We start from the raw sequence: 1,153,433 nt of genomic DNA, 5'->3' as shown, positions 1-1,153,433 counted from the left end.
GCTCCCTGGCCAGCCCTGCTCTGCTGCGGGAAGCAGCCGCTGAAAGGGGATCTGCCTGACCTGATGTGAAAGGGATTTCAGTGGTGTTAGGACACTCGATGACAGGGGGGAGGGAGGGATGAAATGAACTCCTTCCATCTTTCTGATGCAAAATGAGTGCAGACACATTGCTTTAATATCTTCTTTGTAATTCATTTCCTCCACTAAAGACCGAAGACTCGATGCTTTATGTGCCTCTGGGTTTATGCCAGCAAACTACTTGCGAACTCACCCATCTGGAATAGACAGGGGTCATTAGCAGTTCTGATCCAGCTCTTTGTATCCTCTCCAAGATGGGCATTAGCCCTGTATGAGTATTGAGACCTAACATACTCCTTTAAGAGGTGATTTAACTGAGTAGCCTTTCTCATCGTTAAGACCTTGTTTTTCTTGTGCTGTGTCCTGATGTCTTGTCTGGCACCAGTAAAGAGCCATGGTTAGGTCTGTCAATAAGAAGGGTTCCTGCATAACCCCACAGTAACAAATCTCAGCTGCTGCTCTCAGTGGGCAGCATCAACACCCGCCCGTAATTAAAGAAATCTCTGCAAAGAGGGAGAAAACTGCTCGGGCTGGCCGGAGGGTCAATTCTGCTTGAATTGTGCCATCCAGCTCTCACTTCCAGAGGGAAATCCAAAGACCAAGACTCAGGGATTGCCATGTCACATTCCCACATGTGGTGTCCCTGCGCATGGCAGGGGGTTTGGAACTTGATGATCTTAAGGTCCTTTCCAACCCTAACTGTTCTATGATTCTACGTCTCCTTTGCAGATTCCTTCCAGACGTTTAATGGGGCTGGAATCACAGCAGATCCTTGGGGCCAGTCTTTGAGGGACTGAGTAACAGCCCAAGACCTTCTCTAAGGGGTTGCCCACATAGCAAAGAGCAACACTGCCCGAGTCCCCCCAAAAGGGACAGTTCCTTCCTGATACACAGAGGGAACAGGACTCAAGGCATCTTTCCCATCCTTCATGTTACCGCTAAGCATTGCAGATGGGTGACCGCAGCATGCCAGGTTTTCTCCCAGACTTTGTTCCTTCTGTGTGATTCAGTCAGGCATATTGCCTGTTTAATGTAAATTATGCTTGGAGTTTATTTGTGTTCAGGAGCTTGGAGGCCTTTGGGCAAGAGACTCCCGTAGATGAAAGTCTATTATTAACGTTTGTAATATTGAATAACACCTGTAAGCATTATGTAGTGTCAGCACATTTGTCCCTGCAGGGAAAGGAGACTTGGTGGTTGCATCCCAGAGCCAGTGCCATCTGGTTTGGTACTTACTCAGTGCAGAAAACACAAAGACAGCAAGTTTTCCATTAGAGGGCTTACTGACACTAGACTCCATTTAGGAGTCAGTCTTAGTAAATTGAATTTATTCGGAAACATACCCGGCCTCTGAATCAGCTCAAACTGTGTTTCAACTGCATGTGCCTGCGCCGTGATCGTTGATGGAAACATTTAACCCATTTAGCTTGGAGTGTTTTCTCCAAAGCTTGCTGAAATTGCAGATCCAAACGTCTGTTCATCAGGGAGGATACACCATGCCCGGGGCTGGGAGCCAGCCTTTCCCTAAGGAAGCTGCTTCTGAAATCAAACTTGGGCTGAGAAAAACAATGTTTGCTGAGACCAAGAAACTTATTGGACTAAATAAGTTCTCCAATTGTCAAAGAACATTGAAACCTTTGCAACATAGCATTGCAAAATAGCAGAAGCTTTGCATATCCTGAATAGAAGTAATTGCCAGGGGATCCCAACCAGTTCTTACAGCATTAAAGTTTCTACCTTTTTATTTTATTGAGGGTGTTTTATCATGACTTGAAAACATGCTTTTTAAGCCCAACTTATGAAGAATTTACACACAGATCCTTAATGCCACTGTTCTGAAGTTCAGTATTCAGCATTCCTGCCCATGGCAGGGGGTAGGAACTGGAGGATCCTAAGGTCCTTTCCAACCCTAACTATTCTGTGATTCTATGAGCATCATCACCTCTATCTTACCACTACTTTATCAGATCATCCAAGGCCTGATTGTTAATATATGGCAAAGCCCAGAATTTATCAATAATGTCCTCATTTTCAGACCTGTTTATGACTTAGAAATGGCTTTATAGTTAGTGCACCCTCTGCACTCTTTGTACAACCAAGAGATTGCTCCAAAGTCATGTGGTTGGGTGGATTTCTATTTGGTTCTTGGCAATACAAACAGTTATTTAAGACTGTGCTGCAGTGGGAAATGTTTCTGGTTTCAGTTACCTGTCAAGCTCTAACTCAAGCTTTGGAGTGTCTAATTTTTCTCCTGGATCCACTGGTGGAATCATAAGCTGCTCCAGTAGACTTAAATAATGCCTTCTAATGCCATCCTTATGCAAGGCGTTTGCAGGAGAAATGGAGGCTGTCAGTCTTGGCAGGTCTAAAACCAAACCAGGATTTGATTCACATGGAAAATGTTCTTGTCAATAACTTTCCTTCATCCCTACTGCAACCCTTCCCTTTAAGGCATCGGCCAAGCTCAGCCACAGTGTATAACTGCTGAAATCAATTCATGTCAAGGAATTCACACCTATTTGCAAAATCATTGACATGGTTTTGTCTACTTCGTGGTTCCCACTGTGAAAAAGGCAAATCATCTGACAGCCTATCAATGCTAGGGGATTGGGCAACATGTTCCATCTTGTAGCTATTTGCTGAGACAGAGCAAGGACTCTCCTTGCTTCACGATACAGTCTCCTTCAATGAGTTGCTGAGACACAGTACTGATCAAGTTATGGAAGTTAATGTGTCTTCTTGTGGGCATGTAGTTGGCTAGAAAGTGCAGAGTTAGTAGTCCTAAATGAACTAATGAACCTGGTTAGCTATGATCTAACACATCACATTGTATGTCCAGCTAAATCTGCTTCAAAACATGATATTTCTCAATCGAGCTGTTCTTGTGATACGTTATTGAAGCATCTCACTGTTCAAACACCCACGTTGCTATGCAATTGTCTCTGTTGCAATTTTTATATTCTTTCTGGTGAAGATTTGACTTGTACTGGAAGTAGAAATGAATGACATGAATGGGTTTTTGTGCCATGACTTGGATGGGATACTGTGATCTCTTGGCTGTAGCTCCAACCCTGCAAAAATCATAGAATCATAGAATGGTTTGGGTTGGAAGGGACCTTAAAGCTCATCCAGTTCCAACCCCTGCCATGGGCAAGGACACCTTACACTAGAGCAGGTTACTCCAAGAACCATCCAACCTGGCCTTAAATGCATCCTTGTTGATCTGTACAAGGACATGCTTGCTAGTAGTGGTAGCCTCTCTTCCAGCCATGTTACAGAGACCAGAGTTTTTGACTAAAACACTTATATGTCTTCTTGTATTCTGATTTACCCACCCGGTTGGCTTGAAGGTTGGAATAAATCGCATTTTTAAAGCTAGTCTTAAGGCAAACAGCTGGCTGTTTTTGCTGCTCTGAAAATGAGCATTCCCATCTATTTTGGTGAGGCACTGGAATGGGTTGCCCAGGGAAGTTGTGAATGCTCCATCCCTGGCAGTGTTCAAGGCCAGGTTGGACAGAGCCTTGGGTGCCATGGTTTAGTGTGAGGTGTCCCTGCTCATGGCAGGGGGGTTGGAACCGGATGATCTTAAGGTCCTTTCCAGCCCTAACTGTTCTATGATTCTATGATCTGAGTGAACTAACACATGGCCTTCATTTTCATTAATGGTGTTTCTTATTCATGTCCATTTTCTGTCTTTTGCCTGACAGAGATAAACTCCCAAGGAAAGAAAGAGCTGTTCTTTCATGGGCCTTTCTTAGCAGACAGTTGCAGGAGAGAAGGAATGAATGCAGTGCCAGATCAGACCACTGGTGCTCATGAGAGCCACTACCTTTTGCTTCCTAAGGAACCACAGAAAGGTTTGGGTTGGAAGGGACCTTAAAACTCACTCAGTTCCAGCCCCCTGCCACAAGGCAGGGACATCTTCCACTAGACCAGGTTGCTCCAAGCCTAAACATCGCATAAGGCACCTGTGTAATTGTGCAGTAAGTACTGAAATGGTGGCAATTTCTTCCTGACCCTCAATTGGCTGGCTTTATGCCACAGAGCATCAGATTTGCTTATCCTAAGTATAACCAAATGCTAGTTTTGTATTTATTTCTTACTTCTTTTTTGTAAGAAGCATTTACCACATTTGACTTGTAACTTTCTGTGGTTGGGATTTCCACAGTCTGACTGTAAATGGTGGGTTTTGGAAACCTCAGTTTGGATATAGAATTTATCAACTGAAGATGCTTTGGGATGAGGAATCATGTTTGGCAGTGGAAAGCAAAGAAAAACGCTGAGTGTAAGAGAAACTTGCATCAAGATACTCCATTTCAATACTTGTCTGAACGTTCGTGAGTTGTTTCGAAGAACCAAGTCACATTTTGGCCAAAAAATACCAGTTTTCTCAAAAAAAAACCCACCCAAACTACAAAATGTGTTGTAATATCATCAGGGTATCATTAGTCTGGGGGATGTTTGCTGAAGAAGTGTGTGCACCACTGCACATGATGGGCCAAAGAAGCTTGTGATCTGTTCAGATGCAAGCCATACACAGCACCATGTGGTATCAGGAGCCATGTGCCTGTAGCTGACCACCTCTTTCTAGCAGATGTCTTTTTGACCTTCACAGAAACCATGATGCTGCTGTGATAGGAATGCTGAATATAGCACTCTGGAAGGGGGAATGGGAGGTGGATCAGGGTAGATGTGAGCTTCTGGTGGATCAGGGTAGATGTGAGCTTCTGGTGGCCTTCCCCATCTTCCTTCTCCTACCCAGAATTTGCCCCTACCCAAGGAAAAAGCAGTTGAAAAACACCAAACTTTTTGTCTTGGACAACTTGTTCAGCTGTACCTTAGATGTGCCATAGCTCAACCCCATTCTCTTCACAGCACTGTGGATGGCCATATCTTCTAGGAGAGGAATCAGGACATGCCTGTAATTGGCACAGGGTGAGTGCCAGATGCGTGAGATGAACATCAAGGTCAGCCCGTGTCCATGGAAGGCAAGCTGGTTTTCCTTCTGGCTCCAGTTCATCAGAGAGGAAGGAGCTGTTGTGGAAAAAAGACAAGATGTGTAATGCATTTACAAAGTATGATAGGAATGGCAGGGTTTCAGACCCTGGTCTACAATTTCAAGTTGACTTCAAACAACCTCGACATTTATGTATGCCTAAGTTGTCAGACAGAATTAATATTAGACATTTAGAAGCCAAATAGGTTGTAGAGCCTGTGCACATGTGTGTGCGGATTTACTTCTAATGGATAGAGGGGAATGTTGCATATTTCAAATCTGGAGAAAGCATGGGGCTAACCTTGAGCTTCTCTCTATGCCACTGTGCTCCAAATAGCGGTGATCATCATGGGAGAGACATCCAAAAGCACCATCCCCATGGATTCCTCTCCACAGGAAGGAGCCATAGGCCAAGAACAGGGGTATACCCAAAGATGTCCTGCTGGGAACAATGCAGTCTTACACTTACTTGCAACAAGCTAAATTCAGCAAAATAAAGCTATTATATATATATGATATAATGGAGGTGGTATGAGATGACAGTCTTGTTTGGAAACATCATGAATGACCAAGCAGCCTTTTTTCCAACCGGATTTGCCTATCCCACATTGCCCTTTTAGTCATCATCATGCTTGTAGTAAGCATGGGTAAAGCCCTTCCCAAATCTTCATTCACGAAGGCAAGCCATCAATGGAGGTGGTATTATATATATAATATAATGGAGGTGGATATGGTGGGAGGTATTGTGTATATAATATACTATATTACTATTATATATACTATTTAATATATAGATATATAATACATTCAGTTGGTGGGAGAAGCTATCCCATTCCCTAAAGGGTACCCAAAACTATAGTTAGATGTGAACCAATGGCAGAATCTATGGTTTTGCGTGTAACTGCAGGGTAATACCAACACCACTCAGATGTTCCTCAGCGGTTGGTTTCCTTCTCTCCTTATCTCCCTTACAGCAGGGCTATAGACAGCATCAACACTGTATTTGTGAAGCAGGCTCTCTCCCTGCACTCAGCAAATTCTTTAAATAGGCCTGAAAAACAGCTCTGTGGGAAGAGGGAAAGGGAACACTGTATATCCTATTCCATTCCAGTACAGCCAGGAGAAAGCAGAGAGAAAGTCCTTAAGAAGTCATCTAGTCTGTCCTGCCCGAAGGCAGTGGGTACCATCTCTTAATTCAACACATGATGAACAGAAGCAAAATGGGATGAAGGATTTTCTGTTTCCCACCAGCACTTACCCCCCCAAAAATGTCAGTTTTCACTTCATGTGGTTTAAAACTGACTTAGGCTTCTTCATTGCAAATGGTTACTGTGTTTTGTTGATCCAAATCACCAGGCATTTTCATTTTAATAGAATGGCATAACAAAAAAGCAATTTTTCATCCTCAAAAGACAAATTCAAAAGATCTTCATTCACTTTCATTGTTTTTAACTAACAAAAAACTGTTTTAACTAATGAAAGCTTCTAACTAATAAAGTGAAGAATAGTTACTCTGCCTTTTCCTGTGTATTAGATCTAAGCTCAATCCTTTCCTGTTTCTGTTTACAATTGCCCTTAGCTGGGTTTTGGGAAAGATTTTCCTTTTTCTTGTATAAACTCATGTCTTGTTATTTTACCCTTGTACATTGGTACTTTTCTATATAGCTCATTTGTACCATTTATGTATCTCAGTTTCATTGCGTTTTCATGCCTCTCTTTTCTGCCTGTATTTAAACCAGTTTAAAGTTTCTGCCCTCTTTAATTCCTTAACTTGTGCCATTTTATTGCCATGATTAAGTAGCTGTCCCTAGGCAGCAGCAATGAAAACGCAAGCTTTCCCATCACATTCACTTATCTGCTCCTTGCTGGAATTAAGATTAATTATAGTTGTCAGCGCATAACTAAAATCACAAATGTCAATTTCCCCTTTTCACGTGTTTCGCTGTCAGAATAAATTGCATAATCATCACTTAATACCAAGCTCTTGTTTCCCTAATAATACACTCAAGCCAAAGGTTTACCAAAGGGAGCCCAAGGAAAACACAGGAAACCTGAGAGGGTAAACACGACGTGGGAAAGCTCAGCCGCGATAAGGCTGGTCCCGCAGCTGGACTGAAACCTTCTCTGGGACCCCAAAGCTCAGCCTGCGCCAGCAGTGCCTCAATAGGCCACAGCAATGGGCTTTGGAGGATGAACGTGCTGGGACCTGGCCTGTGAGACTCCTTTCCCTGTAAGAATGTGAAGCAATCAGGGCCAGAACGTTCTCCAGGGGTTACTCAAGTCTTTGATTGGGAAGGATCCTGCAGATTTAAGAAGAGAGCCACACTGGACATGACTGACAGCAGCCCACCATGAATGCGATGAGTAGTTTGTGGGACACACCCTTTGGATGCTTGCTGTCCACCTCCTTCCCAATATCTTGGTGTCCCTCCCACCAGATTTGGTCTCCTGCAGGGTTGTGTCGCTGTGGATTTGACCAAGCCAAAACGTATCTGTAACAGACTCCTCTATCGACCTATCCTGTTCATATGGCTTATTTCCTTGCTATATAAATTCACCTCCTAAAGGGTGTAGCAAGCTTATGCCCCAAGGATGTAAGGGGAGAAGCTTATTTCCAAGTTAGGATCTGAGAAGTGACATCAACATATAATCCACTTTGTTGCCTTAAACCCCTTCACGATCTCCTCTTACATATGGATGTCAGCCCTGGAAATCACATACTAGCTGTCCCCACAATCTGTATTTGTGCTGGTTTTTACAAGATGCTGCTTCTCTGTGTTTTCTGTCTTAGCAACATTGAACAAAATCTCTGTGTACTTATGGCCCTTAATAGAGGGCAGCCAGTGAAGCAACTACACCTTCTGCCTTTGCTGCACATCCTTCTCAGATACCAGCTCCCTGTCTGAGGAGTTTCCATCTGATTTTCCAGTAGGGACACTCAGTAGTCTCTTTTTATGTCCCTTCTTCCTTAAAACTTAAAAGAATTACCATTAAAATAATTTGTTAAGTATTTCAAAGAGAAAACACATAATTTCTTTCAGGCACAGTCAGTATTTCAGCTTCCAGCTCTGAAGCTGCAGTGTATGCTCAAAACTCGACTCGTATTTGTCAGTCCTTTCATTCTCCTAAAGCTATCTAAGCAAATCTACCATTTACCCACAGATAAATTAAAACCAATCTCAATTCTAATATCAAATTCAGAGAGTTTAGCTCTACAAAATGATAGAAATACGTGACTTCTGACCTAGTGTATCAATAGTAGGCTTGTGTGCAAACCAGAACGAAAATGCCACCATAGTCAAGGCACTTTGTTAAAGTTACAGTTTCCTTTCCTTTTCGCTCATATGAAGGGTTGGTTTTTTTTAATCAATTGTTATTTCCCTGTGTTTTTTCTTTTTGTTTTTAGTTTTCTTTAGTTTTTATTTCTGTTGTTGCACACTGGCTCGAGAAGCTGTTTGCTCCAGGTGCCTGATTTCAGGAGCTATATGCAGGGATATATACATGTGCTTATGGGTGCCTGTTGTTTGAGAAACTGGCCCTATAAAGAGACATTGCTCAGCTTCTGAAATTTGGGAAGCTCTTTTTGATCCAAAGAATGGAAACTCTCCAAAACTCACTGTTGGCAGAAGAACCCCCAAAGCAGATATGCGGAGTGGAGGAACCGGAGTGGGACAGGCGATAGGGAACTAGGAGCTCTGGAGGTGGTGCAGCAATGGGAACATGATACTTAAGACTCTTGAATGCAGTCCAGTATCATGTTGGCTCCTACACGTATGACAGCTCTTCTTCAGAAACAAAAGACAACAGAGACCTTAGCAGAGGAAGCGGGTGCCAGATGCCCTGTTTTCTTTCTGAACCGGCTCCTCTGGCTTGTTCCCAGCCCCTTGTGAAGTGCTTGGGAAGCTGGTATGTGGAAGGAGGGAGGGAGAAGAGCTAGGATGACATTTTGCAGTGCACGTGCTAGCTCTGACTGCCAGCTCTCTGCTTTCCCACAGGCAGCGCTCTCCCAAAGCCTTTCTCCCCATTCCTAATCCTCCAGCCCGGTCTGAGGGCTGTGGTGTAGCAGCGGCACCAGCAGCAGTAAGGCTGGGCAGCCAAGTGTTTCCATCCCTCTCTCCAGCAAGCTAAACTGCTTCCCTCCCAGCCCCCCATCTGCCCCACAGCCCCATTAATGGGAATGGTCAGAGATAAACGACTGACTCCAGCGTCGGAGGAGCAGATCATGGAATCATTTGAATAGAGGCAGCAAATCAAACAGCGTAACTCTGTTTGTCTTGACGTCTTTCCTATGGCTTCACTTCATAGAAGGCTCTACGCGTGCTTTTGGGCACGTGCCTACTGGCTGCAGTGCCAAAACAGAGAAGGAACCCAGAAAGGACACGCTTTCTCTTCTGCATTGTGTCACAAGTACCAAGCCACTGAGATGAGAAAGGGCCACGTGAGAGTTACCTCATGCTGCTCCTCTCTGAGGTTTGGCTGGGGCTCAGGGGCAACAAAAGCCCAATGCTACTTCTCCCCTTTAAAAAGGCAAAGTGGTTTGGGGATGGGAGAGGGGCGGTGAAGGGAGCAAGCAGCAAAACTTGGGTTATTTATACTCTCCTAGTGAACCACTTCCACAGGCAGGCTTGTCTATGGGAATGATGGGTTACTAAAGACAAACCTCCCTCCCATCATTCCCTTACTCGGGTCACATACTTGAATAATGTAATTCTTGGTTGGATTTATTTTCTTTTAGTCTTTTAAAAAGCTTTTCTTTCTTAATGCTGTCAATTTACATCCCTGCCAAAGCCTTCCATAACAATGAATCCATCAATAGCCTCCGGATCTTCTCACACTTCCCACTTTAAACATTTGTGATATGTGGAAAAGTGATAATTAACGTTTTGCCCCTTCTTGGACGATGTCATGTTCACTGACTGATGCAATAAGAGCTGCTCTGCATGGTATCTCTCCAAATAGTGAGGAATAGTTTTCTATCTATAGGAAGCATAATGTGTATTATCATCCTCCACACTGACAGACAGATCAAGGCCAGGCTCTTGCTCTTCTCTGGCTGGAGACCTTCCCTTTGTAGCAAGAGGGTAACCACTAGCCAAGAAATGAAGCGACTTCTGGTACTAATTTATCAGTGTTCCATGTATGCTGTTACAATCCGTGAAGTGCTGGAGACTTGCGTGTTTCCTTGTGTATCCCAACCCAATCTGAACTTTCTCAACAAGTGAGCAAATACAGCATGAATCATAACAGAGAAAATCAGCACTTTAATTCCCAAAATTACTTGCAAACCAGTTCTAGTGTTTGTGACCAGCTCAGGTAATTAAAGAGACAACCCAATATGAATGCTAATCCTCTTCCTATGCAATAAAGAAGTTAAGTGGTTTGATTTCTTTCACGCAGCCCATCGATGGCCCTATGGGGGAGCTCTGATTCCCGGGTCTCAGCTTTAACCATTGGATAGATGGCCTTTGTACGGCTGAGGATAAGCAGTGAACAGCAAGGGTTACAGACGTACAGCATGGTAGCAGCAAGAGCCAAGCTAGCAGGATGTGAGGCCTCCAGTGCTGCCAGCTTGTGTGGACAGTTTTATATGCTGTTCCTCTGCCTCCTGCTTCATAGACAGGATAAACGACGTGTGAGAGGAGCCAAGAACACATTTTATATGAACAGCATGTACTGTAGGAAATGTGTCTCTGCCATCTTCCAGCCCTGGTTTCTTTTATAAGAAATTAGCCACTCGAGAAAATTCCAGCTCCTCTCTTGTCTGCATTTCCTAATTGTGTCAAGATCCGCATGAAGAGCTCATTAATGGACTGAAGGAGGGCAGCGTCTGCAGCACATGTTCAGGAGGGAGGCCCATGGCTTCAGAGAGACATGAAGGGTTGTCAAGCACTGGAACAGGCATCCCAAGGAAATGGTTGTATCACCATCCCTGGAGGTATTTAAAGGATGTGTAGAGGTGGCGCTGAGGGACATGGTTTAGTGGTGGTGGCAGTGTTAAAGGTTGGACTCGATGATCTTAAGGGTCTCTTTTCCAACCTAAATGATTCTATGAGGAGCTGATGCCACACCAGAAGAGCTTCAAGCCAATGGGGCAATGGGCTGGCATTTCTCCTTTCTAGGCATGCTCTTTCTTCCTCTGAAGCTGAGAGTTACTGTGTCTGGCTGTGTCCTTCCTAGGGCATTGAGACCACCCCAACCAGTCTGGGCTATACATTTTGGTGGCCGAAGATGTGCGCTCATGCACTCCTCATCCTTTGCTTCCCCAGAACCAAACTTCCCCTTGCTCCTGGGCCTTCTCCTTATAGTCATAAACCCCTTCCACATGGAAAAGGACCTCCTAAGCTGACCACATGTTTTCCTGAAATCAACAGACTTTTCTTGCATGCATGGGCTAAAAAAAAAAAAGGAAAAAACATATTCTTGTCATTTCAGAGTCACAGTTTCTGTTTAGGAGCAAGGGCTTTTACCTGTATGGTTTGATGTATACGTCTTCATTCAATACAGGCACTAAAAAGAAACCTGTCCTGTTTTGTCTGAGGAGATACCAGCGAGATATTAAAGCTTGAATTAGCTTTTCTTTTGCCTGGAGTTAAATCAGTTCCAGACTCTATTAATTTGAGCAAGTGCCCTTGGTCCCATTGCCTGGCCATGCAGAGCTATTGTATAACAACTAATTGGTCTATACGTCCCCTTCAATAAGGGAAGGCAGCCGCAGATACAGAGCTTGTGGAGGCCAGGAGAGACGCCTGGCTCGGGGGAGCTGCGACACGAGGGGGGATCAAGTGCTGTGTTGTGTTAACCTCTGTGGGCAGGGGCCCAAGGGGAGACCTTCCAGGGATGCGCATGGCTCCTCGGGAATGGGACCGGGGATGGGGGGAATCGGGAGGGTGAACAGTTCAGAGATATTATAAGCCAAGAGATAAATAAACACCACCCCTCCTCCCACCCCGAGCTTGGAGGACAGTGAAGGTTTAGCTGTGAGCATTGGGATGACTGGTCCTGAGCAAGGGTGGGCAGGATGGAAGTGGCCTCATAGCCACAGCCCTGCTGCAGAGCATTTGTTGTCATTCCCACAAAGGGAAGGAACCACTGTGGCTCTGGTGGTGAGCAATCAGGACCTCTGCTCCACAGTGATAGCACAGAAAACATCTGTGCTGCCCCAGTGAGGGGAAGCATCCCCTCGAGAGGTGGTGGTGGGGAGGCAGCAGAAAGGAGTCTGTCCGGAATCATAGCATCACAGAATGGTTTAGGCCAGAAGGGACCTTAAAGATCATCCAGTTCCAATCCCCTGCCATGGACAGGGACAGCTTCCACTAGAGCAGGTTGCTCCAAGCCCCATCCAATCTGGCCTTGAACACTGCCAGGGATGAAGCATTCACAGCTTCCTTGGACAGTCTGTTCCAGGGTCTTACCACTCACACAGTAAAGCACTGCTTCCTTATATCTAACCTAAATCTCCCCTGTTTAAGTTTAAACCCATCACCCCTTATCCTATTACTACAGCCCCTGATGAAGAGTCCCTCCCCAGCATCCTTGTAGGCCCCCTTCAGACGCTGGAAGCTGCTCTGAGGTCTCCATACAGCTTCTCTTCTCCAGGCTGAACAGCCCCAGGGTTGTGCTGATCCCTGGGCCTGGGCTGGGGCAAATGCATAGCAATGTTAGGCCTGGGTGGCAGCACAGCTTTATTATTACAGGAATCTGTTTATTATGAAGAGTATTATTTCTTATTTTGAGGAAAAGATATATATGTAGTCTAACTATTGTATTCATCTTGCTATTCATTGTGTCCTGGTGACAGCTGTAGGTGCAGTGAAGAAATGTAAAGACTTAATTATTGAAATGTACCAAGTAATGAGTTTATTACCTAATGACAAATACATAATAATGTGGCTGCCCCATCCCTGGCAGTGTTCAAGGCCAGGTTGGAAAGGGCTTGGAGCATCCTGCTCTAGTGGAAGGTGTCCCTGCCCATGGTTGGAACTGGATGAGCTTTAAGGTCCCTTCCACCCCAAACCATTCTGTGATTCTATGAATAAACCAGCCTACTCATCTCATAACTCAAAGAGGACTCGGTGTCTGAAAAGAGACTCCTGTGGGAGACCCTGTGTCCATTCCGGTTCCAGATGGGAAGAGTCCTTCCTCTCTATCAGGACTGTGCCCCATGAGATGTTCAGCCTTCCCCTCAAGGCATGCCAATGAGAGAGACATGCCATGTGCTTCAGCTGCAGGAGGGTTCCTGGTGAGGAAGTGGTCCAGGAGCTGCCAGGCTTCAGCTCCAGGAGCATCTCAGCACAAGGAGTGAGCATTAAATCAGCACAGAGGGATAATTTTGGCTTCCTTGAGGCTTCATTTCCCTGTAAACCTCCCTCCTCACCCTCCAGCACCCTGTGGACTTGGAGCAAAGCTGTGAGCCCAGTGCTGGAAGTGTCCTCAGAGGCACAAAACCCTTGATGGGGCTTGCCAGCGAGCTTCTTGATGTATATCCCTATGTCCTCGTGCCACAGCATGATAAGAAGATGATGGTGGGCTCACACTTTGCCCATCACGATGGAAGGAGGCAAAACATTTGAGCCTACCCTGCCATGGATGCCCTCTATCATAAATCTGCAATTAATAAACATCATGCTGAGGACTGAAGATCTTATTTATTGGCAAACAATAAGCTCCCCTCTCCAATTAACAGCAAGGGAGAGAAGGAAGACAGAAGGGTGAGAGGAGAGGAAGAGAGAGGGCAGGAAGAAGAAAGAAGGAGGAGGGAGAGAGGGGACAGGCAGTGGGAATGGGAGAAGGAAGAGGCGCGAAGGGACGGATATCAAGGATGACAAAGAGCGGGGTGGGGTAGACAGAGGGAGCAGCATGAATGTGTTTGTCTGCAGAAGACTACACGCTAAATGTTGGAATAGGCCAGTCCCTTAAATCACTGCAGCGGAGCCCCGCGTTCTCCGGGTGACAGGCCCATAGTGTTTCCTCAGCAAGAGACTGAGCAGAGACGAGGGCTAGCGTTTCTCTCTCCCTTCTTTCTTCCCTTTCTTGTCTTAAACTTGAGAAAAATCAAAAAGGAAAGCAAGTAAAACAAAAGCCCCTTTGCCTTAATTAAATTACTCAGCCGCCCTCTGGGGTTGACACTGGGGATACATGAGGCTTTTGTGTAATATCTGGAGGAATTCTCCCGCCTCCCCCTGCCCCGTCCCGGGGACAGGCGGGAGGATTTCAAAGGGGAAGGGAAAGGAAAGGGGAGGGGGGGGCGGTAAGCTAATAGGGATGGGAATTATTCTGCGATGGCTGGAGGGATAAGAGAAAAAAGGGAAGGAAAGTGGCTGCTGAAATTGAAAGCCGATTCCCCGCGCTGGCTCGAGGCAGTGCTCTGACCTGGGGTAGCTGCCCTTTTGCCAGAGACACAGGCAAAGTTCAGGGCACGGGGAAAGCTGCATAAATATGAAGCCTTTACAAGGGGGGGTCTGATGCTGCTGCTGCAGGACGTGCCTGCCTGCTCTGGGCACGGTGTCAACGGGATAAAGCAAAGTGAGCTCCCCATGGCCACTAGCACCAGTCCGGGCTCAGGGCAGCCTGTCCCTGTTGTGCTGCTGTGGAGGGGAAGCTAAGCCAGGGCATCCTACAGGCTCCTAACAGCCCGCCTGGGCAGCACCATTCCAGGTCATAGAATCATAGAATCATAGAAACATAGAATCACAGAATCATAGAATCATAGAATCACAGAATCATAGAATCATAGAATCACAGAATCATAGAATCATAGAATCACAGAATCATAGAATCATAGAATCACAGAATCATAGAATCATAGAATCACAGAATAGTTAGGGTTGAAAAGGACCTTAAGATCATCCAGTTCCAACCCCCTGCCCTATGCCCTACAGAACTCTTCCCAGATCCAGCCAGAGGGTCACCAGTAGGATAAGCAGCTTCCACAAGCAGGAGCTTCACTCAGAGAAGCCTTCCCCCCAACCCTGTGCAGAGCTCATGCAGGAGATGCTGTGGCAAACACATGGATGGTTATTGCTGTCCTGACAACAAGCTTGCTGCTGTCAGTGGGCTCATTTGAGAGCTGAGGTTTTCCTCCCCAAACCTCCCACCGGGAAGATCCTACATCTTCCTCTCTGAAAACTGGGTGAAGTGAGGTTTGTTTTATACCCTCTGTTTGGCCTTGGGTCAAGAGAAACCCATATCTGCTGCTTGAAAGGGGAAGGTAATCCACATTAGGCATAGTCTGCAAAGGGAGCCAAGCCCATGTGGGACTTGCTGGATCTTTTCCACTATCTCCCCCAAACAGCCCAGCATTGCACTGCCCATGGCCCAGAATCCCAGCATCAGGCTTGATCGATGGCTTTTGGAGGGGTGCCTGTGCTCTCTGGGGCTGGGGTGTGTAACCCATAAACAAGCAATGCAAACAGGAGTGGAGACTGCATACCAGCACCAGCTCCCTTTTACTTACTGTTGGGAAGGAATATTTCTGGGAACAAAGAACATCTGGGCTGTAGGCTGAACTGGGCTTTATATGATGAAGCTTGTAATACTGTCCCATCTGGAGAGCAGCTCCAGTGAGCTCTGTGGGGAGATAAGAGACAGAGTCAACCATAAATCCACTCCTTTAAGCATGACAAGTGTGCGCCTCATATTCCAAAGAGAGGAGGGGGAAAAAGTAAGTGGAAACATTTTTCTCTGTGCTGAACACACGCAGAGCTCAAAAAGAGCCCTGCTCACCATAGTGTGATGGGAGGCTGGTAAGCATGGAGCACCTCCAGGGTGCCAACAAGAACAGTCAAAGGCTTTTCCTGCAGTGACAGCTTCATTCCCCAGTGACAACCAGGCCTGATGGGGAAGCTTGGGAGCTGGGGAATGCTGCCACACACATAAAGCCCCTACACACTGGAGCTGGAGGGAGCAGGCACTGAGGCAGGAGAAAGACCCCAAACTTTGAGGCTTCCACCTCAGCAAAGAAATTGGCCTCCTGCTTCTCTGCTGTTTATTACTAACCATGATTTATGGCCTTAATAACAACAGATGTGGAATGCCAGGTGAGGAGCTGGGGCTGTGGGCATGGGGGAATAGCATCACTCTTGGGGGGGGGGGGGGAAGAAAGAAGTGAGTTATTTCCCCAAGTGAGCTATCGAGGTTCAAATGAGCTCTTGCAGCTCGCACCCGATGGGCTGGCAGCGTGTTCCAAGCATGCACCTTGCAGATGGTTCTGGCGATGCTCCCTAGGCTCAGGCCACCCAGGTAACCCGTGTCTGGTGAGCACCTGTGTATAAATACACCCTCGTGTTGATGTAGGATTTCCCACTTACAGCCCTTGGCTTTCAGATAGGACACGCTCCAGCAAGCCAAACAGGCAGTGTCCTTGCTAACGTCCTCCTAACTTCTCCTCCAATCCCTTTTTCCCTCTTGTTTCCCATGAGTTTCCAGCCCGTGTTGTCTGATTACAGTATTTGGAGGGCCTCTCTACAAGCTCTTTTTTACTGCATTTGAAGAACTAGATGGTTTTAATTCACATCCAGATCTCTTGCAGACAGACTGCCACTGTTCATAAAGAATGATTCTATGATCCTATGATTCTATAATAATTTGCAGGGCTTCAAAACAACACACGGCCCAGCACAGTGCCTAGCACAGAGCTGAAATGCCCTGCTCTAAGGAGCTTCCCATCAGAAAACACTGACTGGGGTGATAGAGGCCAAAACAAGGGGGAGAAGTGAAGCAGGAAGAGGAATGGCTGGGGCTGGGGTAGGCACCCGTGTGCTGCTCCTTCTACAGCCTCTGTCAGGAAGGGACCGTCCCCTCTTATCTAGGGGCTGATTGGGGCACACAGGGAATAAAATGGGTTGGCAGCATTTGAGAAGAAAATGTTGCAAGAAAGGGGTTTCAAGGAAGGATTATCCTTGAGTTGGAAGCGGGAGCTGAGGCAGAGATAAGAAAGATGTTGTAGGGGATTGTATATTGGTGATGCCTTTTGTGCCGCTATCCACATTGTCTTTGTGCCATTTATTAAAGGAAAGTCATCTTGGAATGCCTGAGCCTGACAGGGAATGGAAACCTCTGAGCTTGCACGTCTTCCTGAAGTGAAATCCCTTATTTATTTATGTCCCAGGGTGCGCTGTCTGAATCTTGCACCCCAAGTTGACAGTAACTCACACACCACTTATCTTGGCTTTTAGTTTCTAAACTGTAAGCAGGGATTAGTATAAAAGGAGATCTGTGCTGGCCCCTGGCAAGGCTGTGATTTTCAGTCAATATTCCCTCAACCGTGTTTTCATATAGGAAAAAAAGTAAAGACAGGGAAGGGCAAAATGAGCAAACATACTTCTTCCCTCTAGAACACTGTCCTCATCTGATCCATACCCCACCTCAACCCTTCTTTCTGCCATCTCTCCCCCAGCCTGTGGCAAAAACATCAAAGGTATTTGTTGGAGCTGGTGTGTGCGTGTGTGCGTAAAAGGCAGAGAGGGAGACTGGTTTAGACACAGGTTATTTATTAGAGGTTTAATATTGCTCCATATAGAAATTAAATGGAACAGCATTCAGACGTGCCATTAAAATTTACTGCTTCTTGCTATTTTAAAACCCACATAATCATTTCAAGTAACACTGATTAAGGTCTTGCGAGAAATGAGAAAACCCAACAACCACGTCAACTCAAGCATCACCACAGTGTCTCCACCTAATAGCTGCTTTATTAACACGAGTCTGGAAGCAGGAATGCCTCATGTTAAATTTGCTCCTTTTCCATTTACACATCGCTTTTCTGTTGGGTTTCTTTGTGAAACACTTGCTTGATGGCCAGTCCCTTCTCGATGGACTGGTTTGCTGTATGGAATTTAATGTTTCACTCATATAAACACATTCATTTCCCCAAAGCTGTGATTTTTTTTTTTCTTCCTTAATAAACTTGACTTCTGTATTTTCTTTTTAACTTGCTCTCTCTGGAGTGAATAGGCATGAATGCATATATGTTCAAATGCATGCACATGAAACACACACTCAGCCTCCCTCTTCCCTTCCGCTTGTATTTACATGTATGTACCTCATTCCAACACACCTTTATTTTACATGCACACTTATATATATGTCCATAGGTACAAGTGCATGTGAAGAACTTGTAGTCTCTAAACTGAGCTGGACTCTTCCCGTTGTCCATGCCTTTAAACCCAGAGAACCAGGATAATGTTTATAAACTTCTACAGGTTAGGATTTTGGGCTGTTTTGTCTTGCAGATGAATGGATAAGAAGGCAGGAAATCCATACTGGGCTACACGATAAATGTATATTTGTGTATACATGATAAATATATATTGCTACAATTATTGATCCTGGTGTTCAAAATATAACAGATTTCTTGGGATCAGTGTTCAGCCTCCTGAGAACGTATTCAGAATGTGCTGGGCTGGAGTCCTTGGTAGGGCCAAGTGAGAAGACCTCGTTTATCTTGTAGGAAGCTACTGGAAGAATATAGACTTACTGCAATCATTATACTGTTCTAGCTGAGAAAGAAAACCATAGAAAGTGGTTTAGACTGCTGATTTTCAACACTGGAGAAGCCAGGTGAGCCCAGTGCCTACGAAATGAAAGAAGGAGTGTATTATCCTACCTTTCTTGATTACAAATTGCTATAAACCCTGTTGGAGATCTGTGAAATTGCAAGGAGGTTGGAACTAGATGATCTTTAAGGTCTCTTCCAATCCAAACCATTCTATGTGTTGGGATTAGCCCTGAAACTCAATAAGAGGCAGAGATTGTGGTGGCTTTGAAAAACACTCTGAAGGCCAACTTTGTTATTCACATGACTAATAACCCATGTGTGGGTCTTTATGAAGAGCTAATGGTGACCTGGCAATTGGAGGTTGAAAAGGTGGGTGCATAGTAGCTGCATCTTACAATACATGGTTTATTGCCATTGCACCAGTCAGGAAAATGCTGTAATGTGCTCCTGCTAGATAAACAGTGGTGTTTCTCCCGTGCATTCTGCAAGTCTTAGGGCAAAACATTCCTGGATTCACTTCCATCACATGAGATGGGAAGAGAAAAAAAGAGACTGCCCAGAATTGTAAGCCATACAAAAGCAGCCTGGAAGAGGCTTTGGAGGATTATACAATCCAACCACCTGTGCTAGAGGAAGGCAGGCTTCTCTGTGGCATTCCTGACAGACAGTTCATCCTTATCCATGAAAATTGCAGCAGTAGAAGTTCTGCAGCCTTCCCAGGCAGTCCATAGCTGCACTTTGCTCCCCTGGCTACTGGAAAGGTTTAATCTCAGCATCTGACTAAAAATCATCACTGCAGTCTATCTCTGTGGTAGTTTTGATCCTGTTGGACGGAAGAATGCTTGGAGACAGAAGGGGATTGAGAAGTGAGAGAGCTTCATCTTGGCTGAAGGAGGAGCATGAGATGTCCCTGCCCATGGCAGGGGGTTGGAACTGGATGATCTTAAGGTCCTTTCCAACCCAAACCATTCTATGATTCTATGAGGGAGAAGATAGCCCTGAGGAGCTCTTCCCAGGGCAGGCTTTTCCTGCAGTCGGGATAGATGGGACACAGTCAACAGCTCCCCCGAAATTAGCTGTGTCTTAACAACATGATGCTTCAGTAGCACAACTGAAACACCAGGTAATCTGGTGACTATCCTAATACATGGCACTGCCCTGCAATGATGTTGCATTACAACCCTGCCCAGTATTCAGCCTCCTCTACACACTCAGCTTCTTGGATATATGTCAGATGAAGCTCCATGGATGATGGGATGATGACAGCGTTGATGTAGAATTATCTGTTGGGCCAACAGTTTGCCAACATCATGAATCTTTCCTTATGGAGAAGATCACCGCATCATTATAGTAGCAGATCTCCAGATACTTTGGCAACTGCCTTTCCTCTCACACACTTTTCCTAGATACCATTTTGTTTGATGAAGTAGCATTTTCAAACATGTGTATTTTAAAATGCATATTCGGTACATTTCACTCACACCTCTTCTTTTCCTCTGAAGTTTGACACGTGGGAATAGTGCATTGATCCATGGATTACACTTAGTTACCTTGGCAAGCAATAGTGCCTTGAGCGCCAAGATAACCAGGTTAAAGAGGGAAAAGCACGAATATTAAGAAAAACAATGTTTGACTGACAAAAGCAATTTTGAAGAGATGTGCAGTGTAAGGGGAAGTGAAGAGGAGAGCCCTGGTTTATACTTTAAGGTCTGTTATACAACTTAAACATTGTAAATGTTGGTTTTGCTTCACCACCCGCTGTTTTGCCCAGATGGAATAGCCTGGAGAGTGTATTTAATACATAGAGTCATTGGAGAGCTCTGGGACTAATGCTGGTGGGAGCAGATATCTGGTCTGCTGCTGAGAGTCCCCATTGCCATCCTGTATGCAAGCCACAGGAGCTGGTGCCATGAGAGGACTGTTTTGCTCCCTAGGAAAAAGGAAGGGCAGGAACAGCTTTTTCTTCCTCCTCTATCATCCTCAGCCTTCCTGCCTCCTCCTGACCTGCTTGCCTCCAGGGCCATGACAGCAACAATGGAGCCAAAGGCAAATAGTGTTTGAGATGTGTTGGGCTCTGAGTGACATGAGGTTCAGCTCAGGGAAGACAAGATGCCCTTGAGAAGGCAAATAAGGACCATTCTGGGGCACAGACCCCTTTGGGCAGCTTTAGCTAACAACTGCCTCCCTGGGGCAGAGATCAGGGAGCCTTTTCTGAACAAACTCATCCCCCTTGGAAAGCTCCAGTTTTGTCAGAACAATTTCAGTCACAAGAAAGGGCTGATTTCAAAGGTTCTTCTGGTCTGAAGACCAGAACTTTGAGGAGAAATAATGTTCATCCTATCCTCTTCCAGCTGCTTCTCCGACAGTTAAGTGATATAAAACCAAAGAGAAGATCCAAGCGAAACGTTTTGATTGACTAAATCTGTGCTTGATTTTCCTGTGGATCATACAGAGATGTTAGAGAGCTTTCTCACCTGAGGACAGAAGGCCAGAGCCTGTCCATGGCCAGTGGCCATCCCTCCCTCCTCAGGAAGCAAGGGATCCATGGCAGAAGCAATTCTTATCTCTGGAGCATTCTCAGTGCCACCTTTTCAAGAGCTTTTACAGAGCCATTGTTTCCCTGACATCATGTGAAGCCAAAGCTGTTGCCAGACTGGAGTGGCTTATATTATTTGACCTCCAAGAATGCTTTAGTTTTTGTTGTGAGCCCTTCATTGATTTCCCTTTGAATTCTAGCACATATATACAAGGACCCACTGCAGAATCGCAAGTCAAGGAAAGAAGGGTGATACTACCTTCAAGCAGTAAAAGGCCAGCCCATTGCTCTGTTCTGGGTGGAAATAGGACTTAAATGATGCTTTGATTTTCCCTAAATTTAACCTTACAGACAGGGTGTACATGACTGGAATACGGCATGGCTACCTGCCTGTGTGAGTATATGTGTCTGTATCTATATATATTTTGGGATTCCTAATTCTCTCTTGCAGAGGAGGAAAGAATTCTCCTCCTAGCTACTCGATCGGTGTAGTACAAAGGTGTAACAACATTGAGGCAAAATATTTGAGTGAAGGCTAGAGAAGAAGATGCATGAGGACGAGTAATTATGGTGATACATTTTAAGGAGCTAAGGTTTGCTTAATAGAGGTGTTGCTAGACTCGATGCAGTGAGTTCAAGAAAAACACTGATTTGACTTACTGCTTTTCCACATTCTACACATTTCTCAACACACCTTTGCTTTTACTAAAATTATGGGGTTTTTTTTCCTCTCTTTATACAGCAGTGGGACTTCTCAAGTAATGATGGAATGGCATTAAGCTGTTTGCAGCCCCACCAATATCAGATCTTGACATCTGTCTTTTGCAAGACCATCAGCCAGCAACAAGGAACTTTAAAAAGTTGTCATACCACAACACAAGCAAGTCTTCAAATTAGTCACTCTATGGGCTCTGATCTCTCCTTGATGGTGCAGAAAGACCTCCAGACATTTCAGGACTGCAATCTTTTGTACACTAAATGAGGATTACCATAGAGCTTGACAATAAACTTGGCTGAATAACCCAGACCTCATTTCAACCCACAGATCTTGGATCTCCAAATGACAGCTTGCCAGATTTACATCTGTTTCCTCTATGGGGAATGTGGAGTCCTTTTCTAACCCTTTGAGCTGAGTTTTCCTTCTCCTCTTGGCTTTGCTGCCAGATGATAAAGGCTTAATTTGTTTATTACCATTACAATCCATCTGGTTCTGAGCACAGAAGCAAGCTGAGTTTTCAGAGTAGCTTCTGTTCCTAAGAGAAAATTAGTATCTTCACCTACCCTACTCCTCTCTTGGACACAAAATCACACTGTGGGGGATATCCTTGCCTTCCCCATGCCCTCCGTTCAGCCTGTACAGTAACACAGATTTGGAAATGCAAAAGAATGGCTCTTCTTCCTTTCATTCTTCAGTCCAGGGGACTCTGACATGGAAAGTTGTGTTTTACCTTCAGTCCTGAGTTTATGCTTGATGCGTTTTAAAGCAGCACAGGGATAGAGTCAGCCTTGAGTATCACAGTTCAATTGATGCAAAGCAAGCACAGTGCTGCCATTCGCTTTGACAGCCCCAATTTCTTGCTAACCTCCTCTACAGACAATCTAGTAAGAGCATATTTACTCAAAGGCAAAGCCTGTGCTCATGACAGATGTGACGGGCTTTATTCATGGGAATGAGTGCATGAGAACTCTTAAATGCATCCACCAGACTGCATCCAGGATGGTGCATATTCTTCAGTGCAAGCAAATCATAGGCTATTATTTACTCCTGTTGTGTGCTGTTAGAAAAAAAATATGCCTCAGAACAGGCTTCTTTCCACTGATGTCTGAAATACCCAAAGCATTCCCCTTGCCCTCCGTTTCTAAGAGCTCTGTAATCTCTGGATGAAAGCTCCTAGATAAATGGCAGTTAATTATTCTTATCAAACCACATTCTTCAGCCATCCAAAAGCTCTCAGTCAACAGTTGTGGCACCTCTCTGTGGAACATCAAACTTTCTCCACTTTCCAGTGCAGTTCCATGGGCAGTGTTTCTCTAGAACAAGAGCATGCAGCATTTTAAGGATTAAATGTGGGTTTTCTCTGGTATTAGCAATGTCTAATATTAGAGGTCTCTGTAACCAAAGCCAGACCTATCAGAGACTTCAGTGAGATTATTCCATATTAATAGGCATAACTGAGATTTTGTTCCAGAAATTCTGATATTAATATTGAGCCAAAAGTATGGAAAAAGCTAAAGTCAGAGGTTCGTGATGAGATACCAACACTTCACAAACACAGCCAAGCAGTGGGTGTTTTTACCTTTCAGTCTATGTGCCCATTTCAGCCATAGCTGTTGAACAGAGTTGATACTGGGGGTTAAAGTTCACAACCAACAACCCAGGCACTTCTCTGACAAGGCTGGAAAAGCAATAAATAGAGTCAAAACATGAGAAAAACCTTTTCAGCTCATAGCTTACCTGCTCCAGGGGTTTGCTAGAGTTGGATTGAGGGGATAAAAGAGAGTGGGAGAGACCCAGGACTGGGGCTTGGAGCTGGAAAAAGAAACAACAGTGAAAAGGTCAACGTTCAGACGATGGTATCACATCCTCCTTTCATCCCTGCAGTTCACACGAAGGCCGGGATCCTTGCTTTTCTTTACTTTGGGGAAAACTCTTGCTTTATTTGTTCATGTTGAACTGCTATCGGAGCTCAATGTCTCAGTGTTGTGTTTTAATAACATCAGTTTCCCTGGACCAGATACATATGAAGTCAGTTAGAAGATTCTATAAACAATGGATCCAAGTCACGCAACGCAACATTGCTGATTGCAAGATAACCTTTCCGAGGGCGAAGTTAGCGAGGTGAGGGGTTGGATTCCTCAACCAGGCACGGAGGGAAACCTTCAGCATTCAGAGCTGCTCCACTGGGACAAGGTTTGTCTCCTCTTGTTTTGGGGGAATGGCTCCCTGGTTTGTTTTTCTACTCCCCAGTCAGCACACTGGGTGACTTGACTGAATTCTGGCTGCCCGGAGCACACTTTGTTGACAGTTCATTTAAGAAGATCTGTGTGGAGTATTTTCCTTTGAAATCAGTTGAGAAGAGGAGTTTTAGTGAGTCCTCCAGCTCTTCTTTTTTATTTTGGAGTTTAAAAAAAGCCACACATGTGGGAAGATGGTTCCAAACCAAGAAACGGGAAGGTTCACTTAGCATAGTATGAGAAAGGTCAGGAAGGAAGGGAGAAGGATGGAATCAGCCAGAAGGAGATTTTGGGAAGCACTTCTATCAATTTCTTGTATTTATAGTTGTTTGTTAATGAAGATATTAGTCTCTAATATCTATCTTAAGGCAAATATTCCAGGTCTAATATGAATTTTTTGTGAAGTTTGATTTTTCTCCGTTACCTAATACAAGGGGAAACCTCAAGTCATCAGTGTGTAACTTTACCTTCACACAGCTGATGAATATGGTTACTGCCACATGTGAAGAGGTCTTGCCTTCACATTTATAACCACCTACAAGTACTCTAATTGTATGTTCCAACATGAAGACCAGTCCTACACATTGCTTAGGAAGATTGTGCTCTGGAGATTTTGAGTACTTGTTAGCGTATGGCCACACACGAGCTGAGTACAGAGGCATGCAGGCTTTTCATAGCTGTAGCGAAGTTTACGTGCAAAGCTACAGAGATCATAAGAAGCTGATGTGGTTTTGCTCATAGTTCAAGTTGTAGAGTGATGGTGTTAACTTCAGTTGCATTTATTGAGTGTAAATCACAGTGAAAACAAGCCTTCACTGAACAGCTAGCATTTCCCAAAGTGAACGTGGAGGTTCTTCTTTAGGTGCCAGGAGAAGTCTTGCCGTCATGGCATAAGGCTTCATGATTCCAGGGGGCTGATTAACTCACTCTGAATCATTTTGAGGAAACCAGATAGGGCAATTTGCTCCAGCCCATAAAATCTATGAGGATTTAGGTCTTCAGCTCAGTCCTAAAGCACAGTGTAGATCCTCAGACCAGAGATTATAGTTCTCAGCCATGTTTTTTAATTAGATATAACCCATAAATAATTTTAGTAGACCTTTAACACAACCAGCATCTCCATAACTCTAATCACTGGTATCCAAGTTTCATTCAGGGAGAGCAGCTAAAAGAGTGGGACATCAAGTGGAGGCCAGACAGCAAATTCAAGTTCCTAGTCTTTCCCACCATCCTCTACAATAGTTATTCACTTCCACAAGAAGACCTTGAAGTAGACCCTTGCAATGGCTTGCCCATTCAAGGGATGGTCTGGAGCAGGTTTACAACTGTGGAGGTTTCCAGACCCTGTCTGACCACCATGCTTGTCTGCAGATCTGGCCCCAGAGCAACCAACTGATCCTGCCAGGCATGGTGACAACTGCAGGATTCCTCTGCAGACAGCACATAAAGCCTTCACTGACTGCAAGAGGCACATGGCTGCAAGCGGTTGCCTGCTGCATTTTATCAGCTTCTACTTTATGTGGCAGAGAAACAAGTTCATATCGCTCATGATAATCAGGATCTCATAGAGCTACCCTGGCTGCATTAGATTATCCAGCTGTTCCATGCATAGAGGGTCAAAACTGAGCACAGTTCTAGCTGTGCAGCCTGCCCTTGCAAACTGGGCTGCTGTATTTTGGATTAATGAATGTGCTACTCAAGGTAATTACCAGCCCATCCGTCTATGCTTATAGCTGTCTTCTACACAGAAAGGGAGCTAACATCTCACATATGTTTGCGAAAGATTTGTTTAATTAAGCAAAAATTAATTGACATAATGAGAGTTCACTTAGAGTTTCCAGTGGCTTACACATACACATATAAAGCTGGGGTTTGGAAAAGGCTCTGGCTGAGTATCCCAAGGATCTGGATTCAATTCTCAGCTTTGCCATAGGTTTCCTGTTTAACCCTAGGCAAATCATGCAAGGCCAGATCTGTAAGGTATTGAGGTATTTGATTCTTAAATGCTTATTGATTTCTTCTGTAATCAGGCCCACGGTGCCTTTCTGCCTCACTTTATCCACCTGTAAAAGGGAGATAACTGAGCATTACTCATACCCTGTGTCTGGAGCATTTGTTTCAAGCAAAGGCTACTCTGGCTGTGTACAGCAGTGAGAGAAACTGGGTTTTGGTCTCGTATGATCTTCTGGGCACTACTGTGCTATGGATAAAAACACCCCTTAGTGCAGAGACAGGGACATGCACAGTAACTCTTAACACACACTCTATTTATTTGTTTGTAACTTAACCCTGCGAGTGGATTATTTTTCTCTTGGCATACTTGCTGTATATTCCCTCTAGCCACGATGCTGTGCTCCAACTGCAGTGTTTAACAACGGGAAGATCCCTGACCTTTTGTCCTGACCTGATATTAACTGGAACAAGAAGAAAAGTGATTTTTCCCACTTCCCCCTCAGTCTCAGCCTTGTGCGAGAGTCACTGTCTCTCTACTGAACTCTTCTTTTTGCCTCTCCTTTTTTGCTCCTCCCTGCTTTTGGCTGAGCCAAATAGTCTTTTCCATGTGACATTATGCTCCATTGGTTTACGGCTTTGTGTTTAAAACCAGTATCCAGCATTCCCAGTAAGCATTAATTATTGCCTCAATTATGACACACAATGTTTTTGGGGGCGAAATGAAAGCCACCATCGTCAAGATTCATGGCCAGCCCTCTCAGCGAGGAACAGTAATCTATGGGGTAAACATTTTGGAAAGATGCTTCACTCCATAAGTCCTTGTATTGATTAAAAGCAAGAGGGGGTTGGATGTGTTAAAGACAAAACATTCTGTAGCCTTTCCAAGTTAATTATTCAACCACAGAGACATTTTACACCCAGGAATTGAAGTCACTTTCTTCTTGAATTCTAAAGGAAATGGCTTTTCAGTCCCTTTGCATTGGCTGTCTCCTGGGCCGGGGTGGCTAAAGTGAACTACAAAAGCCCAACACAAAAGGCATTGCCCAGATGCAGCCTAGAAGGACCTTCATTGCCACTTGTTCCCCCCCTTCTTTGCAAGGGCATTTGGGGTGATCCACTGTTCCTGGTACTCAGCACATCCGTCCTGATGTGGGGTTTCCCGGGTTGCTTCCCCGTGTTGGGAAATGCCTCTGTATCCTCTTTTGTATTGATGTGCTGCATACAGCAGTGACCAGGCTGACACGATCGCCTCTGTTTCATCCCTGACCACCTCAAGCCTCTAGGCAGAACTAAAAGGCAGGTGCCACAGCAGGTTCCAGTTTTCCTTCCTGCATCTTTTATCCCCAAAGGGTTTCAAAGAAGTGGCTGAGCTGTTCCCCAGCAGGGACCTGGCCTGCTGTTCAGTCCCACTGAAGCTCTTCTTGCCAGGCTGCCCTGGTGCTGATTCAAAGGCATGTCATCACATGCAATATGGACACAATACCCTCATTCCGACGGGCTCCGGGACCCAGCAGAAGAAAGCGCAGGCAGGAGATCAAACATGGAAGGAACAGAAGACAGTGGAGCTGCTGTTGCTGTCTGTGTCTGGAACAGAAAAATGAACACAAGGGAAGAGACAGGGCAGAGGGATAATTACTTTCATCCCAATTTTATTCCCACAATTCCCAACCACTTTTGAAGCCAATTTTCCTTTAATAAAACACACTATTAATGACTCAAGTAGAAGCCTTTTGTGCAAGACAATGCCCAACTCTCCAGCTGGAATTATTTTGTGTTCTGCACAATATACATGTATGTATATTTATATACATAAACTGAGCTGTGAGCATGGCCTCTATTACCCTATTTTGCAAATCGAGGAAGTTATTTCAAAATATGTTTAACATACTTTATTTCTTTGAAACTAATTCTTTCATAGCTCTCCCCCCTTCCAGCCCTCCCGACCCCCTAAAGAGAAACACAAGCCAAACACCAACAAGAGCTATTTCCCATCATTTCTGGAAGCCATTCATTTGCTATTTCTGTTCATCAGAGCTTTAGAGTGAAGGAATTTAAAGAGCTACTGATGCCTTTTTGCTACTTGGCATATATATCCAATATTGTCTTTCAAGCCGTTTAGACACATCCTTCTTCTCTTTCTTCTTTAACGGCCTGTCAGAGAAATAGGCCTAATGAGTTTATTGTGGGTTTGTGTGTGAAGAAGTTATTGAGGGAGCGCCAAGTCAAAAAGTCAAACACAAACTGATTAATTTTCACAATGCACCCCTCTGAGGTGGGGAAGTTCTGACAAATCCACTGGGTGTTCACAGTTATCCTGTGCTCTGCTCACAGAGGCTGGGAGCCATATGGAGACCAGAGCGCTGGTGCTGTGCTCCATTCCCAAAGCTCATCTTCCCGGCGCTGGGGCTGATGCTGAGCCTTGGGAGCTCAATCCATCAGACCTGTGTCAGCCCAATGGGTTTCTCTTCTCCACCTACCAATGGAGAAACTTGGTGAGAGCCCCTCCTTGGTGTCAGCTTTTGGGCACAACAGAAAAGATACAGTTTAGGAGCATGACACAAGAGCTTATTGGGCCACAGAGAAGATGATAGATGGGATTTAATAAGCCATTAGGCTAAGCATCGGTGTGCCCACCGCCTTATCATAGAATCATAGAACAGTTTGGGTTGGAAGGGCCCTTTAAAGGTCATCGAATCCAACCCCTTGTAATGAGCAGGGACATCTCCAACTAGATGCAGTTGCACAAAACCACATCCAGCCTGACCTTGAATGTCTCCAGGGATGACACATCCACCACCCCTCCGGGCAACCTGTGCCAGTGTTTTACCACTACAAAAGGGACCCTACAATTCCTCACAAGCATCTGTGGCATTTTGCTTGCTGTTGGTTTTGTTTTCGTTGTGTTGCTTTGGAGTTTAAGTCTCATGGTGGCTCTTTTCCTATTGAATCCCTGAGATATGCATGAGCCCATCCCAACATTGCTACCTTTGCCAGTAATTTGACTTTCCTCGTCTCTATACAGACTTTCTCACTGCTCTTCCTCAGCAGTCTGAGTCAAGGTTATGCAGCTGTGTCATACCAGAGCAGGGCTTTGCTGCTTGGTGCACAGGCAGCTCAACTCAGAGGCGCTCTACAGAGGGCAGCTACAGCAGTTACTTGGGAAGGTCAATGGAAATGACTGGCTGAGCTGGGGTTACAGTCTGGCAGAGATCCGGGCTAGATTGATACCTTTTAGCTCCATGAAACTTCCAGAAAAGAGCTCATGAGCCACAGTGGTTCCCATTTCCAACCAAATAGAAATTAGGCTGACCTTTAAGAGTTTGCTTAGCATTTTGTAATGCTGCCCACTGCATTTGCTTGCTTTCTCAGATGCCAAAGAATATCAGGAGGGAGGAAGGTTTATTTCCCCCAGTGGTTTTGTGAAACACTTTGTAATGCCTTTCAGATCAGTTGTTTCCCTGACCCTAAGCTGAGAAACGCTGTCCCAAATGCTCTCCAAAGGCCCTTTCCAGCACTATTTTCTTCAGTTCTAGAAGCTCAGAATGTATTGAGTTTCTATTGCTATTCCACCAGCTACACGTCTTCAGGCTCCCAGGACTATCTTTTGGCCCTTATAGCGCTAGCTGTATAGTTGCAGTAAAGCTGAGTATTCATCCAGAAGGGAATTATTGTCCCTGCCACAAGAGGTTATTTGAAGCCACAGTGGCACAGGGATGAGTGCGATGGCACTGCAACCTTCAAAGGCACTTGGGTTTTTCTCACTCGAAGCTGTTTCCAGGTTACAAGTTCTGGGAACCTGTGCAGGATGCAAGACCAGATCTGCTGACACCAGTGACGAGTGGTGCTCCTCTGGGGTCAGTATTGGGACTGGCGCTGTTTAACATCTCTGTTGCTGACATGGACAGTGGGATTGAGTGCGCCCTCAAGGAAGTTTGACAATGACACCAAGCTGTGTGGTTCGGTTGATACCCTGGAGGGAAGGAATGCCATCCAGAGGGACCTTGACATGCTTGTGAGGTGGGCTGATGTTAACCTCATGGAGTTTAACCATGCCAAGTGCAAGGTCCTACACCTGGGTCGGAGCAATCCCAGGCACAGCTACAGGTTGGGCAGAGAAGAGATTCAGAGCAGCCCTGTGGAGAAGGACTTGGGGGTGTTGGCTGATGAGAAAATGAACATGAGCTGGCTTCAGTGTGCGCTTGCAGCCCAGAAAGCAACCGTATCCTGGGCTGCATCAAAAGGAGCGTGACCAGCAGGTCATGGGAGGGATTCTTCCCCTCCACTGTTGTAAGACCCCCCCTGTATTCCTGCACCCAGACCTGGGGCAACAACACAAGAGGGACATGGAGCTGTTGGAGCGAGGCCAAAGGCAGCCATGGAGATGCTGCAAGCACTGAATCAGCTCTGCTCTGGAGACAGGCTCTTGTTGAGGCACTGGCACAGGGTGCCCAGAGAAGCTGTGGCTGCCCCATTCCTGGAAGTGTTCAAGGCCAGGTTGGACAGGGCTTGGAGCAACCTGCTCTGGTGGAAGGTGTCCCTGACAGGGGGTTGGAACTGTATGAGCTTTATACCTTTCAACCCAAACCATTCTATGATTCTATGATCTCCCCCCAAGCAAAAAAAGCCCCAACACAATAAACAAAAAACACCACAAACCCTGTTCATATGAACTTCAGATCATGTTTCAATAGTTATCCACCTCTCTGACTTTATCTTTAACATTTTTCTCCAATTCAGCATTTTTTACAATTGTGTGCTTCAAATAGCATCAAAACAGACACTGAAGCAGTATTAAAACCATCACAACACCCCTGCTTCTACTAACAGCTTCTCTGAGCTGAAGTCTCACCTTTCTTCAGTGTATCATATATACATATATATATCAGAACAAGTGAGCAGGAGGTGAGAGGAGGAGTTATTTCTATGTTCAAGGAACTGACAACTGTAGCCTTGAGGTCACCCACCTGAAGCTATGGACCCCAGCCCATGTTTCCATAGGGGGCCCATCAACACGCTGGTCTGTCAGTGACCACAGGATCATTCAAGCCTTTGCACCAGTTTAGCTTGAAACCTCTATGAACTGGGTCGGATTTGCAAGAGTTGGTTTTTGTGGTAGGGCACTGTGCCGCGGCCATCAGCCTCATTCGGATTCAAACAACATTATGAGACTCGAGGGGTTGATCTGAAATATGAAAACACCATAAATATTCATTCTGAGAAAATCCTGCTCAGACAGGGAGCATGGAGCAGACTGATTTGTATCCTGCTAATACCATCCGGCTGCGAGTGGGCAGGGGGACCCCAATACTGCCTGTTTGTCAGACCCATATCAGATCCATGTGGCTGACTTGACGTCCTCCTGCTGTCAGCAATCTCAGCATCCCCCGGGGAGCTGTGGGCTTGCACACACCAAGCAGCTCAATGGTGACTTGCCATTCAGCTTACAGCAAGAAAACCCCGTTCCCATGCGTTTCACGTATGCGGACTGAAATGTGTTGCACATGGGCGCAAGGCAGGCAGGATAGAGATATATAACATTGGATTGATTTAGTGGAAATGAAAATAACTAGACATGTGTTAAGCACATTAAAAGCACTGATGCAAACTGTGCCCCTGCTTACTGTAATTATCTTCTTTTTCTTGTTTAGGAAGATGTCTGTGTCACTAGAAAGATCAATCTGTAGCAGACCTTCCCTCCATGCCCACATGGAATTTCATGGAGGAGAAGGGCAGATTTAAGAAGAATAATCCAAGTCTACTCCATGGTCAAGACAATGACCCTAACGTTTAGAAGCCATGTCCTGAGTTAGAGGGGAACATTTGCTGGAGCTTCCATTGAGTGCAGTGCTGAACCCAATCCCCCTTGTCTGTACCCCAGCATCAGCGACCCACAGCCCCTCACCAGTTCCAGCCATCTTCAGAGGAAAAGGACAGGCAGCAGCCACCTTAATCCAATTTCATCTAAGTATGTAATTAGGGCTGTACATCTGGGATCACTTTTTCTCCCCTTCAAAAGTTAAAAGCTTTATGAACTAGAGGCAGGAAGGAGGGTTTGATCCAGCTTTGGGTGTTAAAAAATTCCTCTCCTCTCAGCTCAGCCGTACAAGGCTCCAGAGGTTTGCACTCGCCATTTGATGGCCCTGGGGGAAGCCAAAAACTTGTGCAGCCATCCCAGGTCTGCCTCATTCAAACCATAACACTGCTGTCTGTGCACTGCATCTATGTTTCTCCCCAGTATGCTCTCCTGGCCTTCTTTTGCCACAATGGCACATGGCACTGGTAAGGAGCTGCTCACCTGAGCATCCTACCAGGCTCTGGGGTTTGCCTTTACCAGGCACTGATGTTTGGAGACACGTGCTGTATGTGAGTCGTTCCCTTGCAATGTTTTCCACACAAAGGGACATCTTTTCAATCTACACATGTCCCTGCTGGCTGTCACAAATGGAAAGTTTTGAAACAGGGTGGATAATTTCAGAGATAGCAGAATTATACAAAACTCCTTCTGTTGGAGCAAGTCCAGAGGAGGCCACGAGGATGATCAGGGACTGGAGCACCTCCTGTATGAAGATAGGCTGAGAAAGTTGGGGCTGTTCAGCCTGGAGAAGAGAAGGCTGCGTGGAGACCTCAAAGCAGCTTCCATTGTCTAAAGGGGGCTACAGGGATGCTGGAGGGGGACTCTTCATTACGGACTGTAGTGGTAGGACAAGGGGTGATGGGTTCAAACTGAAACAGGGGAAGTTCAGGTTAGATACAAGGAAGAAGTTCTTTACTGTGAGGGTGGTGAGGCACTAGAACAGGTTGCCCAAAGAAGTGGTAAATGCCCCATCCCTGGCAGTGCTCGAGGCCAGGTTGGACAGTCTTGAGCAACATGGTCTAGTGTGAGGTTTCCCTGTCCATGGCAGGGGGCTGGAACTGGATGATCTTAAGGTCCTTTCCAACCCAAACCATTCTATGATTCCATGATTTTCTACCAGTAAGTAGGTGAGCACCAACGGAAGTCAGACGTTATCCTGTGCCTGCTCAAAGGTGTCTCCTCCTCAACAGCACAGAGGCTGGTCAGGCCATACCAAGGCTGTGTGTGAGAGCTGGGATGCTGTGCTGTGGTTGCTCTTGTGCTGAGACCTTGGCGTTCTCCAGACTCTCACATGGATGTTGATGTGACCACTGGCCCACCACCTCCACCACCATTGGCTCGTCATCAATTCACCATTAGCTCCAAACAGGACAAGAGGAAACAGGCTCAACCTGCACCAGGGGAGGTTTAGATGGAGCTGAGGAACAATTCCTTCCCCAAAGGGTGCTCAGGCATTGGAACAGGCTGCCCAGGGCAGGGCTGCAGTCACCGTCCCTGCAAGTGTTCACACACCGTGGAGACGAGGCCTCAGAGCCTTGGGTTAGTGGTGGCCTTGGTAGTGATGGGGCATAGGTTAGACTGGATGGTCTTAAAGGGCTTTTCCAACCTGGTTGACTCAATGACTCTAAATAAGCTGGAAAGATGAGAACACAATTGATTTTAAAAGAGTACCCCTCTTAGGCCTTGCTTCACCAAACTCTCAAGGCCAATCTCAGCCCTTATGGAGGCAAGAATACATTCCTTTAACTGCAGCTACCAAGCCAAACCCACAGCTGGTCTGACACTGTGTTTTCAACGGAGGTGTGCTAATTTACAGTAGTCTTGGTTCTGACCTTCTTCTGGGGAGCAATTCAGTGTGAAGAGAATAAGGATCATAGGGGAGTAACCTCAGCCTTTCTTGTAATATAAATCACAGAAGAGAAAAGCTGGCAGCTGGCACTGGTCAGAGAAAGCTGATGAAATTGCACTCTGCAATAATATGTCCTTCCGTCAAGATAAAGCCAATGCTGCTGTTATTATATGAAGAAGAAAACAGGGGAAGGGAAGGAATTTCAACAATGCCAATAAAAAAACACAAGATATTTGAACATTTTGGAACAGAAATATCCCACTTTTCCTTTTTTGAAACAATGTTTTGCTGAGCTTTTTGCAATTCGTGCTGTAGTTTGTATTAGAAATCAGGTAAAAAAAGAGAAATCAAAAATCAATGAATCTCAAATATATTTTTCTGCAGAATTTCTTCCATAGAGAGCTTAACTCGGGAACGGTTGCACTGATTTGGAGCAGAACCAAATTCCCAAATTTCGAACTCTTTCTTGAATCATTCCATCCCCTCCACTGAACTGTTAGTTAGAAAGCTCGGATTTCTTGTAGGAAAAGGGTGAATGCTGCTTGCTGCTTATTCATTGCTTCATGTACTAAAGATGTCTGCTCTAGTTTTTGCTTGAGACTCAACAAACTCAGTCCGAGAGACAAACTTGCCTGAGCAACTTATAGTTACTCACTCAAAAAATAACTAAATTCAAATGCACTATGCAGAGGATTACAAAATCTGATTTAGAGATAGACCCTGGAGAAACTTATTTGCAGATGGGCTTAAACTGTGGGTAATAATCCTGACTCACCATTATGAACTGCTTTGAGGTCTAGGGATAAAAGGCTTTATGTTCATACGAGGTATTATTACATTTTAATGTTAATTTCAAAAACTAGAAAATTAAAAACAAGCAGCAAAAAAAAAAAATTATCTTTCAGTAAAATTAAGGACTTACTTAACCTGATAAAAGAGCCCCAATGTCAACGCTGTGGCATTCCAACTGCCTTTCCAGCCCTTCTTACCTTGCTGGCCCTTTTTAAACCTCTTCAGTGTGGAATGGGTCCAAACTCTGCAGGCACTTGGACTTGAAAATTCATAGGGATTTTCATAACCTATTTCCTCTGCTGTAGGTGTTGTCATGTATGACTTTGTTGCTTGTCACGCTGTCAGAGGGAACCCCTACACACACTCTCACACACACGCTTTTTCTCCCGTACACGCTCTTTCCTTAACAGGTAGCACATACAGCACAAAAGGGAGAGAAAAGAAGTACTGGGAAATCAACATCTGGATCAAATAATTCCTCCTATTTAAATTTTTACTTAAAGAACTCCCCTTGGTACCAAATAATTGAACTCAGTTATTCACAGCTAAAAATCCTGGTAGCACCACTCCTCTCTGGTTTCATGTGGTGGATCATCACACCTAGGCTCCTAAAGCCTCGCAGAGGATTTACGTTGTGGGTACTCCACAGTGAACGGCAGCTCCCTGCATCTCTCTGCCCCCTCCTCCTATGGGAGAGCACATGGAGGACAATGCTCCTATGGGCAGGCACATAAAGATGCTTCTTTGCCTTCTCCCCCTCCTCTCCTTCATTAGGAGACACTGGATTTGTAACAAATACACTTCACTGTGCAAAAAAGCAGTGTAATTAGCCTTGCTTTTTTTGGCCTGCATGTGTGTGGTAAAATGTCTAGTAATAGCTGGCAAGACTTCTGCAGGGAATGAGATTCCCATGGTTAGATCTAAAGCCCAAATACTTGGAACAAATTAACACCAGCCAAGAAAGTGAGGTTAATTACTTGGAAGAGGAGGTCTCCCTAGCCTGGAAAAATGCAATACACTATCTGCATGTATGGTATGCGGCCAAGCAGGATCTCTCCATCTCTTTCTCACTCGATCTCTTTCCTTCTTTTGTGTCCCAACTATAGACAAACGTCAGAGCTGCTGAGAGCAAAGACTTTTCCTCCTCTGACCTGTTCTTCCATCAGGCCAGTGCCACCTGGAAGCTACTCGAAGCTGAGAAACGCGGCCATCGGCGGCTGGTTCCCCTTCTGTCTATGTTTTCTCATTAGTGGTTTTACGTTGTTGAAAGGCATCTTCATTGGAGGCCCAGTATTCCAGCAACATGCTGCTTTAATCTGGGGTGGGCACTGAGGCTTTCAAAAACACAGCACACAACCCAACAGGAGAACAGTCATCTTCCCTAATACACTCTTTGGAGAGCAAATCTGTAAATCCTGTAGGCCCCTAAACATCTGCCTTTGGTAACGTTTTAATGGGGAAAATTTGCCTAGTAACCACATTGCCGTTGACCTTTGATGCGTGAGGAATGTATACATGCACATGTCTGGGGAGGCAGGGCTGCTCGTGTGTGAAAACCTGTGAAATGAAGGTTGCCAAAGCACGTAGGTGGAAGCTCCGTCCTCCACTTCTACCTGTGCACCTTTAGGAGGGCTCCCTCATGTGTTTGCATTACTCATGACACAGCCCTCCGTGGCATGAGGACAGAGCTTTGTTTTTAGCATGGGATGGCTGCCTCGCTCTGTGCTCAGGATGGATACTGCTCTCTACGGGATTTTGTTTTCTCCTCATTGTTCAGTTTGTGACCTCAAGCCTTACAGACTGCGCGCTATTCAAACCCTGCTCTGAAAACAACATCGTTTTGTTTTCTCATGGGTTTTTCTATAGCACTCATGACAATAGTATCAAAGTGCCTCATAAAGATTAATTCATCTATTTTTGCTACAGCCCCAGGAGGCAAGTTGGCATTTTCTTCGTTCCCCAAATGTTAAACTGAGAGCTTAAGCCCTGTCTATGGAATCATGGATGCAGTTTATGGAGCAGCTAAAGCCGTCGTGTCATCTGTGGCCCCATGGCTGCTTCAAGCAATGCCTGCATGGCCTCTTGGGCTACATCTGGCTTCAGCATGTGCACTGCCTGACCCCTTGGCCACGCTTGCAAACGTACAAAATTGAATCTAGTCTTGAAGGCAGCCTTTGCCAGTATAGACATAACCATATGGTCAACAGTGTGCCTGCAAGATCTGTGGTAGGCACTGATTTTAAATCCTGTCATTGAGACGCAAAGGTCTTGATTTTTCCTCTTGCTTGTCATTAGCCAGCATTGCAGATGTTCAGAGCAGAGCTCCTGCCAATCTCAGTCCCAGCTGAGACCCCATGGTTCCACGTGGGTTCACCAGAAAGTGAGAACCCACTATCAGGAGGCCTCTGTGAGAAGGTCACTGTAGGCAGCATGGCTTAGCATCTGCAAGGACAAAATCCCTGCTCCTCACTCACAGTACTGCCCAGCTCTGACAGGTACAACCCATCCTTCCCATTGCTCATCCTCCTTCACCCACCTACCTGTTGCCATCACTTGAAATATATACAGCAGGACTCCAGGGCCTGATAGCCTCCTTCTTTGGGGGAGCACAGCAGAAAATCTATGGGAAAGAGCATTTGAGGACATAACACGTTCTGCACAAAAGGATGGAATTAATACTGAACATGAAGGCTTAATCCAGGTATTTCCTGACTTTGGAGTGATCAACTTGGAAAATCTTGGTAATGTTCATTGCACACAAGGGATGCCTGATTTTCCTGTGTTTCAAAGTAAGCTAGGAAGTAGCATAGGCATGCCAATGGACATCTACAGGGTTTGCCATCAAGACAGCAACTTTCTACTGCATGCTGCTGTGCCAGGAGTTAAGCTTACAAAAGTAATAGATCCCCTCCACTTGTTTTTTCTAAGTCTTAGAACTTGGCCAAATGTGGGTAGTTTTTCACAGGGACAGACAAGACCCATCCCTAACACAAAAGCCACCTCTTCTGCCAAGTGTCCAATTGCACTTCCAAAGCACAGGGGTTCTAGGGCTTTCCAAAGAAAAGGTTGCAAAAAAGAAAAAGGAAGTTAAAAACCAAGGCAAACAATGTATTTTTCCAGGCTTATTCTCAAAAACACTGTGTCATTTTGGCTGAAATTTCCATAAATAATTTGGTTTGAGGCAAACACCCTGTGCATAAAATTGAAGCCCAAACAGTTGAAGCTGTTGAAGTTATAGACAAGTGAAAGAAGGACCCATATAATAGAAAATGTAGGTTAATGCTTACTAAGAAGCAGTTTCTTAGCTCTGTGTGTTGCTATACGTGTGCGTTTGCACATATTCAGTATGGGCTGATACATCAGGCTGACTTTGAAAGCCGCTCTGGGAGTCCTGCGCTGGGAAATAGACCCACACTGACTGCTTACTGTGCCACTTAGAAAAGAATATTGGAAAAGGAACAGGGAGAGGAGGCAAAATACACTGTAGTGACAATAAATCAATCAGTACGGTCTCTATAGCCTGGAGGGGCTCCCTTCTTCTGCCAACCCAGCCTTCAGGGCTCTCCAGCTAAGGCGTCAAGCAGAACATAGCAATGCAGGGCTGAAAGCAAGGAATTCATCTAACCCAACTCTTACATCTAAGCCAGGATTAAACTGACCTATTCCTGACCAGTCACCATCTAACTATTTCTCATAACACTTCAAGAAGGGGATCCCCTGCAGCCTCTCCCAGGGCTTAACTGGAAGTGCTTAGATAGCTTCACTCAGTTTTGAACAGCCTACTTGCTGCAAACTGAACACACTGGGGGATGGAATTAGATGAACTTAAGGTCCTTTCCAACCCCAACTGTTCTATGATTCTATGCTATTTCTACCTCTGCCCAGAGCATCAGGGAGTACAAAAGATCATTGCCCTTTTCAGAAGTTTTACATATCAGAGGTCTTCTACATTGCCCTCATTTTCCCTCTTTTCCAGAGGACACACATGGAATTCCTTTACTCTTTCCCAGCAGTTGTGTTTTCTAACTCATTATTCTGGGCTCTCCTCACTACATTTTACCTGAAGTGCAATACCTGCAACTGGAGAATCTTCCAAAGGGGTGTAAATCAAAAACCACATCTAAGCAACTCGTCTGCCTACAGCACATCAATGTCTCTCAGCTAATGCTGCACAAAGAAACTGCTTGACTTCTGTCAAAGAAAGAACCCCAATTCAAACGAGTAAGGAGCCTAATTTGTAGCTAAGTTTATATAGCCCAGCATTTAGGAAGATGGCAGAATAAGGTGAGCTGTTATGTCTATAAGCCTTACATGACTTCCCCAGTAGTCTGGCCACAAAAGCAGAGTATAACAGGGCAATTACCTTGCATGAAACATTCTTTTTGCTACATTGCAAAATCTGTTTGGTGGGGGATTTTTTGTTGTGCAACTGCATCATGTTGTTGACTCATGATCCTGGGGGTTTTTAACCAGTTTCGTGCTCTGCTCAACCTGGTCATACATTTTTGTTCACATAAAAGGGTGTCTGGAAGCTTTCTTGGAGCCAAGGTATACCATAGAATCATAGAATCATAGAATAGTTTGGGTTGGAAAGGACCTTAAGATCATCCAGTTCCAACCCCTCTGCATGGGCAGGGACACCTCACACCAAACCATGTCACCCAAGGCTCTGTCCAACCTGGTCTTGAGCACTGCCAGGGATGGAGCATTCACAACCTCCATGGGCAACCTATTCCAGTGCCTCACCATAGACAGAGGTTTTATCTGTACCCACCAGACCAGTGGAAAATTAGGATTTAGTGTATGTCTCAAGCCAATGTATCATGGAGTATGAGCCTTAGTTATCAGAAACATGTCCATAGAGGGGTCTGGATACCTGACATTCCTGTTCTGTGAAGGAGATATAAAGCAAACTACTACAGCTCACAAAGTACCTGTGCAGGAAACAGCTGACTAGTAATGACATGTACTACTTCACACTGCAGTTTAGCCAGCCTCCTTGGAGGAGAAGCAGCTACCTCTGCTCAGCAAAACACATAATCATCATTTAATCCAAGCTTGCTGTGCGAGAACCTTAAATCATTTTCCTGCCAAGATCTGTCTATGTGTCCTCTTTGCACTTCTGACTACTTGAAAACCACATTTATCTTGTTAACATTTGCAAACCACATGAGCACAGTCATATATCCAGGGGATGCTCTGTGCCCTCTGTGATATCCAGCATCTCCTATCCCTACTGACATGCACGTAGACATATGTCCCTGCAGTTTTCTGTTAAAGACTAAACCCTGTTGGGTTTAGTGAATCCATGTTGAGGATGTACAGGAGTACCTCAGTACAGTACAAAAGGCTTGCAAGATCCCAGATCAGCAAAGCTCAGTCTGTGTCATCTGTGGAAATGAAGGTGTTAGTATAAATGTGGTCGTTTACCAGCTTATTTTCCATCTTTTTCATACCTTTGTAATGAGGTGGTAGGGAAGGTGTTGGTCTCACAGCAGAAATCAGCATCCTCATGTGCTCTTTGCATTATCTTCTTCCTTGTGTTAAGGTTGTACACCTCTGGAAAGAGTACAGTAATACAAATGTGCCCAGACCTGCAGTTGGTACCCATGGAGGCAGCAATCCCAGGGTCTGAGCACACTCAGGGATGTAGGTTTGGGCACATCCCTGCAAGAGGGGGGAAAAATACTTCTTTCCTAGCCTTTTAACGGTGAATCAGCAGTCATCACACGTGACCTGCATAGTTTTTGTGTGCTCCTGGATTGTCCTGCATTAGGGAAGGATGAGAAGCCCTCTGGCCAAGCCATAAATGCCCTCTCCCATTGGCAAAGTGGGGCAGAAACAGGGCTGCAGGGCTAGAGAGGTAAGTTTACCAAGGCACGCAGAGGTCCTCCAGTGGAAAGCAATGTAAGAGTGCAAAGCACTCTGACACTAGTATTACTCCACACCACTTAGTAGAAGGTAGTGTGTACAATAAATACATATTGCAAAATAGGTTTTATTTCCTTAAAAAATCATTTCAATCCATTCTCCAAGGTGTTGCTCAAAGCAAATATAATTTTACTGCTGACAGTTTAGAGGAGCTGAGGCTGTTATTGCAGAGCTGGTGTGAGGCAGCTGTACTTGGCTCCTTTCATCACTTGCATATGGAGAAAATTTTGTTATTAGACTCTAATCTTCAAGTCCAGCTCTATTTCCCTGAACCTCAGCTTCCAGCTTTGAGAAACAGAGACTTCCAGCTCTTGTAGCATATGAGGAGTAGAACATCTATCCTTAGTTCAAGCACATGAAGGTCCTGACAGCCATTCTTAGGCTGAATTTGTGTCTTCCTGCATAAAAAGACATAAACTGTCTCTTCGTTGAGCTCCCTTTTGTGTAAGATAGGAAATGCCCACCGCATTCCCAGAGACACTACACTGAGTTATTTGGTTTGGGCCCTGGCTCTATTTGGAATCCATTGTCCAGGTGTTCCTCCCATCATAAAATCTGGCAAACTGAAGAAAACAAAGCTTAACTTTGCCTTTGGTATGCCTGTGAGTGACCTTTGATTTTCCTTGGGACAACCCTTCTGAGAGCCTGCAAACATCTTTTCTTAATAATTGCATTACATAGGCATTAGTACCAATTTGCTCCTCATCTGAGACGTCAGACATAGCTTTTCAAAGACGCTTTAGTTAAGCCCCATAATCTCTCTGGCAGGCCAGCTGGTGCTGTTATCCTGGGAAGATGAGGGACCCGAGGTGCAGAAAGGTGAAGTAACTTGCCCACAGCCACACAATATATCAGTCACACTGCTGCAGAGTCCACCAGCTCCCAATCTTAAGTGTTAACCACTAGACTATGATCTGTACAATACCAGAAGGAGCAGGAAGGACCAAGAGGTAGCTATATAACATGAGGAACCAATTCCAATGAACGCATATGGGAAAGGAAGAGGAGCAAAGTCCTAGATAGCATGGACTCTGCAATGATTGCTGCCTTACTATCCGTGGGCAGCTCAGTGTGTCTCCCATTCCTACATGTGCCCTGGATCTCACTGATCTTCCCTCTCTGTTACAGCTTTCCTGTCTCCCCTTGTCTTCTCACAGATGTTTGTCTTTTCACAGCTTTGAAAAGGGAAACTTGCCTTTTTCCCAGGTTTTTCTTGTATCTCTGAGTTTTGGGGAAGAGCCCTAAACTGCCTGTGGCTCCCTAGCTGCTTAGGGCAACACAGCTCATCTGAGACATCACAAGAGGTTGGGAAGCCAAGCTCTTAACTACTGTGGATTTAAATGCCAGCATAAGCACCCATTGAATGTATAATGTAGTACAGCGTAACTGAACTGTACAGTATCTTGTACCTTTGTCAGCTACTTTGTACAAAGAATTTGCATCAGAAATTAATTTCTCTTTAGATTCCTAGTCCCAAGAAATCAGTTTTTCCACTCTGCAGGAATCTCGGGAGGCTTTGCAGAAGCCACATATCATTGTGTATTTACATGTTCCTGGAAATCCATGGGGAGCCATACGGCAAAGGGGAGAAACCTGTATGATTTGGCACCAGGAGAAGGGCACAAGCTTTTCATGAGAAGTCTCCTCAATCCATTTTTAGGACTCAAAGCCAGACTGTCACTAAGCAAGTGAAATCTGAATGCTAGAAGTGGTCAATAAAAGTGGAAAAAGGTTATAAACTGTCAGTGAATGACCAGACCTCCACAGCCTTGCATGAACTGACCTTCAGAATCAAAATCCTTTCTGAGCGAGGCACTACTGCTTCTTCAGTAAGCAGAAGGTTCAGAATGGTTTTTATTCCGTATTTTAAGTGAAAAATACTATGTTGGATCCACCAGCCTTATTGTCAAACGAAATCCTAACATAAAGCCTTAAGAAAACTTAACGCAAGTAGGACTTTTCAAAGAGATAGGAAGAGTCTCTGCACAAAACAACAACATATTGTCAGGAAAAAAAACCCTCAACAAACAATCTTATTACAAGTAACACTAATTATAGTGAACTGTGCTGTAATAGATAAAATCATAGAATCATAGAACTGTTTGGGTTGGAAAGGACCTGAAGATCATCCAGTTCCAACCCCCTGCCATGGGCATGGACACCTTGCACTAGACCATGGCACCCAAGGCTCTGTCCAACCTGGCCTTGAACACTGCCAGGGATGGAGCATTCACAGCTTCCCTGGGCAGCCCATTCCAGTGCCTCACCACCCTTACAGTAAAGAACTTCTTCCTTATATCCCATCTAAACTTCCCCTGTTTCAGTTTGCAGTGCATAGAACTCACAGACAATGTTTCTCCCATTAAACAGGACTACCAACAGCATACAGAATGATGACAGTTTGACAAAAAGATGTACTAACACATTTATTTCCCTTATTGGTCCTACAGTGGTGAGTTTTGCAGCCACCCCTCCAAGCACTGGTGATCCCATGGAGCCTCAGTTCCTGGCTCATTGCTTTCAGAGGGAATTCTCACAGCAAAGCAAAATGGGCCAGCAATTAGAGAGTTAACAGACAGTGGTGTCTCCAGTCACTCCAGGATGCTTAATGGAATGAGTTCCAGGACTGAGTAGTTTTGATGGTGCAGTTTCTAATGGAGATATTGCAATGACGCCATTTATCAATGGATTTTATTTCCCAGGAGCTGGGAGGGGGGGTATAAACTGTATATGGCTACAAACGTTCCCTACACTGCCATACAGCTTCAGGTGGTCAGAGATCCTGCTGCCTGCTGAGTTAAATGGAGTCTTCAATAATAGGAAAGTGAAGTTTGGCCACCTGGTATTCATCAGTCCTCTTGCCATTTCACGAGTGTCCATTAGGAACCTATATGCATGATCCCTGTGTTTCAATTGTTAGAAAAATTAGCTGTTAACCATCAGGAAATGACCTGTTTCCCCAGCACAGTCACTCAGACCCATTACAGGCCCTTTTCGAAGTCCTCTTCTTATTGAACACAGTTTACAAGAGGTTCACCATAATCCCTTTAAAATTAGATTTTTGTTCTTATTTTTAAGCCATTCAGATTGTTGCTCAAATCACATCTTTTTGTCTGGTTGCAGAGAGAATGAGAAGCCAACACCAGGGTTAGTGATGGATACATGGGCACAGAAGGGTTGGCTGGAAATTCGGGGTGCAAAACAGGTTTTCATCAGAAATGACTGATTTACAAAGAGCATTTCTCACACACAGGTTGGTATTTCTGGTGTCAGTAAGGAAGAGATAGAAGTTCAAGGAGAACAGCCCCATAACCCTAACCATAGCAATCCTTTAGACCCTTTTTGACCTCCTTTGGACAGAGAGCTATGTGGCCCCTCTCTGTATTCCTGGGGCACTTGGCTGTTGCCCCTATTTCCAGCATTCCAGCAGTTTCTCCTGCCAAAGGTGTTAGATGTCAAAGAAATATTCATTGAAAGAGATGGAAACACTGCCCCATAGTTAAGTAGGGATTTAAATCCACAGTACATGGGCGCTTTGCCACCAGGCTTACTGAAAGTCTTTGGCTGTTTTTCTCTGTTTCTGAAGGGGAGAGCAAAAAGGGAAAGGTAGAAAAGGGTATTGGAAATAATATTTTTGTGGCCTATTTTGTTGGCTGTGTAACAGCAAAGCCCATTTTTAAAGCCCTGAAATATTCTGATTTCAGGAAATGCTTGAGATTAAAATGTTTGGTTCTTGCCTGGTTCTCAAGAAGAGCACCTAGGGGAGATTTGGTCCTTGAGTACCGCTGTACAAAACTGCGTGCACCATTCACCCTGGGGAAACTGGAGACTACATCTGTCCCGTTATGGGATATAGTGATAGGACAAGGGGTGATGGGTTTAAACTGAAACAGGGGAAGTTCAGATTGGATATAAGGAAGAAGTTCTTCCCTGTGAGGATGGTGAGGCACTGGAGTGGGTCGCCCAAAGAAGAGGTAAATGCTCCATCCCTGGCAGCGTTCAAGGCCAGGTTGGACAGAGCCTTGGGTGCCATGGTTTAGTGTGAGGTGTCCCTGCCCATGACAAGGGGCCAGAACTGGATGATCTTAAGGTCCTTCCAACCCAAACCATTCTATGATTCTATGATATATCCCAAACACAGCTGCTTGCCTTCAGTCTTAACAAACCACTCATTGAATGGTCTTGAGGCCCTTCTCAAACACTGTGGCAAAAGCAGATTTAGGGATGTCAAGAGGTTGAGTCTGACCTCTACATAGAGGCTGGGATTACATCTAGGCAGTGTGTATACAGGGGGAGGAATAAGGCAACCAGAAAATAGGCACTTTAGGGACATCAGAGAGATATGGTTGTCATCCAAGACACATGTAGACACAGTGCTCCAGTCCTCATACTTGTTCATAACCCAGGACAAAAGCCTGATGCCAGTGAGACTCCGCAGCAGAGGCACTGCTTGCATTTTGAAGGGAACACAGGAAAATCCCAAGCTGGAAAGTGTTTGTTCAGAGCAGAAGCTGGGTCTGCCACCCTCCTCTATCTACTCATTGCCCTTCTGAAACTCATTTGCTTGTGAATGACTCCAGAAAACATCATCCCAGCGGCCGAGCAGCAGAAGCCAGGGTGGAAAAAAATAGCTTAATTTCAAGCTATAATTAGAGGATGCTGAAGGCAACACTTCAACAGTCAGACGTATCAAGCACTGGAAAGTCTCTCAGGAGAAGCAGTGGAAAGAATATTGCTTCAATCATAGCGACAAAGCACTAAGAAATGCACACTAGGCAGAAACTCTGCCTTAGCTAGTGCTGGTTATCAAAAGGCAGGAAGCTGGTTCTCACGCCAGCCAAAGCAGGCAGCTTGTGGCAGGGGAAACCCTTTTCCCACAGCAATCCAAGCCTTCATTTACTTCAAGAAGAGATAAGGGCTCACCATGGTATTCAGAGTGATGGTGGCATGATGCTGGGCTGCCCTGATGCTCAGCACCCACCTCTGCTCAGTCCAGGCTCTCACACAAGGCTGGCCTCTCATCTTCAGCTGTGCTTTCTCTTTTTTTCCTCAAGTAAATTCAATCAGGAGTTTGCTCTCATCCCTAACTCACTTCATGTGAACTTAATTTCCAGCTCTGATAGTTATTTTTAAAAAGGGATTTTTTCCCCTTTTTTTTTTTCCCTTAAATGCAATAGGGGTTTGAGGATGAAGGAAGGAGGAGGGAAAATTCAATTAACTTCCCTTCCAGTGTTTCCATATTTCTCGGGTGTATGAGCAAAGCCATTTCAGGCATTAGAGAAGTTGTTTAGATTTGGACCGTACCTTGCCTGTCAGATCATGTAACCAGGGGTTTGGATTTTTGGATGGGATCCAGTAGGAAGGATGGTTTCTGCACTCCACCATTCCTCAGCAATGCCCATGGGACCCCCTGACTGCATTGCCATGGCTAACAAGGTGTTACAGCCTGAGATTGTTAGTAGGTATTTAAGAAAACACAGGAACAAGGAGGGATGGACTCAAGTTTTGCAGCTTAAGAATAGGAAATAGCTACAGAAAATGAGTGGATCTTATGGAATATGAGCTTTTCTCCCTTAGTCTCCAGGGCAAAGTTGCCCTTCAAGGGTTTGGGGGTGGTTTTTTTCTGTTTATTAATATCAGAAAGCGTAGCTACTCTGAATCTCCCTGTTCAAGGGGAAGGAAGAGGAAGAGTCAGTAAGAACAAAAGAATTCTTTAAAAAAAAAATATAGTTTAAATTTTTTGGTCTCCTTTGGAAGGTTTTTTAGTTTTAAAAGATCAGAGTTGAATTAAATGAAGTAGTTTAGAAACAAAGCCGCTATTTTCTGATTTGAATCAAAAGTTCCAGTTGAAATTTGCAGCAACATAAAAATGATTCATTTTGTAGCCTTCCTCTTTTTATAAAGAAGAAACAAAAAAAGAGAAATAAATGTTTTTATAATGTTCCTGAAGAAAAATACTAATTTGCATCTAATTACTTAGTTAACCAAGGGCATGGATGTCTAATGAATATTTTATGTGATCTCTTCCCTGGCAGAGATAAACTTCTCTGGGTATGGTCCAGGAGGGAGAAATCGGAGAATGACCTATTCCACTGCATTTGCTTAACTAATCCTGAGTGGTTTTCTGATGTTTTCCATTTGTCAACATGTCTGAATCTTTCCCCTACCATAAAATCAAAACTGAAAACACGATGAAAGCCAAACTGATAAATCAAACTAATGTGATCTGCCACAGTATTTCTGGTGGCCATCCCCAGAAAATCCATGCAATTCCCCATTACTGTGTACTTTATACATTATAGAATCATAGAATCATAGAATAGTTAGGGTTGGAAAGGACCTTAACATCATCAAGTTCCAACCCCCTGCCATGGGCAAGGACACCTCACACTAACCGTATCACCCAAGGCCTCGTCCAACCTGGCCTTGAGCACTGCCAGGGATGGAGCATTCACAACCTCCCTGGGCAACCCATTCCAGTGCCTCAGCACCCCTACAGGAAAGAACTTCTTTCTTATATCCAATCTAAACTTCCCCTGTTTCAGTTTGAACCCATTACCCCTTGTCCTATCACTACAGTCCCTAATGAAGAGTCCCTGCCCAGCATCCCTATAGCCCCCCTTCAGATACTGGAAGGCTGCTGTGAGGTCTCCACGCAGCCTTCTCTTCTCCAGGCTGAGAAGTCCAATGTGTGCTTTTTATACATTTATACATTTTTTCGTGTCTTTCTCTCAGAAAGATGCTCAGTACTCCCTGATGATCTAAACTTCACCCCTTGAGAAAGAGCATAGTTGTTTCAGTGCTAATTTCAAACCCATGGCTCTTTCCAGCACTAATTACTAAGGGCAAGGAGACCACATGCACCTTCCCAGAACCATTCAGAAGAGACTCATTTTGTGTCTTTCTGCTTCTGGACTTTAAATCCATTAATTCTTTTTCCCATTCTTTGCTCTTTATTCTAGGCTGTGAATGCTCTAGGGAAACAGGAGATTGCTTTTCTCTCCATGTCTGGAGATCTGTTAGAGATCTGGCTGGAGCTCCCTGAGCTGAGCTGGGTTTAGATGTAGTTTGCAAGCTGATCCCAAACATTTCTAGCCTCCAGTAGCAGAGGGCTCTAAGGAAGCACAGGTTTTGGGGGGATGGCTATAGACAGTGTGTTCCCCCGTAGTGTTACTTGTCATAGTATGAAACATCCTGATGGCATGATGTGACAGCAAGGTGATCTTCCCAACCCTCTCTACATTAGCAGAGGTCTTCCCAACCGTGTCTATAGCTTCCTTTCCTTTTCACCCTCCCCCTAGTAGTCTCTCTGCTGATTCTTTCCCTGGTGCCTTGTTCACGCTCTCCTCAAGGTGTATCATGTCATAATGATTGTGGTTATTGCTATTGAATCTTCTCCCATTAAGTCATCATCATCACCACCATCACATCATCACCACCATCACATCATCACTACCATCACATCATCACCATTAATCACTAGCTTTTGCCCTCTATCCCTCACTAACTTGCCTCTCTACTTGCCTACTCCAGCAGTGCTGTCCTTAGTTTTCACTCCCTAGCACAGACCACCAGCACCTTCCTGCTCTGATCTGCAGTTGGGACAGTAACCTGATTCATGAAAGAAGCCCCCTGTACTTTGACATAAGACTTTTCTCTGCAAATCCTGAGCAAGAGACCTTTGCTCCTGCTGATGAATTAATAAACAACTTATCCAGATGAAGTACTTGCCTTGCAAGAATTACCATAGCCCTCAGTAATTTCCAGTGTCTTCTGCTTAGAAATCTATTTACTGTGGAGCGATGACCAACAAGTTCCCCCAGCTAGAGCTGGGTGAACAGTGTTACCTCTTTGCTTATCTTCCTATGGTAGAAAGATTTGCCACTCTTTTAAGCTACTCTTGGCTGAACACTGTTATCCCTTTGCTTATCTTCCTATGGCGGAAAGATTTGCCACTACTTTAAGATACTCTGGGCAATGTGCAAAGATGAAGGGAAGAGCAGTGCAAATGCAGAAGCTGGCTCTGCAGGGTGGAAGATGGTTTAGCAGCATCTCACAGCACTGTTATCAGTATCAGGTCTTGCCTTAGTCACTTCCACAGGGCATGGTGATGCAAAGCACTTTACAAATAATGGTAATTAACCTTCATAGCTTTGGTCCCATAGCACATGTGGAAAAACTGAGACATCCAGCAGCAAAATAACTTTGTCGAGCAAGCCTGTGGTAAATTGCAAAGGAAAAAGAAAGACTATGAAAAACTTCGCTCTCAACCTCATGATCCAGCCATGAGCTATTATCTTCCATTGCTCAAGGAAAATAGAGGCGTTGTCCTGGATGACATCTCTACTGGCCTCCAAACTTTGTTTTACTGTCTTCTTTGCCTCCTAAGCTTCACCAAAGCCAAAGAGTCCCAATGGACATTTTGAGAAAGCATGGGGCGGGAGGGGGACAGAGCAGGGTGGCATTAAGTTTTATCACCCCCTAAACCGTAATACTTTCCTTTGCGTGCTCTGTTTCTTATTCACACGGCTATAAAATTTGCCACATCCGGGCGAGAACATCCCTCCAGTCAACCAGACGGTGTTTATGGACTGGAAAAGGCATTCTCTTGCTCCTCACCATAGGGGTGAGACAGGAACGTTAACAAGTCACTTGTGGTTTTCTCTTTCCAGTTTGGGCATCAGACCTCTCTTAACACCGCAGGGGGTGAGGTAGCAATTTCGGGCCGTTTTATACCTCTGAAGATTTGCAATCAGCAAATTGCCTGGAACGTGTTTGATTTTCCCACCCACCTCCCCTCCACAGCGTCCCACCATGGAGCCTCTTGCGAGGGACATCTTGATGTTTGTGGTCTCACAGATTCCTTGCTTAAGCCAAGCGCGTTTCTCGCAGTGCTGGTTCTCAGCCCAGTTTTGCTTTACATCGTCAATGTAAAAATGTTTCTTTTATGAAAATAAAAAGAAAGAAATTAAAACAAAAACAAAAAAGAAGAAACACACCACCAACCTATAAACAGAACATAAAAGCTGTTTAATGGAGTGCATAATGAAGCAGAGAGGAAACAGACTTGCATTGATTTTTCCCTGACATTTCACCTATTAAATTATAAGCTTCTTAAGGAAGAGTCTGAAATTTTCCTTCTTTTTTCCTTTCAGTTAATTTAAGTCCTTTAATGAATAACAAAACCAGTGGTGTCCCCAGCAAGCTGAGGTTGCGTGATAGGCAAGTATCAAGATGAAACAAAGCTTAAATACGAAGACCCCCCCAGGAAAATGTCCCTCCCTGTTTCAGACAGGCCACTCTGGAGGCACTTCAGAAGAGATGCTGAAAGAAAACCAGGTCCAAGCAAACCGTATCTTCATGACCCAATGAGAAAGCGAGACCTCAGGCCTGCTAATAGAGCTTTGTGACTTCCTCCACTCCTTTGGACAAGCTACTTGGAGTCTTGACTACTTGTTGTTGCCTTCTGCACAGCAGGAGCAATGGTGTTAACCCACCTACTGAGGTTACTGGAAAGATTAATTAATCTTACAGGCGCTTTTGAAGGCAGCAATTCACTCTGAGAATTCATCTGGAAGTCCTCATGCAGTAGTTGAGAAGAACTATAAAGCACACCACGTAGCTGGAAACTGGGGAGTAAAGAGCTGCCCGCGCTGCGGCAGGGAGATGCTTAACGAGGAACTAGATGAAAAAAAATAGCAGCGCAGCAGGAAAGTGAAAAAACAATGTGGGATTCATTCCTTCGGGCACAAAAATGACTTCTTTTAACCTAAACTCAGCCTCACAAGGCAGCGTTTGCTGTGGCAAAGCCTCTTGCACGCAGGCGGGAGCAGAGCCAGGGTGCTCCTGGCTGAGCACAGGGATGCTCAGGGAGGTCGGAGTGAGGGTGGGAGTCCCATGCAGTGACAGTGACAGTGCCACTGCCACCCTGGAGGAGGACAAGGGGCTGCTGCTGGTTGTAGAACCCCAGTATGGCACAGCCTGGCCAGCCAGCAAATTCCTTATCTGCACATGGGCAGACCCATCAGTCGTATTAGGACTCATTTCTTTAAAGGATGCTCAGCACTCCAAAATGAGGGAAGATTCTTGAGAGGCCCTTGGTTTCCATATAACCCAGGGCATTCCAACATGCTCATGGTCCGTACCTGCTCTGCAGGCACTAGGCACTGTCTCCTATGTGACTCCTCATGGGTAGCAGGACTGTGCTCAGACTGAAGCTTTGATTTACTAGCGGGTCAGTAGCAGTCAGGGCAAGGCCTTGAACATCAGGGCTGTTGTGTCAAAGGAGAAACAGCTTCTCCAAAAATGTGGGTTTGAAAAAAGTGTTTAAAAAAACCCAACGAAACAACAAACAAAGACTCTTCAATCATAATCCTGTTAAAAAGAGCACAGTGCCATGTCCTTGATGTGTCAACTTGCACTGGGAGCTGCCTTTCTAACCCTGCAGAGATGTTCAAGTTTGAGGCAATGACTCTGTGCCCCCCATCTCCTTGGGTGTGCTGCTCACGCAGGTGATAGAGCAGAGAGCAATGAGTTCCTCTTGTGAGATCTGTGATCTTTAGGCTCTGGAAGCTCCACACAAAGTCTGCTTGAAACTCTTTCCTTCACACTGGTACAAGTTCTCCTCCAAGCCACACGCAGAGGAAACCGAGGCATATAATACTGATGGAACACTAGCTGAAGTAACTCTACCTTCACTGTCTTGTGATGGCTTACACAATTGCAAGGAAACATCTGCATGCTTCAAAACCCATCCAGTGGAGTAATATTGCTCTTTTGGTTTGCCATGTACAAGCGACTCATTTGAGTCCTTATGTCTAAATAACATCAGAGTGCTGTAAACCAGGCAAACTTCATGGAAAAACAAAGCAAAGAATTGTTCTGGAAAGTTCATTGTGTCGCCAGACAGCACCATCCTTCCTCAAGGATGTGTTTCAGCACTTTAACCTCAGTGGTGGCCCAGCAGTGCACATGGGCTATGCTGCTGCTCCTCTATGCCACGTATGCCACCCTGCAGGTGGGTTTCACTGCCAGACCCCACGTGTGCCACCGTATCCATCACATCCCACGGGTTGGCAAAGGGATCCCCAGCCCTGGCAGCACAGCACAGTGCAGGAGCCGGAGCTGGAGCACTCAGCTATGTGACCAGGCCACCGCTTTTGTTTGTTTTCACATAGCTTCTTGAACTTATTAGGAGGCTGGGGAAAGGAGCCATTGTTTTGCTTTGGCTGTGAGGTCCTTGATGCTTCGCTTCCAGGCCTCTGTCCCAGTGATCCCAGCGATGAGGACAGATCGAGGGAAGATTAAGTCAATGCCTTAGGAAATTTACAGTTGAGGCCTGGAAGAGAAGACAGTCTTCTCAGGAGAAGGAAAGAAAAGTGATAGTAATGCAAATCAGGACATGCATACATGGGTGTATATATACACACACACATACAAACACTGTTTTTTCTGCGTTGTAGTTATGCCTGCGTCCATTTACTCCTGTATTTCGTTGAGTTTCAGGTAGAGTCAACTGAAGAGATTTCCTCCCACACAAACCCCGCCAGCTATAATGAGGGAATCGCACCGCCATAATTAAAGCCCAAATTCACTGTTTTCCAGACAGTTTTTCCCTAAGTGCTTCAAAAATCCACGTGCTTACTCAGGCTTTCTTGAAAATTGCTGCCTTGAGGGCTCTTGGGGAAGAGCTGCTGTGCACCCTCCTCTCTCTTTGGCTGAAGCAGACGATGCAGCAACAGCGTTGTGCCCTTTCACATGGAGGTTTCTGCATCACTGTGGCTGGTCCTTCCCACCATCTCCTTCATTTAGTGCCTGATCCTTTCCAGTGCCCCTTTTGGTTTAAAAGGCTGTATTTTAAGAGCTCTTTGAGGATTAGATTGAACCACCAGACCTGGCCTGTAAGTGCAGGCGAAGGGGGAAACTGCCTTCCACAGCTGGGTCAGGCTAATGCAGATCATGGAGAAGGGCTGACTTATGCATTGTGGCTGCTGCTTCCCAGGAACCTATAGAAATCACTGTTACAGGCTCTCCACAGTACTCTGTCTCCCTTCTTCCCTTTCCTATGGCAGGAGAAACTCAGCCCATTACTCCTTAGGCTGCAAAACCCAGGTTTGCCCATGCTGAGGTGATTCTGGGGGGGTCCCATGCCAAACCAGCGAGCCCAAGCAGGTCCTCAGTGCATCTGCTGGAGCCTGGGGCTCTCCTGCTCTTCAGCATATTGCAAAGCCCCAAGCAGCAGAGCAAGTTCTAAAGTACCATGCCGTGGGGAGCAGATTCAGGTATCTCTCCACCCAGTGATGTTGAGGCTTTCTATTTATGCCCTTCAGACTAAGGGGAGCTGCCTGCACTACTGTAATCACTCAGGGAGCCTTGTAGAGGCTTTGCTTTAAAAGCAACATTTCTTCTTCTATGGCTGAAATTCAGAAGCTTCCTAAAACATACATCCTGACTCAGATTTCACACGCTCAGTATCAGAGGAAAATCATTAAGCAGAGTTTAGTGCAGTAGAACAGTGCCTCATGCCCTTTATCCATCCCTGGACAAGGGGAACGAGTGTCCTATTAAAACAGAAGTAAATGGTCTATCTGCAAGAACTCAGCCAGACAACATGAAGCAGAGGTTCACAGGAGGCAGGTCAACCACAAAATACCATCGTTTGGGGGAACAGGAAAAATGAGGCCAAACCTATCACGTGGCCTTTCTTAGAGTGACTGTAATAAACTTCAAATGATATTTAAGGGCGTACAGGAAAAAAAATGAGTGGAATGCAGACAAGAATAAACACCAGCAGTATGTTTAACCTGCAGCACTGAGGTCTGGCAGGCCCTTCTCATTTTCACTGGAAAGAAAATCCCCAAATAAACACAGTGGTGGTGCCATCACATAGTTCTCTTTCTACTCCCGTGCCCCATGAGCACAATGGGTTTACCTTTTCCCTTTGTCTCGTGGCTTGCTGGGGTTGGGTTTGAATGAATTTATCCTAACAGTAAGCATACGCTAAACGTCTCGTACCACTAATGTAATCACAGCAATGTATTAAAAACAGGGGCCTTGTTCTGTGTTGTTTTGGGGGCAAAGTAAAATTCGTCATTTAATGGAATTAATATTAATGAATTAAAATTAAATTGATAAAGTTGGACTTAATCTATTAAAGTATTAAAAATAGAGTGGAAGGAAAGGGGAATCCTCATTTCTTTTTATGCTGTTTCATGTTTGTTTCACAAGAAGCCCAATCCTTGTTCTTTGATTTATATTGGTATCTTCCTTTCCTTCATGCCATAAACTTCTGTATCCCAAGAGACATAGCTGCATTTTCCATCCATTTCAGAGGCATGTGAAAGTCTCATCATGCTGCCAGTGATGCATTAAGTGCATCTGGAAGTTTATAGTTGAACAGGTACCATTTCTAAAGCCCAGCACTAGATTTTGTGTCAAGAAACAGGCTTATTACTTGTAGTATTTGCTATTATCAGCTTCCTTGCAATGGTGCGTACATATACCGTAGCATTTCCAAATGCCTTTTGGGGAGCTGGATTGTACTCATGGGCTGCTTAGGAGGCGAAGGCTGCTCGGATGGTTCAGGTGAGAGACAGTTCAGGGCTGCTGCCTTTCTCCTTAAAGCATCTGGGCCGAATGCTGAGGCACTGGAAGCACTGGGGGAAGGAGGTATCCTGAAATAGTATCAGACAGCAAAACCCAGTTTGAAACAATAGGTGTCTTTGACCTGACACAGAACTGAACCTTTAACCATTAAATTGGGTGAGTTGGTCCAGGGCTAAAGGTGAAGCTGAGGCACTTGAGACCTTCATGGTTTGGGAAATTATCTAATTAGGGCTTCTCAGCAGTGACGTCAAAAGGAGATCCTGATTCCACAGCTGGTTTGTAACTGGCGAGGTTTTGGTGAAGGTCTGAAAGGTCAGCGGGTCCCTGAAAGCTGGTCTGTTCTCTTCCCTATTGCGTCCTGTGCCCCCGCTTCAGGACCCCTAAGATGCCAGCAGCAGCTAAAACAAACCACAAAAATGGTTTATTTATCTTTTTTTTTTTTGCCTGGTGCACTGCTAAGAAGAAACATTTCCAGACTATGGCATTGTCGATTGTGGAAGAGGAAGCTCAAACGTAATCAAAACCACTGGTGCATCCCAAACTCCCAGGCCACAGCTGTTGGCTGAATGGGGTAGCTGCTGGCCTCAGAGCCATGAAGCTGGCTGGTGTCACAGCACTGACCACAGTCCCCTTTGTGATGGCCCAGAGATGCTCAGCCAGTGGAGAGGTTATTAGCCCTGAAGTAATTGCAGGAATAAGTATGGACAAATGAATGATAAATGATATGATAAAATCCATATGTCCAACATAAAATTAATGATAAACTCACTTCCCCAGTATTTTAGCCATGGTTATTAGGTGTCGGGCTGGTTCTATTTTGATGCACCAGGGAGCAAGCTGTAAATGTAAATGCAGAACTAGGGACATGATTTAGTGGTGGGCTTGGCAGTGCTGGATTAACAGTTGGACTCGATCTCAGAGATCTTTTCCAACCTAAATGATTCTATGATTCTATGCTTCTGTTTAAGCTCTAACTATGATGCCAGATAGCAGCCTTCTTAGCACTGTTATCATCCATCCTCCTCTGTTCCCTGTGTTAACTGGCTTTTCACAGCCTCCCTCCTGGAGCTCTCTCATGTAGACCCACACAACCACACTGCAGTGTGTAGGTCCCTATGTCACAGCATCTCATTGCCAGCATCGGTTTCTCCAATCTCCTAAAAGAAAGACTCTTCTGTGCCTTGTCCTCTCTCTCATATTCCGAAGTCTCTTTCTTGAAGTGCATATTGTTCACCCAACCTCATGATTTACAAAGCATCAGGAGACTGCAAAGAAACAGTATGTGGCAACTCATCGCAGGTAACTTGCAACTACAAGAAGCTGTAATTGGAAAGGCCATCTGAGTTGTTATTTGGAAGCCTGAAAAGCTGAGGGACAACGGCCACCCGAGGAGAATGCCCTGTCAGAGAGCCCTTAAACCTAAAACCTTTGGACGTAGGATGGAAGTTGGTTTTAGGAATCTCATTTCTCCTCGCTTGTCTTCTCATTTGGCCTGTTCCCTGTATTTGACGCCCTCCCTTCACCTCTCTCTTTTTTAGTGCCTTTGCTGCATTGGAGGCAAATCTAGAGTAAATGTTTCTTTGTATGTTCTGCAGAGAAGGACTACTTTGTTCATTCTCTGCCTTAACAGGCCCTGGGATCTCTGGGTAGCATGCTGCCTGCTCCCCATGACTAACACAGTTTGGAAGGAACAACATGCCATCTCAAGTAACTTTTTCCACAGTGGAAATGACTGAATCTGTAACCCTGGAACATGAAAACAGGCAGCTTGAGTATCCTTCTGAGGCCAGCCCCAGTGCTCAGTGAAGCAAGTTTCTATTAAGGGTGCAAATTGCTCTCTGAAATTCAGCCAGTTGAGAGAAGAGGCATCCAAGACTGTGGCTTTCATGTGCAACAGAGCGGGACACAGAGACCTTCAACCTGCCCCAGCCCCTGGCATGGTGCACACATGCACAATGCAGCATGGGACCAGAACAGAGAAGCAGAGCAGTGTCTCTGCAGTGATGCCCCCAGACCAGTGTGGGCATAGTGCTACCACATTCAACACTCACTTGTTCAGAGACCTCTCTGTCCACGTGCAAACGCATGCTTCCAGTCCTGTTACCCAAACACCATCTACAAGAGTGGCAAAATCATGCTAATGACCATCAGCTTTAGGAATAAATGCAAACAAACCCTGTAGTTCTCTAACCCATCGCACCTGCCCAGTTGCAGACCAATCTGCCTTGGTCACATGTGCGAAAGGTTGGGATCATCAAAGCTTCCCACTGACTTCACTGGAGGCAAGAGCTGCCTTTAAGATGTCACCTCTTTATGGGAATGCCTTCCTGGAGGTCTTTCGTTCTAATTTCTCCTGCTTATATAGGAATACTACCCCTTCTTGCTCCTTGTAATTGGGTTAGATGGCTCTAGGGCTAAGAATAGAAAATTGCATCAATATAGGTTCCAAGGTGCAAAAGGAAATAGCAAGGCATTGCTTTCTGATTGTGAGTCTGACTTAGCACCTGCAGACTAGGTTTCAGTTTCACATAGACTGTCATCATAGCCATCAATCTTAAGCCATCAGTTCTGAAGAGGACTTGGAGAATGGGCCCAGAGGTGAAGGCACAGTATGAAGGTGAGTGTGATCTTACTCTGTTGGTTTTGCTTTGCGGATGGGAATTTGACTTCTGGTGACATCAGAGGTGAACCTTTGGCCAATACTTAATTAAAGAATGAGAAAACCAACTATTTGCTCAAAATCTGCAAAATTAATTTTTCAGATCTTAAGAGGCAAAACCATAAAATAAAATGAAATAAAATGAAATAGAATGAAATAAAATAGCTGAAGGGCACTCTTTCTGAAAAGAATATTTATACTGTAGCAGTGACTGACAGCACTAAGCTTCTTTGTTGGTAAGCTTTCCTTGGCTTTTGTACTGCTGTGTTAGCTCTGGCTGCTCTGCCTCAGGCAATGGTGTTGGGGAGACCCATAAGAGTGAATTTATAGCACATGGCCATGGGCAGAACGTGATACTTACCCAGATGAGGATTTTTCTGATGTGTTGATTTCCAAGATATTCCAAAAATGAGGGGAGTGAGGAGAGGCAGGAGTTCTGTAATTCTGGGCACCATCCATCACTTGCAATCTTCTCCACCCTTGAGCAAAGAGATTTCCCAGTTGCCACCAGGCCAAATTTACATGCTTATGTGTATGGAGGGAGCTGGAAGGATAAGCAGCATCTTCCACCACACATGGATTGAACTCCAGTCATGCCCAGTTTGGAAGGAACTGAGCATCCTTCATCTTCTTTTGACAGCATTGAAAAGCCAGCAATACATGTTACTCATCTGATCCAGTACCACTGTTTGAGTTGATAGCTGTGCACTGCTTAGTAAGCTCACAATACACATCAGGGATATGGAAAAAGCTGCAAATGAGGTCCTAAGTGCTATTAGGGAGGCTGTTGAATCTCCCGCTGGATATTTTGTTGGAAAAGGACATTCCTTGGAAGCGAATTCTCAACAGCGTTTGCAGCCAAGCCAAGCCAAGGGTGGGTTTGTGAGTGGTCTCTGGGTTACAAACTCAAGCAAGAAAAGAAGTGTTGTTAAAGAGTATCAGCAGAATGGTACTTTACCCTCGCTAGTTTTTGGGAAAGACCTCTGCAGTTTCCTAGGGTGGAAAGGGGAAAGAAATAAGCTTGAAACCCACCCACCCCCATTTACATGCCTGGTGCATGTTATGCTCTATGTTTCAGGAGGGATTTGCAGCCCCTTGAGTATGGATCCCCATTTTTCCATGTGACAAGGGAAAGCAGGGAAAATGGCATGCCCAAGAGAAACCCCCTTCTTTTCCAAAAGGAACAGCTCTGTGACAGCTCAGACAACAATCGAAGACATGTGCATGTGTGCAGCTATGCACATTGCTCACGTGAACACCCCCACCACACCAGTTACCCTCATCACATCAAGTACCTGATTCCCAGCCAAACTGGGGAAGCAAGTTGTAGTCAGCTTACATGAACTGTTGAAAGGCTTTGTTCAGGGAAGTCTCATTCCAGCCAGATTCATACTGTCAGGTTATGTCCTTGCTGCATGCCCTAAGCTACATAGCCACATCTTTACTCCTGCATGCTGTACCCTTATTACATGCAGAGTCCTCATCCAGAATACTCTTCCTCAAAGATCAGCAAAGCGGTGATATACTTGTCACAGCACTAAATACTGATCATGCTGGCTCAGAAAGTGAATGAAACCTGGAGAAAACTTCCATTCCCCTTCCTTTCTCTCTTTTCATCTCTTCTATCCCCAAAATGTCAGCCCCCACTTTCCAACCCAAAAGCGATCTAGCTGGAGCAAGGTAGCAGGGTGCAGAGGATGAAGGTAGCAGGGTGCAGAGGGTGATCTTAATCAACCCCCTTTACATCAATTTCAGTTTCTGCTGGGCACTCTTATGACATTTCAAAAGACTGTGATCCTAATGAAAACCACACAAGCTCCTGAAATTAAGTTAACTCCTTTTGTAAAAATGCTGGGGGCAGGGGAAGGAGAAGAAAGAGAAAGGAAAAGAGAAAGAAAGAAAGGGAAAGTAAGGGAAAAATCCCTTTCAGGTTGTATTGATGCATATAAGAACCATATTGGCTATCAAGCCACATTCTGCCCTATAAGCAAATGCTGTAGTTATTGCAAAGCAGAAAAGCTACAAAGATTTCCTGTTTGATCCTTTTTTTGTTTGAAGAAACTACAGTAAAACAATGCAGGGAGCTTTTTGGTGCGTAAAGTCACTGTTTGGTTTTTTTTCATATCTCTCTTCATGTTCTCTTGTCTGTTCCTGGATCAGCATGTTGAAACATCTCTTTTCCTAATGGTAGGGTTTCCTAATCAGCACAAATCCAGTATCTTTTCTGAATGTTACTCAGACTATGAATTCTTTCAGTGTGTCTATACAGAGCTGAGCACAAAAGAACTCTAAATCTTGATGTGCTACTGATCATTGGGTAATAACTAACACGAATTGAAGTAATATAAAATACACACAGTTCTAAAAGGAAGGTCCCGAAATCTAGAGGTGAAAAATAAGTATATAGAGAGACAGTGAAAAGAGTCTGTAGATTCCCTGGCAAGCCCCTGATGGAAAGAGGCACATGCTGTTTAGACCCCAGGAAAAAGGTTGTTTGTGTGCATTATTGATGACTCCTGAGTTGGAAGGAGCACATCCACCAACAAGCTACATAGCTAAGCTATTGGCTGTCAGAGTTCAAGGAGAATCTGGATGGCACTCTTAGTCATATGGTTTAGTGTTAAGTAGTCCTGCGAGGAGCAGGGAGTTGGACTTGGTTTTTATGGGCACTTCCAACTTGAGGTAATCAATAATTTCATGATTGTAGTATTTCTTGGATTAGTTTAGCAGTCATCGAGTATGTGTGAAATGAACATCCAAAGCAGCAAGGTCTATGTGTTACCAGATTCCTCTTATCAGAGAGGTGTTGTGAGATCCCCATGAGCCCAGCAAACGGCTAACAGTTCAGTGCTACCCATTTCAGCAACCCAGCTGGCCAGATGTCAGCCCATCAATTGAAGTTGGGATTGGCAACCACTTAGTCACTTGGGTAAGCACCTCCCTTAATGCAAACAAGTGCATTCATCCCAGAAGTATGAAAATTTCGCTCCTGAATCTTGTTGCTAGGTCTTTTGATAGTGGGGACGCATTCTTCTGGGAACAGGAAATTTGGAGGTCAACCCTTTCAATCCTGCTGAGGAACCAAGCTAGAACCAAGTTGGTGAGGTTTTGATCCTGACCAGCAGGGAGAAACCAGACTCAAAACTCACCTCAACCCTCAGCTTTCATTGTCTCTCTGTTAGGTAAGCCTTTGTATGACCACTCCAAAGAAACCTTTTGCTTTAAGTATCGCATTTTGAGCCCTCACCAGATTTTCCATCCTCTGACTCTCCAAGTACTCATCCCTCAGATCCCTGTTGCATAAAGCTCAAACTCTGTGGAGCACAGGTCAGTCTGGAAGCCCCCACCCTAAAGGAGGTTTGGATACAGAAAATGATTTCAGACATAGAATGTGCTCAGTAAATCCATTGGTGTCAGTGAATTTGCTTAGACTACAGAGCCACGGCCTTGCCCTTTCTGAGTCACCTTGTGGTTCAGAGAACCGTTGACAAAAGAACTGGAAAAGCCTCATCGTGTTCTTGTTTTCTACCCAACTCGAAGACAACAGAAGATGCTAACTAATGGAGACCTCTAGCAGGGTTTTGCTTGCATTCCTCATAATTCCTAGTGTATACAACAGGAAATAACCTTTCATTCCTTGTTGTGATGGGCTCCATAGATTGTGAAATCCTCCAGAGTTTCAACATGAGAATGTGGCAATTGCTAGCAGTACAGAACCCAGACTCCTGGGCCTGAACCATAATGTCAAGAAAGCTGAAACTTGAAGTGGTCCCTAATTGTGGGGGAGTCATTATATCCATTTTCTTCTAGTCAGTGTTATCCACTCCAAAGCCAAGAAAAACAGGGAAAGCAAAGTCATAAAAAACATTCAAAGGTAAACAACGTTCCCCAGAAGCAACTTCAGACTATGGATCTCACCCAGAGCCCAAGATGGAGAAACCATGGGTGGATGTGCTCTCAAGAGGTTTTTACAGAGCAAATAAGTTGAAAGAAAACATGTCACCTTGAGGATGGAAACTTCAAACCAGACATTTTCTCTCTTTCCATCCCTCCTTCCTTCTGTCTTCATCAATATCCTCAGGCAGCTGGAAGAACCACCGGGGTGATCTCAGTGGTAAACAATGTCCAACATGTTTTTCCCCGCTTTTCATAATGAGTTGGGTTTCATCAAAGCTTGGCCTATTTGGAGAGGCTCATGGGGAGTTCAGACCCACGAGGCTTCCTCCTTTGCAATGTGCTTTCAAAAGTTTCCAGGACAATGACATCATGAGAAAAATGCCTGTCTCGTGTTGCCTAGACAAGTTCTGGGAGAGGTGTGCCTCGTCCCACTGCTCTGCTTCGCTTCAGGTAGGCAACTTGGACACAGTAGGCTCCATTCTTCAGCTGTCCAGAGGTGCAGCTACAGCCCTTCAAGAAGTGGCCTGGTTTACAGACATGCCAGACAGCTCACAGCATTTGCACCTATTTTTACTAACCTGATGATGAAGTGGGAGGTCTTGGATGCTTGAGCACTTTCATTAACATGACCTGTGGTTATGGGAGCCACACCTTCACTAGGCAGCAACCCAGTATTGCAGGAGGTATTGACACTGCCCAGAGTGGCTCATGGTCTCCTGGCCACACAATTACCACATCTGACTGTCTGCAGTGGTCCTAAGCCAGTTACAGCCTGCCATTGGGTCCATCTGATCAGGACTGGCTTTGTTTCATATGTATTACTTTAGCAACGCTAGATTTCCTATTTTATAGCTAGTCGTTTGCAGTCATGTTGCAAGCCTTCTTGTTTAGTTTTTGGTTTGATTACCCAGATCAATTCTGCATCGTCTGTATTTTACCACCTCCCTGTTCACGCCTTTTTCTGAAGGATCATTTCTGAATACTGTAAACCATGGTCCCAGAAGAATTCTCGAAGGACACTGTGGGTAACCTCCTTCTATTGTGAAAGACGATGATCTGAGCCTATTCTTTTTCCCTGATTCCTTTAACTTGCTATTAATCTGTGAGAGGAGCTTCCCTCTCCTTGCCCCAGGAGAGTTTCTTTTCATTTGTTAGCCTTTAGTAAGTGCTCTTTTGGAAACTCAAGTAGTTTAGGTCTGCTGGATTACCTTCCTCCATGTGCTTACAGGTTTTTTTAAAGAACTCTGAGAGCTGTAGAAATTCCTTCCTGCAAAAGCCGCATATTCTTAAGCATATTAATTTCCACTGATTTTTATGGAACTTTGTGAAATCTACCTGAAACGTTTCCTAAAAGCTGATGTTTGCCACACTCAGTGTTGGGTTACCCCTCAGGTCATCACCCTCATTTGAGTTCATCTCAGACTGTGAGGTCAATGCCAGCTCTTCTGCATCCTCCTCCTCACTTCTGGCTCCTGTTCTGATGCTCCCACTTGAACACGGGTCAAGCTGGGTCTGGCACGAGAACTGCCCACAGCTGAACTCATGGATCCTGCTGCACCAAGAAACGGCTACTCATGGGGTCTGACAATGCATAACATCTCCAAGACACCCTCTTAAAGTATTTGTCCCACCAACATGGGGATACACAAAATACCCTATCATTGAACTTTATTCCTTTGCAACTTCTTTAATTCCCCTTATCATTTCTACAGACACCACCAAAATTTGATGGGCTGATCCATACCACATTATAGCCTCACTAGTATTAGTTGTCCCTAATGAGCCCCCCACCTCTCTGGAGCTCCAGTAAATAGAGGCTCTGTGGTAGGTGTTGATGTGCTTAGCTTGTTTCCCTCATTTGACATTATGCTCTCTGTAATTCAGAGGTCCACCCCCCCCACAAGCACTATCAGATTTGTCTTCCCAACCACTGGGTGGTAATTTAATGTTGTCATTCATATTTATCCATGAGTAAGTACTCTGCAATGCAGACAGATGAGGGGCTCTGAATGTCAGCCTAGACCATAAGCTCCCTGGGGCAGAGATGGCATCTTTACTGCATATGTAACCAAGCTGTGCAACTTTGAGGCTTCACCGTTTCACTTGGTGAAGGGATTTGGCTGAACCACAATGTTTAATGATGAAGTTGTGTAAATTCTTTCCAATTCTCCAGATTTTACTCGGGCAGCTTCAACAAAAAGGCTCATGAACCTCTGGGAGCCCAGTTTGCGGATGGTCACTAAAGCGTAACTCCACGTGTATTTAGTAGAGCTTATGGGTTTGCAGATGAAGTTTGAATGAGAGTTCTTTCATCAGAGACACTCTTAAATCAACGCGGGGTCTCTTAAAGCACTGTGTTTTAGTGGTGATTCTGATCCACATGTGAATTCTGCCATTCAGGTCAGTACTCTGTCAAGAGCAGATATGAACATATGCGGTTCTGCATCCACCTCCCGCAATGCGGGGCTATGCTTCGCTAACTTCCTCCAGACCTGGAAAGACCTTCCTTTGCTTGGAGACAGCCACAGCACAGAGTGGCCAGATTGCTTTCAAGTGACTCCTTTATCTTTCACAATTGTTTTTTCCTAACATCTCTTTTCCTCTGGATGAATCTGCTTATGCAGAGTCAAAGCTTTCAACATGTTGTATTAGTTAACGGAAAAATTCAACATAGTTAAACTATGCCGTAAGCTGCTTGTCTACCCTTCTCTGCTGCGGAGGGAGAACAAAGCCCCAGGAAAGCAGGAGATGGAGGAGGAAGAGGGACTGGTGGGGCTGGATGTGAGGCTGCAGTCCTGCTCTTCCTGTGGATAATGGAGGAGAGATGGAAGGAAAGGAAAGGGGAAAAGAGAAGGAAAGGAAAAAGGAAAGGAAAAAGGAAAGGAGAAAGGAAAGGAAAGGAGAAAGGAAAGGAAAGGAAAGGAAAGGAAAGGAAAGGAAAGGAAAGGAAAGGAAAGGAAAGGGGGGGAAGAAGAAATGGAAAGGAAAGGAAAGGAAAAGAAAAGAAGGAATGGGAAGGAAAAGAAGTAAAGGGAAGGAAAGGAAGCAGAGAAAGGAAAGGAATGGGGAAAAAAAGGAGGGGAAGGAAAGGTAGGAAAAGAAAGGAAGGGAAGGAAATAATCAATACCACACTAGCTATTACAGTCGTTAGCAGGAAGGAATATGCCTGTGAAACTTCTTCATGAAACCTCAGATTCACTGGAACAGAAAGACAAAATGCAAGCACTATTTAGATATAAAATGAGCATTAAACAAACCATTCCCCCTGGCATCAACTGCTGTCATTCACAGGCATTCATCTCATTTTCAGAAGGTCCAGGATCCTTAGAAGAAGAGGGAGAAACTCTCAGTCACACAGAGACTGTGTGTCTTTCCTATGACATTTGGGAGAAAATGTTACCCCTTTTAGATTCTGTGTATGAAGGCTGGTAGAGGGCAGGAAAAAGGAGATAGGTATCTTGTAAGAAGAGAAAATAATCCCCTGTGTTTATTTCTGCTGAACATAGGAGCATTGACCGTTGTCTGGGTTTCTAAGCCATTGGGTTAGGAGGGGCTGAAAGCAGTTTGGTGGTTAAGTGGCAGAACAAACATCCCAATTCACAGTTCATGCTACAGTGTGTTAAACAGCTCTAAGTAGCTTGAGGACTGCCTGAAACACAGCCCACAGCTGTCTGTCTCATAACAGTTCATCTTTTATGGCCAATTGCCTACTATGAAACAGAACATTTATGGCACGGCCCAAATAAAGAGGCAAGTGATTCATCCACATCCAAGGTTTTAAAAGATGGAGTTGAAGAACTGGTTAGGTTTTAAATTATAAAGAAGTGAAGAATGAAAAGATCAGGTGGTAGGTTTTGATCGATAGTAAAGGCTGAATTCAACAGTAGAAGACGTAAAATCAATACCCCAGTACTTGTCTCATATTCCACTTCTTTCCTTCCTACTGTGCTTTTCCCCCTGCCATCTCAAGAGTCACAAAACTGCCCTGTTCGTCTCTTAAGCAACATAGCCAATGTCACATGAAATGGAGTAAAAGTCAGCATGAGACCAGGGTGGTACTTAAGTCTCATCTCATCCCTCAGGAAAACACGGGTGCCATTTAAAATGTGCAAAACCTTCCACCATCCAGGACAGAAACTGATGTGAAGTGAAGGTTGTTGGGATTGCAAATGATGTTACTGCCCCCTCCTCCAGACATAGAATCATGGAAAAGACCTTTAAAATCATCAGGTCAAACCATTACCTCGGGATTACCAAGACCACCGCTAAACCATGTCACCGAGAGCCTCATCTACATGGTTTGTGAATGCTTGAAGAGTGTACGCATAGAGCAATAATGTTTCTTCTGAGAGCAAAATGGTCACAAAGCACCTCTAAACATATAAAAGCTCACAAAAGGCCAACAAAGTTATTTCACTGCGCAGACTCCAAGCTGGAGTTGCACCTCTTCCAGATGTTCCCCTTCATCTGGCTGCTGCCTCCCCATTGTGCACCTGCCTTTCCCCTTACCCTGTAAACAAATTATCTTCCACAAGCCAGGGCATATTTTCCTCCTGCTTTAACCCGTGACCTAAAAGCTTGTGATGGAGCTGTAAAAGCTTTTTAATGAAATGATCAGAGGCAGAATAACACAGTAATAATATACTCATCCTACACGATGTGTCTTATCTGGAAAACAATCACCCACATCTTAAGGAAGCTCAAACTGCCGAAAATCCAGCAGATGATAGAAGGTCTGCCCAAAGATGCTGGGCTAAGGTCTGCAGAGACATCAGCGTGGGAGGGAGGCCCAAAAGTAAGTGAAAAAAAGCATGACTGTTTCATATATATGAGACATACAAATACCAGCAGCTTCTGCCTTTTCCCCTGGCATCTTCTCCAAAGACCTACAAAGGAGAAGGTCATCCCATGTCAGTGGTGTGTTGGCTGGATGCAAAGAGCTTCCATTTGCCAAGTTGGGCAGCTTCAGCACTACTTGTTTCATCCTCAGCTGGTTTGTGCTCTGCTGTTCAAGGCTGCCTACCAGTGCATATGTTGTATACACTGCATACCTCAGTATAGTAGCATATCTGTTTATTTCCTAGGCATGTGCAGGGAAGTAGCTCTGTCAGAGCCGGACTCATGACTGCTGGCAGTGCTATAGCTACAGAACCCACAACTGAAACAAGAAGCTTTGCTGCAGGTCAGAGATGTCCATGTTCAGAATGGAAAGGAACAGTCAAGGTTACTCATTTTCGAGTGCTGGCTCCTGCCCGTGTGCGGGAATGCATTGCAGCCACAATGCAGGGCAGAAAACACAAGTGTGGAAATTGATGCAGTGTTTTTGAGAGCAAAATGTTCCAGTGTGTTTGGCTTGTGATCCCTTATGCTGCAGTCTGACTTTGTGGCTTTCTTCAGTCAACCGAGGCTGTAAAAAGTACATCTGTGCTCTCCCACCAAAGAGTAAGGAGGTGGCTTCTCCAGCTTAAAAGGAAGGAACTTATGAAATGCCAACATTAAGCAATGTCCCCGTTTGGAACCATACAAGGCTTGAACTTCAAGTACCATGTAGATACATTAATCACATCTTATTTAAAACTATTATGGCTCCTATTTTGACTTCTTATTAGGTCTTCTCTGCAGGTAAGTGTGATTTGGTGGGCATTTTGGTGGGAACCTTCCCACTCATTCCAATTCGATGGCATTATCTACACTCTTCTAAAGGGGAGATTTATATTCATAAGAATATCCAGATGGCACTAAGGTAATTAACAAAAAGGGACAGCATGCTTCAAGACAGGCCAAATTCCAGTTGCCTGAGGTCTGGAGAAAAAAAAATTCTCTTTAGAAATTTAGCCCAAAAGTTGTCCATAAATTATTTTTTCACAGTTTCTTATGAAGCAGGAGGCATTGGCCACCACCCAGTCTGCACATCCAGCTCGTTCATCAGATCTAGCACCAGGATTTCTCCAGTCAGAAACCAGGCAAACAAGTAGAAGCACCTCAGGACCCAGGGAAAAACCAAAGGCTGGCACCCCAGTTCACTCTGATGTTTATCATTGCCTCTGGGAGGCACTGAGTGTCAGCTCCAGGACTTTCACTGCAGGAGGAATTCAAGATCAGATCTTTGGAATGGTGCAGGAAGGAAAATTAATGTCCCCTGAATTTTTTAAGAAACATTCAAAAGGATAAAAGGCACAGAAATCAAAACTGCTTCTGAGTTGCAGTTAAACCTTTCCACTTTCTGCTCTGTGTCTCATACCCCAGCCTTCCTCCCAATTTACTTTCGTTATTACATCTATTGGCTTTGCTCTCCAGCCAACAGATTCTTTACTTTCCAGCCAACAATTCTTTGCTACAAGGGTGCTGAGGCGCTGGCACAGGGTGCCCAGAGAAGCTGTGGCTGCCCCATCCCTGGCAGTGTTCAAGGCCAGGTTGGACACAGGGGCTTGGAGCAAGCTGCTCTAGTGGAAGGTGTCCCTGCCCGTGGCAGGGGTTGGAACTGGATGAGCTTTAAGGTCCTTTCCAACACAAGCCAGCCTGGGAATACATGATTCCTCTCCAGGGAAGATATGCTGGCCTCTGTTCCCACACCCTAGTCCCATGCTTTTCCTGGATCACCTTCCCCATGCTCTCACACCCTGTGCTGAACACAGACATCTCAGAGCCATCATCACTGCAGGTGACAACATTGCCCTGGACCTACACACGTGCAGGAGATGCCAATGTGGCTTCTGAAGCCTGGCAGCACATCACAGCCCTGTCTGCTGCCAGCCATGGAGAAGCAGAGGTGGCCCCACACAGTGTTCCCTCAGCTGCCTGCTTCCTGTGATGCTTTTAATTCCTTTTTCCAGTGGAGGGGATATGAACAGAAGATTGTAGATCCATTGAGCTTTGCAGTAATACGCTGCCTCTTTGTCCATTAACTTCCTTCAATAGCTATCTGCCTGATCTTATTTTTTCAAAAATATGTGATTTATAATTCTCCTGCCAGTTTTTATAATTTGTAATTCTGATTTCTTTAAATATGTCTGTTAGTATAAAATACGTCTATTTTATTTGGTTTCAATGAGGAAAGTTGGCTATCACAAGTAAAGAAATATATTTTCACTAAAATATGTCACAATCTTACATTTTGAATGTTTTCATAGGAATTCAGGAATTGCCATCTTGGAGTAGCCTGAAGTCTTGGCACCCTCTTGTCCTGGCTCCAAAAATGACAGGTACTTCAGAAGAAGATGCAGCAATTGACTTTTCAGATGTAATCCTCAAGTCTTCAGATAAAGAAATTGTCCCAGGTTCCAAAGCACAGAACAAAGATCAGTATTAATTATCATGATAATGCGTTTCCTTGGTGTCCCTTTAATGTGTGACAAGAAAAGGAACCACCACCACTATTTATCTGAAGAACTGAGGATTATACCCGATCCTCTCTGAGAGTACTGCGCAAGGCTTCAAGATGCTCTACAGCAAGATCAGGGATTCCACGGCCTCTTTGGATGATGGCTATCAGTTTCAGAGGCCCTTTTAAGGGGAGAAGGCATCAGTTTCATGTGGATTCTGGCAAGATTAATTTCACAGCTCTTCTTCCCAAGAGGGGTGAAACCCATCAGTCATGAAAAACAGAGCCCTCTGAAGAGGCAATTTGTTCAGGTTGGAAATGACACATAACTTGTAGGACACAAAACTGCAGCCTCTACTGCAGCAAACAGATAAATTTAGCCTCTGATGAGCAGCCCTTTCATATTCTTCACCCTCCTCTTATTTGCTCAGATATTTGCTCCTGAGTATTTGCTCAGATATGTCTTTACATCCCTTCCCTTCAGTCACATCAGCAGGGAGTCACCTCATCTGACATGAAGGGTTGAAGGCTTGGGAGCTTCTGGTGCAGTGATTGGAGAGAAGCAGTCACCCTTTTACTATGTCCCCCTGTCCCCATGGGGCACATTCATCAGGAGCGGATGGGTTATTGCTAGGGGTGCCAGTCTCTGCACCATCTAGTTCTGGTCAGGCTCTTGGCTCAGCAGCAGTATTGTTATAGGTAAGTGAGATGAAGGTAAGGATGCAGTTAAGCAAAGACTTTGCAGTTCTCAGACCTGAGGGCTCCAACTAGTGGTAACCCCCACCAGTTTTTATTCTGCTCTTCATCTCCATAAAACAAACTCAATTTTGCCCTGCACTACAGATAGAACAGTCATCAAAGCATTAAAAGACCGAAACATTGCACTGAAGGCTCTGGCCTATGTACTTCTCCTAGGTCTCTAGGAAGGCCACGTGCATGTGTAGAAGACCAGTGAAATAACGTGCTTTTCATGGATGATTTTTTGTCTTCTCTGTTGAAACATACCAGTGCTTTCTGTCATGCTAGGGCACTCCAATTATACCCTCATGTCCCATTTCCACCCACGGAACAAGGACCTTCAGCCTTGCCCCACTGTGGCAAATATGCAGAATTCAAAGCAAAAGCTGGATTAGGAGAGGACTCTTATTTACCAACATGAAGAATAAGCAAAATAGGGTAAAACCTCAGGAAGAGGTTTGTTTAGAGAAGTGAATCCTCTCTAAACTGAGAGTACAGTAGGACTCTGTTCAATAGGCCTGAGTAGGTCTGAGCAGACCATGTAGCTCAGCATTAGCACTGCACAAGTGAGGGCGTTTTTTAGTTCAAATGCCAAAGTGAAATTTAGGCTCAGTTAAAATTGATGACTTGGCATCAAGCTAAAAATGTTTTAGTTTTGAGGGAACAACAGAATATCTGCCCGTCTTTTGTTTTGCTCCCGTTCCAAATGTTTCCTCCAACTCAAAGCAGTTGGGAGCTATTTAATTTATTTTACTCCCACTTTCATTTTTTAACTTGTGCCTTTTTTGTTAAACTTCATTACAGTTTTACACTTCTAAATGATTCATGCTATTGAAAAAAAAAAGGCTTTTTAAAAAGTCCTATTTTGATATTTTGGAGCTTTTTCCCATCTATATTTTTCAGATGAAACAATTTTGGTCCTTATACAAAACTCCTTTTTCTCTATAATTTACCATTTGAAGAGACAGTCCAGGTTCACACCGCTCAAAACAATGCATGCCATTTCATCTGAGACAGCAATCTCATCTGTCAAACAGTTTCTGCCCAGCAGCTGAGACTTCCAACAGCTGGTTCAGAAGAGCAGGATGCCCTTCTGATGTAAGGCACATCTGACCTGATACCTGCATCAAAGCAACCCCCTCAGGAGTAAGCAGGTGATGTAAAGGAGCCAACCAATTGCATCACTTTAATTCATGGCTGCCTGCAAGGATGGGCACAAGGCAGATAGGAAGAAAGGGTGTAAGACGAAAACGATGTTCAAACAGCAACCTAGACTTGTTGGAAATAACCAGGTTTCTTTCTCTGTTGGATTATACCCACTATGTGCCTCTGCTTGCCCCAGCCTTTTCCTGAGCTGAAGCCGAGGGATTTTTCCATGTCCCCAAGGAGTGTGTTAGCAAAGCAGTGTTTATGTTAAGGGACTTCATTAACATTACGAGTCAGGCTGTAGTACCCAGAGACTATCACAGCCTGAGCTAGGACGGCGCAAACGAGCTCTTGTTCCTTTGCGTCATTGGCCCAAGCAGCCACCAGGCTGAAACCTAACCCTGGCTGCTTGCCTTCAGGGGAAGAAATAAGGAGGGTAAAGTAAACAAGGCCCCTGTTCAGCTTTCCTGACCTAGATGGGAATTGCTTGCAATTAGACATCAAAACTCGGAGCTGACTCTGAGCAGGCTCAGCTCTGCTCCTCTGCGGCTGGGACCATGCTAACAAAACCCATGCCCACAGCTTGCAACCACCCTGGCCAGCCACTTCCATGCCGGGCCATGAATCCAGGAAACTCATAAGTACATGCTTAAATCTGCCGTTCCTCAGGACAGCACTGATTTGACACCAGTGGGGCTTAAAAGCAAGCATGAGGTTATAGGCTTTCCTGACCATGCTTGCTTTACCGAGCCTGGGTCTCAGCCATTCATTACTTTATCCCGATGACAGCTGAGGTTTGGGGTTTTCTGCCTGCAGAACAAAATTCCCCCGCTCCAATCTCCATCACGACAGGCTCAGCCCTGCTGTCCCCCTCTATGCGCCTGCCCCTGCCAATTCATCCTCATCTCCTGCTCCCACAGCCACATTGATCCCACTGCAGCTGCCTCCGCTCTGGTGGCGATGCCTGGGGGAGTCAAAGGGCCACTTATTGCAGCTAAACTCCCCCCAGGCACGCAGCTGGGGCTGTGTCCCCTCCTCTGCATGTCCCAGCATCAGCACGAGGAGCCACAGACAGGAGGAAGGCATCTTTGCTTGTTTGGCCATAACTTGAAGGATGGCGAATGGTTCCACATGGGTCCTCTCTTGGCTTCACTTTGCTTCTCTCCTCTGCCTCTCCCTATCCCTCTCTATCTCCCTTTCCCTCTTCATCTTCTTTCCTCTCCTCTCTCTCCTTTCTCCTCTCTTCTCACCCTTTCCTATCCCTTCCCTTTCCTCTTCCCTTACCTCACTTTCACAGTTCATAATGATGCATTTAATTAATAGTAAATGTGCATGGAAGTTTTCTGGGCAGTCGTATGATGGCCACATTAACACCAGATGAGCCTCAAATTGTTTATTGTTATTACAGTGAATACCAAAGTGAATGAAGAATGATTGATCAGACACTTATTGTGACTTGACCAAATATATGCATATTTAATAATAGGACGTTTCAAAAGAAGAAAGAGAAACGCTGGCAGAGAAACAATTCAACTGTATTTGCCTCTTTGTTTGTTGTTTATGAAAAGAGTTAATTAGCTGAATTATGTGGCCAGAATTGGAAAGGAACAGAAGTATTTGCTATGTTTAATACCACTGCGCTAACCCAAGGTGACACCTACAGAAATAACTTGGAAGTGTCACTAGACAATCAATCAGTTCCTTATGGTCACAAACCTGTTTAAAGGAAAACCCAATGTAACACCAAAGGTATTAATAAAACTAATAGAGCATTTAAGATCTTGCTGAAAGACAGAACTGTGTCAGGCTTGGAGGAAGGATGGAGCCAAAGTGCTCTTGGTATCCCCCAGTGCTGTCTGCATGGAGCTACGGTATGTCTGAGGAGTGCCCCTGCACCGCACTCACCCAGGGAAACATAAGAAAGCAGGAACCCTTATTGAAAAGATTATCTTCCCCATCAATAATCCCCCTCTAAGAGTTCTTTATTAGTAAACCCCGTGGCAAAACCTGACATATTTACAGCTCGCAGTAAACTTTATGTATCTGCAACAATATTCATAATAAAGAGCCGGTGACCACAGCAAATCATTCTGGCCTTCCAAATGATCAAGTGAAAGCTTAATTGTACTGAAAAGAGAGAGCCCTGACAAGTTGGAAATCCTTCCCACACACCCTTCCCAAAAAAAAAAGAAAAAGAGAACTTTTCCAAGATGAGAAAAGTGTGTTGGAGGATTGGAAACATAAGAATACATATTTAAGAGGGGAAAAAAAAAAAAGAAAAAGCCCAAGTCTGATATCACAGGCTGAGCTGAGACAGAAACCTGATCTTTTACATGGAATGGGCAACATTTGGGTCTGTTTTATGTGAATTGCTCCAAGCTGTTTTGGTTAGAAATGTATAGATTTTAAGGTAAGGCGTACCGTATAGGCAGTGCAGGTCATTCCCACTTTTGGAAGACGTTCCCCATTACTTTTCAGCTGACAAAGGTAGGGTCTGAACTTTACTTTCTTTTGCTGAGTAACTTCTTTGCTTTAACGCTGAGCTGGATTTGGCAAGAGAGACACTTGCGTTTTGCTGCCTGATTGTGCTTTTCAACACTCTCTCATTCCCTCTCACCCTCCCTCTTCAGAATTATCTCATTTTAGTCACCAACCTGCAGATATTTTTATTCTCCTTATTTCTTCTGCTCTTACCAAAAAGAAAAAAACCACCAAAATGTTGTTTCCCAATAATCCAAACTCTGATGGGAAAAATGGGGAAAATTATGCTATTTAGAATAAGGATTCTGGAGAGGATAAATCTGAAGACCTCCAATTGGTTTTATTTGCCTTTTATTTTAAACAGAATAAGAGTCAAGTGGGCTTTGTTTCTTATTAGACAGCGTTCACATTGATGCATTCTTATTATCATTTCTTTGCTTAAAAATAACGGAACAATATCTGCCTGTTTTGCCAGTCAAAAAAAAAAAAAAGGATTTCAGTATATTTCATTGTCTTTATTTTATTTGTCACTATAATTTGTGAATATCTTCATATTGACTGAAAAAGAGAAATAGTCATGGTTGGGAAAAAGGCAATTGAAAATGCCAAACAGAGCATAAAATACTTTTGTAAGAATCGCAACATCTTCCAGGATGTTTTCTAAAGAGTCTGTTTCTGCTATAGAAAATATCAAACTTAGCTCCACTTTCATTGTTTTAATTATTTAAAACTATATTTTGACAGCATCATATTTCTTACAGATGCATGTTAAAGCAAAGGGGGAGAAATACTGCGATTTATTTTTGAATGGCTGAGAGGTCCCATTTGTTGATTCAAAAATTACCGCTGAGAAACACAACAAGCAAGCTCTAAAACTCTCTTGGATATGTTACATATTTATGCTGTGCTTACTTGTCACATTTTGCCTAATAATTATGTAGCCTTTTCAAATGAAAACAAAATGCCTTGGCCATGATGTTGTAATTACGCGCAGCGCGCTCATTCCCGTTCCAGAATGACTCCCTGCTTTTTTCCTGCTCTGATAATCACACAGCGATGCTTTTGCTGCGCGGTAATTTATCTCTTTGCCTTCAGAGGATTTCTCCTCTAATGAGAGTTTGCATTTGCACGGTAGCATATATACAGACAAAGAGCTACAGACACATGTCGCTCGGTCCCCGTGTACGTATAGACATAGAAAGAGCGATGGGCACCAGGTATAGCTAAGTTTTACAAGGAGAAAATCCTTCAGGAGCCCACTCCAGTAATTCCCTGTGTTCGATTTGTACAGTTTTACCATCAGGACTTGTGTGTGCAGCACACTCTGAGTTCATCCCTTCAGATTTTTATCTGTTTGAAACTAGGCTTTTCTTTCTCTCCGAGCCTGGGATCAGACCTTATTTGTTTGTTAGGTTTGTGCCATCATTTGTCACAAGCCCTGTTTTCTCTAAACCCATTTTGCTGCTCTACAATACAGTTTTAAATGCTTGTGTATGTGGTGAAGGGGGGTGGCTGCTGGGTGACTTGCTTTTGCTCTCCACTATCTTGATAAAAAATAGACAGAGATTTCATAAGAAGGAGGAGGGAATCATTCTGTTTGAAACAAAAATAATGCAATGGCAGAGATTTGCTGCCTACTGCCCCCAAGAAATTACTAGAAGAGACCTGAGAAAAAGCATCAGCTATTTTTGCCTTGTGATATGCTTCCATTTATTTTTATTGTCTATTATTATGGAGAGATACATCGGTCCATAAATAGATTGCATTACTTACTTTCCTAATATAACTCTGCTAATTGAATCATCCTCAAAAAAAGAAATCTTTTCTCATCACTTCTTCAGCTTCATTGCCTCAAACTCAGGATTAAAAATTGTTTTAATTTCAGCACACTGGGAAAACTCCTATTTTAAAAAATAAAGTAGGATTTTCTGAACTTATCATGGTTTTCCTTTAGCCCCTTAAGCTTTCTAATAATCCTAAATTGCCTATTTGGCAGTTTTTAAAGACGACACCACTATAAACACAGCTCTTTCTGTATATGCATGCACATATATATATATAAGTATATATATTCCAAAGGCAGGTTATAAACTGCACCAAGTTGGCAGCTGTCAGGAAGGTTATTTGTGGAGCGAGCACTTTAGCCTAGGGACGTACTGGGCTCTTAATAATAAGCGAGAAGGGGGGGAAAAATCCATGTTTTCTTTAAATTAAGACTCAACCAGAATTGTTTTAATGAAGATCTCGAGCTCGCAGAGGAACTCACAGGCTTCAGTTTGCTCCTACTCCAACAAAATTTCCTTTGTGGTTTTCACTGTAAGATCAAACGGACTCGATTAACTTTCCTATAAGGTAAACAAACGGGAAACTAGAAATATCCCAGTGAATGATCCGGCCGGCGCGCTCCAGCCTTTTGTTTTATTCCGGGGGGGTTTTTGGTGCTATTTCCCGCATTGCCAGTTAAGGGAGATGGGGGTCCATGGGGATCCGAGCAGAGGCTGTGCAGGCTAGTGCCCGCTTCCACCTCGCTCCAGGCTGATGGTACCAGTTTGAAGAAGCCCAGGGCAGGACAGCATGTCGCTTACGCTAGGCTCATCCCATCTTTTTAGATGCAAGATGCTCCTTAACACTACAAGGAGGATAATACAAACTGATCCAGCTGCATAATGGGGGAATGAGAGTATTTCTTCACCCATACAAGCTGCAGTCTGTCCCCTACCCGCTTGCTTCAGAAGCCTACTAAAGCCTGCGGAGTTCCACCTAAGCATAGGAGCCCAGGCAGGTTGAGTGACTGGGGCACAGCTTGTCCATGCGCATGAGAGGGCACATACTGGGGGTGCTCCAGAGAAATGTGGGGTGGGTGAGAAGCAGCGGGTTCAATGGCAGACCCAGAAACACAGGGGCAGGGGTGAGGGAATCATAGAATAGTTACGGCTGGAAAGGACCTTAAGGAGAAACAGAAAGCAAGAGAGCAAATTTCAGCCAAATTCTCTTCTATTTTCTTCACACATTGTAAAAACACCCAGCAAAACAACACAGAAATATGCAGATCCTGGCCCCCACCTTGCAGGTAACCAGGAAACCTGCTCTCTTTAATTCTTTTCTTGCAGGGTGTTTGCTCTGCTCCCTAACGCTGCTTTGCTTGTTCAGTGAGCCACAGAGCAGCTGCGCTACTATCCCGAGCTCAGGATTGTGTCTGTCCATAGGGAGCACCACGCTGATCCCCCAAACCGGCTCTGGGGAGCAACCACTGCTCCAGCTATCCCACCGTCCCTGCACTTCAGCAAAGTCACTCTGCTCTTAGGCAGCACCAGCTGTACTAATAAATACAAAGAGCGGAATAAAATCGCATCTCCTGGGAATGGAGTGAGCTCAGCAGTGACTTTTAACTGAAGTGGCCATTTTGTCTTTGAAAGAGCCACCAAACCAGAATGCCCCATGGATGGGACAGAAGGATGCTCATTTTTGATAGGACTACAGAAAGGCAGGTTCTTCAGGAAGGCAGCAAGCTGTGCTGGTGCAAACACTTTGCTCCTGAGGCATCGGAGTTAGCTGAGACACCTCTAATCCTTACCACCTTGTGATGTGGGGCTACGGGTGCTGGTTTGGAAACAACAAGGCTATGAATCCAGCCCTCCTAGCTTCAACAGTATTGCGGCATGGGAGAGCAGCTCCAACATCAGGCGTCAAAATACGGGCTGTAGAACCCCCCAAAAGTTCCAGTGAGCACAATGTGTTACCTTCGATCATAGGGTCAGAGAGTCTGGTTCTGCAAGGCAAGTAGGTCTTGGGCATCCCTGCCATCTGATATTCATTGCCTTGCAGTGTCAGAGCTAGAGACAGGAGTAAACTCCTCGTAGCAGTGACACCAGACTCCTCAGCTCTTGGGATAGATGCTGGTTGAATGGGGTTGAAGCAACCTTGTCTGATGGAAGGTGTCCCTGCCTGTGTCAGGGCACTGGAAATGGATGAGTTTTAAGGTCCCTTCTGACCCAAACCATTCTGTGATTCCGTGCTGCAGTTGCCAGCACCATGGAAATACAGCAGATGATAGGCTGAAAGATGCCAGGACGCAGATGTGACTCGCATACTTTATCGCTGTATAAATATCTCAGAATACTTCCAAAGCTCTGAATAACACAGAAACACAACCAGCTCTGGGACAGGGGGGGCAGCAAGCAGCAAACTGGAGCATTACAGAGAAAAGGCAGGAAGGAAGGATTTGGCAGGCTCCTGCTCGCACCAGAAGGCATCTGTGGCGTTTGGTGTCTGTGCAAAGCTATCTCCTGCCTTCTGGTAGCACCAGGAAGCTGCAGAGCCATCCCTATCTGTGTGCCAGTCTTGAGTGGTGCCAGTTCCAGGATCTTATAGAATAGTTTGGGTTGGAAAAGCCCTTCAAAGCTCATCCAGTTCCAACTCCCTGCAATGAGCAGGGACATCTTCAACCAGATCAATCAGGTGCATCCACCACCTCTCTGGACAACTTTGCTGGCTTGCATTTCAGTGCCACAGCCTCAATGAACAAATGCAGAGAGGAAGGAGAAGGTTCTCCTCTGGGACACACAGTTCAGGAGCACACAGAGGGCTGGGTCCATCAAAGTGCTTCTACCCTGAGCAGTGCTTTGGGGAGAGGGAGAAGCAGGGTGATGACTGCATCCGAGTGAACAGATTGCTATTTTAACCCCCAAATGGGTTTCATTACTAGCTTTTCCTTTCTTTCCCCCACCCTGTTCCAAGGGGCAGCTAATGGTTTCTTGGGTTTTTTAGAACAGGCTTTCCTGATCGTGTCACCAGTAAGTGAAATTAAGAGTTTCTCTACCCCCAACCCCCACATCTTCCTGCCAGATCCCTTTGGAAGGGAAGGAGAGTTAGCAATATTCACAGATCCCAGTCATTAGGCCTTTCCTGCATAAGAAAGGGGTAGGGAGGGAGGGGGGGGGGGGTAAAGAAAAACCCCTTTATTGTGCTGAAGCTCATAAATTCACTGCAGGATGATTTATAGCAGCAGAGCGTAGCACCTAACTCAAGTCAATGCAAGAGGTTAATATGAAAGGTTAAGGAACTCGGTTCTGGCTGATTTATGGTTGGTCTGTCGGCTTTTATCCTGACCACAGCTCTGCAACTGTAACTTGGGACTCTACAAAGCACAAGAGGGGGTGGTGGTGTTAAAAAAATAATGTGTATTTAGACATTATCCCTGCCTATAAAATAAAGACCCCAAAATGCTTAAATGACCAAGGAGCTTTCGGATCACCACATGCCGCTGCAAAAGCAAAGCACCTCCACTCTTTTATTCCCAGCCTTCCAGACCAGAAGGGACTGCTGTGAACATCTTGTTTGCTTCCCATATTACACAGGCAATAGGTTTTCCCCAGAAGCTGGGCTAAAGTGTCTCTTTCCGAAAGCTACCCAAGCTTACAGCCTCCATGTGCCAGGAAACCCCTCTACCTCCACAACAGGCAGAGATTCCTTTAGTGGCAATAACACAATACTTAGCCCTAAGGGTGAATTTGTTTGACTTCAGCATCCAACCATTGCATCCGATGCTCCATTTCTGCTTGCAGGATGGAAAAGCCCTGTGTACGCAGAGATTTCTGTTTACAAGTATGCACAGGCGGTGATCTCCCAACCTTTTCTTTCCAATAAGATGACTGGATCATGTTCTTCACAGCCTCCAGCTACGAGATTTCTTTGCTTACCTTGCCAAAAGTCTTTTCCACATCATCCACCGCTTGTACAGTGAGAGGAGGGCAGAACTGGGTGCAGCAGTTGAGTAGCAGCCTTATCAAGCACTGTACAACCTCTCCTCCCACAAACACGCATTAGCAACAGTGACACAACTGGTAGTATTTCCACTAAAATCCACACATAAATTTGTTTTTACTTCAAAATGTTCCACCCTAACGCCACACACTGCAAGGTTTTAATCTGGCAGTGTTAAAATGGGCATTGTCAAGAAATAGGAGCAGGCAGATTTAATGTAAGTTGACTTTACCAAGTCAGGCTGTATTCCTGTTGGAAAAAGACAAGCAGTTCCTCTTACAAGACCCGTTCCTGTGAAGACATGTACTGGCAAAAGACTTTTGTCCATGCTGTTTACCATAACCGTTGCACTATTTAATCCATGACCGATATCAGACTACCCTGTCTATAGCTGCCTGAATCTTCTCTTTCAGTCCCAGACTTTGTATTGTTTATTCTTGGAGCCTTGAGGATTTGCCCTAGATTTACCTCTGTGTAACTGAGAGCCCAGTCTGGGCAACTGGGAGCAGTTCTGTCTAACCATACGTGCTGGAGAAGGGACACAGGGAGGATACTTTTGCAGTAATACTTGGCAGCATCCAAACCCACAAGAAATTCCTGTGCCTGTAAATCTATTACTTTGTTAGAGAAAATTGGGTTTGTCCTTCGATTTTTCTTTACAAGAGCATCTGTCTGTCAGGTTTTGGGAGCTGGGCTGTGTTAGGCTCCAGCTCTGTACTGGCAAAGAGGTTTTCCCACTTGGAATGACTGGGAGCCTCAGGCACTGGTTCTTCCTTTCCCTGCCGTGCAGGGTTGGGGGTAACTCAGTTGCCAATGAATGCCAGAGCCTTTGGCCATCCTGATCTTCACCCTCTCCCACGGCTGCCATTCCCAAGCTGCTTTTCCAGCTGCTGCCTCCCAGCATGGCACTGAAGGGATGCTCACGTACCAGCCAGGGAGCAGCACAGAGGGGAGAGTGTCTCTCTGTTTGCAAATGCTCCAAGGATACGCTCCTGGTCAAAAATAGCCTTTGGGTTTACATGCTTTGGCTAAACAAATCATAAAGCTTTTAACCCCACTTGAAACCTAAATCTCCTGAGGTTCTCTAATCAGAGAGAGAGAAAGATACCCTTATGTGCTTGGGAAGGACGTTATTTGTTTCTTTACTGGGTAACTAAGCTTTTTGTTTTCACTTCATTTTCTTTTTGGTCGATTATGGTTGAATGAGCTCAAATCTTAATATCTGCGTGTTTATGCTACTAGCCACTGCTCCTGCTGCTTCTGAAGAATAGAGGGATATTGGTTTATGGCTCATATGAGGCACAGAGAGAGAGAGAGATTGAGGAAAGATAGCTTTAACTTTAGACTATTCTTTGCCCAATTTTTTAAGAGCAACTCATGGGCATATTCTTGCTTTTGGCTCTTAAATGTTTTTCATAATACTCAAAGGTCTGAAGATGCACAAATATCTTTGAGAGCTATTGTCAAAGGTGAAGTACAGAGTAACTTTGCCAAGTTATTCTAATATGGGAAGGTAGATTGCATAAAGAACTGTAAGTTTTGTACCCAACTGGCTTAAGATGCTTAAATATATAGTATTTCAAGTAAAAAAAATCTCTCCATCTTCTCTCACCTTCCCTATCATCAGTTGACATCAGTGTTTAAAGGCCTTGGCAGAAAAACTACATCACAGATAGAAAAGTAATACAAACAGGAAGTCTAATCCTGCTGCCATGGAGTTGAATGGCAACATTTTATTGACTTTAGCAGAGGCCACATTGGGCCCAGACACACAGAAATTAGGACAAGTCACTATCTAGTTTGTACAAGCCAACATAATGCAGTCTCGGGACATGAGGGAGGAGATTTCCCTTTGGAAATACATCCACCCAAACGTTTGAAGTGCTGGAGTTTAATGTGACTAAGAGAAGGAGATAACTCCCAAAATCAACTTCCTTCGTAGACATGGACATATGTTTCCTGGACAGCTCCAAAAAATACATATATTTCTCTTTTTAGCAGGTAGAAAAACAAAGTTGAAAGCCCGCATGCCTGTACCGGTTGCACATCCACGCATTTCTACTTCATCTAGGAAGATGCGCTGGAGAAAGGAGGTTTTTGAACACTTGTCAGAGCTGTAGCATGCTCTTGCACCCCTCAGCTCAGATATCTCTTTAAAGTCACTGGTTTAACACCATGAGCAGCCCCACTGCTGTACGTGGTCCTTCATGCTCTCACCAGAGGAATCTCTCAAGAGTTTTACAAATCAGTACAAAGAGCTTGAGTTGGCCTCCAGTTCTGCAAGGAGAGAACACAAGAGGTGCATCCTCAGCAGACCTGAACAGCAACATCAGTGCATTGAGCTTTAATGGAGGGTTTTTTTTCCTCCAGGAGATTAATAGAATTTCCAATAAATGCAGTTCCCCATGACCAGATTTGCAACTCAAATAAGGCACAATCTTGCAGCCCTGGTCAAAACCACACAACCTTTCTTTGGCTGCTGTAGTTATCTAGGGATTGAAAAGGACAGTCTTCCCTGCTCATTGTAGGGGTCTTGGACTAGATGACTTTTGATAGCCCCTTCCAACCCAAACTATTCTATGACTCTAAAAGGATCAGCTTAGGAAACTCAGGGTAGCTTCTGGTAACAAACCAGCAGAGTGCCTGGCAGCCTATCATATGCAGGTATGAAACAGAGGTCAGGGACAAGCATCCAAAAGGACACCAACAAGTCATCCCTGCTGCTCCTGAAGCAGGTTTCCTGGGCAGTTGCCAAAGCCAAGGTACCAGCTCAGCCTGGTTTACACCTCAGGTAACACAGAAATGGTGTCCTTGGGGATGGGGAACTGGACACAATGCAACATATAGAGTTTCATTTCATCCTCGACCATGGAAGTAACCAGACTCTTGTTTCCGTGGTATCTGTGAGGTCTCTGTTCATCCGTGCAGCTCAGTGATCTCATCCTTGCTGCTTGTCCCGAGGTAAAATAGATTTATGGGTTGAAGGCGACTGAAGGTTTTTAAAACAAATCTCTTCTCGTCCCTCAAGAAATCTAACAAAAAAAGTCATATTTCAGCTTTCTGTTTTGTTTAAATGGCATCACACAACTCCTTTGCCCTCCCGGAAATATCACCCAAGAGCTGCCTCAAATATGAGCTGAAAGAGTGCTGATGCAGTAGAAGTAAATCACGCCGTCATCCAGAGTGAACTGTTATTCCCATTCTCCTTATAAAAAGAATATTAACCTAGTAAAGGAAAAAATAATAATAATAATCCATAAAAAAATGCTGAGTTTCTTGGAACTGGCTATCGGTCCACTGGGTCAATTTAAGGTTTTCAGTGTATGTATTTCCTTTGGGCTGCTTGAGGCCTTGAAGAGGAATTACTATACCTCTTCCAATATTCTGCAGTGCCATGTGTCATATAAAAGAAGAAGTCAGATGGACACATCCCTGGACTCCCATCTCTTGGCCAGGCTGGCTGGGAATCTTGCTGATTCTGTCTGTTGGAATGAAATCAACCCAGACCCATGCAGCCCTCCTTCAGAACAGCATTATCCTTTTTAGGCATCATTAGATTTCCTCTTTTTGGAATAGAAACAAATACCGAGGAGTTAAATGCCTTGTGTGGAATAGCCTAGATATTCAATGTACCAGGCTTTAGAGAATTCTGCTGGGAAGGAAGATGTGAAAAACACAAAACAGATAAAAAGATGTATCTTAACCCCTTAGAAACAGCAGGTTCCCATTTCAGACCCATGGGGTCACAGACTGATGCATTTCTTCAAGTGAGTCAAAAAGTCCCGGATACTATTCACTGAGCAGATGTTCTCCAGTTAATAGCAGAGACATGTTTGATTAATACCATTTTGCCAGTATATTTAACACCCTACAGAGCTGTAGGCTGCTCAACTAAATTTCTGTTCAAGAGTGGAGAGAAATCAAAGCACCAACTTCTAGGTGTAAAAGTGTTGTTATCATTATTGAAACCACTCATCAGCACTGAAGTCAATAGAGCAAAAACCTTGAAGTAAGGAAAAAATTACATTTTCTAGCCTTCATCTGGCTGTAAATATGGTTTTGGCCATCACTGGCAAGGAGCTAAGAGCTGTTCCTGCGAGCAGAGAGCTTGCTGGTGGGCTGCTCACCATCACCGTGAGCCTATTGCTTCCAGTACAGTAGTGTGAGTTCACACACACCTTATGCATGCCTTGTATGACACGAGTGTGACAAGGACTAATTCAAATGGAAACGATCTCATTAGCCCAAAAACGGACACCAGAAAGCCTTATGAGCAGTCATACTTGCACTCTAAAGAGCGTGCTCAGGACCAAGTCCTGAAACTTGTTCCATACCACTGGAAACAACAGAGGCCCACTGGACGACCCTGTGAGCATGAGCTATATATTCTGTCTCTCTGTGATTTGAATTTGGGGGTTTCTGCCTTCAATTGCATGACATCATAGTGATAGGACAAGGGGTAATGGGTTCAAACTTAAACAGGGGAAGTTTAGATTGGATATAAGGAAGAAGTTCTTTACTGTGAGGGTGCTGAGGCACTGGAATGGGTTGCCCAGTGAGGTTGTGAATGCTCCATCCCTGGCGGTGTTCAAGGCCAGGTTGGACAGAGCCTTGGGTGACATGGTTTAGTGTGAGGTGTCCCTGCCCATGGCAGGGGGTTGGAACTGGATGATCTTAAGGTCCTTTCCAATCCAAACTATTCTGTGATTCTATGATTTTATGATTCTATGATTCTATGATGCTATGATTCTATGATGCTATGATTCTATGACATGACAGGATGCTATGCAGAAGTCCCCTCAGACGTCACGGAAATTTCAGCAAGTCACAGACAGCCCAAAATCCCCTTTAGGAGAATCAGGATTCATTCCTCTCAAGGTGCTGTGGACACTTCTTCACAAACCTGTCAATTACATTTAAATATAAGAATTAGTATGAGGTAATAGATCACTCCACTTCTGGAAGCCATGACCATGGCATCTACCTTGGTACCACTTGCCCAATGAACCTGCTGTCATGAGCCAAACATCACAATGGAGGTTGAATCTACAGAGTAATTTTGTCCATAGAAACTCAGTGTCAGACATGAACTCAAGAGTGAGGTTGGTCTGACCACAAAAAGGGATTGAAATAACATACCACCATAGCAGAACATGTTGGTGACAATTCAGCATCCTTGACCTAGGGCAGTGATTCTTCTGGGTTTCCCTGCTGAAAAAATGGGGAGATGTGAATACCACATATAAGTACTCAGAGACCAGCTTCTGATTTGCTGCACAAAGGTGGGTTTCACATACCCTGAATATGCAGCTCTCCAAGCTTAGCCCATGCAGACTCCATATACACTCCTCGCTGCAAGCCTGGGACACGTCTCTCACTAGTTAGCAACCTGGTTACGTAGTGCTGCTGCTCTCAGCACATTTTTGTTAACCACATCTGACTCGAGTCGAACTCCAGGGTTGCTACTTCTGGGTAAGCAATCAGGACTTTGCATCACATCTGGGTAAGTATTCACCATTGGATGAGGGTTTAAACTGCTCTCACTGGAGTCACAGTCATCTCTCGGAGCTTGCACGCTGGTTAGGACATTGGCTTGCCTGGGTGTACTGCTATTAGCGTCCATGGTTCCACCCTTCTTCAGTAGCAGGTATGGGATTAGGTATGGTGCATGTGAAAGCCTGGTGGCTTCATAGAGAAGCAGGTGAGGTGAAAGCTTTAAATAGCTCCACCATGTACTTCAGACATGACTGGCAGCACTCCTCGTGTTCTGCCCTGCGTTATTTGGCCAAGAAGACTCAGTCTTTTACTTCCAGACTTGGCTATTTCAACCTTGGGTCTCCATATGTCTCAAACCTTTGGAGCATCCCACCACTGAACCTTGCTTGAAACAGGTACAGCTCCCTGGGGTGCTGTTCAAACATGCCAAGGGAGGAGGCCATAATGAGAACCCATGGCAGGACATCTGTAATTTAAGCTGGGATTTGAACCCAGGCTTTGGCAGATGTCTAGGAGAATTTTGCCCAAGTGGGCTTGTTTTCCTCCTTTCTTTTTTCCAAGTGTTTGTTTCCCAGTTTGCACTAAATTTTATTGAAAACATCAGGCTAATAGCAATGGGGAGAGCGGTTGAGTCGACTTTTGCCTCTTTTTTCCCTTTTCTTTCTGGAATGCAGCCATCAAAATAAACATTAAATACAAAATGCTGGGGCTTGAGTTATTACTTGTGAGGGTGCTGGGAGGGAAATTTATAGCAACGTTACTGTGTTTTGCTAGAAATCTCTTAATGCACCAAAGTGGAGAGGTGTGTGTGTTTTTTATTAAAATGTGGCACCCTATAAATCTCAGCAGCAGGGAGGACACAGGTGGCCCTGGGGCTCAGCTGACAGCACTGTCACTGCTAACTTGGGCAAGGTCTGTCTGACCGTCCTCCTGCCCCATCCCAGCATGAGCGCAGCCGCAGGCTGTCTGCGTCCCAGACTGCTCTGCATTGGTTTCGTTATAGCAGCCTAAAGGGGTCTGCACAAAAGGTGGAGAGGGGATTTGTACAAGGGCATGTAGTGATAGGACAAGGGGGATGGCTTTAAGCTGAAAAAGGGGAGATTTAGATTAGATATTGAAGAAGTTCTTCACCATGAGGGTGGTGAAGCACTGGAACAGACTTCCAAGTGACGTTGTGGCTGCCCCATCCCTGGCAGTGTTCAAGGCCAGGTTGAATGGGGTTTGGAGCAACCTGCTCTAGTGGAAGGTGTCCCTGCCCGTGGCAGGGGCTGGAACTGGATGAGCTTTAAGGTCCCTTCCAACCCAAACCGTTCTATGATTCTATTGTTCCATGATTCTATGATTCTATGCTATTATGTTATTGCATTTACTCCCTTTTTTTGCCCTACCAATCTTTAAACCACAAAAGATAACAAGTCACATTGAGTCATTGCTTCTGCCTTAAATAGTGGGTTTCCTAATAGTGTCCTTTTCGGACTTTCTCAGTGACTTTCTCTCATGTCCTGGCTGTGCCCTGATGAGAAGGTTTAATGGGTAGATGACCCCTAAAAGCTGAGGCTGGCTGATGGACAGAGAAAGGTCTCTCGCTGTGGCTGTTCAAGATTGTTGACCATACAGTTTGGAGCCTGGGTGCACATCCCCAGGCTTTCTGACTCAGTAGTTTGAATCACAGTGGCCTGATTTCTGTGTCTCAGTATTTTAAATCACAGTGGTCTGACTTCTGTCTGTGCTGCTGCAGTTTTCACTGGCTCCAGGGGAAGCCAAAGAACCTCAAGACCTGGGGAAATCCCAGCCACTTCTGTCTGTCAGTAGATAAGGCCCTTCTGCCTGCACCTTGGGAGCTGGCTGAGCCACTCACTGGCGACTCTGGGTTCTTTCCCAGCTCCCAGTAAACGGCAGACTGTGTGTCTTAGTGTGACTTTGGGCAATCATTTCTTTGAGACTGTTTCTGTGCCTTTAAACAAAGGTGCTTCCCTCTAAATAAGCGGCATCCTCATGGGCTGTACATCCAGGCAACTCCTCAGCCTGCTCCAGTGCTTGCAAAATTGCTTGGGTACTTTCTATAGGAGCCATCCTGCAGAGGGAATCTGTGACCCCTGCGAACCTATTTCCCCTTAATTATACACGGCTCTGACACAAGAAGCCTTGATAGGATTTTTTGTGGGACCTCAATAAAAACATCCCAAAATAACGAAAAGCAGCATTTCTGGGAGCCTCAAAAACTCAACAAGCAAGTGAGAAACAGGAAAGGTCGCAGCTGTGGTCCAGGAGACCCGAAGAACCTTAATGAGCCCCTGATAGGCATCGCATCTGCTCCGAGATCCCGCCGCAGTGCTGCGAGCCCAGCCGGAGCTGGGAAACGGAGCCCGGTGGGGAGCCCCGGTGGGGCCGGGCAGCCTGAAAGCCGGGCAGGGGGCGGCGGAAGGGCTGCAGAGCATCCCGAGGGGAGAAACCGTTCGAGGAGTTACTTGCAAACCCCCCTTGTCCTGCTCTTCCCCCTCGTCGAGACACTTCTGGAAGGGACTTTTCCATGTCCATAAGAAACCCCAAACCCTGTTATACCCCTCCCGGAATAAACCTGCTAAAGAGGGTTTAAACCCCCTAAAGAGGGGTTTCCTCCCGTTCCATTGCACTGGGAACCGGCTCTTGGAGCAGCGGAATGTGGAAAAAGCCGCTGCCGTGGCCCCTGAAGAGCTCCCCGTCCGGGCAGGAGACCCGAACCACGGGGCTGAGCGCTTCAGAAGTGGTGGGTCAGTAGATACTGAGGCAAATCACACGGAAAATAGGCTTGTGCGTGGTACAGTGAGCGCCTAACATGTTGCTCTGATAGCTGTAATTGGGACGCGATTATAATCAGGGAAAAAAAGAAATCACAGCGGTTTTTACTCTTAGCAGAGCATCAGGTGCTGCTTTATGAGGAGATCAGTTCTTGTTCGGTTTAGGGGTGGCTTTGGCGATTCCAACGGGTATTTTACAAACGACCCAGCTTGGAAATATCCGTCCGAGCACCAGGCAAGGAGAGGAACAAACGAAATCCAGCGGCCGAGCGGCCCGAGGGCGCTGAACCGGGCACCACGGGGCGCGGAATGGGGCGCGGGTCTCGGTTCTCTTCTCCGAGTGCCTCAGATTAGGAATTAAAAATACCCACGGTCCCTCCCTGGGAGCGCTTTTCATCGCTCCCGGCAGCAGGCACCAGCTGCTCCTCTTTCCCGAGGGATGCTGGAGGTGGGTCGCGGGGCTGCGGCACAGGCGGCCCCGGGGAGGATTCTGCCCTTCGCTCGGCCTCCCCGCCCCACTGAATCCACTTCCCCCCCCCCTTCCCGTTCTGTCCCGGCTCGAAAAGGTCAGGGGGAGCCGCTGACAGGTGCACCAGCTGCCGTCGGATGCCTTCGGCTCGGACCCCATCCTCCGCCCCGTCCTCTTTGTTTCATGCTTAGGGCGAAAAGGACATTCCCAGGCCGGCTATCCCCACGGGGAAATGCTTCCCCAGAGGAGCCCCGGCCCTGAAAGGTCACTGTGTATGTCCTAGTCCTATCCCCAGGACCAGAGCCTGCAGCTGGGTCATCCTGATGGTACCCAGACAGCAGCGCCGCATCCCTCGGCATCCGCCACCCCGACGACCCGCTGCTTCCCTCAGCTCCCCCGTGCACCCTCCCGTGAGCCCGGGGGACCCCCACATTCCCTGAGGCAGAGCCGCTCTGCCTTCCCCACCCCAGGGACTTCTGATTCCAACAAAAAATAGCCCCTGACCTCAGAGCGAGGTCTGGCAAGGTCACACGCCAGCGGGAAGGATAGAGGAAATTAATAGCAAGTGGATTTTTTAACCCCCGCAAGAAGGGGTTTATAGATAGACACTAAAAAATGCGGTCCTGGGGTGGCATTTTAGATAGAGAGACACCCCCATCCCCTAAATCACATTCAGGCGTGCTTGGAAGTGGGATGAGATGCGGAGCAGGGCTTTCACCGAGCAGGGCCAGGGTCCGAGGGGACTGCCGGCCTGAGCATCCCCCGCCGGGCTCCGGGCTAACCAGGGGTCCGGAGAGGGAACCGGGGTGCGATAGGGGTGCGGGGGGGACTGGGGCCGCCCCTTCTCCGCCTCCTCATTGGCTCCCATGCGGTGGCGTCACCGGGGCCCCCCGAGACCGGTACGGAAAGCAGTGATTTTTCACTGGGTTTTGGGGCACGGGAAAGCTGGGATAATGAGGCCGAGGGGTTCGGGATGCTCCAGGGATCCCGGGCTCTGCAGCCCCTCACCGTGCCTAGCCGCAGCGGGCCCAGCTCCGGACGCGGCGGCTTCGGGGGCTGCGTGAAGGAGCGAGTGGATAAATGCCCTTTGCCGCCTGCAGAGTGAAGCGAGGGCGGCACTTTCTAGACAAGGAAACAAAATTAAAAGGGAAAAATAAAGAATCAAAGAGAAAAACAAAATAAAAAGAACACACACACACACAAAAAAAAAAAAAACAAAAAAAACAAGTAAAAGAAAACAAAATTAAAGGGAGCTTTGCTGGAATCCCTGACCGGAGCCCTGCGGCCCTGGGATGTTCTTCGAGCCCGACGGCCGAGCTCGACGGCTGCCCGGGGCCTCCTTCGGCGTAAACCCGTAGCTACACGGACACATCCATCCACGGAGCAAGCCGTGCCCAGGGCAGGCGGGGGGAACGCCAGTGGAACTGGGGTAGCAGAGCCCTGGAGCAGAATTCCATGCCTCGGTGAAGCGGGGGAACCTCGGAGGACGTGGGGATAAGAGCTTTGCCCTCACAAGCCCGGAGGGGCCACCCCGGCCGGAGTCCGAGCCTGCTCCTTTGCTTTGCCCAAGGAGAGGAGCGGGTCAGCTTCAGTTCTCTGCAAGCCCCTTGGTGACACGAGGAGGGTGGTTACATATATTTGTATATAATGACGATATTACGTATATATTGTATATAACGACGACATTACATATATATTGCATATAGTGATATTATATATATATATTGCATATACAAGATCCCCAAGGAAAGGCGTCCAGGGCAGGAGAGCAAAGAGCCCAGTCCGGGGAACGAGCCACAGCACAGGTACCAGTGGCACTGTCACAAGGCAAACTCCATTCCCTAAATAAAGATGCAACCTTCGTCCTGCTAGGAAAAACAAATAAATAGATAATAATAAATAAAATAAGAATTTGGGGAGATCAGCACGAATACTTTTTTCCCCTCTTTCCTTTTCCCCTACCTCTCCCCCCTAGCAGGGATGTTATAAATAGGTCCCCTTCAGATCTCTCTACAAAAGCAGCTCTGAAGTGACCACACAAACCAACCCAACGGGAAACACGCTGGAGGCAGTTTCCAAGAGCAGGGCTCTGCCAAAAAGCCAGGGGGGAACGGTGTGAGAGATCCTCCCCTCATCTCCGTTCCCCTCCCCAGTAAATGACCCCACTCCCTGAACCGAGATATTGCTCGGAGGGAAGGGGAGGACCTGGGGTGCTGGACCCGCCGCCCCTCTGTGCCTCGTCGTAGCAACCTCGCCGGTGTGCGGGGACCAGCGGGCACCTCCGCCTTATCCCGGGATGTGACACAAGCCTCAGCGCTTAAACCGCACAGGAACAGCGGGGGGGGGAAGAGGTCGGTCTTGCAGGGATCGGGGTGCAGGATCCAGCCCCTATCGCCTGCGCCTCTCACCGGATCCTCACCGGGGAGCGGTGCCCGCTCCTGCTCCCGTGGAAAGGGAAACAAGCCAGGCAGGGCTGCCCTGGACTGCTCCCTTCTCCAGCGGGTATTCCGGAGCTGGAGACTCGGGCGATTCCCGCAGCAGGGACTCGCTGGGTGGGAGCTGCCGTCCCTAAAAGCGGGACCGATTGGGTCTCACCTGGCCTCCCGCGGCTCCGTATGGGAAGGGACGCTCGGGGGTGAGTCCTTCCCAAACCAACAGCGACCGGATCTGAAAAGCGGTCTCGATATTATATCACACACACACACTGAACTGACAACGGGGTGCTGCGGAGCGCAGACCTTTCGGCCGCTCTTTTCCCCCTTCCCTTTCGGCCGCATTTGGGGCAGGTTTGGGGTCACCCGGAGCTCGTGTTACAAGAGGTTCGTGTCCCTTCCTACCCTGACTCTGCCGATCCCCGCTCCCGCAAACGGGGGTGTTCCTCTACCCCGGAGGTGCGGCGGGACCGAGCGGGCAGAGCCCCATCGCCAGCCCCGGCAGCGCCGGGACACGCAGCCCCATCGCTTCGTTGAATGGGGAGGGCGGCCGCAGGCTCCGTTCGCTTTTATGTTCACGAAGCTCCGCTCCCAGCTAACGGGGGCTGGGGGATGCCCCATCGAGCTTGCTGAGAGGACTTCATACAAAACCCAACCCATCCATAACGAAAACCGTCAGGAAATGCGCTTTCCCCCTTATACCCCCCCCCCCCCTCCAGATCGCCAGGTATTTGCGAGCACCCTTTCCCCCGGTAACGATTCCCGAATTAACCTCCAGCTTCCAGGGACACAAATTGGCCATTAGAGAGAGGGGTTTATTGCGGTCCTTTCCGCGGGGCTGCGGATTAGCCATGATTGGGAGCTAATGGACTTTTCGTTACAGTTTAAAGCCGTGAGGGGTTGGCGGAGCGCTCCGGCCGAGGCAGACCGGGGCAGCCCTTCTTCGGCTCGGCCAAGCCGAAGCGACCCGGAGAAGCCCGGCTCCTAGGAAAGGAAAAAAGATCTCTCTGTATAAATAATAATAAATAATAATGAATATAATAATATTAATCTAAAAAATCCTCTTGCCCGATCCCGGAATCTCCCCCTTCAGCTTTCATTCTTGCTGTGATTTAACGTTGACGAAAAGAACTCTCGAGGCCGAGTATAATGCCCCAGCATTGAGGACTGCCCTCACATCGTTTCTTTCGGGTTTCTTCTTCGTTCGCAGAGTAATGGCTGAGGAAGTAACTGGCTGGAAAAGCCGTATTTAACGTGGTTACCCCCTCCACACACAAATGCTTTCCCCACCAGAGCGGCTGCGAGTGGAGCCTGGAATGCGGGAACCGGGGATGCGGGAACCGGGGATGAGGGACCCGGTGCTGCCCCGCGGAGGAGCCGCTCCGGGTACCGGCAGCGCCCGACCTGCCCCTGGCCGCCTCGAAGTTAGTGTTTAGAAAGACTCCTATACATTGGGTTTGCTTTTTATTAAGTCGTGGACAAGGGAGAGAGAGGGGGCTGCGGCGGGGTGGGGGATTTTGGGAGGGGAGAGAGAAACGACGGGGAAAGTATTAAGCAAGGTAATAAAGAGAATAAGGAAGGCAAATCCGCTGAAAGCTTTCTTGGACCAGAAAGCTGAGTGAGCCCAGCGCTGCTCGGAGGGAGACTCGCAAAACGGTTTGAAATCTAGTAAATTAATCCGTCTCTGGCTGTTTTTAACGACGACCTCGCTTAGAAATCCCTTCTGCATCTGGGGGGCGAGGGGCAGGGGGGTTTGTTCTTGTCAGATCCGAGCTAATGGAAACAGCGGTGCTGGTCTTGCTCCTGAGGGCAAAACCCGGGGGGCTGCGGCTGCCACGGCACCCCCGAGCCGTGGCCCCCGAGCCGCATCCCGCTCCCCCCGCATCCAGATACACACACACAGATGAAAGCCACGGGTCTACCCCCTATCTCTGCAAGGGGGGGGGGGGGGTGAGAAGGGAGGACACATGGCCAGGGCCCCAGGGGGAGCCCGTTGGGAGCCCAGAGCCGTCGCCTGTGCCCCAATCCCTGCCCGCAGCCGGTTCCACCGCGGCCCGCTAACCCTAAGTGGTTAAGGGCCTCCTCTTCTTCACTTTCCTTTCTTTTTCGCTTTTTCCTTTTCTTTCTTTTTATCTTAATTTCTTTTTATTTTTCCTTATTTTTCCCCCCTTGACTGAAGGACTGTGGATGTAGTTTGCGTAATATCTTTATTAGTGAAAACTTCAAGGTAAGCGAGCAATAGAAACCAGATGTGGGGATGGGAGGCAGGCAGGGTAAGAGTAAGTCTAAGGGGTAGCATGAGTTAACCGAGGGAGGAGGGGAATCAGGTTGAATGGCGGGATGGGGTGGGGGGGGGGGGTGATGGAAGGTGAGCATTGATTTATTTTTAAGCCCTTTTTGGGTTGCAATTGACCCCTCCAAACCAAAAAGGGCTCCTGCCATCCTGTGTCCCTTTGCAAGTTCACCCTCGGCAGTCCCGGAAGGTCCAATTCCGTGCGCTTGCGACCCTGTTAAAATCCCTCTCCCTGCCGCCCTCCCGTTTCGGTCCAGTTGTTTTACACCTGGAGACAGCACGTTTGTCGAGGTAAATAAATAATGACGGTCATAAAACGTGCAGCGGGGGGCCGGGGAGTTACTTCTGCCTGGCGGTGTGCTGGGCGAACACGGCACCGCCGTGCCAAGGGATGTGCCGGTCCCGAAGGGGTTAACGGCGGGGGGGGCGAGCAAGCTTAAAGGCGTCTAGTGCGGGGGAAATCCGTATTGCCTTTAATAAGGAGGAGGGGGCCGCGGGGGTCGTGAGGAGCGGAACGAGTGTGTCCCGACCATTAAATCGTCCCCGGTGCTTCCCCCGCGTCAGTCCCTTCGCAGCGTGCACGTTGTCCGTTTGATTTGCTATCTTTTTAATCAGAAAACCTTTCTTTTGCTACTTTTTAAATGCAAAAGACGTGACCTTCACCACCACTCCCCCCCCCCCCCCCTTGCTCCCACACCCTCCATACACACACAGCCCCCCCTTCCTGGGCCCCCTCCCCTCCACTGTCATCATCTACATATTAATTGGGGGAGAGGTCTCTCCTCTCTCTTTTTCCCCCCCTTTTTTTTTTTGCCTCCTATGTGTGTGGGGGGGAAGCGCGGAGAAGAGCCTCTTTGGAGCGTAGATAGATTGTAGGGAGAGACGGAGGGCAAGTGTGTGTGTGTGCGAGAGAGAGAGGGAGGGAGGGAAAGAAAAAGACCCCTTTTACTGTGCGAGATCTTAAGGGGGTTTGGAGATCTGGTCAGCTTTCAAGAACATCTGAATCCTCTTAGAGCTCCCTGGCCCAGCTGTGAGTGTGTGTCTATGCGAGAGGGGGAGAGAAAGAGAGGTTCCTGGTGCCCCTCCAAGCGCATTAAGGACACTCGGGCCTTTTAATTTTAGGAATGAATGCTGATACTTGTGTTTCTTATTGTGATCCGGCTGCCATGGATTCCTACTACAACGCAGCCTCCCAGGGCACAGAAGGCTCCTCGCCTTTTAGGGCATTTCAAGCAAGTGACAAGTTCAGCCCTACTTTCCTGGCCAGCAAAGGACAAGGCTTTGGTGACAGCAGCTCTAAGTGCCGGAGCCGCTACAGCCAGCAGGAATGTCAGTCCCTGGATGGCAGCGTGCAGGCTCCCGGCTCCACCGCGGCTCCGGCCTCCTTTAACAAATACCCACAACAACAGCAGCAGCAGCCGCCGCATCTCTACATGCAGCGAGGCCCCTGCAAAACTCCCCCGGAGAACAACCTCAAGCTGCAGGAGAGCAGCGGCCACAACGGAGCTCTGCAGGTCTCCTGTTACGGTGAGTCCTTGGCGTGTGACAAGGAGGGGGGGTAAAGAAGAAGAGACACCCGGGGCTGGAACGGGCCTCCCGAGGGTGAATGGGGGGGGTGCCCGGCGGGACAAGTCCTCCCAGGGTCAAGGAGACCTTGGCCGGTGGCACCGCGCCCGCCCCGTCCCGCCGGGCCCCAGGAAGCCGCGTTCCCCTCGGGAAGCCGCGTTCCCCCCTTCCCGGCTTTGCGGAAGCTTCTTCCATGGTCAGTTCTCAGCTGGGCCGATGCGCTCCCGGAAAGCGTTAGCTCCCGAGCAACGCCGGGAAACCCGCGGTAAACCGGGAGAGAAACAGAAAGAGAAAGGAAGAGCGCCGGGCTGCGCCAAGTATATCCACCGGGATCCTCTTCCACAGGGAATGTCGCTGGAAGGATTCACCCAAACCTTCATTCTCCGCTGTAACTGCCTCTCTCAAGGTCCCGTCTCTCACTTTCTCCTCTAATTGCCACTCCCCTGATTGATTTCTGCCCCACTGCAGATAACCCACCGCATCCTCTCCGCGGGTCATTAGCGGCAATTAAGGGGCATTCCCTTGCGCTGGCGCTCGGCTTTGAACGGGGCCGCTTCTCCTGTCGTGTCCGAGCGTGGGTTTAAAAGGCTTCTTCGGGAGGTTTCTGCTCTATCGAGGCCATTAGGATAAAATGAAACAAAAACAAAACCAAAATCTAACGTAACACCCCCAAAATAACCAGCACAAACAAACAAACAAGCCCACAAACAGCCAAACAACACCCCCCACCACCACCACCACCCCCCACCCCCCCCACCCCCCGTGATTTTTCCGAAGAGAAAGTGGAAGTGAAATCTGTTCCTCTGGCTCCGATGGGCTCGGGGGGGGGGGGGGGGGGGGGCAAAGAGGGGTTGCCCCCGGTGCATCGCCGTGTCCCCTCCTCGGTTCGCCGGTCTAACGGGACCCCGTCGGGCAGGGACAGCGGAGCGGGACCGTGAGGAGGCCTCCGGGGAGGGCCTAAAGCGGGCGATGGGGGTGCTGGGCCCGGCTTCCACCTTTAGCATCCCGCCGCCGTTTTGGGCACCCTTTGCCCTCTTTACGTTCCCTTTCCCCCATCTCTAGATCTCAGAAGGAAGCAAAGAGACCGCGTTCGGGCGCCGTCCATCACCCCTGCGAGCAGCCGAGGTGTCTCTGGCCCCGGATACAGGTCCGCAGACCTGGTCCCCCCTCCAAGGTGACTGCCTCCCAGGGAAAGGGCATTAAGCCATCGCCAGGCCGCCGTGCCCGGGTACCGCAGGCAGAGCCCGGCTGCCCTGCCTGCTCCTCGCCGGGCCAGATCCCATCCCGCCAGCTCTGTCCGTGCTCTGCTCATGTTCGCTCCCGGCGGCACAAGCCGCTTCCACGGGCTTTTTCCTCTCCTGGCCCCGGAATGATGGGGAGCTCTGGCCAAGGCTTAGGCCGTGGCTCGCTCTCTCTTTTCCCCATCCGCATGAGCAGACAACCCCACACCGGTCCGAAGGCCCACTCCGCATCCTCGGAGGACTTTCAGGTCCAGGCTGGGGCCCACTGGGAAGGGTATAGTGAGCCTGTGGGGCACCACGGGCACCAGCTCCAGCCGGGAGAAATGGGAGCGTAGGGAAGCCGCCGGTGGCTTCCTATTCCTGCCACCCTCTCCCCGCTAAACGGCTGTCTTGATTTTATGGGTTGCAAGGGCCATGGCGCCGGTTTAGCCTGTGATGACACATTACACCCCCCGATACAGCCACACGAGTTTATCACCCTCCTTAATACCGCCGACGTGTGTCCCGCCCGATTTGTTTCTAAGCGGGGCTTCAGGGTTGACTTCAGTGGGCGCTCAGACCCGCTCCCACTGTGAGCCCCCTGTGATGTGGCTAGGGACGGTGGCCTCTAATAAGAGACACATGAATCCGCGAGAATAATTAATAGCAATAATAATAACGGTTAATGATTGAAAAGAAAGACTCGTTAATAGTAGCCAGAACGGGGTTTCCGCAGAGCGGCTGTAGCACCCTCAGGCTCCTCTCCGCCTTCTCCCGAATAAGCGGCTGAACCCACTTCGCCGGGCTAAAGGGGATCAGGGACATCACCAAGCCCGGATAAATACCCTTGGGTTGGGGAAGGGAGCTCCGACCTCGTTCTCTGCAGCGGGTGTAAATGCGATCAAACGGCACGCAGGCTGCTGGGGAGAGCTACAGAAAGAGGTTTTTGATGGGGAAGCCGGAGAGCAAACGTTGACCCGCTGCTTCCCGCTGCCCCCCGACCCGCCGCCGTTATGCAGAATGGGAAGGAGCGCGGCCGCAGTGGGGAACGCTGTATTCCTGGTTACCCGGGAGGGATGAGGGAGCAATGGGGCGATTTAAAGTCCCTTAATTTAAACCCCAGGAAATCACACGCCCCCCACCCCGAATAATATAAATAAAGGAAAAGAAAACCTCCAAATCTCCCCAAAACAACTAAACCCAGAGGCCGACCAAACAGACCCATGGCAGTGCCAGGGGCCGCTGCTCCACGCAGCCTGTTCTTGGTTGTGGAGCCTCAGGCACAGTGGGCACGCCGAGAGCCGGCAGGAAAAGATGTTTCCCCTTTATTTCGTGTTTAATTTTATTCTAATTCCTTAATAAACAAGTCCTTTCGAGTTATAAAAAGCCTGTGCCTGCCATCTATTGCTCTCGGCTTCTATTTCTAGATCTAAGCCCTTCCATTGCACTGTACGGGTAAATATAGGCCGGGGAGAGCTGCGACCGCAAACACACCGAGGACAGGAGCGCCGGTCTCCGAAGCACTTCTCCCCGTTTTCCCTGCCATACATGCGGGGTACGGCTTATCCTGCAGACAATTAAAGCCGAACTCTTCAATAAAAGCCTTTAGAGCAGGTTATATATCTTTTTCCCTTTGGAGGAGGAAAATCTTTGGAATGATTTATGTGCTGTAGTAATCTGACTTGCTATTTCTACTGCGTGGAGCTGAAGTAAGTTATATGTCTTGAAACATATGCGTGCATACACCCGTATACACACAGAAATATGTACATATATTGCTGTATAGAAATACTGGCTGGAAAAAAAAAAGAAACCCTTTGGGGAGTGAAGGCGAATGCGATGGGGAAGTTTGCTCAAAGGAAACAGGAGGAAGGAAACGGGCTTTCTCTAACGGAGGAAATTCTTTAAGTGCCGCGTTGTGAAAATAACGAGACCGTTTCTTTTATTTGGCGAGCAAATAAAAAGCGCAGCCTAAAGAGCGTTATTAATAGAAGTGCAGAAAGCAACTCGTAGGAATCGAAGGCTTGCTGCGTGCTTCTTTAAATTGACACTTTTAATGCATTTCTCCTCCTCCTCCTCCCCATAATGTAATGAAAACTGCAGGCACGGCAGGAACGAGCGCGCTGGCGGTCCCCCCTCCGCCTCCCGTGAGACACCGCTGGCTGCCAGGCTCGGGGCTCCCCGCCGAGCAGATCCCCCCCTCTCCTCGATGTTCAAGGGCTTTGCGGAGCTCCCCTTGCGCCGGGGCTCACCGGCGGCATCTGCTCCCTTCCCCTGGGATCTTTGCAGGGCTCCTGCACACGGGGTGATGCTGTGTTCCAGCACCGGGGATTGCGAGCGTTAACCCCGCTGCGCATCCCGCAGGGACCGCTTGAACAGCGGCTCCTCCGCGATGTGAGGTGGGCTTTGGGAGGAGGTCCCGGTCCTGCCTCCCCTTCTCTCTCCCCGCAGCTTTGGTCTCGTCTCTCGGCTCCTTCCTCAGCGCCGTCGGGGAGTGCGCGGGTCGCCTCGCACCCGTCGGACAGAGATGCGGGATGGGGGGGATGCCGCTGCCCGGATCCCCGCGGGGTCAACGGGACAGTGCAAAGGGGAGAAGTGTGCGGTGGGAGGCGCGAGTGGGGCCGCGGGGAGGGGGACGGGCACCGTGGCGAGGAAGCGGGCGAGCGGGGCCGGCCCTTGCCGGTGCTGCGGGACCCCGGCGAGGCTCGGCCGCCGGCCTCCGGCGCGCTGCTGACGCCGCCCTGGCAATCGCCCTCTCTTTTCCACAATAGGGCCACCAGATCTGCCATTCAAGGGCTCCGGCACCCTCCCAGGGAGGGGAGGGAGCTCTCGCCAGGAGTTTGGCTAAGCCTCTGTTTGAGCAGACACTCGGAGGTGCGGGATCTCCTCCGCGGAAAACCTGCGGGATTTCCTCAGGGAGCAGGACGCGAAGGTAGGGCTCACGCCTCTTCCCCCGGCTGCGCAGGAAGATTTGGGTCGCGGCTCTCTTAGAATCATTCCCAAAGGTGTTTTTGCGCTTCCCTAGACTTGGACGGTAGATCTGGCTCAAGGCTCTTCTAGGATTCCTGACCCGAGCTGTTTATAACACTCATGTGTCAAAGAACCGGGAGCCTCCCTCCGCCTGTATTCCTGCCGCTCCCTCCTTGCAGGAAGGTTTCTTTTCGCACTAGAGCTGTTTATTTTCGACTTGTCCCGCTGCTGATTGGGATTAACTCCTCTTTAGCCCCACGGTTCTGCAGCGCACGCTTGTAACCCCAGCAGGACGTTACCAGCAAGAAGGGAGCAGAAAGAGGGAGAGAGAGTCTTAAAACTTCTACTAGTCTGAATTGTTTTGAAAGCAACAGAGTGCGATGCAGACGAGAAAAATACTGATGGGGAAAGAGATTTGGAGATGCTTACTTGCGTCTTTTCCTAAGGGTTCGGTGTAGGAGTCCTATTAACAATATACGCTGATGCCAGATAGGGCAAATGAGCTCTATGTGTGTTATCTGGAGCTGCAGGCTGTTTATTTTGCGCAGCCTTTTGAGTGTACATTCAGTGTGGTTGCATGACTAACTGGCTGGAGTGATTCACTGGCTGCTTTATGGGTGACTGCTCAAAACAAGTTGTGAATCAAAAGAGATTTCTTTGGCTGTGGTTTCTAACCTCCCAAGTTAAATGCACTCAGGGTTTAAGGGGAGCTAATGTGCAGGCTTCAATCCCTCAGATCTTGAAGATTTATTCGTTTTCCAAGCCCTGCGTTCAAAGCGGTGATGAGTTTCCCTTGTAAGAGAGAGGTGGTGTCTGAGAGGCTCGCAGCCAAGGTCTGCTGCTGAGGGACATCTCCAGCCACAGCCCTGTCCATTCCGTCACCCTAATTCCCAGCTCTTTAGCTAGTTTTGCTCCCTGGAGTCCTTAAGCTGCTTTATTATCTTGTTCAGGGCATCGGGTAGCTGTAGCAATTCTCATGCAAGAAGGGTGATGCGTCCTGCAGCAGTAAGAGACTTTTCTTCCCATTCTGCAGTCAGAAAAGCTGAGATCCAAACTGGTGGCCTGTGCAAAGTGAAGCTGTCACTGCTCCATAGCATCAGCGCGACCTTCCCAGAGCTATGGCTCCGGGAAAAGGAAGCCCTTAGCGGCTGGGGAAGGAGCCTGATGCCAGAGTTGGAGTAGAGGCCCTGTGTGTGATTTGGAAGGGGGCTGAACTCACGTTGCCTGACAGCCAGGTCCTTATTCGGTGCAAGAAGCTGGAGCAATTGGTTTGTTCTTGTATGCTTCGGTTACTGCTTTTCAGAAAAGGCTGAGAAATCCCTGCCCCTAAAGCCCTATGTTTCTGAGATACTCCTCCTACACATTTGGAGGAAAAACCAAATCCCATGTCCGTTGTTAATCAGCTTGGAAAGCATGGGCCTAATGCCTTCATGTAGATCCATTTTCAAAAGGAAAAGCGAAATAGATCAGGAGAAGCCTGAGCAGTAGTGCAGCTAATACAGGACCCCTGTGACTTGAGAAACGTTTGGTAAGAGATAGATGGGAACGTTTCATATGACTAAAGCCTTAGAGTAATTTACCATAGTTACATGTCTCTCGGCTGCCTCAACTTGTAAATGAGAGTTCATAAGTAAAGGAGGAAAGCTGCTTACCTATATTAAATAAATGACCTCCACTTTGTTTTCTGAATCAATGTTATTGCACACACTGGTGAATCTGCTTTTCATTCGTGCTTGCAAATCATATTTGGAGGGTCACATAAGTAGACGTGATGTGAAAGAGCAATTGTGATCAGCGCAATACCTCTAGGGCCACTTTTTGATCAGAAAGATGGGTCAGTGAGGAATGGGGCAGAGGGATTGTCCTGGTTTCAGTGTGAGCAAGCAGCTGCGTGGTACTTAGTTGCTGACTGAGGTTAAACAACGATAAGGGTGGAGGGAGGAAGGAACAGAGATGAAAAGAGACAGAGGAAGAAAAGGAGATATCTTGGAGGGGTGATAAGCAGTGGCAAACTCAGCACTATTATGGAAGGTGGTCTACAACTGATTTTATGGACTATGTATGACTCCGCCAGCATCATATTTTTTATCTCTGATGAGAATAGCTGTGATTCAACATTTAGTAGCTGCTATCTTTAGGTCCCAGCAGGATTTAGCCATGACAAGCTGGTATGTCATGAGCTATGGTCACTCCTTATCTGCACTGATCAGAGGCCATTGCATCGCCTAACTCAGCAGTTAAATGCCTATTTACCTCTGATACTTTATTTCCTTAGTGAAGACGCAGTTTAAGGGTTTATCTTCTTGTGGTTAATGTTTGCTGAAAACAGATGGCTGAATCAGTATTAGTTCTAAATATATTTATTATCTATAGCTCTGTTCGCTAGCTATAAGGCAAGTGGCTTTTCAGCTGGTGATGGAGCCTGAAAGGCAAACTGGTTTAGTCCCTGGTAGACATGCTGTATGCTGAGGCTGGGTGAAAACTCTGCAAGGTTTATGAGGACAGCAACCACCTTTATTCAGTAAAGTCTGAAAACACTATAGAACCAAAGGGGGCAGTCAACAGAAAGTCAAGGCCCATCAGAGAAATGTTATCAATGGGAAATGAGGAACCTGAGGAAAAGAAGGAGCAGGCTTCTGGCTGGGGGAAAGAAAGGAAACCTGTAATGGCTCAAAATAACTCCTGTGTGGCTGCTGTTGTGTTTAGGGAGACGGTGTGCAAGCACCCTGCATAAAATAAATCAGGTCTCCTCAGTTCCTCCGTGTAGTGGAAGCTGCCTCCTTGGGTTTTGGGATGGCTTCAGTTAGGAGTAGTAAGAGTGCTGCAGTTTCCAAAGAGATAAACAGGGAACTATTCATTCTTTTGATGCAAGAGGGATCAGATAACAAAGGTGCTTGTTATCTGCATCCAGCCTATTTGGGAGCAGTGGAAAGTGGAAGGAATTAATACCAGAATCAAAGCAAAGCAAAGCAAAACAAAAAAGTTGTAAATTGTGCACAGGGAGAGGGCAATGCTGGGAATTCTCCCAGAAAGGGTCAAAAACTGTCAAAGAATGACTCTGTGCTGAGGTAGTGCCCAGAGAGAAGGCTGAGCTGCAAGACCCCAACCCTATGAGGTGCTGGGGTATATGTGTGACACCAGCTAGAAGATGCTTCACAAAACAGGGGGAAAAGAAAAATGCTATTCAGCCTGAAACTTAATAGGAAGCCTGAGCCACAGCAAAGGTTGTGGAAGAATAGAAAATCATCTCAGAGAATAGAAAACCATCTCAAAGAATAGAAAACCATCTCAAAAGGGAAACCAAAGGCTCACAAGGGTACCAGCCTTCTGGGCCTGGAGCTGGTCTCAGGCTGTTGGGTCTGCCAGGCAGGGTTTGGGTTGCCTGTAGGATCAGTCATTCCCAGCATGTGTGCTCTGGAATGCAAGCGCAGGGAGGCCCCATAGCATCAGGTTTTTTCCAGCCCCAGCGATGCCACTCAAGAAAGGACCCCGTGGGAGGCTGATGTATATCCATTCCCACCACACGGTTGGCTGGAAAAAGGAATTGGATGGAGCCTTGTTCTGCAGTGCTGGTTCAGAGAAGAGCCTGAGGCCAAATGCTGGGGCAGGATACACTCTGTAGCCTGGACTGTGGTGCTGGTCTCTGGTTCAGGAGGCTGCAAGATCTTCTGGAGCACCACGTGGTTCTTTTCCAGCCTTTCCTGGGATGCTGCATGCCCAGACCTCATCCTGGAATGGAGTCAGGAACACAGCTGTGGCAAGGACCCATACCTGAGAGCTGAGAAGCACTGCATCATAGACATAACCAGGCTTATCAAGATTTGGTCTGAACCTTCGTAAGCAGATTGGAGCCAGATATCAGCCTGAGCTAGACAGGACACAGCCAAATGCTAGAAGGCAAGAGGAAGAAGAGACCCACCTAAATTGGCAGAGGACCTGCAGACACTTTGTATTCCTCATGTCTCCAGATGCCAGTGAGGACTTCCAAGATAAATAGCCGATGGACCAATTGCTAGACACTTAGGCATATTGTGCAGGAGGCCAGGAACACTCCATGGAGCAGTGGGATTTATGGCAGAGCTTAAATATTGCATTTCAGCCCTTGAACAGGAGTCAGAAAGCTACTACTGGAAGAAGGGAGCTGGTTGCTTTATATAGCTAAAAGATCTTTTGCTAGAGAGAAGAGTATTTCCATCCAGTTCATACCACTTCTAAGCTATTAGAAAAAGGGACTTACACAGGATAGAAAGCAATGGGGGATTGGCTACAACATCAAACATGAGTGCAGTGGCTCAGTTTAAGTGTGGGGGAATATCCACAGAGAGGGTTGTTATAAATACATGTCTATTCAGGACAGAGCCTCATAAAAATCCACTGAAAGGCCCAAACTTAACTCAGGAAACACGGGGACCTGAAGCTGCACATGCAAAGCTGGGTGATGCTGCTTTCAAGTTAGAGTTGAAGCTGTAACAAGGCTTTGTGGTGCCCAGGGCTGGGTATTAAGTTGGTGTTCAGAGAACCCCACTCTTCCCTTGTAGCCTTTAATTAGTTTGCTTTTGGGAAGGGTTGGTTGTGCTGTAAATCCCCTTTTCCTTGGTTTTGGTGGCAAATCTTGCAGCTCTTGGCTTAATGACATATTTGCCTCCGTTTGGCAGCGGTCCGCTTTAGAGGGAGGGCTGTAGGGGAAGCCAAGCAACAAGAGAGGGGTTTATCACCTGTGTAATTTATAGGCATCACAGATGCTCATTCATGTACTGCAGCTGGTAATTGAAACTAGGCAGAGAGGGAGATGATGAGACAGCCCAAAATGGAGGGAAGGCAAAGAGTGGGGAAAGCATCCATGCAGGAGACCGGAGCACTGGGATCCAGGAAAATGCTCTGCATAGCCAAGGTGGGGGATGAACTAACCCCCATCGTGAGCATTACTGTGGTTGGGACCTGGTCAGTGAGCACCAGGGCTTTCAGCCTGGGGTGTTTTCCTTTAAAGACATGGCTCACGTGAAAGCAAGAGGTCTGGGCAATCTGCTTGTGGTGCCTACCTCCCTGGGCAGGCCCCTGAGCTGTCTCTTTGAGCTTGTAGCCAGTTCTTGGACCTCCTTTGTTGTCCTGGTTAGAAAAAGAGGCCAGCAAGAGCTTCACTGTGCAATACATGAATCAAAGGGTGCTCGTGCCTTGCCATTAATAGATAATATCTGGGATGTGCTTTACTAGGTTCATTTTACTTTCCACAGCGGATATCGGGAGGTGAAAATGGCTTTCGTGTTAGTACATGTCCATAGCATGGGTCTTCCATCACATGTTTAAGGCAGCCCTCACTTAAAAGTCCAACACAGAAGGTACTGCATGACTAGCCACAAGTCCCTGTGTTATAGATGAGGCATATGGTGTCTTGTTTAAGTGTCTTTTTGGGGGAAGACACCAAGAAACGATTGAGAGTGCATCCTTTCTCATCTCCTTTCTTTCACAGTCTACAGAAGTGAAAACTACATCCCATAGATGTAGGTTTGTGAAAGCAGAGTTCAAGGAACTAAAAGTGTCACTCAAAAAGGTGCCTGGCATTGAAAGAAGGTGTGATTGAAAAACACCCTTATTTGGCAACTGCTTTGAGTATAGATTCCCTTCAGAGTAGCAGGGTAAAAGCTCTCTGGCCATGGTGGTAAAGCTTGGCATTTAAAGATGAAATGTTGTATAGGAGATGGGGAAATAAAACAATGGGTGATGAGTGTTCATGAGAGCCCATTATACCCGTAACACTCAAAAAGGAGCTTCTGAGGTTTCATTCTGGTGTCAAACCCATTGGCCATCTTGAGGTTGCAAAACCTTAAGCCAAGCCAAACGAGAGCTGGTTTTGAGGAAAATGCAGACAGACGATGGAAAAATCACTACAGGAAATGTGATGCATTTCTTGCATGCGTTCTATTTCAAAAGTGGGTCCCCAAAGATTGGGAGAAACCCTACTGAGCAGCGTCTCCTGGGGACCTTACTGCAATTCACTGCTGTTGATGTTGTTGGGCCTTTGCCTGAGGTGGAATCTGCCAGACAATATTTGTTGGTAGCTATGGATTTCTGTAGAAAATGACCTGAAGTTTACCCAAAAAGGAGCCAAGAGGCTGTGATTGCAACCAGGCTTCTAAGGGATGAATTTTTCACCATATTTGGGGACCTAGACATGAAGAGTGTGCAACAAGGCAGCGGCCAAAGTATTTTGGTAGGTTTGTCAGAGGCTGGTAAATGCAATAGGAGGTACTACCAAATGTCTTATGGATGGTGGAAAGGGGAGGAGGCATTGAGCCAACTGCATGGCACTTGGCCTGGATGCCCCCATTTACATTGCCTGGTGTCCCAGTGCTGCTCCTCAAGGTGCCTGCCTGCCCCATGTCAGCATCTCAGAGGCCTTGGTGTGTCTTGCACCAGAAACCAACTGAAGTGCCCCCCAGATCATAGAATCATAGAATGGTTTGGGTTGGAAGGGACATTAAGATCATCCAGTTCCACCCCCCCTGCCATGGGCAGGGACACCTCACACTAAACCATGGCACCCAAGGCTCTGTCCAACCTGGCCTTGAACACTGCCAGGGATGGAGCATTTACAGCTTCCCTGGGAAACCCATTCCAGTGCCTCACCACCCTTAAAGAACTTCTTCCTTATATCCAATCTAAACTTCCCATTTCATTTACAAGATCATTGACAAGACAAGGACAAAAGGACCAGGACTAACCCAGCCAGGAAACAGCATACTCCTTGCAATAGATCCGTAATTTGGGCTGTTTGGTATGCGTTGTTCTGGCCTATCTGGAGTCTACAAAAATTAGGTGGAATGGTTCGGGTTTTTCTGGAGAAAAACAAATGAGAGCACTGCCTCCCATTTTAAGCTTATGTATGTGAACCTGACTGAGCCCATATCCCATGGAGATGGAGAGATTAAGAGCTCAAAGAGATAAACCATGGTGTGTGACAGTGACACATAAAGGGCCATTGCGTCTTGGCCCAGGAGGACTTACGAGGGGAACTGAGTGGCTTCCAAAGGCCAAGAATATGGCTGTGGTTGTTGAATCTGACAGTTCCCTCCTGGGAAAAATAGAGAATGGCCTGGTTTAACCCATAGATGTAATTAAACCCAAAACACTGCTGAGAACTCCACCTCAGGGGGGCAAAAGGAAGGGGAGCAGCAGCTGAAAGTCTGCAGTAGCATCCCAGTGGGAGCAGAATCAGTCCAAGCTGGCTCTATGAAAATGGCCTGATGGGAAACCCAGTTTGAGTATGTAAATAGCTAAATTGGTTGCCCTGGCAATCATCTTCCACCTATATCTGAGAGGAAGCAGGTCCATGGGGCGGGCAGGAGGCTGAGCAAGGGGTGGTTTTGCCTGGTGGTGGTGAGTAAAACAGTTCCCTTTTGCTCAGCCCTGTGCCAGAAGTACTGACACAACAGTGTGAGCATGGGCAAGCTGATGAAACCAGCAGATGAAAGCACCTTAGATTGCTAGAAGCACATCCCAGAACAGGGTAGGTGCATCCAGAGCAATGGGAAAAGCTGCCCCTGCCTGCTCTTTGCCCTGTTGTGTCCTGCACAAAGGGTCATTGCCACGCCACCTCTTCCCCAGGCAGGTAGCTCTGCTCCACAGCTCCCTGCTCTCCTCACAGAGCTTTCTCCTGGGGGATAGACTCACTAAATAGAAAGATATTAGGAACGATTCCTTCCCCAAAGGGTGCTCAGGCATTGGAACAGGCTGCCCAGGGCAGGGCTGGAGTCACTGTCCATGGAAGTGTTCACACACCATGTAGATGAGGTCCTTCGGTGCCATGGGTTAGTGGTGGCCTTGGCAGTGCTGGGGAGTGGTTGGACTTGATGACCTTAAAGGTCTTTTCCAACCTGATTGATTCTATAATCACTGCATTCCGCACTGTCCATACATGTAATACTCCATACAGCTTCTGTAGCATCTCAACATCAATGTCTATTGACAGGAGATGGGGCACCAGAGTTTTCTGTTTATGTCAGATCATGTTGTTGACAAAGTTACCCACACACATCACCCATCCCTCTCAGCTGGGAGTTATTTTACAGAGGAGTTACTTATAGGAGAAAGTTATTTGGACTTGATGTCTTTTCCAACCTAGTTGATTCTACAATTCTATGATTCAGTCCAATATGTATTACAGTTTGAAGCAAATTGGACAGTATAGCAGTTGTGCTATCCCTGTTTGCCACCCTCAAGTTCATCAGCTGCAGGAGGTGTCAGTAACAAAGAATGGTGTGATTTAAGCCAATTCGGCTTTCCAAAGCATCTTTGCTTTGGAAAACAGAGAAACCGACCTACGAATAGAGTCCCTAACTCCAGGCAAGCCTCTTGGTACCAGCAGGCACAGCACAAGATCTATCTGACCCCTTCTTTGGGATGGAGAGCTTCCACAGCTTGCTGTAGCACTGAAACCTTGGCTCTAAACCCCAGCTTGTTGGAAGCTACAGCCTCATAACTGTGTTCACTGAAGGAGTTTTACAGTTTGGAGCCCCATTATTTATGTGCGACCGTATATCTTCTCCTGAGAGCCTTCTGAACAGAATGGATTGCAGCAGAACTCACACATTCCCACACAGGCATGTTTGCCTCTCGTGAAGTCTGCAAACATGACCCAAATGTATGGTGAGATAGTAAATCTGAGAAGACAGTGTGCAGGAAGCCTAGTCTGAGATAAGGAGGAAGGAGAAAGCAACCCGTTGCAGCCCATCTGCAAGCTTTCCTTGCAGATGCTCTGAGACCAAGAGCTGGGAATGCTGTGGGAAGCAGAGGCCTAGTGGCCCCACTGGTGCTAAGAGCTTTCAGACATTGGAAACTGAAGTTTTGTCTGTTCTTCCCAGATTTCGTTCTTTCCAGACAAGCTTATTTCTAAAGAGTAGAGGAAGATGAAAAGGTTGAAAAGGGATCTTGCTTACTAGGAAACTGAAATAGTATGTACTGCTCAGACCAGTGCTTTGACTTGTATTGTTTCATACATTCTTAGCATGGCTTGGGTTGGAAAGGATCTTAAACTCATCCAGTTCCAATCCCCTGCCACGGGCAGGGACACCTTCCACTACAGCAGCTTGCTCCGAGCCCTGTCTCCAGCCTGGCCTTGAACACTGCCAGGGATGGGGCAGCCACAGCTTCTCTGGGTACCCTGTGCCAGCGCCTCAGCACCGTCACAGGGAAGAGCTTCTGCCTTATTTCCAACCTGAACTTCCCCTGTTTAAGTTTGAACCTGTTACCCCTTGTCCTATCACTACAGTCCCTAATGAAGAGTCCATCCCCAGCATCCCTATAGGCCCCCTTCAGATACTGGAAGGCTGCTATGAGGTCTCCACACAGCCTTCTCTTCTCCAGGCAGAACAGCCCCAACTTTCTCAGCCTGTCTTTGTATGGGAGCGATTCCAGCCCATGTTTTATGACTGTGTATTTTATTCTCCTCTCCAGGCCATCCCACCTGCAGTCACTTCCCATGTGCTGTTGAGGCCTCCTACTGCTTCCCACCATGATAGAAAAGGTGACTTAAACCCTGAAGCTCTGGCTGTGGCACTGGTGTAGGGATGGCATCTTCTTTAGGCAGAGCCCTCTTGAACTGGGGGCTCAACGCAGATGCCCACATGTAGATCAGAAACCTCCCAGAACAAGCGCTTCCCTAAGGGGATATTTTGGGAGACAATCTTTGCAGTCTATTTACAACCTGCGATCAAAGTATGATTTTCCAAGGTGTGTTTGGGACCCAGGTTTGTTGTTGAGATGATGTTTGTGAGTGCTCTTTGATCAGTACATTGTGTATATCAAGCAGTGCAAGGAATAGCAGCTGAATGGCGATCTGTGGCAGTGAGTGGGAGGTAGGTACATGGTGAACACATGAGATAAGAGGCTTCTGTTTCCTGGTTGGATGAGCATCGTTGGCAGAAATAGGTTTTTCTGGGGCAAATACTTCATTTTCACGAGTTCCTAAAGATGATTTCTGTAAATATTTACTAATGTTTGCTTGACATTTGCAGTCACTCATGTCAATACGATCCCATCCTGGAATGTTAACTGGAAACAAACACAAAAGTGGGCATGAGCTCAGCTGATGCGGATGCAGTTTTTAATTTAGGCTGATTTTCATGGTCATCATTTTTCACATAATCACCCAGTTCTGCTGAGAATTAGTGGTGCTCCAGGAGCCTCACTCTTTCCAAGAGCCATGATTTTTTGTTCTCTGTTAGGAAGTGCATTACCAGAGTCCCTGTTGTTTGTGTCTACTGTCTGACGCTCCCTCCCAAAATCCTGCCTCAGTTGCTTCTAACTTCATCAAAATGGAACAATTTGGCCTAAAAGCTCCCACAGCAGTTGTTTGCCTCTGGCTGGTTTTTATAATACTATTAGCTTTTAAAGTTCATCAGAATCAATGGAGCTGTTTCCAAGAGCGCAGCTCAAACTGAAGCACATTTTTGTGCTCTCCGTGTGAGGGGGGATGAAAACCTGACAGTGTTTTATTTCATAACTTCTGATGCACTGTGCTGTGGAGCTGGGCTTGGGTGGGAAATGTGCTCCGTGCCTTTCCTCTGAACAATTATCCAAGAACAAGCCTTAAGGAGATGTGGTTCTCACTCTGTAGCAACAGCTTTGATTTTCACACTGCAGATTTCCCATGTCCTGGGCATGGTTCCAGCCAGGTCTGAACTCACTCTTCTTGCACCAGCCACTTACCCCAATTGATGGCCCAGCCTTGCTTGGACCCAAGCAAAGCAAACGGCTTGATGTAACTGAAGACACAGGAAAAGCTGAATCTGGGAAGCAGCAGAGGGCTGGGATAAGAAATGGTGATGTGGCAGAAACTTGATCTGAAGACTGGGGAGTGCGTCAGATTGAATGGGGGCTTAGGACTGAATGACTGAGATACAAAGGGATTGCATGATTCAGGGCATCTGAGAGACATAACTGAGGCCAACGGGACCTTCACCTGCACACTACAAAGATATCGGACAATGCAAAGTACTCTTTAAAGCTTAGGCTTAGATATCTCAGTGGCTGGTGTGAGCTTGGTGGCTCTCTGACTGGGTTTACCATCCATACAACATGAGCAATAGCAGTGCCTTATCTCACCAAAATCATCGTGGTTCAGGCATCTCTGTGTAACCTTCTGTTATGCCCAATGAATGGTGTGTGAAGCCCAGAGGATGTAAGTAAGGATTGCTTTCACACTCTGGGCAACGAGAACTGCTCTCTGGGGATAGAGGTCCAGTATATATGATCTAAAGACCCTGGGAGAAAGAAGTTATGTTATAAAACAGGCTGAGTTGGGGTTGTTCAGCTTGGAGCAGAGAAGGCTCCAGGGAGACCTTATTGTGGCCTTTAAATGCTTTAATTTGGTCTACAAGAAACGTGGAGAGGGACTTATAAGGGCGTGTAGGGACAGGACAAGGGTAAATGGCTTTAACTTGACAGAGGGGAGATTTAGATTGGATATATGGAAAAAGTTCATCCCTGCGAGGGTGCTGAGACGCTGGCACAGGGTGCCCAGAGAAGCTGTGGCTGCCCCATCCCTGGCAGTGTTCAAGGCCAGGTTGGACACAGGGGCTTGGAGCAAGCTGCTCTAGTGGAAGGTGTCCCTGCCCGTGGCAAGGGGGTTGGAACTGGATGAGCCTTAAGGTCCCTTCCACCCCAAACCAGTCTGGGATTCTATGGAAAGAGGTAAAAGAAAAAGCCCTTCACACAGTGCTCTTGCTGCTCATCCTCCTGTGTCCAGCAGATACGTTTGGTCCATTGTTATTCAATCATGGTGCTGAGCAGCCAGGGGCCACCCCCAGCAGGCAGTCAGTTCTTCAGTGCTGATGGGGTCACACTGCTCTGAGCGCCATCTGTAGCCACAACAGCACAAAGGGCAAACATCCCCCCACAGAACATCTGCTCCTACAGCAGATTTATAAAGGAATTTGTTGCCTCAGGTGATGCTGAGATCCACATCTTGGCCTGGTTCAGTCACCACCAAGTGCAGGCAGTGGCTAGATGCTGGTAACTTCAGTGGTCCAGCGGCTGGAGGGTAGGATGCTGTGAGAGTGCAGCTCACCAGGTATGGGCAGTCTGGGGGGAGAAGTGAACCCCAGACATGGAGAAGAAAGTAAAGGTCAAATCCTCTTGGCTCATGTAAACCTACTTCTGTTAGGTTGGTTTGGGGACACTTTCCCCTTTTCTTTGCCCCAGTGACAATTAAATGTGTTGCAAGTTGAAGTAGCCCTCAAATGAAATGGAATCCCTTTTCCTTCCCTGACCTCAGAGTGCTCTGAGTTACTCGACAAGCACAATTTACCTTTTGAGCAATTCACAACCCCCCTTTCCTAAGTAAGAGCACACTTCTGTAGGTGTTTTCCTTGCTCAGTACTACCTAATGCTATTTTTCCCCTTAATAACTGTCACTTGCCCTGCGTCTTGCTATTCTGAACTCAAGATGAAAAATGGAAGTTGCTGGCTATGAATACCATTCATTATTCATTTACCAGAGGAACCTTAGGCACATTCATCCCATTTCCTCTTAGTGCCTCATTATCAATAAACCTTTGCCTCACTGCTTCTGTAAATCATTTTCATCCCTTTCCTTTGTGAACCATGTGGTTGGGCTCTTGCACAAAGGTCTCATGAGAGCAATTGGCCAAGTGATTTAGTATTGTTTTTACTTCTTGATAAGATGGCAAAACTTCATTAAGAGATTACAGAACTGTACATATACATACATATATATCAATTAAGACAGTATTGTATTTAAACCATGAAGTGTTTCCTAGTATTTGCCCTGAGCACAGCAGCTATTGGTGTCATTCAAAAGGCTTAGATTACCCTGGCTCCCAAAGGGAATGTGCACCTTCTCTCTGCTGTGATACAAAGGATGTGGAGCTAAATCTCCAGAGCTAGGAGCGTACTAAGCTAGGGGTTAGATTTCAGGGCTGAGGAGAGAAGGGAGAGAGCTTCAAACATCCTTTCCCTCCTCCTCATAGCCCCAACATGGCAATGAGAGAGTAGCACCTATGACTGATGGTGGGCTCCTGTCAGAGGCTGAGGCATCACTAGTGGCTCCCTACCTCAGTGGAATACCAGTGGATAGATCCAGACTGGGCTGGAGGGATCCTATAGAGGCCAAGAGTTTATTAAACCTAGGTTTAACTGGAGGTGAAATATGTGCCTCTAAGCAGGGCAGCAAAGGTTAACGGAGCTCTTTCTGTAGACGTTTTATGATGCTCTTTGGGGATACATATAAGAAGACTGGGGCGTTCTGAGTAATTTAAATCACTATTTGTTTAGACTGTGTAAGGGGCAGCTGGAGTTCCCAGGGTAGTCGGTCTGGGACAGGTTTCCCTTTCCTTGCTCTTTCTCCCCATGTCTATAGTATAGACATGCTGCAGTTCATGGCCAGGCGATGCAGTGCATCTATATCCCTCCAACACCTCAAAACAGCTCTTGTGCATCCCCTTGTACTGCATGGGGTGCTGATGGGGACCAAAGACATCAGCTCCTGTCTAGCAGGGGTGGTCACTGCCCTTGGACCCTGTTGGGAGTCCATAGCCCCCCCTCTCCCTTGGTACCAGCATCTCCTCAGCAGGAAAACCCCACAGGGATGCAGCACCATTCCCATCTGGTGACCCCACATCAGGGAGATCTTTTCGCAGTGGGTGACCTGAGCAATGGGATGTAGAAGAAGGAATGTGGATGTGGGGGAAACAACCTGCCATTGCCAGGTCTGTGTTAGTTGTTTTGCCTTCCTCCTTGGTTGGCAGGTTCCCAGTCTGGTTGTGCCGCTTCTTGCTCCAGTTTGTGAATGTGCTGCCCTCCTTCCCCCTGCCAGTAAAAGCTGATGGCAGGATGTCACCCAACCCCAGTGCCTGTGAATGGGTGGGTTTGATAGCCAGGAACCTCATTTCTTTCTGCAGTGCTTCAAAAGCCCAGTGCTCGTAAGAACACGAGCAATTCCCAGACCTGGCTGGCCTTGTGCTTTGCAATGTGCAGTCAGAATGGGAATAAGCTTTAGCTGTGCTTCCAAGAACAGGCAAGTTTGGGGAAGGGCGAGTGGTTTTCTTCCCTTGTCTGGGCCCTTCTTTTTTAATCAGCTGTATAAAACTAGAGAAGGGCAGGACTATTTCATTAAAGAACCTGGCTCAAACTTCGGCCTAATGCTTAAACTCAACCTGTTCTCTGGTTCAGTGACGTTCAGCCAGTTTTGGGTGTTACTCCAGTTTTCCCATCACTCCTGCTTTCTAGTTTCCAAGTGAAAATAGTAGCACCCAAATCCCCCTGAGATTCATTGTACTTAGGTGGCAACGTGACTGCTGTAGCATCTCATAAAGACTCAGAGCTCTTCTCCACAGGGGCATCTGGGGACCCAAATTGGGAAGCACAAGGAGCTGTGCTGCTAGGAGTTGTTGAGGCTTGTCTGCCTGCCTGTCTGAAGTGCATAATGCCTCTCTTTAAGCATAAGGGTAGTCCAGGGACACACATTTGCTGGATTAGGGCCGCGGGCTGGGTGCTGTAGCTAAGCAGAGCCCGCTCAGACGCCTCTCCATGCAGTGCCTGCAGCTCTTTTGAAGTTGGTCTGGCACTAATTTGAACCAGGACTCCACAATGCAGAAGCAGCTGAGTTCTTGCTCAGCTGCTGACAGAGGGGCTCTAAACCCTCCTGTCCCCTCTGTGCTGGTTATTTCATGTTGCAGCCCCAGCCCTGCTGCCAGCAGCACGAACCAGGCAACTCGGAAGTCACCTCTGGGAGGCAGCTGAACTTCAGCAATGCATCGCTGCCTCTGCTGCCAAGGGGTTGCTTCTGCAAAGCAGACAGGAGAATGCAGAGAGAGACAGACTGACCAGCAGACTGAGGCGTGAGCACTGTCCGGGCAGGCACAGGCACATAGGATGGGGTGAATCACTCTCCAAGCTGGCAGCAGGGAATTACTGTGCTATAGTCAGACATCAGAGCACAACTCAGCTCCCTACAGGCAGTTTTGCCTCTCCAGCCTTCCCCAACAGCTTGAAGGAGCATCTCCCTGTTCTCATCTAACTACATGGTTGAGTTACACCTGCTGTGATTTGCAATCACATCATGTGCGGTGAATGGGGAAGCTGATATTTAGACCATGGAAGGTTGCATCGGTGCCTCGTGCTTCCCTCTGTCCCTAGTGGAGAGGATGCTCTTAATCATCCAGTGCCTTATATGCAAATTATAGGGAAAACATCCATGGTGTGTTGAGGGGAAGAGGGAGTGCTGACTGGTTCCAGGGAAAGCTGTGGAGGAGATGACAACTTGCAGATCCCCCTTTTGTCTCACAGTACTCAAGGGGTCTGTTCAAATCCTCGCGGTGGACAAGGGGCATGGGTGAGGTTAAGATGAATGCATAAATCTATAGCTCATGGGGAGGTTTATGCTCTTCCTTTCAGAGAGCTTAGCCCTAAGCCCTGCATCACCCTCATTTGTCACTCACATAGAATCATAGAGAATCATAGAATGGTTTCTGTTGGAAGGGACCTTAAAGCTCATCCAGTTCCAACCCCTGCCACCGGCAGGGACACCTTCCACTAGAGCAGCTTGCTCCAAGCCCCTGTGTCCAACCTGGCCTTGAACACTGCCAGGGATGGGGCAGCCACAGCTTCTCTGGGCACCCTGTGCCAGCGCCTCAGCACCCTCACAGGGAAGAACTTCTGCCTTATATCCAACCTGAACTTTCCCTGTTTAAGTCTAAACCCATCACCCCTTCTTCTATCACTACAGTCCCTGAGGACATCTGAACAACCCTCAGTGTTTATATATGCACTGAATGGCACTGCCTGCCATCAGCCCCAGGACTCCCCAGTGCTTACAGCATTCCCTGCTGCAGGTACAGGGCTGACTTCGCAGTGCCCTGGGGGAGAGATGGGGGCTGAATCTTGGCTACCTTAAGCACTACCATCATATTGATCAGATGGAGATTACTTTCAAACCGGGGAGGAGCAACCTTGCTCTATCTAGAGCTTTTTCAAGGAAACACAACCCTTGAGACTGGGAACTGGATGATCCTAAAGTAAGGCAGCCAGGCGGATGGGGAAGATGCTACCCCAGAAGATGACAGCCAGGTAGCAACTCTCAGCTCAGACAGGAGTGGGACAGTAGCCTCATGTTGGGTCAGTGCATGGAGGTGTGCAAATTGTGTGTGGAGCATTGTGTGCAGTTCTGGTGTCCTCAACATAAAAAGGACATGGAACTGTTGGAACAAGTCCAGAGGAGGCCACGAGGATGCTCAGGGGACTGGAGCACCTCCCGTATGAAGACAGGCTGAGACAGTTGGGGCTGTTCAGCCTGGAGAAGAGAAGGCTGCGTGGAGACCTCATAGCAGCCTTCCAGTATCTGAAGGGGGCCTATAGGGATGCTGGGGAGGGACTCTTCATTAGGGACTGTAGTGATAGGACAAGGGGTAACGGGTTCAAACTTAAACAGGGGAAGTTCAGGTTGGATATAAGGAAGAAGTTCTTTACTGTGAGGGTGATGAGGCACTGGAATGGGTTGCCCAGGGAGGTTGTGAATGCTCCATCCCTGGCAGTGTTGAAGACCAGATTGGACGAAGCCTTGTGTGACATGGTTTAGTGTGAGGTGTCCCTGCCCATGGCAGGGGGGTTGGAACTGGATGATCTTAAGGTCCTTTCCAACCCTAACTGTTCTGTGATTCTAAACCTTATAGTGCAGAATGAAAGTCTTCAGCAAACAGCATGGGGCCTGCCTGTTCTGTCTTTCATTTATCCAAGGGTCTCTAGACAGCTACTGGGCAGTGTGTAGGTGTGAGCCTACAACTGAGACAACCCCATTCAATATTTGTCCTATATTAGTGATTCTGGGAGGTTTTGTGATATTTTTGGATTTGTTTTCTTTATGAGCTCCCATATTTTGTCCTATTCAGCATTGAACCCAGTCTTCAGAGCAGTTAGATCCTAATGTTTGGTTTCGAGGAACTTGAGAAAAGCCAATACCACCAGGCAACAATAGCCATGGCAAAGCAATGCAGGGCTGTTTTGGGAGGAGAAGACTGCTTATCCCAAAGGTACCAGATTCAGAGCCAAAAGGAAACTGAAAACCCTTTCAATATTCCTTCTGCTCCTTCCCTGCCTTGTTCATCTTTCTTGGCAGGCAAGCACCGGGGACATACCAGGTCAGAGGTACTAGGTGGCTTTTGGTCCACATGCACTCTTTTAGGGAGAGATACAAGTAGGACATAGCAGAAACCCAGAATTATTTCCTAGCTGCTTGTGACATGCCTACATCTTTACTGCTATGATTTCAAGCAGGGCTTTGCACGATGTCTAGTGTGCTGAAAACCCAAAGATGACCACCCTTGGCTTGAAGACCTTCAGGTGTCAAAGAGAAGAACGAAGTCACTAAGAAACGCTTCCTCAGAGAGAACCAAGATGTTGGAGTAAACAAGAATCATAGAATCACAGAATGATTTGGTTGGAAGGGACCTTAAAGCTCATCCAGTTTCAATCCCCTTTAACAGACAGGGACACCTTCCACTAGACCAGGTTGCTCCAAGCCCTGTCCAACCTGGCCTTGAATCTCCTTTCACATTCAGTAGTGAGGAACCACACAGTTTCATTTTCTCCCCATGGGACAATGGCAGTGCATTTTCTTGCTCTTTCTCTCTCCCTAGATCATGTTCCGGGAGCCAGAAAGTCAGCTGCAATTACAGCAAGTTGCTAGAAGCATTTTTCGTGCCTTCAAATTTTGCTAGTCAGCTCTTTCCTGCTGTTCAAATGAATATGCCACATGAAGAAGGACTTGGGGCATAAACTGTGCCTTTTTACTCTAGCCACAGCTTCTATGTGGCGTTTTCAGAACTGATTTGTTTATGTAAAAGCCAGTTTTGTTAGTGCCCTTTAAATAACATGAAAGAGGAGCAAGCAGCACATGTTGCATTTGTACAGACGATGCTGAGCTCTCCCCAAGTAGCCACAGGGTGTGTGAATTCAGCTAATCAGACAATAAAGCAATATGTGCCCTTGAAAGCAGATGTTTGTATTGGAAAAAGAAAGCTAGTTCAGGGGGAAAAAGCAAGAGGAACAGCAACTTCCACAAACAAATAGCACACACGTGGGCGCACACAGCGTTCCCCAGGCTTGCTGTGATGTAAACCTCTCAGCAGCGCTAGAGTTAATGTTTATCAAGCTGTCTGTCCCCAGACCCATGCAGTGATTTACTCCAGCAGGATGTAACCAGCCAGGCACAAAAGGGTTTAAGTGCATCCAGGGCTGAGGTGGTTTTGACCCCCAGAGAAGCATCTCCAAGGCACGGAGTGGAAATGGAGCCAGTGACTTGGGTTGTATGCTGGTTGTGGGGCCATCGAAAGCCTATGGACCTACCAGTGCTGTGTGGCACCTTTGGCACTGTCCCCAGGCTGCCTTTCAGGAATAGAAGGAGGTTCTGAGACCTTTCTGCTCCAGGCCTTAGCATTGCTCCTGCTGGATGATCTGCTCAGAAAAATAAGTTTCTTGAAGAGAGGAGCCTTAGGTATGGTCAGGAGGAGCACAGTAGAAAGAAGTTATCTTCTCCCCAGTTTCATCCTTCTAAAACCAGGCTTTTCTGTAGGAATTTGCTGTGTCTGTCTCTAACTCCCCAGGGTGGCCAGGTATTCCATGGCTATTTTTATGGCTGTTTTCATAGCTATATTAGCAGCACCAGCAGCTTTGGGCAGGCTCAGCAGAGATTAATGGTGTCCATGGAGTTGTGTACTTTCATGCAGTGGTCTCTCCTCTGCACAAAGGGAAGTTGGTTCATGATGTGTCATGGAAAGGCGCTGCCCCAACCATGTTCCAGCCTTCCTTCAGGTTCTGTGGGATCAACCAAATGAGCTTCCTGGCTGGGTTAAATGGACAGATGTGCTTTCATATAGGAACCAGCTCTGATTTATACAAACTCAAGGGAACTGCTAGTATGCTGGACGCAAGGTGATGTACTCATCCTTATCCAGATTGGAAATAGAGATGCTCCAATCAGTTTCTGCACAGCAGAAAACAAATGCAGCTTCCAGAACTATGCCAATGGCTTTTGTCTTATGTGGACTTCTACCACTTGCATTTAAGAGGTGAATGCTGCCCAGTTTTACCAATTGGGATCAATAGGGAAACTGTGGTTAGGTATCTGATCATTGCTAATAAAATCAGTGATGTCACATTCAGCTAAAAAAAAGGGGGTGTTTTCTCCCTCTTTAAATCCTTCTTTATATCTGCAGACTGCAAGAACACTCCTTGAACAGAAATAAGCTTAAAGACTTGGCCCATTCTATATCTCAAATCCAGCTGCTCCATTTTACCCTGTATATCCCAAAACGTGGTTGTTTTCTTAAACGACAGCCTTGTGCTGACTTCTAAACTGCAATGACAGACAGGAGGCAGAAGGCTGCAACAGACAACTTGGGAACAAGTATAATGGCTTCAGCATGTGTTAAGGCACGATCACAGGGACTGGATAAGGTTACTACTGCCAGCCAAGTGCTGGAGGTGTGCTGGCTGGGCTGTGGTGTAAATCTTCCTTGTAGAATACACTGCCCAAAACCTATCTAGGCAACATTTTAGCACTGGTATTTAAGAACGAGTTGAAAGAATGACATGAAGAGCCAGAGCTGGGTTTTAAAAGTCTTTTTAAACATCTGCACTATAGATTTGTTGGGGTTTTCCTTTTTAAAGCATTGTTGCTGTGAAAAGTAAGAGCCAGAGCATGGCAGGGAGAGGCAGCATGAAATGGCCAGTGCAGGAAGCCATAGGGATCTGGGGATGGGCAGGGAGAAAACCCCTGGGCAGGAAGGCAGAAGCTCCCTGTGTTATTTAGCGTAGGAGCAGAGAGGCAGCCCGGTGCTCCTCAAGGCTGGGGTAGCGTGGGGTTCCTCACTGAGACCTTAATAGCTTGGACGAGATGCTACCAGAGCAGAACATTGGCAATGCCGAGATCCTGCAGGCTTCTTTGGAGCCTGAAGGAAACAGCTCTGTGCTGGTGGTGTCTCTGGGTTTTGCTGGCTACGTAGATGTCTTGCAACCTCGTAGGATCACGGGATCTATGCGAAGGAGTCTATCTTTGTGGTTTGCCACACATGTGCTGTGTAAAGGAGACCCAAAGCTGTGTATTTGACATGTCCTACTGGCCATTCCCATGTGGATGCACGAAGCTGACTTTGCTCTGATATACTGCTATAAGGGCAAGGACAGAGTTGTAAGCAGCGAAGAAGGCACCAAGTGGTCCTGTTGGGCTTGTAAGTGTGCAGTGATGCTCACATTACCTCCTTGTCATGGAGATCTTCACAATATGTAACTCAAGGTCTCTTTAGGTTTGATTAGAAACAGACACCCCCAACTTTGCACTGAAACTTTGAGGCCATCTCCAGTTACAGGAAGTCTGGGTATATCCATATGCAGATGTATGCAATTTGTTTCACTTCTGCAGTTAGCATGACTGGTTTTGAGGTCAGGGAGCCTTTTACTACAGAATGAGTTACATCTTGGGATGCTCAGCCCAGGGTGGATGCACGCCATCCCCTCCATACACTGCCCTCCATGCTCCCTGCCTCCTGCCTTCCAGTGACAGCTCATCCCTATTGGTACCCATAGGGGCTGGAGGTAAAGAAGCCCATTTCTGCTCCGTGGCTGAGCGGCAAGGAGGGCTCTGAGCTGGTGGCAGGGATGGGTGGTCGCTTGCTCCTTGGGGCTGATGGCTTGTGACAGCGATAACCATCACTGCTGAAAGCCCAGCTCCCAGCTGCAGTCTGAGCTACACAGCCAATGAAATCAAATCAGAACCAGAGCTTTTCTCTGTGTGTGTGTTTTGCAGACCCTTCTCCAGCTACTTAGGCTGCTTGAGTAGATAGGAAACAGCAGAAGGGTTCCCAAGGAAGGGCCTCAGGTCTTGTGTTTGCTGCTTGTTGGATCGCAGGGGAGCTGGGAGGTAGGGAAAAGCAGCACAAAGGCAGGGGGAGAATGTGCTGAGCTTCTTGACACCATAAATAATAAAAGGAAAAAGGAAGAAAGGAGGAAAAAAAATCCTGGAATACTTTCATTTCTTTATTACTCCATCCCTACTGATGCTCATAGGCAGCAGTCCATTGCTGCAGGCTTTTCTGGAGCTGTTTCATTGTCATTAGGTTTGAAAAGTATAAATATCGTGGCCATACCATATGATTTGCCCGGGTTGTGGTGCAGGGCATAGTCCCAGCCTGTTTTGGATGGGCCTGTCCACCTGCATCCCCCAAGAGGGATGGAAGAAGTCAGCCAGTTGAGAAGTGAAGGTGCCAAGAGGAGGCAGAGTGTGTCAATGGCCTGGATACTGGTCCCAGTACCAGGGAACATAAAGCTTGGCCGAATGCTCCCAAGGATCAAAGCAGAGAGAGTGGAAATATACATCAGGTTTTGCTGAGCTTTATGGGGAGCTCTTCAAAAGCCTGAGGGAAGAGTATTAGAGAAAGCAATAAATCTGAAAGCACAGTGGGGTGGCAGTGGCAGACAGCTCCTGCACCTCTGGTGCCTTCATCCCACATCTGCCTTTGGCTCCTTTGTAATAACTGGGCATTCTTTCCACAAGTCCCTTTCATAGCTCATCCTCACAAGCCTAAACCTGGGCCCTCCTTGCCCTCATGCCTGAGGGTGACAGCTACATCTCATCCTCCTGGTTGTATCCCAATCACTCTTTCTACTGCAGGAGTGAGAAAAGGAGAAGGATGCACACACCTTTTCACAGGCCCGCTTATTTGGCTGTGAAGCCGTGACAGAGCTGATCTCAGAAGGGCTAAGCCATGAATATGCAGTGAATTAGATGGAAGGATGTTGTAACAAGGGATGACTGATGGAAAGAACGGGTATTTCCAAAGACACAGGCTAAGATGCCTGAACCGGCATTAATGACACCGCTGGGAGGAAGCTCCCAGTGGGAACATCATTAGATGGTGGAGCCACTTCCCAGAAAGACTGATCCTGGGCTGAGAACATTTAAAAATAGGCTAATGTGAAACTGACTGAAAAGGTTCCCCCTTGGCATGCTCTTGGCTTGGTAAGGAGAGCATGAGCAGGGAGTACCACTGCACCCTTTCCTTCCTGGATCTGCAGGAGCTCAGTGTCGTGGCTCGAGGTCAAACCTTGCAGTCAAGGCTTTTGTCCAGGCATGTGGGCAGGTATGGCATGGGCTGTGCAGCACAGGCTGGGTGGACCAGTCCCAGCAGACAAGGCCATTGCCATGGGTCCCATCCAGCATCCTGCTGGTGGGGCAGCACTCCTGTTAATGAAGGGCACAGCACTGGCACTGTGTGCAGGAGGTGGGTAGGAGAGGATGCCCCATCACAGCACCTTTGCCTGCGGATACATATGCTCCATTACAGAAGCTCAAAGGTGGTTTTACTTGTATCTACTAAGCTTTAGAGTGGAACCAGCTCACTGCAGTGGTTGAAATGTCCTCCTGCTTCGCCCTGTTGGTCTTGTATATCATGGCCTATTGGGTATTAATTACTCAGGAAAGCTGGGCAGGAACAGCCTCCCAGGCTGCTGCCAGATTCCTCTCATCTCTCTGTGTGTTTCTGTAGGTGTCTCACACCAGCCTTTTCTATGGCACTAAGTGCCTTTCACAGCCTCTTTGCTGGAAGAAGCTCAGGTCCTCACATCAGGCTGTGGGGTGACTGAGGGGTGCAGAAATGCCTCTGCTGACAAACCCCCACTGCATGGGGATGCATGAGCAGAAAGCAAATCCCACCAAGCACCAAGCATGGCTGCTCTGTGTTCCTGGGTTTCTACCCTGTGTTATTCAGTAGGGGAGCACAGACGGGTTGGGGCCATCCTCTGAGGCCTGGGTTTGGGTCCCTCTGTCCTCAGAGACCTCTCCCATGGCCAGGACCAAGGAATGGAGTATTCCATGTGGTTCACTCCCACTGCGGGTGATAGGAGAGTGAAGCAGGATGTGCGTGCATAGGGTGTACGCACATGAGTGTGCTGGGCTCATCCTTCCACCCAGCTCCTGGAGGGGCAATGAGAACAGGTAGCAGAGCTCACCACAACCTCCCCATGGCGTGCTGGCATCCATGGGCTGGGACCAGCCCCTTTGCCATAACAACCACCTCCTCCCTTAACAACAGCACATCCTGGTGAGCTCCATCACCCTCAGATGCCAAAGCCAGCAGCTTTCCTGCACCTAGGGTAGCTTTTTGCCTCACCTCCCTCCTCTGCCCATGGTGGTGTCACCCTCTCTACCTGCATTCGGTGCCCAAGTGCCACAGCTGCAGCTTTAATGTGTTGAACTAAATAAGGGGTTGATTTACATCTGTTGCCTTCTCTCTTTTGCCCTTCCCCACCCTGCTCAAACCCACCCTTCCCCATCCCAACCCGAACAGGTAAGGAGAGCAATTTGGGAGAGGCCGACCTGCAGCCGAGCTCCGATCCTTCGGGAATGGACAGCAGCTACCTCAGCGTGAAGGAGGCAGGGGTGAAAGTGCCCCAGGACAGGGCCAGCACGGACCTGCCCAGCCCCATGGACAAGGCTGACTCGGAGAGCAACAAGGGCAAGAAGCGGAGGAACCGCACCACCTTCACCAGCTACCAGCTGGAGGAGCTGGAGAAGGTCTTCCAGAAGACCCATTATCCAGATGTCTATGCCAGGGAGCAGCTGGCCATGAGGACAGATCTCACCGAGGCTCGTGTACAGGTAATGGGGAATGGGGGGATGCTGGGCAAAGGGAGGGAGAATGGAACCATGAGCCTTGCTTGTCCCTGCAACCTCATCACAGCCTGCAGGCAGACAAGCCCTATCCAGAGCCCTGACACAGCCTCTCCAGCTGCGGATGGGGATGGTACATCCATGTCTGACACTAGTGTCAGCACCTTTATTTGGGTTGGGGGCTACCGTGTTCATAGAGATGCCTCTTGTCATTGAGCTAATGGGGACGGTAAAACCTCAGTCACCCTAAACAAAGCTGTTACAAGATACGGATGATCTTAAGGTCCTTTCCAATCCTAACTATTCTATGATTCTATGAGTCTATACTTTCTTCAGGAGGTTCAGCAGAGGACACAGGTTTGTTAGTCTGTGGGGGACCAAGGTTTCCTATGTTATGGGCTCTTTCTGGCTAGATGGGGATGCAGAGGTGACCCTAATGTTCCGTATCAGAGAGCAGCAAGTGATACAGGAGAGGCAGCTCTTGCCTGCTTGGCTACACAGGCACTGAGACTGCACAACACTTGGTGATCTGAAGCATAAAGATGCTCCCACCAGCTTGGGATGAACAGGAGTCAAAGAGCCACACTGTGGTCTCAAGCACTTCCATCACACAGGTCCCAGCTCCCATGAACTAGAACCCCACACTAACCTGGGGAGCCAAGCTCCACATTGAGAGTCAATGGTTCCCTGAGTGCTGCTCTTTCCTCCGAGTCAGGGTTAAACTGAAGGCCTGGCAGAGCTCAGAAGCATGTGCAAGAAGGAGCACCATCACTTGGAGCATCCGCAGCTCACTCCGTGATGGCCATCAGAGCTCCCACTGAAGCTTAGGCTCTCATATCCAGTCTATTTAGTCCTGTGACTTCTGTCTGCAGTCATTTATCAGCTCACAGCCCCAGAACCTTCATTAGCATCAAGAACAGCTGGCCTGTGCACACATGTGGTTGTGTCTTATACCAGGAAGACTCCCAGCCTGGTTTCCCCTCTGCCCCTACCTTTACCAGTAGTTGCAAACAGCCAAAGCAGTCGGGCCAGCATCTTGCTTAAGTCCCTTTTAGTCTGTACAGTTTACTTGGAAGTAGCTGCAGGATTTTTCTTGTCTGATTCCTGGTTTGCAAGGCTGGTGTCCTCTTCTTCCCCACAGCAGCTTCTCTTCAGGCTGGACTCAGCTGTGTTTCAATAGAAAGCATCACAATTCCTATTAGTCCCACGCTTGGCGTGCTGGGCACTGTGGGATGGGCAGGGAAGGGCAGTGCTACAAACATCAGCTCTCTTCTTCTCCCCCTGGATGCAGGCTGTGATTTCCCATGGACACATCACAAGTGCTGATGGGGTCCCCCGGGAGGCCAGGCGCAGCATTGGATTACCGGCCGCGCAGGGCATGAAATTCCTTTTGCTTAGGAATGAGAATGAGGTGCTGGAGGGTGGCAAGCTCCTCCTGCCTGCCTCAGAGCCAGCTAACGCATCCCAGCCAGCGCGCAGGGCTGGCTAAGAGAGGCAGGATGCAATCCACACGTTCCTTCCATATAACCCGTGATCCTAGGGGGTTTATTCCCCACTTTACCACTGGATAACACTGCGGCCAAGGGGAGAAGCGCCTCCGCAGAGGAAATCAGGCACAGCCTGGGGTTGGAGGTTGGAGATTTCACTCTGCTCTGAGATAAGCACCCCCAGAAGCCCAAGAACAGCCTCTTGCAGCCTCTCACATCCACCTCACGCTTGGGATGGTGATGACAGGGCTCATGTAATGGAGCAGCTGAAGAGCTTGTCCGAGTGGCCTGGCCTCTTATAAGCACTTACCCCAGGGTGAGAGGGGTGAGAACCTGCATTTCAATCGTTCCCCCATCTGCACCAAGCAGGACCTGTTCCCTTGTGCTGCGGGCTGACACCCAGCCACTGCCTTGTGTTGAAGGGCTGCTGTGCCCCCAGGAGAAATGGGTCACAGGCTGGGGTGGCACACGGTCTGCTGCTGATGGAGAGGGAAGCTTTTGGTGTTGGGGACTCAGTGAATCACCCCAGTGCCTGTTTTCAGCTCTGGGTTGTGTTATAGCTTGTTTAGGGCTGGCTTTGGCCTCCCACCCCTTTGGGCAGCACTGCAGCTCACAGCCAGAGATGGAGCGTGGGGCAGCAGGAGACGGATGGCAAAGCAAATTCCCACTGCAAGGACCAAGAACCCAACCAGGGCCAAGGCAGAGGGTGCAAGTCACAAATAAACCACCAGCCCCTTGCTTTTTACCTCCTACAAGCCAAATAGCCACTTATGTACTCAGCTATCAGGGACTCTGACTGCTGGGGGGTGTCTGGGCTCACACTGCAGCCCCATGGGCTTTGAGGGGAGCTCAACTGTCCCTCTCCCAGCGGAAGGAATTGTCCTCAGAGGAATGGTGAGTGTCCCAGGAGGCCAGGTTCAGCAAAGCAGAGCAGTGAGACAAGGCACCATCAGGTCTGAGGTGTGATGCTCCCTCCCATGGCTGAGCCAGCTCTGGCTGGAGGTCATCCATCCCCTTTGGCCAGGCTCAGCTCCCTGGGGAGCACAACCAGCCTCAGCACTGCAGGAGGAGCAGATGTGGAGCCAAGGGAGGGAAGTGGCAGCTCTGGTTTGTTCCATCCCTTTCCCAAGCTCATGCTTCATTAGTGAAATAGCTGCTGGAGATCCCTATGCCTGGAGAAGCGCTCATGCCAGCGCCGGTGGCATTCTGCAGCCTGGCTCCATTGCTCTCTCTGCCTCAGTTTCCAACCTTTGCTGTTAGTGTTTGACAATATCAAAGCTAATTCCCACTGCGATGCAATGCAATATTTCCCTTCCTGCCTCCCACAGCCCAGCCCCTTATTGCCAAGTGATATTAAGCTACTGCGCATCCCTGTTTTTAGAAGTGGGAGCCATGCGTAAGCCATCCCATGTATCCCATTTTTTCCTCCTCCTTTTCTATGTCCGGGGCTGCAGAAAGAGCTCCTACTTGGTACCAGCAACAAGCTTCTTCCAGCCCATCCACGCTGCTGCAGATGGTTTGAGACATGGTACACACATGGCTCCTTGCATGCACACACACATGTGCATCACAAGCCTGGCCCTGGCTGCTCATCTCTCTTGTGCTCTAACTATTAGGCTGAGAAAGTTGGGGCTGTTCAGCCTGGAGAAGAGAAGGCTGCGTGGAGACCTCATAGCAGCCTTCCAGGGTCTTAAGGGGAGCTATAGGGATGCTGGGGAGGGACTCTTCATTAGGGACTGTAGTGATAGGACAAGGGGTAACGGGTTCAAACTTAAACAGGGGAAGTTTAGATTGGTTATAAGGAAGAAGTTCTTTACTGTGAGGGTGGTGAGGCACTGGAATGGGTTGCCCAGGGAAGTTGTGAATGCTCCATCCCTGTCAGTGTTCAAGGCCAAGTTGGACAGAGCCTTGGGTGCCATGGTTTAGTGTGAGGTGTCCTTGCCCATGGCAGGGGGTTGGAACTGGATGATCTTCAGGTCCTTTCCAACCCAAACTATTGTGTGATTCTATCCCTGCCTGCTGGCCTGCCCTGTGGCAGAAGAGGAGAAGGGGTTGGAAGGAGGATTCGCAGCCAGGGAATGTAACTTCTCATCCAGCTCCCCTCGGAGCCAGCCTTGTGATGATGGCTGGGACCGCTAATGAAATGTTTTCGGCGGTGACCCTGTGATGCTTGAAAGTGAGAGGGAAATGTCAAACTCTGCTGTAGCAAAATCACCGCCTTGGAGGGGAAAAAAAAGGGCAACAAAAAAAGAAAAGCAAAGCAAGAAGTAATATATCTTGATCCCTTTTCCCCCATAAAACCCTGGGAGGCTGGTGGAAGGAGCGGAAAGACTGAGCTAAGCCTGCAGGAAATTAAACATGAAATGAAAACAAGGTCGAGTTATTCAATTCTCTCATCCCAGGCTCCAATTTCCCATTCCAGGCCACTGATAAAATGGTGTCCAGTTTCAGCTCTCAAGGATGAATTCTGGCTCTGTTCTTGCAGCCTGGAAAGCAAAGGGGCTGGTGGACATCTCCAGGATGAGGAGAGACAGACTGGCCTTTCGCAGAGGGATGGGGTCCTGGAGACGGAGGGAGATGGAGCAGAGGGATGAGGGCAGCAGGGATGGAGGACAGGGATGGGGAGAATAGATGTGGTGAGGCTGCCAGAGTCTTAAGTGCAGCGAGGCATTGTCTGCATCAGGGCAGTGATGCAGCAAGTGGGGCTTCAGCACAGGGTGAGATCCTGGCTAGATCCAGCTCCATGGATGCCCCCAGCCCATCACTAGATGTGCAAGGACCATCCTCACCCTCCACCACTGCACTAGGGTGGATAAGAGAGGGGAAATCACCTTTTCGTTTAGCTGGGAGGAAGAACAAACTCAGGGATGCAGCTCCAAGTATCCAGAGGGGCCTTGGTGAGGTACCAGCCTGGCCCATCCATCCATACCCAGTGTGGCACTCATGGGGCTTGGCAGCAAGACAGCGAGCTGGAGCCTCCTGCTTTCTTTGTCTGAGGCCATTCGCAGCCTCCTCACCCCCTACAGCACATCAGCTGTGTGTGCATATGGCTTTAGGTACCAGCATATGGCTGAATGTTTATGGAGACATGAAACATTTTGTGTTCTGTGGATTTTTATAGGGCTGATTTGGTACGTCAGGGCTTATCAAAGCATTGTCTGCAGGAGCCAGATTCATGACATTACCCTCCACTCCCACTCTAATTGATAACACCGAGATGCAGCCCACAGCCACTGCCTATTCCACAGAGTACCCCATCCTGATCCCAAAGGACCCGCTGCATCTACTGCTGCAACCTCCACTGTCACATTCCCCTTCTATAGCATCCTCCCTCGATGGAAAGTGACAGGCAATAAAGGGATAAAGGACTTCTGTTAGGTTTAGATTTGCTTTTTAAAAGCAAATTGACTGAGGGAACACTTGGGATGAGTTGGTTTTCTGATGACAACTTCAGCATCACACATTGCCCTGCCTGCCCTGTTTCTCCTGGAGCACTTTGGTCTAGGGAATCCCTACAGCAACGTACCAAGCAGCCAGAAAGACCTGGACCAGAGGGAGAAGGAGAACATTAAGTAGTGGTCCAAGCCTTGTCACAAGTGTTTGGGAGCAGTAGCTCACTGCCAGCCCTCAAGTGTCTGCAGTGCCCCTGGCACCAGCACTTGTTTGTTCAGCCTGGAGGAAGACCTTATAACAAGCTTCCAATACATAAGGGGGCCTTATAGGAAATCTGGAGAGGAGCTTTTTACAAGGACCTGTGGGGACAGGACAAGGGGAGTGGATTTAAACTGATGGAGGGGAGATTTAGGTTGGATATAAGGAAGAAGTTCTTCCCTGTGAGGGTGCTGAGGTGCTGGCACAGGGTGCTCAGAGAAGCTGTGGCTGCCCCATCCCTGGCAGTGTTCAAGGCCAGGTTGGACACAGGGGCTTGGAGCAAGCTGCTCTAGTGGAAGGGGTCCCTGCCTGTGGCAGGGGTTGGAACTGGGTGAGCTTTAAGGTCCCTTCCAACCCAAACCAGTCTAGGGTTCTGTGACTCCTTTCCAGCCTGATCTGATGCTTTGCCACAGCCTCGCAGCCCCCCAGCCACATGGGGTTTGCAATTTGGGAATTGCCAGTTTAAACCACTTCATTCTCCTGGTGCCAGTTCAAACCAATGCACCTATGAGAAGAAAAGCCTGCACTTTGGACCCCACTCCACCTTGGAAAGCATCCCCATGGCTGCTTTGCCACTGTGGGGGGATCCAAGCACGCAAACCCCACGCTGATGGCTTGGAGGTCACACCGCAGAGCCAGGCACTGCTGCAGGACCCTGTGCTGGGGAGCCCCGCTCCGATGGGATGCTCCATGCACGGCGGTGCAGGTGTGTGGGCAAAGCACGCAGGCACGGCCGCATATGCCTGGCACATGTTCACGGCGGCCGGCGCTGCGCTCCCTACCTGCTCTGCACCCCCCTGTGCACAGCAGGGCCTCCTCCGCCCGAGGAGGAACCGGGTCACCCCCGCTAGCTTTGAATGTGCAGATCAAAGAGGCATCATGTGGGCCAGCCCTGGGACTGGCCTGCAGCTGGGCTGCAGCGGCCGTGCCAAGAAGGGAAGCAGACGGATGCCTGGGGCATCAAACCCGCTCCAGTCGGATGCTCCTCGTGCGCAGCGTGTGCTCCGATGGGATGACGTTAGGAGCTTTCTCGTGGTGCTTTTTGTACCCGCTGTAAATCCTTGCGGGGTTTTGGATTCAGGGGTCGGGGGGTTAATACTGGGTTGCTGCTTTGGGTATGGTTAGACTGGTTGGCTTGGGGACGGCCCACGCCAGTGGCATTATGTGGCATAGCACTAAGCCCTACACCATCCACCCCTGCACCATCCAACCTTACACCATCCACCCCATACCATCCTTCCCTACACCATCCATCCCTACAACATCCAACCCTATACCATCCACCCCTATACCATCCGTCCCTACACCATCCACTCTACGCCATCCATCCTTACACCATCCACCCCTACACCATCCATCCCTACAACATCCACCCCTATATCATCCGTCCCTACACCATCCACTCCACACCATCCATCCTTACACCATCCACTCCACACCATCCGTCCCTACACCATCCACCCCTATACCATCTGTCCCTACACCATCCGTCCCTACACCATCCACTCCACACCATCCATCCCTACACTATCCATTCTATGATCCACATCGGGAGGACATCGCAGTATCCCCCCTCCCTGCACTGAGCAGACCACAGACCCTCAGTTACCCACTCGCACCATGGGTCTGGCAGCAGTGAGGAGCTGTGAGAGACCAGCACAAGACTGAGGAAGGGCAAACTGAAGCAGGAGAGGCTGAAACAGCTCCTCCAGCACAAGAAAGTCAGCTCAGACCAGAAACCATGGATCCTCAGGCTTTTTTCTCCCTGTAACAGCTTTTAGCTGCATTGATGCAGGCTGCTAATACCAGTGCTCTTTTACCCCCTAAAGCCAGCTTGCTGCCCCACTGCCCTCCTAAGTCTACCCATTATCCTCCATGAGCTTCCCCAGCTGCCCTCCAAGCAGCAGAGCTGCCCCATGGCCAGGCACAGGCAGGACCAATCTGTTCATTAGTGATCCCCCCCCTCATCACCGTGTAAAACTCGAAGCAGAACCGAGCAGCTTTGGGGCTGCTCCTGTCATGCACTGGCGTGACCTGCCCAACCCAGCCGCTGGTGATCGCCTGCATCCCTCAGTGCCTTCAAAGCGGCTCTTGATTGATGCGTTTCCCTGACTCAGAAGCTTCAAGAGGCTTTGAAGACACTGGGCCTGGCTCTGATCTCTCTTATGCTTGATGCAAATCAGGAGCAATGGTGCTGACAACAGTGCAATCATCCACACTGATGTCAAGCCAGTAAAAATAAGAGGAGAAGCAGGGTTTGGGTCCTTCCTCTGCCTTGAAGGGATCTGAGCAGCGCTGTGAAGCAGAGAGAGCTGCAAGCCCTGCAAAGCAAAGTCAGGGTAAAGCTAAGGACACGCAATGCTATAGAAGGGCACTCGTCCTGCAGCTAAGGAGGGGAGGGGTGTTGTGCTGTGCATCTGGGTTTTCACAGTTAAGAAAATGAGGAATTCAATGAGAAATGCAAGCTCCCAGCCAATGGCACTCTCACAGCCAGGATCAGGCTTAAGGAAAGCCCAGGTGCCGCTGGGTTCGGGCACACATGGATGTGTTCCCACTTCTCATCTGAAACTGGCTGATGGCACAAGGGCTGTACCTGGGTAACACTGATTTAGGGGTGTGAGGAGCGTGGGCTGCACCAGGCTGTGGGGGGCAAGAGCTGTGGATGCAATGGAGCACCTCCCATATGGAGACAGGATGAAAAAGCTGGGGCTGTTCAGCCTGGAGAAGAGAAGGCTGCGTGGAGACCTTGTAGCAGCCTTCCAGTATCTGAAGGGGGCTACAAGGATGCTGGGGAGGGACTCTTCATTAGGAACTGTAGTGACAGGACAAGGGGTAATGGGTTCAAACTTAAACAGGGGAAGTTTAGGTTAGATATGAGGAAGAAGTTCTTCCCTGTGAGGGTGCTGAGGCACTGGCACAGGGTGCCCAGAGAAGCTGTGGCTGCCCCATCCCTGGCAGTGTTCAAGGCCAGGTTGGACACAGGGTCTCAGAGCAAGCTGCTCTAGTGGAAGGTGTCCCTGCCCATGGCAGGGGTTGGAACTGGATGAGCTTTAAGGTCCCTTCCAACCCAAACCATTGCATGATTCCATGTGTCCAGAGAGGCAGAAGATGGGCATCACCTGTCGCCTGGGGTGCTCAGACCCCCCCAGAGTTACCCAGCACGGCTCTTGTGCCATGCACACCCCCTCTCTGTGATGCTCTGCCTGCTCCCGGGGGCTCCCCATCCGCCACCAGCATCTCCCCTGTTCACAGCCCCCTGTTGCCCTCTCCCCAGGTCTGGTTCCAGAACAGAAGAGCCAAGTGGCGCAAGCGGGAGCGCTTTGGTCAGATGCAGCAGGTCCGGACCCACTTCTCCACTGCCTACGAGCTGCCCCTGCTCACCCGTGCTGAGAACTACGCCCAGGTGAGCACATCCCCCTGCCCTGCTCCTGCTGTCCTGGTACCTCTGATCACAGGCACCCCCAGGTGATGCTTCGCTGCTCGGGTTCATCCATCTGCAGGGGCTGGGGCGGTATTGCCAAGCACTGAAGGAGTTACACAGCTGGGTGTCCTGCTTTTCTCTTTCAAGCAGGCACCAAAACCATCCCTGCTTGACATGCAGCCACCCTTTGGGCACAGGTCACCCTGCTCGGCATGTCCTATTAGGGGGAGATTTAGGTTGGATATGAGGAAGAAGCTCTCCCCTGTGAGGGTGCTGAGGTGCTGACACAGGGTGCCCAGAGAAGCTGTGGCTGCCCCATCCCTGGCAGTGTTCAAGGCCAGGTTGGACACAGGGGCTTGGAGCAACCTGCTCTAGCGGAAGGTGTCCCTGCCCGTGGCAAGGGGTGGGAACTGGATGAGCTTTAAGGTCCTTTCCAACCCAAACTAGCCTGGGATTCTATGATGACATTGCCCTTCCATCACGTGTGCCCATTAATATCCTACTGGTTTGGAAAGGTCCAAAAGACTATTTCACACCTAAAGCCCAGCAGTTCCCAGCAATGATTCCCATCTCCATGCCTGGTTTCCATGCCCCCTCTTAAGGCCGGTGGACAAAGCATTTTCCCGTGGTAAATCTCCACAGCTGTCTCACAGCAACACGCTGTGGTACCCACACTGCTCTTGATGACGTCTGGGGATGCTTCCCAAGGGATTTGTGGGTCTGTGCTCCAAAGGAAGGGTGGGAGCAGCCTTGCTGGGGTATCCGCAGCTGCTCCCAGGGCCTGCTGAAACCATTCCTGCTGACCCAGGAGGCAAGGGCCGCCTTAGCTTCCTGCCCTGGGGAACCTGCCACCACAGCAGCCTCCTAAGCGTTGAGCCGGGCCCCATTTCACAACGCTGCCTTCAGATGATGCCAGGGCATCGTCAGGGTGTTCATTAGCTCGAGGGCTATGCTGTGCCCCACAGAGCATTCCCTTCATCCTGCTGACTCCTCTTCCCATCACCCGGAACCCCCTCGAGGATGCTCTGAACCCGACTTGTCCTCACAGATCCACTTGGAGCCCTTCCTCCCCCAACACCCTGGCTCCCAGCTACTCCAGCACCACACCAAGAGCATTTGACCTCTCTCCTGCTTGGCATCCCACTCCCAGCTGAACAAGAAGCCCTTATGAAACAGCTGAGAGGTGCCAAAGCAGCTTTTCAAGCAGGGGACACTCTCAGCCGCCTTCTCAACGTGCCCTTTGTAACTTACACTGGCTCCCTCCCTCCTTAGTGCCCTCCTCTCCCTGCCCTGGGGATCAGAGAATGAAAAGCAAGTTGCAGGAGGAAGGAGATCAGAGAGGGCCCAAGGGTGAGCAGTGGCACGAGGGGCCCTTTGCTCTCTCCAGATGCTTGCCTCCTCCCTGCTTTCATCCCCTGTGCCCATGTACCCCCAGCACACACCTATTCCTGCCGGTGGATCCTGAGCCCCCTCCTGCACCATCATTTAATGAATGATGCTGAAGGAACCCAGATGCCGCTCAGTTGCTTCCTCAATGGGCAACGAGCATCACTGGGAGAGGGGGAAGTGCCGGTGCTGGGGGTTGTGGGCAGCTCAGCTCTGTGTGATGTAAAAAGCCCCAGTTTAGGCAAAGCTGCCCTGTGATGGGGTAGGAGGGTGGATTGGCAGCCTCACAGCGCCTCTTTCTGCCTGCTCCCTGTAGTGGGTAGGCCCAGGGAAACATGATGGAAACACCAGATTTTCTATGGAGAGAGCATCCCTGCTCCAAAGAGTGCTGATGGAGTAAAGGAATAAAAGAAATGGCTGAGGGGGAAAAGATATCATTAGAATAGGATAGAATAGGATAGGATAGGATAGGATAGGATAGGATAGGATAGGATAGAAGACATTTAAGATCTTCAAGTCCAACCGCTCCCCAGCACTGCCAAGACCACCACTAACCCATGGCACTGAGGCCTCGTCTCCATGGTGTGTGAACACTTGCAGTGACTCCAGCCCTGCCTTGGGCAGCCTGTTCCAATGCCTGAGCACCCTCTGGGGCAGGAATTGTTCCTCAGCTCCATCTAAACCTGCCCTGGTGCAGCTTGAGGCCGTTTCCTCTTGTCCCATCCCTTGTTCCTTGGGAGCAGAGCCCAGCCCCTCCTGGCTCCATCCTCCTGTCAGGCAGCTGTAGGCAGCCATCAGGTCCCCCCTGAGCCTTCTCTTCTCCACACTGAACCCCCCAGGTCCCTCAGCCCTTCCCCATCACACTTGTGCTCCAGAGACTGTGTCAGAGGAGGGCGCATTCCTGCTCACTGTGGGTTGTTCTCCCACCCTCCCTGCCCTTGTCCACACTGACACAGATTTTGGATGGGCTGCAGATCAGGTGCACCACATCCCATCCCACCGCCGCTCCCCATGCACAGCGCTGCCCTGTGGGATGCTCTATGACACCTCTGATGCTTCTTCTCCCATCCCCAGATCCAAAACCCCTCCTGGATCGGCAACAACGGAGCCGCCTCCCCGGTGCCCGCCTGCGTGGTCCCCTGCGAGACGGTGCCCTCCTGCATGTCCCCCCATGCTCATCCCCACGCGTCCGGCGGCGTCTCCGAGTTCCTCGGGCCCGGCAGCCACGTGGGACAGACTCACATGGGCGGCCTCTTCGGCACGGCCGGCATGAGCCCCGGCCTCAATGGCTACGAGCTGAACAGCGAGCCGGACCGCAAGACCTCCAGCATCGCTGCCCTGAGGATGAAGGCGAAGGAGCACAGCGCCGCGATCTCCTGGGCGACATGACAGCCCAGCGCCGCACCGGGCACGTGGGGACAGCCGAGTACATCCACCCGCTTGGACTCCAGACACCAGTTGCCTCCTCGGGGATTGGAATGCAAGCACTTTTAGCTACCCTTATAGGCATATAAAGTACCTATGTTAACGTAAGTGGAGTGTTCCCAGCATGAACGCGGCGGCTCCCGGCCCCCTGGGATTCAGGCGCGTGGAGCATCGCCAGTGAGATCCGGGTTGGGATGCGTCCCTTCTCACCTCCCCGATAACCTGGGCATTTTTGTTCTCCCTGCTCCTTTCTCTGACACCAGATCTGCCTTTCCAAAGAGGAGGAGCTCGCTGGCGTGTCAGCAGCTTCTCCCATCCCACATACACACCCAGACACATCTTCTCCTCCTGTTGTTGGCAGCGTTGTTCAGATCTGTCCTGCCTTGGGCAGGGGACTGCATGGGGACTCTGGCACCAGCAAAGAGACACTTCTGCTCCCATCCTTTTAGCGGGAGCCACAACTGGGAACAGGGCTGGGAAGATGCTAAAGGCTACAAAGAAGGCAAATCAGCCCACCTTCTACCTTGCTTCCTTTCCATCCACAGCACAGAGCTACTGAGCTAGCTATAGGGCCATATAGAGCTATAGAGGCCTGTGAAGGGGGTGCCTCTCTTCCCAACACAGCACCGTGGTACCACACTGAGAGCCTTTGCCTCTAGTTGCCCACCCCAGCACACAACAGCTTCCCAGCACAGCTCGCTGCCCCAGGGACCAACTGGGGTTTGCTTTGCCACTCACACAGATGGTGGGGTAGGAAAATGCTTTCCCTGGGTCGGGAATTGTGATCCTCAAGGGGAGGGGAGCACAGCTGCTGAGTGAACGCACAGCTCCCCAGTGAGACCGCTCCGAGGAGCACACACAGAGCCACGGGTGCGAGGCCATCGCGTTCCTCGTGTCCTGGGGTCAGACACAAGCAGTGACAGCCCCTCCTGCAGCCCTTCACCCCTGCTGCACACAGACACACAGGGAATGGGGAATGGCACAGGGAGCAGGTTGGGAAGGGACCCAAGGCTGGATCCGCTCCATCTGCAGCCACTTGGATCCTCTCAGCCATGCAGAGGGAGCAGGAGGCAGCAGAACTTGCCTGGTTTGAGCCAATGTGCATCCCCACTTCTGGTAAGATCCCCTTTGCTCCCAAAGCTTTCTGATGATTTTGTAGTGCTAGGAATGACTTTGGAGCATCCTTTTCCCCACTGAACCCTCACCAAGGAGAAGCTGAGGATCAGCTGAGCACCCACACAGCGTGGCTATACAGGCTGAGCTTGAGTGAATCTGAGATTCACAAGGGAAATACAGGATTTTACTCCCATGAAAACCTGTGCATCAGCCTACCCTATCTCCTCATGCTCAGTGTTAGGGGATCTTGTAGCTCAAGGCCCAGGAATATTTAGTGGTGTTGGAAAAGGCTCCAAATAAGCTGCAACCAAATGGTTTCAGGTTAATATACAAGCATTTCTAGACTGCCACACGCTACCTAAATGGCACACCATTGCTAGATCAGATGTACCATGTATTTATTGGCATAAGACCAGGAGTCCTGTCTCTTTTCTCGCCTCTGAAGTGCCAAGAGATGCCTACCTTGGTACTCACAGGGCATCACAGTTAACCACACCATGTGTACAACCAGGGCATCTCCCATCACAAGCAGCCAGGACTTAACGTCCCAGGCTGAACATTCATCTGAGCCATTGGACATAATGGTTTAGGTGCTAGAAGGGATGCTCATCACTGAACCAGGCAGGATCATGCTGAGCAGGTGGAGGTGGACATCACCCCACCAAGCACCCATGGACCAGTGGCAGGAGGTGGACCTCTAGCAGATACTGTGCAGGCAGCTGAGCACAGCGTCAGGAGCGTTATCCCAGGTACAACGTGATGCTTCCCATGGTCAGGAAGCAGCTTCTCGTGGCCCAGAGGCAATCCCAGGAAGGGCACCTGCCTGAACAGCCCAAGACAAGGCAAACTAGCAAGAAGCAGGGCTGAGGAGGGGCAGTGTGGCAGGCAGGAACATGGGGATGGGTTCCACATGGTCTGCAGCTCCAATGGAGGGATGTAGCCATTCAAGACCTTAGCTGCATTCCCTGATGAAGTTAAAGGGTAACTTTTCCTCATGGACTTACACAGGGCTACGGTTTCACCTGAGCTGTTTAACAGTCCAGAGGGATGTAGTGATAGGACAAGGGAATGGCTTTATACTGATAGAGGGGAGATTTAGGTTGGATATAAGGAAGCTCTTCCCTGTGAGGGTGCTGAGGCACTGGCACAGGGTGCCCAGAGAAGCTGTGGCTGCCCCATCCCTGGCAGTGTTCAAGGCCAGGTTGGACACAGGGGCTTGGAGCAACCTGCTCCAAGGTGTCCCTGCCCGTGGCAGGGTTTGGAACTGGATGAGCTTTAAGATCCTTCCAACCCAAACCATTCTGTGACTCTACGATTAAGTGCTATATCCCTTGTCTTGTTAGAGACAGGAGAGCCTCCTGGCAGCAGATTGGCATTTACAGAGGCTTCCCCCCCTACTTTCTCTCACCTTAAAATCCATGTGCAAAGCACATGTTGGGCTCAATCTATTTTAATCACCACACACGTGCCCAGACCTGAGCCTGCCTGGAAGCATCACGATCCGAGGGGGAATGCTGTTCCCTAGAGCCCACTGGCTCCAGGCTTCCTTCCTCACTGCCTCTGCCTCGCACAGCCCCTGTGCCCCCATCCATGGGTCAGGGTGCAAGGTGCTCCCTCAGCCACATCTCCGAAAGCAGCTATTCTGGCAGGTTTTAAGCCATGTTCATCTGTATTTACACATGTTGTTTTTAATTAATTTAAAAGGGTTTTTTCAAACTAGCTATTAAATTAACAAGAAAAACTGTATAAATATATATATATATATACTTTATATATATATATGTATCTTAATCTAAGCCAACCTGCGGCTACGCCATTTCTTAAGGGTCACAGGGTCAGTGCTGTCCTTGCAATCTCAAGTTACCATAACAATGCCTTTTTTAATTATTATTATTGTTATTTTAATACCTTTCAGCTCTATTTATGACTTTCTTCTCTATTTATTTCTTATTTAGTATTTTACTCCTGTCCATACATTGATTTACCTTCGAAGCTGCAAGCTTCATCCCCAGCCATCAATACATCTTCCCAAGCCCCAGCTTGTCCTATGGACACCCTCCATGCCTGTGGTGGCATCCTCTGTGGGCGCAGCACCCAGCGAGCTGGGTTCACCCTCTCCAGGTAGCAAAGCAGCCCTGGTCCTGGCTGTGTAGCGGGTACATTAAGAGGAGGGTCTGCCTTATGTTGCCCATGGTTAGAAACACCAGAGAAGTCTCAGAGCTTTGAGACTGGGAGGATGCGAATAGCAAGAGAAGCATGGGTTAAAAGCGGTTGGGTACCACTCACTGATGAGCACTCGGGGGCACTTCTTGCTTATGAACCATAGTTAGTGCTTTGGTAGCAACTGCAAACCAGTGGTGAATGAGGTTTGGGCTTGCTGGGCCTTGAAGAGTCCAAACTCTAAAGGGCTGAGCTTCTTGTGCCTGAACAAGCTTATAGAGAAGAGCAAGATGGGACCAGGTCAGCCCTTTGGGCCATCACCCACCATCCAATCCCAGCTCCCAGCCTGCTCTCCAGCCTCCTCTTGGGTATGCTACTCAGCTCAGGTCTCACTGCTGGGTAGAGCCCACAGGGATGAGGAGCAAGACAAGGTGAAGGAGAACCAGCCTCCCTCTCCTATAGAGCCCATGGCAGCATACGTGCGTGTGCATCCCTGCTGGATGGAGCACATAACCCTGACATAGGATGCTTGGCTTGAGCTGCTGCCATAGCATTAGCAAAGGCCATACATAGTGACAATGAGGTCGCAGAGCTGCAACACACATGGCTTCACCTGCCCCATAGCAGCGGGGACACACCAGCCTGGACCATGTATCCCCAGGGCAAAGCAGGGATGCTGGCCGTGTTTCTCCATCAATGGATGTGTTTTTGGGGGCAGGAAGACAGCGTTTCCCTAATTCCCAGCACACATCCATGCCGGGCAGCGCATTGTAAAACCCTCTCCAAACAAACCAAAGCAAAAAGAGGTAGTTTCCTGGGAAAAGGCCTAGAAAACAATCAAGCCAAGGCAGAGCCCCGTGTTTATTTTGCTGCTCTGACTGACAGCAAAAAGCAAACAGACCCAGGGAGAAATTAAACCCAAATGGGAAGGGGGGAAACGGGATGGGATGGGATGGGAAGTCATTTAGCCCTTTGCAGCTTCCGAAGGGAGTTGGGAAGAGGCAACGCAGCAGCCTTGCACCCCCTTAACTCTTTGCTGGTAACACGGTTCCCCACTCCCCCCCACATAGCTAGGTAGGAAGGTAGAGTTAGGACTTTTATACTACTGATTTTGAAGGACAGTTTTCAATGTATAATAATATATCGGTTTAGGTGTGCAGTGATTGAAAGAGAGACCGGGAGAAAGGGAAGAAAACAAACCTCAATCAATACTATTGGGCAGGTTTTGTTGTAAAATATTGTAACCTTGTATAAACGCAACCTTTTATTGTGGGTTATATTTTTTTCTCTCCTTTAGCTTAAGGGCCTGGGGTAGGACATGTTAATAATAAATACGTTAAAAAAAAAGTACTAAAAAAGATCAGGAAAATGACAAAAAAAAAAAAAGAACAAAAAAAGTATCATTAAAAATGTTGCCATGTGAGAGGTTTGTGCCATGCAATGTTATTGCCTATGCAACCATGTATTACCAGTTCATTACAGTGGAATATTAAAGAAGAAGAAACACTCTTGCAGCTTGCTTCTTTTTCACCTTTTCTGAAGTAACTTATTGCACTTGCAGGGCTTGTTTTTTGGGGGGGAAAGGGTGAAATTCCAGGGCACCAATTTTGATTTTCCCAGTTTTTAATGGAGCAGCCGCATTGGGAATAGCCCCAACTTCCCATCGGACCCCAGCCAAGAGCAGGGGGACACAAAGGGTGTTGTTGTTGTTTTGGTTTGCAATAAACTCCTTCTCTCCTCTGCTCCCAAGTGCGATGTGGCTGGTTTGTTCCTGACTCCCAGAGATGAAACGCGATCAGCGGGGCCTCCAGAACCTCACGTTAATTGGAGCTGGCAAAGGATCCCAACAGTGCCCTTTTGAACCGCTGACGCAGCGCAGGGGGGGATTAGCTGGGGTAGATTAACAACAGGTGGCAGCTCACGGGCTGCTGCCTCTGCCCCACGAAAAGAGATGGGTCCTGGCACAGGAACATCCTGCACGGCAGCTCCCGGGAGCCACGGCTGCTCCGGCAGTGCCTTCTGCATCCATACCCAGCACACAGCACGTTCGGCATCCAGACCGAGCACACAGCACCTTCCACATCCATACCCAGCAAACAGCGCCTTCCACATCCATACTGAGCACACAGCACCTTCCACATCCATACTGAGCACACAGCGCCTTCCACATCCATACTGAGCACACAGCACCTTCCACATCCATACCCAGCACACGGCACCTTCTGCATCCATACCCAGCACCCGGCGCCTTCCACATCCATACCCAGCACACGGCGCCTTCCACATCCATACCCAGCATACGGTGCCTTCCACATCCATACTGAGCACACGGCACCTTCCACATCCATACCCAGCACACAGCGCCTTCCACATCCATACTGAGCACACAGCACCTTCCACATCCATACCCAGCACACAGCACCTTCCACATCCATACTGAGCACACAGCACCTTCCACATCCATACTGAGCACACAGCACCTTCCACATCCATACCCAGCACACAGCACCTTCCACATCCATACCCAGCACACAGCACCTTCCACATCCATACCCAGCACACAGCACCTTCCACATCCATACTGAGCACACAGCACCTTCCACATCCATACCCAGCACACAGCGCCTTCCACATCCATACTGAGCACACAGCACCTTCCACATCCATACCCAGCACACAGCGCCTTCCACATCCATACTGAGCACACAGCACCTTCCACATCCATACCCAGCACACAGCACCTTCCACATCCATACCCAGCACACAGCGCCTTCCACATCCATACTGAGCACACAGCACCTTCCACATCCATACCCAGCACACAGCACCTTCCACATCCATACTGAGCACACAGCACCTTCCACATCCATACCCAGCACACAGCACCTTCCACATCCATACTGAGCACACAGCGCCTTCCACATCCATACCGAGCACACAGCACCTTCCGCATCCATACCCAGCACTCAGAGCCTTCCACATCCATACTGAGCACACGGCACCTTCCACATCCATACCCAGCACACAGAGCCTTCCACATCCATACTGAGCACACAGCGCCTTCCACATCCATACTGAGCACACAGCACCTTCCGCATCCATACTGAGCACACAGCACCTTCCATATCCATACTCAGGCACTGACTGGCCACAGGGAAGAGAGGAGGGTAGAAGAGAGGGAGGTAGGACAGGGAGTTTTGTCAAGGGCATGGAGTGATAGGATGAGAGGAATGGATTTAAGCTGACAGAGAGGAGATTTAGATTGGATATAAGGAAGAAGCTCTTCCCTGTGAGGGTGCTGAGGCGCTGACACAAGGCGCCCTGAGAAGCTGTGGCTACCCCATCCCTGGCAGTGTTCAAGGCCAGGTTGGATGGGGCTTGGAGCAAGCTGCTCTAGTGGAAGGTGTCCCTGCCCATGGCAGGGGTTGGAGCTGGATGAGCTTTAAGGTCCTTTCCATCCCAAACCATGCTGTGATTTTTCTTATGCATGCAGAGCTGAGAAGGTGCCCAGCAGCTGTCAACAACCCACCAAAGCCACAGAGCCCCTCTGGCCTTTCCATCAGTTGGCTGGAACCATCAGCTCGGTTCAGATGGAGCATGGCTGTTTTCCATCTTTCAAAGAAATGGATAATGCAGGTGCTGTTGCAAGCTTATTCATTCCTCTCACTCGGAGGAGAAAAATTCCTTCCCTTCCCAAGCACTCAAAGCCAGATCCTCCAGATGTTGGCAGAGCTCAGGGTGTTGAGAGCCTGAAGCCAGTTTCAGTAACATCCTGGTTGTATGGGTTTACAGCAGAAATTGCTCCTGGCTTGAACGCTGCCAAAGAGCTAAGAAGTCTCCCTATAAACTCTTGATAGTGGCAGGTCCCGGATCAGAAATGTGCATTCTTTGCTTGAAGCTGCACTTTCCCTACTGGCATTACAAGAGCTGTTTAAAACACATGGAACGATTTCTCTCTGGGAGATGTGGCTACAGCACCTCGGTTAACGCGTTCCTTCCCTGCTGCAGAATGAGACTTGGAGGCAGGGCAAAGTTCGGGGAGTTTTAATGAAAAACGATTTTTTTCTTCCTGTAAACTAACCAGATTTGCCCTTTTTTTCTTCCTCTTTTTAAAAGCAGGTTATTAACCTTTAAGCAGATGGATATACAATAACCTTCTCACGGGCAAGGACGGGAACAGCCACGCAAGGTGCACCTACTTACAGCCAGCTGGAGCCCACATGGAAAGGTGTTGCATTTAATCTGAGACAAACAAGTGTTTATTATTTGTGAAAGGATCTTCCACTTTCTCTTGCTTTTCAGTTCATAACTTACTCACGGGGCATAGACAGATGCTCCGAGTTAGGGATCTGCTCCTTTGGCTGCAGCCTCGCTGAATTCCTGGGTCTCATTTTACGGTCCTTTCTGCTCCGAGCCTTTTCCCCTGCCTGGTTGGATGAAGTGTGGCAAAGGGGGTAGAGCTCCCAAAGGCACACAGCAGCATCCGTGCCCAGCACCCAGCTGAGACCTGGCCCTCCCTTTGAAGGGAAGGTTTCACGAAAGGAGGAGCTGTGAGTTTTCAAACAGGCAGAGCAGCAGGTGAGAAACTGTTTTCCTTGAGTGCATTGAGTTACAGAGAGAGCTGGGCTGGGTCAGCCTGGAGAAGAGAAGGCTCCTGAAAGGGAGACCTTAGAGCAGCTCCAGTGCCTAAAGGGGCTGCAGGAAACCTGGAGAGGGGCTTGGGACAAGAGCCTGTAGGGACAGGCCAAGGGGAATGGCTTGAACCTGCCCGAGGGGAGACTGAGATGAGCTCTTAGGCAGAAGCTCTTCCCTGTGAGGGTGCTGAGGCGCTGGCACAGGGTGCCCAGAGAAGCTGTGGCTGCCCCATCCCTGGCAGTGTTCAAGGCCAGGTTGGACACAGGGGCTTGGAGCAAGGGGTTGGAACTGGATGAGCTTTAAGGTCCCTTCCAACACAAACCAGTCTGGGATTCTATGTTACATACATGCAAAAGAGAACTTTCTAAAGGACTATGGGCTTATCTACTGGACAAGTATGCGATGTCCCCACTGGGCAGGTGGATATCCATAAGTGGCACTTTTCAGTCATTCCCAGGCTTTGGCTTGTAGTTTTACAGGTTCCCATTGCTGTACAGAATGGGGTAGGGGGTAGAAGAGAGACGCTTCACCCTTTAAAAGCACAGAGTACAAGAGCAATCACATCTTGTATCACACATGGAAAACCTCACACAGGTCTGTATAGCCAAAATTCTTGGTCAAGCAATCCAGCTTTCACCTTTTTCCAGTCCTCCACCAACTAAAATTTAGGTTAAAACCCCAATAGATGTGACTTAATTATTGAGCTGGTAGTTTCTTTTTCTTATGACTCTGTAGAAATACTCCCAACATGGGCTATTTCTCTTTAGAGACACACAGTTATCCCATTGCCCATCTTATCTGTGGTCTTCCCCATCCTGCATACTGTCTGGTAGTGAGCACTGATTCAAGTCTGTAGACCTAATGAAATCAGGACAAAATTGCCTTGATCTGAGCCCCCAGCCACTGCAGTGCTGTCCTGCTTGTCTGGAGTCGAGTAAACAGGCATTTAAAATGAGTAAAGGAAATGTGAAGGGGAATTACTGGATCCTTTTTCAGACAAATGAAGACAACAAACAGGCAACCTTGCAGGGAGAACCTTTGAGCTGCCCTCTTTCCAGTCGGAAAACTCCCTGTGTGCTGCTAGCTCCATGCCACCGCACTTAATTGCCTCAATTGTCACTGTTATCCTTTAATGGGAAACACAACCCGCTTTCAAAGCAACCACAAGAAGCTGCAGACAGGGGAATCCTGAAGATCAGCAGAGGTGGGACTTCATTACAGCCCTTTCCATCAGGCTGAAATTACACAGGGTGCACCAGGAATGTCACTGAATGGCTTCAAGCCAGGGCAGGCTTGACTCAATGTCAAGGCTAACAGTCCTCTACCTTGGTACTGAGCTACCCCAAACTCCAAACAAACACTTCAGTCAAAAGTGTGGTCATTCTGCTAAAACACAGGCTTGGGTACTGGTGTTCAGTCCTGGTTTTAACCCACACAGCTCCTAAGGCTTTGGGTATATGATGGTCTCTCTCCATTTCCCTGTCTGCAGTTCCAGGTTGATTTGTACCCAAGGCAGGAGGACCATGCAGCTCAATGTACTGTGCCTAGATACAGCAGTGGCAGGCTGTATATAAATATATCATAAAAAGCTAGTATATATGTATATATATCATAAAAAGAACTTACACCATCCTACATGCACTCCCAACAGTGCAAGATACAACTGAAGGATCCATGACTCAACAATAAAGCACAATCTATTTTTCCACTAAGCAAATGCCTACATATCAATGTTAGCAAGAGGAATGAAGTAACTAACCTGCTCATGGATAACCTTCAGATCCTACAGAAAGATGCATAGAATACCATGCTCAGAGTTTTCTGGCAGGTTTTGACAGAAAATGATTGTTTCCAGCCTAAAAATTAAAAGACAATACAGGTGGAATATCTATCTTCCCAATCCTTCAGGACCAGACTGAAGTTAGCAACTAGACCAACTGGATGCTCATTTTCTTGCATATATTTAATCTAACACAACTTTGCAGAATATGTTGTTTAAAGATGCACGTCTTTAAGAAGAATGATGAAAAAATTCATACTCACTCTGTCTGATCTCTGGCCATGGGATTTAAAATCCATCTTCTCACCAGCACCAGCAGTTTTAGTTTGCCTTTCCTGTATTGTGCTGTAGCAGCTTCCATGGGAAAGGGCCTGGCAGAAGATTTATGCACAATCAAGTAACCATTTTCATGGTGAGAAGGTGCTCTACTTTGAGAAGCACCCGCAGTACCATTCATTATGCCAAATCTTGAAGGTATTTTAACATTAAAATTGCCCACCTAAATCCAGTTTCATGTATCTCAGTATAGCATTCTTCCAGAGTGCTCAGCACTCACCAATACAGCCTAAAAGCAGAAGGAGCCTGAAGTGCTGAACATCTCCTAAATCCCACCTAGCAATTATGGTGCTAGCTGTGTCTCCAAGGCCCTGGAGTTTAAAAGGCCCTTGAACTGATAATTGACAGGGATAAACTACTTGCTGCAGTAAAGCATATTTGAACCGCACCAGCGGAAGCATGATGGATGGCAGGAGGTTCAGGAGTAGAAGCGGGAGATGGCAGGAGACAGTAATTCAGAACATTACAGCTCGAATCGGCATGTCCTGTAATGAGATAGTGGAGCTGGGAGGAAGGAAAGAGTCAACATGTTGTAGAGAGAGTTGGTGATGCTAAAAATGTATCCTTAAGACATCAGTGGCAGGGCAAGCACTGTGGCACCTCACACCATCACACCTATTGCTATGCACAAGCAGCACGCCCCAGTGCTGCAGCACCGCTGGAAACAAAGAGCTGCCACCACACTGGATTCCACAGTCTCCATGGCTCCACCAAAGCTCTTTTCTCCAAAGCACCATTCTTTAACATTTGCTGTCTCTCTTCACAAGAAGAGAAAGGATCTGTTCCCTATTTCTCCAAGATAAATGCTACTGTCAAACCTTGGCAGAAAATTAGAGTAACATCTACTCCCCTCAAAAAGGTGACTGGGATGAATTCGTGCAAAGCCAACTACTACTTCAAAGACGACCATCCAACTCCAGTTATGGGAAAGACAAAACACTGACAGATCTTTCTAAAGTACAGTGTGGATATTCAAGTTTAACACAGATTTATGTAGTAAAACAGTCTGTCGCTGCAATTCTCCCTTCTAAATGCATCCGCGTTTCCTTGTGCTGCTCCAGAAGGGAAACAAAACGAATACTCCATGGATTTACTTTTTAATATACCAATATTAACCCTTTTTTTTATAGTATATATACAATGAAAAGTTAAAAATGATCTTAATTTAAAGATTGACAATAAACCCATTTGAAATCAGACATACAGGTACATCTTACCTTCACATTTTCCATCAGGAACATCACAATTACAAACATAGGGGGAAAGCAGACCATTTTCCACTGGATTTTTTACAGTTAATTGCCCGTTTTCTCCATGGCACAAAAGAGACAAATTACCATCTAAATGAGATGCAACTGCAAAATGCCAAAGGATAGTACATGATGTTAGGTCACTGGACATTTTGTGGATGCTTTGGGATGCAGGCACAAGGGCCTGTTGCTTTTCTACTGACCTGAGACTGTAAATCAGTTTAGGAGGGCTGATTAGGCTGTGCCCACTTAATAATATTCCACCAAACATTTCAAAGCCTCCGTGTGCCTTTTAACACTGTGCAAAACTGCCTCACTGAGAAAGAATCAGGAAATCACAGCAGCTTCACTGCTCTGTGTAAGGAAGATGTTGTAACTCAGTTAAACTGCTTTGGCCTGCCAAGCTGAGATCAGCCCCAAAAGAGCAGCCAAAACTGAAGTGACTACTGCATTGTCACAATGACCCTTTCAAAGCAAACTACTCAAGGGAAATATGCTGGTACCTCCTGATGCTCAAGCACCACGACATAAATCAGTGGGAAGATCCAGAAAGAAAGTTCATGTCAATGAACCTGAGAGGCTGTAAAAGAGAAACAGCAAGCGACAAACCTCCTTCTCTCTTGTGACACCCACTGTGCAGACAGCAGTTGTTATCACTGCAACAGCTATCCTAGCTTCCCAATGCCCCCTCCCACAGCAACTTAGGAACGAAACAAAGACTGCAGGGAAAAACATTTACTAGTAATTAAATGTTCCCAGAGAATCAGACGATACAGTTTACAGGCACATCCCAGGGGAGTTATGAAGTGAAGCATCCCCTCAGAGCTATTGTTCCAATATGATTTTCATTCACAGCACATCCACTGCATTGGGCAATAAGATAAGTCTTAGTGGGGGTGAGACAAATAGGAGCAGATGTTTCCTGTTTCTAGCCTGACTTTCATTTGGTTTCTGTCATTGCTGCGTATCCAGCTTAGGAGAGGGGGTGAACCGTGATGCCTAACACTTGTCCTATTGTTTGGGGTTTGGCAAAATCTGAGGAATAAGGTTGCTTGCAGTGAAACAGAAAAACAGCCCATCAAGTAGGATTGTCTCTGTAGCTGGCAGTAATGGAGGTTTCAAGAGACAGTGAAATCACCCGTATCTGGTAACAAACATTTTATCAGTGGTGATGGAAAAGAGATCCTTTTCTCACCCCAACTTGGGATCCTCTTTAACACTAAAAGGCAAAATTAACACTAAAGGAAATTTTACTTCTCGTTTTGTTGCATTCAGTTTTCTAATTCAGGTTCATTTCAGCACTGAGAAACAATTCCAGTGCTGCATGTTTCAGTGGGAGCCTGCTGCTCCTTAAACTACAAGCAGAAGACTGAATGGTAATTCAAGGGAATTTGTAAGTGTGCATTAATAGTGTCTTGTACATACACACATCCCTCCACATGGAAGCTGTAACTGAGAAATTTTGTAAGTTTAAGGGTTTTACAAATCAATACTACAACACATGCTTGCTGAAGAGGATTCAGATGAGAAGAAACATACTTTATAACTGTTCTTACCTATGGCTGTGACATAAAACTGTGACCTGGCCACTGCTTTGATAATGAAAACAGAAAACACAGTAAGACTGAAAGACACATATTTTTTCCATTGTAACACAACCAGTTTTGACAAGGAGTCAGAGTCTCTTGCATGGATGTAACAGAAAACCTGAGAAGAAGAGGTGCAGCAACTGGGGTTCTCTTCCTGCAGGTCTCTGCTCTGAAGGAGACCATCCACCCAGCTGCTGCATGTCTCAATCTGCACCACCATCATTTTGGAAACACAAAATGCTTTGCCCTTTAAGGCATGTGACAACGCACGCCTTTTTGTTGCTGATGTTGTAAAAAGATAAATGCTTGTCTCACTATGCAGAAGAAAATGATTGTTACACAGTTGCTTAAGCCAACAATTAAGCTCAAAAGACAGAGGCTCACCAACCACACAGGCAATAAGCTCCTCTGAAAAGAGAGCAGCTATACACTGCAGACAGTTGCTTTGGGTGGATGCTACAACCCAGAGAGCTGCAGGACATTTGACAGGAGAGGTCAGTCATGCCAGTCAGAGGGTGAGATTCTGGTTTATTCTTCCAGATGCATAAAGTCTCCTTTGGAGAAAAGTGCATGGGGGGCATTTCTGGAGGGCCCATGAACAGATTCAATCCTCTGTGACCAAAAGAGAAGCAGTTTTTCAGCTTTCCATTACACCTTTGTGCAGTGTAAAAGGAAGACAACATACCAGAATGCAACATGCATTCCCATCTCCCTCAGATGTAACCCACTCTCTAGCGATTCTTCAGGGCCACATATTCCTTTTCATTCCTTTTTAGCACCTTTTCAGCTGTCGTTTTCATCAGTCAGGGTTGTCTCACAGCTGCCTTTACAAGCTGCCAATATTGGGAAAGCTCTTCAGTTTCTCGGGAAAGTCATCTTTGTACAGGACGGGGTCAGCACGGTGCTCCACCACTTTGAGAGGCATGGTCCCAAAGACAGAGGCAAACTTATTGATGCATTCAGACCTGGTGAAAGGGAAAAGCAGCGTCATTAAGAACCCCAACAACTGGGCTGGCTATCAGCTCCCACACCAACATAACGGGGAGAAACCTTCCCTCTTGTGCTTGGAAGTATTTCAGTCATGCTGGCTACTAGTAACTAAAAAAGAGGACCCCACTGCAGAGAGAACTGGTGTTCTTTGATTTATCCATTTAATCACAGAGACGAGCAAGGGGATGCTGGCAGCAGCACATGTGCACATGGAGGTCAAAGCTTCCCTTCTCCCTCCCCCTAAAATTCCAGTCATTCTTAGAGCAATGTACATGCTGTAAACCAGAACAGATTAACTGCCAACATGTCTCTTAAAGGGCCACTGTTGGGTCAGGTTGGCTCATAACAAGGGTTTTGCAAAAGCCAAGCCTTTGTGAAAATGGAGTTCGAAGTAAAAGTCTGGGGTTTTTCAGGCTTCTTCAGAAGTTCTATCTTTTCCCACAGAAATAAACGTGTATGGTCAGCACTGACTGCACTGTAACTTAAAAGTGAAGCTGAATTAAATCTCTAAAATGAAAGCAATCAGTTTATCTTCCTTGTCTAAATACAAAGATCCTGAGCAGTTAAGGCACATAAGCAGAAAAAAGATGGGACCGCTGATGACTCTTTCAGTTTTAATAACCTCAGGTGTCAGTAATGCTGCGGAAGGGAACAGCTATGTGCTTCAAAAATCAAGCACACAGATGTGTAACCTTACATTGCTCCTTTAACTCTTTCACTGAAAGGATTTCCCTACCTGCGGAAGCAAGGCAGGGAAAAGCTTGTCTCACCCCCCCTGCAGCTCAGCTAACACCAGCTGTGTACTTGATAAACCAGCTTTTAAGAACCTGAGACACCAAGAACCATGACAACAGTCCCTAAGACATAATATCAGACTGAGACAAGAAAACAGGTCACATTTCTTTTGCCATTCAAAAGCGAAAACACAAAGTGAATGAGCATTCTGACTCAGATACAGAGGCTGACGTGCTGCAGGCAGTCCCAGAGCAGGTCCCCTGCTCTCCAACCACTGCACCCTCTCCCGACCCCTTCGAAGGGTGAGGGGGTCACTGTGGCTCCAGGATAATTTTCCTCAACAGACCCGGTCAATCACAGCAACTGAGTGTGACAGCTCTGTGATGGGGACTGCTCAGCACTGCCCCAAATACTCTTTTGAAGTAGATGGGACAGCAAGACTGGCTTTCAAAATCAATTCCTCAGCCTCTGAGCCATCCCATGGCTCCCTCCTTAACTAAATGACTGGAAAGCACAAAGTCCAGGTTGTTAATGTGCTGCATCACTACGTGGCTGTTTTAAGCTACAATGGGCATATTTTCAGACCATTTTATGGCTTGAGAAAAGTGGCAGAAAACTAATTCATATGGGGTGACACTTGAATAAAATATTTATATACAGGTAAATGCAGATATTTCACTTCCTGCTGTGTTCTCATCCCCTCATACTTCTTCCTACCTCCAGATTCAAACCTTTGGAAACAAGCAAGGAATTCAGAGTGTAAGAGAAAACTCAGTGCAGTGGAAAGCAACCTTTGGATCTGGCTCAAGCACTATTTGCTCCCAGGTAGCACAGATCTGGAACAGCAAAGGAGCCATCAGTCAGGACTTAAGTGAAGAGACCCAAGTTCAGTCTCTTCAATAACAAGATGAACCATGAGGAGGGTGAGCTTTGGGCCATAGGCACAGAAAGGTTGCAGAAATATGGACACCAGGAACTGCGTGTTTCCTCCTGGAACACCAGTCTGTCGCCCAAGTGAGATAACTTAAACACATCTGATTTTCAGGTAAGGCCACACTTCCAAAGGATCTGTTACTTCTGAGAAACGTGGCTAACTGTAACCCAAGGTGTGTGCATTGGAGAAGTCTTGTGGCAGGAAAACCAGAGACTTCACAGCAAGGAGGTAGATGCACTGAGTGATGCTCATGTGAGGAGTTTGCACAGCTGCTGGCCCTCACTGGTCTCTGGAATACAAGAATACTTCCAGTCTACTGGGTCAAATCCTGCCTCTGACAGTAATGACTGAAAGACATTGTAATGTAACAGCTGCTTGGTGGCCAGTGTGAAATGAATTAGTTATCTCAGCCTGCTGCCTGGTAGGCAGATGGCCACATCAGACCAGCCATTGTCACAACCGGAACTAAGCAAAAGACAGGACTAAATGGATAATGGAGACAAAAGTGACCTCTTCCCTCCAAAGGTTGTACTCCCACATCAAAGATGAGGTCTTAGGAGAAAGTATCGAGATGGAATCCTTCTACAATGGCTGGACTAGATGACCTTTGAAGGTCCCTTCCAACCCAAACTATTCTATGATGCTGTGATATAGCCAAACTTATTCTGGTGGCAAGACCATTCCAGCAGACCATTAGTGGCAAGACCATATAAGACCAGTACAGTGCATCTCTAACCACCAAGAAACCACTTCATTGTTAAACGAGAAATGGAAAACCCAGTATGTTCTAACCACTCTGGCTGAATTAGAAAAGTTAGTTCTCAGGAAATACCAAATTCAAAGATCAGAAACAGGCTTTTTTAGGTGAAAGAAATGTCATGCACAAGCCACAAAATGTTTTTGAAGGAAAAGTGCTTCCTTCCAAAAATTTCATCTCCTGCACTTAACTAAATCACTTGAATTCCAAAACCATTGCCACTTTTGGACAATATAAGTCCTTCATCAAGGACTGTAGTGACAGAACATGGGGTAATGGCTTTAAACTTTAACAGGGGACACTTAAAGTTGCATATAAAGAAGAAACTCTTCCCTGTGAGGGTCCTGAGGCGCTGGCACAGGGTGCCCAGAGAAGCTGTGGTTGCCCCATCCCTGATAGAGTTCAAGGCCAGGCTGGACACAGGGGCTTGGAGCAAGCTGCTCTAGCGGAAGGTGTCCCTGCCCGTGGCAGGGGTTGGAGCTGGATGAGCTTTAAGGTCCCTTCCAACCCAAACTATTCTATGACTCTAGAAACCAGAAAGGGTATCTAGAACATTAAACATTCAAAGCTAGATATCCAAGAGAATGTAACATGCCATCTTCATACGGAGGGAAGGTGTTTTTCTTGGCTGTGTCAATCGCCTTGCAAATTCATACTAAGAGGCATGCTTCCTTCCAAGAATTATCTGGGTTTTTAACTTGCTTTGCTGACACCATGCAGTTGTGCTCAATGAGGAATTAAGACTGTGTGAGTTACTCAAGAGCCCTCTTGCCCAAGGCAGACTGGGTGAACTTCATGTCTGGTAAGGCCTCTCTTCATCAGCTTCCTCTCCCTTATAACCTAAAGATTTTTTTGGCAGGGTAACTGTGCACCTGCAGCCTTTGGCCAGCTGTTACCTGGTCCATTTGCTTCATAAGGGAACAGCTTCCTATTTTGACTCTAATAAACACATGTCCTAAAGAAGACGCTGCTGTTAATGTGCCTGCAGAAGCAGCTCAGCCCTTTGTTGTATTTACTGTACAGGCAGTTGCCCTCTAGGCTGCATTTTACAGAGTTTCTCTTTTTTGAGAGCCAGATGCAAAGATGCTAAAGGCAGAAAACTTGTTGCTAAACAGCACCTGTAAATACAGGGATTATGAGATCTTCCTACAGCTTCATCTGTGACCTGATGTAAAGGCTAACCCAGGGCAAGAAGGAGATTCTTGGTTCAAAGCTTTCTTTGGTTAATGTATTTTAATGATGGAGCTTGATAACCCTGGGGACTGAAGTCTTTTATTTGTATCAGTGAAATTACACAGCAGGAAGAACAGCAGTGTTGGCTTTCCCTTGAGTTGTTGTAAACATACTTCAGTACTGGTCTAAAAGCCCTCTCTTAATACTGAAGATAAGAGTTCAACTGTGCCATCTATCTTTGTCTCTGCTGGAAGTGTCAAAAGGCCCAACAGAACTGGTTAATTACATATCTCTCCTGGACAGACCTCTACAAATGACTTCTCAAACATCTCACACTCACACAACAATCATCAGGCAGCTGCTGGGCATCTCTCTGTTATTTCTGAACCAGAAAGGTAACACTAAATGTTGTGCATGCCCACGGCAACCCCACTAAAATACTTGTTCCACAAACAGCAGGTTCATCCCTGAATATCCAGGTAAGTAATCAGCTCAGACCACCTGCTTTGTTATTTGTGAACGCTAAAGAACAAGGAGTCAGGCACTTTGGGAGGCTGTAAGTAGAGCTGATAATGGCTCTTTGCCTGATACCCTAGGTATTGTTCTTCTTACCCAAGACTGTAAAGTTATCTGTACAAAGTTATTCTTTGATAATATGACAGGGATTCCCTGATGCCATAAGAGCCTTACTGCTCTAGAATTACTATCATTCATTACCCACTTAAAATTAATAACTAGCTTTGAAGATTCAAAGTAAGAAACCCTTTCAGATTTTCAATTAACTCCTTTGTATTGCAGATATATGTAGGTAGTAACAACACAGGGTGAGAAGGTATTGGGTGTATCTTGTTTCAGTATATTAATGATCTTCAAAATGAAGCCTGAATGAATACATGCAAACTGTGCATCCCCCCACATTTTCTCTTGCACTCAGACTCTACCCCAGCATGTACTCCTTTGGCTGGGCAAATAAAAATATGTGGATTTGCAGTCAATCTAACATGTCCCACAACCCAGGTATCTCGACTGTTGGGAACTACAGAGAAGCAAAGCAACAGTTTCAACATGTTCTCAATAAACAGTCAATGATACTTCACTCTGAGGATACAAGAATTGCTATAGACATGGAAACATGACCTTTACCCTGCATCATAATGCACTGAGGAGCAAAAAGCATTTTTCCATCTTCTGTTTTCATAGGTTTTATCTTAATGAGAACCTAGTTTATGATCAAAATTCCTACATGCTGTTGTAATGCTACTAGTACGATCACAGGAAAGCTCATCTGGCTTCAGGTAGTGCATCCTGTAAAGCCAGTGCAGAACTGCTAGCGCAGGACAACCTCTTGTGCTTCCCCTTCAGCTCACATTTAAGATCTACAAAGCTTCCAACTCCTTCCTTTAAGAGGTTTTCTGCAGAGTATTTTCCACCATCTTAACGATGCATGTTTTACTTCTGACTGCCATACTCCTTTTTTAATTACTTATTATACATCCAATCTAAATACTTCATCACTAACCTTCATGGTTATGCTCTTCAATATCTGGCATGATGTTTGGTTAATAATCAATCAGCCAAACTACATATGTGTTTATACGTGTTGTATCTTGTGTGTTTACACATCAGACACATGTATGTACTCTCCTTGTAAATAAGCCCCAACCTACTAATCAGTTCTGCATTAGTTCACTGCATGTATTACAATCCATAAATATGATTTACATCACTAAAGACCAGTAAATGGATAGAACACTTTAAATTTGCTGAGTGCTGCAGAGAAGGACCGAAAAAGCTTCACTATTGAATCGGTAATGGGTAAGATATCCATCTTATGTGTCTCAGTACAAATCTGAAATGGCCTATTTTAAATGCAGGTCAGGTATTTTTTATTCTGTCCCCTCTCCAGGTGCTCTTTTCCAGCACTATGGCTACCCCTGCTTACCTACCCCATCAATCCTAAGGCTGCAAACTATTCTTCCCAAAGTTTGCAGGAGAGATTGCAAACACACAAGAAGCCTGAGGTGAAATGCATTTGTCAATTCCAGATCCCAGGTTAGTTTCACCTAATAACTAGCATGGCAGGAGGGTTGGAACTAGATGAGCTTTAAGGCCCCTTCCAACCCAAACTATTCTATGACATAGTTCTTTTCAAACACGGGTGTTGAACAGCTTTGTAAAAGTGAAAGGACTTTCCCTTATTCTACACATTCAGAAGCCAAGGCAGAGGGAAGGTTAGTGTCTTGGTCAAGGCTGGTAAGCCATTTTACTGCAAAGCAGAGAATGCAATTCTTATCAACTTCCAGTATTCTCTCTCAACACTCACTGCCTTGCAAATATAAACTTAATTTCAAAACTAAGTTCTCACAGAAATATGATAATGCTGGGATTGTCAAAAAATGTGACATGCAATAGAGAGGCAAATGCCCTTCACAGGAGGAAGCAAAGTGCTTCACAATCTCTATAGGAAAGACAATGTACAAACATCAATGCAAATAACATTATGAATAACTTATACTTTTGTTTCTCTTTGGTAAGCTAGCCTGGTTCAAAAAGAAAACAGATCTCATACTCATTACAGTTGATGTGCCATAGAAAAACACAAATGTGGTATTACTGAAAGTAGTGAATTTCATTTATGTGCCCTATACACTTTACAGCAAAGCTGCCAGAAATTGTGCCCTTCTAAAGTCTTTTCTTGTAGTAGTCCACTTCTCGGTGTCACATCATCCATTGTAGGAATGACTTTTGCTGATCATATCCATGCGACATTCTTTCAAAATGAGCAATTTACAGCAATACAATCAGTGAGTGGTTTCGATCCTAATTTAATGAGACACAGGATAAAAGTCTAAGGAATCAGAACGAGGCAATCAAGGGGAATAAAGGGTGGTCACTCACCTTTCCACCATGTGTGTCTGGTCCAGTGATAACCCATCAATTGCTGTGCATTCTGGACATTTGAACTTCTTCCGTGGGGTCACCTGCAGAAAGGCACGCCAGATATCATCAAATAGCAACAGAAGGGACATTAATCTCCTTGCTCAGAGAGCAGTGCAATACCTCTGAACATGCCTGCAGTGTAAGCTGAGCTGGCTCAAAAAGGAGGGAGGTTAAAAAAAAGGGAAGAAAAAAGCCACTCCATTCCTCCATTCAGCTCCATCTGGCCCGGCTGACTGCAAAATTCACAGGGGCCCAATAAAAGCGGCTCGGAGGATTTTTTTCCTTCTGTAACTGAAAAGAAGTGGCGATGACAAGCTCCTTAATTCCTGTTTAATGACTGTTTTCTCACTGCCAAGGTCCCTGTATAAACACCATTTGTTCTTGCAGCCATAACAGCGATGAAATATAGCTTCCCATACTTCACCGTAACGTTAATCCAACAGACTCTCTTTTGCTCACTCCAGTTAGAGCTGACTGGCAAACCCTGCAAGACTCTCCGAATCGCACAGAGGTGCCAAATTACTCTGCTGTGCCCTCATATAGCTCAAAACCTTTCTCAGCAAAAACACACACTTTATCTTCTAAAGGCTTTTCTAGGAAACACAGCCACCAGCCCCAGTAAATGATGATGGACAGAGGAGAAAATGGACCCTGCTAATTGAAGTAATGCCTGGTGGCCTCTAAATCTCATTCCAACTTGACACACTTGGAAATGAATGTACAGAGTGAATGTCCAGACCTGAAAACGTGTCGAAACATGTCAGGAAATTAATTCAGGGATAAAAAGTTCATTTAAAGCTGATCTTGCAATTAACATTCTTGCAATTAACATTCCTATAAATCAGCTGTTGCCAGGTCATGACAAAGAGAGCTGCGGACAGTTGGCAATTTCTTTCTGCTAGTGATCCCAAATAGTTAAAATATATATATGTGGGTGTGTGCATACATATATGCATACACACACACATATACATAGCTATCATTTAAATCACCTTCTTCAGACCTCATCTAGATGGCTAAAATAACCACCAGAAACAACTGGTAAAACAACAATTCTTTGTTCTTTAGCATCAAAGTTTTACCAAAAGGGCTTTTCTACCATGTAAGAACAAGACACCAAACCAGGGGTTAATGAGAGAAAAAATAAGGTTAAGTAATATACTGAAGTCTACTAAATACATTTATATGAGTATATACATCATGTTTTGAGACTTTGTAAAGCTAAACTGCAGGAATGCCCCACCTTAATAACTGATTTTCCAGTGACATTTGCCACTAGAAAATTCATGGCAATATCTTCACAGTTCATATGAGCATCCACCCAGTTCTTGATGTCCCCAGGCATTTTATAGGTGTACAGATAGTTGAAATACTGTAAGATAGAGGGAGAGAGAAGACAATTTTAAATACAGATGCAGTTAAATACAGATGCAGTAACTGTAAGACTAAATAGTTCAGTTACTGAACAGCAGGCAGGTAAGGATGGATTATGGGCGAACTGTGATAATGCCTTCAGGCAAGGACTACTTTAGCAGATACAAAATCATTTTTGGGTGCTTAGTTCCTAACCACTATACAAATTTCTTTACAATCTGTTTTCTTTTCTTGAACTGCTAGCTCCAAAGCTACATTCACTGCAGAATTTACTGTGCAGTTACAGCTCATGCAAACTGGCAAGAGTTCTCCTGGAAGGTCATGAAGGTAATGGTTTTATTCTATAGGCAGAGACAAATCAGTTGTTTTCACTGCAGTTGCAAGAGATTTAGGGTTAGTTTGCAACTGGCACTCTTGAATGTTGTAGAACAACGTATGAAGATAGGCTGAGAAAGTTGGGGCTGTTCAGCCTGGAGAAGAGAAGGCTGCGTGGAGACCTCAGAGCAGCCTTCCAGTATCTAAAGGGGGCCTATAGGGATGCTGGGGAGGGACTCTTCATTAGGGATTACAGTGATAGGACAAGGGGTAATGGGTTAAAACTTAAACAGGGGAAGTTTAGATTGGATATAAGGAAGAAGTTCTTTCCTGTAAGGGTGCTGAGGCACTGGAATAGGTTGCCAGGGAGGTTGTGAATGCTCCATCCCTGGCAGTGTTCAAGACAAGGCTGAACGAGGCCTTGGGTGATATGGTTTAGTGTGAGGTGCCCCTGCCCATGGCAGGGGGGTTGGAACTGGATGATCTTAAGGTCCTTTCCAATCCTAACTATTCTAAAACATATTCACAGCACCACAAAACACAGAATAACGACAGAAACACATACAGCTCTTTATAAAAGGTTCATGTTGTACATTAGTATACTACAAGTTGTACATTACCTTGTGATAAAACGCTGCCCCAGTGAGCACCATTGAGACTTCATTGGTCCATTCTGATTCATATTTCCATTTGTTCATCTCATGGTCCCAAAGGTGCAGGCGGCCTGGATAACCAACCAACCTGTCAGGGAACTCACGCCAAACCTGAAGAGAAAGAGATGCGACACGCTGCAACACATCTGCACAGTGGTGCAAGGATCACTTTCAATTCTTCTAAGTCCTAATTCTTGGAATAGAAAGGTGCCTGGAAGCAGTATGACAAAGGCCAAGCTTGCTTTGGAAAGAACCTACAACTCAGGGAAGTCATACACCAGAGCAAAAGGCCACAAAAGCAATACTAACTCCCTTGTGAAGAAATACAACCAACTGTTCAAAAAGATTTTAACACTAACAAAACCCAAGCATGATTAAAATGGAACTTTTGATGTTAACTTCAGTAGATGTGGCTATAACCTAACTACTTTCACAGCTGGCTTTGGATCTAACCAGCATGCTTCCTTTGATAAGAACAGGCTTAGAACAGGCTTACATTTTAATATTTCTGGTATTCTTTAGTGGGTGCTTGGATGGATCTACTGCTACATGCAAGGCCTCTTTGCCCTTGACTTGTTCCAGACAGCTGGATACAATCAAGATACCATCCTTGTCACTCCATACATTATTTTGTAGCTGACTACAGGATCAAACACGGTAGACAAGAACAAGGAGAAGGGCATCATTAACGCAACCTCAGTTCTCCACACTGCTGGCCACATTAAATAATGGACAATTTCTGTGTTGGGAAAAAAGGGAGAAAGGATTATAATTATTTAGAAGGGTCTGAACACTATTTGCTTGCTGAATGCACAGTTTGTCTTTTTGCTGATCACTAACAAAGTCTTTATCTGTGTTATTTGCAGACAAATTGCTCCAAATCTGTCCTTTAATCCAAATAACTGCTAGGGTTGTTGGAAGAATACAAGCCTTGACTCTCTGATACTCAGTGTTAGGTCACAGAGTTTCTGGCTTAGATTGCTAGTGTATAAATAAACATATACAGCCCCAAATTTCATAGTGTATGCAAAATCAACAACAAAATACCTCACACATCCCCAATGATCGCTTCACTAGGAAACCTCTTTTCTCTGTATATAAAGGCAAGGGAACCCTACGGTTGAATGTGCACTATAGAAAGTGTTAGCTAGAAGTCCACCATCCTACAAACCTTGCCTTGTCAGCAGTTCACTTGGGGCACTTTCTATGTGTCAGTAAGTTTCAGTTGGAAGGCCTGGACTCCAAGGACTCCATGCAAGTATTTTATCAAAGTAAATATGATAAAACAATCAGCTTTAAATTCCTGCTCCTGTATCCATATTTCTGTGATTTTTGCATTACTATATACCTTTTCATCTAGACATCTCAACACATTCTATTGCTGTCAGTTAATATAGCTTCAGAATCCCATGATGAGAGCAGTTATTATTTCAAACGTGCAGATGAGGAAACCTGCCAAAAATCATACAGGAAACAAAGAATGGGAACCAGATCTTCTGACTCCCTGACTTGCACTTTATCCAGAAATCAATCTTTCTAGACAGTTCTAGGGCCCAAGAAGTGGGAGTGTATTTAGACAGGACAACCTCTAACACAGAGGGGTTTTGAAAGCGGGGATGATTTGGAACTCAAGGAAGAGAATTCATAGGACATTGTTACAAGTTGGTGCTATCAGCTAATTAAAAGCACAGATTTTTGGCAGGCAAGCCACTGAGGTCTTGAAATACCCATTTCACATGTCAAAAACATGAATAAAGAACACAAAACCAAAGGGATGACCAATCCCTCTTCCCAAATTTTATTCCTTGCTCTCCAGGACACAAAAATTAATGATTTAATTTTAGCTATTTTGAAACCTGACTATTAAAATGCTCATCTCCAGCTGTCAGAAGGTACCACCACATAAGCTACTGCGGCAGTTCAAGAAAGGATTTGACAGAACACGACAAATCTGCAGTGCACTGGGCTGTGAATGCTTGTAGAGGGAATGGCATGCTCTTAAAGGCAGCTGAAAGAAAGATTAAACTCAGCTACTGCTTCCCAAAGGACTTCAGTGCCTTCACAACACAGCAGCACAGATTCATACCCCTTCTAGTTTTTGTCCTTGCTGTCATCTTCAGGAGTCCAAATACATAAAATAAAAGCTATAATGCATGTTACTCAAACATCTCTTTGTAAAACCCAACCCTACCCTGATACTGGCCTCTGAAAACTGTGAGTTTGATGCATCTAAAAAATAACTTGGTTGCTTTAAACAAAGATTCCTTTGAAAGTGCTATCGGAGTCGGTGGAAAAGCTTGGCTTTTTCATAATGTTCATCACTAGCTCATTCAATGGTAGCTCCTGGAAAGACCCCAAATAGCTGCATCCAGCTCACTGCCCAAATCCATACGCAGGTTTTGTGCCAAAATTAATATATACAGCTACTGCTCATAAGGAAGCTTTCAGAATGAAAATACTGACAATGACTCTTATACTATCCTTTATTTTGTACCAGGGTCCATTTTCTGGTTTGAGGGTTGCCTCTAATTTATTAGTCTGTTAGGAATACATTCCATTTTAGCCAGTGATCTTATTAATGTTCTCAGACTAAAGGAGAATAGCCTGATTTAATACTGGTAAGGGACACATCCAAAGAAAAACATACTGCCAAGCGAAGAGGAGGCATGCTTCTTTGCAGACACCACTACAGTGACTTTGCTACAGAACCCTGAACATCAGTATTTTTGGATGAAGCATCTCCCAGATGAAAAGTCAAAGAGATTTTCTGACTTGGTAGCTTTACTAAAAGTCTTGTAAGAGATACTAAGAGAAAACAATAGCAATTGTGTTTCCAAGTCAAGTTCCCCAAGTCACATAAAGTCTCATTCCTCCACAGTTCTTTCTGCCTCCTAGCCTCAACCATTCCATGTTGTTTCTCTATGCCATCAGGACAGCTGCCACAACTCATTCTCCATGTAGCCAGAACAACAGAGAAGCATTTTCTTTTCCAGAATAAACTCCAACATTTATGCATTAAATGTATTAGACTATATGAAGTCACATGCAACTGGAAATGGCTAATTATTTTATTAAATTGTAAGAAATTCTAGTTGTAATCAGCATTTCCAGTGAAAATAATGAAACAAAAATATTCCAATGAAAAATATGAAAAAAAAAAAGAAAAATTCCAATGAAAAATGATAAGCATTTCCAATGACAACGTTGTAAGCATGAATCACTGATTACCCTCTACGAATGAAAGAAATCCCAACCAATCAGTATTCCTTCTCTTCTGCCAGAGCCACATCCACTCTTAGGTCTACCCTGGTCCTCAAAGGGACAGCTTGTGCTATTGCTAAAACCCAAAGTTATATGGCAACACAAAGCCCATTAAAAGATAAATGATGCTTCACATGCACTCAATTTGTAAAATAACATCAATTCCAAAAAGAGCTTTGAAAGCAGCCAGCACTTAACCATCAATAAGTGTTTTGGAAACAGAGTTGTATTATTCTTCCTACAAAGGAATGCTGAAAAATCTACTTTTAACAGTCAGAATGGGTATGGAAGAATTCTTCTAAAGAAGGCATTCAAGCTTTAGGATGATTTTAGCCTATTGAAACATGTAATTCATCAAGAGAGTTGACTGGTTTTAAAGAATGCCAGAGACATGAAACACTGAAAAATAGCTCTGGGACAGACTAGGATCATCTACCAGCAGAAGGCAAAAAGCTTCCAATGATAAAACACAAACTTACCAATGCACCAAACAATATTTTTTGTGAACAAAAAAACAGGGACTTAGAGCAATAATCCCAATTTAGACTGTTTCTATTCCTGCTGCAATGAAAATACTCTGTAAGGACAAAGTGCTGCATAAGTACATAAGAAATCTTTATGAACTTCGGACTTGGAAACTGTTATCCCCACTTTTCCGGGTGACAAGAACACAAAGCCATCTGCCCCAAAGCCAGTTGATATGCAGAGGTGGGAACACTACAACGCTTGCTTTCAGTCTCACCTTCAGACACCAAACACTTGAGGAGAAGCCAATAGTTCTGTTTTCATTTGTTTAAATTATGGTAATCGAAATACTTGCTGCTTTTCTTGCATCTCTCTGATACTCCCTCTGTGGACACAAAGATCAGTATGTGGAGAAGAAGCTGTTTAGCCCCAAAAGCTTTTTCCACCAGTGCCCCAAGTCATGCCTGTGATTTCACCACGTAACTTAACAGAAATGCTTTTTCCAAACTCAAGACTGTCGTAAGTATTCTTCTGCTACCTTCGTACAGCAGCACACACGGACTACTTTTCTGCTTGCTCCAATAGATTTATGCGATGCCATAAATCACTGCACCGTAATAGTTCACTTTTAACAAGTAAAAAATGCCTGACACTTTGAGTGTTACTATAATTTTTTATGGCTGAAAGTGCACAGAGATCAAAGTTTCCTGGGTTTTTTTAGCCTTGCTCTATACATTCAGACAAGTCTGTGACAGAGGGGGTTTTGCCACATGTTTAAATGTAAAGTCTCAAGGATGTCAGGAGGAGAAAAGAAAATTACTGAATGTCACGTTTCCGGCCCTCCTTATGCCCAAAGCAGAAGCAGACATACTTTTCAAGGAAAACTTTCTAGTAACATTATATGCTGCTACTGTTCCCTCTGGATTCCCCTGCAAATGAGTCAAGACCAAGAGAGATACTTTTCTGGTAACACACATAAACAGATAAATAAATTATCACAGGCTGAGGACAATTTAAACATCTGGGAGCCAGCTCAGGCCTGTCAAGCAAGTCACAGACACTCAGGGACAGGAAAGATCAATCTTCAGCCCCCGAGTTCTGTGCCAGAGAGTAGGAACTACATCACCCACCCTCCATATGAGGAAAAATGTGTATTTATGAAATACTCTGCTGTATTTATAAAATACTCTGCTGTATTTAGGCATTTCATTTCATTTACAGGGGAAAAATAAAAAGCAATCTCAAAATAGAAGGATTCAAACTCAGCTATCTGCTCTATAAAGCATTTCAATTTTCCATCAATGTGGCTGTGCAGTTAAGTTCAACTCCCAGAATCGAGAAGTAATAGGATTTATAATAAAATGCAAAAAAGCCCTGCAAAAGCAATAGCCTTCAGCCTGCCAGATTAAACAATCTTGTGTCCCAACAGTTACATTCACACACTGAATATAAGGACTGCTCTTCACATAGTCCCTACAACAATGCATATGGTCCACGGAAGGCCAATAAATTAGGCAGCACAGTCCAGCAGCTAGACTCGGGGATGAAGAGTTGCAAGTCCCAACTGCCACCTAATCACACTGACTACAGGGGAATTCACATCACCTTCTCTTTGCCTTTTCTTTTTCCATGAGGATAACCCTTTCCTGCCTTAGCACAACCAGACCCAACAGATATGAAGTCACAAACATTCTCCACTGAGGATGCTTAAATTAACGCTTCAGACACATGAGTACCACCTTCTATTTCTCACGACTTCTGGCTGACACAGCTGAAGCTCAGCTGCAGTTTGAATCTCTGCTTTGAAGCCCTTCATGCCTACTTTGCCAGTAGCAGAGATTCATTTGGAATTACTTAACACAGTCACTTAGGTTTCTAGAGAACTTATTTTTATTTACTTGGAGACAGCTCGATGAAAATCAAAATCAAACTGCAACTGGAGCCAGGATTTACACGGCAGGCACGTTATGGCTTTGTTATCTTTCATCCCATCACTTCACCCTGAAAACTAGTAGTTATGAGCATCAACACAGGCAAAAATAAGTCAGCCTGCAGAACTGCCAACACTTCATTGCTTTGCTGTTGCAGTGCAGTGCTTAAAACATTCAGTGCAGACAACAAAGTAGTGAGAAGGTGTATGTCGCCAAAACCCTCTTCCTTCAGTTGTCTTCTCTTCATTTCATCTTTCATACTTCATGTTCTAACCTGTTACTCTTAACCTGGCACAGAAATTATTTCCTTTCTGGAGACACACATGGTAGATTAAAACTCTGTCTCCACTACTTAACATCTTTGTTGTTACATCAGCACATCTACATTACCACAAGTCATTTCTGGAGGCCAAAGCTCGTTACTCGCTAACAGTCTCTTTCACTTGAGAGGGAGAAAGAGCCGTATTTTACCACATATGTAATCACATTAAAGAAATACTTCCAACATCTCTTAAAAAAAAACATCTTCTTGTGTTAACAACTGCAGTTAAGATAGTTAAAAATGAGACAACTATCACATTTAGTTTGCTCCCTGCCCTTTAGAAAAGTGGTTTTCATTATTTCACTCTATTTAGGTAATAATTGTGTGTTCTGGCTCTCATGTATGAAGCCCAGTGCTGTTTTACTTTTGATATTGCAGGTACAGGAGTGACTGAATAATTCAAACCTTTCTTAAAATGTAACATTACATTTCCTAACGATTCTGATTTATGTACAAATACAGCATGTTTGTCTTAAATACACACATGTAACAATCAGGTCAAATTATGAACTGTGCCATAAACTCAAATACAAATGAAGACAAAAATTAAGTCATTCAAAGCAAAGCTTTGGAAGGCAAACAAGAGTGTTGCTTTTAAGTAAGCATACTTTTTAACAAACAAATGCCAATGAAGACACGAAGACTGTCAACCTCTTCTTACTGCCATGGTTACTGATTTGGACAAACTTTCTTTTTGTGGATACCCTCATTACAACAGCAGCTGTTGAAGCTTTGCCATTTCAAGCATATGATACATGCGTCCCCTCCTTGACATTCTTCAGTTCCTCCCTTCACTGTACTCCACCTTACTTCGGCATGTCCTCAAGGGCCTCCTCTGTTCCCAACACTTAATCTCTGAAACTTGTCATGTCCATCAGGACGCATTAACTTGGACAGCACTTGTGATTTGTCTGAAAACTCTTTGAAACTGTTAAGAAGAATGCAATTCAGCTTCCAGACTGTTCCCATTACAGCAATTACACAACATTTTCTGGAGTCTCTTGGCATTATTGTGCCAGTTACTGAAAATTTTCTGTTAGCTGGCCATTTTTTCCATAAACCAATGACTATCTGCAGGAATATTTCAGTCAGCATTGAACCGTTACAGTAAAGAGAAAGGCAACAATATGAATCAGCAGACTCTGCAGTGGTTCCTCCACCTTATACACACATGCAATGTTGAAGAGGACAGCCTAAGAAGAGGCATAAAAAAGGTTCTCTTACCTCATAGCCAAACTGGAGTTCATCTGAGGTTAGCATAATGATATCATCATCAATAGCCAACACTGCCTCTGTTTCAATCTCATCATAGGGGAAGAAGCGGTTACTGAGCTTGTTTTCTGCTGTCCGAACGACTTTCAAAGGAACACGAATCTTTGGCCAGAGAGATTCTAGAGAGAAAAATGAACAGAAATAAAAGGCAATAGTATACTCCTGAACAAGTCTTCACATCTGTCTTAGCTTCCCTTTACTCTTTATTTCTTCACATCTTAAACAAAAGCTTCTTAATGGCCAATTCTACGAGAATGGTTTGCGTTGGAAGGGAGTTTAAAGCTCATCCAGTTCAACCCCCCTGCCATGGGCAGGGACACCTTCCACTAGAGCAGGTTGCTCTAAAGCCCTGAAGCAGTAGTACACAATCACTAGCTGCAAGCCTACAATCACAAACAATTTGAAGAGGAATGTTAATTGTATCAAGTGCTGAGAAAAATAAGTTTTATTATACTACACTTTTTATTAACTACAGATTTTATTAACTACAAAGCAACAACTCAGAGAATCCATGAGTTGTTCTCTGAGTCAAATGAAAACATGTATAAGGATACATCTTGAGGGAGGTGATCCTTTCCCTCTACTCAGCACTGGTGAGGCCACCCCTGAAGTCCAGTTGTGGGCTCCTTGGTGTAAGAGACGTGGACATACTGGAGAGAATTCAGCAAAGAGCCACGAAGATGATGAAGGTATCGGAGCATCTCTCCTGTGAGGAAAGGCTGAGAGAGCTGCAACTGTTTAGGTGAACAAAAAGACAGACTGACACAACTCAACACAGTTGAACACTAGGACCAAGGTGACTTTTTCCCTCCTGAAAAGGATTCAGGGGTCGGAGTGGAAATTAGTTCTCTGGGGCAAAATGGATTAAGGCATTTTTTGCATATGTAGATGGTAAGCAGTAAGAAATGGGGGGGAGAGGGAAGGGCAGTTTTCCCTGTATGCAGACATAGCCACATAGATACTAAAATACTGTTTGATTCTGGTGTTTGTATTTTTCCAAGCATGTTAAAACACTGGAAATGGTGCAGGAAAGACCCACATAAGTTATTTGAGGGCAGGAGAAAATGCCTTACAGTGGAACTTGGAGATCAATCTGTTTAGCTTACTAAAAGAAGGCACAGAAAGAAGATTTTATTAACATGTACAAGTACCTACACAGGATGAAAAATGCCACATATGTTCAACTAACTGGAGAAAGACATAACAAAAAACAATGACTGGAATCTAAAGCCAGGCAAATTCAAAGTATAAATAAGGAAGGCATTTTTAACAGTAACAGTGGTTAACCTCTGGAAGAAGTTACCAAGGACAGCAGCTGATTTTGTACATCTTGGCTTTCAACAAGACGGGGTATTAAAATAGAAGATGCACTCAAGTTAGTAGTCACTGGATTGAAAGGAAAAGATGGTCTTAAAGGTGTTTTCCAACCTAAATGATTCTGGGATGTGGTGACTCAAAACTTACAGGTCAACCCAGATAATCTGACTGCCCTTTTGCCTCAAACTCTATAGATAGCGAGACTGTTGACTGTCACCAGGATGAGAATAGGAAGCTTGAATGTAAACTCTTAGGACATTGGAAGTGAATACAGAAATTCAGAAGATAGCACAAGGAAATACGATTCATGGTTGTGTTTTTTTCAGAATGAAAAGAGGAAGGTAAAATTGGTGTCAATGAAAAAAGCCACTGTAAGGGCTGAGGAAAGAGAAGCCCTAACCTGAGAAAATGGGTTTAGTTTGTCAATAACAATATATAATCAAATTCTGGAAGTGTTCTCAGCCAAAGGATCCAAAGAAATGTTGGATGACAGACAACCCCAAAACCAAACAGGTTACAAAGCAACACAATTATACACAGACTTCCAATCCCATGATAACTGAGAATCAGGTCTGCTTCCAAGAAGGCTTTATCCTCTTTCCACTGTCAATCTGTTGCACGAGGGAGCTACTACCAAAGAAGAGCTGCTGCTTCATTCCAACACGTACAAGTTAAACTCGCTCCCAGGAATGAGCATCCACATCCTCATTGCCACTGAGTCTCTCAGATTTAACAGCTCTCACAACACTCAAATGAAACACAGAACTGCACACTGCTTAGGGACCCCAGAGTCCAAATACTGCTTTACTGAGAAAACAAAGCAGTTCTTCCAAACCACAGAAAGAATCTTCAAAAGTCAGTTTTTCTTGGAGCTGAAGTTTAGAAAGATGGATTGGCATGCATGGGTGGCCAAAAGGAAGGAGAAGAAATACAGAGTGATAGCTATTGGTCAAATTTGTATTCAGTTTCCTACCCTGAGTTCTTTCCTGTGAGACTGAGAAAATGACTGTAAAATCTATCTTTATCTGGCTGGTCCTGTAGACTACAGCCTGTATTTAACATGTATGCAGGTTCCTGTCCACTTTTACCTAGCTCTTTTCCTTCTAGAAGGAGGCAAGTGGCATCAACTCAAACACTAACGCACACTTGAGTGGCGTGTGATATTGAATACAGCTGGAAGGATTCAATCACGTTACTGATGTGCTCCAATGGAAGTTACAGTCAGCCAGCAGCTGGAGAGACACTGCAAGAGCCTTGGGGCCACAAGACTATTGTTGAAGAGCTGTGGATTCCAGTTAGAGTGCAATGAACTCATTTTATTCTCAGCATTGTAAGGTCTTTGAAATCCCCTGCTTGAACCATAACCTGAAACAGTGATTCCAGTAGAATTCCAAAGTTTTCATCTTACTACTCATCCTAATCTCAGGAGGCAGTAACGCTGGATGTCTACAACCACATACTGCAAATTACTTCCAAGTCAACTCACTGCTTTCTCACTGGTTTACCATACAACATGCAAGTATTCATAGTTACAAGACAGTTACGGGTACCTCACAAAGACGTATCATGGCCTCATAATGTAGACTGTTTAACACTTCCAAGCTACATAAAGACCTTTGGCTAATAGCCTATAATTATCCAGTTATAACCCCAGTATTGGTATCAAGTAATTCTAAGCAGCTGGCTAGATGCCCAAAACAATGTCATAAGGGTTTTGGTAGCATTCAAAATTGCCAAAGCTATGCCTGCATTTGTAAATTTGTATTTACAAGCATCAACAAAGTTTACAATTTTATACAGGTTAACAGATCTGCTACACATAAAAAGAAGAGAACCAAATTGCGACAAAGATCTTATTTCAGTTCAAGAATGCGCTGAAAAGTCACTAGGATTGAAAAACAGTGATTTGGAAAAGCAAGCAAGCATGGACACTTTAAAGTTCAAGCTCTCTGGAAAATCCACTGTTTGATAGCTCACTAACAGACATGCCACTTGCATAAAAATGTGGTAACAGAAGAAAAGGTAATGAAAAGTGTATGAAAAATGAAGATGTAATCTAATTCTCATCAGCATGCGTCTCAGATGTCAGCAAATCCTGTTAAATCCACGTGATTTACTAAGGGCTTGGAAGGTCTCTCAAAATGACCAGCTCTCAAAAAGAGGTATGTTACTGAGAAACATGATCCAGAGTTTCTGAATTTGCACTTAAGATAATGAAGTAATTTATGGTAAATGGTAAAATACCATCAGTTTGGAGAAACTCTGAATAAGACATTAGGGTACCAGTTACTCTGCAGCATGCGAAATGAAAGCATAAGACTACATGCAGCATGCTTAGAGGCTGACCTGATACTGAAAGTTGCTGCACCTACAGAGATGAAAGCCCATGGGAGATGTCATAAAAGCATAGAATCATGGAATGGTTTGGGTTAGAAGGGACCTTAAAGATCATCTAGTACCGAGCTTCCTGCCATGGGCAAGGAAAATGCCATGGCATGTCACAACACCACTGGGTAACCACTGTGGTAGCCTGGGCAAAACTGACTATCACAAAGCAGGTTCCACTCAGAGATCCAAGTGTTCAAAATTAGCCTTGAAGCAGGAACTCCAAAAGAAATATGTTGTCAATAAAACAAAACAGACAACAGCTACTTCAGAAGGCAAAGTTTTATAATCCATGGGGAAGGTTAAAACTGTCTGCACTTACTTTAAAAGAACATAAAAGAAGAGTGGATACACTTCCACACATAGCAGGAATGTGGCTTAAAAAGAAGTCAGACACAGCGTCTGCCACTTCTATAAGACCATGTTCTCATAGATACTCATGCTCTTTTCAGATACTGCTTGGAAGCAATGAGAAACCTCAGCACTAGCAAAACTTATACAGGATAAAGTCTTAGTTCAGTAGAATTTATTATAATCAAAGAAAAAGCTTATGCTTTATTTTTACACTACGTGGGTACCCCATCATTTAACAAAGAATTACAAAGATAAAGGAAGCCCAGACAAGAAGGCAGATGAAGTCATAAAGATGGGATGAGAAGCTTTAAGCATAGGTTGGATAGGTTTGGCCTTTAAGCAAGGCCAGGTTGGATGGAGCTTGGAGCAACCTCATCTAGCGGTGTCTCTGCCCATAGGGGTTGGAACTAGATGATCTTTAAGGTCCCTTCCAACTGAACCCAGTCTATGATTCTATGATGCAAAAGTAAAATGCTTGTTTGCCCTGGGAATTACCCTCACTTCTCTCAAAACCAGTGAGGACATTCCATGATGCAGATTACAGAGGTAAAATATGAAAACGGAGTGTATAAAAGTCTACGTACACGCAGAGTCTAAAGAGAATGACAGGCACCTCCAATTGCACATCGTACTGAAATAATTATGAGAGAAGAGTGTTTGAATAACACTTACACTTGTTCTTTGGCAACAAGACTCAAGGGCATTCTTGGCACTGATTGCAGGAGCTGCCCACAGAAAACAGCATGTGGTCTTCTAAACACAAAATCAGCAGTGTTGCCCAGCTTTGCCAAATGCAGCTTTCACTTCCAATGGGCTTACAATCTCTTAACAACAATATACATGGCTGTGTATCTGGCCAACCCACAATCCCACCAGGAAGTGGGGCAAGTCCATATCTCACAGCAAATTTTCCAAGCATGATTCAAGATGATTTCCACAAACAGCAGGATCGAAGAAGTCTCATAATTATACTCCCATTTAAACCACTCATATATAGAAGAGCAGAAAAAAACACCCATCCTCTAAATATGGATTTCTTGGTTACAATGTTCAGTGAATTACATGAAAGCCATAAGGAAGAGAAGGAAGGCCAATCATGAGAGAGAGGCATTATAAACTAAAGGAATACTCTCTCATATCAAAAAAGGCCTTTCAAAGTAATATTTCTATGAAGTGTATTATGCCTTTTCAAAGAGAAATGGCACCATCATGTTAAATAGTATCATTCTCTGCATCCTTGCTTCTGAGAAACCGGGAAGCTCATAGTATCTGAAGGGGTCCTTTAACAGCAGGTGGATTATTATCTACCTAGTGAGTAGACAGAAGTGCATTTATATAGGAAATTCCTTGCTGTAATTATTAATCATCCATTTCATAATCATGGAATCCCAGACTGGTTTGGGTTGGAAGGGACCTTAAAGCTCATCCAGTTCCAACCCCTGCCACGGGCAGGGACACCTTCCACTAGAGCAGCTTGCTCCAAGCCCCTGTGTCCAACCTGGCCTTGAACACTGCCAGGGATGGGGCAGCCACAGCTTCTCTGGGCACCCTGTGCCAGCGCCTCAGCACCCTCACAGGGAAGAGCTTCTGCCTAAGAGCTCATCTCAGTCTCCCCTCTGCCAGGTTCAAGCCATTCCCCTTGGCCTGTCCCTACAGGCCCTTGTCCAAAGCCCCTCTCCAGGTTTCCTGCAGCCCCTTCAGGCACTGGAGCTGCTCTAAGGTCTCCCCTTCAGGAGCCTTCTCTTCTCCAGGCTGACCCAGCCCAGCTCTCTCAGCCTGGCTCCAGAGCAGAGCTGCTCCAGCCCTCATAGCAGCTCCATGGCCTTCTCTGGACTTGCTCCAAGATCTCCACACCCCTCTTGTGTTGGGGGCTCCAGTTTCAACATTCATCCTAGGGAAAGTGAGAATCAATACAGCTGCTGTACAGAGCTACCCAATATTCTTGGGATACCCATTCTAAGCAGTATCAAGTTCAAAAATAGGAAGTGATACTTGAATGCAGATGGCTTGTTGCATCTGCAATTGGAAGCAGCAGGTAAGGATAATGAGGAGGATCTGGCAATTCAGTTTCCACTCTCCATGGCAAGAACTGAATGCTTGACAGTATTAGGAGCAATATGACAAATTAAAATAAAAAAAAAAATAAATCCACTTATTATCTAAAACAATGGCATTTTGATTATTCATACAAATATGCTTTTCCTGGTTTACTTCCTCAGTAATAACAGGTAGCAATAGCTCATGACTACTGATAACCTGGCACCAGAGTACTAATTCATGTACTTCCCACAACTTCTGAGGAGCCCACATGGAACTGTAAAAAGCAAAACCCTTGCCAGAAGTAGTGTAAGGTAGACAAAGATCAATAAAAACCCTGGCAGAAAACATCTCTAAATATGCTTCTCTGTACATACCTGCAGTTGCAGAGAATCCCATATACCACGCTTAGCTCTCCTCCCTGATCTTTGATAAACTCTGATTAGATTCTAATTGCTCTGTAGTAATCTGTATGAATTCAGCAAACTGAACATGGATGATGGAAGCCTAATAAGTACTATCTCAGTCTCAAAGGCTGAATGGCAGAACTTAGCTGGAATCTGAAGTTTCAAAACACTAACAGAAACATCATCAAGCACCTCTGATCTACTGGAAAGTATCCCTGCCTTTGGCCAGGGGGTTGGAACTGGATGAGCTTTAAGGTGCCCTCCAACCCAAACCATTCTATGATTCTATATCACATTTAATTATTATCAGAATTCCTTCAATAATGGCAATAATGAAATAAAAAAAAAAAAGTCTATTCAGGCATTTCACCTGCTTCAACTTAGATCTGTGCAGATCTGGTGCTTTCTACTTACATTATAATGTTTATATTGGCCTACTGTAATGCACAGAATTCCTCTTATATAAAAGAAACCAGAATATTGGTTTCTAGGACAGTATTTGAAGTCCAGTTTTGTTAAGTTGGGTTTGTTACAGTAGATTTCTAGGTTTCCTTGGAAATAACATTGCAAAGTGTTCCTGATGCTCAGGTTCCTTATCCCCAGTGTTTCAAATCAGTGTCATCCTTTAACAGTATCAAATTGAAATACAAGATGATTACTGCAGTAATACCCATAAGCATTACAGTCTGTATCTTATTCCTTATAGTCTCCATCTTATTCCAAGTGTATCAGAAACTTAGCTCCAGGAATCACCACTGACAGAACTATACAGAAAGTATACATGCTTTAAAACATACTTTTCACTTCTGTGACTCTGAACCTAGGAAGGAATCAAGGTAAATGATTTGTAGTTTGTTGAGTATTTACTATTTAGATATTTTTATACCACTGAAGTAGTAGACGAAATGGTTTCTTCCATCATCTGAAACAAATGCAATGAAACATTGGTGGAAATTCCTATCAGACTATTTTCTTGACTTTCAGAACTAGCCATTTAGCCAGCTACAAATGAAAGGGCAAAGGTATTTGGCTGATGGAGACAATGAAAAATATCCTGTCTATACAAATATTCCCAGCCACAGGCACCTGGACCACAATGTTTCTTTCCCTGGATGTAGAGTATTTCAAAGGATTTAATCTCTCCATTAATATCATATACGCAGTTGTGGGCCTGCTGACTTAACTGCTGGGTTGGGAGGATTCTTGCACACTCTGTATGGCTGAGAACATATGCAAAATTCAGCCAAACACACAGAGCAGAGATTGAATCCCCTGAATCCAGAGAGCACTTAAGATCAGCAAGTTCATTATATAAAGCTTTAAGGTTCCAGATCAAAATCATCATTGCATTTTGTATTTTCTTTCTGCTATGTCACATATAAGATCCCATGACATGGTCTAGCGTGAGGCATCCCTGCGCATGGCAGGTGGTTGGAACTGGATGACCTTAAGGTCCTTTCCAACACAAACCATTCTATGACTCTGTGATTTTTACCATCACAAGCACTCCACGTTTCAAAATGTTTTTACAAGGTATCTGTGTTGCTCATAGATTTATCTGTTCCTGTGACATTTATTTTCTGTAAGGCTCTGCTGATATTCTGAGTTCAAACCCAAAAGATTAGACCCTTGGTTCCCAGGCTCACCCAAAGCACAATGCTCCTACTTTGGCACACAGATTCAGCAAACCTCAAAATACACAGCAAAGCTTCCACCCCTCTACATGTACCTATATAGAAAGTATGGGAAGGTGGTGTATTCAACTAAGGAAACAGAGGCCAAAGCACAGGACCTTCTTGAATCAACTCCTTGCCCTGAAGCTGCGTTACTGAGTGATGGTGAAGACTTCACCTCTGGGTACCCCAGTTTGGAAAGATGCAAAATGGAAATAACCAGTTAATCTAATGCATATGAAACCAGAAAACATACGTATTTGGAAGTGTTTTCATAGCATCATAGATTGGTTTGGGTTGGAAGGGACCTTAAAGCTCATCCAGTTCCAATCCCCTGCCATGGGCAGGGACACCCTCCACTAGAGCAGGTTGCTCCAAGCCTCTGTGTCTGACCTGGCCTTGAACACTGCCAGGGATGGGGCACCCACAACAGAACATTTCTCATGCTGACAAATGCATCTTTTCATATAAACTGTACTAAATGCTGAGGAAAAGCAAAAAAGGATTTTTATCTTATGGAATGGCATATTTGAGCAGTACAGCATCTTCATTTTTGTCCAATATTTAGAAGAGAATATTTCATGTTTATTCTAGTTTCACCTCAAGTCCTGAGTTTGCTGACTTGCATTACATACAGGCATTATTAAAAGTATATAAGCTTTCATTAAAAAATAAATAAACCGAATCCCCCCAAATCAATGTTAATTTTACAATTTGCGTGTACTTTAAAGCTTTCCATTCCTAGGGATGGACTCCCTCTACTTCCAATATATATTGCTTTACTAACAATGTCATTTTCAGTTCTAACGTATTGCTGGTGTTGATAGAGGAAGGAAAGGAGCAGAGCAGCCACGTCATATTTGTGTGGCACTATGCCAGCTACATCTCAGGAGACCTAAATCCACTTCTCAATTTACTGCACATAATCACTAAGGAAGACAACTTGGATGTCCTTCACTCAGCCCTCCCACTTACACAGGCGAAACAAACCAAATGCGCAAAACGGCTGCAATAACAAAAGCCAAGATCTGCTTTTGTACCCAAATGCATCCCTTACGTGGAAAGGACCAGGAAATACAGCTCTTGATGCTCTAGGAGGTTAAGCACCTCAGCTTTACTATAACCAATTAAAAGTGAATAGCCATAAAAGAGCAGATACTACTGTAGGGTAATAAACCAGACCTTATCAGTGACAGTGGTGCACATTACAAACTTCAAACTCATTCCTTGCTCTAATCCATCAGAAACTTCCTGGCTTTAACAGGCTATAAACAGCAGAAGCTTTGAAGTCCAAGGATTAGGATCACTAATAGACAGACTGAACGAGAGACTGGCCAAAGAGCCAAGTGGAATGCCCTGCATGGATCTGGAATAAAACAAGTTCATTTAATCAAACTGACCTCTCTAGCCATAGGCCAAGAGATTACAATGGTTATAACAGCAATAAAGGGACACTACAATTATTTGCTTCAGTGCAATGCTTAGGGTAATGTAAAGGCAAAACTGCTTTCAACTGTGCTCTCAAACCCACGATTTTAAGCTCTACAGGCAAAGCTTGTTGGGTTTTTTATTGTTGTGGGGTTTTTTAACTAGTTTATGACTTAGTGGTAAAAAATCAAACACCCTTCAAGTTTCAAGAATTTCTAAATACAAAATTAATAGAAGGATTTAACAAAAAAAGATCATTCTAATGACTGATTTCCTTTGACTCTCCTCTATCGCAGACTCACTCAAGGGAAATGTGGAAACAATCCATTTGGGTTAAATCCACGCACATCCAGTGCTCACACAACTGAATATAACACCAGAGCATTTTTGCTTTTAGGAACAAACCCTTCGTACTGCAAAAATTCCAGTTATCATCAATTTACAACACCTCTCATTCTAAAGGATTGCAAAACACTGAATAAACCACTAAACTTGAGGTGTTCTGCACTGCAGTATTTCAGGACTCTTTTAAAAGCAAACAGTAAAGCTGCTCTGCTCATAACTGGAGCAAGCTGCCAAAATGGCAAATGATCCAAGTGAATGGTAGCAATAGCTTGGCTCTGAGAAGCTGTTAGAAGATGGTAAATTGAGACTAGTGGTCAGGGATTCATTTTTACATTGTGTCTTGCAGCTATGCAGAAGAGCTAACTTCCAAGAGTGGAAGGCTACAGCAGCTGAAGCTTCTGACTAGATAATGACAAATTGAAGAGTCCTTACAACACGCTTTGTTCCTACAGACAGAATCCACAATCTAGCATCTTTTCGAACATGTATTGCTAGCAGACAACATTTCTTGTTCCATAAAACCACCACATTTTCAAATTAGAGTGAGAGATTCACGTGTAAAGCACCTACAAGGAATCTGGAGAGGGACTTTTTACAAGGGTGTGTAGTGACAGGACAAAGGTGAAAGGCTTTAACCTGACAGAGGTGAGATTTAGGCTGGACATTAGGAAGAAGTTGTTCCCTGTGAGGGTAATGAGGCATTGGCACAGGGTGCCCAGAGAAGCTGTGGCTACTCCATCCCTGGCAGTGTTCAAGGCCAGGTTGGACAGGGCTTGGAGCAACCTGCTCTAGTGGAAGGTGTCCCTGCTCATGGCAGGGGGTTGGAACTGGATGAGTTTTAAGGTCCCTTCCAGCACAAACCATTCTACGGTTTTAAGTTAGCAGCACAACCACTGGAATGCTTTTCCCTTTTAATCTACTTTGGCTTTTCTTATGCAAGTATTTCAAAATTTCTTATTTTGGAGGTATCCATGAAATACTTCTCAAAGACACATTAAGTAGAAGAGGGGTCATTCTGTAACACATGAAAATAAGCATGCTACCACCAGATGCACCCGCCTCCACCACACCTACCAGGGGGTCTTACCTTCTGGTGGATTCTTATTCTGGTTGTTCCAGACAACTAACAACTTGGAGAGACTAGGCACTTTAGACACCTCGGTGATGACTCGGAAAAGGCTCTCCACCCGGTCATAGGTCAGAACTATGGCTGTGAATCCTTGGGACTGAGGTGGGATCAATGGGAGGAAGAGTGGGTTGCTCACACTGCTCCATTTCTGTGAAGGAAAAGAAGAAAACAGGTAAACAATTGGATTGAAGTGACTTACCACAGTAGGGAGTAATTATTATGTTAGGGAGTATATCATGTAGCCAGGACTAGACCATCAGATTTGGAATTTGCTCAGCTCAAGCAGGTTGACTTCTCCAAACCTTTATTCCAATTTATTTCTTAATTCAATTTTCATTTTTGCCTAGCTGTAACGTTGCAAACAAGAGGGGTTTTAAGTAAAAAATAAAGTGGAAGGGGCAGATAGACCTGTAGAGAAGGAAAACCAAGGTTCATTTTGAACCCAGTTAGCACGACTCAATTCTCATTTACTAATCACTATTGCAAGACAATCTTATTTATAGTCAGGACTCAATAAACCAAGAGAAACTTAATCAGCACCATTTCAAAAGAAAAAAAAAAAGGGTTTACAACAAAACCAAAGCAATGAAATCATAAACCTGGCATAAAATGTATACCCAAGCAAAAAGGCAAAAGCAGGCACTAAAAAGAATAATGTACTAGCTTCTATAAAACTATGTTTATTTAATGATGGAAAAAACCACCTATTACATTAAACAAAAAAAAAGAAGGCATGAGATGCAAAGATGAGAGTGATCTACTTCTCATGAATTTTAACTAAGCCATCCCTTTTAAGACTTTAAAAGGTCTTACTTCAGTATACTGCCAGTATAAGGAAGCCAGCTCAGCTGGCAGAAGCCAAGACAGACAACTAAATTCTCACTAGATGTGCCAACCTCCTTTGGAGCTGACAACACGGGGGAGGAAGCAGTGCAGGGACCATTCAACAGGAATGAAAGCGTCGGCATTTCAGTCTCAACTTTTCCATTCCAGCTGACGTTCCAAGCAGGGGTCGGAGAGAGAAGCAAAGGGGAAAAACAGGACCTTTTGGGACGAGGTGAAAAGGGGAGCTGGGAAAGCAGAAACTGAGTGATGCTGTTTTGAAGGGAAGTCTTGAATCCCAGCCTGTAAAAACTATGAACACTCAGAAGAGGTTAGGAACTGCCAGCAGTTTACAGAAATACTGCAAGACTCTCCAGTTAAATTCATACCACAAGACTGCTTGTATCAAAAGGCAATGCAAGTTTTATAGACTCAAAGTTATCTGTTCATATTAGCAGGAAATAAACTTTGCAATTTTCCATTTCTTTATTTAGACTTTGGGTTACTTTATACACCCAGCAAACACCTTCCTCATGTTTAGCGATTAGACACCTCTAACTAGAGTAACTTCAAGGACAAGGATATAGAGAGCTTATTTACTAAAAGAGATCATAACTTTTGGACCATTTTGGTAAAGGAGAGAAAAATATGATGTGAATATGATTTCCTTCTACAAACACAGCAACATTGAAGGTTGAAGGTGGAAAAGACACTTAAAGTTAAGCACAGCACAGACATACTGTTTTATCCAGGATGGTCTAAAGGTATGTTCCTGGCAAGGATTTGTCAGTAGGAGTAATACCTTTTAGTAGGCTTCCTGTAATAGTTGGAAAGGCAGAGTAGTCTTCAGCTACACGTACTTTATCAGGTCTGGTACAAGTAACACTTGGCATAAGCTGTTTGTGAGTTTCCTAATGGAAAGCATGAAGTTCTGGTTTCAACCCAACAGGAGTAATAGGATAACATAGGAATAGTAACAGAATAATGCAGAACTTAGGTTCATGAAAAGGACGTTGGCTACCTGGGACAGCAGAGGACTGCACTCAGCAATTTAGAAAATACATCATAGAATCATAGAATAGTTAAGGTTAGAAGGGACCTTAAGATCATTCAGTTCCAACCCCCCTGCCATGGGCAGGGATGCCTCACATTAGACCATGTTACCCAAGGCTCTGCCCAACCTGGTCTTGAACACTGACAGGGACAGACCATTTACCACTTTTCTGGGCAACTTGTTCCAGTGCCTCAGTGCCCTCACAGTAAAGAACTTCTTCCTTATATCTAACCTGAACTTCCCTGTTTCAGTTTGAACCCATCACCCCTTGTCCTGTCGCTACAGTTCCTGATGAAATGAATATACATCCATTACTCCAGCAGCTGATATGTGCAGAAACAAATCTGCTTTCAGATTATTGCATTTTCTAAAATTAAATCTATTACACATCCTTTGGCTAATTCTACAAGATGACTGGTGGCAGATGGGGACAGCCCTCTGACTTTGCTCCAGCAAATCACAATGTAAATGCTACCAGAGCGTAATCCATCTCATTAAAATGTTACAGATTCATTTCCACACAACCCCCACTCCAAGAATGCTATCACCCAAATGACCCTTGTAACGTTGATCAGCTTCTTAAAACAACTTTCAGAAACCTCTCTTCATTAATACTTGAAGCAGAGGTTTAACATCATTCTTAAAACAACTTTCAGAAACCTCTCTTCATTAATACTTGAAGCAGAGGTTTAACATCATTCTTAAAACAACTTTCAGAAACCTCTCTTCATTAATACTTGAAGCAGAGGTTTAACATCATACTCAGAGAGCCAAGAAAATCTTGTGTTTCTGCCCTACAAGTAGTAGTAACTGGTAGAACACTCTATGGACAGTGCTTTATTTACTATGGGTGAATATTGCCACCTAAATTAGTATCTCCCACTTGAAGGTTTTCTAGTTACTTTTTCTCTCTGGCAACAGTATTTCCTAACAAATTGCTTGGTATAATACCTCTGGAAAAGGACTAATCCTTCTCTGCCATCTAAGAGTATTTTGGTTACTTACAGAAAAAAAATACAGATGCAAATGTGTGAGCACATGCACATCTGCCTAAAGTATCATGCTTTCTCTTAAAACCTTCAGTTTTAGGTACAATACTTAAATTCCAACTTTTACTACTGTCAGGTATGAAAATCCTCCCCTGCTGTTTATAACTTAGGAAAACTAAAGCAACTTTTGAGGTGTTTTTGCTCATGCACCTACTAAGGGATGATAGTGGGAGGGAAAGGCCTGTAGACGCACTAATGGATGGGAGAACCATACCTCTCATTTGAGAAAAACATTTCAAAAAGGCAATTAAGCATCTCTAAAGTGCCATTAAGAGCCAACCCCCTGCTGCCTGCCTGAAGAGTGTGTCTACAGTCTGAGACCTATTGACCCCACTTTCTGCAGGAAATCAGGCAAATTCAAGCCTCCATAATTTGCTAAAGTCTTCCAGATTTCTGCTTGGGAAAAGCAACCATAGAGGGGATTAATTCAACAGCAACCTAATTAAATCTCTATTATGGCAGCAAAGCATGAAGTGGATAATGACATAGGGATGGGTTCTCCCAGTCAGTAGTCAAGAAACCAAGTGGTGAGGGAACATTCCCTCCAGTCCCAGTTTTATTAACATTCCTGATGGGAATTCAGAGGAACTTTCAGGAAGAAGAGCAAACAGCAACAGTGGACTGATCATCCATCACCTTTCTTTGACAAAGTGCTGACACTCAGCTGTGGATAAGACAACCCTTCACTCTCACTAATATCATTAGAAGAGCCAGGATAATTAATCTAAGATTAATAGGTTGCTTATATAGGCAAAAAGGATCAAGTTCAAATGCCAGTTTCCTAAGAGTAATCGCATGTCACTTAAGTCTTACAGTCTCAATCACCTGACAGCTCTTTGCAGTTCACATGAATATCCACAGTAGTGGGACCTGAATGACAGTAAGAACCTAGGTATAACCTGAAGCAGTGGAGAGAGAATTAAGGAATGGGCATGTATACGAGGAAGGATCCATACTGCTGCAGCTGTCCTGTGCACGCTATCCACCAAAGTGCATGTGTAATAATGCCTTAGAAATAAGGCACCTTCCTTTACTAGAGATACATCAAATATTGCCCTACCTCTTTATCATTAAAACCAACTTGACTCCATTTTAGGAAAAGCTAACACATTAAAGACAAGGTAGCAAGGGAGCTGAATTCTCATTGCATGGGATGCTTAAGGTTGGACTCAATGTGGAGTCTTCAGGCTCAAGTTAGCAGAGAAGTTCTAAACAGACTGTTCTTAGCAGGTTACACAAATGAGATAGATGGGAGCTTCAAGATGTCAGTGAACACAACTGGCCTGAGAACTGGTTAATCATAACAAATGCCACAGAGCCTCAAAGGTATTGGCAAAATACTAGACATAACACAGGATCCTATCCCAAAATTACTTTGATGCACATTGAGCACCGTTGAAAGAGACCTGAAGAAAGATGCAGCAGACACATTATAAACTGCATCCCAGAATGGTCTCTAAAAAACCAGACCGTGTAAGGCTGTCCTGTATTACAGAAGAGAGTCAAGAACTTCCCAGCTATCATTTCATGAGAAAACTCAGCAGCAACACTTTAGAATAACAGAATTTCATTGCTCCCATGAACAGGACAGTGGGCTTTCCTCCTTATGTGTTTTATTCTCAATAACTAGACTTCTTGTTGTAACCACAGATTAGTGAAACCACACAGTTTGAGCAACAACTCAATTGCCTTTTAAAAGCACAGAAGTAAGGACAACACTGTGTTGAACTTCAACAGTAGCTAAGCAGTTCTATACACCTAAGCAAAACAGAGGTATATCCCCTGCCTCTGCGGGTAAGGCTTTTTCAGCTGGTTTGTTCTGAATATCAATCTAACCTCAATGTGGTTTCAATTATGAATTACCAGACCAGGAAAAAAAAAAAGCCTTGATTTATTCTATTTTGCTCCAGTTATTCATGATAAGTTTCTACTGAACACTTTCAGAAAGTATTTCATCATGCTTCCCACCCTCAAATGGTCATAGGACAAAACCAAAGGAATTCACCCCCTTCTCCAGAACCAACCATAGTGCTTACACTCTGCAAAATCACAAGCCAAGCTGCAGTGGCCACCACTTCATGTTTTGATGGAGATTATAAACCCTCCTCCAAAAAATATTAGCTACGAGACGGACAGGAGTTTCTACCTATTCCTTCTTGAGTGATAAAATCTAGTACTGCTACGAATGGTGACTTATGATTGCCAAAGTACATCACATAATTATAATACAGTTATTCAGCATACTTGTTTTTAGCCACTTAAATCTAATCAGCTGCCTGAGCCCTTCTGACAGAATCCACTGCCTGAACACATTCTTTTACAACAAAACACTCAGCTTCAGGCTCTTCTTTTCAACTCCTTGATTTCAGTAATGTGTCAAAGGAATAGATTTGTGAAGTGAGTGAGAAGTCAAGATCTGAGTTCATATTTACAGCTGACGTAATAGTTATGCTTTTTGGAATCCCTCAATCAATTTTCTTGCCATTCTATTGGAAGAATATTATAATATTATAACTTTATGAGAATATTTGAGCAATTTGAGAGAGAAAAATAGTAAGATTCATGGGTTTTCTTTCTTTCTTTCTCTCTCTCTTTCTCTTTCTTTCTCTCTTTCTTTTTTTCCCTTTCCCCTGACCCAAAAAATCCAGGGTATAATATAAATTGGGAAAACGAAGCTTAAAATACCTTTAATACTCTCAAAGCCAGAAAAGACAGTGAGTACTGAAAAGATGATTTATGGAAGCCAAAGCAACAAAGCCCTATTATTATCATTATCCATTTAATATTATTATCATCATCCATAACTATTGTTGTTAACATTAACAATGATAATTTTTAGTTAATGGCTCCCCTTATATACAGTAAAGCTGCCCAGTTGTGCAGCCACAGGAGGCACCAGGCAGTGCAACAAATAAGGTAAGAAAACAGCGATGAGACCTTCATCCTTGGCCAGCAAAATCTTTTGTTGGGTGCATCTCAAAAACAGCTTTGCTAAGATGACAGACATGTCTCTCAATTGTGTGTTTAAGTGCCTGCTTCTGAGCTAAACACAAAGCAAAAAGCTCTTAGGGAATATAAAACCCAGTGGTATTAAATAGTTTTGTATAATCTTAGGAACTAAAATGTCATTCAAGTTAAATATATGTCTCTAAATTGGAGAGATGTCAATTTGACAGGTGGACTGCTTGGTGGATAAAGAACTGGCTGGATGGCCACACACAAAGAGTTGTAGTCAATGGCTCAATGTCTGGCTGGAGACCAGTAATGAGTGGTGTCCCTCAGGGATCCGTGTTGGGACCGGTCTTGTTCAACATCTTCGTCGCTGCCATGGACAGTGGGATTGAGTGCGCCCTCAGCAAGTTTGCCGATGACACCAAGCTGTGTGGTTCGGTTGATAGCCTGGAGGGAAGGAATGCCATCCAGAGGGACCTCGACACGCTTGTGAGGTGGGCTGATGCCAACCTCATGGAGTTTAACCATGCCAAGTGCAAGGTCCTACACCTGAGTCGGAGCAATCCCAGGCACAGCTACAGGTTGGGCAGAGAAGACATTCAGAGCAGCCCTGTGGAGAAGGACTTGGGGGTGTTGGTTGATGAGAAAATGAACATGAGCCGGCTTCAGTGTGCGCTCGCAGCCCAGAAAGCAACCGTATCCTGGGCTGCATCAAAAGGAGCGTGACCAGCAGGTCAAAGGAGGTGATTCTGCCCGTCTACTCTGCTTTTGTGAGATCCCACTTGGAGCACTGTGTGCAGTTCTGGTGTCCTCAACATAAAAAGGACATGGAACTGTTGGAACAAGTCCAGAGGAGGCCATGAGGATGATCAGGGGACTGGAGCACCTCCCGCATGAAGACAGGCTGAGAAAGTTGGGGCTTTTCAGCCTGGAGAAGAGAAGGCTGCGTGGAGACCTCACAGCAGCCTTCCAGTATCTGAAGGGGGCCTATAGGGATGCTGGAGAGGGACTCTTCATTAGGGACTGTAGTGACAGGACAAGGGGTAACGGGTTAAAACTGAAACAGGGGAAGTTCAGGTTAGATATAAGGAGGAAGTTCTTTCCTGTAAGGGTGGTGAGGCACTGGAATGGAACCAGGGCAACCCATTCCAGGAAGTTGTGAATGATCCATCCCTGGCAGTGTTCGAGGCCAGGCTGGACAGAGCCTTGGGTGACATGGTTTAGTGTGAGGTGTCCCTGCCCATGGCAGCGGGGTTGGAACTGGATGACCTTAAAGTCCTTTCCAACCCTAGCTATTCTATGATTCCATGAAATCTAGCTTCTGGTTCTGTCAACTGAATTCAACAATCGGTTGTTCATGCCTCAAAGATTACTATTTACAATGGAAATAAAACGACACATTAGATACTAGCCACACACCATAGGATAACTGTGAGGTTATCTACCGTTGGGTAGGAGAAGAATCCTAATCTCTGCAGGTAAGTTAAAGAACCAACTGTTAAATCATGTTTCACAGAGACAGAGAAATGGCAATACTTGTAGCGGAATATATGTGGCATACTCAACTTCTCCCTAATACTAACACTGGAAAAAACATACTGATAAACTGAACTTTAATTAGCATAAGAAAGAATACGTACCTTCTAACAAAATAAAGGAAAATTTCATGCAGCTGATTCAAATGAGGTAACTGGAAATACAGCAGGAACGGAAACCTAATATTGTACAATGGAAAGAAGATGAGCATTGCCCAGAAAGGTGTTAGCTTGTTTTCACTTACAGGTCAATAAAGAAGTGTAGGTCAGTATTTGCTTAATGCTCTGAAGATGAAGAATGGCACTGGGATGGAAGTACAGTTGTAACAGTGGCATTATCTGGAGGCTGAGGGCTGTAAAATCCTAGCCAAATAGCTCAGAAACAGTTCAGCTGTTTAACAAGTGTCAAGTGCCTGGTCATTGGCAGAAGCTCACGAAGTATTGTGTAAATGAACATTTTATTAGGCTTTGCTAAATGAATGGCACATTTTGCACCAAGTTAATTTGGCTGGTTTAGTTTAAACCAAATGATGATGCTGTTTTCTGCCTTGCTGGAAGAAATGAAATCTGGTATGTTTATTGTTCGGCATACTGATATTCTCAAGTGAATCTCAGACTATGGTCTGTATCATCCAAGGTCAAAGCTCAAAAGCAGCCCCTGTCAAGCAAAACCTTCCATGTTTTATAGGTCTGCATTCTAAACAGTCTTGAGAGAATTTCAACAAAAGCAACTGAAAAACTTTGGAAAAACCTTGTGTTCCTCACTTTTCAGAAAGCCACACGTTGGCAAGGAATGATGCAAAGCAAGAGGAGAATTGAAATGATCTATAAAGAAGCACAAGTGAGAAAGCAAATTACCTCTATTAGAGCATAATAAAGTATTTAATTGAAGATAACAGATCACATCTCAAACCCGGGTCATTAGTTCAAATCCAGCCCAAACTGGTAGTCATCACAGTGCGCACCATGGAAGTGACCATTTTCTGGTTTACTTGAATACAACTGATTGTTTCTGCCTAACGGATAATGCTAGGGCCAAGAAATACAAGAAGCACTAAACTCCCATGCTTGCAGCAACAGCCTGTCTGAGATAAAGGATTCAAGTGGTCCAAGAATGAATTTCAGGCCCCAAAAGCATCATTTGCACCTCTTCATTAAAAGGAGGAAATAGCTTGTAGTGCATTTTTTTGTTGTACTATTTTGAAGTACTATTCCATAACATATTAGTCTGTCATATGCTACTAGTCTTCCACTTCCTCAACAGGATAATGGGTGAGTAGGAAAATAATCCATTTCAGAATGCATTTTTTTTAGCACAGAAAAGCCAAGGAGTCTTCAGTCGACCCATACAAACACCTAAAACTGCTCGGATCAGCTCCTCAATGCAATGTACTAACTACAGAATTAACTGCATATCCATTTATCTTCTGTGTACCTTATAGTCCCTCCTGCTGAAAAAACACCCTGTACTGCTGCTGTATCCACATGGTGGTGAAGATACTCAGGCAACAGTCTCACTAATAACTTTGAGCCAATATAAACCAAACTAACGCCAAATAAAGCAGCTTTCCAGCCACCCACTCCCTTTCCCCCCCCATTCCCCTCCAACCTTTTTTCTTTTGCTGTTTCATTTTTATATCATGAAATTTATTAATTCACCACAAGGGAATTAGAAAATTTAAAAAGAAGGTAGCACATTGAGAGAGAAGTCGTCATCCAAGTGCACAAAAGTGCAGGACTGCTTCTTTTGGCAACAGTACCTGCTTAGTGTGGTTAAAAGTGTTTGGGAAACTACAGACTCAACACAAGGCAGGCTGGTGCTTCTTTGTGTTGAGACTTGAGAAATATCTGGAGAACAGGAATAAGGCTTATAGAATCATAGAATCATAGAATGGTTTGGCTTGGAAAGGACCTTAAGATCATCCAGTTCCAACCCCCTGCCATGAGCAGGGACGCCTCTCACTAAACCATGGCACCCAAGGCTCTGTCCAACCTGGCCTTGAACACTGCCAGGGATGGAACATTCACAACTTCCTTGGGCAACCCATTCCAGTGCCTCACCACCCTTACAGTAAAGAACTTCCATCTTATATCTAACCTGAACTTCCCCTGTTTCAGTTTGACCCCATTATCCCTTGTCCTATCACTGCAGTCCCTGATGAAAAGTCCCTCTCCAGCATCCCTGTAGCCCTTTCGGACACTGCAAGCTCCTCTGAGTTCTCCACAAAGCCTTCTGTTCTCCAGGCTGAGCAGCCCCAACTTTCTCAGCCTGTCTTCACATGAAAGGTGCTCCAGTCCCCTGATCATCCTCTGATCACCCTTATCTATATGCAGACCTAGCCATGATCACGCTTCACTGATTTTAAACGCACAAATATCACTTCCACGCTGTCCAAGATAAGAGTCATTTCCTCAGATACAAAGAAATCAGTGTAATTTTGCTGAAAAGAGAATGCAATCATTACTGTGTTTGCAGATGTGTCCTCATTCCTAATTTGAGGAATCAAGAGTCAAACTCTTGATACTCAAATCTTGAGTACCAAGAGTTAAAAATAAAACAAAGAGAAAAGCTTCAGAAAATAGCCATAAGTGCCTATTGGTCCTGCTTTGCAAGTGACATCAAACTCGAGGCAGTCTTCTGTGAAAGATGCAGCTTTTTCTTCATAGGTGCTGCTGTTACAAATGTCATCCAGTGTTTGAGGCTCCTAAAAATCTCTTTTACCTATCATACTTACAGGCTGTAATCTCTTCAGTGTTTGCTAACTTACTGTAAGCAAAATAACAAGAGGCAGTACTACACGAAATCATAGGAAATAGACTGAAATCAGATGATGAATCTTAATATTGGAAGCAAACATTTAGCAACCAGGATACTGTTTTCTGTTACTTCTCAGGATCCTAATGACATCCTAAGCAAAACTAAAACCTATAAGCACTCAAAGAAAAAGAATCCTTAAACCAAGGAGACAGGCAGGTAAGCAACCATGGCCAGGGATTCTTTCTAGGTAAGGATCCTCTTCTTGCACGATGATCTTGCACGATGATCTTGCACAGACAGCAAACCCTCCTATCTGTCAGAAAGGTGTGTTTGTCCTAGCAAGTAAGCTCGTAAACCCATTAAAGCTGGCATTTCCTGTGTAAATATTCCATAGGCAAATCCATGCTCTCATTTTCAACCCTCACTATTCAGAGCACAGGGATCTCTGTGCTGCAAGCATCTTGCCTTAAAATGGTGATTGCACCTCTGCACTTTCTGATCATCTGCCAACAGCTTCTACATAGTCTTCTGCAACTCCACGATTCTATCTAAGCCATGTAACAGGAACAAGAGCAATACAGATGATCACTGCATTAAACCTTACTGACCACAGCATCACAAGGAACAACAAGCAGAGCTGGAAGAACTGGGTGCTGAGCTGGCTAAGTTTGAAGGCAGAATATACGTGGCAAGTTCTGGAGGTACCGCTCTGGCCAGTAATGCAAGAATTTATGACACTCAGTTATTCACACATTTCACTGTTGTGTTAATGTTAACTCAAAGGGGTTTCATTTTAAAAGTTACCCATATCCTGGCCCTGGGGCTGAACTGAAGTAATTCTCTATAAAATCTTCAGTCTTGGAGTTTATTTACAGAAAAATATGGCAATTTTCCTGTAAATGAGGAACATATTCAAGTCATCTTTAGTTACTCTATTTTCTTATCAGAGTTAGAGGATACAGTTGGCATCTTCCCCTACCTCAAACGTACTTACGTATCTACTTTCCAGCTATAATGTTTTATCCAGGCTTACCAGAAATTGTAACAGTGCTGTGAATGGACATCAGGCACAAGCTTAGATGAGAAACATACTCAGGCTCAAGTGCACCATGACTGCCCTGACAAGCAGACACCAACTGTGGAATTTTGACTAGCACAGCTATTAAAAATAAACCAAATATTTAAAAGAATTAAAGTAACTATTATGAAATTGACTTTGTATTTATTAGCAGATACTGTATATATCTAAATTATTCTATATTCTAAATTGTCTGAAGTTACAAATCAGCCAAGTCCTGAAAAATATGCTCTCCTATAGATCACAGCTGTAATATGCTCTCTTCTTAAAGAGATAAAGTCAGAGAAAGGATATCTAAAAATCTCAAAGATAAATTGGAGAAGATTCCTGTTATTTGCTTCGAATGAAAGAACAAGGGTCAAACCCAAACAGCATTGACTGCCTTAAACAAAAAACAAAAGAGGCTGATGGAAGGAGTAGCTATCAACCCCCCCAGCTAAAGATGCCACAGAATTGGGTACTGTTGTTCTACAAATGTAAACTGCCCTTGAACAATTCCTGATCTGAATTCCATTTGCTTTAACTGACCCTTTGAGAAACAATCACAAGCATTCTCTGTTGCTGGCTAATATGGAACTTACACAGCCCATAAAGGAACTTTAAATGACATTGCTGTTTCATATTGAAGCAAGAACTGAATTCATGCACATATTAAGCAATGTTCATAGACTAGAATAAACATCAAATTCTTTCAGCTGAGACATAAAACCACCAAGGAACTGACCATTCGTGGCATGAGAGAATCACGATATGAGGTGTCAACTCCAACGTCCTGGACAAACTCCAGCCTGTGTAATTGCAGACAGCCTTTAACCTCTCTTTGCAACTGCACACTGACACAATATCCCTGCCCACTCCTTGTACTGCCCTAGCAGGGTATTCCTGTTATGTATTCCTCCACAGAGTTCTGTTCTGTATGCTGCTGTGTCTGTGGTCGTAAACCTTCTGCCCAAGAACCTCTAGGTTGAATGAGTAACATAAATGGTTTTTCCAAGTGTATATTAAAAACAAAGAACAAAAAGAAGCCTGCTTGTTGTTCAGAGTAAGACTGGCTTCCCCAGAAATGGAGAGAGAGAACCCAGGAGAAGATGGGTTTGCATCCCCTATAAAGACTGAGTAATCCTAAACCTACTTTCTTCCTTTTACTAGATGTTTCAAGGTGTTCTGCTAACATCATCTAATGGTATTAAGATGCTCTGATCTCCTCTTATGAAAGCACATGTTGTGCAGCTTAATTTCTTCCTTAATTACTGCCAAGTGCCACATTTTCTCTTTAGGCAATGAAACAATAGATTATTAATGCCTTTGGCTAAGCCACAGAAAATCATCTTCTGAAAGCCAGCAATGAGCTTCTAACTCTTAGTCAGCAACTGGTCACACTATTGGGATGAAGGGTTTAAAGTAAAACACATTCTACTCCTAAGAGCTCCTACCCAGCTTGCAGAGAAACTCTCTCTACACCATCATAAAGCCAAACAGTTAACAAGTTTGGTTTTATTAGTAAAACAAAACTATGTTTTATATTTTGACACAGAGAAAATTAACTGATTATGAGTGAAAATCATCTGCAGGCTTTTATATAGTAAAAAAATCAGAACCAGCTGCTTGGTGCAGAAGGTTAATTAACACTCCAGTGTTTCTTCTGAACAGAGGTGGGTTCAAACAGTGAAACTTCTTTTTCTTTAAAGGGAAAACAAAATTCCCCAGCACAACTTTGATCATCAGTGCCTTTATAAGAGAAATTATGGAGAAATAACATGGAGAAAATTGTAGGCAGAGGAAGAATTAGCTATTTCATCAGAATTACAGGAAAAAGCTTTGCAGACTGTGTAAGATCTTCAGTATTTCCACTGCAGTTAGTTCACTTTTAAGACGACTAAGCTTCAGCTTCTCAATTCAATAGGAATAAAGAAGCATGTGTATGTAGATGCAGGCATGAAAAAGAAAGAAAGAAAGAAATAAGCAAGCGATTTAGTGTGTGCAACAGCAAAAGGAAAAAGTTCGCATTTCACTGTCAGGATATAAAATGCACTGCTGGTTATTTTGCCAGTTGTCATAAAATATATTAGCTTCATCTGTGCAAGTTACCAACACAACAACACAACACATACACAAACACGCACCCACAGAATTATTACCAAGTTTCATAGCACATACCTTTTATACAAGGCAAAAACCCCAACAAACCTACAATTTGTTTTATGAGTAAATCGAACGAGTTTGCTTACCACAGCTGGGGGATCATTCCAATCCTCATAAGAAATGGCAGCATATGGGTAAATTCTGTCATTGATAATCTGAAGAGTAGCAAGAGCAATTGCTTTCATTGATCGAAAATATGCTTCCCAGAACCACCTTGCCTGTAAAGAGAATAAAGCTCACTGTCACACTGCACAGATCCAATGCTTAATAATCAATATTGGCTTGCCATGCATGGTATGTTCCATGCAGTCAATGTGTATGGTGGAGATTAAATTAGGAGGCATGTTTATTGTAGCTAGGATATTTCCATAGAGCCTGAAGGCTTCAAACTCAGCTCCACTCCCCAAAACCCAGCATTTGCAACCAATAAAAGGAAGCAGCAGCAATGCTTTGCAAGTGATTGAATAGAATGAGAATACATGAAGGAATCACTTTCACACTTTAGTCGTATGTTTCCCTCTTGAAAAATGTCAAAAGCAGTTTAACAGTAGAAGAAATTGCTATTATACTCCGTTTTCCCAAGGCAGAGGAATCCAAAGTGCAGCTAAACAGCCAAACAAAGCATGCAGCCTAAAAGAAGCCACTTTTTAACATCAGTATTCGAGACAGCTGATCAGCTGGAGAATGTCAGTGCTCATGAACCAAACTAACACCTTCCCAAGTCTTCCAGAAAACAAATATTATGCAAGTACATGCTACGATTTTTACATAAAAGTACATGTGTGTGCCAATTTGTTACAACTGTTCATCTGATTTACAAGATAGTGTAAAACCACTGAAACGAAACGGGATTTTCTTATACACAGATGCACTGAATCGCACAGATGAGTCATCTTCCAGCTAAGTCCCTGTCATGCAAGTTCTAATCTTGTCCCAGTTTCTGTATAACACATAAATGCTGGAAGAAAAACAGGTTTTTGGCAATGAAAATGCTGACTTAACTGATTCTCTGTTAGAGATGTAAACAGCCTTTTGAAATGCCTAGAACCATCCAACGATCCTGTAGGACCCCAACCAACCCAGGAGGAAACACACTTTGCCAGTAAATGCAGTTCAGGAGTTTCGTCCCAAGAGATATGAATTCATTTCAATGTAATTTTCCTTGAGGAAACTTCAGCACCTTGAAGCATCTAGCACGTAAACTGGCAATCTCCTTATGGTTCAGTATCAGCTGTAAGAGTGTGTTTTGCATCTAGTCATAGAGCAATTAAAAGGTTTTTTTTTCATTCACTGGAAGCATAAGAAGCTTTCAGAGCCAGAATGTAACCACTGAAGACAACATGCAAATTTGGGCTAGTGCTATATTACTCTTGCCACAGATTCCTTAAACAGCAAAAAGGCTTTAATCATATACTATGATAATATTAAGCCATATTATTTAGCATATTAAGTTACTGACAGAATACTGAGCTTCTGGAGGAATACCAGACTTTGGTACTATGAACCCAAAATAACTCTCATTTACCAGTGTGTCTCACTCTGCAAGACAGTACTTTAATATAAGACAAAGAGTGATTCCAATATGTAGACCATGTGCTGATGCTTTCCTATGCTACATAACAGGATACAGGAAAGATTATAAATAGGGAAAATACAAGTTCAACAGGCAAATATGCACATATTCACACATGTTCTACCTTGTACCTTGTGTGCAAGCTATGGGATTCCGAACTAAAGACTATTGCTGAAATACTGGCCCTAAAACTCTACTCTATGGGTATTTTCCAAAACAGGCTCTTCAAAATAGTCCTGTAAACATTTAAGATTAAAATAAGCCAAGTTATAATTAAATAAGCAAACTGGAAAAGAGTTAAGTGCTCTGTGGAGCGCTACGTTTATTGGGAGAAAACATGAACAACCGTAAGCCTCACTACTTCAGAGTATTTCAGAATTCTACTAAGGAGACTGATATCAGAGTATGTGCAAAATTTACACCTCTCTGGAGCTTGCCATCCAGAGACAATGCAAAGCCATTTCACTCTAGAACAGAATCACTTCCCTCTCCCTTATTTCTCTCCCTGGTAGGACTTAACAAGCTGATTACCAAGAACACAGAACAAAATGAATATTCTATGATTATATATATCCAAAATGAGTATTATGCATGTCCACCTGTAAAAGGAGAATTATACAAACAGGTCAAGAATAATGTCTGCCTTCCTAAAATACCAAAAAGACCTTAAATCAAGGAAACACCACATGTTAAGCACAGGATGTAAGTACTCCTTACCCCATGCTCCATTTCTTAAGAGAAAATGTATTATCCAGAACTCATACAGCAACTGATATAAAACCAGCAGCAGATGAAGAATTAAAACTGACCAGAACAATAAACTTCTCTATTCAAGCACCCTAAATAAACAAAAGTAAGAACACAGATTTCAGATTTCATTTTCACATTAGACAACAGTTTAGAACCATTGCTACAATCAGCACTAAGGAGAAAGGAGAAATTATTTTATGTAGCCTTTTAACATGTAACTTTATATAGCAATTAAGTAGCTATTAATTGTGTGTCATACACACAGGACTTTATGTCACTGTTATTAAATGACAGCATTCCTATACTGCTCTAACTCAGATTGTTTATACTGTAATATCTATGAACATCAAGCTTCGTAACAACCAAAGCTGGTTTTCCTCCTTCAGCAAAACCAGAATGGATCTGCTCTAGCGTCTCTTTGCTGAAAGAACACTTGCAACGTGAGGCAGGATTACACCTTTATACCAGAAGCAAAACTGGAGAGAAGGGCAGAGGGAATTTACTTTTTATAGACTAATATTTACGTAATTCATTTTTTGTACAGAGCCAGAAAATGTTCCCACAGTTGGCTCTAAGTTTTCTGGGAGCTGTGTTTCTTTAAGGCAGAACTCAAAACCTTCCAAGGGGATTTGAAGTCTCCAAACAGATGTTTCAGGGTCTCATTACTTCCTCCCCACCTTGTTTGCTTTTATAAAGCAGAACTGATTAACATGGCTTGCCAGTGTCTGCTGCTCAGCATGTGAAGTTACTAAACATGTTGGGAAAGTTTTCTATTGGGAAGATATACATCGGTTCCATTTGAAATGTATTTTCTGCTGTAGTTGGTGTGGTTGAAAAGCTTTTGTTGGAATGTAATAACTAGAGGAGATAAAAATCCCATTAATATATTTGGGATACAGGAGAAACAACAAGAAGAGATCTGTTCCTGACTCATGCACCAACTTTCTTCTGAGCTGCCCATTTCTCTTTTCCATATCTATGAATTCAGAAGACTAATGGTTATATACTTGAGAGCAGCTTTAATATACTCGGCAATGGTTTTAAAGTATGGCAATCATAGCATACTAATCAGACCTACCTGAAAGCTTTCCAGGATCTTGAAATAAATCATCCATAAGTACAGATCTTATCTTCCACACAGCATTGGTTATACACATATTCTATGACTATGATATGGTCAGGCTGCCATTCCTTTCAACCTGAACTGAAATTAACTTCTAGTACTCCAGGTTTCAGAACACACTACATGGACCACAGACTTGTAGAGAATGCTAACATTTTTATATACCTAAATATTGCTTAGGTCATGAGCAATCTAAATTGTACATACAGATCAAATGCATACTTTATACAACTTCTAAAACAGCACAGATGAATGGATGTCAACCTATGGGACCTTGCTCTGGGTGTATAGCTTACCAGAAATTGCAAACAGGTATTTAAGAAACACAGCTTCTCTTTCCCTTCTAGATTTCTAGATAAATAGAAAATCTAGGGTAGATCCTAGAGAAAAGATGAGAAAACATTACTTTCTGTAACATTCTACCGACGTGTGTAAGAACCAAGCATAGCATAATGCATGACCTGAATGAGAATGAGAAATACGTTATATTATTAGGTTGCCCAAGGGGTGACTTGAATCTCTAATAATACAATAAATTCCCCATGAAATTAATTTACCCGAGTTCAATTTCTGCATAACATTTTACAAAGCCAAGACAGCTTCGCCATGGAAGCCAAAGACTGAAAGAACTGGAGACCAAACTCTCTCTCCAAGCAGTGAACCCTGCAGACCAAGGTCACAAACTCAGGTGTATCAATAAGCAGCTCTAAGTTGTATCCCTTCCTTCCTCACCAGACCACTTTCAACTGCTGCATCCTCATTAGACCAGCCATGAAAACCCATGACTTTCTGTAAAGGCTAAAATTGCTTAATGTAATATAGAGGTATTCATTTATCCCTACAAATACATATGCACACCTTGAGGAACACTAACCATACCTGTAAGGCAGAAGAAAAAGTACAGAAATGTTGTTTTCTTCCTCAAACCTGTAGATGGTATGGGGAATTCTGTGCTCTTTCAATCAATTAAGCAAACATCCAATCCCAAAGTTAAATTCCACATATTTTCAGTTTCATGATTTTGGTCAAATGGACTCCAAAGAAACTAAATTGACAGTATTCAGCATATACTGGTACAGGCAAGAGCTTGGGATGGAAGCATGTGCAGTTATTTTCATAGGAAACAACAGGCAGGAGCACACAGCAATAGGGTAGCCTATTCACAGAAGGTAACATTTATTTAGGTAAGGTGTTATTTTCCTTAGAAATAAACACACTTGAAGGCCTAGCATCTTTTTATAAGCTCTTTACAAGCCAGAATAGCATCAGGTTACAGACTCCATTCATATAGTGTTTATAAGTTCTAGTGTTAATGCCACTAATGGTGCTCCGGTGTAGAGTGTAAGACAGATCAATGTAAATCTTTTGGTTAGTTTGTGAAAAGAAAAACACTGGGCATGAGGCAGGGAAAGGAATACTTTCTGTAACATTTGGATCAAGGGGAAAACAGACTGGGAAAGGAACTTTCTAGCCTCCTGTCTTTTCACAGCCTATGATTTGGTGGGAGTTGGTAAAGTTAGCAAAAGGGGAGAAAACAAGGTTTGCAGAGGAGTAGTAAAAGTTAACTGCCAATAAACCACCACCTCTCTCAGCTTTTAGGTCAGGCGCCATGATGCTGTAAGATTTTGCCCCGCTGCAGGAGTTCAGTGTTTCCAAAATGCTTTAAAAGGTTTACGAGGCTTTGAAATACAACCATTTTCACACAGGGGCGACTCTACTTAAATGCTTTCCCTTCTAGATGGCTCTGGTGTTCCTGGTTTTTACCCTCAGACCAGCTGGGTTTGGGAAGTCTGGCCAAAGACTCCAGCAACGGCCTGGGAGCTTGATGATCTTACTTTAAATCCTGGTTCTATGATTAATGCTTGACATTGATTTGATTTCTTGCTCCTACTTCAGCTTTTCAGCAGTATGAATATTCACCACGGAGATGTTGTAAGATTTAATCTTTCAAATTCTGGGGTGGATAGAAGAACAGAAAACATTAACAACTTTTATCTTCTCTTACTATTTACAAAGACACCTTAAACTAATAAAACTATTATTTAGCTAACCAGTGCTAATTGTAATTGACTGCAGCAACACTTTGCTAAAGTGTACTTCTGAGAAGAGATATGAAAGATATTACAAGAGATACCTACAGCTTTCCTGTGTGTCTAACAGCTCTGGGCATGGAAGTTCATCTACTAAGACCTTCAGGTTCCTAAGTTACAAGGGATATTGCAATATAATCAAATGCTTTTTATGTTACTGAGACCTAGCAACTTATTGCCCATCAAGCAAAGTACTATAACTGGTCACAGACAACCCCCACCATAACCTCTTTCCATTATGTGCTAGGATTAGTTATGCTACTGAGGTTCAAGATAAAATGAGTTATCATATATTTGACCTATAGTAAAGATGCCTATGAGGATAGCTGATGATACATAATAATCAGAGGGCAAGCTTGAGCTCTCAATCCTCCTACTCCCCTCCCAGGGTAAAATGGGACTGAAGAGAAAGCTTAAGTTCCTCTTTTGGAGGAACAAGCACTTTACAAGTTTCCCAAGCCAAATATTGGGTTAAGACTGAGAACCCTATAACCCCAAATTCCCACATTCCTCTGCCTATGAATTGTAATCTGCTCCCTCTTTCTGGACTGCTTTACTGTTTCTACTGCTGGTTCCCTGTTCAAACAACTTCCTTGCTGATCACACGTACCACTTAGTATGTGGTTCTTCATCAAAGATGATACCAGCTGGGTCAGCTAAAATCACTGCTATATTTGTTTCTTCACACAGGCTTAAAATAAACCCTCAGAAGATTTTATACTATTAAGAATTATGTGGTAATTTGTTGTTTCTAGAAATCTGTAAGAATTTGAGTTTAAATTAAAGTGCTTATTTGGTTTAGGACCCTTAATAACATCACACAACCAGGTTCAACACTCCTAAAGCTGGCTGGCTCCATCTTCTCTCTGTAATCAGTGCAGGGAAAAAAAATAGGGTCACTCAGAGAGAAATTTAGAGCTCTGGTACCTTAAAATACCCTCTGAACAATCCGTTCTCCTTGTATTAAGGGAGCATGAGAGGGCAGAGTAAATGACTAGCTGTGAGCCATGATCCTTCTGCCCCTTAAAGCACTATTTTCAAAATGGATCTGAAGGCATTCTCCTTCCCAGCCAGCCATGAAGATTTGAAATGAGAACAAACAAGAATGCAGAATACATTTAAAAGAATACATTTTCACTTATATTTCATGTGATTCAGGTTACAGAAAAATGCAAGACAGCCACTCTGAAAAGCTGGCTCACTTTTGGCGTGCAGTTACCCAAACCGGGGACTATCTCTTTAGAAACTGCAATCTGAAAGTAAGAATTAGATGCTTGCCCCCATACATAGACTACTATGTAGGAATTTTAAGAGTTAATCCATTAAATCAATGGAATACTGGTAAAATCATGATAATTTGCCTAAAACTGGAGAGTTTCTCTAATTACGCTTGTGTTTTATACAAGACCAGATTAAAAACATCTTTCAAGTTTGACTTAAGATGGTTGTGTTGTGTCTATCTGTCAGTAAGGACCTACCCAAGAAAAGCTATAGTGTGTGCATGTATACATATATATATACACACACACATATATATATATATAAACTGTATAAAGAGTGCTTACAATATCGGTATGCCACTTCGAAAGCTAAAAACTGGGGGTAGCAAGGAAACACACTTTTGGGGGTCTCTGATCACTTCAGATAAAGACTAATCCATATTTCAACATAGTTTTTTCCCAAAGTTTAAATCAGAAGTTTCTCTATAAGGAAAAAGGAGGAATGCGCAGGAGAACAATGCAGGGCATATACAGTTGTTTCCAGTTAGCCAAGGTTTGCTCCTAATGGAACATGACAACGTTCTCTTACTATTGTTCCTGAATTTTCATTCCATCTTTCAACTCCTGTTTCTGAGCTCTGCATGAGTCCCAGGCAAAGCCCTGAAAATATCCATCTATTTAACCTATACAACTTATAGAGTGGCCTATAGAGGAATAGTCCTTATTTACAAGGAAGATTCTGCAGGATGAGCAAGCAAAACCATAACTTGTCTCATTACAGCCCTATATTTTAAGGAATAGATTCTAGACATACGTTTTGTGGTGCTGGTTTTTACTGCAATTCAGGCTCAGAAGGAAGGCAGGAGGTGTATTTAATGACCATGCTCAACATTCTCCACTGTAGTAATTTCAGCCACGAAACAAGCACATTTGCCCACTTCAGGTACAACAGAGAATGAAAATAAAATCTTTCCCCTATCCAAAATTCCTTTTTTTTTTCCCCTTTTTCTTTTTGAAGTTGCAATTCATAAGGGGACAGAGGTCAGAGTTCAAAATGCTAGTCTTACCCTACAGATACCAGTCACTTGGGAGTAACTCACTTCTACTGGCTCTCGGTTTTACTGCTGTGAACTATTTGACAAATGCTGACTCATAAGAGCTAAGGGTAAAGGAAAAAGTTAGTGCAAGCTCACATAATAATTTTCAGCTTCTTGCATTGCAGTCTTCCTCAGACTCTGCTCTTTGGTGCTTTGAAAAGGATCACTTATATCAGTCATAGTAATCTATAACAACACGTGCTATGCGTGTATGAGAATGGTTCTTTGAAGCATTATCTATTAAAGTTAACATTTTTGAGTCTTGCTTTCATACTTTCATATAATTTGTGGAGATTTGGGGTTCTTTGTTTGGGGTTTTTTGAAGATTTGGGGGGGGGGGGGGGGTGTGTTAGGTTTTCATCTTCTATTAGGAACAAGAGCCTTGTTCCGCCTAAAACCTGGCTCAACTATATGACACAGAAGCAGCTATTTTCAACAGAATAGCACTCATTCTCTCTCATGAAATGGTACTATTTCATATGGTGGTGAAATCCTGCTTTATCCTGACCCCTAAAATACAGATTTCTGCTATTCCTTGTCCTAGTGATAGTAACTTAGTTTCAAAAACAGCAAGAACACAAGACTTGACTAGATAAAAATACCACTTAGTACTGGTGGTGTCCCCTCCCTCCATATATTTCTGCACCTAAAACTTGCTTCTTTGATTACTGAGTATATCAGTTTCACAACCTTGTTGCAGACAGCAACACTGCACCAGTCAAGGAACTTGACTTACTGTCCTGGCACCCTAAAACTCCACTGCAAAAGACATTTCAAGTTATAGAGCCAACAAATAGGCATCAGCACTATGAGCAGCAAGAACCACCCCATTCCCAGAATACTGCTGCAAAGCATACAGACAGAGCCAGCAAAGAAAGCAGCAGGTTGAGCTAAAATGCCAAGTTTCATACAGCTTTAAAAACATGAACTGTAAAATAACTACCATCTCCTCAATTCCCTTTGCTCCCAAAGAGCTTTCAGTTCTGTCTTCCTATTTACAGGCAAATGACATGTGTTGACACCACAGAAATAACACAGCTGTAAAAGAGTAATATAGATCCTATGCTGGCTTCCATAGTCCTATCTGCATAATCATCACTGAAAATGATGTAAAGATACAAGAAACAGCCTACCCTCATCCCTCCAGTTTCCAAGGGGGTTACAGGGCTCCTTCATGACTCCACTATAACCAGGCTGTTAACTGTGAAGGCGCAAGCACACCTAACCTGAGTAGTCAAAATGACTTGGATCTGTATCATCTTTTTTATGGTTTCTCCTTTGCACACTCCCTGTTACCAACACAAAACCAGATCTACAGTGGGCCAGTTTATGCCATCATTGATCCAACAGTAATCTAGAAAACAACAGAAAACAAATACATATATGTAATTGCAGGGAACATTCAACTACTGTATGACCACAAGTTGAGGGGTAGGGGGATGTATTAGCCACATTTCTTGACAAGTGATGGACAGCTCCTGAAACTGAAAGCAATAGGTTTCTAGTCCTAGGGGTATTGCCTTCAAATATGTCTATGTTCTCAGGGTAGATCAGTTTTCCCTGCTGCAGGCATCCCGCCGAGAGGCGAGGTCCCAAGCAAAACACAGGAATCTGACTGCAAGCCTTTGAGGTGGCAGGAGCCAAGGGAGGTTCAAAGACAAGGCTGGCTGGTGGGCAGCACCTCCGAGTATTGCAGAGGTTAGAGGTTAGTAAAGCAGGAGCCACTGGCCAATAAACCAGTGTTTGGAGAGCCCACTCTACAGATAAATTGGGGATCTGTTTACACCTTTCCCAGCTTTCTGAGTTACACACATTGATGCTTCCCACTGTGATCTTGTCCTGTGTCCACCAGCATCTCCCCTCTTCAACAGCTGCCCTGCTCTCTGCTGGCTGGCTTTATAACATGGCTAAAGGATGCTTGGAAACTTTTAATCAGCATCCAGCATCAAAAATAAATAAATAAAAGCACAACTGCTTTTATTTGTGTCAACTGCTGCAACAAGATCTGTCTTGTTTGAGATTTCCCATGACTGCTGCACTAATGCTAGGAGAATAGAAGCTTAAATTCCCTTGATTAGAGAAGCTAAACACAAAGCGAGCCCAGTGCCAATCACACACATGAAAGGACAGCTTTTTGAAGCAAGGAAAAAAAACCTCTAGGTAGGGTTACCACCATATTACAGCAGTCAAAAATCAGCACATACCTTAATTTCAGAGCTTAAGCTCTTTGCCAGGAAGATCTTGCCCTTTTGATGAAGGCATGTTTTGCTCAGTTTCCTGTAAGCTATATAGTTCTATTTTATATAAGCATAAACATACGCTAATCCCATACACACAGTTTTCAACATTGGACAACTTTAACCACAGACATTACTGCCAGCACTGCTTGATATGTATTACTGATTTCTGTAAGGATAAAAGCTGAAGGACTGGAAGTTATGGGGCTTTTTTCTGCATCTAGAGGAAAAATTCAGTTTAGGACATGGTGCCGCTTTTTAACCCCACACCTTGATCTTAGCTCAAGCTATGTAAAAAGCTTATCCTTTATGACTCAAAATCTGTGCATGGCTGTATGGCTGCCTGATTGAATAGATAAGGTGATTATTAACTGCTGGTTGTGATACTACTACGTGGTGGTTACACTGCAAGTGAGCAGGACTGAGAATTTTTCATGGACAAAATAATTGATGGATGGCAATAAGGGTTAGTTATGTAGTTCTTCTTGGTAAACATCTGAAATAACATGCTAAAGAGGAATATTCCTTACTGCATGAAGCCAAAGTTTGTAAAAAAGAAACAGTAATCTCAAAGATAATCATTAAAGCTTATTACAGAAGCCCCTGCCATCCCCAAAAAAGATGGAAAGTACACCACTGACCAGTGTTTGCATATTTATCCTGTATTAAACTGTGAGGAGGGAGCTGTTTTCCCTCACCCCTCGATACATTTATAACATGGCCCCAGGGAATAGACAGAGATTCCCTGAAGCACTGGCTACTAAACACAGGTAGCAACCCATAGAAACAAAACAAGTGGTGAGAGGAAGAGCTCAGAGCCCAGGCTTGGTGCTGCTTGCTTACCGAAGTGGTTCAGATAGCTGGTTAATGGGTGCTGCATTCATGCTCAGGCTTCACCTCAACACTAGATTCAGGATCAGGAAAGTTTCCCCAATGCCTCAACAGACACTACTGCTGTTTTTTGCTTTTGTTTCCTACAGTGCCAGGAAGGATTTTATGGTAGAATCTCCTATGCAGGGAAACAGAAATGAAGTATCCTGCGGATCTCCTGGGAACAGAATTCCATTACTGGCTGAGTCTGGCTACAGGAAACTGTATTTTTTAAGCTTAACCATAATCTAACAACTTCAATCCATGGTTCCCTACTCCACTATAAGTATCCCAGCAGATGCACACCCTCTATAATCCTCCTTTCCAGAGCATCTGTACAGATTTAAGCCACCAGGATAGCATATGCATTCAAAGACAACTAATGCTAGGTGCCATTTTCATTCCTGAAGATCATTCAAATTTGTCAGCTAATGGAGAATGAAAGACAAAAAAAGAGGAGCAGAAGGAAAAGCAAGGAGCCAACCCTCAGATACAAGGGGGCTGCTTCTTTTGCAAACCAAAGCCATTACAGTGTATTCCTAGCACAGCCCACTTCTCCATTTGTAAGAGAGATAGATAATTTCCCCATATATAGTCATCTATCTAAGAAACTGTCACATATTTCTTCACAATTTACAATGATTAAAGCAAAAGCCATCTGAAGATTATCTGGCAGCAGATTGTTTCTATAGAACATGTAAAACCTTTCTAACTTAAAAGCCAAATGCTTCTACTCCATTGTAAGATACATTTGATTTAGTCATAAACAGGAACCAGGACTCCTAAGTTCCATTATTAGTATTATACTAGTATTATGATTTGACTCCCTATATGTTATTTATTCCTCTATCCACTCATCAGTAAAATGGATACAAGACCAAGGAGTACGTACTACTACTATGTAATATACTCACATGCAAATTACTACAGCAATGCAGTGTATTTATACTATGGGTTGTAACACGTTCAGTAATGAAGGGGTAAGGGGAGCAAGTGAATTTGATAACGAAACATGATGTGGTACAGACTAAGCAGCAGCAGAGGGAGAACACAGAGTAACAAAGCGTGAGTGGAACACCAGGAGAGATGCTCAATCATCCACTTATCTGCACTGCTTCATGTGCATGACACAGAGTATTTTCAAATACTCTTTCTAAAAGAAGTACATGCCTTTCCAATTTCTGGATCATCTGGGTTTATCTGCAGTCTATCCAAGCTACGTATAGCAATTTGCAAGGGGTAAGTACCAGAAGTCCCCTTTGCAACAACATAAAACACAGACTTAAAATCTAATCTTAAAAACGTAGTAATAATATGGTCTTCAACCAGCATCATTTCTCTCTTACACTTGAAGTTCACCCTTGTGTTGTTTAGAGGCTGCAAACCCAGGTACAAAGGCAGCCCAGCCGCATCCTATACAAACCATTCACTGAGGTGCCGATTGCTCTCAAATTGAAGAGCTCTTTCTCAGATATGCCACGAAGATCCTGCTGTAATACAACAAGCATGAAAAGAGCTTGCTTCGTTCTGAAAAGCAACAGGGCACGACAGGCAACGGGGGGTGGAAAGTAGGATAAGGATACTCTCTGCAAGAAATGAAGAGGGGAGGGGGGAGCAATGAAAGGCTCGTATATAAATGCCAAGGATTCTACAACTCCCATGGTGATCCTGGCTGTAAGCCAGGAAAAAGTCTTCTCTTTCCTCTGCCGTTTGCAGCAACAAATCTTCCCTCTGGGGGAGGGGTGAGAGGGCTGGAACGAACTTCCCTGCATCTGATAAGATGGCAAATTGTCCAGGCCTGACATTTATGGGGGACCCGGAGCTCCACTGAAGCACTCTGAGAGGATGAAAGCAGGGTGAGCCTCTCCGATCGCGCTCCTTAAAATGCTACAAATGGCAGAGAGATGAAAGTTGGTTTAGGTTTGATAATGATGAGTCTGAAGAACCCCGAGACAGAAGCTGTACCCTTGTCAGGTAAAGAACTGCAGCTGGAAGTTGAATATTCTAATTTAAAAGCCTTGTAAAAAATCTCATTATGCTCAAAGAGCTTCCAGTGTTCAGATACTGAAGTTGTGTTTAATTGGCTAACAAGAACTAAATCCCATCTCTTTTATGTGTGCTGCACCACCCACAGGTAAACTCCACCACCCATTTGCTTTAACTCTCTCCCCAGGACTGTTTCACTGTAAGGATGGGATGTTTCACACACCAGCAGTGATTGCCTGGAGCCAGCAGAAAGGCTCATATAGCTGTCAGCAAGCTGATAAGAGCTGAAATTACTCTACAGAGCCCTCTTTAAAGAAGAGCCAAAGCAGCACATTAAATGAAAGAGAGGAGGGGTCAGAAAAGCCAGCCACTCATGTTGTTTTAACGTGGCACTAAAACAAGTCATTGATTTATGCATGTGTCTTCAGCTCTGTTTGACCCAGAGTCTGAACTTTTCTCCAGGTCAGGGCTGAAGCACATGGGACAGGCACTAGAAAAACCACAATAGCTTGTCCAGGTATTCCAACTGTGGAAACAAACACTGTGAACTACATGTCTTCTGTCCACATTTTTAAACTTTAATTTACATGCCTTTGTAGCTTTTAATTGTCTACATGGGCTGAAAAGACAAGATTTATCTAAAACTTTAGTTAATAAAACCCAAGAATGCTGCGTGGCCACTATTTGAGAGTACCCTGTGGGGCTTCAGGAGAGTGAATTGTCCATTCATACAAAGGAGGAACCTATACATCATGGTCAATATTCTCTCACTGAAGTGCTTAGCAGCCAGTGAAGTTAAGATGCATTTAAAAAACCCACTGACAATCTAACAAGGTTATTCCACGAGGTATTATAATACCAAGGTTTCCCACAAAGCTGAGTCCTGAAGCTGCATCACAGCAACCGCACCATGTCTGACCAAGCGGCCTTCTGCTCCTGTATTCTGTCTCTGACAACAGTCCGTAAGCAGGTACCTTTTGCTCCCATTTTCCCCTCTCTTCTTGCCCTTAACCACTCTCCAGCTTCCAGGAGTCTGCAACTCAGGAACTTCTAAGCCAGAGGGTGTATCCCTGCATTCATCTCTGACAGATTTTCCTTCTCTGGATTTCTTCATTCACCCTTAATGTCAATAAAACCCCTCACTCACATAAAATGCTGAAGCAGTGAGTCCCACACACTACCTGCTAGTTCTGGGAAAAGATCATCTCTCCTCCTTCAGTTTTTTAGGCTAGATTCCCAACAATACAAGTCCTAGGAAACTTCAAATAATTTTTTTTCAAACAATGTACAGTCCTATCCATTCACTTTCTTCAGGACCTTCTTATTTTATAGATCTGTATTGTATTCTTGCTACTCACCTTACCCCCAGTCATTCGTTGTCAGATGAAGAGTTATTTAATCACTCTTCTGAAACTTCTGATCAGACTCGTTCTATTATATCCTTTTTAAGCTGGGAGAACCTAACTGTGGACTGAATTTCATTTGTCACTTTATCACTTGGTCATGCTGTGCCCACATTTCTTTGGCCTGAGATGTGCCAGTTCAAAGTAAAACCTTTCCCAAAGCAGAATCATTCATAAGGGTTTATTTTCTATTACTGTTAGCTTGAGTTGCAAATTTTCCCTTAAAAAACATCCTGTTCTGGGAACACCTTCTACACAGCTACCTGATTTTATGGAATTTCTTATCTCCAGCATCTCCAGCTCTCTGTAAGTTTGATTGAAATTGGGCAGTAACAGAAATCAGAAGAGAAATCAGCATGCACATTGTATGTGATCATAGCCTAGTTTCCCTAGGAAACCAGGATGAAAAGAATTCCTGCACTCAAGAACACTAGCTCTTCATTCTTGTACCATTAGAGCACACAAAGTCACCCAGTCTTTCAGACTAGATATTACTTCAAAAGCTTTATTTTGAGGAGGTGGGGAGTGTTATAAAGCCAAAAAGGAACAGGCACACAAAGCCTTCTTTTGAAAATAAACTCCTTACCTAAAATCTGTTCAGTGAGAAAGAATGCCTAAATAAACAGAGGAATAACTCTTCCCATTGAACAGACTTTCATATTCTGATCCTATGCCTGCATGAGTCTATCTGTAGTAAAAGACTTCCAAGTATGTTGATATTTAGTGAGGAAAAACATTTACAGTATATCTGTATATTCAGATAGACTGATTCTTCTCCTCAAAAGAAGGGGGAAAAGGCACAGAGGCTCAAATACGAACTGTGGAAACCTTTCACACAGTTAAGACGGTTCTGTATCAACTACAGTGGTGAAATATGTTTCTAGGGATTAACAGGCTTTCAAAGCAAAACATCAGAAACACTCTGTTGAGAGGGAAACTATACAAGGCATGGTATGAGCACACAGCAGCAAAGCTTTGTTCTGCTTTTTTCCTTTACCTATTTCACTCTTCTTCAGGAGCAACACAAGATGTCAACTATCACTCTATCATGTAGGTCTATTACTTCTATTTCTTGCTCCCCCACTCCTAGGACTTTGCTATTACCTAGGTGCTGGTTTGGGATCAGCAAAAATGAAAGCCTAAGGATGCAGCATCAAGTCTGCTGGATCAGTAGGTGTGCAGCAGAGCTGCTTATTGACTTGCCTCTGGGCACTTCTGCCAGTGTTTCAAACTCCATATGGAACTATTTGTGAGAGGGGGATGGTTCAAGGAAGCTTCAAAGAAAATGAGAATGACAACGTTACTGTAGAAAACAGACAAGGCAGCAACCCCAGAGATGCAAAAGTTTCAACCTGACTGCTATTAATTTTAGCAGCTCGACTAGCAGAGGCTCTTTTTGATGGCCAATACACTGCAGTTTGTAAGAGCTGTCATATGCCAGTCCTTAGTTCTCATGGACAGAGGCTGTACACGTAGTACTGAATAACAACTTTTCACTACAGTGTAGACTAGGCTATGAGCACATAAACCATTCCCTTTTGGGAGGAAACACAGAGAACTGAACCAGCAATTGTTGAGGGCAAAACGTTCTGCAAGTTTGAACAACAGAAGTGTAAGTTAATATAGTTAAACCCCAGAGATCTCAGCACAATCAGGTATAAAGCAGGACAGTAGAAATTAACTTTGATTTCCCACACTTCAGGACTGCTCAAACCAATAAATCTCTTTCCTGGTTTATACCATATACAAAACAACTGAGCAAAACAAAGTTGTGTAAAACTGGAAAGGAAATCACAGCCCAAGTCATACCAGCCACAGATGACTCCAAAGCTAAAGCACCTGTATTTCATCCTCACCATGTCTGCATTGATCACTGTACAAGCTATTGGAAAATACGTTCAAATATGGGTTCTGAGGTATTTTAAATGTAATGACTTCTCTTTAAGAGCTTTGCTCTCTTCTCCAACAGATGTATGGCCAGAAGTACCTCCATATATTATATATTTTAACCTTGATGCATGATTACCGGAGTATCAACTGCAATAAAATGCTGCAAAGAGAGCACATAATCAACAAAGAGACCTGACAAGCTAACATTTACAATAAGATCTGGTTTAATTGACAGGTTTTCCTTAAGAATTAAGTCATAATCTAGATAACCACAGAAACCAAAGCAGTCGGACAGCAAGGCTCCAATCTCACAAAGGTTATCAGACCCAGCAGTTCTGATAGGTAAGATGAATGCATGCTTTATCCTACTCAAACCAGGAGAAATTTAGAGCAAGGATTTGTTGTTTGGCTAAGAAGAGGATGATCTCAACCATACTCATGTCAGAACATGTCAACTGGTTTCTTAATTTACATTAAAGTACATTAATTGGCAGGTACTGGCAAAGCATGTTTCACAAGTCTTCACCAAAAACATACTGTCTCCCCTAGTAGAATTTTATGTGCAACAAAACCATCTTTATTTGAAAAACCTAATCACATCCTCACTGCAAAGGGAACAGTGAGGTCTTGCAAAGCAACTTTGACACCGGCTTAATAAAAGCGCTTTGCAAAGATCTTTTTTTCCTCATTTTAACACCAGTTGTGGGCCAATCTTTTTGTCACTGTTACATCAAACCCAAATGTCTCACAATGTAAAAACAAGAACAGACATTATCATTGTGATTATCTGTTTCCATCTCGATAAGAGCAATGCTCAGAGAAAACTAGAACCACAAGACAAACGTAGAACAAGACCAGTTCCAAGTCAGTCCTCTTCCACTTGACAGAAAAAACAAGCATCAAAATATTGTATACGAATTACGTGATTAGCCCCTCAAGTTGAAGTTGAAGCAGCAAAGAAATCTGCTTAAATATTATTGAGACATATGGGTTACCTGCAAAAGTTTCTGTAGCCCTTCTATGGCTAAACAGAATAAACAAGTGCTGTAGATCACATCTGAAAACATGTATTAATCACTCCAGCTCATTTGCAGATTCATTCTATACATGGGTATTAGTTGAGTTTCATTTTAGTAACTCCCTGCCCAAGAAGATGATTCTCCTCCCCATCCCACATGGGCGGCTGAGTGGTACTTAATAGTTTAAGCAGAGCCAGCAAAAGCAAGCCCAAATTCACTTTGCTCCTGAACTACCCTTAGCACCAGCCTCAAAAGGTCCATTCCACTTCAGATTATCTCTTCTACTATACTATCACCCCTTTAGCCTGATTTTGTGAATCTTTATTCATTGATTCCTGCACATTGTCAGTGAAGTGAAGACACTAAAAAAATATTGGGAAGACGTTTTGTCTAGCCAGAAAGTCCTAATACACTTTCCCAAACCATTTAAATGGGAAGACAGCAAGAGTGCAACAGTGACACTGATGAGGAGGAAGGAAACAAGAATCTGTAGCACAGGTGGAATATTAGTGCATATTTATCAATAAGGAAAAGCAATCAAGTTACTGGCAGTCCACACAATATCAGTCACTAAGTACATTTTCACCTTATCAGATAGCTACAACATAGAACCATGTGTCAGCAAGGGAATTTCACAGATGCTTACACTGGGACTTTGCGTTGTAAATAAGACTGCCAGGACATGAAATGCCTGGATAACATGTTTAAGTATCCTCAATATGCAGCCAGAAATAAATTCACAATGACAAGAAAGACCTTGTGATTTCATCCTGATACTCTTGCTACCAAAACACACATCTATATCCTTAACAAAAGCATCAAGATGTGACAGTAAGAAAACATCCTTCCCACCACTGGTCAATAGAATTACTGTTTCCAATAGTTGCAGTGATGCTTTAGACCCAATGACTACTGCAAACCATCTATAACCCAACAAAATTCACTCCAGGCACAGGCTACGACTGCATGCTGGGTAATAAAATATCTTCTATTTTAACTTAATTTTATGGAGCTACAGACAATATATATAACCTACTGATCACCTGAATTAAGAGGGGTTTTGATGATTTATTTCATTGTGAATGTTATTTGGTTGGTTTTGGCTTGTTTTGTCTGTTTGTTCTTAAAACAAACAAGTGTTGTTTCCTGATTTCCTACTTTAAAATTACTGTGTAAGCTTTCCATAATGCCAAGTGCATTCTCTGTAGGAGAACACTATCCCACAATGATTATTTTATGATATTAGTAAAATGGACAGTAAGAAAAAAAATCAATGCACACTTCAAGGGATTGTTAATGTCAGTTTTAAAGCTTTGTTAGGCAAAAGTCCCTAGTATTTACTACATTCATGTCAGAGATAGAAAATAGAGCAAAACCATGTTTCTAGGACCTGCAAGAGCAAAGCTACTTTTTCACTTGCCATCCCCTGGTAGCAACTTTCAGTGCTGCCAGTGGGCCCCACCAAAAGAGCTCATTGGGTGATGCGACTAAAGAGAAAGGAGACCTCTGATGGCTGCTGTGATGTTTGCAGCTTCTCTATCCAGAGGATGAAGTGAAGCTGGGAACAGAATTCAGGTGCGAAAAGCTATTTACTGCTAAATTTGAGAGTCTATTTTCTCCCGCATAGTATTAATATGCACTGTGCAGTTTTAGCATTGTCTAGGTAGAAAGAACTAGAATGCTGTAGGTTACACCTTGAAAAACCACACCTTGGATTGCTTTTTGTAAGGGCCACACAAAAGATGACTGCAACTAAGGCTGGGTGGGGGAATTTCACAAACATGCCTCCACAGTTCTTGCATCTTTAAAAGTCACCTGAAATCACAGTTTACTGTTTACCTACATATTCAGCTCTTACTTCTTCTATGCCTCAATTCCTCATCAGGAAAAACAGTAACACCATCTCACCTTGTAACAGTACACGCTTGGGTACAATGAGGTGACAAGGATGAAAGGATCCTAGATACTAAGTTTACAGTATATGTTAACTTCTTACTTCTTCACTGGCTCAAAATGTAATCTATATATTCCAGCCACGGAAAGAACAATGTGGTTGAATTCTATGCCCTGATCTGACAACAAAACTCTTCACACTTTGTGAAAATCCTCACATGGGTAACAGTCCTCATCTGTGGAGCTTAGAATTAAAGCAACTAATAGTGTCTGTAACAGCAAAGCTAACAGACAGGAATCAGCATCAGCTGGAGTAAACTATAAGACGTTGCCTTATGACTACATACCCAGCCAACATGGACTTCATTCATGAGTCTGGACAGTTTGTGATCTCTGGACAGTTTGTGATCTCAGCTCTTTCAGTCACCAAAGAAGTAACTGAGAGAAACTGTCAACTTTGTTAAAATACTTAGAACATTATGGATTTAATACTTCCCTCTCGTGTTGAGTGATTAAAATTTATTTACAAACCAAAACTTCTTTTGAGATAAAGGCAAGACTCTTGAACTTCTTTTTTAATATAATTTCAATACTATGGTGAAGAAAAGAAACCAATATGCACTGTGATTTCATCAGAAGTATGTTAATATATGAGAGTAGGCAGTACACCTGCATTCAGTGAGAGCTTCCATCCCAAGATGTAGAAAGTGGACTTTGACTACATTGGTAGAAATTGGCAGTCTCCACACATGACAAATACCACCTGATCTTTACATGAAAAAGCACTAGTTAAAACCTCAGCTTCTCTCTTCAGGAGGTCTGCTGCAACCCAGGATGACTGGGCATCATTCACTGTGGATGCTAAAGATCCTATACTGTATTTCACAACAGCAAATACATTAATATAGTATGTCTGCCTACTGAAGTGGTCTTCTGCAGCCACAACCATAAGCAATATTCTTACTTCCCTCACCTGATGGGTAATGTAGGACTGATCAACAGCTGCTGTTCAACACAGCTGCACCAGTGATGGGTAGAGACACCACACTGAAAAGTGATGGTGAATGCATATGCTTAGCATAAAGAAAGGGGGTCAAATAAAGTATTAACATGAGTACAACAGATGCTTCTGCATTCCAACAGATTTCACAGCAAGGCAGGTACATGAACCTACACTCCAACCATATATACAGGAAAATCATTTAAACACAGTACATTGTTTTACCTGTCTTTGCATCTCTTCAATCTGTCGCTGGGGGACACTTTGCAGAATACTGTACATTTCGGGCATCTTTTCTTCAGGGATGACAACAGAGGCCCTACAGGCAAAAAAACACAGAAAATAAATGGTAAGATAAAAAGAAGTTTCACATTAAAAGATGTCAACTACTTTTCCAATCCAGAACCTTATCCCATTCTAATAAGACACATTCAGAAGATATTAGCAGAAAGAAGCAGTCTTCTCTCAGTGTAATTGATTATTCTGTAGCTGTTCCTTGGCAGCACCAGCCAGTCTACCTACAGATAATACCACAAAAGCCTGGACTGATCTGCACAGACAAGTTGATAAATACGGAAGCGACAGATACGCAGAAATCCTCATTTCTCATCTCTGGATTGCCACTGCCTTGCTGTCAGCTGAGATTTTTGAAGTGACTAAGGAGTAATACACAAAGAGTCATAAATAGCATATACAGTGCTATGTATGCAAACTAGTAACTTCTGTACATATTATCCCAAGATCATGCAACTGGGCACAGTGCATGCCTGGAAAAATAATCTAAGCTCTTAACACAGTGTACTCAGCTACAGAATAATTGTACCTTTCAGTCCCAGATGAACTTAGAAACCATGATACTATATAGTGAATTTAGCTTTTAAGTGAGGCATACACCTTCCTTAAAAGAGCCTGAATGCAGACCAGTTCTCACTGAATTCAAGCACAAGATAATAAAGCAAGTCTGTTTTAGAAAACATATGATCAGCTACAAGATAATCAAACACTCTGTCAGCTCTGTCTCACTTGTTTTCCTCTCTTGTTTTTGATGCATAATATATCAAGGGCAAAGACTGCATGTATCTTAGTCTGTATTCTACTCCCTGTAGTGCCCAGTACACTTCACTTATCATACAGATCTTATTGAAATCACTGAACGCAATGAAGTCTCTTATGCAGGGATTCAAAGTACAACAGTGAGGGTACAAACCTCTTCCAGTCCAGAACCTCAGAGAAAGGTAAAATGTAGGAGTCTGCAATGATCACTGGGACACAGCCAGCTTGAAGAACATCACTCAGCACAGCCTGTCCCAGGCGGGCACCACGTAGAACAACACAGAACGTAGACTCCTGTCAACAAACGGTATCCAACACACAGATGAGGATAAAAAGGGAAATGTTAGGTTTGTATTTCCATTCTGTGCTTTGTTTTAACAGACAAACTTCAGAATTCTAAACTGAGAAGAAAAATAAGTTAAATTTTGAAAGTTTGGCATAACAGGACGAGCAACAATCAACATGCACTTACTGAGTACAAACTGTATGAAGCCAACCTGATTTTCTTCTGTCACAGGGCAGCCCATCTCCGCGAACAGTAGAAAAGCAATAGATTTCACATCTCAACTTCAAAAGGCATTTGACATTTTTGATAGTACTTTCATAAGCAAATTAAGAAATCATGGGCTAGATAAAGCCCTCACAGTATTTACAGTTACATAAATTGTAGTTACAGAAAGAACTCTAAGTATTAAGCAGTTTGCAGTGGCTCACAGGTAAAACAGTGATGGACCAAATAAGCTTTCCTACGTGCAACAATATTCCATGTGTTCCTTAGTTACCTGAGTAGCAGAATTAGGACCATAGTTATTAGACTTTTCAATACTTAAAATTTGGTGGGATTAGCAAGAATAATGGTTTACGGGATTAAAGTTTGACATTATATGGATAAATTGACTAAAAAAATAGCCATAGGGTTCAACCCTTAGATAAAAATAACCAACTGCATAAACATAAAGCATGAAGTAACTGGCTAAGTTTTGCACTTTGCAGAAGAAGACATTTCCTAAGGATGGGAAAAGAAAGAGTATTCACATGTCAGCAATGTTGCACTGTTTTAAAACCAAACCACTCCACCCACAGGTTGTATTAGAATCAAAAAGAAGTACAACTGAAGAAACCTGAAGGAATCACTCACTTTACTCAGTAATAAAAGACCTCAGACACAGCAGTGTGTTCAACCCTGGGCAATCACTTCCAGGGGTAAAAAAGAAGCATGATTACTTACCTTGAAAGTATGATCTACAAGGAAAGATAGACTATATCAGTGCAACTTATTGTGATGAAGTGAGGGCAGAAGGAAGATGGCGAAACAGAGCTTCAAAGATATAAAAAGCTGTTGCAAAAAGGAAGAATATAATCCTCTTACTCATGTCCACAACACACAAGGCAAAAAGCCATGAGTTTGAACTGCAGCAAACAAGTATTCTTGTCTACACTGCACTCACCCTGTAAATGGGGACTTTAGTTCTCAATGCCACTGAGGAATCTTTCTACAGATTGCAAAATAAATGCTTGTGGAGTTCAGCTACACAAACAAGGAAAAAGCCCAAGTCAGTGTTATCCCTAAATCTAAGAAAGAAAAATTATAAAGTTGATAGAGGGGCTCCCACAGATAAGAAAACATCTCTCCAGCTTGTGTTCTGTGGCCTGAGGAAAAGGAGCCAGAAGGCTCAGCAGGGCAGCAAAACATCAAAATGGAAGTAGGAAACACAAGGGGGTTTTTGCTGGCTCTTCACTTGTTTCCTAAAGCAGTCGTTAAGACCTGTGTTCATACTCATAAAGTACTAAAAGCCTTGAAAAACTCCTCCAAGAGAAGACTGCAAACAGGAAGCATTAGCAACCCAGAAGCCCAAGAGCCTGTCTAGTAGGAAACCTATAAAGGCAGTGCTGGAAAGGATGAACTGTGATTGCAATCCCCCTTCCCCCATTCTCAGACAGGAAGAGAAGGAAAAGAAGAGCGCAGGGAATGGAAAGAGCAGAGAGAAAGAACACACATTTTAACCATTGACTCACTGGATCACACAGCAGCAGGTGGAAGAAACCCTAGTACGGCCTGGGAGAGAAAAAAAACAAAGCAGCCCAGATGTGGACACACATGCTCATCTGCCCAGATAACCATTTTTCCTGTCTAGACAAAGGTTACTATAAATACATCTCCTTGCATCATCACTGTTATCAGCCAGACATTCCGAAGGGAGATGGAGGGCTCTGCAAAGGAAAGTATTTTAACAATCTCTGCATGTGCCAGCTCTCTTCCGAGTTATAAAATCATATATAGCAAGATATAGATATAAATTCCCCAATTTGCTACCCTTGAGTAATCCAGTCTGTACTTAAATAAAGCAAACAGGAGTGGGTTTTTTTTTCCCTTTGGCTGAAAGTTTAGGACTCAGGGTGACACCCCTCCTCCACAAGGAATTTTAAACATATTTCCTACAAAACATAACAGGAGGGGTGGAAACTTTGCCTTTCCTCTGCTTGTTTGTTGTTTTATCATCATTTGCTTAAGTTCAAAGACACATTATGTGCTGGTGGCCACAGACAGAGCACAGTGGCCTGTGGCACAGCTCACTTCACCACACTGCATGCCAAAGCACCTCTGTGTCCATGCATCGCCAAGAGACACAGGGGGCTGAGAACGGTATCTAGTTTTATCTTCACTGACACATCAAAAGGCCTCTGGAAGTTGGGCCAAGGCCATGAAACACATTTCACCTAGATGTTTTCATAGCTGCATGCTGACAAGTCTTCTAGCTCAGTCTGTCACATCTATACAGATCATTTTGGAGGGTTTAACTATTAAGCTGCATACAGAAAATAAAATCTGTCAAAACTCCTTAAGTGGAGGACTCTTCTTTTGCCTCCAGATAAATCCTCACATAACTCCATTTTAATCTTCCCCACAATTGATAAAGCCATCCTCTGCTCCAAGCTTTATCTAGCAAGGCTGGGACTGTCATATGTGAGGAATCAGCTTTAAATTCATGCTTGCTGAAGGTCACTTTACCAGTTATTCTCTGGAAAGTGTAGATTCCAATGTTCTTCCCCAATTTTGAAGTGAGCGATAACTGTCTGGCCTCCAAAACTTTCTCCTCTCGCTGCTGCTGGATTTGGCAGTATCTTTGTATCATTTTTTAAGTTTACATGACATTATCATGTGTTACTAGAAGACCACCATGACCCGTCTCATGAAGTTGTGATACGTAAGCCGTGTTTTCAAACTGCAGCACAGCTTAAGTACAGAGTCCTTGGGTTCTCTTAAAAATAAGAATGAAGTTAGGATACAATATCCAAGCTAACATAATGAATTCTGCAGTTTCAAAACACAGCCAGCAAGTCAACCCAAATCAAGGAAGTACCCTATCAATGCTAAATGGGATCAGCTAGAGACAGCTACAGGTTGTGCAGAGAAGTGATTCAGAGCAGCCCTGCAAAGAAAGATTTGGAGGTGTTGGTTGATGAGAAATTTAACATGAGCCAGCAGTGAGCGCTCACAGCCCAGAGAGCCAACCATATCGTGGGCTGCATCAAGAGGAGCGTGACCAGCAGGTCGAAGGAGGTGATCCGGCCCCTCTACTCTGCTCTCATGAGATCCCACTTGGAGCACTGTGTGCAGTTCTGGTGTACACAACATAAAAAGGACATGGAGCCGGTGGAGCAAGTCCAGAGGAGGCCACGAGGATGATCAGTGGCTGAAGCATCTCCCGTGTGAAGACAGGCTGAGAAAGCTGGGGCTGTTCAGCCTGGAGAAGAGAAGACTCTCTGGAGACCTCACAGCTTCCAGTATCTGAAGGGGGCTACAACGATGCTGGAGAGGGACTTTGCATCAGGGGCTGTCGTGACAGGACAAGGGGTGATGGGATCAAACTGAAACAGGGGAAGTTCAGGTTAGATATAAGGAAGAAGTTCCTTACTGTGAGGGTGCTGAGGCACTGGAATGGGTTGCCCAAAGAAGTGGTAAATGCTCCATCCCTGGCACTGTTCAAGGCCAGACTGGACAGAGCCTTGGGTGACATGGTTTAGTGTGAGGTGTCCCTGCCCATGGCAGGGAGGTTGGAACTGGATGATCTTAAGGTCCTTTCCAAGCCAAACCGTTCTATGATTCTATAATTCTAAGACAATCACCAAGTGGAAGAGAAGTTTGAAGGAGAGGCAACCTCACCTGAAGCACTTGAGGATAATCAAAGACTTGATTCTTGTGACAGCGTTTGCGAACAGCAGGGACCCCATCGGACAGATTTGTACACTTGTCTAGGATCAACACTGATTCCCCATTCTCAGCTTGAAGTGCTTCCAGCTCAGACCGGTACTCTGGGTGCAGGGACATTTGAGATGACAGGATGAAATACCTGCGAGGACTGAAAAAACACAGCAGGGTTACCTGACAGCACTGGGAGTTTGCTTCCAAGATGCTCTAGAACACATTTCCTTCCATCCTGGAAAAGCAGAGCAAGATTAACTAGATGTAGACACACTGCCAAGACCATGTAATATTCAAGACAAGGCTGGAAAGAGTAATAATGTAATATAATTAAATCTTGGATAGTAAGTGGCTCAGCATAACTTACAACTTTGAATACATGGAAGCAGCGCTTATTACATTAGAACAGGCATTTGCATTGTAACCTCTATTACAAATGGAAAGAAACATTATTTAGCTATGTATTAAAACAGCTTGTCATTGATGCCAGGACTGTTTATTCTTTCATTTGGTGTTTGTGTACTGTAACAAAGTAGATGGGACACTGAATGCTGCTGCTACTTTCTCCTCCCACATATTTTTTTATCAATTTTAAGTGAAAAAAGAAGATACTGAACTGACAGCTCACCTACCCTACGCTTATATAGTCTTGATATAGTGACAGCAGTTAACAGGACAAGCTCATCTCATTAGCTGTGATTCAGTTCTGTCCCTTTTAAGCAACATTTCCAGGACAAAGCTGAAGACCCATTATCCCATTCACACTCAACTCCTACCATGTTCCAAACCCATGAATATTTAAGATGTGCCTTAATACTGAAGAGTTTCAAGACATAATTAATGCTGGAGGTAAAACACACAGGAATACAGCCTCAAATTAGGTACTCAATGCTTTAAAAAGTTATGTTAAAGCTAGAAAACAGCATTTCATGTAATATCTACTCATTCTCATCTACTTTCCTTTCCCTTTTAAACAGGATGGACTGCTCCACTGCTCCTCCCTGAAAGGAACACACAGCAAGTGCCTGCCCTCACGCTGCCAAAAGAACACAGGAAACACGAAGCCTGCACTTAGGATTCCAGTTCTACTCCACGTGATGCTATCTTTAATTTACAGCTCTGAAAACACACATACAAACACACATTTCATAAAGTCAGACCTCTCCTGCTGCTCTTCTCACCTCTTCTACTCATTTTCATGCTGGTCACTTTAGTTGCTCCAATTAACAGATGAGACATTCTTTTTAGCAAGCCTCCAGCTGCTACCAACTTGCTACCAGCAGCTCTACTGAATATATATTTCCAGCAGAGGTGGAAATAAAATGTTTTAAACAATCCAACTAAAAAGGAGAGTAAATCAAAACCCCCCAGTTCAGCTCTGTAAGGGGAATAAAAAAGGATTTGCCTTAAAAACAAAGGAACTACTGCTGCAGATGAGTGATAATAAATGCCTGTAACCAGCTACAAATTATGCAGGTTTGCGCCATGTTTAAAGCCAAATTTTGCCTTAAAACAACCATCATCCTATGATGCTCCAAAATTGTTATATCAAATCTTGCTACAAAAGTACATCCCAGCTCCCAGGAAATAACACATTGGTGTAGTGGAATGTAAGAATTCATCCCAAGCAAGCCTGAATTCTGAGCATCATCCCCTTGTCATACTCCTGCATAAAGAGAGACCATCCCCTTGTCGTACTCCTGCATGAAGTGAGCACCATCCCCTTGTCGTACTCCTGCATAAAACAATCAAACTCGTGAATGTGTTTCAATTAGTAATGCTAACTGGCCACTAGATGGTAGTCCGGAGACAACAGTCTGTTCCACACACACAAGAACCACCACCTTTGAGAAATACGGAAGCTCCAGCACCTTCACTGAACACAGATTCAGGCACTGCAACAGCTCACACGTAACAGTTTCCCTTATCCGACCTAAAACCAGACAAAGCATTTAGCTGACTACACGAATGTGAACAGTATGACTGCATCTCTCCTTACATTTGGTTCTGTATGTGCTGATGCCTATCATCACCTTCATGCTTTCCAGGCAGAAATACAAACCAGGCTTTCACTCCGTAATAGTAGCAGTAAAAGTAGTAGACTGTAGTAATACTCGAGACCTATGAAGAATCAATTGGGATGCAACCAGATGTCTCTACACTGGCCTGGTCCAGGAGCATCACAAGCAGGACCATAGAGGGTGCAAGCAAAGCAAACCACTGCAGCACAAGTTTGGCCTGTAGCTGACTGTGGTATCTTCCCTGGAGCAGCTCAGAGCCATAGCAAGAGCACTGCCCTTACCAGAGAAGACAACTGAAGCCAAAGTACAATAACTTTTTGTGTCCAATAGTGGCAGCACCCTTTCAATTAGTTTTCAACTTCAGTAATTCATATTCTCTGTAGGATACTATCAGAAAAAAGGACCTAAAGTTCCTGCACTTCTAAACTTGATCTTTACTATCAGCTGACACATCATTTACCCCATTATTCCAGTCTGCCCATCTTTTAAACTATAACAGAGGTAAGACTGTTAATTACACAGCTGACAATGTTTCACTCTAAGAGGCTTATAAAATATTAAAAGGGTCTTCCATAATCAATCAAAACATGTCTTTCAGACTTCTACCTGTTCTGAACCTGTTCTGAACTACCTACTCTTGTTCTGAAGACATGAATGTAGTAGAGAAGCTACCACTTTCCGCGGTAGCTCAGTGTGATGGCTACTTACATTCCTTGTTAAAATTAGTGCTTTATTTCCCACTTGTCTTCTTTTACTTCCAGCTACAAGGTCACGGAGGGGGTGTTGTTTGTGTTTATGTCTTACTCCATTACTTTAGAAAAGATAACATCAGAATTCTAAGCTCTGAATGTAACTAGTCCCATAATCAAATCAGTTCTCATTTTTCTTTTTCATGAGCTAACCACACTAACCTCCTTCAGATTCATTCTGCAAGAGCTGCTTCCCTTCAGAGCTGTATTTGCAGGCTTCTCCTGTTCCAAACTCTCAATGTCATTTTGAAAGGACTTCAGAACCACAAAAAACATCTAAACTGATTTATGAAGAATGTATCCGTAAGACACACAGAGGTAAAGATCACATCCTCACTGCTATCCTCCTCTTACTCATTCAGAGTTTGGCTTGGCCGATACTACCTGAGGCATTCATGTTGATCCCCATGATCCCTTCCACCTCTTTAAAGTCACAAAGATGCTTTTAACATTGCATTAGTGATCTGTTGCTGTTACTTTGCTTTTAAGTATCCTAAAGCAAATTGCCTGACGTGATCATGTATTAGGGAATCTGTATGGCTTTGAATTACTGCCCAGCTTTACTTACACTTTAAAGAAACCAAACATAACAACTGTTTTTCTTTGTATGCTAAATACCTTGTCAGTTCAATGTAAATACTGATTCTAATTCTACTGGAAAAATTGTCATGCTGTAGTATTTCACAATTCAGTTTCTGGAGTGGAAAAAACCCGAATCACTCAAAAAGAAATCCGCAGTTTATAGCTAAACCACGTGTTGGCAGATGAGCCAAAGCTTTTAGCATTGGAACCATCATATATTTTAACAGTAAGAGCTATTAAAAGCAGCCCTTACAACATTGCCCAAGCCCACCAACCAGTTAGTAGCTATACTTCTATTTTATCAGCATCAATATTAAACTGGATATTGAATATACTTTGCTCAATTCATGGTAGTTCCTTTACCCTGGTCCTCTTTCTGGCAGATCCACCTCTGCTGACAAGGGGCTGTAAACAGGAATACTGACATCATAGCCTTGCCGGTAAGTCCACGTGGAAAAGCCTCCACCAGCCAGCAGAGCTCTGAAAAAACACAAGAAAATGGCTTTAAACAGAGTACGCAGACCATTCAAACTCAGAGCATGATTTACTGATTCTCATTACCAGAACATCAGGAAGATGCATGCTCGGAGATAAGTTGTGACTTTAGTTTTTGTCAGCGGTGTTTTTCAATGCAGCTTTTTGGTTCACTTGAGTTTTGATGGACTGGGCTTAGTGCCAGATTAGATCTAGTCATCAGGGTTATGATTGCGTATGATCACTCAGGAATGGACCATTTATTGAAGTCATTGTGATAACTTTGCATTTTTGCAAGCTTATATGTCCCAAGTCAATTTTAATATAAAGAAATACACTGTCAATTATTTATACTAGTTAAAATACCCCTCGATGCCTGCACTAAAATAGGGTATAGCTCAGCTCTCAAAGTGTCAGAGACAAGCTATATTCCAGACATAAGTTCAGGTACAATAACAGTTTCAGTGACTCTGAAATTCTCAGGCTGGAAAAGAAAACGGAGTTATTTGCAACTGTATTTTCACAGGGATTATACAAACTAGTAAGAAATGTTATTCACAGAAAACATGACAATAAGAACCCTGCATGTTATGAAGCCAAATCCCAGCAGTAGAGACTGTTTTGGGACACTATGTGCCAGAAAGCATGGGGATTATCCAAGACCGATAAATTAAGATGTAATTCAACCTCCCAACAGGATGACCCTGATGGGACCTTTTCCTAGATGGGACAACCTTTTGCAACACAGAAGAGCTTTAAGAAACAGAAGAGAATAATGTGTATAGAATAAAGCAATACATCATTCACAATGCCAGAAAAATGGCTTGTTACTATCCCCTACCCCAAATCAGGCTTTGAAACACGCTAGTAGAGGACATCAGCTTTCCAGTTGTTATGTCATCCCCAGTGACCAGGTGGCACCACGAACACATCATCCTACTGCCAAAAGCTCAGATTCAGCTTCTTGAGTGAAACTTCTCAAACAGCTGATCAACCTTTCAGTCCTTTGTCACCAAACAGCAGGGTGTGTGATACTTCACACTGCCACAGGGAGACTGGGTCTGCTTAAGGTACCATACAAAGTAGTTTGGAGAAAATGCTTCTCCAAATCATTTCTCTCCTTCACTGTGGAAGGAAGCAGAACACAAATACACCACTACAGTAGGCACACTGACAATCCATCAGCTGATATCCTTGTTTTCAGGTATCACTGAATGAAATCCTTAGTACAGTGTTTGGAGAAGCCGTTTTTCCACAGCTGTTACACAACAAATTATCATCATACCTAATTATAATCCAATACCTATCATTTTTTCCCATTGGAACATCGACACCGGTATGTTCTGCCTGTTCTATCTCCCATCAGATGTCCCATGGGATACTTCACTTCCTGCTCTGACCTACAGTACAGTTGTTCAGCGTGCAAACACCACAAGCACACTTTGCCATAAATGTGACTTCACCTACATAGTCAAGCAAGCAGTCCTAAGTGTCATTTAAGAAGCCCTTTGAAAATCCCAGGCTCTGGATTAGAGGATCTGGATTAGAGATGCATTTCAGCCTGATGACAATTACAAAATCAGAACAACTTGCCCTTTTATTCCTCTTCACTCAGAACTCAAACTATAGGAGCAACAGAAATCAACTTGAGAACGAGATGATAAATCAGCTATGTTGCTGAGTGAGAATTTATGTTCCAAATCAAGTGATTATATTGGATTCCTTCCCAGTGTCCCTTTGGGTGACATGTACAATGCTGCTATAACTAGCTCTCACCCTTGAAGCCACATGTTCCATGTCTTATCCACATTAACTCAGTTATAAGCAGGGAGAAAAAACTGGCTTGGGTGTTGCTGGTCTTGCACTTCATATCCCCCTCCTCCTTTTTTAACCCCTCCTAATTGGGAAACTACAACCAGATTGTTTTAATTGGATCCGGTGAAAACATGACAGCACCTCATCAGCCTTGAGAAAGCAGGTGTGTCATGCAGACTTTTACCTAAATAAACCCACAGGGAATCAACACCAGTTAAATAACTCCACTCAGATTTTCACTGTACTGTGCAGTAAGAGAGTAGAGACATTAACTCCTAATGTACTCAAGACAAATAACCTTTAAATTGCACTGATCAGCAAGAAATAAGCCTGGTCCTGAGCAGCTTTTTGCCACTTTTCAGGTATTGATCCTTCTTTCTCTCTCTGCAGGAAGTGCCCCAACTGGCCTCTGCAGTAAATGTTGCTACCCAGCTGCCATCACCATGAGCTTTCTGCCAAACTTCACAAGTCACTGAAACCCAATTCATCAACTGAAGCAGAACAAAAACTTACCTTAGCTCATATGTTCAATTCTACAGCGACCGAGTGGCTTTGCAAAAGAAATCCTTTCATCCTCATAAGTGTACCAAATTCAATAGTACTTATTAACAAATAATAAAGAGCTCATTTTTTAAGTTTTATGGCAGGAGATTACATATGTTCTGGCACCTAATACCAGCAACGCAGCTTCCATGCCCACAAGGCAGATTTCCATCTTTGAAATTATGGAATGAAACGCTTTTACACTGTCTTTGGAAATTGGATTTAAAGATTTAATAAACAAACAACCCCTCAGCGAGGTAACTTTTTAGCTAAAGACTTTTCCAGATGTAAAAATACAATTGAATTCCCCTTTGTGTATAAGGTCTTGTTTTACCTGGAATTAATATTCTGCAGCAAATCAACGGAACACAACTCTATCAAACCTCTCGATTCACTCCTGTTCAGCTATGTATGACCTTTGATATGTGCCAAATAGGGAAGAAAGGCCATGCTCCCTATGCAAACTTCACAAATGTTACCTGTGTATTTCATGAGTGATGCACAAAATCCCACAAATACAGTCTTTCTGGAATTGTACTGATGCAGTTCAGACCACTTATTCACAACCAAGTGAACTTTGCCAATGTACCTTCATCTTGGCCCGCAGCCTCTCACCCTGTGATGCTACAAACAACTGTGATGCTACACCACTTTGTTAACTACCCACTCTGTAAGTGTAGACATTCCCAAATTAAAACACACACACACAGGTTGCTTGTTCTGTTAGACACGAACTAAGAACTCCAGAGTTCTCCAAAATCATACCATAACCTCATGCACCATCAGTTCCCTGTAGTACAGGTTCTGTACTATACTGAATACAGTCTAACTGTTGGCTGCCTACAAAAAGGAGTTTCCACATTTTCTCCATCCCAAGCACTGTTATTGCCTCTCTTATGTGTTATAGCTAGCGATCATACAGCTGCAGGGTGAGTCAGTTTGGCAAGCTATGACAACAGCTGCATGCCAAAATAGATTTGGGTGTTTTATTCCAATTACTTTACTTTCCATGTTAGCACAACAAACCCTTAGAACAAACACCTACCAAAATGATACACTTCCTGCATACTAAGCCAAGTCACGTAAGACCAAATATGAATGGACATCTGACATAGAAAAAGAAGTTAAAAAAACCCCAAGTTGTACAGTGTTAGAACTCTACTGCATCTAATTAATGAATCTATTTCTTCAATAGACATGTGCATCTGCAAATACACAGTCCCAGAGCTGTCTACTCCAATAAGCAGAGCATCATTAAGTGAAAATTCCCCTTAAGAAGTATAAATCTTAAGATAACACATGCAAGTATTTACTAAGAGATCAACAGGTTTGGTTATGTAGGAATGATGCTTTACTGCCCTCTTCAGGCTAAACCACATGAAAGTAACACAATTTCATGCAGAGAAGTAAAAACCTACAGCCTTGCTTCACAGTCAGTGATGTAATTACAATAAGTAAACTTACTCTTTGAACATATCCTGAAAAAACATGTTCTGTTCTGGCACTGAAGGATGTTTTAAATCACCTTTGGTGCAAATGAATCAAGATATACTCCATACACAATGATCTTAGCAAAGATCTCATGTCAGGCAAGATTTTGTTGACGTTTGGCAGAAGAAAGTTAACCTTGACCTTCAAGAGAGGGACTGGTTACAGGGGACCTAATGCAGCAGAACTAAGCACATACAGGCTAATCCAGTAGAAACATTCAGTAATGGTGTCTAAACTAAACACGTTTGTCTTACTGTTATTCCAGTTTTCTTTGCCTTACAACCTCTTTTCCTCTTCCAAAAGGAAACTATTCTGGAAGGGCAAACTGAGCTCAGGATTCGTGCCTTTTAAGTTTCAGGCAAATATTTTCATAACACACTTGTCAGAGAATAACTAAGAGCATTTATTCGATTACTAACGCAGTGTAGTTGTTAAGACAACAAAACCAACTGAAATTCACCACAGTTCTATGAAGCAGAGCAGCTGCTTTAGAAAGCCCTTGAAGACTGGTGTCAGAAAGCTGCAGTTACAATCATTTTTTAACTTCTAATTTGCATCAAATGGGACACTGTGTAAAGCATTCAGCTTTAGTAACACACAATATACATGTCTAACCTCAAGATTCTCCATCCTTACAGCAAGCCCAACAGTTAAGAGTAAATGCTGTCAGCTACGTCCCATATAAAATTAAGGATGGGCCTAAACCATCAGATTTCAGGAGCAAACAGAAATCCTACAGAAGACAAGGACTTCTCTACGCCCTTTTTTTGAGAAGGAAGTCATATTCCAGCTTTGTAAAGGTTAAGGAGCACATCCTTTGTCATGAGATGCACTTCTGAGCATCAGCTTCTGTACTTCTGTTTCTTCACTGGCATTTTTAAATGTCTGTGCATTCAAACAAAACAAAACTCATACCTATCTCTAGGAACATCTAGGGCAGTGTTATAATCTGGTGGCCCTCCAGGCAGCATATTGAAGAGCAAGTGGTTTGTGCCTCGATCCCACCTAAAGCAAAAGAAGAAACAGACAGCAATTAGAAAGGTATTCTCCACATACAGATGGTAAGTTCCGTCAAAGCCTAGCTCTGGCATTGACTCACTGCATCCTCCCCTCCTGCATTAACCTTAGTTTTCTCCACTTTGTGTTCTTTAAATTCACACACTGAAGTTTCAGGAAATACCTGGATAACTGTGCCAAAGCCTGAGCTGTCTCCTTGATACGGAGTGCGTTCTGATTAAGGACATCTATGGATGGCACAAAAAGGCAGGCGCGGTTTACATCATCAGTGTAGAATTCACTGTCAGAGATGGCAGTCAGCAGCTCATTGTATTCCCTGGAAATGGTGTTGCTCACCGAGGTCCCGTATTCATCCACATACTTCTTCAGTGAGTAGATGTATACCTTGATTTTGTTTTTGGGATTGAAGCCACAGCGATAGACATCGAAGCAGGTATGCATCCTGCAGCTGAGGTCTCCCCGCTCAGGAATGGGGCTGTCAGCAGGAAGCTTGACCACAGGCACATCATGGACACTGCGTTTTTCAACGGTCCAGTCATTGGATGACTCAATGGAGTGAGGCCAGAACTGGAATATTCCTGTGGCAATTAGGCCAAGCAGAACTATGGAGAAGAGCGTGATGTAGTAGATGCGATGCTTGGTTTTCATCCTTGGGATGAGGGCTGGACCCCGGGTGTTGTATTTGGCTGAGGCACACATAATGGAATCAATTATCTCTTGTCTCTACAAAACAGAAAGAGAGAGGTTTTAGGATCTTCAAATGCTCCTATGTCCCTCTGGAACATAAGATGCCAACTGGGGCTGCTACCTGGCAAGGACAACAGGAGGCTGATGTGCTGGGTCTGGCTGCAATGGAATGACAGAAGACCAGGCTGGACGAAGCCTTAGGTGAGATGGTTTAGTGGGAGGTGTCCCTGCCCATGACAGGGGGGTTGGAACTGGATGACCTTAAGGTCCTTTCCAACCCTAATTATTCTATGATTCTATGTTGGTTAGTTAACAAGCACAGACATAAAAGAACATGGCTTGGTCAGTGAGGGGAGGAAGATCCCAGACACTACAGAAGTGGTAAGTCCGTGTAGGTACCACTCCATCTACATCTAAGTGAATTCATGGTGAATAGATGAAAAAATTCATGGTAAAACAATAAACTGCTCATCTTAACCTGGATACGCCCACAAACGGCTTATAATGGGGCATCACAGAGAACTTAGAATCAGAACGCTGCTCCCAGTGTAAAGTTGCTTTCAAAATGAATTTTGCAGGAGCCCCACCATATCCAGCTAGACTGATGCCACTCTTCTGTCAAAAAAAAAGCAGTTTTTCATCTTTTACACACAGAGTTGAGGTTCAAGCAAGAGGCAATTTATATTAACTACAGACTGAAGAATCAGCTACTTGTTGCATGCAAAAACCTGTTCAGGTTTTCAGGTAAAGCTTCCATACTAAATAGATCCAACCTGAACTCTCCACAGTGGCAGCTTTTTAAAGGTAGTAAGCATGTTTTTTCCTGAAAAAGAAGGTGGATGGTATAATGATGTGTTTTCCTTTTGGACAAATGGGATGTTTTCTTGCTTTGTGATAAAGAAAGAAATTCTGACAGTCAACTGTGCAGTAGACAACAAATATGAATAAAAGAAGAATTAATACAGCATTAAATGATCTCTGTAATGAACTGGGTTATGGTTATTGGCAGTGCTCAACAAAAGACTGGGTTGGGTGGGTAATGCATGAAATAACTGCACTTACAGCAGCACAAAAACAATCCCAGATGCTAACAGATATTCCACTTTTAACAGCTGCTTTCATCAATTTATATTCACATTCTGATTCTGGAGACAGCTTTTAAAACCTACTGTACAGGACTATACACGTACAATGCTGTTAGCGTGACAGATATCAGGATCACAGAATCCCAGACTCGTTTGTGCTGGAAAGGGCCTTAAGATCATCCAGTTCCAACCCCTGCCATGGGCAGGACCATCTTCCACTAGAGCAGCTTGCTCCAAGCCCCGTCCAGCCTGGCCTTGAACACTGCCAGGGATGGAGCATTCACCACTTCTCTGGGCACCCCGTGCCAAGCGCCTCAGCACCCTCTAGACAGATTCAATGCTTCATTACTATCAGTTTTACAACTAAAAGCTGTCCATACACCTCTGACTATTAACATTATTCCTCCTTCCTGGCGGTTTATATTCCTGAGAGAGGAATATAAACCACATTATTCCTCCTTCCTGACAGAGCACCAGAACCACCTGTATGATGACAAACCTTCCACACTGGCAGCAAGCACTTCAGTCACTCAGCAAAGCTGTATAGCCCTAAGCCTGGAGGGGGGGAAAACCTCAATGGAACATAACTCTCCACCCCTGGAAACGTTTAACCACCGTCACACAGCACACAATCCGCTCGGGCCACCTGCGGGCACAGGACAAGCATCCGGAGTACCGGAACAAACAGGGACAGGACACCGCAGCCAAAGGAGGTGGGCAAACCGCTACGGGACGAACCTGAGGCGGTGAGTGACAGCACCGCAGGGCGCACACCGCCGCCCGAACACAACCGGCGGCAGCCAGGCCCTTGCCCGCCGGGAAGCGGCAACAGACACGGCCCGCCCGGGGACACCGGGCCCCGCACGGCGCCGGGCCAGGGCCGCTCCCCTCCGCCGCCCACACTCACCTCCACCCGCCCGCGCGGTCGCGGCCGCTCGCAGCGGGGCTCACCCGGCACCGGCAGCTGCTCCCCGCCGCCTCCGGGCCTGGCAGCGCGGATTGCGCATGCGCGGAGCCCGCCGGGCAGCGCCGCCGCCACCCATCGGCGCGGCCCAGCTCCGCCACGGCGAAGGGCGCCACCGTGCGGCGGGAGGGCGGAGCGGCAAGGGGGGGGGGTCAGGGGGAAGGAGGGGGTGAAGGGCGTCCTCCCCTCAGCTCCCTTTGGATTTCGTGGGGCTTCCAACCTCTTTTAGCGGGATAAAACCAGCATTTTCAAAGGTAAGCACTTGTGTGCCTGGTCCTCCCGCACCTCATGTTCCTGCCACCACAGCTGCGGCTGCTACACCCATACAACCCACCACAGGAGCGGGCTGCTCAGCCTGGCTCCCCTGGAACCTGCTTCACACCCAGAGCAGCTTTCCTGCCTGCTGGGGACTTCGTTTCCTTCTAACACTGCACCGGATTTAGCCCCACGCTAAAGCCTGGCGGTGGGATTTAGGAAAGCCTCTTCCCACTGCAGGGATGCTCTCAAGTGAGGAAGGGTGCTGGGACAGTGTTGGTGTTCAAAACTGGTACCGATAAGATGCCACTGCCCTGGTTTTCCACACATTTACATTCCTGGCTTGCTTTCTTCCAGTCCTGTGGAAGTTTCTTCCAGAACTACGGAAACTTGCTCAGGGCAGCTGTGGCTGCCCCATCCCTAGCAGTATTCAAGGCCAGGTTGGACACAGGGGCTTGGAGCAAGCTGCTCCAGTGGAAGGTGTCCCTGCCCGTGGCAGGGGTCGGGAGTGGATGAGCTTTAAGGTCCCTTCCAACCCAAACCATTCTGTGATTCTGTGACTCTATTTTAGGCTTTCTCATTGATGAAGGGTTTTAGGGCCTTGTGTCACTTTCCAACCTGCTGCAGGGAGGAAAAAACCCAAACCCACACCTTTCCCAAACCCTTCTCAAGAGGAACTGGAACCAGTCTCTCTCCTGACAGGAGGCAAAGCAGGACAAATTGGTTGCACAAAACCCCAGCTAAATGGTAATCACAGACACTGGTTTCAGTCCCAGAAATGGGAGCTGACTTGGTCTGCAGGCAAACTGACCCTTTCCAAACAAACGAGCAGGAGGTAAGATGCTGCAGGGGAACCGCGCTGCTGCAGTGGTGCAGTGGAGATGTTTCAGCAGTAGCAGTGCTGTGTCCCTGTATGTGGCATCGTGTTCTTTATCTTTCTCTGCTCCCTAAGCTGAAACCAGCAGCCCCTGACCATGTTCAGTGCCACTGAATGTGAAACAAGGATGACTTCACATCTCCTCCCTGGAAACAGTTCTCATCTGTTTACTGTCTCTCCTCTCTATCAGTCTGAGCATGGATACGTCTGTTTGAGGAGCTAGTCCTCTCTTTTGCAGAGCCACAGGTCTCCAGTGAGCATCACAACAGCCACAGAGCTACCAGAGCTCAGTGAGACCCTGCCATGCTAACATCTCCTGCTGCAGCCCCATCAGTCACCTGGTCCAGAAGCATCTCTGATCCTGTAATCCTTGGTTGTTTAGAACACTCTTAGCACATGTATCCTAAAGTGTCAGCTTTTGCTGGCCTGAAAGGTGTTCCCCCTTCAATTTTTGATGTATCGATTTTTATGTATTTAAATCTCATATACATTGGGGAGGTGATGGTGTACTATTGTGTCTGTTTGTGAAAGGATGTGCGATTTGTACATATCCCTGCTCTAAAACTCTAACATGAGTCTCTCAGAGCACAGTGTCCTCAAGCAGTGTTGCCTGTCAGCAAAGGGTTAGTTCTCTCTCCCTTCACCTGCCCTCGGGAAAACCACTTTCTGCAAAGCCATCCACATGCACACACAGAGGCATCTTGGTACTCCAGCAAGAAAGGAGAAATGCTGTCACTGCAGTGCTTTGTGTGCTTTCTCCCTCTTCTCAAACACGTTGCATAGCAGGTGATGTAGCACTCTCCTTAGACTCACTGCTGCCTCCTTCGTACTGCCCGTGACATTCAAAGCCATTAACAGAAAGGACTCAAAGATCTTAAAGCATCCTTTCTGAGCGCTGATACTGGCTTTTTCCCCCATGCTGGTGCAAGTTACTAGCTCTTGTTAGAGCACTTAATGCTTTTAATATGATGGCTTTAACACATCAGCTTGAAATTGCTGTGAGCTGCCCCATTCATAAATCAGAGGCAGGAGCTCTCCTTCCAGAGGGTGAATGGACCATGTCTGATTTTATGAATCAGAAGGGGCAGCATTCATGTGCTGGGGCTGCTGGGACAAGAACTGCATCTCTGCATCTCAGCATGAGCTATGCCTGGGTGTGACTGATCCAGGGAGGGGGGACCACAGCCCTGTTTTGTAATGGGGACATCAGCAGGTCCATGTGTGGCCAGAGTGGTTGGGCAACACCGAGCACAGCCCATGCAGTGCTGACAGGCACTTCCCCTGCCTCCCTGCTCTGCCAGGGAGAAGAAAGTGCATCAAATCAATGGCAGCTGAAATATTCATTGAGGCTTGATGATGATTTTATCCCTGTAGGAAAACTGGGAAAGCAATGCAATTATATTAAAAGCTAGGACTAAAAGAAATGCAAGCAGCATCAGCTGTTTTCTTTTAAAATAGCAAGAAAAATGGAGGATGCAGTCTGGTTTGATAGAGAGTTCCCTGAAACGACACCAGGGAGCCTGTTTATATTCTAGTGATGTAGCTAAGCCAGACAAGTCTGCAGCACAGCATCTATTTTTAGACTCCTGGTTGCCATTTATAGCTTGTAAAAATATTCATCAGCATCTGGATAACGGGCTATCAATTTTTATAAATGCACAAGAGAAATGAGATGTTTCACCTCTCTTTTCTTTAACCTTTTACGTCCTGCCTTTTATGACTCTTTGGGATCACCTGGGAATTCATCTTTAAGGGCTTTACCATCACACCGTACATTTGCCTGCTGTCACATCCAACACCGTGTATTTTATGCTGGGGTAATCAGTATATAGAAGAGAAAGAAATGCTCTGAGAGCCTCCTGCCTTATGCAGTCAGTGCTGGAAGCAGCACATTCTGGAAACACGTTTATAATAAAAGGAGATCATCGTGGAAGTCAAACATGGAGGGGAAAACTAATGGCTTGGGGACATCTTTTCCACCTTATTTTCAACCTATGGCATAGCATAACTACAAAATCATAGCTCAGGGTTTTTCTTCTGAGAAATTTGTTAATGGCTACTACCAATATATAAAGTAGTGGACTAAAGGAAAGAGTTTCTAGTATAAGAGGAAATAAGATATTGCAACAGCCAGGTCATTGCCTTGGTTCACTCTTTTGGTTTATGTCTTACACCCAGATGATACCCTCGTTTGTATCAGTTGAGTTTATAATTAGTCTGATTAATAAACTGTATCTGGCAGCCAACTGCATGGTTTTACCTCTAGAGTCAGTCCATCATACACCTCCAGTGCTGCTGGTTTGTGACTGATAGTGCTGGTCAACACAATCTCTGCCTGATGCCTGTAACTCTATGTCCTCTACTGCCTTCCTGAATTGAAAGGAGAAAGAAGTGTAAGTATACTTTGGAGGAGGTGAGAAATGAGGAGATTCAATTAGGCAAGCATTCCCTTCAAAGAAGCTATAATGCGGCAGAAACATGCAGGTAGAAACACTCTGTCAGTGTGCATCGCCCCCCTCCCTAAAGCTTTCAGCTGTCACGGTTTGCAGATGCATTAATCTTTAATCAATTGGCTGCTTTCTGCAGCGAAGTATTCAGGGAAAGAACAGGTCATGACAAGCATTCTCCTAGAATAACTAAGCGCTCGAGCATGAGCTGTGCCATCAGACCTTGCTGGATAGCAGCAGGGAATAGACAGCTAAAAATAGCCTTTCCTTGCAGTGTTTTTCCAGACTATTTTTGATTCCCCATTTTGATAAGGTCGACTGGCTATTTGCTAAAAATAACTGATCCCGGCAAACTGAGGACAAAAAGTAGAGTATTTATAACCATCTCAGACTCTTCAGTACATTTGTCAGCTGCAGATAATGTAGGATCCTGTCAACAGGGAGTGCTTTATGGAAGTCACTAATAAAATGAACATTAATTGGAATGAAGAAATGAGTGTATGTTGCCACTCTGATTTTCTCAGGTGGAATACATACCTCTTTGTATACATATATACTTGTAGATTACCTTGCCCTGCTCTTCATGATTCAGAAAGAACCAAAGCAATCCCATTATGTCAGCCGATCTTACAAAAATAGCTGCATATGCAATATGCAATTAAAAGTGCAAAAGCAGCTTTACCCTTTGGATACTTCAGATGCAGACATTTTGGGGGGGGGGGGGGGGGAATGATTTGTGTAGCTTCCTCTATGAGAAGGTTTTTTACCCTTGTGTGCCACCATCTCGCTGATGAAATGAAATCACCGCTCTGCCAGCAGCATGAGAGCAACAGAGGGATTCTGTAACCAAGTAACTGCAGGAGGGCTGCAGAGAAATTGTCAATACACGTGATAATTTGACCCCAAGGCAGGTTTGAAGTAACTGGGTGGCTATGGGGATGGGGGGAGCACACACCAGTCAGGCCAGCTACATACTCTGTTGCATACATTCTAACAGAGAAAGACAACAATTAAAGTATTAGCATTTATTTAGAAAAGAAGATATCTATCATACAGTACATTTGAGCAGCTGCCCTTCTTCATTGAAGGTAGGGAACTATTAAGCTAATAGCGAGCATTTGTCCTTATGGATATTTTGCTCAGGATATATTCAGTTTCCTTAAGGGAAAACTCATCTTTACAGATCTATTCCTTAAGCATGCATGATCCTTCAGAAATATTTAGCTAGAATGGGCTCCACCTATGCTGTTCACTTAACTGCAATGTAAGACAGGTTAATAATACAGAGATTCACAGATTCTCCCCTCCCACATGGACACATCAAGGATAGACCTGAAATGTATGTTAGGGAAGTGTCTATGACCAAGGGCACTGCTGTACTGGAAATTCCCATCTCTAACTTAAAAATCCTGAACATTTCCTTGAAATAGAGAAAGAAGGGGGCGGAGGGGAAGGAAAACAGAGACTGGAACATGGCAAGGACCATGAAACCCTTTAGGATCCTCTCTGTGCTCAAACGAATGATAACCTGAACACAAAAATTGTATGCCAAGTGGCTTTTATCAACTTATTGAATTACAATGGACACAAGCAGTGAAGGCACAGTGTTAGATTCATCTTGTTGGCATTTCTTATTTGAAATGAAATGCAGCAGGCTTTAAAAATACAGATCTGACTGGCTTAATCATTTCAGGTATGTTTGCCTATTGCTTGACCAAAAAAAAGGGAAGAAATGGGGGGGGACAACGACAGACACAGTCCTTAGTCATTTCTCTATCTTTTTTCCTGTAGAGATTTGCCACAGAGAATAAAAGGCCATTCATAATAATGATGAGAAACAGTGAGCAGAGAGAATATCTTAACATGGAGGTAGCAGAAGGAACAAACAATTTGTACAGACAGAGCCTGTGTATTCTTTTCTGTCAGGGTATTCTTACAGCAAATAAGAGCAGATTTAACTTCTATATACATGCACACAGGACTTTCTGAATGTTTTCCAATTCATTTCAACCAATAAAGCCACCCAGGATTTATGGGGTTTCAAAATGAATGTTGCTTATTCCAACAGCAGACTCATAACACATTTCTCTCCAGCACCATTTCCAGTCGGATTTTCAGTTTCTGTGACCAGGCTGACATTCCCCAGTGGAGAGCTCCTCAGGCAGGTGTTAAACCTGAAAAAACACCCATGGAAAAAATTCCATGCAAAAGTGTGTGTCTGTCTGGTTATTCTGTGTTATAGCAATATCATATGACTGTGGGCCATAGGATATTAGCTGTGAGGATTTTTAGTGTCTTAAACCCTTTCCTACAAAGAGGTGTGCTTTACTAGCTGCTTTCACACAGAGATGGGTGAAAACCATATTATACTAATTGTTACTCTTGTGTAATTACATACTCCAACCATAGGAGTGACCAGCAGAAAAGAAAATGAGGAGTAATTAATGGGTTGAGTTAGTTATAGGAATTCCCTGAAATACCACTTCAACTAATGCCTATAGAGTCTTAACCTGGTTCTTCATTTCACAGAGCTTTCTCCCTGAATTTTTGTTGCTCAGACCCCTTTGGATACATAAGTGAGGGCAAACCAGTATGTCCATTGGTGTTTTAGCTGTACATCTCACCTCTCATTCTATTAAGGAGACCTGTCTTGTGCTATAGCTTTCTTTGTGAATACCCAAGAGCAAATGGAAAATAAAGTATAATAAAATCATAGAATGGGTTGGATTGGAAAGGACCACAAAGCTCATCCAGTTCCAACCCTCTGCAGTGGCAGGGACACCTTCCACTCCAGCAGGTTGCTCAAGGCCCCGTCCAAAAATGAATGTATTTAAAAATATGATGCTTATAACTACTGCTTGTACTCATCTTCCCAATCACCAGCTTTGCCTCATTGCTGGCATCCAAGAGAGGGACCAGTTACATGCAGCGCCATCTTCTCCTCAGCCACTGGTCAGACTCCATCTCTGTCCAGGCAATTCTCCACCATCACCTCACCAAAGTTCAGCTGCATTTATTGTTTGCTACCTATGCCTTGGCAATTTGGTTTATGATACAGACACATGCTTTTGTCGCTCATTATGATATGCCCACCTGCCAAAATCTACAGTGCCCAAGAACAAAACCAACAGAGCCACAATGGTACCTCTGTGAGGCATCAGGCACTGACATCTCACCTCACAAAGTAACTATAAAATGAAAACTGGTTTACTTGAATATTGAACCAAATAATAATCTGGATTTCCTGTTACCTCTCAATACTGTCCTTCTCCTAAATTATCCAGACAATGCAAAGATTTTTTCCATGCCTTTCCAGTTTGATATTGGAGGCTTGACCAGAAGACGATTCTTCACTTGCGATGAGCATATTCCAACCGCTTTGACAGCACAGAATTTAGCCTAAACTTTATCTTTCACCTCTTTTAACTCATTACATACAGATTCCATAATGCCACCAGGATGAAACTCAGCACAAATTAAAGGACAACGGCACACTTCCATTCAGTTTTCATGGGCAATTTCCTTGAACTCTGGATTACTATGTATGGGATTAATACGTATGCAGAAAAAAACATCTTAAATTACTTTAAAACAGCTAAAATTGTATAGTACCAGAAATTAGAGCATTGTAACTGTGAAAGAGACTTCCCAATTGAAATACTATGTCACCATTATACAGGAAACAGTGCCTTTTAATATGGAAAAGGGAGGAAGGAGACCGAAGAATAGTGTTTAGTCAAAAAATTACCCTGCAAATTGACAAACATAGCTAAAAAATTGCCTTAGTTACCTTGAAAATGGTGGGAGGTGCCACCTTAGAAGCCCACGGGCTGCAGAAAGAACATCTACTTTCAGTCACCTCTCCATTCTTAGCTCTTTGGTGGACACTGTGCCAAGTGGCCAATGGATGCTGTCTGCTTATATGAATACAGAAAAGAAGGATAGAAACAAAAATAGGCATTTCACCAACCAAGGGTGTTGGATATGGTCTGACCTGAGGTTAGACTGGAAACCAGCTCAAGATGGAAAGCTTTACCCATGCAGATGAACCCATACTCGTGCTTGTCTACCCTTAGTTGAGGCTAGGTTAGGACTGACAGTGGGTTCTAGCACCCAAAACCACCTCCTTGAGAAAGCAGTCATCTTATGGCCTTGAAATAGTTACACCTGATCATCACTGAGGAAAAGGCAAACTTTACAAGTTTTAACCGTCTCAAGTCTCCATCTTTCTGGAAAGCATAAAACAAACAGCACAAAAAAATGACACCACAGGACCTTATAAGAGAGTTAAGACCATATTCATTAGAAATGAAATACAAAATTCAATGATGCTGCAGGTCAGAGGGCAGCAGGCGAACAAGACCCCCCCATTCCCTACCCTCACCCCAATCCAAGGAATGCACCTATATAATACAAATTAGAGATCTCCAACAGGGAGGAGGGGTTTTACAAAGTGATCTTCTTGCTATACAGAAAATATATTATTTGCTGGAAGTCACTGTTGAGCTTTTAAGGGCCCAGGGTCAGTCATTGCTCAGGAAACTCCTGAAGACACTGATCCCTATTGCTTCCCCACCAGTTTGCTGAACACATCATAGATCTCTGGCTTTTCCTGGGCAAACTGCTCAGCTGTATTCTTCTGTAACCAGTCAGATGAACGCATCTGTTGCTGCAGGAGGCCAATAAGGTCACCAAGGTTGGAGCTACCAGCACTGGTAGGCTCCTGGTGGCGAGACACAAAAATGACTTCATCTGTGCTATCTGCTTTGCCATCCTGTTCTGACTGACAAGGCTGCTCCTTCTCCTCAGCCAGTATCTCCTGCTCCCGCTCTTCCAATACCTTGCGGATCCGTTGCATACCTGCAGTGATATAAGGACAAACACGAGTGGATTAGTTTAAGTCGTAAGTGTCCCCATATCCATCCAATCCAGAAAAAAATTCAAAGGATGAAAGGAAAGGGACTCAGAGATTCCCTCTTCATCAGGGACTGTAGCAATAAGACAAGGGGTGATGGTTCAAACTGAAATAGGGGAAGTTCAGGTTAGATATAAGGAAGAAGTTCTTTACTGCAAGGATGCTGAGGCACTGGAATGGGTTGCCCAGGGAAGCTGTAAATGCTCCATCCCTGGTGGTGTTCAAGGCCAGGTTGGACAGAGCCTTGAGTGACATGGTCTAGTGTGAGGTGTCCCTGCCCATGGCAGGGGGTTGGGACTGGATGATCCTTTCCAACGCCAACTATTCTATGACTCTATAATAAAGGGAGGAAAAACTGAGGAGACAAGAGGATAATGACAATAGGGTAAGTTTGGCATTAAAGAGAGGAAGAAACACAAATACTGATGAAATAAAAAGAGATTACTGACCTAACTGCAGCCGGTGGGTCTTGTCAGCAAAGATGATGCGGAACCATCCAGGCTCACTGCACTCAAAGGCTTTACCACAGGACAGGAGGACCTTGTTATCCAGAAAACGCCTCCAGAGCAGCATTTCCTCCTCAAATGTGTCTGTCTTAAGGTACTAGGAGAGTCAGCAGAAAGACCAGATTAATAATATATATGCTACATCACTGAGATCCTCATGAATCTGTGATTCCCATGAGGTCTGCAAAGGCCAGGGAGACACCTTTTACCTCTGATGTACAGCAGTTGTGATATAAAGGAAGAAATGGGGAGGAAAGTGGCTTGAGAGCAGTGAGATTCCTGCAGGGAGGGAAATGCACAGAGACGGAAGGAAAAGAACGGACACCAATACCAGGCAGCTGTCCCTCTGCTCATCAGGAAACAAAGTGCTTATCACAACAGTAAGCTTTCCTTTAGATGCAGCTGCACCACATGCCTGCCCTCACCCCAGGAGAAGCCTGTCCTAAGACTACCAACCTTTCGGAAATCGATCCAGACAAAGAAGCCTGCATTGCGGTTGAGGAAAGGAACCCCAAGAGTCTTCAGCTCATCTGTCACATACGTATGAGCAGCCTTTAGACGGGCACGGTTGGCCCTCAGATAGACCTGGTTGATCCAGTCTGACCAGAGAGAGAAAATAAAGAAAACAGATCACAAACTGTGAAAGAATTCACATCTGTTTCAGTTTCCAAAGCCCTCACAGTGCCTTTTTTCATCTCACCCTTCACCTCCTCTATTTGTTTCCTTCTTCCTCAAATAGAAAAAAGAGGAGCAAGAACTATTTAGCAGTTTCAAGTCTGTGCAGAAGAGTATCTTCTTGACCTCCCTAAGGAAGTTACCCTACATTCATAGCTCTTAGTTGTTGCAGAGTGTTTAACACTCCATCCAGGGCAAAGCTAGAAATCCAGTTCTATCTCCCTCACCTCACAAGCTTGTATGCTGTTTCTGCTCAGGTGGTACTACACAATACCGGCTATTTCTATAAACAGCCATCACAACAAGCTGCTCCTTTAATTCTGCTGATCAGGAGCTCTGCAGAAATGGTCCTTTTCTGCAGAAACATCACCCTTGTGTTACATGGGCAGCTTCAGGATTACATAAGACTGTCATTAAGCTGTACAAACAGGAGACCACTTGGAAAGGAAAGGGGGAGAGGGATGCCCCAGGTGCAAAGACACACAGGACAGCACAGGATCATACATGGAGCTACTGACTTACCTCTGTCTCTAAGCAGCTGTGCAACTTTGTGCTGGACAGGTCCACATACCCCGTGGAAATAACACAAAGAAGCCACTGCATTAGCAACATCTTGGTTCTCTGTATATAAAGTACCAAAACGAATCCCAGAGACAGCAAAATCCTGAAGAAGACAGAGAGAGACTACTTTATTACACAGGAAGACCAGGATCCTATTACTACTGCCTTGTTCCTTCCAGCATAAAGAACCTGAGGACACCAGGCCAATGCTACCAGCTGGGAGCCATGGCACGATGGCAACCAGCACTCACCTTGGTTATGCCCCACATCACATGAGTCCGCTGTGGATCAGGCAATCTGTATGTAGAAGGATGCAGATGGGCAGTTAGTTTCATAGGTGTTGAAGCTTTTGGATCACCAGTGCAGCATTGCAGAAACAGAGAGGCAGCATTACACAATGACAGTGCAGCACAGAAAATCAGTCAAGTAGGGAGAATTCAAATCTGACCTAACCTTAGAAGACAGGAACTCCCTGGAACTAGTTTTAGACACAAGTTAAAGTATTTCAGATGTACAGATACCTCCAAGTGCTGTATTTCATGAGCAGATTTCCTGCACATCTGAAGCTTGTACATAGAATGCCAGAAAGCAGGCTTGTGCCAATGTATTTGCCAAGAATTAAGTCATTTTCTTTTACATCCAAGCCTAGCAAAATGAAGCTAACACATAACCAAGTATATTTTATTTCCTTGCAATTCAGCATGAACAAAAAGATGGTGTAATGGGTGAAAACTAGAAATTAGAGGCAAAGAAACAAAACCACCCAAAGAAAATCAAACAAAAATCCACCATATTTTTAAAAGGTGAGATTTGAAGTTTCTGATCTCATTAAATCAATACTTAATAAAACCAATCCTCCAACGTGTAATTACACCGTGATCCATGACTACTGTGTGAAGAAAGCAAGCAAACAGCAACAGAAAGTCCTTACAGGCATCAAATGAAGTGTGGGAAAGAGATAACAAAGTTTAGGTAGGAAGAAAAGCCTCATTCTCAACGCATGAAACAGCTCTTTATGGTTTTGGGGACTGTCACAGGCAAATCCCAAAGCACACACTGAAAAGCATACCCCAACAGAAAACTAACCACCATTTTTCACTTGCCAGATGGCACTTGACAAAATGCATTTGCCATTCAGAAATGACAAAAAGGAAGGAATGGGCATAAGGCAGACTCAGAGTGTGCGAGCTCATGCCTTAACTTCCAGTCACAAGTTCTCAGCAAGGCATCATGGGGAACTGTCACTGGAAGACGGCTAGGGAAGTAGGAGCTGATTTTACCTGTCCATGCCCAGGACACTGTGAAACGTGGCTGAGTCATCAAAAACTGACAGCATGTAGATCTCATCCACTATCACGTGCAATTCGTGTCTGCAAAAGGACAAAATGGAGATTACAAAAGAAGGCTGATTCTGGGTTAGAAGCAGAGATAAATTCAGGCCTGCAAAGACTTGCTTTACACAAAGAAGAGTGACACTCAATTTTGCAGCAGTAAAGCATTTTTCTCACAACTCAGAAAGTCCATTGTGTGTACACTGAAGTGATCTGAGACATATTCCCGTCACCCACTGCAACCATGTAATGAGACAAAAATTCGGTCATTTCTAATGCATTAATGAATATTAATTCCTGTGCTAATAATACAGGATACTAATGCTAATTCTGACTGTAATAGGAAGTTGTATCAGCAATCCCCTCAGATTCTGAATCTCAGAGAGCATTCATGATCCAGGACAAAACTGGGAACCCATATTCATGCATTTCTTTGTCTTTGCACTGAGAAATTGTGAGGAAAAGAACTCGGATCCCTACCAGGGAAGCACAGCATCATAGTGTTTGCTAGCACCACCACCAAACAAAACTTGCATTCCTTCTTGCAAGTTGCTTTGTCACTCCAGATGGCTGAATGGTCCGCGTTCCCTTGTTCCCAGTACTCCTTCCCCTCTTAAGCCCACTGTTGGGTGTCAAGAATAGATTGGTTCCCTGACTTAAAAGATATTCACAGATAAAGTCAGGGACATTGAGTAATCCATCAGATTGCTGTATCTGACTCAGGATGCCTCAGCCTCCCAAACTGACGTACCTTTTAGCAAATTCCAGGTAATCCCGTAGCTCTGACAAGGAGTAGATGTCCCCAAGGGGATTTTGGGGATTCAGAAGAATTAAGGCCCTTACAGTGACACCCTGCAGACCACAAATACAGCAGTAATAAGAAAGCACACATCATGGGAGAGATTTTCAGGACATCTTACTTGAGTGTGACACAAGATTCCCTTAAGCCTCCAATGTGACTTTTCACCTCAGAAATTAGATTGTATGAGAAAGCTCTGAACCACAAATTGGGGGGGTTTACTATTATATCACTTACAAAGTGAACTGAGGACAAGAGTATAGAATGAATCCATGGTTTTGAAAAGAGGGACACTGACACAACTATTTGGTCAGCCAATGATGAGAAAGATGCTCTCAGCTGTACCAGTAATTGGGAAGTCACAAATTACTGAAGATTGTCCATGAATGTGGCAAGAAAGATGGGAATTTGAGCTACCTCACAGCAGCCTTCCAGTATCTGAAGGGGGCCTATAAGGATGCTGGGGAGGGACTCTTCATTAGGGACTGTAGTGATAGGACAAGGGGTAACGGGTTAAACCTTAAACAGGGGAAGTTTAGACTGGATATAAGGAAGAAGTTCTTTCCTGTGAGGGTGGTGAGGCACTGGAATGGGTTGCCCAGGGAAGTTATGAATGCTCCATCTCTGGCAGTGTTCAAGGCCAGGCTGGACAGAGCCTTGGGTGAGATGGTTTAGTGTGAGGTGTCCCTGCCCATGGCAGGGGGGTTGGACTGGATGAACTTAAGGTCCCTTCCAACCCCAAGTATTCTGTGATTCTACAATTCTATGAAGATGTCAGAGCTGGTAATGATCTAAAGATGCAGCTAAACATATATAGGGCTTAGGACAGCATCAAAACGTACCAAATAACTCATCAGAAAGATGATACTCATCTACATTTATTCTCTAGATTTGCACCTCTTACCCACCTACAAAATCTCTTGGTGTTCTTAGTGGAATCATGTGCACTACTGCGTAGAGCAGTCAGCCTTGCGGTAACTCAGCTGGCCTTACTGAAGGATAAACCCTGGGTAGTGCCTACTTTCTAGTGCATGCCCAAGTACTTTTTGTGTGTGATATGAAAGGGTTCCAGTGCTTTGTGAATGGCCTGGTACTCCTGGTTTACACAACAGTGGGGGGTTCCCCCTAAAACTGCCCCTGAGTTTGCCTGATCTTAGGTTGTCTACAAGGACACCTGGAAAGCCATGGGCTAGGTTTTGATCTTCAAGGCCACTTCTGGGACGTGCCACCTCAAACATACTGTAGTCTTAACTGGTGATGTGAAGTTCAGCTAAACTCACCTCTGCCCGGGCATTCTGTAAGGCCTTTTCCAGTTTTTCCACTGTAAGCTGAAAAGGCCGAGTGCTTGTTCCAGTAATCTGAAAGGCATCATAAAGGTAAAAAAAAGGCAATCTATTTCAATAGAGTCTTGAGCCAATCCCCTGAGAAATGTTCCCCAAAAGAACCCAACAATAATGACCTGGGAACATCTTCTTACCCTTTTATACCACATAGATAACAAATAAAGTCAAAGAAATATGTTCACCATAGGCTGGCCACACAGAGAATTCTCTGCTTATCCTTGAAGAACTAAAACAATGCAAGATCTCCATCTGCTTTTCCACCCCGGGATCATTTTTAGTAGGACAATACATACTTCTGTCTCCAAGGCTCAAAACGGCCATTTTTTCCCTCTCAAGAACCATTACTGGGAGTAAGATACAAGAAAAGGACATGGAACTGCTGGAACAAGTCCAGAGGAGGCCACGAGGATGATCAGGGGACTGGAGCACCTCCCGTATGAAGACAGGCTGAGGAAGTTGGGGCTGTTCAGCCTGGAGAAGAGAAGGCTGCGTGGAGACCTCATAGCAGCCTTCCAGTATCTGAAGGGGGCCTATAGGGATGCTGGGGAGGGACTCTTCATTAGGGACTGTAGTGATAGGACAAGGGATAACGGGTTAAAACTTAAAACAGGGGAAGTTTAGACTGGATATAAGGAAGAAGTTCTTTACTATAAGGGTGGTGAGGCACTGGAATGGGCTGCCCAGGGAGGTTGTGAATGCTCCATCCCTGGCAGTGTTCAAGTCCAGGCTGGACAGAGCCTTGGGTGGCATGGTTTTAGTGTGAGCTGTCCCTGCCCATGGCAGGGGGGTTGGAACTGGATGATCTTAAGGTCCTTTCCAACCCTAAGTATTCTATGATTCTATGAAAATCTGGAATCCAGATTTGTGGTCTCAAACAACTTCCTTGCAAATTATGTGTCCAACTTCCCAGCAATAAATTGGGAAAACATCCACAGGCTGCAGCCCATTCTTGTTTTGAGGACTGGTTTCAGAGGTTCCCAAAGCTTGACACTTTCCAGTATCAATTATTTGTCAACTGGCTGGTATTCCTTCAGATCTTACCTTACTGTCTAAATAGGCATACACCAGCTTGACATTACCATAGAGGAAGACACTCTGGGTGATACCACCATAAAAGGGAGTAGCAATCAGAACAGCTTCTGGAACCAAGAAAACAATCAGCAGGTCACTCTCCTTCTCTTTCTTCTAATGTACTTCAGCTAAATGCAAAAGCTGTTTTATAGCTGTGCCCTCTAGAAACACTGTATTGCTGCTGCCTTTTCCTGAACTTTATTCTTACTTTAATACTTTTATCTTCTGCAAGAACCCAGGTAAAACATGAGTACAGCCTACGTCTAGTCCTAACAACCACAAAAACAGTGGTAAAAACACTAGGTGTGAGTACATGACGTGTAGATCATGGAGATGATTAATTTCACAGCATAATCTTGCATGAATTGAGAACAATGCCAATTCCACTACTTCACTTCTAATAGCCAATACTGAAACAGTGACACATTACTTCCCAGCAAAAATAAACATTAAAAACATCTCCCAGCCATCCACTTACCCCCTGGATCACAAAGGACTGTAGCTAATGCAGAAAATAAAGACCCACAACCATTTAAAACGATGACCTACAGAAGAAGGAGAGGTTAGTGATACATCTGTCCACAGAAAGAAAACACTATAATATAGTAATTTCTGACCATATCACTAAAACATATTTTCTCCCCACTCCTCTAGTTCCAAGCATTTTCCTGCTGAATCCCACTTCCACCAGAAATAACTTCCATCCTGTTCTTTGCTTCAGAGACACTTTGTCCTGGTGCCTTTCCTGATTCTAATAAGCAATAGAAAAAGAGTAGGCTTTTAAATAGGGAAAAAAATTGGGAGTAGTTCTAAACTGCTGGAAAAGCAAACTACTTTTCATCATCTAATATTCTGTTATCATCTCTTCATGGTAACAGCAGCTCAGACCTCTTGCCAAACGTGTGCAAAAGTGGGACCACTGTCTTGTACAGGAGCAGGTTTGACTCCTGCTTCCAGAAGACAGATGCTCACACATCCTATGAGTTTCGCTTCAAGCATCAGGCAGAATCTGCTGCCTTGGAGAAGCAGTGGTCAGCAAACTGATCAGTGGTAACTTCAGTTCACATGAAGTATGGGCTTCTGCTGAGCTACTGCAGCCAGAAAAGCGATGGCTGCATCAGGATAAAACTGACTTTTGTCCTGAGGTATAACAGCAGAATGGGACCAAATTAAACTCAACTGAAGCAATGAGCGCTCTTTGTCAAGGCTGAGGGATACAGGCACACTAGGTCCCAGAAAGAATAAGGAGATACAAACACAAAGTCCCACTGAGAGCACGGGCATAAGGAGCTGGCACACAACAGTGAAGCATTAGGAAAATAGTCAGTAGACCCAAAGTGTTTTGGCTGAAGTGTGCATCAGAAGCTACTACAGTGGCTACGAATCAATCCCATTTACACAATTAGAGGCTGTCATCTTACCAAATCATTTGTTTTAAAAAACAGGAAGATGAAACTGACAACAAATAGCAATACATTAGAACAGACACCAATGGAAAGTGGGTTACCCACATTTTCTGCCTTAAGAGGTGCAGGGGCCTTGCAGTAATAGGTCAAAAACCGAGCCACTTCCTCCCGTAAACTGAGAAAGACACAAAAGCAAACACTGATTCAGCTTATTCTTCAAGAGACTGAGCTTCCCCAGGTCCACATCTCAGGTAAATGAAGCCAGGGTATAGTGAAGACTAGTGAAAATAGCTAGAAAACAGGATAGCTCAGGCCCGTGCCAGAGACACTACTTTTATACACAGCAAAGGTGTCATGGATAACGTCTATAATGGTGCATACATTTCTGATGAGCTTTAATCAAGGCACAGAAGAGAAGGATTAAAGTCTCCAAGTGTTCACTATGTTTCAATGAACTGTTTCGAGCTACCGAGTTTGTTAATGCATACAGTGCTTTTACAACTGTGTTTGCTTTAGAAAATCTGCATCTTCTGTCACATAAAGTGATTTTTAAATGGGTAATTTACAGTTTTGCAAAGAAAAAGATGATTAAATGACCCAGAAAAGTGATGCGTATTCATTCATTCTGCTTATCAGACATGAAGTCAAAAAGAGTTATAGAGAAGACTTACAACATATGTCCTGTCCAGTCGGGATACTGAAGCAGTGGAGGCTCTATCAGATTCATGTCAGTCTGTGTCAGCTGTGAGCAACAAGAAGAGCCATTAAAAGCCTAACCTGTGACATTGGAAACATGGAGATAGACGGGATCCATATACAGGTACATGCCTGTGCATACACACACACATGTGCAACCTTCAACAGCTGTAAAACTGGATTGAGAAAGCCACTGACCATCAAAATTAATGCAGCTTGGAGAAGCAAAGACCAGCAAATTGATCAGTGATAACTTCAGGTTATATGAAGTATGGGCTAAGTTACTGCAGCCAAAACTTCTCTACACAGAGATATACAAAAGGGATGCAGAACGGGCAACACACATGATGCCCATAAGGAAGATGCCTGCAGAAGACTTTGTCAGCAAGAGAAGCAACCCAGAGTCCCAAAGCATGTTTCAGCCAAGCTCTGAGGACAAGAGTTTTCAGCTGAAAAGGAAGTCACAGTTGTGAAAGCTCAGCTCTAGACTGTCAGAAAAAGACAGAAAGGAGTTTGAATCACAGTCAGATAGGCATTGTCTTTAATAAACTTGTAATATAGTGTTTTTTAATGAAGTCTAGCTTTTATTTCTGTCTCAGTTCCAAGTTAACTGCAGCTCCTTCAGATCTGTAATTCCGGTAAGTTTTGGTAAGTGTTACAGTATAACAGGAGCTTTCAAAAGACAGGAGAAAAATGAAATAATCTTCTTAATAATTCTTCCCTAGGGCAGGCACTTTGTTCCTTATGAGGAGTTCATTCTGACCTCAAAACCAGATTCACCCAAATTGTGGAGCCCTTCTTAATATTCGTATTTAGACAAAGTACACACACTGCTTTCATCTAAGTATTTTCAAGGTTGTAAATATCAGGGTTTCGCATAATCCAGTTCTATGAAGTTGCAAGAGAAAGCACAGTGGTGATAGAGGCAGAGAGGAAAGAACATTCTACATGAAGGCATAAACAAGTATTATGGACAATGTACCTTCTAAATACTTAATGGCAACCAAATCTATGAGTTAATATTAGAAGAGGTGAGGGTGGAGGACACTAGAAATAGGTAATAGTGAGGGAGGTGGAAAATTCAACATGCAGTGTAAAAGTTTCTCACGTGATAACAAACTCACAATGTTGTGTATTGGTGTTTTAATGGTGTCAAGCTCTGGAGCTTAAAGACACTGTCCTTATCCCATGCAGAATTACAACCTGGTAGTATAGGATTAAACTCCTTTACTGTGCTGCAGATGTTCTTGAAGCCTATGTAGCACAGAACTGTGCCTCCTTTAGATCTCCCTCCTAAACTTATCTAGAGGATGCAACATAAAATGTATCAGCAGAGTTTTCCAAAAGCTACTGTAATAAAGAGGAGAACCCTTAAAGGGTAAGGAAAACAGATGGGTCAACTGAAGGGCAACAGAGTTGGTGAAGGGTCTGGAGAATAAGTCTGATGGGGAAGGGCTGAGGGACCTGGGGGGTTCAGTCTGGAGAAGGCTCAGGGGGGACCTGATGGCTGCCTACACCTGCCTGACAGGAGGATGGAGCCAGGAGGGGCTGGGCTCTGCTCCCAAGGAACAAGGGATGGGACAAGAGGAAACGGCCTCAAGCTGCACCAGGGCAGGTTTAGATGGAGCTGAGGAACAATTCCTGCCCCAGAGGGTGCTCGGGCATTGGAACAGGCTGCCCAGGGCAGGGCTGCAGTCACCGTCCCTGCAAGTGTTCACACACCGTGGAGATGAGGCCTCAGTGCCATGGGTTAGAGGTGGCCTTGGCAGTGCTGGGGAATGGTTGGACTGAATGATCTTGAAGGTCTTTTCCAACCTGGCTGACTCAATGATTCTATGAAAGGAAGATCATCTGAGATCTCATGCCACGAAACATTCTCTAACTTTAGGGTCAAAAGTTGAAGACAGGAGTCTGATAAGTTATGTTACTCAGTGGAAACAGTAAGTATTTATTATCCCAAACAGCAACAAATCACTTGCCTACAATCCCACATGGTGCTGCATTCAGTGAAGCCACACTGTAACGCCAGGCTGTGATAACTGAGAGGCTGGCAACAATATCTTTATTCAGCTTGTGGTCACAAGCGTGATGGCTCATCTCACTACAGCCCACAAAGACACATTTTCATAAGGAGGCTAATTAAGATGCAGCTGACACCATCTCCCTCTGCACTACTTACTGCTGGCTTGGTGTTAGTTTAAGGGGAGAGGACAGTGAAGGAAGGAAGGTACCACCTATGCAGCCTAGAAGGCACCTTTTCCGTGCAGGCAGCAGCTCTGCCTTACCTGTTCTTTTAGCTGGAAGGCGGAGCAGCGGGGTAGCGTCCCCCCCAGTCAGTGGATGGCAGGCAGAAATAAAACAAGGATCATTTTGAGGGTGGGAAATGGTGGAAAGGGAGCAACCATGAACTTCAAACTGCAGAGACTGATTTCCCTCCCCACAGACAACTTCAGGTAGGAGAAAGCGCTGCCTGCCCACCTCGAAGGATGCTCCTGGGCAGTGATTTTAATGTAAGCCAAGAAACATTCCTCTACAGCACAGTTCTGTTGTTTTCTCTTTTCCCTGATTTTTGAGTGTGCAGCTGAACAAAGGGAGCAGGGAGCAGCTGACCCAGCCTGATTTTAAGAGGTTTCAAAGGCTGCCACCATTCGCTGTTGCCACCCTCACACACTTTGGGTAAGTTCACAACAAATCGTGTGACTTTAGAATGGGCAGATGTGAAGATCCTTGAAACTGAGTTCAAACCTGATTTGAAAACCTCTGTATTAAATTAACTACTGTCAGCAGGAGGAAATAAAATGCATTTTAGTTTCATTTAGCTTTCTGAGCCAAATACATCCTCAAAGGGAAAACTCATCATGAAGAGGAACAAAAGAACACCCTTCCTCCTCTCCTCCTGGAGAAATAACATACATAAGTGTACAAATAGCTGGATTCAAAAGTGCCTTCCAACACTTGAAAAATTCACAATGAAAAGCTTTGCCAGACAAACTTAAGCAACAGCAATGACTCCAGGAAAGTGCAAGCACCAAGGAGGAACTATAGAGCAAATTCAATGTTCAATGTTTCTGTTTGGAATAGGACTTACCCGCTTAGACATCAGGTCAAAGCAGAGTTTATTCTCACTGGTACCAAAGTTTATTATACCCTAGAAAAAAAAGAAGTAACTTATTGCTTATAGATACAAAAACAGGTGCACAAATCACTTTAGCTATCACTTCACTAAATAATTTGCTACCCTTCAGGGAGCTACAAGAAATCTGGAGAGGGACTTTTTACAAGGGCATGGAGTGCTAGGACATGGGGGAATGGCTTTAACCTGACAGAGGGGAGACTGAGATGAGCTCTTAGGCAGAAGCTCTTCCCTGTGAGGGTGCTGAGGTGCTGGCACAGGGTGCCCAGAGAAGCTGTGGCTGCCCCATCCCTGGCAGTGTTCCAGGCCAGGTTGGACACGGGCTTGGAGCAAGCTGCTCTAGTGGAAGGTGGGGTTGGCAGGGGTTGGAAGTGGATGAGCTTTAAGATCCCTTCCAACCTTAACAATTCCATGATTCTTTATCTAAAAGCATTTGTTTATCAGTCATTACCATTCCACTCCACTCAGTTGCTCAGAAACCACCCGAACAGTAGTCATGAAAGTGGTTCAAACACAGGTTTTCCCCTCCGGAGAGATGTCCCTAAAGCTCCAGGTTTAGGATGTGACCTTGCTTATTTAGCACTACATCAGATCTTGAAGAGTTCAAACCTAGTAGCACATTTTCATTATTAGAATAAGTTGGGTAAATAAATCTTTAAAGAAAGGAAAATTGAAGCAACTGTACATTTATGATGTTACTGAAGTACAAATCCAGTTTTAGTTATCGGTTTAAAAAGCTGTCTCCTACATGGACAACAGGTGGTGGAAGAGCAAGTTTGTGCCTCCCCCTTGTATCAGAAACCTCACTGTGTTTTCCTATCTTAAAGACCTAGTTTGCACCTCCCAACACAGCGTGACTACATCAGGGATAATAATAGAACATTTTAAAAGTTTCAGGCAATTCAGTACCTGAACATAGGATCTATTTAAAAGTAATGCACAGATAGATCACTATTTACATTTCCTATCCTTGCAGGTAATACTTTGCCTTTGTGCCACAAGGGGGTGTCCGATGAGCTACTTACAGCTGAGCAGCGAGTGTGGTAAGGCAGATAAAGCACCGTTAGTTAAAAGTAATGTAAAGAGGTCTACTTAGTTGTATCTCCGGCACCCATCACCTGCAATAATCTGATATAATCAGAGATGGTCAAGGAGAAACAGCTCTGTTTGCTCCTGCAGATTTCTACCATCTGTCAAGGTCTACTGTTGCTATTATTTCCCCTATAGGGAAACCAGGAGCTTGCAAACCTGAGCTGAACATGGTGTTCATCTTTGATACCCAGGTCATCGCAAACACTACGTTTTCTCTTCCCCAACCAAACAGCTTGACCTGCCATGTATTACTGAGACCACAAAAACTCCACTGTTTTTAGCATATCTGTTAGCAAACGTCTAGGAAATCTTTAATCCTAGCAAGGATACTCTGAGGTGCTCACTCACATTGGGGTTCTTGTCTTCATCATACTTGTCAGCATGATAAGCTTTGTACCCTTCCTCCGTGGAGCCACGGAAGATGCTGGCAATGTTGCCACGAGCAGAGAGGTAGGGGCTTCTCCGGAAGTCGCTGGGGCTGCAGAAGCCGTGCATGTCAACCCTCCTCTCGGACAGCGGCCGAGCCCTCGTCTCCTGCAGGTCTCCTCCTCCTCCTCCTCCTCCCATTCCCGTGATTTCAGACAGTGCGTGGCTGAAGTCCAAGCCCCGAGGCATCGCAACCGAGGAGGAGGAGCCGCCATGGCTCTGCTTGAGGATGCTGAGCATCTGCGCGAAGACGTTGAACATGCGAAACTCATGCTCGCGCTCCAGTTCAAACCGGCGCTGCTCCAGCTGCATGCGGCGCTCCTCCACGTCCAAATCCCGCTGGAAGCGGCGTTCTTCCATCTGCAGAAAGCGCTCTTCCATGGCCCGCTGCGATGTCAGGGTTTTCAGCAAGAGGTCATCGAGCGGGTCCTTCACACGCTGCCCTTTCCGCCTTTTCCTCAGCCGATGCAAGGCGGAGAAGCCGGGCCGGGGAGCCACGTTCTGGATGCGGGTTGAGTTGGCCATGTTGGGCTCACTGAAACCTGTGGATATGGAAAAGAAAGGAAGAGAAATCAAATGTGCAGCAAGTACAGCGGCGTGGACATGCTTTGCTGCCTTCCTTAGGAAATATACTTCAATCCACTGTAGGGTTTTATAGGAAAACCAAAGTAAAAGCTGTCAGGTACATATTGAAGTTTGAGATTTTCTTTGAAGTTTTGAACTTTATATATTGGGCCCCCATTATGCTGCCAGCCCCAGTCACATTCAGCCTCCAAACGAACCTGAATGATTGTCATTCTATGGACTAACAACACAACCACTGTGGCAAAGAGAACGCAGTGTAGTGGTTTAAACCCAGCCAGTTTAAACCATTTCTTTCTGATCTCAGATATAAACCTCAGAGGGGTTACCATAGAATAGTTTGGCTTGGAAAGGACCTTAAGATCTAGTTCCAACCCCCTGCCATGGGCAGGGACGCCTCACACTAAACCATGTCACCCAAGGCTCTGTCCAACCTGGCCTTGAACGCTGCCAGGGACAGAGCACTCATTCTTTGGGTAACCTGTGCCAGTCTCCCCCAAGCCATGCTCTTCCATCTGCCTGTCCTAGACTGGTTTGAAATCCCCAGGATTTCCAGGGCCGCACCCTTCCTGGCAGCCAAGCAATGGCCAAATGCACTATCAGTGGAGAAGTCTCATCTCTAGTAACAGGCAATGCTGTTTCTGCCAGTGACTTCCAAAACCATCTTTCCATGTCCTACCAAATAGCTTAGAAAGCCAGGCAATGAGCATTCCCAAGTATTCTTCATCACTGAGCGTCCTAAAAGATTAGACCCAGAAAACAGTTTAAAAGGACACAAGGAAAGTTCCACCTGCAGGTTTATAGCGTAGCCATGGCAGAAGAGAGTCTCCTGATACAATTCAGCATGAGGACCGCAGACAGCCCTGGTGATGCTCCAGTGATAGCAAAGAGCATACAATTTCTTGTTTGTTTCAATAAGGCTAAGCACTGTCAGAATTATATGCAGGAATCTACCACAGACGCCTAGCCCAGCTTGTGGCAGACATTCCAGCCCTTGGGATGATACACCCAACGTTTAGCCCAGCTCATTTAAGGTTTCATTTACCTGCAGTTGGATACACTTTGGGAATGGCCAGAAGACTATGAATGCAGCTTCCAGCCTTCTACTTTATAGCTTTTGGGGATGTGGAAAACCAAGGTCCGAACATCAGCGTGAAAACCAGGTGTCTATCTCTGCACCAGAAAATAGGATCTCTCTTTCTGGGGAAACCAGGCAGAAACCTGATGCTGGAATGCAAAAGGCTCTCCCTACCTGAAGGTGAGACACTGGTTTCAATGGGAATCTCCACCCTGGAGATGGGAGAGTTGTTCTGGGCCCTCTCCAAGAAGGCTCTCTCCATCTCATGTTCTTCAGGGGAGCCCTGCTGGTAAGACATGGCTGCTGGGGGCTCTGGGGTCAAGCAGTGCTCATCAGAGTTCACCTCCTCACATTTGATCTCCATCAGTTCAGGGTGTTGGGAGTGTTCAAAGGGCAGGGCCGGGGAGGTGAACTGGTGGTGGTGGTAGCTCTCCACCATGCTGCCCTGCAGCACCTGCTGAGCCATCATGCTGCCGCTCAGCGAGCTGTAAGCCAGGGCAGGCCGGCTGGTCAGCACCCGGTCCATCACCTCGTAGAACTTCCACGTCCTGCCGCTCCGCGGGGCCTTGCTGTTATCCTTGATCCGACGATATTCCAGCTTCATCTTCTTGATCTTCTCCCGGCACTGGTCGCCCGTCCGGTGGATGCCCTTCTCCCGCAGCACCTCTGCGATGCGGTTGAAGACGTGCTGGTTCCGCAAGCAGCTCTCCAGCTCCATCTGCACCGACTCGTCGGCCCACAGCTGCAGCAGCTCCACCACCTCGGGGTCCGACCAGTTACTGCCGCGCTCGTACTTCTTACCGCGAAAATCCATCGCCCCCTTGCCCCGCCTGCGGGGCTGCCACACGGCACCGGGGGTACCGGCGGCACGGGGGCCGGGGAAGGGGACGCGGCGGCGGCGGCCCCGACGGGGCGGGCTGCGCCGGGGATCCCGCCCGGACCGCGCACCTGCCCCGGCCCCCTCGGGGGGCCCGGGCCCCCCGCTGGGATGGGACTCTCGCACCTTGGCCCTCGAGGGCGCCCGGGACCCTGCCTCCCCTCAGCCCCTACCGGGCTGCGCGGCGGCCGGCACGGCTCGGCTCGGCTCGGCACGGCTCAGCCCATCCGCCGGAGCCGGGCGGAGCGAGCTAGCGCGGAGCCGGGCCGGGCTGTTCACATCCGGGGTGACGCACATGCGTGCAGCCCTATTCCGGGATAACGCTGGTCCGTGCCCGGCGCTCGCAGGGCTCCCCTGGGCCGGGCCGTGCTCCGCGCAGCGCCGACGGCTCCCTCCTCCGGCCCGCCCCGCTCCGCTCCGCCCTCGTTCCGGCGCCAGGCAGCGCTGTACCGCGCTATCGCGCTCCGTGCCGGGCTGTGCCGGGCTGCAGCATCGCCGCCGGGACCCTAGCCCGCCCGGCGCCGTGCCCGTGCCTTGGCTGGAGCCGTGGGGTGCGCAGCAGCAGCAGCAGCGGGTGTTTGCGGTGCCCCCCTCCGGGGTCGGTAGGGCAGGGCTTAGGGACAAGTCGCTGCCTGCCCACCCTGGGGTTGTGCATCCAGTGGGGATGTCTTGGAGCTTAGAAGCAGCAGGGCTGGAGGGAGCAGGTGTTGTATCGGTTCGTCCCTCTGTTTATCACCCCACACCGGTTTGTTGTGTGCGTTAAATCCTTCCAGGTGTCCCCCGTCCTCTGCTACATCCCTGAATAGGATCACAGAATCCCAGACTGGTTTGGGTTGAAGGGACCTTAAAGCTCACCCAGTTCCAACCCCTGCCACGGGCAGGGACACCTTCCACTAGAGCAGCTTGCTCCAAGCCCCTGTGTCCAACCTGGCCTTGAACACTGCCAGGGATGGGGCAGCCACAGCTTCTCTGGGCACCCTGTGCCAGCGCCTCAGCACCCTCACAGGAAAGAATATCTTCCTAATGTACAAGCTGAATCTCCCCTCTTTCAGTTCAAGTATCTCCCCGAATTTCACAACCTCTCTGGGTGTGTGTTGCACATCATCAGAATTTGGGGGGGGGGGGGGGGGGGTGTTGGCTTAATACCCAAGAAAACATCCTGTGCTTTGTCCTCTGTCCCATTGAACCCTTTACTGCTGCCTTCCTAAAGCGCCTACATTAGCAGGGATCAAGTGCATCTGCATAACCTCACCTAGATGAAGCTCAAAGCCCCGTCCGACCTGACCTTGAACACTTCCAGGGATGGCACATCCACCGCATCTCTGGGCAGCCTATGCCAGTATTTTACTATCCTCATTGCAAACAAAACTGGAGGGACTGTAGAGAATGAATACAGGAGTTCCTGCTTTCCCTCTGCATCACCAGGTCAAACTCCCTACAGGGATCCGTGATGGCAGAACTCAGGTCTTCACAGAGCTGTTCTGCTGCACCAGCCATGAAGATGGCTTCAGGCCACTCTGGTTGCCCATTGGTATGGAAATCTCAGTCCAGCCCTGAGCCTGGCAGAATAAGGCCTGAGCCCTAAGGCAGAATATGAGCATAAAACCAGTCACTTATGAGAAAAACCTGAACAGAACACAGTGTGTCCACATCCTGTATGGGTAAGCATACAGGCTGTGTAGCACATACTGGGTCCATGATTTTCCTTTGAGATCAAAAGATCTGCTCCATTGCAGCACTGTAGTGTTCATACCCAGCTCTTGTTAACTTCCTCCTGGATTTTAATAGCTCATTCCCAGCCTGTATGATTCCATTTCTGTGGAATGGAAATAACAATATTGATCTCATTAGATTTTGGGACATACTTTGAATACTGTCTCTATGGGGAAAAAAAAAAAAAGACAAAGCTTAGCTTTAAGAAATGATACCACCTTTCCTTATATATATCTTATACATTTCTTTTCCATATAACTTATGATTAGATATTAGTTTGGATTCTTTCTAGTGGTCTCCTTAACTAGAGCTTGTATTTCCACACCCCCATAAGGAAGATGTGCTTTTCCTTTCCTAGGGCTTTTCATGGCAAAGGCACTCTATGTTCTAGATAATGTAAGGACATTGATGTTGGCTGTGTACTTGGAGTCCACAAAGACCAGGGCAACAATGAATAAAGCCACTGGTGATAGAGGTTTAATAGTAAATATAAATAGATTAAAGGCAGCACGAAATAGCCTCTTTAAAAGCCTTTCAGAGAGCCTGGCTGCAGCCTGGAATACCTGAAGGCCATAACTTAGCAAGGCAGCAGCAGAGCGTTCTCAGAAGTAACTTGACATATGACCTGGCTTCAGAAAGAGCCACTGTTTCACAAGACAGGCATTAAAAGGGATGGAACCTAGATTCATGACATAATATAATAATAATAAACCTTGAGGTATTGTTTATGGTTCGGTTGTTTCCACCTTTTTGTGCCACCTGAAGTGGAAACTTGGTGTTTTAAATAGAGTTAAGAGCTTCCCTTGCAATCATGTGTCAGGCACACACAGCATTGAGAACAATCATATCAGTGCTGTTCTATCGCAGAGGTAATTGAGCTGCCAGTTCTTTGAGTTGCTTTTCCAATTCAGATGGAAGAGCACTAACAGGAGCTGTGTTCCCCGAGTGATGGTGTTGAAGTGTGCACAGTGCAAGCCACTGACAACTGCAAAACCAAAAAGGAAGACTTATTTTCTGAGCTGGGTTGGACATCGCACCTATTTCCGTGACAAAAGTGGAGGTGCCACATAATTTGATGTGTCCATTCAAGGACGTGATCCTGCCCCTCTACTCTGTTCTCATGAGACCGCACTTGGAGTATTGTGTGCAGTTCTGGTGTCCTCAACATAAAAAGGACATGGAACTGTTGGACCAAGTCCAGAGGAGGCCACGAGGATGCTCAGGGGACTGGAGCACCTCCTGTATGAAGACAGGCTGAGGAAGTTGGGGCTGTTTAGCCTGGAGAAGAGAAGGCTGCGTGGAGACCTCATAGCAGCCTTCCAGTATCTGAAGGGGGCCTATAGGGATGCTGGGGAGGGACTCTTCATTAGGGACTGTAGTGATAGGACAAGGGGTAACGGGTTCAAACTTAAATGGGGGAAGTTTAGATTTAGTTCTTTACTGTGAGGGTGGTGAGGCACTGGAATGGGTTGCCCAGGGAAGTTGTGAATGCTCCATCCCTGGTGGTGTTCAAGGCCAGGTTGCACAGAGCCTTGGGTGACATGGTTTAGTGTGAGGTGTCCCTGCCCATATCAGGAGGGTTGGAACTGGATGATCTTAAGGTCCTTTCCAACCCTAACTATTCTATGATTCAATGATCTAAGGCTCTTTTAAGACTCCTTTGACAAAAGCCTCTCTCTACCTTTAATTCTCATGCCAGAAGCTCAGGAATGCAAACAGAATGTTATCACAGAGCAACTTCCTTATCCTCAGAGAATTTCATGCCTCAGTGTCCTGGGTTCAGCAGTAGCATTCATTTTTCTCCTTCTTGGTAGCTGGTGCAGTGCAGTGTTTTGACTTTCAGCTCGGGAACAGAGCTGATAACAATGATGTTTTGGTTTGGCCAAGGACTTTGTGAGCCTCATGCTCTGCCAGGGAGGAGGGGAAGCCGGGAGGAAGCAGAGACAGGACACCTGACCCAAACTGACCAAAGAGGTATTCCATACCACAGCACGTCATGCCCAGGAGGTAACTGGGAGTTAGCCGGAAGGGCTGGGAGACTGCAGGGTTGGAGGAGGTATGGGTCGGTGCTTGGTCGGGCCTGGGGGGGGGACAAGTTATCAGTTGGCTGGTGGTGAGGTGTTGTATTCTCTTCCCTTGTTATTTCCTTTATCATTATTATCATTGGTGGTAGCAGTAGTGATTTGTGTTATACCTTAGTTACTAAACTGTTCTTATCTCAACCCGTGGGAGTTGCATTCTTTTCGATTCTCCTCTCCATCCCACTGGGAGTAGGGGGGGGGAAAGAAGGGGGGAAGTGAGTGAATGAGTTACCTGACTGGGTTTAAACCACGACACTCAGTTTCACCGCAGTGGGTGGCAGCCAAGTGCAGCAGTTACAGGACAAACTTCAGACCACAACTCCTTTTCTAAGAAGCCAGGACCCATAATCCTCAAAATACCCTTAAAAAGTGGTGTGAAGCTTCACTCTTTTGTTCGGTTTATTATAGGTCTCCAAGTCCTATAAATGAATGGGTTGCCCAAGGAAGTTGTGAATGCCCCATCCCTGGCAGTGTTCAAGGCCAGGTTGGACAGAGCCTTGGGTGACATGGTTTAGTGTAAGGCATCCCTGCCCATGGCAGGGGGCTGGAACTGGATGATCTTAAGGTCCTTTCCAGTCCCAATCATTCTAGTCTAGCCTAGTCTATAGTCTTTGGTGCAGCTAGTCAGCAATCAGCTAACCTTGGACAACAGTCTTTGCCCTACACATTGCAGGCCATCAGAGCAGGAGACTGTGCTCTCCTGCCATGCCCTAAGCATTGATGCTCACATTTCCATTAAACCTGGAGTCTAGCTCCGTGGCCACAGAAGGCACTGAAATGAAAGCCCTGAAAGCCAAATTTCTCTTTACTTACAGCACGTCTCCAACCTGAGTGGAAAGGGCCCATGGAATAACAGGCCTTCAGCTGGGAAACGTGACAACCATCACAGTGGTTTTGGTAGGGAAAACTCATAAACGCAGAAGGTGATTTGCCATCAGTTAAATGTCAGGTGGTAACAATACATTCTTCTGTTGTAACTGCAGCAGCTTTTTATATCATTATTATTATTATAGCCTTAATATGAGAGAGGCTTTCATGCTGCAAAGGCAGTGGCTAATAATGAGCAGCATTTTAGGTTAGCATCTCCACAACCATTCTTTCTACCCCTCTCCCAAAGAAAGCGATTCACATCCCCTTCCCTGCAGAGAGGGCATTTATCAGTTCCCACTGTTGAAATACCCTGAGCTGAAGCTTTGCCAAGCCAAACCTATCTGGTCTTTCAGCCCATACCCATTGCGACTCTGCAGGAGGAGATACGGTGGGATGGAGGGGTTTGGGTAGGCACTCGTCTGCTGATGCGGTGATGGGATGAAGGTCCCTGCAGAGGGTGCTCCAGCCCTTCCTCCAGCTGGGTCTGTATCCTACTTAAGGATTTCATGGAAACCCAGGGTGGGAAGGAGCACATGTGAGCAGGCTGGGAATGCATCAGTGAGAGATTTAACTGCAGGGTCAGTTGCCCATAGGCTGTTTTCCAGCTCAGTACATGGCTCTCCACAGTTCAGGGTAAAAGGAAGTTTCTGCTGCAGTCGAGTAAAGCACAGCTCTTTTCAACAGCTTCGGCCATGGCAAAGGATGCTGGTTTGATTCTTACAGTGCTGTGGGTCAGAGGAAGGTTACGTCCCCGGGATGTGCAGTGGTACAGGGAAAACTCTAGGAACAAACTCGCCAACAGAGTTCCACGCTGACAAGCAGGTATCCTTTATTGCGGCGCCGGGAGACACGAGGGATAGCTCCTCCTAATGTGTGTTCCCGTATTGCTATACAGGCCATCCTTACATGGCCTCTGGGCAGACATACATATTCATGAGGCTATATTTGAATTACATCGTTTTCCAGTAAGTTTCCCTCATGGGTTCCAAAATACGGTGGTGGTCGTTTACTTCGCCCAACAATCTTCATCACTTCTGGTAGCCTTTGAAGCACCAGCTCAATTAACCTTACAGACACAGCAATCATCCTCTCCTTCTACTTACCAGTTAGTTTAACTGCTCCCATCACGGATATCTGCTAGCCTCACCTCCAGGTCCTGTTTTTCTATCCCGCTTTTCTTACACTTTTTGTACTAAGGTCCTAAGGATCTAAAACTGTGTCAACTGCCTTCAAGCACCGCAGTTATTTTCCATTACGAAGCCATCAAACTTAACCTTACTTAGAACTGATTACATTGTACTTTTGTGGCTCCTTGTCTCAGTCGTGCCTGCTGGCAGCACTTTACTTAAAGGCCAGCAGCACTGTGATCCCTGGAGACATTAAAGCCAGGCTGGATGTGGTTCTGAGCAACCCAATCTAGTGGAAGGTGGCCCTGCTCGTTGCAGGGGGATTGGAACTGGATGAGCTTCGAGGGCCCTTCCAACCCAAACCATTCTGTGATTCAATGAAGTCACGACCATCTGATGCCTGTTTCCATACTCACTTGAAGGTCTAGTTCCTACAGATGACACTGGTAAAACTCCTTTGCTGTTAATTGCAGCTTAGAAATGAAAGTTCAAACAGGCTTTTATGACAAAACCATTCTTAAATCTCCCTTCTTTAGTAGGTAGTATAAATAAATGGGAGATTTCTGCCACGTTATTTAACACACCACAACAAATTCAAACTCTTCATTCTGTTGGTTTTGCTGGATAGGAACTGATGCCCTGGCCATAGGAAGAGCTCCCCCAGGCACTCACTGCTCTGCTCATTGCCCCATTGCCAAGAGGCACTGAGCAGTGGAAGCCATCAAACAACGTTTACTTTTACATTACTTACAAACTGACTATTGTAGAGAAGTGATGGAAAACACCTTTAAGCTTCACAAAGAGGTTTTGATGTGTAAATCTTATCAGTAATGCTGATTATCCACTCAATCTCCTGCAAAAACCCTCTGAACACCACAAAATGAGGACTGAAATAAAGCACCTAAACCAAAACTAAGGCAGGATCCTGTATGTACCAGGATCTTCCTTCCTAACTCGGTACTAACTCTTCCACCTCTCTCTCTGGAGATGGGTTTATATCTCACTGGCTTTCAGAGTAAGACCCAACAACCATTACAGATGCCTTCTCTCAGGCTTCTCATTGCACTGGCAGGCACAGCAGGGGTATAGTCTCTCTTGGTAAACGAAGACATCATTTTAATAAGCAGCTTCAGCACTTGGACGTGAGAGAAGTAAAAGTTTCTGAGGGACTCATGTTCCCAACACGTTCCCAAAGGATTATTTATGGTACTTTACAGTAAAGCCCACAGAGGGCAGTAGGACAGTCTTAAAAACCTTTTGTAAAGCAGAGTTGGACAAGGAAAACTGCAGAATTAAAGGAGATTCGTTATTAAGCATCTGGATTTTCTGGGGCAGATTACTCCTTTTTTTCCCCCAAAGTGTCAATTTTTTAACTGATCAAACAGCATGCCAACCATGAGCAACCACTGCAAACCGTATCCTGGCTGCATCAACAGGAGCACAACCAGCAGGTTGAAGGAGCTGATCCTGCCCCTCTACTCTGCTCTCGTGAGACCTCACCTGGAGCATTGTGTGCAGTTCTGGTGTCCTCAACATAAAAAGGACATGGAACTGTTGGAACAAGTCCAGAGGAGGCCACGAGGATGATCAGGGACTGGAGCACCTCCTGTATGAAGACAGGCTGAGGAAGTTGGGGCTGTTCATCCTGGAGAAGAGAAGGCTGCGTGGAGACCTCATAGCAGCCTTCCAGTATCTGAAGGGGGCCTATAGGGATGCTGGGGAGGGACTCTTCATTAGGGACTGTAGTGATAGGAGAAGGGGTAATGGGTTCAAACTTAAATGGGGGAAGTTTAGATTTAGTTCTTTACTGTGAGGGTGGTGAGGCACTGGAATGGGTTGCCCAGGGAAGTTGTGAATGCTCCATCCCTGGCAGTGTTCAAGTCCAGGTTGGACAGAGCCTTGGGTGCCATGGTTTAGTGTGAGGTGTCCCTGCCCATGGCAGGGGGGTTGGAACTGGATGATCTTAAGGTCCTTTCCAACCCAGACCATTCTATGTTTCATTCTCTGTGAAACTCTGGGCAGATCCACAGGACCTGTCCCATTGCGGGCAGAAGGAGCTATGGGAAGTGTTGTGTTTTCCACCCTCACAGTCAATGCAACATCCACACAAAACCTGAAAAACTGTGGTTTTCCCAACTTTCTGTGCAAATTGCTTTGGTAAGAGCCAAAAGACTCATCCCATGTAACTGGTTAATGGTATTCCCTGGAGCAGGAAGCAGTGATTAGGTTGGGGGTGTTTTAAGCGCTGGCTATCCCTGTGACTAATAACAAACAGAAAGTGAATAGTGTCTAAATTCATACATTAGAGGGGTTCAAGAAAGGAAATGGGTCTATATTCCTATGACCAAGCCTACTTCTGCAATTGCAGGCCTGGACAGGGCTAAAATGAAGAGAGATTAGTTCTGTTGTTCAAAGCTATCTATATTCCAGTAGGTTCAGCTGCCATAGTACAATGTCTGTGAAGTTGTGACTCAGTGTCTGTGCTGCAGATGAAACGGTGCCCAATTCAGATTGAGCTTCTGCTAAGCTGATGAGCACACCACAGTTAACCAGAGAGTGACAGGGTCTGGGTTTTCTTCTTCAGGGTTAAGTAACAGTGGCTGATGCCATGGGCAGTAAATCAAGCCCCATGTGTCTATTAGGGTAAATAAATCTAACTCTCCCTATAACACTGGCACTTGTCATTCAATGTCCAAAGCTCTTGCAGTGCTTCAGGACCTGTGCAGCGTCTCTACTAAGGCGAGCAAAGGCACTCATCACTTGCACATTCACGTGTACATTGAATTTCCTTGCAGGGCTGGTTCTAAGCGCAGAGAGTTTGCATTGCTCTAGAGAAAGAAACCCTGAGAGGCTTCACCATGAAGGACACACAGCTTGGCAAGCCAACGAAGCGACCTCTGCTTGCAGCTTCTTGATGGGCACTGATAGTGGAAGAGGATTGCAGGGGAAAATCACATTGGAGAGAATGGAGAGTGGCTCTTAGTGGAGAATGAGCACTTCAATCTGTGTCCCTCTTGACACGTTGTTTGCATTAGCCAGTCATGCATTTCTGCTTGGTTCCTTTCTGTTGTGGCCATTGCTGGCTCGGGTCTGCACTGTGAGTTCTTTACAAAGAGACCCGCAACGGCTTCTTCCCTCTCCGCTGCCAGCAAACAACGTGGGCCATTTCAGAACGCACAGAAGACGAGCCAAGAACCCCCAAGCCCCTTTTGTGGCCTCCAACTCACATCTGCAGATCGTAAAATCTCAGCTTGACAAGATAAGGTCGGTGGGTTTTATCACAGGAAGTTGTGCGCTTTGGTTGTATTACCCTTGGTCCTGAAAGGGATATTAAACCAGGAATCAGCCCTTTTCCCTCTCTGTGGTTGGCTGGGCTGTGCCCTCCAGTTGCCATAAGGTTTTCTGTCCCTCTAGTTTAAAGTAAGGGTATTCAGGATGTTACATTTGCCTTAAAAGAGAAAAGCCAAAGGCAAGGGAAAGAGCTAGCTGCCCTATCTGATGCTAAAGATAGGCACAGACACCTCCATGTTTGGTCTGATACAGAAAGCATTTGGGATTAAATTCCTAGATAAAGCCATGGATGAGAATTCTTCTGTGTTTTCATTTATAACAGTACGGATTTTACACTGTTTCTATCTGAAATAACTGTGAGTTGAAATCGGGATCCTATTTCCTGCAGCATCACTGAAAGCCAAGCAGGATACTTCAAATGTGACACCAGCAAGACCTGTTCATCTATACTGAGTCTTTTCCAACTGAGAGGGAGGGCCATCGGTGCAGGGTAAGTATTTATATACAGTGGGAAACCACATACATAAAGAGGACTTCCCCACAGAGCTGTAATGCTGCCAGCAGCACCCACTGCTACCAGGCACCCTTGGTTTTCTCAGGGCTCTGCCAGTGCAACTCAGCCCTAATGTACCAGAGCCCCGCAGCTATTCTGCTCCAGCCTCCCTGGGCTGCCTTCTGGTCACTGTCCTCATCCTGACCTCATTTTCTGCTCTGCCAGGCCTGAGAGTAACAAATGATGCTAACATTTGCTGGGAGCCTTGTATCTGGGGCTACCAAACTCACATCACTGCTTGCCTGGAGGAGGGGGTTACAAAGGCATCATCAGAAGAGAGGCTGAGAAAGTTGGGGCTGTTCAGCCTGGGCAAGAGAAGGCTGCATGGAGACCTCAGAGCAGCTTCCAGTGTCTGAAGGGAGCTACGAGGATGCTGGGCAGGGACTCTTCATTAGGGACTATAGGGATAGGACAAGGTGTGATGGGTTCAAACTGAAACTTCCAGGGAGATTTAGGTTAGATATAAGGAAGAAGTTCTTTACTGTGAGGGTGGTGAGGCACTGGAATGGGTTGCCCAAAGAAGTGGTGAATGCTCCATCCCTGGTGGTGTTCAAGGCCAGGTTGGACAGAGTCTTGAGTGACATCCTTTAGTGTGAGGTGTCCCTGCCCATGGCAGGGGGTTGGAACTGGATGATCTTAAGGTCCTTTCCAACCCAAACCATTCTATGATTCTATGATTCAGCTCAGCTTCTGCTTTCCTGAAGCAATTATAACCCTCAAAAGGGAATGTTCCCCTCACGCATTGTCAGTGCCATTTACCCTTTCTCAGTAAGTGCTAATAAATCATCAGGTTTTGGTGTTTTTTTTTGGTGGTGGTGGCTTTTGTTGTGTTTTTTTTTTAAGTTTAAGTTTCCCTTTGCAAACATTGGATGAGAGCTGGAGACGTTTCCATTCCCCTTCCCTCATTCTCCCCATCTTACAGAATCATAGAATATTTAGGGTTGGAAAGGACCTTAAGATCATCCGGTTCCACCCCCCCCCTGCCATGGGCAGGGACGCCTCACACTAATCCATGCCATTCCAATTTCCCACATGGACCCAGAACCTGAAATCCATTTAAAACCAGTTCCCCCTAGACACTTAAACTGAGGCCAGGGAAGAGGATCCCCCTGACCTGACAGTTGTGTAACGTATCGTTAGTATTGAAGAATAAAATAAGGCAGAAAGAGTGCAGGTGCTGCAGCTCTCTTTGTTTCTAAAAGGGCTGCCAAGCATCTCTTTTCTTCTTCAGTGATTTCTCCTACCGCTGCCACTTGTCTGGCACAGAATGCCTGGTCCATTCCACAGCAAGATTACCAATAGCTTGAGGCTGGAAGAGAAACTCCTTTGAGCAAAGGTTTGTCTGGTTTTCACAGTTACAGTCTCTGGGTTCCCCGTTGTTCCCTCCTGTTGTTTCCATCTCTACCTGTGTCACTACCATGACACCATTCCTTGAAGATGCAAAGGTTTTGAAATCTCCCATGAAAAGCTCCCAGCCTCCCTAAGCAGTGCTTCACTACGTTTGGCATGAGAAGTGTTTCCTAATGCTAACACTTACCTCCCTTGCTACAACACAAGCTATAAGGGAGACTTCTTGTCCTGCCTACCACTGACAGAAGACTGTCTTTCTTCTTCCAAAGCAAGCTGAGGTTAGCACGCAGCATCCTCAGCAGACTCAGATGCAGAGAAGAACTTCTCTAGGCTTCCAACTAGTTTTGTATTTCTTCTCTCAACTCTCTTAATCAAATCTATAGCTTTGGGGCAATCTGGCATCCACAATGAGGTGTTACTCTCCAGCCAAGTGCTAAGCAGTGCTAAGCAGAGGAAAGAGTCTGTTTCAGAGACTATCTTCTTGTCTTTTTTGCCCTAGGATAATGTTTGTCTCTTAACAAGCAGCAAAGCATTTGAAACACATTCCTGTTGTGGTGCTTTATAACCGCTAAAACCTTCCCTACCTGCTGCCCTGCAAGCTGTTGCCTACCTTGTATTAGTGCAGTGGATTGTTCCTTCCTATTTTGTGCCTGTCCGTATGGAATACTTTTCCATTTGGTACCCCAGCACCTGAAGATCCCCTGGAATTCTGCCGCTGTTCTCCCATGTGCTTGCATGCCCACCAGCACAACACTGCCATCACACTTGATAAGCATTGCTTCTGCTGCACCTACAAAGCCATTAATGATGAGACTGACCTGGGACAGATCCTGCAGTCCCCTCATTGCTCCCTCCCCATCTGGTGCAAAGCTCCCAGGATTGATCTGTAAACAGGCTTTTCCAGAGGGCTGTGCACCCATATTCCACGAGTTTCTCCTAGGCTGTATATCCATAGCTGGCTTATGAGTGTGGTGTGAAGAAGCATGGGAAACCTTACCCCAGTTGGAATACAGGGCAACTCCTTTTTCTCCCCTTGTTGGTTACTCCATCAGAAAACAGAAGGCAGACTGCTCTGATAGGACTGCTTCTAGACAGGCTTGCACGCCTGCAACTTATCACCCTGTTATCGTCTGTATACTTACATATAGCTCATTTGTTCCATGTTTTCCAGGAATTGGCACTGGGAGGACTCCTACCCAGTTCTTTTCACCTCCTTCTCTCCTTTCTTCAAAGACCATCATTACGTGCACCCTTTCCTTACATTTTGGGATCTCATCCATTTTCCACGATCTCTCCGAAAATATTCCTAACCCTTCTGCATCTGTCTCAGCCAGCTCCCTCAGTGCTGGCCTTCAGCAAGTGAACATGAAGACGTGTATCTAAGCAATGCCTGAGCAATGCTTGGATTGCCCCGTGTGCTACACACAACCAGCTCCAATTTATCAGAGTTCCATTCCCTTCAACACTGGTCTTGAGCCAACCCTCAAAGCAGAACAACCGCATCCATGCAATACCAGGTTTGACCTCCTTACGTCTGCCATACCCCCTTGTTTCTGCTGTCTCCCTGCATTGGAGTGGATCTGCAGACCCATCTAGGAGGCTGCCATAAAGCTCATTGGATCTACTGGTCAGGAGTTGATTTGGTCCAACATACAGCTTCTCCATCCCAATATTTGGTGTGTTCTACCAGCCAAATAAGCTGAGTTGACTAACAGTCATCCCACTGTACTGGTCGAATTCCAAATGAGTTGGCAGAGGGGAGGAAATGACTGTTAAAAATATAGCTCTTGGTCATCCCAATGTTGTTTTCTACTGTAGATTAGGCAAATATCTCCCTCGGGTTTATGACTGTAACCTTACAACACAGTCATACAGCTTGCTTCCACTTAGATCTAAGAAAGAGAGGCACAGAGCAATTCAATGACTTGTCACAGGTCAAAAAGCACATGTGGGGAGAAGTACCAACAAGAGATCATAGAACCATAGAATGGTTTGGGTTGGGAAGGACCTTAAAATCATCCAGTTCCAACCCCCTGCCACGGGCAGGGACACCTCACACTAAACCATGTCAGCCAAGAGATGCTTGCTTTCTTCTCCAAGCCCAGTACCCCATGACAACAGCAGCGCCATTACCCGGAGTTAGGATCCCCCAGAAATGAACGATACCATTGTCTAAAGCAAACAGAAATGCTTCCCCATACCTTAGAGCTGAAGCAAAACACAGTTGGAGTAAGATACCCCTATCTTGCTCTTACCTGCGGACTTGGGTAGCAGAAGCAGAAACGGGGTGGTGGACAGTCAGTCAGATTTTGCCTTAGGATCCTGGACACAGCCACAGTTATAACTCTGGCCAAAAGGCTGAGGAAGTGCTCCCTTTGGTGTTTGTTTACCTGGCCAGGTGTGTTCCTCAGACTCAGATTGCATCAAAGAGCTCCTAGAAAAGCATGTGTGAGAATCCAAGGTTATCCCAGTCAAAGGCCGTGTCCTTGCACCCTTGGCTAGGATCATGTGCCTGCCTTGCGGTATTTAAAGGGCGGCGTGCGTGCTGGTTATCAGTCATCTTCTGGGGTGGAAGAAAACATGCAGAAGTCACAGCTATTGCTAGAAGGTTCTGCAGAGGCTGGTTCCTTGGAGGCTGGCGGGTGTTTTGTTGCATGAGGGAAAAGAGCAGGGTTTGTTTTGCAGGGTTTTGGCAAGCCTTTTCTTTGAGACCTCAGTCTCGGTTCAAACCTGTGCCGTGTGCCGTCATTTTGACTGGGTGATGTTTACTGAGCTGTTGTTAAACAGTGATTCATGCTAGGGAGCGCCGCAAAATGTTCTTAACGCGTGTAAGGAAATAATTGTAGCTCTTCAAGGGACAGCCTGTTCAGCTGTTCAGTGGCCCAGATGTCGATGCAATCAGATGTCAGTGCCGTGGAGAATCATAGAATGGTTTGGGTTGGAAGGACCTTAAGATCATCCAGTTCCAACCCCCTGCCATGGGCAGGGACACCTCACACTAGACCATTTCACCCAAGGCTCTGTCCAACCTGGCCTTGAACAGTGCCAGGGATGGAGCATTCACCACTTCTTTAGGCAACCCATTCCAGTGCCTCACCACCCTCACAGTAAAGAACTTCTTCCTTACATCTAACCTGAGCTTCCCCTGTTTCAGTTTGAACCCATCACCACTTGTCCTACCACTACAGTCCCTGATGAAGAGTCCCTCTCCATGCTGTGTTTTCCAGCCCCTACCTTCAGGCTTGCAAAGACTAGCGGGCTTCTGCAGAGATCACCTCCTAACCTGAGACTGCCACAGCAAATTCCCATAGCAGAGCCTGAGGGAATACTTGAGACCTCTCTTTCCAAAGCTAATAAACCCCTGGCCAGTTGAGGCCCAGCACCAGTCCTTGCTGCAGACATGTTGACATCATTTTCCAGCTATGAGACATGGTGGGAGCAAAAGAATCTGCTTGGGTTTTGTAAGTTGTTAACATAGGAGGTAAGTGTAGTGCCAGTGAACTGAGTCAGGGTCCTCGTGCCCTGAATACAGCCAGAAGAGGCCTGTCATGCTCAGCTGACAAAGGAAGCTTTCCCTGTGCCACTCCATCATCACTGCACAGCTTGAAACTGGTGGGTGATTGAAAGAGATGAAGGAAATCTCTCAATCTCTAAGTGTTCAGCTGGCAAGACTTCAGACAGGGAACTGCTTCATCAGGGACTGTAGCTACAAGATAAGGGTGATGGGTTTAAACTGAAACAGGGGAAGTTCAGGTTGGGTATAAGGAAGAAGTTCTTCGCTGTAAGGGCAGTGAGGCACTGGAATGGGTTGCCCAGGGAAGTTGTGAATGCTCCATCCCTGGCAGTGTTCAAGGCCAGGTTGGACAGAGCCTTGGGTGCCATGGTCTAGTGTGAGGTGTCCCTGCCCATGGCAGGGGGGTTGGAACTGGATGATCTTAAGGTCCTTTCCAACCCAAACTCTTCTGTGATTCTATATCGAGGATAGGTGGGAGAAGGGAAGCATGATCTCACTTGCAGCACTATAAAAGTCTTGCATGCAAGAGCCTTCACATCACATTCCCAATTTCTCATCCTTTCGGTCTGTCATCATCTGGCTGCATCTTCCCCACCCATAAGAGACTTCACTTTAACTGAACCCAAATATGAGTCTACCCTTAAGAAGTTATCTTACTGGCCAGACTTAGTTCATGCCCCTTCAGCCCTTCTCTGCAGTTCTGGATCCACTGCAACGGAATGGGGCAATTACCAAGGAAGACACACCTAAACCCGCCCTTTGAAATATGTGCATTATCACTATGTTTCATCCCCCTACTTTCCTGTTTTTCAGTTGGACTCAAACTGTTTTGGTTCAGAAATAACCCAAATTACAGTAATTTTTACAAAGGAAATTAATTACATTTCCAGCCAGTTATTTAGAAACGATGAATACCTCACAGAAAAACCATTAAGTGTGCTGCTGCCCCAAAGGTCATGACTGAAACAGACTGTTTGTCCCACAAGGAAACCGGCCTCTTTCCAATTGGAAGCAAGCAATATTTTGGCAAGCAGTGGCAGCATACATGGAAGTGTGTTCTGCCTGTGCCCAGGCTGCTTCAGTCTGATGGATGGGATTTTATTCACTCTATTTCTATGAAACTCCTTAAACATCACTAAATTCAGAGTATAGTTATGTTCAGCACAGATTTCCATACCAGCTCTCCTCATCAGCATATCTTGAACCTCCTTGCAGAGAGAAGGATACCTCTTCCAGAAAGCACCAGAGCCTATTTAAGCTAATATTAGTCTGCTTTAGCAGCAGTAGCTGGTTCTAAACCACTCCAGATCTCATCTGCATTACTAACCTTTGAAGCAGGGGCTTTGCTAGACAGCACTGGTTGCTCGGTACCCAGGAAGCAGCATCATCTATTACTTACATGTCTCCAGGAGCAGAAGGCACTGGCGTGGAAGAGCTCCAAAGCAGGAGTCACCTCTTAGCTGTGTTGCATCACCCGGTACTCTCTCATGCTCCAAGCCATTGGTGGAAGAGTGAGAGATCATTGCTGCCTCCCTTCCAAACACAGGTACGAGCCACGTGCCTGTCCCACGTGAAGAGCGTGCCAGATGCTCCCAGGTGATGCTGGGGAAAAAGCACAGCTGATCCACTGATTAAGTGGTCAAGGTCTGTCCTCTGGTCCAAAACCAATAGTAGGTATTTACAGAGCAATTTGCAAGAAGGGAGTAAGAAGTTTTATGTGCAGCTTTCATAGATTTTTCTCCATCAGCTACTAGAAAAATGTGTATATTAATATACACAAATATATGTAATTCCTGAGGTTTGCGTATCACTCATTCTGATTAATAAAACCAGAAGTTAAAACCAGCATCTCTTTTCTACCAGAGATTTTATTATCAAGATACTGAGTAAGCAAACATTCAAAACCAGTCATCCTGACTTCTCCTTTTCCAGGACTCACCTTAAAGGTTCAGCTTCGGAGAAGCAGTAAGACATTTGGTGTTTGTCAGGATGTTAGTGAGTTTAGACTCGCTCCTCTTTGAGCTTCATACTGCGAACACAGGAGCTAGGAATGCATTATTTAAATGTGAATAAATAAACACTGATATCCATGGAGCTGAGGCATTAAGAAAAGCAAAACCAATCACAAAGTTGAACGAAAGATCCAGACTATGGCAGTGCAGAGCTGGTTCACTTCGCATTTGCATTCAGTCAAGCTGCTGGCTTAGCTTTCCCTTTCCCTCCTTCTCATCCATTGGGAATATTATTCAAGCATAACCAAGCTTTACCATAAGACTAATGAGCTAACAAGTGAAATGCTGGGCTGATGCAGAGATTTTGTATGTCTGTATAACTAATACCCCTGTTTTAATAACATAATGGGAGCACTCGACGTTGCTGAGCGTGTCTTGGGCAGAAGCTGGAAGCAGGTTTGCACTGTTTGTCTCCCAAACCACTTCAAGGCCTTGTGCCAACTGATTAAATACAGTGTTGTGTTTTCTTCATCAGAGAAGTGTTAAAAACCTTTACTATGGGAGGAGTGAACTGGAACATGCAACATGCTCTAGCCACTACCAGGCAGGGCAAGCGCATGCAGGCAGCTGGTCTTTGTCTTGTCTCACTCATCTGGTCATGAAGAAACCTCCATGTGAAGTTACTCCAGCATCACTGAGGGTAAATTGGAACTCTTTCTCCAAAATCCTTTGCTTTCAATTTCCTCCACTGCCATCGCACCCACGGCATGTGGCAATGGAGGAGAAAGAGCTGCTTGTATGGACATGGCCAAACTGAAGGCTTGGAGTTTGATTCATCCAAGTGCTAATGTCCAGAAGGTACTCCGAGGCTCTACTTTTTCCAGGCTTTGTGTCCTGAAACCTTTGCAGGCAAAGCCTCTGGTGCCAGATTCAGAACCCATAGCAGCAGACAATGTTTGTCTCAACGAAGATGAGCAGTACAGTGCCTGTGCTCCACGTGAAACCTGCTTGGCCATAATGTCTCTACATGTTAATAGAAAGTACTGAAAGAGGAAAGAGATGAAGAAACACAAAACACTGATCTTCAGTGGGAGAAGTTGGTCTGTGCTTGGAGGGGTTTGGAGTGAGAAGTCACCACCACACTGTGATCTTTCAGTGGTGAGGGGTTAGAAGTGAGTTGAGTATGGTGGTACCTTACCTCTGATATGAGACTCAAAAGAGATGCTGTGTTGATCACAATGATTGGTAGCTCCAGTATAGGCTGAATTTCCCTATCTTTTTCATAGAAAAGGTGTGATACATCTTTTTCTTTATATACTAAATAATCTCATATTCAGAGCTTTTTGGTGGCACAGCTTCACTGCTTTCTCCTAAATATTTAGCTGTGCAAGTTCATGCTGGTCCGGTCTGGAATGTCTCAAGATGGAAGAGAGAAATGAGACTGCCTGGAGCTGGGCCCAGCATTTCTCTGGCAACTGTACATCAAATAAAGCATTTACAGACATAAATAAGAGAGATCAGAGGGGAAGAGGAGAGGGGAACCCAAATCTCTCTTCCGCTGTGTCCAGCTTTAGCTCAAACACAGATGTTGGAGATGGGAGGAAGGGGGCAGAGGAAGAGGGGAAAAAGATACACAGAAAAGAATGTGAAAGACCTGCCAGGGAGACAAATGGAAATAAGCAGGTAACAGTGTGCAGCCTTTTATGGGAAATCCTCTAGTCACAGAAATTCCCTTCATTTCTGCATGAGTTATGTCTCACTGGTCTTTTTCCCCACCCCTGGCTGAATCTGGATGCATAGGTCCTCTCTATATTAACCCCAGCAAGTATTCTGAGCAAAACTCACTTTAAATCTTACACAGTATTGGAGAAGAAACCTAACAGAGACCCACCAAGAGCAGCCCCAGAGCCAACAGATTTACTTTAATAACAACATGAACTCTTTTAAACCCGCATGTTTAAGGCAAGTGGGAAAGGATGCAACCTTTCATCTGCAGATCAGAAGGCAAATAACTCCATCTCTCTTTCAAACTTCACTTTCCTTTTTGATGTGGTCAATGAGATGGCAGCTGTGATGGTGGCTTCTGCCACTAAACAGCACTGGGTGAGAACCTGATTGCTATGGCCTCAAGACAGAGCCAAGGAGACAACAGGAGCAAATGGATCTGCTTTCATTACAGAGGTATCCTAAGATAACAGTGTTTTCCTGGACTTTGAGTCGATGTGTTACAGTTCTGTCAAGGAATTATGGCTGTAGCTTACTTTCCATGCAACCAGAACATCACTGTGCAGTATTTGTTCTAGAAAACGGGAATGTCTATGAGTTGCTCTCAGAGATGCATAAACTGGTGCTGTAGTGATTTTTCCTGTTTCCCCATAATTAGGTGATATTGGGATACAAATGCTCACCCAGATAAATTCAAAATATCAGTTTCATCTAAAAGCAGGTGGAAATCTGGCATAAGCAGTGATTTTCAGCATACAAGTATCTCAACTAAGGGTCGCATCATTTATTCTTGACATCAAGAAAGGGCAACTCTGTGAGTCTCAGGAGGTAATAACTTGCAGAGAGATTCCAACAGTGGGAGACCAGGCAAATTGCCTTTGCTGGTGCTTTGAAACCAGAATTAAACCATTTACAAATGATGCAGTGAATATATTGCTTGAGTTTCAGAAGTGGTCAAAACCAATCTGAAGACGTACTGGATCACAAAGATAATACTGAAAATACGATGGAAGACAGGAATGATAGCAGCCCATGCTCTGAAATAACTTTGTTTCATTTTCTTTTTCAAGAGAAACAGCCAAAATAAAACACAAAATTATGAAGATTGTAAAATTATCTGTATAAAAACATCGAGAGGGATCCAAAGAAACGGTTTGCTTACGAGACAAAGCAGGTGAGCAGGGATATGAGAGGGCAGACACAAGCATAAGTGCAGAAGAGATCATTCAGGGACATCTAATGACCTCACTTTACAATGTAAGACCCAGGGAGCACCCAGTTAAAGAAGCTCCAAGTGTGAACAGATCTTGCCACCCACCAGTGAAACAGATAGAGCTGAGTGACGATGTGCAGACCACAGTTGGCTCCACAGCCCTCATCTTGAGACCTAGCCTGGGACAAAACGCCCATGGGAATGGGAAAAATCCAGCCGAGATCTATGCAAACAGCAACAGTTTAAACATGATTATTAACATGGTGCTAACCAATGGCCATTTTAATAGTGTTTTATGCTGTCCTCTGGAGCAACAAAGGCTGGGCACAATGATGAGCCCTTGGTCTAAGCCAGTGTGGCAATTCCTGTGCTAGACTGACCCTTTCACTTCCTAAACCACTTCCACTAAGGGAAATCCATTTTTCCTTTTGACATCCCAGTGGTTTTCCTTCATCCTTCCCACCGGGAAATCTCCCAGGAATTCACCAGTATTTCTCAGTACCAGTATGAGCAGTACCTGCTGCAGCACTGGGCAATGGGACAGCCTCCCACTCAACTAATGTGAAGCATCCAGATTGCTGCTGCTGCAGCCTCATGTTTTTGGGAGACAGCTTCACATGGCAGCGGGGCTGCCACCATTCACTGCTGAATATGAGTTCATAAAAGGCTGTTTCTGCTCATCATTATTCAAAGACTTTGGAACTTTCAAGAATAGAACCAACTGCAACGCCCAGATTTCTGTATTCACAACAAACCAGTGCCAACAAAAGGGATAATGGGTCGGATGCGTTGGGCTGGGGAGAGGGAGCCAATCTGGGAAGCGTGTGTCTAACAGAGCAATCACAGAACTCCAGGGACAGGCTCACGGGTGGGTTTTCCAGGGACTGGGGGAATTAGGGAAGCAGCCAAACCAGCAAAACAGCTGCAGAAACAAAAGCACAAACCAGCTGCCAGGCTCTGTGAGCTCGGGAGAAAACACGGATGAGGATCTGATGCTGCATGGGGCACTGACGTCAACAGCATCGCACCAGGAATGCGCCTGGCCTCTGTGCAAACCCTGCTCCACCAGTATTCCCCCTGCAAATTCCATCCAAACCATCTGCCCTTTGGAGACGCTGGACCCATCTCCTGTTTGTCTGCTGGGAGGATGAGCGGCGAAAGCCTGTTTTCCACTTAGCATCCCGTTGCACAGAGTATGGCGTCTGCAGCGCTTAAACCCAACTGGCTTGGGCTGCTTTGAACCCAGCAGCTGAGCAAAACCCAGCTTGGAACTAAGCGAGGAGCTGCTGGTTTGGGGTCTCATTACAAACTGCAGCAAAGGCCAGTTCTCAGAGCTTTGTCAAGCCGGGTTAAGCATCGATCAAGTCTGTTTTGAGAGGGAAAAGAAATATGTGCAGGGCGGAGAGATCCGGAGCCAGGATTTTCCTCAGAGGATTTTGTGTGGGAGAACTCAGTAAATACCCAGGCAGATCAGGCAGACGTTGATGCTGGAATTTCACTTCTCTTTCCATGGGTGGGCTGGGTCATGGAGGCAGGCTCTGACCTGAAATTACAGGTCACAGCTCGGACAGGCACCTGAAAACCTGGATAAGAACAAGCAAGAAGGACCTGCCCGAAGTCCCCATCCACATACAACCACGTCAGGGCAATAACAAAGCCTGGGATGAACATTTGAACTTGGCAAGCTCAGCCCCATCTCCAGGGCTTTCTTGGCCCTGGGGCACTCGCTCTGTGAGAGCAAACCTTTCCTCTAAGACTTTTAGCTTTCTATTGCCTGTAAATGTTGTAGAAGGTGATGCTCCATGCACAGTCTCTGTGTCAGGCCCCCACAGACACCAGACACTGAGTAGGTGTTTCTCAAGGATACAGCAACAACAAACCCCTGACCTGAGCCTGTTGTGTTTTCAGGGGAGGTCTGAGCCAACAGAGGTCCTGGCAGGAGGCAGCAGCTTTATCCCCATCCCATATAACGTGACACCGAGTCACAAGAGGCGTTTGCTCTGCAGAGACTCTGGTGGGTCCATCGCATGCATGGCCCAGCAGAGCACATCACAATATAAACAGGGAGCAGATGGAGACTGAGTGGTCCATGGGACTCTTCCAGCTGTGAATCCACAGAGAGCCAAAGAGGAAGCAGTGACAGCTGCTGTCCCAGGAGACCTGCCAATGACCCAGGCATCACCTGTAGACCTGGGATGAGGAGCTCAACTGTGCTCACCCCTCTTTGTCATCCCTCATTCACTTTGTGCTAAACAGGGTGGGAAAAGTTTTCCCTTTTCCCAGCCTATTCTTCATGACCCAGCCTGTCCTTTGTTCAGCTCCTGCTTTCCTTCCCTTCTCCTCTGCTCTGGAATTCACCTGCGTGTTGCTACTGCCTCACTACCAATCAGTGCTTGTAAGTAGCTGGGATGATGTGCAAGGGTAATTCTTATTTACCATCCCATGTGCCTCAGCTTAATAACCAGGATCAATTCCATCTGAAACACAGCCTTTAAACTCAACAATTTCTATTGCACATAACAACCTGGGAGGTCCTATGGGTTACAGGAAGAATATTCACATAGATTCGAGTTGAAGATGTCCCTGCTCATTGCAGGGGGTTGGATTAGATGACCTTGGAATGTCCCTTCCAACCCGTACTGTTCTATGATTCTGCAGTTAGGTAAAGCTAAAGGGAAAAGCCAAAGGCAAAAGCTACACCAGGCCTTCTAAGTACACTAGTTTCGAGGGATTCATCCTTGCTCCCAGAGGATAAGCTATTATGAGGATTAAAAGCTACAGAACTAAGACATAAGGAAAGTGGAAAATGGGCCAGTGGGACTGGCACATTCTCGACCTACTCTATTATCTAATTGCTTTGAAAATCAGAACATTGAGGCCTCTGGTAACCATTTGTTAGTTATTATTATACGCTCTCTCCAAATATTTGAATATAAGCTATCAATTTCACCCCCACTCTCAGGGGTTACAGGAAAAGGAAGGTCTCCATGCGGAGCCATATCCCAGCCAGCATGGAAAACAAACCTCTGCAGCGTGGGAAGACTGAACTGAGTTTATATAAAGAAAGCTACTAACTCAAGGAAAAGGGGCTGAACTGCTTCTGCCATGAGAAAAGGAGCAGAGAAAAAGGGCTAAAGGAAGGGAAGGAAGTAGGACAGAGCTCACTGGGGAGCACAGTAACCATCCTGACTTGCCAGTACTCTGGTGCAAGTGCAATGGGGGTCCAGGACCCAATTTGTTATCCCCCAGGGCTCTCTTGCCCTAGATCTGGCAGGGTCAAAGCTTTCCTCAGCTTATCCTGGCAAAGTCAGATCTGGGGTAGTGGGGGAGGGATGCTGCTCTGAAAGACAGAAACTGGGAAAATACATCATGTCCTGAAGGAGAGGAGGGACAATCCTGGTTAAGAACTGTGGGCGATGTTCTCTGGGGTACTCTTGCTCAGTTACGGATAACACGTTACCAGTAAGACATCATCAAAGTGGGAATTCAGAGAGGAGAAACAAACAGGAGAGAGGGGATGGAGCTGGACTGTCAGAACTGAGCTGCCTCTGCCATTTGGCTGAGACACAAAACAGACATGCTTGTGAGTCTGCAAATATGGCAAAAATAAGCAGAAGAGGGGGTTTATGCGTTCAAAAAGGACTTAAATAGAAAGGGAAAAGAAGAAAGGCATGACTAAAGAAAAATCACGTCATGCAGTAGGTCTGAAAGCTTCAGTGCAAGAGCATTTCTGAAGTTAGACCAGCTGAGATACTAAGAAATCCTCTGGGGGGACTGAGTTTGTTTTAACAGAAGAAGGGACGGGAGGAGAAAGGGATGATCCGTGATTCTGGGAAACAGCAGACATCCGTCTTGTGGTGCACGAGGGAAGGGTGTCAAGTCCTTGGTAATTTGAAGCCCTAAATGCTTTTTTCCTGGAGGTCTTATGGTCTGGGGAAGTTATTCCCTGTCTTGAGTGAGGATTTGTTGGTAGAGAACTTACAGACCAGCTCTGCGTCCCAATCCCTGCTCTCCAAAGCGCTGCATGTTTCCATGAGACACATAGCATTTCTTAGTTGCCTGCTGGATCCCATCTCTCCATCCCAGCCTAGAGCTCAAGGAAGTTACTAAACCACTCAAGTAACACAAAAGCACACATGAAAGAGGGAAGGCTTCGTGAAGGCAGCTTTCATCACCAGCTCTGTTCACCTGTCCAGCACTTCCTGTGCTTCACTCCTCTAATCGAATCCTGACCTAAAACCACCCGTGTCATTTTAAAAGCCTTCCCCCCTGAGTGACACAAGTAATCCTGCTGATTTCAGCACGCAGGAAGAAACCACTCAATGTAAGCAACAATAACGAAATCAGGCCCTAAAAGTTCAGATTGAACTATGGAAAATTGCACCAGTGACTCATTCTGCCTGGTGACTCCTCATACAGCTTTGCTTGGATGTGATCTTTGTGAGTGCACTAGGAGGGAGGGTGAAAGATGGGGGTCTACAAGGATGCTGGAGAGGGACTCCATCAGGGACTGTAGTGATAGGACAAAGGGTGATGGGTTAGAACTGAAACAGGGGAAGTTCAGGTTAGATATAAGGAAGAAGTTCTTTACAGTGAGGGTGATGAGGCATTGGAACAGGTTGCCCAAAGAAGGGGTGAATGTTCCATCCCTGGCAGTGTTCACGGCCAGGTTGGATGGGGCTTGGAGCAACCTGGTCTAATGGAAGGTGTCCCAGCCCATGGCAGGGGATTGGAACGGGATGATCTTAAGGTCCTTTCCCACCCAAACCAGTCTGTAATACACAACACCACCTTTCAGGTGAGAAGAGAGAAAACCTACAGGACACATTGGTACAGTGGACAGCCAAGTGCAGTAGATCTGACTTCTTTCAGTGCCTCTCCAGATTTCAGCCTCTGAAACCTTTGAATCACACCAGATCAGGAGCATCCCAAAAGCAGCCTGTGCGCCTATCCAACCAGCTGAGCAGTAGTGGCAGGTTACCCAGCCCTGCTAGGGCATCTGGGGACAGGGGACACGGTGACTGACAGCAGAGAGAGGAGGGAGCTCCCAGGCACTGTACAGCACCGCAGTGGGAGTGGGAGATGGGAAGAAGCCTTGCCAGATCCACAAGGAGGGAATGAAAACGACAAAATGAGAGCCTTAATTGCAGAGTAGAGATATATCATCCCCTCCTTTCTACACCCCTGAAGGGATGTGCCACGCAGATGTCTCTGGCTGGGGCGGCTGCCAGCAGGGCTTTGTCTTTGGATGGGGACTGTGCACTGGCAAAGGAATAAAGCTTTTATGCACTTAGTAACTGCAATTGCGGCTGCAGCTTTATGTTTCTGGGTTGCTAGAAGACAGCTTGTTCCTCCTTTCCCCTCTCTAGCCTTTGAGAGACGGATAAGGGCATTATTATGGGCTGAATAACAGATGAGGAGAGAAAAGCACAGATTTGACATTGAAGGCAGAGGTGAAGGTATCCATATTGCACACACACAGGCATCATGCCTGCACGCAGAGGTGCTGGGAAATGAGAGCCAGAGACAGCAGATGCAAGGGGAGGAAAGCAACTGAAGCCACAACATCACCATGACCATCCTTAGAATCTTCCTTTGGTGTCTGGAGGAAGGTCACTGACATGCAGCAGGAACCGCGATGCTCGATACCGTTCAAGCAATACAGGTAACTTGGTGCTGTTCACACAGCACAGATACTTCCCAAGCAGCAGCACATCAGGGTACATGAACTGAGTTGTTGGGCTGTCCGTGGGTAGAGAGGAAGGTGCTGCGGGGACAGATGCTGTTGCGAAATACACCCCTTGGCCTAAGGACAGCCCTGAGCCCAGGAACCCCTCATCTCTCATTTTCACTGGGAAGCAAACAGGCAGGTGTGAATCACCCTCTCAAACACAAGCAAGCCCTCAGGGTCAGTGGGGGCACATATTTCTACCCGAAGACACAATCATTCCATCAGCCTGAGTGCATTTGTCGTGCTTGCCTGCACCCAGGAGGGGAGATTGCACTGCCACACTTCTGCTGCTTTGCCTTTACAGCATGAGCTAAGGTGGGCTGAGGCACTCATTAATATCATTCTACAGAGAACCATAGAATCAACCAGGTTGGAAAACACATTTAAGACCATCTGGTCAAACCATTCCCCAGCACTGCCAAGGCTCCATCCTCCTGTCAGGCAGTTGTAGGCAGCGATCAGGTCCCCCCCTGAGCCTTCTCTTCTCCAGACTGAACCCCCAGGTCCCTCAGCCATTCCCCATCACACTTGTGCTCCTGCCATGGAACAGGAGAGAAAACAAAGTTAAACCCCAAGAAGTGTTGTTGTGTTCCCCCGAGACGAACATATTTTGGAATAGTTGGCAAGTTGAAAACATTTGGCTTCAGATTAAGTGAAATGTTTTATTAAGAGGAAAACAAATCATTTCCCTTGGGGAACATCTTGCTCAAAAGCCAAAGAATTGGACAAAATGGCTGGATTCCCGAGGGAGCAGAGGCTGTTCCTGGGGGTGCAGAAGAGCTGTGGTACTGCATGGAACTAGCTAGCCATGGAACCACACTTCCTCTGACCTCAGGAGTTATTGGAAATGAAATAGAGCATCAATGGAGACAATGGGAGAGCCCTGTGAGCCAGGGTAGAGTAGCGCTGGTACCGGTTGCTTATCATATACTAGGGAATTCCAAGCTCATGTACTTTTACGTGCCCATGTTACCCTTCCCGTTAGATGGTCCCAATTACCAAGCCATCAGATATACTACCTGTGTCACTCAGGCTTCTCTTTTGAAGCCATCCCACCATTTCTATAACAAAACATAATGGAACAGCATAGCCCAACAGCCTGGTGCCTGAAACACCTCAGCATCAGTCTTTGCAAAGGAGACTTGGACATGGGTGTCTCACACCAAAGGGTCTTCTGCCTTCATAAGTGGACTGGAAACCCAACAGAAACTGGTAGCTGTTCTGCTTAGGATCCCAGCCTGAATAATATGCAACATCTGGCTGCAGAAGCGTCAAAAAATGGGTCAGTCTATATTTGAGACATAGAGAGCTGAAAATCTGCTTATTTTTACCCAAACTAGTCAGTCATTTTGAACAATCTGGTACTGCAACCTTTGGGAAAAATAAGCAAAAAACCAGGAACATGCACATTCTGGTTTTATTAACGATATCCTTTGGTGTGTGACCAAGATGGACACACATTGTTGACCACATGCAGCTTTGTCAGTGCCCTGTGAATAGGCCAACCAGCTGTGGGGCAGTTGTGCAGTACCAAACAGATGTGCGATGCTCCATAAAAGACAGGAGCAAAGCCTCCTCTGTTCCAGCAATATGTGGGATCAGTGAGGGCACTGTAAATGCTGGAGGGAAGGCCAACCCAATCATGCATAAACAGCATCAAGGTCCTTTTGTGTCAGCAGTCAGCACCTCACAAAGTTACTTCATGATAGGGTTTTGGGGGGAGACGACTGCAGAGATTTCTAGCTTCCTTGACGTAAGTGCTTGCAACACACACTTACTGAGCACGCTTCTCCTTCAGGGCTAATTTATGCTTGTTTTAATATTCTTTCCAAAGCATCTTACTGGGGTCATGGGAAGTGCTGTGCAGCCAAGTCAAGTGACAAGCATCAGCATATTGTCAGTATATGAAAGCAAAAACAAACCTCCTTTTTCTTTTTCCAGGGAATTAGAGTCTAATGACTGAGCTAAACTGAAATGCTTCCAAAAAAAAAAAGAGGAATTGTATAAAGGAGAGAAACTAGAGGGGTTTACTTCTGGTTGCTCCCTTATGTGGAACTCCCCTGCACCGCAGATGCAAAGCCAAGCATAGCAGAGACAAACAATAGGATGGCCCAAGCAGGGATTTGGCATCAGAACATGTTATCTGGGACTAGACTGACTAGTCCACCATTCCTAGCACAGCCTCAAAGCCAGCTCTGTGTTGCCTTTGCTATCTGTATAATCAGAACAGGGGGATTTATTGTACTTCCAAACCAGTAATGATAAAGTGCCCTACAAGCAGAGCTGTATTCCCACCCTGTGAGACAGACCGGTACTACTGCTTTGAAAAGAGAGCCAAGAACAGGTGAAAGAAAGTTGTTTGCCCGGATTTGCACATAAAACTGATGGCAGAACAGCTCAAAACCAGTTGGCCTGTCCCTAACTCAGGACTTCAATCATAGAATCATAGAATAGTTTGGGTTGTAAAGGACCTCAAGATCATCCAGTTCCAACCCCCTGCCATGGGCAGGGACACCTCACACTAAACCATCTCACCCAAGTCCTCGTCCAACCTGGTCTTCAACACTGCCAGGGATGGAGCATTCACAGCTTCCCTGGGCAACCCATTCCAGTGCCTCACCACCCTCACAGTAAAGAACTTCTTCCTTATATCAAATCTAAACTTCCCCTGTTTCAGTTTGAACCCATCACCCCTTGTTCTATCACTGCAGTCCCTAATGAAGAGTCCCTCCCCAGCATCCCTATAGGCCCCCTTCAGATACTGGAAGGCTGCTCTGAGGTCTCCACGCAGCCTTCTCTTCTCCAGGCTGAACAGCCTCGACTTCCTCAGCCTGTCTCCATAGAGGAGGTGCTCCAGTCCCCTGAGCATCCTCGTGGCCTCCTCTGGTCCTTAACACCTACCTCCCAGCTTGATCCGTGATTTGATCTAGAATGTAAGCACTGATAAATGTGGGCAAGTTTTGCATATATCTTGCAGGGTTACAGTCCTTGGGATTCACCTCATTAAGATCCCAGTCTGTTTACTTATGGGCAGCAAAATTGCAGCACAGAGAAACCAAGCATCCTACAGCTGGTAGGAGTTCAAAATCCTGTGAAGCCACTTGGAAATGAAGGTGGGAGGCGTGCCATGGCCTTAGAGTTGTATTTTAGCTTTGATTTCAGTCTGTTATGGGGTAAACTGCATAGAATTGGGTCATTGAATCTCTTTAGGCAATAAACTTCCCTAGAGGTTTGGGTTCTCTGGGGTAGGTTTTTAATCACTAAATATATCTGTGGCCATATTCCCAAGAAAGTAACATCTGAATGTAGGAAATACTTTCCTTGTTGTTGCTGCTGTTGAGCTTCAAACTCATTCTGGAGAGAGAGCGAGACAGAACACAGCAATAGCTTAGAGCCTGTAAAACAGTTTTCTTCCTTGCTAAGAGTTTTACAAGTGGCCAGCCAAGTTCTGCTCTTAGCCTGAACTGAGTCTGCGTGCTTGTGAGGTGGGCTGATGCCAACCTCATGAAGTTTAACCATGCCAAGTGCAAGGTCCAACACCTGGGTCAGAGCAATCCCAGGCACAGCTACAGGTTGGGCAGAGAAGAGATTCAGAGCAGCCATGTGGAGAAGGACTTGGGGGTGTTGGTTGATGAGGAAATGAACGTGAGCCGGCTTCAGTGTACGCTTGCAGCCCAGAAAGCCAACCGTATCCTGGGCTGCATCAAAAGGAGCGTGACCAGCAGGTCGAAGGAGGTGATCCTGCCCCTCTGCTCTGCTCTTGTGAGACCTCACCTGGAGTATTGTGTGCAGTTCTGGTGTCATCAACATAAAAAGGACATGGAACTGTTGGAACAAGTCCAGAGGAGGCCACGAGGATGATCAGGGGCTGGAGCACCTCCTGTATGAAGAGAGGCTGAGGAAGTTGGGGCTGTTCAGCCTGGAGAAGAGAAGGCTGCGTGGAGACCTCATAGCAGCCTTCCAGTATCTGAAGGGGGCCCATAGGGATGCTGGGGAGGGACTCTTCATTAGGGACTGTAGTGACAGGACAAGAGGTGATGGGTTAAAACTTAAACAGGGGAAGTTTAGATTGGATATAAGGAAGAAGTTCTTTCCTGTAAGGGTGGTGAGGCACTGGAATGGGTTGCCCAGGGAAGCTGTGAATGCTCCATCCCTGGTGGTGTTCAAGGCCAGGTTGGACAGAGCCTTGGGTGACATGGTTTACTGTGAGGTGTCCCTGCCCATGGCAGGGGGGTTGGAACTGGATGATCTTGAGGTCCTTTCCAACCCCTATTCTATGATTGTATGAAAGAGCCTCCAGAGCCCATGTGCAGGTAAACCTCTGTGTACACTGTATTTTATACAGCAGTAAAAGCAACTGCTGTCTAGGAGCAGAGCTGTTGTCACAAGGTCTCCAGACACATCTACTCAAAGTCTCAGTGACAGTCAGGTGGAAGTCAGATCTCAGACTAGCTGCATGATAGGATTACCCCTCTCTGTGTAGAAATCTTCAACAGCTTGAAATGTTATTTCAAATAGGCTTAAAAAAGTGTGCAGGTTTCCTATGAAACAGAAGTCCTGTAAAATTTAGTTTCCAGAACACAGATATATGGTGCTTCCAAAGTATCAGATGCAGCCCTGGACTTCAGTAGCTGTTGAACAGAACTAGCATAGCTGGGGTTTTCCAACATCCCTGTTACTCAGCGCTGAATAGGGACGGCAGATCTGAGAGCGAGCAGCAACAAAACCGAAGAGTCACATCAGCTCCACTCATGAGCCAAGTTTCCAGGTTCTATGGGACAAGAGAAGCCAGAGGATGCCAGAACTGTGACTACAGGGCAGTAATTCAGCCACAAACCTCAGAAGCTCTGTTGCTATGCAGTGCTGAGATTGAACATATGATACAACAGGCAAGTTATCCAACAGAGACTGACAATCAAACCACATGTTTCCATGAAACACTTCTGCTTCAGCACATACACATTTTCTAATAGCATCACCTTCACTGAAACATTCCTAACGAGCTCTAGTCCATTCTGCTTGCTCCAAAAATTGCCATTTCTCCTCATACATGAGAGCTGTCATTAGGCTCTTATCAGTGCAGATCCTTTTGAGCATGCAGATGGACTGTCTAATTCTGTCACTGATAGCATCAGCTGCAGCAGATCGCTGTACACGTGCTCCCTTAACTGATTTGTCATGGTGCTTAGAAACACACTAAATAGACAGCATTGACCAGCCCTGCAGCTCTTCATGACTTACTGCAGAGTCATAACCTAGCACAGGGAGATGCTCTTCAGAGGGGAGCCACAGAGATCAACTTTGTTTTGGAAACAGGCACCTGAACAGTCCATAAAAGCACAGGAGAGCAAAGAAAGACCAACACGTTCCAATTAACTCCTAATGACTGACTTGCCTTTGCATGGAACAGACTGTGCTGGGCAAAGCAGACCCTGAGCCTGGAGTATTGAAACAAAACCATGAAGTGCACTGAGAGATTATAAAAGGAAGCCATACGTAAGTGATCTCATTTCTGCATCCTTTTACAGTACCATCTAGGAACGCAGAGTACTTGGTACAGCCACAGTATCAGAGCCATTGAGCTCTCATAACACAGGGGGCATCCTAAGAGGCATAAGATGCTCTGCAAATGACTGAATTCTCTATTAACTTATAACAGAAGTAATAGTCTTCTTGGTTCCCATGATGAAAGGCAATCAGTGCATGAATACCATCAAGTCCCCACTGTCACAACAGTCATTGCTGAGTCATTGGTGGCAAGCAGGGATGCTGGTACCCTGCGTAAAGGCAGAAAGAGCAGGAGAAAGCGATAGGGTCTCCCAGATACATGGCTGCATTTTCACTTATGAGAGCAGCTATGAGCACAGCCTGCTCCATGACCTGCCCTCTCACAGGCAGCCCCCAGCCTGAATGCAGAGTAGCTTATAAAATATGCACACGATACCCCAAAAGATGGCCTCCAGACCCATTCTGAGATGAAATCAGGGTGCTCTGCAGAAAGTCCTCCAGATGTGGTAGCATTTACACCTCTGGGTGCTCTCTGGAGCAGGGATGGTTTCTTCCTATTGGCTTCCATCAGGCTTGAAGCCTCTGGATGTTACTGTCATGGTAGTGACTCCTGGACCAAGAAGGCCTGGATTAGCTGTACCAGATGCATTTAAGTAGGTGAGTGCACTGAAGGCATTACCATGGCTCATTACTGACCAGGGAACAGGAGGCTTTACTGACCTGTGCTCACCTACACCATCCCTGTATCACACATCCAGCAGGAGACAGCCACCATGAGAGGGTTTCTCTTCCACAAGCTCAGACCCAGAAGGGTTAAAACAAGAAGGGCCTCTGCCTCAGCTGCATAAATAAGAATGTTTCCATGCAGAACAGGGCTGAAATGGAGGTTAGATAAGCAAGGCCTTGGCAGCAGGAAAAACAAACAAAGCCAGTCCCTGCTACACCCGCTGAGAAGCAGCTTGGTTTGCCATCAGCAGTTTGTCACATAAGCCCTGCAAAGCCTCACAGGCGGGCAAGACCAATTCAACAGGGTCTGTGTGAGCCCAGGCAGGAGGGGAAATGCCTCCTGGCTGGGGTTATCTCAATGGGAATGCTCCCAGTGTTGTTTCAAAGGGACAAGGCTGCAGCAGATCAGGAGGGAGATGCTCCTGGTCCTGAGCAGCAGGTTCCCCTCGATGCCACCCTAGTCCCTATATACCATGTCAGCTGAGAGCAGGGAGCTGATTTAATCAGACCATGCAAGCTCAATGCAACCCTCAATCCACTCAAAGAGGTTTTCCTCTAACAACAGCCCATCATGGCTTGGGTGGTGATGGAAGGCTTGGGTTCAAGTGGTGAGGTCCTAACACTAAGCTGAAAGCAAGAGGTATATGGGATGCAGGCAGACATCTGAGTGCTCACCTCCCCAGAGGGCTAGGACCATCACAGGAATGACTGTTCACAGCCATGGAGGAGCTGCAGCCCATCAGTGCCTGTGCTGAGCTTGGCTGCACCCACCATCCACCTCTCCCTCTGGAACACCTTGGCCTTTACTCTCTGGGGAGGCGGGCTGATGAATAGCTTCTTTACTGAAGGGGTGAATCAGACAGAGCTCTGGAGAGGAAACTCTCATGCTATGACAGTGGCACAGAGCACAGCGTCTGTTTGCTGCTCAAATCTTTCCTCTCCCGCACCCCCTCAGCTCTCTCCCTGTGATTTTATTCCCAGAGCCCAAAGACTGCTTTTAACAAAGCCGGCTGAGTCATTTCCCAGCCCTGATGTGCCATCGACCAAATGCTTCAGATGACTGATGTCTTCAGAAGGAACCCAGCCTGTTCCCTCGATGCGCTTCTCAAAGCCTCTGAAATGGAGCAATTATACCCAATTTTTGTGACAAAGAACAAGAAGTCCCGTCATTATCACAGCTTCCTCTTGGAAAGGCAGTGGGTGAGAGGGAGAAATACATGAGCAGTGTCACAACAATAACAGGCTGATGTGTGCAGTGAGCTGCAACAGGCTATGAGCCTGCGCCATGAGGGGCTGGTCATGTGTGGAAAGAACACCCATGGGATTCACCTGGGCATTACGGGACGGCAGTGCTGTTTGGTGCTGGGTCCAAGGGAGCAAGGGTGTCCCTTTATCCCTTTAATTTGCCCTCTACAAGGTAGCTGCCACCCAGGGTCCAGCGTTAGCCTCTCTGTGCGAACTCCAGGGGAATCAGTAGAATGGTTTGGGTTGGAAGGGACCTTAAAGCTCACCCAGTTCCAACCCCTGCCATCGGCAGGGACACCTTCCACTAGAGCAGCTTGCTCCAAGCCCCTGTGTCCAACCTGGCCTGGGGCAGCCACAGCTCCTCTGGACACCCTGTGCCAGCGCCTCAGCACCCTCACAGGGAAGAACTTGTTCCATATACCCAATCTCAATCTCCCCTCCATCAGTTTAAACCCATTCCCCCTTGTCCTATCCCTACAGGCCCTGGTAAAAAGTCTCCCTCCCGATCTCTTGTCAGCCCACTGAGAGCTATGTCCAGCCCCTACTCCAGCCATCACAGACACATTACACACCAGTACAACCACCACCAGCCATTGCTCCTCACCCTTTGCTGTTTAAAGCTCAGACTAACACAAAACAACCATGCAAGTCCCAGGCAAATCCTCCTGCTCCCCTTTTGTCAGCTGCTGTGATTTGCTAAGGCCTGATCCTGACAGTCAAAAACCAGACAGACCTCAGCTCTCCCGGTGCCCAAATGAACCAAACTGATGAGCAGCTTGGGCCTGAACCTGCCCTTTTACCAACTTGATGCTTTACAGTGCTGAAATAACAGAGTAAGAGTGAAGTAAAGGTGTGAACCTACACTTAGGTGCCTTATGCAGCTTATGCTATCGGTACTGCTGGCAGGAGACAGACTCATAAAGTCAGCACATGCTCGTGTTTATGGGATTGAGCTTAGCTATATCCATTGGATAAAACCCATGCACACCTTCTCAGTCCCAGAGAGCAGTTATTTCGGGCATCTTGTGCCTTTTAGCAACAGAAATCCCCTTGGATGAAAGTCACTGTGGCAGGGTCGCTGATCCAGCCTTGCCGAAACCACTGCAAAGTTTGCTTTAGAGATGAGGGTTGCTGTCCCCAGAGCAGCTCCCTGCCTCAGACAGCACTGCCTGTCAGCTCATCTCTCCGTGACATCTGAAAGAAGGAATAAGAAGTGAAAAACCACGAAGGAGGGTGGCCTGGGAAGATGTTGACAGCCTGACAAAGGGAAGCAGAGGAAGTATCTGCTTGTTTATGCTTTTTCAGATCTTCGAATGGAGATTTCCCTGGAAAAACATCGTGATTCCTTCAAAGCAGATGAAGACAAGAATGTCAGATCGCATCTCATCGGATGTTGTGGTGTAAAAGCCAAACCAGGTATTTAGCTGGATGATGCCATTCTATGACAGTCAAGTCCCTTTCACAAAGCACACCCTGTGTTTAAACACAGATTAAAAACCCACCGAAGGAACAGAGCGTACAGAAACCACCCACTCGCCCTCGCGGATGCAAGACAACTGAACCCACCAGGAGGAAAACAAGCAGGGAAGGCAGCCAGAGCACAGTGCCTGGCTGGGTAACACAGGTGGCCAAAAGGTTTCCCATCCAGAGCACTCTGAATGGGAAAGGCAGACTGCAGGAGAGCAGCAGCTTTTCCCACCTTCAAGAGATTGGTTTTCTTCCTTCCATAGAGTGAATCACAGACTGGTTTGGGTTGAAGGGACCTTAAAGCTCACCCAGTTCCAACCCCTGCCATGGGCAGGGACACCTTCCACCAGAGCAGCTTGCTCCAAGCCCCTGTGTCCAACCTGGCCTTGAACACTGCCAGGGATGGGGCAGCCACAGCTTCTCTGGGCACCCTGTGCCAGCACCTCAGCACCCTCCTGGTAAAGAATCTTGCCCCAGGTGGCAGAGGTGAAGGTAAGAACCCGCTCTGGGAGGAGGCAGCTCCGTGTCCTGAACAGGCAGGTTCTGGCAGGCAGGAGTGACCTCTCCTGGAGGCTGCCAGCCCAGTAGTGCTGCCCCAGGGATGGCAGGAGCCCATCCACAGGCCCTGGTTGCCTCCATCTGGCCAGAGTGCAAGAGAGGGGAACCTCTGCAGCCACATCCCCAAGAAGCTCACCTTGTAACAGACATCATCTCCATGATGCTGTCAGCCTGCAGAGGAAGGCATCTTCTGCAAGCACCCTTGTTTTGTGCTTGGTCTGGACAGGATTACCTGGTGATGAAGTGCTCTCTGTTTCCTCATAATTACAATGGGCTCTAAGCAGATGTTAGTATAAAGGATACTTAAATCTGTGTGGCCTATTGCAGTTGACCCATCATCGGAGCAGGGTGAAAGCCAGAAAGGTGCTTATAGAGAACAGTGACAATTATCAATAACAGTAACATAATTAGTCACTTAAGTATATAATTACAGAAAAACTGGCTTGGAAGGGACCTCTGGAAGTCATCTTGTCCAAGCTCCTGCCCAAACCAGATGTGGTTAGGTGGCCAGGTTGCTTAGGGAGTTGCATGGTTCAGTTTTAATATCTCCAGAGACAGAGATTCCCCTTTTTCCCTGGAAAATGTGCATATCTTTCTATGGGACCAGGTTTTATTAAAGCCTGTTTGGTTCCATAGTTGGTGAGCTCACTGGTTTATTTAATGTAGATAAACTGTATCACTATGCTTACATCAGGAGGCATTTTACAGCCTCACTTGGCATTCTCCTATCCAAAGAGCAATCTGCAAAGCCAGTATTGCTCAGAGGAAACACATGCCATTAAGAATGCTTGCAAAGACAAGGAGCATGCTCAGCTGTACAGGCTCACCTAGAAGACTGCCCAGCATGTTAAGTTCATTGGTACAATACGGTCAATTCATCCAAACTGGGATCATTCATACGGTAGCAAAGGATGGGGATGGTTACGTGTGTACAATGGAAGACAGTCTCTTGCAAAGCAGCATCTCCATAAGGGATCATTACAGATCTGACTCTACCCAAGGGTCATGGTAGACAGTTAAACAATCCCTTAACACGACACTGTCATCAGGACATACGTGATTCTTGGACATCCAAGCAGGAGAGTATCATGTAATAGCAGAGACATGGCACTGAAGTATAGAGTGCTGTTGAAAGAGCAGCAGAAGCTACTAACACGGCATCAAAAGAGCAATGTGTGGTTGTATATCAGTGTTCACACTTAAAAACAGCACAGGAATTGTAAGGAGTTGAGACAAGAACGCCAAGAAAGATTCAGCATCTGGAAAACAGACTTTGAGCAAGAGACCTAAGAAGGTCAACCCATGTTTATCCAACAGAACGTCAAAAGGGGACTTGAGCACTGTCTGTAATTGCCAGCACAAGAAGAAATGATTAAGATTAGGGCACTTTAATCAGGCAGAGAGAGAAAAACCAGGAATACCGTTTGATGAGGTGGTTGGAAACTGAATCCAAGCAAATTCCAATGAACTATAGGGAGCACTGTTTAACAAAAGCCATTAACTGTTAGAACAAGTTATGTGGGGATGGGGTAGGGCTGCCACAATTTGAGGTCTTGGAACAAAAAGGCTGTTTAGTCTTTAGCGCAGAAATGCATTACATACCAAGAAATGTTGAAGCAGAAATTATTGGGTGAGATTCATTGTCAGAACAAGGAATCAAAGTCCCCTCTAGTCTTCAGAACATGAGAAGCGCCCAGGAAGAACGGCGAAGACCTCTGAAAGGCATCACAGCCAATGATGCTGTCTTGTGGAAGAGGTGTTCATGACTACCAGAAGTTGCAAAAGAAAGTGGAATATTACTTTTAAAAGCCACACTTTCTTTAATAAAGATGAGAAATCCAGTGAGAAAATCCTTTATATCACTGCCAACAGCTGAAGAGAAAGGAGAAAACCAAAGAGAGGACACAGAAGCATTCCAAGCATTCCTTTTCTGCAGAACTCGAGCATATATTCAAAATGAAGTAAATCCGGATTTATTTTGGTGCAACTGAGAGCAGCATCAGGCCTCTCCTTTTAACCAAAAAAGGCAGAGTTTTGTATTCTTGTAAAGGCAACCACAGAAAACAAAGAAAGGTGTAAAACTGAATCTAGAGATTGCTAAAGGCCTTTGGGTGTGCTCTGCCTCGGTTTCAGAGCTGGTCTCGTGCCTCATGTTTCCACACCTTTGCAGAGGCTTTGGGGGCTCAGAATACTGTGTGAAGACCTCAGAGCAACCTTCCATTGCCTGAAGGAGGGTACAAGGATGCTGGAGAAGGACTCTTCATTAGGGACTGTAGTGATAGGACAAGCGGTTACGGGTTAGAACTGAAAAAGGGGAAGTTTAGACTGGATATAAGGAAGAAGTTCTTTACTGTAAGGGTGCTGAGGCACTGGAATGGGTTGCCCAGGGAGGTTGTGAATGCTCCATCCCTGGCAGTGTTCAAGACCAGGTTGGACAGAGCCTTGGGTGCCATGGTTCAGTGTGATGTGTCCCCACCCATGGCAGGGGGTTGGAACTGGGTGATCTTAAGGTCCTTTCCAACCCAAACCATTCTATGATAACACCACCAACCTCTTTGTGCTGGTGCCAGTGATAACTCACAGTTGCAGACTGCAATGGAGTCAAGTGGGCTGGCTGGGAAGCGCGGTGTTTGATGTGAAAGCAGATGGTGTTTCAGGGCTGTTTTGCTTTCGGATCTCTGGGTTCACTCAAACCTAGGAAACGCAGGAGGGGAGAATCCATTAGCAGAGGAGAACAGACCCCAAAAAACAAAGGGTTTGCACAAGCCCCTCTGTGAACAGTCCGGGGTGAAACACGTGCCTGCACGCTGGGACCCAGAGCGGAGGAGCCATGCCGCGAGTGAGGACACATGGACAGTGGGAGATTGACAACCCCAGCTCCTCAGACAGATGGGAAAGGAAACAGGAACTCCAAACAGAATAATGCTTTACAGAAAGTGGTTTTTTTCCAAACTCAATCCCAAACAACCACCAGCTGGTTCCCATTTCAGCCTGCAGATGAATAGAGTTCAAGCAGAAAAGCAGCAACAGATGCCTCAATGCTGCTCAGTGGGAAGCATCCATCCACTCTGGACTCACTCCCAGGGCTTCCAGACCCTGAGGTTGCATTGTGTCAAGCTGGGCTGGGATAGGGGGAGTGCACCCTGCTGATGTCTGTTGCTTTCCCAGCCCTTAGATGCATCCCTTTGGGGAGGTATGGGGCATGGCTGGGCTGTGAGAGCTGGGAGAAAAAGCTATCCCTTCCTTTCATGCTCTTGGAGCTGCTTATGGGCCCAGGAAGGGCAGAGGGAGGCACAAGAGCTCACTTGGGACCTGCTCGATGCCATGTAGCTCTCCACAACTTACATGCAATGGAAAGCAGATGAGGGCTGTAGCCCCTCAGGAGCCATGTCAATGTAAAACCAACCTCCTCTGTGTGTTAAAACCTCCCTATCTCAGCCCCCTAAGACCATAGCTCTGCATAGGTCCTGCTCTACTCACTTTAAAAGCCTCTCCACTTGGGCTTCAAAACTTTCTGGACCAAGCTACATCAGGTGACAATGACACACAAGGAACCCTGGACACAGTCTGACCATCCAAAACTGAGCATCCCTCTGCCTGGGACTTACCATCTCTCAGGTCACCATCCTCAGTCATGGGGGTCTGCAGCCTCAGTGGTGAAGCCAGCAGCATGAAGCCAAGCAACTTGCATTTGTACACCCAAGAGGCAGACCTAGAACTACTTTCATGCCTTCTGCAAAGCCTACAAACTCTGCTCTCCAAGGGGATATATATCAGGAGGTTAATTAATTGCAGTAGGGCCTTCAGCCCTTGATGAGGAACCCACAGGTGGGTTGGGATGAGGCATGTGTGTGCTGTGGAGGTAATAACCTTGTTTCTGAAGTCTAGCTCACCATTCCTGCCTCACAGGAGCAGGGGGCAGCTGGCTCTAAGGGTGCTGTGGGGTTGTTTGATACCTGCTGGAGGTGGGGTTAAACAGAGAGAGGCAATGCAGGTAGGGATTAGCCCAGCAGGTTCATAGTAATCACTATCTTTCATTAAGGGGGGGCTTCCGTGTTCTTTCCAGCCATTCCCACCCACGCCACAGTCAGCATCCTTTACTGCTAGGCTTAGATCACAAGCTCCCTGGGATCAATGCCATGTGAATGTGTATATAAACAAAAGGAGAGCACATACATGCTTGATATAAACAGATACACTGGAGCAAGGAGTTCTACCACAGTTAACATATCCACAGGTCAGCTGGAGTCCTTGTTGTGATTGCAAGTGGTTCCCAACTACAGCTCTTCCCATCAAGGAATGTGCATTTTAAACGTCTGTAACACGCTGTGCACAAACCCTTCCATGTGCAAACAGGCCAGGCACACGCTCCTCAATGCCCCTGTATTCTGTGGTTACATTTACCTCCTGGTCAACCACCTTCTAAAAGCCTGCCTGCTTCTCACCACCCTGTTCCAAGAGCAGCCTGGACTTGTTAGTTAATGGCACCTCAGTTAAGGGCTTGTCATGACAGGCCATTAACATCAGTTAATGGCTTGTTGTGACAGAACAAGAAGACTGATGCTGTAGAAGCAGGTTTGGGGGGGTTGGGACTAAACAGTCCTGATTCTTTCACTGTGCCTGCCACCAAAGAGCTACCTGGCACAGAAAGCTGACAGCCCTGGTGAGTTAGAGGGCCACAGAGGAGCACAGGAGGAGCCGGCAGTAATTCTTGCGCTTGTTTAGAGGTGGACTAAAAATAGAGGTTCTTGAACCCGTTTCACTGTAAAAAGGCTGCATAATTCAGGCAAGTTTTACCAGTAAATTGCAGCTATAAAGGCAAAACTCCACACCCTTAAAAGGTCTCTTGTATCCCATCCAAAACAGTGTTCTGTCCAAATGCCCTGGACGAGAGGGTGGAGATGGAGAGGGTGGGAAAGCAGATGCTAAAGACAGCTTTGGCCTGGTAGGGAAAGAGCAATGGTTACCCCCCCACCTCTGATGTGTGCCTGCTACTGGGACAGCATGTTCGAGTGCTCGGGGCAAGAGGCAGTGCTTTGCTTACTCATTTCTGCACTGCCACCCCCAGTACATGCGCACACCATGTACTGCCTCTGCCTTGGGAATTTGCTTCTACCAAGGGAACTGCGGGAAGTGATGAGGAGGAATCTTTGCTTTGCCAGACAGCAATGCAAGGCTTTGGAGGGAAGTTCTGCCCCTGGTTTTAGGCACGTGTCCAAAGACAAAGCCAAACCAAACCCAAATCCAACCCCCAGGTAACACAGACATCACTAATCTGGTTGCTCAGGTAAGAGCTCCTCCCCTTTGTGTCTGCATCCCTGTGGGTGTAAGGAGCTGGCATTCTCCATCAGTCTCCTGTCTTCAAGCCTCATTTTTGCTTTTCTTCCCTCTTTATTCCATAAGCCCCTGCTTGCTTCCTCCTTCCTTTTCACAGTCTGCTCTCAGCATTTCCTCAACACAACAACACAGGCGGTGACCTGCTGCAGAAGATGATGCAGTGAAAGATGATGCTCATCTGTAACCCCTTCTCATTTGGCCTGTGAGGAGTTTCCCAACAAATACTTGGTTTTAATTCATTCAATTTTAATCAGTTACGACCTTCCTCTGTGCAGAAATGCAAAACTTCTTTAATTCCCAATGTTAAATACACTACATAAATTCAATGTCTTACATGCCCCCATCAATCACTAGGTGAGGAGCAGCGCCTACCCCTGAAAGTACAGGTGAGAGAATACAGCAGGGCCAAGATGAAAGACATAGGTTTATTCACTAGGCAAAAGTCATGAGGATGCTCAAGCTTTCCTACATAACACACGTGTTAAAACTGACCTCGATAACAAGCCTGCATCAAAGTAAATCCATCTCTGTAATGAGGACGAATAGCTGTGACAAGGCAGTTGGCACTTAAGGCTGTGAAAGCAGGAGTAGATGGGTGGAAGGGCATCTCTGTGACTCAAACCTACTGCTAGGACCATTAAGTGGCCTTTCCAGCTTCTCCTGCAACCATTCGGAGGTCTCTCTGCATCCTTGGCACCATCCATACCTGAGATGGAGACGCTTTAATCTCCATTCACACCATGGATATTTATTGAACTCGTAAATCAGGAGCAGGGCTCCAGCTGCACAACAGGCAGGGCACCAAGGTGGGAAGCAGCCAGGAGAGCAGGGCACTGAGCCAGGAAGTGCTGCTCCTTCCATGGGACTGCAGGTACCAGCCCCATTGCTCTCAGCAGCCTGGGCCCTGCCATGCCTTGGGAATGCTGCCATGGTGCAGTGTCTGGAGGTGTGAGAGGGAAGAGGCTGCTGGGTCCCACCCAGGACCACAGCATCATCACAGGAGCATCTATAGGAGACAGATCCAGTTTTTCCATTAAAGATCCACCTAGAAACAATGGGGGAAGTCCAGGCAGAGAAAACAAGGATGGTGACATTCAACAGACCAAAACTCTTCCACCTTCATGATAAATGAGTCAGGAGGCAGCGAGCAGAAGCATCCCAGCTCACTGCTGCAGAGTGAGTCATCCCATACTCTTCCCACAGCAAAGTGTAAAGACTTCCCCACTCGGCAGCCAAACACATCTATGGAAACAGATGAAGGAGAGTACCAGGAGCTGCTGTTGGTTTGTGAACAAGTTGAAGGAGCTGCATTCCATTGGAAAAGTCTGCCTGCCTGCCCTGGTGGCATTGAAACGATGTCACACAGCTGATAAGTCACATTTATTTTCAGGGAACAAATGCACAGTGCATTGATGGAGGCCAACAAAAGCCACAAGGATGGTCCAGCCGCCCTTCAAACTTGTGATGATTAGGAATGTATGCTACCTGCTCACTTCCTTTCCTCTCACAAAGCCAGGGGAATCAAATAGGGAGAACAAGGTTTGTTAATACTCCTTAAAGGCTTGTTTCCATCTGCACATTAACATACCATAGAATCATAGAACCTTAGATATCCAGTCAGTTCTGTTACTACCAGGCTTTACCCTTTGAAATAATAAAGAAGCCAGAACTCAGCAGCATTGTGTCGTTTCCTGCATTATCCTGACATGTTTATTATGGCTGGCAAAACACATGAATTTTGTGCATTGGAAAGTATATAATTGGGTCTCAGGTGGCAAGAGACAGAGAAAATGAACAGGTCCTATTGTGTTCTTGGTGAAGTGCAACAGTTTCCCCCAAGTGTAGCAAAGAATCTATCAATCATTACCATGCTGATACTTGGCCAGGATCATGGATCCAAAACTCTCATGTGTCACACGCTCAACAGGGCTTCTGCATCGCACTTGCTCATGAACCCCTTCTGATCTGCATTTCAGATGCCTGCATTTGAATACAAGGAGTATCAATAGATCAAGACTGGAGCAAGTGGTCTTCAAAGTCACTCTGACAAATACTGGAGGACAACAAGACATCATGAATCATAGGACAGATTGGGCTGGAAGGGACCTTCAAAGCTCATCCAGTCCAACCCCCTTGCAGAGCAGGGACATCTTCAACTAGATCAAGTTGCCCAGAACCACATCCAGCCTGGCCTTGAATGTCTCTAGGGATGGCACATCTACCACCTCTCTGGGCAACCTGTGCCCCCATGGAACTGGATGATCTTAAGGTCCTTTCCAACCCAAACCATTCTATGATTCTATGATTTCATCACCCTCATTGTAAAACATTTCTTCCCCACCAGTGGAGCGATATTTCCTATATTTCCCCTATGCCAATCTCTATCAGTTCTCAAGATCTCTGGTGCTACTCTCCATCCTTCTGTCAGCTCCTTCTCCCTTGCCTAGGGAAATCAGCAAATTGGCCACCACACACATTACTCCTAAGCTATTTCAAAATTGATTTAGAACTGGTGAAAGATGACAGCCCCAGAGCCCAATACAGATCACTGAAGTGGAGCAGTAGGGCAAGCTGCCCAGACACTGCCCGTTATCAAAATGCCTTCAGGGAAAGGGGGAATTTAATCTTCATGGCTTGCTCCATGCTTGCATCCCTGAGAATGCCAACTAGTGAGTGTTCAGTGTGGCATTTTCTGGACCCATTGAACCATTTATGAACTCATTGGAGACCACCAACGGCCATGAGGTGACTGTCAGCAAGGACTTTGGGACACAATTAGCAGGGGTCACGTTCTAAGCAGTGACTCAGAAGTGAGTGGCTCTGTAACCTCTTTGCCAGCCTTGTTTCTTGCCTCCTAATAATTGCTAAATTGAATCTGAAAACATCCCCACTGATGACAGGAACAAGAGCTCTGATTCCTGGGAACAAGTGTTGATGACAGGGGAATCGCTGGCTTCAGCAGAGCACTGGCTCCTGGGCTCTGCTCCATCAGATTCGTGTTTCCTTATTATGTCCCTATATTCCCTGGGCAGAGGACCATGCAGTAGGAGCACACCCAGTTATTTCCCATAGACTGTCCCCCCTGGGCTGTCAAAGATGTGAAGGAGCTGGCTCCCAGCCCTCACTTGCTCTGATAAATGCTATTTGCAACTAAAAATGGATTCAAATAGCCTCTGAAAGCTTGTCTGGAGGGGAACAAGCCGTCGTCTGCAGAGATGCCATTAGCAGGAAGACGTGGAGAGGGCTATTCTAGGGCTGCTTATTTTTGGGTTTCACCCCACTTTGTCATCTGCCCTGGCCGAAGCAGAATAAGCAGGTTATAATTAGCACTTGGGATGGGGGCAGCAAACAGGCCCTGGCCAAAATTCAGACTCAGCATTCATCTGGTTCTCCATCCATTCCCCTCCCTGTGATGCAGACACAGCCTTTGGCCACCGTGTCCATCAGAGAGCACGGGTTCTCCACGGACCATAAAGAGGTGATACATCAGGAGCTAGGCACTGGCCACCTTTTTGCCTGCATGATCCTGCTCTCAGCCTTTTGGAAATCAAAATCTTCCCATCACTGCTACCTGGAAGTGAGGGAGGTGCCAGAGTTTTATGGGTTAGCAGAGGGAATGTGCCAATTTCCCACTACCATTTTTAATCACTAAATAGGAATGTAGTGATAGGACATGGAGTGATGGGTTCAAGCTTAAACAGGTATGATTTAGGTTGGATCTAAGGCAGAAGCTCTTCCCTGTGAGGGTGCTGAGGCGCTGGCACAGGGTGCCCAGAGAAGCTGTGGCTGCCCCATCCCTGGCAGTGTTCAAGGCCAGGTTGGACACAGGGGCTTGGAGCAACCTGCTCCAAGGTGTCCCTGCCCGTGGCAGGGGTTGGAACTGGATGAGCTTTAAGGTCCCTTCCAACCCAAACCATTCCGTGGTTCTAGGTGATTAAATGGTCAAACTGGCAGGAAGAGGTGAGCTGAGGCTGCTAGGAGCTAGGTGCAGAGTGGAAAAACAATTGAGCCCGTGGTTTTAGAGGGCAAGCTGGGTGGCTGTGGTAGGGCAGGGTTTCTGAAAGCTCATCCGGCTGCTATAAGACAGCAGCTGACAGCAGCAATGGGAGTTGTGCCATGCTTTGAAATGGGAGCAGAGCAAGCCCCTGGGCTGTGTCCAGGAGCTTTAGCTGTCATCAGGGTTAGCTGTCACAGCTCAGCTCTCTGATTGTTACTTCTTACATGGGGCAATGCCACCAGATCCCAGATAGACCTAAAAAGAGGAAGATGGGGATCCCACTTTCATCTGCTGAGATGGTTGGTCTGTGTCCCCACCTTGTCACCACCATAGTCTCTCTGGCCTGTAGGTCTTGTTTCAACTATCATATCATCATAGAATCATAGAATAGTTAGGATTGGAAAGGACCTTAAGATCATCCAGTTCCAACCCCCTGCCATGGGCAGGGACACCTCACACTAAACCATGGCACCCAAGGCTCCTTCCAACCTGGCCTTGAACATCATCAGGAATGGAGCATTCACAGCTTCCCTGGGCAACCCATTCCAGTGCCTCAGCACCCTCACAGTAAAGAACTTCTTCCTTATATCCAACCTGAACTTCCCCTGTTTAAGTTTTAACCCATTACCCCTTGTCCTGTCACTACAGTCCCTAATGAAGAGTCCCTCCCCAGTATCCCTATAGGCCCCCTGCAGATACTGGAAGCTGCTCTGAGGTCTCCACACAGCCTTCTCTTCTCCAGGCTGAACAGCCCCAACTTCCTCAGCCTGTCTTCATACAGGAGGTGCTCCAGTCCCCTGATCATCCTCGTGGCCTCCCCTGGACTTGTTCCAACAGTTCCATGTCCTTTTTATGTTGAGGACACCAGAACTGCACACAATGCTCCAGGTGAGGTCTCACAAGAGCAGAGTATCCCAACAAACTGCTCACTAACTCTCCTCAGCCTCCTTGGGGTTAGGTTAGTTTACCTTCCTCCTCCTCCTCCTATTTGCTGAAATGATCTTGTGCATCCCCTTTTGATATAGATTTGCAGCTTGTGGATGTCTGCGATGGAGTTCATGGTCCTCTGCTGCACTGACTGATCTACCAGGATCCTTCCAAACAGGCTCTTGAACTGAAAAGAAATTCAGAGCATTAAAAGGATGCATGGACTCAAAGTTCAGGGAATCATGGCCCAGAGGAAAACCAGATGTAACACCCATTCTTCCTGCTTAGAAATCCACATTAACCCCTGTATAAAGATTAGGAAATACAAAATGCTGTTAGTTTTCCATTGCCTTTCAATTGACTGGTGTAAACTCACAAAAAGCCATGGTTCATAAAATGGGTAAATACAAAGGTTTGTTGCGAAGCCACTGCAACAAGTAAGGATCATAACCTGAGATGTGTTTTCCAAAGGAGTCACAATCAGGAGGTATTTCCTGCCTCAGATGTTCCAAACCCATGGAGCCTGCTTCAGTGTGCACCTAGAGATTTCTCCCTCAGCACTATTATTGCTGTGATGCTCTTGTACCACACTAGCACCCACGTTTTTCCTAGTCATGACCAAGCTGTAGCATTTTTAACATTAGCCCCATTTTGCCTCATCCTCATTGACATTTTTGTCAGCTCCTAAGGTTGGTGTGTGACTATGGACCTGGGCAGCAATCAGAGCAGTTCACAAACCTGCTGTCTTAAGGAATGCTGCTGTTGGATGCATTAGGGTTGTGTGATTTCCACGTGCATTTTCAGCTCCTGAGGGAGAGCATTACTGCTGCTTCTCCTTACTGTTTAGCTGAAAAACAGCTAAACTGATACTGAGGTCTCACATCACCTATAATAAACTTTGTGTTGAGACTAGCACTAAAAACAGCTGAAGTCCTGTAAATAAGAACAGCAGGAATAAGCAGATAAGCTAAAATTGTACTGTAGCACCTGATGGAGCTTCTAGGAAAAGCTTCTCAAGGACAAGATGATTATGCATTAAACCAAAACAACAACAAATAACTCCTGCCACCCGACTAACACAGATGGATTAGTTGGCCTGCAGACTACAAGCCATCGCCGTGAGAACAGTCCACGGTGTTTTCCTTCCACTGAGGCCCCTGTTCCCAAATCGACTCCTCCTGATAAGAAGCTGCTAGAAAGCCATGATTGTTTTTTAATCATTGATGCATTTCCCCTCTCTGTTCCCAGCCTACCAAGAAATACTGCAATCCCATTTTCAAGCTTTTTCTTCCCATAGACAGGAAGCGCGGCAAGCGTTATTAAAGCAAAAGCAGAGATTTTTGCCAGACAGGAGGCTGCCAGGAGCCAAGACAATGAGAAAAAACAATCCTCAAATGGAACAAGATTTACAGTCAGATTGCAAGAGCTGGGACTTAGAGCCGAGTTACGGTGACACGAGTTACCATCAGTAACCAGCCACGAGCCAGGGCGATTGCGTTACGCTCAGCCCATGATGAAAGGGGGTAAGATGATCAGCTCCTGCTGGCCTGCAGCACGTACACCCCAACAGCTGCCCCAAGCTGTCCCTCCATCCCCTTCCCATGCCACCCGCAGCCAAGCCCTTCCTTTTATGCTTATCTGTTTCCCTCTACACCAGTATTTCCTCTCCAGCTTTCGGTCAGCCGCCTCCTGTCCCCATGGAGCCAGGTTAAACAGCAGCAAGGACAGACAAGCTGTACTGCAAACACCTCCAAAGGCAGCCTTTGGGAAGATGGAAAGCTAATGCAGAAAGCAAATTCCCTGCATCCTCCTGGTCCACAGCAGAAGCAGCACTTCATTTGTGATGGCTCTCAGATAACGTTTGAGGCATGAGGAGTCATCATGCAGCACTAAACACATCTTGTACTGGCATAAAATAAATGAGCTGCTCTTCCCCTGTGCTCCCCAACCCTACCAGCTATAAGAGAAAGCAGAGCTCAGCCCCGGAGAGGACAAACCTGTATTTATCTGGTACTGCAGGAGAGGTTTATGTGATGGGACAAGTGTCTCGTGATGCCCAGCTCATCCCAACACTCCCTCCTGCACCAGCAGTTGGCTGTGGTAGAGTTGAGCTGCTGAGATTTCATTTTACAGCGCGGTTGGCTCTAAATGCTCTAAATACTGAAAATCATCCTGGAGACTTCCTTACCTGGAGTGTGGACATGGGGGAATGGGTTCAAACTGAAGTGGAAGTTCACGTCAGATATAAGGAAGAAGTTCCTTAGTGTAAGGGTTGGAACGGGTTGCCCAGGGAAGTTGTGAATGCTCCATCCCTGGCAGTGTTCAAGGCCAGGTTGGACAGAGCCTTGGGTGCCATGGTTTAGTGTGAGGTGTCCCTGCTCATGGCAGGGGGTTGGAACTGGGTGATCTTAAGGTCCTTTCCAACCCTAAGTATTCTATGATGCTTTAGCACAGGTGCTGGGGCATGTCCCATTGCCAAGCTTTCTCCCCTGTCTCCCCCCCCGATCCTGGCTCTGATAGACCTCACTCCTCACAGGACTTTTTACAGCAAGGAGACAGGACTAGAAATCAGTGGCAAGAAATGCACAGCAAGGGAAATACAGGCTAAAAATAGAGCTCTGGCCCTGCTCATTTATATATAGCAAAGTCTATACGTGTGCCTGCTGGCAGCAAGTCAGTGTAGGGGTGAAGATGTCCCTGCAACACAACCCCAATTTTGCTGAAACAGAAAAACTTCCAGGGGCAGCTGCCTGGTGACCCCAAACCAGCATCTCCCAAGGGCAGAGGGGCAGCAGGGATGGGTGTCCATGGGCAGAGGTGGCAGCTCCTGGCACAAAGCACATGCAGCTCCCACAACAGCCATGAAAGCCTTCTTCTACAGGACATCAAGTGGGACTGCATGAGGTGCATGGCAGGGGATGAATCCACAGCATAGGGGAGCAGCACCAGGTGTGGTTGCAGCTGGAGGGGTGGCAGGACTCCTCCAGGATCCTCATCCTGGACTCACGCAGCATCCTCATCCTTGCGCAGCATCCTCAGAGGCCCCTTGGGAGCAGTTGTAGAGCAGGAAGGAAAGCACGGGGCTGTGAGCAGAAACATGCAAAGTGTAGGCTTTGCAACAGGGGCACAAATTCAAAGTGCAAGACTTGTGGCTAGCACAGCCCCACTGTCCCCCAAACACTCACACTCCAGTCTGGGACTTTATCCAACCCCCTGCTTCTTGGGATTTTATTGTGATAGCTCAAGACACATTTATCACTAGCTTTAAATCCCAGCCTTTGGCTTTGCACAAGACTTGATTTCGCCTCAGAAAACACGTTTCTAGTCCTCCTGTATACAGAAAAGTGCTTGGGACTATTGACCTAGCTGTACCCAACAGGACACAGCCTGTACCTGGAAATAAGGAAAAGGAACCCGAATGCATTCCCTGTTTAGTCTCAAAACTTTTCCTGCACACAATTAGCGTTGTTCACAGCCTGGAATTGTGCAGAGCAGGCAGGGGTGAGTGCCTCCAAATCCTCTATGCACAAGTGAACCAGGTGTCTGATCCTCTTACATCAGGATATAGCTTTGCTGAGCCTGTATGTAAAGAGCAATCCTCTCTCTTGCCTTAGGCCTCCTGAGCCCTCATTGTGCCCATGGTGTTAAATGTACCAGAAGAATTGCTTTTAAGAACCACCAGGGTTACAAATCTCAAAGAGCAATTCAAAGCCCTGCACCCTTCCTCAATCCCATATTGTCCATAGCATATGTACCATAGACTATTGACTGAGACCATACCTGGTCTCATAAGCACCTCAGAAGATTCTTGTGAGCTCCAGGACCTGGAGATGGTTTTGAAATCCTTTCCCTTCTCTGTGATGCTTTGAGCATCCATGGAAGGCTTAAACAGTAGCACACTGTCCTGCCTCACCATCAGCTCCCCATGTGCTGCTGCTGAGTGAAGATGTGGTTGCAGTGAGCAGGGCTATGCTCACAAGCAGACCAGTTGCATGGCAATGCCCATCTCCCAGGTGTCTTCCCACCCATGGACAGGCATAGCCTAGAATTAAGCTCCCAGGACTTACTTTACAGCACAAGGAGGTTGTTAAGGCAGCAGCAGAGCAAGCTGGTATTCAGCTAAGGTAGCTAGCTGGAGTGGCCACGGACAAGGGCTTAGATTGCAGCCTCCAAGCTAAGAGCAGCAAGTCTCCTCTCCTCCATAGAGCTTGAGACCCTGCATAGGGTGACAAAACAGAGCTGCAATCAAGGGTTTCACAGTCACCTGCCCTTCAGAATATGGGGGAATCAGGTTTATTCCCAGAGCCCAATCAGGCACAGTAAGGACTGAACCCAAGCGTTCATTCCTGTCCCTCCAAAGGTTAATGCTATCTGCTGGGCTGGGGGATAAATAACACACAAATGGCATTGTGTGTTGACATGTATCTGAGGTCTTGTCAGGGAGACCTGACTGAGGACAGTTGTGGGGTCAGGCCAGTCCTCTCTGAGACTTCAGCCAGCAGTGCTGGGCAGACAACCAGACACTTGATAGCCACGGATAGCTGAGCATCTGTAGGCTTAGGCTGGAGTTATTGTGACACTCAAATGTTAGGTACAGATTCCTAAAGACACAGGGGCTCCTGGTTTGGATTTCGGCTTCCAGGACTAGGAAGTGCTGACTTTGGGTTCAGCTTTAGCTTTGCCCTCTAAGCACTGGCAGTACACCAGGTTCAATATCTGGTATTGACATGACTAACGCCACCGCCTCCACTAAGCAGATAGCTGAATGCAAAATGCATAAATAAAATAAAAAGGAAAATTTATTTAAAAAATAAATAACTAAAATTAATATAGACCCATGATGAAGAATGAATCAAATTACTAAATAACAGCTCCTGAACCCAGCTGGTTCTGGGATCCTGTTTTCTGAGGCTATGCCCTAAACAACAAACCAGCCCAGAGCTGGGCAAGCTGGAGCATCCCATACCTGCAGCGTAGCTCCAGCACAGCCCTACCAGTCATAGTATCATAGAATCATAACAACAACCAGGTTGGAAAAGACCTTTAAGATCACAAAGCCCAACCTTTACCCCACGTCTGACCACTAAACCATGTCACTAAAGGCCTCCTGTGCATGTTTGAACACTTCCAGGGGCGGTGATTCCAACACTTCCTTGGGAAACCTGCTCCAGTTTCTTGTGGGGGAAGCAAGAGCCACTCTCCTTTGACCACAGTAGCCCCAGGAGGTCTGTGGAGGCTCCAGAGACACATTGAAAGCTGCTGCCGTTCCCCACAGCTGTGCATACAACTGCTGCACCCTCATGTCCCACATGTTCATGTGTAGAGGAGCATGCCAGGATAACATCCCTACTGCACAGTACAATTCCCCTTTGCTGGTTCTACAGGCAAGCTCCTCTGAGGGCTGATTTCCTTACCTGATCCATGGACAGATCCATCCTGTCTGGCCTTGGATCCCCATCACACCAGCCCAGAGCAAAGCTCTTCTGCTGCATGCTGGTCCCCTATGGAGAGCGCGATGGGCTGCTCCCGCGGGTTCATGCCCTGCGACAGGACATCGAGGTGCATCACGAGCCCACATTGCTGTGGTCCAGCACAAGGCTGCATGGAAAGGAAGCAGAGACAGGCAGAGTCAAGTTCAAACGTTAACCCCATCTCTCATCACAAAATCCTCTCTGCTCACCCTCTTGTCAGGAGGAGAAGCAAGGCCCCAGTGAGAGGCTGCCATGCAGTGCCCTGGCTGTGCTTTGCACTGCAGGAGCCAGGGCTTGATTTTATTGCTAAAGATACAGAAATATGTGGGTTCCCACTGCCCAAAGAGCATTTTGTTCCTTGCACCAATCAATACCCAGCGAGCAAGCAGAAATCCTGCTTCTAAAAGGCTTTTTGGATCCCTGTCTGCTGGAACCTGATATGTGAGGAGCTGAGGGTTTATGTATTCAGTGTCTAGGGAACACTGCACAGAGGGAGAGCTGCTGGCTATTAAACAACAAAGCCAGGTCACTGGGACACACAGAGAGGATTAACAGGCACCATTTCTCTTTGGGGTTTTATTTGCCATCTCCCTGTTCCAGGACAGCTGGCTGCAAAGGAAGCCTGACCTCACCTCGCATACACCCTGCAGACAGCCTGGGGAGCACAAAGTGGGGCTTGAAGCAGGCTCAGTGGTGGGATCGAGGGCAAAACAGGTAACAGAGGACACTTATTCATGTCTATTGCCATCTATCCCAGGGCCCTTCCTACTTCTTCCACAGCCTGGTGCTATCGGACATCATCCTTTTCTCAGTGTCTCCCATGTTTTCCCTAGGATCCAGAGTGGTACCGGCATCCGCAGCTTGTCACAGGCTCAGCATCACTGGGTATCAAAGTGTCAGCAAAGGTTCCCACAGTGTCCAAGTCTTTGTAGCACTCACCCCTGTTTTCCTCTGATCTTACACTAAGTTTTCTGCCTCACTTAGCGCTCCCGATGGGAGACAGAAAGGAAAAGACAGCTCTGATACCTTCATGTTGCATCCAGCAAGAATCCTTCTCTAAGTGCTCAGGTTTTGGGGGAACAAACAGCATTTACCTCATCTGGTCCTTCAAACCTTAAATACTTGAGCACCAACAGTCATTACCCCAAAATACCATAAGGTAATGCTGCTCTCCTTTTGTTTGGTGAGGAGCTGAGTGGTACATGGGTGATTATGCTAAGAACAACACATTTGAGGTTCCTGTTCTTCACTTTCCAGCTCAAGAGCCTTAAGTGCAGGTACTCACACCTCCAAGGATTGGGAGGGCTACTAACAGCCCCCTGCACACTCAGCTTTGTCCTGGACTTGCTTGGTTTAATCCTGCTCCAGCGTGTACATCAAGTATGAGAAGCCTGGGTGAAACCTTGGCTCCCAAGCATGCGGTGTTAGTGGCCCTGGAGCCAAGAGCAGCCCCAGCCTCCTGCCTCAGCCTCCTTGGGCATACCCATGATAGAGAGCAGCCTCCCAGTGCCACTGCCATTAGTGACAGCTACGTTTTCCCTCGGGTTGTCACTTTACCACTGCTGGCCAGCTAATATCTTGTGGTAATCGTCACCTACCAGTACGTACAGTAGGAACCTGAGGCTGTTTTCCACACCCTTGTTTGTTAGCCACCAATGTGTTATCAAATCCCACCTCTAAAATCACAGAACGGTTTGGGTTGGAAGGGACCTTAAAGCTCATCCAGTCCCAACATCCTGCCACAGTTGGGGGGGTTAGGGTCAGTTTGGGGTCTGCCCTCTATACCCTGACCATCCCCAAGAGCCTTACCTGCTCCTGTCTTTCAACAGAGAGGTTTTCAATGCAGTGTGCATGCAGGCACACATGTATGAAGCATCTCAAAGCTTGCACATGGCTTTACACTGCATAGGGCACATACGCTCTTATGGATTTGCATACAGGAATCATATGGATTTACATGCTTCTGGATGCACACGGAGCTCTGCGTGTGGCTCGGGTCAATACTGATGCAATGGTTTTCCATGCAGTCCAGTCTGGCCACAGCAGCCCCAGACTACAAGGAGTCTTTGTGCTGAGCTGGCAGCTCCTGCTGCAGCAAGGGCCAGCTGAACCAGGTCCAGCAGCAAAGCTGGGCCGGAGGCAGCACTCGCCCCATGGAGCTGCTCACCCAGCTCATCTTTTACTGCACACACAGGTCATAGCTGAAATACAGCCCCGATGCCATGAGGACACGCTCTGTGCTCAGTGTGTGTGTGCAATGCCACGGTAAAGCAAGCTGGTGCTGGGTGCCCTCGAGCAGGAGGTGCATGCGGTGCGTTTGGTTTGTGTTTAGTGCACGCATCTGTAAGTGATGGGTAAAACCAGGGAGCACTTTGTGGTAGGTTGTGTTTTACAAGGTGTGTGTTTATGGGGGTGTTTGGGTGTGTTTGAGGTGGCTCCAAGGAGCCAGAACGCAGTGAGAGCAGCAGGGGCTGGGACTGTGTTAATGGATGAGCAACGCAAAAAGGTCAGAGCTCTTCCTGAGTTTTAATCAGGTTAAAGCATCCCCAGAGGCAGCAGGGCTGGGGCACACTCGGGTGTCTGCACTGCAAGACTTTATAACCAGAGCAGTGGGCACCCTCAGGACAGGCGAGTGCCTTTGCCTTGGGCTGCTCTCCTGCAAGAAGTCAGGTCCTGCTGCAAGGGAGCCCTAATGCTTTCCTATTATAGCAGCATTAAATAAGAAGCCTGAACAATGGTTAGGCTCTGACAGAGGGGCTTGAGCAGTCTTCACAGGAGCAATTGAAGAGGTTATCTCAGTCCACTGCCTCGGGTGCAGCACCACGTGTTTCTTTCCAGCCTTTGCACCCACTCTGTTTGCTGGGCTTGAGATCAAGTGCTGTTCTTTAAGCAGAAAAAGAGGTGAAACAACCCCCTCCTGAAAATGGCTCTCAATCTGGTGAAGGAAACCAAAGCCGAGCATCCTGAAAGCTGGACTGTAGCTGTCCCTTGGGCATCTCCCACTGCCTTTGTGCCTATGGTCCAACACCAGCATCCTCCACTGCACTGCTGCCTCAGGGTGATGCAGCCCCAGGGTGAGGAGGGAGATGCCTTCACCCACACTAGCAGAGAGAAAAGCAGGGTCAGGCTGCTGAGCTGCACCTCCTATGATGGATTGCTGCAGGACAGGAAAAAGCAGGGGTTTTGTTCCAGTCTTAATCAAAAGCAAGTACTAAAGCTGGGCAAAGAAAAATCAACACAGCAGGAAAAATGAACAATGTGCTGGCCAAGAAAAAAACCCAAACCACAACATTTTGACAGGAAATACTTATTTACTAAGTAGAGGGATGTGGACCTGCCTGAATGGATCCAGAGGAGGTCACGAAGATGCTGTGAGGGCTGGTTCAGCCTGGACAAGAGAAGGCTCCTTAAGGGGAGACCTTAGAGTAGCTCCAGTGCCTAAAGGGGATGCAGGAAACCTGGAGAGGGGCTTGGGACAAGGGTCTGTAGGGACAGGCCAAGGGGAATGGCTTTAACCTGCCAGAGGGGAGACTGAGATGAGCTCTTAGGCAGAAGCTCTTCCCTGTGAGGGTGCTGAGGCGCTGGCACAGGGTGCCCAGAGAAGCTGTGGCTGCCCCATCCCTGGCAGTGTTCAAGGCCAGGTTGGACACAGGGGCTTGGAGCAAGCTGCTCTAGTGGAAGGGGTCCCTGCCCGTGGCAAGGCTTGGAACTGGATGAGCTTTAAGGTCCCTTCAAACACAAACCAAGAATTAAAAGGTGTTACTGTTTTAATAAAAAAATACAAAAATACATTAAAATAATTAAAATAAAAAATATAAATAAATTAAAAGATGTTAATCTTTCAATTCTTCTATATGCTATGGCAGTCAGAGATAGAATGGTTAGGGTTGGAAAGGACCTTAAGGTCATCCAGTTCCAATCCCCCCTGCCATGGACAGGGACACCTCACACTAAACCATGTCACCCAAGGCTCTGTCCAACCTGGCCTTGAACACTGCCAGGGATGGAGCATTCACAACTTCCTGGAATGGGTTGCCCTGGTTCCATTCCAGTGCCTCACCACCCTCACAGTAAAGAACTTCTTCCTTATATCCAATCTAAACTTCCCCTGTTTAAGTTTGAACCCATTACCCCTTGTCCTGTCACTACAGTCCCTAATGAAGAGTCCCTCCCCAGCATCCCTATAGGCCCCCTTCAGATACTGGAAGGCTGCTATGAGGTCTCCACGCAGCCTTCTCTTCTCCAGGCTGAACAGCCCCAATTTCCTCAGCCTGTCTTCATACAGGAGGTGCTCCAGCCCCTGATCATCCTCGTGGCCTCCTCTGGACTTGTTCCAACAGTTCCATGTCCTTTTTATGCTGAGGACACCAGAACTGCACACAATACTCCAGGTGAGGTCTCACAAGAGCAGAGTAGAGGGGCAGGATCACCTCCTTCGACCTGCTGGTCACGCTCCTTTTGATGCAGCCCAGGATACGGTTGGTTTCTGGGCTGCAAGCACACACTGAAGCCAGCTCATGTTCATTTTCTCATCGACCAACACCTCCAAGTCCTTCTCCACAGGGCTGCTCTGAATCTCTTCTCTGCCCAACCTGTAGCTGTGCCTGGGATTGCTCCCACCCAGGTGTAGGACCTTGCACTTGTCACGGTTAAACTTCATGAGGTTGGCATCAGCCCACCTCACAAGCGTGTCAAGGTCCCTCTGGATGGCATTCCTTCCCTCCAGCAAATCAACCGAACCACACAGCTTGGTGTCATCGGCAAACTTGCTGAGGGCGCACTCAATCCCACTGTCCATGTCAGCAGCAAAGACGTTGAACAAGACCGGTCCCAACACCGATCCCTGAGGGACACCACTCGTTACTGGTCTCCAGCCGGACATTGAGCCATCGACCACAACTCTTTGTGTGCAGCCATCCAGCCAGTTCTTTATCCAGCAAGTGGTCCATCCATCATATTGATGTCTCTCCAATTCAGAGACAAGGATGACGTGTGGGACAGCGTCGAACGCTTTGCACAAGTCCAGGTAGATGACATCAACTGCTCTACCCCTGTCCATCAGTTCTGTAGCCCCATCATAGAAGGCCACCAAGTTGGTCAGGCAGGATTTCCCCTTAGAGAAGCCATGCTGGCTGTCACCAAGCACCTTGTTGATTTTCATGTGCCTTAGCATGCCTTCCAGGAGAATCTGCTTCAAGATTTTGCCAGGCACAGAGGTGAGACTGACTGCTCTGTAATTCCCCGGGTCATCCATTTTCCCCTTCCTGAAAATGGGGGTTATATTTCCCTTTTTCCAGTCATCGGGAACTTCACCTGACTGCCAGGATTTCTCAAATATGATGGCCAGCGGCTTCGCAACTTCATTCACCAGCTCCTTCAGGACCCGCGGATGGATCTCATCAGGACCCATGGACTTGTGCACGTTCAGGTTTTTAGGATGGTCTCGAACCAGTTCCTCTCCTACAGTGGGCCCAAGGTCTTCATTCTCACAGTCCCTGCATCTGCCTTCTAAGACTTGGGTGGTTTGGTCAGAGCCTTTGCCAGTGAAGACCGAGGCAAAGAAGTCATTCAGAACCTCAGCCTTCTCCAAACCCTGTGTAGCCAGTTCTCCCGAGAGCTTCCTGAGGGGGCCTACATTCTCCCTTGTCTGTTTTTTATTTGCTATGTACCTATAGAATCCCTTCCTGATATCCTTAATACCCCTAGACAAGTTTAATTCCAACTGGGCCTTAGCTTTCCTAACCTGGTCCCTAGCTTCCCGGACAACATCCCTGTACTCTTCCCATGCCACCTGTCCTTGCTTCCACTTATTATAAGCCTCTTTTGTCATTTGAATTTTCCTCAGGAGCTCCTTATCCATCCAAGGAGGTCTCCTGGTCCTCCTGCTGCACTTCCTTCTAGTTGGGATGCAACACTCCTGAGCTTGCGGCAGGTGATCCTTGAATATCAACCAACAGTCTTGGTCCCCCCTGCCCTCTAGGGCTGTATCCCATGGAACCTTACTAAGCAGGCTCCTGAAGAGGCCAAAGTCTGCTCTTTTGAAGTCCAGGGCAGTGAGCTTGCTGCACGCTCTTCTCACTGTCCTGAGGATCTCAAATTCGAGCATCTTGTGATCGCTGCATCCAAGGCTGCCCTGGAGCGTCACGTTTCCAACGAGCCCTTCCCTGTTGGTGAGCACGAGGTCAAGCACGGCACCTCTCCTTGTCGGCTCCTCTATTACTTGCAGAAGGAAGTTGTCTTCTACACAACCGAGGAACCTCCTGGATTGCTTGTGCCGGGCCGTACCGCCCTTCCAACAGATGTCAGGGTGGTTGAAGTCCCCCATGAGAACAAGGGCCTGCGAGCGTGAGGCTTTTCCTATCTGTCTATGGAGTGCTTCATCCTCAGGTTCTCCTGTAGGTGGTCTGTAACAGATCCCTGCAGTAATGTCTCCCATAGCCATATTCCCTTTAACCCTGACCCACAAACTCTGTGGACTGCTCACCTGTCCCCACACAGAGTTCCATATTCTCCAGCCTATCCCTAACAGAAAGGGCAACTCCCCCTCCCTGCCTGCCAGGCCTGTCTTTTCTAAAGAGCCTGTAACCTCCAGTCATAGGAGTCATCCCACCATGTTTCTGTGATGCCTGTTATATCATACCCCGTAGACGTGCACACATCTCTAATTCCTCTTGTTTCTTCCCCATGCTACAGGCATTTGTATAGAGGCATCGGAGCCGAGCTCCAACTGAAGCTGGCTCATTGGCTGGAGCAGCTGGGATATCTCTACATTGCTCCAAGCATTTATTATAGGTTCTGGCAACTGACTGGGTGTGTTGGGATGGAATGATGCCCCCCTCCCCCAACACATCTAGTTTAAAGCCTCCTTGACCAGTCTGGCAAGCCTCCTACCAAAACTGCTCTTTCCCTTCTTTATCAGAGCAGCTCCACCAGCCCCCACTAGACCTGGCCTACAAGCTTGGGTCCCGTGTTCAAGACACCCAAACCCCTGACTATGACACCACCCTTTTAACCATTTATTAGCCTGGCTAATAGCTAGGAGGGCAGATCTCCACAGTGCATCAGGCACGACACAGAGGTTCCCACAGGCACACATCAGGTGAAGCAGCCCCCATGGAAGGCCTGATTCTGGCTGAGGCTGCATCAGGTAAACTGCAAAATGAGGCTGAGGATGGGGAGAGAAACCTCACCCCTCCCCAGGGCACAGACATCCCTCACCCAGGCTGCCTGTGCCATGCTCCTACCCCATTAGGTATAATTGAAGCTGTTGGCTGAAGCACGTGGTGGCTGGGACACAGCTGTGAGAGCTGCTTGCAAATCAGTGCCACCGACAAGCAGAGGGAGATGGTAAAAATAACCCTGGCTTTGAGAACCGTGATGTACTTACAAGCTGCTGAGGAGGAGGCTGAGTCTGACGAGCTGCCCCACTTGAGCACGCGTCGGGCTGAAAGAGAGAGCAAGATGGGAAACATGAATCTATCTGCTGGTGTTACAGGCACAAACAGTTGCTGAGCCGAGCACACAACTCTGTGTGCAGGGAGCACAGACATCAAGCGGAGTTACAGCTTTCCATGAGGGTTGTTCTCTTCGTGAGGATGGCAGGGAAGAGCAGGACACCGTGTGATGGATGGGGCGTGCAGCACTGGGAAGGGGTGCTCTGCTCCGCAGGCTGCGTCCTCAGGACAGGCTTTATTCAGCTGGGAACACGAACAAACCAGAGCCTCACGAAACAAAATGTACTTGGGGAAGGCTGAGCTAAACATTATGTCAACCTTATTTATATTTGGAGGAACAGAGCCCAAAGAGGTCGCTTTCTGTAAGCTGGACGGCATATACTCCTTTAACAACCCAAACCTGGTGTTTCACAGGGATCTAATGGCAGAAAATAGTCCCCAAAGGTCCTGAGTCCTACCCTCCTCTCCACACAGCCTGCTGATGTGCACAGAATGAGCTAAAACAGCCTGGGAAGCCGTGTAGCTTCCAGTCTGCAGTGAAGCTAAGAGGAGCCAGCTCACTGCAGTCTGAGCTGGAGGGGCTTCCTCAACCCAGCATGGTCTTAAGATGCTCACAGAGGATGCAGCAGCATGTTGCAGGCTCCTTAAGGATGGCCAGCAACCAGAGGGCTCCCAAGCACCAGTGAACGTTCAATGGGGCCCTGACCTTTCCTTGCTGTAAGAGCATTTGGGCTGTTTTAAATCAGAACAGTGTTTAAACTTCAAACAACACAACCCTGAAGGCTCTGTCAGAGCAGTGCGAACAGTTCCTGCAGGAAAGCCAGCCGGACCTCCCATCCCCAGTGACTTCCATAGGGAATCCTGCACCAGGGACCAGCACAACGCTGGCAGCCTTCCTCTTCAGCCTGCCTGCTGGTCAGTAGGTCATGGTCCTCTGAGACCATCACTCTTTGCTAACGCATGAGGAAACCAGAGGGGGAGCTGAGCTGGTCCAACAGGCTCAGCAACACCGGGACCCTCTCCAGACTAACACTGCTCAAGCCCAGCAGATAAGCAGCAGGAAATACGTCAAGGAGAGCTACGAGCATCAGCCAAGACCTCGCACACGTCTATGGGGTTGTTTGTATAGGAAGCGGGGGCCTCGCACGGGGACAAGAGCTTTCAGCCCATCGTACGTGAGCAGGGAACATCCTTGATAAAAATAGGCACTGCACAGTTGGTAACAGCAGGGAAAAGCACAATCCTGGCTTTTCACATGCGATCCTGGCCTACCTGTTATTATTGTCTAGGTTCCAGCAACGAACCCAGAGCCAGATTCTGGGGTGATTTATTCCCCGCTCAGTATAATTCCATTTATTAAGTGCAGTTACTGAGTCACTGCAGCATTTGGCCCAGTTCTTTATATTTGGACACTCATTTTATGTTTCTAATCGTGCCCCATGAAATGTTGACTCTCCAGCCTAGGAAAATAACCATTTTCTCTAGCAGGACCAACATGGCATTTGGAAAGGAACCATATGCTGGCACCCGACTTCTGCTTTATTTAGATGTGTTATGGAGGTGGTGCTGATGCTCACTTTAAGATCAGCCTCTAAGTGCCTACACAGGAATTAAGCACAGGGTAGGAGATAAAGCTGATGTCCACAGGGATGTGGAAGGACGAGGACAGAAATCTTTGCTTTCTGCTGATAAAAGCTGAATTTCCAGGCACTTGAAAGGAACTGAACCAGTCAGCAGAGATGCAAATGCACACCATGGACATGGCATCACTGCAGGGCAGAGAAGGAAAGCTTCTCACCACAGACCAGCCCTATCAGCTGGGTGTCTCAGTGCAACAAGCCCTGGAAGAGCTTCCCTTGCTCCTAACAGAATTGGTCTTAACACAGCATTTGTACAGCAAACACCATGGCCTTGAACACCTCCCTCCATGGCAGGTATCAATAATGCTCTCGGAGGGACCACACCAGTGTTAGAGAGCTGGAGCAGTGTGGGGAATGAGCTGGTGCTCCACCAAAGAATCACAGAATCCCAGACTGGTTTGGGTTGGAAAGGACCTTAAATCCCATCCAGTTCCAACCCCCTGCCGTGGGCAGGGACACCTTCCACTGGAACAGGTTGCTCCAAACCCCTGTGTCCAACCTGGCCTTGAACACTGCCAGGGATGGGGCAGCCACAGCTTCTCTGGGCACCCTGTGCCAGCACCTGAGCAACCTCACAGAGAAGAACTTCTTCCTTATCTCAAACCTGCACTTCCCCTGTTTCAGTTTGAATCCATCACCCCTTATCCTATCGCTACATCCCTGATGAAGAGTCCCTCTCCAGCATCCTTGTAGCCCCCTTAAGACACTGGAAGCTGCTCTGAGGTCTCCACACAGCTTCTCTTCCCCATAGAATGGCCATGAGGATTATCCCCTCGCCAAGAGCTGCCTGGGGAGCATTGGCAGGGGATCAGCACCCCTGACCTGCCCTTGCTCTGCCTGGACAGGTATCCCTTGTGTCCCACATGGGATGGACAGGGCTTTGCCCCAGAGCAGCTGAGGCTGCCAGCACAGCCTTTTGTCCGCCATCCCCATGCAATCATTACCAGCTCTGCATAAACCTTCCTCCTAGGAATTCCCCTAATAGCACTGGGAGCAGGCTAGTCCCTTTGGCATCCACAGCATCCTTTGACAGTGAATTGTGTGATTCAGTTACTCATTGCGCAAGAGAAGTATTTCCTTTAGTCTGTCCTAAACCTGCTGCTCAGTAACTCACACGCTGCTCCAGCTCTTGTATTGCCAGAAATCATTAAGAAGGTCCTCACTGATCTTCATGAGCTATTCACAAAGTCCTGCATCTCCTCCTGTCTTTTTGTTCCCAAACCAAAAGGCCTCACTCCACTGAATTCTGCTCAACAGCAGGAAACAGAGATACCTCTTTGGATTAAACAACTAGACCCAAGCAGGATATTCAAGGTACCAGAGCATTTTAGATAGCTGCCAGATTAAGACTTTGTGTTTTACTCTTGATTTCTTGCCTAGCAATTGTCAACATTCTCATCACTTAATTGCTGAGTAACACATTGACTTAAGACTATCCCAATGACTAGCATCTCTTTCACCATCAGTAGCTTTAAAGTATTTCATATTGAATACATAGACAAGTGTAAGTAGTTTACAATGTTGCAGGGAATAGATTTAGCTCTTCTGATACTGCCTTATCCTCCTTAAGTGTTCACTTTAGTCCCCATTCAACCAGAGGAACGAAGACTTCCTATCAAGCTTCCTTCCTTCAGTGTGTTTGCACTAGTTTATAGCAGAAGCTTCAAGCCTTTCACAAGCCATTCTCCAAACTCTTTTCTTAAGCACGTCTTATTATGATTTCACATTGAACAGCCCAGTATTTATGATCCTTCCTGTTTCCCCCCCTTGGACATGACTTCTCCTTTTTGCATGACATCGTTTTACTTCTTATAATATTCTTTAATCTACAATTTAACCATGCTAGCTATTTTAATTCTCTTTGAAAAGCCTTTCTGGTGGTTAAATTCATCATGGATTCCTAACCTCCAGAGCCTGGATATCTGCAAGCCTTTTTCACTCTTTCCTCCTTGAAGCTAAGGCTTTACCCTAGAGGATATAAGGAGGATGTTTCACCCTACAGAGCCATGAAATCTGAATGCTTGATTATCCCTATTGCAAAGTGCCTTCTCGTTGCATCTGTGCGTTCCTTCAGCTAAATCAAGAGCTCCCTGAGGAGCTTTCATTTCACATAAAGCATTGATCCTCTCCTGGTTGACCTACTCAGGCATCAGGTACTTTGGTGTCCTACAGGTCCTTCCCACTTAACTCCTGAGTGACCATGTTTCGGCTCAGACACGATGTCATCCTCTGCTCTTGGATGCTCACATGAAGCCCTCTTTCCTCCCTGATCCAGACTCAGGCCCCCTTGAACAAGGGAATAGGACACCTAAGAAGGCCACACGCAATGTGTGAATACCAATCATAGAACCACAGAATGGTTTGGGTTGGAAAGGACCTTAAAGTTCATCCAGTTCCAACCCCTTGCCATGGGCAGGAATGCCTCACTCTAGACCTTGGCACCTGAATAAATCCAAGTCCTCTCCATTCACCAACCAAACGCATCTCCCTTGGCTCCAAAGCAATAGACCTCCACCTACAGGGATCAGCAAACCAAGCCTCTGCAATTCCCAGTTCTCCTACAGGGAAACTGAGGTCCAGAGACAAACAGCTTGCTTAGGGCCATGCAGTGCACCAACAGAAGGGTCAGGAGCAGTGTTCTCTCCCTAGCTCTCCATCCCTCCCTGTAAGCACAAGACCATTCTCTGTGCCAAAACAAGCAGTAAATTAAGTAACTAAAACAGGGAAAGTTTAAATTGGATATAAGGAAGAAGTTCTTTACTGTGAGGGTGGTGAGGCACTGGAATGGGTTGCCCAGAGAAGTTGTGAATGCTCCATCCCTGGCAGTGTTCAAGGCCAGGTTGGACAGAGCCTTGGGTGCCATGGTTTAGTGTGAGGTGTGCCTGTCCATGGCAGGGGGTTGGAACTGGATGATCCTAAGGTCCTTTCCAACACAAACCATTCTATGGTTTTGTAAATCCCAGGAACCCCAACTTCCATCACCTCTGCTCTGCGCCCCAGAGCATCCTTTCCATCTAAAGCTAAGCCGAAATCTCAGCAATCCTGCCACCTCTCCTGCTTTGCCTGCTTGCTTCCTCTGCATGGTAAAAATACATCCAAGAGTAAACACATGCATAGACATAGTCATAAAAATAATAACTCCTAAAGCTCTCAGATTGGTTATTTTGGGTTGATTTTTCTGGGAAAAGGAGGAGCCGGTTGATAACCCTCAATGTATTTTGGGAAACAAACAAAAATACCCCATAAAAAATGTCAATATGCTTCAGAACAGGCAAAACTTCACGTTGTTGGATCCCAAATGTGCATCAACTCAGGGGTGCTACTAATGGAAGCTGATTAAAACCAGGCTCTTGTTTGCCTTCTTAGGCAGGCGGGCCCCATCCCATTTCTCTCCGAGGCTGGGTATTTTTGTCTTCTTTCTTCCTTTCTTTCCTGCCTCTCCCCTTTCCCTGCACCCTTTGGTTCTGCTCCAGCAGCTCCATTCCCAAATCACTTGGCTTGAGCTGCCTCCCTGCAAAGGGACAGGGCTGTATCCTTCCAGGTTTCGCTGCTTCTGCATCTTTCCATCCCTTCCAAAACCCGACCATCCATCCTGCATCCAAAGCGCAGAGCACCTTGGAGTGGTGCAGGTCACTGTGATACCACTTCTGCAGCAATGTGGAACCCCCCTGCATGGATTCCCATGGTAAATGCCAGCCATACAGAGTTGAAATGCATCCAACTTATCTCAACAGCAATTGTTTAACAGTAAGCTCGAGCGATAACCTGTGTTCCCGATGCTGCTTTCCGTTTGCTTTAACACAAGGAATAGTGGGGAAACCATGTTACCTCCCTGAATTTCCCCTCAATTAGAGGCTGTTGTGAAAAGAGACTGAAATGGATCTTTAACGACCATGGTCAAGACCTCCAAATACTTCTCAAAGGGAAAACAGACTTGCCAGAACCCAAGATTCAAAGTGACAAGCACATAAACATCCTTCGCATGGCTCTGCGTTAGCCAAGAGCTGTTTCACAAGCGAGCTGTGTTCTCTCCCTTCTCGCCAATCGCCTTCCCTCCTGCCCAAGAAAGGTCATTTTCTTCATGAGGAAGGGAAAAAAAAAGAGAGAGAAAAGAGATCTTCCACAACAACGGGGTTTTAAATCAAGCCAAGGAATCAAAGCTCTCTTTTGCCTGTTCCTAATAAATAACTGCAACCTCTTCAATGCAAACATTTCCAGACAAAGAATCTCTGTTCAAGGCAGTTGTAAGTTATCGCGGTAGATCTTGTCTGGTTTGAAATCAGAACTTGGTTTGGTTTCAGAGGAAGTCTTCTGTAGCCTTGTGTCAGTATGGACTCATGGAGGAGGCAAAGGAAAGCCCCTTCCCCTCTTGCTCAGCTCCTCCAGTCTCTCCCCATTGCCACCACCGGCTCCTGCTCCATAGAACAGTTTGGGGTGGAAAGGACCTTAAGAACATGAATGCTCAAGGAGAAAAACCAGATCAACTCCAGAGCGGAGCTGGGGCAAAGCCAGTCTGGCACCAGCAGAGCCAACATCAGGATCTGACCCTACTCTATTTATAACACACCATGACATTTGCTAGGCAACAGTCACAAGTGCTTAATTACCGAGTTCACACCCTTAATAGCCTAAAAGTTGACACGTTTAATGATGCTCTGGCACAAGGAACTGTTCCTGGTTATGCAGGACTTATTTCCTTCTCCCCTAGGACCAGTTAAACTGATTGCACTGTCAATTAAATACTCGGAGGTGCTTTGCTCTATAGCCAAGAGCTGGGCCCTTCTGTTAGCAGCACTCAGTCTCGACTAGACAGAGCAGGCACAGGGACACACACATACATGTGATGTGATGCTGTTTGGGAATTAATTCATTCCCATAATTCATTATCCCAAGTTTAACCACCCAACTTAGGGGGCTGCTCAAGCGGAAGGGAAAGACCACACATTACTGCTTGATGAAGCACTGGCAAGCTCCCTGCTCTGTCTGGCCTCCTATTGCAGAAGGAAACCTCTCCTTGCTTGTGTGATTCCTGGATTCCTGATTATTTCCTTCTCAGAGGAGCGGTTTCTTGGCTCTACTGTTGCTTTGGAGGATAGATAACAATGACTGTGTTGTTTCTTACCCAGTGTCCTGCAGTGATTCCACTGTGCTCCTCCAGGATCAGACCCACAGCACTGGTGAGGGAGACGTCATCATTAACCAGCTCCTAAACATGTTCCCAGGATCCCAGCATGGAAACCTGCAGGAATGACAAGCACCAACCTGTATTTGTTCCTGATAACAAATCCACTATGAAGTGTCCCCATTGAGTCACTGGGAACCCAGAGGTGAGAGAAGTTATCCAGCAGCAGACATGGTGGGGACACAGTGAGGAGAGGAGGCTGCCCTCAGCCCCACTGGACTGCAACCAGAAATACTCCATGAATTGCTGAGTCAAATTGAGCTAAAATATTTGGGGGGGGGGGGTGGGGGGAAGGTAGAAAAACCTTGTCCATAATTTGCAGAGAGAGGATTTGGGGTTTTCCTAGTGCCAGGAGAGCAATGATGCTGCACCATTTAGATCCCCTCTGTGCTGGTCAGGCCAGAGTAAGGTGCAGAGGTTCAGATCCACCACACCAGCATGAGTGGCTCTACACTAGCACAGCATCTCAACATGAGAACAGGGGGAAGATGCTGACTGGTTCAAAGGGGGCTGGACCCAAATCAGGAAGACAATGAAAGAATTGCCTTCAAGTTCAAGCTTTTACTCACCCACCGAGTGCTCCTCTCACTGCAGAGGGTGATTTACACATGAAGAAACACGAGGTTAAAATGCAGGTCTCATTAAAGATGATTTGGAGCAATGGGGCTGAAGGCACCCCTGGGTGCTCCCCTCTGCCCTGAGACCCATTCTGCACTTGGATCCCAGCTCCATCCTATACAGACACAAACTGCTTGTGTCACTGCCCTGCCGAGCATCACCCTAAGTGGCACCTGCTGGATGCTTTTAAGCTGTGAAAATCGCTAAAGGGAAATGCACAACCCACATCTCAAGCCTGTAGTGGGTGACAGACTCAAACCCCGTTGGTACATATCACTGCCCTCAGTAAAGTGAATGTAATAGGCCTTCCAGGACAGGTATTCATGGTGCTAAAAACCATTGCAAGCGAAACGTTCAAAATGAGCAGCACAGGAAGACTGGATGGGAGGTTTGTTTTTCCAAGGCCTCTCCAGGACGGAGCTAAACCACTCTGGCTTTTCACCCTTTTGCCTCGATCATAGCTGTTCTGCAGATAAATGCTAGCCTATCTTTAGCCTTGGCATCTCCCCTGTTATTGCCTTTGAGATGGAGCAGAGAAATGTTAACAAAGAGCAGATGAAAAGAAACTTATGTATTCAGCCTAACCCCTGGAATATGGCTTTTCCTCAAATGATCTGTGACAACAGATCCTCAAACCCGCTTTGTCCTCTGTGTTAACATCCACGTTTGTCTCTTGAAACAGAAAAGGGAACAGGGCTATTTCCACCTTCCAGGAAGCATATCCCTGATGCTTCGGCTGGCACAGCACAGCCTCCTATGCCTACTGCATGGGGTAGGAAGGGTGATGGTAAATGACCTGCTATGACTTAATCCCAGCTGCTAGCAGGAGTGATGAGCAGGGAAGAAGATTGTGTGCTCACAACCTCTTGAAGCTGCCGCACACTTTGTATCAGGGGGATACGGAGCAGAGCTGAAAGCAAGACAAAAAGGAGCCTGAAAGCTGCGGTACAGGGAGGATGCTACACAAACTTGGGTTCTCTCACAGAGCTCACTTCCCACTGTGTACATTACCCAACATTTAGGCTATAGAGCTCCCATAGATGCTTCCAACCCTTTCACAAACCCCAGACTCCCAGTACTGTAACAGCATAAGGAGCTGGTTGAGGAAAATTAGCCCCGCTGCTGGTAAGTGATTGTTTTTGACAGAGTCTGGGTTGGCTGAAAGCTGCTCTGGAGGTCAGGCTGCTTTGTACTGGATGGTGATTATGTATGTGCTGTGTCTGCACAGCAGCCAGCAGGGTCTGACAGCAAAGGGAAACAAGCTGTTCCCACTGCATGCAGGGGGACAGGCAGGATGCTTTAGAGTATTTAAACGCTTGTTTTACAAGGAGGTCAGGTCAGAGCGCAGACCTGTTTCCTTGCCTGCTGAATCGCATGCATGATCCTGGTCCTGGAGCTCAGCTAGCTCTCCTGCTGCAAGGGAGGGCTTAAAACTCCTCCTGTGCTTGCAAGACTTGGTGAAGGACCTGTCCAAAACCAAGTGTGTGCCCTCCCCTCCTGACTTTCCTCGGCTTTAAGCTACAGACAGCCTTGGAGCAGGAGCCACCATCGGGCTGCACTTTGGTACCCAGCAGGTACAAGTCCATGAATGCCCTGGCTGAGCACCCTGGTCTCCATCCACATCATAGTCATCTCTCTGCTCTGCCCCAGCCTTACCTCCCCCGACCAGCTCACAGGATCCTTCTGGTCCCTATTGACCAGTGTGATTGCACCAGGGTGTAAGAAAAGCTGTGACTCCCCAGGAAATCTTAGTGGTATCAGTTAGTGAGAGGCTACAGCTCTCTATCAGCTAATACCTAGAACTGGGAAGTTTCAGCTGCCGGGGGCTTGCCTGGAGGAGATGTGCTCCCCTGGGATTACACTGTTAGCACAGGAGTATTTGAAGAGAATGGAGAAAAACACAGGGAGCAGATTCCCAGTCTGGGAATTTGCTTTTCATGCTGCAGAGAGCTTCAGATGCTCTTTGGCACACACACCACACACTGTCTTACAAAACCTTACACGCACGTACACACATGCACCCCTCACACAACTTCACTCCTGCACCACACCAAAATGCCCTTCCTTTTCCATATAGTACCATTTGCTCTAGTAAATAAAACTGCATTCTATCCAACTACCAACCACGCCTGCAGCACTAAACAGTTTAGAGGTCAGAAAAGACAAGAGAAGGGACAAAAGCAGCTTGGATAGGAACAGAACGTACACTAGGGAATGCACGAGGCTTGCCCAGTTGCATGAAATTCCCAACACAATCAGTTATAAACACTCCTGAAAAGTCCATTTGGGTTAACACAAAGATCCCAAACCAGCAAATAAAGTTGTCTAAACCCAGCCTAACTTGGTTCTTGTCTCATTAAGCTTTTACTTGTCGGTACAGGCTGCAAAACCTCTCCAAGCAGCATCCCCGAAGAAAGCATCACTGGTCCTGCACTAGCTACCAGCAGCCTTTCAATCCCTTTGGCTCTCAAAGGGGTAAAGGGAGCTGAGAGAGGACAGCCAGATCCCCCAAATAAGGATGGTCGAATAAATACTGTGCAAATATATCAGATTTTATTACTCTTTTATGGAAATAATAACAGACAATCAGGTAGAAACATATTAAATTAATGCAGTCAACGGTTTAAATGCAAAAATAAATATAAAGTCCAGCAGCTCAATGCATCTAAAACAGCTCATTTCTTCTAACGAATAGAAAAGATTTCTCTTTTTTTTTTGTCTTTTTAACGGAGAGTTTCATACAATCGAATAGAAACGAAGGTACAAGCGCTTTCTTAGAAAACATCCCGACCCGGCTGCCCGCCTCCGGGGCTCCCTTGCAGCCCAGTCCTGGCCGGGCCGGGTCCCATCGAGTCCCATCGGGTCCCACCGAGCCGGGCAACCCTCAGAGAGCCGAGTCCGAGTCGCTGGAGTCGAGGCTGTTGCGGAGACGGCAGCTCCCGAGGCGGTCCCGCTGCAGGCTGAGGTTCTGGGTGCTCCTCCGCAGGCACTCCAGCGACTGCAGGAAGGACTTCTTGGCCTTCTCCTCCTCCATAGGGGACACCCCTTCCTCCTCCACCTCCTGGATCTCGTCGAAAGTCACCGGCTGCGTCTTGAAACGCGATTGCCGCGGCCGCCGCAGCTTTCCCTTGGGATTCTTAGCGGGGCGGGCGGGCGGTGGGAACTCCTCGGACACGCACACGAAGTGCGGCATCACCGCCTGGTAGCTGGAGCAGATGCCCATCAGCTCGGCCGGCTTCGCGGCCATCCTGCCGCCCGCGGGAGCGTCCGCCGCGGGGACCGGGGCCGGCGGAGCGGGACGCGGAGCTTCGGCCGTACCGGGCACCGAGGCTCCGGCCGGCGGGCAACGGGGAAGCGCGGAGCGGAACCGCGCGGAGAGATGCGGAGAGGAGCGGTGCTCTTCGGAGAGGTGCGGGTCGGCGCTGATCGGAGATGTGCGGTACCGCGGGGAGCGGTGCGGTACCGTGCGGAGTGGAGCTTGGAGAGGAGCGAAGCAGAGCTTGGAGCCGATCGGTGCTGTGAGACGCGGTGCGGTGCGGACAGGAGAGCGGACCGGAGAGCGGACCGGAGAGCGGACCGGAGAGCGGACCGGAGAGCGGACCGGAGGCTCCCACCGTCCTCCGCTGCTGCTGCTGCAGCCGCCGGCTCCTGGGCACCGTTATATATCCCGTCGCTGCCCCCGCGGGAGCATGCTCAGACGGCAGCGGGCCCCTCTCGCAGCCTGCGGGCTCTTCCTTTCCGCCTGACGTCTCCCCGGCACCGCTGTCACCGCCCCCGGTCCCCCCCACCCGCCCCATCCCCTCGGTGAAGGCGGGGGGGGGAATGGCAGGCACCGGGACCGAGCCTCCTGCGGAGGCTTCGCCCTCGGTCCCGTCGCCCCTTCCCGGCCTCCCCTCACCACCGGCTCCATCCCCAAGGCACTCCCGCAGTGCCCGGGGGAGCATCGAGTGCATTACCGGGGCCTCACGACATCCCCGAGCGCCCCGAGAATCCCAGCTTCCCACATCCCACCTCGCAGCTTGTTCTATCATTACCATGATTTCTATGGCTGTAAAGGAACAGTGACAGACTTGGCACATCAGCTTTCAGCAGGGATCGCTACCATCGGAATAACGTGGGTAAAGGAAACCCCGAGGCAAGCCCAATCTGAACACCCCAATGCTGCAAGGAGCCAGACTTCAACTACAGGGATCCCATGGGACAGCTCCAGACAAGAAACCAGCAGCACCAGAGGGTTAAGCAGGATGCTGGGATCTCACTCCCAATTCTGCCACCTCTGATGTAGTTTAAACACCTTCAGTGCAACTCTGTGTTCTTCCTTTCAGATGGGATCCTAAAATTTTCCATTCCCCTGTGGGCTCTGAATTACTTCCATGGAATGATGCAAAATCGGATCCTCAGAGGGAAAACGGCATGCAAGTATTAGTGAGCTGAAACAAAAGCTTGCAAATCAGTGCCGGCTGCGACCACACTCTAAAGCTGTGTGTGCCAAGGAGTGTCAGCGATGGAAAAACCCAACAGCGCAAGAAAAACATACGACAGGGATAGCAAAGGAACTAGAAGGAAGTGGAGTAGAAAAGCATGAGGGAGGAAGAGCCTGAAATGATCAGTCTGTCCCCTCTGCAGGGCTAATGTTAGACTGTTCCCACAAAGGCATTCTCCAGGGTAGCTTCACCCACTCGGGGATATTTTTGAAGGCTGGTTAGGAACTGGGAAGGAAGCAGAGGCTTAGCAACAGCATCAGGAATCCTGGTCTGTGCTGGAGAGGGGATAGCAATGTGAGCTCAGGGCCCTGAGCAGTCAGTTCTTGGTGTGCCCTCAATAGAGGTATCTGGGGCACAGGAAGCACCAGTTGGTAAATCAGCCCCCAGAGAGATGTGAGCTTACCATGGGTCCTGCACCCCAGCCAGCATGTCTGCCACAAGCTCCAGGTTACTGCAGTTTGCCATATAACAAGTTCTTTGTGCAGGGGCAGAGCAGTGAAGCTTCCATCCATCGCACACGTCCTGTGCCACAGTCCAGCAGCCAGGAAGGGACTTGTTTTGGGGAGCTCACCATCAGAAAGTCTCAGCTTTGTCTTGGGTTAGACTTGGGACTGGTCCCTCCGCCTTTCAAACTGCCTTAGCAGCGGCAATGCTTCAGGACCTGCATTGGAAACAAACCATTATCATTACAGCCCTGGCTCAAACAGGGTAAAACAAAGCAGGAAACATGGATTTTGGAGAGGAGGACCAGAGGCACTCGCTAGCATGTTTCTAGAAGCCTGGCTGCTTTGCCTCTTGCCAGGGTAAGAGAAACAGTCAGAGCCATGGCTTTATGAAGCACCTGGCTGCAATCTCTTGGTTTCTTGGCTTCCCAAGGCAGCTTTAGGGCCAGGGTCAGCTTGAAGCCTTTTTATTGGGAGATACAATTAGCTTAATAAGAGAACAATTTTCTTTTTGGTCAAATTGAATCATTCCAGCTCAGAGAAGGATGTGTTTCTTTACTGTTGATTTCAATGGCTAAATTTAGCCCATACAGCCCTTGCTGCAGTACAATTTTCTCTCCAAGAGTCCCATTTACAACAGTTTTTATTCCTCACAACTTGGTTCTGCTGCAGGACAAGGGACAAAGTGAGTTTCCTCAGCATAGCCCTCCAACAAGATGAGCCTGCAGAACAGTTTGGAGGACTCCATCCTGCGACAAGCTCTGGGCTGACACAGGAGGCTTGTTCTGGCAGTGGAGAAATCATCTTATGTTCAGTTGAGGGAGGGGATTGTCGTCCTCTGCTCTGCTCTTGTGAGACCCCACCTGGAGCCCTGCATCCAGCTGTGGGGCAACAGCACAAGAGTGATGTGGAGCTGTTTCAGCAAGTCCAGAGGGGGCCATGGAGATGCTACGAGGGCTGGAGCAGCTCTGCTCTGGAGCCAGGCTGAAAGAGCTGGGGTGGTTCAGCCTGGAGAAGAGAAGGCTCCTGAAGGGGAGACCTTAGAGCAGCTCCAGTGCTCAAAGGGGCTCCAGGAAACCTGGAGAGGGGCTTGGGACAAGGTCCCGTAGGGACAGGACAAGGGGAATGGCTTTAACCTGCCAGAGGGGAGACTGAGATGAGCTCATAGGAAGAAGCTCTTCTCTGTGAGGGTGCTGAGGCGCTGGCACAGGGTGCCCAGAGAAGCTGTGGCTGCCCCATCCCTGGCAGTGTTCAAGGCCAGGTTGGACACAGGGGCTTGGAGCAACCTGGTCTAGAGGAAGATGCCCCTGCCTGTTGCAGGGGTTGGAACTGGATGAGCTTTAAGGTCCCTTCCAACCCAAACCATTCCATGATTCTATGAAATGAAGCAAGTTAAATTTAATCCAGTCCAGCATAAGAGCATCCGAGGTTCTGCTGAAGAAAGGCTGGTCCATACAACATCTTTAATTCAACACATGCATCCCAAGCCCAAACTGCCCATCTGGTTCCATACAGAATGTTCGATCTGAGGGCAAACTGACTTCACTTAAGGTAGAGAGAACATTTCATTCATTCAGTTCTGATTAGAAAATGCTCTGGGAGGTTTCAATGCCGACTTGGAGCCACATCACCATGGTAATAACCAGGAGACCTAAAGATTGTATTTGAGACAATTCAGAAAATATATCCTGTGACATAATCCCCCAAGTTAGGTCTGCGATGTGCTAATGTACCAACTATATTTACTCCAGTGGTTTAAATCATGACTTCAATCTCGGTTGCTCCCGGTACTGAAATGTGACCTCATGGTATAGGTTACAGAAGCCCTCTGCCACGTGGATCATCAGAGCACATTTCTTGCCTGCATAGTACAGGCCTGAAGTCACGTTGGATGCCAGGGCTGGAGGGAATCTTTACCCGGGGCTGGGAATGTTTCAGATGCTGCATGTTTTACATTAAATATCCACTCAGCAGCTGTGGGGCCTTGGGATGTTAAAATGCCATTTGCACAGCAGGAGAAAGGATTAATGCTGCTGAAACAGCACCTGGGGTATTAATTTATGTCATCAGGTCACTCATTTAACAAAATGATTATAGGAAACACACTTACAGGCTATTCCTTGTTATTCCTCTTGCTGGCTATCAGAGGGAATGCCACAGAAGGGAAAGGAAAGAGTAAGAAGAGGAGGGGAAGAGAGAGTCACCTTGTCCTACAGGAAAAGAAACTTCTGCAACCCCGGGGCTTTCACAGAAACACCTGTAGATTGGCAATCCCAGTGTGGATACCCTGGACATCATGGCTTGCGCTCCAAGATGGAGCATGTGGTAACCCCCGAGCCAGCGGGACGAGCTTCTTCCCAGCAGCATACCTTAACCCACCCACTGTGAGGGTGCTGAGGCATTGGTACAGGGTGCCCAAAGAAGCTGTGGCTGTCCCATTCCTGGCAGGTTGGATGGGGCTTGGAGCAAGCTGCTCTAGTGGAAGGTGTCCCTGCCGGTGGCAGGGGGTTGGAACTGGATGAGCTTTAAGGTCCCTTCCAACCCAATCCAAACAAACCAAAACAAAGTTCTCCTTTTTATATACAACTTGTCTGAATTCAGCTAATCATAGCCGAAAAATTTCTTTCCACATCCACCTAAATCAGTAAACATGGGAAATTCAGCTGAGTGGCTGATTCCCAATGCTGAGTCATTTCAGGGATGCAGTCGCAGGAGGTGTAAACCTGCCATGGATTTTCACTGTGACGTAAAGTCATTGAAACCCAGGTTTCAGCTTCTAAGCAAGAGCATGTGAGAAGAATGCTGTTGTAGTTTGGCCAAGTGCAGTCAGGTCAGGCTTGGGCTGCATTAAAATGAAGACTGTGAAGACCAAAGAGAAGATGAGTTGAAATGAGGAACCCTCAGAAGCAGAGGAGCCAGCTGAAGGCAGGAGTGTGGTGAATGTTGAGACAGGAGAGAGGAGGGGCAGCAGCAGGGCCACACAGGCCCATCAACAGCAGAGCCAAGGCTGGAGTAACGAGCAAGGGACAGAGTCTGGGGTCTATGGGTTCAAACTGAAACAGGAGGAGTTCAGGTTAGATATAAGGAAGAAGTTCTTTACTGTGAGGGTGGTGAGGCATTGGCACTGGTTGCCCAAAGAAGTGGTAAATGCTCCATCGCTGGCAGTGCTCAAGGCCAGGGTCAACAGAGCATTGGGCAACATGGTCTAGGGTGCAGCATCTCTGCCCATGGCAGGGGGTTGGAACTAGATGATCTTAAGGTCCTTTCCCACCCAGACCATTCTATGATTCTATGAGTAGGATAGAAAACCCACAGGGGATCGTACAGCACACTGCCTATAGTACTGGAATGTGAGGATGTACCTGCAGCATGACTGTAGGTTCAAATACTTGGCAATACTTGTGAGGAGCTCATGATACAACACGGTTAATACAAAGTCTGTGTATTCAAAGCTCCTACCCCTTCAAATCTCACTTTCAATCTTGTCTGACTTTCCATGAGCTGCAGTAAATCCTATAAAGCTTCTCCCTGCTGCCGTTAGGACAAAGTACTGGCTAAAATGCTTGAATGTGATAATGCTCCTCACACAAATGGACTATTTTACCCTCTGTATTGAATTGTTTCAACTGTAAAGTGATAACTGAAGTGAGTACTCAGGGTTTCAGTAGCATGTCACAGGGTAACAGCATCTGGCTGTCATCACACCACTAACAATAAATGTAGGAATGAAACTCTTTGTTTTTCAAAGAGGGCTGCAAAATGTTCCCTGACGAAAAGCACTCCATTGAATTGCCCTCGTTTGGCCTGACGGGCGTCAGAAGGGATAGCAGCTTCTCCCAGCACTGCTACTGACGTGTCAAGGCACAGTGATACAAGGACACAAGATAAAAGCGTGGTTTAGACAACTGGAGGCCAGAGACTGCAGAAAGCTCAGCTGTCTAAGGAATAGAACTGTACTTTTAACAAATTAAGAGACTGCTTGGACTATTCCTGCTCGTACAAGTTGCTGCCACTTGGGGTAAAATTAACCTCTAACCTTGCATGGTTTAACTGTGGAGGTATTACTTTGTCTACTTGTTACTGTGATCCTGTCCATTAAGCAGTGTAGAAATTAGGGTTCCTTGTTCAATACTACCTTTTGCAATCAATAAAACACGTCCTGCCTCAGGTGTGTAAAAGTTCAAAAAGATATTTTGCTCCACAAAATAGATGGTTTTAAAAAAAACCCACCTTTTGAATGTGCAGGGGAGAACTTTACTGTTGAATCCCAGGAGTTTCTGTCCCTCTGCATGGCCACTGCTGGGCTGGTGGCTGGGATTGTGCTGGTGGTCCAGGAAATGTGTCAGCTGTAGGTGCAGAAATGTTGCTGGGCAAGGAAGTGAGGAGAGGAGGATTCCCTGCTCCTCACTGGTGGAGCTCAAGTCTCAGGACAGACCTTGTAACAGTCTTCCAATACCTAAAGTGGCCTACAAGAAATCTGGAGAGGGGCTTTTATTAAGGGCCTGTAGTGACAAGACAAGGGGGAATGGCTTTAACCTTCCAGAGGGGAGACTGAGATGAGCTCTCAGGCAGAAGCTCTTCCCTGTGAGGATGCTGAGGCACTGGCACAGGGTGCCCAGAGAAGCTGTGGCTGCCCCATCCCTGGCAGTGTTCAAGGCCAGGTTGGACACAGGGGCTTGGAGCAAGCTGCTCTAGTGGAAGGTGTCCCTGCCCATGGCAGGGGTTGGAACTGGATGAGCTTTGAGGTCCCTTCCAACCCAAACCAGTCTGGGATTCTATGATTCTATGAATTCTAAGTAAAGTTCAGTGCGGGGAGGACAGGACAGTGAGCTCCAATTTAAACAAATGGCTCAGGTTGCTATGGAAACCTCAAGGATGGAAAAGCAGCACATTGAAAACAAAACACAGTGAGGTAAGTTTCTTATCCACTCTTGAAAAGATTTATGACCAGAAAAGGCAAAGTGGGTGTTAAACGCTTTTTAGCTAAGTCAATAGTAGCAGCACTTGAGAAGGAGGCATTATGGATTCACAGCACCCATCATACCTCTTCTATCCCAAAGCCCAGGAGAACAGTCTTCTGCACTTTGCCAATACTATGGTATGAAACTTCAGGTTTCTTAACCCCTTCCTGGCACTCCATCTCCTTCCACATTACTACTGTAGCTATAAACTACTATATGTAGCTACAATAAGCTCATCACTCATGACAAGTGGAAAATACATAGCTAGAATTAATCTGACACAGGAGGAATAACATTATCCATGGCTTTAAAGCTCATCAAAACCGAAAATCCTAAAGATTTTCTTTTCCCCTTAGAAAAGAAGAAATATCAAAGATAAATGACAGAACTTTGCTCCTGATATTAAATGGCCTGTGCTCAGATCAACCTGGTGTGGCTCAGCAGCACAGTATTCAACCAGATCTACTCTAACCCCACCAAAAGCTAGTGCTTGAATATTCAAGTGTTCTGTGATTAAACAATCAGTGCAAGCAGCAATTCCTGCCACCAGTATGATTAATCAATAATATTATTGCTAATATAGGCGTTAAATAAGTGGTTACATACTGCTGATGGAACCAGTCGCCCTTCTTCTCTGAACAGCTCCATCCTATATGTTCCTTCAGGGTGGCATGCACCATCCATCCTCACCAAAGGCAGCTTCCATTCATCTTCTCCTCACCATCAAGCCTGAGGTCTGCTCTATTTAGTGAGGGCTGTTTGGGAAAAGGGAATCTGAACTGGGGTAACCAGCAGACTCCATCTGTTTGAAAGCCACAGACACTGAAGAGCTTTGAGCAATGCAGTTTTTCAGCTGTTCTTGGAAAAGACACATATTCTCTGCTGGAAAATGACATTTCTGAATGAAGGAACAGGAAAAAAGTGAACTCACAGTTTAGATCTTCAGCACGCACCTGCAGCAGGGAACACATGAGAGGAAACTAGGGATAAATACGAACAAAGGAGAGGTGAAAGGAAAAGGCTATGACAGGTAGCTTGGGAGACATGGGAAGAATATAAAGAATGTGGAAAATAAATTCAGAGGTGCTTTGTAGGCAAAGCAGCTCTTAGCACCTGCTCCATTGTTTCATATGGACAAATTACTCCGTGCTTAATGAGTCTGGTGATAACAGCAAAACCAAAAAGCCCAGGCAAGTCCCCATCCCCAAATCTGTGTAAGTATAAACCTTTGTTTTCAGATAAACCATGTATTTTACTTTAATTTAATGTAATGTATCAGAGTTTAAACCTTCTTTTCAAAAGGCTTTTGGCCAGGAATATTGTCCTGTCAAAACAGTGCCGGGAAGGAAGAAATCCTTATAACAGGAACATCTCTTGGGCAGCATTTTTAGAAGATTGCTTTCAAAGCCATGTAACGAGGGAAGAGGTTCCTCCAGCTATCCTGAAGTTAAAGAATGGAACCTAATGCATATTTAGCCTTCTAAATACATGCACTTGACTCCAACAGCAGAAACAGGTCAACAGTAGCACCAGAAATTGCTCAGGTCTCTAGTGAGATCTATAGGTGCCATGAGAACACCACCAGGCTCAGGACTTCTCATAGACTCTTTAAATGGTTTGGGTTGGAAGGGACCTTAAAGTTCATCTATTTCCAACCCCCTGCCAAATCTCACTTTTGCACACATCCATTATGAGACCTCTCAGAGCACTTGCAGCATTCAGGATCCTTCTACCTAAAGGGAAACTGTCCCTGCAGAAAGATGTCCTGGGGAGATGTGGGCTGGAATCTCTCCTCTGCTCTAAGCCATTTCCTCTGTTCCGGCAGGCAGGAGGTTGCAGTCCACTGCTCCCTGGCTAGGCAGCTTTTTTGGGAGGAGGTGGGGGGGGAGGAAGGAAGGACCCACAAGTTCCCAGCTGACAAAGAAACTTGACCTCTAGGCCAACTGTTCCCCTTGCACCCAGGACAGGGGGAGGAAGGATGCCAAGTGCCTTCTCCCCACTGTCAACCAGATTTGGATATAAGCAGCAGCACAGTTGACACACGAGCGAGCAGAACACAGCAGACACCAGCAACAGAAGGTATCACCCAAGAGAGCTCCATGGGATATAGCATTTCTCTTACAAATCACTTTATTACTGGGGAGGAAACCCTGGTCTTCTCCCACATCACAGGAAGTAAAGCAACTAAACCACAATTTGCTAACATTCTACACTGAAACTGAGAAAGTTAAATGAAACACTGCTCTTCTGCAACAGTATCAGCCTCCAGGGCCATACCACCCCGTTAAGTGAGGTAGCTCCAATGAATTCAATCGAGCTGCAGTTGTGGTTTGGGGCTTTAAAGTTTCCATCTAGTCCCCATCTCTTGCTCATTCTTGCAGCATGACTGCTCTTAATACAGTGTAAATAAATGTAGATTGGATGAACCCATAAAGGGTAAAGTGTTACCTTGTCAGAATACCTGGAGAAATTAGCACTGTCCCTTGGTTATGGACAAGGACGCTGTCAGGACTGCCAGACCTAGGCACACATGCATGAATGCACACAAAACTCCAGCTACTCAAAGAAAGTAAATGTGGAAGAAGCATCTGCCTCCTTCAACACCAGTTCTCAGGAGATACACCACAGAGTCCACATCTTAGCTTAAAAAGCAAGGAATTAACATTACATATAGTCCAAAACCATATTTCTATACAAACTGGGATGAAAGCGAAGACATTCCCAGATAACAAAGTAAGCCTTCTAATATCATTCATTCATTTTAGAATAAACTGTTTCAAAAGCTGCATGGTGCTTTAGGCAGAGAAGCTGCTTCTGGAGTCTTTTGATACACAAAGAAAATGATTCTGCCCAGTTTCAGAGCACAGGGATTCAAATGTCTCATCACCCTGTCCTTTAGGTCATCAATAACATTAAAACAAAGGCATAACTAAGTATTGATAACTTGGCTGCTCTCAGCAAACCACAATTTTAAACTACAGCAAATGCTGGTTAAGGAAATACAGACATTTTCTACACACCAACTTACTCTTGCACTGATCAGGGACAATGTTTTAACAAGGCATAGAGTACTGACCCGTGCTTAGATCCTGCTTCAGGCAGAAAATGAAGACATACCAAACCTACATTTTGATCCAGTACAGTGGATACCACTTAGCTGCAGTGAGAACTTCACCATGTAGGCAACATAACTGACTTAACATCTGTAGAGCAGTCATCAACTCACTGGTGAGACTTATCTAGGGCAGGTCAACTAACTCCAGAAAGTCAACCTAGAATCAGGCCTGAGCTGCTGCCTGCTTCTCTGTAACAGCAGAGGTTTGACAGATAACACTCCAATATTCTTTAATGCAATATGCATTAACCTAAGAGCAGCAGCACCAGAGTGAGTGCTGCACCTGATGCTACTATACTCAGTGTAGCTTTGCAAGTGACTTACATGGTGATGACAATAATCTGGGCCCAAATCTTCGGACCAGTTCTTCTGGGTATCAAATCTGGCAGCACAAGACTAATTTTTAGGGACGCTGACATTTCCTGTCCCACCTGAAATCACTGGAAGCTACTACTTACCTGTGCTATAAATAAAACCAGAAAAGAAGCTAAGAATTGATTAGCAAATTCTGTAAGTGATGCTTTTCATGTCTTTGTGTCTCTTTTCCTGCTTGTGGCACAGAGGTAGCAGTTTTAAGCCAGCAGGGATGGAGGAGAACTGTTAATGCTCAGGCTATGGGCAGCTTTAACCTGCTGATAAGGCTCATGGCTAAGGTGCCTCCATTGTTTGCCTTTGTTTTGTCTACCTGGACAAGTTTACAGTAAAGCCTGACCACAGAGTGCACAACAGAAGGGAGCCTTGAGCCTCTGTTCCACTAGATACCACTATAATTCAAGTAGTCATATAAATAATGAAACTGATTGCTTCACTGGAAAAGACTTTGTAACCTACAAATACAAAGCAACACCCTACCCCTTGGTGAAATGTGTAATACAGCTTTCTTATTTCTGTACACACAGCACATACAGCTGGCTTTACATAAAAGTATCCTGTCTTGTTGTTACTTAGAACACAGATTACTAGCTGGGGTAAAGGGAAGACAAGAGAAGGTGCAAAATTGCTCACTGAACCTTTCTGTTCCAGTTGGTACCTCTCAGATCTTTCATGAGCTTTGTGTTCTTTTAAGAATGATCATTGCGAATGAACTTAAAGCCTGTGATTTAATATCTTGTCACTTCTGAAAACAAAACAGCACTGTCCACATAACACAGGCAGCTTTTGATTGTCACACATCTTCACAATACCATTTCTTCTCCCCATCAGATATTGTAAAGAACTCTGCTCCTGTAAGGCTTCCTTTAAGTCTGTAGCAATGCGATGTCCTGGCTCTGCTATGGGTTTATATCCAACAATGCCCAAAGTGTCTCTTCACGTCCAAACCCCATTAGGTTCTGGATAAATGATCCTAAAGGTCAAGTTGATCCTTGCATCTCTAGAATGATATTCCTTAGGCACCCGATGCTGTGAAGTGAGATTAGGGAAAAACAAACAAACAAATCATGAGCTTGTGTATTTAAAATACAGGTAATCAAAGCAGGTAAAAACCCTTCATTTCTTGTGATGGCTTTTTATTAACATTTCAGTAAAGCAAAAGCTTCATGTTCTGACTGCTCAGAGCCACTGAAGACAAAAGATCCTTATAGATTATTGTAGACTTGTTAAATTAAGTTGCAACTTTTCTATATTCCAAGTTCCTAAAGTGATTTTGCTCTTTCCAGCAGCAGACTGCAACCTTCATTGCTGAACTCCAATGCTGGAACTTCTGAGCTGCTGACTCCCATTACATCACTTAGGACTTGAAAGAGAACCCACTGTTTATGTGGGCGCTCTGAAAGAAGTATTAATGGGCTGGGAAACAACTGTGTCACTGGAAGTAGAATGTCCCATACCTCTATGGGAGTGCCTCACGCGTATTGAGAAAACTGCATTGCAAATAAGGAGTTCTTACCTGCCAGTCCTCTTGGGTAGCTCCTTCCATCATCAGCAGAGTCCCATGATCAAGTGGGATTTTTAGTCTTTCTACATAAGTATAGTCTCCATTCTCTTCCTAAAGAGAAACATTAGACACTGAAGAAGCAAGCAAGTGCATTTGGTAGAAAACCAGCCCTCTATAGCAGAGCTTACAAAGCTGTGATGGGAGAAGAGGAAAGAGACCTCTTTCAAGAAGTCTAAACCTCTGTCACCATATTCCACAGAGTTCAGGAGCTGACCATTTCAAGGATGAAATAAGCCATTGCAACTCACTACCTGTAAAATACAGGTTAAGTTCAACAACAAGTTCCTACATCCAGTGCAAAGGCTGCAAACCTTTTGGAAACATCCACTCCTGAAATAAACAGTTGTGTGTGGAGACATCATTCTGCAATCGCCACCCTGATTCCAAGAGTTTACTACTTTGTCAAAAATACACATCTTCCTCCTGTTAGGAATTTGTCTTGGTTTGGACATTACCTGTTATTATCATCTGTTAGATGAAGAACTTTTCCTATCCAAAGAAATCTCCTCTTCCTCATATAACAAGTTGTCTTAAATTGTATCACCACTGAACAAAACAGACTGCTCAAATAGAAGACAAATAATTGGCGAACTTGTTAAGTCTTCAGATGAAGCACAACTCTTTCAAAGCACAAACACTATTTAACTAAGTTAGCTAAGTTTAACTGTGCAGTGGCCAAACTTCATGCAGGTTTGTCTTTTTTATAGCTCATGGCTTGCTGAAAAGCTCAAAATAATGAGGTAAAGTATCAATTACTGGGCAAATTATGTCCTAGACTTAAAACAAACTGTAGGGATAGGGCAAGGGATAACAGGTTCAAACTGAAACAGAGGAAGTTCAGGTTAGATATAAGGAAGAAGTTCTTTACTGTGAGGGTGGTGAGGCACTGGAATGGGTTGCCCAAAGAAGCTGTGAATGCTCCATCCCTGGCGGTGTTCAAGGCCAGGTTTGACAGAGCCTTGGGTGACATGGTTTAGTGTGAGGTGTCCCTGCCCATGGCAGGGGGTTGGAGCTTTATGATCTTAAGGTCCTTTCCAACCCAAATCATTCTATGATTCTATGATTTTCAGAACTGGGAGAGTGTGTGCATATACGAGACTCAGATAGAAAGATGACTGTGAATCCTTTAAAATGCAAAAGAGCTCAGTTGGGATCAAACCAATTCCTGATAATACAAAGCATCACTTGATGTAATTCACTCTTCTTTCTGTTCACATCTGGGACTACAAGTCACAGTGTGACAGAGCAAGGCTATTCAATACTGCTGGTGCAATTGGCAGCACTGGCTGGCGATCCAGTATTTGTGCATTTCCTAAGGGATAGCCAAGGGCTCAGGGCTGTACCAGTGACAAAACTCACTAAGCCTTTGGAATCAGGGAGTCCTGGAGGCACTCAGAACCACCTGTAATAGATATTCTTTGTAAGGACAATGCAAAACATACTTTTAAGCTCCTAGAATTATTAGCAATTTATGTTGCTCTATGAAATGTAAGGTAGAATGTCAAAAATGTTTTCTTAAACTTCAGAGGAAACAAGGAAAAAACCCTCAAAAATAGGCATTATAAACATGACTGCTGATGAAAGGCAGAGTAATACCATTGCATGGCTGTTTCCTATTTCACAGGATTACATCATTCCAGTTTGTGGATGAAGAATGGACTTATTTTTATCTCTTGCTCATCTTGATTAAAAAGGATAAATGATGTAGGAGAAAACATCCTATTGTCTTAGAAAGTCAGTATGGAAAACCAGTTACCTTCTGGTTTAAATGTGACATCTCTGAGCTTAGTTTTACTTAGAAGAAGAGATTTTGATATCAGTTGGTTTTGCAGAGTTGGCAAAGTCAGACAAACAGGTTTTCTTGTCTTAGATGTTGTTACTAATACTGTCCATCCAATCTCATTCCAGAACTCTTATCTCTAGAGCTGATGTCAGACATACAGAAAGCTCAGCTGAGTTTGAGACATCAAGAAGTTTATGAAGGAAATTTATTCTTGACATCTAAAGAAGAAAATACCTTTTTTTCTTTAAATATTGATAACAACCACTGAAAGAAATGCATCAGGTAACTTTTACATGGTCAATTCATAACTCTATATATGTATTACAAAACCAGATGCTTCCAGGAACAGGTCTAGTAAAGCAACTGTTCTGCTTCTTAGTATATGAGAATCTTGAGTTGCACATCGAATACAATCCAAACTTTACACTACCCAAGTACACTGGTTAAAACTTCTTTTTTATGCTTAATTCAAGTAGCTACATTAAATAAGTGAGGAAAGGTCAGCACTAGTTGATGGGAAGCTGTTAATATAAAATCTGTAAGTATTCCTGGATCCCATCAAGGTTAATTTTTCTTAACATGGTATCAAAATCAAGAAGGTTAAGAAAGAGAAAATATCTAGTATAAATCTATATCCATCACCTAAGTTTGTTTCTTAGGTCTCAGGCAAGTGTATTGAGATAGCAGCAGGAAGTGGGCTCTGGATAGTGTTATTTTAAGGAAAAGTAAACGGAAACATCCTGTAGAAGAATGTATAAATAATAATGAGGTTATACATGCAAATGATGCAAAATTAAGTTTCAAAGGCTGAAGTCAGCTGCCTTCATGGAGAATGCTGGCTCCCAGTCTTCTGCTTTACCTATTACCAAGAAAATTCCCCTTACTAAACTTCTAATCTATTTTTCAGACTTCCTTTCTGCTTGTATCCCTCTTTTCCAGTTTATTCCTCTACCCCCAGCTGTGGAAACACCCTACTCCACAACAAAGTGGTCTCATCAATCAATACTTCTGCATTTTTACCTGTTTATTCTCACTGCCTCTGATGAAATCCTCACTGCAGCTCTTTACAGATTCTGTAAGAATGATTATCAGTTATATTGCCCTTTCCCCATGTAATCCACTTCCCTGCCTACACAGGACTATCTTTAAACTCCCCCAGCCTTTCTGCAGCTGACCTAGCAGCCTGCAAGCCAGCTCTAAAGCATTCACATCTTCCTGTCTGCTTGTCTATAACTGCTCAAGTCCTGCCAATATTGGTGTAAAACGCCTCCTCCTCTGCAGCCACTGCTGTCTGCAAGTCTCCTGAATGCCAACCTGAAACTTTAATCCTGATCCAGGCCTCTGTTTCTACTGTGCTCCATATATTCCCATGTTCATCCTAAATTAGGCCTGTTGGGACACAAAGGGTTATTTTTCTGCTGTTTGCAAAAGTACTGAGAGATCTTTAACTTCTGCTAGAACAGCTACTCATGGACAGAGTGGTTTAGTGTTTCATTTGAAGGACAGACCCATCTGAAGGCTGATTCTTAGAACATCATGAACATCCTGTTATTATCTAACACACTTGTGAAGCTCCCTCCCTTCCCAGCACTCACCAGTTTCCTTGGTTACAGATGGAAGAAGGGCAACCTGACAGCTGGCTTCCTAACTCCTTCCACAGTTCACACAGCACCTCATTGCACAACTACACCTTACGGTGTCCTTACATATATCTAGACCTCTGTTAGAGAGCAACTCCCAGTGGGATGTGGGATCTTAGTGAGACACTAAATATCATCCTTCATCCTGAACTAACATTTCAGACTCAGCTTCCAGAAAGACCTCATGAGATAACCTGGCATTGTTTGAGTTGAGCAGAGTAAGTAATACTACAAATGGCAGTGAGACTGTATCCTAAAGACCCAACTTCTCATCTAAGTGAAATCAATACGTGTAGAGTAGGACAACTAAGTCATGTATGAGTGGGACATGGGACCTGAGGCCGAGTGAAGAACAGGACAAGGTCACGATGCAGTGGTGACACATGCTGCGGGCAAGCACAAGAGAGAGGACTCATTGATTAAACCAATACACTGAGTGTGGATTGTGTATGAATCACAGCTTTAAACCAAAGCATTCATCTTTTGGTTTCAGTGTAGGCAGGAGCTACAGTGATTGGGGGGGGGGGGGGGGGGGGAGGAAACAAGGAGGCAATAAAAAGTTTAAGTAATTTACTAGAAGCGGAAAATAAAAGGAACCAGATAACTTCACTGAAGGCTTGGATCTACCAAGCAAGCATCCAAAAATCCCTTGAAACCATTTAAAGCAAAGGCAAAACATCAGCTACAACCACACAACTGCTCCAAATAAACAGAAAAGGCAGTATGTAGAAGAAAGAATGCTCAAAAAGAACAACACCAGGGGGTAAAGTTTCTGGTATCATGTTCATTTCCATGAAATCTCCTTAATTCCAGTGGGGATTTTAACTCCCAAAATATACTTGTAGCTTGTTTCACACAGATAAGGCTGAGATCTGAGTAAGAATTATTTCTACTTATTCACAAGGGATGCTTTTTGATGCAAATAGGTTGCGCACATCTCTATACGCATTTACCACCTACTATATGATGAACATTCATCCAGTCCAGCACTCACCAAAAAGAAAAACAAAGAATTGAACCTTTCCTTCCCCTCACCATTGAACAAACCCAGTGGCACTTAACTAACAAAAACCAAGCAATCAATAGTACTGATTGTCTTTGCAGTTAGAGAAAGAGGATTTTTATTCTCTAATAAGTTCAAGATACAATATGGAAAATAATTGCAACATGGCAAGAAGTCTCTGAACACTCTGATCTGGTGCTCTTCAATAGCCCTACAAGGCATTACCTGACTTGTGGCACATACTGTTTTGTACCCAGTACGTGATCACATACAGGCAGCCACTTTAGTTCTCTTTTCTTTCAGTAGCATTTATTCACAGTGAGCTTCTATCATAGTATTTTTCATCTTGTATTTTCACTGTATCTTTCCATCTTTCATCTCAAAACACTTAAAAGCACATGAAGAGAGGAAAATTAAGGCCTTTGAAACTCTAGAATTTGAAATACTAGAATGTTGGCCCTCAAAAAGGTTTAATTTTGGGAGCATAAGGATTTTCTTTCTTTTTTCCTCCTTAGTGAAAACTAACTGTGGAAAACCCGATGTACTGATACAGGCAGATTACAAACCAGGGAGAGCCTGGCTGCCTGTGATGACTGTTAATGCAAATCCCTTTTCCCTAGAGTACATTCCTCTTCCTCTAACTTGCTTTTGAACAAAGTCATGATCAAATATCTACGTTGAACTCTCTCTTAATAAAAGGGAGAATGCTACATTACAATAGAGTATGAAAATCACTTCTTTGGTGGTATGGCCTGAAAGGTTGTAATTTCCATCAGAGTCTCTTGTAACTCCCACTTGGCAAAGCATGGAGTGTCATAGGATGCTCTCTGAAAATTGCAGGCTTTGGGACTCTGCAAAGAAGACACAACGTGTGCCATGTGAACAGTGAGTATGAATTCCCTCAGGCACAAGATGCAGTTAACGGCAATTTATTCAAAGATCACCCTGCACATGGGGATCATACCTTAGGAACAAGTATATCACACTTGCAAAAAGAATACACTTCATAGGTAGGAAGATGCAGAAAGATCAGGTCAGAGGCACTGAAGAAATAAAATGAGGAGAGCTTGAAGGATACATCTATGGAAAATCATCAATCTTGGGAAGAAAAGGGAAGAAATCATGCTGTACAGATCAAAGAAGGCAGCGAGTTATGAATGGCACAGACTGAATTTTCCCCTTTGCTCATAGCGGTGTCTTTACAGAAAATAGAAAACAGAACAAAAAGACACCTTGCTGAAGAACTGGGTTTGATTTTTAAGAGGGAAACTGCAAAGTTTATACAGAAACCTAGGTGGCTTTGATCCTGATAAATCGAAGGGGAACAGATGTACTTCTAGAGGTTAATCTAAGCAGCAATTACAGTTTCCCAGAGGAACTGAGCTTTCCAGCTGACATTGTGTTATCATCACAGCATACTTACTCATGCTTTGCCCAGTGACATAATGCACTGATGCCCACTGACATAATGCACTGATTATGTGATCTCATGCTCAGGGATTAAATTCACTTCAGACAACGTAATTTACAACTTAGAGAAGTGGTAAAAAATACAGATTATTTGTTTTCTGGATCAAATTCTGACCTTTTCTGTTCACAACTAGCTGACCAAGGTGACTCTGGATGGGCAGACTTCAGTTTGTCATCATACACTTATGCAATAGGCTGATAATCATCATCTTTCTGCATTACTTACTCAGAATAAATAGCATTATAAGCAGACAGCAAACTTCTTCCCAACATTCTCAAAGCCTACACATGCAGAAAAGACACCTGAAGCAGGATACCCTAAACTGAGGCCTGTATTCACAACCCATGAATGTGTGATTTGATGCCTTTACTTGGATAAATACCAATTGCAAAATCTAAGTTTTTAGTTGATTTGTAAACACAGCATTCCCAAACACAGCATTTTATCTAGAAAGAGTATTCTCTATTGAATTGCCAAGTAATTCCTGGAAGAATACTCTACACATGCCTCTTTATCAAAGATCTGTTTAGTCTGTGAAGTAGGATGCGACAGTTCTCTAAATCTCCCCTCTGTCAGTTTAAAGCCATTCCCCCTTGTCCTGTCACTACTTGCTCCTACAAGAAGCCCCTCCCCAGATTTCTTGTCCACCCCTTTAGGCACTGGAGCTGCTCTAAGTTCTCCCCTTCAGGAGCCTTCTCTTCTCCAGCTCTCAGCCTGGCTCCAGAGCAGAGCTGCTCCAGCCCTTGCAGCATCTCCATGACCTCTTCTGGATTTCCTCCAACAGCTCCACATCCTTCTTGTGCTGTTGCCACACAGCTGGACAGAGGACTGGGGGGGGCAGGGAGTGTCTTACTAGAATGCAGCCAAGGGGGAGAAGCAACTCCCTCCACCTACCGCTGACAGTCCTTTTGATGCAGCCCAGGATAAGGTTGGCTTTCTGGGTTGCAAGCACTCACTGCTGAATCATGTTGAGCTTCTCATCAACTGGCACGACCAAGTCCTTCTCCTCAGGGATGCTCTTAATCCAGTCTCTGCTCAGACTGCAGTTGTGCATGGGACTGCCCCAACATTGGGCCCACATTTTCCCTAGACTTTCTTTTATCCTGGATGTACTTATGGCAGCTTTTCTTATTGCCCTTACTGTCCCTGGCCAGCTTTAATTCTGTCAGGGCCTTAACCTTCCTAACCTGATCCCTGGCTGCTCAGACAATTTCTCTGTATTCTCCATATTCTAGGGAAAAGAAACATGCTCTTTCCTTCACTCACTCTCAATCTGAACACACACAAGCCAAAATGCAAATATTATTAAGAGGATTTTTACTTACAAGAGCAGTCAGAGCTACTTTTCATCCCACCTACACTATGCATTACACAGTGATGAAGAAAATGGTATCAACTCTTTGGTTCATTTACACAGTGAAAGTCCCCTTCTATCATCACTGATTGCATTTTAAGTAATGCAAAAGGCCCTTATTTGGGCAGAAGAGTGCCCAGCTTGCGATTTCACTGCACATTATTAGAGTGGTCCCATTCCCATCCTCCTCAAGACATCACATTCCATGCAATAGATTTCCGATCCCCATGTTTAGTCCACAGAACTTCACCAGTTGTGCTTTTATTAACTACTATTAAACACTTTTAGTAATTAAGTTATCTAACCAGGGTGAAAATACTAAACATATTTAGTAACTATACTGCTCTCTCAATGTGATAATGAACACTCACAGGGGAGGGTTTCTTCCTCATCTCAAAGGTCCGGGTAGCACCAAAGCTAAGTGAGGCAATGACAGGATTTTTTCCTAGTGATGGCTCATCATCACTGTGCCAGTCTACGCTGTCCTTCTCATTTCTGTAGAGGTTGCAGAGAAGAGAGTTGAAAGTGTAGCCAGTGAACTCTTCAATACGCTCCTTTAGCATGGTCAGCAGAGGATGCCACTGTAATCAGCACAGCAGGAGTAGGGTAAATACAAAGAAAGGAGGCCCTCAGCAGGTAACGTAAGAACATAAGGGGAAAACAAAATATACTGTACTTTAATCACAACAGACTTGAAACCAAACAAGTGCCCCCAAATAATTCTGATTACATTTTCAGTAAAGTTGAAGAATGGGTTTTTCTGTAAAACATGCATGTTACCTATCACTCAATCCTACATCATCTCTTAAAGCTGTGAAGCCAGTCTGCCATTTGTAGTAACGCAGCCAGCCACTCCAATTAACTGATAGGTGAGAAAGTCCATAGAGTAAAATCTGCTTGAACTGAGCATGGATAAACATTGGGAGTTCTTAACTAACACAAAAAGTGTGCAACTCTCCTATGCATACCTGGCTTTTTACCCTTCTGGCCAAGCTACAGGAGTTTAACACAGGGGGCTGATAACATCTGAGTACCTGGCCATTGCTGATAGTCACAGATCATCCAGAAAGTTGCAATCAGTGACTAAATGATCTCAATTGCTGCATGTATTGTCACAAAACAAGAGTTGACAGTTTGCCTAACACTGTCACAGCACAGCCCTCTGTCCCCACTCTGCTGCTTCTTTGCCTAACACTGTCACAGCACAGCCCTCTGTCCCCACTCTGTTGCTTCTTGAGCCCATCTCGTCACCTCTTGGGGTTTAGACTTTGACATTCAGTGGTTCTCAAAACCAGTGTCACAAGTCCAGGATTTCATCCTTCCCTCTGTTAACATCTTGCTGTGCCCATGGCCCCCAGCAGCTCTGCACATTCCTGTGCAAGTCAAGTGCAGTGAATCACTATTTAATGTTACAAATCTACATCATGACTTTCCTCTGTCAGAATGCATTTAAGTACTACGTAAGTACCTATAAAAGAAGAAAAGCCAAAGCCAATGTAGGCCAGAAGTTTTGTCTGTTATATAAGCAAAAAAAAATGATCAAGAGAGGATAAAGAGGATAAAGAACTGATTCCAAATCTCCCAGTGCTTCACAGGCAGAAGAAGGAACAAGCAGCAGGAACTATATCCTAGTATCCACCTCTAATAGTTGAGTCTGCACCACCTTCTTACCATGCTTACCCATTGTTTAAAGGGTTTATAACCTATTGGATACACTGCAGGAGCCTCAACACACTATCTTTCTCTGTTAGGGGTATTTCTAGGTAATTGACCCTGATCAGAGGGCTGGAGCGCCTCTCCTACGAAGACAGGCTCAGAGAGCTGGGCTGGTTTGGCCTGGAGAAGAGACGACTCCTTAAGGGGAGACCTTAGAGCAGCTCCAGTGCCTAAAGGGGCTACAGAAGATCTGGAGAAGGGCTTTGGACAAGGGCCTGTAGGGAGAGGACAAGGGGAATGGCTTTAACCTGCCAGAGGTGAGATTGAGAGGAGCTCTTAGGCAGAAGCTCTCCCTTACAAATGTGCATTGAACAGGTCACACAGAACAATTTGGAGTTTTCTCCAAAGCTACAATAACTCAAAACAAAACTTTAAACTCCAGACAGATAACTTCCTTTTGCCAATGTTGAGCAACTAAATCATGTCATTCTCAGGCAACCCACTCTTTAACACTTGTTTTATGAAGTTGTCCACGGTCCACTACGATCTATTACTGATTACAAATGAAATGCTAATACTCCAGATAAAAATAGAAGATAGAGGGAATTTTTGTGTCGAAATCTTTGGAAAGGATTTCTCTGTAGATAATAACAGAAGAAAACTGTAAATATATACATACATTTGGGTTTGGCTGCATTGTTATCCTCGAGTACGTGTAAGGAAGTTCCCCATACCAGGAGGTAAGCCTTGGTTCCTCAAAAGATACATCTAAACAATGAAAAACAGGAAAACTTTCTCAGTTGCCTTATCAAAAGGTTTGAAAACTGAAAGATGATGAAAAGATGAAGTTGGAAGGACTGCAGCACCAATGGGTATGACAGAAGCGGAATGCAGCAAGGTTGGACAAGTAATATTTTGTCAAATCATAGAATCATAGAATGGTTTGGGTTGGAAAGAACCTTAAGATCACCAGGTTCCAACCCCCCTGCCATGTGCAGGGACACCTCACTCCAGACCATGTCACCCAAGGCCCCATCCAACCTGGCCTTGAACACTGCCAGGGATGGAGCCTCCTGGGCAACCCATTCCAGTGCCTCACCACCATGACAGTAAAGAACTTCTTCCTTATATCTAACCTGAACTTCCCCTGTTTCAGTTTAAACCCATCACCCCTAGTCTTATCACTACAATCCCTAATGAAGAGTCCCTCCCCGACATCCTTGTAGGCCCAATATATGTGTGTGCTCTGCTGTGTAATAGAAACCAAGTTAAAAGTACTTTCAACTTATGAAAAGACTATCTTGGTAGCTATTTCTCATGCTTCACAGGTAATATTCTCTATTATATGGTACTTTTATTGATGTAAATACAGATGTTGAAGACATTTCCCAGCCTTGTCCACTAACTACTCTGATACATTACCTTACATCGTTTCCTGACTGAAGAGAAATTTAGCTGTAACAGGTGCCCCTTAGTGAACAAATCCAGAATAGCAGCTTCTTCCCTTCCTGCATACTGTACCTAATAAGCAAAGACAAGGGAAAAGAAACCTGCTCTGCTGGGATTTTAAGTCAGAGAGGCAAAAACTATTCCTGGTGACAGAAACCTCAAAGAACACAGTTTTTGCAACATCACTGTGAGACAGTATGAAGGGATGAAGAGTACAGGCTTCATCTGAAAAAAGAGTGGGAAAAAGAACTGGAGATGACAGGGGAGGCAGTAAAATGCAAAGATTTTTAAGACAGGCACTTTTAATTTGGAAAGATCTTATTTAATTGGCAATAGCAACATGGTGCCAAGAACGAAAAATAAGCAGCAGTACTCCTCAGATGCACATCAAAAACCTGGAAGGAAATGTGTAGGAGTGGTAATATGTGAACCGAAAATCAGTGATAAATAATGCATGGATTTTGGTATGGAAGTGACCTGGAATGACCTGAAAAGTTGGTCTACACACTCCTTACCCTGTCTGATATGAGTTCGCTGACCCCAGGGTATGTCTTGGAGGAGCTGTTCAAACATCCAATCTGCTTGTTCTGAGTCAATAAAGCCAGGAATCAAATGAATCCTAAGGAAGAAAAAGATAAAGAAAAGATGGAAGGAATATACACTTATAGAGATGCTTTGATAACATATTCTGTTTTCCAGGACCCCCAAAGGAGCTAAGAATGGCTGCAATGCATCAGACGAAAAGGCAAAGCCCAGTATCTATTTCTGACCACAGCCAAAACCAGGTATGAAGTAAAGGACAGTAGCAGGAGCTCCCGATGACTCTTCCCCTCACCAAACACTTCTAATTGCTTTTTAAAACATATAAAAACCTATGACACCAGACTACGAGTCTCACAATCAGCCATATACTGTGTGAAAAATGGCTTTCTTCTGCTTGTTATTTACTTCACATCTGATAAATTGGAATCATAGAATCACAGAACGGTTTGGGTTGGAAAGGACCTTAAGATCATCCAGTTCCAACCCCTTGCCATGGGCAGGACACCTCACACTAGAGCAGCTTGCTCCAAGCCCCTGTGTCCAACCTGGCCTTGAACACTGCCAGGGATGGGGCAGCCACAGCTTCTCTGGGCACCCTGTGCCAGCACCTCAGCACCCTCATAGAGAAGAGCTTCTGCCTAAGAGCTCATCTCAATCTCCCCTCTGGCAGGTTAAAGCCATTCCCCTTGGCCTGTCCCTACAGGCCCTTGTCCAAAGCCCCTCTCCAGGTCTCTTGTAGCCCCTTTAGGCACTTGAGCTGCTCTAAGGTCTCCCCTTAAGGAGCCTTCTCTTGTCCAGGCTGAACCAGCCCAGCTCTCTCAGCCTGTCTCTATAGGAGAGATGCTCCAGCCCTCTGATCAGGGTCACTTAGCTGGAAATACCCCTAACAGAGAACCCTAACCTGTGCCAGCACCTCAGCACCCTCACAGGGAAGAACTTGGGCCTAAGATCTAACCTAAACCTCCTCTGTTAGAACTTGAACCTATTGCCCCTTATCACTACAGTCCCTGATGAAGAGATAATCAGATAGCCCTGATTATGGTACTACAAAGCAACATAAGTAAATAATTGCCCTTTATTCACCATCTCCGTGCTACTCACTACTGCCATCCTACTCTCTCTTTTCCAAGCACAAGAACCTTGGAGTACTTAACCTCCCTTATTTTTACATTTTCATATGTGTATTTTGGCTATACTAACCGCAGCACTCAAGAATTCCAGCCACTGTGGTTGGCTGCAGAGTAGGAATGGCACTGACAGGAGTTTACTCTCACATGCATTCAATGCTTCAAAGACACTACAGTAAGGATACATACTAAAAGTACTAAAATCATTATTAACTTTCCAGAAATGTATATATTCCAACAATATATTACGAAAACAAACTCCAGAAATGACAGAATAACCCAGCTGGCTCTTGATCTTTCTCTTCCCAACTGGTCAAAGCTTTTACTTTTCCAACTGGTATAAAAGTTTATTTGCATCTTGAGAAGAAATGAAGATGAAAGCTTTGAAACAATTGCACAAAAAGTTACTATATCCTTGGTGTTTTTTCCACTATTAATAAAATCCATCAAATTCAGGAGAAAAGGATTAATACTGATATTGCAGCTAAGTCAGCATAAAATAAAGTGCATTTTAGTTAGGAGGAATCACAGAACAAGTAGGTTTTGTTTTGAAGTGTTCTGAAGCTGAAATAATTAAGGCATAGCATGCAAGCAAAAGGGACAACCCTAAAGTTACCAAATCTGCCTGAAATTAAATGCTTTTGTTAGATTAATTTAAAACAAGTTCAATTTATAGCTAAAAGATTTTGGTATCTCTTAACAAAACAACACAGACATCAGGCACTTGCTAATACAGAAACTCTGATCCAAATTTCAAGCAGCAACTTACTCTGAATTAAAACATATGGACAGAGCTCCTTCTCATTATTCTGGACAAGAACACTAGATGCAGTACAACCTGAATGCTAAGCTCATACTCAAAGTAATTCCAGAAGGAGTCTAAACAGAATACACACAGGAAGGGCAATGTGCACCTGCTGGAGTCAAAACACTCTACAGAGTAGGCTTCAGAAAGCTGAGTATCACCACATCCTCCTGCAATAGCAACCAAGTTTCGCCCACTTACCTAGAAATGCCAGTGGGTACTTTGCTGAGCTCATACACACCAGCCTTGCTGAGGATGTAGAAAGGAAAGAGACATTAGATGAACTGACAATAAGAAATTACCTTACACCGAGCAGCATGGGCTAGAATTGCTGTAAGCCTGGCCTATGGAAAATTTTCTGAGGACAGGAGGGGAGGGGAGAGAAGAAAGGGAAAGGGTCAGAGTAATGCAGCAAAGGGGGTGTTGAGGAAGCAAATGAGTTTGTGTGTATATCCTGCCTCTCAATCTCATTTCACCAAAGGCTCAATACACAGTTTTAAGGTGCTAGAGACAAGTAAATGAGGGATGCCACAGGGAATCTAAAGGAGACAACCATACAAGATTGCACCCTGACCACTATGTTTGTGTTTGTAGTCACAGTGAGTAAGAGAACTCTACCTAAACATAATCAAATTGAGGCAAATTTCATTTCCAAAGTCTGTAACTTAACCATACACCACCACACTGTCACACTTCATGACAAAGCTATTCTGAGATGATCCCCGTTTCAACACAAAGGGTAAGTGATCTATGAATAGCTTCACTATGACACTTACTAGCAGCTACTTTTCCAAACCTTCAAAGGAAGTGCTGCTTGAGTTGCCATACCAGCTGTATTCCTGGATAACAGTAATCTCTAGCATAACTTACACAGGGACTGTTCTATGAAAACATATACTGCCAACCAAAAGAGACAGATTTGCAGCTCTGTTGATCCAGAATGTCCAATTGTTTTGGTTTTTTTTTTCCTGGCTTATAAAGCTACATTAAATCTATAAAAACTCATTTACACAGACTTGGACTCTCCTTATTACAAACTCAGTTCAGGATAAAAGGGCTGAAAGTCCGCACTACCTACTGGCATTTCTTCCAAAGGCATGGCAGTGGTTAAGTGGAGAAGGAATTCTTCTCCAGCAGATTCCCACTAATTCACAAGATAGAAAACCAACAAAAGGCCAGTTAAGTCAGCAGCATACTCACTCTATCACACCTGCTTCAGGAACTCTGCGCTCTACCTGAAAGGGAACAAGACCATAGATTGTGAATATTAAACATTAAAGTACCTGGCATGTTCTAGTCAAACAGAACTATTTGCCATTTCTAGTGACTCGATATAGCTTTATACTGGTATGTCGAGAAAAACATACCTCTGGACACTTGGTAAGCAGTCATGTCTCAATGACTCCCTCTATGCCCCAGAAACTCCTAAAGGCAGCTATTCCTGCAGTGATTTTTAACAATCAACTGCCCCCTAAAGGACATTAATTTCTAAGTTACTTGGATCATTACAATACTTGCTATTTATCAACTATAACCCCCAAAAATCTTATCCTTACATTTGGAAGTAAAAACCTAGAGCAATTATAGGAGGGATAAACAAATCCCAGGCCTCAGACAATGAGCAAAATGCATGACAGAGCAGACATCAAGAGCTGACACTTGTCTGCACAGGTTGAGATAGCTGGGTTTTGTTAGAACAAAAACCAAGCAAAGCAGTTTAATCCAGCCTGGATTATCATTCTGGTTGTTTTAGGGATTTACACTTCTCTTCTCTGAGCTCAGTGCTGAAATGCACGAGCTTCTGAGTCAAGCAAGCAAGAAGGTCAAAATACAGAACTACACAGACACCAAAGCTCTGCCACAGGGAAGAGAGAATCTTCTCAGACCATCTACAATCCTTCCAGGCCAAGAAGACAGCCTTTCAAACACTGTGTCTATAAAACAAACCCCATGCTCCTCCCCTGTAACAAATAAGACAGATATCCCAACGGAGGGAAAAAAACAAAGAGTTCAAATCCTTGCATCATCCTGAATATTTAGGGTAACATATTCTTTTGGCTCTCTGAAAAACAGTAGTTATGAAGAGATACATAATGAAAACAAAGTCTGAGGCTAAAACAAGGGGATGTAACTTTCTGTTTGCATATATGTAAGGCAGTTGCAAACTGCTTGGTAGAAACTCAAAGCTGAGCTCAGCTGAGCTTTTAAATAGCTTTTAAACATGAAATTATAACCTCAAAGTGTGATGATTCCTATCATTTGTACTTAAATAAAGACGAGGTTTTGATCGTTATGATGTACTTCTTACCTCTGATGGCTTTTCAAATACAAACTGCTTCTGAGTGCGAGGCTGATCTTTCCTCACCCATGCTGGTCTGGTGTCTGCAGGGGCAAGGTTGCTGGCCACAGGTGCCTTGGATGCTAAAGAGGAGAGGAAAATGAAACAAGAGGATCCCATGAAACAGAATTCCACCATACAAAAAACCTACAGTTTGGAAGAACTTGTGGAATCATTCTCTGAAGTATTCTCTGCTTGGCAGAGACTCCGGTCACAGTCAAAACCACATTACGTAGAAATTAAAGCTGCACAGAAACTGGAAGTTTAATGTATATAGAAATATATATTATACATATATGTTATTTATAAGCAAAAATGAAATCATCATCTTATCAGAAAGGATGCATCTAGAAACTTCCAGTCCTACCATGAACACCTATCACAAGCCAGCAGAAATCTTTCCAAGCAGCTAAACCCTCTATGGGTTTTTTTGATGTTTCTATAGGTAACAAAAAGGCCTTTCTCTGAGAAAAAAACTTGGTACAACAAGATTTTGAAACTAGGGAAAAAGTATGGAAAGGCAACTCAGGCAGATCATTTTATGTGTTTTATTTACACACAACTATGCCAAGTGCAAGGGCCTACACCTGGGCTGCATCAAAAGGAGCATGACCAGGCAGGTCAAAGGAGGTGATCCTGCCCCTCTACTCTGCTCTTGGAGTATTGTGTGCAGTTCTGGTGTCCTCAACATAAAAAGGACATGGAACTGTTGGAACAAGTCCAGAGGAGGCCGCGAGGATGATCAGGGGACTGGAGCACCTCCTGTATGAAGACAGGCTGAGAAAGTTGGGGCTGTTCAGCCTGGAGAAGAGAAGGCTGCGTGGAGACCTCACAGCAGCCTTCATAAGGATGCTGGGGAGGGACTCTTCATTAGGGACTGTAGTGATAGGACAAGGGGTAATGGGTTCAGACTTAAACAGGGGAAGTTTAGATTGGATATAAGGAGGAAGTTCTTTACTGTAAGGGTGCTGAGGCACTGGAATGGGTTGCCCAGGGAAGCTGTGAACGCTCCATCCCTGGTGGTGTTCAAGGCCAGGTTGGACAGAGCCTTGGGTGCCATGGTTTAGTGTGAGCTGTCCCTGCCCATGGCAGGGGGTTGGGACTGGATGATCTTAAGGTCCTTTCCAACCCAAACCATTCTATGATTCTATAAAAACAGGCTTAAAAAATGACCCTGAAGTAAAATTCTTTACTCTGCATACTTCAAAAGATAGGAAAAATGATTTTAAGAAATTCCCTAGGAACAGGTGGAATGAAACACACACATGTGACGGAAAGCTCACAGGCTACCTGTACGAGGCAAAATGACTTTTTTCAGGGTTAAAAAAATCCAGCTCAGTCTGCAGAGAAATGGGAGGTTTACTGGGTACTGTAGTCTGGGAAGTGGAACAGGGTGGTTTGATCACATTCACAAACCAAACCAGTCCCTGTTGGAGCAGCTCTGATCTGGAGCCAGGCTGAGAGAGCTGGGCTGGGTCAGCCTGGAGAAGAGAAGGCTCCTGAATGGGAGACCTTAGAGCAGCTCCAGTGCTCAAAGGGGCTGCAGGAAACCTGGAGAGGGGCTTGGGACAAGGGCCTGTAGGGACAGGCCAAGGGGAATGGCTTTAACCTGCCAGAGGGGAGACTGAGATGAGCTCTTAGGCAGAAGCTCTTCCCTGTGAGGGTGCTGAGGCGCTGGCACAGGGTGCCCAGAGAAGCTGTGGCTGCCCCATCCCTGGCAGTGTTCAAGGCCAGGTTGGACACAGGGGCTTGGAGCAAGCTGCTCTGGTGGAAGGTGTCCCTGCCCGTGGCAGGGGTTGGAACTGGATGAGCTTTAAGGTCCCTTCCAACACAACCCTGATTCCTCCAGCAAAATAAATCACTTAAACGCTGTGTCTGAACCCCTGACCATCAGCTGCCTCAGCGAGCCGGGCCTCTTGCCCCATGACACCGCAGTCAGACACCTCCAGAGCTCCCTACCCGGCACTCGCACACACGAACCACGCCGCTGTTCTGCTCGGCGAACAAAGCGACCCAAGCTTCCACCCGCCCCTATAGAGGCTTTTCCGCCTTCACCGGTTACTTTCCGCCCCGGCCCACACCGCAACCCCAACGCTTCCCTGCAGGCCGGACCCGCTTTGCCGCTGCACCGGCTACGGCGAACGGCACCGAGTCCGGGCCCCGCTCACCACAGCCCGGTGCCGCTCTGCTCCCTACCCGCGCTCCGGGCCTTGCCCGCAGCGGCGCCGGCCCAGCCGCCCTGCACACGGGCCCGCTGCCGCCTCTCCGCCATGGCGCTGCCTCAGCGCCCCGGTGCAGCGCCCGCCCGCTCCGCCGGAGCCGCAGCCCGCGCCGGGGGTTCCGCTGCCGGCTGAGGGACTAAAGAACCGCGGGGCCCGGCTGAGGGGGGCCTGGTGCGGGCCTTCAGCCGGTGGCGCTGAGCGGCAGGACCGGCCCCACACACGGGTGTCTCTGCAGTTGAAATTCAAGGTTTTCTGGCAAAACGCGGCACGTCGCGGGAGGAGGCTGCTTTTAACTGTGTAAATTACACCCCTATTTCCCCTTGAGCGGAAAGCAGCAGTATGCATTTGTAAAGGGAAACTAGAATTAGCCGTGGCCCGGTGCTGAACCCCTTCTACAGCAGGAGCAGACACGCTGTGGAACTCCTTCCCCTTATTCCCAAGCAAGGGAGTGAAAAGTCAGTAACTGTAGAACTGAATGTAGCGAGGAACAACAGTGCTTCCCTAAAAGCTCACAGACCTCGAGCAAAGGGAGAAGGCCATGACATGGACCACCCGGATCAGAGGAGTGACAGCTTCAGGCGATCAGGATGGCCAAAGCAATTTTGCGAAGCTCAGCCATACGAAAGGTAAGAGATTCATGGAATGGTTTGCGGTGGAAGGGACCTTAAAGCTCATTCAGTTCCAACCCACTTGCAAGGAGCAGGGACACCTTCCACTAGAGCAGGTTGCTCAGAACCACATCCAGCCTGGCCTTGAACACCGCCAGGGATGAGGCATCCACCTCTAGGCAACCTGGGCCAGTGTTTTATCACCCTCATTGTAAAGAATTTCTTCCTCATATAGAACCATAGAATGGGTTTGGGTTGGAAAGGACCTGAAGATCATCCAGTTCCAACCCCCCTGCCATGAGCAGGGACACCTCACACTAAACCATGGCACCCAAGGCTCTGTCCAACCTGGCCTTGAACACCACCAGGGATGGAGCATTCACAGCTTCCCTGGGCAACCCATTCCAGTGCCTCACCACCCTTACAGTAAAGAACTTCTTGTATCCAGTCTAAATTTCCCCTGTCTTAACCCATTACCCCTTGTCCTATCACTACAGTCCCTAATGAAGAGTCCCTCCCCAGCATCCTTATAGGCTCGCAGCCTGAATCTTCCCTCTTCTAGTTCAGAACCATCACACCTCATCCTATCACAACAGGCCCCACTAAAAAGTCTCTCCCCATCTTACCTATAGGCCCCTTTAAGTGAAAGGCTGCACTAGGGTTGCCCTGGAGCCTTCTCTTTAGGCTGAACCACCCCAACTCTCTCAGCCTTTCCGCAAAGGAGAGATACTGCATCCCTCAGCTCATTTTTGCGGCCCTTCTCTGGACCTTGGTTCATTACAACACCTCCTGAGATGAGACCCACACTGACCCTTACGCATTGGATATGTGCAGTGCAATAAACACATACTCTTGTCTTCAGACGAGAATGTAAGAGCAAACAACTGTAGATAAAGACCGTTACATCTACAGAAAACACTGATTGCCACTGTTTGATATGTATAGAAGTGAACAGCGGGCAGGGTGAGGGTGTGCTGGCTCTGTGGAGTTACCACCCAGCACCCATCTCTGCACAGACATGAAACACACATCTCAGCTCTATGTGTTAATCTGCTCTCTGCACACCAAGCGAAGAACCCTGATTTTGGGACCACAGTACCACCAGCAATCCCTCCTCTGTCTTCCATCACATGCCCAGGGTATTTCAAAGTACATCAGAAGCCAGTGAATACACATTAACACTGAGGTGAGCAGACATTCAAAATCAAAGCCAAGGCAATTTAGGTTAAAAAGTGATTGATTCCCTTATGTTCCGAGCTGCAGCAAAGACCTCAGGGGAAGCACAAGTGGGAACCTGACCTGCACTGGGTGGATAGGCATGCTATTCCCCTCAGACAAACCTTTCCAAACACCTTCAACAGTGAGAAAATTGGATTTGGAAATAACTATTTCTTACTAATAACTTGATAGTTCTAATGAACAGTTTATTTTGTGTTCCAGTGATTTTAAAGTATCAGCACTGTAAAATAGATAACCACCACGAAAACAGATTAATAAAAGCTTTGGTTTTAGCATGTAAAAGTACCATCATTTTCACTGCATTATTATATACAATGAAGTACAATCAGGCATTTGAATGTACAGGCAAACATTACAAGTAAAAACCACACCACAGTAAAGATTCAGTTAATTCCATTTAATTTGCTTTACAAAGTCCAAAACTTACAGATTTAGTCCAATGCTTCCACAACAGATCCAGAGCAAACCAAGCCATGTACTCTTAGAGAACCAATACCACCAACTTCACCAATCCCTGATCCAAAAACAAAATTAAGAAAACTATGGGATAGGATCTGCGTCTCAGATTTGATCAGCACCATTGCATCGGTATTCAGGTTTGTTTTCAATGTACAGAAATGTTAGCCCCAAATCACATCTCGGTACAACACACTTGACTTCAAAATCAGAGCTTGAAATGACTCTTTGAAGGACAGAAAACAACCTCCACTCGTCAGCCACCACAGAAAACATAGGTAGTTGCTTGCAATTGGATTTGCCTTGTAAGTTTCAGTGCATTTTATGGTTCTAAAAGGAATGTTAAAGACCAAGATTGGAAGAGTAGGTAAATACAGACAAACAGCAGTGCAGACTTACACAGTTTGATCCCCGGAGTTGGGTAACCTCAGCCTTACTGGAGCACTCATTTTGGAACAGAACCATGAAACACATCAGTTAAAATCAAACGTGTTCTACATTTAAAGAAGTTCACTGGTTCTCCTTTTTAAAGCTGTCTCAAACAGTCAGGACTCACATTTCAAAGAACCTCATCAAAAAGACAGACTGGTACATCCTTCAGAAAGCATTTAACCATCATCGCTAACAAGGAGAGTAACTCATTTCAAGCTCTGCATTTAAAGTACCCATAAACTCTTGCATAGTAAACCAGCACGTAGCACAACTTGTGACGTTTATCTACATTGTGTTATCACCACCTATTACAAAGAGCAGGCACTGAACTTGTAAAAACGTTATTATTACAAATTGTCAAGATTACATATGACTGAAAAGTTAGAATCCATATTTAAGACCCAAGAATTTAAATACTTTTCGCAATGTTATCTTATGTATATATTTATAGATGAGCAATTACACTTATTTTGGTTTTTGGCGCATTTCCCTCAAGTTCATAACCAAAAACCCCACTGGATCATGTAAGCAAGGGAGCCCCCACAAACTGGCTGACAGAAGAATCCCTGCAAGCAACCCAAAACCTGAGCTGGGAGAACATTACACACTGTCCATAGCGCACGGTTACCTCTTTAAATAAATATGCTCCCTTCCCATTCCTGCCCAACCATCCAGGACCACGTGAGAACTTCTCTGCTCTTCACCCATGCGCACAACACACAGATGTGATGGACACTATACAACCAAGCTGTTCCTCAACAGCACAATGTCTGATCAGGTCCATGTGAGTATTTCTTAAAGCACAGTGCTATTTTAGTCCAAAGCACTCCCCCCCCCCCCCCCTTAATATCTATAAACAAATAAAGCCTATTTTTAAATCAATATTAGAAGCCAACAGTCTTGTTTCAGCTGTATCCTCAAAACAAGACTCTTTTGCTTGTTAGAAAGTACACCTACAACTGAAGATGTTTAGAACATTCGGTCTAGTAGGTATGGAACCTACAGGAATCTCAAGCTTCCGAAATCAAGATGCTTCCAAGTTAATTCTCCTTCATCTTTTTCATATGACGGGCCCGTATTTGTTTGTTTGTTTTCATGAGAAAATTAATGGCAGTAGATGTAGGCAGAAAAGAGAAGATCCATCCCTAAAAGTGAAAAAAAGGGGAGAAGTCTTAGCTTTTCATAGCCTGTACTAAGGGATATTTAACAGTTACACACATTACCAAGTTATAATTAGATGTTAAACAACACAAATAATCAATGTTCAAAATTATTATTACTCTTCCATAACAAGCACTTAAAGGACATTCCAAATCCTTATGTTTTCTGAGGTGACTTACTATGAGCGCATGGGGTATGCACCCGCTGGTCCGGGACTGCAGGCCCACGGTGCCCAGCGCAGCTCTGACGTACGTTTCAGGACTGGGTTTATCAAAGGTCGGCTTGCGGATTTTGGACATCTTAGTAGCCACGTAATACGGTAGAACACTCTGCACGTAGGAAAGATCATGTTAAGCAGAGAATGCTTTCAGATTAACTTATATCAAAAATCACTGGCAATTAGATAACCTGTACACTGAATTCCAGCTTGAGCCAGCCTTCTTTTCCATTCTAACATCACAACGTACAACACCAAAACCATTTTTCATTGGACATGTTGTGGGTCATATTTGACATGTGGCCTGTTGACAGCCAGCATCCCCAGTTGGGGCCTTAGAAAAACCACTTTTGCAAGTGTATGGTTGAAAAGCCTTTCTTACAATTTGCTTTGTAAGCACAAAACATTCCAGTTGCTTAATAGAAAATGCTGTTGTGTTGCTTCTTGGTAGTAAACCCCCAACATTTACTTGGGAAGGGGACGCAGAACCCAAGACAAGCATTTTATTACTTGAGTAACAGCTCTCCGGCTTGGTACCTGTACAGAGAGAAACATGAACACAGGAGGAAGGAGAAAAAGAACACCAGGAGACTTGGAACATTGAGCTTGTAACTCCAGAGGGGCTCAGAGGAAGGAGGAGGTATCAGTACGACAGTGGAAGACCTCAAGGAGAGAAGGAAGAATCAAGAAATGAAGCACAGTTAATGGGGTTTTATAGCAAGATTTGGAAGAAACAGAAGAAGTGATGCTGGGTTTCAGAACTACCTGGCTCTGGCATAATAGAAGAGCAAGAGGAAGAGGTATGGGTATATTGTTGACAGAGGGACACTGGTACCACAGTGGGGGTGCAAGACAGACCTGAGGAATCCAAAAGCACATTCCACCTATCCCTAGCTCATGCTACTGGAGAACAGTACACCTAGTGTAATTATACACTAGGAAGCAACCCTCTTTCCTCACAGTTATGGTTTTGGCATTGCTTTCAACTTGTCCTTAATGCAGGCCTCTAAAAAGGTGATCAAAAAAGCCCTGGTCTATAGCTACTTAATAAGATACTAAACACATCAGATCTCACATGCTTAGAAAGGTTGGGACCTTACCAACACAATGACCTCCTAAGGCCCTACCTGTGGCTGTACTAGTGACACAGCCACAGTAGTAAGCCCATCACAGTAGTTAGCACTATCATTCATGTTCCTTTACAGCAGATGTCAGAGAAGCGTGGATCCACTTCTGCTACACTAATGGATCTCAAATGAGAATACTATCTCAAAACTCAGTATATTTGGGCAAGTTACAGCTCAGAAATCTGCTTCCCCACATTGTTCTCAAAGAACAATGACCACACATGCTTGACACATGTTTAAACCACAACCACCACGCACTTCTCTCTATAAATAGGATTTTCAACAGTTCAATAAATAGGAGTTTCAATAATACAGTGCATTAGCCCACTTTCACATGGAGTTGAAAAACAGAGACCTCAGTTTCAGGAGTGCACGCAATTACCACTCTACAAATGCTTGGATAAGAAACCTACTCATTCCGTCAGCATAACAACATTGGTACTTAGTTTCAGCTCCAGAATGTGAACTTCATCCATATTTCAGACTATATTTCTAAGCAGAATCTCTACTTTGGTGTTTTAGAAAGAAAACATTTCTAAGCTGCTTATTCACTACCAAATCGTATGTACAACATCCCCAGAGTGTCACAACAGTATGATTTACTTTGTCTTCCTCTGCTCAAAACAGACTTCTTAAGTGAACTGTACTACCCAGTTAAGCCACTGGATAGCATGAAAGGGCAAACAATTGTGCATGAGGATACTTGAAAAGCAAGCATACAGCAGCACTGCTGGTTAGCTATTGATCCACACACTTCAAGACACATAGAAGCATAGGATTATACTCCAATATTACCCCTTTCCCCCCCCACCAATGCTCTCCAGAAACAAGTATTTCATTTTAGTGACATTTATCATCTTCCTATTAACTGTGCCATACCTTAACAGCTATGAAGAGACTTGTTGAATCTAGTATTTCTCCCCCTTTCTTCCTCCCCACAAGGAGCTTAGACATTCATGAATCCTATCTAAAACTGGCATGACAGATTAAGAACAAACTGCTTAAAGCCTTGCATTCAGGCAGACATAACCCATGCTACCTGGGCAAGTAATTGTATAGAAAATTCCTTGTCTTTATCAAGGGAATGCTGAGCCTGCTTTCCAGTTTCAAAACGTGCCTCAAAGTAGCTTATGTTGAGAAAATGTCTCTTGTTCACTTAGAACATCTGATACTGCTCACACCTCTGATGCTTATTAAACTGGCCAGAATTGGGGTCCCCAATGTTGTACAGATGCAAGAAGTCAGATCTCTTCAACAGAAGCCTCTGCTTATTATGCTACAGACACATGAAAATAAGCCCCCAAAGTCAGAATATCTCATTTACACCATTTTATCACCTATTTTACCTTCAAAAAAGACCTGAACTCTTGGGTGTTTCCAAGTAAGTTTCTTTCCATTTCTTTGTGGGGAAAAGAAGGGTGGGAGATGTAAAGGGGAAAGAATTGCAGCAGCCAAAGCTGACCTATATAGAAAGCTAAAAAGCTTTGCAGAAGAAAGGCAATGCCATTAGCCATTAATTTGGTGACAACACACTTTTGTGAATACCTGAAGAAAGAGATGGGCTTATTCATTGTGGTGATAAGGAGGCTGGTGGTGACCTAATACCTGCCTAAAGTTATTCCAAGGGCAGTTACGAAGATGAGAGCCGAACTGTCCCAGACAGAATAACAATGGCAAAACTCTTCAGTTCTGGCTGTGGACTGACAGACTGAACACTAGGGAGAAGGCCTTTTGCAAAGAGAGCAGCACAACACTGAGGCTGTGCAGAGAGGCCACAGCATCCCTGCCCTTGAAGGTTCTCAAGACTTGGCTGGATAAAGCCACCCACAACCAGCTCATGACCCAGCATTAGCATCAATCCCACTGCTGCTTGGCAATCCCACTGCTAGGAGCAGGAGGTTGGACTAGAAAGCTTTCTAGGGATCCCTTCAAATGAATGCTTCCCTGAATTTGTGATCTGATTAGGGACTGTAGTGACAGGACAAGGGGTAAGGGGTTCAAACTTAAACAGGGGAAGTTTAGATTGGATATAAGGAAGAAGTTCTTTACTGTAAGGGTGGTGAGGCACTGGAATGGGTTGCCCAAGGAAGCTGTGAATGCTCCATCCCTGGTGGTGTTCAAGGCCAGGTTCGACAGAGCCTTGGGTGCCATGGTTTAGTGTGAGGTGTCCCTGCCCATGGCAGGGGGGTTGGAACTGGATTAGCTTAAGATCCTTTCCAACCCTAACTATTCTATGATTCTAAGTCTTGAGAAGTCCTTGTCTTCTTCCTCATTCCTTTTCTTTCAGCCTATCTCTTTCTCTCCATGTAAGCACACAGAGATTTTTAATCTATGCTATTACTGTGCTGCTTCTGTAAAATTAAGTAGGCCAAAAAGAGTATATTTTTAATCTAAAGATGGCAAAATTGCAATAAAAGCACAATATACTATCAAAACTAAGCTAAGCCTCCACAAAGAAGTCAATCCCCTTGAGAAACACGATATACTTTAGGCTGAACATCAGAGATTGGTCAAATCCCACCTGCATTTTGTTAGGTTTTTCACACAGGGGGTACTCTGCACATATTGGCATGGTAAAAGTTAACTGGTCTGAATGGTGATCTCAGCAGGAAGCGTAAATGTGGAATTAAAAGCATGACACTTCTGAAGGTCACAGAGATGAACTAAGAGGGATGCAGTCTTCCCGAGCACTTGAAGGAGATACATCAGTAGGCTTCAGAGGAAAGTACTTGTAATATTCATTAGTGGTTTACAGTGACTTAGGCTGGAAAAAGGCGACAAGGACATGGACTGCAATAAAATTAGCATAATAAATTGAAGCTGTGACAGCTATTGGTCATCAGGCCCACATAACTCAGAATGGCAGTGCACTGTCTACATTTATGGTCAAAAAAACAGTGCTGTCAGGAATTTAGGCTGGGAAAGTTGGGGCTGTTCCGCCTGGAGAAGGCTGCGTGGAGACCTCACAGCAGCCTTCCAGTATCTGAATGGGGCCTATAAGGATGTTGGGGAGGGACTCTTCATTAGGGACTGTAGTGATAGGACAAGGGGTAACGGGTTCAAACTTCAACAGGGGAAGTTTAGATTGGATATAAGGAAGAAGTTCTTTACTGTGAGGGTGGTGAGGCACTGGAATGGGTTGCCCAAAGTTGTGAATGCTCCATCTCTGGTGGTGTTCAAGGCCAAGTTGGACAGAGCCTTGGGTGACATGGTTTAGTGTGAAGTGTCCCTGCCCATGGCAGGGGGGCTGGAACTGGATGATTTTAAGGTCCTTTCCAGCCCAAACCATTCTATGATTCTATGAATTCTGCACCCTTAGCAACATGGGAGTTAGAAAAAGACAGCTTACCACAACCTGTGAAGTTTTGTACAGGAAAAAGTAACTGAAAAGCCAGATTTAATTCTTCATTTGCTTATAATGTTAAAAATGGAAGACACTGAATACCTTTTTTCTAGCTTTTCTATACCCAAAAGCTAGAAAATCTTTCCCATACTATGTACATTCTACTACGGTGGCTAAAGGCCTTTAGTCAAGCACAGATTACTGGGTTATTTACCTTTTCAGTTTCAATAGGTACTCCATAGTCACAAATGAACAGTACCTGCTCCTTCTTCATTCTCCTCTCAAACTGACAGTACTACATAGACAAAATTTGGGGAGGAGGAGACAAATGCACATAGGAACAACACATCTCAGATGTAACACTTCTTTCAGTCTCAGCTGCAGACTGTGACTGCAGTACATGAAACAGATCAGAAGAACAGCTGTCTGACAATGAAGCTAAATCTGCAAGTAATACAGTTGGAAACACACTGGGGAGACAGAAGTAATATAGAAGGGTGAAAGTGGAAAGAGAGCTGCAAGAAACTTTCAGTATTGTAAAAACTGACCCAATGCAGGACAGTTTGGGGCTGAAGTCAGGGAATGACTTGGAAAGCCCTGTGAGAAAGTAACAAGGAGACATAAACCACTAAACAATGCTCCAGTTTAATCCACTTCAAGAACGGAGAGCACACACAGACCATCCTGGACGCTGAGCCTGTATCTGTTCAGGTAGTACCTCTGTACGCATCCTTCATTGCTGCCCACTGATTTATCTGAAGGTGCATCCCAGGGTGCTAGGGCACAGCATCAAACACTGAGAAATTATGCTTTGGGTGCTCTACAGCAAGTTATGAACTGCTGTCAGCACAAAACTAATGTCTAGTCTGACCTCCAGAAGGTCTATAACAGAATGCTTTCAGGGACCACCTTTGCTATCTTCCTCTCCACTGCCAACAGACCCCCAAATAAACTGTGCCCTTTAAGATGTTTAGTCTAAGGTTTAAATCTAGGTTTAAATGAGGTTGCCATGAAAGGGTCAGTGACTGCATGGAAATAGCTCACCCAGCAACTGCCTTTTTTCTTTACACAATCCTCTCTCAGGAACTGGGACAGGACATTGTAACAGAGACAAGTTGGGGCTGTTCAAGCTGGAGAAGAGAAGCTGTGTGGAGACCTCAGAGCAGCTTCCAGTATCTGAAGGGAGCTACAAGGATGCCAGAGAGGGACTCTTCATCAGGGACTGCAGCAATGGGACAAGGGGTGATGGGTTCAAACTGAAACAGGGGAGATTTAGGTTGGATATAATAAAGAAATTCTTTACTGTGAGAGTGGCAGGACACTGGCGCAAGGGTGCCCAAGGAAACTGTGGCTGCCCCACCCCTGGAAGTGTTCAAGGCCAGGCTGGATAGCGCTTCAAGCAACCTGGCCTAGTGCAAGGTGTCCCTGCCAGTGGAAGCAGGTTGGAACTGGATGATCTTAAGGTTCTTTCCTAACTATTCTATGATTATACTAAACATCTGGATACTAAACAGCAGGACATATCCCAGTGATAAGTTCTTGTTTTGCTAAGTATGCTTAAAGGGAAAAAAAAGCCAACACATCAAAAAAGAAATATAGCCTTAAGTTGGGAACAACTTCTCTATGGTTTCAGCCAGTAACAAAAGTTGTGCTCTCACACTTCATGACTGCACAAATAAGACAGACAACTTTGTGCCTTATTCCTCACAGGACCTTTGGAGTTCAGATCAGAGAATGGTTTTGTTGGAAGGGACCTTAGGTTCATCCAGTTCCAACCCCTTGCCACTGACAGGGACACCTTCCACTAGAGCAGGTTGCTCCAAGCCCCATCCAGCTGGTTTTGAGATCCATCATACAGAATAGGGGAATGACAGGCATGGACATAGGCTAATCCTGTTTGCAAGAGGATCCCTAACTGAATTTAAAAGAGATACATCATCGTCTTCACAGTACAGGTAACAGCTTATACCACGTTGGTCAAACTGACTATTGACCTGGAAAGCAACAGATGTAATAAGTAATGAAAAACTCAAATGTTTGCAGCCAATGCTGCAATGCAAAATTCCAGTTACATTTATACGTAAGAAGTAATATTAAAGCAAAATCCCATAAAGCTGTGACAGACTTGCTTTTATGCCTATCAAACACAATTAAATCATGAAAGGTAAACAAATGGGGGGGGGGGGGGGGAGAAGCAAGACATTAATAGAGTGGAAACCCAGGACTAAAGGAAATTAAATCAATCCATTACATACAAAGGGTCTTTGAGGCTCTTCTCTGTTCTTGCTGCTATGCGTACACTGCAGGCACCATTCCAGTCTTTTGAGCAGTTGCCTGCTGAATCCTTACAAATGCACTCTAAGAAGTGCATTCAGCACATGAAGCTGTATAAAGATGTATTCTACAGCTGCACAGAGTTTTATGGGATATATTTTATACTTAAAAGTTCAATTACCATGATTAGCTAAAAAACCCCAATCCCATAACCAAGCCATGCTCATAAACAAACCCTGTTTTTATGGCTTCAAGACATTGTTCCAGAGTAACTTAAGCAAGCGGCTAATGGGATCAAAGGAAATCCTTATCCGTAATCTGTGTCACACACTCATGAATAAGAGAATATGCTGATTCCCTTTTGTTACCAAGACACCAATGTTGCTGTGGTAACCACACTTAGATGAAACAAACTGTACTCACCTGCACAATGATGCCCTTGCTCTTGTATTCTGCCTGGAGGCCTCGGGAGAAGAAATCCACAAAAGCCTAGAGAGAAAGAAGGGAAACATGAAGCATGCTACACATGAAAATAGAAACTATAGTGTGCAGGGTTTTGGAAGTATATTTGAGTTACTATTTAGCTTTCAAAGTGAAAAACCTTAGGTTTTCAAAGAAACTTTGCATATTAGAGCAATGCCATCTGAATAGAAACCCTATGCTCACAGTTTACACAGAAGTAAGGCTCAATCTAAACAAACCTCCTATTTAATTTAGAAGGAATATGTAAAGCCTAATTTAAAAAGGAGAACAAGACTTTGTATGTTCACTACTTATATCACCTCTTTAGACTTTTTTGGTTTAAGAGTTATTTATGTAGGTTTCTCTTACGCATGGTTAATTACTTAGCCTTCTGCCTTTACAGTTTTAAGAAGGGCCACCCTATGGTGACACTTCCTCTTAGTCCTGAAGTCCATCTCCACAGATCCTCTTCCAAATATCTGAAAGCTTTAGGAAGTACAGGACTAAAAGCTGAAAGAAAGAAGTGGAAAGGTTTAAAAGTGTGCCTTCAAGATGCCCTCACATCCAATACTGCCTTCATAACCAATGTCAATAAAGTATTGCCCTAACAACCCAAGGCTATTTGGCAGTTCAAACCAGCACAGATTCACCCTTCCTGTGTGCTCCTAAACCACCTTCCCACTTTTCCCTCCTGCAGTCCAGTGAGACAAAATATCAGGTTCTGCTCTGGTTTCTGGGTTTAGTGAAACAATGCAGCCAGGTAGAATGAATGGAGTATCTTCAACTGAAGGAACTGAACTATCTTATCCATGCTTGAAGCTCAAATATACACTAAACAAGAAGCAGATTCTTCAGACCAGTTTCAAAACAAACAACTAAGCTCTAGTACTGCACCTGCTTTACAGTCTTCCTTCGCTCACCAATGGGTTAATACAAGTCCTAACTGAAACCAGCACTTAAGTTTGCAGTGCCTGGTGTTTTTCCTACCAAGGTCATCCCACTGAACTCAGTTATACAAGGAGCTGCAGAAACACTCCATTGCTACAGGGCTCTGCCTATAGCTGCTCTTCTGAGGATACACAAGACCCAAAAGAAAACTAGATTTTGCTGTGTGGCAGACAGATCCTTTTATTCTTCACCTTCAAGTTGCATATACAAGCTAGAAGAGTGCTTATTAAACCACAAAAAAGCTCATCTTCTGTTCAACTGTTCTTTTCTTCTCCCTTTCCCTCAAGTGTAAGTTCTTAATGAAATTCAGTACTCAACAGGAACCAGTCTCAAAGTCTGGTCTAGCAGCAAGGATTCAAGTGAGCTAGCCATCCTATTGCAACAATAAGACACTTGTATAGACATGTGACTAGCTCATTGCAGCCCCTGAACACAGTTGCCAGATGTACAACTGCACAGAGTGTATCAATCTATTAAAAGTAAGTAAAAAAACATTTTGTGTCAATCAAAGTGCTTTGATCATTCAATTTCTAACTATTTCTACATGAAAGAAGGCCTAAAATCAGTTTCAAATGCAGAAAGGCTATATAAAAAGACTGTCATCTCTACAGGTTGCAAAGAGCTTGCACTGAAGAGAATGCTTACATGAGAAGGGAAAGCAACTTCCAGTATAGAGGCTTTGGAGTTTTTCCTTCTTGAAGAGTTTTATTTCAAGGCAAATTGGGTTTTCTGCTTCCAGATGCTCAAGCCCCCCCAGCAACCTTTAACTTAAAACAGCCTTGAGAACTGTCTCTAAGGAAACATGCCCTGAACAAGCAGATAAGCACTGCATGGAAGAAGATTTCTTCCCCTTGGATATCCAGTAACAAACCCAAATACTAAAGACGTGGGGAGGGGAAGCAATAATATTTCACTTCTCATTAGTATTACCATAGGTAGATAGGTAAATCAGTTAAAAAAATAGGACTATGACACCTTTAAAAGGGTCTCATTTCATGGTAAGAGTGGGAATTCTCCATGGGAAGGTTAAAGAGTTGGACCGCGTCTGTTCCTGATAATTAGCCAAAGCCATTGACTTAGACCTGAAGGATACAATGCTTCAAACCCCCTCTACATAGATGAGGTAAAAAAACCCTAGGCATTGCAGATACAGTCTTTCTATAGCTACATTAGGGGAGTCACTTTCATGCTTACTAATCTTGCTGTGATAGAAGAAGATGAGCAGTGCTGAGAATAAGCAGATTACTTAACCTGTAACTGAGTTTCTTATGGGGAGAGGAAGAAATATTTGAGATTCTCATTGAAAACAGACTAACCAAAGCAGTGTAAGGTACATTATCACTAAAATCAGAAGCTCAGCTCATTCCATAGAGCTGAAGGTGCTGTCACAAAGAAAGTGACCTTTTGTATTAAAACAAAGAACTGAGCTCTCAGGAAACAGCTATTTCTATCAGCTAAAACTATTTCAGGCTTTCATGATTTCTAAACTTAACCATCCCCTCCTTTAGTATGAATAAAGCAGTGTGCATCAATTCCTGCCCGGGAATATGAAGACATTACTGAAGCTCTAGAGGAAACAAGGGTCTGTTCTGACATGAGTGACATTACTGAAGGTTTCTTCATCCTGTCAAGGTTCTGCTTAGATCCTGAAATCCTTGAGGTATTTAAGGTGATTACTAGGTGTGCCTGAAAACACTGCAGTGCCATACTGCTTTAATACCAGTGTAAATGTCTTTTGCATTTAGTTTCATCAGTTCTTTAGTCTTAGTCATTAGCCTTTACTGTGTTAACTGCACACAGAATCACAGAAAGGTTTGGGTTGGAAAGGACCTTAAGATCATCCAGTTCCAGCCCCCTGCCATGGGCATCTTTTAGGGAAGACTTTCAGAAGCCCCTATAAGTAACTTGGGGGAGAACGGTAAAAAAAACAGCTGCAAAAAGACAAAACACTCCCAGTGACACAAAGAGAAAGCAGAGCAGGTAAATTTAACATGAAATGTATATCTAGAGTAGTACTATGAACTAGTAATATAAACCAAACTATTGCGGAAGACAACTGGAAAATTCAGTGCTTGGCTAAGCAGGGAGCTTCTCAATCTAAAAATGAGCATATGAGAGACAGAAAGAAGGAAAAGTAACAAACCAGAAACATAACACAGTATTGGATACTTAGGAATAAAATCCAAGCTGGGAAAAGACTAGCAGGATATTAAAGGTAGCAGTAAAGGATCCTACAGATACGCTAGTTTGAAGAGGAATTTCAGAGAAATGAGGATCTGTTGAGTGATGAGGGAAACAACCTAGAGATAAAGGACAGGAAAAGGTTAAGGTATTCATTCAACACTTCTCTTGCTTTGCACAGCCAAAGCCTGCCCACATGCCTCTGCATGCACCAGTCTTGTGTAACGAAAGGGATAGGCAGAGACAGCAGCAATTTAGGGACTACTCGGAGAGGCTGGATGTATTCAAATATATGAAGTCACCACGGGTTCATTCAAGAGTGCTGAAAGAACTAGTCCACATGTATACAAGTCTGCTGCCTACAATGTCTGAAAAGCTATGGAAACTAGGGGAGGTCTTCAACAACTGCAGAGGGCCTTGAAAAGGCAAGAATGATCCTGCCGGCTTTAACTCAGTTAGTGGAAAGATGGAGCCCACCTCTTTGAATTCACTTTCAAGCACACAAAGGACAAGAAGATACATCAGACACACTCAACACAGATTTATCAACAGCAATACTGCCTTCTACAATGGAGTGGACGAGCTTTGCAGATGAAGGAAACGAATGTTTAATGTATATAAGCTGTATGTGTGTGTGTGTGTAAAGATATTTTCCTTTCAGCAAAGCTTTTGACACCACTTTCTGCAGCATTCTCATTTGAGAAGTTGAGCACATGCATGCTAAAACAACAAGCTGCTGGTCAGATTGAAAACTGGCTGGACCACCAGGCTCAAAGGGCTATGATTAACAGCTTGACATCTGGCTGACAAGAAGCAGAGAACCCTACAGATCACTACTGAGGCCCATATTCTTCAGCATCTCCTATCAGTGACCCAGATGATGACACAGAGCACCCCCTTAGCAACTTCGCAGATGACAACATCAGATGGCAGCTGACAAGACAGAGCTGCAGCCCAGAAAGACCCTGATAAACCTTATTATTGCTAAACATCCTGAGATGTCTCCACTGGCACAAAGTGAAGTGCATACAGAGTGGGATAACGCCATGCCTGGTTGAGGAGCAGCCCTGCTGCAAAGAATCTGGAATTTATGGTGGCTGCCAGGGAGAAGATAAGCCAATAATCCACTCACTGCAGGAACATCAAATGACATAATGGACTATGTTAGCAGGATGGATGGTCAGCAGATCAAGAGAAGTTGACTAAGGTTGGTAATGGTGAGGTCCTAGAGCTCTATGCTTTCTCTTACCTGAAATGTTAAACTTAAGGCAGCTAATGAGAAAGGACAAACATTTGCTTCCAACAAGCACCAGAAGAGTCCTACTTAAATAAATACATACATAAATATATACATATGTATATTGAAGATACACATCTTCAGTAAGTTGGGGGGATGGAGTTTCAAATTCAAAAAGTCCATCTCCCTTCTCAACCTCATACCAAGTTTGCTTGGTACACTAGCATCCTTTTCCATGTCAAAGTAGAATGCATGATGAAATAGATAAAATAGTTATTTCCATGCCAATAAACCCTTGCACTCATTTTTCTCTGATCCTTCCAGCTTCTACTATTGGAAGAAGCTAAATTAGAAACTCCTGACTTTTAGTTCATGAAGGCACCACTAGATGGACATCAAAACATTTATTCCTGTAGTGTTGGCTTATGTTTGACACTTGATTTCAGTCTGGAAAAGAGCACTTACCTTAGTCGCAGAGTAAAGAGTCAGCAATGGAGTTGGATACATCCCAGCAGCAGAGGCAATGTTCAGGACTACCCCCTTTGATCTGAAAGGCAGTGGAAAGATATTATCATGAAATAAAGGAAACAACTTTCATGTTTCAGAAAATCACTGCAAGCCTAAAGAAAGCCTTAGGGATGGAGATTAAGACACATTTAAAACCCCAACCAAATCCTAAACTGAGATTTACTAACATGACTTTAAGCACAATTACAAGTATTCAAGCAATTGGTATAAATCAGGAATTTATACCAGCTTGTATCTGAAGTCAATACAGCAAGAGAATCAAGCCCCATAAATATATATATATGCACACACACACTGGGCTAAACTATGGAAAACCAAAGGTGCACAAGGCTAAAAGGCAACTTCTAAATCTCAGGTTATATCAGAAATGGCAACACGAGTTTGTTGTATAGTGTACATTTTGAGAATCCCTTTCGTCTTCTAAATATGACTTCATAATGGATCTTCAAGATAGGATGCATAGGAATCTACTGCTCAAAGATAAAGGTGTTTTAATATGGTATGGAAGATATTCAGTGGATTACTACAGAAAGTAAGAGTTGTTTTACAGCATATTACAGTAACATTGAAGGTATTCCACAAGAACATTTCAGTAACAGTCTGAAATTAGTTACTGCCAAGCACTTCTAAACCATGTGCAGGTAGGGCAAAGTAAGGCTCATGGATTTCCCAACACAGACTAACATTGAGTAGGGATTGTAGCAACAGGACAAGCAGTAATGGGTTTAAAATTAAACAGGGGAAGTTTAGATTGGTTATAAGGTTATAAGGAAGAAGTTCTTTACTGTGAGGGTGGTGAGGCACTGGAATGGGTTGCCCAGGGAGGCTGTGAATGCTCCATCCCCGGTGGTGTTCAAGGCTGGGTGGGACAGAGCCTTGGGCAACATGGTCTAGTGTAAGGTGTCCCTGCCCATGGGAAGGGATTTGAACTGGATTATCTTAAGGTCCTTTCCAGCCCTAACTATTCTATGATTCTATAATTCTATGCCTATTTCTGATACTGGTTTCATTACAAAACTACACATAATACTTAGTGCTAGGTAGAAACAGGTTCAGGCAAATTCGGGCAAGCATGCTGTTAGAAGATGCTACCAGACAGTCCAACACAGTGAAAGATGCATCTCTGCTGCTTCTTACCCTGTAAAAAAATCAAGCCAGTTTACCTGGGCATACTAAGGAAAGGAAGGTAAGGAAAGGAAGGAAAAGGGGAGAGAGGGGAAGGAAGGAGGGGAAGGAAGGAAGGCAAAGAGGAAAAAAGGAAAAGGGAAAAGGAAAGGATGTTCCGCATGTTTAGTGCAGAGTGAGAGCATTCATGCATGTAGCTCAACTCCTGCAGCTTCACATTTGAGTTTCTCATATTTGTTCATCTAGGTGTACCCTGTGCTGCTGCTGCCAGGATGATTTAAGTAACCATCCTAAAACCAAACCATTTAAGTGACTATTAAAAATCACAAGGACGTAACTCTTAAAATCATGACAATGGATTCAAATCACCATGGCTTCAGCCATGATACAAGCGTGAGTTAAATCTGTGATTGATTCACCTCTGGAAATGAGATGGCAGAAAAGAGTCATTTCAGTCATTCAGGACTTCAAGCTCCTTTGCTAAATAAAGCTTGTTGTATTTGTCAGGAGTTACCTGCAAGGTTTGGTTGGTGAAACAAAGTGGTAACATGGATCAAACTGTGGAGTATGGAGAAAATAAGCCCACACATTAATAATGAATTTTCACTGACAGCAAAAGGTTAACAGAGGATGCCAGAAGTTCTTCATATCGAAACAGGTGGTGCTGTGATATTTAGTCATGAGCTCAAACAGGGATTAGCAGTGAAATGAGGATTCATGCAGTTTTTAAGAGATTACCAGATTGGAGAATCCTACAAGGAACTTTTTGAAGAGCTCAGACTGGTGTGTGAACACACTACAGAATGGCAGATAAAAAGTCAATATTAACAAAACCAACAACACATCCTGAAGAAAAAAACATGAATTCATCCCAAGCCTTGCAGGGCTCTAAAGCCATTCCCTGGAAAACCTGAGCAAGGAGTTCCCTTTTGTGCAGCAATCACAACCACCCAAAGAACAGCATCTAACAACCCTAAATATTCTACGATTCTATGGTGGGAATGGCAGGGACAGACCCACTGAATCCCATATGGCAATCTACAGAACACTTCTATCCCTACAGATATAGGACTGAAATATTAAGAATTCAATGATGTAAGAAATGGGAAAAGAAGAAATAAAAAACAACCCTTATACATCAATGTGGTGAAAAGATTGGTTCGGTTTAGCCATTTAAGAGATTATTAAGAGCAGCCATGATAAGAGTATACAGACTAATGAATGACAAAGATCAAGATCTTGATTCATCCTTTAGGAATACAAAGGAAAGATGGCATTTATTTAAATGGAAGACTGGAATTTAGATCAGATATAAGGAAGTGTTCTTCCCATGGTCACTACTTGTCACAGAACTTGAGGACAAAAGCTTAACAGGATTCAAAACCAGGTTAAGGGTTTATATGGATAAACACAAGCCTTATACTTATAAAACACACTGAAGCTTTAGAGGAGAGGCTGGCACTCAGGCTGTAAAGCAGCATCTGGCTACACTGCAACTCTCCAGCAGGAGCAGTGACCATCATCTTGGTGCAGTGAGTCCAACCCAGTGAAGAAAACCCTCTTGGAAACACAACAAATGAAGAGCACCTCCTTGCAGAAGCTCCATGGGTTGGTCTGAAGCATCCAATGTTACTGTGGGCTCAGTGGTTGGTAGTTTTTTCTGTATAAACTAAACAGCCTTAGCTTTAAAAGCTTATAACTTAAAACCTCCAGATAAAAGGAAACTGAGAAGCATCTTGTAAGGGCAACACTTCTAATGACTCCAAGTACAATTTTGCTTCTTAGAAGAACCACAGAAGAAATGCTTTGAGGGGTGGTTCTGAAGAACTACACAAAGCATCAGTGTGGCAAAAAGAAACATTGGCTCCATCCAACGACTGTGCAATTAAAGAAACAAGAAGTTGGGGAAGGTGAGGAGAACCAGTCCCACACCCTCACACCTCCCCATCATTCTACCTTAAGTGGTCCAGCACTGCAGAGGCTATATTTAGCCATCTCCCTGTTGCTGTGGCAACCAGCGCCTGCTCTAGCTGCACGCGGAGTGGAAAGAGCAAGCTTCCTCTGTAATGTAATTATGCACTTGCTACTTCCCTGGCAATAAATACCATAGTTTGATATTTGTCTAGAAACAGTCAACTGGCTTTTGTTGTTGCTGGGGTTCTCTTTTTGTTCCTGAAGACATCAAGCCTCCATCTGCAGTCCTATGAGTCCCCCATCTCAGACAGTGAGTCTGAAAATTCACATAAGAACTGCTCATTTAAGTGTAATAGGAAGCTGCAGATTATAAATTGTCCCTTTAAGTGTCCAGGGCACAGGAGAGGAGCCACAGCAGAGAACCTAAATGCCATTACCAGAAGTGGCATTCATCTAATACTGCTGTTTATTATACATAAAAAGACACACCAAGATGCACTTCTGTTTTCTCCTTACAGAGAGGATGCAAAGCATGTAAAATCTGCTCTATTTCTGTATTTGCCTTGTAGTATCTTGCCATAAACCCAACATTCAAATACATGAAAGGTATACACTAACTAGGTGCAAGACGCTATAGCATGCTATGTCACATCTACCTACTCTATATGACATGCTCCTTGAACAAGTGAGGAATAATGATGGGATTCCTATTCTGGCTTTATTTTTAGAGCCTGAAGCCCCTTTTCCTAACCCGCTGTCCCATGTGGGAAATTCATGGTTGGCCCAAAGAGCAACCAACAGCAAGCACCATTCATTCATGCCCTTGGATTTGCTGGACATCCATGTCCTCCTGTGGTTACAGACTCTTAGTGGTGTTAATGTGGCCTGTGAGCTATGACTATGCAGGAACTGGCAGCTGCAGACAGTGCTTCTGTGCACTGCAAACCAACTGATTTCACAAAACCAAAGAGAAAACGGAAGGTACTCAAGTATTTTGCCATAGGACAGAAACCAAGGTCCTCATCCATACAGAGCAGTGATTTAAAGTGGGTTCTCACACAAAAGCACAAGTTCAAGATGTGTTTGGGTTTTATTTTAATCACTGTTAACCTTTGCTTTCTAGGCTGCTTCTTGCACATTGATCCTGGAGATTCCTGAGGTAATCATGTAGTTAGGAAAAGGGAGAAGAAACATGACACAGTGTACTCAAGGGTAGCCTGCATTGGAAGCCAGCAGGATCCTGGTTTGCTGCCTTTCATTCAAATCATCTTACATGGGTTAATATGTAACAGAAAACCGTACACAGGATATTCCAAAGGTAAAGTAGACATCATTCTGTCCAGAGAAGCTGAAGAGATCAACCGTGCCAAAGGGATAACTACGGCATTTCTTTACACAGAGAAGAAACTGAGGCAAGAAACTGTTAGAACTTCAAAGCTCCAAAACCCGATACATTAAATCCTTTGACAGCAGAATGGCTTTGGTCATGTTGGCATCTTCAGAGGATTTCACAAAAGGCACATCCATTTACCTATCAATAATAATACATGGGCAAGGAGTAGCTTTCTATTTACAAACCCTGCATATCTACCACCACCATAATATAATCCCCATCCTCTACTCCAGCTTTATGGGGAAACATTACCTCCCTGTCAGAGCTCTATCTTGGGTCTTCTTTTCTAATTCAAATTTCTCTACATGAAATGAACTTACTCTTGTCTCGTGATTGTTTTAACTAAGCAAACTAAGCTCACCATCACCCTGATGTGCTGGACACTGACTCCCATACTGGCCACTAGCTTGGAGAATTTGGTTTAGCTGTGAAACATTTGCTCTGCATCTATGCGACACTGAACAGTTGAATCCCAACCTGCAATGAAGACTCCCAGAGAGCACAATACAATAACCGCCTTTTTTTTTCCTTTATCTGATTTTCAGCTTTTCCCCATATTTATGCTGCTCCTACAGTACTCATTTGGAGGCGATACCATGGTGACTCTCGTGCATGGCTGTACACAGCTTCCTTCAGTATTGCAAGCATAGCTCAGACCTCACCTAGTGTAAGCCCCAGCAAGCCAGGTATAGAATCACAGACTGGATTGACTTGGAAGGAACCTTAAAGCTCATCCAGCTCCAACCCCCTGCCATGCGCAGGGACACCTTCCACTAGAGCAGCTTGCTCCAAGACCTGTCCAACCTGGCCTTGAAAGGGGATGGAGCAGCCACAGCCTCTCTGGGCACCCTGTGCCAGTGTCTCAGCACCCTCACAGGGAAGAACTTCTGCCTAACATTGAATCTAAACCTCCTCTCTTTGAGTTAAAGCCATTTCTCCTTGTCCTGTCCTTAGAGGCCCTTGTAAGAATTCCCTCTCCGGGTTTCTTGTTGACCCCTTGAAGCTGCTCTAAGGTGTCCCTGGAGCCTTCCCTTCTCCAGGCTGAACAAGCCCAACTCTCTCAGCCAGGCTCCAGAGCAGAAGTGAAGACCTCTGTAGCACCACAAAGACAAACAGCTTGGGACAGTCAGCATCAGCTAGAAAACAGCCCGGAGGGACTATGTGGAAGCTGTGCACCTTTTAGTTTCACCTGGGAGCTGGCTAGGAAGTCAGTACCCATCTTGTGTAGCGACAGTGGTGTGCATTAGCTTCTATTTTAAAGAGCTGGCCTCCAATTCTGCTTTTCCAAATGAAAACAGACTTTCCTCAACATACCTTCTACTGTATAATGAGAACATACTCTTTGCATCCATTTTCCTTACAATGACTTAGAGAAATAGCCTTAAGAAGGTTATTCCCAGGAACTGTAACCACCCCCTCAGAATAGCAGGTTGTTGAGTTAGTGCTGATGAGTCAGACGGGCTTTTTAATTCTGTTCTAAGAGGAATCACCACAACAGTGGCGAAGGGAAGGGGGGGGGGGGGGAATAAAAAGGGAATCGAGTGGAAAAGGCTTCCACCGTCTGATGATTCATGCACCATCGGCGTGACTCACCCAGCATTACTCTGCCATTAAAACATGGAGACTGGGGCTGATTAGTCACAGGAATGAATTTTTCAAGCAAGGATTCTCCCCTATAAATCCCGATGACTTTGTCTGGGTGGTGTGGCTGTGACTCACCTTTCCAGCATGCCGGGCAGCACCAGTCGTGTCATCTGCAGAAAGAAAACAGTCGCGATGGCTGAGAAGGCAGCAGACACCAGACAGCGAGAGACCGAGGGAAGCCTCCCTTTTCCTCCCAGAGCAGCTGCCACCCCCTCCGCCCCAACCCTGGCTCAGGGAAGCAGGGACCATACTTTGCGTAGGCTGGTTATTTTTATTCTACCTGGATAACTTGGCTCTGCCAAGCAGTGTGTGCACGCGCACTGAATTAGTGAACCCATCCAGCTAGTAGCACAAGAGTAAACAGAATTCCTTCTCCACTCTGCAGCCCCAGTGGCCTCTAGAACATTAAAACACCAGTGTACTACAGCACGCGTATGGTCTTTCTCTCCCCACAGAAAGCATCCGTCTTCCTTAAGACTGACTACATTTTCCACCCATGCCAAGAAGGCTCCAGACAATATCCAACCCATTTTAGCTAGGCTTAGCGAACTGCTGGGTTTAACTTCAATTGTGGAGCAGCAAGAGCACTGGGCAGAAACAGTGAATATGAGTTTCCTACATTACGTTACCTACAGAAAGCATTTAAGACCCCAAACCATGGCAGGGGGGTTGGACCTAGATGATCTTAAGGTCCTTTCCAACCCTAACTATTCTGTGATTCTATGATTTCTTGCTGATTACACAGATGGTTTCACACTGAGGAACCTACACCTCCATGAGGAAAGCAGCTTGGCAAACCTTCTTTTACTGCTTGGGAAGCTCCTGCCTTCCTTATGACTCTGAGCAATCCATTTACAACCTGGCTGAAGGATTCTCCAGAGCAGTAATCCTAACACAAGCTTCCCAGCTGCAGACAGAGCAGCTCTGACAAGGGAAACAACTCAAGCATCAATCTGAACTTCGACAACTTTGATGTGAAATAGTTAATTTTCCTCCTATTAATTACTACCATCCTAAAATAAGATGGACATCCCAAATCTCTGCCTTTAAGTAATGTCACCAAAGTTAAGTTTGTGCCAAATACTACCTGTCCCCAACTAACCCTCTGAATAAACGTCATGTCACTGACACCAAAGACAGAGCAGACAAGGAATATAAATCACTACCACTTTTCACATCTTTACACGGTGTTCCAAACAAAGTTCTTGAGAACACACTGAAGACAGAGTAATAAAATACTAACAGCACCAAAATGCATTGGTACTCCCACTGATACCAAATTGCTTCAATAGCTTCAAGCATGAAGTATTTGAGTAGTATAGCAGGAAAACCACAGCAATAAAGAAAGTATCCGCATATACAGGATCACAGAACACCTGTAAGCACTTTCATTGCAAAGAAACAAATCTTATTGCAGCATGTTCTTCATATCAGCACTGCATTAGCCCTTACATATGAATGAATCCGGGTTTGGGGGTTTTGGTTTGGTTTGACTGTTATTATAAAACATATGCTGTCGGGAGAGAAAAGTCACCCCAGAAAACAAAGTTTCAAGTCTATTGCATCTGACACACAAAGGAAATGGGAGAGAAGGGATGTGATTTGTATTTTAGTGGCATTCCTCACTTGGAATAGATTCTGCCATCAGCCGTGCTGCATGACAGCTTCGATAAGAGACTGTAGAGGCAGGACTTGAGCAGACCTTGCTGTCACGAAGTCATCTGTTGATATACTTAACTCTCAGCACTACCCCAGAAGTCAAACTGAGTAGTCAGAGTTGGTACACATCACCAAGCAAAACAGATCTGATGCCACTTCATAAAACCTCCTAACATTACGTCTAAGTATACATGAGCTTTTCCATACAGGAATGCTTCAAGAAAGGTGTGGGAAGAACTATTTATTTTAATGTCAACAGAGAAAGAATGATTTGGGCTAATTTTAACACTGGTTCAAGACTGGCAGATCTTTTATCTGCTGCAAGCTTTATGAGCTCTCCCACAGATCCCTTTGCAAAAAGCAGCAGACTGTTCCTTGCCCTTCAGGGCAGTGTAAAGCTGCGTATCATAGAATCACAGACTGATCTGGGTTGGAAAGGACCTTAAGATCATCCAGTTCCACCCCCCTGCCATGGGCAGGGACACCTCACACTAGACCATGTTGCCTAAGGCTCTGTCCAGCCTGGCACTGAACACTGCCAGGGATGGAGCATTGACCACAAATGGACACAGGGACATGGCCTGGAACTGCCTTCCCTTAGGCAATCCCTAAGTGGTTTGAAAAAGCAGTACAGGATCCCCCCACTGTACTGCAGAGGGGACTCCATGTTTGAAACTACCATAAATCCACACAAATGCATTCATGGTCTAAATCCAAACTCCAACCCACCAAAGCAGCTCTAACAGCGTACCACAAACCTGCTGGTTCCTATTGATACCTCAGTAAGCGCCAGAAAAACATGCTGCAGTAAGTGTTTGACTTATATATATTAAAAAACCATGAGGACATTGACAGCTGAGATAGAACAATAGGTACAATTCAGGTAGAATTCAAGAGGTCTCCCATCACCAGCTGTGTTAAAATAGTCTGTTTCTAAAGTTCAGCTGGACCAAAAATCCTTTTCCCTCCCACAGAAAATCACTGGCGGCAAAACTGGCTCCATACCCAACATCCCTTCCATTTGTTTCTATTAAAATTAGTATTTTCAGGGAATTAAACCAAAATCTGTGAAATAGGGCAAAACTGTTTTTCCTATCTGTATTTTTACACTTTGTGATGTGTGAAAGGAGATGCATGAATATTCGGGATCTTTATGTACAGAAAACATATCATTGCTTTTAAAGACTAAAACAACAGAAGGGAACAGTCTGAGTCAGCCCCTCTTCACCCAGCCAAGCCCATACTCTTGACTGTTCCAGCAGTGCAGGAGCACTATTGGAAATGTGTTGGCAGGGCATTGTGCAGCTCTGCTCGGGTCTGGCAAATCTATACATTGTATACACATATATCCCCAGCACTGACTCAAGTAAAACAATCTATGGCAGAAATGTAGTTTTATCATGAATCAGTGTTCACACGTGCTTGCATGGTCTTTATCCAAATAGCTAAATGGGTTAATTCTTGCCTTCGATAGCTATAATCACACATGTGCCATTATGAAATCGGTTCAACAACAAATATCTAGAATTGACTAAATATCTCAGCAAAATAATCCAGAATTTAGCTAGATCTGATTTAGGAATAGCCAGCTCTGTAACTGAGAGGGGCTCCTTATCAGGGACTGTAGCAATAGGACAAGGGGTGATGGGTTCAATCTGAAACAGGGGAAGTTCAGCTTAGATATAAGGAAGAAGTTCTTTACTGTGCAGGTGCTGAGGCGCTGGCACAGGGTGCCCAGAGAAGCTGTGGCTGCCCCATCCCTGCAGTGTTCAAGGCCAGGTTGGACACAGGGGCTTACAGCAACCTGCTCTAGTGTGAGCCGTCCCTGCCCGTGGCAGGGGGCTGGAACTGGATGATCTTAAGGTCCTTTCCAACTCAAACCTTTCTAGGAGCCTATGATTCTATTAACAGGGTGTACTTCATAAATGCCAACGCATTGCAAGTCTGAGTCAATACGAATAGGATGCCAGAGAACTCCATGGGAGTGTTTCTTTCTCTGAAAGCAATCTAATAAAGGAAGAAAGTGGCAGGAAACCTAAAGGAGAGGCTGGGAACTACCCTTATCTGAGTGCCTTCAGTTGGTGGTTACTGAACTCCCTTTGCCTTCCTTCAGATCATCATTTTCTTGAAGAAATACTACTTTCCATAGAAATACCAGCGCTGCAGATGAAAACATGAATGTTCCCAAGACTCTGACAGCTGGGTTACTGCAGACAAGTAGCCAGCCACCAGGCTCTATGAAAACTGCCAGCTCATCCAAAGCAATCTGGGCTTTTCTCCCTGAAAGTCTGCATTAGAGCAGAGGGAGGACGTGCCTGTGTATGCACATCTGAGGAAGCTGCTCGGGACAGCCCCCTTGACATCAGAATCATAGAATCACAGAACAGTTTGGGTTGGAAAGGACCTTAAGATCATCCAGTCCCAACCCCCTGCCATGGGCAGGGACACCTCACACTAAACCATGTCACCCAAGGCTCTGTCCCACCTGGCCTTGAACACTGCCAGAACCTGGCAAAATGTTAGCACACAACCATGAAGCAGTAGTTGTTGAGGGGCTTTTAGTTGGTTTTCAGTGATACACATACACACATAATGCTACCATAGAGTTTGGGTATAGTTCCTTTGGTTTGGAGAGCTGCATTATTTTAAGTCAACTTCTTTCATGCCTAATCCTCCAGCCCCTAAGTTCCAGGATGCTCACAGCCAATGGCTAACTTAAGGTAGAGATTCATTACAGACCATTTCATTAAAGAAGCAGATGCCATTTCTTGATACCCATTTATCTACAACTGCATTTCTTGCGTGCCTGGCAAGCACCAGTTCTCTTGTCCACTCTTCCTCACCAGAGGTGTCTTCTACCTTCTAATTTGGGGACAAATAGAGCACCGCCTTGAGTGTAAAGCAGCAGAGATTCCTACCTGCGAATACAAAAAGGCACAGCCTTCTGGCTAGATTTCTGTTCTAAAGCGGTTGCTACACTTAAAAGCTCCTATTAGAGCACTAACAAATAGTTAGAAGTTATAACCATGTATTTCCAGTGTTTCTTCCTCAGAAAAGATCTCCTGTTCTTAATGATCACCAAGGTGTAGTCTTTTCTCATTCCAACCCAAGCAATAGCTCAGGAGCAGAGCTTAGGGGAAGCACAGTAACTTGGGAAGTTTTGAATACCTTTCAAGGGATACTCACTCAGATTGCTGAAATACACTACAAAAACCTGAGGTAAATATTGGAAGTCATCCTTCCCATCTTATGGGCTGCACCATTGTCATACACAGCCAGAAATCTAATACCATAGTTGGATATCTAGACATAAGTTATTCTATGGTGTGATGTTATGACTACAAGTTTTCTTCCCACTACCAAAAAGTACAATGATCTGTAATGAAGCCTATGCAAGTACAACAAAGATCATAGAATCAAGGAATAGTTTCTGTTGGATGGGATCTTAAAGCTCATCCAGTTCTAACCCCTGCCACGGGCAGGGACACCTTCCACTAGAGCAGCTTGCTCCAAGCCCCTGTGTCCAACCTGGCCTTGAACACTGCCAGGGATGGGGCAGCCACAGCTTCTCTGGGCACCCTGTGCCAGCATCTCAACACCCTCACAAGGAAGGATTCCTTCCTAATGTCTGATCTAGATCTACCCTTGTTGAGCTTAAAGCCATTTCTCCTTGTCTGTCCCTACAGGCCCTCGTAAAAAGTCCTTCTCCAGATTTCTTGTAGACCCCTTTAGCTTTCAGACGAAGCTAGAGAACTTGTGCAAGTTTTCTACCTTGTTATGCAGCCAAGAAGCTTCTTTCAGCTCTCACCAATCTGAGGTGAACTCGTAACAACTCAAAGCAACACAACCTTCTAAAGATTAGCAATTCCCTGTGGTGCACCCACTCATGTACAAAAACATCACTGCTACCATAAGATAATTCACAGTGCCTGGGCAGAGGATTCACACAAGTTCACAAACGTATTAGCTCTTTAGCATCTGACACCATGCCTATGCAATGCTTAGTACAGACCTTACACTGAAAGAACTGAGGAACTCATGCATTGGTAGATAAATGGATCGTGAAACCTATTTTCAGCATCTACTATTAGGTTTTCTAAGTGTGTCTCTTTTGAAGCATTAACTTAATGCAGTTCATACGTCAAGCTGAACAAGAATGACTTCTATTTGTATACACTTCCAAGTAAACCTGATGTCAATTCAGCAGAAAAATCACACAGTGACCCATGTGGCAAGGTCAGCAAGCAGAAAGGAGCACGGGACATACAAAGGGAACTATTAACATAGCGTGCTGCAAACCCTCTTCATTGCCAGTGGTTTTCCTTTGGGCAATAGTTTTAGGAGACAGTTTTCCCTATTTATAGCCACAAACTTTCAGAGTCCAGTTTATAAGGCAGAGCTCTCAAAATAAGGGTCTTATTATCCAAATAACAAGGCTGAACTTTCTCTTTTCAGAATGCAGAATATGAGCTGTCTCAACCCAAAAGCTATGAAAAGCCACAGAACTCTAGGATTTCATAGAATCGTAGAATGGTTTGGGTTGGAAAGGACCTGAAGATCATCCAGTTCCAACCCCCCTGCCATGGGCAGGGACGCCTCACACTAAACCATCTCACCCAAGGCTCTGTCCAACCTGGCCTTGAACACTGCCAGGGATGGAGCATTCACAACTTCCCTGGGCAACCCATTCCAGTGCCTCAGCACCCTAACAGGAAAGAACTTCTTCCTTATATCCAATCTAAACTTCCCCTGTTTCAGTTTTAACCAATCACCCCTTGTCCTATCACTGCAGTCCCTAATGAAGAGTCCCTCCCCAGCATCCCTATAGGCCCCCTTCAGATACTGGAAGGCTGCTATGAGGTCTCCATTTCCTAAATTTCCCAGATTTCCCCAAGTTGAAGAAAAATCCCAAGTGCCTCCCTGAAAGGTATTCATCACAGCTGCATTTCCCTTGCTCCACGGGTACTGTGCTCTCAGGCTCAAAGTCAGCGAGGTGCATTCATCTCTCCCTGTGGACCTTCTGAGCAATACTCATGGCCACCTTCACAGAACACTTGCTCCTCTTCCAAGTACTGACAACTCTCCCTCTCTGTTATAAAGTTATATGATGTACTCGATATGATATGATACGACATACTAAATCACCATCCCCTCCTTGATTATGTCTTTGAATATACATGTATAGAAACCTAGTGACCAGACCGGAATACACACAACACAGAGTGATCCCACAAGTCAGTGTTGCCACTTCCCTCATAATTACATTCCACTTACTGTGATGCCCTCCAGTACACAGCAAATACAGAAGTTCACATAGGGCTCTACCAGGGCACAAGCATCTACAATCTGATTTCAGACAAGGTACCTTTACAGATGTGATATGAGGCTGCACAAGCCCATCTGAACACTCACGAGAGAAAGAGATGTCATTTCCCACTGTCTTTCAGGATTACTGCTCCCCAGGCTCTTCTTCCTTCTTTCTTTTCTTTTTCCCCATTCAATTTTATGCAAGGTGTGAGTTTTGTTGTTGGTTTATGGCTTTCTTCCTAAACTCACAGTTTCAGACTTTTAGGTGGAGTTGTTCCCTTGTCCTGCCTGCAATTCACAACCTGGCATAATTCACCTCTCATTGCTCTTCTATTAAGAGGGCAGCCGACACTAGATCCCCTAGTTCAACACAAAGCATTTACGTATCTGAAGTCTCAAGCAAACCTTAAGCATCTCAAAAACAGCAATGATAAAAATCCTCAACTTGTAGACCTATTACCCTTTGTATTTGACAATATAAAACAAAACCGAACAAGGCAAAGATTAGCACAGGCATCAAGGCATGTACACATATGCAACTTGCTCTCCCCCTTCCTCTCTTAATGCCGATTTCCATCCGAAGGCTGGCCTGAAAGCCCCAAATTCACATTCCTCCACAAGATAATAGCTTGCAAACCAATTCAGCTCCTTGCTTAATCAACCACTAAGCCAGTACTCCCTCAACTATTTAGTCCTCCTCATTTTTCAAGAGGACACAGGTTTATGCCTCACCCCCAATGCAATTAGCATACTGTGATGCTGCAAACAGAAAGAACACACTTGCTGGTCCTTACATCCTGCTTTGGAAGGAGAAAGAACAGCTCCCTCAAGTATGTTAAAATCTGTGCTCAATACCCACCTATTTTTTCCCACTGGACACCAAGTCCAGCATCTCTGGCTTTCAGGATGTTAATCCAACAATCAAATCAAGTTTATTTGGTTATCCAAGGTGACAGGGCCTACACCTGGGTCGGAGCAATCCCAGGCACAGCTACAGGTTGGGCAGAGAAGAGATTCAGAGCAGCCCTGTGGAGAAGGACTTGGGGGTGTTGGTCGATGAGAAAATGAACATGAGCCAGCTTCAGTGTGCGCTCACAGCCCAGAAAGCCAACCGTATCCTGGGCTGCATCAAAAGGAGGGTGACCAGCAGGTCGAAGGAGGTGATCCTGCCCCTCTACTCTGCTCTTGTGAGACCTCACCTGGAGTATTGTGTGCAGTTCTGGTGTCCTCAACATGAAAAGGACGTGGAACTGTTGGAACAAGTCCAGAGGAGGCCACGAGGATGATCAGGGGACTGGAGCACCTCCTGTATGAAGACAGGCTGAGAAAGTTGGGGCTGTTCAGCCTGGAGAAGAGAAAGCTGCGTGGAGACCTCATAGCAGCCTTCCAGTATCTGAAGGGGGGCCTATAGGGATGCTGGGGAGGGACTCTTCATTAGGGACTGTAGTGACAGGACAAGGGGTAATGGGTTCAAACTTAAACAGGGGAAGTTTAGATTGGATATAAGGAAGAAGTTCTTTACTGTAAGGGTGCTGAGGCACTGGAATGGGTTGCCCAGGGAGGTTGTGAATGCTCCATCCCTGGCGGTGTTCAAGGCCAGGTTGGACAGAGCCTTGGGTGCCATGGTTTAGTGTGAGGTGTCCCTGCCCATGGCAGGGGGGCTGGAACTGGATGATCTTCAGGTCCTTTCCAACCCTAACTATTCTATGATTGCATGATTCTAAATCAAAGGCTGTAGCATACAAAGGTGAACTGACACAAGATGCAGTTGATTCAGAGGAACCATAAATGAAAACTACACAGAGCAAGTATAATTTGGGCTCTTCAACACTTAGTGGTTAGTGAAAAACCCCAGGGTTTTTGACTTGGTATTTTATTCAGTGTCAAAAATATGCAGTTTGTGTCTCAAAATGGGATGAGGATATCAAAAAATGATGATGCAAACCCATGTTAGCTGTCACTAAGCCATTAAAGGAAAGTTCTCCTTTTTAAATCCCTCCAGAAGCTTGAGATGAGATTCTGACAGGAAGCATGAAACTTCACATACAACCCTGTCTTCTTCCTCATTTATCTGTCACCATAACCCTTGTGTAAGGCTGTATTAAGTCCCAAGCTTTCCTGAGAAAATACCACAAACAAGACCCAAGGCACCTCTTTTGTATGTTATATGAAGAAAGGAGTAACTCCTGCACTGCACATCACCATGGAAATGTGACATTGCCCACAGAGCTTAAAAAGAACCTACTGTGTTTGAGGGGGCTGGGTGGTCTTGGGTCGGGCTTTTTGGCTAGTATTGTAAAAGATGTGAGACTTCCAATGTGTCTTACATAGCTTGATGTAGTTTCACATGGTTCAATGCAGTTTTACATAGTTTGATGTAGTTTTACGTAGTTTGATGTAGTTTTACATAGCTTGTCTTCAGGGGGGTACTGATGCTTTGAAGGCAGATAGCAGTAATGACAACACTTCATGCCAGACTGACTGAGCCCCAAAACTGCAGCACTATGGGGTTTGTGGGTGACATAACCCAACCCTTAAGGACCTGATGGGGCAGACAGCGTGGAATAAGACTTGGGAAAGAGCTCTGATGGGAAACAAGTTCTCAAATATTAGGGAAGATTTCACAGGATTAGATCCTTTACAGCTGGGAGAAGTATTAAACAGCAGGACCAACTAGGTTCATAGTTTATCCTATGAAGAGAAGATGGGGTCTTATCTCTCAGTGCACCCATTCTTTTACATGCTGTATATCCCTCTAGGTAATACAGTGAGCTGCCTAACAAAGGAGTCGAAAGGTGGAGGATGAGCATTACCCTTCAGAAACACCTACATCTGGGGCAATAAAACATCTCCGCAGAATCAGCCTGTGCTGACTATCTTGACTTTCCAACTTCAAGCCTAAGGAGTGTTTCAGCCAGAACTGAAGCGGATGTGTTTGATATGTGTGCCACAAGAGTTATGCTGTCCCATAGAGGTGTTGCTGAGGGCACATGGTGCAGGTTACAGGGGATATCATTACCTGAGGAAGCCTGGTCCAAAAGGCAAGGAAGTAGATGGTAATGCTCCAGAATATAACAGTAGAAAGGTTATGTGACACCTCTAAAGAGGATCTGGAGATACTGTAAGCAGAATGAGTATTATGGGTACTAGCAAAACCTGTTCTGCCTCTCCTACTTTCACCTTTTCAGCAGACCTTCATCTCCTTGCTTAAGAACGCGGTGCTCTCTTCCATCCCATCATGTTTTTAATCAAGCAATAAGGAAGAGTATCTTTCTAAACACACATACGCCTGGATAAGAGATGGTATCAATAAATACTGAGTGAAATATCCACAGCATTATGTCCCCAAAAATCTAATTGAGGGGACATACAGACTTCTCTTAAAACTGTTTTTTTCCTACCATGGCTCTCTAGTTCTATAGGTTCTCCTGACAAACTGACTTACAGATGGTACCTATCTCTGATGTGCTCCTCTCCCCAGAACAATAAGCATCTGGCATGCCTGCTGTTTAATTACACAACAGGCTCTTGCAGGGGGAAACATTTTCAAGCCTGGAAGCTTATGCTCAAGCTCTGATTAGACCCAGTAGCAGGAGCTGCTTGTGGTTAAGAAAGAAGTTTTCAAAGAGAAGGAAAAGCACTATTAACACACAGCAAGTAGATCTTGAGCACGGTTTTATAGGTGTGAAGACACCCACATTAGGATGTGAAGAGGCTGCCAGGAGACAAATCTGACAAGGAACTGTAAACTGTTGACCACCACTGATCATAAGCACAATAACTCAAGCCACAAACCAGCAGTAGTTTGTTCAGGAAACCAATATAATCTGGCTGCATCTCTGCATCTGCTTTAACTGAGTTAAAGCAGACCTCAACTATTATTCTAGCTTCGGAAATACACCTTCAAGTAGTTCATCTCTAACTTTTCTATTCTAACAAGATGCTCCCAGGAAGAATGATACCCCACATCACTTAATCACTGAATAGTGCACTCCCTCTGCTGGCACAGCACAGATGTCACACCTCAGCAGAAGCACTGATTACACTCACCTCTAACCAAGTGGTCTGTGCATGGTAACACTTCAGATTTACACCTGGGATGGCTCTGTTAACATTACAAAGACCCTGCTAAGGGACTAACAGAAGTCACTAACAATCCCATGCAGTCTTGCAATGGTTGCACTTTCACTGTTTGCTTGTTTTAATCATCCTACAGGAGCACTGTTTTAAGAGGTCCTGTCCCTCCTCACAGGGAAACACCACACAGTTCAGACTCCTCACATGCACCGTACTAGATGAATTTAGTACTTGACCTAATCAGAACAGCTGCAGAGAAGTCAAATCTTCCAAGCCAGCTTTAAAACATCTAATACTTGGCTTTGAGGCAAAAGGTTAACCCTCATCTAATGGATATGCAAGTTTTGTTATGCATAAGAAGAGAAAGTGATGGTTTAACAGCGAATAATCACAAGGAGTTCCTTCAGAACTCACTGATAATGCTCTAATTGACTCCCAATGTCATGTAAGCAGCTGCTATTCCCTCTGGCCCTTTCAGTTGGAAACACTATGATGAAAATCTGAGGTTTTGAATGGGTCTCATGTTAATAAACAAGAGAACAGCCATATGTTTTAGCCTGAAGTCAGGCTGATTTCTCATCAGCAACAACTTCAGGTTTAATGTTACAAAGGGAAGGTAACTTCACTTCAAAAGTTAATGCACACCTTTGTGGACTCGGTTTTCCTTCCTGCTCCTATATTTCACAGAAGATATTTAAGTGCCTTCTCATTGCAACATACAAAAACCCGAGCTATGCAGAAAGAAACACCCCCCAAAACCACAGATACAGGGGGAGAAGAATGAACAGTTTACAAGAAGGACTAGAACAGGCATGAAGAAGCATTAAGTGTTGTTTTGTGCATACCTTGCTCTTCCAAATAGCTAACAGGTACCTCGCAACTAATTCTATTTCACACAACCAGAACAGTCTGATAGGACAGCCATAACCTCTAGGTTACTCTAAGACAAAAACTGATCCTGTGGTCCAACCTGCAAAAGTAATTGCCCCAGACAAACGGATGTTAACTGTTAAGTGGTTTTGAATGAATACATCAAGGACAAGTGTTGGTGATGGGGCACTTACCTTACAGACAGACAGGATGTTAATGTTGGTCATTTGGTCGATTGTCTGCAAGAAAACAAAGGCTGGGTTTTATTCCAAGTTAGTTGTTTGGTATTTACATGCCCTCTAGGTTCAAGTGCAAGGGTAACTTAAACCTGACACTTACACATCCACCTTTACTCATTGCCTTCCTGCTAAACTATTGGGAACAGTGATGGACTTCAAAGCACAGTCTGGGAATTGCCCTTGGTCAAGTTTTATCTCTGATTAGTGACTCATACTAATAAAGAGCAAGGCAGATGTATCACACTGACACTGTATTTTCTACCATTTTTTGCAATATTTATGAACTCTAATAAATTCTGCTGGTTTAGACACATTCATAAATTCATGCCTGTATTTCACTCTGCATTTCACAATATTGCTTGAGACAAAGTTTATTCATCAAGTAAAAAAACAGAATTTGGGGATTTATTCTTTCTGCTATCATGAAGCTTATTTTTAGGTGAATGAAAACCCAGATACAGCTATCAACACTTAGGCAGGAAACAAACCCAGAGTGGATACAATGAGCTACAAGGGGTTTGGAAACAAAACCATCCACCAGTGAAATTGTAATCAGTTTTCAACGTACCCAATGCAATCAAGGTTGTCCCCACATCACAAACTAATGTGGTCGTATTTAAGTTTCACAACAGTGTTATGGAATATGCAGCTTCCATTCATGAAGCTGCTTGCTTCCTTTCCCTTCAGTCACTTAAGAACCCCAGCTCCAGCTAAGGCAGCTCATGAACAACAGCCAGATGAGACCGCAGACAGGACTGGAATTGAGCTGACCCCAGAGCATCTTTCTCAAGTAGGAATACAAAATGAAGAAGAACACATAAAACCACAAAAACCGAGACTGCCATCATCTGATTTGTTGCTTTATGTAAATCTCAACTTTTGGGACCCTTCATTGTAATCAGAAGACCTTGTTATGTGGCTTCCTTAACCAAACCTGAATACCTTCGCCCTATCTGTTAAGCATTTAGTGCGAACTATGAGAACATCCCGAAGTACCACAAAAGCATTTACCTTGTCCAGGTCTGGAACATCCAGAAAATATTCAGGATAAGCATAGGAGATTCCCACGTTGTTAACTGAAACAAAAGAATGAATTAGATTCATGGGACACCATCAGCTTTCTCAGGCTTTGATGAGTAACAGTTTTCAAACAACACTCTTAAACTGGTGCATTTAAAACATTCTGACCCCTTTAGCCAAGTTTCCTTCAGTGTAAGAATACACACGAAGAATACAAGAGTGACTACGCAAGCCATTTTAAATGTGTGTGAATTCTCTGGTTGTTTAAAAGCTGACACATCTAGCACATCATACCCATCCTCCACCACATTCCACAGTGCAAGGGAAGAACAAGTCCTCGTTTAGAAATGTCAGCACACAATGTGTGAGTGTAGAGCGACATCGCTGCACCACAGTGTTGAGACCCTGCTGAAAGGGAGCCTCCAGCCAAAGCAAAGCTGTCAGTGCCAGGCAGGGCATTGAGTGAAACTGGTTAATACCTCTTTTATTGATAGATAAAGGAATGGCTTGGGTTGAAGGGACCTTAACACTCATCTGGTTCCAACCCCTGCCACGGGCAGGGACACCTTCCACCAGAGCAGCTTGCTCCAAGCCCCTGTGTCCAACCTGGCCTTGAACACTGCCAGGGATGGGGCAGCCACAGCTTCTCTGGGCACCCTGTGCCAGCGCCTCAGCACCCTCACAGGGAAGAGCTTCTGCCTAAGAGCTCATCTCAGTCTCCCCTCTGGCAGGTTAAAGCCATTCCCCTTGGCCTGTCCCTACATCCCTTGTCCCAAGCCCCTCTCCAGCTTTCCTGCAGCCCCTTCAGGCACTGGAGCTGCTCTAAGGTCTCCCCTTCAGGATCCTTCTCTTCTCCAGGCTGACCCAGCCCAGCTCCCAGCCTGGCTCCATGGCAGATGAAGTCAAAGACGCTACCGTGGAGCGGCCGCAAGGTGGCAGCAGGAGCCCGGGCGGCGGCCGCTTCCCTCCTCCCCGGTCCCTCCAGGTCCGTCCGTCCCTACCCCGCCGCGGCCAGGGCCGCCTTTAAAGGGGCTCAAGACCCGCCTCTGCTGTACCCTATGGCCAGGGGCTCCTTACACAGCGATCCACCGCATCCAACTGTCCTCCCTGCTGCCACCCCACATCTACAAAGCCTTTCCCCCCCTTTGCAGCATACAAAATGAACCGAGGGAAGGTAATAATTACTTAAACCTCTTGATTTCCCAGCAAGGTTTCATTCTCAGACGTGAAACCAATGCCCGTGCTCAAACCCCAACGCGAGCAGGGGAAAACTTCTAACGCCGAGAGCAAACGGCGCGGCTCCGCAGCCTCAAACTTCACAGAGCACATCGATATGGAGACACACATACACACACCAAAGGGGAAAAAGAAAGCCAGCAAATGGGATCTCCGTTTCCCAAGTACCCGTTGTTCATCTTACGCAAGTGAATCGTGTGACATTTGGTTGCTGTGGCAACATTTTACATTTATATAGTGCCTCACACCCTAGAGAATCCCCAAGCGCTGGCTGTGTGTGCTCAATGAGCACTGTCCACCTCCAGGGCAGGAGCCTGCAGGGCAAGAATCACCATCAAAAGGCACTGATGCCTTTAAAAGTATATATAACAATAACCCCTCCACCTGTGCTAAAAGCCATCCTTTCAGCATCCAACCTCGGAGGTGTTTAAGCATCAATAGGGATGCAGGAAACACGCAGCAGAGGTTCTTAAGCGCACCAACTTCATTCAGAGATTCCCTCAGATGACAGCTCCTTCGGCGCGGATCTGTGTGTATTTATGGAAAGCTCTAGTTCATTAGTCACGGTTGTGTTTGAAATCTTTAACTTCCAGATAACCTTTAAAAACACGGGAGTTGAGGAGGGGAACAGGGAGCTGGCAAATTCCCAGCAGACGTTTGCTATATTTAGGGGGAAAGTTCTAAAAAGGAAGAAGATCCAACCTCGCTAGTGCCAGAGCCAGATTTGTTTTCTTTCTTTTCATCCTGAAACAAGCTATTTTTCAGTCTCTGGGAAAGGATTTTGGCTCTGAAACGTGGCATAACAAGGGACTAACCTTGGGTATTCTCTCCAAATATAGATTCGTGCTACAGAGTCTCACACCAAATTCACACCCCTCACTGCAGACTGGGTCTCAGATACTTACATCCCCTTCCACCTCCAGCACTTTCTACCAGCTCCTACTTTGCTGCAGTTTGGAACTGAACATTAGAATACACTCACTTTCAGCTGGTACAGGTGTATTTTACCTCCAGAAACATGCAGAACAAGAGGGTCCAGCTCAAACTCCTTTGGAGAATCACAGCTATTTAGGAACAGCAAAAGGAAGATTTCCCACCTCTGCTTGTTTAACATATTGCTGTAGCTAGCACATGTTCGAAGTCACTGACAGACGCTGTTTTGAACACACAGCAAAACATTATGCAAACTCTTTTAGCCTTCCTACGTGGGTGAGAAGAAGCTTCCAAATAAGAAGTTTACAAGGATTTCAATCTGGAAGTACTTTAGTTAGACTCGGTGCAACTATAGAATCAGAAGCACGATCTCAAGCTGTATACGTGGAGACTCTCATCTCTCCAAGTATAAGGTTAAGGAATAATCAGCATCGATCTCTAAGAACTAGGCTGTGCTACCAACGCTCCTCATAGCTACTGCTTCAGATGAGACCTGAAAAGAAGGAAGTATACTGGAACCTGAGAACTCATCCCTTATGGCTGTTCTCATTTAAACCCGTGTTTTCCCTCACACTAACGCAGATCAGCAAAAGCTCTATTCCAGATTGCAACAAATACTACAGAATTCAAAATATAAGGCATTAAAGCATGAAATGAATTGCCATAAAAAGATTAAGATATGGTCTTTCTGGAGTAGCCATCATCCGTGTTGGAAAATCAGATGGGCAAGGGGTTTCTACCCATACAGCTAGAGATGGGGGAAAGCAAGGAAACCTTCGTACCATGTAAAGTGATGATCTCAAGCATGAGATTACTAAAACTGTGTTATTAGAAGAGAGATTTCTGTAAACCTGCACTGGCAATGGCTGCATGACAAACAGCCGAGGAGCTCAGCTAGAGAATACACAACTCTGGAGCATTTAGTTGCTATTTTTACCATGGTTTTAGTCAAGGTGCTCACGCAAATAAAAGCAAGAACCAGGCTCTGTTTGAGGAACGCACTTGTTTTCCTGTAATAAGCATACACAGAATCTGAGTTGCAGTCACTGCTTTAGTGCCCGCTTTGAGCCAAGCTATAGTCTGATTTTCACGACTTGTGCATCACCATAATCTTAACCAAACCTGAGAAATAAGAACCCTTCCAGTGTGTGGTTTGTACATCGCCCTGCACCAGGGCTGCACATCGCCCTGCACCAGGGCTGCACATCGCCCTGCACCAGGGCTGCACATCGCCCTGCACCAGGGCTGCACATCGCCCTGCACCAGGGCTTGCACATCGCCCTGCACCAGGGCTGCACATCACACTGCACCAGGGCTGCACATCACCCTGCACCAGGGCTGCACATCACCCTGCACAAGGGTTGCACATCACCCTGCACAAGGGTTGCATATCACGCTGCACCAGGTCTGTACATCACACTGTAAAAGGTTTGCTGGTGTTTCAAGACATGTAAGTGTTAAGACTGTTCTGCAGCAATTGCTATGTGACAGGCAGCCTGCAAGCCCTCCTTTCCCCTATTTGATTTTGATGGGATGGATTAGAGCAGATGATAATTTTAATCTTCAAAGTTTCTTTGGAACTTATTTCCTTCAAAAACAAGAAACGAGGCATCCACAGGGCTGTCACAACTCCCCTTTACATTAAACACATTGTTGGCAGTTGCAGTTACGCAAATGGATTTGAGGTTTTGGAGCAATTAAATACTGGATGTCACGAGTTGTATGTACTCCAATCTGTCAGAAGTATTAGGGAGGATTCTAGGCTTTATCCTTTAGTCTTGTTTTTTAAGTTGAGTTTTTATATGCATTACTTTCTTGGGCATTATTTGCAGACATCGTATGATAAGGCTAATCTATTAGCAATGAAGTTCATGTAGCATATATGTGTATAACATATGCACGTATATATGTGTATAACACAGTATATACCTGTATAACAAACTTAGCTTGAAACATGGTTCTTAAAGAAAGATTTCTAGCTCTAACTGCTACACTTCCAGTTAGCAAAATGAGTTTTGCAGTGAGAAGTACTTTATATGATCACACATAGCAGTAGATGTCTGAGCCATATGACTTTATAAAAGCTCAAGCCTTACATTTAACCATCTCAGGTTCTCATTCCCACATTGAGTAGCCACAGAAATATAGGATATGTATAGGTATACCTGCTTCTATAGAAAGAGGCAGAAAACTGATAAGCAACTGCCTTTATCACTCTTTTCAGAAGAAAATCAGGTAAACTGCTGCTATGTTTAAACTCCCCTTAGCTTGTGACAAACACCTTGAAATCACCTCAATTCTACATTTGACAAAGTACCTGGATGGATCACCTTGTCTTTTCAAGGACTACCACATCACTACTACACTCCTGCAACATCACACACCATACACTGGCATATTGCACTACTACCAGCAAACAGGAACTGCAGCTTACCAATGTACCAGAACATGCTTAAAACTTTTGAAGCAGGAGCCAGTTACTTGATGCTATATTGCAGTGATTAAATTTCAACAGCTCTATGATTAAAAGTTAATGGTTCTCCCACAGGGCTCTACTGCTAAGCTAAATCTTAAGTATCTGGAGCTTGCTTAGGTTCTAAGACAGCATTAGGTCAAGTCACACTGCACGCTGTCATAAGCTAAAGAGCCTTTAGCAATCAGAACACACTGAAAACATTCAATAAGCATCACAAGTCCTACACAGGCACACATGCAAACACCATTTCATGTAGTGCATCAACAGGAAACTAAAACACACACAGAGCATGCAGCAACACAGTTTTACTCAGGGAAATATTAGCTTTTGTGGATTGGTTTCCATAAACTTCAATATGGCAAGAAGTTAGTAGGCATGTCAAGACAAAACACCACTATGAAAGCTTTAGACAGCTCAGATACAAACCTAAAACACCGATCTCCAGGCCTTCCAATCCTGCTTTGATTCGAGTGTAAGTATCTTCTGTCTCTCCAAAGTCTGCCACAATGACTTTCGTTTCCACTTGGTACTTCTCCCCTAGAAAATATAAGTTGTTAAAAACTGAAGTTTGAAGTAGCTGAATTACCATTCAGATATTGATATATCCATTATTACGTTCTGACAAAACATTTTAAGTAGCCAGTATCACACATTTTCACCTCTGTAATGGGAATCATTGAGTTTTAACATAACCTGCACAGGAAGTTTGGGACATTCGGCTACTTCTGGTGAGACCATGAATTCCCACATGATTCAGCACATTCTGTTTGTAAGGTATAATGAAGGTGGCAAGGAAACAAATGACACAGGTTTGCACAGAACCAAAGGGGCAGAAATCTGAATGTGCACATACACGAGTGTTCAAGTACAACTTGACAAGGAAACTTTCCCCCAACTTAAGCCAAATGAGTTGCTTCAGACCAAGCAAAATAGCTCTTTCATTGCCCTCCCTTTCCATTCTCACTTTTGGTGCCATCAAACTTCCTGAATATTTAGTATTTTGAACATAAATCAAAAAGGAAACATGTGGGTGAACAAGAGCAGAAGAACTTGGAGTTTAATCACATTCCAAAACTGTTCTGATATGCTGTCATCTCCAACCTTAACAGAACAGGAAAAGTACACGTCGCCAACTACAGTTTGAAATAGAAGAAAGCAAGTATTAAAAATACTTCATATAAAAAGCGCTTCTGCTTCCATCAAAGCTACATTAATGACACAATTAAAACCATTACGACGGCCTCACCGACGTCAAAAGAGCCGAAGAGTAGCTTAACATCACAGCACCTCTTCTGCTGCGCCTAACTCCTGCCCTAGCAATTCCTTAAGGCACCTGTGTACAGCTCGAGAAGGATTTCGCAGCACTTTGCCCCCAGAGCCATTCATAAAAGCGGTGCCATGTTAAAGGAAAGGAATCATTCACAAAAACCAGATTAGAAGCAGCCAGATTCCCATGATGCTCCTTCCCATTCAAGGGAAAGCCGCGACTCCCATGCTCCTGCCGTCCATTCATGCAGAATCATGAATCCACTGAACTCGCTGGTTTGCTGGCTGCCTCCCCTCCCCCTGCACCATATCCCTACAATGGCAGATGGAATTCTTTCTCCTCCTTTTCCCCCTCCTCAACCTCTTCATCTCTCCTGAGCAGCTGCATTGTTTGAAAATCCCTCGAGACATGTTGCTATGTCAAATGACGACGTAAATAGCATTAAGCCCCTACTGCAGCAGCAGCCTTGTGATCGCGTCACAAGAAAATCAAGTTCCACGTCGGGGGGGGTTAGGAACGGTCTATTTTTGAACACAGCTGGTCTAATATTTAGCATTCACATTGGAGTACTTACAGGACATGGAATTAAAGGCGGCATTAGAGGCACATCTAACACGGGCAAGTGGATCGGGCGCGCAAAGCCCAAGTCATCTTCGCTTCTACATACGTGCCGTTTTTAACTGGTTTGTGGGGCTGCAGCTGTCTTCACTGCTGCTTACATGCTTCACGAAATGAGAGTCGTTTAAAGGACACAAACACCACCGCCACGAATCTGCTCAGTTGGCCTTTTTATACTAACCGCTCTTCATTAGCATTGTTACCGATGCGTTTTGGAGCCTTCTGAAATCACTACAGGGACACTGAGGGGATGAAGTAAGAAAAATCTGAAGACCTAGTATTATAAATAGGAAAAAAATAATAAGTTATAGAATCATAGAACCACAGAATGGTTTGGGTTGGAAAGGACCTGAAGATCATCCAGTTCCAACCCCCTGCCATGGGCATGGACACCTCACACTAAACCATGGCACCCAAGGCTCTGTCCAACCTGGCCTTGAACACTGCCAGGGATGGAACATTCACAACTTCCCTGGGCAACCCATTCCAGTGCCTCATCACCCTCACAGTAAAGAACTTCTTCCTTATATCCAGTCTAAACTTCCCCTGTTTCAGTTTTAACCCGTTACCCCTTGTCCTATCACTGCAGTCCCTAAGGAAGAGTCCCTCCCCAGCATCTCTATAGGCCCCCTTCAGACACTGGAAGGCTGCTCTGAGGTCTCCACGCAGCCTTCTCTTCTCCAGGCTGAGCAGCCCCAACTTTCTCAGCCTAAATCCTAAGTCCTCACATCACTGTTCATGTAAGACCCTTTGTTGAGCCTTCAGAAAACTAGCAAAGAGCCATTACATCTACGGTAGTTAAGCAATACAACTATAAAAAGACCAAACACCCTTTGTGGATGGAGGGTGGGTAGTACAGTGTTTAAGAACATATGAAGTGTAGAAGACTGCCTACTGGTATGGTCAGAGGGCACAGTCCTTGTGTAGTTGCTCACTGCAAACATGCAAGACTGCCTTGCCCCAGCAGAAGATGCCTGCTGACCAAACCCTCTGTTTCCATTTCACACCAGTGTTCAGTTATCTTGTGTTGGAAATAGATGATCTTTAAGGTCCCTTCCAACCCAAACCATTCTATGATTCTGCATACCCTGTGCTGTCGCAGAGCCTGCAATAGGTGCCATGATCCACTACATCAGAGAACAGACTAATAGATACACCTGATAAATGGTTCCGTATCAAATGACAATGCAAAAAGACTTAAGGCAATTCTGCATAAGGTCGGCCTAGTAGTGAGTACAAGGTGCAGAGAAGAGATGGGATCTGCACTGTATAAACAATGGAAAAGGGAATTCCCTTGCTCTTAAGAAGGATTAAAATGTTCTCAAGCAGATGGACTAGAAGACAGTGTAGCACACATCCTTGTTTCATCTTCCCAAAAGACTCTGAGATACAGTGTAATGGGGAAGGAAGCAAGCAGGCTATGTCCTAATCCAGGACATCTAGCAGTGACTGAGCTCCTGCTGCCCAAGAAGGGAAAACTTACAACTCCTCAACGGAGCTTTCAGCTCAAAGACCAGGAGGTACCTGACAGTCACACAGAGCCCAAGATAGGTTTTGAGCCAACTTTTGCAGTCAGCAACTAGAGGATCTGAAAGAGCTGATGTTATCTGCCAGTGTCCATCATTCTTTATGATGTATTATAAAGTGGAACTGGTACTTCAAATGCTGCTCAGCAGGGGACTGAATATTACACCACCACTTGATCAATAGTTGTGGGGACTGAACAGTACACCACCCCGTCACCAACAGTTGTGAGGACTGAGTATTACACCACAGCGTTATCTACAGTTGTGCAGCAATCAGTCATCACCTACCCATAAGGTCTCAAGGATAAGAAAGGAGGTTCAGCTGACCTTCACATTTCTCAACTGTGACACATCAGCGTTTTAATCATCTCATTTACTAAAAATATCAGGTGAGCTCAGTACTGACCCTAAAAATAAGTTTTAAACTAAACTTCCACATGTCATAGAATCATGGCATGGTTTGGGTTGGAAAGGACCTTAAGCTCATCCAGTTCCAACCCATGGCAACCATGGGCAGGGACACCTCACACTAGACCACGTCGCCCAAGACTCCATCCTACCTGGCCTTTAATACTGCCAGGGATGGGGCATTTACCACTTCTTTGTCAGGCTCTCTATGACTTCTGGTCACTTAGCAAGAGACCAACTATGCACAACAGTACCCTGGTGATCTAATGAAAGCAGAAATGATCTTGTGCAACCACACCATCATTTGACAAATAAGTTGCTGACCACAAACAAAACCTCAACAAAGCATCTGTGGGAAGGATGAACAAACCAGAGTCATCCTGGTCATAGAGCAGAATAGTACAAATGTCCAGACAGCAACCCACGAACACAGACTGCAGAGGCGTAGGCATGCCCCAGACCAACACCTATATAAATACAGTTGTCATGCAAACAAAGGCAGTATAAAAATAATACATTAGAAAGGGAACATACTATAACTGAAAAAAGTGCCACTTTTTGCGTAGGTGGTAAAGAATAACTGATGTGTCAAGTTCAGGATGCTTATTAAAAGGATACTCGTGTAGTCATACATGATTTAAGTAATCAGTAGCTCACAAGAGTATCTACTCTTACACAGATGTGACGTTAGCTTTTACTTACAAATGCAAGAACAAAAGCTGCTAAAGAGCATGTTAAACCTAAGAGGCCCAGAGGAGAACCCCAGTTCTACCTTAGGATGGAAAAAGTACCTCCAGATGCCAAATGAAGTTAGTCTGCAGCCAGTAACATCACAAGTAAATGATGCTGCTGCACTGGAGAGGGGAAAGAAGGGAGTAATACTCAAGGAAGACAGACTGGTAGGGGTGGAAGCCATGTACTTCAGCAAGCAGGTAGTCATGGAGCAGGCACAACTGAGGCACTAGAGAACCGAGACAGCGAGGCAGATCATACAGACAACCAACTAGGAGCAAGAGAGAAGTGCAGGATAGGATGTTCATGTTGTAAGCAGATACTGGGAAAGTCCATCAAAAACCTCTTGCTAGAACTGAAGCATCTCATGGCTTTATATTCAAAGCCTCATGTCAGTATCACCAACACAGTGATGCGGTATAAAGCAACTGCTTGTGAAAACTTAAAAGAAGTCTCACTTGGTTTTTAGCTTCAGGATGGCCAGAGATGCAAGCAAAGCAGTAGAAAAACAGCTCACCATTCTTCATCATACATGAGGGGAAATATGGCTTTAAGTAAGGAGACTCAACTACATCCACAAATAAAGATGCCATCTCTCCAGTACCACTGCAGCAGCAAAACTCACCCTAAGCCAGTACCCAGTCTCCAGAAAGAGAATTTGTAACCTTTGAATAAAGGGTAAGAACCTGAGAGATGAAAGCAAAGCATGAAAACCTCCTGCTTTTTAGTACTGCACCTATGCAGGGCAGAGATGAAGAAGAATTTAAGACTACAGAGTGGCTGCAGATAGATCTACAAAGCCTTTGAGGTTTCTTAAGGGAGAGACATCCATTTTGGGAGTGTATCCAGTTTGGGACTTCCAGAGTTCACAGAAGCAGCACAGCAAGTGTCATGGATAGATGGAACCCATACAGTACTTTCAGACTGGTAATAGCAGACTGTTACTACACACTGGTATCATTCATCATATAGAAGCAGATTAAAGCCAGCTGGGTATAACAAGAGCTAGCTGTTTCTGATCATTTTGTAGGGACATAAGAATGCAAGGAATGAGCTTTGCCTTTCAGCAGAATAGAGACCAACTGTTACAGTTCTAAGTTACTCAATGAAGTCCAAGATACTGAGAAAGACGTGTAAAACAAGATGCAACCCCCCATCAGTCACAGTGAAATACAGAACTACAAGAGGAGTGTATGGACGTTTATGAGCAAAAAGAGCAGAAACCCTGGACAACCTGCACTGTTCTTCAGGAATCAGATCCCAATAGCACAGGAAAGATGATTGAGAGGAAAAGCTCTGGACTCTTCCAGATGTTGTTTCAGTCATTAAGTCCATAGACAAACTAATTGCCATTTGTGTAGCTGTATCAGTCCTTGTCCCAAATGATGGCTCTTGTCTCCCATTTCTCTGATAGAGAAAACACGAAAGACCGAGGCCTGGAAAGCAGCACAGAAGATGAAGAAGGGTCAGCGCTGAACTTCAATCCAGGGGGATGCTGCACAGCAAACACCCCATGAGAAGATGAGCAGATAGGCAGCAACAGGTAACAGTGGGATTTTAACTATGATCCATCAGTTACAGACACTCCTATAAAACTCTGAAGCAGAGCACTGGTAACCTAAGGAATAACAGAAGCTCAGTAAACTGTGGCTAAAAGAAAGCCCTGTTTGTACCGGGCAAAAGAAGTCTCCAGGTAGAAATGATACACTCTAGCAGTGTGTATAGCATAATGCAATGCCTGCATCCAATCTAACAGAACTTGCTATGTTCCAGCAGAATTCTAAAGCAAATACGTATGCACATTTGATCAGGCACTAACAAACAGGTTCAGATCCCTTTTAGTCAACTCCACATGCGACACTGCCAGGGAACTCCTTTCACGCTGCACTGGTTGCACATGTTATTTCATAGCTACACCTTCCTTAAGAACAATGAATATTCTAAACACCTAATTACATACAAGTACAGAATGGGTAAAAAATGCCAGACCTTACTGAAAGTGTTACAGCTCTGTTAAACAGCTTTAAGTTTCAATACACACACGCATGCACAAGCCAATTTCTCACTTCTCAAAGACAACACAGCAGAAGATGGATCTCTAAGTGAAAGCCCAAAACCCCTTGAGCCACAGGGATCACTTAAGTTTTTAATGTGTATTAGCAGTTCTGTTACTATAAAACATAGGAAGAAAACACACTTTATTAATACTTGCCTGCATTTGCTCCTCCCCGACTCCAGTTAACGTCAAAATACATCACGGCGTCTAAGATACACGCACCAAGTCAGAACACTCTTAGCAACATGCAGGCTCAATCAATAACCCTGTTCACCCAAATACTATGCTCAGCATTGTAAGAATTCCTAAATTGAGCCTGTCCTAATTACAAAGCTAACTAAAAAAAGCCCCACAAAAATCAAGCAGGCTGGAAAACCAGCTGCAGAGGCTGATAGCCAGGGGGGCTGCACAGTCAAGTCACTGCAATGCTTCCACATGTCATAGAACCATGGAATGGTTTGTGTTGGAAGCGACCTTAAAGCCCATCCAGTTCCAACCCCCTGCCACAGGCAGGGACACCTTCCACTAGAGCACCTTGCTCCAAGCCCCTGTGTCCAACCTGGCCTTGAACACTGCCAGGGATGGGGTGGCCACAGCTTCTCCTGGCACCCTGTCAGTGTTACTTCAGGTAGCAAGGGGAGCACAGCTTTGATGCTCACCACACATCCCCTGGCTCCAGTATGCCACAATGGAGCTTGGCACAAGACACCGACATAGAACCATGGAATCAGCTGGGTTGGAAAAGACCTTGAAGATCATCAAGTCCAACCGTAACACAGGACCTGCATGAGGACAGTCACAAGTCCTGCTTATGAAGGGCATTGTTTTGCCCTTGTGTGATTTTGCTCATCGCTACCTCCATACATCCAATGAGGCTGAGCTGGATAAAGAGTGTGATAGGATGCAATCCAAGGTGTTTCAGAGGGAAGTGCCACTTGAGGAGTGGAAAGGTTAGTACTGTGTGACAGGCAGCATCTCAAGCTCCCGTTCCATGTCTCCCCTTTTCCTGACACTATTTTCAACCCCCTCCAAGGCTTTTTCTGATATTCATTGGTGGTACTGGTTTTCACACAGCATGAAGAAAGCTATTTCAATTTACTAACTCATTTTAGGAAGGGCATATAGACTATTTCCAGTACTTCATGTAACATTTAGTTCTCCTCACGTTGTTATTATTGCTTGACTGTGACAATGCACACACTATGCACATACATGTAAACATGAATTATTCATCACTATTTACAAATAAAAGCCTAAATTCTCCAGGTTTATCATTATTAGAACAGTAATTAGAAAAAAACTTTTTCCCTTTTTTTTTCCCCAGATTTAAGTTCAGCAGAGCGAGTTCCAGAATGACCAGAATTCCTTAAGAGGAATTTAAGAGTCACTTGCAGAGACTGAAACGGATCATAGCATGCATTAACAAAAACATCATGCCCTTACTCTAAAGTGAGCATCAAAACATCTCTAGATTGATGAAAACAAATTTAACAAGTAAAATGAGCTTCTAGGCTAATTCAGCATCATTTCTTATGTCCCCTCTAATTTCATCTGCATTCAGCATCCACAGATAAGCATTTACTGCAGTCAAAAGACAGACACTTAAAAACACAGTTTTCAGGGTCCTCCACAGTGCTACTAAGGAAAAACACACTTTATTAGTCCAGATCTAATGCACAAAGTAGTCCAGGACCCAGTTCAGCACTGGAAGCGTTGCTCATGCTTAAGGAGTTACACAGCAAGCACACTTGTATTGGCCGCACCATCTTTACAATGGTTCATTTTTCATCATCATGTATTTTTTTGCCCCTAAATAATTTGTTCTGGAAAACAGAACAACTGAGATTGCTCTCTCTATGAGCAGCTTCTAACTAATGTTATTTGCCTCACCACAACGTACTCCTGAAGAAACCATAAAAGTGATTATCACAATTTCCTCAGCAGAGCCGTCCACTGGGGATTTTGAGAGCTCTGACAGATAAAAAGGGTTTGGTGTAATGGAACTCAACCTGCTAAAAAAGTGACAAGAGACTAAAATACACACTCACAGAATGAAGCTGTAGGACAGCGCTGTTTGTATCATCCAGTCCTCGTGCCAGAGACTGCTCCCTGCAGAGCCTCTTAAAAGACCCAGTTTTAAGTCTCTCTGCTATAAAGCTTCCACCAACTGCCTTAAACCAGATTTCCAAAACAGACTTTTACCCAGTGAAAGCAACCCAACGCTCATTTTTCCATGTAATATTCAGTTTATATTACACTCAAAGTGATAAGCAATATATTGCAGCTTTTGTGTTAACAGAAGGTGTTTAATGGCCCAGGGACTAGCACAAGGGCCCTTGGTTTCGGCAGCCACTAAACTTTATGCTATAAATAGAAGCCTAGAAAGTTTTGGGTTGGAAGGGACCTTAAAGCTCATCCAGTTCCAACCCCCTGCCACGGGCAGGGACACCTTGCACTAGAGCAGCTTGCTCCAAGCCCCTTCCAACCTGGGCTCAAACACTGCCAGGGATGGGGCAGCCACAGCTTCTATGGACAGCAAAGAAAGGCAGTAAATTCCCGTGTATTAAGGCAAATGCAACCTGTTCCCCCAGTCAACGATTGCCAGGCAGATGCAGGGATCCTGAATGCCTGCAGGGATGACTAATTCCTGGTTCTTCACTCTGGGTTCCAATACCGAGTAAGTTCTCTGCCCCACTGATCCAATCAGCTAGTGTGTAAACCATTAGGACTTAAGACACCATTAGGTCCCAGAGGTAGCCCTGAACCTACAGACACAATATACATAGTATGTGAGGTGTGGAAAAGGCTACTTCTGCTGTAGTTTACATTCACAAAAGAAAACCCAAAGCACCTAATTCACATTTAAATCACCTTTACAAATTCCTTCTCCTGGTCTTCATGTGGTTTACACACTATTAACACAACAAATACTGCACAGAAGCTCTCTGGTAGTGAGGTTCACAGCAAGCAAGCTTCCAATGCTTTCTGGAAGAGGCTAACTCGGTCTTGCTAGGTGTGAAATAGCACCTTCTGCTAAGAACTTGCCAGATCACTTACTGCTATGTGTAACCCACGACACGGACTGCTAAACGTCCTTAAGCTGGTTTCATCCTTCAAATCAGCTATGACAACATGGTCTGTTCTGCTGTATGCTGACAGCTCATCCGTAAACCAAGTCCTTTTGCATGGATGTCACTAGTTACCTGCAGAAGTTATCCTAAAAGGTGAAGTTGTCCTAGGACTGCATCCTGGAGCTTTCAGGGCCTCTGTCGTGTATTTCTCCCTAAGGATTCTGCTCAGTTTCTTCAAGTTAATCCAAACAAAATTATGCTGAGAAAACGCAAGAGAAGATGGTAAAAGAGTGGGAGTAAGGGTGGGGGGAACAAACCACAGAAGCAGGTCCAGAGGAGCATCACAAAGATGCTGTGAGGGCTGGAGCACCTCTACTAGGAAGACAGGCTCAGAGAGCTGGGCTGGTTCAGCCTGGAGAAGAGAAAGCTCCAGGGACAACTTAGAGCAGCTCCAGTGCCTGAAGGGGCTACAGGAAACCTGGAGAGGGGCTTTGGGCAAGGGCCTGTAGGGACAGGCCAAGGGGAATGGCTTTAACCTGCCAGAGGGGAGACTGAGATGAGCTCTTAGGCAGAAACTCTTCCCTGTGAGGGTGCTGAGGCACTGGCACAGGGTGCCCAGAGAAGCTGTGGCTGCCCCATCCCTGGCAGTGTTCAAGGGCAGGTTGGACACATGGGCTTGGAGCAAGCTGCTCTAGTGGAAGGTGTCCCTGCCCGTGGCAGGGGTTGGAACTGGATGAGCTTTAAGGTCGCTTCCAACACAAACCATTCCATGGTTCTATGATTAATTTATTGAGAAATTAATGTGCACTCAAATTAGATGTATTCAACTTAAACCCTCCATCAGATCTCCACAGTGTCTGACAACTGCTCCTTTAGTAAGCGGCCAACAGCATTCTAGGCAAAACCACAGGAGCTTTCCTCACTTCATCCAAGAGGAACTTCCTTCAGAGATGAAAACCAAGAGCTTGTTCCAAATCAAAGACCCTGATGCTGCAACTTTCTGTGAAAGGTGACTTTAGTGCATCAAAACAAGGCAAAAATGTTTGAAAGCATTTTGTCAAGTGCAAAAAATGAAGGGGAATTTCAAGCATGTTGAGAGGGTTCAGGTTTTAGAAGGCTGCAAACCCATTAATTTACCTTGAAATAGACCACAAAAGGTCAAAATAACTGCTGGATTCTGCTAGTCTTCGAGTGAAGCTCAAGCAAGTGAACCTTCTCATCTCTGTACAAGAGAAGTAGGAAGATGATGTCGCCTTCCTCACCAAGTCTGTCTGCATTTCAACCCCCTCTGTTAAATGCAAGTATCACCTGCCAACTCCAAGATGCGACAAGGATTTAACCAGTGTGCAGGAGCAAGGACTCACAAATGACAGGGCAGAGATTAAGGGGCAAAGAGGTGCAAGGTAGGTGCAGCAGGGACAGATTTGGCATGGGGGGCACTGGCCATTTGTAGCAGTAGGTCATGGTAACAGCTAAGGCACAAACAGAGTGGTCAGCATCAGATCAGCTTCAGAATGCTCCCTGCTATGTTGTTACCAAGAAAGCAGAAGTAAAAGCTTCCTGCCTGGGAAATGGAGAAGGAACATTTCTGGGATTGGTACCATATCCCATTCCTTTCTTGTACTCACAAATCACGCCAGAGTAGTGAGAACACCATAGACCCCAAGTCTAAACATGACAGCTATCCGTTTATGCTGCACCTGGAGTCTTAGGGTTAGAGAGTAGGGCAAGATGAAACTACCAGGACCAAGCAACTCAGGAACACTGCACGGAGCTCAGGAAACTATTGGAAGTAGTCAGCTACACAGATTTAACTGCAAACCCCTGTAATTTCTTACAGACATGTAGCAGAATCAAAGTTCTGGACACTAGTTCTTGAACAGTATTACAGGCCTAAAAGACAATGTATTCCAGTTAAATGATCATTTTTGACAATACATTGAAAAGAAATCAGGTTTTTTTCAGCCCAAATAATTTCTTAGGGGCTAATATTATCACCTGGGTGTATGGAATACGAACAAATACTGATAACCACCAACTTTAAAGCAGAAAATGGGAATTTACTTAAAAAAAAATAAAGTTTGGAATTATATAGTAACTGATGACAGAGTTAAAATCTCCCTTCTTGTATTTATATGCCCTTACCTGCAAGTAAGTAGATACCTACACCTGCAAGTAGGAACGTTGCTTAGCTACAACTAACCTAAGCTGTAGCTAAGCACATGCACAGCTCATGCACAACTCCATGACTGGTCCTGTGAAGTCACCAGCTAATAACGTGTACAAATACCAAATTCTATTGACAATTTCCCTACAGGCAAACTCTCTTTAAAGCTCTTCCCCTGCTTGACTGGTTTGCATGATGTTCTTCATATAGCAGCCCCTAGGGAATGAATTCCTATAGCAAAGTTCTTCTCAAGTCTGCTCAGAACATACCTATTGGCAGCAGTGCAATAAGTGAAGCTTTTCTGCTTGCAAACCCATGGCTCCTGAACCAATTGCTGGCACAGAGCACCTGAGGTGTCTTGGACACCTCATTAGTGAATACAGCAAATCAGGGAACAGCCCCATTATACAGCATTCGAACAACTGTATCTATTCACAGAGAAGTTTTCTTTCTGAACCTTTACAAGTGTTTAATGGTATAACACAACAGACACTTTTCAAAGGTGCTGGAACAATAATATAGCCATGATCTAAACTACTGAGCAAAAAAATCAGCTTTACAACGTACTTGAAAACACACTGAAAAGTCTTTTAAAGGCTTTAACTACTTGTCATTAATCCACTGCTATTTATTGCTCCAACTAAGCCACAAGTTCAGAACATCAGGCCTTCCTGGAACATCAGTACAGCCAGTTTAATGTGCACATACAAAGAAATATCAGATCCAGGTCAGCTGGCATTTAACATTCAGAGAGGCATATCAGCACTTCCCTCATGATGGTGGTTATGCAACTTGCATTTTGTACATAGATATCACTCTTGATATAAGTATACCCTAAGAGCACAAGAACAGATTCTTCTGAAATAGAACAAACATACCTGATCCTTAAAAGCCCTCTTGTTGCTTGTGGCAGAGAGCATCTATCCATTCACTAGGATGAACTAAGTGAGAAAGGAACAGAAAACATGTATATCTCACCCAGTTCAAAGAACTGGAATTAGATAAAGAGCCATTCTTCTTTAACGTGATTAAGGATCATTACTCAAGAGGAACAAGCTCATGTCGATTTGAAGAACAACTGCAGGACCACCATAAAGAAGTTGAAAGCTACTTTAGAGGCCTGCAAGGGAAACACTCTAGTTGTTACAGCCTTAGCTCTAAAAGTCACCCACCTTATAAATGACAACATCTGAACAGACTGCAGACACCACAAGAGCCTGAATGCAGGAAAACTCAAGTCTACTGACTGCATTTACACCGTGACTGTGTTGACTACAGCATCACAGGTACGTCCAGACACTGCACTGACATCCTTAAATATAGGATTCTAATGAACAATACCAATTCCTTCCAACCCAGCAGAAACAGAACGTGATGCTCTGTTTGCTCTAAGAAGGAATGTTCTCTATCACCTAAACATACATAGAGAAAGGAAGACTCTTCTGCCTAGGGAGTTTCATATGCCACCTTACACTGGACATTAAAAATCAGAGACAGCAGCATTTATATCAACAGAAGCATCTGTCCTTTCAGTAAACTCATAAACCAGTTACCATTAAACAAGGTGAAGGCCTTGAGTCTTTTAGTCATCCTTACACATTCACTAAGCAGCCCCTTATAACTTAGCATAGGGGGTTTCTTGAGGCTTGACACAGCACCATAAAGGTTTCCTTTACCCAACATCATTATGCTGAGAAACTGGTCTTATAGTACAGAGCTCTCCCTCCTGCTTATCAAACACCTCTACACACAAAGCTACATTTCTCACCTTATCTTGACATACTGTACATAAACTAATAACCTTGCATGAAATCTGCCTTAATAAAAGAGATATAGATTACAAGAGGAATTCTTGAGTGTTACAGTTCCCTGATTGGAAAATCATTTGTCAGCAAGAGACCTGAGGAAGCTTTCCCCTAACTGATCCCATACAAATATCCATTTTACAGCCATTTACCACACTTTTACTAACGAAACAATCCCTAACATGTGCTCTTAAACACATTAACTCATTCCATATGACTATGACTATGAACACTCGTCACCCCAATAGAGTTTACACCTCTCTAATCTGATCTTTGACTAGTTTATGCAAATGAAACAAACGAGGGAGGATTTAGATAAATTTAGGTAGTCGGTAATACAATGAGTAACTTAAGGAACATGTTTTCAACAGCTCTGAGTTACGAAGAAATCACCCTCATGGCTGAGGTCCATGAAATCAAACTTGCTTCAAGCTGAGGGAATATTCACGTGTAACAGCTACATGTTTTTGCACGTACTGTGATTTCAGACAGCTACTACAGGGATAGGTGATATTTTGGTCTGACCTGATAAGCTGTTCTTATGGAAGACTAAGACTTTTAGACACTGATTCCAGTATTAAGCCCTATTGTTCTGAGCAGTTCAATATGAACACCTGGAAAATTAATCTGCAAGGCCTTTACCATTTATATCTGTAACATTTGTACTGTGCACAAGAGCAAACCTCTTTCAAAATCACAGCTGTATATATTAGCATGCATGAAATTCATGTGCCATTGCATGAATTTATAAGCATGCCTGTGAATCACAGAATCAACTAGGTTGGAAAAGACATTGAAGACTGTCAAGGAAGCTTAAAGAAGGTTTTAACTCACTTATTTCACTCGCAACCTTGTCCAGCTTCTCCTTTGACCTACTAATGAGAACCACCTTCATTCCACGTCTTGCTAACTGCAACAAAACAAAACAAAACAGGAGACATAAGAACAGTCAGAAATCACTTCCAAGTTAGTATTCTAGTTAAAGGAATTGCATCATTTGTCAGATACACAACAAATATGACCAGCAGGTTTGAAAACGTTACAATTTTAAATAGAGACATGAAGGGGAAAACCAGGACAACTACTTCCATGCTACTTCTTACTTGGTTCCTTTCAGGTCAAGTTTATTATCTGTTCATACAAGTTCACATAAAACAGAAAGCCAACAGCATATATTTTACAGCACTTTTACACCACCTCTGGAAGTCAAAGCAAAGAAGATACCACCATAATTAAACACGCCAAGGTAACAAAGAATCATAGAATCATAGAATGCTTCTTTGTTGGAAAGGACCTGAAGATCATCCAGTTCCAACCCCCTGCCATAGGCAGGGACACCTCACACTAAACCATGGCACCCAAGGCCTCGTCCAGCCTGGCCTTGAACACCACCAGGGATGGAGCATTCACAACTTCCCTGCGCAACCCATTTCAGTGCCTCAGCACCCTCACAGTGAAGAACTTCTTCCTTATATCCAACCTGAACTTCCCCTGTTTAAGTTTTAACCCATTACCCCTTCTCCTATCACTACAGTCCCTAATGAAGAGTCCCTCCCCAGCATCCCTATAGGCCCCCTTCAGATACTGGAAGGCTGCTATGAGGTCTCCACGCAGCCTTCTCTTCTCCAGGCTGAACAGCCCCAACTTTCTCAGCCTGTCTTCATACAGGAGGTGCTCCAGCCCCTGATCATCCTCGTGGCCTCCTCTGGACTTGTTCCAGCAGTTCCATGTCCTTTTTACGTTGAGGACACCAGAACTGCACACAGTACTCCAAGAGCAGAGTAGAGGGGCAGGATCACCTCCTTTGACCTGCTGGTCACACTCCTTTTGATGCAGCCCAGGATACGGTTGCTTTCTGGGCTGTGATCACACACTGAAGCCAGCTCATGTTCATTTTCTCATCAACCAACATCCCCAAGTCCTTCTCCTTAGGCTGCTCTGAATCTCTTCTCTGCCCAACCTGTAGCTGTGCCTGGGATTGCTCCGACCCAGGTGTAGGACCTTGCACTTGGCACGGTTAAACTTCATGAGGTTGTCATCAGCCCACCTCACAAGCGTGTCAAGGTCCCTCTGGATGGCATTTCAGAGGGTCATACCCATGGTCACTTGATCACCCATGTTGCAAAATGACCCCAGCACTCGATACTGCCTTCCTTTAGTCAGACTCCCTCTTACTTGTACTAATCACAGGTATAAAGTTTAGGTGACTCATGCAGGTGTTTTAGGGAAGCTATCGGTGTAAGTTCAGCTGTGGTCAGAGCATATCCTGGTCACCAAATCAGACCTACCGCTGCAAGACCAAAATGGGATCTAGCAAGTCAATATAAAAGTGTCTGCAAGAAGACAGCTACATATCTGAATCACTCTGCAATGAAAGCAAGGAATGTTTGTGACTACTGTGTAAGTCCCTGTTCCAGGTAAAAGTAAAACCAATACATCCACAGTTCATGGTGACACTGCCTTTCAGACACTTAACACCTACATATAAAACAGGAGAGTTCACACTGCTTCAATAAAACCCCTTCACCACCTCAGGAAGCAGATGAGAATAGGTCTTAAAGACAATCTAATTCCCCACAGACTCCACAGCACAGTACAACCATCTGAAGTAACTTAATGTCATCTACCTTTCAAGCTTCTTTGGGAGAGAAGCATGAAGTTTGCCAGCAAACTCTGTACTTCACTCCTGTGTGTGATCTCTAAGCAGAAGAAACCTCATACTACATCTCTCATGGGCCCATAGTGAGATGTGATGAAACTAAAGACACTCACACGAGGAACTACTAACAAACTGCTGCCAAGTTCAGGCTTATGGGTAACTTAAGCTTTCCACTTGAGGAAATGATCTGGTATTATGGGGACAATTATCTAAAAGAGATGAACACATCCACCTCCAGATAAGCACCTGAGTCACTGGAATACACTTTTCATAAAGCCAACAGTAGGCCTGGAAAGCAAGACAGGGAGAAGGGAGTAACACAGCAATTCTCATTGCACAGGATAAAGGCAGTGAAGGCAAATTCTTTACTTCAAACTAGTTCAGCCTGTGACACTGAGGACACTCTGACCGTCATCTAACTCAGTCTGAAATAGCTGTGGTCCCAAAGGGCACAAAAGCCTCGGAGATGTTCCTCACGGGTACAAGCTGCAGAGTGCTGACATGCAGTTTGCTTGCTTCCAGCAGTCATGACCTCCAGGCTCTCACACTGCTTAAGTGGGTACCTGAGATTTATGGAAAAGTACCTGTCTGTACTTAGCTCAAATGCCAAGGATGTAAAGCCACGCCAAGGCACCCAGATAGTGGAACTTCAGCACGTTTAGAAAGCTTCTACCACGAGAACAAGCTTGACAAACTGCTGCTATATTCACACTAAAGGGACACGCTCTGAGAAGCACATCTGGAAATGGAAACCCATACCTGAGTACAGAGCACACAGAACGGCCAAGGAAAGAGCCAGGAACTAGCAACAGGTACCACTAAAACAAGTAATAAAACCTGGAAATGATACAGTGCTCAACAGCCAGTTCAGTTTGAATGTAAGCAAACCAGTTCCTGCTGAGTGCTCTGACTTCACTATAGAGGCTTAGTGGGTTGAAAGGGACCACAATAGTCCGAAGAGCAATAACAATCCTCTGAAATCCCAATAACTACTTACACTTTTATATAAGACAAAAGGAAGACACGACTTGCTCTGTAGATAACCTGTCACTGTACTGGGATCTATGGCCAGCATCCATTGGGTCATGAAAAGGCTGAATGAGAAGACCTTAAAACTAATCACAAACACTCACCCAGAGTAGCAGACATTGAGAAGATGCTCTTACAGACTAGTAATTGATGCAAGTGAGAGTCACCATTCTAATGGTGCTGGTGGATGTTGTCTGATTCCCCTAAATGCCATGTTAGTAACTACCACATTTTCCACTTTGGTAGCAACACACAGCTGCCATTAAAGCCCTTCCTCTCCAGGATGGAATGCCATTAACAACCACCAAAGCAGAGTTAAAGCTCTTCTTAGAGCAGGTATAACAAGAGGATCTATAAAAGCCAACACTGAGCAGATGTGCATAGCAGAGTACTGCAGAGCATGCAATGGGATCACAACCTGTAGACTATCACTACCATACAAATACATCTAGGATTACATTTTAACTCGTGACTGGCAAAAGCAAACAGCAACAGCAGGACAACAAATAGCAACTCCTGACCATAGCCTTCAAAAAAATAAAGGGAGGGGAGATGCACACTGCTTTGGAATCAAAGACTGGGTGAGCATCACCATGTTATGGTTGGACTTGATGACCTTAAAGTCCTTTTCCAACTTAGTTGACTCTATGATCACACAGACAGAGAAGAAAACTTGCATTTACCATAGCACTCCTCTCATGAAGAAGTAGTCTAGTGACGAGCTACTCTTAACTGAGCAAAGAGTAAAGATCTTAACAGTGCAAGAGTGGCCCTTTGCTTGGAAAAGAAGGAAAGTAGCCAACAGAGCGAAGTACAACCAGAGAATCCACATACTTGCAACATCATCCCATCGACCGCTGGTGGCCATATCAGACTTTCAAAGAGGTGATTCTCAACACACCATTACGCTTCGCACAAACTCTTCCAAGGAGAAGGAATTTATCTACATGATTATAACCCAAGCAGTTGTATGTCAGTGGCACTTATAGTGACCTGAAGGGAATTTCTAGGAGCAAGTCAAGCCTTTGCTGGCAGCCTTATGAAGACATCTCTAGAGTTAACGGAAAGATTGAGAGGTCTTTTTAGGTATTCCACGTTCCACCATATAACCAAATTGACTGCATCCACCTGAACTGTAAGGGTGATTTGTGTTTTATCCTAAATAAAGTGGCAATAATAAATCTAATCCATGAAAAACATGGTTCATTCTATAGCACAAGAATAAACATTTGTACCCTTTGGGGTGCTCTGTGCCTACAGCAACTATAGCAAAGAAGCTGAAACAGCCATTGCTTCCCAGAAGCATCCTGTAGAACATAAAGCAACTTGTGGCTTCATTCATCCCATAACCTAACACATCGATGCTGAATCTGATTTCCTATGATGTTCAGAAGTCCCACACCAGAGGACTTCCTCCTGACAGGGCTATGCCCTGGGCACAGTGATCTCCTTCCATTTGCTCTATGAAATTTAAGTACTGCATCATTTGCTTCAGTGCCACGTAACTGGATATTGGGCACACAGGAGCTGTCAGGTTTACACCAGGATCAGGTGCTGTTGGCACCAGGCTTCATTCCTTTAGCAGCAAGCATCCCTTTCTTGACCCAGGACAAGATGCTACTTGCTGCAAAGCAGAAAGGAACTTTGGGGGCCAGGGATGCAGATGGCAGGGCACACATGTAGGAAGGGAAACCTGAAGGCCAAGGGCTACCCATGAAGATGAATAGTTCTTTCCCTGTGGGCTCGGCAGAATGGAAAACTGAAGAGAAAGGGAATCTCTCACAGCTGATCTGCTCACAAAGTCATGCTGGTGTTTCAGAGAACACAGAAATGAGTACAGACAGGCTCACTCTGATACTGATGCTGGAGGTGAAAGTTATTTTTGCTATAAGTTGTTGTAGTCAGCACTATTTGTCATGATGTTCTCTGGGCTTATAGGCTAAATTGCCCCATACTAACAGGCACTTTCTGTCTTAAGCAATACATTCCGGTACCGTATCTGAAGCCCACATATCCATCAAGAGCAAAAGTACAGTAAAAGAGACAGAGGTAAAACCCAGCTTCAGAGACTTCATGAACTATAGAGAATAATTGGAACATACTGCAGGCAGCTGGAAATGCCATTTAGTCAGTGCCTGGAAATACCAAAAAGAAATACCAAGGGTTGAGAAAGTGAAAATAATTTTAACAACTAAAAAAAAAAAAAAGTCTAAAATAAAAACTGAAGGAAAAGGGCTGAAAATAGAGTTTACAAAAAAGGAAGGAAACAAAAAAGGGATTCGACTTTTGGATGGTCACCAGAGGGAGGCAAGGCAGGAGACCTCTTTCCCTACAGCTATCTAGTGTGCGGTGCCCCTGCCCATAGCAGGGGGGTTGGAACTTGATGTTCTTAAGGTCCTTTCCAACCCTAACTATTCTGTGATTCTACCTATGTTAAGATAGGGTTGGGCCATTCAACCTGCTGTTCGACTGAGTTGAGACAGCATGACATCTCACCAAGGACCAAGATACACTTCCAAGTGATAAGAATTCTTACCTCTTCCGCATAGGCTTTTCCAATTCCATCAGTAGCTCCTGTGACCACTGAAAACAAACAAACAGATATACATTAGTTGCTTCACAGAAATCCTTACAACGGGTGTCCATTAGTAGGCTGTTAAGTTACTCATTCCAGCCAAGAGACACATCAAAGTCTCTGGAATAGGTGTACAACTTCTATTAAATCTCTTGGAGAACTCACACTAAAACCTTTCCATATGTAAGAAAGGAGACAAAGAGATGGAGTTAGGAGCCTAACGACTGTTTCAAGAATCAGGTTCAGCACCCCTTCACATGCCAGTCCTCTGGTCCACTACATTTCTTCAGAACCTTTGAGGACTAGGAGAGGTTTCCAAGTCATGCAGCTAAAACAAGCTCAGCTACGGCTATGAAACCAGCTTTCATCTTAGTTTTAAGTAGCACAACAAAAAGTAGCTTAAAGCCTGTAATCATACAATAAAACAAGCACTCTGGGACACAGCCAACAGGTCTCTGTTAGTGACTGTCCAGTAGATTCCTGTGACCACTGTGCTTAGGAGCAGCAAGTATGAGTGACCGATGCAGGCATCAATTCCAAGCTGGGCTTCTCCAGGTTAAAGTCTTTCACCCATGGGTGACTGGGATCTGTGTCAAGCCTCAAATCTTTCTAGGATTCTTTTCCACATGCTGAGAAGCTCCGAGTGACTCAACATGTCATTAGTTTGACAGATTATTCCAGGGCTCTCGCCACACCAAAGCTGATCATCTCAGTTTGCTCACTAAACAGCAATTCCTCCATTCAGAATCTGCTTTTCCAACTACTTTCTAAGCAAGCACATTCAGAACCACTTTCTTTTAGTCTCAGCTCTTATTTCTCAAACCCCATGCCTGCACCTCAACATCCTCAGCTCATTTAGCTCTTCCCTCATTCATCTGTCTCTGCTGTCACTCTAAGGGGCTACAGAACATCCTGGATTTTTCTCTTTGTCCTCAGCTTGGTTTATGCTTCCATTGCTTATCCCTGAACACTGGGATGCCCAAATAATCGGGCTTGGTTAATGTTTCAGGAAACTGAAGAATCACAGAATGGTTTGGGTTGGAAAGGACCTTAAGATCATCCAGTTCCAACCCCCTGCCATGGGCAGGGACACCTCCCATTAAACCATGTCATCAAAGACTCCATCCAAGCTGGCTTTGAACACTGCCAGGGATGGAGCATTTACCACTTGAGTGTTGGTTCAACTCTCAGATCAGCCTCTACCTGGGCAGAACTCAGAGCAGCAGAGAGAGGTGTTGTCCAGCACTGAGATTCAGCAATAACTTCCCCTCAGGGCAGCAGAAGGAGACGCATTTGCAGATGATTCGATTAGTCACTGCTTGCAGATCACCCATAACAGTTGGCATGCAAACAGCAGCCAGAATATTTCTGTTTTGAGTAATAACAGCGAGGAAATGCTGTAACCATTTTAGTTTCTGTGCCTGCTAGCTATGAATAAATGGACGTAATGACAACTGATGAAGCCGGCAGTGAAGGTCCTATTTGAGCCTGAATGGCCAACAGTGCAATAACAGGCTAAGAATGAACACCCAGTCACGCCCCTGACTCAAGCTGGATTTACAGATGACCACAGATGAAGGTACAGGCACATTTATCCCTTCCCTGGATTCAAAGTTCATCTGCAAGATGCCATAGCTCCGGTGAGGTAGGATACACATGCTGCACACACAGGATGCTCTGGCTAGTAAATGAAGTTCTAGCTGCTGCACTGTCAGCCCCAGTGACTTTCATTGTGAAAACCAAGATGTGTCACATCTTTTTGCCACTTCCTATCCAGCCACGATTAGGAAAGTGTGAGTAACAGTTCTGTTATAGAAACAAATCCACATATAGAAAGGTCAAGCATGGGTCCAAATGACAAAAAAAGGAGGCCCTGAGGAAGAAATCAAGAATGCAGTCCCAGGGGTGTCCAGGAGGTAAAAACTGATCATAGTGGTGATGGCCAGGATCATCAACTGATCATCAGTGATGGCCAGGACACCAACAGTTTGGTAAATTCTAAGCTGACCCAATCTGGAAAGCATTCAACTTCAGCGAGCTGGTTAAAGGGGTTGTTTCCTTCATCGCAGGTACTGAGGTACCTGAAGAGCAACGATTCCCTATAACGCTTGTAGATCGCTTCTCCCCCTTCCAACTAAAAATTCATGGACTTAATGGCTTTATTCCCAGATAACAAGCTCAGCATTTTAAAACACTGTTTCCTGACAACACCAGTTGTTCAGCTTCTAACAACCACTGTTGAGTGTGTCTGCTCTGTAAGGCAGGGACTCCAAAAAAGCATCTATAGCACTTTAAAGGCTTGGTAAAGCACAACTACTTTTAGTCAACGATGTTTTCCTCATTTATTGAATCCATTGCTTCGGTAAATTGTAATGGAAATCAGCACAAGACTGAAGGTGAAGATCAGGGATTTCTATCTGAAGTACCAGGAACAGCACGGATCCTCTCTTTTTAGCCCCTACTTCAAATGAAAATAACTGTTGTCCAGAGGTTAAAGTACCCTCCTGAATAGAACTTGAGAAATTTAAACAAATACAATACAGATAAATGATGAAAAACATGACAAAAATCTCACCCAGAAAAGAAGAAGTGCTTGAGCCATCACCTACATAAATGGGCACCTAGTTATTGTTTTGCTTCTGCTGCAGGTAAAGGCATAGGGATCAGAATAAAGCACACAGGTAGCTTTTCTTAGCAATAAGGGAAATACTCTTCTCACAAGAAGACACTAATACCATCATTTTATTAGTGGCTCCACTTTGAGGACAACTTTGTCTCCTGCTTCATGCTCCCACACCATCCTGAATACACACAGTACAAGGACTGGTTTCCAACACATACCCTAAGAAACACCTTTGTCTGGCTAAGGTCCTTCAAGAGAAGTTTCCTGCCTCAGCTCTCACCCATTGTAAGCAAATGGATTTCCCAAACCAACTATATTGGTGAAGAGGCTGTCGAGGTCTGCACTAGAGGACTGTGACGGGGAACATGCACTAATACTGACCAGCAGCACCCAGTTCAGCCAGGGAGCTGCAGTTACCGTCTATTAAGGGATGCTGGTGAGCAGTTTGGTGGGTCAGAAAGGCTGCCCAGACAGATATCCACAAGAGCAGGAAGCAATACTTACACCGTACCTTGTAAAAGCAAGGAAAAGAGGTGGGATAAAGGGAACCGATTGGACCAACATCACGCAAGTCAAGATCCAGTCACCTTATCTTCCTCCACATTTTGGATTACCTAAAGTGGATGTGCTATGGGTAAGGGGAAAGTGATAGAAGAATAATAGGCTTTGGTTCAAAGTACCTGATTTTCATATTGATTATGCTCATCTCTAGTCTCTACTCTGGAGCCAAGCGTCGCACTTTTAACCACTCCACAAAGTGAATTCCTACTGCTTATGTGACAGAGCCAGTTTAACTCCAAGTGTGGATTAAGCTTGTAAATTGTTTCTTACACAGACTGCCTTCTGACTGTAGTTACAAACTGCCTGCAGTTGGCAGAGCTGGAAGAATGCAAAGCAAGCAGGGCAGGAATAAGTTATTGTCTGTACAAGAAAGCTGCACCAGCTCGCAAGTGTGATTGTACACATTTACTCAGTAGTCAGACTAACTGTAGTAGCTTCCCACTTCAGCCATCTGCCGTCTCCAGAAGAGGAGTGAGAAGAAGGCCCAGGCAGTTCACGTGTGAAGCCACCAAATCAAAGTTTGCCTGAATGGAAGCTTGTATGGAAGCCCTGGCTGATTTTAGGCAAAGAAGTCAACATCCATCTTCCCCTGACTTGGGGGGGGGGTAGACGAAAAGGGGAAGAAAGATAAAGAAAGGTACTGGGTAACATGACAGCTCACTTCTAAAAACATCAATACATGCACTTGCATTGGGCTGGAGATGTTCTGCCCCAGGAGGTCATCACTAGCCAGAGTTCAGCAGCTCTGGACACAAGGTATTTCAACAAATAATGAGACTGAATCTGGAATAGATTCCCATTTCAAGACATGCTTTTTTGGAACTAGCATATGTATAAGTGTGTGTATATATATATATGTGTATATATATATAGGAGCTGACACATGCAAGACTACAGCAGCTTCTCTCAGCTCTGAAAAACCTGCCCAAAGACTCCAGTTCTGAGTCACAGAGTCCACACAACCCAGCCCTGGTGAGTGCCCCACACTGAAAGGAGCATGTCTTGCTCTTCTATGTCGTGACATTTGACTGGGTAAGACTGGCGTAGTCATTATTATAATGGGTTATAGATGTATACATGGGTTTTTAATCCTCTGGTCCCAGCTTTCATTTCAGTTGTGCATAACAGTCTTGCATTCCAACTGACCCTGTACTGTTCAGAATAGAAGACAGTGGGAAGTGGGTAGAAGAAGTGGGAAAGATGGTAAAACACTTAAAATCACCATTCATGCTAGACACTAGAGTACATCACGTAAGTGACTTTGAACCCACCAATGCTTTGGATATAGCCTTACTAAAGCATAAGTGTGCAAAGAGAAACTTCCAATGGGTCTGAACAAAGAAAGCAGAATGGAGCATCATCTGCTCACACCTCTGGTGGAGGTTATGCCATACACAGGCTGTAGATCTTTCAACTGCTGTTGTACACATACACATGTCATCTGCACAGGAACTCAGATCAGCAGTTAAGGTTTTAATTACAGTATCATCCTCACCACATCATGCAATCCTTTCCGTAAGTCACCCAAATCTCCATCTTAGGTCAGTATAGATTTTCTTCTGGCCCCTCTAGGCACTGGGAGCTGCTCTAAGGCCTTCCCTCAGCCTATTCTTCTCCAGGCTGAACAAGCCCAACTCTCTCACCCTCGGAGCATCTTTGTGTCCCTCCTCTGGATAGAATCCACCTACAGAATCCACCATAGCCTCTACTACTGGACTAGCTATTGATAGACACAACTCACTAATTCCCTAAATGCATCAGCATCATCTCGTGTCCAGTGCCGAACTCGAGGCAACCCTTGACAAACACAGGGCGAAGTTATACAGATTCAATGAGATCTGTTTAATGAGATCCATGGTCTTGCAACAGATTTCTTGTTATTGAAAAAAGCACAGACCAAGCCTATGGAACACACTGTACAACCAGATAGAGACTTGAGTCAAGAAGATTAACATGCCCAGTAGTACATGACTTCAGGGGCTAAAAATGTCAACTCTTCTCCATAAAACAAAGGGGTGAATACACAAATGCTTCCAATAGCACATGCATCCTTCAGAAATCCCATAGCCCATGGCTAACACACACAGGATAAGGTACCAAGAACTAACAGCCACTGCCTTCCTAAGTAAGTTGTCGCCTAGAGAACGCCCACCACCTCCTAAGAGGTACACTGGATAAGCATTCCTGATGTTAAAAAGGGGACTACCATTCGTGGAGACATTCAAGCCCAGGCTGACATGGTTAAAGATGCCTGTGCTCATTGCAGGTGGGTTGGATTCCATGACCTTTGAAGGTCCCTTCCAACCCAAACTATCCTACGATTCCACAGCCAGGCAATAGCAGCACCCAGCAGACCAGTTTTGCAAGTGAAGTGAATATTCAAGGCCCATAAAGAACATTTTTATCTGCCTCTGATGCACCCAGGAGACCTTAAAACAAAAAGCAAAGAATGGTGCAGTAAAGCATGAGCCAGGCGTGTAGAAATCCTCTCGTCTCACGATGGGAGCAAGGACCAGTGTTGACACAGGGAAAGGAAGCAACAGCAAGCATAGAAAATTCTCCTGCAGATCTGCAGAGCAATCACAATGAAACAAGATTATAGATTCGTGACTCCCCAATTCAAGGTTAGACTACAGGGAAGGAAAAGCTTAAAGAGATCAAGCCTGCCTTCAGATACAAGCACGTTTTCCATGGCAAAAAGCTGTTGAGATGCCTAATGGAGATAAAGCATGGAATACTTTCACCCATGTTGCTGCTAGCAAACAGCACCAGGCGGACTCCTTGCACTGCTTGGACTACCTACACAATGAAGCTAACAACTGTTATGCATGTTCTCTGCTAGCCTCTTCGAGCTACAAATTCATTTCAGTGCAGCCATTTCCCTGTTGCCATTAAGAAAAGCCTGAGTTTTTAGGCAATCTTTCACAGTACTGCAGATGCACTCACGCACGTTATTACCTAGGGAGGAGAACCAAGCTACTAACAATGTTACTCCCCCTAGAAAGATGTGGGTCCAGCAATTTGGGAATGGCTATTCTCCTGCCAAAAAACCAAGCTAACAAACACGACGAGGGCAGGTGAGCCACACTGCTGATCCCCTGAGAGGTATTCAGATCTGATGTTAAAATGGCCACTGCAGAGCTAGTCTCTCATCTACATCCTTCATTCACACAGAAGAGCCATCCCTGTCCTGCAAGACTGAATCCAGATAGGAGTGAGGGTCTGTGATGGGCACAGCTATACATATATATATATATATATATATATATATATATATATATATGGGTACCCAGCTATAGCAGACATCAACATAAAGAATAAAACTAGGAGCCCAGTGTGTCTTATTAAAGAAATAGAGTTGAGAAAAACTTCACAGCGCAGCTAACCTTAGCATAGGTTTAAAGTACAACACATAAATAACTGAAGACTCGAGATCCTTCTGCTACGAAACACGGAGGCTATATTAAGAATATGACAGCTCCTGGGGAAAACAAAAGCTGGCAAGGGGAGAAAAGACTATCCCTGCTTGGCATCAAGCAGCGCTTCATTTATTACAGGTTTATATAAATCACTGGCATTTGACCAATACCAAGCTTCTAGATTATCTCCAGCCAACAAAAATACTTGAGTCTGTGGCTGATTAAAAATATTCCACTTTTTGTCCTCAGCTTGCTAGGAGCAGCTATTTTTAGTAAAAGCCCAATCAACCTTATCAAAATCGAGCATCAAAAATAGACTTGGAGAAACACTGGAAGCAAAGGCTATTTTTAGCTGCTCCGTCTATCCCTGCCGTTGCCCACAGAATCTGACTGTACAGACCATGCATGAGTGCTTGGTTATTCTAGGCAGATCCTAGTCGTGACCCTTTTCTCTCCTCTCCCCTATACACCTGAATGCAGAAAACACTCGATTGATTAAAGATTAATACAGCCGCAAACCATGACAGATGCCTTTCGTCTGAGTGCTTTTGGGGAAAGGGGGGGGAAGAATATGGGATGACAGAGAGCTTGCATCAGTATTCCTCTTGGGGATCTATTACATGGAAAGAAAATTGCTATTTCAATTCCCTTTTGTTGCTAAAAATAGCAGCCCCAATTGATTCAAGCAAACAGGGCACCGGCTTAGCACTGCCAGATTTAGAAACCACTGAAGTCCCAAAGAGTGAACGCTAACGCAGTCTAACACATGCCAGCTCATATTTAACAAAGAACAAAGGAGATAAGCATGCTGGCTGCAAGTTAATAAGACAGCAGTAATTTCCTGCATCTTTATGAAACAGAAACAGAAAACTCGTTGCAAAAAGAAGACAAACTTCACTTCTTGTCGCAGTTTAACTGGGAGCTTCATCAGAAACGTTATCCAAAGCAGAGCTGAAAGCCTAGAAATGCTGTATTTAAGGGTTGGGGTTTTTTTTTTGGTATGAAGGGGTTTTTTTCCATGCACAAAGGAGCTAATTCCTAATGGTCAGGGTTTGAAAAGACAGGCTACAGAAAAAGGTTCAATTCCCAAGAACCAAACACTCGCTTGGTAACAGCTTGTGTCTAAGAGCTAGGATTGTGGGTAGAAAAAATAGGCTATAAATATCACAGTACTGACAAGTTCCCATTTCATCCAGAACTACAGCAGGGAAGGGGTTTGGGCAGTGCGCTCCCAAGATTTCTTTAGGCTCGAGAGCTAGAAGCAATCCAGAAATCCCAACAATAAAACCATACCGAAGAGCTCATGGAAATCACAGCAACATCACTTCCACGAGCTCCCTGTGAGTTCTCCAAGTTCCAGGGTGGCCTTATATGCACTCACACTCAAGTCTTTGCCATGAGGTCTTTTTCTCCAGTTAGAGGGCTGTTGTGGTATGGATATGGAAGGAGAGAGGAGCTTTTTTGGCCTGTTCCGTGCATTCAAGGCTTTGATCCAGAAAACATCAGGTGAAGCCAAGAGTGCCCTGAACTTAAGTTTCTGGAACAGCAAGGAAGTTGTTCCAATATTTGGAGGATCAGAGAGCTCAGGACTGGCACCATCTGAAGGCTTTCGGTGTGTTTTGCCATAAAACATGAAGAGTTAAGTTGTGCTCTTGAGACACAAGCAGCAAGTAGAAGGGTCTCTGGGTTTGGAGCCTACAAAGCTGGAAGAAGGCTCTGCATAAAATGTCACCAGAAGAAATCAGAGATTTTTTTTCTCCTCTTTCACTGTACATTTGTAACAGGAAGAAAAATAAACTCAAGTCAGTGACACGGCAACAAAAAACCAACACCTGCAAATAGAAGGAGGTAACAAGTGATCTTGGTAAGCCATGGACATACTCACTTCAAGTCAAATCTATACAGGGTGTTAGAATAATCACAAGCAAAGAGTGGAGACTGGGATAAATACAGGACTAGACCCATTTTTAATCAAAAGGCAACTGTGCCAAAGTTGCAGCAAGTGTGATCACTTTAGATAAGAATAACACACCAGACTCACGAGGCAAAAGAAAATGATTTGATATGATGGCCGTGAGAAACTATGGCTATGAAGGTGACTGGGACCAAACATAAGAATGTTAGAACATCATCAGGGGCTACCTGGGGGGATGTCTACAATGGTTCAGACCCCAAAAAAGGAACTTTTATCAGGATAAAAACAAATTACTACCTACACTCCTCAGGGCCTGATCTCAGCACAAGTCCTGCTCAGCATCATTACTAGTCACCACCAAGGAGGGAATGCTTTATGAACTTCACCTAGCTACTGAAAAGGATCACAGTGTGATCCACAAAGAATTAGATGGGTTTATAGACTAGGATAATTGAAACGTAATACTACTAGATGTTATGTGGTGACATGACATTATCAAATGTCAAATGCACGCTTCACTTAACTAACTTCACTTAAGAGCTGAGGTGACCATTGGAGGAGTTCCATTGTAAGCAATAGAAGAAACATACCTGGGGTGCAGTTGCTTAATATAAAAGGGACTGTGAACTTAACCTGATTGCATCCACTGAGGTGCTGGGAGATGAGTTTAAAAGGGGTTTGTTTGCTCTTCACAAACTCATGTAGGGTAAATACCGAAAACAAAAGGTGCGGTTGGATGGGGCCTTGAGCAACCTGCTCTAGTGGAAGGTGTCCCTGCCGGTGGCAGGGGATTAGAACTGGATGATCTTCAAGGTCCCTTCCAACCCAAACCATTTTATGATTACATTAGGAAGAAAATAAGTTGGTCACAATTTAGACCGGAAAGTAGAATCTTAAAGGAGAGAAGAAAATCGTGTTTCTGACCCTGAAGAGCACAATAAGGATATGAGGATATAGAACCTGACCTGCTGGAGGAGCTCCGAGATGCAAGAGAGCAGTGCAGGACGAGACAGTGGTAACTCTGGAAACAGAACTACAACCTTGCAACAAGAATCTGTTCATTACTATCCATTTAATGGATCAGAAGGAAATGGAAAACAAAATAAGCCTGACTAATTTGTTGATTGGGTTTGATACATTCTATTAATTGCATGCTTCTAGGCTTCCTCGGGTTGTCAAAGGGCATCAGAGGAGGGTTTTAATCCTCCCTATCTCTACACACAGTTTGACTTCCAGAGTGCCTCCGCTCATCTCTTCATGAAAGACAGGCAAGTTGCAGCTAGAGATGAGACACAAATGATAGGAGAGAGAGACACACGATGGTCCTAACAGGATGAAGACCTTCATGAAGAGGATCTGAACCGGGAAGGGCTTCTTTCCGGAACCCCTTGTTGTCCTGGCAATAACTCAAACCATCTTACACAAGCAGCTCCGTATTCACAGTGAGGACACCAGTCTCCAAAAACATTAGGGGCATGAAAAGAACAAACAGCACTTTGTAGCAGCTTTTTAGGATCAGACATAAAACCCCTTACGATCTCTGCTGCACATGTCAAGAGATCCCCAAAAACGCAGTGCTAAATACAGCCTTCTCTCTACGCCTTTGAAACACTGGTTGACCTTGTAGAGCTCCATGACAAGGACCCAGACTACTGAGAATTATACAAAGTCTTGAAGAAGCCTTTAAATGAAGGTTTGGGTACCTTTCAAGCACACTGCGCCATACAGCGAGGACATGGCACATCCCAACACATCAAGCCATTAGAAAGGAAAAGCAAAACATGGGAGTCAATAAAAACATCCTATTACCACTCACCTATTTCCTCCACTCGCACATATCCAGGTATGTGTATTGGAAGTGAGACAGAAACCATAGTGTGGACAAGCTTTCTCCTGATGTAACAGTTTATCACAAGATTAGACCTTCCAGATCAGAACAGAGGACCTGCAAACCCAAGACTTAGTCTCTGGCAGTGGGCAGCAATAGGTACTGAAGGGAGAATTTAAGAGGCAGCCAAGCACATCGTGGTACCTCTCCAGGATGTTCCTCCTGTCTCCAGCTTGCAGCTCTGCTATTTGATGGTGATTTTGGATAAACTCACAGCAGAAAAAGCTATTAGGATCTTTTACAGTAATCCATGTAAACCTCTAATACAGACTGTAACAGTAAGATACACCTCTGAGCCACATCCTGTAAGGGACAGCATCATCTCCTCCTGTTCTTTTTGAGACCGATCTGCTAGTTTGGGATTTGGTGCTTTCTCCACCATCTCCTGATCACGTTAAGCAATGACACTGATCATTTTGCTTAACTTGCTTTCTAGACTTTAAACTGAAGTTGTGGATTTTCAAGTTATTTTATGTATTTATTCGACAAAACAGGTAAATGTAACAGATATAACAAAATATATGAGATTAGACAAGCAGGCAACCCTCTGATGGAAGCCTCTATCAGAATCTCTTTGGACTACAGCTCTGCAGACAGCAAATGAACTAAAAAAAAATTAAGTACATTTAAAAATACCAGAATTATCTAAATATATTCCATCTATTAGAAAAATCATGCTCCTTCCCTATCCCCAGAATTAGAATCTTCATTTGGAATGCAAGTTACAGAGTAGAATTTCAGTGCACCAACAATACACCAAAAATAGGCAAGTTGGGAAGCACAGAGAGACCAAGAAAACTGGCACTGTAGAAACTCATTTTCTTCCTAACTTCCAGCTCAAATGAACCCCAAGCCACAGAATGGCTCGGCCATTTCTTCACCACCCTCATCAGCACCCTGCCATGGGCCAGAGATAAACTCTTACAGCATCCGAGCCTGCAACAAGGATTGCTGTGCCCAAGATAAAACATTCTCTGGGAAAGACAAACAGATGATCTCTGATAAGTAAGGCTCCATCTGGAGCACTGTGTCCAGTTCTGGGCTCCTCACTACAAGTTGCTGCTGGAGAGGGTCCAGTGGAGGCCACAAGGATGCTCAGGGGTCTGGAGCATCCCTCATGAGGAGAGATTGTGGGAACTGGCCCTGTTTAGTCTACAGAAGAGCAGACTGAGGGGATCTCATGAATGCATATAAATATCTCAAAGGTGGGTGGAGGAGGATGGTGCCAGGCTCCTTCCAGTGATGCCCAGTGACAGGACGAGGAGCAATGGACAGAAACTGAACCACAACAAGTTTCACCTCAACACAAGGAAGAACATCTTTATGTCGAGGGTGGCAGAGCACTGGAACAGGCTGCTCTACTGAGGTGGAGTGTACCTTTCTGGAGATGTTCAAATCCCACCATGGACACGTTCCTGTGTAACCTGCTCTGGGTGGCCCTGCACTGAACTAGACGATGGTCAAGGTCCCTTCCAACCCCAGTGATTCTGTGAAGCTTCTTGCAGCACGGCCCCTGGTAAGAACAGAAACCCAACAATCCCAGGTGGGAGCCAGGCTGGTTTCACCCTACTTGCTGCCAAATTGGTACAAATACCCCAGTCTGGCTGTGTTGGAACCACATATCCTGCACTCCTCAGCATTTTCTTGGGCAGAACAGGGCTTACTGGCTAACCTAGGTCTGCAGGGATGAGTTTGGCCACTGTTGCACAGGAGCAACTTCATGTGTGAACAAGCCTTATCACTCTGGCTCAGATCACCCCACTTCATGCAGTCACTAGCACGTTTCTGCCTTACTTGCTTTCTCCTCTAACATTAATCCAACCTGGATATCACTACCCTTCACAACAGTAAACCAATCTAGACTCAGTCTCCAACCCTTAACCTCTTCTTTCAAACTCATCATAGTCAAAACACACCAGAAACCTGAAATACATGGGTTAACTTCATGTCTCCTGGATACCATTGTACTTTTTTCCATGAGGCCACTTGCCAGTGGTTTACATGTTTGCCTAACACACAAACATGAAAAAGTTCCAGTTTTTAGGAAGGAATGTTATCATTCCTATACCCAGCATGAGGACTGCAGCCTATCTGTGCTGGAGGAAAACAGTTTTAACCCTAAAAACACAGTGTTCCATTATGTTGTGCAGTAGAAACATGACTGATAAAGAGTATCTCTGAAAAACTTTTTCTTAATTATACACACTTAAAGCAGTTCCTACCAAAGTCACACCAGGTGCTCAGTATATTATATTCCCCTATACAAAAGGTGCACGATTGTGCCCGAGAACCCTCCTTAGTAAGGTCTACAATCTACATTGATGCTGGGCTACATCAAAAGGAGCATGAACAGCAGGTCATGGAGAGGATTCTCCCCCTCTGCTATGCTCTGGGGAGACCTCCCCTGCAGTCCTGATCCAGCCCTGGGGCAACAGCACAAGAGGGACGTGGACCTGTTGGAGTGAGTCCAAAGGAGGCCATGGAGATGCTGCAAGGGCTGGAGCAGCTCTGCTCTGGAGCCAGGCTGAGAGAGCTGGGCTGGGTCAGCCTGGAGAAGAGAAGGCTCCTGAAGGGGAGACCTTAGAGCAGCTCCAGTGCCTAAAGGGGCTGCAGGAAACCTGGAGAGGGGCTTTGGACAAGGGCCTGTAGGGACAGGCCAAGGGGAATGGCTTTAACCTGCCCGAGGGGAGACTGAGATGAGCTCTTAGGCAGAAGCTCTTCCCTGGGAGGGTGCTGAGGTGCTGGCACAGGGTGCCAGAGAAGTCTTAACACATTTATGTATATACAGTCTAAGCATACAGGATCCCCACTTCTAACCCAAAAATACATCAGTATCCAACCATCCTAATCATTTTACTGCTGTTACATTTGTGGATAGCCACCACCATTTATTATAACACTTAAGCGTGGCCCTGCCCCAACAAGCCATCCTGGGTACTAATGCTCCCGAGACTTCAAATGGTTTTTAAATGACAAATGAACCAAAACTAATCAGGACAGAGCTGACTCAGACCTTCACCTTCTGGTAAGAGTATCTGCACTGTTTTCATTTGTTTCTCTCAGCTCTCTCTTAGCATGCGAGATGCTGCATCTCCCATCATTCAGATAAAGCCTATGGACACAGCTAGACCGTTAGAGCGACCCACTGCCCTCCTAGGCAGGTCCCCCTTGGGCCATGAGCTAACTCAGCTCCAGCAGCAAGGTGCTCCTGGCTGTCAACTCCCACAAGCAACAACTCTTCCCAACACGGGCAAAAGCAGCCAAGAATCACCCAAAAGCAAGCTCCCATCACTGCTACAGCAAGATCCCCATGTTTGGGTTCAAGGGAGAAAGCAAAGGGTACCCGCAGCAGTGCCAATTGCTCTGGTGACAGCACCCCATGCTCAGCTTGCTGCTAGCCTAGTTGGCTCTTCAAGGGTTCAAGGAGAAACTCTATATGAAAGCCTCAAGCTTTCCACATATACAAAGGGCAGCTGCACTGTGGAGGTTCAGAAGCCAGCACCATAGAAAGCAATGGAAACACTGCATTCCTGCCATGAAATTTGCGCTATAGATTGGTGCTTAATGAGAGTCACTGCCTCGCCATCCTAAAACCCCCTGCTTGGTACCCCTACTGCCATGTGCTAGCCACTTCACATGCCAGACCAGGAGAGATCTTCCCATTTCTATTCTGAAAGCCAACTGACCTATATAAATCATCTTCAATGACGTTAAATGATCTCAAATAGCTTCTCTAGGAAGTGATTTTACACCTGACAAGTACCCCAAACCCCACACACAAAAGGATTTCTCTATAAGCACTGCCTCACCAAGGTGTTTTGGGGCCACGCAGAGCGAGGGCAGCCGAGGCAACCTGCTTCAGCAGCAAACCTGCTTCGCCCCTTCCCATGCCTTCAGCTCAATGCACCAGAACAGTTCACCCATTGCAGACAATAAGCAAAGCTGCGTAAGCAGCCGAGCGCAGAAGATGAATGAACCATGTGATGCTCAAGATCTGTGAATTGAAAAAACCCAGTGCATGAATTCAATCTGCACCCTTGTTCCCACTTTTATTCCAACACACACACAACACACAACCCCCCCCCCCCCCCCCCCAAAAAAAGAAAGAGATGTATACAGCAGGATATAAAAGGAGAAGGAGAAAAAGAGAGGTGGAAAAAACGTGGTCTGACACATTTATAAGAACTGATGGCCTGTCACCCAGACGCTGATGAATATTTTTTACAGGATAAAAATGGCAACCTAGAGTCTAAAAATAAAGTGCTGTGCTGCAGACCTGTCTGGTTCAGCAACACCACTGGAATACAAACACACTCCCTTGCTGCTACAGCTTGACTAAGACTTTGGAATGGGGGGGGGGGGGGAAGAGCCATTGTAAAACATAACTCTTGTTTTCAAGGGAAGGGATTTGGGGGGGGGGGGGGGGGGATTTTAATAAGAATTTACATCAGCATTATACTTTGCTTGCATTGTGCAACTGCAATTAAAAACCACTCCTAAATTTTAAGTGATTGATGAGAATAACAGACTACCTCATGCTGCACAAAGCAAGTTTTCCTTCCTCCTTTCCCCAGACAATTACAATATAAGACCATATTTATCAGTGTCTTTAAACTGTAATTTCACTAAGCTCAAAAAGCGTATTTTTAGACCCATGCTGCAGACAGAACCTGTGGACGCTGCTGTTTCCAAACTCACCCCCCACCCCCCGGGGACAGAAAATAAAACCTTTTTATTTCATTCTGCCCCAGAATTTAGACCTGCTTAGCTGAGAAGCAAAAACGACTGCACATCATTCACAAGCAGCACTCATTTCTCAAGCCTATCCACACTGCAGACAGGCTGCCTTATGCAGTAAAGATGCTATTTTTAGCAAGTGATGCAATAGCTGCAAGGGCTCTCCCAGAACCTTTCATTTAAGAATCCAAGCCACATTAAAACATGTTACAAGGTCCCTAATAACCCTGTATTGTCATCTTCCTGTTCTCTGCACCAGCATTACCCACAGGACTGACCCTTTTTAATGTTGTTTCTTCCAAGAAGGAGATTTTACACAGGAAAAGAAGTGTGTATATATATTTAGATATCCACACACGCATTCAAAGAATGGTTTGGGTTGGAAAGGACCTTCAGATCATCCAATTCCAACCCCCCTGCCATGGGCAGGGACACCTCACACTAAACCATGGCACCCAAGGCTCTGTCCAACCTGGCCTCGAACACCACCAGGGATGGAGCATTCACAGCTTCCTTGGGCAACCCATTCCAGTGCCTCACCGCCCTTACAGTAAAGAACTTCTTCCTTATATCCAATCTAAACTTCCCCTGTTTAAGTTTTAACCCATTACCCCTTGTCCTGTCATTACAGTCCCTAATGAAGAGTCCCTCCCCAGCATCATCACCATATACACCTTCCCTGCACTGTGTATAACAAGAAAGTCACATCAAATCCCCATATAGGGATTTTTTGCCCTCTTGATTTCCTATTGGAATACAAAGCAGCTTGGTTTCCTCGCTGATTTTCTGCAAAGACTTTGAGAAGGCCACAAAGCTAATACAGCATCTAAATCCTTCCCAAAGCTATTTCCAGTCTTGGAGATCTTTTAAAAAGTTCTTGTGCCTGACAACTGTTAAGACACATTTCTGCTCTGTGACTGCTTCAACAGCTAAAAATTCCCAAAATGAGAAGACTTCCAGAAAAACTGGGGCTTTTTTTTTTCCTTAATTATTTTTAAAATAGGATAAGGATTTTTCAGCCCTTTGGATGTGTGAATCCTTTAGGTTTCGCAATAGCCACGTGGATGTTCATGTAACAGATTCAACCTTAAGGATGAATTTTCCACTGACCCCTTATATAAATTCAAATTCCAACTGTCCCCTTCCGAAAATTAACAGTTGGAATTAACCAGGGAACTACTTTTGATGGACTTCTGATCTCCAAGGGCCTGGGGAAGAAGACATAGGGCAATAAAAATACATTTACTGTTTTGAATGTGTGGTCATGGACACAATATATTAATAAATCCACAAACCAAATCTGCTCCTGTGCAGGGTTTGATGCCTTTGCTTAACACATATAGGGTATATATATAGCAGCTCTTGCCTACTATTTCAGACCATCCATTTTCCAGTCATGGCCAGCATTCAGGGCTCACGAGGAATTCCCCTGCATGTATCACATATATATAACAGCTCACATTTGGCTTGGGTTTTGCATTTCCAAACCTTTGCTCTCATGATCTATTTAAACTCTACATTAACATCCTGATTATGTTCCAGCCTTGGATACTTTAAGCAGCCATAAACAAAACCCAACTTGAGCCAATTCACATCTTACTCCATAGGCTGGTATGCACAGCCTGCAGTTAGCATGAGCAGCTTCACTACTGGCTTCAAGTTTTACACCTCTGTTCCTACAGCGAGTAAAGATGGATCCGAGCACAGCAAAAGCATTTGCTTTGGTTTTGGGTATTTCCAAGATCTTCCCCTCTTCATGAGTTCTCATCGTGTCATGTACCACACAAGAGAGACAGAAGGCAAACAGCTTGATAACTCTCGACAACTTGTTTGGAGCAGTCGGGTTCTGCTTCCCCACCACCAACACGATGTATTTACTTCCCCCCAACTCCAACACAGGCATAGGGAAGCCAATGTAGGGAGAATCTGTAACATCCGCAGGCTATCTGGGGGAAAAAAGGAATCCGGATGCAAAGCAGCAAGACTTGGAGAGATTTCATTCAGAAGCTATATACAGAACAGGGAATTAAACTCTCTTGGAGATCCTGCCGGCTCAGAAGTAGAGCAGAAATGGAGGCAGGAAGACACCCAGTGATATTTTATTCATTTTGGCTAGAAGCTACATTAAAACAAGCTGTACACTGAGAAGTTAGCATGTGCTCCAGGGACACAGAGGTACGAAAAGAAGGATTCTGCAGAGCAGCTGAAGCGGTAACAAGATTCATGCCCAAACCACATAACCTGCTCCAAAGTAGGGAAGCTGAAGCACAGAGACTTCTATACCTGAAGCCCCAAAATAGCAGCACAGGGAGCATCACACAGGGAATTGTACAAGGCCTTGTGAAGGTGGTAGGAGGATGACAACTGCAGAAAGCAAGCTTGAGCTCTTTAATGGATATACAGTGGGAAGCTAGAGTACAAGTGTACATCTGCTTCGCTCCTGCACTACAGGAATGATGACAAACCAGGAGACCCAGCCAGCTCCTGATGGCTTACTGAGACAAAGGAAGAGCACAGCAGCAACACAAGATGTGCTGTGTTAGACACAGAGGTGAGAGACGTCCACTGGTGTTGCGAAAGCCTCAAAGAGCTGCTCCCATTCACCCAGCCCACAGCTCCTTACATGAGGCTGCAGAACTGTGGGACTGCAGGACATGGACAATTCCAAGTGAATGGGTCAACCTATCACATCCTTATTACATCCGTGTGCAGCTTGTGTGGGATAAATGTGGACTGAAGCTAATGTGACCACTCCAGGTGAAAGCCCCCAGCACTTAAATTAGGTAATACTGTGTCATACAAGGGCAAGATCAGACAAGAAGGAAAGGTTTCAAACTGAAAGAGGGGAGATTTAGCTTATTTCATTAGGCAGAAGCTCTTCCCTGTGAGGGTGCTGAGGCGCTGGCACAGGGTGCCCAGAGAAGCTGTGGCTGCCCCATCCCTGGCAGTGTTCAAGGCCAGGTTGGACACAGAGGCTTGGAGCAAGCTGCTCTAGTGGAAGGTGTCCCTGCCCGTGGCAGGGGGTTGGAACTGGATGAGCTTTAAGGTCCCTTCCAACCCAAACCAGTCTGGGATTAATAAAACTGAAGGGTTTAGAACACTAATTAGCCTGGATGGCTTCTTAAAGTAGTCAACATTAAGTGAGAAGTGGTATCTTCTTGTTTAGAGATCTTATTAGAGATATCTTCTAGTAAAAGATTATGCTTCTGTTCTCACCTAACTGAACGATCCAAAACTCCAGGTCACCCAAACCTTCAGTTCTCATGTACAAAAAAAGGTGAACTAAACCATTTAAGCTGCCGTTGCTACCCAAGACACAAACCAACATCAAATATGACTTTTCCTCCTTTCCCTTCTGCTAGCTTTAAATTAAGTTTCTGTGCAAAACCAACTGCTAAAGTAGAACTTCTGGGGAGAGAAGAAAACACCCCTCAGGGTATCCCCTCTCACAGGTTCAAGCATGACTGCATGCACTCCAAGATCCACAAGAAGCTGGTGAGCACGTTTACCCTATGGTAGGAATGGCTCTAAGCCTTTTATAACCTCTCACTCCAAGACCATTAATGCTGTTAAAAGTGAAGCCCTCTCAGTCGCACTGGAAATAGCTTCCTCATGAGCGTACAGAGGCAAGGATGGCTTTAGGAGTATATTTAGCAGATAATGTGGCGTTAAAAAGATGCAAAGACAAGCGCAGATAAAAGCTGACGTAGCTGGCAAGCCTGCATTCAGCTGCTGAGATGTCATAAAGGCAACTCTTAGAAACACAGAGAAGTGGAGTAAGAAGAATTCAGATTTCTAGAGTCTTTAGAAGTTACCTAGTTACGATGAGGAGCAACCTATTCACATACAAAGTTGTGAAAAGCCATTAAACTCCTCTTCTAACCCTGCCACCAACAAGTGTAAGGTACTATGCAGTGCCTAAAGTCCACGTTTTACATCCTATCTGCGCACCAGAAACCGACTTTAATCTGTTGGAATTAGAAGCGAGCCGGTTCTCTTGCTTTTGTGCACTGCAGCTCTGGAACAGAAGCTTAAACAAGCTCAAACCACACCTTGAGAGAGCCTCTCTCCTCCGCATTGTCAGGAAGATCACTCAAGTGCTCAGCAGCACCCTCTAGCCCGCAGACCTGAAGAAGGAACAGGGAACAGACTGTACTCGCCTCAATTGAGGAAAACCTGCCATTCATAAAAAGGGGGTCGCTTAGGAATGAAAGACAACGATGCAGAGCTAGAAAACGATCAAATCTGAAGAGTATCCTGTATTTTTTGGTCCTGATATGTATATATATCACCTGACTTTAGCTCAAATTGGGATATTTGGTAATTATAGTTCCGCAGAGGTCCCTTGCATCCCACGCTCTTAATTACATTTGCTTTAATTGAATATTTCTATCCATCGGGGCACGGGGAGGGGGGGGGGAAGATGAATGATGTTAACATGCTCAAGTTAATCAATTTGGAAGGTAGCAGTTGTCTCCTGAGAAATGCCCTCGATAGATTCCCATCAAGCATCAGGGAGACTCTCACGTTAAAGCGATTTAGAAACCCCTGCCTGCTTTTCAGCTTGGTCGGGGAGGGGGGGGGTCTGTACCGTCACTGCTCTGCAGTAGGTGTTTGCATTGAAGACTGAAGGCAAAGCTCAAGCAACGCTGCCTTCCCCTTCCCATTGCTAAATAAAGAAACAGCCCCTGATGCTCTCTGCGTTTCACACCGAGCACTTCAAAACTTGCAGTGTATTCCCAGGTGGAAAACTCCCCAGTTTTCCTATGGAAACCAGGCTCACACCGAGCCTCCTTCAGCGTTTCAGCTGCAGTTCATCCCATGCGCTGGACAGCAGGGGAAGCGTCTGAGGGTGCTGCATGCGCTGTGATCGGGGTCCCCCCCCTCCCCGGTGTCCCCATCGCGTGTGGTGGCTGCGGTCCCCGCTCCCAGCTCCAGGAATAACGGGGACGAGGAGGAGACCGCACCCCGGCCGTGCCCATGCGGGCCCCGGCCCCATGCGCTGGGGAAGCGGAGCGGAGGGAGCGCGTTATGTCACCGGTTAGGTAACGGCCGCGGAGCCGCCGCAGTGACGGCCCCGCTCCTCCTCCCCGCTGCCGGGGCGGCTGAGGTGAGGCGGCGTTAACCAACCCCTACCGGAGGCGGGAGCGGCTCCCCCGGGAGCGGAGCGGGCTTCCCCCGTCCGAGCCAGCGGGGAACGGGACGCGGCGGCACCGGCAACCGAGCGGCGGCGGCGGCGGCGAGGACCCGCTCCCGGGCTGCCGCGCCGGGCCGGCAGGGGGAGCTGCGGCGCCGCAAAGGGCGGGAATCCCACAAGCGGGATCATGGAATGAACCGGGCCGGGAAAGACCTGCCCTGGGGCAGCTTGAGGCCGTTTCCTCTTGTCCCATCCCTTGTTCCTTGGGAGCAGAGCCCAGCCCCTCCTGGCTCCATCCTCCTGTCAGGCAGGTGTAGGCAGCCATCAGGTCCCCCCTGAGCCTTCTCTTCTCCACACTGAACCCCCCAGGTCCCTCAGCCCTTCCCCATCACACTTGTGCTCCAGGCCCTGCTCGAGCTCCGTTCCCTTCCCTGGCCCCGCTCCAGTACCTCAAGGTCTCTCTTGCAGTGAGGGGCCCCAAACCGAACACAGGATCCGAGGTGCGGCCTCACCAGTGCCCAGCACAAGGGCACAGTCCCTGCCCTGGCCCTGCTGCAGGCCATGGTGCTGGTGGCCTCATGGCTGCCTGGGCACAAGCTCCTCATGCTCAGCTCCATCAACCAGCACCCCCAGCTCCTTCCCTACGAGCAGTTCCCCACCGCTCTTCCCCAAGCCTGGAGCACTGCAGGAGCCAGCACTGAGCCTGGCTGAACCCCACCCCATCGACCACAGTCTGTTTGGCTCCCTCTGCAGAACCTCCCCATCCTTCCGCAGTCAACACCCCCAAAAACCTGGTGTTTACTGAGGGTGCCCTCAATCCCCTCATCCACATCAGTGAAGGGATTGAAGAGTGGCCCCAACACCGAGCCCTGAAGCACAATACAGGGAAGAGGCCTGCTGGGTCCATGCATCCATTGCTCCTCGACCGCACTCAGGCATCTTTCCCAGCCCAAGGGCAGGAAGCTGGATGGGAAGGAGCCAGGGAAGCAGCAGTTAACCCCGCGAGTCCCAGGCTTCATCAGGTACAAGGAGCCCCTTCCACTCCTACACATTGACCCCGAGATGCCCGTGTCACACAGTGACTGCCATCAACACTCCCGACATTCAAACCATGTTATTGAGGCATGGGAACCCCGCTCTGCATGAGGCTCTTCCACAGCACCTGGCTTCCCGCAGGACCAGCCCTGAGATATCAGCTCTTCCTTTGCAGCCCAGCATGCACCATCCTCAGTAGCAAGCAGAATGAGAGCATTTCCTGCACCCCTCGCTGCCAGCATGCCCCATGTGTCTCCAGGTCCATACATCCACAGCCAAGGCAGCAGGACAGAGGCAGACACGAGGACCCTGTGAATTTCAGGTCCCCAGAGCCCTGTTTCCATCAGGGAGCACTGGCAGACACCGCACGACCCACCATGTCCTCAGCACATACCCTGTTCCAAAGTGGAGACTTACTCCAAGAATGCAGCACACCTCAACCATCAAGATCCACCACAAGCTCCTTGCAAGGTCTTCATTGCAATGTCCCCAGTGCCTTTTGCTATTTAGGGCCCTCCACTCAAGCAAGCGGTGACAGGACTCTTAGGCTCGTCCCAAGCAAGCTGAGCAGCCATGGCTCAGGAGAAAAGCAGCTCAGAGGAATTCCCAGCAACACTCTTTGACAGGATGTGATGCTGGAAAGGCAGAACAGCAGCCACCAGCTGCCTGGATGCTCTGGAAAGTAGAGCCCGCAACAGGTTGCTCCCCGATTGACTTTATGAATCTCCCACCTCAACCCTTCTTCTATTTGCTGCTTTCCCCCCTTTTCAACACCCCACCCTTGCAACCCTCCTATCCCAACTTAGAATCATAGACTGGCTTGGGTTGGAAAGGACTTTAAGATCATCCAGTTCCAACCCCCCTGCTGTGGACAGGGACACCTCACACTAAACCATGGCACCCAAGGCTCTGTCCAGCCTGGCCTTGAACACCACCAGGGATGGAGCATTCACAACTTCCCTGGGCAACCCATTCCAGTGCCTCAGCACCCTAACAGGAAAGAACTTCTTCCTTATATCCAGTCTAAACTTCCCCTGTTTCAGTTTGAACCCATTACCCCTTCTCCTATCACTACAGTCCCTAATGAAGAGTCCATCCCCAGCATCCCTATAGCCCCCCTTCAGATACTGGAAGGCTGCTATGAGGTCTCCACGCAGCCTTCTCTTCTCCAGCCTCAACAGCCCCAACTTCCTCAGCCTGTCTTCATACAGGAGGTGCTCCAGTCCCCTGATCATCCTCATGGCCTCCTCTGGACTTGTTCCAACAGTTCCATGTCCTTTTTATGTTGAGGACACCAGAACTGCACACAATACTCCAGGTGAGATCTCACAAGAGCAGAGTAGAGGGGCAGGATCAGCTCCTTCGACCTGCTGGTCACGCTCCTTTTGATGCAGCCCAGGATACGGTTGCTTTCTGGGCTGCGAGCGCACACTGAAGCCGGCTCATGTTCATTTTCTCATCAACCAACACCCCCAAGTCCTTCTCCTTGGGCTGCTCTGAATCTCTTCTCTGCCCAACCTGCAGCTGTGCCTGGGAACTTCCCAAGGACCTTCTGATTCAGAAGGTTTTACAGCTTCCACTAGAGGAAGAAACAAGAGAAAAAGTTGCTCCCTCAACTCCTCTCTGATTGGGATTGGAGGACCTGCTATTGGACTTCTATCTCTGCTCCAAGAGAATCCCCCCCCCCCCCTTTAGAAGCCAGACACTCAAAAGAGCATAGGAGGTTGCCTTTACCACCTCTGCATAGGTACCTTGGTACCTCAAGGAGAAAAATAAAACACCAAGATGCTTTAAGAACACAATCACTGCTGCAAGATTTAGGAATAAGGACAAAACTTCAGGCTGCAGAAAATCCCCAGCTAGTAATACCATATACAGGACAGGACTGAGCATTAAAAGTTATGATCACCATCCCTTCCTTAGATGCATGTCATACTAGTAATTCCCCCCAAAAATAAGGCTTTAAAAATGAAAATACATACCAACTCCTACAGTAAGGGCTATTTAAAGGAAATGCACTTATACAATAAAGTCAAATATATTCTTATTCAGGTCTACTTCCTCCATTTATACAGATTTTGTGCTAAAGGAAGCTTAAGAAGCAAAAAAAAAAAAAGCAAAGCTGCAAGAACAGAAGTTCTAATTAGGGTGTATTAAAAGACATGGTTTCAATCCAAAGCTTGCTAACAGTGACTGAGCTAGTCTATACTGGTACATCACACTAGCGTTTCTCTGAATAAACCCATTCTCTTCATACGTTGGCAAGGCAGTGTTTCACAGCAGAACGTCTACGCTTTAATCCTGACCACAACCAGCAACTGAAGTGACAAATCCAGATGGGATGCGATCTTACCCCAACCGTGCAGAGCTGGCAGCTTGAAAAATCCACCTCGCTCTTTGTAAGCCAAGAGATTTTAGTCAAAATGACTTCCGGATGAACAGATTTCTACCCACCCACCCCACACACCCCCCTCATTTCCAAACACTGTAATGCACCAAGACTTCAGTTACCAGAATGAGTTTTAAATATAGCCAAATACAACTCAGTCTGTCCCCAAGGATAAAGCCACAAGGATAGAAAGGGTACTAGAGCTACTGTGTAAGAGACGGGGGAAAGTTTTACTCCTGAAAATACACTTCCTAACTAGTAAATCAATACAAAATCATTATCTGAGTCTTCAAAAAGGAGCTTGTCAGAACTTGTTAGCAAGGACCTCCAAAACTGTACTCTGCAACTCATAAACAAGCCTCTCAACACACCCACAAGACTGCATAGATGACGCTCATCAGTTCCATGAGTTCTGCATGGAACCAAGGAGAATAAAGGCTTTGGAATAGCCCAGCAAGATGAGGCCAAGCAAGAGAACTGACAACAGGCTCCTCCTGAAGTTTCAGGCTCAGTTTCAGCCAGCATAGCTGCAGGATATCACCCATTCAATCCATTCCTAGCAGCTTCCTCAGCATCTCTTCACCACTTGCTTTGCAGGCAAATCAGTGAGCTGATCCAGCTAACCCCACAGCTAGTCTTTCTTTGCTGGGTTAAGTTGTCAAGCATGCTAGTGAGCAGACCTCCCTCACACTATCAACTAGAGGCAACATAAAGGAAGCAGTGAGAGATCACAGCCAGCATCTAGAACAGAAGCAATTCTTTTGGCAGCAGCCTGGTCTTGGAGCAACATAAGGTGACCAGTGGGCTTAACTGTATCCTCAACATACAGCTTTATAATACTGCTGAGTTCCCCTTCTGGTGCACCAGCACTGGAACCCATTTGACCCACAGCAAAGCAGTCCAGGGAACATAAATAGCCAAAAGTAATTAATTTTCTGCAGGGCAGCCTCCTTAATGAGATCACTGCACAACAAGACACCAGTGCCAGCACAACGAGGAACAAAGCAGAAGAGCTCTCCATCTACTTTCTTCTCTCCCCACAGCAAACAGGTCATAAAGCCATGATCTAAATCCCTATACCCAGTCTTCTCGTGATTGATGGTTTCTCGTTTATCAACTGACATCACGTAAGAGAGGCAGTAAACCGATTCCAGTGCCAAGGAACATGAATGAAGCCCTAGAGGTTGGAGTCAACACTCAGACCATGGATAGAATTGCCAAAAATAGCAAAGGAGAAGAACGAGAGCAGGAAATGGAGGATCTCAGATGAGAATCCAGGAACCAACACAAAGCTGCAGACCCCCAAAGTTCTGACACAGATCTGAAGACAGAACTGGGACTACCAGGACAAAGAGACTGAAGAAGAGAGCTTGTATTAGGACAGGTAACTTGTCTTGAAGCACAACTGTAAGTTGATCAGAACACACATCCCTTTCTGCCACTCCAGATGAACACCGAGCTGGACAAGCAGGACATCTGAGGACAGGAACAAACACCAAGACATCCTAACTGTAATCCCTGTTGAACTACTGACAGGGTAGCAGCTTCCTCCAGCAGCGCAGTGATCCTTTACTGCCCTATCCTCCTGATTGCTGCTTCTCCCTCCTGTTAGCAATCTGACTCATCGGCTGTGCTGAATCACCTCTCCTCAGTCACACTCTGGAGATAGAAAGCTCTTGAGGCAGACGGGAATCAGACACCAGGGATACTGGGCACATACGCACCTTCAAGACTGGCAGGGTAAGAACTGGGGGGAAGGAAGCATAGGGTCCAAAGCCCATGGGAAACAGGTCAATTAGATGCTTCAGAAGAGATGGGAGAGTCAGAGGAACAGATTGGCTGCACACAAATGACGAACATGAAACTGGGATTTGCTGGAACAAGGATGCAGTGGTAAAGAGCCACATGCAAGCTTAAGCAAGCACTGGCTAGGTAGCAGCAGTCACACTGACTGTTCTTGCCTTCTGTTTTCCATACCTGTATGCACCCAGCTCCACAAACCTCTGCACCCTAAAGTAGGGACTAGGCACTTTGGAATGAGACCAGGCTCTTTAGTCTCTACACAACAGTTTCTTCCCATCAACAAAACCCCCACTGAGCTTATCCCACATCTCCCATTCCCCTTCTCTCATCACCACTGAAGCAGAAAGGGAGAAACGCTGTAGTCTTGCAATACACATGAAAAACCTTTGGAAAATCTTTGTGATTAACATCCCTAGAGCTGGGCTCCTCACCCCTGCTCATCCTTGTCCACTATGTATAGAGCTCCTCAAGCAGTGGAGGTGCAGCTGTCCCTTGGATACTGGCATGACTGATGTAACACACCCTCCAAGGACACCATGGCTCATGATTACTCAAGAGGAGAAAATAGGAGGGAGAAAAGCAGAAGGAAAACTCCAAGCAACCAAACCCAAATCCTGTACAGCCAACTAGACAGTAAGTACTGCACCTACACAGCCCAGGCCTCAACCTGAGCCACCCTCTAGGGGACAACCAACTGAGTCATGAGAGAAACCCAAGAGAACCCTCAGGAGAGAAAGAAGCAGGAGGTGACATAAAAAGGAAAAGGAATAAGGAACAAAGGGACAGGCACCATCTTCCTAATGGAAGGACCTCTCATCTCCAGCTTTAAGAACTGCTACACAAGCGGCTTCTTCCAAAACCTACAACCAAACCCCAGGATTTTAGGTGTCACCATCTGTTGCTGAGGGCAGGGGAGTACATTAAAAGCTCAGTAGGAACTTCCGCGTATAGCTCCTTGCCAGAGTTAGCAGGAGAAGCCTACATTGTGGATCAGGATTCCAGCTTTGCTAATGACTCACCCAGTGGGTGACAGTGCACTGCTCTAGACTTCAGCTCCAGGAATCTGGGAAGTGGTACAGATTCAACAAAAACACTGCTTTAAGGTTAAATAAGCAGGAGTCAAAAAAGAAAAGATTCAAGGCAGAATCCTTTTGTGCAATTCCATGTACTACAGGGGAAGGAAGTCAATGTCTGAAAATGCTAGAATTCAGGCTATTTAATGCACTCCATCTGAAGTGTTTTGCTTTAGGAATGTGCGTTTCCTAAAGCCTATCAATAAGTGAGCAACAGAAGTCATCTGAAGTTAGAAGCAGCAACCCTAAATCTAATTAGGCAAGTGATTAAACCATGCAAGCCCAACACACCATGAGATGCTTTACCCATCAGCTAGGCTCTTCATCCCACGTTTGTGCTCATATACAAGCCTAAAGAATCACATCTGGCATTTCTGTTAGAATAATTAGGAAAGATATTTTCTCCCTATCACCCCTTCTGTAGCAGAGATGTTGTCCCACTCCATGGATTAGTAACGAAAACACTCACGAGACCAAGACCAGCAACATGTTCCACTCACCTACCAAAAAACACAACTCCCACATAGTAAACTACAGCAGTTTTCCCCAAGCCCCACTATCAGCGCTGCCCTCACACCCTCAGCACCATCTGCCAGCTCACTTGTTCCTCACACAGGAGTGCATTTACCCAACTGGCTCTAACACCCAGCACAGTTCCAATTGGACTTCTTTGCTGGAGACACTTCTGTGTTCCTCGCTCCTACACAAGGCCTTTCATCAGGGATCCTCACAGGTACTCTCTCCAAAAGGAAGTACACAGGCCAAAGCCATATAACGTGGAGCAAGAAGCTACTTTTACCTTAATGCAAACAACATAGAATCATAGAACAGTTTGGTTGGAAAGGACCTTAAAAGATCATCCTCCAATCACAGTTAGCTTTGGGGTTTAGAGGAAGCAAAGAGACCATACTACAATATTTAACTATCCCTCACATGCACCTCTATTCCTGCAGATAAACATGGCAAAGCCTGTCCATATTGCAATTCAAGTTCCCCAGTGATACCAGCTCTGCATTACTGAACTCTTCCATCCAGAATTCCACTTGAAAACTGAAAAGCATCTCTAAAAGAACAGGAAAATGGAAGTGTCAGAAGCCCCAGAGCTGGAGGTTCTGAGCCTGGTTGATGCTGAGGTTGGTGGTGCCTGCACATACACATTTAGTCTCAACAGATGCTAACACAAGCCAGAAAGGAAGTGCTGAAGCCCATCAACAGGGATGCAGCAGAACTGGAGATGGGAATCTGGACTGCTGGGCTCTAAACATTTGTTCCCCCTCTCCTCTTCTGATCAGAGAGCGCACTGTTTAATGCAGCAAGTGTTGAGCAACCCTACTAAGCAGTCCCTTTAAACAGTCAATAACATCATGTGCAAAGGAAAACACCCAAAAGAAGCAATCAAGAAGCACAAAAGAGGAGAAAACAGAGTACTGTTCACTCCTTTATAGTGTCCAGGAAGCAAAACTGTTAAGGTATGTTAGTAGCAGCAGCCTGCATAAACGATATTAGAGACTCACTAAGAACTTCAAGGTCTCAGGAGCTGCAGCCCACTGAAACACCACACAGTGCAAGCTGTGTTTTGTTACCAGAGAAAATGTAGGATGGACACTGGGAAACGTTACATTTAAAGTGGGAAAAGAACAAGCCATACACACTGAGCACAGCACTTCTGGGAAGATCAGACAGGATTAGGACACTTGCACCAGATCGCTCCCAGCTCCACATTTCAGTGCAGTAACCCTTCAGGGCTCTGCAAACAGCCATACAAGAAAGTAGATGTGCCGAGGCCAGGCTGCAAGTTTGACTTGAGCTGTCGTGATCAAGAGTTGCAAGCTAGCTAGCATGTTATCACATGTTCAGAACATCAGTTTTGGGGTTGAAACACCATGCTTTATCTCATGTAAGCGTAAAAGTGCCTGTGTAGCACCCAGAATTGAGAACAAGAAATCCCTTGCCATAGATGTGAAGTTCTTAAGATGATAAATCCCTGAATAAGTGATCCAGCTAAAGAAGAAGACATAACCAAAACTCTCCCCAAAGCTCAACGCACAGGGAAAACAGGGATTTGTGCAAAGCCTCTCCTCCCACATCCTGCAGAGCCAGCAGCGCTAAGGGAGGTTGAAACACCTCACCAACACATTGCACTGGGTTGGCTGCTCCAATCTGTAAGAGTGATTTGTGACACGATCTGTCAACTATCATTGCACATTGCCAAACACCTGCAAAGCAGGACTACACTCACTTGTGCAACAGGGACTGAAACTTACTTGCAGAAACAAGAAAGCCTTCGGGTGATGACTATTCCGTGATGCTAAGGAGCCTGAGAAATGACATCGCTTGTGAAAGCTGCTCAAAGTCACCAACAAGTTAGCACCTGGTCAGCACTAAAGTGAATGGCATTTTAATGGAGTTCTTAAATTGTCATTAAAAGCATTTACCACCTGACTTACTGCATGCAGATTGCTCCAAAAACATCATAAGGATGCGGGTCTGGTTTATAAAATGCTGTTTCCAGGGATCACAGGAAGCATAATCCCATAGATAGAGTCCAACTCAAACAATTTACAAGCACAAAATCCAGCTTCTCACTTAAAATCATGGGACGCTTTGTGTTGGAAAGGACCTTAAAGCTCATCCAGCGCCAACCCCTGCCACAGGCAGGGACACCTTCCACTAGAGCAGGTTACTCCAAGCCCCTGTGTCCAACCTGGCCTTGAACACTGCCAGGGATGGGGCAGCCACAGCTTCTCTGGGCACCCTGTGCCAGCACCAGCACCCTCACAGAGAAGAATTTGTTTCCTAAGAGCTCATCTCAATCTCCCCTCTATCAGCTTAAAGCCATTTCCCTTGTCCTGTCCCTACAGGCTCTTATCAAAAGTCCCTCTCTGTATTTCTTGTAGGTCTCCTTTACGTACTGGAAGACTGTTAGAAGGCCTGCCATACGCTATAAGGACTGTTAGATACTTCCTCTTCACGTAAGCATCACTCTTGATTCACCCAGTAAGACTATTGTTGAGGTCTCATTTAGACCTTGTTACTACCCCAGCCTTCCTAGTCAATAACTTTGGGAATCACCCCACATATTCTTAGTTTTTAAAGGACCTGACTATAGAGAACAAGTAAGTATCTACTCCACTGCTTGTGCACCCAGTTGCATACATTTTCATGCCTCCCCTTAGCGGCCCTGGTATGCAGATTGCTATTTTCAGAGGCTGGACTATATGTACTCAAATGTAACCCATGGTAAGTAAAAGCAGCCAACAAGAACAGGCAGTGTTCACCCAGCTTTGCTGCTCATGAAAGAGCCTATTGTTAGGCATTTACACAGGAAAAGCACGGTTTAAGGCTGAATAGGGGGGTTTTGTGTAGAACCAAATTCAAGCTGGAAGCAGTGGTGAGCACCATCCTGATTAATGACCTCTTCGAAGTTCTTTTTTAAGGAATCTAGAGCAAATTGCCCAGATTTGGTTATTTTTGCATGCTAGTGAATAAACTCCAAGCAGCTTAATTAAGGCAAGCTGATCTTCCCAAACATTTGTTGGCCCCAATACAACTGTACAGCTGTATTCACCACATGAGAAAGCATCATCTCTATCAGGCATTCTGTAATCACTAAATGTACGATTATTCAAGCATGCCTGTATCAAAGGCACGGGGGGAAGAGGTGGGGGATGCTTTTCTAAGCCACTCTGAGGCTTGAAAGCACACAGGATTTTACTTTGAGTGTCATCTGGCCAAATACGTGGTCAAAATAAACTCAGTTTCCAGGTCAAACATCACTTCAGTTACAGCAAGTTAGGGGGAGAAGTATTTCTCATACAAATATTTGCAGGAAATAAGAAATCCCAGTTGAAGTAACTGATATGACCAAGATGTTCGAAGTTTTAGAGTATCAGGGTCTATTCATCAGGGACTGCAGTGACAGGACAAGAGGTGATGGGTTTAAACTGAAACAGGGGAAATTCAGGTTAGATATAAGGAGAAGTTCTTTACTGTAAGGGTGGTGAGGCACTGGAATGGGCTGCCCAGGGAAGTTGTGAATGCTCCATCCCTGGTGGTGTTCAAGGCCAGGTTGGACAGAGCCTTGGGTGCCATGGTTTAGTGTGAGGTATCCCTGCCCATGGCAGGGGGTTGGAACTGGATGATCTTAAGGTCCTTTCCAACCCAAACCATTCTATGATTCTATCGGATCACTCCAACTTGTAACGTCAGTGCATCTTGAATATACAACATTGATTATTTGCATGTACCAAACCGGTCTGACCTCACATCTGACCCTGCTCTGAGCAGGGGGTTCTGAAGTCCCTCCCAGACTGAGTTACCACAGGACTTTACTTCATTTCACCAGGTTTCTGCGGGGAAAGGGCACAAAAACAAAATCATCTTCTCCAGAAAAAGGAGGCGGCTTCCTAAAATAGGAGATTGGGCAACTCTCCAAACGGGAGCTGTGACAGCAGCAGAAGGTTCCCTGCTCCAGACACAATCCAGAACACACCAAACTGTCGATGGCAGAGAGGCAAAGTGGCTGCCTGCCACCACCATCAATGGCAGGATAGGACACCCTCATCCGACCTAAGGGAATACCCTTAGGGATCACAAACCAGTGCTGCCCGTGCAGAGGAAGGCAGGGGAGCAGCCACATCTTTGCTGCATGCTTGGTGATTTCAGAATGACTCCTTACACCCTGCTCCTATCAAGCCTGTGGTTTATTTAGCTCAATTGTTTTCCAAGCAAGGGAGCTGCTATCCCTATCTCCTGCTACCAGTTCATGAGGCACAGAGCACTTGACCCTGACACTGCATTCTCTCTCAAGATGCACCCAAACGTCCCACATCAGACCAACATCCACCCAGCCTCCACCATTGTATGATGCCCAAAACCAAGCCAGATGTGAGTTATGGGGAGAGACAACCAGGAAAGCTGCATTAAGACCTGCACACGTGTTACCATATTAAAACCACAACTTTTTGCCAAAGCAGCTGCTATTTAAAGTAGTACAAATCTAATTTCTTAGAGTACATTACGGGTTCGCAGAGCTCTTCCTCAGCCTCGCATCCCCTCCTTCTAAACACCAGTGAGTTTAGAGCTTAGACAGAAGCAATTGCATAGATGCCATCAAAACCTCACTGAGAAAGCAAGGATTTGCAACTCATTTCCAGATGTATGGGGAAGAGTTAAAGAGCACTGAGGATCCCTCACAAAAAGGGGCTTTCTAGCTGCTGCAAAGTTGCTTTCTAGTTGTGCAGTCGAAAGAATGCATTGTCACAGTAATCACAGCAGTTCATTAGCATCAAACCCATTGGTTTTAGAAGAGGAAGAGGGAGGAGATGCACTTCTTCCTACAGTATAATTTAGTGATTTGCTAGTTCTCAAGGTTACCCAATGTATCTGCAACCGCCTCCATCCTCCTTCCCAAGAGGAAAGGCAATAGAGAGCCTCCCCAGCCTATTGCCACAAAGCACCTGAAGGCAAACCACCTCTGTGCTTATTCAGACTGAGAAACCCATACAACAGCTACCTGATGATGGGCACATTTCTTCATACAGTGACAGCTCGGGTCTAAGCTAGCAGACACCATCATCCTGTTTCTCCATCCTCCTGGATGTTGCATCAGAGCTCCCACTTCAGAGCAGCAGTAACAAGCACAGGGAATCCAGCTGGACTGCCAATGCTCCTTCATGCCTTGAACATCATGATCATGGCACAGGGAAACAGTAACGTCTGTAAGCCACACACAACGGCCTGCTGCTGCCTGTGCTTGTAGGGAAGCGACAGAGGACATTCCCATTGCAGTTCTCTGCTCATGGGATGTTTGAGAATGTGGCTGAGGGAAGATCCGTTGTCTGCAGGTTGTGGTTCCAGCAATAAGCTGGTATTGCATAGAACCACAGAGCGGGTTACTCAAGCACTGCCAACTCCCATGCTTGAAACAATGCAGAACAAATTGAGGCAGCAACCAAGACTTCTGTGATGCACCAGAGGTCAGCAGGCAACTGATAATACAATAACATATTCAAACCCAACATTAGGAAGTCAAAGAGGCTTTGGGTCCCCTGTGCCACCCTTATCTTTTAACTGGCACACCATTTATCTAGCTAGAAGACATGGGCCCTAATCACCTCTATATAACACTGCCACTTGTCCAAAGCATTGCTGCTGCATTTCAAGCCTATGCATGCAGGACCCATGGCACGCCCTGGGGTGATGCTGCCAAGAGCCCTGCTGGTTCACCAGCATCTCACTCATTCAATCACCCAACCCTGTGCTCAAGTACGAGTTCTGTGTCACCTGTTGAGGGTTATGGGGAACCACATCTACTACCCCAGCCCACTGGGGGCTGCTGCACCTATAGACCTGCACCCAGAGCCAGCTGCAGCCTCAGCACTCGATCCCCTCCTGCTCCCCGAGGGAAGGACCTTTGGAACCACCACCTCCTCTCTAAACTCACACCTCTTCCGCTCTGCACCTACATTTAAGGCCCATTTTATCAATTCCCAACCCGATCCTGGACTTCCCCTTCCCGCTGCCTTTGGTAGGAATAGGTCTGAGAATCCTCTTGGCCTCATCTGTCACTCTGACAGAGGAGCAATTGCTAATTCCTCATCATTCATTAATGATACAGCAGTGTCAGACTAAGATGGAAGAAACGACTGTTCCCAGCAGGATTCCTGCCACGGGGAAACGGAGAACTGAGGAAAGTTATCGCCATGCAGCCCTGCCAGAGCCCTCCTAACACCCCGTGCCGCACTTCCAGCCCTGCGTCCTGGGATGCTGTAACCGGTCAGCGGACCATCGCTCATCACCCCTTTCTCTACTGATGGCCACTGGCGCTTTGACCCGCTCCCGAAGCGCCCTCACCGGCACCATCGCCGGGCCCTGCACAACTTCCACACCGCCCCGGCTCCAGTCTCACACCGGTCCCGAACCCGGGGCGCGCTCGGCTCTGCTCGATGCCGCGGTAACAGCGGAAGGGGGGAGAGCCCCGCTCCTCCGACGGGGGGGGCGTGACGTCAGCGATGAGGTGCGCGGCCCGCGCGGAGAGGGCGGGCGCGCCAAGACCGTCCCCGCGGGAAACGGCGGCCGGGCGCGGGCGCGGGAACCGACCCCGCGGCCCCCGCTCTGCCCGAGGCGCGCCCGCCCCAGCCAACCCCGCGCGCCGGGGGCACGCACGCACGGACCCCGCGCACCCGCCGGGCCCTCACCGCCGCGGAGCCGGAGCCGGGGCCGCGCCGCGCCGCGCACCCCCTTGGGCCGGACGCGCACTCACCTGCCCAGGCGCCCAGCGCCGGCCCCACATCGGCGGCGCCGCTGCGCAGCACCCACACGCGGAAGGCCGCCAGCAGGCGGTACGAGGCGAGCGCGGCGGCGCAGGCCGTGCCCAGCGCGCCCACCCAGTAGAGCAGCGCGGCGGGCGGCAGCGCGCCCGGACCCGCCATGCCGCACAGGAGCCACGGCCGCACTGAGCCCTCCCGGCCACCGCCGGCCCGCAGCCGTCACGGCGCCCGCCCCCGCCGCGCTGCCATTGGCTGAGGGGCGCGTCAATCACCCGGTAACCGGGCAACGCGGCCGGCCCCGCCCTTTCACGGCGGAAAGGAGGGGGGGGCAGGGCGCGAGCGGCCGCACGCCCCCGTACTACTTGCGGCCTGCGCACCACGTGGTTGGCACCGCTCTCTCGCGGCCATTGGGCGGTGAGGATGGCCGTCACACGGTTGTCGTGCTCTGATTGGTCCGGCCGCCAAGGGGGCGAGCAGGATTGGTGGAAGACGGGAGCCCTCTTCCCGCCCTCGTTGACGTCATATGAGCCCATTCATAAAATGCTGAGGCTCCGCCTCTCGCAGCTGAATACGTCCACGGGCTCCCCCCCCCCCCCCCCCCCCGCCCGCAGTGCGGGGAGCGGTGGCTGGAGGAGGGGTGGGACTGGGAACAGGGACGGGAACAGGGACGGGAGCAGGGGCTGAGGCACGGACACAGCTCCCAGTGGAGGCTGGAGGGACGGGAATGCCTCAGGAACACGGGAGGTTAGGGGCAGCCTGGAGCAAGGAGTGGGTCAACCAAAGCCCAGCAGCTGCGGGGCTGGAGGGGACGGGTGGCTTTAAAAGGGGACTTTTGCAACCAGTGTCGACGTCTTTGTCCAGAGCCAGCCTTTTATAGGGTTGGTTTGACAAGGATCTGGTTACAAAGCAGCAGGGAACCTCCTCTGGATGGGGTTTTGTGAGGGGTCAGTGACAGGCGGCATGGAGAGGGGTTCCATGCGCTGCCTTGCCTTTCTCTGCCTGGGAAATGCCAGCCTGGTTTGGGTTGGAAGGGACCTTAAAGCTCACCCAGTTCCAACCCCTGCCACGGGCAGGGACCCCTTCCACTAGAGCAGCTTGCTCCAAGCCCCTGTGTCCAACCTGGCCTTGAACACTGCCAGGGATGGGGCAGCCACAGCTTCTCTGGGCACCCTGTGCCAGCGCCTCAGCACCCTCACAGGGAAGAGCTTCTGCCTAAGAGCTCATCTCAGTCTCCCCTCTGGCAGGTTAAAGCCATTCCCCTTGGCCTGTCCCTACATCCCTTGTCCCAAGCCCCTCTCCAGGTTTCCTGCAGCCCCTTTAGGCACTGGAGCTGCTCTAAGGTCTCCCTTTCAGGAGCCTTCTCTTCTCCAGGCTGACCCAGCCCAGCTCTCTCAGCCTGGCTCCAGAGCAGAGCTGCTCCAGCCCTCACAGCATCTCCGTGGCCTCCTCTGGACTTGCTCCAGCAGCTCCACATCCCTCTTGTGCTGTTGCCCCAGGGCAGGATCAGGACTGCAGGGGGGGGCTCTCAGAAGAGTGGAGCTGATCCCAGCCCTTCAGAATGCTGTAAACGGAATGGATTTACAGCTATCTACAATTTACCTCTCCTTGTCCATGCCCCTTTCACCTGCTTCACAGGCCACAGGCCATGAGCTCCTCAAAAGCAGATTAAATCCCTCAAAGGGATTACTTTTTTCTTTGGGAAGAGCCTGTTTTACACCCTACTGCAAATGCAACAGGTAAGTAGCACCCTGAGTACCCCGAGGTCCCAATCAGACTATGGTGCCATGTGGATGTGCTTACACTGGCTGGTGCAAACTCTAAGTTCTCATTTAGAACCTAGGCACTTGTATGACATCAACCACCTGATACAATGAGCTGTGTGTCCTGAGAGTATAAATGAAGGATCATTAAGTGCAAAGGGGAACAAGACCAAAGAAATTCAATGAAAACATGCTTGGATAGGTTTATCTGGTTTATTAATGTAATAAAAATAGATGTTTGTTACATTTCCTGTTACGAAATACATATATACATACAATAGCCTTTCACTCAGAGACACACAATTAATAGACATCAAAGGTTTCTCTTCATAATCCACTTGTGGAAAACAATGAAATTCATAGTGGGATTCAAACCTCACTGGATTCAGTAATACACTGCCTGCAGTGATGCAGATTAAAGGCATGAAACTATCACTCTGCAATGAGAAATGTCAAGTCACTTATTGCCTGACCCATAGGTTTATGGTTGATTTTGAGACTCTTGCTGTATGACTCTTGGTCATAACAGCAGTTGTATCAGGTCTAATGGTAGGGAGCATGGCACTGGATTTCGTTCTATTCCACAACAGGAGGCATCTATCCTCACAGTGATCTAGCTCACCTCTTCTTAATTTTCCTTAATTCCTTAAGATTAAAGTAGGAAACCTGCTTCAATCTGCATTTTTGCATGAACATTGTGTGTTGGAAAGAAACAGTGCTGCTACAGTCAGAGAAAAGAACACAGTTGATCAGAGGGAGGTTCAAGCATCACTCCTTTGGATCGCAGAGCAGTTGTAACTTGGTAGAAAGAGCAGGAGCTTGCTGTGGCTACATCCACTATTTGGTTCTGTTGGCTGTCAAAGCAGTTCTCAGAGTGTTTGCAGGGTAAGGACACACCACTGATTCTCACTCTTGTGTCTTCCAGGGGATCAGGCAATAAAGAGACAGGATACAGCAAAAGCATCTGAAAAGAGAAAAGGAACCACTTTGGCTTTAGTAAGAGATCTGCTACTGTCAGAGACAAAACAAGAGCTGATGTGACAGGGGGAGGTAACAGTAGGATGGTGAGGCACTGGCACAGGGTGCTCAGGGAAGCTGTGGCTGCCCCATCCCTGGCAGTGCTCAAGGGCAGGTTGGACACAGGCACTTGGAGCAAGCTGCTCTAGTGGAAGGTGTCCCTGCCCGTGGCAGGGGTTGGAACTGGATGAGCTTTAAGGTCCCTTCAGCCCAAACTAGTCTGGGATTCTATGATCACCAGGTCACCAGTGTCAAGAACAGAAGTGGACTGGGCAGCTGGACTGTACACAGGGGCTGGAGGAAAGGAGATGGGTGTTGGCAACGTGCTGAAGGGAGCAGGCAGCTTCCTACTGGATGTCTACGTAAGCCACACTGCAGCTCCCACAGGAATGCTGCCTATTATATAGATATTATACATGATTTTGATGGTCAGCACCAGGGAAGGAGGTATGTAAGGGCTATGAAAGATTCACTGGCCTTTGTCAGAGCCCTCCTATCTCCTATTACAACATCTACTGCCCACCCTCCTGCAGTTGTGTTGCTCCCAAGACCTGGTGCCTGAGCAGCCTTCTCATTGCAGTCAGGACACAACCTGCTCTGCTGTTCTCTCGGGGAACCAATAAATCCCTTGACAGAGCAGCACAGGAGCAGCAAGGCAGCCCTCAAGGGGTTTTTTGTGTTAAAAAATAACGCTGGTTATTCACCAGCATTGCTATTTTTTATGCTGCTCTGTTCAGAGGGAAAGGCAGTCCTCTGAGAGGCTTCATCTACATTTAGAAGATGAGTCACAGGCAGGGAAAGGGACTCACTGGAAGGGAAAGAATTATCCAAAGGTCAAGCGAGGGGTTTTGGATCTCCTGCTTACAGTCACCACACATTCCTGGGCAACAGCATATCCCCCTTTTCAAGGTGAATCCTGGTTTTCCCAAGAGCTTTGCATCTCTGTTCCCATTTCCTGCGGCAAAGCCCAAAGGAACAGACAGGCATTGTGAAGGTACTCAAGCAGCAACAAGCACACACATGTAAACAAGGATACCTTGCCCCAGAGATCTGTGTTTCCACAGCATCTTTTGTCAGTTCAGGCATGTAGTCACTTCCAGCTGACTGCAGATGCAATCTGGTTCAGGGAGGTGATGCAAGCCTCACTCAGCCCACCAGGTACATTGCTCCATCGCATGGAGGTGGCCAAACTGGATGGCAGATCACAAGAGAGACAAAAGAGAAAGGGGTTTAAGGTCCTTTCCAACCCTAACCATTATGACTCTGTGATACAGGAAAGCTAAAGCAGTAAAGACATGCATGAGGAAAAAAGCAGCAGTAAACAAACGTGGATAATAAATAAGGATGTAGAACTATAGAGTGGAAGACATTAAGAGACAAAAAGAAAGGAAAAATACAGCAGAGAGAAGTAAAATACAACAAATAGGAGATAAAAGAGCCTCTAGTAAGGAGATAACCGATTTTATTCGTTTTTTCTGTGACTTTGCTACCACGAACACCTCAGAAGCAACTGCACATCTCAAATAGACCACATCCCATGTCTCAAACATACATCCTCCTGCCCTGCTCTCCCAGTACCTGAGGAAGACATCTCTCATCGCAAACCATACTGAGGTGGATGGCCAGGGTCCCTCAGCACTGGGATCCACTCCTCATCCCAACCTGGATACTGTGCAGCAGCCCTGGGAGCGGGACAGGGATGTGTCACTTTGCTCCTGCCACTGGGAAGAGGTGTAGTCATTTGTTTCATTAAATGGCATTCTCGTACCCAGCGCTAATTTTACCCCTTTACAAAGATGTTTTCCATTCTAGCAAGACAAGTGCAGCTCCTGTACAGTCATTCTGCTCTCATGCCTCTCTTCCCATTACTCACACTTATTGCAGGAAGGCCAGATTCAGTAACGGGCCTGGCTGTTGCGGTGCTGAGCACTGCACTGCGTCTTTGCCTAAATCCATAGTCCCAAACACCCTGCCTCAGTGCACACTGAAAATACCTCAGAATGGGTCCTTCACTGTCCATCCTGCCAGGTGAAGAACTCCACAGGAACCAGCTGGACATGCCAATGAATCAGACAATCCCAGACTGGTTTGGGCTGGAAAGGACCTTAAAGCTCATCCAGCTCCAACCCCAACACCTTCCACTAGAGCAGGTTGCTCCAAGCCCCTGTGTCCAACCTGGCCTTGAACACTGCCAGGGATGGGGCAGCCACAGCTTCTCTGGGGACCCTGTGCCAGCGCCTCAGCACCCTCACAGGGAAGAGCTTCTGCCTAAGAGCTCATCTCAGTCTCCCCTCGGGCAGGTTCAAGCCATTCCCCTTGGCCTGTCCCTACAGGCCCTTGTCCAAAGCCCCTCTCCAGCTTTCCTGCAGCCCCTTTAGGCACTGGAGCTGCTCTAAGGTCTCCCCTTCAGGAGCCTTCTCTTCTCCAGGCTGACCCAGCCCAGCTCCCTCAGCCTGGCTCCAGAGCAGAGCTGCTCCTGCCCTTGCAGCATCTCCATGGCCTCCTCTGGACTCGCTCCAACAGCTCCAGGTCCCTCTTGTGCTGTTGCCCCAGGGCAGTATCAGGACTGCAGGGGGGGTTCTCCCCAGAGTGAAGGAGAAGAGGGGGAGAATCCCCTTCCCTGACCTTCTGCTCGTGTCCTTTTGATGCAGCCCAGCACACGGCTGGTTTCTGGGCTATGAGCACACAGCGCCAGGTCACATTCACCTTCATTTCTGTAGCCCTCCTCACTCCTGGCATGCTCCCCAGCAAGCAGGGGCTTGGGGATTATGTTTTAGACTCAGGCCTTGACAGCAGCAGTGTGCCGGCTCTCACTCTCAGCCCCTACATTGCTCCTGTGGGCTTAGCACAAGGTGCCTCAGCACTCGGCTCTCTCAGGCACTGAACAACCACAGAGAGCTCATCATCACCGGTCTGCAGAGCTTACAGGTACAACAGCAGGCTGAAAGGGATGGAACTGGTACCAGTAGCAAGACAAGCATCTGCATGGCTCTCATCCTGCAATTGCACACTCTTGACTATAGTTTCTGTGGGAAGAGCAAGAACCTGCAAACTCAAGTGTAGTTGGCAACAAGTCTTAGCTTTAAAACTGAGTCATGCAAGCATTTTAGGTTACCACACTGTGTAACACTACACACTCCTTGCTTCCTAAATAAACTTTGGGTGTCAGCAACATGTCCTTCTGCTTTAGGGATTAAAGTCCCAAATTTCTCAACAAGTCACTCCAGGCAAATGTGGCAATGGAAGCTAAACAGAACCTAAAGCAAGATGGCAGTTGGCATATTAAGTAGGTGAGTTTACAGATTGTGAATTTAACATGTTGTACAGATGCACACTGCTCTTTATGAGAAGGTCCATTCAAAGGGGGGCTACAAGGATGGAGAGGGACTCTTCATCAGGGATTGCAGTGATAAGACACGGGGGAATGGGTTTAAACTCAAACAGGGGAAGTTCAGGTTAGATATAAGGAAGAAGTTCTTTACTGTGAGGGTGGTGAGGCACTGGAATGGGTTGCCCAGGGATGTTGTGAATGTTCCATCCCTGATGGTGTTCAAGGTCAGGTTGGACAGAGCCTTGGGTGACATGGTTTAGTGTGAGGTGTCCCTGCCCATGGCATGGAACTGGTTGATTTTAAGGTCCTTTCCAACTCAAATCATTCTACGATTCCCCTTAAGAACAACACACTACAAACTTCTAGAACTTTATATAGGGATTTGTCACTTTTACCTGCTATGGAATAACAGACGAGTCTCTCGTAAAATCTCCAAGTTCCCCTTTCTGTTGCCATTCCCCACTAAGAGTTTTCAGAAGTGGTTTCAATGGGGAGCTCCAGATCCTCTCATCCATATAAAACTGGGGCTTTTTTCCATCACCAGCAACAGTGGCAAACAAGTACTTCTCCAAAACAATTCTAATAGTTGTGCATACTGTGCATACAGGTCCAAGTGCAGCATGTGTTTAGTGAAGAGACGTAATATGGGCCATGGCAACAGAAGATTAACCTTCTTCAGTCCTACAGCCCACTGCAATATATTGATTTTGAGCTGAAAATATCACCTGTAGAAACAAAATACTGTGTTCTCACTGTTTAATCCTGGATGTCTCTGCTACCTGGTTTCGTAACTGTAGATAAGTGATCCAGAGGCTTGTCCACATAAAATGAACAAAGTTCAGGAATGACTGTCCCTCCCATCAGTGCCAACACTCAGTGTCACTTTACACGATGCATTCACTTCCAGACACAGATGATGGACTGCATTTGATAATAAACCTTTGTCTCCTCATCTATAACCTATTGTTCACCCACTGCACTACATTATATACACTCAACCCTCTTTCCCTGCATCCTTTTGTGGAGTATACTGAATGTGAGATTATGTCTACAGCCCACCCTCCACCCCCCTCCAATGCATCCATTGTCCCCAAGAGACTCTGCCTAGCACAAGCCAGTTCATAGCAGCCATGGGATAGGAATCATGCAATGCTTTCTATCTTCCACATAACTACTTCACCTTCTCCATATCTCAGTGGACCAGCTTTCCATCATATCAAATCTGTCTTCCTCAAGTGTCTTCTGAAGGATCTCTCTGCCAAACAGCCCTGGTGTCCCTGCCATGACCTGGTACTTCTAGAAGACTTTGCCTTGGCCACTTCCAGTACTTCACAAACATGAACTATGCTTTGAAGAGTGCCCATTAAGTACAATGTTGTTTGCCCACGTGGAAATGTGAGAGCAGAGCATTCAACTAGAACCCTACCAGGGGCAGAAGTTGAGAGCAAAAAAAAGCCTGCATCCTATCTGTAACAGCCAATTATGCTCCTGTATTTCTTTTTTTCCCTTCACATTCTCTGTAATTCCTCCATTCTGCCATTCAAGTTCTAACCATCCAAGCTGGCACTTTAAAAACACCCTGGGAGATTCAGTCACACCCAGGACTGTATGTTGCTCCCCGTCACAACAGGGATTTGGATCCCAATTAACCCATCATTGCAGATGGCTGCCCTGACCATCAGCTTCAGCGATGTGGCACTGCATTTTCCTCTGCCCAAAGGGTAGGAGTTCTTCCAACATGCACACTCATCCCTAAATACCTCAGGGGAATGAGAGGGAGCTCTTAGGAGATGTAACTGATGAGGTAGGCATGAGATTAGAGCTTCAAGTTCCCATGTCTCACATAGGACTGTGTCTCACCACTGGTCAATGGGACTTTGGCAGGCAAAGAAATCCAAGGGCAGGAACTGAGGTCCTCTCACAGTCAGATGGAACCTAAGCTTTATCTTTTGATGCCAAGAGGGCCTCAAGATGTTCTGGATGGTAATACAAAACGAAGCATTACAGGACAGTATTAAGATGGGGAACTTATGGTAGTAGAATACTGCCTTGCTCAAATAGCCGATGACTGGATTCTCTAACTCAATGCTGCTTTATGCTTGAGGTGGGAGAGAAAAACTCAATTTGCCTTAGTAATTTAAACCAAGGTGTCACCTCCCTGAACACAGTAACAGTAGCAACCATTTGGATTCTCTTTCCACAGAAAGACTTGAGACAGAAATTACCACTGCTACTCTGAAACAAGTACAAATGAGAGTTTTCTCCTACTCATTAACTATCCTGCTTTGATTACAGTCTGAGAGAAGGGGGGTTGCCCCATCCCTGGCAGTGTTCAAGGCCAGGTTGGACACAGGGGCTTGGAGCAGCCTGCTCTAGTGGAAGGTGTCCCTGCCTCTGGCAGGGGGTTGGAACTGGATGAGTCCCTTCCAGCACAAACCATTCTATGACTCTACGAAGGCACTGCAGAAAACAAAGTACATCCAAAGATGGCATTTCCTTTCATCCCACGATTTTCACAAGTTGGAAAGAGACCAGGGGAATGCCAAAATTCCTATTTCTTCTCTTGCTATTTCTATTCCTATAGATGCTGCTATAACAGCAACATCCAACAGCTTTTGGACCAACTGTACAACCATTTTAGAGGTACTGAGCTTCCTTTTTTTCCCCTATGGGAGGGGAGGCGCCTACTGTTACCTCTCTTCTGATTGTTTTTTCTTTCTGGGAATAAGAGGAAGTACGACCAAAGACACCATCATAACGTCCCCACCAGAAGACCATCTACTCAGGGATGTAAATCACTATCCCTCTGGAGACTTTCTTCAGATCACTTCTCTTTCATTTATCCATGAAAATGAACTGGCAGTGACGACCTGGCTCCAAAGCATTCCTACAGATACTCGTTATTATTATTATTATTATTATTATTATTATTATTAAACAGCAATAAACAAACCAACCCCCAAAACACTGCTGCAGGCTGTAGTGAACCATCCCTTTCCCAACCTCTGCTACCAAACCAAGCCCCAGCATACTTCTGATTTTGTTCAGTGTTTGACACTAGTGGAAATGCCTCTTTTTTGCAGCAGGAAGCCTCGTATGATGACACAGCCAAATCAGCTCAGAATATCCTCCTTTGCTGTGGTCCTGACACTCTTTTCCCACTGTTTCAGCGGGAAAGCCCACGACTTGCTTCGAATTCAAGAAAGTCAGGAAAAGAACAAGAGGAAGCTACAAATAGGGATAATCTTCTGTTAAAGGATCACACTTATGAACCTAGAATGGTGTGGGTTGGAAGGGACCTTAAAGCTCATCCAGCTCCAACCCCCTGCTATGGGCAGGGACATCTTCCATTAGAGCAGCTTGCTCCAAGCCCTGTCCAACCTGGCCTTGAACGCTGCCAGGGATGGGGCAAACACAGCTCCTCTGGGCACACTGTGCCAGGGCCTCAGCGCTCTCATAAGAGAAATGTATTTTTCAGGAATCCAACAACCAGGTGTGTTTCGTTCCACACTCATAGAATCACTTTACAGTCACATTTCTGTCCTGTAAGCGGTGAGATTCTGTCTGTAGCTCACATCCCAATGTCTAGTGTAGAAAAAACTGCGCAAGAAATCATTTAGAGATAAAATTTATACTCTTTTTTTCTCCCAAGTCTTTCATACTGCCTCCAACCAGCCCTCCATTTCCACATGACTTCCTCACCTCTAGGGGGGTGAAGGAAGTTTAACCCTTATAATCCATGCAACCCTCTGCTTCAGCAACTAGTGAAAGTGACACTGGGAGCACTTAACACATACACTGATGATTACACTGATTTCATCACTTCACTTTCTACTGGCCACCGAGTGGGAAGTCGCCTCCTTAAAACCAAATTCTTTCTCTTTGAATAACTTGCTACAGTTGAGGACTGAAAACCAAGATTTAAATGGTTGGCTGAGCAATGACTGCTTAACTCCCTGCTTTGCGATCTCCCAAAAAGCAAAGCCACCAAGTAAACACCTACAGTCTCTTCATAGAGTATGGCAGCCCTGCTGAAAAGCAATGTTCTGTCACTTTAAGGTTCTGCTAATTCTTCAGTGATGCACCAAGAGCTGTATGCAAAACCTATACAATCTAAAAGGCAGGAAAAAAGAGACAAGGTCTCAGGTAACATCCCAAGGGAGCTGGATTATACATACATTTGAGAATGCAATGTTATCTCACCCTAAATGACATTAAAGTTTTAAGTACTTCCCTAAAAATTCTTCCATGAGGATTTCTATAAATAGCACATCCACAGGGAGGAAGTCAGAGCACACCTTCAGCCACTGTATCCAAACCATACAGTCTGTCTACTCCCAAAGACAGTGAGGTAAAGGACATCTCTTCTGGCAGCACAGTTCAGAATGTGCAGGTGATAAGCAGCTGATAGCAAATATAACCAAACTGCTCTGCATCTAGTAAGGGGCCTGAAGAACTTGATTAAAGGAAAAGGAAATAAAGGTGATGAAAAAAGTCTCACTTTCAAGCTGGGCCCGCTGTAAATGTACATATCTATCTCAGAATCCATTTTACTGATATATAGGAATGCAGAATATACAAGGGATATACAAGGGATATATACTCCATATAATATATAAGGGAGGAGATCCTCACAGGAGTGAACTGCAACATGTGCAATTTAAAACAAACCTATTATAGCAACTTCTCCTTTTTCATTTGACCTCAAAAGTGGTTTTTTCTTTGCCCATTTTCATTTATTAGTTAACGAATTATGATCTCTCCTGCATGTCAAAAGGGAAGTTGGGGCTGTTCAGCCTGGAGAAGGCTGCGTGGAGACCTCAGAGCAGCCTCCCAGTATCTGAAGGGGGGCTATAGGGATGCTGGGGAGGGACTCTTCATTAGGGACTGTAGTGACAGGACAAGGGGTAAAGTGTTAAAACTTAAACAGAGGAAGTTTAGACTGGATATAAGGAGGAAGTTCTTTACTGTAAGGGTGCTGACGCACTAGGATGCATTGCCCAGGGAAGCTGTGAATGCTCCATTCCTGGCGGTGTTCAAGGCCAGGCTGGATGGAGCCTTGGGTGACATGGTTTAGTGTGAGGTGTCCCTGCCTATGGCAGGGGGTTGGAACTGGATGATCTTCAGGTCCTTTCCAACCCAAACCATTCTATGATTATTCTTATCAAGAAAAAGAAACAAGAACCTTTCCTATCCCATTCCCATGAGAGGTTTAAGCACGCCCGGCTCAGTTCAGGTAACTGCTGATGCATGGCACCACCATCTTCCAAGATCTGCCTTCAAAAAGTAAGGAGGGGAAAACAAAACCCAAACAAAGCGTACCGAGTTCACTTCAGACCGATTTATTGCACATATTATTACTTGTCATTCCTTTCATACATAAAATAAGGTACCTCCACTTCATTAACACATTCCTTTAGAACATCAGAACGCTTAACAAGAAGCTGCCTTTGCCTTTTGGGCCCACTGTTAGCATAAATTAAGTTAACATGTAATATTTGCCTTCCTTTTTCTTCCCTCCCTGCTTTGTCCTCAGAGAAAATACCTTGCTATGAGGTAGTCTACAACGTCCTGTTTGCTTCCTGGGTTTATCCCTCCGCGACTAAAGCACTTCAGCACTTTCGTGCGTCTCAATTCTTCCGTTTCACACCAAGAGAAAACAAAAACACTTTAAGAACCCAACCAAACTCGTTGATAAACCCGAGACTCCCTCCTGCCACCTGCGAGCGCTTGCAGCGGGACAACCGGAGCCCTGAGGGAGCGGGAGGCACGGAAAAGAGCTTAAAACCTTGCTTAAAAAGGGCAAACTCCCGCTTGGGACGCAGAGGCTCCGGGCGAGCCCGCAGGGAGGCTCTGCCGGGCCGGTGCCCCGCGGCCCAGTGCCCCGGTGGAGGCCAGGCCCGGCCGGAACAGGCCAAGGCCGAGCGCCCCGTGGCCCGAGCCGCCAGCCGCCCCGCGCCCGCCCGGCCCCGCAGCCGAGAGCTCCGTCACGGGCAGAAAGCGGCAGAGGAAGGCCGCGGACCCCGCTCCTCACCGGCCCCGGGGTAGGCCGCACACCCGCGGCCCGGCCGGCTCCGGGGGAAAGGGGCAAACCCGTCACTGACCTGAAGCGGGCACCCGGGCGGGCGCCCCGGGGCTGATCCACACGGAGCGGGAGCTCGGAGCCAGCGCTGGCCGCGAACGGCAGCGGGAGGGCAGGCAGGCGGTGGGGAAGCGTCCCGCCATGGCGGCCGCGTTCGCGACACTCCCGGCATGCAGCGGCGCCTACAACTCCCATCCTGCCCGGCCGCGCCGCCGTTAACCCTGTGCCGCGCCGAGGCGCCTCCGCACCCGCCGACGGACCCCCCCCAACCCTCCGCTTGCGGCCCCTCGGCAGCCTCGGGGCTGCTTCCCCGGCAGCTCCGCACCCCATGGAGGTTACCCCCCCCACACACACACACACCCCCTCGGCCCGACCCAACTCAACCCGGCCCGGCCGCGGTGCTCGCTCCGAGCGGCCCAGCGCGGAGCTCCGGGCCCCGGCCCGCTGCGCTTGTATCGGTTTCTGTACTCCTGCAGCACGGTTTCTGGTCCCAGCTACTGCTGTTTGTTACTGGCAGCGGTTTTATTGCGTGTGTGCACCCTGCCAGTTCATAAAAAAACAGGTGAAATATTTCCTGCCAACTGTGTTTTCTTAATTCAATTTATACTTTTTTTTTTTAGTTTCAATAATAAGGAAATTAACTCAAAAATAGCTTTACTTTGGGATAAAGTTAGCAGGAAATGCTGGGTTATCCTGCAGGGAAAGTAAAGTGAAAACTCAGCTCTCGTATTCTGTCCTCCTGCCCAAACACCCTTCCCGTAGGGGCTCAGCGTACGTCTGACTGAACACACAGCACTCCTACAGCCCCTGTCTTAGTGTAAGTAGCAAAGGGTGTACATACAACTAACACAACGGACTGAAAACCCACCCAGAGCGTCAGGATCCATTTGTAAATAAGTGAGGGATGGGGGCACATAGCACAACTTAATACAGAAGCAGCACCTCAGAGTAAAACCCACTGGGTCTCCCTTGCCCATCCCTCCGCAGCACAGCATCTGCACCCCAAAACAGCCCCTGCACACACACACAGCTCACCCCCTCTACATCCATTTCATTTGGGATATACATGCTTTTAATGAAAGCCTCGTGCAGCAAATACAAGTCAAATGGCTCTAATTTGTAGTGCTACAAACTGTAACATGCTCAGACGTGTAACTGCCTGACAGACTACACAGAAATCTGGCTTCTGCTCCAACCTCTTGTGACAAATGCAAATATCCGGAAACATTCTGCTATTCCTCCAAAATTAAAATACGAGGAAAACAAACCTAATGCCACATTTTTTTTCCATACAAATAACTGATCTTTAAAAAACAAATAAATCACTGCAAATTCATTCTTTATTTCAGACCATAAACAACACAGGGGAAAGAAACACAGAATACGTTTTCCTGTTTAAAAAAAAAAAGCCAAAGTATCAAAAAGAAAAGCATATCTACGGCTCTTATTTTTTATAAGCTTATTTTTTAATACCTGGTCCCTTAAATCAGCCTACAAGCCAAGAGCTTTAGCTAGAGAAAACACAATTGGAAAGGCTTTTTCTGTGCTATTGTTTTTCAGGCACTTACAAGAGGTTTTTCCAGACAATTCACAGCCACGCTATTCCAAACGGCACAAATACAATTATTTAGAATTTATTCCTCGCTGTAGCAATTTTTCCTTTAGTTTATTTCCCCAAATTCCCTGGGAAAACACCATCAATTCCCATCTAGCTTAGCGCACCTACACTGTTGCTTCTTTCTCTACATTTTCCCTTTCCAAATCGACCACAAACATTTTAGAAGTATTTTACATATCTCCAATAAAGTCATAAAAAGGATGAGAGCACAAGAGAAATGCTCAAAACCAAACTGAAGGTGTAAATGACCTCCTCCCTTGTCCCAGACGTACCTCCAAAATCCCTGCTCACTGGTACAGGATTATACATTCCGGTCTGAGTTCGGCCTTTTTCTCTTTGGTACTATTTTAACACCCCAAATTTATAGATTTTTAAAATTGGCATGTTAAAAGGGCTTTATTTCAGGATTTCAATGAAAATAGTGTTATGTTTTGTCATATTACCATAATCCTGCTTTTTAAATCACTTAGAATTTCAGTCTAACCTAATTAAGTAATTTTAAGTAAGTCTTAACCCAAATACATAAGATCTAATAAAAATGTATTTTGCAAACAGGGGAAATGGGCTTCTAAAATGGATCCTCAGGTAGGAACAAAAATGCTGAAACCTTTTCTCCCCACCAACTTTTGAGATCTGAACTCCTTCACAGCACTTACATTTGAAACCCAAAAATGCTGACAAGAAAACAATTGTCCCCAAATATCCCGCGTGATGTTTCGTGCCAATTGTACCTTGTTTATTCTTTTTGTATTTAAAAGGAATCTTTCCCTTTTCCTTGCCAAAAAGGAGGAAGAATAGGGGAAGAAAAATACTGCAAAATCCTAACTACCTGCCTTCACGTATTGTTAATTTCAAAGCCCTTCTAACAGCAGTTTATGCTGCTTTTAGATATTGTATATTATTTTGCCAGTGAAAATATTCTTATTTAGATTTTTGCCTTTTTAAAAGGCCACAGAACAGCATTCTAGATTTTTGAGACTTCTAACCCTTTGGAATCTCTCTCTTTTTTCAATGCTACAAATATCCCATTTGGTAAATGGAATTTACATTTCTCTCTCGTCTAAATTATCCGAGTTGAATCAACAATTCAAACCAGAAAGAACAAGTGATGTACCGTAATACAATAACAAGTCCAACACTTTACCACAGCTTCTCTCTCTATTGGTGTATAATAAGCTTACACAAAGTATAAAATACCTCCAAAATACAGCCTCTTTCCTGGTCAGAAAATTTCACTTATTGACTAATTTGACCTCAAGGAATTGCATTTTCTCATAAAGCATCCTAGCTACAGCTTTATGCCATTTACTGACTCTTGCTTAATTAACCAGCATGCTTTAAAAACTACTATCATTCATTCAACTTAATCAAACCAGACTATTTTTAATTGCTACCGCATCAAATATATTTGTCAATACAATAAAGCCACGTACAATTAGAAAGAACTGATATTTTCTGGCCCTGTCTTTGACCAAGCACAAATCACAGCATCCACTTCCAATTTATTTGCTATTCTAATATGAAGTGAACTGAAACACACACCACAGGTCACAAATACATCTGTCTTTCGATAACATCCTATCATTTGCATCTTTTAATGGGAAAACCCAGTATACCACTCTCAGCACTGCTGTTCTCATGCAACCATCCAGACTTCAGAAGGACTTGGCATTAACTTGCCTCCCTCACAACACTTTGCCTCCTCGCCTCTCTCAAAATAAAACCAAAATATTTAGGTTTGTCTGAAATGACAATAAACTCCAAAACCACTAAAGCCTAAAGGTCAGGTATTATTTCAACCAAACAGAAGTTATATTCTCTATATGTTAAAAGCCATCAAAACCAGCACCTTACCTGAGAAGTGATGCTCGCTTCGCTTGGACCGCGTCCTGCTATCCAGAACAGGGGCTGTGCCACGCTCCCTATAATATGAGAGAGAATAGATTAAAATTACTATATGCTTAGACCCATTTCTGCACATACAAATGATCTGGCCCTCACAAGGCTTTGTACCACTTGGTCTGAAAAGCACTTTTAAAACTCCTATTACTGTCTAATTAGAGCCCTCAAAATTGTTTTTGATAAGTCAGGTACACATGGCAAATATTAGCTCCATACCTGGTCAATCAAAGTACCAGATTCCCCAGACCTGGTTTTTAGGTCTTAGAGGCCTGTATGCTGCTGCATGCTCCATCTCATTAGCAACAGTTAATCTGCAAATAGCATGATCTTATATTAAAAAAGAAAAAACTACAATTGATTTTACATGTATTAAAATCCAAATTCTGGGGGCTTTTTTAAAGCCATTTACATGAGAGACAGAGTCCTGAGAGATTCCTTCCCACTGCAACTTTTCCCTCCCCTGTTTTAAAAGCTGAACAACTCCTCAGGTGAATAGTGTTTGTTTTACCCATTTTTCTGTGATTTGTGTGATTGTGTACTTATTTGTGACGCTGCAGAATTTACATGGGCCTGTAGTTTTGAGACTTTTACCTCCTCCCTTTACCTGCGAGGAAGATGCCAGCTAAAATCACTGCCTTTACACTGGTTTTATACCCTTTTCCCCTCGATATGTTTTACAACAAGCATGAGAGGAGAAAAAAGTTAAGATAACGAGTACAAATTCATGGTGTAACACAATGCCAAAAACCCCATTGTTTCAGCTTGTCATTTAATAAGCACCAATGTAAGCCATGGTCAGAAAGCCTCAGCACTGGAGGGTGTAGTATTTGTGACTAAACTGCCTTTTCCTTTTTTTTTCCTTCTCAAAAAAGCATGTTCCAGGGGTGGAATCTTTTCTTCCATCTTTTACCCTTCTCCTTCCACATATTTTACCCTTCTCATGCCGCTTAGATCCTAGCGGACTGTTGCCACACGTGTATTTTTCCACCCAGCTTCCCAGACATTGACAAATGTGAACCAAGGAAGACTTTTGCACAATGTTAATTTATCTAAACCATTTCTTCCCTCCATTCTCCCTCTTCTCCATGGCACCCTATGCTTTTTTCTTTTACCCTCTGCTGTTGCTTTGTTTGGTCTTTGCCCACTTTTCTATACATTTGTCTCCTGCTGATCCTATTAAACCGGGCAGGGAGAACCGAATGTCTCTCTCTCCCATTCACTACAGTCTCTCATTTTTTAGTGCTTTATAGATTAAAACACATTTTACAGTCATTTTCATATATTTTAAAATATACTTTTTTGCCCCCTTCTCTAGAAACTTGATTGCAGTCCCCAATACTTTTGCAAAGCGAGGTGAGCCCTGTCCTGCTCTAGCAGATGCTCCTGCCAGCATACTAAGTGTAAATGACTTGCAAGCCCGTGATGCAAAGCATGAAAAAGGAAAAGGGGGTAACATGTAGAGATGCCCCTTAACATCACACAGAAAAAAAGAAAAAATCAACATTTTTAACTGATTCTGGCTTTTTAAAGTGATACTATCAAGAGAAAGCGCCTGCCTTAGGGGAAACCTTTATCTGCATCAATAGCAACACTTTTTTACACTAATAAAATCAAACTTTAAAGTTCAAATTTACTGTTCAGCATCACCTGTTTAGGATTGACTTTTCTGCATCTCAGCCTGGGGAGTGAAAGTGGCCCTGTTGGTTTCACTTTTGTTCTCAGCCACTTTCACTTTCATGCACTGGCAGAATCTTTTCCATTTTCACTTCAGCAATGTTAAAGACGACATTTACATGTTTAAACAATCCTCATTACGCTTAGAACATGAACAATTCATGTCCATCTCTTGCCCAGGACACGAGGGAAAAATAGTTTGTGGGCCTAAATGTAATGGGCAGCATCCTTCTGCAGGAGCAGCTTTCACCTGTCTCATGTTAGGCTGTGGTCTGCTCCTTCCTTCCCTAAAATCAATAAGAAATGTGCCATTAACTTCACCCACAGCAGGATCAGGCCCCTGGGTCTGGAATGTGCCACCAAAGAATGCCATATACAGACCAATATATTCCTTATAACATACAGTGATTGCCTTCAATTATTATCCTATGCAAACACAGGGGAAAAAAACAGCCGCTGCATTTACCTCTCTGTATGCTTTTAAATCAGTGGTAAATACCCTTCTTGACATAGGCCATGGGGAATTTGAGGGCATCTATCCATTTTGGTTTGCATGGGGAGGGAAAAACTGTATCTCCCTGCTACCAACTGCAAAGAACTATTTCTCCTCCTTCTGCCGAGCCCAAGCTCCATGAAACACTCCAACCCACACAGAGCCGTTCCTGTCTTGCACCAGGACCTTGTTTAATCAAAGTTTCCAAAGCATAGACTTGTGTAACCCTCATTTTTTTCAGGATAAACCACAATGTTTTAGGAATTAGAACTGCCAACAGCAGGGGAAAAAAAAAAAAGAGGGTGCCATTTATACTATCAAAACCTGTATCTTCCCCCTCTGTATTACCTTCCCTCTCTGCATTACCTTCCCCTCTACATGGCACAGCCATAAACTCACACGTGTGCACAGGCAGGCACGTATCCATACAATGACGCCTTTCTCTAGCTACCACAGCACTGCAGCTTCTGTCTTTGTAGACATAAGGGTTTCTGAGACATTGAGACTTAATGGAAAGACTTAGGGGTTTATGGGAGCCCCGCACACCATTCACTTTTCCAGCTTCTTGCCTAGAGATTCTATCCCACAAGCACACACAGAAACTGTCACCAACTGCTTATAGAAATTACTGTCCTGTTTGCACACCAGAAGTTAAATCTTAAAAGCTTACATATGCAAGTCCTGTAAGAATCCTTCTGTCTCTGCTTTGTTTACCCTACTGTTTTATTTCACCATATGAAACATGAATAAAAATGGGGAATTGCATTGTGACCATGTACCCATCCGCTTCACAGACACGCATTGCATTTTTCTGTCTGAGTAGGCTGTGGTACTATATGTTTGACTTATGTTATCCCATCATACATCCAGACCCGGGTGGTTTCCACAGCCTGTGCAGCACATGCTCCCATTTTCTCTTGTCCTGGATGCCACTACACACAAGAGTAACCACTCTCCCAAAGGATTTCTCTACACCTTCCTTCTCAACCTCCACCTCTCCTCTCCTTTCCCCAGAAGACATCTTTTATCTTTCCAAGGCCAATTCAACATGAAACTTATACATACACTTAATTTTAAGCGTACAAATACACCCCGTGTGTTCAGTGGGGTTATTTACTCACCTGGATCATCCGCACCTTGACATGCTTCAGTGCCATACAAAGACAGAGCACATTGATCAAGTGTGTCACAGAAAACCCCATTTACCAGGAGGCATGGTCACAACACAGACTTTCACAGACACACAGCGTGCTACCTCTACGTCCCAGTGCAGCCACATTCCTCACAAGTGCCCAAATTCACTCCTTCCCAACTGTAATGCCTAAGACCAGTTTGTCCCTAATTTCCTAACGTGCAATGGAGCTGTTGATCCAGTGGTTTGATGGGAGTCTGCTATCACACAGACTTTGCGTCAGGCTTTCAGCTAGGGCTGCATCTCCCTCTGTGATAAAGAGTCCTGAGAGAAAGACTTGGCTACCACAGGCTTTCCCTGTGTTATTTTTTAGAGCAAAGACCCTGAATTGTATCAATTTCTTTAAGATAATGAAGCTCAGCTTAAGCAGACACTGGTGAAATCAGTAAAAATCCATCAATTAATACTGGTGTATCGTTACCAGTGAGAGAAAGAGACATACAAAGGCATGTTTCAGCATGGTTCCTCTAAAGGACGTGTTTCATACCTTAGCTTTGCTCTTAGATGTTGCTCCTGGTGCACTTGTAGGAATGGCTTCCTTGTGGAGCATTCTGTCCTGTATTTTACCTGGCTTTTCCATAAATATTTACTATACATTTTTATGTTACTTAAACTGAACAGATAATTTTAGCTGTGTGACTGCTATTTGTCTTTTATCTTCTGATATTAAGGCTTCTTAGCAAGTACTATCAATGAACCCTTCAAAATGCCTGTGGCAGAGGGGCAGAAGGCAGTGACACAGGAAAGACAATGGAAAGAGAGTTGGTGTTCTTTCAAAAGTACTTTATGTCATACTAATTGCTGAATTGCAGAGAAAGGAACTCCCCATCAGGTGCCTTGCCCAGCCACGCCAGCAGGCTTGAAGGGCTCTGTGGTGTCTCCTTGGGGTTCCTAATGGTCTGCAGCCCTCTCCTGACATGTCCTGCTGCAGCAGGAGAGCTTATCACAGGGGTAGCCTGCTCCTCTCTCCTTTTCCCATCTGGAACCAAGGAGAGGGGCAACTACTAACAAATATTTGTTAGTGTGTTTGATTTGGAAGGCACCAGGCACAACCCCGGTACTGCGTAATAGTCACATTATTAACAGTGATTGTAACAGAGAGCAACTGTCATGACAGGTTAAACTGAGGAACAGAGATGTGAGCAGGTCAACCAGGGCCTCTGACAGGTAGGGAGCACAGCCTAGGATCACTGATTTTGCACTTCTTTTTCACCCTAGTTCAGTCTCACATACACCAGACTTTAGTTGTCTTGACCTTTTCCTGGCCTCTAAAGCAATGTCCTGATCCTAACTCAAAGGGGCATTCACATAGGAGAGCCCAAGAGGAGCCCAGCAACAGCCAGGCTAGCTGCTGGGGATGGGGATCCATGCAGAGCATCCCAATGGCACTGAGGAACCCCTGCTTGTGCCCATGAGCCAACAGCATCTTGCTGTTTGTGCAAGGGGGTCGACAGACATACCGTGAGTATTACAACACAGGTATTAGAAACGTCATCTGTCCCTATTTTAAACAACCAGTGTAACACAACCCCATAATTTCCAGTACAATCATCTCCAACTTCTAACTAAAGACCAAGATCAAGAGACATGAAAACATATACAATCAACATAGGGAAAGAGATGCTTTCATTTTCCTTAAATTTAAAGCAACTATACCAACATCAAAACCTTTTTCTATTGCCCATTTTCCTTATCAAGTTTGTTTGAAGAGGAGCATGAGAGGAAGATGGCTGTAAGTCAGATGATCAAATGGACTTTGCACTGTCATGGAATTATGTAGGTCATCTGCCTATATCAACAGACTTTTGCTGCATCCAGGCTCAGCAAACCTGGTTTCTGTCCCTTTCCAGAACTGTGCTGATAGGGAATTCATCGCTAGATGGGAACTTCACCTCTGCTAAGGAAGCGTTTCTCAAACTAAGGCTTACAAAAGGACACAACGATATTCCCAGTGCCAGAAAAAACTGAGTTTGTCAGCATAGCTTAGTTTCTGACAGCAGAGGACTGAGAAGGTTTTGCAAGGACCGCAGGTAGTCACTAGGCTGCTCACTACGTTGGCTTGCTGGCACCAAGTCCAGTCTCCCTGGAAAAATGAGTTTGTTTTCAGGCAGCGATTACAGCCTTAGTCTTTATCATCAACCAAGGGAAGGAGTCAAGACAATAACAGGAAGAGAGATGAATCAAAAGGATGTCACTGATTCAGAAGGTTTGATAAATACTGCACTAATGGACATAATGACACTGCATATAGTAGATGGCAAGAAAAGAAGTACATATACTGCCTGCTAACGGGAAAGGAACCACACCACACATACTGAGCACTTGATCCCTATGAGATAAAAAAGAAACATGGAATTTTCCTGGTGATGAGCTGACTGATAGAAGATTTATCAGACTTGATCAATTAATAATGCTTCATTCAGTGACCACCTTTTTGCCATATATTTGGTACCCATCAACAATTAAAAAGCAGGGCATGATCCTCATAGTCCAAAAGCTTTAGTCCTTCTGAATGAGTTATTAGTGAAAGAATAGGAAGGAACTACACGCCACTCATCTCACTTGGAAGAAGTGCTCGGCATGTCTAAATTCCTGTAGACTCCAATTGTCTCAAAATGTATCGTGACCTTGGTACCTGTCATTTCATTGGCTTGGAAGGAGACAGCTGATGAGCTTGCTCTGTTTCCCTCTGCCTTTTTGAAGGGCTTCAGCTATGAAACAGGAGACCTCCTATTTTCTTATGCTTGGGCCAGTTTTGTACGCTCCCAAGGTCCTTCCCCAGCTGTAGCCTGGGGAAGATGGTTTGCCATTTCTTCTACTCAAACTTGACAATAATATATTTTACCTGTTGCTACGTTTTATTTGACATCCCAGGGCACCTAGGCAAATGGCATACATTCAACTCACCATATTAAATTCAACTGCTTGCAAAAGATGAAATACCCCTTATTCCTCCTGGTCTCTTAACAAGTTAGCATAATAAGTAGCACCTTCTGGTCAAAAAAGTTGGCTAGAAACTTTTGCTTTGTATCATAATGAAGGTCAGAAACCATCTACTGGATGGTTTAGAGGATGACCAGAGCATCCATCTTTATCCCCCAGAGGACCATCTGAAACCATACTGTCTCTAGTCCTCAAGCATGCATATTCATGGGTCGTAAACAAGCTGTGTCCAGCTAAACTTGGACATATGGTCCAGCTATCCCTTTCCCAGACTCCAAATTTGGCCATTCTCTAATAGCAAAGCACACTTGTGAGCACTGAACAAGTGAGGGGCTTCCCAATAGTGCAGTGCTGAGCGTGACGTAACAACTTAAATGGTATTAAACAAAATCTAATAGACTTTGATAAGGCAGTGAAGTGTCCTGGTTTCAGAAATACTCTGGGTGTGACTTGGATCTTTTCCCACCAAATAAATAAATAAATAGATAAAATTCAAGTGCTTTCTAAAAATTACACCATGATCCTACAGATTGTTATGAATGAGGCCCTCTCAGTCTTTCCCATGGACAGTTCTTGCTGTCCTGCATGATTTTGCAGCCCCTCAATGTTAATGGTTGAACATTTCATTAAGATATTCATATTATTTGTCTAAACAGTGTATGATTTTCAGCCATGGCTAATAGCAACCTTGTCTTCTCCAGCAGCCCCAACGTAGCTCAAATAGTCAGGAATCAAGCAAAGGCGCAGAAGAGGAAAACTTTGGGCCTGATATTTATCCGCACATAATCAACTAACTACAGACCTATCTGTAAGCAGTGGTTGTGGGTCCAAGTACATATTGCTGCTCAAAGCAGTATTAAGTGGCCACTTCATATAGGTTTAGGTGAGATATTTCTGCTCAGGTTTTATGTGTCTCTCAATAATGGTGTTAAAGACATTCTCACTGTGTTTTTGTGAAGGGATCCAGTTATCTGGCTATAAAGCCAAAAGAGGAGGTTCAAGCAGATTAATTCAAACTTCGCTCCGTTACACGTCTCACATTAACTAAACATGGGGAGCACACTGTTAATTGACACAGCCTAGCTAAGTTTTTTCCCCCCTTCAGAACTTACATACCACTTACATACCACGCAGTTGAAGAACACGACCCATAACCGCACTGCTGCGCATCTGTGTGTAACTAGTGAACTCTGGAATTCCAGAGAATGACCTTATATTTGGGAAAAATTCTTGAATTTCATTAAATTAGGAAAATGAAGCACATGTGGAGCCCCCAGAGATGGCACATTATTATATCAGCATCCACCTACTTTTTACCAGTTGTTAGTTTAAGGTGGCCATTAACAGCTTTTAGCTTCGTGTTACCTTCCATCTCATATGGGTAAGGAATAAATGCACCAGCAGGTAAATGATATATTATCTATTATATATTGAGTCTATTCTATATAATAGCATAAAAAAATTAGAAATAGTAGCTTTCTAGTCCTAAAACTTCAGTTTCACTTAAGCAAGCAAATAGAATAATCAGAAAGTCCAACCCCTAAATATAGAATATCAGATACAGAAATACACTGACAAACACAACCTGATTGAAACCAAGTGCACTAAAATGTAGCCCAATAATTTTGACAAAACCAGGCCTAATCCAGAATTTCTGGAGGACTGAGCAAATGCAGTTGGATATCCAGACCTGGAACAGTCCCTATCCCAGCTCTGAGGGTAGGCAGGCCTGTCTCCAGCTACGAAGCTTAGGTGGTACCTCCGACTCATCGACATCTCAACTCCAAACTCCATTCCTACGTGGAGTCAGACTGCAGCACAAGTAGTCACTGCTACCACGGGAGCCCAGTGATCACTGCCAAGCTTTTGGCTGGATTTACATAGATCACAGTCTATATAATTTCACATCTTCACACCTATGGTTTTATATGAATTGAAATTTTCTATCCTCAGTTCAGTGATTTACAAAGAAGTTTGGTATCAACCCACTTAAATCAGATATCCTTGTATTCTGTCTGCTTTCCTTTCATTTCCCATTAGATGCCCTTATGCACATAGTGCCATCTCATATCCCTATGCCACAAAACACAGATTTGCTGCATTATTGTAGCAGAAGAGTGGTGAAGATGGTTTGAATGGTTGCTTTGAATCTTAAAAGCACAAGGTTTGTTTTTATAAATAGCATTCTATACCTTAGGTATAATGTCCATTAAAACTAGCAGTTAAGAACTAAAACCACAATTTGCAAATTTTGAAAAATATTGAGGCCAATTAAATGGATATTTTTTCAGTGAAATAAATTTAATTAATAGTATATTTTAGGTTAAAAAATGCATGTTAGTAGCAGCATGTCATTACCACCCCGTGAATTAGTCCCACAGAAATACAGGAATTGATGTGAGTTGGGAAATTATACTAAACTGAGTCCTATTTTTTCCCCTTTCTCAAATTAACCAAAGAGAAAAAAGGAAAGGGAAAACTTAAAGTTAATTAAAGCTATATTAATTAATTCTCATCCTGACAGGATGGATTTTTAGAGACTGGAGACCGAGCAATTGAGACTTCTTGTTTAAAATACATTAACAATGAAAACTGTGACAAAAGTAGTAGTATTAGTAAATAGAAATGAAATCTAGATAGCTGTAGTAGAAAATGAAGTATTAAAACTTGAAACTTTAATATGGATATTTCTTTGGTTATAAGATTACAGCCACAAATGAGGATTCTGCATTCCAGATCCTGCAGCGTCTGTCTTGCCTAATCTTATACTATCATCAGTAGGAGTTTTGACTGCAGGACTTGGTCTTATATTTGTGCTGTCCTACAGAAGAAATTCCTATCAAATTAGATAATACTGATTTACTGTAATAATAATTTATAGCTGAATCTTCATCATTAGGAATTTTTCAATGAATGGACTACATTGAATCCTCTTCCACATCTGCCTTATTTTAATGGGAAATATATAGATCTTGGGAAACTTTGGGGGGGATTTAAAACAAACTGAGAATATGCTTGACCCTTTCAGCAATTCTGGCATTGTTTCTAGAGAGCCAAACCAATACCTAATTTGTGTGACAGGAGGACAAAAAAAGCTAAGAGAGGAATGCATTTGTGAATTTATTCTGGAGAATATACAATTCACCTCTAAAGCTGTTCATTGATAAATTAAGTATATTACTAAATAGATAAATACTGTCTTCCATCTTGGGCTCACATTATGGCTTACAGAGATCACTTCCTAATTAATGAAATATTTAATAACATCATCATATTTAAGCTTACTCCTATATCTTTTAAAAGCACGTGATTTCACAGAAGATGGTACAATTAGCAAACTCAAATTTAAGGTAGTATTTCAGTGGAAATTGTAATCAAAGAAGTTGAACTTTGTTCCTGACATTTGCATTTATGTGCTGCCACTACATGGAACTGACTCTGAGCTTGTTCCCACTTCAGATCACACTGTACCTACCTTTGATTTAGTTTGTAAAGCCTAGTTTATTGTACTGATTATAGCACTAAGATGGCCAGAAGCAGATGCCCACTGATTTAAAAGTTATGTGGAAATAATTTTTTCCCTTGGAAAAAAATCACTTTTCTGGTGTTCAAGTCTCTACCAATCAGATACATGCAGTTATTCTTTTCCAAGGTAAATCCTTAAGTTTATTTAGATAATGAAAACTGCATTTATTTATTGTAGTTACAGTTAAATTTAAGGAGTTGACCAGTCTTTTGAAAAGCAAAGTTCTGCTAAGTGATAGAACCCTCATCATGAGTTTTAACAGCATGCTTTGCATTACAATGCATTACCAAAGCAAGAAAGCTGTTTTCCCCTCTTAAAAAAATTGCAGTAAACACTTAGAAACATTTTTATTCAAACAGAGGGGTTTTGTTTGTTTCCCTTTGTTCTTTTAAACTCTATCCTTTACTTCAAGGACTTTAAAACTTCAGTTGCATGAAGTTACTTGTGCAAATTTGCTGTCTGTCTCCTCCTGTCAATAATTTCTTTGGATGTCGAAGCAAAATCAGTATATATTCATTATTATAAATTACTAAAACAACAGGGATATTGTGTTTCTTATACTAGAAGCCATAAAAGGAAATAAAACCTCCAAGAATATTAAGGAGAAACTGAAAAGATATAGCTTCCAAACACATGATCAATATTGGACTGTTCCTATATATCAGTTATTCCAAATGCTTTCATTTGGATAAAACTTCATGTAGAACATTTCTGTAGCTCATTGTTCTGTTAAATAAGTCTCAGTTCAACTTACAAACAAGTATGATGTAACCCTGTCTGCTCCATCAGTTTAATGAGAGATGAACTAGCTATAAATAGAAATCTCTTATCGTAAGAAGATTTATAAATAACCTATACACAATTGGCAAAAACCTATCGAACCACATTGAAAGGTTTGGAAACGTTTTAGGGCTTTAAGGAAGGTTTGAAACTTGATTTTTTTTTAAGTCTCCCTTTTCTTTTCATTGATAACTGCTCAAAAGCCTTCAGAGAGAAGAAACCCCCCACTAAGACTGAACAATGCAAATTAATGTTCCTAATAATTGTAACTGTGTCTACATCCACATGTGTTGGTAATTACTCTGTACTGTATTCAGTTTGAAAGAGGGCTGTATTCCAGCTGCAGTCAGTTCTAAGATAATTTTATCACTTTCAGAAAGGTTTTTTCCAGAAATTAACTTTACAAAACTGTTCCAATAAATTCTTATTAATAATTACAAAATAAATAAATATGCTTCCAGAGAATTTGTGAATTCTGATTGAATTCACTGCCTTTTTTCTTCTGCTTTTCTGTAGAAAAGTCAATAGCAATTTCTGCAAAAGAGGAAAAAGCATAACTTCTTCACAGAAATATATTCAGTAAAGATGAGCAATGATTCTACTATTTTAGATTCTAAATCATATGAATTAGTATGAACTATAGTAATCTATTGAAGAATGATGAACCTCAAACTGACTTCTATTTATTGTCTGCCCTTAGCAAAGTATTTTCTCCTTGTACAAATTGTTAAGTTTTAATCCTACCAAACAAAGATTGTCTATTTAAACAATGTATTTACTAAACAACAAATTTAAACTCACAAATAAAGGTATTTTTAATGTCTGAAAGACCAATTTGTATGTTTTATTAAAAGAAGTTCTTTCTTGATGCAAAGATCTCTCTGCTTTATTTTCTATTGCTCATATGAAAATGTCAGTGCTGAAGTAACCAAGTTTTAGATACAGCAGCCAGATCTAATTGTTCTAATTGCTAAAACCTATTTCTGCCTTTATTCTGTAAGGGCGGGCTTTATTTGTTTCAGATCCTATATATATTAATGGAGAATGTAAAACATTTAAGTCCTACAAACCACTGTAAACCAGTAGATAAATAAGACGGAATTCTTTTTATCAAATTATCAGCTGATAGACTAATAATAGCAACCACCTAAATGCTTTTTTTACAGTATTTGCTACTCCTTTTTGCTTAGATTTTAAATCTACAATTTTTGCTACTTTGCTTTTAAAGCAACAGTGAAGTTTTATTCTGTAGCAGAATACTGAAGAGTTAATAAATTCTATCTAAATAAGCTGACATGAAATTCAGCTCCCTTTGAAGCCAAAGGGAGTTTTCTCACTAATTTCCAGAGAGCAGGATCAGTCCTCGGGAATTTCAAATCCAATTGTCTCCTAACTTTTACCATATGAATTTGGTAATTCTTAGGTATTATTACTCTTTGGATATATTGGATAATTTAAATCTTTTTTATTACTGTTAGGAAACAAATCTGGCAGAAGGAAAAAAATATTTACCTGGCATTTTGGCTAAAGTATAAAATAGTCCCACTTCAGCTTTTTCTTCTATCTATTAAGATACAAAACACCCAACTCTTGCTCTAACTAGATTTCCCCAATACTTGTATTTGTATCTCTATTAGATAACTGAGCTTACTTTGTTTTATATTTAGCTGCAGACTGCGTAGTACTTTGGCTATTACGAGTCTAACTTCCTAGAATATAATATAAGAAAATATCTTCCCTGAAAATGATTTTTCAACTGCCATTTAGTATAACTATTCACTTAAAAAAAAATAGCTGCCCAACTGGAATTATCTGGTTGAATGCTGCAGTCCTATAGAGCTTCCCCTACATTTGAATCTCTTCTGATTTTTCATTTCCTCCAAGTCTCATTTCTAGATAATGAGAAGAACCTGTCTCTCTATGTCAATCTTTCACTATATGTAATATATACAAACAAAAGCTATATAAAACTCAACCCTCCTTCCCCCCCCCCCCCCCAGACAGAAAGTGATTTCATTTTGAGCAGTACATTTAAAGGCAGTAGGGATTTTGCCTAAGTTAACTATGGAGGTCAAAAACCCTGTAGGAAATTTGTCTGAATATTGAAAATATGGGGTTTATGATTATGGGAAAATAATGTTTGTGGTAAACAGTATGTTATCAAAACAGCTTTGAAAGCTTCTACAGTTACCTTTGCTGAATGCTCTGGCTACTTCTGGTTCTCCCTCATCTGGAAGAAAAAGCTGGTTTCCAAGTTAAATGTGCAAATTATTGTTACAAATCCAATCACCAATTTCTTTCCTTTGAAAACTCTTGTACTTTACAACGTTTTGCCTATTTAGTTTAAAATCCAGGGTGCTTGCCCTGAAGATGGTAATTTTTATAGAACTGATTGCTGCAGATCCTAAACATCCAAGAGAAGAAACCCAAACAAAACTACAGCTGAAGACCACTTTTGACAGCTTGGGTATTGTAATTCATTTGAAATACTTCCTGTTATTTTGATGGATTCTGCATTTGGAAACGTGCAGTTAAAAGTTTGAACTTTGATTTTTGATTTACTGCTTTCCAAACTCAGCTCTAAATGCCAGGTCCTATGAGAGGAAGCACTCCAGCATTATCAACTGGAGGTTCTTCCGGGGCCGTATTAAACTAATCTGCACTCCTAGGAATAATCCCGATCCACAGAAACACTCTTATTGAGTTTCTTGGGATTATTTTCATGAATATGCATGACTATTCACTAAAGGTTGTAGGATTTAACCTCCAAAGAGCCATCAGAGACCCCTTACTTTTCCAGCAAAGAGCAGAAAGCATCCTTAGTTGTGATGTTTATAGGAGCTATTTTAACAGGGTAACATCATTTTGGAAATCATTGTTTAGCTGTAGACCCCAGGATTTATAAACTCCTTCAGTAAGCAGTGCAGTTTAGCCTCATGTACAAGTGCCTCTGAACCCAAAAAGGAGAGCAAGGTGCAGAGGCAGAGCGGGACCCTATAGAGCCCCGCAGCCGATGTGGTCCCAGGCACATGGGTCCCCCATGGGATCAGGATGTGGGCACTATGGAAAAGCAGGGCTCAAAGTCAGCTTCCAGTCACAAACCTGCAGGTGTCCAGCAGAGAGGGCAGTGAAAGGCACGGAAGGTTAGTCAGGATCAGGCCTTCGTGGTGCATGCTATTGCTAGCATAGGGTTGTGAAGAATTAGTAGTTCTATTTTACCTATGACCTCTATGCCTCTGGGCTACAGATGCTGTTAAGCCATAGGGTTCCGTTTCCCCCCCACCCACCCAAAAAGAAGCAATCTGGGAGGATTTCTTCCCAGCAAATACAGAAAGGTTTGAACTGGAAGAGAAGAGGTAGAATTGGTGAAAACTCCTTTACTTTCTCCATTAAAAAAGGAGTTAAATCAGGATGCTCTGGAAAAGACAAGCCAAAGCAAGCAGCAAAGTTTTCCACTGCTGGTACTTGGAATTGCTGGAATCTATGCGAGCCCTTGAGAAAGTGCCAGCCAGGGAAGGGTTAACAAGGGGTTTGTTATGGAGAGACACTGACGGCTCCATTTGAGGTGACAAAGATAGTTACGGGCCTGATCCCAGGCGATTGGGAGCACTTTCAGCAGAGCAACAGCTTGAATCCACACAAGGTGTAGGAAACTTCACCTCGTGTCGTTTTTGTAAAGCTGCTGCCAAAAACAAAGCTTTGATAACGTTTTCGTTCAGAAATACCCTTCTTTGAGCCCAAACCTGCCTCACTAAGTCCAAACAGGACAGCTAAAACTTCGGTCTAAAAGTGTAACAAACTTTTCCTTAAAACAGATGTGGAACAAACTCTGATTTAAATGAGATGTGAAACTCGTTTAAAATGTAATCTGTAAACTGCCCTATTTTTAACATCTAGGAAATTAAAAAATGCATTACTAATAAATATAAATTAGAGTTAATCAGGTGATTTTGAGTATTTCTGTAACTGCAAACAAAGCAAATTCAAGTTTTGAGCCCACTAATCATTAATAAAGACAGTTACTTCAACTAGAAAAGGTGCTTTTATACATGGAAGGTAACTATTACAAGGTATGAAAAGAGTTTAAGGAGTACCTGCTCTGCAGGTATTCTGCCCCATGGAGTTGCTGATTTTACCCTTTCTTACCCCTTTCACAACAGATCATGATGCTAGTGCTTCCCTAGACAAACTACCCTCCCGGTCAAAAGTCCCACTTCCAAAGGGTTACCCAAACTCCTTAATCCCAGATTTTATTTTTTTAGAGGTCTATAACTTCCCTGGAATCTAATGGTGACAGTTTGATGTGTTGCCATTTGCAGGGCTCTTTTGTGTAGCTCTCCCACGGACTGCACAGTCTCAGCTATGGCATCTTTGCTGTGCTCTTGCATCCTCAGCTGCAAAAAAGCCTGTCATGAAAGTGGCCAGCCCAGAGGACCCGATGGATAAGAGAAGGAAAAACTACCTTCTAGAACGTTAAATCACTCCCCATTAAGCAGCAGATATCAGTTTTATTACACTTTTTTCCACTAGATCAACAGCTTTTAACTAGTTTTTAAAGAACCCTCCTGAACCCCCCCAGTGCATCGCTTGTGCAACCTCCTCTTGGGGTCTGATCACAAAAGCCTCTTTGGGGTCTGACTGCTGAAACCCACCAGTCAGCAACCATTCTGTGATTAGCCCCAAGTCCTGTTAACTCTTCACTTGCTGCAGGTTTGTTGCATGTGTCTTCCAGGAAAGTGAAGAATTGCAGGAAACTACCCGTTCCTAGCAGGCACATTCAGTTCCCTGTATATAAAAGCACTCTGCTAATCTAGAGTTACATGGTACATGGCACTGACCCATGGCAGGAAACTTCCTAACCTTTTAAAAGCAAAAACCTGCACACCTTACTGAAAAACTAAAGCCAAAGTTCCTGATATGAACATCTGCAGCTGCAGTGATTTTAGCAAGTTCTTTCATGCTTGCCAATAAGGATTTGGGTCAATTTCATGTATTTTTATCACTCTAACACTGCCATGTACAACATACAGAGAGAGGGACTTAAGTCTGCCTGGTAAAGCAGCATGACCTCCTCCTCCTGCACAGAGATCTGCAGTAAACTTTATGAGAAGCAGTAAGATTTACCTTGATTTTCAGATCTTGGGGGCTGAAATGTGGGCAATAACCTGTGTAAAAAGTTACCATCTAACTCCATGAAATCACTCTCTGGCACCTACACGGAGCCCCAGCTCAAACCTGCGGAGTGCCATCTGCCTGCCTGCACTCTGTGAGGAATCAGTTCTTCCCCACTTACAATGAACTGCAAAACCTCAGACAGTCAATTTTTGGACCATTACTACATGCAGTAGTAAAAAAAAGCAAAGAACATTTTGCATATACAATGTGTTTTCTTAACTTTTTTTTTATATATATATCAGGAAAGATTTTATTAACACAGTTTTCTTATTATTTAATGTTTAGCCAGCATCTTGAGCCTGGTGTTTAAGGCAATGCTTAGCTGCTGAATGACACAATTTTGGTACTTACTTATGAAAGCTGTATATCAGAACCTGCACTTTTCCCCTTTCCAGCAGAATTCTGCCAGAGCCAACCCCTCTGAACCCACCCAAGACTCCATCAGCTTCACTGCATCTGTTGGTAATGGAGGTGAAAGGGGGACCGGAGAATGACAGCTTGTCATTAAAGTTACACAGAAAGACCTGCTTACCTTTATGTCAGTCCCCACTGATGAAACTCTTTCCCCATTCTGGTTACTGATGAAACTCTTTTCCCCATCCTGGTTTTCTCTCTTATGGCAAAACAGAACCTGTCTTTTCAAATGGATGTGACAGGTATTTTTACATTGCTGTTTTCAAAAGCAATGTTCAGGTAAAAGTCTTAGTTAAGGTATATGTATTAAATAGCTTCCTTACCTTTGTTACTAATAGCACACTGAGCTGCTAAAGAGCAATTTTTACAAGTTCACTTGCATTTCACAGCTTGTAGTACGCGTCAGTGGGCTTTGGTTGTGCTGAATGGTGAAGCTGGACTGGCCAGCTTCCTCCTCTGCCTCCTTTTGTTCTCCAGCTCTACCCAGCCCAGGGCAGCAAGCACAGAATACAATCACCACTATTCTGTGATACTAAACCAGAATAGTATTACAGGCTCTAATGGCCCTGCAATACTATTTTACACAAACCATCTAACTATTTCTAACTAATCTTCATTATAAATGTAGGAAATCAGTTTTAAGCTAGATAGTCTATAGACAGATAGTCTACACATCTACTTTAAAATATTTTGTTGTTATCATGAACTATTTCACTCTGTTTATTCTTAAGCAAATGTCCCTCTCGATTAACAACTGTGCACTAGGACTGCAATGTGCTATGGCCCTATGGATTTTGGTGTGCACATTGGGAACACTGCAAACCAGGCTTGGAAAGTTCAAAAAGCTAACATGTTCTTCTTTGACAGAGACTGTGTTAAGTGAGCTAAACACCAAAATAGTGCTCAGTTTGAAGGACAACCATATTCCTACTGCAGTTAGGAAATATGTGTTGAGGGTGTGTTATTCTAACAGGGGTAAAAGAGCTGCAACGAGGAAGACATTCCTTCCTCTTTTCTGCCATTTTAAGTCTTGAATGACTCTAGTGAAGTGACTGAGGTTACTTAGACTTTATATCTCTGTAACTGAAGGCTGCCTACCAAAATATCCCCTGGATAGTTTCATTGACAGACGTGTCTTCTACCGCTTGGTTTGAAGTTTCTGTACCTCTGCTGTGGCCAAAAATATATTAATTTGGAACAAAACATCTTCAATTGGTCAAAGTCCTTCTGTCCCAGAAAGCAATGAATACATACATCAATGATTCACCATGTCCTTCCAAAGTGTTTGATAACTGTCTCCTTCATAGCTCCCCAGATCAATACAGAGGAACTTCCAGCAGATGGGATCTCCTATGTTGATGAGTAAAGCCATCCTATTTTGGACAACCTTGTTATAGAATTCCTTTCATTAATGAATCAAAATCCATAGCTCATTTGCTTGCCCGTTTCCACTCTGTTCCAGAACTCTACACCTGTGTTGGCTAAAACCTTTCTATAATTCTGAGCTTATATTTTAGGGTCCCAAACTGGAAGTACAAATTAGGACAAATCAATAAAACCTCCAAAATAAAGCAGTGCCCATCTGTCTCAGGACATTATTAATGAGCAGCTAAGTAGAGTTATGCCATGAAGGATGACTGCAGAAATGCCCCTTGCTCCAGCATGTATTTCCTACTTTGATGTTTTCCAAGCCACACTGACATCATCTACCTGGAGTCCTGCCTAGAGCGACGCATGCAGTTTCTGCTGTCGTCAGTGAGATTTCCCATCGTGTACCAAGACCTCTATACAGTCCTTTAGTTTTAATACTGCCAGTATGGCACATTCAGGATATTGCTAGAAGGATGAGTACACTTCTCTTTGGTTGGTGTGTGTTGTAACCTTCTTCTTACTCTAGAACTGTGATGTTTGGGGATGGGATTCAAGATGGGAAAACCCCTCAAACATCTGTATGATGCTCCATTCCCAACAGCGTTCAAGGCCAGGTTGGACACAGCCCTGGGCTATGTGGTGTAGATTGAGGCATCGTTGCCCATGGCAGGGGGTTGGAACTGGATGATCTTAAGATGCTTTCCAACCCAAACCATTCTCTAATTCCATGATTCTGTGATATGTGGATACCATCGCAGAGTTGATCTTAGAGGAGCAGGAGGAAATCTGATAGTGAACAAACCAAACACTTGGGGCGCTCCAAAATGCCAGGTATCATGGAAACTTTCTCCAAAGAATAGCTAGCTAGCACATAGTCAGTAATGCTCTGTTCTTGTCGAATTCCTTAGCTAAATCCAGTCCTCACAATGGAAATTCAAAAGAATTGGTATGAACATCAGGATTTAAAAAGAGAAGAAAAATTCTTCGCACTACATTGTTTTCTGCACACACAAAAGCAGTATGGCTCTTTGAAGTGCTGGTAGGGAACGTATAAGCCATTTCATTCATTAGATAAATTCAGCTATCTCTTGCTGTATCCACCAGAATACAAACCTTTCTGACATACATCAATGACATCAGTGACTAGGAACAAGTCATCCCATTCAGAAATCAGATACCTAATGGCCACTAATCCCATCATAATAATTACAAAATAATGTCATGATGAGCCAGAGTAAACAAAGTATATGAACAAAAATGGCAAGGAAAAATGCAATTAGAGTCTTGGGCTTGATCCAACTCCCTTTTGCTTCAATGGGAGTTCTGATAGACTATTACCCCTATGTAATTAGAGATTTAGGCTTAATCCAGCTCCCATTTGCTTCAGGGGAATTGGGATAGGCCCCTATGCCCCAATTTTCTGCTGTCTTGCCCCTTGTATACTCAGTTCTGCATAAGCAAGGTGGACTTGTTTCACCACCCTGGTGCTCTGTGTCATATTAGGAATCACTTTTCAAGACTCAAATAAGAAAAGTAAGTACAAACCAGAGCGTCTATACCTGTTTTGCACTCATTTTGCATGGCCCTGAATTATTAGATGAAGCAGTGAAAAATCAGGTGTTTGGTTTTATTCAAGGTGCTGGAGACTGAAATGCCTTTTTTTCCCTTGTTACCATAAAAATAAAATCCTAATTCCTGGTTCCTCAGCAAACTGTATGAAATGCTCCCAAGGAGATCTTCAGGAAGGTTGCTTCACTTAACAAATTCACTAGACAGAGCAAATGATGGATACAGCCCTTCACTTCGGCTCACCAGACAGCTACAAATAACCTGTAAAGCTGTTATTAGGGATGTAGATTCCAAACCTGGGATGAGAAACCTGAAGATTTCTCTTTCTAAACATGAGGCAAAAATTAAAATCCTATTAAAACGCAGTCTTGGCCATATTCTGCCTTCCCTTAAAAACCAAAGTTCACTTCTTCTGGGGGCTTGGAACTGGATGATCTTAATGTCCTTTCCAACCCTAACTATTCTATGATTCTCTCACAGTGTTGCAATTCTGATTGTTTCTTTGGTGGATGAGAGAAAATAGAGTCAGTTTTGTGCAAAAATACGGACATTACTGGCTTGATAAATTAAAATATCTTTAACATTAGCTATCATTACTGACCCTGGTGTTGTCATAAGCACTCGGTGGTCAGCATTCTGTACACTGAGAATATGAAATGTCTGCAAACTAACACCAACATGCTTCCTTTGCACACATGCTACTGCATAGAGATATACTGGCTCTCCAGATCAGACAAAACCAGATTAGCTATGTCTACATGAGTGCATGCAATAAATACATTACAGATGGAGACAGGCTGAGAGAGCTGGGCTTATTTAGCCTGGAGAAGAGAAGACTCCTTAAGGGGAGAGCTTAGAGAAGCTCCCAGTGCCTAAAAGGGCTATAGGAAACCTGGAGAGGGGCTTTGGATAAGGGCACATAGGAACAGGACAAGGGGAATGGCTTTAACCTGATAGAGGGGAGAAGCTCTTCCCTGTGAGGGTGCTGAGGTGCTGACACAGGGTGCCCAGAGAAGCTGTGGCTGCCCCATCGCTGGCAGTGTTCAAGGTCAGGTTGGATGGGGCTTGGAGCAACCTGGGCTAGTGGAAGGTGGCAGAGAGTTGGAACTGGATGAGCTTTAATGTTCCTTCCAACACAAACCAGGCTGGGATTCTCTGAGCACAAGTCCTGACTAGTACATGTGGTTTGAACTCAAGTATGTGCATCCTTTCCTTACAGCATTGACAGATATATGGACATATTTAAGCCTTAGACTGACTTGGAAGAACCTTTAAAATGGATAGGATGCATGTCCAGGTAGCCACACATAAAAATAAATGCAAAAATATGTAATCAGCTATGAGACATAAACATGTATGAATACTGAAAAGTATTCTTGTATGTGTAGATGCGCATGGACAGAACATGTGCACTGTTACACTCAAACACATTGTCATATCACTGTCTGCCTGCCCAAATCAGCCTGGAATTTGGTTTGAGCTTGAACCATCCTTTTTTTCCCTTGCATAGAGAGACTGTGCACACACAGTGTTTCAAAGACACCAAGTACAATAAAAACAGGCACACTGGAGGCAGTGTGTGCCTCCACTTACACACATTGCAGAGAGAATCCCTATCTTTCAGAAAAAAAATCACCTATTTTTCCCCATCAAACTCTCTATGAGCTGCTTGTGTCCTTCAGCAGTAAGTGGGATGAGAGAAGCAAAAATATCAGCTACTGAATAATAACTGCTTGGATTACATATATAAAGATCTTCTACCCCTACTTTACTTCTTCAAGTTTTATTCTGAATTATGACTTTCCACCTGCAGCCTTGTCATGAATGATCTGGCTTGAATATCAAAGCATGGAGGAGGAGAAATAATAAATCCCTTGGTTAGTATGTGTGGATTTGAGCTAAAGGAAACGTGCTGATGATTTTCCTGTTGTTACTGATACGGTGCCATACATAAATACATCCCAGTATGGGCAAAAATAGCTAAAAACCTCTGTTGCTGAGAAGCTAATGTTCTAAATTAGACTAATCCAAAACATACCTTACGGGGCATGAGGAAAAGGGAGAACTACAGTGGGAATGCTTGAGCAGTGCAAGGGTTTTCTGCAGAAGACAGCCAGTGGTTGCTCTTTGGTTCCACATATTCCTTGTCACTTTAGTTTTATCATCCTTTTCAACCTGTTATCATTGACATCTCACTGGTAGATCTCCTCTGAAAGGGCTCGCAGAAGAAATCTGTCCTGAGGAATCTGCAGGAAAAGACAGGACCTGAATAGTAAAATTAACTGAGGGCTGGTGTAGTCATTTTGAGAATAGAGGCATCCTGGGATGGGGAGCGTGGAGATCAGTGTGGAGATGGGGAGAATGAAAGAAGAGAAAACAAAGGGAACATCTTAGAGAAACTAAGTTATGATCTAGAAAGCACGAATTATGGTGAAGATGAAGGTTAACAACGTTCCTTCTCCTCACACTGATACAAAGGTCAAGGTACTAGTCACCATATTTTTCTCCTCGAGACACTGGAGCATTTATTGAAGGTCTCCTATGAAAAGATTTTGTAATAGAAGACTCTGGTACCATTGGAGTGCTTATGAGCAATGCCGCCCTTATAATTACTAGCCAATGCTAGACCTTCCATGGGTGCTAAGGGATAATCACAGTCTCACTTTGGTAGGGTTATACAGTCCCACAATGAGTGGCTGCCTCCAAGCCAAAAGCAAACTGAAGGATAAGCCTGGCCAGAGAAAAAGCTAGGCAGATGTACTTATGGCACTCAGTTTTGACAGTAAGAATTAACTCATGACTCACCAAGCTTTATTGGTAAAGCCATAGAACTCTAATGGGTTGTCATTTGTTAAATGGGGAAAAAAAGCTTCAAGTTGTTGTTAGTGGGGGTTTTTTTCCTTCTTCTTTAGTTCATTTAAATGGACTTATTCTTCAATTAATCTTAATAAGATGCTTGGGAATCATCAAGCTGGCAGCACTTTATAATTAACAAGAACCAGGCAGTAGGTGCTGTAGTATTTAAACAATAAATGCACACACACATTTCACTGTCCTAGTTCACACTTAATACTAAACAGTATGTGTATGGGTTGGTACTTTGAGTTGTAAGTCAGCATCATTACTCAATATAGATGTATACTGTCCTCTCAGATGTATAAGTCACATTTCTTCTAGTTCTCTTTATCATCAGTTATTAAAACCTGGTCCTTAAAGGAAAACAGACGAGTTTTAGGGATTCCAATTATAAATCATAATATTTAATAATTGGAGTATGTATATTAAAATATATATACCTATGTAAATGAAAACTTAATGGACCATATTCACTGTCAATGAACAGTGTTGGTGGTGGGGTTTTATCTTTACTATAGGTTTTAAATATTAGTCTTTCCCAGCAGGATGCACTGGTGAGATGTACTGTCTGATATGCCCTTGGCCAGAATTATCCTTACACACATTGTGCAGTTCACACACATTATGCAGTGTGCTATAAGCTGATTATTTTCTTGGCTGCAGCCCACCCATTAAACCTGGGCATTTCAGTGTGGAAGGAATTCCTGTACATATGTCATTTGTAAAGCACTGAGAGATCCTTTGGGATGAGTATGCACTGTTAGCTGGACACAAAAGGAGAAATAATAGATGTGATGTATTTTTGTAGCATTCAACTAGTTAAAAAGTGCTAGTCTTGAAGATGGGACTTTCGGCTTAATTGCACACATGCATGTGTGTGGTAGTACATGTTACAACTCTTCCATAGCATAAGTTTTGCTGTATTAACTCGCCCATAGAATTTCAATCATGAAAAAGATACATGGTGGAATGGACCCTAATTCTCCCAGTGCGTGGTTGGGGGGGGGTGTTTGAGATCATCTGGAGTAAAGGAGGAGAAATCTGTTGCAAGATGTTGTTCTCAGGAAGGGCTCAACACAATCCTGCTGAATCACTGAGGAAGCAAAGAACATTTCAGTCTTGGTCATGGCACTTAAAACCCAGACTTGAACTAAGCAAGTGAAGGAATCACATTCCTGTTAAAACCAAAAGCTTTCTAAGCTCCCTAAATTGTAGTTATGTATTTTGGATGCTTCTTGAAGATATGTGCACGCTCCTAATTTCAATCTTATTATCTTAGCAGTTAGGAAATTTGCATCAACATCTTCCTGTCTGGGTAATTTAATTCCCCTTTTTAAAATAAATTCAAATTAGCAACAATAAAAGAAAATACAGAAACAGCGTTGAATTCAAGTAGTTACCAGAAACAACTCCCCCAAACCAACCAGGCATTGTGCAAAGTTATTGTTTGAGGAGGAAAGAAATCCTGGGAAAGGGGGACAGCCCCTGTTCCCACAAAAACCTGGACTGTAATTCCCATGGACTGGAGGAGGAATGGAGCCAGAATGAGGAGGACACTTGATAACAGGGTTAGGTGTACTAATGCATGCACTGCAGGGAGAAGGGCTGGGATGAAAGGTTGGCTGTTTCAGGCCAGCAGCATCAGTGTTACCAGAGTTGCTGGGAATGCTTAATTCAGTATCATATCTAAATTACTGAAAAATACAAGAAGTTGGAATTTTGACAGGCTTAAAGGCACATGGCTGCCTCAAAACACAGATTCCTCACCAATTTCACTAGTTATTTTGTCATGAAACCTGTTATTCTTTTCAGCCTCTGTGAAGTTTGGGTCATCATCTGCCTTCTGCATTGCAGTATAGGTCACTGATTTACAATGAAGATTAGCTTTCTAGTACTTGTTAGTCTTCATTTTTTAATGACTCTGTACCAGGAAGCCCTGGTTTGGTTTAGGATAGCAGATCCTTCAGGGGAAAGCTGAGATGCAAAAATACAAACAAAAGCATTGTATATGTCAGGGAAAAGTTCAATGAAATAACTGTACCCATCTTCAGTTGGTTTATTTCTAGACAAAAAGCTGAAACTAGAAACACCTTCACTCATTTTCCTCTCTTAACTATTGCAAGACAGATGCAACTGACAGACAAATTACTCGTGAGGTGCCTATTGCAGAATGTGGGTTTTTCCTGTATTTTCATTTAACTGGCCTTGAATGGGAAAGGTTTCAAAATTCCCCATACTTTATAACTGTATAAAATATAAAACAACATTTGTTAAATAGCACAAATTGCATTGGGAATATTTTGATAGATGGGCAGATACCACAAAGTCATTTTAATGCTTATGTACCATCAGATTCTAATGGGAGGATACTGGTTTGGCTATACCGGGTTAGTCATCGCATAGTGAAGAACCAGAAGAAAAGTAAAATATGGAATTATTTTAATAATATGAGTGCTTTAGGAACTGGATTAATTACAAAATTGTAAAAAATAAACCATGGTGTCAGAAAACTATATTAAAATAAAAATACATTAAAAAAAAGGGAATATATAAAGGGATCCATATCGACATATGATGGGATCTGTCGTCTGGTCACTACTGAGCTGAGGCTGAAAGAGTATAAATAACCTTATAGAAAAGCAATTGGAAATAGCTCTGCCAGCTAAGCCACCAGTGTGAATCCGTGCAAGCACATACGGACCACAGGTTGCAAGCACTGTTCATGTATCCTGCATGAAATGAATCTGTCAGTCTCAATTCATGTCCCATGTCCACATCACAAAAATAGACCCTTAAAAATGACCTTCTTTGCTGGGAGTTTCAGCAAAGACATAAAGGGAAGAAGAAGCCACAGAAAATCAAACTTCTTTGCAACTCTAAAGCATGTCACAGAGGAGCAGCATGGGAAAACTGGTATTCCTGATGGCCCATGAGAAGAGAATGAGGCAGAAATGGGCTTTCATAAATGTTATAGTTGCAGGAGATCACAGATCATGAGGGAGAAACTGTTCTTGGATCTATATCCACACCTTATGCGGTCAGCAAAGGTGATTAAACCAATGACTGACAATAACTCCTATTGCAAATACAGATTAGGATCCTTAACACACATGGCTAACAGCCTTTAGAAGTGATTTGTTTCAAAGCTCAAATCACAACCTATATTTTTAATACATCAAAGTATAAGAATTCAAAACCTTGATTCATAAAACCAGCCAGCTGCAAATATCAGGTTGGGACCAAGCCACTAATAAAAGTTTGGGGTTTTTCCCCACATTGGGGTTACATTTTTGCTGTTAGGAAACTGGTGGGACCTGGACTCCTAGACAGACCTCTTCCGATAAGGAATATCAGCAGTTCAGAAGGTTAAGTATTTGCAAGTGGAGTCATGTGTTTTGTGTTGTTAGCTGACAAGATACTTCCCGCAATGCATTTATGAGATTTATCTCTTTTTTTTAATTCCAAATGTCAATGAGCAGACATATTTTTCACCAACTATTGAATGAGTAATTGCCAACATACTCCTGCCCCTGAGATTGCTCACAAGCTATTCACTAAAACGACTGCTTTGTGTATTTTAGGGATTCACCACTCATAGGCTCGTATTTATACGGAGTTGTTGGTCACACAAATCACCTGATATCCTTTTTTTACCCTTGGCTGATAAACTTACAACCTATCAAAGCCTTCCTTAAGAGCTGCACACAGACTTCCACTTCAGGCATTCATACGGATCCAGAAATGCATCACTGCACGTGACAGTTTGTCTACAGAATATCACTCTAATGAATGTTTGTGGCAAGTGAAGGAATTGCCTCAATTACCATCAAAACAAATAGTTATATTCAAACAAAAGTTCACTTCTTTTTCCCCCAACAGTCATCAGTCTTTATGTACCAACCTCCATTGACAGAATACATCTCCAGATTTTACAGATGAATAGAACGTTTGTTAAAAGCAATCCAAAATTCTTAATTTAGAACAGAATAATTCCAGTGCTGTATATGCATGACTCCTCCTTATCCACAGAAGCAACATATATACAACACAGGGGAAGAAATAACCATGAATAGTACTTGACACCATCGGAATGTGGTTCCATCTGCCCTGTGCATAACCCCCTTCGAAGGATTTGCTTGTATGTCCTAAAATGCAAACTCAGTGCCATACTGCCTAACTTTTCCACAGGTTTCTCATTGATTTAAACATATAGTGGCATCTACATTAATGAAGGATCCTCAGTAAAAGTATAGTGCAGCTTTCCAAATAGTTGCCAAGCAATAAAACCCAGTTTGCTTTGCTAACTCATTGGAATTATCAGATTGCTCCCAGGAGCTAAGCAAACAGCATTTGGCCCGCAGAATATTTCACCCAACTATTGCTCTATCAGAAAGCAAAAATACCAAAGACATTTTATTTACTTATCCAACACAGCTCTAGCAATAGATACACCAGTTTGAGAAAGTAAGCACAACCTTAATAGACTACCACGAGTCTATGTGGCACTGCATCATCTCTAATTTGACCCACAATATTCACAGCATCATAGAATCATTTAGGTTGGAAAAGACCTATAAGATCACCCAGTCCAACTGTTAACCTAGTACTGAAAAGGCCACCATTAAACCATGTCCCTAAGTGTAACAGCCACATGTCTTTTCAGTACCTGCAGGGATGGTGACTCCACCACTGCCCTGGGCAGCCTGTTCCAATGCTTGACGACCATTTCAGAGAACACATTTTCCCTAACATCCAACCTAAACCTCCCCTGGTGAAACTTGAGGCCGTTTCCTCTTGTCCTATCACTTTTTACCTGGGAGGAGAATACCCCCTCCTCGCTACAACCTACTTTCAGGTAGTAATAGAGAGCAATAACATGGCAGCATCTGATAAAATATTTGAATTAATATTTTTACCTGTAGATTGTGAACTAGTATTAACAAGAAATTCAAAGTTTCCTCAGTTAACCAAATAATCAGCAATAGAAACCACTTCTCCCTGGCTAGCATTACACATCCTTGACCACTGCCAACAAATGGTCTGACTCAGCGCGCAGAAGCCCCATCAACACGCCTGGTCAGATTCAACCAGGGCTTACATCAGGCTACAGAGGACATTTCAGACAGAAGGCGTGCCTTGGAAGATTATACTGATACAAAACAATCATGATGATCTTCTGCTGAAGATCCTACAAGGGATGAAAAGAATCTGGAAGCCCACATTAAGAAAACCACGTTGATGTCCTTTCAGTAGGATCTGTATTATGGGGTTTCTATGGATCATGGCAGCAAACTAGGAGTTACAAAAGGGTACATGAGAAGGTAGTAAGTGATTCATGATCTTCACTACTCTGGGGCTTTAGCAAAGGTTTTTATAACAGATAATGTCCTTTGTGGTGGCATCAGGATTTCTGGCACCGGCAGCACAGGGATTACAGTGAAGGTGGCACAGGAATGAAAACAGAAAGGCCTTTCTGTTCTTACTGGCCGTTCCCCCAGTGCACATCCTCACTCCCCTACTACATTACAAAAGAAGCTGATATTTATTAATTAAATCAAATAATATTTATAGAATCCCTTTCCCTATCCTTGGGGAGATAGAAATTCAAACACAATCAAATACAATCACAATAGCAAACTATGAAACAGCTGTAAATAGGCAGCTATTCCAGCATTCATCAGAATAAAATCTCAGGTTTGAGAGAGAAGACAACGGGATTGACAACAGGAGGGAATCACAGGCCTGGTAGGTAGGATCAAAGCTTCCATCTTGTTGTTGCGGCAAAGGCTCAGTCACCTGCAAGACTGCTGGCTACCTCCTTGGAACATTAAATGGTGCCAGGGACACTACTGCTGGCACCTCTCCTCCAGTTTCTAGAAGATCCCTGGCATGGCCGAGGCCAGGACCAAGCAGCACTCTCCCAAACGGCTCCTGGGTATGGGCTAGGAATTACGACAAGCCAGAGGCTGTTCTCAATGGGCAGTCTTCATACGGCTGTCCTGTCTTGGAGTTCAAGACAGCTTAATTGTATGGATGCTGCCTATTTTGTGCCAGTTGACCTCAATGCCAGAGAATGGTCCAGGATGCGTTTAATTTACTAGCATGGACACAGCCAGTGGTGTGAGCCTTCAAGATACATGGTGCCAGCTCTGAGATACCTCTCAGTGAGCTGCCAGATCCCTTTTCTTTAAGGGTTTTAAAGCTATGTGCCTAGGATTTGAGAGACATGCAGGGAGATAGGCACACACTCTGTGGCAACTTTAATCTCCTAGATGGCTCTTGAAAATAACTGCATTCTAGTAGTTCCTTTCTCTGCTGATACGATAACATCAACCAGAACATCAGCCCAGCTCCTAGACTACAAATGTTAGACTCCACACCAGGAATAGCCCAAACCACATGCATACAACCAGGGAAGACAGGGATACGGTTCTGGGGAAGCTGGGGATGGGGTGGTGAAAGAGTTTCAGCAAACAGGTTTTCCATGGCCTTGTTATTGGCCAGAAGTTAAAAACTCCAAGTTTTACAGTTTCCCACCATTACTCTTGCAGGCCTCCCGCTCGCCAATAAACCCTTGCTGCTGAGAAGAACTTTTGTCCCTAGGAAGCCCAACAGAAGTGAGGTGGTTAGAGGCCATTGCTGAGTGACCCCAGGTACTCTGCAGCACTGACAAACCCAGGCAGAGAAGATACAGAAATACAGATAGGATCTGGGTGACCCCTGTGCCACTGGGATTTACTAATGGTCACTAGGTCAAAAGGCCAGGTAACTCAAGGAGGAAGTTGGAAGGCAAAGGAGTCACTAATAAACAATACATACAGTTAAGATATCATTTCCATCCACCAAAATGAAAGACCATCCAGACAAGACAAAGGGAAATATTTTCCACAGCTGAAATTTCTCTGATTTTAGCCAAGAACAGAACTTCTATAAGAGCAAGTACAGATGAAAATGTGGAAAATCACAAGCAAGGAACAAGCCTACCCTGGCTTGACAAGCAGTCATAACCAAGTAGGTCTATAGTTTCTGAATCTCTAACACAGTTATAGGAACAAGAAGTTAGATTCATATCTGTCCAAATAACTGTACCCATTTGTAGGCACCTGAAGCTAATGTTTACATGAGATAGAGGGATATGTACTATGCTTTATCACTAATTAAGCTGTTCTACACATTCATATCCAGATGAATTCCTGCTCCTTATGGTTTGTACTTTATAATTTCATTTGCTAGAAGAAGAAGGTGGAAGAGAATGCAACAATTCATGCTGAAAAGGCGAGCAAGTCTCTGCAAATAGCTATGTTGTTCATTAGGGACTGTAGCGACAGGACAAGGGGTAACGGGTTCAAACTTAAACAGGGAAAGTTTAGATTGGATATAAGGAGGAAGTTCTTTACTGTAAGGGTGGTGAGGCACTGGAAAGGGTTGTCCAGGGAGGTTGTGAATGCTCCATCCCTGCCAGTGTTCAAGGCCAGGTTGGATGGAGCCTTGGGTGACATGGTTTAGTGTGAGGTGTCCCTGCCCATGGCAGGGGGGCTGGAACTGGATGATCTTAAGGTCCTTTCCAACCCAAACCATTCTATGATTCTGTGATTCTATGAAGAGCAGATATTTGTGCTGCTGTACTAGGAGGGGCAAAGAAAGAAGTGTTATACATGAACAGCTACCAAAAGTATGGCTTTCATGTCCCCTATGGAGAGAAGTCCTTCAAATTAGGGAGCTCCAGGCCTGTTTTCACTAACTTCATATTCCTCTGGTCACCATCACACCACCTCTGCAAGAAGTTCAAATTGCCCACCTGTATATAAAAGACCAGAAAGGTAATCAGTGTATGCAGATAAGCACCTTGTGGTATCCATCTCATCTCCTGCCCAGGGCTAGGGCTGCACCCTACAGTACCCTCAAAGATAGAGAACATGGTCTGCAGTGAGGAAGGGGAAGGTTTCCCAGCTGGTGGCACTTACAGCAGCTTCTTAAACTGACAGCAGAGGCTGCTGCTCCATCTGTCACCAAGACCAGTTTGGAGGGGTAGCTGATCGTCACCTTGGTCATCGGATGGATGTGGCTCACATCCACAAATGCTAGGCAGCATAAGCACCTCTGTATTACAGAGTTTTAACCACAATGCACTATACATATTTATAGAATCATAGAATGGTTTGAGTTGGAAGAGGCCTTCAAAGCTCATCTATTCCAACCCCCCTGAAATGAGCAGGGACGTCTTCCACTAGATGAGGCTGCCCAGAACCACATCCAGTCTTGAACATCTCCAGGGATGGTGCATCCACCACGTCCCTGGGCGACCTGTGCCCAGAGTGTTTTACCACCCTCATTGTAAGGAATACTTATGGTAAAGCAAAGATGACAGTGGTTGAGTTAGTGCTAACCAGACTAAAGATACCCTTAATATTTAACCACTGATGACCCCACTTTGGGATTTTATACAAACAGTGCAGCCCACTGAAATCCAGTTGAGAATATCTCTTATTCCCCTGATGATGCTGCATTTTTCAAGTAGCAAGACTCTGCAGTGAGATCCAAGTGACTATGGAAGATATTCTCAACAATAAACAGGGGATCAGCAAGCCAAAGCAGCAAGTATGACTACCAAATCAGGTAGGGAATGACTAGGGAATGAGCTAAGGCCTGACAAAGATGGCAACTGGACAAACCCCACAATGGACCCTACAGGTTCATGCAGAACAGAGCCTAGCATGCAGCAAGTATGATTTCCATTACCTAGCATCCAAGAACATATCTGATCTCATGAATAAAAAAAAAGGCTGTGCTAACAGTATGAAAAAGGAGCTGGAAAAGAAAAACAATGAGCTCATGCCTTATGACCTTGCTTGTTTTTAGCCTGGTTTCCTATGGCAACAAGGCTCATGATCATGTTGTGTGTGTGCATGTGTATGTGTGCGCTCGTGTGCATGCAAGAGACAGAGAAAGTGGCCATCAGGGTGTTGGGTAACTGTTGAATGCATTGCTACTTTGTAGTCAGACCTGGCAGTTGGATACAGGTTTCAATGATGACCGAGTTCCTGTAAGTTTTCTGGAAGCCAGTGGCCACCCAGACTAGAAAGAAAGACCATCAAGTTTCCCAGGTTGGAGAGAAAGGCTGCACTGTTAATGCATGCCTTATCAGGCACCAGAGAATCCACATAGGAGTGGGCAGTTCTGAATGTCCCAACTGCAGGAGAAGCATCATCAAACATGCAGCTAAGCACGAGGCAACCCTAGGAAATCAGCTTCGTCAGTTCCAGTGCTACGGTATGCAAGACAATCAGGTGACATTCCTTTCCCTATTTTTCCTGGTGAAAGTTAACAGGGCCATCCCCATTGCTGGAGTTCAGGAAGCTGATCCCGACTGACAGCAAGGAGTGAAGTACTTTGAATTGGGATTTATTTTTTGGAAGACTGTTGTATAGGTCAATAGCCACATAAATAAAATGTTTCACAAGACAAATTAGAGTCAAAGATTTGACAACCGCCTTCTTCAACAAAGGGTCAAGAAACATTGGACTACAGGACCTCTGAAGGTGCTTCCAGCCCAACCTATTCTATGATTCTATGATTATAGGCAGCTTAGCTGGGTCCCCTAAAGGCAGCTGAGAAAAACTAAGTGTTGACATTGCTGAGGCCTGCCAGATAAAAAAGGGCAGTTAATTTCTGGTCAGTGTGGTCTGGGAAGACCCACCAAAACCTTTCAACCTATCTTTGTACATAGCCTTCTGACACAGCAGGCTGCCTCCTTCCTTCTTCTCCATAATTTTTCACAAAGGACAGGGAGAAAATGACTATTCCAGACAGGAGCCTTCAGAAACTATCAGCAACCAGGCCGTTCAGGTGGGATCACCAAGCTACACTCATAAGAGAAGCGAACAAAGTAGAGTAAATGAGTGTACACCAGTCTCCAGGTACCTAGGATCAGTCTCCCCAAAACTGTATCTGCTTCTTGAAGCCTCCAGTTTGCTGAAACACTTCTAATTTAAATACTACATACCATTTGAAAAACAGATGTCTGTCCACTGTTACACTGAAAAGCTGGTGGAGCCTGGAGGAGGACCTGGATGTGCTGTTTATTAGTGCATATTCACACAGAATGTGAATCAGAGAACCTAGCAATTCATTTGGGCTAGTCATATTTACAGGGCAGAGGAGCAAAGCCATTATGAAAGTAGTCTGAAGAGGGAATGATGGCCAGCATCACTGTCACTCCTTCTAGCAGAGATAGTCATCTGTAGTATGAAGTTCTACATATGAGCAAATTGCCTCTTTCCTGTAAGAGGCAAAATTGCCATTTGTCATTGCTATGTACAGTTAAATAGCTATCATGTTTGACTCCAAAGAGACTGCTCTCGCTGCCTGATGAAATCATATGTCTATACATTGGCAGATCAATTTGAGATCCTCTGATCTGGAAGTCACTCCAGAGTCATCTGAAAATAGTCTTTTTGTTTCGGTTCCAAGTCAGATGTGAAATGTTAAAGTCTTCCCTTTCAATGTCAACAGGCAATATATATGAGTATATTTAAGGGCAGAATTTGACCATCTTAGTTTTCCTTAATTTTCACTCCTGTAAAACCAATACTGTATAAAAATTGAATTGCCATTTCCCTAGTAGATATATTTGTCACACTTGCAAAAATGGCTTCTAAACCATTGATTTTTCTAGCCTTCTTATTTACCATTGACTATGTCCTCATATCCCTTTTCTCTCATTGCACAAGCTTCTGACTACGTTATAAATATTCTCTGAGTTGTGAAATACTCTTTTTATGCACCTCTGTCCTTCTGCTTTTACACCATACCCCTCATCTCTAAAACTGATACTGATCCCATTAAATTCAGTAGGAGATGTATCAAGAACAAGGCATGTAGCTTTTTCTTAGCTGGTTTTTAATTTGTGGCTGCAGTTTGGAAGGGATGGGGTGAAGGGGGAATAAAAGCCTACCGAACTAAAACAGAATTCTTAGTGAAAAAACACAGAAACTGTAACAACTTACATATAAATATATATAAAATAAAAAGCTGACAATCTAATAGCATCTTTAATAAGCCTTTGACCCCCCTTAAATTTTAGAGACTGATTCCTGGTTCTGCATATTTTTCAATCAGGTCTCATCAGATGGGAAAATCTCTAGCTCTGTAAATGTAACTAAATGAGGACCATAGGATTCAACAATCACAGTGATTAGATTTGATTCAGATATCAGGTATTTGAGTTCATTTTCTCTTATGGTACCAGATTAAACAGTTTCATTTATGTGTTACATGTTCCAGACAAGCCAGACAATTTCATGAAATATAATGTCATATTTCTTGATAATCCTGGCAGGTATAAGTCATTATAAATAAAACTTAGTATCTGTTCAGTATCTATAAGCCCTTCCCCATCTTCTCCTCCATCCAAATATCTGCAGGTCCCAAGCCTGCAAACACATACTTGTTTGAGGAGTCCTGCTGGCTTAGACTACTCACAGAATTAGACTTACTCATACGTACAGAAGTGTTTATAGCCTCAAACCAGAATCCCCAAGCTTCCAAGAAAGACTATCCCAAACAGTGCTCAAAATAATTAAACTTCAGCATAGAGTAATTTAGTCTTTTGAGATAGAAATGTAAAGTTACAGAGGGGAAATTCTCATTTGAATGACAAGGTATTTCTAAGGGAAATTTTAGTAACATATGTAGAAATAAAGGCTTAGAATCATACAGAAATTAAACCTGCTTCATCTACTGCCCAGAAAGAAACATCAAGTAAAATAGCAAATAAATAGCAATGACTGGGATGGTCAGCAAGAAGTAACAAATAAATACATTGTTAATCAGTAGTTTAAATGAGGGGGGGGAAATCCCCAGCCTTTGTTCTAAACAGCAAGTTTTTTAGATATGTATTTTTAATGTCAAAATCAAAAATAAAGAAGGAAAATATGACAGTTATTATGGAGTAAATACAAAAAAAAAGGATTAACTTTTATTTTTAATATTCATTTTCATTTAATAACATTTATATTAACAGATGACAGAGTGATAAAATGGCAGGATGCTGCTCTGACCATTTTTTTTTCCCTGATTCAAGCTTGTTTAACATTTAACTTCCACTACGACCTCAATGGAATTATTTTGGCTTCCTACTTCAGGTTACATTCATATAAAAAATTCATTCTAAACCTGCTTTGTTGGTTGTAAATGTGTAAGAGACTTTTGTTTGCATATGATTGAGCCAAAACATGCTTTCTTTATGTATCTGAATTGCCCTTACGAAGCCAATGGGCGAGATCCTGCTTCCATGGAATAGTGCTAGATTCATGGGACAGAGCAATATGGATTTGACTGTTATCTAAACATGCAATTAGGTTTTGTTTTATTAGCTGTAGCTGTCATTAGGCACTTTTATATCAATAACCCCCTGATTAGCTACAGCAAGAACGACAGAGGAGAGTTAATTTTTTGATTATTCTCTGTTTCATTATAAATTTTGATTTTTCCGTGCCCCCCCCCCCCCCCCCCCCCCAAGGATGCAAAGAAATAATAGCCATGGCTAATTTTTAATGCCAGTTTCTGCTCTGGTCACTCAGATAAATACTTTCATTTACTGGAAACAAGATTATAGTAAATAACATATGGAAAGTGAGCTGCATTTGGCCTATGCACACATAGGTTTGATATCTGTATCATGCCTAACAGACACACTTATCTTTTCTAGTCTTTTTTTGCTCTTTTTCCCCTATAAAACACTCTCTTACTCACATACCAGACCCTTGAATAAGCATATACAAAGTAAAACTTTCATTAAGACTTACTTCTACTAGGCAAATGTGCTTCTTCAGCAACTATTTTAAAACATCTTCAAGCTCTCCATTACAACACTGCCTAACTTTAGTACAAATAAAACACAGCTAGTACAAATAATCCTTCAGATAAGAAGCCACGCTTGCATTCATCATGCATCCAGAACTTCTAATTTCATACAGAAGTTACCCATAATATTTTTGGTATCTTTGTGATATTTAAGTTTCCTTCCTACATTTTTAGCGTTCAGTTTGCTGCCTCCTCAATAGACAGATCATCTCCAGCCTTGCCACTGCAGGCACTGAAGCAGGCTGCTGGCTCAGTTGGCTGGTATCACCCACCACGACTCCAAGGGACGTCACACATGTTACACTCCTACCAGTCTTCAAGACTAAAGCCCACTAAAGTTATAAACTATTCTGAACTAATGGTCGGGACCAAAAATACTCCATTTTTATTCTGGCCCAGAGGCTCTAACAAGCTGGGTGAGCATTGTGGCTGGCAGTAAAGTGTGGCATGGTGCCACAGGTACAGCAGGACTCACACATCAAGCTGGTGGCTTCAGTGTGATGGTCCATGTCCCCCCTCCTGCACACTCAACCATCTGGACACACCTCCACAGCCTTACATGTCTGCTGGTCTAAGAGGTGTGGGACTTGCTGTACTCATCGGTTTCACCCAAGGCTGATGCCTAGATAACGAAAATGGGCACGTTTCATCATGCTGTATTAATCAGTGTGCACCTTTCAGAATTCCCTTTGATCCAAGATCTTCTATTTGCTCCACTGAAATTCTGCTATTCGAACTCCATACTGCTCAGGACTGCTAGAAATGACAGAGAGCAAGTTGACTAGTTTCCTTCTTGACAGCCTTTCCTGAAACTCCATTAGACCTAATTGTAGTTTCCTTTTGGATATTGAGATATAACCAGAAAGTAATATCTCATAATGTTAGATTCTATATGCATTCATTCTTAAAGCTGACACAGAAATAAATGCTGTTAGTTTGGAGACTATCCATAAGGTTAAAAACGCAATGGCCTATAATTTCAAAGTTGCTTGTCTGAGGTTAGGCTCCTAAACTAGGCAGCAGGGAAAGGCAAGCCAATAAATAGAAGCATTTTAACTCAAGGACCAACTGCGTGATGCAATGTCTATGATACATACAGATGCAGAAGACCCCCTATGAAAGCAACCAGTATTTTTAGCTCTGTAATTAAGTAAGTGGGCTTTGTTAGGATAATTTGGATAATAATGTAAGCAGGATTTAGCCCACAGTGGCTTTATCCCTATGGAGGGACAAAAAAATTGCAACCTCCTTTGGTGTGTCAGACACTTCAGATACGTGGTCATGACTTCTCAGTCCCTGTGCCAGAGACATTACAGTCTGTTTCCAAATAAAAATCGTGACATGAAGTGATCACCAGAAGAATTTCGACCTTCAAGGATGAATTAAAATGGAAGAAAAGCAGCAAAACATTAATCTGCTGCTTTCCCCAGTGACGTCTAAATGATGCTTATTTCTCTAGATATAAAAAACCCACCTACTTGTGCGTGAAGAGGAGACCACTGTTGCACAGTTCTCATCTACAGCCTCAGACACATCTACCTAATGGATTCAAAGCACCACAGTAAAAACTACACTAAATGCATGGGCTTTGTATATACACAGCTACACGTGCACACATACACACAAAGGAATCATGAGCTGTTTCCCTCAAATAAACAAGGCTACTGAATGGACTGATACAATTCCTATTCAGTGAAAAAAAAGCCCCTAGTTTTAGTGGGTTTGGATCAGGTAAGCAATATGCACCTTTCAAACACATATATTCAAACACATTTGCAAAGCAACTATTGGAACAGCAATAAATTAGTGAAATCCCTCTCCAGCCTGTTTCACTCTACAGAACTATGCAGCAGTTTCATGAACAACCCAAAATTCTATTAACCTACCCAAATGCTTTATAAACAAATGAACTGAGGACAGATTGACTTGATTCTATTTATTATTTTCAGTTACTTTACTTTTCCTGTTTCTTTAATGCACATATGCCTACATGTATCCCATACATAGAGTCCTACTGCACTAGTTCAAATTTATACAAGAAATTCCTTTAACAGGAATGAATTGAGAGACTGATTTAGTTTAATAAGAGTGAAAAGCAATGATTTAACTGGGACAGTGTTACCTAAAATCTCATATACGCAGTGTGGGGAATATAAGGGGGGACATGCTTATGTGGTACTAAGCATATTTAGTAAGCATGTTCAAGTGAGATCAGTAGTGTTTAAGGAGTGTTACATGATTGTGGGGGGGAACGGACAGGCTCTGTGGTCTTTTGCAGATCAGAACACCCAAATTAATCTGAAAAGCAAAAATAAAGATGATATGCAATAAATGCTATTTTATGCAGAACAATGTTTTCTTCCCTTTCAATCTCATCAGATTTTCCTGATTTTTTTTTTCCTAAGATTGCTTTTCTTGCATGCGATATCTGTTTAAATTTGGGCAGCAAATAAAATAGCTAAATCGTGATGTTTCTACTGTATATAAATATATACCAACTGAAAAAAAATAAATGAAAGGGATGAACGTGCCCCAAAAGAAGAGATCAGATATCAACTTCAGAATAAAAAATTATCACCCTTGAACCAGTACTTTTTGTATACAACTCTAAAGGAGTTTTGCTAATGGCCTCACTGTAGGAACAGAACTGACTCCATAATCTCATGAACCATATAGAAGAGTAAAGAAAGGTCTTATGCAAAAACGTAGGGCACAGCATGTTACAAAGGTTTCAACACTTGTGTTCATTTGGGAATCCTTAAACCTATTGGCATGGAAGTACATGGTCACATTCTGTTTACTGAGTGCTAAACTGCAGGATCCCCATTCTCAGTTTGGCAGCTGCATTATACATATATTTTTAAACCACATTACATTGAGAAAGGCCTAGTTTGACTACGAATAATCAGAGAAGGAAACAAGCAAGCAAGATAACAAACAAGGAACCAGTGTTTGTGGGATACAAGTTTGGAAGGTCTCTGCTCATTTGCCAGGCAATAATAGTGTTAAAAACAACAATGGAAAAGATAAAATAAATATGGTCAGTCTCATCTTTTGACAACCTGAGCAGAGAGGACCTGGAAACCCAAATATTCCTCTCAGGCTCTGAACAGTCTTTCTGCCCTGGAGTAGATGCAGCATGGGGCAGTGAATTAATAAAGCCAGAATATCTACTGCTAATGAATTTATGAAGAATGTGAATAGAGAACCAGCCACACAGTGCCAGAACTACATCCTATGGAAACTGTTCAAAATAACAACAAATAGAGATTCACAGAAACCAGGGTCCTTCAGAGAGGGCTGTAAGGTCTTTATCCCACTTCTGCAACTGGACAATTAAAAGTAAAGCAAAATGCAGAAAGAGCTTGATGTTCAACACAATCAAGGTATTTTTATCCATTGTGAAAAGGAAAGGGGAAAAAAAATCTCAGGTGCAGTAGTGCAAGACAAAAGGCCTTTCCCTGAAAGCATCTGCTTCTCTGAGCAGCACTTACTGCTGTGAGGAGCCCTGTTGTGGTCAGGCTAAGTCCTGTTAGGAGACTGCTTGGAAGAGGAAAGCCCTTGCTGGATCAGAACGTAGTTACTTCACTCCAGAAATAGCTGCTGGGTTTGCAAATTAGGTACAAAGCTTTGTTTCACAACAGACTGCTAGTGAATACAGACAGCCATAAAAGAGTTCCCTGACTATATGGTTAAAATTGGGGTTGAAAAAACTGAATGGATGTTGCAGCAATCACAGGTCAATAAACACTTTATTTTGTCTAAAATGTGCTCGACTCCCTGAACTGTGATATAATAAAATAGTCTGCCCTGTACTTCAGCATAATTTAGACTGAATAGGCCTTAAAAAAGTTAGTAAATATTTAGGAAATGAACTGTAATTTTCTCAGTGTACAGAAAAACCTGAGAATCAGAAAACCATCTTTAAATATCTGTAAAACTCATACATATCAAGACAAGGATCACCTTTTGCCTTTATCATTTCTACTATGGATTTGCATACACAGGTATTTGTGGCTATGTTCACATGTGCACATGCACGTCTGTCCATGCACCCACAAAATAGTCTGTATGCATATAAGAGACTTGTCTATTCACAAATACTGGGTAAGGAAAAATAAAGAACTAAAAATGCCCTTTGTATAATTGTTATAATAAGTTAAACCTATTGCATAGATTTCAAATTATTATGTTAAAAATGTATGGTTTCTGATACTAATTTTATTTTAAAGAGCCAAAGCAGAAAGCACTTAGAGAAGCTGAAAAAAAAAGGGGGAAGACAATGCTGATTTCCCATTTTATAAGCTCCTTATTGCTGTATTTCATTCAGTTTGGCCAGTAAAACAAAACCAACTGAAAAATCAATTGTTTATCTTCCTCCCCTAACCATTTTACCTCCCTGTTGTCAGGTACTAACACACATCAGCTGCGTTTGGCTTTTTGACATTAAATACAATATAAAGTCTATTAGTTTAATTTAAAAACAAAAGATTTTTTTTTTTCTGTTCCTTCTCACTAACATACTTCTTCCTCTTTTTAAAGAAAAAACATGGGGTTTTAAGAAATCATTGCCATAGGTCCTTCAAGATGGCTTTTAGGATCACACTTAATCAGAATAACATCCCTTATACTGCACGCCTGCTGAGCAGATCCCCCAGATGTTTCAGCTTAGTGATTTGGTACCCTGTTCTTTTATGTCACACTATACCTAAGTACTTCAACCTCTTGATAACACCTAGAGACGAGGGTGAGGGTGACCTACCAGTATACGGACTAGAACAGTTCAGTGTACAAACCAGTATCATAAAGTTGGGATTTTTTCCTTGCTCCTGTTTTTCTTACTCGGTTCAGTTAGGTTGGCCTTGTGTTACAACTGTGTGATAAAAACACATGCATATGAGCAAACACACACACAGAGTAATTTTAAAAACTCTATAAAAATGTGGAACACATGTTAACAAATCCTGGTTTTGTGTGGCAATTCTTGCTTCCCTCCCTTCCCTTGCTTGCCTCAACTTAGCATAAAGGGAGCACATGCTCCCCTCTGTGCCTTGTAACTTCCACCGTCATCTGCAACCTACTGCAGATGGATAATCCGTTTCTAATGTAGCCACACTGCCTCAAAGTCCACGTCACCCCCATGCAACAGGCACACCAGCACACAGCACTCTAATTTACCTATGAAGCAATTAAGGTGAGGAACCTCAACACCAAACTCAGCAGCTGAGGGGGAGATTTCTCACACTTACATTGACAGGCCCTGACATCTACTTTCTCTGCTCCGTGATGAGCTTTGTGATCATCCACATGCCAGAAGACAGTGGCCAACCCATCTAGTGACCACATCTGCTGCTCACACTCAGGTTCACTCCTCTGCCTTCTGCTCTGCCCCCCAGTTTTCACCTCCTGTGCTCCCTAGGAGCACTTATCTCGTGCATCATAGGAAACAAGGGGGGAGGAGCAGTGTAGCAGCAGAATCAGCTACAGGCCCTTTCCAGGGACAAGTGTCCATAGGGGTGGGTGAAAATCTAGGAGACACAACGGGAGGAAAACAGTGAGATGGTGTGTGTGTGCCTGAGTTAGGACAAAGGAGGAGGAGGAAGAATGGAACACCAGTGAGGGAAAAACAGGACGTTTAAGAAATTAAAAGAAAGGGGATTGAACCACCACGTTCACATTGTGAGCTGCATTTAGTCATTTCTCTACCTGTGCCGTATCATACTTCCCCAGCAGATGTTCCCGTGAGGGTAAGGAGGGTGACTGAGAAGCGTTGCTCTGATGAGGGTGAGCCTGGGAACCAACAGTGGACCTGGGTTTTTTAAAGCCTACGTGTCACTCTGCTAATTCATCTCTCTTTTTTTTTTTGGCTTCTTAAATCCTGATTTGGAAGGAAAAGAAAGTTATCAAGTATAATGCCAAAACACTCGACACTCCCCAAAGCCACGTCATCTCCCCTCATACTTTAGGATGTCCCTCTCTTTCTACCTTCAATTCAATTCCTTTTCCAATCAGGAATTCTGCCTGGCCCTATGTCTGGGACACATGGGCTGGAGACTCTCTGAGGAGCAAGAGGCCTCAAGAGGAGATTCAGGGAACTCCTCACCGCACCACCCCTGCACTGGAAATGTACCAACAAACAGTAAGTTACAATGAGTATCTGCATCAGAAGTGGCAAACGTGTTGGCACAGTGGCAACTTCTAACAGGTATGTCAGGATTCTTCATGTTCTCGTAACAGATAAATAGCTTATGTACATCCCTCCCTTTTCCCCCCTACTGCTCCTACTTGCCTTCTCCTCTCTCAAATCACTGCCCATTTCTAGTGTGACAAAACAAAGCATAGGAGCACATGCTGAAAATTAACTGAAATATAACAACATAATTAAAGAGGTTTAGAAAGGAAACCACAAAGTGATCAAGACCTGGCATCAGCTTGCCACTAAGGACATGGGCAGCTATGCCAGACATGCAGGATTTTAGCAAGTCACCCATCCAGGCTTTCCAGGCAGAGAAAGGCAAGGGCACTGAGTGGTTTCTGTGTTGGCTTTTGTGGCTTTCTTTGGATGCTCGCAGCTTATGGTACCTATGTTAAATACTGCTGACTCTATATTCTGCACGTTGAGGTGAAATAACTGGAAGTGTCATGGCTGTTGGCCACTTCTCCCCAAGCCTTCTCCTAATAACTAGTCTTTCTCACCTTTATTCATCTCCCGGGAAATGCTGGTATTTCTTCTTGAGTGGACAGCCTGTGCCTCTCACTCAGCACAAGACCAAACACTCTGTCTCCTAGGCCACTTCCTCCTTTCCTCCTTTCCTTGCACTGAGGGTGGACACCAACATAGGCACTGACTTGCATCCATCCAGTTGGGATTATAACACGACGAGCTGCACAATAGCATGTGTTTTTTCAGTGCTTGTTCCAATTCCTGTCTTGGAAAATAACCTTATTTGCTTCAGGAAAGCTGTAAGCTCAGGGGTGCTGTGGGGCCTGACTCCCAGGCAGTGCTTTCTGCCTCCCACGCTGATCTGGCAGAGCTATTCACGTGAGGACAGATAATTCAAGGAGTTCAAATGGAAGAGTCACATCCTTTAAAACTAGATGTAATTTCTCCATGGCAGTTTCCCACTGCTCTCCATTTTTTTTCCTTCACCCAGGCGCTCATTTGAAAAAGCATCATTTTTTAGAGCAATCAAATCCTCAGAGAAAAAAGAAAACTTTCTGCAATTCCCATTTTCAGGAAAGTTTGCTAACTGGGAATGTCCAGGTTTCCCAGGCAGTTGGACCTTGTCCACTCGGGCAAGAGCCCATGATAGCTCACGTTATGTAGCATGGCACTATCCCATACCGTTTACGTATAGCTCACTGAAAATAAGGGATGATGGAACACATTTTCCTGGGCACACCCTGACTTTATTCTTAGTAAATTGTTTACTATATTCTCGGCCTAAAAACTCACATTACTCCAAGCCCTGTTTAAAAAGCTACGTGCCCAACTAGAGCAGTTGCTTTCAGCTGTGGGGAGAAGTTGACAATAACCCCTTCGGTACCTCCACTGGTTTGCAGAGGGGTGACTTCTGAAAATAACCTGGCTGCCTCCTGGAGACAAAGCTGCTGCAGTGGGAGAGCTAGGAGAACAGGAGGAAAACAGGGATTTGCCACATTCGGAGAAGGAGACTTGCAGATGGAGGAATTCTCTAATAAAATAAATGGAAAATTCAATTCACCTCCCTTTTCTTCCCACATGCCTCCCATCTGTGCCTGCTTGGAAGAGAACAACTTGGTGCCTAGACGTGAGGACTGAAATGCCGCAGCTCGGTAACGCTGCACAAACATGGGAGTCACATTTCACCTCTGCCTGGACATGAGGGAATTGTCCCTTTTCTCCCAAGGAGGTTAATGCTGCATCCTGGTGACCAACACATGTAGCAGAGGTACCAGAACGCATCTTCTCATCACCACACTTACGGCTCAGCCCTTGGCTACCTGCACAGGGATGGGAATACCTGAGCTGTGCTGGAGGCCGTACTGCAGCCATGCAGAGCAGACGGTGGGTACCAACACCAGGGAGGTTCTACAGAGACTAAAGCTGTATTAGAAATGAGACTCATGATGCATTTCTCCATGTGCAAATATAAAGCATCTCCTATCATCCTTCCAAACCCATCCAAACAACAGCATCAAATATGGTATAGAAAACACAGGCATCACTTCTTATTTTTAAGTGGAAACTTTGAGTTTCACAGGGACAAGTTTTGTAACTCTCTCCTACAAATTAAGAAGCTTGACTGGCCAGAATTAAAACAAGATGCTAGGAGAAAGAAATCCATTTTATATTCACATACCTATGTATTTTGCGTGCACGTGTGCACACATGGGTGCAGCCAACCCTGTGCCTCTGTGCATTGTTCTGGACAATACTAGGTCACTTATACGGAACATTGCCTGTATTTAAATAACGTGCAACTTCTTCTCCCTGCTCCAAACGTCCATGGACACTGCTGCAGGTCCAAATGCATCTCTTTCCCGGTTCTATTTACAAATGGAAATAGATTATATTTACAAACAGGAATTCAAAGTGAAACAGCACAGTCTCATTTCAGTTTGGCTGCTGTCGTGCTCCTCTCTGAAGTTTGCTAAGTGTACACTCTCCATTTCCCCTCAGACTCCCTGTCACGTCTGCAGTGCTAGAAATCTGCTCACCTTTCCTACAACTTCTACTGCTAATTAGGCTTCATCAGGGTTTTCACTCTCATGCTCCCTATGTCAGACAAATGCAGTGGCAGCTAGGCACGCTGCAACAGCCGCTCACTGCATCACTGTGTATCACAGCACTTCCAGGTGATGAGAAGAGTGGGAATAGTTCATCAAAACAGACTGGTGGGGACACTGACAGTCAACAAACCTTCCTTAGTATTTCCTAAGTAGTTTCCATCAAATATTTCAGGGAAAGAAAGAGACATAATAACTTCTTTTTTTTTTTTTTGGGGGGGGGGGGGGGGGAGACAACACAGACATGACACCAACCTGCCCCCACTGCACCTGGGCTGTATCTAGTGACATAAAAGCCAAAAGGCATTGATTGAATTCCTGCAAGAAGCCCCTCCAGAAGTCTATTAGCAACTGGTAGCATTGCAGCCAGAGTTGACAGTTACTGAAAGCTACACAACCAACCACCACCACACAACTTGCCTGAAAACGTGGTAATAAAAATAAGAGTTCATTTATGCGTGCCCTGCATTAGAGCCGTCTCTATAGCCAGGAATGAGATGGCAGCATACCACAGTTAATGCAAATGTTATGGCCTAATGTATTTGTGGTAACAGATTTAAAAGAGAAAGAATGAGAAGTGATGTGGAGATGATCTGTAAAAGATTCAAATACTAATAAAAATGGGGAGGGGAAGGGGGGCTTGAAGGAGGGGAGGGCAAGAGTGTTAATCATTGTTTTATGAGGCCTGCACTCACAAAGCAGCTCCTTACAGATGGTTGGAGGTATTTTGCAGCCCTTAACTGACAGGAATACAGGAGGCTCTGAGGCCTTAAGCAGCAATTCTATTCATAGGCCTTTATATAATTGTATTAAGTGCAGTAACAGACGTAAATTAACAGGCACTGACCCCCATGCTCCTAGCAATGTATGCCTCGACCTTTGAAACAACCTCAGGAGTAGTACTAGTTTAATATTTGATACATCTTCTTTTGGGGGAGATTAAATGCTGGTCTAGGACATGTATGCACTTGAGGCTCTAAGATGCCTTTTCCATCTTAGGCTACAAGGATCTGCTTTTCTTTCCTATCCTGAAATGAGCAGAGTTTGTCTATTTTGGTGGTAAAGCAGCTGATACGAGGAAATCACTGCGAAGCTTTATGGTCCTAATGAAGTGTTTGACCCGAGTCAAAGCCTCTAACCTCTGGACACATCTGCACGTGATGGCAGCTTTCTGGAGGAAGGCATTTTTGTAGCTTCACAGCAAATCACACGTAGCAATTCGTGGGCAGACAACAGCCGTCGAGAAATCAGGTGCCAAAAGGAAAGGACGAAAACAGACCTCTGCAAAAAGCCTTCCTTTGTGATCTATGTACCCATATGCTAGGTTTCGAATTCAAAATACAGTGAAAAAAACTTTGCTGTAGTTACTTATCTATAAACTTTTAACTTGGTACCTGGCATGTTATTTCCTCTTTAGCCAGAATTGCCAGGTCTGGAAACAGAGCAGGGGACGATGGCTAAAACACGACTGAAAGCCACGATGTGTTTTGTTGTTTTACTGGGAGGGGGTCCTTTCCTTCTTAAAACAAGTGCTATTGATCAATTTGCCTCTCCATCTTCTACCTCAGGGTTACAGTGGTAGGCAGTAAATGGTGCTGGCTGCTTGGAGGATTGTGGATGTTAAATAAATAAATAAATAAATGGAGACCTACGAGACAAAAAAACACGAGGACTGCAAATGTCGGACGAGGCATTTAGCTACGAGGTGGAAGAGAGCATTACGTAGTGAAGACAGAGGGAAAGATGAGGTTAAAAAGGAGATTTTTAGGCAAAGCCCACTAACTTCTTTTCCTTCCCCACCTCCTTACGACGACAGGTTTCACTGGAAAGCAATGCGACGGCAGCTGTATGTACAATTTACACGACGTTTAAGGGGATTTTCCTGTCTCTTTCGATGCCCTGACCTCCCTTCCACCAGCCTGGGCTCTCCCCCGTGCTGGGGGTGCTGCCCTGGGCCCTGCCTGAGCTGGGGGTCCCGGTCTGCCAGCGGCCTAGCGTGGCGTTAGGCCGGGCCTGGCTGTAGCCACCTCCAGGCTCCCAGGGGAGGCCGGGGAGGGGAACCACAGCCCCCGGCCCGGTTCCCTGCCCTGTGTGCACGCCCCGAACCCCTCCTGAGCCCGAGGGAGCTGTGGGGTGTGGGGAAAGCCCGCGGCGCCGCTGCCCTCACCTGCCTGCCGCCCTCGCTGCTCCCGCGGCGCCTCTGGCCTCGACGGCGTGGCCGCACCTGAGGGAAAAGGCAGAGGGAGAGCAGGGTTAGCAGGGAGTGGGGTGCCCGCTCCCACCGGGGACTCCGCGCCGAGCGGGGACGAGCTCACGACCCTTTCCCCCTTAGGGACACACACACACGCACGGAGCACGCAGCATAGAGACCCACAGCCCCGGCCCTGCACCTCGGGGGAGGCGAGGACAAGCCCCGGCAGAGGAGGAGCGCCGGGGCCTCCCCCGGGGCAGGTGCCTGCTCGGCGGGGCAGCGGCCCGGCCCGCCCGACGTGCCTGGCTTTGCTACTGCGGATAGAGACCTTCGAGGAGCGAGGGCAGGGCGGGCGGGGGAAGAGGTGCCCTGCGGAGCGGCGGAGGCTGCGGAGCCCGGCCGGGGAAGCCCCCCCCGAGCAGAGCGGAGCGGTTCCCCGCTGCCGCCCGCAGCTGCAGCAGCCCTTAGCATGGCAGCAACAGTTGGCTGGCGAGGTAAAGAGACGTGGAGCTGCACCACCGTGGCTCGCATTGCCACACGCTGCCCCCCCAAATCACTGCTAGTTTCAATCCTCCTGAGGGACGACGGTAGGCAGGGAAGAGCAGGGATGCTTTTTTAGCTTTAGCTTGGCTGATCCCTCTTATCACTTCTCTCTCTCTCCTCTTTTTTTTACCCCTCCAAGTTCCCTCCAGTACCTTGTCTCTTCCTCTAGAATATGCTCACATGAATAAACCCCCTGCAAAAAGGTTTGCTGGCAACTGGAAAGGACAAACCTCTTTTTTTTTGCTCTCAACAGAAGAGGATAAATAATCATGAAAATGCGAGTCTACTTGAAAGATGTTGTGACCCTTCCACCTTTGTTTTCATCAAGCCAGCTAGTGCTCAAGCTACGTGTCCTGAGCAAGAAGGAAAGGAGGGAGGGGAGCAACGAGGAGCTTTTCCTTCTCCTTCTTTCCTTGCTTATCCTTTAGCCGGCCTTTTACTCTTTTCTAAAGTGCAAGCGGGTCGTCAAAATCTGTTTTATCTCTCGAGAAATATTAACTCTTAGCCTCGACTGTGGTCCTCGCCCGATCTCTCCAATGCAGGCTTCCCTGAAATGCAAGATCAGCCCTTTCCCAGCAGGATCTCCCTCCGTGCCGCTGTTGGGGGGGGAGCAGAGGGGAGAGCCCCGGTACTTTCTAACTGTTGAGGTATTACATCGCCCCCCCCACCTCCTTTTTCTTTTACAGCCGGGCGAACCATAGGCCCCTGTGTCGCGCCGAGCGGCCACTCTGCTCCCAACTTGCTGCTCAGCTCTTGTCTCTTTCACGAGGCTGATCTGCACGGACAGATCTGCTCTTCCTCGCTCCTTCTTTTGGGGGGCGGCAAGCAGGGAGGTTTTCTCTCTGCTGTTTATTTCTTGCCCACGGAATCCGGGCTGGTAATTACTGCAAAGAGAGGGAAAATGCAGCTTCCCCAACTCCTGCCTGAGATGCTCTCAGTGCTGTGTGCATGCACAAGGCAGTTTCAGAACCAGAGAGCTGGTGCTGATGCTGCTTTGCTCGCTTGCAATCACCTCGTCCAAAAGCATCGCCTCGGCTGGGTTTTCCCCCGGATTCTGCCTTTTTTACTCTTTTCGGGGGCACTAGCTTTTGGGGAAAGAGTGATCGGAGAGATCGCTGGACTGCAACTTGCTTAAAATCGGGTTGGAAGTGGGCAGGGGGGAGGGAGGCGCCTTTGGCAAGCGCTTCCATGGTGCATCTCCTGCTAACTGGGGTCTCCCCCAAACCGCGGCGGCTCGGCGCGCCTCCCCCTCCTCCTCCCTCCCTATTATTTATGGGGTGATCCCAGTAAATCCCACCCTCCCCACCTCGAAATAAGCCGAGGCTCCCGATTACAGAGCATTTAATGAATCGCTCCGAAGATATTTTTTTATGAATTAATCTCGATCAGCTAGGACACCCATATTTCTTAAAACACGGCTATGTCCTAGGAAGGGGGGGGGGGGGGGGGGAAGGTGAGGGTAGGAGAACTTTTAGGAAGTTTTATTCTATTTTTATTTTTCCATTAATTAAATCAAAACCATCATACATTTATCCGAATAAACGTGGGATCTGCTCCGATAGGCAAAAGTCGATTAAAAAGTTAAGCTAGTAAGCGACGGTGAATATTTGAACGTCTGGGGGACCAAGCGGAGTAGGAAGGGGGGGGGGGGGGGAAGGGTGTTTATTTCTCTCACTACATATATATCTAGGGAGACACATATATACACTCACAGCATCGGGGGGGGGGGGGGGAGGAGGGAAGGGGGGGGGGTCTAGACGGGGGAAAGGGAAAGGTGCCAGGAATTAATAATAGAAGCCCACAGAGTCTAGATAAGTCCAAGGCTCGGCGATCGCAGCTGCTGCTCCTTCGGCGAATGCGCCCTCCGCGAATGCTTTTTGGGGTAAGGGCTTCCCGGGTAGGTAGTTATGTACAGCAAGCCCAGACCGCAAAAAGATTCGCGAAGGACAAAGTCTCCCGCGGCTTCCTACATCCATCCATCCGGCTGCCACCACAACATCCACAAGGACCCACGGGCGATCGGCTCCGCCATCCCCCGCCACGCCGGGTCCCCACCCCCCCATCCCCACCAAGTCCCCCTCCGAAAACCCGGGACCCCTCCGGGGCGAGGCGGCGGAAGGGGGGGGTCGGGGGGAGGTCGTGGTGGCTGGAGGAGGAGGAGGTGGGGGGGGATGCCCCGCTGCCCCCCTCCTCCACCACCACCACCCCCCCCTCTCCCGCAGCCGGGCCGGCGGTGCGGGGCCGCGGGAGCGTGTCGGAGCGCGGCGTGTCCGCGGCCCCGCTCCGCGCGGAGGCTCCGGCGCTGGGCACGGGCGCTGCGTAAAGAGAAAACTCTCCCCCCTGAGCGCTAAATAAATAGAGGGCAGGCGGGCAGCTCATTGGTGCGGGCTAAAATCGTCACCCACCAATCAGGAGGCGCCGCCCAGCGCCTCGTTCGCTTTTTTTTTTTTCCCATTTTTTTTTTCCTTTTTTTTTTTTTCCCATTTTTTTTTTCCCGAAAGAGGGAGAGGAGGAGAGGAGAGGGAAGGGAAAAGAGAGGAGAGGAAAAGAGGGGAAAACGGGAGGGAAGGAAGGAAGGAAGGAAGGGGGGAAGGGGGAAAAGAAGGGGGAAAAATGGGGAAAAAAATGAAAAAAAAAATAAAAAAAAGGGAAAAAAAAAACCAAACCAAAATCCCTCTTCACGTTCAATTAATCACCAAATCCGCGACAAGAGCACGTCCGAGAGCACGGCCGGGCCACCCCAGCCGCTTGCTCGCCCTTCTCCAGCTATCTGGCTACCGAAGCGGTGCCGTTAAGCTAAAGGCCCACCCCGACGTCGAGGCCCCCCGGGCGCGGAGCCGCTACTCCCCCCCCCAACACACACACACGCACACACCCCGCTGGGGGTGCCCTGGGCAGCCCGCCACCTCCTGGCGGGCAGATGGGGACAGGGGGACCCGCTGCCCCGTGTCCCCCCTCCCTCTCTAAGAACGGAGAGCTCCTAGGGGACACCGAGCCTCCGGGGGCGGCGGGACGCCCCGTCCGCTCCGCTCCTCCCCAGCGCCGTGGCACTGTCGTGGGCGCTGCGCCACCCGGGCCACGGCCGGCGGCGGGGACACCCGCTTAGTAGAAAGTTTCCAGGACCTGTCACTGAACTCCAGGGGCTCTTCCACCAAAACCCTTGCGGGGAACCGGCGGCCCCGCCCGCACCCGGCGGCAGCGGGAGCAAAGGCAAAAAACCCACCCGTCCAACGCCGCGTCCCAACCGTGTCGGGACAGGGACCCCCACGGGGGGGCAACCGGAGGGGGCGACTCGGACCTCGGCCCAAACTCCAGAACTTCCAAGTCCGCAGAGCGAGGGAAACCCACGCGAGACGCCTCCGCGCCAGTCCCATCCCGCACCGAAGCTTCCCGCACCCCGAGCCCCGGCGAGCCCCAGCGGCGGCGGCGGCAGCAGCGGCGCGGCGGAGCGGAGCACGGGCAGGGCGGGCAGCGCGGGCAGGGTCGGCCGGGCAGCGCAGGCAGCACACAAGTTTGAAAACCCCCAGCACTTACCTGGCGGGGCGCGTCCCTGGCCGCTCCGGGGGTCCACGCGCGGGTGCAAGCATCACCACCAGTGTTTGGGTTTGTTTTGGGTTGTTTTGAGGTTTGTTGGGTTGGGTTTGTTGGTTTTTTTAGAAAGCCCCAAAGCAAAGCGTCCCTTCCTCCAGGTATGTATATAAGTTACTGTACTGTGTGGGAGGGTCACGATCTCACTAGGTGCAGAAGATTCCCCAGGATTAACCCCTCCTCTCCCTTCCCCTTCTGCAACTTGTTGAGGATTTTATACACACAGGCGCGCAGGCACACACACACACACACACACACATACACACAGAGGGACGGACGGACACACGGACACGCACCGCACACACACGGGCGGGAGGACGGGGCCGTCGCCAGCCCCGAGGAGTCCGGCTGCCCCCGGCGCCGCTGCGATTGGATGGTCTTTTCATGGAGAGGGGACGTCTCAAGTCGAAGTCACGATTTCTCCTCAGTTTGGAACCATCTGTGACTGGAGCCATGACGCAGCCAGAGCACATTACTCACTTTTACAGTCACGACTTGGAAATCCGTGCAGTTTCCAACCAAAATTACACCGCCACCATTGAATTATTTAATAGGATCCAGTTAAGGGTAATCTTATGCATTGTGCCAAGAGAGGCAACGCTCTAGGAGGGGAGGGCTGGGGAGGCGAGGGAGGGGGCGAGGAAGGAGGGCATTTCTTCTTTCTAATGACTGTTTTATAGAGATATATTAAGAGTTGCGATGATTGGCTACACGTGTTGTAAGGGGATTTTTTTTTCCTTCCTTTTCCTTTAAAAAGCCAAACAAACAAACTAGAGATCGGGTCCGCTTGTAAATACGACCACGCAAGCTCGGGGAAGGGACGGTTTAGGCATTAAGGGCAGCCGTGGGTGGAGTACCGTGCTGTGGATTCAGGCGCTGGTGTTTGACTAATTGCAAGAAATAATGTCTTTTGTATGCCTAGATTAGAGCCACTGCATGCGGGCTTGGCCAGGAGGTGCTCTCACACCCCCCATCCCAATGTGCTGGGGTACCCTGATGCTCATGGCTGCATCATGCCATTGTCTGCAGGATCCGCAATTGTTGCTGGGCTTTGTGTGGTAGGTGCACCATTTTCTAAGCTTGCTTTTGCTGGGAGGCTGTGTCTAAACGTGCTGAGGGGAAAGCTGCTTCCCCGGCTATTGTCTGCCGTGTGCCTTGGCTACCCCTTGCAGGTCTGGGTCTGCGGCTGAGCCCCCGCCACGGCGGCTCCGGAGGGATACCACGGTGAGGGATAGCGGGGTGGTGCGTGCGAGCGCCGGCCGGTGGTTCCGCGGCTCTTTTAATGCTATGTGCTGACTGACATGTCTTTGCTAGCCGGAATGCCCGTGAACCTGCATGCTCATAGCCTAGCAAGAACTTCCCCGGCTCCCAGGAGCGGTGAGGGGATGACGGGCGTTTGCAGCACCGAGGTAACCTTACATCGCTACTCTGCACACACCACAACAATCCCCCCACTGCTTCGCCTCTAATTCAGTCATTCCACCAACTCATCTGGTGAGGATATGACTAAGGACGCGAAGGACGGGCAATAATAAAAACAGGCACTCGCACACACACGATCTGCAGAAGGTGTGAGCACTCGGAGGGGGAAAATGAGGTGGGAGGAGAAGGGGTGAGTCCAAATAAAGCAACCTATAGCCTCTTATTTTGCGGAGCACCATCATCAGGTGCAGGCTCTTTCAAACGCACGGGCGGGAAGGGCAGGCGGCGCCGGGCGGGCGGAGAAGCGGCGGCGGCGGGGAAACCTCGGGGGGCAGAAGCGCTCTTGGCCGGCCCCAGCCCAAAGGGCAGCGGCGATGGGAACGGCGACGAATGGGGCCGGGGCCGGGACCGACCCCCTCCCGCGGCGGCGGAGCGGAGCTGCGGCGGCGGGTTCAGCACCGGGGCGCGGACAGCTCCCGGCGGCCGCCCCGCGGGGAGCGCCCGGCCCCGGCCCCGGCCCGGCCTCGCCCCCCTCCCCTTTCGGAGGGTGAAAATAGGGAGGGGGGCGGGAAGGGAGAGGGGCTCAATAGCGCCGACAGAGAAACAGAGAGAGTTGCAGCTCGCTATTGATTCAGAGATTTACCGTCAGGGTGATTCCCCCTTCTGCAAGAATTCCCTGTCTCTGGGCTCCGGGCATGCACCAAATTCATTATGCAGACTAGCGTACCCCTCTCTCTTTTTAGATGCAAAGGAGAAAGGAAGGATAAACCAAAATATAATCCAGGCATGCATAAAAGAAAGACAAGACTCACAGCCACTCTCTGCACCATGCACAGGAAAGATCACTACTTACCCAAACGGGAACTCCTCGGTTAGGGGAGGGGGGAGAGGAGGGGGCGAGGAAAGGGGAGGGGGGGGGGGGGGGGGGGAATCCAACAATTAATTTCCAGACAGGAGTTGGAAAAAAATACTGCGGTGATGTCCAGGTTTTCTTCCACCCGCGCTCGCTTTTTATACAAGTGCAACCCTCTGTCTATTTCTGGAACGCGATCAAAACCCTGATGCTATTTTTAGCAGGTACTGGGGAAAAAAATCCACACACAAAGGCATTTCGCTGGAACGCTACGTCCAAAACATTAAATGTGCATTAAGTCTGCCCCCCTACAACACAAGCACCCCAACCATGCACCCCCCTACCCCAGCTTCTTTCTGCACCACCATCTACAGTTGCTTTAGGTGCATCATTGCAGAGGACTCAGAAAAAACACCACCACAAAAACAACCACCAAAACCACACCAAACCACCCAAACTGACCGCCTTCCATGCTGTCCTACTGTACAACAACCCCCTAATCCATAGTTGTGTTGGGTCTGTCTCTGTGCCTTTCTGCCTGTTGCCTTGCAAGCATTATTGTGGCTGTCTTCTTGCCGTGTCTTTCTAAAGTGGGCTTGGGAGAAAAAAAAAAAACCACCACAACAACCACCATGCACCAGTTTGCCATCATGCACAAATGTGGATTTCAGGCAGGGATGCTTGCTTTGCCGAGAGGCAGAGAGGGTTTTCATGTAGTGAACTGCACCCAGCACAAAGAAGGGTTGTTTTTTTTAGGGAAAAAAAAAACCTCTCCTCCCCGCCCAGTGCTTTCCCCCCCCTTAAAAAAATCCTTTGTTTGGAGAATAAAGGATCTATAAATACATATCTGAACAAAAAAAAGGGTGTGTGTGTGTTTGCGTTCTAGTAATTCACTACAAGGGGGGACTGGGGAAAAAATAGAATCATTAGGGCTTGCAGGCTGCAAGGAGCCAGCCTGAGACTCCTTTGCAAGGCTGCGTCAGTTATCAGCTATTGACGTCACGTTCAGATTCTCCTCTTCAGAGGCTCTAGTTCATCATAAAAGATGTCTGTGCTTGGAGCTTTGTGCTTGCAGTAAGGCACTTCAATTCGAGGAAAAGAGTTCATTAGCAAGCCCCATGTTTGGGGCTGTGCAGCCTTCTGGACAGTTGCACAAAAATCCTCAGGGGTGTGTGTTTGTAAGGGGGGGGGGGGGATATAATATGCACTGGGGACAGGGAGCTAGTTCTTAAAAACACACACACACATCCCATGCAGAAGGGCAGGGAGAGCAATCTGCATAACCAGACCTTGCAAGAACATCTCCCCCCCCCCCCCCCCCCCCCCATCCATCCCCTTCTCGTGGTTAGCAATTTTAACCAAAAGCAATTTGGATAAAAATAGCAGGGTTTGAATATTTGTAAGGCAAACAGCATGGGGGTGGTGGTGGTGAATGTATTTCAGCATCCTTTCTCCTCCTGTTACCCCCTTTATCCCCCCCACCCCCCAATAAGACCAACAGCAGCAGCTAGTCCCCCTACCACCTTACACTTGTATTTGGCTACTGTAGCAAAAGACAGATATTGATAAAACCAGGATTAATCCTGTATATTTGTCAGGCAAACAGCCCCGTCTCCTAGAATGACGCAAATAACAGATTCTATGGCTCTGGCTTTCTATATTCTGCACCCACGCACTCTGCTTGGTCTCCCACGGAATCAGCTACAGAGAGCAATGATCCAGATTATACAGAGGGAGAGGGGTGGGGGAAAGGGAGAGAATATCAAATGAAATTGCAATTAAAAACTATAATGCTGCTATAGCCTGTACGCAAATGGCTAAACCTGAGCTTGCACTTGGAGACACGCACCCCTGTGTGTGTGTCCCCACTCCCCAAACCCCCCTGCCCCAAACCCAGGCGAGCAACAGCAACCAGACAAAAGAGAATTGTCTTGCTGACAAGTGCGGGGGTTTATCTGGCCAGGAGAGGTATTTCCTTTATGCACCACACCTTGCCCACCTCCCATTGAGCAAAACACATCTCTGAAACGACCTCGCTTGCCACCAAGTGTGTGAGGAGGGGACGATTGACACACGGCGCCGGGAGGGAGGGGAGGGGGATGCCAGGAGCCCTTCCTCGGTCCCAGGGGGGCTAGTGAGGACCTTGAAGTCCAGGTCATCCTCCCTGTCTCCCAGACAAAGGGACGCAGCTCTTTCTCAAAATGCCTAAAAAAAGGCAAGCGCAAAAGGGCTGTTGCTATTTTTAAACACACCTCACAGTTGTTGGAAAATGGCACCAAAAGCATTAAAGAGCCCCCCCCCCCGGGGGGGAGAGGCTCAGACAGACACACCAGCACCCGAGGGAAAGCCAAGGTTTACGGGAGCATCTCATGCCCAGGTTGTGTATGGAGAAGTCCCCACCATGCTCTGCCCACCATCAGCCCACCTCACACCTTGCATGAAGAGAGAAGCAAAATGCCGGGGCAATCAAGAAGCCGGTAAGTTATTTACTGTCTAATCTGTACACACACATTCCTTATTTATTAACTCACTTAATTATTACCAACTTCTTTCGCAGACAATGAATTTCCTAATGTCAATAAACTGCAATCAATGAGGTAAGGCTGCTTCTCCCTCTCTGTCTTAGCCAGACGATGCCACTGCCAACTACTGATACAGGGAGGGGGCACCACACACCTATATGAGATCATATCATAGGCACTGCCAGGCTCGGGGAGATGGATGAGGCATTTAAAATGACTGCACACTCTTTACACACACTCCTCTCTGGTAGAAGCGAGCAGATGCAGTGTCATTAGCACATCTTCACACACCACAAACCCATCTTCCCAGGACTGGGAGCAATGTTGTGCTTCAGATCTGGGAGGAGAACCCAGCCTAAACCATGTTTTCACCAGATACACCTGCAAAGCCAGCCTTTACAGCAGTAGTAGCCCAAAAGGCAAGACACAAAGAAACACCACAGTAGGGAAACACCTTATCTTGTCTTGTCACCTCAAGACCCCAGACAAAGAGCCAGCCATAAAACATACCTTCTTCGAGAAGTTGTAATGAAGCTCATCCTGGATGAACAAAAACATTAGGCCACACAGGAGTTTGAGGGTGAAGATGTTCACACCTAAACTCTCTTCTGCCACTCAGACCCAGGAGTGTTCAGACAGCCCACAGACTACTGTGGAAGGAGGGGATGGTCATCTTCTGTCTTCCCCCACGCACACATACCCTAGGAGCATTGCATTTCTCCGTAGTGAGTTCTCTGTGCATGTGAACAGGGGAAAGCTGGTCAGCTTTAGGTTTTCTGTATTGCGAAGGAAAGGTATCAACACGGTTGTGTAAAGGATGGTCTCAGTGACAGGCTGGGAGTGAGCTCTGCAGCTCCTGGACCTCAGGCTGGGCAGATGCCTGGAATTCCCTCCCTGCTTCCCATCCTGAGCAGCTCCGTGCAGTCACGTGAGTGTTTATTTGCTTTCCTAAGCTCCCTAATCTTAGTGAAAGAGCTAAATCTTTGTATCAAAGGGTTTGCCATGTCCTTCTCGTACCATCTTTCAGCCTCAATTTCACAAAAGCAGCCTGCCTCCTCCTTGGCTCTCCTCTGCTTCTCCACCCAAATGTGTCATGTCCAGCTCAGCAGAACCATCTCCTGTCCTGCCTGCCTGCTGCTAAAGGCTTGGTCGAAACGACGTCCAGTGCCCAGGGAATCTCTGGCTTTAAAAAAGACATGGAAACCATCCAAACTGGAAAGAATGTTTGGCAGGCGATCATGTACCAAACAGCAGTTCCACTTCTCCTCATCATTAGGAGCTCTAAAAGGAAAATTTATCTTCTATCTTGATATTTTAGTTATCAGCAACCTCCTTATTTCCAAACAATTAAGCCTCCCTACCACTGAAGTCATCATGAAAGCAATGGATCCTGTATTTTTTCCTCCACTGGAAAGTAATACCACTGATACTGGCTGAAGAGTCAGAGTGCCCATCAGCTGCAGGTATGTGGCCTTTCACTTAGATGTACTTGAGATGCCAAAAGAAACAGCCCAGTCTCCAACGCATACAATCTGCATATCAGCCTGTCCTCACCCTTGGAATTACCCTTCCAAACTCTGCCCCAGTGGCACACATCAGGATACTACTATTATTAGTAGTAAAATATTAGCCTGCACAACATTTGCTGCTCAAAACAACTACAATCTGTCGCTTACAAAGTAGTTCAGTTTGCAAGTAAAGCTATTTGAGCGGGATTCCTTACTTCTTTGGGCTTTTGATCCAGCAAGTTCAAGGCTCCACCTCTTTCTCATTTTGGCCTAGAAGACGGTTTTCATCTTCTCTCTTCAAGACAAGGATCAACACTATAAAACAAGGGGGAAATAGCCTGACGATGTTTTGCTGTAGTTTGAGAGGTACCTCCTCAGATCTTGGGAGTTCTGCTAACCTGTGGGCCAGTCATTAATGTAATTGCTACAAAAGGTTCTCCTAACCCAGTCTTACTCCCCCAGACAGTTAAGAGTCTGCTCTTGGCTTAGTTCACCTGGGCAGCTGAATGACACATGGTATGTTCCAAACACAGGGAGAGCAGAAGACAACCAGAAACAGGGTGAAGTGCCACCAAGATAAACCAGGAGCTCACAAAAAAATGGCATAAGTTAGTGAAAGGACCTGAAGAAGAGTCCTAAAGCAGGGGATTAGGATCTAGATATTCCTCTTCTATATACAAATTTTGCTGCAACAAGTGTTGATCTGAAATTTCTCACTGAAAGGCTTTTTCCGTGGGTATTTTGAGGTTCTCCTCAATTTTCAGGTGAAGTGCCCATCGATTTATGCTTGGTGTATCCTCCCATGAAATGAAGACAAGACAATACCTACTTACCTAACCAGGATGTTCTTGAAGATATCTATAGCATTGAGATAATCAATAAAAGTCATCAGTAAGAAGACAGCAATATTATAAATAATCAGAGAGATCAAGAGCATACAAGGAATCACGAGGAGGAAAAGAATGCTTTTCCTCCAACATCAGAACAAGAAGCTACGCATATGTTAGTAAAGAAAATCTCACCTGTGTCAGAAGATCAAGGACTTAGTAAGACTTCAATATATGGAATTTTTGGTGAAGCTGGATGCATAGAGCTGGAAACCACCAAAGTCGACAACTCGTGTGCTAATGTCATCTCACACAGATTGCATTAGTAAACACTTTGAACAGTTTGGGGTTGAATTGCCACTATACCTGGGTTGCTTTGTTATCTTTAGCTTTTCTCTTTACACTATAGAGATATGTCATGGCTCTAACATGGAAGAGGATAGGAACTGGATCTTCTTCAGTGGTTGCAAAATCAGACCCTAGAGACATACTTCTGTGTAACAGGGATGAAAAGAAGAAAACCATTAATACAATGAAGTTCGTGGAAAAGAGTACTGAGGTCTCAATATTGAAGATGATATCAAAAGAAAATCATACCACTTTTTAATGGAAGTTGAACCTATGGAAGAAATACAGTGAATAGGCATCATACTTAGGTACAGGAGCATAACCTTTGAGGAATCCTGCTACAAATTTGATGAGCCTTTAAAATTTGATTTTCATTAGCCTTTAAAATGGAACTTTCATGAATAAGACCCATGACCTTTAACATAACGTGCACATATATCTGGCAACCACCTTAAAGAAAGAGTTATAAACAAGAAAAAAAGGATAAGACAACACTTCGAGGTGCATTACGCAGGATCTTGTACTGGTAGGAAAAAAGAGAAGGCAGTGATGAAGTCTTTACCTCAAGCTAGCAAGTATTATAACCAGTGGGACAGAATGGGATATGGAGTGGGGTGATATTAAAGTCATTTAGGAAGACTTTATTTACTGGGGTAATAGAACATGAAGCCAAAGGATCCAATCAAAGGAAAAAAAAATCAAGTTTTCTCAAGGAAGAAGACAGTGGGGTGGAAAAAGAAAATACATTCATTTAGCTGCATTTCATAGATGGTGAGGTGAAAGACAAGGTGAGATGCCTAGGGTTATGGAGACACGGCCTTGTGAGCTCTTACCCTGACCTGTGATGCTCCTATAACACTCTGCTTTCCTAGTCTGTTGCCTCTGGTTTGCTCTTCATTATAACATAGTTCAGTCTGGCTATCAAAAATGACAACTTAAAATTGCCACTCAGCCAGAAAAGCCCAATGGATATTCAAACAAGGATAGGATGGCAATTCAGTCAGTCACTTCTCTACTTACCTTTTGTGGTAAAATCATCCCAAATTCACACCATTCAGTAATTCTGGCATTCCTATCTAGCTAGAGCCCAAACTTCCAGAAACCCACATTTAGTAGGGCAGAAACATCTGGCAAAGTGATTTGCAGTAATATCAGGGAAAATTAAAACATGAATGGAGCACAAGATCTAGATCACATATGACTTTTTGTCTGAACATCTATTTTTACCACCAGTTAACATTTATGCACTGCATGCTGATAGCAAGTTCAACCCTATAAATGGCTCCAAGATCCAAGCTGTTTCTGCTTGGATCCAAGCTGTCTTTGCTATGCACAGTTTACAAATTAAGCCACTGGTTCCCTGACTGTGACTGGCAAACTATCAGTGTGTATAGAACTCGTGGAAGTCCCAGGAGGACCAGCTGGCCAAGCAGCAATGGCTTCTATTTTCCCAGCTGCCGAATCTTCTCTATAGAAACTTAAAATACTTCTTGTTCTTTTCCTTTGCCAAATAAATGACTATGGTTATTGGTACGTGGTGTTATTTGATCATGGATCCGAAGGAGGTTATTCATGGGACTGGGCATGGGAGTGGAAACATCTACAAGTTTTTACTGCTCAGACACACTTCAGTTCCCCTAGGGAATGCTGTGACAGCGACTGGACTAACTGCTAGCACTGAGGAGACAAGACATGCCATGAAATTAACAGGAAGAAGGACACACTTCAATACTCAAAAGAGTATAGGCCCTTAAAATAGACTTCAAAAAACACCACTGCATTGCATACACCTGATCACACCACTACCATCAGCCAATGTATGCCTGAAGGCATGCAGTGGAGCCACAGTGGTTTCCTCTATTTGTACCCTCATCAGCAGACCCACCAAAGAGAAGGGTGGGTAGCAGCTGTGTCTCTGCTCCTTGCTGTGGCTATACTCACATTCTCTTAACATCAGGAGATGCGTATTAATACTTACCCAGCTCATGATGTGAATCGGATGGGGAAGTGAGTATCATACATAGCTTACTATTAGTAGACTATCTGGAGATCTATGGATGAGCAACAGAGAAGTGCAGGCTATTATCATACTGCTTTAAATGCCTGCTGCAGAGCCAGCTGATGAAGCACATATACTTCTGCAAATCCCTCACAAATCATCATTTTGGTGCTGCTTTTGCAGTAATTGCCATTATTGTAGGACTATATGAACAGACATACAAAGTCTGAATGATATTCCATGTAACGATTTTCTGAGTGGTTCAAGGTTTGCATATAAAAGCTATCCTGAGCTGCTGCTCAAGACTGACAATGAGCACTTAGCTAAATTTAGAAATGTGTTAATTCTTTTTTTTACTTTAATATGGTATCTGTTGATTGCTCCTTACATTAGCAACACATGTCACAAGTTACACTTTCAAACACTGGGCCTTATTGCTACTTATTGGCAAGCACAGTTTAAGTTCCCATTCTATTGGATCCTGTGCAAGCACAGAATCAAAGAGTAACCATGGTTTGGGTTGGAAAGGACCTTAAGATCATCTAGTTCCAACTCCCCTGCCATGGGCACGGATGCCTTACACTAAACTGTGTCACCCAAGACTCGGTTCAGCCTGGCCTTGAACACTGCCAGGGATGGAGCATTCTAGCAGGGAACATTCTAGCTGGGAGCCAATACCTGGAAACAGAGGTTGAGGCACTAAAGTAAAGCTGATCCTTATTCACTGGGGAGGAAAAGAAAGATAATGACAGATTATGTCATTGTTACCTAAACATCCATGGGGGGTGGGTACTGTGCCAAATAATGAACAAGACACAGTGCATGCCCCAGGCGGTTACAATGCAAATGGAAGGGCATGAAGAACAGAAGAAGATGACTTGTGTCCCAGCATGGTTTTGTATTTTGGAAGAGACATGGAAAAGCTGAATTTTGCAGAAAGATATTCCAGCTACACAGACCATTTTGGTATGATCACAGTGAGAGACACAAGTTGATTGGAAGGAGATCATGTGTAGAACAAAGAGGAGTGGAATGTCGCAAGTGGCAAGAGCAAGATGCACGGCCTCACGCTCATGGTGGGAGTCAATGGGAAGATGGAATAAACTGAAGCTTCTATGCAACAAGAATTTGCAGGAATGCATTGCAATAAGGCAAACATCAGGGGTGAGACAATCTTACAACCTTACTTGTGATCCTGGTGTTTTGAGGGGAAAAATGTCATGAGGTACCAAAAATCCTCATTGGAGTATTGTGGATGAGTGGAGCCACTCTTCTTGGCTTGATACTAGTTCTTCAAATGAGAAAATAGAGGGGAATTAACCTGGCGGTGAGACTGCACATGGGTGTCAAGGAAGTTTGGAGTGTCTTTCAGAGAAGTCTGTGATAACATTTAGAGAGGTAATACTTCTGCCAGGCAGTCTGTGGACTTGTGCCCACTTCTTCATTTTTCTATCAAATAAAGGTGAGCCCAAGCAACAAACTGGTTTGTTCTTCCATTTATCCACTCATAAAGTACAATATTTAGCACAATTGAAGACTCATTGATCAATGGTCATAAAATAGCATAAGATGTCTGATGAAAGAAGAAAATATTGTTTTACCTCACCAGCACTGACTTCTTGTCCAGTCCTTCTACTACACACGCAGTTGAATAAGAATACTTCTTATTCCTAAAGTATATAAGGTAGTGTGGGATTGCTTCTTTGAAGGTTTCTTCTGTAAGAAAGTGCTAGTTTAGTTGCCCATTTTCTATGAAGACAACTGTATCTCTAATAGTACAATGCAATTATTGTTAAGACAATCCAGAGAGGTACTGTGAGAAGAAATGCAGGATTTTCATCTTCGTGGCTGGCCACCTCTCACTCTTCATGCGTTGCATTGTGGCCTATGCTGCCATGATCTTGAATAAAAGCTTCATTTTAGAACTGGTTTATGTGGCCTCCTCGTGGTAAGTGGCATCACAAGACATAGTTTGACATGAGAAAATGAAGAGTAGCAGAAGAACGTGCAAAGCTGGAAGAGCCTTAATGAGGAATATCCTTCATCACAAGCATCTAAACCTGGATGAGCACTTTGAGGATAAGATCCTATGTTGATGCAGTCCTGTTTATTGTTGGGCTAGGAAGCAGAGAGAAAGGACCCAGTAGAAAAAGAGGTAGTGGTTCACTCTGTCAAAACAGAGGATCCTTCTAAACCTGTCATGAAAAGACACAGCAACTGCTGCAGGAAGGTAGATGAGCTGTGTGCAAGCTGGAGAATTCCCTCTATTGCACAAGCTATGCAAATGTAATTGTAGGCTAGAAAGTGCAGTGACTCATAGGTGAAGTGGATGTGAGAATATCTGGGTTAAAGAGAGTTTGTACTGAGAAGACCATGTGGAGGACCTCAGAAGTTCCCAGGGAAGGGCAAGTGAAAGGAGTTAATGAAAACTCATTGCAAAGAGTCATCCTGTCACAGACAGCTTTCTTGACGTGGCAAGCGAGGAGCTCCTGGAGGTGTTTAAACCTGGTGGCCTTTCAAAACACTCAAGATACCCTCATCAGTCAAAGATTTGGGGGTGGGGAGTGATGAGCAGAGTAAAGAAAACAGATGAAGGCCAAACCTCAGAAAGTGAGGGTTGGGAACAACTTGCATTTTTTGGCTGGAGGTGATACAGGCCATTGAACCAGAAACCAGAGGCACTAATGTGTGTTACGAGGGCACAGGCCGGACCTAAACCAGCACCCCTGGGTGATGGACTCCAGCTGTTGTAACACCATGCAGAGGAAAGAAATGCCCACGGTGTTTCACCTCCTGCAGTTCTCACTAACCGGATGACCCCGATGCCGTGCACATCAAGATTCACAGCAATAAACCACAGGATTTCTACCTTTTCCCAGCTGGATAGGCAAATGACAGATGAGGGGTGAACAGATGGCAGTACGGGTGATTCAAGGCCAAGCTAACTCAAGATCTCCATATTTCTGCAGGGGATGTGGGACCAATGGTGCAACAGGCTGGAGAATTACAAGGTGAGGGCTTTGTAACCCCCAGCCCATTACCTGACACATCTGCACTTCACAACAGTGCGTGAAAATAGTGCATGAGCAAGCAAGAAGGGAAAATGCTGCCTCCAAACCACCTCACTTTAGGCTTTTTGCACCACCTGCCACAGCCCTGACTTCCAGTGCCACCTCGTGCTTCTGAAGCATTTGGCTATCACCCTGCAGCTGCATGTTGGGTCCCCTCTGAGGTCAGGCTGCCTCCTTGTTCCACTGAGTGCCCTGAGGCTCCTCAGAAACAAAAGCACTGCACAAGGTATGGCACATGATTCACATCGTGCCTCGTGTCACTTATGACAAAGTATTAGTTATTACTCTTTCGGTGACACACAAGTTGAGCAGGATTCTCTAAGGGGAAAAGGCTTTCCACTGGTTAGAGCAGCCGCTTTGGAAACCTTCCCTTTAGACAGTTCCCTTCATCCAACTTTTCCCCATTAAGAAACCTGCCCGAAATGAACAACAAATCAAACCCACTCTTCTCAAGCAAGACATCTGTTGATAACCACATCGAGTGCAGCAGCAGTAAAGAAAAGCAGGACATGCACCACAGATGGCTGCAGCCAAGGTGGAGACTGAGGCTCAGTAGCTGCTAAACCCTGGTTTCTCCCGAGCTAAGAGGCTTCTGCAGCTCTCGAGCCCCCGAGAATTAAGCAAGCAGCTTGGCATCTCGGCTTGCACATTGCAGAGCAGCAAAGTTTGGAACATGTAATTCCCTTTAGTTTCTCTATAGATCAGCTATCAGAAATTACTATGTATAAAGATTTCCCTCTACAGGTGGTTAGAGCTTGTAACAGCCTCTCACTTTCCTGCATCACTTTAATTAGTATTTTGTCTCATGATTTACTTCCATATTATTTTGCCCCCCCCCCCTCCCTCCCCGAGCTTTCAGTCTATTCCCAATGGTAGCAAATTCTCTATGCAAGAAATGTCAGCTTCCTCCCATCCTCCTTAAGCTTTAACGCTGCTGACTTGGACTCTTTCTGCAATTAAAACTGCATTTGCAAGCTCGTTACCCGGGTAAGTCCATGGTTCCCTTCTCCCCCCCTCCCCTTCCCACCCCAAAATGTGTCAAAGTGAAAGTTGCAGCCTCTGCAAAAAGTAGTGGTTGAGGAGGGGGGGGGGATCTTCAATACAGAGCTCCCTGCCTGCAGTCGGAGCTCACAAAACTAGCATGCTTTCCTGCAGGAACATCAAACACACAGGACACACGACACGACAGCCTCGAGAACTCTTTGCAAAGAAACGGGTGGGGGGGGAAGGAATGCAATGTTGTCCAGTCTTTCTTTTCTCCAAAGGCAGGCAGCAGAACAAATCAGAGAAGTCTACTTCTTGTCAAAGCATCGCAACAACTTGAAATCAGGAAACTTTGCAAAAGAAAGGCAAAACCACCTGCACACACACACACACACACACACGCACACGCACACAGAAACCTACCTTGCCAAATCTTCTTCACTTATTTTTTTTGTACGCAAAGGAAAAAAGAAAAAACGAAAGAAAAAAAAAACACCAAACCAAAGCAAAACCATCCCTAAACGGAACAAAAATAAATCACTTCCCTCCCCTCCGAGACCGCTTTTCCCTTCTTCCCCACGCCTTAGCTGGATTTCTAGGGAATTTGGGGACGGGTTGGGAAGAGCCGAGGGTGGAGGGGCTGTATAAATAAACTCGAGCGTTTGGAGCTGTGTGTCGCGGAAGGCTGTGGGTTTCGCGTAATGTGTGTGCCCGCGCTCTGCCGGGAGAGCGGCAACGGGGAGGGGAAAAAGAAACACAGGGAAAAAGGGGGGAAGAAAAAAAGGGAAAAGCGCAGGTTCGTGTTCAGAGCCTGACTTGGAGACAGCGAGGAGCAGCCCCCCCCCTTCCTCCTCCATCCCGCCTCCTCCTCCCTCCTCCTCCTCCCCCCCACAGCCGCCCCCGCACCGCCCCCGCACCGCCGAGCCCGGCACCTCCGGGGTGGCATCACCCCCTCCACACCCTTCCTCCTCCTCCTCCTCCTCCTTTTCCCTATCTCCCGGTTCCCCCCCTTCCCGATATCCCCCCCCCCCCCCCAACAATCCATTCCCTTCGCCCCCGCCGCTATTTATAGCGCAGCGGCCGCCGGCCGGGCACACGCGTGTCCCTGCGTGCTCCGTGTGCGTGCACCGCGGCGGGAGCGCTGCCTTTGGCAGGTAGCGAGGGGGGGATGGATGGATATATGGATATATGTCTATCTGTACATATAGATGTGGGATTTCTCCTCCTCCCCCCTCCCCCCCCCCCGCCTCTCGTCACATTAACATTTATTAGTTATTTATTATTGGGGGGGGGGATTAGGGTGCGAATGGTGGTGGGGTTTGTGTGCGGGAGCTGGGGTGCTGGAGCAGGCTCCCAGCCCTTGGCTCCCGGTAGCACAGTCAGTTCCTCCAGTGTGTGCTATTGACCTGCATTGACGTCATTGCGTCATTAGGTCTCCCTTAGAAACACTGACTTTCAAAAATAGTATCAAATTAATTCAACTGGCAGAGAGAAGCCACTAGCTGGAATGAGCCATAAAACTCCAGAATCTTCAGCCTGGCTTTGCTGTGCTGCCCCCCCCCCGGTTCCCCCCCTCCCCAGCCAAATGGGCAGAAATCAGATTGTATGGAAAATACCACCGATGGAATAAAAAAGGAGAAAGAAAGAAAGGGGGGGGTGGTGGGGGGGGGGTGGTGGGAGAGAGACCAAATTAGATTGCAAACCCTAGACCAGCCTCTCTCCCTCTCTTTCCTTTCTCTTTCCCTCTCCCCTCCTTTCCCTTTTCTGATCTAAAAATATCCCCCTTGCTTGAGCTGACTGCGGTATCTTTTGTGTTGCATCTTTCTGTTTTTAGCCTTTGCATGAGCCATCGAAGGGTGGCCCGCAAGAGATCAGAGGCACAAGATATTGATCTATCGATACCCTCTGGGGCCAAGAATTAATCTGAAACGAAATAGCTGCACCTTGGTTTTTGGCAGAGGGTGGGTGGGCAGATGACAGGGGTTATTTTAGGATACCATTCACATTCTATGAAGCCGCAGCTTCCACTTTCTCCCTCTAGATTCACTTTAAAAATATCCTTCCTTCCTCACCCCACCTCTCTCACGTGGACCTGTGGGCAAGCACATGTCACCCCCATTCATACAAACACAATGCAACGGAGCAGCGGTAATTTGCAGAGATGGTACATTCACAAACAGCAGCCCAGTCCCTTCAATGCAGGTTGATTTCACAGAAAGGACACGGCAGCCCAGAGGAATTTGATTAGAGCCGCGATTTAAATTCGCAAGCTGCTCATTGGGTTCCTTATTGTCTTCACCCGAACGCAGCAGAACCGATGGCATTGCTCTCTCGTTCGTTCATATAAAAGGAAATAGAAGAAGAATTCCATTTAACACCGGAGATGGGAGACCTAAATCTTAGAACCAGGGGTAAAGGACAGTAAAAAACACTGCCGGTGATCGCCTTCCAAGTGCTTTGCATCAGAGCTTTAAGCAGGCACACACCCATGGCAAGATACAGCTTGATCCACCCATGACCTGAGCTATGCAGAGCTGTGCACAGGTACCACATAGCAGATCTAAACCTGCAACCTTCACAATCCAGGGGAGCGTTTGAACCTTTTCTCCTGTTTTTTTTTGTTTCATCAGTGAAACTATTCAGGAGCAGAGGCATTGTGCTAGACAGCAATAATTTGCAAGATCAGGCCATAAATAGGGCTCTCACCCTGCAAACATTTATTCACGTGCCAAGTGTTAAGACTGTGACTAATCTAATTTGAAATCAAGGGGATTACTCATAGTAGTAACATTAAACTCATGCATGTTTGCAGGATCAGGGCCTAAATGATTAATCACCACTGCAGCCCGGCACTAGTGGGTACACCATTTATTACCTACAATACTTGAGTACTGTACACGCTCCGATCCAACCCAGGGAGCGTGCATTGCTCTGCTGTAGTGAAGAACAAGCATCATATACTGCTTAACGAAGAAGCATGCAACACACCTTGATATTCCTATGCTCAATCTGATTTTTGTGATGCTCACCAGCCTCCCCGAGGCCCTGGCTAATATCTCTTGAGGCAAATTTGGAGTCATTTAAGCAAGAAGCTGTGGCTGTGCAGCCTGCTTGAGATGAGCATCTCACGTGTCCCTGTTTTTCATGTCATGGCTACACACGGGCTATGGCTGCAAGAGGATCTGCAGACTGCTGACTACTCCAAGTTTAGCATCGGTGTGCGCAGAGGCTCCACCCTTAGTTCTGAGGGGAGAATCAAGGGGAAGAATGAAAGCACGGCCATGATGTGAATCATTCATTCATGCCCTCATTCATCTTTGTGTTACCGTTGGTGTTATTACTACTTTGCAAAAGGTGGTGTGGTCCTGTGCAGACTGGACCATCCTTTGGTATTCATTTCACTGGACCCAGCACCCCTTGATGACACTGCACTGCAAAAGGGCAAAACCTTTGAGCTCGAGTCCCCACATCAGCTTGTGGCAGAAGATCGAGTCAAAGACAGTGCACATGAGCTGTAAGACATGTGCCAGAGCAAGACAGTTTCCAGGCTTCTTGCTGGCCAAATAACTCAATGATTCCAGGTGACACCGGGTGTTGGCTGAACCCGAGCTGCACCCCTGCACCGTGCAGGTGACTTCTCCTCCTGATGGCTTTCGGCAGCAGAGCGATGCACGCGCTGCTTGCGTTTTGCAAGGCTGCCTTTTATCCAAACCCCACAGTCTCTGGTTTAAAAACAACATTTGTGAGAGCTCGAAAATAAACAATCCAATGTTGTTTTAGAAACGTAAGTAGTCAGGGGAAAATCAGCAATGACTAACTGAGGGAAGATAGAAGCCGGGGAAGGAAAAAACAGGATTAGGTTACCTGGAGCAAGGAAAGTGAATGCAGCCAAAGAAAAACAAGCGGCTTGGTTGTTTGCCCCGAGAAGTCACTGATAGAAAATCCCTTCAGCACAAACTGTTCTAGAGGTTTCTGAGTTTTGTATGGTTTGGGGTGGTGGTGGTGAACAGAGGGAAGGCTTTGGGGCATGTGTGTTGACTGAAGAGGGGCAGGGTGGGTTGGTTGGATGCAGCAAGAAGAAGGGGCTGGAGGAAAGCACAGGAAGGAGAGGATAGGGCTCTGGTAAGGAAAAAGCCATTATAAGAAGGGGGTTAAAAGGTGCAAAGAAACAAAAGACAAGGGTCTAGAGCTGTTACCCTAACCCAGGAGTGTGATGAGGGGCTTGGTGGAGGATGAAGGCCAGCTAGGTTAGAAACCCTCTTCCTGCCGTGTAAGCAGAATGTGTTAGTCAGGGTGGAATCTGCATCCATCTCACTGCCCTACTGCTGGGCACAGAGCCCGTCTCTGGCCAGAGCCACTTGGAGCTCTGCAGACAGTGTTTTCCCTCATGCAGCATTTTTCTTCCACCAAGAATGAACCTCTGAATTCCCAGGGCTGTCAACCTCCTTCCCAATGCACCAGGAGCAGCCTGGTGCTGGACCTTGGGTCTCATTCCCTGTCCTGCTACCCTAAGCCTGGTACATCATCTCTCACAGCACTGCCATGCGTCCATCTCACACGCGTGGGGTGGGAAGGAGAAGGGTAAAGCTGAGATGGACACATAGGAGGAAAAGAGTGAGGAGAGCTGCAAGCAAGCAGTGCATGCATGGAGAGGAAGAGGAGAGTGTCAGAAGACATGGAGGTACAAAGTACGCTGTAACGGAGGAGTTTTCAGAGCAGTTGAAGCACCACAGGGGAGTAAAAAGAGACACAAGGAACATGGTGGGTGAAAGCAGTGAAGAGGAATGGGAGAAGCCGAGCAGTTGGGCTTCACAGACTTCACAACCAACATAGAATCATAGAATCATAGAATCACAGAATCAAGGAGTGGTTTGTGTTGGAAGGGACCCTAAAACTCATCCAGTTCCAACCCCCTGCCACAGGCAGGGACATCTTTCACTAGAGCAGCTTGCTCCAAGTCCCTGTCTCCAACCTGGCCTTGAACACTGCCAGGGATGGATGGGGCAGCCGCAGCTTCTTTGGGCAACCAGTTCCAGTGTATCCTTACCTCATGGGACTCCAGAGTGCTCTGTTTCAGGTCTTCTGCTCATTGTACCTGCTCCTTTCACATCTGTCTTCTCCCTTTCAAAATGTGCTCAGTCATCCCAAGCCATTCTCCAGTCCTTCCCCAGCTCCTCTTCAGGGCTCCATGCTGGTACCTGCAAACACAGGAGCGTAAAGGAGAGGGAAGCTGGTGTGCAATACAGGGAACCAAATGCAGTGTGGGGATCTGGGCTCTGGACATGATAAAGGTTGTGTATTGTGGGGGGGTGTGAACTGAAGAAAATTGGATGTTCCAAAACTTTGCTTAGAGGGAATTGAATTTCCTTCTTTTCCTGTCAGGAAGCAGGGAGGCAGAGAGTGGCTGAAAGCACATGGGAACCCTGGGGATAGAGAATTGCGTTGCACACAGTCTGCTGTTTGTAATGTGACTTCAACTCTGCCCTCTGGGCTCTGTGCCACAGCAGGGCACTCACCTGCACACCAGCACCCTCCCTCATCCACCACTGCAGTGCTGGGAATGAGCACGGAGAGCTCCTGGACAAAGTCTAACACCTCCTGTGGTGTGGCAAAACACAGGGGAAGGTCACACCCAGCAAACAGGGACAAGTTGGTCTTGGCCTGTGTTCAAGTGCTGAGCCTACATACATCACACTTAGAGTTATCATGGTTTTTCCCTTTCTCTATGGATTCCCTCCATGAGATGGCTTTGCTCATCCCTCCACCTCTCCCAACAACCACTGATGGACACCACCGAGCTGCGGATGAAGGACATGGACCTGTTGGAACAAGTCCAGAGGAGGCCACGAGGATGATCAGGGACTGTAGCACCTCCTGTATGAAGACAGGCTGAGAAAGTTGGGGCTGTTCAGCCTGGAGAAGAGAAGGCTGCGTGGAGACCTCACAGCAGCCTTCCAGTATCTGAAGGGGGCCTATAGGGATGCTGGGGAGGGACCCTTCATTAGGGACTGTAGTGATAGGACAAGGGGTAATGGGTTCAAACTTAAACAGGGGAAGTTTAGATTAGATATAAGGAGGAAAATTCTTTCCTGTTAGGGTGGTGAGGCACTGGAATGGGTTGCCCAGGGAGGTTGTGAATGCTCCATCCCTGGCAGCTTTCAAGGCCAGGTTGGATGGAGCCTTGGGTGACATGGTTTAGTGTGAGGTGTCCCTGCCCATGGCAGGGGGTTGGAACTGGATGATCTTAAGGTCCTTTCCAACCCTAACTATTCTATGATTCCTGCACAAGAGATGACTACGAGCACACGGGCCAAACCAAATAACCTACACTCCAACTCTCGACATAGACCTTGCACTGTACCATGATATCAGCTTTTCCAGGCTGCTCCAGCAGCTAATCGATACAGCTACAGTCAACACAGTTAATGCACTCGGAATAGATGCAGACAAATGCTGGATTTCCAATGTGTTGTCTGTGATTCTAATAATAGCGCACCCAAAGAGAGTGTCTCAGGTCTATTTATTAGGCTTCTCACTTTTTGCTGTGCCATTCCCAGGAGCTAATGCCAGCAGGACGCGGTGAGGATTGTGTTGGGGAGGGATATTTCTCTTAGTGCTTTGTTGCTGACTTCTCAGGCATTGCAGTCCTGTGAATATCAGAGTTTTCTAGAAGAGCAGGGAGACACCACGCTACCTATGCAGCAGCAAACGCGAGCACTAAATAATGGTGAGGGAAGGCAGTGCAGTGCACAGAGTGCTTGATGGTGAAGTAGAGGAGAGCACCCTGTACATAAGGAGATGACATGCTAAATGGGGAACTGTAACTGAGGAACACGATAGGAACCACACAAAGAAGGATTAGAAAAGAGGAGGGAGGTTGGACAAGGTAAGTGACCAAATTTAACTGCAGGTGGGTCAGACCCATCTTGCTGTTTTCAGCTTTTTAATTGAATTGGTATCCTGTGTTTAAAGACTACTGTGATTTACTGCAGAAGGTTTGGTCCTGGAAGGAAAACCAGGAGATTCGCAGTCTGGATAGGCTGCATGGAACATGGGTTTAGGGCTGTTAGAGGCTGCAGGCTACACAGGCATCAGAGCACATGAGCAAGTGGCTGTGTCCAGCGCCAGGTCAAAGGAAGACGTCATTTTTCCCATGGGATGGAGGGCTGCCTTCCCTTGAGGTCCAAAGGGGAGTTTCTGATCTGCACAGAGTGCAAGGAGACTGAGGGATGGGAATTCATCTGGAATTTAACAAAAGCAAAATCACAATCACCTCTGGCACTACCAAAGCCCTGGCAAACTGGTAACACAGCGAAAGCATCCATTCTGCAGCCTGCCTAACCAGACATGTCCCAGGGATGAACCGGACTTCCCAAAGCTTTGCCCATGCCAGGGGTCAGCATCATGAAATGGTCACACAGTTTCTGACAGGAGACCCCTGTGCAACAGGCTCAGATGTGATGGTTCAGGGTATGGAATACTTCAGGCCTGATTTGTTTCTGCTGATCTCTCAATGGTTTTATCATACACGCACATAACTGATGCACCAGAGCATCGTTCAGGGTGGAAAGCCCTTTGCAGGTTTATTTCTACCTCCACTGCATTGTAACTCAAAGTCTCAGAGAGGCCATTTTGGGCAAACTCATTCAAGAGCTAAATCTGTTTCATACCACAGGTGAATCCAGCCTGCTTCTCCTATTCCTTTTTGTATAAAACCTTGCAGCATCTACGTCCTCCTTGTACCTGTGCAAGGGGGAAGACGGAGACAAGGTTACCTTCTGAACTGCATGGCAGGGGCTTTCTGCCTTTTATAAGTGAGATGAAGGGGCTTTAAGGCTGAATCACTGAAGCTGAGTAAGGGTGGCTATAGGCCTGGTCCTCCCCTGCGTGGTTACTGGAGGAGGTGCTCCCTGTAACGCACTGGCTTGTCACTATGGAGCAGCCCAGTATCTCCCCTCCACATGCTGTGGCACTTATTCTTTCTGCCTTGCTCCTTCCCTCCCCTTTGCCATCAAAGAGAGGAAAGGGAGGCAGGAAACAATTAAGAGAGTGGGGTCAGACTTGTTCTTTGCAGCCCTTTCCCTTATGGCAGTGCAGTCTGGAACAGCCACTGGAACAGCCCTCGACTGGCTCCAGCCCGCAGTGGGTGAAGGTCTCGCTGTTGGAGGAGGAGGGTTGAAGCAGACAGGCACGGGCTGCAGAGCAGGCAGAAGTGACGGTTGCTTTCCCATATCTAATATTGCTTAGGACCACCTTGACCACTCCGCTTTGCCAAATTCATTCTTGGCTGAACTCCACTGCAGTCACTGGAGTTACCGGCCCTGAGCTGCACATTTTAACTCATAACCTGCAAAGTTATAAACTGGCTCCATTTTGGATTGTGAAGGTAGAACTCTAAAAAGCCACTGAAATTACTATTTACTGTGAGATGCCCAGCCATAAACACCCATCTCATATTTTCTTCTATCCGTTGCATTGGGAAATATTTGAAAGCAAGAGTTTGCAGTGGCCATTGGCAAGTTCTTAGGCCTTTAATTCATCAGAGCACTCTCAGGCACCTGACAAGACCATAGCAGAACTGGGCTAAAGCATCCCCAGGGTTCACTGCTCAGCCCCACTCTCTTCCCTCTGGTTGCCCTTTGGTGCAACCCCCCAAACCCCACTACAGTGCTGTAGGTGAGGAACAGACAGCAGAAACTGGGGAACTTACCACTGTGAGGATGGGTTCAGTCACACCGGGTTGGGAGATGGAGACGGACGTCGAGTTTGCTTAGAGATACACATTCTGCGTGCAAACATTCTTCTTAGCCATCAGCCTCCTCTCCCCTTAACTAAAAACGTTTGGCAGCTGACCGCATGTACTGCAAAACCTCATAGGAACCCACAAAGCATCCCCAGAGACAGCGTGGGCTGGAGCCCGTGACACCAACACCCTCCTGCCTTCGGCGTCGCCGCTGCCACTACTTTCAGTGGAGTTTGGGAGCAGAACTGCGCTCCCTGGCACCACCAACCCCCCCCGCGGCCCAGAGCTCGCTGACTTCAGTGGGACCAAGCCCCCTGGGATCCCCGTATCCCTGCGCACCAACCCCAGGGCCAGTCCCGGCCCTTCCCTGCCCGTGCTCCCGGCGGCAGCGGGAACTCCCGCACTCGCCATTCACGATCGCCCGCCGCTTTTTTTGTCAATGGAGGCACATTTTATGAATCGCAGGAGCTCGCTCCCCCTGGTGGCCAAGCGTGGGAACTGCACCCGCGCCGCACCCCCGGCGGGGGCTCAGCGGCGCGTAGAGGGGGGAGATCCGGAGGGGTTAAAACACAGCCCACGGCAGCCGAAGTGATGGCTGGAGATTGGGAATGATGAGCTGAAAGGACAGCACGCGAAGGGAAGGGATATAAAAGCACGCACACACACACACAGCCCGCCGTTGCTCGAGGAGTAAAGGGATATTTAAGGGATACGCGTTTCCACAGGGTTCTGAGGAGGGTTTAGCTAATTGAAGCGAACTGAAAAGCAAGGCGGCTGACACATATGCAGAATGCAGCCCCCATGCTCATCCCTGGAGCAGGTACAGCAAAGCAAATGGCTTCTGCCTGACCTATATGGCTCAGACACTCGCTAGAGAGCACAAGTGGAGCTTACTCTTCGCAGGCTTTTCTCTCCTCACCCCTTCCAGTTCATAACATGGGATTTTCTGGGGTTGGCTACAGCAGCAGTTTAATTACGAGCACCTCTTTTTACTGGAACCAAAATAAAGCCCGTAGACCTTATCCACAGAGGGACTCCTTGGGAAGACCTGGGTACTACACTTGGATTTGGGAAATACAAGACCAAAATGCACCTACCAGAGGCAAAGCAGCACCACCAACAGCACAGAACTTGCCCATGGACCTCATCTGCAATTAGGGTCACATCCTGCAGTTGTTATTCATAGCAAAACCCGAGGAGACAAAAGCTGGAATAAACCTCCTAGAGCTAGTGACAGCCCTGGCGTTGCAGGTCGTGGGATTGCTGTCTCCAGGGCTGTGGCTGGGGTTGGGAACTGGGAATGCCGGGGCTCTGATCCCAGCTAGCACATCACTCCTTTCCTAGGCAAGTCTCTGTAAAATGAGTAGTTAGTTCTCCACCTCCTGGGGGCTATGTGGCTGAATTATTGATGGTGGAAGGTGAAAAGCAATAAACAAGAAATCAACCAAATTGCCAGCATGAGGGAAGAACAGGTATTAATGTAATTACAAAGAAGAAAACCTTTGTTCCTGCCGACGTGGGAAGGAGTGCAGTTTCATGGTTACCGGAGACACGGAGAGGCAGGATTCCCAGACTGCAACGTGCGTGTGGCAGCTTGTTAAGCTCAGCCTAAACCCTCAGATAGGTTTGGTCTTTACTTGTGGTTGCATGCTCTTTAGTCAGGGATTTCCTCATCGTTTTGGGGGGAGCATCATTTAGGCAGAGAGGAGATTCAGAGCAGCCCAAGGAGAAGGACTTGGGGGTGTTGGTCAATGAGAAAATGAACATGAGCCTGCTTCAGTGTGCGCTTGCAGCCCAGAAAGCCAACCGTATCCTGGGCTGCATCAAAAGGAGCGTGACCAGCAGGTCGAAGGAGGTGATCCTGCCCCTCTACTCTGCTCTTGTGAGACCTCACCTGGAGCATTGTGTGCAGTTCTGGTGTCCTCAACATAAAAAGGACATGGAACTGTTGGAACAAGTCCAGAGGAGGCCACAAGGATGATCAGGGACTGGAGCACCTCCTGTATGAAGACAGGGTGAGGAAGTTGGGGCTGTTCAGGCTGGAGAAGAGAAGGCTGCGTGGTGACCTCATAGCAGCCTTCCAGTATCTGAAGGGGGCCTATAGGGATGCTGGGGAGGGACTCTTCATTAGGGACTGTAGTGATAGGACAAGGGGTAATGGGTTAAAACTTACACAGGGGAAGTTTAGATTGGATATAAGGAAGAAGTTCTTTACTGTGAGGTTGGTGAGGCACTGGAATGGGTTGCCCAGGGAGGTTATGAATGCCCCATCCCTGGCAGTGCTCAAAGTCAGGCTGGACAGAGCCTTGAGTGCCATGGTTTAGTGTGAGGTGTCCCTGCCCACGGCAGGAGGGTTGGAACTGGATGATCTTAAGGTCCTTTCCAACCCTAACTATTCTATGATTCTGCCTGGCACTGTGGCATGGGCAATATCAGAAGGGCAAGGGTGCCACACATAAGATACACTCACACACTTGTGCATGTGTGTATTTGTGGCCCCCTCTGTGCCCACATCATTAGAAGTATTTTGGGGTTGGCACCTTACCTTTACATCTGTACACACAAGGACCTCAATCATGATTAGGGCTTCTGAGAACAGACATAATAAGAGTTTAAAAATACATACAGTAGTGGGTGTTCTGAGTGACCTTTGTTTCTTCTGCCTTAGACAGAAAGCCTTGTTTTGCAGTGAGCCTTACACAGCCTTCTATAGCTTGTGGGGTTTTTTGACTTCGTGTGCCTGTCAGCTTAAAATACTCAGGTGGAATATTTAACGTGAGTGCTTTCCACCTTCTCCTCTCGCTCTTTGCATGAACTGACACAGGTTTCTCCTCCGGAGCGAGCAGGGTGTCTCTAATAAAAACGATGGCAGCCAAATCTGGGATTGATGCGTATTCTCCTTCACAGGTCTTTGTTCAAGGTATTCAGTCTTGCAGAGAAAGCCCCTTCACACATGGGGAGATGCAGAGCAAGCAGTAAACCAGATCAGCTCTTTCCTCCTCGGGAATGCAGAAGGAGGAGGCAGCTTGCTAAGGCATCTTTCTTGGGGCCAGGGGCCAGCTCCCCTGGTTCCCCAAAAGAGGAAGGATCAGCACTTGGATAAAGAATTGGAGCTGCCACCTGTTCACAGGAGAAGATTACCAGGGCTGCAGCCCAAGTTTCCCCTCTCTGCTTTTCAAAGGCATGACGCACAAGATGCTATCCATGAGAAGACTGGTTTTGCCATGCTGGATTTGGTGCTCCTGTTAGAGACGTCTGGAGGGTTACTCCAGTTAGCAAGAGCATCCTAAGGATTTGATAGGGCCCAAAATATCTTTAGCGTTCCATGCTACAGAGAGATCAACCCCACCAAGTTCCTTGTCTCATACCCACTAAATCAAGGAGGAAATTAATACAAAGATGCCTCTGCTGAGATACAGCTTTTCCCTGATGTTGCTGGCACCTTTCCCTGTCTTGTTTTACAGCAGAAATGGGGGTGTAGGAGAGAGGCTTAAGGATTTGCCCCTCTGTTGGCCAGAGTGTAACAACCTGCCCCTTTGAAGGGAAGAGCATCTCTCCACCTGGATGTCCTGTCCAGGCCTCAGTCCTCATCACACTGACTGTTGCAGTGGGAGCTGGGGGGCTCAAGGCTAACCCCAAAGGGTGCTGGAAGCCCCCACCAGAGCTGGTTGTTTGCTGGAGACAGGTCTAACCCTGCTGCTGCTGGCGGCCACCACCACTCCCAGGCACACTTCAGAGGGTTGGTTTCTCATCCTTGCTCATCACGTTTGCTCTGGCGTGAACAAGGGATCTGACCCCCTCTTTGGCTCCCTCACCATGAGGTGGGAGTCCTTGCCCCCCCCCCCTTCCACTGGAACAAAGATGCTCTAAAGAGGAAATCTGCTTTCCCTTACTCTTGTCTCTGGCACACCTGGTAGTGCCTGAGAGGGTGAAGCTCTCCAGGTCTTTGCATGGATGCAGCCTTAAACAGGGGGTGGGAGGAAGCTGGCTGGCGATGGGCTGCAGAGCTCTGTGCTGACATTATGTCTGCATGATAGAAATGATGCATCCAGGTGGCTCATTCATTTTGGACCCAGCGCTGGAAGAGTGGATGGTAAGAAAGCGCTGCATAACCTGGGCAAAGGTACAAGTACAGAGGATAAACCTGTGCTATTACCTTGGTGGAAACCCCAGTGGGGTCGGAACAGCTATAGTGCCACAGCTACACCAGCCCACCCACAGCCAGAGCTGTATTTGGGATTCTTCCTCCCCTCCTTTTCAGCTCCCTGTCACAGTGGGGATGCGACTGTTGGAATCAGGCAGAGGAGGTGGCCTGCCATGGCTTGGAAATGGGGGCAGGCAGGGGGACCAAGCCCTGGGGATGGAGGTGGGGAAGCAGCCTGCAGCGTGGCGGGGCTGCAGCCGGGACCGTTCCCTGCCCTGCTGCGGGATCACTACATTTACCTTGAGGATCTCCGGGGTTTGTAACGAGGTTGTTTGGAGCTTATTCTCCCCCCCTCAGCACGTAGGGCTTATGTGCCTGTGTTTAAATATAGACTCAAGCTCACCGAGCCCCCGGTTTCAGGGTGGAAAGCAGAGGCTCGCTCTGCCCCAGCCTGCGCTGTGCCGCAGGGATGTGGAGGGGAGCGTGCGGCTGATGTAACCCCGGTCCTGGGGAAGGGTGGGATTTATGCTGGCACCGTGCTGGTTGTCTGTGCAGGGACACGTGGAACCGCTCCCGCATGGTGGTGGTGGTGGTGGTGGTGCGTGGGGCATGAGGCTCCGGGAGCCCGGAGGGAGCCTGGGGCTGGGGTCTGGATGAGCTGCAGCGAATCCCCTTGAACAGTCTGCAGTTTGGTGTCTTACTGGGTTTTATTTCTCTCTCCCGTTCCTCTCTCGCCCTGGAGTTCTGTAGTAGCCCTGAATTAGCATGTCACGTGTATGGCATGTGGAAATGAATCAGGGGCATGTGAGGAGGAGGAGGACGCCTGTGTCTGTGTTTGCATCCAAGGATCTCCTCTCACTCTGTGTTTGCGTAGGTGTCTAGCTCCCTTCTCCCCCCTCCCATCCCTGCCTGCTTCTCTCTCCCTGCCTCCCTCTCATCCCTCCATCTGGCCAGCCCAGCTCTCCCTGCCAGCTCAGGCAATACCTCAAACTGCAGCTTTTTGCCTGCACTCCATTAGGAAAAATAGGGTGGCCCTCGACTCTGGACACGTACTCGGGGTGTGTGTGGGGGGAGGGCATGTACTTATACACAATCCCAAATGTGAGCTCCCTTTCCCGTTCCCCCCCCCCCTTCCCAGGATTTTTGCTCCTTAGTCAGCACCTCGAGCCCTGCAGACTGCACCAAGGGCAAGCTTATTAATGCTAACAACAACAACACACAGATGCCAACCGAGCCTCAGAGCCTGCCTGGTTACTGGGTAGGGTACCCTCACCCCCGCTTAGGAACCTGCCCCCGGCACACGTGTGCACATAAAGCCAGGCACGAATCAAACCCACCCACGGGCAGGGAGGGGAAATGTCCCCAGTGGGGTGCAGGAAGCAGGCAGGACCCCCGGGGGGAGCCAAGGCTCAGCTCAGTGAGAGCGGAGGGGCTGGGGAGGAGGTACCCAGCCCCTCCTGGGGGGATGCTGCACACGTGCTCTGCTCCTCTGCTCCAGCAAAGGGCAGAGCCCAGCATCCCAAACCAGGGAGATGCTGGGGAAAGGGGTGGGGAGCACACCCTGCACCCGTTCCCCTGTGGCAATGGGCTGTACAAGCCCAGTGTCCCCTTGTGTCCCCCTGTCCCAGTTACAGCTCTCGTTGGACCAGTCGCCCCCTCCCCATGGGGTAGATTCCAGAACTGCTCTTTTTTGAGCTCTCCCTCTGTACCGAGTGAGATGGGATGTTTCTGCATCCCCCAAACCCACTTCCCAAGAGGCAGATCCCACTCTGACCAGCTCCCAGGCAAGGGTTTCCCCAAGATGGTTTCATTCAAAGCATCCATCCTGACCAGGGGAATAGCTGCCTCCCACCTCCCTCCTCAAATCTCTCCCAATACAATCTTTGATGCTTCCAGCTTCCATCCCCTGCTGAGCATCAGAGACAGCTCCCCTTGTCCCCTTCCATACCATGCCCCCAGATTTGCATACCTCCTCTGCTTTTCCTCCTTGCCTTCCATGCTTATCCCTCCCTTCTGCCCTTGCCTGGGTGCCCAGCCCCATAGCCTGCCCCATGGCCTGCCCCATCCAGTCCCCCCTGGGCAGCTGCTGCTGCTGCTGCTGCTGGCAAGGTGCAGCCTAGTGTGGCGAGAGGCTATAAATAGCTCCGTAAGCTCCGCTCTCATTGACACCGTTTGGACAGAGGATGGAAAAATAAACAAAGGAAACTCCTTTGGAGCCAGGCTCCGAGCAGCAGCCACATTCCTCCTGCTAAATAACAGCAGCTTTTCCACCAAGGTGTGCGCGTTATGCGCAGATTGGCACTGGGGAAGGAGGGGAGGGAAGAGATTGAGAGCAGGAATCAAAACAAATTATACACACCCAGTGCATGTCAATATTTTGGTCCCTCTCCCTCTGCCCTGTAGTAGTTCGGCACACGCAGATTGCCTATATTTAGCAGAGGGTGTCTTTTTAAAGGCTGGGAGATGGAGACTGTTTCCATTAATAATGGTGGAGCACATTGGAGCAGGCAGACCCGGCGAGGAGCTGTTGAATGTTGCTTCAGTGACATAGAGAAGCCTGAGAGATAAAGGCCAGGGCAGGAGCAGAGCAAATATTTTGAAACCAAGCAGTGATTGCCCTGAAGTTTGGGGCTGTGTTGCTATTTTTACACGGGGAGGGGGGGGGGGGGGGGGGGTTGTGCTGTTTGCAATGGGAGGTTGCTCACAGTTCCCTGCTACAGAGACTCAAGGCAGTGGGAGAAGAATCAGGATATCAGGGGGTTTTTTCCTGCTGTGTTTTTTCCTCTTTAATTGAGGGCAGAACATGCGCTGCAGCAGGAAGATTGAGCTCGGAACGGCTGAAAGCAGGGGTGGACACACAGGAAAGTGGCGTTTATCACCCAGTTCTAGGAGGCAAACTCAGCCTGGCTTAGGAAGGGCACTGCCTGCATTATAACAAAATCCTTTCTCCCCCTCCCTCCATCCATTCTGTCCTTCTCCAAATAACCTCTCCCAGGCTCAGTATTCCTACAGGGATTTTAATGGGGAGTTTTCCTTTATGTTGAGGGAGGAGGTAAACAAGCTAATATGATCTGCACAATCACATGCTAGGAGCTATATGTGCCCAGTGTTAAGAGACTGCCCAAGAAGCTCAATATGTGAAAAGAAGAGAAAAAGAAGAATAAGGAAAGAATAAAGACAAAAGGGAAAAGCCCTTTACACTTACTTTATATCTGAGTAAATGAAAGGTGGGTGATTCACTCAAGGCTATAGAAGGAGTCTATGGCGTTGCTGGGATGCAAATCCAGCTTTTCCATCCTGGCACAACGCCCTTCCTGTGATTGAGAAGATGCTTCTGCTTTTTGTCTCCTAGATGCTCCTTAGCTCTTTCACAGGCTGGAGCCATCCCTAGCCCAAAGGTCTCTTGTGCCCTGGGAGGTGAGGGCAGAGGAGGTTCCTGGCATAGGGGGGTAGCTTTTCCCCCTTAGTGGTGTCCTGGTAACACTAGGGAAATCCAGTCCTGAAGGGACAGGACCTGTCCTCCATCCCCATTTCCCGGTCAGGGCTCAGCCCCGTTCCTTAGCCACACCAGATGGGGATGGTCATCTTCCTCTGTGGCCTCCTAGGAGGGAGCTATCCTTCCCCAGGACTATCACATCTTGACATGCAAATACACCCCTACCTAAACCCCTGCCTAAACCCATTCAGGCACCAAGTTTTCCCCACACTCCCACGCAGAGAGAACAGACATGGCCTGACAGGTAGGAAAGAGCTGGGAGCAGATGCTCCTCAAGCTTCCTCTCGATTCTGCCAAGGGCTGACCTGAGTAAGCCATGCTGCCTTACCCAGCAGGACAGAGCAGGAGTAGCTGGGGAAACCATGGGGTGAGGTTAATCAATGACTTGTAAACGCTAAAGTTAGGTGATGGAAGATGCTGAAGAGCTTGGGAACTTGGGGGAGCTCCCAGCTAGAGGCTTTCTTGCATGCACCAGGTTGTTAGCAGACAAAGCCCTTCCCCTTCTTCAACTGATCCTTACCAACATGAGGGCTGTCAGCTCACTCGTGAGGATCTCTGGGGGGTTTTGGGTTTGTTCTATCTTGGAGCTCTCAGCCCACATAGAGGAGCGTTTCCCTCACAACTTCCTTACGAACAGACACAGTGAGAGGCAGCAGAACCAAGCTGCCTCCTTTCCCCAGAGCGGGAGGAGCGGATCGAGGTGGGCATTTTAGGCTAAGCCTACTACAGGAGTAGTACCTCCCTTTAAATACACTTCCCTTTAAATATAGAGTGGAGTTCAAATCTATCTTCAGCTGAACCTCTGAATGGAAAACAAGCCTCGTTCCACTGCCTGATGCAGCACACCCCACCCGCACGAGCCAGAGATTTGGGGGAGAAAGCAGCGGAGGGATTCCCATTAAGGAAACCCCACTCACTGTCTGCTCGGGTAAGGAGCGGGGGAGGGCTCCTCTCCTTCCCAGCACTATGAACATGAGATCGGTTGCCTCACAGTTGCATAATTCCTTCTCTCATTTGGGAATTCATGTGTTACTCCCATTTAGAGCCACTTAGAAGACACCTTATTCTGTGGGGATTAAGGGATGAAGAGTGTGGCTGCAGTGATATCGGCCTTGCGCTCCCACCATCCTTCTGGGACCATCTCTCTTCCCTCTTTCCAGGCTTTAATCCCCAAGGGAAGTGGCTGCTTCACCTGGGGTGGGAGGTGGGGTTGAGGTAGCATTTATGCTATGCTCATAACCTCCCTCTAGTCTGCTCCTTGGCAGCAGAGTGTGGGGCAAGATGGACCCTTGTCCCTGTTATGACAGGGTACCAACATCTGCAGTTGTGATGTATCTGTGTCTACACAGTCAGAGGTTTGGAAGTACACTGGTTTACTGCAAGCTCTCTTCCCAAAGTGAAAATGGCTTTAAGCTGAACGAGGGGAGATTTAGATGAGGTATTAGGAAGAAGTTGTTCGCTATGACTGTGGTGAGGCACTGTAAGAGGTTGCCCAAAGAAGTCGTAAACGCTCCATCCCTGGCAGTGTTCAAGGCCAGGTTGGACAGGGCTTGGAGCAAGCTGCTCTAGTGGAAGGTGTCCCTGCCCATGGCAGGGGTTGGAACTGGATGAGCTCTAAGGTCCCTTCCAACCCAAACCAGTCTGGGATTCTATGAAAAAGGCTCTTGGCTTCTCTTTACGTTTTGGCTGTGAAGGTTCATCAAGCTAATGGTGATGGAAACTTCTCTAAGGGGGTTGTCACAAAGCAGCAGAGCAGGGCACCTGTATTGCTTATCTAATCTATCCTGCTATCTAGAGCAGGGTCAACCGTAACCAGCATTGCTCCTGACAGATGTCAAAACAACCTTCTTAAAGGCTTTATCAATATCAATTACACCACAATCTCCATTTCACAGAGGACCTCTCCTTGCTGCAGAGAATAAGTGCAACGATTCAGCATTGACCGCATTCATGTCAAGTGGAGAAACTGGATAGACTGCCCAAGGAAGCGGTGCAGTCACCATCCCTGGAAGTGCTCACACATCATGTAGACAAGGCCCTCAGTGCCATGGGTTAGTGGTGGCCTTGGCAGTGCTGGGGAATGGTGGGACTGGATGAGCTTAAAGGTCTTTTCCAACCTCACTGATTCTAGGTGTAGAGTGAACCTGCGCTGCAGAGCTGCAAGAGCTGTGGGCAATGTAACTATGAGAGGAAGACACCCAGATACCTACTATTACTTCTGAAAACTCTCTTGGGATCATGAAAGTCAAATGGGAACATAAAGGCAAGGAAGAGAAATACATCTACAGAACACAGCTCTGAGGAAGACTTGCAATAGGAGTTTGAGGTGCAGGGTGACTCTTACCCCAGCACAAGGACTAAGATGTCTACTTGCCTTGATGACAATAAGCTTCTAGCTGACAATTCAGGCTGCTGTTAAAGCTCTCCTATGTGTACAGGGGCAGTGGCACCAGGCCAGCTGGGTCTTTTATTCATACTCTTATAAAGATAGGCTCAAGTGACTCATATGTCACTGGCCACACACCACACATTTAAAGTCATTGTCACGTTTCTGGGCATTGCTTTCTTCTTTTCTTTCTTTTTCGTATTAATTCCTTTCCCTCTGCTCTCCTAAATTTAATTATTGCTGCATAATCTGGGGATCTGTAAGGCTCTAGCATGAGGCTATCAAGTTTCCATGTTCACAATTAGCAAATGGAGACAAGAAGAGCAACACTGGAAGAAAGAGGGTTTAACTTAAGATCCTTAAGAGGATCTGTGATGCTGTGGTCTTATCACTAGAAGGAAAGCTATGGATGAGGAAGGTTTTAGGTTTCAAGCCCAAGTTTTGGGACACTTAAACCAACATGAAAACAAGTCTTTGCTGGGCTTTCTAGAGGTAGATGAATGTTAAGCAGTTAGGAGCACTAAAGGGATTTTAAGCCTTCCTCCGTAGCATTCAAGAACACTGAACCACACTGATGTCTGCCTGATCTTAGCTGAGAAGTTCTGATTTCTGGTCAAATGCCACCGAACAGAAGCTTTTGAGCAACACAAACCTGAAATTAGTGTGGGGTTTTGTTCACATTCTGACTGTCACCTGCCTCTTCCTCCCTCTTTTCTCCCCCATCTCATCCACAACACTCTGAGACCTCTCTGCAACTTGGCACTTGCTCCTAGACAGATCCTTGTAGAGGGCAAGGGCTTTAGGTACCGTCGAGAGGAAGACAAGAGGCTCAGAAAAGTCAAGGATGTCACCTGTGGTGCTTGCCCCCAACACTTCTACACTGCAGTGACTCCTGGAGAGCACAAACACATTAAACACCAGGCAAATGGATTAGCAAGATCAGCCAGAACCTTGCTTTGAATTCAGTATTGGTCCACCATGCTTTTCATAGCATGCAACACCTGAATGTCTCATACCACATTGCTGCCATGCTAACGAGGCATGCTCAGCCTAGCGTTGTCTCATCTTAGGATGAACTCAAAGCATAGATCCAGCATGGCACCAGCACTGAATTAAGAAAAGTAGATGTGATGTTTTGGGAAATGGATGCAGCTCGTGAACATTTTCCTTTCCTAGAACAGACGTGCAGACAAGAGGAATTCCCTGCCACAAATCCCTTCTTCCCAAGAAGCCATTTCCCCCTTTTCTTTTGAGGGAGAAGTTTCAGTTTCTTCTCTTTTTTTTTTTTGTGATTTTCTTGCAGTAGAGTGAAAACTAGGGATTATTTTACACTTGGCTTTCTCAAGGAAAACATCGTTCCCGTGGTGACCTACCTGTGCTCAAGGATCTCCCCTCTGTCACAGGAGTTTCACTGCTGTCTTAGATGCCATGGAGACTCTTGCTCAGGTCCCGTGATGTACCGTGATCACTGGTTATCAGAGCTGATGGCTACACATCTCCCATGCAGATACGAGGAAGCTGGCGTTGTCCAGTCAGACCTGAAAGTAAAATAAAAGAGAGAACTTAACATGTGCTGAATATGGTGGGATATGAGCTCGTTTAGGCAATGCTCTCCCTTCATTGTCATGGCAGTGGAATTCTTCTCCACTGTTCCCACTTCTTGCTGCAGCCACAGCTGAGACTTGCGACAGGCTGCATCCTTGTGCAGGTGGTCCCGTGGTGAGACTTTGAATTGCCCACAGATGCAGGGAAAGGAAATGGAATAGGAATACATGGTACATCAGGAAAAACACCAGACCTTCTCACTGTGCTTAAACATGGGACAGATGGAGTGACACAGTACCTGAAGCAAGTCATTTCCATGTAATTCCCTCCTTGGTGATGATGAAATGAAGGACAATGCAGATGATAGCCAAAAGTGTGGATCTCCCAGTCCAGCTTTCTAAATTGGCAATCCCTAGAAAGGCAGGTGAGGGTCTGGAGGCTTGCAGGCTCCATGTCCCTCCACCCCGATGTGGTACCAAAGGTGGCAGGAAGATGGAGGATGCTGTGATGTGTTTGATGCTGCAGTGGTCTGGCACTGCAGGTTTGGGAAGAGGAGGACTCCTGAATGATTCAAGTAAAACCTGAGAATCCCACCTCCTAATTTCTGTTCCAGGTACTGCCTGTAAGGTCCTTTACACAAGTCCCCTCCATAGCTCGCTGCCCCTCTTTGTACGAGGGGGTTAATCACACCAACCACCTCCTAAATGGGGGTACCGGTGACTGAACATAGCAGTGGCTGCAAAGGGCTTTAGGAACCTCAGTTAAGGGATGAGGGATGGCAGAATATTAACTGGTTGGTCGTAGACATGCATGAACCTCCCTTCTGCATATTTACTACAGGAAAGCAAAGGGGGAAATGACTCCAAAAGCTTCCCCTTTTCGTTCTGCTTCAGGCTTCTGCTGCCTATTTCTTGCCTCACAACGGGAATTTCTTTGGATCTGTCACACAGGCAGGGAAATCCTGGACCAGGGTTGTGGGGTTTTTTTTTGGGTGGAGGCAGCTGCAGATGGGTACTAAGCCTGTACCTTTTAATCTCCCTATCTGGCCAGATTAAATACATTTATAGCACACAAAATGTGCTGCAAAGTAGAAACTAGGAGGCTGGCTTTGTTGGGCAGGAGAGAGTTAATCCCTATGGGGTGCTCATGTACGTCAGAGCAGGTTCCTGTCTGTGCAGTGCTCAGCTAGGATTGAGAGCTTTTGTTCCTTGTTGTTTTTCATGATTTCTTTGCATTTAATAGAGCTTGGATATTTTTTCCCCCCTTTAATACATTTTAAAGAGCATTCCTAGCCGGCAAACGGGGAGGGGGACAGACTAGGAACCCTGTAGACTGCAGTCCCGTATGTTTCCTAAGGTATTAAAGAACATCATAGACACAGGCAGGACAGGTCCCCACCACGACCATAGCTCCTGCGCCTCACCCTGAAGGGGAAAGCCCCAGTTTATCTCCCACCACCTTCCGCGGGGCTGAGCAGGGAGTAGGGAATGGTGATGGGACATGAGGTGGGGATGCCTGCAGCACCTCACCAGCCCTGCCCTGCTGGGTGCCCAAACAGGCAGATGCTGCCTGTCTCAGCAGGTCTGGTGGCAAAGAGAGGAGAAGCCCCGATGTTTTCACTCCCAGGTCCTGAGCGTGACTCTTCTCTTTGCTGTTTTGGACTGCATTTCAATCAGTTTTGTAAGCAAGCGGTGTCGTTGTTCTCCGAGTAGGAATCCAGCCCCAAAGGCTTGAAGCTGACAGAGCCTGAGGTGGCTTCTGGTCTGAATTACAGACATTTCAGGACAGAGGCAGTGCTGGATAAAGCCTCTGCCTTCTCCAGAGGAGGGAAGGTGAGCAGGGAACACCCCGCGAACAGCCTGGGGAGGGATGCTGCTGTGGAAGCCGGAGGGCACGCAGAGGTGAGGGGCTGAGCTGCTGAAGGAGCTGAGAAGGGTCAACTTGAAAGAAAGAATCGTGCAAATCGTGCCATCCATAGGGATGTGACTAAGGTTTGGGCCAAAACAACAACCCACGGCGAAAGGCGAGGGAATTGCACAGCTCAGCCCCAGGGCGGATCGGCGGGAGGCTGCACAGAGCAGCGGGCTCGGTGGCTGCGAGGATGGGCTGAGGGGAGCTGAAGGGGGTGAATCCCGCAGCAACACATTGCGGGCACCGCCTGCCCTGGAGGGGATGGCCGGGAATCCCGCACCCCGGGTCCCGCATCCCTGCCTTAAAGAGCTGCGGTTTCCCGGCCGTGTGGGCAGGGGAAGGTCCCCTCCAGCCCCCAGCGCCCCTCGCCCGTCCCGTCCGGTCCCTCCCTCTGCGCCGGGCAGAGGGGCCAATGGGTTTTGCACCCTACAGGGACCCCAGGCTGATGCTGCTCATCCTGACCCACGGGGAAGGGGAGGGAGAAAGGGACGTGCAGCCCCACGCAGGGTGGGATTCAGAACCCCCCAGCAAAGCCCGGGTTTCCCGCAGCGGGTCCACGGGGTTTTCCGTCTCCAAAAGAGCCAACAACGCAACAAACCCCCGACATTCGAGGGGGCGAAGCCGGGCCGAGCTGTGCAACCCACGGGCGGCAGCACCCCGGTAACAGAGGGAGAGGGGCCGCCCGCTGCCACCGTCTGTGGGCAGCACTCCCCCGGCTCTGTTTTGGGCCGAGGGGACCAAGCGGGTAGCACCACCGGGCCTGTGGGGCCCGTACTTCGGTGCGGATGGCGGACACCGAGCCTGGAGCCCACCCTGGGGGCTGCTGTCACTTCGAACCCTGTAAGGACCCATGACCAGACTGCGGGGAAGCCCCATGTGCAGGGTACGCAGACAGACACACCGACGGACACACCGACGGCAGCCGAGGTGCTGCGCCCAGGCGCGCACCGCTCCCCATCAGTGCCCCCGGGATGGGGGTCCCGCTGCCCTAAGGGGGCCGGACCCTGCAGCGGGGACCCAACGGGGCGCCCGGTCCGGTCCAAGCGGGGCCGTGCCCGGCTGCCAGGCGCTGCCCCTCCCGGCCCCGCCGCCGCAAGCTGGGCTCCGGCTGCCACCTGCAGGCAGCGCGGGGGGAAAGCGCATCCCCAGCCCTACCCCGGGCTGCCCCCGCCGCCGGGACCGGGGCTGCGGGAGCAGCTTCTGGCTCTGCCGGAGAGAGGAGATGGTTTCTCCCCACCCCGCATCCCCGGTTCTCACCCCATGGCGGGGGCAGAGCGGGGCATCCGCGACCCCCCCCCCCCCCCCCAAAATCCTGCCCAGGAGAGGAGTTTACCCCTAAAGTGGTACCCAGGTACATTGCCCCAGTGGCAAAACCACCCCGGGGAGAAATACATGGAACAGAGAGACAGAGAGGTGCCATCAACCAGCTCAACACGGCTCCCTCCATGGATGGGCAAGGAGGGTTTGAGCGGGTACCTGGGATGCTCCAGTGCTGCAGGGCACAAGCCTGTGCTCTCAGGAAGCACAGGGCCAAGGCTGGCACACAAAGACAGGCAGCAAGTGGGACCCCAAACCCAATTCTGTCAGTGGAGACCAAGAGCATGGTGCAGAGGAGGGGCCACTCATGAAACATGGCGCTCCCAGTCCCAAACAGACCTCAGGCAGATACTGGGACAGTCTGTGGGATAGGAGAGGTGTACTGGGATGGGACAGTTCTTACCTGCTCCTGGTAGGACAGGCCATCAATCCAAGTCCAAATATGTCCAGAGGGGAGGCAGTAACAGTTTTATCCTTAGACACTCCTTTGCTTCAGCTGCCCATTCATTAACACAGAGGTACAGGGAATAAGGCAGTGGCAGTGCTGGGGAGGCTCAGTACCAGTAATGTCTCTTTTCCTGGCATGGAGGGAGGCAGAAACACGGTGAGGGTGATTGGGGGGGGGGGGGGGGGTGTGCCCCACAAGCCATTGCTCATGCCACTGCCTGCTCCTCATCCCCTTCGGCTCCTGGGTGGGTGAGAGCAACACAGCTGGAGGGGCTGCACAAGGAGCAGGCAGCGAGCCTGGCTCTCAGCCCCCAGGTGCTTTTCCCTCTTCTTCCTCCCACTCCTCCCACCTTCCTCCAGCTGCTGGTGCTGCTCTTTCCTCCCACACAGCAGCTCTAAGAGGCTGGAGGAGACTGTAAGGAACAGGGGAAGCACTTGGAGGCTGACAGCTGCCACTGCCTTGTTGCTTTCCAGAGCCCCATCTTCCTCCGACCTTCTCTGTCTCCTCCATTTGCTCTGTGCTGTGCTCACAGAGGTGGTTGAGCTGTGTGATGTGCAAGTGGGGTGCAGAGAGATGTGGGTGCTCGGGAGCTAAAGCTGGTCACCCCAGCTGCGATAAGAGAGGATCTTAACAGGATCAACCCAATAAAAGAACATAAAAAGAGTAAAACTCATTGGTATCCCCCCAAAACCTGTGCCAGCCAGGATCCGTTCTGCTGAAGACCTCAGTAGTAGCGTGCAAGCAAGGGGATGAGGTGGTAACCAAGGGTTGCAGGTAGCACTTAGAAGAGAGTCACAGGGATGAATTCATTCCCACCTTATCCACTATGGTGGTGAACATCAGCTCCTTAACTACCCCTGTGAATTCACCCACAGCTCCCATTCCCCTCTCAAACGTCCTGGTGCCACGCTGGGGAGTATTAGAAAACCTTCCTCTCCTTTTTCACTAACCTGAAGGGCTGATGTGTTGAACAGACAGCTCACAGTGAGCTGATGTGATGGGACACGCTATCCAGAGCGAGGGAAGTACAACTGCCACTCAGGGAAGGAAAAGGCAACAGAGAAAGCTCAGGGCTAAGCCAAGAAGTAAAAGGATGGAACGAGAATAAAAGCCCCGTCCCTGGGTTCACGCAGGAAGGCTGTGCTCCACCTCACACCGAGGAAGGTTGAAACTACAGCACAAGAAGGGGTTTGTCCCAGCTTCTCTGCTGAAGAGTTTCTAAGGAAACTCCCACCCAGATTCCCTCCACTTCCCCTTCTTTTACTCTTGCAGGTGCTCCAGTTGGAAGGAAAAAAAGCCTTGAATGCACTAAAACCTGCCCAATTGTCTGCTCCTCCGGTCAAAATGCCTTGGAAACATATTAGGAAAAGTAGTTCCTAAGAAACACTCTGGGTTTCCAAAAGCAGAGAATACCCTGTTTTGAAAGGGGACACACAGGGCTCTTTGTCAGGATACCTGCATTGATCTGATCGGCTCCAGAGGGAATGCTCTCCTTCCTGCCTGAGCTGGAGAAGCTGGAGAGGGCTTCAGTTAGGTTGTAGCTGTTAGTGATGCTCCTGCTAGGGGTGGCTCTTGTATATGTGCAAGAGGTTTCCCTATAGAAATCTGAAGTCCCATGTAAACCTACAATGATGAGGATAAGAACCCTTGCAAGCAGATGTGCTGCCCGAGCCACTCCAAATAACTAAAATTGCCCTATGATGACAGTGAGGAATTAATTGGGGTTTGGAAGATCATTCAATTCACTGAAAAAGACTGTAAGGCACTGCTGTAATCAACAGGTAACACAGATGACAAAGGTTTTAGGTCCAGTTTTCATTATGGCAGTCTAGAACTAGCTTAGTGAATTAATTGGTGGTTCATTTTATACCCCATGGTTACAATTAACCCCAGGGTTGTTTCCCATAGTGGTACACCCATGCATTCATAGGGTGGTATGCAAAGTCATACCAGTGTGGTAGGGCAGACAATGCCATAGAATCCCAGACTGGTTGGAAGGGACCTTAAAGCTCATCCAGTTCCAACTGCCTGCCACGGGCACGGACACCTTCCACCAGACCAGGTTGCTTCAAGCCCTGTGTCCAACCTGGCCTTTTAGTACAAAGTCTTTAAAAAAGCATGTTTTGTGACCCCATTGAGCTTGTCTGGCCAGAGGAGCGATCACCAAATGATCAGCAAAGGGGTGTCCTATTCCTGTTACCTGACACGGCAGGGCATGTATCATGTACTTCTCATACTTGGGGACATACACACTTGCCATGATGCCATCCACTTGTATGTACAACTCTTCCTCAGACGTCCCCAGAGGCAGACATGGCCCTGTGTCACCAACATAGACCTCACTGCACCTGCAGGGCCCCAAGAAAGAGGGCCAGATCAAGCGGGCCAGAAGATGCATCTGGTGTATGGGCTATAGCTTGGCCACCTCAGTGTTAACACCTCACTTACCTGAGTCACATCCTGACCTTTCTTTTCCAGCAGTACTTGCAATCCAGGTGAAGAAGTCAGAGAAAAAGCAGATTGCAGATACTGAACAGTCTCCTTATTAGAAAGCCCCTCATCTTTAAGCAAGTATTCTACCTTCCCAAACGAGTTAATAAGATAAAACCCAAACCAAGTATAGTCAGGCTTTGGATTAGTCAAAAAGGCATGTCTTAGATAAGCATCTAATGGAAAAGGTAAAGGACAACAACTGTTCATGGTCTCTTCTAATACAAGAAGTAGGAAGCATCACATGAAACCAGCAGGTTCAACACAGATGCTTCTTCATCAGAACTCCCAACTATAGGCGAGTATGGATGCTAAGATGTCTACAATTTAGCAAATGGACTGATAAAGTATTACATGACTGCATTCAAAGGGAGGGCTGGCAGCACACCGAGGTGTTGGTGTTGTAAGGCAGAGCAGAGGAGGTGCTGGTGTGGTTGCAGAGCACTCTCAAGCACACTGCCCTGGGCTCTGGGACCTACCTTGGAGCTGGGAGTTGAGAAGATGCCCTGGGAGCTTTTGTCCCATCACCCAGGGGATGTTTCCATGCTTATGCTCATCCCTTGGCACAAACACCTGCACTTGCTGGTGGGGGTGAGCAGCTTCATCCTCCAAAGACTATGAGAACATACAGCACATCTGAACACGCAGAGTTCTACGTGTCGGTAGCACCACCGTCTGCAGCATCAACTCACAGCTTCATCCATCCTCCTTCTTCTCTGACCTTCCCAGACAACCAGAAGAAATCATTCATTCAAGCCCCCTCTCTGTACTTTTCACCTCCTCTGGCCCTGCAGTCAGAAACAGTCTCTGATGCTACAAAAGCAGGACCCTTGGTCCTCCTTTCACCTGGAGCTTTCTCTTCCTCCTCTGAGACTCTCACCACTAAAGCCTGGTTTCTTTTCCTAAAGAACATGATGTCCTACCTTAGCTCCCAGCCTGGCAGTTGGATAGAACTGGCTCCCTCCATTCATTTATACTGTTTGGATTCCATCTGCCCACAGGTTAATGCCTCTTAATGACTTTTAAAATACCTCTTTATTCCTCAGCATATGGATCACAAGGCAAGGCAGCAAATGGCATTCATAAGACATAGTGGTAACTCAAGCTATCATTCTGTGACCTGCAAAACCTGGAGCACTGGGAAATAACTTACTTTTCTAAAAACCAGTAGAATTAGACAATTATAGAGAGAAAACAAGATCGGATTAAGGTCAAAAAACAGCCAAAATTCAGGTTGAAAGTCTTCCATTAAATTGCACTAAACCGATAACGGCTTGCTTTGGTAGAGATGCGGATTCTAACATCAGCAGTGGTGTTACTGTGGAAGGAGGGCAGCCAGATGGTTTGACTGAACAAGTCTGATTCTGATCCCAGAATGAGCTCCACAAAGTCTGGAACCACTGGAAAGCTACTGTGGGCTGGTGTCTGGGGCTGTGCGCCCTTCGGAGCAGGGATATGCCCTTCTGTGGAACACCTGTATGCCATGGGCATAAATACATGTAAACAGTGAAACTGTTTATAACTGGTAATAACCCCATTCTGGAGGGCTGAACATGGCAGGAGCAGCCTGGAAGTGGATTAAAGAGAAAACAAATCCAAACACCTGCCTTCAGACCATCCCCCTGGATTATAAATACCGCTAAGCCAACTCATACTCACCTGTATTGGAAACTGTTCCTTCTGTGGCACTGTGATTGCACCTCCTCTAGGACTGCTGAACTTGGTTACTGTTGGTTTTGCTCTGGAATCCAGCAGCAGATCATCGGGTTTAAAAGGTTCAGAGAAACCAACTAAGTGTTAAAGGTCAAGGAGCTGCCTTTTTAAGCAGTCAGTGTTAACAAAACACTGTTCCTAGCCCATCCTGAGCTTTTCAATACTAAGAAATGAGAAAAGCTTCAAGTATGAGCACCTTCACCCTTAAAGTCAGACTTCCTTAACATTTTATGTACAGAATATATAAATTCCCTTAAAATAATAGTAAAACCAAATTGCCTTTAAGCTGCTTGTCCTGTCCTGGTAGTCACTTGCAGGACAACCTTCTGTTGGCTCTCACAGGTGACCAGCCATCAGACACTGCAAGACCACCACAGACTGATAGGAAAGCTCCATAAGCTCCAGTGCTCAGAGACCCATTTGCTTTGTTTGAATCAATACTGGCACACTTGAGTATGTTCAGACAACCAAGAGGGGGAAAAAGAATCAATAAGCAATCCCACAAGTGACAGAGCTTACTCTATGGGGACTTTCTTTCAAGAGAGTCTCATTGACTCAAATGTGGCCAGCTGGTCCTCTAAGACATCAAGGCAATCTACAGCACTCCAGGACACCTCTAAGTGATGCTGGAGATGGGAAGACCACCCATCCAGTAGCACTGGTGAAGGAGCCTGCCTTTTCTGAATGCCAAGGGAAGTTCTCCTAAAGCATTTCCACTCTTTCAGTGCTGATACAGAGACTATTCAGGTTCCCTGCTTCATGGGTCTCCACACAGTTGTTTTTAATTTGCGTTGCTACTATTTGTGTTCTCTGGCACTACAACTGTTTCTCCTACAAAGACATAAACAGCGATGATTCCAGCTCCAAAATCCCCCATATGTTCTAGGAAGACATCAGACAACGTGTGGGAGGAAGAGAGGTACGGTGAGGAGGGGAAATGCCTTGCCTGAAGTCATACAGGAGGACAGCAATAACGGGAGGAACGTTACTATTCATGAAGCAGGTCTAAGCCCAGGAGGTTCTACACTGCTAGTCAATCACAGGGAGCAAAAGCATCACAATACTGCAATAGAGCTAATACATAAAGAGAGGTTATGGGGGTTTTGTTTGGTTTAAATCCTTTTCTTGTAAGAGGGAAGAGGGAGGGTTAGAGACTAGGGAAAAGAGTTTGAAAGCTCCATCAGAAAACTCTTCTGGTTGATATACTCTGTTATGAAAACTGGCCATCACAGATGATGCAAGGTGTCCACAAGCAATGGAAATCAAGATCCCAGCCTCCAGTGCATTGCAAAATCTGTGGTTTGAATGTGCTGCTAGGGTCACATCAGGTGCCAGTGTGGTATACTGGGGTTTCTTTTTTGTATGGCATGAGTGCAGCCCTGACCAGTACAACTATCCCATCAATGTCAAATCTAAACCACCATTCCATAGACAGAAGTCGACTGATTTTCTTCACCTAGCTTTTGCCCTCAAAAGCCCCTGCATATTAGGAGCTGATGCTATCTGCATTGAGACTTTTATACCCCATTTATATTTGATTTCTGAGGAAAAAAGCTTTTTGAGAAGAGAGGATTTTGCCATTTACCTATGGTTGTCAGGTTGGAACTAGGTAATCTCAGGTGGGAACTAAATGATCTTTAAGGTCCCTTCCAACCCAAACTATTCTATGATTCTATGTCATCCCTAAATTAGACTACTTTGGTGATATATTTAACAGAGCCAGTCAATACGAAATGAGTTACTAAGTCTCATTATTAAAAATCATATTGAAGTTCAGCTGGTCAAAGGTACCTTAACAGTCAATGGAAAGGAACAGGCAGTTCGAACAGGCAGTTTGTCACGCTCTACAATAGGGAGGGTGGATCACCCTCTCAAGGTAATAATCCTTTCCATTTACTGAAGATAGAGCCTAGACAACTACCTTAGCTTATTTTAAAGTATCTTAAATGGAAGGAGATGAATGTCAGCCTTAAATAGCTAGCTCATCCCGCAGGGAATTGCACCATTGCTCCATAAAATTCACTGTCCTCCCTTTCAACGTGCTGCCCAACTTGTTCATCAGATCAGCATGAGTTTTTCTGTGACTGACATTAGAGCACAGCCCAACCACTCGAACCCACCAATCTTTGCATTTACACAGAAGAGTTGAAGACACGGAGATGAGAAAGGGGAGTCTTCCATTCACCTTCTCCAAGGGCAGGGGCCAGCGTTCCCCATTAGATTCATCAGTGGGTGATTTAGACACATACCCTACTGCAAGCGTTAGGTCAAGTTTATGCTTTCAAGTAGGTCTTTTTGCTTCTTTGCTTCAGTTTTACGTACTGCCTATGCAGTGCATAAATAAAGAGGAGCTACCTCAAACTTCTGAAAATACAGCTGCAGGAAGCTATTTTACCATTAGTTGTATGGCAGCTACAGCATACAGCAACCAAGTAGCAAAGGAAGAGCTGTACATACAAATTTTATGAGAGTAAGGCAGCACACATTCCCTTAAAGTACTACACTAAGATTCAGGGGAAAAAAATCACATGAAATCAGATTTACTGCAGTTTTCAAGAGCCATTTGTAAGGTGCAAGTTCTCTGGAGAAGCAAACAAGAGCAAAAGGAGCAATGGCCTGCTCTTGGTGGCAATACCAACCTATAGCATGGTCATGCACACAAATGTAGTTTTCCTGCCTTTGGTATGGTGTTTGTATGGTGCACCTTGCTGCACTGCCTAATAAAAAATACATAAATACTGCAGTAAGCAAGATGTAAGCTGACATGAGTATTAATGGCTAATTTTAAGTGCTCATTCGTTCCATGAGCATAACCCCTGGTGGTCCAAAAATGGTCTATTTTAATTCCATCTTTAGTCAAAGCCAAGGGTGACCATCTGTGCTCTGAATATTGCTGCTTTAGGTTCTTAAGGACCAGCCTTACCCTTCACTTAATCCCAACATTACCCATCATCAGCAAGACAGATGCAGTAAAAGAGTTCAGCATGTGGCGACCACTTGATCAGACCATATGACACATCAGGAAACTAAACAGTAAGGTGGATCCTTTGTATCAAGAGGAGTCTTTGCATACTACATTTTGAAACTAGCAATGAAATGGAAGATTTGCCCAATATATTTAAGTGACTCCCAAGTATTTATCAACCCCTATGAAAGTAAAGCAGCTCAGTCAACAAAACTGAACAAAAGCAGCTACTCTGCACATTGCTTTAGTTTGAGGAAAAGGCTTTGCTCTTGTTTTCTAGCTCAAATAGAACTTCTTTCCATTTCCTTGTACCCACCTTACCAGTTTCCCCTCCCACACCTCTAATGTAAGAAATCTCTGCAATTCACTATCCCAGTCCACAATCCTCGTGACGGTGTATCAGACCTTCCAGAAAGGGATCTTCCTCTTGGAGTTTACATAGATACAGCTACGCCTGCCTCCAGTCCACAGCATCCAGCCTCCAAGTAGCCTTGGGAAGGGAATAAAATTTGACACACTGTTGGCTCTGTTGACAAAAATTTATCACATTCCCCCATTTTTAATAAAAACCTACCCAACGGTAGCACTTGCTCATACCTCTGTCAGGCTTTTTTAGATGAACAAAAATTACTTGCAATAAAACAGAGGTAAAATTTGCATTCCAACTGCTCATGTTCAATTACATAGAAAAACATTTAGGATCCTTTCCCAAAGTAAAAAGTTACAGTATTAAAACAAACTATGTTGATGTCATAGTTTCCACTGCTGCCACACTTGGTCTTCATTTGCATCCCTGAAAGAGGGAAAAGATTGGAAGGTCATGAACATTGTTGGTTCCTTAAAAGGAATCACTAGGCAGTGTGTTTAACACAAGAAGCCGGAGGGCAGGTTACACGACAGCAGCTGATTGAGTTAACTTTCCCTATTTCCTTCTGCCGTGGAAAAGGAGTCAGGCAGAGAGGTGCAGGGAATTGTCCACGACCGGCAGAAAATCACTGTCTAATCAGGAATGCTGAAGGCTTTCCTACCTCCCCAGCTCTGTCTGCTCCTGAGGATCCCCAAGCCTAGACTCCTGGAACCGGCGCATGGAACACACTGGAAGAGAAGCTGGGATTTGTTCGTAAACAATTTATTTTATTTCAAATATGTGCCCTTGTTGATTCCTCACGGATGCCTGGAGAATCATGTCTTCCACCAACCACACACACGACTGATTTGGAAATCCTCCACCTGACTTAGTTGCTGATGATACCTGGACACCGCCTCCCTCCTTTTCCTCCTCGGAAGCTCAAAGTATAGCTCAGAGTGAGCATAAACTTGCACCTTATACCGAAACAGCTAGAAATATAGTCGACAAAGAATTAGTGAATCAGCCACTCGGGGAGGCAGAGGGCTATGAATATACAGACAAACATAAAACATCTTATTGGGGTTTTTACCAATTCTCTTTTCTGCAAGGAAGATGCAAAACCACTTGGATTTCAGTGTCCTGCTGTTCCCTCCTCCTCATCCACCAACAGAAAGAAACAATACCAAAAATACTTGATGTTCCTAACGGGTATTTTTTTACAAGTATTTAAAATCTTGTCCCTCTCCTTCCAAAAAAGCAGGTGATGTGGTATGGAGTAAACAAGACCGGACAAAGCATGGATTTCACATGGATGAACTGCTGATTATCTCTTCTTACTATTTGGTATGGGTGTGTGCTTTGTATTTCCATTGACTTTAAGACATGAAGCAAGTTATTTTGGATGCTGATGCCAATCTGAGCATTAAGGAAAAACTAACAGTGCCAGGGTATTGGAACAGGTGGTCATGGACTCATGGAAGTTTCTTGGTTTAATTATTTACACGGATGTTTTCAAATTATGGTCTGTGAAATATATTTTCCAAAGATGTTCTTATATTTGAGAAAAACAACAACAAAAAAAACACCCCTTGATCCAAATCCCATCTCTTTTTGTAAGTCTTGTTAAAAATTTTGATTCATCGATTCCTCTCAGCACACTTAAAAGCAGAATAGAGAGTAATGACATTGGTGTAAAAAAGAAAGAGAAAGACGCTGAGCTCTAAGGAGACCGACGCTCTTTCTTCAGGAGTAAATGACACTGAATGGTGTGGATTCGATTCTTTGCTGGGGCAAACTCCGGCTGAAGTTTTAGTGTTGACTCGTACCATTTCATTGCCTTTTCAAACTCTTCCTGTAAAGAAAGAGAGAAGATTGCAAAGAGTCAATTCTAAAAACACCAAACACACTTTCTTCGCCTTTCCTGTCTTACGTAGTTGTGTATGGTATGCACAAAAGTAACTGAACCTGAGGGAGGAGTGGTCCTTCCCTCTCCCCCAGGTAACTGATATTTTCTTGGATTAAATACCCAATTCTGTATAATCTATGGAAGGGCGAGCAATTATTGTTCACCTTTTCCTTTTGATAGTAGAACTTAGCATTCTTGCTGTTAAAAGTAGCTTTTAAAACAGGTTTCGGTCAGAATTTACATCGATCAAGGTTTTAACACCTTGGACAATGCAAAACCATCAACTAGGCTGAAAAGCCAACATTGCTAGAAACAACCTGAAATCACATTTTAAGGATTACTCAAGATGAAGTAAAACCAAAACAAAACCCACCAAAATCTTAAAAAGCATATAATAGCTAGACAATTTCAATTGATAAGCTAGGCTCCAGAATAGCAGTAAGGAGCATCATGCTGAAATAACATCTATTTTTCTATAGCTGAAATCTAATTACCTACAGCACCCTACTTTCCTATTAACTAGGAAAGCACACCAACATCCAACAGTGTATTGGAAGAAGGAGAGAGGAAAAGATCCACGACATTCTGGGGTTTTAAGTTACTTTCAACACTGGTTTTGTTCTCTTAAGTTCCTTGTCTCAGTAAATCTATTTGTACAATAGAGATAATACTAATTTCTGGCCACATTATAAACACTGACTAAATCACTGTGAGTTGTAAAAAGTGTATTTTAATACAGCGTATTTTTAATACAGTTTCAATATGGAATTACACAGAAAATCCTATATTAGTTTGTGGGAGCATTGACACAGCAATGAAAACAAGAATCAGACCCTTCCATTTTAGATGTTGTAATTTACATTTGCTGTGATCTGATACTATTAAGATGTTCCTTTAGAGTCCAACAGTTTCAACAGCATCTATCCCAAGTTCTCAGTCCTTAACGTGGCTGTTTCCTCTCTGTAAGACAACTTACTGAGAAGCTTTGCAGATAAATGAATGCTGGGCTCTACAATGCCATACTATCAATTAACATGACATTTACAATCTGTTGGTCAGTCACCTCTCAAATACAGCAAGTTAAAAATGATGTAAATAAACTAACTTGTCTTTATGTTAGTATAATTTAATCCAGAAGATGAATTTTGCCTCGTTGCTACAGTCATTTCTTATAACGAATATAGAGCTTCATTGAGAAAACTTTTAGATCCAGGGAAAATGAAGTTATCCTTAGGCACTGTGCTAACTTGAAAAAGATACTGGCAAGACAAGCATCAAACTTAGACTTAATTTCTTCCAAGCAATTGTCAGAACACCTTAATAGAAACAAGTCATGCCTTGCTTCGGTTTGCTTCCACTGTGCATTTCAACTCTTCTCAACCTTGATAGCCATAATATATGATCACCTCCCCAGCTCGCCCTGTTATCTGTGTGATCCTCTCAACCACGGGAGCAAAACACTAAAGACAAATGTGTGACAAGTGATGAAAACTGGCAGTGATACTTAGGAATGTGTAATTGAAAACACTTTTGACACAGACATAGAGATCAACTATGTCTCAGTCTAACTGTGCCTCTTTTACCCTTCACATGTACTGGCCCCGTTAATGATAGGGATGAAACACACAAGAACAAACCCAGCAGTAATAAGATAAAAGGGACGTTTTGTGTTCACAGTAAACACTGAAAGCTAAATCGCAGATTAGAATATATAGAGAACATGAAGAAATTTGAGTTCAATCTATAAATCATTTTGGGTGTTGATAATCCAGATGTTGAAACTAAACTTGCCTTGTGCTTGTTCACCACCACAATGAACTGGGATCTTATTGTGCTAAGCAAAGCTCTTCAGGATAGAGATCCAATTTATCATTAATGTCCAGTATTATAAAAACACCCTGTGTTTGTAGAGGCAGCCAACCCAAATTACCTATTGTTTACTACTGTCCTAAAGCTTTGCAGACAGCATTCTGAAGCCAGCTTATAGACTTGTTTGTCTTCAAGTATTAAAGGAATAACAAGAGTAAAATGAGTAATAAGAGTTCTGGCATTCAAAAATACTCTTTCTTGTTGATCTTACCCCAACTTCTTGAATGTTGCTCCTTCAAACTGATTTATGAGAGTAAGATTTGTATATTTCATGTCTAGATACTGTACCAAAGACAGATGTAAGTGGGTGACAGCACACTCACCATTGCTACATAGACATTTGCCAGCGTGAAATGATTAACCACAAAGTGTGGTGCTATTTCCACTGCCATGGTAGCCACAATGATGGCATCGTTCCAGAGTTTTGCATTGTGGAAGATGTTTGCTAGGCTTATTAGTGGTACATCCTGGAAGACAAGAGCAGGTGATAAACAGTGAGGTTCTTTGCATTGGAACTGTCTCAGGATCAACAAGACCAATGGAAGACTCCACCACTCGGCCACTCTTACTTGGTTACTTCCCACTTCACTATCTGGTGCCTTTGAAAGTGATGAGCCAGATTTATTTTACTATGAAAGGGCATTTGCACCTGGGTTACGAAGAAGAAAACTTCACCTACACACATCTGCTCGCAATAGTAACAAACACTGCTGTGGCACAGATAACTCACAAAATTAACTCACAGAAGTGTCCTAGGATGTACATTACTTTTCAGATGACCTTGCACTAGTTTTCTCCCTAAAGATGAGATGCATCCTCAAGAGAAGCTCTTTTCTTTGACCACATTTCTTCAGCTCTTGCATAAAAAGGGAAGGAATATGAACAAAAAGGGACAGCAGGGAAGCGAAAAAAGGGTTTGCAGCTGATGCAGCAGTTTTTATCCTGCAACAGAATTCCTACAGATGCTGGATAAGAGCTAGAAATAAATTTTCCCAGTTAGTCACTGATGGTATGGTTTTTATTTCCTGGATTTCCAGACTGGGACCTTGTCTGACAAAACTGTTAAGCCCTGGCAGCCATAACAGACTCTCTGAGAGCTGGGCTTCAAAGGACAGAACACTGCGAAAGAGCAAGTCTTAGGTGCCCTCAGCAGGACAATAAACAATTCTGGATGTATTTGATCCCTGCCTCCTCAACCTCCACAAGGCAAGGAGTACCTTTGCTGGATAAGTCATTCACATTTGCAAAGCAGATCTTATGGAAGTCAAAATCCCAAAAGAAGCCCACAGGAAAATTAATTACCTTTTATTTACATGAGAAAAGGCACGAGAGAGTAGCCAGAGTGCAGAAAATGGAAGAGGAGGATGAAACAAAAGAGTAAATAGCTGTTAATTCAGTGCTAACTCTCACTGAGTTCAAGCTGCGGCTGGATCTTTACAAACAAGATTCAAGGTTTTCTCTGGAGGCAGCTTCAGTATGGAGGGCAAAACAAAGGCACAAATTCAGAGTCAGCCAACCCCAGGGAACATTACATCACATTTCTAGAAAACAACATTACTAAACCATGATCTTGCCATCCTGTAGTTTACAATCCATACTCTGACCCTCACAAGTCACACAGCCAAGTGCTCCATTTCTGAGGAACCATTCCCAGTTACATAGACAGGAAAACAAGCGAGAACTTGTTGTGTTAGATCTTGGTTCCAACTTCGTGTTAAAAGGACAAGTGCCAAGAGACAGGATTACAGGAGAGAGACATAGATACACAGGACAAGAAGTGGGAATGTGCATTTCTTAGCTGAGGCATTTCTACTGCTAATGGCTAAATCCTCCTAACGATACGCTGAGTGTAAATTCCTTTGTCTCCTGATTTTCAGAGAAGGATTTAAGACCAAGGTTCAAAAAAAGGAGTACACATTTCACCATCCTGCCCCCCTTTGCTGTTCAGGTCCCAGTGTGAAATCTGCAATGTTGAGTGAGGAGCCTATATTGCATTTATCAGTTTGAAGGGGGGGGCCTGGTGTATAAGAATAGATGTCGTAATGCTCAGCATTGTATGTGGCAAGGTGAAGGGTACAAAGTACTTAGGTCAACTGAAACATTAACAGAAGATTACGTCCGAAGTCCTGCCTTTCTTGGAGTAAAGCACAACTGCCACACAAAGGTGCTAGTGCCCAGCTGAGATTCACAGCCCAAACACTTCAGATTTAAGCATTTAAGTTAGATCTCACCTCCTCCCCTCTTTAAACACATAACCAGAAAATATTTACCCCACATCTCAGAAGACTTGTCCAGTCAAAGGCTGATGAAGACTCCAAGTCCTACATAACAGGAGGAAGGTTGAGCCTGCATTGCCCAGAGGTGTCAAACCCACTGACGTGCAGAAACTTCCTCAGAACCCCTTTTGCAGTTGCCCTTTCCCTTACTCTTTTTTAAGGAGAGACCGTTCACACTAAACATGTGGTGAAAGTTGTGAGGTTTCACCACAACTAGCTCATACCTAACACATTATAGACACTGATACACACGATATTGGTCTTAATGGTAGTCTGTGAAAGCTTTATAGTGACAAGCAAAACACTGTTTCATCTGAGTAGTGGGCACATGCATACACACCTTCATGTGATGGGGTGCATAGTGCAGTGCTTGCCGTAAGCAGTCGATTGCCTTCTTTCCTTGGCCTTTCACTCTCCAGTAAAGAGCTGCCATGCTAGACAGGACCCATGAAGTCTGATTCTGACAAAAGAAGAACACAAAAACCAGTCATGTAAACACCTTTAGTAAAGTCTTCCTGTCTTTGACTCTTCCAATTTATTTATATATTGAGGTAGAGGGTGTTACACTTAAAAATAGCATTAAACTATTTCAAAGCAGCAAAAAGTTTCTTATCTAACAACATATATGCAATAGTCAGGTAAATGAGATTGCCAAATGAAACAGATTCCAAGTGCAGCATCACTTTCTTAAGAAAGGAATAGCAGCTAAATAGCTTGAAACAGCAACAAAAGTTTCAGCAGCCACAACAGCTTCTAGCTGAGCATCTAGATGTGTATACGTATCACCCAACATAAAGCAACAAACTCAGCTAACTTAGCTGATTGGGCTCTCTTTTGCCCTTTTTCTCTGGGAAAAGGAAGGATGCTCTGGGATGCAGCTCAGAGCAGAAGCCTGACAAGATTAGCTGATTAAGTTTGGTGCCTAAAGCTGGCTGACTCCCATGTCACGTGTTAGAAAGCAAAATACTATGTGCTTGAATTCTATGGACTCAGACACAGTAAATGAATGTTTATGCTCACATATGCAATTAGATAAGTAGCCATCTTGATTTGTTTGATTAGCTCTTGTGAATACTGAATGAGACTGGTAGACACAAGAACTGTACTGCATTTCCAACACAGCTAGCTTTACTGAGAATGCCTTTTCTGCTCTCAGCACTCGATTTTCAGCTTATGTGGATAAAGCTTGCTGCCTGCAGGGGAATCTGTAGCATGTAAGAGAAAGAGTTAGTATACGTCTGAAGTATATAAAGAAACTAAGTCCTGTAACATGAGCATAATATCTTTACTTTCTGGGAATGACAAATACATGCTTTAGTTTCAAAGCACAATAAGCTCCTAGGATGGCTTTTGGTAGAACAGGCTAAGGGCACCAAACTGTTTTGGCTGAGCTCTCTCTTCTACAGCAGCTTGGGATCTCCTCCCCACTAACCGTAAACATATAACAATAATCCCTATATTCTTATCCACCTTGTAGATCCTGAGAAAATGATGCCCCTAACCATCTCCTCCCAAGGCCCTCAGCTGAGGTCCTTCACAGCCTTAACTTAGCTTGGAAGCTGGGCTTTCTCTGGGGAGAACAGTTGGTGCAGCCTTGCATATGGTGCCGTACCTCTACCTGAACACATCTGACACTTCAGCCCAACACTGCGTAAGGTAAAAGGAAGTAAGAAGTATAAGCTGTCTGACCACTGCATGCCAGGATCATGACTGGATAGGAAACTTTCCACAAACTCCAAGTCAATGCAGCACAGAAAGAAAGAAAGAGGAGGGCTGAGAACCACTGAAACAGATTCAGATATATATCCAACAACCAGCAATACTGCTCACTACAGGGCTGGAAACACTGGGAAATCTGACAAGCTTAAGTTTACTAGAGAGCTATGCAAGATGCTTGACAGTTTAAGCACAGGATAGAGCTTAACAAAATACCTGTGAGGGCATTACAGACGCTGAACAGACACAAATCCCTAGTCCAAGTACTAATACACTCCTTGACTGGGATTTCAGACAAACGGTTCAGGACTGCATCGACCACTGTGTCAGTCATGAGCAGTGAGCCCAGACTCCTTATTTTTCTCATGTACGCATACCTTATCCAAAGCTTTTGCTATTCGAGTACCAACTTGTTCTAATGACTGGGGGGAGTACTGGTCTTTGCCAAGATTTTGTAGCACCTGTGGAAGACAAAGAACAGGCTATAGCTGGAACATGGTAAGAGTCATCCCTCACTTGTTGGTTGCTTATTTCCCCAGCCTTTCACAAATGCCTTAACTTGTTCCAACCTAAACATAGAAACATAGAATAGTTTGGGTTGGAAAGGACCTTAAGATCATCCAGTTCCAACCCCCCTGCCATGGGCAGAGACACCTCACACTAAACCATGTCACCCAAGGCTCTGTCCAGCCTGGCCTTGAACACCACCAGGGATGGAGCATTAACAACTTCCCTGGGCAACCCATTCCAGTGCCTCACCACCCTTACAGTAAAGAACTTCTTCCTTATATCCAGTCTAAACTTCCCCTGTTTCAGTTTGAACCCGTTACCCCTTGTCCTATCACTACAGTCCCTAATGAAGAGTCCCTCCCCAGCATCCCTATAGGCCCCCTTCAGATACTGGAAGCTGCTATGAGGTCTCCACGCAGCCTTCTCTTCTCCAGGCTGAACAGCCCCAGCTTTCTCAGCCTGTCTTCATACGGGAGGTGCTCCAGTCCTTGATCATCCTCGTGGCCTCCTCTGGACCTGTTCCAACAGTTCCATGTCCTTTTTATGTTGAGGACATCAGAACTGCACACAATACTCCAGGTGAGGTCTCACAAGAGCAGAGTAGAGGGGCAGGATCACCTCCTTCGACCTGCTGGTCACGCTCCTTTTGATGCAGCCCAGGATACGGTTGGCTTTCTGGGCTGCAAGCGCACACTGAAGCCGGCTCATGTTCATTTTCTCATCAACCAACACCCACAACATCACTGTCTATCTTGAGTTAATACTATCCGTATTATCACATTGTGTTATAACTCCATGGCACTGAATACTAAGAATACTGAGAAGTTTTATGTATGCTCAGTTGGACTTTTCTTTCAGTAATTCACCCATCAAGACATAAATACAAATACACAAACAGTGGTTTAGGATTTCCCTGAGGCCAAATCATAGAGGGCTGGGAAAACATTCTGGTAAAATATAGCTTTTAGCCTGCATTGTTCTTAGTTTTATCCAGGCATTCACTCACTGAAGGTCACTTCTGCAGACAGGGCACTGATCTAAATGCACCTTGAATCCGCCATGCTATGGTCATTTTTGTGTGACAGCCTTCAACTCTGACATACCTCTTTCAGTTGACTTTCTCCAGTGTAATGCAAACTGCCCCGACTAGAGACACCTTGCAAGTGGTCCAAAGTATGCATGCTGGCTGGCAGATTTGGATTACAGAGGGGCTCCATGGCTGGTTCTTGCAGCTGTGTGGCAAAATCAATGTGCTCTGTAATGCTACAAAGGTCATAAACCAAGCTGAATCAGTCAGAAGAAGAAAACAGAATAGTCCTTACAAAGTCCTCTAATGAGTATAAATCGTCCATAACCTGGCTGAATCTCATTTGAATAGCTCAAGAAGCAAGAGAAACCAGATTTCCTATCTGTACTTCCACTTTCCTTTGCAAATCTATCGATGAAGTACCATGTTTCCAAACTTCTTTGAAATCCTGACAGTTCTTTCTTATTTTAAAGAACCCTGAAGTCTTCAGTTTATGCACACTGAAGGCCATATAACTGTCTTGCTTTGTGGGAGTAGCTTATTGAAGGCTCACATACAAGATACTTACTCAATGTTTTTAGCAGAAACAGCAAGCCATGTGCTGGCTACAGTTGTAAGCTCTACCCTACGGAGTTTCAGGCATTCATCAGGACTTGGCCAGCCAAGGCTACGATAGTCACGTCTCTTTCCTTGAGAAAGGAAAAAAATACATAGAGAAGAAACTGTCTGGAAGCAGAAGGACATCCTACTTCCCTACAGTGATTTACAAAACACAGCAGTGGATACATTCCCTATGGTATAAAAGTCATGGTCCTGCAGTCAGATTTCTTTCAGAACTTTCCTGAACCTAAATGGACTGGAACTGGTGGGATCCAAAGACAGAACCAGATCCTACGCAAGACAGATTAGGAGGTGGAGTTTTAAATACCATTTCATTACACTTTTTCAACAGCTACAGATGAACAATTGCCACCCTTGTTTATAGGCAATACCTCTACTTAAATGTCCTTAAAGAAAGTTTGGAAGTGATCATTTACGTTCTACAGCTACGGTACAAACTAATAAAAGCTGACTGCATCTTCTGACAACCCCAGGTGAAAAATACTGCCATTTCTTTTCAATGAATATTGTTTAAGACAGAGATTGGCTTTTACCGCATTCTTACGTTCAACATAGCAACACTTCTGAAACTGTTAAGCAACTACACTTCAGTCCTCCCATTCTGCAGACATGTTAACCAAGGTAGGGAAAGGTTAAATAATTTGCTTTACATTAACAAATAGATCACTGGGAGAAACAAGAACCCAATCTTTACATTTAAACCAACTCCTGCTGAAATCTTTCCCTTACATTTGGCGGATACTGTACCAAGTCCTAGGAATCCAGCTTGTGTTAACTGTTGGGAAACATTTTCCTCTCATTTGAGAAACATCCAACTGTTTGAAATGTAAGAGGAATTCATTGTAGACGTAAATTTGCACAGTGGGAAGCCAAGTTTAACAACGTGCCAGTCTATTGCACCAGCTATGCAGACAGGGTTTCAATAGTTATTTCTAGTTACCTGAAATTTTGCCCATTTGGATGCAAATCCTATTTCCCATCCAAGGCATAGTAAACTGCTTTACCATAACTGTGTACAGTAATGAGTAAGTCTGTAAGACCATGACCATGTCTTTCCTAAAGTATTCTGATTAAAGGAAAATTAGCTTTGAGAATCACTGAGGAACTTCAGAGGGGAATGATCAGTTCTGATCACCACCACTGTGATCTACCTGCTTGTGAGTTCTGATCTGCACAAAGAGCAAAAGATAGTGAGAGGCATGGAAGTGCTACACAGAGCCAGTTCAGCAGCCAAACAGAGGACAGATACCATCATTTCCCTGTTCTACCAGGAATAACCTGAGTGACCTCCAATATGTTACTTAAATTTTTGTCCAAAAAGAGGATGTCAGCAGAGCCTGCCCCACAGGAGCATTAGGAAGGTAACTACTTTATAACTGAGGGATGCTATGTAATCAAGCCACAAAGTAGCTCAGAGGGAGAGAAGATACACGGAGGAAATGCCAAGTGTGTGCTCACAAATGATGATCCCTTCTCCCCTATTTACATATTTAATTTCGTAACTTACGTTAGACAGCTGCTAAAATAGGAGCTTGTTAAAGATTTAACGTAAAAGCCTTCAAAATGTGAAACCACTTTCCAGGTCATCAAATCCTCAAGGACTAAAATGTAGTGGAGAACACATCTTTGCTTACATGTCAGCTCTATGACATTAAGATTTTAGCTCCACTGAAATGAGCGTAAAACAAAAAGTATGAGGCCCAATTCCTTTGGTTCTCCTCTTTGGCCACATTAGGTTCCAGCAACATGAAATTTCATCCCATGCAATCGTGCTGATGACTTCTGCCCACCTGAATGTAGCAGTGGCACCAGCTTGCACCATATCAGTAGACCACTCTCCAATGCCTCTTACTCAACTAGCAAAAGCTCCACCTCCCTCTCTAAACCTCCTCATTTACACTGGTACAAAACTACTCTTCTGTAGCTCCATTATCTGGAAGAGAGCCTCTATGTTTTCTCCTATATCATCACCAAACCAATCACAACAGACCACTTTTAAGATGTGTTTTGGTTTTATGAGATCAAGCTTTCTGTGTTCTTTTTTGAGTTGTGTCTTCTGTTTAGTGAGCAACCAATTCAAGCTCTCATCCTGCATTTGTCCCTGCTGTTTCATCTGACAAACTAACTTCTTTGACTACTCACCCCCTCTCTCCTTTACTACTTCTATATCTACCTCTTTCATTCTCCACTCCTATCACATTATCCCCTGAAGACCTGGGAATTAACTAGAAAGTTTTCATTCAGGAGACAAAGTTATGCTGTACTTCACGCTAAAGGTGGAGATGGAAGAGAATTTATCCAAAGGCATATTCACTACATAGTCTTTGTGACACATATTTATGGTAGTAAACCAGTGTAATATAAAAGCTGCAAAGGAAACAAACCAGAGTAATATAGGAGTTGGAAACGACTTGCTTTCTCTAGAATCAGCAGGTTACCTATTGGTCCAGGAGAAGGTATCTTTGGTCCACTGATCTCCAGGGCAGTTTGGTAAAAGTTTTCATTGTCTCCATTAGTCCCTTCTTCCCCGTTTCTCCCAACTGGCTCCTGGAGATCCAAGCTTTCAGCTTTTGGTTTCTTTAAACGTTTGACCTGAAAAGTGATCTATCAAAAGAACAGTATTAGCAAGGTTAACATTATGAAACGCCATGACTGTTATCAGCTCCAATACACTACTCGTTTTAGCCCAAAGATTCCATTTCAAAGATGCTAAAGATGAGATCTTTCTCTCCCTCCCAACTCCACGCCAACCCATTCTCTACGGTCTGCCCACTCTCACTGCATCACACTATGCAAACAAAGTACACAACTCCAAATCAAAGGACAAAGGAGAAAACCATCTTAACTGTTCAGAACTGAAAGGCATTTTTCATTATTTATTTTGTTTGTAACACGATCATTCAGGTATTTCATTTTCTCATGCTAGCTAGAACTTTTGGTTAGAGACTTTTCTCCTTTTAACTGTGAGCAAGAAGTTTGAGGGCACCCAGCATCATTCAACACCTAAGCTCTTGCTGCTGATACTCAAGGCTTTTAATGTCAGGTTTAGTGATGCAGAGGCCCTTCTATTAGAAGATGGACTGAAACTACTTGTTCATTTCACACAAGCCATGAACCAGCTCTTTGAGGCCCATAGGGCATTTCCTACATATATTCCAGTGTTCAACACCCTGGCCTGTCCTCATCTTTCTCTCCTCCCCTTATACTATTATAAGTTGGTACAAGACTTCACTAAACCCATCCAAACTTACCCATTCAGCTTCATCATCATCACCACAGTCCCCAAAACAGGAGCTAGCCAGTCCATCCTGAGATCCCTTCTTTAGGACTCGGATTCCCTGCAAGTCCATCCGACGACCTTTTACCTCCAGTGCCCCTTCAAAAGCTTCCTGAGGCCAAGAGTTTTCAAACTCATCCACCAAAGCCAGCATCTCTTCAGACATCTGATCATCTTCTAAACCCTCCATCCCTTCCGAACCGTTGCTTTCTGCAGTGACTGCGTCTAAGAGGGAATACCATAAAAGCTTCTTTTCCTGGTACTTCCAAAAATCACATCAAAAAAGATCTATTTTCTGTGAGCTGACTTTTCCACTTGCACAAACCAAGTGTCACCGACTGCTTACTGCACACTTCAAATGGAGAGGGGGCCTGGAAAATGCAGATTTCCCTGCTACAAATAAGCATCATCTACAGCTTCAAAATCAGCTCCTCTAGACCACTTACATCAGTTTCCTTTCCAAACCACAGGTCTGCCTTGTTTGGGGGAGTAAATGGGTAGTGTCTCTCCTCTACATATATGCATTAAACACTGATGAAAGCTCCCTCTACCTTAACCATAGATGCTGGTTTTCTTCCCTTCTGTCTGGCATAGCTGAATTCACTGAGGTACAACCACCACGTTTGTAAACTCTCGCAAAAACCTACATCCTTTAGCTTGGAAAATGTCTAAACATTTGTTTTATTGAATGCATTTTGATGTTTAGCTTGCAGAAGAACAACAGTGAACAGAAAAAAAACTGGTTTTAAGGGTTACTTTTTGCTTTAGGGAGGGGGAAAAGTAGCTTTTTTGGAGGAAGGAAGACAGCTCTAGAGCCTGATTCATTCGGTGGCACTGATTTTGTAAGGTTGAACTTACTCTCCAGTCTCAAGAAGGAGGGACCCCTTGCTAAACTCTGAGTAAGGACTTCTGGATCTTCGGTACCTCCCTCTGAGCGTCCTTCTGCCACTGCAGTAACTGACTCATAGTGGTCTTCAAAGTATTTCTCTTTGTCGTGACTGCCATCTGGATTTTTCTCGTGACAGTGGCCTGAAAGAGAGATATTCACTGACACACCACGTAAGCCTGCTCCTCAAGGCTACAAGCACAGAAGCCGTACTGCAGAAGCTACACTCTTCTAGTTTTCTACATATGGATTAGCAGAGTAACTCTACAAAGACTTCATTCAGTGATTAAAAAGCTAATGTGCCTCTTGACAAGGCAGATCACCTAAAACAGTTACAGGAAACCATGTTAATAGGTATACACAATGAAGTACTAAAGAAGGAAAAATCAGTTCTCTTTTGAGGGAAGGTTACACAGTGCATAGGAAACAACTGTGTGCTGGTGGCCACCCCAATGAGCATTCCCAAGACATATTTTTAGTGACAATGCACCATATGTGGGGCTTGCCTGCCATAAACTTCCCTAAGACACCATAACGTTCCCATGCATAAGAAAAAGGGCCAAGGCAGACTGACATGTGATTGCCAGGCTCTGACCTTCTGAGCCAGCAACAGGCAGCCCATAGGTAAGATTAGCTCATTAGGCAGACAGACAAAAGCTACAAGTATTAATATGTGCCAAAACCCAGTTTATTCAGCTGAAAATTTAACATCTATAATTCTGTGGTCAGGTTCCACCAAATGCAAAGATCTAGGAATAACACTGGAAAAAGCCAAATGCAGAGCCAGCAATAAGCAGGTAAAAAAAAACACTAAAGAGCAAACTTGCAACACAAGCATTGGAGCATCCTTCAGTGAGATACTGTTAAGCTTAAAGGGTAACCACCTGCACCTTTGTGGCAATATATTTTATCTTTAATACATTTTAACTGAAGATCTGAGAGCTTCTAACAGCAATTACTTGCCAGTGTTTGAGGAGAAGAGATGCTCAGAGAGCTGCTGCCACGACCCTCCGAGTTGCACAGCTAAGAGACAGGATTCTTCATATGTGGAGAAGCTGCCCCAAACCCCACTGCACAGCTATGGGGCTGAGACATGGACCAGGGTACCTGCCTCTTATCACATGGGAAGCATGTCCCCACAGAGAGAAACATATTCTGTGTACGAAGCTGCTGCTCTCAAACCTTCCTTTCAATCACTTGTGAGTCAAAATAGCATACATACACAAATGAATTAAGAAGCACATAGTGAATCAAAGAAAGCTTAAATTAAATGCAAGATTCTCAAGTATGTTCCCCATTCTACCCTCATGAATGCAAATGGCACTGCTCCATGCATATGAAAACCACTATTTTTTTAAGCTAGCAGCATAAAATATGAGAATGTGAAGAAATTAGATCAGTGCCTCCTTTCTTCTCCATGCAATGATCCTATGTTACAAAACAGTACTTTGAAGTCTCACTCTTTATCAGGCCAGCAGGACAAGGGAGTGATTCTAACTCTTGTGTAAGGATAACCTGGTCCATCACCTCTCAGCAAAGTGAAACCATAGCTTTTTGCTGGATGGTCTCTACTTTTGCATCTGTGAACACTCTGGTGGCATGTTTGGAGGAGAAACAGTTTTCTAGGGGGGTATGGTGGTGTGACCAAGGATCAAATAAAACTATACTCATAAACCCTCTGAGGAAACTATTTCCAGACCCACCTTTTCTGCTGTATAGAAGTCAAACAATGTATTTTATGAGCAAATATGCAAACCAGACGCAGTTAACTTCATAAACTTTTCTAGCATCTGCCATAGTTATGCTCTGCCTTTCCTACTCTATCATTCATTGACTCTTTCTTTAATCCCCTCCTCACTTCCTCCATGCAGCCAATAGAAAATTAATTGGTTTCATCAAAACAAACAAAAAAATCACTTCACCCTATAGAGATCCTCATGTTTAATTTATGAGAGATGGTATGCACAGAACCCTCAAGCTGAAACCAGTCCCCCCTGCCTGCCATCAAACCAGCCTGATTTTGATGCAAGTCAGGTGTGTTTCAGTAATGCGATGACCACAACTCCCTTTGCTGAAGGTCAACTCACCATTCGTGTAAAGAACAAAAGCAAAAGGGCTGAAAAAGAGACCACTGTTTTCAAGTGAACTAGAAACAGCAAAAAGAGAGGGAAAAAAAGCAAAAGGAAAAGAAAAACCACTTAAAATTCTACTTAAGAGGGACTCTGTTAATTTAGAAACCGAGACTCGACGAACAGTGGCTTTCTTGGGATCTGACAGCTGCTATATATAGAAACCTGAGTGGCCTCCTTCTTCAAGTTGTTGCTTTCAGTTGTCTAACGTCACTGGTTGAAAAACCAGTGTATGTTTAAGATCTGTGATGAGCGTGAAGCTGGCGGCAATGAAACACTGCGAGAACTTCACAGCTCCTATCAGCCAGATGCCTGCAGACCAACAGGGTAAAAGTGTGAGACCAGCAAGGGAGCAGCACAGCCCCAAACTCCAGGCACACTCACTGGCTGTAGGACATGAGCTGTATCACTGCAGGACTTACAGCACCTTAGCCTTAGTGAAGGACAGAAGCGACTGCCACCCTATGGTCAGCTACGTATTATTAACACTGCACACATATTCTGGCTGTCTAAATAAGTCCATGTGAAGTTTAGGTGTGAAGTCCCCACACAGTGATACTGCAGCTACAAAACTTGAAGTCTAAAATGACTTTGTAGCACTTGATCAACTCAGCTTACTCCATCCTGAAAACTTACTATAGAAGGAGCACTTCTATGCTCATTTAATTTTATGAGAGCCACTTTTCCTATTGATTCTGCAGAACTAAGAAAGAGAAGAAAGTACATATCCTACCCTCTATTATGAGACATGGTTACTATGTTCCAGGCAGTGAAACAAAGATGCTATAGAGATGACACAAAACAAGTGTCTGGGTCTTCACTGAGGTGTTAGAAATAACACAAATAACTAGTCTGACTGTGTCAGATTAATGCAGAAATTTGCAGGGAAAGAAAGAGAATAGAATCATGGAATGGTTTGGGTTGGAAGGGACCTTAAAGCTCATCCAGTTCCACCCCTGTCCTACAGGCAGGGACACCTTCCACTAGAGCAGGTTGCTCCAAACCCCGTCCAACCCGACCTTGAACACTCCCAGGGATGGAGCAGTCACAACTTCCTTGGGCAGCCTGTTCCAGTGTTGTAAATTATTAAGCAAATCCACTGGAGGGAAAAAGCAAATACAAACTCTAAACTGAGACTTTGGACATTAAAAGCAGAACACAGTATTATATATTAAAGTTCTCTATTTCTCATATTGTTCTAGCTTGTAATTTTTGGGGGCCAAAGTGAATGCGCTTGTACAGCACTAGCACAACATACATTTTAAATAGAGAAAAGATCTGCTAATCCATCCATCCCACCTAATATTAACCACCTTTCTGATTTTCAGGACCCCTCTCCAATGTCATCCAAGCTGTGGTACCTACTACAGTTGGTAGGGCTAAAAATCCCCGAACAAAAAGTCACACTTCAGCTCTTGTTTAGGAATTGGATGATTCCAAACTCTTAAGTTGAAAGCCACTTCGTGTAAGGAAAGAAACACGCAGTGTTGACATCTGTAGCCAGGAAGGAGAAATAGCAGGAAGGAGAAGTGATGGATGCTATAGGAATGCTGGGGATGGACTCTTCATTAGGGACTGCAGTGATAGGACAAGGGGTAACGGGTTAAAACTTAAATGGGGGAAGTTTAGATTGGATATAAGGAAGAAGTTCTTTACTGTAAGGGTGGTGAGGCACTGGAACGGGTTGCCCAGGGAAACTGTGAATGCTCCATCCCTGGTGGTGTTCAAGGCCAGGTTGGACCCTTGGGTGACATGGTTTAGTGTGAGGTGTCCCTGCCCATGGCAGGGGGGTTGGAACTGGATAATCTTAAGGTCCTTTCCAACCCTAAATATTCTATGATTCTATGCAGTAACTGACATTGAAGACTTATTCCACGTATAAAGGGATAACAAATATTTATTCTGAACCATACTTCATATTGCCACATTTCTCAGGAAAGACACTTGGAAGCAATCATGAACTTTCCTTATTATATATATTACATATATTTATATACATATTTCTGGTACTACGTGGGGCATTTTGTTTGATTAAGAGCAAACTTCTGTCAATTTAGGTGATTCCATGCCCTTAGACTCAAAGCTGCTTACCTAAAGCAAGGAAAGAAATATGAGAAGTACGAAGAAGAGGAAAGATGAGCAATCAGCACCCTCAATGTATCACATGAAGTGCTGCACCTTGATGAAGGTCCCCAAAGTAATCAAAGTTCATTATTAAAGAGGGCATTGATTGTTTTAAAGCTCTAAATGAACTGCACTGCAGCTCTTTGTGTCTTGTGGTACATCCGGCAGAGAGAATGAGGCCTCCCTAAATACTGTCACTGTTTGATTCCTATATACCAAGTTAAGATGGATGATTTGGTGACATCAACAGCATTGAGCATCAAAAGTAAAATTATCTCTCTTTGGTTAGCACAGAGATTTTACTGACTTTTTCTTATAGAATCATAGAATGGTTTAGGTTGGAAAGGACCTTATGATCATGCAGTTCCAACCCCCCTTGCCATGCACAGGGACACCTCACACTAAACCATGTGGGAGGTGCTCCAGTCCCCTGATCATCCTCGTGGCCTCCTCTGGACTTGTTCTTCTTAGCTTGTCAGCGCAGAGCTTGTGAAATACAGCATTCCTAATGATACCATCTATGTTTCAAAGTAAAAGGTTTAAGAAAAGTATTGGCTCCTAACTTCTTATGACAAGACAAACAAATTTCCTTAGATTTTTTGGAACCCATTTAGAAATTACAATGGCAGAATAATGCCTCAGAATTAAAAGTCATTTCAAATTTATGTACTGCTATTTTTCATACCACTTGGAATAAGCAGTGCCAGATTATCTCTCGAATGATTACAAGAATCAAGTGACTATTGCTGCAGTCAGTGACTTGCATTAGATTACACAAAATGCAAGTTAAATGGCGATGTCACTGAAATGATGTGCCCCTTTGCATTTAAACAATGCAAAGAGAGAACTCTTCTTAATACAGATATTGTCAGCCTAATACCCGAGTTGTCAGAGCACAGAACAGACTGAAACCAACCTACTAACAGGAGTTAACTCCATACTTTTTGATGTGAGCTCAAAACTGGTATTCCCCACAGTGAAATTGAGTGAAGGTAGTTCTCTTTTTTTGATAGCATGAATGACATGTCATGAGCTTAATGGAAATAGGCTTTAATCCCTGCACGCTCACAAAAGGCCTCATCTACAGACATTTCTGGAGCAGGGCATCAATAAGCTGTCTTCCTTTGACTTTTGCTAGTTACTGCTTACAAAGATACAGAGAGACACGAGTCAAAGGGGTTGGTACATTACCACCTTACACATGAAAACGCGTAACAATTAATGCTGTTCTTTGGTGATGTGAAAACTTTAGTGGTGCTCACAGCTTGGGTGACACTTCGTATGTAGAATTAGGATAAAATATATCCGTTATAGAAATCAAACTGAAGCCATGACTTTTGTCACGCATGACTTTCATAGAGCAAGTCTTGTTCACTGCTTTATGTCATGTGCAATATAGAATCATAGAATGGTTTGGGTTGGAAAGGACATTAAGATCATCCAGTCCCAACCCCCTGCCATGGGCAGGGACACCTCACACTTGACCACGGCACCCAAGGCTCTGTCCAGCCTAGCTCTGAACACTGCCAGGGATGGGGCATTTATCACTTCTCTGGGCAAACTGTTCCAGCACCTCACCACCCCCACAGGAAAGAACTTCCTCCTTATATTCAAACTAAACATCCCCTGTTTAAGTTTAAACCCATTTACCAGATGGTTCAATTTACCAGAGTTTACAAGAATAATCTGGAATGAATGAACTCACCTACCAGAACACTACAACTACTGGGATCTCAGTCATCAAAATCAGGGCCAAAGCAGCACCTGAAGAACTGTCCTACTTTCTGCACCACGGTGACTTCACTGCAATATGACATTAACAAGTCAGGGTAGTGTTATGGGGAAGTGCTCTTTGAGAGACCATCCTTTCATACAACATAGAAAGCATGAGCTATGACTTTCATAGCACTGTTAAAACACGCTGCATACCTGAATTACCGTGATGTTTCAAGGTGAACATGGTAATTTTCTAAAGATCTTGTGAGCCCTTAAAAGCAGCTGTGTTATTCCAGTCACACATGAACAGACATTTGACTGCAGAACATTTGTTAAAGGGAAAAAAATCCATGCCAGTTATTTTGAGATGAGTATTAAAAGCAATAGGATGAGCAGTAACTAGAGACAAGACCTATCTTTAGCAGCTAGTGCTCTGCTCACCTTAATTATAAATGAACACTGTTCTATTAAGATGCAGCTCTAAAACTCATGTGTTCCTTTTCTTACCGTTTTCCTGGAAAAAAACATGTATTTACACTTCAAAATGAATCCCATGATTGAGCTCTGAAAGCAGAAACTGCAAACCACTTATGACTGAACAGAACTGTCATCAAAAACATTACAGAAAGGTCACAAGGCCTAACTGCTGCAAGACAGCACTGTGCTCCAGAAGCACTACCAGAGAAAAGCTGGGGCTTTCCACACACACAAGCATAAAAGAATATGTGACCAAAGCGTTTTCAGTTCATTTTTAGTCAGAGAAGGGAAGTAAATGGAGAAGAAAAGTTCTTAATATGATTACCTGGCTATGCAATACTGACCTGTAAATGTTTGACAGGTCTATACACAAGTCCCACTCTTCACTGTGCACTACAGGACCCAGGAAAATACAAGGAAGATGGATAAGCTACTAAAGGTTTTCAACCTGAAGCAGAGTAAAATCGTCTGAAGCCCTGTCACAGACTCAGAAAGCCCAACAGCCCACCCAGCAGTCAGTCTTGCTCTCCCTAAACCCAAAAGCATCACTGCTAGTCTCAGTAAGGCATGACTAGGCTCCAGAACAGTAACACACATGTACCTCCAGTACCTTTTACAGTTGTAATATCCCAATACTAAAAAATGTTATCTACTACCCACACATCATCATAGCTACCATTCTGGAATAATGAAGAGATAACAATAAGTTATTACTCTAAGACAGCAAATTCCTTCTCTGGTCATAGAATCATAGGATGGTTTGGGTTGGAAAGGACCTTAAGATCATCCAGTTCCAACCCCCTGCCATGGGCAGGGACACCTCACACTAAACCATCTCACCCAAGGCTCTGTCCAACCTGGCCTTGAACACTGCTAGGGATGGAGCATTCACAGCTTCCCTGGACAACCCATTCCAGTGCCTCAGCACCCTTACAGTAAAGAACTTCTTCCTTATATCTAACCTGAACTTCCCCTGCTTCAGTTTGAACCCATCACCCCTTGTCCTACCACTACAGTCCCTGATGGTCAAGTATTTCAAGTTAAGTACCAATATGGGTAATGGCAGAGAATGATGGGTGTAGTGCCCAAAATATAGACTAAGTTTTGATGTGTTTTCTCCCTACACAGAAACAAAGTTCATTTTTAGCTTTTCCTTTAATATAAACCCTTCTTTGCAACACTGAAGTTACAGGACAAAAATAAACATTTTCAAAGAACAGGACATTCTGCTAACTGAAAAATAAAGGCTAAGTATAGAGAACGAATAAGGAAAAAGCAATATACAGTATTTTCCAAGTTGATTTTCATAAATTCCTACCTCTTCTCTACGTTTCTCCCTTAGATGACCCTTTGGATGAGGGGCATGCTCATAATCGAGCAGTAAGAAGAGCGTGCTACATAACAAGCTTTGGTTTGATGCAGAGCAAACAGGATGATGATTTATGTGGCCAAAGACTCAGGCACACAAAAGGAAGCATATAAAAGTTGGTTCTGTTTTATCATTTATTCCAACAACAGGTTTTCAATTAAGAGGATTATGTCGTAAAACAACTGTTCTCATAGGGAAACAGTTTTTAAACCTGATTTGTAGCCAAAAGACGCCTCTAAATTGGCTTACTATAGATTTAAAGATTATCTATTTGTCTCATTACAGCAGTTCTGATTAAACCTTTTAAAGCATACAAATGCCAACAATACATAACCAAATTCCTTGTTCCTACTAAGTGAAATACCTCACCATTGCGTAACACACCAGTCCCTGATGAACAGACACACGAATTCTCCTTATGAAATATAAAGAAGTGATGAATAAAACATGGCAAAAAAAAATTTAAAGAGGAAACAAACCTATTTAAATTAGAACATGTTGTAATTTAATAGGAAACATGCATGCTAAGCATCCTGAAGAATTCAGTAGGCTACCTTATAATAGAGTAGAAAACATCAACCCACCCTCCCATAGTTAAAAACAGGGAGGGCAAAATAAAAGAGGTTGATTACTTAAGGCTTGCACTCTCCTCCTTCCTCTATACCCAACAAAATAGGCCTTGTTTGGTTTTTATGACGCACACGTAGAAGCAAAGCTTGTTCAATGGGCCTAAAATAGAATCATAGAATAGTCTGGGTTGGAAAAGACCTTAAACTAGTTTCAACCCCTGCCATGGGCAGGGACACCTTCCACTAGACCAGGTTGCTCCAAGCCCCTGTGTCCAACCTGGCCTTGAACACTGCCAGGGATGGGGCAGCCACAGCTTCTCTGGGCACCCTGTGCCAGTGCCTCAGCACCCTCACAAGGAAGATTTTTTTCCTAAGATCTCAATCTATTCTCTTGCAGTTTAAAGCCATTGCCTCTTGTCCTGCCACTATGTGCACTTGTAAACAGCCCCTCTCCAGATTTCCTGTGGGTCCGCTTCAGGTTACGGAAGGCTGCTATCAGGTCTCCCCAGACCTTTCTCCGGGTTGACCCAGCCCAGCTCTCTCAGCCTGACTCCAGAGCAGAGCTGCTCCAGGCCCCACAGCATCTCCGTGGCCTCCTCTGGACTCGCTCCAACAGCTCCACATCCCCCCTGTATTGTTACCCCACAGCTGGACACAGGACTCAGAAGGGGGGGGGGTCTCACAAAAGTGGAGTAGGGAGGGAGAATAGGGAGGGAGAATCCTCTCCCTTGACCTGCTGGCCACCTGCTGGTCCTTTTGATACAGCCCAGCACACGGCTGGTTTCTGGACGGCAAGTGCACACTACCAGGTCATATTGAGCCTTTCGTCCATTGACACCTCCAAGTCCTTCTTCCCAAGGCTGCTCTCAATCTCCACCCAATGTGTATTTGTGCCTGGGATTGCCCCAACCAGGGTGTAAGACCTTGCACTTTGTTTTGTTGAACTTCATGATGCTGGCACTGGCCCACCTCTCAAGTGTGTCAAGGTCCCTCTGGATCCCATCCCTTCCCTCCAGTGTGTTGACCGCACCACACAGCCTGGTGTCAGCAGCAAACCTGCTGAGGGTGCACTCGATCCCACTGTCTATGCTGCTGACAAAGATATTGACCAGTGCTGCTCCCAACACCAACACCTAAATTTAAACTCTCCAATCCTGTCAGTGGATAAAAGAGACTGGAAAATGTCTCTTTCAGGGTCTCTTTCTGGTCCTGCATACAGAGGAGGAAGGCAGGTAGAACTCCAGTGTCACTTTCAGCCTGTGCCTCCAGAATAGCTAGGTTTTAGTCGTTGGTTTGCTTTGGGGAAAAAGGGAAAGGCAAGAGAAACAAGCACATGTAAGCTCTGAAGGCAAAGGCTTGTCCTCAGTGACATCTATGTGCCAGAATTTTCTCCTCCTGTCAGATAAGAAAATAGTTCCTTATTAATTCCTTAACGATAAACACTCACCCACAGCAGATCACAGCATAATGCATGCTATGAATATCGAATGACTAATGCTTGGCCCCCTGCACACAACACACTTCTGAAATCTGGCTCTGATGAAGCCACGGAAATTCTTAGTTTAAGGATCACTAGCATAAGCAAAGGCAACAGTGGCCTGCGTTTGTTTTGCTCTCTTTCTAATCTGTCTTCTGTATTATATACATACCTCTTCTTATGCTGAATATTAAATATTAGACCCTGTGGTACCCATGAACTCAAATTTAAAAGGGACTTTAAGACACTGATGAGAAATGGCATCCTGTAGTTGAACTGTACACTGTTAAATAACCCCACTGTGAGCTACTGTTAGCTTTCTGCTTCTCCCAACATGCATGGTTGACACTATAAAACCCAATAATGGCTTTATGTGCGTGCCTTTTCACTACCACTCTGTCTGTAAGGTGTGCACCATATATTGCTACTTAAACAGTATCACACAGGAACCTGATTTCATAGGTTTTATTTTAAGAGAATATTTTTGATAGGCTGTATTTTTGTTGTATCTCTTCACTAGGTTATACTGCTCAATAGATTAATACACAGGCCTTGAGCAACCTGGTCTAGTGTGAGGCATCCCTGCTCATGGCAGGGGGTTGGAACTGGACGATCTTAAAGTCCTTTCCAACCCAAACCAGTCTGTGATTCTGTTCCAATAGTGGGACTTGATCCATGACAATTTATAGATCTGTTTGGGATAGATACCAGTGCAATCTTTCTCCTAACTGGAGATCAAAGACAAAACATGGACACACTCAAACAGCAAAACAATGTGCTGGTAGGTATACCCCTTATTAATCTAAGATAGCTCTTAAGTGCTTAGCAATTTGTCTGACAGGCCATATGTTACACAATTCCATGAAGAAGCAGAGATGTTGCTGTAAATAAGAGAAAAAATAAATCAATCCTGGTTTTGAGGGAGTGATGACCAAGAACTGCATTAGCCTTTCGTTGAGTCCAGGTAAGGAATAACTGCAGAAGGCTGTTTGACAAGAATACTGCCAACCACCTTAGTTTAGGATTTAACAGGACAATACCCTCTTCCCACTGCCAGAATAATACAGATCTATAGAACAGTAGCTGCAGAAAGACTAGGAATTATTGGAAGAGTGTCCCTTCTCCTTGAAACTGCTGCACTGAAGAAGCATCGATCTTTTCCTCAAGGGAAACTCTGAACTGTCCTAGTTTCAGTCACTAGTAGCCGTAACACAGGACAGATTGAAAGCTCTGAGGACAGTCAGAGCACAACACAAACTCACATGAACCAGGCAACCAACCTTAAAAGGAAAAACTACATCAATAAAGTAGACAGATCAGGGGTAGTTAAGTGCCTGGCACTCCATGGCTCAGCATGCAGTGCTCATTTTAATCTGAGCACATGGCATTACATGCTGCTTTGAGACAATCTCAACATGACTCATTACAGGCTGAGGCTACACTTCACCTTTTTACAAGTTCACAGATTTAAGCCAAGTGACTACAGCCTTCAAGGTCTTGGCAAGTAATGTTAATTATGCACTACCAGATCTCCCATATGTGGGGACCACATGTCCTTTCTCTTCCAAACATGCTTTAACTCACTAATCCAGTCTGCACAGCTTTACAAGGAAGTTGTTTGTGCAACTCTATCTTCCTGGAGATGCAACTGGAGAATTAATGCTTTGGGTAATCCCCAAAAAGCTCTTAACCATATGCAATTGTTGGGCCTTTTTAAAAACTATGACTATTCAGGGTCACTTAAGAATTTTTAGCAGCTACGTGCAAGAAACTGCCACTGGCAAATGCAGCTTCCTAAAATGAGATGAAGACAAAGGCAGTAGCAACTGTCTCCTTTTCTTTATATTCCTATCACAGAAAAAAGCACCACAAACACTGCAGAAGAATAATAATACCTCTAATAACTGAAGGTATCAGGTCCTGAAAAATTTAGTTAGGAGAACCTCTTCCCTTCCACTCTAACCCTTGATGATCCTCCTACTACAGGAGCGTGTAGTTATGCTGAAGTAACTGAAGGGTGCAAATAACATAGCATGAAGAATCATTTGCACTATAAAGGCAGATATAAATGGCGAATGTCACATTATATTTAGTTTAATACTGTACTGCTTTTTCTTCATATATTAATAGTTTTGCATCAGTAAACTCCCACTGAACTGCCCTACAATTCTAAATTCCCTTCCATTGTGCTATTCCCACTTCCATAGTTACTCCCGCAGCTGAGGCCATGACTGACTTCTCCATTCTCAGCCAGCCTGTGGCCTTCTGATCCTGGGAAAAGACAGAGTGAATACAGAACACTAAATATTGCAGGCATGCCATTCTTAACAGAGCACAGTGCAAAGCGAGACTGCTGACTGTTGTGAGAAGTTGTTAGGTACACTGTTATGCTGTAAAAAAGCAGAGTAAGTACATAAGCTTGAAAGACTCTGCATCATGCAAAGACATCACCTAATGCTAGTACAAAAAGAAGCTGCAGACCAAATTCACCCATTAACGTTTAACAAATGCAACAGAGATATACTTAAGACAGCTCAGTTTGCTGGTTACAGAAACCTTTAAAGTGCATGATTTCATAGCAAGCAGTAGCTTGGAAACAACGTGTGAGTGGTGGGTACAGAGTCTTTGGATACTGGCATAGCTAAAAATGCCACCTTTAATACGGTACCATGTAAAAATCAGGTATCATGACTTTTAAACTTAAGAATCTCAACCTACACATCTCTGCATAGTTTTGAGAATCAAAACACATGGAGCCTGGGAAGGAGAGACAGGTTTCAAAGTGAGCGTGGCATGGCACTATCAGTTCGAAGTCCTTCACTTTCAACTTCCTTCAGCCACTCAAGTCATACTAAGCAAAGACTTTTCAGGGAAAGATCCGACCTATACAGCAGGCACTAACTCAGGTAGCAAAAAGTATTTTCAAATCATAGGTGGAACTTGCAGGGTGAACAACAGGCAGGAGGGTGCATGGAGGACAGAAACGGGCAACTGAGTATCCAACTTCAAATGATAACACTGATTTTGGAACTGCTTCCGTTTAAGACAGAACCCACTTTATGCTATCAAGTGATAATGCAAACATTTGCCATGATGTGTTTCTGAGAGCTCTCAGATTCTGGCCTCCTTCTTCAGCTAAATTAAGATTAAATTCTGAGCTAAACTCAACACCCTTTGCCCCAAGAATTAAACATCCTCTCTTTCTACCTAGTAACACTCTAAGTGATGAGCATTACCTGAAGCCACAAGATACAGCAGCTTGAGAAGGAGGAAACTATAACGGTATTATGATAAATATGTCTAAAAGGCCCTCATGCTATAGCAAATGTAAATAAAGTGTAGCAGCCCCTTGCTGGGACTATCAAGACAGTCATAGCTTGTAGGGGATCAATGAGTAAGTGAAAGGTGCATTTGGAAACACGAAGTATTGCACAGCTCTATGTTTTAACACACTATTGTAAAGGAAACGTGATGCTTTTGCTTATTGTTTGTGTATATGAAATCACTATAGGGAACTCGAAGTGACTGCAGCTCTCAGAGGCTTAAACTGTGATGCAGATTTAAGCAAGTTATTTAATCTGTCCATAAGCTTACTATTAAGAGTTGCAAGCGGAGTTTCTCTTTTCAGGTCAATCTCTCCTCTACAGGTCAACCTGCTTAAAGGTCTAAGCTTATTAACTTTGTAAGAACTTAAGTGCTGGGGACAAAGGAAAAATCCACACACTTAAAAGATTAAATACCTTTTCCCCACGTTTTATTTTAAGAGGGAGATGAAATAGAACTTCTTTTCACATGGTATAGGGTATTTGTACCACAAGAGGGCACTAAGCCCATACTTAAAGCAGATGATTAAGCTACTGCTGTTACAGAGTCCTAAATTCAGAAGTATGCATTGCTTTCTCAACCATACATACTATATAAAGGCATCTGGATATCTTAATGGCATGCTCATACATTCATAATGTACTTACACTGCCTCTACTTCCAACAAAAGACAGTGAGACTAAAGAAACTTGAAGCTTGAAACAAGTTGTGCTTCATGTTTGAAATACCATCAGTTTATTACTACTGAAGTTTAAGACTGAATTTTGATCTTCTCTAAAAAAATCTGCAGTGCATGAGCTCATAATGAATTGGAACAGTCAGAGGCAAATGCTTACTGTCAGACAAAAGTGTTTTGAGTACACATGACTTCTACTTGTCCAAGCAGCAATTATCCTTATACACGTAAGGAAAAGTCCTACACAACAGCTGTTAATAGATGCTTCAAAGGACAGCTGACCATCACACTAGAAACGTGTTTCAGGTACATTATAACCATTTTAATAAGGCTTGACAACATCTGAATGGTCACATCAGCCAATAACGGGCCACAGGATCAATCCCTTAGGCTTTAGCTGGATATTCTTCTACAGACCTTACCACATGCTAAAAGCTCCTTGCAGATTTTTAAGCCATAAAGGTGTGTGGAACAAACCCTGGAAATGCACCATTTCACTATCAATCAAAAATAATGATGGTTTTCTCTATTAGCTTAATGAGCAGCACAAAGCCAAAGTATCTCATTCCTCCAGAGAGTTAACCCTGTTTTTCACATTTAAGTTTTTACACTTGTTATGCAACTCTCTTGGTCCCGTTATTTGTGTGCCAGATATGTGGCTGCTCAAGTTATATGTCAAGCAAAATGAAGTTTCTGCTACTTAACATGCTTCAGGAACTGCCTTGCCAGTAACAGAACAGTTGATCACTCAGTAGCAACACCCTTAACACTGTCAATAAAAAAGCATTGGTCTGAGGTTTTTAATTCCTCTTCTCATATGCATGAAGTGAACTGGGTTTGAAAAACAAGTTTATCTCTAGAACAGAGGTAAGTTAGAGAAGAGAAAAATGTACCAGGCAGCAATACAGACAAGAGCACATAAGCAAGTAACCAAGTCCTGTGCTAACAGCAAATGTCCCAACATGCTGGAGTAAATTCCTACTTCACCTATACAACAAGCACATAGTGTCATCAAAAATCAGACTATACATTCAGACTTTTGATCCCATATGCCATCAAATACTAGCATATAACTCCCACTGACCATTTGCTGGATTCTGCCAGCAGCTCATGGTAGCAGAGCAGGTAACCCCATCTCTTAGTAGTAGGTTCAGTTCTTGGGAAAAGATGCTTTAGACAGGCAAAGCAAAACCACAGCTATCATGTGGGCCTACAACCCAGAGCACAGGCAGCCCTACTGCTGTTACTTTCAGATACAGTGATTGAGCACTTATCCATGTATTTACAAATGCGCTGCTTTAGCTCTATACTTGAAGTCCCATCCAGAAAGGTGTGTGAAAGAAGTGTTCAGTTTGCATCTCGTCATCAAAACATGCCTCCCAGTCTGTCATGGAGCCACACAAGAGCAGATTATGTAGGCTATATGATATTAATGTTTTAATAAATGCTGTAAGTGCAATAAGTAATATGAAATATTAGCATCTGAATACAGTTTGCATTTTTAAGGTTCTGTTGTGGTTGAATAATTGTATGTAAGGAAAATTCAAACTTACAATCTCCTTTCAACTGTTTTCTTTGGACTGAAGGATGAACAGGAGACCTCCAATATTTCAGGATACTTGTAAACGTGAAGTGTGATTTCTGGGTATGTATTCTTGTAATAATTCTGGTTTTGGAGACTTAACCTCCCTTACACATAGCCTGTGAATGTTCCTCTCGAGTCAGCTGAAGTTTACAGTGGGAAAAAAGTATTTCCCCAAACCTTATAAAAATAAGACAGGCAAATCCACACGTCCATTTTTGAGATGAGTTTTGACTTAAACCACAAATCATCATCAAGGTTGAATTAACAAATGTGTTTATTTTACACTCTGCATAAGAATGGACAAAGAACATTTACGCTACTTGTCAGGTTCATACTTTCAGGTTTCTTGCACTCAGACAAAAGACGACCTAAAGGATATTATAAATAGAAATGAGAAAGAAAGAAAGATTAAGACAGGAAAAGTCCCAGAAAAAGGCAAAAATAGAGAATAAAATACTTAAACACTGGAATACTGAAATTCAATGAGAAGAATTAACACGCTAAGGCATATTCAGCTCTCTCTTGATTTAGCAGCCTCACAAGTTCCTTAACTATCAAAACCAATTCCAATGTACCAGATGAACACACTCATGCTCACTTTGTTAACCTGTGGCCAAGTGAGCAAGAAAGGAAAGAAGGACTTTTGATACAGGTTCTTCCTCAAACTTCCTAAAGTATACATTATATATATATATATATACACACACACAGTATACAGTATATATATATATATATATATATATATATACAGTAATAGTTGACCTCAGAATGAATACCCTGGATCAGGAATCAGTGCAAACAGCAGCCAAGACTTAGCCAAACTAGAGCAGTGTATTTTTAAGTAATATGGCAAGTTTAAGGAAGAAAAGCATACAGAAGAAAAGAAAGATGTAAAAGATCATTCTGGAGTTCAAACAGAGCCATTGCTCATTGCCGTCTCAGTCCTGTCAATATAATTTTAAGTTACTTTCTGCTTAACTTCAAAATAGAGTGGCTGTCATTAAGGTTTGATTGGATCAACTTTAACCTTGCAAGTTACAGCCATATTTAAAAGAAGATCTTAATAAAAAGCAAACAAACACTGAATTTTATTTCCAGAACAGTGGAAGTGTCTCGTGATGAAAGGTGCAGGTTTCACTACTGCTTACAGTATGGCAGGAGTTCTAGAAGAAGGGCAATGCAACATTAAAGAGATTCAATGAAAGGTACCAGTGTGTTACCATGATACAAGTCAGTAACAGACCCATCAGCTGGCCCATAGTATACCACTTGACGTGTTGCAGTTAGCCAAACAGCATTAATTTCTCTGCACAACTGATGTGCTGTGAATCACAGCAAAAATAGATAAGACCATAAAAGACAGCATTATTCTAATGGCAGAGTCCTGGAATTTCACCTACAATGGCATCATCCATATTGTACCAGGAGATACAATGGCCTCTCACCTGTTTAGAAAGTTTAATTCTAGATGCTAAATCAGACATTTCCCCATGTCTTTCCACTGGAGAGGGAATTAAAAACCAGTAATTCAGAGGAAGTTCTAGCACTACTGAAAATCAAGAGCATTTCTCCCATATAAGGTTTGAATTTACAAACAAGATTATACGGAGAGATACCTTAGTAACAATTTTAGAGAAGGGATCGTCAAGTACATTCATAAGGTCCTTCAAGACTGCTCATGAGCAGCGTTTTAGCCATATGCATGTACAGACCAAGTACTTGAAATATTCAGTGGGACTGACTGAAACAAAAGAATCCATCTCCAAAACATAGTACTGATAGGTTTTTTTTTAACAAAAGTAGCCAGTAAGGACAATAAAGCGTTCTATCTCAAATATTTGGAAGGTTAAGAGCAGTGACCACATACCCCATATAAACAAAATTACATTGGCAGAACACAGCCTGTTCTGTAAAGACTGAACACTAGAAAATGACATCCGAAGTACTGAACACACTGAAAGGATATGAATTAAAACAAAACTGCTATTTACCACATTCTTCAGCTTTAAGAAATCACATCTGTCTGGCTGTAAAGTTTGAAGGGATGTACAAAGGGTCTGTTGAGTAGCCTAGCAGCAGCAGCTGTGCACTTCCATAAATACCATAAATGAATCCAGCATTACCCATTTACCAGTAAGAGATATTGGTGAGGCTGTTAAGGTATTACTGACACACTCAGGAAGTTATTTGCACTCAGTGGTAGCCCTCTAAATATTTAAGAGGTTATTCCCAAACACTTCTTAGTGGACTGTAACTTTTCCATTAAAAGCAGTGCCTCAACCTTGGCCCTTACAGGGAGAAAGCACTATAAAGGGAGGACCCTTGGAAAAAAAAAGTCATCATGAATCTCAGGTGCAACACCCAAGGCAAACAGACACTATTTCACTTGTGGTCCATCTTTCAGCAGTTGCTTACCACTGCACATAGAAGAGGTGATGTTGTACAGAAAGGGATAGAACTGCAGACAGCGGATCATCTTCAGGCTGCTTTCACACTCCAAGCATTTGGTCGTCAAATCCAACGCATGTCTGAAGGCCTGAAGGGCTCCACTGATGTTGTTCAGAGCCAGATATGCATTTCCTAGGCTCAAAAATGTCAGCGGCTGCGAAGAGAAAAGTAACATAGAATAGAATCATAGAATCATAGAACATACCCCAGCATAAGTACGTTCACTGTTTAAAATTGAAGCCAACTAGGAAAACCCCTGTCAATCCACACCCTCCCGAATTTGTCTGGATAGAATTTAGAAAACTTCTAAAACAGGGACTGCCTATTCTTAGAATGGAGAACTAACAGCTTGATGCATTGGTGCTAAACAAAAGCTGTTTTGACATAAGGTTGTGTTCAGGATTCCATCATCCTACAATGAAAAGCAGCTGTTAAATACACACAAGCTGAAATGAAGCATTAAATACTTACTTATAACCCATCACGAACACAGTGCTTATTGCACAGAGTAGCAAAGAATTAAACTGAAATGCTTGAAGACATTCTAGAATGATTAAGAGTCAGCAAATCCATAAAAGTATTACTACTGTCTAGCAGGACAGATGCATTGCATTCATCATGAGTGCTCAGGATTTACTTGAGCAGAACTTGGTTACTGAAAACACCAATGTCACACTAGTCTAGGAGTATACATTTATGTTTACTTTTAATTCTTTATAAAACTTAATATTTTTGTCCACTGCTTTCAGCCAGTCTCCCTAAAATAGGTATTTTTTACAAAGACCAAATTTTACAAAGACCAAATTAAACACCTTTTTCACTGGGCAGAATTGAATTAGCGCTTAAATACAGGCACAGAGTAAAGCATTACATTCTGTTTGTTAACTGAAAAGACTTTCGCTTAGAGAAAGCAATTTGCTGCAATTAACAGCATAATGCTAGAATAATGACTGTAATATTGTAATTTAGAAATCATTTTTTTCCACTGCAATAATTTTACATTCATTATCTGAATGCGTGGAGACTGATCAGCAGCACAGGATTTTTCCAGCTCCTCTTAGCTCGTATTATTAAATGCCAATCAGAAAAAGGCACAAGCTTTTGCTGATGTAGCACATCCTTCACTCCCTGTAGCTATAATTCACTTTTATTTGTATTTACTTTCCATTATACTCCAGGAAATACTATTTAAGTACAAATTCTCCTGCTACGTTTTTTGATACTATAGGTACTACACGACTGAAAATGCCTGAAAACCTAGGAGCAGGCATTATTATAACAAGGTAGGACTTGCCAATATTTCTGAAAAGTCCTATTTATACAGCAAGGTCCACAGGATCCTTCAGCTCCTCCCCTCCAAGGCTGCGTTTTCAAGTGTTCTTCTTAAGGCACATCATTCAAGTATGGTTCTTTCTACAGTTCCTTTCTGCACTCTTACCTGCCACCCAAATGGGCTAGATTCCTTTCCAACAACTGCAAAACTGTTTTTGAATGCTACACTGAAAAGCCTTATTCTGTTTTTAGCTTTTTTATGTGACTGGTGGCCCAGCAGGTTTCGGCTCTCTGCTTATCTAACTACAGAGGTAGAAGCAGAGGGAAAATGTCACATGAACTTCTTAGTGAAGCATCTCAAATGTAACACCAAAAAGTACTCGTTAGAGAAAAGGTGTCTCCTGCCAACCCTCCTTCCCTTTCCTTGTCATAACTGTTCTGGCCAGCCCAGTAGTTTAAACAGTTTATATAGAAACTTTCTGTGTGTCATAGGTAACACCCTACTGAATGTTTATAATATTAACATTCAGAGGTACAAAAACCTGGTTTGAATCTGTGGTTGAAAGTAAAGTCACCCAACAACTAGAACACAGCCTTTCCCCTAGGTATATATAGACAAAATCTAAGGATACATAAAAGAGTACAGATAAAAGCCAAGTGGCATAGAAAGATGCCTCTACAGCCACAGACCTTGGTAACATATGTGCTACTTCAAGCTTTTAAAAATCAAGACACAATACCGACAGCATTACAGATCTCTGTTTTAGAAGAAAGTGCTGCCAAAACACTAGGATTAGATTCCTTAGAAGCACTGCTGATAATATAGGTTTGGGAAATAAAACATCTGTCATCTAGTTTAGAAGAACTTCTGCTCTAGATGTTCATGTTCTCAGCAACCAGCATCACCTCCAGTACAATCAAGGATCTGTTGCAAATCACAACCTGGAATTTGAACTGTATGTACAGCTAAGTAAGCACAAGTAAGTAACACGTACTTAAGAGTATAATGAAGGAAAAGACATACACTGCTGAATGAACACAAAAAACTATCATCTTACCTCAGAGGCATTGATGGCCAAAGCCCTCAACAGGAGCCTGCTAGCATCCAAATGAAGACCATAATGAATCAAGAGGTTAGCAAGATTGACGAGAGGGATGTCCTGATACTCATGTGGAGCCAAATTAAATGCTTTTTGCAAACAGGTGATAGCAAAGGTGCCATTTCCAACTGCACGCCAGTACAATCCAGCTTCATTAAGCACAAGCCATAGAGGACCTTCCAGCTATAGGAGAGTCAGAGAGAAGAATGAAAACACCTGCAAAGAGGTGTTCAAGGAAGACATAATTGCCTGCTCTTTGGTAAGAAACAAACCTCACCATTGCATACTACCCTATTAACTAGAGACAAATTACCCTTTGTTGTGATTGCTAGCAGATTATTCAATCTGCTCTACTCAAATTTATGTGATTTACAGTCTGAACTGTAATTTAGTAGCAGCTGTTGCTCACACTCTCCTCATACGACTGCCTTATACTGTGACCACAAAATCCCTTAAAATATACAAGTGATAAGTTAGCTTGCTTCAGGAAGCAACATTTGTGAGCCACTTTGTCTTAAAATTACATTAATACTGACCTAGGTATAAATGTTACAATTTGAAGGGCAGGCAGCTTTTAAATTGCAGTTAGATGTGCTTCCAGGGCTATATCCAACATTGAGGTTTCTTGTCAATTTAAGGTTTCAGAGCTGGTGGGTTTCTTAGATTTAGGTATCAATTTGTCTTCTGAAAGTTGACAAGTGACACACACTAGATACTGTTTAAAGATTATAAAATAGCAAGCAAGAAGTAAGGGCACATGGAAGAATGGAAGAAGTCTCAAATAGACCTTGAATGTTCCTTCCCCTTCTTTCACCTATAATAGAATGAACAACCACTCATCCTAGAGGAGAAAATAGGAAACTTTAACACACTGACAACTGGACAGAGCAGTGTAAAACATCCACTTTCAGAATGAGCAGTTTGAAATGGTTTAGAAACATTTACATTTTAGTTTTAATACTTCCACCATTCCATGTTACCCAATTCTACACAGTTTGAAGATGAGCGTGACGACAGGAATTAAAGTCCAATCTAACCTACGTGTCTAAAGCCCAAAGGCATGAGGAGGAAATGTGCAGCTAGGATTAAAGTGAAACAGATAAGGATCTTTACAGCAGTATTGTGTTAAGCCAATAGAGCTGCCATTATAGTAATACTGTGCTGAAAAGGTTAACCAGCACAAAGATTTTCTTCCAGATTTTAAAACCAGCCTCATACAGAAAGATTCTACCTATGGTTCAAGATGAACTGGAAGAAATCAATTGGATGTATTATCTCTTTGTTCTGAGCACCTTACATAATCTATAAGTCTAAGAGTATTTATCCCCCCTATTTTGCAATGCATTTACATAATATTACTTGCATGTTACTCATGCCAAACTCCACACTGAATTACACTCCTCACTGATTACACTTCAGATCTCAATGACCTTTGTTTAACTAAGTTCTCAGCAAGTTATTAGCACTTTGTCTTTCCCAATACAAAGATAGCAACTGTGGCACTCCTGCTCTAGAAAGTTTATCATTAGCAGAACAGGCATGACACAACACTGTTCTTACATCAGCATCTAAATGACCAGGAAGTTCAGACTTCAACATGAAGGCAACAGACTACTAGAGATAAAACCAAAATACCTATGCACAGCAACAGTAAGACATTAGACATGTACAGGAGTGTTCTGAACAGCATAATAATAGGAATCAACTCCTACTATTAGTTCTTCTTCTGGGTAGGACAGGTGCACATAGTAAATGGTACTGATTTTAGACTAAAAACAATACATACATACACCGCCTTGACACGACTTGTACAAGAGAGTTAATTTGAGAAGTATCAGCTTGACACATCAAAAAGAGTCAGCCTCCATCTCAATGCTTCCTGTCATTTACTTGTGATGATTCTCAAAGGCCCCACGCATGATGGAGGTGGCATTCCACAGGGTGCGATACGGATGTACAATCTTTGCCCCACAGTGCTAATTATCCTGACAGAAGATTGACAGATAGCTGGATTCTTTGGAGGGGGGAAGAGGGGAAGGTAGGGTAGTGGGAAGGAGAAGGAACAGCAAAAGGCAGGCATGTAGGGAGGGGCAAAGATGGAGGCGTAGTTCCAAGCTATTTCTCTCGGTTAAGCAAACAGCTGCAAACAGCTTATGTATTGCTGCTCCATGTCCCGCAGTCACAAGAAGAACAAGTAACTACAGGGCAGTTTGCTGCACATTAAGCTGAATTAAATGGCTATTTCTCTATGTGTTTGTGCTTTACTTGTAAATATGGATTTTTAAGTTAGTTTTATTTCAGTTACTGGCAGCAAATAAGCTTCTTTCTTGCACATCACTGACTTCTAAAAACAGCCTCAAGTAAGAACTGTGAATTTATCTCATGCTACAGTTTTTTACATACCTTCTTCATGGCATGATCTAGAAATGCTCCTATCTTCGCCTGTGAAATAGTCTGATTGTTGATACGAGAATGCAAAACCTGGACAACAAAGATTTATGTTTTTAAACAGCTGAATGAATTTTACATGATATATCTACATCAGTCATTCAAGTCTCACTTCCCTACGTCTTCTCTTTAATAAGGGGGGGGGGGGGGAACCTTAAAAAATATTGTTTTAAACAGATGATGACAACATATAATGATTAAAGCAGCCAATCTCCAGAAAGCAACGTGAAGGATTGATCTTAGACTGGATATAAGGAGGAAATTCTTTCCTGTTAGGGTGGTGAGGCACTGGAATAGGTTGCCCAGGGAGGTTGTGAATGCTGCATCGCTGGCAGTGGTCAAGACCAGGCTGGACGAGGCCTTGGGTGCCATGGTTTAGTGTGAGGTGTCCCTGCCCATGGCAGGGGGGTTGGAACTGGATGATCTTAAGGTCCTTTCCAACCCAAACTATTCTATGATTCTATGATCTCAGCCTATAGTTACCAACTCGGTAGAATACAGTAGTTACTGGAAACCAAAGAAGATGAATCATGTGAAGTGACTGTTAGAAGTTTTAAAAGAAAGCAGGAATTTCAAATAGTAAATCACATTTTCTATTCTGTGTGCTTTTGGTTAGCATTTGAAAGAAATCATAGAACCACAGAATGGTTTGGGTTGGAAAGGACCGTAAGATCATCCAGTTCCAACCCCTTGCCATGGGCAGGGACGCCCCACACTAGACCATGTCACACAAGACTCCATTCAATCTGACCTTGAACACTGCCAGGGATGGAGCATTTACCACTTCTTTGGCCAAGCTGTTCCAGTGCCTCACCACCCTCACAGTAAAGAACTTCTTCCTTATATCTAACCTGAATTTCCCCTGTTTTAAGTTTGAACCCATTACCTCTTGTCCTATCACTACAGTCCCTGATGTACATTCTGAATGCCAAGTTTTCCCTTTCTCCAGCTTTACAGAAAGTACTTGTTCTCCTTTTTTGGAAGTACCAATTGGCTTGTGATATCAAGCAATGTTTTAAATATCAGAATCTTTCATGCTCAGAGTAAGATTTTTAAGGCAATAAAGAAAAGACCCAAAAAGAAAACATCTCTTACTTGTCTTGCTTGATCATCCGGCATCTTGAATTTCAAATCTAGATTACTGTCTAGCTCCTTGAGCAGTATGTTTAGAGATTCATTGTTACGAGCATCAGTAATGGAAGAACAGTCTGGTGCCTGGGTTTCCCCATGCCCAACAGTATCTCTCAGGATACTCAGGACTGGCTGGACTCTAGCAGTAAGGAGAACCAAGAGAAATCAATACCATGTTCTGCACGTCGCTGATCTATACATGTAAGAATCAGCTATATCAACTGACAAGCCTCCTACTGTAGACTGCCACGAGACATGAGCTGCAAACCAGGCGAGTTCAAGCACCACCCTTTCCTTGAAAAGTCATTCATAAATAAGGTCTTTACTTTCTATTTTTAAGCACAGAATACATGCAAATACTGGACAATGCAGCAGAAATAAGACACAGAAGGTTTTCTCATTATAATAATAGTCCTAAACTTCATACAGTGATTAAATAGATAAGTGGATGGGAACCTTTGCTTTAAGACATACTCAGTACTAGAATTAAACCCACTATGAGAAGAAAGCTTCCTTACTATCACTATGATAACACTGAGTACAATAGTATAAAATTGCATTGATCTATGTAAAGTAGCTATTGCAATGGAGACACACTTATTTTTATCCTATGTAATAATGAATATTACTGACTATTCCACAATTAAGATGGTTTGTTACCTCTGCCCCAAAGGAATAAAAGCCAGGGCTTTCAACTCCTAATCCTTTTTGGTATTTTTCTGGTCTTTGTAATTTTCTGTTATCATAACTAAAGCTAAAAGGATGCATGCAGTGTACAACAGCTAACTGTAGTTATTAAATAGATACCTCATTTTCTCTCTCAAGTTCTTTTTAACTTAAATATACTCTACAAGACATTCAGACTCGTACAAATCCTAATTCCTTTAGCAATACTGTAGGTATTTCATGCATTCACCCTGTACTAACAGTCAGGGAAGAATCACCAAGAAATTGGATCTGCTACAGTTACAGCTAAGACAACAATAAAGAAAAACACCCTCCTCCTGTGGAACGGGCAGAAAAGAAGGTGTGAACACATCTGTGCTACTGGTTACTAACTGCATCCATCCTCTCCAGAAAGAAAATACTGAGACATCAGCGTGCAAATTTACCACTATAACTTTTAGTAATCAACACTTGCCTGAATCCCCTGTTTTCTGGGGGCAAGAAGTAAGTTGGGAGCTCTTCTGGATCAGGAATTTTGGGGAAAGATTTCATGCACTCTGATCGTTGAGGCCACAGAATATGCTGTTTGTCCTAATGGGGAAAGGAATTATTTCTTATTAATTTCTCAACATTTTTAATATTCTAATTAACTTCTTTCACATAAACAAGGAAGGATTCACTCTTTCACAATTCCTCTTTAAAAGGGCAAAGCTTATGCTCTTCACTCACTCTATTGGATTCTACACTCCACACTGAAACAATCGAGCGAGCAACAGGGGAAGACTGCAGTGACTGGCTGTGGTCGCTTTGGTTTGCATGAAGATCCAAGTTCACAGATGTCATACTAGAAGTTGAAGAGTCTTCACCAAACTAGAAACAACAGAAAACCAGTACTTAATAAAGAGATGATATATTACTGGCTGAATTGCTGCACATTATTTTTCCCTGCCATTTGTGTGGTTAAGCCTCACTGATGAGCTGAAATTTGGGTAGCAGGAAAAAACAAACAACAGGAAATTTAAGCCTCCTGATCCACTCACAAGTGAAAAGTAATATTTATATTGTAAATAGGTTAACAATGAAAACAAAAGTGCAAATCAACAAAAAATGCTAACAGGTACCAAGCAAACACTTCTAATAGACCACAACCAAAACCTACTTATCTAGACTGCATAGCTCTAGTGCAAGTCAGGGTTACTAAGGCTGATGACTTGCAAAATTATCTTGATAATTAGGGCTGTTTCCTGAACTAGTTAAGTGGAAACTCCAGAACATATCCCACATTACAAAATACATGAAACCACAATCTTTAATTGGAGTCCTAACACAGCAGCAGTGTTGCTTGGGTGGCTATCGTTCCAGATTTTCAGTATCGGTGCACACCTTGCTTCCGAAACTTCTCAATATTCCTCTATTAGTTTTTCCTTGGTGCACTGTTTAATTCAAGGTATACAATCAGCAAATACTCACAAACCCAGTCTAACACCTTATTTTTGGGCTCACTAGATTCAACACCATTGAGCTCTGCTCCTCCACTTGCTAATTGCTTAAGGCGGTTTTGTGCTCCTGGTAAGAAAAAAGACTGAACTGGAAAGAGCATGCAAAAGTTGCATAGCTTGAGTCATACAACAGTGTGTTAAACTAAAGAAACCCTGATCCATTTTAAGGCTGTGGAGACAGAGATTGCTACAATATTTTAAGCACAATTCTAAGCTGTTATGTTGGAATACCCTTTCTACTAATGAGTAATTCTTGTTCCATATAGCACACGAACATCAGAAAACTCACTCCTTAGAAAACCTTTGCCTCTTCTTTAACATTAGCTGCCTACTGCTTTTTCCTGGCCTCTCTGAAGGAAACTAAACCAGAAAATTAAACATGTTTTGTTCTTGCAGTATGTTTATGTAAGAGAAAGCTATACTTACTATAAGGAAATAATCTGGTTATTCTACGCAGGTTGAAAAAGCAAAGGAGTCAATATAGAGGTGGTTGATAACTCATAGGAAACTAAGACTTTGGACTAAAATAATCTTTAAAAACTCAAATAATTCTAATAGTTCTCCAAGTTAAACAAAGTCTTACACAGTAAAACCTCTAAGTTCCTATAATTCACGGATGATCTCAGCTTGTATTACCAGCAAAAACTAGCACTAAATGCTTCAGTCTGGAAAAGAGACTGAATGATTTCTCACTCCAATTACCACACTCAAAAAGTACCCCCTTTGTCAAGCCTCAAAACAAAGAGGGAATATTTTGCTAACAAGGCAAATGAGATGCAACTTAGAGCAGTGGTATCAATTCACAGACAAACCTGTACATATTCCACATTCTCAAAAATGTCCCCACGGTGATAACGAACAGGCTGGTCCCACTGGCAGTGCAAGCTATGCTGCTGACTGCCCAGTCTACAGATCTGATGGTTCCCTGCAGAGCACAACACAATGTCTACTACAAAAGTGAGCTTTCTGAGGAGACAAACACAGCAAACAGTCAACCCCTCCAGCCCCAGTTTGGTCAACCCTTTTTATTTATTTAATCAGCAAAGAAGAAATTCCATATTCTTAGAAAGATGCAAGAACATGTTCATGAACATATTGCAATCCCTCATTTTAATAAGCAAAACACAACAGCCACTCAGGGCCATCTATATATATACAGAAGTTATGTCCTGACATTAATCTGAATACATGCAGTTCTTCATTGCTATAATGAGCATGAACTCTAAAAAGCTGTACCTAACTGAGCTTCTTTTGCCATCTGTGTCTCGTGAATGATGTTCCTCAAGATTTGTTCCTCCTGGATAAGCTTGTACTTGTCCAAGACATCTTGTTGCCTAAGGTAATGGTCATGCTGCTTCTGATATTCCTTCAATTCATTTAATGTTCGCTGAAGTGATCTTAAAAGTTCAACAGCAGAAAAGATTTACTTTGAAGGCTTTTTAAAGTATCAGCTTTTCCTACAGTGTTGCACATTTCTTAAAGTATTCTTATGCATAATTTTATTGCACAAAGAAATACAGTTGAAAATCATTATTCTATTTGGAAAGTAAATAACTGCTCCAATAGAACAATAAAAGTAAGACTGTACGAACTGCAAGTAGGATGCTTCTTTAGTTACCTATGCTGGGCTTCCAGTTTTTGCTCAAGTTTTTGCTGACATAGGACAGCATGCTTCCTTTTTACTGCTTGCTCAAACCCTGGTTTGGCTTGTAGAGCATGATCATAACACAGGACTGAGTGGTTGTACTCTCCAAGCATCTGAAGAAGGAGAGAGACAGAAAGAATTAGCCACTGTCTGGTGATCTTTCATTAAAAATAGTCCATTTTTTAAAAAGTCATTAACTCAAGATTTTAATTTGTGGTAACAAGCAGCCTGTCATTTCTGAAACTCAAACCACTGTATCTACTAAAGGAAGGCTGCAGGAGAATATCCCTGGGATATGAAATGCATGTGAAACACAAGACACTGTTAAACAGTACAGCTTTATAAGTCAAGACAGATAGGTTAAATATTATTTGGTTTTCTACAAATCTTGAAAAATAAAGATAGTATTTACTGCATATATATTTCCCAAAGTGTAATAGCTGGTAAAGAAGTCGCTGTAATCCAGAGCTGCATGGACCACGATAGCTGCATCTGCAGAGAAATGAGCTCGGTGCAGAATATTTGCCAAATTCACCAGTGCAATATCTTTATTTTGCCTACAAGAAGAGAAGAAAAAACAGATATTAAAAGCAGATCCAACTGTTTAAGAATCATTCCTTCAGTAGTCATATATTAAATATGTAATTTGATAGAAAAATGTCTAAACTACATATATACCTAGCATAGCATATAAAGACTAAGAACAAGTAACATGGCTTATTCCTCAGGAAACTAAAACCTGTTTAACTAATTAGGATAACCAGGAAAGCAATCTGAAATAAATCTTTATGGCAATTCTTACCTTGAAGAAAAATGAAGAGCACGCATGGCACATTCTACTACTTGGTATGGCTCATTCTTTATTCGCCAGTAAAAAGAAGCCATATTATAAAGTACCCAGGAAGAAGAGTTCTGCAGTAAAGAGAAACATGTTAACTGTACTAAGACATGAACTAAAAGGTTAATCAGGTCTTTAATTACGATGGGATAGAAAGCTGAGCACCAAACCTGCTCTCAGTTATCCGTTTCCTTTGGAAAGCTGCCATTTGGCAATAGTTGTGAATGTTCAGGAAGAATGAGCTGGCATATAAATGTAGTAAAGAAACTCCTGCCTTTCAAACAGGTAAAATTCAAGATGAGATTAAATGAAGCGACAGTAGTTCAAGCAGCAGCAGCTTAGCTGGCGCTGAGTGAGGGTTTCTGTATCTTGCAGGAAAGACCATACACATTTCAGTACTATCCCTTTGTTCTTCAAGTTTTGGTTTAAAAGCTTACACATTTTTGTTTAAAAGCTTTTACTTATTACCTTGACAAAGCAATGAATGTGGTTTGCCAGACCACAGAACACATGGTTATTAAAGAGATGACAGTCAGTATCTTTCTAGAACTCTTTTGGGGCATACAGTAAGATTACAGTTTCATACCTTCATTAGCCCATCATAAATACGATGACCTATTTCCTCTATACTTCTTCCCAGTCTCCGTGATAAGTATGTGAAGATTGGATCTTCTTTAGGTAACAAGGGTGCGGAAAGATTAACTCTTTCTTGGACACCCTAAAATAAAAATTGAATATAGGTATTTGCTAACACTTCAGCTAAAAGCAGAGAAATAGACACAAGAGCATGACCCCCAGGAAAACGTAGAGCTTGGGTACTTTACATTCCTATTGGCCTTTCATATCAAGATCTTAGGGACTTGATAGGATAATGCCACCTTTGACACATGAATAATACATATTATTATAGATAGGCAAATACCAGAAGCAGCCAAAAGCAGCCTCTGCCTGTGAATGCTATAGAAGTATTTATTTCTGGTAACACTGTGTATCTGGCAGCTATTGATTTCAGTAATGATCACTGAAGCACTTAACTCATGTTTGTCAGATTACAGGCACACTCTGAAAGCATCCCTACATCTCTTGCTTCCTTCCACAACAACAAACATGCTCCTTTTGAAAGTACATCCAGACCCAGGGACAAAGCTAAAATACTTAGTTCCTGTTTAGTCTGTAAGAAAATCCTTATTTGTAGATAAAAAGACTTATAATAAAGTAAGTACCGAGATATAAGCACTACAGCAGCATCTGCATTAGAAAATTTGCTCATATGATACTGTTGACAAAACCAGGTTTTTTAATGCACCACACTTCTACTGTAACCTTTCTCAAGCATATGAACTTCGTACTAGTAAAGAACAATTATCTCACCTTCTAGGTCAGAACTTGACATTCAGACACCAAAGAGACAGTCAAGTACGTGAGGAGCTGCCCACAAGCCTGCAAATAATTTTCTGACCCTCAATTTTCATAGTTTAATGACCCTGTCACGCACTCTCCAATTTCAACTGAAACAATTCACAAGTTCAAAGTATTTCTAATGAAAGCTACCATTTTACTAGTGAGATGTGTGTTATGAAAAGACAAGACTTCATTTTCCTAAAAACACCCTCTAAAATAAGGCAAAGAATCGGGACCTGTGGTCTGATGGAACTGTCTTCCTATAAGCAGGGCACAAAAGAAGTCTGAAACTGTCTTGAAAGATTACAGTATCTTTCAACCTTCACTGAGAACTGCCAGAAAGAGTTTTCTATTCCTCTTCATGATAGGGGAAAAAAAGCCATACTTGTATTTACTCACTTACCCGTAAGTGCTGAAAAGCATGAATACTGTATGGAAGATCTAGAACTTTTGTACAGTCTGGCTGCTGCAGGTCTGGAGGGACTGGTGACTTTGTGTCTATATAGTCTTCAGGGCTGAGGACATAACGTAACAGAGTACACTTCATATTAAAATGCTGCTAAAGTTCATAAGAGACAGTATTGCAGTTGAGAGACACAATACTCTGATTTGACTTACAAAAACCCTGGTTTTGAGCACATCAGACCATGTCTGATGCCTTCCCAGATTTCAGTTGTATCAGAATGTCACCACTATAGGATAAAGCAAACAAATTTCTGTCTGCTTTAGACAGAACATCAGCATTTGGATAAACTCCAAAATATATCAGTGTAAATCTAGTGTATCACTACTATGATTAATGATCTATCTGCCAGGCAAATGGCAACGCATGCAGAAGTCTCTTCAACCGAAACAAACCCTGAGTATTAGCAAGAAGCCCAAATGAAGGTATCTTCAGATAAAATTAATCTTTTCCCACTTCAAGTACTCATCTGATTGTGTTATTATTAAAACTACGAAACCAAACCAGTCAGCCCTGAAGATGAATTGCCAGTGAAGCTGAATGTCAAGCTGACTGTCCATGCATCCCTTACTTGCTAAACACAAGGGATGAAATATGACCAGAAGGTTCAACTGCTTGGTAATCAAAAGCATTTCATTCACATTGAAGTCAAGCCAGTTCCCAATACAAGACGTGTCTCTAGCTCAAAACATCCAAAGCACACTCTGGCAAATTCAACCCTCTTCTACATGATGCATGTCAGTTTAATTCATGTTTGGTCGTATCAGTTCAGAGTTACAGGAACAGAACTGACTGGGAGCCTGGGAACAGAATTGAGAAGTTCTAGGGCATGGCTAACATAGACAGCGGGAGACAGCATTTCTGTGTTGCACCCTTTCATAATCAGTGGCAGAGGCTGTTTCACTTACATTCCACACTAACACAAAATAAAACAACTGTCATCTGAAGGAGAGTCAGTGATAGCATTTTTCTGTTTACTTGCTTTTAGAGGTTTTGTTGATCCTTTTTTTTGTTCAGTAAAAAACTTGAAATATAAGCATCTTATTACCGGATATCTTTGCTCTCTAAAGTGATGTACGTGCCATCGTAAAGATCTAGGTCCCCCAAGGGCACCTTGGCTTTAATGCAGTCCGGATCCTCTTTATTATGCCTTTGTTCCAGCCCTGTGTCTCTGTCCTCGTTTTCCTCTATATGAATCTTTTGAGCAACTAACTGTTTCTGTAGGAATAAAACAAAAAGAAGAACGTATACACATGAGAGCAAACTCTACAGGTACTACGAGTTCAACAGTGCGACTTTTTCCTTAAAGTCCATTTGAAGAAAATCTAAAAGCTCTCTGCAAATTTTGGGAATATTTTCCTGTATTTTATAACATCTGTAGGACATTTTTTGATTTAGATGGAATATAAATACTTTCATTAGAGATACACAACTTGAACAGGACATTATCTCTCCTGCTGTACCTAAAAAGAGGGCTAATAGCATTTCAAATTTATAGCAGACCATTCAGAAAAGGAAGAAATAGTTGTTAACAGTACGTCAACTTTTCAACTGACCCTTCTTCAGTTTAAGAACTCATGGAAATAATAGAGATTTCAAACAAAATGAACTTAATCACTCAGCATGCTAAGTACAACTGAGGTGGCAGGTTAATGCAAGAATTGAGACTAATTTATATAGATTAGCTTATGATGTGCCTTAGGAGCTACCTGTTGCCCCATAAAGCTCATAGGTATTGATTAGCAAAAGCGGTGAACAGACTAATGATCTGTCACAGCACAGTAAGTTGTATTTCAGTCTCACTAGGTCTGTAAATTGCAAACTCATTAAATATCATCAGGATTTGTGTGTGTGATGTAAAGAAATCTGCACTTTTAATTAAAGCCATAATTACACAATACTATGCAATACCAGAGATATATACAAATAGTAGCAGCTTGCAGATCTCAACAGTAACTTCTGCTGAAAGTCATCTGTATGCCACAAATTGTAGACTAGTAATTTCCAAGCCCACAATCCATGTCCTGAAAAGCTTGTAACTTTTGTTCCATCCACAGCTAAAATGCCCATTGCCACAAAAATGAGCATACCTCGAAGAGAAAGGCTGGCTGAATACAATCACATAATAGGGAGCCCTACTTCTTTCTCCTCCCTTCCACGTCTCCCATTCACCTAAAGCTACCTCTGGTGCTCATCTAACTTCCCAGTTAGCTAGTTATGCCAATCTGACAATACCAAAGCTGACACAGAGAAAGGAGTGCATGGGCAGAAGAAAGGCTGTGACCTGTTCACTTGCCCAGCCCATGCTATATTTAAACTTTACCAGTTCGAAGCTCATTAAAGCCCTTTTCAGAAGGGTGTTCTCAGACCCCTTTTCAACAATAAATGGGCCTGAAGAAAAACAAGTGACCTTCTCTGTACTCTTCTGGAATACAGCAACAGAATCCATTACCTGAATGACTTGACTTAAAAATGTTAGGATTTATGGATAACAACAAGGAATGGTACAACTGATAACCTGGACAATAATAACCTGTTGAGCAAACTTAAGGCACAAAATTCTTGAGATCTAAAGAATTATTCATCCTTTCACTGAAGCAGAATTATGCACATAGTAACGTCTGTTCGCCATCTAAAGCTATCCCTAAAAAGCCTATGGAAAAAAGAAAATCAGTATTTTCAGAAATCAGTTAGTACTTAACATTAATGCTTTACCTCCAGTTCTTTGAGGTAGTTAACGGTTGTTTCTTGTCTCATTAGTATTACCAAATCGTGTGGGTTCCTCAAGTTCATCGGTGAATCCACCTGCAAGATATTTCAACAGCCCATCACGTAAGACATTCTCCTAAAAAGATCGATTTTAAAAGGTAAGAAGTTATATTAATTCAACTACAGTTTGTCTGTTCAGAGGTTTTCTGCTCATTCAGCATCGTAATACGTCCATAACTTCAATCTGTACTTCAAACAACACTGTTATTCCCTTCCCATGGCAAGGGGGGTGGAAGTAGATGATCTTCAGGTCTTTTCCAATCCTAACTATTCTATGATTCTGTGATTTCAGAAGCCAATTCAAACCAGGCTTTAATTTTAACCCTATTTTAGTTTATTCAGGCACACAACTTCTAAGCATAAGAGGCAAGCAAACTTCTCATAACAGACGTTACTAAGAGTACCTGTTTCCATCCCTGGCAGTGTTCAAGGCCAGGTCGGACAGAGCCTTGGGTGACATGGTTTAGTGTGAGGTGTCCCTGCCCATAGCAGGGGATTGGACTGGATGATCTTAAGGTCCTTTCCAACCCTAACTATTCTATGATTCTATGATTCTACCTACTGCTATAATTCTAGATACCAAGTACCCCCAATGATCCAGAGAAGCACAGAAAATACCAATCAGTATTGATACCATATTGATGTTGTTACTGAAGTATTAAAGCCTACAGCATTTTACTTGCATATATTTATATTTCAATACACATATTGAAATGCACACATTTCAATACATGTTTCATATTCCCTCCTGTGGGCCCCACCTCACTCTGAACTGGTTGCACACAAACTCAGAGCTATGTACTGAATGTAGCACTTGTTACGCCTCATTTGCTAGGGAGGCTACTGCAGTATGTACAAGTGAATGAGATATGAACTTGCAAAGAAAACAAGGGAAAGTTTTACTGTGTTTAGAGCACTTACGACCCATTCCTAAATTGCACTGCTCCCCTGACATGTAAAGGCTGCTTGCATGATACTACACAAGTCACTGAGAGCAAAGTCAAGCTTCAGCTCTACTTTCAGTGACAAACTGCATCTGGGGAGCAATTTTTTGCGGAACGTTATGCAGGCATCACCATTTAGAAAGCTTTATTCTGAAAGATGAAGGTACTTGGCTTATCATTCATTCAGAAACAGACTGATGCTCAGGGATAGCTTCTGTTTTGAACTCCTGATAAAACAGTCTCATGAGAGTTAGGTCTGAATTCAGGGTTTGGGAATTTGGAGTGCGATGCTACCAATCCAGCATTCATCGGCTGACACAAAAGCAATGCAACAAGTACCAGATTCGTATCAACTATGACCTGGCAGCAGCAATCAAAGTGACAACAACCAAACAGCAATGTCACTGAATTCATTCATAAAGTTATGGCAATCTACCAGGAAATCAGCTCAAGTTAAACAGCATGCATGGTATTTTTCTTCACATTTTCACTTCTGGATCTGACCTCAGTTTATCACCAACAAATGATACATGATAGTAATGATAGTAATGTTTTCTACTGATAGAAAACTCTTCAACCTAGTAGAAAGTTAATATTTCTATAATTCTGTTACTATATGATTTCGTTACTTCATGTTTATATGATTCTATTACTAAATAACCTCAGCAGTGTGTAAATAAAATCTTTAAAAGCAAAACTTTACTACTAAATCCAACCTCACATTTATTTACATCTGATTTTTTTTTCTCACTCTGAAAGTTTAAGATTTCCACTGCAAGAAACTTTCACAGTAAAGATTATTATTAGCTCCATTTTAGGTTCAATAATTGCATTTGAATGGAAAAGATAAGCAACTACATTGGACAATCACGCAAGGTTTGCAAAAGCAACTTAAGCCAGCATATCTAATGCATTCAGAGCACTTTTGACAGCTTGTAAAAGTGAGATGAATATACTGTATCAGTCCTCATACTCTTCAGTTTATACATTTACAATATAAAGGCATCACAGAATGAGAACTGAGCAAATAAAAAGCATTCAGAGCTATAACAAAATGCTATATAACACAAATAAACACAAAGGAAACAGATTCTTAATTGAAAACCACAGGAGATCTAATGATATCATGCCTGCAAATGGAGAAAACAATGCCAACTTGGCCTTCAACAGGCATGAGTTCAGAGGATGATGGTGCTCAAACTTAAGAATTTCATAGCATTTAAAGTGCAGTTACCTGAACTGCTTACATTGATCCACAAGGGAAAAGGAGCCAAGCAGGGGAATTCTCCCTTTTCCTACTACCTGTAATCCTATAGTTCCACTGAGAAACAGACCAACTGAAAAGTAACAGATTGAACAACTAGTTTTCAGCCACATCAGCAGATGAATCTGAACTGACCTCAGGTGAGCACTTCATCACCCTCCTCTCTATAGCAAGAGTCATGTGGCTCATGAACTACAACCTATTCCTCTCATCCAGCCAGCAATGCTGTCCAGACTTGTGGTCCATTATTCACCGCTTACAACATCCCTCCCCAGATTAAATACGTTTTCTTTTACAGTGCCAACCATTTCTACAGCTGGAAGACAGCAAATCTGACCTACACAGTTGCGAAGAGTACCAATGCTACATTTGGCATCAAGAAATGCACTAGTCCAAATAAAACTAATTTGATGTATACCTGGAGACTGTTCTGGATTACATTCCTTCCTTCCCACAACAAAAATACTATAAGGACTCTAGATTTTAGAAGATACTGGTTTCATTCAGTCTCATGTCATGCTTTTGCTCCTACAGACACTCCCAGCCTCTACTTAATAGTCATCCAGAGACTGATCAGGTCGTGGAAATGCCTCCAGTTTCAAGAAAGTACCTAAACCAAAACAAGAAGCAGCTGCTTACACCAAAGTAGTTCTGCATCTTCATGGCATCCACTGCAGAAAGTACTTCTTTGGACAGAAAACAGTAAGCAACATGAACGGTACTGGATCATGTTGAGGAAAGAGCGTGTTATACCTACAACTGCATAAGATCTTATGGTAAAAGTGCACAGTCATCAGCTCATCGCTATGGCTCCCCTCTTTTATGACAGCTCAGGTATTTGCAAATAATTATGCATTAACCCCCCCCTGCCATGAAATAAAGGGTGTATGTGGCCTCCATTTATTAAGCATCACTAGATTTGCTGATTATACAGTCCTGGGACTGCTGGGATGAATTAAGGTTTGTATTTGTTCTGAGCACTGCTGAAGATGTGCCTGGTACAGCATCTGCATTTAAAGTCAGTTTTTACATAATTAACTAGTATAGAAAACAGCACAAAACTTGGCTCTGGAAACTAGCATAGGTCTCACTTCAGTCAAAACCTTATTAGAGGGCAGGTGTTATTTCAACACTGTAAGAGCTAGAATCAAATATCAAGGTGTTCTCAGATGCTTCTTTTTACCTTAGGATTGAATCTACTGCCAAGCAGGACTTGGTCTCACTTTAGAGTGTTATGCCCTCTTCCCTGCCACACAGAAGGCTGCAGATACACACATAGAGTGTTAAAAAACACTTCATATTTGATGCTTCCTGTCACGTTTCAGACAGGAGCTGGGGATGCTACCATAAATTCAAACTGCATTAGAAATGGTAGCTTCACTTTCATGACAGTGGCATACTACAGATCCTTCACCCTTCATAGAATTGTTTGGGTTGGAAAGGACCTTAAGGTCATTCAATTCCAACCCCCCTGCCATGGGCAGGGACACCTCACACCCAATGTCACCCAATGCTCTGGTCCAACCTGACCCTGAACACCGCCAGGGATGGAGCATTCACTATATCCTTTGGGCAACCTGTTCTATGCAAAGTCTGTTGCACCTCCTCATCTGATCAGGGGAGCGGAACACTGATGGATGTTGTGATTTAGCTCACTTTTTGCAAAACATAAGCAACTCCCTGGAAGGCTCTGCTGGGATGAAGCAGAACAGACATGAACCTGCACAGCACCTACAGCTTCACGGTGATGAGAGTAGAGACGCCCGCGCCAAAACAGATGCTTGTTCTGACTAACTCAAAGCATTAGGCCGACACCAAAGCACCACAGTCATTTACTCTTCCTCCAAACTGCTGAAACAGTGACATTCAAGATGAAGTGCTTGAAATGCAAGAACCTGACTTCAATTCAAACACAGTAAACAGGGAAAAAAACAGTGCTAACAAGCTTTCCTTGAACCCCATGCGCCTCTTACAGCTACACTGCAGAAAGCCTGCCAGCAAACCACTTCCAGAATAAGTGCTCTCTGTTCAACTTAGCCCAAAGGTGAAAGTTTCTTTATAAAGCACAGTTCAAATTTATTCCCCATCACAAAGTACACCAAGACCCTGACTCAGCAAGAAACACACAGGATTTGTGTAACAAAATAGCCCAAGACATCAGAGTTGAACCAAACCGTGAAGTTTTGGAGCGCCTCCTGTGTTACCTGCATATATCAAAGTCATTGAATAACTACACTTGTGTAAGTTTTGCCAAACCTTCTGGCATATTTTCTCCCACAATTCTGTTCTAAATGAGGGCCAATGAATGCCTCAGTCAACTATTTGTAGGGAAGACAACTTCTTTTTAAAGTACTGTGGAAATCCCACCGTTAACGGCAGCACAGGGACACCAAAAATCAGTGCCTCTGCATGTCCTAAAAGCATTCTACTACATGCAGAAGGCAGATTATGACAGAAAGAAGCTGGAAAAGATACTACATCAAGTGATGGTGTACAGCTAAATGGCTCCTTGTAGTTCTTTTATAGACTTGCTTTACAGGTAGTGGATCTTTTGTCACCAAGTTTGGAAAATGAAGGCAATTCCCACTGAAATAGGCTGGAACTGCTTGCAGTCTCAAGTGGCAGTGAAGTATCTAAAAACTGATGTTTGCTTTTGGGCATATTCTTGCTGTCTTGAGATACTCTATATTCCAACACAGCATTCCTGAAAAAGCTACCAAAAAATCTGTATATGTTTGAGTGCAAGACAAGCATTGGCTTATCCAAATGATGAACAGGGAGTGTCAGAAGATACTTGTTCCAAGGGATGTCAATGAAAACTTCACATAGAAGAACAATGGTTTTACAAGTATTGAGCCATTTCAAAGCTTACAGCTGCAGAATCTGTTAACAAACAGCATTAGGTGTCTGGATATTACTTAGAGTAGCTGTACTATAGGAAAAACAGAAGCTTTAAACACTTGTAGCACTTCAAGCCTAAAACCTAACGAAGTCGCAGTATTATTTGAATAGGTGTGCTCAACTGAGATCACTTCCAGAGAGGACACAAGCTACAAGCACCATAGATAACAGATCTAAATACAAAGGAAAACAACACTTTATTTGTAAAACCACTTGCCAGCAACCCATCTTTGGTCATACTTAAAGAGTACAAAACCTCTCGCTGAGGTTTATATTCTACAGTAGTAAAACAAATACCAGCTATACACACTGTTGAATCAAAACAAGAAATGGAGAGATCACTAATATAGAATCATACAATAGTTTGGGTTGGAAAGGACCTTAAGATCATCCAGTTCCAACCCCCCTGCCATGGGCAGGGACACCTCTCACTAAACCATCTCGCCCAAGGCTCTGTCCAACCTGGCCTTGAACACTGCCAGGGATGGAGCATTCATAACTTCCCTGGGCAACCCATTCCAGTGCCTCACCAACCTTACAGGAAAGAACTTCTTCCTTATATCCAATCTAAACTTCCCCTGCTTAAGTTTGAACCCATTACCCCTTGTCCTTTCACTACAGTCCCTAATGAAGAGTCCATCCCCAGCACCCCTATAGGCCCCCTTCAGATACTGGAAGGCTGCTATGAGGTCTCCACGCAGCCTTCTCCTCTCCAGGCTGAACAGCCCCAACTTCCTCAGCCTCTCTTCATACAGGAGGTGCTCCAGTCCCCTGATCATCCTCGTGGCCTCCTCTGGACTTGTTCCAACAGTTCCATGTCCTTTTTATGTTGAGGACACCAGAACTGCACACAATGCTCCAAGTGAGGTCTCATGAGAGCAGAGTAGAGGGGCAGGATCACCTCCTTCGACTGGGCTGCAAGCGTACACTGAAGCCAGCTCACGTTCATTTTCTCATCAACCAACACCCCCAAGTCCTTCTCCGCAGGGCTGCTCTGAATCTCTTCTCTGCCCAACCTGTAGCTGTGCCTGGGATTGCTCCCACCCAGGTGTAGGACCTTGCACTTGGCATGGTTAAACTTCATGAGGTTGGCATCAGCCCACCTCACAAGCGTGTCGAGGTCCCTCTGGATGGCATTCCTTCCCTCCAGGGTATCAACCGAACCACACAGCTTGGTGTCATCGACAAACCTGCTGAGGGCGCACTCAATCCCACTGTCCATGTCAGCAACAAAGATGTTGAACAAGACTGGTCCCAACACCGATCCCTGAGGGACACCACTCGTTACTGGTCTCCAGCCGGACATTGAGCCATTGACCACAACTCTTTGTGTGCGGCCATCCAGCCAGTTCTTTATCCAGTGAGTGGTCCATCCATCAAATTGATGTCTCTCCAATTTAGAGACAAGGATGTCGTGTGGGACAGTGTCGAACGCTTTACACAAGTCCAGGTAGATGACATCAACTGCTCTACCCCTGTCCATCAGTTCTGTAGCCCCATCATAGAAGGCCACCAAGTTGGTCAGGCAGGATTTCCCCTTAGTGAAGCCATGCTGGCTGTCACCAAGCACCTTGTTGATTTTCATGTGCCTTAGCATGGCATCCAGGAGAATCTGCTCCAAGGTTTTTTGCCAGGCACAGAGGTGAGACTGACTGCTCTGTAATTCCCCGGGTCATCCATTTTCCCCTTCTTGAAAATGGGGATTATATTTCCCTTTTTCCAGTCGTCAGGATATTCACCTGACTGCCATGATTTTTCAAATATGATGGACAGTGGCTTAGCAACTTCATTCACCAGCTCCTTCAGGACCCACATGTGGATTTCATATACATCAGTAATGAACAAGTACTTGTTTTCGTAAAGACAGACTGGCTCCCTGCCAAATCCTAAAAATATTGTGTTCTAAAGTTGAAAATACAGAAAAGGAACACTACTAATTAGACTTACAAGACACCTATAAAAGGTCAACCCTAACCAGTGATTTCTTCAGGAAATGAAACAGCAGACAACCCACTATTTTTTTTCTGGTTGAACTTAAAGGGAAATTACTTTATCCAGTGATGTTTGTTTAGGGCAGGCACTTTATGCCAGGGTTCTCATTTCCTCACTGGAATAGGTAGAAATTAGGTAGGGATTCAGCTTTAAATGTTAAAAGAAGAGTTTAGCTACATGAAGTAACAGCGGATTTCAGAGTCTTGCTAACTTTGCTCTTCTGGGCTTTGATGGGGGCCACTTCTAGACTATCCTTGTGCTGTGAAGCTCACAATATGGGGAAGCCATGCCAGGCACCAACCACAGACTTTACCACAGATTAATCAGTTCTGAACAGTTCATTTGTATCATCTTGTCAGTTTGTCCCACCCTTCTCTGAAAAGACACTGAAAACAGGATGAGAGGCCAAGGAAATCAAAGCGTGAAGATGCTAAGAGGAGCAGGACCTGGGAGCCACCCTGTGCCCAGGGGACACAGGCTGTACAGAAACACCTGGAGTGAAGGAGTGACCACTTCAGCTTGGGTTTAAACTGAAACGGGAAGTTTAGATTGGATATAAGCAAGTTCTTTACTGTGAGGGTGCTGAGGCACTGGAATGGGTTGCCCAAAGAAGCGGTCAATGCTCCATCCCTGGCAGTGCTCAAGGCCAGGTTGGACAGAGCCTTGGGTGACATGGTTTAGTGTGAGGTGTCCCTGCCCATGGCAGGGGGTTGGAACTGGATCTTAAGGTCCTTTCCAACCCCATCCATTCTATGATTCTCTAACATGGTGCTACCAGCCACTGCTGGGGCCTTCTGGACTCACACACTGAACCACCTTGGCATATATTACTATGTAAAGCTAAATCCAGACATTTTTGTATAAAAGCTTTGCTGTCAGCATACAAAACCTGGCACAGACTGCAGCAGGCATGAGGGACATGACACCAACAGCCTTATTTCAGCAGCTCTTCAGTTTTGCCTCTTTGCTCCTCCGCCTCAGATGCAAATCTTTCAATGCTGAGCTGAGAACAGTGAAATCTACGTTCCTACCACTGCCCCAAAGAGCAGAACATTTGCATTTCTGACTGCACTCCACACACAGGCTACCACAAGACCTATTTTTATCAAATTCAGGTCTAGCCCTGACCTTCACAGCAATACAGAAAGACGGAGGCTGCGGTCCCCTGCGAGCAGGCAGGTTCTAGGTTGGCAACGCCACACTGGGGCCAAGGACGTTGAGTGTCTCAGCCAGTCGCTACACAAGATGTTCAGGTTCCAACTTTTCAAACATACTTAAGAAAAAGCAGAAAGTGTAAAGTGAAGGAAGTTTTAAAAATGACTGTTTTTCACACCAGAGGAAGGCCTAAATCCCCCAGTCTTTTGGTGATCAACCAGGAAGTTTTAAAACACAGCAATTTTCCCTTTTCCTGAGGATGAGCTGACCTATGCTTCAAAACCATCATGGGGTTGGATGACAGCTAATGGACTGCAGCAGACTCACACCAACCTCCAGCCTAGGTCTGTTTGCAGTCACTCATAAAGAGGCACTGGTAACAGTTTTGGGGAAGGCATGCCACCTTACACACTTCAGTAAGAACAAACCATGTGGGGTTTTTTGTTTGGCTGGGGTTGTTCTGTTTAGCAGATAACACGCTCAGAAGGATAAGAAATGCAATGAATAAAGAGGTCATACAGCCAAGCAAACTAACCCTTAGAGAAAGCACAAAGCAAACATCCAGCTGCCATTGTCAAGGTAGGTCTGAGTGACTATTTCATACACTACAGAAGATGCTTTTGTACAGAGCAAACAGCTTTTTATTTGGCTGCAATCGATTTTCAGATTTCCTTGGGTTTGGATAGTTGCTTTTCCTATAGTCTTCAGCATATGGACCACTGCTTTCATCTCAACCTGTTTGCATACACACGCAGTCAGATGATAGACATCAGTAATGCATTAACCAACTCTGAAGCCATCCATGAACCATGTTGCCTTGCTGCAACTATGAGGCACTCTTGCATTCAAACCCACAACCCATCGAATGACTGTTAGGTAATATCTGCCCTCTATACTTAACACTAAGCCAGAATTAAGCACACTACTGCGCAATATGAAATTCAGATGTCTTCTTAGCCCTGAACAGGCCAACCAGCACTGTTTGTTCACGCTCTTCTCCAGATCATTTCTAACAAACTTCAAGACACATGACAGCACATTAAAACCAAAACGACTTTTTGCCAACTCAGATTCCTTGCCAGAGGCTCTCTGCTCCTGGCAGCACATCCCCAGTCCTGCTCCGGACCATCTGCCTGGGAGGCTTCTTTGCTTCTTTTAGTTTGGTTATTCAGAACTAACTTCTTCAGCGGTTATATTAGTCCACATAAAGACAGCCCTTTGAGTCCCTGTAAGCTTGCCTGGCTTCAATTGCCTCCATCAAGGGCTCTTTAGAAAGACCTCGCTGCAGTTCTGCTCTGTCAGGTCTCTGAGAGATGATAGCAGTTGGTCCCCATCAGTAGAGCCATGAATAACTACTGAAATTGTTTCCTGCATCGCATTTAATCTGTCAACTGTTCATCCTCTCCATGAACAAGTTTTTCTCTCCCTTTGAAGTACACTTGTATTTCTGCAGCTTCCCTACTGGCAGGCAAGCACTGTCTAAAGTCAGTTATCTATTAGCCTGAACTTTATACCCCGAGTTGTGAAATGACAAGGTTTATAAACAAGTGCACTGAGCAGATATAATCTCATTAAAGAGAGACAATTACTCAGCTCCTGGCTTTGCAGGAACACACATCTGAAGGTGGACTCAGACTAAAAGAAAAATACAAACTGATCCAGAGAATGATGTACCTGACCTGAAAACAGGCTACTAGAGCAGCAGATACAGCTTGATGGCTTTTCTCTTGACGGCTTACTGAGACAATGAAATGTTATATACGCTGCTGGGAATTAACTTGTTTCATCATTCAGAAATGCTTGCTAGAAACTGGAACAGCAGGACCTACTTAGCAAGCGCTCCCATTTACTAGATGATATGTTGCTGATATATGGAGAATTGTTCAGTTTGCATTCAGTTTGCCATCCCTGTCAGGTTGCTACAGCACTAGGAAGTGCAGCAAGAGTCTCGGGGTACTGCTAGTGGTCTTACGGCACAGGAAAATCAATCTCACTTGAATGTAGTCTCATATTAAAGGCTCACACCCTTGCTGTGCTACAAGGAGAAACAACTAACAGAGATTTTACAGCAACAACATAAACTAGTTTCACCCTTCTTCCCCCAGATCCCAGATATTACATTTTGTATATTGGCCATGATCTGTAACTTCTGCTTTCAGCATCACATCCATAGCACACTTTGGTAACACAGAAATCAAGGCTCACAGTAGTAAACTAAAAGTTACTGGGCAATCACTTGTCACTGGTGCTTATCTGGACATCCACAGCTAGTGGCTCATTTAGCAGGGGGAATGTTTGGGTCTTACTAGCACTTAAGTTTTGCCCACTGAATGAATGGGCTTCATTCAGATGAAGTGAGGCAGTCCACTAAGATTAAACCCTCTGTAAAAATGGTGACAATCTTTGAAAATGGGTTTCAGCTGTTTGAGAATGCTAATATTTCCAAGATTAAATAATACAGATGCCACTTAGCACCACCACTCTCAGCCACCAGACAGGATCAACCACTTTCACTTAGAGACTGCTGTGCTGGAAGTGTTGTGATCAATGGTGCAAAGGCCAAAAGGGGCTGATCACCAGCAGCATCCTCAGGGATCAATACTGGGACCAACACTAATGTTTTTACTAATGACAGGAGAAAAAGAACCTCAGCAAGCTTGGTATCCTCTGCAAACACAGGGTGAGGACAGCCATGGTGGGACCTCATGAAGTCAACAGAAGCAAACCCAGTGCCTGGGAAGCAATGGCCCCATGGAGCAGAACAGACTGGGCTGAACAGAAAACAGCTTTGCAGAAGAGGATGTTTGGGCTCTGGTGGGGAAAAAGGTGGCAATGAGCCAGCAGTGTTTGCCCTTGCAGCTGAGGCAGCCAACTGCATCCTGAGCTGCAGCAGCACGGTTGGAGCCAGCAGGGCAAGGGATGGGGCTATCCCCATCCACCATAAGAACGCACATCCTTCAGGTTTCTGTCCCCGGTTTCAAGGCCAGCAAAACCCATTCGAGGTGGCCTGCAGCACATAATATACAGGGCATCTGAGAGAAGCAGGCTAGCTCAGCTGCAAGGGGATATTGCTGCTGTTGTCAGCTTCCTAAAGGCAGGGTACAGAGAAGATGTATTCTATGTAAACTATTCTATGATTCTATAAGATGAAGCCAGACTCTTCTTGGGGTGTGACAGTGAGAGGCATCGGACATCTGTTGCTACATGGGAAATTCTAACTAGAAAAGATGACAAAGAACTCACCTACGCCTTAGTATTAGGAGATGGATAGCTCAAATATTTGGGAATGTTGTGGTTCTACCAGTGAATTGATAAATCAGTTATGAATCATCCCACTGCCAATGAATCACAGACGATCATAAGTTGGAAGGGACACAAGGATTGAATCCAGCTCCCTGCTCCTCACAGGACTACATAAAACTAAACCATATAACTAAGAGCATCATCAGGATACTGCCTGAACTCTGACAGGGTTGGTGCTGTGACCACTTCTATGGGGAGCCTGTTCAGTGACCCACCACTCTCTCAGTGAAGAGCCTGTTCCTAATATCCAGTCTGAACTTCCCCTGGCGCAGCTTCATTCCAATTCCTCATGTCCTGTTGCTGGTCACCAAGAGAAGAGATCAGCACCTTCCCCTCCACTGCCTCCCTTGAGGAACATGAGGTCACGCTTCAGCCCTCTCTTCTCCAAGCTGAACAACCCAAGTGACTTCAGCCACTTCTCAGAAGCCTTATCTTGAGGGCCTTTCACCATCCTGGTCACCTCTGGACACAGCCCATTCGTTTGATGTCCTTCTTACACTGAGGAGCCCCAAACTGCACACAATAGTTGAGTTGGGGCTGCACCAGTGCAGTGTAGAGTGGAACAATTCCTTCCTATTGCTGGACAATGGAGGTTCATTGCTGTTGGGTTTGCTGCTGACTACTGATCCACAATTACATTCTGGCTTTTCAAACAACATCCAAGTTCACTCCAGAAAACGTCCACTCTTCTCCATTGCCCAAAATACAAGTGGTAACAGGTTCAAACTGAAACAGGGGAAGTTTAGATTGGATGTAAGGAAGAAGTTCTTTACTGTGAGGGTGATGAGGCACTGGAATGGGTTGCCCAGGGATGTTGTGAATGCTCCATCCCTGGAAGTGTTCAAGGCCAGGCTGGACAGAGCCTTGGGTGAGATGGTTTAGCGTGAGGTGTCCCTGCCCATGGCAGGGGGTTGGAACTGGATGATCTTAAGGTCTTTTCCAACCCAAACCATTCTATGATTCTACGAAAATATAATTCAGAGGTGTCCTGCAGGGATGGCAATGACAATAACCACAAATGTAAGTACCATTTCCACAAAACGGTACAGAGTTGGCAGTAACAGAGGCTGAAATACATCTTATTACACAAAACTCACTGGCAAATTAGCAGCATTACACCACAGCTACTGAAGAATCCCTCATATTCTAAGTAACACCATATTTATAATTTGAGTTCCCTTGATGGAAATGGATGGATTGATTCTGACCATACAGGCAAGAGAAGTTATTCCACAAATATTTTACCACTTCAGCTATAAACCTTGAGAGCTCTATACACAGAACATGGGAATACCTCTGCTTAGAAAGCACTGGTCACGATAATAGGTTACTGTATAGCAATGGTACAGTGGAAGCTTCCACATACATCCTCAGTTAACTGCCATCATAAAATGCTATCAGTACCGAATTCAGCTAATCAGGTTTTCAAGCAGTTTCCAGCTAATCAGATTTTTCCCAGTCGCAGCTGCTTTTCATGCAATAACCAAAACCCACATGCAACCCAAATTTGATAATACACAGTCAATACACACACAGAGATGCTTCCAGACCATTACCAGCCACTCTCACCACTTCCCAGCCAGGAAAGGAGGTGAGACAGTGCTGTCATTCATTCATTTATGATTAACCAGGGTGAGAGCCAGGGTCCACGCAGCCTCAAGTGCCTGGGAACCATAAAGCCAGCTGAGGCTTCCTGCAGTTCCACCCTACTGCTTTCTGACAGGAGACCCGACCAAAGGTTCTCACACAAGAAAGTGGTGTTAACAGGCACCCATCTCTGGTTTTACGAGGGGGACTGCTGCTTGCTACAGCGATTCTGCTGTAAGGAAAAACGGCTCTGGCACTTCTTCAGAACCGAAGCAGATCTGACATGAAAGCGGATTTCTGGTGCTGTTCCCCTTGCAACAAAGGGGGAGCAAAGCGTGCAAGCCCCAACGCGAGAAACATACCGTCTCTTTCAGCCGGTTACTGCACACGAGGCACAGCCCGGTATCAAAACAAGCCGCTCTGACCAACCCCACTCCTCCTCGCTCCCAAAGGCACAGAGCAGCCGGGACAGGCTCACCTGCGCCCGACCAAAGCAGGACCCCGGCTCCGCGCTTACTCAGCGGCCTAACGAGCTGGAGGCTCCGGGGAGGCTGCAGGTGAGCACCGCTGCTTGCAACACGGTTCCAGCTAAGACCTCGCCCGGACCCGCCAGCCACCGCCTCACCCCGGGGCTCCCGCAACTCCGAGCCACGTTTCCCGAGCGCCGCTGGCTCCCTGGGGCAGGACCCCCGTGTGGGGCCGCCCTCCACCGCCTCCCGAGGGGGGATGCAGCGGCTCCCACACAGGCACCGCTCCGCAGCAGGTCCCGTCCCGCGGCAGCACCGCTCGGGCCAGACCCGGGACTGCGGGGTGGACGGCACCGCAGAGAGGGGCTCTCCCCGCTGCAAGGCAGCTCCCCGCGCCCCGCTCACCTGCTGCTGGATCTTCCCGTCCTCGGTGACCACCCAGTGCGTGGTGGCAGCGGCAGGCCGCGTCCCCGAGGCCAGCAGCGAACACAACCCCAGGGCCCAACCGGAGAAGACCCACGCCCGCCCTAGCCCGCCCCGCCCGGGCGCTCCAGCCGCCGCCATCTTCCCCAATCCCGGCCTGCCCGCTCCACCCGGAACCGGAATCGCCGCCGCCGCCATTTTGGGAGGGGAGGGCGGTGCCGCCGCTCTCGAAGGACGGGGTTGGCCTTGAGGCGGCCGCGGTTCGCTCCCTCCCGGCCGGGTTGCGGCAGCACCAGGCACCGGTGCGGGGCTCCGTGTGGCAGCAACGCGTACGGAGTGCTCCGCGCGGGGCTGAGCGCTGTCTGGTAACGCTGAGTCCGGTTAGTGAGCCTTCTTGCGCTTCAAACGGGCGGAGCCGCTGTCGGGAGCCCTTGTGCAAACGAGCAGCGTTTTCATTAAAAACCCATTAATTTCTATCTAATGCACGCCGAAACGTTTGTCACAACAGCCTGAGGAGACAGCAAACGGAACTGTGCTTGTGGCTGTCCACAGCGCCGGCTCACCGAGGAGTGGGGTGAAGGTAGCTCTGAACCACATCACTCCTGACACTTTAGTTACAGTTAAACTCTTCATTTCCTGTGCCAGTTAACAGTAAATAGAAACCCAGCAGCACCAGTCTCCTTACCCAGCCCTGAGCGAGCTCTAAAAGCTACCTCATTCGAGTGTTGGTCTGTCTGACCTTTCGAAGTTTGGAAGCAAGCTGCAAACAGTTTGCTTTTGGGACACCCCAACTTCCCAGAGCCTGGAACACACCACCATTTGACATATACCTATATATAACATATATAGCATATATAACATACAAACCTATAAATGCAAACAAGGAAAAAATGCTTACAAATGGGGTCACAGCGATTCAACTAATGCAAGGCATTCAGCTGTCTTTCAGGATAAAGAACATATTCCCACAATAGTTCATTACTGATGCCAGTGTTCATATCATGTACATTACAGATTTCACCCAAAAGACCCCAAAACAAACCCCACCACGTACAGGCTGCTCCAATTCACTCTTGCTCTACCATAAGATACTAACAGATTTTACTGCACTGTCAACATCTAGGAGATAAAGACAATGAATGACTCCTTTTCACATGGTAATTCCTATATAAGATCTATGACATGCAGCTTTTGCTGACTACTACTCAGAATTTTGCATTTAAAAGTTAGAATCACAGAATGGTTTGGGTTGGAAAGAACCTTAAGATCCAACTCCCTGCCATGGGCAGGGACACCACACACTAAACCATGTCACCCAAGACAACCCAAGTTGAATTGCTTAATAGCAAGATTACATTATCTGTTTCAACTAAGACCTATCCATTAGTGGCAAACATCTATAGCAATCTAAGCAGTAAGGCACTACAACAAGGTACCACAGTACCCTTTTACTAAGCCAACACAAAATGCTGCAGAGTAACTGTCAAACAGTGAGCCAAGCAAAATTACAAAATGAATTTATTCCAAAAGCATAAGGGAACATGTACAATTCAACAGGATGGTAAACAGGTGTCTCCACAAGAGATTAAATATGAAACTGGGAGGAGAAAGGGAGAATTAACTACTTCTGAGGCCACAAGGACTTTGCACATCACCTCTGAAAACAGGAGTCCCCTAAAGAAAACTCACTCAAAATTCAAGGAAGGAAGCTGCTAGTACCTGGTTATTAGTCTAAATACAAGCTATGTTTAGGCTTTGAGATTACACTTTTAAAGCCCTTCAAAACACAGCCACAAGTGCAAACCGTATTGTTTTCCCCAGTGGAAGCTTATTACCAATCTAGTGCTTATTTTCAAAGTGGTATTTTGACCTCACAAATTTGTCCTCAAAAGCTTTTTGCCAAGTTTGTTGGGTTTAGTGACAAATCTTGAGTTTAGCACCTGGCGTGTAATCGGGAACAGTCAGCTCACATGTCCTGGAATGTCTAGAGTTTGCTGCCCGCTGCTCCAGAATTAAGCAAAACCAGACTTGTAATTCAGCAACAATGTCTCTTAACTTTGTCGTATTTCTGGTATTCTGGCCTTCTGACTGTAGTGATAAATACCAAAGAGTATTAAGGAAGACACCTGAGTCAGATTCACAAGCTAATACAAATGGAACTAGGTAGGGAAACATCGCTTTCAGGCATTTGTCTGTGGATATCAAATGGCTGGACAAAAGAAAAGGGTAAGGAATAATCTTCATTCTTCTAAAGTCTAAGCTATTTTACATCAACACGCCCTGGAACACTTATTAAAATCCTTTTCCTCTGTCTCAACTTCTTTTTACTATCTGCTAATTCCTTTACAATGCTGAATGACCTGAGAAGTAAAAGTCTGAGTTTTGAGAATAAAAAAAAAAACCCAAAGCATTGTGCTCTTACATTGTATTTTCTGGGTGTACACCAGTAAATAAGAATCCCAAGTTGCTATGGACAAAAAAGTAGCATGGAATTGTTAGTTTTTCCACCTGAATCAAACTACATAGCTGGAATTCCTTCAGTGTTACTCAAAATATGATTTTATTTATATATTTTTAAATGCAACTGTATTGTTTAAAAAAAATTAAATCAAAAAAAAACACAAAACCAAACCAAAACTAAAACCAACCCTCAAGTGCCAACTAATCCAGAAACCTGCAGAACACAGAAAAGAGCCAGGTATTGCTACGGTCCAGCTCCAACCTATGAAGCTTAATCACTGCATCAGTCTTTACTCATTCCTATAAGAATTCTAGTCATTTATTGGTTTTCCTTTTCATTGAGTGAAATTTCACAGCATAACTCTATGCTCATATTTATTTTCAACATTAAAAGTGAATTTGCAAAACATCACTTTCTGCATTACAATGCACGGAGAAGAGTAAGATGTGCAAACCAAAAGCCACCACAATTTTCCACATCTCTAAGTAAAAGGACTGCTTCATGCTACAGGCAAAAGTTGTTGCAAACTTTATAAAACCAGCATGGATCTCATTCAAGTCAATTGAAAAAAAGAAGGAAACCAAAGCAAATTTAACAGTACTCTTCTCCACATATTGCAAAATGTGGTTATACAGATGAGGAAAGGATTAGTTCAGCTGCTAAGCTTATCTGACATGTATCTCTGTTGCCATGCCTTTCCTATCCATTACTTAATAGATAAACTCAATTATATAGTTTCAGTTATGCACTAGCTAATTTTTAGGTTAATGTACAAACTGACAAAATGTAGCTTTTGATAAAATTCTACACTCTTTTCCAATTTTGAATCCTGAAGACACTTCAAAAATAAAGAACCCAAAACTGCTAACTGGAAGCATCCAAAAATACAGTTGTAGTTTCACTATGGACAAGTTGTAGTCCGTTAGAAAAGTAGATCATACATACAAAGGTATAAAGAACACTTAAGTCAGTCTCAGTGGAAGGCAGTCCTTGAAGGAAGCAGTACTGCAAGCAAACTTGCTGAGTAGCACTTTCGTTTTAGCCCCTGCAGGGCATGGAAGACTTTAGCGCTTTACTCAGTAGATTCTTCCTCGGCTACGATTGCCACGTCCTCCCCAGCCTCTTCCTCGGCCGCCTCGGAAACCACCTCTTTGCTCTGAAACAGAAGTCAAAACTTTTCATGCAGGTTCTGTGCCGTATACAGGTTAAACAGCAATAACTGGATGTACTGAAGGGCTGACTGAAGCCTCTGAGGTTAACCCTGCTTAAACACCATGAGATTTCAGAGTTATGCTTTGATGGACAACAGACACCACTACTTCTAAAAGGAGGCCAGGAGAATTGGCTTCTGTAAATTAAATGTAGTCCTTTGCATATTGACTTTATGATAAAAAACTGTCCCATTATTTATACTTTGGCCAATCCACTGTCACAGGATTGAAAACTGATCTGTAAGGACCTTCATTACATTACTTAGCTCATCCTTCTGGCCAGTAACACCGTCTGTCTTGAGGTGTTGGACTGAAGTGATTTGCTCCTCATGACTTTATAAAATGGTGAAAAAACATACCTTTGCCAGTCTACTTGTCCTTTTCTATCCTTAACATAGAGTTATGAGCAATACAATGAAGTTTTTTTGGTGGGCTGATATCTTAACTATATCTAATTAAAAATCTCAGACCTAAATAGATACTACACAAACTATTTGTATGTGATAGAAGTTTTTTCCTTTCCCTTCACTAAGAACAATCTGATCACAGCAAAAGCAACCCCAAAACCACTTTGTTAAAGTTTCTCTGGATTTGTTTGATATCAAAATCTTATTTCTCCTCCATGCTTTCTCTTTATGCACAGTCTTAAAATGCAATTCATATTAATCTACAAAGAGAACTATGTGCTTATTTTAAAGAGTACAGAAAGCAAAAGCTGATCAGAGGCCTAAGCATCTCACTAACAAGAAACAGCAGCAAGCAGTAAAACATTTTTGGTTGTAAACCTGATTTTTATAACTGTAGGACTACAAGCTTATCTTAAAAGACACAGGTGCATCACCTGGAGTCTGCAGTAAGAAATTTGCAATAGATTTCTTTGTTTCATATAAAAAAATCAGTGTTTTATATCAGTTTTTCAGCCTATGGGCATGGGTGATTTTTAGACTGTTTACCTGATAGAGGCAGGACCAATGGGCCCACAGGGAAGGCAACAAGAACAGGGTGCTGCCACTGTTGGGCCTATTCACCCAGTCTGCAACTACCCTCATGCTCTGCCCAGAAATATGCCTTGCAGAGAGAAAGAATCACTCTGGAAGCATGAGGGCATAACTGTGTGTATGCACAGTGAACCTGGCAGCTCCTAGGAGTTCTGGATCAGGTCTGTGGCTGTAATAGGAATTCAACACCGGTCCAGTCGTATGACACAAGGTGGCCCAGCTCTGCCACTTGCAGCAACTGCTGTCCAATGGGACATTTGGGGTGCAAGTGCTGTATGTCATAACAAAGAACACAACAGTTCAATTACTAACTCTATGTATTAAAACACACAAAGGACATAAGTTTATAGGCTGGTAACACTCAAATCAATGAGCTAGAAAGAGCCCATTACACACAAAACCAGATGACAGTACGATCTGATCAAAGGAGAATGTGATAGTAACTTGGCTTAATTTGTTTGTTCCCCCCACCCAAGGCACAACTGTCACTACACAAAGCTTTTTCCAAGCTGCCTAACTTACCATAAGAAAAACTACCCAGGTTACTGCTGTATTTTCCACTGGGAGGATTATATATTTGCCTGGCATCCCTTTTTGGTCCTGCCGAAGCTTTCTTTGGGGGTGAACTTGAGGTTGTATCTTCACTTGTTCTTTTTTGACTGACAGAAGAAAACACAAACAGATCATTATACCCCTGTAGTGACAAGTACAGGAATAGCAGTTCAGCCTGAAAGATAAACCACTGGAAGTTAGAAGCAGCTAATGAAGATGCCCTGAATAACACTTCAAAAGAGGAAATAAGGTAGTCCCCAGGTGATTTGGTCTATCATATCCCTAATGGAAGAATAAGATTATCACTCCACAGCCTTAACAACTTCCAGGATGGATGTTATTTTGGATTGTGAAACTTTTAGCTCGCATGTTATGGAGGAGATCTCCATGTATCTCTTGGGATCTTTACTTTGTAAACAGCAAAAATTAACACCACTGTTTTCATTCTTTTAACGAAAAACTCTCACCTTGCATCTGCCTTCTGCACTGGTTTCCAGGACAGCGTAACTGTACTTTTGTAGGAAGGAGGAATGTGGAAGAGATCCTATGGAGGCAAAATCAGAGAGTTTATTCTACAGTTAAATTCACATCAACTGCACTTCAAAACTTTAGCTACCTACCGAGACTCCATAATAACAGTTATGTTCCTATGATTTCAAATCCTTTCTGCAGTCCCATGGCAGAGGGAGAAGATGCCTTACTGCCTTATCTGGCTGCCTGAGACTTCACTAGGAAATTCAAATGAGATTTACACTAACAAAGTAATGTCTCATACAGACGTTACATGCTTTCTCCCTCTGCACATCAAGCATCATATAATGAACTACAGTGGTTCCTGCAGGGAGACATCTGATATCCCTATGATGGTAAAAGATAAGCCTCTCAATACTGTGGCCAGAGTTTTTGGTTCATTGTGGTAAGTTAGAATGGAAGTGAAGAGAAGAAAAGGTGGTTAGAAGTAATCAGAATGGTTTTGAGGGCTCTGGATTGAAGTCTCTTCCTGCAACCCATCTCTCCTAGACTCCCTAGAGAAAAAGGTTCTGTGTGGCAGCTGGCTTTGCCTCCTCCCTCCTTTAGATCTCCTGCACTTCTTCAAACTATTCCTTACAGTCCCTGTCACTGCAGGAAAGGGAAATTGCAAGGAAAAAGGCACGGCTAGAATCCAAAGACCCCTACAACAAGGTCTTCTGCTCCTGGGGCAGCTACTGCTGTAAAAAAGGGTCTCACCACAGTAAAGCAGCAGCAACCCTGAGCTGGCAAACACTAATTTAACACAGTACAACTTTGATCGAATCTATTCCTTTTCTCTGTACACGTTACTCTACTGTGTATTTACTCCTTCAGGATGTGAGGACTTACCTTGATTAAAACATTAATGTTGTTGGTTATTTTCAAGGCAACCACTTTTATCTTGTTCTGTAAAAAAAGAAACATCACTGAGCACCTATTCCAGTAGCTTTAAATTACGTTAACTGCACTTGAAGTTGCACCATTAAACTGACTGCTCTTCCTAGTGAATTTCTACAGCAACAGTAATAGTGAAAGGTGCATACACTTCTGAGTTTTCATTACAACTATTTTTAGGTTTCTTGCAGCTTTACACTAGTTGCTTCTCATGTTCCAGTGTACTTGCCACTAAATCCCTCCCCACATATGAAGGCTTCCCCTTCAAAACAGAATCAGAGCACAGTTATGCCAAACACATGGGGATGCAGAGAGCAGCTGACAAGTAGAAACTAAAATATCACCCTAGCTTGCAAAATTCAGCATTGGTTAAGATCCATTTGCAATAGCTGTTAGCAGTATTATTGCTTTCATCTGTTTGCCTGCTTACAACAGACTGCAGCCCACTAATGTGTGCCAATGGTTACTCTGGTAGGCTCAATTAGAAAAATCAGCATTCCTGAGCAATACTTACCTCCTCTGTTTTCAAAGCTTCTCCTGTTTTGCCTTGAAGTGCGAGACGAAGCTGTCGAATATACACCTGCAACCCTCGAGCAAAATACTGTAGCCTAAAAGATTTAAAAGCAATCTGTTAATAACATATTCCCATAAAATAAAAGCATAAGCAAAGGGAAGCTGGAATCTCTCTCCCCTTTAGGAAAACCACTCTAAGTCTTTCACCAACCTGATTTGTGCTTCTTTAGCATGTAATAATCCATATTTTGCAACAGAACCCTTAACACTTGTCTCTCAATGATTACCTGATTTTAAAGTCTTTCAGTTTCTCAGCATTCAGCTTGGCCGTGAGGAAGTCCGGAAGCTTACGTCCCAGCTGATGGAAGCTGTACAACAAACACTCCACGTAACTGAACTGCAACTTGGGCTCTTCACTGCCAGCATTTTCCCCATTCTCTGCTTCCTCTGGAGGAAGGGGCATATACTCCTAACAAACAGAAAGGAAAAACAAATGCATGAGATACATTTACACACCCTGACTGATCTTTTGCGGTGTATGAACTGGAGGATGTATTTATGCTGACATTTTAAGAAGTATCCCTCATCCCTATACTAATGTGACGAACCACTGCATGAAGTCCTGGTGCAGGTAGTCTGCCTATACTTCTGTGACTTGACACCTCTAAGAGCAAACATTACAGTAGCACTGCTACCACAGGAAGCAATAATGTACTACACCAGGGCTTCTGAAACAGCACTGAATTTGCTTAAAATTGTCAGTGCAGATACAGCCTTTAATGAGATCAACATGAGTCTCTCATAATTATAATACTAAGAACAAAACCACACGAGTTCACTAGATTAAAAACATGATGCAGGTAACAGCTCTCTATAAAGGCTTTGAATTGCAAAATGACGTTTGACCTTTATCATGGACAGAGCTATCTTTGAAATAGCCACTTCAGAAAAAGGATTAATAGATTACTAGATAAAAATAACTTGTTTTGATGAGAACTTTTTTAGTGTCTTGCACTAAAACACTAAAAATTGAATGAGTCTTACCAGTAATTTATCAAACAGCTTCTTCAAATTTGATTCAAGCTTTTCCATATCGCCACAAAATGAGCTCATTTCAGCAAGCAGCTTCAAAACCTACATGTAAGGACAGCCGGGTTTTTGTGCGTTAACAGAAAAGTACAAAGGCTTAAATTTAAACCTAAAAGTGTAAACCTCACATCATTAAGGCTGCAGAGCAGAGGTCAGTTATTACAGTGAAACCCAATCATCAGGCAAGACAACAAGGAGGAACATGTCTGGTCTGTTTTTCATGTCCTCAAACAGACATACAGGTTTGTGTGTCTAATCCCAACAGGCATCATTAGTCAACAAGTAAACAAAGCTTCCTGTCCCACGTCTGCAGCACAGCTCACCTTCAAAGTGAGACTCAGAAATGTAACTGAAGCTGCAGCACTGATTAATGTAAGCAGAATTACAGACACGAAGCCACTCCCTTAGGAGGCAAAATTAACATAAGCCACATCTAGTTTATGCAACAATCAATTCAGTAACTGCTATGTGCTTAAAAAAGATTGACAGCAATATAAAAATGATTACACCGATCTACTTAGTCCAGTCTTGCCTCAAAGCTGGGGACTAATGACACATGCTTTAAAAGGCAATGCTCAGTCATGCCTCAGTACAGCAAACTTTTTCTCTAGTTTAACTGCTTTCTCTCCTAGCCAAGAACTGAAAACCCCCTTAGAAAGGGGTTCCCAATTTGTAAGTAGCTGTCTTCATCTAAGGTGCCTGTATTTTTCTACGATTTCAAAGACATTTTAGCTTTGGCTTACCTCTAACTGGATATCAAGACCCTCTACTGGCGTAGTCAAAGAACCGAGGTTTGGCAGAACATGCTCACAGAAGTAAGTAACAAATTTCGTGGAATGAACGTTTTTCTGCAGAGAACACCACATTATGCAGGTTACTCTGAGTCTGAAGGAGTTAAATGTTTTCCCCCATCACTCCACCAACCCTATATATAAGTGCCTACCACACAGCTACACCTTAAAGCTTTACTGAATTCCCTGCAACTCCTACAACACAGACTCTTCCAAGTGGCTTAAACTCAGAGGCTGTCTGCAACAGGGGCTGAAAACTGTCTACAGCCCAACAGGTCTTTAAACACTGCAATTGCCTGGCATTAGATATAAAATAATCAAACTCATACATGTATGAACCTAGTGTGAGAATTTTATCATAATTCACTGTAACACCTTAAATTTGAAAGAAAATGTCAAGAGCAGAGAATAACACAAAAACTCTTTGTATTCAGAGGCTTTAAGGATGTTTCCAACATTTCAATGCATTAGAAGCTGAAGGTGGAGAGGTACTGATACACTCTCATTCTAACATAATCATTCACAACACCAAAGAGTAACTACAGCCATTAACTTTCCACAGTATTCCTCATGCAAAGCAAACAAATACATACTGAGAAGAGTGGCACTGCCTGCCGGGTACACTGCAGAAGTCTGTCCACACAGTCTGGGTCAGATGGATTGAATGTTTGTTCCAGGTCTGCTTGTTCAGCCACCAGCTCCACTAGTTGTTGCCTCCCACTTACTGTCTGTAAGCTTTTTAATCCAGACAATATCTTCATGAACAGAACAAATTCCTCACCCGTTACATCTTCCAGCACCTTAAGAGAATTCCAGAAAACATAATTGTTAAGTTGCAAACCTCCAAGTCAAACTCAATTGATCTGAAAATGTAAAGTATGCAAATATTAAGCATTTAAATTCAGCTTCTTGTTATTTAAAGATATAAACGTTTAAAGGAACACATTAGAACATGCAGTATAAGTGTATGTACCCCCAAATCAAGGTTAACTACCATCAAGTTGTGCATAAAAAACATTATTTTTCTTGGATTCTAATTTTAAGAACAAATTTCTTATCTAACAAAGTCGTATGCTTCAGGCAGAATAAACAGTAAATAGGTATCTACTCATTATTAATTGCTTTAATACTTTTTTAAACTTTCTCAGCATGTAGAATTTACAGGAATCTTATGGAATTCAATAAACACCAATGCGGAGTCCTGCACCAGGGATGAGCCAACTTCCCTGCATCAGCACAAGCTGGGGACTGAGTGGCTGGGGAACTGCTCTGCTGCAAAGACCCTGAGGGCTCTGGGAGACAGCAGGATAAACCCGTCAGTAGTATTCCTTGGGTGATGAACAGTGCTCCTGTGCTACAAAAAGAGCATGGCCAGTAGACTGAGAGAAGCAAAAGGACTGAGGATTCTCCTTTGCTATACCCTTATTAGATCAAATCTGGAATACTGCACCTAGTGTTGAGTCTTTCTGTATGAGGAAGTTGATAAGCTGCAGAAAGCCCAGCCACCAAGGTTATCAGTGTCTAGAGCACATAATCTGTGAGGAGAACTTAAGGAACAGGGCTTTTTCAGCCTAAAGGAAAAAGTCATAAGGGGATGAGGCAACCTAACACTCATCTCCCAGTAATGTTGAGCAAGACACCAAGAATAGGAGCCAGGTTCTTTACTGAGGTGGAGAGGGTGAGAATGACACAATGATACAAAACTGAAATAGGAGCTTCAATTGGATAAAGAGGTATAACAGAGGTGTATATATTAGAGGTGTTCAAAACCCACTGGACAAAGCACTGAGAAATCCAATCTGAATCCAGCTGAGCACAATTCACTGAGGTCATCTATCTCCCAAAGTCCCTTTCCCATATGAATGATTCTATGGTTCTAACAGAAGTCACTCTTACAAAATGAGAAGAGCCTATTTTAATGTTCCTACAAAAACTGCTGCAAAGTTTGGAGTGTAGCAGAATAGGATAACTAGAAGCATTTGTACAATGCTTAACCCTACATGTGGTTTAAACAAAGCAATGCCAGTGGTAAGGCATGGTTTAACAGTCCTTATGGTTGTACTGAAATAAGACACTCACCTTCTTTGATTCAGTCAATATGAACTCTTCTACCTCCTTCGTCATCACCTCCTCAGGCAGGGTTTTCAGCTTTGTAGAGAGGAACTTGATGGCTCGCTCTCTCACAATATCCTCTCCCTGAAGAATTTGACTGAATAAGCCACCCAAAGTCCCTGAATGGAGAATAAATAAGGTAACACAAATGATTCTAGAAGAGCTGAACTTTCCCTGAGAAGAAGGTTCCTCCTCTAAGACTCTGTGAAACATCTGCTGTACTAACTTCGATGAAAAATTATAACTGACATAAGAATCCACATTGTTTTTTCTTGAATTGTACAATTCCAATCCAAAATCATTGAAAAATTCAGTATCTTTTGTAAAAGCCAAGTGGTGACTTTGTGTCTCACTTCTGAATTGTACTAAGAAGATACAAAACCGAGTCCTGTTCTCATGGTATTAGAGACTGGGAACTATTACTAAAATACATATATAGAAAGATATGTCCTTTACCTTTAGCATCCATCTTAAATATACTGAGCAAAGCATTGTTCACCAAGTTGAATTCTGCAGAATCATCTGAAGAGAGAAAAAAGAACAATATGGATGTCCTTGAAATGCAAACATTAGAGCAGACAACCAAAGAAAGATCCCTGGTGTCACACAAGAAGTATTCCATCCTCAACATTTGATTATAAACAACATAAACGATAATTTTAATGACTACTAGACAGAGGAAGTAGAAAGCCACAATTATGAAAGCTGAAAGCGAAACAAAGGTGTTATTTGCCACTTTGGCCTCCCTGCCAAAACTTTAACATCACAAACTTGATATGAATGAAAACTTGAAGGGAAGTTATTATTAAATATGTTTAGGAAATTTAAGGAACATATGAATAAACAAGCTGACTTTTAGTAAATTAAGGTTAAATATTTCTTTTTAAATTCTTAAGTCATCTTCAGTATTTCTAGGTGAAAGAAACAATTTTCCTCCTGAACTAGAGAAATGTTCGAGTAAGTCCTAAAAGAACCCCAACTCTTCCAATCAGAACTAATCATGCATTTTTAACATCAATTTCAAGATCTAGTATTCAGCACTCTGTAACTTACTGAGGTTAAAAAAAAGGTACATGCTGTACTATTAAATTTGGAATTTATTTTGTACCAAAAATGGACGGTATGGAAGAAAATGCCTTCAGGATTTTTAAAGTTCCTGAGTACTTCGATTAGCAACCCAATAACTTTTTCAGAAGGCAACTTCCTGCAGTCCGTAACTGGAAGAGGTTTTGTTGTTGGGTCCCTCTCCCCTCCCTTCCCCTTTTTCTACAGGTGCTTTAAGAGAACTTGAATAAAACCAAAAAAGGTCAACTTTAAAGAAAGATTTTCAGTTTAGATCAGGATAATGAGAGACCTTTCAGCAGAAGGAGCAGCCTAACTGTATGGCAAATATAAAGGGGTTGGGGTGAAAACAGGACATGACTGGCACTGGGACAAACTGCTTTGTAACCAACTATGAATCAACAGAAAACATTTTCTAGAACAAAACTGTATACGTTTTTAGGTGTGCCGCAAGGAGATCAATCAGGAAACTACCAACATCTCCTACCTGACTGCAGGAGCTGGGTCAGTATGTCTGCTACCCGAGGAAGATTATCTCCAGTGGCAAACTGAGGCAATTCCTTGATTGCTTGTCGCCGGATCTGCAAAAATTGTCAGTATTATGGAATTAATAAATTTAAATAATAATAGGCCATAATTCAGGCAATTCAATTAATCACGTTTAGCACAAAAATCAGCTAAATTTGAGAAATGAACCACATTCTTTTAACAGGAGTATCATATTCAGAAAGTGAAATACAGATTTCAGACATTAATGGCAGTTTAAACTTCCTATTTGCCATGAAACTATTATGATGTCTTTCTCTCAGATCTAAGCAGCACTGGAGAAAAAACAAATTCAAGCAGCACCTCTATTCACAAAATCATTCATTTGACCAACAAAATAAAGGGCTGGAATCTGTGTTAGTGTGGAGTCTTACTTGCTAAAAGGAAGGATAGTTCTCAGTGGTGCACATGGCAGAGAGGAACTCTAGGTTTGGCGCTGACAAAAAACCTTGAATGACCTGTCCAAATCATTTAACATCTGATAATCACAGAATAGTTAGGGTTGGAAAGGACCTTAAGATCATCCAGTTCCAACCCCCTTGCCATGGGCAGGGACACCTCACACTAAACCATCTCACCCAAGGCTCTGTCCAACCTGGCCTTGAACACCACCAGGGATGGAGCATTCATAGCTTCCCTGGGCAACCCATTCCAGCGCCTCACCACCCTTACAGTAAAGAACTTCTTCCTTATAACCAATCTAACTTCCCCTGTTTAAGTTTGAACCCGTTACCCCTTGTCCTATCACTACAGTAATAATCAAAGTATAATCAAAGACACTTCAAAGGTACAGCTTCTAGCAACAGCACAGAAGCAGCATGAAGCATCTCAGGACTTCTGCAAGAGTACTACATTCAGAATCACATCCCCATGGCTCCCGGTTGTGAAGAAAGTTTTCTTGCCTCCCTGCGGAATTTCATTAGGATCAATTACCACAAAGCACTTTTTGAAAAGAAAAAATGTAACAGATATGCAAATAAACTGTTTCTTTCTACAGAGCTATTCCTCTGATCAATAATGGAGTGAAAAGAACAAATGGAAACTTACATATCTTCCCATACCATCACATAACAGGAATACAACTACGTATTCTTAAGCTTTGGAAAGATCAAGTCTCCCCTTCCCAAAAGACTAATAAAAATACAAATTCAAGGTATCAACTTGCTACAAGGTTCTTATTCTTACAGAAACATCTTCATCCTCACAGAGGTCCAACTGAGCATTGATAGCCGAGTCAGCTAGCTCAGGAAAATGCTTGAAGAACTTAGGAATAAACTGGGCTGCGAGTCTCTTCTCCTTGGCACCTCCCTTCACGCCATCCAAGATCACCTGGTACGCATCCTTATGCTGGAAGGGGAGAAACAGAACACAATTAGAGAAATCTTGGCTTATTCTCAAGACAAGGATTTTTTTTCTCTCCCATTCACTATTCAGCTATGTAAGTCAGCTATATTACACAAGCTTCATACAAAGAAATACATTTATCTCTTAGACCACTATAACTGTGCCATTTACTAAAATTTACCTCTGTTGTCTGGTTTTCACTGTTACTCTAGTTCCTTTGTTCAAGTGCCTATCAAATGCCTACATTCAAACTGCCAGCCCTAAGGCTAACAGATCTTGCTACTACATTAGCGCAGACTCAAGGAATTACATGATCACCTTCACTAAACTTGGGCAGTTTTTCAAGGGGTTTCTACCTTCTGCCTATTTACCATCTCTCAAGGAGGGGCCACTTCTCGTCAAAACCATGCCAATGAAACAGATCACATAACTTTTAACATACGTAGGGCTAAAGCATCTTTGACATCTATTCAAGCAGTTAACCTGAGATAAAACACGGCTTTTAAAAGATGTCTTGAACAGAGACTATAAAAAAAAAGGGTAAATCTCCAGCTGATTCAGGAACAGAACAGAATATTCTCTACCTGCTCCAACTAGAATCACACAGACATACCAATTTTGTGCCTGCAGGACTGAAACTTTAGAATAAATTGAAGTCCTTCTTGTGGTTAGCTATGTGCTTGCAAAAGAAAAGTCAGTAGTATTAGGATAATAGCAGAAATTAGTTCTATCATTAATTTTCCTTACGGTTATGAAAATGTTTTAGACAACTTTGAACAGCAACAACAGCAGAGGACGCTTGATTTACATTAAATCTCCCAGAGCCACATACACTGTCACTCTTACAACATATGAAAGTTCACCCATAGCAAACAGATCCTAATTTACAAAGCAGCACAGGGCATTAATTCTCTTTAAAGGAAGCTGTGTTTAAACACTCAGTACCAATGCCCCTTCAACACTCCCTACACCTTGTTAATAGGTGTCCGTGGTGTCAAATCCTGAACTGGATTGGGACATGGATCTGGAAAAAAATAAGCAAGGAATAAAATGACTGCTTTTCAGCTGATCCACATTCCCACCAGTTTGTTCTGCAGCTGTGCCAACACAGTGCACTCAACAGCAAAGGCAGAACGAAGCAGCACAAACTAACAACGGGATACACATTATTACAGTCACAGGTTCTCAGACTGCACGTTAAGAATAACTTTTCTGGGGAACAAATTACTTAATACATATTACAATAGCAGTCATGTAGCAATGGAACAGGGTAGCTTGGGTTCCTTCATGCTTACTACTCCTATCATTTAGCCAAAGTGCTGCTCAGGCAGGAGCTTGGAATGCTCAAGAAAAGAACAGGCAACTGCAGAAGCAGTGTAATCCTTCAGTATTCCATGCTTCCTCCCAGTCTGTTATACAGGAACATCCTAAGCCAGAGACAGTATCAATAACTATCAAGTGACCATTAATTTCTCTAGACTACTTCTCGAATCGATTCTGTAACATCCTGTGACAAGTTGCACAATGTGTTATGGAGAAAAGTTTGACTTCCTCTTTATTAAAAGCCTGCTTACTAATAGTTTTTTTCCAAGTTCTCACCTTCATTTCGCTCCTGAGTAGACTCATCGCACCTGAGCCCCTTTCTCAACTGAAACACACTTTTACAAGCTCACCATTTCCAGTCTTTTGAATGACTTCTCTTAATGTCATACTTCTGTTTGTCCCCTTGCTCTTCTTGTTGTGTTCAAAAGATTTCATTTTTGAGACAGGGTGACTGACTTTTTTTTGTAGTGAGAGATCATGTTCATGAATTTAAGAGATAATAAAGGAATAAGTGGGATAAAACTGATGAATAAGGAACAATTGCTCATGGCTTCTCAGTGCAAAACTTGGAGACATCAACTAAGGTTATGAAGTGACAAGTTCAAAGGGGGTAGTTTCTTCACAAAGGCTAATGGAATATTTTGCCACAGAACATTTGTATGCCAGAAATATCAGTTAAAAAAAGGAATCAGAAAAGTTTGCTGAAGAAGAATCTTGCAAGATCTTGTAATTACAAAGACACTAGCTCTGGCTCCATAAGCCCACAAGCTGGAAAGGCAACGCTGGGGGAGTATATCAGCAATCATCATTCTATACTTACCCTTGGAGGTTCTCACGCATCTGCACAAGCTGCATTTCTTAACTACACTGCAGTTTCAGTTTATTCTCCCTGGGATATCCATCCCTGCCTTGTAAAAGCTACCCACAACTGTCAAAATCATGGTGGACTACGTATTCATAAAGCAGCACAGTAATAGCATCTCTTTTATTCTGCATCTCTCCCCGTAGTTTCCAACATTTTCTGTGTATATTTTGGTTGTCTCTGAGATAACGTTTTTTTATGAACTGTCTGCAAGGATTCTGCTTTGTTTCATTAGCGCAGAATTACACATGCAAAGCGAATGGACTTGAATCTAAAAGCTTAAAAAAAACCCAACAGCACAACACCCAGTCACTTACTATACTATGTGTTCTCCTGAAGAACTTTCTAAATGACCTTGCATAGTAGTATCCAATTTAAACCCCATTGCCAGGTATGTGCAAAGCTACCTTCCTACTTACATAGAATGGTTTGGGTTGGAAAGGACCTTAAGATCATCAAGTTCCACCCCCCCTGCCATGGGCAGGGACACCATATATTATGACAAAAGAATAATTACAAAACAATCAACTTTTTCAGGCAGCCACTCAGTAAAATGAGCACATAATGCAATCCAAAAACTAGCTTCAAGTAACCATAATACTTTGTATTGGTAACACACGAAGGCATCATTTATTTGATTAATTCAGTAACGCTATGAGAACTGGCACATCTCTCCAGGATTTTTCGTCTAAAAACCTCCTTTATCCGTGAGGATCAACCTTCCATGCTTGCCTTAGGAAAATACAAAAGGGCTACAGGCAGTTACCAAACCGTAACAGCCTTCACGTTCCTCCAACAAGCCTTTCAGCAGGAGAGCGCTCCGGAACTGCAAGTACACAGATCGAACATGGACAACTACCGGTGTTTTAAGGCGAAACTCCCCGCTCCCATGCAAAACGCAGCCTGATTCTAGCTAATAACTAGCTAGCGCCCTTGGGCCCACGTTTAAAAGGAGAACTGCCGACAGGACGGGAGGAAGAAGATGCCGCAAAAGCGACTAAAGACGCTGCCGCCGTCCCTGCAGAGCCGCCAGCGCCAAGCTCATCGCCTCCCGCCCCCGCCCGTGAGGGAACCTATACGGATCACAGCCGCGGGGCTGGCCGGCTGTCTGCGGCCCGAGCATCCCGCCCAGCAGGACCCCGTCCCGCCCGCACAGCCTGGAGCCGTTCGTGCCGGCGCCGCCGCCGCACTACTCAAGCCCCGGGCCTAGCGAGGCCTTGTAGGCCGCAGGCCCGCCGCACCTGGCTCACGGTCTCGGTGGCGTCCGCCAGGATGCCATAGTTGCGGTATAGCTCCTCCACGGTGGGCATGGTGCGGCGGGGAACGGGCGCGACCGCCGCTGCAACCGAGGCCGCCGCTCTCTTCGCCACCGCTCAGGCCGCTGCTCCCGCTCGCGCCGCCGCCGTCAGCACCAACGAGGCCGCAGTCCCAGAGCGGCCGCGTGCCGGCGCCTGCGCAGCGACCCCAGGCGGCTGGCGGTGGAGCTGCGGGCAGGGGTAACGCCGGGAGCTCCCCCGCGTGTGTTCGTGAAGCCGTGGCTGCCTGCCCTCAGCTAATCCTTCCTCTGTCCCTTTTTGACTCCTGCGTACAAACACTGTGTGGTGCACTGAGCTCCTGGTGTCAGAAGGAGGCTGTTTTCAAGGGTTCAAACTGAAACAGGGGAAGTTCAGGTTGGAGATAAGAAGTTCTTCCCTGTGAGGGTGCTGAGGTGCTGGCACAGGGTGCCCAGAGAAGCTGTGGCTGCCCCATCCCTAGCAGTGTTCGAGGCCAGGTTGGACACAGGGGCTTGGAGCAACCTGCTCTGGTAGGAGGTGTCTCTGCTTGGAACGTATCATATTTATATATATTGCACCGTAATACATATATATGGGATCATATTTATATATATTGTATCATAGCATGTATCTATTGTATCATATTTTTATATATTGTATCATAACACGTATATATTGTATTGTATTTATATGTATTGTATCATAACATGGATTATATGCCTTGGAATGATACTCTCTTACTTCCTCTGGCAGTGATACATTCAGCTGTGCTAATCATCTTCCTACCAGAGAGCACACGAAATGAAGAGGAGCATTCAGAGCCACATTAAGAAACGCTTTCTTTGAGGTTTGTTCTGTTCCTGTCATTTGATCTTCCACATGTCACCTCTTGGGTCTTTTCCTCACCTACTTCCTTGTTGCCTTGCATCAGTCTTCGTTTTTATTCTCCTTACACCAATTCCCATTTCCCAGTCTTTATTTTTCACTTATGTATGAAATACACATGAAAATATATGAAATATTTTTTAGAATGAACCCATTTAAAATGAATCACCATTAGTCCTTAGCATTAAGACAAAGGGAACGGGAGTAAAGAGCTGATGGTGTTACAAGTTTAGGAGACATTGAAATTCGTGTTCAAAGTCAGCCGGGGATCTCTTGGATTGTTAAAGTTGGGATATTTTTGGAAACCAATCTTTAGGAACTCAATAGCCTGACGTGCACGTTTGAGAATAGCTCAGACTGCAGTGCAAGCCTCCTCATTTTGCGCAATATGATTAATCATAATCTATTCTTTCTGCTCAATCTCTTCACACCAAAGCTTGTGGAGATAAGTTACAAACTCATTTGATAACTGCTATCATTCTACATCTGACTTCCATTCCTGCACACGCCCACTAATCCATGAACACTGGCATCACTGGAGATCTCTGCACAATTTCCAGCAGGTTTTCCAGAGGAAAAGTAATTTACTTGTGAAATCACTGAAATTGTCTCATTTCCTCAGAGGAAAAAAGATGATAATTACTATTTGTGTCCCACAACTGCCCTGTGTTTTGGTGGAGAACAGACTTGAGACAGAGCCACAGGCAGGGGCAATAATAGACTGTTATCATGACCATGACAGAAGAGAAGGCTAAGTGGAGACCTCATAGCAGCCTTTCAGTATCTGAAGGGGGCCTATAGGGATGCTGGGGATGGACTCTTCATTAGGGACTGTAGTGATAGGACAAGAGGTGACGGGTTCAAACTTAAACAGGGGAAGTTTAGATTGGATATAAGGAAGAAGTTCTTTACTGTAAGGGTGGTGAGGCACTGGAATGGGTTGCCCAGGGAAGCTGTGAATGTTCCATCCCTGGTGGTGTTCAAGGCCAGGCTGGACGGAGACTTGGGTGCCATGGTTTAGTGTGAGCTGTCCCTGCAAGGGGTTGGAACTGGATGATCTTAAGGTCCCTTCCAACCCAAACCATTCTGTGATTCTATGACAGAAGGTAAGGACACAATGAAAGTTCCACACTGGAACAGCTGTTTAACCCTCAGGTACCAAACCTGGAAGGTACCTTATTGTCCACTGGGTACTTGCTTCAGTACCGAGGGGGTAATAAAGTGTCTGAAATTGAGTCCATTTTATGCCAGAGGAGCAACTGATCCTGAATCCTTCTAATGTTCTGTTTCTCACTCTATCCAATCCAGTCACTAACAGAGCCCATTGTTACAAATGGATACAGCAATTATCCCTCATCCACCTTAAGAATTTCTGTGTTTCTCAGAAAAAGATCTCTATACATCACTGGGGAATGCAGTAAATGCATACAAATGTTCAGAGATGCGCAGCCTTTCACTGGCACACATTAAAGCTACCTTATGTGGTTATAAGCATCTAAAGGCTGCCTTCAACTATGTGCAGTATCGCCCAGATTCCTTCTAGTGTGATCTCAGTTACTTGCAAAATTCCTCTTCTGGGAAGGCCATATTTTCTTTTCTTTTCTTTTCTTTTCTTTTCTTTTCTTTTCTTTTCTTTTCTTTTCTTTTCTTTTCTTTTCTTTTCTTTTCTTTTCTTTTCTTTTCTTTTCTTTTCTTTTCTTTTCTTTTCTTTTCATTTTATTTCATTTCATTTCATTTCATTTCATTTCATTATTTCTATTATTTTATTTTAATTATTATGTTAACTCTTTCCCACAGGAGCATCAGCCCCTGCAATAGGTGCATGGAAATGCAGCTCCGGCCCCGCAGCTCAGACCCCGCTGCCCAGCTCCCTCTGCCCAGGCGCCGCTCCCCGTGGCGCCAGCAGGCGGCGCTCTGCCCCCGCAGATGCGTCCCTGCGGCGGGCCCAGGCGGCGGCCCTGAGGTGAGGGGTCGGGGTGTGCTGGAGCGGTGTCTGCCGCCATTAACGGTCTGGAGAGGGGCTTTTAGAAGCTTACAACGGGCTCTCCGCCCTCCCTCCTGCGTGTCAAGCATTACGCTTGGGATGCTCCTTCACATCTGTCCGCCTATCCCTCACGGGAGCGGTGCCTGTCGGCTCATCCTCTGGCCTGCTGTGCAGCCCCTGCTCTCCTCACCTCAGCCTGCCCCGCCATGGTGAGTGCTGCCTCAGGTCACAGCACTTCTTTCCTCGCCTTCATTTGCTGTTCTGGCACCAGCAGTGAGACTTTGATGGTGTTTGGAACGGTGAGGAGACTCAGCACAGCACGGAATAGAACATGCAACCTAAAAACTCCTTTATCCAAGTGAAGGCCAGCTAGCACCTGGTGTTGCCAGGGGGTTGCTCTCATTTATAGTTATAGGACACTCACTTCCTCGTTATATCCACTGTGGTGAAAGGGTGAAGATTCTGTGACACTCAGTATTGTATATGGATGGATTCCTGTTGCTTTGGGGCTTTTTGCAGCTATTAGGCTTCTGTGTGCACCCTGATGCATCAAAGAGAAGTCAAATAATGAATCCTCAAAGGCTGCAATTTTGAGGTGTCAGATAAAGGGTTTTAAGGAGAGAAGATGGGGCAGATTGCATAAAATCCACTTGTATTCTGCTGAGAAACAGGTCAAGAACAATTTCAGGTGAAGGAATCCTGCCTCTCAAGTTGGGACTGTATGAAATAAAGTCGATCTGTTGATCCCTCCTGAAGCCCCTCACGAAATCTAGTCTGACCCTTCAAACAGCACTCTTCAAATAGCTCCTGATACAACAGAGACTCAGCCCCCAGTGTCAGTCTTTACCCACCCCTTTCCTTCTGCAAACAACTCTTAAATATCTGAGCAGTTTTACTGACCTCAATAAATGCTTGTGGGCAGGAAAAGGTGATCCCAGAGACTGCCAATAGGAGGCCATTAAGATTGATGTTTTGTTTCCACAGCCGCTGTCATCTGGGAGGACCTCTAAGGTCCCACAGTCTAAAGGCAAACTTGAGTCTGGTGGTGTTCAGCTGGGTGACTGGGCCTGAGAGAAAAAGCAGGGGAAGAACAGGAGTTTCCTTCCTATATACCATGGGAAGGGCTGAGCAGCACTCAGCAGGGCAGCTCCCATGCAGTCAGGTGGGATGGTGATGGAGAAAAGCAAGGTGAGAGGGAGAAGATGCAGAGCTATTGTTCTGCGTCCTACTCTGTACCAGCTGGCAGAGCTTGCTGGTTGTGTGGGTGAGAAGAAGAATAAGCTCTACCCCAGGAAAGATTTTAGGAGCAGGTACAATTCTTTTCATACCAAAATGCTCTGATTGCTTTCTTGTGAGTCCTGAGTGGCAAATCTATCTCTTAACATGAGTCAATGGATTTTCACAAAGCTGAATAAGCTCCATTCTCTTTTATAAGAGGATTTTTTCCAGCAGCTAGGCAAAAAAACCCACAACGAACCAACCAAAACAAAATATTCACATGCTAGGCCTGAAATCAAGCAGGCACCTGGTAAATCATTTCCGAGTGGCTCTCTCCAACAGCTCCTTACCCAGAAGATACTCCAGGTATGCAGCTCCCACATGCGACAGAAACCCTCTTATGGTAGACAACGGGATAGCAGAGCAGCATGTACACAGTGACAGGGTGAGGGCTGTGCTCTGGGACATCTGGCTGGGGAGCATCACAGCTGCTGTGCAACTGCAAATTCTCTCAGGCATTTTAGAGTGAATCAGGCTCCAGAGTTGAGGTGTCCAGTGCATCCTAGCCACGTTCCTTCCTCCTAGACACAGAACCTTGTAGCATTTGTTACTTGCCCAGTTTCCTGGTGCTTACTCTCAAAGCCTCCACAGAACTTCCCTTTGTTAGTCTGTTTCTAGCATTGCCCCCTCATTTTGGATTTCCTACTGTACGTTACACAGATTAGCAGAAGGAAGGTGGAGCAGAAGGTGAGAAAACAGGCTGCTGGCTCACAGTTATTTGTGAAAGAGGAAGCCTAAGCTCAGCTGGAGAGCAACGATTCCTGTACAGGGATAGCAGTTGAACACTGATGCTTCAGAAACCTCAGATTAGTTTTAGTTCTGTTCTGAGAACAGGAATCCTGTGGTGCAGGTAGAGACTCTGGAGATGTTGGACCACCCACACCTGGCACACACATTTACAATGAAGAAATTTTGACCAGTGCTAAATAAAGCTGGATTCTGTTCTCAGTTACAGCATTATTAAGCTCTTTCCATGTCAAGTGCCACACGGATGGGTCAATTTGCAGATTGCCATGGACATCCTAATGTTCATGTAGTCACCTTGAGACAAGCTGTCATAAATAGCTAAGCTGCCCTGGGAGCGCCGCCAAAATGCATTGTAGTGATGGCTGCAGAGATGCCTGCTAAAAGCAAACAGCACATCTGCAGCCCTCTGAGTTACCCTGCAAATGGAGTGTGAAATCCTGGCCCACTGCTCCACACTGTAACTTTTTGTCTTCCTGATAATGATTAAGAGAAGTTTTGCTTGATTTGATGGTGGGTGGAAAGAAGGGTGTGAAAAATAACAAAACCTCCTCTGGAGGTTTCAGTTGACCTTCAGGAAACGCCAAGGGAAGGTTGTGTGGTCTGCACACAAAGGATTCAACTGGCTTTGTTTGTTCTAAAACCTGGCGCTGAATTTAGAAGCCCAGGGATGCATGATGTGGAATTACCATAAGTAAAATGTCCCAAGCAGTTGTTAAATATTTAAAAGGCAATCTGAAGCCTTTTCAGCTGTGGCTGAAAGGAATGAAGGGGAGAAGATCCTACTGCAGCCCTTGGGAAGAAATGCTGTGTTAACAACCCACAAGGTTGGAACTGATCTGTGGTTCTGTGTTAATTTACTGGGAATTATTCTTTCTGTGTTTTCATTCTTATTATTAATGATTACATTTCAGACTTTCAGAGCACCTTCCATCTCAGAGTGGTTCAAATAATTAAGCCTCCTGGTCACAGAACAATTACCACTGCAATGCCTTAGAAGGTGGGTAAGTATCACCCCATTTTACCACTCACATGGAAAGGGATGTGATGATTTGTGTTGGCTTGCATTAGTGGCAGACTTTATTCAAACAGTGTGTCCAAACACTTTCTGTTTGCCTTGTTCTGTCTGTTCAGTGTATTCATTTCATATATGAACTGCAAATCAGAAAAGATACTTACACTTAGTAGATATAAACCTTTATAATAATTAACACTTGTGCTTTGTGGTTAGTATAAAAAAATAACCAAGTTCCATTGAACTTCTACCATTGCCATGCCCAGGCCTTGGGGATGATTTAGCTGCTACAGAGCACATTCAAATCCCAGCAAAGTCACATCTTTCAACTTCCTAAGTTCCTGATCCTAAAATGAAAGCAGCAGTTTTATCCTACGTGTTGTGTGCAGTATCAGCAGGATAAGTTCTGAACAAATGATTGAAGAGTGGGTTTCTGGCAGGTGTATGTGACATTGAAGGAGGTATTTTCTATATTAGAAATTAATTTAATCCTGAATTTTGTTTATTTTAAAATTATATTTACTAAAATAATTTCACAAGTTCCCACTTGATGATCTTATGGACCTTTCCAACCCTAACTATTCTATGATTTTATGATTTTATTAATGTTGTTGTTTCACTCCCCCATCCCTCAACTGAATACAGTATGAAGAAAGCTGCTGAAGGATCAGGATTTCCTAAATGCTCTGGATGTAAGTGGGGAATGCAAAGACATGTATCACTCTGGGTATTTGTACTAGATGATTTTACATGCATTTCATTATTGGTACTTCTGTAAGCACTGTTCAATTACAAAGTAAATCAGATGTGAATTGCAAATGGTGTCTACAAATACAGCAATGTTTATTTAGGAGCCATTCAGCATCACACTTTGCATGAGACTAAGCATTGCTTATTGATAACTTACAATGGAAATTTATTACACTGTACAGTACTTTTATAACACAGACTGTCAGGTAAAGCCAAAATGTATTGACTCAGATAGGCTGTGTGAGCAGTGAAGGGTTGTGCACGCTGTTGTGCTAGTTTCCACAAGGTAAAAGACTCAGAAAATCAAAGGCATGACACGGCCACATGAACTTTGTTACACAATCTTGAAGGTTTTGAGGTCATGGCTTTCATCTTGCTTAGTGCCACCTGTGTGAGAAAATCCAGGCCAAAATGGGAACTGGATCCATCTGGATGCTCATGAGAAAAAGAATCAAAACACAAAATTTTAGCAGAGTGCTTGTGCTGAACAAACTCAAAAGCATAACAAAGTCTGCTTTCCAAAGCAAGAGTGAAATGCAGGTGGTTAAGGAATCCTTCTTAGAGCAGAAGAAAAGGTTATTCCCAATTTTTACTTCTAAATGAAAAGAGTGTCTGTCTTCTCCAGCTGAAATATACAGATGGAGGCTAGGGAAAAGTTGCAAATAGGGAAGGGAGGAAGTAAAGGCTTTTGACTGATGGTCTCAGATCCAAGTTAGCTGGCAGATCAGCCACAGAAGTTGCTTTTCTGGAGAGAGAATCACTTCCTGAGGCAAGGCTATCATCAGGTAGCCTCTGCTCACGTTCTTGTAGTGATATGCCACTTCATCCTCCTGAGCAGTGCAGTACTGTTGGCCTTACGTTCAGATGGAAGCTGGAAGGCTTTGGTCCTGTGGAAGGAAATGATTGAAAACAGAGTAAGAAAGAGAAGTCCTTCTCTGGCATCAGTGAGTGCTTTGTGACTACGCCTCTCCCACTGTTGTGCTGAATTTAAAAGGACCTACAAGAAATCTGGGGAGGGATTTTACAAGGGCATGTAAGTGATAGGACAAGGGGAAATGGCTTTAAACTGACAGTGGGGAGATTTAGATCATATATAAGGAAGTTCTTCCTTGTGAGTGTGCTGAGGCACTGGTACAGGATGCCCAAAGAAGCTGTGGCTGCCCCATCCCTGGCAGTGCTCAAGACCAGATTGGACAGGGTTTGGAGCATCCTGCTCTAGTGGAAGGCATCCCTGCCCATGACAGGGGGTTGGAGCTGTATGAGCTTTAAGGTCCTTTCCAACCCAAACCAGTCTGGGATTCTGTGATTCTATGAATTTCAAATAATACCATGATCTTTGGCAATCAAAAATAAATAATTATTCTAGGGACACACTTATTTTTAACATTGATCAGAAAAATTTATAAGCTCTCACACAGCTTCCAACATTGCAGTTGAGTCCCAGTTGGTACCAGGCCTTTGCTTCTGTAGTAGGTAAGTCTCTCAAGCCCCAAAGGTGATGTGCAAGCTGATCTTAAACTGATGCTTTAAACTGAGACAGCAGCATTGCGTCACTGTGGCACAGTGCTCACAAGCATGGAATTCCCATCTGTCCTGCTAGGAGCGTGTAATTAGATGAGCAGATCACATTTCTTAATGTATTAATCTCCAGATACATCTGCAGGTAAAGAAGGTAGGTAATTGCAAGTAATTAACCATCAAGTAGGAAAGTAATAAATCTTAGCAGGCTGCACTACTCCAGGTTTCCTGCACGACCTCTCAGGTGAGCAAGAGACAGGGTACATAACAAAATGGCTCTGAAGTCTTCTGGGTTCTGGACCACACTCCTAGAGCTATTGAGGTATTTTACTCCACTCAGGCACCATTAGGAGTTGGAGGGACTTAAGAATAGGGAAGGAACAGTGAAAATCCTGAGAGTAAATTAATGTGAATTTCAGTTATGTCTTCTTCCTGGCTTCAAAGACAGAAGTAAAACTGAGAGTCAGCTCTGAAATTCTACTAAACCCCTGCACTTTTGTCTTTTTGAACTTTACTTCTGAAGCCAAATTTCTCTGCCTCTTTACAATGCTTGTCTTTCAGCTCTGACCAGAGAGCTGTAGAGCTAAGCTGGTAATCATCTCAGGGTCTTCTTGTGGATAAGAAATGACAGTTAATCACTTTCAGGTTCAGGTACTTGGCAAAGATGTAATACAGGCTACTTTTGCTTTGAAAAGCCTCACTCCAGAACTGGTGAATAACAGCAAACCGGTATGCTTGTATGTAGATCTGAGGGACGAGAGGGTGAGCATGGGTCTGCTCTGTGGTTACACATCATTTAATGTCAGTTGTATCTCTAAACAAGAGCTTCTCAAAAAAAAAAAGTAGTATGTGATTTTTTGAGGGCAGACAGACAAAGCTGTGGTGTGTGCAACTTCGTTACTTCTATTGTCTATGTTGTATTATTGTAATGTATAGATTGTATTATATTAATCCATTCTTCTCTCACTAAGTCAGGCTCCTCCTTAGACTTTTCATCTCTGGAAACAAATGCAATAGGTGTCCATTATGTTTATGTATGAAAATAAACTCCACATACATCGCGGCTTAAGACTAACTTGTAACTGCTTCTGTCTACAAAACTGTGGACTAGCTCAAATTAAAGTGTCTCTTTAGAGAGCAGAAAACAATACTTCCCTCCCCAAGAATCAAGAGACGGCAATCACAAAACCAGACATGCTTTCTTATTTATTGTATCTAAAACCCCTATGAGTAACTAACCTACTCATACCCTCTGTCACTTACTGGTTGCATAAAACTATTCATGTTTTAAAAGGAAATGAGCGCTCAGGATAATAACTGAGCTGTGTTTGAGCAGAGAAGGCACTCCCTCTCTTTTAGATCTGGAAAAACCCTTACACTTTCCAGCTTCAGTGACGGTGAGGTAATAACCCAGCCAGAATATATTGTATTGGCACATTCCTGAGGGGAAGAACAAAAACCCACTGATCTTTCCTCTAATGAGTAATTCTACTGCCAAGCACAGGTATGTAAGGTAATACTTGTTTTAAGGAAATGTATTCCCACTTTCTGAGCTTGCATTATCTCCAGTCACTGTAGTGAGCTGTTTAACCCAGCAATCAAGCAAGTGTGGCCAGACTCATTCATTTCTATTTATTAAAGTCTGGGAGACTTTCAGAGGCCAAGATATATTCTGGTCTGAGAAGAGGCCATTCTGCAGGCTGGATGCAGAGGCATGGCTGGGGAAAGGTTACATTTTTCACCTCTCTTTGGTGACAACAACCAGGTCCAAAGCAGAGTCTGTTAATGCAGAAGAGATCAGAGCTGGAATATTCACAGACACAACAAAATAATCACTGCCACTCTGTGTAGCAGGCAACTGAGTGCTGCTGTGCTCAGTAAGGAAAGGGAAGGAAGATGAAGTACTGTGGTATAGACCTATTTGCAGGCTTCTACTTCCAAATATAGAACTTACAGAACTTTGCATGCTTGTACTTCCAAATGATGTAAACTAGTGCAAAAAGGATCCATTTCCTGCAAAATAATTAATTTTAAGTTATCTTAACCGTTCTTGATAGCTGCTCTGAGTGCTGCATTTTCCAATGCAAAGAAGGAGACTGCAGAAAACCACTTCCATTTATTTTATATCCAAGAAAATAAATCTTAACGTGGGAAGTATGTACCTTTTCATGTGTTTACTGGGCTTGGGAACTAGCAATACAGCAACTCAGGGAAACAAAGAACAAATCTATACACTCTTCAGAAACTGATTAGTATTAGCTTTCAAGCCTGGCAATCAGAACTGCTAGATTATTTCCATGGATGAATAGCACCTTCCAGTTCTATCTTAACTTTGGTTGCTTCATTTTCAGCCAGTCAGAGAGCCCACCACTGCATGATGGGTGCCCACTATGGGTTTGAGAGTCAATGGGCTGAAGCAAGTGTTGGATTCACAAATTACTTAAGTCCCATGGCTTTTCCTCACCCTGAAGAGATATTTTGCCTTCAGACCCACACTGGTATCTCTGTATGGTACAGCAGAAGATAAGTGTGAGGACATGCCTTGGTATAAGTCAGCATGAGATTGGGCATTTCTGTATCATATTGGTCAAAGGTTTATCTTCAGGAGGAAATTGCTCAGAATAGCTGCCTCACATGCTAAAGTGAACTTAGCAACTTGTATACTTGTTAATGAGCACTAACAGCAAATCAGACTACACCGGAGGGATTAGAACCATCAGACATCTCCACAGCCCCGCAGCAGAGCAAAGAAGGGCCAGCCAGAAATGTGGGCTCCCTCAGCTGGAAAACACAAAGCATCTTTCAGAGTTTCCACGCAAACTTACCTTGGTCACCCGTGGTTCACACCTGTGTACAGCTGCATGCATTGTACCAAAACGTTGACTTCTCAGGGCACATGGTTAATATACAGCTTTTTAAAGCAGCTGTTTAATAAGCCATGAACCCTCCCAAGCAACCTGCCACCCATGCCATGTTTATTCATGCAGCGTGACAGTTCACAGGCCCTGCCAAGGGCAGCCACGGGCTTCACCATTCCATGTCCCATTCCCAGTCTCTAAGTGGGTGTTTGTGGACTGAATGTCCTGGTCACACCACCAAAAGCTCCACAGAAACGAATCAATATTTGCTCTCTTTACCCTGCTACTCCACCATGAAGTCAAAGAGCTCAGTCTGAAACACTCCCAGGCTTCGAGCTCCCTCTGCAGTATTTTGTAAGGAATCATCTCACCTCAAGAAACCTCCAAATTCTTTGGATAGGAGCTGGATCATTCATAGCACTACATTTTCTAGGAAACTTCCACTGAAATCTGAGCTGCTCTAATAAATCATTTCTATTACGTTTTATTCTGATGTGGAGCAGTTAGGATCTGCTGACCTTGGCAAATGCCTTCTTTCCTAAAGCCCCATGAACTGCTTTCAAAGGAAATAACTGGAGGAAAGCACATTGTTAGGGTACCTTCATCTGTGAATGGGTCAAAGTAGCATTAACGGGTCAGATTCCCACATAATAAACGGGGCTACTGAATCACTAGGCCACACATTAGGATTGAGTTTAAAAGCATTTAAGCAATGACTTATATCTTAATAAAATGATGATCTGTATCTTTTATTTCTATTTTTGTTACTAATTTAGACACCTTTAGAATTACACTTGTGTGGAATTGCTTTCACACCTCCTCATACTTCAGTGCTGAATCTGGCTGCTAAGTTCATATGAACCTATTAAAATCTCAGTTGGTGTTGCTTTCAACTGTATCTCAAGGGATAGAGAATAAAGCTATAAATGGCACTGATTAGACTTCCTTGTCTCTGAGTTGGGTGGCTGCCATCACCAGGCACAACTATGCGCAATGTGATTTGGCTCCTCCTGTTTTGTACAGTCACCTTCCCTGGCAAAATGTAAATGAGATTTTATTCAACTGGATTTTATACTTCTTAGATCATTACTAAGGCTTACGTCTGCTTTATAAATTAAGCCCCACACTGCAAATTCTCCTTGGCATTGCACTACCCTTGCAATTAATGTTCTTTCCCTCAGCTTAAAGTATATTCAGAGCTGCAGAGAGAAAATACATCTCTTAAAACAGGCACATCTTACCCCAGCACACATTCTTACTGCTAATTTCTTTCACTATTTATTTTACCATGAGACCCTGCAATAGGTTAATTTCCTCACTTGGAGTATTGTGTGCAGTTCTGGTGTCCTCAACATGAAAAGGACATGGAACTGTTGGAACAAGTCCAGAGGAGGCCACGAGGATGATCAGGGGACTGGAGCACCTCCTGTATGAAGACAGGCTGAGAAACTTGGGGCTGTTCAGCCTGGAGAAGAGAAGGCTGCGTGGCGACCTCATAGCAGCCTTCCAGTATCTGAAGGGGGCCTATAGGGATGCTGGGGAGGGACTCTTCATTAGGGACTGTAGTGACAGGACAAGGGGTAATGGGTTCAAACTTAAACAGGGGAAGTTTAGATTGGATATAAGGAAGAAGTTCTTTACTGTGAGGGTGGTGAGGCACTGGAATGGGTTGCCCAGGGAGGTTGTGAATGCTCCATCCCTGGCAGTGTTCAAGACCAGGTTGGACAGAGCCTTGGGTGGCATGATTTAGTGTGAGGTGTCCCTGCCCATGGCAGGGGGGTTGGAACTGGATGATCTGAAGGTCCTTTCCAACCCTAACTATTCTATGATTCTAATTTGCAGCATTTAGGGACTAAAAAAAGGTCTCTCTTCTAAACAGGTTTAATATTTTACCTGAGAGACTGAGAGTAATAAGTATGTTGGCTGCTTTTCAAGGTTGGCATTAGGTACACCCTGTTGCCTTTCCTGCATAAGCAACATCAGGGAGGGGGGGAAAGGAGGCTGCTGGAAGCCCCAAATTTATTGTGAATTTTAGGATTATCCAGTTAAAAATCAAAGAAAATATTGCTAATGTTTATCATAGCAAAGGAAATGATTTTAAGGGAATGCATACTTGGAGGAGACGTTGCAGCCCAATGTTCATATAACCTGGGAGGAATATATGGGAAACAAATCTTGTATTCTATATGAAATACACATTTTCTTACTTCATGCCCACTGCTGAGGATGCACAGATGGACTCCATGAGCATAGCCAGCTCCATACATTGGCTCCCTTGGTCTTGTGCCTATGGGAGTTAAGAAGTGTTTTGGGAGTAGGAGTTGTTCCTCACTTGGAATGTGAGACTGGAAAAGGAGATGTGGAAGATAACACTTAAACTTGTGTGCCTGACACTGCAGTCTGTTTATGACAAGGACCATGGGTATATTTGTATGTGGCAGTAAGTTAAAGGATGCACTGGAAACTATTGGCACTGGGGTAGTTTGAGGAATCAATGTGCCAGTGGTCACCAGGAACAGAGAGATCTCTGCACTACCTACATGTGATGCGGAGAAAAAACATCGTGTTTTGCCTGAGCTTTGGGGACCTACAAAACAATGGCACGAACCTGAACTTTCCCATTTATGAGAAGTTCACCCTTCACCTTGTATAAAAATTGCCCTTGGAATCCAGGCACTTCAGATTTGACCTGTTTCCTCCCTTTTAAAGGTCAGGAGTTAGTGTATGTCACAACCAATCTCCGTAAGGAACAACGACCAGGCTGCAGCCCTGTGTTTTCAGGGAAAGGTGGAGTCCTCGGGGGCAGCAGAGGCTGGTAAGGGAGGGCGGATACAGCTGTCCTGGGGAGGCTCCATGGGGACTGTGCCTCTCTGGGAGCAGAGCTCTGCTATGACCTTTCTTGCTCTTCAGTGAGCAAGTGCTTTCATCCTTGTACTGTTCTCCTTTTGCAAAAGTAACCCTTGTAGGTGTGGGTGTTCACAAGAATCCAACAATCCTCCATTAATGGGGAAACCTGCAGTTCCCCCACCTTAAGGTCCAGCCTGGTTCAGGTGGCAGGACCCGACCCTGCTCCTCCTGCGGCAGGAGACCGCCCGAGCTCCGCCCTGACACACGGTTCCGTATCCCCATCACAAAACAAACCCGTTCGCCTCCGAAGCCTTTTTCCGCTCCGCGCTATCCCTGAGCTCACCCTCAGTAAGGGCAGAGTCCAGCTTTACCACAGCGCAGAGGCGCGGCCGCCATTTTGTGGCGTGCCGGGAACCCGCCGCCGGCGTTACGTCACTTCCGAGAAGAGCAGGCGCGGGCTGAGGGTCAGAGTCGGTGGTCCGCCATTGCGGCGCTGCCGCCTCCGGCCCGCCTCGGGTTTGGTCTGTGCCGGTTCGGGACCGCGCTCCCCGGCCTCCCGAGAATCCGCCGTGTGATAACAGGAACGTGGTGGTTGAGGCGCAGGCCTCGGCGCTATGGATCCGTTTCTGATACTGCTGCACTCTTTCTCCTCGAGGCTGTCGGCAGATGAGCTCTCTTCCCTCAAGTTCCTCCTGAGGGAGAAGATCGGGAAAAGGAAGCTTGAGGCTGCCCAGAGCGCGGGGGAGCTCTTCAGCATCCTCCTCGAGCAGCAGCTGATCACAAGCGATCAGACGGCGTTGCTTGAAGGCTTGTTTAAGACTATTAACAGACATGACTTGGTCGCAGAACTAAAGCAGTTCGTGGAGCAAGGAGAAGTTAGTGCTTCTGATAATCAACCAGATGCGCATGAAAAACGTAGGTGGATCTATTCGTTTTTAATTCCCCCCCCCCCCCGGCAACCCCGTTATGGGGTGTTTAGGGGCAATACAGAACGCGGCTGCCCTCAGCTGCTGTAGCTGAGCCCGCTGCTGAGGGTGCTTCTGCTGGTACAAGGGAGCGTCTTATACCCTGGAAATGCGCCTTGAGGGCAGCACATGCTGCAAACGGCGTTCTGGGGTGGAAATTTCTTTCCTTTTTTATCAAATGATCGCTTGCAATAAGGGATACCTGCATCATACAACAGTACATTGCAGTTCGTGCTGTGTACCTGGGATTCCGGGTATATCCAGTGGGTTTCCAGAACTTGGTGTGAGACAGCAAGAGTAGAAGTGTTCTGCTAACAAAAACCGCCTTCAACCAACTTTTAAACGTTGTATTTTATTTCTCAGTAAAGCCGTCGCTAAACACATTTCTGCTATTTTCAGGTCTCCAGAATGCAGCTTTTGAAGTCATATGTGAAAATATCGGGAGAGACTGGAAGATGCTGGCACGAAAACTGGGCCTTTCTGAAGTGAAAATGGAAAGAATAGTGGCAGAGTATCCATTTAGCTTGTATGAACAGCTGTTTCAGTCCCTGCAAGCGTGGCAGAAAGGGAAGGGAAAAGATGCAAAGGTGGCTGACTTACTGAAAGCCCTTCGGGGCTGCCATAAGAATTTGGTGGCAGACATAGTTGAACAGAAGCTCTCACAATTGGATGCTGGAACCAGCTTACATCAACATCAAAACAATCCCACATCCCCCAGCGAGGAGGAGAGAAGTACCAAGTGCCTTCCACTCTTCTGAACCAAACTCAGTATTGGTGGCTCAGTTACTTTTTCTGCTATTAACTTACATGCCTTAATATGTTGATTTGTGGTCAGATGAAGATTAATGTAAAACCAAATAACTTTGAGGTAATGCTTTGTAGTTTTATGCTTTCTTTAAGAGATTTGAACTTGCACAAGACCCGAACTCTGTGTGTTGTAGAAATTCTCACACTTTCCTTCTACCACTCACCTGAAAACAAGATCTGCTTTACTGCTGGTAATTGTCAGATGTGTCTGCTCTGAAAATGCATCCATGGGACACTTCTGCGGCAGCTGTAGTTAAAATTTCATGGGGAGGCTGTTTTTTTTGTGGCCTATTATAATTGTAATATGAAAGGGGGAAAGAATAGCTTAGCTCTGTACTGGCTTTTCTCTTTAAGTAGCATAAGATACTGTCTTCCATAATTTGTCAAATACACTTTCTCTTTGTAAAAGGACATGAAGATGACCGTAACCTCTGGCTCCACAACTGCAGTGTGAGGAGGGTAGGAACTATTGTGGTGGCTTTTTATTGGCAGGAAATGGTTGAAAATTAACTAATTTAAATCGGAATGTCTGCATCGAGTGCCTGCCTTCATCCTGAAGGCGATGTTCTCCTGAAGCTATGAAAGAAACTCTGTGTGTGTCACGGATCTTTACATCAGCCTCTCTTTACTGCCGTCAGTGCAAGATTCTTTCCTAGGAATCCTCTCAGAACCTGCATCACAGATGTCTGTATCCCAGTCATGTCTGCTGGAAGTTGCAGCTTACCTCATACGCATCTGCAGTTATCTCTGCTCATAGTAACAAAACTGTACTGTAACAGCCTAGAAAACAAACTGGGTTTAGCGAAGGGGTGTGAAAGCCTCCTGAGAGCAGATACATAATATGGACTTTTCTTTAGTGGTATCCCTTGAAGATCAGCTGCTTTTGCTTTCCACCGCAGGTTGTTGTCTTCAGAAGTTACTCTAGATCCAACAACTCTTCCAAGTCCTCTGCAGTTGTTTAGTTCATTCCTGTGCCTTTACACCTTTTGGAAGTGGTTGTGAGCAACTTGCAGAGCAAAGAGGGTGTGAACGAGACCAGATTCAGCTTTAATGTGGAACAGACTTCAGAAATGGCCTTCATGCCTAAGCTAAGGGTGGAAAAGTTGCACAAGCTTCAAGACATGCAGGGCTGTAGAGAACTGTTCTGTATGTGAGGGGTGAAAGTCCTCTGAAATCGTTATGTTGGAATGAGTAGGATTGTTTGTTACTGCAGACATCCTCACAGATACTGGGAGAGGAGAGGCTCCTTTTTTGCTGTGACTGAGCCCCTTTCAGTTATACATGGTGCCTTTACTGTGAAAGCCAGGTGTCAGTGTGTAACATACCACTGCTCTGCATAAACGCTGTGACATTGATAACTTTCAAGTTTTTGCCTCTGGTTTTCACAATGACACCTGAAAACTTGATCACAGTTAACGGAAGGTGCTGTAATGTGAACTTATCATTTCAGTAAGTTTTTGCCTTAACTGATACAAGTGTTTTTCTAATCATCGTATATTAAATATCAGTGATTGTATGCATGCAAAGAAGCGATGGGTAAATACAGAAGTTCCCATTTGTCTGCCTTTTAGGCAGGTGCAGACCTCTTAAGTACTTGCTCCAACAGTTGTGTCAGTTGCCAGCTTCAGACTTGCAGTAGGAGATCCAGTCTGCACTTCAGCTGAATGACCACCTCAGATGTTCTGGAGGGTTTTATTTAATAGGTACAGTCTTCATTCTGTAGCATTTAAAGAAAAATACTACTTCAGCCTTTTTTGCTTTATGCGTCTAAGCAATCTGTGTGAGCAGAGTGGAAGAGAAGTGAAGTTAGCAAGATGAGTTATGTTTGTGGTGAGACAGCTGTGCAGCAGTTCTGAGCTCAATCTGAGCAGCAACATGTTTTTCTTACCCACTTGTACTAGGTCTTTTGGTTCTCAGAAGGTAGATTTATCTGGAATATGAACAGGAGTATCCTGCCTGCTGCATATAACTAAGATACCTTAGGAATCAGTAAGGATAACTTGTTAATTGTATCCAAGTGCTTGTCAGCTGCAAGAAATACTCTGTCTCGTAAGATAAAATCCCTTGTTTCTTTAAGGAGTTGTACACCATGGATGTTCTGCTGTGTGTGAAAGCCATGATCTAGACTGCATCAATCCATGCAGTACCTCAGGGCCAATTAAACTGTTTTTATTAGAGATTAAAAACTTAATTATGTGGGGAAAAGATCAAATGGAATGAATGGAACAAAAATTTTTCATTGGGAGGGAGGGGTAAGGGAAAAGGGCTCAATTTGTAAGGAGATGTGTTGTGATCCAGGGAGTGAGCTTTTATTTTCCAATGAAGCTTTTTGGACTCAAAAGTTATTTTTACAACTTTTAATTCCAAGTTTTCTATTGTCTCACTTTGTGCACATTTCATTAAAAATACTTCCTTAAAACCAAAATAAATTGGACTGGTTCATTATATTATGGGGTTGCTGTCTATTATGAGATCCCTAATTGGGAGAAGGTGAAGGACACTTTTAAAGCAAGGAGTGATGCTAAATGCGTTATGTGACCAATGTTCTTGGAACACAGGGGGGAAAAAAAGAAAAGGCAAACAGCGTTGTCATTGGATGTCTCAGAAGTCATAGAATCAGAGAAGGTTTGGGTTGGAAGGGACCTTAAGCTCATCCAGTTCCAACCCCCTGCCATGGGCAGGGACACCTCACGCTAGACCATGTCACCTAAGGCTCTGGCCTTGAGCACTGCCAGGGATGGAGCCTTTAGGGCTTCTTTGGACCTCACTACCCAAAAGTGCTAGAAAGGCTGTAGTTTTCCTGGCAGGAGCAGCATTTGAGTGCAGTCAGTCTCGGAACTGAGAAAGAAAACAAATCTCTGCCAGCCCTCAGGAGCTTAAAACTGAGTCACAGCGGAGTGTGTGTATGGGAGATAGGAGTTCTGTGAGTAAGTGCCTTGCGATTCTTTCCTTCTTTTTCCTCTGCTAGGCGTTCTGTGGCAAGGCTGTTGTATTTGGTGTATAATTAATTAAAACCAGTTTATAGCTTATTCTAAACCTGTCCAGGCTTTTAGAGGATGTGTTAAGAAGTTAAATTGATAGAGGCTTTGGTGTCTCGTGAAGGATATGCAGGCACTGAAGCGATAGCGTGCGCTTAAAAGCTTTGAGTCTCTGAGATGAGTAACTTAATTACCCGTTTTATCAAATCCTCTATGATACTCTGCAGGAGGATCTGCCTGGGAGGAATTACTAAACCCTTTTCCTTTTAGTCTCTTGAGAGTCTTGTTTCCTTACAGCCTGGAGAGAAAACAGCCATCAAATCATGTTGAGAGTAAAAAGTGGCATCTCAGGAGAATTCCCTTTAGGAGGATTGCTTTTCCATGTTGCTTCATACTCCCCTTCAGTACTTGCTTCCCATTTCCTATGATTTTTTCAGATACCAATTATAGATACCATATTAAGATTGTCATTACCGAGTTGAAGCCTTGCACAAATTGGGTGTCATGAATATTTCAGATGCAATGCCCTGTTTTCTCCATTCCCGACACACAGGCAGCTCTGTTTCCTTCAAGTCTTTGTTTCAGGCCTACAATAATTGGCTGCTTTCTGAAATCTCATTGCTTCATTTGTCTAAAGAAAAAATCTCAGTACCACACGCTGCATCCCCAACCTCTGGCACTCGGCATGCTCTTAATTCAGGCGTTTTAGTTGAGTATTTCCCAATGTAAATGTATTCCTCATCACTCTGTTCCTTTATCAAAAGCTGGTTTGTGCTGTTCTTGTTCCCTGCACGTATCACCTATGGCCTTAAAATGTGTGCCAGCACGGAGTTGTTTTTCCTCTTTTGATTTATTACTTCTTTTCTCTGCCAATGCTTTTATTGCAAGGGTACGCTGGAGGAATTACAGAAACTGCTGTTTAAAGCATATACCATAAAAATAGAACTATGGGGTGAGAGGAGGGGTTGGGGAAGGAGTTTCAAGTAAAGGTTCAAGACCCTTTGAAGAGTATCTTTGCCTTCATAAAGCCCGTTGTAGCTGAGGATTACTTAACATGAAGAGGGTGTGTTGCAATGGGCTCTGGGAATTGCAAGTTTACAGCCAAGGAAGTGCAGTTTTACCCAGCTGCAGGAAAAGTGCAGATTAGTTCAGGCTTGTGAGTGGAGTAAACTCATGGGCACTCTTAATGAGTAAATAGGCCTGAGTTTCATCCACAGAACTATCCCTGTAAGTGTGTCATTGTGGAAAGCATTAAACATTCATTTCTTAAACGAGACTGAAAACAACACGGGTTTGTTCTTGTGAAATCTGATGTAATACACATGCAAATACCTTCAGTTGGTGACACTGATGGGGTTTAAATTCAGTAATCCCCGTGACTTGATCAGTGTTGGTCGTTGAAAACCCGTTGTTTCCCAAATACGCTGCGTGTGGTGGTGGTGTGGATGCTAACGTTGCCTTCCTTTCTTTCAGCTTGGGGTTTAGCTTGTCAAAGATGAGCAATGCTGTGTTTCTGGCAGGTCACAGTACTGCAGTTTCAAAGTAACCAGCTATTGCAGCCAGGTCAAGGGGTTTGTGTGTGTTCTCTAAGATTGAAGAGATTGGTGTATAAGAAATAACACCTCTGAAAGAGGTGTTAAAGAAAGTTTTGAGGTTTTGAGGATTTGGTTTTGTGGGTTTGAGGATTACATCTCCAGTGCATTGTGGTAAGTACCTTTGCTCAGGAAAGCAGCTTAATGTCAGCTCATGTCAACTGCTTCAAAAGTTACCAAAATGCCATTTGTATTTTCTTCATAGTGTTCAAGCCTTCAGTCCAGGCTCTTGTGCTGCGTGAAGTTACACAGGGATACAATGGACCTTTGTCATTAAAGAGGCAAGAACCATCCAAACAGGATCTCCTGCGGTAGGTGTTTTAGTTACAGGTGAGCCCAGCTTTATAGAGCTCCTATGTAAAGCAGTAATCTTGCAATTAATAATGTTCCCAATATTTTGTAATGTTTTCCATTTCTTAATTCCATTATTCCTGTTGATCCCAGCAGGCGTGTTAACTTCAGAGAATGATCTGCAGCATTTAATCAGTGAGCACTTCTTCCTGGGGGCTAATTTTAAGGGGTTTTAACAGCTACTTTGCAAGCGTGCACACTACCTGTGGCAAAGGTAAAGGGATGCATGAAGGCTGCATTTCTGTACACAAGTTGGTAAGTGATCTGATTTTGTACACAGTGCATATATGCTGTATAGTAAAGCCAACGTACCTGTTTTTTATATACAGTGAGCATATAATCACTGAGAAGGGTTTGGCATAAAAGCCACAAAGCTTTTCTTCTTATTAATGGTAAGATGTGAATAGTGGAGCTAAATGCTTACCTTTGTTTCCTCACCAGTGAGGTGCTTCCTGTCACTTCCAGGCATATTGCCAAATTTGGGGGTGATAAAAACCTGCAGAGCAGAAGTGAAGTAAAAGGGTGCAGCACGTGGCAGGTCTGGGCCCATGGCTGCTGGCACCCACATCCATGCTTGCTTTTCTTTGTTACACTCAATGGGAGCAGAATTTAGGCACAGCTTCCCAGCTGTAAATTCCCTATCGTGGGAAACCCTGGATAGCCTGAATTACCCCCAGAGCCATTACTCCCATGGCAACCAGCGTGCTCAGCAGTCCATGGGCATGCGGCTGCAGCACGCTGCCTTCTGGCTATCCCAGCCAGCTGAATACAGGTTGGAAGCTGTTACTAACTGTGAGATTTGCTGCAGTCTCCTGTTGGTGACCACGTCAAAACCCCAAGCTCGGGAATGTAACATGAAATGTCCTGACTGAATTCTCTCCTTTCAGTTCCGCTGCTCCATTGGACAGGGCATACAAGAGAGCACAGGGCTAGAGATTAACACGTTCCCTTTCAACTTCTTCCTATCCACCAGTTTAGCACAGGGTGCTTCTATTTCTATATCCACCTTGAAAGGCAAAATTCAGACTCGTGTGTCTAACTGCATGTTTGTGCATGAAGTAGCTAATATATATGCAGATGAATTACAAGTGAGTAGAGCTAAACCCAGTAAAGTACATTTCTAGCTAAGGGCTACTTGCAGCTCTGTTACATATCACCTAAGTTACTCACTGTGGACCTGCTCATACAGTTTTCTGTATTCTAGTTTAAGACATAGCCCTCTGATGGTAAAGAACTTCATGTCTCCTTATGGAATGTGTGATTCTTGAGACCGAAATGTCACATTCTGCAGCTGGCTTGTGGCTTTTAAGGGGTATTAAGTGTTACCATATATCTTAGATGACTGCATTTAAGAGGCGCTTTACTCCATGCAGTGTTTTTTCCTTTCATTTCCTGGCACTTCACGGTTGCCAGTACTCCAGCCTTGACTCACTTCAAACCTCTATTCCTGTGACTAAATGAATGAATTAGAACTTAAACCCCTTAGTTTCATGTTAGACAAACGTTATCAAACAGTAATGTGAGTACCTTAATGTGAGCAAGAGACACCCACAAACCATGAACTTGATTGTAAGAGTAATTCTGTGGGTGGGACCCTCATTTTCCACCCTGCATTTGGTACATGAATATAATGCTGGGGAAGGAAGGTGTCCAAGCCACCTCAGTGCTTAGCCAAGATCCCAAACAGTCCTTGAGCTCCTCAGCATATGTAACCCATCCTTGTGCTCCCTACAGCCTCTTTCAGCCTCTTTAGTTACAGTGGGTAACTCAAAACAGCTGGAGTGTGGCATAGGATACTGTGATCATGACTTTCTCCCTGGAAAAAGGAGATCCTCCTTTCTCCTCATCTTGCTTAAAGTGGGATTGGACACAGGAATCCTCATCAGAGTGAGAAATCCTTAGCCCTGGAAATTCCTGACTCTCCAGGAATCATTTTCACTGGATAAGCTACTGAGCAGTGTGAAAGGACCAGATCATTTCACAGCTTGACAGCCAAAGACAGATCTCACCCATCTTTACTTCTGTGAATGAAGCATTGCAGAAGAGCCTAGACCACACTCTCGGACTAGATACCAGCACGAAACCGTGTGGAGTTCTCAATTTCATTGTCAATCAACACCTTTGAAAAGTGCCCTGAGTTTGCTTTCACACACCATGTAACGCCAATGCTTATGCATTTCCTAGGTTAGTATTCCTGCTGGTTTGTGGAGTACTGTTATTAAGGATACTGGAATTTAGTTTGAACTGATTTTTTTAATGGTGACCATTTTAATAATGGCTGATTCAAGTATGGTTCTGAGCAACCTGATCTAGTTGAAGATGTCCCTGCTTATTGCAGGGGGCTGGAACTAGGTGAGCTTTGAAGGTCCCTTCCAACCTAAACTAGTCTATGATTCTATGGTTGTGCCATGTCTTCTGCCAGAAGAGGCCTCACCAGCGAGGTCTGATGTCTGTTATTCAGGCCTATTTGTTTTGTGAGGTCTGAGAGATTCCCACAGGCTAATTCAGAGGAATTAGAGGAAGGATTATGGAGAACTTAGATCACAGTTTCTTTTACTTAAATGACACCTGAAGTGCCCCATAGGCTTCTCACATTTTCTCCTTTAGAAGGTTGCTTTTCCTCCCTTATCTCCCTCCTGCAAACTTATCCCCACACACATCATTAAGGGTGGAATTATTATAACACACAAGCCTGAGGGAGGGCAAACACTTGTTTTCTTGGTGGTTTGTAGAGGACTTGGACATTTCTTGTATCATCCCTCGTTATTCAGACAGCCTGTTCCTGTGAGTTTTAACATATTCAACAACCTCAGCTAGGGAAAATTGGGCACAGATGGAATTGCCACAGTACCTGTAAGCAGGTCAGGGAACATCCTGTTTTTCACACATTATCATGTCAAATGTTACAGCAGCAGTGGCAGCTTCCTGTTTTTTCCACACAAAGAGAAGTAATGGAGAGCTGCTGGACACAGGATGCTGCCAGCTTCTTTTGGCCTTGTATTCTGAAACGACAAAGGTGGCATTATTAAAGCCAGACAAAAAAACCCAACCAAACTGAACCATATGAGCTGAAAAACCCTCCATAGAATCATAGAATAGTTAGGGTTGGAAAGGACCTTTAGATCATCCAGTTCCAGCCTCCCTGCCATGAGCAGGGACACCTCTCACTAAACCATGTCACCCAAGGCTTCGTCTAACCTGGTCTTGAACACTGCCAGGGACGGAGCATTCACAACTTCCTTGGGCAACCCATTCCAGTGCCTCACCACCCTTACAGGAAAGAACTTCTTCCTTATATCCAATCTAAACTTTCCCTGTTTGAGTTTGAACCCATTACCCCTTGTCCTATCACTGCAGTCCCTAATGAAGACTCCCTCCCCAGCATCCCTATAGACCCCCTTCAGATACTGGAAGGCTGCTATGAGGTCTCCACGCAGCCTTCTCTTCTCCAGGCTGAACAGCCCCAACTTCCTCAGCCTCTCTTCATACAGGAGGTGCTCCAGTCCCCTGATCATCCTTGTGGCCTCCTCTGTTCCAATAGTTCCATGTCCTTTTTATGTTGAGGACACCAGAACTGCACACAATACTTCAAGTGAGGTCTCACAAGAGCAGAGTAGAGGGGCAGGATCACATCCTTTGACCTGCTGGTCACGCTCCTTTTGATGCAGCCCAGGATACAGTTGGCTTTAGAATCATAGAATCATAGAACAGTTAGGGTTGGAAAGGACCTTAAGATCATTCAGTTCCAACCCCCCTGCCATGGGCAGGGACACTTCACACTAAACCATGTCACCCAAGGCCTCATCCAAAAGGCTTTCTGGGCTGCAAGCGCACACTGAAGCCGGCTCATGTTCATTTTCTCATCAACCAACACCCCCAAGTCCTTCTCCGCAGGGCTGCTCTGAATCTCTTCTCTGCTCAACCTGTAGCTGTGCCTGGGATTGCTCCCACCCAGGTGTAGGACCTTGCACTTGGCATGGTTAAAATCCATGAGGCATCAGCCCACCTCACAAGCGTGTCAAGGTCCCTCTGGATGGCATTCCTTCCCTCCAGGGTATCAACCGAACCACACAGCTTGGTGTCATCGGCAAACTTGCTGAGGGCGCACTCAATCCCACTGTCCATGGCAGCGACGAAGATGTTGAACAAGACCGGTCCCAACACCGATCCCTGAGGGACACCACTCGTTACTGGTCTCCAGCCGGACACTGAGCCATTGACCACAACTCTTTGTGTGCGGCCATCCAGCCAGTTCTTCATCCACCGAGTGGTCCATCCATCAAATTGATGTCTCTCCAATTTAGAGACAAGGATGTCGTGTGGGACAGTGTTGAACGCTTTACCCAAGTCCAGGTAGATGACATCAACTGCTCTACCCCTGTCCATCAGTTCTGTAGCCCCATCATAGAAGGCCACCAAGTTGGTCAGGCAGGATTTCCCCTTAGAGAAGCCATGCTGGCTGTCACCAAGCACGTTGTTGATTTTCATGTACCTTAGCATGCCATCCAGGAGAATCTGCTCCAAGGTTTTGCCAGACTGACTGGTCTGTAGTTCCCTGGGTCATCCCTTTTCCCCTTCTTGAAAATGGGGATTATATTTCCCTTTTTCCAGTCGTCGGGAACTTCACCTGACTGCTATGATTTTTCAAATATGATGGCCAGTGGCCTCCGCACTCGTAGCCTTGCTAGCCTAGCCTATAGACCTGCTGTCTATATACGCAGGCTTTTTTTGTGGCTGCAAACTGACACAGGTAAGAGATGCTATCTCTATAAGCACTTAAAAGTGGGAGTCACGAACCTGCCCCATTGCTACTGAATGTCCTGACTTACCTGCAGAATGTAGGACAAAACAACCCAATCCAGCAGCATGTTGGATTTGGTACCTAAAACTTTAATTGTCCCTGTAGATTCTGGCTAGCATAAAATCTGATGGTTCTGTTTACAGCACAAATCTGGTACCGCAGAATTTACTTTCATTGTATCCCTTATACTGCATATTCCCCTTAGTAGCTGAATATCCATGGATATGTATCAGGTAAATGCTGAATCCTTATGAAAGGAACACTGCTGTTGCACATCCCTTAGCAGTATACTGGACTCAAACTTGTGCCATGTTATTTTGGTGAAAGGAAACTGCATAGTTTACTACAGGAGGGAACGTAAGTGCTGGACACAAAAATGATGTGCCTCCCAAATTGTGTATGGGTATATAGACGTGTGTGTGTGTATAGCGTGTGTATAAATACACACACCCTTAAGTAAAGTGATTTGGTATAATGTGGAAAACAAGACTTTCCTGACAGGGCTATTTCTCAATGCTGCTTCTCAAATTTATGTCTATCACTTATAAACTATATGCTCTCTCTGTAAAGAAATATGTCCCTCTGACAATCCCCAGGAGCAGTGAAACAACAGTGTTGTATTTCTGGGCCAACACTAAATATGAAGTACAAATTCAGGGCCAGCTGTTGCCTCTTCAAGACCAGGCAGAGCAAAAGTGATTTTAAGCCATTGTTTTAATCTTGCAGATTTAAATGCAAGAATTGGCTTAATTCCTAGGGTATATTAGAGCAGTCATCCGTTATTGTAATGCTCAGCATTTTCCTTCAATCTAGTATTTTGGGTTAATATGAAATCTGTGCTGCTGACATTAACCCTCTGCTCATTTCCCTGTTCTTCTGCCCTTGCAGAAGGTGTAGACAACAAAGAAATTATTTAAGAGTGCAGTTTAGAAACAATATACCTGACCAAGTGAATGGAAGAATCCTTCCTTCTTGCTCTGTGTATACTTTAATGGTGCCCCTAAATGATTACAGCAGAACACAGGTGAGTCCCTGCCATTTCAGTCTTTGGCTTCACAGGTAAAAAGTACAAAGAATGAGTTAGTACCAAGTTCTTTCTCAATAGCTTTTATGGCAACAATTCATGAGACTGAATCTTGGCTAGACTTAAGGACATGGAACTGTTGGAACAAGTCCAGAGGAGGCCATGAGGATGATCAGGGGCTGGAGCACCTCCCATATGAAGACAGGCTGAGAAAGTTGGGGCTGTTCAGGTTGGAGAAGAGAAGGCTGGGTGGAGACCTCATAGCAGCCTTCCAGTATCTGAAGGGGGCCTATAGGGGTGCTGGGGAGGGACTCTTCACTAGGGACTGTAGTGACAGGACAAGGGGTAATGGGTTCAAACTCAAACAGGGGAAGTTTAGATTGGATATAAGGAAGAAGTTCTTTACTGTAAGGGTGGTGAGGCACTGGAATGGGTTGCCCAGGGAGGCTGTGAATGCTCCATCCCTGGCAGTGTTCAAGTCCAGGTTGGACAGAGCCTTGGGTGCCATGGTTTAGTGTGAGGTATCCCTGCCCATGGCAGGGGGGCTGGAACTGGATGATCTTAAGGTCCTTTCCAACCCTAACTATTCTATGATTCTATAATATTTCACATCAGTGTAAGAAGAACTAATGATTCTTGGAGGGTTTTGGCATTGGTATTTACAATTGTTTAAGGGGCAAAGGGAAGTTATAAGTTGATTTAGATTTGTGAGAGGATCTGACCTGTATTTGGAGTACTGACTGACTGATTGTGTGTAACATGAAAGGGAAAAGTGACCAATGTTCCTCTAGCTCTTTGCGCAAGAGCTTAAATGTATCATGGCAGCTTAACTTAAGGCCTAAGCTAGAACCTGTTCGTGAGTCAATATTTATGTTGAGTCACTCTTTTGAATGTGAATTACAATGCAAACAGATGGTCTGGTCAAATGGTCTTTAAGGTGAACTGTGTGCAGGAGAACAAGGAATTTAGCTTTGAAATAAAGCATTTGCCCTTCTCGCTATGGCACAGATGAACAACTATCTGAAGGGGGCCTATAAGGATGCTGGGGAGGGACTCTTCATTAGGGACTGTAGTGACAGGACAAGGGGTAATGGGTTCAAACTCAAACAGGGAAAGTTTAGATTGGATATAAGGAAGAAGTTCTTTATTGTGAGGATGGTGAGGCACTGGAATGGGTTGCCCAGGGAGGTTGTGAATGCTCCATCCCTGGTGGTGTTCAAGTCCAGGTTGGACAGAGCCTTGGGTGCCATGGTTTAGTGTGAGGTGTCCCTGCTCATGGCAGGGGCGTTGGAACTGGATGATCTAAAGGTCCTTTCCAACCCAAACCATTCTATGACTCTATAAATGTCAGGTTGGCTTTTGTTTTTCTGTTACTCCCCTTTATATCTTACAAGTAGTTTTCAGCCATTTCCTAAATGTTTTTTTCTTATTCTTACTTCGTTTAAGGATTAACTTAAGACAACAACAAGGCTTCTTCAGCTTTTGTCCACCTGCCTAGAAATACTGATTTCTTAACCAAGAGCAGGAAGAGATCTACCATTCATATCTTTTTCTCTTGTTTTTTTTTTCTCTTGCAAGCTACATGCCATCAAATCTCACTTTCAGCAGCTAGATTGTAAATGAGTTTTTTCTCACTAACTGCTAGCATTAATTAATTGTAATTTGATGAAAGCTATGTCAATACCTCCATACAGAGGAACAAAGCATTCAGGCAAACAGAAAAAGGCAGAAGGAACACTCGAGTGACTAAGAGTATTATCTGGCACAACACAGGGACTAATCTTTTGTTGGTTGCTAAGATGAGTCAAAGACGGTATGTAAAGACCTCCTGTAAGATGCCTGAATTCAGAGGGGTGACCCACAGGGTTTAACAGGGTTAAGAAGCACAACCTGCATATGTGAAGTCTGACTCCAGTTACAGGGGGCAAAAACTGTGGTGTTCATGCTCATAGATGTCCATGTTGATGGGGTGCGTGGTGGGAGTCTGTTTTCACCGTTATCCCTGCTACCACCACCAGTGGCTCCTCAGGATGCTGCTCTGCCACGAGGTGTACACACCACTGTGGTGTGGGTACCACTGTACCTGCAAATCCAAGCCTCCTCTGGGACTGGACACTTGCGTCTTTGGGACACAGAAAGCCATGTTACACCAGTATCAAACGGGGGTTAATATAATTACTTAGGGCAGCAGCAGCTTCAGTTCCAATGCAAGTACTGCTCTGTAACAGCTACCTGGAGCTATCATATGTGATGATTAATAACGCTGACGGAGATTTTGCTGAAGTACTTTGCCTTTATAGTGGGGAGGAGAATTACTGGTATTTAGACTATGTGTACTGATTGCACTGGATCCCCATAACTTCTAATTCCAAGGGCTACAGAAAGCATTCCTCAGTTTTTAAACCCTTTGCATGCCTCTTTCTTTTACAGAGGAGATTGCTGTATAGGGGGAAGGTAAGTTTGGCTGCTGATGGCAAGCCAAGAAGGGATGCAAGGCTTCATTGTGGTTTTATTCATTGCTTAGAAGGATGCTTCAACAAGCACTTAGGCACCCTTAACACACTCCTCTCATCACCAGGATTTCTTAGCAGCACTCGAATTACAGTTTTCAACAGGAGCCCTGAAACTGCCTTTCTTTAAGGGAAATGTGAATCCCTTAATGTGGTAGGGATAACCTGTGCAAGCAGGGTGGTGCAGAGGCTGCTACTGCTCCCATTGACATATTGAAAGATGCTGCTGGTGTCCTCCCTTCTCCGTGAGGCACTGTGGGTTCTCCTTCCTGCTGCTGCATGCTTGAGTTTATGGATTTGCAGGGAATTTTGCTCAGTCATGATGTTAATTCAAAAGATAAGGATGTGACCACATGCAGCTTTACCTTTCATGTATTCGTTAGTTAAACATCAGAGTAGTGAACACTTCCTGGCACAGGGACCACTGAAGGGTAAGGACAAACCAAAACAGAAGCAAGCAGGGAAAGAATTTACTTGCAAAGATGCTGTTATAATTCTGCCAAAGAGAAGAAGCACTTATTATATTTCCATTATTTTCCTTAATCCTTGTTTCAGGTTGACTTGAGCACTGTTCCCAAAGGTCTTGAGCTTTTTCCCTCTGGCAAAAGTAAAGCTGCTTTTCCTAAACTATTGTCTGTGTTCCCTGAAGGGTCTCTTCTGGCTCTGATTGCTTTTAAATGTCACTCTGCTGCTTAAGGCTGCTGGTAGGTGGTCTGAGCTGAATGTTTACTGTGATATGGTTTATACCTATACTTATTTTCCGTGTCACATCCTGACCCAGTAACCTCCTTCTTCTCAAAATGCTGAAGGTGGAATTCAGTTTTAAATGACTTGGTTGCCTGGGCAGGATTGCTATTCATCAGAATAGGGAAATAATACTGGGAAATGCACTTTCTTTGATAGAATCATAGAATCGTTTGGGCTGGAAAGGACCTTAAGATCATCCAGTTCCAACCCCCTGCCATGGGCAGGGACACCTCACACTAAACCATGGCACCCAAGGCTCTGTCCAACCTGGCCTTGAACACTGCCAGGGATGGAGAATTGCCAGCCTCCCTGGACAACCCATTCCAGTGCCTCACCACCCTCACAGTAAAGAACTTCTTCCTTATATCCAATCTAAACTTCCCCTGTTTAAGTTTGAACCCATTACCCCTTGTCCTGTCACTACAGTCCCTAGTGAAGAGTCCCTCCCCAGCATCCCTATAGCCCCCCTTCAGATACTGGAAGGCTGCTATGAGGTCTCCACGCAGCCTTCTCCAGGCTGAACAGCCCCAACTTTCTCAGTCTACCTTCATACAGGAGGTGCTCCAGTCCCCTGATCATCCTTGTGGCCTCCTCTGGACTTGTTCCAACAGTTCCATGTCCTTTTTATGTTGAGGACACCAGAACTGCACACAATACTTCAAGTGAGGTCTCATGAGAGCAGAGGGGCAGGATCACCTCCTGGTACCTGGTTAATATACCGTATCTATAGGCAGATAATTTCATCTGAGCTCTAGGATCACCTTGAAACTTGGGATGTTTTTGGCAGAGCACACTGCTGCCATTGCAGATTTCCATCATTTTCAGAACTTATCTGTTGCAGTTTTCTTTATGACTTCATTATGAGGCCAGTGCTGGCTTTTATTCACCAGCTCAGCCAATTCACTTTAGCAAATTCATATTTATAGTAAATACTGTGAAGACTGTGGGCAGTTCTGAAATGGTGAAAATAAGGATTTGACTCATGTCCATGAAGGAGTGATTCACCGAAAGCCTTATTTACATTTTCATTTGCCTATAAGCTGAAGCTGGTTGCAGAGAAAACCCATTTTCCTTGTTTATACACATACAATTATACACATGCAATCGTTTATACACGTACAATTTGGGACTAATACCTTACCAACAGTATCTTCACATGCACAGGTTAATATTTCAGTTCAGATGCATCTGGATGCTGAAGCCAGTGATTGCTGCATACAATTCCATGCAGGCAATGTGCATGTAATGCAAAGTATGTTATCACTTGAAATCTCTTCAGCTGAGGATTAAAAATAGGCTTAAGTGCTATTTGAGATCTCTTTATATTTTTAAATGCTTTTATCTACTTTACTACAGTAGGCAGAACTAATAATAGAGGATCCTGAGTACGTAGAAATCATGTACTCAGTGGACTCATGTACAGTCCACTTTGCTTAGTGTCTACTCCAAAGCCACTTGAAACAGTAGGAGCCTTTGCATAGCAGACAAAGTGAAACTGTTTTTTCCCTTCAATCTCTGATTTACAGGAACAGAGGTGTTACTTCCCATTCAAATCCCTTTTCCTTTAGTCAGGCTATTTAGCAAGCTCATTGCATATATTACTAAAATAATACAATCTTTTAATGTTATGTTTTTCTCTTAACAGGTCTCAAAATATTTGGAAGCCGAAGCCTCAGTTTTGAAGTGATCTGTGTCAGAAACCAACTCCTGTTCCCTCTTGGGCTCTTGCAAAGTAAACAGGTGAAAGGCTCAGTGTCTATAGAGCTCACTCTGGGATCAGTGCATGCGTACAAAGGTGGTTTGGAATACAAATGACATAATTCTTTTTCTTGTTAATTGATATTTTGCATGTCCTGAGATACTGCCATGGCTCTGAAGCTTCAGGATCCAGTCTTGCAAATCTTACTGTGAGGGTGGTGAGCTGCTGGCACAGGGTGCCCAGAGATGTGGCTGCCCATCCCTGGCAGTGTTCAAGACCAGGCTGGATGGGGCTTGGAGCAACCTGGTCTAGTGGAAGGTGTCCCTGCTGTGGCAGGGGGCTGGAACTGGATGAGCTTTACGGTCTTTTCCATCCCAAACAATTCCAGGATTCTATGAAACACAATAACTTAATTCCAGACCAGTTAAAAATAACACTAGCAAACCTTGGACTGCTAAATCCGAAGCAATGAGGCTGGTAACAGCACTGCTTATTTTTATGGACAGTCACATTCATTTTACTTGTTGCCTACAAACAAGCTGTGCTCTTTCTTGCACGTATCCAGCATCCCAGCCCAGATTCATCTCAGGCTGGATGAGACATCTAACTGTGGCTCCCACAGCAGGAGTCCGGCTGCCCCAGGCTCCCTCTGTAGTCAATGAGAAGAGACAAGCATCCTGAGCCGGTGATTCATGGACCACACCAAAGATCTGAATCATTCCCATGGAGTGGCTCTCTTGCTCCACTGATTACAGAGGCAAACAAGGGTAAATAGGTTCATGATGTAGGTGGTCAGCCAGGTGGAATGTATCCAAACCTGTTTTAGTTAGGAGCTGCATTATCACAGCTGGTTCTGAGTTCTTGACTCCAGACAGTTTCTCCTTCCAATATTATTCACAACTGTGTCACATGAATCTGACCTTTCCTAAAAGTATTCTTTCTTAATGAAAATGTGTAGCTAAATAACACACAACCCTATTGCCCTGATCTTAAAACTGAATGCACTTTTAAGTAGATATTTCATTATAGTTCCAAAACCTATTTAAAGATGGGCTGAAATCAGTACATTCATTTACTATAGACTACATTTACATTAGATATTAGGGGTATATTCCACTCCAGACTGAAACAGATGATACTTTGCTTTAGAAATCTGCCTAGCTCAAGGGGATTTCTGCTGCTGTAAATCCATACAAAAAAGACAACAGCTGCAATAACTCTGAACTGCAATTGCACAACTGAAGCTGCAGTCCTTTTCAAGTTCAGTGGGTCTGTACTTGAGTGGGCCTATGTGATTTTGGCTGCAGGAATAGCAGCTAAATTTGGAAAAGATTTATGGTCTTGACATACATATGATTCCCATCAAAAGAAATCATGTAAGGTCATCTGGGCTCCTAAATAGTTTTCTGCATATCTCCGGTTTCTTTTGTGGAGACTTCTCTTCTTATCAGAGGCAGTAAATCCAACTCAAAACCCTCTGAAATTTCAGAGCAGCCAATTCTGATTTGATTTACACTTCCCTTAATCCAATGTCGCTCCATGTGGACCCATGTTATATAAATGTTGATGTCAAGAACTGTGTCAAGGCATGGTTTCTAGATGTCATGGCTTCTGTTGCCGAAGGGCTGACACATTTACTAGTGCATTTATCTTTATACATGGGCATAACCATTAATTACCTCTGTCCTCTTCTCTATAGGCCACCTTCCAGTCTCTTCCCCTCTCATTCCTTTTCCCTCCGGCAAAGCATCTCCTGTCTAGCAACCTCTGGAGACATTTGTTACGGTAACAGGATAGTCCAGGTCAAATCTATCTACTGACAAAAGAATAATCAATGCTGTTGGCAAAAATCCTGTTCTTTCATCTATTCACTTTGGTATAAAATGCCTGAAATGTGTTCAAAATGCGTTCTGCTGCTAAGTCATGAAGTCTAAAGGACAAGGAGTAAATAAGGTACCATCAGCTCGACTCAGAAGGAAAACCATGTAGGCGATCTCGGACTATTTTAGGCAGAGGTTTTGTGCTGGCGTAGGGTGGCTTTGAGGCTCACAAAGGAAATTTCAGTGCAAATGAACCATAAATCACTCTGTGGGCAGAGAAAACAGCAGATGCAACCCCACGCCGCTGCAAAGGGAACGGAGGAGTGCTTTGCTCCTTCACCCTCTGGTGAGGAGCTCTTCCTCATGGTGACTGCAGGTGTTTGTCCTCAGAGGACAGGGAAGGCAGCTTGGCATGGCCGGAGCATGACACCTCCCTGGCAGGAAGGGGGTTGCTGTTTTGCTGAGCTTGGATAAACATTAGGAGCTAATTTATCATGCCACAGGAAAGGAAAGCACTGCTTTCCCCCCCTCCTCCCTGTTTTAAGAGCTTTTGTTTGAATTTCATCACGTGGTTTTGAGGTGCAAAGAGTGGAGAGATTTAACCTGGGTCTCCGAACTGATTACTTTGCTGTCAGCAGGTACGGAGTATGGGTCTTTCTGGACGTGTCTGCAAGTGTTATGTATCCCTAAATGGCATGGACAGGGAGTCAGACCTCATGCTGAACTCGCAAAAGCGACATCATACCCATGTAGTTAGAAAGCTCTGAGCTGCTACTGCTCTGCCTCCCGTACAGTACATCTCAGCATATCATGCCCAGGAGATAAAAGAAAGGAAACATTTTTCCTGTACTTTAATAAACAGTACAGGAGAACATTTTTCCTGTGCTTTAGTTTTCCTGTACTACAAAGTAAATAGGAGTCAGAAATATGTCAGTATTCCGGCATTTGAAGAACCTGGCAGTTCTCCTGACTTGATTATTTCATGTGTATTACGTGCGACACAGAGCATTATATGCAAAGATCTGATTATTCAGACATGTTTATAGCATTTGAAGTCCTGACCCTAGGCTGATCTGCTCTGGACTATGGAGGACTACAAACGGGGATAACAATATGGCTTCAAAATCAAACCTCTCAGCTGTTTTTGAGGTGCCTTAGAAATTCTGCTGTATCCACAGTCTGGGCTTCAAGTGTAGCATTTACAAAGCAAGGTGTCTAATGAAGGTATTTGCAGAATGTCATGTGGGAGGCATATTCCTTAACTAGGATATTCTGGATTCAAGTTCCCTCCTGGACTAAGCCATCCTTCTGGGCATAAGTGGGTACTTAGCTCTTTATACTCGAGGAGACAGTGCCTCCCTTTTATATAGCAGACATTTATATGCCATGGGAACCCACCTGAGGCTGAAACCCATTTCTGAAGAAAGTGCTTAACCACTTACATTTCCATCTCTCCTCTGAAACTTATGCAGAGAGCGATACATGATTTGAAGGTGACAAAGATAAAGGTGACAACTCCTTGGGGCTGAGGAAGGTCTAGAGCTAAAACCTCCTGCCTCTCAGATGGGAAGGCCAACCACAGATGTGAGGAGCTGAGAAAACTGAATGTGAGAGTGTCTGTGCCTTGTTAACAAAGTGGTTGAAGTGAAGATTAGTATATGGGGTTCATTCATATTCACTCTCCATTTTGGAATTGTGTGGTAGGTTCTTTGCTTTCATAATGAAGTGTGATTATAGTTGGTAGCTAGTATTTGGTTTTAACTATTTAAGAACAAAACAAACCTTAGTTTCCAAAGAAATTACATTTTCTCTCTGTTTGGGATGACCTGGAATGACATCTTTCAGGATCTAGGTGAATACTGAGGTTCACTTATTGATGTATTCCACATAACCTGGCTCTGAGATCCATGAATATGAGTGGATGTGTTATGGTGTCAAATTGATAGAGATTATCAACTCTGTGCCTTTACGGTGTTCAGCCTTTTGCCCTTGCACTCACAAAGTCTCCACTTGACTCGTGTTAAACGTAAATAAAATCAGGCCAGATTCTTTCTACTAACATTATTAGTTTTCACTTTTTATGTGGGATGAGTTGAAGTGAAATTGTGTTTGTTCATGCAGCTGTAAATTCCACTTTATTTTTCAGCCTTGTTCTATTCTTCCTTGAACGTATTATTTTGAAGATGCTGCCTTGACAGCTCCTTAGGCTGAAGTCCTCTTCATCCATGATGGTACAGCAAAAGTAATGAAGATGAAAGGTGAGGATTTTGCCTTTCCTGCATGCACTGTCCACCTGGATTTGGACCTTCCTCAACTTGCAACATCAGTTAGGCAAAGCCAGGTCAAACAGTTCAAGCACGTCTGAACTCGTGACTCCCTAAGGATAAGGAGAAAATAATGAACTTTACGTGATGACTCCATTGCCCTCACCACCAGAGCTGACACACCTCAGGAATGTATTTGCAGGGAAGAACAATTGGGAACTCGGTTTAGGAAGGGGACTGGCACAACCTGTAAGGTCTGCTGGCAGGAGTTAGTGCTTGGCAGTGGTCCTGCCACAGGGAAACCCCCAGCACTGGGAACCAGTTGCCTATGCAGGCTCTCATGTTCAGATCTCTGCTCTATGCTGGAAATGTTCATCGCTTGTCAAGGAGTGGTAACAAGGTAATTCCCTTAAACTCTTGAAAATAAGAGTGGTGAGGCAACAGAATGGGTTGCCCAAGGAAGGGTGGTGTTGGTCGTTGATGTTGGGGGTGTTGGTCAATGAGAAAATGAACATGAGGTGGATTCAGTGTGCGCTCGCAGCCCAGAAAGCCAACCGTATCCTGGGCTGCATCAAAAGGAGCGTGACCAGCAGGTCAAAGGAGGTGATCCTGCCCCTCTACTTTGCTCTCGTGAGACCTCACTTGGAGTATTGTGTGCAGTTCTGGTGTCCTCAACATAAAAAGGACATGGAACTGTTGGAACAAGTCCAGAGGAGGCCACGAGGATGATCAGGGGACTGGAGCACCTCCTGTATGAAGACAGGCTGAGAAAGTTGCGGCTGTTCAGCCTGGAGAAGAGAAGCCTTGTGGAGACCCCAGAGCAGCCTTCCAGTATCTGAAGGGGGCCTATAGGGATGCTGGGGAGGGACTCTTCATTAGGGACTGTAGTGACAGGACAAGGGGTAATGGGTTCAAACTTAAACAGGGGAAGTTTAGATTGGATATAAGGAAGAAGTTCTTTACTGTAAGGGTGCTGAGGCACTGGAATGGGTTGCCCAGGGAGGTTGGCAATTCTCCATCCCTGGCAGTGTTCAAGTCCAGGTTGGACAGAGCCTTGGGTGCCATGGTTTAGTGTGAGGTGTCCCTGCCCGTGGCAGGGGGGGTTGGAACTGGATGATCTTAAGGTCCTTTCCAACCCAAACCATTCTATGATTCTATATTGTGTCATGAGTAGGTTTCGTAGTTTTTCAGTCTCTTTTCCAAAAGTAGTTATGGTTCCAGTCCTATAGATTGTTCCCTTCTGAGCAAATTTCTGAATCCCTTGAAGCCACTGTAGTGTGGAAACGTCGGCTGGGATGAAATTCAATGCTTTTTGTCAGTGGAAGGAAAAAATTTGCTTTCCTGGTAATAAAGAAGCCTATTCCAACTGATGGAATGCAGTTGATGGTGGCTTATTTTTTGCATACTTTCATTGTTATATCTGCACATTTTATTGAAAGTTTATCATGCAATAATAGTTCATGAGGGACATCAGCTGCACGTCCCCATTTTGAGAATGGTAGGAAGTTATTTTATAAGGAGGAAGTTCTTTACTGTGATGGTGGTGAGGCACTGCAGTGGATTGCCCAGGGAAGCTCTGAATGCTCCATCCCTGGCGGTGTTCAAGACCAGGCTGGACAGAGCCTTGGGTACCATGGTTTAGTGTGAGATGTCCCTGCCTATGGCAAGGGGGTGGAACTGGATGATCTTAGGGTCCTTTCCAACCCTACTTATTCTATGATTCTAAAAATCAGCATTTCTTCACATACCTTTACCAGGTTGTCTGTAAAAGATGTTCTTCCTCCTCTCAGAATTAACATGTAACAGTCTTCTTTGCTTCAAACATTTTTTTGTGCAAGTATAAGCATGAAATCTAGAACTGTATAAAACTGTACCTACAGTAGATCAGTGGATGTAACATCCAAAATGGATGTTCTGCCACTACAGGTATAAAGACTACTCTGCCTGCAGGGCTTTATTTGAAGAGCTGGTGTCTAGACTGTTATTAACAAACAATTTCCCAGTGAAATCAGTAATTCTCAATATTGAGGGCTTTCTGCTAAAAATTAAGCAGGCTGTCACTTTGGTATTAGGCTTGCAGTGTAAATGAGAGCAAAATGAAGATAGGGCAAAAAAACTTTAATATTTCAAAAAGTTGATCTGTATTTTTTTAAATAATGAGCAAGAGGAATTTCTTTGCTTGTTTTGAAATGTTTTCAGTTTTTAAAGTCTCACTTTACTTGACTGGTATCAATTTGACTTCTATTTTTTATTACCCTCCTGAATGTTGCATTATAGAGGAAGGAAAGGATTATCTGATAACAGCACTGGGTTATACCGAGACTGTGACAACACAGCTTAATTCATAACGTTGGGAGGTTTCCTCAGGAAGAGCACGATTGATTTGGGATTTTTTTTTGCTATTCTTTTTATATTGAAAAGTCAGATCTCAGCATTTCTACAATTACACTTCAATGGTGCATTTATCACTCAGCGTTAAATCTGTGCTAACCAGAACTCGTGACCTGAATGTACCTTATAATATTTGGCTTTTTCCAAAGTCATGTGATCACATCAAAAACATCGAGAATAAAAACTAGATTTAGACCTCATAACTTAAAGACGTGACCTGAATTCACCCTAAAGGTTCAAACAGCAAAGGGAAAGCGCACAGTGTAGTAACTTTGTAATTGTAAAGATTTGTGTGTTTGGGGAAGGAAGCGTGACTCATAATGACCCTTTCTAACCAGCGCTGGGTGTTGAGGTGGTGTGTTTACAAATCGAGTGTCCCATAATCCAGTCACAAATCAGTACAACCTCTCCAGTGCAGGGACTGCTGCTTCTTGGTGTGATATCCCTCTGCCTGCGTAAGTGGCCCTTGATGCTTTGCAGAGCTTTCCACTGTAAAAGCAAAGCATAGGGTTCAAAATGCAAACGCTTTATTCATAGTGGTAACCCAAAGCGAGAGAAGAGATTTCTCTAAGCTTTGCTTACAAACTCCAGCCTTCCTCATGTGCGTGCTAAAAGCTTTAGGAAAACAATCCTCCGGGATCAGAGCAGAAGCTATATAAACACAAGTGGAAAACGTTTATCTGCTGGTTTGGAAACTGCTTACACAGGAAAATAAGGAGTCTTTTGTCAGTGAAGCCAAGCCCTGTTTCCTCGGGAGAATAAGCCACAGAAGTCACATTGGAGCTGCGTTGAGGACATGGTGGCACCGCTTCCTCACAGGGTGAGGCGGGAGAGGCCTTGGGTGCTCCTGGAATCATAGAATGGTTTGGGTTGGAAGGGCCCTTAAGCTCATCCAGTTCCAACTGCCCTGCCATGGGCAGGGACACCTCACACTAAACCATGTCACCCAAGGCTCTGTCCAACCTGGCCTTGAACACCGCCAGGGGTGGAGCATTCACATCTTCCTTGGGCAACCCATTGCAGTGCCTCACCACCCTCACAGTAAAGAACTTCTTCCTTATATCCAATCTAAACTTCCCGTTTCAGTTTGAACCCATCGCCCCTTGTCCTCTCACTATGGTCCCAAGCCTTTGGGCAGCACGCACACGTGTTATATGAATTAAGGCTGCACATGGCTCCTTACGCTGCTTCAGGTTTTGTTCTCTGCAGCCCCAGCATGCAAGCGCTGGCACCTCCAGCCGTTTCACTCACCAGAGCTTTAGTTACACTGTTCAGTAGGTTAGGACCATCACCTCACAGCTCTGTGACACACAAACGCTGTAAGGGTGCAGATGCCGGGTACGGGCTGAGGCCAGGTCGATGGTGAGAAGGGCAAGCTGAGGCGATGGGGTGCTGAGGTGGTGGGAGAGGGCCTGAGGTGGTGGGAGAGGGCCTGAGGTGGTGGGAGAGGGCCTGAGGTGGCTGGAGCGGGCCGAGGTGACGAGATCGGGCCGAGGGCTCGGGGCAGGGCCCCGCTCCCGCCCAGCGGGCGCTGCCCGCAGCAGGCAGCGGCTGTTTGTTGTCAGGAGCGGGCAGACCCGCCCGGCAGGGCCGTGCAGCGACACGCAGGCCGCGGGAAGGACTTCGATTGCGGGGCGACTCTGGCACACGCGGCGGCGATGACTGCAGACCTGCCCTGTTGCTCAGCCCTCAGCGAGCACGCCTCCTACCCCGGGGCTCAGCGCCAGAGCCCTGGCACTCTTCCTTTCGGGCGGATACCCGTGGGCGGCGGGAGTATCGCTCGTAAGAGAAAGGAAAGGCGCTCAACACGGCCGCAGCTCTGCCTGCGCGGGGCAGCGGGACTCGAACCTGGGTCCCCGGCGGTGGGGAAGGAGCCTCCCCACGCGGTGCATTGTGGGCACGCACTGATTTATGCAGGAGCCGCGGAGGGCGCTGGGAGAAGCGGGAGGTGGTGCTGGTGGTGCTCGGTGCCGGCAGCGGGTCGGGGGTCGGCGGCAGTGGCGATCGGGGCTCTCCGGAGCGTGAAGGGCCTTTACCGCCCCCTGAGGCCGCGGCGGCACCGCCGGGCCTAGGCTGCTGCGGGACGCAGCGGCACCTACCCGGCCTCAGCCGGCCTCTCGCCGGCCACCACGGACGTGGAGGAGGAGGAGGAGGCGGCGGCGGCGGCGGGCGGAGCCGGGCCCGGCCCGCAGCGACGCGAGTCCTCCCGCCGCGGGGGAGCTTGCCCCGCCGTTCGGTAGAGGCCGGAGGGAGGGCTCGCTCTGTGCCAGGGCCTCTGCGGCCGGACTCGCTCCTGAGGGGCTTCGTTGAGTCCCGGACTCTGTGCGCGGGCTGTGGGGCCGCGCTGCCGGCGTCGCTGGGGCCTCCGGCGGGGCGAGGGGAGGCCCGGCCCGGCTGGGTTCGGCGCTCCCAGTGAGGAGCGGAGGTGGGGGGATCAGAAAAGCCCCGTCTCCTCAACCGGCATCATTGTTCGTCGGGCCTTGCCGCTGGGAAGAGGAGCGGCGAGCCCGGGCGGGAGCTGCCCGTGCCCCCGTCTGACTCCGGGGCCTTCCTCCCCCGCCTGTGCCTCCCGGCGCTGGCTCCGTTCTCAGCCGGTTTCTTTGACCCTTTTCGGCTGGGTATCTCGGTTCTGAAGCATCGTCGGTGGGACTGGCCGGGGCGAGAGCGGGCGGAGGACTAACGCAGAGGGAACAACAGGTCTCCCTTCTCGCCTTCCAGAGCGATACCAGCGCCTTGCTCTTGGGATTATAAATGTGTGAACTAAGACCCAGGGAACTGGAAGGAGAACCTCCCGCTGGAATTAACAGAAGAGGAAAGAAGGGAGGCTTTTCCAAATCCTTTACGAGAAAGCTCGTGTCGTTTTCCCATGCTGTCCGTACTCTGTTCAATAGCGCGATTGTGACCTGAGTGGAATTCAAGAGCGATGAACTGTTGAAGGTTGTTGCACCACTGCATCAGGCTGTATAAGTTTTTACTGTTCCTTTTCTTCAGCACATGATTCCTCCATCCCAGCTGTTGCAGGACCTATGGGCCATTAATAGAGGGATGGGAAGCTGAGACAGTTTATTTTCACATTCTTTTATTGTGGGGACTTGGCTGGTTAACTGAAGCTGCTGCTGCTTTTTACTGGATCTGCTGTTTTCTTGGCAGGTTTACTTGTTTTCATGTGCGCGGGGTATTTCAATTGAATAGACGTTGGACTAGAGCTGAATGGATGCTTTACGATCCAAAAGGTTTTTGGGGGTAGCAAAAGCCGACTGAAAACAGAGAAGAACTGGTACTGCAGGAAACCTGGGGCCTGTTTTCCAAGCCTTTTTATTTTATTGAGCAAGGTAAATAACGTAGTGGTGTTAAAAATATAGAGCTTATGGTAATCGTGCATTAAAATGTTACAGAGCGCTTCAGGCTGTTCCAGGTCTTTTAAAGTATTGAGAGGACCCACATTAAGACTCAGGCGAAGTTTAATTGTTCTTTAAAACGTTCCGATACGAAGTGTGACATTTAAGCCTGATAACAAACTTCGTGGTACCTGAGAGAGAGCTGACGAATCTATTTGTTTCTGATTTGCCTTAGGTTATTGTAGGGCTGTGATGTTGAGAGGCTGGCTGAAGAACTTCACGAGTCTTAATGGTTCAGTGAGAGTGTGCAGTAATTAAATCAGTTTGTCTTCACCAGTCTTTTTAAAGACTTGATGTATTTAACCTCTTGTAAGGATCTGTTAGGGTCTCTTAAAAGTCCTTCAAGGTTAACAATAGTACAGTGCTTAATTTGCATTGTTAGCTGGATTCGGACTCTGCCTTTAATTATTTTTGCTTACCTTTTTTTTCTGCTATCCACAGTGATAGCTGCTGCCACTTCTTAATGAGGTTTTTTGTTTTTTATCTTCCTTTACCTGTGTATCACCTGAATTGGACTATTTGGATTTACCACTAATTTACATGCATCACTTTTACCATAGACTTTCTACAGCCTGCATAAACTCAAAGTACTGTTTGAGATACTATCTTTGTATGTTCCAAGCAGATAATGCTTTTCAAAATATGCAGTGTAATCACTTACTAGCTTAAGTCTGTAATTTTTGGTGGCACGCTGCACACCTTATCTCTGTTTTTCTTTAAAGAGCTCAGCAGCAGTTTACTTTTAACAAAAATATAAATCCATTAAAATGAGATCACAGTGTGAAACACAGCTGTAAAAATCTGGTTTTGCAAGAAGTCACAGGATTCTCATTATGAAGCCATGCCTTGATTAAATGGGTTGTAAACCTTTTCTCCCTCGGTCTTAATGAAACAGTGGCAAACTCTAAGGTGTTGGCAACCTTTGCTGGTGCTATCATTGGGAAAGCTAAGTTAGTGTTCTGGGTAGTATCCCAAGCTCTTTTGCTTAACCTGTTTAGATTTGTTTGACTTAGAAACTTATGGTCTTTGTTTTGTCTTATTTTGTTTCAAGATGATGTGTGAGGTGATGCCAACCATCAGTGAGGCAGAGATTCCCTCTGGGGGAAATGGAGGCCATGGTTCAGGTTCCCCGTTACAGTCAGATGCTGATTCCCATTTTGAGCAATTAATGGTATCCATGTTGGAAGAAAGGGATCGCCTTCTGGAGACACTAAGAGAAACTCAGGAGACACTAGCGTTGACCCAGGGCAAGCTACATGAAGTTGGTCATGAGAGAGATTCGTTGCAGAGACAGCTCAATACTGCACTGCCACAGGTATGGACATTTTGAAAGGAAGGTACCTTTTGATAATACTTGCATTGTTTGTGCTATTTTGTTGGCTTTTTTGTGTATTTAATTTGCTGGAGAGTTACATCAGAGGCAGATGAATCTAACTTGGTACTTTGCTGAAGTATCTGTTGGTGCTTGCTCACTTGGAGAAAGAAAAGCAAGGCAAGGAGGGAACATCAGCCCTTTCCCTCCAGTATGCTTTCTTTGTTTTTGGCATTTCTTTGGCTTAGCCAGAGTGTGAAGCCGTATCTACATTCTTTTGCTCAGTAAAACTTGATGGACTTTCTCCTGTCACTGTTTTTAATGTTTTTAATTGCCTGATTTGTTCATGTACTTAAGACTGGGAAAGAAAGCAAGCCATTCTGTTACCATTATGGACTTCAACTTAAAAACTTGCTAAGTTTAAGACTGCTACCTTGTGAATACATGCTCAGTGGTCATGGCATCAAAACACCACACTCATGGTATTGAGTGTAGTGTTTAAGTCATTTAGTTCCTTTTGGACTGACTTCTGGAGAATGCAGTGTACCAACATGCAACCTGTAGTGCTAAATGTGTTACGCAGGGCGGTAGTGTGTAGTTAGAAAAAGGGATTAGTGTCTAGAGAACTTCTCTGTTTTTATTGATTCTAGTTAAGAAGAATACAACTGAACTTTGAACACTTGGAAAAGCATTTGGTTGTGGGCAAAGCAGAGACTGCTTTCAAGTGTCAGTTAACTGTTGATAACCTTGCACTTTCTAGTGTGGTTGGTTGTCCCAAACATGTCATGTTGATGTTGTACTTTCATATATTATGCTAAGAATACTTATTATTTTTACAAATGTTTACATAGCCTTAAATATTGTAGTTACTGTTGATACCCTTTAAAACAACAGGTTTAAACCCTTCTGCTTCCACTGCTCTCATTATCATATAATTACTGTATGACCCTTGGTATGTACTAGCAATTACTAAGGGAGAGAAACTAGGAAGTAATACATGTTAATCTAGTTGTGTTACAGTGGTATGATGGAAATCAGAAAGGACAAGTTTCCAACCTTTGTTGCTCCCTGGGTTAAATCATGTGCTGCAGGCAAAAATCATTCACTGTTGTTTTTTGGTTGTAATAATTGTGGCTTCTCTTTAGCTGTCATGTCAGGTACATTAATGGATGCCATTAACCAATTGCGTGATCTGTAAACTTGGAATTTGTGGCTGGGTAGAATCACCCAAGCTCTGAATTGTACTGTTCCTCTTTTCCCTTTTCAGTTCTCAGCTTTCCTTCCTAAATCTAGTAAGCTGCTTAGTTTTCAAGTAAACACTTCTTTCTAAACATTTCTAAAAGATTAATGCAGTTAAAAACAATTCCCATCTTCAGGAATGTCATAATTACAGAGTTTCACATGAAATCTGGAGGAGACCAAGTCTCAGTTGAGTTGAGAGAGAAATTTTACTGCTATGTATATACATATACAGGAGTGTATGGATTTTTGTAGATTGCTGTTGAAAACAACTGTTGGCTTAGTGTGAAACTATGACACTCTTGTCCTTTGTGCTGCTTGAGCTCAAATGCTTGTGGAAAGTGATAATTGATGGGCTTTCAAAAGGCGAGAATGTTTTATTAGTCTTGCTTCAATCAGAAGTAACTGCTGTATTTGACAAGTTTTTGTTATGGTGAAGAGTCAGTTGCTTCAGAGGTGTAAATTTCTGATGAGGAGAAACAATGTCGGGTATTTGGGTTTTTTTGAGCTCTAATAAGTGTTCCCTGGGAAAACTCTGCCGTGAGGGCAATATGTGAAACTACTCAAACTTTCTTGTTAATTATTTCAAGCTGAGCATTCTTTTGAACTACTGCCTCAAATGACCTGTTGTTCAGCTGTGGATTGCAAGGAGCAGTAGAAGCAGGAGAACTTTAAATTTACTGACAACTGCGCTGTATTTTTCTTAGGGAAGAAGAGATTTAGTAGTGTACATTCTCCTAAGGTTAGAATTATAGAATAGTTAGGGTTGGAAAAGACCTTAAGATCATCCAGTTCCGACCCCCTGCCGTGGCCAGGGACACCTCACACTAAACCATCTTGCCCAAGGCTCTGTCCGACCTGGCCTTGAACACCCCCAGGGATGGAGCATTCCCAACTTCCCTGGGCAACCCATTCCAGTGCCTCACCACCCTCACAGTAAAGAACTTCTTCCTTATATCCAATCTAAACTTCCCCTGTTTGAGTTTGAACCCGTTACCCCTTGTCCTATCACTACAGTCCCTAGTGAAGAGTCTCTCTACAGCATCCCTATAGGCCCCCTTCAGATACTGGAAACTGCTCTGGGGTCTCCGTCCAGCCTTCTCTTTTCCAGGCTGAACAGCCCCAACTTTCTCAACCTGGCCCTCCTCTGGATTTGTTCCAACAGTTCTTTTATCATAGTAGTTTTCAACTAATAGGTTCCCTTTAATAGATCACAGGTTTAATTGTGAAGATCTGTTCAGTTGTACAGATATTAGTATAATTGCATGAATTACTAAATCGCTATGGAACCAACATATTCTTTCTCCCTCAGACTTGGTATGTAGCTTGCCGCACATCTTTGTAGTTGATTCTGGAGTGCTTTGTCTTAAGGAGTATTGAGTTGACTTGTTTGTGTGTCTGCTTTTCCTGTTTTATATATTTAGCTGAATCAGCCAGTTAGACTGTTCTGATGACTGTTGGAAACTCCTTGTATAAAGGGAGGAATGCCAGATTGATTTCTTCTGTGCCAAAACCACTTCTCTGTTTTTAGTATCAAGGCACTCAATTTTTAATGGCATCCCTGCACTTAATTCCTGACATTCTCTGAGGTTCTCTTCCTAAGGAAGAGTCTCAGACTGTTCTGTACGTAGTTAGACAATGGCAAATGGGTACTTATGTATTTGCACATCTTGTAGATCATAAAAGTGAATGCAACTTGGTCTGCAGCAGTGATGTGCGTTTTTGAGGTGCCAGGGAAGTTTACTTGTCTGGCATACCTGTTGTCTGGTGGTCAGCCAGTAATTTAAAGCATCAGCTCTAACTCACATAAACCCATTAACAGCTGTTTGGAGGAAGGAGATTTCCCATGTGGATGTCTGGTTTGCAGAGAGAAGAGCATTCTAATCTTCTATAGGTGTACTTTATCTGTGACATTTACACAGAGTAAAATTGACTGTGTGGTTGTTTTTGTATGGACAGCTGGAAATGAAACACATCAATGCTGTCTTGATAGAATAACTGGATTCTTGGCAATGCTTTTTGTTTTCTGGGAGTTACCTTCTATTACAGATTACCCCAGTCAGACTGCACTCTGACCTTGGAATGTGAACTTGATGACATGAAAATGCTGTGCCAGAACTTAAAATTGATTTTTATTCTGCCTAGAATTTTCATAGGCAAAAAAACCCCAACTTTTTTACTTTGAGAACTTAAAGAAGTTTTATCTTTAATGTAAATGCATTCAGTTCCAATTTAATTATGGTCTTAGTGGATTGAATTATGCCCTTCACGTGCCTTTTAGAGTGTGTTCTACAAAATTCTAAAGGCAGGCTTGTGTTCTTAATCTGTGAAACGTACAGGATGCTACTGCATTTAGAAGTAAACTTTTGAAGTTAGAAGAGGTTTAAGTGACTACCAGCCTCTTGCTATTGAGGTGTTGCAGAGTAGGGTTTGTCTTGCTGGTAGAGTTTAATGTAGACCATAGAAGCATCAAATCGTAGAATAGTTTGGGTTGGAAAGGACCTTAAAATCATCTAGCTCTAACACCCTTGCATGGGCAGGGACACCTTCCACTAGAGCAGGTTGCTCCAAGCCCTGTTCAACCTGGCCTTGAACCCTGTCAGGGATGGGGCAGCCACTGCTTCTCTGGGCAACCTGTGCCAGCACCTTACCACCCTCACCGTAAAGAACTTCTTCCTTATATCTAACCTGAACTTCTCCTGTTTAAGTTTAAACCTATTACCCCTTGTCCCATCACTACAGTCCCTGATGATGTTTCTGTAACTGACAACAAAATGTTTGTTTTGGATGGAAGAGATGAGCATTTAAGTTACAGAGACTCTGATACCTAGCACAAATAAAAGTGCAGCTGATGAATTCACAGCAGCTTATATCAGGATGACAATTTTAATATGTAAGCTTATAAAACTCTTAACAGATGTAGACATGTTATGTTTCTGTAATACAGCAACACTAAGATCATCTTAATGCTGCATTTCAAGTCTTTTTGTCTTAAATTTATACTACTTTGTTTTCATTCCTGTGCAAGGTAAGTAAAACCCTTTGTTGGAGACTTTGTGTGTAAATAAGAACCTTGTACTGTAATATGGAGGAAAAAAAAAAAGCTGCCTATAATTTTGGCTTGGCTTTGGCTTTACTGGGTTGCCCAACATGTCTTAATTGAAAATGAGTCTGCAGCAGGCCATCTTTAGTTGCTTTCTAACTATAGGAAATACCTTACCACTACTGCACATTTCACTTAAAAATAGCATGTGTTTGTTTATATTTATATTCAGTTAAAGTCGGGTACATCTCTATAGAATTACCTTCCTCACACAATCTCAGAAATACTGTTCAATGTCTCACATGAGAAATATCTAAACACTTGGTCCAAGGACTGTGCTGGTATTGTTTTATAATGGTGAGCTGAAGGATTTAGTTGCCATTTTAATAATGGTGGTGTTTGGATTTCCTCCAGACAAGTTTTAAGTAATACAGGATGTCATAGATGTGGAAATAAGGTTTTGAATTGTACATATTATGAAGAACACAGTTGCAGAAAGTACATTAAGGAGAGGGCTTGCCAAACTTTGCAGCAGCTGAAGTTTCCTTAGCATTTTAAGTGCAAATCCATTTCCAGTGTTCACAGCTGTTCAGCCTTGAGGTGACATAGCTTTTACTTCTTATTCTTGCAAGATGTAGTACTGACTTCTAAATAAAAGACATAAATCTCAGCAGAGAGCCCAGTGTCCACGAATGATAGTGATCCAAAAGGTTTTCAGGTGTGCAAGTGTATGTCAGAGGAGATGCATCTTCCACTTCCCTCATCCCATTCTGACAGCAAAGATCAGCCTGACTCTTTCCAATTGCCTTTTCAGACAACTATAATCTTAGTCTGTGTTGGGTTTCAGTTGTTAAATCTTACTTGGCTCTTGCTGTTAGTCAACTACTGGATAGATTTTTTTATCTACAGTAGTTTAAGTCAGATGGAAATAGGAATTCATGTTCAGAGTTATTTACTGACTGTATCAATAAACCTCAGCTTGCCTAACATTTCTTTGTATTGAAACAGACAATTTCTTGTCTAAAACTGTAAGAATATAAAGTTATCTGAAAGTATGCTCTATGACTGGTCAAAAAGAGGAGTAGCTGCACTTAATATAGTGGAGTATATTGAGGACCAAGTCTCTAGCATTTGTTCTGACTTCTTGGTTTCTCATTTAGAGTTTTGGGTGTTTTACTGAAACATCCCACCCCTACCCAGCAGACTTCTGCTTGCCTGTTGTTAGCAACTTGCTGTTTATACTGTGCTTCAATTTATCTTGCTTGTGAAAAGACCTTCTAGGTAGATGGAATTTGGAGTTAGGTTGAAGTTTTCTTGTATTTGAGGATGAATTTCAGTGCTGTTATGATGTCCCATCAATCCCTTGAATAAAAAGACTGTGCAAAGCCTAAACCTACTGTTTTTCCTTCGTTTATTTGGAGGAAGAATGTTTTGATGACTCTACAGAAAAGCTTTTTTTGTTTGTTTTTCATAGGGTTATAGCTCTGACAGATGAGCTGGTGATTATTTTTTCCTACTCTTCTGTGTACAAATGCCTGATGATGGGTTTATTAATGTTTGTTAGTCTTCACTTGCAGTCTAACAGCTGTATGTAAGCTTGGGTGAAAAGAGCTATGATCAAAACAAGCTGTTCTACAATCTTAGGGTATATTTGGAACCAGGTGAACTTCACATATATCCACATCTATGTTAACTTGCCCATAGCCACTTGTACAACAGGTAGTGTTTATTTTGGTATTCTGAGAATTCTTTGCTTGCAAGCCCTTGCATTTTTCTCTCCTCACTAAATACTACTTTAAAGGTGTTTGCTAGCAAGGCTTAAAGATTCAGTGTGGCTGCATAGTTGGAATTTCCATCTGGACTCTTGGGTATTTTTGTTTTTTAAAGATAATTATGAATTAAATACAATGTTCTCCTCTCCCATCTCCCTCTTAGAAGTTCCTAATGTTATAATATCCATTGGTCTGTGACTTTAGTTTCTGCTTTCTGGTATTTATTTATGAGAGGTCAGTGTTGGTTTTACTCACTACAGGATTTGATATTAAAATTAAGAGTAGATGTTTGTGCTTTGATATATGTAAATCCTTTAGAGGTAACAATGTTGTCAGAGAACTTGAATCATTAGGAGAGAACATTTTAGCTGTCTATTAGTAATTGTGCTTTATGCTCTTCCTATGTTATCACTGTGTTCCAGAACTCAAATAACTAAGTGTGAAGTTTATTATTTATGCTTTTCTAAATTTTTCTTGCTTTAAAGGAATATGAAAGAGGTCTCCAGTTAAGCTGCTTTGAGCAATTTAGGGAGCTTAAGTCACTTTAAGTCTGTAAGGCTGACTGGTGTCTGTTGACATATATTAGAGAATACTTACCATAATCTCTTGCTCATATGGATCTTGAGCTACAAATACTGAGAAAGGATAAATGTACATTGTGTGTGTGTCAGGTAATCTGGGTGTTCATGACTTTCCAAGTGTATTTTTTTGTAAGCCTGCCTGTGGAGTCTCCAAGTGTAAATGGGGAAATGGATGGCAATTCTTGCCAGGAAAAATGTTTTCATATTCTCCAGGCTGAAAGAAGAATCATTATTGTGCTGTTGAGTGGAGTGAGGTTTTTATTCAACTTGGACTTTTTCACAGGAGTGCATGGAAATAGTGTTTCTGCATCTTGTAAACTCCATCTAACTGTGTAGTGAGTTGAATACGTATCCGTAGGTCACATCAGGAGATTACACTGCCAATTGGTATAGTCAGAATTGGAGGACTGTGATTACAATACTAGATGAAGTTAATGCTCAGTTTCATTCTGGTATGTTGTTTCTCTTTAGGTTTTCTGTAACCTGATGTGAAGAGTTGGTTAACTTATTTTTTTTCCTGTGACCTTTATCTATTTCAGACTTTACCTTGGGTTTTGTATAAGCTCTACTGAGTATCAGCTCCTTTTCTTCTTATGGGCATGACAAGGCTCTGTGGCCTGCAGCATTTTTAAGAGAAGCTTTGTTGCTTAATCTTCTCTTCTGTTATTCCACAGTGGCTAGCCTTGAACTTTGCCCATGTGTTTATGTTCACGTCTACTCAGGGTATGGTTTTTGAGGATAGTATGACAGTCTTAACAGGAGTATGATTTTTAGTTGCATCTGAAATATACTATGACTTTTGATGAGTACACATGAATAAGAACAGTCACCGTATCTCTTCCTATAGCTCATCTGGTTATGTCTTCAGAAATATAAATGTTAAAGAAATGGTATTTTGTTTTAGAACTTCTGTGAAGTGCTCCAAGATTCCTTAATGTAAAGATCCTCACACTGCTGATATTAGGCATAATCGGGTATCTTCAGGTCAGATCTTAAATGAGGTCCCCTTGTTTAAAGGGCTGTGGCGAGGAAAAGCTTGGAAAGATAGAAATGCACATCCTTCTAGTTTTATTGAGGAGAAAAAGCTTCCACTTGGAAAAGAAGCGTTTTCTATTTGTTGTGATAGGAAAATGGACAGGCTTTGATTTTTTTTTTTTTAACTTATTTGTTATTATTTTACTTTTTAGGGTTTTTTCCTTCCCCCTCTGTAGAACAGCTGTCTATGTTTGGGTATGCTCTAAGTCATGCTGTGTTGTGCCTTACTCCTCTTCCTAGTACATGGCAGAGTTTGGTATCTAACTCTGTTTCACATCTAACTGTCTGGAAGTATTCTGAAGTGCAGTGTTTGCTTCTTTTAATCCTACCACCCATATAAATAGATAGGGGAACATTGTTTTTAAATGTAAATTTACCTCTTTATAAAGAGTTACAGGGTAGAATACATGGCAAAACTGAGTGAAGAATGTAGACCATGGGTTAATAGAATCTGTACTATTGGAAGAAGTGGGACTCTTCCCACCTTAAATTCACAGACCACTGCACAGTATAAGGATATAATTATATAAGCTGGATAATTTACATAGCTTAAAAAACAAAACCAAACCACCTTAAGATGTGCAGTTTAAACAAAGAATTAGTGTTGACCTATACAAAGTTTAGACTGGCTTGATGTATAGTTGAAAGATCTCATTGTGAATGTTCATGTAAGGAAACGACCTTGCAGTTGAAGTTTATTAATAGTTGCCTTTTTAACATTGACAATTTCCTGTACTGAGAAGTGGTGTTTGTTTTGAATGACATGAAAAGGAATTTTGGCTGCCCAAGTCCTTGGTGTAAATGCTAAACCTTTCTTTCATGTGGAGAGGGCTCACTCCATAAAAAGGATCATAAAATCCTGTTATTTTACTGGGACATTTTAATGCTCCTGGATCCATGGTTATCTCGGTAAATAATAATTTTATTAAGCTGTTTTAGCACTATTTCTGAGCATGATCATGAAACCAAAAAGGGAGAGAGGTATCTCAAAGTGGAATTGCTTGCTTGTTTCATTGTGTGCTGCTTGATGTGAAAGCCTGTTTGCTGTGTAAATCATAGTTGTTTTAAGAAGTGGAAAGGGAATTCTGCTGCATGCATCTGAAAGGCTGCCTGCCTTGTTCAGTGGCAGGGTTTAAATTGTGGATTTGAATTGTGGATTCGAATTGTGGATTCTCAAATGTCAGACGTGAGTCTGTCACAAATAATTTGGCAATATATGCTTTGACCAATAGAATGTTACAGTCTAGACTCTCCTCTTCTTTGCACTGCTATCCATAAATGGGAACCCCTGTAGCTGAAATGGTGTTTTACCGTGGTGGGGTTTGTGGGTCCCCATTACCCTTGCTGTGAATGAGTAATACTGGACCTAAATTCTGTTACAAGCTGTACTTTTCACTGTAGATTGTGCTTGAGTAAGACTTGTGTGTTTACTGTTCCCATGGGGAACCTGAAATCTGTGTAATTCCATGTTCTTTAAGGTTCTCTTGTGCATTGTATTCAAAGTCCTGATATCTTGCCCTTGAGTCTCTTGCTACTGCAGGGATTTAAGACGTGGGCTACCTTTTGTCTTTTAATTTGGAAACCCAGAAATAAAAGAAACTATTGTCCCAAATCAAAGGTAATTAAAAAATTTCAATGGGATTCAAATGTTCAGAAGAGTTACCTGTAGTATAGTCTGTGTTCTTCAGATAATCTAATTATGGGAGTAAAGGATGACTCTACAGCTGAGAGACCAATATTGAAACAGCAGAGTATGTATGGAGGGTGCTCTTGGATTTATGGGTCAGTCTGGTTGTGGTGCTTACATGTTCATGCGTGCCTTAGGTAAGCTTTTAGCTTCAGAATATCTCTTCAAAGCTCCTCTATTTGCCATATTACATTGGGGTGAATGACTAAAAGATTGGTTTAGATAATGTTGCAGGTGCACTCTGAATCTTGAGGGTTTCTTATTACTTTTATTCCCAAGTCATGTATTTTACATGCAGTATTCCCATCTTCTTGTAGCTGATGGGGGGGAAGGCTTGGAAGGTCCTAGCATTCTTTTAGCTTTGTGTTGAGGAGCACAAGGCAGGTGCATCGTGTAATTTATGCCTTTGAGAACATGCAGCTTGGAGTTTGCAGAATGTCTTTGGAGGGTGTGGTTCAACAACATCATCTTCCAAAAGCTGAGCCTTTGTTTTAACAATCTGGAATTACTTCATGTAAAATGGATCTGAAAAAGGTTTTTTGGATTTTAGCTCTTGCTGCTTGTCCGTGCAGGAAAGAAGCTGTCTTTTCTACCTCCTGGAATATTAGTTACACTAATACTTATGTTGGTGTAACTCTGATCCCCTGTTGGAACTGTAGTCTTCAGACACTGCGTAACTCTTCTGTAATTTGTGCAGTGGTTATAAAAGGTTAAGCCCTGGGAGGCAGTAGAGGAGAAATGGGCCAAGCATGCCTTTACTCAATGGATTAGGAGGCTGCAGCATTTCCCTGTTGCATCATCTTTCTCATGTTTGTAGCCTAGTGTGGAATAGGAGCTTCTCATCCCATCAGACCAGGTTCCTCACCAATCCATCTTCTGCTTCAGCATTTGTTACTGGTTACAGCATGTTAAAAGTCTGTCTTTGTCTCCTCTTTCTTTTATTCCTTTCCTGCCTTTCAGTGTTATTAATATCCCTGGTTTTGTTCTTGGATGTAACATTTTTGGGTTCAGGTGGTTATGAAGTTTGAAACTGTTGATTATGGGCATTGTTTATGGCAGACAAAATTTACTTTGAAAGCTAAAAAGCTTTAAGAAAACCCCATAAACCAACTCTTTGACACTTAATGCATGTTGTCGAGGTAAGTTTTTCTCTTGTCTGTTGCAAGACCTGAGACTACTCTTTTTGCATGGGCTTGAGTTGCCTTTATTTGTAAAAATGGAGCAACTTCTCTATGCAGTGTTCCAGTTGCATTTATTCTGAGTATTGCAGTTTTGGATATATTTAGCTTTTGTAAATTCACTTAGCAGGTAAACTGGGGTGGTTGAGTATGAAGAAATAGAAGAAGAAAATGTAAAGAACCTGTAAGTTAAATTTCCTGCTGAAGGCATGTGTCTGTCCTCATTGAGTATTACTTGCTTAAACAAGTTTGAAGCTATAAGAGTGAAGTGTTCATCACTTGGCAAAATAAATAAATATATATAATAGGAGAGCACGGAGGGGGAAGTACGTGTTGGTGCTTGTTTAATGAGGGTGGCTTGGCCAGCCTTATTCAGATATTCCCAAGCATTCCCTTTTAACGTAGTGTGAAAAGGTACTTTACAACTGCTAGCCACAGAGTTAAACCTGACAACTAGAGGCCAAGATGAATGATTAGAATAGGGCAGGGCAGTGCTTCAGCTGCTGCTTGCAGCTTTTGCAAGCAGAAGTATCTTGTCACTGAAATGATTATGCATGACAGATCTTGTCCTGGCTCTGTTTCCTAAAGAATAGTATTACTCATGTGAGGATGAATTTTTTAAACACATTAGAGCGCAGTATTTGGGATTAAATCAGTTTGAATTTCTAAACCTCATGGGAATTTCATATTAAATGAGAGCTGAGCCAGAATTGTGCTATTGCTTGTGCGTGCAGCTTGTGTAGAATTGATAGACACTTCTTTCTCTTCCCTTGCCCGTGGAAACTGATAGTTCAATGTTGTTTACAACTTAAAGCATCTTGCTATAGCTTTTGTAGTAGCTGCTTAGCCCCTGTAATGGGGGGTGGGGGGGGTACCAGGAAAAATACTGAACTTGCTAAGTTTTCTCAGCATCTCACAGTCACAGTAGTTTAAGGATTTGGCATTTTTGAGGAGCGTTGTGTGTCTTGTATGGGATTCCAGAACAACTTGACCAGCTTTATGTGGAGTGGAAAAACTGAAATGAAGTATCTCTAGTGTCGTATTAAAGATGGAGACTGGTTTTGTCCCATAGCTTGTCAAACTGGTAATGCAGGATTCTTCCTTTTTAATTAAGTACAACTATATTCTCCTTTTGCCATAGTGGGTATGGGTGTGGGTAGGTTTCTTCACTGACATGGACTCCAAAAATGGAGATGCCTAAAGCTACAACTACGAAGTTGTGCTACTGCTTACTGTATTAGTTACTAATCAAAATAGACTAGGCTAGGGGTGCAGGAATGTGGTAATTCATATTGTGAAACCCTTAGAATTCACTGATTCAGAGTGTAACTGAGAGGCATTTGTGTTCTTAAACACCCCCCAAGTATTGTGAACTTATTTCTGTGTTAAGGTAAAGTGTTCTTCTGGAATATTGGTAGTTGGAGTGTTACAGTATTGGAAAGGATTACTCTGTTATTGCCTGCTCTCAACAGTTCTGCACAGAGCAGCCAGACACATCCCAAGTTGAAAAGCCTGTTTTTCAACGATGACTAAAGTTTTCCTGGTACATATTTTAGCTGATCTTGTACATTTTCCCAAGCAGAACAAGCTTGGTATGGTTTCAAATACTTTTGTTTCCTATCTGCCCTTTCAGGGGATGTGTTCATGTGCACCCAAGAGCAGCTAAGGTGGAACTCTTTTTGCATAACCACTACAATGAAAAGATTCTAGCCATGTGATGGAAGAAGGTTTTCTGCTATTGCATATGAATAGATGCTAAGTTTATGGCAAGTCTGAAGAGTCCCTCTCTATTTCCTATGCTTGCTGCTAGATAGCTGTTACCTTCCAGCTGTTTTAATGGTTCTGCTTTTGGACTTCCTTGCTCAGAAGATTCACAGTATTGCCTGAGGAGGGACAACATTTTAGAAGTATTTTGCAAAGACAAGAGAAGAAAATAGCTTAAAGCTAGAAACTATTTCTAGTTCATTTCTTACTGTCTGTGTATTTTGTTAAGTTGCAGGATTCAACCCCCCAGTAGAGTATTTGGAGAAAACCTTTGGGAGGAAATACAAGTACTTTGGTATAGTTCACTGGTTGGATATGTAATCTTTAGTACAGATCTGTAGCTTTACAAGTAAGGCTGTGTTAAAGAGGCTATGGTAAAACTGGGTTGTGTCCACTCTGGATTAACTGGGCAACTTGGTCTATTGGAAGGTGTCTCTGCCTGTGGCAGGGGGTTGGAACTGGATGGGCTTTAAGGTCCCTTCCAGCCCAAACCATTCTATGATTTTAAAAGATACCCTGTGTGATCCGCCATACTTGCAGCAAGCCTCAGATGCTGGCAATCAGTTAAAGTCTGATGAAAGGGTTAAGAAATTACCTGGAAAAATGATGGATTCTTAATGCTTCAGTGATCACAAGGCTCGTTGCCCTACAGGAAGATGCTTAGCAAACTACCAGTTGTTAGACTGAAAGAGGAGTAACTAGGTGAAAGTGACTTGGAACATGACATTGTTTAAATCTTTCCTGAATTCCACAGACCTACAAAGGAGTTGTAGGATGCAGCTGTGGCTTAGTGTTGTCTTGTAGCACATCACCAGCAAGTGGTCTTGTAGATACCAGCTGTTGCAGATGTTACATTCACTGTGTTGTATGTAGGTCTAATTAATGGTGGAGCTTGGAAGATGCTCAGAGATTGCCATGTGTATGTTGCAGTGCAAAGTACAGTGGATAATCAGTGACTGTTGGCTCTCCAGTGATGCACAAAGATACATTTTTGCATGAAGCTTTGCCCCTAGTCTTGTATACATAACAGCACTGTTTTATGGGGTTTAGAGGAAAATTAAATGCAAGAGTATAGCCAGTAATGATTGTGCTAGTCTGGGTGGTTTATACAGGCTGTAGTTAATGATTTGAGTGTAGGTGGCTCCTCTTTGCCTGTCTTCAACCTATGCTTTGCTCTGTGTACCTGGGTTTACAGTCTCACTTTCCAAACTGTTCTGTAGCTTGTGTAAAGTTTGAGTATTGAGTAATGTGGTGAAAGGAAAACCTCTGATCCTTCAAGGATTGAGAGGCTGGGTCCAGCCATGTTTGAGGTCTGGGACCTTTACCCCCCACCACTCAAAACAAGGCATGTGTATCAGAAATGTGTTAGATCAGGGAAGGGGAACTACAGGAGGGAGAACATGGAACTGATGTGTTTCTGCCACCCTTTTCCTGTTACAGCTGCATTCCCCTTGCAAAGCTGCCAAACACCACCCTTCATTTATGTTTTCTTGCACTTCAGTATGCAGTGTTTCCTGAAAACTCCTTCCAATGAAGTCCAGATTTAATGCTTTGTAGTTCAGGTTCAGTGGCTAAATTTCAGCAACTTGGGTAATTGGAAACCTATTTATTACCATGGAGGCTTGGACTTACTATAAGCCTTTCCATTTTGCTTTTGGGCATATGTTTGGTATCTTCTGGTTGTGTGTTGAGTTCTTTTGCTCATTGCTTGTCAAAGCTAGGCAGTTGATTTTACTTTCAGCTCCTAAGTGGCCTGGAAACAGGGAGTTTCATTCCAGAGCAGTAACATTATGCAACTGTAAACACTTAAAAACCTAATTGCCTGTTTAGGATTGAGCAGTGTTAATGACAAAGCCTAGATAGGTCACTCCAAGAAGTAAGCTTGAAGAGTACCAGACTGAAAACGAGGGCTGGAATGATAAGTTTCTCAGGCTTAGAATTAGTCACTGTCTGTCAGCTGGCAGCAATATTCTTCAGTGTTTTCATGCAGTTTTACTGTTTCTGCCAGAGGGGAGGAAAAAAAAAGGTGTTTTTTTTTTGAGTCAAAGAAAATACAAACTTCTGAGAGTTGATTAAAGGTGGTATTAAATGTTTTAAAATAGCTCAGTGCCACTGGTTGGAATGGGAGAGGGTTTTTAATACTAAATAAATCTGCACTTGTGTTTTGGTAGTGGTCTTTTGACTTACAAACTATCTTGTGCATAAGGAGAAATAGGAGAGGAGGCTGATACACTCTAACTTATAATGAATGTACTCTCACTCTGGTGGGTAGTTAGCTCTAGTAGAAAAACCTCACATACATTTTAATATTACTGTAAGTATTTCCTTCCATTCTCTTTTAAGTTGTTGGGGTTTTGAGAACTAAAGATAAACTTAGTTCATTGACCTGATTCTCTTAATGCTTGAAACAAGTTTTATGTTTCCAGGTCAGGAAATCCAGGCTGCTTGGTGCTTACTGGAAATGAATTTCATTAGGTGAAAAGCAAAATATTTGTCTTTAGACACTCCAGGCTGATATTTTTTTCTTTCCCATTAGCACATGCCAGAGATATGGAAATGTTGGAAGCAGTGTGATTCATTATGTAGAACAGGCGAAGTGCAATTTGTGTTGCTTGTTGTTTCTTTGGGATTTATTGTTGTTAAAGTGCATGTAACGTTTGTCTTGGAAGGCTGGATTTAATGAGTAAAACTTGTCAGTTCTTTTCTGTTTTAACTCTAAAATACCCTTGAACTATTGTTTAATTCTGACTGCTACCTTAAACCCATTCCAGTGCTTTACCACCCTCACAGTAAAAAACTGCTTCTTTAGGTTAGATATAAGGAAGAAGTTCTTTACTGTGAGGGTGGTGAGGCACTGGAATGGGTTGCCCAAGGAAGTTGTGAATGCTCCATCCCTGGCAGTGTTCAAGGCCAGGCTGGACAGAGCCTTGGGTGCCATGGTTTAGTGTGAGGTGTCCCTGCCCATGGCAGGGCATTGGAGCTGGATGATCTTAGGGTCCTTTCCAACCCAACCCATTCCATGATTCTATGAAACAAACCCCACCTACACTGGTGTGACTTAATAGGTACTAAAGTTTGCTTGCTGGGAGCCTCCAAATCTACTGGGGACATTGGCCACTGTGTACTACCCAGAACCCTTTGGTTTAAAATGAAGTGGCTATGAAATACCCTGCTAAGCTTAGGTTTTCTTTGGTTTCTTTACTTTTAAGAGTGTGTATTTTTCATGCACACATCATTTGGAATAGTTGTGGTTTATAAGTAACACGATGGAAACTCACCTCGAATTCTGTCGGTTTCTCATCCCTGATGGCCTACGCTTTGCCCAGTTGCTCTTTTCATGCCCTCTTCAGCTTCTCAGGTTTTTGAGTAGGCTGTTTGATATGCAGAGTATGGAACAGAATGTTAGCAGTGAAACAGAATATTACTTGGAGATTAAACAGATAAATTCTACTCACGTATTTCTGCCAGAGATGTTCCTAAAGATGCAAGAGTTGCATCTCCATCCTCATATTGCCAGAAGATATGTTAATAGCATTTAATAGTTGTATTCTTTGAATCTAGAATCTGTTTCTCTTCTTTGATAAATTTAATGTTTCTCTTTTTGTAGCTTTTCATCCCTTAAATAAGCTTTCTAGTCATGTTGTAGCCTATAATCCACAATTCCTTATGCACTTGCATGGCGTTGCATTTTACTGTAGAATAAATTCTTTCTGCTTGAGCAAATTTCAGGCAAACTTAGTTCTTTGTCTGTATAGCATCCCTAATACACAGTTTGTTAGTTGATTTTCAGGGATTACCTCTGTTTAAGCTTTTCCCTAAGCTAAATACTGTCTTTCCTGTCATGTAACATTTATTGTGTTGTGATGTACCACTGTCTGTGTATGTAACCTATAAATAATGCTTGTAATAAACATGGAGACCTGTTCCTGAAAGCATGTTCCTAAACCATGATTTTGCAGGTGACCAAGTGCTGTCAGCTCACCCATGCAATATATATGTGGTTGACAGGTAGGCACTAGTTGATCCAACTTCTGGAAGGCTGTTTTTGGTTTTGCCTCTACAATACTAAAGGCTGAAGGTCAGTTCTGAAAGTTGATGTGAAAGGAATGCTCTTGATTTAAAAAATCATGGAGTTAGAGGATAATAATAGCCCCCAGAAAATGTATTGCTGAACAATAGCAAATTTACTTGCTCAATTTAGCTGTTTGTTCAGAATATCATTGCTGGCTGCATGAATGTTATACTTGGAATGATGCACTTAATTTAGAAAGATACTTCAGTCAACACTTCAGTTTAGTATCGAGTACGGGTGTTTGTCACTAAGTTCTCATCAACAAGAGATACTTGCCTGGTATATTTGGCACTCTGACTGATTCTTGTAAGTGCTCTAAAGTACTTATTCTGAGTCCTATTCTTGTCATCCTTAGAGATGGGTATTTGTTATCCTGATGGCAACCAGAAGCAGAGCAGAGCTTTGTTTTGATGTTCTCTATCTCATTAATTACAGCAAAGTAATACAGTTTTATGGATGAGTAGAAAAGATTCTTGCAATTTTTCTTTTTCCTTGAATTCTTTCTCTACATTCATCCAGTGCCAAAGAAGAAATTAACTCAAACTATTCTGAGATGATACTCTTGCAAATAATTTCCTTTTTGAACTGCTTGAGGAAATCATAAATTATCTGCTGTAAAAGGCAGTGTTAAAACTAGAAAGACATCCCTCTTAGCATTGTCAGCTGAAACTAGGGGCAACTTAAGTGACTCAAAGCAGCTATATTTGATCGAAACAAACAGCAACGGAGGTGTTGTGCAATGCCAGAACTACGTGTCAGTCTGTTTATGCAGCAGCAAAGTAAATTCCTGTGTGCATTGTTTCTTTGGGGTCATCTGACAGTGTGGTGGCTTGTGTCATAATTATGATGTGTTTGTGCTACAATTTATATTTGCACAGAAGTCTGAAATGGAATAGAACTGTCTGTACTATAATCATTTGAAGAGTGAATATATATTCCTTTCATATATACAGCTCTTTCTCAGAACGTGAAGCTCATACAGATAATAAAATGTATATTAATGGTATACAGTGATTTTTAAGTTGAGAAAGGCTGATGAAACAGCATCTGGTTGTCTTTAATGCTTTCTTTATCCTGTGAAAGGGTGAAGATATCGCAAGTCTTTATCCAGACTTGAGGTAGAGACTGGAAAAATAGAGAACTTTCCATGTTAGTCTGTTCTCCTTTTGGAGAACTGCCTGAGGTTGATGGTTCTAAATGTTAGTGTTGGCATTTGGAGGTTTTTATTATATTATTATTAATTTTATTATATTTTATTTGAAAAGGGCAGAAAGCCACCAAGAAAATAGGTTCCTATCAAGCTCTTCTGTGAATACGTGGAATCTATTAGTACTCCTAGTAGTTTCAGTAGTACATCATTATCTAATACATAGTAGGAATGGCATGTGAGGAACTGTGATTTTGGAACCACGTTGTGGTTTACCTAAGCTTGTGTTGGAGCAAAAAGGGATGTGTGCTGTCAGTTGCCTGGGAGTTTTGGAAGCTCCCACAGGTGGGATGTTGAAGGTACAGGAGAAGTTTGGACATGAAGGAGCAGTCTGCAGGGAAAACTCAGTTTTTCCATTGGCTCCTGTGAAGGCTGAAGTAGGTTTTTCTTTGCTTGTTTTTGTGTTTAAAAGTTCCACTACCTGTATTTACAGACCCGGTTGTTCTAATAAGTGTATTTCAAGGGATTTTTTACTTGAAAATAGTAGGGCAGTTTTTTTTCCTTTCTAAATACTGCAGCAAAATATTTATGTGAGCGTAATTGGTGGACAAATCAAACGGGGGTTCTTAGCAACTGAAAAAGGAAAAGAAATGAGGAATTTTCTTTGCAGTGATTTGCTGGTTAAGTGGGGGGACTATACTGAATCTTTTTATCGATGAACAGATTTTAACTAGGAAGAGGGATTCCAGAGGTGGATTCTGCATCTGTGATGGTGGTATTACTGTCCTTTCATAGCAACTTTTAGAAGCCTCATACATTAATCATTCCAAAGGAGTTCACTGTGGTATATGTTGTGCAATTTCTTCTTTGTCTTTCTAGTCACATGCATGCTTTAGAATAAAGTTTACCAAATTAATCTTGGAATTTGCAGACAGTGTCTTTTGCAGACAATATCTTTTGACTATGTCTGCTTATTTTGGCTGCAAATTAGAGTCTGCAGATGTGCTACCATAATTAGTTGCTGTGTATTGTTTTTAAGCATGTGTTTTCTGTCACTTTGAGTTTTACTGCAAAACAGCTCTGTCTTCAGTTTTTACTTGGTAAGCTTTACTTGCTATTACTTAAGTAAAGCACAACTTAATTATGCTTTACTTAGCAGTTACTGTTTGTTAAGCGGAGTATCTTGCAGAGCTTGGGAGAGTTAGACAGTGTTTGTGCGCACAGTGTGTCTCCACAGTATTACATTGATCTTGGTTGGCCATTTGTCGTCTTCACCTTGTCTTCATCATCACCAGCTGTAGTGATCAACTGTTTATTAGATGTGACTTTCACTTATTGGTGTTTTCCTTACTTTAGACAGTAGAGAAGCCTGATTTATTTACTGCATTTCAGTGTTTTCTTACACAAATGCTTCTAAAGCGTTCACTGGACATTGGAATAACCCGTGTGTATTTATTTTCACGTTCTAAGTTGCATCAATGACACAGTGGTGTTGTTTTCCTTCCGTTTCCTACAGATTCCTCTTCTAAAGCATGGATTCACACTACTGCTGATAATTTCTAACATAGCTCAGATTACAACAGAAATTTTGCCTAAGTGGGTAGATAAGGTTAAGTTCAGTATTTGCTTATAAATGTGGTGTATATGTTGTATATGTTATTCTATCTGGAGTATGCTCACTGAGTTTATAAAACATTTAAATGCCTTTAATGTTGAGTGTTTTTATTGAGGCTGTTGATAAAGAGTGGAAATGGTTTAGGATGTAGAGGCTCTTTCAGATACTCAATACAACCATAGCTTCCTGACAGAACCCCCAAAACGCAGAAATACGTTCTTTAATAATGACTACTCTCAGTGTTCATAGCAATAAAACGTGCAGTAACCGATGTGAGTTAGCTTAATTCCTGTTTCCTGATGACTTTTCACTCTATGTATTATTTCACTTCAGTTTGGTTTGGTTAAAGCTTTATTGAATTTGAAGGAAAAGCCTTTTGAGGGCTTTGAGCCCAAGGGCTCAGCTTTTAGAACATTCTGATTCTAATCCTCTGGAGATTTTAGCAGGACTATAGGGAAAGGGCTGTTTCAGTTCCGTTTTGTGAGATTTGGAAGTAAGTATAAATGAAATTCCTGTGTGTAGCTTAAGTAGAGAAATGGGTAAAGTTCCAAGTCCTCCAGCAGCGAAGCTTCAAGAATGCTCTCTTACTATGAAGAAGTAACCTATTCTGGTAGCTGCCAGTGTTATGCATTGTCTCTCACTATTAAATACCGACATGAAATTTGATGTTTTGCTGGTTTCTGTATTGTATTGTGCTGAGTGCTCCTTTTTTTCATGTCTCCTTCAACAACCCTTAAAAAAACAACCCAAACCCCACAACTTTGTGAAATAATAGCAAAGTGCATCCCAAACAGGGTTTTCCCTTTGCTTACCAGGGAAGCCCCATGTCAGATAACTGCACCGAGAGACAAATGAGTCTTCAAAAATACTGGTCAAATATCTTTTATCTTTACAGTTGACAGTGTAATGGTTTGAAGTGCTTGAACGTAAGGCTGTTTAGCAAGACTATACAACTGTATTGGCTTTATACATCTGAAATGAATACTTCAAGAAATCGTGTCAAGTGTACACATGAATCCACTCTCACTGTACCCTGAGATTTGATGTGCTTATATTTCTGTCTGTTTTTTTTGGTCAGGAATTTGCAGCGCTTACGAAAGAGCTGAATGTGTGCAGGGAGCAGCTGCTGGAAAGGGAAGAAGAAATCGCTGAACTGAAAGCAGAAAGAAATAATACCAGGGTTAGTTGCTTGTCTTCTCCAAGATCACCGTGTTAAAGCATCCAACTGAAAGTGGTTTTTCCCTGATGGTCGCACACGAATCCTTCAAGTGTTTTGATGAAGAAAGTTTGGAAGCTTATGCACAGCTCCCAGTAGTGCAGAGTCAGGAAAAGCTTGTAAGACTGCACTGCTGTCTGTCAGTCATCATTCTACTTGGTAAAGTTTTGTAATCCTCTAACGCCCAAGATCAGAGGAATAGAGCAGACAAGCTGTCAATAGACATGATCTGTTTCAACAGCTTGCACTGTTGCCAGTGGCTTTCTGATTTAGAGCATTTCCTATGTATATTCTTCTGACAAGCACACAGCTCCTCAGGCTGGTGGCAGAACTGAGAATACCTTGGTTAAGTAGAAATCTCATTTAAAAAATAGACAGAGATGTAGGAAATGCATTGGCTCTGATGCAAATTCAGTCACAGGTGAAATGTTAAAAACAAGTCCTTACTCCTAATGCAGTTCTCTTTGGCTTTCAGATTTGAAGTTTAGAAATCAAAACTTGGTGTTTTAGGAGGCCAGGTTTTCTGTAGTTCTGCAGAACAGAAATAAATGTTGTTCCTTTTCTGTTTGTTGTAGCTGTTACTGGAACATTTGGAGTGTCTTGTGTCCAGGCATGAGCGATCTCTCAGAATGACTGTTGTCAAGAGACAAGCTCAGTCTCCAGCAGGAGTTTCCAGTGAAGTAGAAGTTCTCAAAGCACTAAAATCTTTATTTGAGCACCATAAAGCCCTTGATGAAAAGGTAATGAAATATAGTAGCTAACATCATCTCATCCAGTCTCTTCTGCCTTTTGTGTGGATCATGCAGTTGTTCATGCTAAAGCTTTAGAAGTCTCTGAACTTCCTCTGTAATAAGATGGTGGCTTTGCTGTAACTGCATCAGTAACTTCTCTCCTAAATTAATATTGTTGTTCTCAGTAGTAGTTTATTCTAGTACTTTTAACAGTGGTAGTCTAAACTAGCATGGTTCAGGGGTGATATATTTGTTGTAGGAATGCATACATTTGCTTACCTGGATAATATCAAGATTTAAGCTTTTGATTGTACAATACAAGAAATGGACTAGAGAGAACAGGAGGAGAGGAATCTGCCTACACTGTGATATAAAATAAAGCTGAATTAAAGGAACTCCGCCCTTCAGATGTGCCTGATGTTGGGAACAGGATATACAAGTTGTGAAGTTTACTGTGAATTGTGCTGCCAACTCATAGTTTGCCTAACTTCTGTGACCCTTGTATATAAAGTCTAGCAAATTATTTTAAGTGGAATTCTGTCTCTTCTTCCCTGTTGTAAATAAGCAAAAGCATTCACACTCTGTGCCTTACAATAGGATAGGCAAATCCTGAATGTGTTTAATTCTTGCCTAAATTTACAGGTCATGTTAAGATAAGATAAATTAGTGACAAAAAAGGCAAAGCTAGATTTTAAGATATGATTTGCTTCTCTGGAAGGGTTTTTTATAGTGTATGTTGTAATTAGACTCAAGATTATGCAGGTCTCAAGTGTAATGGAATTAGCATCTTTTATTATCTGAAAGGGCATGGCTGCATGGCAATAAATTAAATGGATTTCTTGTTAATTTGAATGATTTCAAATTACTTGGAATTACTCTTTCAGGTAAGGGAGAGGTTACGAGTAGCACTTGAAAGATGTAGCTTATTGGAAGAAGAACTAGGTACTACACATAAAGAGGTATGTGTCTGTATTTAAAAGAAGGCTTCATGTGTGCAGTGTGTGTGTTTTAGCCAATATTTGTACCCAGTAATTTATTCAGTTATTAAGGTTCACTCTGAATTTCTTGTGTTTGATATTTTGACAAATAGAATAACTGTAATTTTTAACTTAGTCACTTTGAAAGAGCAGGAAAGGGGGAGGGGGGGAATCCCCTAAACCCAACCCCCCCTGCCCATCCCCTCCATCAAAACAAAAAGAGCTCCTGTGGCTTTAAAGTAAGAGCTTTTGGGTTGCAGTGGCATAAGTTTCTGAGTGCTTGTGCCGTATTTTATTAATATATACCTTGCAGTAGGATCAGTAATTGTTTTCCTCCTTTGCTTTTGCAGCTGTTCTTTATATTATTACTGAGTAAGGAACTGACTTAAAACATATGGATGTAAACTTTATTTTTCTTTTAGTTAATGATTCTGAAAGAGCAAAATAATCAGAAGAAAACACTTCCAGATGGGATGCTGGATATGAATCATGAACAAGAAAATACACCAACTACAAATGGGAAGGTACAGATATTAACTTTAATGATGAATCATTCATTTGAAAGTATAATAAAAGATTTTTGAGTGATGATTTAATTAAAAAGCCTGTTACCACAATTTCAATCTTTGCAATTTGTGCAGTAATAAATGGACTTGGAGGGGTGTTTACAGGTAACAGTTTGGTTTTCAAATGTGTATGTAACATGAAAATACATATTTTCTTTTCCCCTGTTCAATAGCGATCCTCTGATGGTTCCTTATGCCACGATGAAAATCTTACTAAAGTGATTGAGCTCCAGGACATCATAGATAAGCAAAACAAAGAGCAGACACAGATGAAAGAGCGTCTTACTGCTTTGTCTAGCAGAGTAACAGAGCTGGAAGAAGATCTTGATACAGCTAGAAAAGACTTAATAAAATCTGAAGAAATGAATACCAAGTTACAGAGAGATGTACGAGAGGTGAGGAATACACTGTCAGAATTTGGGTAGTCACAAATGCAACTGCTTTATAAAATGTCAGTCTTACTGGTGCTCAGTTATACCTTTATGCTTTTTAATGTCTTTGGTGTGATAGTTGAGAAGAAAATCTAAGACTAACTAGATACTTCATGAATACATTAAGCTGGAGAAGATTTAGCACTGTGGACTTGAACATGTTCTTGAAAAGATCTTGACATAAATGCTAAGATTGTTCATGGCATTTAAATTTCTTAAAGATGTATGTGGTTAAAGAATCACTTACATTTCAGTGGTCTGACTGACAGTTCCTGTTACTGATCAGTCACTAATCTTCAAGATCCAATGTATTGCAGTGTACTGTATCTTTATTAAATAGAAGCAGAGCTTAGTTAAATCCAAGAACACACTTTGTCCCCAGCAAGTAAAGATGGCTGTGTTTGTGCCATTGAAAAAGCAAATAGCAGATCTGTGGTATAATATGATCATAGAACCATAGACTGGTTTGGGTAGGAAGAGACCTCAAAGCTCATATAGTTCCAACCCCCCTGCCATGGACAGGGACACCTTCCACTAGAGCAGCTTGCTCCAAGCCCCTGTGTCCAACCTGGCCTTGAACACTGCCAGGGATGGGGCAGCCACAGCTTCTCTGGGCACCCTGTGCCAGTGTCTCACTACCCTCAGTCATTTATTTATTTACTGAAAGGGAAAAAAGGCATTGAACTTGTAAGCCCAAGTAAGACTTAATTATTTTAACTTCATTTTTTACTGAAGGAAATAAGAGTCTATCTGATTTTCATTTATTTATGATTATTTTCAGTTTGTGGGTTTTTCTCCCATTTTGATCACTAAATAATAATCCTTTATATTCTAAATTCTGTCTTCTGTCTTGCATAGACTATGGCCCAAAAGGAAGACATGGAAGAGAGAATCACAACTCTTGAGAAACGCTACCTCGCTGCACAACGTGAAGCTACATCTGTGCATGACCTCAATGATAAACTTGAAAATGAAATTGCCACTAAAGACTCCATGCATCGACAGGTTGTAATTTAAAATATAAAGTACATTCTGTTCAGCATAAAACTAGTGGAAATAATGTTCATACTGTACTAAAGTACTTTGCTTTTAGGAAGGTAAATACTGTGTATGAAGTGCTGTTGTTAGTGGTGGTTTTTCAGTAAGTGGGGGAGTGCATCATATGGAGTTTTACCCTGGAAGCAAAGATGAGAGAATTTGTTGGGGAGGGGCAGTGGTTTTGAGCATTTTGTTGCACTGGATCACAGTGCAGCAGGGCTGTTGTCCCTATTAAGTGTGGATTTTCAAGTTCTTATATGCATATCCAAACATCTTTAGTTTCATGTGTGAGAATTACTCATTCGAAGCTAAAATGGTTTTAAACTTCATATAGTGTGTAGTGATTTTTGTAGCCTGTAATAGAAGTAAATGTTGCCTTACTGCAGAAAGATAATTGGCATACACTTGTCATGAAGGAGTCCAACTTTATAAACCAGAAATGGTTGTTTAGCCAATCACATTCAAACTAGAGGCAGGCAACTGCCTCTCTCAACAAGAGAAGTCTCTTTTACTGCAATTCTTGACAAAAGTTGTACGTACTTTAAAAATATACTCTGATATGTGTAGGTTATTTAAAATATGAAGGATTTCTTTCCTTGTAACTTAAGTCTTAGCACAGCTGTGACATAGGAAATACACAACTTGTTCTGTGCTGCTTCCTGTAACATAACTATGTTTGGTGAAAGAGTTGCTTTCGGAGAAGACACTAAATTGTCTGCAGGGAAAAATAAGAAAACACTTCTTCTCATGTTATGAAGGGAGAGGATGCCGCATCTTTAGTTATGAAACCAGCTTTGGACAGTACGGGCCTAGTGAGGTCTGATAAGGGCAGTAATTTTTATCCTTGACTTCCTCTGTGATGAAAATTAATTACCACTCTAATGCTAAACACTTGCTGATCATAATCCTGTCCAGAGTGAAGATAAGAACAGGCAATTGCAAGAACGACTGGAACTGGCTGAGCAAAAGCTGCAGCAGACTTTGAGAAAAGCTGAGACTTTGCCAGAGGTGGAGGCTGAGCTGGCACAGAGAGTTGCAGCACTTTCGAAGGTGAGTCAGTTGGACAGTGTCCTCAAGACTCTCTTCTCCATTGGTGTCCTGCTACACCAAATCTGCTCTTAGTGTGGGTTTAGTTACGTTGTGGTTTTCGTGTTTCCAAGGCCAGGTTGGACAGAGCCTTGGGTGACATGGTTTAGTGTGAGGTGTCCTTGCCTATGGCAGGGGGGTTGGAACTGGATGATCTTAAGGTCCTTTCCAACCCTAACTATTCTATGATTGTCATCTCCTAGGTAGTTCAGAAAATGCTTCTCCTTGCTTTCTGTTTTCTGTTCATCTCTCTGAACACACTCCAGTTTACTTTGTTTTTAACTTTTAAAAAAGAAATTGTTCTTTTTGGAACTTGAGGCGGTTTCCTGCTACACGATGAAAATGTCTCCAAATTAGTATTTTGCTGCTTTTTGTTAAAATTCAGTCAATAATTGCATAAAATCTCCTAAAACAAGAACTGTTTCTGAAGGGGAACACCGGATTTCACTGTTAACCAAGTGAGGAATGTGGGGAGAGAGAGAAGTAGTGGTACTCATTAATACTGAGTTTTTTAGAAGGCTGCAAATGGAATAATGAAGTCTGAAGAATTATATGTAATAACTACAAATAAGCCTTTTCAAGCATGTGTGTATGTTTCCTTTTAAAGTCTTAGTTTCATTTCTTTCCCTGTTATCTTTCCTGTCCCTAACTGGCTCTGTAGTCTGACCTTTTGTCTCCTGGGAACTCTGCTGCTAAAGATGCTAAACTATTGGAACTTACCACCAAGCTTAGGAAGGTAGAATTTGTATATTAGTCCTTGTTTCTGCTTGCTGCTTTCTGCTTTGTCGTGAGTACTAACAAAGGGTCATGTTGAGGCTGGTGAGGAAAAGCTGAAAATGCATTTATTTCAGTTTACTTTATTTTTCTTTCTTGGGGGTATGAATGAACTTCTGCTGTTGCAAGCTCATTGCAAATAGGAGTTGATTCATGGTGCTCTAGGGGTGAGAGGCTTCATCATTTTGTTACTTACCATACAGACTCTTGCTAGGTTCTTTCAGTGACAGAAAGGCATCTGTTCTGCATTGTGAATTAGCATAAATGGCAGTTGCGCAAAGCATGTTAGATATATTATTGTGTTTCCATGTTTCTATGCATTTGAAACCTTTTTATTTGTAAAACCAACAGATTCTAATGTTGTTTTCAAATTGACAGGCTGAGGAGAGACATGGCAATATAGAGGAACGACTGAGACAGATGGAAGCACAGCTAGAAGAAAAGAATCAAGAACTGCAAAGGGTACTGTACATCTTTCTAGCCAAGATACAAAGCTGAGAGAAAGAATCTAATCCTTTTCTAGCTGTTTTTATTTCTCATCTTTAAAGGAAAGCCAGAGTTCAGGCTGGCTAATAGCTGGGAATGTTGAGCCACTGAACTGTGATGGCTAATCTTAGATCTCAAGAAAAAGCTGAAAGTCTCCAAATATGGCTAGTAATTAGGCATTTCCAAACATACTTCCTGATGAGGAGACAAGTAAAAAACTTGCCAATTAAATAACTGTGGATAAATTGGATCCTAGCTTATAAATAATGGAATTGGTTCTGAAATCTGCTTTTTCTTGAGTGTAAGCTCAGCTGTTCAAGCTTCTGATCTTTGAACAGTTACTGAAGTCTTAAATGTCCCTTATGCTCCCTTACGGAGTCGTGAAGTTACATGCAGTGTTCCTTATTCCTTGGGAGAAATATTTCTCTTAAAGAAAATGCGTTTGGTTTAAAGCAAGCTCACTGTTTTTTGCAACCTGGAAGTTCTTACAGACATGGTAAATTGCAAGTTACTTCAGTAGCTTTTATGTATCTTAGGCCAGACAGAGAGAGAAGATGAACGAAGAGCATAATAAACGTTTGTCAGAAACTGTTGATAAGCTTCTGTCTGAATCTAATGAAAGGCTTCAACTTCATCTCAAGGAAAGGATGGCTGCCTTGGAAGATAAGGTAACAACTCACATTCCAGCACATACTTTAATTGGATGTTAGTCATTGTGTAGTGTTTTGTGTCTTTTGCAATGTGTACGTAACTTCAGTGAGGAAATACTAAATCCTTATTAATAAATAGTTCATGTTAAGGCTGTTTTCTACTGTGGATTTTGAAAACAGGTTCTTCAATCTCATTTTCTAGAGATTGTCCCTGGGCATTGTAACATTCCCTAGGTGACCGGTGTGGACTCCATAAATAAGCTCATCTGGTGTAATACAGGAAGTCTAAAGAATTAGAAGTAGAACTTTGACGTTTTCAGTTCAGTTTCTTCTATTTGGCACTACTTTTGTCTGTGCCTGTTAACCCTGAGTCATTGTGAGATTCTTGCAAGTTGAAATAGTCCTCCATTTTCTTCCCACGTAGATCATTTTGAGACAGGCTGTATGAATATATGGCTATTTCTTTCATGTATGCCTTTAAGTTAGATTCCCTTATTCTGCATCCAACAAAGCAGTATCTTCTAAAGTAGCACTTTTCTTGATGCTGACTTTGAATTGATTTGTCTTGTGTTCTGGGTTTTTTTTTATCCAACTTTGTTTCTTTTACTGGAGAGTGAAATGACCATCTGGTCAATAAAAGCAAAGTGGCTTTTGTTTTAAAGTCATGTCAATAAAATGCTTCAGTTGCAACATATAACAATGTATTCAGACTTCTATTAGATGTTTGCTTTGTCTTGCATTCATGTCAACTCATTTCTCATTCCTAAAGCATCAGTCAGGTACCTGACATTGTATCTGACATGAATTCTTTCCAGAATTCCAGGACTGTATTTCCCTGAGATGATTATGAAGATATAGTTAGTTTTTTGCCCTGCTTTTGTACCCTTGGAGGTGAGAGATATCAGGTAGTGCAGAACAAATGTAGCTCCTATTGATTCTCAACATTTGAGTTAATGATAAAGATGGTTTTCATCTGACATCTAGGGCTCCAAACTTGTGGTTTTTTTTTTTAGTTATCACTATTTTCAAGGTCACCAACTGTTCCTAATACTTCAGAAATTCTTAGTATGGGCTTTGATATGGTATCAACAAGGTTGTTCTATAATAGTCCTTACAAATTTAATATCTAAGAAATGGCTGACTGCATATATTCTTTACGTGTGTGAATACTGTGTGTCTTAGGGTTGACCCTAACTCACCTTTACCTTCCAAACCTCAACTGTGCTTATTAATAATGAGGAAAATGTAGTTGTCCTTCACCGATACAGCTTCTAGGAAAGTTTTCTCGCTGTGGCTTCCAGCTCATTCTTTTATGATAAGTTGGGAAGAATAATGCAAGTAAAATTGTAATACTTCCTTCTGATCGCTTTCCTGGAAGAATTCAATTCCTAGTCTTTTTTTTTTTTTTTCCTGGAATGACTTGTTTGCATGAAACTTTATTTGCATCTTAAACATGTAATAATGATATTGCTTACCTGAAGGAAACGTGTTTAACAGAACTTCCTGGCAATTGTGGAAAAGGAAAAGTGAATGCTGCTTAATTCGCAGATGATTCTTAGTCTGGTTTTGGAAACTGCTTTGAGTAGAGATTGTTGTAGTCATAAGTATTTATATTTACTGGAGTTGTTCAGAAGTCGTGGTATAACTGTAAAGATGACAGTTCTGATGTTAACAAAGTCCCTTAAGTCAGGGAGTGTTGCAGTTCTGGAGATAGGATGCCTCCAAGAAATTAATGTGTGGTAGTTTTGTATGTCAGGCAAGTGAAAATAAAACGAAAACCTAATGGTAACAGCCAGTAATGCCTTAGTAAGCATTTGGTGAATTACTTTGAATTAGTTTAGCTGCCTTGTTATTCCTTTGGTTGTTTTACTAGCTTTGTCCAACGGAGCTTCAAAAGGTTGGTATTAAGTTTTTATGGAACTTGCACTGTTACTAAAGCCATTTTTAGAGGGCTGTACACCTGGGACTATAAACCTCCAACTATAATCAAAATGAAATGATGAAAGCAGTAAAGTATCTGTAATTTAAGATGTTTCTGTCTGTATAGTGGTGACTGATTTTTTTTGGTACTTGTCTTGCTTGTGGTTTAAGGGTGGGAAGCTGTCATAAGTAACCTGATTTATGATACATTTTATTTTAGAATTCACTTCTTCGAGAAATTGAAAATGCAAAGAAACAAATAGAGGAACTTCAGCATGAAAAGGTAGAACATGTTTTTCTGATCTGTTATGCTGGAAAATAGTTGCTGCATTGCTACATAGCATGACTGGGCTTTAATTCCCCCATAAAACATAACATTACCTGCTCTGTTTTAAAAGTAGGGAGCTGTTATTGCTCATGTTATGGTATTGTGTGCCTCAGCTTTATGATGATTTAATAGGTAATACATAATGCTTGACTCAGAGACATAACATACTTCTGAATATGTCAAGTAGCTGGAGATACTGGCAATTTGTCCAAGTTTGAAGATTGTGTAGAACTTTTGTACTGTTTTATGTATAAACTTGAACAGTTAAAAGATAAATGCTTTTAATATTGGGGATTTTCCCACCATGTTTTCCTTAAAGCATTGGGTATCATGAAATGCTTGTTTGTCTGATAAAACTTTAAGAATTGGTTGGAGAGAAATCAGTGTTAGGCTTGGCTGTTCCTTTGCAATAGCAGCTCTTGGGTGTTTTACTTGTCCTGGGACTGTCAAGTTCCCTTCTTGAATAATAGTGGTGGGGCCTTTCATTCCTGTGCATCCTTAAGCAGTGGGCAGTGGATTTGGTTATTGTTTATTATATCACAGGTGTACTGCATCTCCCCAAATCACTCCAGTAAGTAACTAGGCCATACTGTAGAGGCTGTGCTTCTGGACTAAAATGGAGAACACATTCAGAATATTTTGCAGAATATGCTTTGAATTTCTGTATGTGTAGGCTAGCAGTTCTCACATGAGGCACAGATGTTCATCATCAGCCACTTTTTATTACTCTTGCGTTGTTTTCCCATTCATTGGATTTCTGTTGTTAAATTCAGAATTTCTAGAGCACGTAAAACTGTCCAAGTTCAAAGTGAATGCATTTGGACCCTTTGTGCCCAGAGCTAGAAAAATCTTCTTGTTTCGTATTCAATACTTTCACTTGTGTATGGTAAAATTAGTAATATGTGAATTTTATTTGGTACCTTTTAAAAATACATATTGTCATTACCTAAAGTCACAGTGTAGAGAAGCAATAGAATTACTCTTGGATACCCTTTTGTGATGATGCTGTATTGCTGTGGCAAAAATCACTTTCATGTTTTACATCATTGAAGGATTATGTTTTAAAATCTGTGATTTCTGAATTTCATAGAAATGAGGTAAAACCCTTAAATGTTAGTTTATAAATCAGTATTTGACACAGATTTTTTTTTTTTGCCCCCAAGCATATTGTTATGTATTTTATCTATTTATTTTTACAGGATCAACTTGTAGTAAATGTTGAAACATTAAGGGCTGAAAACGACCAAGTGAGACTCAGAGCCACATCACTTCACCATAGGTACCACCACTTAACTCTAGTTCAGTTTTCTCTAATTTCTTTTCAAGTCTCTTTGCTAAATGTAATTTTGTCTATTTTAACTGAAAATACCTAAGTCATAGCTATAAAATGGATTCTTTCTAGAGCATATAAAGCAGGTTTTATACTGCTTAAAATTGGTATTGGTGGGACAAGAGGAATGATTTGGGTGATTGGTTGAGTTTGTTTTCCCCTTTCCCCTTACATTCATAAGGATAAAATGTTTCTTGGTGTTGTAGCCGACCCGATTTCAGATACCCAATGACACCTTCATCTGTGGCTGACAGTCACACAGACTCCTATGGCACCTCCTCAGTGTTAAGGCGTCCCCAGAAAGGACGTGTGGCAGCTCTCAGAGATGAGCCCTCAAAGGTAAGAGAACTCAAATGAAAATAAATACAACCCTTTGGCAAGATGATGCTGATCTACTGCAAGGAGATTTTAGAATAGGATTACATAGCCATAAGAATACTAATGCTGGATTTTATAGCTCCTGTTTTACTAACTCATGCAAAGCTACCAGTCTTTTTATTTGTTAACAAATAATAGCAAAATTATTATTTCGAGCTCCAATTTGGTTTAGATATGATGAGCCTGTAAAATATCACTTGAAACAGTCCTGCTTTAGTGTCCATTCACTAATCTAACACATAACTGTTCTGGAAGCAATTTCAAGTCCCTTTCAGGACTTGTGATTTCTCATTCCATAAAGCTGATTCCAAAATTCTCACAGGATTTGATAGCAAAATGCTACTGTAATTTATGGTGTATATAGCCCAAGATACGTGACATTTACAGTTACTCAATGGGGATGCCCATTTTGACATTTCACTTCACTGTAAGAGGCAAAGTTTTCTACATTACAGCTTTTTTTCTTTATATTTCTCTAAACATTGCTGTCTCGATGGATGCATTCAGCATGTAAGTGGGCTCTTTAAAACTTATTTTACGTATTGCAAACCAGCAAAACGTCGTGGTTTTCCCATTTGAGTTTGGATTTTTTCTTTTTTTCTGTTCTTTTAGGTTCAGACTCTGAATGAGCAGGACTGGGAGCGAGCCCAGCAAGCAAGTGTATTGGCAAATGTGGCCCAAGCATTTGAAAGTGATGTTGATGTGTCTGATGTTGAGGATGATAGGGAAACTATATTCAGTTCAGTGGATCTGCTGTCACCAAGTGGTCAGGCTGATGCTCAGACTTTGGCCATGATGCTTCAAGAACAGTTGGATGCCATCAACAAAGAGATTAGGTATGGTCTGTCTGCCGTTAAGGTTTGGTTAAAAATGAGTTTGTGACACTAACAATCCTTTTTGTGTGGTTACTTGGAAAATGGTGGTTGTCCATTCAGTTTCCTAGGAAGGGAGCTGACAGTCATAACTAACTTGCTTATGGCTTATGCCTAAGCACTTTCTCATTCTTTATCCTTAGACCCATTTATGGAAGGGATTGCGTGTTTTTAGTTTGACAGAAACCCCTGCACGGTGGTAACAGCAGGAGTGTTTACCACTTCTTTACAATTGGATTAGTAGATTTTCAGTGTGTCTGTTTTGTCTGATAACTACTGCTTCTTTCTAATGCCTGAGTCAGCCACTCTGTTCATATGGGTCTTGTTTGAATGTCATGTTCCTTTGAACCTTTTTTCTTTTAGACTTATACAAGAAGAAAAGGAAAACACAGAGCAGCGTGCAGAGGAGATTGAGAGCAGAGTTGGTAGTGGAAGTTTGGATGCCCATGGCCGATTCCGGTCCATGAGCTCCATTCCTCCTCCCTATGCAAGTGGTTCACTTGCTGGTTCTTCCCCGCCTGGCAGTGGTCGCTCCACCCCAAGGCGGATTCCACATAGTCCAGCTCGGGAAGTGGACAGACTAGGTATCATGACACTGGTAAGTATCCATTAACTTGAATTTTTTGGAAGAATGTTCCTTGTCTCTAGAAAATGGGTTATTTTATTTCCCCTTCCTCTCTTTCTTTCTCAGCTGTATTTTTCCTTTCTCTAGGTTTTCCTACTGCTTCCTTTCAACTTCTATAAAAAGTGTAAGACACAATCATAATGATTAGGAAAAACGTTCAGAACTCAAGTGTATTATCTGGTCAACATCTCATGCCTAAGTATTCATTCTGTTGTTCTGGTCTTTCCTCCGACTCCTCTTCCTAGAAGAAACAACAATTTCTTTTCAACCCCTGCTACAGCAAACACTTTCTTCCTCTGCTTTAAGCTTTATTCCACCATTCTACTAAATATGCAGCTAAAAAGTTATTTACACATACTGCTTTGATCTTGATGACTCTGAAGGTATCATAGCTGTTGTAATGAGTGCTAGTATCTTGTTTTAGCCTATAAAGGCTGGTAGGTAAAAGAAATATCTGTTAGACCCAGTAGCTGATGAAGTAGCAACTTATGCTTAGGAGTTCAGTGAGTAGAGAAAGATGCATCCTTTCTTTGACGTTCATATGACTGCTTAGAAAAAGTAATCCTTCTAGGAGCTGCTTAATGCACATAAACCTGTCTATAAAATGAAGGTGCAAGTGTTCCACTTTCTTGTTTTTATGTAAGTGTTAAGCAAACCTAAGTTTCTCATATTTGGGATACCCTTCACTAAGGAGCATCTTGGATACAGGTATTTGTTTGCAGGCACTCTCCAGGAAAAGCTGCTTCTCTGATTTAGTTCTGTACACATCCCCTTGTCTCCAGATTTGCATATGCATTTGGAAACTTACTTGTTGTACATATAACACCATACTTACTACACCTTACTGTCTTGGATTACTGTACTTGTATCATGAATAAACCATACCAATCAATAGGCAAGGAATGCTTTCTATCACTGTAAGACCAGGTGGACTGTAAATAACAGACTTGGCTCATTTAGGTCTCTTATAACAGACTTGGCTCATTTAGGTCTCTTTATAGGATTATTTAAAAACAGGTGTTTTAGCTAACTGCTTCTGTTGGCTTTTTGAAATGAATCTGTGCATATTCCAAAAAGTCTATTCCTTTTCCATAAAGAGGAATCATTTCTCCTTTCTTGCATTTAAAAAACATCATTACACTAGTTCTAACTGTATATCTAGGGTCAAGCACATTTCAAAATGTGGCATGCTTTGTATTCTGATGTTTCAGAGTAATAAGTAGTTTAAGTACTTACCTTACAGAAAACCATATACAAATGGAAGTAGCTATTTTCATGGAAGCTAGATCAGAAAAAATGTGTCTTGTGTTCAAATCTAATGTCACTGAAGAACAGTGAACTGTAATTAAATTCACTTTTAATCATAACAGTTGTGAATCAAAAGCATTTGATTTGTTATTTGCAGTTGCATTTGTCTGGCAACTGATTAGTGAAAGCTTCAAAACAGGAAGCTATTCTTCCAGTGCTACAGATAAGAGCTTTCTAGAAGCTTTTGGAATGGCTATTATGAATTATAAGACTGAATGAGTTCTTGTGGTCCCCTGTCCCCCTCTCCCCCTGTGTTTTAATAGAAAGCTGTATTAGTTTCTGATTGTGTAGGCAAATTTGCTTAATGCTAACTGCAGTTAGCATTACTACAACTGGTGGTAGGTAGTTCAGTTACCTGAAACCCCCTGATGCTTAAAAAGGATTATAAGGAATCAACGTGATAAATTGTGAAACCTACAGCTATCTTGAACAGGTCCTGTTTTCATTCCATATAGTAAACATTTTTATGGGCTATCAGAATTAATAGATAAAAGATCCAGCAAGGGGAAAATGAGCCTGCTGTGCTTTGTGTAAGAACTTGCAGGAGTAGATGATCTTTAAAGGTCCCTTCCAACCCAAACCCTTCTATAATTCTGTGAACTTACAATTTATTAATATAGTACCATATGGTTAGATTGAACACAACTTTACATATTAATAGTTATGTACTAATAACTGCATATTCATGCTGAATAATGCAGCATGTAGTCTAAATAAGAAATAAACATAATGCTGTATGTATTCTAAATAAAAATGCTTAAAAGTTGTTGTTTGTGGGGGGAAGACGACACAATATTCCCTCTTCCCCCAATTTCAAAGGGGACTGACTCTATTTTGGTTACAGCCTTTTGAAACAATTTGTCGCTAAATTGAATGATAACTATGAAGCAAATGATAATTATGAAGCAAATGATATAAATTAAACTTTTGTTAGCATTGCTGATGTAACTCCAGATTGCTGCCTTGCTCTGTGCACTGGCAGAGGTGAGAAGTACCTATCCACCTAGGAAGAGAGATACAGTGGCACTGGAGTGGATGGAAGGTAAAACAAAACTGGTGGCAGACTCTTGCTCAACCATTCCAGGCTTTAAATGTAGTGAAAACCAGAATACTGTTACTGTATAGAAATCAGCTATTGTTGGCACTCTGCTCTTCACAGTTATTAAAGCATGGCTGGTTCTTTATGCTGTGTAGGAAACAACTGCAGAAATCACTAATATGTGAGAAGGGATTACTGCAGACAAGGTACTAAGCCTGCCTGCTGTAGCTACCATGTAGGTGCTATCGTACAAGGCAGGTCCTTGACATATGACCGGAAATCCTCTCCTTTTAAATGCAACGCCTTATGCCCCTAATGTACTTCTTTGGTTTCTTGCTGAAGACCATGCACGTTTTGTGTGCTAATTTGCCTGTGGTAACAATACATTCAAACATCTATATTATTTTTACTGTATTTTACAGTATATTTTACAGTATTTACTGTATTTATTACAGTAGATAACCAACTGTAAGTCTTCCTTTATTTTTTTTACTTCCTTTACCCCTCTTCAGGGTTACATCTAAGTAATTTGTGATTTGAAGAGTACTTCGCACTGTGTATCATTGTGCCATTGCTGTAATTGTTGTTTATATTCTCCCTAATATGTTTTGTCTGTATGAGTTGTTTCAGTCTGTGCTACAGTTTCCAATAAATACAGCTTTTCCAAATTTCTTTCCTTTGCATGCCTCTGTCAGCCTAGTGATTTAAGGAAACACCGTAGAAAGGTAAAAATCTTTAGTTTATTTACTGGTGTGCCTTCCTTCCCTGTTCCCAAACTCATTAATGGATAACAGGAACATAAAGAAAGCATTTGCAGGGTTGTTCTGTAATAAAGCACCATTACGTGCTCTTTGATATGAAATGTAAAATGTAAATCATTTTACCTGAAGTGTGGGTTTGTTGTTTGTGGTGTTTGTTTTTGGACTCCTGTGTTGCTTTCTGTCTGTAATCACTATTTTGCAGTCTTCATGAAACAATATTTAACTTTAAAGATCTGTTGCTACGCACACAAGTAAGCCTAATTTCTATTAATCAAACTTTGAGCCATAGCCACAGGTATGCAGAATCTGACTTCACAGAATTGGTCATCTTGCTGCTGATTGTCTAAGCATGTAACAGTGAGAACTGAGATGCCTTCTCTCACAGGACTCTTTGGTTTTCTGTCTTTTACATTTTGCTTAAGCTGAAGTCGGGTGTATCAGTTTCATGGTGTTGAAGACATTACTTCAGTTCTTAGCTCTCTGAATGAATAAAAGATGAGTGCTACTTGCTCATTTCACAAGCTAAGACTTAAATTGAATAGCTTGTCACTGAAGGCAGCAGAAGATGCAGGCGAGTCAAATATGCAACTGCAGAATGCTGAGAGCAAGAGTATTCCTTTAACACTGAAAAAATTAATTTTTTTCCTCTATATTTTGTGGAGTGCTGATAATTGCATTTGTGGTTTGGCATTTCCACCTAACCCCTCAAGTTTTCATTCATTTTCCATTAGTCTCCAGCTTCTAGAGAAGAGGTACGAGATGATAAAACTACAATAAAATGTGAGACATCGCCACCTTCTTCACCTCGATCTTTGCGTTTGGACAGAGTCCAAAAAGGAGCTTTGCATACTGTGAGCCATGAAGATATCAGGGATATTAGAAAGTAAGTAACTGTGAATAATTCAGGCTTACCAGCACCTTAATATTTCAGATCATCAGAAAAAATTAATAATCAGAGCTGTTCAGCCTGTGGGATTTTAGTCCGGATGTTGAAGTCTTTCTTAGAGTGTGAACACATAAACGGGTGGCTGTGTGACACAAACAACAAGAATACAGGTTTTGTTAATGATCAGAAATGGCTTTATCTGAAGAATTCTTCTGGTACTCAAGGTCTGCATTCTTTGCTTCATGTTTAGGTAATAAAAGATGTACAATTCCAGCTGTCTTTTAGAGGCTGGGATTTAGGTATGGACTTAGAAATAAATTGCAGAATTAGCATCATTTTGATTGACAGATGTTCTTTTCAATGTGCTTGAGTATCTGGGTGGATTCCACTCAAGTATTTCAAAGCTCCATTGTCCTCTCTGGGTTGCACTTTAAACACTTTTATTTCTTAATAAAATAACTTAAATGACTTGTAGCTCTATGCTATGGTGCATAAACATCATGTCCCTTTCTTGCATAATTCAGCTGTTTCCACTGCTTTCTTTGTTTAGTGATGTGTTTCAGTAGATACATTTCTTTTCATGACTCATTAGAAGCAGAAATCAGATGTCATTAGTGAGTTTGAGCTTTCATTAACTTGCACAGAAACCAGAACTTGCCTTTTACTGTGTTGTGTTAGTAGATTCGTTGTACATATGGTCCTTCATGACTCCTTTCTTTTATGCAGTTCAACAGGCTCGCAAGATGGGCAAACAAGTAATCCTAGTAGCAGTAATAGTAGCCAAGACTCCCTTCATAAAGCCCCCAAGAAGAAGGGGATCAAATCCTCTATTGGCCGCTTGTTTGGCAAGAAAGAAAAGGGAAGACCTGGACAAACAAGCAAGGAAATGTTAGGACAAGGTTGGTTTGCCTTAACTTTCATTTTGATTCCCATTAGGAGAGGGTGTGAAATACTAAATGTCATGTATATGTACATACATCATAACATTATTTTGCTGCTGATGTGCAGTGTTTTTTGGAGCTAGTGACACTGAATATTCTGGTAGGTCTTTTTATGACTGTAAGATGCAATTGGGTATTGCTGTCTTTTAAGTTTTCTGTAGCCAGGTTATTGAACCTTATTGAACAGCTTGTTACAGCTTGTTTTGTGAAGCAAAAATTTCAACTGTATCTTGGAAGTGAAAGAGGATTTTGTTGGTATTGACACCAACAGTTGTCTTCACCCAAAGGAGCTGCCTTGAAACAAATCCACCTGGCTTCATAAATGCTATGGTTACCTTTCTCTCTTGTGTAATGCTTTGTGTAAAGCAGTATCCTTGATGTTGACACCAACCATGTGTGATACGGGAACATTAAGACTTCTTGTTACACGTGGTTGAAACATGAGATTCAATGTGCAACTCCAGCTGGTTTTAGACATCACCTATTTGAGTCTGACCAATCTGATTTTCACATTTTTATGCACCGTTTTGATGGGTATGTATTCAACTAGAAAAAGGAGTGGTAGACGGGTTTGGAGGTTTAGCTTTGTACATTTCTGATCAGTAATATAACAAAGGATTAAATACTTCAGGAAAGCAGGTCTGATTTTTGAGTTACAACTGGCCAAAACTGAGATGGTAACAAGACTGTTTTTTTTGTTTGTTATTTTGTAGGGGGTATGGCAGAAGCCGATAGTTCCTCTCAGGATGCATTAGGCCTCAGCAAGCTTGGAGGTCAGGCAGAAAAAAACAGGAAAATGCAGAAAAAGTAAGTACCAAATGTTTGTCATCCTCTATTGTTAAGATACTGCTTTGTTTAAAAATGTTTTCTTTTTTGTTTTGCTCTGTTTCCAGGTATTTTTGCCTAGTATGGTGCTATGGCTAATAAGCCTCTGTAGACTTTTAGAATGATTATTTCCAGAGCAATAATAATAGTAGCATAGATGTGATGGTAAGCTAGAAATGAATTTCAGTGCTGAATGCTTATGTTGAAATGTTGCAAGAAGCAAACATGCAGATAAAAGTGGGCTCAAATCAAACCCATACCCACATCTGTTTTATTTAATACCTGCTTTGGGTTTGATTCATTTGGATTTCCCGAAGTTGTCTTTGGCTGTTACTTGCTCCAGAGTGTGAAAGTGTTGGCAGAGTGAAAGCCTGAGGTGTTCTGTACAGACATCTTCTGTGTGCATTTGCTGGTTCCTTTCTAGGTGACTCTGAAAATCTTACCTTTTGTGTTGCAGCTGCTAACTGCTGTTCAGTAACCTTTTTCACTTCTGGTTGTCCTGACACTTTCTCTCTTATATTTTAACAGCTGAAATCTTTACTTGCACTATATAAGTCTGATTTCCTATTTTTTTTCCCCCCATAAAATGTGAATATTTCCCCTTTATTATGGCACCTTTTAGATACACGGTTACCTTTTCCTACTCATGAGAATTTTTCACTGTGTGTCGTAGAAAATCTTCACTTTACTGTTCAACTTATGGGTATCTATTGCACACTTTGTTGCTCCCCGACTTAGAAGGGATGAAGCAAAGATTATAAGCATAGGTGGAAAATAGATATTGCTGCTAGTAGAAATCTTGCTGCTTATATGGTAATACAGGAAACACTCAAGTTTCTGTAAGTAGGATCAGGCATTCTTTGCATTTTTCCACTCAAAGCTGAGCCATTTACCTTGAACTTTTGTTGCTTCTGTTTTCTTCAGCTGCCTTTACTCTGTGTTGCAAAAGCTGACCAAGATCAGACATGTCTTGTTTTTTTCACTTGCTTTCTGAAGACCGAATAGTGAATGTTGAAAAGAAAGTGTGCTTCTTTTTTCTTTGTGAGAGATTTATTGCAGTACCTAAGTTCTATTAACCAATAAGAATAATGCTTGGTGACTGCTAATGCAAACCAGCAGTGTGTTGGTTTGAAAAGTCAGAATGGAATGTGGGTTTGTTTGTGTAACAGAACGCTCAGCTGTTTTTCTTCAAGCCGTTACACTGAAGGCAATCCTACATTATTATGATCTGGTATTTTCCCTTTTCTACAGAGCTTTAAAGTCAGACCACATCTTGGTTGAATAAAAACTTCTAGTCTGGTCATACCTAAATAGGGGTAGGCCTGTTCTTGGAACAATATAGATCTTTCTCAATAGCAGGAATAAATGTCATTCTGTAATAAATCAATCTATGCTGTCTTGCTTCAGTAAATGCAAAAAATGCAGTTGCAATCATGACTTTTCTTTGTTAACATTCTTCTGCATTTCAAAACTTACTGGTATTAAGTATACCTCATGGCTGCATGTTGTTGGTTGCTTAAAAGGCAAGTGTCTGTATTAGACAAATGAACTTACTGTCTTGCCTTCCTATTAAATATGAGTATATTTTTATTCACAAAAAGCTATCTGTGATGCAGGTATTTCAGTGAAAGTGGGTATGAAACAAGAAACTCTCTTGATGAAGATATATATCATAATGTTTAGTGTCATTGCTTCTTACTGCTAAGTGCAGCAGCAGGGCCCATTGAACTTCCATGAGAAGCAAATCTACCATTATAAAGACATACTTGAAAGCAGCTGTTTCAGATCCTTTGCTGCCTTCTTGAGGTGCTCATTATTAAAAAGTGGTAAAGCTGCTCCGAATTGTTTTTCACTTTGATAGTGGAGCAGAGTGGGGTTAGATTCTCAAGGTGGACTGTTTGCTTGTGAACTCCTGTGTTCAGCAGAAAGAATTCCAGTTACCTGGATGCCTGGGAACAATGACAGCTAGTTCTGCTTAGTCTTCACTAATCCCTATGTGCTTCCTTATCTTCCCGATTTCTGTACACAGACTGAAGGCAGTATTCAATGTCTCTACTAACAAAAATCTATAGTTACAGAGCTAAATGGCAGTCTGTGTTAATTGTCTGGTTTTGTATGCCTTTGAGTTCACTTTAATCCTCATTTTACATTTCTCCTTCACTGTTTTATTTTCCTTTTGTTTACCATTTGATGTGGTAGTGCAAAATCAGGGTAAGTTCACACTTCTTTTCTTAGGATGGTTGTGAAAGTCTGAGAGCTCTCGTTTGGATTTTTTAGCAATATATTAAAAGCTCTAACTCTCAAAGTCTGATAAGAGGAGACACTAGATTCAAAAGAGTTTATTGTGGAAAATGTGTTGCTGAAATAAATCCAGTGTCGTGTAGTTCAGTGTCAATGATAGTTCAATGTCTTGTCCTAATTTGCATGGTGTGTATTTCTGTAGCAGAAATAATAAACCTTACTTAGAATGCATTTAGTTTTGTAATTTGGGTCGTGTAAGTTGTGTAACAATGGTGGATGTTTGTGGCAGTTCATTTAGAAGGTAGAGATTTGTGTAAAACTGTTGTTCTTTGTTTAGTAAATCTGACTTGGTTTTGGTGTTTTGTTCATGCTGTTCATCATCTTCGTGAGCTGTGCCATGGACAGTGTTTGCCCCAACTGTATTTGTGCTTTTCTGTGTACAACGCAAACTTAATACTGCATTAGTCAAAAAGGAAAATCCCTAAATTTAAGATAACTCTCCTTAGAAAAGATACACACAAAAGGTTTCTTGCATCCCTGAGATCAGTACATAATAAGGATATTAACCTTCCACTGGTGTTCTGCCTCAAGTTAGTCTATTTTCATCTTGTGTTTTCTATGGCTGCCTTTCAGTTTTTACACTTTGCAAGTCTGTCATTCTCATCAATATCACTCTCTTGACCACCACACAGCTCTACTCTGAACTTCCTCCAAATCAATTATTGTCAGTTCCATCCAAGAAATCTGGAATACAGCATTCCCCTTTGGCTGCAAGTTCTGGATTTATCCATTCCCATGCTGTCTTAGTCCAGTGACAAAGTGTTGCTCTGGGCTGCTTTATTTTCCTTGTGGTGTTAGTGTATGCTTGCCTGCCAAAAGCCATTCTAAATACACATACTTCAAATGGCCTTTAAAGGGCCTTGTGTGTTCGCATCTACATCAACCACCTGCAGTTTTGACATCATTTCTCATCCCATATGACCACAATTTCTTTGTTCTCCACAGCTGGTGTTAGATGCCTTTTGAATGTGTCTAACAACAAGTGTTCCCCTCTTGCAGCAGCACATGCGGTCTATTCCAAGTGATGTTCAGCCAACCTTTTATTAAGTCTGTAGACATCTATCCCTTCATTTTGTCACCTAAAGAGTTAAACCAGTAGCCAGCTACTCCTTTGACATTCTTGTGTCCTTCACAGTGCCAGCTTTATACCATCTGCTAACACTGCCAACATTACTGCAGTACTTTTTTCCTCCCAAAGATACAAGGCTGGATTTTGCATCCACTTATTGAATGGTACAATTGGATGGCCTGTGAAATCGTGTCAGATGTTCTTTACATAATCTCATCATGTATTACTGGAATGCAGCAAGCTGCTTGGTGAAGTTGGAAGGGAGTTGTTGGAAAAGTGAAGTTCTCTACTACAGGAAAAAAGCATTGATGCATTACTGGCAGAGGAAACATCAACTGCCTTTGAATTCCTCCTGTGAACTTTCAGTTTAGTATTTCCCATGCAAGTGCATTTTCTATCTCTTCTTGCATATATATGTATTCCACAATTAATTTTCCCCTTCATGGATGCATTCCTCTTTGGGTAATATCAGCATTAAGTTATCTCAAACACTTTTTGGTTTTCTATTTCTATATGTTTGCCTCTATCACATAACACTTCCTTCCAGCTACACAGTTGTTTTCTGCATACAATACCACCACGAGTGTAAAGTTTTCATCATAACCTCATGTGTCTGATATAATCCCTGTAGTACTCATCTCCAGATGACTTACTGTTTAATGGTTAACCTGAAGTAGGCAGCAAGACTATAAAACTACTAAAAATGACACTGGAGGTCTCTGAACTCCATACAATACCTTAAGCAGCTTTATAAGCTGGGGGAGAGGCAGTGATTACCTGCTCTTGTGGGGCCATCCTAGTCAGACCTGAGACTGCTTTGGGCATGTCTGTGCTCTTTCATCACTGGTGGTCCTCCCTCACTGTGCACAGTTGCCTTACTACAGCCACCAAAAAGAAAACCTCCAATTTTGAAGTTAAACTGCCAAGGAAAAACATTGTGTTCCTTTCTGGCAAATACAGTATTAAGCATTTTATTCTGTTCTTACCAAGCAGTATTTTATAATACCTTATTAATTTATTTTTCTCATGGTTTAAGTCTTTAAGCAACAAAGTGAAGCAGAACTGACTGTGTTCAGGGCTGGTGATCTGTGGGATTAATGGAATGTGTTCTGCAGTAGCAGGAAAATAACTGATCTTTTATTCCTAATTTAGAAATATATGTATCTTTAAAAGCTAATACATATTTGTACACTTACAGTCTTCTCTTTGTTAGTGAAATCTAGCTATTGAGCTGCTCACTGCTGAACACTATTTCCACCTTAGTTGTTGGCTCTTTAAAATGGGTATATTAGAATGGTTATTTGTAACCAGTTGTCTGGCATTTCCTTCCTTCTTCCCTCCCCTCTTTTCATCTGTGGGCAGCACATTTAATTAGGGTGAAGTATTGGGAAGCTCTTAGAGCTGTAGGAATTTATTAACATGCTGGTGGAGAAATACTGTCTATTGATAAAACAGTTCCTAGTAGATTTATTACTTCATTGATTATTTGTAATACTTAGTTATCAATGTAACATAAGGATTCTAAGTATGCAGGCATGTCTAAAAGCTGAATTCTGCACATCCATTTTTGTGCCAGTAGCAAAGGAAACTACTAATGTGTCAGTAACCCCTTTGAAAGATATCTTGTGTGGTAGTTTTTAATATCTAGCTTTGAAATATTTTATCATCTTAGGTCTATTCAGTACAGTTCTGAAGGCAGGGAGATCTTGTTTGGTTTAAATTGTGAGAAAGTGATAAATTCATGTAGGATCTTGAATCTGTTGTGTTGCTGCTTATCTGCCTAATTCTACACTTGCAAGCATGAATAAAAAGCCTAAGACAGTAAAACCTGTCCAAATTAAAGTCCTGAGGAGAGTGAGTAGAGACTCAACCATACCCAAGGCACCTTAAATATGTTCTTTTCCAGACTTTATCTGTTTTTTTTGGAACAGATGTACCCAGGCAATGATGTGTGCTTATACCCACAACACTAGTTTTTGTCTTTTGGTTTATCAGACAATTTTGGCAGCTATTTATAGGGTTCTTGTGAGCTTCCATTGTTTCTGTAAGTTGAATTGTCAATATCAAGCTTCAGCCTCTTCTGTGTCAGAATAACAAAGGAAATGGTGTCATCAAAGGAGATGAAAGCTCAGTTTCAGTACACAGCCTTTCAGAATACAATTGCCAAAGCATGGATCTCTGAATGTAATGGATGTCTGAAGTGGTGCCTGACAGGCTCGCTGTTGCACGTTGAAATTTGCCACGTGGATGGTTACTGTCCCACTTTCCAGCCTCAGCAGCCTGATGGACATTACCTTTCTGGTGGCATGAGTATTTGATGTACTCGTGGCTTTCCACAGGTTTCAGATCTGCATGTTGAATACAAATGACTTCAGTTTGAACAGAAATTTGCAGTAATTGAGAATCTCACAAACAAGTCTGACATCTCCCCTGTGTGTTGGCAGTGTTGGTTGGTTAGAGTGGCAGTACCAGTTTCTGAAAGGCAGGATCATGAGATTTCTTATCCAGTTCAGTTTATATCACTACATAGTCCTTGAACATGTGCTGTGGCTGCTTTACTGGGTATATCATATAAGGCTGAGAAAGAAAGAAAGCTGACTGTTGGAAAGAAGGTAGTAAATTGTATGCAGTGTTTAAATTGTAACATCTATTTACTAGTTTCTGTTTATTACTAATAACTGTTCCTGTAATTGTAGGCATGAGTTGCTAGAGGAAGCCAGAAGACAAGGTTTGCCTTTTGCTCAGTGGGATGGGCCTACTGTGGTAGTGTGGTTGGAGGTAAGTGGTCCCTCCAAAAGAAATAAACACAAAATCAAAAACCTCAATGTACACACTTCTAAAGAACATAAGGTTTTGGAGCCAGGAATGTTTTCCAGATCCTTACTTCCTTTATTTATGTTCCAGCTGTGGGTTGGGATGCCAGCCTGGTATGTGGCTGCTTGCCGAGCAAATGTGAAAAGCGGTGCTATCATGTCAGCCTTGTCTGATACAGAAATACAGCGTGAAATTGGAATTAGTAACCCTCTGCACAGACTGAAGCTGAGGCTGGCCATTCAAGAAATCATGTCACTAACAAGTCCGTCTGCTCCTCCCACCTCAAGGACGGTAAGGAATGTGATCCAGCTTTACACATGTCGTAAAACCATGGAGTTTCCAAGAATTCTACTGAAAACATGTAACTGAAAGGATTTGAACTTCAAATACGAATTTCAGGAAACATAAAATTGTAGGGGAGCACATTATTTACATTTAGGATGTTTATTTTTCATGGATATCAAAGGAATAACTACATTTTCTTAAGGAAAAGAGGAATTTTTATCAATGTAAGTATGTAATCCAAAACACTTAGAGTGCACATTATTTGCCTTATCTCTTGGCCTCAGAAGAATTTATAATACAGATGAAATATATATATGCATCCAGAAATTAGTAAACTAGTTGGAGGCTCTTTTAATCCATGAGTAACAAGGCCATTAACTCCAAATGACGATTCAGGCCACAGAAACTAGGAGTCCACCTAACTCTCTATGCTATAGTAAATTTAGACACTTAGCATGAATTTCCTGTCAGTCTAAAGTTACTTCTCTGGTTCCTGGGATAACATACTGGACCACAAAGGTGTTTTTCAGATTAGAGCACAGTCAAGTGTTTGTCCATTAATTACATTAGTGTAAGCTATTTATCACCTTCAGTGTTAATATCTTTGAAGAAAAGTGATCTATGTTAATAGGCTTTTGTTCCATGCCGTTGCTTTCAATAGATATATACCTTTACTTAAGACTTAGAAACCATTGCTTTTACCCATGCCTGCTCCTTCGTGTACCGATTGCTTATATGTTCTGCAACCTCTCCTCTTTGTTACTGCTTTCCTTTCACTGGATGGGATTGATTCCCTGTGGGGTCATATTAGACCACGGGAAATGTCTGGGTAACACATGAAGAAATGGAAAATCTTACAGCCACCCAACAAACGGTTAGTTTATGGTGTTGCCACTTCTTTTCTTAGAGTGCTTTTCCCACTTTTTGAACACTTGAATCAAGTGCCTTTTGGTCTTCTTTTTTCTTTCTCTCTTTACTGAATGCATTAAAATTCCGGGTCATTGCTTCTTCTAATGACTAACCTTATAACCTGCATCTTGATAGTTTTTTCCAGAAGAAGGAAAAAAATCAGCATTGATAAGATCATAAACAACACCGTAAAATGAAGCTCTGATTTGATTTCTAGAAAGTTGAATCACTTGTGCAGAAATCTCTTCTCTCCACAAAACTTTAATCAGTAGATGGGTTTTGCAATTCTTACATGAAAATGAGTGCCATATATATATATTTACAGTGCATGATGCTTGCTTTATCTGGATGTTTTGGAATGCAGTAGACTTAGTTTTGCAGTGCACCTTTAACTTGGATCTCTGTACTAAACTTAAATACTAATATGTATGTGTTCTTTTGCTTTTCTAACCACGTAACAGGAAGATGAGGAGGGAAGCTGGGCTCAGGTTGGAAACTTTATGTAATATTACAGATTATATGTGAACTGTCATGATAATTAAAGCATGAAAGAATCAGTTTTTCTTTTATAGCAGTTTTGTTTAGTGATTTGGTGTGGCTTGGGAATTGGGATGGGGGAAACTACAGGCTTATCTCTGTATAAGATGTACTTGGAAGAGGCACTTTTATATTGATTTCAATATTTTAATGTTTTCTAGAACTTGCAATATTTGGTGGTTCATCCTTTAAACTCTGTAAAATACTTTGTTACATAGTACATCATAAAAAGCTGTGCATAAGGGTTTTTAATAATAGGATTGTTAGAGGGAAGAATATTCTGAAGTCTTATAATTAGCTTTCCAAAATATTTATCTAGCTTATGAATTACCAAAACCTAGTTATTCTTTCTTGTTGTATTCCATGTATTGAGCATGCAAGATCAGGTTTTAAAATGACTTCATAACATAAAACATGGAAAGTTTTGTTGTGAGTACTTCTGTCTTCCCAGAGCTCTAACAGGAATATCTGCTCTGTACAGAATGTCCCGGCTCAACACAGCCACCGTTATAGGTGTGCTACAAGACATACTGAACCTACATAGTTAAGCAGATTTCTGTGCACTAATTGTGTAATCCTCCTTGATTAATTGTTTTCCCATAAAGCAGTGACAAATCCTAATTGTATTGTCGGGCATTAATATAGTTGAGTGTTTTGTACAGGGGTATAAACAAAACACAGGATTTGCCTGTGACCCATATCTTTGGTATAGTATAGTCTCCTCTTGCTTGGCTGCTCTCCAGCTTAAACCTGTTTAAGTCCCATTAACTACATCTCATACTCATTTGCAGATTGTTAATGATAAATATCATAGCTTGATTACCTGTTACAAGAGTAACACACACTTTCAGCCTGCTACCTAGTGATGGCTTGGAGAAATGCATTTCTATGTGGCCTTGTTCCTTTCCAGAAGATGCTTCCTCTAGAGGAGAAATAAAGCTTTTGACTTCTAATTGCACAGTAAAAATGAATTATTACCTTTTAAATTCTGGGCAAAAAAGGAGCTGCTGGGTTTTGTTGCTCCAGGAAAGATTAGATGCATAGTAACAAACTTATTTTTAGAGGTTTTCCCAGAAAATGCCTGGTGATTTGCAGGTCAAAAATGCAGTGAGATAAATATATATATATATTTTTACTTATTATTTTTAGGATAAGGAGCAGGATTTAGAATCGCCTGTTCTTCAGCAGTGGCTTATTATCAGTTTCTGAAAATAAAACCCCCCAACAATTATTTTCTTTTGATCCCTTGCATTTATATGGTAATGTGACAAATAAGATACCCTCTCCCTCCTCCCGTTTTCAAGAGACACTATTTTCAGCATCTAAAAGTGAAGTGCTGGGACTCTTGCTATCAAAATGGGGTAGATTAGTCTATTTTTATTAGTTTTTGCATATTCATGCTCTTCAACATGAAATTTAAGGCAGTTTTACTTGATCTGAGTATCTAAATTTGCTTTTCTTCATCAGAATAACTTCTTCAGACAATATGTTTTGCTTTGCATACCTTTACAAGCTAAGAATTAAATACGCATAGTTTAACTCTTATTTCTTTCAAGTTTTATGACAAAGCTTTTCTCTTTTACCTCTCATTTTAATAAGCTTTTTCCTTCATTTCTTAAAAATAGACGTTAGCATATGGTGATATGAACCATGAGTGGATTGGCAACGAATGGCTCCCTAGTCTGGGGCTCCCTCAGTATCGCAGCTATTTCATGGAGTGTCTTGTTGATGCTCGAATGCTGGATCACTTAACTAAAAAAGATCTGCGTGGGCAGCTTAAAATGGTGGACAGCTTTCACAGGTCAGTAGGTTTAAACTGGTGGCTTAACTTACAGTAAATGTTTCCCTTATCTCTAAATGCTTTCTTTGTTTCCTTTTCTGAACAGAAACAGTTTTCAGTGTGGAATTATGTGCCTACGAAGATTGAATTATGATCGGAAAGAACTTGAAAGGAAAAGAGAAGAAAGCCAGAAGGAAATCAAGGGTTCGTGCATTGACCTTGGTCTGATTCTAATGTGTTTTCACTGGTCTGCTTCAAAAATCTATGTATAAAATATCAAGTCCTAAACACAGGAGATGGGTCTGGATGCAGGCCCCAAGCAGTGGATCATGAAACACATTGCTAAATCCCTTGTGCAGAGAGATGCTACAAATGCGGGCATTTTTTAAACTCTCACTGCCCTGAAGCTTGAAACAAAACTAAATGTTTTAGGAAAATGAGGGGTTTGAAAACGTTTTTGTTGTTTTTCCTTTTGTGTGAGTGTTTTTGGGTCTTTTTATTGCTGCTTGTGGCTGCTGATTTCTATTACCCAGCACTTGGAAAAGGTACTGAGGTGATGTAGGTGTTTATAACTTCCAGATTCAGGATTATTATGGAAGAAGAAAAAGTAGGATGGGAATTCACATTATTTTGTAAGACTTCCCATAGAAATTCTGCCCCCTGCCTAGTACCAGCACACTCTTCTGACATCTTAAACATTAGGTTACCTTGTACCCAATTTGCCTAGAAGGCCCTGTGCCTGCTCTTCCCCATTCCTTTTAAAGTGCTGGTACCTTTTGGTAGTTATTCTACTAATTGTGCCGGACAATGTTGCCAAGAGTCACAACTAACTGGCATGAAACAAGCCTGTGTTGTGGCTGGTAGGCCTTTTTTAGCCTCCTAAATGGTATGACTGCATTTATTGCCCATGGGGAATTGCTCCTTGGAACATGTAACTCTTAAATTCCTCCTGGGAATTGCTTGGGGAAGATGCTAGTTCACGCAAGCCAGAAACATGCGAAGGATCATTACAGCAGTTCAGTTGGTATAGGCATTCCTGAGTAGTGTAAAAAGACCCTACTTGTAAGGACATATTTGTTGTTTGACATTTGGGCTGAACCTGTAAATGCTGCTTTGTAATGTTTTATCCTTTAAAAAAATCAAAAGATGATTGCTGAACTGTTACAGTATAAAATGCCTTCCAGCAAACTTCCAATATATTTAGTTGCCACTTACAATTTATGATTGTGGAAAAGTATAGTAGTATGCATTAGTAAATTGAACACCTCCATAACTTAAAGGTAGATTAGATTATATTATAAAACTAATAAATAATGAAGCTTTAAACAGTAATAACTAAAGCTCTCTGTTCAAACCCAGTATTGAAGTGCATGAGAAACTGCTATAAGATTTTTCTTTTGAGCAGTATAATTTTTAGTCTGCCTTGGGTGACATCCAAGTGCCTAAGTGGCTGTATAAATAGGAGATCCTGTGTTCACCATCTGCATGAGTGCTATGCCCAGCTGAACTTCTCGTAACTGTGACTAGCCTCTGTCTAGGCAGAGGAGATTGAATGGAGGCTGTTCCTTCTGGGTGCAAGGAAAACTACTGTATAGAAAGAATCATAGAATGGTTTGGGTTGGTAGGCACTTTAAAGCTCATCCAGATCCAACCACCTACCATGGGCAGGCACACCTTCTACTAGACCAGGTTGTTTCAAGCCCTGTCTAGCCTGGCATTGAACACTGCGAGGGATGGGGCAGCCACAGCTTCTCTGGGCACCCTGTGCCAGCGCCTCAGCACCCTCACAGGCAAGAACTTTGTAATTATCTAATCTAAATCTTTGCTCTTTCAGTTTAAAGCCATTCCCCTCTGTCCTATCACTGCATGCCCTTGTAAGAAGTCCCTCTCCAGATTTCTTGTAAGCTTCTTTTAGGTATTGGAAGACTGTTATAATGATCTGAGTCGTGGAGTCTAAGCATGAAGTTTGGTTGCCAATTCAGAGCACTTTGGGCACACCAAAAAAGGCAGGGGCAGATTAGATCACAACATAAATAACAAAATTCCTTAGGGACTACTGCTTAACAGCACTTAGGACTAGCTGTGTGTGTATGAAAATCAATCCCAACATGAGCATAGAGATCAGGAAAGGATTGTGGGGTTTTTGTTCAGGGAATTGTATTCTATGGTTCTATGCTTATAATTTGGGTAACTCTTTTTTTTTTCCTCCATAGATGTCCTTGTCTGGAGCAATGAAAGAATGATCCATTGGGTCGTGTCCATTGGTCTTAAAGAATACGCAAATAACCTTGTAGAGAGTGGAGTTCATGGTGCTCTTGTGGCCTTAGATGAATCATTCGATTACAATGCATTAGCTCTCCTATTACAAATACCCACACAAAATACACAGGTAAGCAGGAAGTAGTTACTTCATGGCTGATAGGATTTTTGTCCTCTCTGTCAGGTTAAAAATGGAACTGAGTAGGGTTTTTTTGCTTAGCTGAGGGCATGTCTTTCTATTCCCAGCTCTGGGAACTTTAGAAATGGAAAGTTACCCATTATCCTGTAAGATAAAAACAAAGGACTGCGCTTTTCTGACTGTTTCCTAAGTGTTAATAACAATTCTGGTTGATAAATTTCCTTTAACAGAAGGTACTGTTTGAATATTTTCCCTGTAGCCTATTGTCACATTAGTGTAAAACTCATCAGTTTTGTTGTTTGCTGGTTTTTTTGTTCTGAAATAAGGAAGTTTGAACCAGAAATCATGAACTTTGTCCCGACTAAGAGAAGGGAGAGAGCTGTTTAAGCCTTCCTTAAATTTTTAATAAGTTACAAATTAAATGGTAACTTTTCAAGAACTGAGTATGTTTGTTAAACTGATAAGGTATTAAACAATGTGGGTTGTAGGAAGTTTTAAGAATTACTATAGGCTACTAATTACTATACTTTGGGAATTTATTTCCATTTCTTTTTAATACTGTAAACTTCAGGCTCGTGCTGTTCTGGAGAGGGAATTTAATAACCTTCTTGCTGTGGGCACTGACAGAAGACTTGATGAAGTAAGTTACTTGAGCTGTTGACCTGTTTTATGGTCCTGAGATCTTTATCAGAACTGCTAAGTGAAAGAATGCAGCTTGAACCTCTTTAAGCTATTGACAAAGGAGTAACAGAAACCATAACTTGTAATTCTTTGAGAGTTTCTGAATGTGTCAGGTTTTGTGTATTTAGGTAAGATGAATTTAAATATGACACTATTGAGACTTGCTTACAAGGTTAATAACTAGTAGGAACACTTTGGGCTGAATCCTCTTTCTGTCTAAAATGTGGTAAAACTAGTGACCAATGATGCAGGTGGACAAGTTATAACAAACTAGGTGTGCGACTTTTTTCTAGACCCTGTGAACCCATAGGCTAAAAGAGAGGGTGTTACATCTTTAACCTTTTCAGTTATCAATGCTGTAACTCCATGAACAGTTACAAGCTGGTGTTAATTCCCAAGAGAACCTTAATTCTCTGCTGCCTCTCCTCTGGCTGTCTTGTTCTAAAGGGAGTTTGTGGTAGCACATGTAGGCAGAAGTGATTCAGATTAAGTGGCAAAACCCTAATGTGATTAACCAGATCAGGAACCAGACCATGTTATCTCAAACATACGTGCAAGTATGAGGAAGAAGACAGGGAAAGAGTGTAAGTGCTGGCATGAATGGCTTTTAGATCAAGTGAGGTGAAGCATACTCCAGTATGTTTATGAAGGAGGCTTCTAGGACAGACCTTAATTAGTTTTGTGTTCATCTTTTGCCAAATGGATTTGTTGTTGGCCTTCTGTAGCACATCCTGACAGCCCTGTTCTCAGCACGCATCTCTAGAGATGTAGCTTTTATTAATAACATCATGAGAAAGCAGCTTAATAGTTTTCTAAGGTACTTTTCCTTAAGTGATTTCAAACTGCAAGAGAAGGAGCTTTGAGGGAATATATGTTTGCTCTGCTCTAGCATCATAGGGTGGTTTGATCACAGCAATCTCTTTAAATAATGTGGATACTTCTCTCTGTGTTCTACAAGGAGATAAAATTGGGTAAAATGCCATTCAAAGCATTGAGGTGTTTCTAAAGGTGAAGTTGGCAAATGGAGATGCATGATGGGTATATTTGCATTGACACAATACCTTCCCTCTGAAAGACACCTTTTGGAAGTGGGACTTAGTGTTTTATTTAGTAAGTGCTCTATTATATTTCTGATGTGGAATATTACTTCAAAGATGCAGAAGCATTAATGAGCAGAAAATGCACTTGGGTGATTACATGTTAACTTTACCCAAGTGCTTAAGCAGAAGACTTCAGAGCAATATAATATTTATTACACTTCCTTATTCCCCCCCCCCCCCCCCAGTATCACTTCCTGCTGTCTGTGGCATGAGAAAGCACAACAGTGGTGTCATTATTCCTGTAAGTCAGAATTGAAGGTTAAAAGTAATTGTTCAGATTAAGCCTCTATTTGTTAGTGTTCCCAAAGCAGCTTTTACGATCTGTTCCACTCCTCATATCCCCAAAGAATGAGTGATGTGACACTTAGGAATAACTGCAAATCATGACATGCAAACATTTGAAGTACAAAAGGTTTTCCTCAGTGTGCTAGGCCCATGAATTTCCATAGTTTTTGAGCTGAAGAGCCTACACTCTAGCAAATGAACACAAATTGGTGCAAATTAAGAGCTCTGCTGCTGTTACACCTGAACTGTTAGCTCACTCACATTAGCTCAGTCAGTGGTCATACATGTACTTAAGATTGTCATTAGTCCTTTTAATGTCAGTAACAATGCTACTTTTTTGAATCACTGATGATGTTTATCAATGTAACAGGATGATGATAAGAGCTTTAGGAGAGCACCTTCATGGAGAAAGAAGTTTAGACCAAAGGACATAAGAGGTTTAGCTGCTGGATCAGCAGAGACTCTTCCTGCAAATTTCAGAGTTACAACCTCAATGTCTTCACCCTCTATGCAGCCAAAGAAGATGCAGATTGATGGTATTGATTTTGTATTATTTTAAGCATGATGCAGTTTTTTTTTTTGCTTGAGATTACAGGGGAGTTAAGTTCAAATGACCTTTTTGCTGCATAAAAGCATCTGCCTTGTGCATGGTTGTATATATAACATTATGTTTAACCACAGGGTGCTTTATCATTTCAGGAAGTTCTACTAATTGTGGAGTTTCTTTTTGACTTCATTGGAATAATAAAATGAGAATTATAGTTAAAAAGATATTTATTTTAAACTAGGAAAATAAAATGACATTTTAGTAGAAGTCTTTTAATAATGTGATGTGTAGTTTCCTCAGTAGCAGCAATTAGACCAGTGTTAAGTCCCACTCCTGAAGTGCAATAAAACGTGTTCAACAGGGATGTGACTAAACTCTCTTGGATAACTTTGAGGTTATTAAGACTTGAGTCCCCTGCAGTGGACACTTAAGTGCTGATCATACTTGAAGCCACTACTTCCTTTGTTGCTGTGTACTTAGTGATCTGTATATGTGCCTGTGCAGAGATACATATTAAACCCCCCCCAAAAACCCAGCAGGAGGTGGAAGTTGATCAACGGTCACATGAGGTATCTTGTCTGTTTAAAAACAGTCTCTTTAGTACCATGAGAATAAACTTTTACATGAACTTGCTTTACAAAACACAAGTAAAAATAAATGGAAAATGAGTTTAATTGAAACAGGGTAAGAATTTCAGCGTAACCTGAGACTTGTCTTAGGTTCTGAAAACTCTGTAAGTAAAGCTCAAAGAAGCAACCTGTGCATCTGATGTTACTCTCCTAAAATGTGAGATGTTTTAAATTAGCACTATCAATAGCACAAAATGTTTTCCAGAATTTGTGGAAAATGCTGTAAATGAAAATAAGTGAAGTCTTTACCATCTAAAACCCTTGTCTTCCATAAGATATCAAAAAAGCAAACCAGCAAAATATATAAACTATATAAAGTAGAAAATAAATCACTTGTAGAATTACCTTTGCCAGGTTTTGTATGCTAGCTGGCAGGCAGACGTGTTTAGAATTCCTTTTGTTACCCACTGAACTACAAGTGGTTAACACGGGAACTGTAAAATACATTCTGCTTTCCTAACTTGTAACCTTAGTGCGTACCATAGCTGTAATCACATTGCTGTGATGGGTTGTTTTTGAAAACTAACATGCATGCTGTGTTCTGCATGTCTTCCCGTGCTTCTGGAAATAGGCAGTGTATCAGGAACACAAAGATTGGATTCTGCTACAGTAAGGACCTACTCCTGTTAAAGCCTTCTCCTGGTGAGTAAAGTTGATAGGTATCATGGTAATAAACCAGCTGTTTATGAAATAAAATGTCAGGTATTTTAATACAGTGAATTTACACACTTCAAACTGGTTTCAAGTTTTCCACATAGATTATGTTGAAAACTTGTAGCTTATTTGGTACAAGGAGAACTATGAGTGCTTAAATATTTACTTTTGTAAACATATTATTTTGAGGGGTTTTTTGAACAGCTTCAGAAAGGACCCATGACAAATAGCTATATAGAAAGTGTTGAAAGCAAAGATTGGGTGGAACAGCTTGTGAAAGTGGGGAGGAGGGAAGGGAACTAAATTAGGCATATAAAGGAAAGAATTTCTTGTGTGACACTGCAGTTGAGATTACTGATCTTTTAGAGTCCTTGGTCAAAGTTACCCCGCTACAACATATTTCAGTACTGAATTGTTATAGGGGTAATTCCATAGTTACCTAATTCTTGGATTCACTGTGGTTGCTTAGGCTGGCTGGTTGGATTTAGCTACCTGCAGCCTGAATTTGGGTACCTGTGAGCAGTGCTGACACTAAGGAGCTTGATAACACAAGGGTGTTGTAGCACAAAATATATGTATTTTGGCTTATGAAAGATACATATTACTCCAGGATTTGATACAGCATCTCTGCTGTATTTTCTCCTAGAACAGTATTTCTCTCATTTTGCAAAGAAAAAACTATATATTTTTTTATACTATATTGGATATTTTAAAAAGTTAAAATCTTGCCCTCATTAGTTGGTATTTTCCATGAGCTATAAATTGCCTGTCTCTTCTGCTTACAGCTTCTTTCCTTTCCTCTCACCAGTAATATCTCTACTGAAGTACACAAGTTCTGAACCTTTTTGCATATACAAGTTTAGCTCTAAAGGGCTCTTACGTATGAAGTGTTGAGAAGGGAAACTCTTGCACATAGCAGCTGGAATCATGTGGCTCTGTCAGTTCATAATCTCATCTCAAGAGGCTATGTTAAATTTCTTTTAGTTTCAAGCACTGAAGTTTGAAGTCTTTCCCTCCCCCAAATTGTCCCCAGTGTTACAGGATTTTCTACAGTCAGATGACCTAGGATAAAAATCTAGGGAGACGAAATACTTGACCTCAAGTGGTTTACTTTTGCATTGCAACTGAAGGTATCAGAAGGCCGTAAGACTGTATTCATCATGGCATGGCAGTAATTCAGTGCATGTCTGCTACACTGCAGAGCTGTTTGTGACAAACTTGGAATGAAATGTGTTAAAAAACCTGCTAATGGATTATTTTGTGTTCTTTTTGTGTGTTTTTTGTTTCTTTTTTGCAGTTTACCCACACTATTTCTACCGGTGATATGCAGCATTTTGAACATTTGGAACCCTTAACCTGTTAATACTTGTTAAATGGACACTTTGAGATATTTTATTACAGAGTTTTTAATTAGCAAATAAATTCATGAGTACTATAGAGAAAATATTTTAGAATCTAAATGTTTCTTATATTTATGTGACTTCTCATTTATATAGTTACTTACTTTTTTCTGTTTCTATTCAGTCTACAAATCAAATCATTGCTGATTTTTTTTTTTATTCTAAGTTTAGTCTTTCCAACTGAATGTACTGTAACGCTTGTATGTATATGCCCCTATAAGTAATATAGGGTTTTTGTAAATTATGCAGTTACTGTAATTATCATTGTTTTTTAATAATGAAACTGAAGGTGAAAAGGATTTTCATACCTTTGTAAAAGTACCATGACACCAAGCAGTATATATTTTGTCTTTTTGAACTGTTAGCTTAGCTCTGAAAACAAGTCCAGCTTTTTTTTCAGGTAAGCCTATGTTGTCGTTGGAGGTATGGTACATGATGGTTCTTCTTTCAGAACTGTACCTTTCCACAAAGAGGATTTGTCAAGTAGTGGAAATCTGTCTTTATTTAAAATGTAACTTGTTTTTAAAGCTGGGAGGAACTATAACACTACGGAACACATTTTAGAAGTGACTGACTTGGTCATAACACTCTCTGCTGTACTTGTGTAGCGTATCTTCACGGTGACTGAAGACAAGCCATAAACCAAGGACTCTTTGTTTTTATTTTTCCTTAACTGAGGAAGATGATAGACTTCATCATAATTTCTGGTCGTAATCCACAGGCCACAGAGAGTTTCTGTCCTAGATCTTTTTGATTTAAAACACTTGTGAAAAGATGCTCTTGACACTAGTTTTAATGGACCAATAATTGAAGCACTGCAGCTTCATGTCAGTGAGTAGTGAAAGATGAAGGTACAAGGGGCTGAAAACTAAAGCAGTGCAACTTCTAATAAAGGCCTTACTTTTTCTTATGTAAGTCATCATTTGTGTTTTGTAAACTTCTGAAGAGTTGTCTGGACTTTAATTTTGATGGCTGTAGCCATTTTGGACCGTGTTAAGTAGAAAATGTATCCAACACTTGTAAATGGCATATTAAAAAGCCAGCAAGAATCTGTTCAGATGGTGCATTATTTATTATGCAACAGTATATATAGCATGTCTTTTATTCTTGTTTGTTTTCCACTTTTAACTTGCTTGTAAAACTGAAATCCATTGTTACTGTTCTGTTTTTTCTATTAATCTTTTGTGTATTTTCAGATTATGTAACAATATGTACAGTCTACTTTTGAACTATTTTTATCACAGTATTATTTATTGCTTTCTTTCAATAAAGTACTGATGCATTTTCCACTGCCAATAAAACACTATTGAAAAGCTAAGATCTAATTGTATGCAGGCAGATACTTTTTCAGTGAGTGGATATTGTCAATAAAGCATCTTAATGATTGTTTGCTGCCCTGTAGATCTTGTTTCTCTCCAGCAGAGAAATGTTCCATTAGATGTGACATTTTCTTTGGAATTGTTTAAGCTCGTGTGTTAATCACTTTCTGAAAACCACTTTTCCAAAGAAAACTGCTTTGTTGCCTACTTCTACTTGTTAGTTAGAGCTATGATTTACTATTAAAGCTATCACACAACTTCAGTGTGTTCAGGTCCACATGATGAAGATTAAAGTACTGTCCTATATAGGAGCAACAGTTGCTTTGTTAATAAAATGAGATTATGACCATAGTGTTATTGGGGGAGAAACATAGGAGTCAAGGGAACCGGTACAAAATTGGGTCATAATAGGGCTGCTTATGTCAATTTTAATATATTTGTAAACCATTTCTTGCATAGAAAAGAAGACAGAAGGATAAAGTCACAGGATAATGGAAACAGTAGAGAAGCATATTTCATTATGTCCTCTAGATCAACAGCAGGATGTGGAATGCATGGAATGGCGAAACATTGTGATTGATGCTTTAAACATTGTTCGATAACCATCTCTGTTTGTCTAGCTTGTCTGTATGAGTTGCTATCTATCTGATCATTTGCAGTCGCTTTTTATATTCTCAGAGAATCTATCTTTCTAGAAAAAGCTAAAATGAAACTGCAGAAGGAGATCCTGACTTGCTGTTAAGAAAAAGATTGCATAGACGTTTCTGGTCACTGATGTGATAGTAGGTGTTCGAAGTCATGTATTGTTGCTTCTCGGGAGTGAAAACGATGCGGAATAGACTTGTAAAATGTGAAAAGCAAATATGTTTATTATTTTAAGGCTGTAAAACCTTAACTGTTATGGAACAATGGAATTGATATGAGAGCTAGAATAAATGAGTGAAATAGAAAAGCTTTCACGAACTGGCAAAATGGTGTGTTGACTTCCTTCTGAATTATACAGCAAAGTTTTATCTAAAGAGAAATCTGGAAAACCACTTCTGGCTCAGTTTTAATAAACTCCCCTCCCTCCTGGAAAGAGAAACATGCAAATGCATGTGTAGAAGGCATATGGGTGTGTTACAGTAATGTTTAAATAAAGGTTGGTTAAATATAACTTCTTGTAAATTGGCAAATCTCTTTAGTTGGAAAGAGAGCTATCAAAGTACGCATTTAATCTGCAATGAGGAGGTGGTAGAATTATCTCAACTTTAAACTTGTGATTTTGGTTTTTGCATGTTCAGAGGGCAGGGAAATCTCAAAACAGGTGTTATAACTTGCTTCATCTTTCCTCTTTCAAGCTTGATGTAGAAGTAAAACACTGCTCTTGCAGCGCTTCACGGACAGTAGCGCTTTATTGTGCCAAAACTCGGAGCAGAGATCACGTGAAGTAGTTCAAAGCAGAACGTGAGTTTGGAACTGGGTAGACCTAAAGTTCATTTTTTATGTCATTTTTGCCAAAAAGGTAGTTTAGTCTCATTTAAGCAGCAGCGTTTGGTGGGTTTATATGGCATGGATGGGAAATAATACATAAATGTGGCTGGTGTTTCTTCCTGTCATCAGAGGGACCAGGGAAGACTCCACAGCACCAGAGCCAGAAATAATGCCAGAAGGAATGAGGTTCTCTGAGCCTGCTTTCTCCTCCAGCAGAATTAAGTTTACCCTTATCTTTTAAATGTGCCATACTCAATTTATCTTATCCTTCACACAGAAAAATACAGTAATTGAGTCTATTTACACTGTGACCTGACCATGCTTGGCTTTAGGGGGGTGGAGGCTGCTGTCCCACCAAGAATGGGAATTACTAGTGCGTTGTCTTCCCCTCTCCAAAACCTATAGAACTGTTTGCCTGGGTTTATCTTACCCATTATTACTGTTTGAATTGGTGTATTTACTTGTAATGTTTTTCACGAGGAATGTCAGGCTTTGGGATCTGCTTCCCTGGGAATAAAACAGTGGGAGAACCCCTCCTAAAGTGTTAAAGCTGCCTTTGAAAACCTGCTTGCTTCTTTCTTCCCATCTGTTTAATTTAGATAGCCCGGGAACAGTCAGATGTGAATCTTTTGTTCACTGGCAGATCCAAATCCCTCAAGATGACGCAGTTGCAGTGATGGTGCAAAAGTAAGTATTAATATTTCAAAAGAGGGAGCCGAACCAGCCCGTTTCAAGCTGTACCCAATCTGCTGTAGCCATTAGAGTCCTGACGGTGCATTTTTGATGGGGTAGCGCTTTTAAAACCTAGGAAGAGGATACATTATAGATATTATACATTATAAATATAATATGCAATACATATAAATATATATTATAAGCATTTATATATATATATATTCCACTCATTTCGTTTCCCGTCCATGGCCCTCAGCCCTGCTGCAGCTGCCGCAGCTCTCCCCGCCCGTCCCACAGCCCCGTCCCCCGCCGGGGCGGTGTTACAGGGACGCCGGGGCGGGTCCCAATCCCACCTGGAGCCGCCCCGCCGTGCGGGAAGAGGAAGTGGGAGCTCGGGAGAAGCGGAAATTGCAGCACCAGCAGCAGCCGCCAGCCTGGGAAGCAGCGGCGGGGAGCCAGGACACCAGCGGCCGCGGGAGGAGGTGGTAGCGGGCGGCAGCGTAAGCGCGGCGGGGATGGGCCGCGGGGGTCCCCGGCTCGCTTGACCGCCGGTGGAGCGGGGAGGCCCCGGGCCGTACCCGCACCCCTCCTTGTGCCGGGGGTGCGGAGCGATGGGGAGGGTTCGTTGGGCCGGGCGAGGGCTGAGGCGGCCGGGGTGGGGTCGGTGTTGGGCGGGCGCGGCCGTCCTGAGGGGCCGTGAGGCGGTTGGAGGAGGAAAGGCCGAGCCGGGGGTACGTGGCTGCGCTTCTTTTGTTGTTTTAAACTCCATGAAGCTGCCCAGAGATAACCCACCCCACCCCCACCCCCCCACCCCCCCACCCCCGAAAGAAGATAAAGCCGTCTGCTGAGGGCTTAGGGGGCTTGGTGAGGGGGTAAGCCAAGCCATGGCCAGCGAAAGTCGGGTCTGAGGTTGTTGCGCCCTCGGAATGAAGAGCCGTCTCCCTCAGTGTCCAAGGGGAATGGCAACCAAAGGTGCCGCATGACTGCGAGGTGCCCCATGGAGCCTTTGCCTCGACCTAGAGCTGGTGCTGGTTTCTCTTGGCCTGCAGCGCTGTGTCTGGGCTTAAAAGCGTTGGCATTTCCCTTTGTTCCTTCAGGAGTTTGTCGTAGGCCCTGGGGAAGATCGGAGTTCCCGAGCTAAAGGTGCTGGGTAGGGTGGTGGTTAATCATAACAGCGGTGAGGGGCAGAGCTGGCCACATGAACTCAAAGCTTATATTTAGTCTGACTTTGAACCGTACTGTTTTCCTTTTCCTTCAGAAATACGACCATGTGAGTCAGTGACTCATAAAGAGATCATATTTCTCCCCATTTTGCATTGGAAGAGATGCTGGAATAGCAAGCTGCTGCGGAAACCAGGCTTATTCCTGTTAGCTCCCCACCAGCAATCGGAGAGGTCTTGACTGGGATTCCTTGTTACTAAGCTGCTTAGCTCCCTTTTGTAATTAAAATTGGTAATTAGAATGCAGGGTTGAGGTGTGGAAAGATGTTGGCGTTCATGTGCATAATTTAGGGAGAGACGTGGTGGATTCTGGATTTTGTAAGGGTATGCATGTGAAATCCTTTTTTCCTTATTGTTTGTGAGAGTGTGAGGGGGAAGCAAAGAAATCTAGATTTCTGGATCTAGAAGATGCAGCTTTTGTTCTTTTGAATGCTTGAACGCAACTGAACGTGTAAAGCAAACTTACACAATCAGGTAAATGCATGAACCAGGTTGTCTTTTGCACCAAATACAGAGTAACCGTGCACACCTGCACTTCAGCTCTTGTCACCTGAATTCCATCTCGAAATGAATTGGAGAGCGTGCAGCATGGTGGAGTACAGGAGAAAGGGTACATAGCATCCCTCTTAGGTTTGGTTACAGAGGTAGAACTTGCACCCCACATTGAGTTTCGTTGTTGAGCTGGTTTGGTTTTGCTTTCCAGCACTTAGTTTTGTGAGAGGGTTGATTTAGTGAAGGCCCTGTGGCAAACTGAAGGGTAGGAGAGCCTGAGATATGATGAGAAGGCTTTAGACAGGATATTCTAAGGAGGTAAAATGCCAGCGTTCTAAAGGTTTATATTAAAAACTTGCAGTCTCACAAGTTTTCAGAGTATTAAGCCATATAACAAAGGCTAATACTTTAATTTCCATAGGAATTTGGAGATGGGAGACCTGAAGAAGCATAAGGGGAAATGTACTACTACTTGTATCAGGGTATCATCTGCTCTACTCTTAAAACCTCCTTCCAGGCTACTCCCTCACTTGCTACTTTGGTGTGTGACTATCAGTTGTTCTCATCCTTGTTACCAGTCCTGAAGCGCCCCTTACAAGTGGCTCATCAGCTCATTCTGTCAGGCTGGTTTATTTTTCTCTGTGTGCTTTACCTATGGATTATTAGCTGTGCATTGAAAAGAGAGTTTTCATTCTACCTATTGAATTATCCATATATTATGAATGAAATAACCCACAATAATCTCTTTTTAATTAGAAAGAGAAGGGTAAGCAGACAGAATGATGGTATGTTAAAGAACTGTAGTGGAATAGTAATGAGAAGAGATAAATCCTTCTTCTAACTTGTGTGTCTGAAAAGCTAGATGAAGAGAAAGCTTTTTAGAGTTCATTTGTTTTGGCTTACCTAGAATAAAGGCCATAAAATACTCTTGGCAGGTCATCTGTTCTGCTCACTAGTCACAAAAGTGTTAACTGAAAGCGTCCAACTTGATACTTCACAGGGGATAAGGTTTCCAGAAAGTGAGATGTCCAACGTTATTAATTGGCCTGGAAAAAAGTGTTGAATTGCTTCTAGATGTTATTTCTTCCCTTGTTATGAGTTTTGCTTCTTGTTGCCAGTGCTCCAGCTCTTGCCCTCTGTTTCTCCTGAAAGTGGGACACGATGCTGAGGTTGTGTACGTGTTTCACGAGGGGTTATCTGAGAAACACAGTAACTTGGTTGTTCCAGGCAGGTGGACTAATGTCTAGGTTGCATGCAAATTCTTACAGTTCTTTGGATTTCTTTCATGATGCTGAAACTCATTATGCAATGAGGCTGGGTAGGTATAATGTAATATAACGTAGGCTATGCTGCCTAATGAACAATATCATGCTTATCATTGCTAATGGCTGGGGAAAGAAGCCAATTCCTACACCTTAAATATATGCATAGAGCCTAGAATTAGCAGCAGTCTTTGGAAGTGGATGTTGGAGAGCTGTTTGAAGAGGAATCTTTCAGTGCAGTGAATGAAGATAAATGTTGAGCAAGGAAAGACTTCCTTGTTCTCTTTGAAATCATGTCAGTGATTCCTCCTAAGCTTCTTGCAGTAGGAAAACTAAAAGGGGATTTCAAACCAGTTTGAGACCCAGTGGTCAAATTGACTTTCACTGCAAATGTAGCTTCTGTTTGTGTGTTTAAATAACATCCTCCATTGAGAAGTTTGGATTGCCTCTCCATCAGCTTTATACGTAATGTAAACAGAGTTGACATGTGACTGGAGCGTGACAGAGCTTGTTCTGATGGTGTTGCAGATGTGGAAGGCTACTGCAGGCCTCGCTGTTTGTATCAACCAGGTTGACGGAACTGATGACTGGGAGACGGATCCTGATTTCGTGGTATGGCTTTTGAATGTTACTGATTCATTCAGCAGAAGTGTGTACCGTGGTGTGTTAAAGAGGAATTCTTCAGGGTGGGGACTGTATCTCGGCAAAATAAACTGATAGGAACATATGCCTGAAGAAAAAGAATTAGCAGTTTGTGCTTGTGGGTGATTAACAAAACTATGTTCTCTTGGCTGGGTACTGCAGGGAAGTCTCTACGGAAGAGGTTTGCATCAAGAAGCAGTAGCCTCTTGGGGCTTGAATGTCTGCTCTGTGCATTTCAGCAGGGGACAAAGCTTATGGCAGAAGAGAAGTGAGGGTGGTAGAATCTTCTCTTCTGACTCTTCTGATGTCTCTGACTGCTGAAGGCTTTTGTTGTGAACTCTCAAGTGCAGATAACTTAGCGATGTCTTTGGGGTCTTAACTCTTCTTTATGTGTGTCTTTTGCAGAATGATGTGAGTGAGAAAGAACAGCGCTGGGGGGCTAAAACTGTGAAAGGATCCGGCCATCAAGAGCACATCAAGTAAAGCAGCTCTCTTTTTCAGTTTATTAAGTCACAATCCCAGCTGACTTTTAATCAACTCATGTTCTCAGTTACTTGTATCTTCATAATTAAACAAGACTCTCTGTAGAAGATTATTTGCCAGATTGCTGGTCTTTCAAATGTGTCAGTATCTTCAGATCTGAAATGAAGATCAGGAATTTGGTGTAGGGACTCTTACATCTTTCTTTGTAACTGGAAATGTTATTTTTCCTGCCTCTTTGTGTCTGGAAGGCTTCTTTGTCCTGGTTTGGGGCCAGAGCCAATAGTGCCAGGAGAGAGGTTTCTGTTGGGTGATCTGAGCAGCTCCAGTTTGGTGCTTTGAGGGTACATTTTGTCCTTTAATTCTTAGGCTTTGTTGAGAAAACTGCTATCGAACTCATAAAAATTCTGGCAGAGTGACAAACTGAGCCCTCTGGCAGAAAAGCAAACGAGTGCGTCAGGGAGGGCTGTGTGAGACAGAAATGATCCATCTTCTTAGTCTTGTGCTTCTTATGAGAAGTGTCTGAGACTTAGCTTTAAAGCAGTTTTAGGAAATCTGCGGTTGTGACATTCATTTTGGGTTTGCTTGTGTATTTCTGGGGCAGCAACCCTCATGGTATAAAGCTAAGAATAAATGTCATCAGTGTTGCGCAGGGGAAGTGACTGAACTAAGTGTGTTACTTCAGGGATCAATGTTATTCTGCCCTACTTGGAGTGCAGTGGGGATGTTTACTGGCTGAATTCCACCTGAGGAAGCTTTAAACTCCAGTGGGAAGTGTTTAAAGGTGCACTTTACTACCTTGGCTGCTTCTTCTCAGGTGTAGCCTGTGCTACAGTAAGTTCAATTCCTGCATGTTGCAAGGGAACATTTGGGGAAGAGAAGGGGCATGTCTCCTTCTATCCTTCTTTTATATTGCTGTTGTGTCCAGAACGCTTAGTTAGAATCAGAGTCCCATTACCATAGGGACTGTCTGATAAGAGATGATCCCTATTCTGAAAAGTTGCCATCTAAATAGAAAGAACTTGAAATAGGATATTAGAAGAAAACATGTTTCAGGCACACAGGAATTCTAAGTAGTTGGTTGTTCAAATAGCAGAATACCCTTCAGTCTTAAACCCAATGTTTTTCACTAGAAAAACTGTCCAAAAAGGCAACCTTGTCTAGTGTGAGGTGTCTGTGCCCATGACAAGTGGGTTGGGACTAGATGATATTAAGGTCCTTTTCAACCCAAACCATTCTGTGACTCTAAGAATAAATTCTGTTGCTCAGAATATCATGAACTGTTTTGTGCACTGATAAAGCGAGAAGGGCTTGAAAAATACAAGTTGTCCAACTTTAATTAAGATGATATTTTTATCATCTTTTTATTTTGCATCTTTTTGAAGTTATCTTCTGAAACTTTCATAGTAAAACTTGCTGCTTAATTATCTGTCTTTAAAGTATTCATGAGCTGAGAGAGAATGTATTCCAAGAACACCAGAACCTCAAAGAGAAGGAGCTTGAAACAGGACCAAAAGCTTCCCATGGCTATGGAGGGAAATTTGGTGTCGAACAAGATCGCATGGATAAAGTAAGTATGAATGCTTCCCTGGGATGATGTTATAAGTCTTGCCTCACTTTGTTTGTGGCCAGCACAACTACATATGTGAGGTAAGCTTGGTGAACGTGCAAAATTGTTCCAACTTTGCTAGTTTCAGAGATGCAGGAGCTGAGATCATGGCATAAGCTATATGCAGTGGTGGCTCATTTTGATGGCAGAAGAAGCACTCTTGCAGTGCTTTATCAAGGACACTTGTAACCACTACTGCCCAATTCTGTCAGGCCATCGTGTTCTGTTTCCCAGATAAATCAAGGTGCTCTTACATAAATACCTGAACTAAAGCACTTGAAGCATCAGGAACAAGTATTTCAGGTGGCAAATCAGGCATATATGGATGATGAGAAGTTCTGGGATGCACAAGGGGCCCACGTTTTTGTTTGATGCTTGCTCTGTCTTTAGAGCAAGTCTGCATGCTTATGTCCTGAGTGGATTCCCCTGGAGCCAAGATTCAAGTTTCTAACTGTGTATTTTTAAATTAACAAAGTACTTAATGCATGAATAAATGCAGTTTAGTTTCAGTTTTGTGCCAGAGAATGAGGAAAAGGATGGGCAGCAGTGGTAAACTGTCAAAGGTGACAACTAATCATTGTATTTTTAAAAAGTCATTGATGGTAACATTTTACATAAGGACTTGATGGCAGTTGAAGTTACACTCTATTAACAGAAGAAATGATAATTCTTAAGGTAATTCTATTAGCCATGTGATAATTAGGCATACCAACTTCTGGCTAGTTTCTTTCATGTACTCTTAAAATAAGAGCCAAACTGTTTCCTGAACAAGAATGATTTGATTTTCTTACTTTACTTACTTTCTGGGTTTGTAGTAATTTGGCAGCTTTAAGGTTTTGCTGGATTCCCATATTCCGGAGTAAATTGCTGTCTAATTGTCAGTGAAGCAGGCTAGTCTGACCTTTGAATTTGGGAAAGGACTTGCTGAGCACATTCAATCATTAGTCCTGTGTAGCTCCTAGCATCAGCACGTTATCCTTCTCCTGAGTGATACTGGTGGCAGGAGATGTTCATAAATTATGATTTTAATAAAGCTTTCTTCCTTATAGCTGCAATTCTCAAACCTCCTCAGTGAGGTCTCCCCTTCATAGGTATCTGTTCCTCTGTGCAGGTGTGCTGGTGTTAAGGCTTGACTCACCTAAATCAATGAGTGTATCTGCAGCATTGTCATGGTACAGGTTTTTGCTTTATTTAGGACAAAACCTTGGTGCTGACTTAAAATGAACGGTTACATCATTCTGTATGGCAGACCTCCATAACTGATTTAAAATGTAGCACGGTATTGTGCTGAGGAATTCTGAGGGCAGATTACTCTGAAATACAGATTTCTAAGAAAAATAGTTTCCATGTCTTTTCTAAAAAGGAGTTTGTGGTAATGGTTGGTATTTAATGAAATCCAAAGTTCTGGTACCACGTAAAGAAAACAGCATGCCTAAACCTCACCCACCTCAACTGATATAGCAAAAGAGAGGTCACATAAACCCCAGAATTTTCAGAGCTTTGTGTCTTTCATAAATGTAATGGGAATTGGGAGCCTTTTCTGTGACATTTAACAGTTATTCTGCTACAGAACACCTGCAAAATGAACAAAAGTATGACTGTTTCAGTCAGGAAAATAAAGGAGCTTTTATATTGCTTGTAAGCTAAGGTAGCGTCCTATTATTGTCATCCTTGTTCTCTTACTTGGTAATTACTTCACCCATTATATGTGGTAATGTTTTGCTTTCCTGAGTGCCTGGAATGTTCCCTGTAAATACTGTAAAAGGCAAGTTACTTATTAGACACCTTGTGTCCTCAAATGGTCCAGCTGTCTGGTAGAAGACAGTTTCTCGCTCCTCAAAGGTCAGAACTTGGGGCAGCTGCTTGGAGGGCTCCCTGCTGCAGATGCAGATGCTGACTGCCTTGAATGGGGTGGGTGGTGGTGTTGAATCATGAGAGGTGATTGTCACAAGGTGCAGCCTCTCCATCTGATCATGGCTGTGTTTGGCAAGTTACAGAGTCTTCTCTTTCTGCCTCTGACAGTAATCATATGCATTTGAGACTCAAATGTTAAAGTGGCAAAATGCAAGTTGCTCTGGCCAGAACTCAGTGGCACTGGACAAGAAAAAGCATTTTTGCTGTGTTATGCACCCCTCAAGGTGCTTGGCTGTAGCATCAACCCCAGGATCTAGAAGGGTGTCCTAGCACTAGATTTAAAGTAACACTAGCAAATGCTATCTGGATGTACTTGCAGGTGTGTAATTACACATCCCTGTGTCTTACCTGAAGCCAGTCGCAGTGTGATGTAACTGTGCCTCAACTTGCTGTGTTCAGCTTGAGTTCCAGGTGCAGGCTCAAACTGAAGACTGTGGTGCAGGGATGCCTTTGGCATGGGGAGCTCTGCCTTTACGTGGAAGCACCACTTCATGCTGAGGTGCCATTTTGCAAGTGAGGAGAATGTATACAGAGAAGATGCCTAAATTTGATTTATGATCAGAGTCCTTCCTTAAAAGTATGTCAATGGAAAACCTAGCTGTAGTTATATTTGGTTACAGTCTACTATATGGGACTAAGCCTTACTTCAGATTCTTCATGAACACCATCAGGATTCTGTCTGTATCCTTCCTGTTTATCATTCCTGTGCTTTTGAAGTAAAAATGTAGAATTTAACACAGTCTTTATGAAATACAGTCACTGCTGTCAGACTGTTTCTTGACACTTCATTGCCTGGGCTGTATTGCTAGCATGGTGATGGTCTCAAAGACCTCTCAAGAGAGTAGCCATTTCCAGGGAAGTTAGTTCCAACAAGAACACTGGCAGTGATGTGTATTTATAACAAAGCTTATCCTCAGGTTACATGGTGCACTGTTTTCCATACAGAGCTGCGTAGAACTGCTGCCTGTTTCTGAACTTTCCCTTTGTTTTTAGTCAGCTGTTGGACACGAATATCAAGCCAAACTTTCTAAGCATTGCTCCCAAGTGGATTTGGTGAAAGGGTTTGGTGGCAAGTTTGGAGTGCAAACTGACAGAGTTGACCAGGTAAGCAATTCCATTTCATATACAGCTACTCACAGTAGTTAAGTTTCTCATTTTATATGTACAGCTGAAAAATTCCAATACCTTAAAATGCTGGTCTGCTCTTCCAGCTGTATTTGAAGTTTAGCAGTAAACTAACACTGACTTTTATGGAGATAAATAACTGTTTAAAGCAAGATAGAAGAAGGCCCTAATGGGAAATTGAGATGAATTGAAAGGAAAATCTACTAAACGATCATACAAATGAATATGGCCTGGAGTTAAGTAGGTATTTATGCTCCTGATCAAGGAGGTCAGAGCAGTATGGAAAGACAGAGGAGCTTCCTGTGCTGTGTCCAGTGAAGTGCATGCAGTTTTTCTACTAGTATCTAACTCTTTGTCATGCAATTTTATTTCTCTTCCAGTCAGCTGTTGGATTTGAATATCAGGGCAAAACCGAGAAGCATGCCTCCCAAAGAGGTAAAGTGGTGAGGTGGTCATCTCTGTAGACACATGTATTTTATAAATGGTAGAATAGATCCCTACTCTTCTACTGTTTGGGAAAAGACCTTGTTTAGTGAGGCAGTTGTTTAGTGGTGTTCTCAGTGAATCAAATGTTGAGGGGGTTGGGAGGAAAACAAGATGAAAAACTGAATTTCAAAGCTATTTCCTGAGTTGATGAAGTTTTGAGACAAGGAAATAGCACCATCATGATTGTCATCATGAGTCTTACTTGTCTTTTACAAGTGAGGATCAAGGAAGTGAGGGTCGTTTTAGGAAGACCAGGAGTTGTTCTTTAGTGTATTGCACCCTGTTGGAAATAAGGAGTAGATTTAAGAGGAACCATCATAAACTATAGGGGCTGTTGCCCATCTTATTTTCTGTGTTTAAACTTTATTTTGCGTGCTAAAGAGCAATATTTCATTTTGAAAGAACTTTTTTCCCCTCAATTGCTGAGATGGTTCCATTAAAAACTTCATAATTTCATTTTTACTCTCAAGGCAGACTGCTCAAGTGGTTTTGGTGCAAAATGGGGAGTACAGGCTGACAGAGTGGACAAGAGTGCAGTGGGGTTTGATTACAGGGTAAAACATGAGCCACAGAAGGGTGAGTAGGCACACGTAGTAGTGGGCTCATCCTCTGATGTAGTAGGCACTCATGATAGGGCAGTGTTGTAAAATACTAGGATTTTTTACATCTGTTGAACTCGTACCCCGCTGAAAGTTAACACTGAATAAAATTGATGTTGCTGAAAACTTTAACTTCTAAAAAAGAAACCTAAACCACAGGATTTGACTGCTTTTAAGTGATGAGCCAACTGCTCTTACTTTGGAAGCATTTATCAGATTTAGAGTTGTTATTATTGTGTTGCTACTCAGTTTTCCAGGCAGGTCTGATCAAAAATTGACCCGTTCATGGAAAAATTCACACTTTCACCATCTCTTTTCTTTCTATCTCAAAGAAGCATTTACACTCTAGAAATGCCAAAGAGTACAAGGGGGTGTTTGTTTAGGAGCATCCAGGCTGTTGCTGACATTGGTTTTGATGTTCACTTTGCTCTAAGTGTCTAAAGAATTTTATCAAGGAATCAAACAGCAGAATTGCTGATATTGCCCAGCAGTTGAACTCCACATGGTGCTGCTTTATTTTCCATCCTGAAGAGTTAAAGAATTCTGAAGTATTTATGACTTAAATATCTGGAATCAAGATTAAATGGGGATGTCAGTTCTTCGTTTAATACAGGATGTAATGTTAGCAGGTCTGATTATCACAGTTTCTCAAGGTAATGCTTTGTCATTGAACGCTTTCAAACAAAATTCTTATCTCTAGATTATTCAAGGGCTTTGGTGGTAAATATGGTGTTGACAAGGACAAAGTGGACAAAAAGTGCTGTTGGCTTTGAATATCAAGGCAAAACATGAATCACAAAGTCTTTTATTATTTTATTTCAATATACTAGTTCAAATCAAGCAGCCTTTTAAACTTGGGATAAATATTTTGGTTAGGGTGTGTTTTTTTTTGTGGTAAATGTGTGTTTGCCCTTTGTCTATGCAGATTTTTGTTCCCCTTAAATGAAAAGGAAGGCATTGTAAACTGTCCCTGTGTGTTTCACAAGCACATTTCCAAAGGACTTAATGTCTATAGGGATGTTATTGAAATAAATGTGTAATTGCACAGATCTGTGGTATTCAGAGGAGGTATCAAGTCCTTCATTATTTCTGTATCTGTGCTCTACATGTGGCTTTAGGTAGGAGGTGCATCAGACTCTTCACATCTTTAAATACCATTGAGTCTGTGTGCTGTAACCTGCACTGGATTTGTGGTGCTTCCTTGCTCTGTGATCCCAGAGTTCCTGAATGGGTATCCTACCCCTCTGCTGAGACAGTCAGTGTAGCAGGGAGGGGAAAGAGGGAAAGATACTATCATTAATGGCAGGGCAACTTACCCCATAACATTTTACTGTGTTGTTTTTTATGAAATACTCTTTACAGTCATAAACTGCAATAATGTTTTCTGAAACTTCATGCATACAGATTATGTAAAGGGGTTTGGAGGCAAGTTTGGTGTGCAGACAGACAGACAAGACAAATGTGCACTTGGCTGGGATCACCAGGAGAAAGTGCAGCTGCACGAATCCCAGATAGGTATATCAGTTCACAATTCCTTGCCTTTCTTTCTGACTTCCCTCATTTTGACATTTCTCTTCCCTCTGTGAACCCTCCTCCTGTGGTATCTTTGGCCACAGTAGCTGACACGGGTCTCCTTTTTCTGTGTTTGAATGGTTGCTGTGTATCGGGTGTACTGGTGTCTGCAAAGCAGATTTAACGCATCTGAGTCCCCAGAAGCTCTGACTTCTCCAGATTTATCACTCCAGTAATAAATTCTTACTGGAGAAGCTTTATGAGTTTGCAGGTAGTCTGGATTGTTTTTAACTTTTTCAGTTGAGTTGTTCAAACCACACATTAACAATTTCTTTGTACTTTCCACAAATAATCTTCCTTTTCTGGTTCCTGTTATATGTACCCCTGGTTTTATGCAAGAGTAATATCTAATGCTGTCCTTTCTCATTGCCAGTTTAGGTACCTATTCCTATGGAATGCAGGTACCCAGAGCAGAAGTTGCTCCCCCGCCCTCTGCCTATCACCACCCTTAACTTAAAGAAACAAACTTAATTGGTTTGTTTTTCAATTAAAGAAGTTAAAAGTGATCCTCAGATTTATCCGGGAGGATTACTTGAACACCTCCTCCCTTTTTGTACCTTCATTTTATACCATATATTATAATGGCTCTTCTAAGGCAGCATTTGGGAATGGTCGTAACTCTTAGCTCAAGCTGTGCAGAAGCAGGACTGTTCCTCTTCTGTTAACCAGTGCTGTGTAGGAATATCTGGAGGATAGCCTCTCTACCCTATCTTAACATCTCTTTGGAAGTCAGATCTCTAGTGTACAAATACTAAGCACACTGATGATAACCACACATTTTAGTCTCTTGTATCCTTTTGTATGTTGTTTGTTCTGGTGAACATATTATGTGTGTTTGTGTTCGTAATGTTGATTAAATACAAGTGCATTATGCAGTATCTCTGAACAATGCGAAGAAGTGCTTTATTCTGTGACTTCAGAATGGTGTTCTTGCTAGGGTCTGATAAATCATGTTGACCTCTTCCTAATCTCAAATGGAAACTTCTTTTGAATTTCGTCTTACAAAAGTATATTGAGATGATTTTTTTTGCCATTCAAAATGATTGGTAATTGAAAATACTGCAAAAACTTTGAGTGTCATGTGGCTTTTTCAGACTATAAGAGTGGCTTCGGAGGGAAATTTGGTGTACAGACAGAAAGGCAGGACTCATCTGCTGTGGGGTTTGATTACAAGGAGAAACTAGCCAAGCATGAATCTCAACAAGGCACCGTTTTCACTTGTTACTCTCTTAACAGTGCAGCCACTTCTTACACAGTCTTAAATAGTTCTCTGAGTAGATTGGTGCTAGTAATGTGCAGACACTTTCTTGCGCTTCTATTCCCACGTGATCTGGCAATGTTCTTCCATTTCACTCTTACAGTGTTACATAAAGCAAGCCTCTTTTCAGGAAAGAGATAGCCAGTGTTTAGTTAAAAGCTCTATAATATGCATTATTTAATAGCTATATATACAATGCAATAATAACATTACTCGTATCATGATGTTAATGGCATCACACTGACCAGTTTTAGAGTAAATGTGAAGTTTTGCCTTTAAAAATTGGTGGGGAAAATACTCAGCTAAGGGCCATGGATGTAACCAATAACAAGCAATGAGTTATGGCAAGATCATGTAAAAACGATTGTAGTCATTAAAACAAGAATCAGGGAATGTTTGTGCTTCTTGGGTGAGCAAATGCTCTTTATTCATGCTCTCTTTATTCATTGTGAAATAGTTGGGGTACAAACCATGAATTCCTGGTTTTCCGTTATCTTAAAGTGAGAAGTCTGGATCAGGAAAATGTAAGTTTAGTCCATTTATTCTGGCTGAAAATACATACCAAGCTGAAGAAAATGAGGTTGTTCATTCTCATAGTATTTTTCTGTGCTGTAGCGACACAAATACACCATCAGATGTGCCTTAGCAGAGCACAAGGACATAGGCTAAAACAGCTGGACCCAAGTGGTTTTGGGGCTAAGAGGGAGAAGGAGTAATTATATTCAGGGATGTATAGGAAAGCCTGTGCATCTACAGAGTCCAAGGGCACATTCCTACAGCTCACTGCCACCAGGAAGGTGTTTCCAGCCGCACACTCTTTCTGCTTCTGTTGTGCTGTTTCTGATGCTCATCAGATGTTTCTCTCAGTACTAACTCGCTACAAAGAGCAGAAAGCTGTTTTTGGGGCACTTGTTTTTGGAGTCTTAACAAGTGCTGGAGTCAGCATCAAGTGAGCAGAAGAGTGTGCAGCTCAAGGGTGGTACAGAATAGCATGGCCACCCCATTTCTGTGGTTGTGAGTTGCTGCAGGCTTGTGCTGTTTTGTGGAATTGCCCCTTTCCATGTTAGAACAGGAGTTATTACCAATGACTTGAATATCCATCAGTTGGGTATCAGAACCAAATCCACTAGAATGAGAAATTTATTATATTTGCCTGTCATTCATAGAATTTACCATGTTAAAGAGAAAAAAACACCACCTCTGTGGTCACTGAAGACTGGATAGCGCTCCTTTGAGCAATGCAAAATCGCTTAGGTTATATGGTTACTGCAGAGGGCTAAGAATTGGTGCTGTGAAAGGCTGTGTTACAGAAGTGATGCATTAGAAGGGCTCATCCCTTATTCCTTGCTTGATACCTTATCAATCCTCAGCTTAATGTTTACTCAGAGAATGCATGTGGCCCACAGTCTGTCATCTGCTGGTGTACCTGAAGGCTCTTGTGTATCCTTTCTGCATCTAAAACCAGGTTGCATTTTCTTTGGCGGCTGTCACTGTACCTCTGCATGCAGCTGAAATGGCTATTTATTTGCATTTGAAATGGCTATTCGAGTTTGGCAGAAAGATGGGAGGGGTAACAAAGTCCCTGCTCTAACCCTTTTATCCTGATTTTAGATTATGCAAAAGGATTTGGTGGGAAGTATGGAGTACAGAAAGATCGGATGGATAAGGTATGACAAATAGTCTGTAGGGATATAGTATAGTCTGGTTAGATCTGTAGGGTTCAGCTCCCAGTTTCTGGATACTTCTCCAGTCTAATAGTAGACTTCTGTGCTTTTCTAAATCTTTAAGAAGCCAGTTTATACACACAGCACCGATGCCAGTTTATACACGTCTGTGTGTACATTGGGGTAGTGTATATAAATAAGTAGTGAAAACTGAAGCATGGAAATGAAAGAATAGTAAACTTTGTATGAAATAATGAGAAAATCCATTAATTCCACAATTTCAGTCATGTCTTCTAACATGTAGCTGATGCCTTATATCTTGAGGATATCCTTCTAGTGAACTGCTTAAAATAGATGTCTTTTACATATTGACTTTGCCTGCTTTGATTCTCTTTAGGATAATTTGGTTTAGTATTCTGTAACAGTAAAAGGGCAGCTGATACTCCCCTTCTACCTGTCCATGAAAAAGTCCTCACTGACATTTATCTACTGAATAAATTTACTCTCTGCTTTATGTAGGACATTTAAAAGTGAGAAAGTAGTGGAGTTTGACAGTCTGTAGGATCTTTTTATTTGTGCCTTCAGGACTCAAGACCATTCATTTAAAAAACCCTCCTGTTTTGATACTGTTCTCAAATACAATATTGTTTTGATACTGTTCTCAAATACAATATTGTTTTAACAATATCTGCTTCTTTAAGGAGACTGGATGCTTTTACCTTGATGAAAATCCTGCACAATGTAGATTTGAACAGCAACAGCTACACAATAAATATTTAGGACATTGACTCATTTTTAGTTTTGATGAGTCACCTGTTCATAAGCTACATTTGTTTTCTAATTAATAGGATTTGAATATGTTTAAACCTGCCCCTGGAGATTAATTCTTCTGTAGTTCAATTTACAGAGAGGATTATTCCATTTGTCAAGTTTTGATTCTTCCCGATTTTATTTCGGTGTTCTGAAGACCAGGGGCAATATCACAATAAAATGTCACAGATTGAAGCTGTCTGAATGTCTCTATGAATTTGTGTGTTGTAACATACTCTTTCTCTCCCTACTGATAGAATGCAGCAACTTTTGAAGATATTGAGAAACCAGCATCAACTTACCAGAAGACCAAGCCAATAGAAGCTGGTAAGGCAGTGGCCCGAAATCCTTTCTTTGGAGGTAATAATGTTCAAAAGCCTGGAATATCACTGGGATAGAAGAGGGCTAAAAGGACTTTCCCGAATGGGCCGTGAGCTCAGAGAGTAGAAAAGCAGAAACAACTTCAATCCTAGCAGAAATTTGTACCAGCTCATTCCAGGCTACCTTTACTCAGAACCTTAACATTTGACTTTCATTTAATCTTACAGTTGCTAATAAAACAAGCAGCATCCGAGCTAACTTTGAAAACCTAGCCAAGGAAAAAGAGCAGGAAGACCGAAGGAAGGCAGAAGCTGAGAGAGCCCAAAGAATGGCCAGAGAAAAACAAGAACAGGAAGAGGCTCGAAGGAAACTGGAGGTCAGTAGGATTCAAATCCCATTTGAGCAGCATGTTTTGTGTGTGTCAGTGCAATGCTGGGAGAAAAAAGAACCTTTTAAGGAGAGATACTTTCCTTTTTCCATCCAGACCTTGAAGTTCTTTGTTCTTCCTGTGTTTGTACCTGTGCTTTACCTGTTTGCAACTCTAGCCATCTATCAGCATGTACCATATGTGTATCAGACATCAGATAGGGTGATAGAGGAACACTTAATAGTATATATATTTTTATCAGGCCTGTCCCAAAATATGCAAGCTCATCTTGACCACTAGCATTTGCAGCCTGACCTTTTCCTTCTGTGCCTTTTGGTAGTACCAGATTCCCATGGGCACAGAGGAGCTCATAAGGGGAAGAGACATGTGGTCCTACAAGAGTGCTTGTTCAAGTAGTTTAATACCATGGTTCTGGTTGGTAATGCTAGTTTTTTGGAGCCAGTATTGTGGAAGATGGAGGTGGTATCACCCGTTGGTATAACACATGCCTATGAGATTTGTTAACTGAATCTTAGTTACGGAATTAAGAATCTTAGTTCAGCATTGGCATGGTTAAAAGCTTTGTGATTTTTGTGGTATTCAGAAGCAAAATAATTGCAGGAAATGCTTAGTCAGAACCTACATCTTAGCTGCCTTATAGGATTTTCATATTTGGTGAAACTCCGCTGCTGAGATGGGAGGACTCGTGTGTTAATAGTAACTCACCCATTGTGTCTTGTTCATTTCTTTTGTTACACAATGCCTGAGGTGCCTTATCAGTAATCCTGAAGGCCTCTGTCTGCAGCTCTGTGACCTTTCACACAAGCTGCTGCAGCAGTGTTTGTCCACAGCTGCTGTGGCAGTTTCCCTTGCAGTCCCATGCTGTTACTCTGATGTCATTGCCTCATACTAGTAAACACTGATGTGGCACGGAATGGGAAGCAACTGATGCTGGCATTAAGAGTAGTCCCTCTTTTCCCCTTCTTCTCTTCTTGTTTTACATGTATTTGTTTGCACTAGAGAAGAGTAAGCATAGGACACAAAAGGAGCCAGTCCTTTAAATTCTGTTTATTCAGAATTTACTTAGCCATATGTGTGCATTGAGACTATAAAATACTGATACCTAAGTAGGATGCTACAACTACTGCTGCTAGTGTTCCAAGCAGGAATAACCAGTAGGGAGATTGAGCAGGTCCTTATTAAAAGCACACAGTACTCAAGGAGATGCACAGGAAAAGTGGTGAGCCCCATCAGCATCTTCATTGCCACTTGCTATGCTGAAGAGACCCTTCCAGAGGAGAGTGCTTGTCTGGGACTCTTGTCATTGCTCTTCCTGGCTGGCTGTGGGGGAGTTTTCATGTTTCCTTCTTTCTTGTCTCTCTCTTTCTCCTCCTTTGTTTTTATTTTCCACCTAAACTATCTTTCATTGTTAGACCCAGTGTAGCCCACCTACTGCAGGCCCCACTGATACATCTTCTTGCATATGAATTTGTCTCAACATCCTCCATAAGACATCCGGAATCCAGGAAAGATGGTCAGGTGGTTTCTGACCCGTTTGGTCCTTTGCCTGACGACAAATGGGACAGACCCAATGACTGGTTTCTCAGGTGTGGCAGATACTTCCTCTTAGTGGGATGCTGCTACAGAATGTCAAGGTTCTGGTGTTCATCCCATTCCATCAGTATGGTCTAATTCATCACAAGTTTAGACGTTATGTAACTAGTTTGTTTTACAAGTAGGAAGAACTAAATGCATGGAAGGATTGTGGTAACCTAGCTCTGATCTGAAACTTATCTGGGACATTCTAGCTTTATAGGATAAATCAAGTCAAGTCTCTTCATCTAAAGTGACAGCTGCTTTGGTTTTTTTCCTTTCAGCTTATCACCTCTTTTGCCTTATGCTCACACAGTACATCTTGAAGCCATATGCTCACTGCATGCATATATCACAAGATGAATGGGAGTTCATCTTTGTATATCAGTAGTTTCTTCTAATGCTGCCTTTCATCCCTGTGGACTTGGTGAAATTTTAATACCTTACCCTAACCACTGGGTTTCGTTACTGTCCTGTTACACCTTTAACACAGCATCTTAAAGCTAAGAGATGAGGAGGGAGCTGAAGCTGAGAATTCAGTCTTTTCTGTTGGATAAGGTCATCCAGCCTGCTCGGGGGTGCTACTCTGAGCCACAGTCAACTTGGGACTACCCTGTGTCATTCTTAGCATTGGCACCATCCTCCAGCACACGGAGAAAAGCTGATCCTTTGCCTTGAGGAGAATTTCTTGGTTCCCCTCTCCTCAGAGCAGTAAAGCTGGAATGCATCCAGTCTGTGCAGTTGCTCTGGGAGCTTTTCAGATGAGAACAGCCGAATGCCTCAGCATTTGCTCACTTGGAGCCACAGCAAAATGCTATCGGCATGTGTCACCACCTTCTTCTGGTGTAGCTGTTCAGCTGGTAGCCCCGTAACTCCTCTAGCTGTTGCCAGGCTGTCTCTGCTCCTGAACTACTGTCCACTCTTCCCAGCATGTTTCAGTGTGTTTAGGCTTAATACATTGCCAGTATCTAGGTCTGGCACCTAGCTGCTTCCCTAACAAAGTGATGTTTCGCTCCTCATCCTGTCCAGTCCTTGTCCTTGCCACCGAGACTGCAACACTAATGAAAGAGCTGTAGTTCCTCAGTTCCGGAGGCTGTCCTATGGGGTGATGAAAAATGGGAACAAATAACTCTTTTTGGACACAACCTGGAGACAACCTTGAGGTGCACATTGCTCTTGAAAGTGCAGATCCACTCCTTCAGGAGATCTCCCTCTTCTTGGCACTCATTTTCTTCTGTCAGCACATTGGGTGTGGATAGCATTAAGACTGTGACTTACAGCAAACAGCACTGTTATCTTTGCAGGATTTAATTTAGCAGATACTTTTACAGGTCTCCAAATAAGGAAGAACCGTGATAGGGGCTGATGGATATCACAAGTATTGCATTGTTAATAAGGCTATTCTGCACCCAGGAGATCCCTTTCTTGCTCTTGCTTCCAGTTACTTCTGAGACTTGCTAGGAAATATCAGGCCCAAGGGAAGATGGGCTTTCTCAGCATTCACTCTGCTCTTTCATTTGTTTTCTATGAGGTTTATATTTGCACCTGGCAGTAACTCCGTTCCAGCATCACTACTACTGCTTTGTTGTTAGACAAGTGTCTGGTGTCTCTAGGACTTCTCAGCCTTTCTGAAGCTTCTCAGGTCACCTGAAGGATGCTGATGGTAGTTGATAAGGCAACATTCCTCAGCCAAGGACTGTTACTTCCTTGCTTTGATTTGGTTGTTTCTGGGGGATTCTGCAAAAGACCAGTCCCTGTAACCAGATCATCCTTGAACACCTGGGTCTTACAGTGAGTGTTCTGAAGTAGAAAACTGGACTCATGGTCGAGTCTCAGGTGGTACGAGTTCTCTTGTTGCAGGATACTCTATCTTAACTCAGTGCTTCACCTCTTGGCTACTGCTTCATGGAAGTGTCTCTTTCCTAGGGCACGTGGCAGCTCTGATACCTCAGACCGATCTGTTCAGTACTTCGTGTCTGTTTTTTGCTCTGCACCTTTGCTACAAGCAGGCTGATGTTCCTCAAGATGCAAAGAGGAGCTTTGTGTGATGGCCGTGTCTCCAGGGCATGCTTTTGATGTTCCCTCTGTCTTGACAAGTAGGGCTGGCAGTATATTCTGCACTACTGTGCGATTTCATTGCACCACAGTTGTGTTTCCACAAGGAGTAGCAGCTATGTGCCAGTGCATCATCCTGTTGGCTCTCATTGTCCCAGTGTGGCCTGTCCATTTTGGTACTGTAAGTAACCAGGCTTTCTGCTTAGCATTCCCTTCTGCTGCATGGGTTTGTAGCCTGGGTCGAGTGGAGGAAGAGGTTCAGCTTCTCCATTAGCTCTCTTGCCATTCATTTTGGGTGGATTTAGGCTTTTTTTACCCACTTCATTTTTTCATTGAGCTTTCCTCCTGCTGAGGAAACAGTTTTCCAGAAGGGTTTAAATGTAGTAACACAGGTTCTCATCAGTCATTGAACTGTTACATCTTTCCCCCCCAGTTCTGTCTCAGAAATGACTTACTTTCTTTACTGTTATTTTTGCTGTAAGTGTGGGTTAAATTCACACCATTATGCTTGATTTTTTTCTTGTGCTTCATCAAACTCTGTTGCCTGGACACATTGATATTTCCCCCAAAACTGGTATTTAAATTCCACCATAACCAGATGATTAATGTTCTTCCAGCCTGAGCATCTCCATGCTTAATTGTGTGATACTGCAGGGAGGGAGGGAGAATGAGTTTAAGGGGAAACTAGAATGGCACTGGCTGCACTGCCCTCACTCACAAGCTGAGCAGGAAAAGGGGTGGGATGTAAGCCACGCTGTCCACAGTTACTGTAAAGGGTGGGGATGGACTTTGACTTAGGTGAACTTCCTTGTAGAAACAGAAAGCTTTCTTACTTCAAGAAAGTGTGTGGGCATACATGCTCCCACAATGGGAAAGTACATATGGGCTGCATTCCTTCAAGAGCCCTGTTTACTGGTGATCCTTTTTCTCTTGCTTTTCACATATGTCACACAGTCAAATGGTGTTCAGGGAGCTCTTTAGCTGCTGGTTTGAATTGACAGGTGCCTCATGATTTAGCCAGCCTCTGCTACTTTAGGGAACAAAGCAGGATGCTCATTCCCATGGAGCATTTCAGTGAGGAAGAAACCCAGCCTGAAGGGGGACCGTGCAGTTTAAATGTTTCAGGGCCATTACTCTGTGCCTGTCCTAAGCTGTAGTCTGGATTTCAGAGACCCATCTCCTAGGACAGCTTACTGGAGCTGTTGCCATGTTTGACACTGTTAATGGATTATTGCTATTTAGTTTGTCCCCAAACTCAGGTTTGACTTCTAAGAAACACTTTGCTGGTGCTTTTTGTGCTGTAGCAAAGGAGTTGAAAGTGGGGGGAGCACTGTTTGCATCCGGACTGTTTCCAGGAAGGACAGCACTGGGCTTTGAATTGTCTTCAAAGCTGGCTTTGTTCTCAAGACCCACTTTGCTTGCTTTCTTTGTTATGTTTTTCCTGAGCTGTGCCAAACAGAGGGAAGGAAGAAATGTTTTGTAGCAGAGCCCTATCCCTTAATCCCTGGACTACAGTTTATCCTGAGAGTCCTTTGGGGAGTTACAGCTTGACAGACTGAAACAACTGAAGTGCACACTCTCTCACAACATGTATTCCCTCTTCTTTTACTACAATAAAGAAGAAACTTAGGCCCTAGATCCACAGTTTTCTTATCCCCTATGGTAAAGAAAGAAAGGCAGAAGAAAATAGCTGATTTTTTTAAAGTCTTCTAAGTCATGCAAGCAGTGTTGCACTTCTTGTGCTATGGGATCCTGGATTCCTAATGCATGGCTTTCTAATGCTGATTGTGGATGTGCCCTTTGATTCACAGGTGGGATGGCACAGCATGAACAGCCTGAGTGCCAGAGAACACTTGATTCAGATCCATGTTATAGAATACAGTAGCGATACTGGTTTTATTTCTACTGCATAGAGCTCTTCTGAATGTTTGAATCCCTCATTGTCAGTATTTAGGACCTAGGTTTGTCTGAGCTGTTCAGTCTTTTGCCTTGGAGGTGTTTTGCAGACCTGCAAGAGCTCACAGGATCGTTTCTCATCAAAGATAATACATCAGTTGTACAATTAGAACACGTGGGCTTCAAGTTCTCTAAACTTAGGCTAAAATGGGACATGAGGCCTAACAGAATGAATGTTGGACACAGAAACCATTCAGCTCCTGTGGAAATGTGCCTCAGAGCATTTTTAAATGCGCATGTGTACATACTGCACAGGGTTTGTTTCTGCACTTCTTTGCTGTGTTTCTGAGGCTTTACTGTCCAGCAACACTAAACCTTCAGGCAGGTCCAATAGTCCAGCCCTCTTTGCTGCCTGTTTGCATCAGTTCATTGCAGCATAGGCTGGCTGTCATCTTCCTTACTGGAGGCTTGTTTCTTCTTCAGAGTCATGACATCAATGATTAAACTGCCATGAAGTTTTTCTTTCTCTTCAATTTAGGAACAAGCTAAAGCCAAAAAACAAACTCCACCACCATCTCCTGCCACGCAGCCAGCTGAGCAGAAGGCACCCTCAAGCCCAGTCTATGAGGTTAGAGTCACTTCCAGTACCTGCTTTTTGATCCTAAGGGTAGGAACCTGTTTAGGGACCCTTGACAAACCTCACCTGTATTTCTGCAGGACGCAGTTTCCTATGAAGCAGAGCCTGCCTACAACAGCACCGCGTATTCAGCTGCACGTGAGCCAGAGCCCAGCTACAAAGCTGCAGAGTCAGACTACCAGGAAGCTGTGAGTCAGCGAGAGGCAGAATACGAACCAGAGACTGTCTATGAAGTGGCAGGGGCAGGAGAGCATTACCAAGCAGGTAGAGTGTCTATTTCTGATACTAAACCTCTTAAGCTACAGATTACTCCCATGTGCAATGACGTAATGAATCATTGTGCTGACAGGACACTGTCCTAGTTCTCTAAAGTCTCAGTCTGATGAGACTCCTTAGATTCTCCACCAGCAAACTGTAATTAGGAAAGGAAGGTGCAGCTGGAGCAAGGTTGAAATTACTTAACCAGGGAGGTGATGGTGCAGTAATTCTGGTGCTCCCTAGGGTATCAGTGCAAAAAGAACTTCAGAAGTGGTTACCATTGCCCCCTGTGCAACGCAGCTCAGCTTGTGTACAAAGCACAGAGAGAAAATGTGTGCTGGCCTACCAAGCACAACACTGTCAGCACTTCCTGGACTCTGAAATGGACGTGATGTGTGCCGTGCCTTTAATGGAGTGGAGTGAGGATGTCCCAGACTAATTGAAACTGCAAGAATAAAGGTTCTTTCAAATTCCTGTTTTTCTCACCTCTTCTGGCTACCAGATGAGGTGTGAAGAATGAATCTGCCTGCTCTGGTACCAAAACCTGTGAATTTTAAACAGGCCCCTTTCTCCCCTGCTCCATGCAGACTTATCTGGTATTAAATAGTCTCTTACTCAGTGATCTTGAGCTCAGTGGCTGTTCTGTCACACTTACAAAAGTGTTATAAGGCTGATCATGTCTACTTTACACCCTATTGAATACCTGCTTGTGAACGCTTCCTTCAGGCTTTAATTGTGGGTGATTTAGGAAAAAATCCATTTCAGAAGGAGCATCAGCACGTTTCAGACCTGCATTGTTTGTTCCCTCCTTCCTATGGGGGTTGGCAGTAGAATTAAAGGAGGAGCACCACACGAAAGAGCTCCACGTGATAGGTAGTGTGCTTCATGCTGTTATTTTTTTTCCTGTCTCTCTCTTTCTAGAAGAAAATGCTTATGATGAATACGAAAACGAACTTGGGATTACAGCCATAGCCCTTTACGATTATCAAGCTGGTAAGCAAAGCTCTTGGTTTTAACCTTCTCTTTGAAAAGTTTGTTCTGCACAGATAGGTAAGTCTGGATTTTTCCTTTGCCAAGCATAGAAGAGTTGGGGCTGGAGAGGACTTGAAGATCATCCAGTTCCAACCCCCAGCTTGTCACCTCTTGTAGTAATGTATGAGATAAAGCTGTGAAGATTTAGGGATCGAGCAATAGCACTGAGCTGCTTCTGAAAGCTACTAACCACTGTGTCTGAAAGAGTGGGAGTTCTCAAAAGCTCTTTTAACCAACTGTTAGCGCTCCTTAAACCCTGGGCAGACAGGGGTGCTGCAAAGCGTGACTGACTGATTCTGAGGAGAGATCAAGACCATGAAGTGGTTTTCAGTGTGTTAGGTGGGAATTGTTGCTCTGAGTTAGAAATGCGCTTAAAATGCAGTAGGTAAGAACCATCCTGCCAGAGGATGGGGGAGCGTCTCTGAGGATAGCCGTGGCCTGATGGGAGAGGGGAGGGTGAGGGGTGTCTGTGGTGTGATTAGTGGTGGTGGGTTGGTAGGTGAACTGCCCCGTGTGAATACTGAGCCTCTTCCACTCCCTCTGCAGCGGGTGATGACGAGATCTCCTTTGACCCAGACGACATCATCACCAACATAGAAATGATCGACGATGGCTGGTGGAGGGGGGTCTGCAAAGGCCGCTATGGGTTGTTCCCTGCCAACTATGTGGAGCTGAGACAATGAAGCCTCCTGTCTCCTGGTTATGCCTTAATTCCCCAGTCAATAAATCTGACTTTAATACACTACAAATCATGATGCTTTTCTGAGGACGGAGGGGTATATACATATTGCTTTTATATTTAATACTTTGCTTTTTAAGATGTTTATGCCACAGAAATCGCTAATATATTGTAACTACCATGTTCTTCACTAAGGCTCTAAAAATGATTTTCATGCATTTGGAGAACATCTCTCTGCCAAGTTAGCAATTGTCATAAAAAGCCTTTGGAGGACAACTAGCTGTCTGTTGTAATAGTGCATGTTTTACTCATAAGTGAGCAGATTTACTTAGTGTTTAAGTCTAGTTAGTCTTCCACTAAATGTTTTCAGCTAAGGACATCATGGCTATGCAGGTTATTTGCATTTCCCACTATGGAGGAGTGGGGAGGACTGAGGAGTTGCATATTGTTTTCTTTTCCAGATAGCGCTTGACAAAGCGAAGAGAATGCTTGGCATTTGCAGCTACTGGCACTTAATCAAAACCTGTCCAATATTTATGGAATATTAATGTTAGGAAGGAAACAGTCTGGTTACTTTTTCCTTCTCTTTTCAAGTGAAGTTCCTTGGCTTTTACATTGATTTTTATTATTAGTGTTTTCCTGCTCCTGCTTCTCCTGTTCATGTGATCCCAGAGGAGGGCTGCAAACACTCTAGCACTGATTATCCCAAATTCCTTTACTCTGTGTTTCGGTTTCACCCTCCTCTTTCCCAGGAAAAGCTCCTCTACAAGTGCTGAGACACTGAGCAAGGGAAACTGGCATCCAAATCTGTGTGACCACCTGCAGGAGTAGCCTCGTTGCTTTAAGCATTGGAAAATGGCAGGCTGGAATTGCTGCGTGCAGTACATCCTTTGCTCTTACAGGCAATGGCCTGCTGTGCAGTAATGACTTTTTATGCAACCATATTTGAGTCAAGGAATGTTAATACAAATAATTCGGTTTAAACCCCATAAAAATTAAACCTTACAAGAGCCAACTCCACTTTTCCTGTGGTCAACACAACCTTCCTGTAGTGTTCTACTGAGTAACAGCATTTGACCTGTTCTTTGCCAAAACTGAAACTTGTCCTTCTAGAAGGTGACTTGACTGCAGATTTAGGGTCCCTACCAAAGATAGCAAGTTGCATCTAATAGCGCACGTGTTCAGTGTATGTACTGTCTGTTTCCACCTTCTGATCCAAATGGGAATGGCAGAACTGGTGCAGTAACTAAGAAAGAATACAAAGATTTGGGCCAAGGGAATATAGAAGTCCTGTATAAAATGGTCAGATGTATAATGTAACTAGGGAGAAGGCATCACGTTGAACCAATTCTTGGATGGTTGGGACAATCCTCAATGAATGTCATGTGTGTGTCATGATTCTATATTTCTCTTCCTTCTCATGGTCTCATTTCCATGTTGTATTTGCATTACTATAGGGTTGGGTTTTCTATGCAGTTTATTTTAGCCAATTTTGCCTAGAACACCTCATAGGGATATGATTTTTGTAAATTAAATATTCAATAAACTTTTGGAACCATTTGCATGGGATATTTTGGTATTTTTAAACTGCTTTGTCAGTCTGTTTGTTACAGATGGTTCCATCTTGTCTCAAGCTTACCTGGGACCAGCCTGCATCCACACTGCCTACGGAAAGCTGCTGCAGGATGCTTCATGCTGGCGTGAAGGGCACCTCCATTCTCTTAGGTGCTGCTGCCTTCCAAGTACTTCTCTTCCTCAGAAACTCGCTGCCTTCCTTTGCCTTTTGCTCCTACTCCCGTGTGGAAATATTTAGAGCAGAATTTTGTCTTGTATTGCCTTTAAGTTCTGCTACAGTAGAGGTGAGCTGTGGTTTCGGTGGAAGAGTCGCTCATGGCTTCTGGGAATACTGATGGCTGCAGGGCATGGAGTGCTCTTGGAAACAGCCATCAGCTACAGTCAAATAAGCTTTGACATCATTGTAAAGCTGTTCTGCTCTTAGTCATGACAGGGATCCTCAGGTCAAAGCTTTGCTCCTTTGAGCCTTGGCTGCAGGAAGATGACCAGAGCCCAGATTCTACAGTTTCTAATCCTGACCTTTACTGGGAAGCTGAGGCTTGACCGTGTGCTGCTGGAAATGCTAAGGAAGAAAATACTAACAAACATCCTTCTAAGTATTCTTTAATGCTACTACATCTACAGGCAATGCAGAGCTTCAGAGCTCACCACCATCACTCCTAAAATACAGCAAGAGAGACCTTGCCTTAGTAGATAAGCACACCATGGGAGAAGGAGCTGTGCAGGTACAGGGGGGGTGGAGTGTGGGGTTCTTAAAGCTCTGTGTTGCTGAAGACAGATTTGAAGGGGTCAGTGTGGGTGATGAGCACAGTGGTAGCGGGGGGGGGCAGTAGCCCCTGGGCCCTCCCTGGTGGCAGGATGGTGCCATCCAAAGGTCTTTTGATGTGTGCTGGGTGAAGGTGTGTGGGGTACAGCTGTGAGGTCTGGCCTAGCAGGCTGGAGGATGTTGCTACAGCTCCCCATCTGGGAAGAAACGAGCTTCCAGCAGGGAGGAAAAAGCTCAAAGGGGAAGAGGCAGCAGCTCCATGTGTGAACTTACTTGCTTCATGTAACGGAGGAAGTTTCATCTCTAAAGTACTAATTCCACTATCACAGTGCCACAAGATGTTCTATACGAGACTGATTTAATATCTCCTCAAGTATATTTAGGTAGCAGTGTTAAGACTGTACAGTTGCTACTACGAAGAGGCAGTCAAGTCTTGAAGCTTTAAGATCACTCTTACTCATCAGCAGTACTTGCTCTATACACTTGCTGCTGGAAAATACCATTGCAAACGACCTGCATTTACCATCAGCAGGGCTGGCTCAGTGCTCCTTATGAATACTAATGTGAGCAGCAAGCAAGCTGTTAATTTCTGTTAATGGATGTCTTGCTGATTTGCTGTCTGACTTTGGGTGAGCCATTTACTTCCCTGGCACCTTGAATTCATTGTGTTGCTGCTTAATGCAATGCCAGTATCACTCCAGAGCATGCTGGGGCTTCAGGTGACAGAAGGCAGCAGCAGCACCCATTTTATTCACTGTGTAATCAACTGATTTTACACTCGAGAGTCATTCTTCTAAATTAATTCTAATTAAGCACATAGTAAAGCCACTCAAACTAATTGTTATATAAATATTTTATAGTATTTTATGTTTCATTTGCCCATTTCTGTAATAACTGCTGGCAACAATAAGAACTGCATCAGCTGAACAGCAATTACATGGGAGGTGGAGAAATTCTCAGGGATGAGATGCCCTTCACTGACCTGCATTGCCACAGTGGTGTGGCAGAAGCCCCAGCTGCATTAAAACTGCCACTGGCGGGCCCTGGCAGCTGTTGATTGTTAATGCTGACTGCTGTTAGTTCAATAGTGAGGCTCAGCCTAACTGGATTTTGACTTTTAACCAAGGCAGGGGACTGGGAGGCAGGAGAAATGACAAAGCCCAGGGAGGAGGTGGTTTGGCTGAGATAAAGCACATACCAGTATGAATTTCATATTGCATGTGGTCTGTGTGTCCTCTGCAGGTTTTCTTCTGAACCTCTGAAGTCAACCTCTACAATCCTCTCAGCATATCCTAGTTTTTAAGTCTTTTCTATCAATGCTCTTAACCAAGATTCTGAAGCAACTTTTAGCCAGGAGCTTTTGCAAATGCAGACCTAAAGCCACCTCTGATGTTCTGAGACTTCAGCCTGTCATAGGAGCATTCAAAGTGCAACCCATGGATGTTTAATACCCAACCAGCAAGTTAATTCCTTCTGGTGCAAGTTCAAGAGCTGCTGTCACTTCATTGTTGGTATTCACCTTGCTGCAGGCTCTGCTACACAGGGATATGAAGCTTTCAAGATTCGGGCTGCACTAATATGGCAGATAGAATCATAGAATAGTTAGGGTTGGAAAGGACCTGAAGATCATCCAGTTCCAACCCCCTGCCATGGGCAGGGACACCTCACACTAAACCATGTCACCCAAGGCTCTGTCCAACCTGGCCTTGAACACTGCCAGGGATGGAGCATTCACAGCTTCCCTGCACAACCCATTCCAGTGCCTCACCACCCTCACAGTAAAGAACTTCTTCCTTATATCCAATCTAAACTTCCCCTGTTTAAGTTTTAACCCGTTACCCCTTGTCCTATCACTACAGTCCCTAATGAAGAGTCCCTCCCCAGCATCCCTATAGGCCCCCTTCAGATACTGGAAGCTGCTCTGAGGTCTCCACGCAGCCTTCTCTTCTCCAGCCTGAACAGCCCCAACTTTCTCAGCCGTCCATACCCATGCTTGTCCATACCCAAGTACCCACAGGATGCTAATGACATGGTGCTTTTTATTAAGCTTGAAGAAGCTTCCTCATTCTCCTCATGCTGAGCCCACTACTTGTGCTGTGATTTACTGCTAGAAAGTTAGTTGGTGAAAGGGGAATTGATGTATTAGTCCATGGAAAGTGGAATAGAACCAAAATCAATCTCAGCTGAGTACTACCTTGGGTGGCTTCCAAAAAGGGAATCTGGATTGATCCAAAGAGCTTGACAAATTTGTCCCAGGATCTGGGAAGCTCGGACAGAAAAGGGGCATGGTGCATCTTGGACTGCCTGGGAAGTGCTTTGCATGCAGCAGGGAACTTCAAAAAGAGGCGAGTGGTGGCCTAGTAGAGAGTTTAATGGCCATTTGGAGCCAGGAAAGGTTAATTTAGGAATTACTGTTATTTAAATAGCAAATAGAATCGGCTGTTTCAGCTGTTCCCATTAGCTGAGCCCACTGAAAGTGGGAAGTGGCAGCTCTGCCTGCAGGGAACAGGAGCTGATCTTTACCTCTTGCCTTTGAGCCTGCTTTGCACACAGCAGCCATCTGTCTATGTGCTTACCTAGAGACAAAAGAGATGGTGACACTGAGTTAAAAACACCACCTTGGTAGCCTTCAGATGAGGCACGGGGCCAGCCTGCTCCATGAAGCCTCCAAAGAGTAGAGAATCACAGACTCCCTCACCTCTTCCTGATGGGTAAATCACAACTGGAGAATCAGAGTGGCTTTTGGTGTCCTTACCTCCTCCAGGCTGTGCTCACTGCTCAGCTCGAAGCCCAGGGAATGGCTGCACCCATTTTGGCTGACCATAAACTCCTAGCAGAACTCCCACCATCAAAGATGGTCCTCGGAGACCCCACGTGAGCTCCCAGGTCAGCACTCCCTGTGTCAAATTCCAGGTTTTGGGTTCTAGATGGTTTTGGCAGTGCAGAACATTGCAAAAATACAGAGTAGGAGATGGAGGAAGAAAAGCTAAACAGGATTCATCAGTGAGCTGGACTGCGAGCTCCAATGCAAAAGGAGTCTGAAGCGGAAAGTAAATGTCAGGCTAATGCCAAGTCAGGAGCTGGGGCAGGAAAGAGAATCTAACTGAATTGATTTCCTCCTAAAAGGTTTGTTAAGTTCTAAGCCTACAAAAGCTGGAGAGAACTGATGCAATTTGCTTTCTTACCCATTGGCAGTGAGGCCAAAGAGGTTAAATAATCTCACCTTTGCTCAGCCTAGTTGTGAAAATGTCAGGTGAAAAGCTTTATAGTTTTTATTAATAGCAATTATCCTCACTGTCTGAACCTGGTAAAGCTGCCATTGAAGAGTTAGGAGCACTTTTTAACTGGACAGAGACACATTTTGCTTCAGTAGCATCCGTGAGTAGAGACCAGGCTAGGAAGTGGTCGGACACAGGAGCTTGCACTGAAGCAAGCATGATGCCAGCACCCAACCTGTTCCCCCATCATTCCTCTGTGCAGAAAAGGTTTGGAAGGGAGCCCATGGCTGGATAATAGCACTGTGAGGAAAGGCAGGTGAGCTACTTTTGCCTGCAGCTCTTCATAGAGTTCTGATTCTTCATGAGCACTTCTGGCCAACCATGTAGTTGGTATCTGGTTTATCTGAAGGGGGCCTATAAGGATGCTGGGGAGGGACTCTTCATTAGGGACTGTAGTGATAGGACAAGGGGTAATGGGTTCAAACTTAAACAGGAAAGTTTAGATTGGATGTAAGGAAGAAGTTCTTTACTGTAAGGGTGGTGAGGCACTGGAATGGGTTGCCCAGGGAGGTTGTGAATGCTCCATCCCTGGTGGTGTTCAAGGCCAGGTTGGACAGAGCCTTGGGTGCCATGGTTTAGTGTGAGGTGTCCCTGCCCATGGCAGGGGGTTGGAACTTGATCTTAAGGTCCTTTCCAACCCAAACCATTCTATGATTCTATCTCCATTAGAGACTGTTCTGGATCATATTTAAACCTGCAGTGATCTGTGACAAGCAGTTGCTGTACAAAGACATTCTTAGAATTGTATTAGGTGTTTTGTTGAGTCTTGGACAGGACTCAACATGTGCTGAAGCTGTGGCAGAAAGGGAGCTGCTCACAGCCAGGTCCAGAGCCCAGGAGCTGCTCTTTGTTTCATGGGGAGGTCCATCCTCTCAGCAAGCGTTTACCAGGGCTCTCATTTTTCATGGCAGAAACCTCTGTTACTAAAGCAAAGGTAAGCACTTCTATATGCAGGCTCAGCACATGTTCCCTTGCCTGCTGTGCTGAGGAACAGCAGGAGAGAGTAGTTCTGTCCACAGGTGATGTTTCTCAGGTCTGTTGGCCATTTCTCCTAGAGCATTGCAGGCCCTACCTCATCTGCTTACTAATTCTCTTCAGCAATGTATATTCATTTAATCTACATGGTACCAGATAATTACATGCTCATTTACGTTTGTACCACTTCTGCCATTATTATTATTAATGCTGCTGTCAAATGTACTTGTTCATCTGGGTCCAACAGCCAACTGTGTCCAGCACATCCCAACTGATACACGTTAGGAGCTTATGCTCAAGTTCAAGATGAATTATTGCTCCCAGGCACCTAAGAGTGCTATTACCATTTCTAGTAAGATATAAACTACTGCATGTATCATCCTACCCTGAATTCATCTATTGATGCCAGCTAGAAAAAGTCCTAATTAACCACGAGGGTCTAATCCTAATTAACTCTTAGGGCTCTGGCTCCCTTGTGTCACAACAGTGCAAGAAACCTTAACATGGCCAACAAAGCACTGATAAAGCAATCAAAATCTATCTTAATGCAGCAGTGTAAGAACTCAAATACAGGCTGGTAGAATTCCAAGTTTATAATAACACTTCTCTACTAAATAGTGGATGTTATTTCCATTGCAATCCAGAAACAAATACTCCAGGGAGCTCCTTCTACCTGAGTCTAGTGCTTTTAGAACTGCTTCACTGCTCATTTGCACTTGAATAACCTTGTCCTGCTGTAAACCTGAGCTGTTGGGTTTGGGCTTTGGAGTCGTCAGCCAGAAAAGCCAAGCAGATCCAAATGTTATAACACTAAAGCTTAAGTATTCTTATTGTAAAGAAAATACTGTTAACATTAAAGGGCTCTAAACCTATTAGAAATGGTTCATTAAATCCTGCCCTGTATTAGCCCTACTGCACAGATGTTGTAACATTTGTCTCTGAATTTAATAGGTGCATGTTGACAGGACAAGTACCCAACCCTTACCAAATTAACATCACCAAAACACAGGTTGGGACATACCTGTCAGCCCAGATAGGAATTAAAATAGGCAAACACTGAAGTGAGGTTTTCAGCAATGTGCATGCATGGACAAAGGGATTTACACCTCTCAGAGCTTGGCTACAGCTCCAGTGCTCCCAGTCTAAATAACTTCTTTAGCCATCACTACACAGCATTCACTATGCATGTAGCCACGTGCCATCTTTTCCTCCTGCTCCTTACAGCACTTCCCTGCAGGTGTTGAGTAGAGAAGGGACTGTTGTCACCAGACAAGCCAGCACTTGCCTCCCCTCAGTCCTGGGCTGTCCTGCCAGCCTTCCCAACCCACTTAACCAGCACAGCTCTGAGCAGCACCCAGACCAACAGGGCTGCTCCTCCTCTTTGCTCTGTGTAAGGCAGTGCAACAACCCCACACTCCACAATTGAGGTGGACTGAAAGCCCAAACAACCCAAACCGAGCTGGTTTATTTTGGTGGGATGATTTTTTTGAGTCTCCATTTACAGTTCAGGGATAAAAATCTTACACTAAACCCAAGAGTCTCAAATAACCAGATAGAACTTGTGCTCTCCATACTGCAAGTGAGCAAACACAGTGCAATCGTAATGTAGTCCAGCTGGCTGGGAGCCTTGATATCCTCATTAATAGGTTTGTCTGGTGCCCTCGAGGGGACAGTGAATCATCCACAGCCACCCACTGGAGTCTGTTTGTATTGTTTTTGCCTTTTAAAATCCCTGAAAGCAATTCTTTACGGGATTCGTTGCTGTGGTGAGCTAGACAGGCAATTTCCCATCTGTTGGGGCACCCTCTGGTTACAAAGTTTCCTTCATCTATTATTTAATGGTTGAAAAAAATTAGGAAAATTAATGTGTTTTGCTAAAATTTAAGCTTTCAGTCATTACAGAATCTGCTACAACTTTTCTGCTGTCCTTTCATACAGCTGAGCTGAAATCCAACCCCTGCATGTTCTAAGGTGAACAGAAGCTGTTAGGGCACATACCCTAACAGGTTTATGAAGGGGGATGACACGACCCAGCACTAGAGAGCTTAGAGGAGAAGCAAGCAAACAAACACACACAGTCAAGTAAATGGATTGAAATTAAAACTCCTTACCCTCAAGTGATGGAAGGAAATGAATGAGATTTCCAGCACCAAGGCTCTGATCCAGTCCTTCCTAGTGGAGAGGTAAGAACCTTCTGGTCCTGCCCTTTTATGAGCCCATGGCTAAACCAGCTGGCCAGGAGGTAGCAGTTGATTAGCAGGGGGAGGTGTTGGTGCTGGTGCACAGTGCTCAGGTGCTGCTGCTTGTTTTGATTGACTCAGGATGCTGGTGAAGGGACGGTGGTGAACCAGGCTGGGGTTGTGAATCCCACACTATTCCTTGTAGGAGACCACACTGAGCCATGTTCTGTGCACAGTAAGGACTTCCAGGTTCCAGTTGGAATTTATTCATCACCAATGGGTAACATGTTCTTCTAGCACTGACATCCCATTTAGTTAAAATCCCTCTCCTGGCTCTTCACTCACTCCTGGGAGTGGGATAAGCAGGCACAGCTCATTCCAGCCTCTGACGTGCTCAGTTAAACAGACCGAGCCATTTAAACCCTGCTGGGATCCCCACTCACTGCACCTCACCAGTAGCTGGTCCCCACTGATCCCACTTGTACCCATTGCTGCTGAGCTCCTGTGAGCACCCCTCAGCCCACTCAGCTTGCCAGGTCCTTTCATTGAGAACAATGCCTTGCCAATTTGGCATGGCTACTTATTGTCATGGCTTGCTCAAAGTTTTCTCTTCCTTTCTGTCACCTCCAACAGAGCAGTCCTGTGGATTCACTGGGAGATTTTCCACAGGCACATTGTCCCTGTTTCCACTGCACTGGTCTTTCAAGTGTTTACTATGGGATATTGAGCTTCCCTGTCAATAAAGCAGCCTCACCACCAGCACAGTCACTGAACGCAGGATTAGGTCTAGTATTAAGTGACTTTTCTTTAAAGGGTTGACAATTGCCTGGCAGTGTGAGAACACCGTTGGTGTGGGGATGGGCAGCAATGACAGACTAGAAGGCAAGGTGTGTACATGATCTGCTTGGACTACACACAGCATGGGAAGAACTCTCCTCTGAAAGAAAACTTCTTTCTAAACTTGTCAAGTGCATGCTGGAGGTCACCCCCCTCGCTTCAGGTCTTCTCTGTAATGCAGGAGATGAGCGTTAGTAGAGATTTCAAATAACCTCAGGTGAAATGTACAGCACATTGTCTCTTACTGGGTCACTATCAACTCGTACAGGTGAGTTAGACATACAGAATGTAGGACACATTATAACTAACACCCACTGCCTTGCAAGGAAGAAACTTGCTGAGACAGCACTGTGGAGAACAGTGTGGCTTGAGGTAAAAAATAGACTGCTAATCACAGGAGTATTTCTGCTGCACAGTCAGACACAGAGCTCAAGTCTGACTATTTCCAGGTACAAAAGAGGTTATTTTTGTTCATTTTTCAGCACCTCGTGTGGACTAAGACATCAATGACACTTCTGGTTTGGTCTCAGCTCTTTTCTCTCTCCTTTAATGAGAGTCTTGGAGCACTCCCTGGACTTCACCCCTGCTGCACACTGTAAAGCTCTGACACCAGCATCGAATGGGACCTCAAGATACACCAAGGTCAGGACGAAATGACAAGTGATCCCAGCAGTTCCTCACTAAGTATTTTCTAGGGGGTAGGAAGTACCACACGTGGCAGCACTCCGAATTCCTTACGGACAACAGGGCGCCCATGTAGGGAGCTGTGAATTCTTTACATCGTGGTAATGAGGCAGTGTTTCCCTCAGGATTTCTGCTGAAGAAGAATATCCTTGAGGAAAAGGCATCAAAGGTTTCGGAAGGCTCAGTTTCAGCTAGTACAAGTTATAAGGAATGGCTTTAAACTGCTTTGAAGTATCTAAGGAAGCTGGGAGATGAGAGACAACTGGATAATGCAGAAGTATCAATGGAAAATAACCCATCAAACATGAATTACATGTTTCTGTATATTGTATTTTCATCAGAATTTCCAAGCAAACAAACAGGTACACTGCAACACTGAGCCCAACACACGGACAAGCACATGCAACACGGTGCCCTAGTTGTACATGAATTCCCAACGTGCTGTTCAAGCACCTTTACATCAGAAGCACACAGGAACTCACACACGTACACGTGTTCCCTCCACCATTAGTCCTGAGGGAATACTTAGGTCTTCCTTGAGAGACCAAACCTCAGTTCTGCAAGTCCACCTGGGAAATCACCCACCAGCTATTCCCAATGGATCCCTCACCCAAGCACCCGTCCCTCTCGTGCAGCTTGGCTCTGCAGCATCTGCCGGTCACCAGGTTGCAATGTCTGACATGGCTCAAAAGAGCACGAGAGAGATTTACAGCACTGGAGATCAAACCCATATTGTCATTACAGCACGTGCTTGATGCAGATGAAGGCAAGTATGGAGGCACGAACACTGTAAACATAAACTGAGAAACCAACCACATGTAACTAGAAAACCCATTACAGAGCTTTACAGATTCCTCACCCCATGTATAATGTGTGTAATGATACAGTCAGCCTTTGTTTTCTGACTTAAATATCCAGGCCAAGTCTCAATAATAAAAAATTGGCTAAAATGCCACCTTGTAGGAAGAACAACAGTAGTTTCAAATCAATACATATCTTCAAACCCATCTATTGCTCTGAGACCATCCATTGAGCTCCACTAGATGTCAGCGTTACAGAACCAGTTTGTTTCAGACTTCAAAGCACCAAGTCCACTTGGTTCACTTATTGTAGTTACCTTGTATGTGACACACAGCACATGTCAACTACACCAAGCACGGGTTTATGGAAGCAAAGTGAACCAAAAAGAACAGTCTGGTTTCATTCTCCCCCTCCCCTTGTTTACTTGTTTGGAACAGAGAACTTCAAACCAGTCTCATGATGCTGAATATGTTTCAAAATGAGATGGAAATCATCTGTTATTCTAATCAGTTTTCCTATTGCAGTGACATGAACTTTGCAATTCAGACCCAGCACCACGAGCTCTTTTTGGCAGGTCCTGTAAGACCTTGAAGATAAAGCTCTTCATGTTAAATACGATGTAGTTGAGCCAGGTTGAAAACTGTTAAGCCACGTACAAATTTTACCCTCTCATTTCCTGCGGTACTGTTACAATGGAGACAGCAGAGCTGCTGGGGCTTTTCATGGTATTGGACAAAAGGAATGAAGGACTACAAAATGCAGGAAAATACAGAAAATCAAGAACAAAAAAACCCACAACACATGGATACAACACACAGCACAACAGCAATGACCAAATCTCTTTTTTTTGACCAACAAGGATTGACAATTGGGAAGTGCTCTTTGTTCTGCACTGTAAATCATAGAATCACAGAATGGTTTGTGTTGGAAGGGACCTTAAAGCTCATCCAGTTCCAACCCCTGCCATGGGCAGGGACACCTTCCACTAGAGCAGGCTGCTCCAAGCCCCATCCAACCTGGCCTTGAACACTGCCAGGGATGGGGCAGCCACAGCATCTCTGGGCACCCTGTGCCAGCAACTCAGCACTCTCCAATACCACACTTCAGTTAGATACACAGAGGTTTATCACTGCATTACCACAATACCTGAAATAAAAAGAGGATGTTTTCTCTTTCAACAAAACAAAGCTGCCAAGCGAATTGTTGTTGGAAAAATATGAGAGAAATAACAGGTAACTACAAAAATGATGAACTAGAGCAACATCTGAGAAGGAAAGAGTAGTTAAGGAACGTATGAAACCAAATGGCAACAGTTCTAGGCATTTATTCCAGTATCTTAGAAAAGAAAAGTAAAAAATATTCTTCATTGCATCACCATTTGAAAATAGAAAAACAAATGTTTAGATTCAGCCAAAAGATGTGAATGGTTCCCTTGGAATTCCCATTTTGAGCCTTGTTTATTCACAGTACAAACAAACCCCACCGGTACATTTTTCCAGTCACAAGACACGCAAGGAGCACCGACCAGATCCTTTTCTCCATGGAGCTGCTTTGCCCTGCAAAACCTCCCCAAAACTCCCTCCCAAACCTTTCAGTGCCATATGGAATTGCAGAGCAGAGTCAGCCCCAGTGCCCTGAGACCACCAGCAGCAGGCAGGGCAGAGCTTGCATTCCCATACACGTGCTCAGGGAAGAGAATACTCATCCATCACTTGAAATCCACCTTAAGGCAAACAGATACGGAGGTTTTTTTCCCTCTTGTTGAAAAGTTTTACTTTTCCAATAGCAAAACATGAATCAGACATTCAGGAAATGAATTAGTGTTTGGCATAAGGAATGCTTTAACCAAAAAAAAAAAAAAAAGAAGAAATAAAAAGGTAAATCAATTATTTCACCTTTATCTACATTTTGTTAAAGCATTTTATGCGCTTTCAATAACAGATTGCAAGGGGGTTGGCAACTTCTTTTTCTTTTTTTTAATGAAAATCCAGACAGTGTTCTCTGTTTGCAATCAGAACCACAACCTTAGTGCAATATTATATTTATTTCTTACAGTAATTTTGGTTGCCATACAAGAGTATTAAGGATTGGGGAAAAGTGCAAGTTACAGGAGCTTGATTTGTTTAATCAGTCGAAATCAGAGGAATTAAAGCACAAAAATTACAGCAACATAGAGAACGTGAACACAAGTTGTTACACAAACTATAGCGAGAAACAGAGTAATATCTAGAAAAGAAAAGAAAAGATGTAATGGAAAAAATCATCAATATTTGTGGCTCATACACATAATCATCGCCAGATCAACTGGGTAATGCTCTTTAAGAACGGAGGAAAAAAAGCACTATTTTTCTTAACTTAAGTCCCACAAATAATTAACTTTTGTGATATGTAAATTCTGTAAATCAACAGTCACATCTAGTCATTTTATAATATATGAATTCAACTTAAAATGTTCTCAGACACCTAGGGCAAGGAGTCTGTGCAGTTATACACAATTTACATCTTGTAAGGTTTTGGTATTGTATACACAAATATTACAGAAACTAGGCATGTAAATGCAATTTATTTAAATTACAGTGTATAAACAAAAGTTGATCCTAAAACCCAGAATATCAGAATGTATTTCAGAGATCTCTAACAACTTGGTTTGCACTATCATAGTAGCATGAAAGAAATGGGTCTTCTCTCCTCCCCCCCAACATTTCCAGACTGGTGAAAATACTCGGAGGCAACGTCGTTATCTGTTACTATTGCTTTCTGGAGCAAGATCCTCGCACAGAGCTAGAGACCGATTCCTCTTGGCAGAGGGGTATTTTAGTGGGGAAATTAGGTCCACCCAGGTCTCCTCACCTTTACTTTGTAAGACACAAGGTAAAAAATAAACTATTTCATTAGCTCTTTAAACCTCTTTTCTACTAATGGTATATTGTACCTAGTCTTTCAGTACCTGAAAAGATCCACGAACAAGAAACACACCTGTGTAAGAAAGGGATTACTGTCACCTGTAATTTACCGTGTATGTCAGCACGTGTTCAACGTAAATTCAACAAGAATGTTGTGATTAAAAAGCAGCTTAAAAGTCAACTTCTACATCTGCTTTTACTACCGTATTTCCTAATGCATTTTCTGGCACACGTTACAGAGGTAAGATCAACTGTACCCAAAGAAACAAAAAAAGAAGAGATCATGGCGTTAGTGGTTTATTTACTGAATTCTGTTGTATCACCAAATGGAAGACAATGATGGCTAAATCACCATTTTTACACCTCTTAGAAAGGATTTGATGGCCTCAAGTTGCCTGTATCGCCTATCTGGATGACACTGCCGATTTCTACATCGCCTACGGAAAAACTCAGTACTCCTCAAAGGAAAACGCCTCAACACTTGGTTTTATTACAAGGTTACTTGGAACTTTCAAATACAAATATAGGAACAGGTCTTAAGTCAAAAGATCTTTGTTGTTCCGTAAAGGGGGCAGGAGGCTAAGTGAGTAAGTTGTATTTTATGAGTATCCAATGAATTGGTAACTGTTAACCACTTCTGAAGAAAGATTCATCCTCCTTTGTAGAAGTTCTAGCAAAGATAGAAAATATAACATAGCTCTGCTGGTTCAGATGCATCCAAATGAGGTTGATTTTTAAAAAGGTCAAGACTTTATCATTATTCCACAGAAATAGTAGTAAACCACAAAAGTTTTATTTTTTTAGTGTTTTTTTTTTTGTCTTTTTATGTTTTTTTTTTTGTTTTTAACTTCCTAGCACAGAAGTGGCACAAAGGCTGCCAGTAGACCAGCCACTTATTTTCTTAAAATATTGTGCTTATAAACTATCTGTACAACTATTTAAACTTGCAGTAAAGAAAGATATTTAAAATGCTAAACTTTATGTACTCATACTAGGGCTGTTGCAGACCTAATTAGACACTTGTTTGTGAGCAAAAATAATCACAATAAAAAAATTAGAGATAGGCTGGACCATATCAAGGACCATATCAAGGAAAGAAAGTTCAGGTACCTTCCAAAATGTAAGAGAACCTGGAAGGATGGTAGGTAGGCAGTCTAGCTGTCCACACACAATTTACCCACCTTGAACGTCTTGAGTATTACGTTAATAAAGACCTACAAAACTCACAGCTATGAAGAGGTGTAAATTACAAGGGGAGCTCAAACATGCAGAGAGAGATTTGTTAACTTTAAAAAAAAAGGGAAATAAAAAGGAAAGCCAGACTTTTAACCAAATCTGTGTATTTCTCCCCTGCTGACTGAAGTCTCCTGGAAAGCCCTCGAGCTTTTTCCCCACCACCCCAGTCCATGCTGGGCCACAGGGTGCATGCATCAATCCTGTGACTGCACCAACAGCCATGCAAAGAAATGGCTGGAGCCCCTGAGGTGCTCAGCCTGCTCTCCTTGCCAAGAAGCCAATACCTGTTAACGGTGACAAAAATGAGAAGTTGGATGCCTACCCAACTCTCCTGGCCCCTCGGAACACACACATGCCGAGATACTCTCTACTACTCTCCATCCTGGCATCACCTTCTTACCTTTTTTTGCTTTTCTAATGAGTTGAAACGTTCCCATTTCTGCTAAAAGGCTGAAATCCCTCTCTTCACTTAAAACACTGGCAACCTTCCCACTGACTTCAATGGGAACATTCATCTATCTTCTTCTTCTTTCTTGGCCTGATGTTCAAACTAACTAAGCACTTACCACTCACTGAATTAACCAGCATCTCTTGGGGCTCGGCATATTTGAGTATCTGACTGTGAGGTCCAAAGATGCATCTGTACCAAACCCCAAATTTTTACTGGCTTGCAGAGTTCATACTGCAACTTAGCAGCAGTTTAGCTGGTTGAAAACTGGGGGTCTCAGGTTCAAACTAGCTTCATTTTGTTGTACCTCTAAGTGTGCATTCCTCCTCGGATTTTACGCAACGTCTGCATCGTCTTATAGGTCAAGTCAATGGAGCGTGTATTGAACTTGTTCTGCCACCTTGGAAGAGTGCTACGTATAACTGCAGAAATAAAGAAATACCAGGTAAAACAGAGCAAGGTTACCTTTGAACTAATTCCAGCAGAACAACCAGCTTCACTGCCAACAGGTCAGAGAGCTAAACTAGTAAAAAACAGTAATATGAACTCCAGCACCTGTCTTTGCCTCTGCTACCGATAAAAATGGGTCTGAATGGCAATGAAGCAATCTGTCCTCTTAAAATGAACTAAGGGCTGGGGAAGGAAGCCTGCTTGGAGACTGAATGTCAAGAAGAGAATATAGTGCTTTTCAATACAAAAGTGAACTGCTTGCAATTCTAAATGGAAAGAAAAGCTGCATGTAATGATTCCAGCAGAAGGGCAGTATCAAGAGATAGGATTTTTGAAGTTAACAATTTTCTCTCTCTCTCTCTCGAATCTCCCCACAATTTTGAAATAAAATGGCCCCACTAGTGTAAAACATTTAATTTCTGCTTGGGCATGTAGCACACAGTCTGCATTACCTGAGTACCAGAAACTGAACTGTTTTCCCCCTCCCCCCCCCAATTTTGCTGGCACTCGCAGACAGACAAGGCATTTGGGGTATTTCAGTACCAGCCCATCTCTAGTTATCAACAGAAGTTTGTGAGGCAAAATAGCTATTCTTATCTGTCCAGCAGCTGTTTCAAAGCTCTTTCTATGTTCATTCTGTGCCCAACTCTAGTCACTCCAAGGTCTATCAGATCTTCCTTTTGTAGATTTGGTAAATGAGTGCCATCTATTTCATTGTCCATAAATGTTTCTTTATGTTCACCTAAGTTTAGACTTTCCAACCAATCTGCCACGTCTGGTTTAGTCCACAGGTGGACAGGCTTAGTTGTAAAAGGCTTATTTGAGATTGGCTGTTGTAATATTGAGGGAGAAGGAGACCTGCTGCGCCCTGTGGTCAAGCCAAATAAGTCCCCTGAAGGGGGCTGGCTGGGTAGGCTAAATACATCGGACAAAGTTGGAGAAGGAGATGAAGCTGAAGCAGAAGCAGTCAGAGGAGCAGGCATGATGTCTTTATTGATCTCTGTTGGTGAAACCACAGGGCTTGGAGCATGCCTTGCTCCTGAGGTCCTACTGTCATAGTCTGGGGACCTGCTCTGCAGTGTGATCGGCTGGCTGGTTCCAGGTCGGACAGTAAAAGTGATTGTTGTACTTCGTGTACCTGAGACAGTACTCATGACTTCCGTGCTCCTGAAATGGCAAACAGACATGGAGAGTTAGATACATCAGCCATCAGCTGAAGGGTTGTCCGTATCAACATGTGGTAAATAAGGGTTTGGAATGCTTCAATATTTCCATTTTTTAATGAGCACTATGAGGTTAAAAGTACTATGATGGTATCATGGAATCTTTTCCATAAAACAATCATCAATGGTAAGCCATAGTTAAAAACAAAACCTTTGCTCATGAGCAGTTCAGGAAAACACCTTCCAGAGCACATTCTTCCTTTTTAAGGCTGCACCAAATTAATTCATGGTTAAATGAGAAACACCAAGTGGAATAAGCACACAAGCACCTTGTGCTCCCCAAGAAGTGCCATCAGGAGTTGGTCTTCCCTTCGTTCCATGGAGGGGAGGGATCCTACAGTTCAGTTTTAACCTTCCAGTTTTACACACTGTTAGCACAGCTAATAACAGTAGTATAGGATGCAATGGATCTTGGATCTCTGGACATCTACTCAGTGCATTTCATGTTATGTTTGTATTTTAGGGTATGTTTGTATTCCCATTTGTTCACAGAATGTGTTGCACAAGCTTTTCTTATTTCCTATTCTGTTCTGGCGGCCTTTTTGTGCTTTAAAAATGACACTGTCCTTCCAAGGTTCATAAAGGGCCTTCTGTGTCCATTTCTTTCTATACAGAAATGGTACCTTGGCAGTTCCACTACAAAACTTAAGGAGAAAAAATTCTTGTTCCTGTGCATGCCCAGAGGTGATGTGGTTGTGATGAGGTCGCTGGCACCTATCTCTTACCTAAAGGAAATTCTGGATTACAAACTAAGCAGGCGTGAAGCTTGCTAAGAGGTCAGCTCTGATGGGAGGCTCACAGGCTGGTGAAAGAGCAGATGACTCTGCTTTTGTGTAGTGGCTATAGAACAAATTTAGAAGCAGAAGATCCAGGTTCAGGTTTGATCATAATGTAAAATGCTTAACCCCAGAGCCCTTACTTTTCACGAGAAAAGTCTTCCAGTCAGAGTGTGCACTTGAGGATCTTCCACAGAACCACTGTGTACCTTAAGTTCCACAGTTTTTCTCTTGTAAAATAGCCTGCCAACCAGGAAATCCTTCAGACAACGAATTTCAGACACTTCCAGACCAATGGAAGGATTTATTTATCCTTGAAGCAATGCCATAGACTCCAGAGGACAATCTGGATTGTTAGATTTCTAACCTAGACCCTGACTGAAGCCCTCAGTATCCAAATGCCAGATGGCCCACAGGTCTGATCTGTCATACCTGCATAAAACTGAAGATGACTTGAGTGCATGATGTCAGATACAGATGCTTTCATTAATAATGCAGCTTCACCACTGGGCAGAAAAGATCTTATGGAGCCAAAGAAGGAAGATTTAAAGTGCTGTTATGGAAGAAACTGCCATCTCTTCCTAACTCACTGCTTAAAGATTTTGTATTCATTGCCACCAAATCAAGTACCAGAACTGATCCATATAGCAGGGGTCAAAGCCCACATTTGTTCTCTCTGAAGCACGTCACTTCACTAGATTCACTTCATAAATGAGAGGCCCTCTTGTGCTGCTTTGCCCTAGGTAACTGTGATGGCTTTGCTCCTTCCTGCAGAGTAATGTGGCTGCTGGGGAGGAGGACGTGGGGTATAGGATTAACCTGTCTCAGTGGGACTGCTCCCAGTGCAGTGTAATTGTGAACTCCACAGTAAGTGACTTGATTTTGGTCACCCACATCCCGAACAGAAGAATGGTTAAAATTTCAATTAAAAAGATGGCAAATGGACTATTAATCCCCTTCTCTAGTATGAGCCTTCCTGCAGTCCTTGCTTTTACTGAACTGGAGACATTTTTCAGCGGTTCCTTGGTCTGCTGCTTGCTGTTGTGAGCCCTGTGAGCTACATACTCCCTGTATCACCTCTGGGGCTTTGGCACATAATTAACAAACCCAGACATCAGGTAACCTGCAGCACTACAACACTGAGATTCAAAGCATGCTCGTATCACAGTGAGACTCACTCAAATAAAGCTCCAATACTGTGTTATTAAGAAAGCATTAAGAGTAACTGTTTGGAGCATGTACATGTTATTCACATAAGCAATCCCACCAGTCTCCCACAGATTGTTCCATATATTTCAATGTGAACAGGGGGATCTTTTTGAGTGTTGAGAGATTGGTACTTCACTTAAAACACAGTAGGAACAATACTTGTAGCACTTATGTCTTTGCAATTCAACAAAGAAAGGAAACACTTGGCAAGGTTTTGAGTGTTTCCTGTGAGGTTTTGGGGGCTTAATGGCTCTCCTTGTCTTCCAGCACTGGAGCTAAGCATTCTTAGAAATAAAAAAGTCTGTGGCAAGAAACTATTAAATTCTACTAAACAAGGGGAGCAAGTTATTTCTACCTACTTTAACTTAGCATTAGGAATCGCACACACTTTATAAGGCATGATATGATTTTAAATCAACAAAAAACCTGCTCTGCTAAGGACTGGGATAATGCTGCCATAGTGACTGCAAGAAAAGCAGGATGAGTTTTGTATGAATGTGAAAATGATTCCCAATCTCCTTACCTGCAATTACCCTCTTACTTAACTTTCCTGTGTTACAAATACTAGAAATCATGCTTTTGTACTCACACTCATTGTGGCAATATCTTCTATTATGCCAGATGCTGAAAGATCATTTCTGTTACTTGACTGACAGCTCTAGGCAAAGTGTACACCTTCTGCTTTGTAACTCACTTTTGCTCGTCCTCCCCTCTATTGCTCCTTTCACAGACTCCCTGCCCATCCTTGTTCAGGAAATCACTGCCACTGTTCCTTTAAGGAAAGTATATTAAGCTACTAAACCAAAACACTCAAAAGGAAACTGCAGGCTCTTGTTTTAGGCATTCCTTGGACTACTGTTACCTAACCTCAGACCCATGGGCAGAAACAGTGGGTGAGCAAAGCAATGCAACCAACCTTGTACTTTGCTTTCTGCCAGCCTGGATCAAAGCAATGGCTGTGCACAGTTACAAGCAACACTAAAAGATCTGTGGGCATCTTGCTTTTTCCAAGACATTGGTTCAGGGCTACTGACTGTTAAAAATATAGCTCTGGAGCAGTGCTAAGAAAATGTTTTATTTTACTTGATTATGAGGTTTCAATACCAGTCACAGTAGTACTGAAGCTATCATTTATACTAACCCTTTTATCATAGAATCATAGAATCACAGACTCGTTTGGGCTAGAAGGGAACTAAAGCTTATTAGCTCCATGCCTCTATCATGGGTAGAGACACCTTCCACTAGAGCAGGTTGCTCCAAGACCTGTCCAACCTGGCTTTGAACACTGTGAGGAAGGGGGCAGCCACAGCTTCTCTGGGCAGAAAGCTCAAAGCACTTTCTTAACATTAACAGACTTAATCCTATAGTAACACATTCTGCAAGAAAGTTATTAGCTCTACCACACACGTGGGCACACAAACAGGTCTGTGAGTCAGCACATGGCCCCACTGCTGCAACAGCAGTTTAGGACAAGTTTTAACCACAGCAGCTTAAGGTCCCTGCTGCCTCCAGAACTACTCAGCAACCTGCAAGGCTCCAGTTGCTGTGCTTCAGCTGGCTCTGCTCTCAGCTCTGCAGCCTTCACACAGAGACATGGCCCTCATGAAGGTCATGTACAACTGCTGAAGCCCAGAGCTGCACTGCCAGGCTTTCAGTTTAAAGTCCTTAACTCCAAGACTGATTTTTCCCCTTTCTTTTTCCCTTCTTTCACCTGCCAAGTCAACTCCAGCATGTAACAGAGACCACTGTAATTGTAATCCGAGGGAAAAACACGCCTATTTGTGTAACTCCTGTGCATCCTAAATTGTAATTTATGACATCTCCAACACAATCTGTTATGCAGATACAGCCCTGAAACCATCGGCTGTCTTGCATGTTATGGCTGATTGGTTTCCTGGTCAATAAGGAACAGGCACATTCCAGCTGGAAAGCAGGCATGGTTTTGTTGTATTGTGGCTTTTCCAGAGAAGTAAGAGCAATTTCTTAAGCCTTATTTGATCATCTGTTACACTAAACATATTAAATCCGTATTAAACCTGTCTAACCCCAAATTTCATTTTAGAAAGGTGAAAAGTCTGATAATTATTTTAAATAAGATTTACTCTGTTAGAATCAGCATATGGTAGCAATTTACAAACATTTGTTGCTGTAAGACTGCACTGTCTGCAATGCCCATTATGTTGCTTCACATTAAAATCACAATATATAATTCCTATGTCACAATGATGTGGCTTCTAAGTATAAAAGCCATCAAAATAGCTTCTATGCCAGAAATTCAGGATTCCAATTTACTGTTAAATTAGTATCAGAAGCGAATTGGTGAAAGATGGCTCACTGCAACCAAACAACCATTAAGCTCTGATGGGAGCTGTTTTGTCCTGTAACTTGCCAAAAGACTCACTGTTTCTTCCACTGTATTAGAGAAAAAAGTCTTAACGACCAAGAGAACCAATAAATGAAGCAAGTCCCTATACAGAGGTACTGCAAGAAACATCTTACAGGTTTTGAGAACACATCAACCCAAAACTTTGCCTTCATCTCTTACATTTTTACTTTATTTTTGGGCTGTCAAATGAAAATTGAACAGTAGGAAAGCAAGACAATAATTATCTGGTTTTGGGGAAGATAAAGAGCAAGGGATGATGTGATGACTGGCAGGATACAGAGCTTCTCATAATAGTGTTATTTTAGTGAGAAGAACTGAGAAATGGTTAGTGTCTGTGGCAGGTACTTCAGCAGGAGCAAAGAATAATCACTGAGGTCTGTGGGAGGCTGTTCAAGATCATCAGCTTCCATTCAAGTGGCAAAAATGTCTCGAAAGTGTCAGGAAGGAAATGGTGCTGATGGGGCAGAGGACAGGGAGATGGCCTCAGCCGTCTCTCCTTGGAGAGCTGCAGGAAAAATGGTCAAGGGAAGCTGAGAGGAGAAAGGGGGAAACCCCACCACTTCCAAGGATGAAAGACTGGACAGTGATAACTGCTGCAGATCTTAATTCTTTTGAGGGCTATTTTGTCTTTACTCTTCCCCTCACACAGGTATGTAAAACTACTCTAAGCATCCCTCCCCACCCCTCTCACCTCTAAAAATCCAACAGAATTATGGCATACTTGAAAAATCACCCCCCTTATTTAGGTGCTCAGACAGAAGTTCAGGAATCTGGGCTTACGTGCTCATGTTTGTTTGAATACTTCTCTAATGAAAGTAGCTTTTAGTTCAGCTTGAGAGGACATTCTATGTCTGGTTCTGGAATGGCTACCATTTCTGGATTAGGATGATCTAATCCACACTGCACTTTGTAACAAAGTCAACACCAAAATCACTAAAGTGCAATAACAATGAGTGAGCATTAAAAAGAAGCAGAATGTATATAACACAGAATACACTATGCTTTATGGTCATCACTTACTTCATGGCACTTCAGCATGACCCTCTTCTGACAACAGCAGTCATGACAGCAAATAAAAATGACAAAATGGAATGACTGAAACACCGCAAAAAATTACTGACAAAGCAAGCAATCCTGTGAAAATGGCTGACAAACAGTTAAGGAAATGAAATGAATCTAATGGGACAGCAGTAAACTGGAAAATCAAAGCTTGAGAATTATCCACACAAAATACGTATTTCATCATCTGTGAAATCCAGACACCCTTTACGATAAACCAAATGTAGGATCAGTCTCTACGTAGGACTCACTGCTAAACTCATTAATGCCTTACCTGTTTGTGAAAAAAGGGGAACTTTTCCAGGTAGTCATAAAAAACCCCATCAGAGATGGACAAACCCCCTGGCCATAGAGAGTTTCACTGTTTAAACTTGTTATGCCAACACGGTCCAGGTTATTTTTCCTAGAGGACCCAATCCTGCACACTGAAACATCCTCCATAACCACCACATTCATAACAAGTATTCCTCACTTCCAGGAGTGATGCCTAAGCTGCCCCAGAGGCCACAGGGGCATTATACAAACACAGATGGAGAAACATAAGCACCGTTTGAAATAGAAATTGTTTCTCCCTATGGCAAAGCCATTGATCATTTTGGTGTGGGGATGGCAGCAGCGGCAGTTGCTGTTCATTAGCCCTTCTTAGCACACTGGAGCTGGAGGGAAGGATGTAGTTTCCACTGGGAGCTGTGGCTTTTCTCCTTCCCAGCCACTGGGTCTATTCTGCATTAATCAAGCTGACATTATTCAGTGGATCTCGCAGGCTTGCACTTGATCATTATGTTGCTAAGCGACTGCTGGGTTCACAGACAGAGCGAGCACTCCTCCCCTAACCTGATAAACACCCCTGCATTAGTCTTCTCCCCATTTCTTTTATCAGCTCCATATAAAAGTCAGTAGCCTCTCAAGTGAATTTATAGCACCGCTGTATTTATAGCACTGTGGTCGATACTATCATTACACGCTGACGGCAGAGCATCCCCTGCCAAGCTGCAGGGCTCTCCCAGGCTGGGTTTTCCCATCTCTGTACCTGTGCATATCCAAATTTGGAAAGGGAGTTGCAACCAGAGCTCATCACTGGGGCTATAGTTCTGGGTCAAATGAACCCTGAATCCAAACAGCCTCAACCTTTCCTGTAAGGAAGGATGGGCAAAAATGGAGGAAGTGGCGGTTGGATGTTGTGGCCTCATGACATGGACACAGCAGATAAAAACTCTATCGCCAGGCCTAATGACCAAAATTTCTCGAAGTAAAGGATGGCCAAAATTGGGAGTGGGATCTGGAGCTCTGTTCCAGAATCTTCTGATCAAACCCTTTAATTATGCTTTTATTAGTACAAAGTAAGCAAGCATATCCTTTTGCTTTTTCCTCCTCTTCCTTCCCCTACCAGTCTCCTTTTTCCTATCCCACGGCTGGTCATTGCTGCTGAGCAGCAGATGGTTCCCAGCCAAACGTTTCCATGCTCTATTTAAAAATCTTGAAACTCAGTGTCTCCATAAGAACCACATAAAACTATAAATACACCGTGTAAAATTACTGCTAAAGCAATGTGCAGAGAAAAAAGCAAGTCTAGGGACGTTTTTTAATGTAATAATTGAGAGAGAAATGCTGCTCAGTACTGTAGAAATATCTCTTCCTAATCCTCATTTATCAAAAACATAGAGAGAAGGTATTTTTATGGGTTCCTGTAGCAAGCCATTACACAACTACCTACAATTTAATTCACCTCTGTGCTACTCTAACAGGGCAATCGCCGTGAGTGAACTACAACTAAATGTCTACTGGCTGTGCAAAAGTAACTCCTGTGATATCCTATAGTGATATTAGGATTCCTGTCACTTCATGTATGTCCCAATGAGCAAATCTATGTTTGTAATTTCATTGCGCTGCTAGTGCTGGGCACATCATGCAAGCGAGCCTGTGAACAATGTTCCTATTTATAACACCTCCCAGTACTTCTCCTTGGCTGAAGGATATGGACAGGCATACTCATTTATTAGCACTCTTCCTTTAGCAGAGCCAATGAGCTGTCCTTTAATTTAGCAGAATCCCTTCTTTCCCTGAGCTAAAACTCCTTACTCCCTTTCTAATGCTACCTAATGGTTATAGAAGAATCAAAAACCTCTAGGAATTATAGCTTAAAATTTAAATATTAGCTGTAATACTTGGAATTTTGGCAAGATGGTATTCCTTGGTCATAATATTTGACAGCTTTATGAGAAATGATGTCAGTTGTGCAACTGGGCTAGAAAGGCTGTGATTTATTTTACTTCTTAAAACATAAGGCAACAGTAAAAGGAGTAAAAAACCTCAACCTTTGTCTGGGAAGCATTTACCATGTATCCATCACTTTTCTGCAGGCACCTCTGAGAACAGAAGTGAAATGTAAAGCGGCAGTTCAGGGCATAAACATACAGAGCATACCGAAACGAAATCAGAGCGTTTTCTCCACCGTGACAAATTTTGCTATTAGCCTTTTGCTCCCTGTTTCATGCTCTTTATCAAGCTCAGAAGTCAATCCTCTCTCATCCACCCCTGGTGATGAAGCTCAGAGAGAGGGGAAAGTGTCAGCCTTGCTCCAGGGGCAGGAAGGAGCTGGGCACAGGCTCAGCCAGGCACCACCTTCCAAACCACCGCTGCTTCACACGTAGGACTGCTGATTCTACAAGTGAACTTCTCCATTTACATCTTTCTACACCACTCCTGTTAAGATGACAAGGAATTGCCTGCAGCACCTTTTAAAACACACTTTTGGTATCTGTGGAGAGTTGGCTCACTTCTGCTGTCTCTGATTTATTACTTAGCTTAAAAGAGAAATCCTGAGTAACCTTTGCCAATCATTTTAGTATCTTCAGTTCACCTCAACTGAAAAATAATGCAATCACATTAGTTTTAAAAACAGAAGGAACCAAAATACAGTCCTCTCACCTTCCATTCCCAATGGGAATACTGTGGAGGTGTCATTTTCTTCCAAAGTCAAAGGGCAGCCAAGAGTTTTGCTGCTTTAGCCACTGTCCACCTCTTTATTGCCTTATAGTCCTTTCACCACTGTTATACCTTGAGATCCTCTCTCTAGTTTGCAAAGATGCCTGTTTGGGTTTACTTTTCAGGAAAGAAGTAGGATTTCAGCTACACTGCAATAATGCTATGTGTGGTTTGGTTTCCAAACTGAGTATCTGTATTCCATAATGTAATTTGCCAGAGCTGAGTTATAAGAATTAAAAAAGCTAAGGGACAAAAAACCTACGTAACTTTCTAACACTGCCCAACTCAGATGTTTCTCTAAAACGTAACAGTTTGTTTTTCTCCAATGAAGTGATGTAGTACCTTTTAAACAGTTTTGTTTTCAGCTTTCACACCTGTTTAAATGTCTTTTCATGAAAAAGATGTATCTCTGTTTGCTACTACTTTTCATTTTCCTCTCAGGAATGATAATACTTTGTCATATTCACAGTGCATGGTAGTTGCTAGCCTCAGTTATTTTCTAAGAAATAAGGATGACAAAGATCTCCTCTGTAACCTGTAAATAACTATCAGTTTAAATATAAAAGATGATATATAATGTTATACATAGAATCATAAAATAGTTAGGGTTGGAAAGGATCTTAAGATCGTCCAGTTCCAGCCCCCTGCCATAGGCAGGGACACCTTCCCCTAGACCATGTCGCTCAAGCCCTGTCCAACCTGGCCTTGAACACTGCCAGGGATGGAGCATTAACCACTTCTTTGGGTAACCTGTTCCAGTGCCTCACCACCCACACAGTAAAAAACTTCTTCCTTTTATCTAACCTGAACATCCCCTGTTTCAGTTTAAATGCATCACCCCTTGTCCTATCTCTACAGTCCATATGAAGCTAGAGGCAACATGGATTAACAAGAAACATAATCAACAGCTAGCAAAAATAGTACTCTTGAAGACATAAGACAAATAATATGAAACGAAATGTCAGTCATCTGCAAGACAAGACTTATGTAAATTCCAGCTTAGTGCACCAGTATTGATTTTATGCTTGCCTGAGGTATTCTCAAATGTAGAGCTGTGCTAACTTTAAGGACTGTCTTCAGCCAGTCTATATTGTTTTTCTTATACAGTTTTCACTGTATTGTTTTTTCATGTATTAAGGCTTTTCTTGTACAGACAACTCAATTTTTACTCTATTTAATCAAGTGTCACTGGTAGGAATTCCAGAATTTCAAGGTTTCTTTTCCATGTCTTCACTCTATAAACCAAATTATACATATCATATATATGTGTATATATATGTGTGTGTATAACCAAAATATCTCCCTGCCACCAGTTTGATGATTTCCATCTTCCAGGATGATATAACTACCTGATGCTGAAGCTTTTGATCACACTGATTTCTGAATGAGCAATCATTTGCAACTGACAGATCCACCCCTCTCCTAAACCCAAATTATCTTCATGCATGCAAAGAACAGTGGCTGAGTTAGCTCATATCCAGCAGAATAGCTGTAATAAAATTTACTTAAATGGTATCTTTTCTTTAAAAACAAAGTCAGCATTGTCTTTCTGCAAAGAACGTATTTCTATGGAGCAGTCTGGGACAAACAATGTGCAATACTTCAGCAAAAGGTACATTTAGGTGCTGTATGTAAGGCCAAACCACACCACAAAAGAAATACCTCAAGCTCTCAATAAAACTAACACAATTACCTTTTCTTTTCTTTTTCTTCATAATCGTGGATGTTATGTCCATATCCCACACAAATGTGGCTACACAATTACTTACACATTTACCCAATGGTGTCTGACTACTGGAAGTCACTTATCACCTAAGTACCTTTCAGGAACCACTTATATGCAGATGTACTGCACTGCACTACTGGGGATGCCGCTGTTGGGAGAAATAAGCCACCTCCTTGAACCTGCAAACATCAGAGACTGTTCACTAACAAGCATGTGCAATAGAAAGTAGGAACTTAAAACCTGTAATACTAAGTGGTAGAGAAGATAAATTACTTTTTAGTAAGAACATGAGTACTGCAAAGTGATTTCAAGGAGTGATTTTCTAAGACAGGTTTATACTTCATGCTAAAGTGGATTAGGAGAGGTATCAGCATGAATCAAATGACATGACACAGTTAATGTGGATTAAGCCAAGGCAAAACCACTTTTTTTACCTGTCTGAAGCCAAAATAATTTATGGCACTGATGAAAAATTAAATTACCACCACATTTTATGAGATTTTTTTTTTTTTTTTAAAGAGAGAAAAATACTACTGAAAAATAAATCTAAGTAACTCACACCAAAACAACTGAAAGGTTTGTGGAAACTGTCTTCGAAATTGGAGAAAACTGGGAAAGCTCCTGTCCCATGGTGTATATTACACAAATGTTGATAACATAGGAATGTAAAACTGTTTGTCACAGAATATTCATTAAGCAAACCTGTGCAATAGAGACTACATTCCTCTTTAATCAATGTGCTTCACAGGAGAAGTTAGTGAAGGGATGGAAAACATCCAGCCTTTATTAGAAATGATTTGGTTAATTACGTTTACCTTGTACTGAGACTTGCAGTTTTTGTTCCAGTAGGTGACTCCAATCCTTCCCCTGGCTTTGAGGATTTCTCTCTGTTCATTTGCTGCAGTATTGAGTTCAATTCACTAATAACATTAGCCTTTGGGCCTGAGAGAATTGGGCTTTTCACCTCCGTCATGTCACCCCATAGCTTAGATGTCCTTTGGGGAACAACTTTAGCCATATTGGGCTGAGCACTGATTGGAGGGGGGGGTGGAGCGGGAGGAGGGATAACAAAGCTGTCTACAGTTTCTTCAATTAGTGTATCCTTGTAAAGTGCATTGCTTTTGTTGATTATGGGCTTCATTTTTGGCTTAGGAGGTACTGGGGGTTTGTCCACCAGAAATGTTTGCCCATCTGCATAGACTGTACAAGTATCCACATTCTCCCCACCTTCCGAGGACAAGGTAGAGATGCTGGACACCGTTGAGATAGTGCTGGTTGTCTCTAAGTGATGGTCACTACTACTCCGACTGTCTACTTCCTCAATCCCAGAGTCAGTGACGTTATCAAAGCTGTCAGGGGGTGGCAGAAAGGAGGCAGGCAAACAGTTTGAAAGAGCCACTTGCTTTTTACTGTCTATGGAATTTGTTGCCTGGCTGGAGGCAAATGGCGCAGGTGAAGGTGTGCCATTCTTTCTTTGCGTAACCATCTCTGTTAGAGCCGAACCGGGAGCCGCACGGTCGTCGGGGATATCAAAGCTGTTGGCAAACTCCAAGGGGGGTGGTAGTGGCTCAGTGAACATGAACTCTTCATCGATATCAATGGAAGCTAAGGGTGGTGGAGGGATGCGGAATGGCAGGATGACGGGGTCGTCCACAGAGCTCGCTGCTACGATGGTTTTGCAGGGAGATGCCGGTGGCTCAGCCTCAGCAGGCACAGTCAGCTCGCCTTCTGCTTCCTCACTCCCCTCTGGCCTCTCTGGTGGGGAGTTTTCAGGGTTGGATTCCACTTCAGTGCTCTTTTCCTCTTCATCTTCGGGCGCTTCATCTGACTTCGCTGTGTCCACAGTATGAACCATTAACAAGCCAGCTGACTTCTGCTGTGAAGTATCCACGATGTTTATTAACATATTCTTCTTCTCCTCAGCTTTCTTGTCTTTCCCTGCATCTGTTTCATACTTGTTCTCGGTCTCCTGCCGTCTCAATGGGCCACGAGTGTTTTGCCTAGCGACAGGAGCAGTAACGGGAAAAGTTGTTTCCATATTGGGTCTCAGCTTTGTATCGATGTAAAGTGGTTTATTAAGGTCAGCTTTAACAGTGTCTCCTTTGCCTGGAATCTGCTGGGTTTGTTCTTTCATGGCTCTGTCCCTGGCAGAGAGAGCGAGGGCTAGTGGTGAGTTTGGATCTAATAGCTTTCCTGTGACTGGGTGAACGTAACTATCTGAGCTGGGTGCATTCGTGGACTTAGCTGCCACTGTACTGTTTTCAGTACCTTTCGTTTTGGACTGAGCATTTAATGTCCTTGAATCACTTTGATTGCTGGGTTCACTGCTATTAAAAAGATTTTCAGGCTCTCTAAGTGCGGGAATTGGAGATGGTGACATAAGCTGTCTAAAACCATCCTCACTACTAAACATTGCTTCATCAGTAAATTTAGATTGCCTCATACGTGGTGTTGGTGTTGTTAGTCCAACATCCTCATCTCCCAGGTCTGTGGAGAGGAAGGCTGGAGAATTACGCCTTGCTTCCAGCCTCTTCTCCCTGTCCCTCACTGCTCCAGCGATGGCTGCTGCAAATGGACTGCTGACACCTAAGCTATCGTCAGGTCGAAGTTGCCCAGGTTGCTCTGAGGACTGAGGATCGATTTCCATGCTGCTCCCTTGGCTGCTTTTCCCACTGCTGCTGGTGGATGGCTCTTTCACAATAATTGTTGGGATTGGAATGGAGCAAGTCTTTTCTGGACTGTCTTCAACATTAGATTGTTTCACCAGCATCCCCTTCCGCCTCGCTGGTTTGGCCGGCACGTAAACTGCTTTGCTTGCAATCTTCCCAACCTCAGAATAGGGATTTTCTGGCATCTGACCCCTCTTGTTCCTGAAATTTGCCTGAGATGCAGCACTCCGATTGTACAGGTCTTCAGAGTCCAGAGAGTATCGGTCCAGTTCTCGTCTGAAATAGATCCCCTTGTCCCTTATCATTGTTCCCACACTCTCAGGCCTAACCAAAGTAATTTTTGCACCTGAATTCTGATTAAATGGAGGTTTAATAGTTCCATAGCTCCTTGATGTCAGGGATTTGGGGGAGTTGTACAGAGAGGGAGAAGGTGGTGGTGGTGAAGGAGGTAAGGACTGTGGTGGTGGTGGGATATCTTCAGAGGTGTCAGGCATTGAAAGACTTCTGGTAAACTTCAACATAGGAGGAGCCAAAAACTGCCGTTCTTCCTCTGTTATTCCTAAAAATCAGAAAGTATATTTAAAACACAGTCTTCCACTGGGATCCCTCACATTGTATTATTTCTGTATCCAACCTAAAAGTGCCAGGGTGCGTTTCACATGACATGAGGCATATGCAAAGTTACAAAAGAGGGCTTTTGGTTGATTCCTACAATAAGCATTCCTTCCTGTTGAAATTCCAGAAACCTGGATGCCAGAATTAAAAGGGATGCTACAGAATTTTAATTAAACTGATCACTGATGTGTAGGCAAACGCTTTGGGTTTAGGTATCACCAAGGTAGCTGTAGAGAAACACATTTGCTTTGAAAATTACTGAACAGGGAAGACATTCTGTGCAGAAGAGTAGTTTATGCCTTGCTCTCCCACTCTATAAAAGCACATAATAATGCAACTTCGAAACGAATGAATTTTTAAGATGCATTTGAAACTTAGCAAAGTGACTGCGAAGATTCTATTGGGGAAAAAAGCCTAATGTTTCATTTCAAAAAACGACATTATATTATCACAAATACAGCTTTTAACATAAATAAACTGGATAATATTGGGGTAATTCAGATGCTAATTTTACATCAGCTTAATGCGTTTCTAAACTGAAAAACATCACTACTAAGATTACTCCTAGAGAACAGAACAAGCCTAAATTTGGCTTTTTTCTCTTTCGTAAAATCATCTATTGTCATCATTTGGAATGGAAAAGAGGTGAATTTTGTTCCATTTGATCAATAGGGATTCCTTTGTAAGCTACACAACATTACAACGCTTTTGCCTCAGTAACAAAATAAAAAGAAATATCATTTTACCTTGGGTAATGCACTGCAAAGGGCTTGTACTGATAATTTGTTCCCTTCTCACTGCCCTTCCCTGTTAGAGGGAACATTCTAAAGAAAGGAATTAAAGTTCCATACTACTTGCCTACTGCCATCAAAGCAGCCTGTGGAAATACCATCTGACACACAAACTTCTTTTCTTATGAACTTTGCATAAAAATTAAACAGTCATTCACTGAGGTAAAGATGCTTTAAGAAAGGAGCAAAGTTACTAAAATTATGTGATTAATGCACAAGCAAACTATACATCAGAAGCATTTTACCTATAGATTTTTGTCTTCTCATTGTACCCCGAGGTATACCCAGAAAAGGACCTTGAGGACTCCCTGGTACAGTGGGCGTCATCACAGCAATACCCTGTCTCTCATACATGGACTACAAAAAAGCAAACAAAAAACCCCACAAGCATTAAAGCATGCAAATCTTTCTCTCACATGTAAGTAACTCTGCTGTCATATCTGCTAAACCCCTATCCCTTTTACTTAGAGTTGTTATGGAAAATATCAGATTTGGTATTATACTGGAGAGGAAGTGAAGAGAAAGGGCAAGCTGGGCTTTAGTTCCATGTTCATAAAATGAAAACGGCTATAAGTGGAGTTAGTTGAAATTACAAGGCAATATGTTCAGATTCCAGCACATTTTGTGTGCAGCAAGAAACACAAAGCATGAGCAATTACCTTTTTTGTCATTCACTTCAAAAACCTGCATAGGTGTCAGCATTCACTCTGCACCAAGCTGTATGCTCTCTTTGCTTCTGAAGAACAGACCTATCCCTGGAGTACAGAGTCAAGGCGTTTTGCACAAGGTTACACTGTCAGTGAGCATCTCAGCTAGGAACTGAGGAACATTACCTGAATCCCAATATGCACTCAATTGTCCCTCCTTCTTGTAGATCATTATGAATCTACTTGTTTTCTGCCTCTTAGAACAGCCTTAATTTCCTTCCAGCCCAAGTGTTTGTTGTACCAGATCTGATGCTCTTTTGGAGGAGTGGGTAATGGAAAAATACATGTAACATGCAATAAAACCAATTATTTTTCACATGCAAAGCTCTGTAAGAGCAAATTGTGCAACTGAACAATCCAATTTCAAAGTTCTGGAGTTTAAGTTTTTAATACATGCTATAGTATTAATGTAAATTCTTCCCTTACAAATAATCCTGTGTTATTTAATCCAGATATTATATATGCCATTATTAATAATAAAAACTTGCAGTAGAAGAAACCTTCACATTAGTGAAAACTGTATGGCTGCACTAACTCTTGGGGCTGAAACCGAAACAGCATACCTTGACTTTGAGCAACGTTTTTTTGCTTGGGGTTAGTATTGTATTGACACCTTCAAGTTCAGAATTTATGGGGTTTCACCAGTTCAGATTAAAGGCGGAATAAATTCACATCTGTCTGAGTAACACTGCGGTAGCAATGCTGTTGATGGGACAGTCTCAGAATAAGGATGTAATGAGAAAAGTTCTACAAGGGGAACGCTGACTTGTGTTAAAAAGCTATTATTAGCAACGCAGAGTAGACCACGCTTAAAGTTACAAGATAATAAAAGCAAAATGAGTATATAAAGCAATGTTCATAAACTCAGTTCTGTTGTATGCCTTGTACACTGCCACCCCCCCCCCCCTTCAAACAGTTTCTGAAATGAAAGCAGTACTTCATAGCTACCACTCACATTCATATCTGTAGCTGAGGGAAAACATCTACTAGAAGGCCGCTGTTTAATAGTTGCCACTCTTGAGTCCACAGTTGCATTGTCTGCAATTCTTGATGGCTTGGAAACTGGTACTATTTCATCCACCTTATCTGTAATATAAAAGTATTCAGTAAAATAAGTATCATTTGTCCCACAACTGAAAATTTCCGTATTGCAAGGTCAAAGGAAGAGATTTACTTCTCAAAAAAATGCAAAGAAAAAGTTGTTTTTTTTTTTTTTTGGCAATTTAACAAGGCAACGCTTGAGCATCAGAAGTCGTGCAAGCCGAGCACTTTTTATTGCTGCTACAGAACATGCATGCTTTAGTTTTAAGCCTGCATGCATTCAATGTTTACTTAGTGTGACTCGAAAAACAATCCTCTTCTTCAAACCTTCAAAATGTGAAGGGAGAATATCTATATAGAAATGGAAAGAAGACCTTTAGAAATAATGAATCCGTACAGCACTGTTTCAAATAGAGATAAGCAGACTGTACTTAGCCATCAGAAGTTCAGTGATATTTTGGACAATAACAAGTACTCCAGAAGTGCTCTTTTATGCCTATTCTCCTTAAGTAACCACATCCTAATTTCTTCACATGCTTGGATTATCAGATTAGCATTAGTAACTGCATCATTTAAATGAATCTTTTATATGTATTTTGTACTTTAGTAACTGAACAGCCTAGGAATATATTTAGCTGTGGTCAGAAACAGACCAAACAAAGTCCAAATCTGAATGAGAACTTTAACATTTGGATTTGGGATTCTGATCTATTATATGATGTGACGATAAAATATAGGGAAACTTTAATCAAGATCTTCCAAAGCTGAGTGTTAGTTTTAGCCCTGTCTCCAAGTTTGGTCACAAACAAGGTTCATCAGCATTTAATACATAACATTACTGCCTCAGATGGAAGACCTCCAAGTACCATCTTATCAGCTAATTATAGCCTGATAGCTCCTTTACCGCCACTTCTACTATTATGAAACTAAGGCATGGAGAAATTAAATAACTAGCCTAAGCCAGCAAAAAAGTTCAATGTCTGAATCTGTGCTAAAATCCAACTTGAATCACACCAGCCTGTTTCCTTACTATGCCTTCCACTGAATTTGCTTTTCTGTATCATGCTAATTTAGTGTTTTTTTTCCTTTGTAGTTTCATCAAAGTAAGGATTACTTATATAGCCTGTGGTATTTATGTGAGTGAAATACCTCAGCCTGCCTCCTAGGCTTCCATAATGTGAGTCGGGGCAATGTTACTTTTCAGCAATTAGATCCATCTCCCAAATATTTGCTTTAGCAAACAAGGATAGCTACTTCATGAGGCTACTTCATGAGGCTACTACAGATGTAAACAACACAAGGTTGTGGTGGTCTAGTGATGGTGTTACTATGCCAAGTATCAGATTTAGGGAGTTAAATTTTACCTCTCACTGGAGAGCAGCGCACTCAGGGCCCTGGATATGAATATGGATGGGAATAAGCCAGGAGGAAAAGTGCTTTTGATTCCTCTAAACAGTAGATCTGGCTGATGCAAGGATGGTATTTTAAACAGGAGAAGAGAGGGAAGACCTTTAAGCCTTCTGGTTAGGAAAAAGGTTGTCCTAGAAGTGGATATTTCAGTGTCACAGAGGGTCAGGGAGCAGGCAGGAAAGGAAAAGGTTGAGCAGAACCAGTAAGCTGAACACTGTTGAAAACTGTCTCACAAGAGTAGTGTTGCTGTTGCTTTTCAACTGAGGTTAGCATTCAATTCTTTTCATTGGTCTGCTTTATTTTTGTGGGGTTTACATCATCCAGTGGAAGGAGAAAAGGAAAAAAAATTCTTAAAATCATCACGTATTCAAAAACTTCACATTTCATGAGATTCTGTAACACAAACTGTGAACTTCTGAAAGAAAAATATCTGCACTTCTGCTCAGCAAAAGGCATCAGAAAGCAATGGCATAACCATGGACATTTGACCTATACAACAAAAAATATGGCTAGACTGTAGAATCATCCTCAGGGGATCTATCACCAAGAGCTTCAACTGGGCAGAGATTTCCTGTTAAGTCTCTCCCACCCTTTTTAGCATCCCAGAAGCCAGACAACTGGTCTTTGGGATACAGAAAGAAGGAAGCTTTGGAAACTGAAGCAGTAGGTACTCAAAATCTGTAAACAAGAAATATAAATATACCATGTATGAACTGATCCCCTTTATTTTTAACAGACACATGTAACCATATACCCATTCAGACAACAAAAAGCTACAGGGAAAGAGTGATGAGGCTATGACAGACACTTGAAAAGCATGAAAATATTTGTTTGGGGATGAAACATACATACCCTCCAACTGCACTGATTTTGCTAGACAATACTACAAGTCAGATCCTAATTTTGGATCTGACCAAAATATCAGTTGGTACCAATTCTTAATACCATCTACTGTTCCCAGTTGGAAAAATCTTTGGTTTGTGTAGGTTTATTGCAGGTTTCTTGTCTGTAGACAGGTTTTCAGTCCCTACAGATGCTCCCATTCAAAGGGTGCTTTGTGCCTTGCTGAGTCTAGCTACAGCACTTAAGACATGGGAGAGGAGAGCAGGTTAAAGCTTAAGCTGCTCTGCAAGTAGCTCTTTAGGGGTTCCTCATGTAGTATTTCCAACGGCAGCGCTGCTATATCTGTGCAGCTTCTTCTTTAGCCCTACTGCCCTTTGATCAGAAAGCAAAGGTAGAGTGGAGGTTGTAATTTTGAAACTACCACAAAAAATCTGAAGCTACAGAAGCAGCCAGCATGTGGAACGAGCTTTATTCTACATGGCAGCAGCTACATGGCGGGTCCTGCAGGATACGTCAGAATCTCAGCATCAGGCCGCAACTGCACCACACTTCTGACGTGAAAGCACTATGTAAGTAAAAGCATTCTCGCTGCATTATCAAATGTGCTCATTAGGCCAAGAAAATGAACTGGCTGAATTGTATTTAGCTGCATTCCAACTCATCCCAAAGAAGTAAGACGGAAGCAGATTGGGACAAACTTTCACTTGCCTTTGCCTTTCACTGTTCATATCCACAGTACCAGTGTGCAAACCATGTATGCACCAGAAACACACATTCATAAGGCAGCACGTACTGGAATAATTTGTCAGGCTCACTAATCAACTTGTCTCCCAACCTCCTTGTGATCTTCAGTACTCTTCAGCATGCATTCCTTGTACCAATGAGAGGGGAATCTTACAAGCTTGTGTTTGAAATTCTCTTTACAAACAGTTTAAACTAAAGAGATATGAAAAAGCCACAGAATGGGTGCAAAAATTTACATCTGGTGTGAGGTGTGTAGACCACGTGGCCAAAGAAGCACGCCTCCAATGGTGTTCTTCAAAGGAACGCAGCTGGACGTAGGCGGAAGGGAAGAAAAGATTCCTTAGTGGAAAAAGCCTACGCTGGAGGTTGGCCATGCCAGCTGCATTTCATGGTTAAACCGGTCATTTAGCAAAGTAGAGCCACAAGCACACACACACACACTTCTAAGGGAGCAATCTATGGCTGGCTGGCAGGAGAACCAAATAGTAGTTGCTTTATTCTGAATAACTTCAGTCTCGCAGAAAGACAGGGAAGAAGAGTCTGTGGCTCACTGGACAGAGCGCAGCTCGGCTGTCATCACAGAAGAGGAGTTTTAGGCCTACAGTTACTCTCTAGTATTTGCCAGAGGAGGAATTCATCACTGCTTTGCCATATAAACTCTTCTGAACCTTTACGAGAAGTTACAACGGCAATGTTGAGAGTCAAACACAGGAGCCATGCTACACCTGTGATCATCAGTTACCACTGCTCAAGGGGCTCCTGGTAACAGCATCCTTTCGGAGAACTGTCAGGGATACCACATGTATAAGCCAGTCTGATGCCTCTGCATGCATATAGCAATTTGAGTGCCACTAGATTAAATTCCCCCGAGAGAGGCAGCACCAACAGATATAAAATAACTTATTGTAAACTGTATTTCCATCTGCCCCGTGGGTTACAAATTGGACCCGTGCTCTGCTCAGGGTGCCAGCCCTCAGGAAATTACACGGCCTAAAGGCACAGAAAGGAGTTGCATTTTATCAACATGTAGGTCATCTCTGATGAAAAGCTCTTAAATCACAGACAGAGTAGCACAGTACCCAACAGCACGTCCTGACTTTTACATTCTCAAGAGGTCTGGCTGCTAGGCAAGTTGCTTTTTATTTTTTTTTCTTTTTCTTTAATAATTAATATCTATGATAATTACAGGGGACAGTCTCCTCCTCATAGATTTGTTGCAGGAGATGGTTCTTATCCCCACAGAACTCATTGCTTAGTGACTCCTGTTTCCAATCCCCAGACTCTCTCAGAGGAAAAATTATAATGCTGCCCATCAAACCACCAGATCCATCATAAAAGGAACTTTGAAAATGAGAGTCAGGTGCCTAGATAGATCTGGTGGCACATCACTGTAACAGGCCCCAAAAGATAAATATGAGGTATGATCCTGGCAACATTACTTATTGTACGACATAGCCAAGACATGTGGATTAGCTCCACCGAGGGTCTTAGAAAGTGAGCTTGTCAGACCCACAGAGGATAAGAATGATCATGATCCGGTACAGGCTAACCCCAACACCTCAGGCTGGCATGCCAGAAACACCAGGCAAAGACTGATCGAACACAGTTTTGGAGGCGAGTATTGCCAAGACCTGTATACTTACCACCAAGTCCAGAACGCTTGCTCAGAGGGGATGGGATAATGGAGAAAGAAAACTCAAAAAACAGCTGCCTCAAGAAATGACTTGTATTTGTAAGAAAAGCAATGAATGCCTGGCACAGAGTAAAAAAATGCTCGTATGAAGTTAAAGTGAAAGAACAGAGGCAAATGTTCTTCAAATACCAGCAGCACACATCGTTAACAGTGCAAATAGAAACTACAAAATGTTAGACTAATCTAGTCAGCCAGAATACAATGTTAGCCAATGTAGGAAATGGTTGAATTCTGCCACTGATGGCCTTATGGCTAAGAATTAAAAGGACAGGCACATTAAAAAAAACCCTAAAAATCCTATGGTGTGGTTATTTTTTCTTCCCTCCCCCTTTTGCCTGGCGTGTAGGCATGGGCAACGAGGCCCTCTCGGTTATGGCTCTCTGCAGCCGGCCACTGCGACAAGGCAGCGTGGCCTGCGGTGGTTCTCGAGAGTCGCTCGTCCCTTCGGCCCCTGGTAAGCACACAGTGGAGGATGCCACTGCGTCCTCACCAGTCCATGTCGAGGCACAAGTTAACTCGACATGGGGGGTGGCTCTTTGGGAGATGCGTGTTTCAAGGACCTGTGTCCTTGGCTGCTTGAGGAAAGCTAAAATCTCTGACAGGTAGTTATGGATGGCTCTTGTGGAGGTAGCCACAATGCCCAGCTGCAGCTCCATACGGCCCATGGACTGTGACATGAGACCCATGGACTGTGCATGCTCCCTCTTGATATTTTCCAGCAGCTGCACAATCCTACTGTTGGTTTCCATCAACAGCTTCTCTCCCTCTGTTAGCTGGGGCTGCCCTCTCCAACCCCGATCCCTAGGGACAGGCTCAACACCGCAGCGCTCTTCATTCATTTCATCATTTCCCTCCTCCTCAGGAGAGTCACTTTCAAACTGAGGAGTCCTACTGAGTGACTGATCCCCGGGAGACTGTATGTCCATGGTACACTCCGGAGTCCGCGCTGGCGTTTGAAATCCCTCAAAATCCTCCCCAACGTTGCTGTGCGTTTCAGACGAGGACAACGGCCACTGCCAGCTCTCTGTGGTCCTGGCTGGCGAGTCTTCGTCAGAGGCAGGCACCGAGGATTCCTGTTCTTCAGCCGGTGTGGACAGCGAGCTCCCTCGGTGATGGCCAGCTTGCCCCGAGGATCCAGGAACCTCCCCATCTTGTTCCCCAGTGACATCTGGCAATCAAATAGAGGAGCAACAACCACTGTATCTGAGGCCAGGCAGATGGAGGTATCTACATGCATTGGACAACACACAGAAAGAAGCCAGTTGGGAAGCCAGAGTGTATGTGTTTGGGCAAACGGAAGGGCGGACTAAAGTTTAGTGAATGCACTGGGCACGTGGTACTTGACATTATTAACAGCTTTTGGTATAAATGCACACTGTCCTGTACCCATAACACACACAGCCATGCTGCATCCCAAGGCAGGAACTACCAATTCACCTCATCGTGACTGTGACAGGAAATGTCAGTGAACCTATCAAAAAGCTCACCTATGCACTGCAGTGGTGTCAGTCAGAAATCCCTGGGACGAGCTCAGGGCCAAGTGTCCAATTGAGCTTCCTGGGGTGCCAGATGTGCTCCACCACTGGCTGAGGGCAGCCCTTTGTTGTTCTGAAGCACTGCTGTCTATCTTCACTTTTGTCCGACGTCTCACGTCACTCCCACCCCCAGTGTGCTCTCTCCCAAATCACTGCTGCAGCACGACGGTGGCTGTCCACAGCGTGTATCCCGCGAGCAATGCCCTCCCTAACATTTGCCAGATTTTCCTTGTTCTTTTCTCCAAACAGCAGGAAACGCTTCCTGAGGGCATTGCTCGCCAGGATCTCATCGTCTTCTGAAAATAAACTGAAGTTTTGCCCTCCCCTGGCTACCTCTTCCCTTGCCTGAGGGCACATGGTGGAAATCTGGGTGCAATTGCTTCCCTGTGGCAGCTCAGTGTGCAAAGAGGCATTGTTACAGACATTAGCAAGGAGGATATTGTGCATATGCTTACTCTACATCCTCCCCTACATAAATGCACTCCCAAAGGCTAGAGATGGCAAAACTTTTTGCACCCACAGCGATCACTGGCTCACAGCAGAGCGCAGTCTGTCCAGCACCATTCTTGGTTACGAGAGTCAGTGGCTGTAACTCTCACCCTTTCCATGCTTCAGATAAAAATAACCATGAGTTAATTTTGGTTTTTTTTGGGGGGACAATTCGGTCATCAGAAATTAATCTGGGGTGGTCTGGCTAAGATGTTGCAGTACGGTAGCCCAAAAAGCCTGCATTCCTCACACTCAGGCAAGGGATATGGGAGAAAAGTGCTGCTGTTGGGAAGACTGTGACCTGAACAGCATGGCTGGCTGTGCTGCTCACACTACAGTGCTCTGGGTGCCAGCCTGCTGTCATGACTGCTCTATGGCAGCTCAGTCTTGAAAAATGTTATTATTTAAGGAATAATTTCTGCTCTGTGAAATACCTTTATATAGATGCTGCTCTTCAGAACAATTTGAAGCTGTTGGAAGGTGTTGCTGAGGTCATGTTAAATGATACTTCTGTTTATGAATCTGAAAAGTCTGGTTTTGTCTGCTTTTTTAGTTTTTCTAGTTTATATGGTTTTAAATGAAAGCTCCTTCTGACAGACCCAAGGATGTCTCCTCCTGTGTATCAGTCTTTGTCTACCCTAATATGGCATTCCTTATTTCTACACTCAAGTGCCTCCAGTATTATTCTGCCCTGAAGGGGATTCTGTATGTCTTAATATAATTATGATTTTTAAAAATATTAAAATAATGGATATTAATTGTGCATTTAGGATATTCACTACTTCAAAGTATTCACATTCAAAGTATTCACATTCTCTCTGTGTCTGGCTGGACTGTCCAGTTGCATGTTTTATGGAAAGTGAGGATGAGATTGTATTTGTAAAAAGGCATGAGCTCCTTATGAAAATGGATCTTAGGGACAAACTGTCATGCAATCATTGGCTCTTCCACTCCATGGAGATTTGAAAGGGACTGTATATCAACCTAACTATAGTAACGGCTTCTTCCTTTGCACTTCTTCTCTCCCTATGCCTAATACAGCTGTAGCTGCAATCCTTCATTAACAAATCTCTCTTAACAACTAGAGTATAGGACCATGAAATTCTTTCTCAGCATTTTCCTATCTGAATACACATGAAAAAAAGAACAAAAAAACAGGGGACCTAGTTTTACCACACATAGCAAACACACATTTCAGTTAAATTCTATGGAATTGGAGAAAGATGAGGGATCATATATATATTCATTCTGGTAGAGCCACTGGTCATACAAAAGGTCTTTGTATTTCTTCTGACAAGTCATCAGAAAATTGCCCGTGTACACTGACAAAAGTGTCCTAAACAGAGCTCACCTAGCAACTGGTAAGTAAGAAAACCAAACTCAACTGACAGTCAAAACCTGAAGCAAAACAGAGCAAAACAGAACAAAAGACCCCTTCAAACCCCACATTAACTAATGAGTATTTCTGGAAAGAGTATCACTGAGTTTAGTTGGTCCAGGTTCAGGGGGATCATAAGAACACTTTTGTTATTTGTGCATGTTTACACGTTTGCCAGAGGCTCAAAAGAAAAGCTTCTGTGAAAAAAACATACTAAAGTTTTGCAAAATTCCTAATTCTCTATAAAAATGTACCACTTGCTGTCCTCCTAATCACTATATTCAGCCTTTCTGAGCTGAAAGAACAGCATCTGGCATAGGTGACCAATAACACAAATGACAAAGAGCACAAGAAAACAGTGAAAACCCCTGTGTAGAAAGTTAATTGTGGAAACTACTGGCGAATACTTATGAATAATGAATACATTCAACAGGTTTTAGGATAGGTTTGAGGATTGACTAGCAATGAAAAAGAGGAAGATTCGTAACTGTTACTATATGTAACAACGCGTTCAATACCTCTAGTAACTCCGGTTATGGGAAGCTTTGTGAAGCACTGACATGGGGCATAGGGAAACCAAGGCACGGCCTTATACGAGCTTTTGTACACTACAGAGCATTCTTGGGAAAACTGTGTGAAGGTCACTGGCTGTCACCACCTTCATGAATGTGTCAGTCTCTGCCCAATAAATCCATTCCTTGATGACCAAAGGTCGCCCTATAATTCAGACCGGATCTTGGCTAGATGATTGCACTAGTGGCTAGGTTGGTGCTGTGGAAAAGGTGTGCCAGTTACAGTAGGGGCACTGGAGAACCTGGTTTGGCCAGAAACTGCCCTTATTGGCCAAAAGAAGGTGACTACTTCAAACAGCTGCCGAAAGTGGGATTAAAGCTGACTGAAGGAGTTACCTCAGCTAATTGCCTTTACCTCATTTCCTTGGCAAAGGGGTGACTTCCAAGTGACTGTCAAGTCAGAATTAGCTATGGACCAAACTATATACCAACACGGTTGACCTTACTTGGTTGTTAACTTGCTTAAAAAAGATTTCTCACATTTAAAACCAAGTTTAAATACAGTGTGTACAAAGAAGTACAGCTAGCTTCCTTAGGGATGAAGCAAAGGGAAGAGTCAGATTCTCTGATCTAATAGTTTCCACCTTACATACCATTCCTACACACAGCATTTTGCTCACAGTGATATACACGACTTACAGGCAAAATAGGTCACTTAGGTCTTTCATAAACATCTTTATATCTAATGATACCAGCCAACTAACTGACAGTCTCCAAACCGTGACTTGCTTCATGTTCCCAACCTCATCTCCCTTACTCTGACAGGGCATGACTCCCATTTTGATCTTGAAGTGACCAAGTGAAGAATCAGAAAGGAGCATGCATATGGGCTAAAGGAAATACAAACATCTGGAAGATAGTGACCCACTACACTTCAGCTTTCGTGTTTGATTACTGTGAGCGCTACTGCAGCTATTTCCAAAAGTTACATGGGATTCACGTTTTACCTTGCTGATCCTGTTGTGTTTAAAGAAAAAATGAGATCTGTGATTAAAGCGGTCCATGTAGTAGGAACTAGTGAACCTTCATCAAAATCCTGGCTATCCTCCTTTCCTGTCAAGCAGGTACTCTGTTTCTGCAGTGAAGCCCATAGCTGGCTGCTTGCACGGGTGTTTGCACTGGGCTGATAAAGCCTGGTCTGATGTGTTAAATTAGCAATTGCTCCTGGTGGCCACAGGAGAACTGCTCCATCTTTTGTTCCTGCAGGGGTGATCTGTGGTTTGCCTGATCCTGTTTTGAACATGGTGATTAGAAGACAGGATTACTCCAGCCTTTAGGTTCATGAACATGTCCATCATTTTGGAGCATTGCTATACCATGCTGTCTCTTTGCATCACAATATTCATTACCAGTAAGAGTCTTTTACATTTGTTATTAGACATACTTAGGATTGTAGCAGTTATTGGGTTAAGATACACAGAGAACTGAATAGTCGATTCAGCTGTAGGGATAGAGGACTGAGACAGAGGCCAAGAACAGAGCAGGGCTTTGGATATAAACAAAGTTTAGAGACATCAGAGGTATTTCTTTAACTTTTGTTCACTGAGGAACATTTGAGACTTATGCCTGTGTTGTGCCTTACCTGCCACTTGGACTGGCAGTTGATCCCTCCCCTGAGATGTGCTGCTCTTTAAGAATCCCTCCTTTTGAAATCCCACCATTTCTGTTTCACCTCTGCTACTGGATCGTTGCCTTTTCCATTATCTTTCCTTTTCAGGTTCCCCACCAGTGGAGCTGGACGTGAGGGGTGGGGTACCGTCTTCCTGCTGACAGGTAGGTGGAGATGTTCCTTGGCCACAAGAAGTGGCCAGGAGCTCAACAACAGCGGTAACACAGTTGCGGAGCTTCCTGGGACCTGCCTCTGCTGCTCTGGACCTGGGCCTCTGCCTGTATCTGCATCATGCCTCCTGGGGTGGGTGCATTTTTCAACCTGCTTAGGTACACCAAGGTGATAGATGCCTTGTAAATACCTAAGATAGATACAGACAGAAACTGTACCATGCACAATCAGTTATGCAAAACTTCATACAATGCCAATTGCACCTATATGCTGTAGTATCACCCACCTTTTCTAGCATCTGCAGTCAACCACAGTCCAATATTTGGCACATGTATTTTTCCTTTTGAAAAGTGATGGGAACACAGGACATTCATTCTTCCTTGGTGTCAACAGGACTAGGCGCATAGCTCTTAATGTCAGGTATTGCATATGCACATATTTTGTTCCATAGCCTTCCCTAAATGTGAGTTTGCAAGCTGAGTTTAATTCCTTTCATTAGCTGCTAAAATTTATTTCCTTGTCAATAAACTGCAAAAATCAGTTCCATAAGTACTAAAGGGGTAGTCTTTAGGTGTGTAGATTTGTTTAAACTACATTAAAACATGGCTATGATGTTGCTTTTATCTCATGGATTAATTTTATAATTTCTTCTATTTTTAACTACAAGCAGCTTGATTTTAGTATAAAGACCAGGAGTGATTATGTGTATAAGTTTGCATGTCTGAAAGAAAATAAGCATCTAAACCAAGCAGATGCACCTATATACACTGTATTCCTTTTAGATTTTTGTCACTTCCCATATTTATACAAAAGACCTGGCCCTGCTTAGTTTATGAAAGAATAGCTGGAAAGTAACTTGATAAATACTTCAGGGTGAATGTCTGTGGATGGGGGAACTATGTGAAGGGCAATTTGGACAAACAATGAGTATGGGAATCTAAATAAGGCTCTCGAAGAAGCAGATGAACTCCAGTACTAAGGGGGTGGTAGCAGAACGATGAGAACTGATTTCAAAAGAAAGCTTGATCAGAAGACAGAAGTTTGTATGATAATGTTGCCTGTCATAGAAGCAGTTGTGCTTGATGAAGTGATTTCTAGTGTCTCTGGGGAAAACCAGGTGACTCCTATTTGCAGATAACTAAAAATGGATTTTTTAGCTATTAGCTATGCCCACTGACAACTGATGTCTTTCTTTTTAGCTACTGAAATCAGAATAGAGGTATAAAAATTCATCAAAGACCAAAAGTAGGTAAAGTATAAGTAGGCCTTCAACATACTGCTCAGCATTTAAAGACTAACCTAATGCGAAAGCACTGCATCAGAGTAAGAATGTTAAAGGTTAAGACTGAAATCCAAATTTGTTGTTTATGATCACATTTAGAGGAAAGAAATAACAAGTTCAGCCTACAGTTATGTCTTGTAAATGTAGAGTTAAAGAATATACAAGAATGGAATGAGTTTTCATTTAGACAATTAGGCTAATCCTCATAAATCTGCCACCATGAGCACATTTTAATCTGGAATTAACTTCTTCCAGCCCCACCCCAAGTGAACAATTTGCAGGATTGTGCTTAAATCACAATGCCAAAATCACACATTTACCATACTGCAAACAACAGGCAGAGAATATTACTTTAGCAGTTACCATCATGAGGAGATAACAGAAGTGCTTTGCAATACAGTCAAAACCATAAGCCATTTGAAACACTTTTGTTCTATGAAAATGGAGTAAAAATACTTGGATATTCTCTAGGATACTGTAAACGCTACACTGCACATTAAAATCCAAAAAAGGGAAAACTTAGGTAAAATAAATCAGTAAAACATAAAAACTGCTCAGTGACTAAAATGAATCATTGAACATTGAGTATCTACAAATACCATTACATGATTTATGAAAAAGATTTGTATGTATTCACAATAAAGAGCTAGCAAAACTTTCTGGAAAGAAAGTCTTGTTCTTCTAGGGCTGAAAATACTTTCACATTAGTACATATAAATCACATTTACATACGATAATCACACCATCAAAAGTAATTTTAAGGAAGGCAGAAAACCGGTATGATCAAATTCTTTCTATAGATAACAATTTTCAAGTACCAGCTCTTTAACAGTATGATCAATTAATGAAAGAATTATACAGGCCTTTAAAATGCACCTGCAATCCTGAAGCCTTACAATTCGGCCTACCTTGAAAGAGGAATGGTCATTGTCTAACAGTGGTTTCTGTTCAAGAACAAAAACAAAGCAGAGAATATAGTCAATACCCACTCCTACCCTGCAAGCCAGGTGGAATTTAAGTGGCAATTTGATGTTCTGTTTAAGAGACAGCATTTGAAAATTTGGCCTAGTCACAAAAGAAAGACAAGCAATCAAAAGAAACCAAACAGAAAGGTGAAGGACCTAAGACACTTGCAGTCTTCTCTGTTCTTACACTTAATTCTCACGCTTCCACACCGAGGGGAAAAACCAAACAAACTAATGATGAATTAGCTAAAACCATTTATTTTTAATTATGTTAGAAATGAATTAACATGGGTATGTGAACATTTGAAGGAAAAAAAAAAAAGAGAAATAGCAGCAAAGGGAGTTTTGAGATGAGGGAGGTAAGTCCTTCATCTCCCTGGCTCCTGAAAAAGAGAGAGAACACATTAAAAGTGTTGAAAAAGTTTTCCACTGCCCTAACTGTACCAGGCTGGAAAACACATGCAAGTTTTACTGTTCCTCAGGCACTTGTGACTTTCAGTATGTGGTTAGATATTCAATTAGTAATATCTGAGTATAGCAAGTGACACTCACATATGCCAACGCATTTAATTCCTCTGTTTCCAAATGCTACAAACCCCATGTTTTCTTTAACACTTACAATTACTTTTCCAACTTCTTTTATACCATTGTCTTGTTTGGTTGATGCTGAAAGGTTCTGAAAACCTTTTCAATTACTGTCCTGTAGTAAAGAAAAACAAGTATCAAAAAAGAGTGCTACATACACAGGAATAAGCTGATAAATTCAAAGTAATATCAGCACCCACACAGAGACTCAACCGACCTCTGCCCAGGATTACAGGTGTTTGTATATTATTAGTTAAAGCTGCCCAGGTCACCCAACGTAAGCCCTGGTTTGAAGTGCTCAGTACTGAGAGTTACCTCTTAATTCTGTGCCGACAGATGCTAATCGGCACATTGCCAGGTAGGTGCCAAATTTTTTTCAGTGGAAAACAAAATGTTAGCATCGTGCTCCTTGAAATGTGCTGATTTTTAACGCTTTGCTCTTCCAAAGTGTTTTGAAAGCACGTATGTCATAGGCACAGTCCTAATCCTTCACGTTCTTACACTGCTATGGACTCCCCACAAGACTACAAGTCCTAAAACCTGTAGCCTTGCTACATCAATAAAAACTGGGGCACATAGTTTTTCGCACATACACTTCCCAGATTCCCCCCAGAGTCACTGCTTTGTACTGGTGAAAAATGACAACCTGATGACAACCTTTATCTTATTACTACATTGCTATATCATTAGAATTGCAAATATGTAATGCAAATCAATTACTTACACGGATACCCTTCAAGAATTCTTCATTAAGCCTGATGCCTTTTGCTCTCATCTTCTAAAATACAGTGGCTGGTGAAGATCAGAAAACCTTCTTCCTGCATAAAAGCACTGTAGATGCTGGAAACTATCAAAGGAGTTGACGTTGTGAGTGCTGTGAAAGTTGCTTTGATGGTACTTCCGTTGTTTCCTGCAGACAAATCTGCATCATCAACTTCACCCCAGTGAAATAAAAACCTTATTTTTGAACCCAGACGCCTTTGTGAGTACTTTCTTCAAACACAACATAAAACTGTAAGCTAATCCACTGCTTGGCATTCACTGATATGTATTTGCTCTGCAATTTCATTGTTTCAGATGCCATTTGAATGTGCCACCTTTGAAACAATGGACGACAGGAATGGGATGAAGTGTGGATGCTTATTGCAGACAGAGCTAATAATATTTCTTTTGAATGCCATCAACTGATATTTTTCTATTCAAATAGAAAGACTTGATGCCACGTAACAATACTCTGTGTGGATGATAGCACAGTTACTCTGTACCTGAGAGGTGGTACTAGCATCTAAACTGTTCACCGGAGGAAAATCCTGCATGTGTATTTGGTACTAGAGCCCACACCAAATGCCATAGATCAGCATCAATACATACAAAGGGATTATTTTATATTGATTACCACATTAAATCTACGCACAAACCAACCACCCCAGCTCACAACTGACATTCGTGTGACACTGTCAAAGTGATATTCATTAATGCAGAAGAATAATTTATCCTGTCATTCCCATTCCACTATGAAAATTTAGCCTGAATTTAGTCTTAATTTTGTACTTTCTCTTAGAGGATTTTTATATGAGGTTTTTAAAATGAAACACTGTCCACTTTAGCTTTCACTGGAAACTCCGAATTGCTCACTAAATCAAACCCATTTCCTGGCAGTGAAAAAGCTTAAGAGAATGAAACTTGTAAATTATGTACCTAGACATTTACAGAGCTTAGTTTATGAATGTGTTCCTTAAGTACCAACTAATTTTAACATTCTCCATCCACAAGAAGTTAATGATAAACAAGTTGAAAAAACAAACTGAAGGAAACTCCCTTAGAAAGCCACATAAACTTTCCTATGAGAAGTTAAATCTATTATTTTAAAATATTAATTTTGAAAATAGTATTTTCTGCAGTGATGAGGAAAACTATGACCTGAAATTTTTCTTTTAAGGTTTTTTGAGTATTATCAAATCTTCTTTTTAATTTGCTGCATGAATATTTTGGTTGCTGTTCAGTATTAACAGGCTCACTCCACATTACCTGGAACTGTATTTTACGTACTGCCTCCAAAAAACTGCTGCTACAACTGTTAGTTTACATGTTGCTATAATGTACTTATCCAACAATTCCTGTGAATGTACAAGACACAAAAGAAAAAAGAACACCTCTTCTCCCTCCCCACTATCCCACAGAATCCAGAAGCGGTTTCCTTATTGAAAACACATCCCTCCAAACATACAGTTTGAAGTTGGATGCTGTTTCTCCAGCTCAGGCAACCACTGTAAGCAGAACATCAGTGGCACGGATGAAATGCAGGTTACGTTTTAGTAACTCCCACTATGTGACTGCAGTCATATGCTTATACTGCCCATGCCATAATGTTGTGAACCCAGACAGGTTATTACTTGGATCTTCAGACACAAACTTCCTATCTTCTATCTGAACATAAAAAAAACACAGCCTATGTCTTTCCCTCTTCCTATCTTCCCAAGCAGCCATGAACCCTCTCAGAAGACAACCAACAAAACCAGTCAAACAGAAGCACAAAAGCCATTATTTTCATCTTAATGCCTCCCTCATCTATGACCCAGAAAACTGAATTTTCCATTGAAGGAAAACTCTCCAACAAGAACGTAATGATTTTTTACATGCTGCCAAAATACATTTTTCAGAAAAATACCAGCAGCAATGGGATTTATTCTGGCACATTCTCTGATTGGAGAATGGCAAATATCACTTCCTGGAACCTTTGTTAGTGACCTGAAAGCAGGTCAGGAAAGAAAAAAGTAATCCTGATTTTTGTCCCATTTAGTGTTAAAAAGCAAAAGCTTCCCTGTTGAGAGAAGCCACTGCCTACAGCCTAGCTTTCCCTTCCATGACACTTAACTTTGTTGAAGACTGCAGACTGTTTTACCAGCTATCACCCAGGGGCTCGGGGAGGTTTTAGACCCTTCCTTGGGTTGGACACCATGAAAACGTGGAAATGACACAGCCCTGCTCAGGAGAGCTCACAATCTAGGAGAGCAAAATGACATACAGGAGCATGGAAAAATACAGTTCAACACAAACAAACTTTGCATACATGTATATACATTTACATTTAGAAAAGCTATCCAGGTAGCACCACTATTTCTACCTGCCCCTCTGCCTAGCCATCATTACTTAGATGATTGCTTAATAGGGATCGTAGGGGAAGTGGGTCTTAGGAGAGATTTCAAGGAGAAGGATGTGGCCTTATGAATCAGTTCAGGAAGGGCACTCCATGCATACGGGACAGCGTGGAAGATGTTATACTGAAAAAATAGTGCAGAGCAGCATTTCTCCAGGTCAAAAAATGCCAGTGTTGTGTGCAAGATCCCTATTTTCTTAGACAGAGACAGTGTGGTTATGGGAGTAACATTTGGCCATTAAAGAGACAAGTGAAATCACTAACGTAGGACTACACTGAGGATACGTTACTGGCCACGGATACTCTGAGGCTGCCAGGTAGCACAGTAACTGTGGGTGATGATATGGAAGGGTTTGGAAAAGAGCTGGATACAAAGAAGGAAAAAAAGGCAAGATGAAGGAAAGGAGACAAAAGTAAGAAATGTGGGGACTATTTTCAAATGTAGTCTTCTGTTTGAGTTCTTAGTGTGTTTGCAATTTATTAACTAAGTAACTAAAAAACATATAGAATAATTAATGTACATTTGACACCATAAAATAAACTGGACTATATGCCAACATTTACATTATGTTATTATCCTTCACTATGGAAAGGTGAGAAACAGGTTAAACAAGAGACAAAATGCTTCCCCTTACCCTTCTTCTTCCGTACTGAAGCTTGGAAATAGAAAGGGAATGAACTGTGAATCAATTCTGAAGGTAATTTTTATATGCTAAATCCTTGTCTGTTATTTTGAGCATAAACATTTTTCTTCCATCTAAGAAGTCAGTCTCTCCCTGCTAGCTTCTGCTACGCATGTCTCTATCAAACCACAGCAGACAGATAAACAGCTTGGCAAAAGCACAGTTCATCAGGGTTTATACCTTAGCTATATGAAATTGCTCTCCTGCAGGTATTAGGGACACATGTACATATTGTTTCCTAAAAGGTTTATTAAAAACAGTACGTGGGGCAACTTATTGCTACCAAGGCTTTCCAACTACGATAACAGGGGATTTTCATGCACACTGATGTGGAAAGGAATCAGGAGCACACGTTATCTGCCACATTTTGGATTAACTCATTTGAAAGAGAACAACTGAGATGGTCTGCTCAGTATTATGGAGCACGGAGTGGCTAAATCGGTGTCAATAAAACTGTAAGTAGAGTTCAGAGCCAGGCAAAGGAAGTAACTGTAGAGAATGCAAGATCTATCTATCTATATATATTTAGAAAAAGATGTTATTTAGCTTTGGTAAAAAAACAGACTCTGAGGGAAAACAAATGTGGAAATACTATTTATCTGTTTCTTCTCCTATGCAACAGGTGACATTCACTAAAACTAAAGGAATCACATTTAAAACCAATAAAAAGGAAATACATTTGTACACAGCACATTATTAGCCTGTGGAATTCTCTGCCACAAGACGCTATTGAGACCATGAGCTTCTTTAGTTCAGAAAAAGGATTACACATAAATAGTGATGAGAACATCCACAGTGTTCATCTCTACATGCTTCCTATTTAGGCTGCACATATATGTTATGAAACAAATGCTTGTTCATTAGATACTTTAATGGTATATAAAATGTGGGTGTTCTCATAGCTCATACAGATGTCCAATATATACACAGATACAAATAAAGATATATAAATTATATATAAATACACACATACAATCTGTGTTTTATGTCAGAAGACAACTTTTAACTGATGATAGTGAGAACATTTTCTCTTTGGAAGCTTGGTTGGTTGTTGTGCAATTTAAGGATTCTTGTTCCTTCTGCTAACAGGACCAATATTAAAATAGGTAGACCACAGATGTTATTTATAACAGTAGTCATATTGTTTGCTAGAGTGGCAAATGTTCAGAGTATCACACAACTGGTATTTACAGGCTTGTTCAGGAAGAAGACAAATTTCTGCCATGCTCTAATGTCACTACAGTTTTACTAGGGGACATACACTTGTGAAACATGGTTCAGGACTATCCCTCAGAATAGTGAAGTCTTGCCACTAATATCTGCCCCATCTGGATAAAGATATAGAAGGGAAAGGTGCTTAAAGATTCAAGTATGTTCCATGGTTGCTAGCCACAAGAGCTGCTGTGCTTTCTGTCAGCCGATGAGAACAGCAGATCAAGTACTATAACCTGAACAGGGGGTGAGAAAGCTAAAATCTGATGGTCATCACTGCAGAGCTGATGTTACAATCAATAAGCTACTTTCCTCTAGAAAAGAGTGCTTCTGCTCTCTGCCTTAAGAACAGTATCTACTATGTGAGACTGAAAAGTAAGAGAAATAGAAGAATATCCAAAGTGATTGAAGGGGTAAATCAGTGTCCAAGTATTTCTGCCCCTTGGGAAAATTTGCTGATAAGCCAGCAAAGTTTTACAACTTCTTAGCACTCCATGCAAGGAAAACAAATCAAAACATCCAGACCCCAAAAGTGGCTCCAGAAATAATAGTTTATATTTTAATCCTGGAAGAAAAATTATGGAGCATTCACAAACAGCTGAAACCTCTGGTCAAGTTCTTAAACTTCCTGGCATGGAAACCCCAAATTTCCTGAGATCTTGGAGCTACATATTCGAGTGTTCCATTTTGGTCTTCATTTGGTTGTTATACCACAGAGAAGACAGTAACCACTTCAGCACCCCTTTCTTGGTAAGAACTTCCACTGCAGCTATGTGACTTGACTCGCTAAAAGATGGATGGGGTCCATCTGCCCCAGAAAACATTAACTTCCAAGGGGAGAAAAAGTGGCCACAAGGCTTTGATTCCTTACAGTTAGCCTTGAGATGAGTCCATGCCAGAAAAAAAAAAGTGATTATAAAATGTGAGGATTTAAATCAATGTAAGGTTACATGGAATAATGGTTCTATTATATGAGAGACTCTTATTACTCTGCCATGAGGGACATGCTTTGTTTTTCTACCCAATTATCACTTGCTAAATACACTGGTTTAGTGTCACGGCCATATATAAATATGCACTGGGCTTTCCTCTTTGTATATATGGTCCATTAATAACATATTTATTAGCCTAGATGCAGAAATTCTACTTTTTAATGACCTAACAGAAAAGCACTATTACTTTCCTCACTTCTAGAAAACAAATCAAAATTCCCAAATGCATATCTAGAATGTGGATGATCAAGCGAAGGAATCTACAATCACATTTCTTAAACTTAGCAAATAAAAGACTCAGTACTTTTTTATTACCAACAGTGAGAAGAATTACGTTTATATCATGCACAGAAGTCAAAGTGATATAATAATATGCACTTTCTCTGAGCAGAGGCTAACGAAAACAAGTTGAAGTTGAAGCTGCTTTAACACTGTCAGCTTTTTAACAACAGCTTCTGGCAGCTTACCTTTATCCACTAATGAGAGGCCACAGGAATTTAAAATAAAACAATATTAGATGAACTGAAAAGGTAGAAAGCAAAGCTAACAAAATATGACACAGCATTACTTTCTAATAGATGTGTCAAACTTTGATGATGCATAAAAAATGTATTGACATTCTCTTGCGTAGCAGGAAAGGCACAAGTTTAAACAAAAACTCTTCATGCGAATCATGCATAAGTTGAACTCTCCAAAGATGCAGCATTCTTGAAACCTTTTCTGCTCTATATACTGTACACAGTGCAGTTCCTTATAGGCATTTTAACATATATGCACGATTTATTTGTATTTATTTACATTTCTATTATGTCAGCATGCTTGTGAAAAAACACTTTCTTACCAAGCTCTTCAAGCTCTGAGGTCATTGACTTAGACCGCAAGGTCAGTGCAGTGGTTGGAGCTCGCTTAGGAGGCGGTGGGGCTTTGCATTAAACAGAAGGATATACAGTGTAAGTAAATCCACATCTCTAAAGCACTATATTCAAATACACAGGTTTATATTCATTTAAAAGAATATGCTACATTAAATAAGGCAACAATAAATACGTACACAGAGAGGAAAAAAACCCTGAGATGCTTTTCATGTACTGAATTTCTATACTGTTCCTACTTTAGCGTAGGTAGTTTGACACATCAGCAAGCTTTTATGTAACAGGATACATAGAAACATTTAAAGCTAAAGAACTGTGCACTTCTATTTTAAAGTAGGAAAAAAGACTTTCTAGAGAAAGTGCCTCCCAGCAGTTGTGCCCCTCTTAAGAAATACATAGCTAAAAATCTCCTGGAGACCAGGCAATCTCTGCCAGACTCATTTCATCTTTGAAGAAACTCTTAAAGCTGAGAAATACAAGAAAGAAGATTGAAATTTATCTTAATAGTTACAGTGAGACTAGGGAAAACAGGTGATCCTTAGAATAAAGAAGATCTTCAAATGCCAAGGCAATCAGCTAGCACAGAAACTAAAATCCAGCATGCGTTTTAGTATCCTGATAACAAATGTTTCTGGAGGTCAGAAAAGAGCTTAACATCAGAAACATATTATGCCAGTGTTGGTAGGGTTTCCAATAAACAGAAAGGCCTCATGAAAAACTCAGAAGTCTTAAGTGTTTTGGTCAATAGCATACATCAGGCTACACTATTTTGACAAGAGGTGGCAAATCAGTTTGAGGGCACGAGTGATGAAGGAAAGAAGGAGAAAATGTTCTCCTGTCCTCTGTGTCAGCATCACCTTTTCCCTGTTAAGCTCTATCACCTTCTTACAGAGCCCTGAATGACAGTATGTCACAAGAAAGCAAAACTATAGCTCAGGTTCAGTGCCAGATTTGAGGCTGTGTGGGTACTGCACATATTAACTCCAGTTCGAGATCTGCCCTTGCCCAACAAGAGAAGTGACAGCAAATCTGTGAGGAAAACTGCACAAAGCACTGGATTGTTAAATGGAATTTGGGATTGTTAAATGGGATTTGGTATCTGCCACCGGCCTCCCCATAAAGGAGAGTGACAGCAAGAAAATCCTTCCACATTCCTGAGGTACAAGGGCAATTGCAGGTAACAAGAAAGGCATCAAAAAGGGACAAAATTAAAGAGTGAAGGCTTTTTGGCAAATGATACATTATCAGTAGAAGGCTCTGGAAAGATTAAAGATCTGGGTTTGTTTTTACAGAAGCAACTTCCCTTTGGATTATGTACAACAGCACTTTTCTTGCAGGCCAGTGTGACACATCCCAAAAGGCAGAGGTGGAAGGTTTCTTTAAAATGTGTGAATAGTAATTCTATCAAACTAAAAAATGCGGGAATAGTAATTCCATCAAACTAAAAATAACACAGGACCATGCCCTTTTTTCCCCCAAATGGGCTTTAATTTTAATAAGCAGATGGCAAGAACACTCACAGTGTAGCCAAAGTTTCAGTCAGGACAAAGAGGCAGCCCTCGGGTGGCAGTTTGGAGCCCACCCTCTGCTGAAGAGCCAAGTGGCTGTGAGCGGCAATTTCAGAAACTGGTGGGAGGAAGAGGAATCTTCACAAATGTGCTGTTGCTGTACTGAACACTAGTTAGCAGCAGCAATCTTTTCTGTTTAATGATAATTATGAGGGCCTAATGACTTCCCACAGTAGCTGTTACCTGAAAAAACTCAGGGGTATCTAAGGTGAAGGAAATAGTGCAAAATCCTTTTTCTTTTTGTCTTTTGGTGAAGTTTCGGTGGGGTTTTTCTGGGGGGTGAGTGGGTGGGAAACACACTGAAATTCCTAAGGGATTAGCTCAACCTTATGATATAGGTTAACCCATAATCTCCATTAAACCTTACTAAGAAAACGTATTTCTTACTTTTCTTATTCTTACAAAGGTCCCTTCTAAAATGTGTGTTTTGCAAATCAGTAGTTCTCAATGATTTTAAGGGTAATTCAGTTTAGAATTAAAACATAAAAAGACAATCTGTTCTTTCTGCGTTTTTGTCTCTCACTACTGCAAGGAGGTTTACTACAAGATCTTCAAACATATGAATGTATGAAGATCCATAAAGATGAAATTTTATGGCCAGCATGAAAAGGGAATATTACCCTTTTTGTCATATATTAATGCATAAGTCAACAGAATTAAATTGCTCTAAATTAAATAGAAGATTATTTCAAATTTTAACAGTGAAGTCCATAAATCAGGATTTATAAACCAGTAATTTCATGTCCATGCTCTGTTTTCTGTGGAGCAAGACCAAAAAGACTCCATTAGGAAAACAGGAAAATGTACCTTTCTTTCTAGCTGTGTCATCTGGATCAAGATTCCTGGTTACTGTGACAACCTTAAGAACTAGGTGATTGCCCCCTTGTCGAATCATGTTCACCACCTGCCTGTGGCCAACTTTCACCACGTTCTCATTGTTAACCTGCAAAGAAAGAGAACAGCCTTTCAGATGAACATGCAGAAAACATCAGTTCTTTCAGTTTGAGAAACAGAAGGTGGAAAGGACAGGATGATAGAGAACTTCTAATTCCTAATTGTCTTCTAATAAAAATACATATTTAAGAAACAGCACATGAAAACAGAAAAACAAAGCTAGATCTTCATGAAATATGCACCTAATTTCCTTATAATTGCCATGTTTTAAGAGAAGTTAATGAAAAAAGGTCAACCAAATCTTTCCCTTTATGTGTTTTATTCCCAGCAATTCATGTGCTACAACTCTGCATTTCATACACTAAAACCATTTTCTTACATGACAGTAATTCATGATTCTATTATCCACAAACATTTAAATGCATTCTATGCTCTCTAACATAACCAATGAGAAATTAAAAACTTTTACTTTACAGATCATCTGGAAACAAAGATTTTTCACTCCTGAAGTAAACTCATGTTTAAGAGACACTCTTTTATTATATGCGCTCTCCTCATCTCCCAGCATTTTCCTTCTGGAAGTTTCTGGAAGGATCTAATGTCCTGCAAGCAAAGGCAGGAGGGCCACAGCAGTGCAAACCAGTCTTAACAGAGTTAAGTGTGTGAAGCCCCGACCGGCTATTGCAGTCATGCCAATTAAACTGCACTGCAACATTCAAACTGAAAATACATATTCTCTGGGTAATTCCTAGTGCTGCATCATCATTTTCTGCTCTATATGTCTTTCCATAATATTAATGGACATAGAAGAAAGCACAGGCATAAAACCTGTGTATAAGCATGGATAAAAGTAATTGATTTATTCATTCAATCTAGAAGAAGTCACTGAAAGCTATCTGAAATCTGAATGACAGCTGCATATAAGTGCTGCATGTGCTGTTTGAGCATAAAAGATATTGAGGAATGGAATGAGTGAAGAAAAGATGCTGCCAGAATCCATGCTGGGAAGTTGATGTCTCTCCAAAATTCAACTGACTCAGTTATATTTCACTGAGATTGCTCAGTGCCTTCCAAAATGAACAGTCATTTTCCAAATAAAGTGTTTTTAGGCTCCTCTATTTGTTCTGACAGGCTGGGCATCTCACACACGGAAGAATTTGCAGTTTAGAGCAAATTCTCTCATTAAATATTATTGCCATTCAGCAGAACAAGCACAAGCAGAACCATTTCAACTCAAAATCATTTTCCCATCCATTGTAGCAAAAGAAAACCTTGTCTTTTTTCAGGCTTTAGCTGAGACAAAATGCATTATGCTGAAATAACATCTTGGTAAACCAGATTTAAACACAATGCTGCAGTCAGAAGTCTCAAAGTATGTCTGTGTGCGATGGCTACAAGCTTGAGATGCTTTCTGAGTTTCATGTGCAGTGATGTAGGTGTAACACATGCTGAACACCCAGACCTGCTGAGCAGGCAAATATGAAGTTCTCCCATTCTGTAGGTTGGGGATATAAAAGAATATTGATTTGAATAAGACTCTTGCTGTTCTATTTTACATATTCTTGGCATCTGGCATTTAATCCCAAGATCCGGTATTTATTTAGCTGGGCCAATGGCATGTAAATTTTATCTGCCTAAAACATTTTAGCAAATGGAATTATCCATTTACTTCCCGATTCCTTCCAGTGTCAAGACCTAAACCAGGTAATCCTATTCCACAGCAAAAAAGTTTATGTAATTAAGAACTACAGGAGGCATCTACTCTATCTTTACTGGATCTAAATTTTAAGCCACTGGAAGCCAGTGTGGATTACAATATAATCCCAACTGCTGTCAAAAATAGAGACCTCCAAATAAATCAGAAGTTAAGATTAATCAAACACATGTACGCTAGTGTAAAGTGATAAATGTGTACAATGATCAACAGCTTCTGCAGCATGCCATCTGTTCACATCCCTATGTGCAGTGATATTTAACATTTAGAGCAAGAGCAAATATATATGACGTTTTTTTAAAGCTGCTTCAGAAACAGCACCTGTAAATGACTGTTTCTAGCAGCTTTGTTTAAAAGGAGTGTTACAAAAGCTGGGACCCAAAAGATTTCTATTGTAAAGATAAAAATATTGATGGAAGATGTGAAGATTATTTAAGCCAGAGCTTACAGAAATATTTGATAACAAAAGAATCAGGAATTCAGCAGAGCAGGACCTCATCTACCCTTTAGCACTTCAGTGAGTAAAACTACAGCATGATTAAAAAGCCACAACATTGGAATTCTCAATTCCAATTTCAATGACAAACTCTCTATTTCTTTTGACCTTCTTCTTCACTATTTTCTATCTAAGCCAAATGACTCCAGAAATGGTCAGTATAAGGAGTAAGTCACCAGAGTTCCAGCAGGTTGCTTTGATATTTTTAGTTTGATATTATTCAGCAAAACTTTATCAGGTGTGAATAATGTGGTGAGACTGTCTCTGCTTCCACCTCAAGTTTTGGCAGTGGGGAACGGTTACTGAACCTCATCCAGGCTTTACAAACAGGCTGAAGACAGTGAACTTTCACAAGCAGTAAACCAGATATCTATGTAATTGTACTGTACTGTAATTGATATTAAATGTGAATCGCATTCATAGAATCATAGAATAGTTAGGGTTGCAAAGGACCATAAGATCACCCAGTTCCAACCCCCTGCCATGGGCAGGGACACCTCACACTAAACCATGTCACCCAAGGCTCTGTCCAATCTGGCCTTCTTTGAAACATTACAATATCCTTTTGCTTTTAGTGGCAAAATGTGTAGAAGGATGTTCTACAAACAGCCAAACTACCAAAGCTGCTTTGCAGGCACAAATTTGTGTCTCTCTCCTCTTCAACCCAATCTTTCATCGTATTTTCTGTAGTCTTTCACTGCAAAACCTTACGTTCTTCTTTCCCTTTGACTCTTCCCCCAAATTTCCCTGCACAGAACATTCTTTCCGATGTCCTTCATATGTGAAAATACAGAACAGAAATAAGTACGTGCTGTGGCTGGTTCCATGTGACAACAATGGCATCTGGTGAGCCAATAATGCAAATGCAAGGAAAACTGCCCCTTGGGACAGCCAACACTTTCAATAAATCTCTTCTATCCATTCCCAACTCTCAGGAAAAGTCTCAGGACTTTATATGCTTGAAATTCACATTTTAGCATCATTTGGTTAAAACTGGGCAGTGGGATGGAAGCTACTGAGAAATAATTCATGAAATAATACAATTATTCCAGACTCAATGCCTTGAAAAATTAGCCTCAGCTGGAAGCCTGAGCTATCTCAGGCTGAGCTTTCACTTTGGGCAGGCATGAAATGTTCTTGAAGCGTTTAAAAGGAAGAATACTTTGGTGAAGATCAAGATTTTTTCATCTCTATGTCTCAGCACTTTTTCTACCTTGTATGATCAAGGTACACGGGCTTTTTTAGAGCAGTACAATTTACAAGGCAGGAGAGTGATGACTTAAGAGCAACTGGAGAGAAATGAGAAAAATCCATAGTAGACAATTTTTTCATATAAAATAATTTGCTAGTAGTGTGCAATGTGTTGCATGTCAATAACTTGAAGTATTATCAGACACAAGGCTTATACCACTGTTTTTGATGTACCTCATGCAACATTACCTGGCGTGAACCACTGGGTGGAAAGGATCGAGTGACCATGCACAGAGCCAAGGCCACAGGCAAGAGGCAGTTGCTCCCCAGCCTTCACCCCACAGGATCACACCACTGCAAGTCAGCTTACACCTAATGGCAGGTGGCACGAGAGAAAGGCAGAGCAACACTATGCCTATTCTAGGCCCCTCAGTGCAAGAGAGACATTGAGGTGCTGGAGCGGGGCCAGAGAATTGCAATGGAGCTGGTGCATGGCCTGGAGCCCAAGTGTGATAGGGAAGGGCTGAGGGACCTGGGGGGTTCAGTGTGGAGAAGAGAAGGCTCAGGGGGGACCTGATCGCTGCCTACAACTGCCTGACAGGAGGATGGAGCCAGGAGGGGCTGGGCTCTGCTCCCAAGGAACAAGGGATGGGACAAGAGGAAACGGCCTCAAGCTGCACCAGGGCAGGTTTAGATGGAGCTGAGGAACAATTCCTGCCCCAGAGGGTGCTCAGGCATTGGAACAGGCTGCCCAGGGCAGGGCTGCAGTCACCGTCCCTGCAAGTGTTCACACATTGTGTAGATGAGGCCCTCAGTGACATGGTTTAGTGGGTCTTGGTTGGACTTGATGATCTTAAAGGTCTTTTCCAACCCAGCTGATTCTATGATTCCGTGATTGGTCAGTATTTGGAGGAGATATGGATGGACCTGTTTGCAGCCATAAGTGGAGGTACACGCAGCTGCTCAATCCAGACACTTTTGGAAACATTTAAGACACTAAATATTCCTCCATGAAAGCAAACAATACTTGCCGTCACCTCCGCAGAGTTAAGAGGTTTTATTCCTTTCCCCTAGCTATGGAATCAGTTATTGACGTAGTTGTCATTTCACAGCTTCCTACAGCAATGCAATACACTAGAGTGTGAAACAGTCAGTTCTCCAAGACAAAAAGCAGTGTGCTGTGTCTCCTTTGCACCCCCACCACTGTGACCACAGCAGACACATTGCTGCTTCCTCCAACACCCTCTTAGAGAACTGAAAGAGCTTTGGGGCTTGCATTTGGTGTGCTTCAGAGCTGCGACTTACGCATGCTTAAAGCTCCAAACCAAAGACTGTGGTCAACAATGACATTCCTCTTGCATAAAGAGCTTTGAACATCACTAATGAAGAGTTCTCTCTCCAACATGGCCATTCTCCCAAGAGATGATTCAAAAGCATGGACTAAAGCAGTAACAAACTGATAGTCATAAACTACACTATCTCTAACATCCAGGTGCACTGCTCTGACTTGATCTTACTGAGCATTTGTACATCACAACATTTAAATCCCATAAAACCCAATAGAAATAATAAACTTTACTCAAGAATAAATAACGCTGTGGTCTCCAAGAGCCAAATATCAATCACATTTTTTCTCCACATAGAAGATGCATGAAAACCCATGACATCAATAAATTCCTTCTGAACTTTACCAAGAAAAAGATGCTCCTGTTCAGGCAACCCAGACACAAGTGCACAGGACGCAGGAGGAAAATAGCTCATTAAATGGAAGAAGTTTACAAAGGGATAGGATGGCAACTGGTTTGAGTATGAATGGAAGGCAGCAAAGTCATCTGATGGGTGATTTCAAGAGATGTGCTCTGGCTGGGAAGGGTACCACAAAAGAAGGCCTGAAGCCAGAAGCAGAGGAGGAAGGCAGAAGCACTTTTTAACATGAGATGACTGCTATGAGCACAAAGAAGCAGAAGCAGGTGTCTTCTGGTCTGTTTGTACAAAAACATTTTAGGTAATCTCAGAGGCCACAAAGAGCTTCAATATGCTGCAGGAAGAGAGAGGACTACAGCAAGATGTGAGGCAGTGCAGCCACACAGGTGCTGCTGAGGGGCATGAAAACCGTAAACTGGTTGTTTCGTGTATAATTACATTGGCACAATACTAAATGATCACTATGCTGCCTACAGGGCAGCTGGTATTGACTGCAGGAGCAAGGACAGAGATAGAATTACCTTGAAATTTGTTCCCTGAAGATGAAACTTACCCTTCCACCCCCCAAATAAAAGTATTTCCAGATTTTAAAGTAAATGAAGGAGTATATTATTCTTTACAGTGCCCACCTAGTCCCCAGAGAAAGCTACAATTGGGCAGGTCCTCATTCTTTTGCCACATTCCCCACCAGGAAACATCTGAGTGCAAACAGACTCTTCAGTGCGTAAACACATGCATTTAGCTCACTTCCACAGGCAGATTTAGGGGAGGAAAAAAAATGCTATTATCGAAAAATGTGGATTTGGGGGGGGGGGGGAAGAGTGTTAATGAGTGTCCCAGAGATGCTGGGGCAGTGTTCAAAGCCAGGTTGGACAGAGCCTTGGGCAACATGCTCTAGTGTGACATGTCCCTGGCCAAGGCAGGGGGTTGGAACTAGATGATCTTAAGGTCCTTTCCAACCCAAACTATTCTATGAATCTATGACTCTATGAAAATGAAATGAAATAAAATGAAATAAAATAAAATAAAACAAAACAAAGCACCAAACCTGCAAGTGGTAGGACAGCAGATGCATGAGCTGGAACATATTCACCAGAGCAGCCTTGCCGTAGGAAGGTGCAAAAGAAAAAACACTACCAGAGAAAGAGACCTTTGCAGAGTTTGTTCTATTAATAATAATAAAAAAATCTTAATTTCTTGCATCTTCTTAATCTTTTCATTATCTAAACTTTCTCTCAGTGGAAAATACAGTCAATCATTTTCAACAGAAATTAAGCAGACAAAACTCCATCATTCTGCTCACAATGACGATCGGTGCAATGGTGAATAAATTCACCTTGCAGTTGTGAATGCATGTTCTGTCAAAATAAGCTTCCAAAAGCTCTTCCTGTCCATTGAAGTACTTCAAAGAACAACAAACCCCAAACCTGTTACACACACGTACAACCCCTGCCTACACACTCCTTAAAAATCCATCGGTTTTTTACAGAACACATGTTAACCCAATTACAATTTGTACCAGTGCAATAAATAGCACACAAGTCATTTTGTGGGCTCAGATTATACTTTTGCATTTCAAGTAACTACACAGATGTGCACTTAACGCTGTGTCAGGATGTCACAAAGCAGCAGGAATATCCCATCTGTGAAGTGCTCTTATTTTGTAGACTAAAACGTGAGACAAAGACACAGTGACCTAAACAATCTCTGGGAAGTTATTTGTTCACTCATTGTATCAGTGGTGCTAACCCAGGGGTCTGCTGCAAGACTCTGTAACTCACTGAACACCAGCAATTGGTTGTGATGTAGGGGTTGTGTTCCCCCAAACAGTTTGTGATGAGCTGGAGCAGTTTATAGCACAAACTTAGGTCCAAAACTTAGACCAGGTCACGGTGTCTTGTGGTTGTGTTGACCTGAACACTTTGTGATGGGCTGGAGCAGTCTATAGCACGAACTTAGTTCAGGTCCAAAATCTGCACTCTACAAGTGTATTTAGTGTCTCAAATCTATGTTAAACCCCATAAATTCACTCTAAATGCTGAATGCTTTTACCAGTGCTTGCCTTCTGTTGTAATTCAGCATCAACAGGCTCATAAGCAGCATGAAAGTGGACAGTACACCTTGAAAGGTTTCTGTGCAAAGCAAATTCAATCAAATCCTGTTGGCAGCATACTTCCCCTGAGTATTACAGGAAAGGACTGAATGAATAATACATTTGCTGATAGAGTTTGGAAATCCTAATGAGAAGGCAAGTCAAAAAGGTCCAAATCCAAAAGATGTTTTGGATTAATATGAGATTTTATGTGCTTATGAAATGCATTTAACCACAAATAATTTCAAGATCCATTGTCTCAAAAAGCTGGCCTATGAGTTTGATCTGTGTCTTAAAATAGAAAGTAATGTAACTTATAAATGAGTCCCATAATGGAAATTTATTCATGAATTTCTATTTGTAAGCTCCATTATTCACATCATGCTACAGAAGTTTGAACAAAAAGACAAAAGGAGATGGCTTCAGTCCACTGGGCCTCAACTATTCATCTACTTGAAAAGGTCCTGAAACAGTCTCTGGAAACTCCTGAAAACCTACTCATACAAATAAGAAAATAGGTTACATTCTGGTCTCCAACACTAATATCTCTGATTGTGATTAGTGTTTGACCAATGCCCATTTCATGTAATTAGTGTAAAAGATGCTTCAAAGACTTCATGAACTGGTGACTTAAAAGGCACTATTAAAAAAACCCAACACCCAAACACAGAATCAGGGATATCAGCATGAGGAAATTCCATCTGGAATCTTGCATTAGTAAATTTGTAATAGTAATCCCCCTGTTCATCGATTTGCCTGGGTTAGTGGCCCTAATGCACGGGAGGCTGTAAAGGATCAGGAAACTGGACTAGGTGGTCACCAGAGATGACATCTACCTCAACAATGTGATCCTATGGGGTTTCTTCAAATAAAGAATCACAGAATCATAGAATGGTTTGGGTTAGAAAGGACCTTAAGAACATCCAGTTCCAACCCCTGCCATGGGCAGGGACACGTCACACCAGACCATGTTGCCCAAGGCTCTGTCCAGCCTGGCCTTGAACACTGTCAGGGACAGAGTATTTACCACTTCTTTGGGCAACCTGTTCCAGTGCCTCACCACCCTCACAGTAAAGAACTTCTTCCTTGTATCTAACCTGAACTTCCCCAGTTTAAGTTTAAACCCATCACCCCTTGTCCTATCATAAGGAATCCTTTCAGAAGAAGAGGTACATATGAATTACAGAAGTATCAAAATCAGTGGTAGCACTGCCACAGCACAAATTTCTCTGCGTAAGTTCAAACACTGGGGTAAACAAACAAGCTATAAGATATCTAAGGAAAAGACACTGTGGAGATAACACGTCTTGAGGCTTTCTGTCTCATCCTGTCACCACACTTCCGCCTGTTTCCACACGGGGGAACATTGTGCCTTTTCTCCAGCAGCTCCCATGACAAGGAACTGCGAACTACCTGGGGCTTGTCTCCAGCAAGGACATGCTGAAGCAGTCTCCCTGGTGAAGCCCAGGTTCTGCAGGGCTGCTCCAGCCAGTTAACAGACTTCCTGCAGTTGATACAGCAATGACAAAACTCTCGTCTTCTGAACTGCAGCAAGAACCTTGTCTTTGCCTAGAGATAGCTGAGCCCCGCTGCTGAGGAAGGCTTTAGCCTGCATCTCTTCATCCCTCTGAGTAGCACCAGTACTGCACATCTTGAGCTGTGTTTAGGAACATCTATTTCTGATAGAAGCATTGGAATGAAGAGGCATCCCAGCTCATAAGCTCCAGACTCCTTTGTTGTCATGGCAACTGCATCACATAATTTGTTTAACATTTAGCCAAGCTCCATCTTGGAACTTCTTAGATTTCTTGTCCCTGTTATTCCTGTTAGACACAGAACCTCTGGAAAGAACCTTCTTTTCCTCTAATTTCCATCCTAGCTGTGACTAGCTTGTATTGATCCTTTTTCCCTGAGCCAAAACTGCCAGAAGCCGCAATAGCTGGTTTCCTGCTACTCTCCATGCATTCTACAAACTCCCATCTATCAGATGGGAGTAATGTCCTGTGTTGGCTGAACAAGCATTTTAATAACCTACCATGACAAAGAGTCTAAAACCCAAATGGAGCACAATAGTTGTCCAGCCCTTCAAAGTCAGAAGAGTTTGGTTTTGGTTTTTGCTTCTATGTGTCTACTTCATGTGTCTATCTATATGTCTTAACTATGTGTCTAACTATGTGTCTAACTTTTGCTTCTAACTATGTGTCTAACTTCAAACTAGCTTACAAAGATGGTCGTATGTCCACCTGTATTTCACCCAACCTCCACTGCACCCATGTCTGACCTCTCAAGAGAAACACAAAACGTACTTTCTTCTAATAACCTACTAGACTTAGGTGGGGAATGCTGGTGTTACCCCCTTCCTCACAGCCCTTGACCTGGAGCAGAGACATTTGTGAGTACCTGAGAGAGTTACTTACACACAGCCAGTGGAAAATGTTTGGGAGTTTATGTTCAGCAAGAAAATATTTGATCCTCATGTTGGTTTAACAACTGCAAAAGCCGTGACCTTTTTCCACAAGAGTCAAGTTGTGATTTTTGCTCGTGTCCATCTCTATGTATATATATGCACACAAACACAGCACAATGAGAAAACACAACTGGATATTTTACTGGATCTTTGCTTATTCCCAGGTTATTTTACTTAACGGCTTTCAATAATAATCAAGCCTTACTAGAAAACAAAAGCAATGGAGTAAGGTAACAAAATGTTTCTCAAGAACATCTTTTGTCCCGTTAAAAACATTGCCAAGAAATACAAACATCAGCATTGCTTCTGTAAAGAACTCAGTGGTCAAGTTTGGGGTCAAAGTTGAAAACATCCACTACAAGAAAAGCAGCAGCATTGAAGGTTGCCGTTTATCTCTTACCCATGGCATGGCTTAAAAGGTGGAACCATGTTAAAGCAGCATTTTACTCTAACATTTTGCATTTTGCCTGCTTGTATCTAATCTGAAAGCTATTGAAAGTAACAGTACTACTGTCCTCATAGGACCACCTTAAACAGAACATTTAAGCATCACTCAATTACTTGGGCCCATTCCTATTAGAAATAATTGTTTCCACTAATCAGGACCTGTTTCTATTTGGTTTAAGGCCCATTTCTTATCAGAGGTTCAATTAACTTTATTGCAGTTGATTGAACTGCAGTGTACTGCGATCAATTAAATGACACTTAAGATGAATCTGTCCAATGGCTTTCAGGTGCAAGAGGTAATAGTTTGTTACCTCCCAACTTCTCTTAGGGAAAAAAAATCAAGTGAACTGCACACATCTGTTTTCCTATCTCACAGACACACCTGAAAACATTTCCATTTCTGAGGAATCTTCAGAATAGTATTCCACCAAACTGGTATCTATTGATACAAGGCAGTATGAGATAGTGACTTCCACTTGATAGCTTAACCTGGTTTAAAGAATGTGACTTGTATTCACTGAATATTTAATGGTCTGAGGATGTCAAAGATGACATAAAGATGTGCAGTGGTTGTCTGGCAGGCCTCAGCTCTCCATTTCAGCACACTCAGCTCAGCCATCAGACAGGAGAACCTGGGGACAAGCTCTAGTGCTCCAGCCATGGAGACTGGGCACAGTGTGGTCAATAGATAGGAAGAAAGTCTGGGCACAGTTTAACATTTCATCTCCTTTCCCTACCAAATCTTCTCTTCTCTTCCTTAACCCTGTCCTGCTAACTCAGGAGCATGCCAGAGACAAGTATGTCACCCGGCTGGTTCACAGTGATCCTTAAGAGAAGGGTGGCCTAAAATTTAATCACAGAGGTTGGATTTGGCATTCACCTCTCCCCTTGCCCTAGTTTTGTTGGCACTGTGTTTATTTGTTACTCCTTTTGTCTTCTGAGGATGGACTTATTTTGTGTATCTGAGTTCCATTAGTACCCAACAGTTCATCCGCTCGCTGGTATGTTTGTTGCTTCTTTCCTTAAAATAAAATAAGGAAAGATTTCTTTTTCTTTTTTTTTTTTTTACCAAATTCCAAAGCTTTAAAAATATATGTTCTAATTTAAAATTCAGTAAAATTAAAATGAAGTTTGAAGTGCAACAGTGAGTATCTTAACATTCATTTCATGAACATGTCTCTTGCATTTAATTTGTTCTCAGATGCTATTACAGCCTATAAATTATGGTACTGAACCAGCACCAAAAATAAGGTACCAAAAATAGCAAACTAGAGGTCACCCATATACTAACGAAACATCTCCTGCATATCTGCCCTTCACAGATGAAAGCATGCATGAAAACCTAAAACTGCTCATCCACTGCAAGCAAAGCTGGTTTCTCCTCGTTTCTCTGACGTATACAGTTACCACCTCTGCTGAGGTTTGTTGTGAGGTCTGAGCAAACCCGTCTGCTCACGTAAAGAAAAGCAATGCAACCCAAGCTGCACGTTCAAGTAGTGGTTCTGCAGTGCAAAAGCAAGTTTAACAGGCTCTTGTCCTTCTGCTCTCCCCTGCTGACCGCTCACACACGTACTAGTTTGGCAATCACTCAGCAGAGACACTAATGGTTGTGGGGCTTTTCTGAGAAGCTGACTCCAGAGGGGAAAAAAACCCCAGGAGGATCATTTTAATCTGCATCATTTAAGTGAAATAATCATTTCATGATTCCACAAATGATCATTGTGATCTGACTGCTGGGCCAGTGATGGGCAGCACAGTGGGTGGACAAGTTGTGGACAAGCACCCTTTTGGTACTACCACGCGTTGATGGTGCATCCCTCAGCTCTTCTGGGACAGCTCCTTGCAAGGAAGCCTGAAGAACAGGATTCTGTTGGGACAAATTGCATTGCTAAGCTAGGCCTATCCCTGGAGCTCACTCATGGAGCAGCCTCACCTGTGTGTGGGAACAGGCATGAAGGACAGAGGAAGCTGAAGCATTCCTGCTGCAAGTGCTCGTGAAATTGCACCCTGGAGTAGTGCTCATCTGCCACAATGACCTTTGAAGCAATTAAATGCTTCAGACCCCAATGAAATGATTCCCAGTTTAACACTTCATAAAAACATGAGGCTATGCTCAACCCTAAAAATAAATCCTTTTTTTTTTTTCAAATCAGGAGTACAGTGGTATTATGCAAGCACCGAGAAGACAATAGATCTTTATCTGAATTCTGAATGAACCACCTTATAAGTATTTACAGTAGGTAGAAGATAGCAGGCTGAGCCCTTCTATTTTTAAAACTGTGCATACCTACATTAAAGGCCATTAGGCAGAGAATTCTAAGATAGGATCAAAATATAGATCTCTTTAGGAGTACTAATTCTGCAGCCCAACAGTCCTTCTCATTAGGTAAGCACACATGAACCAAGCAACACAATTTAAAATGAAACATTATAGATGCAAGATCAACTGACTGGTTCTGTACATTTCCATGCTTTTTAGTTAAAGTCTTTACAGAGATTACACAGATATATTGACAGAATGTGTTGCCATCAAGCACAGATAATCTATATTTCCTCCTCCCACATAGAGTCACTTTCCAGAAAATGCCTCTGCACTAGAAACAATAAAAAAAATGAATTGCTCATGTATTTCTCTTTATATAGGAAAGCCCTGCAGCATCCAGAGATAACTCTTTCTTAAAGTCATGTTAGTTTTAACTGCGCTGCCTTCAACCTGGAATCGCTCATAAGGTTTTTTGGAGGCCATGTATCATGTTGTTAAACCTCACAGAACTGTTAGGTTGGGATGTATGTGTTGGCATTTGCTATACAAAGCTAAAAGAAAACACAATAAAACATTTATGTCTTTAGAGTGAGACTTGCAGGCAATTACTTTGTTCAGATATACATGCTACAAGCAAGTAAGGAAATAAGAGCTACACAAGAGAGCTTTAAATAGGTAAGCCAATGTAAAACAATATTCCTTATTCAGCATGAAATCCAGTCACTTTCTCTATGGAAGAACATAAAGAGTTGCTTCCAGAGACAGAAACAGGAACAGCTTGATTTTTTAACCACAAAGACTGGGCCTTGTTGTAAAGCACATTTACTTGATGTGTGTCTGCAGTGATTACTGTTGGGAAGGAGTGCGGTTTTGTGTTTTAACACCTATTAGAACATTACACACTCTGTGGGCAGGTGTTTAAATTTGTCCCCCACCAGACCCATGGAGCCTGTGGGCAGCCCAAGTTCAGCACCACTTGGTGTCCCAAGAGCATCTGATCATTTGACTCCTGTTTGCCCAGCAGAGCCGTGCAGCTGACCTGTACTACTGAAGGGCATCCTTGGATCCAGCAAGTCCTGATTCAATTAACTTTATGCTTATATAGCACTAGTGACTAAAGAACCGGTCACCAGTTTATGCCTGGCGACCACATGGCCATGGCTATGCCTGAGAACAAGACTGAATGAAGACTGAAGCCCTAAGGAATGCTTAAGCACATCCAGCATCATAGGGGCATAGCACGCTGTAATTACAAATATGCAACTGTTTAGTTTAAAATAACCAAACTAAATTATAAATACATTTTAAACTACCTACAAGCAAGGAACAGATTGGAATTACTAAGGCAGAAAAAAAGAATCCACTCCAACTGTGATAGGAAAAGAGGTAATGGGTTAAAACTTAAACAGGGGAAATTTAGATTGAATATAAGGAAGAAGTTCTTTACTGGAAGGGTGGTGCGGCACTGGAATGGGTTGCCCAGGGAAGTTGTGAATGCTCCATTCCTGGCAGTGTTCAAGGCCAGGTTGGACAGAGCCTTGGGTGACATGGTTTAGTGTGAGATGTCCCTCCTCAAGGCAGGGGGGTTGGAACTGGATGATCTTAAGGTCCTTTCCAACCCAAACCGTTCTACGATTCTATAACTGTAGCAGCTTGGTTGCAGAAAGACATGCTGACACCTTGGGACCTTTAAGCCTGTGCTCTGGTTCAACAGCCTTGAAAAGGGAAAATAACTAATCCACTGTAATGTACCTGACCAACCATTTAAGGCCCAATGAATGGAAGTGAAAATCAGATTTGATTAGGAGCACAACACATTGTACAAACCAATAATTTTAGTATCTACTATTAGATAGTGGAAGTATCTAATAGTAGATACTAAAATAGTAGGTGCTAAAATAGTAGATTCTAGATTAGAAGTATCTAATATTATTACTACTATCTACTATCTAATATTTTTAGTATCTACTTTTGCTGTCAAATGTCAAAATTCACCAGATACATTTCAAGGACAAAACAAAAATCCTACTCATCCTACTTAGTAAAAGAGTGTATCTGTATGTGTATCTGTGTACATACATATATATGTCTGGATATGTGTATCTGTAGCCACCATGTTAAACTGACACTAGCACAGATAACATAGTGTTACACAGCACCAACTCAAAAGTAGCAAAAGACAACTTTTGCAATTCTCTTTAAAGAAAAAAAACTTGTTTATAATAGCAACTTCATTAATTCATAATGAGTCCTTTTGTTACCACCTGGAAGTAACAATGTTCTAATTTACTTACTGTCCACATAAAATGACTTTTTATCATCTCAAGTGAAAGTATAAGTGCGAAAAGAAATGTTTTTTTGCGTAGTGACCCTGCAGCATAGATGTATAACAGCAGACTCCTCAGAGCATTTTGTCATAGTGAATAAGAATCAGCAACAAACCTTTCATTAAGTTTGATTTTATTTGTAAATAGTTTGAAATAAAACCCTATTTTCGTATGATCTGATGACTCACGGAGCACGAGGCAGTTTTCTGGCCTTTCAAGCAGCGCCACGTAGCCTACACAGAACACAGTCCTGAGGCAATATCCTTGCAGCAAAAGACAAAACCAGCTGAGCAATGCTTTCCCTTATGCATTGCTCCAAGCCTGTGGGTGCCTGCAGTGGCAATGAGGGGATGCAGCCCTTCCTTCGGGAACATCTGCTCTGCAGTCAGATCCTGTATTAAGACAAGCTGGAAATGCTGCTTTGGAAGCACTTCTTTCCTTGTAGTGGCCAAAAGGAACCCAAACCTGCCCTCCCCTTTCTTTCATAGCTAAAGTTAGCAACAAAATTGCCAGCTTCCCAAACAGAAGTCAGCTGTGCAATGTATTGGATGAATCAGTGCTGTTACGCACTGACATTTTAGGAACACACTGAAGAGCTACAGGGCCATGTAAAAATGTGCGACACATCAGAAGCATATTATCCAAAGAAACATGTCACAAACTGAACACAGACACTGAGGAAAGGAGGTAAATGAAGCCCAAGTGAAGATAACAGAAAAGGGTTTTCAATTAGAAAACAGCAGCCTCATTCCTAATAATAGTAATTCTGCAAATTTGTTATCGTGCACTTTGATTTGCTGTGCATTAAATTAAAAAGAACCCCTAACAACAAACCCAAATATACATAGACAGCAAAACCCCAGCTTGATTCTATGTTACATATTTTGGAATGTGAATTAAATCCAAAGCAAGCAAGAAAAGATTAGAAAAGGGCCTTACAAAAAAGGAAGAACAGAAATGATCATAGATAGATACAAATGATCTATGATCACCCTGATCACAGAATCCCAGACTGGTTTGTGTTGGAAGGGACCTTAAAGCTTCCAACCCCCTGCCAGGGACACAGATACCTGCCCTAGACCAGGTTGCTCCAAGCCCTGTCCAATCTGGCCTTGAATACTGCTAGGGATGGGGCAGCCACAGCTTCTCTGGGCAACCTTTTCCAATGTTTCACCGCCATGTATCTCCATGTACACCTCAGTGGGTGATGCTCCTATACACTGAAGGGCAGAAATGCTAGGTGCTTCCAAAAGTAAGGAAGAGAAGCTTAGATTTAAACATCAAATATCATGCAAATCCTTTATAATTTAAATTAAACTGCTTCATATCTAAGTGTTGTAGAACGGAATTTAAATGTCAACCAAGTTCTTATGCAAAGGTTTAACACTCAGAGGCACTGCAGGAAGAGCCAGTATTTCCTATAAAATTATAACTCTCAAAAGATGTGACTTGTATTCTGCCCTTGAAAGTGAGACCTCAGGACGGCTTCGGTGAGACTTAGGAGCTCAAATTCCTGAAGTACTTCACAACTTGCATCCCACTGCAAATGAGATACAGCTACCCAGGGTGCTGGGATGACTCCTGGGAACACTTGATGTGCCAAAGCTTAATCCTAAATAACCATCATGAGTGAAGGGCCAGTCAGATGCTCACTCCTGACAGCAATACAGATGGCAAGTTATGCACCTTCCTAAGCACTGAACTCCCTGCTGGGCTACTAAATCCTGCTTGGCCAGCACCTGCAAGGGCACTGCCGCCAGACCAACTGAAGGGTTTGGGAATCAGCATGGGCTGAGGACGGTTTCCAGGAGACCTGATGGACGCAGCTGCCCTGTTTTGGAGACTAATTCTAATTGTATGATAGCCCCTTGTTCTATGCCAGAAAACTTTGGATACTTGAATTTACTAACATTTGTGAATTTTACATGCTAAAGATATATCTGGGCAAAAGAACTTTGTGTTTTGCCAAACATGCATCAAACAATCCCACCAGTAGTTACTGGTTTCATGTCAGAGCTAGAAATAACAATTTCTTTCATGACATGTTGCTCACATGGCTTTGCTGTGTGACACCCTCACATAGAGACAGAAATGTGAGAAAGAGGTAGACTCACAAGTCTAATGTATAAATTTTAGATGACTTTTAGGTGGTAATTGATTCTTCTTGCATGCCACCTTTTTTTTCTCCCAGCCTCTTAGCTCTTTGCTGCGTTGCCCATATTGCAGTAGCATCTCTCCAAATACCTTGACCTAAATCAGTTTTGTCCCAGTTACTGACATTGACAGACTGGCAGTGGTAGAGGGACAATTTCAGTGCATCCTAATACTCTTCTTATTGATTTCCAGGGGGGTTTTTTTTTAGACTACCGGGAAGACAGCCATGAAGGATGTGATTTAGAACCTGAAGCCTGACTATGCTAATGTAAAAGCTTCAGTTCTAGGAAACTTGCCATAAAAAGTAACCTTAATGTGTGCTACTCACTCATCCTAATGTGTAACCCAAATCCTACAGAGGCAGCAGGGGTGGAATTGCCCCAGTCTGAAGCAGAATGGCTTCTGCCATGGGCTTTCATTAGTGCATCCTTGTCAGTCTTCATAGTGACTTCCTGCAGAGCGCAAGCAAATCCTGATCCAAACCCCCTGAGAGCTTCTGAAATTAGGTATATTTTTAGACATTCTAAATACACGCTGTCTGAAATAGTTCAGTGATCAATTGCTAATAATATATACTTTCTTTCACACGCATATATATGCTTATCAGAAAGAATGTATTTCTTACTGAAGCAGCACAGTTTTGTCCAGAGGAATGGAGAAAAATGTAGGTGTGCATTTGACAAGGTATAGATCTGCTAGAAATAACTCTGCTAATGGGGATGGGAACAGTAAAAACTGTGGTGTCAGAGGCAGCAATTTAAAAATAGATCAATAAATAAATGAATAAAGTAGATAAAATACGCCATTCATTTGTCCTTAATGTTTTCTCAGTGGGGAGGAACAGCTATAATCTGATACAGCCTTTACTTGCTCCAGTCTGGGTACAACAGGCACAATAAAAAGAACACAAAAGGACATTGGTCCAGGAAAATAATTCACTCTTCTCATCAACATCCTGACTCCAGTTTTAACATAGTCTCAACAGAAAGCTTTAAAGCAATTTTGCTCACGTTTACATGGCAGCTCTTTCTCAGTGCTCTTGCTCAGAGAGACAGAATCTCATTAATTCAGAAACTGATTTTATATAAATCTGGAAAAACTAAGTTGTAAAATCCACTGAGTCTGTATGTCAAAGTCAGGGCAAATACTTAGGGTTTCCTGAGTTCCTGTGCTATCCCTTGATGGCTGTCTCTTTGGGAACCCCTGCCATCCTTGTTTAATGTGGTAATACTCCTGTGCATCCTTCCCATGTACCATCCCATACACACTAAATGTCCCTATTCCTCTCCTTTTCATCTGAAGACACTGAAAGCCACTTCATCCTTTACCTCATCACAATTTATTCTGAGGCCATGTGTAGGAGACAGAGAGGGAATGATTCCCAAAGTGCATGAGGATCACCTGAGCTAGCACAGAGCAATCTGGCATACCTCAAGGATGCAGTGTGACAGCATGCAGAGCAAAGAGCTTGAATCCTGGAAGGAATGCAGTGACACCAGCAACATGCTGCCTTCCAGCTAAATCAGCACTGCATCAACAACTTTCAGTCACTTCTCCTTCTGGAGCTGGTGCATTCAATGCCAGCTCAAGGCTCCTTCCACCATGCACAGTACTAATGTGTGCACCCAACACTGGTAACATTACATATACAGGGATATGTATACAGGTCAGGGGTGACACATATGGAGATAGCTGTTGAAGGAGCTAAGTGTGGTTAGTATGACTCCAGGATTCTCAGAGCTAAGGCATTCGGTAGTTATCCCTCAGCAGCTGAAAGATACAGATAAATGTGATTATGCGACTGGAAAGATTTCATCTCTTACTTGCTGAGAGTTTTGATTTTGCAGCAGTTTTTAACCCTGACAGTTTGTGACCTGATTTTTTTCCTTGACTTTTGAGACAAATATTTATAGTTCCAATAGAGTCTAAAACCTGACTCCTCACTATTCCTCACATCTCAAACTGCTCACAAAGAAAGCCATCAAAATCAGCTCTCACTCTACCCCAGTACAGTCACATTTTCAGAACTGAAGTCAAAGATACCATTAAACATGCATTTTGTAGTCATGAATAGGGTAAAATTACCCCCCCCCCCATCTGCACTTTGGTGTTATAAGAGACTTTAAGTAAGATTGTAAATCTGGAAAGAGACATCCCAGACCAGGCTTTAATATAGCTATCAAATGCACACTGACCTGTTTCTGGTATATAAACAGTGAATGCTACAAGAAACTGTAATACAGATGGGCCATTACAGTGCCATTGTACCTGCATGGTATCTACTTCATCTTAGCTTAGTATTTTTCTGTTTTCTCAGTGTTCTTTAGACTGTTACAATGTTTTAGACATACGTCCTTGCTAAGTGATAGATTTCCATGTGGAAGACTAAAGATGTGAATTTATTTGCTTGTTACATGGCTCATTATTTAGAGTGCTCACTGGTTTTGTTCAGTGGAATGACAGTAACGGTCACTTTCCCATGTCAGCATTAGCAAATAAGTTTCAAGAAGTCACACTTGGATTATCGAGTAATTCTTTACTGCAACAACAAACCCCTGCTCTAAGGGCCAGGAACTTCCAGTCATTCTTAAAGATGACTCAGATTAAGAGGTCAATGTGAGGAGAAAGAGACTGCTGAGATGTCTTGATGAGCTGAGGTACTGTGGTCACAAGAGAAGGATCTTGAATAAATACTTTCCTGGTTGGCTTTATTTTCAAAGAGAAAAGAAGTGAGTGCATCACAGAGTATTACTCACAAATTGAGGGTATGTAAGAAAATAGCAAAAGCTCACTGGAAAATTGTTCTCTGTCTATGGAATAGACAGAACTTCCATATGTAGGAAGTTGTGTGGATGCAAGAACTCTAAATACAGACATTCAGTCACTTTGTTATAGATCAAAGACCTAAAAAACATAATGCAGCCTCCTCAAAGCATCAGAATCTCAATTTACCTTCTGCTTCCAACATTGCTTCAAAATAAATTGCACACTTACCAGAGAATCACAGCATCATAGAATGGTTTGGGTTGGAAGGGCCCTTTAGAGATCACCTAGTCCAAATGGGCACGGTAATCTTTCACTAGATCAGGTTCTTTCACCTAAACCCACACCATTTACCTTAGGACAAATATTTGTCCTTGTTGCATATAAAAGAAAGCAAATACATTCAAACATCAGAAGCAAGCCAAGATTAGAACTGTGTCATTAGTTATCTGCACTAAGATTAAACTGATAATAACTCTGAAATAGGGAGGACCTTGGGGTTAGCTGCTTAGCAATAGGAACTTCTCCCTTTCAGAACCTGAACGAGGCCAGAGAGTCCGGTCTCTTTTTCTGATTATTTATAACTTAAAGCTTTCCATCCAGACAGTATAGTTGTAATGTTATTAATTACAAATCAATCAACTAAATCTTTACCCTATTTTGATTACATGATGTTGGTTATGCATGACAAAAATATTCTTGTTTGATATCAAACCCAAATAGTCTGCCTGAATTCTGACCTCTAAGAGTATTTCTAACCAAAGCCATGGTGCCATTAAAGACTATTATCACTGAGACTGGTTCAGTTCTCTGTGCTGCAGTGGATGCTGGAGAGGGACTCTTCATCAGGGACTGCAGTGACAGGAAAAGGGGTGATGGCTTTAAACTTAAACAGGGAAAATTCAGGTTAGATATAAGGAAGAAGTTCTTTACTGTGAGGGTGGTGAGGCACTGGCACTGGTTGCCCAAAGAAATAGTAAATGCTCCATCCCTGGCAGTGTTCAAGGCCAGGTTGGACAGAGCCTTGGGTGATATGGTTTAGTGTAAGGCGCCCCTGCCCATGGCAGGGGTTTGGAACTGGATTATCTTAAGGTCCTTTCCAACCCTACCCATTCTATGGTTCTATGATTACAAATTCTAGATCCGACTCACCAGGCAGGAATACTGCAACTACAAAATATCTTCCACCATCTTTATCCCACTCACTTCAGTAACATCAACTAAACAATCAGGAAAATGGGTGAAGTAAGAATTAGGATCAAACTCTCTCTAATCATGGGAAAAGTTTCTCCTGACACTGAGGAGTTAAGTCACTAACCAGCTAACGAAGCATAACTGGTAAGTAGGACAGAACTCGTTGTCTTTAGCCAGGATGATACATTCCTAAACAAGAGGATGAAATGGAAAATTTTTAAAAGCCCAAAATAGAAAGGAAGGACGGACTGCAGCTTGTGATAAAAAATGAAGAGTTCTTTCCTACAGCTGGGAAAGATGAAGCAATCTTTCACTGTTTAAACCCGCAGTCTGGGGAAAGCCAGGTATTTTACATTTTTACTTATTGCTTTGACTTCTAAGCAGGAAAGGTAGCTGATAATTTTCCCTTTTGTTTGAAGTCTTGAGCACTGCATTCGTCACAACTCCAACTGAAACATCAGCAAAGTCCTAGTAAATCTTTCCTTCAGGAAATCATAATTACCACTGGGCCTCAAGGGCTTATCAATTACCTTCCTCGCTCCTGTGTTTGCTTCTTGTTTCCACTGCAAGAGTTACAATCATTTTGGCTTGAAGCGATTGTGCTACTTTAACTTTTTTTCCTCTTCATGCTTTTGAAAATGAAGATATGAAACTACCTGCTTACAAAGCTCCATGGGCTCCTCTCCCTTTTAGAGTACTATCTTGTAACTGAAGCAGCTCCCAGCTGCCTCCCTGTCCAGCACTCCCACCCCTGGCCCTCAGGTTAACAACGAACACCCCCACTTAACTACGTGTAACTGTATTGATTTATTTTCTTTTTTGTCTCACCCCAGGCTTATCATGGATTTATCAAGAGATGAAGAATTTTGTTTGACATAAGTGGAGCCCATCTGAAGAACGTAGGAAATCTAATGTGGCCGAAAGCTATGATTTAATACAGTACCACGACAGCCAGTCAAGAGAAGCAAACAACAAAAACCTTACTGAGCATTATCTAGTTTCAGAACTGTGGATGCTGTGCTAGTTAAAAGCTTCCTAGATAATACTTAAGTCACAGAAACAATCAACTGTGGTTCCTTATTTTCTTTGCCATTGTCTTGCAGCGAGACACAGATGAAAAAGACAGGCAAAGCAAAAGCACAGGCTCTGAGGTTTTGCCAGGATTTTGATTAGTGGCCGAAGTCAGTGAACTACACTTTGTCTTGTCTTTTATGTAAGAATAGGGATGAGTCATGCAAGACTAAAATAAACACCTTTTTAGAGGCAGTCTTGCTAATAATAGCTGCTACATCTTTATAGTCTTCCCTACTTGGAACTACACTATGACTAAACAGTAGTATGGACCACAGTACACTCACAGCTGAGTTTTACCTCAGCTGATTTTACCTTAGTGGTTTGTTTTCACAATATCAAGCCTGACAGTTCACACTAGACAGTTTTGTCAGGTTTATGTGGCAAGGTCTAGCTAGTGTGCAGGCTACAGGGCTGGTGGCTGTAAGAAGCTGCTAGAAGCTTCCCCTGTGTCTGATAGAGCCAATGCCAGATAGTTCCAAGGCAGATCTGCTGCTGCCAAGGCCAAGCCCATCAGCAATGCTGGTAGCATCTCTAAGATAAGATGTTTAAGAAGAGGGACTACCCTACCCTTCAAACTGCACAACTGCACCCAGAGAGAGGAATGAGAGTATGTGAGAGAAACAGCTCTAGAGGCACCAAGGTCAGTGAAGAAGGAGGGGAGCAGGTGCTCCAAGGCACCAGAGCAGAGACTCCCCTGCAGCCTGTAGTGCAGGCTGGCTGTCCACCTGCAGCCCCTGGAGGTCCACAGTGGAGCAGACTTCCACCTGCACCTTATGGAGGTGCACAGGGGAGCAGACTTCCACCTGCAGCCTATGGAGGACCCCACACTGGAGCAGGGGGATGCTCAAAGGAGGCTGTGACCTCATGGAGAGCCCATGCTGGAGCAGACTGCTGGCAGGACCTGTGCCTCTGTGCAGAGAGGAGCCTACGTTGGAGCAGGTTTGCTGCAGGACTTGTAACCCCAAGGGGAACCCAGACTGGAACAGTCTGCTCCTGAAGCATGTGCCCCATGGAAGAGACCCACACTGGAGCAGTTCACACAGAACTGCAGACACATGGAAGGGACCCACACTGGAGCAGTTCACACAGAACTGCAGACTGTGGGAAGGGCTCACATTGGAGCAGTTCATGGAGAACTGTCTCAGGGATGCCACGCTGGAGGAGGGAAAGAGTGTGAGGAGTCCTTCCCTGAGGAGGAAGGAGTGGCAGAGACAATGTGTGATGAACCGGCCACGACCCCCATTCCTCATCCCCCTGTGCCACTGAGCAGGGAAACACACCCATGTAGAGGAAACAGGGAGTAAAGCTTGGAAGAAGGGAGGGGTGGGGAGAAGGTGTTTTCAGATTTGTTTTCATTTTCTAATTACCCTACTGTGATCTGATTGGTAATAAATTACACTGACTTCCCCAAGCTGAGTCTGTTAGCTGTGATGGTAACTGCTGAGTGATCTCTCCCTGTCCTTATCTCAACCCATGAGTCTTTCTTTCCCCCCTCCATTTTCTTTCCCCTTTCCAGCTGAGGAGGACAGTGATCCCTTTGGGGTGGGGGCACATGGCATTCAGCCAGGTCAACCCTCCACAACAGTGGGGCACAGCAATGTTAGAAATGCGCTATCACGGAAACATTTATACATCCATTCATCCTGTGTGACTACCAAAGTGAAGGTGGATTTCTCACTGCAATGCTAACCTAGAAAACAGGAACAGTGCCTTTTCCTAAAAGATAAATCATGTCTGAGAACTGTTTCTGACAAAGAGAGGATGTTTTCAACACACACATAAAATAATAACACATTAATTATATTATGTTTGAGAAAACTATTAAACCATTAAATGTCTTTCATGTGTCACTGGGTACGAGTGAGTATGACCATCTCCAATGGTTTTTATACAGCAAATTCAAATAGTAGGTAGATGTAGAACACAGAATGCTACACAGGAAATGTTATCTAAGGACAAAACCTTTCACAGTACAGCAAAGCTCAATAAACAGAATGAAAGGAAAACTTCCCTGAGCTACAACTGGACCTTGAAAAACTATTCATGCTTATCCCAACAGAGAAGCTCTTCCTGCTTGAATGCGCACCAGAGAACTGTATTGGATTTATGTTTCTCTGGATTTAAACAGATGGCTTTCAGAGGCTGTCAAGCTCTCCATCCTCTCCATAACAACAATCCCCTCCTGTTCCTTCGGCTCAGCAGTTAACACAACAGCTGAACTATGGACTTGATATATTGGTGCTTATCCTCAACACAGTCCTTCCATTGTCCGATTCAAAATCAGCACCTTTTTCTGGGTTTAATCAGCTTTCTATACAGTCACTTACCCTGGTTAGAACCTGTTTTCATATAATCGCAGAATGGTTTGTGTTGGAAAGAACCTTAAAGCTCATCCAGTTCCAACCTCTGGTCATAGGCACGGACACCTTCCACCAGACCATGTCACCCAAGGCTCTGTCCAACGTAGCCTCGAACACTGGCAGGGATGGGTCAGCCACAGCTTCTCTGGGCAGCCTGTGCCAGTGTCTCACCACCCTCACAGTAAAGAACTTCCTTACATGTAACCTGAACTTCCCCTGTTTCAGTTTAAACACATCACCCCTTGTCCTATCACTCCAGTTCCTGATGAAGAGTACTTCTCTGGCATCCCTGTTTTATTTAAACATAGTTTAATATAATAGAATGATCATATTTTGAAAACATATCTTAATTCTTCCAGTGGGGGTTCAATTTTGTAGAAAATCAAGAAAATGCCTTGCAGGTTCAATGCAACTGATCTCTCACTACAAGCCTCCAACAGGACTGCTGTCAAGTCACTGAATTTTGTCCTTCAAAACTGACAACCAAAACTGGCTGTTATTAGACAAATATTGACAATGGCTTTCTCTAATTTAGCTTTGAATTTCCTCTGTGAAGATCTTTTAATTATGTAGCCAAACTTGGAAAAGCAAAGCAACAAGAGATTCCTTCATGGCTCTGAGAGTCTTTTCATATTATGAGCATGTGCCATTTGTGTTTTAGCAGAAACACCACATAGCTTCATCTTGTTTCTTATGCACATCCCAATTATTTCAAAGAGATGTATTGAGACTAGAAAATTAATTGTCCTGGCAGCAAGAGCAGGACAATTAATTAAGCAGGACAATTTCCTAGTCTTTAAAAGCAAAAAATCCCTATCTATTTATCTATCTATCCATCCCTCCATCATCCATCCATACACCCACATCTTCTAGCAGTGGAAGAATTGTGCATCCCACACACCTGCAAAGCTGGATTTGTATCTTTATTATCTTTCTTTTGTTTCACAGAAACTTTAAGATTAAGCATGTTTGTCAAATTCCTTTTCCTTGCTTTTAACACACAGTTTTACAGAAGTTTCTTCCAAAACATCCTCTCAGTGAATAAGAAAAGATGACTTGGTGTATTTTTCTTCACAAAGCAAAAGCAAAATGTTTCAGTAGATTACAGTAAAACTGAAAGGAGAATTTCCTTAGTAAAGAAAAGAATCCAGCAACAGTGTCTAATATAAACTTCCAGAATCAGCATCCAAACAGGAAGACAGCTGCCCTGAGTATTCATATTAGCTACTGATTTGAAATATCCTCCTAAGTTCATGAACTAAGTAAATGAACTAAGGTACTAGTGGCTGCCCCATCCCTGGCAGTGCTCAAGGCCAGGCTGGACGGGGCTCAGAACAGCCTGCTCTAGTGGAAGGTGTCCCTGCCCATGGCAGGGGGGTGGAACTGGGTGAGCTTTAAGGGCCTTTCCAATGCAAACCAGTCTAGGATTCTATAATAGGCTGTTAGAAACTTCTCACACTTTAAACTTGAGGCAGAATGAAAGATGAAGACCAGAATGGCTACATTCCAGTAGACTACTAACAGATCTGCTGTTAGGGAGGGCTATAGGTCCAATGGCAGGAAGGCACCTGCATGGTAGAAAAGAACAGAAACTTTCTGTCTCTGCTTTCCGAAATGTCTTCCCCAGTGCACTACATGTTTCACACAGAATACCCCAGATGGATGCTTAAAGGGCTCATTAATTCCCTAAACACAGATTTCTGAGGATCTGTGCAACTCAGACTTTTGTAAAACAGGAAGGGAGAAGTAACAGGCAGAAAAACATGAGGGAAAAGGAGTTAATGTGTGTATGCAGGGATGCTCATAAGCATTAGGAATCAGCAACAGCTCCAATTTACTTCCTTTGGATCAAATGCTCAATAATTGACTAATTCAGTTGAAATACTTTCCAGTACCCAAATTACATTTTAAATATATCTTTCCTTTTGTGACAGCAGGCACAACTTTGCACTGTAGTTTTGCTGCAGATTGTGTTTGTTGTAACAGTAGCTACAATGATACTTAAAGGAGCAAATATGTGGCCTACTAACATTTTGGAGGAAAACCCTCCCAGCCAGAACAATCCATCAGTGCCTCCCATCTTTACCTTCTTTGCTTTATTTTGCTGCTCTACCACTGTCCACTTTGCCACCCTGAGAACTCATCTACTGCAAAGACACAAGTAATGACAGGATCACTGACCACAGGATGGTAATGATACTTTTTAGAATGTTAACTTGGATGGGTTTGGTTTAAATTCACCAAAAACAAATCACAAAGCCCCAGAAGAAAGCATAATAAGTACAGCCCTTCCTAATTGCAGTAACAAGAAAAACAAAGCTAATAGCAGCCAAATTCTCAGCTGTTTGGTGTGTATATAATCCCTTTCACATCTTAGCTAGACAGAGCCCAGCTCAACTAACAGAAATAACGGGTCACTTGGGAAGGTTCCTGATGGTTTTGGTTCTGTTTGTGAGACAGCAAACTTTCTCCTTTCAGAAAGTAAGGTGAGATACAAGATTTGACTCAATACCCGGCCAAACTCTACCAGCGGTTTACTACAGACACTTCCAGCAGACTGTGCTCCTTCTCCCACAAACAGACTTTGAACAGGTGAAATGTGAAAAACATGCAGTCCACTGTATTAGAAACACATACAGAGAAATGGTTTGGCTGGTGAAGGACAGCAGTAGGTCTGATGTTCCCCCTGGGTTCCTACTCCTCAGTAACATGTGCAAACATTGCCCTAGCATCTGGATGGAGAGAAATGGAATAGTAATTTACTGGGTTTATGGTAGCTTAGTAAGTGGAAAACTACAGCTTCTATATTTAAGGTTACTGTAATGACCAATATTAATTCATTCCCTGGGTATTGGGACAGATTGAGCAGCATACGCAATCCTATGAACTTTAGCTGATGCAGGATACAGTTCACTTGATTTGCAGAAAAACAGGAAAAAGAAGTATGTAAATGTTACAATATAATATTAAAAATTAAATGAGAGATGAATGGATGAATGGGACACTGGAAACACCTGCTTCAGGAAGAGTGCTCAAATCCTGCTGCATTTGAAGATGGGACTTGAGAAAATCAAGACACAAGTCATCCAACAGAGTAGCCCAGCAAGATCTAGAAAATCTAGATGGAATAAAGCAGCATTGTTGGAGCAGGAAGTTAAGGGGAGATGTAGAGACACGTGAACCACAGAAGTACCTCACGAAAATCAACTGAGTGTTGCATTTCAGAAAAAGCATGCTAAAATACAGATTCTTTGGAACATGCATAAATATTTGATTGGTTGATAGCAGAAAAAGAGAGTAAAATCTGTAATGCAGATTTCTGCCTCCTTCTATTGTCATTTAAGATTTCACTGTTGCTATCTGACCTCTTTTCCAGCTCGTCTCTGTAAGAACAGATGGGAGTCAAGTGAATGACATGGAAAGGAATAGTGAAGTCTTAAGCCTCTCAGAGAACCACAAACAAGCTGTAGAAATAGATACATTTTCTCTTCTTAGCAGTAACTGTTTACTAGAATTTTCCTCAAATTACAGCCCTTTTTCTCCAGTCTCCATGACTGATAAACTGAAGGAGGCAGCTTCCACCACAAACACATTCCTAAATCCCTTTTTTTTCCTTATCACTCACTCAATAATAAACAGCTCTGACATATTATTGTGGCATTTGAGGAAGGCACAGATTATCTACAATCACATTCTAACATCCATCTCTGCAGCATTTGTATCAGCAGCCTTTGTAGCTGAAAACTTAATATGAGATCCATGAAAAAAATAAGGAAAACTCTACCCATGGAAGTATCTATTTGGAATTTTGTTAGTCTGTGACTATGAGAGATGAAAAAAATATATGGAGAAGGCTGGACCAGAAGAGGCATCTCTCAGTTTTCAACATATTGTCTCATGTACATTATTACCTGGGTGTTAATACTGGAACGGGCTTCACAGCAGCTATGATCGTAGAATCAATGATAATGAAGGATGCAGCATGGACCAGGTGCAGTCCTATTTCGTACTTGGGCAACTCTCTTATGCGTAAGTCTGAGCTGCTGTACCCTCATTACTTTGGTGCCTCAACTGTCCATAACAATCTTAACAGAACCTCATCTGTGTGTTTGCATGTGTATACATAACCATATGCAAATGTGTATCTGTGATAGAATCTTAGAATCCCAGACTGGTTTGTGTTGGAAGGGACCTTAAAGCTCATCCAGTTCCAACCCCTGCCATGGGCAGGGACACCTTCCACTAGAGCAGCTTGCTCCAAGCCCCGTCCAACCTGGCCTTGAACACTGCCAGGGATGGGGCAGCCACAGCTTCACTGGGAACCCTGTGCCAGCACCTCAGCACCCTCACAGGGAAGAACGTCTGCCTAAGAGGTCATCTCAGTCTCCCCTCTGGCAGGTTAAAGCCATTCCCCTTGGCCTGTCCCTACAGGCCCTTGTCCAAAGCCCCTCTCCAGGTTTCTCATCAGCCCGGCTCCAGAGCAGAAATGCTCCAGCCCTTGCAGCACCTCCATGGCCTCCTCTGGACTTGGCCAAGCAGCTGCATGTCCCTCTTGTGTTGGGGGCCCCAGAGCTTCCTTGTGGTGTAAGCTGAGGTGTATATACATACATACATATATATACACTCCCTTGACTAGATATGTGACAAAGTAGAGCCTAACACTCTTTCTAGTATCAATGAGTCCTGATCCTTCACACTCTGGCCAACCATGCACACTTTAAACACTACCAGAAAGGATGAAGAAACCACCGCTGTGAGTAGATAACCACTACGCTTGTACAGATTTGCTTTCTGTAAGTCTGAAGAGAATTCAAAGATAACTGCAGACTGGATTCTACTGGTCTAGTGACAAAAGGACAGATTGTATGGTCCAAATTAAAGAGGATGGCACCAGCTCCTTATGCAGCTGCAGCTATCAAAGGACACTAGGCCACTACTGACGTATGGTACTGCTGACATACCCGCGGCTCCAGAAGGATGTATTAGTGTTTCCTATCTACAGACTTTGCTTGTACTTCTGCATCACGTGTAATCATCTTATCAGAACCCGTAGCTATTTCTGACCTAATTTTTATTTGTGATCCTCTCTGCCCATATAACATAAATGATGATAATCCTTTCATCTGAAGCACTGACATAATGAATAGCTAGATGATAATGCCATCCCTATATTCCCCTTGCCTATGTCGTTTCACATATGCTTTTACACCCCTGTGATCTGACTTGTCTTCTGAATGTGGCCCCACTTTTGTTTGATAAAAACTCCAACCTCTCAATTTTCTGCAAAATGTTGAAAATTCTTTAGATTTATTTCTTAGAGTGTTTTTAGTTCCCACATGTTGATGTGGAAGTGGTGAGAGGGGATACCAAATGTATTACTGATTCCGAATTTCAAGAATCTGTGTATTTTTGAAAGTCTGGCCCTTAAGATAACAGAATCACAGAATAGTTGGGGTTAGAGACCATAAAGCTCATTCAGTTCCAGCCCCTGACATGGGCAGGGACACCTTCCACTAGAGTAGCTTGCTCCAATCCCATTCCAATCTGGCCTTGAACACAGCCAGGGATGGGGCAGCCACAGTTTCTCTGGGCAGCCAGAGAAGATACCAGGTATCTCTAGATCTCTCTCATTCCTGTACACTGTGGGGATAAAAACCCAGTTACTTCTCAGTACAGCAAAGGATGAGGAGAGCAGAAGCACGGCAATCTCTGCCTACAGGAGTAATGAAAAGTTTCAGGGATGAAGCCTGCCCAGCACATTTGCATCATTATGCCTTATCACAACTAAAATCTGTTAATCCAATTAGAGTAATTCATGCAATGTACAGCAGTTTCTGTGCATTAACATAGCAATTACATGGAAATACAGGATCTCTGAAATTCTAAGAGACTCATCTGATTTTTGACTGCTATCATGTTAAGAGGAAATATGAATAAGAAACTATGCCACTGTTTAAGTGTGTCTGTGAGCAAATGCTGTTGCTGTAAGGAAGAGTGTGTGGGTGGACATGCTGAAATCTCCTTGGGATCAACTGCTGCACTATCACATATAGAACTTACACTGTTGAAGCAAGTCCACAAATTATAAAATAATATATATTTATTTCTTGCTCTATTTTGTCACTAGTGTTACAGATCAGTATTTGCTTCCCACTAGTGAGCATGTTTGTTTCTATTAAAACACTCTCTAATAAAAAATGAATAACAACAGCAGCCATTTGGCTCCAACCATTCCCCACAAGGAAGTCAAGGTGTCATTCACAACTGATTAAAAGAAGACTGAAGTTCTTGTGGTTATTTAAGAAGTAACCGAAATAATTCCCAGCTTTGTTTCATCTCCTTTCAGAGTATCACTTAAACTCCACAGATAATTCTCTATTTACCAAGCACAAGAATTCTGAAATGGATACTGAACACCAACATTACAAAGAATGTGCCTTGGCTCACAATTTGCTTTAGTAGTGAGTTCAACATTCAAACCAGTAAGTTTATTACTATTTTCATTACTTAAGTAAAGAAAGCACCTGTTTCAAAGATGGATGTTGATATTGTTAAGTACAGGAAATGACAATATACACATACAAACATACATGCGTGTGTATATATGTCTCTTCCTTAAAGAACTGTCTCAAAATGACTGAACTCTGGAGGTTAGTTTCTCTAAAACAGACAGTAGGGAAGAAGAAGGGGACAAGAAGGAAAAAAGAAGGGAAGAAGAAAGAAAAAAGAAAGGAAAAAGAAAAGAAGAAGGAAGAGGATGGGAATAAGAAGTGAAGGAAAACACAAGAAGAATGGAAGAAAAACCCTTTTAGCAGATCCAAGAGGATTATATTACATGATGTATTTTAAGAGAGATAACAAGGATTTCCTCTCTTCTCAGTTATCTTTCCCATAAATGTGAACGTAAGTCCATTTATTTGCATTACTGGTTTAAACCCAACAATCTCTGTGTCAAGAAAACTAATAGGGAATGTATCTACTGCATAAAGTGCTATAAGCATCATCATCAGGCTAGCAGGCAGGAAACAAAACCCTGCTAATCCAGACATTGCCCTCTCCTTAAGGCAGCATCACATGCAGAACCTCACTTTTCTCAATTAGTCATCTGGAAAGTGAGAACATACTTATTCCTCTTTTCAAGTGTTTTGGCATCTACTGTTGAAAAGCAAGAAGATCAAGAAGATCTGCAAAACTATGTGTGTACAATGTAAAATCTATACCCAGATCATCAGGGCAAGTGTATTCTATTTCTGAAAAAACTTTGCTTAACATTAAGCTGTGGATGTCAGAGACTTCTAACGTGAAGTGACACTTAAGGCATAACTAGACCAGATGCTTTAGAAGCTAAATCAGAATGCAAACAATTAAAAAATGCAAGACTATGGAGCTGTTGGAACAAGTCCAGAGGAGGCCACAAGGATGATCAGGGGCTGGGGCACCTCCTGTATGAAGACAGGCTGAGAAAGTTGGGGCTGCTCAGCCTTGAGAAGAGAAGCTGCATGGAGACCTCATAGCAGCCTTTCAGTGTCTGAAGGGGGCCTACAAGGATGCTGGAGAGGAACTCTTCATCAGGGACTGCAGCAATAGGACAAGGGGTGATGAGTTCAAACTGAAACAGGGGAAGCTCAGGCTGGACATAAGGAAGAAGTTCTTTACTGGGAGGGTGGTGAGGCCCTGGCGCAGGGTGCCCAAAGAAGTGGTAAATGCTCCATCCCTGGAAGTTCTCAAGACCAGGCTGGACAGAGCCTACGGTGACACGGTTTAGTGTAAGGTGTCCCTGCCCATGGCAGGAGGTCGGAACTGGATGATCTTTCAGGTTCTTTACAACCCAAACCATTCTGTGATTCCACGATGCTATATATGTGTATCATGGAAGGAGCAGGGTCAGAAAAACATCAGGAAAAAGGAATGAATTTATTACACAGTTTCTTGCAGTATATTGGGTAAATAATTTATAAGTTGCTACTGACTTGATGAAAATCAAAAGATTTTTTTTTCTCAGATAATAAATTCTTAAAAATAAAAGCATCAAAATAACCTGGTCTAACTGATTTACTTGGCCTAAGGTAACAGTGATGTTGCATTTCTGAAACTCCTCTGGGGAGGGAATCAAAATTTGGAAGTTTCCCATGATAATAAATAAAGTTAGAGATGTGCTCATGAATAAATTGACAGAAATGCAAGGAACAGCAGGGTTTGCACTGAAAGAGCCCTCCTGTACAAGTACCAAAATGTGAATTTCAAGCTTACTGACTAGACAATAATTTCAGCATCTGTACCTAAATTATGGCTCCATTTTAAATAAGAAAACTCAGCAATATCGATTTTATTTCAAAGAATTGAAATCCTTTTTCAAACTTTATTTCGAGGGCTGGAACAGCACTTTCCTTCCTCACCTTATATAGGCTCTTTTGAAATGAAAACTGCACAGTATAGAAGGAACTGAAAATTCAAATATGTATCAGAAGGAAAGTTATCTTAAAATAGTGTTTCTTTCTCTATTATTTCTAGTGGGGTTTAATGGTTAGCTAACTACAGACTTTCAAATCAGAGTAAGACATTTAATACCCTGGTCCTCCATTACCATGGCAAAACCAGCATGGCATTTGGCTGCTTGGTTCAACAACATGTTACATTGTCATTACAAGCTGATCCACCTCTTGTGAGCTAGTTTGTTAATGCTGGCTCTTGAAATGGATGAATGAAGGTAAGAAATTGTCAATAAAAGCTAAAACTAATCTAACAGTAAAAGCTTAGACAAACAATGACTTATTTCTCTTTATGTTGATGTAGGTATATGGAAAAACAATGAATAAAGCAAGCATATGTGTGGGTCAGTAGCTAAAATAGTATGGCTGCAACTTGTCCAATACAGATAGCGCTGTGTTCACTTCCAGTGTGGTTTGTTGTAGACTGGTTGTACTTCAGTGGAGGAAATAATCCAGCTGGTGTACTTTGATTATGCATTTTCACTCCACATCTTCTCTTCCTTAGGCAGAACACATACGCTTTGCTTGCTCTAAATTTGATATATATGTACCCATATCTCCATTAACACCCCCCCTTTACTAATTCTTGTATGATCTAAATATATGGAATTCATATGTATATATATATAAAATCATCTCTGGCAGTGTTCAAGGCCAGGTTGGACAGAGCCTTCAGTGGCATGGTTTAGTCTGAGGTGTCCCTGCCCATGGCAGGGGGATTGGAACTGGATGATCTTAAGGTCCTTTCCAACCCTGACTATTCTATGAATCTAAGAAAACACATATTTGCATTCCAAGATGATGGCAGCATTACCTATAACACTTTTGTCAACCCTGTCAGTAGTCAGGAATGATTTAAAACTAATACTGACAACAAATGCTAACCGCATGAATGAAGCCATAAGCAACTGCTTACTGGTTCCTGCTATCAGCAAAATAATCCTCTGCAGAATCCTTTTGGATTTTAGAGTAAACATATCAAGCAGCAAATCAGACAGGAACACAGAAGGGCTCATCTTTGTTACAACACGCTACAGTTTTTTTTTTTTTAATGGTCAGAATCAGGATCAAAAGGGAATGACACTGCAGCGCTGCACCATTTATCATTTTTCATTTTCCAGGAAGACCTCTAATGCTAAACAGGCCAAATGGGTGAGATGGTTTAGTGTGAGGTGTCCCTGCCCATGGCAGGGCAGTTGGAACTAGATGATCTTAAGGTCCTTTCCAACCCTAACTATTCTATGATTCTATATCCAGCAGCTGATTCCCTAAACCACAATTATTCCCATGATCTCTAGGGAAGATATGAGCCACGTCTACAAAGATAAGGACATCTAAGCTTCATTTTAAATGCATAAGTAGTTAGTGGCATAAACCTCTGCACAGGCTTTGAAATTACTCCTTATATCATACAATCATAGAATGGGTTGGGTTGGAAAGGACATTAAGCTCACCCAGTTGCAACCCCCTGCCATGGGCAGGGAGGCCTCACACTATATCATGTCACCAAAGGCTCTGTCCAGCCTGGCCTTCAACACTGACAGGGATGGAGCATTTACCACTTCTTTGGGCACCCTGTGCCAGGGCCTCACCACCCTCACAGTAATGAACTTCTTCTTTATATCTAACCTGAACTTCCCCTGTTTCATTTTGAATCCATCACCCCTTGTCTATTGCTGCAGTCCCTGATGAAGAGTACCTCTACAGCATCCTTGTAGGCCCCTTTCAGAAGTTGGAAGGCTGCTATATATACTAGTGTGTTTGTTTGATAAGACATGTTTTAAAAATGGCCATTATCCAAGAAGTGTTATAAAAAGACTTCTGAGATAATAAAACCAGTCCAAGGAAGAGTCCCATGTGCCATCACTGCAGTTATGCTGCCAACACAAATGCTGAAGATAGCAGATTTGAGAGAGAAAACAGGTCATTCAGAACAAGGGGAAGGTCAGCAAAAGAGACAGCATGCAAAAATACAGATGGTCACTAGTGAAAAACATCAAAAGGACTACGGAAAAACTGAAGGTTGCTTGAAGAATAAAGCAGAAAGTGTACAAAGAGATCTAGAAATCCTTTAAAGTGACACAGCATTTCAGCGGTGTGCAGACCTCGTCAAAAAGGATTTTTGGTCACAGAAAATCTATTACTAAAAAAATTGATAACTTCTGAAAAGAATTTAAAGCAAGAACTATAAATTCTAGACATCAGTCAAGAGCTAGAAAATAAGGAAGTGAGGGTCAAGATGAAGGAAAAGGGACTTCAGAACATTTGGAGGTTAAAAAGAAGGGAGTTGGTGGTATGTGAAACTCTTGAACAGTTACCAGGACAAAAATCTTGAGGACACACAGAACTACTTCAAGGAACTGGGCAAAAGACAAACCAACTTGCAGTAGGAAGCTTATTCCATCTTCTCAAGTGAGGATTTGATCCAAATGACAAGGATAAAACTAAACACTATTCTGTAACCACAGAATGTGAATTACTTGAGAGATGGGAGAGAATAAACACCAGCTGAGAACACTGACATAATAACACATTGAAATGGAGGGGATTCAAGCAGGAAGAATCTCTTTTTCTGTTTACATTGATTCTTTCCCTGGATATTATTAGATTAATACTGTTTATCACAAGAAAATGATCTTCAGAATCCAAGTGACAGAAGTCCATGTCAAATAGAGAGGTACAGTATTAGCTTCTCAAAGTCTGGTGTATGGAATGCATTTGAAACTGCATTCAATTATAAAATGGAATAAATTAGATTCTTTTTCCAAGATATAGGTTGATTTAAAATACCACTGAGTTGCAGAGTAATGATTTAGTAATATTTTTGCAGGAACTCAGAATTACCCTGGAGAATCCACTCCAGGAGGCACCAATTCACTCATACCAGCAGCAGAACTCAGGTTATATCCAATTCAGACACATTTAAGATGAGGAAATCTGACCTTCTGCTAACCTGTATCCTTATTCTATATATTACTATGGTTAGGAACATACTTGTAGACAACACTTCAGATTATGATGCTGGACAGAACAGAAAGACAGTGCTACTATAAAAAGTAAGCAGCATGGAATTTTGCCTTCAGAACTAAGCAGCTCTCTGTTGTAGATGCTGGACCTTACAATTAACCATGTGTCCATCTTTTAAAGAAGAATGTCTTGGATACAAACCAGCATGCCAGAAATTTCTATCGGTAACACCATAGAGAGATTTGGAAAGCTGAGGTTATGACATCAGCCTGTGCTGCTATTCCCTGTACCACCTTGGACATCTTTTCCCTCAGGATGTTTTAACCAATAACCTTTTCCTTTCCTACTCCCCAGAAAGGCAAATCCAGACAGAATGATCAAAGCCATTTCAATTTTCAAGGTGGGCATTCCTTTTTAAGAACTGTAACTTTGTCTCCTGAATGTAATGATTCTGCTATTCATAATCTTACCAGTTTTAGGAGAATTTATATAATACACAGGATCTGAAAGCTGTTCCTTTCAGATCAGCCCTCCCAATTGTCTGAATTCAATATTCTATGCAAAGTGCTACAGATCACTGCTTCTTTTAATTCCCACAGCTACTGCATATAACATTACTGTATCTGATCACCAGCTCCTGTTAGCTGAGATTCATTTACAGACCTCAGTTTACTACAAAAGGGTTGATGCAGTTTTCATCAGTAATGTTTCCCTCTAGATATGTAGAGTTTAATCATTCCTGTTACTATCTATACCTATGAAAACTTCAATACATCTCAATTTTGCCTAATTTGTATTTGAAGAAAACCCAAACAAATATAAATGCATTTTTATGGAGTCCTCTTGCCCACTTGAGCTGGAAAGCACCATTCCAAAGGCAGTGTGATAATATACTCAGGGCTCTATTTTCTTTTCCAAATTATTTCTACAGAAAAAGTAGTTAATATTCCTGCTGCTGGTATCATGATCTACATAAAATAGGAATCAAAGTATTTTATTTCATGTTGACATTTCTATGTCTGATAACTGAAGATTCTCTAATCTACCAGACTATGTCAAATGCTTAAAATCCCATCTGATGTTTGGAACAAATGAATAACATCCTGGTCTCATTTCCTGCAAAGCAATGAACTTTAGAGATGGGAACAGATCCTCACACCACACTGTGCTGCTCTCTAGCAACAGCACTGACAGGTTAAACATTTCCCTCCTGTTCACAAAGCTTCTTCTTTCCATAGATTGCTCCCATTCGGAATAGTTTGATCATTAGGAGCAAACCATGGTGACTTCTTCAGTCACCATGGCAGCACACTGGAACATCAATGAGCATTTAAAATCATCTGCTGTAATCAGGAAACAGTTCAAATAAATTTCATTGTCTTCATTACTCCTGAAATCACTAAACTGTCTGAAGATCATTCTAAATATGATTGAAGAAAATAAGTTACAGTAACCACTTTCTCTAGGCAAAAGTTGGTAACTGCGTGTGGTCTTTTTTGGAATGAATTTTCTTCATCATAAGGTAAATTCTGGAGTACTAATAGGTTTCCTTAACTATGCATAGTAAAATACTTTTACGTTGCTTTAAAATCCCCATAGAAATACAAGCCATAAAAAGCCCTAATAAATGAAGCTGAGCATTAGTCTACTACAGAAATGGAGAAACCCCCACTCTTTGTCCCAGCCAGAGAGATCTTCTTAATGATGGGGAACAACTGGCCTCATGAATCCAATTCTTACCAACAAATAAACTTTCTTCTCCAGAGCTATTCAGTAAAAACACTCCCCCACCTCCATTATTTATTGATTAAAATGGATGTTGTAGTCTATTTAAACAATGATTTTTACAAATATTCCTTTTATGAAAATACCTGATCCACTTAAAATCAACCCCGTGTAGCTCTTGGGGGCCTATGCTTAAGACTGTGAGGAGAGCAGCAAGCCAGTCAGTAGCAGTTGCTTTCCCCATGTGCTTTGTGTCTGACAGGGAAGAATGGCTCTGGAGCTCCTGAAACAATTCCCTCAATACTGTGTCTAAGGAGGACAGCAATCACTGCATGATCTGCTTCTCTTGATGATGCTCTCCATGGTATAATTTCTAAATCTTGATGCTGTTCCACATATTTGATATCATTTTATGATTTCCAAACAAGCTTGATTGCTAATATCTTAATTAGGATGTCTGGATCCAGAAGTGCCAGCAACACCTGCAACAGCACGGACCTCCAGGAAGAGAAATCTCCCCAGGAAGCCATGGTGACACTGCATTCAGCACACAGCCTCGCTGATTTTGTTCCAGCATGAGTATTGCTATGTCATCCTTCAGTTACTGCTCTGACTGCAACATAGGCATATCCAGGGATTACTCATCTGGCGCAGGACTTTTGTATGAACAAAGTCAGAGGAGCCAATCAGGCATCTACCATTATCAGTGGCTCAATCAGAAATCAGTTTGGAGAGGCAGGTAATGATCACGATTAAACTCGTTACACTGCACCTCCTGTTTACAGGCTCAAAATACATTTCAGGTACATTCAATCTAACCTGCTGGCACCCATACTAACATTGCCATTAGGGTTTTATAAATATATCAAGACTCAAAGAAAAGCCTAATACCAAATAAGTTCCTACTTTTTGTAGGCTACTGTTTTAATGCCTAAAAAATGCAGTTAAGGCATAATATATTAAACACCACGGAGATGATTTCACTGTAATACACTGGAATTTTTAGTAAGCATATAAAGTCAGCGTTGCAAACCAAGGCTGGAATTATTCTTTTAAGGTAATCTTTTACATTCAACTGTATGAAGAGCACATGATATGCTAATAGCGAGGTTTCAGAAATGGCCTAAACCAATGTGGGCGAATTATTAGCCTCTTCTAAAAGCTATCGAATAATGAAGTTACTCAAAGGAAGAGCTAAAGCTCACTGCAGATTACTAGTTCCAGTACTGGTATCTTTTTCTTCTTCCTATTGTACGTCCCAGTATGCCTTCCCCAAATATGAAGTGTGAGTCCTCAAACCTAAGTATTCACCACTTGGAAAAAAAAAGCCATATGTGACATTGCCATGATTCCAACAGCTTTTCCTGATCCTAACAATGTTGTGTAGCATTGTAATTCCACTTCAACTCTTCTCCCAGTTTTGTTCTCCAAAATCTGACACAAAACCACATTAAAATAATAAACCCGTTCATTTACAGCTACAGAAAAGACGAACAACTGAATGTTGATCAAAAGCAAGAAAATATTTCGAGTTATGTTTCATCTCTTTTGCTGCTTTCTATTTCCCCACCTCAGCCTTACATCTCTATGACAATCATTATACAAACTACATCATTCTGCAGCCCACACAGGCAGTTAACAACTTATCCCTGTTGTCTCAATCATATCCACTTATGAAAACGGCAATCATTCTTGCTTTGAGATTCTGATAAATGAATATGAATAATTAATATTATCCCTTCAGTCTCAACACTAGTTTTTGCTGTCCCTTTAATTCCTTGGACAAACAGGTTGGGATCTTCATTTCTGTGCCTATTAAGCCCCAAATCTTTTAATGCTATCAAAGTAACAGTCTTAATACCCTTGATCTGCCCATAAAAACGTACATTAGCAGTGAATCATGTCACAGGCTTCCACCCAGTACCCTGCATTTATGGAATTTCAGATATGTGTCAGCTACTTCACTTGCATCTGTTGAATCCACAATGCAGCTGACTCCAGACCTGATGATAGCTCTGCAGTTGGCCCTGTTAGAACCCCCCCACTGTTGTTGTTGTTGTTCAGTCTGCATTGCTCTTACAGCGGAGACATCTCTCTCCCTGTTAGAAAAATCCTATGCAATAGATGGAAAACTTCAACCACCAGCAAAATCAATCTTGCTTTGGCTTGAATTCAGCTTTTTTTTTCTATTTTCCCTTCCAATGAAAAGATTTAAGCTGTTACTCGGATTCCTCTCAAATACTAACATGTTATCTGTCACTAAATATGTTGTCTGGCTTTCATGCTGACACTATGATTTCTCTTCAACTTCTGACCACATGATGTATCAAACAGGTCACCTCCACAAAAAGATAAAATACCCTCTGGTGAGCTTAGCTGAGATCTTCAATCATGAGCACAAATGAAAAGCAGCATTTATATTACCACTGTTCGTTTAAGAAATGAAATGTGAGCTTGAAACTGTATTTCAGTATAAAGAAACTACCTTTGATCATCTCATTATTTGACCATGGAAAACATACCTTGCTATTAATAGCACAGGCTCATTAATTCAAACTCTTCTCATGAAATTACTGTTTAATCTGAAAATCCACTGGAATCCACAACGATTTCAAAAGGGTTACTTTTGTCTCAGAAAGAAAGAATCAGTGTATGAGCTTTTTGTGTCTTTTTGTAATTTACTGAAAAAGCCAAAACATTCTATTAGACCATTTATCAGCTTTAACCGATATAAACCTTGATGGATCCTTAAAGATCTTCAACAGGCTCCAAATAAGAGAATTGCAGTTTTAAATTCCATTCTACATTCCAAGCTCATAGAAACCACAAATGTTACGCCTTCTCACATCTTATTGCCAAAGCTTAACCCCAGGTTAAGCGGATATTGGATCTAGATGATCCTTAAGCCCTTTCCAACCAAAACCATTCTATGATTCTATGATACAGCTTTCTTAAACAGATCAACACTGCAAATTGTGTACCTTTGGTGCCAAAGCATGTTTTTGATAGGATTTATAGACTTTGTTCATATTATATAACAAATTATTGTCTTCCAGAAGGCAATTTACATTTTCATAAAGAATTTTTCTGTGCTTGTTTTTGTGCTACAACCAGGACATATGTCTGACATTGATGCTATACGATACACATCAACAGCTCATTAAATCAGCCACAGTCATTTCATTGTTTAACACAGCTGGTAGTCTGAACAAATCTTTGCCAGCTCATATTCCAGAAAGTGTCTTGTGGCTGAATAACCTCCAGAGAAGGAGGTTGATTTAATGGCTGGGCAAAGGCCATGGCCCCAGCTGATGTGCAGCAGAGCTGGCAGTGGCAGGATTTGCCCTTGCTGGATGGAGGCACTTCCAGCAACTTAAGCATGTGGCAGAATCCATGCCGTGCTCACAGCAGAGCATCCCTGCAGCTTTGTGGACTGAGTGCTGCTACACAGAATTCAGTCCTTAATTTCTCCAGATGCAGTTCCCTTATTAAAGGCTGTATTTTTCCCTCTCAGATCTGGATTTCTAACAAACTAAGAGAGTCAATGCGATGGTACCATTTTGAGGGCATGAAGAAGATCCTTCCTTAATGTACAGGATAATCAGACAGAAAACATAAAATAATTATTAACAAAAGGAAAAAAGACAGTATTATTTTAAGTGTACACCTTGATCAGATACTAATAGTGCACAATTACTCCATGCCATTAATGAAGACCCACTGGAATATTCCTCTTTTCCTACACCAGCTAGGTAGGTGGCCCAGCTACCTCTATTGCTTGCCCCTGAAATTCTCCTAGAAGCTGAAACAGCAGAAGAGAGAAATCGAAAGTTCATTTTTCTCCTTTATACAGAAATAACGAGCATATTTAAACTCTTCATCTGTGGACTTGTCATCACAGTTTGTTTTATGAATTTGGAGATGCAAGTCAGTATCAATTACATAAAATTAGTATTAAAAGTATTAGTAAGTTAATAATAAAATTAGTATTTTTATGCAATGTTAATTGCATAAAAAATAATAAAAAGACTCTCTGAAATCTCTGAAAGAGGTGGCCAATCTATGCACACAGCAACTTCAGTTCCTTTGATGTAACCTAGCCTTTTGATTTTCTGCTAATAACTCTATGGATTTGTGGGAAAATAAGGACATAAGGGGTTCAGTGTATTATAAAAAGGCTGTTAATTTTCTTTCTTTGATTATCTAAATATGACCATATAAATACCTAAGAACAAGCAAAAAGTCTAATGTATTAAATGGAAAAAATAATGACCATATGAATTTACTTTGTTATTCACATACTGACTTCAGCAAGGCCAGGATCCTACCTTTACATTTACGGTGACATTTATTCATAGAATCACAGAATGGTTTGGGTTGGAAAGACCACCTAGTTCCAACCCCCCTGCCATGGGCAGGGATGCCTCACACCAGACCATGTTGCCTAAGGCTCTGCTCAATCTGGCCTTGAACACTGCCAGGGATAGGGCAGCCACAGCTTCTCTGGGCAACCTGTGCCAGTGTCTCAATACCCCCACAGTAAAGAATTTCTTCCCTATATCTAACCTAAATCTCCTGTTTAAGTTTAAACCCATCACCTCTTGTCCTACCTCTACAGGATATTAACTGAGGAGACATGGATTTACTCAGGTAAAGAACCGTTAAAAGGGATGAACTAAGCTCATCTGGTAAGGATAAAGACAGTTTTCTTGTCACTTAGTGACATTCACTCACTGACAGGAAAGCAAATTTTAAAATAAGTAACTGATTTCCTCTATGCTTATAATCAAGTCTATGCAATTAGGGTACATTCACTAAAAGAATGAAGGAAGAAGCAAAAAGGAATTTGGATGACAACTTCTTCAAAGGCATCGCTGATTGTATTATTCATCCTTCTGGGCCAAACCCAGCGGCTTTAAAGAAAGGTGCATGACAAGAAAGGGCAAGAAAGTACCTACACACAGAAGCACGGGGTGCTTGTGCAGCAGTGAGAAAAATCCCAGACTTACCCACTGTGCCCTAACAGCCAGAAGAGAGACAAAGAAGTCAGGAAAAGATCATTTGGACACAGAGCAGTCTATAAGGAAGCCACATCTGATTAACCTGGGAACAGCCATCAGGCATTTTCTGAAGGAAAGCACCATATACACTAAAAGGAGTTATCGAGACTCAAGGTTTCAGCCTGAAAAATGGTGTGTTTCTGAACTTTCTTCTCAGAGTTTCTAAATAAAAAATACTAAGTAACAAGGTAACATTTAATGATCAAAAATACTTCTTGTGTGTATGCCAACATACAATTACAGAATTGACCAGGTTGACTAAGACCTTTAAGATCATCAAGTTCAACCTTTAGCCAGGACTGCCAAGGCCACCACTAAACCATGCCACAATGAAAAAGTCCAAACCACCAGAAACACCTTTTCTCTCTACTGCGGGTTGGTATTTGAGCAAGCTAAACTTAGACACTCACTGTGGTTTATCACAGACCATCATGGCACAGAAGGGCCAAAACAAGCCACACAGATTATCTTATATTAACTACAGTCAGACCCAGTAAAGCTGCTGGAGATGGAAGGGAATGGATGAAAAGATAATCAGGCCAGTGATGAGCCCTGCTGATAGAAACACCTGGTTATACTGTATTGGCAATACCCAAATTTATCCAATTTGTCAAGGTTTCGACAACACTGTCTTATTTTGCTTCCTTTTTGTAACTATAATCACCATTTTTTGCTGGGGAAAGAAGTAAAACCCAACCAAATACCAAAACCAGGCTCACTTGGAAAGAAAATTTTATTCAAAGACCACTTGGTGCTGCTGAAATCTTCTAAAGGCTTCCTGGTTAGTTTAGCTTAATTTGTTCTCTGAGGAACCTGCTAGGAAGAGTAGCGACGAGCCACTGAAAACAACTATCAAAAGGGACTTGGAAAATGCGATCGTTTTCTTCTCACCAGTAAGATTAGAAAATTAAGGATCTTGGCAGTCGCAGAAAATAACATTCAGTAAAATACTATTTTTTTTTTAACAAACTGGATCTTCATGTTTTCAGGTCTCTATTCACTAAAGCTCTTCTACCACTGTTAATACTTTATAATGCATGTTTGTTTTAACAAGACGGCTGTACAAGAAGCAAAATATTCTGTGGCTGGAGGAGGAGCTGCTCTCTCCTTTGTGCTCACTGTGTGTCAGCCCCAACAGGATGCACACAAGGATGCCAAGTGGTTGCTGCCAAGCTGAAGCTCTGCCTGCTTTTCCCCCAAAGTGTAAGGACTACTCTGGATCTCTCCCATCAAATCAACCATCAGTTGTGATTAAATATGTAGCGACGATGATCTTATGACTAATAACTTAAATATAATGACTGGATCTTATGACTAATGATTAGATCTAATGACTTCTGGCTCTGTCAGATTTGCATGAAATGAACTAATGTGTTGAAAAATGGGAAGGAGGTTGGGTAGTGATAAATGGCTGAACAGGCAGACACGGAGACTGTAAAATCTGTCCCTTAGGAAGTCAGTCTAAAAATAATAAGAAGAATAAAAAAACTAAGTGAACAATCAATTCATTTTAAATTTCTCTGACAACCATTTATCTTCAGAAGAGGCATCAACTTTGTGCTGCAAACAAGGTTCAATTTAAAGCAGTTTTGTACCAGCAGGAGTTAAGTCAACCTGGCATTTATGACTCTTTCCACCCTTCCTCGCTGTAGGGAGTGTATTACACTGTGTATTCTGAATCTTTTCTCCAGTGAAGTAGGACGTAGATGGAAATAGAAGATTTAATCTTGTTGAAGAAAATGTTAAATTGTACTTCAGAGGGCAGGTGAAGGTTGTCTGTGGTTTGAAGGAGAGGGGATCTTCAGTAGAAAAATGCATTTGCAATACAGGGCACAGGACTCGTGAGGAAGAAAAGACTGTGTAAGGTCAGAGGCTGGTGCAGGACTAACACATCCCGCTTTCTCACATCAGTTGCCAAAGCCCCTGCAACTATCAACTATCAAAGCAAATCAGGCCTGGGCACCCCAGCACAGGGCTGCTACAGGAAGGCAGCACCCACCCTGCTCTAAAACTCTTCCTAGTAACAGCAGGTACTGTACTGTAGCACCAGGTGTGGAAAACACCATCTTCTATAGCAAGAAAAGTGGTTTTTAAAAAACCCTGTCAACATGCCCTCTCAGTGACACAAAAACATGCAATGCAGTTAGCCAGTAAATCACTGCAGTGCTTACAAACAGCTAAAACAGATCTGCTGTGCTTTTAGATTTATGTGAACACAGAAAAAAACAGAACATCAACATCAAGGTAAGATTATGATAAAACACTTTCCATTTACTGGTGAACTCTGGCTATACATTTTCTCAAACAAGCATAAGCAGAATAATGGCATATTTTACCCCTCATACTGCATTTTATTTATTCAGTTTCTCTGAGTCTCTACAGTATGAAATTCATCTAAAATTTGATCTAAACTAAGTCAATCCCAACCTAGATGCTTAAATGAAAGCAAAACACAGTAGCAAAAGCATAGAGATTAAACCAATACTCATTAGGCAACTTTAGTTAGACACAATAAAAAGCAGTTTCTCTTTTTGCATGAAGAATCTAAGGCATTAGAAACCAGCCTAAATGCAGACTGGAAGCAGAGCAAGACACCTGCAAAGAGACCTGAAAGTTGGAATCACAGAATCAACCAGGTTGGAAAAGACTTTTAAGATCGTCAAGTCCAACCTTTACCCCAGCACTGCCAAGGCCACCAGTAACCCACGGCACTGAGGCCTTGTCTACATGGTGTGTGAACACTTCCAGGGACAGTGACTCCGGCACTGCCCTGGGCAGCCTGTTCCAATGCCTGAGCACCCTCTGGGCAAGGAATTGTTCCTCAGCTCCATCTAAACCTCCCCTGGTGCAGCTTGAGGCCGTTTCCTCTTGTCCCATCCCTTGTCCCTTGGGAGCAGAGCCCAGCCCCTCCTGGCTCCATCCTCCTGTCAGGCAGTTGCAGGAAGCGATCAGGTCCCCCCTGAGCCTTCTCTTCTCCAGACTGAACTCCCCAGATCCCTCAGCCGTTCCCCATCACACTTGTGCTCCAGGCCCTGCCAGCTCCTTTGCCCTTCTCTGGCCCTGCTCCAGCACCTCAATGTCTCTTGTAGTGAGGGGCTCTACTCCGTTTGTCCTAGCTGACAGCTGCTTAGTTATCCAAGTACTCCTGTAAGGTAAGGAGGTTTTCCTCGACCCCTGAAGACAGACAAGTGACAAGTACAACAGAACACTCACAAAGAAAATGCTTTTCAGTGCACACATTTTCCTGCTTCTTCTGAACCTGCAGAATATGCTCTGCAGTCTTGCCTGGCATTTATTAACACAACAGGAGAGACTTCAGGGACAGACAAACTGGGGAAGCAAGTGAATGGAGGAAAACCGGGAAAAAGAATGCAGATGTGGGGGAGGACTCACATGAAACATGTGGAGGAGCTAATGACATCGTTAGCACCAAATTAAATGGAGTTTTAATGAGCATGTCCCCCATAGGAGACACAGCAGTAAAAGTGTTCCTTGCTGGAAGTAGTAACTAGATGAAGATTTGGCTGGACTTTTCTGAACCTCTGAGACCCAATCTGTGCAAATGGAATTTTTTAACAAAATGCCATGTATTAATACACAATATTCCATCATCTACCAGATTTTGCCATCATCCAGAAACACAGTTTCGTATCCGAATCTCTCCCATAGCCTAAGATGTGACGTGGCTGGTAAAACAAACAATGGGGCCCTATCAGTACATATCCAAAATCAGTTTGAGAATTGGTTTTGGATTACACAGCTGAAATGTTTATTACTTTTTTATTATTACTACTTTTAAACCCAACCCTTTCCATCTCAAAAAGCAAACATTTCTGAGCTGGGATTGCTAAACACCAGAGAATGCTTTGTCAGCTCTTTGAGCCACAATTTCAAAGGGGAGTCACTGGATTAAAGAAATGTCTCCCCAAAATTTGGTCATAAAATCCATATGGGTGAAGGAAGGAAGTGATGGGGGAATTGCTACTGAATTTTCCTGTTCAAACTTACACAGACCATGGTCTGTTGCATGGTGAATAACTAAATGATGTTAACTTTCTCAACCAAAATACATATACTCATGAAAACTGTATCTTAAAATCATGGCCTGGAGCAATTTTAGGTAGGGAGAAGACAAGTGATCCTGTGAAGGAGACTTCAGTTGCTGTTCTAACACATAGATCGATGTGTAGTTAAATGTGGATATGCAACTATAAAACACATTCAAAGTATGGAGGCTCTTAACCACAAATAACTGAGGAAATCAAGTCACACCCAGGCAGTGAGTTTGCAGAAGGGGCTTCACTCAAATACAGCTGAACACCTAATCCACTTCCAGAAGCACACAATCTTTCCCCAACTGCACACCCAGAGAGCCTCTGGCAGTGCTTAGATGGAAGTCCCAGGGTGAGACCATGAAGCAGGAGGAAAATAGGAAAATGCAGTGACCTGCAGAGCCCCCAGGGCCTGAAGAAGCCCCACACCTACAGGCCTCAGCACAACTATCTGCAAGTTATGTACTACTTTCACCAGCTACATCTGCATGTGAAGTGTGCCCCTAACTGAAAGCATTCCACATTGGGGAATGGAAAATACCTGGGAGTAAAGGAAAGACAGTGTCTGGAGACCCTCTTGCTCCTGGCCCTCTGAAGGCTTCAGGTTATAACTCCTACAGATGGAAACTTGACTCAGTGACTCTAAAGCAAAACATACATTATGAAGCTTCCTGATTACCCAAGGCTGAGGAAGAAAATCCTAAAATGGTCGATTCTTACCAAGGAAAAGGAATTTAAGTAGTGTTTTGGGGCCAGAAATTCGACAGGTACAGACAGAACAGTAGCCAAAAATAGCACAGCTGTAGATGGTATTAAGCACTTGGCCCTATCTACATAGACCTTCCATTAACTGTCTAAATTAAATTTATCTTCAAAGGATTAGATTTTCAGGTTGCTGCTTTAGCACAGTTAAATTTTCTAATATTAATGGTCATAAATTAAATCTAGTTCACTTCAAAATCTAGTTATGTATTTAATTCCATTAACTTCCTGGCACAGAAAATCTACCCAGGACCCTGTACTCTTGTAACTACAGTATTACTTATTAAAAAGTATTTTCTAGAAAAGTCATCTCTTTTTTTCCCACAAATCAAGCAAGTTTCATATCTTTTCTGGGTGGCCTTTCCCATCTAAGTCTTTGCTATTTATTAGGAACCACGAAGTATAAAGAGCCAAGACTGATGAAACCAGTCTGTGTGTTGTTCTTAGCTTTGTCTTGCAGCTTCTTTCATTTCTATTTTGCCTGTGCTAATGAATTAACTTAAGATTTTTCTGGGCAAATATGGATGTTATACAACACGGAAGTGCTGAAATATGTAGCAGAGTAGAAGCCAAACCATGTTTTATCTATATTTCATTGTAAATTATTAATTCTTATGACTTATTAATGCATATCCAATGCAGAAATCTTCAGATGCTTAATAAACATTCCACATCTGAACAAGATTTTAAATACTACTTTAAATGCAAAGCAAAAGTAAATAGGTTGTATGAAGTAGTGGTGTAGTAATGAAGCCATGGTGTAGTAATAATGGCCTCTTTATCTAGTTCTCATGTATCTAGTCAACCTAAGAAAAAAATCATATGACTATTTCTTTTGTGTATTAAAGATACATAATTAATCTACAAATCTATTAAAAGATACATAATGTAAAATCAACAAGCCTGAGGCACTAAATAAGTCAAAATAAATATTGCCAGCAAACTTTACCCCATAGATTACCAGGTAACAGACACTGCTTTGAAAGCAGCTGCTTAGAATCTGAGCCTGGAACTTCCACTCTAGCCTGGCACGATCTTGACTTGCAAAGGAGAGCTCTTGCATCCCCAACCTTCTTCTGTTCAGAATAATTAGACCCCATTGAGAAAACATGGTGAAGTATTAAATAGATAAAATTATTAGTGATCCCTACAAGCTCATTATCATCTGCCTTTTGGAGCTGGATATGTTTTATGCACATTTGATAAAAATACATGCAACCTGTTAACACTCCTGTTATACGACTTCAACGGTTTTTCAACCTCTGAAAAATGAGTTTAAAGCATTTCTAAATCATAACAGTAGGGAGTTCACATAGAATGTGACATGAGAAATAAATGGTATTGGCGTGGTAGAGAAAGGTCACATTTCTTCAGATAGGAATGAAGAATATGCATACCTCTCTCCAAATGAACGCTGTCATTTTGTTATTACAAGTGAGTAAATGAATCCACATGTAAAGCAGTCTTAGGACAGGACACATGCAGTGCAACATAGCACAAAAAGACTGCAGCTGCTGCTGATTCAAGAAACAGCATACAGGTGTGTTTTAGCTACAATTCCAAAATATTTTTCTAATTTGGAAATGATCTTGGCCCAAAGTACTCAGGAATTACACCTGTATACAGGCAATAGCCATGTTAACTGCATCCTGTTAACACAACCACCTGGCTGTGCTGCGGATACTACTGTCTGCAACAGGGATCTTTAAAAGGCATCCCTGAAATGACCTGGTTTAAAAACTATCTATTTTGAGGCAGGGTATCAAACCCCTGCAGCAGTAAGTTTTCCTTCAATTTCTAGGATTAAACCCATAGCAACAACAAACGAAAGGCTGCATTCTCAGCCTTCTCTCTGCAACCTTACTACAGCTACAGCAGTTACACACCTTGAAGTCTTATTTTTAACAAGATTTGATGACTACACACAAACACTCTGTTAGCAGTCCCTTGCTGCAGTCCAGTCTGATAATGTCAGGTGATGGTGGCTTTGCCAGTGTATCAGAGAGGCACAATAATGTAAAAAGAGGATGCCTGTAAGGCATATTCTAAAGTGCTGAGGAGAACAGCGTGCTTCCACTTCTTCCTTCTACATCTTCCTCTTGCTCAGATGTTAGGAAAAATAAAAATTAGTGCGAACTTCCATAAACCTGAAACTATGTTAAAAAGGGGACTCTGGATTCAGTATTCTACCTGTAGCAAACAGCATATACTTTTGCTTCTACTCCCACAACAGGAACAGAAAGGAAAGGTTAGTTATTAAGGAAAAAATGGGACATAGAAGAGATTGTTTGTCATTTAACAGCATGCAATGAATGAGGCAACTGCTGTTTCAGCATTCTTTTAACTTTCAAATCAGGAGAATTATTAGTACATTACTCTTCCATTCCCCCTCTTCCCTCAGAAATGCTACTTTGAAATTCTGCTATATTATTTCTAGTATGTTAACACATCGTCATACTTAAGAGCCTGATCTTCAAATCCTTCTTTAAGGCTTTCAGTTCAATTTCATGCCCAGTGTTTCATGTATCATTAGGTATAGTTTCCTCCCTCCTTGGGGCAAGAGAGTACAACTTGGTACCTCCTTAACATACACACCCCCACAAAAAGGTTTGAAATTATTCTGTAATTCTTTCTTACCTTTTGGGTTAGAAACTGTCATCCTGGAATTAATAATATTTGCTCTAGTCTTCAACTGAGGTGATTAAATCAGTTACTAGCAGAAGTAGGTTTAATTTTGTATCTATTAACTACAAGTAAAAAAGAGAGTTACAGTATGTCCTATCAGGAGTGTTGCACCCCTTAAAGCATTTTTCCTGCATTCAGAATGAAATTTCTTAATGTGTATTGTGAATCTGTGCAAGAACTGATTATTAACTCAAAATGTAATGCATAAGCAACACTTTGGTCAAAAGATATACTCGATGAATGATTTGAGACTATTCTGAAAATAACCCTACCTGTAAGTATTTAGGCAGATAAGACATTTTTAAGTGTCCAAGCACTATAAGCAACTCCAACAACACTTAATGCCACTTGTTTCTGTGTTTATTCAAGCTAACTTAACAGTGAGTGGAAACCTACTCAGTACACAGTAAAAAATTCGTTTCACCCTATGTCAAGTACCCAGTAGCACTTCTACAACTTACAACTTAGAGAAGGCAATGACATCCACTGTAGAAAGATTACTGCAACTTCCCTGCATGAGGCAGAACACGTGCCTTGACATTCAAATGTGCATCTCCTCTCCAAACCAGGAAGCAATTACTTCTATTTCTTCTCTCTCAATAATACACTCACATCTGCATAATACAGTTATATGATAGATAATTTAAAGTTTTTGACACAGGAAGCATACAGGCTAGTTTGGGCTCAGTGTCTCCTCTTGATTCTACATGGTTATAATTAGAGAGGAAGAAAAGGTTCTGTAATTAACCTGCTGGGAAATCTTTAATATTCCCACTCTACATGCAAATATATGCAATTTTTCTGCTTTCCTACAGGCAATTCAACCTGCTGTCAGTCTTAACAGACTGCACAGGTCCTACAAGAGTCAACTGCCAGAAAATTCAGCACTTGCAGTAGTAAGAAGCTGCACCGTTACGAACACCCCCCCAGTCTTTTCTCTAGAGGTGTCCTGATTCACTGATCTGGTAAAATCTATCCATTCTATGATTCTATGACTCTATCAACATTAGTAACAACAAGAAGATGGGGGTTTAGTAGCAGATTTTCAACATCTTGATAACCAGCTCTATTCTCACCAATGACAAATGACATTTAAATATTTAGAAATATAATTAGAAAATTAGAAACTCAAGGAAGAATTTCTTTGAGGATACAGCAGTCACATAGAGAAGCCCAACAAAACCATCTGAAAGGAGCTACGATACGAAACTTGCAGCCAAAACACACAAATGGCAAAACAATAACATTGAAATCACAAAGCTTACTGCGAACTAGTATTTAATTTGAGATATTTAGCTTGCTTTTTATAAGCCTGTATTTCATTTTGTCACAGGACTTTCAGAATTGGAAATGATTAAGAGAACACTTAACATACTACAACTGAACTAATTCTTAAAGATACTGTTGTTGATTTAACAGGGTATTGGGCCAGTGCCAAGACTAGAAGCTATATTCAATTAGTTTATGAACATATGCTTTAATGTGTTTAGAAGAACGGGATGCAATTAAATTCACAAAAAATATTTAGCAGATGGAATCAAATTAATGTGTTCCTATGTCTCATGTTCACGTAATGGTGTTTATTTTATTTTTTGCTTACAAAACCCCTAAACCAGCTAAATCTAAAACCAGATTTTTGTTTGTTTTCTGTCAAGATGGGAAGATGAGTATCAAAAGTTGTCTCAGAGTCAAGGAACAAACATCTATAACTGTATTTCCTCAGTTATAGTATATACAGTGCAGAACATTTTGAGCTAGGAGAGCAACAAGTTAACTGCACTGTGATAGTATTTACATATCTTTTGAGATGTGCAAGAATGACTAATAAAGATATGCACTTACTGAAATCTAGTACTACTCCAGAAGGAGAAAGCCAATGTTGTTTCTGACTTGACCTATCTGTGGCAACTCTGAACACACAGTCCACTTCAGTTCACTTGTGACAGGAAAACTGGTTAAAATAAAGAATGTTAAACCTATAAAAGGTTTATAGGTTACCACATACTGGGAAAAGAAAACTGCAAAGAAAAACCCTGCCATGTGTGTACTCTAATTCTGGAGCATGGATGAGAATGAAATGCAGATAGCTGAAACTCCCTGGCAGTTTACTCAGATTTCCAAAGCCCTTTTGACAAGCTCTGTGCAAAAGACTATTAAAGCAGGAGGTAATGCCATGAAGTAGAACCTGCTTAGGAAACAAAGGAGAAGGAATGAGTCATGCTTTTGAGTGCCTTGAAAGAAAGTGTAATGGCCCACACTTCCACAATTGAAATTATAAAGAGGCTGAGTAGCAAAAAGCAAAGCATCCTAGTAGACCATTCTTACTCAGAGTTTGAACTTACTGAAATTCCCAAACGATCCTGGCAGGAGGAAGTAAATAGGAAGTCTAATACCAGAAAAATTTCACCTATGGGAACAGGAGACACTCAGCCCTGACAACAAGAGGCTTCTGCTTTACTGCACAGGTGCTTTTGTTTACATTTTACATTACAGGACACCTGAACTTCCTCCTAAATGAAAACATACACAAAAGTTCCCACATTTACTGCTGATAGATAAATAGATGATGACAAAAGTGAAATATGTCTATTACTGAGTTCTAGACTATGTGAAGGCCCCTGCTATCATCAGGATGGACCTAAAAGCTCTTCTCAGAGGGCAGCAGTGCTCTGAGAACTTGTGGTATTAGTGCTGCTGAAAGTGAAAATCGATGTTACAGAAAGAAAAACCAAAAATAATTTCTTTTATAGCACAGACCAAGACAACTTTTGCAGAATTCAGACTGAGAAAAAGAGGGTATCAGGTAGGGCAGATGCTGAGCTGTTATTATATGAAATTGCTGCTTCCCAGTTTTGACTGAACATCTCTCACACAGTGCTGCACACAACTGCATTTTCCTTTCCATGCCACACAATTTCTGCAGCTACAGTCATCCTTCACAGGCCAGCATCTCTGGCTCTCATGCCTCCTCACTGCCCCCAGTTTACAGTTCTCATCACTACTTTGACCATTGCCCTATCACTTTTCCATAATCCACTGATTCAGTTGACAACTTATTAGCAATTGCCCTGCATAAGTTTTCCTGTCAGCAAGCCCTCTCAGTTCCACATTAGCCACATGAGCAAACATTTAAGAATATCTTCTAATCATGCTACAAAATCATCAATAATGTTTCTCCATCCTGAAAACTGTATTTTGTTCACAACTTCTTGTAGTCGACCCTTTAACCATCTTCCTATCCACCTTCAATCATAATTTCCTAGGGAATATTATAGTAGTGTTTTGTTTAAATCCATACAGATTGACTCCGCTGCATTAACCTTGTTTAAGAAACCAGTTAATCTCTCTCTCATTAGTCTTTACAAACTAACTTGTAAAAAACACAGTCATTTATACCACTTCCCATTTACTTCCCATTTACTTTCAGTTACTTACCTATTCTTAAAATTCTGGTTTAAAACTTCCTACAGAACTGACCATCTGCTGGCATATAGGTGTCTCACACTTTATCTCTTTAAATACAGATGAACACAGCTTCTTACGGTCACTATGCATGTTTTATGCTGGAGTCTACTTGGACTCCCAAGAAACCCAAGCAACATAAATACTGTTTACCAGCTCTGCAGTTGCTTGTCAGGCTCCTTTTCAGTAGGTACCTCATCACCCACATGCGCAACATGAACCTTAGTGAAAGCTGAACCAAAGCACTCTTTTTTGTTTCCATACCCAAAGAAGAGGTAAAACTAAGTAATGAGAGAGGTGTGAACATGCTGTATGTGACCCAAATATTAATAAGAACGAACTATTTTTGTTATTTGCTTAAATATGCCTTACAGAATGCAAACCATGGGGGTTTCTGACTGTTTTGCATTCTTTTCCCTTACTTTTCAATCCCCTTTCAAATCTTTGTGGATTCTCTGCTTCCTCTTGTATCCTCCTGAAAGAGCTTATTCATCCAAGTAAAGCAGCAGTCTTTCATGCAAGCTTTGACATGAGCCTGTCTCCCCGTGTTCAAAGTTCTCCAGACCAGTTAATTGTACTATTCCATTTTCTTCAGTTTTCAAAGGTTGTCTTCCTAAAATACCACTTTTTACCACGTTAGAATTCTTTGGGTTTTTGTTTTTAAAGCCTGCTTGCATCTGCTTTGCAATCCGACGTGAACTGGCGCAGCTCACGAGCTCACTCAGGTTGGACCAGTCCCAGAGACTCTCCCTCAGCACACAAACCCCTAAGTTTTGGGTTTTAGAAGCCTCCTACAACCACCCATTTCCCATGGGGCTTTATTTCCTCTTTAATCTTACAGAACTCCACATCTATTTGACACCAATATATATTTTGACATGCGCAGAGGTCAGTTACATCGACACCATTTTACCTCAGCTCTTTCGCGCTTCATGAGAGCAGTTTACATCACTCCAACGATCAATACCACCTCCATTTCTGCCCTTTTTTTTTCTTGAGGAAAAGTCTGTCTAATTTAAACTGCAGCCTCACTCCGGGCTAATTTCCCTCGCCATTAAAGAGATTTTACCTTTAGTTGTGGGCTCTGGCCAGGCGGTGGCAGCGGCGGCGGCAGGGGCGCTGTGGGAGGAGGTCGTTGCCTGGACACGGCTGGTTCCAGCCGGTTCTAAGCGGGCCCACCCCAGGGCACAGCCGAGCCCGCCTGTGAAGCCGGCGGTGCCGCTGTGAAAATGTGTTTGAGAAAGGGCAAAATGTGTGAGGAGTGAGGAAATAAAGTGAGAGAACCAGCCCTGGGAGCAGCAAGGTCAGAGGAGGAGGAGGGAGCAGTGCTCCAGGCACAGCAGGGAGCTGTGGAGAGGACCCCACAGTGAGCCCACAGCAGAGCAGCTGGGTAATTCCTGAAGGCGCTGTAGCCCGTGGACAGCCCTGACTGGAAATGGCTGGGACATGGGGGCACCCCCTGATCTTGCCCCTGCAGCTCCCCACCTACCTGCTACCAAAAGCCTGGCACATAAACAAGCAAGGCCAGAGGAGGCCATGAGGATGATCAGGGGACTGGAGCACCTCCTGTATGAAGACAGGCTGGGAAAGTTGGGGCTGTTCAGCCTGGAGAAGAGAAGCCTTGTGGAGACCTCATAGCAGCCTTCCAGTGTCTGAAGGGGGCCTATAGGGATGGTGGGGAGGGACTCTTCATTAGGGACTGTAGTGACAGGACAAGGGGTAAAACTGAAACAGGGAAAGTTTAGATTGGAGATAATAAGGAAGAAGTTCTTTACTGACAGGGTGGTGAGGCACTGGAATGGGTTGTCCAGGGAAGTTGTGAATGCTGCATCCCTGGCAGTGTTCAAGGCCAGGTTGGACACAGGGGCTTGGAGCAAGCTGCTCTAGTGGAAGGTATCCCTGCACATGGTAGGGGTTGGAGCTGGATGAGCTTTGAGGTCCCTTCCAACCCAAACCAGTCTGGGATTCTAAACCCAGCACAACCATTATCTTCAGTTACGTTCTGGTCCATGGATCTTCTCATTCAATTGATGCATTACACACCACATGCAAATAACTTGCACTGGAAGTGACTCAAGAATGACGAACACTCCCCAGCTTGCACTGTTTTTCTATTGCTTGCATATTTTGGCACTTCCTGCATTGCTTTTCATGTTTTCCTTCTAAGGGAAATGGAGAACAAAGAACAAACCTCACCAGTTCCTTTGCAAGTACCATATAAACTCCCCTGTTTGTTACCCTGTTCCCTGACTTATAATGTCTGCTTAGCTTTTTTGAACTTACTGCATCACTCATCTCTGTTTCTTAATTAGGGGCAGGGTTCAGACTCTAATCTTCACAACTGTAAGAAGCTGTGTAAGAGAAGAGATTCAGAGCAGCCCTGCGGAGAAGGACTTGGGGGTTGGTCAATGAGAAAATGAACATGAGCCGGCTTCAGTGTGCGCTTGCAGCCCAGAAAGCAACCGTATCCTGGGCTGCATCAAATGCAGCGTGACCAGCAGGTCGAAGGAGGTGATCCTGCCCCTCTACTCTGCTCTTTTGAGACCTCACTTGGAGCATTGCGTGCAGTTCTGGTGTCCTCAACATAAAAAGGACATGGAACTGTTGGAACAAGTCCAGAGGAGGCCACAAGGATGATCAGTGGCTGAAGCACCTCCCGTATGAAGACAGGCTGAGACAGTTGGGGCTGTTCAGCCTGGAGAAGAGAAGGCTGCGTGGAGACCTCACAGCAGCCTTCCAGTATCTGAAGGGGGCCTATAGGGATGCTGGGGAGGGACTCTTCATTAGGGACTGTAGTGATAGGACAAGGGGTAATGGGTTCAAACTTAAACAGGGGAAGTTTAGATTGGATATAAGGAGGAAGTTCTTTACTGTAAGGGTGCTGAGGCACTGGAATGGGTTGCCCAGGGAAGTTGTGAATGCTCCATCCCTGGTGGTGCTCAAGGCCAGGCTGGACGGAGCCTTGGGTGACATGGTTTAGTGGGAGGTGTCCCTGCCCATAGCAGGGAAGTTGGAACTGCATGATCTTAAGGTCCTTTCCAAGCCTAACTATTCTGTGATTCTGTGATAAGTTTGTGAGGTCTTACTCATGAAACATCCCACAAGACAACAGAAACTACCAACTGTTATCAACCAGCATCTCTTGGGGACAAAAATACACTCCAAATACCTCTACCAAACATGTGCAGCAGCAGCTCCTGAATTCCTTACACAGAGGAATTTCTCCTTCACACAAGTGTTTACCCCTGACCAAGAGGAAGGAGAAAATGGAGGAACACTTCCTTTGCACATCTCTTGGTCTGTCAAAACAGTTACTCTGCTAGCACTCACTCCAACTTCGTGACTGGCATATTCAGTTGGTGTCAGTCAAACTCAAAGCCATCATCAACTGCTTGAAAATAATAAGTATGAATGAAAGTGAGGTTCACAAAGACAAAGCAAATTCTTGTATTTTGCCATACTGAGGCCCATGCAGACCAGGGCTGAGTGAAGAGCCATGCTGGGATTCCACCTCTTGCTTGGTCCAGCACCCAGGGGAAAACGGCAATAGGCTTAAGAGAGTTCCCAAATACAGACTAAAAACTTCCCTGGCTTTTCTCTTAGCTGCCATCTCAGGCTCTGGAGGACCCTCTTATCTGCCTTTATCCTAGAACAGTTTCTTATGCTAGCATCATCTTCCTTTCTGATTCTCCATTCCTCAAAACTTTTAGCCAGGCTTAGCCTCCATCTCCTGCCAGTACCAGTCTTTCCAGCTGATCCTCAGTCCCACTTGCCTTATATACTCATCCCCACTTCCTTTTTCTTTGTTTAGTCATTTCACTTCCTCTACTCTTCACCATACATCCCATTTTCTCTTCATCCATTCTTCTCTTTTTCTTTCCCTAGTTTGTCCTCTCTCCTTCCTGTAGCTTCTTTCCTCTCTGAACACACAGTTCCTAGGTTATCACTGCTGCTCTCTAGTTCCCATCTCTTCTGTCGCTGTTTATAAACTTATTGTTCAGTTGAGACTGCTCTCTGAGTTCAGGTTTATTAGCACTGGAGAAGAAAAGCCTGAGATTTCCAACAGATTTTGAAAGGTCAACTGAGGAAACAAGAACTGACAAAAAGAACTAAATACAGCGCATAGGTTGGGTATAGTTTCAAAAGAAAATTTCTCAAAAGCATAAGAGCGCTACCATTTTTCTAATCAATGCTCACCAGAATTAAAAAGAAAATGGTATTTTTTCAACAAAAAAGTTTCTAATAGTGGCAGGTGTCTGACAATATTTTATCATAAGCAGTATAAGCTGCCTTATTTCCTAAGAAGACATAAATAAGTGTCAGTAGTGATTAGACAAGATGAAGAGCTGCGTTAGTGCATGAGAATTTCACCATGAAATTATTGAGAGATGAGCAGTAAGGAAAGTGCAGCTTGTTTCCTTTCTCCATCCAAAGCACAGAAACAACGAAGCTGCCTCAGAGAGTTAGCTACAGCCCTAATTAAAGTAGGTAACATAATTACCTCAAGAATACAACAGCATTATTTAATACACTTTCAATGCACATTTGTAAAGCCATACACAGGTCCCTTCTTTTTAACACATAACCTAGCTTGTCAGGTCTCTCAGAAAAAAGGTGTACCCATGGAAGGATATTTAATATTTGGTGTTTTAACTTACCCCCAGTTTACTTAGCATGTGTTACTCCATCATGATTTAATTTGGACAAGAAAACTGCATGGCTGCTCAAGCAGTAAATTTAAAGTGTAAATGGATTCTTGGCTGCTGATGGCCCAGTTTCTGCTTCTGTTTCCATAGAAACCCATGTAGGAGTGGCAAGAAGACATAACTTAAAATATGAACTTAAGGGTTTACTTCTCCCCTTTTCCTCCCTCTCATTCTAACTCCATCTCCAAGCAAATGGGGTGTAGTTTAAATTTTCAGACCCTTCTTTCTTATCCTTTGGTTTTACCCACGTAAGTACATGAAGTAATAATCACACTGTCCAGTGATTTTCTCTGCTGGATTACGAATTTTGGGCTGCAAAGTGTACTTGAACAGGAGGAGGAATGCTACAACTCCCACATACCTCACACATGTGTTTGGTACCGTGTCACAAACTGTGTCTGTCCAGGGACATTCTTAACCTTAAATCTCTTACCGATGGAATGGGTGAAGATACACCTGGTAGAGAAATAATCTGTGAAATGAGTTGCACAACATTCAGACCTGTGTAAGAGGAAACTGTGAATCCTCTGGTCAGATACTTCCTATAGGTTAATTAACCTGCTAGGCTAATAATAATCCTCTCATTTACTAACCACTATCCTCACAACATCTGTAACCTTAAGATTCAGTTTGTGAATATCTATTGAGACCCAAGCTCAGTGTATTTACTATAATATTATGTCATGTAATTAAAAAAAAATATCTCTTAATGAACATAGAAATTCAGTGAATTTGGTCATAAGAAATGGCTAAATCCACAGATGTGACTAAGAAATTCTTTAAAGGAGTGACAGGGACAAAGAGGACCTTAACTAAAATTTCATATTAAGCACCAGACAAGGATCACAAAGGATTCTGTGATTCAGAGGTGGGTACAGTGTCTCAAACTTACTACTGGGTATATTTATTTGCAATCAGGATCCAGCACACATGCTCTCAGACTGCACTGGGCAGTTTTTCAACACTGAATCTTTTCATTGCAGAAATGAGCCCCACATCGAAGCAACCACTTCAGTATGTCAAGGCTCTCATCCAGTCATCATCTTCAGGGTGTTTTCCGACCCAACAAACACAGTTGTTTCCCCCCTCCCCATAATATTCTAACACAGAAACCTACTAAAATACACAGTTCATGAGGGTTTACAAACTTTGCTTCCAGAAACGTGGAACCAGTCTCAGCACATGAACCCCTCTTCACTTTTTCTCTCTAGTAGATGTCAGGAGTCAGAACAAGTTCTTTTCCAGAAAAAACACTTGCTAATAAAAGTCTTTTCCTGCTTCAATTTACAGATCAGGCTGTTAAAGCAATGCTCTGTGGACTGCTGCTGTTCTTTGGTGGGCAAGAAGGACACAGGCTTTCTTCATCTAGCATCAGAAATAAAGTAAGTAGCTACAAAGGGGATTATCATTTCAGAAACTAATTAAACTTGCCTTCCAGAACACATACGCCCTGCAATCACCAAGCCTGCTACTGCATGGTAAAAACTGCATGAAAAAGAAATATATTTCCAGTGATCTTCTGAGCAGAAGTTGCAGAGAATTCTTTTGGTAAGAGAAGCACAAAAATGCCTGGAAGAAACCTCAAGAGGTCTCTCAATCTGCCTCCTCTTGCAATAGGATCGATTCTACCTAAATAATACATGGTGGTGGTTTATCTCACCAGTCTCTAATAAGATTCTACTGTTCATGCCAGCAGAGTGCTCTAACACCTGAAGTATCTTTCAATCTACAAATAATTTTCCATATAAAATAAAACATGGATTTCTTTCAAGAGATACTCTTCAGTAGCTGCCTTTCTCAACAGATACTGGATTATTTTAAACAGCCTTCTATGGTAAAACAGACCACTCTGAGGGCTGGAATGTAGCTAACAAATATTTCTCCAGTCTGCTCGACTTCCTCCCCAGCCATTCTCCAACAAGTCAGTTCCTGAAAGATTGGCTGCTCTAATCTGACTGGAAATGTAGGTGTTTGAGGCTTGAAGCCAGAGTGGCACATGGCTTTGACAGGGAAAAGCTCTGGATAAAGCCATCAGCAGACTGTAATAACCACCTTAAAATAAATAAATAACATGAGGCTATTTTTTCTCTTGGTCTCCTTTGGGATTTCTTTACATGATCCATATTGTTATTGAAGTACAACGTCCCTACTAGACCTGCGTCTCCAAAGGAGGAACTGTCCTGATTGTGACTGCTGTCCCTGCCTGCCCGTTAAAAGAGACAGAATAAAAAGTCTTAGCTGTATTCCTCAATATTGCATAAGGGTTTGTTGCAACAACGGAATACTTGTTGATTTATTGAATAATTATATCATAAACCAACTGTATTGCTGGGACCAGGGTTTCTAACAATAATTCCACGACACCCAGATCTTGTGCAGACATCTAAGGGTACAGATGCATTTATAGATTGCTTATGGATACTTATTTGTATTTATCCAGGGCCTCTGGTACTTCACAATTAAAGTGACTGAGACATCAAAACCTCTTGGGGTATGAGGGAATAATTCTGCCTCAGAATGGAAGGAAACCAAGTAAGCAGAAAGAATCCTTTGGAAAAAACCCTTGATATTTCCAAAGTACAACACAAAGTAGACAAACCTTTTGAAAAGTCTTTGGGATGCCATGGCACATAAGGCAGCTCAAACTAGCAAACAGCAGTGGTTCAAAATAGAAGCCACTTTTGAAAGTATTTGCTAACCTCTGTGTCCTACTTCTTCTTTTTTGCAGGTGTTCAGCTGTAAGATAATGACTGTGACAAGTATTGTTTCTTTTGCCATTACTCCTAAATAAAAGAAAATTGTAAAAATACCTTGGAGTTCAATACAAGACTTCGCTGTACCTATCTCCAAGCACAGCAATTTTCCTAGTGGCACCTTTAGGACTCTGAAGACAGAAAGGGATGATTGTTGGGTTTTGGAAATGACAAGATATTATCACTCCTGTGTGATAGAGGGAGAGAGATTCTCTGAATAAAAAGCCATGCTCAGGATGAAATCTGCAGCCAAAGTATTTTAAACCTCACCAATCAGCAATTTGCAAATCCATCCAGGGTTCAAATGGTAAGTAGAGCACTGGATGTATTTGAAGAAAATACAGGAGTACGGTATAATACATCTGTCCTCCGCATTTAGTCAAGCAAATTGCTCTAGTTTACAAAGCGGCTGTTACATGAAATTCTGCTGAATGCCTAAAATCAATAACTGAAAGAAGAGCTGTTAAATTGCTGATGAGAAGTTAATATAAAAATCTATACAGTTGATCTCCAAATCCTGCAAAACTGTTTGTGTTTAACACCTTGTATTTAACCAAACCTACCAAGAGTTTAGCTTTGTTGTTTGCTGTTGTGAACGGTGTGCAAACAGCTTCTCCCTGCCCTAATCTCCGTTTTTTTAACTAAAAATACATGAGTGGATATAATAAAATGACAATTATAATTTGGTGCTATTATACAGAGGTTGTGACTCATTCATTAAAGTATCTAAATTAGCAAGCCTACTGCTAGCTAAAATGGAAGATGTTAACATAGGCAAAGACTCAACACGTTGCATTATACATTACTAACAAATCTCTGTGTAGAATGATGCATAAATATTTCTTAGAAAGGAAATAGGCTTTCGAAAAAGTAGCATGATCTGAAACATACTCTCAGAAGTCAGATCCCATCTGAAGTGTGAAGTGTATTCAAAATACTCTTGATTTCTATCACACAAGGAGAAAACAACCAGCATACATGTTGAGTTCAATTCAGTATAAATCATGGGGTTTGCCATCCACTGGGATTGGCAATTTAGCTTTTAAAGTGAAATCTCTGCTTTCCTTTCATCTTAAATCTTGAAGTATTCTCTACTGCCGCTTTTCCTTCTGAAAATGTTCCAGGAGGTACCTGATGACCAATGAATCACTGGAGAACTTTACATGTTTGCAGAGATCAGTAATCCAGGTATAAGCCATTTCCTCATTTTAAACTGGCCTGTGAACAGTGTTCAGACATGAGACAAATGGAAGATAATTCTTTTCTTCATTTATTCATAATGTTGATGGTATGAACATGCTTCATGTGATACCTTCAGATTCCCCATTTGATTCTAATACTTTCAGGCTTTTCCTTCCCCCACCAGAGAAGCCTTTCCTGCCTGAAGGCTCTAGCTCAAGCTCTATTACTTTTTTCATAGAGGCAGAAACATGAGCCTGTTAAAACCTACTGGAACAGCAGCACAAAGCAGACTTGAATCTAAAACTTCCATACTGTTGAGCTGCACTCTCCCTAAGACTTCTTCCATGATTCTCTGATTTTCAGTTTAATTTTGACTGTATTATCCTATAAGGTTTATAGCCCCAGTGCTGTGTCAGCAAAGTCCTCTCAGCAGACAGATAGTAAATGCTGACAAGAGGAGCTTTTCTGCTGGCATCAGAGCCCCATCTCTGAGCAAACAGCATAAACTAGCTAAGCAAACAAAAGCTCTTTCAGGTCAGCAAAGCTGTAGCAAAGCTGCCAATTTACCATCGTATCAGTCAACCAAGGAGCAGAGTTTTTCACATCAAGGTGATGTGACCACATCAGGGGAATGCTGTAGTACAAGGAGAGATGACTTTTGGAGAGGATTTATTTTGGAACAAACACCTTACACACCATAATGGGCACAACTTTCCTACCACCATCAGGAGATTCCATCCAGGGTTCATGCTTATCCCAGTATTAGTGCTAGTCTAGAGGAAGGTGTCCCTGTCCAGGGCAGGGAATGAGATAAGCTGTAAGGTCTCTTCCAACCCAAACCAGTCTGGGATTCTGTGGTCCTATAACCAACCCAAACCTCAACCACTCGTGAGTACTATGATTTCCAAAACCAACGTTTTAAAATACTGTGGCAGTCACTGTATTACAGAAAAAAATGCAATCTGATACAGCCTTTTCCACTGCCCCCCAGAAATAGCATAATCTGTTAATAAAAGTGCATTCCATCCATTTTTCCTACCCTTCCATTTCCCATAAAATGACAAATCTAGCACAGTATCATTGCAAGAAATATAAAATAATATTAAACTCCTCATGAAAAGCTCAAGAAGAAAGGTTAAAATGCAGACCAATATTGAATGTCATCCACAGGAGTCAAGTAAATGTCTGTAAAGTATTTTCATACAAAAGATATTCTGGGAATACCTGTTTAATTTGGTTGTTTTTTTTTTTTACTTTTATATCAGGGTACTAATGTATTTGGACTCGTGGATACACCTCCAGAGAAAAACCTTCCTGTCCCTATGAGATGATTTAAATCAGCCTCTTAGTAAAAGGAGAAACAGAACTGTTAGCTTCAAAATCAAGGGTGTAACGGTACAGAGACCTTGCAGCTGAATAGGGCTATTGACACACTGATGGTCAGGTTCCAAGAAATGCATATACATAGAATCACAGAATCGTAGAATGGTTTGGGTTGGAAGGGACCTTAAAATCATCCAGTTCCAACCCCTACCATGGGCAGGGACACCTCACACTAAACCATGGCACCCAAGGCTCTGTCCAACCTGGCCTTGAACACTGCCAGGGATGGAGCATTCACAACCTCCCTGGGCAACCCATTCCAGTGCCTCACCACCCTCACATTAAAGAGCTTCTTCCTTATATCTAACCTGAACTTCCCTTGGTTTAGTTTGAACCTATCACCCCTTGTCCTATATTAGAAGTCAGCATTTTATTGTCAACTTCAGCTTTAGGAAATTTGAAATACTTAACATATGAGGGAATGCTTGCTTCTGTTTCCTAGATTAGGAACCTACTTTAGGAATGGTTTGTACCTCTCTTGGCTTCATGCCTGTTTTCTACCAATAAAGTAATTGCAAAACCCACCTTCATCCCAATAGCTATTCTCCAAAGGAAGAGAAAGCCTGATTTCTTTCACATAGTGGTAGAAGCAGCTTGCCACAAACAGGTTGTTTTCTCCATATCCTTGGCAAAGTATTAGCAAAGAGAAGACCACTGGACACAGACCACGCCTGCCTCAGGGAACATTTGAACCAAACAATAAAATCCAACAGTAAAATTCAAACCTGCCTCTGGCTCCTGAGAGCAAAGGCTGCCAAATTCAGATTCCAATACCATTTTCTCTTTCACTAGAGAAAAATATAGGACTCAAAAGCTGTAATGAAACAAACCTCCACAACTTTAACACAGCAATTAAATGAACAATGCCCCAAAGACCAATGAGAGACCAGTACCTTGGCATTCCCTGTTGCTGTTATGTCAGGTGATGCATGAAATCTAAAGATGCCAACTGGGTAGCACCTTTATACCAAAAACTATACTAAATCACATTTTGTATGCATTACATGATGTTTATAATAACTAGACCTATACATACCATTAATATTCTGCAGTCTTTCCTGGTCACTACTGCTCTTACATATTTATTTCCTTCAAAAGTAAAGGCTGGTCTTCCTCCCTATTAAAACAGATGTTTCTAAACCAAGAGTAAAATAAAACTTCCCCAAACCAAAATGATTTTACAGCCTCTACAGTGTATCCTAGACCTCCCTAGGACATACTGTAAGAAATACAAATCTATGTAGTCTACTGAGATGCCTTTAATTCTGAATATAAAACAGGTATCAAGATAATCACCCAGCAGTGCAGGTGAGATAAATGTAGATGCTGCCTGAGTTATTTTTTCATGTTGGAGGTAAGAGATTTTGGTATTTACTAGTCTAAATTAAGGCCTTGACACGTTCCATTTAGGAAACAAGTTTTTACAGGGAATGACAAAATAAACATTCTAATACCTCCACATCCAAAATACTCCCTGCATCAATGGAACGTAAAAGCTTCCCTGCAAATAACACATCACAAATAAAATTACAGTGTACTCTCTCTTTCAGAGTTCTGTTATTCAATTACATGTAACTATGGAAAGGTTTAGCTTTTTAGACAAGTGTTCTTGCTCCAGTAACAATAATAGGAAGCACAGTACTTATAAAATCAGTGTTAAAATATTGTCTTGACTCAAACCATTTTATGATTCTATGATTTCAGCTTTCCACCACCAATAAAGAAGTCCTGTTCTGCTGCTGCTGGCCTGCACTAGCTAGGACTGGGAATGTAACTATTCCAGAAGGAAGACAACTTCAGAGAATCCACCTGGAGGTTTAAGAAGTGGATGAGAAAGCATAAAGATCAGTGACCAACCTGTTCCTCAAACACAAGAGGAACACAAGAGTGATGAGTCCCACTACCTATCCTCTGTAATTCTAGCAAGCACCAGGTCAGATACAGCAGTAATAAAGCCAAATAGCTAGAAGGACAACTCTCCCTTTCAGCAAGTTGGGCAAAGGTGTGTGGCAAAACAAAGTTGTCCCCTTTAAGTGTCCACATCCATTCTCTCTACTGCACACCAGACTTAAAATGAAAACTATGCTTTTGAAACATGATTGCAAAGGGTTTGGTTTTCAGCTAGGGAAGCCATAAACAGGACAATATATAGGCCATGACTGTAATACACAAATATACTATCATATTTATGATCATATAATGATTTATACTGATGTTACAGAAACCATTTTTTTTTTCCCTATTCAGCTTTAGGTTAGGTATTTGTATACTAAGTTGCTATTAATTTCCTTATTTGTGTTCAGGTATGTAATAAAGGTTCACTGCTGCTGTATGGACATTTACTTAGAGAGTATTTAGAAAACACTAGGAGTAAAGGAAGAAAAAAATCTCTGTTGCTACAGCTAAAATATAGGCAGTCTAGAACCACCTCCACTAGGTATCTTCCTACTCCTCCAAACTGGTAATATTCTAAGTGTCTTCTCATCTTGTGGAGCTGCACATTCAAATCTCCAGCAAAACTTAATAGGTTCATTGGGTCAGTTCTTTCATCTCTAGTTAGTTAGTATCCACAATTTTAGTCCCTATCTGTATCTCCTCACATTTAATACACTTAAAACTTCACTATAAATTGCTGTTAAGAGTTGCTCAAGAATCAAGTCAACTAAACTTGCTAAACATATGCAACTCTTCAATGGACATATGGTTAGTTTAGAAAAGCAGCTGAGGCTGTACTTTAAACACCATGATCTCTGTAAGGCAGTGAAAAAAATAAGGCATTCAATGACATTTCTGTTTGGAACAGAACTCACAGGTAAAATGAGAGCAGAAAAATGTAACCATCACCTTTATAACTGTAAACCAGCATCATGAGCACAAATTATCATCAATATCAGAATGCTTAAAAGCCATTTACGTCCTGTAAATGGTAATGGAAATAAACTGAGAAGACAGTTAAACAGACACAGAATTTTAGTCCTCAAACATTACTACATTCTACCAGCTGTCTCAAAAACCACGTACATTCTCTCTTGATAACTTGACATCCTGACGACAGGGATTCTGTCAAACCATAATCAAGAAGCAAAAATGATTTCCTACAATGTTAGAAGAGTATAAACCCTGCAGTTTCCACTGTCTGTAAAATTTGTTGCTTTGTCTCATATATATGCATATATGTACATATGAGTGTATCTATGTATACAGCCAAACCAATCATTTGGTCTATCTGCCTATAAACCCATCAACATTTTATAAGACACCTCTGGTCATGAAAGCACATAAGAAATGCATTTAAAACCTTGATATACTACAGTGATGGCAAAAAAACCCAGTGCTCTTCCCCCCAGGTAGTGAATTAAGTGCAAGAATTACAATACCATTCTAATGGTAAAAACAGAACTTAGAAGACAAGACCTTCCCTTCTTCCAAACAAGACAGTGAAAACAAATGAGCTATCCCCAACTCACAGCATGTGACAAACAAGATTTAACATTATGTGATTATTTTTTAGGTGCAGAGAGACCTAAAGAACATCCTTCTTTTTTCCCCTGGAAATAGAAACCCTTTTGTCACCCAGGTTTTAAATGTGGTGCATTTTGAAGGGTTGTTATTCGTTAAATAAAGCCAATCTGAAATAATGTCAAAACCAGGGGCTAACAACTATGAAAACGACAAGTTAAAACTGCTTTTCCATTTGTAATTTTCTAAGGGTGACACCTTTCATTTTTGCTTCTGTTTCTCAGTAGGTTGGCAGAAGGTCAGCGTCAATACCCAGCAAAACAACTTGATTCACACTAAATGTGGGAAGTTATTCTTTATGTTATGTTTTGGATGTGGAGAGAGAAAGGCACATTAAATCCCCAAGTTAAATAATGTGTTTTTAGGCCAGTGTAAGTCATTTGATAGAAATCAAGATCTTCAATTAGTCTCATTCAAGGCATAGATGGCAGCTTTCAGTAATATTTATACCAATGAGTTACAAATGAGGTTTCCTTAACCACTTAATTATGTCTTAATATTTGTATGCAGTAAAGGGTAGCCTTTGTAATCTTTTCACAACTTGATTTTTGCATGTTTATGCACTGTAGATTCACAATCATAAAGATGTTACAGTCAGGGTTGATAACTTCGCAGAGGGTAGGATAAAGTGTTAGGTTTGTACATTTTTGTGTGGAATAGCAATAGCAGCCACACAAAATGCTGAAATCCTCTGTTTAGGTTTACGTCAGTGTCACACTGTTGGGCTGGGTATTTTGGAAAGCCATTGCTATCCCTCTGGACTTGACCTAAAAAGCTGAACAACAATTCTAACCAGCTGTCACATTACATAAATTAATAAAGTAAGTAAAAACCATGCAAAAAGTAACAAAGTATTCCAATTTGGGGGTTAGAAAGTGTTTGAAAACCCACACATAAGTCAACATCTTCCTGTAGACTGTGGTGTTCCTATCCAAGTTAAAAATGAGTTAGCAAGGTTTATAGGGATCATCATCAAGAGCCAAATCACCAGCCCATCTCACCTAGACTTCTCTTTCAAAGAGCATCCAGTAACTCATTCACACAGCATCTTACATAAAAGAATCCAAGAGTCAGCACATCTATGAAGGTCTTCCCCTCGCTCCGAGTCTGAAGTTGCTACCAATCTGTGCTACCTGTACAATGATGCCCCCAGTGACTTTTGTTTCTTACATCCTTGGACAAAGAATGTCCAGATAAAGGAAACAAAGTCTCTAGATTCCAGATCTTTTACTTAAGCCATTCAGGATCACACACGATTAAAGTTCAATAAGGATCAAACCTTTTGCAATATTAAAACCAGAAAGAGAATTCAGGACTAGCCTGAGAACCTGAACTGAACCTGGAGATTTTACTTTCCTGAGCTGCTATGAGTAAGATCAACACTGCAAGGATGCATGAGACTTATTGTAAGTGCAAATGTCAGGTGAGCTGACATTTCAGCTACTTACTCTTGAAGTGGTCTCAAGCCACTGAAAATTCTTTTGCCAAGCAAGAGCAGAGAGAGCAGCAAAAAGGTAACTGAGCAATCGCATGCTATTTCTCCCTTTTCTCCTCTTTTGGAGGACAATGACACATTGCTGGTGCCCTTCCAAAGGCACACCTGATCAAAAAATAACACCTTTAGCAGTTTTGCAGGAGAAGCACAAAATTCACTTTGGAAATGCCTTCCTGCTCCTGAGCTAAAGCCTTATCTTCTGAGAAGGGGAAACCAAGAAAACTAGACAAGACCAACTTTTCTAAGTTCCAAAAAAACCTGAGAAGTCTGAAAACTCTTTTGCATTGTCATGAATCTTTCTATTGTGATGGGGAATACTGCTGATTAAAATATTAATTAAAAGACAAAATAATGCCATTTTTACAAGGGCAGGTAGTGACAGGACAAGGGGGAACAGCTTTCATGTGACAACAGGGGAGATTTAGGTTGGATATAAGGCAGAAGCTCTTCCCTGTGAAGGTGCCCAGAGAAGCTGTGGCTGCCCCATCCCTGGCAGTGTTCAAGGCCAGGTTGGACACAGGGGCTTGAAGCAAGCTGCTCTAGTGGAAGGTGTCCCTGCCCGTGGCAGGGGGTTGGGACTGGATGAGCTCTAAAGTCCCTTCAAACCCAAACCATTCCACGATTCTATGATTTTAGAGTGTTCTTCCAATTCTCCTCCTTTGTATTCTAGGGAAATAGAAAGGCCATCAATACTGTCTTGAAGTCTCATGGCATCTTCCCATTAGTGCCACAGACTACCTGAACACTGTCTCTCAGCTGAAGTGGTTACCCAGGATTTAGGGCCTTCAAAGGATATTGATATATAGGATACCCTATCAGTGATCCATCAGCTCTGCTACTTGGAATAATTACTTGCTATGATCTTGCTTATTTACAAAAAGAACGAGTTAAGCTGTATTTCCTGGGAACACAGCAGAAACAAACAGCAGGGAGTTTCCTTCCTCGGAAATCCCCCACTGTGCCATGATTCTGGCAAAATGATATTTTAACCTACATAACCCGGGAACATCCTAAGCAGGACCCAGCAATAACTACCCCAGGATATTCTGGCCTCAGCAACCTGCCTTTCCATCTCTCCCCCTTTGATTCCTATTGCAGTGTGCCAGCCTTACGCTGATTTGACTTCAGAGCTATGAGCCTTGTGGGGAGAAAAACCCCAAACTCATCTGTGTTTATTACTCCATCTTTATGTTTTCAGAAACACTGGACCAGTGCCTTGCTGGGATGTGGGGTGGGACCAGCTCAAATCTCTATGAAACCAGAGCTCTGTTCCCATGCTACACCTTTGCTGTTGCACAGTCTATTACTACGATTGCCTAGAGACATCTTCCCTGGGTAGAGAGCCTGAACTGCTTCTTCCACTGAGCCCGAAAGAAGGAAATTGGCACACCTCTAAACTTCCTTTTTGGAGGTCTCTTAAAGACCCTGCTCTACACTGGCAGGAATTACTGTCTTTCAGAAATAATTCCAGGAAAAAAAAACTTTGATTTGGCAGGGGAATTACATTCCAGGGTTAATTACTTTGGCATCAGATTTAAATAGATAACCATCAAATCAGCAGATTTAATGACTAAAAAGAACTGTCTTATTGAATGGGGAGAGAGAGTTTTTTGCATTACTGCATTTTGAGTGTTATCAGGCTGGAGACCAGCCAGAGCATCTGGCTTCTCACTACAGTTAGGCAAGAATTACAAAAAGAAATATGCACAAATATCACCAAAACCTAATTACATCTGTGGAGGATGGCAAAGACTGGAGAACCTACTGGCAACCAGCACTGAGCAAAGCAAAACCAGCTCAGGCATGGAGCTGGGGAGGGATGGGGCTCAGAAACAGCCTCGAGGGAAACACTCCAACTGCTCCATGCACCCCTAAGAACAGGGACCCCAGATCCCTCCTGACACTTGGACCTCTCATGTGAGAAAGACCTGACTGCGCTGTTCACCCTCCTCCCCTCCTTGCTTTAACAGAGCAGCCCAGCAGCTCTGTGCTTGAACAAGGCACACTGGTCTGCCATGCTTCACAATTTCCAGCCAATATCCATAAACAGGTCAGGCGCTGCAGTGTTAAAGCTCCCTGAACAGTTTTAGGTTTTTCCTCTTTGCTCTCCCAGGAAAACTCACCACACAGGTTATTTTATGCACAGGCAGCCAGGAAAAACAAGAGATCTCAAAACGACATCCATGCTCCAGCACACTGAATGAGGAGTTACCCTGGCGAACAGGAGAGGCTCAAAAGGGGAGTGTGTCCAACGCTCTGTGTTTTGCCAAGCAGAAATACTTTCTTCCACTTAGGGGGTGTCAGGCTTCAGCACTGCGGAGGTGTGAGCATCCTCTCTGGGCACAGACACAAGCCAGAGAGTATTCTTCAAGCTTTTCACTTTAATCCAATTTAGAATATGACTTGAGCCACATTTGAAGAGAGCTCAAGGAATCTTAACCCGGAATGCATTCAAACAGAGCAGGCATGGGATCACAGGCATCCTTACAACCAAATGAAGAACCTGCTGGGTAAGACAGTGATCTGTTTTGGAAAGAAAACATAATGACATGGTTCTGCACTCTAGGTTCTCATAGAAGATCAAATTCCTGAGGCAAGCCAAGCAGAAAACTGCTTTGTTGACCCAGATGAGGGTCAGGAATAGGTTATGTCCTTGAATTCTCAGACTGCAAGCCCTGGTGATCCTATATATTCCCAGAATTATAGGACTGTGTGGAGGTGGAATGTCATACCTGGGAAACTCCAGGTAGCCACAGATCAGGTGGTGGCTGAATGCGGTTTGAAGTACATAATAGTGAACATAACCAGCTAATTCCAGCACCAGGTAGGATTTATGCACCCACAGCTGTTGATAGCCACAGCCCTTGACACCAAAGGCTGTGGTTCAAAGGTCCCCACCATCAGTGTGTGCGATGACCGTCACACAGCAGGGCCAGGGTCATGATCACTGAGGACACGATTTGAGACTGCAGCAGCTTTATACCTCTCTGAAGTCCATGCCAGCTGATCCAGCACACACACTGCCAGTACCAGTTAGGTCATCACAATGTGAGCCACAGAGTCAGCTTTGTGCTGGACCAATGCTCTGTGTCACCTGGATGCAGCAGGTTTGATTTGGTACTGGCAACTCTCAACATAGGTTATTTGCCCACCTTCCCGGCACTGGGAAGGGAAACAGTTCATTCAAAACCTGAGATCCACTGGAAAAAGACTTTTGATGTGCCTTTTAAAAGGCCACATCTGCTCTATGAAGGAAGCTTAATATGGGAGTCACAGGCTCAATCGAACAGAGGGAAGCTGCACAAAGGAATTTTTTTGCTGTTTCAAAAGATCAATCAGTTTTCAAAAAATCAGTACTGAGGAGGCTGGAACTTGCTTTGTGTCTTTAAACACAAAGCAATTTAACCCAGTGCAGTCAGAAACTGGCAATTACAGGTGTGTAAAGCTCAGCAATATACTTATGTGGGGGAAAAGCCCCCAGATTCAGGTAGAATTTGAAGTAACTGCAGCCCATGACAGCTGTATGTATTGATCACAGATTGAAAATACCCTACACTATTCCCAACAATGACCTTTTATGTGAGAGGCAGAAGTTTGTTGTGTGAGACTTGTAGCTGCTCCATCTGACCTCCCCAAAATTGCTCTCTTTTTAAGGTTTTCTTTTCTCTTTCATTTTCAAAACTAACAAGAATTATTTGATACCTACGAGGAAAAAATTCAGTTGAATGGGACTTTTGTTTAACTCAGCTATTTTTCTTCATCTCACTAATAACTATACATAATGTGATAAGCACATGGAGTCCTTTTGACTGAAACAGTCACTAATATGATGCAACTAAAATGATCATTAGCATTACTGCTCAGCAGAATGAAATTAAACCTCTGGATATTTAAAACTACAGTCATTTGATCAGATTAGCAGAACCCAAAGAAAGTCAAAGCTCATGCAAATGATATTCATCTGAGTTTACTTCATACTACTCTGATATGATGGATGCTTACTGAATAAGGAAGAGATTTAGAGGCAAAGGACTCTGGATAAGGCTTAGGAATAAGCTCCTGGACTGCATTCAGTATGAGGGAAGAAAAGCAAAATCTTATCAGCATGGAAAAGGCAAATCTCACATATGAGGCATAGCTAATAACCCCACAAACCTCATATAGCATTTGATACACAATAATACCTAACAACTGCTTTGCACTATGAGACATACGACGTATGGAATAAGCATCTTACAATATATGGCATCTTCTATATGTCAATATGACCAAGCACTGTGTGAATAAGGCACTTCTAGAGAAGATACATAGCAAGGTCTTGCATACCCTACCCAGGTCAGCCAATGGCATTTTGGGCCAGTGCTGGTGGGGAGGTGGAAGGGAGCAGAGAAACAACATTCAATTTTCTTAACATTAAGATACTACATACTAAGTAACACATTGCACATATGAACTAGGAATAAATCCCAGTAACTCGTTCAGTACAAACTTATTTTAGAGCTTATAAGCGACTTATGTATGTCATATATACGATGATCTTAAAGGTCTTTTCCAACCTAGTCGATTCTATTATATATATATATATATATATATATACATATATACATATATACATATAAAAGCTTATAAAGGATGTCAGATTGAGTTCTTCAGCTGTGTTTGGGCAGCAGTATTTCTCATATGCCTTACAGTAGCTTGTCTTTCACTTGAGGCTGCAACTACATTTTGGTCAGAGACACCACACTCAGGACACGTAATCCCCATCTCCATTCTTTGATGGCTGTGGGCCTCCTGTGACCTTATTTCAATCAGTTTCCTCTTCAATTGCTGTTCACTGAGATATCAGAAATACTTAAATGTATATTGATGAACTAAAACTCTCAGAATATGTCAACATTAAACTTTTGTGAACTTTGCCTCTTCAAAAGTACATACACAGACATGTGACTTCTATGAAATAACTTCTGGTTCATCTCACACAAGTTATCCACAAGGTAAACCACAAAGTAAATACAGAAAGTCATTTCCACAATACATGCCATTAGGACTGTTTGTATGGTTCAACTAAACATTCATCTAAAAGGTTACTCAACCACCAAGATCTGCTGATGGCCACATATGCAAATAGAAAAACCTATCTTTTTATGCCAAATCCTATTATTGCCACAGGTCAAAAGCAACGAACAAGCTCTGAGCTCTGCAAGAATAATACTGGCAACTTTACCAAACTAAATATGCAGTGAATGGCATCATCTTTTTTTCTTTCCCCGATGCCTTTTACATGGAAACCCATACAAGAAAAACTTCATAATAAGTTCAAGATGTATCCAATTTTAATGTTTGTTTGCTGAAAAGACCTAAGCAGACTGAACATGCCCATGCAAGCAAACTTGTTCCTTACCACTGTAAAACATTTATTCCTTATATCCAGTGTGAATCTCCCCTCTGGCAGTTTAAAGCCATTTCCCCTTGTCCTATCACTATAGGCCCTTGTAAAAAGCCCCTCTCCAGGTTTCTTTCTTTAGGTACTGGAGCTGCTCTGAGGTCTTCCTGGAGCCTTCTCTTCTCCAGGCTGAACAACCCCAGCTCTCTCAGCTTTTCATTTCTATCTTAAAGTCCCAATGTGGGGATGGAGCGGGAGGCAGAGACGAAGGGAAGGAGTGGGCCAATAAGATACTGGTGTATTTTATACCTCCACGGGAAGCAGGCGGGCAGGGAGGTGCACGCTTGAGCTGCTGCCTGCAGCACTGGCTTGAGCCCAGTGTGCTCCAACACAGCATTCCCAATCCCTTAGCCATCTCATGGGAAGGTTTGGCACCTTAAGCCCTAGCCTATCTCAGGAGCCACAGCTTTCTCTCTCCCGGTGCTACCTTGGGCTGAATAGAGTAACTGCCTCATTTCCTCTGAAATCACAGGAAAATATTCGACATGAAGAAAAGGAGAAAACCAGTAGCTTAATCTTTATTCACAGAAAGAGAATATATATATATATATCTTTCATATTCTCAAGATGGAGATCTAATCAGGGAATAGCTGGGATGCAGCTCTAAACCCTTTGTCAAGCAGAAAGCAACATATATATTTTACATATATATATATACACACACATAAAGCTATCAACCCATCCTTCAGAGGTTAACACAGAGCAACAACATCCTGCAGTCCTACGGGCAGAAACATGTTACCTGTATTATCAAGTTAATGACAATATTTCCAACTTTGATAAAAGCTTTCCAAGGACTGCAGCCCAAGTGCAGCCTGCAGAAGGCACCTCACTTGTAACCAGCTCTACTCAACCACTTCATGACTGTTGTAAAGGGGAAAACAGAAATTTGATGGCACCACCTTGGGAACATGGAGAGTTGTAAAGTAGTGAGCATACACCAAATGCTGACTGGGCAGCATTTATACTACCAATACAAAGGAATCAAATGCAAATACTTTGGCTGCAAATTGCAGATAGTTTGCTTGCCAAGCAGCCTGTCCTGCAGCACCCACACCTCATCCCAAACCCCTTACGCTCCCCTGGACTGCAGTATCAGGCCACCATGCTTCAGTTCATTCCTGTTTAAGAAGTGTAAATCCATTGTCTAAGCTTCAAATTCAGATACAACTTCATTTTTACTGAATAATAATAGTAGTAATAATAATAATAATGGCCTGAAAGAGACTAATCAAAGAAGCTAGTACTCATGATGGACTGTCAGCACATTGACGTGCTTCTGCAGCATAATATGCCACATTCTCTTACCTAGAAGCTTTTACTTTCTTTTCAATAACTGCAGAAGGCTGCAGTGATACTAATTTGTGATATTAAAATGTTTCATTTCCTTTTTTTTTTCCTGGATTGAGCTATTAAGAGCAGTAAACCAGTACTTCTGGATTGAATAGCATTAATGAATGTCAAAACAATACAGAAAATATCTAGAAAATGAGTGTATAATTATCTGCTGCTAATGCGTGGTCATTATCAGAACTCATTCACTGCGGACTTCTTAGAATATGGGAGGAAGAGAGAATAAGGAATAAACTGGGAAAAGTGAGGCAAACCTTAGAGTGCATTCTCAGCATCGCCCATAAACCTGCCAATTTAGGCTGAGGGAGAAGAAACAGCCAGCAAAGCAACAAACAAAGGTGGTTTTACCCTGACATTTTGTGAACCTATTGCCCAAAAGAAGTGAGAATAAACCGAACCACTGCCTCCCACAGTGCCCTAACTGGTATACTGGTAGGGAGCACAATGAGACATGTTTATGATCCCATTTTGTGGATCAGAACTAACCCATACAACTAGCAATATGCTGCTGCAGCTTGAGCTGCAAGTACTGCTGCTGGAACAGTTTTGGCAATAGGCTTAGCATCAGCACTAAGAGAACTGTGCTATCCAAACAACCGTATGTTTGCTCCCATTCTGGGAATAGGTCTTTCATTTCTTCTTCCCTCTTTCCATCTTTTCATCCCCCTAAGTAAAGGAGAAAGCTTTTAATCTTCTGCACTGCCACCAGTGTTTTGTCTCAAAACACTTCTGCAAAACTGTAAGCCCCCAAATCAAGACTCCCATGAATGATTATTCCAAATTATACCATAAAAAGGAAAACCCATCTTCAGAGACCAGCTTTCGTAGCAAGTTATTTTCTCGATTACAATTCCCTTCCATAAAGGACTCAAAATGTTCCGCTGGAACTAAACTGAGGTTGAAGTGGACTGCTGCGTTCCTGCAGCCTCTGCTCTGGTTGGAGTGGGTTCTAAATGAAACATTAGACAAGCACTAATAAAATGATGAGTTTTATCAGGAGGAGAAGGACAACAAATGTACATTATTGCCTTTTAAAAGAAGCTCCATGCATATATTGCTGGGTTTGCATTTAGATAAGGCAGCTGGGGAGAGATCATATTTAATGTATAAATTTTTCTTTCTATGATTTATATCAATTGAGCTTAGTTAGATGAAATCTACAGGAGCAGCTATTTTGAGCCGGGCCTGCAAAGGTATTATTTTGGTTTGGAGAGCTTGTTTAGATTCAGTTTGCTGCAAAAATAGCATTTTGACAAGTGCTACTGGTACCAACGAGAGCTGAATTGATTAATACGTGAGAGTTATTTTGGCAAGAAGACTGACGTGGGCAAGCGATGACCCAATCCAGTTTTCCACCTGCAGGAATGGCTGTAGCGCGCTGAGAAAGGCCCTCCTGAATGCTGTTGGAGCCGCCTTCCAGCACAGACATGACCCGAAGGCTTGGTGCAAAGGGTGCAGAGCAGCTTTGCCTCTGTGGGGTTCATACCCCAGGTTGTACCTCCCAGTTGGTCGCACAGTTGCTTGGAGACAGTTGCTGCGTTACAAGTCAATGAGCGCCGTGTAGAACAGCACTACAGGCACAGATCTGTTAGACTCTGTCAAGATGAGCTCTTGTACTTAGTGACTGCCCAGCGCTTTCTCTCCTCACTCTTGCAGATTAAGACATTTAGGTAGTTCAGAGGGGATGGTTAAGATTTTTCTGCCCTTACTGACACATTTTTTAATCCATATTTAATATGGAATTAAAATGTTTTCACACACCTTTCGAACCTGCACTGAGGATTTCTCAGTGTTGAATGCGGTCCACAGCACTTATCTAGTGTACACATTTTTCTAGGTTATACCAAAAGATGCAGAAGTTGTCATTTGGGCAACCAGATCTCGTTGAAGATGTCCCTGCCCTTGCAGGGGGGTTGGACCAGATAACCTTTGAAGGTGCCTTTCAACCCGAACTACTCTATGAATCTATACAGGACATGAGAACTATTTCATGCCCTTGCTCAATAAATAAAAGGCATGTTTTACAAATTATCAATTGAATTTGGTTGCTCCATGTTAGGATAGAAAAAATCTCTCTCTCTCATGCATACAGCACATATCAGAGCTACTTGATGTAAAACACGAAGAATTTAATTTACTGCCACTCTTTTTGTCATCACAGAGTTTCTGTCCCCTCACAGCTGGTACTGCGGTCACATTTCTGCCATGTTTTGCAGTTTGCATGCATGTATTTCAAGTCAACCATGAAATACTGCCAGAAATCCATTTAAAGAATAGAAAACAAATCCAACTAAAAGTGACCAGCCTTCATTTCTGTTCAAAGTTTGAAAGCAGCTGGATCTTGGGCCACTGGAATTTCACAGCCACTGGTCACAGATGTCAGAATCACAGAATGGGTGATGCTGGAAGAGACCTCTGGAGGTATGTGGTCCAAACCCCTGCTCAAGCAGGGCCATCTAAAGCCAGCTTTGGAATATCCATCCCCAAGGATGGAGACTCCTTTGACCTGCTGGCAATACTTTGCCTCATGCAGCCCAGGATACAGCTTGCGTTCCCTGCAGCAACGGCACGTTGCTGGCTCATGTTCAACTTGGTGTCCACCAGGACCCCGAAGTCCTCTATTGCAAAGCCCCCAGCATGTCATTCCTCCCCAGGTGCAGTTCCCTTTGACATACTCAACATAGGTATCTAACCTATTTTAGTTACTCATGGTTCTCATAGAAGAGTTAGGGTTGGAAAGGACCTTAAGCTCATCCAGTTCCAACCCCCTGCCATGGGCAGGGATACCTCACACTAAACCATGTCACCCATGGCTCTGTCCAACCTGGCCTTGAACACCGGCAGGGATGGAGCATTCACAGCTTCCCTGGGCAACCCATTCCAGTGCCTCAGCACCCTCACAGTAAAGAACTTCTTCCTTATATCCAATCTAAACTTCCCCTCTTTCAGTTTGAACCCTCTGGACTTGTTTCAACAGTTCTGTGTCCTTTTGATCACAGAGATCAGACTGTGACTGTCAGATAAAACATGGGACCTCCAGGATACCTAAAGCCTCCAGAGAGTAAATGACAGAAGCTGAGCAGGCTACCCTAGGGCATGGAAAATGTGCTAGACCCCTGCATTTAGTCAACTGAATAGTACCTGGTGAAGCCCACATGTAAACCAGCCCTATTAAAATTAGTCTTCACCCCCAGCATGAAGTGAGACCGGAGCTCCCACCTGCACAAGGACTGGGCTCTACGTTGCCTGTTCAGAAGATATAAAGCAGGAAGCAGACTGTAGGTGTAACTATGCAACTGAACACAGACATGAGTGAGTAGGTATTCTTTCCTGACTAAAACTGGTACATTTTCATGCAGTCAGATGCTGATTTAGGTACCATCAGAATCACAGAACACCAGGTTGGAAAGGTCATCAAGGCTCATGTGGTCCAACCTTCCCTGTCAAAGCAGGACCTAGACTAGATGTCCCAGCATGGTGCCCAGCCAAAGTGCTCCCTGACTGGTACCTGAGCTACTGACAAACGCTGTGAGGTACCCACACAACGTCCTAGGGGGTTTTGTTGAAACACAGAAAGTGATTTTTGAAGGCATCCTTTCTTTTCTGTCAAGACAAGATGCATTTGGTGAGATAATTAATATAAGCTGCTTTATCTCCCTCTTCTTCAAGAGAAACAGCCTTAGAGAAATAATAGAGAGCCACAACAAAACCAAACCATACCGAGTTCCTAAATCTTTTGCAGTTAAACAGGATCATCCCAACTAAGTTAGGGAGATCTGCATCAGGAATCTCTCTACCCTCTAAGGCTGAAGCCACAGCCACCCAGCATGCTGGGTTTGTTGATGATCACTAAAAGCAGATGAAATCACCAGCTCATCTCCTTTTATCATGAAGGGGAGTAAGACAGGCTTCCTGGAAACTTACTCTGGATAAAGACTAATCCACCCTGTCCTTTGTGTGTCTAGGATGCCACAAGGCACTGACAGAGCACAAACCTCTGGGTCCCAAGAAGCAAAAGGAGGTGCTGGGCAGCAGTGGGTCAGGTAAAGCAGTCCCAATTCCTTGCGCATCCTTAAACTCCTCTGTGAGTGGCCTTTACAAAGAGCTAGACCTGGCAATGTATGTTGGCTAAGATGGCTGAAAAGCAACTTTTTCTTTGATTTAGTATTCTCTAAGGCATTTTAACAATGCTTGAAAATCCTGTTAGATCCTAAGGTAAGCTCTGAATGCTACATAGTCTTTGTATTATGCCTAAATGTGGTAATTTGTGTGCAGACTTAACAGGACAGTTCACAGCACAGAGCCCTCTCAAACTCCACTCCTTTTCCTTGTATTTGGAAGATTATCTATATATTTCTCCTCTTTATTTCCTTTATGTTAGAGGTCATTTATATCCTTTATGTTAGAGGTCATTTTCTCTTAGTACGCTATAGCCTGGTCTTTAAGCATGTCTGAATATCCAAATCAAAGCTCAAAGAGTCAAGGTAGTTATCTGCCTAACCACCAGCTCCTTCCAGACAGATGATTTCCCTTTATACATGCTATTTTGACTCTTGGAGGTTCATCTTTTTCCTTCTTAACCACATTTCCAGTGATTCTAATCAATGTGACATTAGCATGAGCTCTCCAGCAGTGGCAACAAGCTTCCTCAAGCAGTTCTCATGGTTATTTCTACATCTCTAAGACCAATGACACCTTTGTTATGTCCCATTCCTCTGCTATCAAGGCAGAACAAGAGATACTGTATCTGCTTGGAAATCTTCTACCTGAGTTATCTTTAGAGTATCACCTTGTCTTGATGATTTGTTACTGTTCATTTTGTCAGTCAGTTATGAAACCTTTCTCTGGTGTCTCTGAAACCAGACATGGCTCCTCAGGGTAAGCTTATGCTTAAATTGATCTAGCAGTAAACTGCTGTTCCTGTGGTTGTGCCCACAGACCAGAGGCTTTCCAGGTGGCTCATATGGTTAAAGCTGGCTGCTGACCCTCTGCCTTTTCTTTCTTTCACTTTTCAGCCAGACCCACACTTGTGGAACCCAAGGAGGAAGGTGGGAGCCTGCACACCAGAGCACAGGTGTGGTACAGGACCAACAGGCCAGACCACATCTGACCCAAGCTAAATGCAAAATTGCACCACTGGTCTTTATGTTCAGTGTCCTCAGGAAGCAGCTGTATCCCAGGCTCCTCCATAGTTAACTCCACAGCTCAGAATTCACTGAGATTTTCAGGCTCCCTTGTAAAAGTCCATCATCATTCCAGTCTGCTGACCTCTGGCAGACCTTCCTGCTTCTGCTACAAGCGAAAGAAAAAGTCTACCATAACATATTATGCCTGTAGCTAGCTCTTCCTCAAGATCTATTTTGGTAAACCGTACTACAGACTTAACTCTTCAGGCTTTCATTTCTTTTCTCTCTTCTTTCTTCACGTTTCCAATTTTGAAGTAAGACTTTCTCATTCTAAATGACATTGTTTCAAAGCCATTCAACTGTGCTGCCTGTTTTGGTGGCTGCCTTCCTGATAGATAAAAACCTGGAAAGAGAGGAAAAGTTGGCAGACCTCTCTTGTTCTGAAAGGTGTCTAAAGCAGACCAGCATGTGTGGAAGGATGATAAATGACCAGTTCCCAAGCAAATGAAAATACTCGAATAGTATTACTGAGGTTTAGTTGAACTCAGAAGAATGTTTGACTGCTTGTACTTCAACCTAACTATAATTTTGTGAACCAGATACTATTCTTTTGCTCAGCAAGAATGGAATTGCTAAAGTTTTCACCCTTAAGCCTGTTGTAGCAAGGGGTAGTCTGCAAAACGCTGTATTACTCCTTCTCCACACTGATCAACCTACATAAAGTGTACCCAGACAGCTCCTTGGGCAGCAACCCAGGACCATTCTGAGAGGTCTCAGGAGCTGGCCTACATCTCTCACTAAACTGATGAGGCAGCTGATCCCCTGTGAAGCCAGTTCTTTACAGAACTATTTCATTTTCTAGTTTCTTCATTACTCTTCTGCAGACCAGAGACCACTTAGACGTAAAGAGCCCCGTTCCTCTTCAGGGAAAGTAAACCAGTACCCATTCAGAGAAATTTATCCAAAAGACCATTGATGGAATTAGTGTATTTTAGTGACAGACTGAGTCACAAATGCATGATTCCCAACCGCTCATTTATGAGGTCATATAACAGTGAAAGGATTTGATCATAACATTATAACACAGCTGTTTTATTACAGATGGGGAATGAGTCCAAGCGTTTGATAATTACACTGCCTCAATTAGTGGCAACTCAAGAGCTAGTGAAGTGCTATTGTTTGCTCCAGGCAGGAAGCCCAGGGAAGCTCATTCCCAACTCTGAGGACGTGCAGTCTGCTGGGCTGATAGGGAACATGCAGTGTGTGGTTGCAGCATGACTACAACGTGTACCTTCCTGTCCCACACTGAATACAGTCAGTGGCAGCTCAGCTTAAAACTAACATCTCCCAGTAAAAGGGGGAAGAAGGCAGGCGTAAGAGGAAGGCACTAACCTCAGCAAAGAAAAGCAGCAAAGATCTCACAGAGTTGGCTGGGCCTGTGTAGAGATCTCAAAGCATCTCTGATGAAGACTCATAATGTGATAGAGCTGATCCGCAGTGTGAGTACAATCAATGTGTTTGTGGTCTTCCTGGTTATTTTTTTTCCTGGAATTTCTTCATCTGTGTTCATTTCCCTGTTTATTCCTGACATCCTTTCTTTCTCCTGCCTTTATTAAAATACACTTGTCTTATCCTTAGGCAGTGACATGCTGTCAGTATTTTAATAACGCTACCATAACTCAACTATCCCTAGCCACCAGCTCTCAGTATAGGAGCAGGGATCTCTGATGATTTGGAAATCACTCCATGGAGAAAGTAGGTTGGTTCATGCAAGGAAAAGCCTGCAGTGCTCTGTTATATTGCTACTGCAAATCTTTCACTTCTAGAAGAGAGACAAGAATGGAGAAAGGCTGTCAGCATTAACACAGTGGTTAGTGGTTACCATTCGTATTTGACCTTGGCAGTGAAGTAAAACAGGGAAAAGAAAGAATCACACATTATCTTTCTAAAGTGATGGAAAAATATATACAAGGAGAATCATAGCATCTTCCTTTTTTATACTATCACCTTCTTAGAAGGTTCATCCATATCTGCCTCTCTACTTAGGCTTCCTAACACACCCATCTGCACATTTTGAGGGGCACAGAAGAGGAGAAGGGGTGAGCAGAAGAGGCTCCAAAGCATGCTCCGCTCCACAAAATCCTACTCACGGTTGGGTAAGATACAAAGGGGTTAATGTTATTATTATTCCCACCACTTGGCATTACTCAGAAACATTCCGGCATCCTGCCATAAAACATGAACAGCCTGAAGAGATGGATACATATGGTAGCTGAACCAGATACATCCAGCTCGTGCTACCACTAGTAATGCTGAGAGTAAAGGGATCTCTCTGGACTGCACATCTCTGGGAACCTCGACCATCCAAGAAACATGACAGCCCTTCTCACAGGTAGCTGGACTGCGTACTTGGACTCTCATATTTTACTACCACCTCTCTGAATTCGGGTTCTGCAGCCTAATTTTGACCATACACTAAGGTACACAAGTTGGATAGCTCTGTTTGAACTACAGGCTTATCTATAGTAGCCGATAGAAGAATCAGATGGTACAAGCTGGCATTAGCAGTAAGATGAAAGACATGGGAGGATGCGAGTATGGATTCTACAGACAATCAATGTTTTTATCTTTATGAGAAATCCTTTGAAAATGAGGAATTTAGATAATAAAAATTAGGCAGTGCTGGATTTATGATCTTTTCCACATATAAACAGCGTGTTACAAGCCTTATGACATATTTTACTGTTGATAATCCTTAAGTGATTCAGAGCCTTCATATACAGCCATAAATCTGACAATGTTCCAATGGTTAATTTTCCAAAACATGCACTGCCACTGGCTTCCTATTAGTATTCATGCAGAAACACATGGACTGGATTTATCCAGCCCAACTTCTGTGCTAGCCTGAAGTGTCTTTGGAGCATTTTTGTCCCTAATCTGGAACAAGAGGCCCTCACTTAAAGCCCAGCTGCACTATGGAATCCTTAAGAGAGAAATCTTGTCTACAAAGCCACAGTTTTCTGTTTTGAAGAGAAATTACCTGGTTTATTTTGACTTCGTAGCTCTTAGCAACAAAGGTTGGCTCAAAACACACCTTCCAAAAACAACTTTGAGTCCTGAGCTGCCTTTCTTTAGTATTTATTCATGCTTGAAACAAGTGAGCATGCATTTTCTACATTACCTACCTTTAGTAAATCCTGCATTTTAAATTAGTTCTAGATCTAAGCATACCCTTCCTTCTTCATCCATCCCTAACACCCTAAAAACCCAACAGAACCATTCAGTCAAGCTGCTAATTTGCAAATAGAAAGTTAATCCTCATATTGGTACCTCGAAGCTTTATTCTGCTTCACAAAATAAATCACAGCCCGTTAAACCATCGGATCCAAATGTCTCAGTACGCTGAAAACATAAAATTGTAAGCAGCATTCCCCAATTTTCTTGTTCTCTCTCCACTTCTGTCAATTTTGGAGATTACATTTAGAAGTTTGTGGAGTTTTTTCCTGATACTTTTCTTTAGCAAAAAGACTGACAAAGAGAGAAGTATCCTGAGGTTACATTTTAAGCTATTTTTGGTGTCTTGCCTTTCTGACAGTAGTTCATCCCTTGGTGGATCCCACTCAAAATCAGAGTACAACACTTGAAGTTTAATTTATGGAAGATGAGTAGAAGGCAGTAAGACATTGCTGTATCTTATAAAACCTCATTAATACAGATTATGTATATTGAAGGCATCTAATAAAATCAAACCCTTCTTGTGCTTGGAACAGAAGGGGCTTGCAGGGACCGGGAGGATCCACTGGCAATAGGTTTATTGAGGCTACCTTAGGTTTTAGCCAACCCTGCTGATGTATTCAAATTCCTCATAAGAATCATAGAACGGTTTAGGTTGGAACTGACCTCAAGATCATCCAGTTCTAACCCCCTGCCATGGGCAGGGACACCTCACACTAGACCATGTTGCCACCCATAGAGCAAACACCCAACTCTGTAGGTGGTGCAGACTAAACATCCCATTTTATCTTTTGGATACCAAAGCCCAGACAGGAAGGAACTACATAACTACAGAGCAAGTTGGGGTTTGAAGCTGGCTCCTTCAAGCTTTACAGCAGGATGTAGAAGATAAGATAAACCTTCAAAGCATCTGTTTGCAGCGAGCAGCATCAGGGCCTGATAGCTAATACTTTCATGTCTGTAATTGTAATGGGGCAGTTCTTGGAGCACACTTCATTGCGAGGCAGTTCTCTGTATGCACAGGGGAGAACAATCATCAAAGTGAATCAAAACTAATTAAAATAATAATTCAAAAGAGACACTTCTTCCAACGATATTACAGAGCAATAAGAGAAGTTGCTGTGCTAAAATGGCGTGTTTTATGGCAGGCAGTGATTCTCTGGTCAGAACCCTATGGACCAGAAATCAAAGTCAAAAGGGGGCAAGAAATTGTTCCACATATGCAAAAAATGATCAAATATAAACATAGAGGGAAAAACCAAACCTTACACAAAAAAAAACAACACACCACTGCTGTTTTCCGTCAAGACCTTTCGAGGACAGAAATGCCTCACAGCTGCCAAAGCAGCCAATATGAGAACTAGCCACTAACAGTAACAGACTCAAAAGTGTGTATGAAAGAAATAAAGCATAAGACTGAGCCATTGCTCAGTGTCAGCTCAAAATAGAAACACGGTTCAGCATTAGGTTAAGTACTGTATCAAGTGCTCTCTATTGCCAGGGCCCAACAAACCCAGGATTTAATAAAAGACAGTTATGAGATTGAAATAAAATGCTGAGACCCAGATACCTGTGTATTTTTTCCTTAGATTTATAACGAGAATATTTAAAGATGAAAAGCAGAGGTTTTCTTTTTAAATTAGTATCATTTTCATAAGGTAATGACAGAAAAAATCTGGGGACTTTAAAATAAGGATGAAATTATGAATACAAAGAAGATGCAAGAATTAGAAGTTTAAAAGCTGGCAGCCCTGGGAATGAGCAGAAGGTGATTCATGGCACCCAAACATGCCTCTTTAAATAGTCAGGCCTTTCCAAAAGTGTGAAAAATAGTCCCACCTCAGTTACTGGAGAAGTGTGTAAAATCCAAACTGTATTCATCAATTTTGAATGAATATTCTGGCTGCATTCTTCAGTTCTGGGATCTTTACTACAAGACAGACATTAAGGTGCTAAAGTGGGGCCAGAGAAGAGGAATGGAACTGGTGAAGGGTCTGGAGCACAAGTGTTATGGGGAACGGCTGAGGGACCTGGGGGGGTCAGTGTGGAGAAGAGAAGGCTCAGGGGGGACCTGATCGCTGCCTACAACTGCCTGACAGGAGGATGGAGCCAGGAGGGGCTGGGCTCTGTTCCCAAGGAACAAGGGATGGGACAAGAGGAAACGGCCTCAAGCTGCACTAGGGGAGGTTTAGATGGAGCTGAGGAACAATTCCTTGCCCAGAGGGTGCTCAGGCATTGGAACAGGCTGCCCAGGGCATGGCTGCAGTCACCGTCCCTGCAAGTGTTCACGTACCGTGGAGATGAGGCCTCAGTGCCATGGGGTAGTGGTGGTCTTGGCAGTGCTGGGATAATGGTTGGACTGGATGGTCTTAAAGGTCTTTTCCAACCTGGCTGATTCTATGACAGGCCAGACATTTTAACCGAAGCTGCTCCTGCACGTTAACTCAATCTCTGTACCTTAGAGTAACCTAAGCAATACAGTGATGGAGCAAAGTGACTGTGAGCTGCAACTCAGCTCTGTAGTTCAGTGAAAAAATAATAAATAATGAAAGAAATCAACCCCAAACCCTACCCTGCATTAGCAAATGTTTAAACAACCTAAACCTCAGTTACCGGGGGCAGTTTAACTGCAGTTACACACCTTTCTGAGGTAAGACTATATTAACTTAGGAAGTGAATGCTACGGATTGAAGTTTACTCTCTCTTTTCCAATCACCATTTCCTAAAGCAGAGCCATGTGTGAATACACATCATGCTGACTGAATCACAGCACAAATTTCCTTCACCTGCTTATTCATCAGCTGGTTAAAGTCAGGCTGGCTCCTCCAACAGTTTAAACTCCAGTATATAACACCTTTTACTGTGAGAAAGCGAGCAAAAACCATGCTCTGATTCTGTTCTGCTCACTAAGCTTCAGAAGTGGTAACCCTGCAAGTGGGTTCACTTTAACTCTAGTATTTTCCTTTATTCAGCTGTATATACCTCTCTCCTGTGAATAAATAGCATTTTCTAAACCATGGATTTGCACAATAACACCCATTTGAAAGTCAATATTTAGGATGGGATCATGCAGCCACCAAAAGCTGTCATCATGTCACCGATCGGGTGTTTATTGTGAGTTACTGTGTTGAAAGCTCTCCGGTGGATAATTGCTCACAGCAGCATCAGTTTTGCATCTAAGATCATCAGTAAACAAAATCAAAATTCAACAACTGTTCCACCTCACTGCAACAAAAGGTCCTTAGAAAAAAACAACAGAAAAACCATTAAATTGGATTAATGACATTCATTTGTACAGGAAAAGCAGCAAAACACGGTATATAAAGCCACTTAAAACATCAAATATTTCTTCATAAACAGAGAGGCAAGCTGATGTTTAAATAGTGCTCTGGCAATTAGAGATGGGTTATGAAGGAAGCATTTCACTCATTAAAAATTCCTCTGTCATGATAGAAAGCCAACAACATTCTTGTTTGCAAAAGGTATCCTTGATGAGTTTTACAGCAGTGTAACATATTGTACCAGTTCATGTTCTTTATGTTCCAAAGCCTTCCTGTTTTCCACTGCTGAACACATGAATTTATCAACTACAGTAACAGAGATGGAAATATCTATCCAAACAGCCTTTCTATTCCAGTGAGAGTCACCATTAACATTACTGCATTCTAATCTGTAGGAAAGTACTCTAGTTTTCATTTCAATCCCCCTTGAAGAAGGAAATAAAAGTCAGTGCCTAAATTACAAGATTTAAGGTATGAGATTAGGTTCATCTGAATAGTTCATACAGGATCCAGCCCCACATGTACCCACATCATGGCAAAGCTTTGAATCCCATGTTTCCACTTCCAGTAAACCAAACACAAACGCTCGGATAAGGCAATTATACTTAACACAGAAAGCTGGAACTCTGTCGTACAGAACTCTAAAATCATAGAATCATGGAATAGTTTGGGTTGGAAAGGACCTTAAAGCTCATCCAGTTCCCACCCCCTGCCATGGGCAGGGACACCTTCCACTAGAGCAGGTTGCTCCAACCCTGTCCATCCTGGCCTTGAACACTGCAGGGATGGGGCAGCCACAGCTTCTCTGGGCACCCTGTGCCAGGGCCTCAGCACCCTCAAAGTAGAGAACTTCTTTCTAACATCTTGTCTAAATCTCCCCTGACAGCTTAAGGCCATTCCCTGGCATCCTGTCACTACAGGCTCTTGTAAAAAACTCCCTTCCAGCTTTCTTCTTGGCCCCCTTAGGCACTGGGAGCTGGTCTAAAGTCTCCCCAGAGTGCTCTCCTCTCCAGGCTCAATGCATCAAAGTCTCTTAGCCTGTCTTCATAGGAGAGGTGCTTTTGGCCTCCTCTGGACTCACTCTAACAGGTCCATGTACTTATACTGCAAGGCATCCCGACTACTTTGTAAGGATATTGTGTTGCAGGTCTTAAAATGGCAGCAGTAGCCCACTTTGCATTACTGGCTACCAGGTAAGACATGGGCAGTTTCTTTATCTTAGAGCTGCCAAAGAGAAGCGTTGTTTCAATACTGAGGTTCTAACACTTATTACAGGTGGAGGAAGACCTATGTAGAGAAAACTACCTCAATTCATATGCTGTGTAAGCACAGCAGATCACAGCAGTTCACCTCTGGGAGACCCAACGGGACAACTTCAAGCACCCAGAGGTGGGCCCACACTGTAAGACAGAAGCAAAAGGCCTAAAGAACTGAACAGCACTTCTGAAGAGGTTTGCACGGGATAGGCACAAGAAACAGGAGAAAAATAGCAGACAAACGAGACTTGGGGATGAATAATCCTTGTCTGGGATCCTTGGAAAATAGGTGCCTACATCATTCCCTACTCTGAGTAACAACCAATTTGTTAGGTGGATGCTTGATTTTCTATTGAAGTATCTCAAACAGATTCTAAAATTACACAGGGAATTACGGGAACCAAATAGCTACTCACAGTCAAAACACATCTTAAAATCAATTTGCAATCTGTATGGGTGTTGTCAAAGCCAGCTCCGTTAATAGGCACAGTCAATAAGGCATATTTAGATCTAAAAAACAGACCAGAAACTTTCAGAAATACACTTACAATAACTGTTTTGCTGGTCATTCAAAACCAGTCCTCTCTTCAATTTAGCAGTGAAAGTGAGTCATAATAACCCTCCGTGTAAATAAATATATCAAATGCACTGTGAACAACTTCCAAGCCTGCCAACAGCAACTGTGGCCTCACACAAACCCATCCAGTGTCTGAAAAGCCAAGGCAGAGGTTGAGTCCATTAAAAACAACAGCAGTTGTTCGAAGAACACTTCTAAAAGATGGAACTGCAATAATACTAGAGAGATCTATATTGTGAATTAAAAAAGGATTCTTTGATTATACGGCTTTTATTTCTTTAACAGAAAATACAACACAGTTAGTGTAGGACTTTGGTTCCTGCCTTGCGGTCTGGCTTTTGAGAGTACAAAGCATGAGCTTCACATTCCCTCACCTATTTCAGCATGTGGGCTGGCATCAGATACATGCAAGGTTACAACATTTTGTTATATGGAATCAGTGCAAGTCCAAGCAGTCCTTATAAAAAGGCTATTCTGCCATCTTTCATGGCAATTCCTTAGCAACTATTAAACTCATAAATCATGGGCATTTCATGGTGAAGCTTATCTCTGCATGGACTTACTCTGCCCAGGGTTTTCATGATTCTCTCTTAACTCTTTTCTTTGTTCCAGCAAGTACCTAAACAACCATTATATTTGCCCAGAATCAACCCTTTTTGCTCCAGGTTGTAAATAAACTCTTCCATGATGACTTCTTTATGTACTTACATTCTAAATTTTCTCTTCAGCAGCAAATAAGATACATTTAGCTCCCTCTTTTATGCTATCATCCATTTACTCATTCTTGGAAAACTCCATGAACCATTCGATGTATTTGCCTGGACAATTTTCAGTGCTCTGGTCAGCAAAGCCTTCAAAGACCTTCAAGTGCATCCATGCAGCACCCCATCAGAGTTGCCGCTTGCCAGGAAGTCTATCCAGGAGTTCCTCTATTGAAAACTCACAGGCAAAAACTCTCACCATGGAGAAATAATGCTGGGGTTTTTAACAAGTGAAAACTTCGTACCAAAAGCTGGGGAGAAGCAGAAATCCAGCTCCCTAAATTACTGCCAGAATATATGAAGCAAAAATGAAGTGATAGAGATAAAGGTTTATTATTCTCTATGGTTACATACAGGACTCTCTGAATAGATTCGTATCAGTCTTACAACAGGATATAAAATGTGATTTCTAATCTGATTGATTTAAGGTATACTTCAATTTCCTTTTTTAGATAAATTTGCTGAGTGCCACAGTCACAAGTCGTAGGAATTGCTTCGAACGCAGCAGAACAAAACAAGGCAGGGATTCCTTGGAAAGCCACCTTCTGTCATCACCTTCTCCCTCCCTGGTCTCCTGCATAAGCTGAAACAGGAACTTTGGAGGAGCACAGCGGCATCTGAGTGGGATGAGCACCTGTTTACTGTGATACCTCCAACACTGAATGTTCCCATCTATCAAATTCAGCAAGCTTTTCACTAGATCATTTATCAAACCATGTTGCCTTGTGTGCCCTGTTTATGATCACTTCTGTTTTCTGTTATAGACTCACGTACTGTTTGTGAATGCAGTAATTGTGTAATCGTGTAAGGACCCGAATTAGGGGTAAGTCAGAAGCTGTTATTTTTCCTTCCATAGCAGGATAAGAAAAAGAATAGGGAAGGAAGCCTTCTCCTGCTTTATTCAGTAATCAAATCAAATCTCAGCCCACAGCCACTCTCCTATAGGGGACACAGACTAGAAATTGAATGCAAAAGAAATAAGAATTCAAGAAATGCAGAGCTGAAGATTCAGAAGTTCCAAACTTCCCTACATCAGGAGTGCTTCTGCAGTTCCAGCACCCATACAAAGCAGTGGGGAGCCTCTCCTGTAAACCCCATGAAGTGATTTATCTAACGCCTCTGAAACATGTAAACCACTATTAGGAATCCCACTGCACACGATGGATTAAAATCTACCAAGAGAACGAAATGAATGGAATACATGTCCGGTTGTAAAGCTTTCATTTGCCTTTTCACATTTGGAGATGATACCAAAGATGTGTTTGCATACTGTTTGACCATGAATTAAGCTATTTACTCAAAACCCAAGAAGGTTTGGGTGTGGAGGAGGAAGGGGTATGAAGGGAGGGGAAGGTGATCACCAGCTGTCAAGCAACTTTCCTTTTAACCTGTGGACAAGACTGTGGTTCATAAGGCACAACCAGAAGGTGAGTTCAGCTCTTCAGCATCACATGAACTGACTGATAGTCTCAGAATCATAAAAAGAAAACTGGTGATAAAGACATCAAAACCTATGTACACACATGTGCAACTCTGTATTATAGTATTCCTCCTGCTTGTAAGTTGCTTACACCTCCCCCAAAAAAGGAAAAAGAAGAATTCCAGGTATTAGATTAGTTCTGCTGCAGCACTCCACAACAGGAATCTGGCAGTTAGCTCTGCACCATTTCTAACAACTCTTCTGTTTCCCTTCACCTGTAATTTTGCAGGTTTGTAGCAACATCCCACAATTCAAAGAAACTGTGTCTTCTCCCCCAAAATACCAGGCACAAGGACAGCTTTTCATATAGCTCCATTCCAGCAAGCAGGTTTCCATAGTATCAAGAGACTAAAAAAAGCTAACAGGCTTCAGAGAAATTAATTTTAATATAATGTCTTCTGGAAATCTTCAAACTATACCTTAAAACCAGCATTTACTTATATGATGCTATGAGTTTTAATACCCAATATCAATGCCTAACAGTTAGAAAAGGAAGAGTTGTATTATCTTGTATCATTTGAACAGAGGACAGACAGACTTCTGCAAGAGTGAAGACTATCCATGGCTCTACATGAAACAGTGGATAGCATAGCCAAGATGGCTGGGTGCCACTGGATGGCTTCTAGGTGGCCAAGAACTGGCTGTCTATAACAAGCAGCTTATCTTTAAGCAAATTTGCTGGGTTTTAGAGGATTTTGTAGTAGGATGTCATTTATATGTATAAACACATATTTATGTAGTAGGAAATACTGGTTTTCATATTCACGAGAAGTCAAACAGGTCCCTGTGGACAGCTCCACACTCCACACACAGTCCCGTGGGCTTAGGCAGGATCCCTCAGCACAGAAATGCTTGCAAAACCACCGTGGCATTTAGGTCAGAATGCCATAAAACATAATGGAGAACTGCATGGACACAGAGCTAACTCTGGCTGCTGCTGCCATCACCATCCAATTCCTTCCCTATCCTCCTCTCAAAGGAGCATGTAAATCAGTGCTCAGTATCAAACAGGTACTCGTTACAGTTCTGGGAAATCAGATAAATAACCATTTCCTCCTGCACCTTGGGAATACAAGCCCTGTGTACACCTCACATTGAATCAAGACTAAAGGCAAACACTTCCCATTTTGCTCACAGCCTGGTTTTGTGTTTGACAACAGCAAAGTGAGTTCATTTTTGTCTGCTTTTCAGTCTAATTTTAAAGCATATTATTTGCTTAGGTGAGAATAACCGAGCTCTTGTAAGAACCAAGTTCCTTTTTGTCTGCCCATTTCCATCTATGCCGAGAGGTAACAGTCTTATTAATGTATTTTTAGAACTAAACAAGATTGGTCCATCTTTTTTATGATCACACAAAGCACATTTGGAATCCCATCACTTCCTACAGCTTAGAGCCTGCATTTAAGCAGATAAAAAGAACAATCCAAAATAGTTGTCATTTTCCTACAGTGCTTTTGTGCAGATCCAAAGCAGTTTGAAGGCACAATAATTTCATTCAGCTGCCATCATCCACTAAAAACAGAAATTAAGAAGAAAAAAAAAACCAACCCATACCCAAACCCTCACTGAGTTTAAGTGGAAAGAAAGCAAAATACTTCTCCATCAAGTGAAAAGTTAATCCCTTTGGTCAGAGACTGTGCAGATACACCAGAGTGTCCCACTTCCAGAAGAAGACTGTCCCACCATAAGCTCCATTTCTCTAATACATCTGCAGTTACACCTAAGCAGAAGAACTTAAAAACCAAAACAGGAAGAAAATTTCCTTTGGGCTTTGACAACTCTCATTTTAAGAAGTCAGGGGTACGCTTGTGCTCAACAGGCATCATTTATAGATGCCACCAAGAGGATGATGACCAAGTGGCAAACAGAAATCATCTTTTTCCTCTAATGGCTTGTTGAATCAAACTAGGTGTCTATTAAACAGATTGAAAAATGCTAGTGCCCAGTGTAGGTGTGCAAGAGCTGCTGTACCTCAGACTTGAGGTCAGTGGGAGACTTACTACCCTTCCAATAACCACATACTTACACACACACAACCTTTCAGTACATAGTAAATATATACACGTGCTGAAACACTGCAGTACTGTGGTGAATCTCACATCATTAAAACAGGCAAGAGTATTGTTGGTTCAGTTGAGCCAAAGCCTAAACTCAATGCTGTCTAGGAACAGCTCAGCTCAGAGCGTGCTGCACTGAGCCCAGCCGTTCTGCTGGACACGCGAAAGGGGAAGCTCAACGCATGGGCAGGAGCCAAATTGGCACCAAATGTGATAATCCATGTTAGTACAAAGACACTAACAAAGCCTCAGTTTATTTGCAAGAGAGAAAAAATACCCTGGTCCCTGGGTAGCTGCCTGAAAGAAACATGATTTAGATTTATACATGGTGGCAGAAGCTAGCGAACCTCACAGTAGACATAGGAGAAAACCCAGTTTCAGGGTAATTAATGAAAATTGAGGATGGGAAGTGTTCTCTTTTCTTAAAAGGATTTAAATCAGTAACAGATGGCTTTGTAAAGCCACTAATTCATCCAGCCATCGAATACAAATGTAAGAAGTAACATTGCTGTGCTTGCTAAAAATACTCCTAATGACCATAGTGGAAGTTACAGCAATAAAGTTAAGAACTTGCTTTGTAAATCAGTTTAAAAGTTTGTAGAAAGTTATTTACTGGAATAAAACTATAAAAATCTAACCTATTGCTAAATATGAATCTGAAGTCACCTCTGTGTGCATGTGTGGATGTTTCAAAATCCCCGTTCCAGTTATTCTAGCTGTCTCCCTAAATGCCTATTGCTACTTCCTACATACAGCCAGAGGACAGCGATAGCACAATGATAAAACAATGCTGTAATAAAGTGATGTCTATTTTCCACCTATCACTACTTAAAGGCATGTTTGAGGTAGTAAATTCTACAAGCTTTGGCGGATAAAGAAATACAGGCAGCTATTCTGCAGATCACTTTGCATGCTCTAGTACAAGCACCAACTGAACTGTTCTGCACCAAAATGATGAGGTTTCTTCTATTACTACCTCTGGGTTTGGGCCTCAAATCAAACCTTGAATTGTGCCTTGGTTTTTTTATTAATGGGTAATACACTGGTTTTATCTAGCTTACATTCCAACTGACATGTAAATAAGCAGCTCTGCTGTTCTGGAAACAATAACATTTCCATTTATCTGGAAAAATAAGCGATTTTATGGCGCAATAATGCAAACTGCAATGCCTCATTTAGAGCAAAATGCATTATTCTGGTAAAATATTGCAGAATTTGTTTCACTCTCTAAGTATTGATATTATAACATTATTGTTTGTTATGAGATATGCCCTGTGGCAGAGGAAAACTCCCCGTGCACCACATCATACAACACACTCATGAGTATAACAATAGTAAGTTAATAATCCACCGGGTTATAATTTATAAATCTATATCCTACTATACTGAACCAAACCAGAGATTATTCTGAGTTAAAAAACCCGTTCCACTTTAATGGATCTCTTTGTTCAAAGATGGTTGTACTGGATTAGGTCATCAAAGGAAATCTCAATGGAAAACACAACCCCAACTTAGCGAATTCCTCACATCCTGTTTTAAGGCAGCACTCCTGAACAGCAGTAGTTAGTGGTTCCTCTATTTATGCTTGTATTAGTTCAACTACTACATCTAAACAAAGGTGACAGTGGGTTAGGCACATAAAGATTCTTCATAAATAAGAGATTTAGAGTCAGAGCTCCTACATTTCTTTCTTGCAAATACCTCAAGTAACAAATCAAATCAGTGCACGGTTCGATTTGTTCTGATTAAGCAGTTTCCAACGCAAAAGTTGTACTATAGATATCCAGTCACTCTGACAAATTACCAACCACCTCCAATGGCTTCAGAACTGGTGTTACATTAGTGAGACTTGTAGATTACAAAATCCCTTTCTACTGGAAACTGAAAGTTTCAGGTTGGGTAGCACTTGCCCTAATGTGTTGCTTTACTTTTATCTGCCTTTGTAATTGGGCAAATACCAAGATTCAAGTAAACATCAACTAAAACAGTGAAAAATAACACCTAGGGTAGAGCTATACAATCTCCCGAGATACAACAACCAAATTATAATCGTATCCCATTTCTCACTGTTTATCCAAGTGAAGAAAATCACATGAATTAGCAACCACTGAATCGCTTATGAAACCCTACATTCAACGACAGCTGTCTCTGTTTCACCTCTAAGACTACTCATGCGCTTTTCCATACAGTTTTCCTGTGTTCTATCCAGAAAAGCCATGACATGCACTGGAATTCTTACCACAAAAAATATGACTGGGTTTGAAGGAGGAATAAAACCATGTATTGTCAGAAATGCCAATGAAGAGTCTGTGAATGCTATTTCCAGGGGCAAGTTTAACTTTAATCTTTGAAATCTCATGTGAAAATTAATTGTAGGGGTTGGACAAATCAGTGCAAGCTTGATAAAAAGTCAGTCCAATGATACCATGCCATCCCTGTTCCAGCTCACATCTACTCTGTTTACCTGCTCAAGCAAAACAACTTTTCTTCCTTTTCTGTATTGATCTTTTATTTGTTCTGTTCAACACGTGTCATCTTCAACATTCAACTACTTCAGTCCGCTCAGTAGCTGACAGTGAAGTCTCACCCCCTTCAGAAGATCCAGAGACCATAATTACACATAAAAAACGATGCTTTCTCTTCAGCTATCCTCCTGATCAGTCCTTCCAAAAGAAAGGATCTATCTTCCTGTCAAACCTGCCTTTCCACAGTGAGATTCCATGTATCTCCATGCCCCCAAGCCACCGAACCCCCTCAAGCAAGGGCAAAATATCTGCTCTCCCTTGCGTTTTGCCCTCTGCCAAACTGGTTTCTCACTTCCCTAAAGCCTGATGCTTGCTGCAAGTGTTATAAATGGGACTAATTAGGATCCTAGTTGCCCATTAACTCTTTTATTATTCATGTGACATTTATGATAAATGCACTATATTACTTACAAATGGTTGAGGTGGCACTTACACACAGCAGCAGGAACTTCAGAGACATGGGAGAAATCATTTCACAGTAAGACAGACTAACTCCACCAGTTGTGACAACCACTCACTACAGTGTGTAGTACATTTAACTCTCCTTGGTTCAACACAAGAAATAAAGTAGCTTGGCATTCCTAGAAGTGCAGGTGAATCACTAATTTCTATTTGAGCACTAGTTATCTTTTGCATCACCGTAAATATCTTTTAAGATGGCTTTCAATAGCCAGTCTTGTGCACTGCACGTGTATCTCATAAACCAGAAAACCCCTGCCTTTCTCCAACAAGCCTACAACCACAGCAAAGTTGTGATTCCTCAGGATCACCGTAGCCTTGTAATTCAGTTGCAAAATTCAGAACAGGGTAAGTCTGATGAACATAAATGACAGAGAAATGGATTTGATTTGCATGTAACAATTGCTTCTTTCAGAATTAATTACAAATATACTGGACTATGTAGAGTATAGATTAATGTCCCTGTTCAGCAAAGCATGAGCATGTTTAACTACTCTTCTAAGCTAAGGCTTGGAGTAAATTGTCTATACAATTAATTATAACTCTTCTTTCATTTGCCAGCAAACCAGCAGAGCTTTGTGCCAAATCAGTTACCCAGACCCCTTGCGTCCCTTTAGAGATCTTTAAAAAAATCCATACACGTAGTTAGCATCCTGTAATCCTCTCCATTAAATTATACATTATTCACCATCAAATCCATCTGCAAAATCAGCCAGTACAGACTATTCATACTTCCTATTGATGAAAAGCCTAACAAGAAATCAACTTCTAAAAATAAAGCATTGTGTAAACCCCTCACATAACACCAAGAACCATACTTTGAAAGCATCCCTGCACAGAGTCCATAGCAGCATGATTTGTAAGCTACTGCTTAACAGTTTGCTAAATGCTTACTCTCAAGTAACAGTAAGAGAAATGTACTTAGAAGACCCAGCTAAAAATGCACCTCCATTTACATGAGAAGTCTGCAAAGCCTGTTCTTTCACTTGTCACAATATGAAGAAGCTGTGCAACTATTTAAATTCCATCACCATGGGAGTTCAGTGCACACAACAAATAAAAGCTGCAGATTACATCCTCTCCCAAATGTAAAGGCCAGCTCTGCAGAAATGAATGCTGTGGCACCAGTAAACACTTTACTGAAGCACATACGCACCTGAAGAAGAAAAACTAAAATCAAATCAAAAGCTCTTAGAGACAAGATTTGGTTGATGCACCCTGAAAGGCCTATTTTCAAACAGACAGTTCCACAGAATCACAGCATCACGCTGTTGGTCATGAAAAGGTTGTGGAGGGAAGAGGAGGAAAATCCCAAATCCTGATTTTGTTGCAAACTGCCTAATAACACTAAAGAGGAGCACCAACTATTGTACCAAATCCTAAAATACCAACCCCAAATCCTCCAAAATCTAAAACGTGAAGACATTTGTGGTGTAACTGAAAAGAGTATTTAAATACATCCTTTTTATAAAGTAATTTCCATTGCAATGACATCCATTGCTTATTTTTTATATGACTGCATTTATAGTGCACTGTTGGAAATATCTCATTTCAAGCCAAGGTGATTTGCTTTATTCTCCATGGTTTCAAACCAGCATTAGACCACCGATATTTCTGATTGCAGAAACAGTTGCATAAAAAGTCATCTATTTTAATGACTGCAAGACCACAGAACTGATAGCCTACAATAAATATTGAAATCTATCATGCAAAGAAGAATAAAACCTCCCAGACGACACTGATAGTGTGCTCCCAAATAACAGAAAGGCCAAATTGAAAATTCCCAGCCAACCTGAACATGGCTCTTTTCTAAATGCTTTCCTAAATGCTGCACGAGATTTTAATACAGATCAAGTGAAGTACATTATTGGTGTCACTCCACTGCACTTGCTCTTCGGAAGCATCACACCACTTTTTTCCCAACCAAGGGAAAACATCACTATTTCCCCAACAGAACACGGAGAATCAAATTGCAGGATCTCCTACCTCGATCAAAAAGTCTCCAGTTCTCAGGCCAGCTTGCCATGCTACTCCCCCTTCATCCACCGATTCCAAGTACTGCAAAGCAGGAAAGGCTGGAGTTGGGGTGAATTCTTCAATTGGTGTATCAGCTTTAAAAATAAACACCACATTAAAATAAGAAAGTTATGGAGTGCTTGTAAATACCACTTGAGTAAAGGCCTATGACTGGCCATTGAAATTTATGGTTTAAAAAATGGTGGGTGCTCAAAGTAAGAGGGTTCTGCCTCAGAGGAGATATCAAGATGCTGGGAATAAAGTGCAGTCTCTCTGCAATAGCAATCCACAGGTCTTCCATTCAGAGAGAAAAAGACATGCTTCTTTACTGACACAAACCAAATCAAGCTGCATGAGGCAAGAGCTGGATTCTGAGTATTCCAGGATATTCAGTATTACTTTCAGTAAGCCTTTGTATGCCTAGCAAAATGCTTGTAAATCTGGCAACATCCAACTGAAAATAAATGATGTACCATAACCAGAAGAGAGCATCTGGCCAAACTGGGGAGGCAGGGGGGGTGGTAGTGGAGCGGATGGGGTGAGTGGGAAGGGATGCAAAAGCCCAAACTGATTTTTCTCTTCTAGATTTAGAGGCATATTACAAAGAAGATAACAGAAGGAATCACTTTTTAGGCAAGGAGGCAGAGCAGGCCCTGTAACAGCTCTCCCTCTCTCTGTCACGTACGCATACAAGCAGAAAAGTCCTTGGGTCTTTCACCTGAGGTGCCCTCATTGTTACAGAGAAAATCTGGGCAAAACTGCTGGGCTTACACAGAGGGAGTAACCTCTGCTCAATGCACAGACAACTCCTGCCAGTGGGTTAGCTGAAAGGTGCCCTTCCTAACACAACTCCCAACATGTTTCTGTAGCTAAAATTAGAGAAGCTTTTACAACACTGAAAATCTACGGTTTAGGGGTGGGGGAACAGAGGAGAGCAAAAATGATGCCCCAAGAATGAAGATGTGGAATAATGTTCGTGCTCAAGCAAGGCAAGGGAGAACCCATGTAAAATGAGGGGGAGCAAGATATGGGACATACCATCATAGGTATGTTTTTTAAATACAAATGGAGCAAACTGGACTGAAAGTTAAAAAGCAAAGCATTAAATAGAATGCTTTTTTTAACTCTTAGAAATGCCATTGTTATAGGTTTTAGCCTACAGAAAAGTAACATGCAGCTTAACATACGAACAGCTTTCAAAATGAGCACGCTACAGGCCATGCAACATACGTGCAGCTTCTGAAGATATAAAAAAAGATCATATTTTCATACTAAAACTGCACCAATGTCACCTTGCAGAAGATCCACACCTATTTTAAACAAAACATCACTCTCTTGTCTATTTCTACTTGCAGACCTATTTCAGTAGACTGACATTTGAAATAAAGAAGCAGGTTTTATACGGAAAGCAGGTTTCCCATAGTTAGGTAAACTGCACAACAGAACACATTAAGGACAAAATATTACATGTACCAACACAATAGAAATACAGACAAAACTTTCTCCCCCCCCCCCAACGATTATACAGTGCTTCTCCTATGTAAAAATGCAAACTGCTTCAGACAGAAGCCACTAAAATCTGTCTGAGTAGTACAGCACACAGAGAATCCTGTTGTCTAGCAACCAAGTGCACCAAGAATAATTCCTGCTTATATTCCGAGATGTATAAATTTCTTCATGCCAGTGCACATCACACACACACAAACACACACACAGAAGCACATACCTTTTGCCCCTCTGAGCACAAATCCAAATCCTTCATTGTCTTTTTTCTGCAGGACCACTGCCTTTTCTTCTATTATGCAGTCACTGTAGAGAGAATTCCGAGGATAGCGACCATTATTACATCCCTTCATCACCACTGTAGTAGCTGCTCCTCCAGTGTGCAGGTTCATCATCATCACAGCCCGTTAATCAAATAATATTGCAGTAACCAAGCATGGGAAAACAAAGAACAAATAGTAGCGAGGGGAAGACAAAGACTAAGCTGAATGATAAAAGAGAACATGACAAAGCAACTTAAATGGAATAAAAAAGGCAGAGAGGAAAAAGAAAGAAGAAGAAATCATGCATGGTGGTTTGTATTCTATATGAATGACTGAATGAACATGTGATCATGTAATCTGTTGGCTAGCTAGGACTCTAAAAGGAAAAAAAGTAAGTGAACTGAACGACAGTATCATTAAAAAACTCCTCAATCGTGGATGTACCAGATGCATCTTCTAGTGAAGCCAAAATGAAACCAACCAGAAGAAAAATGAGGCAGCATTTTAAATTTAAAGAGAATAAATTATGATTTTCTATTAGCTAACTAAAAGGCACAAATATATTCTGAAAGCTATGCCTTGCATCAAAAGCCCTTTTTCAATCCTATTGAATGTTGCATGCTGCAAGAATCCCACATGATCATCTGACAGCCTACAATGCTAACAACGTGCAGCTGCCTTGGCGTCATCAGGCACCAATTTCCACAGCATCAAGAATCTGCATAATTGAAATAGTAACAAGGCATGCACAAGCAGGAAAACACATTTCTAAGGAATATTTCCCATCTTCCGATAAACAATTAGTATTATAAAACGAGGAGATGGTGTAAAGAGCTATTTATGTAAGCAGTATGTCCTTAAAGAGAAAGTAGCCTTAAGAATCTTCCTGTTATTGGTTAAGGGAAAAAGTAGACGGTAGAGGAGGAAAAGGCATAAAATCCACATTAAAATGGGATCTTTCCGATGCAGGGAATGATCTGCAAAAGCCTCACGTTGTTTAGTGCTTTTCATTAAACGCTGGGTTACTAAAAATAAGCTCACAGTAGAAAATGATTCTGAATGCTCTTTAAGGTATAAAATCATTACACAGCACAAGTTCTTCTGAACAAAGGCAGTGTCAGGGGTTAAGTATTCATGAATCGAAAGCGCTGCAAAACACGCTGCTAGGTTGGCTTTAACATACCTACAAACCCAGTTAAGAGAGAGAGAAGTACGAGCAAGTTTTCTTTCTCATTTCTTTCTAGCCAACTGCTGTGACCACTGGTCTCATACAGAATCTAGTCCCTAAGGCACTGGATATGCTAAGAGACCGGATCCACTCCAGTGCCATTAATAATCCAGAATGGCAGGAGGAAAGTAATGAAATTAAAACAGCGTGACCTTTTCATTTAAAGCTCTGGACGAAGGCAAGGAGAATGAGAGCAGGACACCAGTGGACAGCCTCCAAACTCCACATCTTTTGTGTAGTCCTGGCTATCCTTTCAACGACTTTTCAACTCCGAGGGATGTGACTTCTTACTGCTAATGTGATGGTGTAGCTGTGTCTTCCAAACTCCAGGGTATTTACACACCACACAGGAATTTAAACTACCTCAGTGGTGACTTTCTGAGCAACAGATAATCTCCATTAATATCAACAGCTTTTGAATATTGTCTCAACTTACTACTACTTATCTTTCTTACTATTATTATATCAAGTGGAAGGTGTCCCTGCCCATGGCCGGAGGTTGGAACTACATGAGCTTTAAGTCCACTCCAACCCAAACAACTCTATGAGTCTATGGTTATTGACTATAAAATTCAGGTATCACTTGTACTTACCATTAAAAGCCAAACACACTCCTGCTCATGGATATGAGGGTGTGATGGAAGATGCAACCCACAGAACCCTTGCTGTAGTACTGAAACCCTCCATCAAAACTGATAGAAACCAAGTGAACCTACAAGTGCACTGGCTCAGTTTTTCCATGTCACCACCCACATTTTCAAGATGGGACCCATACTGCTGAAGAGTCAACAGTAAAGCTGTCTTCAGCTGCCTTCTTAATACACAGCCAAATTAATAAAACCCATTTCCTTTAAGTTTCCTTGCAAACAATCAATAGCTTAATAGAAATTAGAAGGCTGCTTTTGAGAATCTAATCATAGAAAGTGTTTGGTTCAAAGATAACGCCTCCTCTTCCCTCCCCAAATCCAACTCTTATATCATTTCATTAATATAAGGAATTCAGAAGCCCCATTAGGTGGGTACCTCATAAAACCTGGCTCTGAGTCCTTCACTTTTGCTGACAAAAGCAAACAAATTCCTTTTATCATTCCTTAAAACACTGAAGGATGAAGTTCCAAAAGCAGCGCTCAGAAACTTGGGATCAATTCACCTGATCAATGTTAAGCACTTAAAGAAAAGGCATCCAGGGTCCTGTCGCAGCCAGCTAATGAAATCACAAGTATTTTCTAGTCATGCCCACTTCTTCCTAATGTAGAGCTCTACAGTTGTTCAGATTAAAAGTGTGAAAACCACCTGTGATTTTCTTTTCATGTACTGCACATTTATAGCATAAACTACCCAGGTTTAGACTTCACTTTAGACACTGAAAGTGGGAATACTAAATTGCCAACATTTCACGAAGTTCCATGGTTTACAAGCAAGGAGGAGAAAGGCAAGGGCAGGAGAAGTGCAACGTGACCTTTCGGTAACATAATGTACAAACTGATCTCTATTACTTGACAAATACAGCTTAATAATATATTGTTTCAGTCACATACTACATTAAGAAAAACCTCATCACAGCCTGTAAAGCAAAAATGTAGGTCTGAAAACATCAGATCTGTAGCTATTTCTCCCCATTTACGTTTTAGGAGAAGGGCACCTGCAATAATCTTACGGTGTGAGCAGCCTGAACTTGTTTAAAGCAATCACAAGAAAGCAAACTGATTCTCCACACACCCCCCAGAGCTGCAGAACTCGGAACGAGCAGCAGGAAAGGGATGGGAAACAAACACGTGCACACAAATAAACCAAACCTGCAGCCTCTACACCCCTTCTCCAGCAAACTCACTTTGCACCCCTGAGAGAAGGGGGAAGAAGAAGGAAAAAAGAAGTTTAACCTCTGTTTGCTACAATGCTTTCTTTTCCTTCGCCAAACACAGTTCTCTTATCTCAGCATCAACCTGGACCTCTTCACTGACGACATACACACAGTCTACCTGGTTCTGGCAGGCAAAGTGGTGCCAACTGTAAAAGTAGGTCAACATTTCTCATAACAAGCCTTCTTGGCAGCAGTTCTTTGATCCTGAAGGTGTTGTAAATACTGAGCAACACAATGGGTATAGGCTATAGCTACCAGTGACAAATAAAGGCGACATTACATTACAAGCCTTTGCAGAGGTCTGAGCTCAAGCGAGAGGCATTTCTTCACGGGTGCTTTGAGTACAGGCAAACAACACACTACAACAGTCCCTGCTACCTGTGACACACCAGATTTCAATAGGTAAAATCCTTAAAGTCCATTCCTGCCCCATCTCAAACTGAAATCAAACAGCATCCCTTCCAGATGTGTTCAAACAGCATCAGAACCAGGTTTTCAGAATGCTACTAGTTCCATAGTATGGTAATGAGTAATTTTAAAATCATTAGCTCCTTACTTAAATAGGGCACCCATTACTTGGATTTTGGGCTGTGTAAGTCCAAGATTCACTGCACACAAAGCTAAATGCAAAGTACATCCTTTCAAGTGCAGAATACTTCCGCATGAAGTACAATCTTACATATAAAAACTTCAGGCTAAAAATGAGTCAATCAAAAATCACTTTTGCTTTATCCAGACTCTAAACATTAGAAGCCATACTTGTTCATCAATTCGTGTGGCTTCCCTAACACTTCAGGACTCAAGAACTGTGCAGAGCTGTTGGAATTTCCATACTTTACAGACTTCTCGATGGAGAAAGGGAAATACAGAGATTTACCCATGTTCAGACAGATACCTGAGAGCTGAGCTCAGCACTGTTACATTCAACGTAGCCACTGTCTTTTGTGTAGACTTTTCAAGCAGCAATAATTTCTGCTTTGCTAACAGCCCACTAAGACAATACTTGAGGAAGGAAGCAGAAATGTCACGTCCTTCATAAAGATTTGTATGAAGAAAATAAAGGTTGAAGCACAGGTTCCTGATGGAGGCCAACCCAGGAAACCTAGCTGCCATTTCACAACTAGAGTAACTACAACTTATCGTAAAGCATGATTTACTCCAAAAGTTAAAATACTGAATAACAGAGATGGAAGCTGGCAGGACCATGGAACACGTTTAGGCCAATTCGTATCGTGTGTACCAGTGCTGACTTGAATCTGAAAAACAGCACGTAGAGGATGCTCCACTCATCATCATCTGGAAACAGAAATGGCTATTTGGCATATTGTCAATCTCTCCCTAAGGCAGAGAAAACATGAATTTAAATAGGAATTATTTTCCTGATTCTCTCCCAGTTGTGCATCCACCAGAAACATAACTGAAGTTGAACATTTTCAGCTTTAACAAACTGGACTACAGCCTTCCATGGCAGCACAATTATCTAACAGATCACACACGAGATTCAACCAACCAGACTTACAACCAAATGAGTGTGTTTACTTCCTATATTTCTACAGTTTGCCTTTTCAACTACTTATTCTTACCTTCTAGCAACGCTTTCTGTAAGCACAATATACTCTTACAAAGGATATTCAATATAAAAATACAATCACATATTTTGTCCTGCCCCGAGTCAAAATACATGCAGACTTGCTCTGCACAACAGATCAATCCTGCCAATACAATTTCAGTCACATAAGACAAGCCTAAATGATTTTCCTGTAGAAAGTATGTTTACCCGAAGGTTTACAGCAAGATGTGTTTGGGAGGAAGGCAGTATAGACGGTTGATATTTTACTCGAGGAAGGCGCAACCTGTCATTAGAACAGAAATACTGCAGAACAGTAATCTTTAAGCCGTTAAACTTCTTACTTGGTAAAGATAGAAGTCCAGGGAGTATAATGATGGGACAACAAGTAATATAAGATGGAGAAGGGATGAACAGAGTCACACGGAAGAACTACCAATGTAGGGTTGTCCTTTCTGCTCTTCCATATTTGAGGCCAAGAGTTTTTTCACAACAGGGTATAGGTAAGTAAAAACATTGTTTCCTTCCTTTGCAGTGTTTGACTTTTCCCTTTCTTTTCCTTATGCCAAAACCCATCAGCATTGTTTGTAGGAAGTCACAGATGTAATTGTTTCTCGTTTCCTCACATACGGGACTGGGTTGCAAGCCTGCATTTTCTTCCATGGAGTTACTGTATTTAAAGTGGAGTTAGGCTGAAGTTGAACTGTATCTCAAAACAATGATTTCATTATCACGATCCAGAATTCTCCCATTAGCACAACATTTACTGTTAAAACTGAATTAGATGTCGTATTTGGAGGCAACAAAGCTGCCCATCCATAAACGCTAACACAGTTCTCAAAACAGCCTTTAGTGTCTTCAAGCTATACGGGAGAACAAGCATCATTCCATGAGGCATTCACGATTACAAGGACTCCAAGTCATTCTGCTGTTTCACCAAAACAACAATTACAAAATCAGGGCTCCATATGGACATAAGCATGGAATAAAATGCTTAGTGCTTCCTATGGATTCTAGCTTCACAGGTGCTCTCAAAGAAACTCCAGCATCTAATGACAGTATCTTTACTTGGACTTCCAACTGTTGGTTGTCTGTCAATGTCTGCTGGCACTCAGGCAAAAACCAAAAGAGCACAGGGAAGGAGACACCACCATCTTTGTACTGTTGTTCTCTCTGGCTTTATAATTTGTGGCAAATAAATTCAAATTGCAACAGAACTCTAACTTCCCCTCAGCCAACTTTACATTTCCCTCATGTATGAATGGCTAACTCAGCACAGCTATGTCTTCCTTAGCTGGGGACCTTCAGGCCAAGTAAAAGAGTGGGAAAAGAAAAGAGGATGCTTCAGTAATGCTGCTATCTACTTCCTATATTCATATAGTTGTCTTTTTTGATCTCCTCTATCTGTGCTGTTTCTACAGAGTTCAGTGAACATCACACAGATCTTTGATCATGAGAAAAACAAGGCTGCATATTTTAAACTGGAATTCATTTGTTGATGAAAGAGGCATATGCCAAGCTGTAGCACGCCATAAAAGACATTTAGATACTCCCTAATTCTTCTATTGCCCAGAGGAAATGACAGAGTACAGCAAAGCCTTGCAGGGTGCATTACTTCTTCCACTTAACAAGGTGTTTCATTCACACTTTCAAACAAGTAAACAATTTTGAATTGGATTTTGAATACTTGATACCCTTGGTAAAAATGAACAGTTCTTCACTAAGTTATCAAACCCACTAATATCAGTCATGAAGTGATTCCATAACAACTAGGAAGTCAGAAAGACTGTGCTACTTCTTCCATTTTCCCCAAAGATTACCCATAATTACACAAAGAAGTAGCCTATGGTAAAGATGGTAACAATGCTGTATAATCTGTTGAATTTACGCTATAGAACATTACAAAGAAATATAGGTTTGAAAGAGAAACATTACATTTTGTAACACAAGTGCAAAGAAACTATTTTTTATGTAGAACTAAGGACAAATGTCCTCTATGTATATATATCAGTCCACATTCTTTTATCCACCCTTTAATGATACTTCATATCCTATTCTTTGGTGTGTAGGAGTAGGTGATCCCAAGGAACACCTCAGCTGACTGATATGGCTAGTACCACTGTTAGGTTTTTTCCTGTCCTCACCTTATGTTGCTGGAACTGCAACCACTAAAGTAACGTGTTGACATGGCAAAACAGGAAGTCAAACAACCTCCTGGAAAGAGAAATCATCCAGTAAAAGCCTGATTCTATATGATACAGAAATCTCAGGATAGGATATGAAGAGGAAAAAACTCAATGGTAAGGTCATATCCTATATACATACACACACAATATATACCTGTGCGTATATATATATGTGTGATACATGTGTGCCCATGTATATGGACAAACAGATATCCATATATGAATATATATGTACACACAGAATACAATGAGTCTATATACACTCTTCTTTAAGAGGAATGTTGTTATTCTCTTGCCTCTGCACTGGTAAGGAGAAAACAAACCAGCATGGTGTGGTGAGCAGAGTGGCAAAGTGAGCTTAAAAAAAAGAGAAGCATCATTATCTTAATTTCATTTGCATTTTAAAAAGAAGGGTCAATTCAAGCAGCACGCAGAGCAAAAACTAAACAGGAAACATTTAGGCAAGTGTCCTGGTATAGAACAGGAGAGTTTTGTAACGCAGAGACCTTCCAGCCATTTCATACAGATGTGCCATCAACCGCATTAGTATTTGGGCTACAGCACACTCCACTTATACCTAACACTTAGTAGCAATTTTCAGTTGTAATTATCAAGCATTTGAACAATCTAAGCCTGTACTATTATGGTATTAATATTCATCACTTGTACTATGAGCCCTGAACGGACTGTATAAACATACAAATGTTTAGGTAACCAGAATATTTATCCACCTCAGTTTTTAAATCTGTATTTCTCTACCTCAAACCAGCTGCAGTTCAAGCCCCTGCTACTGACACTGAACTACACAGAAACAGGAGTTTTCTGCCTAAGCATCGTAACATACAAAGTATTTACACAAAAGGAATAATAATAGCTATTAAGAACAGCACTCCTTTGCTATACAGGCTTTTAAAATCAATAAGTTGCCAAATGCTTTTGCTAAAGATGGTCAGTGTTATCACAGGAAACCCCAGACACAAGGAAAACTATGCGTTCAAGGTTAGCAAACAGGACAAGTAACAAAGGTACATCCAGGGAAGTAAGATACTAAGGTGCTGGTATGAGTGTACAAAACCATAACTATATATAACAATAACCATTTTCTTCAGCTGTTCTTAGAAAATCAATGCTTTAAAACATGAACATATAATAGGTTAAACTAAGGAAGAAATCCTTTACTGTGAGGGTGGTGAGGCACTGGCACAGGTTGAGAAGCTATGTCTGCCCCATCCCTGGCAGTGTTCAAGACCAGGCTGGATGGGGCTTGGAGCAACCTGCTTTAGTGGAAGGTGTCCCTGCCTGTGACTGGGGGCTGGAACTGAACTAACTTCAAGGTCCCTTCCAACCCAAACCAGTGTATGCTTCATTGATTATACCTGCCTTCCTCAGGATCTCTCCATTTCTGTTTCTGTAATACACTTTAGTCACACTTTCAGGGGAAAAAAAAGTGTTTTATTAACGCTTTCAAAATGTGTTACAAACCCTTTAAGGTGGCAGTTTGACACTGCAGGTCTTTGTAACTATTACTAAACTCACTAGACATTTCAGAATCATAACTCGATTTGCTCACTCAACCAGAGAGTCTGAACATACTAAAGCCTAACATAAGTAAATTATGAAATAGGGGGAAGAGACTGGTGATTCCAGGAATGCTAACCATGAGTTTCAACTTAGTTTTAAGGAATCCCTCTGGGTTTCCATCACACCTTCTTTGCTACGATAAGCAGAAGGAATAACCATCCCCCTGTCCTGCATTCCCTGGAAACGAAATACAGCTCTAATCACAAGGAGTCTGAGTAACCCTGACTGTTCATTTCAGCTTTGCAGATGTATTTCACTTCAAATTCTACATTGTGCTGAAGCGTACAGGGCTTTAATCATCATTGTTGAAGATCCTGTACCATTTCATGACATTTGAGTACAAGGCATGTTACAAGTTTCAAGTTCTGTCTCGAAACAAATGAGGTGTTACCACAGACATGAAGGAAAGTTCTTCTGAAAACATCTGCCCACTCTTCTCCAATAGCATTAAAAATATAGTATTGAGTGAGAAACTTTGATTTTCTATGATTTTATTAGAAAGACACTAAGAGGTGATTTCAATTAGAGTTTAATTTTCACGTAGCCCTTTAAAAATCACCGTATGGTTTTACAATCTCACTAACATCCAAAAGGACGTGGCAACTGTACTTCTTAGTGTGAGGTGTCCCTGCCCATGGCAGGGGGGTTGGAACTGGATGATCTTAAGGTCCTTCGCAGCTCTAACTATGCTATGATTCTATGATTCTTCTGAAATGCCTTCTCTCCTCTCATCACTTCTCAAATTACACCAAACCCTTGAGTTATTTCAAGCCTACTCCAAATTTTATTTGCTTATCTGCAAAACAGCTTGAGAAATGTCCCCCTGAGCAGCTTTTCCTGTCTAACACCATCATCCTTTTCAGCATTTATTTCAATGCATGGCCAGGTTAGCCCACAACTTTAGTAGCAGCAAGAAATCACTGACTGTACCACCTGATGAAGAGACAGAACTCTGCTTTATTTAAATTGGCTATTAATTTTCTTAAGTAAGTGAATGTTGAACTGGAATCTCTCCTTATTGTCCCCCTTCCTTCGACATTCAGCCGTGGCTCACTGGTTACACTGACGCATAATTCCTGGAAAGGTGAAGCTTTTCTAAGTACTTGATAGATTTTAGTTTATCGTTTCAGCTCAATTGAGTAATTAAAATTCACAGAGTTTGATTTTAAGTGTATTTCAGAATTTATGATGTTTCAAGTGTTTACAGTAGAGGCATGAACCACTTCTGCTTTAGTTACAACTGTTCTACAACTCTGACAGTGCTATGCTGTCAGGCTTTGTAATGCTAGTTTAAAGAACTGTAGAACAATGGAATGGTTTGGGTTGGAAGAGACCTTAAAGTTCCAACCCCCTGCCACAGGCAGAGACACCTCCCACTAGACCAGGTTGCTCCAAGCCCTGTCCAACCTAGCCTTGAACAGCATCCCCATGTTCAAGTGATAACACAGTCTACTCAGTATGAGCCCTAGTTCTCAATTAAGCATAATTCTGAGACCTTTTATCTGTGCCCAACATGCTTTTTTAATTCAAAACATCAAGAAATTACAAGACACATAGGTAGCAGTCATTTCTCTAACCACGCAGTTGCCCCTCTTTCCTAGTGCACGTATTTAACTTAACATTCACTGTTCTTCCGTTCCAAATTTTGCCATAAAGTCAGTTTTAGTGAAATCCTTCTTCATTAAAGTAAATCCTTTGTTAATATATTTTAGTCTGAATTAAGCCTTTTCTAGACATTTCATGTCAGAGAGAGCAGGCACCCGAGCAATACAGCTATTCAATTGGCATATCTGCCAATCATTCCAACCCAGCATCCCCAACCTGCGTGCCGCAACCTCTGAGGTTGGAGCTAGCATCTGCCTCTTGGCTCAGGGAAAGAGTAATAGTCGCAAAAGACTTGGATGAAGAATCGATCTGTCTGCCAGGATCTTGGCATTCATCAGTAACACAAGGTACAGGTTTAAGGTGAAGCAGCCTAACATACATGGGATTCGAGCCCAGATCCTTATTCCAGGGGAACACTCTGACACAAGCTATAGCTTGCTATTTAGCAGGTCCCTTTTTACAGGGTCTGACCCCACTCCAGCAACTCCATACAACTCCAGCACATCTATTTTGTCCTAAGACAAAACATCCTCCTCCCACCAACCTTATGTTTTGCTCAAAAGAAGTGACCAGCTTTACTTCCAGATTTACTTCCGGATGTCAACCCCTTCCTGACTTCTGGACAGTTTCTTTTTAAGATGAAAACAAGGACATATGTTGCCTGTCAGTCAACCTGAGAATTTGCCTTGTAGATCAACTTCTGAAAATACAACCAATATTTGTGAAAATCTGGCAGGAAAGAGGAGAAAAGCCAAAGTGGTTTAAGTCATTGCTCCCACTGGAGGAATGCCCACAGTGTGAGCATGACAGTTATTTGTTCCTTTTGGCCTGCCAAGACTTAAAAATGCATCACTTACAATCAGAGGCACCATATGTCAGCTTTTGCTCATCTAGTGATGAGGTGAGAGGAAGGCAGCCAAAGGTGTAGTGGGGCTGGGAATTAAAGGTCACCTAGAGGAATCTAAACCATCACAGTGGAGGCTCAAAGACAGGAATGTAAAACAGTCATTGTCAGAAACTTCATCACTCTCCTGCTCCCTGAAAAGCAAACATTTTAATCCATTTTCTTCTCCTCTATCCTTGCATGGAATTATGTATCCTCCTAACTAACCTGGTATCACACCCTCACAGTCCCTTTCTGCTGTCCTCATCTTCCATCATTTACACTTCCTTTTCCTATGTTTTCTTTAATTTTCTCTATTGTAATGTACAAAACTTTATTCCTCCCCATGCACAGGACACAGGCTGCTGCTTTGGTCCTGACATTTAGAATCATAGAATCATAGGGTAGTTAGGGTTGGAAAGGACCTTAAGATCATCAAGTTCCAGCCCCCCTACCATGGGCAGGGACACCTCACACTAAACCATATCACCCAAGGCCTCGTCCAACCTGGTCTTGAACACTGCCAGGGATGAAGCATTCACAACCTCCCTGGGCAACCTATTCCAGTGCCTCAGCACCCTTACAGGAAAGAATTTCCTCCTTATATCCAATCTAAACTTCCCCTGTTTAAGTTTTAACCCATAAATCCATCCTGTCCTTCAGCATCTTGTCAGAGGAGTTACAGGGAAAACTGAAGTTGAGAGTATCGGCTGCTGTGCAGGAAATGGCACATCCACCAAACCAACCCTTGCAAACATGATTGTTCTTTACCCGTATTCACACAGTCAAGTTTTCACTAGCAGCAGAGGTAGATCCTTAACGTTTTTCAGAAAGAGCATTTTAAGCTTTAATTTGGGAAAGGCTATGTTTTCTTTACGCCAGCTTTGGTCTTGGAAACTCTTGGTCTTTCTTTGCTAACACTTTACTGCTAAAACTGTAGGCAAACATCTGCACGTCTGACAAATTTTAATCATTACTTTCAAAAGCATTAGTTGCTAAAGGAAGGATCTTACTGAAGTGCTTTAAACAAACTTCACTACTAAGGCAGTAAATGCACTTACGAGTTCATGGAAACCCTTATAACTCACTGCATCCTTCCGCATTTTACTGTAATTGTATTAGAATTTCATATTGTATCTTCATGCAATTACACTCCAGATTTCAAAGAAGAGATACTACAGTTCGGATACATGCACACACATCCACCCTTTTTACCTCCTATTTTAGCAATTACTTTAAATATTTTCTGTAGTCACTGACATAAAAAGCTCAGTCCTGGCAGCACACAACAGCAGGGGAGGCAAAGTCCAAAGCTGCTGATTTGCAAGTAAGATCGTTTTCATTGGAAATTAAATAACTGCAAATGAAAACCTTCCCATTTTACATCTTTACCTGATCCAAAAAATCTACAATGTCTTAATTATTGCTTACACATACATGCAATCTTACAAATTATACTGAATTATATTCAAGTGTGTGAGGCAGAAGGTGTTAAAATGAGCCACATTTGTCTCTGGGCCTCACACATTGAGAACAGTTCAGCACTATCAGACTACTATGAATTAATTCAGAGCAGGCATCAGGCAAGCCCAACAACATACCTTAGAAAGAAAGCAATAATATACACTCACAAAAACATTTTACACACTTTGTGGTCTATAATTTGGCTTGTGCTGACTGTTCTCTATGCCTAAAAGAACCAAGCATATCGCATCTGCAGAGATCATATATCATTAAGACCTCAGAGCGAGCATTCAGATGTAACCACATCACTACATCACATGCTTATAGCTATACACTTCATTACAACTATGAGCATACTCATATTGTTGCTATCATCTCCCAGATTAAAATTGAGTTATGTATATGTGCAAAAAGCTTCAAATACTATTGCTTTTACTTCTCTCCACCACAGGAAACCAATGATTATGTTTAAAGTCTATGCCTGCAGCTAAGAAGAATGGTCAAATCACTTTCAATTTATTATCAATGTATCAATCCCAGAATAAAGGGACAGAAATCATGGATTTGTTGTTAAGAATGAACAGCATCCATTTTAACATCCTTCCTCCAGTTTCTGCAAGAGATCAACTGAACGCCCAGAAAACATTAAGTGCAGTGAAACTGGTGCCATCCAACAGCAAAACCAAAAAACTCAGTTATGTCACTGCAGAAAGACCTGTTCTCTATGGAATGCTGCTTCCTTCCAAATTGTTTGCCAGGATTTAACAGATTGGTGCCAAGCCAATGGCTGAGCACAAGCAGACAGCTCTCAGCAAGGACATGCTGCATTCTCTACAACACATCAGTGGGATCACAGCTAAGCCTTAACCAGGGAAAGGTCCCTCTGCTCCCTGTCTAGTATTATGTACTTCGTGACTTGCAATCACCAGAATTCTACAAAAGGTATCCATCCTTTTTAAACACATATTTAAAAGACATGAATAACCTAGCTATTAGAGAGAGTTCAGAGGAGGCCACGAAGATATCCCAAAGGCTGAAGCAGCTCTGCTCTGGAGCCAGGCTGAGAGAGCTGGGCTGGGTCAGCCTGGAGAAAAGAAGACTCCCGAAGGGGAGATCTTAGAGCAGCTCCAGTGCCTAAAGGGGCTGCAGGAAACCTGGAGAGGGGCTTTGGGAAAAGACAAGGGGGAATGGCTTTAACCTGCCAGAGGGGAGATTTAGATTAGATATTAGGAAGAAGTTCTTCCCTGTGAGAATGGTGAGGCACTGGCACAGGAAGCCCAGAGAAGCTGTGACTGCCCCATCGCTGGCAGTTAATGGTCTTTAAGGTCACTTCCAACCCAAACCCTTCTACAGTTCTATGACTCTACTTATGTAAAATATCCACATGAAACTAGGCCTCAAACTAGATGAAAGTATTTCTGCATCAGTGTCCTGGGTTCAGCAGTAGCAGTCATGTTTTTCCTTTTGTGTTAGCTGGTGCAGTGCTGTGTTTTGACTTCCAGCCTGAGAACAGTGTTGGTGAAGCCGGTGTTTTCGGTTGTTGCTAAGTGATGTTTACCCTGACCAAAGACTTTGTGAGGCTCATGCTCTGCCAGGGAGGAGGGGAAGCTGTGAGGAAGCAGAGATGGGGCGCCTGACCCGGGCTAGCCGGGGAGGTATTCCATACCACAGCACGTCATGGCCAGGGTGGGGGGTGACTGGGAGTTACCCGGAAGGACAGGGGCTTCCGGGTGGAACTCGCTTTCTTGGCCGGTGGTATCGTATTCTCTTCCCTTGTTATTTTCCCTTATCATTGTTGTAGTTGATAGTAGCAGTGGTGATTTGTGTTGTACATTGGTTGCTGGACTGTTCTTGTCTCAACCCATAGGAGTTGCACTCTTTCGATCCTCCTCCCCGTTCCTCCAGGAGCGGGGAAGGGGAGAGCCCCAGTGAGGGGGGGGGGGGGAACGGACCTCGATTGTTGTCAGCTCAGCACCACTCACTGGGAGTGAGTGAACAAGTTACCTGACTGGGTTTAAACCATGACAATCAGATTGGGAGCTTCCCCTAAAAAAGCATAATGGCTTCATAACACACCTAATGCTTAAACTGTGAAGACAACACCGTTTGCATCACAACTTTGGGACAAAGACTGAGCTATTCAACAGGTAGACCCTGCAGGTTAAAAAATACAACCATAAAAAGCACTACACAGCATATGCTGAACTACCGGGGTAGCAGCTTCAGCTGTGCCAGAGAGTGTCTGAGCTGTCGAGGATTAAAGCTTGTGCTGCTCCATCCGACAGCGCGGATGACAACATCAGCAGAGAACTGCTGGGAGCACAGCTGAGAGGAAGCTCTCATTTTTTTTAGGTGGTTGTATGTAAATTGGCTCTTGAGGAGTTGCTTCTGTCAGCTTCTGCGCTCATGAGACACGGATGCTGCCACCTGACTGGGTTAATGAATGGAGCTTTTAATTAAGCTTTCTTACACGTACCTCACAGACTCCACAATCCTATCTTCCTCTTTCTCCTCATCCAGAACTAAAAGCAGAAGGCGAATTAATTGGGTCCCATCATTAACTTTGTGGCAACAAGCCTTTGGAAAAGGTTGTTTATTACTACATCCTCTCCTGTGAGCTTCGTAATACTGCTGTAGCCATAGGATGTCAAGGAAAGGCACCAAGAAAACTTCTCCTGTGCAGTGATTAGTACAAGTTAAAATGGGTAGAAAGGAAGAAAAGATACGAAAGGTGATTGGGCTGTGAAAAAACTGAAGACATAGAATAGGCAGGAAATCTTTCTAGCACATGCCTCATAATTGCATTGAAGGTGGCATTAAATCACGCCACTGACTTTTGCTATTTCACTATTCTATTGGGGGTACGAGGGAGATAATGCAATTATTGCAGTAGTAAAACCTTCCACTGTTGTATTTGAAAGTTTCCAAATCCATGAAAGCGACTGGATCATGTTTTCCACCAAATCAAGTTTATAACCTTTCCATAGTACCACAATTGCTCCTATTATTTATGTCTCTGGAGTACGAAAACCAAGTTCCCACTTCAACATCACTCACATCACATTTAGTAACATTTTACATTTGAAATGAAACTCTTTAATATACTTTACTTTGATAAGTTGTCTTTTCTCTGCTTTTCCTGACTGAGCAATCCACTGTCCTACCTTGAGAGAATTAATCAATTCCCTCACTTCTGTTCAAAAGCAGATAAAAATTATCATTTCTAAAGGTTACACTTATTTTTAATTAAGATTTTTTTCTAATTCCATCATTCTGTGCCTTAGCAATAATCTCTGTTATTAACCTGGAGTTTAACCTTGATGAAATAACTGATTTAAGGCCTACAAATAATTTCCTTTGAATTAAAGGTTGTCCTGAACTTTAACTTCTAAAGAGTATTTCTAATACTTTGGAAGCTTTTGCTTTCCTGGTGACAATCCTGCCCATCCAGCCTAAAACTGACATAAGCAAACATTTTTCCTAACATAGTCAAAGGGATCTGCTCCCACCCCAGCTCTCAAATCCAGTGTCCTCTGGTTCTCTTGGCCACTGCTGACAGCAAATACAGGAATGACACAAAATTCCAGAGACATGTCAAAGCAGTCTTATGTTATCTCCTTGCAACTTGGTTGGTGTATTTCCTTTTCAGGACAAAAGGTAATGGTTTTAAACTAAAAGAGAGTAGACTGAGATTAAATATAAAGAAGAATATTTTTATGGTGAGGGTGCCGAGATGCTGGCACAGGGTGAGGCTGCCCCATCCCTGGCAGTGTTCAAAGCCAGGTTGGACACAGGGGCTTGGAGCAAGCTGCTCTAGATGAAGATGTCCCTGTTCATTGCAGGAGGGGTGGACTAGATGACCTCTAAAGGTCTCTTCCAACCCAAACTATTCTATAGTTTGATTCTATGAGCTTTCCATGCCTGCTTTCTGCTCTTCTCTGTGGCTCCAAGGCATTTCAAGCAAGTAGAACCTCAGGCCATGCTTCTCCTGGGGTTTGACAGCATGGGTCCTGCCTGCTTGCTCCATCTATGGAGGCAGAAGGAAGCTCTGCCCATCCCACTTGCCACCTTAGCCTCCAGAGCTGCAGCCAAGGATAAATGTCCAGGGCATTTCCTCCTGTCTATCCAGTAAGAGCGCTTGCTAGCCTAAGAAACTTTACCTTCTCTCACATGTATGCTATTACAATAAAGCCTGTCCTTCCCTTCAACATCTGCCCATGTGCATCAGATTAAAGGAAAATGATTAAAAATAATTAGTTCTTAAAAGGGTTTAATAAAGTAGTAAAGGAATGCCTTAAAGGAATGTCAGCAGTAGCAACATGTGACAGCCGCAGTAAGCAACGTCATTTGTGCGTAACAGAATTAATGCATCCCATCAGCATTTGAAGCAGAGAACACATTAGATCTGGTAGTTTCAAATATTATATTTGTATGATATTTAATGACTATTTGTGCTGGCAAGCAAATCTCACTGCCTTTCTACATATTATTAAGTATACTACCCATTTTCCTGAAGCATTAATGTATGGATAACTGATCTCCTATGCAAAGCTGAACTGGGATTTAATGAACCCCCATTACTCAAGCTGCACATTTTCCTAAAGATGAAAAATGCCATGTACAATGTATTTTCCTGCATGTGAATAAGCCCATTAATATAGATTTCTGAACAGAGTGTTTCTACTCAGCAATTTTTGCCCTTTTGGAAGGGGGAAAGAAAAGGAGAAGGGAGCTGATACTTCCTCGCACTCCCCCACATCATCTCCAGAAAGGAACTGCATCGGCTTTGGTAATGTTTTGGTTTCAAAGCTCTGCTCAGTACATAGGCACAACTGCCTTCTGATAAATGTTTATTCCAACAAGCAGTTAAATCTGTTTCACTCTACCTTGCCCTACTTTGATAGGAAATGATAACAGAAACAGTATTCAAAGCAGTACAAATTTGGAAATACTGAGAACTGCTGTTTGACAGCCTCTTTTAACAATTCCCCTCCCTGATGGAGCCCATCCTGGCAATTAAATCTACACATACTAGCAAGATCTACTAATCTCCAGTCAGATTCTTAAATGCAAATTCTTTTGCTTTAGCAGCAATACATAAGCACCAGAAAAATTACCATTTAGCTGTACAGAAAGCTGAGCTGCAGCCCCAGTCGAGGATCTGAAATGCAGCTTGGGGTGCAGTTGCAGTTTTAGGACAGCAAGGCCTCAAACTGTGTTTTTTTTAGGAAAGAAAGTATCAGAACAGCATTTCACTGTATGCCTTGTTCATAAAGGACAAAAAAGGAAGCTTCCCTTTCTTCATGGAGTATGTTCCCTATAAATGCATCATTACAGTAAGTCATTATACGTACCACAGTAGTTATAGGCACCTTTTGCAGCAACTAACTAGGCTTGGAAACTTGGACACCAAAACCAGTCTTTTAGTTTTCCTAGTGTTACTTTACTAAAAGTCTAAAATCACTGCACTTTTCTCTACTGAAGTGTCTTAAGCAGCCTACCTTTCCATTGCATTTCTTGGAACTTCCCATTAATTCTACCCTCTCCTACCTTTCCCTCTCAATTTCTTCTACTACCCCTCAACAGGGGCCCACTGCATTTCAGATTCTCTGTGGAAAGTTGAGCTTTCTGCAAAACTTTGCTTTACTCAGCAGCTGCCAGAACTCTGCTGCTTTCCCTTTTACTGCTCAATTCACAGCTATCAATGCCAGAATCAGGAACCGTTTCAGACATGCTTCATACTTCATTTCTCAACAATAAGGCTGTACAAAACCTATCAGTTTATCTGATGAACTCTCCTGCTCAGCTGTAGACATGAATTAGGTAATGGAAGCTTTTTGAGAGCTTTGCTGCTGCACTGCACAAACACCTTTAGAGGAGAAAAGCCAATCAAAAAGTAAACCATCAACCTCCCCTTTTTCCCTCCATATCCTCCAAACATCACACATACTACCCATGATTTCCCAAAAGCAGAGTAGAATCCACTCATCCCCAACAGCTCACGGGTTAAAAGACAAATCTGAGATGACTTTCAAGCCCTTAAGCCTGAACACAGCTTTTGGCCTCCTGTTTTCAAAGTAACCTCTCTAAACAACAGAGGACTATCTAAGGCAAGTGGCATTGTTCTCTCCCAGGAAGAGACCTGAATTTGCTGAGGAAAAAGACAACAATAAATCCAAATGCTTTAGAATCAAGAATAAAAATAAAATAAAGAAGAAAGGCTTTCATGGAAATGACATTTTCTCATGAAAAACTCTTTTCTTAGAAAGTAGCAGTAGGGATGATTTGTTATCTCTGAGTCAACGTGCTGCGGCCACAGCTTCTAATTCACACAATCAACCCTCTCCACTAACACTGAAATAGAGACCAGGCTATGAACTTCAGTTAGTAATCATCACCGAAAGAACCCTGCAAAAAGCCAACTGTGCTCACTGGAAATGTAACCAAGGAGCTTGCTCTGTGGAACAGTTACGTGTTTCATAGTGCAGGCTAACAGCTTCCATTGACAGCTTTATCACTGTCAACAGCGAATCAAACCCCTGTCCAACAGCACAAACTGATAACTTGGCTGATCATGGTAGGGGAACATATAAGATGTTGAATTGGGGTTCTCTGTTCTTAAGTCGCGGCAGCAAGAGCTGATGCCCCATACCTCAGCATGTACAGTAACAGGAAGATCAGAGCTTCCAAGATGAGATGGTTGTAGTCAGCCATAAGTCTGTGCTTCCTCTCACTGCCTCACCAAACCTTTCCTCTTCATCCAGCATCACAAGACTCTTTCAAATCACAACTCAAGGGACTGCACACTTCTATTTTACAAATCATTATGAGTTGTATACTGTGGACAAGCAGCAGGCCCCTGACTTCAGAGCTCCACACATCAATCATCAGGAACACAGAAGGACATCCTGGGAATCCAAACTACTTCAGCTGAGTTGAACTCTATCCTCCCTCCCCAAATTAACTGACATTGAAACTAAGCATGACCCTCAGAACAAGGATTAAAACCACATAATAAAACCAACAGTTACCACATTTTCTTTCCTTTTTGAAATAGCATGTTGCATGAAACTTTGCCATCATTGCTTGACATGATCCAGAATTATTCTCCTACAAAAAAAGGTGTTTTTCTTGAAAACATAACCCCCCCAAGCTGTGATCAGTCAGGAGACAAGTGTAATGATTCCGTGTGCCACTATGAGAAGACAACAACAGCTAACTGAAGTTCTGTGCTTTAAAAATCATCATTTCCACCAGAAGTTGACTGTATAGGCATGTGGGAGAAGAACCTGCTTAAAAATCATGACCACTCAGCAGAAACTGCACATAAATAACCTGATTTCTAAATTCCTTAACTGCCTAATTTTTACTTAGGATCTAAAGATACCATTCAGAACAACTAATCACAAAATCTTATTTCAGATTCTTGTCAGCAGCTATGATGCTGTGAACGGATATAGAAGGCCTGATCTTTTGAAGTATCCAACAACTTGAGTGGTTCTTGACTGTGGCAGCAGCTGGAACATACTGCTTCTGTGAAAGGCTGCTCTCTTCCACCACTCATCAAAACAAAATAGTGATATTCATTCCTTCATTTCTCACTATTTTTGTGGACCCATCCCATAGGGAAAAAGCTGTGGAAAAACCAATTTAGATGTAGAATAGATGTTTAGATGTAGTAACCTGCTTCCCTCTTCCCCTCAAAAGTCTAAGCCAAAAGTAACAATTAAATAAATCTCAGCAAGGTTTTGTAAACAGATTGTGACCAAAAAGAGAAATTCTTACCTGGAAGCATCAAAGCTGTCATAGGATCCAACTGTGTAGTGTCTAAACAGCTTCTTTGTTCTATCTGATCGTGTTTCTGCACAAAGAAAAGAACTTTTAATAGTATTTCTGTGCTGTTTTATCAAGTGCTGGTTTAATTTACAAAGTGGATTTTCTGCTATACATCAACAGCAGAAAATGGTTGAGGTCAAAGGGATCTCTGGAGGTCAACTTGCCCAACCTCCTGCTCAAGCAGGGCCATCAACAGCCAGCTGCCCTGGACCACGTCCAGATTGCTTTTGAATATCCTTATGGAGGAAGACTCCACCACCTCTCTGGGCAAACTATTCCAGTGCTCAGTCGCCCTCACAGCAAAAACCATTTCCTTTTGTTCCCTTACAGTGAATTAACATGGTTTCAAGGTGTTCTGAAAACATTTGACTTTGGAGGTGAGACATTATCTGTCACATCACACACATCAAGTGGATAAGGCGAAGTTCTTGTAGATCCCCTGCCATATCATTCCCAAGTTTTAAAGTTTCACCCACATCCTCAGTGGCTAAAACCTTTCAAGTCCAACCTCTGGTTCTTTTAGAGCTTGGACTTAGAAGCTAAACACAGTAAGAAAGAAAGAAGAAAAACCAGCAACACATTCCAGAAAGGCTGGAAAAACAGCACCAAAATATGCAAACCAGTATTTTTTGTTTAAACACACACATGTGTTCGCAAAACTAGAGCTATTCCTATGATTTTTATTAGGCATATGGAGAATGAGGTAGGGGGGGAAGTGGCTGCCCACATGCACCACCATCAATCTAATCTCACAGGAAACAGTACTGTGAAACTTGTACTACTATTACACAGCAAAAACAAAGACTCCAAACAACTAGGGGATAAGGGGTGATTCAGAAACCAAAGAAACCCCATATCTGGGATACATGAAGAACAAAGGAAAGAAATACAACAATGTATCTACTAAAAAGGGTATTTAAAACCTAAAATACATTAAAATCTTATATTTATGCACTTTCCTAAGGAAAAAAACATCCATCCCACTGAAGCAGTTCCCATATCAGCATTAAATCAACCTCTAGGGCTATGAACATTATGTTCACAAGTAGTTTTACAACTGTACCTATAGAACAACAGAGCTAAATATATCTCTTGCTCTAGGACTGTGAAGATGCTCCCTCACTTACTGCTTTCAGTTGCTACCTACAGGAGCACCAATAAATCAAGCACGTGGGAAAGATGCAGAAGCTACTCCATTGTTGGGTTGTTTTAGTTTGGGCAGCAAAAGCATAATCTAAAGGGCTTTTGCTGAAAGGCTGTCACTGTGTGTGTGCGTGTAAATCACACTTCTAGGGAAGGACAAAAGGATTGTAGAGGAGGGAATTCATTGTCACATCCTTCTTCAGAATGACAGGAAAACACACAGAAGCCTGCTTCCAAAGAGTCATTCAAATAAAGTAAAACTTTAACAAAAAAGAGAGTAAGAAACCTCTTTTGGTTGCTTTATGTATTAGAGTAATCCTTGTTCAAATCAATTTTCTAAGTCTTACTCAGCCTTAACCACAATAATATTGTTTTAATGTATTCATTTTTCCAGACGAGTATCTTTAGAGCAGCCCCTTTTTCTATGGCTTCTTCATTCAAGGGAAGACACTTAAGCAGAAACTGCAGGTTTTGAGACAAGAAAAACTCTTGCCTAACCACAGCTTGGTCCTCAAATACAATCACATCACATCAGGCTAACACACATCAAAAAGCAAATTGAAAAGTTTCTGGTTTAGCTTGTGACCATGGAAATCCCATCTGCATGGCTGGAGTTTTTTCACTCAAGGACAGGGATTTTTTCACTGAAGGACAGCCTGACTCCATCCAAAGAGATGTTATTAGTTCTCCAAGCTCGGTTTGTTAAAAGTTATTGTGAGAGGTAGTGCTGTCAGATGACCAAATGCTGGTCTGCAGAGAGAAAAAAACCACATCAGCAGGATGACAGGTTTTAAACCCGAGCAAGGAGCACATTGCAGGAGACAGCACGGGAAAGGCTGACAAAATGCATCTTCCCTTGCCTTAACCAGTAGAGCTGACACGTAGATAGATAGCGCTGCCAGCTGGAGACATAAATACCAATACCTACATAATACAGAGGAATTATGGCTGAAAATATATATGCAGGTTGCAGCTGGCTGAGCGTTTCTTCACAGTAGTGCACCAATTTGCAAGATACAAGAGAAGCAGTACAAAAAATAACCAGAAATATTTACATTTATATAAGTTTTGAGGAGACTATCAGGCCTTCCCACAGGCTGGCCAAAGAGGGAGAAAATCTCTGTTATAATACAAATCATAGAATGGTTTGGGTTGGAAGGGACCTTAAAGATCATCTAGTTCCAACCCCTTGCTATGGGCAAGGAAATCCTATCTGATAGTTTTGTATAGGCTTATTTTGTCCCTTTGTCACGCATCTACAACTATGTTTTCTGCCAAAAAAGCCTTACCTTCACCCCAGGTCCCAGCTCCTTCTGCCCTTACCCTGCTGCCTTTCTGGAACAGCCAAGGAGGACGTAACTTGCTCCAGGACCCCCCTAGACCCAACCAAAGCTCAGCCAGGCAGCGCATGAGCTGCAAGGCTAGAGGGCACCATGCTGCCTTTCACAGAGTAGGAGCTGTAAGCGTAGTGAGCATCAGCGGTACCCAAGGCTACATGACAGCTGCTCAGAGAGATTTGGCTTTGAAGTACTTCACTGTATGACTGTAACTCTTAATGTGCTGGAAGGGGTTCAGTGAATTTTATGGGTCATGCCGTTGCTACTAAGTTGACAGGTTTAATTTCAAAATCCAGGGCCCTGCAGTGGTGTGGAATAAAGCAACCTACATGAATTACAGTCTTTTCCCCATCAAGCAACATTCTTTTTCACAATGTCCTAAAAATCAGATTAATACCAAGAGACATAATTAGAAGAAACACAGAAAACCATAAACCTGGATTCCACTTCGAGTTTGCCACCAGCCTGTTTGCAGAAGCCACGTATAAATAATTAAAAGAAAGTAAGAGGAAGGCTACTTCAGAAATCCTAAATCTCCTGCTTGAGCCCCAAGGAGCCAGATGTTTCTTCTGCAGCAAGTGCTTTCTGTAGCATGATATTTCAGTGCTATTAAGGAATACAAAGTGGGTGGGTGGAACGGAAAGGCGCAGTAAGACAGATAGCTTTGTTCAGCTCCTTGGTATTGCCAAACCAGCATTCTTCAGCTACAGCTTGTATCTGCTCCCTGTCTCCCTATACATTCCCCACTTCTCTGTGCGCAACTGCATTCACAGGGATTATTTGGGAAATCATTAAAGAAGGGGTATGTTTCCCAGGTTGCTGGGGAAGGTCTTTAATTACCCTCTTTTCCTAACCTCTGACTCAGATTCCAGGCTCTCCTATTATGCAGCATAAGTACAGGCATACAAAAAGGGGGGAAGGATCAGGAATCTGCCATTATAATGAACTGCACACTGAAAAAAAAGGGGAAATAAAGGTTCCTCTCTCAAATTTGACTAAAGAATACAAAGAACCCATAGGCATCTGTTTAACAAATGCTTTTCTGAATTCAAGCCATATATAGCATAATAGCACTATTAAAATAGCACTAAGGTCCCAGATTTTACCCGTTCATAGATCCCCAGGTTTTCTGTAGACCAGCACTTTGAATCAGAGTGCTTTCCAGCAAAGGTAGGACCATGTAAAACTAATAAACTTTACATCATTTATGGAGTCTTTACCTGCAGAAACCTGTAGGATTTCTTTTTGAACTTGGGTGCACACAAATTAGAAAGACTTGCAAGAAGATGTGGACTAGAAGGTGTAGAAAAGCGTTATCTAGCAGTGCATCTATTACTGCTTTATTACTGAGAAGAACATCTGTCAGCACAGATGAAATATCATTGCATCAAATTGGATCAGTTCAAAAGTTATTCTAAGAGGCAGAATGAAATACCAGTGTTTGCAAAAATAGTGCAGTTTCCTTTACACTGACAGAAAAAGGGAGCATTGGCGTATCATTGGAAATTTCTACATTTCCTGAGAGGCCCATATTTTACTACAGTTACTCCCTTGTATTGTTGGCTAGTATTTATAGTTGGTTGGAAGACTTTCTCTCTACAGACCTCCATCCACCTCTAGGTTACAGCTATGGGACATGCACGGTCAGAAGCATCAGGATAAAGGTCATGACTAACAGCTCAGCTCTCAGTGCACTGCGTGGCTGTCCACAGGGTAAAAACCCATCTATCCATCTATGGGAAAATGAAGGCTCCCTCTACAGCTACCAAGGCTATTTTCCATAAGAACACATCACCAACATAAAGCTCCCCACTTTCTGCTAAAAAACCCAAACCATCCATGAGGTTTATTCTCATTAGCTAATGGGCTGTCTCAGAGAAATGTGAGTCCTGATATGATGAGAGCCACAGAAGAATCTGCAGGGAACAAAATGATGGGGTAAGCTTTTCTTGGTCTCTTCTCAGTGTTGCCCTGTGCAACAGTGGTAATACGAATGATAAAGCCCTAGCTGGTTCTTCATTAGAAACCTTTATTGGTGCAGACATTTGAGTAAGGAACAGACTCAAACCCCGCCATTCCAGAACATAGGTTCTAGGGTTTGAAGAAAGGTGAACATGGAGAAGACTGCAGTGATAGGACAAAGGGGAATGGGTTCAAACTTAAACACGGGAAGTTCAGGTTAGATAGAAGGAGGAAGTTCTTTACTGTGAGAGTGGTGAGGCTCTGGCACAGGTTGCCCAGAGAAGTGGTAGATGCTCCATCCTTGGCAGTGTTCAAGGCCAGGCTGGACAGAGCCTTGGGTGACATGGGTTAGTGTGAGGTGTCCCTGCCCACGGCAGGGGGTTGGAACTGGATGATCTTAAGGTCCTTTCCAACCCAAACTGTTCTATGGTTCTATAATTAAGATGCAGCTGAAAAACACTTTCTCTTTTTCTTCTTGCACCTTAGGAGGAGAGATGGCTTCCCTCAACTGAGAAATATGAATATGCCTTCCCTGTGGCTTCACTGTGTTAGTCTCATAACTGACCCCAGGGCTCCAGCAGCGCCTGCAGACATTATCAAAAGCTGAAATATCACTGCCATGAAAAGCAAGAAATGAAATTTGGACTCTAACCCACCAAGGCAGCTAATGGGGCTCTATTTCTTCAGCGATGAGCACAGAGCTATCGCAGGCATGCTGCAGCAGACAGCCCGGTTACCATGCTGACACTATTATTTGTAGTAGATTGCTTACATATTTGATATTGGTTGGAAGAGGAAAGAACTAGGGGAAAAAATTCCCAGAGCAACTGTCTTCCTTCCTTTCATTCTCCCTGCTGCTCCTGGCAGGGCATTTCAGCTGCCGGGTTTCCTAGGAAACTGGAGGGGCTGCTCTGCCAGAGGGGATGTTGTCAGACTCTTGCCAGCACTCTTGGTACGGTTTAGAGGGATCGATGCATCCACAGGGTGAACAGAAGCAATAAAAGTGCAAGAGCCTGATTTATGTGTGATATTGGTGAGACCACGCACAGCAGCAGACACCTTCCAAACATCATGGATTGTAGAAGTCACGTTACACTGCTACTCCAGCCTACTTGCTGCAGAAAGGGTTTCCATCTGTTCTAAGCCCATTTGCAGCATGAAATAAGTCTGCACACTGATATCCAACAGTTGTCAGAGGCTAAAGGCTTTCACAGTGCAACTCCTCCTTTCTGTGGAAAAAAATGCTTACACAGCTATTTATGTTGAGGGTTAGAACAAAAGTCACTCGAGGCTGAGGAAAGCAGTCTCAAATTCTTTGTTACAACCAGCTACACAGATAGTACATAAAGTTAACGCAAGTTCACAACTCAACTGCACTTGTGCTAGCCATTATCTAGCTGCTTGTTTTGCAAGAAGACTGCACCTCTTTTATGGGCCTTTCCTAAAACTGAACCTATCGTATGACAAAAAATCGCAACCCTGCAAAATTACATTTAAAAGATTATAAAAGGAAGAAGAAGATAAAACTAAGAGTAATCTTAGAGAGTGAAAAAGCGTATGGGATTGAAAACGTCACTAAGAACATCTATTTTCCCATCCTAAGTACCTGTGTATTCAAAATATTTGCCATACTAAGTGATGCCAAATTATCTCTATTGTAGATGAAGCAACAGCAAAAAGCAGCAGCAGGTTTGTTAAAAACCATGTCTCAAAAAACGTGGATGTTCTTACACTAAAATTTGTTTAGCACCTGCTTTTCGCATGTATGAAATAAACTAAGCATCGCAGGTCCATGCTGTTGTGGGATAACCTGTACTATATTCCATGCTTGTCAAAAACTGTTGGTTTATGTGACCAGATTGACAGACATAACTCACTTACCCGCCTGCTTCACACAAAGGCCACGCGCTGCAAATTGACCCCAATGTTGCTATCAAATCACAGCGTAACTAAAGCTTTGGAAAGCTTTGATCTAGCTGATAATGTAATCCACAGCTTTGGAAAGCTTTGATTTAGATGAAAATTGTAATATCCAAACTGACCCCAGTGTTACTGTCGAATCACAGCCTAACTAAAGCTTTAAAAAGCTTTGAATTAAATGATAATGTGATCTACAGCATGTGCGAAACAATGTTTTAAGGAAACAAATGTCACATTTCCGAAGCCAGAAGCATTTTGTCAGTGAAGAGTCACCCTACTCCTTCCCCGGCCCCTTCCTTTCCATGTGTGTTACTCAGGATTTTCAGATTTTCACTGATTTAACTCTTCACTAGGTGAGCATGCCGTTTGCTTTTGAGTAATAAGTGATAACTATGAACTTTGCTCCAGCAAAGAACCAAATTAAAACAAACACACACACACCCCCCCTTCACACCACATACTGTGAAGTCTCAATAAGCTATTTTACTTATTTCCCTTCCTCCCTAGAAAATAGAGATTCATCAAAACTGGTCTCTTCCATGAAAAAAGGTAGATAAGATTTTAATAAATGAAAAGGGTTTTCAGGTCTAAGATACAACGGTTTAACGTAATATTTCCTGTTTCTTTCTTTAAGCAGTCATTTGAGCCATAGAAAATACTAAGTTCAGAGATCCTCCTCCAAACCAAGCAGAGTAGGATCTTGGATTCTGTGCAAAAAATGCAACAATGTGATCAAGAAATATAAGTGGAATTAGCCTCTAGCTATTTGATCACAGGATCATTACTCTTTAACAGGAAAAGTTGCTGCAGTGAAGGGATCAGAGCATTAGTTCTTCCTACGTGCTGTCTGTAAAATCTGGGCCAGGCTTTCCCTCCCTCCTGAACATTAGTACGGATCACTTTGAGGCTGGAATGAATTAGGAGTTCATAAGATTGCTGGGAAGGCATGCAAGCACAGCCTGCTTCTGTTAGAGGGGTATGAAAACTCATAAAACTGAAATCTGCAGGTATTTCCACCCAAGAATTCTGAAGAAACTACAGTTACCTTTTTCATATCTCTGCAGATCTTAACTAATAATGTTGCTGCTTTATTAGAAGGGATAAACCATGAGCAGCAAGCAAAAAGAAATATGATGAGAGGAGATTTCGGTTTAGACATTAGGAAGAAGTTCTTTACTGTGAGGGTGCTGAGGCGCCGGCACAGGGTGCCCAGAGAAGCTGTGGCTGCCCCATCCCTGGCAGTGTCCAAGGCCAGGTTGGACAGGCCTTGGCAGGGGGTTTGGAACTGGATGATCTTAAGGTCCTTTCAAACACAAACCATTCTATGATTCCACGATGAAAGCATCACGAGCTGTAAACTAATGAATAGCTTTACTCCATAATTCATTTTTCTTCTTCCTAAGCTTGCAGATGATTTTAAATCTCAGTTTTTGTTCAGGGTGGTGCTCTCAGCCCATTTTCCTTTCAGTTGAAGCTGATAAACAGCAGATCTTCAGTGGTTTTTGAAGTTTCTCAGATTTGAAAATAGGTGTAAGAATGTCTCAAAGACAACTCCTTGACCAGAACAGCAGATTCTTGGATGTCCCCCTGCCTTTCATTTTTCCCCGCTATCTCCTATATTCAAACAAGAAAGGAAGACTGATATTAATTCCCCTGTGCATCCTTAGAGAAGGAAGCTGGAGTGAATTAGCTTACTCACAAAAGGTGCTGAAATGGCTGATCGATGTAGCACATCAGGAAGTTTGCTTGCAAGAGGAACCTTAATAACTGAAATACTCAAGGTAGATCTACTGGAGAGACAGCTGGGGAGGAACATTGGTTTCCCATGTCACTGGTTTTACTTTATGAAAAAGCTCACTTATACCTGAAAAGAACAGCAAACGGTTGTTGAAGCATGTGCTTCTTACAGTGAATAAGGCTTACAGAGCTAAATAGGCGAATTCTCTATTCTGTTGATGACTTTACCACTTACCTGAACAACTCTGTTGCTAAGTTTTAACTCTGACTTGAAACATAACCTCACGGGCTTGCATGTGTGCCTTACAAAGAAGCAAAGTTGTAGGTGCATTAAGATGCAGCAAATCTCTAAGGTAGATTGAGTTTCAGAACTAGGTCTTCCCTGTGTTAAGCAACCTCTTGCTAACCTGTTTACAGAGCTGGCACCACAGACTAAGTTTATTCTTGTCTGGCTCTTCCCTCGTTTGCAGACAAATTTCAAACCATGGTAGTGATCACTTGGTCTTTCCTTCAGAATTTGTTCTGTTGGACTTCTGCAGGCCTTCATTCCCTCTTCCTCTCATTTATAATCCATGTGCAGGGGAACAGTTAATCAGCCCAGTGCAGGTCCTGCAATGGAGGTTTGGGTCCGTAGTGTCAGGTGAAAGGGAGGATTAAACTCATTGTCTTGAGCAACCCAGACAGGTTTGGGTGATGCCATTAAAAGAAACCAGTTGGAAGAGGAAGTACTTTTTTCCCCTCTTTGCCCCAAGACTTACAGACTTGGCTTGTAAAATGATGGATGTTGACCTGGACTGGTAACACACAACCAACCAAATATGGATTTGGTCAATTTGCACACAGTCTGATCATTGCTGAAACATACAGCTTTTACTAGGTCTAAAATGAAGCATTAGACTGCATAATCCTTTACTACATATAGCAATATGCAGTGTGTACTTTATAAAAACCAGTTCTCATTGTTGATCCCAAATTTCAGCTAAACACATAAATAAAGGCATCCTGGTTTTCCAATTTAGGCAGAGCAAAGATTTGTTTATCTGTTGCCTGCTGGCCATATAATCTGTTGAAAATATTACTTATTTTGAAGGTCAGGATGGTTTCTTGCAATAAAAACCTCAGATGGTGTGATGTTCCAGTTCTTTGGAATTGATTTGTGGCACAAATTACTGTAATCATAACACCTTATTTCATATTCTCCATCTTCCCTGCAAATACTCTATGAGTGAAGCATAAGCCAGTACAAAACTACCTGAAACTGGAGCAGTGCAGTCGACTGCTGGGAAAGTACCTGAGACATCCACGTGTAAAGTTTCCTACAAAGGCTCAAGAAGCAACACTAAGTGCCACTTTCCCTATTGCAGGTATCCTCAGACCTCACAGAACAACGAAACATCAGAATAACCTTTGAAGTTTGGTCAGTTCTGGTTATTAGAGTGCCAGCTTCGGTATTTATTTCCTGATGAAAAACGACACAACCAAAACAGTTTTAATCAATCGTTTCCACATGGTTATAAATCTGCCTCAAGAACCTGAACAGCCATCTAATAGAACTGTTTGTTTATATATTATTACAGAAGCAGGTAACAATTTTCACTGACTTTGCCTTAAATTTAGGATATGCCACTGGAAGTTTGCTCATGTGCAGGAGCTGTGGTCTAGTCTGCATAACACCCCTTCCTGGCAGTGTTCAAGGCCAGGTTGGATAGGGCTTGGAGCACCCTGGTCTAGCAGGAGGTGTCCCAGCTCACAGCAGGGAGGATAGATCCAGAAGGTCTTTAAGGTCCCTTCCAACTCAAAGTGTTCTATGGTTCTGTGATTTCTACCTGCGCATATTTGCAATCACACAAAGATTGACTGCTTTGAAGAAGGTCATTCTGCACCCTAAGGTGAAAAGAACAGATGGAGAACTATTTTGGACTGGGTTAGGGAAAACAGGCCCTGAAAAGTCATTCTTCTTTGGAGTTTCAAAAACCATTACTTTTCATATACAGCAAGTTTCAACAAGAGTTTCCCCTCAATTTCTTCCCTTACCAAAGCCTCACTCAAGTCTAAATCTTCACCAGCTATAGTAAGGATCAATGAGCTGTCAAATTCTCTCAAGAACAGGTAAAATTTGGAATACATAGGAAGCTGTCGTCTGCTGTGCATGGGAGATAGGTGAGAAGTTCAGGGAACCTCCCAACCTTTCTCCCCATAACACTCTCCAACATACATAGCTGTTTCCTGCGCCTCTTTGCCAGGTTCAGAGTTAGTTACCAAGTCAAACTACATGTAGTTCTCTTCCTGCCATCAGACAGGCCCCTGACTGCTCTGAGAGGCCAATAGGGATGCCAGGAGAGTGTTTTTAATACTTGCTGCTAGATAAGCCGTGTGGAGAACTCATTTGTCCTTTGCAGAACATTCTGATTTCCCTTTCCTTTACCAGGGGACACTGAAGGCTATGAGCCGGAGCGCTCAGTTCTCTTGGAATACTTCAAACATAAGTAAAAACGCCAGCAAATGTCTGTCACTCTGTCCTGCATATAGAGATTGCACTTCTTAACCCTCTTCCCAAATCTTGCCAAAGTTAGTCACCCCAGCATCTAAAAAGGAGAGTGTGACAGGTATTTAAGAGATTATAAAATGAAGATCATTTCTAAGAGCAAGATAACCCTAAATATAAATCAAGCAAAAGCCAAAACTTTAAGCCTTCATTCAGGATCTTTTTCTTCCCTTGCTTTGATTGTGCATATGGACTTTACAGTCTGAATGTCACCTGGGATAAAGCACACTTACCAAAACCCAACAGACATACAGAGGAATACTGTGCAGTTTCTACTGTAAGGGCCTCACAATAACTTATAATTTAATATGATTACTTCAGTCAGAGAGAACAAATAGTTCAGATTGGCAGAGCAGAATGTTGCTAAGCAATGTTGTACTGCAGTTTACACAGGACCGGAGAGAGAAAGATAAGGGTGGAACAAGATGATGCAGATGTGTGTGGTGTGTATAGCTCCCTGCTCAACAGGAAGAATTCCTTCCTTGCCATGTGCCTGAGGGGGTCTGAAATAGAAAGCTATCACAACAGCTAAATCCCTTAGGAACACCATGCTGCTTTTAAGGAAACTGGAGTACAAACTGAGCTTGTGATGCTTTGTCAGAATATGTAGGTACAGCTGTGTGTAGATATAATACAAATAGTATAATATACATTATATAAGGGAACTCACACCAGTATTCCCAGCACTTGGGATGACTGCAGCTAGAAAGGACCAAAACCTGAAAACATTCCTACTTTTTAAACAGTAGAGAAGGTGCTTGTCCTTTCAGCACTGAAGACAGATACGAGCAACTGCTTTAACAGAATGCATCTGAAGATCTATGACCTGCTGAAACCTTAAATTGGAAATTAGAAAGAATTGCTGAGAATGCCAAGAATAAAGTTTTCCTCAGAAAGCACTAAAGATAAGATTAGTAAAGGGATATTGTATGTTAGGCAGTGCATATTAAGAATGTACGAGTTATTGAGAAAAGCAATACAATACTGTGCAAAGTTTTCTGAAGTATTTTCCAAACATTTTTTTCCACTTTCCAAGCATTTCACTGACAAGAGTTCACTATTCCCTTCATATAAAACCTCTCCATTTCCCCACCACCACTTCAAAACACAGTCATTTTCATTCAAGCTATACACAATACCTCCAAAATGAACTCTCTTCTCGGATCTTGACTTTTCAGCCATAGTTTCTAACCAGCTTAAGCTTGAGTTGCGCGTGCATCTGCATCCTCCCGAAGAAAAACATCCCAGCCATTTAACTTCAAAATGTACTATTTTAACTACATAGAAATAAGTTGAAGCTTCTCAAGAACCACGGGATTTGACAAGTGTTCTGACTTCTTTATACAAAATGCTGCTGGAAGCAACTCTTACTTTTTAGAGAACAGCAACAACACAAATCCCAAAGCAAGATGACCACACACAAGACTTGTTTTACACACACAAGTTATCAGCTGAGGCTCAAAGCCCACGTCCTTTCAGTTCCACACTGTACTGAGACATTTTTTTCCCCCTACTGCAGGTTTCCATGGAAATGCATCAGTCACTAATCTAAATAAATGCGAGTGAAGGACGCCTGAAAACCCAGAGCAATTACGCATGCCATTAGAGGGAAAGAATATGATTCAACCCAGCTATTAGGAACGTGGCACAGCTATCACTTCTATATATTGTTGTAGTGTTCTAAAAACAAAACTGCTTTATTTTTTAAACCCACTCTTTTACAGCCTGGGGGGGGGGGGATAAAAAGCATTAAAAATACCTCTCACGTAACAAGCACACAATGAAGTTGGACTCTATCAGCTGCAAAGCACAAATGTAGTTAATAACACACATTCATTTTGCCATGAAAATCCATTGGATGTGAAAACTTGTCTTTCAATTACTGGTCAAAGATACTTCACTTTAGTCATTTTGATGAGCAATACAGAACTGAATACTTTGATCTGCATTAAAGGGCTAATGAGCCTTAAAATATTTGATGTAAATATAATGTCTGACTAATGCTTTGCTCAATTTTTTTTTTGGGGGGGGGGGGGAGGGGGCTACTTACAAAGGTAACTGCAATTCAGCATCCATCTGATCTTTGTGTATATAGAATATACATAGTATACAGCAGTATAAGCACCCATCCTTCTCCCTATGTGCACAAGTGCTTCTAGATTTATTCCATGGCACACACAGATCTTCAGAGCCCCCATGCTGAAGTTCCAGCACATGTTCTCTGTCACACAGTGTAGAGTTCTCATCTGGTTCATGCAGCAGGTAAATGAGCAGTGTGGGATATATGTCACTTTGCTTTCCTATATTCCTGCTGCTCTGCAGTCAACCTGTTCCTACCTCTTGTCACACAGGAAAATTTCAAATGATGTAAAACGGGGTCTGTGCTGCTCTATATGAACAAATGTTTAGCCATAAGGGCAGAGAGTTATTTCATAGAATTACAGACTGGTTTGGGTCAGAAGGGAGCTTAAAGCTCATCTAGTTCCAACCCCCTGCCACGGGCAGGGACATCTTCCACTAGAGCAGCTTGCTCCAAGCCCCATCCAACCTGGCCTTGAACACTTACAGGTTAAGATGTCCCTCTCCAGTTTTCTTGTTGGCCCCTTTAGGCACTGGAAACTGCTCTTAGGTCTCACTTGCTCTAAGGTTCTCTTCTCCAGGCTGAACAAAACTTTCACAGAATCACAGAATCATTTTCAGGCTATATGAACTTAATATTACTACCCAGTTACTTTTCCCCTTCTTTCACTCTTGAAGAACAAACTATTGTAGTACAACCGGTTAGAGAAAACACTGGGCAGCCTTGAAAAGATACAGTTACAGCATTCTAATGACAATTTTGTCAAGTTCTGATTGTCTGCATTGGACTTTCCAGGAAACATCTCCCAAATGACTGTAATTATATTTAAGAGTGAGGTTAGTGAATAAAGAGTGCTGTTGCAAAGTCCGGAGCAGAGATTTGAGATCTAGTATCTATGCTCTATGTATGTGTGCCAGGAACATGTTAGCTGCGTACTTGTAACTATTGTGATTTCAGCCAATAACCGTCGTTAGACCACAAGCAACATGATCCGAGATGGAGGAAACACACTTCTGGAGAAAAAGACCTCTTACATTTTTAATTGCAGTCAAGTCTCTATTCTGTGTGAGTGCTATTTCCAGACCACAGCCAGGCACTCTCTGCCCTGAAGTACTGGGTACATCAGTAAAGCAAGTGCTCAGGAGGCTGAGAACTGTTTTTTCTTATATGCTTGGGGTTCTCCTTGCTGGCATCATGGCACCACTGGGAATGAAGTCTAATTAGTTATATTCAAATTCACAGGATGTAAAAGCCAGCATGAGGGAAAAAAAGGATCGCTTAGACTAATGCTAGTAGAGAAAGCACTGTGCAGCAGCAGAAACTGCTTAGGAGAGGAATGGGACTACAGAAGGGATCAAAGGGTAGTAAAGCAAACAGGACATGAAAGTCTCTAGTGGAGAGGACCCTATTCAGGCCAGTTTTCATCGTCTAACTTTTAAGTTTTGTGAAAACAAGGGAGGGTATATGCATTAAGAACACTAAAAGATCATACTACAAATCAGCTTGACTATATATTATCCTTATTACGTTAACTTTCAGTTTGTTGGTTCTAACACTTGCACTGAAATGCCTTTTCTTCATCTGTTGGGAGTCTTTTAAAAAGCAGCAGAAAGTAGGTCTTCCTTCTCCAATCTGACAATCTTTTATCTATACCTGAAGCCAGACCCTTTCAAGTTGCATTTTCTAACATTTAGTTGAATCTAGATTAAGAATGTATTTTAAAAGTGACAGTTAAATGCTTTTTAAAGTGAAGATTTTTGTAACACACTGCACAACCTTTAGGAAATACAATGCCATGAAGAGATCACTAGAAAATTACATGGCTTTAAACTGTACTCTGATTGAACAGTGACTTGTCCAGTTACCATCAAAAGCCAGTCTCATCCAGTGAGGATTAAAGCAAAGAGTGTATGGTGATCTGGAACTTGGAATAATATTTGAGCATGTAAGTGTAGGAATACATTAAGTATTCCTACATTAAGTATTACAGAAATTAAAAATCTTACACCTGAAATGATGTTATTTGGATGAAACAGTGGAAATTTAAGTGAAAATCATCACTGAAATGATCTCTGTGAACAGCTTATTACAACATCCATAAAGCCACCATGACTATCTAAACCTCCAGGGCATTTCTCCTCCAAATAGCATTGCAATTTAGAGCATTAGGGAGTGTAAACAGTCACCAAAGGCTACAGCAAGAGAGAAATAATACACGTAATAAACCTACCTCTCTGAAAGCAGTTCAGCTGAAGAAGTATTTGAGCTTTAAATGTGTAAGTCTAACAACCCAAATGTACATTTGTAATTGTAACAGAAACGTCAAAATACATTTTTCTAAGATATCCAAAGGGTAAAAGAGCAGAAATAGCAAAAAAAAAAAAAAAAAAGGTTATTTCCAGACGTTTTCTGTAAGTCTAAATGACTAATTCTTGGAAGCAAGGAGCCTTATGGAAATTAATTCTCTTAAGACTGATATATTCCTGAAACTCCATTACGTATCCTGCTTAATGCCTATAAACTAATAAGAAAAAACTAATTATGTTGCATCTTTGTACTTAGGAGACTTAGTTATGAGATTTGTAACATGCTGTAAGTGAAGGAATCCAATACTTGAGGTGTGTTACTCCACATGAAAAAACAAATCCAGGAGGCTGACTGACAAGAAAGGGTAGAGACAGAAGACAGGAATACAGATGGATTACACATAGTCAGCAGTTACTAGCAACTCTTTAATGTATCATACCTCAGCAGACAGCACCATTAACTCAACGACAGCACCTCTATGCACAATCCTTGTTTTGTAGAACTGCTTACAATAATCTCTGCTAAACTAATCCCTGCTAAACAGTCACCAGAAAAACACAACTGATCTCAGTGAAGTTTCACGTTTCACATAAAGGTCCTCATCATTTCAGATATACAGAAAAAGTCTCACCAGGTGTAGGTTTCAGTTGTATCTGCTCAAGAGTGTTGTAACATGGTGGTGGTCTGGTCCCCAGTGAGAGAGAAGTGTAGGTCAGCTCCACCCCAAAAAGAGAAAAGATGTAACAGGAATTGGCCCGGGATCACAGGGAAGAACTGCTGGTCCATCTCTCTGGTCCTTCAGATCTCTTCTACTGGGGCTCAAAACCAATGGGGCAAATCAGAACCCTTGGCTGGCAGCTGGAGGTGCCAGAACATTTACTACTCTGATCTGCAAAGCATTTCAGATTCAAAGAGTTTCTCCCAAGAAGAGGAGGAGGAAAATAATGGAAAGGTGACTCTGCAGCCTATTAACCCATCAGGATTGACAGGGTTACTGGCATCAGAAGGCATTTTTCTTCCCCCATCTTAAAGAAGAATCATGTAAAAGGTCTGACATAGTGAACGTCCCAACTGACATACTGAACCTCTCCAAACCACTTTAAAACCTGGAATACTTACTGAAAATGTAGCCTTGACCCAAGAGAAACTTTCATATTGTGGACTTTTGTGGCATCTAAAATTTGGCTGGGGCAGGGATAAGGAAGTGAGGTGGAAGAGATTTTGAGTTAGCGAACTTTTGTATTGCAGTGGTGTGTGCAGGGGTTGCACAGAATTGAGGTACATACTTAGTAGGATTATTCCTTTCTAAAAATGTAATTGAGCGTATTAAACCAACCTGGATTAGCCAGGTTGCTTGATAATCACACTCGCACCTTCTCACCGTGCTCCCTCTCTCTCTCCTTATCTCTTTCTCACACATAAATTGCATCTCAACATACTCAAACTTGATCTTCAAAGAGACCATGCAAGCCTAATCTTCCAAGTGTATCATAAAAAAATGCCCTTTTCAGTCTATTTACCATAAAACCCTCACATACACGGTACATGAAATAATCACCTCACAGGGATAACAATTTGAACAGCTTGACGAGTTTTTTTGACATTCACAATGATCTAACTGGTTAGATAATTATGTTTTAATACATCACTGTCTAATTATTCTTTACAGGACTGCTGAGGCACTACAAGTTACTGGCATACATACAACATCACTATCATTTTAGGCAAGGAAGGACATGTAACTGCTGTTAAATAATCTCCTTGCCCATCACGTAGCCTGAAGTTGACAACTTGTCACCTCGGTAACACGATGATGTGAAATTGTTAAGACAATAGTTTGAAAGAAAAAGTCTCATCTAGAACTGGGGAGCAGGAATAAGGTGGCTGAAGGTAGATTTGCTATTTACAGTATAGTATTTATGGCTCTGTCAGCATTAAGTGCATTTTGCTATCAGAAAATGATCTGATCAATAATTCAGGTTATTGGCAATACCCCGTGTATTTCCACAAATGCTCACACCTCTGTAGGATTCTTGTGGAAGCTGCCACAGATTCACAGTGCTTTTCTCTTTAAACCCCAGTTCCTTATTCATCTTGACTTGCAATCACAAAAACCAGCTGAGAGATGTTCGGTGTTGGCAGCAGTAGCCTGACTCTGCTGAGGTGTTTTCAGGGCTGATCAGCAGGGTGTTCCCCCCATAACTGAAGTACTAATAACACTTATTTTTCAAAGCTCTTTCTCAACAAGATGTCAAACTGAACTGCTAGTTATAGGTAACTACTCCTAATCCTGTCTGTAGATACAAACATCTCATAACAGGTAGCAACTAAACAACCTACCCTCAATGCAGGGATATTCTTAGCATTCTATCATTTCGTACTAGCAGTGCTCCTCTACAGAATAAGCTTCAGCAACCTGATTTCCCTCCCCCCAAGGTGTTGTGTTGAAGACCAGCAGTTTTATTCCTGAAGTAATAGAAGCCATCATACATTTTGCTCTGAGAGAAAGTGAATCAGAATGGTCATTACTTGGCCAAAAGAGGAATGAGTGGTTTCCTGAATGTGCAATTAGACATCTAAGGAAATGGACTTCTTCACCCAGAAAGTCAGAGAAGTAGAAATTAGTGGGAGAAAAGAAAAGATCACATCAGCTTTGTGGAAAGTACAAATTATAGAGAGAAGAAAATCCTCTAGATAAGTAATATTAAGAAAAATGAAGCTGCACATCAGCAGTTAAAGTACACTGATAGCAGGACACAGCCTAACTACTTGCAAAACTTCATGAATGCTTATTACCAAATCCAAAGATCTGCTGGAAAAAAAGGAACATCTCCCCCTCCCCGAAGTCACAGTTTATATAGTGTGAGAGGAGCATTTTCTTTACATCGGTGCTGCTTCTTCAGCTGACAGGAAGGCCAGGATTCTTGGACACTGCCCCATCCCTGGCAGTGTTCAAGGTCAGGCTGGATGGGGCTTGAAGCAACTTGGTCTAGTGGAAGGTGTCCCTGCCTGTTGCAGGGGGTTGGAAGTGGATGAGCTTTAAGGTCCCTTCACACAATCCAGTCTGGGACTGTGAAGAATTTTCTCCTAATGTCTAATCTAAATCTCCCCTCTGTCAGATTAAAGCCAGTCCCCCTTGTCCTATCCCTACATGCTCTTGTAAAAAGTCCCTCTCCAGATTTCCTACAGCCTCCCTTTCATATTCAGAGGTTGCTTCCAAGTGCTACAACTGGGTATATTAATAAGACATAAACCACCTTTTGAAACCTACTCATTAGGCTTCATGGTTTAGGGGTGGACTTTGCAGTCCTGGGGTAACGGTTGGACTCAATGATCTTAAAGGTCTTTTCCAACCTGGCTGATTCTATGACTCACATGTGTCAAGCACTGTACAGGAGAAACAAGGACAACCAGATGAGGTTGTACAGTGTGCAGTGTTTCTCAGAGTTTGGGGTTTACTTTGGTGTTTTGCTGTAGATATGCAGCAGTAAAAACAGAAATGAAAGGAATTTCTGACCTGTTATCCAGGAGGCAATTCAAATTCATATATTGCTAACACCTAAACTTCAGCATCACGGATGGAGAAAACTGCCTTTATTTTCCTCTGAGGATCGACCCTTGTGTAAAAGAATAGACATTTCCAATTGATACTCTTCATACCTTTGAGATGTGACCACTATTAAAGTAATAGGCATAATTTTCTTGCATGGTCTGAATACATTATCTACGGTCACAGACATACAACTATGTGGAAACAGGATTCCTCTGAACATTTATCCAGATACACAGTTCGTACTTGCAGCTAGGGACAAAGAACCCCAGAATGTGATTTTTCCCCTTATCAAGGCTATGGACACTGGGAAGCCCCAGATTATGCCTTTGATTACCAAAGATTTCAAAGACATTCATCAAGATAATAGTAGACAACTGTGTTATTTCTGCACAGTTGAGCCCAGTAGTGGTAAGTAGTGATAATCTATTTTACAGTCTCACCCAGTAAAAACTTGTGTCACTTTGTTACATGTCTCTTAGAAGTTCTCTGTACCAGTTACTCATTTGCAGAGTTATTTTCCCACTGCACAGTATCTCGCAGGAGCATTAAGTAGCTATTAGTATTGTGTATTTTACACTGGCATTTATGTTGCATAAAAAAAGATTAAAGAACCATCAACCACTTTTTCACTTAATTATTTCCAATTCACTAACTATGTTTCCCGGAAATTATGCAAAGTCATGAAATGTTATTATGTAGAAAAAACATATTACTAGTGGACAAGACTGTAACAAAATAACATGTAACTATGTTAGACAACTACAATACAGCGTCGTTGCCACACACTGATCCTGTATGATGGATTAAAAGGCCCAAGAGACCAATCCTGAAGAGGTGTTTTACATGACATTAATTTATTTCTTTTAAGGGAACTTCCTCACATAAAATAAATATAGACTCATTGAATGGTTAGGGTTGGAAAGGGCCTTAAGATCACCCAGTTCCAACCCCCCTGCCGTGGGCAGGGACACCTCACGCTAAACCATGTCACCCAAGGCTCTGTCCAACCTGGCCCTGAACACCGCCAGGGATTGAGCATTTATCACTTCCTTGGGCAACCCATTCCAGTGCCTCACCACCCTCACAGTAAAGAACTTCTTCCTTATATCCAATCTAAACTTCCCCTGTTTAAGTTTAAACCCATTACCCCTGGTCCTACCACTATAGTGCCTGATGAAGAGATACACAGGTATCTATCACAAGTTTAAGGAACTCGACTAAATATTCCCCTAATATATGCATTTTCCCTTCGCTAAATATTTCCTGTATACCTTAATCATTTTTAAGTTGTACTATCAACAGCTGCAGTATTTTTCAAATGAGAACCCATGTATTCCTTTCCTAGGTGCCTGCTTGTAGCTGAATAGGAAACATTGGATTCTACACATAGAGTTACAAAAATGGGAACTTCATGAAAAAAGAAAGGATTTTTCATTCCAGAAGATGACGCCTGCAGGAATTCAGACCCCACTGATGCAGAACTAGCAATACAAGAGCTGGAACCCGATAATCAGGCAACAACAGCTCCAAATGTATCCAAATCTGGGCAAGGAAAGTTATGGTTTAGAGCTCAATTTTTTCCCTGCTCCCAGCAGAAAGCCTCACAATTATACGGTATTGTTCATATTTAAAAAAAACCCACAAATATACAACATAGCAATCTATGGGGGATTAGGAAGGATCCTACTGAACAGCTCTTCGTCCATTTACTCCTATTGAGGGCTTCACAGGACACAACAGTTTCCCTATCTCTTCCATGATTTATCACCCATGTACCATCTATACCCGGGTAAACCCAGCTAAACAATTCCCCTCCCATGTCCCTACACAAGCTATTAAATACAAACTGCAGCTACATGCAGGGAGACAGTGGATCAAGAGCTCAAAGCTTATGTGAATTTTCACTTTTACACCATCCACATGGTCTTCCTTGAACATTTATTCAGCTCCCTCAGACATTATCCAGTGATAGAATCGTAGAATAGTTAGGGTGGGAAAGGACCTTAAGATCATCCAGTTCCAATCCCCTTGCCATGGGCAGGGACACCTCACACTAAACCATGGCACCCAAGGCTCTGTCCTGCCTGGCCTTGAACACCGCCAGGGATGGAGCATTCACAACTTCCCTGGGCAACTCATTCCAGTGCCTCACCACCCTTACAGTAAAGAACTTCTGCCTTATATCCAATCTAAACTTCTCCTGTTTAAGTTTGAAGCTGATCTCCGGGCAATATGCGTATCTTTGCCACATTTTTTCCCCCACATCCGCATCTGGCCAAACACGCAGCGAAACGACAAGCCAGTTTCACTGCCAAACTTCCCCAAACATTATCAAAACCTCCCTTCAACCTGCTCATACCTGATCTTCCCATGTCTCCACCAACACTGTTTCAGCAGCTTAAGCAAGTTATCAGAGCTTTTTGCCTCTAACGCCTACATCTTCTGTGTTACATGAAAATAAGCAACTCCTTTAGCTTTATTTTAAGCTATGTATTTTATGAGTGCGCTCCTTTCACGCAGAGGAGGAGTGATTGTAGCCTACTTGAAAGGGGCTGGGAGTGAAGCAAGCACACAGTGGGATGAAGGCAATAGGAATTATATTTAACATGTTTAGAATGCACACTGCTTTATACCAGTAAAGCTTTAGCCTATATTTTTTTTAATGAGTGTATTTTTGTGTTATTAGTTTTCAAACAGTTTATATACTGCTGGGGACACAAATCTATCACGTAGGTAAGAAAAAATAGTATCTAGTCTCCCCCTTAGCAACCGGGAGGATGGAATGAGAGAGAGGTCCCTCACACTGCTGAGGATGAGGACTAGCCTGAGGGAAACAATTTGTTTGATAGATGCTACAGCATCACCTATACAAACCCCTGAGAGACCACCTTTGCCACAGGCTGAAACGGGTAGAAGCATTCATTTCTGCTGTTGAGATGAGACCATATACAAAGGATTTAGCCTCTAGGAAGCGCGCAAGAGGTGTTCAGCAGCACAGGCCATTTACCTGGGAGAGAGAAACACCAATTCCTGTTCTAAGGATTATCCTATAAAAGATTTAGATGAAAACACTGGATAGAATGTGGTGACAGAGCTTCCTTTTTGTGTGAAGCAAAAACAGGGAAAAAAAAATAGAAGCTATAGCTACACAGAGAAGCTTTCTGGAGAATAAGTCTATGAGAAGAGCCTAAAAATCTGAAGAGACTAAATGGAAGAGTAGAGTGAGAAGAAGAGACAGCAGGATAGAGAAAAGGGAGCTGTTACTGGAAACCAGTAAGGCCCAAGTGCCTTTGGGCCAGAGGAAGCCATAAACCACAGATGTGAAAAGAGCTCCTGTTTGGTCAGAAGACTGCCAAGTATCGATGTATTAGAACTGCGGCAATTATGTCTTGGAAGAATGCGACTTCAGAGAAGGGTATAAAATCGTACCCAGGAATTAAGCCCAAATCTTGACAAATTCTGAAGAGAAATGTATGGAAAAATATAATGGGAACTCACCTATTTCTTTTTCATTTTGTAGAGCAGAGCTCCTCAAATTCATTTAGAGAGTTATCATCACGGTTTTACAGAACAGCTCAAGATGCAGAAAAGACACCACCAATTGCTAGGAGGATTCTAATAACAGATGTAACCTATAGCAACTTTAGATGATATTTAGAAATAGAAATATTTAATAACTAGTTTACTCCATCCAAATCTCAGTCCTTTATGCTCACACTGTTTCTTCTTTGGCTTAAGCAGACTGCCACCTATTGAGTCACTGTCCCCTTTCTATGCTGTTAGGAAATGGATTAATACTGCCTTCAAATAATGAGGATTCTGATAACAGCTTTTACTTTTTCTTATTTGTAAAGACACAAAAAGGTATATAAATTTCTAAGGATTAGAGTGCTGAGCATCATTTTTCTTTGCTGCACAAGCTGTTTTGCTATTAAACTGGAAATATGTGCTAGTAACTCATTCAAAACTCTACGGTTCCCCAGCTGTTACAAGAACATGTTAGAGAATGGCACAGAGAAAGCCAGCAAATGTATAATCCTGTACCTGAAAGAGGCTGAATACCCAGAATCTCCCCACTTATACTGAAAAATTCAGGTAGCACAGGCAGCATGAAACCCAGAGCATTCTACCTTAGCAAACCCTCCCTCTGTGCCACTGAGGCAATGAAAACAACCGGCCAATGGGCCCAGAGGATGCTGTCTGCAACAAATGGCTGCTATTCAGCAGCACTCACAGAACAGTGTTTATAGCCACTTGAGATACTTCAGCTCTCATTTTGAATTAGAACAAAATAGATGAGTCAGATCTGAAACACAGCTAAGAAATCAACGACGACTGCTTGTATTCATCCTAAAATATGGCACTGATGGAGGTATGGAAACAGTCATGTGGCCAGTTAGTACTTAGTGCTTTTACTAGAATATATTTTTAGTTACTGCATACTGTGATAGTTTTGATAGGTTTTATCAAGATATGGTCCTGGGGTCTAAATGGCATTTCTGATCAGGCTCCAAGAGGCAGGTTATCATACATGCACACCTTGTCCCAGCCCGAAAAGAGACAATATGAGTAAGTATCTGCACTCATCCTCTGATTGCCAGGGTTTTCCTGCAGTTCTATTGCACAAAGTGCTGTTGATTACTTGTTTTCAGTTTCAAGCACTTCCAAGATGTGATCTTATCTGGGACATTTCATGGTGACAAATTATTTTCTCTAAGGAGTGTGAGCAAAACACAGAACAGACTCATAGATCTGCATTAATCTATAATCTAAACCCATATTTCCATATATACTAACCAGAAAAGTATTCAAAAATGTTTAGACGATATTATTACAGCTCAAGATAAACTACACTGCTTAGAAAGTGCAACCTCTGAAATAACACAAAACAGCAAAATGCGTCCTTTCCCCCTTTCTCCTAATGCCCTAACACATCCTTTATGAAGTTTTCATATTCAGGCAGAAATAGCAGTGGACTGAAATGCAGCTGAACACAGATTAAACACTATAGATGATTATCCCCTTAAATTCTGTACCCAAAGAATGCCATCTAGTGACCATCCACTGAACACAAGAATTGGCATCAATAATGTAGCAGCTTGCTTCAGCTGTGAACATACTACACAGTAACTATGATGTGCACGTTCATTTTGTCACGCTTCTGTGCGTGTATGTTTCTGGCTGAGAGCCAGAAAGAATGACTTCTTAACCACACTATTTTATTCAAGGACATCAGACATCCCTTGGCAAATTTGTCACTTTCTCTGTGCTCCAGCTACTCCATCCAGGAGGTGGCTTCTGTCTTACAGAACACAATCAGGATAATTGTTTCCATATGCATCTATAAACTGCTAAATACTGAAGCATTTATGGTTTTCCAGCATTTTCTAGGCAGGAAAGATCTCATTTTCTCTTGCTACCCAGCTTCTCTTTATTTCCTTAAGAAGAAACATTGAGGTAACTTCATTTTGGTACAAAAAATCATAGACAAAAAAGAATATAGAACTTTATCTGAGCTGGTTTGTGTTGTGACAGTATCTCCTAAAAAGCACATTTTACTATAAAAGACCAATGATGTCTTACCTGCAGAGAAACATATAACACAGTTGAACACAAACCACATTTTACACTAATCCTAAAGGCAAGACTTCTCAACACGCCCTCACACCATGTAGTGAGTACCATAAAATCTTAAACAAGACTTAGTCTCACACACTAAGCTCAAACAAACATGTTAGCAACCCAGTCACTTACTGCCTGATAAGGACGTATTTTGTGACATGTTACTGAAGACTGTGATATTGCAGTGGTTTGACACTTCTCCCACTGATCTTTACTTCCCTCCAGTATGTCCAGCATGGCCAATGCCCAGAAAAATACAATGAAGTGTGATACACAACATCATGCATTGTGCTGATAAATACTGTAAGTGAGGCGCTGGCACAGGGTGCCCAGAGAAGCTGTGGCTGCCCCATCCCTGGCAGTGCTCAAGGCCAGGTTGGACACAGAGGCTTGGAGCAACCTGCTCTAGTGCAAGGTGTCCCTGCCCACGGCAGGGGTTGGAACTGGATGCGCTTTAAGGTCCCTTCCAACACAAACCAATCTGTGATTCCATGATTTCTGTTTCAAAAATATTCCTATTTTTTTTTCCGTTGCTTTTCTACTGATATTGGATAACAGATTTGGCTTTTGATTTGGCTAATTCTTGCAATGCTCTCTTCAAATTAATTTTGCCTGTACTTGAAAACAAATTTAATCTTTGGATGGCAGCTAACAGGAGCAGAGAAGAGCAATGTCTGCCTTTACCTTCAGTAGCACTTAGAACACAGTCTGGGTTAGAATGATGCTAATCACAGCCTTTGTAAGCAATAAATGTAGAATCAAATCATATTCAGTTATCATAGGAAAACCTAACCTCAATAAGGATGTCTGCTTAGAAAACTTGAGTAAGGCCATGTCCTACATATAGTTCGATAGTGAAGATAGCCCTCACCTGAAACAAAAGGCTTTTGCACAATATCAGTTAGAAAACTGTAAGGTATGCCAATTTATAATTAATAATTACGATTAAAAGCTCTGCATTACAGTTAGATAGATCCACTAGAACATGCACAGACAAAACTATAATACATTCACAGAAATTCACAATACTGTGGTCTGTGGTTTTACAGCTGGGCAGGTGAATCAATACAGCAAACTGAACACAAGAGCTGCACTGCTCTCTGGATAACAGTTGTAAGGGTTGATACAAGAGATCTCAGAGAAAGCAGGACCTTCTCATGCCATCATTCCGGAATAATGGAGCACAACAGTGACCTTATCTGAAGCCCAAAGGGAATTTAAACAAGGGGCACACAGAGGGGATGTACAAACACAGCATCCAGAAGTTAAACTAGAGAATGAAATTCAAGCTCTGATTGTATCCTTTTAAAATTCTGCTACTGTAGGTAAGAGTAATTGATTTTCCATAAGGAAAAGATGCAATCAGCAGGTTAAAAATGTAGGAAGGCTTTTGAATATTGATATTCCAGATAAAGACACCAGAGCAGTCAGACTTATCGAGAAGTAGGCTCCTAAACAGATGCTTGAGATTTTAATATACTAACACAGTTAGGTGACTTGTCCAATATTAGATTTGAACTTCGAGAAGCCTTGGCTTAAATGTTCAGCAAATGAATATAATAACAATAGAAAATACGTTCTTGTTTCTGAAACACTGAAAACCCCATGGAGGAGGTATGTTAATGAGCACTAGGTCTTACATTCTGTATGTTCAATAGAATGGTCTGTAATACTTCTTTCTTTTTGTACTCTAGTATAGCTCACTAAGAAAATTAGGGGGAAAACCTCCAAACAATTTACCCACATTCAGTCTTGATTAATAACAAGGAAGAGAAAAATCAATACAAATCAGTGGTGCATTCATAGGCACATAAATGTATCTTTGACCACGTAAGCAAATGAGGACTACAAAGTCACTAGTAAAACCTGACTTAGGGCATCAAAAGTAAGTGGTTTAAATTTATATGCACAGATTTTATAGGAGACGAAATCACGATGTTATTTTGTGCAGGTTTGAGGGAAAAAAAAGGTTAAAATGCAGTTTTGTAAGCTAAAGCTTTTCCTTAAAATAACCCAATCAACTTCAGCAATAGTATGCTTTTAAAATTACAGCTTTATAAATACCTTTTATTAAAAATAAGGTCATTTTGTTAAGTGTCCTAATGGCTACCATCAGTCTTATTTCAAGCAAAATGCTGTTCAGCTCAGGAAATCATTGGTGTCTCACATCTATGAACAGCATTAAAGTTAATTCATAACTATGCACACATGTTTATGAAAACATTAAAGCTACTCTCATGTTTCAGAAGGAGGGCTGAACTGGATTTCTTATTTTCATGTTTAAGGGACATATTTACAGCCTTTACCTTAAAGCTTGACTATAAGTGACTCTGGAAAATTAATTTAATCTAAAGGCATAAAGTTAAAATGGATTCAAATGATTTTAAATCAGAATGACAGGGATTTATGGCAATTTAAATTCCCACCTGCAGTTCAGACTACTTTTCATGAAACCAACAACCTTTCTGTGACTCAAATATTGTTACCCTAGTCTGTGCCTCTTAATATGACCCTAAATCTGGGTTGATGACAGAGCTGCTGCCTATGATGTGGCTTTGGACAGGCCAGGCTGCAAATGAAGTAATATTCAGACAACAACTATTTTAAGCTTATTTATTTTCATGTAAATCATTATCTGCTTAACAGGCTATTGTGCTTAGTGGCTTTCTTTGTGCTTTGAAATGGCAGCTGAAAGTCAACCCATAAATCTGGCACTTAGTGACAAATTGCATCATCCACAGTGTGCAGCTGAAAAGGTTTTTCCAGGGTTAATCTGAAAGTTCGGTTTAAAACAACCACTGCCCTCCCAAATGCTTCCTGGAACAAGATTCAAGCAATCAGTGATCAATGGGATTTTAATCCTATCCATTTCAGTATCCAAGTAATCTGTTTGAGCTATCAAAATGAAGATTAAGGAAAAATCCTAGTCGGGGCAAATCTTATTAGAAAGCCCAGATCCTCAGCTACCTGTGATACTGCTAGCAACTATTTTGTTTCTATTCTACCATCACCTTGGCCAAAGAATGGATGTTAATAGCCTACTGCATATAGGAGTCTGAGACACTAACTCAACAGTGACTTCTAAACTGGAGTTCAAATAGTCTGCCTTAGGTAAGGGAAATACATTGCACTGAATTAAATTAAAGCATATAGTGGTAGCACAGAAAAGGTAATATATATACATATATATATACACACACACACACACACACACTGTCCTTGTGTACAGTTCTGGTGTCCTCAACATAAAAAGGACATGGAACTTTTGGAACAAGCCCAGAGGAGGCCAAGAGGATGATCAGGGGCCTGGAGCACCTCCTGTATGAAGATAGGTTGAGAAAGTTGGAGCTGTTCAGCCTGGAGAAGAGAAGGCTGCGTGGAGACCTCACAGCAGCCTTCCAGTATCTGAAGGGGGGCTATAGGGATGCTGGGGAGGGACTCTTCATTAGGGACTGCAGTGATAGGACAAAGGGTAATGGGTTCAAACTTAAACAGGGGAAGTTTAGACTGAATATAAGGAAGAAGTTCTTTACTGTGAGGGTGGTGAGGCACTGGAATGGGTTGCCCAGGGAGGTTGTGAATGCTCCATCCCTGGCAGTGTTCACCCACGGCAGGGGGGTTGGAACTGGATGATCTTAAGGTCCTTTCCAACCCTAACTATTCTGTGATTCTATATAATCTGTATGTGGCTTTCCTCAAAACTTACTATTGGCACAGTTGCTGTGACTATGAGAAACAGTTTGCTGAGCTCAGGGTTAATCTCGCAGCACATTTAATACATCTTGTGCACTGAGCAAGGCTGGAGTAAATGTGTGAATGGACCAAGCAATGCTGGCAGAGTCCCCCAGACCAGTCCCCCAGAACTGTGTAAAGTAACAGGAAAGAATCAAATTGGCAGAAATCAGCTTTTTGTGTGTGGCTCCCCTGTTCCCCTTGTATATTCTTACCTTGAACACACAGAACTGACAGGAATTTTGGTGAATGAAAGTTTCCTCTGCATTTTTTCCTCCTGTTTTCAAACTAGGATGGTGCCATCACAAGGTGACAGTCTCTTCGCAGCTCATTTAAGAGTGCTTGAGGAACACCCATCAGCGCTATTGCTCAACAGTCCTGTTAGCTCATCCTTCACATGAGTTCACAGCAAGCACACTCTCAAACTGACTGTTTGCCCCTCTGTGTGTCCTGTTACTCAGTTCTCCAACATACTCTGCTTCCTTGCATGGCTCAGGAGCATATTGTTTGCTCACCCGTGTTATTGCTTCAGTAGATCACTTCCACAGTCATTACCTTTGGATGCAGCAGCTTGGACGCAGAGCCTTGCTGTGGAGCTGTGGGTGAAGTGTTTGGCTGTGGATAAACATCCTTCTCCCCAGAGTTAACAACAAAGCACCCGGTTACCCGGTTACCACAATGGCCGCTGCGCCGCCATTGCCGTCCCTGCGCCGCCACCTCCCAGGTTTCACTCCTGCTTTTAGCTCCATACAAACAGCCTAAGGTGCGTCCAGAACCAGGACAAGGGCACATTTCTTCCCTAACTTCCCCACTTCCCCCCCCATGCAGGCCCTGAAAGCCTCCTTTCTTTCAGATGAGGGCTGCGGAGCGGTCCCTCGGTGCCAGTCCAGCCCCTCACACTTCCCACCCTTGCTGTGCCTCTGCTTCAGCCTCCTGGTGACCGGCTTCACCTCTGCTTATCCCAGCACCCTCATCCCTGCTCCCCAGGGCAGCAGCAGTCCTCAGCCCACATGTTCCTCGAGCCATTTGTCCAACATTCCTCCAGCACACTGACTGGGAAGAGGGAGGCTGGAGCAGCGGCCTGAGATCCTGTCACGCATCCTCTCCTGCTCCCTGAGACGCCATCAGCAGAGGCCCTCACACCATGCCAAGGGATCCATCAACCCTTTTACCACCCTTCAGCTTTCCAGTTTATTCATCAGCTAATAGAGCCCATACCCCAAATTGGAAATAGGGTACAATGCTTCCTCAGGGAAAACACGGATTGCTTTCTCACACCTACAGGAGATTACCAATAAAAGAAGCTCAAAGGCCTACAATTTCCAGTGTAAATGGAACTTTTTGCCCTTTTGAAACAAAATTTTTGAGCCCAAAGGCAATTAAGAGATCATAATGTCTTAAAAAAGTAAAAATCCACACACCACATGTTCCAGAGATGTGAATGTTCCCTATGTAAAAACCAGAAATGGCACCAGATGAAGAGAACCTATACTTTTCCATAGACAGCTCTTGTGTACTCACAAAGCCTCCACAACACAACTAGAAAAGACAGATTACAAACATGAGGGTTCAGAAGAAAAAGATTCCAGGAATCAGAGTAAAAATATAAGGAAATATGTCTACATGTACCTTTACAATTACATAGTTCTTGCCCGGATAGAATCATAGAATGGTTTGGGTTGGAAAGGACCTTAAGATCATCCAGTTCCAATCCCCTGCCATGGGCAGGGACACCTCACACTAAACCATGGCACCCAAGGCTCTGTCCAACCTGGCCTTGAACACTGCCAGGGATGGAGCATTCACAACTTCCCTGGACAACCCATTCCACTGCCTCACCACCCTTACAGGAAAGAACTTCTTCCTTATATCCAATCTAAATTTCCCCTGTTTAAGTTTTAACCCGTTACCCCTGTCACTACAGTCCCTAATGAGGAGCCCCATCCCAGCATCCTTATAGGCCCCCTTCATGTAAATAACCAGATGCTTTCTGTCTCTTACAAATAATGTGACAACTTGAAGTTTGCCCATGTTATAGTTGTACTGAAAAACCCTGGAGAATCCCAAAAGTATTTTTACTTAATGACACTAACAAGGCTCTTCAACATTGGTTTCATATAGTACAACATAAGCAAAGGAAAAATCTTAATCAGTTTTGATTCTAAGTGGATCTTGATGGCAACTTTCACATGCTGCCTTATTTGTTGTTCAGTCTAGAAGAAGGATCATCAAGTCTTTACTGATGCTTTACTTCCAAGAGATTCAGTAATAAATCAGACCGAAGCAGCAGGAAGATTGTCACACTGGACTCACTAGTTAATAAGGGATTTTCCAATTTTTCCTTTTATATTATTTTTTATAAGTCTATTGATTTTCACATCGCACCCCTAAAGTAGCTACTCAGATGTGATAAAACGGCTTTGGCAACCATAAACCTGAGTCCTGTTGTGATTTCAGCATGCAGCTATACAAGAATTCAAGACTACTGCCAATGTCCATTCCCCAACCAAGTGGGACCAGAAACTAAATTAAACTCATACTGCAAAGCAGTAGTTTGTGATATGTTAGTGATATGCATGAGGCATAGCCATATTAGGCCTCCCTTTCACAGAAAACAAATTCAGTCCTGCTTATAAAAAATCCCATATTAGATAAATTCCTTACCTAATTCATCGAAACAGCTTTGCAAGAACTTTCTTAAATGTGTGGCTGATGCTTTAAAACCCATTAACTTCAATACTTCCAACTAACATTCAAATGTGATGCATGACTTGCAACATGCTACAAGGTAAGATTAGGACTTCAAGAAATTCTGAAGTCTTCTTTTTGAAGAAGAATATTTATAATACATTTCAAATCTTCCAACGCTATCTCCATAGTGAAATCTCACTGAATCCCAAAGCCCAGCAGCTACGGTGAGGCTCATATAAGGTCATTGTAGTTCACCTTTATGTTTATGCATCTCGTATTTCCTGAACTAAGACATTGATGCAAATACTTAAAACCATTTTGTTAGAGGTAAAGCTTCTAATTAAATAATCAGTAGTACCCATACTTGTTAGACAGCTAATGAAATCTGTGCTAATAGGATATGTGCTAATAAACACAACTCCTGTTTAATGAGGATAAGAAATTCAGTCACATTAGACAATTCTCTTCCCATACAAAGCACGATTATGCACAGAACTCTGTTTCAAGGTTACTTAAACTTTAGACACACCAGTCATTATTTTAGGAACAATTTACATAGAGTTTTACACACAAACTAACATAAAACCAATAAATTTCACAGGTTACTGCCACTACTAAGCATACAGTTACATACACACCCAGAACCGAAGGGAAGCTGGAGGTAGTGGTGCACCGAAACACGCAGAACTAACAGCACTTGCAACCATGCCAGCTATTTTGCTTCCCAGGTGTATGTTGTTCTCTACTTATCACTCTTACAAACACTTCCCACCCCAAGCTACTTAGAGTCATTAAGCCCTTGTGTCAAGGTCTGGGACTGTGTCTACATGTGTGACTAAGCATCTGCACTTTTCAACACTACTGCAATATGTTTTGGGGGAGTGGGGACCTGAGGACATCCATTCCTAAGAATAGCATCTTCTGTACTGCAGCATAGGGGGCATCCTCAGGAGATGAGAGATGATGCAGAGAGAAAATAAGCACTAGGCTGTTCAGCAGGAATAGCATTTACCCCACTCTGTCAGACTACCCCACAGGCATAAATTAGAAAAGACAAAAAGGAGGATTACCTCCTTCTTAATTGCAGAGAAGAATGATACCAGCAATCATTTCCACCCTCCTGTTTTTCTATGGATTCTACCACTGTCTCCATTAAACCAGACACTTGCAAGAAAATAAACTACTTCTTTCATCTGTCCACCTGCTGCCCAGAATACAGGGAATACCTCACCACGTCAGCAGCATACACCATGAAAATCAAATTCATTTATGATGAAGGAGTTAAACCCTTAAAACTTGTTTCCTAGAAATGGAGCAAAAATGAGAGACCAAAGGTTCACCTGATGTAACTGTCTTCCTAAAGTAATCAGCAATTAGGAATTTCAGTTCCCCTTCAACTGCCTTGCAGTGCACCCTTCAAACACAGCATGCCCTGTCAAACCTCCTCCCAGTAACTTAGCTTTGGGTACTGCTATGTTTTTCACTTTATTTGAGTAAGCAAATAGAAAAAAAAAAGGAGAAAGAAGAAATCATTTTGTGTTCTTTTTCCTAGAATAATCATGACTGGATGCTTGCTAGTTAATTTTCACAGCTTTATACAGCTGAACAGAAGTTTCCGAAGATGCAGAGTTTGAAGTGTTCAAAATGAAACTAGGTATTGAGCTGTTATCACCAAAGCACCACAGCAACACTGCAAATCCCTTTTCTAGCCAAAGGAGTTCCTTATCTTGAGACTCACTGTTTCACTTTTTAGCCAGATTCTCCTTCTGTCTGTGAGCATTACTTTATCAGCAGCCAACCGCCTACATCGAGGATCGTAATGGTACTTACCAGTGAACAGAAAAATCGGAAGGATTACATTTCTATCCCAATGTTGCCTTGTACCTCTCCTCTGATTTCATCTAAGCTTTAATTCCTGCAGTACCAACCAGTGCACTTATCTGCAATTTGCCCTTCTGTTTTCTTGGGCAAGCACTTGGCAAAAAATCATCATTCTTTCTACTATGTTTTAAACATCCTCTGGTTCTTAAAAATAAGTAACTCCTGACATTGTTCCTTCTCATAGTCTTTTGTTCACTGCATGTGACTGTATCCTGGCTTTGGATGATAAAATCTTAGCAAGGTGTGCGATTTTTGTGGAAGTCCCTTGGATGGGTCCTGGGTATATATTCATTTCCTCTTCAGCAGCGGCCTACTACGGCCTCAAAGTCTTATATGAGACCAAACCAAAGGATAGATTTTATCCTGGCAAATGAAAGGAGAATTATAATCGCTAGGGTTTTACAGTCAGGAATACAACTGCTTCATGTCTAAGTGGTGACTAACAAATGCTAATATGACATAACATAAAAACCTTATTTTTATAACTTATCTGAGAGACAAAACATTTAGAATGAAAATAGTAGTTGCTATTAAAAAAGGGTTTTGTCTTTTTTTTTGGTTAATTTAGAAATATTTTATCCTGGAGTTTAATTCTGATGGGTAGATTGAGATTAGACATTAGGAAGAAGTTCTTCCCTGTGAGGGTGCTGAGGCCCTGGCACAGGGTGCCCAGAGAAGCTGTGGCTGCCCCATCCCTGGCAGTGTTCAAGGCCAGGTTGGACACAGGGGCTTGGAGCAACCTGCTCTAGTGGAAGGTGTCCCTGTCCGTGGCAGGGAATTGGAACTGGATGAGCTTTAAGGCCCCTTCAACCTAAACCAAATCATATGATTCTATGAAATAATGTCATGAAGATTTCCACCCTTCCTCCCACTTCCTCCTTTTAATTTGTTAAATGTTGGTGTCCTCAGCATAAAAAGGACATGGAACTGTTGGACCAAGCCCAGAGGAGGCCACAAGGATGATCAGGGGACTGGAGCACCTCCTGTATGAAGACAGGCTGAGAAAGTTGGGGCTGCTCAGGCTGGAGAAGAGAAGGCTGCGTGGAGACCTCAGAGCAGCCTTCCAGTATCTGAAGGGGGCCTATAGGGATGCTGGGGAGGGACTCTTCACTAGGGACTGTAGTGATAGGACAAGGGGTAATGGGTTCAAATTTAAACAGGGGAATTTTAGATTGGATATAAGGAAGAAGTTCTTTACTGTGAGGGCACTGGAATGGGTTGCCCAGGGAGGTTGTGAATGCTCCATCCCTGACAGTGTTCAAGGCCAGGTTGGACAGAGCCTTGGGTGACATGGTTTAGTGTGAGGTGTCCCTGCCCATGGCAGGGGGGTTGGAACTGGATGATCTTAAGGTCCTTTCCAACCCTAACTATTCTGTGATTCTATGAATAGCAAAGTATTGGCAATTATGCGTGAGGTAAGTGTTGGAAGCACACAGACATATTACAAAGGTAGAAAGGTACCTATAGGTGATGAGCTCATGTGGGAAAGTTAGTACCACATAAATTTATACAGCTAGAGGATATCAGTCTTTCCCCACTGCAGCTTTTATGTTCAGTCAGGTAAACTCTACTCATTCTACAAAAGCATCATGGATAGGATTAAATGTTTTTAAGTGCTTTATAATTGCCACCAGCTTATTACTGCAAAGCAGAAAGTGCCTGCTAGCTTTGCTCTTCAGTAACTTCTGTGTTACTGGGCAGCTGACTCAGGCTGTAGTTCAATGCAGTATCAAATGATGGGACTCCCGGCCTTTCCATTAATCCCTGATCATTTTTCCACATGAGTCTGCTTACAGAACAGCCTTAAAAACTAACAACTGTTTTTAAAAGCATTATGTCTTTCCCTTTAAAAGCACTAAGAGCAGCCACACAAAGCTTTGTGCCAGTAAAACTGGGAGCAGAAACAGGGAGAGGAAAAAAGTTGGAATTGACTAAGAAAACACTATTGCACAAAATTTGCACCCAGAAAGGATGTGATTATGCAATGCTGTACAAGACTACACTAAACGCTATACTACTCTATACGCTATACTACTCTAAACGCTTTAGTTCACTTAGCAACTGATAACCTGATGTCTCTGTCTCTTACTTAGCCACATAAAAGCACCTCTGTGTCTGCATTAATACAACTTCATTTGATACTACAGAAATGTTGGGTTATTCTTGTGCTTAGGTACTTGCACCTGACACCTTCCAAAATGCAGATGTGCTACAAGCACCCAACCCCTTCCCTTCCCTCCTGCAGATATACTTCGGCAAAGACACGCTCATGGCACAGATCATTTTTCAACCTATCTTCCTCTTTTTCCCTGCCAAGATTTTTTTCAAGCCCTGTCTCTTATCAGTGTTGCAGGTATCTGACCAGATTGGTTTCACCAATCCGTTTTGATTTTGTTCATGCATAGCTCCCATAGCACCTATGAACACTTCCAGCACACCCTGAAATGCCAATACTCTCACTGTTCCATTATAATGCAGTTGCAAAGACTTCTCCGCATTACCTACCCAGTTTCCCATCTCCTGCAGGGGATTACTGCACACAAACATGTCCAATAAAGTAGAAATACAGTTCTTAACTCTTATAATCCAACATTTTAACTGCCCATCCAAAAGGTAACATTATAGCTTCTAAAGGTTTCCTTTACTTCTGTTAACCTTTACTTCCCGTACGGTAACTTTTTTAATGTAAGGAACTGTTAGATAAATGAGTCAAGGCTACACTGTATTTAACTTCCTTAAGCTACCAGTATGTTGTACAGGGAATTTTCACGGTGATTCCTTTTATTATTTCCAGGAGAGCAGCCAAAATATGTAACTATATTACATGTCTCTGGATAACATTAAAGTAGTGCCCGATACGTGTATAACCTATCCATAAGCACAAAGTACAGCTTCCTGTGATTTTTGTGCAATTATAGTTGATTTTTTTCCAACAAGAAAAGCCCCAGACCAATACAGTGAGGTCCTTTTCGCTTCTAAATCATCCATGAAATTATCCTGACTTTTGCAGCATGTCTTGTATTTGTGAGTTGTAGCCTGAATCGAGGGGGAAGAAAGTCACTGGGCATCTTTCTGTTTGAAGCAGAAAGCAGAACCAGATTTCCTACCTCAGTCTCAAACACAGACACATTTTTATGAATAACGTAGCCAAGTTCCAGTACCATTTAAAATTCAATATATTTTGTGAGTTCAGAATTAGAAACATTTACTCCAGTTTGTCTGTTTTCACCCGAAGACAAATAACCTATTCCTGACGTGAAAAATAAGGCTATCAATATTGACGTGATGCTCTACCACTTAGCTAAATAAATACACTCTGGATATTGCAAGGCTGAGTAAGCACACCCCTGCCACAGCGAGTTTCAAAGTTATTGGAGGCATAACATTTAAACCCACTGCTCAGATTTGCTGAAACCACGCTGACCATGCTCCCCCCCCCCCAGTAGGCACAAAACAGTGGCAGATATCCAAGAACAAGACATCTGGAGACAGGAAGCAATGGGATTTGAGGGAGAAAAGAGTGTGTGAGGCCTCTAACAGAAAAACAACTCCTTGTGACCTTGCTGAAGGCTGCCGGAGATGCTGGTGAGGTTTGGGGCTTCCTACCTCGAGCTTATCGAGCCAAGATGAAATGTTGGAGAGAAAATGATCTGCATTTCAGGAAATTACACTTTAAACCCCTTACCTCACTGGTCTGCGTTAACAGTTCAGAAAGCGAGGTGAGGCTCCAGAGCTTCCCTTTCATACTGATCCAATATCAAAATCAGCAGAGCTCTTCAGCAAGGGAAGTATTCCACTTACATGGCTCATGCTGTAATCAGCAAGGGGTATGTAATGTACTAACTGATCGGGGTTTTTAATGAATCAAAATAACATCCTTGTTTTTACGTTGCTTTTACTATGACCAGTTACTGTCATCAAGTGTATTATCAAGTCATCTTCTCCCCATCAGGCCTTGGCTCATCTTTTAGGAAGCTGGAAAAGGCCCATTTCCAGTCTCTTTTGTTGCAGGCAGGTATGGAAGCAAAAAGCAATGACCTAATTTATGACCAGAATATGGATTATCTAACAGCTGCTGCTACTTAGGTATCATTTTCCTGATCACCTTCAGCACTGCCATTACTGTAAGTAGATACCCTATCATCTTCCTTAAATTAATATGAATTTTATCTCAAATAACTGGGGAGTGTTTCAAAGGGGTTTCAAGCTCTGTTGTCAAGCCTTTTTATCTGAACCATTAAAAATAAGAAGGGAAAAAACCCAAATGTGTCATTTGGGAGATTAGAGAAGGAAAAGATGATTTATCAACACTTTCAGCATATGCACAGAGCTGAGACCTGCCTCGCTTTGTGTCAGACATTTTAAGTAAATGGCTTTTAAAAGTGTTAGGTCATGCTAAATGAGGTGAGTTCAATGAAATATGGCACTTTCTTTAATGCTGATAGCCAGGATGATTTTAACAGAAGTCATTTTCTGATACAAAGAATATTTGCCCAGGTGCATGAGTGAATCCTGACTAAAGAGAATGCCAGGAAAAAATTGAATGTAAAATAAAAATAACACCTAAAACCTACTGCTGCTATCATTTAATATATTTATAGCAAGAGCAAACATCAAGCACATTCAATCATAAGTTCATAAGAGACTAAGGAGCATCTCTATTAATAAAGAGCCGTTAGTACAGGGAGGAGATGTTACTATCAAAATACATATTCTTGCTGAAGTTTGAAAAGCTCCAAAATTCCAGAAGGTGAAAGCAAAGGATTTTTGTCTATTAATAATTACTGAGATACGATAAATTGGTTAAAACTCCAATAATTTGACCCTAGACTTTGATGGTTTGAAATAAACCCACATTGTATGTGGAGCTTCACATGACAACTAGGAATTCAGTATTATTTCTAGGCTGTTAGCACATGCAGAACAGCACTGCTCAAATTCTGCCACAGGCTGAGTTGTTCTGTCTTAAACCAATAACTGGGCTTAAATCCCTCAGGAAGCTGTATTACTTTATAATTCATTCACTTTATACTTCTTTCTTTATTGCACTTCTAAAGTAATTTGTAACATTAGACATTTTTGGTATCTATATATGCTCTCAGGCTTGAATTGGCTTGGACTGTGATTTTGGAAGGGAAAGGTGAACACATCGCTGGAAGTAAAAGCCATTATAATGGTCACTCCATTCTCCTTGAGACACTCCTTAGAGTCTGCACTTTTTAATGCTCTATGGGTTTGATAGACATATTCCTGAGGAAAACATGCAGAACAAATCAGAAAAGGAAAAGCTCCACACTTGCATGTCTGATTTCATACGTCAGCAATCCCAGATGCATTTGAAACGTTGAGTTGCCTAACATGGAAGTTTACTTTTATATTGCTGTGCAATTCATTTTTAGCCTATTTCAATGCTTTAGAGAATTGTGTTGGTCCTTTTCAGCTGATCAGAGTTATTGCTAAGTGGCTCTTAGCAAGCATAAAAATTACAGTGAAAGGGATGAAATGCGCATCAGCCGAGGAGTGGAGAAAGTAAAATATTATGAATTAAAAGTCACCATTCAGAGATGAAGATTCGAGGATGATCAGGTGACTGGAGCACCCCCCATATGAAGACAGGCTGAGGAAGTTGGGGCTGTTCAGGCTGGAGAAGAGAAGGCTGCGTGGAGACCTCATAGCAGCCTTCCAGTATCTGAAGGGGGCCTATAGGGATGCTGGGGAGGGACTCTTCATTAGGGACTGTAGTGATAGGACAAGGGGTGATGGGTTCAAACTTAAACAGGGAAAGTTTAGATTGGATATAAGAAGGAAATTCTTTCCTGTTAGGGTGGTGAGGCACTGGAATGGGTTGCCCAGGGAGTTGTGAATTCTCCATCCCTGGCAGTGTTCAAGGGCAGGTTGGACAGAGCCTTGGGTGATATGATTTAGCGTAAGGTGTCCCTGCCCACGGCAGGGGGTTTGGAACTGGATGATCTTAAGGTCCTTTCCAACCCTAACTATTCTATGATTCTATGATTCAGACAGGCTTACACTCTGTACAAGCTTTACACCTAGGCTTGGATTTTCTTTCTCTGGAATAATTTGTTAATGTTTTTCTGGATAAATTTTGAAGTTATTATCCTGGGATACTTTATTTTACTCTTCTTGAAACTAAACTCGTACCATTAGCAAAGGAAAACCACTGTCCTTTGAGAGAGAGAAATTGATCAATGAAATGAGTTGGTGTAGACTCAGTCTTCCGCAGTATTTCTTACAAATACTACTGTTACAGTAAGAAACCTCCATTGCATCTTGGTCAGAAGACCTAAGCTGAAAGGCTGCAAGGTCTTTCAAGGCACCCTTGGTCAGAGAGAACACACACATTACTGGGTTGTGTGTGAAGCAGATGACTCCATCCCACAGCCATACTGCAGACAAAACCAGCTCCAAAGTTACCTCTGCTTCCAAATTACCATTATTATCGAGTGATAATTCATTTAGGAGTCTTTTCCCAAACTGCTGTTTATCATTTCTGAGAACATTAAGGCTTTGCTCAGCAAAGCTGAAGTGCAGAAATTTGCTGAGGTTTATTCTTTAAATTGCCATTACTTGAGACAAAAAGTGGAGTTGATTTACATCCTCAGCTACAGAGAGCTGTCAGAACTAGTTGAATATTACTGTGCCAAGCTCCTGTGTCAGCTGGGTTTGTGGACTGGCTTGCCAGCACCTCAGATCTCATTCTTTGCATTGACTTTCCTTCTCCAGTATAAAGTACTTTTCCCACTGATTGATGGAGGGGAATGTAAAAACATGCTACATAGCATATTCCTGATCCTTCTAAGCCGTACAACAGAACACAGTATCTTTGTGAATGATCACTGTGCTGGGTTCTGTCACCTAATCACATTTTTTAACTATGAATTTGTATATGGGGAACCTATTTTGTGGCAGAAAACCACTTCTGAAAGGATGAAACTTTTCAGAATCATGTGAGCTATGCTGTTCATTGTGCTAAACACAGAAGCAAGGCAGAAAAGTTATTTCCAAGGTCATCATTTTGGGCAGTATCCTCCAAGGCAGGGGGATATACTGTCTGACCTGTCAGTTGAAGCTCTGGGTACTGGGGTTTGAGAGCTAGGCAATGCTCCTCAAACAGACATGGATAAACTTTCCTAACAAAAATGTGGCCTCTCCCTTCTTATATATTTAAATTGCTTTTGTACTTTCCTTCCTGTAGGCCTTCCAGCTGCAGCAATGTTCTGTCCTAAACTGCTGCTGTTCATGCCAAGCACTTGAAGTTGCACAGTAATTTTGTCACAGACACACAGGTACCTTCTATTCAAGGTGAAATCATGTGGAAGGAGCATTTACGAGGTGCTTATCTGGTCAGACAGCATCTCTTCTGTGCAGGCTCTTCTGTCTCATTGAAACCCTCTTCCTGCTAGTGGTTTTCAAAGTTATTTAGTTTATAGGATTTTTCTAATAATCTCTACAACGTTTTTTCCATTCCCATCAGCCAGAACTGATCCGAACAAAAGAAGAAGTTGTTTAAAAAGGATTTTTCTACTCTGGATCACTGCTAAAAGGTAATTAAGGGGACAGGCTGGATGAAAAGATTTTTGCTGTTTTTTTCTTCCAGTGCTGACCTTTACATGAACAATTACATGTGATTAGGGAGTGCTTTTACAGCTGATTATGTTCTGGCTATCTATTATGTCCAAACAGCAAATCTGGTAAAACAAGACTCCTGTCCTTCTTCTAGAAGGACCAGAGCTACAACTCACAAATTGCACTTTTACAAGAGCTTAGGAACTATTGCCTGGATGAAACCTGAACAAAGCCTCATCAGAGACTTTAAACACATCTTATACTATTCTTATGTGTCAATGTAGCCCCTGACTGCCAAAACCAGGTGACCCTGAACTTACAGGAAGGAGAAGGGTGATGGTTGTATCCAAGTGCTCTATTGTAGCTGGCTGAGGGCCAGGTCTACTCCCATTGGGGTCCTTTGGCTGTACACACAAGCTGTGCTCTGCTGGCATGTCAGGTTGAAGATGGGTACACATTTTTTCCTTTTCTATTCAGGAAAGAAACCCGTATGTGTGAACACGAGCTCCACCACATCCTCTGGGCTTGATGATTTGGGGCTGGAGACTTCCAGGCCTTTCTGTTCTACACTGGGATGCAATGGGGTGCCCACACACACAGAGACTGAATTTCTGTGGAGTACAGCCAGTACTGACACTGCTCTGCAATACACCTCCCATATCACTACCCTGAGATAGAATCACAGAATCAACCAGACTGGAAAAGATCTTTAAGATCATCAAGTCCAACCTTTACCCCAGGGCCGCCAAGTCCACCATTAAACCATGTCACTTAAGGGCTTTGTCTACACAGTTTGTAGGTGTGGTGATTCCACCACTGCTTAAAAAGCTATAAAAAAGAATGCCAGGGTTTCATTTTATAGCACCCACCTTCCCATGCAAGGTTAAACAGGACATGCTTGAAATTAACTATAAGCTACCTAAGAGCAGAAGCCAGGGAAATACAGTGTGTTAGCACTCTGGGCAGCCTATATATGTCCATACAGGACACAGTGAAGGCTGCAGCTTATGCTCTGGCATATAACACCCAGTGCTAGTGGGTCCCTTCCCCAACATCCTCTTATGCTGACTATTGGTTTTCCAAACAGTACCCAGGTATATTCTGGTGGACGAAGAAATGTTGCTGACTCTTGCAAAAAGGCAGCATGGAGAAAGCAACCTTGACGTGGCCGAGAAGGGGAAGAAACCTTTCAGATACTGTGTGTACCAAGCCCCATGTCCACAGAGGACAGAACAGCTACTCATGCAGATGTTGGCTCCTCCATGCACAGCAAAGGCAACTTCCCTTTCTGAAAGAAGGCAGCTCAATTTTCTAGCAGCCTGGCTGACTAGACTGTTGTGCTAGTTACAAAATGGGATGGTGGAAATGAGGCACAAATCTAGTTTTATTGACTTTACAAGGTGTTGAAAACTAAGAACGTGGAAAAAAAAAAGACCATTCTATACCTCAGAAATAGCAGTCTGGGTAGCAAAGTATGCATTTTATTAGCACAGCTTTGACTTGTTTGGTGATTTCTGAAATCTAGAGGGAATGTTGGATAAGAAATGCTGCAATTTTTGCTTATGACATTTGTGTATGATTATATACACAAAAAGAAATGGGCAAGGGAAGTATACCATTGCTGCATAATCTGTCATGATGTTTTCAAGGTGCTGGAACTTCAAGAATAAGCCACACCAAACGTTTCAGTAGAGACATTCAGAAAGAGAACCCCCAGTTTAGATGCCAGATAGCGTCTGCTCAGAGCACCAGGGACACTAGGGGTCAGCATGGGCGCATCTACATTAGCATTGGTAATGTACTGGTAAGTGCTGCCCCCTCTGCTGCAGCTCACAGGACGGAACAGACCTGAAATTGGAAATTAGATTCTTTTATGGAAAAATGAGCTCTTGAACAACTGCAAATGGTGGTTCAAGACACATGCCCCCCATTAGATCTAGTCTGAAATAAACTCTAAGGACTCAAACAGCAACTACAACTATTAGCAAGGTGTACGCCAAGGCCGCAGGACAGAAAAATGCATGGAGGATGCTACTGAATGAAAAGTCACCCCAAAGATGATGTTAAGCATGAGCATGGAACTCGGGGAAAGGTGCACGGAGGAGGCCAAGAGGCGCAAGACAGCAAGGATTACTAAAAGACATGCAGAATCTGCCTTCATTTCAGTATCATTTGTAAAATCCAAGAGTTCTTCAGGCACATGAGGGAGGAAGGAATAATAAATGGTGAAGACAGAGCGTAATTAAAGCTAACTTCCAGCCTGAAAGCAAATACTGCACCTCAGTTATGGGCAATCAGATAATGTGAATTCTGAAGGACATGGAGTATAAAATCACAAGTCTAATAGCATTTTTGCAGTAAATCTCTCAAATCAGAGTAAGACCCAATGATGGAAGAAAAGCAAATGGAAATACCTAACTAAAGCAGAAGAATGAAAATGTGTCTTCCATTGGGGGGGCAGCTGATTTTATGGACAACAGATTCTTCTGTACTTCATTTCCCATTGGCAGGTGTTAGGTAGGACTTGTTACTATTTTAAGAAGGAGAATGAATTTTGAGGGGAGAATAAGCGGGTCAAATGAAAAGCTATGTCACACACTGTATTCTCAGTGGATGCAAACTACTGCTGCCAGAGATGCAAGACAACCCATGATTCTGTGCAGCACCAACAGCACGAAGCTAATAAATCCTGTAAGATATCTATTAACCCAAGGTAGTGCTTCACATCTGCATAGATTTCAGTTAACTTGGATTTTATACAAATCAAGCTTCTCCTGCACAGAACCTTCTAACAGAACGTTTTGGCAAAAAAAAGCATTGTATATTTAGGAATACAAAGGAAATTTAAGTAATGAACTGGTTCATCACTAAATAACATAGAAAAAGCGTCAATGCAGAAAGAAGAAATATGTAACACTTGTATTCTGTGTTTGTACAGGGATAAAGCAAGATGTCGCATCAATCTCACCTGAAGGAATACCCTCACTCTAAGCATAACGCTGGAGAATGTTAAAAACTGGGTCCCTAAGGCTGCACTTCTTTTAGAATGAGGTGGCAGAAGGTTTTGTGTCTAAGCATTTTTTCAAAGCAGGCACAAGAACTCAGCAGACCACTGATAATGATTTCCTTTGGTGTTCTTTGTTCATTAGACCTCAAAATGCCAAGGCAACTTCTTAAGACTGAAAGGCAGCAGGTCCTGTGCTATGAAAGGGCAAATGAGACAGCCTGGATAATTAAAAGCCAATAAGCCTGGCATCTATCCTGGCAAAATAATGGAATCATTCCTACAAGTCTCAATTACTGAAGGATTAAAGATGGGATAAAGAATTAATGCCAGTCAACATGATTTTTTGGAGGAAAAGAGACCTTGCCAAGCTAGCATGACATCTTTGAAGAGATCACAGGGACCAGGTGCTGTTCTGCACTGCCTGCTTCCAGGGAACATTTGGGATGGCAGTGAAGTTCCCTGAAACTGGAACTTGTCTTAGGAGTGAGATTATACATCAGCATGACATGAAACACCTGCCTGCCAGTTTTACTGGGCACACAGTGTTTAATTGTGGTTTGTTTTTTTTCCAAGAACTATTCCTCTTTCTTTCATTCATGGCGTGCAAATGACAAGCTGCTATTAAACACCATTATTCAAACTTCATAGCAAAGGGAAGCTCTTTGAAGAAATGTTCCTAAACCTCATTTAGAGGAAAGAACAGTTACTTTGGTGCTGGTCTGAAAAAGGCTGAGTTTCAGATTCATTTCCTACACATTAAAATGATCCGCTTTCTAAATCATTACCATAAGAAGTTCTGCTGCTTTGCAAAGTCCAGGATGCAAATTCCTGCTGCAGCACCAGTTTGGGATGTTTCTCAGCTGATGTTCTTTCAGCCATCCCAGAAGACCTAATTTAATTTCTAATCATTTCACCATGCTTAACACATTTTTCTAAATTACTTTTGCATTTTGTACTCGGAGGGAGTACAGGCTGGGTTTTGCTTATAAAGCTCTTCTCTTTCATTGCCATTGTTTCCTATGCAAAGGGAATGAAGCTAAACTGCATAGAGAACTCAGCGACCAGCTGCTTTCAGTCCATACCATATTTCAGTCATAATAAGGCACATTCTCTTGATTTCATATCTTTCATACCCACAGCTCCAACCTCTGCTGCCTTACACACAGAAGCACTGTACCTCATTTGTGCCTTCTGGGTGCAGGGCATTTTTCAGGACAGCCCACTAAAATATGTGAGTGCTTAAGTTCAAAGGTGTAGAAAACGGGTTCAAAGGTATAGGAAATGTGCCCATTTTGCTCTTATTTGATGATATTTTCATCTTATATAGAATAGAAGAATGGTATAATTAAAGCCTTAAGCTTGTTAACATTATTATTCACACTGTACTATAGCAAACAGGAAAAACAATGAGAAAGACAATAAGATGCAATAGGTACAGACTGCAGTAAATGCTCTGGTGTTTTGCCAGACACATGGTGTTAAGTTTGCATAACTTCCTGACAGAAAATTTGGAAGATATTTCTGTTCATACCCTTTTAACACCTCCATTTGGGAAATCCTTTTTATTATTCTTTGCCAATTATTTTCTTCATTTTCCTTTGAATGATCAAAGGCATTTTTGCTCAGACCCAGTCCCGTCATGTATTCAAGCAATCATGCCATCATGCCATCCACTGAATCCACTTCCTACAGTATCTGCTGAAAAGATCTTTAGGGATTTGTGACAGAACTTTGGTTACCTTCTCTTCAAAACCACTACAGATGCAAAACTCCCTCCTTCTGTACTTTATAACTTCATTTCGTGCCCCTTCCCAGTATTTTCTTCAGATTTGGAGGCAAAAGCACAGCTCAAATGTAATGCAGAGTTGCTGTGATAGGCATATCACATTTGCATAGTTGCTGTGAGGAGTTTCTTATCTAGAATACAACCTCCTGAAGTCTTCCAATCAAGGCGTCATTGAAGGATCTTCAGAACACTTCACACATGGCTCTTCACCTGCTCATGTTCCACAACACTGATGCATTTATTCATTTTCATAAAGTTTCCAACAAATGAAGTGGAACTGCAACTTGTTACCCTCTTTTTACATCTAGTATTTGAGAACTGCACTGCTCCTAGATTTGCCTATTCAAACCTCAGTCTTCTGGTTTAATACTTCTCCATCTTTACATTCTGATTTGTTCTTAAGCCCTGCACAACCTATTCTCTGTCCTCAGAGCCTAAAACCATTCTCTCCGAATATTAGATCTGGTTTTGCCTCCTTCTCTTTCACTCTTTAGGAAGGGAAATAGAATAGGAAGTATAACCTTATCACAGTGTTTGGCTACCTAGAGCCGTGTCCCTGATGCTTCATTCCCTTACACAAGTTTTTGTATTACCAAAGCTAACTTCTTGCCTCCTCTTCTGCTCATCCCTTAAACTCAGCTTCCATTACAACCAACAAAATGAAAATACATATCAAATATTACAAATATTTCCAAATCCTTATTACTCTGGAAGTATTACCTTGCCCAGTGCATCCTATCCCATTCTATCATTTTATGCAGTGGGTATATATGAAAGAAGGCAAGTAAACCTGTGCAGTTCATAATGACATACATAAAAGAGTAATGTTTGTGAATGAATGACACAAGGCATGAATTTTAGTGTATTGTTTGTGCAATGCCCAAAGTTCTTAATCAATACATCAGATATCCAAAGCACATAAATAGTGAATTTAAAACTGAATACACTCCTGGAAAACATGAATTATATTCTCAGAGCTTGCTTATAATGAGCATTTAATTAGAGAGCTGTCTTCGTATCTTAAAAGCAGAGAAGATACTAGCTGTTAGGTAACTCTTATGCTTTAATGTACATTTCTTTTTCTTTTATTACAACAGAACTGTAAAGACTCCTTGCTTAAAATCATGTATGTTTTACTTACTCATGGCAAGACAAGTGTATGATAAAGGAGATTCTGTTTCCTTTGCCACCAGTAAGGATGTACATGAGACATCCCACTAATGGATGCCTCCTCTAAAAACTAGTAAAAGGTCAACAGAGGTAACTTCACTGCTGTGAACAAGAGCTAAGTACATTGTAGGACTATCTCAGATTGGGAGATGACTGACCAGATCTTCTTCCAGTATTTAATTGTCTAATTGGCCATTCTCCCATACTGTAATGAAATGAAAGGCAGCATAACGCTTTACAAAATGTCTGCATGAAGTTCTGTGGAAAAGCTTTTGCAGTGCTTCATAGCACAGTCCCTCATGAGAAAGACTGTTTGCTTGGGCAGCATCCAGTAAAATCTGATCAATAAACCCCTCTCTATTCTTTAATTCAGCAGCTCAGCTTTATTTAATTCTCCACTGCTGTATAACACATTGCTGCCCAGGCTACCTCTCTGCTTGGACCTTGCATTTGTCATTGTTAGGACTCAACAGGAACTTGATCTGATTACCTGGTTTGCTTTCATTTGGTTTACACTGAACTTCTTCAACGCATTCTGCAGGAAACCATCCAATATGTCCCCGGGTGCTGCCTTCCCAGAATCCACCTTCTCCAATGCTTAAAACTAAAGAGAGACAGACACAGGCAGAAATCAGACTTTTTTCTCTTCTCAAATAGCAAGATTAGTTACACAGTTCAGTAATAACTGAGCGTCACATTGTAAAGGCAAACATTGTACAATAACTCAAATGCTGGTACCCCAAAAATGGGCACAGAGTAACCTTTAAATGAGACCTTCTCTGATCAGCCTTTAGAACCTCTTCCTGTATTTAGTTTGTCACAAGTTTCCTTGGCCTTCACATAATTCTTTCCATCTTCAGTTTTCTCATTGCTGCTTTTATTAAGGATAAATGCAGGGTCATACTGTGACCAAAAATAGTTGTCTTGCCTGTTTAAATGACACTGAAGTGCTGAACCCATTGTAATACTGAACCCTCACTAGAATTGGAGGTTCGTGATCCATATTTTGGTATCTCATATGTTTTCTACTTCCTAAAGAAACATACTATTTTATTTAGTAGGTAGCTCCAGAGATTTGCAATGTAGGTTGATTAATACCATTTAATGGTCTGAGTACACAGCAGACACTTCAATATCCCATCAGTGTGACACACAACAGAGAGGTTTTAAAATGCTTCAATGATTTTTCCTTGGGAGAAGAGAATGACAGCAGAATCCCAGACTGGTCTGGGTTGGAAAGGGCCTTAAAGCTCATCCAGTTCCAACCCCTGCCACGGGCAGGGACACCTTCCACTAGAGCAGCTTGCTCCAAGCCCCTGTGTCCAACCTGGCCTTGAACACTGCCAGGGATGGGGCAGCCACAGCTTCTCCGGGCACCCTGTGCCAGCGCCTCAGCACCCTCACAGTGAAGGACTCCTTAATGTCTAATAAATAAGCCCATGGAATTTGTCACAGCACAGCTCCATCAGCTGGGTGCTACCCAAAGTAACTGCCCCCGCTGAAAATCCAGGCTAACCAGCCCAAGCACATCTCTCTGCTGATGTTTGCATCATTGCAGTCCCTGACCCCTGGCTGCAATTGAACTCTGTGTGTCAGTGGAATCGCTGTGACTCAGTGGCACTGCATTTGAACTCGATTTCCACGACTGCAGAATAAGATAAAAATGAAATCAATGATGGGGAGGGGAGAAAGAGAAAAATCTTTGTAATATCTGAGAGGCTGTAAGAAGTTTAGTTTGACACACCAGGATCTATAAAACTGCACTTGAAATCAAATGTTTTACCTAGTGCAATTCTAAGCTGTTTGTGGTATTGCTTATAAAGCACGGAGATCTCATAAGATATTTGACAGAAATATGTTTTTCAATGTGTCAATTTTGGGTCTTTTAAAGTAGTAAATTCAGAGATACAGATTTCATGAGCTGCGTATTTACACATCCCTGCCAATGAGAAGTACACATTAAGCTCCAGGAAACACATCCAGTCAGGCAAAATCCTGCACCTGGATGTGTCCCAAATGCACAGTTTATCAAGCCCCCGCTGACATACATGAGGAACCTGATGGCTACCCAGGTAGTTCTTGGATAACAGAGGAGGACCTTGGAAGACACCCACAACTGTACAGTGCCACTGAAACTGAGTAAAAACATTTTGGTAAGCTGCTTCTTTCAGTTACCTCACACCTATTGATAACTGTCAACATAAGCAGACACCACTTCACCTCTAAACCTAAATGCAAGCAAAAATGAAGAAACCAGATCTGTGCTTTCATTGTATCACTAAAAGAAACATTATATAAATGAAGATATGAATACATATAAATTTGGGGCATAATTCATGAAAAACACATTGATCAATTCCAGATGCTCTTGAAAACATCTCAAACCTGGGCACATTAACACACAAAGTCAATGTGATAATTCAATGTTACATGAAACAGAAGCCTCGTCATTCATCCAATATATTCTGGGTATTTATCAGCTTCCAGTATACTTCTCACAATGTAACCCCTGTCCACAGAATAGAATATATTTCTTATATATAAGGAAGTATGAACATTTAATTAATAATATCTATGGATAGGATAATTACTGTAGGATCTTACTGTACATTGATTTCACTTCAACTCATACAAGTGAGTGTAGGATTCCAGCCAAGAGAAATCTCAAAATGTCAGACAGTGAAAAATTCCTACTGCAACTAATTGGGGTTTTTTGAGGAGAGTTTGCAGCACTGAATCCCAGTCCTGATTTCACTCCACAAACTGGCAAGAGAGGGAGAACAAGAACTACTTCAGAGAAGGAGAAAGACATCCCTAATTCCAGATTCTATTAATCTGTCAGATCTGCTATTGTGATGTTCCAAATTACACAGATATTTCCATCTCCAACAAGCACTGTGAGAAGGAAGCTGGGTATTTCACAGCCATTAAGTAATGTGGGCATGGCAGGTAAGACATTCGAATTAAGATGGGAAAAGAAATTTACTTTGTAAGTGTATCTGTGAGTGCAAGTTGAAAATTGATTACTACAGAGTAAAACCAGCCCCATTTTAGAACATTATTACATTAAATATTAGCTATTACTAATAGCAAGAGCAAAACAAAAATAAGCATAGTCCTGCCTAAAGAGATGATGCCTATGGAAAACAGGCTAAAGAGGGAATGAGGTGTTGCTGTATCGCAGATAGCCTTCCCAATTCTGGTTCAAGCCTCTCCAGAGATTACATCCACAACCAGAGTGACAGTATCTTTGGGTTTACTATCAAGTAAAAACACCCTTGTTGGTGTCCAGAAAGGAAGGCAATGTCTGGTGGAACTGCAAAGGCACAAAGATGACACAAGAATTAAATAGGAGGTGACAGGGATGCGGCTCACACGCAGAGATGGAGACAAACTGCTGGCGGGATGGAGGAGAAACTCATGTGGCCTGATCCTCAAAGGGCACAAGTTGAGATCTAAAGGGTTCTACACTACCAACAAACTTGAACTCATCTTTTTAATACATCTCAAGTGGTGCCATTAGCAAGAAACTCTGCATCAGGAGCCAAAGCCGCAATAATCTACATCCCTCTAAAAACTGGCAACACTTTGTGTATTCCAATGTGGAAACTGCGCACTGGAAGGATAAATCAAAAAGTATCATTTATCTTTTGTCCCCCTGAAGGCTTTATTAGAATGAGGCCATAATTTCTGTCTTCTCCCTCTCACAACAGTGCTTAAGAGGCACATTGTAATAGATGATATGGTACCAGCAAGGGATTTTCTCCTCAACATTTTCCCCTCTGAAGGACATGACAATGGTAAATCAAAGGATAACTGCCCCAAAATTAATAATTAACCTTAAGCTTTTCAAGCATTTTTTTTTTCCTTTGCTTTTAGGAAAAACAAAAGATGTGGTTGCTATGGCAAGAGCAGGCCGGAGTCTCTACACACACCGTAAATTACACAGAGAACCTGATGGTGGAAGAGTAAAATTAAGGTTCTAGTAACATCAGGAATCCTGGGATGTCTTTTCACAACAACGTATAGTTTAAAACAAGAACCATGTTCGCTTACAGGAACCAAACTGCAAACCAAAACTGGACAAATACCAAATAACTGAATAACAGAAAAAAATATCAAGGCAGGTGCCAATCATGATCGTCTATGTCAATGCCTTTAAAGTATTACAGTTAACATCAGCCAGGTTCTGCTTTGCCAAAGTCCAGAGAACAACACAAAATTATATGCAGCGCCGAGCAATCACGGGATATTTTGTCTCTTGCAGCTCCTGTAAGTTTACTGACACTGTATGTATTGTAATTAATATTAATGACATACCTCGAACAGCTTCATTACTCAGTATACTACCAGAAAATCACTTTTATCAAAACAACACTTCTGTTTTATCCTTCCACATTACAGCTCCCTTCATTACCAAGAAACAGAGTATATTTTCCACCAAATGGTGGGGCACACTATCTCTGAACTCCTTGGGACACTCAAACTTTACACATGACATAAATGAAGGTGAGCACAAGTCACAACTTCATCTTGCTCGCTCTTAAAAAGAGCTATTTTTCTTCAAAGGTGGGTTTAGTTTAGGCTGTACTCGATTCCTTTACTGCTGTTTGCTCCTGACAGATATCCCTCCCTCCCTGTGATTAATGAGGAACAGGATCCATCTGTTCTGCCTCACGGGCAGAGCGCTTCCAGCTTTCAAAGACTTAATCAAGAGAGACTGACATAACTGGAGATCAGGATTGGAAAGGAAGTCACTGTCTGTCGCCCCAATGACAACCGCACACAGGCCTCCAGCACGCAAACAAATGACTGTGCCCAGCTGCCAAGGAGAACATGCTCATGTGCAGGCCATGTACAATCTGGAGGGGAAGCCTTGTATACCTGCAGCTAATGGCTTGGTATAACTGACCTAAGCAGTGAGATTCGACAGGTATTTCTTGTAGTGGGGCAGCAAATTCAGCAGTTCTTTCCCAAGAAGCTGTGGCTGTCCCACCCCTGGCAGTGACCAAGGCGAGGCTGAATGGGGCTTGGAGGAACCTGCTCTAGCAGAAGGTGCCCCTGCCTGAGGCAGGGGGTTGGAACTGGATGAGCTTTAAGGCCCCTTCCAACCCAAACTATTCTATGATTCTAAGCTATGGAACCCCAGAGAGAAACCAAATTAGTGAAACAAGATGGACAGAAAATATTCCTTAGTTGTTAAACATACATTTAACTTCCAGTTTTGCCTCCAGAACAGAAGTGTCATACCCAATTGTGGATTCAAGAAGTTAAGCTTCCTGAAATCCAAATGACTCTCTTGGTTTAGCTGAAGAGCCTTACCTACCTCTAATTCAGTATTTTATTGTCTGCCCCCTCCTAACAGTCCAACTGCCATAGCTTAATCTTGAAGCAGGTTGTGCCTCTATGGCCACACAACTGCAAGCAGATAGATGGTAAGACTAAAGAGTCCTAGCTTCAAGCTTTAGGTGCAGGTCACCGGCCCAAACCACTCTCACCACAATGTGTCAAGCTAGATCCTGAGTTAAAACAGCTTTCATCTCTTATCACCTCTACTTCCTCAAGAAAGAAACTGTGCAAAAAACAACGTTCAGGAAAAGGATCTTGGGATGAGAAGCTGACAGTGACTATTTACAGAGCAACCACTCACTACGTCAAAATCTACATGTACAACAATCTGCGCACAACTCTCTAAATCTGAGGAAATATGGTTCAGCTGAAATAGAACTGTTCAAGATTTGTCCCTGCATTTTTTGTTTCTTCCCTTTTTATCTTTGCCAACAACTCTCTACAAAGTTTGTCTTTTTCCTCTCATTCGAATGTGTCAAATAGCTTTGGGAAAGTGAAAGAGAGAGAAAAAAACAGCGTAAGAAACAAATCTTCCGCACTGATTTGAATTTTGGACAAAACCTCTTATCAAGCACTGGAAAAAGGCATCCATTTGTGAAGTTGATCACCATCTTTGTTGAGGAAGGTACAGATGGAGTCAAGTTCGTTCTTCTCCACAGCAATGCCAAAACTACAGGTCAAGGGACTGCAGAGTAGAGAGCATTAATTCAAGAAGAGATCCAGAAGATCCAGAGCCTGTACTGTTGTGTGGGACCATGCTAGTGTGCTCATGTATCATTCACAGCTCCTCTCTGTCTTCTGGTACTCCCCATCTCCTGGATATTCCAGGCCAGTTACTGACTACATAAAGCAGGCTGCTTTTAAGTAGTCAAGAGTGAAGACGATGGGGATTTGTGGATGCTCTTGCATCCTAAACACTTTCTCACAGTCTTGACAGCAAAGCGAGCTCTCCTGCTGGAGTGGGAGCAAGGCCACGTCTTTGCTACAACACTCTGATGCATCAGCTTGAACCACAGCTCTCTCCCGCTCTTCAGATACAGCAGCTTGAAGAAGTGAGTTAGGTTATTAGCTGTGATGAGACATAATTATTTATGTTGGGAATTTAAATCAAACTCATCAAGCCAGGAGCCAGCAAAGAAGCCAAACAGACCAATGAATCTGGGTAAGATTAATATTCCATTGCACATTAATTTCAGCCTTCATAGAAAAGAGTAGCAAAGCAATGCTTCTGCAAACCTCTTAGGTTAAATATTGCTGCCATATTTATTCACACAAGGTACAAAATGCTCCTGAAGAAACAAAATAGCATTTTGGAGGCTCTTCCCTTTCCAGTAGTTTATTTACTAATCTAACAAGCGCTAAAGCCCCGGAGACCAAATTTCCCTCCTGCCCGCAAGCACTGCCTGTTGGCAATATCTTCAAGCACAGCAGGGGTTTAATAATCTTTCCTTTTCAAAATGACTTACAAGATTTCATAAGAAATGGAAATGTTAGCGCTAGTTTTGGATCGCTCTGCTGCTGAGCTCACACTGAAGTAAGAGAAGCTGCTGCAAGGGTCAGTATTTCTACTGCTGACAGCTCCTGACTTTCTGCCCAGAACAGATGCTCAAATCATTACTACTGAATTACTACCGTTTGTCTGACCCTGGAGAGGGTGACTGAGAACAGGCCTTGGTGTGGTAAACTCCTAAATGTGCCCACTGTGCATGCCCAGGAGACTTCTCAGAAGGTTCATGGACAAGTCTGCTGAGATATTGAAATAACTCCCTGTTTTCCTAGATACTGAGCACTAGAAAATCTGTTTAATCACAGAGCAAGAGTTAAAGAAACTGAGCCCTGCCCAGATGAAAGAGAGGAGCTCGTAATTAACAAGGCAGGCAACAAAAGTAAGAGAGGAAAGGCAAAATTTACAGTGGGAAGCCACCCATAGACAAGCTATACTGTAATCTGGGAGCTGAAAATTGGAAGAAATAACTAGAACCTGGCAAATGGAAATGCTGCAATAAAAACACAGGGAAAGACAAGAGAAACAAAACTGTGAGCAGGGTGAGTCTTCAAAAGCCTCAAAGAACTTGAACTGGGCAACCATGTGGGGTTTGAATTTGTAGTGAGGGTCAATTCAGATGCATAGCAGCCTACCAGTATCTGAACAGGGCAACAAGGATGCTGGAGAGGGACTCTTCATCAGGGACTGTAGTGATAGGACAAGGGGTGATGGGTTCGAACTGAAACAGAGGAAGTTCTGGCTAGATATAAGGAAGAAGTTCTTTACTGTGAGGGTGGTGAGGCACTGGAATGGGCTGCCCAGGGAAGTTGTGAATGCTCCACCCCTGGCAGTGTTCAAGGCCAGGTTGGACAGAGCCTTGGGCAACATGGCCTAGTGTGAAGCATCCCTGCCCAACCCAAACCATTCTATGATTATATGCTTTCAGGTATGTTTTAATACAACAGATTCTGAAAACAGTTTTGATTTGCTTTGTTTCTAAGTGACAGGAGATTGTCTGCACCAGGCTGCTGGTACCTGTATCTGTTACCTTTCCAACAAGATGAGCTACTACGTGTTTGAGTCACAGCAACCTTCTCAAGGAGGCACAGATACTTACATATTCCTTTGGCTTCATGACATAGAAAAATGCTAATTCTTTACCCACAAAGAACTTTGGAGCGTTGTGTTCTCTTCATATAGCTGAGTTTTATGATAAAAGGAGCCACTTGATTTCAAGTATCAGAATTCAATTTAGCTACACAAAAGCTGATTAAAATAAATACTGCAGATATTTTCTCTATGTGTGTATGCGTTTGGATTGTGGCAGATTTCTTGCTGTTGACTTTTAGATGTAAAATGAAGAAAGAAACAACCTATATTTAAAGTGTTTCAGTGAGGAAGGAAGCTATCTCCTTTTCATTGATGTGAAGACATAAGATTGGGGCTCTTCTTGCACCAATAAAGATTATCAGGTTTATTTTTACAGCAGCCATGGCCCCTCTCTCTGAGTGGCAGACACAAATGATGTCAGGATGTATGACTAACAACTAAAAATAAAGCAGATATTTTTGTACAGGCTACGTTAACATCCTATTAATACAGGATCATTCTGTTTAGTTTACATTTGCTTTTGGACATTGCCCATTGACAGCTTTCCCTGAGCAGTTTCCCTGGATGTGTACATTCCTCCAGTAGTACTGTGAACCACTGTCACTCGTGCACTTCTGGTGGTTTTAGAAAGAGAAATAACCCTGCTTCATCTTCATCAGATGAAAGAACTTTTCGTCAAGAGTTCAGGAATTCATCCCTCTCCCTGACCCTTCTAATTCTACCAATTTAAAAAAGAAAATCCATAAAAACATCTCCTAACTAATCCCTTTCTCTAATATGTTGTCCTGGGTTTTTATCCCTGTAATGAATGCTTCGCTACATCTTCGCTGTGATTAGTCTCATGGGATGTCCATGTGATGAGCATCTCCCCAGGGTCAGAATCCCACTGCAAATGCCAATACATGTTCGAATCTCCCAAAGCAATTCAAGACACCACTTCTTCAGCATCAGTGTTTTATACAGAACAGTGCAGCTGCCAAGCTCGCAGAGGAGAGCTTTTCTTTTGTAAATGTGAGGCTAAAAGTGAGGACAAACTGAATTCCATGGGGCTCCTCCAAGACCTTGCACACAGTGAGTTGCTAAACCCCAAACAGGTATGTGTACCCCCAGAAAATTAAGACCTCAGTGCTGACTGGCTCATGCCCTTGCTAAGCAGATCTCTAAATGACAGATGATGTACCAGGTAGCTAGTGGAGCTTCTGCTCAGAAAGAGAATGAAAGCAGGACCTCCCTATAGCCAGTGGTTCTGGCACTCACACAGCATGCAAGTACTGAGGCTTGTAAGAGCTCTACTGCCTGTGCTTTGGAGTGATGGAGAGGGAACTTGTCAATCTCTCACCTTGGAACAAAGTTTTTAATCTCTATAAATAATGAGATTTTGACTGGAACAGGGATGTGAATCCAGATTTAATTGAACCTGGGTTTTTGTCACCTATTGCTTCCTCAACACTGTTACACAACCCAGACCTTTTTAAAGCAGCACTGTCTTTTTACCTGGACTCTTTTTGTTTCTCTACGTGACCTTGCTGTGTTCTTTCTGACATATTTTTTGTGACAACTGAGGAACCATTGAGATGGTAACACAAAATAGGATTTGATCTTGTTCCGAAAGTTGTGCCTTTGCTCAGCAATGGGAGGCTGGCCATGTTTCAGCCTTGCCCTGCAAACAGCCTTTAAATTACGCTTCACGAGGTTTCATCCCAAGTAATAACACTGACAACCCCTGTGTACACTTCATTCTCCACACCTTTTCTGAAAGCAGACTGGCATGTACAGAAATCTCACCAGACTTTACTGCATCAAACTTTTATGAAATGCTCTAAACCAGGAGTGCCTACAACTGCCAGACCTCTGCCAGACTTTAATTCAATGTGCAAATCACACCCCTGAAGTTGAAAACATAATCCCTGCAGGGATGATTTGATGTTGGATGGGTATGTCCCCCTTTTTCTAACAGTAATAATTAATTTATAGTCAGAAAACATACGTTTTCCCTATACATAAAGGCTCAAAACTCACAGACCAGACACAACCTCATTTTCTATTTCAGCTTTTTGACATTCATTGGTTAGTGTCCCCACAAAAATCACAGGTCTCAATTTAGATCATGCTATGACAAGAAGATCTGAGAAGTGGTTGAGAAGTGGATTAATTTCTTCTTGCATTGTTTTTTTGCAGTTACTGTCATAACTGGAGCACGCCCAATTATGGAGCAAGTCCAAGAGGAGGCCATGAGGATGATCAGGGGCTGGAGCAGCACCTCCTGTATGAAGACAGGCTGAGCAAGTTGGGGCTGTTCAGCCTGGAGAAGAGAAGGCTGCATGGAGACCTCAGAGCAGCCTTCCAGTATCTGAAGGGGGCCTATAGGGATGCTGGGGAGGGACTCTTCATTAGGGACTGTAGTGATAGAAGAAGGGGTAATGGGTTAAAACTTAAAACAGGGGAAGTTCAGGTTAGATACAAGGAAGAAATTCTTTACTGCGAGGGTGCTGAGGCACTGGCACAGGTTGCCCAAGGAAGTGGTAAATGCTCCATCCCTGGCAGTGTTCAAGACTGGGCTGGACAGAGCATGGGGTGTCCTGGTGTCCTGGTCTAGTGTGAGGCATCCCTGCTCATGGCAGGGGATTGGACCTGGATGATCTTAAGGTCCTTTCCAACCCAAACCATTCTATGATTCTATTCTATGACTGAAATTTTAACCCTTTATTCTGGGGATATTTGTGCATGTAATAGTCTCAAATTCTAATTTAAACAAGCAGCCAGATAACAAATGCCTCTACAAAATTCAGCATCAACCTGGTGCACTGTTTCCTCTTTTGTCAGGAAACACATTCTCTGCTTTGTCTTAATCCAGAACTGCCTGGAGTCTCCATTGTTTTATTGTGGGGACAAGAATCCATTTTAATCTTACATCCTCTACACAAACCAAAACATTGGTAATTATTAAACCCAACCAGTGAACTGAACACAACCGTGTACAACGTCTCACAAAACTAGATGACGGTGCTCAGCCACACTCCTCCTTTATGTGTTGGCACCTCCTAGATCTTGGTAAACACACATAGTGTAGGAAGCGATTTAGTGCCAATCACAACCCCCAGCATTTCACCCTTTGTAGGCGCTGGCAGCTCTTCCCGGGTTGCTGAATTTGCTGGGATCACAAATGAGCACAGGTCTGGCTGGCCTTTTAAAAACCTTTTTTCCCCCTACTATATGCAAGTTTTCTTCATTTTCTTGTAACTGACAAACAAGCACCTTTCTTTACTGTTCTGTTCCTCCACCCTTCCACTGAGAACTCCATGTGGAACACCCTGGGCCATCATATTTTAACCCAAGAGCCAGTATTCTTTTGTAAAGGTATGAAAAGATCATAGAATCATAGAATAACTAGGGTTCGAAAGGACCTTAAGATCACCCAGTTCCAACCCCCCTGCCATGGGCAGGGACACCTTACGCTAAATCATATCACCCAAGGCCTCATCCAACCTGGCCTTGAACGCTGCCAGGGATGGAGCATTCACAACCTCCCTGGATAACCCATTCCAGTGCCTCACCACCCTTACAGTAAAGAACTTCTTCCTTATATCCAATCTAAACTTGCCCTGTTTAAGTTTTAACCTTTTACCCCTTGTCCTATCACTACAGTCTCTAATGAAGAGTCCCTCTCCAGCATCCCTATAGGCCCCCTTCAGATACTGAAAGGCTGCTATGAGGTCTCCACGCAGCCTTCTCTTCTCCAGCCTGAACAGCCCCAACTTCCTCAGCCTGTCTTCATACAGGAGGTGCTCCAGTCCCCTGATCATCCTCGTGGCCTCCTCTGGACTTGTTCCAACAGTTCCATGTCCTTTTTATGCTGAGGACACCAGAACTGCACACAATGCTCCAGGTGAGGTCTCACAAGAGCAGAGTAGAGGGGCAGGATCACCTCTTTCAACCTGCTGGTCACGTTCCTTTTGATGCAGCCCAGGATACGGTTGGCGTTCTGGGCTGCAAGCGTACACTGAAGCCAGCTCATGTTCATTTTCTCATCCACCAACACCCCCAAGTCCTTCTCCACAGGGCTGCTCTGAATCTCTTCTCTGCCCAACCTGTAGCTGTGCCTGGGATTGCTCCCACCCAGGTGTAGGACCTTGCACTTGGCATGGTTAAACTCCATGAGGTTGGCATCGGCCCACCTCACAAGCGTGTCGAGGTCCCTCTGGATGGCATTCCTTCCCTCCAGGGTATCAACCGAACCACACAGCTTGGTGTCATCGGCAAACTTGCTGAGGGTGCACTCAATCCCACTGTCCATGTCAGCAATGAAGATGTTGAACAAGACCGGTCCCAACACCGATCCCTGAGGGACACCACTCGTTACTGGTCTCCAGCCGGACATTGAGCCATTGACCACAACTCTTTGTGTGCGGCCATCCAGCCAGTTCTTTATCCAGCGAGTGGTCCATCCATCAAATTGATGTCTCTCCAATTTAGAGACAAGGATGACGTGGGGGACAGTGTCGAACGCTTTACCCAAGTCCAGGTAGATGACATCAACTGCTCTACCCCTGTCCATCAGTTCTGTAGCCCCATCATAGAAGGCCACCAAGTTGGTCAGGCAGGATTTCCCCTCGGTGAAGCCATGCTGGCTGTCACCAAGCACCTTGTTGATTTTCATGTGCCTTAGCATGGCATCCAGGAGAATCTGCTCCAAGGTTTTGCCAGGCACAGAGGTGAGACTGACTGCTCTGTAATTCCCTGGGTCAAATTTGCTTTTAATTTGTTTTACATTTTTACAAGACAGTTACCCCTAAAGTAGCTTTACCCCTCTCCAGACTGCACCCATTCTTTTGACACCTGAAGGCTTTTATGAAGTGCTCTTATGTGTTACTCCTTTTGCATTTAGTCTCATATAGGGGAACAGGTTTAAACTGAAACAGGGGATGTTGGATATAAGAAAGAAGTTCTTTACTCTGAGGGTGTTGAGGCCCTGGAATGGTGTCCTGGGTTCAGCAGTAGCAGTCATTTTTCTCCTTCTTGGTAGCTGGTGCAGTGCTGTGTTTTGACTTTCGGCCTGGGAACAGAGCTGATAGAGATGTTTAGGTTTGGCCAAGGACTTTGTGAGCCTCATGCTCTGCCAGGGAGGAGGGGAAGCCGGGAGGAAGCAGAGACAGGACACCTGACCCAAACTGACCAAAGAGCTATTCCATACCACAGCACGTCATGCCCAGGATGTAACTGGGAGTTAGCCGGAAGGGCTGGGAGACTGCAGGGTTGGAGGAGGTATCGGTCGGAGCTTGGTCGGGCTGGGGGGGGGGGCGAGTTATTGGTCGGCTGGTGGTGAGGTGTTGTATTCCCTTGTTATTTCCTTTATCATTATTATCATTGGTGGTAGCAGTAGTGATTTGTGTTATACCTTAGTTACTAAACTGTTCTTATCTCAACCCGTGGGAGTTGCATTCTTTTGATTCTCCTCTCCGTCCCTCCGAGAGCAAGGGGAGGGCAAGAAAGGGGGGGAAGTGAGCGAACGAATTACCTGACTGGGTTTAAACCACGACAGTTCTTTTTGGCGCCCAACGTGGGGCACGAAGGGTTGAGATAACGACAGATCTGACCAGATTAATAGTCATTCGTCACAATGCTGATTTATTGGGTATCAGAGTTGTTCTTCTTGATCTCACAGCTTCAGACCGTTGTAACTTACGTAGAGCCGGTATTTGCTGTGATAGTGTTTATCAAGTGTGGGGCTTGGGCTAAGGTTCTTGCCTCACTGTGCTTTATGGCAATGGCTTGTAATACGGGCGGGCTCCAGCAGCAGGGTGGGACGGACGTTGCCGTGGACTTGTACCTGGCCGTCCGGCTGCTCTTCACCGTCCTGGCCCTCGCCCTACTCTCCATCTTCGTGAGGCTGCGGGGAACTGAGGGGGAGCGGTCCCGGGAGGCGGCGGCTGCTGAAGCGGCCCGGGAGAGCGGCCCCGGGGACCAAGCGGCGGCGGGAGCGGGGCCGGAGGCCGCGAGGGGACGGCTGCCGGTGGAGGAGGCCGGGGCGGTCGAGGAGCAGAAGGAAGCGGCTGCCGAGCAGAGGGAGAAGGCGGCGGAGGAGCCGAGCCCCGCGGAAGAGCCGAGCCCCGCGGAGGAGCCGAGCCCCGCGGCCGAGCCGAGCCCCGCGACGGCCGAGAGCATTCCCCGGAAGCCGCCCGCCGAGCCCCAGGAGGATGCAGGAGACCACGCAGCATTTCCCAGCAAGGCAGAGGAGGAAGAGCTGGACTCAGGAAAAGAGAAGCTGGCGGTGGGAGAGCCGGCAAGCACAGCAGCTACACCAGCCCCAGTGACAAGTACAGCAGCATCCTCTGAGAGTTCTGAAGGTTTTGAATGGACTTTGGGTATCCCTGGGACCTGCCTGCTGATTGTGATGGGGATCAGCATGTTGGCACACATACAGAGTGTGTTCTACCCACAACCATTTTGTCTGATCTCAAAAGTTAAGCAGTCAGGTTTGGGTCTTGCCTGGGGTTAGACGACGATTCAGGGGGACCAAGAGGTTTTCCCCAAGGCTGGACAGTCATGAGTGGCAGGGTGTGTGGGACAGTATGGGCAAGTATCTAGTCCACTGGGCCCCTCCAGTGCTTTGGAAGCGTCGGAGATGGAAGGCAGCTGTATGGAGTCCCCAGCAACAAGCTGCAGAAACTGCTGAAGGGGACAGTGAATTATTTTGAGCCGGGTGGGCCCATGGGACTTCAAGCCATCAGGGCAGAGATGCAACATAGACATGGACTCAAGATCGAGGGGTGGACTTAGCAATGGACACTATTGCCCTAGTTATTCATGAGTGTGAACACTGCACACAGTCTCTCCTGCTCTAGAAGAATGGTACAAGAGATGGAGACTGACATCATGGACCAGATGGATTCAGCAGCTTTATAGGGACTGGTCCATGCACTAAGAAAAGAGTGATGGTATATTGAAAATGTGGGATCTGAGCATGACGTGAATGGTATGGAATAAGGGGTGGATAATGTCCTGGGTTCAGCAGTAGCAGTCATTTTTCTCCTTCTTGGTAGCTGGTGCAGTGCTGTGTTTTGACTTTCGGCCTGGGAACAGAGCTGATAGAGATGTTTAGGTTTGGCCAAGGACTTTGTGAGCCTCATGCTCTGCCAGGGAGGAGGGGAAGCCGGGAGGAAGCAGAGACAGGACACCTGACCCAAACTGACCAAAGAGCTATTCCATACCACAGCACGTCATGCCCAGGATGTAACTGGGAGTTAGCCGGAAGGGCTGGGAGACTGCAGGGTTGGAGGAGGTATCGGTCGGAGCTTGGTCGGGCTGGGGGGGGGGGGGCGAGTTATTGGTCGGCTGGTGGTGAGGTGTTGTATTCCCTTGTTATTTCCTTTATCATTATTATAATTGGTGGTAGCAGTAGTGATTTGTGTTATACCTTAGTTACTAAACTGTTCTTATCTCAACCCATGGGAGTTGCATTCTTTTGATTCTCCTCTCCGTCCCTCCGAGAGCAGGGGGAGGGCAAGAAAGGGGGGGAAGTGAGCGAACGAATTACCTGACTGGGTTTAAACCACGACAAATGGGTTGCCCAAAGAAGTTGTGAATGCTCCATCCCTGGCAGTGTTCAAGACCAGGTTGGACAAAGCCTTGGGACAACATGGTCTAGTGCGAGGTGTCCCTGCCCATGGCAGGGGGTTGGAAATGGATGATCTTAAAGTCCATCCCAACCCAAACCATTCTATGATTCCATGATATCCCGGATGGTTGCAAAGCTGGTTCCAAAAGCTGGTCCCATGCAAAGCTCTGTCTATTTTGTTTGAATTTGAAGATGACTTCTGTGTTTTCGGACTTGAATTTTAATTGGTATTTGGCATTCCCAAGAAAACCTATAACCTCAAAGCTTTGTTTGGCTGCTTCTACTCTAGCTTAGATAACTTCCACTAATTGGGAACTCCTATAATGTTTTATGAAGCGTTCATATGAACTCTTCCAAAAGTTCTTGTGCTGTATTTTCCTCAGATCATCATCACTGCTCCGGAGGTCATCAGGGCACAATCTCCCAGAACTGCAAAATTATCTTTTCATCCCTACAGACATCACCAGCTCTCTTTCATTTCACCTTCTTCCTGCATCCTTGTATTTAAAATTAATCTTGTGTATGTTTTATCTCTAAGTGCAGCATTCTTCAGATTTCTGTCCTACACTTCCCGAGAGCTTGAGTTAACAACGATTAAACCCAGAGGCACTTCAGAACCAGACACATCCAAACATAAAAACACAAAATACCCTTCTAATGGCTCCCCATTTTTAACAACTACTGTTTGCAGGCTCAAGGGAGGAGATGAAGGGAGCTTATAAGGATGCTGGGGAGGGACTCTTCATTAGGGACTGTAGTGATGGGACAAGGGGAAATGGGTTCAAACTAAACCAGGGGAAGTTCAGGTTAGATATAAGGAAGAAGTTCTTTACTGTGAGGGTGGTGAGGCACTGGAATGGCTTGCCCAGGGAGGTTGTGAATGCTCCACCCCTGGCAGTGTTCAAGGCCAGGCTGGACAGAGCACTGGACGTCCCGGTCTTGTGTGAGGTGTCCCTGCCCATGGCAGGGGGGTTGGAACCGGATGATCTTAAGGTCCTTTCCAACCCTAACTATCCTATAATTCTATATTTGAAGTTTTACTTTGTAAGATAAGTAGTTTGTGATGCAAGGAAATTTTCAGCTGCCTGACACTTATTTAGGACACTGACTTTTTCCCTTTTATTTGATTTCATAACTGATATTTGTTTTGTATGAACTGAGTAGAAAGTCTTTTTCTTCCCTGACCAGTTGTACCTGGATGTGTAAAACCACAGCTGTAGTAATGCACCCTCGGAAGGTGAATCCCATAAGCCACACTGCCCACTTTCTCAGCCATTCCTGCCTGTACTTAATGTCTTCAAAATAATAACACAAAGTCTGTCCTTGCTTTTAGCATATTCTTGGGAAGTGCACCAGTGGAGAGACATTATACATGCACTGCCAGACTTCCACCCCAAGATATTTACTGTAGGTCCTTCCTTTCTACTTACCTGAAGTCTCACAAGGGGACTTTTTCTACTTAACCAATAAATTGTTCCTTGAGGAAAGGGCTTGAAAAGACTTGACCTTATCCCTGTTTCCTTCCTGAGCTGCTCAGATAGCTGACATGTTTACAACCTTTTAAAGCCCTGGAGTTGTCTTTCTATAATGACTACAGAAGCAAACTACGTGCTCTAGTGTGAAAGACAATGCTGCTATTACTGCACGTATTGCTGAATTTTAGTAGTATTTGGAAGTCATTTACAGTGGAAGAAGTAGCTAAATATGAACTGGTTACAAAATAGATCTAGGAACAAATACCCTGCAAAGAAACAAATGCATAACAGCACCTTTACGAAACAGGTTTCCCTCCTAAAATAGAAATTTAAGGGAAAATCTGCATCTAGCAGAAGAAAATGGTTCTTCAAAATTCATTATGTACTCACCTTTGACTCTGTCTCCTTTGTGCAGATGAATTTCCCCTTCCCCTTGAGGTTGATATGGCTTAACGACAATAAAAAGTCTTCCAGGTACAGCACTGTAAAGCTTGCGTTTTGGACCCTGATAATCCAAGGCAGACAGAGTATCCTTGTTGGCACTAGGACTGTAAACGGCACTGGAAATAGAAATGAAAACACATTAACTGGGTATTTAAAACAGGCAAAGTCAATAACTTACCATCACATTAGCAGGATTAAATTAAGCAGTGACTAACATAATTGTCTTCCAGTAAGACATCTAACCCTGCAGGAAAAACACACATTTTTCATCCTAAACATGTCCTTTTAATGGTTGAAATCTTTCAGTAGGAAACAGGATCAATATTTATCTGACCATGATGGCCTGGAAAAGAAAACGCATGACACTGAAGTTTTTAGTTTCTCTGCAAATGAAATTTGCACATTCACAGACCCTGATGAAGTTTAAAATTGATATGTAAAGCATACATTAAAAGCATCACAATTTGTCAGAAAGACTTTAAAACATCAGTATTTACAGTTACTCTTGGGAATGGCCATCTCTGTAACACTGTAATGTTAATTGGGCAATCAACACAATTGAATTATTATCTAAAGGGACTGAATAATCGAGTTACTTCGTCACTCCAAGGCCTAGAGCTCAGTTTTAGGTCTGCACAAAACATGGTTCTTATGCCTAACATATCTTCCAAAAAATCATTCCCTACTGATGGCAATCAACAGCTGTCCCAATGACTTCAGCACGGTATGCCCACAGAAGCCCTAGGTCATCAACCAGCACACAATGTGCTTACGGTGTATAAAGCCAGTGAACAATGCGTAAGATCATTAATAAACCTCCAGACAATGACTGAACCATCAAAAATACACAAAAAGAGAAAGGCAAATATTAAAGAGGGTGCAAACCTATAGGAGATACCACTTGGGGTCTTACACAGGAAGTCTAGAAACAGAAAACATTAATGAGAAAGAAGAATATTCATAAAGATTTATAGGAAAAACACAGGGTACCAAAGGAAGAAAATTATCTAATGATGATCTAGCACTGTAACACTCCACTTAACTTCCTTGTAAGGGGAAAGAAAATGTCTCAAACTTACTGCTTATAGCAATAATCAAAATGAAATACATGTTTACTTGGTTTTGCCCTTGTTTTTAACCAAACTCCTACCAAAATAGGAGTCAATAAGGCTCTCACTATCGGTAAAGAAGTTGTCTGGTAAAAAAAAACCCAAACACAGTGGGTATTCCATATGAGGAACACTTCCACGTTCTTGCAGTAACTTCTTTACCATTTGGAATAGCATCCTCTTTTCACCTTGGTGTTCTGTTCTTCTACATTGTGAACAGGTTCTAATAAAGAGTTTAAAAGCGGGCTCTGGTTGCATGTCTGGGATGGAGTCTGCATCAGAAACCTCAGCCGACTCTCACAGTTGTTTAAAGGAAGACAGGAAAAGATGATGTTTGGGTTTCAGTTCTTTTGCTCCATCCCCTTCTCCTTTTAAGTGAAGAAACAGTCATCACCACAAAAGAATCCAGATCTATAAACTGCTGCTACACACCTGATTTCCACTTCTAGCAAGCTTTATTTTCTCCCTAGCCTGGCAGCAGCCAGGTAGCAGCTATTCACAGTTATGTCCCAACATTTTCTTTAACTCCTGTCCTAGAAGATACATGCATTTTCTCTCTGGGAAAGGGGAGGGGGAAATGGTACATTTAACCTTCACACCGAAGGCAGAATTTCTCCGGAGACAGTTTGCTAATGGAGATCAGGGCTGCACCGTGGCATAGATGACTTCTTCAAAATAAAAGATCTTTCCTCTCCCACCTTGTCCCCAACTTGGGCTCCCAGCCCAGCAAGTCCCATGCCATGAAGCAGCAGGAGGAGGATGCGGAGGTTTCAGATGTGTGGCTGTTTCCCTCTCACCCAGAAGGTGGCTGTCCTTGATGGCTCAGCCCCGACTGCGGCTGGGCTGGCACCTCCTTTCACTCATCACAGTGACAAATCCCACCGGAAGGGTGCCAGCTTCCCACACCACCAGTTTGGTCCAAAATCAATATCCAAGCCACAGAGGCTGTAAACCTCACATGAACCCCTTTCAGCATCACTTTCAAGCCCCTTTCCACAATGTCAACCCTACAGACCTCATTAACCCTTCATCACACTATTAACTTGATGGCTGCTTCTGCTCCAGAACCCACTTATTCCTATGTCAAAAAAGGCTTTTTCATCCCTAAGGGGAGAAACAGCTTCATGGTGAATATATTATTTGCTAATAATAATCAGAGACAGCAACAATCCCCACATTTCGCTGACAGTAAGTAGGTGGTCATAGAGTTAAACAAAAGCTGTGAGCAAAGTGTCCTGCAGGGTGCCATTCTTGACTTCAAAACAGGCCTGGGGCAGGAAAAGGCATTGCTTGCAGGAAAAATGGTATATAAAACCCTTTTAGTTGTCCTTAGAGAGCCTCTAGCTCTCTTCTCGCTACTTGCACATAGTCTGGACAGCTCTGAAACAAGTCTTGATGATGCATATGAAACTCTGCAGCTGGGTGGCACTTTAAGTAGCTGTGATACTGATGCACTAAGAGAAAGACCAGAATGTTACTTCCACCAAATTTCAGGCATTAAACTGGTTTCCACTATCATTTGGGCTACTTTACAAAATGATGTGCTTTCAGAAAGGGAAGAGGGAAGTGGCTGAATAAAGTCAAAGCAAATAAATGGTTGCTTATTCCAAAGTAATTTAATTGTTCCTGCCATCTCAAAGGGCTGTTTATACTTCAAGGATCTGCAAGTGTGTTATCCCAGGAATACTGATGAAAAAGCACTTTTTATCTTTTCCAGCTAAAATAATCATTGACTCTAAGTAAACCCTCCCACTGGTGGCATCAACAGCATCCAGGCGAATGTGAGGGCACTCATTCTCTGAGAAGCATCCCCGGGGCAACCTCCTCACCTAAGCAAAGCCTCATTATAAACTGGTTTTAAGCCGATACAGCTCTCTGTGAGGAAGTGTCATCCAAATTATATCCCAATGAGATTTTGCCCTTATTGTAACATACAACAAAGTAAGGCGAGTTTCATAGAATCACACAGCAGTTTGTGCTGGAAAGGACCTTAAAGCTCATCCAGCTCCAATCCCCTGCCACGGGCAGGGACACCTTCCACTAGAGCAGCTTGCTCCAAGCCCCTGTGTCCAACCTGGCCTTGAACACTGCCAGGGATGGGGCAGCCACAGCTTCTCTGGACACCCTGTGCCAGCGCCTCAGCACCCTCACAGGGAAGAATTTGTTTCCTGAGATCTCATGTGTATCTCCCCTCTGTCAGGTTAAAGCCATTCCACCTTGTCCTGTCCCTGCGGGCCCTTGTAAAATGACCCCCTCCAGATTTCCTGCAGGTCCCCTTAAGGCACTGAATTTTGCTCTCCTGCACGACACCACTGGCATAAGCAATTTGGTTCCTGTTCCTCCCAGTGATTCTTACATTTCAGACAACTATTTTTTCACAAAGCACCATGTTTCCACTCTCCAGCAGTATTGTTCCTGTCACAAATACTGCTTGTCAGTTTGGGTGCCTGCAGCCAAGGAGAGAAGAAGAATGTGCAAGGTAATAGGCGACAGCTTCAGCCTCTTGACGTTTTGTTTTACTGAGCTGAAAACCCAGCTAAAGATCCATTACACCTACAAATGACAAACAGAAACAAACGCCTGCTTTTCTTAACAATTCTCATGTCCTTCCCTGCTCTGAACAGTGGATGGGTTTTGATATTAGGGAACAGGAGAGGCAAGGCCAGATAAGTGAACAGTGAATTAGATGTATTTGGTCAAACTATTCAAGCTGTCAGTACTCAGCTCTGCCTTCCTTCATTTCTGCACTGTGCTTCACCCCCTTGTCCTGGTGCAGCTCCATCACTTGCACACCTGACATGCAGTTCCTGAGTCCTCCTTGAAGTGAACCTGTAATTGCCTATTCACAGGGCAGTAGCTTCACAAAGCTGAAGCCCGCGTTTGTGATGAAAGCTTAGAGACGATCCTCTGGTTTATCATATTGCTTGCAATACCTACAGCACTCTAATTATTCAGGATTTGCTTTCCAGTGGGACATAGCTGCAGGGTATTTGCAGAGTGCCTGCTGAATCACACTTGCAATTCAAGAGGAAAGGAAAAGCAGCAAAGTCACAGGGAACACGAAACCCTGCAGCAAGGATAATCATGAAAGAAGCCCATGACATCTAGCAGCAGCATCTCAAGAAACCCCCATTGCTCTCAGCCAGCCTCCTACACAGCCTCACTTATTCCCCCCCAGTTATTCCCTCTATTTTACTCCTTGGTTCAGCACACATCTACAAAAGAGAGAAACTGTCTCTGCTTCACCACCCACGAGCTGCTCCAACACAGGTTTCTGGCATGACCAATAGTTTCATGAAGGGACCAAGTATCTCAGAAACATTTTACTTTGCTGTTAAATACACTCAATATTTCAATGATTAAAAGATCCTGAGAACCAGCACCTTGATTTGCAGGTGCAAACTCAGTGTTAAGTCACTGCTGAGCTTTGCTGAACTTTAAAGGCTGCATAAAAGAACATGGCAGTGACGACCTTAGGGATATGTCATGCTGTGCAAACAGTCCAAAACACACCTGATGTGCCTGTGCTGCTGCCGTTTGGCATCCTCTCCCAGCCTGTTCAGGGATGGCGAGCGGCTCCGGGAGGATGGAGTGTAACTCCCCACAGTTTTTACAGTTCCATTAGGATTATTCTGCATCTGTTGAAGTAGATGAGGTGAAAGGCTGCGGTGTGAAGAAGCAGAGGAGGAGGCTGACCACTCAGGGAGGTTGTTGATGTTCAGGTTGTTGTCACTGTTGGAACGAAGCAAGATCCGAGGTGCTGCTAAGGTGCTCGGAGGTCTCCGCCTTCTGTTTGAGTAGGTGGGAGCCTCTCTAAAGGGCACTGTGTAAAGAAAGACACCCAGGGTAATCACAGATGATTTCACCATTCATGTATGTTTACCTCCTATAAAAAGATTTAGCAACAGATGGCATTGTTTCTTCTGCAAAGACAGAAATCCACCTTGCCTGCATAGCTAATTGAATTCATTATAACAACATTAAACCCCAAAACAACTGAGCAATGTCAACCTGTTCACTGGCTTTAATGAATAGCCAGTTGACACCAGCAGCGTAAGTCTGCTAAATAGTCTGAACTATGGCCTAGGAAAGAGGAAACACCTCATTATGGCCAAGTTTGAGTCTCACGAAGTTCGTATTTGTGCTATGCTGTCATATTCAATCAGGAAACCTGGTACAGAACAGGAACATCTACAGAGCAGGGCTGCATGTATGATTCTATGTGTGAACTTCTAACTTCCTTCTCCCACTGGCACCCAAACTGGGAGGATTTCTTTCCATCCCAAGTTTAGGGATGCTTTAGTTTTTAGCCCAACCTGAAATCTGTAGCGTTAACAGTCACCTTACCCTCATCCTCCAGGTTAAAAATTGAGGACAGAGATTTTTCTCCTGGCAGAACTCTATTACACTGCTGTAATCCCCAGGTATCCTGTTCTTTCTAATCTAGGCATTTCTACTGCCTCTATTACTATTGTATATAGAACATATTACCCCAGGGTAATACACTCACTCTGTCACATGCCGTGTCCCAAAGAGAACATGACTGTATCCACAGGCTGCTATATACTGGTTAATGAAACAGTCATAACAGAAAACAAAAGCAAGGGCAATAAGAATCTGCTACAAAACCAGAGGGCCCATTCTTTCCTCAGCATTACTGGTACAGTGCTGCAGTCACACAAGACTATTACAAGTAGACATTATGCTCTCCAGTTCTCCCTTTTCTCACTGTAATGGGTCAGTCAGCTCCAAGTGCAACTTCAAAGGCAAATTTCCTTATAAGAGGCACACAGTTATCCCCAGATGCAACAGCATTTCCCACCCATATTATAAGGGAATAAAGGAGCTGACCCTGACAACTCATTCTTGCTCCGGTCCCCATTCATGCAACTACTCTCATCAATTTATTTCAGGATTTGATCCAAAGTGCACATATTTACATCTGAACAGCCACAGTTGTATAACTAACAAAAGGCAGGCTGGCATTATTCTGAGGACTTCATTGAGCTGTTGTAATTGTCAGGGGAAGAAAAAAAAAACCTATTTCAATTGGGAAAGAAGCCCCACAAAATATCACCCTACATGTCTAAAGTGCCATTTATACTGTGCCAGGAATGTCTACGCATTCAATACCTTTCAAAACCACACAAAAACCGCAGTAAGAATGTCTGCCATACTGAGCAAGTAAATAAACTCACAGAAATATGAGTATACATAGGAGTCAATCTGTCCTGCCTTGAAATACAGCCTTTAATTGAGAGAACACACCAACACTTCAGGTTTCAGAGCAAAACTGAAAGCATATTCCTAACAGAAAATAAAGATGGGAGCGCAAGGAGAAGAACGGTTTATGTCGTTTTCACCAGAATCGGTTTAGGATTAACTGTGATGCTGAATACTTTAAATTAACAACTTTGGTATTTCTAATGAGCTGTAACTTTCTCTAGTAAATAGCTCAACAACATCAGACCGACTGAGCAAGAGAACAGAGTGCGTAGAGAGAAAGGGCTTTCAATTCATTTCCATTCATTTGAAACAAGGCTGAAATAAGGGAAGTCGTCTTTAAAAGCTGTTACAGAGGATAAAGTCCAATATTGGTGCTAGAAACTGGCAGAAACTGTATCATTTTCAGGATATTCCAAGTTCTTTGTTATTCATTTAGGTTTCAAAGCAGCGGAGTGTGCCACGGAAAGGACCCTGGTGCTTCACAGGTCACAGTGACAGCCCCGGTTAGCACTAACTTAAGGAGAACTCACAGCACTTACTTCCAAAATTAACATACACAGACCCTCTGCACTGATGTACATGTCACAGACGTGCCATCTGTGCATCCCTGTAGCTCTGACATTCGGAATATGACTCCCAGAATTACTTCACTGAAGACAGGGGATCTCTCCCAGGTACAATAAAGCAGGAGAGCTACTGTAATTTCAGTCGAGGAGAAAGCACACTGAACTGAATAGAGGGAATGTTCTGCACATCATTTTGCTACCTGAGGGTCTCATGCTGCTCTCTTCAGGTCACCAAAGTTTAGCTTGGACTTCAGTCAAAACTGGCTCTGACCCCTGGATCTGAATCTCTCATGAATGTGAACAGGTAACACTCCAAGCACATTGCCCACTTGTGCAGTCACAGATTGATAAAACTAAATAATGCCAACATTTGGGGGTTTTTACTGCAACTTTGGTGAGGCTGGTGGGATATCTTCCAGAAGAAGAGGGAGGGAGCACACAGGGCACGATGCTGGGGCACAGTGACAGGACAGAGAACTGCTGAACACCTTTACACGGACACATTTCAGAACACACAAAACTGGCACATTCATTCCTTCTGGAAAAACAGGGTCTCTTTTGCACGTATCCACACTCTCCAGGTGCCACATTAACTCTTTTTCCCTTATGTACATGAGAAGGATTTTATATCGCCATGTAGGAGTTATCTTCCCCTTTGCTATTAATGTTCTGTTCTTAATGAGAGAACCACAAGCAAAATTAGCCTTTACTACAGAAAATAACCTGGTAAGGGGCTGACTAATTACACCAATTGACGTGTGTCTAACACAAATCTTTTATAGAAAGAGTTAAAAATAAGCATTTCCGTGCTTAAAGTGATTAATATTCTCCCCAACTGTTTCTTTTCCCCAGCAATCTGCAAACTCTAAGTGGGTGGATATTTTTTTAGCTGCTTCTTATAACCATTATTGATATTATTTTCACAATTAGAGAACCACAACACAGAAGGATGGAATGCAAACGTCCACGCTTTAACCCCTTTGGACTCAGTCTTCCCCTAATATTTCCCCCTGGTCAGAACTGGAAGTATAAACTAGTACAAAACTTGTTTGGGAAAAACACTTGATTTAAAAGGACATGAAAACACCTGAACTCATTTCATGCTCCTAAAGTTTAAAATTATCATCCCTAAAAGCACCATTTAATCCTTCCTCCAGCTCTCAGAATTCTATTCCTGGCACTTCATACATCTGAAGGGGCAATTCAGCCCCATTCACTGACAACATTCCCCTAGGAAATTCCTTCTGGGTCTTCAAATGCATTTCTTCGGGAACAAACCCATCTTTTAGAACTATTTGATTTTTCAGAGAAAAAACCTAAAATGAATAAACTCGCATCCAGCCTTAATAACCAGTTGCCTAAATGCCTAAATAAAATAACTCTGATAAAGAAACTGCAGGAATTGATTAATTACAGAGTCACTAAGCCCATCATATTCAATGTACACAAGAAAACACCGGTCTGAAACATCAAAGTGTTCTGCTTTCATTGCTTACCTTCTTTCTTTGTGAAGGCATTTAACAAAGACTTCATTTTTCCCTTTTTACTTTAGCAGCAATCCCCTCATTATATAACCTTGGCTGGGAAGAAAAGAGGCAAAAAAAAACCAAAAAAAACCAAAACAAAATCCAACAACAAAAATATAAAAATAATAAAAATCTCTGAATCAAGCTACCCAGTTTCTATGTGTTCAGGCTGCCTGCACCCTGACATAAGCAGCAGGTTTCCGGGCACTGTGTAATTGCGAGCATAGCTGGGCATGCGGTACCCAGCGTTCTGGTGACAAAGCCCACCCCACATTCTGTCTGTCAGCTGGGAGCCAACTGTGCATAGACTGGAGCTGCTCAAAAAAAATAGAAAGAACCTTACAAAAAACCCTGCTATCTTTCACAGCATTAGTCATGTGAACACCACCGACCGCCACAGCCTCGCAGAGGATGCGAGCGCTTCCGCGAGCGCTGCCTTTGTGCGGGAGCCAGCGCCGGGCTGAGGATGCTCTGAGGGGGGCCCCAAATTCCACTCTGCAAAGGGCAGGGGGGAGCCCGGGGTGAAGAGGAGTTTGCAGCAGCACTCCACAGGGTGCAACAGGGGAAGGAAACCTGGGCAGAGGCGAGGGCTGCTGTACAAGTCATCTAGCTTTGAAACTTGCACAGCTGACTCAGTGCACAAAGGCTTCTTGCTATTTCTTTGCTTTCTGCCACTTATTTATTGGGGGGTTTGCTATTTATTTGCCTTTTTCCTCTATTTCCCTTTTGCTATCTATCTGCCTTTTGCTATCTATCTGCCTTTTGCTATCTATCTGCCTTTTGCTATCTATCTGCCTTTTGCTATCTATCTGCCTTTTGCTATCTATCTGCCTTTTGCTATCTATCTGCCTTTTGCTATCTATCTGCCTTTTGCTATCTATCTGCCTTTTGCTATCTATCTGCCTTTTGCTATCTATCTGCCTTTTGCTATCTATCTGCCTTTTGCTATCTATCTGCCTTTTGCTATCTATCTGCCTTTTGCTATCTATCTGCCTTTTGCTATCTATCTGCCTTTTGCTATCTATCTGCCTTTTGCTATCTATCTGCCTTTTGCTACCTGTTTTTCTGCTATTTATCGGGGGTTTGTTATTTATCAGCTTGCTCACGGCAATGCTCCAAAGAACCAATGTGAGGAAAAGTACAAATCACACCCAGCTTCACACAATGACTACGTTGAGAACAGAGACAAAACTGCCTCTAAACAGCAGATCCGTACATGGCCTATATTCCAGTCTGAAACAAGATACAAATACAACTATTTTCCACTTCTACTGCACTGGAATAAAACACAATTTCTTACTGCACTTTTTTCTGTAAAAGTACAAAAATTTGACCAAGCCTTTTCATTAAACTCAGTGCAGATGCCAGAAAATCAATGATGGAGCCACTGCAGGTTTCAAAGTACTAATTCTGAAGAGAAATGTCTATAGATAGCTATGCCAGTCAGTGCAAAATGCTCCCAGAGGAAGAGCAAGTAACTGAAACAGGCTGATAGGAAGCAGGGGGAGGTGCTAACAATCACCAAAATTTCAAGCATAACTAGTTATAAATGTAAGATATAAAGATTCCAAAGAATGAGAAATTCACTGTTCAAAAGAGAGAGAGCAGCCTCCATTTAAAACTTGCCTTCAGAGAGCATAAACTGTAGAGCAGTTAATAAACATTCATTCCATTTCAGACATGACCACTGATCACTAATGCATCTGTTTTGAAAATTGGGTCTTTTTCTTACTGAGAAAACTGCTTCAAGAAAGACAGAAAATGGACTGAATGCATTGACTTGAACAGATTTAACTTCTCTGTACATAACGATCTCTTATTTCGCAGAACACTGAAAAGGATTAGTAAGCACAAATATAATAGTTTCAACTTTACTTAACATTGCAGTGTTTATATCATTATTAACTTACCAAGAAAGAAATCTATCTCTTCAATAATATAATTTTCTCCTTTGGTTCAATTTATTCTTAAAAGTATCTGTTCTTAGCAGGTGGAAATCTTACCAGAGGAACTGCTGGATGCAGCACATGTGCATCACTAAACATCTTTATTTGACAGGAAGAATTTCCTTCTTCACTTTGAAAAGATACAAATCTTTCCAAAGAATAGCTTTGAACTGTCAGTCACTAACCTTAAAATTCATTTAGAATTCATTTAGTGCATTTAGAAGAATCAATATAGGTTCCAGAAGAGGAACTGCTATGCAAGAACCACGTGCCACTAATTTGAACTATAAGCTTCTGTGTACTGCTTTTTCTACTATAGTCATTCAATCCCCTGATTATGTTTGGAGCCACAAATGACAAAGGAACTATAATTATAAATAATATTTTATATTTCCACAGTACTTTCTAACTAAACTTAGCCAACGGTAAGGGCTCATGAATTCTGAGTGAAAACCTCAGTATTATAGAATCACAGAATGGTTTGGGTTGGAAGGGACCTTAAAGCTCATCCAGTTCCAACCCCCTGCCATGGGCAGGGACACCCTCCACTAGAGCAGGGTGCTCCAAGGCCCTGTGTCCAACCTGGCCTTGAACACTGCCAGGGATGGGGCAGCCACAGCCTCTCTGGGCACCCTGTGCCAGCACCTCAGCACCCTCACACAGAAGAGCTTCTTCCTAATATCTAATTCTATCTAATTTTCCTAATATCTAGTCTAATACCTGTTAGCACTCCTGCTTCGATAGGCAAACAGAGACTGACAGCAGTGGGTTTTACAGTGGTAGTTCCTGAAATGCTCAGGGAAGTGATTTTCATCTTAATTTCTGCTTACTGATTAGGCTAAGAGAACCCTTTATAAAAGTCAGGCAAGTGCTTGCTGGTGTTCTTTACTTTTAGCAAAGTCCACCCCTGTATATTTCAAGAGGAAAATTACCTGTTATGCCCCCAGGGAAGGAAGAAAATCATTGCCTCTTTGTCTGCGCTTCAGTAACCAGAACACATCCACAGAAAATCACATACTGGCTCTACGCAGTAACTATCTACAAAGAGATGGAAGCCCAGCGTTGCTCCTGTTTCTCCAAGCAGAACATCCTGTTTTATTGAGAAGGTGACCCAGGTGCAGAAACCTTGGAGTTGAATCCTCAGACTGCCTCTTCCTTTATATTGGTGTCAGTGTTTGAAAATAACGATAGCTCAAGCACCTAACCACAGCAGGGAGGTGAGGAAAGGGTTAAATCAGTTGTGCTCATTCATGTCTGATCATATACAGCAAAATAAGAGCAGACAGGCAAGTGTAGTCAATCAAAATCAATCCCAGGGGGTATTTTTATTAGATTCTTGCCAGAGCTGTAGCATTTCATCATCCAGAGGATTCCAATCAGGGCTAGAAAAACATAAAAAATATTAAAGTCACTGGAAATGATCGAGTTTCGTGGCAATTGTGGGAACTCTTTCCAATCCACACCAGCAGAGACATCACCTGACGAGTGAGCGCTTTATACCACTGAAGTGTCTGTCTTTTCCCCAGTGCAGGAAACAGAATTTCTTCCTCATGGCAGAGCCCAGTGCTATAAATGCTATTGTACGACTGGAAAATATGACAGTCAAGGAAGACAGTCAACTATTTTCAGCTGCAGTTTTGGGTTTTTTTTTCTGATTTTCACTAATAGCTTAGTAGAATTTGTTTCTTTTAAGTGAAGTCTTAAAATCTGCAGCGTTGGGAAGTTAAGAAGGAAAATACTCCAGCAGTTTCCACCTTTTCCTGCCTCACAATGTTAGGTTTGACATTATTAGCTAGGACAAACACTAATAATTTGAGCATACTAACGCACAGCAATAACATAACCCCCAAGCCATTAGCATCCATGATCTAACGATCATGAAGAACCTTACAGAGAGAGGTCAGCTAAGCCCTAATTCCCTATTTCTTTGGTAGGTGCTCAGGAAAATGCATATAAGGCCTGCATGGGGATGTCTCTCAGAAGAAAAGGCCACCTTGAACAGAAATCCAAAACGTGAGCTCTTAATTCTGAGTAGCACTTTTTTGTACATTCATAACATCAGGCTCCCAAACTGTGTAGGTATCTCAGTCCGTAGCTCCCAGTAGAAATCTATGGAAAACCAATGATTTACATACTCTTGAAGATCTGTGTTTAGACACTTAAATGCCCTTTAGAAAAAAACAAGTAATAATAAAAATTATAACAAATAATAAGAAATAGTAATAATAAACCATAACAAAAAAGACCTTAAAGCTGCACTCTTACTTAATCACCCCATCAACACATCTCCAAGAGCAAGAGCTTCTCAACTAATGGTAGAACACAGTTATGATTGCCATGCTTCAAACCTTTGTCCAGTTTGGAGTTCTTGCCAGAAAAATCTCTTTAACTTGGATAGATATCAATGTCTTTGTTTAAAATACAGTTCTTAGCACGTATAAATGTATTTCTCTCCACTATAAAATAGGCTTCCTGTATGCTAAGCCACCAAATGGAGAGTTAGACAAGAAAAGACAGAGTCAAATATAGATTGGAAAGTGCAGAAAGACTCCTAGGGGGATAAAAAAGAGAAATAAACCCTAAGCTGGTAGAGTGCTTCTAGACTAGTTACTTACTCCAGAAAGGCACAAGGTCCTCAGGAACACAGCGCTGACAGATTCAGAAGGAATCAACCTCAGAAGAACAATTAATCCTATTTCATAAAGCAAAAAGGTTGGGGTTTTTATTAGTTTTCTGAAGAAATCTGGGCAGTCTGCTCAGGAATAAGCAGTTAAACCAGCACTGAGAGAGAAGCATCACTAGAATGACGCTCAAGAAGCTCAGCCTCAGCTGACCCAGTATCTCCCTCACCACAGTTAGCATCTCCTTCCCACCCAGCTACTAGTGATATCAGTCAGCTCTCATTAGCAGTCTCCGGGCAGTCAGTCCAAGTTTGAAGGGTAGAATGGGGGCAGGAGCCTGTGTGTAGGAAAGGGAAGCAGAGGGATGGCTCAGGAACAGATGGCAAGAGTTATCAATTAGACAGAAAACCAAAAAATAGCAGAGAGAGTCACACTGCCACGTGCCAGACACCCCTTCCATCACCCAGCATTTCTGCTACGGTGCCATCCCCAAACCCTGCTCTCAGTGACAAGGGCCAGCCTCTGCTCTCTCAAGAAGCCTAGCACCTAGCTGTGTTCACAGCACTTGCTTAAACACAACAAGGAGCTGAAAAGGCTCTCAGCTATCCAGCACTGTGTGGATGGCTTAACCCGAGACAGGTTTTGGTGTGGTGGAGTGAGCAGGCCACTGCTGGGCTTCCCAGTAGTGCAGGGAACACTTCATGTTCTTAGAAGTATTCAAGGGGTAACAGGTTAAAACTTCAAACAGGGAAGTTTAGACTGGATATAAGGAAGAAGTTCTTTACTGTGAGGGTGGTGAGGCACTGGAATGGGTTGCCCAGGGAGGTTGTGAATGCTCCATCCCTGGCAGTGTTCAAGGCCAGGTTGGACAGAGCCTGGGGTGACATGGTTTAGTGTGAGGTGTCCCTGCCCATGGCAGGGGGTTGGAACTGGATGATCTTAAGGTCCTTTCCAACCCTAACTATTTTATCACCCTATAAGTATTTTCAAACTAAACATGTGAAGGTTATGTCGTTTTGGGTACACTGCAAAGGAAACTAAAAGCTGATGAATATACAGTTGCCACACTAAAATGAGCTTAAAATCACAGGAAATGAAAATCAATCACTCTTCCTTAGCATACTCATATGAGTGATTATAAATGAGGTTACAGCAGTAATGCAAGAGTCAAAGAGCTGCATGCACCTGCAGAAGGCAGACACATTCACCTTAAAGCTTTACTTTCAGGTGCTTATACAACATCAAGAGGATACAGAGAATCTTCTATTCAGAATGAATTTTAAAACTGCTAAGTATTGCTTAAAACTTGTTACATGTCAGATCAAATGTCTGAAATCTCTGTGATAGGTTAGAAGATTACAGGTTTAGAAATGATGCTCCAAAAGAGCTCGAAAAGCATGGGGTTTTCTTAACAATAAAAATAAACCTACCAGATTTCATGTGTCAATAGCCACAAATATCTGAAGCTCTGAGTGCAGCAATAGAGATACACAGAACAGAACTGAAATAAATCCCAGAACTGAAATAAATCCTCCATCCCCAAGGCTGAGAGGCTGCAATTGCAGAAGGAATCAGGGTCAGGGGTGCAAAGAGAAGCAGAACAATGGAAGTGTAAAAAGTGGGGAGATGGAACCCTCCTCTTTCACAGGAAAGGCTGGAAGTGGGGAGGAAACAATGAGCAATAACGAGGGCGATGTCTTGCAAGTAGCAGCTTGAGGAGAGAGCAAAGGAAATGCAGTGAGAGAGCTGCAATAGTTGAAGGAGAATTTTAAAACATGACTGAAATCTATCAGCAATCTTGAAGAAAGCAGCTTATCTGAATAAAATACATGTGGCTCCTTTTCAATCTAACAGCTATATTGCTACAGCAAGAAAGCAACTCATCCAAATAAACCCCTGTGTTTTTTGTAGTCCTGTTTCTGCCTGTTTTCTCCCTTAGCCAGCAGTGGGGAAGGCGACGGGCAGCCCTGACCACGGGCTCAAGGTCTCCTGCAACCACAGCCCCTCATTTCTCTTACACGTTTGGGTTGCAAGTACCATCCAGTCTTACTCTGCATAAAAAAATAAGTACACATAACTACAGTAAGTATGTATATCCATCTTCAACGTATTCATGCACCCAGGTAATAAATGTTTGGGTCTGCTGGTTGTGAAGACAGGGAAAAAGAGAATCTGCCCCATCTCTGGTAGTTGGCCAGGCTGGATGGGGCTTAGAGCAACCTGGTCTACCAGAAGGTGTCCCTGCCCATGGCAGGGGGCTGGAACACGATGAGCTTTAAGGTCCCTTCCAAGCCAAACCAGGCTGGGATTCTGTGGTCTGTTACTGTGAACCCTTTCAAAAAAGGCAACGCGTGACTTGCGGCAGATAAAACATAAAACTACTTGTTGTAATTGATTTCTTTTAATATGGATTGGGCTGATTTCAAGGTCTGTTTTCATCAGCAAGGAGAACTCATCCAGAATTGTTCCTCTTTGTAGAGCAGTGAACTATTGGTAACCTGCTAGCTAGAAGTGTTGTTGAAGCAAGAGATTTTCAACTTGAGCAGTATCTGGACAGAAAGATCTATTTAGCTCAGACCATCAGCCTGAACAGAAAGCATTCAAGTGTGAACCCCTGAAGATGCATTCTTTTCCCTCCAACAGTAAGACAGAAAATACAGATAACATACATACATCCCATTACAAAGTCTTATTATACTCTTTAAACAAGCTGGTGAAAGGATGGTGAAATTTCCTCCCCTAATAATACACTGGGAAATAGCATCCCGATGCAGCACCAGTCAGAAGCACCGAATTACACAACAAATTAATTTTATTCTCTGCATTATATACACACATTCAGTTGGGAAAAATGTTATTTAACATCAGGGAGCCTGTGCATATTCCAACCCACATAGTTTATGCTAAAGAAATGAATAAGTTTCATTCAGAGAGAGGGGAATTTCATGGCTGGTACCTCCTGCAGACAAAGAGACCCAATTCCTCTTCTAATGTCTGATGCCAATGGGCCTTGGATGCAGTACATGAATTTATGGGTTGCAGTCTGATGCTGCAGAGGAGAACAAAGACAAATGAAACTACACAACATGCTTAGAAAAACAAATGTACCAATATTGGATCGCATGCTGTTTCTGTGTTCTGGTGTTGTATAGAAAACAATCTAATTTTGCCTTTGTGTAACTTTCCTCCTACCAAAAGCTCTCAACGAATTCCTTAAATCATTATGTTGTTCCAGGCTTTATTCAGTGATTTGATTTCACTGCTTTAATCTAAGTGTGAACCTCTTTAGTAAATAGTGGGACAAAGCATCTGTGCTTCCAAAAGTGTTGGTGGATCGTGTCAGTTTTATTTAGAATAACACCCTTTTCATAACTGAAAAGTGGATACTGCTCTCAATGGGAGGCAAAGAAAAAAGACTGGACTCTTATAGAAGTTACGAAATATATTAGTAACCAGGGTGGTCAAGTGATGTGTCAGAGGCATATATATTATACTAGTAACAATTGAAATAGAAAACTGTGATTACTGAGAGGGTGGAGGGTGTTGGGCAAATTTATTTGTACTACTTTTGGTGCCAGTCAGTTGGAACCAATTCTCCAGGCATCTTTCAGCACTCCTCCCCCAGCACATCAGACATGAAATGCATCCACTCTGCTCTAAGAACATCTTACAGTACCTGTGCAGAAGTCTAAATGATAACATAGGGTACATAAGGAGGGAGAAGTACACCTACAGTGAACACCAGCTTTATAGCCCATCTCCAGCTCAAGTCTTCCTCAAACACACAGTTACTCCCCATTAACTGCAGGGCAAAAGACAGAAGACCAAGTCATCATGCAAGTTCATGAACAAGTTAGCCCAAGGCAGGAATGATCAGAAAACACCAAAAAATTACCTTCCTTCAGCTCCCTCCTCTTCAACTGTTGAACCTTGGTGTCCTTTATCACCAATTTCCAATCTCATTTCCCCTTCTCATGGCTACAGTTGCCTTTCACTGCTTCCATCACCAGTTCTCTAAGGATGATCTTCCTACCACCCAAAGCCAATAGGAAATAAATGGCACTTAAGAGTGAGAGATAACGGCTAGAAGATTCCACATCATGGCAAAGTTACATCAAGTTAACAACAAAGACAAATGGATAGCAATAGAATGAGTGGGGAGAAAACAGTATATAAGGCAGCTCATCTAGAAGAGGAAGATTTATAGGAGGTCACAACACATAAATGCCTAACAGTAGTGGAAAAACTCACCCAGTCTTCATACACTGAAGTGTAATTGTGGAGGAGGGAACAATCACTCAGTTAATATGACATTATTATATCTTTTTAATACCTTATTGCACTTTGAGGGTAATATTCTCATGGAGAAAAGAATACAGTCTCTTACTTGAGGAGATATACCTGGGCTTGAACTGCCAGCAAAGGCAGTACTGGGAAAGCTTTTCACTGTGCTGGTTGGCTTCCCATAGGTGCATATGACTTTATGATGTGTTTAATGGCAAAAACTTCCATTGCCATTTTCGTACTTACAGGAGAGCAGCAAAAAGAGCCCAGTTTTATTCTGCAGAGATATTGCCCACAAAACCATCAACTAAGTGCAAAGAGAACTAAATTGTTGACTCTGGCAGGCTCCCTGAAGCCCATGAATCAGCAAGTAGTAAGAGGAGAACTGAAGGAGAGAATGTTGTTGGGGGGTCATGAGTGTAGAAGAAGCCATAAGACCTCCATATCCCATAGACTGGCACAACAATCTAGAAAGCAAAAAGCATGTATATGATTGTAGATGTAGCTTCTCAAACATGGGAGTTAGTGAGAACCGCGATTAAAGCACCTCACATGATCCTCTGCACACTGTTTTTTCCCATCTTATGTGGTCCAAAGTGGACCTAAGCACTGTGAGTACCAATTTCTACTTAATTTTTGAGGTGATGCACATTTGGGCTCCCTGAGGAGAGAGTTTCTCACTGCAAATTTCCAATTGTCTTTTTTTTCTGCTATGGGTAATAGACACACAATCAACCATTCAACCATCAAAATATCTTCTGCTCTAAACAGAGGAGAGCAAGCTCTATCTAAAGTCATGTTGTTAAGCAGGGTCTTAAACCCCAATAAAAACCCAAGATAAACCCCAACAGTTTAAGCTGATAATTGTCTCACTATACTTAGTTCCATTTAGTCATTTGGTGTTTAAAAGAAACTAAACCACCGCTGACTTATTCATTAAAATAACAGTATTTTAAATTATATTAGTAGCCTACATTTCTTCATCTCAAAAATAACTGTTAATGAATCATGCTGGTATAAGGAAGAAAGGATAAAAAAAGGATGTATCCGCTGTAACAGGGGGTTATCTTTGTACAAATATGTAGGTGTTTGCAGCATTTGTAATGTTCTCAGTGGTTAATCCCATTGAGAAAGGAAAGCTTGCTCACTGAAGAGCTTTTGAGACGGATCAATAATTAAAGTAATACTACAATACTGTGCCTACCTCTGACTCAAGACGTTATCACTCACATTTTACAATGTTTGTAAATGCTGAGGGCAGACTTTTTTTCACCTCAGTGTAGCCTGCTCCTTGATGTTGCCAACAGATGAAGGTTTGAGATGCTGCACTCACAGCTGAGTTTAGAGTCTATGTAACAAGAATATGAAAAAGAACTCTCTTGTGCATATCCCAGAATCGTGGACTGGTTTGGGTTGAAGGGACCTTAAACCTCAGCTGGTTCCAACCCCCTGCCATGGGCAGGGGCACCTTCCACTGGACAGGGTTGTTCAAAGCCAGTGAGTCAGAGCAGGTAAATAAGCCCAAGTGAAAGAATAAAGAAGGTGTAAGCTTAAAACCTGTTATCAAAACCTAATCTTATGTAGATACGATTTCAGAAACATTACCATTTATTCCTATGTTGCTGGCAGCAGTGGTAGAACTCCATGATATTCATTAATTCAGAGGAAAACGCGTGGCTGACATCCAAAGCATTACTATGAAAATAGAACTGTTCTGGATATTATTTGGCAGTCACACCCCCGGACATCATGAGTACTACAATGAAATTTGACTTCCGTGTTCAAAATAACTCTGTTTTTCTTTCCAGACAAGAAGCGATGCAAATAAAGGCAGGAGAAAACAGCAACGCACATCCCTAGAAATGAATGGGATCACAGAAAGGAGAGTAATTGCATGAATAAGTGAATTGCAAATGTTGTTCTTGACTAAGTCATGGCTTTTCAGGTGCAGATCTTCATGTTTCAGAATCATAGAATCACAGAATGGGTTGAGTTGGAAGGGACCTTAAAGATCATCTAGTTCCCACTCCCCTGCCATGGGGCAGGGATACTTTCTACTAGACCAGGTTGCTCAAAGCCCCACTAAACGTGGCCTTCAACACTTTCAGGGATAAGGCAGCCACAACTTCTCTGGGCAACCTGTGCCAGTGTCTCACCACCCTCACAATCGTTGCAGGCTGTGTGTTTAGGAGAGAAATCCTCCTGTGGTATTACCTGTACACATGTTTAATTACAATGTGTGTTCACCAGCACTTCCATTACAGGAAGGATCATTTGGCACTCACCCCCTAGGATCTAGCCAGTTGTCATCTACAAAAGCATCTAAACTAAGTTAGGATGATTGTACTCATATCATCTAAGGCACAATTTCAGATATGAGAATTTTAAGTCATAAACAGTATATCTTCATAAGCAAAAAAAGTGCATGAAGAATACACTGTGTATCAAAAGAAAACAGTACATAAGGGAACAGATTCAACAGGGTAATGTAAAACATGTACTTCAGACAATGCATCAGGTAGCTTCAGCTGAGAAGCAAATTTAAATTACTTGCAATAGCCTTTCATTTACAAACATCTATAATAGACCTAAACTGAAGGGAAGATCCAGCCCTTGGCTCCACCAATGGAGACCAGACCAAGTTTCAACAGGTACTGGAAGCGCAGCAATACTGCAAGCAGCACCCAGCAGCTTTGGGAACTGAGGAACCTCTGCATCTAGACAGCAAACAGGTGACCACAGTCCCCAGGGATACCTCTGTGACAACAGGGGACAGAAACAGAGTCTAAGTTTATTCACACCCCCCAGGCTGTGCTCCCTGTGGAGGTCAGGAGAGCCTGAGAGCATTCCCTCAGGTGGCTGAGGATGGGTGGAAGGGTGGGGAAACAGAACAAGAATAAACAGGAATTTATGAGGACATGGGAAAAACTCCTATAGAATAACTGCAAGAGTAAACTCTCCATAAAGTCTTAATGTATTTTTCCTGGCTGAGAATTTGGCAAGAAACGTACAAACGACTCACCCTAAGTCCCCCTGACTAGGGCCATGCTTCCCTTCCTGTTGGGAAGCTGCAAGGAATAGCGAAGGAAATATCAGCAGAAACGAAGGAAGAGAAATAAATGGGACTCACAGGACACATCTGAGGTCACAAAGTCTAAATGGAAGTGGAAGGACTGGAAAGAAGGAAGAAAATGCAGTGAAATTCCAGTGATTCCCAGTGAAGCTGGGAGATATAACCTGAAAGAGATTTTCAGTGAGGAAAATGAAAACGGATTACTGCTTAGGAAGCACAGCACTCAATGACTCACGAAAGTGCATGTCGTGTTGTACATAAACAAGGAAGCACCGTACATTTGGATGCTGCTCATTGCGCGAAGGACTAAGTGCAATTCCCACAGCCTCTTCTCAAGCCTTACTCAGTTTCTGAATGCCAGACACCAGTTTAACATGAAGATTTATCAAACCATACAGCAATACAGGAAATGATTAAGATGCATGAGTGACTAATCAATGATTTACATTTATGCAGGAAGGCCTACAGAAAGTAAATGCTCTGAGCAAGCTCCTACACACCATCCACAGAGTTGTGACACTGGAAGAGATGAACCTCTTATTCCACAGGTTGACAAGTAATGAATAAACATGAAGACACAGCTGTTTAAACCCTAATCCCAGTGAAAGTGGTGTATCTTTTGCTAAGGACTCTAATGGGACCACAATTTCAGTCAAGAAATGAAGGAACACTTGAATGACGCAAGACAGAGGACTGATAAAAAGCAACAGAAATGGACGTGTTGGATAACCAGAAGAGAACACAATAAAAGCATAGAAGGTATTCAAAGGTACTTCTTCTTTTCCCAGATCATTCCTTTGAACAGCCATAGTTCATGGACTTTTCTAAGCCCACGACTCAGGAGAGCAAACAGGGCACAGCCCTGGTTCCCAGCAGCCAGGTAAGCTGGAAGATGGGCAGCTTCCACAGCCTGTCCCAGGGCCACAAGTCACATTTCAATCTAAAGCAGGATGGTTTATCCCTACACCTCTACCACTGCCTTGTCTTTTAGTGCAACCTACACTTTGCAATATAAATTAAGAAACCCAACGTGCTGCTTTGATCCATTAAAAGAGTGGAATCATCTGTGGAACAAACGTGAAACATTTCACAGCTGCAGACAAGAAACACTGTGAATCAGAGCCTCCAGAGTCCAACTCCAGCAGAAGAACAACCCAGGAAGCCTTCCATTTCATTATTCAAACACCATCAATATTTCAATAGATGAATTCACAATATCCACTAGGAAACACATTTTTAACCAGTGCTCCACTGGTCCATTACCTTAAAGGATAGGCAGGGTTTCTTTGCCTTAGTGCCCTTTCCAGCTTACAAGCCCAAGCAGCTTAGCGTTTAAAAGTTTGTTGGGTTTTTTAGAAGAGATTATTTGAGACTATCTGACCACTAACTGACAGCAATGGGCAGCCCTTTCTGAAAGATGTATTGCTAGTGGTAAATAACATCATAAATAAAATACAGGTTCTCTCTTTTTATCATCACCTTAGTGTCTCAGTGTGGATTTTGCTTTAGAAGCTCACTAATTAAGCCTTACTGACCAATTTTAACCTTCATTTGTGTTCTTTAAAGGGCAGAACTGTCAGGGCTATTGTTGCTGTGTGCTGCTATGGTTGGGAAAAGCTTCAGCAGTAAATTAATTGATCTTTTTTACCTGTTCTGTCACTCTTTAACAGGAAAAGAATGGGGAGAAGCAGCTATCTCCTAGCTAAAGTTCTGTGGCTGATGATCATTTTCTTGGCTTTTACAACATCACTAGTTCACATCAGTCAATATTCTACATTTTCAATACCTACCTAGTGCAGTGATTCCTAGAATCAGTGACAGAGCAAACCCCCCCAACACACAATTGATAATGCCAGGTAAGAAACATATCTTCACTTAACAAGGAGCACTGTAAAGAAAAGACATGCAAACACAAAGGAAAAAAGAGGTGAGAAGAAACCCCAAGGTCTAGAGAGTGGATGTGCAGTGATGAGTTGAGCCCATAAGCATAGAACAGTACAGAGAGGTTGTGTAAGGATAGGTAGCTCAGGAAACTGGCTGGCAGAAAACAACGTCGTGGCTCCCAAAATGCCTGCAATGGATGAACTCGAGTAAGGAGACTCGAAAGATGGCTGAAGTTGTTAAACAGGAATCTAAGGATTGCAAGGAGACAAAATTTAGGGAACAGTTTTAAACAGTACAAAAATATGGAAAAGGAGATAGGAAATCAAAATAAAACAGAAACTTAATACTAATGGCAATAACCATAGATGGATACTTCTGAGCAAACGGGTACAGGCACATGCCAAGGACAAATCACGACAGTTCTCGATAGCAAATGGTCTCTCTCAATGGTCTGTGGATTTTAGTAATGCCTCCAATTACAGCACATGCAGGGAAAGTTTTAAACAGCACAAATAAGACTTACCTAGCTTGAGGCTACGTGCTAGAAACACTTAGGGAATTTGGGAGGACACAGGAATGCTAATCATAATGCAAGCTCATATTCTTAGCTCTTGATGCCAAAAACAGGGTGATCTACAGCAGCAGGTTTTGTAGGCATTCATGCAAGCCAGGCACAGCCAGTGGGAATTTCAAGCATGATGACAGCAGAAATTTCTCTGGAGAACCGAGACCTCTGAGGTCCTTGAGCTTGCCAGGGGAATAGTGTTATGAAAGGAATGAAAACAGGTATTACAAAACAACTTTAATTTTTGTTTCATTCAAGAACAGAACAATGTACCTCAATAATTAAGAAGCAGCTTATTCATTAACAACCTACAGGCATTAAAAATTACTGCCCATGATAAGGTGGGAAGGACCTTGAAATCAGTTTTTAAGAAGATGACAAGTGCTAAGTAATTCATGTAAGTAACAAAAGCACCAGAGTGCAGCAAAATCCAGCAAGCAGCGCCGGACTTCAGCACTTCTGCTGCGTATTCCCAGGCCAAAGAACAACAGGGAATATGGTTCATGTGTAATTTTTGAAGAGGATCTAGCAAGGTGAGCATTACACTGGACATCCTTTACTCAAAGTACTCCATGCAGATCCACTGGAGAAGTCTCTACACAGTGTCTGGGTATGGCAGGATGTCAATGCTCCACAGAGTGAAAAGTGACCACAAACACACTGCTGCCAAGGGATGACGGATTCACCACTAAGAGTATTTTCTAGGTGCATTTAGCTCAATTCTGAAAGACACACTTCAGTGGGGCACAGACATACAACCGGTTCCAGCTTAGCAGGTTTGCAATAGATCATAACGTGTTTCACAGCCAAACTCCCCCCAAGACAGCCCAACTGCGCGTCAGTCTATAGTTCTGTTTGGTTAGTTAAAGGATGATGCTGAGGGCTCTTGTAAAACTGGTGTGGTGGCATTTCAAACACCAGCATTTCAGTGTTGCCCTCATTTAAAAACACCATTTAAGAGGGTTATTATTAAATTTACAGAATTATATTGCTACACCAAAAAAAAAAATCATTATGTGAACCGGGAAACACCTTAAGAAATCATGACTTTACGTTCAAAAGTGCTGCACTTCAAAAGGTAGTTTGACTAAACAAATATATTTCATTTGTAAAGTATTCCAGGAGGACTGGAAAGAAAAAAAACAATTCAGTTGTACCCTATGGAAAAATACCTGCTGCTCTCTTTTTCTTCCAAGTATCTACATCTACACTAAGAGAAATCTTTTACAGATATATCCTAGAAAATCCAACGTTTTCACCCACTGTGGTTTGAATATTCTCATTCTGTCCAGTAGCATGGATCTGTGAAAAGCCATCATTAGGTAATTTTCTGTCCCATAGCAACCACTTTGCTTCCTCAGGGAAATATTTTTCCATCCTTAGGCAATACCTTTTGCTGTGTGGTTTCTTAAATGAAGCTGTTTGTAATCTAAAGCTAACATGACAGTTTACACTGGGCTTTGCAGAGGTTTATAGCTATATATGTGGAAAATCAAATGCCAGTCATAGGCTTTTCTCACTGTATATATGTATGCATTTAGGCAGCAAGAGCATTTCACATTTTACATAAAAAGCCTGGTTTTGTTAATAAAATATTGTTTGAAGTAATAGATTCAAGTTATTAGTCATACATATTATTAAACAATTATCTAAAAGAGAGCAAAGGAAACAAGAGAGAGGTAATGTTTTAATGATCAGAACATGCAGTAATTCCAATGGACTCCGCTAAGTGGTAAGTAAAGAAGACACCAGAACTTATAAGCAGCTTGAGAGAATCCTCCTGTACCTGTTACAGCTGAAAAAATCCAGGTAATCCAAAATTCCAGGGCTGCTGTCCAGCGCAAAGGAGGGTTCTTGGTTCTTTATCAAAGGTCTCTGTGGAGCTGGCTTTTGCTTAAAAGGGTTTTTTAATAATTAAATCACACTGAAGTGACTAAATAATTTACTGCTGCAATTTAACTGTGCAAGTCACTGCTGGAATTCCCTACTGGCATTACACAGAAGCCAATGTCAAGAGAGAAATACACAATGTAGTAGTAGACCACCATAATAAAGTCCCAAAAAAGCTATAGAAGCAGATGTCGTACTACACTGTGACTTGCTGTAACCACATGAGAGCTTGAGAGCTGACCTCAGTGTTTTCTCCATTCAAGCATACAAGGTCTATCATGAAAGAAGAATCCCAACATTTTTAATATACTTTTAATTTGGCAATCCTATAATGTCTTTTCATGACATCAAAATGCCACTGGTTTAGATTTTGATCAATTAAGGCCACTGGAACATGCAAACCCTTGCAGCCCAGAAAGCCAACCTGGGCTGCATCAAAAGGAGCGTGACCAACAGGCTGAAGATGACCCTGCCCCTCTACTCTGCTCTTGTGAGACCTCACCTGGAGTACTGTGTGCAGTTCTTGTGTCCTCAACATAAAAAGGACATGGAACTGTTGGAACAAGTCCAGAGGAGACCACGAGGATGATCAGGGGTTTGGAGCACCTCCCGTATGAAGACGGGCTGAGAAAGCTGGGGCTGTTCAGCCTGGAGAAGAGAAGCCTTGTGGAGACCTCAGAGCAGCCTTCCAGTATCTGAAGGGGGGCTATAGGGATGCTGGGGATGGACTCTTCATTAGGGACCGCAGTGATAGGACAGGGGGTAACGGGTTAAAACTGAAACAGGGGAAGTTTAGATTGGATATAAGGAAGAAGTTCTTTCCTGTTAGGGTGGTGAGGCACTGGAATGGGTTGCCCAGGGAAGTTGTGAATGCTCCATCCCTGGCAGTGTTCAAGGCCAGGTTGGACAGAGCCTTGGGTGACATGCTTTAGTGTGAGGTGCCTCTGTCATGGCAGGGGATGGAACTGGATGATCTTAAGGTCCTTTCCAACCCTAACTATTCTATGATTCCATGAAACCTTTCCCAGGGGAAACTGGAAATGCTTGGGATTTCAAAGGTTAAATGGCATGCCACCCACAAAAAAAGCTGTAGGAAGAAAGCAAGATGGAAAAATAAGATCCAGCAAGCTGTTGTACAACAGGAGCTCATCAGCAAACCCAGTTTCTCCAGCTATATTTTGAGAAATAAACCAATTGAGGAGGTTACAAAGGGTGAAGCTTTGAATTTTCATAACTATTCATTAGGATTGCTAATTTCAGCAAAGATGAAACATTCCCATCTCTCTCTATTCTGGCTCTTGAAACCAAATACAGAAAGAAAACTAGTAGGAATCCATTTGTTCTCATTGCACAATTCCAATTTTTTGTCATTAAGCTTTAATGTAAGGAAAAGACAGGAACTGAACAGTGTTTATTTCAATGATGATGCAATGTGATGGGTGCACTACATAATGTCATTTGATATCAAAAGACGTGTCCTGGTGTAACCTCCCTTATATACTGTGAGATGTCTCTGAAAATACAGAAGGCAGCTAAGAGCTTTGAAGCTGTTACTGGTAACTTGTCACTTGCTTTCTGTAACGGAATAGGATTTGTGACTATCCAGCCTTAGTGGTCCAAGTAGCTCAAAAGCTTACTTATGAAACCATGCCTTCATTAGCTTCTGAAAGGCTCATCTTTCTCCTTTAATTTATTGAGTTCTATCATATAAGCACCAAAAAGAATTGGACAAAACAGACTTAAGGCAAGCTTTGTGCCTCTTTGTTTGGAGGCTGACTCAAAGCTGCACTAATTAAACCAGAGCTCCCCAATGGGGCTTCTCATTCCATCAGGCAGGGCTGCCTGGGAGATGGGGACACATCAGTCATGCTTTTGCTCTTGCTGTGCCTCTTGAGCAGGGAGGACTGGTACAAGAACTTGCTGGGCTTGGGGAACTGCTAAACCATCAGTTAAGTTGAGACTGGACTAGCTCAAAGAAGTATAAATTAGCAGATATAAACTAGCCCTGGTTGGACAGGGCTTGGAGCAACCTGGCCTAGTGGAAGGTGCCCCTGTCTGTGGCAGCGGATTGGAACCGGATGAGTTTGAAGGTCCCTTCCAACCCATTTTCTGAATCTATAAAGCAGGACTAGCAGTTCTGATTATTGATTTTGTAACCCATTTGGGCATTTTGGTTCTTAATACTTCATATAAATTCCTCTTCAGTTGCATGTTCATAGTTTCAGGAATTAGATCAGCTCCCAGTGCATCTCAGGTGATGCCTCATGCTGTGTGTTTTTGAACATCTTATCAGATAAAGATGGAGCAGAATTAGAAACCCATGAGATTTTAATTGCTTGTGAAGCAATTTATGGCAGATTCTGACAAGAACAGAGAATGTCAGAAAACCAAGCAGAACTGAGCAGTCCTCAAGATAATTCCCAACTTGTAATAAAAACAGAGCACGGTACATCCATACATTTCATTACAAAGGCTGTAACCATGGTAGACAACGCAGCACAATTTGATTCTGACAACCTGTAATCCCAGTTATACCATAGTTTGAATCAATTTTTGTAAAGAATCTTGTAAAAGCCACTCTATTATAACTTTATACCAAGAACAACAGAACAAAACTTAATGGAAGTGCACCGAAAACTTCCTCTATTTTAGCTAGGGCTCAAGGGAAAGGCTTAAAACATTCCTACCACAGCACAGTATCGCTTTGACTGGCCTAACATAAAATGTGCTTGAAAAGATGGAGAAGGAGTACTAAGGGGAGATATGAGCAAACAATGGTGGGAGACTGGAGATTCCCTGCCACGTCTCCAGGCACAGGTAACAAATTCCTACGGAGGACAAGGAGCAGAGTAGCCCCTGCATGGTATTTCAGAGGTTCTCCAAACTGAAACATGCTCCTCTAAGTGTTGACTTTGCTGATCTTGAACTCTTCTCCAGAATCAAAGAAGTGTTATTGGAAATCTGTAAACAGCTCCAAGTGAGTCAACACTGCATAGGCAAACTTCAAAGCTGTCAACCCAATCAATATTGCAGTTACCAGGCACTGTTGGTCTTCAAAAATGCCAATCTAACAGAATCTACATCCCGATGATTTCTCGTGGTAATGTGTAAGTACGCGCTACGTATTTTGTTTTCCTTTGAGACATAAGTGATAAGTGATAACTGAGAGCAATGAAATTTACTCTAACTGCATGTCTCTCACCAGGAGTTTAACTGACCTATCGTCAGACGTTCTCCATACAGAATAGAGGCAAATTGTACAATAATACAAAGGCTATCCCATATAATTTATTCTTCCAAAACATACTGTGCAAGCATTTACAAGCCATTTGAATGAATTATGTCTTAGTCATGTTGAAAAAAGTATTGGTTAATTTGTCCCTACGATTTTAAAAGAAGGCTATTTGAGCTTTAGTAAATTGGGAATGTGGCTGTTGCTGCTCCAACATGTATTTCAGGTCTGAAAATACCTCCTTTGATCCAGCATCAAACTCTCAGTCACATTCAGTTCTGAAACTCAGATCCACAAAGAGATGAAGTACAGCTGAAGTGACAGAAAAGAGCAAGCAAGTACACCTCAAGTAACATTACCGTATGTTTAACATTTCCTTTTTACTTCTGATAATACTCTGAAAAATCCAACACTTTTTGTTCCTTTGTTAAAGCATCTGAAGCATTTTATTTCGAGTTTTGAGAACTTAATTACTCTAAAATGGCTTCTGTCACTCACAGCACCATAAGAAATGGATAGGCATAGACCCAGCTGCACAAGCACACATCCACTGACAAGTGGGCTTGCTGTAGGCATCCTCCAAGACCTCTTATGCAATATGTATTCTACAACCATTTCCCTACTTTGCAAAGTCCCTGGAATGTTGCATGGCTCATGAGGACACTTTGCAAATCTCAGGCCAGCATCAGGGCCATTATCTCCATTAAACTCCAAAGTCAGGATGCTCAAAAGGACCTCCATGCCCAAATTCTCTTGGCTTTGAATAAAAATTAAGCTGCTATTTTTTAATACTTAAGAAAAAGCCCACATTGTTTGATGAAATTCAGAATCTTCCTGTTCACAACTGAATTGTAAACCGCATTGAAATACCAGTATACTAACACAACGTATCAGTATGAATTAAGCAAGAACCATTCTCTATAAAGAACTTCTTCAAACAACCCCACTATCTGTATTCATAGAAGTACCTGTACATAATGACTATATAGTTATTACACATGAAAAATAATAAAATCAGTGCGTTTTAAAACAAATACAGTGCATCAAAATTACATGGATGACACTTTATAGGGGATGGGTGACAGCTACAATGATCCAGGGGGGACTACCCCACTTATTGCAATGTACATCTTAATCTGTAATTATATAGCTTAATAAACCTTAATATATATTAAACTCTTTTTCAATCTATTGTTCTGACAGCTTACAGTTTTTGATTGTTAATTGGGTCCATAGCATAAAATATTTCTTTTAATGCAGTCTTCTATCCAAAGCTGTCCTTTTTCTGCTGCACAGTTACTGGCTTTCCCATGAAAAAGGAAGGTAGGACCGTGTAAAGGAGGATACCTGGATACAGAATCCTTGCTGAAATGTCATCCACAAGAGAAGTGTGAGATGAGGTGCAGAACTGCCTTGTTCTTCCTTGGTAATATAAATATCCAGTACTCCCTACAAGTAACACCACTCTTAAAATGAGTGTGTTACTCTCAAACATGTCAAGATCACTCTGCCATACTGACCAGAATAATACAACATTCAATCACTACTTTCGATACATGATTTCATATATGCAGACATAGCATAAAACACATTAAGAACAGACTATTCTATTAGTCACAACAATAAGCATCTTACAATAAAAACCTTCTTCAGTCCATCCATCTTTTCAATGTTCTGAGGCCCCAGTGTGGAGTTTGGAGTCATTCACAGCCCAGAATCTTTAACAGTGACCCTCTTTATCTACTGCCAACTTAACCTCAAGGCAACAGAATATGGGTCCACGAAAGGTTTCCTTAAGGGAAAGCTATGCTCCTAAAATACCTCTGGGTTTTGTTAATTTTTCTTCACCAGGAATCAGAACACCAAAATTAGACTTTTTTACTATCGCCCCCAAACAGAAAAATTACCATGGTTTAACCCTTACCTGACAGGAACGGGTTCCAGGGACTTCTACTTGGATATGGGAAGCAGGATCCTTTAAGAAGGGCAAGGAATGAAGGCAACATCAGAAAGAAGTTAGGTGTCAGAATCTAACTTTAAGGGGAAAATTGGAAAGCAGAAGTTTATGGAAGCAAAGCTCTTCTGATGGAATGATTTGAAAATGGAAACATGGACAAAAGAAAGGTTTTAAAGCAGATGGGGAAGCCAACTCCAGTTTCTCTTAGTTTCTACTACTCTGCTGTCCCTGCCATGCTGCACATGAAAGGGGGAAATGAAAATGAGGTAATGGAATGTACTGAGCAATGTTAAATGTGATTAGAGATGGCAGAGGATGGTGACAGGTTTTGGAAGACTGGAATATCTTAGCAATACAACTGGAACACTGAAGAAGACTGCTTTAAGTGCAGTGTTTGGAGTGACACATTGGAGAGTCAGGGACCACTTTCTGTAGTGGTGAACAAGACGCTAACACTCCCCTCTCCGCCTCCGTAACAGAATCACCATCACAAAACCATCACTTACCCTTCTGGACAACACCCTGATAGCAGGTTTTGTAATTATTTCAAATTTAAACCCCATCTCCTAGAAACAGTTTTTCTCTTCTTCCTCTCTATTCTTTGGCTATATTTTGACAATTCCTGATGTACAACCTGAAACGAGCCCATCTATGAATGTGCATTTCTGCCACATATTTTCTCTGCATCTCTACATCAAGCACTATAAAAAGTCCACAAAACACTCCTAGGGCTGGTTTTGAATATTGATGGAATTCTGTTTTCATAGCTATTCAATTATTATTATATCATTTGCACAACTTAGTGCAGTGTTTCCTATACAACCCCTCCAATTCCACACGCTTTCAAACTTTTATCTTAGGAAATGTCAGCCTAAGTTTAGTTTAAAAGCATTATTTTACACTATAATTATCTACAGTTCGTGTCTGAGTGTCTATAAATTCAAGGGATATTGTTATAGTTGGGAAGTTTTATTGTTATAGTTGGGAAGTTTGGCCATGACGGATGTTATAAGGCAGTTCTGTTCGGTAGCACAACTCCCTGTTTTAGAAAGCTCTTTCTAACCACACTCCCACAGGAATTTCATAGCAAACACCATTTTCCAAAGTATTTGACATGTCAGATACATCCCTGAAAGTTTTCACTTTTTACCACCCCAATTATAGATTTGGTTTAGAATGGCCTGTGACAGAAGTGTCAGAGTTTTGATGTTTTAGGGATCAAATGATGATCTTGAATAGATGTCCCATAACTACAACTTCCCTAACCACAAGCAAACAAGAGCAATGGTTGTGCTTTGATTTTCTAGTATTAAGGAATATAAAGGGATATTTTTAGTAAGTTGAAAAGGAAGAAAAGATCTGCCTACCCCAGGGACTGAAACAAATGTACATTAAGATACTCAAATGCCCCTTAGTAAATTAATGAGGGATAAATTTGTGGGGGTTTTCCTACCAGGTGGACGATGGATGGGTTAAAGTGTTGCTTCACTTACTACTGCATTCAACTTGTTTAAATCTACTACATGAAACATTACACAGATTATACACAAGAATTGCAGGGATCTGTGTCTTAAGGTTGCTTGTGCAGCAGAGGATACTCCAATTATCCCTCTGGAATATGCTAGAGCAAGAAGGAAGTGCAAGAAGGAATCAGTGTTCAGAGTTGGTAAAACAAAATACCCTTAGTGGGAGCAAAACCAACTAAAAGACCCCGTTCCTGATAGTTTTCAGGAAGCTGCAGCAGCAGGTACAACAATGTAACATGGAAAGCTTGAAGGGGAGTCTCAAGGAAAATAAGCTTGTAGTGGAAAATTGGCAACTGACTTTTTCATTGTAATAACAGGTATTCAAATGGAACAGAAAAGCAAAGGCAAACATTGCCAATATTTTGGCACTTGTAGGAGTTATCCAAAAAAAGCAGATCTAGGTTCTCTACAGCTTTAACCTGAGAAAAAAAATGCACATTAATGCTGCAAAGGAGCTGACACTTTTCATCTGCAGCCCACTCAGCCAAGGAACATCCACTTATATACCCTCATGCATTATTCACCAGGAAAATGGAAATAATCTACCAGTGGTTAAGCAGCTCAGAAGCAAATGCAAATCAAGGGAAAACAGTTAAGAATGAGGATCATTCACAACTCCCGACACCAGTCTGGAGGCTCCTGTGGGAGCCGCACAAATCATCACAGCCCCTGTCTTTGGTACCACTTAGCCTGAAATCCAGTCTCTTTCCCTGGGAAAAGCACTGACCTATGCCTGTGCACTGAGAAGGAGCTGCCCTCATTTGGATTCAAATGAATTTTCACTCCTTATCAATAAACGTGGGTTCTTCAGCACATACCTGAGAAAGGCTGATTTTTACCTATTAAAAGCTTGCATTTATGGTAGCACTGACTACAGTTATGTTCATTCTTTCTCTATGAAACTTTGCACACACAACAGGGAGGCATAAAAATAAACCTAAAGTTATCTACAAAACATTTCCAATGAGGAAATAAGTTACTGCTGCCACAATCTTCATTTTCAGTGGGGATTACCTTCGACCATGATTTATGACAATCATTTTATTATCTTTAGGAGCATACAACGGGAAACATGAAGGTACATGTGAAAACAGAAAGGCCGGTTTAGGTGTGAAGGAGTTAAACACCATTACTTGCAAGCTGATGAGAACAGAAGAAAGAGGCACAATTTTTCCAAGTGTACACAGATTACTCTGGACAAATTTTCCATGAAATCTGCATAAATCTCATATTATGAAGTATTTCCATGTGCCTGAATGTATTATCATCCATGCACACTTGGGCTGTTGTAAACTCCGTGCATTAATGATCATTATTGGAATTTAATAGCTTCAACCCTCTCATTTCACTCTTGATATTTGGTTTTTCCTCCACAGTTTATAAACAGCAAAACAGTTTTCAATTCAATGGAAACTCCTGTTTGTTTTTCAGGCAAGACATTTCCAATGGAAAACACAGATTTAATCAACTAGTTATTTATTTCAACAACTGGTTGAACCCAAAATCTCTGCTGGCAGCCCTAGACCTGCTTTCATGAAATTACAGAATGACAAATTACAACAGAAAACATTTATGTCACAAGTGGAAAATTAGAAAGTGGAAAATAAGGAATTAGAACATCAAATTTGCCTCACTCCAGGTGGCAAAAAATCCATTAAGATCATGTTTTTCTGCAGTCCTTTCAGATATATATTTGACTGTCAAAAAGCCTGAGGCAACATGAAATCCTAAACGTCAGTTATTCCAGGTAAAATGAGTAAAAGATGCTGGTGATGATGAAGAAATCAGATCAAAACCCACCTCCACTTAGAATTCAGGCTGAAATCTTGTTTTAATAAGAATTTGGCTAATACCTTAGAATATGTACACTTGTTAAATGGTCAGAAACACTACTGACATAAACCACTGTACTGGCAGCTTTAGTTCAATTGTATTTCCTTTCATGGATTTTCAGTTAAATTGGCTCCTTTATATCTGCTGGAGTAAGATCTGGAGTGTTAAAACTACACCATATTATAGGGATTGTGTAGTGACAACACACCACTTAGTCAAGGGACACAGGACCTCGACTCAGCAAGAACAGAGCTCAGCTCTCACTGTATGGACATTACCAAGACATTTTTAATGTTCTTCTAATCCAGACCAAAACTCTACTTTCACGGTGCCTTCTTGAAGATTTCCACAGAGAGATCTAAGCATTCCCCTAGGAAGACCAAGCACAAACACATCTTCAAACGATATTCACCTCTGATTTTCAGGATCCTATGTACTTCAAACATGATGTTTTCCCTATAGAGCTGTATTATATATTTCATAGACTGTTTGGAAGCATTTCTGTGCCAAAAATAGCCACCAAATTTAAGATCAACTGCAATCTAAAACATCCTTTACAATAACTTATTTTATATCACTAGCACATTGTACACACATACTCAAGATTTAAAGATTATTCATTTAGGTTGAATAATTGACATCTCCTGTGCTTCTATTGCTGATCCATCTACAAAGAAGTGGCATTCTAGGAAAAGATGAAATAGGTACCCAAATATTGTGCCAATTACTTCAGAATTCGCTTCTCTTCACATACAGACTATACTGATCTTATCTCAAACCCACATGTGCTAAAAGAGAAAATCTTGAGTATCATTTGAGACCTGATTTTGATTTCAAGCCTCTTTTGGGCCAGTGCAAATTGCACTGATTTTCCTACATGTCTGAATGGGGCGAGGTATGCCCTTTATTTTATCCATAAGTAAATCTTGACTCTCTGTGTTCAGTTTTATGTAATTAAAAGATGTTCAGCTTTGCAGAAAAGATTCTTTATCTAATGATAAAGTAAGTTTAACTACTGATCTGGTTTTTATCATTTCAAACACATCCATTATCATCTTGCCCTGTCACAAGTAAGGAACCTATAAAATGTTATTAACAGAGAAATATGAAAGCTGTTTGGAAAGGACACCCTATAGCTTGTATGAGACTAATGTAAAGGTAATGGCTCTATCAAGAAACATGCATTGTCATGACTAGAACCCATTTCTTGTAATCCTCCATCTATAGAAGCCTATTAGGAACATAAGGCATAGGCTGCTCTTTATTCAATCATGATCTCTAATGATAATGATTTGATAACGATCTGTGTACTCGCCTGACACCCCATGAAACAAACCCTTTTGTCTTTTTAAACAGGGCTTTCCCTGCAACAACCGAGTCAAATGCCAACCTTGGGTGACAAGGGCTCATATGAGCACACTGGTGCTCACTGATGGGTCAAATAACTCTATACCACACCAGTGCCACCTGCGTACTCCTGCCCTGCTTCCTGAACCCCTTCCAGGCACCTCTCATGTACCAAAGATTATTTTAGGGTTATTTACCCACCAGTAAAAAACTTGCCAAAATTCTCAGACTTGGCTGACTTTTCCTTATTGCCTGGAAGCAATTCAACCAGAAGAGAGACTTTCATCCTCCACAACATGTATTTTAATGACTCACTGTTTTCCTATTTCTTTCTAGCTTCCACCAAGCTTAACGGACTTCAGCATGATTATTAAGATACTGCAAACAACAACAACAACAAAAAAGCCTTTACTTTTCTTCAAGAAGAAAAAGTGTATGGCAAAAACAATTTAGCTGTAACCAGCAAAGGATGATCTAAAATTAGAGCCTGTTGTGTTAGGGATGGTAACAAAGTGTCTAAGCCATATGCTGGTATAATCTATAAAAGCTAGATTCAAGGCTGGTGTCAGTGTAACTTACTGTCTCAGAAACCAGCATAACTGCTATTGTACATGAACCCAGTATTAATCAAATCATTTCAGATTTTAATTGTATATAGCACTGGATCAACATTTGGGTATCAGAGGCACATTACAGCTTTATCATGGTACGCGAAGAACACGCCGTTACCAAATACTAAGTGTATCTAAATGGGGAATCTTTGGTTTTAAACAACTCCTTACTCCATTTTTTCACTTGGAAGAGTTGAGCCAGAAGAGAAGCAGATATTTTCATCACAGAGAATATTTCAGATTGCACAGGACACAGTCCAGCAGCTGCCAGAAAAAGACTTAATAGATTGTCTTTTTTCTTCTCCAAGAGGAAACCCAAACACACCCTAAGATGAGGCACTAGCCTAAATCCACAATAATTCGTGTGGCTTTTATCCAGATTTACACTTCCTTAATGCTGAACACGATTTGTCACTTGCATAACAGAGTTTAGACACCAGGAAAACTTCCCCCATCAATTGAAACACTTCCCTCATCTGTTGGCACAGAATGAACTGTGACTGATTATTGAGACGTAGCCAGGGGTGGAAAACACTGACTGTCCTCAGGGCAGGGTGATTCCTGGCTACCACAGCAGACACAGGGGTCATTTCCAGCCCGTGGGATGCAGTGCCAGTGTTAAAGCACCGTCACCATAGCGACCCAAGCATCACCCACACAGGGACCCTGTTCCATAAATCTCTGGCAACACCCTAGACTTAGTAACAGACTCTCCATCCTTTTAACTTTCAGTTATTTGCAGCAAAGAGGCAGATCCTTTAAAAAGGGGGGGGGGACACCCTAAAGCCCTATTATCTTTGGGATAATTCCATAATTTTTTTTTTTTTTTTTTTTTTTTTAGAAATAATAAAGTAAATCAACAAAAATCCTAAATTCTGTTTGGGAATGTCACATAATAAAGTCCACCATACAACGAAAAAGTTGACTATTTCCTCCACATCTCTGGACATGCCAAAAATGATGCTTAATTGCATAAAATTCCTGCCAGTAAGTAACTTTTGAAAGGTACTTTCTCAGATCATCACCTGTACTCCACAGAAGGCTGGGAAGCACTGTTAACCCACAGGGATTCTCACTCAACTAGATCTTCTCTTACTTAAAAATACACCCAAAAAATCCTGCAGTGCAGGCACATGGAGAGAAACCTCTACCCCCTTTGGAGGCAGACTGGCTCCAAGCTTTAGCTTTTGTCAGTAAAGATGATGCAAGGGAAACCCTTCTCCATCCAACCAAGACACTGGATGTCCTCCCACTATGCACAACCAAGCTAGCAATGAAAACAACCAAAAACCCCAAAAGAGGATATAATTATTTACAACAAGGAAAAAACAGTCCTCTGGTAAAAATCCAAAGAATGACTATATGAGGAATCTAATTAATGTAAGTTTGCTTTCATCTAGTTGAAATAACCAATGTCCAACCAGTCCTTCCATCTTTTGTCTCTTTCAGTTCATATATTAGAATATGCATCTATTGCTTATGAAGATGTCTGAATAAATGAATTCAGGGGACAAGGAAAGCATCCAAAAGTCCAAAGGATCTATGGGGAGGACTGAAATGGTTTGGTTAGCTTAGTCTAAGGAACCTTTTTTTGCCCTACTGCTACACTACAAGTCATCATGTGTAGTTCTCTGCTGCTTTCCTGTGTTTCCATCTCATGTATACCAACTGTACATTAATAACCACAGAGCAATATCCCAGCACTTGCCCTCTGAAGCCACAGGTCAGCATCAGAGTCCCTGCAGCTTCTGCACTGAAGACCAGAGCATCTCCTTTCCTCCTCCTGCATCCCCATAGCCTGGCCAGTTGGTCACATTTAAGACAGGAAACCACAGGATTCAAGCCCACAACCCCAGTAGAATATGTGCCTCCTCCTCTGGGGTGAAAGAGCCATCAGGTTCTTCAGCACCTCCTCACCTTCTGTAGACAACTCCTTGACAGCAAATGCTAAATCACAATGCCCTGCAATACCTGTGGATAAGGGAGAAAAATTCTGAGCCAGTGGTTCTGAAGAATCCTTTATTTAAAGGCCTAAAAGCTTTTTTGATAAGATTATCTGGAAATAGTCAGTAGACAGATGAAATATATCAAACAGAATGTAGCATTCTACTTTTTATTTGTTTTTATATATATCATTTCTTGCCTTTAATTTTAACTCCATGCCCTCTCAGAAATGAAATCTCATAGATATATCCCCCACTTTATTTTCTTGTAATGATATCATAGCAGTTTGCTCTGGCTATTCACAATCTCTTTGTTCCCTTCACAGCTTTTCCTAGTCATAGAAGGAAGAAATATGTAAAAATAGGCCACAAGAAACTAGACACACTTGATCTGTGCAGCAAAAATAGAGCTCTTTTAGCACCTGGCATTCTCAAGAGTGTTAATGAAGCCGGCAAGATAAGCCAGGCTTTGACCCAAAATAAAAAGCTTAGCCCTTAAAAGAAAGGTAAAGATAAACTTGAGCTAACACAGAAATTGCTGGGGACTCACGGCCTCTTTGGATTTCATGTGATGCATGACCCTGGACATCTGGATAAGTGCCACATGGACATGCAGGAAGGACTGGGTTTCCTTCTGAAGGCAAAGAGAGTGAGACAGGACCAGAGTATACAGCATAAGATAAAGCCTGTCTCTGTGGGATGGGGACTACAGAAGAGAACAACTAGAATCACACACTCACAGAATGGTTTGTGTTGGAAGGGAGCTTAAAGCTCATCCAGTTCCACTCCCCCACCATGGGCATGGACACCTCCCACTAGAGCAGCTTGCTCCAAGCGCCATCCAACCTGGCCTTGAACACTGCCAGGGATGGGGCAGCCACAGCTTCTCTGGGCACCCTGTGCCAGCGCCTCAGCACCCTCACAGTAACAAATTTCTTCCTTACATCTACCCTAAATCTCCCGTTTCAGTAACACACATGAAACATTAATTTCAGGCTGCTAAAATCCGTGAGGTCAAAATACACCTGTACCTTGGTGCCTGCAGTCCCAGAAATGGTACAAGAACTAGTGACTGACTGTTAGAAGAAAGAGAGAGAAGAAGCAAGCAGCCAGCTGCCAGTTTGCCCTTGAAAGGCCTTTTTCAGGAGACACGAATTATTTCTTCAGGATAAATAAATGATTTGTGTTAAACTGCAGATTTGATAAGGCACATTTAAAACTGAAAACACACGACAGAATTATGTTAAATTTTGCTATCTCAGATGTTCCAAAGAGATGTAAGAGGCAGTTTCCCAAGTAGGAAATGCTATAATACAAAAGCTTATATAGACAGAACAGAAATTTATCAAGTAACGGGTTAGGTTTTTTCATAAGAGAATCCTGTAGGAGGAAGAATAAAATCTGGGCATTTTATATTCATAGTTTCCTTATTTCTAAAGGCATACAGCTAGAATGATAGCTTTAGGATGGTATCTTTACTGGGGTACTGAAGTCCTAGCCTATTGGAGTTAGGAGAAATACATAATTAACAGACAACCAGAGATACTCCTACACACACACAAGAAATACAATCCTACTGCCGTAAGTCTTCCTGCCTCTTCAATTCAATAAATCTTTTGTCCTTTTCATTCGGCATGGATTTCACCCCTTTATAGCCACTCTGCTGGGTAATATTTACTCTGCAACCTCTTCTGAATCGAGACAGCATCCTGTTTTTTTTTCTGAAAAATCCTCAACAATTCTTTCAGCGACATTACATCAAAAAAAGAGTGGAAAATAAGTGTTTGGACTTCAAAACCTGGATGGGAAATTCTTCAAGACACACACAGAAAGGATAAGAAGAAAAAAAAAATCAACCCAGAAGAGATTCACTGAGAAAACCACCTTGTTGCACACTAGTAGGATTCCCAGGGTACACCCTGGGCAGACTGCAGGAGACTGGAATCCACAGTCCAGTCTGATACATGCAACCACCCAGATGGAAGATGTGCACGTACCCACCCATGTTAGGGAAGGAGCAAAGAGATGCTTATATTTTTAGCTACTCCTGAAAGCAAACAAAGCCAGATAACTCCAAAGTAATTATTTCTCCAGTATCTTTAAAACCCAGTTACTGTCACAAAAATCAGGTCCTTTGGGACTGCCACGTGCGACTGGGGAGAACCATGGAAACCAGTGAACAAGACATCCTCCTGATTCAGCTGCCCTTACACTGCAAACTACAGAAAAATCTTCTAAGACGCTTTCTGTGTCACTGAAGTGGACATCTGGCAACGAGACAAAAGAGGAAAAATAAAAATAACATCTCCAAACACCAGTTCCAAGTACAGAGGGAATGACAGAAAACACTCAAGTTGTTTCAATTGCCTTGGACACCATGGGAAGATCACAGAATCCCAGACTGGTTTGGGTTGGAAGGGAGCTTAAAGCTCATCCGGTGCCAACCCCTGCCACAGGCAGGGACACCTTCTACTAGAGCAGCTTGCTCCAAGCCCTTGTGTCCAACCTGGTCTCGAACACTGCCAGGGATGGGGCAGCCACAGCTTCTCTGGGCACCCTGTGCCAGTGCCTCACCACCCTCACAGTAAAAACCTTCTTCCTTCTATCTAGCCTGAACTTACCCTTTTTAACCTTTACTGCAAAAGATCCAGCTTATCCCAAAATCCAAGGGAAAGACTGCCAACTCAGGCACCGCCCAGGAGATTGAGATATAAATGGAATAACAGCCACAGCGTGAAATATTGTGAACAGTGTGAACTACAGTGTGAAACATTACACATTACAAAGCAGTATGCTTAAAACCCTATCCCTTTATCAAGCCTTATCTATAATTCGACTACAAATGGACTTCTACGAGGATACTATTTCCTTTTCAAGACACTGCATATTATCAGATCCATTTTCAGGAACATTCTGACATTAATACCTTGTTATGATGATCAGATTATGCAGAAGATGTTAAAACACATTTCTTCAGAGAAGCCTAAATTCTTAAATTGCCAAACCATTGTATGCTGAATAGAACACATAATAACAAATTTACTTTGATAAATGGTTTGAAAGAAAACTGTTATGTTTAGCTGTTAAAAATCATGTAAATATAAATTTAGCATAACACAAAGAGGAGTTCCAAGATAAGGGAGTCAATGAAGTGTAAGAAATCTGTTCAAATGGAGCAGATCAGCAATTACTGAAAAGATTATTTGAATCAATCTAAAAGAAAAATCCTATCCTTCATAGAATCATAGAGTAGTTAGGGTTGGAAAGGACCTTAAGATCATCCAGTTCCAACCCCCCTGCCATGGGCAGGGACACCTCACACTAAACCATGTCACCCAAGCCTCTGTCCAACCTGGCCTTGAACACTGCCAGGGATGGAGCATTCACAACTTCCCTGGGCAACCCATTCCAGTGCCTCACCACCCTCACAGGAAAGAACTTCTTCCTTATATCCAATCTAAACTTCCCCTGTTTAAATTTGAACCCATTACCCCTTGTCCTGTCACTACAGTCCCTAATGAAGAGTCCCTCCCCAGCATCCCTATAGGCCCCCTTCAGATACTGGAAGGCTGCTATGAGGTCTCCACGCAGCCTTCTCTTCTCCAGGCTGAACAGCCCCAACTTCCTCAGCCTGTCTTCATACAGGAGGTGCTCCAATCCCCTGATCATCCTCGTGGCCTCCTCTGCACTTGTTCCAACAGTTCCATGTCCTTTATGTGTTGAGGACACCAGAACTGCACACAATACTCCAAGCGAGGTCTCACAGGAGCAGAGTAGAGGGGCAGGATCACCTCCTTCGACCTGCTGGTCACACTCCTTGAAATCACTAAACTCACAAATACTCAGGTTTATGTTGATACAGGGTTTTTTTCGTAAGAGTACTTGTTTTATATGATTGGCAATGTAACCAACTTGCTTCTGCATTTGGAAGGCTATCCCTATTTAAATCCAGTTATTCCATGATTCCATGGGAGCGATTTCTTTTTCCAAATGGGAGTTATACTGAACCTAATTATTTTCAATAGCACAATAATTAAGACCCACACTGGCACATAAAAATCCACATATTCAGAAGTTACAAATCCACCCCTATGCCTTTAGTCTTGACTTCACAACCTATTCATAGCCTATAAGCCTATATATAAAGGAAATTATTGAGTGTAAGAAAAGGTTTGTGATGAAGTGCTCAGTATAAGGACCTACATTACATTGAGAGTTTCTTTTTAGTTTATTCTGGGGGTTTTATGTAGTCCACCTCAATATTCTGGGAAACAAAGGCATTTTCTTCAGGAAGCATTCCTGACTATTCTTATCAATCTCTATATTACCTGTTGTGTTTGGTTCTGCATTCTTTTTTTAACTCTAGGATTTATTTCATGTTCTTTCATCTCTTTTCCCTGTGTTCTCACCATTGTGAATGGGGGAAATAGAAAGCCACAGGGTTCTGCACACATCTGTTTCTCCATTTGTCTTACCTCTATTTTTGACCTGGCTTCACAGCACTGCGTGAAATCCGCCTGACACAATCTTAGAGAGCTCTTGAGGCTCATGTTGAAAAAATGATGTACAGAAAATACATGAACTTTTCAGGAATACCAGAATACTCTGTGTGACACTTCAAATAATTTTTCTTCTATAGTAGTCCTTCTTGGGCTCTCTCATCTCTTAGAGCTGCATCCAAGGCTCCCTGCCTTCCCTTTCTAGGTGTGGACCCTCTAATATCCTAATATTGAATTGCCATCCAAACCCTCCCATATACAGAGACCTGCATAGACCACACAGAATCACTGAATGGTTTGAGTTGGAAGAAACCCTAAAGCTCAGCCAGTTCCAACCCCCTGCCACGGGAAGGGACACTTTCCACGAGAGCAGGTTGCCCTAAGCCCTGTCCAACCTGGCCTATGTATCATGACTGTAATGATCACATACTTCCCAAAGGGCATACCCTCTTAGAAAAGCACAATTATCATAGAATCATAGAATGGTTTGAGTTGTAAAGGACCTTAAAGATCATCTAGTTCCAACCTCCATTATAGAAAGTTTAGGGAGAGAGATTTAGTGGACCTGGAAGAAACTAGCAGAAAGGTGCTTAAGGCAATGCTGACGGAACAGCAGCAGAAATAAAACCTGCGAAGTCCAAGGTCGTTTCTTATATTCAATTCAGATTTTGATTCAAGTTTTACCTCTCCTCAGAGTTCTTCCTATCAGTTCAGATCAGCTCCTTTTCACTAAGGAGAGAGTAGCTTTGGAAGAGAAACGTGGGCATGGACACAGTACCATGGTTGGGAAGATCCATCTGTGCTCTGCGTCCTCTTGCTACAGCCAGACATACTGGCGTTAGAAACAAGATACATCTGTTTAATAAAGGTGCCATCGAACCTAGAGCAAGTAAACCAAATGGATTCAAAACCAGCAGAACACAAAACTAAGATGCTCAAAATTCAGGGTAAGCCTAAGAACTCACAGGCAATGACCATACACCATGTAATTTGTGCTGCCCTGCATGCAGTTTGTTATATGCCCAGAATACCCCAAAGTTCAAAAGCCAGTAATAATAATAACTTCTGAAAATAAAGCTTAAACTTTGAATTAAAACTGGTTACTGCAGAATTTTGTACTAATACATACACAGAAAACAAAACTGCTTGTGATCAAAGGGAAAAAGAAAACTACTGTAAGTTTTTCAAGCTCTGTCCTACATTTTGGTATGTAATTACATTAACAGCTCACAATTCCCAGTTTTCCCAATTTATTTGCTACCACCTAGCAAGACTGAGGATATGATAGTCTATTCCTTGAAGCCTTTGGAGAAAAACAGATAAATAATAGCCACAAATCTATTTCATACCCATCAGTAGTCCTTTGATTGTAACCCAACTTATGTGTAATTAATTTAAAGGGTTTCTTTTTCCTATAATTAAATCAAATAATTAAAATTAAATAATAAGAATAAAAATAAGAGACACTTGAAAGAAACTGTAAAAGGGAACACAGGATTACAACGATCTATCAAACCAAATGCATTTAAAACGTGGGCAATGACGATCCCAGCGTCTTTGCCATCCCAATTACACTAATATAACCTTTCCCACATTAAAATGCCCACTAGCCTATGAAACAGGTTCATGTTATCCACATTCACATGAGAAATACACAAGGCTATTAATACGTGTTTGCATCCTTTGCCTTCTATTAAGTAACAGGCGACAAAAACAGAGCAAGCATCGCATGCTGCTGACAGGTTTGTAGATTTTTAAGTCATTTCCTGCCTTTTCTTGTTTCTGCTTTTATCTTTCTAAATATGACCTCCCCTAACTTTACAGGTTTGATTTATGAAAACTGAAATTACTCAACAGTTCCCAAGACCCAAATAAATAAGAAACAGAATAGTCATGGGGTTGGCTAGCATTTAACGCAAACACTTGCAGCTGAAAAAACAAGATTGCTGACCTCAATCATTCTGATCTAATTAAAGAAAACGGGTTAGAAAAGCAATTTTACCACAAAGCAACTAATATCCTTATGTTGGGAAAGACCTGTTCTGCTTATTCTACGATAAAATCATGGTTTTAAGATTTTTACAGGCGCAATACCAATAAAAATAATCACTTTTATTCATACTTGAGAAATGTTTTATTTCAATGCAATTGCCTGGTGTGGAATACGTATATTATAAAGGATAAGCCTACCATATTAGCAGATTTTCAATTAAAAAAGGAAAGAAATCCATGTGAAAGCACAGACAAACCATCACATACACACATATCTCTGCATAATTATAGAGGAATACAGGAACTCTGACTCGAAGCCTAGCAACAGTATCCAAGTATTAGTTAGGCTGCTGATCAACTACCCAAAACTCGCTCACCAGCTCAACGTGTTTCATTTCTCTATGGCAAAAATGCAAACAACATAAAACTAAAGAATCCTATTGCCTCGAGCTTCCGAGCTGCTGAAGGACAAGATGTACAATATCGAAACAAACCTTGTTCACTTGAAGAAGAACAACCCATGTCACTTAATCCATCTGAATATTCATCTCATCACAAAGAAGCAAGGCAAAAGGGAGAGTTAAAAATAGGTTATCCAAGTCAAAGGATTATCAGCTTGCAATGTACTTAATATCTGCATATCTGTATCTAAGGAAAGCTTCAATATTCCTACATATATGATTGGGGTTTGTACCTCCATCCTATAGAAGCCATAGTAAATTCCGTAGAGCAAATGCTTCCTAAATCTGCTGTGCTCATTTACTCACAGACAGCTGCAGGCTGGATGAAAACAATCAGGGATTAACTTTTCTATTCATCACATCTTTTAATCCATCACTTTCTCTTATTTTGCAATGAATAAATGCAGAAAGTTAAATACATTAGAAATGTGCTATAGCTCGTTAAAAAAAAAAGCTGTTTAAAAAGGGACATTAGTATTATTTTTTAACAACATGCAACTGCTGTACTGCACATCAGGAGTATACGGAATGTCTTCCTCTAAGCAGGAAGAATGATGGAACAACAGGCACTGAGCTGCAATACACTTCTGGGTTCCAAAGACTTTCAAAATAAATGATAATTATACTTTGATGTTGTTATAATCCTAATCTGGGGGCAGGATGTACTGAAATAATCTGAGAAGCTCTATTAAGCATCTCAGACTGCTTGTAAAACCAGTTGCTAACTACTTATGGTAACAGATTTTCTTGCTGGATGAAAAATCTATTTCAAATAGGACTAATTGCTAAATAATATAGCAATTTTCATTCACCTTTCAAACATTTGTCAAGAAAACAAAAGGGATTCAGTGATGTTTTGAACCTCGTAAAAGAAATACATACAATGAAATCTGGATCTTGGCTTTAATCCTTGACTGAGATCCTTTCTTCCTCTCCTCTGAATCTTTATCTTTTATGTTTGATTTGGTCGTACAGGACTGCACCATCCCCTGCCTGAAATAAGACTCACGTGAACTTTTGCTGCTACTGACAGCAAGTTGACTTTGGTTGTACTAAGCCACAGGAAACATTGGCAAGGCTCTTATTTCTTAGTTTGTTACTGAAAACGATAGCACCAAGTAAAACAAATAGTTATCAGTGCTAAATACTTCTCCTGCCAAGGTTTCAATACATCAGTCACCCAGACACGCAATGTATTACCTGAGATGGAAACATTGTCAATTGATGGTGGGAAGAGGAGCAAGGTAAGGAAGAAGTACTCACTGATAAAAGAAGGGAGAACATGTATGAGAGAATCCTCACAGTTTTGAACTTGCAGAGGGTATATTCACATTTTTTAATAGCATGGAACAAGTAACAGGGGTTTTTTGCTCCTATAACGGCTAAATGGAAGAGTGTTCCACAAAACTCTGGTTTGATGGGAGGCACAAAGGCTTACAACCAAAAAGGGATACAACTGCTTAGTGCAACCTCGCCTGAACATTTACACGCTGCAGATCGGTCATGAGGACAGTCAGAGGAATTGGACCCCAGGTCTCCCCCTTCCACAAATCACCCTTTATTTCATCATGAGCTTCCTCTGTGCAATTACCCTTGAGACAGGGAGCTGCAGCCATTCAGAATGAGGATGTGAGAGAAATTAGGCTTTCTCCAGTCTGAAGAAACAACATGGAGCTAGGACCACTGAAGTACATGCTCTTCAACTGAAGTGCTGCTGCTGAGCTGCTCCAAGTACATCTACCCCCTCTGACCTTTCCTGATGGTTCTGAAACCCTAAATTACCTTCCCTCTCTTGAAACACACTCAGCATAGCCAAGAGAGGGGCCTGTCGCACAATTTTACTTGGCTGAGAAATTTACTGGCAAAATCTCCTCTTTCTTGAAGACTAGGTAGGGGCTCCTTCAATTAATCAGGTTGCCAATGGCGCCTACTTCTTCTGGTTTGGATCCAAACTTTAATCCATTTTGCCTTTAAAAGACTCCATCTCTCTGGAGATGAATCAGACAAATAATAAACATGGCTGCTCACACTGACCCTAAGTACATGCTTTTATCTGGCAAGATCTAAGTGAAATAACCAGACACTACACACCTCAGAAGAACATCTCTCTCTCACAGTCAGATGTCACATTAATCCGTGGGTCATTATCTTTGCCTTTTTTTACTCTAAAAAGAAGTTAATTTTACATTATTCTTCTTTGTACAGAAGTGTGAAGTCTTACGATTCTTTCAAAGAAGTTTATTTTACATACACCTCGTTTTTCAGCATCTCAACATATTTGTTTAATGTAAGTGCTCTATAATTAAATAAAAAGGAAGAACAATCTTTGTGGGACAAATGTTTAGTGGCTGTGAATTAGAATTTCCTACTGCTACAGGATACTCCAGTCAAGTTTCACCAGAGCTCCCTCTCCATCATCTTCAACAACCGGGATAGTCTTAGCACTACAGGATGGCAAAGATACAGGACAAGGGGGTAAAAAAACATAAGAAAAGCTAAATAAGACTCCCTTTATGACATGCAATTCAGCCTCTTAACTGAACAAAACCAGACTTCACAGACAGCTTAAAAAGGGAATCTAATCTAAATGCCAACTGGCAGGCAAAGGTGGAATAGATAATAAGTGATACCAAATCATAAAAAAAGACATCACAGAATAGTTGGGACTGCAATGGACCTTTAAAGCTCATCCAGTTCCAACCCCTTGCCAAGGGCAGGGGCACCTTCCACTACAGCAGGTTACTCCAAGCCCTGTCCAAGCTGGCCTTGAACACTGCCAGGGATGGGGCAGAAACAGCTTCTCTGGGCACCCTGTGCCAGCACCTCAGCACCCTCACAACAGTTTTTTTCTTTATATCTAACCTGAAATTCCCCTGTTTCAGTTTGAACCCATCACCCCTTGTCCTTTCACTGCAGTCCCTGATGAAGAGTCCCTCTCCAGCATCCTTGTAGACCCCTTCACACACTGGAAGCTGCTCTGAGGTCTCTACACAGCTTCTCTTCTCCAGGCTGAACAGCCCCAGTTTTCTCAGCCTGTCTTCATATTGGAGGTGCTTCATACCCAGCACTTAAGCATATGTACTTGTTGAAGTGGAGCTCTTTGGAGCAGCACACTGAGATGTAAGTGCTGTTGATGATGGCACACTGCAGACTCAATCCCTTCCATCCGTAGGTACAATACTCTCCTCCTGTGGGAAGGCTGAGCTCTGCCACCACACAAAGCAGCCCCTTCACTACAGCGCACAGCACAGGACCATGAATCATAAGCATTACATTACTGCTGGTAGAGCCTTATCATTGCAGTTTTGGCAACATTACTTGAAACAGCTTTGTGACTACTAGCAAACTGGAAGACACCCACACAATACCTTCTGCATTCAAAGTACAAGTGACTTCCTACTGCAATAGTTTGGGACAACAAAATTATCTAAGAATAATGTTAATTAGCACGTGTCAATCCAGATGGACATGGGTAGTGTAGTTCCTCACCATGTGAGATTAGAGATTTAAAGCAAATATTTTTCCTTTTTCAGATACTTGATTTGAGAAATGTAAGAACTTGTTTCTGCCACCAGATAAAACCTGCTTTTGTAACTACTAAATTAGGTCCAGCCTCCAACACTGCCACCAATTAAAATCTTCCCATACTTAGAATCATAGAAGCATAGAATAGTTAGGGTTGGAAAGGACCTCAAGATCATCCAGTTCCAACCCCCCTGCCATGGGCAGGGACACCTCACACTAAACCATGGCACCCAAGGCTCTGTCCAACCTGGCCTTGAACACTGCCAGGGATGGAGCATTCACAACCTCCCTGGGCAACCCATTCCAGTGCCTCACCACCCTCACAGGAAAGAACTCCCTTATATCCAATTTAAACTTCCCCTGTTTAAATTTGAACCCATTACCGCTTCTCCTATCACTACAGTCCCTAATGAAGAGTCTCTCCCCAGCATCCTTAAAGGCCCCCTTCAGATACTGGAAGCTGCTATGAGGTCTCCACGCAGCCTTCTCTTCTCCAGCCTGAACAGCCCCAACTTTCTCAGCCTGTCTTCATACAGGAGGTGCTCCAGTCCCCTGATCATCCTCGTGGCCTCCTCTGGACTTGTTCCAACAGTTCCATGTCCTTTTCGTGTTAAGGACAACAGAACCGCAAACAGTACTCCAAGTGAGGTCTCACGGGAGCAGAGTAGAGGGGCAGGATCACCTTCAACCTGCTGGTCATGCTCCTTTTGATGCAGCCCAGGCTTAGGATGACGTACCCAGTAAAGTAGGAAAATTCTTGTGGAAAAAAGTATTATTGCCATTTATATTACTTAGCTGTATATGAGGATTGCATTTAAGTCTCTATAGCTAAAGATCCTGTGCATGATGACCACTAAAAGCTAGAAGATTAGGTCAGAGATCTTCCATGAGGGATGGGAAGGTTTTTTTCCAGTGGATCAAGAGCAAGGTGGAGTTTTTCTCAAAGCATCACCAACCCCTTCTTCCAATGGATGCTGTTGTGAATAAGCAATCTCAATGACAAGCTTACTATTAAATGACTGAACAGCTCATCACCTCCCAGCTTAAACCTCCATAGAAGAGACCCACCCAAAGCTGCACGTATTCCAAAGCATTTCTCACACTTCTAACTTAATGACTATTGAGTTTAAAAGAATTACAAACTACAAAGTAACCATAATTATTGAATGAGCCTAAAATACCCAAACCAAGGTTTAATGAACTGGTTCAACACCAAAATTCACTATATACCCAAAAAGACACTTTCTGAGAGATGAAAGATGAAATGTTTCTCAAGAGACTTCAGAGTGCGATCTGTCCTTCATATATTCATGAAGATACTTCTCAAGCTCTTTACTATTCCTTCCCACTCTGTTGCCTCAAGGCTCTAAGAAGGTGCATTACGCAAATGATACATGTTGGAGTACATCCAAAACTACATGAATATAGCAGATAACCAGATAAGTAAGATAAATAAAAGCCAACTTGTTGAAGTTTCAACGCTGACCTTATTCTGCACGTTCATCATCATCCCAGCTCTTGGGTTTTCTGTTCAGGATATTGTTCTTTGATTTATTCCCTTTTTTTTTTTTAACTGGGAGACATTCCAGAGAAAGACACGCTGATGACTTAATTTTTGTTATTTTATTTAAAGTAATAAATATGAAGGGACAAATTCCTGTTAAATTGAATTAGCTCGGAGGAAACAACATAACATAATGTTTCTTCTTTCAGACAAATTCAAACAGTTATGTGCAATCCACCAAAAAGCACAAGTGAACCATGGAAGCACTGCTATTTCTATCCTTCAGTGGAAAAGGGAAGGAATGAGGAAAACTTGCAGAATTTTCCTACAGAAGATAGCTTCTAAGCATTTCTCTAGAAATCATCAAACCCTACAGAAAGTCTTTACAGTCAGCAGTAAGTTCTGCCTAAAGCCTCAGCCACGTGGCTATCGCTTGTTTCCTGGACCGAGTCTCATCCATCTACTTGATAACTACATCCCAGCTTCTCCCACACACTGACATAATTGGGAACCTGCAACAGTCAGTCCAAAAAATGATGACAGTAACATCAGCGTTCCTTCAAGCAAACCAGTCTAGAGACTGCTGTTTGTAAGTATACTGTAAGCGTTACTTTGACTTTACAGTTACTCATACTGTAAGTGTATGCGTAATAAATGCTAGGAAGTTGTTCCTTCACTAGGGTTTTTTTTCTTTTATTGTGCACAACTACTCTTAGAAGAACAAGATCTATTTAAAGCAATATAAAACATAATACTGGCTACGTGCAGTAATTGTGCACTGACTCTACATGCAAGCCAAACTATTGAGGACTAACATGGCAGAAATAAAAGGATCATTTGAATCTAAACAACCATTTCCTTCCATTTCAACATCTTCATGAAGTTATAAAACCATGAGCCATATGTAAATATAGATGACAACAAGATGCTCACCTATTCACTGATTCAACTGTAGTTATTATTTACCTCAGACTGTTTATAAATACAGATGGATGAAAAATTCTTACATGAAAAGGAACTATCTCACTTTCTCAGGTAGGAACCCTTCAAACTCACTATGAGCTTTCATGCAGAAGTTATTGCCTTTATGCAAAACTGAAAGTCTCACAGTGCTATGAGAATTCATGTTACTGCACAGTTTTAAACTCTATTATAGATCATACACTACCAGAAAGGGAAATGAAAAGGATGCCTTAGTCCAGAGCAATTCTTGCCCGGTCTTAAGTTTGATGTGAGCTGGCCTAGTTTTCCACAGAAATTAAACACTATCAAGTCACAGATTTGCATCTCTGAGTTAAATCAGTGCAGATGACTATAGAGCCCCTCCTGTTTCAAAAGGAATGTCTTTTTTCCTCCAACTTCAAGATGTTTCTGTGGAACTTTAATTAATTTGGACTGAAGCATTTTAAATCAGTGTAATTAAACGATATTGGAAATCACTTTTATCAAACTTTTTTATTTTAATGGCAAAACTATTTATGTAAAAAGATCTTTAAAAAGCCTTAAGGTTTTCTGTCAAGGGCCCTTAACACCTGTAACTAGCCTTCATCCAGTGCCATACACTCAGTGAGAGGAAATGGGTTTATGGATATGGATAGACAGCTTCTGATATAGATTTTCATTTCATAGATGAGAATAATCTTTATCTTCTGCTTCTGACCAATTATTCATATTGAAAGCTGCTTTAAGCTGATGACAAAACAGCCTGCAGGAACCAATTTGGCTCTTCCAGGTGTGAGGATGTGTACTTAATCTGTTCCAAACTAATTTATACTTACAAAGCATCTACCACTCTGCTGTTGATTTCCATTTCCAGAGCATGTTTTGATAACATTTCAGGTTTTCCCCCCATCATGTCATATAGAGAAGTTACTTTTAAAATCTCCTTGAAATGATACTGTCATCAGCCCTGCAGTCACATCTCCCATCGGACCAGATTTAACATCTTTGCAAAAACCTGCTTTAAACATGTATAATTTATGTTCAGTGTCTGTAAATATTTTGCTTACCGATATCAGCTTCCCTGTGATTCTTGATATATTCAGCAAGCTCAAAGTTTCCCGCTATTATAGCCACCTAAAGGATTGGAAAATAGTTACAATTAATATATTGTTATAAACTTATTAAGTAGGAAAACATGTGTTACAATCCTGACAAACATCATACAAATACATTTTCACTTCACAAAGCAGAGTAACTGTTTCTTACTTCTATTCTGCAACGCAATACATTTCTGAAACAACATTGAGACGCTCTCTCAATCTCTCTGTAAGCAGCACTGCCAGTCTCCCAGATAAGGTGATTGAGGAGGTCTCAGGAGACTGATGGAGGAGCTGCAGCTTTTCATGTTGTAGCACTCAAAAGCAGCAGTGAACATTAAACACACCATCCCCAAAGCTGCAGGAACTCTACAGATGTGTGGAGAATGCCACAGGAGCAGCACACATCCAAGGTGGTATTTCCCTTTAATTGCTCCTGCCTCACTACTTACCCGCACAACGAAAGCAGGAGCTACAATGCAATGTATGCAGGATAGCCAGGGAAGAAGTACCAAGAACTATAAGCGTTCAGGTACTAAGTCACCAAAAAATACTTAAAAATAGAAACTGGGACAGTTTATGCGCATGTAAAGAATTTACAATGTTTTAATAAATATAGTTCTAAAATAACACTTTTTCATTTCTTTCCTGGTTGTTGAACACAGATGTGCAATATCTATTCTGAATTCTCCTCTCAGTGCGCTTAAAAAGAGAAACACCTCTGCTGGATATGAGGAAAGTGATAGAGTTGTGCCATCACCATCTCCTCCCTTCTTCTTCTATTTTTTCCCTGAATATTGAGCAATTGCCTTTTCTGGCTCAATTTTGCAGCTTTATATTCTGACAGATACTGCTCCCCTAACGGCACTGTGGCTTTCCTGAAGGAGCTAAAAGGGATAAACTGGGCTCACCTTTCTCAAAGAAGCTTCTGCATGCACAAGGTGCAGGCCCAAAAAAGACTCAAAAGTCTTGTTTAAGGACTCTCCTAGATATAGGGCTAATGACAGTCATGAGACATGAATGAAAACTCAGTCTGAGCTGATGACAAAAAGATTCCGTGCAGCTTCGTACCACTCCACACACCTCAGGGATGGCGAATCATTCAAAGGAACACTAAAGGTCTTATGAAGTACAGTTAGTATGAGTAGCATCTATTAATGTAACACACATAAGATCTTGTTCCTGCACTCACCACAGGAAACTGAATGGACAATTGTATTTAACAGCAAGCAAAACAAACTTGTAAATCTTTGAAAATGAAGACTTTACCCAAGCAACAAGCCACAGACAGAAAACCTTGACTATTGTATAACTATGCCCCAAATCCATTTTATTTTATTTGCTTTTCAGGTTCTGTCTTTCTTCTCTTGGCAAATTCTTTTGTGTTTCATTAAAAGTTTCTATCCAATGTAACAGCTAAATAAAGTAATTATGTTTTCTTTTCATTTCAAATTTATCTATGTCATGGGAGACATTCTGTTCCAGGTCTCTGTAGCACCTAGCAGTTGTACTCAATACATGTACACTTGTGTTTTAAAATAAGCCCCAGTAGGCAGCCATGAACATGTGCAGTATAATCACTTTAATCCTTAAAATCATTAACCTGGATATAATATCACCATACTTACTAGTGAAAATCATGTCATCATTTTCTCATTACAGTATTAACAGTAAAGAAATGCACTGTTCTAGGTACTTATCAGTAGTGTTGGGTTCTTGGGAGCAAAATGCATTATGATGTATCCATAACACTGGTTCAAAACTTAATCCCACTTCTGCTTTTAGACTATGGTTGAAGAAATCAGTTTTTCTTCTCAAATATGTCATAAGATTTCTGTATGCACTAATATCTGCAAAGATCAGGGAGGTCAAGAGACAGGGGCAGATCGGCCTCGTCTCCAACACAGGCAATTGTCCAACTGAGAATTACTATTCTAACCACTCGTAAAATAATCTTATTCCAGGAATGACTCCTGAAAGAAGCTTCTTCTCAGAATGGATAATGTATCAGACTCTGGCCTCTAGTCTGCTCTGTACAGCCCCTGGTGTCCTGGCAAATGGTGCTATGAAAGTAATCCAGAGCTGTAGAAATATTCTCTAATTTCACATTCTGCAGCCTGGCTTGGTTCAGGTTCATAAAAGCAACACTTCACAGAATTACAGAGTAGTCTGGACTGGAAGGGACCTTAAAGCTCATCCAGTTGCAACCCCTGCCATGGGCAGGGACACCTTCCACTAGAGCAGGTTGCTCAATCTCCCCTCTGTCAGTTTAAAGCCCTTCCCTTTTGTCCTGGCACTACATGCTCTTGGCAAAAGTCCCTCTTCAGCTTTTTTTGTGTGTAGATCAGGGGTTTTCTCTACAGTATAAGCAAGCAGTAATACCTCCCTTCAACATTACCTCTAATTAGCACAGAAAACTCAAACAGGGAACTCATCGGTGACAAGCAGCTTGCTAGACAGCAGCTACGTTACTCAAATAAAAGAATCTTTGATATAGAGTAGATTTTAAGTACAAACATGCTGTTTAAGTAACAAACACATTCTATTACTTGAAAAAAAAAAGATATTGCCAGATAACTAAGAGACAGCTTGACAGGGAATTGTTCCTGTACTTGCTTCTGATTCAAGCATTCAATTCAGCAGCTCAAGGTTACCATTTCTCTCCATTTCATTTACTTCAATCGGCTAAAAACAGCATGTAAAATTCTAACAGCAAAAAGGAAGGAAAAATATGCTAAGATCTAAAGAAGGCAAGGAAAAATTAAAAAGTACAAATATTTCTTGGCACAACGTCAATGTACTTCACTTGAATTTGATGGGTAAAGAGTGTGGGAGAAAGTGAAGGCAGAGAAAAATCAGAAAGACACAAAATTATCCTCATTCAGTTTTTATAGTTGCAAAGCACAAAGCACAGAGACCACAAACATTTCCCAGCAAAATGTGTCCTGAACCAGAGATATAAAGTGGCCAAATGAAACCATAAGCGTGAACACATTAGGACAAGGGAATGGGCTTCACAAGATCCAGGGCTTGACCCAAATTCAGGTGGTGCAAAGACTCCGTCTCCCCTAAGCTAAGATGAAAACTAAAGCAGAACCAAACTGAAGCTCTATATTTGCACTAAAATTCTTCGTACTTTAGGAAAAAAACTCACATTCTAACACAGAAACTTTGCAGAAAATACTAGTTTGATTCTCTACACACTTCATAATTTATATGGTTTTAAATAGCCGTATTTTGCTTCTTAGGATGTTTTGTAGTCAAGTGCTAGATTTCTGACTGAGGGGTTATGGCAGGAAAGAAGGTTTTGTTGGGGTTTTTTCCCCAATCACAACACATCTCTTCTTAGCAGTGAAAAGCAGCACAGCCAGCAAAGCTACACTCAAAGGTTTTTTTCAGTTCCAGAAGGAACTGGATTCCAGTCATCCAAACGTATCCCATGCATGTCTGCAGACGTGAAATACTGCCGTGAAAGGCTGGAGGTAGCACTTTGCAACTCCCAGCTACTTACAGACTCCGTTATGCTGAGCCTTCAAAAATTGCAGCTTTTAAAACCTGCCTATCCAGCAGCCTTACTGTAATCCAGGTAGTTTCATTTCTGCAACAAATGGCCTTTCATTTCATCCTTTTGCCACAAAGACACTTATCGTACATCAAAAATCTGCATGCCACCTTATTCTGTAAATCTGATAAATTCTGTTTATGGATCTCCCTAAAACAATTGTAACAATAAATCACTCATCTACAACTTCCACTCAAACCTGAGGTTTTTGTCTCTATTTCTGTAGCATGTATTTAACTTTGCATCAGCTCCAGAATCAGACAGCACCTGCAGCGTCCCAGCACGGTGTCAATCAGAGTCCAGCTGAAAAGCAGGACTAAGTAGTTCCCGCACAGCACCTACAGACTTCAAGCAGGATCTCTCTCTGCTGTGCTGCCATTTGGTTGGGATCTCTGCCATGTTTCTACTGCACAGTCCAGAAAGCAGAAACTCTCTTTTGTTTATAATCATCATTAGAGGTGGTTTTAGATGAATGAGAGTAACCAAAGAGAATCATTTATTAGCTCCCTCCAAGTTTAACTGACCCCACTAAGGGGGCACCTAACATGGGCACCTAATCATTTTCAAATTAGATTTGATAACATACATGACTGGTCTGAGTAAGTACATATGCTAACAACAGGGAAGTGAGGAGAAAGTAAAGCTAAGCAGGAAGATGTATCTTACCAGAAGGTTACTCATACAACATAAAAAGGAAGTAGAGTAAACCCATGTAGATTGGTGGTATTACCTATTTCCATAATATGCTGGCTTCATAATGCCATCATAACAAAAAGCTAATGGAGTCACTGGCACAGGTCACAGCTGTGACACACTGAGGGCTGTCAACATGAAGCCACAGGGTTAACAACTCTGGAAAGGCAGTGGAGCAGTGGCTGCCACTGCCAGGGTACCTAACACAGAGTGTGACCAGAAACTGAGTGTTTGTATGGATCTTTGCTCTGCCTCAGCAGAAGCAAAGCTTTTACCCTCAGCTCACGGTCTCGCTGACTCACAGACAGATGCTCCTTTCAAACAATGCAACCAGATACAGTGCTTTACTCTTCGCCACACAGGGCAATGCCAGATGCTCTGCCACCAACTGAGCAAGGAAGGGAAGGAGTTTAACTGACACTTGGCTAGTTGCTATGGTTTGTAACTAAGTGACAGCTCAGTGAAGTAGAAACCTGAATGAATGAAGCAGCTGTGACCCTGAGACTGGGGGGAGCCAGCAGCAGACGGGGCACCCCATGACTTGGCCAGAACAGGGCACTGGATGAGGAATGAAACCCTCCTAACTGGTGAGCCACCTCAAGGAGGGGATTTCTTCTGGCACAGCATTATTCCCACCCTCTGGTCTTCTGATATTTACAGTCGGAAACGTTCCATCTGGATACAGGCAGTTTTTAAGCTGGCTCTCAGAAGTCAATTCAGAAATTAAATATTTGACCCATCTGGTTAGTTCTGCTTTCCTGATTCTTGTTCCCCAAAGAAATTTAGTTTAAATAATGACAAATAAGAGTACTTTGTATAAACAGTGCAACCTGACAGATGTCCAGTTACAGTCTCACTCTGCCTTTAGTGAGACAGAGTTTAACGTTTTCAGAGTCTGGACCAGACGTAAGTAGCAGCACTGAGTCACCAACGTCTCTGTTCAGCCTCATAAATGCAGTTCTCATTATATCAATTACTTACATTCAAGTAGTTAGATTTTGTGATTGTGATTAATGCAGTGCTTTGTTCCTTTCGGGAAATTGGAAATTATATATACACTTTACCTGTCACTAACCTTTCACAATTGATTTTTTCCGCTCTTGAAATGTAACACAGGTAGAAGTTCTATTAAATTAGAGCAAGATCTTTGTAGCCTGTTAGCAAACACAATTTTAGAGCTTTATAGGTTAGTCCCTGAAAGACAAGCACCAAAACCAAATTACATTATCGCTCTTTGGAACAAACTGCTATGAGAAACGGTATAGAAAAGAAGAGAAATTGAAGTTATCCTCTCTTAAATCCAGCCAATGATCTTGGACAAACTTTCTACATGGGAGTGAGGAGAGTATCTCTTAGTTCATTTCTGTCTCTCTCTCACTCTAGGCTGCTGAGGTTCCTTCTGCACATGCTTAAATCTTAGACCAGACAAGACATAAAGCTTTAGAATGCTCTGCCTAAATGGAGAGCGGAGGAAGCTGTTTGGGCTGCACAGCTGTAGCTGCAGTTCACAAGCAGCAGTTCATGGTAAGGCAGGCAGCACCCCTCACCTGCTTTTTCTCCCCCTTCTCTTCCACACAATCTCACTTTCCTGATGGAAGTACATTACATTATTCTTTTCTTCAGGGCTGACGTTTCACCCTTCCACTGTCTCTGCTAATCAGCAGTGCACACTAAATTACTGTCTTTCCGGAAAGCTTGGAACTGCAGTGATATCTGGAATTGCAGATACCTGTATAGCACAGGTATGGCACTATACATTAAAGGAGATAGCTCTATTCCAGGACAAAATGCAGCTTCAGTCTTGATTTTGTTTAGTTTCAGCCAAGGAGCAGAAATGCAAATGGATACAGGGGATACTCTGAGGACAGGTATCCTACATGCTCCCATCTTCAGGTGACACTGGAAGGACAGTGTGAAACAACCCTGTAAATGAGACTGCAACCATAAGACGCTCCAGAAACTGCCTTCCACTTTACTCACAGACTTCTGAAATAATAAATTATCTATTTTAACACTGAGAACTCTATTATTATAACAAGAAACACCATTCACGCCATTACATAACAGGATTCACAATCACCAGACACTCGTAAGGAATTAACACAAGTGAATTTAGACGGAATGGCTGGGATCACTTTCTTCATCAAAAGGCTGCCAGAAAAGCTCTTCCACATGTCATAATCAGGATGTTTTCTTACTATTAAAAAGATAAGAAATGTTATCTATAATAAGCATCATTTTCCAGACAAAAATCGTATCAACAATTCACCCAATAGCTGACATATCAAGAGGTGATAATCAGCAAGGCAATCTCTAAACCATTCCGTTATCATCACAACCTTCAGAGACAGGCACCTCTCTGATCCGATATGAAAATCTAACGATGCTCAACGTGAGGCAATGAAAAGGCACAGTAATTCAACTTCAACGTATTTCTACTGCGTACTCTGTAAAGAAAAGCTCTTCCTAATAAAACAAAGAGGTAAAGGAGTCTAAAGCCACCTTGAAGTCTGTCCCAGGGTACCATCAGGTATGCAGTGGTCATCCACAAGGACATTACAAAGTCAAACTTAGGTTGTCAAGAGCACAGACTCGTCTCTCACACAGCACCATGAGGTACCATCCCTGATAAATAGTGACAAAAAAATCATACAGCACATTCTGCAGCCTCCGAAAAAGGGATCTTATATCAGTTTGCATTAGTTGCTCTCATACACAAGCAGCATGTACATGTTAAAGCTCTCTTCAGTGGTACAGATGGAGTTCGGTTTGGAAAAGCAAGAAGCAATCTGCATTCCAAATCTCTTTTCCATAGGTGTGGGAGAAAAATGTATCCATCAAACACTATTGGCTTTGTACATGATTTCAGAGAGCCGGTACATGAAGGTGTGTTTACTTGCTCAAGAAATTAAAGAACATATCTAGAGCTCAGTTTGCTTTGGAAATACATCCTCTTGTAATACCTTGGCAAAATATGACAACTTGGCAAGCACTGTTCAGAGCTCAAATCACAACATAGACTTCAGGTACCTTCACAGTTAGGGGAGACATTAAGAATTCAATACATACAACAAAATGGGGTTTTCTTCTCAACTAGTTGGAAAATTCCATCCAGCTACAATAGCCATATCATCTCAAATAGAAATGCTGAATATTCATGAACTCTGTATTTTACTTTCCAAAATCAAAAGGCAAAGCATCATTCCACATTTTATAGTTAGATTTATTACAGCTGATTTTTGACTTGGAGGCTACAACACTGCAAAGAAAACCAGCGGAAGCTTCTTCGTTCACCTCATTCTAAAATAAAACCAAATGCTTGATTAATACACTATTAATATCACTAATCCACTCTCTTTTTCTAAGAGCATTCCTGAATACATATAATAAGGATGACATGAGACATGACCTCAAGAAGATACATATGCTTTACATTATGGAGACACACATTTACACTCCAAAACTTACTTAAAAGTAATCCGTTTTAAAACTGAGATCTAATACAACTATTAGTAATCTATCCAAAGCAAGTTACTATTTTGGGAAGTTTATAGTAGGGTTGTATTTTGTTCATATAATATTTTTTGTTGAAAATTTACCAGAACTGAGGTTTTAGTTCATAAAATTCATTTTACCAATTCATTTTATCCCTTTGAAGCTTTACTTCAAGTTTCAGTAAAACTCACTGAAATAAGAGGAACAAGACAGACACAGAATAAAGAAAAGCAGTAACATTTAAATATCTTTCCTTTAAATGATGCTCAGTAAAGGTTTGTACAAAGTGCACAGATAACCCACATCTTCTACCCTGACAATAAGACGTTGTAAATTCTCCTAAATGATTCTAGAGTAATGCTATCAAAAACTAAAGTAAAAAATCCTACTCAGCATTTTCGGACATGCTCTTTTCCTGGACAGAAAATAATTCTTAGCAATTTTAATTAGATAATGTAACACAAGCTTAACATTCCGCATTTTGAAAGGTACTAACTCTGTATATTAATATATCTGATGTCCAGTAGATGGCAAAATATCAGCAACCATCATCATTAATCTTCTTGAAACTTGCTTAATTTAATCCCCAAAGTCTTTTTTTCCTTTTTCTCTCTATTCTCCACTTTCTAATTCCATCAGCGAGCAGGATTAGCTTTACCTTTTGGATGTTTTCTGTATGTTATCTGCTTGAAAGACAAGTTCATCTTCATCAGTTCTTGATACAACAAAGCACAATAATGTTACTATCCTTTAAATAGTCCTTTGAAGACAGTTTCTTCACCACTGAGATTTTTTTCTCCAAAAAGCATGCTGCTGCTACTGTTCCCAAATTTGCCAGCACATGTTAGCATACTGTGTACAAAAATCTCTTAGCAACAATATCTTAGTGTCTAACATTTTCCTTCTTCTAACTATGATTCATGGAGCCATCTGTAGTCAGATATTGACATGCAGTATCTTAAAATAGATACCTTACATTTGCTCAACAACTAGTTTTAGCATCTGAAAATATAAATTATGGGAAAGGGCCAATATTTCTTTGAGGCTCTTCATCATTCCCTTGATCATTTTAGCACTGTTTAAACAAAGGCTCGCCACCAGCGCTTCGCCTCAGTATTAAGGTCAAAGTATTCCTGCTTGGCAGAGCGCAGCACGTAGGCAACCCCACCGCGCCGGTGCAGTCCCTTATGTAAGTCCTCCAAGCAGTGTCAGCAACTTCCCTGGTGAGAACCACCTCGTGCTCATCCCCTGGCTACATTTTGATACTAATCAAAGACCAGGTGTTAAACTTCTAGCATTGCTGCATATAAGATCTAAAGCATTTTTCAGACCTTTGGAGTCTAAGCCTCATGGAAAGTATCCTATAATGGGTGCAAAGACGCCATTGCCCAGCTGAGACATTGACCAAGACTTCTGCAGCAGTGGATGCTGAAGGGAATGCATCAATGCCCCACACCCTGCTCAAGGAACAGGGGAAAAAAAAATGACAACTGACCTCCCAGTTTTTGCCTCCAGAAGTTTCCACTCAGAAGAGAAAGCATCCTGTTTTCAGCTATAGCAAATTACCTATTAGGTGTCAAAGACTTTATATAATCCAAGTTATCTGTTGCAGGGAAGAGTGCAATTTTGTAACTTTAAAGAATAGCATGCTACTAAAATCAGGCAATGTTAATTACAAGTAATCATATCCAGTAGGAGACATTATACAGAAAGATTGGGTAGCATGGCTTGGAAACAATCCAAAGTGTGAGTACACGCTTCCACCCCAGTGCAATCAAACAGAATTTCAAGCGCTTCAAAAGAACAAGGAATTTCTCTTTTTGAGCAAATAGTATTTTAAAAATAAGCAAATATGCAACAATGTTCATCCAAATAGATGATGTGAATTTAGCAGAGCATTATCAAAGAAGTATACTGTGAACGTAACAGTGCTGGCACATTTTTACTGCTAAAATGCTGGTTTTGCTTGCAAGAGGCTTTACAGTCCCTATGGGTCTTTGAAATATGCTCAGTAGCCATGAAACAGTGCCAGGGCTGACTAACTTTGCGAATTCAAGTCAAAATTAAGAGAAGGCTATCAAAGGGAATGACCTCCTTTTAGTCTCTTCATGTCCTGCAGTGCTGTCTTTGCAGGACTCTACACAGGACTGACACATAAAAATGCCTCTAGGCAGCCCTGTTCATTCTGCAGTAACCTCATTATGATTTTAAAAGCGAGAACCTGTATTTTATTTTACACTGGCCTTTCACGAACATACACAACTGCGTTCTTAAAAGTTAACTACTCCTATTCATCAATAAGCCATGACTGAATACCCTCAGATTAAACTAAGCCAGCATGGACACCAAGATAAAAAACTGTAAGCCTTTTCTTCACAACATGTGAGCAAATCGGTTCTAAACCACCTCACTCTCTCACTCTCACATGCAAACTTAACCGTTGTTATGCAAGAACCAGTTTGGCAGGAAGTGTAGAACTGAACACAGGGGTAGTCCCTTAAAGTGACCACAAAACATGGCAGAGAGCAAAAAAGGAACATGCCAGGGACAACTCTGCAGCTTCGTGGCCTTTTTTTACTTCCTCCTGTTTCGTTAGATGAGAAACGATGCAGATTTTTAGGTTACTTTGTACAGACTGTATTAAGCCTCCTTGACGGTCACTGCATGCATTGGGGAATTTAATGTTAAATCTGTTTCAAAAATAGAGAAAAGATTCCATCTTCTTTCTGCCTCTCTGCTAAAACACCACCTTCGCAAGTCAGTCTCCAGTAAGACGCGCCTTTCTACATCTGTGTTTTAATAATTGAAATGAAGAAGAAAAAGCCATCAGTGTGATACACACACATTTACAATTACAGACTTATTCCAGGGGAAAATCTAGCTCAAGCTGGGAAGAGCCATCAGAAGCCAGTTATTACATAATCCTTATTACTGCTACATGGGCAAGCAGCAATCGCTAAGGAGTATTTACTGAAAGCAGCTAAAGCCAGGTTGCAGCATCAGATGAAAGCAGCTAAGACAGAGCCAGTAATAAAATTGACTTAATTTTCTCTTCACCACCACCCCCCATAATCTGCTAAATCAAAACGCCATGAAATGCAGCCTTCTTCAGCTGAACTCCTTTAGAAAGTGTGTGCTACCTGCTAAGGTTTTGTTTTCCTTGACATTACAGCACATGTCAGGCTATACAGAAAACTCAGCTCGAGGGTCTAGGGGTCAGTGCTGCTCTAGGGTAAAACCTTTCACCTCATGGAAAAACCAAAATGTGCTACATGAGCAGCTTCTTCCTCAAACACTTACAGCGAAATGTCTTCCTACTCACAGCAGGCAGCAGGATCCTGCCCACTATTTCGCAGTGAAACCTGTTTATGGGATTCAATTCTGCAAACACTTAATACAGTGTTGCTTAAGCTGCCAACCAGAATGGCTGAAAATGCTTTCTGAAAGCCCTTAGGGTAAAAATGCATTGGGTTAATAGAATACTATGATTATTTTACCCGACACATTTGGTGGATTCACTCCAAATTCCATGGGTTAACTATAATAAAACCTTTGGAAACAGGAGTCTGGTAGAAGTTAACACCAGTAACATGCTCTGATGGACATAGGACGGCAGCATATGTCAAATGCTTGTCATGAATGTTCTCTCCAAATGGCAACACAAGATGATGTTAAGTCTGTCCTAGAGGCAAAGATCCTCCATTTTTATGAGCAACAAGTACTCGGATACCACCAGAAATTAACACTGAATGGTCTGTATAGATGTGCAAAACCAAGAGCCACAACATCACCCAACCATCGCTATGATCATTAATCCATACTCGCAGGCATGAGCATCCACTAGTCCCACTCACAGGTTGTGCTCAGCACTGCATGGACACAAAAATATCACTGTTTCCCAGAAGTGTAATTGTTAAGTTCATAGAGCCATAGAATGGTTTGGGTTGGAAGGTACCTTTAAAGGTCTCTGCAGTGAGCAGGGACATCTTCCACTTAACCAAGTTGCTCAGAGCCCAGATCAACCTGGCCTTGAATGATTCCAGAGATGGGGCATCTGCCACCTCTCTGGGAAACTTTCTCCAGTGCTTCACCACCCTCACCATAAAAAAATTCCTCCTTATACCTAGTCTGAAGTTGTGACAATCCCTTCAGATCCAAGCAGACAGAGGACCACCAGAGAACAGCAGGACACCACTGGGCATCCTGGTCATCATGGTAGAAACAGCCTCAGCACAAAAGGTGGATTTCTATTCCCCTGCTATTTTTGGTTCATTAAGTATTGACTAATTCAATCAGTGTCACTAAAGCAATTACATACACAGAACAGCAGCATACAAAATGTAATAAGGTAACACATTATAGAAACTAAATGGCATTAATACCGCAAAAAAAAACACAGTTTTATATAATTATATATATTAATATATATATAATTAAGATCATACAAATCTCCACTGCCTCTTGCAACTTCACCCATGCCAACTAACTGTGTCTGCATCATACATGAGCCTTTCTTTCTTTGAGGCAACAACTGGCGCTGAGCTTTACAATGCAGTTTGCTGAATTCATCCCCTTTCATAGAATGATAGAATAGTTAGGGTTGGAAAGGACCTTAAGATCATCCAGTTCCAACCCCCCTGCCATGGGCACGGACACCTCATACTAAACCATGTCACCATATTATAACCTAGCTTCAGTTGCTTCCAAGCTTTTGGAAGTTGGTGGAAAAACAGATTGGCTCCTAGCTACCTCCGAAACACTGATTTTCCCAGGGAAATCCTGATGCATGTGGGAACACCTGAGCCATTTCAGCAGGAAACCCCTACCTGGGTGGGGAGAAATAGCACAAAGAAGTGGGGGAAAAAAGGTCTGGGATCATTTTCATGGAGCTCAATACAAAAGATAGCCTCATGGAGACTCCTCCATAAGTCTACAGTCACAGAACAACTGTGCAGCAACAACAGCTTTTTTTAAAAGACACATTCTGCAGTAAGTATTTTTAGCCTCTCCAAGCGTGGCAATATTTTGCCTTTCTCAATAAAAGACAATCAGATCATCTCATTTCTTTCCGTTTCCCTGTATCACTTCCATTTGTCTTCTCTTCTGGAAAACGACAGGGGTTACAACAAAGGGGAGTGATCAGCCAGCGCTATGCAAACCACCTCTGCATCAAGGTGATTGCATTTCAAACCCATTCTCTATCCATATGTATTTTTGTGCTCCTGTTCTCTTGTCATACCCAGCCCTTATTAAGCCAAGCGAGAGTATTAATGAAAGCCCCTTGGGCTGAGGTCTACCTTCAAAATTAGCTGTAGTATCTTCAGAAACAGTTGAGGAAGAAGCATTTTTGCTGTTTCATGTTTTCAGCAGAAATATTACTTCAGCTTTATCTTCCTGTCACCAGCTGGATCATGAATCAAATAGCGGCCCTTGGATATTGCACTTCATGTGCCAGTCAGGAGGATCATCTGCCTCATGGTTTGTCAATACTTCAAACCTGACAACAGCAGGAAACCTGCTGACACTTGAGGTCACCTCTAACTTGCTATCAAGCACTTTCCCATTGGAAGCATTACTTGGAACAACATCCTGTATCCCTACTATTCTCAGGAATACGTTCACTTGCCAGCATTACCCTTAATACCCTGACAGATACCGTATCAGCATCACAAAAGCATAAATACACCTGCTTCTCAAAGGAGAACATGTGTTCCTCTGTATAAATAGCACTCCGAGGTAAGTGATGAGAAAACATATCACAACTAATCCTTGTTTGCACCTGGATATATCACCATAAGACTCCTCCTTTTTAGTTTATTTTAATTATGTCTTTATAAGACAAGTGTATGTTGAGTAGTCCTGCATATAAACATTCACAGTCCCTTATTTTTAAAGGTAAAATCCATAGGTTGTTCTGGGATGGTCACTTATGTAGATTTAAAAGTCGTAAATGCAATTGTTACTAATACCTCTGTGCCCAAATCTTCAAGAGCCATTCTGCAGAATTTATTATTAGATTTATTCTAGTACTTTTGGGGGTTTTACATGATTAAAATCTTAAATCTTTTCCTATCAGTATCTAAATATGACAAATGACTAAGTGTGAATTAGACCATACACTTCCATGACAGATTGGCCTTTACCTATTATTACTGTACTACAAACCACAATGTAACTGCTCAACACACAGAAAATAAATCCACCGAAGCAAGTATGAATAAATTCCATTATTTGCCTCAAATCAGGACAAAAGCTGAAAGTCTGACTAAAGGCAGAATGCAGCATGAGAAGAGAGCTATATTTTTTGCCAGCAATACCCAATATTCAATAATGCATTCTTCACCCTGGTGCTTCAGGAAAGGAATAAGGGTGAAAATAAATACTTGTCCTTGTGTAATTCACCTGATCCATTGACAGTTACACATTCTAACACCAAGAGAGAAAACTATTTATATTTGCTAAGTATTTATAAAGGTGCCTTTTTGTGGCACCACCCAGAGATTTTTAGTTTTAAAATCCGAATCCCTTTAAAATCAAAATCCCTTTCAAAAGTCAGAGGCAAAAACAATACCTGAGAATAACTTCTTGTCCTTTGCCTGTAAATTTCATCAAAAAAGACAGAAATTAAGAATTATAATCACCTAAATCAAAATTGAGGTTTGAGAAGCCATTCTAGTGATGTGCTGCATAATAAAATTGATTTTTCAGCCCACTAGCAGGGCTGGGAGCACTGTGTGCATGTCCACCTTGTGAAAGCCCTGTCCTCCCTGGCCACTCAGCTTCATCTCCCCAGTCTGAGGCTTCCTCCCCAGCATCACTACCCAAGCAAGCCTCCCTTCTCCTACAGTTAGTCCCTATTCTCCCTCTAATCTCATTTCCTTTGTCTTCTGCCCTTGATGATTAAAAATGTCCGCAAGACTCTCATCCATCTCAGAATCACAGAATGGTTTGGGTCGGAAGGGACCTTAAAGACCATCTAGTTCAAACCCCCAACCAAGGGTCTTGCTCCATTCACTCTTCCAGCTCTTACAGGTTCCCAGCCAGTCTTGTGCTGTCCCACCACCTCCAAGCTCAGTGTTCATTTCCCCATGCCCAGTTGTGCCTGATTCTATTCCCCCAGCCAGCTTAGCACCCAAACATGCACTCTGGCTTTGGAGCTCCTCTATTTGAGTCAGACTGCAAACCAGTTTACACAATCATAACATTAAGATGGAGATCAGCAACAACATACAGGGCAATTAAAGAAAACAAATCAACACAACAGGGGAGATGGGACAGGGAGAGGTGGGTCAACAGAGTTTCTCAGTATGAGCAAAACAACACATGTTTTCCCTCACCCATCCACCGAAACAGCTGAATCATTTTGTTTTTCTGAACAATGCTGCCTGACACCAGGCATGGAAAAAATTCATTTCAAATGACTCAAACCTGGCAATAATACGAGCAGTTGAAAATAGCTGTACACCCAACACACTGAAAGGAACAGTTCTACCTGCAGTGGAGCTTGTAGACTGATGCTCCTCCTGCCATCTATGTAACATCAGCACAACGAGAGCCTGCACTGGTCTGGGACAGCAATGATCAATACTAAGGTACACCTAAGAGAAATCATTCTCAGGTACAACTCTGCCATTAAAAGGTGTCACTAAATGCCACCTTGAAATCATTCTTCTGTATATTTGACCATCTGCTTTAAAAACACTGACAAATTACTAGCGCTATGAGCTCTAAGCTTGAAAGTGCTGTATAGTCCATATGAAATCACATGAATTACTCATAGAGCTTCTGCTACTGAAAGAAAAAGGAAAAACATGATAAACAAGGTTCATTTTCACTTACACAACAGAATATCAACAGCTTGCAAACACTGCAAAACTGAGATTTCCAAGCTACTGGATTATTATTTGCCATATAAGCAAGAAATTAATTTAGGAACACATGTAATGTATGTAAAACTATGGATGTTGATAGGATATCCATGGATATCCTATTTTTCTGAAAGGGTATTTTGTGTTTTACTAATAAAATAGAAACTATAAAGGCAAAATAAACCCTAAAACAACTGGAAAGGTTAAAGTTAACCTATAGCTGGAACAGAAGTTACATTTCAGCATTTGTAAGCCAGTGTATGAGAACTAAATTATGTACTGTGTGTTGGTGGCAAACATCATGTTTTGGCAAGTTCTATCATAAGGTATAAATGAATTGCTGTGGAGGCACAAGCAGTACTCACAACAGGCACGGCTGAGGGCACATCCAACTTCACTCCTTTGAAGGAATGCACATCCCTGCTTCCATTTTAGTTACTTCAAAGGAAAAATGGTCAAGCCCCATGTATATAAGAGTTTATTATTAGGTAGCACTTGAAGATCTGTAATACCAATGGTTTTTTTCCATCTGTTAGTACAGAATAATTAGTGTGTAAGGTACTTAGGTTACCCAGCCAGGACGGGACAGATAAGAGAATGATGGATAAACAGAACTGGCAACAGAATATAATGATGTGGCACAGGTTTCATTTTACCTCTCATTGCTGGTCATTCTTTAACTAAAACACACAGTATACACAATTTCTTCACTTGGTCACAGCGATGCAGGAATTGCCCCAATCCACCTGAAACATCCACAGGGAGGACAGAGAGAGGAGATTGACCCCACATCCATACAAGCATTAATACTTATTAAATGGGGGGGAGACCCCACAAAAAGACATACAGAGAAATGCTCCATCCTTGGCAGTGTTCAAGGTCATGTTAGACAACTTGAGCAAACCTGGTCTAGTGGAAGGTATCGCTGCTTATGGCAGGGGGCTGGAACTAGATGAGCTTTAAGATCACTTCCAATCCAAACCATTCTGTGATTCTATGATTCTGTGAAATTCCTGCTGACCCATATTCTGTGATTGCAGGGTACAGACTATCAGCACAGCCTATCGCAGTTGCCAGTCACGGACAGACTTTCAGCTATGGGTGACATCAACCATACTCAACACTGACTACTAACTTAATGGACCCCAGTAATCAGTCAGGATGAAACACATTCCTTCAAAGGTACCTAATAAATGCAAAAGTAAACCTCAAAGCAGCCTTCCAGTATCTGAACGGGGGCTATAGGGATGCTGGGGAGGGACTCTTCATTAGGGACTGTAGTGATAGGACAAGGGGTAACGGGTTCAAACTTAAACAGGGGAAGTTTAGATTGGATATAAGGAAGAAGTTCCTTACTGTAAGGGTGGTGAGGCACTGGAATGGGTTGCCCAGGGAAGTTGTGAATGCTCCATCCCTGGTGGTGTTCAAGGCCAGGTTTGACAGAGCCTTGGGTGACATGGTTTGGTGTGAGGTGCCCCTGCCCATGGCAGGGGGGTTGGAACTGGATGACATTAAGGTCCTTTCCAACCCTAACTATTCTATGATTCTAAGGGCTTCATTAAGAAATACAGTCAAGCTTTTTTATGGCCTTGACACCTGGCTAGACCATTTCAACACTTACTCTGCTAGACATATGATCCAATAAATCCATGCTTGTTTTAATAAGCACTGTGATTTGGTAAGAAGTGAACACAGTCACATCCTCTCTGGTGGTAAAATTACACTACATTCATTGAAGCTAATGCTAGATACAAACTCATGCTGCTCATTTTCATCCAAATAAATAAAGCTTTGGCAGGCCTTGAAAGCAACACACAAATTTCTCCATGTCTGGGTGCTTTTGTTTTACAGAACAGCACAGTTTTCATATCAGCAGTTTTCTCAGCAGCAATTCAAAAGAATCACCCTTTTAGAGTTCTGAGAAAGGAACATAATGGAGGTTACTCAAAGGAATAGATGCTGCAGCTACAACCAGTCTCATTATGTACATCTGAGATGCTTCGATGTTCCTTGCTACTGATTACATGAGTAAACATTTTTAGCATGTAAAATCCTATTAACTCAAGGGGATTCTGCATAATTTTATAACAGCTCCAATTGTGGTGTTTGATCGACTGGGTCAGCAACAGATGGCCAAGAATTAATTCTAATGCTGCTTTATTGCAGTGCTGGCATCAGGGTTTTCTCTACTGACTCCAGCCACAGAAATTAGAATTCTTCCTACATTCCCTACCCCTCAAAGTAAGACACCACAGAATCACAGAATCAACCAAGTTGGAAAAGACCTTCAAGATCATCAAGTCCAACCATTATCCCGGCACTGCCAAGGCCACCACTAACCCACGGCACTGAGGCCTCATCTCCACGGTGTGTGAACACTTGCAGGGACGGTGACTGCAGCCCTGCCCTGGGCAGCCTGTTCCAATGCCTGAGTACCCTTTGGGGAAGGAATTGTTCCTCAGCTCCATCTAAACCTGCCCTGGTGCAGCTTGAGGACGTTTCCTCTTGTCCCATCCCTTGTTCCTTGGGAGCAGAGCCCAGCCCCTCCTGGCTCCATCCTCCTGTCAGGCAGTTGTAGGCAGCCATCAGGTTCCCCCTGAGCCTTCTCTTCTCTGAACTGAACCCCCCAGGTCCCTCAGCCCTTCCCCATCACACTTGGGATCCAGGCCCTGCACCAGCTCCACTGCCCTTCTCTGGCCCCGCTCCAGCACCTCAATGTCTCTCTTGTAATGAGAGGCCCAGAGCTCAACACAGGATTCAAGGTGCAGCCTCACCAATGCCCAGCACAGTGGGATGATCATATAATATATAATAACATATAAAACATATAATAATATTGTATAATATTATTTAGTAACATATAATAAATGGTAACAGAAAGGATCTTATTCCATAGGGCCATGAGATAGTTCACTGGTCACTAAATGCACTTCCAAAGCTATACCCTTCCCCTAAAATTATTCCATCTGTCTCCTGTGCTCCCTTAGTTTTATTTGGCTTTGGTTACTCATCCTTCACGTCTTGAAGCCTTACAACCACCACCTCTAGCCTTTAAAATGTTTTCTTCTCTGCCTTTTTCCCCCCTGTATTTTTGTGTTCTAAGAGGAAGAAGAGTCAATACAAAGAGGAAGACAAATGCAAACTATTCAACCTGCCATTTACCTTCCCCCACATAAAATACTAGAACAAACATAAAAATTAATCTCAAAGACATAAACTAATAAGAGCAAAGAGATGACGCCAGAACCCACCCCTCTAACAATCAAGGTTTCCTCTTAGTCCATTTCTTAACCACTCCATACTTCTAAGGTGCAGTGATAAGCATTATGTACTCTTGTGCTGAGTACATATTTAGATGGCAAACTATCAGCAGTTTCAGATATGGTGCCTGCAATTAAACTGTTAATGCACCATCTTCCCAGTCTTGGGAATGCACCCAGTCTTGGTTAATGCACCATCTTCCCAGTCTTGGGAAAATGGTCCCAAAAGTAAACTGAACTGGCTGAGATTTGCAGGCTTGAGATACACAGCTTACACTCAGAAAACATTCAAAATATGGAGATGGTTAAACTGACATAGAATTATTTGGCTGAGTTTTAAAAGCCTGAAACTCAAAGGCGTTTCCTACACAAAACTTTTGACGAGGCAACTCAGATTCCCACACGGACACAGGCAGTATTTCAACTACTTCACTTGTCAAAGCATGAAAAAAGAGCAAAAGCATCCTTGAATTCTACACAAGCATTATCCAATGTAGGCTGAGGAAGTAATGGGAAAGATACAACAAGTGAAGGTAAAGCAGAATTTCTTTTGATTGAAAGACTACTTGATTTTGGGAAATAGCCCCTCACATTTCACACCAGGACAGGACCTTTCAGTGGCACTGTGCCATCCTTCTTCCAGAAGCACCTTTTTCCATAACTTGAAAAGAATTCTTTCTGTTCTTTTTTCTTACAACATTGCAGCTTTCATCCTTATTTCTCACTTCAGTTTGCATTATGAATGTTCCTTCAAAACCCAGGCTAATTAAGACTGCTTTGAAATAACAGCTTAAGGTTGTCAGCCATACCTGACAACCTTTGGACAAACAATTGTCTTCCATTTGGATTTTAACAGAGCTTTCAGAAAAATACTTTAAGAAAATAGTGAAAAACCATCTAGGAAATTTTGACTGATCTGAAGAAACACTTCTTTTCTTTTGGAGATGGAAATGACAGCTTCAACTTTTACCACTGACAGTGCATTATAGCAATCCCATCCTGAAACTTAACCTAGCTCTCTGGCCTCACATTCAAGGAAGAAAGACCTTCTTTCTGGCTAAGTCAACTAGGGCCAAGCAAAGATGAGCTGCCCGGTGACTCCTTGGATCTCTCTTACGTGAACTCCTGGATGTCTCTTACATGGGACCGGAGATAACCACAAAGCATCGGACTGCAGGACACCAATGACTTCATGTTTTGTCATCAGCAGCTCATATAATTCTCAAACTCATTGACAGTGTCACCAGACCAGCTAAGGGAATGTGGTTTTCTCTCATTCTTTGTTATTCCAATACCACCTCCAATTATGACATTAAACAAAGGCAAGTTTTCAAACTGACAGTTATCTTACTCTACAGCTGTTTGCAGCCTTGTGCAGTGTAACTTCTCCACAAAACCAATTTCATGTGAGATGTTCCTCCAAATATTTCTGAGTGGCAGAGGGGTGTTTCTTTCTTACCTGAAATGGAGACTGGCTGTTATAGTTCTTAATCTCCTTGTCAGCTCCCCGGAACAGCAGCACTCTTGCACAGCTCTCCTGAAAACAGTAGAAGAGTAGACTTGTCAGTAAGAGTCTTTAGGTTACTGAAGTGGCACTGTGGCTATGAGATGTATTGCTGTTTGGTATATATTTTCCTAGGTAAGAAGTAAGCAAAATGAATAAATAATCTGAGAACTTAAACTGTTAAAATACTAGTTTAAAACTGACAAGGCTTTAGGTGTTTCGCACTGTGTTACAGTAGAAACAATATGTGAGTGTAAAACATGTACAGGAATTAGAGAGGTAAAGATCTTACTAAAGGTTTAAGAAACTGTCCTGTAGAAATTCCATAGGTGACAAATCAGATTTTGCAGGAAATGTGTTGGTTCAAAATGCAGCTTGACTCTTACAGTCTCTGCCTATTTTGTAGGAAGAACAGTACAGTTCACAGGGCAGCAGTACCTGGGATGAACTGTATCCTCCCCTACTGCTAAAAATGAAACAAAGCAGCTTTACCACTTGCATGAGCTTATTTTTGAGGTTTATTTCCACCATATCTTTAATTTTAAAGATTTCATGTTTTGTATGTCTTTTTATATACCTGCAATTATGCATGCTGGCTATACACCCCACACTGACCAGTCTTACCCTCTCTCTTTTCCCCTGAAAACAGTAATAGTTACAGCGTAAACTCAACACAGCCACTTTACAAGAGAAAAGCAGGCTGCAGTCCCTCTGAACTGAGGAAATCTGCAAACAAAATGCCTTAAAAACAACTTTTTTGGACCAAGACAGTGAATCACTGAAGTTTTGATTCCACACTGCTGTAAAATACAACTGGCCATAATCTGCTAGAACTCCTCCGCGGTTCTGTTCTTGGAATACTGGAATTCCTGATGATTCATATAAAGACTGTATTTCCTACTAGTCATCTTTAATGCTCATCGTAGGACCCTATGCAAAGCAGTTCACGTTTCAAAATGGTTTTGTTTCCTTATCAGAAATATTTGTTACTTCTGTTGTGCTTTGCAGATTTCTTGTCACATTGTGTTGGAGTTATACTTAATCCAGTATTTCAATGTGTTACATTTCATTTTTAACAGTAAATATGCTGCTAGAGAAAACAATCACACAATTCAGCTATTTTAGTGACAGAAATGAAGCTTATTTACTGGGTTCTGAGTTGTGAATATGAAGAAAATAGGGTTGAAAATCATTTTCTTCATTATGTTTTCTAATTTATCCCACTGGATTCTTGATCCCACTTAGTCTCCTCCATCAGAGGGTTGTCATAAATATATCTGGGGAAGAGGTTATCCAACTCTTCTGTTCCCACACGTCCTATTGTGCACCACAGACTGAAACTACAGAACAGACCATTAACTCAAGTTGATATATTAAACAATCATCCCATCAATAGTAACTTTAATAAAATAAAATTGGAATAGTCTTATTTGCTTGCATTTTAAATCTGCACATTAGGTGTGTTCTCAGTATCTCTGCACACAGGAAAACACATGTGCAGTTCTGGTGTTCTCAGCATAAAAAGGACACGGAGCTGTTGGAACAAGTCCAGGAGAGGCCACAAGGACAATCAAGGGCTGGAGCACCTCCCATACAGAGACAGGCTGAGAAAGTTGGGACTGCTCAGCCTGGAGAAGAGAAGGCTGCGTGGAGACCTCAGAGTGGCTTCCAGTATCTGAAAGGGGCCTACAAGGATGCTGGAGAGGGACTCTTCATTAGGGACTGCAGTGATAGGACAAGGGGTAATGAGTTCAAACTGAAAGAAGGGAAGTTCACGTTAGATATAAGGAAGCAGTTTTTTACTGTGAGGGTGGTGAGGCACTGGAATGGGTTGCCCAGAGAAGTGGTGAATGCTCCATCCCTGGCAGTGCTCAAGGGCAGGTTGGACAGAGCCTTGGGTGACAAGGTCTAGCATGAGATGCCCCTGCCCATGGCAGGGGGTTGGAAGTGGATGATCTTAAGGTCCTTTCCAACCCAAACCATTTATGATTCTATGGCCAAGAACAACGTGTCCAATGTCAAAATGTTTCTCTTATTTTCCTGTGTTCTGTAACAAAAAGGAGTCAATGTGCTGCAATCTAGAGGAAGACCTCCAGGTTAAAAAAATACAGTTATTTTCAGAGTTACTTTTCCACAAATTGCTTTTTGATGGAGCCCTAAACGATTCTGGGTTTGCACACTATTATATTCCCATATTAACAACTATTCCACCATTCCTGCAGGTATGGCTTAGTAAACACACTGGAAATGTTAGTAGAGCCCTTCAGCATTAAAAGGCTCAATTCTGATCAAGAACTTGACAATAGAAATCCTGATGTTAAGAAACACACTGCACTTATTGACCAATTATGTATTTCCTCATCAGGATAAATCATTGAACACTACAAAACCAGAAGAGTTACACATTTAAAAACTCTACAAACTTTAAGCTGTCTGCAGTGTAACAGTGGTTTATTTAGTCAATGCTTTTGATAAGTAGAATTTTGACAGAAGTGGTTGTTCAACATAAGGATTTTCAAGAAAACTTATTTGGGTTAAACTCTGCATTTGCTTTTTTATTTTTTTAAAACAGAAGCATTCTCAGCTCTCTCCCTTTTGTCTCCTCCCCATCCTTCCAGTATTAAGGCAAATAAATCAGGGAGAACAAGCAAAAAAATTCACCACCAGACACAATTTTGATTACTTTTCCTTTGTCAGTTCAATGGAAATTCCACGTTTCAGAGCTCTCTGTCATTAAGGTGCTGCCTACGAATGCTATAACTCCTGTTTGCACCTCTTTTAGCTCTGACAACCTAATAACTTCAGCTATTGAGAGCTTAGTATTGTTCATTCATCATATCACACATAAACTGAATATGCAATAGCTTTTTAGACTTCAGTGTGGGCTTGTCAGGAGATGAGATTCAATTTCTTGTCTGAGATCTAATTACCTGATTTAATACAACAACAGTTTTCATATAGAATCCAATCCACCGACTGAAGAAAGTTACACTTTATCCCAGGCTTTTTTAACTTGCAAAACACAGAGACATATGATCTGTGTAGATTGTGCTGAGTGAGAGAAGGGCTATGAAATAAGTTTAAAACCCAAGAGTTTATTCAGATCAGCATCTAGCTGACACTCAGGAAAACAGCATCAGAAAATTCCACATGGAAGACTGGAAGGGAAAATCCAATGGGTAATGCCTCCCTCTACAGGAGTCAAGAGGTAAAAAGGATACTGTTCACATCCTCTCCATCCAGAAAAGGCCAACACCATTCCTTTCACAATAGCTAATAACAGATTTCAATAGAAGGGGCACTGGAAATGGTCAGCACAGTTATGGCTCACAGCCCCCTGGCAGTGTTCAAGGCCAGGTTGGACACAGGGGCTTGGAGCAACTTGCTCTAGTGGAAGGTGTCCCTGCCCGTGGCAGGGGTTGGAACTGGATGAGCCTGAAGGTCCTCCCCAGCTCTAACTATTCTATGATTAAGGAAAAAAAGAAGCCTAACAGTGTAGTCATGAGATGTTAAACTCCCAGTCGCAAAGTCAAGCTTAATGACTGTGAAACTCTTTGCATATTTCTAGATGCAATTTCAATGAGAGTCTCCAACTCTCCTTCAGAATCTTTTTTTCCGCTAAGGTCAGGAGGTAAACACACCTCTCCATGAAAAATACCTTCATACATGAAAGATAAATCATACTGCATGTATCATATGCAGTAACCTACAAGTGTGTGATCTTGTAAACAACTACAGCCATGAAAGCACTGCAGTAAAATGGTTACAAAAACAACAGAGGCGAGTTCAGGGCTTTACATTTCTATGTGCATTTATGGTCCGGGCTTCCCAATTCTGCCTCTGCAAAAGTAAATGAGGTTAAAGTGAGTATTTTTAATTGATTTCCTTTTTAACAGAAGTGGCAGCCAGTGAGCAAGCAGCTCTACAGTGGCACTGCTCCCCTGTAGTGCTGTGCACTCTGAGTAATCAGCATTAACGAGATTTGTACAATTGGATTCTATGAACTGACAGCAATTCTGACACACACACAGTGAGTCAGCAGTCTTGAAAAATATCAAATTATTCCCCAAATTCTATTTATTAAAAATGTTGAGGGTATTTTAGACCTAATTGAGGAATATGTCTTCACAAGGCTTTTGACAAGAACTACGATGGTGATTAATGAAGAAGCAGATGCTGTAACAGATGTTTCAGTCACATCCCATGACTTGTGTTTTCCTGATTCAATGTACATTGTATTTGCTGTGTTTTAACAAAGCTGTAAAACTTCTTCCCTCTCTATCCCTTCCACACAAAGAAAGTATGAAATGCCATCAAATCAAATGGTTCTACCATCTGTAAATGGCTACGTAAGCTGTAAACAGCAGAGAATCCGTTATCACCTGTGTCATCTACAGATAGATACATTTCCCCACTATTTTCCAAGTATTTCTTATTTCATTCTAATTTAATCTCTAGCAAAACAGCAATAAATACTGAGTAGGAAACAAATATTTAGATAGGATAGAAAAAGCTGGTAGAACATGACATTATATTTTCTAATCAATATGTATACGCTTGCTACCTACAATGAGTAGCTTTATTTGTAATCAGCGAATAAAACACTAAAAGGTAGGTTTTAATGATGTTCTTTCTAGTTTCTAACACCGCTGTTTAAAACCTATAACCTGTAACACTATGTAACATTGCATATTGTATAAATCAAATGAAAAATAATGAGCTGTGTTGTTCTTCAGTGTGACTTGCCTTTACAGACCATTAATAATGGGAAACTTATCCCAAATGCATTAAAAGCAAGGAAACTACATCTCAGGAAAACCTAACATCAAACCAGTAAGCTTCTTCAACAGAAAACTAAACCACCCTCTGTTTCTGTGGGCACACATGAAAGATTCAGAATCACAGGATCCCCACACTGGAAGGGACCTCAAGGATTGTCTGGTCCAACCTTTCTTGTCAAAGCATGACCTAGATTAGATAGTCCAGCAACCTGTCCGACCCACCAGAATCCACCACTTCCCTGAGGAGACTATTCCAGTGGCTGATCATACCCACTGGGAAGTTTTCCCCTTGTGTCCACTCACAGTCTCCCTGTGAGTAACTTGTGCCCATCAGCCCTCGCCTTCTGCATGGGACTCCTTGTGAAAAGGAAATCTCCATGGTGTTTGCAGCCACCCTTTAAATATTGTAACGTAGTGATAAGGTCTCCCATGAGCCTTCTTGTCTCAAGGCTGAACAAACAAATTTTAAAGACTGAATAGATTTAGTATCTCAATTACACCTGTTTTTCCTCCTGGCTGTGTGTCATTCTCTCGCAGCACTGGTTTCACATCTCCATGGGACTGGACTCCCCTTCCCTTGAAGCAAGACATCCCCCCACTTAACCATGCAGAGGGAACCCCTCAGCTCCTGCCAGGGACCTTTATGTACCTGAAGCAAGATTGTAGGACTCTGTGGCACTGGCAGAGGAAGTATGAACCAGCTCACCTGGTTGTACAGGGCACAGATGTGCAGCGCTGTGTTTCCTGAGGCATTCTGCGCACACATATCGGCACCGTAGAAGAGGAGGTGCTCCAGATGTTGGACATGTCCATATCGGCAAGCCTGAAAGAGATACACCAGTGTTTTGGTTACTGTGCAATCTAGGCAAGCACTCCAGGTAAAGACTTCTAGCAGAAAAGATGCTATTTTACTTAGGGTCTAACTTTTAGAACCACCACTGCACTAAATGGGAGGATTAACACCCAGATACGCATACCTGCCCCTAAACACCAATGTGTTCGCTTCAGTTCCAGCAAGTCTGCGCACAAGTTTAAGCATCTGAATTTTTGAGGACTGGCAGTTTAAGGGATTGAGAAAACACGAATTTTGGTACTTTTGATCCACTAATATTCCTGTCTGTCAAACGTAGCAAGGAGACAAAAAACGGTTTTTCATTCTGTGAAGCCTCGAAAGTTGCCCACTAGATGGCACTGAAGATGATGAGATTCCCAAAGCTTGCTTTGAAGGCGTGAAAAGAGTTTGGGTAAACTTGGCCAAAATTCAGGTAATCATCTTGATTCTGTGATATCAATAGACACACATTATACACATGGCACTGGTCCAAAAGAAGGAAAATCTTCAAGTATTATTTTGTCAGCCATACAAATCAATGTTAGACCCGGAATACTGGGAAATTAACCTCTATGAACAAGGCTTCACTGAAATGAGAAACTTTCCTGATTAGTACATGAGTTGGAGAAAAACCACAGTATTTCCATTCAACAGTCTCCTTTACTTGACTACCTCCTACCCCAACCGAGTACTTACCAGTTTCTAATGTTTTTAACTTTATAACATCTCAAATTAGTATCATTTCTATATAATAATACAGATTTTAAGATAAGAGATAGAGGTATACAAACCCATTCAGTCTGTCTTAGGTACCTAATTGCTACTGACTTCAGTGGGAGTTACAAACTGACATATCTTGCAATTTGGATGAGAAAAATTAAGTGCACTGCTCAATGCACACATTAAATCTGGGACATCCAAAATCCTAGCCTAACAGACTACCCACTGCATCTTTTCTTCCTCTATTTTCAGTTTTTAACACACAGAAAGGGAAAACCAGTGTTTATTTAACAGTTTATTCATTTACAATTTATTTATTTAGCTGTTATTGGAACATGAACATTTTCAGGCTAGGCCACAGAAAGTGAGCATCCAACAACGAGCAAAGGGAGAAAAGGATCTGAACTGAGGGGGTTGAGTCTGGAGAAGAGAAGGCTCAGGGGAGACCTTATCGCTACCACTACCTAAAAGGAGGATGGAGCCAGAAGGGGGCTGGGTTCTGCTCCCAAGGAACAAAGGACAGGTGTCCTGGGTTCAGCTTAAACCACGACAACAGGACAAGAGGAAACGGCCTCAAGCTGCACCAGGGAGGTTTAGACAGGAGACTGGGAACAATTTTTTCACAAAGAGGGTACTCAGACACTGGAACAGGCTACCCAAGGCAGTGGTGGAGTCATTGTCCCTAGAAGTGTTCACACACCATGTAGACAAGGCCCTCAGTGACATGGTTTAATGGTGGCCTTCACAGTGCTGGGGTAATGGTTGGACTTGACGATCTTAATTCTCTTTTCCAACCCAGCTGGTTCTGTGATTCTAAACCATAACAGTGTCTCTGACTGTGTGAGATATTAGAGCAAGTACACAATTAGCCATACATTATCAATCCTGCCTAGTCTCTAAAAGTCACTCACTATCGAGGGATAAATGTGCAGACGTAACTATTTAAATAAATCATAAAATATAAGAACTAATTTCAACTTTCTATTCCTACCACGATAAACTGGACTAAAACTAGGCCCTTTCTCTACTTTGCTGTTTTTTTGCCAATCTGACAATAACACTTACGGGGAGGTGGTGGAAGACAACCAATGCAAGAGAGCTGCATTTCCCCTTGCTGTAAGGGTCTGTGGGGTAGGCAAGCCAAGCAACTATTCACCAGGACTCCCCACTTAGAGTCAATGGAGAAAGACAGATATGTCCAGAGGAAATCCTTTTACTATTCTCCTAGCACAGCATAAACCACCTTAAGCCTAAAGGCTTCATTTATACAGGTAAAAATTGTTACTAAAACTAAAAATATATGTGGTATCAATTATTTCCTTGCAGGCAAAGTAACTTCCCCTTCTTCACACAGACAAAAGCATATGGGATTGTATCATATCACCATCTTTCTCAGTTGATAGAGGAACACTTCCATTATCTATTACTGAAGACAGATTGCCCATAATCCAGATGTAATCCTAAATAGATCAATGTTTACAACCAACACAATAGGCTTGGAAAGGAGAAATGATAACCATATGTCTGTGAAGCTGGGTTTTCAAAACAGGGAGTTTCTCTCTATATTTTCCATGAGTCCAGATGGGATAACATTTTGACATAGACAATCCATTTCCTCAACATCCTCAGAAACAATGATAGTAAATTAATGTGCTTCCCCCCCCTACTAGAAATGGATCCAAACAACCTCAACCCAAACACTCCTACACAGTGAAAAAGTTCAGATATGTGGGTACCCAGAAACCTTCTTTCAAAGAACAGAAGTTCTATACTAAGACGATCAGTGCACAGAAAAGAAAGTGAGCCTAGATGATCTAAGCAGGCCTGTGAGGTTGATTAAAGAAGTCTATCTTCCTTGTAAGCTATGGTGAAGTCAACCAATGATGAATTCTGGCACCATCATTGATTCAAGCTATGTGAGCACCATGAATCTCAAATTATTACTTTTCTAAATCATATTTCTTGATAGAGCAAACTACCATCTTCATCCACACACTGAATAGGAGAGAAAACTAAAACCCATGTACAATCAGGAAATGAAAAATCATTAGAATCCCAGTTTCCACACACACAGGGAATGAAAAGTGACTCAAATTGTATGTAAGACTTTAACTTCCTTCAGTGCAACACACTGACAGATCTGAGTAGCAGGATCCTGAACACAAATCTTCCTGTAAAGTTAACCAGACAGAAAGGACGAAGTACCTCTGAGAAGCACACAAGAAGCATTACCAAGAATACAAAACCTGGCACCCAACAAGAAGACCAAGCTATGCTTTTTTACTGAAGTGCCTAATAGGAAGCTGAACTTCCAAGAGTCCATTACAGAAATGGGACTAGTGCTAATTCTGCAGCAAAATCCACAGTAACCATAGGATTTCAAAGTTACAAAACTCCACTAGAATAGTTTCCACTTCTAATCCACCACAGCAGGATGCAAAGTAACAAGCAAATAGAAAAAGGAAGAAATGCCATACCTGTATGTACATGGACTAAACACACCCAAACATCCTTCAAAACAGTAACCATGGAACACATCTGGCACATTTCCTCCTGCAAATTCAGCTCCAAACAGAAATGTATCTTTCCTACCTGATGAATTTCTTGCCATCCATTTTCATCTTTGCAACTGACGGTAGCGTGTTCATGAAGTAGCAGCTCACAGCAGTAAGGATCCCCTCCCACAATAGCAGTGTGGTACAGTGGTGTCAGGCCACAGCTGTCTTTGTAGTTCGGAGATGCTCCAAGCTCTAAAAGGGTCTGAAAGTAATCACAAACTGTGAAAAATAAGATTTTGGAGGGACTTCTAACTATAAGGAGACTTTACCTGAGAAAGTATTCATAAAGGTGATACTTGCCATAATAAATATTTTTTTGCTCACTTTTTATAAGCTGATACAATTTAGAATGCAGCACAGAAAAGCTAAGGAAGAAATGACCTCAGAAAATTAGGATCTGAAGGAATTTCTGTCCAATTTCCACCCTCTCATTAAGTTCAGAAATCACGGTTGTGAAAATGCCACACCACCTCTGCAGCACATTCACCTCTTCAGTTACAAGATGCCTTATCAAAAACGTCATGCAATCTGAATGTCTGTCAGAAGGAAATAAGCAAAAGCCATAAACATAAGATTTAATCTAAACTATCAAAGTGATTTAAAAATACTTAACAGAAAAGACTGTTAAGATACATTATATAATCCATGTCACCACTGGTGTTTGTTTTCAGAGATAAGCAATAATAAAGCCATTCTATTTCCTCAGATCTTCTCCATTGTGTTAATAAGGTTAAATTCCACCACTTTTAATTCCTACCCCAAAAAAAAAAAAAATAATCAGAAATGAAAAGGCCCTTTTTGCTGAAAGCAATTGTTAAGATTTGAAAGCCACACGGAAGCACTAGAATAAGCACATATTAAAGGATCCACTAAGTACAATAAAGTAATTAACTGAAAACATTCTTCTTTATATAGAATCATAAAATAGTTAGGGTTGGAAAGGACCTTAAGATGACCCAGTTCCAACCCCCTGCCATGGGCAGGGACACCTCACACTAAACCATGCCACCCAAGGCTCTGTCCAACCTGGCCTTGAACACCGCCAGGGATGGAGCATTCACAACCTCCCTGGGCAGCCCATTCCAGTGCCTCACCACCCTTACAATAAAGAATATATATTGGTTTCCTATAAAATAATGTATCATTTGCACTGAAAGCACTTACCTTGAGGGCTACTTGGTTCTTGGCTCTGGCTGCTTTGTGCAGAGCTGTCATTCCATCTCTGGCTCTGAAGTCTAAATGTGCTCCTCCATTTTTCAGAGCTTTTATCACTTCTACAGTATTGTCAAGCTGAACTGCCAAAGTTAGGGGTGTTTCTAAGGAACAGAATAGGTATACTTGAAAAAAAGATAAGCAAATCGATAAAATAAAGAATATTTGTTTGTAAAATGTTCAGTTAAAAATGCTGCTCAAAGAAAATCATAAACTATGTTTTCTCCTTACAAAACCATACAGCTTCCATTAGCAGAGTTACGAAGGCAACAGAAACAGCATGTGAGATTCAGCCCATTAATGAATTTAGGTTGAGCAAACCCAAGGTGTTTGTTTTATTGTCCTAACCTCCACTTTCTAGGTCATGATAATTCGGGTCCAGTCCTCGGTCCAACATCTTAGCGATTTTTTCCACTGAGAGGTGGTGGACATGATCCATAAACTTTCTCAAATTAGCCTGAAAAAGAGTGACAAATGAATCTGTCTCTAATTTTAAAAAAGAAATTTTTGACTAAAAATGAAATATTCTGTCAATTTATGTCAATATCTATTGACACTGAACACAAGCTAACTGACATCCCTGGACACCATGACTTTTATACCGAGAGCATAAACCCTGAGGTTTATAATCACAGAATAACAGAGTTGTTTGTGCTGGAAAGGACCTTAAAGTTGATCCAGTTCCAACCCCCAGCCACGGCAGGGACACTTTCCACTAGAGCAGCTTGCTCCAAGCCCCTGTGTCCAACCTGCCTTTGAACACTGCCAGGGATGGGGCAGCCACAGCTTCTCTGGGCACCCTGCGCCAGCGCCTCAGCACCCTCACAGGGAAGAGCTTCTGCCTAAGAGTCCCTCTCAATCTCCCCTCTGGCAGGTTAAAGCCCATTCCCCCTTTTCCTGTCCCTACAGGCCCTTGTAGAAAGCCCCACTCCAGATTTCTTTTAGCCTCCCTTTATGTATTTACTTAAGTATAATGTTCAAAACTCAAATGCAGTAATAGAATTCCAGGTTTTTACAGTTTTAAGGAAAAAAAATGAGCAAAAGATTCACTCATTAAGAATTTAGCATAGCGTATGGTCATCATCATTATAACTCTGACCTGCAAATGAGTCTAGAGACATAGATACAGCATGCTGAAAGCGCATTGTATTTACAATGTAAGGTTCATTTAAAATTACTAGTATACACATGGAAGAGTCAAACATGGGAATTTTTCTATGAGATGAATTCTCAGATCACAATTCACACATCCCTGTTGGTGCTGGCAGCACTTACTGTTTGCTGGTCAGCAATAGGCTTAGGTGGGAATGAACTCCTTATTTCCAGTTCCTCAGACATGTTACTTTGCCAAGGAGGCAACTGCTAACTTCCCCAGTCAACTGGGCTTACCTTGGTGTGAAGCTTGGCCACCTGCTTTTCATCAAGATTGAACTGTTTGTACACTCTTTTCTTGTATCGAAACTGAGAGAGAAAAAAAGAATCCATTTTAAATGCCTTATTTTGCTCAAAAGCTCATAACGTGATTTTCTGACCTTACCAGAAACGGCTGGAAAAGATCTTAAAATCATCCAGTTCCAACCACCCTACCATGGGCAGAGACACCTCACCCCAGACTATGCCACCCAAGGCTCTGTCCAACCTGCCCTTGAACACTGCCAGGGATGGAGCATTTACGACTTGCTTGCACAAGCTGTTCCAGTGCTTCACCACCCGCACAGTAAAAAATTCTCCCTTATATCAAACCTGAACGTCCCCTGTTTCAGTTTGAACCCATTACCCCTTGTCTTATCACTACAGTCCCTGATAAAGAGAAGTATCATTCACAGTGATGTAGATTTAGGCAAGATTTCAAATAAAGCTTAGTATTTCCTTTTGAATATTCACCACAAATCAACACTCTGCTTAACACACTGGCATCACAGTTAGACAGTTTATGTAAGCAAAATTCATCTTGTATAAATACACTGAAATCAATGGAGGAGGATTGAAAATGAAATCTGCCTCTGAAATCTACAGAAATAAGCAAAAATTACAGTGAGAAGTGCTTTTCCCTAAGGATTTCTGTGCACTTTCATTTCTAGCCTCAGGCAGGAACAAGAACTAGGAAGGCATGTTGAATTTTAAAAAATATATTTCAAAATATCAGCTTAGCATTTCTGAAATGGGAAAAAAAAAAAAATGATTCCTGAAAAAATCCCTTAATCCACATAGGCAGAACTCACACAGGGGAATAGTTCTCCTGATGTTTATCAGAGCTAGTTACAGAGGTTCAAATCATTGCCTCTTTTTGTGACTGAAACTCACTCATGTGTTACCCTGAGCAGTTTGCTACCCTGCAGCCACAGTATGGCATCTATGGCACAAATAATGGGATTTATATAATTTTACATATAATTTATTTTTATCTAATTATATTATGCAGGTCTATTGGACAATGAGACTGTGAATGAGGCTCTAACACCAGCTTTTCCCAAGATCACTTTTAAGCCCTGAATTGTTCAATCCTTTAGCTGAAGGGAGATGAACTTAGCAGTGAACACTTAGAAAACAACATGACAGAAGAGAAATGCAGTGGCTATTTAATTTGCTTATGGCTATAATACGGGCATCTCTGCCCATATTATAATAATGATCGCATAATAATGATGATCAGAGATAATATGAATCTCTGAAGTAAACTGCCAGACAAGCTGGACTTGAAGCCTTCTCTAACTCTGGTCCTGTTTCCTTGGATTTGTGTGATAGTAGAGTACATTTATGAACTGCAGATTATTAGTGGCTTATGTGCTACCATATAAAGAAGACCAAAATTCATTAAATACTAGTTTCATGCCCCAGTTTCCTTCTATATTGTGTTTCAGAGTGAGCTGGCTCTGCTCCATGTTCAACCAGTGCCATAATAGCTCTGCCCAGTTTATCCTCCCCGTGCACAGCCTCTGCATGAGCAACAGTGAGGGGAAATTCCAGTGTCTGCATGTGACTACTTCACACATACACATTCTCTTTTCCTTTACTGCTTTCCGAGGAGACAAAAGAAATCTGTGCACTGTGAAGGGAGGCACAACAGAGGGAGTGAGTCTGGAGGGGGGAAAGGCTTTACTGAGACAGAAAGCAAAGGCTGGTTAGTTGCCAGCTGCTACCCTACTATTGCAAACCTTCTCAGAGACCCAAAAGCTTACTCCAAAACCTTACATTTCTTTATTAAATCACAGAATAAGACACATCACTCATGTCCTCAGCAGAGGAAAACTTCAAAATCCCATCTCTCAAAGCTGCTGATTATTTGCAACCTTACAGGGATAACACATGGAACAGCTCCACTGAGCAAGTGAACTCCAGCACTTCAGTGAGCAAGGGTTCAAGTTCAGACTTGCTGATCACTACTTCCCAAAAGCAATGCAGGTGCATGTAGAAATCCCAAACGCAGCTCAGAATACAACAGTTTCAAATAGACCTAAAAATACCTCAAGTGAAGGAACTCCTTTATTCACTGGCTGTGGATATTCCCTAAGAAGTCGTTCCTCATCCAGAAACTTCCCATCTCTACCATTGCTTGCAGGCTGGAACAGACCATAATTCAGGACATCCTTCAAACTCTGATTCAAAGTGCACAGAATTCGTTGCTTTGCAACCCACACTGAAGCTTCTGGGTTAAATCTAATGCACTTCTGCAAAGAGAAATCATTAAAAAAATCTAATTAATGAAAAACATTTAAATAGCATCTTACATTCTAAAATTTACAAATATCATACAAACACACACAATAAAAACTACAAATTCCATGACAAAAACATACATCAAGAGTTGTATTTCAGCACACATTCCTCTAGAACAACTAATGCACAAGTGCTGCAGAAACACAACCATCAGAGCCCACATCCTTCTTCAGAGAAAGGACATCTTCACAGCAAGCCTGCTTGAAAAGCCAAGTGAAAGGGATGTTGCAAGATATTTAACCATCCACTTTATTCTGGGCCCTTCTGACAATCAGTCTGATCCACGACAACTGCACAAAATAACAGCATTCAGGTAAGAATTCCAGTTAATTTGAAACTACATGTACCTTAGGGTAAGTTTATGGGAGGAACTATATGGCATGAAGCAATAGAAGACTTGAAAATCCTTCCCAGTTCTCTGCTTCTCACCAGGCTGGAATTTAGGGATTCCAGAAATTTAGGGATTCCAGAAATTTAGGGATTTTGCCACTGTAGCTTATGTTGCAGTCATTGGTTGCAAGCAGCCAGGAGACGGCAATGCCTAGAAACGAATTTGTTGCTTCTGATGTGCCTTAGGAATGTTTGGCACTGCCAACTCACCCTGTATTGGGCCATGAGAAGTGTTTGTACTCAGCTGCCATGGCAGAGCTGCAGCACAGGAGTCCCTTCTTTGCCCACTCAAAGCACACCCCTGTATCCCTGACCGCTCACACTTCAACACAGGATGCAGGGATTGCACATGGGTCAGAGAAAAATGTTCTTCAGAATAGATTTCAATGGAAAACAAATCTTTCTACAGTGTTTATGCACATTGCATCAGTAATATGCAATATATACATTCAGAAATACTTTGCTTTCCACAGGTCTGACATTGGCATATATGAAACATATTTTGCATTGAAAGACATGAGACCTGTTCTTTCCACCTTCTTGGTGCATCCCAAGACCAAATTAAATGTGATAGTGCCTTAAAGGCCAGCTACATACACATTCTTTCTAACAAGAACCACTGAAGAAGCCCTGATTGGCTCAAGAATCCTGTAAGAAACACACTAGGCCACTCAAAATCTAAGTCTAGAAGCAAGATAGTGCATCAACACTGGGTGCTGAAACGTGAGACTTTTGGGTTTGATATTAAAGCTCTCTGGACCATGAGACACGGACAGTTACAACCTTGCATCCCTTCACACTGGTGAGATTAAGTCACTATGCACAACAGAAGGACTGCCAGGTTGGACCAGATGATCCTTGAGGTCCCTTGCAACCTGGGATTCTGTAATTCCATGATTATATACCTAGAAGCAAGGGCAAAAATAGCTCACCTGCTCCAGCTAAAGGGTAGATATTAACTCAATGGGAAGAATGTTCAGGATACAGAAATGCTGAGGAATAACATTTACCTATTCAAAACCTACCAATCAACACATCTTTTTCACCAGACACACGAAACTGTCAATCGTACAGAACTGCACTGCAAGAGAAGAACCATGACAAATAGTTTGCACAGCTGCTTCCAAAATGAGATTGTCAGAATAGCAAAATACAAGTTATGCCCTTCAATAGAAGATGTTGATATTAAAGACGTGACAACCAAAAAGTGGAAAATGCAAACAAGTTGGGTATCATGACAAAAGCAATGGAGCAAGTTGCTTGTTTTGTGTGCAGTGCTGGAGCAAGCCCAGAGGAGGCCACGAGGATGATCAGGGGCTGAAGCACCTCTGTATGAAGACAGGCTGAGAAAGTTGGGGCTGTTCAGCTTGGAGAAGAGAAGGCTGCGTCGAAACCTCAAAGCAGCTTCCAGTATCTGAAGGGGGCCTACAAGGATACTGCAGAGGGACTCTTCATCAGGGACTGCAGTGATAGGACAAGGGGTAATGGGTTCAAACTGAAACAGGGGAAGTGCAGGTTGGATACAAGGAAGAAGTTCATTACTATGAGGGTGGTGAGGCACTGGCACAGGTCACCAAAAGAAGTGGTAAATGCTCCATCCCTGGAAGTGTTCAAGGCCAGGCTGGACAGAGCCTTGGGCTACATGGGCTAGCGTGAGGTGTCCCCACCTATGGCAGGGGGGTTGGAACTGGATGAGCTTAAGATCCTTTCCAACCCTAACTATTCTATGATTCCATAGTAACACATCCTACTTATGATACTCTGTGCTTATTACATGCATGCAATTAAATAAAGGTGATTTACACCAACCACTGCAGAGGAGCAAACTTTTATTCCTACTGGGTTTAGCGAGCTGTTTAATGCTTCCCCATGGGCTAAGCATCTAAAACCCTAAACTACTCCTTTTAAGCAAACATCTGCTTAATCATACTTTCTATAAAACAATGAAGAATAAAAACATAACATTATATTGTTATTTCACGCTCCTCTGATTAAACAGACTAATTTTAAATATCTCTTCTGTTAAATCAATTATAATTATACAGCAAATGGGGTGTGTGTTGGATTTGGCTTGTAGCTGTACCACAGCTCATGAACTATGATCATCTCCAAACTTTACTATTCTACATTTAAGTTCTTGGTTTCCCTGTCTGCAAACCTGAACCCAGCTTTCACTTATCTGTAAAAGAGCCTGTGGGCTGATAAATTAAATCAGAAATGGATCATCTTCTCTAGAACTATTTAAAATGATTGAGTTACTTTTCATTGTGAGTTTATTAAGAAGGAAAAAAAGTACAGAAGGTAAAGCAATAAAAATGATCGAATGAAACACAAAACCAAAAATACTTTTTGATTCATTTCATTTCCTGCACAAAATTAGATTTAAAAATAAGAAGTGTTTCAATAGCGTCAATAAATAACTTAGTACTGGTCTAAGAAATAATGAAATAAGAGGGCTTCAGGAGGCTACTGCCTCCCTGTTTCTAACAGCAGACTAAACCTACCAAGTCAAGTTAATCTTTCCATTTTATTGGATCTATTCATTAAGCACTGAACACAGTTCAAGACATAGCAAGCTGGTAGGATCATCAATAACTTCCTAACCACAGCCAATCAGCGCTTGTCTTGACAGAGGAGTACACTACAGGCAAAATCCTTTAAATTTAAGATGTATTAACAGTGGATTTTAGTATTTCAATCACTACTGAAATGGAAGACCCAAGCTGATGACTGCTTCAGCCAAGATTTAATACAACCCCCATGTGTGGCTCACAGCAGCCTCAGTCCTGCTCTGCCCTCTGCAGCTTTTTTGGCCAGCTCAGGTCCCACACTACTTCCTCTTCACAGAGGTTAGTATCGTTCCATATCAACTAATGGAGTGATACTGGCATTTCAGCAGCAATCCTTATCTAAAAGATTTCAAGTACAAGAGTTTAAGAGAGAAAGCTCCCAGCTCTGACACCCACTCCCCTGAATTTCTGCAGCACTGTGTAGATTGGGCTTTAAAAGAAGAGCTCTACAACCACACCTGAGGCCACCCTGTCAAAACAGCTTTTCCCTGTCAGCCTGCAGACAGCCCATCTCTATCACTCTATAAATGAACTTAATTAAAAAGAAAGGAATAATTTCATCTGAGATAGATCTTCAGTGGCAGCACAGTATGATGTAGATCTTAAATGTCAGCACAGAGTGATGTATGTAGCACACATTCATTAAAAGAATGTGTTGTATAATCATCTTTGCAATGAAAAAGGCTGATGCCTTCAGACTACCATCAACTGAAAAACCCAACAACAGCATTCAGGGAAGCTCAGGACAGTTTAGGAAATTAATCAAACACTTCTGGTTCTAGACAGAATCAGTAATTCCCAAGATTTTCTCTGTGATGAGACTCTTATTCCTATTGTAGCATTTGCAGAAGACAATGATTCTTTTGCTTACAGAATTACAATAGCAAAGTTCTGCAACCTCATGCTCCTAACATTCCAGACACTGAACTTTACAAATTCAGCCACAAAAGAAATACAATTACTCAATTAATTAGACATTTTTTAACAAATGAAGTGTCTGTTCAATTATTTCTGTAAGATAAGAGAGATTGTCTTCTGTTGAAAAGTCCCTATTTTCATCCAGCAGACTTAGGGATGTGAGAAACAGCTATTGGTCCACCACAAAAGGTTCATTTTATCCTCTCTGAGATGTTCCCAGTTTAAGTGGCAAGGAAGAGGGAGAGAATAAAATGGTGATTTCATGTCATTGTAAAAAACAATCAGAAGCTTTGTTCTTCCTCCAAACTGAGTGTGTTGATTTCTCTGCGTTGAAGTCTGAGAAACAACACCATGTAGTAAAGGCACAGCAGCAAAGGAGGAAGGAAAGAGTGATTTGTACTTCTCTTTCCTCATCTTTAAACTCTGAAAGACACCAGCTACTTAAGAAGGATATCTTGTTATGGAGGATGACAGAAAAAGGCAACAAACATGACAGAGAATTTGATGACCTCCTGCTAGACCCCAGTCTAGCACTACACCACAAACTACCTCATGAAAAGAGAAATTAGAGAAAACAGTGGGATTATGTAGATATGAAGCTTTTGTAGAGATAACATGATTTTGGGGTTCAATCTTCATCTGCTGATGAGATTTTAGTTTTCTAATCCTCTTTCTTCTACCCAAACACCTCTGACTGCAGATCAGACAGGTATTTTGCGTTATGATCACAGCTTTCATCAAGTTAACATACTACATAGAGTCTCTTGGGTGCGATGGTGTCTTCAGCTTAGCCTATTAGTCAGATATACCACCAGGGTACAAAATGTAGACATTAAAAGAAAACATGACATAAATTTTGCCTGTAATATATCAAAATTGTAAGAGAACAGAACAGATCTACTGCAGACTGAAGCCAGCAAAACTTCAGCTTCATTTTATTTGTAATGCAATATGATTTACCGTTTGCTGCAGATCAGGTATTATAATTCGAATCACTAACGTGTTGCTCTGACTGTCTTCCATTCTGCTGCTTGGCTTCTCTGCAGTTGCTCTAATTGTGTCATAAATGGTTTCTTCTTTGGAGCTGTCGGATTCAGATTCAACAGAATAGTCGGAAAAGCTTTGTGCCATTTCATCTTCACTTGATGTTGGGCTACGAGGCATGGTCAAGTTCTTCAGCCTGCCAATACAAAGAAGAAAGAGGAAAAGGTAAGCTAAAGTCTTAAACATTAGCCAGTTACAAGTTTAATTTTCTTGGAAGTAATACGCATTTAATAACAAAGTTTTATGTTTCATCCTTTTATTTCCTTCCGTAATTTATGTGGGTATCAGAGGACAATGGAAACAAATCTACCTACAAAATTACTACAGAAGAGGAAGGAGGACAGGGGAAGGAAGAAAGAGTAATAGAAGGGAAGATGACCTTTCATCCCAGGTCCATCCAATCCCCCAAAGGACCTGGAAAACCCCAGCAGGTTCTCTGCTAAATAGAACTGTAGCAAACTGTGCTTAAAACTCTGGCTTTCAAGCTTACTTCTCCCAGTGCAAAAAGACATTTCAGGAGATCAATACAGGTGCTAAACATCATCCTGTACATCAAGAAACTGCACAGGTAAGGCTTCAATGAAAGACAGTATATTCAACTAACAGAATCAAGCAAAAAACTGAATCCTACATGGAATCAGAAAGGTGTAGAGGCTGCTTTGTTTGCTGCTTCAGTATCAACACTACCATAATACATCTACTATACATGCTCAAATAGAGATTTTACAAACATTGTTAATCTGTGGTATAGATCAGGCTAAAATGAAAGTAATGTTTTTCCAAAGTAGGGACAGTTGCATTCAGAGGTCTCACAGTAAGAACAGCAGAATATTTTCCAATCTGGGGTTTTCCAACTACAGCAGCAAAAAACATCACACAAACTAAAGGTTTCTCCAGAAAATGAAAATTATTATTCTATGGGAAAATGGGTGAAAAATTATACTGCAAAAATTTAAAAGACCATCATAAACTTTGCAGTACCCACATTAACAAAAGACATTAAAGCAGAAGTAAAGCACAGAAGGGTGAACTGACTTTACCATGTCACACGTATATGAGGTGACTGTACTGAGAAACCCAGATACATGTCTTCTAGAATGGTCTCAGAATCAGATCCCCCAAAGTAAATACAAACAACAGTGAGGACTAAGAACTTTTTTTTTTACCACCATGTTTAATGATGTAGCTTGAGCCAACTAAATATCACAAGCAGATTACTCATGCCTCTTCGCTGGTCATTTACAGCACAGTGATTACAAAGCAGGCATGAAAGGCTACTGCTCTCAGTCAGCAGTCTAAGGTGACCATAGGATGGAGCCAGTGTTCACACCAGAGGATGGCCAGTGGTGAGGCAGACCTAAAGCTTGAGATCAAAGCCAAGCATTTCCAAAGTACATCACACACCCACACCATCAAGTCTTACCTTGACGATTTCTGATGAAGACCAATTGCAGTGTTATCACCCTCAGCTATAATTACTAATGAAGACAAATGCAGTGCATTCAAACATCTGAAAGCATTCCGGTTCACAGCAGCTTAATGTGCATCCCTATTTACAACAGAAAACTCTTGAGGGAGTATTTCATTCTCTTACTCTTCACTGAACTGTAAATTAATGCCACTCTCCAAAGCACCTTAAGTCAATAAAAAGCATAAACACCTTATTAACTTATTTATCTACCAATGCTAAATCACATGAAGCCAAACTATAGTAGGTCAATACACAGTATTTAAGAGCATGAGAGGTATTTAATAGTATTTAAGAGCGGTAAGAGGAAAAAGACATTAAGACCATCACATGGTTTGTCCCTCCCTAAAGCGATCTGAGTGCACAGTAGATTCCAGGGCAATGGATTCAACAGAGAGCAGTAAGCTGCAGTTAAAAGCACAAAGAGCCTAACTATTCTATGATTCTAATTAGGAAAAATAAAAACTTCCCAATGTGTTGGCAAGTGGTTTGTCATGCAAAAACTACTCAGAAATGAGCAGTTAGGGTTGGAAGTCACCTCATTTTCTGGAATACAGACTTGAATAATCCAAAAGTAACCAGGGAATGGATAATGACAGACTGCATCTGTAGCAGCAAAATTAACAGAGCTTGTGTCCCACCAGTGCTCACAAAATCATAGAATGATTTTGGTTGGAAGGGACCTTAAAGTGCATGCAGTTCCAATCCCCTGCCACAGGCAGGGACACCTTCCACTAGAGTAGGTTGCTCCAAGCCCTGTACAACCTGGCCTTGAACACTGCCAGGGATGGGGCAGCCACAGCTTCTCTGGGCAACATGTGCCAGTGCCTCAACGCCTTCACAGTGAAGAACTTCTTCCTGGTATCTAACCTGAAAGAAAAGATCTGCTACAGAAAAGCAGGTCATAGAAATGCTTTTCTTAAAGACAATAGAGCAACCTAAGAAACTAAACCAGTGCAGGTGCCAGTGTAGGGCAGATCCTGCAGGAGAGCAGAGTTCAAGCATGTCTCCCTAAAACCTACAGGCACCTTAGGGTAATAGAATACAATCATAGAATAACTAGGGTCAGAAAGGACCTTAAGATCATCTAGTTCCAACCCCCCCTGCCATGGGTAGGGACACCTTACACTAAATCGTATCACCCAAGGCCTCGTCCAGCCTGGTCTTGAACGCTGCCAGGGATGGAGCATTCACAACCTCCCTGGGCAACCCATTCCAGTGCCTCACCACCCTCACAGGAAAGAATTTGCTTCTTATATCCAATCTAAACTTCCCCTGTTTAAGTTTGAACTCATTACCCCTTGTCCTATCACTACAGTCCCTAATGAAGAGTCCCTCCCCAGCATCCCTATAGGCCCCCTTCAGATACTGGAAGGCTGCTATGAGGTCTCCACACAGCCTTCTCTTCTCCAGGCTGAACAGCCCCAACTTCCTCAGCCTGTCTTCATACAGGAGGTGCTCCAGTCCCCTGATCATCCTCGTGGCCTCCTCTGGACTTGTTCCAGCAGTTCCATGTCCTTTTTATGTTGAGGACACCAGAACTGCACACAATACTCCAGGTGAGGTCTCACAAGAGCAGAGTAGAGGGGCAGGATCACCTCCTTCGACCTGCTGGTCACGCTCCTTTTGATGCAGCCCAGGATACAGTTGCTTTCTGGGCTGCAAGCACCCACCGAAGCCAGCTCATGCTCATTTCCTCATCAACCAACACCCCCAAGTCCTTCTCCACAGGGCTGCTCTGAATCTCTTCTCTGCCCAACCTGTAGCTGTGCCTGGGATTGCTCCAACCCAGGTGTAGGACCTTGCACTTGGCATGGTTAAACTTCATGAGGTTGGCATCAGCCCACCTCACAAGCGTGTCAAGGTCCCTCTGGATGGCATTCCTTCCCTCCAGCAAATCAACCGAACCACACAGCTTGGTGTCATCGGCAAACTTGCTGAGGGCGCACTCAATCCCACTGTCCATGGCAGCGATGAAGATGCTGAACAAGACCGGTCCCAACACCGATCCCTGAGGGACACCACTCGTTACTGGTCTCCAGCCGGACATTGAGCCATTGACCACAACTCTTTGTGTGCAGCCATCCAGCCAGCTCTTTATCCAGCGAGTGGTCCATCCATCATATTGATGTCTCTCCAATTTAGAGACAAGGATGACGTGTGGGACAGTGTCGAACGCTTTACACAAGTCCAGGTAGATGACATCAACTGCTCTATCCCGTCCATCGGTTCTGCAGCCCCATCATAGAAGGCCACCAAATTGGTCAGGCAGGATTTCCCCTTAGAGAAGCCATGCTGGCTGTCACCAAGCACCTTGTTGATTTTCATGTGCCTTAGCATGGCATCCAGGAGAATCTGCTCCAAGATTTTGCCAGGCACAGAGGTGAGACTGACTGCTCTGTAGTTCCCCGGGTCATCCATTTTCCCCTTCTTGAAAATGGGGGTTATATTTCCCTTTTTCCAGTCATCGGGAACTTCACCTGACTGCCAGGATTTCTCAAATATGATGGCCAGCGGCTTCGCAACTTCATTTGCCAGCTCCTTCAGGACCCACGGATGGATCTCATCAGGACCCATGGGCTTGTGCACCTTCAGATTTTTAAGATTGTCTCGAACCAGGTCCTCTCCCACAGTGGGCGCAAGGTCTTCATTCTCACAGTCCCTGCATCTGCCTTCTAAGACTTGGGTGGTTTGGTCAGAGCCTTTGCCAGTGAAGACCGAGGCAAAGAAGTCATTCAGAACCTCAGCCTTCTCCAAATCCTGTGTAGCCAATTCTCCTGAGAGCTTCCTGAGGGGGCCTACATTCTCCCTAGTCTGTTTTTTATTTGCTATGTGCTTCTAGAATCCCTTCCTGTTATCTTTAATACCTCTAGTTATGTTTAATTCTAACTGGGCCTTAGCTTTCCTAACCTGGTCCCTAGCTTCCCGGACAACATCCCTGTACTCTTCCCATGCCACCTGTCCTTGCTTCCACTTATTATAAGCCTCTTTTTTCATTTGAATTTTCCTCAGCAGCTCCTTATCCATCCAAGGAGGTCTCCCGGTCCTCCTGCTGCACTTCCTTCTGGTTGGGATACAACACCCCTGAGCTTGCAGCAGGTGATCCTTGAATATCAGCACACAGTCTTGGGCCCCTCTGCCCTCTAGGGCTGTATCCCATGGAACCTTACTAAGCAGGCTCCTGAAGAGGCCAGTCTGCTCTTTTGAAGTCCAGGGCAGTGAGCTTGTTGCACGCTCTTCTCACTGTCCTGAGGATCTCAAATTCGAGCATCTCATGATTGCTGCATCCAAGGCTGCCCTGGAGCGTCACATTTCCAACGAGCCCTTCCCTGCTGGTGAGCACAAGGTCAAGCATGGCACCTCTCCTTGTCGGCTCCTCTATTACTTGCAGAAGTATTACTTGGGTGTGTTGGGATGGAATGATGCCCCCCTCCCCCAACACATCTAGTTTAAAGCCTCCTTGACCAGTCTGGCAAGCCTCCTACCAAAACTGCTCTTTCCCTTCTTTATCAGAGCAGCTCCACCAGCCCCCACTAGACCTGGCCTACAAGCTTGGGTCCCGTGTTCAAGACACCCAAACCCCTGACTATGACACCACCCTTTTAACCATTTATTAACCTGGCTAATCCTCCTAGCTTTTTTTAGGTCCTCCCCTGTATCCTGGAGAATTGATGAAAAGACTACCTGAGCTCCAGAGCCCCTTAACCACCTCCCCCAGGGCTCTGTAGTCCCTCTTTATGTTCCCCGGGCTACTACTATCTATATCCGTAGCACCCACATGTATCACCAGGAGTGGGTAATAGTCCGTGGGACTTACTAGAGCAGGCAGCCTCTCTGCCACATCCCTGATCGGTGCCCCCTGTAGGCAACACACCTCCCCTGAGACGGGGTCTGGCCGGCTCTGAAGCTGCATGGAAATGGAAGATACCATCTGTTAACTGCCACAGCTCTCAGAGTGAAGTTGCTACCTCAACTCAGTTTTCTCTCAGTGATCTTCCAAAGACTGGACTATCAACAACCAAAACAACTGCCTCGGAAGAAGTCAGGTAGGTTGCCTGGCTTACCTAGGCTTGTGTCGTGGTTTAAACCCAGCCGGCACCCCAGAACCACACCACCATTCGCTCACTCCTGGAGGGATGGGGAGGAGAATCAAAAGAATGTAACTCCCATGGGTTGAGATAAGAACAGTGCAGTAACTAAGGTATAACACAAACCACTACTGCTACCACCAATAATAATAATGATAAGGGAAATAACAAGGGAAGAGAATACAACACCTCACCACCCACTGACCGATACCCAGCCTGACCCGAGCAGTAATCTAGCCCTTATGGGTAACTGCCCCCAGTTTATATACTGGGCATGACGTGCTGTGGTATGGAATACCTCTTTGGCTAGTTTGGGTCAGGTGTCCTGTCTGTGCTTCCTCCTGGCTTCCCCTCCTCCCTGGCAGAGCATGAGACTCAGAAAGTCCTTGGTCAGAGTAAACATTACTGAGCAGCAACTAAAATCATCGGTGTTATCAGCACTGTTCCCAAGCTGAAAGTCAAAACCACAGCACTGCACCAGCTACTAAGGGAGAAAAATGACTGCTACTGCTGTACCCAGGACAGCCTGTATAGCCAAAGAAAGCAGAGCACCCCAGGATCCTAACTCCCAGCTGGCAATTCATTGGTTGAAAAGGATATTACACAGCTAAAATACAGATGAGTGTTTGATGAAACGATTGTCTGGGATGTCTCATTTCAGTTTCTTAAAAACATAACAGATAGTAGGCTTCCCACAGTTAAGCTGACTGTGTTTTGTAACAACGTGCTGCTTCAGTGGCTGCTCTTGCTATAGAGAAGTGCTGAGTGAAGTCCATCTGTCACTGAATAAAAACAGATTTTCAGTGATCTTGAAAGTAAACTGACAATGGAAATAACCACCACAACACTCTTTGCTCCACCTCACATCCTCTGCCTGTATTTTCAACTCCCATATCTTCAGCTCTGCTGGGCAATCTCCCTCCCTGAACCCTGCACATCCTAACCCCAGCTGAACAGAGCTATGGCTGGTTAAACACCACTTCTGACACAGGAAGGCCATAAAACAGCTGGCAGATGAAAGAAGGAAAGGATGGATTTATGCTTACCCTTATTATGGTACTTTTCCCTTAGCACCTTGCTCTTTAGCTCTGCAGGAGCACTGGGATGTTTACTCTGCCTCTATGACTATTACCAGGTTATGTTTCTCAGGCAAACAGATGACATAAGTTGAGCTCAGACTGCTGCCTTCCTTCACACATGCTATTTTTAGCTGTTCTGGGGTTGTTTTTTCCTCTATCCAGCTGGCAATTTTCATTAAATCTGCAGGAATTTCTTATCAACCATTAAGAAGAGTTTAAAACAGCCTATGAATAAATTAAAAGAAACCATGGGCAAGTAGCGTGACCATCTAACTGCCTTTTTCTTTAAAACAGAAAAGACACAAAAAGCCTTATAAAAGACTAGAATTACAACAGTGCACAGGTAATGAAAAGGCGAGAAATTCAGCTCCCAGAGCTCGCTCTCTCTCTATGGGAATGGTGAGCTGCAGTGAGTGGAAATGGACACAGACTGGGAAAAAAGCAACAGCAGCAAGAGACTGATCAGGTTTTTCGAGACTTATGGTTGTTAAACGCCATCTGGAAAGAATTTATTAAATATAGATGTTTAAATTTTCAGCTATCTTAAATATTATAAACTTGAGACTTACTGAAGAGCCTACATGAATGCCAGGGAGGGTCTCTTCATCAGGGACTGTAGTGATGGGACAAGGGGTGATGGGTTTAAACTGAAACAGGGAATGTTCAGGTTAGATATAAGGAAGAAGTTCTTTACTGTGAGGGTCGTGAGGCACTGGCACGGGCTGCCCAAAGAAGTGCTAAACGCTCCACCCTCGGCAGTGTTCTAGGCCTGGTTGGACAGAGCCTTGGGTGACATGGTCTAGTGTGAGACGTCCCTACCCATGGCAGGGGGGTTGGAAGGCTGGAACTAGATGAGCTTAAGATCCTTTCCAACCCAAACCATTCTATGATTCTATGAATATCACCGATACTGAAACACACTGGCTGAGGAATCTTCATTAAACATAGATGTATTATCAGATACACACTGCACTTGCCCACTACAAAGATCATACTTTAAAATTTTCAGTTTTGGCTACATGCACTTTTGTTGACCATGCAAAGTAACAAACCCTCCTATCTCGCTTCATACTGGCAAATATGGAACACAATGATATACATACATACACAAAACTCTATTTTAGAAGATCTGTCCCATATAAAGTCCCATCCCTATTATATCCCCCAGCAAATACAGCACGTGCAGGTGTGTTTGTCCAGTGTGCCTGGAGCAATCCCAACAGTTAATATATACCAGCCAACTACCATAAGCAAACAGCTCCACGCAGAGATCCCATTTTTCTCCAGGGCTTCTCTGGCAGGAGCAGAACAGTGCTGCAGCTGAGGCCAAGATTCCCCTGGGTTCTGCAATGGGCAAAAATAACATCTTCTAACTTCTTTAGGCAGAAGTTCTTGCCTGTGAGGGTGCTGAGGCACTGGCACAGGGTGCCCAGAGAAGCTGTGGCTGCCCCATCCCTGGCAGTGTTCAAGGTCAAGTTGGATGGGGCTTGGAGCAACCTGCTCTAGTGGAAGGTGTCCCTGCCCATGGCAGGAGTTGGAACTGGATGAACTTTAAGGTCCCTTCAAACCCAAACCATTCTATGGCTCCATAGGGTCAGACAGAAGGACATGCAGACTTGGACTAACTTTTGGTAGGAAAATCACAACAATGGACATTAAAGGGTGCAATCCTTCCTTCCTGACCAGTGAGAATCTGGGTATGTTACCATGTGAATGTAACCTAGGGTCTTGCACAAGTGGCCATTTCAGACTATTTCAGACTAATCACAATAGCTATTAGTTCTCCTCCCTCTAAAATACAGCTGAGGCACACACATCCAATATCCTGTCCAAGGTCTGGGAGCAAGGTTTCAAATTCAAGGGTCACTGGCTCCTTGTCATGGTTAAGAACAACCTATTTTTATATAAACATTCATTTGCACAATAACAGTCCTGTTGCCTACAGGGAGAAGTCCTCCAGACTGCTATTGTCAGGTGAGTTCAACATGTACCTGTGGGAATCTCTTGGATACAGAGTCAGCATTGTTATAGGCTGAGTAATGCCATTAACCAGGCTGTGAGAAAAGTTTGGTGACAGAATAACAGCAACTGTTACAAAGAGGTATTTAACCATTAACTCTGAAGAAAAACTATTCAGGAAATGGATTTCCATCAATGTAAAACATGTCAGAGCTCCCAACACTTGGATTCTGTGGCTTTATTTGGGATTATGCGTATCAGCTCAACAACCATCTCGCCAACTTACTAAATTAAAAAGCTGGAGAAGATCAAGCATTGCCTTTTCTCATTATAGCAATATTAAAACCAAAACTCATTACAGACAGAACTGAAGATGGGGGGGGTATAATCCCAATGCTCCATGCATTTCACACTTCCCCTCACCCCTGCAGAACAGGTCACAGAGAAGAAAATCCGATTTGAAGACCAACTCTAATGGACAATTTGCAATTTGATGGGTTCAATCTCCACTTTGCACTCTCATTTTAAAGCTATATAACTGGCATCCCCTCCCAGAGAAGCAGTCGCACCCTCCCTTGTGCCCCAAACCACTCTACTCTTGCCCCCAGACTGCTCTAATCTCTGCACTACCATGAACACTGAAGCAGAACAAAGCATCAACCCAGGTTAAACTCCAGCTTTTTTCAGTTTGGGAGGTTAGTTTCAGCATCCATCACATCTCTGAACTGGATCACTACGCAAATGTTTGCATAAGCTGCAGGAAGAAGATGGCAGAGGGCCAGAAGCAAACAGCCAGGGCATGAAAAGGGCAGAGCCACTTTTTCCACAGGCAGTATTAATGTTTGCCAGCATAAAGCGAATGTGAATCACCACTGCCTAAGTGACAGGAAACAAATCTACATAAATACGGCCATTTGATTAACTCTGATTAAAATCTCTTGATTATTAGTACTGAAATAGGGTGACTCTGAACAGGACACTCTGCTTAACCCCACAGATACAGAATTCCTCCAGGCAAATGCAAAACCTGACTGAATACATCTATAGGAAAAAAACAGAGCATGCAGGAGTGCTAACCAGCCCATAGCAAAATCTCAGGAGACAAGGCACCTGGAGCTACCCCTGTTCTCTCAGGTCCACAAGGAGGCAGCTTTGGTATTGATGGACGGATGCAGTTCTGGGCATTCTGACCTAGTTCAAGATGTCCCTGCAGGGGGGTTGGAAATAGACAACCTTTGAAGATCCCTGCCAACTCAAACTATTTTATGAAGCTGTGCTGGTCAGACTCCAGAGTCCAACACTACCTTTAAACTCTTAGGGAAAGACAGTGGCCAGGCAGCAAAAGGTAGCACAGTTCTCTCAGTCGTTGCCACTCACTTACAGGACACATAGATGAGGTGCCACTAGGCTCAGCACTTCCTGATCTCTGCAGGCTTTCATGCTGCTGAAGCACCTCCCTGCTGCACTGCAACTGAGCCCATTTGCTATTACAGACACTGCCTTAGAAAGGCTAAGTCACAAGTAGCACTTTCTTGGGGCTCAGAAGATATCCAATGATCAGCAAGGTCGATTTCCCACCTACACGGTCTCAGGGCCAAGGTCCACCTCATGGTATGATTTTATTTAGAAACAGAGATGTAGTTTCAGAGACTGAAAACTAAAGGGTGTAAAGAGTTAATCTGTTACGCTGCAGTTCCCTTCATCTGTCTCAGTAAAATGGGACAAATGATTCTTGAGTCTTCTGTAAAGGCCTTCCACTCTGTGGAAGAAAATGCTAGAAAACCAAACCCCCTCCATGGTAATTAACTAAACAAATTTAATCAGACACTATTTTGCTGGTCACAATCCCCATAATTATAGTTTTATTCCCTGTACACCATTCCTTCACTTAAATTCACTTTGGTTACACTGTCTGGTAATGCATTTTTGATCTCCCTGTTAAATAACTGAAACACCCAAATAAATATTTTAGAAGGTGTGTGCTGCAGCATAAGTATTAACATACCAGAATGCCAAGCAAAATTTCTCCTTTTCTCTGAAGCTGTTGTTTCTCAATGTGGCACAACCTGCCTCAAAACTTAAATATTGATTGAAATCCGTATTGAAAACCAATGGTTGTGCTTATTGGTTCCTACCAGCTCCATCAGAAGATTCTTCTTACCACCCTGTTTAAGGGAAGATTTATGCAGTCCTTGATTTCTTTGCTGGGTGATCTGCACACGTGGCAAATTGTTCTGCAAAAGGGCTCAAACGTAACACTTTTTCCCCTTTTTTTGAGGGGAAAAAAGAAGAAAATTGAGTGAAGTAATTGTTGAACCTGCTCCTGACTTTGGAGGCAGGTTGTTATCCCTTGTTCATGTGTATTTGCACACCACAGACTCACCAAGAAGAGGCTAAGCCTCATTAACTTCTGGTATTTAGAGTCTTAAATACCATCATATGATTAAAGTGGGTCTTAAGATCACACTGTAAGAATGTATTGGGTTTACTTCATTGTTTTTAAACAGATGTACTTCACCATTAGCACTCCTGTGCATATACAAGATCTACACATGCAAACTATCGCAAATACACGGTAGTTTTCTCAAAGTTTCTCCAGTTTCCTTTGTCCCCTCTTCTACTTCGCGTTTATTTTCACCATAAACTAGTCAGCTGCTTGTGGCACCTTCAGAAAGGCTGAAGTTCAATCAGGCAGATGCAAAGAGATTTTAGGGAAGGATAAATACAAAGAATACAGGAGACAAGCACCTTATTATACTGAATGGAAAGGCTGGAATTCAGGCAGAGAAACAGAAGCAGAACAAGCTTAAACCTATTTGAAACAGAAGTTGAACATGAGAAAACAGAAAAACATTTGAAGCAGGAATTTGATATGAGAGAATAAAAGATGCAAAAAGGAAGCAGGTGTAAAGATTCAGCACAAAGAAGCATGGGCAGGTTGGTTAAAATGGTTAAAATCAAACGTATTACTAGGGGAAACATAGGAAGTATTTATAAATGTTAACCACAGTGAAGTTTGCAGTAAAGGCCAACTCCCACTGGCAATATAATATCTTAAGGGCCTTCTTTCAAGTACCTGCAAAGTTTCCAGTGCAATTTTGGCTAACCTTTATTTAAAGGTCATTCTTCCAGACAAGGAATGAGGGCCAGCCCCACAAGCCCCACAGCAAGTTGCTTCTAGGCTCTGTTCACTTCTAGAGCTGTTTTTAGTATGGCCTCGTGGTTTGTACATTTATTAGAACTTCCATTTTCCAAAAGACTAACTAACAAACAAGAGTATTCAGAAGTCATTCTTTACATAGTTCTTGCAACGGATGCTATAGTTTACCCAGGACAAAATCATCATGCACTTCAAAGTGCATCAAATCATTAAAGTGCATGAAATCGTGATTTAAGAGACTGAATCCCACAGCATTCACATACACTTCCTTGTAAAAAGAACTTGCAATTTGAAAAGTTGCCTGTACAGGATGTATTGATCCATAATTCCAAAAACCACCTCAAACAAATGTTCAGCTAAAGAAGCTAAATAAGTAGCAACTAAATAACTAATCCAAATATCACAAAAATCTTTTAAGGAAATGCATTAAGCATATTATCCCAGCTACCAAGTTTACCAGCATCCCAAATCTGAGATGTGCCTTCTTAGCCTCATAAATTCAAATAAATACCCCTTTCTAAGCAAGTAGGGTTGGATCTGTCACATTATATTGTTGAGCTTGCTAGGAGCAAAATTACATTGAGTAACCTTCTGAGACCCGTTGTAAGCAACTTCATGTCCCACACGAGGAATCAATCATGTATGAAATCCCACTGCCATCAATAGAATAACTTCAGGAATAACTCCAGAAGACTTGACCCTTGCAAGTTGCAAGTTCACGAGTAAAACAAGAGCCAGGGTAAGCTATGAAAAGCCAACACAAAACATTGAAAACTTTATCCAGTTCTGCATCCAGTAAGGCATTCCTTCATCAAATGACAGCTTTTCACTTATCAAACCAGGAACACTCGCTACAGATCCAGCCCTGGACCCAGTCCAAAGAAACATTTAATGTCATGCATCACAGAATCATAGAATAGTTAGTGTTGGAAAAAAAGAGTACCTGCATAAAGTAACAGGAGGTTTTTAAGCTGCAAACTCAGCAATACAAAACCTAAATGAAACAAAAAAAAACCTTCAATTACCTGAAACAAGAACGATACCCGTATCCTGGGCTGCATCAAAAGGAGCATGACCAGCAGGTCAAAGGAGGTGATCCTGCCCCTCTACTCTGCTCTTGTGAGACCTCACCTGGAGTATTGTGTGCAGTTCTGGTGTCCTCAACATAAAAAGGACATGGAACTGTTGGAACAAGTCCAGAGGAGGCCACGAGGATGATCAGGGGACTGGAGCACCTCCCGTATGAAGACGGGCTGAGGAAGTTGGGGCTGTTCAGCCTGGAGAAGAGAAGGCTGCGTGGAGACCTCATAGCAGCCTTCCAGTATCTGAAGGGGGCCTATAGGGATGCTGGGGAGGGACTCTTCATTAGGGACTGTAGTGATAGGACAAGGGGTAACAGGTTCAAACTAAACCAGGATAAGTTCAGGTTAGATATAAGGAAGAAGTTCTTTACTGTAAGGGCGGTGAGGCGCTGGAATGGGTTGCCCAGGGAGGTTGTGAATGCTCCATCCCTGGTGGTGTTCAAGGGCAGGCTGGACAGAGCCTTGGGTAGCATGGTTTAGTGTGACGTGTCCCTGCCCATGGCAGGGGGTTAGAACTGGATGATCTTAAGGTCCTTTCCAACCATAACTATTCTATGATTCTACACAATGTAACCAATTACGAGTTGTTCTCATAGTAATACAGAACTATTACACCACTCCAATATTAAGAAGTCAGTATCTGTTTATAAAAGATGAATGTAACATTTTGGTGGCCCCAGAAGTTTTCCTTACAAAACAGATACACACAGGGTACGCAGTTCTCTCTTCTAGCCTTTCTCTTTGCAGCCTCTGCTTGCACTTGACTACGTAAATATCAAAAAGATTAGAACATGGTGGAAGGGAAAGGACATAAGAGACTTTAAAAAGATTTAAAAGAGGAATCCAAGAACATTTCAGAGCTTGTTGAACATATTTACCTCAGGTTCATCTCCCTGGCGGAAGAGGCAGCTTTGCTGCTTGTTCATTTGCATTTTATGCTTATCAACCTTTTTCCTCTTTATCCACAAAGAAAACATTTTGTGAGAGTTCAAATACAAACATCATTAAATGTTAACACAGAAGCACTGTTCCTGTCTTGTTATGAAGATTAGATCAGGTCCTGAGAGCAGATAAAGCAGTTTCCCTCTTCTCCTTACATAGATAAGAGTTAGCAGTTAAGTCTGCTATAAAGCTGAACCTGAATTTGCCTCAGGTGTGATGTTGAGAGGGGTTACTGGTTATTTTCATTTATTTGCTGTGCTGCCAAAAATTGCTTGCATAATTTTAATCAAAGAAATAAAAAAAGCAGTTGAAAAAGCTAAGCTTCAAATAGATGTTCCATTTTTCTTATAAAACCATGAGTTATCTTTATCCAAGAGCTGATTGAAAATAATCCAATTACCCTCTGCTGTTGTGTGCGTTGGGTTTTTCCCTTGTTTACTTTCAACAGACTCATTTTTATTTCAACTCAGCAGGAAATACCCCTTGATATCTGGAGAGGACCCCAAGTCTTCAGCAACCTAATAGGTTTGGGGGCACAGATCTCACACTCTCCAGGTCTGCAAACCTGGGGCAGTCCCCCACCAAAGTGCCCCGTGGTTGGAGAGGTTGCAGTCAGACCACTCCAGAGCAGTGCTCTAGGGAGGACACCAAAATATGGGAGTTTTGTTCCAAAGCCCAAAGCAATTAAACTTTCCAATACAGAAATCATAGAATTATAGAATGGTTTGGGTTGGAAAGGGCCTTAAGATCACCCAGTTCCAAACCCCTGCCACAGGCAGGGACACCTCACACTAGGCCAGGTTGCTCCAAGGCTCTGTCCAACCTGGCCCTGAACACTGCCAGAGATGGGGCAGTCACAGCTTCTCTGGACAACCCATTCCAGTGCCTCACCACCCTTACAGTAAAGAACTTCTTCCTTATATCTAACCTGAACTTCCCCTGTTTCAGTTTGAACCCATTTTTTCTCTATAAAGATTTGCAAGTTGTCAGATGAAGAGACCAGTTTCATTGACCAGCTTCATTTGTGGTAAAGTTTCATGTGAATTACCAACATAAGGGTCCAAAAATCTCAGATCAGGAGCGGTTGTACAAACATACATTAATTTGTGACCGTTATCTTTCATGTTGGGGAGTATATTCGCAATACATGAAGTACTACCATAGGTGAATAAACATCTAGTTCAGCTGCTGCCTTGGTTAGGACCATTAAACCAACTCGTGTAAAGATTAGGGAAGAAAGGCAGAAGGACCTGGCCTTCATATACTTCTTAATCAAAGCACCCAACAAATGGTGGCCTGGAAAGGATGTACATGCTGCAGAACTAGGGCAGGTTTAGCCAAACTCCAGCGTAAGCAAAGCCACGTGCTGTGTCCTCGCTGTCTCTGCACCCATCTGTGCATGTCTGCAGCAAATAGCCCTGGTTCCCAGTGACAGATGGTCTCCAGGATTCCCTTATTCTCACTGCAGAAAAACTTACCTGGCATTTTTTAGAGGAAAATTTGAAAGGCTTTAACTTACACTCCAGCCTGTGCAAGCAATTCTCATGCTGCAATTAAGGCCATTCTTTAGGACTGTGTATGTGAATGACGGTGGTGATGGCAGACTGCAGGCTCAGAAAGGTTAAGTGAGCTGCCAAGATGACCCAGGCAGCACAGGGTTGCTGGAGAAGAACTGAGAAATAAATTAATCTCTTGACCTTTGAAATTTTGAGCCAACTCATTGTGAAGGTAAGAAACTCCTTTTTCTCAAATTCTAGCTAGCCAAAATTCAGGTAATCAAGACACAATAAAACTGATGAAAAAGAACCAGTTTTCTCTGACTACCAGCATTTAATTATTGCCTTCAGGAAACTGCTTGAGAAATAAAAGATCACTGCTTAACAGGAAGAAAACAAAATTAAACACGAGTTTATGAATATTACTAGGGAAACAAAGAAAATAAAGAATACCAATGTGTGAAAATAGAGAAAGACTCATAACAAACTCTTGGAGCTTTCATTACTTAAATGCCAGGTGTGATTTGGAATTTAATATTAAAAATAAATAGCATGCTAAATCACCCAAGGATGAGTGCTTTTAATTTAGAGACGGAGTACCAACAGTACCGTTTTCCTGAAGTAACCCTCTTCCAAAGCAGAATCAAGACAAATACCAGCTTCCATGAATGCAGTGCTGTGGACTTTTTGTTGTGCTTTAGAGTCAGAGAATCATCAAGTCATTTGGGTCAGAAGGGTCTCCAGAAGTCTAAGTTCAACCTCCTGCTCAGAGCAGGTCTAGCAATGAGAAAACCTCCAACAGCAACATCCAAAGCAACCTCTGCCCCATTGACCTGGTGGGGAAAGAAATTTTTCCTCATACCCAGTCTGAACTTCTCATGTTCCGACTTACATAACTGTGATCTCTCATCTTTTTGCCATGTGCTGCTGCACAGAGGCAGCACTCAATGTCTTTCCTGTACTGAGGATATCCAAAACTGGACACAGAACTCAAGATGCAGTCTGCTGAGTGATAAGCCAAGTTGTATACTCAGTTTTCTTTATCTGGTGGCTGTGCAGCCTGCCAGGACAGCCCAGGTTGCTGTTAGCTGCTCTTCAGACTAGCCCATGCCCAGCTCACTGCCCTTCTGCACACCCCAGCCCCTCTCCTCAGAGCTGCTCCTCTGCCAGCCCATCCCTGCCTGCACTGCTGCAGGGGCTCTACTTCATAGGCCTGGGACTTACTATTTGTCCTCCAGGTCAGGGACAGAGTTTGGGCAATCTTGCCCTCATATTGATGCATGTAACAAAGCCAACACCAAACCATCTACAAAAACTTGACCCTACAAAGAAGGGCAAGGCCAGGACTAAGTTTAGAATCAACACTGGCAACCTCACAGGATGTTATGGACAGCTTGGTCTTACTGACACTAACAGCAAAATGCAGCACTTGCATCTGTATTTGTCTTTAAACAGAGCTGTAAGGGCTAATATAAAACCAAAATATTAATCGACAACTATGACTTTGTTCTATAACCATTCTGAACTTCTGTTCTAAAGCCTCCTGAAAGTCAACCTAAAGGCAAACATACATTTTGCAATCAATATGTTATCACTTATTTACACGCTACAAAAGATACTCATATGTATAAAGTTTTTTCAACTATACAAATGCATGCTGGCTGTTAAACCTACCATCAATGATATAGAAGCACAGAATGGTTTGGGTTGGAAAGGACCTTAAAGCTCATTCAGCTCCAGCCCCCTGCCATGGGCAGAGACACCTTCCACTAGAGCAGGTTGCTCAAGCCACATCCAACCTGGCCTTGAACACTGCCAGGGATGGGGCAGCCACAGCTTCTCTGGGCACCCTGTGCCAGCACCTCAGCACCCTCACAGGGAAGAGCTTCTGCCTTAAAATCTCATCTCAATCTCCCCTCTGTCAGTTTAAAACCATTCCCCCTTGCCCTTTGCCCCTCTCCAGATTTCCCATAGGTCCCTTTTAGGTACTGGAATATATTCCTTTCTGTCCAAGGGGACATTTAAAATTGTCACAGACTGAACAGTCCAACCTATAGTTTACAACAGATTCAGGTACATTTCAGAGTCATCAGAAGTTCTGGACTTGTCTCCATCCCTTTCAATGATTTCTTTACAAAGTTCAATTTCTACCTGGTAATGTCTCTAATTCAGTCACAGATAATGCAAGTCCTAAAACGAGGCTGTTGGAGAACCAGAAATACTTTAAACGGATTTATTTCTAATTGAGTAGATTTCATGTTGATTGTGCTCCTGGAAGACCTGATTAAGTGAATTCATTTCCATTTATAATTCTACGACAGCATACTTGGGAGACTCCAGCCATGGCAATGCTCATAGGCTAATCAAGATACGCAAACTGAATGCAAAAGCACTTCAGAAACTAAAATAATCCTTGAATGAATCATGATATAAAATATTCTGAAGAAAATATGCATCCTATATATTCCTATAAAAATTCCTAGTAAAAAAATTCATCTTGAACTCCAGCTCTATTACTCTCAGTTTCTGTTATTAAGGAAGTATTTAGCATGTGTCACTAAATGCTCCACAGGTATCAAGCAGCTGCCGATACAGGATTTCACAGTCAGAAACCTTTGTAATGGTCACCCATATGGAACCCAGGAATGCAAAGCAGTGATCCCCAGGAATTCCATACTTGCAAGGACTCCTGGTTTTCTATTAACTAGAGGCTGGGATGACTTCTGTTTTGCTGCTCAAATACTTCCATGCATATTGCTCATGTGAACAATTTCTATGCAAAGCACATTTCCTAACACTTAAGTCGATGCTGTCAGAGGTAGCTATCCCTGCACCTCATTAGAAGACAAGAACAAGGCCCAGGCAGCTCTGTGTACCATGTAATGCAGCTGTGCAGGGAAGGAAATAATTAAGCCCATCATGTGAACCAAATCCTTCAGGACATACCCCTTAATGAGATTTATTGAACCCACTCTCCGCCTTGGTGCTTGCACAAAGGAGGCAGAGAGAGTGAGGAAAAACCCTCCTTTGCAGCATCAAAATAGAACTAGAAATGTATTTGGGGGTTATTCACACTTTTAAAGAAAAGAAGCATTAAAAAGAGATTTGCTATTAGGTTTTATATCTGCTTAAGGTTCTCCCACAGATTTTATTTCCTCTGCCTCACAGTTTTAGTCTGGATTTTTGGTTGGGTTTGTTTGCTTTTTTACCATCACTACCTACCTCACCTCAGAAGTTCTCCCCAGGCCTTAATGCATCTAAATTCCTCATCTTCAAATGGTTTTTCAGCCACACATGGAGACTGACCATTTCTGCCCCTTTTTTGTGGTACTGGAAGCATGAGTTTAATTTTCTCACGTGCTTTTATTTTTACTTCATGATTTTGACACTTCTCCTGTGTCTTCCTTAGGTTATGGGGAGCCACCAGCTCCTCCCCAGCTTTTTGTATGACATTTCAAGTTTTCTCCTAACTTTCCACCCAACAGAGTAAGTCACCAGGTGCTGCTCTCTCCCACTGCAAACCTGCAGCTAGCAATAGGCCTGACAGCTGCATTTCTTACCATTAGAGTTTGCCTTTTCTTGCCATGCAGAGCTCCCCTTACAGCTACACCAGGCATCAGAGCCACACCACCACTGCCTTGGCAGAAGGACCAGGCACTGTGGGATGCCCAGATCCACACAGGTACCCAGGGTGCAGAGCTGCTTTCCCATCTACTAGCCTGAGGAAGACTCATTAGATCAGAGCAAGTCAGAAAGAGTATATAAAATTATCTTTTGTTATAAAAAGAACCAAAACCATGTACGATATTTTGTATACTGTAATCAAGTTTGTTAAATACATACATAGGTATGTAAAAAAAACCCCACCTATACATAGGTATGTAAAAAAAACCCACCTAACCCTAACCAATATCTTAAGGAGACCTACAAGGATGCTAGAGCGGGACTCTTCATCGGGGGCAATGGGTTTAAACTTAAACTGGGGAAGTTCAAGTTGGAGATAAGGAAGAGGCTCCTTATTGTGAGGGTGATGTGGCATTGGAACAGGATGCCCAGAGAAGTGGTAAATGTTCCATCCCTGGCAGTGTTCAAGGCCAGACTGGACACATCCTTGGGCGACATTGTCTAGGGTGAGGCATCCCTGCCCATGACAGGGGGTTGGAACTAGATGATCTTTAGGTCCTTTCCAAGGCAAACCATTCTATGATTCTATCCTAAAGATTCAAACCCAGAGGCCACTGTGTGCAACAAAGACCTATAATAATTTTTTCAATACAGACCCCAGAGCTGGGATGAAAGTTCCATCTTACTAATTACTCAAAACACATAAAGCACAGAAGAGTGTTTACATCACTGTCACTACTAGCTCTCACTAAGAGCAGCACAGCGTGCTCAGTCATGAATGTCTGCTCTTCACATCTACAGTGACTGTGACTATGAATGTAAATGGCAAACAACATTAAAATGGGGGAAAAAAGACTGAAAAGGTAAGTGAAGGCTTTATGCAATCACATCTGTATTCTACATTGTATTTCAGTGTCTATACATTACCAACGTTCATTACAAGTGACTGTTGCTCCTTATGCTTCAGACTTATTTGAAAGGTAGTTGAGCCATACACTGATGAGGGCTGTTTCCCACAAACAGTTTTGTTGCACCGAGTAAATCATTTTAAAATTGAGCAACTTCAGTTTATTTTCCTGCTCTTAGAACTATTTCCCATCTTTCACAAACCACACTCACTTCGATATCCAATTCAAATATGGACTTGATGATCTGAAAGGTCTTTTCCAACCTAGCTCATTCTACGATTCTATGTCCATCCCTTATCAGGGAGTGACAGTGTGGGCCCTGATGGAGTATTTTGGTCATGCCATAGACTAAAGACCAGGTTGACTCTTGAAAAGCTCCTAAATAATAAATACAAAATGTTTCAGCCAATAAAACATAGTTATTCACATCAAGACAACACTGTCAAATACAATACTTAAAATCCAAAATTTGCACAATTGTTTCTGTATCATTACCCTGCTTTTTTGATTGGCATATTTATCTTTGATAAGCAGTCAATTATTGAATACCATTAAAAATGGACGTTTTTGGTGTACTGGCCTTTGAGGTTCACAGCTTTTTAATCTTTCTCTCCTTTTTCCATTTCTACAGACTACTGCTCCAAATTACACTACTTCATGTCACCACACACTTGAAACCAACAGAAAAACGGTAGATTGCCAAGAGCTAGGAAAAGCTCTTTAAATGTATTTGTATTTTGAGTATTTGCATATTGAAAAGTATTTGCATATTGAGTATTTGCATATTGAAAATTCATAGAAAACAAGTTAGATGGTGCCAATTCTGGCTTCTTCATGAGGCTGATGAGGTTACACAGCTGAGAGACCATCCCCTCTTGTTTCTGCTCAGGATTCTCTTAACACCCACATGCAGTCAAAGATTACCGAGTCCCCACCCAGATCATGTTTTTTCCTCTCTTCAAGCACAGGATCAAGAGAGCAGAAGCTGCTCTTTACCAGAGAGCCTCCGATGCACCCCTAAATAAACCTCTGTGCCATGAAATCCTATTCACACATCCCCAGTGCTTCCTGCTGCATCAGGTTTCTCCTCCAGATGTTGCTTTATGTGTGGCTGAGCACCAGAGCACAGGCTCATCCCTCACACAACATACCAAACACGAGAGGCCACATGGCTTTTCCCTCCATAGGAGCTCTAGTGTGAGTCTCTCCTACACTGATCACCCATTTTTAATGCATCTGCAGCAACACAAAACCTCCAGGGATTTCTGATCTTTTAAAAAGTTTAGCTGAAGTTAAGCAGTAACTTCAAAAGCCACTGAGAAGTAGAAGGAGATGGGCAAGGAGGAAAGACTGACAGCACAGTCACATAAGGCATTTTCCTTATCAGATCAATCTAAAACCCACGAAACCGTAACTCCAAACCAAATGGAAGATGAACAGTGCAGTTAGTTACTTCCACATAATTCAGTGCTGCACACTGAAGAGATGTGACATTTCTACAGTGTACAATGTAGCAACAATAACTTGGTTCAGAGAACAGCAGAGCTGCAGCCATGCAGTATTTATAGTCCTCTCTCCTCAGCTTCTTCTTGCTGCTCCTTTTCCCCCTGGCAAATTAGCTGGGATGCTGCTTCCCAACCACAGCTGCTTCCACTGCCAGAGGAGAGCCTTCTGCAGACTAAATAGTCCCAAAAGGACACAGGTCACGTTTTCCCACACATTTGGCAAGTTTCAAAATGAAAAGGGTTCCAAATAACTGTATATATTTGAAGAAGTGGAATGAAATGTCAAAATTTTCCACATTCCCTTTTTTTTCATGGTAATATATACATCAGTGAATCTTCTATACAGAAATATAACCTTGTTTGAGGGCATCTCTCTACACCTAGATGCACACCTAGGAAAGTAAGTCACTAATAAGAGCAAAGCTCAAGTAAATTCAACTATTGAGTAGCTAAGGCATGTCTGTAAGCTCCTCAGCAGACAAACAGGCATTTATTGTGCCAGTACTCTGACTCACACAAACACGAGTCAACAAAAATCATAACCACATTGGCAAACTCCAGTAAATATTTCAGTGTAACTTCTTAGCTCTATTTCAAAGCCACAGCAGCCCCACTTTGCGTTTCTGAACCAGCTCCCAGCTGACCAGCCAGCTTATCTGCACAGATGTCTGCACAGCCATGTAGAAATACCCATCTCTGTAAATCTATGAGAATGGTACAGAAAATGGGTCTACTGAAACACTCAAAAATGAAGCATTTGGGAGCATTCAGCATCAGAATTAGCATGTTTTAATTAACACAAGTTAAAATGACACATTTCATCAATTTAACCCTAACTTCTCTAAACACAAACGGCCCTTAGAATCTTAATGCTATCAGAGCATCCCAAGTGTTTTCCCTGTTTCATGTAAACAGAAATATGTCATCAACCTGGAATCATAGAATGGTCTGGGTTGGAATGGACCTTAAAGCTCATCCAGTTCCAAGCCCTGCCACTGGCAGGGACACCTTCCACTAGAGCAGCTTGCTCCAAATCCCTTCCAACCTGGCCCTGAACACTGCCAGGGATGGGGCAGCCACAGCTTCTCTGGGCTTTTCTCTGAAGACTCTTATTTGTAGGTAAGCTCCTTATTATTATTACAGCTCCTGAAATCAAAGATAATTCACAGAATGTGAATACCAGAAGCATTCACATGACTATCAGATACTTTACACCGCCTGGATTAGTAAAAACCTGCTAAATCAGCCCAGTTCTGCTCATGAAACTACCAACTGCTGCTTTAACACCACACTCACTGGATTTACAGAGAGCTGAAGGTACTTCCCACTGTAAGGCTCCAGGCAGTCCATCAGTTTTGTAATAATCAGAGACTCCCAGATGTCTTTAACACTAACAGACCCCAAACACACCCACTGTGCACTTATTTTCCCTATTAAATTGAGAGCTCAAATACTGAGGTAAGGACCAGGACCAAGGCTTGCATCCCTGCACATACATGCATGATGGATTCAAATATCACTTGAGAGAGACTTAATAAGCAAACCTGATTTGATTCAAGCTCAGCCAAGAACGAAGAGACAAGCTAAAATATATTTAAAATTCAGAACAGAAAGAACTCCCCATGGACCTTTTCAGAACTAAATACAAAGCCTACAACTACTTGAGCGCTTACTGAAACGAATATATATTCACATACTTGTGACTCTCTTGGTTTTTTGCTATGCTTGTCTACTCTAATCACCTTTTCCCCAGCACCCTAAACATAACAGAAATGTTTGTGGAGTGCGTGGCAGCAGAGAATGGTCCTCAAAAATGCCAGATGCCTTCCAGCTTTAGGTTATTCACTACTTATGGCAGCCAGCTCATGCTAGCAGCAACAAACAAATATTACTTCTTGTCCAAATACAGACAATACAAATATGTACACAGAGAACCTCCACGGTTCCACACATTGGCTCTTTGAAGACACTAAGCAGACACAGGAAAAAGGCAACATCAAGAATTTGGGCAACAGAATATGCTAAAATAATACAAGTTAGCACAAACCCAGGGATGTTCTGTGTAAGTGCAAAGCAGACATACAGGAGAGATGCCTCAGCCGTTTCTCACCCAGGCACCAGACAGCTTCTTCTAGTTCCCTGGACTTGCAGTATCATACAATGGTTTGGGATGCAAAGGACCTTAAGATCATCCAGTTCCAATCCCCTGCCATGGGCAGGGACACCTCACCCCAGATTATGTTGCCCAAGGCTCTGTCCAACCTGGCCTTGAGCACTGCAAATATGGAGTATTTACCACTTTTTTGGGCAACTTGTGCCAGGGCCTCACCACCCTACAATAAGGAAATTCTTCCTTATATGAAGCTTAACCAGCCTGAATAAATGTGGAGTATAGGAACCCATAAGTAAAAGATATGATAGAAAAACAAATCTACCAGAATCCGGGAAGTTTCAAGCTTTACTGTCTCAAAATAAGTTGAACGTAACTGGCTGCTCTCATTTAGGCAGAATTCAGCGCTCTCATACAAATATTCTCCACTTTAAGCAGAAAAAAATAGGGCTTTAAATAGGACAAGCACAGCAGCAGGGAAAAATCCTTCCCAAACTCCAAATGCTACTGGACAGTACTGCTGCCCAAACAAACAGTCTTCCAGAACTTTTAATCCAAAGTGTCATTGTGCTGCTTTCCACCAGAGGTTTCCCAAGCACAGGAACTACAGCAGGAACCCTTAGGGCAACAGCTTTCTAGATCTGCCACCGCCTCCTCTCATAAAATGGGACAGCCACAAATTCAGAGCACACCGCTCTGGCTGCTGGCTTCTCCAACAGCTTACTTAGGATAGTATAACCTTCATTAAAAAGGTCCCTTTAGGGAAAACACTGAACAGTCAGGATCAGAAGATATTTAACTAACAGTGGTATTACAAACAGTTGGACTGACAATCATGTGAAGCAGAGCATGGTTTAGTTTGTATGTGAGCACTCTGAAGACCTCTGGGTCATCAGCTAAGGAGAATTCAAATAAGAACAGAGCACATGAAGCAATTTGTTCACTTGGTACTTCAGTACATGATGGTCCTTAGCTACTAAACCAACTGCAGTATACCCAATACTCTGACTAAACATTAAAGTCAAGCTCAAGCATGAAATCCACACACCACCAACAATCCTTTCTGATCCCAAAAAAAACCATCTCCATGTCTTGCTAACAGTTTATGTGCAACTTATTCAGTGTCTATGCCCAATATTTCTGAAATGAAATGTTTCCACTACAAAACATATGCTTAGAAGGACTCACATTACTAGGACAGGTATATCCTGTAAAAGAAGAGGATTCCAAACAGCTTAAATTCTGAGTTTCTGATAACAAAACAAAACTAGCATCAGTTCCTGAATTTTCCTGCCTGTTCCTAGTAGATTAAAAAGAATATTCAGTTATGGAAAAAAAAAAAACACCTCCTTCCTCTGCTTATCTCACCATAAAATGGCAATATAATTAAAGTAATGAGTATTACTGCAAATTATAAGCAATCAGTGCTGAAAGAAAAAATGTGTCATCCTCAGTTCATGGCTCAATTATTTCATTTCCCAAATACTGCAAAATCCAGGATAGGTAATAAAAAATAAATCCTTTTGAAAAGCAAGAAGGTACTCACCTTGGATGTAATTTCTCACGTAACTCATCAGATCTGCCCAACACGACGACATTAACCCTAAACTTTGCAGTGCAAAATGTTCACTCTATTAGAAGGTGGACAACTTTGAAACTTAGACTGACAGAAAGACTTGTACCCACTTTCTATCCATACCTTTAACTGAATTTTGAGCCTTAAGTCAAAGGAAAACCTACCAATTCTGTTTAGGAAACAAGTGGCCCGTTTGCCTTTTTGACTTCAGCACTTTCAAAGGGTTGGGAATGTTATCAACTGTTGACCAAAAAGAAAAAAGTATTATCAAGAAGTGAATAAAATCCAGATTTCTATTACCTATAAGGAAGAAACCGCCTTACTCTACTCCAGCTAGCAGAGTACTGTATTTGCTATGCTTTCAGCAGTCCAGATGGCTCCATGTTATTTACCTCCAAACAATGGTTACTGCATTGTGGAAACACTTGTTACCGTTGTGACAACAGGAGGGAGACCGCTCTGCCCCAGTTATAAATCACAAAGCACTCAGAGCAGCTGCAGCCTCTGTTTCTTTATCATACTCTTAAAGAGAGGCATTTTAGTGAAAGATGGGAATTTATTAACTTTCCTGGCTAATCTATGATAAGTGAAGACAGATGAAAGATGGAATAATGACAGGGAGGGAAACCAGAGCTCTGGCTGACCAGCACAAAGACAGCCAACCTACTCAGAAGTCAGTTACTCAACTGTCAGATCCTGTCTACAGTTCGAGTGCCTTGAACACACAGGTCAGTCCATTCCCATTCAGTTCAGTTTACTGGAAACACATTTAAGTTGGTGTAACAGGACAGGATTGCTAATATTTCGGGGGGCTCAATTAAAATTCAGTTAAGAAAATCATTTGGCATTACCAGAAGAAATAAACTAGTTTATGTCATGCTAGCAGTTTGCAAAGGAAACAGAAAAGCAAGAGAAAATGCAGCAATATACTTCAAATAATTTGATCAGCCTGTCATGGAAGATTAAACTGTTCTTGCTAAAAATACTATGAGTCACATCAATAGTAAAACATTTGTGCTAATTTAAGTTTTAGCAAGTAAATTACCATGTAGCAAGCTACAAAGGTTAAGAGCTGCTGTCATATGATCTCAAGAAATTCACCAGGCCTAATTAATCTGGTTGTGTACAGTCTCTTGGAGAAAATCACAAGCAAAACAAGAAAGAGTGAAAACCACACACAACTGAAGTTGCTGTTGTGCTTTAACCCCAGCCAGCAACTAAGCACCACGCAGCAGCCGCTGTTCAGCTTATCGCACATCACCAGGGATACATTCTTCTCATTCCATTAATGTGGTACAGGGAAGGATGCCCTTCAAATGAGCAGCATGTGCCCTTCCTTGTAGCAGATTTCAAGCAGACTCCTGGAGGGAGTTTGCCTCCCCAGATGCAATTGCTCCGTTCAACAGGACATAGCTTCCTAATCAAGCCTACTTGTTAAACGTGGTGAGGTGAAAAGGAATCAGGTGAGGAACTAAAACATGAGGCTCATAACATGCTATGAACACATGTCCTGAGTTCAGCTGTAACAATTCCTAGTAGCTGGTGCAGTGCTGTGATTTGGCTTTAGTTTGAGAACAACACTGATAACACACCAATGTTTTAGCTGTTGCTAAGTAATGCCTACCCCAATCAAAGACTTTTCAGTCTCACACTCTGCCAGTAAGAAGAGGCAGAAAAAGCCAGGAGGAAGCAAGAGACGGGACACCTGACCCAAACTAGTCAAAGGGGTGTTCCATACCACAGCACACCATGCCCAGTACAGAAACTGAGAGGAGTCACCCAGAAGGCCCGGATCACCACTCAGGTCGGGCTGGGTATCAGTCAGCAGGTGGTGAGCAATTGTACTGGGCATCACTTGTGTTTACTGTTATTTCTATTTCCCTTCCCTTTTTAGGTTTATATTCTCTCCCCTTATCATTATTATTGGTGGTAGCAGTAGTAGTTTTGTATTATATTTCAATTACTGGACTGTCCTTATCTCAACCAGTGGGATTTACATTCTTTCAGTTCTCCTCCCCATCCCGCTGAGAGCAGGGGGAGAAATGGAGTGAGTGAGCGGCTGCATGGTTCTGAGTTACCAGCTAAGCTTAAACCATGACAACACAATTTACAATGAATGAGACTTAACAGACTAAGTACGTACAGCAAGTAACAAAACATTCCCAAGAGGTTCTTGAGCTGCCTAAATGGGATTATCTCCATATACATAGGAGCATATTCAACAAGATTACACTCATTTATATTACAACACATGTCCATGTGCTTTAACACAGCAGATATGTAGAGCAGAAGCAGATCTCAGGCATCTGTACAGACAATACACTGTCTTTTAAACTAATAGTTATATTCTAGGATAGGATTCTTCTAAGTGAATAGTTTTACTCTAGGATAGGATTCTCTCTTCTTTCCCTTATGAATAGATAGCAAACAAACAAGGTTCCATGAAACTGGAAGCACAACAAATGGAAGAACAGAAAAATCTTTCCACAACTTACAAATTCAAAAGCCTTTGCACATTTTGGGTAGCCACATGTACACAATGCATTAAGATCACAAACTCAGTTCAAAACAACCAGATATCAGTTTTCAGTCTCATTAGCAACCCACCATCCCAGGGGAAGTCACTGTTCCCAGGTAAACACATCTTCTCTGATAAAGAGACTGGAGAAAGGAGAACAAAATTGACAGATGCACACAAATCTCAGTGGAGATCTCCAGTTAGACTAATAAAACCCATGCCAATCAACCACATTATGCAATGCTTATTTACTTTTGCTGAAAATACACGGAAATTTTCGTGACAAAGGAATTACAACAGGAACAGAAAACCCTCCGAAGGCAGCCTCTGACATTTTATGTAAAGGACACCCAAGTCCAGCTGCCTCCAGTCGAGCACCTGTGTGAGAGCTGCAGCGTGCTGATTCCTCTCATAAAACACATCCTCCCTGTGAGAGTATTACCTGTGTTTCCATGCCTCTACTGATACCACAACATGGGCTTTGGATTGGTTTATCAGTGGGTTTACTCTCTGTAGTAAGGCTGTTGGTTGCACTGGCACCAAGTTCTGACAGGCACTATGTACCCATCCACCTCGCCGCAGCACAGCTGCGTTTCCTTCAGGTGGATCATGCGATCCCCATCCCAGTGGATATCTCAGTGACCTCTGTTTGGCTCTGTGCTAGTTATGCGCCTAGACAGACACCCTGTGTATGTCCAGATGATGACCTAGCCCATTTATTAACAAAGTATTGCATTTAAGGCCTGTTGACCTGGGTTCTGTGGAGAAGCAATAAACACTGTCCCTGCTCTGAATCACCACAGAGGTATTGAGCACATTAGTGAAACTTCATTTATGAAAACCAACAAAGCATCTGAGCCACAGACCTAAAACCCTTGTTCATATAACACAGTTCACAAACCACAGTTACACCAGGCATCAATTTGTTTGGATCTTCCGGTATGGATCTGCTGCACAAAACATCAGCTATTATTTCCACAGAGGATTTATTCAGCACTGTGTCCCTACTGATAATATGAATGTAATTTAGAGTCTCAATTTTTACAAACATGGATCTTTCTAGAATACAGAAAGTATAAATGCAATTAAAGAAAGCATAGTCATTTTTCTCTAACTTTCAAATAGTTCCAACCCCTGGGCAATGGGCAGAGACACCTCATACCAGACTATGTCACCCAAGGTTCTGTCCAACCTGGCCTTGAATGATGCCAGGGATGAAGCATTTACCACTTCTCTAAACAATCTGTTCCAGGGCCTTACCACCCTCACAGTAATAAACTTCTTCCTTATATCTAACATGAACCTCCCCTGTTTCAGATTGAATCCATCACCCCTTGTCCTATCACTACAGTCCTTGATGAAGAGTCCCTCTCCAGCATCCTTGTAGGCTCCTTCAGACACTGAAAGCTGCTCTGAGGTCTCCACACAGCTTCTCTTCTCCAGGCTGAACAGCCCCAACTTTCTCAGCCTGTCTTCATACGAGAGGTGCTTCAGACCCTGATCAGCCTCTTGGCCTCCTCTGGACTTGCTCAAACAGCTCTATGTCCTTCTCATGTTGATACCACAAAAAGATACCACATCATTGCCTCAGTGAGACTATGGGCCACAGCTTCAGCTGGGAGAGATAAAATGAGCATCACGGGAAACCCATGAATTTAACCTATCCAGTGTTATCTAGACAAAACCTATTTTGGTACCATAGTAACAATCCCACCTGCCATGGTGCACTTGGGCCACAGCTTGCACTGCAAGCCTCTGTCTCTATCCAGCACAACCTCACCTTCCTCAACAGCTGTGTGATGTGAGCAGGTGCTGTTTACCCAGCATCTCAGCTCAAACGAGTCATACACTCATTGCCAATAACAATACACCTTTGTTATTGGCATTATGAACATATAACATTACCACTGGCAGATAAATCAGAAGAAATTAATACAGCCCTGAAAAGGAGTACAGAGAACATTGTCTGAACACAAATTCCACAGGACACTTGCATGGAAATTCTAACTACTTGAGGGTTAGGCAGGAAATAGAAGAGAGAATAAACGCTATTGAGGGGAAAACAGGACAATGTTTATAGGAACATTTTTCAGGTAAGCCTTCAGAGGACAAATCACATGAGTATCTCATGTGCCTCATTAGCACCACTAAATGCAAACACAATAGTAAGCAACCAGAATTGAGTATCATCACTAAGTGTGAACAGAATCAGGTGTTAATGGCCTATTAGCATCATAATTAGCAAATGGGATATTTATGCTCATTCAATCTCCAAACAATATTTTGAATAGCTTAAACAATGACATTAGCAGTAAGAGCACCTCCTGAAGTGGAACGTTTCCAATTCCAAGGTTGCTGAGCTTCCCCAGGATGCACTAAGTTTAGTCTTGGAGCTCCCAGATGCTTTGAAAACTTTCAGAGAGAAGGGTTCTCTTCTTCCCAACTGCCTTCCAACAACCATCATGCTGGCAATGCTTTGTTGCCAGCACTGACCAGGTTTCCTTACCACATTGAGCAGAGAACTGCAAGGCTGAGGTTGATATGCTCCCCAGTACAACAGCATTCACATGTAGCTGTCTGGGTTTGACCCCGTCCTACTCAAAGAGCATTAGCAGAAACCTTTCTGCTCTGTTCCAAGAAGTCTCTTACCCTTATTAGAAGCTTTGCTGTGGTGATCACAGGCTACAAAATCCATACAGTATGATATTCACTGGTTTAAAACAGAAGTTACCTTTTTTCACAATCTACAAATTTCAACTGGAAATTTCATTTTTTAGCTCTCATGCTGCACAACTCAGTGAACAACAGTTCCACATACACTTAATCTACCACCTTCACGCTTCTGAAAAGCTCAGTTCCTTCACACTCAGCTTTCTCTCTAAACTGAACTCACTTCTGGATTTTCCCTTTGCATCTCATCCAACTCCATGAGACCCAGAGATACACAGCATTAAAAAATTATGTCCCACTAAGCATTGACATAGCAGAAAAAATGCTGCCCTCAGTCCTTTTCTCAGGGCCTTCTTGTTTTTGCCAAACACAAAGCTGAGCTCTAAAAATTAACACCAGCATTCTTTAAAATTAGGACTTGTGATCTTAAACCAGCAGGTACTTCTTGGCACAGAGTCCATCCCTCCATGCCACAGCTGACATGCAGGCACTGGAGACTCTTGAGAAAACAAATCACAGCTTGAGTTCACCAAGTAGCTACTCTGCATGCAGGCTACATGACTGAGCTCTCAATAAACCCGTTGTAACACAAACACTTAGAGGCCAAATTGTGATACTATATTTGCTCTATTCTTAGTCTTTCCCTCAGCATCAGATACTCAACCAATATAGATTTTAAAATTAAACAACAACCAAAAAAACTTTTACTGATATTGACTGCACTATATAAATTGCTTTAAACAATGTCATTGGCATCCCTGAGAGGCCTTTTGCTGTTGAAGGACCACACAGCTATACTTTAATGATGTAATGTGATGATTCAGATGAGGCTTTGAAGGGTTTTGTCCATACTTCTCACAAACCTCAATTATATTATTTTCCTTATCATCTCAAACCTATATAACCTAACCCCCTATTACAACACTGATCTTCTCTATTCAACCTTAAAATAAAGGACACAGTTACTACATACTTGAGTTGTTGCTTATTAAAGGACAACCAGTGTTCATGACAATCCCTATAACCAGGTCTAATGCAAACATCCTAAACTAAGCTACACACCAGCCCTTCTCCTTGCACAGCTAGAGTGAGAATAAGCCTAGAAAGTTCAAAGGATAACATTTGATGCTCAGCTTTGTTGCTTTTTTCTTTTCTAACTCTAGGACTGTTCTGCAAGGGAACCAGACATACTACTCTTTCCACCCCTCCTCAGCCTTGAGTGATAGCTGCCCTGTCTTTCTCTGGCCTGAAGGGTTTTACAGCCTCTGCTTTTAACTGCCTGTTAGATTTCTGTTGAGAAAGGCAGAGAAAGATACCAAAGACTGTGGTAGGTTACACTTTGCTTATCCCATGGCCACCAATGACATCTGCAACAGCAATCTCCACAGTAACTCTGGAATAGGATCCAGTAAATAAGAAATGAAACACATTTCATTTTAACCACGAGTGGTTAAAGATTTCTCTTCTTGGCAAGGGATGAAGTGGATGTGAATGCTCTGGGTAAGACAAACTAAAAATCTAACTTACCTATTTCTTTTGCCATAATAAAATGGATAAAATCCTAATGAATCCACTTAACTTGCAGCTTCTTTTCAGTACAACAGCAGAACTAACATAACATTTAGTTGGGTAGAACTGGAAGTCAGTATAAACTCTTCTGCATACTCCTCTGATCATGACTTTAAATGTACTACACAAAAACCTTGTACCTTACCAATGCCTGATTTTGGGATCATTGTCATTCCAGTGGCTTGGGATGCAGGAAATAAAAGGTTCCACACACACATAACTGTCAACTACTTACCCACAATTGTATTTTCACTGGGTTTGAAACACATTTCAACAAACTGAAAACAACTGCTCTTAGGCCACTGCACTCTCTTCACAAAAACCTTTTACAAAGGACAGACCACACTAATGATGATATTAAGGCGACCTCACCCACCAGCCCTCAAGGCAACGCATTCCATCATAACCTAAGAAATCATGACAACCTTTGCAAAGGAGGAGAAGCACATGAAAAGATGATTTCAAGCATTACAGCAAGTTTTATGCACTTCCAGAGGACAATACCAATAGTCTCCCCAGTGACCTGGGAGCAACTCCAGCCAGGGAATGTTGACATCCTGCTGGCATTCCTCTGACTGAATAAATGATGGGTGCACCTAGAATATTCCTTAACTAGTTCAGTGACCCTTCTGAAAGTATTAGAATTCAATGAGCCTGCCAGGAATTTGCTACATATTGTCCTCTTTAAGAAAGCCTGAATTCAAGGCATGTCCCCATTACAGGCCAGCTCATTAATTCAATTATCCACATCCAGAAACTAGAGCAGGAACTCACACACCCCCTGGATGGGGCCAGATGTTCTTTTAGCAAAATGCTTTTCACTAATGAACAAGTGGGTTTGGTCTTCCTCACAGACAGGTGAATTAATGAAGAAATTTTAGAGAAATTATTAACTGATTATCATCATCAGAAAACAGCGTGCAACATTCAGTGAATACATTTCTTCAGGAAAAATAAGTTCTATTACACTTTCTCAGCTTCATAAACTATTTACACCAGCAAGCTTTCAGCTGACTGCTTCAGGCAGCTCAAATATCACACAAATTAGGGCCATCAAGAAGGTGTTTAGTGCATTCTCTGCCCCTAAGCAAGATTAAATAGACCCAGGTATATGCCACCAGGTAACTCTTGCTCTTACAAGTGTTCAGTGACAGACTCTACAAGCTCCCTAAGAAATTTGAGACCAAAATAAGTATTAACCAAGAAACCCTTGCATACATGGGCAGTGTGCAACGTGTGGCATCCACTGTACCAGCCTCCCAGGCTTCCACGTGGCAGAAGTATCAAGTATACAACATGGCCATGAAGCAAGAACGTACAAAACATGGGATTTCCTGCAGCAAATGTTTATGGTTACCCAATAAACTCCCTTCAATGTTACATGTGTGTTTTGCTAAATGCCTGATAGTGTTCAAGTAGTTAATACAAATTTACTTTTGAGTAATGTCTTGAAAGAGCATGAGCATGGTTTGAACTGACAAAATTATACCCACATTTTATTATAGCACAACTGCATATACCAATTACTTGCTCCAGTTCTATTACTAGGGAGTTGTTTCAGCTTGTTGTTTTGTTTTTTATGTTCTATTTTTACATTAAATTTAAGCCAGACAGCTTTCAAGGCAAAAAATAATGTTCTTGAAGGTACATAGCAAGACAAAATGCCACCTTTTTAACACCCTTAGGTGCTACCAGAGCACAAACATTTTTTGTACATATTTGCAACTATCAACACGAGCACAGAGACTGAGCACACTGAAGTGTAAGATGTTCAGGAAATCAGGAACTAGTGCATCAGCCAGAACTGCCCAAGGGGATCTAAGCTCTCCCACTGATATGATTCCACAGCCTCAGTGGAAAACAAGTCTAAAGCAGGAATTCAAGTAATTTTTGTTCATTTTCATATTGGGTTTTGTTTTCCGGTTGGTTTGCATCTGAATCTGATTCTGCAATGCAGAATTTCTGTACTGCTTAAGGAAAGACGTAATATTTACATGGAAAGCTGAAGTCCTTATCTTTTAACCAACTGGCATATAAATAAAGGTCTAGAAAACAAGTCTTCTTGTTCATTCTGCTGGTCACCAGTTAAACAGATGCTTTTCAAAGACGACATTTAAAAGTCTGTATGCATGATGCTGCTTTACAAACTTTTCAAAATATAATTTATAGTCATTTACTGAGAGATTACAACAGAATAAACTGTTTACAAAAAATAAACCCAAATTCCCAAACTGAAAAGCTACAGCTACCATCTAGTTCAAGCAGAAGAGAGAAGAGAGAAAGATTATTTTGCAATATGAGAGTTCACAGAGCTGGAGAGAAGCTGAAATATCAAGCAGTAATTTCATAAACAATTCAACTGTAGCCAAATGCTAAGAGGGGAAAAAACAGAACAACAATTGCAACAACACTGTGGAACAAGGCTTGGGTTAACAAATACACTGAAAACACAGTATAAATTACCATTAGATTATACCTCACAGGACCACTGTACACTTCTAGATGACCAGTAAGGAAATGTCAATATTTGAGGACCTCAGTATGACAGGTTAAAAATGATAGAATCTTAGCTATCAATAAATATGAATACAGTGAATATACTACTACATATGTCATTTCACACTACATAATATTCCATCACACTGAATGAAACCAGTAAACATGAACAAACATTTTCTGCTAAAAGCATATTATCAAGAGCCAGGAATGTTGCTGAACTGCTACACTCAGTGTAACTGACAATGTATTTTTGTCCCATCTGGTTTGGCAGGTAAGGGAGCTTTACAAAAAGGGAAGGAAAAAGTAGTACAATGAGTTTAATTTCATAGAGTATTATACTTTCTTTGTCAGGCTGAATTATCATGTAAGGAAAGTTCCACAGTAACCCTCAGGCTTAGTCCGGTTTTATTCACAGCAGAGAAAGATGGACCAAGTAGGTGGATTACCACAGGAGAGAGAATTTCCAGCAAAACATTTAAGTTTTCAGTTAAAAAGGCCCCTCCTTCTCTTTTCTGCCTTTCAAACATACAAAAGGTCTATATTTTAGGATCTCATTAAAAATGAAGCTCATGTCCTCACTAGAAAGGAAGGCAGAAATGCCACTGGACACAAGAACACTGTTGTATATAAACAGTTGGGATTAGAAATATAATCCACCAAAAACCAAAGGAACAGTGACACACTATGTTCCAGCTCCACAGGATACGAGCCAGTGCACTGCCACCACACAGCTCTGCAGAAGGTATCGTTCTCCTTGAGAAAAACTGACAGATACGGTGTTACTGGGATATATCAGGAAGGGGAACAGAGGAAAGAGAAGCATAAAAAAGCAAAATACTACCTTAGACTATTTTTTTGAATATGGATCTTTTAGGGACTTTGACATATTTTCTTCCATGTGGCCTTTAAAGGCCGCTTCAGAGGTTCTGCTCTTTGCATTAACACTTGTGTTTTTGAAGTCTGCTCTGAGGTGGCACTGATTTCAGCTGAGCTGCTGACACCAGCTGAGAATCTCAATGTACATAAACACTTTTGTTCCTTAAATGTTTTCCACGTTTTTTGAAGTCTAAAAATTTCACATCCCTCTATTCTGCACCTTCAGTTTAGAGCTGACTGACAAGCTAAGTGGCATTCACAGTGATACAAAAGCCTTGCTTTTCAAACCTGACTGTAAAAGTAAAAACAGAGTAAAACCAGAATTTGTCAAAAGCTAAATTCTTCTATGATGACATTTTCAAATATTTGTTTAGGGGTAATCCTTGCTATCAGGTAAACACTATGCCAATGAGTAGGTGACACACACTTTTCTGGTTCACACAGCAGAGGCATTTAAAAAAAAGAAAGAAAAAGGCATGTTTTCCTTCTGTAATGCTGTTTCATCACATTGAAATGGTAGGTTCAGTTCAGTGTTGCAGGTGGTGCTTGTGGTATTTGCAAAGCATAGATAACACCTCAGCTACAGGCTGGTAAGCTGGCAGACATCAGAGAGCAAACTGTGAAGATGATATTTGTGACTATCAGCACTAGTGAGAGTTGTGGGAAATCTTGAAACTAAGGTCAGAGTGCAGGAAAGAGAGGTACAGCTGCCTGTCCCCAGCTCTCATCCTTCACACAGTTGTAACTACAGAGAGGACAGCAATGGGGGTGCTCAGACTTACTGCCAAGGGAAAGAAAACAGAGGATTACAGCACCCACAGGCGTGAGGCAACTTCTGTGGTCTGAAAAGCCAGTAAGGATATTTAGTGCTGACCTTGCGATCACTCTTCCCTCACAAGGGGTGCTTCTCCCCCACTGGATGACCGTACCTCGTGTCCAAGAGTGGAGTCGTTCCTGTGGCTCACAAAGGGGAGCCTGCAGACTGCTCCTCCGACCTGCTGGGCTTGTGCTTTCCACTGAGGAATGGACAGATCCAAGTGGGTGTCACAGGGCTGAAAGTGAGAAACAGGAAAAGCATTACATTTCTGCAGGCTGTTGACTTCCCAAAAGCAGGTTTCAAACCCGTTTTAGAGAGAAGATGGTGGTGAGCAGAGCAGCCAGCCTTCCAACCTGGAAGCCCTGTGGATCCTCACCTCAAGCAAGAGGGTCACCAGGCTTTTATGGGATAGAGAAGCCAGGTCTGCCATACCTGCCAAGCAGCCACCCTGTGAGCTCATGCAGGAAAGAGAAACTCATTCTTGCAGAGATGGCTGAGCCACACAGAACAAGGATCCTGCAGAAGAACCCTTCTCTATTCACCACTAAAGCCACTTAAACCACTGAAGTCAGGTGAAACCCTTAACTACATGGATTTGAGAGCAATAAAGCCCTGTAAGTCATTCACTGCTGGCCACAATTTTCCCTTGGCTCCTGGCCCTGCTTCATTATGACAGAACAGTCAAAAAAAACAAAAAGGTGTCTCTCCAAACCCTCACCTAGATCCCTCCTCTCAGGATCCCACAGCTGACACATCTGGCTGATTCTCAGGAATTACACGCTTATAAACTGCAACTGGCTGCAGCAGACAAGTAGACAAGCATTGTCTATCATAAAGCATTGCCATTTAATTCTAAACTTTTCAACCTTTTCAGGTCTAACCTGAACAGCATTATCAGTTTGTGACGGGAAACAGGCAATGACTGAGCTAAATGAAGGTCTCTGGATACACATCAACTTCTGTTGCTCCCACAGAAATCCCAGCTTCTGGGAGTTACTAAAAAGCATTCTTAGTGAAAAATACAAAGTTAACAAAAATTAAGTGTCCACCAGACGCATTTGTTTTTATTACTCCTAGGAAGAAGCAATGGGTAACAAAGGATATGTGACTATAACTAGTAGGAAAAGTTGCTTAGGTTTTCCAGGCTATAATATCCTCCAGAAAATCCTTAGCATTTTCTGAAGAAGACACAAATAGTACAGTCCACTGCATTGCTGGTAGGATCACTCTGCAGTCTTATTAAAGCAATGCATAATAACAAACCTAATAACAACATACTGCACCAAAGTCATGTCCTATGAGAACACTGACTAATTGGATAGATATCATTTAAGAGGAAGTTTTGAATGCTCCATCCCTGGTGGTGTTCAAGGCTGGGTTGGACAGAGCCCTGGATGACACAGTTTAGTGTGAGGTGTCCTGCCCACGGCAGGGGGTTGGAACTTGATGAGCTTAAGGTCCTTGCCAACCCTAACTATTCTAAGAGCGCCATAACGTTTCATACAGCTACAGTCATTTATAGTGTACTTAGAAGTCTACTTTCAGAAGTAATGACTAGAGATATGTATACACACTAGGGTAAATTATGGGCCAGATTACCAAGCTTGCTACAACTATGACATGCTGCAAGGGGAACCTAATGGGAAAGCAGCTGCCCTAAGAGAGCTGGTGGAAGATTTCCACAGCTCAGTTACCTGCCAGATTAAAATTTACTCGCACTGCAAACATGGAAGCTCTTAAGGACATGTCCTGGGAGTAACCCAAAGGCTGGTAAGTGGCACAAGCTTTATTACACTCCACTTTTTCAGGTCGCGTCCTCTGAAAGTCAGTCTCTGGAGATGAGGGGAGCAGCAGCAGCAGCATCCAATCCCTCCTGTCTGCAGCTTGGCAGTGGGGCACAACTCAGGAATCCCTTGGGTTTCATAACTTCACAAACAGCACTCTATAGTGGAGGAAGTCAGCACACTCTTTTTGGATAACTGAAGAAAACCTCCACATGTTACAGTGCTCAATAAAATATTTGGAAATAGAGCTGAAATGGGAAAATGTTAATATACAATTTTAACCAAAACGTGAGTTTTAACTGAAATGCAACATGGTTTCCAGGGACACACCCTATTCACAGTATCATAGACTGGTTTGGGCTGGAAGGGACCTTACAGCTCATTTAGTTCCAACCCCTGTCATGGGCAGGGACACCTTCCACTAGATCAGGTTGCTCACTCACCATAAAAGCTGTTTTTGACACACATCTATAAGGAACATCAACGTGATTCACTACATGCCTACTGCACATCAGTTTTTGCACTCAGTCCTCCTTTTAAAATAGGTTGATGGGATCTGAGCACAGGCTCTTCTCATTACAAAAGCATCTTTTTGTACCCAGAAAAATCTTACTGCAAATTCTTTAATTATATGCCTAATTTAATTGCAGCCTACATTTTGGATGAAAATTAGATTGGAGCCGGTGTACAACACACTATCAGAGACACCTTAAGCTACCAAGACTGGTCCAGATTTCTTACTACAAAGTCTCTGAGAAGCGACACTGAAAATGGTTCCCAAGAAGGGACAAGTAACTCTAAGTCGTTCACAACCAAGACACCACCAGACTCCCATCTACAAAATTGACTAACTGCAACTTTTACAGTTAAATGAAGAAACTGAGCACCAGGTTCAATCAGAAACGCAAAAAGCCAAAGGGTGGGTAAGAAGTAAAGCTACATTTGGGAAAGATCTTTAAATTTCTTTTAGAGACATCAGTTTTCACCAGTGAAAGAGATTCTTTTACCAGCAGGATTAAATAAGTGGCATTTTAAGGACTTTTTCTAATACTTCTCTTGTTGCCTTTTCCACTGGTTACTTTTACCTACTTGTCCCACCTGAACGTCAGCAAATACATTCTCCCTGGTTACGAGTAACATAACATAACACCTTAACTGTGATAGGGATCACATCTAATGGTTTCTCGCCACTTCTCCTCTCCTTTAATACCTATTGTCTTTTTCCCTTTTTCTCACCTCCACTTCTTCCCCCTCAGTAATTACAAGATGTACCAGATGGTACAACCCGGGAGTGACCATCAGCTATTAAAAGTGACCCAGAAACAGCTCTCTCCCTATCTGAAGCTTAGTAATGTCGAAGGAGGATATCCAGAAGTCACAAACTACTCGAGATACACAGCCTCTTCTCACATCCCCAGGTAAAAGTCATAGTGGTGGAATGGCTGGATGATTTTATATATTTACATTGCAGCGTTAGCACAAATTAGAGTATCTTGATAATCAGATTAAGGACTCTTGGACATACTCTCTGGTGTACTCTGACAATTAAATGGTTTCATAGCTTCACAGTCTCTGCGTTGAACATAAAAATACTGTTTAACTAACTGGTTTTCTGAGGTTTACTTTCAAAACTGAGACAGAGTAAATATCCTGTTTGTAGTTGAAAGGCTGTTAGTCCCCGAACTGTATTTCCATAACAACTGAAATCTCATTACAATTCTCAGATTTTGTCAGGTATTCTCTCTGCTGATATTTTGACAGTAAAGTTTAATTAAACAAAAAGCACGTGTGCCTATGAATCTGATATTGCAAGGACGAATTGGTATACATGGCTAAGTATAACGCTGGTACTAAAACCTGGATCAGAGACATTTATAATCCAAATGTAGGAATGAAATAATTTAAATCAATTAGATATGACAAACCCTCCTACATGAAAGTGCAGTAACAACTTCAGGAGAATGATGCCAGTTTCGTCATTGCCACTCCATTTTAGAAAGGAAGCAAGCTCAGCAGTGTAGGAGGGAGCTGTGCCCTGCCATTTGGCTTCAGGGATGGACAACAGCCACTGCCCGGTTTTACTTAACTGTAAAGGCATTATCTCTGGTGCCTCTAAGAAAGTGTTAGCACAACACTTACTGCATCCCCTCATTAAGCACCTTGCTGCTCACCCATGCATAGCTATTGAGATACTCACAGCCCTCTCATGCAGCTGGGTGCAAGGCACATTTCCCTATACACTACCACACACCAGATCAACACATGCCCAGGAGTGGACATGGGTGCGCTGCTCTTCTCTGCTTTTTTCCATCAGAAAGACACAGCAGCCTGGCTGGTTTCCAAAGAAAGGGTTTGTTTGGAGTCTTTTAACCAAGAGCTCATATACTGCTTCCTTCTAACACAGAAACAATGTTAAGCATGAAATATAGCTACCATATCTCAGGGATCAGACAGAACCATATGCTAAACGTGTCACAGCAAAGAAAATCAAAATACTTTTTCAAATCTAATTTGAATTTAAATCTGATTCACAGTTTGCCTTATGTTTAATCTCACCATTTAGAAGTAGGTCTTTATTTGTATCAACACAAGTGTTGCACACCATTTTCCCCTCCTTCCTCAAAGAATGGAGATGTTAAAGCTGCTGTATTAAATCATCAGTAACAGTGGCACTTACAATTTGCTCCTAAGGGGTCTACACTGTACACTTCTTACCAACAGGATAATGCACTCCAGCAGCACACAGTATTTGCAGTACTGTTCACAATCCTATTTTCAAAGACTTTCAGATAGGGATGGCCCTTACACGCTGTGGTGTCCGAGCCAAAGTTACCCTGTGCTGGCTTACAGACTGGCTGACTTGAAGGCAACATATTAAAACAAGATTCCAGTTCTGGCCAAGGGCTGATCTCAGACCCCAGGCTTTTAACATGAATTAAATCTCATCTCCTTATTCTTAAAGATAACTGTGTCAAACACATATACTCAGCATCTCCGAGATGTCAGTGGCAATCATCTCCACAACCGAGTAAAAACCCAAGCATTTTTATTTTCAGTATCACTGACATCAAGCAAAAACACTTGTGTAAACTGCTGGAAAAGCGCCTCTGTCATATCCTTGTCTACTGATTGCTCCACACAGAGCCTCACAGCCTGATCTTTCAGTTCAGACACAAAGCTCTGTGCTAGGGAAACTGAATTCCAGGGTCAGCTACATTGCTATCCTAGCTCCAACCACACTATTTTCTCCTGGTTTCCCTCTATTCCTCTAAATCTGCAAGTTTCTATCCACAGGTGTAGGACTTTTCCCTGAAATTTCTGGAATGTGTTAATGCTGTGCTCACAACGAGATCACTGCTGGCAAGTTGAGTGTAAGTAAATACCATGCTAACTCTGTTCATTTTTAAAGAAGCAATGAAGCTTTTTATTGAAGTATGAAGACTGAAGGGAGACACTGGCTAGAAAAATCACCATCAGCCTATTTTTAAGTTATTTTTCCCTGGCTGAACTGAAAAATGCAGAAAGTAAACAGCATATACTGTTTACACTATACACCTATTCTCAGGATTCTTGGCTTGTGAATTCCAGGTGCTGCTTCTCAAGCAGGCAGGAAAATTAGATTCAAAAAAACATTGATTTTAGCATGACAGTGTTTTGCTGAAGTTAATAACATGCAGAGCATTATGCACGTATTTACATTCCTGATTAGGACAAGATTGAGAAGTTAGAAAATAGAGCAATGATCCTCCTGTAGGTTTCAGCGAAGGTGTTTCAGATATGCAGGAGATAGTTATAACACAGAAGAAATACACAAAGGTCAAAAAAAAAAAAGAAGTATTAAAAGGCTGAAGATAAATAACTTGTCTCCACTATCCTTACAGAGAGTTCACATTATCTAGGGTGCATACCTTTTTAATTAATAGAAAACTAGTTTGATGGGAAGATGTACGTCACCCTGGGGCTCTGAGGGGCTTCTCTAGAAACTCACAGTTCTGTTCCACAGCAAACGCTTACCAAACTCCCCAACGTAACAATCTGACCTCAGAAGCAGTGAAACTGGAGTCTGCCAACGAAACTTAAGACAGAAATATGATCAAGCCAATGCAGTCTCTTGCATAATTCACTTTCCCTTCTTCAGAGTGCTCTCAGCTGATCTGGAGGAGGAACACACCTCACAGCCCTCCACCTTCCTCACATCCCAGATACCCTAAAGACACCCTACCTGAGCAAGGCACACCCTAAAGGGGGGAAGCCACAGGACCACTAGCTCCAGGAACACAGCACAAAGTGTGATTTCCAAGACTCAAATTACTCAGCAAGTGCTGTGGCTGCCAGCTATGAGCAGCACACAGTGAAAAAGAGCCAGGGCTATTGCTGAGTGGAGGAAGCAACTCATGGGATACAGCATCTGAGAAATTTCTAAGCTACAGGAAAACAGAAAGCTCAAATAACCTCAGCTGAGAGACAGGGGAGCACAAGTGTAGGGAAAAAGATAAAAGCTGGGATGGAAGCAGGGGATAATCAACCTGAAGAAATTAAATTTTATTTTTATCTGGACTTAGCAGGGGAAATCCTGAGTACTGCGGGATAAAACAAGGGCTACCAAAAGACCTAGTCAGAATCAAAACAAAGATATCTCAGGTGGCCCTGACTCTCAAGTGTATCTTCATGGGCTCTTAATTCTAGTTTACTGTAACACACCTGCTAAAGGTGCCCAGCAATAAGGCTGCATCTGGCCAGGCTTCAAGCCCAGTTAACTAAATTCTTGGTTTAATTCTTCTAAACCATCAGACCAACTGTGGCTAGAAAAGAAATACTAAAACTGCACTGTGGTTTGGAGGTACCGCATAAAATAATTGCAAATGCCTCAGTAAAGTTTTTATATCTCATATACGTAAGGTCAAACAGGTCATCAAATTTGGGACTGGGAAAAGTGTTGCCCCTATTCAGCAATGACCTTTTGAGGGCGTTTTGCCTCCTACAAGACCATGAGTGCTTCTCCTAACCTGGTCATCCCCTGAGCAGTGATGACATCTGTTTCCCTACACTCTGCTTGTGATTTGTGCTCTCAATTGATTTCTGACAGATTAACATATTTGGCCTAACTGGAGTGCTTGGATGTTTAATATAGAAGAGATGAGCAAAGTTAATGTCCTATGACATCCAGGAGGACAGCTGGGACTTCAGTGCCATGGAGCTATGAAATGCATACAGGTACCTGTTTAAAACTCAGCACATTTCAGAGATGCTGAGGACCTGCAAACTTCCACTCACAACCATACCCAAGCCTGAAAAATCTTACTGTGGTATCCAGCAACAGATCCATAAATTTAGCAGCAGGTACTCCAGTTCACTAATTGTAACTGCAACTGTTAAGCAGAACAGGAGCCTGTAAAGAGTGGATCCACACTTAACCCACTTTCTTGCTGTCTCCTATTACATGTAAGCCAGTGGATGTGGAAGTGCTCCCAGTTTCCCACTGCAGACAGGAGGTGTGGTGCTCATCAGCACCTTACTGAGCCTGAGAGTTGTTTACAGATTCTCATTCTTCACAATCATGGGCAATTAGGCAATCACAAGTCTAATGCAGACAGGTCCACAGGAAATCTAATCCATTCACCAGCTCACCACAGGTTTGGATATAATATTCAGTACCAGTAAAATAACATCAGATACCATAACAAACAAACACCTGAAGACAGAGCTACAGAGCTCGAGAAGGAAGCGGGAAAGAATAAAAGCATTATCAATTACAATCTCTACCCTGAAGTACTTCTTCAAATAAAACACTAAAAGAGAAGTGCAAAAAACAGACCTAACACTAATTATATATTTATTCACAAGAGAGATGAGGCACTGTAAAACCTACATTAAAGTCCTACACTGCTGAACTGCGTTTCAACCTAGTTACCAAGGCTTTATTTCAGTGTGTTATTGTGTTTTCAATATAAGCAAAGAAGAGCCATGTTATTTCACAGTTAAGTCACAACCTTGATCCGCAAATAGCTTTAAACAAAGATAGCTTTTGTTTTTGACGACCTCTTCTTTTCCTCAGACAGAGGCTCCCTTCAACAAGGCAGGTTAGTCTGAGAGAAGCTCCACAGAGCCAAGACCACAGGAAAGGACAAAAAATATAAATAAGGAAAGGATGTAAAAACTTTCAGGAGGATAAATCCACTGGTGCTTTCAATTACTTGCAAGGAGGTTTTGTGACCCCCCTTCTTAAAGACCGAGGCCTCCTTACACAGGTGTTTCACTAAGCACACCAACACCGATTGTATTTCCCACCCCTTGTACCGCTCCATGGGCCCTCAGGAAGCTCAGTGCCATCCCCAGACCCCTTTCCCCTGTTCTACCTCATCCTGCCGCCCGCAGTCATGCAAACAGCACGAGGAGAGAAAGACTCAGCAGTCCCGACTGCTCTGCTTACTTCTGCCTTCCCGCCCTCTTCCTCCCGTGCAAGTCACCGCGCACTAGTTCCCCCACCGCCCGCCACCTCAGGGCCGGGTTCCCGCCTGCACCGGCCCGTCCACCCCTCACCGCCCCCCTTCCCCTCCGCCATGTCCCCACAGCCACACACACCCGCCCCCCTCAGACCCAACCGGGCCGCCTCCCCGCTCCCATCCCAACAAGGGGGGAAGGCGCCTTCCATGCCCCTGCCCGCAACCCACCCCCGCTGAGGTAACGAAACTCCGCGGCTGAAGTCAGCCTCACAGGGTTCCAGCAGGTTCCCTTGCCAAATCCCACACCCACCCTGACCTCCCGTTTCACCTGCAAGGGGTAGGGCAGCCACCGACCCTCCAGACGGGGCAGAACCGGTCCCCCCATACCCTCCACTTGGCTGCCACAGCACCCACCTCAGCACCCCCACCCCGGGCCGTGCCTACCTGCCGCGGGAAGGGCGGGAAGCTGTGAGGGGGCGGCGGGGACACCGCTCCCCTCACACCCGGCTGCCGCCTCCACCCGGGCTCTGCGGGGCCCCGATACCCGGGCCGTAGGAGGGGGGAAGAGCCGGGCCGGGGAGCCGCCCCCCTCTCTCAGACAGGCAGCGCCCTCCTCGCTGGTCGGGCCCCCTCCCGTCGGTGCCCGCCGCCGCGCTTACCGGCTGGTCGCGGCGCCAGGCGGGTCGAGCCGCGGCTGAGGGAAGAGGCGGCCCCGGCGCTGCCCGCTCCGGTTGCCGCTAGAGCCCCGCGGAAGGAACGGGGCGAGGGGCGCGCCGCCGGGATACTCGCATTTTCGGCGGGGCCCGGAGCGGTGTCCGGCAGCTCAGCCACCTCGAGGAGTGAGAAACTTCGACCGACACATCGATTTCCTGAGAGGAACAGAAGGTGTCAGGCTCGACCCATGAGGAGATCCAAGCGCGGGGTGGGCGCAGGGAGCGCAAATCTCAAGCTGAGGGAGGAGAATCCTGCATGGAGCCTGGACACAGCTGCGGTGCGGAGCCCTCAGGTGATGCGAGGCACTTGCTGGTGGTTCTGCTGCTGTTTCTCCACATCTCCCCATCCATCAAACACCTGCGGCCACACGGAGCAGCTACGGCTCGGCAGGTAATCCCAAACGCACCACAGACCGTCATGGCACGGACAGCTCGCTTTGGGAAACGCTCATTTCTAGGTGGGATCGCTGCCAAGCCACCACAAGGATCAGGAGACCTAGGAACCATAGTGAGTCTTGATGGACGCAGCAAAGTTAGGACTAATACTCAGCAAAATGTCATCCTCAAAAGGCTGCATCTTCGACGCTTTCTATCCCCAAACCACACCAGTTTTGAGTCAATAAATGCCACCTGCTGCAAATTTCAAGTTACTCCACACAAGAACATGGATTTCATGATAAGGAGTCAACCCTTAGGCACAACACAATGCTGCACTTCAACAACACTGACTCACTGTATATTTTCTATATAAACCATTTCAAAGTGAACTGAAAATACACGTAAAAATATCCTTAGCAACTCACGGTTGGACTTTCTGAACAGAAGTTTTTACTATGGTAGCTTTAAAATGGCTCTTTTTATACAAGAAATGGCCTTGAAAAGGAGACTATCCTTTAATATACACAGAGCAACTATGTCACCTCATAAATATTAATGAACATCAAACTGCATGCCATTCAAGTAATTTTCATGCAAAAGGCTTTATGCACATAGGTGCATTCACTAGCAAAATTCACACCTAGTTCTCCCTATGGGTTACAAGTCCTTGGTGACACATGGAGGTCTTTCCTTTTAGATATAATGAAGGATATTGGGAACGCCCAGCTCTCCAAATGGAACATCACTGTAGCAAATGAAAAGCAAACAGAACCAACGGAGAAGTAAACAAGCAAACAAACAAAAAGAAGGTTATTTGATTTGAATTGGGAATTTCTTACCTCTTCTGAACTGATTTACCCGTCCCTACATTTTGCTCTTTAAATTTTAAAGCATCTGAACATTTGTTCTGTCAGTTGAGAAAAAATGGACTTACTTAAACTCATGTTAGATCCCCCGAGGATATCATGGGGAAAATAGGACAGCAGTGCTAAGAAGAAAAACTCCATCTACAGCATGTTTTACAATTAAAAACATGCAAACAGTGAACAGCAACAACAGGAGTGGGGGAAACAAAACAAAACAAAAGAACAGTGAAAAGGATTTCATCCCTTTTTAAACTAATTCAGAACTAAATATTGGACCCAATTACCAGTGTACAAGAAGTGCAAATGAGAATTCCTTGTGTCAGTGGCAGTAACTGACAGCATGAAGTGTGGAATTCTGCATCCATATTTTTACTGACATCTAATTAACACTTATACCTTCATCCAATTCCAAATGAAAAGTCACAAATTACGACCAATTGAATAGTTTATATTTTGTCACTTCTCAGATGCAAGAGAAATTTGGTGTCCTTCAAGTAGGTTATAAATACCAATGGAGACAACTGGAAATCACAGATCTATATCCCAGTTTTTGTGAGGTCCAAAAGTTATGATCTTCAGGAGCTTCAGCTGAGTAAAAGCTGAGAAACTGGGACAAAGTGGCTACTCCCAACTACAACCAGTTGCGTGAAAAACTTGGAATCATGGGACATGATATTAGAAAATTTTGCCTGTAACATTTTCTCCTTCCAAAAGCATACAAAAGGAAGTACAGCAAGAACAAATCTCTGCATTTCATAGAAATTACATCACTTTGCAGCTTCAGGGAACATTCTTCCATGGGTATGTTGACTATTAATTATACTAGACTGGACAACTAACACTTTGTAGGCTGAGAGGGCTAGGTGGGATGAAACCCATTGTTTCTTACAGCTAAGAAAGTTTCAAGGACTTTTTAACCTCTTGTCATTTTAGATTAATGATCTGGTTTCAGTGAATTCTGGTGATTTGGAATGCAAGTTCAGCATTAGACTTTATTATTAGATTTATTACCTGATTTTTAAAACTACCTCAAACAGAACCTGCATATAGATGAATTACGGAAATCCGGGAAGGACTAAAGCAATGATGTGGCACACTCCAAACTGATTTCTTGCACAAGAGGTAAAAAGTGAAGTATTTTGTTAGGAAAAAACCTTACATATTCCTTGGCATTTTTGTCAGTTTCTAAAAAGATCTAACTGTATAAATTAGCTAGGAATTTTATTCTTTTTTTTTTTGCATATTATTAAACCCCATAGAAATAATTTTCATGGCCAAAATAATTCTTTTAAATAATTTTGAATACTCTATTTGCTTGCAGATAAGATCTCAAACAATCCAACCCATAAACTCATCAGCACTGAATTCCCAATCCTTTTCTATGCTCTGTTCAATACTTTTCTAAGTGTGACTTTCTAATCTCTTTCTGGCTGGGAAGTTTTGACATCTTGATCCCATTTTTGTACTTTGCTTCCTTACTTCTTCAGTACCTATTTTCCCCCTTCTGTTCAGAAACGGTGTATCAGTTGGCCTTAATAAGCCATCTTATTAAGCTTAAACCAATATAAAGTTAAATGAATGCGGACATTTTTTTCCTGTGACTGTGAATAGATTTCTCCAGCAGTTCTTTATGTCCCTCAAGAATAATAAAAGTCATTAAAAGCACCCATTAGACACAGATCTGGAAGGTCTATTATATAGCAAACATTAAACAAATTATCTAATCTTCCCATAGCAAAAGTTGGAATGTCTTTCTTTTCTGATAAATTTGTGATTTGTAATATGCATGTTCTGATTTCAGTGGTTAGTCCATTTCCTCCTCAGGTTACATGAATAATGACTCAGTTACACAATAGTTCAGTTTAAAAACTTGGCTGTACTTGGCCAGTCATGAGGATTATCCATAGAACCATAGAACAGTTTGTGTTGGAAGGGACCTTAAAGCTCATCCAGTTCCAACCCCCTGCCATGGGCAGGGACACCTTCCACTACAGCAGGTTGCTCCAAGCCCTGTCCAACCTGGCCTTGAACACTGCCAGGGATGGGGCAGCCACAGCTTCTCTGGGCACCCTGTGCCAGTGCCTCAGCACCCTCATAGGGAAGAACTTCTGCCTAAGAGCTCATGACCTTCCAGGTTGCATCTTTCATTGGTACCTCTACAGCTGGTTGGATGTGTTGCTCCACTGGCACTTGTTTACCAGAGACAGCAACCAACAAAAATAGAATTGGATTTGTAATGTGTGTAAACAACCACAAGAATCTTTACAGATTAATATCAAAGACATCTTGCTTAATCTGCTCTGAAGCCCTGCGAAAGGTTCTCCCTCCAGAGCTGAGGTATGGGTGGTCACTCTCCTCCTTCCTGAATCTCACTTGTTCCCAAGCATGTGTCAGAGCCCCTCCACTACCACACAGCTGACCCTCAACATCACCACAGCTTCTCCCAGCTACAGATGTAATTTTTAAGTAAAGAATCTCATTTTTATTGTTGGATGTGAGCAGACATTGTACTTGTGCACCTCTGCTTCACACACAGCCCTCAAGGTTATTCATTCACTGAAAGCCTTTAATCAACTGGATTTAATTGAAATAAATTAGAATAATAAAACAGAACACAACAAACTAAAACTGGAATTTAAATATACTACCTCTGGCTTTCACTGAACATTCCACAACTCTTATGGTCAACCATGCTGTTTGATAAAACTTGGTTTGTACATACATGGTTTTTTTAAACTAATTCCAGTCTTCACTTTTTTCTTGTATGAATTCTCTCCATGATTTCTGTATTGCCATCTATATCTGTTTTCTTTTATTCGTATTCTTAGTGTAGAATAAAGAAATGAAGGCAGGCTGTTGTGAGTAGATTGTATGTTAACAGCACTTTCCTTACAGACTGGATGGATGGGTGTCCTGTTCTGTATCTCTTCTCCCAGTCCTGTTTGGCTTTTTGGAAACATCCACTATCAGATGTAGTACAGAGATGGTAAGACTTACCACTGTACTTTATCTAGGTAATACTAAAACTGAAAATCAGAAGTCATCTATTACACTTTCAGAAATAATAAGAGAAGTAGATAATTTACCACACTTTTTGCTAAGGGTAAAGTTGGGTAAGGGCAAACGACCTAAGAAGACTCAGAGGTGTGTCTGGCATGAGACCTCACTTGGAGTAGTGTGTGCAGTTCTGGTGTCCTCAGCATAAAAAGGACATGGAGCTGTTGGAACAAGTCCAGAGGAGGCCACAAGGATGATCAGGGGACTGGAGCACCTCCCATATGAAGACAGGCTGAGAAAGTTGGGGCTGTTCAACCTTGGAGAAGAGAAGGCTGCATGGGGACCTCATAGCACCCTTCCAAGTATCTGAAGGGGGGCTATAGGGATGCTGGGGAGGGACTCTTCATTAGGGACTGTAGTGATAGGACAAGGGGTAATGGGTTCAAACTTAAACAGGGGAAGTTTAGATTGGATATAAGGAAGAAGTTCTTTACTGTGAGGGTGGTAAGGCACTGGAATGGGTTGCCCAGGGAGGTTGTGAATGCTCCATCCATGCTGGTCTTCAAGGCCAGGTTGGACAGAGCCTTGGGTGACATGGTTTAGTGTGAGGTGTCCCTGCCCATGGCAAGGGGGTTGGAATTGGATGATCTTACGGTCCTTTCCAAGCCAAACTATTCTATGATCCTATAAACACAATGGAAAAGCAAGTGCTACTTACCCTGTTCAAATGCATGTGCTGTTTGCATAGATTTTCTCTCCCTATGAACATAGGTATAATTTTTTTTTTTATTATATTCCTCTCAGAGGAATTTAGCATTTAACTGTCACAAGAACTATGCCAAAATTAAGCATCTTACACAACATATATATCACAATATCCAAGTCAAAAAGCCTGCCCTAAGTCGCCTGCAAAACTCAATCAGGCAAGGATAACAAATTTTCTTTTCACTAGCTAGCCAGCATAGAATTACCTTTGATGGGCTCATTTGTAGAATATCAGGCAATTGAATCTTCATGGCCTCTTAAGGCCAGGATCCTGGAGGCAGAGTGGGAATGTGACATCAGGCTGAGAAAGCTCCCACCCTCCAGCTACATAGATCCAGGCAGATCCTCTCCCCACACACTTTCAGCAAAGCCAGGAAGGGTTCTCCAGTTGTGGCTTGAGGTGTCATCCCAGCCTGCAGGATGTGATGCTTGTCACGACACCCCATAGTAACAGAAGGTCCTCTCTTCTTCCTGTCCAATAAATGTTCAGACAGGCAATGTCAGGGGATGTGCCATTTGGGACAATAACATATGTCACCTCTAAACAATATGCTCTATCAGTGGTCTAATGCTCAAACTGCTCTATAAGTATTTACTAAACATACCTGTAGACAGACATTATGGAATGCCCAAACTTGATTTCTTTTCAGAGAGGAGGAATATCTTTCATCAAGACCTCACAGGAACAACACCAAAGGAAGAAAGGCTGGAAGGGACCTTTACAGGTCATGTAGTCCAACCCTCCATCAATGAGCAGGGACATCTTCAACTAAACCAGGTTGCTCAGAGCCCCGTCTAACCTGACCTTAAATGTTTCCAGGGATGGGGCATCTACCACATGTCTGGGCAAATTGTGACAGTGTTTTACCACCCACATTGCAAAAGATTTCTTCTTTAAGACAATGGTCAATTTATCACTTTATCAATCTGCCCAATATATCAGTTTATCAGCAATGGTCAATTCTGTCACAGGCAAACCTCCTTCTCTGGATTAGACTGCAGGAATCAAGAAAAACGGTGAAACATACTGGAGGTTATTCCTATTTCCATGCATTAGCACATTTGTCATTAAGAATTAACGTAACAGACATCCAAGGTTAATTATGTTGGCATTCATAATTACCTCACCCTTAAACCAAAACTAAGTATAGGATATTTGAGATTCAAAGGTGTTTGAATTGCCAGATCCACTTTAAATTGGAGATATTGTGCACAAACACTTAACTACTTCAGTGAAGACAAGATCAAATCAGGACATTGCATGCACATACATTTCATTTTGGATATGTACTAATAATTAAGCAGTCATTACAGCAGGGGAAGAATTAAGAAGTGGAGTATTACAGTTTTAATGCTTTTAGAGTGATTTCAGGCAACTTCAAATGACAAACATTTCTCTCCACTGCACTCCTGTTCTCTTACCAAGCCATTACTAATAGTCTGTCCTGCTGCTAACTCAGGCAACAAACCACGTGTGACTTCAGCAGATGTTCTCTTTTTGATGCCAGCAGGAATACTGACTAACATTTTTTCATGTTATGGTTTTCTGACTTAAAACTTATTCCTCAGGATCAGGAATGTTCCACATTTAACCACCTTGAGCCATAAATACCCATTTACTGAGGTTGGTGCTTGGTTCAGAGTTACACAACAAGATTTTTCAGAGTTTAATTATTCAAACCAGGGGTTACACAGAACCCACACCTTTAAAAAGAAGAGTTTACTGAAGTTTGGTGTTAAAAGACAGAGTTCATCAAAACTAAGTGTGCACTCTGTCTTCATCCGGCTTGTCTCTGTCAAATGAGGTGGTTGCTAAACAAGGGGCAGAGACACTCACTGGTAAAGCAGTCTTTTACTATCATAGAATCCCAGACTGGTTTGGGTTGGAATGGACCTTAAAGCTCATCCAGTTCCAGCCCCCTGCCACAGGCAGGGACACCTTCCACTAGAGCAGCTTGCTCCAAGCCCTGTCCAGCCTGGCCTTGAACACTGCCAGGGATGGGGCAGCCACAGCTTCCCTGGGCACGCTGTGCCAGTGTCTCACCACTCTCACAGTAAAGAATTTGTTCCTTAGACCCAACCTAAATCTCCTCCCTTTAAGTCTGAACCCATTCCCTCTTGTCCTATTGCTACAGTCCCTGATGAATTGTGCAGATATATAACCTCTTATTCGTAAACAAAGCAAAGCACTACTCTCTTGTGTTCAGCATTCACCAACCTGCACCTCAGGGAGAACTAAGCAACCTTTATAAAGAACAGCAGATAAATTATTTTATTTAAGGGTAACATGTAAATGTCTTCACCAACTATTGATAACTTGTTTTTATTTACATAGAATTTTCAAAGTCCATGAATACTTTCAGTGCATTCCCAGGAATGTTCATTTTCCATATGTAACTGTTAAGGTAAAAATAGAGATTAAGAGACTTTCCCAAAGGCATGAGTTAGCCACAGTGGATGGAGAACTGATGAATCCTGCTTCTTGCTAAATCCAAATTATGTTCCCTCTTATATTAGTCTGAACCTTCTGAGCTGTAATTAATGCTAGCAGGTGTTAGGTAAGCTTAGATTTTAGTGCTTCTCAGCCTCTTGCAAACTGTAAATCAATTTTAACCAAAATATATGTGGAATACTGGCTGCCACATTAGAGAGACTCAGGGCAAACAGAAATGAGAGAAAATGGCATTTTTTTTCATATTTTCATACATATTTTTTTCTCTCTTGGGGTTTTTCTGTTGCTTTGCTGGCTGGACACAACCACTCCTTTGAATCAACCACAGTAGCTGGTAGCAAGTTCCTGAGCAAAAGTGTTGCTTCCTGCTTACAAGAGATAGTAGCTCAAATGAACCCATTTTACTTCTCATTGCAATGGTGGAGAAATTTGCACCAATGGTTACACATCTCAGCTGAGGGGCAGATAAACTCCTATTTCAAATAGCCATGTATTAAGATAAGCTAATTGGATCTTTCTGGCTGATGTATTTTATTTGCTGTTAGGAAAGGCTGTATCCATGTGCATAACCATTACCAAGCAGAAGTTTCCTAAAATTTGCTAACTTGGTCTCTCTGATTATCTGACTGTATCCTGAGTGAATCACTAGGATATTTAACCTATGAGAAGCTGAGAAAATACACAAGAGCTGTATTTTGAATCAGGTCTGGACCGTTACAACACACAAGCACAGAGTCCTAATGGATGGAAGCGTAAAAAGATTCTTTCCCTTAAATTCATATACTAGTAAGATTATCCAATACGTGACAATATTGGCAAGAATTCATTCCTCACAGACAAAAAACAAATTACAATAAATACAAAATAATACCATAGAATCTAAGAAATTTGGGGCTGTTCCGCCTGGAGAAGAGAAGGCTGCGTGGAGACCTCAGAGCAGCCTTCCAGTATCTGAAGGGAGCCTACAAGGATGCTAGAGAAGGACTCTCCATCAGGGACTGTAGTGATAGGACAAGGGGTGATGGGTTCAAACTTAAACAGGGGAGCTCAGGTTAGATATAATGAAGAAGTTCTTTACTGTGAGGGTGGTGAGGCATTGGCACAGGTTGCCCAAAGAAGTGGTAAACGCTCCGTCCCTGGCAGTGTTCAAGGCCAGGTTGGACAGAGCCTTGGGTGACACAGTCTAGTGTGAGGCGTTCCTGCCCATGGCTAGATGAAGAACTAGATGATCTTAAGGTCCTTTCCAACCCTAACCATTCTATGATCTATGAGTCTGTGTGACTGATTTACAAATACCTTGTGACTTTGATATGAACAGTTTAGTCTGTTTTATCACCGAATGGTGATTCTAACAAGTGGGAATACATGCAAATTGCAAAAGCCAAGAAATTCCTATTCATTTCCTACAATTCACTCTTCAGGGTCCTCATAAGAATAAATGCAAAACACTGATGCATTCAACAGCTGGGGATAAAACCACTCCACCCATAGTCTAACATCTCTGAAGGCAAACGAGGCAATCATTTCCAAACCTTGTCATTCGTAGAATCTCAGCTATAGCATTGCTACATCAGGCTGGTTTCCTGCTCCAAACTTATGTAAATTTTACTGAAATCAGGGGGACTCTGTGTCTAAGATGTTGTTGGTGTTGTGACCTGACTCTCAAAGACGGTGAGCACCCAGACCACCCTTTGGCTTCCCAAACAGCTGTACATGTTCATCATGTCACACATTCAAGCCATTAGCCTTTCAGCATTCTAATATTTAAGATCATTTAGATAGATTTACCCAGAGGAAATTACTGTAGCTATTAATTTATGTTCATTTCCTCACACGTAGAGGGAACATACGAAAGTCAAGTCATTTTTGCTGCTGACAATAAAAGTCATATATTCAAAGATTAAGTACTTTGTGGGTTTGCTGTCCCGGGCCCTTCATGCCTTGTCAGCTCTCTGTCCTCGCTGGAAGACCACCAGTTAATGGATTTAACCTTTACATCAGTGAAAAATAACAAACCAGCATGTCAAAGATAAGTTACACTGAAGTCATGCATGTCCTCTTTCTCCTTCAATTCTTTTTATAGTCATTACATCCAATTTCCTTCACCATTGCTTTACTTAGTTTCATGGAAAATATAGTTATTCAAGCAAGTAAAAGGCAGTTAAAAGAGCAAAGTTACAGCCATTCACAGAGCTCACTGCTCTCTGAAATCCAACTCCCACATGTGCCAACTTCAAAATGTCAGTAACCATCTCCTGGAGACACCTTGACAACCTCTTCCAGCTCTGGACTCAAGCAACAGTGTAAAACAACTGAACATGTAATAACTTTTTTCCAAGGTAATGTGAAGAAAGAGAAAAACCCCTTGGTGTAAAAATAAATCTCTATGAAAACTGAAAACAAAAAGATTACTATTTCACTCGTGGTTTGTATTTCCTGCAAATACAGTTACTTGTCCATAGCATGAACAGTCATATAAATACTGACAGATACTATGAAGGTTTCAGAAGGGAAGCAGAGGCTGTCTGGGAGCATGTGTAATGGTTACGCTATTTCAGCTTGGTTCATGTTTCCAGGAAAACACCTGAGGCAGTGCAGTAGAAAAACAAAACCCAGTTGTAGACAGTAGGAAATTAAAACATTTATGAATCCAAGAAAGTCAAAAGAAGCTGCTAAAACCTTTCCTCCCCATGACACGTAGGCTCCTGGGCCCATCCCAAATGGCTTTACATTGAAAGAGAGCAGATTTAGATTAGATATTAGATAAAAATTCTTCCCTGTGAGGGTGCCCAGAGGCTGCCCCATCCCTGGCAGTGTTCAAGGCCAGGTTGGACACAGGGGCTTGGAGCAAGCTGCTCTAGTGGAAGGTGTCCCTGCATGCGGCAGGGACTGGAACCAGATGAGCTTTAAGGTCCCTTCCAACCCAAACCATTCCCTGATTCTGTGATCTGAAATACATGCCAGATCAACATTGTCAATGATTTCTACAGATTCTACAGTAGAAATACAAAAGTGCATTATTATTTTCTTTATTATTTACAAGTGAGGTTCACCTGGAACAAGCGAAGTTCAAGTTTTTAGGCCCTATACAGCATACTGCTTCTGATAATACCAGCTGGGGTTCAGAGCCACGAAACAGAAACCTAGACATCAGACTCCAGCTTCTGTCTGTGAACGTGACAAATAATTCTTCAAGTTAAACAGAAGTTGGAGGCATCGGTCATAGCAAGCAGAAGTTTGATGCTGTGACCAGCTCTAGTGTGGATTTGTATTAAGTTCAGTGACTCCTTCATTGACCCAATGGTTTTGTTCAGTTCTCTATACAGGGAATTTCTCTTTTTCACTTCAGAGTTAAAGTGCACGTCCTGTAAAGCAGTAACAAACATGCTAAGCAAATCTAACCACAAAACGGATCATAGTATTTACTGTGGCATCCTCCCAAGGATCTTCCTGGGATACCTTTGGCTGCAATTTATTCTGCAGTGTGTTACATGTGAATGAATCCTTGTAGCCAGCACAAAGTTCTAGTGATTTTGAGTATAATGATCTACATCACCAGTTTTGAATGCAACACTAGGTCCTAAATGCATTCACTGTTTATAGAAAAAGCTGGATTTTGGTAAAGATGCCTGAAAGAAGTCATAGTTTCCATAGGACTTGTTAAAAGTAACAATTCCAAAACGGGGAATGGATTATTTTCTGCTAGATTTCTCAGCTTTTACAGATTTTTTCTCTTCCCCTACCTCTATTTCAAGTCCAAGCTGTTACCTGAAACACAGCCCAGCAGGTAATCAGCTGAGGCAGTCCTGTATTTCTATATACACATGCACCGCATGGTACATTAGACCAGGTTGCTCCAAGCCTCATCCAATCTGGCCTTGGCTGCAAAAGGTTATAAATAAGAGGACCTTTTAATATTTATTTTACAGTTCTAAAGTGTGATTTTCTACTATATTAACTTCCCTTAAAAAAATAATAAGCAGCTCTTTGGTCCTAACTTTCTCAAAAGAGGTTCAATGTTGACAGATAGATATTTGGATATATTAGATGCTTTGGGGGCATATACTGTTCCAGCATAATCCAGCGTGTTTTAACTACTGCTGATAGTCATAAAGCTTATACAATAAATAACAAAAAAAAAGCAAAAAACTTGAAAATCATGGCTCACAACTCATTTTGGGGTTGCAACTGGACAATCTCAAGGTCCTTTCCAACCCAAACCATTCTATAATTCCATGATTTTAACAGGCAATGTGCCTCGAGCAGGGTCTCTTCCTTGGATCCTGTCTGACAGAAGACAAGGCAGATTGTCAGGGACCACGTTTGTTATACTCCACTTTGTTATTGCATGATAAGAATGAAATAGGGGTAGTTCCCACAGTCCTGGACTCTGTTAGAGCCACCAGAAAAGGTCCATGAAAGGAGAGAATGTTTTGAAGAGTGAGAAGTTCCAAGAAAAATCAGTGTTTTCCACTTAGGAATTGGCCAGCCTAAGATGAACCTCAAATTACCAAAACATCAGAACACCAATTCAGTCCCACACAGGTTCAAGGCATCATTCCACTCCTTGGAACTGGTGTAAGAAAAATGAGCAAGACAGTATCTGATGGATTTAATTTCTACTCAGTTCTGTCACAGAAGATGATGAGCATAATCAAGCACTGCAAAGTCAGAGTTTTTCATTGACTTCAGCACTGATGTCTTTTAGCAGTTTCCCCTTGCAACTCTTCAGTTCAGTATGGTAATAGGAAAGCTATGAATGCTTTTGGAATGCCTTAGTAGAGTATTTCCCTGCCTTCTCAGGATTACTTGTCAATTATAGAAAATGACTGATTCTACATCTCATGAAGTCAAATACTAAAAAAAAAGAAATGAGAAGAAAAAGAAAAAGCAAGACATGGCTTTAGAAAGCTAATTTGAAGAATTTGTCCTTTTTGACACACATTTAAAACACAGTCTCAATTAGAACAGCTCATTACACAGCAAGACTTTCTCGTTTTCACCCTCAGTCAGTCAAAATGAGCCACACTGGTCTCTGTCATGGGCCTCTTGTGTACACACTCCCTGTAATCGTGCTCACCAGCCTATTTCAGTCATATAACAGTCAAGTAAGAACATGTGCAGTCAGTAACACTTAAGAATAACAGGCTGGGTTCATCACCGAAGTCAGTGGGAGGGCATTTGCCCCATTAACTTGGAAATACAGGAAATTTCCTTATGGAGTAACCACTTTGCTGCACCAGACTACCTGGGCTCATGCTCCTTCCTCAAGCCCATACATAGTGCTCGTTAGTAGCAGATGGAAATCTCAAATCAAGAAGAAAATATTCCCCTCCTGAGGACTGAATAGACATTTTTACTGAAAAGCCCAGCTCATCCCACTTCCCATATAAGCCACAAATTGCTGCCTCCTCCTGCATTATAATTTCCAGATAGGAAAATGGAGATTATCATTTGAGGCCCATGATTAAGATGGATGCATTGTGCTCACTGTAGCAGAGATCTCACTTCTCCAAAATTCAGTATCGTTTACCCATAGCATCCCTTTATCAGCTTGACTCTCAGCTCATTTAGAGCCTGCTGAGGCAATCTATCGCTATTCAGCAAAGCATTTATGCTTTTACCTTATTACAATTGCATTTAAGCTAATTCTTGAGATAAAGATGTCTTTAAATGCTTTACGCAACAGAGAAGAAATCTAAGCTGTGTCCAAAACAACTAATGGACTGGGATTTCACATGTAAAGTCTTTTCAGCTGTTGAAAGTAAAGTTAGAGTAAGCACATAAAGACTTCTTTTCAGTGTACGTTTTTCTAACTCGACTCCAAAAACATTACTTCTGAGTGGAGAAAGATGTTTTTTCCTTGGTTAAAAGTGTGGAAACTGTATTTATTTGATGCAAAATACCCTTCCTTCATAAAACCATTTTTACAAGATTTTCATAGAATCATAGAATAGTTAGGGTTGGAAAGGACCTTAAGATCACCCAATTCCAACCCCCCTGCCATGGGCAGGGACACCTCACACTAAACCATGTCACCCAAGGCTCTGTCAAACCTGGCCTTGAACACTGCCAGGGATGGAGCATTCACAACTTCCCTGGGCAACCCATTCCAGTGCCTCAGCACCCTCACAGTAAAGAACTTCTTCCTTCTATCCAATCTAAACTTCCCCTGTTTAAGTTTGAACCCATTACCCCTTGTCCTGTCACTACAGTCCCTAATGAAGAGTCCCTCCCCAGCATCCCTATAGGCCCCCTTCAGATACTGGAAGGCTGCTATGAGGTCTCCACGCAGCCTTCTCTTCTCCAGCCTGAACAGCCCCAACTTCCTCAGCCTGTCTTCATACAGGAGGTGCTCCAGTCCCTGATCATCCTCGTGGCCTCCTCTGGGTTTGTTCCAACAGCTCCATGTCCTTTTTATGTTGAGGACACCAGCACTGTAACTGTTTTTTACATTTAGGTTTACATGTAGGGATAGGTCAAGGGGGAATGGCTTTAACCTGTCAGAAGGGAGACTGAGATGAGCTCTTAGGCAGAAGCTCTTCCCTGTGAGGGTGCTGAGGCACTGGCACAGGGTGCCCAGAGAAGCTGTGGCTGCCCCATCCCTGGCAGTGTTCAAGGCCAGGCTGGACACAGGGGCTTGGAGCAAGCTGCTCTAGTGGAAGGTGTCCCTGCCTGTGGCAGGGGTTGGATCTGGATGAGCTTTAAGCTCCCTTCCAACCCAAACAGTCTGGGATTCTATAATTTTCCCATTATGGTATTTTTAGTACCAGATTTTTCATTAAACATTTCAGTTTAAATACTAATTGCTATTTAAACTGAATTGTAACCCCTAGGATGTTAGAGACAAGGTAAAGGGTTTGTTTGAGTGGTTTTTTAAGGGATAGAGAAAGGCCTCAAGCTTAGTTTAGCTTTTAATTTTCCATAGAAAATTTCTGTAATGATAGGAAATACATTTCTTCAGTCAGGAGGCCGTCTGAGGACAAACTGATCCTTACCTAATTTAGAGGACGCTGTCATCCTCAGCTAATTTAGAGCAACAGAACATTTATAGCCTCCTATAGGAACTGATTTACATAACATAAATCCTTTGAGGCAATTGTGCAGCCAATTCCTTGTGGGTTTTTGTTTGCCTGTTTTACCAAAAATACCTTTTTTTTTATTATTATTTTTATGAGTCAGAAGGCTGCTTGCTTTTGACTAGTGCATGTTTGACATGATCACACATCCCTCTGCTTCTGACTTCCTGAACTCAAAATGGTTATCTGTTTATAGAATGGTTTGGGGTGAAGGGGCCTTAAAGCTCATCCAGTTCCAACCCCTGCCACGGGCAGGGACACCTTCCACTAGAGCAGCTTGCTCTAAGCCCCTGTGTCCAACCTGGCCTTGAACACTGCCAGGGATGGGGCAGCCACAGCTTCTCTGGGCACCCTGTCCCAGCACCTCAGCACCCTCACAGGGAAGAGCTTCTGCCTAAGAGCTCATCTCAGTCTCCCCTCTGGCAGGTTCAAGCCATTCCCCTTGGCCTGTCCCTACAGGCCCTTGTAAAAAGTCCCTCTCCAGGTTTCTTGTAGGCTCCCTTTAGGTATTGGAATACTGAGTACTTCCAAAGGCAATAAAATGACCCTGAGTGCAGGAAGGACGGGAGACAATCTGTTTTTCAGGAACTGGAGCAACAACAAGAAGAAAGAAGATTTCTAGGCACCAAAAGCCTATCAGTCTTCCAGAAGTACGGGGCACTGGAAAATTACCTACTATTAAAGAATGCCTAGACTTAATAGTAACACACTGTATTTTCTAATCTGAGCGATCCATTTTGGTCCAACATCTACTTACAGACAAAACGTGCACAAAGGCCCCAACATTCTGTAAATCATTTTACTATTCCTTTTAAAAATGTCAGTTCTTCCTTGCAATGTTCCTCATAAAAATCAAAACCAAACACACCAACATGTTCACAAGGATTAAACCTTTTGCTTCTCTACCCCTCATACACAATGGCAAGAACATGTAACCTTCATTTCAATCATTTCATACCAGCCACGCGCTTGTCACTGAGCATTTTCAGAACCTAATTTTACATTGCTGACAATCCCATTGTCCTGGAAATAAGATGGAGTGAAGCAGTGGTGGAACATGAACACTGAGCCCAGTGGGCTTAGACCTGAGAAACTCCAGACTTTAGTGAATCACATCAGAAATATTGTACCTTGAGTTTCCTGCTTGCTTAGGAGATATGAATGGGAAATGTGCTGCATTAATGTATATAACCTCCTGTTTGGTGTTGCTGTTTGATTTATAACATATACAATCTGTTTAATGCCACTGCATAAATACATAATTGTGCTGCTCATTTTGTTCACTGAGAGGTTTGCCAAAGCTAAAGAACTTCCTGCTTGACTTCACAGGGAATGTGGTCTGAAAGCAGAAAGGAAGCATGGAAGAGGAAAACAATGTAGCTGTACTCTAATGGTTGCTCCTGCTATAAAACATACATGAACCTTTTGCAATCTCATACAGTTTTTATTGCTCTGAAGGGAAGGAAAAAAGAAAAATCATTCTCTTACATATATTTGCTATAGGATACAATGGATGGAGCAGATGGTTTCTGTCAGGAATTCCTTTAGGAATGCACTTGGTCACCAAAGAAACCCCAGCTAAGGAAGAAAACAGTCCTGACTCAGGCATGGACATTTTACATCATGCTGTCTGAGGTCAGTGTCTTCACCTGGCTTGTAACCAACTGCATAAGCCACATCAGTACTGGGTGTGCTTCAGCTTTTAACTATCCTCTTGGCCCTTTGGATTTCACCAGTGCCTTTTATAGCAATATTGTCTTTTTTCCTTTGCAATTCCAATAGCTAAGTTAAATTTTGGGGTGCCTCAGCCCCCTACTAGACCTGTTATAGCAAGACAACCAAGAGAGGGCTGCAGAGACAGCTTCCCTTGAGTGCAGAGAAGACCACGAGCCCCGTATCTGGATCTCCCTGGTGGGTGGTGAGCACAGGGCCAGACGAACACCAGCCAGAGTGGCCATACACCACCTCTGCTTTGCTTGTGAGGGACCATGGGTGGATCAGTACTATGCAGAGCAACCTACAGCACCTAAAAATGCATGGATTTTATGAATTACCCTATTGTGAATTCTCCCTCTAATTGCTGGTGCTCTGAGATCATTCTGGCTGCATAATATTTGGTGCCTTCTTATTTGCTGATGGGTTGGGGGAAATGGGACTGGTACAAATGCAGGAGACAGATATGTGGTCACCAGCAAACAGGGTCACCCAAAAAGAGAGTTTGGGGGATAGCAGAGAACCTACAAGGCCTCCCCCTCCTGCTGGAGGCAGTGGTCAATAAGGGAAGGAAAACAAGCACCTGCCTGAAGAGAGGATGGGAAATTCAGATGGCAGTGGTGTGAACTAATCCAAGTGTGACTAATGAAATGACAGGTGATTTCCAGTGCCACTTCACCTTTTGAGTCCACGCATTTCTCTTTATCAGCTCATCCAAGCTGCAGCTGCAGCCTTGTCCCTAACTGGGGAGGAATAAATAGGCTGTCACCCTCATCAGGTTTTCCCTCCCTTAGCATGAAATCTGACATAGTGGCAATAAGATATGTATCACAAGGAGCAGCCTGAGAGCTGGGAGGAACAAACTGAAACCCCAAAACAGCTACTGGAATAAAAGATTGCCACAAAGCCTCAATATTCGAGGAATAAATTAAAAAGAAGAGTAGACCCCCTCTGCAAAGCCAACAATAGACATATGCACATAGACATATGGAGCCCATGCTTCATTCTTTATGGGTTTTCTTACCTTGCCTTGGGAGTCCTAAAGCGGGGCAGAAATCCCCTGTCAGATTCTCTGTAGGACATTGATCTCCTTACTTCTGTTTTTCCCTTTCACCTTGGCATGCATCAGCTACCCTCTTGCATGATGCTATGAATTTCACCACCCTCACAGTAAAGAATTTCTTCCTTACATCTAACCTAAATCTCCTTGTTTAAGTTTAAACCCATCACCCCTTGTCCTACTGCTACAGCCCCTGATGAAGAATCCTTCTCCAGCATCCTTATAGGCCCCACATCATTATTGAGTGTGTTTTGTGTAAAGATCTGAGCAAGCAACTTTCTGTAAGTCAATGTTCATAAAGGAAATCATTTAAAAGTCAAATGTATAAATACTGTTCAAAAACAAATAGAAAATGTGTTGATGCGAATATCTGAACAAAGAATTCCTCTGGTTTTCTAACAAGCAGGCAGCACATGCAACGTGTCTGGCCAAATGCATTCAAATAACAGCTCACATGCTGAATATTCGGGGCTAGTCAGAACATGAATAATCTTCATGTTGAAAAAAAGTGAGAGAATCAACTTCAGAGCAATGCTGTAAGTTAAAAGAGCAAGAAAATTCACCAGGGAGAAAACACATCAGCCCTCCTGAAAACTATCACACTGCCAGACCTTCCAGAGTTACAGTTTACTGTAGGATTAGTCTGATTTGGTATTTGCAATATCATTCAACAACTAATTGCCCTTTTCCTGGTTCAGGTTTCCAAGCAAGGAAAATTTCCCTCTTTCCCTGTCCCCTCCCCTAGGGATCACTCCCTTAATTAAAACCAACTTTCAGTATCTTTCTAGTGTAAGGATACTTATATAAAGGTATATTAAAGTATACAGTTATACTGTAAGTACCCTATACAAAGCTTTTAAAGCTTTCTACTCTTGAGGGATTGCCTGAAGTTGAGTGTGGACTCACAGGGATTCTGGTTTTCATTACAAAATTATAAACAAGACTTTAATAATACTTCCCTCTGGATTTTCACAGCTTTCTTTATGACAGCTTGCCAGTGGGCTTCCTTCAGAATCAACTCCTGTGTCTCTGTGGTAGAGAGGTACGGCAGAAATTCGTCAGTATTTGTCAAAATATAGATGGGGTTCTGAGAAAATAATGTCTTTCTATTTAAAGACAAAACTGGGCACCCACCTGCTCAATATACAACATATACCCTGAAATGAGAACAGAGCCCATCACCTCGTGGAGCCAAGGAGTAAGAAAATTGGGAGTGCAGGGCATTTAGAAAGAAATATCTTCCTTGAAAGTATGTGATATTGCTTGACCTTTTAACTAACTTAAAAAATAGGGATCTAATTTTCTGAGTTTCAGACTAGAAACATTCTTTTGGGGGTCGATCGTGGTTTTTTACTCTTTCATTAATTATTTTCTGTGGTGTTAGCCACTGCAGAGATTGTGAACATCTTGAAAATGTGCTTTAACTTATTCCAGGGATATAGAAGATGAAACTAATTTAGCCACTAAAAGCAGCAATAATAATAATGATAATAATTCACTGTTGCTTTTGAGATTAAGCCTCAGGATTTTGACTGACATTTGAAATCTCCAGGTGGAATCTATAAGGGAGGTAGCAAAGGAAAGAAATCTGGACCCAAATTTACTCGCAAGTCTTAGTCAAGAAGAGATACCAGAGTCATTTGGATGGCGCACAGCACTCACCCCCATGGGCCCATAAACTTCCCAGGAGCACAAGAACCAAGAGGAGTTCTTTCCCTCTGTTTCCACCTTTGCTTTTGTGTGCTCTTTGAAGATCCTTGCCCTTGTGACTCCTCTGCAAAGCATGATGCACACCTGTGGAGGAGAGAACAAGGCAACACGAAGCACGCACACAGTGTTAGGGGGTGTCTTGAACTGCAAAGCCCAAGATACTCATAAACTGTGAGGAAACCCTGCTGAGCCCACTGTAGCACACCCAAGGTATTTAATGTCCTAATGCACTCATTGGCTTCTCACTATACAACTTCTGTACTATTTCCCTTCTTCAATTTGTGAACAGGCAAATATCTCTGCATCAGTAGGGAGCTCCATCAACCGTGTATTGCTCTGTTAAAGGCAACAAAGTTTCTTGCTTGCATGCTGTTAAGGGTCTGTCTAAAGTCAGACTTTAAAGACGACTTGTGGTTGACATTAAAACTCATGCTCTAGATAACAAGCTGAAAAGCCTTCTGAAAATCCAACAGTAAAGGGTTCAAACTGAAACAGGGGAGATTTAGGTTTCTTGAAAACCTATTTGATCCCAAATGGCAGACCCAGCTTTTAATTGAGGGAATTTATGGGGATGGTCAACACCAAGCCTCAGAAATTAAGGCAGCAGTAAAGTAGGTCATTTTTATCTTGATCCCCTAGCAAAAGGCAGATGAATTGAGTTCTTATGTGTGTGCACAAAATCCCAGGGTAAAAAGGGTGCAATTGTTCATGGTAAGAAAGGCAAATGCAGTATAATTGCATTTTTATTTGCTATGGCATGCATTTTGTACAGGCAACAGGTCCATTTAGACTCTAGAAGAGTCTGGTTCATACCAGCTATGATCTTTAAAGTCAGTGTTACTAGCCTGGTAAGAATGGTACACACATCTATCCTCCTTCATCACTGAGGTTACTTCACTTTGAGTTTTAAAGCCTCATCTTGGTTGTAATCTGCATCTCAAGAGATTTCCTTCATCATCAACAGAGAACACTCCACATTCCACAGGAGGCAGTGTTCATACCATTCATTCACTAAATTGTGCACCAAACTCATGCCACAGCCTAGGAATGAACAAAGGAGGTTTGGTTTCCATGTGGGACTTGTCTTAATCAGCCAGACAACATGAAACAACCATTTACTTTATACCTTTATACCAACAAGGTGAACACCATTTGAACCTGTACCAGTGTAAGCCTGAATTTAGGGACACTGTTTCACGAACTTGCCCAGGCACAGGATGCTCGGTCCACTCCTCTGAAGTAATTACAGTACAGTTGTTATTTTAACGTGTTTCCAGTTCTTTGAATCCAGTTTTCTGCTTACTTTTAAGCAATGGTTTCTTTTTCAAACGGTACTTTAAAGAGAACTTAGGTCCACATGGAATATTCTGTTTGTGTGCTGCTTAGGTTTCACCTTTGGTGAAAGTTAACAACAGAAAAGAAGATTAAATACTCCCAAAGAGTATTGATTGTTTCTATAATTCAAAATCCAATGCACAGACAACAAGACATTTATCAAGTCAAGCTGAATTGTATTTGTTCATACAGTCTCACAGACGTATTGAGTTCAGCAACAGTGATTTCAAGTTTTATAGTTAGATTCATGTTAGAAAGCTGGGGTAGGTGTTACCATTCCAACTAAATCCCTGTTATTACTATATACAATTTAAAACCTTATCTATATTTCATCAACATTGTCTCCGCAGTAAATTATACTGCTGAAGGAAATGCAATCATATGGTTTTATTGCTAGAAGGCTCCAAAACCCTTTTTCAATTCATTTATTTAATAGCTGCATTTACAGTTAAAGATGTCCATCAAGTGCATTTTTACTCAAAGCAATTTTTAAGGCAGCCAACAAGACTGTTCTAATTCTTTTGTCCCCATTTCTCAAAATATCAAAATGATGTTATGTGCCTTGTTGTCCCAGATCGTCTGTCACTAGATTGCAGGGCATCATAGATCATTTGATGGTAACCCAGAAATAAGGAGCTACGTGCTAGCCTTGACTGCAATACCCATGCTGCTAATACCAGCTGGGCTGTAGTGCTGTGGTGAAACACAGAGTTTGGGTTGGATTCGCTCTGTAAGAAAATATGTGAAGTATTTGCTGCACCTCTGATACTTGTAGAACCCCAAGAGTGCTACATATCAACCATCAGCACTAAAGCAGATTTACGTGCACTGGCACAGAAATCTCTAGAACGCCTGGAACAGATTGGATTTCCTCAGGGTCTGACAACAGCCACAGCCCATGTACAAGCACATCATTATGTATTATCTCTGCTCATGACAGTGTTCACTGTAGTTTCCACTCTGTCTCACTGATACAATTTTAAATTAGGCTAGAGCCTTTTCACTATTTCAAGTGTCAGTCTGCTGTATAACACAGGAGTTCCCAACAACCTGCCGCTACTTAAAGGCCATATATACAGTTTTTATATATATCATACATACAATCTTCATAAATATCATCTTCCCCCATGACTAAATACCACCCTTCCAGGCTGCCATGAGCCGAGCAGGCAGCTGTGGGAGCCTTAGACTCATAGAATAGTTAGGGTTGGAAAGGACCTTAAGATCATCCAGTTCCAACCCTCCTGCCATGGGCAGGGACAACTCACACTAAACCATGTCACCCAAGGCTTCGTCCAGCCTGGCCTTGAACGCAGCCAGGGATGGAGCATTCACAACATCCCTGGGGTCTTCACGCAGCCTTCTCTTCTCCAGGCTGAACAGCCCCAACTTTCTCAGCCTGTCTTCATACAGGAGGTGCTCCAGCCCCTGATCATCCTCATGGCCTCCTCTGGACTTGTTCCAACATTTCCATGTCCTTTTTATGTTGAGGACACCAGAACTGCACACAATACTCCAAGTGAGGTCTCGCAAGAGCAGAGTAGAGGGGCAGGATCATAGAATCATAGAATCGTTAGGGTTGGAAAGGACCTTAAGATCACCCAGTTCCAACCCCCCTGCCATGGGCAGGGACACCTCACACTAAACCATGCCACCCAAGGCTTCGTCCAACCTGGTCTTGAACACTGCCAGGGATGGAGCATTCACAACCTCCCTGGGCAACCCATTCCAGTGCCTCACCACCCTTACAGGAAAGAATTTCCTCCTTCTATCCAATCTAAACTTCCCCTGTTTCAGTTTGAACCCATTACCCCTTGTCCTATCACTACAGTCCCTAATGAAGAGTCCCTCTCCAGCATCCCTATAGGCCCCCTTCAGATACTGGAAGGCTGCTATAGGGTCTCCACGCAGCCTTCTCCAGGCTGAACAGCCCCAACTTTCTCAGCCTATCTTCATACAGGAGGTGCTCCAGTCCCCTGATCATCCTCATGGCCCTTCTCTGGACTTGTTCCAGCAGTTCCATGTCCTTTTTATGTTGAGGACACCAGAACTGCACACAATGCTCCAGGTGAGGTCTCACAAGAGCAAAGTAAAGGGGCAGGATATTGCCATTGATATCAGGTGCCTGGGCACTGCATGGAAATACTCATCTGCCCATGAACAGAATTATCTGGAGGTGTCAGCAGTTAGGAAAGCGCTTAAGCTTTACTCTATGTTGCATCCATTTGAACACAAACAGGAAAAGGCTTCCCTGCCAGGTGAGATCCTTTATGATGTTAAATAATTAAGTTTCTCCACTTTCACACCCCACAGCTGTATATGGATATCAGTTGCTTCACTGCACTGTGACACTTGAACAGTGGCACGTGTGTAGCTCTGAGGCAGGGTTGAGGCACCGCTTGTCACTGGGCAGGAACTGAGCAGAGTTGGGCAGTCTGACCCAAAGTGAGAGCCTGCTCAGATAGGCACAGCTCCCTCATACAAATCGCAGCTTCAGGAGAACGTGAAGCCAGCATTTTTGATAGCCAGAAATGATTGGGACTTAAAGTTGGGATTGCCCCCAGGCATCAGAGCAACAGAAGCAGGATAAAGTCACAGGCTTTGAGAGAAAGTGTAATGCAGTTATTTCCTACAACACGGAATGAATCTGCTGCAAACAACTTCCTCTGCTGAGTTTGTGACACCCGCAGAGCTTGACAACAAGTGAAGTGCTTTTAGGCTTCTGAAGTGAACAAAAACTACACTGAAAGTGTCTTAAACATCTTAAAAGCACCAACAGGATCCTTACATTCCCCACCCTTGCCCAAAACACACACAGAAACAAGGATGAACAAGCAGCCTCTCTTTTAGAGCACATTAAGTCATTCCAAAGTATTTTGCAATCAAATCACTAACCATGTTAGTGTTTAAAGATTTCATAGGGCCCAGTTAATTATTCCCTGGCTGTGGCTGCATCTCCTGTTGTCCCTTCTCCCCTGAAGTAGTGAGATCTCCTTCCATTCGGCTGCGGAGCTTTAAGTGCTGCCATGGGGCTCTGCAGATCCCCTGCCCATCTGTTCAAAGCATTTCTCTGCCCCTGGGCTCAAAGTATGGTTGTTCTACTCTGATTTCTTCAAATGCTCATCGGAATGCTTGATTCCTGTGCGGAGGCTTCCTCATTGCAATGCTGCTTACTACACCGACAGCAGTGTTTGCATGTCTGTATGCTTCTACTCCATATTTATGTAAAGGGGATATCACTTTTCTCACTAAGTACTGGGAAGCAAATTCACACACAACAGTGAGGCGCTCACATACCACAAGGGTACAAGCGCTTGACTCCCTGTTATTATTAATGTGCCAAATGAGCAGTTTATCAGAGATGATCCTGTACAGGCAAAAGAATGGAAATTACCTACTGCCTGTGGCTCTGAACTGAAACACATACAGGATGCACAGGAATGCATCATTCTTAAAGTGCCTCTCTATGGCTATGACAGACAACAGGAAAGAGGATGTAAATAGGTTTAAATGACTGTATCTAAAGCTGCTGTTGCTTTGATCTGGTTGAAACAACCCAGTCTTTTAAAGCTCATTCCCATATTGAGTGGCAGGTGTGTGTTCCTGCTTCTTAGTAGAAAAACCCCCAGCTGCTTTCTGTGAATTCAGCTTTGGGAGCCCGTGTGTTCCAGTTTCAATCTGCATTCTGGGACAGGTAGCAGAGACCAATTAATCATGAAAGCTGCCTCATATGGTCTCACCTTCTTTTGTCTTTGAACAGCACGATACAAGATAAAAATGGGTCATCAATGCATTAGCAAAAGGCTCTGATATCCCATCCTTGAAGAGAAGTTATACTTGCAATACAGGCATGAGAGAGAGAGAAAAGCAATCAGTCAGTGCAAAAGCATCATCACTGGGTGGGTATGGTATGGTTTGTTTTTACAGGCAGCACTAAAATGCCTTTTTATAGCAAGGATATCAATAGCTTTCAACTCTGTAAATCCTGGGTGAAATGAAGGAGCTGGAACACATCACACTGAGGAATGGATTGACTCACCGCTCACCAGAGATGCTCACTCTCAGCAGCGGCCATGAGAAATG

General features: G+C 43.3%; 13 protein-coding genes and 2 long non-coding RNA genes across 37 annotated transcripts; 5 read left to right on the top strand and 10 right to left on the bottom strand.

Moving 5' to 3' along the window:
- Positions 1–92,355: 92,355 nt before the first annotated feature.
- On the top strand, positions 92,356–133,046 carry ALX4 (ALX homeobox 4). Of its 2 annotated transcripts, none has more exons than XM_061462194.1 (4): positions 92,356–93,043; positions 120,627–120,937; positions 129,362–129,490; positions 131,969–133,046. In XM_061462194.1, exons 1-4 carry the CDS (start codon positions 92,641–92,643, stop codon positions 132,281–132,283), a joined length of 1,158 nt encoding a protein of 385 aa, XP_061318178.1. In that variant the 5' UTR covers positions 92,356–92,640; the 3' UTR covers positions 132,284–133,046. The 2 variants fall into 2 exon arrangements, with proteins under 2 accessions (XP_061318178.1, XP_061318179.1); XM_061462195.1 differs by lacking the exon at positions 92,356–93,043 and adding an exon at positions 97,028–97,234.
- Positions 133,047–143,427: 10,381 nt separating this feature from the next.
- On the bottom strand, positions 143,428–221,613 carry EXT2 (exostosin glycosyltransferase 2). The gene is made up of 13 exons (XM_061462162.1): positions 221,036–221,613; positions 220,771–220,860; positions 215,896–216,012; positions 212,142–212,337; positions 208,131–208,270; positions 207,149–207,242; positions 186,859–186,990; positions 173,341–173,530; positions 162,260–162,426; positions 155,024–155,167; positions 153,958–154,086; positions 152,673–152,755; positions 143,428–146,150 (listed from the first exon to the last, which is right to left on the bottom strand). Exons 1-13 carry the CDS (start codon positions 221,569–221,571, stop codon positions 146,012–146,014), a joined length of 2,157 nt encoding a protein of 718 aa, XP_061318146.1. The 5' UTR covers positions 221,572–221,613; the 3' UTR covers positions 143,428–146,011.
- A 9,856-nt stretch (positions 221,614–231,469) lies between these two features.
- On the bottom strand, positions 231,470–263,642 carry ACCS (1-aminocyclopropane-1-carboxylate synthase homolog (inactive)). Of its 3 annotated transcripts, none has more exons than XM_061462161.1 (15): positions 263,505–263,642; positions 245,064–245,683; positions 243,579–243,638; positions 240,466–240,536; positions 239,900–239,969; positions 238,867–238,933; positions 238,359–238,456; positions 237,255–237,332; positions 235,927–236,027; positions 235,125–235,214; positions 234,096–234,141; positions 233,806–233,947; positions 233,065–233,207; positions 232,552–232,705; positions 231,470–232,047 (listed from the first exon to the last, which is right to left on the bottom strand). In XM_061462161.1, exons 2-15 carry the CDS (start codon positions 245,664–245,666, stop codon positions 231,749–231,751), a joined length of 2,022 nt encoding a protein of 673 aa, XP_061318145.1. In that variant the 5' UTR covers positions 245,667–245,683; positions 263,505–263,642; the 3' UTR covers positions 231,470–231,748. The 3 variants fall into 3 exon arrangements, with proteins under 3 accessions (XP_061318145.1, XP_061318144.1, XP_061318143.1); XM_061462160.1 differs by lacking the exon at positions 263,505–263,642 and adding an exon at positions 260,919–261,076; XM_061462159.1 differs by lacking the exon at positions 263,505–263,642 and adding an exon at positions 246,976–247,733.
- Positions 263,643–315,459: 51,817 nt separating this feature from the next.
- CUNH11orf96 (chromosome unknown C11orf96 homolog) lies at positions 315,460–316,380 on the bottom strand. The gene has a single exon (XM_061462744.1). The coding sequence runs from the start codon at positions 316,173–316,175 to the stop codon at positions 315,813–315,815; it is 363 nt and encodes a 120-aa protein (XP_061318728.1). The 5' UTR covers positions 316,176–316,380; the 3' UTR covers positions 315,460–315,812.
- An 8,548-nt stretch (positions 316,381–324,928) lies between these two features.
- Positions 324,929–345,365, bottom strand: ALKBH3 (alkB homolog 3, alpha-ketoglutarate dependent dioxygenase). 2 transcript variants are annotated; one of them, XM_061462207.1, is made up of 9 exons: positions 345,233–345,365; positions 343,007–343,119; positions 341,899–341,933; positions 340,900–340,947; positions 338,739–338,842; positions 337,454–337,542; positions 335,490–335,699; positions 327,820–327,918; positions 324,929–327,332 (listed from the first exon to the last, which is right to left on the bottom strand). In XM_061462207.1, exons 1-9 carry the CDS (start codon positions 345,306–345,308, stop codon positions 327,240–327,242), a joined length of 867 nt encoding a protein of 288 aa, XP_061318191.1. In that variant the 5' UTR covers positions 345,309–345,365; the 3' UTR covers positions 324,929–327,239. The 2 variants fall into 2 exon arrangements, 1 of the variants encoding a protein (XP_061318191.1); XR_009744919.1 differs by lacking the exon at positions 324,929–327,332 and adding an exon at positions 332,519–332,680 and having other exon boundaries at positions 345,233–345,323.
- Positions 345,366–347,269: 1,904 nt separating this feature from the next.
- HSD17B12 (hydroxysteroid 17-beta dehydrogenase 12) lies at positions 347,270–439,536 on the bottom strand. The gene is given in 13 exon segments (XM_061462193.1): positions 347,270–349,138; positions 349,334–349,483; positions 356,539–356,604; positions 361,409–361,490; positions 367,623–367,657; positions 379,655–379,699; positions 380,711–380,775; positions 385,791–385,901; positions 399,849–399,924; positions 405,239–405,285; positions 439,122–439,294; positions 439,296–439,455; positions 439,458–439,536. Coding segments are annotated over 13 exon segments (1,194 nt in total). The 3' UTR covers positions 347,270–349,033.
- Positions 439,537–441,087: 1,551 nt separating this feature from the next.
- Positions 441,088–444,477, bottom strand: LOC133273700 (uncharacterized). Its single transcript, XR_009744917.1, has 2 exons — positions 442,942–444,477; positions 441,088–441,852 (listed from the first exon to the last, which is right to left on the bottom strand). It is a non-coding gene; the product is annotated as an uncharacterized LOC133273700 (long non-coding RNA).
- A 106,114-nt stretch (positions 444,478–550,591) lies between these two features.
- On the bottom strand, positions 550,592–611,290 carry TTC17 (tetratricopeptide repeat domain 17). Its single transcript, XM_061462098.1, has 25 exons — positions 611,060–611,290; positions 596,988–597,077; positions 595,321–595,490; positions 594,213–594,324; positions 592,995–593,126; positions 592,373–592,482; positions 591,983–592,127; positions 591,544–591,683; positions 591,162–591,322; positions 590,738–590,850; positions 589,156–589,296; positions 588,902–589,017; positions 587,725–587,899; positions 586,585–586,662; positions 584,140–584,364; positions 581,777–581,963; positions 563,888–564,058; positions 563,004–563,254; positions 562,191–562,356; positions 559,700–559,820; positions 559,208–559,367; positions 557,972–558,055; positions 556,219–556,338; positions 553,926–554,069; positions 550,592–551,679 (listed from the first exon to the last, which is right to left on the bottom strand). Exons 1-25 carry the CDS (start codon positions 611,273–611,275, stop codon positions 551,548–551,550), a joined length of 3,660 nt encoding a protein of 1,219 aa, XP_061318082.1. The 5' UTR covers positions 611,276–611,290; the 3' UTR covers positions 550,592–551,547.
- Positions 611,291–612,578: 1,288 nt separating this feature from the next.
- API5 (apoptosis inhibitor 5) lies at positions 612,579–628,802 on the bottom strand. Its single transcript, XM_061462097.1, has 14 exons — positions 628,587–628,802; positions 625,002–625,163; positions 623,758–623,851; positions 622,665–622,730; positions 622,176–622,327; positions 620,690–620,896; positions 620,049–620,153; positions 619,261–619,350; positions 618,504–618,685; positions 618,218–618,311; positions 617,659–617,715; positions 616,767–616,843; positions 616,270–616,406; positions 612,579–614,694 (listed from the first exon to the last, which is right to left on the bottom strand). Exons 1-14 carry the CDS (start codon positions 628,653–628,655, stop codon positions 614,615–614,617), a joined length of 1,572 nt encoding a protein of 523 aa, XP_061318081.1. The 5' UTR covers positions 628,656–628,802; the 3' UTR covers positions 612,579–614,614.
- Positions 622,232–625,366, top strand: LOC133273698 (uncharacterized). Its single transcript, XR_009744916.1, has 2 exons — positions 622,232–622,347; positions 625,004–625,366. It is a non-coding gene; the product is annotated as an uncharacterized LOC133273698 (long non-coding RNA).
- A 2,879-nt stretch (positions 628,803–631,681) lies between the features above and the next one.
- PPFIA1 (PTPRF interacting protein alpha 1) lies at positions 631,682–729,138 on the top strand. Of its 12 annotated transcripts, XM_061462142.1 has the most exons (33): positions 631,682–631,697; positions 659,919–660,013; positions 670,897–671,160; positions 691,369–691,470; positions 692,082–692,246; positions 693,122–693,196; positions 693,637–693,738; positions 693,954–694,175; positions 695,070–695,216; positions 696,165–696,299; positions 696,997–697,071; positions 697,488–697,571; positions 698,132–698,263; positions 700,386–700,448; positions 701,693–701,772; positions 702,030–702,162; positions 702,814–703,037; positions 703,437–703,671; positions 706,741–706,770; positions 707,538–707,689; positions 708,419–708,591; positions 709,347–709,440; positions 715,525–715,606; positions 715,733–715,933; positions 716,739–716,801; positions 717,298–717,324; positions 718,999–719,174; positions 719,260–719,357; positions 721,367–721,542; positions 722,123–722,191; positions 723,988–724,153; positions 725,365–725,435; positions 726,745–729,138. In XM_061462142.1, the coding sequence occupies exons 3-32, from the start codon at positions 670,897–670,899 to the stop codon at positions 725,421–725,423; spliced, it is 3,804 nt and encodes a 1,267-aa protein (XP_061318126.1). In that variant the 5' UTR covers positions 631,682–631,697; positions 659,919–660,013; the 3' UTR covers positions 725,424–725,435; positions 726,745–729,138. The 12 variants fall into 12 exon arrangements, with proteins under 12 accessions (XP_061318126.1, XP_061318129.1, XP_061318125.1 ...); XM_061462141.1 differs by lacking the exons at positions 631,682–631,697; positions 659,919–660,013 and adding an exon at positions 668,262–669,779; XM_061462145.1 differs by lacking the exons at positions 631,682–631,697; positions 659,919–660,013; positions 725,365–725,435 and adding an exon at positions 668,261–669,779.
- On the top strand, positions 643,090–646,699 carry FADD (Fas associated via death domain). Its single transcript, XM_061462096.1, has 2 exons — positions 643,090–643,413; positions 643,863–646,699. Exons 1-2 carry the CDS (start codon positions 643,113–643,115, stop codon positions 644,219–644,221), a joined length of 660 nt encoding a protein of 219 aa, XP_061318080.1. The 5' UTR covers positions 643,090–643,112; the 3' UTR covers positions 644,222–646,699.
- A 1,521-nt stretch (positions 729,139–730,659) lies between the features above and the next one.
- On the top strand, positions 730,660–755,845 carry CTTN (cortactin). Of its 3 annotated transcripts, XM_061462092.1 has the most exons (15): positions 730,660–730,814; positions 733,817–733,900; positions 734,336–734,409; positions 735,851–735,980; positions 738,927–739,037; positions 739,439–739,493; positions 741,548–741,658; positions 742,810–742,920; positions 744,585–744,640; positions 745,705–745,774; positions 745,996–746,144; positions 752,218–752,307; positions 752,397–752,580; positions 753,496–753,567; positions 754,153–755,845. In XM_061462092.1, the coding sequence occupies exons 2-15, from the start codon at positions 733,817–733,819 to the stop codon at positions 754,287–754,289; spliced, it is 1,434 nt and encodes a 477-aa protein (XP_061318076.1). In that variant the 5' UTR covers positions 730,660–730,814; the 3' UTR covers positions 754,290–755,845. The 3 variants fall into 3 exon arrangements, with proteins under 3 accessions (XP_061318076.1, XP_061318078.1, XP_061318079.1); XM_061462094.1 differs by lacking the exon at positions 742,810–742,920; XM_061462095.1 differs by lacking the exons at positions 741,548–741,658; positions 742,810–742,920.
- Positions 755,846–767,406: 11,561 nt separating this feature from the next.
- SHANK2 (SH3 and multiple ankyrin repeat domains 2) lies at positions 767,407–1,129,079 on the bottom strand. 6 transcript variants are annotated; one of them, XM_061462081.1, is made up of 25 exons: positions 1,109,407–1,109,427; positions 1,084,026–1,084,245; positions 1,078,935–1,079,138; positions 1,076,860–1,076,931; positions 1,075,819–1,075,927; positions 1,075,423–1,075,574; positions 1,074,293–1,074,460; positions 1,070,855–1,070,971; positions 1,065,323–1,065,400; positions 1,044,956–1,045,022; positions 1,023,673–1,023,723; positions 998,449–998,758; positions 993,773–993,942; positions 976,838–976,951; positions 930,240–930,315; positions 910,040–910,122; positions 908,284–908,408; positions 810,173–810,308; positions 807,767–807,847; positions 804,674–804,694; positions 787,897–787,956; positions 787,520–787,650; positions 786,103–786,214; positions 782,598–785,010; positions 767,407–771,585 (listed from the first exon to the last, which is right to left on the bottom strand). In XM_061462081.1, exons 2-25 carry the CDS (start codon positions 1,084,227–1,084,229, stop codon positions 771,012–771,014), a joined length of 5,628 nt encoding a protein of 1,875 aa, XP_061318065.1. In that variant the 5' UTR covers positions 1,084,230–1,084,245; positions 1,109,407–1,109,427; the 3' UTR covers positions 767,407–771,011. The 6 variants fall into 6 exon arrangements, with proteins under 6 accessions (XP_061318065.1, XP_061318066.1, XP_061318070.1 ...); XM_061462082.1 differs by lacking the exons at positions 787,897–787,956; positions 804,674–804,694; positions 1,109,407–1,109,427 and adding exons at positions 1,120,168–1,120,290; positions 1,128,942–1,129,079; XM_061462086.1 differs by lacking the exons at positions 787,897–787,956; positions 1,023,673–1,023,723; positions 1,109,407–1,109,427 and adding exons at positions 1,120,168–1,120,290; positions 1,128,942–1,129,079.
- Positions 792,315–801,634, bottom strand: LOC133273693 (uncharacterized). The gene is made up of 2 exons (XM_061462088.1): positions 797,852–801,634; positions 792,315–793,463 (listed from the first exon to the last, which is right to left on the bottom strand). The coding sequence occupies exons 1-2, from the start codon at positions 797,928–797,930 to the stop codon at positions 792,604–792,606; spliced, it is 939 nt and encodes a 312-aa protein (XP_061318072.1). The 5' UTR covers positions 797,931–801,634; the 3' UTR covers positions 792,315–792,603.
- Positions 1,129,080–1,153,433: the final 24,354 nt, after the last annotated feature.

Source organism: Pezoporus flaviventris, unplaced genomic scaffold (assembly GCF_033815535.1).
Source record: "Pezoporus flaviventris isolate CSIRO_AGI_PZ_B2104156 unplaced genomic scaffold, CSIRO_AGI_Pfla_v1 ptg000035l, whole genome shotgun sequence".
Classification (NCBI taxonomy): Eukaryota; Metazoa; Chordata; class Aves; order Psittaciformes; family Psittacidae; genus Pezoporus; species Pezoporus flaviventris.
This window is presented reverse-complemented; position numbering and strand designations above follow the sequence as displayed.

Excerpts from the sequence above, each read along its gene's own strand:
- CUNH11orf96 (XM_061462744.1), bottom strand. The coding sequence starts at position 316,175 with ATGGCCGCGAAGCCGGCCGAGCTGATGGGCATCTGCTCCAGCTACCAG.
- ALX4 (XM_061462194.1), top strand. The coding sequence starts at position 92,641 with ATGAATGCTGATACTTGTGTTTCTTATTGTGATCCGGCTGCCATGGAT. Across the intron at positions 120,938-129,361 it reads TCACCGAGGCTCGTGTACAG|GTCTGGTTCCAGAACAGAAG; the intron begins GTAATGGGGAAT and ends CCCTCTCCCCAG. Across the intron at positions 129,491-131,968 it reads GTGCTGAGAACTACGCCCAG|ATCCAAAACCCCTCCTGGAT; the intron begins GTGAGCACATCC and ends TCCCATCCCCAG.
- ALKBH3 (XM_061462207.1), bottom strand. The coding sequence starts at position 345,308 with ATGGCGGAGAGGCGGCAGCGGGCCCGTGTGCAGGGCGGCTGGGCCGGC. Across the intron at positions 340,948-341,898 it reads CCTGAAGCAGGTGTGATAGA|CAAGGCTGGTGTGTATGAGC; the intron begins GTGAGTATGCTG and ends CTACATCCTCAG. Across the intron at positions 335,700-337,453 it reads CAATGCAGCCAAACCCAAAT|TGGCATCCTCTGCTGACCAT; the intron begins GTATGTATATAT and ends TGCTGATTACAG.
- FADD (XM_061462096.1), top strand. The coding sequence starts at position 643,113 with ATGGATCCGTTTCTGATACTGCTGCACTCTTTCTCCTCGAGGCTGTCG. Across the intron at positions 643,414-643,862 it reads ACCAGATGCGCATGAAAAAC|GTCTCCAGAATGCAGCTTTT; the intron begins GTAGGTGGATCT and ends TGCTATTTTCAG.
- API5 (XM_061462097.1), bottom strand. The coding sequence starts at position 628,655 with ATGCCCACCGTGGAGGAGCTATACCGCAACTATGGCATCCTGGCGGAC. Across the intron at positions 620,897-622,175 it reads TATTGACTGAATCAAAGAAG|GTGCTGGAAGATGTAACGGG; the intron begins GTGAGTGTCTTA and ends AATTCTCTTAAG. Across the intron at positions 616,407-616,766 it reads GTGCAGAAGGCAGATGCAAG|TCAAAAAAGAACAAGTGAAG; the intron begins GTGAGAGTTTTT and ends TTCTTCTGTCAG.
- SHANK2 (XM_061462081.1), bottom strand. The coding sequence starts at position 1,084,229 with ATGCCTCGTAGCCCAACATCAAGTGAAGATGAAATGGCACAAAGCTTT. Across the intron at positions 976,952-993,772 it reads CAAAGGAGACAGAGTCAAAG|TTTTAAGCATTGGAGAAGGT; the intron begins GTGAGTACATAA and ends GTCTCTCTTTAG. Across the intron at positions 930,316-976,837 it reads ACCAAATGAAAGCAAACCAG|AAACACGATCAGATAGAACA; the intron begins GTAATCAGATCA and ends TTCTTTGTGCAG.
- CTTN (XM_061462092.1), top strand. The coding sequence starts at position 733,817 with ATGTGGAAGGCTACTGCAGGCCTCGCTGTTTGTATCAACCAGGTTGAC. Across the intron at positions 735,981-738,926 it reads AACAAGATCGCATGGATAAA|TCAGCTGTTGGACACGAATA; the intron begins GTAAGTATGAAT and ends CTTTGTTTTTAG. Across the intron at positions 742,921-744,584 it reads CAAGCATGAATCTCAACAAG|ATTATGCAAAAGGATTTGGT; the intron begins GCACCGTTTTCA and ends TCCTGATTTTAG.
- ACCS (XM_061462159.1), bottom strand. The coding sequence starts at position 247,615 with ATGGATTTTCGCGGTAAGAAGTACGAGCGCGGCAGTAACTGGTCGGAC. Across the intron at positions 240,537-243,578 it reads TTGACCTGATGTCTAAGCGG|CTGACACAGACTGACATGAA; the intron begins GTAAGTCCTATT and ends TGTTGCTCACAG. Across the intron at positions 234,142-235,124 it reads AGTGTCCTGGGCATGGACAG|ATTGCCTGATCCACAGCGGA; the intron begins GTAAAATCAGCT and ends TTCTACATACAG.
- LOC133273693 (XM_061462088.1), bottom strand. The coding sequence starts at position 797,930 with ATGGTGGGATTTCAAAAGGAGGGATTCTTAAAGAGCAGCACATCTCAG. Across the intron at positions 793,464-797,851 it reads ACTGCCAGTCCAAGTGGCAG|ATGTCACTGGGGAACAAGAT; the intron begins GTAAGGCACAAC and ends TTTGATTGCCAG.
- PPFIA1 (XM_061462142.1), top strand. The coding sequence starts at position 670,897 with ATGATGTGTGAGGTGATGCCAACCATCAGTGAGGCAGAGATTCCCTCT. Across the intron at positions 693,197-693,636 it reads TAGGTACTACACATAAAGAG|TTAATGATTCTGAAAGAGCA; the intron begins GTATGTGTCTGT and ends TTTTTCTTTTAG. Across the intron at positions 716,802-717,297 it reads TTACAGCCACCCAACAAACG|GAAGATGAGGAGGGAAGCTG; the intron begins GTTAGTTTATGG and ends ACCACGTAACAG.
- TTC17 (XM_061462098.1), bottom strand. The coding sequence starts at position 611,275 with ATGGCGGCGGCGGCGATTCCGGTTCCGGGTGGAGCGGGCAGGCCGGGA. Across the intron at positions 593,127-594,212 it reads ATGCTTTTCAGCACTTACGG|GGTGTCCAAGAAAGAGTTAA; the intron begins GTAAGTGAGTAA and ends TTTTTATTTTAG. Across the intron at positions 584,365-586,584 it reads TAGATCATGCCATGAAGAAG|CTGGAAGGTCCTCTATGGCT; the intron begins GTATGTAAAAAA and ends ACTCTCCTATAG.
- EXT2 (XM_061462162.1), bottom strand. The coding sequence starts at position 221,571 with ATGTGTGCCTCAGCCAAATACAACACCCGGGGTCCAGCCCTCATCCCA. Across the intron at positions 155,168-162,259 it reads AACTCCAGTTTGGCTATGAG|GTTTGGCGTGAGTTCCCTGA; the intron begins GTAAGAGAACCT and ends CTTTCTCTTCAG. Across the intron at positions 154,087-155,023 it reads GGGCAGCGTTTTATCACAAG|TATTTCAACTATCTGTACAC; the intron begins GTAATGTACAAC and ends TCTATCTTACAG.